Source organism: Penicillium argentinense (genome assembly GCF_028826775.1).
Source record: "Penicillium argentinense strain IBT 30761 chromosome Unknown utg000004l_segment0_segment0, whole genome shotgun sequence".
Taxonomy (NCBI): domain Eukaryota; kingdom Fungi; phylum Ascomycota; class Eurotiomycetes; order Eurotiales; family Aspergillaceae; genus Penicillium; species Penicillium argentinense.
This window is the reverse complement of record NW_026622663.1, coordinates 4,245,898-5,062,079: the sequence shown is the minus strand read 5'-3', so window position 1 is coordinate 5,062,079 and position 816,182 is coordinate 4,245,898. Positions and strand designations below refer to the sequence as shown.

The following is an 816,182-nucleotide window of genomic DNA, read 5'->3' as shown; positions in this document are numbered from 1 at the left end:
AACCCTAAACCCTAAACCCTAAACCCTAAACCCTAATCAACCCTCCAACGCGGATTTTTGCTTTTTCGCGGCCCGGCCCGGAATTGCCCTTGATTTACCTGAACCACATTAACTTACCTTAACCACTCTAACTACCTTAACCACTCTAACTACCTTAACCACTCTAACTACCTTAACCACTCTAACTACCTTAACCACTCTAACTACCTTAACCACTCTAACTACCTTAACCACTCTAACCACCTTAACCACCGTAACCGCCATGGCCAACTCAATCCTCATCCACTGGTCCTGACCCAACTCAATCTGCCTCCTCTGCAAATCTCTGTAACCCCACTGCTTTCGCCTTTTCCGCTCTCGCCCCCGCCCTCTACCCCGATTCACCTGCACCCATTCGCCGCCTTGGCCCGTCCTGCATCCCCATCACCTCCCCTTTTTCCTCGCCCTTACCACCCCTTGCAAACCCCACTTTCCTGACTCCTTTTCCGTCTTGCTGGGGGGGGGCTTTACCCCGACTTTCCTTACCCCTCTTCGGGTTTGTCCCGGGGGGGGGGTTAACCCTACTTGCTTTTCCTTTTCCGCCCTGGGGGGGCTTGGGCTTGCCCGCACACCTCCATCCACCCCCAACATGTAAATCCCTGAACACAATCCATCTTGAACCGCCAACATCGATCCCTGAACACAATCCCATCTCAACTCATCATCCATACCTCAACACCCTCCAATCACAATCCATCATCCATCCCTCACCACAATCCAACCTCGATATCCCTCATCACCTGCCTCCATTCGCAATATCCATCAACAAAATCAATCTCCAACATACAAATCCCTCAACCCCTCGCCTTCATCCCCCAAAATCCTGAACACCCCCTGCATCCAACTCCCTCACCTCAATTCCTCCCTCAATCTCCTATCCGTCATCCTGCCGTAACCCTTACAATCTTCTCCAACACCCATCTCCTGGAACACAAATCTCCCCCTCCATATTGCCAAACCCGGACCACTCTACCTTCATATCTCTCCTGTCTCTCCAACCCTATCCATTTCCCCCCAATTTTCCATCCCTACTATCCATCCCCGTCTGCCCATACTCGATATCGTCGCCGATCCTCCATTTCCGCTCTCAAAAAAATTCCCACCTGACCGTTTGTCCTTCCGAATCCCCACCCGATATACGTATCCCGTCTTCCAAAATCTACTATCCACCGCACCCGGTCTGATTTTTTTTTTTTTTTTTTTTTTTTTCAATATGATTTGCCTCATACTCGCGCCCTGCTCCTGCTTCCATTATTTCTTTCCTATACATTCATCGCTTCTACCATTCCTCTACCTGATTGAATCCTCCTATTGATCTGCTGTTGCCGTGGAACCCCTGCTCGTCGTTGCTGGCCAACTTGCCCCTCCCTCTGGTGCTGCCCTGCCCTGCCCATTTCCCATCACAACCCGCCATATTACACTGCCTGCCCTTCCCATTTGTACTACGCTATTTCCTGATCTTCCCCGGATGTATTATCCTCATTTCCATCATCCCTCTCTATCCTTCCTCGACCTCTGCACCCGCTTACCTCCCACCGCCTCTCCACCTCTTGCTTCCTACTTCATCCGCCTATGCCCCTGTGCCTCTCAACTCTACTGCTTTTGGTCGGATCGGGCCAACCACCTTTCGCCTTTCTAACACCACTCTCGCTGGCTCCCGCCTTTATCGCCCGAATATCCCGTTCCATCTCCAACCGTACTCCCTCTGCGCCTCTACCTTGTTCCGCCTTGGGCGCTTTCCGACACCCTGCCATTGAAAACCCAATATGTAAAACCCTGAACGCAACCCGGGAATCAAACCGCAACATGAATAACCCTGAACACGAACCGCCATGACACCCCATCCCGCCCAACATACATAACCCTGAACACCCACCGCCATGACACCCCATCACGCCCCAACATTCATAACCCTGAACACCTCACTTCCATACGCAATACCCCTGAACACGGCCGGTATGAAACCCTCGCCAACGACGGATCCGGGATATTCCATCCGTTCCTCCCCTGTCTTCCAAAACATCATTCCCATCATCAATAACCCTGAACACAAATCTCCCTCTCCATACGGATAAACCCTGAACACCACGCTTGCATACGTGCATCATATACTCCCCCAATCAAATCATCATATATTCTGCACTTCCGCTACCCATGGCCATCAATCCCGAATCGACTCCGTACCGCTCAAAATTTTGGACCTGTCATGGCTGGTCGCGGAACCGCAACGAAAATATATATCCGGTCGGCTAAATATATTTTGGCGTACCGGTATCCTTTTTGTTTACCACACTGTTTTCTTCACAATACGGCTTCCGTAACACTGATCTGGTGGATTGGATAATTATTCATGTCTTTATATCCCCCTGATCCAATATCGACACATTGCTGCTATATCTACACATTACTGCTGTATAACCTGCTGCCCCTGGGCTGCCGTGACGTGCCGCGCCGCTGTCTTTTGCATGCATCTCTCCGACCTCCCGCGGATCCGGAATACCAATCTTCGTGCACTGGAATATATATATGAAAATCATCATTCATATATTCCTGCTGGTAAAAACCAAACGCCCACGCCGATGCGATCAACATGACTCACGCCTCGAATCACTGCACTTCTCCCGTCCATCATATGTCCGCTGGGATGCTTCCGCGTGTGGTGGTGGGAATGGATGTGGGCTCGGCCCTGGGGTCGTGGGTGGTGCTGTCCTTGCTGCTGCTGCTGCTGCTGCCGTCGCTGCTGCTGCCGTCGCTGCTGCTGCCGTCCTCGCTGCGGCTGCTGGTGCATATGCCACCTGGGACACAATCCTCCCACTATCACTGCTGCTGTCCGTGCCACGGGGGGACATGCCCGTGAAAACCATCCGTGGCCTGGGGCGCAATGTCCGCGGGAACGGCGTCATCGCGGTCAACTATCTCAATATCCTCATCCGTCGTATACGCCTCCGCCATCACAATCCCATCCATCGCAACCGCCTCATCCACCGCCACATCCTCTGCCACCGGGAACGACGACCCCATCCGCGACTCGTGGTCCTCCCAATCGGGCTGGCATCCATGTCCATCACACACCGACTCGCCCGCCGTGTCACCGCACCGCCTCCGCGCATATCCATCAACCGTCCTGTCCAAATATCCATCCAATCCCGCCGTCGCCAACCGCCATGTCCCATCTGCATATACTCCTCCACCCGCCCCTGGTCCGTGCTCTGGCTTTGGAATGTATTGCTGGTGGCTATTGCCTTCATTCACTGGACGTGGGTCGATATATATTGCTGTCCGTCACCGGCTGATCTATATATAATCCGTCGCGCTGATCGTGTCCCAATGACAATCTATCCGACATATTCGTTCCCCTAAATTGTAATCAAATCTTTGCTGCGGTGAAATCGTATAAAACGCCTATCTGGGCTGCATTCCGCCGCCCATGCCATTCGGCTGGAAATGGCCATGTGATTCAATATCGAACAAAACCTTAAACCCCATCAATACCCCTGAATATGTTCAATTACCCTTAACACCATCAACACTCACTACCCTGAACACTCACTTCCCTGAACACTCACTTCCCTGAACACAATAATCAAAACCCTCAATGCCCATTATATCCCTCAACACCATCAACCAATAACCCTGAACACAAATCTCCCTCTCCATACTGATAAACCCTGAACACCACGCTTTCATACATCCATCATATACTCTCTCAATCAAATCATCATATATTCTGCACTTCAACTACCCATTGCTATCAATCGCGACTCGATTCCTTGCCGTTTAAAATTTTTGACATGTCATGACGTGTGCCGGAACCCCAACGAAAATATATATCTGATCCGGTAAATATATATTTCAACATATCGGGTTCATTTTTTGCCACACTGTTTTCTTCACAATACGGCGTCCGTGACACTGATCTGGTCGATTGGATAATAATTCGTGCCTGGACATCCCCCGGATCCAATATCTACCCATTTCTGCTATATAACCGGCTGCCCCTGGGCTGCCGTGATGTGCCGCGCCGCTGTCTTTTGCATGCATCTCTCCGACCTCCCGCGGAACCGGAATACCAATCTTCTTGGACTGGAATATATATATGAAAATCATCCTGCATCTATTCCTGCTGGTAAAAAACAACCCTTGTGAAACGCCTACGTGATGCCATCAACATGACCCACGCCTCGAATCACTGGCCTTCTCCACCCCTCATCCCATCGTCAAACCCCGCCTGCCCAACTCGCCGCTGCCATTCATCCGCATACCTCGTAAACCGCTTCTGGAATTCCTACGCCCCGCCGTGCGTCCCCACCCTGCAATCCAATCATGCATCACCATCCTGCCTCCACCACTTCATCAATCCCTAAACCCGCCTGACCGCCCCGGACGCCCACGGGTCCGCCAAATCGCCTTCATGCGCTGTCAATCGGCATCACTCCCATCACACAACATCTCGGATATGCCCAAATCCTCCTTGCCATCATCGCACCGCCTCCGCTCATATCCATCAATCACCCCGTCCAAATATCCATCCAATCCCCGCCGTCGCCAACCGGGATCACCCATCTGCATATACTCCTCCACTCACACCTGGTTCGTGCTCTGGCTTTCCAATGTATATATTGCTGGTGGCTATTGCTCTAATGAACGTCCCCGGGATCGACATATATTGCCATCTGTCACCTGCCGAATAATATATAATCTATCGCGCTGATTGTGTCACAATGACAATCTATCCGAAATATTCTTTCCCATAAATTGTAATCAAATCTTTACTGCTGTGAAATCGTGTAAAACGCCTATCTGGGCTTCATTCCGCCGCCCCTGGGATTCGGCTGGTAATGGCGACCCCATCAAACACCCTGAACATGTTCAATTACCCTTAACACCATCAATCACCCTCAACACTGTCACTATCCCTCAACACTGTCAACAACCCTCGACGCCGATAACCCTGAACACATTGATAAAAAATCCCTCAACACCACCAATGTCCCTCAACACCACCAATGTCCCTCAACACCACCAATGTCCCTCAACATCATCAATATCCCTCAACATCATCAATATCCCTCAACATCATCAATATCCCTCAACATCATCAATATCCCTCAACATCATCAATATCCCTCAACATCATCAATATCCCTCAACATCATCAATATCCCTCAACATCATCAATATCCCTCAACATCATCAATATCCCTCAACACCGACAACACTGAAAACGTTGATCAAAACCCGCAACACCGACAACCCAACCGTATCTCCGCCATATTCTTACCATCGCCCTTTGACCATCCTCTATACTCCCGGAAAACCCACTCCCACCCTACCGCCCATCCACCCTACTCCCCCCCTTCTCCGCATCACCAATGCCCCTTCCTCCTCGCCAATTCACATCCTCTCACCATCTTTCCCCTCCATCTTTTTTACCCGTCCTTGTGCCCCCGGCCTATACGTCCCCCCCCGTTGCGGAATGTCCAATGCCCCTTCCTCCTCGCCAATTCACATCCTCTCGCCATCTTTCCCCTCCATCCTTTTTACCCGTCCGTGTGTCCCTACCCTATACGTCCCCCGCTGCGGAATGTCCCCAATATCCCTTTGAATATCAATCATCTCACCTCTTGCCCTATCCGCCGGACCCTCCCGGATATCATCACTGAATCCCTCCTATCGTGATGCCTCGATTGCCGCCTGCGATCATCCTTCCGAAATACCATCTTCACACCTTCGGATATTGACACTATGTGCTCATTCAAAACAATCACTTCTTCCTTCCTAATCATGGCAAATACGGTCACCCGACTGCGACACCTGCAACCGACAATATTAATTCCCTTAACATCCCTCAATATACACCATAATCGATCCGTTAATACCTCTTTTATCCGCCCTGGGAATTGCTACACTGCTTAATTACACCTCTGACAATCATAACTCGTGCCTCTCGACATGTATGTGCTAATAAACTGTAATATTAAAAACCCTGAACACACTGCTCACAAATCCTGCACACGTCTGTTAAAACCCCTGAACATCTCTGTTATACTCGGATGCCTGGGAACTATAAATGGGTCTCTGCTCTGGCTGTCTAATATATATATTGCTGGTGGCTATTGCCCTGATTTACGGGACCGCATTCGATATATATTGCTGTCCGTCACCTGCGGAATTATATATATTCAATCGTGTTGATCGTGTCCGAATGATAATGTACCGGAAATATTCTTTCGGCTAAATTGTAATCCAATCTTTACTGCTGTGGGATTGTATACAACGCCTATCTGGGCTGTATTCCGCCGCCCATGGATTCGGCTGGAAATGGCGACCCATCAAACACCCTCAACACCCGATAACCCTCGACGCCGATAACCCTGAACATATGGATTAAAACCCTCAACACACGGCTCACATATCCTGAACACGTCTCCAAAACCCCGAAATATCTCCGTTATGCTCTGATATCTGGAAACTGCAAATGTGTCCGTGCTCGGGCCTTCGAATATATATATTGCGGGTGGCTGTTGCCTTCATTCACTGGACCGGGGTTGATATATATTGCTGTCCGTCACCTGCCGAATCATAACCATGAACACGTCTACTACAATCCCTGAATATCTCCGTTATGCTCTGATATCTGGAAACTATAAATGTGTCCGTGCTCGGGCCTTCGAATATGTATACTGCTCGTCGCTCAATTTGCACTCTCGAACGGCGCCGGAATCGATATATATTGCGGTCTGTCACCTGCGGAATTATATATAATCGATCGTGTTGATCGTGTCCGAATGATAATGTATCCGAAATATTCTTTCCCGTAATTGTAATCCAATCTTTACTGCTGTGGAATGGTATAAAACGGCTATCGGGGCTGCTTTCCGCCGTGCATGGCATTCGCCTGGAAATCGCCATGATTCAATATCGAACAAACCCTACTGATAAATCTGAAAAAATCATATGGCATTCGAATTCGAAAATCGACTTCCGTGGCCTGCTGAATATCGATCAATGGCTTCCAACCGTGGTACCGCTGTCAACATCAACCCGAATCCACATCTACCGGCATCGTCGCGCCCTTGATATGCCCGCCGCAACCAAATGAACTCCTGCGTGATCTGCGCCCGTTTCCGTGCTGTATTCGGCGCCATCGGTCCCAAAAATCCTATCAACACCCCGTCGTCCTGCTCCACGTTCTGAACTCCCTGCGGCTAACCGCTGGAACCACCGCTGGAACCACCGCGGCGATATCTCCGCATTGCATATGGCCCTTTCACCATCATCACCACTGTCGGGATCAATGCCGTCCGAAACCCTTGACACCGATCCTGTACCGCCGGACTATGCTCCGTCGTGTGATCCGCCTGCGGGCATATGTATTGCGGCATCCCACGATGGAACCAACCTTCCACCTCCTGCTCATATATGCCTCGTCCTGAAATCGCTGGGATGCCGTGCCATGGTGTCGATCTGATAAACGGGCACGTTTAATGTCCTGCGGCCGGAATCGATGCCATGGGCAATCGGGATCCTATCTGGTTTGGCGGCCGTGATACTGGCGGTGGATGCGTGGTGCCGGCATGTGGTGACTCGGGCTCATGCTCGTATGATCGCTTCCTGCCCACGATGATGGATCTGGATGGCCTCTTCGATGCCGCCGCACAATGGGCTGCGTACTTTGTGCTAATGGCGAACTCAAACTGACACTGCTGTGGCCACTGCTGCTGCTGCTGGGCCGACGGGCCATAATGGAAACCTCATAACTCTGCACACCTCGGGTGGTCGTGCCATGACGGGCATCCTCTGGGCATTCTCAACGCCGGCGGCAATGGGGCTGGTATATACCGTAATGCCCCCGGGGGAATGATCAATATGAATGGCCCCGGTCATCACGGGCTCCTGGTCCTGCCATTCGGGCGCACATCCATCACATAATGACTCGGGTGGATACCGCCACAACGCTGCCGGGGGGATCCATCAATGTGCCCGTCTACATATGTATCCAACACCACACGCCGGCAATCGTGGACCGCACTCCATATACTCCACAACACCGACATGCTCCGCCACACTATGACCCTGCATCCAACGGCCGTTGCTCCCGTCCAACCCTTTGACCGTCGGCCTGGATGATCATGGCCTCGCTGGGTTGCCCATCGCATCCCGCGCCGCCACTCTCCTGTGCGTCATCGAACATCGTGCGTGGCTGACCGAATGAATGACACTCCGGATGGCGGGAATATCAATTCCCATGCCCAATGCGTGGTGGCGGTGATGGCGGCGCCGGGCGTGTCCCGCAATGCTTGCAATACACCATCGCGGTCGATTGTCATCTGGTGATACGCGGCACACCCTAATGACTCGGCCATCCGGGTGATATGGGCCACGGCGGTGCCATATATGATCACCCGGCCGGGCCGCGCGCGACGGATCCGATCCTGGATGAATGCAATCACCTCGGGCATATCCACCCACTGCGGCTGCTGTTGAATTGGGCCGGGGGCACGGTATGCACCCGATATGCCACATGGGGGCGATGGGGACGTCCTCGATGCCATGTCACGTCCCCGTCGGTCCACCCCATCCGCCGGCAACACTCGGGCTCCGCACTGGGGGCAATGTCGCGGTTAAACATATCATCTGCGTCTGCGCGGATCGTAACGGGCCGAATTTCTTCACTACTGGGCGGAATTCGTGGTCCTGGCTCAACACAACATGGCACTCGTCGATCACCATCCGATCCAACCGCTTCCACGTCCGCTGCCGGTCCATGAATCTCCGGACTTCATGACTTGGCACACTCTCGGGCGTGACTAATATAATGGACGCTCCATCGGGGGGCCACTGGCGATCCCACGCCGCACACGAAATCCCCACCTCCTGGCACCGGCGCTGCATGTCCCATCATAATGCAATCGATGGCAAACCCACAATGGTCATCCCGCCACGACGCACCCACACGGGCCACATGAATAATACACTGTTGCCACCCCCGGTGGGCATCACCGCGACAATCGGGCTCTCTCCGTGCTGGATGGACCGGAACTGGCTGCTCCCGCGTCCATACCGCCGGCCGACGGCAATGGCGATCTCCCGATATGCCTGGATGTTGATCGCGGTGCCATGTAACCCCGTGCGGGTTTGTGCCTTCAATATCTCCCGAATCGGGGAACTCCACTCCTTCTGTTTTTCGGGGTCGGGGACCAAATGTAATCGGCGCGTCGCTCGGTGGTGGCGGGCTGCCCACGGAACCCTCGCTGAAATGACTGCATGGCCTGGATAAACGGCAACACCAACCACAAATACCATATCACCAACTCCCCCAACTCCCGCGGTAAATATCGGCAAATCACCTGGTGTCATTGTTGATATGGAACCCTTTGATATCGGCTGACAAACATCACCATCCCATCATCAATGAACCCATTCCGGCGCTCTCGCTCGCTGTCGAATACTCAACAACTCGGGGGCACGGCTGGGTTGCCCGGCACATACGTGGATGCCCACGCTCAACATCTCCCGGATTGACGAACACACGGAAATACTGATGGATCTCCCCCATATGAAACTCAATGCCTTCGGGCGTGATGAACTGCCGGCGTAATGGCCCACGGCACACCCGCTGGATCAACCACTCCGATCCATTGACCGGCCACTGCGTGGGGGTCCTGGATGAAATTCCACCCTGGCTGGCGTCGTCGTATAAATGATCCCATGGAATAACGGGCGCCCGGCGGGCAAAACATCAACTGCCCAACCAATATCGGGCACGTCTTCCCCACCAACCCATGCACGAATCCACGGAAATCGCCCATGGTGAATGGATCTGCTTCTACCATAACTCATCCCCGGATTTCCATTCAATCTGGCCTTCCACGGGCGTGTCGGTGACCCGGCCGTATGTACGCAAATCGATCAACCACTGGATGGGCCCGCTGGTGTCGCGGCCTCGCATGACGCCGCACAATATTCTACAACCGCTGCTGGGACTGCGAAACTGATACTGGGCGATTGCCAATCATGGACTGGAATATATATATGAAAATCATCATGCATATATTCCTGCTGGTAAAACAACCCTTGTGAAACGCCCACATGATGCCATCAACATGACCCACGTCTAATCACTGCACCTCTCCCGTCCATCATATGCCCGCCGTAACCAAATAAACTCCTCCGTCAATTGCGACCGTTTCTGCGCCGTCCCCGGCGCGCGCTGTCCGAAATACTGAATCAACCCTTCATCATTCCGCTCCGGATCCACCACCCCGCGCGACGCCAATCGCTGGAACCATCGCTGCGTGACCTCCGCATCTCGCTGCGGCCCCTTGCCCATCATGGCCACCATCGGAATCAACACGGTGCGGTATCCTCGACACCGTTTTTGGACCTCCTCGCTATGGTCCGCGTGATGATCACCCAATGGACATATGTGCTGCGGCATGCCACACGGGAAATGTGCGGTATAATTGGCATACTGGACCTTCCCGCGGACCATCTTCATCCAATCCTTATTCGCCTGGGTTTCCCTGCTGGCTCCCCCGGCCCCGGTAAACCCACAACGCCACATCTCATGCGCATCATCATATCCCCTCTGCGTGCATGTCCAACACCGATGCACCCACTTGTCGACCTCACTGACCAAAAACGCTTCGTCGTCGAATCGGGGCCCGGCCGGACCGTGATGCCGCTGCGCGATGTGGGCGCGCTCAATGTCCTGCTGCCGGAATTGGTGTCGGATGTCCGTCGGGATGGTTCGGGGTGTGGTGGCGGGAATGGATGTGGGCTCGACCCTGGGGGTCGTGGGTGGTGCTGTCCTTGCTGCTGCTGCTGCTGTCCTCGCTGCTGCTGGTGCCGTCCTCGCTGCTGCTGGTGCCGTCCTCGCTGCGGCTGGTGATATAAACGGCACCTGGGACACAATACTCCCAGTATCACTGCTGCATGCCACTTGGGACGCAATCCTCTCACTCTCACTGCTGCATGCCACTTGGGACGCAATCCTCGCACTCTCACTGCTGCATGCCACTTGGGACACAATCCTCCCAGCATCGCTGCTGCATGCCACCTGGGACACTATCCTCCCACTATCACTGCTGCATGCCACCTCGGACATGCGCGTGGAAACGATCGGTGGCCCGGACACAACGGGGGGCGCAATGTCATCCGGCATGCCTTCATCTCCGTCAACCATCTCAATATCCTCATCCATCGCATCCGCCTCCCCCGGGGACGACGACCCCATCCGCGACTCGTGGTCCTCCCAATCGGGCTGGCATCCATGTCCATCACACACCGACTCCGGCACCGTGTCCCCGCATCGCTGGCGCTGGTATCCGCCAATCTCCCCATCCAAATATGCATCCAATATCACCCGCCGACACCCAATCGCGCCGCGGTCCATATATTCGACCACCTGCGTGTGCTCGGCCTCGGGGGCATCGTTCATCCAATACGGACGGATCTCCCGGCCCATCGTCCGGCCCTCGGCTTGCACGATGATGGCCTCGCTGGGCTGCCCATCCCGACCCGCCCGGCCACTCTCCTGCGCATAATCCAACATGTTCCGCGGCTGGCCCACGTGGATCACACTGCGGATGTCCGGAATGTCGATGCCCATGCCCAACGCACTGGTGGCGACGATCACGGCCCCGGGCTGGCGGCGGAACGTTTCCAACATCCCGTCTTTGTCGACCGCGTTGCGGTAAAATGCCGGGCACCCCAACTGCTCGGCCACCCGCGTGACATGCGACTGGACGGTGCCATACACGATCACCCGCCCGGGGTATGCCCGCCGCATGCGGTCCTGGATGAACCGGATCACCCGGGGCATCTCCACCCACTGGAACTGCTCGTCATATGCGTCGTCGACGGGGATGGTGTGCACGCGATACGCGATGTTGTGCCGGCTGGTGGGACTGCGGTGCAGACTGACCTGGTCCCGCTGCCACCCCATGCGATCCCACAACGTCTGCTCCTCGCGGGGGGGCAATGTCGCCGTCAACAACACCATCTGGGTGGTCGCGGCCCGCAACGCGCCCATTTGCTGCAACAATGGCCGGAAATCCGGGTTGCGACTCAATACCACATGGCACTCGTCGATCACGATGCGGTCCAACCGCTGGGACACCCGCTGCCGGTTGACGAACTTCACAAATGCCTCGTTGGGGGTGGCCTCGGGCGTGACCAACACAATGGATGCCCCGTCCGGCGGACGCTGGGGATCCCACGCGGCACATGCAATGCCCAAATCCCGACATCGCGCCATCATATCACTCCGTAATGCCGTCAATGGCACGACGACGATGGTCAATCCGGCCCGGCCACTCACCCACGCGGGCAACATGAACAACGCACTTTTGCCGCCCCCGGTGGGCATCACGGCCACGATGCAACTGTCGCCGTGCTTGATCGCCTGCAACACGGGGCCCTGCGGTCCGCGCAACGCCATCGCGGTGCTGCCCATCATGCTCTGGAACGCCTCGGCCATGTTGGTCTGATGCAAATCATATCGGCGCTGGATGCGCGCCTCGGCCGCGGCGTCTTCCCACGGGTTGGGCTTCCGCGTGATCCCCGGGGCTCGGCGGCGCTGCGGCTCCACGGCGGACGGGAATTCCAAAAAATGATGCCAATCGTGGCTCACGGCCCGGAACAACTCGCGGTGCCGCGCCGTGCTGTTGGGGTTCTCCATCAACATGCGGCCGTAGTTCATCCCGGCGATGCTGGCGGAATGCGCGGCCTGGATGTCGGCGATGAATGCCCGCATGCCCTCGTCGTCCATCTTGCTGTCGTCGTCGATGTCGTCGGCTTCCTCCTCGGCGTTGTTCTTGAACTGGCTGCTCGGGCGTAAATACCGCCGGCTGATGGCGATGGCGATGTCGCGGTACGCCTGTAACCCTAAACGCTGCCCGCGTAATCCATGGGCGGTCTCCCGTTGTAACACCGCGCGAAACCGGTCCCCGCTCCATTCGGTGTGCCGATCGGGGTCGGGGGACCATATATACTCGGCCCGACGGCCCACGGTGGCGGGCTCCCCCCGGACATGCCGCTGGTATGACTGCATCTGCTCGACGAACGGCAACACCAACCACAAATACCACACCACCAGCTCGCCGATCTCCCGCGGCACATATCGGAAAATGACCTTGGTGTCGTTGTTCACGTGGAAACCCTTGTGGTATCGGCTGACGAATGTGACCATGCCATCCTCGATGAACACGTTGCGGCGCTCGCGCTCGCTGTTGCGGTGGCGGATGCTCATCAACTCGGGGCCCCGGCTGGGCTGGCCGGCACAAACGTGCACGGCGACACTCAATTGCTCCCGGAACTGGGCCACCACCCGGAAAAATCGATCGATGGCCGGCATCCGGAACCCGCTCCCGTCGGTCTGGATGAACCGCCGCCGCAACTTGGGCTCCTGGCTCACCCGCTTCAGCAACCACGTCCGCCCGGCGACGGGCCACTGGGTGCGTAAATCCTGCAAAAAGCTCCATCCGGGCGCACTCTGCGTGGCATCATCATACAACGCGTCCCACGGGATGGCGGGCGGCGGCTGATCCAGATCATGACAAAACAGCAACTCGGACACGACCCGCTGTCGCATCTGGTGGACCAACCCATGGACGAATCCGCGGAAATCGCCCATGGTGAAATGGAACTGCTTGTACAACAACTCATCGCCCGACTTCCACCCCACGTGGCCCTCGGTGGGCGTGTTCATGTGGATCGTCCTGCCGTACGTGCGCAAATCCATCCACCACTGGACGGGACCGTTGGTGCCACGGACCATGAACAAATCCACCAAATACTTGACCCATTTGGCGAACGTGCGCGTGGGGTGCCGGCGCTGCTCCTGCGTGAATGGCCCGATCATGTCGTCGCGGGTCGGGGGTGGGGAACTCCGCATGGCCATGGGGGTGGACGGGGCGCTCGTGTATCCCTCGTCCTCGTATGAATATGCGTCGTCAAACTCGATCATATCGCCCTCGACCCACTGGTGGTCCTGCCGCCCGGCCAATCGACGGCGGATCTCCTCCGAATTCGGGTCCAACCGCAACGCTTTGTGTAAAATGAAAAACCGCGTGATCTTGATCAAACTGGATATCTGCGGTGGGAAACTCTGGGGGGTGGCCCAACCGACCTCACTGTAACCGATGACGGCCGTGGCACAAACCATGGCACACCCGTATTCATCGTTCCGGATCTCCTGGCGTAACAAATCGATGCAAAAATTCAGCAATGCATTCTCGATGGGGCGGATCTCAAACGGCTCGGGCTCGTCCTCCTCGTCGCCGGGCTCGGGGCTACCGGCACGGGCTTGCGCATGATGCCACACGGTGTCCCACGACTGCTGCTGGCGCTCGGTGAATGAATATTGGGGGGACTCCCAATCGTGTTCGATCTGTGCTGGTTAATATGGTCGGTCCGGAATGGACATGGGTTGTGGTGGGAATTGGGTTGTCGACTGGTGCGGGTCGGGCCGGGCTGGTCACCCCGGTGGAATATCCACAACGCGGCAATATATCTCTCCGCCGGTGGACGGGAGCATTGGCATACCCACACGATGCTCTGGGCACACCCTCACTGAACACAACGTACCTGGGTCCGCGCAAAAAACATCAAAATGTGCTGCCACGGCGCCACATGCTTTGCAATGGCGGCGGCATCCAAATATGCCAACAATGGCTTGTGCGGGCTCTCGTCCTTGGTGGTGCGGACGACTTCGATCCGCAATAAATGACCACACGCCTTGGCAATCTCCTGGCTCACATGCGCTAATCGTTCAATGGCCTGCCAAATCACGAATGCGGCGCGCTCCGGTCCCTCGATATTTTCCTTGGGGCGCCGGGTGCTCTCGACCAATGGCTTGCGGGGGATCCCTTGTAAATACCGCACCCATCCCGTCCGATTCAACCATGGCGTGGCTTCGTCTAAATCGCCGGCCTGGATGATGGTGTCCTGGGCCTGTTGGTCTTCCTGCTGATACTCCGACACGGTGTGCAATAACCGGCGGATGGCATCGGCGTCGGGAACGGGATTCACGGGCACTGCGGGGTCGGGCTGTCCCACGCAAATATAATGGGACCCGGGCCCTTGCTTAAACAACCGTTGGCATGAAACGGTCCAGCAGTGGGCTTCAATGCGGCCCTGGATGGCTCGAATCTGGGTGGGCGTGGGGCGACCACGGCCCTCATACACACGATAGTCATGGGCCTTGCCCCAATGTTTCTTCATCACATCGATCTGACGACATGTGTATTGGTCGCAGAACCGACATATGAGTCCATCCTGATAAACGGGTAACTCGGGGATGGGCTCGTCCATCTGATGGGGCCAACGGTCGACCTGGGGCTGCTCGTCGATGTGATCCCACTGCTGAATGACGCTGTGAATGTGCTGGGCCCACCCCATGGGAATGCGATGAGCGGTACTGATTAAATGGGCCTTGACCTGTCCTGGTCGTACTGCACATTGGCATTTCTGGCAAATCAACACCTGGAACGCGGGGTTGACGCAAAAAATGTCGCGGGCATGGTATGCGCGGCCCATGGTGGATCTGCAAATATCTATACGGGTTGATGTTGTAGATGCGGGGGAATGGTGACACCGCGACCTCCTGGGATCGGGCTCAAAATCAAATGGGATGATGCGGCGGGATATCGGAATCGACCCCTGAAATTTGCAATCGCAAAAGCCAATTTGGTCGCTAACCTGAATGGGGTGGTGGCCGGCGATGGTCGTGGTGACTGGTCGCGACCGGCGGGTGGCGGTTACCCCATCAAAACATCGCCCACATTTTCACGATCGCAAAACCACCCTCAACATGCTCCGATCGCGCTCAACTTCAATTATGTTATGAACATAACTCCAACATAAAACATACTGATTTTTGGGATCCCTGCGACCCTATTTATATGCGCGACCGGGGCTTTGAACGTTCTGCGCGACCCAGTGCCACTCGAATTTTTCCCCTCCTAAAAACCCTAATTTTAGCTCGACTCGGGCCCATTCGAGCAACCCTGATGGCCGAGGCTGCTCTCCAATGGCCTCCAGCTGGTCTACCCCCTGTGCGTTGCGTTGCGTTGCGTTGCGGTTCGGGCGGTTGAAAAGCGTGGATTGGATTGTATAGATTGAAGTCGGTTTGGATATGGCGCTAAATCAACTTTATCTCCGGGGTGCGGGAACTAGGCCTGACCGGGTTAGCGTGGTTCCCGGTCACCAACCTTCGACAGAATTGGGGCTATGAGGATGTCTGTCAGCTTTATCTTCAGATCTATCACATTAAGGATACATTTGTTCCAATGGCCTTGGTGTGTTAGTCATCATGCAAAAGAGTTTCGTTTTGAGTATTTAACGCGAAACGGGCTTAATTTGAGGACAAACATGGGGTTCCGTGATTAAGTAATCCAGTTCAACGAACTCGCCCAAGCCCAACTTCAACGCATTATACTACATGAACCACACAAGGAATCAAAATTGTGATAAAACGATCAAAGTATACGGTATTAATTGTACTAGAATCCCAAGAATTAGCCTCGAAGGATGTGGTGGTGATGCAAGGTCAGGTCGGCTTCTACCGCATGGTTTCCTAGCTCTAACTAGCCATCTACCTCGCAGTTCTATATTAGTAGCTTTCATCATCACTATAGTCAATAGTGATATACTCTTTTCGGCGTTTCTGTGCAGATAGCACCTTTTCTTTATCGCTGAGCTGACCATAACGCCTTTTCTGACCTCTTGGAGCGTCGAAACCCAGCAGTTTATGCCATTCAGAACTGATTGCCCGAAACCGGATCCGCTTCGCCTCAATAACTCCGGGCGCCTCCTTCAAGCCACGTGCATAAGTAGTTCCGGCCATCCAGGACCCATGCGCGGCCTGTTCATCCACAATCGGGTCATCTGGCCCATAGTCGCGCTTGAATCCACCACATTTCAGGTGGACGCGAGAAATACCGATCGCTGCATGGCGCCAGTTAAGCACATGCAGCTTGGTCTGCAGATGGGCCTCCCCTTGTGATCTCAACACCGCTCCAAGACGTTTCGCATCCCAATGCCCCCTCCCCTTCGGCCAGAAATACGGCGACCGCATCCGGGTATTGCTTTGGCAGGCAAACATAGCGGCTTGCTCTGCGAATGGTTGGATCAGCCAAAGATAGTACACCACAAGCTCGCTCACCACTCGTGGCAGGTATCGGTGGATGATCTTCATGGAGTTGGTGACGCTCTTGGATTTATGGTAGCTAGTGACAATGCAGACCAGTCCATGTTCCACGAAGACGTTGCGATGTCTCCCTTCCGGGGTGTTGCAATACCGAATCGAGATCAGTTCAGTGGCACGCGCGGGTTGGCCGGAAGTCATGTGGACCAGCAGTAGCAGCCGTTGTAAGAACTCATCGACCCAGTTAAGATATTCCAGGAGGAGAGCTTTATTCCACTTCACAGCCGGACGAACTTCAGTCCTGGTGGCTGGGCCGACCTCAACAAAGTCCTTGCGAAGGGCCTCGGTGGCCATAATGCGGTCCAGCATCCATCTGTCACCACGCGTGGAGAGAAGCTGGCGGTTTTTCCTATGCTTCAGGAAGTTCCACCCACGCTGGTTGTTGACTGGATCATCAGTGAGCTGGTGCAGGGGCAGCTCTGGGATCGTACCAGCGCGTGCTTCACCTTCATTAAGCAGGAAGAGTCTCTCAAGCTCATATTGGGCAAGCTCCACTTGCGTGCGGATAAAGGCGGCCAGGGAATCCATAGTAAGCTGGAGATCCCGGTAGTGGAGTGACTGCTGATCACCACTCCAGATGAGAAATCCAAGGCTGGTGGATGTATTCTGCACTTTCTTGCCATAGGTGCGGAGACGGGCGATCCAGCTGAATGGATATCGGACGCCATACATCAGGAAACGTTCTTGCATCTCTTCAAGCGCATCGCCAGGGTGCTTGACCTCGTTCCGATCGGCCAGATCGACTGCCTGCTGGGTGACGAGCATCTGGGAGATCTTCACCAAGGCGGACAGGTATGTGGTATAGCTGCCAGGCTCGAAGTAAGTCTGGTTCTTGCTATCAACACCTAGCGCTGCCATGAAGGCAACCACAGGGCTCTCAAAGAAATCGCCACGGATCTCATGGTCTAGGAGCGCGAGAGACAGGTCCAGGCAGGCTTGGTCAAGATCCTTCATGGCCTGGCTGGTGGGTGTCTGAGTCTGGTCGCGGGGCGGGAGACCTGGATCGACGTTGGCGTCCTGCATAGAACCGGGGTCCCTCGCATGAAACAGCCGCTGGAGGGAGCCTTGGATGTCGTCAATGGCGCTGAGCTGGGAGGTGGTGAACTGGTGGCGAAGCTGGAGCTGCTGGTCGGGCTGACTCGTGCGATACGCAAAACTCAGGAGACGGACCCAGGTCCGGCAGTAGCCATGATACGTCTTGGGCCGGAGCTTGATCTGGATGGGGCGCTGCCAGATACCGGGTTTCTGGACAAAGCTGTTGATGCGCACTTGGTCAAACTCGTTGATACGATGAGAGACGATCGACTCAAATGCCCGATCGATGAGTCTTTTCACGCTCAGGCCAATCGCGACCAAGGTTGGCTCGGTCATGGGGTCCGGGTGGGAGGCAAGTTGGGCGATGTCCCGGAACGCATGCCCTCGAACATACTCAGGCCATCGGGTGAGCTCCAGCCACGGGGACGTGTCGGTGGCATTCTCGTCCGTTGGCGCCATCTGGTCTTCTGCATCCGCGATCCCATCAGATCGGAGGAGCGCCAAGTCCACCTGGGATCGGATATATGCAGCTTCATCGAGTTCCGGGGCCGGGGCCTTGGGGTCCGCCAGCTCCGCCGGATTGGGCGTGACAGCGAAGTAGACACTATGCGGCCCATATGGATGCAATCGCTGGCAGTACACCGGCTCCAGGGCCCGGAGTCGGAGTATATCGTCATCTGGGTCGACTGGTGGCCTCCCCCGGGGGTAGACAGCATCGCGATGCTTATCTCCACGATGTTTGCCCATAGTGCTTCGGGTGCGGCACGCGTATCGACAGCCGTCGGCGGGACAGCGGTAGCCACGATGGACCGTTAATCCAGGAATTGGCCGGGAGTCAGGGGGTGGTGGGGTGAATGGCTCCGTGTCAGGGTTCCATGGGTTCGCCTTCATGGCTTCAGCATGAATAGCTGCCCGTTGGTCGCCAGTGCGGGCCATAGGGTGTTGTCGGTGCTTTGCGCCTAGGTGGGCAATCATGGTTTTGACATCCACCACATATTGACAGGTCTTGCAGATCCATAACCGATATGTGGCATTATATGTGAAGAATACCCCGATGGCGTCCATGGTGAGAGCGCTAGTGGAGAAGGCAGCGGTGAGTGAGGTCGATATAGAAAAACACAAGGTGTAGATTCAAAGAACTTGATCTAGGGAGGCAGGGAATAGGGGTTGAACGGCACTGGGGCCGATGTGATAGGTCATCCCGGAGAGTACCTCGGGATCTGACACGCGGGTGCGGGACTGCCGGAGGTCTGGCTGACCGATCTAGATATTCCAGCGCAATGCAACAAATAGCGACATCGAGAGATCAATAGTTGGGGAATCAAATCAGATATGGCCTCGGAATTATCAGGAACACGTCGATCTGGGCAGATCACATATGAGCCCAATGCACCCGGCAAACTGGGCTTGACAGTGTAAAGATATATATTGTAGTGGGGAGACCCCCTCCCCCTACTACATGGGTGCCATCCAGACTATGTGACATAGCCGGCAGTATACGGTGGCCGGATAGCCAGTTCTCGAATACACCTTCTTACACCTCCCCGACCTGACCCCTACATACGCGTGTGTTTTGTGGTGGTCTTTCTGCTGAATCGACCCGCACGTCCCAGCGCGTGCTGCCATCGAGCGTTCCCCTCTTCAATACATATACTGTAAAGACGGGGATACACATCTATACTCTAAATGTGATAATTCGGTGTGGTGAAGCTTAGGTCTGGTACGATCGTGCGACCGGAGTGTGGATGATTCTCCAACTGCATCATATAGCAATCCTTGGCCGAATGAATCGTGAATAGTCTATGGCTGTGCCCGGCAGGGTCGCTGCGGTCGGCGGTTGCGGATTTCGCGAATTTGATGGGGGCTATGATGCTCTTAAAATATGGGATATCAATCAATCCTCTGGCAATTAACCTCTGACATCTCGACGAAAAACTAGTCCTGTGAACTAAACCTGATGGGGGTGATTTTCGGAGTACGGCGGATGGACCACGGTCGGCGGGTGATGCGCGCTCCTGCAAAAACATCGGGCGTTTTCGAACCCCAGAAACCAAGCTTATATCAATATGGATTGGCCTCAAATTTGATCTGACTATCAAACCGAATTGCTTTTACAACATATTCAAATTTGGGGTATCTTTGTCAGCAAAAATGTCAACACAATGGGCCCCGAAACCCATTTTACGACGGCAACCCTAAAACCCTAGAAACCCTACGGCACATTGAATTTACGCCCATGGGGTGGGGTCCCGCTGCGGTCGGCGGTCGCGGACTGCGCGAATCTGATGGGGCGCGGGCCCTCCGGGCACGCACCGAGGGCGCCGGGAGCACGCACGGGGGACCAATCAGAGGGCGAAGAAGTCGAGCGGGCCCCGGGTGGAACACCCTCTAGAGTATAGGGACTGGCCCCGATAGCTAAGGGTGCTACCATCATCGGACCAGTCTACATGCCCCGGCAATATCGGAGTCTGACGGACTTTGATCTTCTTGCCATAGGTCCGCAGCCGGAGTGCCCAGCCCATTGGGGTAGCGCATCCATGGATCAGGAATCGCTGCCGCATCTCATCTAAGATGCTCGATGGTTCATCCACTGTGCCCTCGTCCACGGCCAGGACGGCTCTTTGGATCACGAGTAGCTGTCCGATCTTGATGAATCCTGAAAGAATCGGGGTATATTGATGGGCGTCACGAAAGGTCTCCTTCCCTTCGTCAATTCCCAGGATCGCGAAGAAACCTACGACCACACTCTCAAACGGATCTCTCCGCAGGATATGATCGAGAAGAGCAATGCAGAGCAGAAGGCAGGTGCGGTTCAGTGTCACCGAAGCGTCTCGGATGGCATCTTCAAGTGGTGGTCCAGAAGTCTGGATGATAGAAAGGGCGGCGGCGGCAGAAGTTGTAAGCCTACGCACCTGTTGACTTGCTTCTACCATTCGTTGGATAAGGTCCTTCTGGTCCGCAGTCAAGATGTGGGAGAGTCGGATTGGCTGACTTGGTTGGGCCACACGATACACAAAACAGAGAAGGCGCTTCCAGATGCGCCGATATCGCTGGTCAGTGGAGGGCTTAAGATGAAAGAAGACCGGTCGATGGCTCGGTCGTCGGTAGGCATCGTCAACGAAGCTGTTAATCCGGGCTTGGTCGAACACATTGATCCGGTGGTTAGTCACGGATTCGAGAGCCTGGTCGACAACGGTGTCTAGGCTTCTTATCCATAGCTGCAAGATAGGTTCTCGTACAGGATCAGGCATATATGCGAGTGCAGTGAGTTCCGTGAAAGTATAGCCGTGGATGTAGTCACGCCATCGAGTCTTTTCTAGCCAAGGACTGTATTCACTGTAGTCACGATCTGTCGTGATGACTTGGTTGTATTCTTTCTCCTTCTGCTCACATTGCCGGATCTGCTCGTAGATCTGGGCGCGAATAGGATCGACTAGGTCTGCTGTAGTAGGTTCAAGAAGCGGAGCGACCCGAAAGAATCGACTTTGGGGGCCCGAGGGGAAGAAGCGCTGGCAATAGACCTTTTCCCAGAGATCTGAGCCCGCCTGGGGCTGCGTCAATGCAATCGTGGGTTTAGTCTTCCGAGGTCGACCTTGCCGTCGTGGGGTGAGCTGATGGGTCCGGACATGTTTTTGCATCCAACCCTCGGAGCGAGTCACAAATTGACATTGCGTGCATCCGATCCCCTCCTCTACTGGCAGGCCAGGCAAGGCTAAGGAGGAAGGGGATGGAATCTGGATCTGCTGTTGAGAAGGATCGGCTAATGTGAATTCCTGCAGTTGTTTCTTGAGCACGGAGATTGCCATGGTCGAGTCCAGGCCTAGCCACTCTTTACGATGGCCTTTTAGGTGGGTATCAAGGTAAGCAGGTGGGACAGCATGCCCACAGGGGATGCACACCAGCACCTGGTATTCCGGGAGATAGCGAAAATGCTCCATCATGGCCGCTGTTAGGGTGGCCGCTGGTAGGGTGGACGCGTTCAGCAAGTGACTGCGGTTTAGGGGGATGACGCGATTTATTTGGCCAAGAGTAGGAGACCGGAGAGGAGGAGAAGGCAGATAATGAGGTGGTCCAGGCGTTGATAGGTCATTTTTCTATCGGGATCCTCATAAACAACCTCGATTGATCGGTTGATCATCCTTAACAAACTTTACTAGGACGCGCTCGTCCCTGACCTACGCGTCGCGTGCGTGGCGATTCCCGGCAGAGTCAGTGGAAATTACTGGGGTGGGGCCGCCACACACGGAGGGGACCAATAGGTGTGCAGAGAAGTCGGAGGGAGCCCTCGCTCCTTTAAGGCATTATGGATTAAGGACCTGTGGCTAGTAATGTCATGTTAAACTTGGCTCCTCAGCGGTCGATCGCACGTGGGGATGAGAAGCGCTGGATTCACCCCTGCAAGGCATGGTCAACAGGGCGGATGGAAATAGGGGCTGCAATGAATAAGTTCGCGGCACTAATTGAGGACACAAGATTCGATAGGTCAGAAAATGCATCTCTGATCAAAGAGTAAGAAAGTTACACTAATGACCAAAAGAGGTTTAACTTGGCACTATTCCAAAATAGGTTTAGCTGTCGCCGAAAATCGATCACTGTCGCCGAAATTATGAACCTCAAAAAGTCACCAACTTCTCTACCTTCTTTTGGCTCAACCAGAGATGTTGGAGGAGTTTCAAGTGTGGATTCTGATTAAGCAGATCTTCTTTAACCTCTATCTACGAGACCAAATCCCTGCGACCCTGGGGTGGCTCTGGTCCTGGTCATGAATTACCCGTTAGAAAAAACCCTTCTCAGGGATGATTTGCAGATAAAAGAAACTTGTGTTAATTCCCGCGTCGACGTTGAAGTACGTTTCTTTTATACCCCTTCCTTTCTGACAATTGAATCCGTATGCCTTTATTCTGACATTTCGTCACAGCTCTCACAGAATCAGTTTGACGCCCTTGTCTCCTTCGCGTACAATACAGGCTGTAACAGCCTCCAAAATGTCACATCGAAAATCAATGTGGGTGATTTTGATGGTGCTACTAGTAAAATGAAGGAGTATATTAAGGGCGGAGGCGTTGTGATCCCAGCTTTGGTGAAGAGGCGAGCTATTGAAGTTAATCTGTTCAACTCCTGATTTTGGGTCAGGCAATGGACGCTTTGAGCTTAGATTGAGGAGTTATAAGCCAGTGTTCAAATTATGCACGATCTACTTATCTTTCACTTAATTCCTATAGGTTAGTTTCCTATAAGAATTGCCATTTTAGCACGAACCCCTTCTGGTGATAGGCGTAAAAAGAATATTGAATGTGAGAAGCAGTATTTTCATGAAAAGGAACCAGGGGCATTACTTGATTCACTTCATACCAATATTCTGTTCTAATAAATAGAATTGCCAGATAATTCCTATGATTACTCTATCATACATTAACACGCATTCCACACCGTGTCCTTCACAACTAAGGGTTCGGATTAGAATAGTGTTGTGATACTGTTTATGCGTTCTCTGGCCCAACTTTGTACCCTAATAAATAGCTGCAATTGACGCACGTCTGTGCTTATTCTTGATAGTTATTCTACTAGAACACGCAGGGGTATATTCAACACTAGACACCTGACAACCGCTGGTGGGGTGACGTCAGGATAAACCTTTGGCGATGGACTACTTCAATTAGTTTCGTGATTTGTCATACTAGTTTCGAACTGCTATGTTTTATCAAGTTTGAAAGATGAAAAGCATATTCTTGCTGGTGGTGATGACGTTTGGATTACAGCTCCCAAGCTAAGTGAGGTCGGGGTAATTCGCGATACCATGAAATCTTTTAATACCAATCAGCTACATGCAAGGGGAGTATGACATGGTAGATGAGCAAGCGCGGATGGCGAACCACGGACGAATTCAGCAAAAGGTTGCGGGCTCGGATGATCGACATGCGTCATGTGGCGTACCCAAAATTGGCGGGGTTCATTTCACTTCGGACGCTAAAACTTATGTTAGTTATAGGCATTATGGATTAAGAGTATTTCATCTTTCCTGCCACCAATTTTCAATAATATGTAAAAAGAGAAATGGCTTTAGAGTCTGGCGGATGCGGGCTTTCTAATCATGCTAAACTAATCTCCATCCGCGCGTTGTGGTGTTGTGGTCACCTGCCACAATTTGCCTGTTGGATATGAGAATCAAAAATGAATGCATTAATGCCTAAACACACGTTTATCATTTTAAAAAAGCTGTGAAAGACCCTGGGGCTACAGAACGAGATCCTTGGGCTTCTCCCATGGGAACAGTGAGTTGGTAAAGTGTCCGTTCTTCGACGTCTGGTAGTAAATAGGGTTCATCAACCCCAGTTTTTTCGCAATGGAAGCAGGTCGCATGTCAAAGTTTTCAGACACAATCTTTTCCAATTGCAAATCAGTCGTCTTGCCTGTTCCGTAGGTCTCGACGAAGATACTCAAGGGTTCAGCAATGCCGATTGAGTATGACAGCTGGATAAGACATCGGTCTGCGAGACCGGCATTGACAATTGATTTCGCAATCCATCGTGCCATGTATGCCGCGGAGCGATCAACCTGTAAGAACAGTGAGCATCTGCCTGATACGGAATTGAAGAACAATAAGTCATACCTGGCGATAATCTTTGCCAGAAAAGGCACCACCGCCATGGGCGCCCCATCCACCGTACGTGTCGACTACGATCTTTCGACCGGTGACACCGGCAAACTTCCCTGACGGAGTCACTCCCAAGTCTCCAGTGGGTTGGATCTATTATTTCCAGATTAGCATTCGGAGGGTGAAGCATCTCCCGCCTGGGAAAACGAACGTAGTAAGCGGTCTGGTCATCCAGGTACTGCGCGGGAATGGCCTTGCAGATAACTTTCTCATAGACTGCCAGGCGCAACTCCTCGACCGTCACATCCTGGGTGTGCTGTGCAGTGAGAACAACAGTATGCACCCGTAGCGGGGCGGTTTCGCCATTCTTGCGTCTGATGTACTCAACCGTAACTTGCGTTTTGGTATCTGGTCGCAACCAGGGGAGAGTCCCGTCCAAACGGGCAGTTTTCATTTGCCGGGTTATACGGTGTGACAAGTCGATGGTCAATGGCCTAATGTAGTCAGTAAATTTGCTATGGACATGGTAACTCAATTCTGGAACATACAGTGATTGAGGGGTTTCATTCGTGGCATAACCGAAAATGATGCCCTGGTCACCAGCAGCTTCGGTATCTGTTGGACTGAGAAAGACCGATGGCGCAGCAACCTCGGGAGCAGTTCGTCGCTCCACATAGTCCATCACCTGGCAGGTTTTGTAGTCGAGCTCCTGATCAGGGCAGTCATACCCAATGTCCTTGAGAACCACACGGACAATTGCTTCAATGTCAAGTTGGGCTTGAGTGTCCAGAACACCAAACACGAAGATCAGGCCTGGTCGAGCGGCGGCTTCGATAGCGACTTTGGAGAAATGATCTTGTTGTAAACAGGCGTCGAGGATGGCGTCTGCGATTTGATCACAGACTTTATCAGGGTGTCCTTCACCCACAGACTCGGAGGTGAAGAGAAAGGTAGACTCGGTGGGCTCGGTAGTAAGCAACATGGTGATAGGATATATTGAGGAGCTTTCCAGGTAGTTAGCAAAGGTCTTCGTGGCCGTAAATCAACAAGCGCAGATGTATAGATTAGAAATTGGCTGAATGATCTCCATGGATGGGTGTAGAATTCATCTTATGTAGTTGGAATTTATCGAACTAGATTGTCCATACTGGAAACGGTAACCCCGAAATACACAACTGTCGGGAAATCACAAGTGATTACCCTTGGGAGTGACGGCCGATAGTTCATCCGAATGGCGTACAATATATTGAAGCCACATTAGATGCATGGCGTTCAATGTATCGAACTACTCCTGTTCGTACCCTTTCTCTTGCATATTTTGTTTGCAGTATTTGTTCTATTTTCGGTCTATATATATCTACTTAGTTACATTATTAGTTAATCAGACAACTGATCTCACTCTTCTTCTCCTCCTTCCACACATTCCTGGTGATATGATTTAGTAACAGTCAGTTTGCTTTGTCATCGCATACCAGCGAATGCTGACAACAACGAATTCCAGATCTCGTGGCTGTACTCCGTATTCATCTCCATATCTACAATACAGGCACAGAAAACACAGTAATTTCTGTTATGTGGAGCACTTGAACTCCACTAAACGCAGTGGCTGGTTTTCGGAATTGTGAAACGTCTCAATTGCACCATTGGGAATTGATCTTAAAAAATTATCATGGAGATCTCTGCCTGATTAACTAAAGACTGAATTAAAATCTCGTAATGGATTGTTTTCCAATTAGGGGAGCTGTAAGGAGTACTTTGTCTCCTGCCGATCCAGTAGATCTCATAGTATTTGTCGGGAAATCACACGTGATTACCCTTGGGAGTGACGGCCGATAGTTCATCCGAATGGCGTACAATATATTGAAGCCACATTAGATGCATGGCGTTCAATGTATCGAACTACCCCTGTTCGTACCCCTTTCTCTTGCATATTTTGTTTGCAGTATTTGTTCTATTTTCGGTCTATATATATCTACTTAGTTACACTATTAGTTAATCAGACAGTTCTATCTCTTTGACTGATCTTACTCTTCTTCTCCTCCTTCTACACATTCCTGGTGATATGATTTAGCAACAGTCAGTTTGCTTTGTCATCGCATACCAGCGAATGCTGACAGTATTTTGGTCTTTTTTCTTTCTATCCGTCTGCCTACCTCGATTATTGTCAACATGACAGAAAAACAGTATCACTCGAACAGCCAGCCTCTGAACCAGGCTGCCTGGGCACTCACTCCCAAAGCCAAGCCATTCATCGTGAAAGAAGCACCCTATCCTTCCCCCGAGGCAAATGAGGTAGTGGTGAAAAACTATGCCGTCGCGATCAACCCGTGCGACTATATGCTACAGGATACCGCGTTCCTGGATTATATTCCCTATCCCAATATTTTCGGCGTCGATGTCGCAGGCGAAGTGGTGGAAGTCGGGTCGAACGTCACTGATGTGACAGTTGGTCAGCGAGTGATTGGGTTTGACGTCACGTTGTTCAGGATGTCGCGGATAGGCAACTGACTCGCTTTATAATTAGACATGCCTTTGGAATGGATAGCACCTTCACTCGCCATGGCGGATTCCAGCATTATACGGCTTTGCTCTCAAGCTTAACCTGTCCATTGCCCGCCGATATCTCGTTCGCACAAGGCTCTGTTGTTCCTTGTGCGCTTTCAACTGCCGCGGCCGGACTATACCAGAAGGATGATCTTCATCTACAACATCCCTCTGTGAATCCCAAGCCGACCGGTAAGACTCTTTTGGTCTGGGGCGGCGCGTCCAGCGTGGGAAGTTGTGCCATTCAACTGGCTAAGGCGTCAGGTTATCAGGTCTTGACAACCGCCAGTCCACAGAACCATAAGCAATGTCTGCGTCTTGGAGCGTCCAAGGTGTTTGACTACCGAAGCGAGTCCGCGAAAGACGACATTGTCCGGGCTCTGAGTGGTACGGATTTTGCGGGCGTTTTTGATTCGATCTCCAAGCTGTCAACCGTGCAGATTTGTGTGGATATTGTTCACGCGTTGAAGCAAGACAGGAAGGTCATCACAACAAACCCAGTCCCAGAAGAGGTGTCGCTTCATGGCATTGAGGCTAAAGCTGGTAAGTGCTGCTCACTGGGTTTGATGAACTTGACTGACCTGTGGATAGTGCTGGCAGGGACCATTGTAGAGAATGAAGTCTGCGAAGTTATTTACAGGGGTTTCTTGCCTGAGGCATTGGAGAAGAATATCTTCCAAGCTACACCGGAACCGTTGATTGTTGGCCATGGATTGGGATCAGTTCAGCTTGCATTGGACCGAGTGCGACAGGGCATGAACGCCCAAAAGGCCGTAGTGACATTGGGAGCATCCTCATAAAAGCGACGGTCATATTCAACTTCTTACGCAATATTTACACTCTATGAAACAAGAATTTGTCAAGATTATGATACCTCTAGTCTCTCCAGCTAGCCACTAGCCAAATACGGTTAGATTCCTCTCGTTACAGACACATCTTCCCGCCCCTCTGTCTTATGGTAGACCGTCACCAATACGCACATCTGAGATCCCATTCGGTCTGCCGCATACATACTAGTCCACACTGTCTTAGCTTGCTCTGACAAATGTTCAGGATCTGGTATTGCCATCGCCCAGTTGCCTATAGATAAGTTACTGACAAACTGAGAAGGTGGTCAAATACCACTAGGACCCTTCGGGATTGGCTTATTCATCGTTCACCCAATTTCCACCTAGTATGGTGTCATAACACGCCATAGTTCAACTATAAAGACCCCTGAGATCGCTCAACCGATCGGAGAACCTACAATCAATCATCTTATTCTGTTTGGACATCTTCAGTACTAGCCAGTACATCGATTCCTCATCCTGACAGTTATGAGCCCGGACTGCCTGACTGTATGAGAGAGATATATCACCTACCTGCTCTGTATCTCGCAGTCAACGAATCCCCGAAGCACCTAACACGGTCGGATACCCCTGAACGCTTAGCCACCCCTTGTGAGCTCTTACGTTCAGCACACAGCGAGATCCGCACCGACAAACATCCTTCGGAAACGTTATATGAGGAGAATTCGAGTGTCTGAGCTATATCTTGTGCGAAGATGTCTGATATCGCGAGGGAAGATCTGATGCAGGTCCCGCTTGACCAAAAGCTTCAGTCGGAAGCGCAGTGGAGGGTCTGGATAGGCCATATCAAGTCAGCGGCTGTTGCAGAAGATGTATGGGATTACCTTGATCCTGAGAAGACGGACGAGGAGGTCCTACAAGTGCCCGAGGCTCAGGAAGAGCCCTCACTACCCCGGGATAACCGCCAACGAGAGAGAGATATTATGGAGCTAGATGATGCTGAGCTGAAGAGATACACGTTCGCTGTTCAAGCGTACGATCGTCGTAATCAGCGCCGGCAGAGGTTGTTAAAGACTATGTCACGATTGAATGGCCTTATCACCCGCTCGCTAGCCACAGAACATCACTATCTCATTGTGGGAGAGGACTCACCGCGGAAGAAGCTACTGAAGCTATCTGAAACGTTCAAACCAAAACCTCAGAATCGACAGCAACAACTTCGCCGTGCTTGGAGAGAGATGATCAAACAAAAGCCTTCAGGTGATACAAACCACTGGTTAACTCAGTGGGTTAGCCTATTCGAAGAGGGCAAGATCGCGGGCATACCTGACTGCTCACTTGGAGATCACTTCGCGATACGAGACTTTCTTGACGCTATACAACCAATTGATGATGGCTGGTGCATAACCTGGCGCGAAAAGCTTGCAGATAAGGATAAATCTGTCACATTTGATGAAGTTATAGCTAGCTATCGCAGCCGCCGTGGAGATCTTACAGTCTCTGGAGGACGGAAGCAGCCCAAGATAGCTCTAGCTTCACTGAATGGTGAACCTGAGGCTAAGCCTGCAGAAAAGGCCTATCGCAAGAAATGTCCGTGTGGTAACGCACATCCTCAGCATCACTACTCAAAATGCTTCTATCTTGACGAATCACTTCGACCAGATGGATGGAAGCCAAGAGAGGGAACTGTTCAACGCATTCCTGAATACATAAAGCAGATGAGTCCTCAAGATCAGGAGAAAATCGCCAAAATACAGCAGAAAAACGCTAAATCAGCTCACCTTGCTGGTTCGGCTCAGCCAGAGAATCCGTCCTTAGCGTTCTTCGCTAATGATACTCGAGCTATCGCAGCGTCAGCAGTGGACGATGAGCTTCTCAAAGACAGCTGGATTCTTGATACCGGAGCCACCTGTCATATCTGCAACGACCGCCGACAGTTCTTGACCTATACGCCGCGAAATAGCACCGTTAAAACCGGTCAAACAGTGACGCCGATGATAGGCTATGGGCAGGTCAGGATCACTGGGAGACACCCTCGTACAGGCGCTACAGTGCCTATTACCCTGGATAACGTGTGGTACTCGCCTGGCTTCCACACAAGCTTGATCTCACTCTCTGTGATCGAAGACAAAGGATTCTGCTTCAAATCTGCTGAAAGAGCGATCTTTAAAGGCGAAGAGGCTGTTCTTGAGATAGGGAGATATCATGGTCTCTACACAGTCATATATGATCCGAATCACCGAGCAGCATTTTCGGTACGGCATTCGGAGAAGCCCCATCTCTCAGTAGCCTCAGCGCGGCGCTGGCATCGTCGGTTAGGCCACGCCTTTGACCAGAAGATTGAAAAGCTACCAGAGATGGTTGATGGAGTCAAAATCGATGGGATCTGCGAAGATAACCGTCATGACAACCCTGAGAGATGTGAAGTCTGTCAGCTAACCAAGGCCAAACGTCAGATCTCTCGCAGGACTACTGGAACACCGTACGGCAAGTATGGGCGTATCCACTTTGATCTTGTCCAGATCGACCCAGGTTATAATGGAGATCGCTGGATGACGCACTTCTACCTCGAGGGCGTACGCCTCCATGCAGCCTATACTCATGAGAAGAAGAACGGCTGTCAAGACGCGGTTAGTCAATTTGTGGCCCTAGCCAAGAAGCAGTGGAATCTTCCGATCCATGCCTTTCGATACGATAACGAACGCTCTGCGGGTCGTACAGTAGAGGATTTCCTGTCAAATGAAGGCTTTATCATTGAACACAGTGTCGTGGGTACCCCGGAACAGAATGGCTTCGCGGAGCGATCTGGGGGGTGGTAATCACCATGGCTCGTGCTCTTATATCCGATGCAGGCCTTCCGAAGAATCTATGGCCAGAAGCTGTTAGAGCCGCGATATGGATCATCAACAGATCGCCCACGAAGTTGCCAGACGGCCGGTGGATAGTCCCTTACCAAGAGGCATTCCTTAATCAGCCACAACAACGTGTTAACCTCGCGAATCTGAGGATTTTCGGCTGCCGAGCATATGTGAGGAAGCAAGTTATTCCGAACGCAGCAAAGATGGAACCACGCGCCGAAATAGGCTATCTCGTTGGCTATGAAGCCTCGAATATCTGGAGGGTGTGGTTTCCACGCAGAGGAGCCGTACGATCAGTGCGAGATGTTGTTTTTGATGAGAATGTGTTCTTTAACACTCAAGAGCTAGAAAAGGAGCCTGTCAGCGATATCTTGGAATCCATGCCATTCGTTATCGACGACAACGAGGATTCTGACCAGGTTATTTCTGGACCAAGTCTGGATATACCTCAGCCAGAGAAATCAGCCACTCCAAAGCTAGTGGAGCCTCAACAGATGATATCACCGTCACCCACGCCATCCATTCAGCCTATACAGGCCTCGATGCCTCGCATACCACCAGAATCAATCCCAGGTGCCTTTCCGGAACCACCAACTCGTGATTCTCAAGATCAACTCACTGAACAACTTCAGAGAGAGCTCTCAGCCGCTACACCTACACAAGGGACTCGCATTGCGCCTAGAGACATCGTGGGAGATATCTCGACTCGGAACATTCTGTCAGGCTCACGTAAACGAACATCAAGAGATATCAGCAATTTAGCCTTCTCGGCAGACGAGGATGCTGAAGAGGGTATACTCGCAGCCTTTGCAACTGGCCTCAACGGATCTCACTCACACACGAGACCTCACCGTGATGATCTTCCCCCTGAACCCCGGAACTGGCGAGAGATGATAAATCACCCGTTCAACGAAGGTTTCCTAGCAGCCGCCGGCCTTGAGGTAAAAACTATCGAACGAAAAGGCACCTTTGATGTCATACAGCGTCCAAATGACCGCAGCGTGCAGGTGCTTCCGTTGAAATGGGTATTCAACTATAAATTCGATAGCGATGGATATCTCGCGAAGCTGAAGGCGAGAATCTGTGTGCGAGGAGATCTCCAGAAGCTCTCTACAGAAGAGAAATATTCAGCTACCCTCGCTTCCCGTACGGCCCGCACCGTTCTTGCCCTAGTCGCTGCATTTGACCTTGAAACACGCCAATTTGATGCCGTCAACGCCTTTCTCAATAGCTCACTGGATGACACAGTGATAACCGAGATGCCAGAGGGATTCAGACAGTCTGGACATTGCTGGAAGCTCTTAAGAGCTCTCTACGGCTTACGGAAATCTCCGAGGCTCTGGCAGCGCGAGGCCTCAAAGGTCTTGACTCAGCTAGGTCTCACTGTCGTTCAAGAAGACCTTTGTCTCTTCGCATCGGACGGCATTATCATATTCTTCTATGTGGATGATATAATCATTGTCAATCACCCATCTCAGCGCCAGCGTGCGGCAGACATTAGAGAAAAACTCAATGTAACATGGGAATTGAGAGACATAGGCGAAGCTGAGTGGTTCCTAGGGATTCGTATCGTCCGTGACAGACAACAGATGGCCCTCTGGCTCTGTCAGGACTCATACATCTCCTCTATGGCCAGCAGATATCACCTTACCACATATCGCCGCTTCGATACACCCTTACCACCAGCTACATTGAAGCCGTACGCTGGGCAGGCCACGAAGGAACAGATTCATGAGTACCAGGAAAAGGTAGGCTCCACTCAGTATGCCACTACCATCACACGGCCAGATGCAGCCAAAGCAACTTCCGCGTTAGCTCAATTCCTCACGAACCCGGGACCGGAGCATCTCGAAGCGATCAACCGTGTGATATCCTACCTATACCACACCCGTTTTCTTGCCCTTACCTACCGGCCACGCCGATCTGAGGACAACGAAGCCGTCACTCTCTTTAGTGATGCCTCGTTCGCTGATAATCCTGACCGGAAGAGCTCGGAGGGATACATATGCATCATTTTCGGAGGACCAGTTGACTGGAGAACTAGCAAACAGCGTACAGTGACTACCAGTACTACCGAAGCGGAGCTACTGGCGATCTCTGAGACTGCAAGGAATATTAGCATGTGGAAACGTCTCTTTGAATCTATTCGCTTTGATCCAAAGCACGAGCTCGCTATCAGATGTGATAACCAGCAGACGATCCGGCTTCTCACCAAGGAAGCTCCTCAGCTGCGCACGAAGCTACGTCACGTTGATGTACACAACCACTGGCTCCGTCAGGAGGTCCAGGCAGGCAGAATTCTCATCAGATGGAGCGAAACAAAGGACATGGCTGCGGATGGGCTCACCAAGCTACTGCCGCGTCAAAAGCACGCAGAATTCGTTCAATTGATGGGCATGGAGGATATCGGAAACCTGCTCGATTAGCAGAGGATTTTTGGAGATTGTGCGAACGCTGAGGGGGTGTGACAAACTGAGAAGGTGGTCAAATACCACTAGGACCCTTCGGGATTGGCTTATTCATCGTTCACCCAATTTCCACCTAGTATGGTGTCATAACACGCCATAGTTCAACTATAAAGACCCCTGAGATCGCTCAACCGATCGGAGAACCTACAATCAATCATCTTATTCTGTTTGGACATCTTCAGTACTAGCCAGTACATCGATTCCTCATCCTGACAGTTACCATACATGTCTTGTCATTGTCACTGCCTAATACGTAGTGTATTGATACGATTGGCTGTGTAATACCTGTAGCGGTCACTTTTAATTCAGTGGAAGAAACGATAATGCAAGCGAGATCATGAGAATTGGCTATGAAATCTTTGCAATAAGATCGCCATCCATTCGCATCTAGCTCTTCAAGCCGTATGTCAAGTTGATTTGTCTCGTTACCGGCTCTTTCAACGCTTTCTCTGCCCTCAGTTTCATAGTCTCCCAAATCGAAATGGCCGACATGGATGGTCCCAAGCCTTTTGGCTATGGCCTGCGCTCATCTAGGCTCTTCATAACTTCGTCTATGTACATCGCCCTGTTTGCTGGTAAGTCATTGTCGTCGCTCTTCATATTTCCATGTTGTTCTACGCTCACCGGAGAGTATCAATTTAGAAACCTTTCTGTCAACACTGAGAGAGGTAAAATACTGTGGATTCTCCACTGCTCTTGGTTATTCAGCATCCACCCACATTGCAATAGTAATTGTATGGTAATTCGGGTCATTCTCGGAAGAACTGTGATGTAATACGCAGTTTATAGCCCCTGGATCATTTTCAACAGATCGGAACACACAGACACACTCTCGTTAATCCATCTCATGCATCAATTGGCCGTCCCTCGATACTAGATGATACACGTATCCGACATCCTGACACTTTTCGGCTTCATCGTTCCCATACTAGGATACATGCTCGAAGACCATCTGCAACTGGATCCCTCACACACTCAGGGCCTCACCACTGCGCTGCTCACCATTCACGGTCTCGTCTCTTTGATCTCCGGTCCTATCATCGCCCACTTTGCCGATAAATCTCCCAGCAAGAAGACCCCGCTACTCCTTGCTCTGACTGGATGTCTGATAGGCACAATCCTCGTCGCGTACAATCCTTCACGTATGTTTCATTCCAATAGCCTCCAATAGCCATAGTGGTATGAGTTCTGGCTGACCGTTCCCGCCTCGGGTCGTCTTCAGTATGGGCGCTCTTTTTAGGACGAGTCATACAAGGTGTCGCGGGATCTGCCACATGGATCATTGGCCTCGCTACGCTAACTGATATGACGAGCAGGGACAAGATGCGACATGTTATGGGTACCGCCAGATCCTTTGCATCAATGGGCGTTATTGGGGGACCCGTTGTCGCTGGTGTGCTATTACAGCTGCTTGGATACTGGTCAGCGTGGTCCGTCCCGATGGCGGTGCTTATCCTAGATATGGTCTCCCGTCTTACGATGATTGAACCTATCAAGCAACCAGCCACCTCTGAGTCTTTATATTCCCCTGGCTCCTCTGTCACGGGAATCGGACCTGAAGAGACCACCACCTTGTTGTCTAAGTCCTCAGACGTTGATCAAGCCCCCGAAGGGGGTCCATCGGTCGCGGACTCGAAGGATGCATCAGGCCTCGGGTTTTATAGCATTATGCTTTGTGATCCTAGAGTCCTTTGCAGTCTCACAAACAGCTTGACCACTTCTGCAGTTGTTGCTGGGTTTGATACTACTCTTCCTCTTCATGTACGCAATGCATTTGGTTGGGAAAGCTTGCCTGCCGGTATGATGTTTCTCTGCCTGCAAATTCCTGCTATTCTCCTGGGTCCTGTGGCCGGGTCACTTCGAGACCGAGTTGGCGTTCGATCAATCACTGTTTGCGGCTGGGTCATCCTAACTCCGCTGTTTACGATCCTGGGTATGCCCGGAGACAATCGATTCCCATGGGCTAGTCATGAAGCTGGTGGGAAGGCCATTTATCTGACTTCCTTATCGTCAATTGGTCTTGCTCTCTGCTTGGTGCGCGGTTCTGGCGGTCAGCAAATGTCGGGTAATTCTGCTGCCTTTATGCATTTTCCCTTGCCGTATCCCCAGATGCCATGCTGACATGTTTCTTAGCTATTGCCAAAGACCTTCAAGCCAAGAATCCGCACATATTCGGAGCCCATGGGGGATCCTCCCGCGTTTCCTCCCTGTGTGGGGTATCTTTCAGCCTTGGATTAATGCTGGGACCATTGCTCTGCGGCTCTTTAGTCGATACGGTTGGATATTTTTACATGAACGTGATAATGGGTGAGCCTGCCAGTTCTGCACTTTCCTTCGACTTCCCTTGACTAAATTCATTGTAGCACTAAACTGCCTCGCCAATGGCGCCTCATCCGTCTTTATGGAGGGTAAATTCCCAAAGAATGATTGTAATACCTCTGCTTGACACCTATGACCTGCTAGCCGTCTCCTGCTCGGTCATTACTTAATATCCCTTACGGGGGCTTCCACAGTAACCGTTTCTATTAGTCTACCGGCATTTAATTATCGACACAAAATCACAAAAGTATCAAAGTATAATAATTCTTTTCTGCTCATCAATATCAATACAACATGTAACGCTTGATTACTGCGTACCTGGAATGATGCAGGTAAATGGAATGTTCGTGATTCTAATGTCTGATCAAACATCGCTATTTTGCCATATAAGGCATTCCTTATTCCAGCGTTCTCCGTGATGTTTGTTCTACCTTTGCAGATATGATTCTTCAATCGCAGTCATGTAATTGTGACTAGACCTGGGCAGAACCCATGGGCCCATGGGCCGAAAAATCGATTTTCTGCCCATTCATGGGCCGGCCCATTTGGCCCATTCGACCCATTTTACGGCGAAAACTAGTGTACATGTGACTTTCATAATTTATGTACTTTACGCGTGCTCTTGGCTGTAATGCCTTGGTAACAAGAATGATTGATTGCTCTTAGTTATATACGATATTCAGTTAAAAGAGGGCATTTTGATATTACTGTAGAAATCAACTATATCTCATAGCCATCTAATAACCTTGAACGCTTTTGAACTCTTCCTGAAACACGCTGTGTGTTTTGCTCAGGAAAATCAGGCTCCTCAGGCTCAGACTCCCCCTCAGGCTCTTCGGCAGGCTCATTAACACTCCTTCGCCTCTTCGAATCATATTGCGCAGGGCCTTCTTCATTATCACTAATCTCCAGAATGCCCTCCTGCGTACGCTCATCCATCTCTTCTTGTTGGAATTCTATCTCAGTCTCAGTTGCGTACTCCCGAACGAAAGCAAGCTGCTCCTCTTCTAGAACAAATCGAATCCCACACATAAGAAGCATTAGATCCTGAATAGTACTCGATTGTAGTGAGCCACGGCGATAGTGGCAGATATCACGCGCGGAGTTAAAGAGACGCTCTACGCCTGCGCCTGTGGCTGGGACGGAAAGTAAATCTCGAGCGAGAGCTGCGAGTACTGGAAATCTGTGTTCATGATCTCTCCAGAATTCGCGCGGAGGAATTGATACCGTGCCTGTTTAAGGTTTTTAAATTAGAAAGAGTGTTTGGTTTAAGAATAGAAGACCAATTACTACTCTCGAGATACTGAGTGAGCTCAGGGACTGGGGCAGTAGGCCGACTACCACAAGCGAGTAGTAGATCAATCTCACTCGTAGGCTTCACAGTCTGTAAACCTCCAGTCTGTGAGAGAGAGCTATATACACTAACCTCGTAGTGCATAACTCGGGCTTCGAGAGCTTGTCTGAATTGGGCAGCAAAGTCCTTCTCGTCATCCCGCCAATCTGAGGTCTGGAAGAATTCAAGCTTATACTGCGGCGCCAAAATAGTCCCAGTTGAGTATATATCACTAAGACCTTCAAGGTCAGTCATCATATAATAATCCCTGAGCTTACTTTCGGCTCCTCTCAGAGCATCAAGCATTTGTCTTTTCCATCCGATCTTCTTCCGTTGTAGCTGGCGGATCCGGCTCTCAAGATGATTAAAGAGACGATTGTAAATACTGAAAACAGTATGAATTGTTATGTCTTTTGTTTTTGAGAGAGCAGTTGTGAATCTGTAGAAAGGCTGGGTGATACAGATCAGGTAATCAACCCGCCGCCACTCATTTGATGTAACCTGAAGATGAGAATGATGAAATTCGGAGCAGAACGTATCAAACACAGGTCGTAGCTTCTTAGCCCGGCGGAGCATTAAGAAGGTCGAATTCCAGCGCGTCCTGACATCCTGGATTGGGAATAATCGAGGTGTATTAGACTGGAGGTTTGGAAGGATTCACGGCGCTGAGGGCTTGCATTGATGAAGATAGCGAGGTTTCGGATCTAAGCAATTGTATAATTAGTATATGTTTGATAGGTAGAAAGAATAGTTTAAGATCAAACCTTCTTAAGTGTGTTCACCATACTATACTCTCTTGCTGTTTGGCGAGCTATTTTCGTATGCTCTTCAGTCCAGACCGTATCGACATTCTCATTCACTGGGTTGGCTTTCATTTGACCAAGGAGCTGCTTTAGGCTCAACTGAATCACATGGGCGAGGCATGGTACTCGGATAATAAGAGTATCAGAACGAAGGCCCTGAGACTGAAGAGAGTCTTGCAGAGATGAAATAAGAGTCGAATTGTTAGACGCATTATCAGTTGTGACAGCTAACACTCGCTCTTTGATCCTATGCTTTTCAAGCAGGTCTAACTAGTTAGTAAATCCTGTAGTGTCCGTAACAATTCCCAGATAGAACTGTCTGATTAACTAATAAGGTAACTGTCGGGATATATTCTCCTGTCAGAACAAACTGGCTGTGACCCACCGCTAGCGACCGATGGATAACATCCCCTGCTTGGTGTACGCATTCTTGCGCTGGGATGTGGCCTCGGTGTTGTGACCGCCGAAGGCCGGCGTGTGGGATCTAGGGGTGTTTTTCCAACTAGACTGAATATCGACACACACATCTATCAACAGGAACCAACTGACTTTTGCTTTGGAGCATACACACTGTCCACTTAACTGTGTACACAGTACCTAGTGAAGAGGGGAACGCTCGATGGCTGCACGCGCTGAGACGTGCGGGTCGATTCAGCAGAAAAACCACCACAAAACACACGCGTAGCAATCAGGAAACAGCGAGAAGCCCAAATGTAGGGGTCAGGTCCGGGAGGTGTAAGAAGGTGTATTCTAGAACTAGCTATCCGGCCACTGTATACTGCCGGCTATGTCACATAGTCTGGATGGCACCCATGTAGTAGGGGGAGGGGGTCTCCCCACTACAATATGTAACGAACATTTAGTATCAGGACAACAGATTGATACAAGGTAGTCAATGCAGTCAAATGGAAACCTTTACAGTATTATTTCCCAAGCCATACAAAGGGATTTGATCCTGCACGACGACCAAAGAAGGCATGGGAAAGTAAAAATGCAGAGTACATCGTCACAACAAGAGAGTGATGATGTCGACAATGCTGGGCCAGGAACTTAAATATCGCTCCTCATCACAAGGATACGAGCATAACGAAGCGAGGAACTGTGTCTGGATGGGTTCTAACATGTTTAAAGTTCCGGAAAAGCGCAGCCGGATCCGATAAGATTCAGTTCAATCATGGTAGCGCGAACGCCATCCCCGAATCGACAATAGCACCGAAAGCCTAATGCTCCGACTGTAGTCCGAGAAAAACTGAAATGCTACAAAACACCAAAAGAGGTGCGGATTGGACAAAGAACAAGAAACTAGAGTCGTTTCCAGAATAAGCCTTTGTCCAATGGTACTGAAAGCATTTGTCCAATGGTACTGAAAGCATTTGTCCAATAACATAGAAGCACGACAAACCAATCATTGCAATTTTGGTCCAATTTCGCCTCAAAATTTGTATGGGATTTGGCACTGGTGACGCGCGCTTCGCAAGCTTCGCAAGCTTCGCACGCCGATGCCCTGAAACGACAAGGAAAACGAAACGAAACGAAGGTTAGTATAGGAGAAACGTGATGTTATTGGATACAGCCATAAGGGGCAAAAGAATCGAAGGTTTATATGGTCCGGAATAGGTAAGGCCCAAGTTTGTTGAAACTTTATCAGTTGAACATATATATAGGCCAAGATCTCTGTGGAACTCAGTTTAGTAGGCCTCCTAAAATAAAATTTCCAAGGAAGGAATTCGATCGTAATGGCTACACGTCCAGTTCGCTTTGAATTCACCTGCGAAAATACGAGCAACAAACTTATGTTCTACCATAATATTCCTAGTCACCTGATCACAGTCGAATCTCAATCCCTGCAGCACCGTCCTGCATATGTGAATAGCTTTCTCAATGCTATAACGCCTATTATGAAAGCACATGAGAAGGATTGTCGTCGGGCGTCAGATTCTCACTGTGGAAATTGTGGCTCACCTACTGTCGGAGTCCTGCAAACTCCGATGTCTTTTCTACATGTGGACGAACCTTTCGTTTCAGTATTTGTCCATCCTATATGCGAGAAAGAGAAATGTGAAACGCAGACCAGGCAGGAAATCGAGATTATAATGGCCGAAGTCGCACAAGAAAGCCATTCCAACAGCACCTGGGGACCTGAGGAGATACTGTGTTGTAAGATTTGTGGCAGAAGAGAAGGTGCGAAGAAGTGCGGGCGCTGCAAGGTGGTGGCGTACTGTGGAAGAGATCATCAGAAGGCGGACTGGAAATTACATAGGAAGGTCTGTGTTTCCAAAGAGCAATGAAGTAGGTCAAACTGGCAAGTGCTTGTAATGTTCGAGTGTGTCTGTGTATACTTCTAATACTTCCAGCAACATATCTCAACAAGGCTGGAAGTTGGTCTTATTCCAGGTACCGATAGTTTCTTCCTGAAGCCTCTCGAGTCGTTTCATCTCAGATATTAGCCGAACGTCAGGTGCAAATTCAATATCTTCCACAGAAATCTTCTGGAGAAGATGAAGTCCGTTGGATGACCTAAGTCTAGACAGTTGGACATAAGTGGAGCAATATTTTCTGTGAGCATCCCAGCCCCGTCTGGTGGGATCGCTCTTGAGGTCAAGAATGGCTTCAGTGAAGGTTGAGCCTTGGACTTTGTAGTCGGTTAGGCAGAACGCTGGGCACATGGGTACTTGTTTTCTTCGTACAGAGAAGCCTTTGAAGGAGATAGATCGTTCTAATGGGAAAACAGGCATTACCGAAAACTCAAGGTTGTCGAATTCGGCGGATTGCGGTCGGTTCAATCTCAACAAAAGAAATGTGGGCGGTTTGGTGCAAAACATGTATAGGTTGTTGAGTTCAAATAATTGTGCTGATTGGAAAATTTGGGTCAGCGCAAACTATTTTCGGGAGAAAGACGACTTGCCTGTCGGGTCTAGTACTACACCCACCACCGTTCCCAACGCGCCATTCACTTGGCCAATACGGGAACAAATATTGGTCAGTATCACGGCTGGCATGTTTCGGGTATAGAGAAAGAGACCAGGGAATGGGATCTTTGTCCCTTGGTCAGGTTGCTGGAGCAGGTCTTCGGCCCGTAGCCGCGTTTTGGTGGCGTTTTTGGTTTTGATACGGCTGTGCTCGGCAGGAAAGACACAAATGGGCTGAGATCTGGTGATTGCAAAATGCTCTATCTGGGTGCGATTTATCAGATGTCGAATGGAGTTTAGCTTGGTTATGGCAGTGGCACATTCCAACCGAGGCTCTAGAAGTGAACTGATGGCTTTGGAATTGAGTCGATCTACATCTCGTTGTGTGAGAGCTGCTCGCCGCGCTCGCGTGAGAAGGCTATGGAAGGAAGGGTCTTCTGATTGTCTCATTTGTTCGTCCAAGATGATGACTTGTTTGAATTGATGCCAAATCATTTGGCCGTTCACATCTTCATCGTTGCCGTCTCTTGGTTCCTTCCACAGAGCGGGACCTCGCACTGGACGGAATTGGAAGAAGTCTCCCATGAGAATGACCACGGGTAGTCCCCCAAAAAGTTCAGTGGAGGACCTGTCCAGTGAACGAGCAATCCTGCAATGGTTGTTAACCACACTGAGCATGGTCAAGTCCATCATGCTCATTTCGTCGATGAACATAATGGTCTTGTGTGCCCAGAGACTTCTGACGCGGGAGCCCATTGAGCTCTTCTGCAGGCGATTGATAGAGATGCCCAGAGATGTATGATACGTATTCCCACCGATGGTGTCTGCAGCAGCTCCTGTCGGGGCCATCAGCATAATCTCATCCTTGCGACCAAGGAGGTCCATGGCGGCGACAATGGCCTTGGGAATCTGCGATTTCCCTGTGCCGCCTTCTCCTGTGATGCAGAGTAGGAGTTGCTTCCGTCGAGAAGAGTCATATGGATGGTCTGCGCATGCCAAAGCTTCGGCTAATATTTTTTCCACGATCAATCGTTGCTTGCTGTTGAGAGGAATATCTTGACCAACTGAAGATACCAGAGAGGCGGCTGTTGGATTCTCACCAAGCTGAAATCGACGATCCTGTAGAGAGTGGAACACGTCCGAGCCTACTAGCATAGGTTGTAGGAAGCCATCTCCAATATCTTGGTCGAAATCATCTAGCTGGAAGGACGAGTTCTGCTGTTCAGCGATGGAAGCATTGTCTTTCGTGCTCGCAAGGCATTTGAGACGACGTTCCCAGCATTGTAGTACGGAAGGTGGAAGAAATCTGACACCCAAGATATCATTGGCAGAGGGAGTGGGAATGGTAATTGGTCGCGGGTTGAAGTGTTGGATATTCCGCCCTGGTGTTGTTCCGCGGGCTAATGCAGGGATTCGGTGCGCTGTGATAGTTGACTCTCGGCTCCAGACTTGTCTGATTGTGTGGTAGGCGGCGATCAGAGTCTCTGCGGTAAAGTTCTCACTCTGAGCCTGGAAGTCGTCATCGTGCTCATCACTATCAGAATCGAAACTTCCTTGGTCGAGATCAACAATCTGTCGGTCAAAAAAATCGTCGTCCAGATGAGTCGATGCACGTAACTTCGCATCTGCCTGGCAGTCTCCTTTAGACTTGCGAAGAAGCTCAATATTCGCAGCGAATTCTCGATTATGCGGTGCGAGGGTTGGTTGCGCAATGGTCCACACTATGGAGTATATGTTTTCTTGAGATGTAAACTGGCTCAAGATCGCAGATAAATCATGCCATGGAACAAACAAGCCCAATAGGATCTGGGCGACATCATTCAGAATGGCTTCTGTTGCGGGATGTCCTCCAGAAATGGCATCTTCGGCTTCTTGGAACTGAGTTAGCTGTCCCTTGAATGTAACAGTAGCCACGTGAGCACGTTTTTGAGCGAGATGCTGTACGTGTGTGGTGTATCTCGGATGTGCCGCGTCGAAATCGAGGTCGGTGGTGGCCGCGCCTTGTTTATCTCTCATTCGTACTAGCATGCAATATTCAAAAAACGTGAGAGTGGCCAGATTTTTCCCTCGCCATTTATAATTGTCGAATAAGCTCACAGGAGCAGTGTCGCCAACTTTATACGTGCAGGCTTCCTCTCCTACAGTACCTTGCAGTTCTTGTGGATGAGTCATAGCGCGAATATACTGCCTTAGCCACCAAAGATTGACGCTGACGAAGTTGTAATTGACGGTGTAGTAGCTTGGGAGGTGAAGTAAAGTACTAGCCACCTGAACGCCACTGACTTCACGGTCATGTGCAAGGGTATTGAAGCATCGCAGGGCAAAGTTGTTCATACCTTTCTCGCGTAGGCGCAGGTCTGCTTCTGTTGGAGGATCCGCTACTCTTGCCTTTTCAAGTGACTGTCTGAGTAAGGCAGCTTTCGCAACCATCTGCCATGGAGAAACGTCGTCCTTCGCAGCGTAATTGGTAACGTAGTAGATCAGCGACAGGGATTTGGCAACCAAGGCTTGGGAAAGTAAAAGTGCAGAGCGCATGATCACAACACCAATAATAAGGCCAGAATATCTTCACTAAAAGAGAATGATGATGTCGACAATGTTGGGCCAAAAACGTAGACAACGGTCCCCATCACAAGGATACGAGGTCCACGACGAAAGGGGGCTGCATGGGTGCTAGCATGTGTTAAAGTTCCGGAAACGCGAAGCCGAACCCAATAAGAATCCTTTCAGTGATGTTAGCGCGAACGCCATCCCCGAAACGAAATTAGCAGCAAAAACCCAATGGTGCGGATGGAGTCAGAGTGAGCAACAACATTGAAAAGCTACAAAAACGCCAGCAGGGGAGCGGATTGGACAAAGAACGGAAAACTAGAGTCGTTTCCGGTATAATTATTGTCCAATATCACTGGAAAGCCTATTGTCCAATGATACCGAAGCACGGCGAGCCAATCATCGCGATTTCGGTCCATTTTCGCCACGATTTTGTCTGGACTTTTGGCAGTCTGTTGAGTCGCGAAAATATGAAAAAATATATAGTTCGTGTCACGTGCATTCGTTTCCCCTTACTCTCACTCCGTTCGTTTCAGGGCATTCTTGCGGCGCTTTCGGTACTTTTTGGCTCGGATAGCATCAAGACGACGGCGATGGGTGACTTGAGGATCTTCATCTTTGTCATGGGCAAATCTCACACGTCTCGCGTGGTCCAAGTCGGAGGCGATAATTTCGCGCTCATTGGGATGCTCTGGGCCTTCCTCTTCCGAAAGTACGTGAGGGGACTCAGCCCAACGTTCATCCTCCACAGGAGTAACCAGCGCGTCGTTCGATGTCTTCACTACTCTTCGACGGGCTCGATTTTGGCGTTGGCGCTCCCGTGTCCGCTCCTCTGCGTCATCGGCACTAAAACGCGGATGAGATCTTTGCGGACAATTCAATTGAGACGGGTGCTTTCTGGGCATCTTGAAGAACGCCAAACAGGAAGAAAAGTACGTACGGAGACTTTCATTCAGGGGATAGTGCGAAAGTGCACGAAGCTAGAAAAGGATAATTTGATACGTCAAATCGAACCCCTTATTCAACAACACGTGGCTCAGAGATCAGCCAATCATCGCAGGAAGTCAGCCAGTTTGGCAGGGATTCAGGCGTTGACAGGGATATGATCGGTATTATTGGCTGCGGCTGAGCGATCTGGGGTACTGGCCTGGTCTTGAGTCTATCCACTAATCCGGAACAGGAAATCGTCACGCTACGCTATCTCAATCAGGAAATCGTCACGCTCTTGGCAAGAGAGTCGAAATAGCCAACTTTTCGACGGTGAGGTGCGACAGCAGAATCTATTCTGGTGTCATGAGACGCATTGTTTGGCATTCCTGATTGACCAGACAATGATCTAGAACAACCTTGGCGGATTCAAATGGTGTTTGGTGTCACAAACTTAAATGCTGGCCGGTACATGGAGAGATAGGAGAAATCGGCGTTTTTTCACCTAAGTTTGGTCGTGCATCCTTTGCTGCGCGAGCCTCTGCTGCCTTCTGCTCACGTGCCTTGCGCTCTATAATTGAATTTTGTGCATCATGAGGATATAGACGACCTGTGATAGAACTGAGGCCTTTGCCTTGGACCTGCCGTTTTGTACGCTGTTTTGGAGCGCTGAAATGGTTCTGGAAGCTCTGCTCAAGATGACGGTTCCGCTCCACATTTGCTAATAGACCATCACATAGTAGGTCTAAACCTCGCACGACTTGTGGGTTATTAGAGATATCTTTATTTAGAATCTTCTTAACAACACGGCGAGCAGAGCGAGGGGTCTTGATAGGACTTGAGGGGAGTGGTGAACTGCTCTGTGGAGGTGGTGAAGGTGTATTGGCAAGCCAGCCTTCATCAACAGTAACAGTAATATTAGAGGTAAGGCCTAGGTTAACCTTATCTAATATTAGATCTGGATTATATGGAACCAGACCTGTATCACGGAAGGCATGACGAATTGTAGAGCGCTGGAAGACGCGCTTGCGGAGATCTGGTAGTTGATGTAGAGACGCGCCTTTGTGTATAGTATCATCGAATCTCCCCCTCTGCCTGTAGGTGCGATGTCTGTGCCTTATATGCCTGCTTATAGACAAGAAAGGGCTTCTGGTCGAGTGGTTGGCATAATTGTGTCAAATTTGACATAAAATTCCAGGCAATAATGTTGTTATCCTGGCAATATTGGAGAAACTCGACAGTAATATGTGATGGATGACCGTCAAATAATAGCAGCCTCTGCTTGCCTGCTGCCTTTGCATATGTCTGCTTATCGAATAATTTGATCCAGTCAAGTGCAATCTCGCCGTTCGAATAACCAGTTTCGCTAACATTGACAGGGTAATTAGGCACATTGCCTTCATACCACGACTCCATATGACGTGCACCTGGAAATATGATATAAGGCGGCTCTACCATCGTTCCATCGGCACAGGCACACTCAATGACAGAGACAAGTGTACCCTTCTCAAGTGAGGCAAAGCGCTTATCACTATACTGTGAGGGCCCTCGAGTCGTCTTGCCTACTCCAAGCATAAATCCAGTCTCATCAAAGTTGTAAATGTTATGCGTGAGTATCATATTATTGCCATCGCAATGCAGATACTCACGAAGCTTGCCATACCAGATTTCAAGCATTCCAACATCCTCTGCCTCAAGACGCTTCTTATTCACAGGTCGGTGACGCGCAATACGCGTTCCAAGTGGTTTAAGATGCCTCTCCTCAAAGCGATAAACCCACATTTTGCCTACTGACTCAGGCGCGAGAATATGATTTGCAGCAGCAATAATCTCTTGGTGGGAGGGTCTGTACCCTACTGAATCAAAGAATTTCCACCAGTGAACAAGGCCCTGAATTTGCCAGGGATCTAGGGTCTCTTGGTAGGGTTTAGGAGCGTGTAAGGCCTGCCGACCTTGAAGACGCGCCCTAAAACGCTGATACGGAACGCCATATTCGCGCGCAATTTTAGACAAATTTGGCTTCGATTTAAGCGAGGCAGTGTACTCTACTGCCTTCGCTATCTGCTGCTCAATTTTGACTCGGTCGGAGGACATGGTTGGTGAATAAGGTGATGAAATGCTTCAATGTGGTGAAATTTTTATTGGGGTGGCGTGGTTATCGGCGTGGCGTGGTGCACCCACTTGGCGACGACCTGGAGCGAGTGGGGGCACTGACTAAGGCACGGGTATAACTATAATAAATACATTATATGATACAAAATCCCCCTGCGCTCAGCACCGCCAAGAGTCATGTGATTTGCCCCACCCCCCTGCGCTCAGCTTGAGAGCACCCTGGGCTCACCTGGATTCTGCCCCCTGAGACCTCAGTGGAATTCTCAACCTGAGGCACCAACTTTCTTTGTTACACTTCTTACATTACCTTACATCTACATCTACTTCCCTCTTTCACCGACCTTTCTCCATCCATTTCTACCATATTTACTACTGCGCAAGATGCCTCGAGTCAAGGACAATGTGAGTAACGATGCCCAGCAGCCCATCTGACGTGATTCTACGTGAAAGGGGAGTGAAACGGGACTGAAAGCTGACGATTTGGTCTGAATCCAGCCTGACTACAAATGGTATGCATCGTTCAAAGATAAGACGGACCTGCTGCTCCCTGACCTCCCTGTGGAGGTAAGTTTACAGGTAAACCTGATGGACTGGTGGGCCCCTGGGAAGGCGGGAAATCGGCCCCAGCCTCCCCTCCCGACGACTGAGTGCCTTCCGGTGGGGCACCGCCCGCCGATAAGGCCCGATAAGCCCGGATCGGCCAATGGGACCCGTGGGATCCGGGAAGGTGCGCCACCCACCAGGCCCGGAATACCATGTGGGAGGGTAAATTAATAGCCCTTGATAATGGGACAGGTCATGGAAGACATGCATCGGTGGAAACGCTACAAGAGAATTAAACTGCCATGCACAGTATAAACTGGATATCTAAGATTGATATAATAAGCACTAATATATTTGAAATTTAATTGCACTAAAACCTCAGACGAAACACAGACCAGGACTTTGTTTGTATCTTGGCGTTTGGTCGGATTGGCCATCCAGAGGTTATATTCTTCGAGCACCCTAGTCATTTAGGGTGTCCATCTAGCCACCAACTAGACTACCTCGATTTCCACTGTTGCCTGCTGTTGTCCATGAGGCGTGCCGTTCACCATCAAGGTGCATTTCACCGTGTACGAAGTCTTGGACATGATTTTTGGCTCAGCACCCTCTTTCAGTCGGATTGTTCCTTCGTCGTTTCCTGAGGTTGTAACCAGCTCCAAGAACCGATCATCTAGAGCCGGCTCAATAGTCCACTTGTACCCCGTGCTGGTGGCCAGAGGGTCGTCGAAAATGGCTCTATTTTTTTCATTCTGCTGACTGTTAGCATCATCGTACAACTGTGGATGCTTTTTCCCGCTTACCCGGTGTGATGTATGGATGGTCCATGGTGTCCTGCTGTAGTGGAACGGAAGAGGCCCTAGGGACTGTATCTCGAAGAGCCAGGTGTCGAACTTAAATGCAAGTGAAGGCGCAGTAAGCGTAAGCTGCTGTTTCTCGTCCATCTTTAGAGCAAGCTTCTGACTTCCATCTCGGGTCTGATAGCAGACGGAGCAAAGGGCGCTGACCGGGGCCTTGGTATTGGCATCCTCTACCGGCTTTGCCATGACCGATACCACCCAGTGTGTGAGCTTCTGAGCTTCCTTGTACTTCGCTTCATCCTCGCTTTTGTTGGGGAGTCTGCGGGCACAGACGCCCTTTTCATTGTCCGTGGCCGAGAGAAACCACACCTGGCGCAAAGTACCGGCCTGCGGATCCTGGTAAGCCTTCTGCGTGTAGATCTGACTACGACCATGTCCGTCTGTCCGTAATGCCCAGACAGTATCGCTCGTAAAGTCTAGAAGTTTCGTGCCTTTAACACTGCCAGAAGTCGCCCGTGGTGCGTCCAGAGAAAGGTACGCTTTCTTGGTGTCATTCATCCAGCAGACACTGACCCCATATCGAGAGGCAGTGGTGGCAGTGGCTGCGAGACCTTCCATATAGTCGATAGCCTTGAAATTCATATACAGCCCGGCCGGCTTCACGTAGTTATTCACGAATTTTTCGACAGGGGTTTCTTCCTCTAGGAAATGGTCAGTGGAGGGGATAGGGCAAGAATCAACCGAGCGAAGAGGGATTCTTACTGTGGGTGAACGCCCATACGATGACGATGATGATGCCGATTACAGCCAACAAGATGCCAAGAGGCCCTCCCCAAGTAGCGACTAGAGAAAGGGTACCGAGAGCGGCTATCATTAGTTAGATAAGGGGGTTTCTTCCCTGGCACTGGGGCAGTGTTCACTTACTGGACACTCCTGCGGCGATTGCCCAACCTGCAACAATGGCGAGTATCTGAACCGCAGAGGACAGGATCATCAGCACATCGACGGCAATGAGAAGTGGGTCCGTCTCCTTGGCCAGCGAAGCGGCACTTAACCCCAGACACACAGCAGCCAAGGCAAAGCTATTCGAGGCAGTTAGACATTGTGCTATCTTCCAAGACGTAATGCTGTCCACAACTCACCCTGCCACAGTTCCAAGGAGCTCTGAGAAACTGCGTCCAAACATCCTAGAAAAGCGAGAGAAATACCGAATCCCCCCGAATGGGAGCGCCGCTTCCTCTTCCGCCAGAATTGCAGTTTGTTTGGCAGTGCGTAAGAAATAGCGCCCGGCACTGCTGGAGATCTATCGTTTTATGGTCAGTTCCGCAGCGAAAGATGCGTTTTCCATGCCATCTTACCTTCTGGGCCGCCTGGGGGATCTTGTCGATCACCGTTTCGAAGCCAAAGATGGTTTTGAGAGTGTCATACCACCCAGATATCTCCTTGAAGAAAAGAGCATACCGGAATGCGCCAGTTGCAATTCGGATGGTAACGGCTGCAACGACACCGGCTACAGATCTGTGTGTGCGCGTGTTGTGTCAGTTCAGCCACGGGTGATACAAGATTGGATGGGATGTCTACTTACATTCCCCACATCACCTTGTCCGCGGTGCTCATCGTCGACCAGAAGGGTAAGAAAGGCATCACCAATAGAGCGCCTGCAGCAACATACTTCATGCATGTAAAGAACTTTTCGTTTACGACAAGTGCTGCCTTAAACCAGCTTTGCGTCCGGACGGTCTCCTCCCACATTTGCACGATCACACTCCACGATGACGCTGCACTGGACAATCGACTCGAGGCCCTGAGGGAGGTCATGAACTTATGTCGGAGCTCTTCATTCATGTAGAGCTGCTTGGCCTGGTTAGCCTGCTCGGCCAGATTGGGGTCTTTGCTATCCTTGTAGTGAAGCCAGAATTGATTGAGACTCTCCTTGAGGACCGAGTCGAAATCACTGTAGCAGCCGTCCAGGTCGACCAACTGAGGGATAATAGAACGCATTTGAAAGGCCCGAATGGTGTCGTTGTATGCTTCCGAAAAGCTCATCCCGTCTTTATTGATCTTGTTGTTCTCAAGGATTTCAAACACACCATTTAGCTGTTTGATTCTCATGCCGATGCTGGAACTCAGGTTGCCATTCATATACATGGCATACCATTGCGGCAGTTGACTCTTCTGGACCATGTAAAGTAGACGCAACGCCCAGTAAAGATTTTCTTGCTTTGCCCACTTGCCTAGTTTGTCGATGTCTGCTTCTGCTTTGGCCACGCTGGCCTTGTGACTATCGGCACCCTTGGGATTACTGGCCTCTAGACCGCTGGTATTCTTGCGCAAGAGCCGCTTCATTACTTCGGTTGTCTTGTCAATCGCCGCCGAATAGTCCTTGTCGTTCTGGTCCTGAATAAACCTCTTGGTGTCCGGAAACTTCTCAAGGTACCGGAAGCGATACAACGCTGCGGACTGGGCTTTGTAGACCTTGCTGTCCGCGGGGATTTCCTTGAGGAGCTTCTCAGCTCGAACACCGTTGCAACTCTTTGCTTCGTCTACCGTAGCTATTTGAAAATTAGCGGTTCGTTCTCTAATCCATTCTAGCAGCGGAGCTCCTACTGTTTGCCAGCATCGCAGTCAGGTACGGAACCTGCAGGCTTTTGTAGAACTTTGCAGTCTCATCTCCGCCACTCAGCGCAATAGCCTTAATGTTAGCATTCAGCGCTGGGTTTTTACCCACGAAGGTGTCTCTGAGTTCCTGATCCATGTAGAAGATGATGATATCGTGGAAATCCTGCATGGCCAGCTTGCTCACCGAGTCAGCCCACCCGGTAGGATCCTTCTCGTCCTGGATCATAGTGTCGTTCCCCATTAGCCCTTTCACTTTTAAACCTATCGGGGGACTGGCTGTTGGGGCGCTGATAGGCACGACGAAATAGTTGAGAGGATAATTAACGTCTTTCGCCAGGGATGCTCCCTCTTTCTTCGCGAGTGCAGGGAGCAGAGGAGACTCGTCATCGTCGGATACATCGCCTCTTACCGCGACGACATTGCCGTCTTTGTCCTTGAAAGCACCAGTAAATGACATCCCACCCCAATCGAACCGAGCCACAAAGGAAGACGGAAAGACGGACTTGACGGGGGAGTTCTTTCTTGAAGTCGGTGGGAAAATCTCGGAATCCCACACGGTGGTCTCCATCGTAATTTGGCCATTGACAGTCTCAAATGCGCAGTTGAAGTCCCCGTGATCCTTCAGCATCAGAGGAAAGCGCGTGGGTGGCTTAGAGACTAGGGGAAAAAACGTAGCATTTAGCTGGAGTTGTTACACTGCGGAGAATGATATCGATATGTGACTTACGGGTGTCGGTGAAGCAATTCTCAATGACGGTCAGAGGTTCGTCATCGTCATCGTCATCAGGATCCGTCACTGTCCGATATGCAAATTGCATGGACTGTTCCCAGGAAGCCTTCTTCCATGCCTCGCCTTTCTCGTCCCAGACCAACTTCTTGGCGGCAGTGTCCCAGTACGCGCCTGCGTTGACCGAGACCTCCGCATTAAAAGTCACCCACGCGGGCTCCAGGGTGACCGGATAGTCATGCTCACCCACTTCCAGACTGCCAAGCGCACTGGTGTAGGAGGGCGTGAAGTCGAAGTGGCCCACGACGGGAGTGGGATCAGGGCGTCCATCAACCCGAACAGTGCTGCCGAAAGTGCAGCCACTGGTTCCAGGTTGATAACTCAAGTCCTCGGGGCCAACGTGGTGACCATTAAGCTTCAGTCCATGAGCCGGATTGCCAAACCCGTTGAAGGTAATCTTGGCATTCTCCACGGGCTCCGCACTTTCTGGGGTCTCGTCGGGCTTTTCAAACTGCAGGTTGAAGGCACGGGGAGGCCAAGGACACGGGGATTGGTCCGGTGGAATTCTCGAGCACCTGTCAAACCCCGGCGAGAAAGGTTAGATTTTACACGTTTCTGTTGGGTGCTATATGGGAATTTCCTACCTTGTGGCAACCACTGAGCCTTCATCTTGGACCTGTATAGACGGTTGCGCTGCGCGCGGGTCGAGTGGGTGGTGGATCCATTGGAGGATTGTCTGCAAGGAGACAAAGAGGTCAAGCCAAACAAGTCATTCATGATTCAATATGAGCGATGTAAAATCGTCGTACTCTGCTTTGACACAAGACAGGTTTGGTAACCTTGAGCAGATGGCGACGGCAGATGGGCAGATATATGGTTGCAGGACCGCTACAGACCTTTCCTAATGGGGGGACCGAGATCTTCGAGTGATGGACCTACATGTATGACGTGTTGCCTTGTTTCATTATGCATACAAACTTCTACATTGTGCAGCGGGCAGCTGAGGAGTATATGTGACCTGTGCTGCACCACGCTTGATCGGGAGCAACCACGGAAATCCTACCCCTGCAGTTGCATCAACCACCCATATTTAAGACGTGTGGCCAGCTGAAAGTCCATCCACCTCGCGCATTACGACAAACCTGCACTTGATCATACAAGACTTGCCCATTACGCCTCAGTCATGGATCCCATCGAAGTACTGAACCGGTACCCCTCTTCTCATTTTCAGGCTTTCCAGAGCCATGAAGAATTCGATCGCTCCAGCCGCCCCCATGTTGATGCGGTGATTCAGGGCATGTTCTATGCGACGCAGCAAGATGCCCAGCGACCCACATTCTTCCACGACCACCCGGTAGTGCTGATGGTGGTGAGCATGATGCAAAAGCTCTCAAACTGGAGGTATGCAGATGTCGTGTTCCCTAGCATTGACAGGGGCCTGTCTCCACCCAGCTTCACTATCGGGGATCTCAATCAGGCAGCCTTCCTGTATGGCTCCAACGCCCTCTTGGCCAACAGCTGCTATGACGCTGGTTTCACTCATCTTTATGAAGATAAGTTCCAGGAGCATATCCGCTGGGTGAATTCGGAATTCAACAAGCAATGCAGTGCTTTGTATGCCGAGTACTTCCGACAGGTCGCAGGATTGGCGCCATCCGCAGATTACGTTGCCCAGTATAGATCCCTGTTTCTTTCCAGAGCCTATCGGTCCTTGAGAAGGGCTCAGCTAGCCAACGGGTCTTGGAAAAACCCCACACTGGAAGTTTACATTCATCTGGTCAAATTGTTGGCCTGTGGAGCTTCCATTGAGGAGGTCCAAGAAATCTACCAGAGCTTCACAACTGGTGAAGATGCCATCGACCCTGGTTACTTTCCCTCCCTCACCGGAGACCAATGGTTGCAATACAGGGGCTGGTTGAAAAGCGATTATCTCGGCTGCGCCGACTTGAAAGCCCAGAATCTCTGTGTCGTTAAGTTGCCTCCTTTCCCCGTTGGGGAGGTGTTTGTAATGCAGTGCCAGTATTACAAGAATCCCGTCACTTCCTCCTGCTTTTCGGCACAGTCACCAGTGCTTCTCGCTGATGGGACCACCAGAGTGATCAGCCAGATACAGGAAGGCGACCGTGTCCAATCCCACGTCTTCAGCGGAGGCAGACGGTTGCAAAGTACGTCAACCGTTGCGTTCATCAGCAGGCCCAAACGAGCTGGACGCACCCTCTACTCGTACCGAGCAGCCCCTCAGATCCAATTCACCGACACCCACCCCTTGATTGACGTTCATCCTACCAGCCTCGCTCTCAAGTTTGTCGATCCTGACAGCGCTCGGTCGCTAAACCCTTCATGGAAAGCCTTGCCTGCAAGTCGCATTTCTCCGGACGTGTTGGAGGTGCATGACGGCGGCTCAGCGGACCCTGACGAGGTCCTCTACGACCTGGTTTTTGAGCCGAGCGGGGTCGATTTGGATACGGCCAATGTCTGTAGTGGCCCGACGACGTTCACCATGGCCGATGATCTACACCACCACCGCTTCGACGTGGCCAGTGAAGCCCCGGTGTTCGAATGGTTCCCCTATACGATGCGATTCTTCGAGCACCTATTGGGTTCCCTGCTGCCTCACAAGCCTGATTTCCCGACGATCATATCGCACCTTACCGAGCGCACCATTTCTCTTCACGACCACTTCTGGGGCTGCTGGGACGAGATGGCCCGAGACGCATGCACCAGGGTGCAGCACACTTCACATCCGAGCATACCCACTGATGAGACATTTTCCGTGCCCCTCAATCGGCTCCTCCGATTCGCAATCTCAGATGGTGGGGAAATCTTTTTAGATCCACAGACAGTGGCAGATGCCTTTGAGAGGCTCCACACCACGCTCGGGCGGAGAGTCGCGCATGAGATCTGCACCGGCTGGGCGTATCTACCCGGGACTGAAACCATTCCCATTCTTCTATTGCACAACTTTCAATACTCAGCCCGCGCTACCCCGGTTTCTCAGCCGCCGGATCGTCACCAAGGTTTCTCTTGGAGGGTGTTACAGGATGGGGAGCAGGTGGCTGCAAGAGAGGTGCATGCGTCGCGACAAGGCTTCAACGTGTTTGAAATGCATGATGTGATTCCGTTAATCTCAGCTCCCAGTCACAGTGACGGTGCACGGTGGATGCTTGGATTCGAAGTACACGATCCTGCGACTGGAGTCACATATGTTGGGCGCAGCTGTGGGTATATCAATAAACATGCAGTTGTCGGGCTTGGAAGAGGCCAGGGTAATGAACATGCCACTATTGACGTTAAAGTCATGCAGGTTAGCCGGGAGGCATTATTGGCGCAGAAAACATGGGACCATCCCATGCGGATGAGATTTGCAGCGGCGCTGGGTGACATCTTCGCTGCCAGGCTCGTCGCAAGGCAGCCATCTGTTCTGCCACAGAGGGGCTATTAATCGAGAGTTAGTATTTTCCTTTCTTAATTCATGCATTTTAGCTCCTTTCCTAAGAAACAAGACTGGGGCAACAGAAGGAATAGGAATGGATCTGCACCGAGATAGTGGGGGAACCTGAGAACTAAAATACTAGTGTATAATCGATTTTATGTCATTTGTCAGGATGTCGGATACGTGTATCATCTAGTATCGAGGGACGGCCAATTGATGCATGAGATGGATTAACGAGAGTGTGTCTGTGTGTTCCGATCTGTTGAAAATGATCCAGGGGCTATAAACTGCGTATTACATCACAGTTCTTCCGAGAATGACCCGAATTACCATACAATTACTATTGCAATGTGGGTGGATGCTGAATAACCAAGAGCAGTGGAGAATCCACAGTATTTTACCTCTCTCAGAGTTGACAGATATGAATATGAATGTCTCCATCAGCACTTATTGTAATTATCTCATATGGATCTTTAGATCAGTAATACTATTAGTCCATCTGATTTTAATATCTCATCTACATCAGATGCGGTCTTTAAGATATGAAGCTCTAATATACCGTGCTTATGTGGTGTTTTTGGGGTGGCTGGCTCGCTTGTGAAATACATGAATCGTTTTGCTTAAAAGTATTACTCAAGAAATCGATAACGTTCTGCCTAGCGTATCCAATTGCCGTTCTCCCGGAATAAGGTCTCTTTGTTGGAGTAGCTGAGTTGGCACGACTGTTCCATCTATTTGCTTGTTTCTGCTTTCCCACCGATGAGGTAGGGGTCACTGGAGCTGTAGTAATGAAGCTGAGATTTGGAATAAAAAAAACATCATCCACGCCAATTGCGAGCCGAGGCGTGTTGGTAGTGATGCCGAAAATTCTCCCCGTAATAAATATGCGAGATTGCGTAGAAAGGACGGGAAATTTTGTCCAACGGTTTCCGTTCCTGAAGTAAATAGAAACTGTAAATGTCACAGACGCCTTATTAGAGGGGTCATAGACATTAGTCTCGAGGTCGTAATACAACAGAGTGGGTCCGTTGTTTAACTGTCCACCTCCACTTTGGACTATTCCCAGTAAGCTAACAGTAGGGAGAGCAGCCTCTGGGCAGTGCATATTGTACGTATGAGAATTGGTATGATCGCCCGGGTGACTAAGGAATCCTTTAGCGGCGAGGAAATAAAGATGGCTTTGTGATTCATATCTTACCAGTCAACTTCATGGGCGTGTAGAATTAGATGTAGAGCCCCATCTGGGTCGACAGAACTTAAGAAAGAACCCCAAGCATAGATAAACTTGTTGGGTTCGTAGGATTGAGGGTTACCCGGCGAGGCGAAGAAGTGTATGGTAGTTGGAAGCTCATTCAATTCAACATCGTCTGAGTAGAGATTCGTTTGAAAAGGGAGATGTAAAGACGCCTCAATTTGTAGAGCAAGTCCCTGCTCCGGTCGAGACAGGTCAGGTCCCACGCTGTTTATGAAGTCTCTCAAATGGAGAATAGCTGGGGAGTTAACCTGAGTTGGCATAAGGACGACAAATTGAATGCAGACGGTGTCAGCGAAAACTAAAGGTTTGCAGGCAAAGCGCATAGGACACCAATTTAATATAAGCTTCAGGACGAGTGAAAGATTGTAGTATTTTAGTATTATCTCCTCGCCATAACGGGAGGTGGATCATGCATACTAGGCAACAAAAGCATGTGAAGACGCGCAGCGGCTGATGTCATAGTACGAGAGACAAGGCGAGAAAGGTAGTCTCGATATATTCTGTGAGTATAGGGAAGTAGAATAAGCTTTAAGTTAAACCTTTTAGGTAGAAATGCACAAGTGGTAAACTTTACCGGACTGAAACAATTTTAAGACGCGTAAGTGGATGGGAGTCATGATGTCGATGGTGCTGTGTTAATGAATCTAACCACTACAACAAACCACACCGACAAAAGAACTTCAAGAAGCACTTAAATATAATATATAAGGGAACATTATTAGAGAATTTAACCAAATCATATCCCTATAAGCGAAAATTGCTAAATGAAGGTAGCAAATATAGACCCTAAATGTATATGATATGATGTTAAGGGCCATAGGGTGAAGCTAGCTTCTTTCCTTTAAGAGGTAATAATAGGCGATGTCGGGTATAGCGGGATTTGCGACAGCTATAGCTAGGTAGGTCGTAGCGTGGTTGAGGTTGCGGAAGACAACAACCCGAATCCGATAGGAGTGATTTAGGTCATAAAGTTTGAAATTCTATCCAAGCCCGTGCATAACCCTAAGACATCCTATCCTAAGCAGTAGTCCGAAGTATGTAAGTGAACAGAACTTGTCGGCAAACCCAGAATCTAATGAAGTTAAAGCACAGAAGCTAATCATCGTGAATTTAGATAAGTTTCGTCATAATTATGTAGTGTAAGATGTGATTGGATGAGCATAGATGTTGAATATACGAAATTCTATTCTGATAGAAAGTGACGTTATATATCAGAAGTTTCCTTCCAAGCAGTAATCGTCTCTTTTTCTCGTTCTTGAAGTCTTTCCATTTCAGTTAGCAGTCGAGGATCGGGTCCGAATCGGACGTCATGCATATCGAGTTTCTGCAGGAGATGAAGTCCGTCAGAGGATTGAAGGCGGGATAGCTGGATATACATCGAGCAATACTTCCGGTGATGATCTCGGCCCCGGATGGTGGGGTCATCTTTGAGGTCGAGGATCGCAGCTGAAAGTGTTGAGCCTTGCACTTTGTAGTCGGTGAGGCAGAACGCTGGGCACATAGGGATCTGCTTCCTTCGGACCGAGTAGCCTTTTATCGTAACAGATCGTGACAAACTGAGGAGGTGGTCAAATACCACTAGGACCATTCGGGATTGGCTTATTCATCGTTCACCCAATTTCCACCTAGTATGGTGTCATAACACGCCATAGTTCAACTATAAAGACCCCTGAGATCGCTCAACCGATCGGAGTACCTACAATCAATCATCTTATTCCGTTTGGACATCTTCAGTACTAGCCAGTACATCGATTCCTCATCCTGACAGATCGTTCTAATGGAAAGATTGGCATAGCTGTAGGTTCAAGGTCTTGAAATACGGCTGCCTTTGATCTGTTCGGTTTAAATATAACACACGACGGTGGTTTAGTGCACATGATGTAAAGGTTGTCGATCTGAATGAATTCGGCTAGTAATAAGGTATGAGGTGGTTATGTACTATATTGTTTCTAAGAAAAGATGAACGCACCTGTGGGATCGACCACGATGCCTACCGCAGCCCCCGATGCGCCATTAACTAGGCCCAGTGGGGTGCAGATATTGGTCAGTATGACGGCTGGCATATTGAGGGTGTATAGGAAGAGTCCTGGGAAAGGAATCTTGGTGCCTTGGTCCGGCTGCTGGAGTAAGTCGTCGGCATGGAGTCGTAGGTTCATTGAGCCAGTGGACTTGGTGCGCTTATGAAGCGCGGGGAAGATATATATGTTCTGGCACCGGGTCCGGGCAAACTCTTCTAATCGAACGCGGTTCACCTGATGTCGCAGAGAGTTCAATTTAACCACAGTGGTGACATCTTCCAGTTGAGGGCTGACTAGGGACGTAACGGTTTTTCTATTAAGGAAGGATCGATCGGTTTCGGTTAAATTCCCTGATCTAGCTCGTGATAGCAAATCGCGGAATGCAGTGTCTTCTTCTGCGTGCCTCATTTGTTCATCCAGAATGATCACCTCTTTGAATTGATGCCAGAGTAGCCGACCGTTATCATCCTCACCTATGCCTCTTCTTGGTTCCCTCCATAGTGCCGGGCCCAGAACAGGTGGAAACTGGAAAAAGTCACCAATGAAGATGACAACAGGAAGGCCACCGAAAAGATCAGGGAGGATCTGTCGAGGGCTTTGACGATCTTGCATTGATTATCAATCACGCTGATCATGCGTAGATCCATCATGCTGACTTCGTCCACAATCATGATAGTCTTGCGAGACCAAAGCCGTCTCACTCTGGATCTCATACCGGTTTCACGCGAACGGTTGATAGATATCCCTAAAGATGTATGGTACGTATTACCGCCGATATTATCGGCGGCCGCACCCGTCGGCGCCATAAGGACTACTTCGTCTTTTCGTCCGATAAGGTTCATCCCAGCGACAATTGCGTTGACAATTTGGCTCCGGCAGTCGGACCCTGTTCCCCGCAACTTTAAACAAGTTATTGGCCATCCTAGCATCGCTGGTCATGCCGTATATAGAACCAAGACGCTGATGTAGTTAGGTTCTTCGCTCAACGCCATTGATATCACGACTCTGTCGGAGACCACTACGATCAGCCTGAATACGAATATGGGAAAGTACGATGCCTAAGGAGGAAAGAAGGAAGCAGCAATCAAAACAGAGCATGGAAAGAGGGAAGCAGCAATCAAAACAGAGCATGGAAAGAGGGAAGCAGCAATCAAAAGAGAGCATGGAGAAGTAGATGAGCAATAAGACAACGTAGCCATGGGCGAACAAGAACAAGTCTTGGCAGCCAAAATCGACGAATCAGCGGCGAGAACGGGCGAGGATTTTACAGTGAGACGAACGCAGCGAAACTTTGCGGGCAGCTCGCGCAGGTTAGTAACCCCTTTCACTTCGTTCCTCGTTTCAGGGCAAAGAACAAGAAACTAGAGTCGTTTCCAGTATAAGCCTTTGTCCAATGGTACTGAAAGCATTTGTCCAATAACATAGAAGCACGACAAACCAATCATTGCGATTTTGGTCCAATTTCGCCTCAAAATTTGTATGGGATTTGGCAGTCTTACGAATATCTCACGATAAATAAGGTTTATAAGGACCAGTCACGTGCAGGAAGTTTCCCCTTCCTCTCACTTCGTTCGTTTCAGGGCATAGTTTTTTGTCACGTGCGGGACGTTTCCCTTCCTCTCACTTCGTTCGTTTCAGGGCAAGGAGTTTCAAGTGTGGATTCTGATTAAGCAGATCTTCTTTAACCTCTATCTACGAGACCAAATCCCTGCGACCCTGGGGTGGCTCTAGTCCTAGTCATGAATTACCCGTTAGAATTGAACTTTACATGATGGACTTTTACCGTCGAAACGGTGTTTGTTCCGAAATGCATCGAATGGGAAATAATTTGGGACTTCCTGTGTCGTCAATGTCACGTGATGATATGACAAATTTTGTTATCCCCCATTCCGGGTTCCAGCTGATCGTGGTCCGGAAAGTAACGTGACCTGACCCACCCATACGGAACAACCTTTCACCATTTCCGGACACACGCTCCGCTTAGCCACCTGAGCGTGTGTCGAAATTTGGACACACGCTCCCCACTTTTACGCATATTTTATTGGCTGCCACCACTGATTCAGCACGCGCTAGTCGAACGACCCATCTATAACCTCAGTGTCTCTATATACAGTGTATATTGTATATATAGTTTTCGAGTATGTCTACACGAGCGTAGGCCTAATTTTACATATGTCTGGTTGCGCCAGTGAATAGGCCGCGCTTACTTCACTAGAGTTCCTTCCTTTGATGCCATCAGTGAATAAAGCGCGTCCCATTCATTGATGGTACATCAACAAAGCTCGTCCAAAATATATAAACGATCAATACAACCACCCACCACTTGCGCCTTTTTTCTCTCTAGCCATCTCGTCTTCTCTTCTTTCCCCTCACTGTTCACCCTTTTTTCACTTATGTCAGATGGCCGACCATACCAGCTTTGCCACCTTTACAGCGGAGCAGCTCCCCCGTGCATACTTCAAGCCGCTTGATGCGGACCGCCGCCCATCCGCCGCGAGGAAAGGGCTTGGGGTGAACCTCAATTGATCCACTACGTACGCAATGGCCTCTGGCGAAATGATCTCTTCATGAACGAGCCTGGCCGTGGTCCTCCCGCAAGCCGAATCGGTCATTGGGCAGACAATATGGAGCGAATCGCTCGTACTGATGCCAACTTTCGGCATCAACACGGTCGTCGATTCCATCGGTTGCAGCAACCCGTGACTGCTACTAGTGGTGGTCGTGCTAGACGCGTAAGTTGTTGTTTGTTTACACATATATGTGACATATGCTAACGACCTCTAGCGAGGACAAAATCCGCCCCCTAACCCTGTGCCATTTGCTGGGTTTGGGACTATAACATCTATCACTACTAGATCGACCCCTAATATTTCACTTTATTAAATCAGCCATCTGACAGTGTAACCTCTAGGGTCTCTAGTGTGGCCTCATCTAAGGAGTCAACCAATAATGCTACCTTAGCTGAGGGAAAGTCCGTTAATGATAAGAGTAACTCTGCTAGTAGTAGTGAGGGTTTTGAACCTCTTAGTTAAATAATGCTTGAATATATGGTTAGGTGAATGGGTGGGGTTTTCCATAGATAATAATCAATAATTGAAATGAATAAAATAATTCTTGAATAACCCAAATCTATTGTTTGCCTAATGCAGCCATGAGTTCAGCACGTTCTTTCTTAAGTTCTTGTATCTCCTTTTGTTCTCTGAGTGCTGCAACTTCCTGCTCCAATTTTTGTTTCAATCGTTGAGCTTGACTTAAAGTTTGTGAACGAGATGACTGTTTTGATTGTGAACGAGAGCGAGAGCGAAAAGATTGACAATCTGTAGTTGTTTCAACGACAGAGTATGCGTCGGCCATTGAATCAATATCCGATTCAGGACCTAAAGGGGGACCCATTAATGGTGTTGTTGTCTCAATTGAATCGTATGGGTTTGCTGGTTTATAAGGTGTATGTGGATGTCTTTGTCGATATTCAGCACGGGCACGATTGCGTTGATCTATAGATGGAAGATGAGTATGATATGCTAGACATATGTTAAAAAAGGGTCTACCTTTGCGACGGTATGCCTTAGCAATGCGATTAACATTATTTGAAGCACGCCAGGTTGAATTGAGACCATGCTCAATAGCAAACTTGTTTTGAACAAGCATCTCTTTAACACGATCTTTGGTCCTAATGTGAATACATTAGACATATGTGTTATCAATTAATCACATAGAGTATTCATATGCACAAAACATGTTTAACATGGGGTGGAAACTTACTTCAGAACAGCGCCAAGCAACGTTTGCTTACGTCCAATGGCTTCGTTATCGACAAAATGACTGCTTTCACAAAGTCCAGTATGATGTGGTGCAAGCTGCCACCAGGTGATCGGAATTTTTGAAGTTTCATGGGATAGACTGGCAAGGATCCAATCTGCTCGCTTTGAATTAAACCAAGCCTTCGTTTCAGGCCATTTTTCAATAGCCTCATCGAAATATGCAAGGATTTCGCTCTTTGAATTTGATTGCAGAATCATTGCCAATATGGGAGTAGCAGCATGAGGTCCAAACTTCTTCTTGAACGCACGCTTGATATGGGTTCGACAGAAGATCAAGATATATTGCAGATGCTCTCGCCATGTCAAACGTGGGTCGATCGAAGCCAGATAGCCTCCAAATCCTATTTTAACATATGTTTAGCACATGTATTGCATATGTGTAGTATATATAATTCATAATAAACTCACCAGCTGCTTGCTTCCTACACATGTCCACTGTAACTGTTCGAATGCCTTCAGCCTCATGGCTATTATCAAATTGATATGCCCAAGAAACTGGTTTACGTCCTACATCACCTAGGATTCGGAAAAGTCGTTGAAACATTATCTTGTATGCTTCTGCAGTTTCCGAATTCAAGAAGGTGTATGCATAGACATTGGTTTCTATAGATGGTAAGTATATATAAACAATAAAATGAACAAAGAAATCACTTACTATTTGCCTCAGCATTCCATCCAACAATCGTAAAGACCATAGTCTTTCCTGAAACCATCTTGAATGCAAGATCCATTTCAATATGTCGTACGGTTTGAAAAAGCTTAGCTTGTTCATATGTACAGCATATGATCAAAAACCGCTGACGTTCTTGATCAAAGAAATGAACATCGCGAATCCATTGTTCTTCAATTGGTTTGGCTTTATCAAAGCAAAACTCACGCCAGACTCCAGCAATATCAGTGCCTTCTGGGTAATGAAGAAGCCGTTGAGTTCGAATAAGCCCAGTAATTCGATCTTCAATATGCAATCCCCAGTGTAATGCACGTAGACCTGGTCCATTATGACGGCCGCGTAAATGATTGAAGAGTGGAGAAATCATCAAATTTCGAGCGGTCAATGAAATTGAATCACGAGGTGTAATTGCTTCGACAATCTGAGCCCGAATGCTTCCAGGAAGCTTTGTAGGCGGGGGCGGAAAATGTGTGTGGCTACCACGACAAACAAGAATCAGAAATGGAAAACGATCCCATGAACCTGGAATAAACATGTCAAATTTGACAGAACATTCTCGAACCCTCATTTGTCCATTTCCTCTAGTATGAAGAGAATCTAGATTTCAAGTAGGATTAGCATATATTTAGCATATATTAATCATAGTTATAGATATTATACTCACCACAATGTGGCTTCTGACACGTGCGATGTCTAACAAAGAAACAATCATTTTGTCGACATTCAGTTGTTTGAATACCATGTTTCTCAACCAATATGTTCAAAAACCGTATGTCGATTCCATTGTTTGGATCAACAGTTTGAACATAGTGCCATTTTCCGTACTGAAAATGGAATGATGGACATCCGATTCGCCAAAGATTTGTTAAAGAATCTTTCCAGAGGCAAGGATGTTGATTTGTGCATGTGAAAGAGCCACTTGGCAGTTTACAAGGACCTTTAAAATTCCATGTTCGCATGAATCCAAAGTATAATCTATATTCATAATTAATATTTAAACATTAGTAAATAGGCATGAACATACTCGCGAGTTCGTTCTTGAAGAGTATGAGAGACTCCACTTAGGTCTGGCATGGCAGCGCGTTTCCGAGTTTCATGAAATAGTCTTGGATCAATATCATCATATGCACTGCAAGAGGTTATGATGTCAGGATGAGCATGTTCACAACATCGAACTCCAGAGCAACGATATGATCGATGCCAGGCACGACCCTCTGTATCCTTAGGCCGTTGTGCAAGTAATCCCATTATCTGATTTCTTGCACCGCCAGTATGTTTATGCGAAAATTGAATCTATCAGAGAATAAGTATATGGTTAACATATGTATTACATATGTAAGGCATACCTCAGACATCAAGTATTGAAACTTTTCGTTGATTGCAGTAACATTGTTTTCAATTCCTGCCAATGGATTTTTCCGAAGGTGAACGAGATGTAGAACTCCGTTTGCTGAAGTGGTTGGATACGCTGGAATAAGAAGGTGCTCCTGCAGTTGTCCACATTTGACAGTATGTGGGCCAGATGCACTAATGATGACGTTTTCCGTTGTAAGATCTTGATCTCTCAAACCCATAGCAAGTGCCACTGTAGGCAAATCATTACATGGAGACTCCACACAATCCTCATAGATTGATTCACCCTCTGACTGTAAGTCATCTTCTAATTCATTATTCTATTTATATAATTAACAGACGTACATATGTTTAGCATATGCATAATAAACACACCTCACATGAATTGAAGGCCAATGTACGAAATTCTGAAATTGGATCATGAAAGAGTGCAGAATCGAAAGATCTCTCAGTAAATGGATCATCAAGATCAATTGGTTCAATAGGTCGTGCAAATGGAGGACGATGAAATATTTGTGAAGCCATTTTGCAAGGCAAGTAACAATTGAGTTGTTAGAATTCATTGAAAAGGGGGTATTTATAACTAGTGTACGCTAATTTCACGCTAAAATTAAGCGACCATGGGTCGGAATTTCGACACACGCTCAGGTGGCTGGGCGGAGCGTGTGTCGAAATTCCGACACACGGTGGGTCAGGTCACGTTACTTTCCGGACCACGATCAGCTGGGTGCCCCCATGATTCCTTATCCCCCCGTTCTCTACTCTCCGCCTCTTTCTAAAAATTCGTCTCGTTTTAATATGACACCGGGCGTTTTCGTTGAAACAAGACGTGAGCAAAATTCCCGTAGCTGAAAAAGTCCGGCGAAATCAGGTTTCATCTTCAATGGCACAATCCACGAACATGGTACTAAGCAAAGCATAAAGCGAGAGTCCTTCAATGTCTCGACTGTCCCAAATTGCGGCTCACAATCAAATGTTATTGATAGGGGTTGGGCTTCATCGTCGCGAAAGGCTGCCCAAATTGAATCATAGTGACGTAAAAGCCTGCCTCGACGAATATGCCAGCAGAGGTCAGATTTTGGGCACACGGCTTCCAGAAAAGGGAAAATGGAATTCAAGGTCGGCATCGAAAAACCTGGCAAGTCAGTAATCAACATCTAAAATGTGGGAAAGTGTCAATAAAAACCGACCATCTGGGCGACAGGAGACTTTCAGCATGATTAACTCTAATAATTCCTCCTCTCCATCGAGAGACTTCCAGAGTGCGTTGTCAACGGAAGCTTCAGGATTGAAATCTATAAGATAGGAGCGAAGATCTCGTGAGGCGGCTCTGCACGTATGTTAGGCGTGATATAAGGGATGAAGTCTTCTTTCTTACCGATTTTGGATGTGCAGAAGGACACGGTCACGTTCACCCGCTGATATACGGCTTAATGGCCGAGGTTTTCCAAAATTCACCCGAAAAGGCCGCTTCTCAGAGAATGTATACGATTCGGAGAAGTCGTATAGAACTGTGTCGTAAATGTCATTGGGAAGTCGAAAGTGAAAATCATGGATGTCAGCATGGGTTATCCCAATTCGATGCAGAGCATCCAGGCGACGAAGTCGGTCTTTCAGCAAAGAATGATACCACTCCTGCTCAAACAAACTTATAGACATCACTTCAGGAGTAGTGCAAAGCTTTCCAGATAGCGATTCAAGGTTATTTCGGAAGCCTTTAGACAGGTGTTTGACATCTTCACTAAGAACACGTCGAGAGCACAAGTCCGGTCTTATTGCCTCAAGCACAACCGCTCGCTCCTGGCAATATCCAGAAGAAAATCGAGATTTTGGCATGTTGGTGATCACTCCATGGAATTGTGGGAAATAGACCCTTTCACGGGCGGAACAGAATAGGTCAATATGGCTATATGCCCGAGCCTCCCGATAAAATCTATCAAATTCGTACACAGCGTCGTCTATCCTTTCTGGAGTCGGCGACACTCCAATACGACCAAGCTGTATCTCGGCATCTTGCTTAGAATAGCAAGGGAACTGGAGTATAATTAGTTCGGAGCACGCATATAGGTATTGTCTCCACTTACGACTTTGCCTATATATTTTCTGCGTCCATTGATCTGGAGCCAAAGCACCTGTATAGTGTTCGCATCAGATACTCTCGATTCGTCGGCCTGCGGTCCTAGTTTCCAGTTGTCGTCTTCAGGACAAAAAGGTCGGAATTTTTTGCCGTCAAGTTCGTTCGTTGTCAGAATATTTGGACGGCTGCCAGAGAAAAATAGAGTCGTCCAAGTATCCCCTTCCCCCATGATAGGCGTTATTGCTCAGAAAATTAAGAAACAGAGAGGAGCCTGCACCTGGTTTGAAGGTGGTGGTAGAGATGGTTAAGACAAAAATATCCAAGTCGAACGATAAGGTACCTCCTGAAATTAGTGTCGTGAAATGCGCCCTTGTATTATGTCATCCATTCTTAACAGTGGATCCCGGCGGGTCCGTCATCCCTGCCGGTCCGTCACCCCATCAAAACTTCAAATTTTTACCCTTTTTTAAACATCATTTACCCAACCAAAACACCATTAAATTGACAAATTAAATCTTTTGCGGGCATTTAGAAAACCTATGCCCTTTTCCGCCACATTTAGAACACGTAATTTGCCGACGTACAGGGGGCAAAACAGGAAGTGTAGGTTCAACCTGGGGTTCTAGAGCAGGTGTAGTATCAGATATATATCTTACACCACCACCTCCCTCATCCTGTAGTGTCCGTAAAAAATCCCACGTTAACGTATTCGGTAAGCGAGTCGGCCACGTCACGCGTTTTTAGCCTCAGTCGAAAACCTCACTCAATTCAACCACCAACCATGCCTCCAAAAGCGCGTCAAAAGTCAAGAAATTCAACTGAGCAAGAAGGAAGAATCGTACTTGCTATTTCAGCTTTAAAAAAGCACGAAATTTCGAATATTCGTGAAGCAGCACGTACTTATGATATACCTCGCTCTACTCTTCAAGACCGATTACGTGGAAAGACATTTCGCAATAAATCACGCGCCAACTCCCATAAAATGAGTCAAAATGAAGAGGAATCGCTTGTACGATGGGTCCTATCGCTTATTCAACGTGGAGCACCTCCCCGACCGTCACATATACGAGAAATGGCCAATATTCTTCTTACTGCGCGAAATACCACACCTCTTCAAACAGTAGGAGAGAAATGGGTGTACAACTTCATCCAACGACGTGATGAACTAAAGACATGGTTCTCTCGACGATATGACTATCGGCGTGCTCAATGTGAGGACCCCAAAGTTATAAAGGAGTGGTTTAATCGCGTACAAATTACCATAATGCAGCATGGGATTGTACCTGAAGATATCTACAACTTTGATGAGACTGGCTTTGCTATGGGCCTAGTAGCTACTGCTCGAGTAGTTACTAGAGCTGACTACTATGGGAGAACGCCTCTTGTACAGCCTGGGAATCGAGAATGGGTTACTTCTATTGAGTGTATTAGTGCCTCTGGATGGGCCCTTCCACCATGCATTATCTTCAAAGGAAAGGTCCATATAGAGGGCTGGTATCAGAACAATCTACCACATGACTGGAGGATTGAAGTTAGTCCAAATGGCTGGACTAGTGATGAAATAAGCCTTCGCAGGCTTAAGAATCTCTTTATTCCTGCTACTACTGGCCGTACAACTGGGAAATATCGCCTCCTAGTTCTTGATGGCCATGGCAGTCATCTAACACCTCAATTCGACCAGATATGCAGTGAGAATAGTATTATTCCTATCTGTATGCCTGCTCATTCTTCGCATCTACTGCAACCTCTGGATGTTGGCTGTTTTTCACCATTAAAGCGTGCATACGGACACCTAGTGGAGAAGAGAATGCGCCTTGGGTTTAATCATATCGACAAGCTTGACTTCCTTGAAGCTTTCCCTCAGGCGCGTACAGAGATCTATACTACTAGCAATATCTGCAGTGGTTTCTCTGCTACTGGGCTAGTTCTATATAACCCGGAGAGGGTGCTTAGCCAGCTTAATATTCAGCTGAATACGCCAACACCACCAGGCAGTCGGTCAACCAATTCAGTACCTAAGACACCCTATACCACCAGGCAGCTCGAGAAGCAGGCATCTATAGTGAAAAGAAAGCTTCAGAGACGCGTACAGGAAGGCTCCCAAAGTCCTACCTCTTCATTAGAGGTTCGATTGGACAAAATTATTAAAAGCAATGAAATTGCTTTAATGAGGCAGTTCTTATGCGTCATGAAATTCGCGATTTACGAGCTGTACATGAGAAACAGCTTCAAAAGCGGAAGAAGTCTACTAGGCAGCTTACTGCTGCTGAGGGTTTTTCTATTCAGGAGGGCCAGGAACGATTTCTACAGGAGAATCAGGTCTTTGAAGCTCAAGATACTGTGACTAGGGATCCAGGGCTTCCTGCAGTTGGACTACGCGTACGCGCGCCACCGCAGTGTTCTAATTGTCATATTCGGGGGCATACTAGGGTTAGGTGTCCTAATCCGCCTAGTAATTAGTTTTATATAGAAATGCAATTGTTTTGTTGGTAAAAAGGTGCTTGAATCTCACCTAATGCGGGTGCTTACATAACCATTTTCCTGTGGATTTATCAATTTTTTTGCTGTGGATGTATCAATTCCCCATCTTGTGGTAGGCAACTATAGGAGTTTTACGGGTATCCAATTTTGTCCCGATCCAGTGGGGAACTCCGAGGCAACGGAAGAGACAAAATTAGCTGAAACTAGTTATGGAGAAAAATTCATTCAACATCGACCTTGGGACATTCTCCCAGGAGGACCAGCGCCGCAGTTTTCGCACCACTGCCCCTTTTCTCACACATTATTGCTAGCTCAGTCGCCTTTTGTTTTATGGCCCTTGAGCTTTCACCATGCAAAACATGCAGGAGTTCCTCCGAAAGCTCCGGAGCTGACCACTGAGGCTTGCTCTTTCTGCTTCCCAGTCGACCAATACCTAGCATCTCGACCCGCTGGGCATAGTCATAGCAGTCTGTCCACTGCGGCAAGACCACCTGGGCGACGCCGGAACTAGGACCTTGTTAGTCACTGATCGAAATATCTGTTGGACGCAAACAAAGGGACTTACCTCACTGCTTCATTGTACGAATTTGCACCACCTTGGTGTATCGAGCACACAACGTGGCCAGACTGAAGAATTGAAATCGGTTCAGCTTGGAGCCAGTCCACAATTCTCATAGAATCGGCACGAATGCATTCACCAAGGACTTTCTCAATTTCGCAGCCTGGCTCTGACACGCTGTACTCCCCCAGTTTCTTGATCTTCCACAAGACCTGGAGATTCTGAGCTTCAGGCAGCTTTTTCAATGTGTCCAGAACGGTTTTCAGGGCCAATGCCAATTCCATGGCTTGATCCTCCGCGATTTGGCATATAGTGCCCAAGTTCACATAGATCGTAGGAGCACGGGCCAGCCAATTTCCCAGGTCCGGGTCTGCCTCCGCAACTGATGGAGAAGCATTGCGAAGAATTGGTCCACAGGGAATAACATGCTCAGGGATAATCAGTGGGAAGTCAAGCTCCGGAAAAGTGCTAACGAGGATTTTTAGATCCTGGGAGCGACTCTGAATGAGATCGACGGGTGTTCTCAAGGCCGCGCCAGTTTTCTCCGCCAGATACTTCTCAACTGGTTGCCTGCGTTTATCTGTCACAAACTTCGTCACCGCATAGAGAGTAAAATAAATATTGAGCGGTATGCGGTACCAAGGTACCGGGTATGGATATCCCGAAAAAAGCCTATAATTGTTATTCAGTCAGATGCGAGACAGTCAGGTGTAATTATTTTGTGCTTACGCAGGAAACTTCCAAAGACCCGCTGCCCGTGGCTGAGTTGATGCCGCAAAGTCTCTGAGGGCGTTTGGGCTAAGGCACACAAATTTTACTCCGAGATGATAGGAGGCTGTCAGTCCTGCAGTCATCAAACTATTCACCACCACAAGATCAGCATCGACCTTGTTGATGATTTCGATAATTGACGAGACCAGCTGGACTAGCTGCGGTCCGTCATAAGGGACAAATATTGGTATAGTGTCTCGGATGGCCCATTTCGTATTAGAGAAGCTCGGTTGCACAAGAAAGGACTCGGGTATGTAATGTTTCCGGGCTGGGCCTTCTTCTCTAGAGAGGTGATCTTGGACGCCTTCCATAAATGTCAAACCCTCAATCTTGTGGAAAATTATTGGTTTCGCCTCAGGCACACTGCGGCGCACATCTTCTGAGACCGCACTGACGGTGTCTTCCAAACCTGTGAAACTGGCAAAATGGAGCTCGACATTGGGCTCGAGTTGCAGGAGGGAATGAGACGTTGCCAGGAAGACATTGGCTTCACCCCTTTCAACGTTGGTGAGCAGAAGGATCTTTCTTGGTCGCGAAGAATTGTGTAGCGCCATGGCAGAAGCAAGTGCATGAAAACAACAAAGTGAGGATGTGAGGGAAACTGTTTTACGTCAAAGAGACTGTCTCTTTTCTCCTAAATGACGCGAGCCACGAGAATCCACTCCTATGTCGAACCCGAGCCTCCCTTCGTCGCTAATTTAGCGGATATTATGAATAATGGGCACACGAGCCCCTAATTTATGAACTTGGTTAATCACTAACCAAAATAGCTAAAGATCTTCAGGTTTTGCAGAGTTTAATTTGCTCAGCGTTCCGTCTGACCCCCAATCAGGGAAGATTTCACCCCGTAATAACCCTTCAGAGCTACTTTACTGGTTTGATACGGTCGCAGACCCTTTTCTACGATGCAATGTACTGAGTAGATAGCTAAGTTGTATTGAGGCCGGGTTTAGCGTTGAGCCCTGGCGCACCAACAAACGAAGTATGGTGGGGCGACTGCATAAACAGGGCGTTTGTTTTTATGGAGATCTCGGCGGTCTCATTAGCGCCGATGCCAAGGCTTGTTTTATGGTGGGTAGGGGCCTTAAATACAAGGCGCCTTCGCAGTCTAAACTGACAAACGCAAGCGAAGGTCCCAGTACCCCCAATTTGTCTTGACCGTATGCAGTAAGTCTGTTTTCATGCCAATACATATCTCACCCGCGGAGCCGGTTTCATCCAAGAGACCTCAAGCTGTGAAAGGATCGGCAAGGGGATCGACAAGAAGGATTAGTACGAAGTTAGTCGCGCCCCTTTTCCTTCGTATTAATAATGTACAAGTGGGTCTAGTGGATGCGGTGGATCAATAGCTGCCCGTAGCTCGTGAAAAAAGTAGTGTTTCAAAGCTGACAGTAAATCTCTTTAATCCACTTAGTGTCGTTCCCCCAAATCTTACTATCAAACGAACTTCAGTGACAACTCCGCCATAGTTGGAGAACTCATTCCCAATTCCAGGACACCTTTCACTCGCCAATCCACGCGTGATGGGCACCTTGGGCATCTTTGTTCTCGGCGTGACCGCAATCTATTTCGGGCCAGAATATGCAGGTTGGGAATCAAGGATTTGGACTGCCGTCGGCTTTTGCGTGGTTCTCGCCTTGTCCAAAGTGATTTATCAGCTGTTCTTATATCCTCAATTTTTCTCACCCCTAAGACACATACAGACACCGTCTGTGAGTAGCGCTGATTCTCATTAGGCTCTGTGCAAACAATTTTTGGCGTTTGCTGATGTGGCTTAGTCGCGGAACTTGCTCACTGGGAACTCGAAGTCATTCTTGGTAGAAACTCCCTATGTACTGATCAGAGGATGGCTCAAGGATTTCCCTAATGAAGGCCTTCTACGCTACTATATCGTCGGGAACCTTGAATGGGTTATGCCCACTAGTCCTGAGGCTTTGAAGGAAATACTTGTTACGAAAGCTTACGAGTTTGAAAAACCGGAGATCATGAAATATGGCTTACAGAAGACCCTTGGACACGGTATTCTACTTGCTGAAGGTGAAGAGCATAAGGTAACTATCCCAGAGGAGTGATCTTTACGATGCTAACGCCCACCCTATCAGATACATCGCAAAAACCTGATGCCTGCTTTTTCTTACCGTCATATCAAGAATCTGTACTCAGTATTCTGGTCTAAAAGCGTAGAAATGGTCAAGATGATTGAACAAGACCTGTTATCAAGGACTGGCGAAGATAACGTCGTTCGCATTGGCGACTGGGCCAGCCGCATAACGCTTGACATCATTGGCGTGGCAGGTATGGGCTGCGACTTTGACGCGCTTAAAAGCCCGGAATACACGCTACATCAGTCTTACAAGACGCTAGTCTCGCAAACCCTCAGTGAGAAGCTTTTATTCCTGCTGGGAGTACTGACCCATCCGCGATACACTCTCAATCTTCCCACAGCACGAAATAGGGAAATGAAGATGTGCAATGCGCGTATTCGTAGTGCTGCACGAGAGGTCATCCAGCAGAGAAAGGCCAAAAAAACGAATATCGAGACGGACATCGATATAATCTCGGTCGCCTTGCAAAGTGGGCTGTTTGATGAAGAAAGCCTAATCGACCAAGCAATGACCTTCCTGGGAGCAGGCCACGATACGACAGCGGCATCATTGCAGTGGTCGATTTACGCGTTGTGCAAACACCCGGATATTCAGACGAACCTACGCGAAGAAGTCCGCGCACACCTCCCAGCAATCTCAGGCTCAGATACAGAGCACGTGAGTGCCTCTACACTCGACAATCTCCCCTATTTGAGCGCCTTCTGCAACGAGGTTCTTCGTTTTTACCCCGCCGTCCCAAAGACCGTGCGGAGGGCAGTCCACGACACTACCGTTATCGATAAACGTATTCCTGAGGGCACGCTTATCGTTCTCGCCCCCGAAGTCATCAATCATATGGACGAAATGTGGGGTCCGGATGCTGACAAGTTCGATCTACAACGCTTCCTCAAGCCTGGCCAGGCTAATGTCGGAGGTGCGACCAGCAATTTCGCCAATATGTCCTTTCTGCATGGTCCTCGTAGCTGCATTGCTCGAGGCTTTGCTAAAGCTGAACTTGCTTTCATGGTGGCTGCCATGGCTGGTCGATTTCAGATGGAGCTCAAGTATCCGGATGCTGAGTTGCGGACTCATGAAACTTTGACTCTGGTGCCAGCTGATGGAGTCTTGGCGATACTGACTCCGTTAGATGGATGGTGAGGAACCTACGGCTTGATAAACTGTCTACCGCTTCAAAGTGTTGTTGATAGCATTCAACTTGGAATACTTGTTGGAAGCTCAAGTGTTTCTATATCGAAACGCTGTCTGGTGTTGAGATGCAGCAGGCGATAACGAGGAAATTGTGAAGTACGAAGATCGTCGATATTGCAAATTGTGATTTGAATTGAGATACAGATCTCCTGAAGCTGGGGATATCCCAGGATATTTGACTTGGAGCAGCGGTCAGGCCGATAGAGTGAAGAATCACATAGAATCGGCTTGTATCCCTGCTCTTCGTGCACCATGTAGGCCTCCGTGCTGCTTCTGAGTCAATACAGCTAGCATACAAATCTTCGTTTGGTGTTTTGAAGGTGTTGGCCTGCAGCCGAAACCGAGATCTCTAAAACACCGCTGTGTGTTTCGGATATCTGCCTGGAGGTCATGCCGACCGGGCATTATGTGCAAGGCATGAAGATATTGATGCCTGAAAGCACGATCTTAACATCTGGCAGCTATTACAACAGTTCAATTAAGGAATTGCCGTCTGTTGAACCCTGTGACGGATGAACCTGGGAATAGCCTCGTCTCGTGGAAGGATGCCTGAGGCATGATCTTGGGTCGTTTGCACAACGCGTTTGCTGGGGACTTAACCCCTCTTTTTCTGGCGGACTTTCTTTCTTTCTCCTTCTTCATCTTCGAGATTCTCGTCTGTAGGCACCGAATGAATCTGTTTCTTTCGAACGGCCCGTAACAAACCCTGCATTGTACAATGAACAAAGGTAAGTGGCGGAAGTATATGTATTCTCATTATATCGTCATACCCGTCGCATTGACCTTGACATCTCTCAATGTATATCCTTCGGCCTCCGCCACTTTCCATTCCATCTTCACCAGCCTTTCTATCTCCTGATTCCGTGGAATGAATCTCACAGAGAAGGGCTTGGGGATGGTCATCGAGCCAGGCTCATACGCGTTATGCGATAAATCCACCTTTCCGGGCGCCACCACTTGAAATGCCCATAATATCTTAGAGATTGTGATAAAAAGACTATTCTCCGCCAGGTGCATACCGGGACAGATGCGTCGGCCCGCCCCAAAATCCCAATGATCACGTTCACGAGGATTTGCCGATGCGGCATATACGCCAGCTCTGTGTGGATGGCCAAGGTATCTTTCCGGTTTGAAGATTTCCGCCTCTGGGAATATGCTTGGATCATAATGAATAGGATATTGCTGGATGGCGATGATGCTATTTTTGGGGATTGTATATCCCTTATAATTGACATCAGCGGTGGCGTAATGTGGTATACCTGTGCTGGTGAGAGGGCGGATCCGAAGTGTCTCCTTGACAATAGCACGGATGTAGGGAAGCTGGACCATGTCACTGAAAGTAGGTGAACGGGTATTGCCTACTACATTATCAAGTTCTTCATGCGCACGCCGCTGAACGTCCGGATAGCCCGAGAGATAGAGCATGCAACTGTTAACTGCCGCAGAGGTGGATTCCGCGCCGGCTTCTATCAATGCTGATCGTGGTGAATTAGCTCTGTTCCATGTATAATCGCTTGTTTGTACAAAGGAACGTACACCCTGCTAGGAATGCCGCTTGAATTTCTGTAATCCCCATATCGTGATACTCAGACTCGATGAATTGCTTCACAAAACACTCGGGTGCTTCTTCCTTTTCCATCTGATTTCGTAGACGGGACCAAAAGCCCATCCAAATTGACTCTTGTCGAGCTAGCATCGGTTGAAGAGATTTGCGCCACCATTGGAATCGGACTGGAAGAAGCTCGGCCAACCCAGGTACGCCGTCAGCGATGTAGCGTCCCGGGGTAGATACGTAGGAAAAGTCTTTCACAATTTGGTAAATTCCACGTACATCATCGCATTCCTACAGATCTAACTTAGCATTGTTCCATACGTATGGGTGCCTCGACATACCCATTGCGGTATTCTCCTTCCATACGTCGATGTCATCAGCACCGACACAGTATATCGGCGTATATGCATATAGAACTCAGTGCTTTTGGCGTTGTCTGTCAATAAATCGTGCAGCAATTGCTTTGATTCAAATTCCTGTGAAGGCTGAAATGTGTCCGACATTCGCGGAGTCAACAGCTTATGGCTGACTGTCCGTAGCCGCCGCCATTCGGTGCCGTACGGCATAAAAAGAAATCGCATCCCTCCAGACAAGGCATCGAATACAACAGGCATCCGTGGCCGCGACGAAGTCGTGGCGGACTGCTTGTCAAGTATTTCCTTTACTGCCTCAGGGGAGTTGAGCATATACCAGTCCATCAAGCCCAGACGGACACGATATATCTCGCCATATTGTCGAGCCCATTTAAGTAATTGGCGATGCGGTTGGGAGGAAAGTTGGAAAGTGTTTCCGATCAGAGGCAGGCCAGAAGGGGAAGGGACAGTGTGCGTTTTGAATTTAGAACTTTTTTGAATGTATAGACGGTAGACGAGCATGGAAATGACCAAAATAATCAGAAATGCCATGATGAATCCTCGTAGAGTAGTCATCGACCAGTGGAAGACGAGAGCATTTGAGAGTCTGTGAGCATTTATTTTACTACGTCTGCGACACGACGATTTCGCTTCGCAGCTTCGCATAGACGATGCCGCGTTGCCCACCACGGTTTTTCGTTTCTTTTTCGTTTCTTGTTTCGACGCTACTTTAGGGTTTAAAAAAGGAAATTACATATTTCAACCTATCGTAGGCTCAGGGAACTTAGAGTGTTGCTCCAAAACGCAACTCGGGCAAATGCACGGTGGCATTAAGGATAGGAGCTGTCCGGCGGGGCCGAGCATACCGAATCACATTATCTCGGGGCTCATAAGTGGGTACACCGTACCGATGGAGGACGGAATTTGCCTTCATGATAGGTCTTGGTGGATGGGATTCCACCTGGCTATTTTGCAGATCGAACTATTATTGATTGTACTATTTGATCGAACCAGCGCACGTCTCCTAACGACCCGCTTGCCGATCTCTGGTTCCTTCACCGCTTCAATGCAAAATGCTCAGGTGACCACGTGGAACAACGCTTTTGGATTCTAAATATTGAAGAGGGGAACGCTCGATGGCAGCACGCGCTGAGACGTGCGGCTCGATTCAGCAGAAAAACCACCACAAACACACGCGTAGCAATCAGGAAATAGCGAGAATCCCAAAAAATAGGGGTCAGGTCGGGGAGGTGTAAGAAGGTGTATTCTAGAACTAGCTATCCGGCCACCGTATACTGCAGGCTATGTCACATAGTCTGGATGGCACCAATGTAGTAGGGGGAGGGGGTCTCCCCACTACAATATGTAGTACGGAGTATGAAGTAACTAGCGTTAATCTATGGAGTACGGAGTAACCTTCGTCTCAATACTGAGATACGGAGCATTCTGCAAACCGTCAGATTCATCAGGTCCAATCACGAGGGCTGGATTCATTGAAGGCGCCGGCACTGACCTCGTGAAAGTCGCTCTGCCAATACGGATCTCCAGCGCAGGAAAACCCAATCGATTCGATCTATTAGTCGCCCCTTAACTTTGCAGTGGGACATCTCTCAGTTCCTCATTTGCCATGCCATAGTAACGAATTTTCATCCTTTCCAAAGACGCACTGGAAGAACCACAAAGGTACGTAGTACACCATCGCTGTCGAAGCCTCGCAAGCTGACGGGCTTGGTTCTACTTGAAGCTGGTTAAAAGTACGCAAGCGGATAGGGGACTCGTAGCCTAGGCATTGCCTAGCTAGTCGCTGGGAATTAAGATCGACGCTCAGGCTGAAATTCATGAACGCCTCCTGCCACCTGTTTGGCTGTCTAGAGACAGGAATTTGGAATCTCGCCTGATAGACTCGGAAATCATCTATCCATACCCTCGATGTTGTTCATTTGGCCACAGGCTCTTTTTTACCAGCCCAATCCGATCATAACTGCGATGCCGACCTTCCCTATCCTGCCTACAATTTTGAGCATAGCACTCTTGTTTATCCGAGTGGCCGCTAAACCAGAGACACCTGTTCTACTCCAAGATAGGGCAGACACCATTATCAAGCAATGTAGCCTCCCTGGTCCAGGCGAGGATTTTCATGCCGCTTCCGCTGCGGAAGTGAATTTGGAACCGGACGCTGTCAAAGAGGCGATTGAGTACGCCTCCACTGCTGGACGCTTGTCAGTCCAAATCTTTCGCCATAACTGTAAAGTTGCGGAGGGGCCATTAGACCCCCTTACAGACGGGATCGCGAACAATGTGTTTAGTGTCACCAAGTCTGTGATTGCTATGATTGCTGGATTGGCATACGACCGGAATTTGCTTGCGCTCAACGATCCAATTGGCAAATATCTTCCCAGGGAACCAGGATGGGGAGATGAAGCTCACCGCGCAATCACTGTCGAACAGCTCCTTACTGAGACCTCTGGTCTCGATGAAGCACTATTCTCTGAGATCGCTACTAGCGGACTCGATGCTAGTGCTCCTCAAGTGGCGTTAGCTCAACCCATCATATATCCACCTGGAACTAAGTTTGACTACAGCCAAAGGGTACCTGACCTGATGAGCTTCGTCATACAGCAAGCTGTGGGAGAAGACCTTCAAACCTTTGCGCAAAAGCATTTGTTCGATCCAATTGGCATAGCCAATGACACATTTTTCTGGCTTCGAGATCGATCTGGCAACACCTATGGCTTTGCTTCCCTGTATATTCCGCCCACTCAGCTTGCAAAACTTGGCCTGCTTATGCAGAATGATGGCTCCTGGAACGGACAGCAAGTCATCTCCTCAGATTGGGTCTCCAAGGTATCGCAGTCGAGCCATCTAAATCCTTGCTACGGCTATTTCTTCTGGACAAACCGAGCGAAGCCATGTATAGGTGTGAACTTCCCGTCGGCACAGACATACGATCGTCATTTTATACCTACTGCACCTGATGATCTCTATGCTATGGCGGGTGCGGTGCTGCAAAACAACTTTATGATTCCCAGCCTTGACATGACCGTCACTTGGACCGGTATTATAGGCGATTCGGAGCCAAACCTCTCTGCTCTTCTCGGTGCCGCTCCGGGGGCTGATCGATTCTATACATTTTTTCGCATTTTGATGCGTGGTGTCAAGGATGCGGATGTTCCAGACCCCGGCCCATTCAAGGTTGATCCGCTGGATTTGGACATCAGTCCAGACAACTATCTCAGTGCGACTGTCCTTCTCAATAGCCTTGTCTCGAGCCCCGAATGCAATATCGTCGTTTGTAATGGTGGAATTCCTAGTGATGGTGTTATGGAGAATCTTCGGGGGTTATTGAATGTGGTTATGGGATCGTTGAAAAACTCTTTGCCGTAATAATAAATATACTATCTGCAAATTTTCATCCGCTTTAGCTACGTTTACTGAATCAACAAGAGTTGTAATAACTGGACCTGTGAATTCCCTGTTCGTGTTATTTTTGCCTTTCCGGTTTAGCGCCCTGATACAACATAACCTCTGTCAACCCTGAACATAAAAGACCCAACCTCGCCCTGTCTGACCTCCTATCCTCCTTCACTTCTCCCCATCTTTCCCTCCGTCCATCTCCTCTATCTTGCACTCGTCGCTGCCCCCTGCAATTTCGTTTTTGCAATCGGACCCGCCTTCCGCCCCACCCTTTTTGCCTTCTCGGTCGCAAATGGCGGCTGCGCCGTTGTTCTTGGTATCGGGATTATCTGGCCTCGACGCAAGTGGCGCCGTGAATATGTTGCCCAGTCTTTGGGCGAGCATGTTCTGGGTGATGCGCGATCATTTACTTTTTTACCGAGTGCCCTCTGCCCTCTGAACGAAAGCTGCTCGTTCTACCCGTTTCCGAATTGCTCCCTCTTCGTCCATTTCCCTCCATGGCCTGCCTTTCGTCTTCGATCGATAGTTTGCACGAAACCTAATCGGATTAGATGACCCCATTCGCTCCCCTGAGACAATATATTCAACAGCTGGTTATTACAGCGCAAGACTCGCCTGCCATTCTTTTGGCTTTTTTCGGTGATGAGTGGAAGACCGGCGTGGGCTTCATTCTTGCAGAAGAGCGAGTGAATTATCTCTTTATGGCCAAATATAGCGGGTGGGTCTCACGAAGACAGCCGACGATGTCCAGTTTGAAGGATAAACGCCATTTTTACCGCCACTGCGGGACCCTTCCGAGCACCAGATCCAAGCAGCCGCTTACTTGCCTAAAATCTGATACCAGTTTCGAGCTTACCCAACCGATATTGGAGTGATAGGAGCGAAAAGTGTTGGGCTGACCCTATGAAAAGGTGACTAAGCCTCCATGAAGAACATGTCAACTAATACGGGGCGCCTAGTAAGAATCGATTACGATTCCTACGCATAGCTGAAAGCTGCTTGGCCCCCGCGGCGAGCCCCAAGTTCAGGGATGGCCCTTGGACAGCGGACGTTTAACCAGACACCCTCTAAGTCCTTGACTCGATATTTAGCCATTGTCTTATCGAGGAAAAATCTATCCCTCAGCTCTGAGGGACAATTAAGAAAGTAGATGGTAAACTACCAAATTAAAGATACGTCTACGTGCGATAACTTCGAACTGTTGTGACGAAGATCGAGTATGACTTTGCTAAAGTTCAGAGTTACCGACAATCATGAGACCACATTAGCATTGTGCCAAGCCACTAGTGAATCAGGTTCAACCGTGTGCCTGGAAAAACCCGCAATACACCTCTTCGGTAGTTGAACTATGGAGACATTGTGTGGGTCTATCGTGATCTCCGCTCATTATAGGGCAAGGCGAACCGGTGATCAAAAGCGTAGTGATAAATTTACGGAGTATAGTTGATGCACAAGATCACCACTGAATACGAAGTCGTGACCGCGAACATCAATTGCACTGCTGATCAATCGGCCACTCTCCGAGTCGGTGGGGTCAATAACACGGTTCTCGTATCCCACCAGTGAAGGACCCACTCGATAGTGGGTTGCCCCCGGTCATTCAGGTCTCCGCTTCCGCATTGTCGCCCGCAGCTTGTTCCTTGTTCATCCAGCATCATCTCGTGCAGCCGTATAAAGCATGAGTATCTTTAAAACATATCTTTACATGTCCTCCAATTCTTTCTCAATAATTTCCCATACCCGTGGCAAAAGACATCCTTGGAGCCAGTAATTCCCGCCGTAGTCTTTACCAAGAATGCAGAAAAGATTTGGACCCCCCGACACCGGGTGGAAATAATTTTGTACTGTCACCATAGTCCCTGGAGGATTGCTCCTGGACTCTTCTTTGTCACCTTGGCTTAGGACCGCTGGGCCGAAGTTTGCAGCTTTGATTATTCCCAGCTTAGTCAAGTTATTGACAATCATTAAAGAAGCGTGTGGCTCTCCATAGAAGACGTTCGGGCTTCCATCAGACTCGATATCCTGACGCACGGTCTTCAGTAGACTAAAGGTCTGCTGCTCCGTGCCCTGTTCGTCAAGATGACGTCGATGACTGAGAGCAATAGGTCCAACAGGTCCCCTGGCAAGATGCGCGGAGAGGAATGCGTATCCCGCAAGTACCATATTCTGGAGGTAGATGCCTCGAGATTCAATGAGCGGCGGAAGTCGGAACCGGGCATTCACGAAGCTCACTATAGTTATCGGACGTGGCTTCGGCATAGTTGATGCCACCGCGCGAGTGGCCCACGCCGCGAGTATATCGCCATCGCTGACAAAAGACTTCTGGTCACTAGTGTGAGCGCTCTCGGCGACTTCCGCTCGAATTCGCTTCTGCAGCCGGACGAATATATTTCTTGGAAGAAAAATTACCCGTGTTTCCCGGGGAGAATTCCAAAACTCTTCCCATAAATATTGGAACATGAACTTGAGCTTACCCATTCCCCTCATTCGCATCCGGTCAGGCCCAAACTCTTCCTGGTCCCCATCATAGTTCGAGCTTACATCCTCAAGAATGTCTTTGTGTGCACCGAGAACCAGTGGGACCTCTTCTTCCTGACCAGCTAGCACTGACGACCATGCATGTAGTAACGCCTGATGGCCTGCGGCGTCCATCATGGTGTGAGGCCAGGTGAGCGCGACAAGGGTTGCATCACTAAACGAAGTAATGTGCAAGGACAATTGGGGTACATCCTGGCGTATCATTTCTTCAATTGTCGTTGGATGGTCTGGCCTCATGACAAAGGACTGGAAGTCAGAAGAAATTGGTTGAGTCGACGGGCCATCGGTCGGCTTGGGAAATCGACAGGCCACCGGATGCTTCTCGATTGTCATATCAAAAATATCGTGGGTAAACGCGACAGCTGGCTGCTTAGCTGTAAACGGCCGCGGGACGTGAATCTCGAGCTTTCCATTCCGCTATATTTTGTCAGTCACTATTCTGCCTGGCCTGAAAAGAAGCCCCCCATCATCTCTATACCTTGATCCTAAGCCGACCCCCAAGCTTCCTCCAATCCCCAATTTCAAGTAGTTTCGATAAAGCATTATGTAGTTTTTTGGTGTCGAGGACGTCGTTAAAGTGCATTAATCCACTTACGAAAAAGCGGTAAAGCTTGGTGTCGTCCAGAATGTGCAAGGGATATATGTCTTCCGGCATGCTAGAATTTTGATTTTGCTTATCCATTTCAGCTGCTCAGAATTCAGGTTTGGCAGTTGCCTCTTGCAGAATTATAGTCGAGATGTGGTGCGTGTTTTTCAGGGGCGCTGTCTTCATAAGAAAAAAAATTAAATGGCTACCGAGCTATCGGAGATGTGGATATCACGTTGGTGGGTTGGGAACCCGTGGTTCGCTGCGGGTTCGCTTATTATTGTCGATCATGGGGACTTCCACGCACTTGTATCACAACTTGAAATCATTCCAAAATTACAAAGCATTTCAACGTTATTCTTCTTTTGGATGAAGCCGATGCGTTCATGGCGAGTTATACCGATCTTCATGATAGCCATAATCGTCTGCTCACTGTTTTCCTTCGCAAGCTAGAGTATTACCAGGGAATGCTTTTCTTGAAGCAATTCTGGGCCGAGCACATTTAAACCATTATAAGAATTTGACCAGAGCCTTTCGCAGAGGTCTCTGGACCACCTTTTGGTTTTTTAAGACCGGAGTTATTTGGTAAACATCCAGGCGCGCAGTTCTCCGTGTTGGTCCGCTTCTCGCGCTCATAACCCCTGTACTGTAACCAAGAGCCCCCAGTGAGCTCGCACTGGGCAGCAGTCCTCGCCAGGCTGTTGGGACAATGGATTCATACCTTCTCGTGATGTCCGGTATTAATCTCCTTTTGGGAGACCAAAGTGAATCCGCCGTGGTTGTGTGGTCCGGTCCGCTGTGGGGCACAAGGACCCGACCGCGCACACCAAAATCAGGGGATAAGCGGATAACGGGGGATGACAACCATTCGACTTCTTTTTACCTGACTCTCACTCAGGCCCAGAAGCTGATATTACATTACCAGTGAAAGTGGTGTCGCCCTAAGAGGAAGACAGGAAACCCCTGAGCGTGCATACGGTCTGGGATCGCATCGTGCGAGGGTAGTGAACCGATGACACAGGCAGTCAAGCTGATATTGGACAGACATCGTTCAAGGCCCAGAGACCTAGTTAAGACTCGGGCCTCGTTAAGGCTCAGCCACGGGCAAGCTTCAGATCGGCTGTTTTTCGAGACACAGGCAGTGAAGGACCCACTCGATAGTGGGTTGCCCCCGGTCATTCGGGTCTCCGCTTCCGCATTGTCGCCCGCAGCTTGTTACTTGTTCATCCAGCATCATCTCGTGCAGCCTTCATCCTGTCCAAGAGCCACGGCCCACTCGCCGTCTTCACCATCATATCCCACTGGAAGCGTGCAGAGTCCGGGGTTGATTTGCTCGCGCATCGGGACAAGGACCTTGCCTGAAAGATGAACGCATTCACTTATAGTATCGACCCGATCCCGTGCCGTTATGAATTAACAGTGTTGGTCAGATGCATGTGCTGATTCCTGTTTACACCACCACTCTGCCTCTCCACGCATAGTATGCTCTTGACCAGAGCTCACATTTCTGCTCTTAAATTGGTATTTTCATATGATATTTTTACTGCAGACTAGATACTGTAAAATTCAATGAACACCTGACACAGTCTCACGATAAGCTCGAAGCATGTAGAAGTCCCTCGGAGCCCATGCAGCCGCCTCCCTTGTAAAGCTAAACCCCTTTGACTTCAACAATTCTTCGATGGTCGCTCGGGTTCCAGAAGCCTCACATCCCTCTAGAATGATGTTTTGTATCAAACACCAGTGAACATCATCCAACCCACGTAAAACGTCGAGTTCGGCACCTTCGACATCAATCTTGAGCAGATCAATTGCTTCAATACCTGAGCGATTATGCAGAAAATGTGAAAGCCGTTGCAACTTAACATCGACCTCCTGGGCCGTCTTGAACGTATCACCAAATAACTGGTCTACGGCTTCTTGGCCGTGGACTCTCACAGCCTCGCCATAGATGTGCTGCTTTTCCTCCGGGACGAGAGTAGAATTTCCGGGCAATTTCGGGTAATAGGTCAACTTTGCCGTAGTCGCTTTGGAAAAAGTCCGAATGGAAATATTTCAACATCGCCAGCGTTGTGTAAGTCGAGGTTGCGTCGGAGGATATCGAATGTATCGGGTGCGGGCTCAAATGCGAGAATCTTCGATGATGGGTATCTTTGCTTCATATAGAGGGACATTAAGCCAATGTTCGCACCGGCGTCAATGATGAAGGGCGATATCGAGGCATTCGGAAGATCGTAACAGTGATCCTCAAAGATTTCCTTGTATATAAACTCCGCCTCTACCTGGCTCTGAGCGTAGCAGGATATCTTTTCGAAGTTGATGGGTTCGGTGGCCATAATAGCGGACGGGAAACTCTCTGATTCGAGAAATAATCTCTTCGGTTGGATACGTTTCTATCGAGTTTTTGGACTGATCCAAAAAAAAAGGCTTGTTGAGCCAATTGATCGAAAATTGGGACCTGGTTGGGCTTGAAATTTTCAACGTGAATCTTGTCAAGGGCTCCAGGCATTCGCAACTTGAGTGGAAGCGACAATAGAGTCGGATGGAGTTTACTTTTCCTTTTCACCTCTTTAAACCAAGATCTTCGGTTTGAGGGGGAGACACGGTAACGCAAGGGGTAAAAGGGGTAACTAACTCAAAGTTTGTTTCGAGGACAAGTTCATCCACGGCCTCCAGGCCCACAAAATTCAACAAACAATACGGAACTTCATGCAACTCTACGCAGTGGAGCCATTGAATCTGAGTTTGCTGATTTTTCCCGGGATTTGACTAGAGTATCTTTTTTAAACCCCTTCAGCTCACTTGTTTGATCGACACTGAGATCAGCAATGCTCGTTAATCGTATCCGGCAAGGTTGGGCCCACTATCGACTTCACGTGTTCACTCCGCTCGCCATAATCGCCAACCGGCATCTAATTGGACTGTGGATTTTCTATGGATACCCTGGACCGCCCTTTCCCCATCTGCAAGAATAGGCGGCCATACACTCGGTATCACGTTGATACCTGCGGATGCTGTGACTGTTCCGCATCCACGCATTCTGGATCAGTTTCCCTTTCGGCTAACAACTAATGCTCCATGTTGTGATATGAAACTGTATATCGAAATCAATTCCCTTCCTTACGGAATTACCAAGATCGATTGGAACTCAATCTTGATGCTGGATGGGTATATATAAATTCTTTACAATAACTAAAGAAACATTAGTTATAAAGTATGTAATACAAAAATTGAAAGGTGAGTTAGAAAGTATATTTATTCCCCACCAGGTTGCAGGACCACTTTTTACTAGAGAATATTGACAAACTGAAGGGGTGGTCAAATACCACTAGGACACTTCGGGAAAGGCTTATTCATCGTTCGCCCAATTTGCCTTAATATGTTTACACAACATGCCACAGTTCAACAAGGGAGACCCTGAGATCGCTCAACCGATCTCAACAACCTTCAATCCATCATCTTATTCTATTGGGACATCTTCAGTACTAGCCAGTACATCAATTCCTCATTCTGACAAATATCAAAAAAATTGAACTCTTTACAAAAGAGGGTTCCGACTATAAAAATAATTTATATAATAAATTAGTATCTATTATTTATCGATTACTCTTTAGAGGGTAGAATTACCTGTTATAGATAGGATAATACCTATCCATTACAAATAGTATTTCATTGTAATTTATTTCACGCGTTTCTCTCGCGTCTAAAGACGAAAACTACTGTCGGACTTTAGGATATCGGTATCGACTAGTACTCGCGAGGCGCCAATTGAACCATCTCGGCGATCGATTGATTGGCTGAAGAACTATCTCTCGGCTCCCGTTCAGGATGCCATCTATTCAGGGGTATTTAGTGTGTTACAGCGCTGCTTTTCCAATAATACCCGATTACCATACAAAACAGGTCGGAGATTGGGTATCTGCTGAATCATCCTGCTCCTGATTGTAACTAACTAGTTATCAGTCTCTCCGATCGACAGAAAGTTAGAAGCCGACAACGACCGGCAACTTTGGATCACGTCTGCCACACATAGAAAGACGGCCTCAAACAGGCAAGCGCTTTACTGAATGTAGAATGGGAGCAATCATGACCCATTACGATTTGGCATAACAACACCAAGCGCACCGCATAATGCGCCCTCAGCCTTCCCGTCAAGAAATGTGCCAAGACAAAAAAAAGCAACGGAGCGCCACATTCAATTGGACGGCTCTGAACCGCCCAATCGAGAAGACTGGCAGTGGAATGACAAAGTGTCCCCGTCGGAAGGGAGTTCGATCCTTGCGGGTCGATGGTCAACAGTATGGCCGATATTGCAGACCATTACAAGCTGTGGGGATGAAGATCTGGTCTGGACATATAAAGGACAATCCTCCCGTACTGTCGGCTCCATTAGGCGACATGTACTGACCAGAACTGCCGTGCCGCAGCATCCTCCCTCTGCGAGGACTACGGTTTCTTCCAAATACACGCTGTGTATTGCGTGTACTCAGTCGTGAAACAAAGCGCAACTTGTGGTCATTCCTATCAACCATGCTGTTGGGAATTTTCGCAAACTGTCTTGTGCTGTGGGAAAATCCGGGGCCAAATTTGGTCTGAATGATTCAAGCACCAGCTCCAAGCCTGCAACTGCGTTGAGATTTCCAAATCCTAGTATTTTGGCTTTTGATAGCCTGACTTCGGGAGACGGCGTCGAGTGATATTTGCAGGTGGCTAGTGTCAACTGCTAGCAGATCCTCGAAATAGGCGATTTATCTGCTCCAATCGCCCCAAATGTTTCACCATAACCATAGCATGGTGACCGGGCGCACGTGCGGAGGCTGCACTTCAGAATACATCGATAGGTCAGTTGTTCGATCCATTTTCTGACGAGGGTTTGGGGATGGATGGGTCAAATAGCATGTAGATGGCGTTGCAGTAGATCCTACAGCCTGGTTGCACGACCATGTCTCATAGTGGAGGGCAAACCTGCATATGCCAAAGGAATACTGTAATGTAGGTGACGGTAGAAGTTCGGCGGATTCATGCATCGCGCTGGCCGCCACATGGTTAAAACTAGTAATTAACGTCTCTATCAGACAGGCGCTCTATATACTATTATATAACTAGTATCCAACTAGACTATATTTAGTATATACTATCCTACGTGACTACTACTAAGTAAGACTTTACTACTTAGGTGATCCTAACAGCTAGGTAGCCGGCGACTAGGTCATAACTTCTTTTTCTTTCCTAGCTTTCACATTTTTCTAATACTACATATGATTTAACTAATCTAGGCGACGGCAACACTACTTGCTAGTACACCGGGAATAAAACATTTGAACTCCATCTTCTAAATTTATCTCACATTATGCGAGTATCTTCAGTGCGAATGGTGGTGGTCTGAAAAGACACCCTGTTCTGCACACGCCCTTCGACACTCCTCCAGTATCCTTGCCTGCTTTGCGACATGACCGAGTCTACTGATCACTTCCTTGTTGCCATCAAAGAAGGTAAAGACAGCATACGGAATCTTCACATCCACACAAAATTCTCTGACTAGTATCTGCGTCTTGCGCAAGTTATGGCGAGGGATGCGGGGATATAAATGATGGATGGCCTGGAATTGGAGACCGCCATGGATAAAGTCCAGCCAAGGTGGGCAGTCCACGTCCATCGTTGTGCGAAGCATCTTCTGAGGAAATGACTCGAGAGGACCGAGATCGGCGGTGGACATAGCGTAGTGAGAGAGAGTAATCTGCACATGCAGCGGTGCAGTAACCATGTGAGAAATCATGACGAAGGCGATTCGACTCCACCAGTCAGGAATACTAAGAAAGACAACTGCATAACCAAACCATATCCAGAAGAATGCCTGGCCAGCTAGCTCAAACCAACGGTGCCACCAGCCTGCACCGTTTCGAGGGCCACGGCCGACAATAATATGCTCCCAGCTCAAAAAGTAGAGGTTGAAACGGCCAAAGAGGAGAATTGGGTAATAAAGATAGTGTTGATACTTAACGGTAATCTGAGCCACCGCATCGTATTCCATGATCCGATCGTAGTATGTGCTGCGGAGACTACCAAAGAAGCGATGTGATAGAGCAAAAAATGGCATTAGTTCAATATCGGGATCGTGCTCTGGGGTATTAGTCATAATGTGGTGGACATTATGACTTCGTTTCCACCAGCCAAGACTAAGTCCACCCAGGTAGTCCGCAATAATAATGCCGATGACAGTATCGACTTGAAAATCGTGAGTGATACCCATGTGGCCGGCGTCATGGGCGGAGAAGACTAGTTGATGCCAAAAGCATCCCAAGAAGAAACCCGACAAGCAGAACCAAGATCGTTTTAAAAAGAAAACGAAGAGACCGAAAAGAAGACTGTAACGGCATATTTCCATGGCGTAGGCAGAATAGTTGCAGTTGTACAGTCCAGCTGCACGAATACGCTCGTTGAGTTGGCGGTATTTTTGGGTGATGTTCTCTTGGTGTTCGGCGGTGATGGGAGGATACTTGGATGAATCTAACTGGATCTCCTCCTGTGTTCGGGCGTCCATCGTATATCCTCCTTTGGTTTCTTGTGTCGGGAGAGCAGTGTTGACTGCAGAGGATATGGTAGATATTGAAAGCCTGTGTCTTAAGCCGGCGTCCTCTGCTTCAAAAAGCGGAGATGGCGGTGGCGACGGGTCTTCACTTGAGAGCTCAGAGCTCAGAAGGAGCTCTTCTTCTGCCCCATATTCATTATATAGGCGGAAGCTGCCGCCTTGGATAGGAGGAAGAAAGTTGGCCCACCTTCCCTCGATGGTACCGATTTGAAAACTTTTCATGTTCAGAAGTGCCTTCTGTGAGTGTAGTCTTCAGACTTTGTCAGTAAATTGGCAACTGGTAAGACAAATCGAGTACGTACGCGTTCACTTCGTCTGTGGCATCTCTGCCTATCATGTGCTTAATGGCTAGGGGGCCGCCGGGGTGGAATTTGATCCAACAATCCAGTTGAAGCACTTTACCGTCGAGGATGATGATATGCTTCTTTTCGGCAATCATGCCTTCAATCTCCCGTCTTGAAAGGACATTTTCCCTGGCCCTAGCCCAGGCAGTCGTCTTCCTCATGTGCGATGGTTGCAAAATTCTGTAGAGATACGAAGACTGATATTCTGAATTCTGGTCAAAATTTCGGGGGAAAATGTTTTGAGAAGGAGAAGGTAGATACAGGCAACACTGCGAAGGAGCACTTTTACTTTGCTACCTAGAATTAGTTCCATGGCACAAGACAACTTCCTATTTCTTTCAATTTAATAGCAATATAAAGGGGGCGATGTAGCGGATTGCTGCGACAATAATTGTGGACGCGGAGAGCCCCGTAGAGGGAGGATTACGGTACAGAAGAATGGTGGAGACGTGTGTGAGGTGGCGTGTCTTGGCCAGGTCACAGCGGGGAGGCCACAGCGGGTGACAAGATAAATATGGCACGCGAAATGGGCCAGGCTAACTGCGTCTGCTATTCCGTGAAACCTTACTTGCTGGGTTAGAACAAGCTTAAACCTTAAGACTTTGCCCCCTATCTAAAATTATAAGTACCCGATCGCCAAAACTAGCCCCGATGTTGCCATATGGCCAGGTGGCCCCTAATGACAGGTGTAATTAGGTTTCCAGCAGACCGAAACTACTTGTGAGATCCTTCGTACCTCATATTGATAGTTATCGGACCTCAAACCAACAGGTACGTGACGGTGGCAAACCCCCTTTGCTAAATCCAAGGAATCATTTTTGATAACTTTGGTACGAGGTACGAGGGTCCACTTCAAACCAAATCATTCTCGCTGAACCGTCGGAGAAACCCTAAGAGTCGAATAGATCCGCTATCCTGCGTATCCACCTAGGTTGTTGCCACTTTAGCCCCACATCTAGGCGGCAGAGTTCCCCTATATTTTACTGTAGTGGGAAGACCCCCTCCCAGTACTACATGGGTGCCATCCAGGCTATGTGACATAGCCGGTAGTATACAGTGGCCGGGTAGCTAGTTCTAGAATACATCTTCTTACACCTCCCCGACCTGACCCCTACATTTGGGTTTCTCGCTATTTCCTGACAGCCACGCGTGTGTTTGTGGTGGTTTTTCTGCTGAATCGACCCGCACGTCTCAGCACGTGCTACCATCGAGAATTCCTTTCTTCGATATATAAATGACATCCGCAGCTGTAATATTGATCTTTTTTTGGTATATCAGTTGTCTGAAGGTTGCGCTGAATTATTTTGATGAATGAAAAGGATTTTAATCCATGTTGACGAACTGAGGAAGTGGTCAAATACGACTAGGACCCTTCGGGATCGGCTTATTCATCGTTCACGCAATTTCCACCTAGTATGGTGTCATAACACGCCATAGTTCAAATATAGAGACCCCTGAGATCGCTCAACCGATCTTAACGCCTTCAATCAATCATCTGATTCTATTGGACATGTTCAGTACTAGCCACTACATCAATTCCTCATCCTAACACCTTCTACTGTGCTTCCATGCCATACCTCCTTTCTTCACTAGCCACTTTCGTTTATTACCCACCAACCATTTGTCCAGAGCTACGGGATCTTTATGACGAGACCGCCATCTACTCGCAAATCTGGTCTTGATCCAACCCGAATTCAGAGCCAATGGACATGCACGCACCCCGATTCCGGGCTCTCCAACCATTAACGAGGATGGTAAATGATGCCTATGTTTCATCAGCCCATGCAAGGAAGAGATGAGCACAACGTACACACTGGTGCTGAGGTAAGAATTGGGATGATTGTTTGAGGAACTATCCATGAGATCGCCGTTCGGAGCCTCTTATAGCCGTGCAGCCTAGTATTGGTATGTTATGTGACGGATGAACCTGTTAATAGCCTCGTCTCGTGGAAGGATGCCTGAGGCATAATATTGGGTCGTTTGCACAACGCGTTTGCTGGGGACTTAACCCCTCTTTTTCTGGTGGACTTTCTTTCTTTCTCCTTCCTGCTTCATCTTCGAGATTTTCGTAAGTAGGCACCGAATGAATGTACTTCTTCTGAACGGCCCGTAACATGTTACAACACGAGTATTCCGAATTAACCCGATGTCATACAAAAAATATGGAGAAAAGTGTAGATGCTGGATCAGCCTGTCCTTAGTGGTAAAATACTGCCCTTATATCGACAGTATTTTTTGCATAATCATGGAACGTGGTATTAAAAGAATTTAATTCCGTCATTCTGCAAGGTCAATGGAGTTGCGGATAAAGACTTTCTTTGTTGGATAAGAAGCAATTTGATGTGGAACATGGCAACACTGGAAAATCTTGGTTGAAAGTCTTTTCCATATTAAGCTCTAGTTATGATTTATGTCGCTTTGAGCTCTGCAAAACACTTGATCGATCAGATTCAGCCCAGGCGAGCAGAGCGGCAGATAGTAAAGTTGCACGACCACATACGCAGGATTCCCTTGTCTCTTGCAAGAAATACCTATCATTGAATAGCCCGAAGCATTCGATTGAGTCCCTCACTCAACAAATTCTGAGGATGCGCAAACACCATTCGAAACCACCCAGCTTCCTCGGCGGCATAGATGGTCCCAGCCGCGATGTACACACTCTCTTTTCGGAGTCTTGCCAGAATATCCTTATCAGTGGCTGTCCGATCTTTGACTGCGGCTCCCAAGTTCATCCATATGAAGAATGCGGCATTACACTCAATGTATGGAATATGGTGGAACTGGAGAAATTCCGTCGCGAAATGGTAGCTTTCTGCCAAGCGAATTTGATTAGTCGCGATGTAGTCTCTTGTGAACGTGTCATCCAGTAAGAGAGATGTCGAAACTTGGTCTGCAAGGCTTGAGGGGAAATTGTGGAGGCTAACGAGAGAGGGAATATCAGCACATAATCCGAGGTCAAGTACGCGGTACAATCTCACGAAATGCCATCAGCAGCCTCTAAAAGCTTCATATTTGACTGGCTAACCAAGCAACCAATCCTCAGGCCTGTCGCGCCAAAATCCTAGGCAAATGATAAATCAAGCTTCGTCTAGTTCAATTGAAGAGCGTTTCATACTTTACTTAATCCCCATACAACATGCACCATGCTTGGTTCAATCAAACCATCTGTATTCATAGACAAGATTGATCTGAACCCTGCGGCGCCTGGCAGACGAGGGTTCTCCCAGACTGAGAGAGCATAGATCTCATCAGAGATTAGGTGAATGTTATGTCTGGTACAGAACATCATGTATTCTCTTAGTAAATTTTCAGAATAGCAGCGTCCTTAAATTCTTGTTAATTGATGCTCAAAATGTACCCAAGCAAGACGCAGAAACAAACCAAGGGGATTATGTGGTGAACACAGTAGAAGAGCTTTGATGCGAAAATTTTTGTTTTTGGCTTCAGAGTATGCCTTCTCGTACCGTTCAACTGCAGCCATGCTAAATGGATCTGTTACTCCGAACGTGACTTCGATAAGGTTAATTCTGCAAAAGTCAGTTCGGCGTCATCCGGAATTTTGATGGGGATTCCTTACCCTGGTCGGGTTCCAAACGTTGTCTTGAATGCATTGAAATACGGCCGTCCAACCAGAATGTAATCCCCAGAATCTCCTAGAGCCCAGGCACAGCATTCTATTGCGTTGCTGACGCCGGATGTAATGGCAAGATGGGAGGGCCGTAGCGCAATCCGGGGAGAAAAAAGACGGCTCAGGAAATGACAGATGGCTTTTTTGAGCTTGTGCGATCCGCTGAACCCGTCTCCATAGGTCAATGCATGTGCATCGATTCGCAGCTGCCGGACGCTACTTAATACCAAAACCTAGGCCCAGGCAATCATGCGTGGACTACGAAAGTCATCTTGGAAACTTACATTAGAATTGATAAACCTCTCCATCTCCGCGTGCATGAGAGTCTAAAAGGTTATTAATGTCGACGAAGTTGAGGGCGAATTTTGTTCCTCACATTCTCGGCAAGACCAATATTCACGATCCCATCGGGGTTAGATATCGGATCCCACAAATCACTCAATACCTCGAGGGATGTTGGCTTCTGTGCTGCGAAGGCTTTGCCTCGCGCGGAGAGGTTTCCCTCCATAAGATTCAAGAGATATCGAAAGCTTGACTACGGCTTATGAATAGCAACTGAAGATTATTTAAGATCAGGGATATTTTTTTGATTCTAATTGAGTTCATTGTGGAGCCATGTTATCAGAAGGCGCAACGGATAATGCGGCAGCAGCGGGTAACGTGGAAGACCAGAGAATACTGTATTGACGGATATATTTCGATCCATTCTTTGGACATCTTTCTCGCCACTTCCCACCGTCTGACATGTTGTCCCTCAGAATTCGCACATCATGGCCGATATCTATCCAGCCCCGGTCGATTTCATTGATCGCAGTGACTATCGCCTCGGCTCAGAGCGTGAAGGTTTGATCCAACTTCAATCGAATGGCCTCTTCATCCGCCAACCCCCTAAACCCCATGAGCTCGAAGAAGACATTACACCTGAAGGATGCTTATTCCAAACAATCCACATGGGAGCTCCAGTCGTGGACACAAGTCGCTGGAAGCTCATACTAGACGGGCTCGTCGAGCGTCCTTTCTCCATAAATTTGAGACAATTACGGCAGATGCCGCACGCATCAGTCATGTCGTTCCATGAGTGCTACGGAAGCCCGCTCACGGATCCAACGAAGAATGTCTGGAGAATCGGGAACGTCGAATGGAAGGGAGTCCCTTTACGGTATCTACTTGCAATTGCACGGCCAGATCTTGCGCGAGGATATTTTGTTTGGTCTGATGGGCTGGATTCAGGCACATTCGCTGGAGTCTCTGCCGACCGGTACCAAAAGGACCTGCCTATTGAAAAGGCTCTATCAGCGGAGGCCCTGGTGGCATACGAGATGAACGGCCAGCCTCTGGGTAAGGAGCGCGGTGGACCGGTGAGACTGGTTGTACCAGGATGGTTCGGGACGAATTCGACGAAATGGCTATGTCGCTTGTCTGTGCAGGAGACGAGATCTCCAAGCCCGTTCACGACGACTTTTTATAATGAGATTGATCCCACAGATGCGTCGGGGATACGGAAAAGGCCTGTCTGGAAGGTGGAGCCTAATTCGATGATAGTACGGCCTCGTCCGGAAGACCGCTTTTCCTGTCCTGATTATGTTGAGATTTGGGGCCGTGCATGGGGCGCAGTGGAGATTGTGCGAGTTGAAATTAGTACTGATCAGGGACACACTTGGAGTGAGGCCAGTGTGACGCCTCGGAAGCAGTTTGAGTGGCAGCTCTTTCGCCTTCAAGTATTTATTCAACAGAGCGGGAGGCATACCATACAGGCACGAGCGACGGATAGATTAGGTATTCGACAGCCGCTATCCAATCGTCGGAATCATGTACCGATAGTGCAGATCCAGGTTGAATCCAAATGAATTCCTAGGTGAGACAGAAGAATTGAAGGACTGTGTGCACACCGGGAGCTACACGGAACGCAACATTGACGGAAGCCAGGTCTGGCGGTTGTCCTGCGGCGGTATGGCTTCCCTTATGTAGCTACCCGCAGAGCCTTGCATCGGCATTCGTTCCGGAACAGGTTCGACGAGCCTCCATCGAATACGTGCGTTTGTCATCTGTCCAATTTTTGACCTCATCGGTGGAAGCGGCTGTATCATCAACAACACGCGCATTGGATAATCCCGATGTGCCTTTATTGATAAACACGACCAAGTTCATCATCAATATCGTATTGGATTTGCTTCTCATTTCAAGGTTTCATCTCGAACACCCCAGGCCATCTGTTTTACTCCAAGCAATTATTCGACTCATTTGTGATAGTCTTTCAGCTCTTGCAGGTATGGCATATCTGGTCTATATTGTCAAGTCCCACAGGAGGGCATCTGGCGAACGAAATGGATTGGGGATTAAGATGTCGGCACTCAAGACTTTGTTTCGACCAAGCATTTATACATTCACAGAGTCCGCTATCAGGAACGCTATCTACCTCTGGGTTGTCCATAAGATCATACAACTCGGTGACCTTTATACAACAGCCTGGGGTGTTTTCAACACCGTTCGCTGGGGTCTGGTAATGGTCCCTGTGCAAGTACTCGAAGCATCTACGCTCGCGTTCGTTGGTCACAGTTGGGGACACTTCCGAGCGACAAAAAATACAGAATACCCCACAGCGTCTCGAAAAGAAATCATGGGCAAGTACAAGATGGTTTGATTGAGAGGCAATACTAACCCAGTAAAGAAATCTTGCGGCCCGCCCTTTTATCTTGTCTACTCGCCTTTTTCTTTGAACTTCTGCTTTTCGCCTCGCTTCTGGAACATGGAATTAGCGCATTCGCATATTATCTCTCTCGTTCCACGTCTGTAGCTGATGTTACTCAGAAAATGTGGATTGTGAGTGCTGATCTGCGCACGTTTGAATAAGAAGATTGTTTGCTCATGCATACAGGTGGTTGACTGGACCTATATATTTTATGGTCTTGGTTATCAGTTAGCAGCTGTTTTACTAGCAGCATCGCCACGTTGGTATCTTTACCAAGCCTTAGGCTCAAACCTCCTTTGGATGATGTCCTGGGCTATTGTGGTTACCAAAATCTCTTTTCCGCCTACGTTAGGTTGGACATACTACGCTATCACATTTGATGGGGCAAATGTGTTCAACTTCCTGGTCGTCACCGTTGTACTTGTCATAGGGCTCCACAGACTACTTGAAGGAACTGTGAAAGCCACATCAGCGATAAAGGGGTGGTAGTTGGGCTTTTTATGAACCAATCCCAGCACATAATCAGGAAGTTCCTCCAATGAAATGACAACATGAATACTGCAAGGTAGCATACGGTCGTCCCCTCTGCTGCTCTATCAGGGTGACAGCTTCAGCGAGATTTTCCCATCTCGGCGTTGTGTTGGAGGGTTGGCAAATCTTTTGAGCTTATGCAGCTGCTGAGAATCAAGTTTTCATAACGTGTCATGACACAGTTGTGGTGTTTCTTTGAGCACCGCAGGCCCTGCGTGCTCGAATTTCGAGTCTCTTTCAACAAATAAAGGAAAGCGCGTTAGAATTCATGGTAATTTTAATTGACATTAGTGATGTTTTATTGTATTTGATATTGTGCAGGTAAAGTGGATGAAGAGCAACCTAATCCCGCGAGCTTTGAAAGCTAGCATTTCTCTTTCGTATTGGAAACAGACATACAATTTTGCGCCTGCGGTCATGCATTGCAGTCGGATAAATTTACTCTCCATCTATGCTTGAATCAAGAAGGCTATCAAGTTACCTTGCTTTTTGGCGTCTTGTGAAAGCCCAACCGGAAGCATGGTATTAGTCACCGTGGAGAATTCTATCTGATGAGTTCAACGGAGACCCTTACTGCATGCATCGTACATTTTCGATCAGAAAAGGATGAATTTCTCCTTGGTGGTCACAAAACGAAATGTTGACATTACCATTTAAGTCATCGCCACGAGTGTCTGGGAACCCATGGCTCCTTTGAAGATACTCAACCAGCCATTTGGCGTACGCTATTTCTCCACGAAATGGTCATCAGAGGCCGGAAAGCGAAACCAAATGTTGCTTCCAAATACCTCGCTTTCTTTGATCATTGTTCACCGTTCGATAATACAAAAAATACATTGCCTGAAAAAATACGTCACATGAAATGCTAATATGCTACAAACAAACAGCCCGGTAAGCGCAATAACGGTTGCGCTGGCTGTTTTGTACCTGATGAGGTCGGAAAGAAAGAAATCACCACCTGTTCAATCCGACCATGAAGCAACTAACCGGCCCCACATAATATTTTACGAATATTACTCGACCCTCCGTAGGAGGGTCCGCCACCCAAACGCTAGCTACCACCCAAACGCTAGATTTTCACTTTTACCTACACCATATTTTTGATCATCAACAACTCCACCAACAATGCCTAAAAATAATCGAGAGATCGAGGATCAAGTCCTCAAAGCCCTGGCATCACTTCAAGATCAGTCAAAGCCCAATTTCGCGAAAACTGCGCGAGAATTCGCGGTTCCTGTGGATCGGCTTCGTCGGCGCTGGAAAGGGCAAAAATCCCTTTTCACTCGACAACCTAACGGTCGGAAGCTCAATCCTGCACAAGAATTAGCTCTCTGCGAGTATATCAATTACTTTGATACAGTCGGGTTATCGATAAACCGTGCGCAAATCAGTATTGCTGCCAATTCAATTCTTGAAGAAGCTCATTCAGACAAGAACACAAAACCACCACAAATCGGTGAACACTGGCTAGCACGATTTCTTCAACGCCATCCTGAACTCTACCGTCGTCGCCGGAGAGCTATCGATATCGAAAGAGCTACTGCATTAGACAAATCAGTGGTTGAAAGATGGTTTACGGACTATCAACGTGTTGTGACTGAGCATGGTATCCTACCTGAAGATATCTACAATTTCGATGAGACAGGCTTCCAAATTGGTGTTGGAAAAGATCAATATATCATCACAAGAGAGCCAAGAAAGAAACTCTTTAATTGTTCTATCACAAATCGTGAATCTGTTACTGTTTTAGAGGCAATCTCGGTTGATGGTTTTACCTGTCCACCACTTATAATTCTGAGTGGAAGACAGGCATTACTACGATGGTTTGAAGGCTTACATGGTGATGAGCATATTGCTGTCACTGACACTGGCTATATGAATGATGTTTTAGCCTACCAGTGGATCCAGCTCTTTCATAAGTGGACAGTTAGTCGTACAAAAGGGGCAAAACGCCTTGTCTTATGTGATCGTTTTGGATCCCATTTGACTAGGCAGTTCATCCAGTTTTGTGAGAAGAATAATATAGTATTATTCTTCTTACTTCCACATTCAAGTCATATCCTGCAACCTCTTGATGTTGGTGTTTTTAATGTTTATAAGCACTGGCATAGTGAGGCGATTGAAGCTGCAACAGCGACTGGTTGCACAAAGTTCACAAAGGATGAATTTCTCTATGCAATTACTCAAATTCGTCATAAGACCTTTCGTCCTCAAACAAGCAAGTATGGGTTTAAATTAACTGGCCTCTGGCCAATTAATTCAAACCTAATTACAGATGAATTGTCTTTATATGACAATGATAATGATCGATCTCGAGATACTACACCACCAACAACATCACAACATAGCGACTTCAGCACCCCAAAAACAGCCAAAAAAGTGCGAAGGATTAGTGATTATATTGATACTCATAATCCTACTTCTTCACACTACAAACAGGCCTTGGAAAAACTCAGAAAAAGTGCTGAAATGACTGTGACCTTGGCATCCGAATTACAGCGCCAGTTTGATACAACTCAAGCTGCTACAGCTGCACGCCTTGCTCGGCGGAATGCCTCCCGACGCCATGCAAGAATCACTGGTATTATATCTCCTAGTCAAGTCAAGGAAATAAAGCGAAAGGAGTATAAATTAAGTGAGGAAGCTGATCAAAAGCGGCAGAGACAGAGGTGGAAGAAGGTCTTAGTAGAGATCAGGAAGTACGGGCGAGCTCAAAAACGTCTGAAAAACCCCAATTTTTTGGATTTGTATAGTTTAGGACCTAATATAACCTTTTATCCAATAAAATATGTAAATCTACGATGTGTGTTGATGTAATTTGAAGTTGAAGTTGAAATGTTTGAAAATCTAGCGTTTGGGTGGTAGCTAGCGTTTGGGTGGCGGACCCTCCGTAGGAGGGTCGAGTACAGTGTCAGGTCATAAGTTTTTCACACCCGCCCCACACCCCCTAGATTATATAAGATTCTGCCAGTCAAAAACCTTCAGTATAATATATTTCTCCCCGATAGCAACCTAATATTTAGTATACCACCCTTCTCACTCAATAATTGCTTCAACACGGTGTGGCATAGTAGCTGAAAGGTGCTGAAAATGACGTATTTCTAATTCACCCCACGCTTGCTGAGCTGTGTCCACTAAAATAACCTTAGTCTCATCATTATTTTTCATATTGTGATATTTGGCACAGAATACGCGGTATGGTCTGGTACTGACAACCCTGGTTAGGTCAGTCAGTACAGTGTGGAACAGGCTTACTAAGTTCCATTCGGAATACTGAATCTCCGATTCAGTACGCTAGTGTATATAAGACCGTATGCCCCAGATAGTTTTCAGAACCAGACAATCCCTTCTGTTGAGTTATCACAATATGAATAAGATCAGGTCGAAGCTCATAAATCTTTGCTTTAAGAAGAGCCCAAAGATTCTCAATAGGATTCAAATCTGGCGAATGAGGTGGCCACTCCATAACCTCAATATTCATCTCAGCTAGGGCATCTCGGACAACGCGTGCGGTGTGTGTAGGAGCATTATCATGCTGGAATATCCCATCCTCATTCTGCATTAGAATAGGAAGGATTCGGCGATATAACTCCTCAATAACAAAGCGATTCACACCTTGTCGTTCTGAATTCGGATCCCCGAAAAGTGGGATAAGTCCAGTCCGTCGTTCAGCCCCTGAAAAGGCGGCCCAGAACATCTGTTTAACTTGTTTTCCTTTATACGGGAGGCCCTGGACTTGCCCTTCTTGAGGCTGATTTTTGGGGCGGATAAAGGACCATTCTCTGCGTATACCAATTCCTCGTTCAACTGTGCATTCATCGGACCAAAAGACTCGAGCCCAATCTTCAGAGGTGAAATAGCGATAGCGATATGCCCAGGCGAGTCGTTTTGCTGCATGCTCATCAGTTAAATATGGTCGCCAAAGACATCGCCATTTCCGCATATTTTCAGCATTTAGAAGGCGTTGAATAGAGCGCTTTTTAACCTTATAATCTACCTCAGCAAGGAGATCTTCATATTGAATCTTTGGGTCTCCATGAATTGCGTTCAAGAGACGATCTTTCTCAGCTTCTGAGAGCTTTTTTGGCCGGCCAGATCGAGGCTTCGAGACACCTTCGTGTCTCTCACGCTCTTTGATAATTGAATATCGAATAGTAGAGATTGGAATATAGGGATAACGCTGGTGAATACGTCTATATCCCCACCCAATCGCATGGAGCTCGCAGATACGCTCTCGAATAGCAGGTGTAAGCTCTTTCGAACGAGCCATAATATGCAAAATCGCAGGCAAAAAGCAGCAAAAAGCAGCAAATGGCAGGCAAATGGCAGGCAAATGAGGAGGAAATATGTCTTTTCAACTAACGCGACCTCGACGAACTATTTTAGCGTGTTCTATAGTACGCGATTTAGGTAGGCGGTATTAGCGGTGAGGAGGGTGGGGCAAACAGCGTGTTAAAAACTTATGACCTCCCACTGTAATATTCGTAAATTATTATGTGGGGCCGGTTAGTACCAACTTGCAAAACCCTCCTGCGCCCACATTGGGAAAGGATGTCTCTTACGACGATTAATCGGGTCTTTATACTTCCAAGTATATCAAAATTGGGAGGAGTGTCTTTTAAATTCACGAACCTGATCGAAAAGTCTGCACGTAGTCGCGGAGGCATTCTTGATTTTCTCCTGAAATTGTTGGAACCCTTTGAAATGCAATTTGCTGAGCTGGACCACCACCATTTCATGAGGAAAAGCAGACGGGAACTTTGGCTTGCAGAGGCAGCATCGAAAGGCGCTCTAGTAGAATTTACTACAGGGTGCATGATTTTCTTGTCTCCTTGTTTCAATGTAACCATAATTTTAAGCTTGTTCAAAGGATCAGCATACGGATCAGACGACTCAACGACATAGCTCGCCGCGATTGGTGTGAATGGAGAAATTTGTAGGTCCTCATCAAACTTCCCTTGAAAGCAATATGGACCTTTGCCACTCAGCTCCGCCCGGGAATTTCGGGTCAGCCATAGCCTTCGCTCGCCATAAGAAGTTTGGAGTTGAACAATCATGGCAGTCAACTCCCTCTTAGAGTTGTATAGATACCAAAACTGATGGTGTGTTGATGGTGAGGGTTGGTGATGATGGTGTTTTGATGGTGATTGATGTGAACGGGACCGGAGACCACATGTTGAGGTGCAGTGCGGCGCGATCGCCGAGCGGTGAGGTGGCCGCCCCGAGAGAGTAAACACCCAATCACCGCCCATCGGATGTCGCGGGATTTAGTTCCGGAGCTAAGTAAGCACCTTGACTAATGGAGCATTCCCATGCGTTGTCATTGACAAGACACCTGTCCCTTTTCTCACGCGCGGGGACTGGCGCTTTCTTAGGTCGCCATCCCATTCGTCCGTCACATGCAAATAAAGTACGTGGCTGACATTTGTGCCTCAGGCATCATCGGAGTTACCCCACTTCTCTCCCCAACGTTTCCCCTTTTTCCACTTTGTGTTCACTCGTCCTTCTCATGGTCTCCCTTGTACATATATACTTATAGCTCTTCAGCTGTCCTCCTAGGTGGTTGTCCCGTTTTGCACGGAAAAGAAATCAACAATGGCCAAGCGACACGAGGTCGTGGAACCGGAAATCGCCATCGTATGTTTTTTTTTCTTTAGCTGTGTTGTCTAATGTTTCTAAGTCTTTGACCGGTAACTAGGATCCCGATCTCTATTGCAGCGCCCAGCCTTATGACAATGACTGGCAATCGTAAGTGTCCCCTCAATTCGCGAGTCGCAAGTCTGACAATCTCAGGGAAACCACGTCGATCGGCTCCTCAATTTATCGCGGACTGGAAGAGAATGGTCGTCGGTAGGCATTCAGTATCATGGCTCCCATTCATAGCTCATTCTGTCTCAGGTATCAAACATTGAGCCGCAAAGAATATCTGTAAGCATGGATTCCGTGGTAGAGGCACCGCCGCTTACGTTTGATCAGCAATCCATCGGACGATAAAATGTTCGAAACTTATGAAGCTGGGTATGTGCACTCGTCTTATGTTCATAATATATATTGACCATTGCAGGCATTTGGTTGCCCTTGTCATGGACTCGGAGAGAGAAAACCCGCTCTTCCATTCGCCTATTGGAGACCACCCAAAAAACATCCTCGACATTGGAACAGGTCAGGGTAATTGGGCTGTGTAAGTGAAAAATAATATCCCTTGCGACCTGCCCTCTTTTAGCCATCGCAAAGAATCATATTAATCCTTCTTAAGAGATGTTGCCGACATGTTTCCCATGGGTGAGTCAGATTAAAACCGACATTGACTTTAAATGCATAAAAAATTGACCAGATCTCAGCCACGGTCCGCGGAGTCGACCTCTTCCCACCACCAGTAACCTGGATGCCACCGAACTGCATCTTAGAAGTCGACAATATCGCCGAAGACTGGACCTGGAATGAACCGCAAGATCTAATCCACATGCGCCTCATGATCGGCTCCTTCGACGCAGCGGAATGGGCCCGCGTGTACAAGCAATGTTTCGAGTAAGCCCCCAACATTGAACTCCACACAAGTCTCAGTCTAAAATGAAATTATAGCAACCTTCGCCCGGGCGGCTGGATTGAGCAACTCGAAGCAAGCCCTTACATCGAATGTGACGACGATAGCCTACCGGCCGACAATGTCCTGCGGACCTGGGGTCCCGCCTTATCTGAATGCGGCAAGCGCGCGGGCCGGCCGCTCGAAACAATTGACATGATGCAAGATGCCGTCCGTGATGCGGGTTTCGTTGAGATCCATGAAAAACAGTACAAGTGGCCCATTGGCCCATGGGCTCGCGATCAGAAGTACAAAGAGGCTGGCACAGTCAACTATCAGCATTGGATGTCTGGTATGGAGGGCTGGGCAATGTGGTTGCTTACGAAATACGGTGCTCCGCACCCATGGACCCAGGAAGAAGTTATTGTTTATGTTGCTAAGCTGAGGGCTGAGCTGCAGAATCCTCGCCATCATATCTATGAGCGCGCGTGAGTTTTTTTCCTGTTTCTGTTGTGATGTCGCTGATGAGATCTAGTCGTCGCGTTTGGGCACGAAAGCCGTTCCCTAATGAACCTTCTCCCGCGTCGTCTGGTCGTGGGCCGGTCATCAAGACCGAGAGTGTGTGACGGACGACCCTGGGAATAGCCTCGTCTCGTGGAAGGATGCCTGAGGCATAATATTGGGTCGTTTGCACAACGCGTTTGCTGGGGACTTAACCCCTCTTTTTCTGGCGGACTTTCTTTCTTTCTTTCTTTTTCCTTCTTCATCTTCGAGATTCTCGTAAGTAGGCACCGAATGAATGTGTTTCTTTCGAACGGCCCGTAACAGAGTGAGTGAGAATGGTATTTTGAGTTGGAAAGCTTCGGTTGGACCACTGGATGGTGTACTGAATAAAGCTTGTTCGAGGATCGTCGTTTGGCCTATTTGATTTCCACTTGGAGCACTTGAGGGCTGAAGCATTTTGTTTATCTCTGGTTGGGTAGGGAGCAATGGCTTGAGACCGTCCCGGGGGGGCGGCAACAGTGCTAGAGCCAACTGCATTCGCTCGTCAAAAGCAATGATGACCATCGGCCAAGTTCCCATTACAGAGGGCCTTTTGTTATATATTATGACGATTGATAGGCTAGCGTTCGTTGAATTTTGAAGCTTCGCAAGCTTCTGCTGCCAAATACGCGTATCGAATGTTCGTACGGGTGTATTCTGAGCCTAGGCGTAGAAGTAAGTTAGTAAAATAAAGCCGATAATAGGATGCTGAACATACAGCATGCTCTAATGCCAGCTTGATATTTGGCTTCTGCCTTTTGGCTAGGGCAGCTTTCCGACAAGTCACCCCATTATAGTGCTTGTTCATTGAAGTTGTTCCGCTATGAGCCCAACCAGGGTGATCAAGAACCTTCTGACATTGCTGGCACATAACTCCTGGTTTCCCATTTCTGTCTAAGGCGACCTGGTCAAAGTATTCCCAGCACTTTGCGCGTTTCCCATCCCAAGACATCCGTTTCTTCCTCCCAAAGTCGGTCTGAAGCCACCAAGTCACAAATTCATCACTCATTTCTGGAGAATATAGAATGTATGTTCTGATCCGGTCCGGGCAAACGAGTTTAAGGCATTCGGGGGCTTTCAGAGGCTCGTACACGGTCTGTTGGCTTCCGGAGGGGACGGGGGAGAAAGGCTGAGCTGGTGTAGAATTAGCAACGTATTCAAGGAAATCCGAAGGTGGCGCATCATGTATAGAGGAGAGGAATATATCAGATGACTGAGACATGATGAAGCTGTGTATAAGAAGGAAGGACTTACCGAGATTTTTCTTTGGTGTTAGGCGAAAGGACTTAGGGGTAGAGGTACATGCTGATTCTGCATTATCTGATTGTTTGCTTGATAGATCACATCTAAACCCCGCTTTTTATTCAAATCCTCAAGCTAATTGGGTGACCCTCAGGGTAGTCAGGGTGACCCTCAGTTTTGATTTATAAGTGATGCTTCAGTGTTCATGTTGTTGAGGGGAGTTGATTGTGTAAGATACAAGTAGACTGGTGAACAGGTAGATATGCATGCACGTGATCCCATCCCCCATGATTATCCCAGTAACCGTGATATTTCAACACTCAGGGTAGTCAGGGTGACCCTCAGGGTAGTCAGACTGACCGTGGGAGAGAATTTCCTATCCCGAATCCCACCCGAATATTATGGCATAGGATAGGATTCCCATAGGATTTCCCTTTCATTGCGATAGCCACGGTCCTTCCTAGGTCACTGACTAGGTTTTGAAGACCATCACCACAGGAGTTAGGATAGTGTTTAAGTTCTGCGGAATGTAGTGCAACTATCTCATACATTCGAAATATATTTCCGCATCCTTACACACCAATTTCACCAACTTTCTATAAAACACACCACAACAATTCCTCTTAGATAGAAAAGAGGGCAAGTTTAGTATTACCAAGCGAGAAGACGTATTCAAAAGACTTAATTCAAAGAATTACATAGGGGGTGGATGAAAATTGATGGAATCATAGACATACAGAACAGGTAACTATAAGAAACAGTAATATATAATGATATGTCAGCCAATTTATTCATCCTAACCAGGAAAGGCGTAAAAGAATAATGCAATCCAGGGTAGTCAAGGTCGTAGTCAGGGTGACCCTGACGAGATTTTATGACCCTGAGGGTCGGTCCGGGTCGTAAGGCTCGGAACCGGAACCGTCCAGGTCCGGGACGCGAGTCGGTAGGAGGGACCCAATATCAGGGTCGTGGCGAGGTCTACCGGGGGTATACAATAGAGTATACGTCGACTCCCACAGTGACTCTAAGTGTAGCCGCAGGAGTATACAGAAAGACTATATATTGTAGTGGGGAGACCCCTCCCCCTACTACGTGGGTGCCATCCAGGCTGTGTGACATGGGCGGCAGTATACAGTGGCCGGATAGCTAGTTGTCGGGACATATCCTTTTGTCAGAACAAGCTAGCGGCAGCTTACCGCTGGTGACTGATAGATCACATTCCTGTGCTGGGTGACCTTGCGCCAAGCTGCGGCACCGGTGTTGAGACCACCGAGTATCGGAGTATGGGATTCAGGGGTATTTTGGACCGGACCTGGTACACATCTACATCTATCTACATGAACCAATTGACTTTTGCTTTTCGAGCACGCATGCTGTCCACTTAACTGTGTACACAGTACCTAGCTGGTGATACCAACACTAGTTCTAGAATACACTTTCTTACACCTCCCCACCTGACCCCTACATTTGGGATTCTCGCTATTTCCTGACAGCTACGCGTGTGCTTTGTGGTGGTTTTCCGCTGAATCGACCCGCACGTCTCAGCGCGTACTGCCATCGAGCGTTCCCCTCTTCAATATATAAGGACACTCCTTTACACGCAGATATTTAGTTCTTCGCGATCAATTACACATTATTACTTAGATCAAATATCCTACAGGTAGGGGGGCTCTTCAGACTGACCTACTTAGCGCTCTATCTGGCACATCCTTCGAAGTTACTCAATAGGACCCGAGCCCGTATAAGGCCTACTACGGCAACGGTACGGTTGCGAGTCGATACTTAAGGATTACCGGTGGTGCTCAGAGGGCCGTTTTTGGACACACCGGCACATATCGTTATTGTACCGATCAACGACTGGTAAGTTGTTGATCAACGGTTGACCACTCACCGTGACCAGATAGCCGTTGCAGGCCGTTCGAAAGAAACAGATTCATTCGGTGCCTACAGGACGAGAACCTCGAAGATGAAGAAGGAGAGAAAGAAAGAAAGTCCGCCAGAAAAAGAGGGGTTAGGTCCCCAGAAAACGCGTAGTGCAAACGACCCAATATTATGCCTCAGGCATCCTTCCACGAGATGAGGCTATTCCCAGGTTCATCCGTCACAATAGCAACGCGTAACATCCCATAGGAATTTGACAGTCTAGATCCAAGTAACAATGTATGATTGATCGCGAAGAACTAAATAAATGTGCGTAAATGAATGTCCTTATATATATAATCCTTCCTATTTCCCGATAGGATCGGGTCCTATTCCTCAGTGTCTCCGATCCCATTTCCTGATAAGGATATCCTACGATAGGATGGGCCATCACGTGACATTTGCATTTGAGATTCCCATTATGATCACGTGACCTATGGAACGAATGCGCTGTTCCAGAATCGGTTGGCTCTCGGTGGCCCATCGGTAGGTCGTAACCCCTCAGTTGGCTGTGCTTGTCACAAGTTTCGTAATATTCGGTTTATTAGGGAGGGTGCTACCGCCTTAGTGCTCCGAGTGTGAAGGGCTGAAGCCAGACTTAAATTTAATCTAACTAGACCACGAAATGTGTACAAAGAGATTGAAGAGAGAAGTTCCGTGAGCGTTCTCCACGTCAACACGCCAAGGTCTCGTGACACACGTGACCAATACCGGGCACTGGCCCGTGACACCGAGTCTATATATTAGTGATACTGGTGTGCGAGAGTAATATGTTCCCACTATCGGTCTGCATCCACGATAGATCGTTAGCTTCCAATTACATACCGCGTCTGAAGAGATTGCAATGGGGAATACTTGAAATGGGGAGGCATTTGGTTGCACAACCTTGGGGGTGGGGTTAAAACAGTAATTAAACTTTAACGCGGGAGCCGCTGATCTCCCTATTTGTCGTGTTCCTGTGGACCCACCCGTTCTGGGGAGCTCGCATATACGTCATCACTGGTCGAGACACGGTTCTACGGGCAGGAAACGGGTTAAATAGAGTGTCGGATCGCAGGATTATCCGTACGCGCTAGTATATTGACGGAATCAATCTCGGGTGATCGATTGATGGATGAAAACTACCCCCGGGATCATGTTACGAACCCTCCAACAGGGGGACTGCAGCCAACTAACAAGCCATCAAGAACCAACCATTCCCAGGAACTAGGCGCAACCCTGGTCACGTGCACAACTCAAGCAGCAAGGGAGAAAGGAGTTGTCAGCAACACCGACACGTGACCACCACAGGTCGAAGAGTGACGATCAAAGGGTAAGATCGTGCCAAGCCGCATCTACCACTCGCCGTGATCAGATAGCAATGCGTAACAGATCACCTTTGAGAGGGCCTCCATATACGCACTAATATGATATTGTTCATCCCGAGAGTTCTGCATCTGCCCGGTTTACCATACAAAACAAATAGGAAATTGGGTAGTCGCTGAATATTCCTGACAGTAGTGGTAGAATACCACTTCCCAGATCGAGAGAAAATTTAGTAACCACTTGTACTTCTTTTGACAAAAGAAATTGTCAGGCAAGAATTTTCTGCGCCTGCTATTGGGGCCGAGGCCATTCAAGGAAATGATTCGAAGTTGCCGCAGTCACCCTTCCCACGTGTTAAATAGAGTCTGGATCCCAAATCCGCACCGCAAATCAGATCTCACTTTGATCTCAACTTCGGTGGTTGACAGTGTCACCATCAATCACCGCAATGACGTGATTATATTCGTTTTATGATTGGTTAGTTCAGACCCACATGAACCTTGTCCCCACGAGATCCACCGGTACGGGCGCCGGATATAGAACTCTTTAATTGGCGGGGGTGTCTGTAATAATGTACATCAATAACTGCGAAGATTTGAAGACGCGTGGGCCATCACGGCTGACGGTCAACAGACGAAATTCCGCCATCATTGACCACTGGACTGCGCTAGAGAATCGATTATGATAGACGGTGGCGGCAGGGCAAAAGCTTATTTGCATTCCACCCAACTTTGCTACCTACCAAGGCCTTAATCCAGTTGAGAACATCAAAAAAAATAGTAAAACATAAGGGGCATTGATAAATGGAGGCAATGATGTCGGCGCAGAGCTTATCTGAACCATTAGCAAGAAATTACCGTTTGCTTTAGCCCTAGGCCTACGATTTGCAAGGAAGCAGAGTAGGATGTTGATTGCTTATGGGGCACGAACCGGAAGAAACCAAAGGCGAAGCTATTCATTGATAAGAAGCCTGAAGTCTTGGAAACAACAGAAATTTCTGTGTCAAGTACACACTGATATCAGGAAATTGGCAGAATATTCTAGCTTCGTACGGGCTTTTCATTGGGGTTCTTGGGCGCCGGTGGGTAGGACCTTTGAATTGGGTTGGACGGTGCTCCACACCCACGAAGTCTGATACGGCTGATCATGATGTTTCGTAGTCGAAGGGCCAGTTGGGTCGTCAAGCTCCAAGATGAGTGGCGAGATGTTGCTTCTCGCCTGCGGCACTCCAGTTGACGTGAGTTCCAGTACTTTTGCCGAGTATTTCCATTACTGCCCCTCCATCACCTATTTATACCTCACTTGCACCACGAGTTTTCTAGTCGTGTCACTCTCCACTGCAAGCTTCGAAGCTCCTGTGCTCATTTTTCAAGACTCGTTTCATTGATTGCACAGGATCTTTTTCTTTCTTATTCATTGTCTCATATCCTGTCGATTGGGCCTCCATCACCTCTTCCCAAGCGCAAGCACAACCAAACACCTTTTCCGGATTTTCGTCTTTTTGTTCAACCATGCCGGGTAAGAATAGAGTCAGTAGTGGGGTCGCAAGATTACTAGGTATCAAGAAGACCTATTGCGACCCCCTTGGCGCCAACAGTGATTCGGTCACACGAGGCGAGTCGGCGTTCTCTGCTGGCACCGCCGATACTGTCCCTTATTTTGAACCAGAACCGACCTCAGCAGAGTGGCTCCAAGAACATATTCCATCCCTTCACGATGTCGGCATGTATCTTTTGGATATCTTTCCTTTCTGGCGCTGGATCACCCGGTACAACTGGCAGTGGCTTGTAGGTGACTTGGTCGCTGGTATGTTCTTCAATTGCCATTTAGGAGACCCTACATATTGACTCAAGCCCAGGTATTACTGTTGGAGGTGTTGTTGTTCCGCAGAGCATGTCGTACGCGAAACTGGCCGCGCTACCTGTGCAATTCGGTCTTTACACCTCGTTCATGGGAGTGTTGATTTACTGGCTGTTTGCCACCTCAAAGGACATCACAATTGGGGTAAGTCCGTTTTCTGCAACGCCTGTTGGAGCTTGAACTAATTCATCGTTCTATCTTTTAGCCCGTCGCAGTCATGTCCACCTTGGTCGGTGGGGTTGTACACGAGGCCAAGATGATAAATCCAGACATCCCAGGAAATGTTGTCGCATCTGCACTAGCCATCGTTGCAGGCGGAATTATCGCGGCTTTGGGATTTCTCCGACTTGGTTTCATCGTTGACTTTATCCCTCTTCCGGCTATCTCGGCTTTCATGACAGGATCAGCGATCAATATAATTGCTGGACAATGTTCGAAGTTGCTCGGAGAGACAGCAGACTTCAGCACATATGGGCCAACCTACCAGACCATCATTTGGACCCTCAAATATCTCCCCACATCTTCGATCGATGCTTCGCTAGGGTTCACTGCGCTGGCGATGCTGTACTTGATCCGCTTTGGCTGCAATTATGCGGCTAAGAAGATCCCTCACCATGCTAAGCTGTTCTTCTTTTTGTCGACTGTGCGCACTGTGTTTGTGATTCTCTTCTATATCATGGTCAGCGCCGCGGTGAACCTACATCGAAAAGATGATCCTCTGTTCGATATCATTGGAACTGTCCCGCGAGGTGAGTACTTGCGAGAACCGTCTTATTTCGAAAGGAACTAGATCCTAAATATGGGTTTTGATACTTACTTCGTACAGGTTTCCAAAATGCCGGAGTACCTGTTATCGACGGTCAGATCGTCAAGTTGTTTGCATCCCGCCTCCCTGCTGCGGTCATTGTTCTCCTGATAGAACATATTGCCATTTCTAAGTCTTTCGGCCGTGTCAACAACTATTCCATCGACCCATCCCAGGAAATGATTGCTATTGGAGCCACCAATTTGCTTGGGCCTTTCCTAGGCGCCTATCCTGCTACGGGATCATTTTCTAGGACTGCCATCAAATCAAAAGCAGGAGTCCGGACCCCATTTGCTGGAGTGATCACAGCAGTTATTGTTCTGCTGGCGATCTATGCCTTAACAGAACTTTTCTTCTACATTCCGGAAGCTGCCCTTGGTGCTGTGATCATTCACGCCGTTGGTGACTTGATTACCCCCCCCAACGCTGTTTACCAGTTCTGGCGTGTTTCACCATTTGACGCCATCATCTTCTTCATTGGGGTGATTGTCAGCATCTTCACAAAAATTGAAGACGGTGTTTACTGCACTATCTGCCTCTCTCTCGCTGTGTTCCTTTTCCGTGCGGCCAAGGCTCGTGGCCAGTTCTTGGGCAGAGTGACAATTCATTCAGTGGTGGGTGATGACATGGTGGATGGCAATGGAAAACAAGGCACTGGATTATTACCCATAGTGTCGGAAAACTCACCGAGTCACGATCGGTCCATCTTCCTGCCCACCAGCCGCGCTGATGGTTCGAACCCTGACATTGAGGTGGAAGAGCCTCATCCGGGTATCTTCATCTACCGGTTCTCGGAAGGATTCAACTATCCGAATTCCAACCACTACACGGACTATCTCGTTCAAAACATATTCCAGAAGACGCGGCGAACAACCACAGCCGCCTACGCCCAGCCTGGAAACAGACCATGGAATGACCCTGGCCCTCGTCGGGGGAAAGAAGAGGAAGACCGATCGCACTTGCCGACTCTCAAGGCCATTATTCTTGATTTTTCATCTGTCAACCATGTCGATGTGACTTCAATCCAGAACCTGATTGATGTTCGCAATCAGTTAGATATGTATGCATCGCCCGACTCGGTCCAGTGGCACTTTGCCCATATCAACAACCGCTGGACGAAGCGTGGACTTGCTGCTGCAGGCTTCGGTTACCCAACGTCATTCTCGGAAGATGGAATCCGTCGCTGGAAACCCATTTTCAGCGTTGCTAAGATTGAAGACAGCTCTTCTGCTTCCGTCCACGCCGAGATCGTGAACAACGAAAAAGAAGGCAGAATAGTAGACCAGCATCACAGCAAGGTGCATGATATGGAGGATGGGATTCGGCCACGACTCGAAACAACAGATTTCGACGTGCAGAAGGCTGAGTGTTTATCTAGTGGCAGTAGTACTTCGAACGTCAAGGCGCTGCCCGACCTCACAGTCAGCGAGCCCTACCAGAACCGGTTCAGAGTGGCATTGGTGCAAGGTCTAAACCGACCTTTCTTCCACGTTGACCTCATGAGCGCTTTGAAGAGCGCGGTGGAGAACTCGGACACTCGAGGTTCTGAGAAATCTGGTCCGGAGTAAAATTGGATAAGGTCTTCAATGACTCCGATAACACCGCAAATAGAGGGTTATTCAAAACAACCATTCTGATGTCCCTTCTGGCGAAGCTATTTCTTGGTTCGCAAGACAGATGAGGCAACTACGTAAATATAGACTATTTGGATGCAGCTCTGGGAGGGCAGCAAGAGAAAAATAAAATTTCCATTATATTCTTTTACAGAAAAGATCGGAATCAGTCTCACCACTTGCCTTATTCTTTCATGATTTCTATCAAACAAGTCATCTAAGTGTACATAATCTTGAGGCGGAAATTCGGTAGAAAGTGAGGACGTTTTGGGCATTCAAGTAGAGATTAGATGAAATTTCCAACTTGACTACCGCATGCATTCCCGCTATGTTCAGTCACTTCTTAGGCCATAACAATCCATAGATGAAAAAGAAACTGCTGACAATCCCAAGGACATGATGGTCTATACGTTGCTTCTTTCAGGTTTCGATTATATACATGATGCACCACCCGGCCCAGGGAGATTTGTACGCTGGGATTTCGGAGACGCTGGTAGATTTGAGGGGACAGGAAGGGCGGGCGTAGAACCACCATATGAGTGTGCTCCAGGTATGGCGTTCTTGACCGAGCTTGAGCATCGACGTGAATAATGATATAATGCCATCCAAGGACAAGTTTTGCATAGATAAACGGTCTATGATAGACACTCGGGAACTTGCATCCACCCACCAAGGATGAGGAGGTACGGAGAGAATTTATGGCTGGTCCGACTTCATGTTCGAAATGGAATCCATTCATGATGGCAATTAGTCGAATGGAGCTAGCTTTCGGCGGACTTTGCTGCATCTCACTTGTATCTTTTCTCCCTGGTGTCCGTTATCACTACCCTCTCGTGCAGACAGTTACACACACCTGCCATGAAATACAAAGTCACATTCAAGAGTTTCTAGGATGCCCATCTGAAGTTGGGTTGCTGGGAGCCTATCTGACAGCCACGTGGGGACAATATTAGCGCCCTGGACCTGGCGATCCACGCACTTCAAATAACGCCAAGAGTCCCAAGTGTACGTGCAAGAATATAAAGCCTTCGCATCAGTCTCGTGGTCAAGGTTTCATATTAACCATCTTGTTAGAATCAGAGATCTCGAATAGTGCCAAGCATGCAGTTATGCTGCGGTCTTGTTCCGTTGCAGTATCACACATGCTGATCCAGCTTTGGGCCACGTCTGTCTGACCGGCAATTTGAGGCGGTGAACAGAGACCACAGACATATCAATATCGACGAGGTCCTTCGGGTCGTGGAATATTAGTATGCCAGAAGACATGTCAACTCATTTAGATTATTTCGCGGGCTCACGACTTGGCAAGCGATCAAACAACCTCCCTTGTCTGTTTCCAGTACTAGGCACTTATTCCTACCGAACAATCTATGGGGGAAACTAATTGTGGTACATGGAAATCTAGACCTTTAGCCGTCCTTTCAGAGCAAGATCTGCTACGGAATTCCGCCTCCCGCCTTTCCTAGGGGGCAGTGCCGCGACGGGGGGAAGTGGGGCAAAGCTTCCGCAGATGGCCAATAACGCCGCCTCGCCATGTTGTCCGGAATATCCTCTTAAGGTTCAGTTGGATATGTTGTAATTCAGAGGATGATAGCTTGCATTCTTCAGACAGGAAAATTGTCAATTTATATACAGCATGCAAAGATTCATTTCCAATCAAAGGTGGTAATTCCGTGATGTCAGGAATTGATTCCGGTACAATATGAAAATTTTATCACAACAAATACGTTGTAAAACGGAAGGGTGCCCGCAGCAGAAACCGAAGCGATTCCAGACCCACTCAGTGACCATGAATCTGATCCTCACCTGAGCCGTCTTGATCCACTCACTGATCCTCCCACACTTAGGATATCCATGGCTCAATCGCAGTGGCAACGCACAGTTGCTGGCCTGCTGGATCAGGCATCAGCGAATCAGACGCAGGACGCTTTATTATTTATGGACATCGCGTAGCTCGGCTATTATTTATGCTACCTCACTTTAAGTTCGAATTGATTCATGTATCTATATATCCTTATATTGGATTATTCCATGCAAAGGATCAATTCGGAGCGACTGCAGTCGGAATGATGCTGGGAGCATTCGGTCAGTCGCTGAATAGCCTTCACTTCAGCCCCCACGAGCGTAAGCTGAAAAGGTATCTCAATGAAGCCGCTCAAGGTTAGCCGGAATATAGATATATATTGATCTGACTCGTCGTCTTTAAATTCACCAGATTTTGCCCTCGAAGTTCTGAAGATAGCCCTCACCTCCAGAATAAAGGAGGCCCAGAGTCTCTGGATTGCATTCGACGCCTAGTGTGTCGAAGACTACTCCCACCAGCGATGTAAGTGAACCAACCAAAATGACACCCTCGAAACTAACGGTACATTTAGACTAGAAAATGACCAGTTTCCGGAAATACATTAAGAAACAGCACCCAATTCGCCTATCACCCTTCCTTCTGCTATGGCAGCGACAGTAGCAAAGTCGACACGAGCAGCTTCCAACGTGCTGTATCACTTCTAGCCGTTCGAGGCACTGATATTCTGGGTACGCAGGAAAAAGGGGAGTATCTCTGTCGCCATGACGGCGCATTCATCCCCAGAGCCGATTTCCAAAAATCTTCAGAAGCAAAAATCTTCAGAAGCACAGCCTTTCAGAGAGCCCAAATAACCAGCCAATACATCCAACTCTGGAGGCGGACGTCATGGATATTTTGGCCATGGCGCAACCGCAATCGGTGAGCTTGACTCCGTCACAGAATCAGCTAGGACCTGCATCCCGGAAGCTGGTTGGTGAAAGTCCGTTTCGGCCGGGGTGTCGGGTAACTCGAAAGGATTTGTCGATATTGCTGAGCTTACTTCTACAGTTGAGGTTGCACAACGCCAATTGGTATCATACTCCCATTTTGGCACTTTCGACAATGTCGAGCCTGTCGACGAAAGATTGGCCGATATCATGTTCAAAGGACTGGGTGGGGCCTATAACGGAGAGAATCTTGGGTCTGAGTATCTCCTCAGGTTAAGGTATTTCCGGTATGTGTGGATTTACTGGAGTGTCTGGGAATGCCTAATCCTTCACAGCCGAACTTGAACCAACAATTCCACCCGCTTTGGACCATTCTATCTCAACCACCGATGGCTACTGATAATCAAAAGTTGTCACAATCACCGGAGCCAGTAGTAGCCGTACCTGGCGGGACTATTTGGGCTATTACATTGTTCATCGCTCACCCTGAATTCTCGACAGGCACTCGGGCGACGATTCAGGACGCGCGAATTACTTTGGAAAAACAGACGCAGTCATCACAGAGGCTAGACGACTTGACAGTGACCCATCTTGTGAAGGCTCTGGAAAATAATGGATATCCACGCTTGACGTTACTAATCAGCGATGGAACAATCAGCGATGGAACTACAACACCAGCCACGGTGGTAGGAGCATACTTCCCTGCCCGCTCTGGTTCAAAGCAAATGGAAAAGATAAGCGTGAATTCAAGACTCGCACTTCCCATCCTCTTTCGGCTTGAGCCCCTAATTCCACCTTCTTCGAAGGAACTGTCCTAATACACCGCTCATAGACATCGTGAACACACACGAAGAGGTATTGTCGCTCGAAGCTATCGCAGCAAGTGACAAAACATTCTGACGTCAAACATGGTCTACTGGATCGGAGACCCGGAACGAACGGGTCTCGGCCTACAAATTGACCCAGAGGCGAGGTCGGCTCTGCTCACGAGCAATTTTACCGATGCCAACGTTGGAGGGGTAGCCTGGTACAACGACGTTGGCAGGCATAGCCACCGTGGTGACAAAATACCCAAAAACAACTGGGTGTTGACTGTCAAGTTTGGTCAACTCAACCTCTTCCGTGTTTCGTGCGTGTTAAACGCAGGCCTCGCTACTGGGAGGATCATCCGTCTCAGGGATAAGGCTCGATATGTGCGGGAGGCAACGAAGCCAAGGATCGCAGACGAGAAGCTGAAGATGAGGATCGCAGGCTTCGGATCTACTACATAACAGAAAAAGATTGAAGCGGATTTTTTTGTGCCCGTTCGGCTTCCTACGTATTTATACCAGCGCATTGCCAAAGACGTCTAAGTAGGATTCCGACTTCTGCATGGCACCCATCTCCCGGGCAACTTTACATCGACCTCTATACATAGACACCACACAATATCTGGAAGGGGTTTCGCTCACCCCTTTGCTTACTGGGCAGAGTATGGTTGAATTAGTGGTACTGGTGTTCAAGACCAATAGAAAATTATCAGCGTTTCCAGTTCCGTGGTTAAAGACGGTAATTAAACTTTGACACCGGCCGACCTTCCTATTTTGTCGTGTTTCTGTAGATCTGTCCACATCATGGATATCACCTCGCACGGACGTCGTCGCTAGCCGAGACGCCGGATTTAATATAGGAAAAGAGTCGAATAAAGTTAATTGTCTACAATTTACACAAGTCTGCACTCAAATGGGGTTGATCTGCAAGTCGGACAAATATCTACCTAACGTTTCAGATAAATCGGATTCTCGTGTTATCTCAGTGTTATTTCTAACTCCCGCAGTCGTTGCTTCGGAACATGACAACTTTCCATAGTAAATGCTGTGAAATCACAATCTGTGATAAGCATGGCTGTACAGCCTCCCACAGACATTGAAAAGTCGTTTTCTTGGAGCTACTAATGGGGCTATCTATTTCACCTTGCGATTTTCATATCCGAATCACGGAGGGCTAATAACATGCCTTTAGTGGCAACGTTTGCGGAGAGCCATGTGGCAGCTTTCTCCAAATCGGTTTGTTAGGCCAGTCCTGTACCTGGCGCTATTGACCCACACCCACCGACGATCGCGGCGATGACCGTCTAGAATCTTGAAATGCCGCCCGGGCGATAAACTTTATCGGGATGATTAATTTTGGACGCCATGTAGGTTATAAAGGTTCGTCGCGCTGCCCTCACTGACTCCCTACTTGATTATCAAAGCCCGCGTATTCAAAGTCATATTCAAACTACTCGTCCAATATGCAGACCGTCTCGCTTGTTACTATCGCTCTCGGTCTCGCTTCGGCGGCCGTGGCTGCGGTAAGTCCTGGAAATGGATCTTGCGCCAACCATAGTAGCTAATGTTCCCAGCCCCCTCCTTGGGCCCCCGCCTGGGGATACTCCTCTCAGTCGTCTTCTGTGCCCACGAGCTCGGCGGGCTCTTCTACCCCGGTGCCCACCGTGAGTGTGACTCCCTCGGGCTTCACCTCCACCCCGCTGCCCACTGGCACTCCCACTCATCCGTGCCCCTACCCGTCTGGATTCCCTCTTCCTTCCGACGCCCCGTTCTCTGTCCCCCCTCCTTTCCAGGGCAGCGCTGCCTGCCCTCCCTGGGGACCCCCCTCCTCGACGGCTCTTCCCGCTCAGTAGCCGCTCCTACCACATTCGTGAGCATCTCAACGTCACACGGAGATACTGTATCTATCGATAGACAATGCGCGGCATTTCTAAACTGGTTGGGATGAATAGCTCGTGATTTGCTTGTTCTGTTTGTTTTCCAGTCACTCGTTCAATTCTGCTTGTGCACCACACAGTGTCGAAATAGAAGACCACTTATCAACAATATGCCTTTGCACTTTTCGTGTACAAGTAAATGTAACACGGCACTCGGTGTTCCAAGCATCACCCCTTCCACTCTGTTCCTTCCTTTCAGGGCAATTCATCCATACTGTATATGAATGACTTCATATATAGGCAGCTCAAAAGACTCTTGACAGCTTGGTCTGAATGGCTTTTCTCAAATGTGATATTGCGAAGATTTAATTTGTCTGGTGTCTCGAGAGCCGTTGTGGTAGAAACCGTGTAGATTGATTCACAATAGGAATGGAATAAAAATAAACGAAGGACATTGGAATAGCGCTAGGCAGCTTCTTTAATTTTGCCAGAGAATATCTCAGGGTTCATGAGGAAGTTTTCCTGGAGTGGTCTAATAGTATTCCCGCCAATTGGATGGGCGAGGATGCGGATATTTGAAGCGTTTCGAGTATCGGATGAAGTAGCCGCGCAAGCTTGGCAGTTGAAGTATTTCTCCATAAAGGTTGGTGAAATCGATTATTCGAAGAACTTATTAAAGAGGAGGGTTTTCTCTGAGCGTATTCTCAAGTGATTGTAGCCGAGTTGCTGTAGTGTTTATCTGGATTGTTATAATTTCCGCGAAACTTTCTAGAAAGAAGTAGTTATGTGCGACGTCGAAAATGCTGGGATGCGTGACAGTGTTCTAAGGTCGGCATAATCGAAATGCGAGCCCCAAACCACGTCCAGACCAATATACGGGCATGTCCCGAAGACTTGGATACATCAAGTGTCAAACAGAGAACCCGGCTCAGGCTTCAGGATCGACCTCCCTAAGCTCGACCTGAGCACCATATCTTGATCACTGAGTATGTTCTGAAAGTAAGGCTGAGATCATCCAAGAGCGTCCACTGGAATGTGCAGAATCTCGGGCCGAAGATGTCTCTTTGGCCAGATAATCTTCATATCAGTCATATAAACGCACAAGTGAATATGAATGGTCATCCTCACGGTGAACTAGAGTCATTGGTCGAAGCGGAAAAGCTTGTAGGCGCCTAGATCTTCGTTTATAGACTGTCTTTCCGCACCTCGGCGTTCAACAGGATGACCGATAAGCAATTAAATAACCGTTTAATCTAGTGTTGGTATCACCAGCTAGGTACTGTGTACACATTTAAGTGGACAGTGTGTATGCTTCCAAAGCAAAAGTCAATTGATTCATGTAGATAGATGTTGATGCTCAGTCTAGTTGGAAAAACACCCCTAGATCCCACACGCCGGCCTTCGGCGGTCGCAACACCGGGGCCACAGCCCAGCGCAAGGATGCGTACACCAAGCAAGGGATGTTATCCATCGGTCGCTAGCAGTGGGTCACCGCTAGTTTGTTCTGACAGGAGGATATATCCCGACATCTAGTTCCAGCAAGTATCCGATCACCACCTTTTCGCGTGGTCTATTACCCTGCACCATTAGGTAATACACATATGCACATTGAACTGTATACGTACGCGCCTGTCAATCCGGCAGTTGTAAACAACGCAACATGAACCTCTAGAAGCTCCGACCCAAAATGGGTTTTGCCGAAGTGTAGTTCTGCCTTTTTGGGACTAGAACGACTTCGGAATTCCAAGGCCTTTTTCAAATTTCATTTTAAGAGGCCAAATTTCAAAAATCTCGAAATTTTGAAATTTCATTTTGACTTCCCTGGTTTAGTGGGGAGACCCCCTAACCCTACTACATGGGTGCCATCCAGGCTATGTGACATAGCCGGCGGTATACGGTGGCCGGATAGCTAGTTCTAGAATACACCTGCTTACACCTCCCCGACCTGACACTTACATTTGGGTTTCTCGCTATTTCCTGATTTCTACGCGTGTGTTTTGTGATGGTTTTTCTGCTGAATCGACCCGCACGTCTCAGCGGGTGCTGCCATCGAGCGTTCCCCTCTTCACTGAATATATGTATACTTGACACAGGCACGGAACACGGCGGTGTGGTCATTGTGCAGGGCTCACAGTGATAGGGCATGCTGGTCCCCCCACTACATTATATAACTGCATTAACTCTTCATCACGTCGGCCATCGCGTGTGCAACGTATTCCACATTCCCCTCATTCAACCCGCACACACTGATGCGACCAGATGGCAGCAAATAGATATGGTACCTCTCTCGGAGTCGAGTAACGTGCTCCGGGGTCAGACCGGTGTAGCTGAACATGCCGATCTGCGTCTCCACGTGGGCCCAATCCAGCTGGGTCGCTGCCTCCAGCCTCTGTCGCAGTTTTCGTCGCATTGTGCGAATGCGGAAGCTCATCGTATGCAAATCGGCCTCCCACTGCGCGCGAAGGCCGGGATCAGCCAGGACGGTTTCCACAAGACTCGCCCCAAAACGCGGTGGATTAGAATACTCGGCGCGCGCAATCGCCATCAGGGAACCACGGGCGCCCTGTGCTGACAGGATTTGCGGGATGACCAGATGCAGAGCCCCGACACGCTCGCCGTACAACCCAAAGTTCTTGGAGAAAGACTGGGCGACGCAAAGACCCGGATGATTCTCCCACGCGAGGACACACTCCGTGAAATGACGAACGGCCCAGGCATCGCTATCGACGTGGCCTGTCGCAAAGCCCTGGTATGCACTGTCGAAGACCGCAAAAAGCTGCTTCTGCCAAACTACCTCTGCGATCTGCGCCCACTGCGGCCGGGATAAATCCACTCCGGTGGGATTGTGCGCGCAGGCTTGCAGGACGACGACGTCGTTGGGCTCAGCCTGGTCCAATGCATTTAACATGCCGACGATATCCACTGATTTGGTCGTCGGTGAGTAGTATGGATACTCGACGACCGCGACCCCAGCCATCGCCCATATTGAGTGATGATTGATCCATGTCGGGCTAGGAATGAAAACGCGCTTGGGCCGAAGGTGGCGCGCCAGGAAGCTCGCGGCCAGGTGATTCGCGCCGGTTCCGGACACGGTTTGAATAGATGCGGCATTATTCTTCAGGCGTGCTGCGATCGGTCCGAAGATGAGGTCTTTTGCCAGGCGCAGGAAGGCTGGGGAGCCGGCGATGCCCAGGTATTCATGGGTAGTATCGCGAAGGTGCTCCTTTGCCTAGCCGAGTGGTCAACTGTGTTCTCGGATTGCAAAATTATGTGTGGCTTCCATCAGTAAGACCATACCTTCCTCACGCTCGGCAAGATCCAGGGATGCCCATTTTCGTCGCGATATGCTCCGGCAACCAAGGACACTTTGTTCGCGTGCGTGTCGGCCTCAAACTCGGCCATCAGTCCAAACGCAGTGTCCGCGGGCGCCACGGAGAGGCCAAGAAACTCCTGTGTCATTTTGGAAATAGGACTGGTGTTGGCGATAGCTCAGAAGATGTCTCTTTCACGCGTGTGCTGAGCAGTGAGGCGCGACACTCGGTTGACCTTCGCTGGAGCCAGCGTTTTAAATGATGGCAAGGGCTGGCGAATAGTGCATCACCCTCCGACCTCTCGGCAGGACCATTTTCCTTGACCTGCCATGACATGGCCTTTCAGCACAGAGTAGTTCGATACCAGTAAGTCGGGACGTTTCTCCTGGCCGAGATTCATGATCTCTCTCTGTTGCCGAGTGCCTGGCTTAACCAACAGCTGCGAGAATCGGCAAACCCGCAATTCACCGGTCAGGATTACAGTATGTTTGAGGACGGAGGCACAGTCGGGCCAGATCGAAGATGCAAACCACGAGGGAAGGGAGGGCAGTGCACGTGATCTCGGGCGTCGGGGAAATGCGAACTTGCCGCAGCTTGAGGGAACGGCGTGGCAAATATCACCCAGTCGCCGAGCGCAATGGGCTCGCTGAGTTGATGTTTCGCCGAGCTCAACTACATCTCACCACCACTGAAACGTACAAAGCTCAATATGGGACGTTTTCCATATGTTCAAAGCAGAAACTTGCATTCGCTTGCGGCCTGCTCTGAATTCACGACTACGTACCAACCACTAAAGCCAACATCATGAGCCCATCCCGAATTTTGGAGCGACTGGCCGCGCTCGACACCAACACCGTATCCGATGCATTGGATTTTCTACAGCTAAAAGGAGCGACATATGGTCTGCGTCCTCTCTGGGACTGCCCCAAGATCGTAGGGCTCGCCAGTACCGTGAAAGTGGGCGTCAAGCAGGATACGACGGCCACGGCCCATCTGCTCACCCCAGTCATTGATGCTGTGACGACAGATGATCGCGTCCTGGTCATCGCAGGCGGGACGGACGGGATCTCGTGCTGGGGAGATATTGTCGCCAATGCCTCCCGAGTGAAGAAGATCCGTGGAACCATCATCGACGGGATGAGTCGGGACATCGATGGCAGCCGCGACGTCGGATATCCCGTTTACGGCCGAGGTGTGACTATGGTCAGTGCACGTAATCGGCTGGTGCAGATAAATTCGGGAACGCCCCTGCAGGTACAAGGCGTCACTGTTCACGAAGACGACTATGTGGTTGCCGATCGATGTGGGACCGTCTTCGTCCCTGCCCAGCGCATTGAGGAGGTGCTGGCATTGGGAGAGCGGATCGATCAGCGCCAGGCGCTGATGGTACAGGACGTTCGAGCGGGCAAGCCAGTGTCGGAGGTCATGCATGACTCCAAATTCGAAGCCATTCGGCAGGACACATCGACCCCAGTCGCCACAGAAACAACATCCTCTTCCAGTCGGAGTCCGAAGAGAGCAGCGGTCGAGGACCAAGAGATGTGTGCTCTGTTTGCCAACGCAGATACCCCTGTGGTTTCCGATGCCCTTGATAAGCTCGGCATCAACGGACAAGTCTTCAACGTCATGCCCTTGGCCAATTATCAAAAGGTGACTGTTGGACCGGCCTTCACGGTGCGCTATGTTCCCGCCAGCGACCCACCTGGAAGTGTTGGAGATTTCATCGACGACATTGCCGAGGGCGATGTGGTAGTCATCGATAATGGTGGCCGAACAGATTGCACTGTCTGGGGAGATATCATGACTCAGTATGCGGGCTTGCGAGCCATTGCGGGAACAGTGATTGACGGCGTGTGCCGTGACGTGAGCCGTGCGATCAACGATGACTACCCGCTCTTCACCGCAGGACGCTGGATGCGAACTGGAAAAGATCGAGTCCAAGTCGGGGGTGTCAACGAGTCCATCGGCGTTGGCAAGGTGCGTGTACAACCGCGGGACATTGTTGTTGCCGATGCCAACGGCGTGGTCATCGTACCACGGGAGCGAGCCCACGAGGTAGCGGCAGTCGCCCGAAAGATCGAGCAAACGGAAGCCGACATCCGAGAATTGATCGCCGGAGGAGCTTCCATTGCAGACGCCAGAAAATCACTTGGTTACCATACCCTACAGCGGAAGGAATGAAATGCGCCCGGAACAGTCTCCCCGATGTCTACCACTTTTGTCCAGAGCCAAAATCGTTTCCTTCGGTCAAACTCTTCACGATAGATTCTTCACGTTTACCATCACGTTTTTGAATATATACTATTTTTTGCCTTCACATTTCTTGAATTGAAAAGGCAAGATACCCTTTCTTAGGTACTGGAGATGATGCTTGCCGAATACAAAATCCTAGCTTCACAAGCATACTAAGGGTCAGCATATTTCATAATACAATCAACGAAATAACTCCACTTTGAATTGCAGGTGATCTAATAACAGGCTGAACTATGAGCGTCCAATTTCCAGCTCCGTTTGATACCAGTTTTGAATGGCCCGGATATCATAGCTCATCGCCACTGTATCGAAGTCCTTCAGATGCTCCTTGCATGAGACCCCATCATTTGACAGTCGACCTACCCATTTCCCATGCTTCCTAGCAGCTGCCACAATCTTCTCTATGGCATTGACAAATTCTGGTTCGTCGCCTTTTGCGGGAACATAACCAAGCACTGAAAGTGCAAGGTCGTTTGGGCCGATGAAAACCATGTCTTAACCGCCATTAGTAAGGCGATCTGATGGGATAGTAACGGTGGGGGCAATCAGTCACGAACCGACACCAGGTACAGCGCAAATAGCGTCGACGTTTTTGACCCCAGCCATTGATTCGATTTGGAGACAGGTGATGAGTGTTTTGTTCGCCGTTTTCAAGTAAGTCGGAAGGTCGATGCCGTGGGTGATGGCCGGAAACGCCGAGCCCTGTCCGCGCAATCCCTCGGGAGGGAATTTCGAATATTGAACAACAGCCCGAGCCTCATCGGCAGTATTTATTTGTGGGACCACAATTCCGCTTGCAAATATTCAATATATGGTGGCATCATATGGTCTGTGCGACTTACTGGGCACCCGCGTCCAGCGCTCTCTTGACTAGATCGGAGTGAGTCATTCGGAGACGAACCAGCGGCGATACTCCCATGGCTGCGATAGCAGCAGTCGAGCTATGCATGGAGTCGTCGCTGATGTGGCCATGTTCACAATCAATAATAATGCCCTTCTGGATCATTAGCCCGAATCCAGAGTATTCGGAATAGATACACTGACATCGACACCGGTCTGAGCAACTACTTGAGCTGTTCGGAAAGATGGAAGGCCCAGGAACGTCATAATTGGCTTTGTGTTGGCCTGAAGAGCATTGAGTAAACGTAATTGCGGGTTACGACTCAAGTCTTTCGTGACTGATGCGTATAACATGCTGTGGGCAATTTTCCTCGGCGAAATATTTGCGGCAAGTTTTGGGATTGAGAAATCGGATTCAAAATAGTCAGATTATGGTAGCAAGAAGGACAGAATGTATCGTCAGAATAAATTTCGATTTGAATGTGGAAATGTCAAAAATTAGATACAGAGTCGCACCAGTGCGATACATCTATCTATTCAAGTTTGGTTCTCGGTAAAGTACACTTATGCCGAGCGTGGAGTATAATCGCTTCATACTAGCCATTAACTGTACTCCTTTCGAAATACTGAATAGAAACTGGCCGTTTAATAGGAGACTTGCATCTCCTGGCCTCTGGCTTGTCGGACTCGTGGTAACTTTAAATACGTTAGAGAGTTGAACCGAGAACGGTGGCTGCTATTCTTATCCCAGACCATCGCTTTCAGCAAGATGAACTCGACCCCGTGAAACAAGGTTCGCAATACGCCCCCGCCCAGGTTACTACGGTCGTACGCCGGCGTCAAGGTGTGGGCTCAGTTGTTCACCCGACTACCACTCCGAGAACAGTCCCAAAATCCTGTCACAACACCAACCGGGAAGCCCCTAAATTGCTTCAGCTATCTGAATAACATGATGTATTATCAAGTGATGATCTCGAGACAAGCTGCATCCAGTACACATGAGAGTGGAAAGTTACGGTGAATAAGAAGGTCGTCTCACGAGACACAGAAGAGGATGTAGCCCTGACTCCGAGCGCTTACCGGCCGATACCCCTGAAGGGTAAGTTGGAGAAATTATTGGAAGGGCAGATCTCTCGTAAAGCAGGTATAAGGTCGGACGATACCTCAATCGTTGTGCTGGTGATCGATCGCTCCCAACGCAACCTAATAAAGCGATTTGATAATCTCGGCATCGCTTAGACTGCCGTGGAAAAACAGCTGCTTATTATTGGTGGGGGAATGTTTTGTCGATGCACGAAGTTGAGCCTAACTAATTACCTTTAAACATGTTGAGCAGATTCAAGATGAAAGCTCGGTCGAGAATAGCGTTAGTCGGCCCTGGCGGTGTTGGGTGAGTGTAGAGGAACTAGGGGCGTAGGCTTTTTGCTTCCGATGGCAGGTAAGGAAAATCTAACTAAAGGCCTAGCAGTCCCCTTAATAAACCCACAATATGAATGGGTTCCTTGAAAAATTTGATATATCATTCTGTGAAGGCTACGGCTGAATTGATTCGATTGAGCGGTGCCAACATGCTGTTTATCTGAGGCTTGGAGAAGTTTAGAAATAGTTAACTAGGGGGTGGCCAGCGGTGACTAAATATCCTGAAGAGTTGATAGATCACATCGCACAGGCTTGTAGATCGGGACCTGGCCCGTTACGCTAATCACATGATATGGCCGTTACTGTAAAAGTGGACGAACGGTCTCAGAAAAATCTGGAAAATTTTTATGATTTCACTAACATTAATTGGACACCTTTAGTGAAGCAGCTACGTAAGTGGAGCAATCTGCTTCGTATTGGCAAGAAGCTCACGATCGAGATTGCCTTCACTTATAGGGAGGACGATGATGGTCACCCCATGCCTCCACTAAGAAGAGTCAAGAGAGGACGTGTGTCTGCAACCAGCAGAGCGCTAGCTAAACCTGGGGCACACATTGTGGCGGAAGAAGAGCTTACTGGACAATCTTCTATATATTTTCGTTTCCAAACAAACCACCTAGGTAGCTGACAATTGTAAATCTACCGGAAATGTCTGAACTTAAAGACACAGAGGGCAGATATACAGTGAATGATAAGTACCAGACGTCAAATATTTTGATATCAAAGCTACAATATTGAGACATGAGGCTTCAAATGTTGAATATGGGCTCGGCATTAGTACGTAGATTTCGAAAGATCAATTCCCACGTAGATGTGCTAAACTTTTCATATGTAAACAAGAGAAGAAAATTCGTTTAGATCGTGATTTCACAAAGGATATTTCAGTATTTAACTTGTGAAAAAGGATAGCATGTTCATAAAGTAGTTAGAACAAGTGGAATAAGGTAGAGCAAATTCTCAGCGCTTGAGATTGATTCATTCAAATGATTGCAATCTATCAAGTCTGTCATGGTTGTAACCTTGGAATAAATAATGCGTTCCCGATATTGCTAATGAAGATTTATCTTGGGCCAATAGATCCACTTCGAATATAAACATTTGAACAACGGTGATTAAACCTCATTATGAACCATAAGAAATACTGTCATTCCGTACTCGCTCTGGCCTTCCGTCACCGAGTCCAATGTTTGCGACCCACCTTCTCGCTATCGCAGCGTCCAGATGTCAGCTTGATGCTTATAAGAGGTGCCCACCATGAGGCTATCAGCGATACCAGCATGATGCCTATTCGGGCAGTTGGCAAGTTCTGTTCAATATTATGTTGACGTTTTGTTACTGGGACCTGCGGGGTAGATCCAGCCCTTCGGTGCATTGAGAGGTTTGCGTATTGCCATTGACGCTACACAAATACATCACTCATGAGATGTGGAGGAACATCATTGGATTATACAGCTTTAAGTGGATCAGCGCGGCACGATTATGTGGAGATAAAGGGTATATCATTTCCCAAATTGTGCGATCATCGGGAGGAGTTAGCTGAACGGTGGATCTCCACGGTAATTCAAAATGTTGTTCCCATCTCCTGAGAATATTTCTTTTTGAATTCGTCCTTTCACACAAGCGTGGTTCTATTACACCGGCCCAATGCCTGGCTGCAACCCGTTTAGTGGCCTAAAAGGCAAATTTTCCAAGAAGAATTCTGGCCAGGATGCACCAAAGCAACATGTAAGTGAAGATTAAGTGACCGTGGTTGTTGACCTGCTAATAAATGCCTGATGTCGGGACTTAAGACCCAGTCTAAGCCAGAAACCGTCAGCGAATCTCCTGTGAAAGGCTCGCCAGGACAATCGACCGATGCGACTCTTGTTAAAGAGTCAGCGACGAGCCCGGAACATGCTGAGAAGGGATCCTCCGCGCAGCAAGTCGCTCCGGACAAGGACCGATGGAAGGAGGCTTTCGATAGAATGGATCCGGACAAACAAGCTATTCTGAAGAAAATGGGATTTGATAATGTGAACTCTGGATCCATGGAGTCCAGCATCAAAAGTCTTGCCAATGAGGCGAAAAAGAAACAAGACGAGTGCGAGGAGAAATTCTGGCATGTCAATGTGGGTGGTGAGAAGATTGTTCTCCGAGAATATACCACGAGCATTGTTGGCTGGTTGACGAAGGCCGGTGACATTGCTGTGCAATTTGCGCCACCCCAGGCGAGTCTACCATGGGATCTCGTCAAATCTTTGATGCAGGTGGGTGACCAGTTGACCCTTATTGCTATTAATGTTTGAGGTGGAAGCTTACATATTCATTGAATGTTGTAGATTCCGGTGAATGAGAGCGATCAAATGGGAGCCTTGCTCGCCACAGCAGAGAAAGTGATTCGCATTACTAGCCGTGGGCAAGTCTATGAAACGATTCACCTACCCAAGGATCCAAATGCCAACTTGTCGCTTGTACAATCAAGCCTGGACGGAGCTCTGGTGAACATGTATGCAAGTGCTCTTGACCTTTTGGCTGAGTCACAGAAGCTTCTTGCTGCGAACACAGGCAGGCGCATACTTGAAGCGATTGTGAACCCAGGCAAGGCAACGGGCAACCTTGCGGCTCTTATCGAGCAAGAAGACGAAATTATCAAAGACGTCAATGCATGCGAGAGCCAGCGCAGCTCGGACTCTGATAAGCTCACGCATGACATGCTGCATGCTTTGGACGCACCCATCGCTCGGGTAGATGAGGGCGTCAGCAGTCTTCTCAAGCATGTGGATGAAAACGAGCGCATTGAGCTGTTAGAGTGGATTTCGGCCATTGAGTTCGGCAGTCACCACAAAACTATACAAGAGGCCAGAACCCCTGGCACGGGTGCATGGCTACTCAAACACAAGGACTTCCGTGATTGGGAAGCGAAGAGATCGTCGAGTTTGTTCTGGCTGCAAGGGAACCCGGGTACTGGCAAGACATATCTCACATCTACTGTGGTCGACTGGGTCCGTGACCAGCCAAGCAAGGGGAATGACGAAGGCTTTGCCTTCTTTTATTGTGGCAAGGACGAAAAGCACACGCAGCCCCTTACCATTCTCCAAAGCTTCGTGCGTCAGCTTTCAACAACTAGAAACAATCCTGCGTCTATGCAGGCCAAACTCCAGCAAGCTTGCAAGGAAGCCCGAGAGGAAGGCTCGAACTTTCGTTTTAGACAGTGCAAAGACCAGATCCTGGCCTCTCTAGATATATATCAGAGAACCACGCTGATTATTGATGCTCTGGACGAGTGTGATCCAGACACGCGATATGATCTCATTGAAACATTGCAATTGTTCATGGCGGAGTCTAAGCGAGTTGTGAGAATATTCATCTCAAGCCGACCTGATCCGAGCATCGAAAATTGGTTAGAAAGCAGCCCCAATGTTGGGATTCGGGCAGACGATAATCAAGGCGACATCGAAAAGTTTCTTCATAGCAAAATGAACAGGCTCGCAAGGATCAACACATCATTGAGGGACCTCAAAGCCGAAATCATCGCGAAGTTGCTTGAACGTTGTCAGGGAATGTTCCAGTGGGCAGATATGCAAATCCATCAAATTGCAAAGTACAAGTCCCCCGCTGACGTTTTTGACCGCCTCGAGCACCTCCCAGAGGATCTTGAGAAGACATATGATGAGGTCTGGCGACAGATTGAAAGCCAAGGAAAATACGATCAGATTTTTATCAAGCGTGCTCTTCGCTGGGTAATGTCTGCATCCAAACCTCTGAGCAGCGTTGAACTTCTAGCTGCGATTCGTGTCGGACCGGAGGGAGATCTGCTGCGCAAGCTTGATACAGTGGATGAGCAAGGATTGCTCTCTATCTGTAACAATTTTCTTGTCGTGGACCCTCAGCTAGGGGTATGGCGATTCCCACATCTGTCGGTTCGGGAATACCTGGAGGGCAAAGAAGACTGGTCCACTGCGCACGCCCATTATCACGCAGCCAGTGTTTGTTTGTCTTACATGGTCAATATGTATGAGCATGATGACTCGGAATTCGACGCGAAGCTGGAGGCCGACTTGAAGGTCGAGTCAAAGGCGCCAGGTAACACTGACAGTCCTCTGAAGCCAGTGGAATCAGATGATGGCTTCCATTCTCTTCACCCGTTCCATATTTACATGAGACACTGTTGGCCTCACCATGTAAACGGAGCAAAGGACGTCGAGATGGCCAAGTTGGGTTCTCTGCTGAAAAAATTCCTCGGGTCACCCAATCAAAGCAGCGTGCAATACCGGAGATGGTATCCAAAGGCTCGCAACGATCTTCAGCTCCATTCCACACGCAGGGCCCCTAGCTCTAAGCATTACTTGTCATGGGATGTAATCCATGCGCTCGAACCCACGGATGCCGCTATCTTCGCCATGTGTTGTTTCTCGCTGGATTCTATTGTGGGGGATTGGTGGGAAAATGAGGCAATTGATATCTCCCGCGAGAACAACCGCAACCGGAACCTTCTCGAGATAGCTGCCACGACGGGTTCCTTGTCTCTATGCGAGAAGTTCGTTCAAATGCTGGTGGACCAAGGTACCGATAACAACACCCGAAGTGAATTCATCAATAGGGCGCTTCTCTCGGCATCATTTGGCGGGCACGAAAAGGTGTTGCAGATGTTGCTGGACCGAACTGCTGAGCTCAACACTGAAGGTCAAGTGCATAATGTACTTGGCAATGCGCTCCAAAGGGCGGCATCCTGTGGGCATGTAGGCGCTGTGCAGATGCTGCTAGATCGAGGTGTCGATGTTAATGCCGGAAATTCTAAAGAAGGTAACGCACTCAGGTCGGCAGCCATGATAGGCAATGAAAAGGTGGTACAGATGCTGCTGGATCGAGGTGTCCATGATAACCACCCTCCTGGGTACTTGTCAAGTGCACTCGAAGCCGCCATGATGAGTAGCAATCCAAAGGTGGTGCAGTTGTTGGATGATCGGGGGTTCGCCGATTAGTAAAGCACTCAAGTATTCAACTTTCTTAGTGTATGAAGAATGTCTACTCTCACTTTACGTTAGACCACCGAACTCATGGATTTTCTGAAAATCAAATTTCAGGATGCATATATGTGTACATATGTGTGGAGGGATGGTTCGCTTCCAACCAATTCATCAAACCCACCAGTGGACCATTCCATCCATGTACGTACCCTCCACCAACAATCATTCAAGTTTAAAACGACATCTCAATCCCTCTTAACCCCACTGGTAATAGTCCCTCGAAACGCTCACTGCACTTTGCCAGCTTGGCCATTTGTGGTATAGTGAGCCAGTTCCTGCTGCTTATCATGTGTACAATCATCTCAAACTGCCAGGAGTCGATGTTCCACGCTGATTTGCAATGATTGGAGGGGGGTTAATTGTCGTTTAGGTTGGGACGCTTCTTTCCGGATGACATGGCTTATTTTTGGATCAATCAATCAACAATAATAATACATAGTATTGCAGCTGTCTTCAGTCTGAAATTTTATCGTTCAACATCGGAACATGCGTTAAAACAAGAGAGTAACCATAACTAGTGTAGTGGGGAGACCCCCCTCCCCGTACTACATTGGTGCCATCCATGTTATGTGACATAGCCGGCAGTATACGGTGGCCGGATAGCTAGTTCTAGAATACCCCTTCTCACACCTCCCCGACCTGACCCCTAAATTTGGGTTTCTCGCTATTTCCTGACAACTACGAGTGTGTTTTGTAGTGGTTTTCTGCTGAATCGATCCGCACATCTCAGCGGGTGCTGCCATCGAGCGTTCCCCTCTTCACTAGTTAACTAGCTAGCTATCTCTCCTGTCTCCAACATGGAAGGCGATGTCAGGCGCCACTGTATATCTCAAATTTGACTACATGCAACTGTATGATGTCAAGATCGATATATATTTTCTTTGCATTTCTCGTGAAAATATAAATTAATATCAGTGAGTGACTTAGAATAAGGAGTGACTTAGAATAACGCAGTCAATACAGAACCAAAGCAAAACAAAACACATGTAAGGCATGCATAAAAATCAGGCAAAACTAAGCAGAAAATACGACCATAGGATGGGAGTGGGAGCAGGCCTTTCTCCCATAGGAATCCTGGGGTGAGAGGTAGGAGCGACCTTGCTCCTATGGGAGTCCCATGCAGAAGTCTAAGAACCCTCCTAGCCTAACTCGCCCTCCTCTAGGACGTCGAGGGCGTACCGCAACCCGAATGCCGGGGAGTTCGTTCCCTCACATGGCTTCACCCTTGACTGTTGGTGGTAATTTCTCCCATTCTTCTTGTCCGGTCTTCTCGTCGGGGAAGAAGGCAGCAAAAAGCGGTTTTGTTACTATAAACTCGTGACCTGGGAGATTGGATATAATCGGTGGCAGTCCCTCTAAAACGTCGTTCGCGGAAAGTTGAATATGTATTAAAATTCCTAGTGGGTCCTTTTGTTCCCCGGCGATCTTAATGAGCATAGGCATCCACTTCTCCTTAGCATAATCGGAAAGTATTGGCGTCAAACGGCATTGCAAAATGTCCGCATCTGGGATCTGGATAGCTTGAAAACAATGAGCAAAGCTATCTTGACAGAAGAAGGTTTACTTACCCATGTTCAAGTAGTCGAAAAGGATTTTGGACTTGTGGTTGTCCTGATTATGCAATGGGACTATGAATACAAGTTGTGAGCTGGAGATAAGGTTGATGGGGGTAGAAGTCTCTACTTATACTGTCAATTTTAGATCTCGCCACAGCCCATGGGCTGCGCATCTAGGCTAGGCCCAAGTCAGCCCATACTTGGGCTGTCAAGACACATCTGCCCTGCCCAAGGATAGGCTATTCTTTGAAGAGCCTATGGGCCACACATGGGCCGCCCATGGACTGCAAAAAAAGGCAAATACACTAGAAAGCGTGACCTGCATATGTTATGAAGTTTTTTGATGTATTCTTTCAAGATTTCTTTGTATTCTGAATATAGACTAAGAATAGAAGTAAAACAAATAGACCAATACAGAAAAATGAATAGCTTGTAAGTCCTTTTTGTAGATAATTATAGATCGACTTCTTTTGTGGATAATTATAGATTAATTTCTTTAGTAGATAATTGATCAACTTCTTTTGTGGATAATCGACTGACTTCTTTGTAGATAATTATAGATCGACTTCTTTTGTGGATAATTATAGATTAATTTCTTTTGTAGATAATTGATCAGCTTCTTTTGTGGATAATTGACTGACTTCTTTGTTGATAATTATAGATCGACCTCTTTTGTAGATGTTGGGTATCACCAGCTAGATACTGTGTATACAGTCAAGTGGACAGTGTGTATGCTCCAAAGCAAAAGTCAATTGATTCCTGTTGATAGATGTAGATGTGTACCAGGTCCGGTCCAAAATACCCCTGAATCCAATACGCCGATCCTCGGTAGTCCCAACACCAGTGCCGCAGCTTGGCGCAAGGTCACCCAGCAAAGGAATGTGATCTACCAGTCGCCAGCGGCAGGGTATGTCCCGACAGTAGATAACCAATCGAATTCTTTTGTGAATTATTATAGATCGATCCCATAACTATCTAGAAGCTTTGAGCGTTTCTGAGATCTACTGGATATACGCATCTGTCTCAAATACAGGCAAAACAATCTCATCACCACTTGCTTCTTCACTGCCCTCATCGTTATACACCTCTTCCGAGACACCATCCCCTGTCTTTTCCCAAACGCGACCTCCGAGGGAGTTACTATCGTAGGCTGCGATGGAACAACCACACGAATTTTATCATCCTCCTCAGTATCGCTGATCGGGTCAAGATTATCCTCATCATTTTTTTTCTCTCTCTTCCACCAGCTAATGCAACGTTTGAGTTCAATACAAGTAAATAGGAAGATCTCTTTTGATACACATCAGGCAGATGGCTTGTTGACGAAAAGGCCCAACAGCAGCTGCGTTATATGAAATTTGACTTCAATAGTATTTGTCGCCTAGCTGTAGCACATTTTCTGTGATGTAACAAAATGTGTTCGCGTTGTCAAGCTAGAAGGAAACTTCAACGAAGCTTTAGTTCTTACCATGGACGATGGTAATGAAGTCATAGTAAGAATTCTGTCCATAAAGTGTACTGGAGCACATCGCTTAGAAAGTAGCAGTTCTCCCAAGCGAAACGATCATAGACGTGCCATTGGTCTACTGACGTGTTTCTATTGTTATCTCGGCACTATTCTTGATATACTAGTATAGCATATCCAGGGGACTGGGGATTAGAAGTGAACCTCCGCCCTTTCCCCGTCCCCGTATACTATGTATACTATTGTAGTCGGCTCTCTTCGAGGCTCCCCGTATATTCCAGACCGTCAATTGAAGCAAGCAAGTGCTCTCATTGTACTGTGCAGTATGTATGCTTGCAGGTATTGTAGACCTTCTCCATTGCAGGCGGGAATGCGGCCTGAGGTGTCGGCGTCCTCGCGGCGACAATCCCCTCACGGCCCACCATGTCCTTCCGCCATCCACCCTGCGACCCATCCATTCTCACCCACCAGATCTCAGCCCATCCTCCGCTTGGCTGCGGGCGTGGCTGCAATAAACTGCTAGGGCCCTCCGAGTTACTTTCGTAGTGCACCGATTCCGCTGCAGCCAAGTACGTCCTGCGCTCGCCCGCTCGCCCGCTCGCTCACTCGCGGTGGTTCTTCTGCTCAATCTGCAACACCAGATGCAGAGCAGCACAACTGGCGCCTCGCCGGCACAGCCAATGGCTGGCAGACGACGCCGATCGCCAGGCCTTCACCAGTTTGACGCCATCGTCGCCAAACCAGCAGGCGGCCATGTCTCCAGCTCCTACATCGGGCCTAGCGCTCAGCCCTACGGCGGTCCACTGCCGACCGGACCAACTCCACGCTTAAAAGTCAAACCTTCGGCGCCGCCCGGTTCTTTTCGTCGGCGTTCCTGTCTTCTCCGTCTGCTCGTTCCCCCTCTTCCCTTTTCCCTCCCTCTCTCCCCATTGCTGTCGCCCTGTCCCTCCCGGCCATGGACAAAGACCACCAGCCGCCGGTCGCCCCGGACCTCGAGGCCAGCCCCTCGCCCGAGCCGAAACCCGCGCGGGAATCCTCCCTGACCCGCCGGTGGAAGGAGACGCTGGACCCGGCGCATGCGGACTTGGTCTGCCTGCTGCTGTGTTTTCTGACAGGTCTCTGCGATAGCAGCGCTTACAATGCCTGGTCGTGCTTCCTAGGCATGCAAACCGGTATGGATGCTCGCCCCTTGCCGAAAGGCTAAATGATTTCCCGCTCGCTGATCTTCGGTTGTTTTTTTTTTCGTTGTGGAACAGGCAACACCATCTTCCTCGGCCTCGGCGCCTCCAACCAACCCACCAGCAAGCCCTGGGGCTGGCTGAAGTCGCTTGTCTCCATCGCCGCCTTCTTCTCTGGCGCCATGATCTTCTCGACGGTCATGCGCAGCGTCGGCGCCCTCCGCCGCGGCACGCTCGTGGTCTCCTTCCTGATCCAGACCATCCTGATCATCATCGCGGTCGCGCTCATCGAGGCCGACCTGATCCCACACAGCTCGGCCGATATGAGCCTGGATGGCGGTCCCTTGTTCCTGGAGCTGATCCCGATCGGCCTGCTGGCCTTCCAGTCGGCGGGGGCCATGACCTGCAGTCGATCGCTTGGCTACAACGAGATCCCGACGGTGGTGTTGACCAGCGTCTACTTTGACATTGCGTCGGACCCGAAAATCACGGACAAGCCAACGGCCAACGCAAAGCGCAATCGGCGCATTGGCGGCGTCGTGTCGCTGCTGGTGGGTGCGATTGTCGGCGGGTGGCTGTCGCGCAGCAGCGGCGGCATGGAGTCGGCGCTGTGGATGGCGGCCGGCCTCAAGTTTGTCGCGGCATTGGCATGGATTTTCTGGAAGGCCGCGACGCCGAAATAGAGTCCCGTCGGCGGACCCAGGGGGCGGATGCATGTATAGAGAGGGCTTCTCCGGGTGCTGTCGTGCAGCACCTCTCAGGAGGCCAGGTCACCCCCGCGGGCCGAATTTTGATACCACTAGATATACTGCTAGACTTGCTAGACCACGCATCTTGGAGCGTTGAGTGATATATAATTGTTACTGTTTCTTTGCATCAATAGACCGACGCTGTGTATTCTGCACTACTAATAACATCACAATATATTGTTGTAGTTAACTAACTTACAGTCTACTTGTGTTCCTCAGGCACACAGTGAGTCCCCGTCAGCTCCACAGTGGATCGCCGTGAGGGCCGCATGCGATTGGCAGCCGCTGGCAACATTATGCCCAGCGATGATGCCATCCGCAAGTGGCATCAACACGGCGCGACATCAGACCGACAGCATTCTTTCATCCTCCTGCTCGATGCTCACGGTAATTTCATCTCGACATCTCTCGTCTGACTCTCCTTGTCCCATCTCGCGCCTCCACGCACCCGCGGGTGGAGATGATGGCTGCGGCTCTAGCCGATCCGGGGACAACCCCGACTTGACCAAAACCTGCTTGCAACCCCGCAAAACCGCCGTCGACCTCGTCAACCACCACCCTTGCGGCCCTCGCGATGCTCGTTCGACACCAGCATGACCGATTCTGCTGCCCCTCCCGCGCCCAGCCGACCCTCCAGTGCCCGCGTCCATGAGTCCCATCTGCCCGACCCGCACGCCGACGAGCGGGAGGCCCTTGAGCTGCACGAGATTCAAACCCGCGAGGACGACGAGCTCAACTACTCCTCCCCCTCGGCCTCATCGGGCGAGGAAATCCGCGTCACAACTCGGCGCACCCGATCCCGCGCCAGCATCCCCGCCACCGACCGTAAAGGGCCCTGGGGCCGCGTCTGTCGCTTTTGGACACATCATGTCACCCTGACCGTCCCCCAGAAGAGCAACCGCGACCATTTCGGTGAGTGTCGCACCGCAATTCCTCCCGCCGCCCACCTGGCCCGTCTTGGACATGACCCGTATCGTTGCCTCCCCGTGCCTGTCGCTCGAGAGCTGTCCCAGGCGTCCCGGCGAAAAAAAAGAAGGTTCCTCCGCGGCCCAGGTCCGGCGGAATGCATGCGGACCCGCTAACGGCGTTCTAGCGCTAGAACGAACATTCCTCGCCTACATCCGCACCTCCGTGGTCATCGCCATGCAAGGGGTTCTGGTCGCCCAGCTGTTTCGCCTCCAACGGACCGGTGTCAAAGAGGACCGCCTGCGATTCTACCAGGTCGGCATCCCGCTCTCCGTCACCTGCCATTGCGTCGCCATCGTCGTGGCGGTGATCGGCGCCTACCGGTTTTGGCGACAACAGAGCGCCATCTCACGCGGCAAGGTCCATGCGGGCGGCTGGGAGCTCAATTCCGTCGGGATACTGTTGTTTCTGGTGAGTCGCCCGTCGCGGCACAGAACCCGCCATCCCCTGCCCAGAAGTGCGCGCTAAATCACCCATCATAGATTATCTTGGTCACCCTCATCATCTCCGTCGCCATCATCGTTCAGATCGAAACAAGCCCGTCGGCCCTGATGAAACGCCTCGTCAAGTTTTGATCGGGACCAGCGTCAGCGGGTCTTCCGTGTAACCGACCCGTCATCCCGTGCTCTCTCCTGTAATGCCTGATGTCAGCGACAAAATTCGAAGTTCTTTTTTAGAAGCCATGCACGGCCACATTTGATGTTTCGCAGCGTACATGGAATGCGATAATCAAAATAGGGTCAGACATTGTCATCCTATCCCATCTTACTACCACATACATAGCAATACTCGATATTTATCCTCACGTCGCATGCGACAAGCGTCCCACAACACTCGTCCGCGAAAGACCAGGACATCAATCCTGGTAAATTAATTATACTATGTAACTGTGGTAGGAAGCATCCCACCGCAGAAATTAATATCCTGTATACATAGCGCTATCTCGAGTGCTCATGGGATGCGAACTTAAATCATATTGTACGAAGTTCAAGCAATGTTGCTATCCATGGTCACATGATCAAATATCCATTGGGGGCTTTCGCGCGGTGCATTCCATTCAACTCGGTCGATAACAACCCACCTACTCCTGGACCTCATGGCTAGTGCCCACGATTGTCCTCATCTTGATCTCCGCGCCTCCGGTCTTTAAATGTTGGCGCCTCCGTTACACGGCAGGATTTGACCTATTCTTGTCAGCATGGTCACAAGTGGTGGGGCTGGGAGCTGTTCGCATGCCACACATACCGTTGATCCATTCTCCCGCCGGGCTGGACAGGAATGCCACGATGCGTCCAATGTCGGCAGGCACGCCGCACCGTTTCAGGGGGCTTCCGTTGGCCAATGCCGCCTCGATCTCCTCGATCGACGACTCCTGGTTGCAGCCAGGTGCATAACGCCACGAGTTGCTCAGCCACATGTCGCTCTTGATCCCGGCTGGGGCGATCGCATTCACCGTGCATCGCTTCTTGCCGAAATCCGCCGCGAAGCAGCGCGTGAAGCCCTCGATAGCACTCTTACTGCCCGCGTAGAGCGAGTGGCCGGGCACTCCCACGCCGGCGGCAATGGACGACATCAGGACGACGCGACCTCCAGGCTGGATGTAGTCATACGCGTACTTGGCCACGAAGAACTGGGCCCGCGTGTTGAGATCGAAGACGGCGTTGAAGTCGTCCAGCGTGGTGTCAGCGAGCGAGACGAACTTTTCCGTGCCCGAGTTAGACACTACAATGTCCAGCTGGCCGAAATGTGTCACGACCTCGCGGAAGAGGTTCTCAATCGCGTCCACCTGAGTCAAGTTGGCCTGGAAGGCAGCGGCGTGGACGCCCAGGGCCTGGACGTCATTGACCATCTTGTCCGCGGCGGTGGGGTTGCTAGCATAATTGATGGCCACGGAGGCTCCTTTCTTTGCCAGCTCGAGCACAATGCCCGATCCGATGCCTCGACTGCCGCCCGTGACGAGGGCGACCTTGCCGGACAGCTCCTGCTGAGAGGCGTTGGGATTGTTGACGACCATGATGGGGATGGGAACAGATGGGACAACTTTGGGGGGGGGGGTAGGTGAAAGTTGTGAGATCGGAGATCGGATGGGATTGAGGACAATCGAGAGTCGGCACAATGATGTGGGTTTGTAGTTTGTATATGCTTCTCGTCGTGGCCACTGGGGAGGGCGAAGGGCCGACTGAAATGAGATGGTATGCTCAAGTCGCATCGAGCCCTGCTCCCAGCAACCATGAACCCCCCGACCGCATTGGGGGTCCTGCGACCGAATGGAGATAATCAGTTCAAAATCATCAAAGACGCCGAGGGCCGTTTGCGAGCATTGCCCGACCTAGCGGACAGGTTCATTACCGCATGCGGACAGCTGTACGACGACCATCTTGCACGAGAGATATGCATGTCACACCGCAAGGACTCGGTCGTATTCTGCCAAGCATTGGCGGACTGAGCCCTGCTTGAAAAGCACGAATCACTATGAAAATGCTGTGACCCCGACCGCATTCGGGCGGGCAATCCTGGACGCGGTTCCAGCTGAACGTCAAGCCTTCCGGCACGAGTGTGGATATACCCTTTGCACAACCCCGACCCAACAGTGCCTCTTTTCCTTTCTTTCTCAGATCCAGTGTCAAATTGGCCCTGCACGATGACTCCGGCTGTCAAAAATCCAGCGCCCAACTTGGACATCAGCTTCCAAGGTAAGCACCTCCTACTGCCTCCATTCCCCAGGGCCTGAAATGGGACCAGTAAATACTAACATTCTGGAACGGCAGACTACCTAGTCCTGTCGAAACTAGTGTTTGACTGGGCTGATAGCTATGATGCCAAGGTATGTTTCTGATTGTCTCAGAATTTGACTCCTGAATGGACAGGGCTCGTGCCTAACTCTGCCTTACTGCCAGGATTGGGACCGTCTCCGCAGTATCATCGCCCCAACCCTGACTGTGGATTATACCAAGATTGGTCTCAAGCGATGGGACGACATGTCTGCTGAGGATTACATGGCGATGGTGACACACCCAGGCTTCCTTGGAGACCCCACGATCAAGACACAGCACCTGCTGGGCCAAACCTGGTGGGAAAAGGTCTCCGACACGGAGGTCATTGGTCACCATCAGCTGCGTGCCGCCCATCAGGTGTACACCGATGCTGGGTTGGAGGAAGTGAAGCTACGGGGCCACTCGCATGCCACCAATGAACACTACTATCGCAAGGTCGATGGGGTCTGGAAGTTCGCCGGCTTGAAGCCGAATGTCCGATGGAACGAGCTGCGTTTTGAAGAAGTTTTCAGAGGGCTGGACTAGACACTAGCTTCTCTAGGCCAGACTCGAACCGTCACTGTTCGTCCATGCTTATCGCCTCCATTAAATCCCAAATCTTCTGTACAGCTGTAGGGTGGCTTTCGAGGAACTTAGATGACCAGACCATCCCTAACTTCTTGTAAGATCTTCGACCAATCGAGCCGCTGGGACGCCCGGTCCTCTTTGTCGCACACAGCTTCCACGAATTTCATAGACCATCGGTAGTGATCCCCGCCGACCTTCGCGTAGCCTCCGAGGACTTGCAGGACCCATTCGCGATAGATGAGATCCTCCACCTCAGTTGCGGCCATCACGAGCGGCAATGGCCAGAATTTGGTCGGCGGGGGCGACGTCCTCGCATGACTTGGTCGCAGCGCTCTAAGTCTTTGTGCAATCCGAATAATTTCAACGGCGTGTGAATTCGCAGCGTGTCGTGGGTCATGAGGCAATAAACAGCGCGAGAAAGATATCTCAATGCTATGATAGAGAGTCCTGAGTACCAAGAAGGTGCACTGACTCCTACCTTCGTGTTGGCAGGAAGCGGCTTGCAAATCGATAGTGTGACGATAAGATGTTAACTCCTCTCGAAGATCGCGAATGGCTTCGACGTCAGGCACATTGCTGTTCAATTCCGTGATACCATATAAAAAGTACGAGAGCCGAAGCATGAGCTCTAGAAGCGGGAGTTGCTCTTCATCTGACTGGCGCTCCTCGTCGGGGTATGTTATACTATAGGCCATCTGCAGTGTTGTTGAGGACAAGCGAATCACCTGTATTATCTCTTCGACACCTCCAATGGCCCGAAGAAGGAAGCCCTCTCCGGGCTGAAATGCCGATGCCTTTCCATCCAGAATGCAGAACTTCGGTCAATCAGTGGGAGTCTAACCTCATAAACCAGGCGCACTGGAAAACGCGTCAAATCCCTCTTACCCATGATGTAATTCTCGCTTGAACCCCGGTCAAGTTCTGTTTCAGTTCTGAGTCATTGAGAATTGCGGCGATGAATCGAATGAATTTCCGAAGAGGTGAGGATCGAGCTAGAGCAAGGTCGGTGAGCGCAAGAAAAAAGGAAGCAACGAAGAGAGCGTCCATATCATCGTCAGACAAATGATGCAAAACATCCATGTTGTGCTCCTGGGCTTGCCAGCTTTCAAATGCTACATCGTACTTGCCCACGATTGAAGTCAGGCTGTCATGATAGTGTGCAAATGTATCGTCCAACGAGCTTGCCTGCTGTGCAAAGAAGAGATTTGCCGCGGTCCACGCCAAAATAGCGGAGCGTACCGCAAAATGGGTACCAGCGAAGCGATGAAAAAAGTACGTGTAGAATGTCCATTCTGGCTGCTTGAAAGAAAACCTGCCCGTCAGGGCCCGAGAGTAGTGCTGTGCAAGGAGATGCGTGGGCAGTTCGTCCCTGCGAAGCCTTTTGGTCGGAATATGGAGCTCTATCTCTTCAGGCGAATTTTGTGGTAATGCCATTGAGAGGACTGGTACTCCCATCCTACCATCTGATGCGCCCAGGCTGCACGGTGATCCCTTCGTAGATGAAACTGGCGGCTGCCCCTCGGATATTGCGGGTTTAAAAGGGAAAGTTAGAGAGGTCGGACCACTGAGTCTCGGAAGTTCAGGAATCTCGTTATCCCACGAGTAGAGGAGGTCGGCAAATAAATCGTCATCTAGGGATCCGAAATTGTAGGGTACCATTGCATTGGCCCTGCTTACTCCATCGGGGGAACTCCTGGTGCTTGATAATGAATATAGCTCGAGAGGTTATCGAGTCGCTGCACAACGTACATTGTAGAGGGCGTAGTGTTGTGTTGAGACGATTCAGGGTGATGAGGGAGACAACCAGGGTTGGTCTTAGTCTGACGGCCTTCCCTGCCGGCGGGATATTCATGCCGAAATTGTAGAACACGAGAAGGAGCATCGTAAACGCATCGAAGATGGGATATCTTGCACGTTGAACAGCGGGGTCGCCTGTCATCGCATTCCTTCCGACGTCTGGTGCAGGTTATACATGTCATTTCGAACACCCACGCGCTGTGCTAGGAACCATGAATGGATATTCTAGGCACACCGGGCGAGGATAAGTACTATTTATCACATTCGGCTCCCCCATACTCCAATGTGGAGACAGAGACTCTACGGGCCCAATCACGTTATGCTGACGGGGTAGTCTACTGTACGAACTAATTTCCAGAGCCAGGAGGTTTACGCGAACAATTTCTGTGCTTTCATGTTATTCTCCGTATTTCCCACCGTGAGTTGTGCAATCAGACAGCATATCTAAAGCCTTGATCTTCGATATCTGTTAAATCCAACTCAATCTCGCCATTGGAAGGATGAGGGGTCACCGTGGTATTGGAATCTCTCCGCTTATTCTCCGTTAAATAAAGGTAACTAGGAATTATCAGCCGGCACCTAATAGGGAAAAAGCGCATTTAAGATCCTCACCGAAGAATTAGGGGAGCAAGCAAAAGCACAGAAAACGATGCTATCATGGCCGTAATTGCGGTAGGATACCCCCGCTTTTCTTCACTTCCTCGAAAGCAGTGGGGAGCTATAATATTGCCAGTACAGTAACTTGACAAGTCTGGTTAAAATTTGCCCTTGCTGTGTTTGGTGATGCAATGTGATACTCACCCCAAGAAGAGTAGAAATGTGACAGTGGTTTTCTTCGTGAATCCAGCGACATTGCCCCCAACCACGGAAAATGAGACCGCTAGGCTAGCCGCATTAGTATAGACAATCCAGATTGCTCCCACCCGACCCCACCTGCTGTGGCTGGGAAGAACGTAGACAAGGACGGTGCCGATGATGGAGGGAATGACACATAGGGACATGACGAGGAGACGGGCGTTTGGTATCTTCGTTGCAACCAAGCCACTGCATCAAAGACGGTCAGTAATTTTCAGCGATGAAGGGAAGCGGAAGGAATCAAACGCACCCGACTAGAAGCGACAAAATCTGTATGACGTGGGAAGGGATCCCAATGAGCTGCGTCTGCACGGGAGAGAAACCGAAGCCTCTGATGAGAAGACTGCTGAACTTACAGGCCGAGTCTGTGAGCACGTAGGCAGAGTTGATTATTTAGATAACGTACGTTTGACAATGAACCTGCCGGAATTGTATTGAATATTCCGATAATGAAGAATATGTACGTCTTCACATCCAGCGCCGCCTCTCTCACCTGATGCCACTTCCATTTTGAACGGAATGAGCTATTCCTCGAGTGATCCTGGAAGCTATCAGTAATTATGTGCAGGTATTCGGGGGAAAGCTCAATACCCGTAGTGTTGCATCTGTCCGCTCATGTTCGGTCAGGAATCTTGCCTGGCCGGGTGATGACGGAAATGCACAGGCAAAAAAAACTCCCCAAATAGCCGTGACCGATCCAAAGATAATATATAGCAGTCGCCAGGAGGCCACCGCAGTATGGGTATGGCCAAGTGCATAGCTCACCAATCCGCCAAATATGCCGAACACGGGAGTACCGAGAAACCAAAGGACTTGTCGAAGGGGTTGCTCTTCGAGTGTATACCAATGGGCTAAAGTAGAGCAGTCAGCGTGGAAAAAGTTCATTTCAAAGACAGACCCACCTATGATGACCAAAAAGCAGGGTGCTACAGCACCTTCCAGTGTCCCTAGAACAAACCGGCTGATCATAAGCCCAGCGAAACTGACACAAAAGTTGGACATCACCACAGTAACCCCCCAAGTAAATATTAAGAAGCCGAGGTACATGGAGATGGCGAATGAATGAAGCAGGCCGGCCAGGGGATACTCAAAAATCATGTACCCAAAATAAAAGATTGAGCCGACCCAACTGTACTCCTGTCCAAGGAGATGCTACAATGTTCAACTTGAGAGCCGAATTATGGAGCTATACGGAAGCAGCTGCTTACCGTATCAATGCGAAAAGTAAACACCGCCGCATACCCAAGCAACGCCTTGTCGAGAAACTGCAGGCCATAGGTGATGAACATCTGTTCCGTGTTAGACACGATCTCCTGTATTTAACACACGATGGGCCGCACTACTTACCAAGGGCAAAATGTGCATATCCAATTTGCGGAGGATGCGAGATCTGTGCGACGTCGTTTGTGCGCCTCTTGCTGCCTGCGGCATGGATTCGGGAAGCGACACAGGCTCAGGTCGGACAGCAGCAGAGGAACCAGTCTGAAGGTCCTTATCGACTTCCATTTTGTCTGAGCTCCTGCTGGATCGGAATGCACGATGAAGGAAAAGCGAAGGGAAAGTTAAGTTAGGTGATCTGTTACCGTGGGGGAGTTGTAGAGGCAGCAAGAGTGAAGGGGAAAATTGAAATCGAGGAGCCGGGCCACCACACCATCGCCCTTTGTATAGTTTCCCCATGGGAGATTGAATGACGCTGGTGACTGGCCATAAGTGAAAGCACTTCGGATCAGTCTGGGGAAAGTTGATCGCCCACTCGTCCATTTTGGGCGACACCTGCGATCGCGCATTTCGCTTAAACCGTGCAGATCGGCGACGCGGTACTTCATTCTACGTACCACCACTTCTTTTCCTGCCAACTGCTAGTACTACTAGTAGTACTCTATGTTCCCCCCCCCCAACAAGAAAAGGCAAGCAAGCCTGGTTACCATTCTTGCTTGATTATTGGCATTCTCCAGCAATCATCTTCGTTTTGGCAGAACACCCCTACTGGCCCTGACCAACTCTAGATCCTCATCCCGATGAGTTACTCCGCGATGAAGGGCAATTCCCGTTTGCTCTCAGAAGATTCGGCTGATGTTCCCATCATCAGCCTCCTTGATGTGACACGATTTGAACCCAGAAAGCTGGAGAAACGATGGCTGAATATCTGCGACACGGCATTGGGGCCTGTCAACTTACCCATCTTCGCGTACCGTGGGCGTCTTCCTGGGCCCACAGTGGGCATTACGGGCGCCGTCCACGGAAATGAAGTGAATTGCATCCCTGTTATTCAGCAATTCTTTGCGCGGTTGGAACAACAGCATGATAAAGATCAATCAACGTCATTTGCAGGCACAATTATCGGCGTTCCTGTGTTGAACGTGCCGGGTTTTTTGGATTCTGTGCGCTCATTTGACGGCCAGGACCTGAATAGACTGATGCCTGGGTATGTCCCAAAGCTGGTAACACTCATGATTATTATCTGCTAACAATGCCGCCCTTTCAGGAATCCCCTTGGGACAGCTTCGCAGCAATATGCAAACCGCATCTTCCAAGAGGTGGTGGTGCGGATGGACTACCTCTTCGACCTCCACACAGCATCTGCAGGCAGGCAGAACTCATTGTACGTTCGTGCAGATATGAAGAACCCTGAGATAAACCGCATAGCGGGCACTTTGGGCCTTCAGATTATTGTGCATAATTCCAGCCCTGGAGGGTCCCTTCGCGGATGCGCCCAAAGAAAAGGCATCAAAGCTGTGACAATCGAGGTATTTGGCCAGTCACATATCTTCACATATAACATGACCTGACTTTGATTACTAGATTGGGAATCCTAGCACTTTTCAGCAAGACCTGATTGAAAGAACAATTGATGGCATCTGCTCCGTCCTTACAACTCAGCTTGGCTATCCTCGTCTTCAGCAAAATGATACCAAGCAACATCAGGCCCCGATCATCTGCTGTCGAAGTGTGAGACCGGTCCCATACAATTGCTCAGATCTGCTGCATACTTACTGATTGGCTTTAGTACTGGATATTCTCACAGACTGCGGGTATACTCCAAGGTATGGCATTGATGAAAGTTGCATTCATTCATCGATTTCCGCTAAAGATATTCATTTTTGCAGTTTGCAAGAGAGTAGGCGATATTGTTGGCAAAGGTGAAGTCGTCGCAGAGATTCACTCGGTTTTTGGAACACTGTTGCAGAGTTTCACAGGGCCAGACAACTACAGTACAGTCGTTGTCGGGCTGGAGTCTAATCCAGTGGCCAAACTGGGAAATCGAATTGTGAGTCCTGGCCCTGTCTGTCGGTCTCTTTTTCTTTTGCTTTTTGGAACATACGAGCTATTCTGATGATTCATTACTAGGTTCATCTCGGAGTGATCGGCAACGAGTTCCTAGACGATGCGCACGACGGGCATCTTTGACGTTGGCTACTAGAAGAGCCGGAATGAGGGAAATCACCACAATTGCCAAGATAGTATACTTATGTGATGTGAATTCTAAATGTCTATGCGATTATCTCTATTAGGTATTGGTTTATCAATCAGCTCCGGAAAGCCTTTTGCAGGGCATCACACATCAGTGTAATGCAGCGCTTGCCCTCGGAAAGTGCGCCATCCATGGCCAGGAAAGGATGCGGCATGCCCTTCATCACCTGTAAATTGACCTCGACGCCAGCTTTCTGAAGTTTCTCGGCATACTGCTCGCCTTCGGTGCGCAACACATCCAACTCACCCACCATGACCAGGGCGGGCGGGAGCTGCGACCAGTCATCACCATAGAAGAGCGGGCTGGCTTCGGGGTTTGTACGATCGGCATGGTTGGGCAGGTAGTGGTCTCGGTACCAGATCATCTTCGGGGCCGGCAGGGCGGGGGTGCGCTCATAGCGGCGATAAGACTCGTTGTTGTCCACGGTGGCTGTGTTATCAGTCACCGGCACCGACAGCAATTGGGCCAGGAAATGCACCGGGGGCGACAGAGTGAGCGCTTTGTGAGTCATGATGGCCGCGAGATTGCCACCGGCCGAGGAGCCACCGGTAGCAATCTTCGACTTGTTGATGGACAGAGCGGCGGGTCCGTCCTGGATCAGCCAGAGCAGAGCCTCCCAGCAGTCGTGCACGGCGGCCGGCCACCGGTTTTCAGGTGCCAGACTGTCGAACCCCTCTGTTAGCATCAGGCGGGAGCATGAGGGCAATCGCTGGGAAGACTCACCGATAGTCGACGGTCACGACGACGCAATTGCCGCGCACACAGAGATTGGAGCAGACAACGTTCTCCGTGTCAATGTTGCCCAGCACCCAGCCACCCCCGTGGAAGTACAACATCACCGGCCACCCGCCCGCCGGGGTCTCTCCTTTCGGAGTGAAACAGCGGATCGGGATCGCGGGTCCCTCCGTCGCGCGGCGCGTCAAGGACAGATCCCGTGTCTGGCCGACCTCGAGCATGGGACCGGCACCCGGAATGAGGACTCCGCCAGTGCGCGATGCGGCCACGGGCTGGAGATGGACCTGTTGCTTGTCGATAACATGCTGGTTGTAGAAGTCGACATACTCAGGATCCAGCAGGTCCCGAACGGACTCGTGAAGGGGGTAGGGAGGTTGTGTGACACCGGCCATGGTAGCGACGATTGACAGGAAGACAAGGTGATCAAAGGAGAATTGGACCCTGGGAAGGTGTACGCGCGACGTAGATGTACGAGAGTCGTCAGAGTAGAGTCAGTCGGCCTCCACCCCCACGCGGACAGACATGTGCGGGGGAGCCGGGGGTCACCGCCTGTTGACAGTACATACTACACTAGCTTACCCTCTGTAGAGTACACGGCGAGCATCTGGCGGGGTCATGGTGGAGGCCAAAGACCCTCCTAGTCCCAGCCAAGCCTAGCGAGGGGCTTCGGCGCGTCCGACGCCCGGCTGGCAGGGGCGAGCCCGTGGTAGCGATCGGCTGGCGTGCAACGCGCCCCTCCGCCGCTGCGACTCTACACGGCTCCACTCGGCCCTTCTCCGAGCGTGGGATGCCCGAGGTAGGCATGATAGTGCCGGGCAAGCGGAAGTCGAGGACTGCAATAGCTACCGGGGCTGTGCAAGTAGAAGAATAGAAGATCTGACTGAAATATCAATGAATAGCATGAGAGCGCGTAAATGCTTGCTGCGAACACCAAAATTGTACTCGGTGCCATCTATAGCGCATGCATCAACACTGATACATAGGGCAATCATGTTTCATGACGAAATCCTGGCGGAGGCCTGCCTGTTCAATAGTCCTGCACATTCAGTTAGATCTTCTTCTGATAATTTTCACCTGTAGACTGAATTGGAATCGTGGGTTTGGACACAGCAACATGCCTTCAGACTCCGTAGCCCATTGACGAGCCGACATCTTCAAAATAGCAAAATGAGACAGGTCTCATTGGTTATCGACATAGCCCTGAATCCATCGAATAGGACCATTTGTCTGTCTATGCAGTACTAAACGCAATTGCATACGTCCATCCTCGCTATCATCCTAGACCCCCTTGCATGATAGAGAGCGGTCAGAGAGCGCGTCGAATGATGCTTGCAGGTTAGATCGGATGTCATCCATCCCAGCAGCCAGGTTGAAGAATGATGTCGTAGGTAGATTTTTCCTGTCAGACGTCCTTGTGCTACACAGATGTCGCAGTCGCGTCACATGTGTTGGTGTGGAATCAGCCACGATATACCTGAAATATAATTCATGCCATCGCCATTCCCAAGATGGGTCGATTGAGTCGGGTGTGCCATTATGATCAGCACCAGAGTACCAAAATGAGTATCATGAAAGAGAGAAAGTTTGAAATGTACAAGACTAATTGTAAAGAAATCGTCACCTGGATAACCCGTTGCCTTTCTTCCGACAAGGAGCTCTTGTGAAATACCGCTTTTTGCGTAATACCGATCAATAGCAAAGTATTATGTTCTCAAGATAGACTTCACTCTTTCGAAATCCTGACCTTCGTAGCTACGAAGGCCTGCTTCGAAATTTGTCATAGAAACTGCACCATAGCTGCGTCCCGAGGCACTGATATCGTTCATCTTACTGTCACAATGAATCGGAGTTGGGCTTCTCTCCTGGATGAACCTGGGGATAGCCTCATCTAGTGGTGCCTGAGGCATAATTTTTTTGGGTCGTTTGCACTACGCGTTTGCTGGTGCGCGTTTGTTGGGTACTTCAGCCCTCTTTTTCTGGCGGACTTTCTTTCTTTCTCCTTCCTTCTTCATCTTCTAGATTCTCGTCTGTAGGCACCGAATGAATTTGTTTCTTTCGAACGGCCCGTAACATGCACGACCTCTCATCTCGTAGGGCAGTGCCAGGAACACCAATCCGGCCATAATTAACAAATGCTGCGGAGATCCAGATCGGCATGCTTGTCTGCACGCCCACATAAGCGGCATTATAAGGCCCATTAAGCCAGAGAATCGGTTCACTAAGCCTACCAGACCATTGTCGGTACCGCGAATAGGCGCCGGGAAAAGTTCAGGGGTGTACGAATAGAGCAATCCTTAAGACGAGATTTGGAAAAAGGCAATTAATTATACAGGAGAACCCGAGCACGCTGGTCGGTGTCTCGGCTCTCATGAATAGAAACAGGAAAACTCCGGTACATAGACAGGTAGTCGCTCCAGTGCCTTTGCGTCCGATGCATTTCATCTCAACGGTAAATCCGCCAATCACGGAGGCAGGGATCCCACAAACGACCTAAATCGCGTAGTTGCGGTATGTATAAACCCACCCGAGCTGACACCTTCTGCCTCCAAGTAAATGGGAATGAAGTGGTTGTACAGAGGGTATGCTATTCCAATTGAGCACCATAGGAAGAGCATTAGTCCGGTGGACAGCGCCATCTGAGACGTGGAGAAAAGAGCCATGAGGCGATGAGGGGCCCGTTTAGGATTGCTCTGCGCAGGACATTATTGTTGGTGCGGGTGTGCCCCCCGGCTCGTCGGAGTCAGACTTTTGCAAACTCGCTGAGATGGAATCGATTGATCCGTAGTGAGCCACGTGGTCGTGCCATTCCTCTCCGCAATATTTTGAATCACATCGGTTACATGACGGTCATTCTCCGTGTCTAGAAGATATATCGGAGACTCGTGAATTCGGAAGAGTCACCGGCCAAGTCCCAAACGTCCAGTAAGTATACGGCCAGTCAAGGTTATTTTGAAAGGTACAGTCCTCCGATGAGCAGGTAGAGTTTACAATCAAAGGCTTGGCAAGCCGTTAGTTCATGCGTAGTACACCTTTGTATTTAGGGCGGGGCTTACCATGCGATCAAGCCCGCGACGGCTTGGCCCAGGGACCAGAAGCCCGACTGCATCGTCAGCAGATATTGGTGGGTTGCGGCGTAAGTTCGAGGGGGGATGGCACTCACCACGGGCTGGTTTCCATCGGTCCCGAGCGCAACGACTGCACAAAACAGTGAGATCGAAAAGAAGTTGGGGGCCCCAGTCCCAACCATTCCCCCGATCGCCGAAATCAGAAGAGTGACGTTAAGCGTGAGGCGCCGACCAGTAAAGTCAGCAGTCATGGGCCACACACTGGCTCCAATCACAAGACCTGCGTACATGGACACTGTCAGAAAGCAATCTGGTTGACTGCAAATTCCCTCTGAACGGGTGGGCTGATGATCGTTATGGGTTGCATCCAAAACTATGGGAAGGGGGGATTTAGCGTCCATATGGTATCTTCACGTGGCAGATGATGGACAAGGTGATGTTTGCACGCATATTATCAACGAACCATCCTGGGCCAGTAGTCAGAAAGACCAGCCATTTGTATTTCCCCATGCCCAGATCGATCCAGGCCTCATTCATGACTGCGGCCTTGACATCGTACGCGGCATCTACTCTAGGAAAGTTGAAATCTAGGCATCGAGGGGTGGCTCGATCTGCCCCGTTTCAGAAAGTGCAGGCGCTGTAAGAGCCGACGAGCCACATTGAAGAACTGAAGAAACGAAGCACCACCGCGGCCGTGAAAAGTACGACCAGGATCCACTCACGTGGCTTGATATACGGTGCGTCGTGACCATTCGGGTGATATGTTCATCGCAGGCTATTGTTGGGTTTTCGGTAGGCATATTCCGCACGTCGAGATAAGCCCCAGTTCAATGCAGCCTGGCCAGGTGACGAGTTGGAGCCAGATCCGAAGTTGCGCCTCGCAGATACGAACGCTTCAATGTACATGGTTTGTATTCTCTGACTTCTGCTCTGCCAGAACCTCCCAATTCGAATTTTGGCCGTGGTGAATCAGGGAAATTTTGGTGCCCAGGACAGGAACGTGGATTGACCTTACCATACCCTAGGGAGTCGGAGGACCAAGCGATTTGGGGATTGCCAGCATCAAAGGATCCGGGTAAACCCAGACCCTCGCAGTCGCAGTAATCAGATCAATACTGAGTGATCCAGCCCCGAGCGGTCCAGCAAGAGTAGGTCGACGGTCGGCGCGGGTCGAATGTGATGGATGAGGTAGTGCAATCCCCGCGGCGGGCGGGCGGCTCCAATGCCCCGAATGCGGTGAGGATCGGCGCAGGGTACCGTAGAATCTACCCAACACGAGCAGAGTATACGAATAGTGCACTGGGAGCGAAGACGTGAGGAAGTCCCAGCACGGAACAGCTGGTTGGGGTAATGGGGACTTGGTCGGGCTTCAGCCGGACTATTGTCTTTGTCGGCGGTTCATATTGTCCAGCCTGGCAACTGGGCCGAACCGTTGTTGATTCGTCGTTGAACCACCAAGTCATTGTATAAATGGCTCACACAATCAGTACATAAACCCATCACTTCCACGGCGAAACAGTAATTTCTGCTTACTGTTTATTCCTCCAGACTTGCATTTCTCTCCTGAGAGCCAAACTTCATTCAGAAGAACCATCTTTATCGTACCAACAACAGCAACCATGGCTCCATCCGTGGCTCTGGACCCGCATGTCGAATATGGCCGTGATCAGCCAACCATGTTCAGTGCCAAGAGGCATATCGACTACTCACCACCAGCGGAGATTCTCCAAATGAAGGATTTGGGCCAGAATGCGACGGAGCTGTCGTCCGTGGCCTCAACAGTGCCTTTCCCGTTGCTCTCCCACGAGGCGGTCCTGCAGCATCGCCGTGAGATATTTAGCGACGATGTGCTCGACAACTGCATGCACCACACGAGGCCAGGGTCAGTCCAGATCAGGGGCATGGCGCCTCGTTATGCATCGTTCATTCACGAGTTCTGGCATTCCCCCGAAGTCTTGAAGATCATTAGTGACAATGCGGGAGTCGAGCTGGTGCCGGCGATGGACTATGAGATCAGTCACACCAACGTGCAACTGGGACCGGGCGGCTTGGATGTGGTACGCAAGTCTCCCATTGAGCCCCCCATGGCGACGGAGGAAGCGATTGCCAAATTCGAGAAGGAAAAGTCCAAGCTCCGAGCGGTGACCGATCAAAGTAAGCCCATTATCGAATGGCACCGGGATTCCCATCCATTTGTGTGCGTGGTAATGTTGTCCGATGCCCGTCACATGGTGGGAGGCGAGACGGAGCTGAAAAGGGCCGATGGCTCCACGCTGAAGGTCAAGGCTCCTCAGATGGTTTGTTGATCACTTCACCAAAAATAAAGTCCTGGCGGCTAACACTGTATGAAGGGCTGTGCCGTCATCCTCCAAGGTCGATATATCACCCACACTGCAGCACCAGCTGCGAATATGCCGGAGCGTGTCACCATTGTGACCTCCTTCCGGCCCAAGAATCCTACGCTGCTCGATGAAACTACAAACGCGAATGTCCGCAATAAGTCCCACTTGACCGAGCTCTATTACCAGTGGTCCACGTACCGTTTGGATGTACTGGCGCAGAGGGCCCATATTGCGGCCCAGAGCTTGCGAGAAAAGTACGAGAAGCACATCAAGGAGTCAGACTCGGACGGCAAGAAAGGCTTGTGTCGAGTGGAGACGGTCAATGTTAAGGATCTGGAAGCCTGGGCGGAGGGTCAGATCAAGTACATCGAAGAGACACTGCAAGAGATGCAGCCATTGGGCCAGTAGAACGGACGGGCAGGTCACAGTTGTCATTTGATTCCGCTAATCTATCACACTCGTCAATTCTACCCAAACAGAAACACATCATTTTCTACCAGTTCCTCCGAGTCCATGCGGTCCAAACGATTCCATCCGGCAACCAGAACTTCCTGTAATCGTTCAAAATGTTTCATTTGAAACCTCTGTTCCAAGGATCGTAGACGGGTGAGCAGGTACTGTCGGGAAGGACTACTAGCAGCCGATAGTCCTGGTCCGATGATACCAATTGGCCAGAGAAGTGCATTTTCAAAGCTGGAGCCATCGGGTACCTGCGAAATGAGGAAAGTAGCATGGCAGGCTAGATCTGCGATCTCCAATCCACACTGAGACATTGCATTCTGCCCTTGTCGCCGGCATCGAGTTTGCCTCAGGTAGAGCTTTGCGGTGTAACTATAGATGGCAGACATGAGGAATATGTGATCTGGCTCATTAACTTGGGAGGATTGGTCAGTGTCGACGGATCTTGTAATTTCTGATCCAGGGGAACGCGGCACGGTCAAGACGGAGAAGCTTGGAAGCCAATCCAGCCGGCTGTCCCAAAGACCAATGCTCGCATCTGAGACCGTCTCAGTTCCAGCACTGATCTGGGCGATGAGGTATGGGTAGTAGAAGCGATCTCGCGAGGACAAATCTCCCGGGACAAGGGAAGTGTCCAGAATCCCGTTGAACAGACTCTTGCCAGACCCGGGTTGTCTGACCGAAGACATTCCCTGGGGCCGAAGGTAGAAATTAGATAGCGTGGAAGTACCTTGCGCAGTAGACTGCACGAGATCATTATATAAGAACAAGTTGTGGATAAAGCCAAAGGCGAGCCGCTGCTGATGGCCACGCAGGATCGATTGAAAAACCTCTTGGTTGTGCGGTGTTTCCAATCGATCAAACAGTCCGGCCAAAAAAGAGAGGTGCGGCATCCAGTTGGCCTTTCCGTCACCCATCAGCTTTTCATATAGGAGAAGGCAGATGCATGATGCAAGGGTGTAGAGGATATTGCCGTGGTTGCCCGTGCCTGCCATCGAGCGTCCCGTAGGCCTTGATTGATTGGAATCCATGAGAGATTCGGAGTAGATCAGGATGTTCCGACAGCCTTCCAGTGCCCGATGGCGTGCACACAGCGTTGCCTTGATAATCTCCTGGTCGCGATGGGCCCCCAGCTGGGCGCCACTCAGCGCCAGCACCGCGTTCATCACGGTCTGGTTTTCGACAGCGAGAGGAAGCAGGATCGAGAGAAAAGGATTCATCGGGCCGCTGCATGTCGGATAGATGCGTGAGAATCGTTGGATGTAATGGTCCAAAAGAAACAATTCGTGCGTCGTGAGCGCGGCCTTGGCCGCCGCCTGGAAGGGCGCGACGATGACCGTTCCTAGGTCTGTCGGGGCGCTTCTGCTGGGTCCCTGATCGGAAGTGACACCCAACGCCATCGATTGAGTTCTGGAAGGCGTATCGATGCATTCTGATCCAGATCCTGGGGCGGCTGATATTGTTTTACGAGGGCCTCTCCTCTGCATTCCTTTCCTCCTTGCATCGTCCTCCCAGACTAATTTGGTTCCACGATCGCAAACCAATCCCAGGCGCACGCAGTTTCTGCACGGGAAGCTTTCTCCGTCACACTTCTTTTTGCTAGGCCCGTGGTGCATTAGTCGAGATTCGATCTGTGCTGCGGGTCCCAGTATCAAGAGGTATACCGATTTCGACATGTCCAACACCCAGATCGGGTCCGTCTCATCTGTTGACTAGCAATGTCCATTCTCACAATAATTTCAGAGTTTCTGTTTCCAGGTAGACGAGGCTATGCGTGGCGAGCTCAAACCCAGACGTCCGGGGGCGATGCGTGGTACTTCTATCGGCGCGGAGCCGAGGTGGAGAATGGCCAGCGATCTGTGCAGGCGCAATCCAGGGCCAATGTACCAATAAACTTTGAAAAAGCCAACATGCGCAATGAGAATACGAGCTGCGCTAGGGTACCTTTGTGTAAGAGTATGTGTATACGAACTAGATACTGGTACCCTATGGATGATAGATGCAAGTGTACCTTAGGGTATCATTCAATCTTGTGAAATGCTGCTTCATGTTGGAATCCAGGTGCTGGAGGACCTAATTGGGTTTAGATTGATGCCGTATTGCCTTGTTTTGTAGTCAGTCCGCTTGCCCCCATAAATTGCCAGAACAGGGGCTTCACAGCAATTCAGACCTCTACCACCCCATTGGTTGTGGGATATATCCACTTCTTCGTTGTTTGCGACACTTCATAAGGAATGGTCACGTGATTGAACATCTCGAGCACACTAGTCGCAACACAGGGTGTAGTGGATATATGCTTCAACCAATGGAATTTAAAAAGAGAGTCTGAATTACTGTATAACTAGCCCCTATCCGGCAATAGTTATGTTTATGAATCCTGTCGTGTGTTATTTGATTTGATTATGCTTTCTAGTTTTCTCTACTATTTTCGCGCAAAGTATGAATTCAGTTCGAAATCTAGACGTTAGTCACTGTTTAAATTCATAAGATCCGTTTCTTGGGACATCATCTATTTCTCGACCCGTTAATTGTGCTGTAGACACCTTCCTCGTTCGCACACTGCATTTTACTATGTACTGACCGCCAAGGATCTTCTTCGGTCAACTCTGGGAAAGACATTGGCTAGTGGATTCAAGATCAAGATCTTCGCTGCTGATTACCCTTCTCGGTTCGGGTTCTGTTAACCCACGTTGCTCCCCACCTTGTCTGTGTGACCTCACCCGCCGATCCTATGCGTGATACTTATGCATCAGAACACTGACAACCTGGAAACATCCGGAGGGTCCGCAAGTTCAGGCGAGCACTACAAGATAAATGGGGAAGAATCTAAGCGTGATCAATCGTCAACAGAACAATTTGAAAAATCCATGTCTTTATAAACAGCGGACTTGGATGGAATTTGCAGCCGTACTTAGCAAGGACTTCTAACGCTATGATTCGCGAGCAGCGAGTGATCGATGGTCTCCTCATGCAGCAAAAGATCTGCATGTTCGCTTACAAAAGCATGCATATATATGCAAATCATGGTCATTGTACAGCAAATCCTGCGGGGCTTCGCCTGTTGTCACAGGTTTGGGTCCGATGTAGGTGAAAATGTAGTGGTGGGATCTCGGACATAAAAATGTAAGGACAATGCCCTCGAAGCTACACGGTTGTTCCAAAGGTGTGGATGCTACTAGTACTTCTTCCCCATCAGTGCCTCAGATGCTCAAAATAATGCGCGGCATACGGTCATGGCTTTTAATCCTTCTTCCTTGTTTTGCCTTTCCATCCGTCTATGCACTTTCCATACCGCCTCCTTCTCAGGACTCCTGGTATCATCAGCCTGAAAACATTAGCTCTTACTCAGCTGGGGAGGTGGTCCGTTCTCGAGAAGTAGCGCCACAACTTGAACCACTTTTGTCACTTCCGGTCGACATATCTGTTAAGACTGTCACACAATATCTCTTCAGAACGACAGATAGCCTCGGGAATGCCGTTGCTTCTGTCACTACCTTGATCGAGCCTTTCAACTCCGATCCATCAAAGTTATTAGGATATCAAGCATTTTACGACAGTTCCTCCATTGACTGCAGTCCTTCATATACCCTGCGTGCCAAGAAACAGGACTTGGGAGCGACCGTGTCTGGTCTGAATGTGTCTTTGGACATACCATTTGTGAGACTACCCATTACGATTTGGTTTTATTCCCCCAAGGATTCTAACCCGACATAGATGGCGGCTGCTCTGAATCTAGGCTGGTGGGTTTTCACAACGGATTATGAGGGTCTCGATGCGCAGTTTTCAGTCGGGTTCCAGTCCGGCCATGCTGTCCTGGATTCGGTGCGCGCGATACTACACGAGGGACCCAATATTGGCTTATCAGAGAGCCCGCTCTATGCTCTCTGGGGATACTCGGGCGGTGCGCTGGCCAGCTCCTGGGCAGCAGAACTTCAACCAGCCTATGCACCAGAACTCAACTTTGCGGGAGTAGCCTTGGGGGGACTGACACCAAATGTTAGCTCCGTACTTCGAACGATAAACAAGGGATCAAACGCGGGGCTGGCATTCTCCGGGATCTACGGGCAGGCAAAAGCGTACCCCAACATGACCCATTGGTTGAGCTCAAATCTTCTACCATCGAAATCAGAAGATTTCTACACCCTTGCTGGAGGGTGCCTCTCTCAGTCCAGCGGCGATGGAGCGAGCCAGGATATTTTTAGTTACTTCAAGGACGGAGAAGCATCGTTCTTCCAAGCTGTCCCTCGGTCGATCTTCCAATGGTCCGGCCAAATGGGAGTTCATGGCATCCCAAGAGCTCCCTTATTTGCCTATAAAGCAACGAGTGATGAAATCAGCGTTGTGGCCGACACAAATCTACTCGTGAAAAGGTATTGCTCCGACGGTGCACGGATTGAATATCATCGAGACTTGGTTGGAAACCATGAGACAGAAGCCATAACAGGCTCTGCAAGTGCCCTTCAATGGCTAAATACCCGGTTGAATGGAGATCAGGTAGAGGATGGATGTGCTACAGAAGATGTGGTACTATCGTCACTTAGTATAGGAACTGCAGCAGTTCTGGGCGAGCAGATATTTTCTATCCTCCAATCTGCTATTGGTGGAATGCTGTGAGAGGAAACACCTTGACCAAAGTTATTTCATTCCGATCCACTACTTTAGCACATCAGCCAGCTTAGGGTAAATAATATGGTAATTGAAATCATCGAACAAGTGTAATTGATTTGTATATTATCTTAAATATACAACTTTCCGTGTTGCTGTTCGCTACACCAGCCGTTTTGAATCATGTTGTTCAACAATTTCCTATGACATTTGGATACCCTATCAAAGCCATACCACAGAAGATATCAGATGCATAGAGAAATCCGATGCCTAGATACAAGTATGCAGATGACGCAGGACACAGACACGTCAATGGGATTGCTTGGGCTTTGAAAACCGCACATTCTCAGTCTTCCACATCATCGCGACCGCCAGTAACTGGGCCACGGAAAAGGCACCTGCGAGTTTCATCTGCGCGCCATAGGCCAACGCGTAGACCTCTTGGACACGGACCTGAACGTCTGGCGATAGAGCTCGGATAAACTGGGTCGTTTTTAACAAAGCTGCAAGCTCCGAAGGGCCCAGGATTGATGCCAGTCGGCTTTTTAGGTAATGGTTGAGGATCGAGGTGGATGCGGCGACCCCTAACACGCCTCCCAGTGTTCTAAATTGAATGCCGATCCCAACGGCGGCGGCTTGGTCCTTTTGGTCTACCACAAGGGGAGCTGCCATGTAGAAGGCAGCTACACTCAGTCCGACACCCAGACCAGCCAACACCAGATATCCAAACTGACCAAGCCAGAGGTGTGTGGCCGGACTAATCTCTGAGTACAGAAACAAGCCCGTGATCTCACAGGCAATACCAGCTAATGTGATATAGGTGAACGGAATCGCCAGTCTTCCAGCCAGGATAGAGCAGGCTATGATGCCGAGGGGGCAGCTCACTGAGAAGGAGAGCAGCTTCACCCCGGCCCCGATTGGAGTGCTTCCATTGACAATTTGAAACCGCTGAGGGACATTTATAATGCAAACAAACAACGGCAGTCCAGTTGTAAAAAACCCCCTATCACCGATTCATTAGAAACTGCCAAGGGGCAAGGGAGCACATTCACTAGGTCTACTCACAGAATGACGCCCATGAAAATCCGGTTTTGGGTCAGCCACCATGGAAACATCGGTGTAGTTGCTGGGCCACGAGTGGAAATAAACCATTCCCACCAGATAAATCCGAACCATGATAGCCCCGCAATAACGAAGAAGCTTATCACGAGTCCCGAGCTCCAGGCATACTCCGAATTTCCTTCCTGGAGAGCCGCGATGATAAAGGAGGAGGCAGATAACGTCAAAAGGGTGCCGGGGATATCGACGCGGCCAAAAAAGGATTTGGTCGTCTGCCAGTTCTGCCTTTTCCTTGTCGGTGACAGCTCCCCCGATGGCGGGTTGGGGAAATGGGATGGAATTGTACAGAATATGAGAACCCATGAGATGGCCCCAGCCGGAACACTGCATCACAATTGTTAGATTCGATACGGAGCAGGTGGTCGCGAACATACTTGTAGAGAAAAACCCAGCGCCAGCTCCCGCTGTTGGCAATCGCGCCTCCAAGTAATGGTCCCAAAACAAGACCGAGCGATGAAATCCCGCCGGCGAGGGAGCTCACCTTGTCAAAGTGCTTATACGGAACTATCCGAACAAACGAAAACAATGTCAGGGAATAGACCCCTGCGCCGCCAAGCCCTTGGAAGGCCCGAAAAATAATACTGGCATGGAAGTTGAGTCAAGTGGCCCTGCGCATGACAGGAAGGAGAACCTACAGCTGGCTGAGGGTTTGCGACGCGGCGCAGCCGGCCGAAAACACCACGAAAAGAAACAGCGACGCGAGAACGGCAAACTTGACCCCAAGTATCGTACTGCAATTCGACCAGACGATCAGAAATCCTACAGTCAAAAAAATGAGCTTTGCCCCGGCAGAGTATCCTCGCTTCACCCCAATCTCGAGAGGAACGAAAACGGACCAGTATAGGTGAGCAGATACGATGTAATGATCCAACTGCTTTGACTCGAATTTTGGAGATCATCTGTAATGGTCACGAGCGATGTGCTCACAATGGTCGCCTCCAGGCACGTGAGAAAGAGAGCTAGGCCTAGCCTAGGGGCGATGGTGGTTAACGTGCACGATCGGGGATCGAGAAGCTTAAGGTGATTAGGGTAAGGTGGTTATCGTTATGCTTACCCGACTGCCCCCAGATATAGACGAACGCCATGCACCGCCCCGCCCCATTCGGCGGGCGCATTCGGGTTGGAACTGGAATCCTTGGACGCCATGAGTGATGCCAATCTCGAAAAATAACCACTCTTGCGTGCGCGGACAACCGTCAATGAGATTAAGGATCGAATATCCCCAGGAATGTTTTCGCAGGTTGAAAAATTTCGCCGGGGCCATGGCGAGTGGCCCCCGGGCAAGATATTGTTTATGTGAAAAGCGCATCCAACGACAAGGGTACATCGGTTTTGCAGCGTAACGATACGGTACGGTAACGGACCCCAATAATTGGGATTTCCATGCATTCCTTGCAGCCTCCTCAACTTCTCATCACATCACACGGCTAGTTCGCTCCCCCTCACACGGGCAAGCGAACTATTTGCATGACCCGCTTTCCGTATCTCGATGCGCTAGCCCCGATCCCATGAGGCTGGCGATACCCGAAGCTGGCGTGTACTGCGGGTATCGCCATCGCGCCCCATCGCGTTCTGTCTGATCTGCGATCTGTCAAAGTGGAATATTTGTCAACTCCATACAATCGAGAGGCTTCCTGTTCAGGCTATTCCTGGTGGCTGCTGTCAATCATGAACACTTCAGCATTGGCCAAGCATTAACTTGACTCTGGTTCTGGCGGCCGCTGTCGTCATGACATCTCATGGAGGAAGGGATGGGAGGATCCCTGAGTTGGCACCATATCGGAGGGGGCCACTTTCTTGCTTTAGTCTTGATACTGAATCGCGGCGTCAATGAACCACCACGTAAGTCCCCATTGCTTTCAACCTGCTTGTTTCTTTTTTTTTTTTTTTTTTTTTTTTTTTTTGAGCATCGGGGCTAGCGCATATGTATCGACGGAACAAAGCGGGTCGATCAGGCAGGTCGCTGACTAGTTGACTAGCTCATAGGCCATGGGGCTTGCCGCTGCGAGGGATGTCATCCGCGTAGCTCCGTCAATCCTAGCAAGGCTGCTTAGATCTGGCGTATAAAGAGCACCGGATCTGAAACTACCAAAGTTTAAAGTGCCCCGGCTACAGGCTGTTGTCTTTGACCATCGGTCATCCCCAACCTACGTGGCAGAGACTGTATGGGTGATTCATGCCCGACTCCAAAATTCCAGTCGACGCCAAAGATCTCATCAAAGCAATGTCTTGTCCATGGCCATGCAAGTGTATCCGTCTGCGAAATATTACGGGGCACATCTCATAAGAGTGGATGCTCATGTTGGATCGATCTGCCGTCTGGAGCACAAACCCCACCCTTCCACATCGCGCTCATGCTCTACCGATTTGTGCGATTAGGTAGACTGGCTTAAAATGTCAGTCCATTAATGTCACTGGACCCACATTAACGCCCTCGGAACGCCGTTCGATTCCCGGATCTGTGTTCGGTCTTCTCCGCTCATTCTTCTGAGCCTCTAACCCTACCCAACCCTTCGAGGACCCTTGCCTGCTAATGGAATCTATCGAGTGTTCGTCCACTCTTCTGAACAGCTATTCCCGGCCTCAGGACTAAGGCCATCTCCTCCTGATGATGCTATCGGGAATTTGGGTTATTGGTTCCCAGGTAGAGTCAGTATCTCTGCGACGTATGATATCACACCAGAAACAAACGAGACCTTATAATTTTGGTCTCCCTCTTGGGCACTATTGCATTCCCAGAGGTCATGGAGTGGGGAAGCCACGACAAAATATCAACGAAGCGGGTGGTTTATACGCCATCTATGCATCTCCCTAGCGTTCAGCATTAGTTCGCAGTCAGCACTTCGACCATAAAAGTGGACACTTCGAAAGAGGGATTGGGGTAGATATGCAGGCATCCGTTTTATCGCGTCCATTGGGCCGGAGCCATGGGAACTAGGGATGGGATGGATCATGTCATAAATCATATTCAGGACCTCCGGCGTATTCTCGACTGTAGAAAATACAGTCGGAGTAGATTTAAGGACTAGGAAATCCCACATATAGGGAATTACGCATCTTGGTTTCCATTGCTGCCCCCATTATCTGATACACTCCCCTCTTTCAATTTCAAAATTCCATCAGCTGAGCGCCAGAGACTGAAAATGAAAATGCCGATTTCTACCGCGGACGTTAATGGCTCGAATGGGCATGCACTGGGATCCGCCGTACCCGGAAGCTCCCTTCCAAACGGGTCTTCTGTAATGTTAAATGGCAATGGACTTTCAGTCAACGACGTTTCCACCCATCTAGTTTCGACACACCGGACGCTGGATTCCAAAGACACGAATCAAATCCCTATCGCGATCTGTGGCATGTCAGTTCGCCTTCCCGGAGGCTTACACTCTCCCCAAGACCTCTGGAACTTCCTCATCGCTAAACGTGATGCACGCGGTCCGGTACCAAAGTCGAGATATGATGCTTCTTCCTACCATTCCAAATCTGGGTACCCCGGCACAGTCAAGACTGAATATGGCTATTTTCTTGATGACAGTATCGATATTTCCAACATTGATACATCATTCTTCCACATGGGGAAGGCAGAAGTCGAGAGGGTAGACCCCCATCAGCGGCAGATGTTAGAGGTAGCTCGCGAATGTATGGAAGATGCCGGCCAGACGGAGTGGAAGGGACGACCGATCGGCTGCTACATGGGCAGCTTTGGAGAGGACTGGGTGGAAATGTTTGCCAAAGAGAACCAGCAGTATGGTCTGCACCGCGTGAGCGGATATGGAGACTTTGTTCTCGCCAATCGTGTCTCATATGAGATGGATCTCACCGGCCCAAGGTCAGTGGTTGCTTGTACCTCCATCGATCTTTAGGACTTACTAACATGGTCATCCCAGTATGGTGACCCGGACTGCCTGTTCCTCCTCCCTTGTCGCACTCCATGAGGCCTGTATCGCAGTCTCCCGCGGTGACTGCGAAGGAGCCATTGTGGGTGGCGCCAATCTGATCATGGGGCCGGGCATGACCGCCGCAATGTCCGAGCAAGGTGTTCTTTCGCCCGATGGGTCGTGCAAATCTTTCTCTGCCGATGCCAATGGCTACGCCCGAGGAGAGGCGATTTCGGCCATTTTCATCAAGCCCTTGGCCGACGCAATTCGTGATGGCAATCCTGTCAGGGCTGTCATTCGAGGCACCGCCTCTAACAGCGATGGACGTGGAACGGGTGGTATGCAGGTTCCTAACGACATTGCTCAAGAAGCCATGATCCGACGAGCCTACAGCATCGCTGGGATCCACGACTTCTCCCAAACCGCATTTGTGGAATGTCATGGTACCGGCACGTCGATTGGGGACCCGATCGAGACCAGGGCCGTTGGTCGTGTCTTCGGTCCGCATGGGGGTATCCAGATCGGCTCCGTGAAACCAAACCTGGGACACTCAGAAGGTGCCTCCGGTCTGACATCGGTCATCAAGTCCGTACTCGCTCTGGAGCATGGCATCATTCCGCCAAACATCAAGTTCGCCGAACCCAACCCCGACATCCCGTGGGAGTCCTGCAAGCTCTCGGTCCCCACGGAACCGATGCCCTGGCCACAATGCCGGAGCGAGCGCATCAGTGTCAACTCGTTTGGCATCGGCGGCAGCAATGCCCACATCATCATGGACTCTGCGAAGAGCTTTGGCATCGATGCCATCCAGGAGCAGCCGTTGACGTCGCCACAGCTGCTGGTGTTCTCGGCCGCCAGCGCGGAGTCGGTGAAGAAGGCGGTTGCCGTCTACAAAGACTTCGTGCTGAAGAACCCTGGCCGCGTCAACGACCTCTCCTTCACCCTCGCCAACAAACGAGAGCACCTGCCCCATCGCGCATATGCCGTGGTGAATCTGTTTGGCGGCGTCAATGCCTCGGTGCCGCTCAAGTCTGGCAAGCCCCCCAGTCTCGTCATGGTCTTTACGGGTCAGGGCGCGCAGTGGCCCGAGATGGGCCGCTGTCTGATGCTGGATCTGTCTTTCCCGATCTTTCGACAGAGCATCCAAGGGTTGGATGCGCATCTGAAATCCATTGCTCCTGCGCTCACATGGTCCTTGGAGGAGGAGCTCCAAAAGCCCGCCAAAACCAGCAGGCTGGGCTCAGCGGAATTGTCGCAGCCTCTTTGTACTGCAATCCAGATCGCCCTAGTCGATACACTCGCCTCGGTTGGCGTCACTGCCTCCGCCGTCGTGGGTCATTCCAGTGGAGAAATAGCGGCAGCATACGCCGCGGGCGCCATCACGGCAACGGAGGCCATGACGGTCGCGTTCTTCCGAGGGCAGGTCACAAAGCTCCAGACGAAGTTGGGGTCGATGGCTGCCATCGGAATGGGATCGGACAATGTGCAGCAACACTTGCAGCCAGGGGTGGTGGTCGCCTGTGAAAATTCTCCGAGGAGTGTGACCCTTTCTGGCGACACCGAAGCGGTCGAATCTGTAGTTGCGAGTATTCAAAGAGCTCATCCAGACATTTTGGCGCGGAAATTGAAAGTCGACAAGGCCTATCATTCACCGCACATGGGTGAGATCGGCTCCTGTTACCGTGCCCTGATCGAAAATATATCGCCAAAGACACCGCAAAAACCATTCTTTAGCAGCGTCGAAGACGGCCTGTTGAGATGCGACTCACACTTTGGGCCCGAATACTGGCAGAAGAATCTGGAATCTCCTGTGAAATTTCGATCGGCAATCGCGACGATTCTACAGCATGAGATGGCGAGCAACATGATGTTCCTGGAAGTGGGCCCCCATGCGGCTCTGGAAGGCCCCTTGCGACAGACTCAAGCTGAGTACTCCAACTCCTCACCCTATGCCTCCGTGCTCGTTCGCAATCAGAACGACGTGGAGTCGCTTTTGGCAGCAGTCGGTAAACTCCACTCTCTCAACTACCCCGTTGACCTCAGCCGGGTTGTGACTCAGGGCTCGACTCTACCTGATCTCCCCCGCTATCCCTGGGATCATACAAAGGCGTTTTGGTATGAGTCGAGGCTGAGTCATGCTTGGCGACACCCTCAGCACAAGTATCACAATCTTTTGGGCCAAAAGGTGGCCGAAAGCACAGAATTTGAGGTGTTGTTTCGTAATGTCTTCCACTTGGACCATGCCCCTTGGATGCGCGACCACAAGGTGGGCGATGACATTGTCTTCCCCTTTGCGGGCTACGCTGAAATGATTGGTGAAGCAATTCGTCAACTGACTGGCGTGTCGGAGGCATTCAAGCTACGAAATGTCGTGATCAGTACAGCTCTTGTCTTGAAAGGAAACCAACCCACGGAGATCATGACAACGCTACGTCGGCATCGTTTAACCGATACCCTAGACAGCGAATGGTGGGAATTTACAATTGCATCCCATAATGGGAACCTTTGGGCAAAGCACTGTGTGGGCGAGGCCCGATCCCACACTGAGCCCATGGAATTGGCGGAGGAGAGCCAACCTCTGGTGCGCAAGGTGACCACTCGCCGATGCTATGATGCTATGGCCAGGGCTGGTCTCAACTATGGACCGTCATTCCAGCGCCTCGACTACATCCGATCGGGTACCACACAGCAAATCGCAACCTCCGAAGTTGAAAGCAGACCAACGGACGACAAAGATTATCACATTCATCCCTCTATTCTGGACGCCTCATTGCAACTCCTCAGCGTTGCGGCGACAAAGGGCTATGTCAACACCACTGGAAATATGATGATTCCAACCAGTATTCAGGAGATATGCATTTTTCGCTGCCACGAAGACATCCAAATTCGTGCCTCCGCGTCGTATTCTCCAGGTGGGTGCATCCTAGGCTCTGGGGAGTGTGTGCAGAGCGATGGAAAGGTTGTCTTGCGTAGCTCTGGAATCAAACTGTCCGGTGTCGACCATCAAGAATCGCTGGGTACTCGAGATGGGTTTGCTCGTGCTGAGTGGGCACCACACATCGATTTTCTCGACATTCCAACCCTCATCAAACCGTCTTCTGATCGCAGCGCCCACATGCGTGCGTTGGCGGAGCTGTCACACTTGTGCATGGTTCACACTAAAAGAACCATCGCGCCCCTGGATACGTCACTTGACCATATGCACAAGTTCAAGTCCTGGGTAGAAAACCAACTCCTATCAACGGACCTTCAAAGTTTTGAGGCGCTCAACAACTCGGCAATTGAGCATCGTGTAAAGCGAATTGTCCGCGAGCTATCGCATACTCCTGCTGCTGGTCCTTCTATGGCAATCCAAAAGATTTTTGTCAATATCGACAGGATTTTTACAGGCGAGGTGCAGGCACTCGACCTTCTCATTTCGGACAACACATTGACTAGTTTGTATGCTTCCATGGATCAATGTGACGAGTCCCAGTTCTTTGCGCATCTCGCCCACACCAAGCCCAACTTGCGGATTCTCGAGGTCGGAGCCGGAACAGGCGGATCCACTGAAAATATCCTGAAGCATCTGACTGCGGGAAACAGAACACTCTACTCCAAATATACATTCACAGATATCTCATCCGGCTTTTTCCCTGCTGCGAGAGAGCGCTTTGCCACGTACTCAAATATCGAATATTCGACCCTCGATATCAGCAAAGACCCCTTTGATCAGGGCTTCACTGGACGCAAATATGATCTCATAATCGCAACAAATGTTTTGCATGCTACTCCCTCCCTGAACGAGAGCCTTTCTAACGTTCGAAAACTGCTCGAAACTAATGGTCGCCTTCTTCTTCATGAATTGACCCCGACCTCCAAGTGGGTGAATTATATCTGGGGTACCCTACCTGGCTGGTGGTACGGTCTGGATGATGGTCGAGTCAATGAGCCATACGTTGGCGTGGCAAGATGGAATGAAGAGCTGAAAGCTGCCGGATTCCGTCCTCCGGACGCGACGGTCCTCGACTCGCCGGAGCCGTATCAGCTGGGCGCGGTCATTGTGGCCAGGCCAGCCGTGGCAGAATTGCCTATCAAGAGGGTCACTCTTCTTGCATTATCGCGATCAAATAATGTGGAACTCATGCTCCAGGGTCTTGAAAACCGCGGTTATGTTGTTTATCTGCGAGGATTGCATGAGCTTCCGCTGCCAAAAGATCAGGACGTCATTGCCATGCTGGACGATGAGGGTCCATTTTTCGAGGATATGGATGACGAGCGTTTCCATGCTTTCAAATCTCTGGTCGACGGATTGAATGAAAGGGGGCTTCTATGGGTGACTGGCCTCTCGCAGATTCAATGCCAAGATCCACAATTTGCGCAGATCAACGGTGCAGCTAGATCTCTTCGCTCTGAGATGTTGGTCGACATAGCCACTTGCGAGGTTGACAGCGTTGCTCGATCGACAGGGAAGATTGTTGACGTCTTCGAGCAATTCCAGACTCGTGAGAAAGATCATATTCTCAACCCAGAATTTGAATATGTGGTCATCGACAATACGGTCCATGTCGGACGTTTCCATTCCTTTTTAGCACAAGATGAGCTCTTGACCTCGGATCCCAGTGACAGCATTGCTCTACGAACAAACAAGCCGGGGCATTTGGCAGCCTTGCATTGGGAATTCATGGAAGCGGAGATGCTGAAGGACAATGATGTGGAAGTTGAAATCCATGCGACGGGATTGAATTTCAAGGTACGCAACTAAATTACCCACGTTGAGCTTCATGATATTGAGTCCAAACTTTCTAGGATGTACTTGGTGCGATGGGTATTGTGGAGAATCAAGAGAATGGGTTCGGCCTTGAAGCTGCTGGTATTGTCCGTCGGACGGGCCCCCATGTGAGAAGCCTCATCCCAGGCGACAGGGTTATGCTTCTCTCCTCTTGTTCTTTCGGCTCGAGTACTATCATATCCGAAAATGTTTGTGAGAAGATACCTGGCGGCTTGAGTTTTGAAGATGCCGCCACCATGCCTTGTGTTTTCGCTACGGCGTTATACTCCATATTCGACATTGGAAATCTGAGGCGAGGCCAGGTTCGTTTGCAACGCCGTCGTCTCCTCTATGGTACTATGACTAACGTTACCTAGTCCATTCTCATCCACAGTGCTTGCGGTGGAGTAGGCCTAGCTGCCATTCAGCTGGCCCAGATGATAGGTGCTGAGATATACACCACGGTTGGTAACGATGACAAAGTCAAGTTTTTGATGGATACATTTGGGTTAGCGAGAAACCGAATCTTTAATTCTCGCAGTACCTCGTTCGTGGATTCCGTCATGCGAGAAACCAATGGCGAAGGTGTCGACCTCGCGCTCAATTCTCTCTCGGGTGAATTGTTGCACGCCACCTGGTCCTGCATTGCAGAATTTGGAAAAATGGTCGAGATCAGCAAGCGTGATTTGATAGGGTCTGGAAAGCTCGACATGAGTCCATTCCTCGCCAACCGAAGCTATTGCTGTGTCGACTTGGATCAGATCTGTCGTAAAAGATCAAAGATTGCCAAACGGTGAGTGCCAACGTCACACTGTCCTATGTGGTAAAAAATCGAAGTTACTAACCACTTTCTAGACTCTTGAAGGAGATTGTTCATCTTGTTAGAGAGCGTTACATCCATCCTATCCGTCCTATCAAGATATTCACAGCCGATGTCATTGTTGACGCGTTCCGTTACATGCAACAAGGTGTGCATCTCGGAAAGATCGTCGTATCGCTTCGCGACACAACTGGTAAAGTCCACGTTGGCGAGACAATTCAACGGCGGAAGAAGACTAGTGCCCTGGACAGCTCCAGTTCATTCCTGCTAGTCGGTGGTCTTGGGGGCTTGGGCCGCGCGGTGTCCACGTGGATGGTCGAACGGGGAGCTCGCCACTTTATTTACCTTTCTCCAAGCGCAGGGACCAAACCCGAGCATCGGGAATTTGCGGACGAACTCTCGAGCATGGGCTGCCGTGCGGACTTTGTTCAGGGCAGTGTGTCGAGTCTGAAAGATGTTATCAAGGCTGTGACCCGTGCCGAAGGACGACTCAAAGGCATCCTGCAGATGTCGATGGCGCTGGGTAACCAGACATTCCCTCGTATGACGACTGGAGAATGGAACACCGCAGTTGATCCCAAGGTTCGGGGAACTTGGAATCTTCATCATGCGTCCGTCTCTGCGCAGGCAGACCTTGATTTCTTCGTTCTCTTCAGTTCCATTTCTGGCATATGTGGCCAGCCTGGCCAAACCAACTATGCTGGTGCCAACACATTCATGGACGCCTTTTCTCAGTATCGCCTGAGTTTGGGGCTCCCCGCCTGTGCCATCCAGATTGGTGCAGTGGAGGAAGTTGGCTTCCTTGCCGAACACGATGACATCAAGCAAAAGCTCAAAGCTGCTGGTGCTTTACCTGCGGCAATTTCCGAGTCTGAACTCCTTCAGGCATTGGACATCGCCATGCAGTCAACGTCTTCCCAATCCAGTTCGACCACCAATAATATTTGCCTGGGTCTCCGCACGAGCATCCCACTGAGCGATCCTCAGAATCGGCTGCTTTGGAAGAAGGATGTCCGAATGGCCGTCTTCCACAACAACGAAGACCCCGGGGCCGGCTCGGGGACACCGGTGAACGACGGTCTGAAGGCGTTTATTCTCGCCGCCAAGGCCGACGCAACCTTCCTGACCAAGGAGGACGCCGCCCACTTCCTGGCTGTCGAGATTGGGAAAAAGGTGTTTAGTCTTCTCCTCAAGCCCGAAGAAGACCTCATGACATGGTGCTCTCTTCCCGAGCTTGGCATGGACTCCCTCGTTGCCATCGAAGTGCGACAATGGTGGAAGACGATCTTCGAGTTCGACATCAGTGTGCTCGAGATGCTCGGAATGGGGACTCTGGATGCGCTGGGCGAGCATGCCGTGAAGGGGATGCTCCAGTCGTTCCATGGCGCGCAGGGATAGGCCATCGGACGGATTGTTCTACCTCCGGTGTTTGGCGCAACCGAGATTGTTTGCTTCGCTGTACATACTACTACTTAAGAACCTATCCCACCTTAACATTGTCACCCAACCCAAATGAAGATCTTTTGACGACCAACAAACTTTGAAACGATAGCTTTTCTAGTTTTCCCCCTTTTTAGAGGTTTCCTGGTGGCCGTGAAGCCTGGCAGCCTGAGGTTTAGGGCGGTCCCGGTTTGAAAGAGGGTCAATAATTGGAACTCAACCGAAAATGATGCCTCTGCGGGACCATAGACTAAGCCATGACTACTAGTCGTAGTCCAGTAGTATATTATAGTATATTACCCCGTGTATTCGGACCCACTGCTACCTAATTAGGGGAATGTACCCTAAGGTACTTTCAGCGTCGCCAACCCGATAGTAACTCGCCGCACGGCCCGGGCGTTGACTGATCCGTGCGGAGGTCTTTTCCCGGGCGCCTGGTCCTCGGGATCAGCCAGATCGCCGGGAGCTCCCATCCTTACCCACCTTCTCTCGACGACGTTCCTATGCACAACCAGCTGCAGATGTACACCTGATCATCGGACGTCTGTTTTTTCAGGAACACTCGTGATTTCGCAGCGCTCATCTCATCGCCAGCTACCTCTGCTTGGCAGGATCTCGATTCGCAATGGGTCCGTCGCAGCGCTGCATGTGTGCAGGTTCGCAAAACCGGAATGCGATCAAATTTTAACGCGATCGCCTCATTTCCATTTGTCGATCATCAGTCAAATCTGGGCCCATCTGGTACTGCCGAGTCGTGACGGTGTTACCCAAGCACCCTGCCAATCCCTATTTCCTACAGCCTTCGCGTCTACTGTGACTCTGTTGCGACTACTGTGCGTGACAGCTGTCCAGATGCGGCCGGCGTGCCTAGTGGATGGGCCGTGTGCCCTTGATCTGCAGTTTAATCTGTTCTCCTCTTCGCCGACTCATGTGTGGCGTGTGACTCGTGGGATGATCATGGGGTGGACACGCTAATCGCCTGAGCCTGTGATAGCGTCAGCCTTCCCCTCGAGCTATTGATCCACAGGTGGATCCCGTCGGTGGTCTAATGCATGCCATTCATGAATCGACAAGAGAAACTGAAATCATGTTGCCTTTGCCCTGCTTCGCGGAATCCTTCAGGCTTGGGCGCTGGTCGAGATGGTCCCAGGTGCAAGTGTATGCTCCGTGCGGCCGGACGTCTGTCGAAGAGGAATGAGTGCACGTTCCCAGGCCAACCCAGGTGCGATCTGTTGGTCTTCGCCTGTTCGGCCGGTTCCGAGCAGGTTCGTTCCTGGGAAAGTCCGTCCGCAGAACCACCCGCCTAAGGATGCGGTAACATCACTGGCCCGACTCGATCGATCGGATCTCAGCATCAGGGTCTCCCTACCCGATTATTGGCCATAAACTTTTGGTCGTCTGAACCAGGCAGTGCCCTCTGGGATCGATGCGCCCTGTCCGCCATGCACTTTTCCTGGCAATTGCCCCTCCATAACGCGGTCATTCTCTGCTGCGCGTTCGTTCCTTTTCCATACCAACTATTGTCAGTCCTTCGATTTTTTCAATCCCAGCATGGAAGGCCTCACGGTCTACAATATGCCAAACTCGCCTCCAAATTGGGACCGAGTAAGCATCTTCTACATTGCGTTACTCGCCGGTACGGTATTCCTGTGGTGGAATCGTCACATCCCCATGATCCGAGTCCGCGGTCTGCCACTGTGGTTTTCTGCGATTGCCCTTCTTCATATCTACTGGATTCTTGGTCAAATCACCTACCCCATCCGGGCAACGATGCCCACCGTGCTCGCCTATGATGTGCAATACTTCGGCATGGGCATCTATTTCCCGCTGGGCATTGCCCTCTTGCAGCCTTCTAATCTCCGCTTCTTGCACGTCGCCAGGATGCAGAGGCATGTCTCTCATCCTGACTTCAAGTCTGCGATGCGCTGCAATGACGGCAACAGGTCCTGGCTGTGCCGCATTAGAAACATGGGCTACATGACCGGTGTTGAGGTTCCAGGATAAGGCACCGAATTGATGCCTCATTCCCAACCTCTGTCGACATGCCTGCCCAGGGAAACCGGAGGCACTGAGTTTAGTATGCGTTTCAACGTTCGGGAGATCTTCATGGAAGAACCCCGATCGAGATCGATTATGAGGGATTTCCTACTGTCAGGGGCTTGCCGCCCGTTCAGGGATAAATACCCCAAAATCGCACGTAGACGATACAGTCAAGTCCAAGTTCTGTCAATTCCATTAAGGTCGATTTGTTAGCAGGCCCTCATTCTATATTCAGTGCTTCGTCGTAGCCTATCTCAACAACCGGAACCTTGACCCTCATTGGCATTGGTATCGTCGTGCAGGTATATATATCTTGGCCTCGCCTGCTGCGTCTCCAGGTAAGTCCTCCGCTCTCTCCTCGAAGATCGATGTTCAATACCTTAGTCTCCACGCCACCGCGATGCTACTTATTGCATCATATGTACCTGCCTTTGCGAAGGTCAATGTCTACTTCACCCCGAGTCAATGGTACGTCCGTGAAGCCCTGCATGCAAAGGACCTACCATGAACAGGATCCACATCTCGATTATGACCAAGTACATGCATACGTAATTAATAGATCCTGTCAGTAGAAATAATGGTACCCTGGTTGTTGTCGTTGTAGATGCTGTAATACTACTACTGGTAGTAGTACATCGTTGTTGTGGCGTTGGACGTGGCTGAGACGAAAGCCGCCATCGACACCTCAGGCCGCGACATCCAATCTGAAGCGCGTTCAACTTTTCCGACATGCCCGTCTTCACCAACATGCGTTCCCATCCCACAAGTCGCAGGTGCGCTCGGAGCCTCTGGATCTTGTCGAATCCAAGGCTCCCATTGCCCTTTACTCGCCTCCAAAGTTCCAGCTCCGGCAATTCCCCCTCGGCCAAACCCCAGCATAATGCGCGATCGCATCGCCGCCGCCGAGAGAGAGTCCCCAAGTCTCGTCTGGTTGAGCTTGAGGTCGATGCGCTAGGCGAGCGCGGAAATGTCACGTTGCTCACGCCGGAACGTCGCCCCAGATCCTTCCAACGCAGACCCAGTTCGCATGGCAAACCTACGGCCGCCGATTCCACACCGCAGACCACTATTGAATCATTGCTGAATGACCTGGACCAAGAAGAGGCTTCCGCCCTCAGTACTACTGCCGCCCAAGAGGCCATTCGGGATCTTGGCCGGACTCCCGAGCAAGGGCTGAGGTTGACAACAAATGAGTGGGAGGGCTTGCGATCGCAACTGGCTTCCTCGTTCACATACAATCAATTGACCGAATACATCGCCAACAATGCGACTGGACTGGAACGTGAATTGGGAGAAGATGCGTGGAGACCTGGGATGTCTTCCTTCTGGCACGCCAGCCCGGCTGGGGAAAGCAGGGGTACAGGTCGCATCATATCTACATCGCAGGGATTGACGGGCAAGTCCGTACTGGCAGAGCGCATTCTACGGGACTGCTGGCAACTGTCAGTCACAAACGAACAAGGCCAACTAGACCTACGCCTCTCACCCGCGATTATCACTGTCCTCCATAACTCCACGCACTTCTCGTTCGACGAGGTGGCCGATCTCCATCACGCCAGCATCGATATCACCAACTCTCTGGGCTTGGTCAGGGTCACTGGTACACAGGAGGCGTGCGAGTGGACTCGGGAAGTCATTCAGGACGCTGTGGCTCGGATCCGAGAGGAGACCGTTGGCATCAGTCTGGATCAAGAGTCCAGCTCGGGTCAGGCATACACGCCACCTTTCTTGGAATGGGTCTGCAAGAAGCATGGGATTGCCATCGAACAATCTCCGTCATCTGTTCCTGAAAAGATTCTATATCTCGCCGAAAACTTGCAGGGTGCCGAAGATGCCCGCAGAACCTTCCACCTCGTTCTTTCGGATGCTAGCCAGTCTCCTGTGCCATTCTCGACCTATATGCCTGCCTCGAAGCTAGCAAACATGTACGATCAAAGCTTGCGGTTCCCATCGTGGTTCGATCGGCAAAAATCATGGTCCCGATGGGCCACATCTTCGGCGCAGAAGACAGCAGCCGGTATTCACCCGGCTCCCTTTTTCGACGACCATCAGACGCGAATTTCCGACGAGATTTTGAAACTACTTCGAAAGGATGTTACTGCGCAGGAGCGACCTTCCAACGGAGCTACTGTGTACGAATCGGTAACTGCAGCCGTGGGAAGATGTCTCTTCTCGCCAAAGAACCCATTTCCAGATGCAGATGGTACAGATGCTCTCAGCGCATCGCAGCTGGGCCGACTATCGCTACCGCGCACTTTTACGAGGGAAATACCCAAATTGACGCCCTTTCTGGAAAAGCTCCCGCAACTTGACGTTATGAAAAGCACGGGACGATATCTTCTTCGACTCAAGCCATCGTTCCAGTTCCTGGGTGTCGTTCCTGAGCTCGAAGTGGAATTTGCCCCACGGGAATCTAACGCAGAATCGAGTGAAGGCACTGAGCCAGCCGTTAAGATCACAAGCCTGAGGTCCATCCTGCGAAGCAGTTCTGTCGACTACCTCTTGCCTGAAATCTCAATCGACCTCCGCTTCACACGCACTGCCTACCGTGATATCTCGGCAGAGACTTTGAGCCAAACACCCCACTATAAACAACTCGTCCAGCACATCGAGGACATCCTCGGCCGTTTGATTGCATCCGCGGATGCTTCTTACAAGGCCGTTCCTCTCCCCGCCTTCTGTACGATTTCCCTCCCCCGTGGTCTTCTCCTTAATCCCGAGCAAGAGTCGTTCGACGATGCCCTCTGGGACGCATTGCCTCAAAACAACATGGAGGTGGAATACATATATCCTCCTCTGTGCAATATTCACGATGCGGTAGTCCAGCATTATTATTTTGACGGTCGAAAGCTCAGTTACCAGTTCTATGAAAGCGGGTCTTTCCTGGCTGCGAATACGACCGATGTCTCGCTGGCGGAGGATATCCCTCAGCCTGATCCGAAGCAGCTGGACTCCGACGAGTTCCAACGCTCCGTGGAGCAGCAGTACCATTCATTTTATCTTTCGGCATGCGATCTGGCATTCAAGGTCCATTTGGCCAGACACAATTCACTTGCCTCATTACTGTCCTGATCTGGGTACATAGACGGATGGCGATCTTGTTCTTGCATATAGAGCTGTATAATATAATCGACATAGTGAACACCACATGAATACCCCTAGAAAATCCGCAGCCTTGTGCGGAAATTTTGGTATAACTCGGGGAGTCTGCTGAACGCGTCCCTTGCCATTCTATGAACAAACGCCGTCCAGCCGCGCCTGAATGGTCTTTTCATCAAATCGTCCGTTGTCGCCTTCGTAATTGCGCAGCACCTCGAGAGTCATTAACCTTCGCGGGGCTTTCCGGCCCGTCATCAGTTCAAACTGCGCAATGCCTTGTTCAATGACATTTTCCAGGCCGTCGGATAACACCCATGGTCGTCCTGTGTTACTTCGGATGCGTCGCATCTGTTTGAGAAGAGGGGTATCTAAGGGTTTATAAGCGAGCTATATTACAGGATTAGTATGGATATCCAGGCCAGTAAAACAAACGGTTCTGCTCACCTCTAGTACAACACCCCCAGTGGGACTTCCGAGCCACTGCAAGGGCATCTCAAAGTTCGCCGGGGGCTCATCACGGTCCGGGTCGGCAGGCACACAGGACGCAAGCAGACTGGGCGGGTTGGCGTCGTCGGGCCAGTCGTCCTGCGTTGAGTTCAAAACTCGCACGACATCGGCCGAGTCCACCTGAAAGGATGCCCACGAGTTAAAATGCCTGGCGACCTCCTCGGCGCGTGACTGGGTGCGATTGTAGATGAAGATCTTCCGACAGCCTAATCGGAGCATCGCGTAAATGGCAGACCGAGCCATGCCGCCGGCTCCGATGACCAGACCAGTGGTCTTTGTGCTGATCGCATTGCGCGGAGAGAGATGACGGGTGATGCAGGTCATGATGCCCACCCAGTCCGTGTTCTCGCCATACCACCCAAGCACCGGGCCTGCCTGGTTACGTCGACTAGCCTGTTCCTGGAGCGAGTAGATGGTCCCGTCCGACGCTCCTCGCAACGGCATGATCGTATTGATGGCCCCAATGGCCTCCGCATGTCGACTTTTCGCGGCCAGTTTGTGGTACAGTTCGACTCGCCAGGGCTGGACCACACTGGATCCGCCAAAATTTGGGTTTTTCCGCAGACGATCGAGAATCGCAAGCGATGGCGAGTCGGGGATGCTATACTTGTGACTCATTCCGCAGTGCTGGATAGCAGCATTGTGCATAGCTGGTGACAAACTGTAGGCCACGTTGGTACCCATGATGCAGAACTGCAATGGATCTAGTACGTAACTTTGGAAAAGAGCCTGAACGGCATCTCGTGACGTGATTTGCGCATCGCGCTCATTCTCTTTGGGTCGGATGATGGCTGGGTGTGTCACGCTGGTCAAGATAGAATTGAACACCTGCGACGTTCGACCCAGGCGGCCGATATTGTAGGCGATGAGAGGCGGATGCGATCCCGGCATGGACCGCACGCGATTTGTGAATTCGAAAACAGTCGCATTGTCATCGCGCGAGGTCGCGACGCGAAGAAACCGCACGAGTTGACAGCCAATTGTCTCTGCTTCTTGATAGGCGACGATGCACTCTTCGTCAGTCCATCTCACGGGTGAGGATGGCTCGAAGAGCCGCTGGCCGATGATCTTTGTCTTTCCTCGACCGCGGATTACCTGGGGTATCCGAGAGGGGCTCTGTTCGAGATCGACCACAAGATACTCCACGGCGAGGCGCAGGCCATGCTCCAAAATATCGAAGTATTGCGATACCGATGTGTTGGTCGTATTGATCCCAGTCGAGGACGTATCAATCGAAAGAATGACGGGAGCTTGCGCGTTGCGTCGTAAGATCGAGACCTGTTTGCTGATCACGGTGGCCATGTCGGGCCCCCAACGGTCGACACAAAGCTCGATGGCATCACCTCCCGATTCCAGCTCTGGGAGGTTTACATTATCGTCAATGAGATCGGACGACCGGACAAAGATCGCATGGGTGAAGGATCGAAGCTCCGGAGGTGTCTCAAGCAAGACAAATGGCGAGTCGTAACTCGAATGATTGACATCCACTCCTGTGATGAAACGGACGAAGCGAGTTAGGTCCTCCTTGACCTCTTGCAGCTTGAACGAATAGGCTGCCGAACGTGGGTCTGGGCTGCCATCGTCCGACACGATGCGCGTCCGATCCTCCACGTTGTAGAATTCAAAGTTGGAGCACGTCCGGTGTAGTGGATCTCCCTCCCGCAAGAGTCGAACAGACTGGTCATCGAGTCCCAGCAGCTGTTGAATGCAGTCGATGTCACGGACCAGGTGCACGACAGGGTTCGTCTGAGCATAGCGGCGGAGGTGGTCCTGGACTGGCCGTGTGAGACTTCCCAGTCCACACTCGATAACACAGCCTGTCCGATGGTTGTCGAGCATCATTTTCAGGACCTCAATATCCCGGCGCTGGAATTCCTGACTACCGTGCCGTTTGAGATATTCGTGTCGCGTGACGCCGGTGGCCTCCTTGAAATAATGGTCTTCGGTGATGAACCGGCGCCTCAGGGCCGTGGCCGCCACAAAGCCGAGCGAGCGCTTGCCGCAGCCACGGATGCCCACCAGCACCAGCGACACATTGGGGTCAAATATACGAGGGGCGGTCGGTTCGGAAGCATGCATGGCGGGGGGTGCAATGTTGCGGAGTGGGTCAAGAGTGGCGGCAGGGGATTTTGCGTCCACGGGACCGCGAAGGTGAGATTTCCAGTCGAGCATGGAGAGCAGGAGGCAGGCGATATCAGGTCAAAACGGCGAGAGGAACGAGGTTCAGCTAGCTCGAATACGCGCGTGCCATGATCGGGGCACCAAGCACGGCAACTGTAGCATCAAGGGGTAATCGATCGTACTCCAGACACGGGCCTGGCAGAAACAGCGGAATCGGCGATAGGGATATCGGAATTGCAGAGCTGGTTAGAAGAAGTCAAGACGAGTGGGCGCAATGAGGTTCCCCGGCCGCACGCAGCAACGTCGAGTTTCTGTGGGGAGCGGAGCGGATCTCCGCCTGCGATTTGCTGCGGCGGGCGGTGCGGCAAAATGCTTACCCACTGTGCAGCGGGAGCTCTCCACAAATGCCGAAAGGACAGCGGAGATGCGACACAAGAGGGAGAATGTGGATCGTGCCGTAGGACGACGTCCCTAATAATGTAGCGACAGGTCGTGGAATACTAGTAGTATTTTGGTATGTTTGGGTTTTTGGGTAGTTATGTGTTGATATCATGTTCACATGCGGCCTTGTGGAACCTTCATGTCTACCCTACCCCTACCCGAGTGCAGTAGTAGGTAGAGTCTCGTCTATATCCGTCAATGCGCACCCCCCCCCCCCAATGCCCCCAGTCCGGGATCAGAGTCTACGTCTCCTTGAATTCGTATCGGCCTTCCCGGTCTTGCACCTCCACCTCGATCCGTCCCTCCTCGATCTCCTTGCCGTCCACCTCGATCGATGCGCGCATCACATCGCCGGCCTTGACCTCACCCACGCCCTTCGGGGTGCCGGTAAGGACAATGTCGCCCTTCTCCAGGGTCATGACGCGCGAGATCTGAGCCAGCTGGTGGTGGATCTGGTACAGCATCAGGCTGGTCGAGTCGGCCTGGCGCTCGGTCTTGCCGACGCTCAGGCGCAGGAACGCGTCGTGGGGGTTAGGAATGCGCGACTTAGCGATCTCCTGCGAGATGGGCAGGAAAGTATCAAAGCCTTTGGCGATGGACCAGGGGAGGCCCTTCTTCTTGGCCTCGTCCTGGACGTTGCGCGCGGTCATGTCGATGGCGAGAATGTAGCCTGTCAGAGGGATGATGGGAATTAGCAGGGTCCGCGAGGTCCCACGGGTGTCTCGATACGGAACTGACTCTGAATGGCATCCAAGGCACCTTGCTTATCCTCCGGGTCCAGATCCCGAACGGTCTTGCCCATGACCAGACCCAATTCCACCTCATAGTGCAGGCTCACACCCTTGGGGCGGAGAACTGGGCCGGCGCCGGGCAGGAGGATGGAGGAGGCGGGCTTCAGGAAGAAAAATGGTTGCTTGGGCTTGGTGTTGTTCAGCTCGGTGATGTGGTCGCTAGACAATTGTGGTGGTCAGCGTCGCGGAAACCGTGACGAGTCGACAATCTCGTCCGCGCGAAACGAGAATGAAATAAAGGTGGGTGGGATGGGCATACGCATAGTTACGGCCGATGCACATAATCTTGTGGCAATTGGCGCGAATGGAGGCCATGGCGGGCAGTTGAGGAGGTGTGGGAGGGAGCGAGGGGAGGGTTGGAGGATGGCCAGGTTGGCTGAGGCCGAAGTCCGGGGGCTGCTCGGAAGAGTTCCGGCGATGCGGAGAAGTCGCCGTGGTCAAGCACCCGCCGCGAGCAACAATAGTTCGAGGTAGCGAAGCCCAATTCCGATTTACGGAGGAATAGAGAGCTCAATTAGGGTCCGAAACAAAAAGGTGCTCTGACTAGCCCGGATGCTATACGAGTATTTATATCATGCATGCATTACCCAAAGGTATATGGGATGAATCACCGGTCGGGCCCGGCAGCCGAGAACTCGGCAAGTCGTCCGAGGAGCTTGTCAGCATTCCCCAACACTTGAAGTGCCATGATTGCACCACAGACAAGAGATAGCACCTCGCTTGCCCAGATACACTGTAGATTTGACAACTACACTGTATTAGTACACTCTCGCCCTTGATCCTTGAAAGTGCTACTACATTGTAGTGTATCAATTCATTTGATCCGATGCGCATGCGGCTCGGAGATACATATATATGACACTACCCTAATATACCCTATCTTCTCCGACCACGTCTCAGCCTGCACTGATGCACCCTGCTTCACAGAAGTATTCCTGCTGCCAACATTAGATATGCAACACTGTCAGTTGCCTTGGACACTGTATGTCATCATGATATCGTTGGTCCTCTTTTCAAGAACTCACACAGGCAACGATTCCTCCCGTCCGCGGAGAGTGCTTCCCGTCTGTTAAGTGTTCGACCCCAACTTCTCCGAAAAGCGCGGGGTGCCGCCTCCCCCTCTTTTGCCCGTTGGGGAAGGTGCCTCGATAAGCCGGTGGGCCGCGACTTCACCTCGGCCGACCTGAGGGGATCTGAGGCTACAGCAACCAGCACCTGTGAGGGCACTGAGTCACGGTGTTATTATAAAGCACTGCCCCCCCGTGATCAACCCCCGCCCGCGCACACATGTTCTTCAGGGAATTTCCACCATGCCCCTCAACTCCAAAGCCGTCTACGCCAAGGCAGAAGCGGCCTATGTGCCCTTCGCCAGTCGCCGGAGTACCGTCCACAGCAGCAATGGTATCGTCGCATGCACGCAACCGCTGGCCGCTGCCGCCGGTCATCGCATCCTAAGCCAGGGTGGTAACGCAGCGGTAGGTAGATCGGATTCGGAGTGTCGCGTGCAGTCTCCAACGGGGTGGATGCGCCACAAGATCAGGGGTGTGAAGCTAACATGAACGATCCCTAGGATGCAGCCGTTGCCGTCGGTAGGCCACAATAATCCATGAACAGGAAGAGACGAGATACTGATCAGACGTATTCGACGCCAGCCGCCGCGATCAACATGGCCGAACCCTGCTCGACTGGAATCGGAGGCGACATGTTCTGCTTGTTCTACAACTCCAAGACCAAAAAGGTGCACGCTCTGAACGGGTCTGGTCGCTACCCAGGTGCGGCCAGCCTGGAACAGGTGCGCAAGGATCTGAACCTGGCCCCCGGCGCGCCAGGCAGCATCCCCATGCTCAGTGCCCTAGCCGCCACCACGCCCGGAGCAGCTGCGGGCTGGGTCGACACGGTTGCCAAGTTTGGAAGTGGGAAGCTTTCCATGGAGCAGATTCTACAGCCGGCCATCGAAATGGGCGAGCAAGGATTTCCCGTCTCGGAGCTGTCATCCCACGGAGTAAGTGTCATCCCACACTCCCCACACTCCCCCCGGGATCCCTCGTTCCTCGCAGATGGACAAGACTAACTGGCGCAAAGTGGAATGAGGCCGAAAATGACATTCGGTCGGCATCACCCAATTTCCGGGAGATGCTCAAGGACGATGCTTCCGCCAAAGACGGCGTTCGTGCCCCGCTCCCCGGAGATATCATGAAGAATCCCACCTTGGCAAAGACTTTCCGCGCCCTGGCGACGGAGGGCAAGAAGGGTTTCTACCAGGGTCGGATTGCCGAAGAAATCGTGAAGGTGGTCAAGGACCTCGGTGGGTACATGACCTTGGAGGATCTCGCCTACCACGCGGAGGTTGGCACCCAGGAGGTGGATGCCATCTCGCTCGAGTTCACCGGCCAGGATATCGTATCCAAGCAGACTCCGGGCACTGACGGATCACCCAACCAGGGCGTTCGGGTATGGGAACACCCACCCAATGGCCAGGGAATTGTGGCATTGATGGCCCTCGGCATCATGGAGGAGCTCGAGAAGACAGGCAAGATTCCTAAGTTCCGCGAGGACCAGCACAACTCCCCCGAATATCTGCACGCCGTCATTGAAAGCTTGCGGATTGCATTTGCCGATGCAGCGTGGTGGGTGGCTGATCCCGACGTCGAGAAGGTCCCATCCCAGGGTCTGCTGGCGCGCGAGTATCTGGCTGAGCGGGCCAAGCTGTTCTCCCCCGAGCGCGCGGCCGATCTCATGGACCATGGCAGCCCGGCCCACAACCACTGCGATACCGTGTACTTCAATGTGACCGATCAGGAGGGCAACGGCATCTCGTTCATCAACAGCAACTATGCCGGCTTCGGGACCGCCATCATCCCCCGGGGCTGTGGATTTACCCTTCAGAACCGCGGTGCGAACTTCTCTCTTGAACCCGGCCACCCGAACGCCCTGGCACCGCGGAAGCGGCCCTACCATACGATCATCCCGGCCTTGATCACCAACGTGGCGGATGACTCGCTGCACTCCGTGTACGGAGTGATGGGCGGCTTTATGCAACCCCAGGGCCATGTACAGGTGCTCCTGAACATGCTGGCCTTTGGATACCATCCCCAGGCGGCCCTGGACTCTCCCCGGATCTGTTTGGCCGCACCCACCGAGGAAAGCAAGGACCGTACCGTCTACGTAGAAGAAGGCATCAGCGATGCCACGGTCGAAGGTCTGCGTGGCCTTGGGCACAAGGTCGAGGTATTGACCGGCTGGAAGCGCGCCATGTTTGGCCGTGGCCAGATCATCCGGCTGCACTATGACGAGGGCAAGCCGGTTTACAGTGCCGGTAGCGACCAGCGGGGCGATGGAATGGCATTCCCTCTTCTGTGAACGGAAAACTTTTGCGGGGGAAGTGCAATCATGTATTGGGGGTTCAGCCCCCTGAGATACCGACTCTGGAGGAAATTGGAGTCTATTTACGATTGATGACAGCATGCCATATTCCCACGCATGTCTAGATACATACCTTGGGCTTGCTTCGGCCTACTTATCTTCTCCGCATTCTCAAACTCGAAACAGACTACATCGTATGTAGAAAGGGCAACTCGGAGGGGATCATCTTCGGACTCACCCCTGGCTTTCCTTTTCGCAGCCTATGCGTGACTAAAGAGGCCTTAATGTGTTTGCGCTGAGAAGGCCGGCTTGAATGGATGTTGAAACCGCCGACGCAGCTCGTCGGGAGAGCAGATCCGAGCCCATTGAGAGCAATTGCACCCGTTCACGACCCAATCGATGCATGTGCCGGGGCTTAGTCGCGGTCTCTGGAGAATCTCCAAACTGCGGAGAGCGTGTCGAGGGTTTGGCGGTGCCGGTGACGAGCGGTTCGATCATTCCCCCGGATCTCCTCTCCACCCCACGACTCCCGCGACATTCGGTGGGCAGGCGTCCACGATCCCATGGAATCCAACCCCTCGAGACCAATCGGAGAAGTCACCAGAGAGGTGATGTCCAAGATGTTTACCTACTATAGGAGTTAGTACTACTGCCGGAGAGCGCAGCCCGTCGTGGTTGGCCGACTTCGGCCATGGAGACTACTTAATGGAGCCCTCCCGACCCCAGCGATCGACGATGATAACATACGCTGACACGGTGTGAGGATGATGGTTTCGCTTGTCTTGGGTATTCATCCGTCTCTACAAGAAGCCTTCTTTTATTGACCCGATCTCACTTGGCAATGCCTCCCGATAGCCCCCAGTCTTCGGATACGGCCACCGACGGGTATATCGAGAAGGACGTGGAGAAGCAGAGCGAGGGCGACGGCGACATCGCCGATGGAGATATTCGCTCGCCCGGGGGAACTCCGCAGCGAGAGAAAGAAGGCACGAACGGCGCTGCTAATGGGTTCGCTGACGGATATGGCGACGAGCGAGAGCTGAAAGTATGGGAGTGCTACGACAAACTCGGATACTCGTTTCCCTGGTTGAAGAAATGGGGCATCATCTCGGTCATCTTTGCGGTGCAGACTTCCATGAACTGGAACGCCAGCTTTTACGCCAGCAGCATCAGCCTGTATGCCGATCACTTCAACATTTCCGAACAGGCTGCTCGTGTCGGCCAGATGAGCTTCCTCATCGCTTATGCATTTGGCTGCGAATTCTGGGCCCCCTTTAGCGAGGAGTTCGGCCGCTGGCCCATTATGCAGTTGAGTTTGTTTTTGGTTAACATCTGGCAACTACCGTGTGCCTTAGCTCCCAACTTTGGCACCATCGTTGTCTGTCGTCTTCTCGGAGGTCTTTCATCAGCCGGTGGGTCGGTAACCCTTGGCATGGTGGCCGACATGTGGGAAGCAGAAGATCAGCAGTACGCCGTCGCCTTCATCGTGCTGTCTTCGGTGGCAGGCTCGGTGATTGCCCCCATCGTGGGCGGATTTGTCGCTACCTTCCTGGACTGGCATTGGAACTTCTGGCTTCAACTGATTCTGGGTGGATTCGTTCAGATACTCCACTGGTTCATCCCAGAAACCCGTTGTAGTATCCTGGTCACGCGAGAGGCCCAACGACGACGAGCGGCAGGCGACATGGTCTGGAGCGGAGATGAGCTGCAGGGCAAACGGTTGTCATTCCGTTACATTCTCATGATCTGGGCCCGTCCGTTCATTATGTTCCTGCGGGAGCCAATTGTCCTATGCTTGTCCTTGCTGAGTGGCTTCAGTGACTCTCTGATCTTCACCTTTCTTCAGTCATACTCCCTAGTATATAAGCAATGGGGCTTCAACACCATCGATATTGGTCTCTCTTTCATTCCGTGAGTCAAGGACTGTCCTGATTCCAAATTCCACCTTGATACTGACCCCTGCAATTTAGGATACTGGTTGGATACTTTATTGCATACTTTTCCTTCATACCATGGATTCATCAACATTGCAGAGTACGCGAGCGCGATCCCGATGGACTGCAACCGGAGGTACGCCTCTACTGGTTGCTATATGGTGGGTCAAACGCCGTCGACAAGGCGTAAATCTTGATGCTCACCTTGGAACAGTGGCACCTTTGTTATCTATTGGCTTGTTTGGATTCGCTTGGACCAGCCTTGGACCTCCCCATGCTCATTGGATTGCGCCGATGATATTCTCCTGCTTGATTGCAATTGCTAACGTAGGTGTCTCTTGGGATTGTTTGTGGTAGCTGCGAATGACTGACCCCTTTCACTCTAGTTCGCAATCTACATGGCCACCATTGACTACATGATAGCCGCTTACGGCCCATATTCCGCATCAGCCACCGGAGGAAATGGCTTCGCGCGTGACTTCCTCGCAGGCGTGGCTGCGATGTATTCTGTTCCCAGTAAGCGTTATTTGATGTTCTATTTTCTTGAGATGTTGCAGATATTGATATCTAACACACCACACTATCCCAGTGTACAAAAACATGGGATCGAACGATACCCTGGAATGGCCTTCGACCTTTTTAGCATTCATGGCGATCATTTTTACGATCCCTATCTACATTTTCTATTGGAAGGGTCCGCTCATCCGCGAAAAGTCACCGTTTGCACAAGTCTTGGCGGCGGACCGCAAGAAGGCTGGACGTAAGGTTTCTCAGTGCGGATCGGGAGGCCCTGAACCTGTGGAGCTCTACTTGAGGGGATCGAGGTAGATGCATGGACTTGATACTGCCAAAAAAAAAAAAAAAAAAAAAAAAAAAAAATTTGGCTTTGTGATTCCCAATCTGAGGAAAAGTTTGATTCTTCATCTTGCCGGAGCTGTCTTTGAGAAAAAGCAGGAGTCAGTTTGCCTGTGAAGTCGAGCAATTGTGCCACAATATTGATATCTTTCAGATTTGTTGGAGAGTTGATCAGGATGGAGAGCTATCTAAACTTGGCACTAATACAGATTCTGTCAATTCAATTTCCGAAGACTCGAAGAAAACTTCGAACTTTGACCTCAGAGATAAGATGGCCTATCGTCTCGTACTCTTCGGCTTTTCCAGCTTCGAAATGCACGGCATTTTACGGCCACTCACCTGATGTAACTTTCAAGAATAGGATACCTGATGATGCGAATATTAATCACTAAGTGTCTATATTACGCTACAATTTGAGATTCCGTCGGTGCTTTGATCCGGTACTTGATTCCGGGCAGAAATTCCGGTCGCGCGAAAAACCATGGATACACACACGGCGAGTCATTGATCCTTGTGATAGAATCGTACCTTAGGGGAGTCTTATTTTTGATTCTCGCAGCTAGCAAAGTAAGAAGGTGGTGGCGATTCTAAATGTTTCCTCCGGGAGGAAGACTACCAACGCTGCCATGTGACTGACTTGGCCAAGGGACCTCCACGATCATAAGTGACCAGGGCAGTGTGATGGTCGATTGCCATGACGCCTGGCCAGAAACTTGATGCCGGCGATACGAATACGGGCGGCCCCCATCGAATCTGTCCATTTTGTGGGGGTCCCGCGAAGCAAACCTTGATGGCAGCATGTTTAACCCAGTCCACTTGGTCGGATTCATCATCGGTCATGAATACGCAAACCAACGAGCCATCGGCAAAAGAGGCAATTTGCGGGGAGCCCGCATTGTGTCCCTGCGGGGGTCGGAAAACCTCATGCCGGTTGTGCCAACTGGCGCCATCATCATAGGAAATGAGAGCCTCGACGTTAAACGGACCATACCGAGTGGTCTCGAAGACCATCACAAGAGCCTCATGGCCATTATCGAAAGTCCTTGCAATGCCATTCATCCCGTCGCGAAGTGGGTCCTGATCTCCGTGCAAGCAAACAGGGCGACTCCAGGTGCTCCCTTGATCATACGAGGTGGTGAGCATGGTGCATTGGTTGTTAGGAGCGAACTCTTGGGAATATGTGAGCTGGACCTCGCCTCGCCGGCCCAATCGCATGAAAGGCTCCCAGATCCCTAGGGGCGGGCTCTTCTCTGCAGCCTGGGAAGCAAATCGCCACGTACGGCCTCCGTCCATGGACCTGCAGACTGTGATACGGAAGTGTGTGGGGCCGTTGGGCCCAAGATCGTGGTTGCGGAAGGCTGCGAGGACGACGCCATGTCTAACTTCACACAGGAACATGTTATCGACATCCCCCGCGGCGCGTGTGACTTCAGACAGGTTCTCAAAGGTTTGCCCATTGTCGGTGCTTCGAGCAACGCAAAGTGCCCGTTGACCATCGGGGAAGCGCGTGAAAGAGGACAAAATCGACCCATCAGACAGCCGGGCGAGGCGGGGGTATGTTCCTCGGTTTGGATGAGAGGACAGCGGACGCTCATCGTTGTTCACCAAGCCGCGGCCTAGAAGCGGTGCCTGGCCCCCTGGCGGTCCTGGTGGTCCTCCAGGGTATCCCCCTGGATATCCACCGGATGCATTTGGTTGATTGTGGGAATGACCCACACCCAGGGCGTTGAGTACCTTCTGGCCGAAATGTCCAGGCATCGTGTTGAGTCAAAGGGTGTGAATGAAATGATCGAGAGGGAGGTGAAAGTGAAGTCGTTGGAATACAGTTGACAGCTGCCTGATCCGTTACGTCATGGCCAACCTTTGCGGAGCCCGCATTTGCTGGAGCTGGTCGCAATGGAACTTCGAGAGTCGACACGAAGAAATAGCTGAATGGCTGGCGGTGATGCTTCCAAGGGGCTAAATTCGCCGGTGCGTTTAGTTCGATCACCATGGGTGATTCATGCAGATGTATGTACCACCTCAACGTTACTAACATACTATCTAGTAAGGAGACAGCAACATGATACCACGTGACATTATATAATGGAGTACTGTCTGTCACCTTCCAGGTAAAATTCATCCACTGTTTCCGATATTCTAGTGTTCTCAAGTACCAGGGCATCAATTGCAACCCTCCAGTCAAGTTTGTACTTTATGGCACAATTGCAGTATTTGCTCTCTTAGCACTCATTCGTGTAGCCGAGTCGTGCGGCTTGGCAGCTGACGGCGGCTTCTCTTCTTTCCCTCTTCTCTTTTCTTTCCCCCTTCTCACTTCGCCCTCAATCCCGACAGTCCACTGAGGGTCCCCCTTCGCTCCTTCGGTCAAAATGCGGAGTTCGCGGCTCGGTGTTAGTCAACACCGTGGAGTTAGGGGTTTGGCAGATTCTGCACTGCTTGGTGGAGAGCGCGCTTATCGCCGTCCAATCTCCGGCACATGTCTTCGTCATCACTTACTGCCTGCGATCGAAAGAGCTACTTAAATTCGCATTTCTCTCTCCGACTTCAGACGGTGCAGATATTTACCAGTCTCCCGAATAATCCGACAAGATGCCAGGTTTCATCTACTCCCAATTGTTTGTCCGCCCGCCCTACCCCGAGCAGACCTTCGCCGATCAGACGGTGCTCGTCACTGGGGCCAATGTCGGCCTCGGACTCGAAGCGGCCCGCCATGTCGTTCGTCTGGGTGCTGCCCGCGTCATTCTGGCAGTGCGCAATGTGCCTGCCGGCGAAGAAGCCAAGAAGGAGATCGAGACATCGACCGGTCGGCCCGGCGTCTGTGAGGTGTGGGAAGTCGATCTGGCCTCCCACAAGTCGGTCCTGGCATTTGGCGATCGCATTACCCAGCTGGCCCGACTTGATGCGGCCATTATGAACGCCGCGGTCGCGACCTCCAACTTCGAGCTGGCCGAGGGTTTCGAGCGCACCATTACCGTGAATGTCGTCAACACTTTGCTGCTCTCGCTGTTTGTCCTCCCGGTCCTGAAGGCCACCGGCAAGAAAATTCCCGGGAGCCAGCCACGCCTCTCGTTCGTGGTCAGCGAAGTCCATGCCTGGGTCGGTCTCCCCGAATGGAAGGCCGACCACATCCTCCAGACCCTCTCCGATCAGTCAACAGCGAAGATGCGCGATCGCTATCCGCTCTCCAAACTTCTCGAAGTTCTGTTGGTCCAGGAGTTAGCCGGTCGCGTACGCGGGTCAGAGGTGATCGTCAACATGATCAATCCTGGCCTCTGCCATTCGGCCCTGGCGCGCGAGGGTGGCTGGTCGTTCTATTTGTTTAAGCTGGTCCTAGCCCGGTCCACCGAGGTTGGATCGCGTACTCTGGTGGCAGGAATCACCAGCGGACTCGAAAGCCACGGCGCGTATATGACCGACGGGCACGTTGAGAACACGGCCCTGTCGCCGTTTGTGCGCAGCGACGAAGGCCGACGGGCCCGCATCAAGCTGTGGGACGAAGTCTCGACCATCTTGGAGGGCGTGCGGTCAGGCATCATGCAGAACATGTAGACCACTGCGGGTGTCCATCCACCATCAATTTATAATAATCGAATTACTCTCTACTAACTATATACCCGCTCGAATAAATCTCATAGTTTTCTTAATGGAATATCGCGAATACAAAAAAAAATAAAATAAAAGAAGTAAATAAATAAATAAATAAAATCCTATAAAGACTTAGGATCTGCTGCTGTATACCTTTCCCCGCTGCTGACTGACTGTCTGGATCTCCGCTTCTTCCGTCCCGACGTGAACAGCACATCTCTTGTCGCGTCACGAACCCTGATCGACCGAGGCACCTTTAGCCTTTCTATTTCAAGTTGCCGATTTTCCCTTTTCTGCATAGTCCCACCCAGTGATGACTTTTCCGGCTGCGACCATTTGATTAATTCTCCGGCACCGCTTGCCTCCGCTGCACAGATCTGCATGGATCATGAACACCTGCGCCCATCAGCCCGCCCGCTTGCAAATGCGGCCGTTGGGGCAAACAGCAGGCCCTCATTAGCTTTCCGAAGGTTGAATCTTTCCGAAGTGCCCAGAAATGATTACCACCGGGCGGGCGTCAACGAGTCCGGGGCGCGTAGGCGGGCATTCCGATTGATGGCCTTCTTTGTCCAACAAAGCCAGACCCTCGCTGTGCCGCATCAGCAATGACCGTGGCATGCCGCTCTCGGACAATTGCTATTATCAAGCTGTCGGGCATTTAACGTGCAGGTTCCCGGTCGAGGCCTGTCCCCGTAAACAGTTTCATTTAGTCTAGCACTGGGGATTCATCGCAACGAGAGCATTGTCAACATGGCGCCCATCCTCTTAGAAACCACCCCACTGAATGTACTACCCCATTCAGGGCCTCTTACTGTTCAGCAGAACATACAGTCAGATTCGACAGTGGATCTGTTACTTTCTGAGCGCCCTCAGTCGCTCATACAACTCGTCGAGATCTTCAACGCCCCCACAACGGTGAAGAATGAGCATCCTGACATTCAGCTTCAGCGCCTGTTGCAACTAGCCTGGGTAATTACAATGCGTGCATTTACTGCCTCGACGACGATCCATGTCGGTGAGCAGTACGCCAAAGGACGTTGTTTTGTCGGCGTGGCAAACGACACCGCTGGGCCAACGACACAGATTCACATCGACACGCAAGACGCCGTGCAGGATCTCTTCAGTCAGGTCGTGAATGGGTTGGAAGCACTCGTAGATGAGTCATGCGTCAACGGTGTGCATGGCAAGGATGGGCAAGACACTCACTACAATACGACGTTCGTCTATCAGCGACAGCCCGCGAATGCACTGGGCCCAGATCAAAGACCCTGCATGGGCCGATGCCATGTTTGTTGTCCCATGCCAATGAACGATCCACTCGAGCCAGAAGCCTCCCGGGAAGGGCTGCGTCTCTTTGTCAGACACACACCAGACGACCGCCTACATGCACAGCTCGATGTGGGTATGTCTCGAATCAGCGCCCCTCTGGCGACCAGCCTGCTCCACAGCTTCAACCAAGCCCTGTCTTCAATAGGCGTGGTGTCCACGCAGACCATCGGTGCTGTGGATCTGTGCGGGTCAAATGACCGCGATCAGATTGCGAACTTTACGCGCTCACTTGCACCCTCCCAGGATGCTCTGTTGCATGATCTTTGCCTGCGTCACGTAGTGACAACTCCCGACGCACCGGCAGTGCGATCATGGGATGGCGACCTCACCTATCGTGAGCTCAGTGATCGGTCGTCACGATTGGCACATTGGCTCGTGAGACACGGTGTTCGACCGGGTACCTTTGTCGCTTGCACTTTCTACAAGTCGACCTGGGCAATCGTGGCACGTCTCGCAATCCTCATGGCTGGGGGTGCATACATCTGCGTCGATGCCAGTGACCCGCCTCCGTATCTGGCGTCCGTCCTGGCACGAACGCAGATAAAGATTATGCTGACATCAACTGGCTATGCGGCGAAGTATGCTGACCTCGTTGATCTCGTTTTCGAGGTCAGCGAGGCGTCGCTCGGCGAACTGCCTTCGTTGTCCGGAGTCCCATGCCCCGTTGTGAGACCGAGTGATGCCTGTGTGGTGCTGTTCACTTCTGGGAGTACCGGCAAGCCAAAGGGCATCATCCAAGAGCATCGAAGCTATGCGTCTGCCTTGATCGACTATATTCGTGTCATGGAGATGGGGCCCCATTCTCGACTTTTCCAATTTGATGCGTATGCCTTTGACATCAGTAATAATGACTTCCTTGCTCCGCTTCTGGCTGGCGGTTGCTGCTGTGTGCCCACAGCTTCACTCACCATGGACGCTTTAATGAAAGATGTGAACGATTTGGAAGCCAACATGATGTTTGCAACTCCCTCTGTTGCGATTGAGATTGACCCCGACCGTGTTCCTACATTGGAAACAATGTGCATTGGTGGCGAGCCTGTGTCGGATGCAGTATTAGCCCGGTGGTTGACCCGCGTGAAGGTGGTCAACCAGTATGGTATGGGCGAAGTGGCGTCCCTCTGTGCCCACAACCCTAATCTTCAAATGGGCCATGGCTCGGTGGTTGGGCGGCCCGCTAGTGGTGCGATCTGGATTGTGAATCAGGATCATCCTGACCTCCTGATGCCTGTCGGAGCGGTGGGAGAATTGCTCGTGGAAGGCCCGCATATCTCTCGTGGCTATCTTGATCATGTATCTGGAAAATCGGAGAATTTCCTCACGACACCTCCAATCTGGATGAGACAGCTTCATGCCGATCGACCATCGCATCGATTCTATCGGTCGGGGGATCTCGGCCGATATCGCCATGATGGAACGATCGAGCTGATCGGACGGAAAGATACCATGCTGAAGCTCGATGGAGCGCGAGTTGAAGCCGGCCAAGTCGAGTATGTACTCCGACAGCATCTTTCCATCGGCGATGCTGCAGTGGTAGACGTGTTGGGTGCTGCAGATGGTGTTGGGGATCCAATCTTGGGGGTGTATCTGTATCTGGCGAGCAATCCGATGAACTTGGAGACCGGACCGGTAGAGGAGATGCAGTTTCGACCGATCACGGGGCGCCATGCCATCTATGCACTCACCCAGACCCTGAGTGAAGCAGTCCGGCAAAGTCTGCCGACCTACTATGTGCCCAGTCTCTTTCTGCTGGTCGACCGCGTCCCACGAACCAAGTCGAAAAAGACGGACCGTCGCAAGCTCCACGTGCTCGGGCAGGCGTATTACATGGCGCATCGAGAAGAGCTCAGGGAAATCACCGTGTGGCCCGAGTGGGACTAATCTGGCGGTTGATCTCAGCTGTTAATATACATGCCGAGATTGTGCTGGGGCGGCTGAGGGTTAACATTTGTGCCGCGATGGGTCTGGGCCAAGTGCGAGTGCTCACAAGACATCCGCATGTCGACCAGACAAGCCCATTGGATTTTGATGCTAGATTATTCAATCGCAGTGAAATCTGCTCCTTGGGCTCATTATTGTAACATGCGATCGATACATTCTTCTGTGACAGGGCGACATCGATCTAGACTCGCCCTCCGCGACACCAGGGGATGATTGACAGGTCTCCTTGCACATCTCAAACGCGTTGATTCGGCAAGTGGGGAGGCCGGGGGCTCTTCAAGGTGGCTGTTGATAATTCGAGTGCTCCACTTTTCATGAGAACACATCCTTTGGAGTCCCGTAGTACCTTACATGCCAGGGTACTATTACTGCTAGTCGTAGTATAGGTAGTACATACATACACTAAGTAGGAGGGTTGCCGTCGAGGCGGTGATGGGATGACGCCTCCCTCAACGGGACCCGTCGCCATGTTTCATACTTCGTCTGCATCGGATCATGTTCCACCGAGCTTCTTCCGAAGATATTTCGGTCCACTCTTTCAAATATCTTGTTGCCGCACGAGAGCAATATGACGTCGCAGTTATGAGGTCCTCTACGCCAACTTCTCTCCCCTGTGGCGCAGGATTTGTCGTCTTAAACGTCAGTGACAAGAGAAGACAACCCATCAACCAGAGCCATCTCTCAAACAGCCCACGCACCATTGCTCCAAGCGTTCGGGCGCAGCCAGGATTCCCACTCTGGCTCCGACTAGGGCTCGCTGAAACGGCCCGGTGGGGTCACCCGAGGAACGGGCAAGTGGCTGGTCGATCAGGGGCCTTGATGCGATATCATTCATGGACAATAATCTCGACGATGCCCCAGGATAATCCTCGGCGGGAGGTCCTCGGTCAGTTGGCACAAAGAAGCATGGATCTTCATTGCGAGCCTCACATCTACTCAAGGTCAAACGAAGCCAAGATGCTCTCCATTGCCCGTTTGGGCTGTCGAAACATCCCATCCGGGTATATAGTCGATCCAACATCGCCTTGCATGTCCTCGTCGCGCCATCTGCCTTTCCTTTCACTTGTGGTTCATTCCTTCTTTCTGCTTTGCAAATCCATTCTTTGATACACTGCTGGTTCAGTGATTGTATTCGTTCATTTTGATCCCGCGTCGAAAATGGCACTCCACAGATCGCTCCTCGCGGCCGTCGCCCTGCTCGGAGCCACTGCCCAGGCTGCGGGCGTCTCTGGCAAGGCCTTCGGCTTTGCAACTGGCACCACTGGTGGTGGCAGCGCGGCCCCTGCCGCTCCCAGCGACACGGCCGAGCTTACCAGCTGGCTGACCGACAGCACTCCCCGCACGATTCTCATCGACAAGGAGTTCAACTTCCTCGGCTCCAAGTGCACCAACTGCAAGTGCTGCAAGCCGGATTCCAACACCTGCGGCAGCTCGGGCCAGAATGCCATTGACCTGGACTCCTCCAGCTGGTGTGGTGACTACCCGACCCTCACCTGCACCTACGACAAGGCCCCCATCGAGGGCATCGACGTTGCCTCGAACAAGTCCATTGTTGGCGTTGGAAGCGCTGGTGTCATTCGTGGCAAGGGCCTGCGTATGCGCAACGGTGTCAGCAACGTCATCATCCAGAACATCCACATCACTGAGCTTAACCCCCAGTACATCTGGGGTGGTGATGCCATTACCCTGGATGGCTCCGACCAGATCTGGATTGACCACGTCAAGATCTCTCTGATCGGTCGTCAGTTCTTTGTCGCTGGCTACGAGGCTAGTAAGTATAACTTTTCTGTGTCGGGATAAGACATATGACAAGGACGACGTCATCTAACGAATGTCCAGGCGGCCGTGTTACCATCTCTAACAGCGAATTCGATGGCCAGACCAGCTGGTCTGCAAGCTGCGATGGCCACCACTACTGGACTGTGTAAGTCTATCTCCGCTTCTGTTGTTATATCAGCCTGGATCTAATCCGTCTAGTCTTGGCTACGGCAAGAACGACAAGGTGACCTTCGCTGGCAACTACATCCACCACACCTCCGGCCGCTCGCCCAAGCTCGAGTTCAACAGCTACTGGCACGCATACAACAACTACTGGTACAACAACACCGGTCACGCCTTCGATGTGGGCAAGGGTACCAACGCTTTGATTGAGGGCAACGTCTTCAACCAGGTCGACACTCCCTTCCTGGACGACAGTTCCCCCGGCCAGACTTATGCCGTCGACTCCGGCGACAAGTCCTCCTGCGATTCTGCTCTGGGCCGCACCTGTGTCGCCAACAGCCTTGTCTCCTCCGGCAAGCTGTCTGCCTCTGACTCTTCTGTCCTCTCTAGCTGGCCCAAGGGAGAATCGGGCATCTCGGTCGTCGATGCCAGCCGCGTCAAGTCCTCTGTCCTGAGCAACGCCGGTGTCGGCAAGCTGAGCTCCAGCTCTTCCAAGCGCCAGTTCAATGCTCCTCCCCAGGGTGCTCCTCGTGTGCCCATTTTCTCCTCTGCTGGCCCCGGTGCTGCCCCTAGTGGCCCTCCTCCTTCGTGGACTTGGAAGACCATCGGCACCAAGCCTACTCCTCCTCCCCAGCAGAGTGGTGGACCCATCCCCAGCGGCTTCCCAACTCCCAGCGGCTTCCCTACCCCCAGTGGATTCCCTCTACCCAGCGGTGGCCCTCAGCCGAGTGGCTTCCCTTCTTTCCCCGGTAGCCACGGTCACCACCATCACCACGCTGGCATGGGCTTCCCTCAGGGTAACTAAGCCTGTTTAGCTTAAGTGCATACGCATTGCGGTTGTAGTAAGCAGCGCTCCCAGCGCATAGATGTGCAGTTGTGGCTACGCATTGACTTGAAATCTTTTTAATTCGCTTCTACCTGGGCATCCGCTCTCCAGGCAGTTCCACCTTCATTGAATTTGGTACTTCTTGGGATGCCTATTGTTCAGTTTTTGTATTTACATAAAATGTGGGGCTGTATTTAAGGAGAATTTTCGATACGACCCTTTAGCTTTGGCCCATCAATTCTGCACTCTGACTCGATAGCCTTGACGTTTGCCCTTAGCACTTGCCCACATCCTGGTAATATGTCCTTGAGATTGGGCTCGCAGTAAAGAGCCCTTCCGGGGCATATGGATAGTATCTCGTAGGATGAGTCGTGACCGGAGTCCTGCTTCCTCTGGAATCGACGTGCGCCTGTGCCAGCAGTCCATGAATAATTGAAACTGGTCTCCGGTCGGATGGGTGGGGGAGAGCTCCAATGTTGAAAATGGCAACATGTTGCTCATATTCTGGTTCTGCATTGGATAGGAGATCCTCATCTGGTGGGGTTCGCAAAGAATGCACCTCGCAGTTCGTGGGAATCCTCCATGTGGTCAAGATCATGCAGGCCCCGAAACGAGTCTGAACCGATGGTGAACCCAGCGCTCGAATCGACAGGCAACCAGTTGGCTGTGCACCGAGTGGTTCCATCCGGCATCTCCAACACTCCAAATGACTCCTCTTCATCTACCCTACGTGAATGTGGAAAATACTCATAGGCAGCATTGTTTGGTATCCGGTGGGGTTCCGGGGCTGTGTTGGGCGATCGGGAGTGTCTCTCCTCCTGTTCCGACTCCCACCGGGACGAGTGAGACATTTCGGGAGTGCCACTGGAGTCGGATACCGGGGAACCTGGGAATTCCCAGCTGGGGTAGGTAGAATGGGCCGAGGGGGTCATGAAGAGGGCTCGTTCGGTTGCTAGCTGCGAGAGGAGTCGCTGCTCGGCGTCTGCGTGGTACAAGGTCGATGATGGGTTTGCATGTCCCAAACTAAACTCATTAGCAAACTTCCCTATCAATCAAAGCTCCAACGCTTCTGAGGCTCACCAGTTCCAGGAGGTTTCCAGCTGTTTCCTCTGGTCACTGACGAGGCCCGCCTCGTACCAGGACTTTGGATATGGCTGCAGACCTGCAGACTTGGAGCTCATCTCGCCACTCCAATCGAGCTGCCCGAGCCATGGCTCCATGTCTGACTGCAGCACCATAGGGTAGCTGTCGCCCCCGAAAACTTGCTGCTCGAGCTCTTCTTGGGCCTCGGCCATTTGCGCCGAATGGGCAGGCCATTTGCCGATAGGATAGAAGTCGGTTGCGCTCATTATTCTTTTTTTTCCAATGTGAATGCTTTTATGCGTAAGCTGGGGCTGGAGCTAGGTGCTCACAGTGAGCTGCACTGCAGTTGTAGAAGATGTTGTGATGGACGCTGTCGCGGACGCGTGCAAGTCGGTAACCCCAGAAAAAGTCGCAAGTAAACCCCCGCAAACCTGGGGAATCCTTCATTTTATTTTCCAGAAAATGCGGAGAACTAGGAGACATCAGGAGACTCAGGCGCAAGCGAGCTCGCCTGCAGGTCGGTAAATTCCAGCTGCGACGCATGAATGTCAAACGAACCAGCCAAAGTTCGCGCATTTAACCGACTCTTCCCCGGATTTCGATCGGGCCGAGGCGCTACGCCAATCGGTCAATTCGATCGGGGCATTAGGCTCGGTTGGATGACACCACGTGCGACAGACTCAATTACCCGAGAATTCCCCGCGTCTGCAGGAGATTTATTGTACTTTGGGCTACTGCACGAGGTTGCAGGCATGCGCAGGCACGCGAAGCTGCGAAGAACGCCCGAAGACACAACCTGCAGGTCCTTTCTCTACAAGACTACTGGAGCAGCGAGATGCAGGTCCCTGTTCACATAGCTTACAAAGTGACAGAAGAAGCCATCTGGTGAGGCAGTATAAATGATATGGTTATATGAGGATATGCGCTAAGTACTACATAATGTATTTAAGTTTCGTAAATCATGTGATGCCACTAAGCATTCAACTCAGTCTGAGACAGCCAGGGCTTCTCCATCATGCCCGCTCGCTTTGCGCCGCCGGATATAGTACTGTGCGCACAGAATCGCCGTCAGACCCCACGACGCACCTGCCAAAGCACAGATCGCCGTCAGACCGTGCACATACTTGGGCGCATCCGAGGAACGGAAGATCTGGGAACCAGAAATTCCAGCACAGTTGGCGGCCATCACGACCAGGCTAAGAATCACCAGGTTAGTATAGAGATGCGTAGAATATAGGAGATATGGAATCGGGACTCACGCCATGGCAACGCTGCGCTCCTGGGGAGTGCGGCAGTATACAGAAAGCCATCCCACGTTCAGAATGCTGTTTCGAGTTAGTGATTGCCCCGATCAAGAGCACCCTAGCCCTCAAGTCGGAGTCAACTTACTGCATGCTGCAATAGGAGACGTTGGCGACAGCAATGACTCCATACCGATGCCACTTCCCTGTGTCATACGCCGTGGTCTTTAGGCAGACATAAGAGATCACATTCCAGGTGATGGCAAGGAGAACAAAGGGTCCACGGTGGCCAGTCCAATCTCTGAAATGGTGTCAGGCAAATGGTTGCTGCGGAAACACAATCAGGGCTGGACTTACGCTGCGAAAGAGAGGATCGTCAACCAAATAATACTGCAATATACTGGAACCGAAGTCAAAGCATTGGCCTTAATCGCGCCGAATCCCAGCGACTTGATCATGCTTGGCGTGTACTGGGTCAGTCCCTGGAAGCCAGACATGGACACTAGGGTGATAAACACATGCTGCATGATGCGCGGCTGCTTGAAGGTATTTGCAATATCAGACAAGGAGATCTGAATATGTCCCTTGGCCTTGCGCGGGTCGTCCAGCAGAACCCGGCTACGAATGATGTGAGATTCTCGCTCGGAAAAATAGCTCCAGCGACCGAAAGCGATGAGAGGGCGGCCGTCGCCTACCTTGGGCGGCACGAGGAGGGTGAAGAAGATTCCGATGAACAATGTGAGAAGACCCTCGACTATATCCGATCATGAGTATGTATACCGCTGGTGTTAGGCTTAAAGCTGTCACCTACCGAGAAAGATCCATCGCCATCCGGCAAGTCCATGGGATCCAGAGAGCCGCAGCAGACCGGCAGAGATCAAGCTTGACGTGGCTGAGGCAAACATCTGACCATAGAAGAAGAGACTTGTGCGTAGACTAGTCTCTTCCTTTTTGTACCAGGTCGACAGGTAGTACAGGGCACCTATATCCGCAGTCAAACCCTGGGCTATCACAAGGTACTCTGCTAGGCAAGACCCCTAAATGAGGGGAATATTAGATTTCTTACCAGGAATGAATCCTCCCTCGCAGAAGCCGAGCAGAATGCGGGTGACAAGGTAGGCCGAGTACGACTGCACGAAGGCCTGGAAGGTCGCGACCAGACCCCAAGCGAAAAGTTGACCGGACAGCCAAACCCTGGGCCCAATCCGCTGCATGACGATATTGGAAGGGATCTCGGACAGGACAATTCCGGCCGACAGGAGTTGTGTACCGACATTGACTTGATTGGTGGTGATACCCAGGTCATCGGTGATGGTCGAGGTCAGGACGGCGCTGATGTTTCCGCGATCCATCTGCAGGCAGAAAAAGGCGAGAGCGAGAGTGGGCAGGAGGATAAAGTCAATCCTATTCCGGCAATGTCAGTCTCGACCTATCTATACCCATTTCGGGGTCATCGTGATCAACATCGAGATGCATCACTTACTTCCGCTTCACAGCCGACTCTTCCTTGTCCCAGTCCTTAACAATCCCATGTTCAGCCTCACTGGGAGGCGAATCGATGACATTTTCATCAATATGCTTCTCGGACAGGCTCACACTAAGCGACATATTGAGAGAGCGTGGATTGGAAATGGGTGAATAAAAACATCGAGAACGACACTCGGGGAAAATAGCGGGTCTTATAAGCGATACACTGGCAGATTGCCCAACACTTGAGTCAATCAAAGGAGCTGGGCTTGCGTCGGCGCATCGAGACTTGTCGTGGTTTCGACACGGGTGGGAGGAATGGCGCAATCATGGCGGCTTTGACGAGCGACACGGCCCCAGTTTTTCTGCCGACAGCAAAATAACTACCAGGATACATACACGAATACACGAATACCGCGGTGAAATCAGCAATCATCATGAAAAATAAAATGGGGGCGATCAGAAATGCCGAGTGACGTGTGGTGTGCATGTCTTCACATGTCTTCTTTCTGGCATACTTGAAGGTCCCCAGCCCGCGGAAGCTTCGCATTGTTGCCCGACACGGTAAAAAGGTACGAAATAGTACCTGAGGATCCCATTGAGAATATCATACTCTGTAGAATTTACACTTGGATAATCACAGTATGCGTGCATCGATCATAATCTCAACCGATCTTTCTAAGTCAATCGCTTTTTAACATGCAGTCTATAACTATACTCTCATACCCACACATCCCACGATAGTCCATAGCGACTTGTCAGTGGCACCTGGGGGCCTTCAGCCTCGAGCACATATCCTGCATCACACCAGTCAAAGGATACACGAGGCTGTTCTCCATAGAAGGAATCAAAGTCTTCATCAAGAGCATCACGGAAGCTTCGAACAGAGTCTTGAGGCTGAAGTACGCTCCAAGGTCGAATGCATGTTACCCCTTGGCACGACTTGAGCACCAGGAGCAACGCATCAAGACGGCTGATAGCTCGGGACAGGCTACGGCCGAGGATTTGAGTTTCGCTTTCATCGTCCCCCCTGTGCATGTGTGTGGGATAAAGATTGTGCAGTTGGTAGGGGTCCGTCTGTTCATCGTACTCGTCAGCCATCGCGTGTAAGAAGAATTATACCAGATTGCGTTCCAACTAACCGAAAGATCATACAACTCATGCTCGTTATTGCACCAGACAGAGTAATACAGGTTGTAGCCTTCACCCAGCAGGCGAACGGACTTGTAAGTATTGTTGGGGAATAGTGGTAGACCTCCAGGTCCTGCAACCCAGTCAGCGCATGGTGTCATCTCGGGAAGATGCTCACATCAAGACATAGAACCTACCAATCGCACTGAAATCTCCCTCCACGACTCCTCTTCCCCAGTATTCCACAGTGACATGCTCATGTCGCGGTCCCGAAAAGCTTGACGTCACCGGGATCGCCGTGCCATCAAAATCCGAGCGTGGAGCAATCCCCGCGATATCGAAGATCGTCGGTGCCAGGTCGATGTGCGTGGTCACTGCATCCTGTACAGATCCCTCGGGGATTCCAGGTCCTCGGATGAACAATGGGACCCGAATATCCTCCTCGTAGCCGCAGGTCTTGCCGGGCGGCAACCGGTGCTGACCGATGTGGAATCCATTATCCGAAGTATAGATAATGTATGTATTATCCAGCATGTCACTCTCTTCTAGGCGCGACACGAGCGAGTCCACCAACTCATCCACGCCCTGCAAGGCACGTAAACGCGAACGGTAGAAGTGATCATTGTAGTCCACTACCGTCTGGTTTTGCTGCGGCAGATTTCGGATCCAGCTGACTCCGCTGGGCTCATCTGGGTTGAAGTTTTCTGTCCGCGGAACTGTGACGTCTTCAAAGAGATGTCGGTGCCGCGCCAAGGGAATCGGGGCGGTCATAATGGGAACATTGCCCAACACGTCGGGTTCCACATTGGAATGCGGAGCCACGGGGGCCACGGTTACAAAAAAGGTCGTTCGCTTTCCAAAGCATCATCCAGAAAACCGAGTGCTTTCTGGCTGATAACGTCCATGGTATGATGGCCCTCATAGCTCACGGGAGGGTCTTGGTTGCGTTGGTAGGTGGAATTTAGATACGAGTATGTGTAGGGGTCGAGGAGGAAGTCAGAGCCATTGAACCCGTTGACATGAGGGCTGTGATAGTTCTCGACGGTGTGGGCATTAAAGAGTTTTCCGGTATAGTAGGTGTTGTAGCCAGCCTCTTGCAGCCAAACGGGAAGAAAGTTTTCGTTAAACCCGCGGTCGACAAATTTGGGATACCCGCCTAGTCCGTCAGCCTCTCTCGTCTGCCACGTCCCAACTGTGGTACTGTCTTCGGTGACTTACCATAAGGCGGATGAACATCTGTGACGTTCGTGTTATGTGCTTGGCGACCGGTCCACAGGCTCACTCGCGAGGGACAGCATAGTGCTGTGGTCACGAAGTGATTGCGAAAGAAAGTTCCCTTGTCGCGGATCCGCCGTGTGATGTGCGGGGTGTATGCGACGGAGTCGAGTTCCAGGTCTTGATCGTCCGTGATTACTAGCAAGATGTTCGGCGGAGTGTTTGAGCGTGACTGGCCCACACTGAGTACAGACTGAAGGGCATTCTGGAAGCTGGAGATGGCAGCACCCTCGACAGCGACGAGCAGGCTGGCAGCAGTGAACAGCTTCATGGTGGCAGGTTTGACCATCCAAAAGTGTGGTGACGCGTGTCTGGTTATGAAACGAGTGAAAACACGCAGTTCTAGCCTCAAAGCGATGGCTCACTGCGTCGGCAAAGCTGCAGTGGGGCATGATGCCATCGCTGGGTCTGATGAGACGATCTGGGGACGGCCATTGGTGGGTTCGATGCGATATTCCATATTGCTTCTGCCGGTAGTGTTCGATCGCTTGGGCGAGATCGAAAACTGTAGTGCGACGTGGCACCAGGCACTATCGGGTAATCCCTCGTCGTTCTTGGTGGCTGTATTATGAAACCGACGCCCAAATAGTCAAGGTGTTCGGAGTACATTGCATCGACGCCGGCAGATACCCCGGCCACGTTCAGGTCCGTCTCCACGTGGCCCCACATGACGTGCTTTACCCTCGCGATGAGAACAGCCTCGACTACAGTAACAACGACTGTACTGTACAATATATACAGACATCCAGTGCGAAACGATATGAGAGGATCACGCCATAGCTCAGTGACGACAGGTCGGCAACTAACAGTTACAATGTGGAAGTTGTGGATTCTTTGAAGCATTCGAGACTCTCCTCGGTTAGACTTCCCCTTCATACCTCTCTGTATTGAAGGGCAGGAGGGAATAGCACCGGTAAAAAAGCTGGTGTGTCATGTATTGTTACTTTTGAAAAATAAAAGAACCAAATATGAAATCAGAAACAAGAAAAGAAATGTGGAAGAGGAAGAAAGACAATAGTAAAAAAAGAGAAAAAACGGAAGGATGCGAGTTGGCCCGAACCGGGATTTGAACCCGGGACCTCGCCCATGAGTATTCTGTAACAGAATGGGAACTCCCGAAGGGCGAATCATACCACTAGACCATCCGGGCTGATAAGATAAGAGTGGCGAATTTTACTGCAGCTTGGGGCACCTTAGATGTTAAAATGCATGTAGAGCGATGGAAAAAAAAGGCAACCTTCGAAAAAGACTCAGGTGAGCGTGGGAGGTTCAGGACCAATGGGTTAGAACAAAAATTCAATATGCTAATAAAAATCAGACGAAAAAAAAATTAATAGTAACAAACAAACGATAGATTTTATATAAGACATAAAAAAATGAGGAATTCGAGTTGGCCCGAACCGGGATTTGAACCCGGGACCTCGCCCATGAGTATTCTGTAACAGAATGGGAACTCCCGAAGGGCGAATCATACCACTAGACCATCCGGGCTGTTCCGATATTCTGGGTTAAAATTTAAATCTCATACCTCTCTAATCACAAAAGGACGCAACACACCTGCCTATCCTAATCATCATCTCCATGCTGTTTCTCCTAATCGCTACCAATAGGCCTGTCATAATAATTATCAAGTTTCAATGGTGGCTCCAACACATATTCACAATCACTTCAATTAAATCCCTTCAGCACTAACACTAGAGTCTCAAAATTACCTGTCTGTAGTATGTTCTTGCAATCACCTCATCAACACCGATTCATCTAGTTGACCTTTGCCTTGAGCTCAATCGCATCATCTGATTTCTGGCTAGGGTATTAATGTTAAAATTAAACCAGCCACGCATTGCACTGCATTGTATGGATCTCCCAAGCCCCCGTCCGCCCCACGAGGCCATCATTGGAAATGCACCAGTGTGTCATTGCACAGTGTTTTCTATTCTCCTTCTACTAAAATCTTCCGTGCATTCCCACAGTATAAGCAACCAGGCCTCTCGAAACAAAACATGTCATACTATCTTACACTACCTTCTCTTTGAGTCTAGTACTGTGGTAGATGGATTTAGGCAAGGGCGAATGTCCGAAACCCAACTAAATTGTCCCCCTGGAGCCTCAAGGCAATTCTCGTATTTCAGAAATATCTGCCAATACGTTGTCAAAGAGCGAGGTCAGAGAGCGAGGCCGGTTCCCTTGCGCGTCCATCGATACAGCGCCAGAACTGCCTTCCGCCGGTGACGGATCTCACTTGGATTCACCGGTCGTCCACGAGCCTGCGCCACGGCGCTGCGCATCACCTGCCGGAAACTACGCTGGTACTCCGTGTTCAAGGTGACCACGCAGGACTCGGTAGCCCGAATCATCGTCTCACAGGCATTCAGGATTCCTTCACCGGCCTCTTTCTGCAGACGCTCGACAATAAGCAGCAGCAAAAAGCTACCCTGCAACAGTTGAATACCGAAGAAGTAAGGCATGAAGCTGATGTCCGGGTCAAATCGTAGGATCTGTTGCACCGAGTCCGCTGCTTCCAGCGCATGAGAGATGGTCGATGCGAAGGCAGGTGACGAGGTCCAAAAGTCTTTATCTTCAATGAGGGAAACTGGGTCCCATTTCCCGACGAGCAGAATGTGCAGGACGTGTACCAGGTACGATGCGTAGGCAATGACCGTCTGTGTGTGCCAGGAGTATGCCTGCGACAGTTGTGCATCGACCGGTTGATCTGGCTTGCCGGGATATGCGCCCGACAGGGAACCTTCTGGGTCGGCCGCCGTGGCAGCAGCAAAGGTCGTCAAACTGGCCTTATAGACTTCCAACTGTCGTAGTACTTCTGCAACATGCACCTCCCAAGCCTCCTTTCCTTGCAGACGCAAACCTAAAGTTGGGTGGTTCCGAGCCTGGTTCAGGTCGATCAACTCGCCGGTGATAGTCATCAGGGGCAGAAAGAATCCGAGGATGGAGTGATCATGGCAAATGAAGTTGGGGAAAACACGTCGCTTATTCCGGTCACCGGATCGAATGCATTGGGGGCCGTCCGCACGGGGGCTATTACTGTGTATATTGCCGGATTGCCACGACCCCTCATCCAGTGGAAGGAGTAGATCTTCAGACTCGGCGTCGAGAAGGGCTAGTGGTCGATTATAGCACAAAGCCAGGTGGCGGTCCATAATATATAGAAGCCACCAGGTGCGGCGGCGCTCTTCACGGTGCTCTTCCGTGATGAGAGAGCTGTTGTGTGGATCATGTTTTTCTTCGCAGACACAGTTCAAACTCGGTCGAGAGGGGTTCGAGTAGTCAAACACCGGACCGCCAGGCGAGCTGGCCCACGCCGCCAAGGAGTATCCAAACGATGGACTCGAGCCATCACTCTGGCTATCCATATTTGCCATCACTTCCATCTCTTGGTTCAGCTTGAGTTCTCGTGCCAGAGTGAAAGCCGCATGCCACCTAGAGCAAAAGCATCGTTAGTTCCCTGTTAGTATCATTGACTGAATCTGCTCTTTTGGATTATACATACCAACGCATACTTGCCGCCTTCTGTTCACTGGAAGAAATTATGGAGGCAACATGTATATATGTGACAACATCGTCGAGCGAACCCGCTGGGCCAACCAGGCCTTTGTCGTCCCCCACACCTTCGAACGGGTGGTGTGCCGCGGCCGTGGGGAATTCTTGAGGAGCATTTGGGTTTTCTGGTGGCTCTTGATCCTTGAAAGATACATGGATCAAAGGTCGAAGCAACCGGATGGTCAACGCACAGAGGAATTGACAGATCTTGCGCCGCTGCAACGGCGAAATGGAGAGGGAAAAGGCACGATCGTCGACGGCCGCAACCCACAGCATACTTGCCAGCAGTGCTGGGCTACTCGGGCGTGGATGATCGGTACTGAGGAAAGAAGCCTTGCGTAAGACGTAGCAGTGGATGTGGTGGCACACAGGGTGCATGTGGGTGGAGAATGCGCTGGTAAAGTAGAGCTCCAGTAGATCGCATACCAGGCGGCGGGGAAGATTTGACTCTAAGAATGGCATCACTGGTTCCAAAACCGGATACTTCAAGTTCGATCGCGAGCTCGAGGGCGGCCCTTGGCCCGACTGGACTTGTGTGGATATTGAAGGCATCCGCGGGGTCCGCTGCGATGGATGATGACCGGCCAGGTCGACGGGGTTCCAGATATCATATAGGCGTGGTAGAGGCCCATCATTGCCATGAGCCCCGCCCAGTATATCGTAAGACTCTGGGGAGACGTGCGCGCCTGACAACCATGCTTCTGTCGCATTCCCTTCGGGCCCCGGGCGATGTGGGCGCGAGCCTTCGAGCAACGAGTGCGGACCGTCTACGCTCGGCGCCGACATGCTGAGATTGTTGGTCGCTGGTGACCGTGGTGGGAACGCGGATTCTGGCGAGCTCTGCTGCATCGGCGACTGCGCCGGCTGGGAGGCTTTCTGATCCATATTGGAGGAGTTTCTGCGGATCGCATAGTTCGAGGCGGAGGGATCCACGGGCATCGATTCGGGCGCAAGCTTGGAGCGGGCAATGCGACCACGTTTGCGACGTTCGCGAGTAAATTCACAGTGGATGTCGCTGCGCAGGCATCGTGAGCAGGGAAAAGCGCGATCGCATCGGACCCGGCGGGTGTGGCACGAATCGCAGGCGACTCGATTGCGACGCCAACGCCGCTTGCCATTGGGAAGATCGACGGGGCCGGGGCTTGGCTCCCCGGGCTGGGAGTCCATGTCAGGTCATCGAGTAGGGAGGAAAGGGCTAGTATAGTGGGAGGGTCGAAGGTGGAAGATGACGAGATGAGATGAAACCGGGGGGAACGGGGAAAATCGAGCGCGGGGAAGCCGGTGGCGCGGATGTTTCACCGCGGCCCACCCCGACGAACACTGCCTCGTGGACATTCTTAGGGATGAACGGTCCCAGGCAGAGTCGATGGTTCCTGATCGTCGCCCCGAAAATAGCAGCATGCAGCAAGAGGAGATGCGACTAAGATGGTATACGAGCGATACGCAGGTGGATCGGATGGGACATGCTAGAGCTGCACGCACTCACAGCTGGCAGTAGCCGGTTCGGGCAATTTCTCCTTCGCAAGCAGCGGCGCGGACCTGATTAAATTCCATACAAAATATTTGTACCATTAGGACTAGTATTATACTCTAGTAGTCTCATGTCTCACCCATGCAGCGCCCTTTTATACCGTTCCAGCGCCCGCGCCCGGCTGTCCGCATGGTCCACGATCGGCCGGGGATATCCCTGCTTCTCCGCAATGGCCGCCGCCTCCTTGGTGCTGTACGGATCGTGGATTGCTTTGCCCTGGATGTCGCGCAGCTCGGGCACCCAGCGCCGAATGTATTCGCCGTCCGGGTCGAAGCGCTCGCTCTGGCGCAGCGGGTTGAATATGCGAAAGTAGGGCTGGGGATCGACACCAGTGCTCGAGCCAAACCCCCACCCGCCATGGTTCGACGCGAAATCGCCGTCGATCAGATGCTCCATGAAGTAACGCTCGCCGCGGCGCCAATCGATCAGCAGGTCCTTCGAGAGGAAGGAGGAGACCACCATGCGAGTACGGTTGTGCATCCATGCGCAATGGCGAATCTGCCGCATCGCCGCGTCAACAATGGGGAAGCCTGTCTTGCCGTCACACCACGCCTGGAACTGGTCGGCATCGTACTCCCACTCGATGTTGGTATGCTCGGGCTTGAAGCACTTGTTCATGCAGATAAACGGCCAGTGGACCAGGACATGCTTGTAGAAGTCCCGCCAGGCCACCTCGCTGATCCAGCTCACATAGCCCTGGTTGCCACGATCGAGCCAATTCTTGTTTAGCCGCTTGGCCGTCACCACCGCAGTACGCGCGCTCAGAGCTCCACATGCAAAGTATGGACTGAGAATCGACGTGTATTCCCCGGACAGGTCACTGCGCATCTCGTCGTACTTCGTGGCCTTCTCCTCCAGAAATTTCTCCAGGCGCTGCGTAGCTTCGTGCTCGCCAGCCGGGTAGAGTTTCTCAAATCGCACCTTTTCGTCGCCGGGCAATTGCTTGCTCCTCGGGGCAGTCGGAATTGAACAGTCGAACAAGTCGGCGAATGTCTTTCTCGCGTCGCCCAGGTTAGATCCCGGTTCCTCGGACAGCTCGAGGTAGTCTGGGTTCTCTTTAAGAAAGGCCAGCCAGGAGCGGAACCAAGGGGTATAGACAGCATATTGTTTGCCCTGCTGACTGCTCAGGGCACCCGGTGTGACAACACAAGTGTCTGGCGTGGGTGCAAAATCAATCTCATTCTCGGCGCACAGTCGTACGAGTTTGGCATCGCGCCGCAGCTCATCCACCTCGTACTCGACATTTCCGCAGAGATGTTTAGCTCCCCATTTCTGGCAGAGTTCAACCACCCGGCTCGGAATCCTGTTCCGCTTCTCTTGCGTCTCGCTGTAGAGCGGAATGTCCACCTCGGCCAGGTCCCGTTGTAGTCGCTCCAAGGTCCGTAAGATAAAGTTCACCCGCGCCGGACTGGTGAGATGGGCTTCAAAGTCCTCTGGCGAGACGATGTAGAGACAGATGAGGGGTATTTGGTGATCGCGGGCGATTGTGAAGGCGGTATGAAGGGCCCGGTTATCATGAAGTCGTAGATCGTTCTTGAACCAATGGACCACAGCTTTACCAGCGTTGATGGAACGGCGCTGGTCGGCCGTGTCCCGGCATGCCTTTTCCAGTGTTTCAATGGGCCGTTCGATGGTCCCATCGTTGTACGCCTGGCATCGCTCATTGCTCATCTCGGGAGGGTAAAATTCACGCAGGACGATTCCAAAGTCCTCGGTCTGCTTCGCATTGGGATGGGGCTCTCGCAGGTTGGTGCGGCCTTTCTTGTTTGCGTGAGACCCGTTGGGTTTGCTGTCAACGTCGGCGTCGGACGTCTTGCGTTTCGGCGCCATGGGAAATGTTGTGAATGCAAGTCGGCAGCGGGGCAGGGTGGAGGATGAGTGTATTCGCGTGAACAGAGGTTGATGAAGTGGTCTGCCGATACAGCGAAAGGGGGTCAGTCGATGCATGGAGGCCAGCCAAGCCCGGCGCGGTCTCCCGTTTCCAAGGGACGCGCGGGATGTCATCGATCGAGCGATCGGGATTTCTTGACGTCACCCGATCAGGGATCGCGCCGGGACGAATCCTGGCATTGCGGATGGGTTTCCATGACTCGGCGCAGTAGTGAGAGGCATGCGAGGAGCTGCAGGGTCTGGGAGAAGTAGCAATCCGGCTCCGAATTGTGTCTCTTACGTGAGCGGATTGTGTTTTGGAAGTCGGACCCAGCTGGCGATTTGCCGCAATGCGAAAGAGTCGGCGATCGGAGCGCGTCCTCACGTGACCTTCACTACGCTCGACGGATCACATGAGCCTCGACCGTGAATACTGTACATGCCAGTGTTGCAGTACCGCTCGACGGGAAAATTAGCGTAACACTTGTGAATTCATATGCTTTGGAGGGCTTTTTTTTTCTCGCTGATGTGGTGTACTCCGGTGTGAGTATTAGTGCAATGTGTGTATTCATCGCAATGTTAATGTACGGACGAGAATATATACTACTCCCGCGCCACATCAGGTCGGTTGCAATTGTAAAAGACATGGCGGAGCATTAAAGTTCTGGTGCTTCCTCGCCAACGATTTGATACAATCGTGACCAGCCACAGTCAATAGTAACACAATATGACTGTCTCTGTTGTAAAATCCAAACATCAATAAGCAGTGGCACTTCCGATGCCATGCCATGGCATAGTTAAATACCATTACTGCACTGGGCTCAGGAGATTGCGGCAACCCCGACTCAATTCAGACATCCCATGACTAACAATAACCTTAAAGATCGAATAATGCGGTCTTTTTGCGTTTACTGCACCACTCACCCCCGCCAACACCACCACCTGCTGGAGGTACTACCTCAAACTCTGGCGTCCCAAAAAAGGGTCTCTTGTTGCAACGGGTCGCTCTCCCCGCGGATCCACCGTCTCCATCGGCTCCAATAGCCCGCCAGTGCGATCCCCCGGGAATGATCGGCGAGATCTCCAAGGCCGGCTTTGCGTGCACCTTAGCCATCCAGTCGAACTTTCAATAGTTTGAGTTGCCAGATCCATGGGGCTTTTTTGCCCGCCACCACCACCCCCCCTCTCTTGCCCGGTGAAGACTTCGTCCAGTGTCATTGCTGCAATTTGACAGTCCCCCTCCCATGGAACGCCAACGCCTCCCTGAAATGAACTGTCATGCACTCCATGGAACGCCCCCTGAAAGGAGCTGTCATGCACTCCATGGAACTTCTCCACGACTCGCATGCGTGCGGGCGTCCGCCCTCCTCCACCTCCGCACTCCTTACCGGGTGCGCAATCTGGGATCTCCGACGCTCTGGCCGCACGAAAGTCTCGTGGCAAGACCCTTTCCCTTCCCCGGCCACGCGCAATCCCGGCAGCCAGGAACCTGAGCTGCAGAGATTGAGCCCTTGATCGGCAACGCTCGAGCGTTTCGCTGCCGCGGAGGACATCCCTTTCTCCACACCCTTTTCTGCTTTGAATCCACCTCCTGCCACCTCCACTTCCCCAGATGCGTGTGTCCAATTCACTGTGAGCGATGTACCCCTTCCGCCCATGGCGAACGACAGCGCCTCACATGCCGCGGAGTCGCTGCTTTTCCAGAAACCCGCCGAAGACCAATTGCGCTCACACGTCTTTGCAGCCTTTGCCGGCATCGCCTGGTACAATGCCATTGAGCTGATTGTGCTGTGCTTCGTCTCGTTCAAGCGACGCCGCGGCTGCTACTTCTGGAGTCTCCTCATTTCCTCCGCCTGCATCATCCCACACGTCCTCGGCTATGTCATGCTCTTCTTTCCCACGGGGGTTACCCCTGGGTCTGCGTCACCCTAATCATCTTCAGCTGGACAGGAATGGTCACGGGTCAGTCGGTCGTCCTCTGGTCGCGTCTACACCTGGTTCTGCAGAACCAGAGAGTGCTATTGGCCGTCTTGTTGATGATCATCATCGACGCCATCAGTTTCCATCTTCCCATTGTGATCTTATTATACGGCAATGTGGCTGTCCCGATTGGGGACTGGGCCACTGGCTATAGCATTATGGAGCGCATTCAGCTCGTTGGCTTTTGCTTGCAGGAGCTCATCATCTCAGGCATCTATGTCTGGGAAACTGTTAAGCTCCTCAAACTTCGCCCGGAAGGTCGCCCGAACGGCATCTTGCACCAACTCCTCATCATCAACATCATTATCCTCGGTCTGGACGTCGCTGTTGTGGTCATCAATTACGTGGGATACTACGCCGTCCAGGTGATGTTCAAACCAGTCGCCTACAGTATCAAGCTGAAGCTCGAATACGCTATCCTGGGAAAGCTTGTCGCCATCGCCCGTGGATCCTACAACAGCAATGAATTGCCTTCGAGCGTCCGCGAGATCAACCCCTACCCTTCCTGTCCTTCCTCCCAAGAACCATCTGGTGTCGAGTCTCGACGCAATGTGCACCGACAATACAGCCCACCTTGGTTCTCGGAAGATTCTCACCAATCGAGCGATATGTCCTCGAGGTTATGAAACCTCGGTGACCACCGAAAATTTCTTTCCCACTGTGGTCCAGTCAAATATAGACTGAGACTGCACATATGGTAATTGTCGCAGTGACCAAAAGTGGATCGCTTGCATTAACACAATACCAATTTGTCCCATAATATATAAAATCTTATTTACGATGTAATTCACTCATGTATGTACGTACTGTATAAAAACATTGGTATCAAATCATACCAGACTTCGAAGCAAAATAAGCACCCGCATCAAATCATTGGTAGTCAACGACCGTGTTAGTACCAGCCTGCAACACAAGGACGCTGCCAAAGCCCTTGCTCTCGGGATCGACCATGGTGGAAGCCATGGCACCGAGCGCATGGTACGTTTCAGGCCCAACGTTGGCGTCAATAGAGGGAACACCTATCTCAGCCAAATTCTTATTCCGTCCAACGACAATGATACTGCCAGACCTGTTGGAGATGTTGCTGAGTTCAGCCTGCACGGCAGATAGAGCGAGTTGGAGCGGGTCACTGATCGTATCAGGAACCTCAGCCTGTCGGAAGACGACACGCTCTTGCAAATCCTCGGGAATAGAATCCCGGAGAGTCTCGAAGAAAACGATATCAGACTGGCTACCGCGAGCGTGCGCACTACTAGAGCCGGAGCCAGTGGCAGAGGTCGGTGGAAGGCCACCGCCGATCTGAATGATTGTAGCCGTGACGTGGTCATTCTGGGCCAATTGCAGAATCAAGCGAAGAGCAAAACGATCATCATCGCCACCGAGGAAGGGAAGCACAAGGTGGTGAGAGCGGCCACCGGTGGCCTTGCGGGACCAAACGGACTGGATGCTCAGTCCACTAGCCGCGGCATGTGGCGGAGGAGGAGGCCGTTTGGTTTCGGGAGAGCGAGAATCAGGGCTATGCTCGATGAAGATACCCACGTGACCCGGAACTCGCTGGAGGACGCTAGAGACAAAGTCGGTATATGAGCCATTGGCAAATCGGCTGGCGGTATCGACCTCCAAGCCATTCTGGCGATCAGTCAACGTGCCCGACTCGCTCCACGGGAGCAAAAGGAGATCGGTTGTTTCTTGGCGAGCCATATTGATGACGGTATCTGCGTAAGAATGTTCCGGCACCACCGACACACCAGCCATAAGAGAAATATCGTGCCACTCGCCAAAGGCACGAAAGGTGTTGACAACGGGGTCCCAGAGAGCCTGCTCTCCAGCCGACACTTTCATGACACTCGAGTCACGGTCACCTAATTCCATAAGTCGCACACCGTGAACTCGAAGTGCAGTCTCGTCTGTATCATCTGCCGAGATGGCTTCTTCCACACCCTGTTCGGTCTTCTTAGGCGCTTTAGAAGGGTGGGTCCTGGGCGAAGCCAAAGCCGCGGCACGGTTGGGAGTCAAAAGGGCAGCCAAGGTACAGATTCCGGAGAGACCATCCAAGCGAAGATAGACCAAAAGCTTGTGGACCGGGACAGTCTTGAGCTGATCCTTGACCGCAGTCACACTGTCGGAGCGGCTATCACTCTGAAGAGGGTTGCCATCCCAGTCAATCTCCCCCTTTCGCCAGCGCTCCACCTTGACTTGATACCAGTTTGGATAGAGCGCGGTGGTGAGAGGAGTGGTTATAAAAGTAGTGACCAGAGCCATGACGACGAAGATGGTGAAAGTACGAGTGCTCAAAATTTTCGCTTGAAGACCAATATTCTGTGATGACCATGTTAGAAACGAGTTACTTGTAACCGAAGCGATCCACGTCAACTTACCAATACGATCAACTCCACCAATCCCTTGCAACTCATCAAGACACCAATCGAGAAACTCTCTCGCCAGAGGAGTCCATTAAGACGAGACGCGAGCGTGCCTCCAATCACCTTGGCCAGGAAGGCAATGACGATAACTCCCACTACATAGCCCCAGACAATCCCACTGTCGAGCAAACCCAAGTCGGTACTGAGGCCAGAGAGCGTGAAGTATAGAGGTAAGAAGAGGGCTGCTACGACATCCTCGATCTTTTCTGTCAGCTTGATGGCAAAACCACCTTCGTGAGGGCACATTAGCCCAATGACAAAACCACCGAAGATGGCATGCACACCGATGACCTGAGTGAAAAAGGCAGAAGCCAGTGCAATAAGTAGAGTCAGCGTCACAACAGACTGACTGGGTCCTTTGTGCAAACTCCCAGTACGCTGGAGAAAGCGCAGGAAGACCGGCCGGAAGCCATATATCAGGAAGAGCATGTACCCGACACAAACGAGTAGAACGTAGAGTGCGGTAATGCCCGTTCCTGCGTTCACCAAGGCGACACAGAGAGCCAGCAGCACCCAGCCAACAATATCATTCCCGACACCGGCAGACAACGTAATGACTCCAACGCGGGTCCCCAGGAGTTTCAGCTCGGTCAATATACGACAAAGAACAGGGAAGGCAGTAATGGCCATGGCGATACCGATGAAGAGGAGATAGGTACCAAATTCAATGGGGACAGTCCCGGGCTCATTTTGGAATTCCTTGTACAGACCGTACGAGATGGCACAGCCCAGGCCGAAGGGCAGGGCCATGCCAGCCGCGGAGACACTGAGGGCGGTGCGCCAGTTGCTGACGAGGAAGCGCAAGTCCGTTTCCAGCCCGACAAGGAACAAGAACAGGACCAGCCCCAAGTTGGCGACAACATTCAGTGTGGGGATGCTGGCGGTGGGGAAAATGGCATCGGTGAATCCGGGGATATGGCCCATCACCGAGGGGCCCAAGATGATGCCGCCGATGACCTCTGCGATGACGCGAGGTTGACGGATCTTGGAGAGTGGCCAGTGAAGCAGGCGACAAAGGACGATGATAATGACGGCTTGGATGATAAACAGAACAATGGGGTTCTTGGAGTCATAGTGGGACGGGTTGCCGCCCTCAAGGATGCCGCCTTGAGGACTGACACGACTCGTGCTGGAGGCCGCAGCGGTGGTGGTGGTACCGGTGGCCATGATGCTGGAGGGAGCCGCGGGAGGAGGAGGAGGAGTAAGAGGAGGGAAGAAAGAGAACCCGCATTGACTCTAGTGTGGAGGATGACTTCGTCACAAGCGGTCAAAGACGGGCTCGTCCATTCGATTCCTGCGTGGCTTCGAACCTTTAAAGCTGGGCGACCCGTCGTTCTTGGCTTCCTCCGCACGCAGCGACCCGTTAATTGGCTGGGCGCACCCGAGGGCGGATGCGGTGCAGTTGTCAGCAGCGCACGTTACCCGGGGCATTACACCTTGACTTGGCCCTTTGTTGAGACGATCCAAAATAATGGCGGTTAGCTAACAGTACACCCCGTATTGTACTTTTCCTATAGTACAGTTACAACCCGAGCATTCTGATTCAGCTACCTGCGAAGATTACTACAACTGTGCTCTCCGGCGGTCTCGAGCTGACAGCATGTTCTTCGTTCGGGTAGGGCTTGGCGACCTACTACGATAGGGCATTCGCGATATCACATTTTGTAATGTGAAAGCTCTAACTACATAGGCAATAGTCTATCCACCTCACTTATAGCATAGTAGGCATTAGTGGTGGGCAGTACGTAGTACGAAAATGTCGTGTGAGATGAGTCGCTGTCATTGGGCCTTGGGAGAGGGTTTAATTTTCCATGCAGCCGCGTGGCAGGGCGGCCAATCGTAGAATACTCATACTTAAGTACCTGAACTATCCCCCGATCGTTTTCTGCTGCGGACTCCGCATAAATCTATAAATACCGCGCAAATCAACCAAGCTTTCCGAGCCGAACGGGATTGGCCGAATGCCGGATATTACGGGGAAAGCAGTCAAGTTTCTATGATCAGGCTAGGCGCATCTGGAAAACACTGTATGCCCGAGTTGGCAGGTGGGGCTGCGATTCAATCCCGAAGCGGGAAACCGGATCCATCCAATCCAGTTGCGGACTCCAGCGAGTGCCTTACTTCAAACGGCCTAGCGGCAGATGTCGGCATGTCGGGTCTCCGTTACCCCGGCCGCCCGCCTGGCTTGAGTACCGCTGGGTGGGTCCAAAGACGCACCTCCCGAACAGCACCGCATAATTTTATCAATCTGTGTCTGTAGTCGGTGTAAAGGCCTCTCCGTCCCCGAATTCAAAAGGTAAAAAAGTCTCTGGACAAGACTGAGTCGCTATGTACCCAGTCGGAGATAGTACATATAGACAACTGGGATCGCTCCCGTTGTGTCCTCACCTTTCTTCCCATCGTCCTCCCATATTGGTTCGGTTGATCGACAGCCTTACCCAGAATGGATTCCGACAAAGATTCCAAGATGGATTTTGCTCCCATCACGGAGCGGACCCAAACTGTCATGACTGCCATCGAAGAACGAGAAATCGAATCGATAGGCCGCATTGCCTCCAGTCATCTGGGCCAGGCTTTGTCGGCCACGATAACCCATGGCGAGAAAGATCCTCGATTGGATCCCGACGATCCTCGGTTTGACCATCGTCGGTGGGCCCAGAACGTGGTCAACCAAGTCCACGAAGCTGGCATTGATATTCCAGACCAAGGTGTCGTCTTTTCCGACCTGTCTATCTACGGTTCCGGATCCGCTTTACAATTCCAAGAAACCTTGATCTCGAGCCTCGCAGTTCCTTTTCGCCTCGCCACCAGAGCTCTCTCTGGTCAGAAGTCACCGCCCCGTCGTATTCTTCACAATTTCGACGGACTGCTGCAAGGTGGCGAGCTTTTGCTCGTCCTGGGACGTCCCGGCAGTGGCTGTACTACCTTCCTCAAGACCCTTTGTGGACACCTGGGCGGCCTTACCATGGAGTCCGAAAGCAAAATTCATTTCGAAGGGATCGACTATAAGGATATGATTAAATATCACCGTGGCGAGGTTGCCTACAATAAAGAAGTCGACCTCCACTTCCCTCATTTGACTGTCGGCCAAACCCTCTCCTTTGCGGCCCACGCCCGTGCCCCCCACCGTCGTCTGGAGGGAGTCACACGGAATGAATTTGTCGACACCTTGGTTAAGGTCGTTATGTCTATTTTTGGTCTCTCTCATACCTACAACACCAAAGTCGGCAGCGAATTCGTACGCGGTGTCAGTGGTGGTGAGCGGAAGCGTGTAAGTATTGCCGAAATGTTTTTGTCTCGCTGCAGAATAGGGGCATGGGACAACAGCACTCGTGGACTGGATGCGGCATCGGCTTTGAATTTCGTTAAGTCCCTGCGTCTCTCTGCCGACATGGGCATGTCCTGCCATGCTATCGCCGCATATCAAGCGTCCCAATCGATGTATGACTTGTTTGACAAAGTCGTCGTCCTCTACGAGGGCTATGAAATCTACTACGGCCCTAGAGAGCGTGCGGTTTCCTATTTCCAGGAGATGGGCTGGACACGGCCCGAGCGTCAGGTCAGCGGTGACTTCTTGACAGCTATCACCAACCCTGGCGAACGCAAAGCATTGCCTGGAATGGAAGAGAAAGTGCCGCGTACCGCCAAGGAATTTGCTGAATACTGGAAGAAAAGCCCAGAGTACTGTAATCTTCGCAACAAAATCACTGAGTTTGAGCGCGAGCATCCCCCGAATGGCATTGACGCCCAACGCCTGCGTTTGACTCACGAAGCGCACCAAGCCCGTCACACTCGCGCCGCCAGCCCTTATCTGCTTTCAATTCCGATGCAGATTCGACTCTGTACTACGAGAGCTTTCCAGCGTATGAAGGGTGACCTACCCACTGCGTTATCGCCTCTGTTCGTCCAAATCATCTTGTCTTTGATCATCGGGTCCGTCTTCTACAATACCCCGGATACGGCCGACTACTTCTTCCAAAAGGGTGCGGTGTGTTACTTTGCCGTCCTCATGAACGCTCTTCTCACTATCAACGAAATTCTTCAACTCTACAGTCAGCGGTCCATTGTTGAAAAACAGGCTGGTTATGCTTTCGTGCACCCATTCACTGAAGCGTTAGCCAGTCTCATTGTTGACCTACCCGTCAAATTGGTCCGCATCTCGGTGTTCAGTATCGTCTTGTACTTCATGGCGAATCTGCGTCGGGAACCGGCCCAATTTTTCATCTTCTACCTGTTCTTGATCGTCGCCGTTCTGGCCATGTCGGGTCTATTCCGCAGCCTGGGAGCATTGACAAAGTCAGTGGGCCAAGCCATGGCACTTGCAGGTATTTTGGTTCTTTGCATCGTCGTCTACACTGGTTTCACCCTCCCGGAACCCTATATGCATCCGTGGCTCTCGTGGATCCGTTGGATCAACCCAATCTACTATACCTTTGAGGCATTGATTGCGAACGAATTCCACGGCAGGAACTATGATTGTGGATCAATAATTCCGAGCTATGGTACTGGGACCAACTTCATCTGTTCCTCGGTTGGCGCAGTGGCAGGTCAGCGATATGTCTCAGGTGATGCCTTTATCGAGCAGAATTACTACTACCACTACTCCCATTTGTGGAGAAACTTCGGCATTCTAATTGCTTTCATGGTTTTCTTCAATTTCCTGTACCTGACAGCCACAGAGTTTATTTCCAGTGACAAGTCAAAGGCAGAGGCCCTGGTCTTCCGCCCTGGACATGCTCCTAAGTATCTCCAAAATGGACAGGATACAGAGGGCGGTGCGCCAGATTCAACAAAGCTCGAAGTGCAAGCAACCAACGATACCATTCGCCTTCCTGAACAGACTGATATCTTCTCTTGGAGCTCTTTGAACTATGATATTCCTGTCAAAGAGGGAACTCGACGATTGTTGAATGATGTGAACGGCTGGGTCAAACCTGGTACTTTGACAGCCCTGATGGGTGTATCAGGAGCAGGCAAGACAACCCTTCTGGATGTTCTCGCCCAGCGCGTATCGATTGGTGTCGTCACTGGCGATATTTTAGTCAATGGTCTGGCCCTCGCTGCCAACTTCCCCCGCCGCACTGGCTATGTGCAACAGCAAGATCTTCACCTCGACACCACAACCGTGCGAGAGGCCTTGCGTTTCAGTGCAATGCTTCGCCAGCCCAAATCTGTTTCCAAGAAGGAGAAGTATGAGTATGTGGAGCAGGTCATCAAGGCCCTTGGTATGGAGGATTTTGCCGAAGCTGTTGTTGGCTCCCTTGGAGAAGGTTTGAATGTTGAGCAGCGTAAGCTTCTCAGCATTGGCGTGGAACTTGCTGCGAAGCCTACTCTTCTCATCTTTCTTGATGAGCCGACCAGTGGTTTGGATTCTCAAAGTTCATGGACTATCTGTCAGTTCCTGCGGAGACTCGCAGACCACGGACAAGCTGTGTTGGCAACAATTCATCAACCCAGTGCAACTCTGTTCCAAACCTTTGACCGGCTGCTTTTCTTGGCCAAGGGTGGAAAGACAGTTTACTTCGGCGATATCGGCGAAAACTCTACCACCCTTTTGAAATATTTTGAGAACAATGGTGCTCCTCCTTGCGAAGAGCTGGAGAACCCTGCCGAGTACATCCTCGACATGGTTGCTGGTGACGGATGTCCTGGAGTGGACTGGCCTACAGTGTGGAAGAAAAGCCCTGAGCACAACGAGGTCCTTGCTGAAATCCAGCGTGTTCACTCCACTCGTACAAATTCTGTCCACGATCCGGTGACCGATGATGATAGTGCCGAGTTTGCGATGCCCTTGTCTGCTCAGCTTGTTGTGGTTCTTCAGCGATGCTTCCAGAGCTATTTCCGCCAGCCCGACTACATCTACGCCAAGTTCATCCTCGGTATTGCGTCTGGTCTATTCATCGGTTTCTCCTTCTGGTTGTCCGACAATACTCAGCAAGGCTTTCAAGATGTGCTTTTCAGTATTTTCCTGCTTTGCACCATCTTCAACACCCTCGTCAATCAGATCATGCCCCGCTTCGTTGCTCAGCGCTCCCTGTACGAGGTTCGCGAACGGCCATCTCGTATCTATTCCTGGAAGGTTTTCATTCTATCGCAGATCTTCGTTGAGGTTCCCTGGCAAGTTGCCCTGGGCATCTGCTCGTGGGCCTCGTTCTACTGGTCTGTTTTTGGTGCCAACCAGGATTCTGAACGTCGTGGGCTCATTATGCTCTTCATCGTACAATTCTACATGTACGCTGCCAGCATGGCTCAGTTTGTGATCTGCGCCATCCCGGAACCTACCCTTGGTGCCATGGTCGCAACTATGATGTTCGGTCTCTCATTCATCTTCAATGGTGTCATGCAGCCGCCGAATGATCTCCCGCGCTTCTGGATTTTCATGTATCGTGTATCTCCATTCACGTACTACATCAGCGGAATCAGTAGCACTGCCCTCCATGGCCGGGAGGTTGAATGCAACGCAGCCGAACTGAGTGTCTTCGATCCTCCCGCTGGTCAAACCTGTGGCGAGTATATGGCCAAATACCTACAGGTGTCTGTCGGATCAATTTACAACGAAAATGACACTTCCGGCTGCCAGTATTGCAGCATGAAGCTTGCCGATCAATACCTCGCTACCAGAGAAATCTACTGGGAGGACCGTTGGCGCAACTATGGTATCTTCTGGTGCTACTTCATCTTCAACATCTTTGGTGCGATTGCCTTGTACTACTTGTTCCGGGTGCGAACCTCGAAGGCCAAGGCTGGAAAGGGCAAGAAAACTGCTTAAAGGAAAAATCACAATGCTGATAGCTGTATGATACCCGGATGGTCCGTGGCCTTGAACGTTTGTTTTGATTTTGTACTTTCATGCTTTTTTTTTTTTTTTTTTTGTTTGTTTGATCATATCGTCTTATACCAAGTATATTTTTGCTTTCAATTCTATGCATTTAATGGACCATTCTATGCCGAGTGTAATGCACGGGCAGTGTTTCCTTAACCCTCCCAATGGCAAAGCACCTGAGAGGCAATTATTGGTCTATTCCTCTGCATTGGTCTCGTTCATTCTGGTCTGTTCTGATCCAAACTTTAGTCATTGCGATCCACCAGCATGTCACTGCTGGGTTGCAGGCGTTCACTCCGCCCAAACGATGTCACCAGACACACCTTCAACCCACCAGGGACTTCATGCTTGGCGAATCGCTGGTAGTGATCGGCAATGTTCTCGAATTCGTCCTCGTACGTGAACATCCAGGAAGGGTCCAGTTTTCCATCGATGACCAGATTCAATAGGAACGGATGATACTGCAGCTTGTCAGTCTATATCCTTATCTATATATACAGCATGCAAAAAAAACAAGGACATACCTTTTGTGGCCAAGCCTGGCCTCCCCGCACCGTCAAAGCCTTTTGCATCAAGGCTCCAATCGGGAAATCATGCGTCGAAAAGAAAAAATCACCGATTAACGCCACATTTCCACCCTTGCGCGTCGCCTTGATGATCGCCCCGACAGTATCACCCCTGTCTCGCTCCAAGCCCTTTGCCCGCACGGCGGCATGAGGGGATCGCGTCGTACTACGGAACCCACACGCTTCAATGGAACGATCAAGACCCTTTGGCTGGATGGAAAGGATGTACTCGCCCACCTCCGAGTGATCATTCACATCGATCGGTGTCATTCCAAATTCTCCCGCCAAGCGTAATCGCTGCGGATCCCGATCCATTGCATAGATCTTCTTTGCGCCACGAAGTTTGGCGAGTCGTTGCACCGATAAACCGACAGGCCCACAGCCCCATACCCCAACAATATCGCCGGGTTGTACTTCTGCGAGCTCTAGCGCATGCCAGGCGGTTGTGATCACATTCGCTAGCCCGAGTATCTTGCGCGCATCAATATCCTGTGGGGCTTTGACGCAGCTTAGGTCGGCATTAGGGACACGACAGTATTCCGCTTGGTCGCCCGCATAACCGCCGCAGAGTCGGCTAAACCCTAGCATACCAGACAGACGATGACCGTAGAGGACCTCCATTTCCGAATATGGGTTGCTGACATCACAAAGTGAGTACTCCTGGCGCTGACAGTAGTCACATCTCCCACATGCAACAATGGGTAAGATGATGACTCGGTCACCGGGCGTAATGGACTTGACGTTCGGGCCGACTTCTTCGACGAGCCCGACGGCTTCTTGACCCAGAATATCGCCCTTTTTCATGGAGTTGTTCAGGTCGCCCTCGTACAGGTGGATATCAGAGCCGGAGATGGAGCAGTGTGTGATTTGAACGATGGCATCGCTGGGGTCGGTGATCATGGGCTTAGGGACAAGCCCGACTTCCACGTCGTGAGTGCCCATCCACCGCGCCGCCTTCATTTTGTTTGTTGGGTGCGGCGCATAGTCGGTATTTGTGATTGGGCTGTCTTGGTGAGCCGCTGTGTCGAGGTACTATATGAGTGTAGTAGAGATCTGAGAGTTCCTACCTCGGTAATACGGCCGCCATTTTCGGCCTAGTACAGCTGGTCTGAGGTTGACCAACGAGAGGCAATTGACTGTGTCGAGACTTGAATTCACTATTTTCATAGATATGACAGTTTCTAGAACGACAAAATATCTCCCATTGTGATGCTACACTAAGATCCTCGTAGTCCGACAGGAGTGTTTTGCCACGGCGTATAACCTGATATCAGCATGATGCGTGTGTTAAACCAAGTGAAAGGAACCGCTGAGCTGAAAGTCCATGGCTCTAGACTCCGAGTAGCGAAGAGTCCATTTGAGCTGCGATTGTGTGATACAACTGTCTCGGGGGCTCGGAAACCTATGCCGAATGATGTCATTGCTCAACTATGTACTTAACTAGTTATAGGGTTGTGGCGAAGAGCCGCTTCTGAACGGCGACTCGCGGACTAATCTCGGATAGCTACTACAACTTGTTGGGTAGTTTAAGCGAGCCATTTCTATTCTTGTAGTGGCATCAATGAATAGTATGAGTTGAAAGTATCGAAGTATAAATTTAGAGCATTTTAAGCTCCTGTGATGAATAACGTGACCGATGCCGTGACCGCAAGCGACACGTCTAAAAAAATACGTGTGAGACAACGTCACGCCGGGTCACCATCGACCGTACTGTACAGTAGATTCCATTCCTGGAGATGTCTCATCGCGTGAATGTCACTGGAGGTGGCCTGGATACCGCTTTCTCCTGTGGCATCCAGGATCGGTCGAACGTGATCTGTAAGGCACTGGCAGAATTGCCGGAAGGCGGGGAGTCCTCGGCCCCCGCAGCAAATAAGAGCCGCCGAGGCCGCTTTGGGGAAAAAATGCCTCAGTGGTCACGGGGGGTTAGGTAAGAGAAACGTAACGGGTTGCCCGGTCCGGTCAAGTCACTTGACCGCGCCTGCGCGAAATTACCTAACGCTCGGCTTGCCGCGGGGATGAGCTTACCTGATCGGGCCTGGCGTCCTTTGGGGGATCAGCCGGTGTCTGGGTGGCCAGTCTAGAACTCTCCACATTTACGTGATGCCAACCGGGTTCGATGCCCACTCCAACCAGCATGCCACCGGCTTCCCCTGCGGTTGGCTGCCTCCTTTTTGGATGCTGCAATTTTGGGATTCAATGTCATCATGATCGACCGCCCCCGCAAAATTTTGTTTTGCAAAGAACTTCCCCAGGTTTAAAAGGCGCAAGGCCGGCCGGCTGTTCAAATCCGTAATCGACAGACAATCGTCAATCACAATTTACAAACACCTCGACGACCCTCAGGCACAGGCACATTCCTCATTCCTGCCTCGGGTACCTTGCTGTCTTTTGAACGTTATTTCAATCTCCCTTGACTGGAATGTAAGTCACGAAGACAATTCAAGATGCCCTCAATGCCTGGACAATTACTTATGCCATTTTTAAGTTACATCATCTTCCACCCTTCATCATGACTATCTCCTCAATCGAGACCCAAGCCTGGAAGTGCCAACAATGCGGACTCCCCGGCGTTCGGTTACCGGTTCGCCCCAATGATGCCACCAGTGGGGCCTACTACAAATGCGTCCCATGCAACCGCAACCTGGGCTTCTGCCCTTGCGTCACACCCGGATCCAGGACAACCTCGACATGTCCATGCAGTACAAACAGCGGTCGTGACTCACCGGGTCTCGAAGACCAGTTGCCTCGTGGCGTCGCCGTGCTGTCAATGGACCGAAAACAATCTTTCAACCCTCACAACCCGGATTCCGGGTTCGATGAGGATTGGGAAGCCAATTGCAAGCCCGGCTTCATGGTCTCAAGATTCCCGGCCGTTGGCGACAACCTGCTTTGGTGAACATGATGCATTCGGAGTTTTTTTTTTTTAATTATTATTTTTCTTTCCAATGACCTAGCGAACCACGTTTTTCTTTGGCCAAGTCCACACTCGATCGATGCTCATCGAGTCCAAAAAGCTACTGTACCTGAATAATGAGAACCCATGACCGTGCTTTTCTGCATGAACCACTTACTACCACCAATATGCTACTAGTTCATCGAAGCTGTTTGTCTCGGCTTGCTCCGGAGGTCGCTTCCGTAGTACCGTGAATCAGATAGTCTCACGGACAGTCTCGTAACATGTCTTTTAAGCCCTATCATAATACTGGAGTACTTCACTTCACAGTGTACTTGTCTGCAAATCCTCCAGGGGTTTCAGGAGTAGCAGTTCTGAGAACTTTTGTCATCGTGTAGCTAGCGTGGTGTTTTCACAACAAAGTTTTATCGGTGTAAGCTTACTTGGCGGTGTGTTCATGTCGGCTACATGAAATCCACAGCCCGGTACAGATATCCATGTACCTTAAGGCACCGGTAAGCAGCCTATGAGCGAATAATACTTGCTTATTGTTTAGAGAAGCTAATGCTGAAAATGCAAATTCAATACAATCCACCGTGAAGATTCGAGTCAAAATGACCCAAAGATCGAAACTGGAGGACAATAATAAGCACTGTTCGTGGACTTACCGGAAGGAATCCTAAATATAGGCACCGGCGCCCGAAAACCGCTGTTTGAGTGGACTCCAAACCGCGACTAGTTTTGAAACCGACGGGAGATAACCCAGAGCAGCAAGTGTATACCTCATTGACTGTCATCCCAGCCGCCGTGATTGAGTTTGGCGGGACGTCAGCTGCCCCTCACTTGGACATTTTCGATATTTGACTCGACCCTCGCCGCTTTTCCTCTCGACACTCTCACACTGCCACTCAATTGCACTCGTCCAGGGTTTGATCTGCCCATTGTCTACATATTACACACTGTGATCGCCATCCCCAGCTCAGATTCCCCAGAATCCACTCGCCCCGCCAGATCCACCCACAATGTTTCCACCGCCCCCCGCCGCTCTCGACTGGAACGACATCGGTTTCAAAGTGCGCGATGGTAAGCCCTCTGACTTTTCTAACAACTCCTGGGACACTCTGACAGGAGACAGTCAATGGCCATGTCGAATGCCACTTTTCCCACGCCGGCAATGGCCAGTGGTCGCGCCCTCGCTTCGTCGCCTCGCCCTTCATGACCATCCACGGAATGGCACCGGGCCTGAACTACGGCCAGCAGGTCTACGAAGGACTGAAAGCCTTCCGCCACGCAGAAAATGGTAAAATTACTATTTTTCGTCCCGATCGTAACGCAAAACGCATGCAGGATTCGGCCGAGGTCGTCTCTATCCCGCCAGTTCCGGAAGACCTATTCCTTGAGTGCGTGGCGCTGGCCGTTGGGGCCAATGCCGAATTTGTGCCGCCGCATGACTCTGGCGCGGCAATGTACGTGCGTCCGCTACTGTTTGGTTCTTCGGCACAGCTCGGATTGAGCCCTCCAGATGGGTATACACTGGCGGTGTTTGTCATGCCGACGGGGGTGTACCACGGTGCGCATGCCGTGGACGCACTGATCCTAGAGGACTTTGATCGTTCTGCACCGCATGGAACCGGCAATGCCAAAGTCGGCGGCAACTATGCCCCCGTCTTGCGACATAGTGATAAGGCTCGGAACGAGGGATTCGGGATTACGCTCCATTTAGATAGTGCGACGAGGAGCGAGATCGATGAATTCTCAACCTCCGCCTTCATTGGCGTTAGACGGGACGGCAATAATGTGACTGTCGTTCAATCGGACAGTCGAAATGCAATTGATTCAGTCACCGCTGCGTCTGTGGGAGATATTGCACGGAAACTGGGCTATCGTGTTGAGAAACGCAGGGTTGCGTACGAAGAACTAGGCCAGTTCGACGAGGTCTTTGCAGCTGGCACTGCGGCAGCACTGGTGCCTGTCCGGAGTATCACGATGCGTTCAAGGGGAGATAGATTCGAGTATCGCTCCGGCGATCAGGGCCAGGGTGGCGAGGTTTGCGTAAAGCTGTTGCAGACGCTGCGAGGCATTCAGTCGGGCGCGATCGAAGACGATATGAAGTGGAATTACGAGGTCTCGGCGCCGCCCAAGGAGTGGTTGGAAGAGGGAGTTGCTGAAAAGTCCGACAGCGGTGCAAATGTGCCTTGAGTGCCTTAGTACACTCTAAGAGTTGCCAGGAGAAAATAAGAACACATGTGTAGATAGCATAGCTCATATCCAGTGCGGCAAAATCGAGCATAAAGGCCGAAGATTAAATTGTAAAGTCAATATCTACATGACCCCCATCACCGCCAAAAAAAAAAAAAAAGAAAGAAAGAAATATAACCCCGTATCCAGTATGAATACAGTATTGCAATAGGTACTTGCCCTACCTCAGGGCAATGTAGAAGAAAGAAAATGATATCAAACGTGAAAGTTAATCGCTAGAAATTGACACTGATTCACCACCATCTTTCACATGATGCTGCAGATTCGACCTAACTCTGAGATGAGTATGGCTTGCGTGGCTTCCGGGAGTCACCATTTGGGAGGATATCACCCTGATCGCTGTCATCGTCCTCATCTTCCGAGGAGGGCACTTCCCACACGTTCGACTGTGGCTGTGAGGGCTTCGGCTTAGTGGTCGCCGAGGTAGACTGTGGCTGCTGTCGATTGGCCTGCTTCGCTACCTGAAGGAGGCTTTTAAGCGTGGTGCGTGGCGCCCTAGTCGATTGAGAAGAGGGGGTCTGCTTCGTGGATTGGAATCCAGTGGCAGGAGTAGGCGGCTTCGGCGTGTCCAGGGAGTTAGGTGCCTTTCGGGCGGACCGCGTTCGTTGAACAGGCAAACTAAGACAACATGTGAGCAAAATTGGCCTTGACCAACAGAATCGGTAAACTTACTCTGATTCAGAACCAGACTCCTCATCGCTCTCACTCTCGCTCTCGCTCTCGCTCTCGCTCTCCGAACTGTCTTCGCTGGACTCGGTATTCGAACTCGAATCCTCTTTGGGTTTCTCTTCTTTGTTTGCTGATGGCTGAGGCGTCTCCTTTCCAGAGTCGCTGCGCTCGTCAACACCAGAGTCTTGAGCGCTGCTCTCGTTGGGCTGTGTCTCTCGGTCTTTCTTCGCCTCTCCCAATCGATCATCCTTTGCCTGGTCATCGATAAATCCATTCGCAACGTCTTTGCCGGTTTCATCTTTTTCAGATTCGTCGTCGCCAGGCTCGTCTTCTTCGTTGTCATCATCTTCTTCGCTGGACTCGTCTTCTTCGCTGTCATCATCTTCTTCGCTGGACTCGTCTTCTTCATCTTCCTCCGTATCCTTGGCTGTATCATCGACGAGATCATGCACGTCACCCCCCGAATCCTTTGCTTCTTCTTCCTCAGCGTCGTCTCCATTGTCCCCTGTACTCTGGACCACTACACTGATAGGATTTGTTTGTTGCTCTGCCATTTCGTCGTCTCGATTTCCTTCTTCCGCATCTTCCATCTCGACATCTTCTGCCTCGGAAACAGCAGATTCTTCCAGTTCCTTGTCCCCATTTTCAACCTTTTCCGCCTTTGAGAGAATTTCAGCGGGCTCTTGCAACTTGGCAGGGGTTGACTTGGCTGCAGTTTCTGCATCAGAATGGCGCCTAGGCGGGGACTGAATAACAACCGAGGGGGAGGGATGAGACCGGGTTGCAGGAGGGGACTTGGGCTTGTTGGGGGATTCCTTAGACGCAGACGACCTATGCCCTCGGCGGCCGGAAAGTGTTTGATCTTCTTGCACCGACAGCTTCCGCGTAGGAGAGGACGCGAGCTGACCAAATGACCACGCTGGGGCCTGGTCCAGACTGGACTGGGGAGCAGCCGGTGAAGGAATCGAGCGAGTTATCCGAGTGTCCGATGTGGGCAGTGGAGGTTCATCTTGCGAAGCTTGAGGCGTAGATTGCTTCGCTTCCATCTCAGCGAGACGTTTTCGAAGGCCAGGAAGTCTCGTTTTCAGTCCGCGGATATTTCGAGAGCTCCGAGCTTTCCCATTACGATCTTCCGAGGCCGGTGTCTTCATCCGGGCATAGACATCTAGAAACTCTTCGACAATGCGTCTGCACTGAGGATCAGTGTTGGGATCTTCGAGTTTAGCCTGCAGGGTTGCTTTTTCTTTGTTCTCCTCCTCGATTTGTTGCTTAATGCGCATGTATTGCTCATTCGCGTTTTCAGGAGTAGCTGCATTGGCACTACTAGGCGCAGCATTTGCGGGTTTTTTGGCCGGGGTACTTTTATTGGCCGCTTTTGCTTTGCGACTCTGAGTCTGCGAGGACTGCAGACTGGACTGAGCTTCGACGATCGGTTGATTGAATGAAACGGACAGTCTCTTGTCCAAATTGGAGCTGGCAGGAGATTCTTTACGCAGCGCAGAATGCAGGACCTTACTCGCGGGGGCTCCAGCCGGGGTAGACGCAGGGACGGATGTCTGACTGGAGGGAGTGCCCTTGCTAGGCTTTTTGACCAAGGGGCTCTTGGTAATCCCAAGGCCAAGGCCATGGGCATTTTGTGCCGGGCGTTCAGTAGCGCTTGGTCGTCGATGAGGACTAGCAAAGGCAGGCACGTTGGTCCGCTTGCGACTGGGGCTGGTTAATTGATCTGTCTGGGAGCTTGTCAATTTGGGTTGCTTGACAGGTTCTTCTTTCTCTGGGCTCGGTTTGCGCTTTCGAGATTCAGTCTTGTGCTCTGGTGGACTGGGTGAATCTCCAAGTTCCTCGCTCCCAAAGCTCATAATCGGAGGGGTGACAGGAACGGAATGGTGTTGGGTATCTTCGACAGAGGGAAGGGGTGCATCCCGATGCCGCTTATGCGCCGGAGACTCCTGAGTTGAATCATCTCGTTCTTCGGCAATGGGAGAGACCCGGTTGGCGACCGCATTTTTCTTTGTCTTGCGCTTCGCATCTGCAACTGCACTGTCCCAATCCTGGACCACCGAAGAAAAGCGCTGAGGGCAATACGGGGTGGGCTTTTGAACAAGGCGGACCGTCGCACGCTGGTCATGGCCATCGGCGAGGGCCTTGCCGGTATCCACGAATACGTCGGCGACAGTCATCGACAAGCTGAGGTCAACATTGGGGTTCGCGTCGTCGAGGAGCTTCTTGATTTCAAGGGGCCTAAGATGCCAGCGTCAGTGGGCTTTCCTGCTGAAGCCGAACTGGGGGAACTTGGGGAACTCACTCTAGATCAGGGCGGAAAGTTGACCACTCATCGGTAATTTTGCTTGCAAGTTCTCCCAATGTGATATCCTCGGGGTGACTCAAAAGCATCAAGAAAGATACGTACTTCTTCGAGGGTGTCGACTCCCGCTGGGAAGCATGGCTGTCCTCCTGGCTGCGCTCCAAGCAGTCTTCTTGGTCGCGCTCTTTGTTGCTTCGTTCAGTACCATTTCCAATCAACCGAGCAAGGAGGCCCGAGTTAGACGCATTGCGCCCAGGCGAGAGGGCCACCTCCTGCTCTCTCGGCAGGACCTTCACCTCTAGGCGCAGAAGAACCATGTTGTCGGGAAGACAACCAGACCGAGGGTGGAATGTGGTCGGCGTTGAGACGGGCGGAGGGTAAGGAATGAGGGAGAAACCCTCAGCGTCGCATCTGCACTGATCGAAGAAATGCAGGCGAGAGTAAGCGGAGGTGAGGGTGATTGAGAGTGCGATGAAGGGAAGAAAAAGTGACAAGAGCGCGTGGAGCTGTAGATCGCGGCCTGCGTTTTCAGGCAAGCATCTCACCATCGCGTTTTGGCGCGCATTCAACGTGTCGGCGCCGACCGAAATACCATACTGTACGGGAAGATACAGCAACACATATACATACTGTCTAATCCTGGCGCTACTCTCCAGGTACTACGAACAACTGCCTACTCTAGGATAGAAAGCCCTAAGAACACAATTCGTGTCGTAAAATATGGATAGATGAAAGGTCGATGGAGGCCTCAGTACATTAAAAAGCATATGTAACTGGAACAGTCTATTTACTATTCACAGCGGCCCGGCCCCCGGGCTATTCAGGCGGCGCGAAGTAACGATGGAATCGGTCGATGTCCGTCAAGCCCAATTCCACAATAACCCAGTGGCAGCTCATTAGCAAACTGGGAAAGCGTACTGTCCAAAAGTTCAGATATCCTTCAGGCAATCCACCGATATGTGCCTTCAGATGGTCGGGCATGTCGTTGTAGTGGTTGCGTTTGTTACGCAGAGCTCGCAGAAGATCAAGCATTCGAGAACCAGTATACTTGCGCTGTTTGCCCAAATTGTCCTTGAAATCACGAGGAAGAAGTTTCAGAAAGTCCATGTCGGGTCCAATCACCTCCGGAGCCACGGACTCTAGGCAGAGGAGAGCATCCGACGGGGGCTCACGAGGCTCAAACTCGAAGTGGTCGGAAACATCGCAAAGGAAGCTAAGTCGATCAGAGGGAGGCCAGAAGAAGGGATGCGTGAGAACAGCACCGGCGTCGGGGCTGACTCAGAGTTAGCAATGAGACAAAGCAGTGGACAAGGGGTTTAACAACGTACCGTCGTCGTGGGTCAAGTGACAGCATGGAACGGATCAAGTCGTCAGCCTCAAAGGCGTAATCGCCAAGGCGGTTCAGTTCCTCCAGATCGAATTGACCCTTGACAATGTTTGCCTCACGCATGAATTTACCATTCTTATCGAATGGATGGCTACCACGAGTGAGAACATAGTAGAACACACAGCCCAATGAGAAGATATCAATAGCTCGAGTGGCACGGCGGTTAGTCTGGGGATCGACCACAGCGGGTTCAGATGTCTCCGTGTGCTGTGACTCAAGGTTGTGGGCCAACGGGCCAGTATCATCGTCCACAAGCAGCTCGGGAGCACGCCAACCAGAGGTACCGGCGGCATGGGCAGTGGTAGCCCGGAAAGAACTCTGATTATCCTCCAACTTTTTACACAGACCGAAATCAGAAATCAAAAGCCGAAGAGCCCGCACCGTAGCCCGAGAAGAAGCCGTTCGGCCGCGAGGCATAGCCACCAAGATATTCTGGGGTTTGAGATCACGGTGCACAATCTTTAAAGAGTGAAGGTAGCGGACGCCCTGGGTGATCTGGCGGAGAACATCTGGCATATCCAGGCCACTTTGGATCAGCTCAGGGAATTGGGAGGGTCGTTCGATAATATCTTGAAGCGAAGCGGGGCACAGTTCCAGCCCGATGTACAAGAAACCAGCGGCCTGCTCACGGCAGAAGTAACGGATGACATTATGATGGTCATCACTCTCCTGCAACAATCCGACCTCGTGAGAGGCAATATCGTAAAACTCCATGAGCATTCTCTTGACTGCCACGTTTCGTCCATCAAAGACACCACGGTAGACAACCGTACCATGACTACCATGCCCAAGCACGACGTCGGTGAAGACCTCCAAGCGCCCAATTCGGATCACACCATCGGTGCTCATGTCGACGACGTCGTTGGATACCGTGCGTGCTAACGGCACTCCGTGATCTGAGTAATTCGAAGGAGTTAATTGGTTGGTCTGCTCTGATGCCGTGTTGTTGTCGGCGCCAGGCTTAACACCCTTCCGACGGTGTCCCTTGCCACCACGGGACCCGCGTGAACGCTTCTTCTTAGGCTTGTCGGCCTCTGGCTTCTCGCCTTCTCCGTCCTCGGGGCCACGAGATGGCTCACGAATCTGGACACGGGGTGTCGAGGCAGGTGGTGAACTGTGGTCTCTGGACGCTCGTGGGGTGGCCTCATTATCTGGAGATGGATCCGCTAGGTCCATATCAACTGTAACTTCGTGAACCATTCGTACCGGGGCATCACGAACTGGAGTCGACGTTCGTTTAATGTCGGGGGCCGCGCCGACAATTGGTGTGGCTGGAGTTGAGAATGATTTTTCATTTGAGTTGATAATGTTCTTGAGATCGAGCTTTTGCTTGGCGATGTCGCGAATGTGGTGCGAGTTCAAGTAGATGAAAGTTCCAATGAACAGAAGAATCATTGTGACAACAATGTCAAGAGCATTGTCCCAGCTTTTGCGAATGATTGCACTGTGTCGCAGAGCGGGAGGGAGAGCCAATTCGGAACGTAGCACATCGCGAGGGGTGTCATTGGATAGTTCAGATGTACTGGCGATGCGGGGAACTGGCGGGACAACGGTTGGGCCGTTCAATGAATGAACTCCGGCGAGAGCATCCCGTTGCTGGTTTTGATTGAGGCTCATCAAGGGCTGGCCTCTGCGGAAGAAGTCCTTGTTGTAGCATTGAGCCATGGGGGCGCGGCCTGTAACGAGCGGATATGTCTCTTCTGATAGGGCATACCAACCACCAGCACTGGTGGAATCAATAAAGACCCGCTGATCACGATCATCTGATGCATAGTCTGGGTCTGGAGGTTGGAGAGGTTGCGATAGGAGGACCAATGGCGTCGAATTATCTTGGCCATTTTTGTTGGTTGGTCGTTCACGAACGACGTCAAAGACGCGAGCCACCGGGGATGAGAACCGCTGGGTATAGCGAGGACGATCCATGCGGGAGTGATCGAATCCCAACACAACTCCGTCGTGCATACTGTAGATATGGCTTTGGTCCATCGTTTGGAAGTACTGGCCCTGAAGATCGATGTCCCGGTTATTCGGAGCCCACTCGGAATACTTTAATGTGCAAATTGGGTCACCCGTCTCGGTATTCTGGATCGCCACGGCATACTCGACACGGCCCAGGACGAGGGTGCCGGATTTTGTCTCGCACTCCTCTGTATCGGAGTCCAAATCCTGACCATTGACCTTCTGACACTCTTGTCTGGTTGCAAAGGGGCCGCGGGAGCTGAAGACACGGAGTATGTTGCCGGTTCGGGCATCAATCGTATAGAGAGTCGTTTCTTTGCGAGCGGTATACGTCACTGCCGGCTCGGCTCCAGAATAAGGTGTTTCATCCACTAGTTGCTTGACCGTGAGGCCGAGTTTTTGCAAACCGGCATCCTCCCCAGGACTGTAAATGTACAAGCTGCCATCCTGACTTGGCTCGACAATCCAAAGAAAATCTTCCTCGGGAGGTGTCTCGTCGAAGCTGGAGCTGGATCGATTGGCCCGGTGGTAGATACTCTCGACCAAGGGGCTACTGGGGACCTCGAGGGCCCAGCGGGGGGAACCGGTCTTCCGGTCTCGGGCGTGAATGGTTCCGTCGACGGTCGCCATCAAGACAAAGTCCTCAACCTCCCAGTCCTGCAAGGACCGCGCGTTAAGCTGCGAAACCAGGCCGGCGGAAGTGCTGGCCTGGCTAGGAGGGGCTCGAACGGCGCGGCCGGAGCCCGCCAGAGCCAGAGTTGCCAGGGCGCTCGCATCGTTGGATTTTACGACGGGAGGAGCGGCGAGGGTGGCCGCATTGTTCGTGGCATCTGTGCCGGACGCTCGCGGCACAGATACTCGAGATGCAGAGTCATGGAGCTCTGGTTGCTGCAGCGGAGCGACCAGAGTTGGGAGTAGGAGGAGGGCGACGCTGGCGGGGAGGGTCGAACGGGCGCCCGGCAGCCGCCAACGCATTGTGGGAACTTCAGCACTGTCGAAGGTCCGGGGAGCGGAGGTAGAGGGCGTCGACTAAGCGGGAGGTGAGAGGATCATAAGCTGAGGACGGGGAATGTCTGGGTTGGGTCGATTTGAAGGTGGGAAAAACGGGTGTGGAGCGAGTGTCGAGTCTGAGTTGCGGATCATCCCCCCACTAGTTGAGGGTATCTCAAAGAGCAAGCGGAATGTTCACGAAGAAATGGAATGCTGATGGGCGAAAGAAAAAAATCCCGGGGGGATGAAAGATAGAAAGATGGAGGAAGCGGCCAAGGGGGGGGAAAGGAGGGAAGGCTGAAGGATTATTGTGTGTATTTCGATTACATGTTGACGGGTGATGAGGCCCCCAGCCACGCCATCCCGCGTTCCACAGTGTATCGGTAATATTACGGCCCCTCGTTGCGTGTTGCGTATGCGTTTCAGCCCTTCTGAACTTGCAGGACACAGCCTACCCCCGGCACTAGTAGCGGATAGTGTTGTGTTCATTCATGAGCAGGCGACTGGAGCAATTTGCGTGCGAGAGGCGAGTATTTTAGATTGTACTGCACCCACACTTACACTCAGTACGTGGTAGTACCTAGGGAATAGTAGATTAACAATACCGAGACGGGCTCTTTAGTTCGGCCGCGGTTACTGTATCGGTCTTGGCCTAAGAACCTTCTAGTCTGGCCACTCTACTAGAGTCAACTGGTCTCGGCCAAGCCCCCCCAGGGGTACTGTGTACTTTGGTCGTTGGAGATTAGCAGTTGTGTGAGATGAGTACCAAGGTATCTCCTAGCACTGAGGAGAGGACAGAAAAAGCAAAAAAGAAAATAGACCGAAGAGCCGTATGCTCGGCCGGGGATCCTGAATTGAGATGTATCTGTTCGGTGGACCACAAATGGTTGTGTATCACGCCCAAAAAAGCGCAATCGCTCAAGAAGAGAGACAGGGGTCACTTCGGCAAATAATCTGTCAAGGCAGGCGTAAAACACTTTGCTCCACATCGGGGAGAAAGGAATGATTAGTCCGCCATACGTTGGCGCCTCAGGTGGTTCGATTCGCAGCATTAATTACGGAAGTGACGGATGTCCGATGCATATAATTCCATTTCAGCCTGTAAGTTGGTACTGTAATAATACCCTATTGATCTCTTTCACCGATAAATCCACGACATTATTACCACACTGTAGTGGATATACTATATGACGTGGAGCGTAGACGTGATTAACATTGACTGTATGAGGGTAGATGCCTAGGTTTTAGCCTTAGTTATAGGTCAGTTCACTAGTATTCAATCCTGATTGCACCTAAAAACATATGCACCTTCACATCCACGGATGCGACGAAGGTAATTCGAGATTGAATGGTTCGAATCATATCCTTAGTGTACACCTGGATAGGGTCACATACCTTAAGAGTAAAACAGTAGAACTTCAAAAATACTGTTGAAACTGTCAAATTCTATGTGGCTTGGAATGGTGGAATGGCCTAGATACAATTGTACACGAGTGTGATAGATCAAATACCCCGAATAAACCAGTGTATTGGCAGTAATATATCAAGCCATGACTAGGTCTTACCCTGTGATGGAGCTAAGTACACAGTGTATGTTTAAACACTTTGCTTGAATGTCTCGGCTCTTCCCTAAAGAGCCCCCACATACTGAATTTCAATCCTTTCGGTGTCCGGGCACGTTCTTTGTAGTGTAAATGATCACCCTCGAATGCTTGATACTTATATAATTTGACGTGTTCAAACAAGCTTGCTATAAATGGTGGTACCTCTACTTTACGCTAGTGTCCAGTCCAGCGCCCGTTGTCACATATATATGCCTTTCATCGTGCCAACAGCACCAACAGTCAAATCAATGAAGCTAATGGAGCTGTTAGTTCTCTCGTCACCCAATTGATTCGCCCCGTTTCTCGATAATAAAAGAGCACTTGGGGAGGGCTAGGCGATTTGACCCCACTTATACAGAATGGTAGAGCGCCCGAAGCGGGATAACAACCTTAAGCATAGAAAAGTCAACATTCAGAAGGAAACTTGGATTCCGCTTGTCGACTGAGGTTGCAGTCCACTGTTTCAGATACAATCATTCGGACAGTTATTCCAGACGCCGACCATCCCACGCACACGCCACAGCAGGGATCGAAAGAGGAAAAATCCCTAGCATAGAAAAAAGCTTAACATAGATACAAGGAGAAAAAAAAAGAGAAGAAGAAGAAGAACGCAAACACTCATGGAAGGTCAGGGGGAATTTATGAGAACAGAAGGCACCCACGGGGTCATCAAGAATGAAATGCCAAGAAAATGTAAAAATATAAGTACGAAAAGAACTGAGGCTTCAACCACCCCGGATCATCCAAGTGATAGCAACCACCCAGCCAGTCACGAAGATGACGGTCAAGATTCCCGCACCCGCGCGGTCACCGGTGGTGATTGGCTTTGTAATCAGGGTATTTGTGGCGGTGCTGTTGGTACCAGCGCTGGGATTACCCTTGGACGTGCCACCGGTATCGGATGTGTAGGGGGCCTGGTTCTTGAACGGAACCAGATTAGCGTTCAGAACACCCAAGACCGCCATCTGCTGCTCCAGGCCATCAGTTCCGTCGGAGGCTTGCTTGTACCACTGAATTCCACAGAGGTGGCCGTCCTTGACGCACGTCTTGGTGGCTGCGGTAGCCGAGGTCGCGAGCTTGGGGAGAATTTGGTCGGAGGTGCCCGGGACAATCAGCGTCAGCCAGGCGAGCCAGGAGGAAAAGTAAGCCTTGAAGGTGATTTGGTTGCGGTCGCATTTCTCGATCGCCTCGCAAGTGATCTCCGCCAAAATCGATCCATCGTCCGAGCCAAAGCCCTTGGTCGGGTAGAATTGCTCCGAAGTGCCCAGCAGGCCCTCGATACCTTCCTTCCATTTCGATTCTTTCCCGTCGGTCTGTATAGAAGGGTTAGCAACTGAGAACGTGCGCATGGTCTCCGGAACGGAATGCGGAGATCACATACGTAGTTGTGCATGTAAGCAGCGCCGCTGATGTAGGTCGCGTAGTTGTACGTCCATTGCCAGTCACCGTGGTCAGTACATCCGGACTCGGGGGAGGTCGAGTCGGCAATGTTCCAGTTCTTTTCCTTGAGGAGTGGCGTGGTCGCACTCCAATCCCAAATGCGTTCAGCCCATTGGGCATATGTTTGGTTGTGGGTGTAGAGCGCCAGGCGGGCGGCCAGTTGAAAGAGACCGCCGTTCGAGATGGCGTTTTTGGTCTGGTAACCGGCCTGGTAGGGCCAGATCTGCCAGCGCAGACCACCGTGACAGGTGCTGGTGTCCCATCGCGGAACCTGAGTATTAAAAACGCCCTGCGCGAGCGAGACCCACGAAGGCTGGTTGGATTCTTCGGGAAAGTTCAACTCGGCTGCCGTGATTGCCGCCAGGCCCCAGAAGACCTGATCGTCGTTTCCGAGATACTGACTATAGTTCGAAGGGAAGAAATCATCCTCGCCCTTTTGCCAGTACATTCCCTCTTGGATAACGGAGTTAAACTGGCTGTCGCCGGTCAAGAACCAGTATTGGATGAGGATCATGAACATGGAACCACCTTCCCACCAGGTCCCGTCTAACTTTCCGGGAATATTCTTGGAGTCGCGGTTATCGTAGTAATTCATCATGTCAGTAGCGACCTGCTTGGCAGCGCTCTTGAGGGAGCCTATCACGAAAAACAAGCACTAGTTAGCGGGGCGCCCCAAGGCTTGGAAGGTCGGGGGGGGGACGGACTTTGGTCGGTGACGGTGAGGTCAATTGCGACAGCGGCCTGGACGGCAATGAAGCCACCCAGAAGGGTGGCCAGCCACTGGGAGGGGATCATGGAGAGGGATTCAAAACGAGTGGAAGATATGTGGCATCGAAAAGGAGGGCGCGAGTGAGAAAGGCGGGAGGGGGGAGAGGAGAAAGGAAAAAGTCTAGAGCCGGGGGCAGTGTCCGTCGCCGGGGTGTGACTGCGATGCTGGGGGTCCGGTGGGCCCGGTGGCGGTCGATGGAAGGCACCCTAACCAGCTGGGTCCTTTGGGACGCTCGTGGGGACATGGGCATTGCTACGACTAACCGAGTCTGAATCGCTACGGCATACAATGGTACAATTGCAGGATAATAGTAGGATCGACTCTATTCTTCGGTATCTGTCTCTCCACTTGGACCAGCCCACCTTGGCACGGTCACGGTCTCAGGGGGCTCAATCGAACCCCTAAGCGGCGATGACGGGGAGACCGCCCGGCCTGCAGAAATGAGACAGCGCCAAAGCACTAGGCTGGGCCCCCTCGCGCCAGGGGAAAGACAAGGCTGTGGGACATTAAGGATAAATAAGGATGCCGGATGCACCAACAATGAGTCTTGCTCGGCAGTCCACTCGGTCGACCCACGCTGATCATCTTGGGGGCTGCAGAGATCAGAGATCAGAGATCACAGATCCAAGATCGAGCACGGTGAGCGTCGACGCTGACATGACCCTGGGGATTCAGCACTGTGGAAGGCGCATAAGACGAATATAAATAGACCAGCTTTCCGATGTCTCGCAGGATGGCGGCCAGTGGATGGCGGAACTTGGGAAATTGGCCCTTAAGAGGGTTCAAAAAAGGGTCCCAAGGGAGGGCCCGAGCCCCGCCTGACACCCAGGCACTAAGGCACTAAGGCACTAAGGCATAAATATGACTAAGTAGAAGATACTGGGCCTTGGCATCGCCGCCTATGAAGATCCCTTTGTAGGGAATACATACTATGTGATGTGTAGAACTGTAGTAAGCTTAGGGAGGGTATATACTACGAGCGAGTAGTATTACGGGTCATTTCTTGGTGTACTAGTAGATACACTGTGGCAGATTCTACAAAGAGTCATGTACAGGGTATATCAAGGTTGATTTTAATCCACTGGATTCTTGTTTTTGCCATATTAGGGCATCTCTAATGTACGGTATTTTGGTTCCGGAAAAGATACAGATTCGTCGCCCATCGCATCATTCGTTTCACATACGATCCCGACGACGAGGAGCCGCCCGGATAATGTTGTCCACACGGAGCAAAAGCTGTCACATAGTCAGTATCGAAATTCAAAGTAAGACACAAGATGGACGGGAGAGGACTTACCTCCGCAGCCTCGGAGGCCGACGAAACAACCGCCTTCTTCAGCTTATATGCCTCCACAACGCCCAGATCGCGCATGTCAGCAATGCCGCCGCCTGGCGTCAACAAGTCCAATCCAGAGCTGGTCATGCCATTGTTGATCGCCTGACGCAGACGGGTCACCAGGTCGCTCGAGTCCAGTCCTGCATTGTCAGCCAGAATGGTCGGCAGCTGCTTCAGGGCGTGCGCGAACGAGTCCACCGCCAGTTGCTTCTTGCCAGTGGTGTTTTGAGCGGCCTGCTCCACAGCCTTGGCCATCACCATCTCGGCGCAGCCACCGCCCAGGGTAACCCGCGGGTCCTTCACGGTCTGCGACAGGACGGCGAGGGCGTCGTGGAGCGAGCGCTCAGCCTCATCCAGCAGCTGCTCGGTGGCACCGCGCAGCACAATGGTACAGGCCTGGCCCGCAGCCACGCCGGAGAACTTGATGAGAGTATCCTCGCCGATGATGACTTCCTCAATAAGGTCACAGCCACCCAGCTTCACCTGGTCGGGATGCTCGAAAGTCGAAGCAATCTCACCACCGGTCACCAGAGCCAGACGCTCAATACCGTCGAAGTCGGCGTGCTCGATGGACATGATGCCAGCCTCGGTGAACAGCTGCTCGGGCCAGTTATAGATCAATTGACGGTTGACGAAACAGTTGATGCCATGGGACTTGATCTGCTCCACCTTTGCGCGCATCTTCTCGCGCTCAGCCTTCTCCAGGTCGGCCAGCTTGCCGGTCGACTCGACCTTGACGCGAGCACCGAAGATCTTCACCTTATCCGTGTCCATGGCGGTGTTAGCCACCAGGATCTTAGCGTTCTCCAACCGCTTGGGCTGGTTGACACCAATCTTCTTGTCCATAATGAAACCCTCGTCCAGGTATGAGTCGTTCAGCTTACCACCCGCCTTCTTGATAATCTGGATGTGGCTGAGATCGGTCGAGCCCTTGAGACGCAGGACGGCCTCGCATGCGAGACGAGCGAAGTGATCGCGGTCTTGAGCGAGCACCTTGGAGCTCAGGGTGGTACGGGCGATAGAGTGCAGGTCCTTACGGAAAGCCTCGGGGTCCTTGCTGCGGTCGACGGCCACGGTCTCCAGAGCGGCCAGGGCAGCCTTGCTGGCTATCCGGTAGCCCTCAATGATGGTCTGAGGATGAATCTTGGAGTTCACCAGCTTCTCAGCCTCCCGCAGGAGCTCTGCGGCAAGAACGGTGACGGATGTTGTGCCATCGCCGACCTCGTCGTCCTGAACCTTCGAAATGTTGACCAGCACCTTCGCCGCGGCGTTATCCAGAGCAATAGATTTCAAGATGGTAGCACCGTCGTTCGTCACGAGGATGTCGCCGGTCGATCTGAAATACCGGAATGTCAGTATATAAATGTCCGCCCGCACTAGCTTGATAAGAATGGGAATCCCTCCACGTACGCAGACTGCAGAATCTTGTCCATGCCCTTGGGACCCAGGGTACTCTTCACGAGGTCACCAACAGCGATGGCGCCGACAAAAGCCGACAGACGGGCATTCTCGCCCTTCTCCTCGATCACGTCGTCCGCAAAGATCTGTGTGGGATTGCCGAAGGAAGCCTGCAAGTCGAGTCAGCGAGTGAGCAGCGGCCCTGGAATAACATCTATTAAAGTTGTCAACACATACCATTTTTACCAGCTTAGAACGAAACAATCGACCGAAACGATCAAATGTGTCGACTGCTGGAAGGTGGGAAGCAACTCGTCAACAGTGGGGGAATCTGAGGGAAAGGAGAAAAGTCGGGTGGCCCGAGCTTCTGTCCGCCTCGCGGGCCACCGCCCGCGATGCGCTTCTCTTGACTTCTTCGGTCTCTACTCTTGTCCTCACGATTCGGCACGCAGAGAAACTTCAGCATGCCTGACTCCGAAGAAACAACTGCATCGGCAGCACCAAAGCGCCCCCATTCCGCCGTTGATGGTGACAGCAATGGTGAGTGTCCCGTTGTCCAAAGCTCCTACAGCTTTCCGTGGCTCATGCTGACTAGGACTCGCGAACAGACGACGATTCTTCCTCCGACGATGATTTCGGTCCCGCGCTGCCCTCTGAGGTGGCACCCAAGAAGAAGCGGAGAAAGCTGCCTTTTGAGAAGGTTTACGTTACAGCACTGCCTGCGTCGCCGCGCTACTCCAAGTCGCTCATGCACAAGGAGCAATTGTCCTTCGTGACGTTCACTCCGTTTACCGACTTTGTAATAACCAGCTCTATTGATGGAGTGGTCAAGTTCTGGAAAAAGATGGCCGACGGGATCGAGTTTGTCAAGGAATTCCGCGCCCACCCTGGCGAAATCCGCAGTACCGCTGTCAGCGCCGACGGCCGCAGTTTTGCGACAGCGGGAACCGACAAGACGGTGAAGATCTTTGATGTGATTACTTTCGGTACGTTTCTGATCTACAATCCTCGAAGTGCGGATGATCGAGTGTACTAACAAGAAAGCAGATCTTCTGGCCTCATATCCTCTGGAGTTTACGCCGAGGTGTGTCTGCTGGGTACACCGACGCGGCGCTTCTTTGCCCCTGTTGGCGGTGACAGATGAGACTAGCAGCACGATTAATGTCTTCGATGGGCGCGGTGAGAACCCTCAGCCTATGCATACGGTGACCTCGGTCCATCGCAAACCAGTGGTGTCAATCGCATTCAATAATGCATACGACTGTGTGATCTCAGCTGATGAGTCGGGCATGGTCGAGTATTGGCGGGCTGGAGATGGATCCTTTGAAAAGCCTGACAACGTGTTCGAGCTCAAGTCGTCGACCAACTTATTTGCATTCAAAAAGGCCAAATCCGTACCGACGGCCATTACCATGTCGCCTTCGGGCGAACAATTTGCGACTGTCTCCTTCCCGGATCGTCAGATACGAGTATTTGAGTTCGCGACTGGCAAGCTCTATCGCACATATGATGAGTCAATAGCGACTATCACCGATATGCAACAGGCCGGCACTGCACCTTATCAACTGGACGAAGTGGAATTCGGGCGACGGCTGGCCGTGGAGCGGGAGCTGGAGGGAGAAACGATGCGAGACAAGATCAATGTCTCCTTCGACGAGTCGGGCCATTTCCTACTTTACGGATCTCTTTACGGCATCAAATGCATCAACACGTACACCAACCGGGTGGTGCGGGTTTATGGCCGCGACGAGCCTTTTCGAGCTCTCAACCTCACCCTCTACCAGGGACAACCGCAGCGCAAGGGCGTGGTGACCGTTTCGATGGCTGCTAGCAGCAATCCGCTCCTGCAAGAGGCCGAGGCGCGTGATCCTATCCTTATCAGCACCGGGTTCGCCAAGGTCCGATTCTATATGTTCACCAACGAAACCGAGGTGTCCAAGTCGACTCGTGACGTGCAGAATGAGAAGCCGACAGAAGGCGCGGGAGGAACCAAGGCGGCTGGCCCCAAGGCTGGCGAGACTGGCACCGCGGCCATTCTGCATACAACGATGGGCGATATCCACCTGCGATTGTACCCGTCTGCGGCACCTCGCACCGTGGAGAACTTTGTTACACACGCCCGCCGGGGATACTACAACAATACCATTTTCCACCGTGTCATTCGCAAGTTCATGATCCAAGGTGGTGATCCGCAGGGCGACGGTACCGGCGGTGAGTCCATCTGGGGCGGCGAGTTCAACGACGAGTTCTCCAGCTTGAAACACGACAAGCCATACACGCTGTCTATGGCCAATGCTGGGCCCAACAGCAACGGTAGTCAGTTCTTCATCACGACGGAGAAGGCATCATGGCTCGACAACAAGCACACCATTTTTGGGCGAGCTGTTCAGGGGCTGGACGTGGTGCACAGGATTGAGAATGTCAGGACGTTCAAGGAGAAGCCAGAGGTCGACGTCAAGATTATCAGCATCACGGTTTCGTGATCTACACCATGTACATTATAGTCCAATATTATGCGAAATGAAAACAAGCGCTGAGTTTCAATCCCACGTGGGCCGATTCATGTAACTATTTACTCCACTTCATCATTTGACCAGGTAGAATCCGTAAAGCGAAGTAGAGCGAGATTCAGAACCAGACCAGCAGTCAGATATGAAACTTACTACTAGAAGTAGAAGCACCATTAGTTGTGATCCGAGTCGCTTGAAAGAAAAAAAAAATTAAAAAAATTTGACCGTGCAGGAACAAAGCAGAGCCTATTCAACAGATGACCGCAGAAACGCCGAGAAATGCTAGTGGTGAAGTAAAGTCATGCACGAACGAGTCCGGTCATTGATCTGCGAGCGCCCCCAATCCATAGCCTGGAGATTGTGATCGAGATCCATACCAACTATATCATGCAAGACCGCAGACGCGAAAAGGAGGAACATGCTGAAAACGAAATTAGAAGTCATTGCCCAGGAGAGATTCATCGCGGAAGCGGTCGAATCTCCACATCTGCCGCCGATTGCGACGGTTTCTGGAGACGACCACGACTGGGTGGCGGGACACCCTTGGGCGCAACATCGGTTCGCGAGGAGCTAGCCAGCGAGCTCGCGATTGCGCCAGGATGACCGGCAGGCTGTTGCACCCAGCTGGCAGGTGGGGGGCTTAGGACCCCCGACCCTGGTTGCAGAGGGCCCAACGCGCCGCTGCTGCTGGCGCCGTTGGGCCCTCCGTAGAGGCCGGGCCGTTTGGCTTCGTAGCGGCGCTTGAACCAGACGCCCAGGATGGTGAGGATGGTGAAGCCGACGACGAGGACGATCAGCATGACGACCCATTGGTAGTGGGTGCTCCACCTGTGACGAATTAGATTAGCGCATTCAACCCAGTGGGACGGTGATCCGTTTTGACAGGAAATAGTATTCAAATACAAAGAAAGGCCAACAACTCGAGGGGAAAGGGGAATATGGAACGCGAAAGCAAATACGGATGGGTAGGTTCGGGGGTGAAGACGGGGTTGACGGGCATACCATGACTTCTCTTCGTCCGTGGACGCATTTTTAGAGGAACTCGCGACCGCGGTCGCGGTCGAGGTGGAGGTGGTGGTCGCGGTGGATTTGCCGGAGCTGTCGGAGTCCTTGTTGCTGCTGTCGCTGGAGCCGCCGGACTTGCAGTAGCTGTTGTACCAGCTGGAGAGGGTGGCCTGGTCGTCGGAGCCGCAGTTGGAGCAGAGTTTGCCCGAGGTTTTGAGGGAGGTGAGGAGGGAGGATTGGCAGAAGCAGGACGTCCAGGTGGATTCGGCGCCGGCGGTGCAGCTATCTTGAGCGGAGTTGAGGACGTTGCATTCGATACCGCATTCTGGGAAGGACGAGGAGGCACTGGTGGGGATGGGCTTCTCGGCGGCGAAGACGGTGCAGCAGAGAAGCAGGGCGAGCACGAGGGCTGGCCAGCGGAGAGTCATGGTGCCGGCGCAGAGCAGTTGCAGGTTGCAGGTGCAGATGGGCAGGGGACGAGGTCAGGAGCGGGCCATATCGCAAGTATCGCGAGGGGGAGAGAGAGAGAGAACGGCGGGGGAAGGTTGGAAAGCAAAGCAAGCCGCACGCCGCCGGTTTCAGTTTGGCTGCGTCCGGCGTCCGCTTGCGACTAGCGTGCCTAGTAAAGACTACCAGTACAGGAGTATACTACGTATTTAGGGGACGACGACTGTGCTTCCCTGGGTTCGAGATTACGTCGATGTTTATTTTGATTATTCCGGTTGTTGATGACGATTGTATTTGCTCCTATGAGCTGGTGGACCATGAAATGAAAGATGGTGTTTCCCACGGACACGGACTGCTCATCAACCCCAAACGGGCTCACGGGCGATCGTCGGATATTTGCCGAGTGTGAGAGGAATGCGGCGGAGAATGCAAGCAAATGGAGGGTATGGAGGTTCAGTACATTCCTTCGGTACACAAGGTACTACTAGCAGGGAGATTAGAGGTACTACATTATTATGATTATTATGATTATTACTACTGTGTAGCAGGGTATCCTAGGGCAGTGCCTTTTCGGGCCTCTGAGTACATGGTAGGGTCATTCTGACCGATTGGTCTCGATCGCGTCGGGTCCGTTATTCTTTTCGCCTACCACGCCCTTTTGGCCCCTTTGTCTCTCGCCGGTTCAGCAATCCCAGTGGATATCCCGGGTTTGAATCCAATCAGGACCCCGCTAGCCCGTTGAATCCCTGAGGGTCTCTTTCCATTCATTTCCGCTCGGATCGCGCGCGATATTAACGTGCAGTCCCACCGACGCAACGCCGGCAGGGTGCAGCCCACGAGGATGTCCACATGGCCGACAAGCAGATACCTGCAGACATACAAATTCCTATAAATCTGAGGGCCCTCATACCCCCATCGCTTGGTCTACATGTACTCCTCAGATCAAGCCTCAATCGTCTTCTAGCGCGGTCGCATTTCCGATGGTCGCCATTTCCGGCAGGCCCAGTCACAGCCACAATGTGGCTGGCCCGATGCACGTGGGGGTTTCGATTGGGACCGGAAATATAAATTCGTGAAGGCGGTCAATGATTCAAGGTAAACAAGTGTCTAGTATCATGCGATAGATACTATCTATGACTATGCTACTTACTACTACAATACTAATCCTATATGTAGTACGGGTGCTCCTGGGAGCTCAATCCAAGAAATGATTTATTATCACATTGCTTGCACTCTCTAGCCCTTAACTACCTGAACTCGTTGCCTGAGGACCATGATCGTTCGTTCTATACGAAGTAGATTTTCCCCCGTGGACTCGTTCTCTACTATTGGTTCTTTTCAAAATGGCAATTCATCTTTTGCTTCGCCTCACCGAAATCTCGATCTGAACTAATATTAATGCTCCTCGGTGTCCCTATCTCACTATGTACTGGATTAGTTCAGTTGTAGGGCATCATTAAAACCATGGTCCAGCGAAATAAATCCTATGCCCCTTAAGACGCACTCTACACCGCATACGCAGCTATAGAGATAGTAATAGCTGGCCAAAGTACGATTTCGGTCTAGTCAAGTGTTAGCCATACATCTATTTTAGGCTGTAGTTCCTAAGAGAATATCCTCTGACTATTATATCACGAGCACAAGTAGCCATTTAGCTATAGTATCTCGGGGCTGAGCAGAGATGTATTATTCTTTAGGCACCCATTTTTTAAAATTCTATAATTTGACATAATAATTATCTTATTGTCAGAAGATAGTGAAATAGGGTAAGTAGTGTTGATAGAGGTTCTGTATCCTATGCGGTCGCACCAGCATATTAAGGTACCCAGAGCCACACCCGCAGCGGGCCAGCAACTTACCCATCGCAACCAACCTCCTCCCAACCGGCGACCTACGAGTAGTCCCCAATGGCCACCACAACGGCCATGCCCTCGCGCCAACTCCTCACGGCCCTCTTTGGCTCGCTGGGCAACACCCGCTGGTCCCTCTCGCGCGTCCTCCGCAGCGACAACCCCCTCGACATCAACGGCGAACTGCGGGGCACTGCCGCCTTCACCGCGCTTAACCCCTCCGATCGCGACTGGCTCTACAGCGAAGAAGGCGAGATCCCGAGTGCCGTCACCGGAGCGGCTGCAGTGGCCGGCCTCCGCTGGACCAAAAAGTACATCTGGCGCGGCAGTGACACTGGTCGGATCAGCGTGTGGTTCGTCAAGGTCGCCCCGGGCCCAGACGAGGCCGATTACCTCTTTCACAACTTCGATTTCTCCGAGTCCACCTCCCCAGCGGATGCCAATGAGTCGACCGGCGATTTCGTCACTCCGCCCAACCCTCCTGTCGTCGTCACCTCGGATCCGACCACCATCCTCGCCGCGCAAGGGAATCACCTCTGTATCAATGACATGTACCGCACCGCCTACGCCTTTCGCATTCGTCCCGAGACCGGCGAGGTGCTCAGCTGGGCCAGCCGACACGTCGTCAAGGGCCCCAAGAAGGACCAGGACATCGTGAACTCCTACCAACGGCTAGAATGAATCCAGCTTCCCCTCCCCTTCCCGTCCACATCTGGCCGTGTAATGAACGTTTACGACATCATGAAAAATATATAGACCTCCATTCGCATACAATCTCTCCTTCATATTTCCTCTGCTTTGCATTCATTACTAATCCGACCGTTCCTCTACCACCCATCTTACAGGGTATAAATGAAATCCGGCCGCTTATCACCCAGCAGCTCAATCTGACTCTGATCCAGACCCTCGATCCACTGGTCGCGCTCACCGCGCCGGCGCTTGCTGTTCTCCTGCCTGAGCAGGAAGTACTGCAGGACCGATCCGCCCAGCTCAAACAGGACCAGGTAGGCGAGAACCACGCCATGGCCCGGATAGTAGTGGGGGGAATCCTCCTGGCGGTAGATGTTGGAGGAGACGATGCCGTTGAGGTTGCCCCATCCGATGATAAAACCCAGAGAAACACCTCGCTTGTAGACACCTAGAAATACGTGAGTCGCCAATCAAGCTATTGTTCACGTGGAGAAGAGAACTCACCCTCGGTATTGTTACTCGTCCAGGAGATTGTGTTGGCAATGGCCGGGTAAATTCCCATCGCACCGAGGAAAGTTCCGGCGTAGCGTGCGCCGGGTGACGAACAACCCAACAGCATGCAGAAGCCCACAATTCCCAGGACGGAGACGGCCATGTTGCAGATTCCACGCTGTCGGGTGCGATCGGCAATGAAACCAACGGTTACAGTGAGCACAGCGGCGGCGGCGTATGGTGGCACAGACAGCAGTTGGGCCTCAATTGAGCTGTAGCCCTGTTTGAGAGTTAGCATCAAACCATGGTTATATTTAGTGCGAAAGACAAGAGAACGCGGGCACTCACTAGTTCATTGATAATCGTCGGTACAAACAGGGAAAAAGCATACAAGGTGCCATCGGCTCCCATGTAGATGATGGCACCTGTCCACGTCTTCCAGTCTTTGACGCTTGCCCAGAAATAGTCCATCTTGAACTCCTCATGCTCCGCACTGGACTGCTGGTCCGCCGCCAGACGGCGTAGGACACGAGCACGGTCATCCGGCGTCAAGAACTTGGCCTGGTCCGGGAAATCATGGATCAACCAGAAAGAGGCCACTCCGATCAGGATCGTCGCTAGACCCTCCAGAATAAAGATCCACGACCAACCAGACTTGTCGCCCACTCCATCCATCTTTGCAATCGCCGCAGCCAACAGACCACCAAAGGAGCCAGCCAATGCAGCTGCAGAGAAGAAGATCGCCATGCGCACTCCGAACTCAGAGCGCTTGTACCAACAGGAGAGGAAATAGCTCACACCGGGGAAAAGACCTGCCTCCGTGAGACCGAGGAACCAACGCACAGCCATGAGACCAGAGTAGTTCTTGACAACACCCATGCAAGTCATGCAAATACCCTATACAACGGAGTTCCGAAAGTTAGACAAAGGCTCTCGGCGCAGTCGAGATGAGCCAACACTTACCCAGGCCATCATGATCAAGGGGATAAAGACACTCGGCCGGAGCCGCTTGAGCAAGATATTGGTCAAAGGCTCGAAGACAGAGTACGAGACAAAAAAAATGGTGAGACAGGCATTGTACTGCGGACCAGACAAATGCAGTTCCTTCTCGAGTCCCACAAGCTTTGCATTTCCAATATTTGTCCTGGTAATAGGTTAGCAAACTCAAGCGATGGCATGGATGGCACGTGTACCTACCGATCGAGGAACGAGACGAGATAGAGCAGACTCAGCCAGGGCACGAGACGCAGGTCGAGCTTCCAGAGGAGCTTGCGATCCTGCAGATACCAAATGTCAGTGTACCTGCGTCGATCGGCGATCCTGATCCTGGTCCTCCGCACACGCACATGCAAGGCAGGGATGAGGTTTTGAGTGCGATTCATACGATCTTGGCCCTTTCCTCCTCACTCAGGCCCGCGTCCGGGTCCTCGAACGCGGCTAGCCTTTCATCGGTCTTGTAGTCCTCTGCATCGGAGATGCGGGATGTATCAAGGGGTTTCTCCTTCTCGTCGGATATCGTTGCCATCGTTGCGTAATCTCGAGGCTCCCAAGCACGCGCCGGACGCAGCTGCAGAGTAACAAGGAAGGTAAAAACACAAAGCAAGTCCCACGACTGAAAAATTGTCCTCAGATAAACATGCAAAGCGGGGTTGACCCAGCGAGCTTATAAATCTGCGTGGAAAAACTGGGTTGAAGCTCTAGGAGCCAATCAGCACTAGTTTGGAGAAATTGACTGCCGACAGGGGGATCGGACTTCGCGCCATTGAGGCCCGGTGCGTATGCTGCGTTAGCTCTTCTTCTCTGGGGATGGTGGAGAAAGGGATCATCCCTGCGATCGGCGGGTTCGTGCCGCGATGGGTGAGATCGGCGGGGGACGATCAAAGATTCAGGCATTGAGTGGAGGTGGCGAAAAGGCGAGGAAGGGCCAGAGTACTACGTTTGGGTTGATGCCTTAGTACTGTTAAGGTAGGTGCCTTAGTACTGTAGCGTGATAGCCCAATTTGAAGGTTGAACCAAGATCCCCAAGATCCATGGATTGGGATGGAGTGATTCCAAAGGTGTGGGGGTGGTTGGGGTAGGAAGCGCGGGGAATCTTAATTTGGGCGAGTCCGACAGAACAAAAGTACTAGTACACGTATCCGTGACTACCGTGAGATACAATGTACAATGTATAGCTAGGCAGGTAGACGAGCTGTACATACTGCTTTAGAGGGAGTATGTTCCTGAGAGCCGACCAGATCGTTGCTCTATACAGTAGAATCGCCCAATTGCACCCCGTGGAGCGTGGGGAAGTACTATACATCGAGCCAGTCGGGAAACCATCTCGGCAAACGGCAGCCGCGGAGACTCGGGGGTATCCAAGCATGCATCTCCGGTGCTCCGGGTCTTTTCATCTGCTACATGGTCCTGCAGACTACTGGGAAAAAACGCACGAATACCCTATTCGATTTCCAAATTCCGGATTGTTCGCCTAACTCCTAGAAAATTGAACGACATAAACCGTGGCCGCCATCGCCCAGGCCAGCACACCCAATTCGTTTTTCTCCATCCGATTCATTCACATCTACAATCTTGAATCTTCGAATCTCTTGTCGAAGAAAACAAAAAAGAACATGCAGAAGCCATGACATTTAGACATCACACGGGTCTTTTCCGAAGGTGATCGTTGCGTTCACGCCTCGCTTGATACCGCCAGGAAGGCGCAAAATGTTGTAAGCCTTAATGGCCCATGCAATCGAAGTGAGTCGAATAGACATGCAGCCGGTCTCCACGTTCTCGTCGAAAAACCCCTCGATGTGCTTGGTCCAAATGCGCTCCCGCAAAACATGGCGTGTGATTTCCGAGACATCCTCGAGATTCGTACGCACCTTCAGGCAACGAGTACGCCCTTCTGCGATCTCTCGCTCCAGCTGCACAGAGGCGGGAAAGGTCGGCGTTCCGACCTGGCGCACCCGGACACGGCCGTACTTGATAAAGAGCCGACCTCGGCAACGGCGCAAGAATTCCTGAGCCCCATCCTGGTGAACAAAGCGAATCATGACGGACGGATGTCCGGTGATGGGTTCGGTCTTGGCCAAGATGGCCTTCTCAATTATTCCGCCGGTGACGTTTGCCAGAACATCTTGAATGTGCACACCGCAGGGCAAGTCATCAACCAGGACAGTGCGATAAACATTCTCGTCGCCCATAGTCGGAGTCGTCCGGAGGCCAATAGTGAAAAGACCCAGTTCACGAGCTTGGAGCTCCTTGCGTTCGCCGAACATGAAAATAGCGGCATTTCTCGTCTCTTGGTCACTATCGAATGCATCACATTTGGTTGACTTCCACCGAGGCTCCTCGGTCCAGGATCTCGGGTCGGCTCTGAAGCCCAAGAATCGGAGAAGGATTCGAGAGAACTCCGGTTGAAATTCGGCTCGTATTTCGGGAGCCAGAGCCTCCATAGCTCGAGTGAAGCTGGCTTGAGTGGACTCAGGTATAGCAGGCAAGACCTGGGAGATAGACGGGGGGATAGTCTGGGTGGGCGTGGAGCTGAACTCCTGAGTGGACAGTCGAAGGTTCCTGACACGAGAAGCAAGGTTATCTCTGGGGACGCGTTGCTGAGAGACCGATTGTCTAGCTTGACGGTTCCCCTGGCCCTGGCCGCGACCATAGGCAACCCCAGAAGCCGAGTCGATCATATGGGGTTGGGTCTGTCCCGGTCCCTACTCCCAACATCACCATATTCAGCCTTTTGTTCGAGCGATCAACATGGGACAATGAATGTCCTTACCTCAGGAGCGATCGGAAGCGGAGCATCTCGGTGCTCAGCATGGCTCACAGAGCTGCTACACTAGATCAGCATCTCATATCCTGGGTAGGCGATGTTGGGATTGAAAGCCCCGGATGAAGGCGAGATGGACAACGACATGAGACTTGATGCTTACTTGTGAGGAATTAAAGTCGGGTATTCGAATACACCGATGCTCTCGTCGACCAGTGAGCGTTCTCGTGCGTGCGAGGCCCCGGAGGATTGAGAAGGCTTCATCGTGAAGCTTCGACTTGTGAGCGCCCGTGAAGGTGTGCGAATCTGAGAAAGGCGGAAGAGGGAAAAGAGAAGAGAAGAAAGAGAAGCTGTTGCTGGATTGAAACCAGCCAGAAATCCGCGGGAACGTGCAAACCCGACGGAATATCAGGAAGGAGCCACGGGCGCTCCAGGTCACGGGCTTCGCGCCTGCCTCGTCCTGACAATTGGGAGACTCCTCAGGTTGTCAAGAGACCGCAGGGGAGATTCGAAGACTGGAAAATCTGGAAATCCTCGTAATTTTGCTCAGAAGGCTAGGGAGCGAACGGATGGTGAGGATAATTGAAGACTGAGGATCTCTCATTTGATACTTTTGTCAGGATATCTAGGCTACAACCTAGCACCTAGCACCCAGCACCTACTTCTACTCATAGTGCGGTACCTTACCCACTGGCAGTTATACCCTAGGGTAGTAGCATAGCATTGCCCCTTAACCTTCACAATGTTGTGTCCATCTGCAACTGTTCCCCCCTCCAGTGTCTACCCGAGGAATTGCCCTTCGGCCAACGCAATCCAAGGAAGCTGGTCATCCCAGCATTGCTGCATTAATTGGCGAGCATGTTGAATCTGACGAAAAGGTGAGCAATGTTAACCAGTTCCCCAAAATGATATTTGATCAGGAAACTCACCTGCTTGAGTCCAGATTTCTCCAGCATAAAAAACCGATTGAGCAGCTTCATCCGCTGCGATGCATCTCGCGACTCACACCCGGCCGTGAATAGTGGGAACAACGAGCAGAACTCCGCAGGAGCATTAGATGGCATGCGCTCCAGAGCCCCAATAAGCTTGCGGAGAGCGTCTTTGACAGGGAAGGAGTCAGGTGAAGAGCCCAATACACGTCGGTGAAGATGGACCAAACCCGCCGATCGGAATGCCTCTTCGATCGCCAACATATCCTGGCACTCGTCCTTGTGATGGTCAGGATTGGCATGGGCGCACTCGCTGAGACCTTCAATATCTCCCAGCACGGCTTGAGCCTCCATGACCACGTCTGCAGAAGGATGCCAGGTTGGCCGGAAAGTCCCCTGTTCATCGAACCGTTCATTGTCACACTGCTGAACCAGCCGCCCGAGACGAATGAAGAAGGCACCCGTGCGTGGAGTGAACCCCGTGAAGCAGTCTACGGCAAATTCGTCATGATGCTCCGAGCCGCAACAGGCCGCGAGGACGGTATGATATAGCATCAAGGGTGGCCCCGCCTGGCGACAGGATAACGCTCCCATTGTATCGAGATAGCCCAGCCAACGGGCAAAAAAAGCGCCAATGCGATTACCTGGTCGCGCAATCCGCTCGCTCCGTGCCAGGAACAGGTCCCGCGCCAACTTGAGATGGCTCTGCCAGGTGATCGGGACTTCAAACGTACTGGGAGAAACAATCTTCAGCGATAAGAGAAGAATTGCCGTTGCGAGATGGCTGTCGGTAATATTTTCAGGAGATGCTTCAAGTGCAACACGCAGGGCAGGAAACACTTCGCTAACCCAATGCGCGATTCGGTTTGCAGGCTCAGGTTGTCCCAGGTATCGCGCGCGGTGACTTGCTGAATATGCCAGCAGCAGGTTGAGAAGATTGGGGTCTCCGGTGGCCATCGAAGGAAGCACTGACAGAAACGGATTGTTCTCACAGTCATGGGGCACCAGCATTCGCGATGTATGGTTCAGGAAATGATGGAAATACATCAAATTGATGGGGTTCTCTAGAAGTGTTCGTGGAAGCGGTGACAGGTATCTCGGAATGTTGATGGGCACTGGAGAGGCATAATACCCGGTGTAATCATTGCTTTGCGTCGCAGGCGAGGCCCAAGGTGCACTGGGAGAAGCACTGTCCCCATTTCTGCTCTTCATTGCGATCGAATCCAGTGCTGAGTTAATATCAATAGCAGCATGGTCGTTATTGAGGGCGAGGTCTTGATCTGGACGGCCGCAGTCCAGCCCATAATTGTCGGTGACACTGGTGAGATAGGCCTGCCATTTGCTCTGGGCCAATGCTGAATCTTTTGTAGCTTGCTCTTCTTCGGCATGGTGCAACGAATGAAGCGACTCGCTGCGTGGGGCATTCATTGAACGGACTGCCCCCCGATCATGCGCTGAAGAGCCCGTTGTTCGAGCGCCACCTGTGGACGATTCATGAGAGCCCAACAAAGCCAGGATGTCATCATGGCCAGAAAGGTCACGGCCGTATCCCATTCCATGATGGTTCATCTGGCCTCCGTCATTGTTGTGATTAGTCGAATGGTTCGTCTCATCGACCGAGTTGCGAAGGAACGACTCTGGCTGAGATACAGAGTTTGCGTGGAATGCAAAAGCAGAGAGAGAACGAAGACCAACCCCCTGATCCGCTGCAGTCGAAATCGACCCATGAAAGGATGGACCAAAGGGGTACCCTGTTAAAGATGCAGAAGTTGCTGCGGCAGACACGGTCGAATGATCTGCCCATGTCGAGGCAAAGTTAACTTCTCCTTGCGAGGGTGAATGAATACTGTCGGGGCCTGACTGCGGCTTTGGTGAGTCAAACATGCCCATATGGGCGGCTGTACCAGGTGAGATTGCATCAGGGGAGCCGAGATCTCCAGACCGGAAGTTGATAAATCCATCTGATGGATGATTGCTTCCTGGAGTAGGTACTTGGGTTTGATTCGCTGCACTTGTTGGCATGGGATCAAATCCAATCACCGTGCCTCCATAACCACTGGACTGGGACCTAGGAGAATCCACTGACGCCCGCTTCGTCCTGCCACCCCAATTCAGACGGACACTATAGTCGCATGACTCTCCTTGTCTTTGACAATTGAGACACATCGGCTTTTCTTCTCCACTGTGCATTTTCGAGTTAATATAATTCTGGTACGTCGCTCCGGGTTTCCTGCTGCTCTCTTACCATTTCACCTTACGTGCTTTGCATGGCCTGTAGAGGTCATTAGTCACCTTTCCATGCACCGATTAAGGGGATTTCACGAACCAGCATCCTTTTCGACTTCTGCGCTTTGGCTCTGGCGCACCAGGTCTTCTCGGACGAGGCATTGCCCGTCAAAATAAGGGCAATTTATCGCTAGTGGTGAGCGATGGTGGGGGCGAAGCCAGAAATGAAACAGCAAAAGACGCTCAGTATGGCCTTGGAATGTTCAAAATATGGCAGACGGCCTGCACTCTCCATACAGGTTGTGTGACTTGTATAATTCGATGCAGATTGCTCACGAGATGCCCAGGTTGGATCGCTTTCTGCGACGGCAATTGTGTTGGCCCCAGGTAGCAACGAAGCGAAAATCAACCAGACACCCACACCTAGTAGACAAGCACATCGAGGTGTGGGAGGGAGATGTGCCTTGGAAGAACTCTGGAACCAGCTGCACCTGCAGCAATGAGCGAGGTTCTGCAGAACAATGCAGCGAACAATAAAGCAGTGACGATCGTGACGATCACGCACGACTCTGGGGTAACCGGGAATTTCTGGGGAAGGCCCACTTGACTGTCAGACCTCGTTCACCATGCAACTCGTCAGACGAAAGAAAAAAGACGCAATGGAAATCCAGAGGAGAATACGCATCTCTGGAGACGAGAAAGTGTGGGGAAGCGAAAGATAAGACTGATTCAGCACGGCGACCGGAAAATCCCGCGGTCCGGGACGGCATGCCGCGGCAGACCGGTCACGTGCTCTGCGTCATGGGATCTCGGGTGCTTCCAAGGACCCGAGGGTCCGCGCTCGGGGCGGTTCCTGGTTCCATGCCGGGAATGGAGATTCTGTATCCTCGTTCATTTCCTCAACCATGTCTCGTGCGCTCTTTCAGATGCACCCACTGCAACAGTTGCCCAGTCCCTCGCGGGGCGTCTCGGCCCTGGTTCACGTATGTGGAAGGCGCTGGCGGTTGTAACCGTCTACAGATCCCAGAGATGCTTCAAGGCTGAAATGCTGACTTGAGGCCTCAGTTGACCGGTCTCGCAAGCTTTGCCTATTCCTTTAAATTGTAAGTACACCGGGGCTTGTCCGTCAGTCCGTTTCTTTACGTAAAGACAACGCTAACAGGTTGATACAGCATGCACGATAACCCTAACCGCGCGTATGTCTTCCCAAAAAGAGTTTCGGATTTACTCGGGATGGGGAAGATACTGATAACTCATCTAGGAACGAGGCATATGGCTGGCATTTTCAATATCTGACTGTAATTGGCCTGAGCCTGTCGACTCTGACCTTCATTGTCGCTCTCCTCGCCGATATCACGCTTTCGCGGCGCCTATTCCTGATCAAAAATCTCCTGTCGGTGTGCAGCGCACCTATGGAGGTTCTGATCAGCGTTCTTTACTGGGGCCTTCGTCTGGTGAGTGGAGACACATTCTCGTGTTTTATTTTCGCTCATCTAATTGACTTTTTAGATCGATGAACGTCTGGTAATTCCTGATTGGGCTGTTATCCCTCTAGATGCCGGTAGGTGGATTAACCCCGGGATCCGGCTTGTTGGAGTGGAGGCCGTGTTTGCTAATGCGTTTAGGTAGATATAAGCTTCCATGCAATCCCATCCATCGTCATGTTGATTGACCTCCTGCTGCTCTCTCCTCCATGGACGATTACCATCATGCCCTCTCTGGGTCTGTCCGGTGCCATTGCCTTTGGCTATTGGTTCTGGGTTGAGCAGTGCTTCCAGTATAATGGCTGGTACCCTTATCCTATCTTTGAACAGCTACCCACCCCAGGTCGCGTGGCGCTCTTCTCGATTAGCGCAGTTGTGATGGCACTGAGTACTGCCACTCTAAAGTGGCTGCACGGGCGCGTCAATGGCTTTGGCGTTCCAACCCCCGCCCAGTCTTTCCCTGGAAATATTAAAAAGACTGAGGGCCTTTAAGAAAAAAAGAAGAAATACCCGGGTTGAGCTAAGCATTAAATGCTGAGTTTTGGGAAAAGGCACATTCAGAAGCCACCACATACCTAGGCAAAAGGTGAATATGATCTGCATGCTGAATATATATATAGCGACGATTGCATTGATTACATGATGTTTTTCTGTTACATATGGTGGCATATCGTTCGGAGCAAGTCGCATCACATGGTTCATTGACAGCTATTGATGTTCCTTTATTGATTTTTCGGGGGCTGGGTGTCTCCTATATGGCTATATATTTCCGGATCATGACTGTTCATGTCAAAATAGATAGAAAAACACAGCTTTGGATCTTACATTCATATTAAAGAAGCCCCTGTGATACGAGCGCTACAGCACCCTATCCACCGATTGACTCGGTTCACAAGTCACACGTGGTATTACACACATTGAGATCGTGATAACGTGCGATGCCGCTATAAGATAAATGTTCTTCAGACCGCGATGCCCTGTAGATAACAATACGGCACGCGTCATGGTTTCTGCTTCGTAAAACCACGAGCTCGACCCCCTCACGATGCCCTTTCCATGATTTTAATTCCCTCGCAAGCTTTAAACCTTGCCTACCTTCAAGGTTTACCCAGTACATCATGATGAGATACGCCGCTCATGACTTTCACTAACGTAACCCGTAAGCGAGTGGATCATGCAAGCGGCCGGATCAGCCCAGAACACCATACTTAAGGCGATATTTTATAACTTAATAACTCAACCATAATAAAGTATTACTTATTAAGATTGAGTATATAGTATTATTAAAATACATAGAGAAAGCTATTAGATTTGGAAATAATTCAAATCGATTTTAGTAGAATTACCATAAATTACATTGTATTTTTGACTAAACGAAGCCAAACATATATATCTTCTATGAGACTATCTTGAAATATCTGGAAATTTGTTGATACTTATATTGCTACTATAAAGATAATATAAAAGTGTTGATTAAAAAATAGATAAGAGGTGTTGAGGTATAGACTCCTAAAATATCGCCCTAAGTATGGTGTTCTGGGCTGATCCGGCCGCTTGCATGATCCACTCGCTTACGGGTTACGTTATTGACGTTTACTTGGCGAACTGATTACATAATCGATCTCCACCCTCCATCTTTCCTTGGAAGAACGCTAGATTCCAGTCTCTCAGCGACAACCAACTACATCCAAGTCCCTTCAAAATGTCAGCTCGTCCAGTGTTTGGTGGCTGGTTGAACCGGACCGCAGCCAGCTCCCTCTCTTGCCCCCGTTTGATCTCTCAATCCGGCTCCCAAATGGCGTCGAAGCACCTCGCCCGACTCCACTCGACGGCCGCTCGTCCATCGGCCGCGCAACTGGCCTTCCGACCCCAAGTTCGCTCTGCTCCATCCTCGATCGCCTGTCCGACCGGCCTACGGGCGCAATCGACGTCTGCCGCTGGCAAGGAGGAGGTGAAATTGGACTGGGACTCGTTTTTCAAGCTTCGCGCTTCCCGTCGCCGCTACTCGCTCGCCTCTTCGATTGCGACCTCGCTGGTGTCGACTACCGTTGGTGTACAGTTTCTGTCCAACCAAGACCTGGAATCTCTGGGTGCTCAAGTGATGGGCCTTGACCCCTTCGTGGTTCTCGGTATGGCGACCGCGGCATGTGGTGCTGTGGGCTGGTTGGCTGGCCCGATGGTTGGAAACGGTGTATGGGGACTGGTATATCGTCGCTTCAAGCCGTCTGTTGCTACTGTAAGTGTCAAAATCAAGAAATAAGATACTTCGCGATAGATCCTCTAACGAATCGCCTCTGCTGCAGAAAGAAAAGGAGTTCTTCGACCGCATCCGCCGATTCCGTGTTGATCCTTCCACGAACTCCATCGCCAACCCCGTCCCCGATTACTATGGTGAGAAGATTGGTAGCGTGAAGGGATACCGGCAGTGGCTCAAGGACCAGCGCGCATACAACCGAAAGCGTCGCAACTTTATCGCCTAAATCCGGCATTTTCCATTATCTATTCGAGTGCAAATGGATGACCCTGTGATCCGGACAATTTCAGCATCTATTAGGTCATAATTTCCTTTTTTTACTTTCTGGATCGGTGTTTTATATCATTAGCGGTCCGGGTGAGTTGGGTATTATGTTAATATTTGAAAATGACTTGATAGCGCCAACAAGCTCTGTTTCAGTTTTGAAAAGTTGTTCATTTAATTTGGATTCGAGGTCTTGCTACGACTGCAGATATCCACCATGGCATTGAACTAATTGGGTCCTACCAGCCCAGTATGTTCTTCTGACTACAGCTTGGAGGACGCCTTGACCTTGGGATTGCGGCCGGTGTCGACCTCTGTCCACCAGGGCACACCGGCAGGAGGATTGTTATCGAGATTGGCACGAAAATTAGGCTTGCGCTTCTCGAAGAAAGCCTTGACACCTTCCGTTTGGTCCCTAACAAAGTTAGTATAAATACCCGTTGATGGAAACTGAAGCAAACGTACTCAGATTTGAATGAGTGGTAGATGATCTTCGATTCCAAAAGATGTGCCTCCTCCGCGGTGCCGGGGTTTCGCCACATGAGTGCTCGGTTGAGATATGAGGAGGTCGGACTGACATTCTCAGCAATCTCGGTGGCAAGCTCGAGGGCTCGAGGCAAAACCTTGGATGCATCAGGGATGATCTCGTTGAACAGATCGCCGAAATGCTTGGAAGTAGGCGGGAACACGCCTCCGGTACCGACAAGATAGTTCGCGTTGGAAAAACCGACTAGCCGAGGCAGGAAGTAGGAGGAACAGGACTCCAAGACAATACCGCGACGTCCGAAGACGAAGCCGTATTTACCCTTTTCGTACGCGACCCTGCAGACTCATTAGTTTCACGCACAGATGTTGCCAGTAGGTCAAGTCTCACCGAATGACAGCAGGAAGAGTCATCGTCATACCTACACCCACAGCAGAGCCTTGCATGGCTGCGATGGTTGGCTTGCGGCAGCGGTGGATAGCAAGGGCAACGCGTCCTCCCCTGGAAACTGTTAGAACAGGACAATCACAAAAGTAGTTGGAGGGTAATCGATATACCCATCACGGTGATCCGAAGCCTGCTTGTCGATGTGGCTGCGAAAGCCAATGTCCAGGTCAGCACCAGCACAAAAGTTCTTGCCCGCGCCGGTCAACACGACGACCTTGACACGCTCATCCACATCAAACAAGGGGAAAAGCTTCTCGAAGTCCAAGACCATCTGTCCAGTGAAGGCATTGTGGTTAGCGGGTCGGTTCAGTGTCACCACCACGACGGGCGTCACAGTCGGAGAGCCCGGTGGATGGTGCGAGACGACGACATGGCCGGTCGTAGGAAGTTTTTCGTAGGAAGCTGGTAGCTCCAGCGGTTCGGGGTCGTAAATCATCTTGATGAGAGGAGATTCGTGGGTGGCGGCGTGAGAGGGGGTTAAGGAAGAAAAGCGGACGAGGATGAGAGAGGAGAGGGTAAGAGCAGAGGTTGAGGTTGAGCAATAAAAGTAATAAGAAAGGAGTTACAAGTTGCTCGACAAGCGTTGCTGAGGGCAGGCGCTCGGCTCCGCCGTCGACAAATCAAAGAATTCACGGCGGCTGTCTCCCTTTGCCTATGGTACTTTCATTTCGCCGTGTCTACCCTAATGGAATAATGTACTCACAGTATCATACCTGATACCCGCAAATACTATAGCAACCTGTGAGATGTCATCACTACCCGTCGAACCTCGGCTCGGCTGACAAAAAGTGTGGGGAAAGTTGAGGACCCCGCATAAACAACAATTTTGGAGTATACTGAGCAGTATGTACCTTGAACTTCTCCATTATTGGAGTGTTTCCTATCATACCTCAGTAGCATTCCGAGGTCGATGCTCTGGAACTTCCAAAGCACAGAGACGAAGATACCTTCAAAAGACATCAGATCAGAATCCAACATGAACGGCGTAGGGATTCGAAATCGAGTCACTAGTAGAGGGCGCGGTATAGTTTGCAATGCAACCGAAGAAACAGACCTGGAGATGTCATGGTGAGCCCTCGACTCTCAAGTTTTGGATTAGACAAGAATGTCAACACACATGAAGAGCTACACTACAGTTGCATTTCTGCTGGAAAGACCTCGATGAGAGGAGCATAGCGCTCTTCTTCTTCATGCCGGAAATATCATTATGATACCAAGAAAATTCTTGAAACGAGCTAATCGGGGTCTCGATAGACTCTTTTGTGGCGATGCCCGAATCCATGTGGAACAGCCAAGGTGCAGGAAGGGGGGCCGTTTGAGAAAAGTGGAGGCCGTGGGAATTCCTATTCAATCCAGTACTGGGCCTTCAAAATTCGAGGAAGTAGGATTGGTGCGAATACGGAGCATAGAATAGCAGCAGAAGGGGTTTCGATCAACGAGACTGCTTTCGATAATTAATGCCTGTCAGAGAGATCATCCGGCCTGGTCATGGTACCGAATTTCAACATGAGAAAAGAAGATAGGAGTGGGCTCTTCTGCCGAGCTGAATGAAGGCGGATTTTCATCGAGTTATACAGCGTTGCGTGTTCACGATCTACGAGTGATTTGGGACGGCGAGACCATTGACTCGGATTGCTCTCGTCATAGAGGGTTGATGACCAAGACCCTATCGACATTGAAGCCATGACATGACTCTGTCCAGCAACAGCCAGCTATAATCGCCGGACGACGGGAGGATGTGTGGAAATCTAAAACCAAACAGTCTTTTCAATTCTCACTTTCAATCACCATCTACAATGCATCACCTCACGACCCTCCTTGTCCTGTCGGCTTCGGTCTCGGCTGCTGTGGTCCCCAGCAGTCCCTCTACCCCTGCAGCTAGTACTCGAAACCATCTGTCCGTTCTGGATACTGGCCTTCCTTTGCAGTGGAGGTTAACGACCAGTACGGCGTGTGCTACATCTCCGCCCTATGAAAGGTTGCAACCCTGGAACTTCTGCCCAGATTGGCATCTTCACTTACGCTAGCTAGGAGTGCCAGCGTAAGTCCATTTTCCACCACCTTGTCTTGCTATACCGATCCTAACCAGATGACTTAGCCGACTGGTCCAAGAAGAGCCCGTCGTTCACGCCGCATTATGCGACAACAACTCCTACTTTACCAGCCTCAACTACCTCAAATACGACTGGAACGACACCATCGTCAATGCTGGCGAGCTCACTGTTGGCCAGGACTTCAGCAACTACCAGAATGGAATCCCCGTTCCTCTTGGTGTTGGCCGTGACTGGACACCAGCACTGGTACGGGAACTGCAACGCCCCGTACGAGGCATGAGCCATAAGGCGTGGAATGGCGCCGAAAAGCACTGAATTTTATTCGTATGAATTATTCAGAGGGTTTCCAAGATCGGTCAGAAGAAGTGGTCATGCGAATGTATCAACTGAAATGTATATAGATATGAGACCTCTGCAATGTATCCATTCGGGTCCATGACCTCATCCGGCCGGAAAATATTTTAGTGGGCGCCACGCGCACCTCAGGTCGTAGACTCGAGAGTCCTCATCTGCCTTCGCAAACTCCCTCCTGCCTTATTTTCAAATTGTTAGCGTCGCACCATTCGCAAAGAGTATACTTGCGAACACAAAGAAGGTCACAAGGCGGAAACAGAATCTGCCGCCTTCCCCACTGCGCTTCCCAAAGGTTGCCCGTGCCCAGCAAGCCCCAAGACCCTTTTGACCTCACTACACATCCCATTCCTCGCCAGCTCGACATCACAATGTCCGGCCGTACTATCTCTTACGGCCGCGGAGGCGCCGGTAAGCTCCCCCAAACAAAACAGCTTGTACCTGTGCAGCGACTCATCCACTGGGGACAGGCAACATGTCGCGCCAACAATCCGCCACCACACCCAAAGACCTCATCACCCCCACAATCAAGCAAGAGGTCTATACCACTGGTCGCGGTGGCTCGGGTAACATGGCTCACAACGATCCTGACCGACCGGAGATTGCTCGTGAGAGCCAGGATATCGAATCCCCGCCATTGCGGGCGCAGCAGATCCCCCACCACACGGGGCGAGGTATGTCGCACAGCGCTGAAAGAGCGCCGATGTTAGAAGGAACCAGGCGGGGCTCAAGGTGCATAGACTGACACAATATGCAGGTGGTGCCGCCAATGCCTATATCCCCACGCCCGAGGAGGAAGAACGAGCTCGACAACAGGAGGCGGAGTTAATTCGGGTGCGTACTCAGGATAAAGATCGCATCAAGGAGATCGAGCACGAGCGACAGGAACTGCGAAAGGAGTCGCCTTCGACCTAAGTGAGAGCTTGTCGATTTTCGCGACCGGTCTGAGAACCCTCACGGATGGTGATAATGAGCTTGGTGTTCAGCGTTCACGCGGCGACACTGATGATTGATGTTGATGATTCCTCGCCGAGACAGGACATGATTGAACCAAAGACATTTGCAGAAGTACTGCGGGCGGTGCTGCAAGGCGTAGTTGGGGCTTATCTCGGTGCTTTGTTTTCAAGACGTTTTGGCCTCGGGGGTTTTTTTTCTTTTTCTGTTTCGTTCTTATCATTCTCCGACTCATCAGCCCATCAGCTTCTGCCAGCGGGATGGCGGCCGCATCCTTGATGCATCCACCAGGGAAACATACGGCGCTTGGTGTTGGGTCCGGTTTGTAAAGGCGATTCGTATTTCTATAGTTTTACGTTGGCGCATGGATGGTGGCCCTCTATCGACGGGATTTCATCCTAATTGCAACGCTTTCATGACTCGTTATGTACAATGGTCGCGACCCGCTACTCCCCGCGGGCGCGAATGCAGTGATTCCAGCTGGTGACAGCTCATCCTGATTCTTCCTCAGGTAGAACCATCGTGGACAGGTCCTGCCCGGTCAGTGTAGATGACTGCACCATGGAATCCGCCTACTCGAAATGGTAGTTCTTCTTTTGTTCCGCTATCTCTCTTCCCGCCCGTTGCTCTGCAGTCTCTCTACGGAACGAGCGACCAGCCCTCGTAACCAAAAGTCATACTTCTTCTGGCAAAAGACAGCCGGTAGCATCAATAGGCCAGCTGAGCAATTCGCGCCATTCAGGCCCTAACTGGTCGACAATCTCCTTGAGAATCAGGGCACCCCAATTCCCCATCCACCACGAGTCCCGCAGGTGGTGCAAAATAACTGCGTAGTGGGCGAGCACCACCAAGGCAAACGGTTGTCGTTCCCGGACCAGATCCTGAAACCGACCAGGAACCCGGAAGGTCCAGCAAAAAGCGAAATCCTTCGGTTCGCCACCATTCATCAGTCGTTCAAGGCAGCTGCTTAGATTCTCGATTGCACACTCGTATACGCCCGTCTCATGGGTCGCATCGCGCGCGGCTTCGATCCCATTCCGCCGCCTCATTGCGAGTACCACCAGCCGCGACATATCCGGCATTGTGGGACACGATACCGCAGGTCGTACGAGCGGCCAGAGCTCACCGGCGGCCACCCGCTCCATTGTCGTCATCAGGGCTCTTACGAGCCACCGCGTGAGCTCAAACACTTCGAGGAACTCATCCAAGATATCAGGTTTTTCGTCTTCATCCATGCTGTCATCGATTAGACAGTAACCAAAGGACCATACCAATAGCACGCAACACAACGCAAAGGATGCATTGCATTGTGACTGGGTGAGCTCGTCCGCTCCATCTAAATGGATGCCTGTCAGGGCCTGGGCCTGGTGTTCCCGTGCCGCAAGCAAATACTTCCACCTGCGCTCGGCAGATTGAGTGGCTCCAGCCAGCTGTAGAGCAGAGAGCGCCAACAGCCCATGTCGAAGTGATGGAAAGCGCAATGATAGCTGTGGAATGGTGGTCTGCCACAGCGCCTCAGCGGTGCGGTCTCGCGCCATAGATCGATATGTTGTTGTACACCAATGCATCGTCAACTCCAAGTCCTGCAGGTGCAATGGATTTTCAGTTTCGGAGGGTACCTGCGCCACTGGAGGCTGCCCCTCCTCCTTTGCCAGCTTAGATCGCGGTACGAGATCTGTCATGACGGACGGCGTCGCGATCGATATGGATGTGTCCGCGGTCGAAACAGAGGCAGCGGAAAGACTCGAAATGGACGAGGCGGAGCGAGCCTTGCTCTGCAGGCGCGTGAGGCGAGGCCGAGGCGCATCCAGCATGATCATACTGCGGTCAAGGCAAAGAGGGTCCGAGTCGACGAGCTGGACTGGATGTCAGATGAAGATGACCATGGAGAGGGGGTTCCAGGAGCTATGGCTCTGGGCGCGGGACCGGTCGGGAACGACCTGTCTCCGTCGCCGCATGGCTGCATCGCGTGCATGGAATACATGGAGTTGGGGTCCGTACCTGGCGCTCGTGCAGACTCCGTCGGAGTCGCTTATTCGGGGCGGACATGGAGGTGCTTGGGGCAGAGGCTGCACTAAATATCCCGCAAGCTTTCGCCTGAGCGGTGCCGCAGGATGGCACATGAGCGGCGCTCCAAATGCCCAGACTTGGTCACCAAATAAATATGGAGAGAGAGACGAGCATGGACGCCGTAGACGAGAAAGAAGTGTTTGCGCGGATTTACCGTGGACAAAGCGAAATCAAGAAACATCCGTCAAACAGCCATACCCGCGTGGGGCGGTGGCAGCAACAATCGCAGCTGAGCCTAGCAGATTCCCAGAAGCGGAAAATGCAGGACTGGGGGGAAGGGGGGCAAGTGACAGGCCGCGGAGCCAAGGCAAAAGGCATGGCAGATGCGTGCGTTGCGCCTGCCGAAGTCAAGAGCGACGAGTTGCGCGTTCGAGCAGGTCACAGCGAGGGTGCGACCCCCTGGTCCATGCGCCAATGGCCGAGCATGGCCGAGCATCAGCACTTTGATCAATGGGGTCCACGGCCAGATGAGCAGCGTCTTGCCGGATCGCGTTTAGGTCGAATGGCCACAGTGGAGTCGGGGCGATTCGGGGAGGAAGTGTTGCGCATCACCCGTGCGTGCTGGACACTCCACTTAGGAACAGACCCTTCTCGAAAAGGTCGCCCGCTAGGCCCGATGCGGCCACCCAGGGCGATCTGATGCGGCTGACTCAGCGAGGACAAGCCCTGCGTTTTCCGAATCGGGGCAAACGTGGACATGCAGGAGATGACCGAGTGAGGCAGACCGAGATGGATAGACCATGAAGATATACTAGTAGTTTGGCAAACAGGTGAGAGCTTGATATGCACCGCAAAACGTGGAGGACTGCATTTACCTTACCACAAAGCATATGCTGTTTTGATACAGGCCTGGGTAGGTATAGATCCGTAAATGCAACCAAGCGGTGATCGACTTGACCGACGACCAGTCCCGATCAGACTAGCACCAAATATACTCTCCATGGATGTTAACAACACTTAGTACACTGAGCATGAGCTGCCCATGTGACTACCCTTCTCGAACAGTGGGGATTGCCCGCCATGCGACTTGGGCTGCGTCACTTCGAAGGTTCTGCCACTCGTCGCAGATGCCCCAACTGCGACTAGCAGCGCCTTCGCTAGGAATTGCCGGACCCTAACCAGCGGTGTGAGCATGTGAGCTAGAGCCTCCGATCTGCGTGCCATTTGATTCATAGGTATCCCATGACTCTGTGAGTAGTTTGTGCCCCGCTGCTCATTTTTGCTCGACATCTGCTCGGCGTGCAATAAATAACAGCTAGTAGTACCTTAGGACTGGATAGGGAGAGGACCGATGCTCCACAGCAGAAAGAATTGGGAGAAATCCAAAATGTTGTAAGGATTGGCATCAAATAATATACCCGCTGGTTCCTGTCAATCATTTTCGGTCTCCCCGTTCAAACAAAACAGAGTCTTTCCTCAGATCTCGCACTTTTTCGGCCCACGCTTCCCACGTGGCCCGTGCGGCCCGTCAAGCCTCGCCGAGCCTTGAGTTGTCCGCGTTGAGCCACTCGCTTTGTCACGCATGTAGCCTGGCCAGACACATTACGAGGCTAAAGCTGCATACCTGACAATAGTTTTTAAAATAAACCCGCGCAAGATAGTGTGTACATTGATCGGATCTCAGTAGTCACTATTGTTATACTTTCTGATCTATGAGCCAAGTTGGTATTTGACATATGGCACCAACTTGACATCTCCAATCAGGTCGTTCTGAATAGGCCCGGGAGGATCTGACCCATTCTCACCCAAGAGTGATACAGTGACTGTTTCGACGTCACCCGCGATGCTGCGAGCATAGTTCCACGTCGTTGGGACCACCACACTCACGTCATTCGAACCCTTTTGTAGGTATGCTGTGATATCCGCACGGGGAGCCGTGAGGTCCAGAGGCGACAATTGTTTTCCCTTTGCATAACGACGAGCAGTGTGAGAAATGGGGGAAAGAACGAGATATGCGCCATCTGCTGAGCCGTTCGTGGGCGGCCAGGTCAATTGAGTCGTGTGGTAGCCTAGACCCGATGAGTTCCATCGACCTGGGTCCAAGGTAAGAGAGATGGGAGCTGGTGAGTTTTGTTCCGCTTGACTGCGATCATGACAGCGTCCGAGACATTACTCTGTGCCTCCCAATGCTCCGCTGTCAAAATCCAGTCGGAGAGCATGTTGGAGCTTGCAACCTCGGCCGACGGGAGATGTTTGCGATCCCCATTGGAAAGGACCAGGGACTGGCTGACCCTGCTAGCAGAGATATGGGCGATAGCACCGCTGCTATGCGTGTCATATCCATAACCGAGGAAGGCGCTTGAGTGGCATGCTCGATGGAACTGCCTGCGTCCTTGGCATTCCAATGATGAATGTCTGGTTCACTGCCAGACAGAGGTATGACCACTCGGTCTCCGCGTCGAGTAAACTAAGAAGAGGCTTCTGCTATCCCATCCAAGGATCAACATAAATGGGGTCTTTTGACTATTGATGAGTACTGTACCAACCGACGCGTTGGTCTCGCAGAACACGAATGCATCATCTGTACCGGTCTCAGAGTTCTCGCGCCACGTAGAGTACCACGTACCATTAGACTGCACTGTAATCTAGGGATTCAGACCAAAAGTTTGAAGCTTCAAGGCAGCTTGACCAGCAGAGACACTGGGGACATTGCGCGACTTAAGAGTTTGAATTGCTCTCTGAGTGGCAGACTTGTCGCTATTGCCATGAGTATAGGCCCCTGGGTCTTCGACACTTAGAATCACAGTTAAGCCCCCTAGAGCATACTTCTGGATATAATACAGACCGGACAAGGTCATGTTGTTGTCACCGGTGATAAGGAGAGCTCTGTATGCGGGACCATCGGGTGCAAATATCCCATTGTGAACTCGAGCCTCAGGCAGGGCAAAGTTCTCTGGCGACAAGTAACTGTAGATATATCTTCAAATAAGACCCTTAGTTAATAGATCACACACAAATGAACACTGAACTTATTCTATCCGCATCAATCAAATCATTCGATGTGTACATGGTTGGGAAATTGGGGTTTGTTCCCGACACCTTATGTAAATTGCCACATCCGTGCGCGATACACCTGACAGCTGGAGGTATTGCACTCGAGCAGTATAGTTGAGAAGGTCCCCAAATCCGTGGTCCCAGGATGGTTGCTTGTCCGAGTACATCTCCGAGAATTGGTAAAAGAATGCTCTATACCGGGGCCATGAGGTGACGTAGTAGTTTCCGGAGTATGTTTGTCCATGGAACACCATCTGGTTAACACCGCCAACTGCCGCGAGATTCACGAGAGAAAGCAGCTCGCTGTGGGTGAGCCGATATGCCGTTAGGGGCACCGCGCCCATTTCGCTGGAAATGACGCGCTTGTCAGTGAGGTTTGCTGGGCTGGTAAACTGACGAGAGACATCGATATCGGGCCTATGCAACAAGTGAAGCCGATAGATGTGGTCAAGGCATTGAAGACCTGGGGGCTTTACCTCTGGGCCAGAACAGATGTAAACGCATCTATATTCATGATTGTAGGTGATCGGCTTGATCTAACTAGCAGTACCATACTTAACTACATACAATTTCAGCGCGGCCATCGTTAAGATAGGTCGTGTAGAGGTCGTGTAGAAGTCGTCACTCCACCACCTCTGTGGCGGTCGGGAATCATTTGGAATTTCCATAAGTCTTCAAGACTATTGCACCGTGGAGGTCCACCCTTGTATCAAGACTGTTCATAACAAGGATGGTCTGCAGCCTAGCCGAATCCGGCCCAGACGGTCTCATCATAGTCTTGGCGGTGGGGCTTGAGATATTTTCTCTGTGTAACACATTGGAAGCCAATTTCGAATATTGCTGTATCCCTGGCGGAAAAATAAGGCAGTGAGGATTTCTTGGGCATTCGAGTGCGTTGAACTACATGATCAATTATCAATTAGGTGTATGAAACCTTGGAATTTAAGCCTATCATTACGGTATGAAATATTTAAATACCCTAAATATGCACATGCAGGCGCTAGCGAGGCTAACGAATCGAGATCTGCCAATAATAATCACTGGATTTAGGGAGCCGGCTGACCGCCCCCTAAGGATAGTGACTATTATTGGCAGATCTCTACTTGTGTCCCGATAGTATTCGACGGATTCTCACGAACCCCTATGATCGGAAGAACTGAAAAAAAATCAATGTAAAAAAAATGTATTGGACTAACTAGCCAGGGTAGGGGTCAGCCATACTAGGTTAAGGGACAAACACTAGTTAACGTGATAGCTGCACGTACTTTCCTTCACGTCTTCGAATAGCACTTCCATCGAGTTCCAGGAGCACTATAGCGTAGAATATGTAAGCCACGTGGCTATTACTCCAGTTGTTTACCTACGCAGGCACCCAATTTCTACCTCCAATACCCGCAACCTATGGTAACAGTATTGGGCAAAATTTGAGTCTTGTGCATAGGATATACGCTTCTTTTGATATACATTTCATTTTTCCTAATCAAGCGTAAAGTGGCGGGGCCAAGAAGATTTCTGAATTTTTCTGTTGTCCCGGGGAGATGCTGAACTTGCGGTGACGGGGAGTTCTTCAGCTGAGCTGAGCTACCCCACTACGAGCCGTCCATAATACTCGGGTTATACTGGGCAGATGTGGATCGAAGTAATAGAGCGGAGAATTATGGAGCAATTTCCGTAATTATATCGTGGAGTGTGGGAAAGAAGGGGAAATAATCTACAGACTAGATGTTAGAATAGGAAAGGGATGTACAAACACCTCATCGTAAATTCAAACTATTGCCTGTAGATCAAATATGTTTCTCTATTGTCACCGTTTTCGGCTGTTGGTTCTGCAACTGGATTATCCCCTGTGGCCGTTGGGATGTCTACATTGGTTTCCGACATATTGAAAGAGAATATCAGACTGTTGATGGATTTTTCTTCGGAGGATGAAATAATTTCCGGTCTAGAGACACAATGTGCTATTTGTGAGAAATCAAGACGCAAAAGAGTGGGAGCTTCTTAATATACCCACGTCCCTCTCGTAACGAGCTGAAAAGTGTCTTTCAGCTCAGCTCCACCTGCAAGTGGACAGCAATCGAAGAATCAGCCAATGCCAACGCGAATCGCGTCCATATTGCGAGTCAATCTGCAGCCAAATTCATCAGGCCAGCTGAAGACCCCGCATGGATGAACATCTGAGAAGGACTTAACCCGTGGTAGACCCATCGGATCGATCAGACGCAAGTCTCATATAAATATCCTGAACTCGTACCTGCCATTTCGAAAAAAATATCTTTCCACGTCCCAGTATCAACCGATTCTTCAAAATGAAGACTTCTATCCTTCTTCTTGCCGCCTCCGCTGGCGTTGCCCTGGCACAGCCTGCTTTCCTCAACGAGCGCGCCAATTCAGTCTGTCCCTCCATCAACGGCAACCCTCTTCAGCCTACTCCTGCATGCTGCTTTACCGTGCCGTGGACTCCAGAACATTATCCTTACAGCGTCTGCATGGCCCGTAAGATAATCCCCTAGTCAAAGATACTTAGTAGGGACCAACTCTTGCTGACCTGCATTGAACAAACAGCTTCGAGTTCAACAAATACCGCCGACTTCGAGGAAAGCTGCCGCAAAATCAAAGCTACTGCCCGACCTCGGTGCTGCCCTAAAATTTTGATCGCCGAAAATGAGAACGACAATATCGGTGACGACCTTCTCTGTAGAGACCCGCAGTTTGTTGCTTAGAGCATTTGATTTAGGTGGTTCAAGGGGAAATGGCGATATGCAGAATAGATACATCATATGTTGACACAATAAACAAGACGCCTTTTCCTCCACCCTCTCTTAGCTGTGTAGAACTTGAAAAAGCGTATAGGTCGCTCTACACTCATCCGAGACCGCGAAGTTGACCACCGCTATCCTCGATCCTGGCACCGAGCTTTTCTCATGAACACAATAAAGCCAGAAGATTAGGCGGGGTTTCCGATCCTTCTGAGCAGTGGTGGCTAGTCAGTCGACAATGCATTTGATCATGGCATCGATATCATTCCGCAGAAACAACTATTAACTCCAGACTAGAAATAACCTGGGATTGATTCATACAGAACTCCAAGTGCCTCCGGGTAAGTCAGGAACTGGGCAACCTCATGTAAATTTTATTGGAAGGGATGTTGCCTCACCCCCAGTGGAAAGAGACGTCTCGCTACCTTCACCGCCATGTTACTCTATTGCATTCCCCACCAAAAGGCTTCTGGCTCAGGCGCCAATGTAAAGAGGCATTCTACCATACCAGAAAACCCGACAAACGTACTTCCTTAACGAGGATGCGACTCCCACATACCTATGCTAGGAAGGACGGGAGGTCTGCGAGTACTGAAGGATGGTGATTTCTAGCCTAAATGGCCAAGTGCCCGTATTAGGTCTACGCTGCTTGTTGTAAAGCCAGTCGTGATTGCGATCCGATGATTGGCGCCTATGTCGGCCACAGCTCCACTAGCGCGGGTGCCCATTGTCGTGAAGCTGCAGTGTGATGGCTGCAGCCTTAGGCACCAAGCCTTAGAGCAGGTGATTTGGAGCCAAATTCTTCCGGCTGCGGACATAGGTCCAATGTGGACGTGTACACTGGCCATCTTGAGCATGACAGTCTAGGCATACAGCACTTGTGAGCGTAAGGATATACCCAAGTTAGAAAGAATCATAACTAAGTCAAAACAGCCAATTCATGGAAAGGTATAGAATGCTATAGACCTGCGGCTATCTACTTGTATATACCCCCGAACTCGTAGCCATTGCCAAAAACCCAGATTGAGAGTCCAACAGGAAGTCTAAACCCTCCAAGATCGCGCCTTGTGACGAACTCGGCTCGAAATTGAAGAGGCAGGACGAGCCACACCGCCACCGCGCAGACGGATGGTCTTCCCATCTAGCCAAGTACTCACAGTCGCGTTGTAGTACAAGGTGAAGCCTTGTGATTGAATGTTCTTGAGAGTGCTCAGGGTGTCTGTGAAGTTGCGAACCGTGGTGTCGGCAGTCAAGGTCCAGTTACTAGTAGAGTCCAAAGCGACGTCAAAGGTGGCATCTTTGTAGCCGGAGTAAGCAGCCCCAGTCCAGCTGCTATAATCCGCCAGAGTCCAGCCAATATAGCTGCCATTATAGGCAACCAGATCACCAGACAGACTCGACTCGGATACCGAGACAGTGACCTCGGCCGGCCTGAGGCTGTTGTTGTCCGAGTAGCTGGCGTAGTAATCGAAATCCTGAGTGATCTGGGAATAATTGGCGACAACTAGGATTCCGGAGGCGGTGTTGAGCTCGGTGTTGTTGAGAGTCACCTTGCCGACCAGATTGCCAAACCACAGACCTGGCATGGTCGAGCCTGTCGTGGTAAATTTGGTGTTGGTCAGGTTCAGAGTGGCACCGCTTGACCGGGTAGAGCTGCTGAACATTGCTACGCCGCCCAGAAGACCGGCCGTGCACTCGCAATTGACCAAAGTGGTGGACTGGGCACCATCTGAGAAGACAACAGGACCTTTCTCCGAGACACTGACGACATTTTGGGCATATATCGAGCCCAGGGCGTAGAAGGTAGCAGAGCCGATTCCAGCAGCACTCGCAACACTGTCCTTCACATAGATGTAACCTCCAGGTGAGTCACCGGAGAAGCTTGAGGAGCGCATGCCACCAGAGTATACTTCCAGATTACTGGCGTAGATGGTTCCATTACCCGAGGCGTATAGGCCATGGCTCACAGGGCCGGACGAGTACAGCCATGAGTTGGTAACATTAACGACCGTGCCGGTTCCGTAGGAGTAAAATCCAGCAGCACCGTTGTGAACAGTGACGTTGACATGGTCAAATGAAGCAGTGGAGGCGTTGGCCTTGGTGCAAGCTTGTTAGGGTTGTTCGTTTCTGGAGTCATCTAGATGAAGAATTTACCACGTTGATCGCCGCATTAAATCCCCAAAAACTAGCATCGTTCAGGTTGGTGGAGTAGCCACTCTTGTCGAAGGTCATGTAAGAGCCCGTGAAAGAGCCTTTATCTGCCACGAGCAGGACGCTGGTGTCGTTCGCCGTGGCATACCAAGTGACATGATCGGCACTTGCGGTCTTTCCCTTGACATTGCGGGTAGCCAGGACTAAAAGGCAACAGCAAAATTAGATCGAGTTTGTCCAGTTTACCTTAAACCATGATACATACTGTCTGAAGGTTGCGATAAGACCATCGCAATGTCGTAGTCGGGGATGATTGCATTGTCCGCTGCCCATAACGAAGGATCGATCACGTCCGAGGGATCCTCAACGGTCACCGAAGCCAATGCAACGGCGGGCCAGAGTAGAAGAGATTTGGAAAGCATCGTTTCAGGAAGCCTGGTGATCAATTGAGAAAAGCTTGAGCCTGATCTGCAGAATTTTGTAGATACTTCAACTTTTCCACGTTATATACTCCTCGTCAATGTGCAGCCCTTCCCAAGGCCGCGCAATGGCCTTGCTCCATAGGGAGCTCACTCCGCAAACTGACCTGCTTGGAAGGGGCCTTGTCGGGTGGAAGTGGGGGAAGAACTCCCTGAAGATCAAAATCCGGGGCAGTGTTTGTGAGAAACTGGGGAAAATACCGGGGTGACAGGTTTAGCTTTTGTGGACCGCCGCTAGTAAAGCCCCCACATCCCGACTATACCAAATGATACCCGGTGAAAATGTGAAGGGCTGAGAAATGGTAAGGACATGAAGAATAGAACTGTGCCAATGAGAGGCGTACGCAAGCTCCTAATCTAAATTCCGCAGCCCACGCGGCTGAGGAGCTGGGCCATATCCCGAGGTGAGATTGCATATGTCAGCAGGCTGGAAGTTCTGGGTGGACCACACCAGAGGTAAGCGGTCAATCAGGAGAGTGGATTTCGAACAACAGATATATGCATATATGGAGGAACTGCATCTAATGACAGCTAGAAAAGACTGTACAGGAATGTCTCTTCAAGACACTCCAGAACCAAGTCAATCCAACGAACGCCGGGGATGCCCAAGAGTGTCTAACATGCCAAACTCAACAAGATATTACTCATAAAAAGGCCAGGCCATGATCATAGCCACTCTCACGCTCAAGAGCTCCAGATATCAGCCCCTGATAAGGCTGCCAGGGCAAAGTGACTACCCAAGGTCGGGCGCGCGCGGAAGGAATACGACTGTCCGGCGGAATACCCATTACTGGCCTCAACCCAGTATCGATCCGACCATGGCGCAGTGTTGAGCCCATTTGCCAAATAGCTGTGCAAGTCACTGATGAAGAGATTGCGCGCATCGCCAGTAACAGTGGCAGCAACAAATGACTGCCAATTCGTCTGGCCCCAGTTGATAGCTCCATCGAGCGGGACCCCCGCTGTGCCTCGTACAGTCGGGTAGAAATCGGCTGTCGCATTGTAGGCTTCGTCTGGGAAGACTTTCAGGCCAAAGAGTACGTCCGGGTAGTGGTTGAAGACGAGGAACCACGGAGTAGTGTCGTATTGAATCAGGAAGCGGGTGCCCGCCCCGTCGGTCCCGAGATGATCAGTCCAGATTTTGTCGGCCCATTCTTTGCCAGTCGTCGTGTAGTTTGTCTGGTCAGTCAACGCGCCGTACGATGCCAGGCCCACCGCGGCCTTGACCGCGAGATTGGTTTGATTGGCCAATTCGCCCAGTGCGTCATTGAGCGACAGCTGGGAGGCTGGGTACAGGCCATTCGCATAGAGATATTCGGCGAACTGCTTCAGCTGAGCAGAATACGTGTTCGACAAGTCGGTGTTTCCAGAAGCCTTTTGATACGCATAAGTCAGGATGATAATGTTGCCGCTCTCCTCGATGGGCATTTCCTCGCCATCTGCTGGATGTCCCGTGGCATTGGGATAATTTGCACCGAGCTCGTGCACCGCGTAATCTTTCGTATAGGCATCGCTGCCCTGGTACTCGAAGACCGGAAGAAGGAGCAGTTTGAGATACTCGGGACTCAGGCTGTAGAAGATGGGGAACGTGGCATAGATGACATCCACGGTGTTGATGTTTCCATCGCTGGAGATTTCCTTGATAAACGCTTTGACATCACTGGTGTCCAGAGAATCGTTCGGAATAGTCAATTCGATGCCTCCGTACACCTGTCGCACAGACAACGCCAGAATATCCGAGTAATTAGACCCGTAGCTGGACGTTCCGGCGGAGTCGATCAGTCCGTCAAAGTCGGTCGACTCTCTGTAGGCCGAGGCGTAATCATCTAGGAAATGCACGACTGCGGATGCGGTGCTCTCATATGAGGCTCGGTAGTAACCCGTCTGGGCCGCGCCGAGGAAATTAATGGACTCCTCGCGCACGTGGCCGATGGCAAAGGTCACGGCGGATTTACTCGCGGTGGTGCCCAGATCATGTGCAAAGCCCACCACGCCGCCCGAGGTCCAGTCGGCGTGATTCCCGCTCAGAGTGCCATTGATAATGAAACGATCTCGCACGGAGACGCGGGGGCCCGACTGAATGGAGAGCGAGCTGCTGTCGGACGGGCGAGTCGCGTAGACGGCACTGCCCCACAGAGCTTGCCCGTTGCTGTTCTGCGAATAGGTGGCGGCTCCATTGGCTTCGATCTGGAACAGGCCCGTTTCCGCGCTGGTGGAGTAGCTCCAGCTCGAGTCGCTCGTCTGGCCGGTCCAGCTCGAGTCGATATCCGAGTAGATCTGCACCGCGGCCGAGTCGCCTGCGGTGACGGTGACGGTCAAGTAGGAGAAAGGCAGCGACTGGCGCACGTAGTTCTTAGGCGAGACGGGCGAGAAGAAGTCCAAGATGAACTCGCGCGAGCCCGCAGTGACGGTAAACGTGGAGTGGGTGGAGGTGTAGGTGGCGGCGGTGACGGTGGCCGACTCGGTATTGTCGTTAGGGCTGGCCACGCCGAACAGGTTGTATGCGATACCATCTACGCGAGCAATAACTGACCAAACCAGGTTGTTCCCCGCCCAGAACTGCGCGTTGCTGTTCGGCAATGACGCGACCAGATTACCGGGGATCCATGCTATGTCGATCGTCAGTCTTCTGCTGGAATGGTGTCGCACATCAATACATTGATGTACTACTACTGGTAGAACTAAAGTAGTATGTAGTGGGGATCCCAAGAAGATGGACCAAATTTACGACATCCCTCCCTTATCCACAGCCAAATGCCACCGTAACTCACCCGACAAGTATGGACTGCGCACCGCCAGAGGGTATGACGGAGGCTTCACTGGTGAATAGGTGACGGCACCACTGGTCGACACCAGACAGGATGCCAGCAAGGCGATGGTGCCCCAGGCGTGAGCAAACATCACTATCGTGCGTCGAGCCTCGAGGAGTCTGTCGATCCGATCACGATGGAGAGGGGCGATTATCGATTATATAGTATATTTTCCAAGACGATCCCGCGCTGCGGTCGAGACCAGAATGCCATTGCTGGGAAACGGGGGGAATTTAGTGGCTTCAAATACTTCGCAGGCGTTCGGTGCTGCTGCTGGACCTCCGAGCACGCATGCGATCACAACATGGGCAGAGCACCTTGCGTGAGAACCGTCCGCCTGCACATCAGCCATGCCGACGAGGAGCGTGAAGTGCGAAGAGCCGGACCGCCATTTGATGCTGGGGTGGTGGAGATGCTCTGCCTTCCTCGCACCTCGAGGTTGTTGCAAGCACGCCATCCGCTGCCCCCATGGTGAGGCTGCCCATCACTGCCAGTGTGCACCCCCCAGCCTGGTGCGCCAGCCGATCAGAGCAGCTCGAGAGGCGAGAGCCGAGCAGGGCAAGGTCCCTGATGTGGGAAGCATCTGCAGATGTTTGCTCGAGACCGAATGGCGTCAGGAGGGGCCCGCGGACACTCGGCCAGCTGACCGGCCGACTTGATCTCATTCCTCTGTTCTCACCGACCCTCAACCCCCATCGGGTGCTCTGCAGCCGAATCTCACGCCATTCTCAGCACGGCTCAAGCGTTTTTCTCGCTTTTCCTGTTCCTCCCCGCATCGTCGCGAGGAATGTGCCAAGCGGCCGAACATGGCCGGATGCCTGTATCGGCGAGAGAGATGTGCTGTCGCACTTGATCAGAAATACACCGATGTCTTCAAGCTGGGCTTTCTCATGACAGAGCTTTCTTCCTAACTTGCTTGAACACTTGCGAAGTGAGTAGAGTATTGCCGAAGGCGGAGTGGACGTTCGTTCGTACTCGTATCGGAACGAGTTCCGTGGGACAACAATTGGAACAATGCAGGGAATGTTCGGAGGATTTAATCTGTACGCCGAGAGCCCAGCATCCTTATGAATTACTAACAGCAGGTTCATTGTTTCTCCTACTGGCAAAGTACCCTAAGGTAGGCAGGTCGAGCATAAGACTAGTCGTGCCTTTCGTGGTGAGGGCGGTAGATGTATACCAGTACTACCGATAAGCGAGTAGGCCAGGAGTACGCGGGATAATTGAATACTCTACCTAAGGTAGGTCCTGCACAATCCTGTCTAATAAGGGCTTGCCTTCGTTAAGAATCGCTTTGTCCGGGCACGCAATCGGCGATTTTCTGTCTTGTATGACTCCATCAAACCGGCATTCCACCAGACTATGTACTACATAGTCTAGTAGGTGATCCCCCATCATTCACACCATTGATTAGCTCACCCAGTATCGACACTGTCGGCCAAGCCACATCTCTTAAGTGTTGTGATTTCTGGGCGACACGGCCCCCACAGGTGCACTCGCTCGCTGAGAGGGTGACACCCCAAGTCTGGTCTCTCCCATCCGCCGGGTTCCTCCAATCTCTCTACCATCGCATACTCTTTCATCTTATCTCCCTCATCTCCCTATAGCACCTCATTCCCTATAGCATTCAGGTAACGTGAGAGATACTATGCGACTGCAAGCGGCCCGAATACCTGCAGGCGACCCAACTGTGCATGACAATCAGGGGCACGCAGATCAGCTGACGACGGCTGACGGCGACACACCTCGTTCACCACTCACGGATCGGCCCTCCGCAGCTCATGAGTTACCACCAAGCTGGGCTCGACACATGGACCGTCGGGCAGCGCCTACTGCATGGGACCGAGCCGGCACCCCTGGAGATCAGGGGTGTCGTGTCGCAGACTGGACCTGCACAGACTGATCAGATGTATCAATTTGAGGGATTCTACAGTACTGTAAGGGGGGCGAGGATGCATCGGGTGGATTGTCATTGGATGGCTTGAACATGGTAAAAGTATCAGACGCGAGCAGACGCGGTAAAGATCGTACGGCCATAAGCCTGATATCCTGACATAGAGATTCCCAATCGGTACCCGTGATTTGCCCACCCGACGAAATCCCTGATCTGGCGCTGGTGATTGTGATATGTTACAATATCCCGGATTTAGTCGCAAAACACTGCGGGGTGAGGTGATACAACGGATATCTCACAATCCGCAGTCGTCCGGGGAAGTCTCACCAGACTGTCCGTACATTATAGAATTGACATATGGTTACAGACTGGTCGCGCGAGGTGATCACCTCTTGAGGCAGGCTCGTTGCTGGTGGATATGTGCATTCGCGGGTTGTTTCTTTGTGGAACCTCTCGTCGTACAAGCCAACAAGCATCGGACGTTATGTAGAGCTTGTTTGGACCCCGACTACGAGTACCGACTAACAACGTGGATGGGCCTGGGGTATTCCATCCCGGGGTAAATGACAACGACCAAACAGATTCCTACCGATATCTCAGCAGAGAAGCATCCGTAGAATGCTCCGAATCTTGGTGTCGATCGAGAATGACCACCGAGATTACCTTCCTATCGTGGGGGTATGGTGTTTCTGGCGTACTAGTACGACTTTTCGACAACCTCAGGCCATATCTGACGTGCAGCGATCGGGGGACAACCTAGTCTGATCTGTAATTGTGAGAGCAACATGGTGCAACGCGATGGTGTGTTCATGGCGTAGACGGTGGGTAAAGACATGATTGATTGCGGATGATCAGCAGTAGACTCAGGATTCAGGACCGTTCTGTGTTGTCCTCCGGTTGGTACGGGCCGCCGTGCTGTGAGTGCTCACCACCACGGAGTTGATATCCCGTCGGATCTCCGATCCTGGATAGTACCACTCGACGGCCGTGTGAGGATCAAGGGTTTATGGTCCAGGAGGCCCGTCGTAGAAAACATGGGCCGCGAGGGAGTGGTTCCGCGGCCGATCCCGAGGCCAAGCCGCATTCCTCGAATGGAAGCGAAGACGAAGGGCCCGATATACCATCCCTAGCGCAATCAGCCTGATCTTCCCGGGTACATTAGCGTCGTTCGAGGCGTCCAGAAGACCGGAAATCACGTCCTGCACGGCGGCGGCGGGGGCGTCGGGTGCCCCAGCCCGGCTGTCCATTAACCAGTTGTCGCGCCCGGCCCGTGGCTGTTCTGTGCTGGACGACCAGGGTCTGGTCGACAGCCTCAGCCTCCGTGCACGGCCCCGGCAGGGCAGCAGGAGGACCAGCAGGCGAGGCCCTCCAAAGCGGCCGACTCCACCGAGTTTGGGTGTCGTGGGATTTGCATCGCCGAAGCCGGTGGTGGGCCCTGTAGACCTGCCGCAAACGGATCCGCCAGCAGCGCGGGGAGCAGCAGAGCTGCTGCTGTTGCAGAGCAGAGGGATTGATCGGAGCCGAGTCGAGCAAGCATGCGCCCTCGTTACATTGGGCTGCGCAAGGCCAACCCGAGCGGCCGGGTCCAAGTTCCTGCGCCGGCTGCGCGGATCGTTTGACAGTTGGGAACGAAATGTGAGCGAAATGCGGCGAGTGCGGACTGCAACCTCCATTCGAGAACGTCACTCCCCTCCTGCACTTTCACTCTCCCCCCACCCACCTCCTCCCCCCTTCGCCTTCGCCGCTCCCTGTTCCCTTTTTTCTCAGGTCGTCTGCTCGTCTCGATAGATTCGTGTTCCATCTTGTGAGTGTTCCCGAAGGTGGATCGCACTGCCTGCAGAACTTGGACCTGCGATCCGTGGAAGGCCCAGCAAATCTCCCGCGCCCTGACAGCTTCGTCGCTTGGCTCGCCCAGACCCGATCCTCCCAGTCGTGGGGTTCCGCATCCAGTCTATCGCTAACACCCGTCGCAGTCGCAGTGGGTGCGAAGGGAAAAAAAGGGAAAAAAAGACCAAGACACAAAAAAGACGACACAAAGAACCCCGAGAACATTCGAGCCAGCACTCGCCCCGATCCCGCAAAACCCCCCTCTCCCCCCCGGCTTCGCTTCCTCGTTCGCCACTGCTCTCGCTTCGCCGGTTCTGGTGGGAACACCGTCCTTGCTTTTGCCCTCCGCCCGAATCCCCCGAGTTGGAGATTTTCTTTCCCTTCTCTCCTCTCGATCGCAGCATCGCGCCGCCTCTGCTTCCCTGATCGACATCCGTCCTTTGTCTCTCGCAAAGAATCACCCCGTCAAGTTCCGTCCGCATTCGGCCGCGGTTGATAAGATCGCCTTTGCGACCGCTTCAGCTCCCGGAAGTCGATGCTTCAACAGTGACGTGTGAATTTCGCGGGGTCGCATGTCACCACTGTTCTTCCCCCGTCCTCTACAAGATTTGAGGACTTTGGTTTGATTATATTCAGAAAAGAAAGGGTTCGTCGTTTTTGTCAGAAGTGTCGCCCTCGGTTCCTTCCCATCTCGAACCATGTACGCTATGGAGCAGGAAAGGGCCCATCCGGTGCCACCGCCGCCGCCGCCGCTGTCAATGGACCGCATCTCTGCCCCGTCCGCCGCCTATCCTACCCCGGGCTCTGGCCCCCTCTCCTCCGACCACCTCGCGCCGATCGAGACCGAATATGACGGCCGCAAGTGGTCGTTACAGGTCGTGCAACAGCCCATTCGAGCTCGCATGTGTGGCTTCGGTGACAAGGTGGGTGCTATTTCCGCAATCTCCCATGGACTCTGGTTCAGCGCTGACTCGACCCGTTTTCTCTCTCCAGGACCGAAGACCCATTACACCACCCCCATGTATCCGACTCATTGTCCGCGATCTGCAATCCGGAAAAGAGATTGATATCAAGTATGACATTTCCACATTGCGCTTCCCCTGGGAAGTACATGCCCGCTAACAATCCGCCCAGTGAGATTGACACATCGTTCTACGTCCTCACTGTTGATCTTTGGAACGCCGAAGGTACCAGCGAAGTGAATCTGGTCAAGCATTCCGCCACCTCGCCCTCCATCTCGACTGCCATGTCTTCTTCCTATCCTCCCCCGCCCTCGAGTCTCTCCCCTACCTATCCTGCCTACGGGCAAAATCCCTATGGCCCACCGGTCGGCTATCCCGGGATGAACAGCTACTACGGCAATCAACAGATGTATCAAAATCCCTATGGGCAACCAGTCAACTATCCGCAATACGGCTATCCTCCTGGGAGCCAGATGCCTACCGCCATGTCGCCGGCCGCGCCTGTCTCAGGCGCCCAGGGAGGAATGTTCACGCGCAACCTGATCGGCAGCCTGAGTGCCAGTGCTTTCCGGTTGACCGACCCTGAGAATAAGATTGGCGTATGGTTCATTCTGCAGGATTTGAGTGTGCGGACCGAAGGCACTTTCCGGTATGTCATTGTGGCATTGTCAAGGGCGTATCTGACGAGTACTTGCTAATTGATATTGTCAATAGCCTCAAAATGAGCTTCGTGAACGTCGGAACTCAATCAACCGAGACGAGCAATGGTGCCCCCGTTATCAACCACGGCGCCGCGCCTGTCCTGGCCTCCGTCTTCAGTGATCCTTTCCAAGTGTTCTCGGCCAAGAAATTCCCCGGTGTCATCGAGAGCACACAACTCAGCAAGTGCTTCGCGTTGCAGGGCATCAAAATCCCCATCCGAAAAGATGGAGTCAAGGGCCCTCGCGGCCGAGGTGGAGACGGAGACGATGACGATGGTGATGACTATTAAGAATGGAAGGAGTTTCTTTCCAATGAGCTTGCTCATCTCGCCCTAATACTACATGAGTCCCCACCCAATGCGGAGCGATTTCTAATCTCGAAGTCCTCTGCGGGAGACGAATGATGAACGATCAGGATTTTCTTTCATGCTTGGGTTGGCGGATCAAGACACGGGGCACAAAAAGGAGGCGTGTTGGCTTAAATGGTGTTTCGGCGGCCTACTTTTCTTTTTCTTCACTTCTTGGGTTTCCTCTTCCTCTTTTCTCTTCTTTTCTCTTCTCTTCTTTTCTCTTCTTTTCTCTTCTTTTCTTTTCTCTTCTTTTCTTCAATTTTTTCTTCTCTCTATTGCTACACGGATTGGTGCTGGGGGTGTCTGGCTTTTGTGATTTTGGCCCTTGGCCGTGTTCATACCTCGGCGGCGACACTGCTGCTCGTATATATCTTATTGGGTAAATCATTCTGTATTCAATATTTCCAGAGTAGATCTGTAGATCGCCAAGTGGAGCACGCCAGATAAGTACCGAGGGACTGGTAGCTCTTCGGATCCCATCCCTGTCCTTAACACCCCAGGCACTAGTTCCGGGATGCATGGTTGCACGGGCGGGACCCCAAGCCGTGGCGCAGTTAAGGTTAAAATGGGGCTCCGACAACAGGGATCCGGGAAAACAACCAATGACGGCGTCGGGGATTTCCATCCCTGACCAAATGGACAATCTCGTATTTGAAATTGCATGAGAGCCTCGACCTCCACCACACGATAGGCCTGGTCTCAATACGAGATGGAATTTGTCGTCATCAAGTGGAAGTCCCACGGCCTTATTTAGGCAGCACTGATTGTTTACGACACATGCCCGATCGGGAATACGAAATGACTTCCAGGTTCCAACTGACGCATATAAAGCTGGTCGCTTTGCTCCGTCCTGAATTCAGAAAGATGAATAGACAACATATATTTTTCAATTAGCAAACCGAAATGTACAAATTAAGTATTTTCGCAACAGCTCTCTTCGTGGGGTCTTCCTTCACTTCCTTCGCCCCCATCAATGTTGACACCGCGACACATATCCCAACATACATCAATACCACCGCCTCAGGTGCCAAAGTCGCTCTTTACAACAACATCCGCTTCGCCCAACCACCAATAGGCAATCTACGTTTCCGCAAGCCGCGAACGCCACCGCCGACTCAAGACGGCATCCAAGATGGTCGGGATCGGCTCTTCTCGAGCGACTGTGTGTGCGCGGCGCCTTCGCAGGTGCCCTTCCCGGGGTTGAATGGAACAACGTGGGGAACGGAAGACTGCCTCTTCTTGAATGTCTGGGTGCCGGAAGGTGTGAAAGCGGGCGATAATGTCCCGGTACTGTATTGGATGTATGGGAGCGCGTACGCGTTTGGGAGTAAGGATCTCTTGGTAGATGGGATGGGATTGATGGATTTAATTCGACAACCGCAGGAGAGGTTTATCTATGTTTCTGGAAATTATCGGTATTTCTTTCCTTTTGCTTTTCAAGTCAACCACGGGGGTTTTTGCTCGTCTACTGACTGTGCAGTATGGGAATATATGGATGGACCTCCTCCGCCGATGAAGACATGGATGCGAATGTCGGACTTCATGATGGAATTGCTGCGCTGGAATGGACAAAACAGTACATTGCGCGGTTTGGCGGTAACCCAAATGACATCACTGTCCTTGGTGAAAGTGCTGGCGCAGCGATGGTTGAATTGATGCTCGTGGCCGAAGAGGGAATGTGGCCTCTGCCGTTCCAGAAGGTAACTCTCGTTCCTCCACCAGTCCAAGGTAATTAATAGCTGACCTGCTTTGATAGGCATTTATTTCATCACCGGCACTTCTATCAAGACGAAATGTGACAGCTCGCCGCGAGTACGTCTGGCAGCAGGTGCTCAACAGCACTAATTGTTCGTCCCTCGACTGCATGAGACAAGCATCACCCAGCACCCTCGAAGCAGCAAACAAAAATGTCCTCTTGGATATCAAAAGCGAAAGTGGCGGTGGTAGCTTCGGTCCAGGAATGGGTATTAGTCCTTTCCCAGATGGCAAATTCATCACCGACGCAGCCATGGTCCTTTTCAAGCAGGGCAAGTACAATCGCCAATTAAAATCCGCGATCATCGGCAACATGGCCGCCGAAGGGTTGATCACGGCTCCGGAAATCACCACACCGAGTGAGCTTGCTTCGCTTATCCGGTTGGCATTCCCCAACGCCAATGCATCTAGTATTCGGGCTCTCCGAAAGATGTATCTGTATCCAGACTCGGAGTTGCTCCAAGTTGGCCAGGACTGGGTGACGGATGCTGTTTTCGCATGTAACGCAGAAGTTATGGCAAAGGCATATGGCCCGCGTGCGCAGAGATACGTTTTCTCTATTCCGCCAGCTGCTCATGGTCAGGATCTAGAGTGTAAGTCTCCCTAGGAAATGGGTGGGATGGTTGCTAATATTACTACACTGCGTAGATATTTTCTTCAGAGACAACACGACAACTCCAGTTTCGAGCCCGACTCTTGCGCGACAGTTTCAGCAAGAACTACTTTCTTTTGTGCGATACGGAGCAGGAAATTCATCGGACTGGCCTTTGTATGGGAATTCCTCCAACATTGCGAATGTCACGATGAATGGACTACAAGTGCAAAAGGATCCCTGGGCTGAGAAGCCGACCTGTGAGATGATTATGCAGCTGTTAGAGGACCGGGCGAGTGGAGCATAACAGCTTGGACATTGTCAACTTGGAGGGATCAAATGGCCATCCTGGCTACAGAATATATGGTATTGTCTGCGGGCTATCTGGCCTGGCACTCGCTTCTCTGGCTTGAATGGATCGGAGACTAGTGTCACACTATGGATCTCGTGTACTGCATATCATGGGCAGGTCATTCTGGTGACCGGGTGGATAGCCGAAAGTGCGGTTCAGAATGATACCAATAGAAATTCAGATTAATTAAATTGCAAAACTACACTAGTGTATGGTGAAGGTGGCCAGGGAAATCGAAATTACGTCATATAAGTTCTGTTCTCCTTTCTTATCGAACCTTGGCGCATTCGCAAGTTAGGAAATCAACGATGCGCGTGGTAAGAGAAACGCCAAGCAGATTCAGATGTGGTCGGTTAGATGATATTATATCTGGTGGTGTTTTACTGATTCCAGTTCCTGCGACTCTTTCTTCGCTAGTAGTAAAATTAGCTGCCGTTGTTTGAAAGATATTATCAGGGCAGAAGCCCGTGTCAGCCCCGCACATCTACTCTCTTCATGCCGAGGTCATCTACATGGAGGTTAGTTCTCGATAGACACATAATTGATAAATTCCCTGCACCTGCAGAAGAGCGCCCTGTCAATATTGAGACATCTGCTTCTCTAGGTATTATTACGATTAGTAGTGCTCATCATGCCCGGGATTTCGCAGACATCCGAGTTCAGTCATATCACCCTCACCGAGTTGCACCCCACGCTCGGAGCAGAACTCAGTGGAGTATACTTCTCCCAGCCAGTTGCAGAGGATCTTTTTCAAGAGATCTTGGCTGCGATCACCAAGGTGCGTCCAATTTGATCCTACAGAAGCCGGCGCCATCTCACCTCAGCAGTATGGCGTCTGCGTGTTTCGCAACACAGGCCTCAACTATGCCCGCCACGTCGCATTCGCCGCCCAGTTCGGTGAGCTGGACGATGTGATGCCCTACCTCGCTGGAGGACGACCTCGCCGACTCTCTCACGTCCGGCTCTTCGACGTGGGCAACATCGATCTGGACGGTGGCGTGTTTGCGCTGGGCAATGTGCGACGCGAGTGGAAGAGGGTAACCCAGCAGCGGCCCTGTCGTCCTACGTCGGTCCCCTGACTCTGACTGAACCCATGCAAGGGCAACAGTCTCTTCCACGTGGACTCGAGCTTCAATCCGCGTCGCGCCGGGTACTCCTTACTCCGCGCTGCTGAGCTGCCACCCACCGGAATGGGCGGAGAAACCGAATTCGCCGACTCGCGGACGGCCGTCAATGAGTCGACCTCGTACATGCAGGATCACCTGCACACAAATGACTTCATTGCCGCCCACTCACTGTGGCATTCGCGCAAGGTCGCTAGTCCCTCCACGTTCGCGGACGTTGACCCGGAGGATTACCCTATGAGCCGGCACCGTCTGTTGCAAACGCATGAGGCATCTGGTCGAGAGACGTTGTACCTGGCAGCGCACATCCACCATATCGAGGGTTTAGATCCGGAAGCCTCCGCGGCGATGTTCATCGATTGTTTTCCAATGCGACGCAGCCTCGCTATGCGCTCCGGGTCGGATGGGAGAATACCGGCGACCTAATGCTCTGGGATAACACTAGCGTCATGCACCAGGCGGTCGGAGGCACGTTCGAGGGCCAGTATCGTAGAGACATGCGGCGTGGAGACTGAACGAGCGTAGCGAGATCTGGTAAGGTCTGCCGTGAGCCGGTCCAGGTGAATCAGAATCATAGTCGTGTGAGGATAATAGTGACGCCTCGGCAACATCCCTTCCGTAGCCAAGGAAGAAGAACTTGGTGAATTGATCCATCCACTTGCGGTGACTTCTCGAAATTTCGCATGATGCCAGCCAAGAATAGATGAGACACTGAGTGCAGATCAGTGGCTTTCCATCGACAACGGTGGGTTTTCGTTCGTGTTCGACGAACCACGGACCCGCCCGACCCCAGTTTGTCTCAGTGATTTGTTCTTAAAGTCGCATTGCTAGCAGTTAGTGCTTTAGTGCTGGGTTTAGCGAGTCGGTTGGGGGCAAGTTGCTGAAGGGGTTGCTCAGGAACGTGAAACTAGTCAGGGTTGGCGGCAGAGAAGTGCGACGGTGGAGGCGGCACCGCCTTCCCTGCGGCATCGCCCAACGGGACCGTCACGCCGCGACGGACACATCCGACCGAAATAGCGTCATTGATTCTGCATCGTCGCCGGTGACTGGGCCGGCGCAGCAGACTTCGCTCTTGTTCCCTGGGCGATGAGTGGAATGGCGCGGGGTGGCCCACCATCCTGTTGATCTTTGGTGCCTGCGTCCATGAAGTATAAAGAGTCACTCCAATCTTCCGAATTCCTCCATTCATTCAGCACATCAAATCCATCTCTACATTTCATCTCTTGATTATATCTCGATTTGTTCATTTGTTCATTTTCAGAAAATCACCATGAAGTCCTTCTTCGCTCTCGCTCTGCCTCTGCTGGCAGCTGCTGCCCCGGCTCCCATCACCGAGCCCCGAGCTGAGGCCAACCCCAACTTCAACGTGATGGCTATCCGCTCGGCATCTCCCATCCACTACTCGCAGTTGAACGCTGCGGGCCAGAAATTCTGGCTCGGTGGCAAGACTTCCTCCTACTGCCCCGACATCGACGGCATTCAATGCCCTCCCGGCAACCAGACTGTCCTGGCGTCCGGTGGAAACTCTCTGGTATGTGATACCACTTTCTTTCTTGCAGTTCGAAGAACAAAGGCGGAACAAAGAACTAACAGCTTGCAGGACGTCGAAGTCCCCGGTGGTCAGCAAGTCTACGTCGCTCCCTCGGGTGCCCTGAGCTTCACCCAGGCCCACTCTGCCAACATCCCCCCGGCTCCGCAGTCGGCGGTCTCTCCTACGTCCCCGGCAAGCCCTGGTCTCACTACACCTTCAACGGTTGGGGCGCCAGCGGCTTCATGGCCTGCCCTACTGAGGACAACCGCTGGCAGGTGTTCGTCGCGATGCAGAACGCCACCGTGCCCCAAGGTAATGTCAGTGACTGTCTGGGTTTCTCCGCCATGGCTCTCCCCTACAAGGGCGAGGTGCCCGCTTGGCAGTACGCTTAAACGAGATGATCGATGATGCTTTTCTTCTCATTGTTATCTAGCGTTGCTTTAAGATCCTGTTTTCTACCTCTATATTAATGCTGTGGGCGACCACGATATGTGCATTGCTCGCGAAGATGATAACGATAGCTTCATTAATCAAACCTGTTGAAAGCATTTTCAATCACTCTCCCTGCACTTGTAAGCATCGAAATGGGTCTATTTGAACAACTAATTGAGAAATAACCGAGGAATGAAATGGGCGTCATACATTAATGCAATAGACTGGGTATCATAGATCTAGTATATTCTGCATATCTATTCTCTAGTTCCGCCAGATACGGATCGCCTTGTCCTTCCCACCACTGCCAACCTTCTGGCCGTCCGGGCTCCAGTCCACTGCAAACACCTCGTCTCGATGCCCCGGAAGATCCATCGCCAGCTTGCCCGTGCGAACATCCCACACCTTCAATGTAGTGTCCTTGGACGAGGATACGAGCATCCGTGAGTCTGCGGAGAAGCAGCATTGGTAGACAGCACCCACATGGCCGCGGAGAGTAGTGATAAATCTGCCGATCTGTAAGTAAACTGATAAGGACAGTGTTGGTGGCATGAGAAAAACTTACTTCCCGTCACGTCCATTCCAAAGCTTGACGTGATTATCGAACCCAGCAGACGCGATATATGCCATATCCGGGGAGAAAGTCACGTGGTTGACTTCCTTCTGGTGGCCCAACAAGCGGGCAACTGGCTTGTTGGAGCTGGATGGGTCCCACAGGTACATGGTGAAATCATCACTAGCCGAGACCAAGCGCTCGACAATCTTGTTGTTGACGGTAGCGGCCTGCTCGAACCGCTTGCGCGCAGCAGTGACCTTCTCGGAATCAGACTCCGGCACTTTGCCCGTATGGTCGTGGTACGCGGTGCGCAAAGCAAAGTCCGTGGAGAGGGCTAGATGGTTGACGCGATGAGCGTGCGCTGTCAGCGTCTGGATGAGGGTGCCATCCTTGGGGTTCCAGATCTTAATGGTCTTATCATGGGACGCAGTGTAGATTTGACCAGTGCCTCCCCAGCGCACACAGGTCACGGATCCCTTGTGTCCGGTCAATACGGTATCAATGCGCTTCGAGACAACATCCCACACGCGCACGGTGGAATCCTTCGATGCGGATGCCAGGCGAGGCCGGCCAGTCTCTTGAACATGGTACGGCTCCCACGCAAGACTAGTGATCCACTTCGTATGGCCCTTCATCGGCCCACCGAGCGCTTGTCCCTTCTTTGCATCCCACAACCGCACCGAATTATCCATACTACCGGTCGCGATCATCGCCCCATTCGGCGAGTACGCCACCGCCAGAACCCAGCTGGTGTGGCCCTTGAGGGTATGCAGCGGTGTACCGGTATCGCAGTCCCAGACACGGGCGGTCGAATCGCCACTACCAGACACCATCGTCGACGAAGAGACGGGAGAGAAAGAGGTTGCGAGGATGGCTTCGCCGTGGCCAGCGATTGAGGCGGCGCAGCGTGAGACTGCCTTGACTCGGAAGACCGCCTGGGGGGTATAGTAAAGCGAAACAGTATCTTCGGTGGTCTTGATTCCCGGCTGCAATAGCGAGTGATAGAGGTCTGCGAGGATGTCGATCGTTTGGCCTTCCTTGTCGGACTGATATGTGAAGCGATACGGGACTCGATCATCATCATCCTGCGCAATTGTCGATTAACATGGGCTCTTTCAGAAAAATAAATTAGAGGGAAATCAACTCACATTCCCTTGTAATGTGTTTAGCAATGTCTCGAGGTTCTTGATGTTGGCATCGACCACGGGGACCGAGACTGCGGGCCCGGTGGCATCGCCGGTCGCCTGATCGAAGAATTGAACCCGGACGCTGCCTAGGCCGCTGGGTATGCTCTGGATCTCCTGCTGCTCACGGGCCTTCTCGGCCTGGGCAACCTTTTGGCGCTTGCTCGGCGGGGGTAGAACTGTCGCCATGATCTGCGGTGGTTTGACTCGGTGGAAGGACTTTTTTCGGGGATGAACAATTTTGAAATTTTGAGGCCGCCTTATCGCGCTTATCGCTCCTCCACCTCCATATCCACCGAAGACTCTTAACTGTATTTAGTGTACTACCTAGAAATACTATTGTTAGTACTTGGTGCTTGTACCTTGGAGTACGATTTCAAGTACACTAGTGTAAAAAAAAATTGTTGCAATCAAGATGCAGAATGACCGCACGACCTCATTATTTAGTTGTGCATATTGTTTCATTGTATGTGATTAGGTGAGGCAGTGTTCGGGGAAATATATACCGGACTTAGGTGTAATGGACCAACCAGCCGACTGGAGTGAGTATCGTAGTCCATAAGTGTTTGATAATGCATATATCCATATTCTAAACCGAGGGTCATCAACCAGATTACCTAGGGGACACTATTGTACTATTCCAATTTCTCCCTATTGCCTCGGTTGCATGGCACTACACAGATGCTTACTTAGATTCTGCCAATCGCGGAGAGGCGGTGTGGCTGGACCCTCGTTGATCGCCGCTGAAACCGCAGTCGATCATGCAGGGACATATATGCCCCCAGTGCGGTGAACAATTTTCTTTGGGCCCACGGCTTCCCTCGCTCGTTTTTGCGCGACTCGGTTCACATTGCTGCCTTCTCCAGCTTCGGAGAGGTGTGTGGCTTCGACTCGCCTCACCCCCGTCACTCCGGTCTACCTACGCCCCGCGAAAGATAACACCACACCGTTGAAACTCCCGATGAAGATTCCACAAACGCGAAATGCCAAACGGGAAGAAAGGGTCGGTGCCGGCGCAGAGGCCACGCAGAGATGTGCTGGCCTCGCTTCGCATGGCATCAATGGAGGAGATTGCTCGTGGTTCACTCCCAGCGGGTGCGTCACTGAAACAGAGCCCACGAGAATCATGATGCTGACGCCGTCTAGAGATCATGTCCTCAATTGTCGACTACCTCGACCCCGTCGAACTCATCCAGGCAGCCCGATCCTGCAGACTTCTACACGAGATGGCGTATGACGACACACGATGGGTACAGAAGCTTAAACGAATTGGATGTTGGGACGAGACCGACGCCCGCAAACACGTCGAGAAAGTGTACGGCACTGTCGCAGATCTTGATGCTATCAAACAAAAGGAGGCGACCGAGGAGCACAAAGGGTCTGTCCCGACAATTGCGATCGAAAAAGCTCCGGCTACCAATGTCAGTGAGTTGTCCGATGGATTCGACAAGATCGAAATCGGCAAGCCCGCCTCGCAAGTCGCCATGCTTGGAATGGACGACGAAGATCCCGTTTTGAACGTCTTGAAAAATGCCAAGTCGATCCGAGGCGAAGCACGCCAGGAATATGGCAAAATCCACGCCGCACTGGCACCTTTTTACCACGACATTGCCAAATCCGGGCCCTCGACGGAGAATCTAGTATTCACAACATATAAGAGCCCACAAGCACAAGCCCAAATACTATCGCAGCTGCTAGCATTTGCAAAATCCGACTTGACCAATGGGTGGGAGCAGCGGGTGGAGCGCCTGGAGGGTACCGTGTCCATGTTCGAGACTGCAGCGTTAAATGAATTTCGAAATGGGTATGAAACGGGCGACATTGAAGGTGGAATGCGCAAGTATGCCCATGTTTTATGGACTCTCAATGGCGGCAAGTCTGCCGTAGAGCTGTTCATTCATCACAACCACTTGGTGACACACAAATCCGAGCTGGGCACGGTGGCCGATTGCATTGATGGATTAACCGGAAAAGTGAAACTGCAACACACACAAGCATTCTTCACACGTTTAAGCGTTGGGTATAACGAAGAAGTCTCTATTATGAACCGCGTCTTCCCTTCTGACCTAGAAGTGGCCCTGCCGTTCATGGAGAAAGTTGGACAGGACGTTCTGTACCCGTTTTTGACTGCCATATTTGACGAGCTGCATCGTACGAATATGGAGTCCTATCTCACTGCGATATCGATCACATTTATACAGTGCATGAACCTGTCCGAGTCTCTGCTGCCAATTCGCAATTCCGGCGAGAACTTCGACCACTACCTGGACACGGTTGTTGCCAAAATCTACGAGCCACATATCGATCTATATCTGGCAGAGGAGCTTGACTTTTTCCGGAAGGGTTCAGAAGCTACGGTGGCTGATTGGGATCGTCAGTTGTCCGAGCAAGCGGCTTCTACTGAGTCGTTCTTGATGTCAAACATCAACCGACAAGCCGACAAGCGGGATTTCCTCACTTCTTTTAAAAAAGTGATCATGATGCCCGTCAACATCCTCCCCAGTTTTTCAAAGACTGCTGATGAAACGAAGTCGGATTCGGAGACGAATGGCAGCAATCCTGCTCCCAAAAGTCCCAACCGGTTTTCTACCTTTTCATCCCCAGCACCGCTGCCAGTAGAAGAAGTCCCAACCACCGAGTTGGCAGCCAAAGCAGCAATCATGAAATCAAAAATGGAAGGCATCCGGTCTCTATTCAGCATTGAAATAGCACTGGGCCTGGTGCATTCGGCCAAATCAAGCTTAGAAAGAGCTGCCCAGTTTGTGCGACTAGGTGGAGAATTTGGCGCAGCCGCCAAGCGGCAGTGTCAAGCGATATTTGTGGCTTTGCTACGCATCCTGGGATACGGCCATGTGATAATTGGATTCGACAAGGCTGTTGATCATTTGTCTAATTACCGACCGCGTGAGCATGAAGAGCGCGATCAATCTGGAGTTGAGCCTCTAGTAACATTCCTGGAGCTGGTCAATGTGGGCGACCTCATTCTGCAAATGGTCGATGTCTTCTACGAGCAAGAGTTGATCGGAACAAGGTTGACGGACCGCAACGATTTTCTAGACCCGGCTGTCAAGGAGAAGAAGAAATTCGAACAGATGCTGGACGAACGAGTAGCCGCTGGATTGAACAAAGGAATCGACGTGCTGATGGAAGAGGTGGACTACATCTTGGCCACGCGACAAATGGCCACGGACTTCAACCCAGGTGTTTCGTCAGACCCTCATCGAGAGACTATGGACGTAGGTGTTAGTCCTGCCGCATTGTCCATTGTGGATGTGGTATCTTCACATACGCAAATGCTTGTGGGAAGTACTGATAAGAGCACGCTGGATGTGTTCAACCAAGAAGTCGGGCTTCGCTTGTTCACGGCTTTGTGCAAGCACCTTAAGCGGCAGCGGATCAGTGTGGAAGGATCCCTGAAGTTAATCAGGTACGTTTTATGACCTAATCTTGATCTTTGCCCCAAACCCTCGACTAAGAGTGCTCCAGTGACATGAACCACTACTTCAAATTCATCCAAACCCTCCGGAACAGCGAGCTTCTTCTCTACTTCAAAGCGTTCCGTGAGCTCGCGCAGATCTACCTGATCGACCCATCTGATGCCAAGGAACTAGCAACAATCATCGCAGATGCCGATCGGTTCCATGGTATCTGGCGGGTGGAGGAAGTGTACGAATTCGCAGAGCGCCGGGCCGACTGGTACCAGGTGAAACGCGATGTGGAACGAGCCATGTATGGCATTGGGTGTAGTGTGATGTAGATCGATATCCCGAGTTGTACAGCAATTATTGAGAAGCATATCAAATAAAGTTACCAAAAATCCCCATGATTCAATGATCGGAAATGTTGTGATTGCTTTGTGCAGAGGCGGATGTTCGACTGCCAAGAAATGCTTAAAGTAGATTGGAGTTCGGGCTGGCGGCTGATCGGCGATCACCAACTTGTAGTTTACTCTAGCTGACACAACTACTCCCAACCTCTTCGCCCCCGACCTAAATTGACCCAGTCTCTATGGTAATTTATTATTCTCCCTGATTCAAGCCTGATCAGATCTCCGGCGCATCCGACATGCGAGGTAGCATCTGGCTGCAACTGACGTCAACGGCGGCTACTGGAACATCGCGCTGCGCCTGAAACGACATCCAGTCTTTCCGAACCAACAACCGCCGCTCTGAGGTTGCAGACTCGAACAGTTGGAGGATTGCAGCTTAAAGCGTGGGTTTTCATTCGCCCGCTCTGTCAGGAACGTTGGCTCCTGCAGGGACGGACCCAGAACCCTGGCGCAAAATCGATTGGTGACGCTGATATCGTCTCATCCCCGGACACATGTGCATCTGGTTCTGCAGACTCTGAGGCTCCCAAGGTCACCCGGGAGAAAACTTATATCTCCAAGATCGCCTAAAAGAGACGGGCAGCTTTGTTGGGCGCAATTCTCAGTCAAAAACGTCTAATACGTGTGGCTGCAGTCTGATGCATGACTCTTCATTCACCCTGAAGCCAACAAAGACTCCTCGATTTCAGCATATAATCCAGTGACTCGATCCTACAGACCTTTTTGGGCCCAAAAATGAGGTAGTCGAAGGCAAGAAAGCTCAGCTATCGACCCTTTTCTGTCACAGGACATTGTCGAAAAAATGACTACCTTCTCCTGTTGTGAGCTATCACTGTGGTTGCTCCTCGTGGCGATCGCCAGCTTGATGGTAGCTGCCAACGCCCAAGATACGGTGTTTGTCACAGTCAAAACCACAGTGGAAGCAGCTGAGACCGTGCATGCGACACACACTGCCCCCAGTCCAGCGTCATACACATCGCTCAGTGATTTCAAGGACACAGTACTTCAAGTTAGCAACGACTATCGCACGACGCACGATGCGGGCCCATTAGTCTGGAATGATACATTGGCAAAATATGCGCGGAATTGGGCCGAAACGTGTATCTGGAAGCATTCGGTGCGTATCATTGAATTTTGCAATTCACAGCAAAAGCAACACCCCTAACAACATAGGAATAGAATGGCCCATATGGCGAAAACCTTGCTTTCGGATACTCCAATGCGTCTGCAGCCGTCGAGGCTTGGGGGGATGAAGGCGATCTATACAACTTCCACAAACCGACAGGCTTTACAGAGAAAACGGGTCACTTCACCCAATTGGTGTGGAAATCTACGACCGAGGTGGGATGTGCTGCGATCAATTGCGGGTATACCGACTCCAATCGCAGTGTGCGACGAGACATGGTTGATGACAATCACCTGGTCGTCCGAGGACCGGACGGTAGTACCCGAGCACAGGGCTGGTACGTTGTGTGTGAATACACACCGGCTGGTAACGTTGTTGGGATGGACGACAAGTTCTTCAAGCTGAATGTCAAGCAGGGCTCGTCGTCGCAGACGAGCTCGGCGACTGCGTCCGCAAGCCAGGAAATTAGGGGCGCATCGATGAAGAGCGCGATGGAATCAAATTTCTGCGTAATGCTTGTTGCTCTGGGGACCGTGGGCGTGGCCATGGGTCTGTATACATAGCAGATCATACCGCTATAGCACACACCCACCATTCTCCAAGTCAGATTAGTTATCGGCAAATCAATTTCAGTGCTTCTTCCGTTTGAGGAAACGTACGGGGTGAAGATTCGCTCAAATTCACCAGTTCTATAAGGAGTATTGAAGTATCGAACGGCTTGTTCGTAGGCATTTCTCATGCTTATCCACATTGCACATCAAGAGCTTCGTCCGACGGGGGCACGGCTCACTCTATCGATTTTTGTGATATAACCCCCCGATCAAAGAAAATGGGGACAGACATCCGGGTCGAGCGCAGAGGACGCCGGTGGGAACAAAGAAAAAAGGGGGGAAAAAGAAACACATTATATGCGAAAGAAAAAAAGGAGAATTCGTTCAACCAATGACCTCCTCGGTCTCCTCGATGATCTCCTCCACCATCTCCTCGACGACAGTCTCGCCTTCGTCGGTACCACCAACAGGCGCATCCAGGGCCTGCTTGGGCGAATCGGCATCTTCCGGCAGACCGAATGCATCCTTCTCCTCGGCCTGGATCTCCTTCTCCCGGCGGATCCAAGCAAGCCACTCGTTGAGGACACGCTTGCGGGTCTCGACCACAGCGGTGTTGGCGATATCCACGGCATACTTGTCCTCCTCGTCGAATTCCTTAGAGTACTCACGCAGGTTCTTGCGCACCTGCTTCTGCTCCTCCTTGCTAAGGAAGGTGGCGGGGCGCGGTCGCCAAAGGAACTGCTTGAACTTGTCGGTGGGGTTTTCGGAAAGGGTGTTTCCGGAGAAAGTGTGCAGGTTCCAACCGTTCTCCATCTAATTGTATAGTTAGTAATTGTTTCAAGAATCAATGAAACTCACAAAAAAATGGATTTGAAGGAAATTGGAAGCTTACCGAGTGAGTCCATACGGAAGCACTGGTGACAACGTAGCGACCGGTAGGGTCCCACTCAACGTCAGTAACACCGTAGTGCTCAACGGTCTTCATAAGCTGAAGGTTGGCAGCAAGATCCTTCTCAGCCTCGACCTTCTCACCCTCAAAGTCCATGTCCCAGAAGTCCAGGTCGAAGTTGGACTGGGAGTGGACAGTAGCGACAATAACGAAACGACCCTTAGGTGACCAGTAGATACCGTTGCTAGTCTTCTTCTCAATGCTGCGCACCAGCTTGAAGTTGCCGGCACTACTACCCTTCTTCTCTGGGGCGAAGAAGGAAACGGCAGTCTTGGGGGGAACGGCGGCACCGGTGGGGGCCTCGCCGGTCGTGATGACAACAAATCGAGATCCATTGGGTTCCCAGGCGAAGTTAATGACAGTATCCTTCAGGCTGTCGACGACCTCAACGGGGACACCCTTCTCACGCACGCGGAAAATCTCCAGGTTGGTAGCCATGGACTTCTTGGACTTGGAGTGGCGGTCGACCTTGACACAGACGTAGGCGCCCTGGGATTGCCAGTGCAACTTGACATCAGAAACGTTGAACAAGTTACGAGTACGAACAATCTCCTTGGAGGGGACGCTCATCATGGCAACACGGGCCGGGTTGCTGCCAATCTCAGGAGTCCAGAAGCAAAGAAGCTGCTCCTGCTGCTTGATACCCTCACGGACGACAGTGGCAGGGGACCACTCGAAGTCGTTGACACCATCGATTTTCACTGAGGTCTTGCCAAGCAGATTCATATTGGGCACCTCGTAGATGGAGATGGACTGGCCCTGGAGCATACGGGCCACGTACTTCTCGTCCGCAGACCACTTGAAAGCGGGCCACTGGACCTTCTTCTTGGGCGCAACGTCACCCTCGGGGGTAGGTCCAGCAGTCAGATCGTGCGAGACGAAGGAACGGAGGGGTTTGCCAGACTCAATATCCCACACAATGATGTTCTTTCCATCCTCCTCAAACGTCAGGACGGGCTGACCCTCCTCAACCTGGATCGGACGGGCTGACCATGTCGTCAAGTAGCCCTCGAGAGGCGAGAATTCGATAAGTTGGACGAAGGGGTGGGGGAATTGCTTTTGCTTGGTGAAGGTGGAGCCTCCCCAGAGTTGAACACCCTGGGGGTGGACGGAGGCGAGGAATGTACCCTTGGGGGACCACTGAACGAAGAGTTGTGTCCAGTGTGCGCGGTCGACGACATTCTCTGGGGGGTTGGACTTGTTGTTCCAGAAAACTCCCACCTTATCATTACGGTAGAGGGCGAACTGATCGCGGGCGTTCGAATCGCCCATCCATGAGCGCAGGTGCTCCTTCTCCTTGAACGGCTCAACGGCGGGCGCCTGGTACTCCTCCTCGACGCGACCCTCCCGACCATAGCGTTCAATATCCATCAGCTTGTTCACGGCGAGAGTGTGCTTTTTATCGAGGGGAACCCCGTGCAGCTGCTTCACGGCGGCGACAGCTTGTTCCGGGGTCTCATATTCCACAAAGGCGAATCTGCAAAAAAAAGAAAATTCCCAGTTAGCATGTCTGTTCAATCCTAATCGCACCAGCCCAGCAATATAAATAACGAGATCTGCTGCACGCACCCTTCAGACATGCCCTTGTCGTTCAGCGGCATAAAGACGGCATCTTCGGAGGTGTGGCCGACGGTGTTGAGTTTTCTCAAAAGGAACTTAATGAGCTTTTGTCTGCTGTCTTCAGGGACCACGGGAAGGCCGTCGATGACAACGAATGTGTCCAGTCCCTCATCGGCTTTGACTTCGAACTGCGCTTTGAGATCTGCCCGCGAACAATTAGTTTTAGTTTCCGAGAGGGGTATCCGCGGTTTCGTGAAGAAATTGGTCACGCACCGGAGAAATCGATCTCCTCCTCCTCCTCCTCCTCATGGAGATCTTGCTCGGTCAGCTGCTCGAAACTGGGCGCCATGGTGGGTAGCGGGATAGGGCGACGGCCGTGGAGCAGAATCGTAGGATTTTCGGCCAGAAACAAATCTCGAGATTTGCTCCGCCAACTCTTTGTGCGCGCTGACTCAGCGTCACATGACCAAATGACTCAGCTTTTCCCCGGACGGGCAAGCTTCGAGTTCTAGTGGGAAGCTTCGCCGGCGGGGTTTGGAGGCTCGTTCAATTGCCATTGTGACTATTCTTGTACCGTGCCTTTCCCGTGGTCTGTCTCTCGTCGTGTTATTTGTGGCGCCTTTCCCTGCGGTTGGCCCATCGGCGATCTCGCTGCTCATCTGGCGCCTCTGCCGGCCCGTCCTTCCCCCGCCGCTCTTAAGCGCCAGTGCGACTATACCCACCACCTGACAACACCTCAAGTACCTGCTTGCGCCATCAACGTTTCCCCAGCCCTCCACTGGAGCTCCGGCGCAAACCTGGTGATCCATTCGAATCTGGATCGTCCCCCGCGCTACACATATTTCATTCCTGCACGCGCGATCGATCATCTGCCGGCACGATGTCGCGTATGTTACCTCGGCCAGGCTCCGGCGTCAACTGCCGGGTCTTTCCAATTCGCGCATCCCTAGCTGACCTGGTGGAATAGTCTCGCCCGAGCTGCGCGGTAAATACACGGAAATCATTGACCGCATCCTGAGCAACAGCGACCTCAATACCATTTCCGAGAAGCGGATTCGCAAAGGGCTCCAGGATGCGGTCGGCTATGATCTCACAGCGCAAAAGGTTCGTCCCAGATCTGCACGCATCTGGCTCTCGGCTCCAGATGGCAGACCTATTGGAGCCAAAGATATGGCTGACTGATCGTCACAGGCATCCATCAAGGAGCTCATTATGCAGCGATTCGACATTTTCGCCGCCCAGAATGGCGCCGCAGAATCACCGGAAGAAACAAGCAATGGCCACCCAGATGGCGATTCTGCACCTGCCGTACGCTCACCCCCGTCCTCTTCCTCTCCAGTGAAGCGAGAAGCTGTGAGCGCAGAGGCCTCCGATCACAGTGCCGCCTCCCACCCCCCAAAGAAGCGCAAGCCCAACGCCGATGTCGATGCCGATGCTATGTTTGCTGCCAGGCTTCAAGCAGAAGAGAACTTGCGTGCGCGGCCAACGAGAGGAGGAAACAGACGCACAGCACCGCCTAAGAAGAAGAAGGCCAAGACGGCGAAGAAGGTTAGGGCGGAAGATGACTCTGATGTGGAATCAGGGTCGGATACGAAGAAGGAGGTGAATCGGACAGGTGCATTTCATGTAAGCTCAAGTTTGTTCCTGCGTCTACCTGGTACGGTTCTAACTGTCGACAGAAACCATTTAACTTATCGCCCGCTCTGTCTGAGCTTCTGGGCGGAGAGGTGACGGTAAGCCCGCCATCCTCACTTGCTTGGAGTTGGTCGCCGAAATTTACTGATTGATCGAACAGCTTTCGCGCCCTCAAACAGTTAAGAAGGTCTGGCAGTACATCCGTGAGAACGAATTGCAAGATCCTGCCGACCGTCGCCAGATCCGCTGCGACGACGCGATGCGGGCTGTCTTCAAGCAAGATCGAGTCCACATGTTCACCATGACTAAGATTCTGAATCAGAATCTTTACAATCCGGATGAATAGTTCTGGCTTCGAAAATCGCATTGGCAGAGACTATCCCTCCAATTTGGTTCTCACTGATGTAACGAATCTTTTGTTTCTTTCTCTCCCGTTCTCACATATTTTCTGCGATGCATGGGGATGCTGGCGTGACATATTATCACTCGCCTACTAGGATAATACTTAGTGAGGCCTTCTTGATCTTGTTCTACTGACGCTTTTGAATTCCTCTTTTTTTTAAGATTTTGCTATTATGCGCTCCAGCGGGAGTTGGTGTAGCCCCAGAGTGGTGATCCTCGTTCAACATTGCATTTATGAACATTTATTATTATGACGTTATTTTTTTCGGTGTAGATTGATGTAGCAATCCGGCGGGGTTTCTATTTCATCTTGTTCTTATACATGGTGTAGGTCCTCTAGTATACGAGGAGTATCCGCGGAAGATCAGTCAGCGGCAAGATCTCACTTTTTCCCAATCCCCCACCAACCCACAAACGGCGAGCTTCCCCCTCTGATTGTAGCGCTTGACCATTGACTGCCTGCTCCCGCGCCGATCTTGACCCTCGCCATATCTACAATGGCTGACAACCTGCCGACCGCCTCGGGCTCCTCGAACCAGGGTCGTGGTGGTCGCCGCCGCGGCCGCGGAGGGGCTAACCCATCCGGCCGCTTGGACGGTCAACAGACACCTGGGGACGGGACCAGCAAAGGTTCAAAGTACCGGGGCCGCGGAGGAAAAAGCTCTGGTGGCCGTGATAAACAGAAGAGTGCTGACGGGACCGGAACCAACGGGGCGCAACCCAGGCCGGCGACGGCGACAGTTGGAACGAAACAGGTGGCCGCCGCTACTGACGATGCGGATGATGGCGAGATCTGCTTCATCTGCGCTTCCACCGTCGAGCACACTTCTGTGTCACCTTGCAACCACCGTACCTGTCACATCTGTGCCCTTCGTCTGCGCGCGCTTTACAAGAACAAGGGTTGCGCTCACTGTCGGGTAAGTGGACCTGGGGACCTCTCCGACGGGGATCCCTGGAGAGTGTCATCTGCTCTCATTTACTCTCCGGGTCGAATATCTTATTAGTTTTTGCCCTTAGACCGAATCCGCTTTCGTGATCTTTACCGACGATCCCGTCCGACGTTTTGAGGATTTTGGAAAGAACGATTTTGCTCGGACCGACGACAATCTTGGAATTCAATATGAAAAGGACGAAATCTTTGAAGATACTGTGCTATTATTACGCTATAATTGTCCTGACGAGGGCTGCGATGTCGCTTGCTTGGGATGGCCGGACTTGCATCGCCACGTTAAGAGCAAGCATGGCAAGGTGATGTGGTATGTTGCTGATGATAACCCTTCAACTGATCCATCCTTCGACTAGTCTGTCTTTGTATCAGCCGCTTACCAGAATACAGTGATCTGTGTACCCGGAATAAAAAGGTCTTCACCCACGAGCACACTCTCTTTACAATGGCGGAATTGCGACGGCATGAGAAGCATGGAGATGACAAGCCAGGAGCCATCGACCAGAGTGGTTTCAAAGGACACCCAGAGTGTGGCTTCTGTCGCCAGCGATTCTACGGCGATGATGAACTCTATACTCATTGCAGAGACAAACACGAACGCTGTCACATCTGTGACCGCCGCTCTTCCCACCGCCAGCAACAGTATTACATCGACTACAATGCCCTCGAGGACCATTTTCAAAAAGACCACTTTTTATGCCTTGATCCAGAGTGTCTGGAAAAAAAATTCGTGGTTTTTGAATCCCAGATGGATCTGAAAGGCCATCAATTGGAGTCTCATCCGAACGGTGTCTCGAAAGACATTCGTCGAGATGCACGACTAGTCGACCTTAGTGAGTTTGACCTTCGCGGTTCATATCAACCGCAACAGAGACAACGCCGTGGTGCTGGCCGGGGGCGTGATCCCAACACCGAGCCTCTGCCTGCTACTAGTGCTCAGCCCTTGCGCAGAGACCAGCTTGCCTATCAACGGCAAATGGAAATCCAGAGTGCACAATCTGTCTCAACGCGTAGCTTTGGGGGACAACTCACACGCAATGAAACCCAGACTGTGCAAGCACCACCACGATCAGCCGGTGCCACACCGACACCAGCTGCAGCTCGTTCTCCTCCAGCTGCAGAGCTCGAGAATCTGAGCTTGGCTGCCAGCTCAGACCCACTTAGCCCGCAAGATCAAGCTCGTCGACTACGTCACACAGCGGTAGTCGAAAGAGCATCAAATCTGCTGCATAACGACAACGCCAAGATGGTCGAGTTCCGCAGTAGAGTCTCCAGCTACCGGTCGTCCTCAATCACAGCCACCGAGTTGATCGATGCCTTTTTCTCGTTGTTCGATACCTCGAGCTCCGAACTCGGTAAGCTCATCAAAGAGCTAGCCGAGATTTACGAAGACCAGTCCAAGCGCAATAGCCTCCTCCAGGCATGGAATGACTGGCGTGCTATCAACGAGGACTATCCTGCTTTGCCAGGCCCCGGAGGGCTGCTGCCGGGAATGTCGGCCAGCACCATCAATACTGGTGGTTCACGTGTTTTGCGGCTCAAGTCATCTACCGCAAAATCCTCTCGATCTGCCGTTGGCAGGAGCGGTGCCATGCCGTCCTCATCCTCCTCGAATCCTTTCCCTCCCTGTCCGCTGCCGTCGGATCATCATCTCGTCGCACTGTCACTGCTTCCACGCCATGGGCAACGGCCACCCCCTCACCTTCTCTTGCACGGCCCAGTGCACCGAGTCGCTCCTCTTCTTCTACCCCTGCGGCAGCCTCACGCGCCCCTACCGCTAGTGGAGCGGACGCCTTCCCTGCTCTCCCAGCGGCTCCCAAGCCGAACGTCATGATGGCTGGTAAAACCCGCGGTTATGTTCGTTGGGATGATCGGCGTGGCCCTGCCCCGACTGCGTGGGGTTCCAATCCATCATCTGGTGCTGCTACTCCCGCCGAGCCATCTGATTTCGATTTTGAAGATGAGGAAACTGGCGGTAAAAAGGGCAAAAAGAAGAAGGGCAAGCAGACACTCTTCCACTTCGGTTAATACTACTAGAGCTGCTTTGCCATACCATGTGTATGTTAGACGACTGGATAAATTTAGCGAAAGTCGGTCGAAAATAAGCTCAATGCCTGATATTCTGTCATAGAATGATATCATTATTTGATGTTTGTAACTACTACAGATAGTAATGGGTATGGCTATACTAGTTTATTAATGATATTCAGGTGAATGTCGTGAGGGATAGGTGAATCTCTGGGACCATTGGACTGCCATTATAATCTTTAGACCAACACAACACTTTCGTTGTCCGTCGTGGACGCTTCAGTATCGGATTCAATGAGGATTGATTTCGACATTGCAGAGGATCTCTTGGCTGGAGATTGATCAAGGCCAGGGCTAGCCTTTGACGACTCGCTTAAAGGGGCACTTTCAGAGACGATTTGAGATTCATCCTGATCAGTGGCTTCCCAGTCACCGTCGAACGCATTCATTTGCTCCGAGAAATTCTGCTGTAGCTTGATCAACCAGCAGCGGAGAGGCTCGTCATCCATCGTGCTATTCCGCGCAATCAGAAGTTGCTCGCGCAAGGAAAGTAGCAGCTTTCGCTTTTTGGCAATGGTCACTGTTCGCGAATCACTGTTTCGCTGCTGTGAAATGCATTCAAGTGCCTCAGAAACGTTATTTGCAACTTTGAGAACGGTAGGCGGAAGATCGACTAGCTTAGAAAGAGCGAGGCCATAGCGACGGTCAGGAACAGGGCCTTCAGATATCTGGTATAGCATCGTCATCTTGGTCACATCTTCAGCGATGTTTGCGGCTAGGTGGAGATTGATCACTCCGCTGCGGTCGGACATGATGCGAGCCAGGTCATGGAAATGCGTAGCGAACCACACGAGACTGTTGCTAGCAAGAAGGGCTTCCGCGAGAGCGATGGCAATTGCAAGCCCATCGGTCGTGCTTGTGCCACGGCCTAGCTCATCAACGAGAACCATGGCGCGAGGTTGGATGTTGCGTAAGATGAATGCCATTTCGCGCATCTCGGCCGCGAATGTCGAGACGTTGGCATCGAGGTCATCCGAAGTCGCGACGCGTGCAAATAGCTGGTGGACAATCGGGAATGAGGCGTACTGGGCTGGAACAAAGCAGCCTATCTGTGCCATGATCGTCATGAGTGCAAGGGACCGGATATATGTGGATTTGCCACTCATATTACAACCCGTAATGATTTGGAATCGTGTTTGCGGTGTCGCGTATGCGTCATTTGGAATGAACTTGCTCGAGTGAATCTGCTCTCTGATGGGATGACGACCAGCCTTTATTGCCAACGTGGCCGTCAATTCAGGCCTGATATAGTCATAGCTAGTAGCAAGCTGTGCGAAGGCCGCCAGCATGTCCAACATGGCGATGGCTTCGCTGACTCGAAACAATCCTGCAACCACTGCACAGACATCGCAACGTAAATCCTGGATCGTTTGGTCACTCATACTAACTACCTCATTGTGGGCGTCAGTGATCCTCTGATTAAGCTTGACAAGGTCCAGTGTCTGACACTCGATCCTATTTCTTCTGCGATATATGTTGATAAAGTCCTTGGGCAAGGCCTCGGATTCGGAAGTTGGGATGCAGATGTAGTATTGTCGAGCACTGTCATACTTGAGATCTAGTGCCATATCATGCGTTTCTTGAGTGGTTTCAGCAACATTCCATGAGAAGTGTGTCGAGGAAGCTCACCTGCTAGTCTCTCGACCAATTCTGTCGCATCGGAATTTGCCTCCTTGTAGGTTTGTCGAGCCACGTCAAGTAGACTATTGACACCGGCCTGCAACAGTTTAATCTTTTGACCAGACAAAGAGTCAACAATATGCGAGCTTACTTTTACGCAGTAGGTTCTCTGGTTTCGAAGGTCGAGTGGCTTGCTCTGATATGTAACGTTCTCGTTGAGTGTTTGTTCCAAGAGTTGTTCAACGGGGCGACGTTCGGCCGGAGAACACAACTAATCATGTCAGCTGGGAACAGCACTATATAGACAATCGTAAGGTGACCAACCTCACGAATGCTTAGAAGAAGGTCACTCTGTGCTGCTCCGAGTGCCTGGTAGATGTTTCGGATCGAGGAAACGTATGTCTTCAACATAATCATGTTGTTGACCGACTGTTCAACATACTGGACAGTCTGCTTTGTTGGGACCAAAATTATCTACGTAATCAGTCATGCCGCCCTTTGCTTGGAGAGAGGGTGTTTATTACCGAAGTCAACACCCGGTCGGAATCGATGAATCCTCTCAATGCTTGCCGAACAGATACGAACATATCTTCCTTTGTTGACAATTCTTCGACGGCATTGTACCGTGCCGTCAGCTTCACTCGTTCTGTCGATGGTTGCAGGAGGCTGGCTCGCAATAGCCGGGCTCCCATGGGAGTAAGAGTTTCGTTGAGCAATCCATAAAGACTATCCCGAGATTTGGCGTTGTGAAGGTTCTGAATCAACTCGAGGGATACGACCGTGGCGAGGTCAATGGTCATAGAGCCTTGCGATGGTTCAAACTTGATTCGCAAAGAATGAGAGGCAAAAGCGCGCTCGAGCTCCATTTCCACATACTTCAGCGCCTGTATAGTTCTTAGTGCCCGTAACGACTTCAAGATGAAATGATGGGAGCATACCGCAGCAAAGCAACACGCGGTGAAATAGTTGCTGATAAGTATCACTTTGAGCGAGTCCACCTCGTCCCTAAATGCCAGTCGATCAAGGTACTCCAATCCTGTTTTGTCCGACCATAGCTTCCGATCCATGAACGTGAACGTCGGCTCGGGTAGATTCTCTTGGAGGATATAGCACAGCTTGGACTCCCTGGCGGTGTTCATGAATAAAATCTCATTGGGCTCGAAGACACCGATCTTGGTAACGGTTTTTTCGTAGATTTGACTATCACATATCTGACACAAAACCACTTCAGCCGTGGCCAAATTGACGAAAGCCAATCCGACGATAGACGAGACGCCGCGGGACTCGCTGACGGCGCAGATGATGTCCTGGCCGACAACGCTGGTGGCAGTGGTTGTCGGGCGGGCAGTGGGGTGTCTGCTGGTGGCTTTGGATGTCAATGGAACGAAGGAGTCAACTGATGGTACCTGAGAGGGCGCGCGCGAAAGTGGCTGTGTAGGGGCCGACATCTTTGGGGTGTGTGAAGTGGATGAAAGTCGAAGGTGGTGATGGGTGCGGCAGAACATCACCTGCCCTCACTAGCTTTACCGTCGGAGCCCTAGCATGAGATACCACTGGCAACTAGCCGCCGCAAATGCGAGAAAATTCATATATCAAAGTGCTGATATCAATAAGATTTCTGTGCCTTTCACTACAATGTCATCGACTATCTACTATAAGGTCTCGGGGCTGGGAGTACAGATCTGAATGTACGGACCTTCAATCTTGAATGTGGGAATCCAACACTTGTGAATGAGCTTTGGTAGCCTTAACATGGGTAACCGAGGGTTCCCAATTCATTTCTCATCTTTACTCGAGAACTCTTACGTTCTCACTTCAGATATATCGTGACTTGACAAGGAAGTCATCCCAGGAAGTAGTGTCCACCTTCTGGGGCCAGCTCTGCATCAAAGCCATCAGATTGAAGACTGATATTTCGCACGGCTATCCAATTTTGTAAGACTTCTTGGGGACATATAATGATCGGAAGAATTCGAGGCGCTTCGAGTTCAAGCATGGCGCAAATTCATTCTCTTTCAGCGACGAGTATGATGCACCGGGCTCTCCAATCTCGTTGCTTTGATCAACTCCCGGAAAGGCAAAGATGGCGTCAGTGAAATTTTAGTTATTATCCTTTAGAATTCTCCCACGGGATCAATCGTACCAAGCTTTAGACTGATATCCGCATCACTGGCCAGCTGTTGATTCACGGCGCTAATATGGCCGCCGGCAGAGATGCCACCAATGGACATGGAGTTGGTCTTCCCGTTGATACTCTGACAATTCTCAATAACTTATACATTCTATGTCAGTGATTGGATCTTATTTCCATCTCATAGTTTTTTGGTCTCACCCAACGGATAAGCGCCCATGCATCGTCATGGCTCTTGCCGAATGTATGCTCTGTCTGCCTCTCAGTTATGTTTTCTGCAACAAATTAAGGCGCCTAGCTTCCATAGTATACATACCAAGTCAGAACCTGTATTCCACACCATGACGATAATACCAACCCGATCCCAGACCGGCATGCAAAGTTCTGCGTCGCTGTACAAATTTCCAACAACGAATCTACCAATTGCGATCAACATCAGTTGTTCCTATTCAATTGGCCTCTTTGGGGCGAAAGTCAATGGTGGTCGATACCCACGGTGAAAGTTGACGGATAGGATAGGGACCCTCCGCGAATGGCGATATCTTGGGATCCGGATGACAACATCTCGCTGTGAAGGAATGATCGTCTTCGATCTTATTTCAATGTCTTTAACAAAGGCTCGCCAATGTAATCATGATACCAGGGCGCCGCGAACTTCTTCGGGAATTTCTAATATCTCCGATCGTCACATTGTGAGGGGCATGCTTGATGGCCAGGTGTTTATTGTAATTTGCAACAAGTCCTCGACGAGACGCAACGTAAACAGAGGATCGATTGGAGTGGGTAGAGACTGGTCTGACATCGTGGAATAATGAGGTGTGATCATGAGCGGGAAGATCGTTTGCCATGTCAGAGGGCATCTGCTCCTTCCCTTCTTTGTACTGCGCGGTAGAAGCGGCCCTCTGGACCTCTGATCGGCTTTGCCGATCAGATGTCTCCACCCTTCCCGATCGCGCCACTAACACTAGCAGAGGACAGTAGTGACGAGATCTGACTGGACGAGTCTACCTTAATGTCTAGGCTAACTCTCGGGCCTGTCCAAGGGGGTATAATGTCCCACGAGAGATCCTGGGGTAAATACGCAGCTCAAATTGATCAGAATATTCATTGCAACGTGTTCCCAGGAGTTTGACTGTGGCAATATCGAGTGATAATGCCACCAAGAGTGCCTGCATAGTCGGAAGCTTCAGACACCATCACTCTGGTGCGTAGGGGAGTCATCCGAAAGACAGTAGTGTTTTAAGCTCAATAGAATCCATTTATCCTTTCCTAGGGGTAGTTATAGCATCCTTCAGTAGCTCACAAAGGATGATGGATGCCCTGAGCTCATGATCATGAATGCAGGGGCTCGGCGATCTGGCAAGTGAATCGGCGATTGCGCGAACCTGCCGCGTGGCGGGTTTCACTGCGATTAGGGAATCAGCTGAGTATGTGACGTGATTCCGGGTTTTATCGCATAGACACGGCTACTGAATAGCGGTGTACTTCCGCTTGTCAGGTCTCGAACTCGGGGGTCCATCTCGGTACTCTTGTATTTTGTGTCCTAGGGCAGGAGGAACTCAATATTGCCCCTGGGAACGACTCTCAAAAAGGACATTAACACTCTGAATAGTCTATTTTGGGAAGTATTAAACACTTTGAAGACTTTGGTCCTACGTTTTTACTCTTCGATTCATGATAACGATCAAATGCATTTGGTTCAGTCGCTAGCTGATGTGGACTTGTTACAGTCGCACGGGGTATTTGGTAATGACAACATTCAAGCAAAAAGTGTGCGGACAGAGTAATAAAGAAGAGCAGCCACGTTAAAATCGTTAAGAATGCCGAGCTTCAGCTCTGCTGGGGCTTAGAGACCGAATGGGCCTGTGGCACAAAGCTTGCAGATCCGGTCGCCTCGTTGAAGATGTTGTAGCCATAATCGGCAGCATTGGGTGGAGTGTAGACTTTCTCAGTATTAGCCAAACTGTTCAGCTACTAGTAAAATGGGGAACTCACGGTGCAGGGAAACGGCAATTTGGTTACTGCTGGGGTTGTGTACGCGGTGTAGACCGATGTCGTCGGAAATGTAGGTCACCTCGTTCATCCCGAATGTGTTCGATGATTTGATTTGAAGAGGCTTTTCTTCGCCAGTCTGGTTGTCTGGGGCGTGATAGACCGTCTCGTGCAATTGGCCAGCCAGGACCTTCATGATACAATGGGCATTGGCATGGTCATGAACGGGCGAACCCTTTCCTGGGTTCCACACCAGAAGAAGCTAGTGTGAAGTTAGCAGCAGCACAAAGTGGAACAGGCGTAAGGTAGCATTACGATATTGGCTTTCTGGTTGATGTTCTCAATAGCGTTCCGAGTGTAGTTCTTGCTCGTGTCGTTGTAGAAATAGTTGATCCAATCACTAGGATCAGAAACGTACTTCTTCAAAAGCGAAATTAGGTATTCCTCGTCGACCTCTTCTGACGAAATGCCACCGGACTCTCCGAGATGTTGCTTGACGTCTTGTACAAGACCATCCAGGTCATATCGCTCCTTAAAGTGGTGATAAGAGGGCGATAGACCCTTATCGATCGACGTGTTCGTAGTGGACAAGGCAGAGGACAGCATTTTGCACCGATCTTGAGCGTTTTGCTGAACAGAAGTTGATTGCGCGTGAGAGTTGAGAAGTGTAGGTCAAGTGAAGATGTTTTTATAAAGATCCCCGGGGGGTCAGACCGCAAATTCCGCGGCAGTCCCCGATGAAGAATGACGTTGGGTGTTCAATCGGCGATTGACCCACTACACTACCAAGTGTTGATTTGAATCGCCGAAAGATAAGGACACGCAACTCGACCTCGGGCATTACATGCAATCGCCAGGGTCCGTGGGGGAAAACGCTAGTATTCATTTACTTCCGATGCAATAGTTTAAAGCAGTGTCCGTTTCGCGTTTCAACATCTCGCAAAGAATGTTGTTCGCCAAAGCCGCTTACAATCGGGTCCCAATCGCAACGGGAAAAACACGCAGTATGAACAACATTCCAAACTGCAGAAAAAGGTGGAAGACATGATTCAGAAGGTGGCATGTGTTATTGGTACAGAGCATATCGTGGTCTCGTTACAATTGAAAAGGCCTCGTACCTAGGTGATATCGAAATCCGGAATGGACGTGAAGAACGAATCGTTGTAGCAGGTCGGATCCACGAAAGCAGGGACAATCGGTGGAAACAGCATATCTTGACCCTCCGAAATTGCCGATGATGGCCGCGTTGGCTGCTGGCTGCGCTCTGTACTACTTGGTGTCAGATCCGTCGGGAAAAACTTTCTGAGTGGCTCGGTGCTCCATCGCTCCATGGAGTCCGACAACCCGTCCGCTGCGGAGATACGTAGGTGGTTGTAGGCAGTATCCGCAAGATTCCAGATCCGTTTGGTGCTTTTGAGGCATCCAAGAATGAGAGTGACCCGGTTGTAGTGGTGGTCAAAGCACTCTTGAGTGTGCTTGATAGCAGTCGCGAGTTGGGTCATTCCACAGAGTGCCAAAGCCGGGATGACAAAAGGGGTGTGTTTGATGATGTTAGGGCAGAGTGAGATAGCATCCGAGATGCGTCGCGAGGCGTCGGTCGCTTTGATGCTGTGAATTGGTCGATTGAGGGTGGATGCCAGACTGCGCGTCGCAACCGGCCAGAAGTGATCATCGGCCTGTGACAGAACAGGTTGGAGATCACTTCGAGGAAGGTGAAGTAGCATGGTTGCATATGCAATGGTGATATGGGCCTGAAACATCATCTCGTCGATGTTCCCATATGAATCGACAATGTCCAGCTTCTTGGGGGGCAAGTGGTTGACCCAGCTCACGAGCGCATTTTCCACGGCTTGGAGATGATCACGATGGTAGTCTCGAAGCTTGTTCAAAACTAGGGCACGGCAAAGGATAGTTGTTGCTTCGATGCGATAACTAAATGATGAAAAGACGGTCTCTTCGGGCGCAAAGATTCTCCGTTTGAAATCGAGGATCTTGCGAGGTGCCGGGATCTCGCCGGTGCCCGTATATGCCGATTCCTCACAGGGTAACCCGACCTCGGGCGCCATTGTGCTGCAAAGAAAAGTGGTTCCTTTGAACGGCGCAGCCAGCAAGATATCTGTGATGTACAGCTCCCACCAAGTCCGTCGCATGCTTTCAGCTTCGATCGAGCTCTCAGGCTGAACCGACGTCGCGAATTCGCGGCGGTTCATCCCCAATTCCAGCGCCAGCTCAACACTGTGCGAAAAGGCATTCTGCGCCTCTTGCCACTCGCCGCGGGCGTAAATCGCGATCGCATAGATCAGCCACGCCTGCACCATGCAGGGGGAGCGGGCTGGGTTGCAGGTCAGCTCGGCGATGACCTTGTCCCTGTACTGTTGGTTTGGACTTGATGGGACATAGTGGGAGCCGACAAAGTTCACCACGAGTTGCAGGAATTCGGGGTACTGCCGGTCCTGGTAAGCATCATGGGGGACGATGATCGGATGGGCGACATGGAAATTCTCGTAGAACAAGCGAAGAAAACGATCGTCGTGGAACCAAGGATCCATCGATGACGCCAGACGCTGTTGATTCAGCTCATTTCGGGGGGCAATGACTGGCCATGGCACCTGGCCTGCAGGGATGCTGGCGCTGTCGGGCACCCGGTGCGGCGAGGTGCTGTCGGGAGTATTGGGCTGGTCGGGGCGGGCGACCGGCGGGATCAGGATGGACTGGTATTCGGTTGGCCTTGGTCCAGTCAACAGGGTAGAGGCAGGAGGCATACTGACATTCACCGGATCAGGATGGCTGGAGGAAGGAGGCCGGCGACTCGATTCACGGGCTTTCCTGCGACCCCCGCGGCGCGAGGGCAGATATTGGCAGAATTCGCCGTTCTGCAGACACCGCGAGCACGAGGGCTTGTGCGCGTCACATTTCAGGTGGTGCTTGCGACACTCGGTGCACGCGAGAGACGCCAGGCCGCTCTGCTTGGTCGATCGGGGCGTCACCGGCATGTTCGCGGGTGCGATGGAGAGAGGAGGTGGTCCGCCGCCTGGCTTATTCTGAGCAGTAGCAGTAGTAGCCAGTAGTAATGGCCGACACACGGTTCCTTCAGGAACATGCGATCGTAGCGAGTCCCTCTATGCTGGGCATTCTCGGATACATTTTGCCAGAGTGACTTGCAGGAATCATTCCTTGCTCCATCTACTCTACTTGCCGGTGCTACTACACTAGTGTACTGCTTCTCCATAGTCGCCAGCCAGTGGGGCAGTCATTCGCCGATTGAGAATCGCCTCCTGTCCCTCGGCGATCGCTGTCCATTCTAATATGTACTGCCATCAGTGACTAGTAGTACTGCTGTATTATCAATTTCTATGAACTACTAGTGCCTGATGGTACATTGTTTTTTACTCTCACGTACAATAGGTCCCCCACACTGAACCTTGATCGTCGCCCTCGCGCGTCCGCATCGGGTGGTGTCGATGGCCGGCCCAGATCCTTCAGGCAGGGTGCGACGAAGATATATCCCTTAAGTTACCAACAACCGGAAAAGAACTACTGTCATAGATAGAATCTAGCCGATCGACGGGTCAGCATAGCCAGGTAAGTGGAATTGGGCTGCTTACCGTTCCAAACACCCGAGAAGAAGCGTGGTGGGAACTCCTGGTCCATCGTACAAGTACAGGTCGTAAACACACCCAACAGGAATGTCAAGGCCCACCAGTCCATGTTGAGCAGGAACATCCGAGACTTCAACAAGGTTATGATGGCAAACGTGAGCCAGACAAGCCCAAATGCCCACAGCAAGAATGCTGATCAGAAACCCAACGCGGTAAAATACTTTCCCAGTCGAGGAGCTCAGCGTTTGGGTTTGGGGGGATATGGACTTGGCACTTTTGCCAAACTTCTGTATACTACAGAGCAAATACTTTGTATCAGTTATAGGTCACGGGAAGGGAGTATGTCATGGACAGTGCACCTTTACTTACCCAAATCCACCCTGGCCCAGTGGACCGAGTGGAAGAAAAACGCTTACGAGCATTGCCCTTGGTGGGAGCTTATAAAGCATCAACCGTTGGAGATAGATGCATATTACCATGAGGGAGAATGAAACACCAATTCCCCACAGAATATAAATCGCCAATATGGTTCCCAAAGCCAGCTGTGGCCTGAGCAAATCGTCCGCCACGATACCACCAGTGGCTGCTGCAACAATACAAGACACAATCGGCAGAAGTCAGTGTCATTTCCTCGTATCGTTCTGGGACTCGTCAGTTAGTTCTTGGATCGTAGGTCTGGAAACGGAAGTGGGGAGCCAGACAGGATAAAAGGAACTCCGTTAGCTACCACGACCGATACAATAGCATCGAACATCCAAACACTCCAAATAAACTAGGCAGTCGCGTCGGTCCACGCTGGGGCGCAGAAAAAGCAGAACATGCTGATGATAGTGACCAAATCCATGGGAAAAGCTCCCAAACAGAGTGACTGTGTCGGTTGAAAGATTATGACAATGAAAATCTTCGGATATAAGATATAGCGTAAGACAGGACAAAGTATGCAACGTTCAAGACGAACACGAAATTTGATTGGTAATAGATCTAGGTCGCATTGTAGGGCAGAGTATTCAATAGGATGCCAATTACCATGTCCACCGAAAACCACCAGAGCAACTAGTCAGCAGACAACTTGGAATCCAACGCAACAATGCTTCTGTTAGTGGGAACGAACTCACGCAGGCGTGAAACTACAAATAACTCGACGCCATCCGATATTGCGTCTGAATCGGGCGGGAGCACCACACCCGTTCTGTGCAGGTCACATCCTTCTCAGGCTAAGACCTGAAGAGAATGCGTACAGGAATGCAAATGTCGAGGAACCTGAAAGAGAAAAAGATTTTTGGATTGAAAAACTTGAAAATCATGTTTCGACTTGAAACTCCTACATTGTGTACTCGAAATTCCCGAATCAGACGGCCCCTGGTATTCCGGAAACGCCGACTCGCAATCACGACTCTCCGACCCTGCATCCTCATGAGCTTCGCCATTCACAGCCGCTGGTATTTTCAAGTATCAGATGAATATGTCCACTTGGATTGAATATGAGATTTCAACCTTTCTTCCTGTGGGACAGAGCTACAATGTGGAAAGGTACGATCGATATCGCATGCATCCACACAGACCAGCGGCCGACTCATTGTAAGACGTAAGCGACTTCAATCGACACCTAGGAAATAGGAATGTTGTATCTGGGACAGGAAAAATCAAGGTATGTATGGTCTGATCAACAGTTAAAGATCATTTATGTTGTTCAATATCCTCAGGGTGGCGTGGGAGTTCTGTCCGTAGGTCATTTTTTAGGATAGGCATGTTATAGAAGACATCGAAGCAAAGGAGACACGGGTTGGTCTGAACTCGGCGAGTTTTCGGGAACGAATCCACATCCAGCTGTCTGAAGCTCGAATGGGAACTTGAACTTTATCAAATATCCACGCGTCGCGAAAGGCGCCTCCGGGGTTCTCAGGCTGCTGAGCCAAAACCAAGTGCCCTAAGTTGCAATGCTCTGGCCAATCGCCCTTAACTGTCTGACTGTTAATTTCACTTGTATGAGCAACTCCCAGCAACAAGATTGTTTGCTAGTATAAGCAATCCCAGCCTCGGGAGGGGCCGTCAATTCTCCTGCATTTGCGGTCTCTCACTGGTGAGTATACCAGCAGCGGGCCCTCATGCGCCAGCGTTTAGCCGGATTTTATTTCTCCATATTTTGGATATGAGAGCGTGAGATGGCACCTCCTTTGTCTGTCTCCATTTGGGGGATTGTCCACGGCGTCGTTCCCCTGATTATCCCCGTGTGCAACCGTGATCTTGACCCCTGGCCAGTCGCTAGCCAATATCGGCTTAGAAATGTTGAAGTAATTGTCATTTCGCTTGTATTCACACGGCGGTAATCACGGTTATCGCACGGAGGACAAGGAGTCACAGTCGCTGCGTTTGGATGGAATGGCGTTCGTATTGGACTGGTTCACGGTGGGGGAGCCTGCGATTTTCCTCGATGAAAATGCGCCCTAAAGTAGTAACAATGGGTGCTGAGCGAGAGCAATGTGTAATGGAAAGTCACCAAATTAACATCATACACCGGGTATTCCCAAGATACAAAAGCAGGGTTGATGCGGCTGTTGTTGCTGCAGCTGCGGGCCATGTGTCAGCGGGTCCCGTGACCATCACGGCACCCTGCTCGGGACGATTCGGGAAGGCACAATCGCTGGCAGCCACAAGCGACGAGGTCGACAGCGAGGCAATGGCGACAGGAAGGAGGGTAGGGAAGGCCTAGGAAATGCATCTACCAGGCGCACTGGCAGCTCGTCTGTTCATCGAGAGGGTTGAAAGAGGAAGCCACAATCACCCGAGGAATCGCGGTTTTCACCGACGGCAGCTCGGCGGCCAATCAGAGCGAGGGTTTTACGCTCCCACTGCCCCCAGCGAGAAACTTGACCTTCGACCTCAACTCTCGACTTCTCCTTGTGCACCACGTACCCCCCTCCCCCCTCCCCCTCCCCTCCTCTCATTCCTCGCTTTGATTCCTTACCATCGTTGGTCGATCGGAGGGCTCGAATTCGTCATGCTGGCACGTTCCCTTCTGCGCGTGCCCAACCGGGCCATCGCACGCCAGTCGCTCGGCAAGTCTACGGTACGCTTTCACCACCCAGACCAAGCCATTGACCTCAGCAGAGAAGGGCAATCGATTGATTCGCAATGCCTCATTCTGTCATTGGAGAGTTCATTCACTAATTTAATCTACAGCGTGCCTCTTCCACCGCCGCCGGCGCCGAATCCGCCAGCTCCCCCTTCTACCTCACTCTCACTGCCTCGCTCGCAACCGCCGCGGCCGCCGGTTCCGCCGCGTGGTACTACCACGTCTATGGCCAGGAGGCCTTCGCTATGACACCCGCTGAGGAGGGGTGAGTGTGCACTTGTCCGCCAACGCTTGGGGGTTCAACCCCCAAGCCCTACCAGCTCCGTTGTCCCGACCCGAGGACTGTGCGATCTGGATCTCATATGACAGTGGAGCTAACCTGTGTTTTTCTACTCTAGTCTGCACCCTACCAGCTACCCTTGGGTTCACCAGCGCTTCAACAAGACTTTCGATCACGCCGCGTGAGTGTTTTTCCTGTCCTTACCCGATTCGGCCAATTTGCCATGGCGCAATCACTAACATCCCATCTCATCTAGTCTTCGCCGTGGTTTCCAGGTTTACCGTGAGGTCTGCGCCTCATGCCACTCCCTGACCCGTGTCCCGTGGCGCTCCTTCGTCGGTGTGATGCACACCGTCGATGAGATGAAGGCCATGGCCGAGGAGAACGAGTACGACACCGAGCCCAACGACCAGGGCGAGATCGAGAAGCGCCCCGGAAAACTTTCGGACTACATGCCCAGTCCCTACAAGAACGACGAGGCCGCCCGTGCCGCTAACGGCGGTGCTCTGCCCCCCGATCTGAGTCTGATCGTCAAGGGCCGTCACGGTGGCTGCGACTACATCTTCAGTCTGCTGACTGGCTACCCCGATGAGCCTCCTGCCGGTGCCTCCGTCGCCGAGGGCATGAACTTCAACCCCTACTTCCCCGGTACCGGTATGTGATGACAAAAATGTCCAATTCGTGAAGATACGTCGCTAACCTCGGATTTTCGTTGCGCTTAGGTATTGCTATGGGCCGCGTTCTGTTCGATGGTGTTGTTGAGTACGAGGACGGCACCCCCGCTACCACCTCCCAGATGGCCAAGGATGTTGTTGAGTTTCTGAACTGGTCTGCCGAGCCCGAGATGGACGACCGCAAGAAGATGGGTGTCAAGGCTATTGCTCTCCTGTCCGGTCTGTTCGCCATCAGTGTCTGGGTCAAGCGCTACAAGTGGGCCCCCATCAAGTCCAGAAAGATCGTGTATAGCCCCCCTATCGGCCCCCGCCGCTAAGCGCGACGGCAGAATGGCCTGTATGAGTTGGGAAAACTAGAGGTACCGACGAGGTTGAGCGGCCCATTGCGGGCATTCCCTTGTACTATTGCCCCGTTGGTCTTCTCGCCACGGAGAGATCTCTTTCGTCATTTGTTTTTTTGTCTCTAGGGCCGCTCGCCCTTGTTTTGTTAGAACTCCCCAGAATCACCTGTATCTGTATCCTAGATATATTCTTTTTTTCCTTTGCCTTTCCGAAAACTGTGTGCTCGAGGAGTCAACTGAATTTAATTTCCTTTGTGAAGACCATGTTAAGTCACGACTCGAAGCACAAATCCAGGTACGTACTTACGCATCACAAGTGATATCATTGTGAAATACTTCCTAGGTGGCTTGGTGTAGAGCAACACTGAATGGGCGGAGGGGTTGCTTGGCGTTTGGTGTTTACAGCCCAAGGGCCTTCCTTCAACACACTGGTGCGCTTAGTACGCGACACGGTAAGTTCAAATGACATGCAACAACAGTGTGGAATTGTTAATTCAATGATTCCTATAACAGCAATAGATGTCAGTATGACACCTCAGGTTGAAAGAAGAACGGTCAGAACACCGGCTTGGGGCCCCTTTATATATGAGATTCAATCTGGACCTACCATGACCGGATAGAACACTGAAGTACCGCCACACTGCTAATACCAAGTACGATACTTCTGTGATTGGTGTATTGTTCACATTGTTTCTTCATAGATGGGCTAATCATAGTGCGTCACTCCTCCAATGATTACGATAGTATGTCATGTGGTCACATTGTATAGGTCCGAAATATATTGTATTATGTACGTAGGTAGGATTGTACTTCACATGCAACTCTACGCGGCAGGGGTATCAACTATCCAATGTCCGCTCACCGTCACCAAATACTCTTCTAAAGAAAAGATCATAACTATTCCAGAGACCCGCGAACACCAGGTTAGATAATGAGACCAACCATGGGGGACTGCGGCCATCGGGACCCGCACACCTCTTCGACAATCCAAGCAAGGAGAGGACAACTGGGCCCCACAAGAGCAAGAAGATCACTTTCCCAATTTTCTGGCGTATTGTAGTGATTCGATATGTGTGGACTTCAGACAAATATTTCTGGTATGACACCGGAAGGTCATGTTCGCCTGCACCGGTAACGAGCAGGTTTAAATAGCGAGCGGATGGTTGAGCATAATTAGGATCAGGACGCATATGGGGACCTAAATCGAATAGGGAGGCTCCCGGGTATGGGCTTAACGCCGCAGGCTTGTGGCCGTTCTGGAGAGCCTCGCGTTGCTTGCGAGCGTCATCCGCTGCCGGGGAGAGAAGAGTGTGCGCCTTGAAAGATGGCGTGTTGGGATGATTAGGTACCGGGTCAGTAGACTTGTAACCGTCGGAGAAAGGATGGCAGTCTATCACGATGTCTCGGTATCCGCGACCGCCTCCTTCCGTGGCGATGATTTTGGCATAGTCTGCCAGTGTCACTTCATATACGACCCCAACCAGCGGCTTGTTCCATTGACGCGTGCGAGAACACGCTCGCAGCTCCCGTGTCTCGACCATCAACGGTGCCTTTTCCGACAAAAATTCCCCATCCAGGTCCGATGACTCATCATTGCTAGACTCAGAATCCTGCTCTTCGGGAGCATCTGGGTTCCGGAAATCCGTGCCTGCGAAACACGGCTCGACGTACGGAATACCCGGTAGATCGAATGTTAATCGAAGCTCTGGTACAAGCACGGGAATCTGCGATAGCGGTTTGATCTTGCGCATGCCGAGGAAGGTTTTAGATGCCAGATTAGATCCGTACGCCAGGTACAAGACCGATTCCTCCCCCTCCGCCGTTCCCGCCAGAGCTTCTCCTTCGTCGTGATGTTCCGTGATCTTTTCGACTAAATGCACATCTTGGTCGAGAGAAGCGCCCTGGCTGGATGCACGACGACGCTGTTTCGAGGTGGTAGGAGGCATATCGATATCATTCTGCGTGTCTTCGGGTTGATGGAGGATCGCAGAAGGGATGTCGCGTAGTCGGTCAGGAGGCTCGATCGCGTTGAATCGGCGCCTACTCGGTGTCGGGGCCGCCTCTTCGTCAAGGGGTCGTGGGGGGTCGCCTTGCGCCATGGTGTTTACCGAGTTGTGCGGTCAGAAGAGGGCAGAGTTGCGTGTTGGCGGAGGCTGGTTAGTCATGGACCATGCATCGTTAGTTATATAGTGACATCAGGCCCTCCTTGGTCGGCAGATTCATGCATCGATTCCGCCGCCGGCGAACTACGGACAATTGATAAGCCAAGAAGCTGGGATTAATAATCGCGGCAGTGGTCGGTCCGGGGTTGGAGTGGTCCCGATTCCCGGCAGCAGGAGGGCAAGAAGCTTCCAGAGATTCATCGAGGAAGATCCGAGTCCGAGCAGCTGAATGGTGGCTTGGGGAGATGTGGAGCAGCAGGTTCTTCGACCAATGCGGCTAGGTGAGTGGTGATCATTCGGTTGAGTTCCGTACAATGGCAACTTGAAGCTCTCAAACGGAAAGAGGAAGAGTAGAGTGTGGTGGCAGTAGCAAAATCAGTCAGAATCACTTTTTGGACGCGCTAGATTTCAACGAGAGATGGAGGAGTAACCCGGGCAGAGTATGAAACGAGGTCCGTCACCAGCGGTGAGGTCAGGTACTACCGATGGGTAGTTGTTAGTAGTTGTACAGCTAGTTGTCCGCGAGGCAAGTACGATGGGATGCATCATGTGATGCCCGTGATGCCCGGCTCCAACTTTAACTCGGTCCTCAGCAACCTTTAAGCACTCTCTCCTCGCAAAGTGCCTACAGTCGAGACACTGGCTCGACAGACAGACCCAGGCGCCCTGCAAGAGCACATCCACTTGCCGACGGGCACCAAAATGAAGCGTCGCAGAGTTTCCGCAGCATTTATCGATTTGGACTCGGAGGAGGCGATCCAGGCGAAAGACGAGAAAGCATGCCTCGAGAGGGTAAAGATACTCGCCTCCTCTCGAAATCAGAATCGTCAATCGCCAGCGGCCGTTCCAGCGCCAGAAGCAGCAGCGACAACGATAGAGGAGAACGCAAGGAAAAATATGTCGATCGAAAAGCACCAAGCCATGGAGGTGGGGGCCAAGGACTCAACTTATAATACCCGGCCACCACTGGATTCGTCACAGCTGGCTGATATCGCGCACCAAGCTCGTGACAGGGAGCACGCCATGTCCACGGCAAGCCACCCGACCGACTCGCGTATCAGCGCCTTCTCCACCGGCAGCAAATCTATAGATCAGCCCAAACACCAACGGTCTACACCGAATTCTAGCCAATCCCCTACCACGGAGGCACCGCAGCCAAGACACATCATGGTCACTCGTTCTGCTTCAGCCAGCAGCCCCAGTGCACTCCAAAAAGTCCTCAGCAGGCCGACCTTTCCAAGACAATTTCTTCGACAAAGACAGACACTTCGTTATGTCGACACGAAACAGTTCGTCAAGAGCCAATGTCGGCCCTTCCTAGCATGCAGGGATCCTTAGCGGCATCTCGGTCAAAACGATCTACTCGCAAGAGACATTCTTTGCAGTCAAGAGGTTTCGTCGACTGGAGTGAAGACTTGCGGCCTACTGATGAGGAACAACCGGTAAAAGACTTTGAGGATGCCCCAGGGACTTCAGTCTCTTCGGCAGACCCTGTGTTCACTGTTTCACCCGCTGATCAACAGTCTAAACGTCGACGGAAGGTGACCAAGATCCAAGTGGGTTCTCGAACACGGAAGAAGTCTACCATTTGGAAAAAGGGAAAGGGCACGGGAAATTGCGATAGCGCGACAAATCAACTGCCATTAACTGCTGCTCCATTGTTAAAATTGAATGTTGAGTTTTCTGCGTCTGGCGAAAACATCAGCCCAAGGCAACATGATGAGCAACAAACAGCATTTTCTACCTGGGAAACGCAACAACAGAACTGGGTTGAAAAGGCCTCAAACCAACAGGCCCTCATTGTGATATCCAGCAGCCCAGTGAGAGCTCCTCCACTGTCCAGCCCCAGAGCTATCACCGATGCATGCAGAAAGGAACCACAATCTTTGACTGTGGATCCTGATGGAAGAGGAAAGGCAGTCGGACAGAAGCTGACTGACGCACTTCGGGCTCAAAATAGCCCCCCCGACCCCTGGGCACTGCAAAACAACTCTCGTTCTACGCTATCGGCGAAAACCATTCCGAGTGAATGTGGTAAACGCGACAAAACTACACAAGTACCTACTACCCGTACAACCCGTGGTCGACTCTCATCGAATACGAACAGGAGGGAGAAACAGCCGAAAACCTGCCTCTTGGAGGAACTAAATGACCCAACCGAATCCGGCCCTTCCCAGCTTAGCCCGACCACGACAATACCTTCTTGGGACGCTTCAGCTCACCTACAGCCAAAGTACCTCAAAATTGACCCGTCACCACAGATTGAAGAGCATTTGAGCAGCCTGGAATTGGCAGGGCCTGGTACCGAAAAGGATGGAGCCCGCGGATGGACTGATATTGCCAGAGACAGCCCGCAATCCGTAAACCCATATCAGGACGAAGAAAATCGGTCAGGCGAAGGCAGGGATAACAGGGAAAGTAATCTCAACAACCTTGAACTGCTCGAGAGCGAGACTAGTGTTTCCTCACTGAGCTCAACTGCCGCGGAAACTGTTCCTCTCGAGGCACTTATTGGCTCGAGAAAAGGAAACGAACACACTCCTGACTCTCAAAGGCCGCTGCTGACAGGCGAACCGCCAACAATCTTCATGCAAAGCGCTCCATTACCAGACCGCAGATCTGCTCGACGAACTTGTGCCGTTGATGATAATGGCAGTCCTCGACTCGGACCACAGGTGACTAACAGCACCAGCCGTGTTCGCTCCCATTTGGAAATGGACCGCCTTCGGACGATGATCGGAAGCGATTCAAGCTCTTCATACTCATTTTCCAGTGATGAGGAGGACAGTCTCGATGGCTATTCTCTTGAGCATAAGCCCGCGGCTCGGCCCATTTGGACCAAATTCCAGCGAGACATGTTCAAAGAATATGGAATCGAAGCAGAAGAACTGATAACGCAAAAGACCAAGCCATTTGGCCAGCGCCACGACATCACAGATGGCGGACGCCCGAAGGCAATTGATGACAAGCATCCGTTGGAAATCCCGCCGTCGGATTTCCCACCTCGGGTCAACAGTGGCATCGCCGGCGAGACAACTGATGACAGGGTCGATCAGAGAGAAGCGCCGGACCTTCAACGGACTTCATCGCAGAGTACCATCGCTGAACCGGGCCATGACTTGGACCCTCGGAGACATGGGGCATCGGGAAGTCTGGACCTGTCCTCTCACACTTCAGGCCCACCGCCAATTCTATCGACCCTGCAAGGTCAGACCGAGAACATGGAGTGGATCTCAGCTCTACAAGCCGCACAGAAGAGTGCACATGACCAGTTACTGCAAACAAATCAGGTGAGGGCGATCTCCCCAGCGAGAGACACGTGCAATGCTTAATGTATTACAGCGACTATCGACTCAGTTGGCCGCGGAACAGGAAAGTGTCCACCAGGTATTGCAGATCTATCGACAAGGATGCAACCGCATGCTGGAGGAACTCTTCCGGGCACAAGAGGTGCGGATGGAGCTGTACCGGCAACAGATGGCGTCGGTCAAGGAACAGCACACGCAAATCTGCCAGGATCTGATCCGGGGATTGCAGGAACTGGACCATCGGGTGCAGCAGGGGCCGGAGGGTCGAGGCAGCCACTTACCCCATAGTCTGTAAGGTTGCTAGCGCGCCAGCCCAAGCCCAGGAGGGCTAAGGGGGGGTGCAGCGGGCCCGGCGGGCCACTCGAGGGTATTCTTACGTTCTTAAATGCACCCGCCGTGATTGGGAACCGCTTTGGCCCCTCACCGAGGATCACGTGGAGTTGACTCATTGCGTTTTATTTTATTTCATAGCTGCAGCTTCACCTCGCACTCTTTTTTTTTTAATTTGTGTGCTCTTTCCCCGAACCTCTCGATACCCTTCAATCCATTATTGATTACTCTCATCCGTCTTGATTCCCCTATAAACCTCCCCATTTGCCTCCATTTAAACCTTGAGTGTCTTGCCCCGCCATGTCGGTGAGTCTGCCCCTCATGAAATCATCGAATGCCGTCGAGCACCAACTGACCTCCAATGGCTTAGTTCTTCATCGAGAACCCCAATGTGGGTAACCACAGTCATCTGGAAGACTCTCGCAGTACGTGTGGATTTGTTTTCCTACAATTGGCCTACGCTAAACCCCTCGCACAGTTGTCGGCTACAACCCTCTCACCCCGCCCAACCTCCTTCAGCATGAGATCGCATTGACCGAGAAGTCGCGGGAGACTGTGCTGCAGGGTCGTGATGAGGCTGTCGCGATCGTGCATGGCACCGACAAGGAGAAGCAGCGTCTGCTGGTGGTGATCGGCCCTTGCTCCATCCACGACCCCGATATGGCCTTGGAATACTGCGATCGTCTGCTCAAGCTGAAGGAGAAGTATGCCGACGACCTGCTGATCGTCATGCGCTCGTACCTGGAGAAGCCACGTACCACTGTTGGTTGGAAGGGACTGATCAACGACCCCGATATCGATAACAGCTTCAAGATCAACAAGGGTTTGCGCACCTCCCGCCAGCTCTTCGTTGACCTGACCAACAAGGGAATGCCCATCGCGAGTGAGATGCTTGATACTATCTCCCCGCAGTTCCTCGCCGATTGCCTGTCCGTCGGCGCCGTCGGCGCCCGTACCACCGAGTCCCAGGTCCACCGTGAGCTGTCCTCTGGTCTGTCTTTCCCCGTCGGTTTCAAGAACGGTACCGACGGCTCGCTCGATGTCGCTGTGGATGCCATTGGCTCCGTCAAGTCTCCCCACCATTTCTTGTCTGTGACCAAGCCCGGTGTCGTCTCCATCGTGGGCACTGTCGGAAACCCCGACTGTTTCGTCATTCTGCGCGGTGGCAAGAGGGGCCCCAACTACGATGCCGCCAGCATCAAGGAAGCCAAAAGCAAGCTGGAGGCCAAGGGCATGCGGGCTCGCCTGATGGTGGACTGCAGCCACGGCAACTCCGAGAAGAACCACAAGAACCAGCCCAAGGTTGCTGCTGTTCTCGGCGAGCAAATCGCGGCCGGCGAGACTGCTATTATGGGCGTCATGATCGAGAGCAACATCAACGAAGGTGAGTCTCTATGTCTTGCTTAAAATTTGCCAGCTCAGTATGTGCTAACTCCCTGTTCAGGTAACCAGAAGGTTCCCCCCGAGGGCAAGGCCGGTCTCAAGTACGGTGTCAGTATCACCGATGCCTGCATTGGCTGGGAAGACACTGAGTCGACACTTGAGACTCTCGCCCAGGCAGTACGCGCCCGGAGGCAGAAATTGAATGGCACCAACTAAGCCATCTCAATCGTAATGTCTGTCTTTCTTAGCCTTTTAGTGACACCAGGATGTAATTATGGGGCATTTATCGAGCGTTGCCTACCAGATTAGGAAAAGTTTTGGTTCTCCCTTGTCAAAATATCAATTTATTTATTTTTTCGGTTTGAAACGGTGTTCTATATCTGCTTGGTAAGGTGTGGTACTGAGAAGGAATAAATGCCGTGTACTATGTATATTCAGCCCAATGCGGCGGCACCCGTGGGCACAGAGTGGTATATGCAATTTCCATCATAACCCGAAACAGCGCTTAAGGAAAAAAAGAAAAGAGACGTGAACTCAAGATGCACAGGTATCATCTCGCCACCGACCATTCCTCGTCCCAAGCTCCGGTATTTTGAAATCCACAATGCAAGCTGCAAACGAAGGGCGCCGAATTGATGAATCATCCTTCTCGATCGCTGTCGAATCGGCCTTCATGGGCTCAAGACCCCTCAAAGTCATGTCGGGCACGAAGCGACTCACACCGTATTGGCCAAGAAATTCTTCACGCAGCTGTGAAGCTTTGCGCTTGCGGGATTTGCGAAAGGACTGGCCATCGAGCTCCGAGCGATCAACCAGTCGAGCGGATTCAAGGCTTCCATCTGAGCCGACAGTGACCAATCTGCAAGGGCTGTCATTGACCCCGCGGGGATTTGTCGTGTATGTGTCGATGTCGAACACATTCGCCTTGCCATGGCTATCGAAAGCCCACACGCGCGCACCACCGTTCTCCGACTGCAGTGCCAACTCGACAATATTATCGACTCTCCCGATCTCCTTTCCGTAAATCTTGAAGGGCCACATCATCGTAGTGGGACGATAGGTCACACTCAAGAGGAACTCCCAATCGCCATTCTGATTCTGCACCAGGCTTTCTCGCCGCTTGCGAAAGTGCTCCGAGTCAACAAACCAGTCGCGTGCAAGATCGCTGTCACCCATTACACCTTCTCCTTGGCGCTCGCGCTCTTTTCGTATGACGTTGAACACATCCAGAGGAACCGAGTATAGTATGATCCTGTCTTGATAGGCAGCGACCACACGCAGCCCCCACTTCAAGTCTGAGCCGACTGTGAAAACCGTCGGGCTGCGAGCTTCTTTTGTATTATCTGGCAGATCCTTTTCAAAAGGGGGGACACAGACGAAGGCTCTTGTCAGACTCGTTGGACCGCCTATTGGTGAGTCGGAGCCAATACAAAGGAAACCGGTCCGGGGCTCCACGAAGATGATATGGTACCCGTCGTTGATAGGAACGGCACGATAGTGATGGCAGTGTGTAGCCCTGACAAGACTGAGCGAGGACGTATTGGAGGGACCTCTACGACCAAAGGACCGAAAGTCGGCGAGGATATTGAATTGACAGTTCTTAGGATGATCTGGATGCGGCGATTGTCGGCATGCGCACTCGTGTTTTCCAGGTCCAGCCAGGGAGGAAATGAGGCGCATTTCCGAGGGGGCGTCAGGGGTGTTGGGGAGGAAGTGGAGGGTTTCTGAAGGTTGCGACATTGGGAAATGTCGTCGGTGGTCTTGCTTTGTTACTTGATCGACCCAATGGATCTCGATCCCACCTGCACAGCCGAAGGCGACACATCGACGTCCCGGATACAGAGCGATCGTTCGTGGTGGGTGATCTTCTGAACAGACGTTGTAGTAGTAATGTGGAGAAGTGTGACAGCTTCTCGACATGTTTTGGGAAAGATTCTTCTTTACTGAACCAGCAGTGGCCGAAGTGTTGTCGAGTATATCGAGATCGCATACCATACCAACCCGATTCCCCAGCAATGCTGCAATGATGAACTGAGGCTTGCTGGTATCTAGAATGGCGGATAGGACCGGAAATGGGCATTCAATACTGGTAATCGGAGCTAGATTGGCATCTCCCAGCTCTGCTGAATGTGCCAATGCAGATCTATTCGAGAGGAGCCGAAAAACGTATATCCTGCAGCCGGTTGTCACCAGGACGTAGTTGCCACAACTGCTGGTGCTAAATGTGGATGTTGATCGCGACTTTTCATCTCGGGCAGTAGAAATGGCTCGCCGGGGCTTTTTTTGAGACGGTCCAGGGGCCAATCGAGAAAAGTCAATGGTTTCCGTCCTCACGAATCCGGGCCTTTCGATATTCGCTTTGCGGCCCGCCAGCAAGCATTCGGTTGCGAAACGTCTGCTCATTCTCCACACGTCACTTTCATCGCTTGACGGTCGGCGTCGAGTTCGTTGTTTTTCGACATCTTGTCGGTATGCATCCCACCACCCGGCTCGCTTTAGCATAATCTCTAACACATCCCGATTCAAACTGACGCGCATCCACTGCGAACACGTGCGTCGCGCATTATCAAAATCTCGGGGCGCAAGCATAGAGTAGATCTGGAGTAAGATTTCTGGCGGTGTGGTATTTGCAGCCGGGGGTGTTCCACGGGCCCCAGGTTCAAGGCAATCCTCTGTATTCGGCACGACCGTCGAGAAGTCTGCCCCGGATGGACTGGAAGCGTCCGGGTTCGCGAGATGAGAGAAGTGGCTGGGTTGTGCGACATTTTCCGCACTATTTCCCAGCATGTGCAAATTCTGTCCTGCCTTGAGAGCATCGCTCTTGGAACTTTGGCCCCGAGAGCTTCTGTCGCGTATCCTCAAGGACGGCATACTAGCAATCTAGCAGCCCTCGTCAATCGCCCCTCGCCGCAGAAAATTCGTCAGATTGTCGATTCGTCGAAAAGCGAAGAGGAATACAATCCGATGACCCGGGGCAAGAAGGAAAATAAAGAAAAGAGGAGATGACTGGGTCTGACGAATCCAGATGCGTCGAGATGGTCGACCGGTAATGTATGAGATAGGCTAAAATGGGTGACGGCAGGGCTCCACACGACCATACGGCAGATGAACAATGTGGAGAAGATTCAACGACGCATCGAGCGTGCCATTCGCTGGCCGAGCACGCAAAGATCGATCTTATGTCACGACCACGATCTCATTGACCAGATAAGCTCATGGTGGTATATCCACGAATATGGCGAAGGTGCCTGACTCGGGACTTGGCCAAATATGTGGACAGCAGGGCGCGAGGTTGTATTCCCCTTTCAACTGGGGATGGTGACACCGAACGCGAAAGCGGGGGGAGCACAACAATCCAGCAATACGTTAAATGAGCTGCAGCAGTGCATGGACGAGGAATCTGATAGATAGACTCGAGGGAGTCGGGGAACCGGGGGGACGAGGCAAGGGTTTTCTACTGCAGCCAAGGGCCTTCTTCACCCCATCTTACAGACCACGGCGAGCCCTTTTGCCATCTTGGTCCAGACGTCGAGACTTGAGACATGGACCACGTTGATGGCGGGAGTCCGAAGAACGAGAGTGGAGCCAAGGCCACTGGGCCATCGGGGCCATCTGCGGCGATGCGCTGCTCGTGAACTGCCCTGATGGCGTTATCAGGGCGAGTCAACGCGACGGTGACGGGCGAAAAGCGGGCCTGGTATGGGAATGGGCGAGGCAACTGGGTTCAGGCGGTGCTCGAAAAGACTGTGCATCGGCTCGAGAAGAAACAGGCGTATCTGCAACTCTCGCATTGAAAGTGGCCCGGTGCATTCCGTGGGGAGGGGAGGCGAAGAATGCGACGGTGCCGGATGCAGGTGGTTGCGCCGGACCGACGACCACCTTGCACCTGCACAGTCCTGAGTATACATCAAGCTTGGTGATTGATTCAATCCAAACTCTGAGCAATCGCACACTTTTGTTAAAAAAGGGTGAAGTGGAAAGACACCCCAACGGCCCCTTGACTGCGGATATTGCGATGGTCGCTGCAAGGCCCTCTGGAATGTCCGATGTGTTCGATCCCATGCAGGCCATGTGGACCCGGGGATTCCAGAAGCACACGCTGCATCGGAGGAATGCAAATGAGAGGCCGGTCGCTTTGAGAATAGCTTCATACTTGCCTAGGGACTCTCGTTCGTTCAACACCGCACTTCGAAGACAACTCGGATGGTATACTTCTAGTTGCCGAATGCGGTCGCCACATCAATTCCCAGCTGGATCTCAGTAGCTGAATCCTGGCCAAGGTATGAACACTGAGGCAAAATGAATTCAGACCTCCTTCGAAAAGTCCCGTGAACTGAATGTTTGTCGCAAACTGAGTGAGTGTGTATACTTCTAGTAGTCTAGTGTTAGTCCGCCTTCGGCCTCCAAGGCGCGATGTGCTTACATGCCAGCCCCCACTACAGACCTCTCGGGCCTCGAACACATGAAAAACACAGCTCGGCAAAGACTCACGCGAGCACGGCACAGCCCTGTCCACGCTAGCATGGGTCATCATCAAGCAAGCTGAAAATGAGTCAAAAGGATTGCCCCAAGCCCTGCCACGTTTGCCACGGGGAACGCTGAAACACAGGGAATGTGTCGGATGGGTCTGTCAAGAGGTCCATGTGTTTTTTAAACCTCGGCCAGTTCTGCCTGGCAGGTCATGGCAAGTGCGAGGAATGGTCTAGAATCCAGGGCAAATGAGCATGGGCGCCATCTTTTGCCGATACCATGCTATACAGAAGTGCATTGAAAAACGAAGAAAATGTACGGGAAGTGCAAGGTAGAATTGTTGAAAAGGTCCTGGCCCGAGATGGAACAGTGTGCGTAAGATACTTTGTACAACGAGAGATAGCTAGGAAGATGCCTAGGAAACAAATTTCGAACAAGAGTAGCAGCAGGTGATAGCAGGGGTATGTAGTTGCCGTCGAATGAGAGTTGACCAAGGGCACAAGATAAAAAGAATACAAAGAGGTATCATGGTCGTAGAACATCGTGAACGATCAGAAAAAAGAAAAGAGGGGTACGCAAAGCAGAACAAAAATGATGCAGATAATTAAATCTAGGAGTTCGCATTTTCATGCGCTGATATCGTTCGGGGTCTGATGAGACTCAAACAGAGAGGCACCATTTCCCTGGGCAGGGGTACGGCTGGGCAGCCAGGCGCCATGGAGTGGCACGATCAGACTCGGATTCACGTACTTCTTCAGTCGCAGTTCGAGTTCGTGGCCGCCAATGCGAACCGGGAGTGCATCACGATCCAAGCCCGAAGGCGGGGAAAATGTTGAGGATGGCGAAGGTGAGACATCTCCGCCACCCGGGAGATCGCGATCGATACTCTTCAAGGCAATGAACTTCATCAGGGGCTCATAGGTTCGCGCAAACCAATAGCTGAACCAGACGGTAAAGCCCAAAAGCGGAACGAGAAGCAAAGGACGAGTGATCTCTTTGCGCAATGCGAGCACACCGATCGTGGCAAGCTGGTAGACAACCAGCCCAACAAAGACTCGGTTGCAAATCATTGGCCAGGCACGGCCAGTAGAGTGTTGCTGGTGATCCATGGCGTACAGAAGCTGATACTTGTAGATGAATTGTCCGACCGAGAAATATACCAGGCCAAATAGGCAGATCAGCCATGAGCTCGGGAACACGCTGTAAACAACACAGATGATCAGAACCAATATGGTCTGGGGAATGGAGAATCCGTAGCTGAACTTGGGAGGCGCCGACAGCTCAGCAAATTCACGAGGAGTACGGGCTCGAAGGAAATGCCAGGGATACAGAGCAACACTGCCAAATTCCAGGAGACGGAAGGGGAAAAGGCCCAATCCTTGAAGGATTAAAAGGTTGATGTAGAACGGCGCAAGTCCTTCGAGCGAATTGGCGAGCGCAAGCGCAATGGTCGTGGTGTCCTTGAAAGCATCACGCAGGTTTTCCCAGAAACCGTAAAATCCACTTGCTGTACCGAACACTGTAAAGAGGAGGAACATGTTGAAGAACGAGAAGAAGAAATTCTTCGAGATGACGGAAAGTTCCACGTCTCCTCGCGACATCATTCCTTGGTTGTTCGAAAGCCCTGCAATCACGTTAGTCAATTGATCTTAGATAAGAAGTTCCAAGAACAGAAACCTACATTCATAGAGATACGGAACAGCCACTGTCAACAGCGAAAACGCTAGAGTGGGTAGTCCGGTTTGGACTAGGGACTTCAAGAGGGGATGTATCGCCAGGAATTCTGCAAGCTGCGGGAAAATCTTATGGAGAGTTTCCAATTCAAGCAGAGTTGCAATAGGAAGCAAAAGAACCGACCAGAAGACAGTCAGAAACCCAATGAGAAGTGTGATGGACCATGACTGGGCCATGCGGCGAGTGCGTGAGAGGTAGGTGTTCTTCCAGATGACATCCGCTGGTGCCGGCGCAAGCCGAGCAAACATCTGCATCGGGTGAGGATCAAGGATTGCCTGTACAAGCATCTGAGATGCTGCGATAGATTCCATAGTCACGAAGGCAATCTCGGTGGTGGAGTATTCCTTCTCTCGGGCAATCCGGATCTGTTCGTCGATCTCCCGTAGCTTTTCCTCATAATAGTCAATGGCATCGATGGAGCGGAATCGCAATTTCAAGGGACCATATCCGACACGGACTTTGGGGCGTTCGTTGTCATACGTCATTACATGTTCACGCTCGCTCTCAGGGAGCAAACGGGATTCTTCGTTGTCTTCCTCCAACGGCAAACCCGAGCGCGTAGCGTATGGTGGCTGGCGCGTGAGGGGCAAAGTACTCCCATCGTGTCGCGGTCGCCTGTAACCGATATGCTTTGTCCAAGCTCGTTCGAGTCCCCGAACAATTTTCATCCTCTCGTCTATGAGATGGTCCAGCTCACGCCACTTGCGACACAGGGTGACTGTCTCCACTTTGCCCACCTTCAGCCCTTCCACAAATCCCTTGACGCTGTCTTCAGAAGCCATGTCCCGTGGAATACCAGAAAGACGAATCGTGCGATCTGTGGTGCTGGTCTGGTTGCCTAGGTAGGATTGTCGGGTCCGGATGATTTTGTTTGTTTCCTGGAGTAAGAGGTACACAGCCAACCCGCTGAAGACGTAGGTGAAGATCACGTAGATCCACAGATATGTCATGTCGTTCTTCTGTTTCTCTTTATCCTTCAAAAGCTCCCCTATTCCAGTCGTCGAGTTGTCGTCGGACGGGCCGTCATTGTCCCATCCGGGCACTCCATATTTCCCGGTATATTTATAGTGCACCGGGAGAATGATGGCGACAGCAAAGATGAAGACGGAAAGAAGGAATCGAATTGCAAATTTGAAGAAGGAAAGGAACTATAGCCCAAGCAATGTCAGTACTGCAATTCATTGTGCACGAATATTCCAAATATTCCAGGACTTACGACGTAGGCATCTAAGCCAGCTGAATGAAGGACCTCCTCATCTGTGATCCGATGTAGCACCGGTATCCATCCGAAAAGGCTGTTCGGTAGTTCTGGGAGCCGCGACGCAGCATTCCGCTGTCGTCTTCGCGCGGCGTAGAGCTCTGTCCATTTTGGTCGTAAGATCTACAGCCAGTAGAAGTTAGCAATTGGGCACGAATTCAAGCAAATGTTCCAAGGACCTACACAGAAGGTCATAAAAGCCCCCAGGCCGAGGGCAAAGCTGATCACGAATTGCGTGTACAGGTCGCGCTGTTCCCTCGTCTGATCATCCCACCGTCGCTCCCCATGCCCATCGTCAGGCTTGTTTCCAAGGGCGGTCCACATAGCCTCGGACGCCGAAATCGTTGGCGACATCGCGATATTCGAGGACGGCTTGCGTCCGGCGTAATTGCGGTGAAGTTGTCGGAGCAGGGGGTGTTCGGACTATTGGTCCATCGAGGGCGTAGTGCCTGTGAGCGGTGTTGTAAGACCTGGGCGCAAGGGTGAGGGCGCAAGCAGAATCCTTGCAATTGCGGCGAGCAGGTGGTCGTATCTTGAGGCGGCAGGCTGATTTCGAGGAATAGGGACCTCAGAGGCTCCTTTGTTTTGCTCGATGACGACGTGATGAGTCAGCGGTCTAGCATTGGAATGTCGACGGATTTCGGCAGTTCGCTCCACCGTCGATCGTACGATCACTACGATCACTACGATCACTGTGGATCATTCATACACTAATGTTTGCTATGGAATCAAAGCTCACATTACATTATACTATTGAGTGACAAGTTTGAATCGGGCTTTCAATGCTGAAGCAAGAACAATCCCATGAGCATCTTAAAAAATGGAACTGATACAGCCATATCCCTTCTGCCTCAGAACACACTCTCCTTGGCCTTTCATTTCAGGTTTCCGCTAGTTTTTCATCTTGGGATTCCTGGCTATGCGAGTCGAATAATGAACTTTCTGTTTATGGGGGAGAATGATTATAGCCCGATCCCATTCATTTTGCATAGCGCATCACGCACTCTCGAATAACTAACTATTCAGACAGCTGATCACGTAGGTGACGGACTAGATGACTAGGTATCTGACAGAGCATTGGACCTGGCGGTTATCGAGACCATAATTGAGGGGTTATGCGGCATCGAAATTGGCACCATATTCGACCAAGGTTCTAGTTCCCTACTATCTGAACGAACCCATAACCCCAGAGGGGGGGGGGGGGGTTCTGAGACAAAGGGGATGTGGAAGATCAATCTCCTAGAAAAATAGAACGCTGTCTTAATGCTAATTCGTATATATAATTATCATAGAAGTATGTATTTAGGAAAGCTTGGCAGCATCGTAAAAAACGTCAAGCAGGCATCCAGCAGACCACGCCTGCGTGGGGGACTAGAAGTCTCAGTTAGTAAAGCAATTAGAGAGAGGAGGGAGGTAGAGACCTACCGAGTCACCACAATGTTCCCCATTCTTGTTGGTCAATTCCGTCAGTCCCTTCCACGGACTGTCGCGTAGCGCCTTCTTACACCCATCAAGTCGCCGGGTTACCTGCTGGAAGGATTCAATTCGCTCCTCTGGAGTTTTGCGACGCAGTAAATCAAAGTGAAGGAGCGCACGGAGGTAATAGCCGCGCTGCCAAACCCACTCGGGACCCTGGTGGTAGTTTCGGCCTTTAGAGGTAGCAAAATCGGTAGAGTCATCCCCATTAATATAGTAAGGGCGGTAGTTGAGGTCTGAAGGGTCAAGAGTGGCCATTCCAACCGGGCCCACAATGGCAGAATCAGCAACGGATAGAGCAGTCAGAGCATTGGCGGGTGTGAACAGGTCAGGCGCGACGGACATTGCGATAGGAAAGTTGGCTCGAAGCTGGTAATCCTCAAAGGGCTTGCCAGACTTGTAGAGATCCTTGTAGATTCCTCGTCGATTGATAATCTTGGGATCAACGTCATACTGGCCGTCGTCTGCCGGGTCGAGGGGAATAAAGTAGCAACGTTCGAAGTTTGCCTTAATTTTGCTTGCCCATTCCGAAAAGGTTATCGATTTACCCTCGTCAAGGTCGACCCCAGAATGTGGGTAGACCTTCGATTCGTGCAATTTCGCAACCCATGATAGAGCGCTGTAGGCCAGTCCTGTGATTTCGATCGCAGCACCATCGCGCGGCGTGCCAGGAAAGCCCTTGTTTCCCGCCTTCTCACTTTCGCCCATCTTGTCTTGCCAGGTACCGCAGTTGCTCTGGCTACCGCCGAAAATGATACCGGTGTTCCAATCAACTTGAACATCAATTTGAAAGCCCTCGGGTTTCATTTGCACATCCAGATCGGGCCCAGCATTGTATTCACGGAATGACAACCCGCTGGCGTGTCGTTGAAATACTTCCTGGATGATCTCAAGAACACTGGGAGACTGTGAATAAGCGCGCGGGTCATCAAAAGGGAACCATGTGTCATCATATGGTAGGAACCTGCGTGGCACCTTCTCCTGTAGAATATTGATGCCATCGGGGACCATTTTGGCGTAATCCTGGATGGACTGCAGGAAGAACCAAACTGAGTCACGCGAGTTGTAACGCGGCAACTTGCCACTGCTGAGGAGATTTGGAATCATGCCGTGTTTCAGAACGCTCGCAAAAGCAAGAATATGCTCTTTCGCATCCTCAAAACGTCCCGTGCAAAGGAACAGACCGCGGATAGAAATGAAAACGTCACGGCCCCAGCATCGGGCCCAATCGACAGCAAAGTGAGGAAGGCCAGCCGCGAGACACGGAACCTGCTTAGTGGGCCAGAGAGAGGCCGAGTGGACATACCCAGTTTGCTGAACGCTGACCATAGCAAGTTGGTGGATAAACTCCTGGCCATGTCGAACACTATCACTGAAATGATGGATACCAGCTTTCCAGGCTGAATTATAGGCCACTTGCACAATGATAGCAAAGTACCGAGGGAGCAAGAAGCTTGGGAGCCCGCGAACAGCATTGAACTTCTCCATCAGCCAGGCAGTTGGTTTGTGAAGTTTGGTGTAACCTCTTCTGGAAGCGGCCTTCTCCATTCGCCCAACAATGTAGTCGAGAGCCCACTGTCCTTCCCGGAGATGATCACAGAGTGGATGGCCAAGCTGATTGTATTTGATGATTCCTTCAAGGACACTCCACCATCCCTGAAGACCGGCGTAAATCAATTTACCGTGTTTAGGGATACTGTAGACACCGTCCTGGCCACCGCTAGAGTCCCTTTCTTCAGCTTCGCAGCGGTAGAGGGCAAAGTTTAAGTCAACCAGACTGAGACCGGAGAAGGCTTCGTCAGCACCGCTGGAGACAAAGTTATCAAGACCCTCCGCATGCTCAGCACTGGAAATCCAAGTCTCAAAAAGAGCAATGGATCCAGGAACCAAAGCCTCCAGCACGACTACCGTTATATCGGCCCCATTGCCTTCAACTTCAGTGCCTTCGATGTCGCGTGTCTGGCTTGGAAGACCCTTGAGTTGTGTGTCATCGGCAAGTACCTTGGCCTTGGCGTCATCAGATGCATCCGCTTCCAGAACCCACGATCCAAGATGCTTAGCCTGAGTACCCGCAATATGGGTTGGAGGCAGTCTGGCGCCGCTGTCGTTCCCTGGAAATGCAGTGTGCGCAATGAGGAAAATTCCTTTCCTTGTCTTGGGGTGCACTCGGTGAACCGTAATATACTCCCCATCATGGTGAATATGGGTCTCATCATAACCCTCCACACCCATCATGGTGTGAAGATCATTCAGTATCTTCTTCAACCCACCAATTCCACCTTCTCCAGCGCCAGCTTTGACTTCGTGGAATCCAGAGAACGAGGATGCATATTGCCGTGTTTCATGCACCAAGTCAACAAGCTTGGGATAGATTTCGTCATAGCCCATGACACTTCCAATGGCTGACGCACACATTGCGACCAGAGCAGCATTGGGCAAGGTATCTCTGACATCTCGCTTTTGGGCGGGGACTTCGTTGTCGTGTGTGCAATCCATGAACAGTGCTTGGACAGGTGATGGGCGAATGTGGGTAATCTTTTCATTTGACGAGTCATCTTTCGCCGAAGTAATTGCATGAGAGCTGCCAGCAGATGGTAAATCAACATCAAAGCTACCGATCGGACGGCCGCCATGACGATGAACAAGACGGCTCAATTCCGCTGTGCTCCAGGCCTGCATAGCTTCTCGGATGAGTGCATTGATTCCAAGCCTCTTGACGAAAACATAGTCGGCTTCCTCAGATCCCGTGAACAGTTCGGCGAAGACAGTCAGATCTGGTCTAACCTTACGAGCCTCGTCTAGCAAATATTCAGCGACCACAAGAGGTGTTGAGTGACAGTTGTCGATCCGGAAGCCTGAGAAATACTTGGCCATGAGACGAGTGTACCGAGTCATAAACTCCCAAAGGAAGGGATTATCTTCGGGTGAGCTTCCGTAACGTAGTTTGACGCAATCTCCCCAGACAATGACTTCGCGCCGAAGGTAGGCTTTAGAGTCTGGTCCAGCATGGTCACGCATCGCGTCGGCATTCCAGATCCAGCCATTATTAGCCAAGGCGAGAGATTTCGGGCTGTGTTTCTTCGTAACCTCGTTGCTTGGAAGACGGGTGAAGTAGGTCTCGATTAAAGGATTATCGTTGGTCACGGGTCCTAATTTCGGACCATGATCGTCAATTCGTAGATACTTGATGCGGTTGAATAATTGATCCATGATATCGGCAACGTCTGCATCGTATTCCTCGTAAAGCGGTACGTTGACTGTGTCGAGGATCTTGGACAAGGAAGCCTCGACATTTCCGATATCCGAGCTAGCTTGATTGTAGTCACCGTAGAATACTGTGACCACGGCCGCACCGAATGATGGGTCAACTGAGCGACCGAATCTTCCACGCACTTGCTTCGAGTTTGGAATCCCGAGGTCACGGATAGTCACAGCTTGTTGTTTGGGTGGCAACTCCTTGAATTTCCGCACATCCAATTGTTCGAGGCTGGCTTGGTCGATCTTTCCACTGACCCACGCATCCCATATCTCCTTCGCATTGGCCTTGACATCAATAGCGTAGAACTCCCACAAGCGAATCCCATCGATAACATGCTTGCGCAAGGCATTCATGACAGTAACTAGGTCGTCGGCTGTTTTGAAGTCGGTAGGAAGCCCAAGGCTCTGGAGGTCATCACCAAACTTCAACAGGGCAGTATCCAGCTCAAGCGCGGATTCCAGCCAAGGAGCGGATTCCACGCTGTAACCTGCCTCGGGGTGTTCCTCTAGCCATTTACTGTTGTGTGCAGTATGGTTCCAGACAACATCAGTCAAAGTCAACAATCCGTATTCTTTCTCCATGCGCGCAACAAGCGAGGCTACATCGGTCTCTCCGTTGGGAAATAATGCCGGGTCAAAGGACAGCTGGTCAAAGACGCTGTATGGGGAGTTTGATGATCCACGCGCCATCAGTGGGGTAAAATGGACCATATTGTAGTTACGCTGGCTAATTCCATGGAGATGCTTATCCCAGTCGGTTGGGTATTGGCCCATGAACTTGGAGATTACCGAAAATATCGAAAGCGCATTGAGGGGCAGGTCCTTGCCACGGAGAGTCAACCTCGGCGAGACGTCTATGTAATGCACTGGGGTCTGCGTTGGCTCAGGAGTTGGCACGGCTTCGACCGAGAAGTCGGGCAGTGGGTGGAAGGTAGTGTAGTAGGCAAATGCGCCCGCGCGGGTCACTGGAACATCGATCTGAAGATTCTGGTTGAAATTGGGTTGCAATCTACTTTCCGTTCAGTGCCTGGTCCTACTGCGAAATTCTTCGTAGGTGCTTTCAGGAAAGGAGAGATTGTACCTGAACTCGCGAAAGGAATATCGATCGAAATCCTTCCCTGCTTCCGGGACGTTGACCCAGAGGCTTCCATGTCGACAGATGGAGCTGGTTCCCTCAATAATGAAACGAAGAAGGTAACCTTCATCCGGTGGAGGAGGAAGATAGATGTATCCTCCTGGCACATCGGGAGAACCGTCATCCTTCAATGGGAGGAGATAGACCTGACGTGAGGAAGCCATGATCGTTCTGGAACAGTCGAAATGGCAGGAATTGTGGCTGTCTGACCAAGCGACAAGCCGCGAAACAGCTAGACAGTTCAATCCAGTACAGACTGGAGAGTTCAGCGAGCGAAAGGCCTGGGAATAGGCCGCACGAAATAGTTGCAGAAAGGAAAAGGCCTGGGGGTTGCTTCCCCTCAGCAGGGTCGACTGCGCCTGGTGACATCATGCATTGCAGGGTCCGCCTTAGCGCCGGTCGAGACCGTGGTGGCTGCTGACCCCAGATGCCACTGCGGTCGATTCAGACTGTCGCTCGTCCTTTTAGATCATCTTGTTTAGGATGAATATCTTGGTAGAAGACTTGACCGCCGTCCCAGATTGATTTTGAAAAACTCAGCCGTGGTACTTTTTTTTTTTTTGGTGGGTGGTAACCTTTGGAAGGGGTTCGCGAACCTGGGAAGGTCGGGCCCAAACTAAAATGCACCCGCAGCACACGGGCAAAATACGGCCAATACGGTGGGAGCAGCTAGCAAGAAATCTCTAAATTCGTATGGATGCGTAGGTACAGTCGTAAGTCTATCTACAAGTCATGCCCAAACCTCATTTCCAAATGACCATAATCAAAGCCGAGCAGCATACCGAGCGCCATCGCTATCCTCATCAGAAGTGGCAGTAGAAGTCGGGGCACGAGTCACCGGGGGGCTATAACAAGAGACGCAATTTTTAAGTAAAGGTTCAAGAAACGGGACGCCGAAGAAGTCATTTACCGCTCAATGTAAGAAGGAATCTCCGCAACCTGCATGGTGCCTTGCAGGATACCTGGCAAAATAATATGGTGAGTAGGGAGATCTGTCGTGTCTCGGGAGGAGCTGCAACTTACGGTAGACGGCTGTGAACAGAGGGAAGTCCTCCTCCTGGCCCTGATTCTTGAGGAAGCTATTCACCTCTGCAGCGGTCAAGGTTCCCTGGAGGGACTGGCCATTAAGCTCGTCCTTCTCGATCTGTTCGATCGGCTGGTTCCGCTCCACGCTGAGCTTGGCGCAGCGGAAGTTGCGACCACCGCTCGAGCTGGTGATCAAGTCGGCGACACCGGCACTCTCGTCGGTGAAAGTGCGCTGGTCAATGGTAGCTCCGAAGAACTTGTCACCAAAGCGGACCATTTCCATCAGACCGACACGCATGACGGCAGCCTTGGCGTTGTCACCCCAGCCCATGCCCTCGACGAAGCCGGCGGCCAGCGCGACGACGTTCTTCAGAGCACCACTGATGGATACACCAGCAACGTCACTCACCACCCGAACGTGGAAGTAGGGACGGTGGAAGACTTGCTTGAGGACATTGTGGTCAATGGGCGGGTATTCCGACGGCAGCGCTTGCAACTTGACGTTGGAGAGGTTGCCCGAGACGTCCTTGTGCTCGAACTGCACCAGGTCAACCTGGGAGCCCGAGGGGGACGGCTGGAGGGAGGGAGCCTTGGAGTCCAAGTGTGGGGGATCGTAAGCGACGGTGGTCTCCGACCACTTCTCCTTGGCAACCTCGTTCGCGATGTTCGCACCGGAGAGCGCACCACAGTAGATGCCGAGGGTCTTGCCAATGGTCTCGGAGAACAGGTTGATGCCGTGTTCGTTGACATCGACACCCTTGATGCAGGAGATACCGCGGGCATACGGCAAGATCTTGCCCTTAATGGATTCGCAAGTCTTCACAATAAACTGGTGAGGTAGGTTGAAGACGAGGATGGTGCTGTCCTTCACCGCATCCTCCAGGGACGGGTTGGCGTGTAGGTTGGCCGGGAGCTTGATGCCCGGCAGGTATTTAACGTTCTCGTGGACACGGTTGATCACATGGGTCAGCTTCTCCGGACCCGGGTTGGCGGGGTCGTAGTTGGGCGAATCCTTGGGGATCTCAACGGTCTCCTCGAACACCCACATCTCTACCTTCTTCTCGAAGATGTCTGAGTTGCTGGCGGCATTTTCGGCGACAATTTTGGCGATGGCACAACCCCTGCGTGGGAGAATCCCCAACGTTAGCATCAACACGTCTGGACCTGACGGGGCAAAGTATCTTTTCTGTCTCCCTCGCGCCTTCTGGGCGTTGTCGAACTGGGGACGTCGATACAACTGCTGTATGCAGGAACTTACCAATTGCCGGAACCCACCACCGTGATCTTGTGCTTGCGCTGGTACGGTCCAAGAGATCCCATGTTGGCGAGTGAAAGAGAGGAGTATGATCTGCACGGGGAAGGTCTGGCGGCGGGCGCAGATTTAAAGGGCGCTAGGGAAGCCGACGGTGACGGGGGCGACCGGGGGACGGACACTGGGGTCTGGAACCGAGTGGCTAGCGGCGACCGAGGCGGCAGGGCCGTGGAAAAAGGATCAGGAAAGGAAATCCGACGATAAAGGCGCGTTGAGGAGAACATCCACGGCAGGTCCTCCAATGAGGGTCTACAGGTACAGGAACCGGGACGGTGTCAGCAGCGTCTGCAATCCCGGGGGCGATGCTTCTGATGTCAGAGCCGGAGGTTGAAGAGGGTTCACCCGAATTGTGGAGCGGGACGACAAGGGCGGTCACGTCACAAAGCGGCGACGGATTTTCGTTGACTGGTTCTACCGGAGGGCCGCTGGGTCTGCTGGAGACTGTTTGGAGACTGTTGGAGCCCTGGGCGTCACACTGGCCCCAGCGGCGCGGTCGGCATTCTGCCGGGTGAGCCCAAGAGGGACAAGCCCGGGCGGTGGTGGACCGCTGCATTTTTCAGTGTGCCCGTGCCGATCCTCACATGTCTGAGTCTGTCCTCGTCTGCTCCACCATCTACCCGGTTCGCTGGCACCTCATCCGGTTCTTTCTCGTCATCGCAACCATGAAGGCAAAGACCGCGGGCAGACCTGCCCCGACGGGTCCCTTTGGGGACGAGTTCCGCACCAGCAAGAGGGACAAGCGGCAGATCAGGCACGCGACCCTCATGTCGAAGATCGCAAAGAATGCCAGCAGAACCCCGAAGCGCCGTCGGGCCTCGAAGAAACTGGTCGCCAACCTCGAATCGCTCGCCGATGCCCTCCCAGATGCCGCCGACGAGTCGCACAATGCCGCCAGTCAAGTCAATGTCATCAAGCAGAAGACCCTGCGTCACAAACCGGGCGCCATGAAGCGTCGTGAGAAGTTGGAGAAGGTCGAGCGCGATCGATTCACGAGAAATATGGCACAGATGTCAAGTCTGCAACCCCAAGCTGCGTCGACGAGTGAAACCAACCCGGACGCCAATTCCAACCCCACGGCCAGCCGATGGTCGGCACTGCGGAATTTTATCTCGCAGACAATGGAACAACAGCCTGTCTTCAAGGCGAACCCATGATGTTCTGGTGCACATGCACATACCCCGCGTACATCCCTCATCGAACAAACTCGATAACTACCCCATGATTGGAATGACTGGGTAGTGGACTTCAGCCATAAATGCGACACAGCGCGAATTGACACCTACTGGATCGGGCATAATCACAGTGAAAGACCGAGAGAGATTTGTGCTCCGCGGTCTTAGTGGGGTCTGGAAGGCATCCTGGAAACGGACATAAATACCTTCGAGCAATGGCCCGGTCACCGAATCGCAGATACAATCTCCAGGCCAATAGATACCAATCGAGTCTAAGGAGTGCTTTCTATCGATGACCACAGTTATCTTAAGGGCCAATCTTAACCTCAACAATGCTGCAAGCGATCGCAGAATCACCGCAAAGTCTATTTTCTCCAGCTTGTAGGTTGTATACTGAATAACAGTTGCAAGAGCACAAAAATCAAGAAACCCCCAACCACAAGACCTAATGTACCAAGCTCCGAATAAACTGATCTAAGCAACTCTAATACGCACTGCCGAGCTATCTTGTCATTCTACTGAGAAAGTCAGGACTTGATCTTGCACAAGCCACCGTCATCCCAATCCTCACTGCCCACCCCCTTGCGGGCGATGAACAGACCCTTGGGGTCCCATTTCTGCTTAACACGATACAAACGAGGGTAGTTGGGACCCCAGAATGAGGCCTGAAAATCGGGCTCATAGCCACTCGCTTCGTTCAAATAAGCACCCATGTGGCTTGCGCCCTCGACGGACCGTAGGATCGGGATCTCCACCTCAGTGGCGTTCTTTATCACCGAGTGCTGCTGCCCAAGAGTCGCATTCCATTGCCAATCCCTGCTTAAGAGCAGGTGAGAGACTGTCTTGCGCCAGGCCGGATTGACGGCACTGTCAATGTTCTTGCTCGCAGCAACAGCCGGGCCGGCAACGACATGTCCGATGAATGAGGAATATGGGTCCCAACGAAGACTCTTCCACGCCGTGGCTAGTCGACCAGGGCCATTGTCCGACAACATGAGGTCCTTCGAATAGAGGCGGGAGACAAGTAGGGAAGAGATGCTGCCTGTTGTGTCGGTGCCCCCTTCCTGGAGAAGGACAGTGAAAATGGTCGAGTTCACACTGGGGAACGGAATCGCTGCGTCATCAACCTTCACACCTCCCACCTGCTGCAGCTTGCTCTTCAATGGTTCGTAAAGCTTCGCAATCTCGTTTTGGTCTGTTTTCTCCGGGAAGAAGAGCAGGGAAGTGAGGCTCGAAACACTAGTGTTTGGACCGAGGGGCAGGTTGGGAGAGCCGAAGTAGTATCCCGAGCCACCGGCATCGTTGAGTGATGGGAGCGCAGCATGAAATTCACTGAATGCCTTCCAGAAACGTGGATCGTCTCCCGAAGTGGTGATGTTAATGTTATACGCAATCACTGGCGCTTCAGGGTGTGTCCGAATCGTGACACGGGTCACAACGCCGAAGCTGCCCCCGCCACCTCCTCGAAGAGCCCAGAAGAGGTCCGGATTCTGGTATGAATTTGCTGTAACAAGAGTACCCTGCATACTGGTTAACTATATTTGGCTGGTTTTCCCTTTCCATTTGCTGACTCACGTTGGCGGTTACAACCTCAAACTCGAGAGCGTTGTCCGAAGCCAATCCCTTCCAGGCACCAAAAGGACTATGTCCGCCTCCTTGAATATAGCCACCAGCAGCCCCAACGGTATGCGATGACCCTGCAATTACCGTTCTGTTGCGTGCTGCGACTGCATTGTATAGCTCCGACAGTTGCACACCAGCAGCTATCGTCACCGCTGGACCAGCACCCTTACCCTTGGGTGCACCTTTCGGAACAAAGTCGTCCACCACCTGGATATCTTTCATCTCGTGGGTCAAGATTTGCAACGACTCCGGTGCCAACGAGCGACCCAGGAAGCAATGGCCGGTGTTTTTGATAGCAAGTCTCAGATTGTGGGCGCTGGCGAACTGGACGGCTTTCTGGACATGCGAGGCGGTTCGTACCTTGGCCGAATAGAGGGAGATCCGACCTTGTCCACATCGGCTGTTTCGAGGCGATTCAATATAACACGATTCGTGATGCTCCGGCCAGGCCTCCCAATTCTGCCATTGACCGGCTCCGGGCTGGGATGAACGCCAGAAAGAGTTTGTCCAAAGCTCCGTCGTGGTATTGCATGCCTGCGCATTGTAATCAGCCGCATGGCAGACTGATGCAAGAGGTCGAACGGCCACCAGGTTGCCCTCAATAGTGTCATTCAAGGCGGACCATTGTTGATGTGAAGGCCAACAAGCGTCATGAGGTCGACAACGGCAATGGCCTGCCTGGGGCGCAGCGATCGCACCAGCCGACAGCAGAGACAGGTATAGATATTTCAAGCTAATCATGGTAAAAATCCAGCTTGATTAATTCATGTAGGATTTCATACTAGTACTCTACGTTTTCCTCACAAGGGAGCTAGAGGGGTCTTTTATAACATGCTGCCTCGAGGCAGTGCATGCTGGCTGTGATGGATACGAGCTCATTTGCCCCGTCCCACGAAGGTTGACCAAGGCAGACTATTTGGAACAATACGAGATTACCAGATTCGGACAAGCGTGACCCCTGCAGATCGCATTCGTATTGGCCGCAGATGACATCAGCGCCCGCCCAAAGGAGAAAGCTCGCGAAGATGACCCAAAGAGGAAATCCCATAAATGATACTCAGATATAGACACCAACGACCACGGACAAGCATACAGAATTCCACCAGGCCCAAAGTACATACAAGCAGGATGAGACCAGTAGAAATGCCTTGTGCCAAACCCTTCTCAAAAGGGTCAAGCGCAATGATCCTGACTTGAAAGTGTTACTATCACTAGTACCTATTATAGCCGTGGTGCCGTATTACTGGTGGGATAAATGGAAGATGAAGCTATACAAAATACTTTGCAAGAACAGGCACCTGCACTTGTCCACCCCAAGGGACTGGTTGGTAGGGGGCCCCAAGGTAGGCTGATCACCGCGCCGAACGTGCCGAACAAGCACAACCGGGCAATGACTCAGCCGATAAGATCACCTGCGGGGAAAGCTCCAATGGTCACCGTATCTGATCCACCACAAGTCGCTTCCCCCCTCTCAAAAGCTACATCGCATCAGATCCCTTTCGCCTCCTTGTCATCGTCCCTATTTTGCAGTTTTCAGGCCATGCTGAGGCGGCCTCTCCACCGTCGGGCGCTGGCCTGGGCCTATCATGAGACTGTTCGGTCTGGCCGATCTCGGCCGAACCTCTTATCCCTGGGCCAGACACGCCCTTTCACCAGCTCCTCAACTAGTTTTCCAACTGCGTCGCAGTTCAACCGATCCGATTTCACAAATCAGCCGTTCACCGGCAGCTATGAACCCGGGCTCCCAACCACGGGCCCGTTGGCTTCAACTCCGGCCTTCGGCGCTCCGCGCATTACCCCCAAGGTCCTAAAGCAATATCTTGACCAGTTTGTGGTCGGACAGGATCGTGCAAAGAAGGTATTGAGTGTCGCAGTGTACAATCACTACCAGCGGGTACAGGAGCTCCAAAGACGGGAAGAGGAGCAAGAGGAACTTCAGGCGAAGCGGCAACGGAGGGAAGCCTTTGAAAGACACCCTTTAGAAGGTGCGTTCTCGGAACATCGTCCCGTGTGGCCTATAGTACCTAACTAGGAGCTTATTACGCAGATGAATTCCCCGGCCAACAGCGCACCGTTGGACTCCCGTCTACACCTAAATCCCGTCAGGCCACCCCGTTGGATCAAATTGAGCTGGTGGACACTTCACCATTACAACTAGAAAAGTCAAACATACTGCTCCTTGGCCCTTCGGGTGTTGGTAAAACCCTCATGGCAAAAACGCTTGCGCGGGTGCTGTCGGTGCCTTTCAGTATTTCCGACTGCACCCCCTTCACGCAAGCTGGCTATATCGGAGAAGATGCCGAGACATGTGTGCATCGGCTGCTGGCAGCTGCAAACTACGATGTCGAGCAGGCAGAACGTGGTATCATTGTCTTAGATGAGGTCGATAAAATTGCCGCCGCCAAAGTTAGCCACGGCAAGGACGTGGGTGGGGAAGGTGTGCAACAAGCACTGCTCAAGATCATTGAAGGTACGACGGTCCAGGTCCAGGCCAAGCCGGAGAAAAATCCTCGCACAGCGAGTCCGCCAAATTCCTATCCCTCCAATAGTCCCCTAGGGAATACACCATTCCAGCCAAACAATAGCAACCCCCAGGCTGTAAAGGGAGAGGTTTACAATGTGCGCACGGACAACATACTCTTCATCTTCTCGGGGGCCTTCATGGGCCTGCACAAAGTGGTCATGGACCGGATTTCTAAAGGCTCCATGGGCTTTGGTCAACCCGTCCGAGCCGCGGCCAGCTCAAGTGACCAACCAGGTCCATCGGCTTCTTCTCCAACAGAGCCACTTCTAATCCAACCTGGCTCTGAAGAAGAGGCACTTTACAAAAAGCATCTCCCCTTTTTCACATCTGCATCTCCCTCTGGACCAGGAAGCGAACCGACCTATTTTAACGCACTGGACCTCCTCACCCCCACCGACTTGCAAACGTATGGGTTCATTCCCGAGCTGATCGGGCGAATCCCCGTCACCGCCGCTTTATCGACACTAACCCAACCCTTACTTCTCCGCATCCTTACCGAGCCTCGCAACTCCCTGCTGGCCCAGTACACCACTCTTTTATCTCTGTCTGGGATCGAGTTGCGCTTCACCACGCCTGCATTGCACAAAATCGCAGCGAATGCCTTTTCAATGGGGACTGGTGCTAGAGCCTTACGCACCGAGATGGAAACAATACTCAGTGATGCTATGTTTGAAGCACCCGGTTCTAGCGTCAAATTCGTTCTAGTGACGGAGGCGGTTGCCAACCGGGACGAGAAACCTATCTACCTCGCTCGCGGCCAAGGCGGTAAATTCCATGCAATGATTTCCGCCGAGGAGAGTAAGTGGGAGGAAAACTCGCGGCGTGACAAGAAGGCAAAAGAGAAGAAAGACAAGTCGCAGAGCGAGTGTGGCGATGGACATGCATCTAGCTTTCAGGAATATCGAAAGCGGGCCCTGGGTTAGTTTCGTTATTGAATCGGTCTCTTTTAAACTCCAGAGCCCCTGCGTGGCTTGATTCGATTCTTAGCGTCCAATGTAAATAAAGTTTGGCTTTTGATACGAGGACTTCACGTGCGTTGATACCCTAACCCCGAGGATGGTAAGGTAAGGTATACAGTTGTATAATTTGGCAGCATCGTATCATATTTAGGCATTTCTATGGTAACCTACCATAATTCTGAAAGTGTTCGAGTGTGTATGTGATGCATCGTGCTTTGAGACTTCCATATACATTATGGGTCCATACTTAGGTACTCCTGAACTACTGGCCGAACTCGATACTTCGTGGCTGGCTTGTTCCTGAGCAGTGGGCCTGTTAGGATCACATGATGGTTCGATTCCAGAATGCCCAACAATATTGACTATGAGGGCTTGGCTTTTTTTCTGATTGTATCAGATTATACATAGATGTATGGATTGCCCCATTAAAATGTGACAATATTACGTATGGTGGGATCAAAATTTACTGGAGACCGATACAGCCACACACCCTTTCTTCCTCTACACACCCCCTGACCTCTTCAGGCGTCTGCGAGTTCTTCGGCTTGAGTGTCCTCGCTGTGCGGGTCAAAACAAAACAACTTACTTCTCTACGAGAAGAATTATTCTAGCCCGATCCCTTTCATTTTGCATGGCGCATTTATCTCTAGAATAATTAATCAGACAGCTGATCACTCAGGGACTGGGTAGATGACCGGTGCAGGTAGCTGACCTGCTGGAGATAGGCGACTGGGCAATCAACCTGACTGTTCTCAAGACCATAGTCGACGTGGTATTCGGCGAGGAAACTTGCACCATGTTTGATCAAGGTTCTAGGGCTGTATCATCTGGGCGAAGCCATGACGTGGGTGTGGTCTGAGACGAAGGAGGTGTGGAAGCATCAATCTCCTATACTAAACACTGAGTTTCCTACATGACGATGCCCAACACTACCTAGGCACCTCTATATAGTGGATTTCCTCTGCCGGTAGGCTCGCCGAATAAATTTCAAACTGGGCTCAGACTCAGTGAGCTGCTCAGTAACATCACGTGATTGATCAGTGAGGCCCAATGAGCGCTCAGTGAACGCGCAGAGCGTGCTCAGTCTGATTGGATGTTCACTGATTACTCAAATACTGATCAGAGGCATCTAACTAGTTAACTAGGCTGAATTGTAACGGGTTAGACCCGCTTCTCACTATATGGCCTTGCCATATAACTAGCCCGCTTCCGTTCTGCCACCGCTCTGTCCGCTTACTTCTGTTGTTTTGCTTGTTCCGCTCTTTTCCTCCTCCAAGCTTTTTGTAGACAGCATGCGACCATCGCCTAGTTGAATTTAAGCTCGGCCATAGCCCCTCACATGAATCACGCCATGTCAAAGTTAATCTGCGATTGGAAACAGTAGTGTATATCGCCACGGCTCCTTGGCCAGATGGTGAAGGGAATGTTAGGATAAAGCATAAGCATGATTCCCCGGTATGGAGAAGAGGTGGGAAGCGGGAAAACATTGGGACCGGGGATGCTTGACGTGCTGTGATTTAGTTATCCTGGCTATCTGTGCCTTCGCGCACCCGCCGCTTCCGTTCGCGCACCCACCGCGGAAGCGGCGGGTGCGCGAAGGCACCGATGTCACATGGGGCCAGACAATTTATAAGTGATTCTTCTTATTCTTATTCTAACTGTCAGCAAACACTAGCATTAACATTATCCACCCTCATCTATCCAGCTTAGCGACTTTCAGACTACCCCGAGGGCCTGCACAAATGGTGTCGCAACTGCAATCCCATATCAATGAGATCCCCAATCTCGCCCTGTCTGATGCCATCCAGGCTATCATCGACCTCGCCCCCGGTCTAACCGCCTCGGTATCCCCCACAGGCCAATACGTCATCCATCATCACGACTACGAAGGCCCCGCCCATCTGAACGACCTGGCCAGCCACTACCTCGAATGCGGTCGCCGGTGCACAAACGAGCATGCGCCATTCCGGCAGCGCCTGCTCCACCAAACCCTAGACGATGTATTCGACAATCTCTACGGCCCAGCATACAAAGCTCTGCTAGCCGGCCTCAATGATGGCTCTGTCGTTCTTCCCGAGCGTAGGGACGACAGAGGCTGCGCATGCTGCGCCGGGGAGCCAGATGCGTTAATCTTGGCTGGGTTCAGCACATGTGAGGCGTTCTACTTCGAAGAGGAGGAGTACCGACGCCTCTTTCGCGACCAGCCGGATCTCGGCTCGCGGACGAGCTTCTGGAATGACGGAGAGGAGCATAGGGAGTCGTGGATCATGGCATCGAAGGAGCAGCTTGAACATGCCACGGCGCTCGACTCGGCCGTTTCGAGTAGGCTTTAGCAGAAAGTATAAGATTTCACCGACAACTTCATTCTTAGCGTTGACCCCCACCATCGAGCGTCCATGACAAGGTTGTCAACAAGTGGGGGCGTTGACATGAAAACATGGTGACCTAGAGCGGGGAACGAAGTATGCTATTTTCAGCCGTTGTCAAAAACAGCCACGGTGGGGGATAGCGAATCGGCAGGGTTTATATAACTAAATGGTCCAACGATGTTGCACCACAGTTAAGCTGAGGCGGCCAAGTGTGGCGGCTGCGTGCAATACGATAGGGTGATAATCACCCACACTTCTCACCCCTATTCGCGCGACGCTCAAGCGGCTCTTAACCTAAGCTCACCCAGTCTGTCAGACCAGGGCGAGGCATAGCGGTTCATCTGCCTACCTGATTGGTCTTGAGGCTTTTGGGTACTAATTTGGGCTCTTGGGTCTAATTTACTTAATTATACGCTGCTGTCAGTATGACATTGGCTAATTCCTCTTTTATTTTCAGCATGAGGGTCAGTTTGGGAGACTATAGAACCCGATATTTCCCTCTTGAGGGAGTTCAAAGCAAAAGCCATGATCAGCCAGTGAACTCATTACAATACATGCCCAAACATTCAGCGCTGACTTGGTGAGGGAAAAAAACTTGATATATTTGCTTCCCGCATGATCTTCCTTGTGTCTATGCAGCAGTGCGATGGTCAAACACGGTCGGGAAGACCGGGAGTCCACCTATGAACTGGCGTGCTAGTTGGATAAATCGCCGATCACACGTTATGCTTCTGTGAACCCTAAGCGATCATGAGCACCCTTTTAGATTAGATACGGACATATGTAGCCCCAAACAAGAGGCCACTACAGATATGGGCCATGCCGCCCCGAGAGAAACCTCTTAGGAGAGTTGACGAAATGAGAAGCAGCTTTTATGTCTATTTCGGGGCTATGGAGAGCTTCTTATTAGTGGCGTTGTAAGACGACGTTAATGAAAAGTTGTTTTCGGGAAGATCGTCTTAGGAAATATCCCCACTTGGAAATTTCGGAACAAAAGCTTTCTCTTAAGAGGGAACCCTTTTTGAGAAAATTCTCTTGAGAGGAAACTAGTCCTGTGAGACCCGACCAGCGAGCAGAGGGCAGACAAGAGGAAATATGTTATGAGAGACTGTTCTTCGAGTCACAGACCTCCTATAAACGTCATCCTAGGCCCATCTCGCTTTCAACAGGTACGAGGGCCTACCATTAGTGTTGCTTGGAAGACACAACCGCTGCGGAGGTGGATTCAGTGGTTCAGTCCCCGCTCCCAATGTGGAGGGACTCCATTGGCCCATTGTGTCCGTTGCCTGGTGAAGTGGGTCACACTCGAGACACAACGACCGTAGTGGCCTATTCGGTAATGCTTGATGTGGCAAGTCATTGTACGCACTTTAGGCGAACTTTTCTTAACTAGTGAAGAGGGGAACGCTCGATGGCAGCACTCGCTGAGACGTGCGGGTCGATTCAGCAGAAAAACCACCACAAAGCACATGCGTAGCAATCAGGAAATAGCGAGAAACCCAAATGTAAGGGTCAGGTCGGGGAGATGTAAGAAGGTGTATTCTAGAACTAGCTATCCGGCCGTCACACAGCCTGGATGGCACCCATGTAGTAGGGGGAGGGGTCTCCCCACTACACTAGGGTACTATACTGTGCATGTGATACTTAATATACATTGGTGTATGGTCAGCGCATATATTGTGGTGTTGTTATCCAAGTAAGCACCATGATGCATGTGAATTGTCCAGCAGACAGACCATAGTGTAAATGCTGAATTAAGCGTACACCCACAGCACCAACTCCTAAATTCCAAGGCTATTCCAAACAGTGCATCACACTTTTACTGTAATACCTTACTTGATAGTTCCTTTAATCTGTGCATCAGAAAGTCAATTCATTTTGTGTTGTCGTTAATAGGATATCAAAATGACTAGGGCATAAAGTTGCAGAGATGCGCTCAGAGGAATAAAAGAAGACCACGATGGAAGCCTTCGATTAGCTCTCAATTCCCAGAGGGGGTCACGATTTCGCATATGCAGGCTTCTACGTTCACCTGTAAGGAGCAACTGATCTGTGCTCTGGAGGCTGGCCCCAGCGCTCATCACGCTGGGATGTTTCACAACCACCCAGTCGAGTGGCATCTGTATGAGAAGTACTGGGGGTAAAAGACTGTGGATCGGAAGTTGAGTCTCCAGGAGAATTGCCCGCTTGGCCGAGCTTTCCCTGAAGCTTTCCAAATAGGCTCTGCTCGTTGAATTTTGAACTTCTGGAAAAATAAATCGGTGCTGTAGAGCCGGACATGTCCCCAGTCTCTCCAACGCTGCATTAGCTGCGGTGATTTAGTAGAAGAGATGATAATGGGCCGTCGGAACTTCATAGCTTGTGTGAGTGTCCATCCCGCAAACGCCTCAGCTAAATGATCCAAGTCCATTTCTTTCCGCGAAAGGCCTCGGTGCGGGATCCGTAGCCTGGCAAAGAAAATGAAATTATGTTATTGTTTCCCCTGCGAATCTTCCCGAAATCTAGGCTGTCTTCCGAGAAGAAGGCGGAACTTCTGTCAACTGAGTTGGCTCGTTTGATCCAGACGATGGTAGAAAGCAGAAGGCGAGAATCCTCGCTTGCGGGTTGTTTCAATTGCTCTTCATGCATTTGGTTCAAGCGCTGCCAAGCGTTCGGAGGGAGTACGAGTTTCCAGAATTCTCCCCTCTCTGTCTCCCGGGCAGAAAACTCGAAAAACCGATAGACTAGAAGAGAGGCTCGTTTCAGGTCGATGAACACATCCTCGGGGATAAGAATCAAGCCTCCATCAGTGAAAAGGGGTTGAAAATGAGTGCTAGCCTTTCCCGTCCACCATCCGGGTCAGAGTCTTGGTCCATATCGTGGACTGTTAAGGACTGCTGCAGTGCCTGGCGTCTGTTTCTCCTCTCTTCCTGGCGAGCACGCTGGCGTAGCAGTTTTTCTCTTTTCCGGCGCTTCTGATCCTTGTCAAACGCCTTGATGTCAAAAGGGGGGATTTGTTTAGCCTTGATTACGGCCTTTTTCTTCTCCCATTCGGCAATGGTCTCCGCATTGAAGTTCTCCTCGGGCTCCCACTCAGACCGGTGGAGTGGAGAGCCCATCCATTTGACCAGATACAAGGGGTCTTTCCCCTGTTGGTTTTCTCGTGGAGGATTCCTTCGATCTCGTACTCATCTTGAGGCTCGCTGGCAACCGTTGAAGCAAGAGTCTTTGTCTGACTGATCTCCTGCGTCTCTCATCTCGACGTCTGAGTTTATGTGGGGAGTGTAAGGGAGTGAAATATTTAATCTTTGAGTAAGTAGTGAAGGGTAGTAATTTATCAAGAGCCGCCGCGGTGGTGCATGTGCCTCTGAGCCATGGGCGTCAATGATTATCCACGAATGTCGTCACAAAGAAAGAAACAGTCCCATTTTTAAGACGCGCGAAATTCTTCAACAGTCAGGGTGTATCTACACTTGCTTGTTTCAGATTTGATGTAGCCTGCGACAAAGTGGCAGGCGGGCGTAGGCGCAAAGCGGAACCAGGAATATCGTTGATGGCCGCGACGCGGCAAGAGCACACGCCCCACGTGACCCGAGCGTTAAGGAGGCACTCCACCCTGGAGGCATCACCCTCTCCCTGTCGCTGCCGCATAACCCCCGTTGTTTTTTCCCACTACTCCCCTGTCTTTCTTTCGCCCTCTTCATCTCAAAATGGCAAACGACGAGTATGATGTAAGTCTTTCGCTCCGCTACTCGGTTTTCCACGTCATCTAACCCTGTCTCTAGTTTCTTTTCAAAGGTAACGTTGCCTCGTGCGGCTGCCGCATCTCCTCCGCTCCGCCACTTCGTGTTCCCCCGGCGAAACTTTCCCTCTTCACCTGCGACCAGGTTTTCGACAAGTCTTCATACTAACAGGTGAATAGTGGTGCTTATCGGAGACTCGGGTGTCGGTAAATCTAACCTGCTGAGTCGATTCACCCGCAACGAATTCAACCTGGACTCGAAGTCCACCATCGGCGTGGAGTTTGCGACTCGCTCGATCCAGGTCGACTCCAAGACAATCAAGGCACAGATTTGGGATACTGCCGGTCAGGAGCGCTATCGTGCCATCACCTCTGCTTATTACCGTGGGGCTGTTGGTGCCCTCCTCGTCTATGATATCAGCAAGCACCAGACCTACGAGAATGTCAACCGGTGGTTGAAGGAGCTGCGGGACCATGCCGACTCTAACATCGTGATCATGCTTGTCGGTAACAAGAGTGATTTGAGGCACTTGCGTGCGGTCCCCACTGAGGAGGCCAAACAGTTTGCCAGTCCGTCCCCGCGACCCTCGAGTAGTGGCGAGAACCTTTTAGTGGCTGACGCTTGATAGGCGAGAACAACCTTTCCTTTATCGAGACCTCTGCTCTTGACGCCAGCAACGTCGAACTTGCTTTCCAGAACATCCTCACAGGTGGGTAGCCTGGCACACGAGGCTCGAAGTCTACTACAAGGAAGCTTACTGATCCAACTTGCAGAAATCTACCGCATCGTTTCGATCAAGGCCCCCGACGCTGGCGACTCGAGCTCAAACCAGCCCGGTCAAGGCCGACCCGTTATCGATTTCACCCCGCAGGAGAATGACCAGAAGCAGGGCTGCTGCTAGACGCGTCAGGTAGCCGCAACGACTCTTCTTTTACAATGTGATTTTTGAAACGGCCTTGGTTTTTGATGGTGTCATTTGATGCGAAGATGAATGCGCAGGCGGGATGTGGTAGAGAACAGGGGAAGATGGAGTGTCAACCCGGACATATCCCTCGATATTCGAACCTCTGCGTTTTCTTTTCCCCTTATCCTGTTTCTGTTTAGTTTCTCTGTGTGGTCCCCAACGAAATTGATGCTTCCACCAGAACCTGATTCTGATCGTTTCCCCTGTTGGTGCTCCGCCGTCGCTGGTGCAATGAATTTGGTTGGGCGTCACTTTTAAGGCTATAGGATATTGTTTGTATCCTCTGGAAAATCAGTACATTCGAATTCCCCGCAATACAATGTGTATCTCACTTGTAGCCGCCCTTTCATGGTGCCGAAGTGTACAATAGATAGTGGTAGTATTGCCTGTGGTCCAGATCTTGCCACGACGCCTCGGGTCCACTTGCAGCTCCACCTGAGAATGTGTCTCGCCAACAGCCATTATGGGAGAGGAAAGCATCGGCACCTAGTGTCCCGTGGTTGATAAGGGAGCGGATTTGAGATTTGGATCAAGTGCCATATACACTCTTGTCCATGAGGGCCTTTTCCAATTGAGTGCATAAACAACAACAGCACCTCAGGGCCATCAGCAGTTCACACTAATTTGACCACAAATGCCGTTCATATACGCAATTTCACAAAATGCAATAACCGGTGTCGAGACTGCTACGGAATATTGTGATGAAACACTACACACTATAGTAGCAAGGCACAACATTTATGAATTTCATCTTATACATGAATAAAATCACATCACGTAGAAGATGATCACGGTCAGGTTTCACTGCGATGGGGATTGTAACGTCTACACTAAACTACTAGTAGGTACTCGAGCAACCTGAACCTCGGAAGGGGTACGTGATGGAATGCCAGATACTTTTTGAAATTAACCACTATGAGACATTGCCTTGACGCCGGAGCAGACCATGATATCGTCGAATCAAATATACATGTAGTCGAAACATTGAGAGAGAGATGCAGAGAGCATGCGACGCCCAGAAAAACAACAAGAGAATTCAATGATTCTTACGCAAACAGCTCCCTCACTCCCAGAGCATTGGGCTTCCGCGACGAGTTGTCGGTCAATCCCAGATCTGTCCGCTTGGCCACCCGGTCGGTCTGCGTGTCCCTGCGCGCCGCGTAGCGACCAGCTTTGCTCATCCGAATCTCGCGACGAACCTGGTTGGGGCTGACGTACTCCTTGTTCTCGTAGATGACAGGGCCACCGAAGCTACCCTCCAGGATCACGATGGGGGTCAGAACAAAGCGAGGTCCGATCTCCACCAATGACACTTCCGGCAGACCACCATCTTTGCCTTTAGGAACAGGCTTGACGGTCTCCTCGCCATCTTTCTTCTTACCACCACCTTCAGACTCACGGATCTCGTAGACGCGAATCCAAATCTTGCCATCCACGCCGAAAATACCAATGATGCGATCAACGAAGGGCTTCATGCCCTTGACCCCTCGCTTAGGAACACAGAAAATTCCGCGCAGCATCTCGCGGACCAGAGCACGGTACTCGTTACCGGGGGCACCGGCACCCATGTCCGGACCGTGGTCGTCGAATGATTGGTCGAAGACCACAATGCCTCGGCCACCCTTCAGGCAATTACCAGCAAAACCAGCACCGAGCTCTCCCATAGTGTGCAAGTTGTTGAGGTGGAACTTAATCGTAGGTCCATTCGGGGGCCGTGCAAGCCAGAGATAGAGATCTTGCCCGTTCTTACGGGCCTCGAGGAAAAAGATCATGTTGCATGAGTGCAGGTCAGCAAGAGAGTTCAGCAGAAGATTGTAACCGGCGGTCTTCTTCTTGGTGTCAAGCTTAGTCTCCTTATGAGTGTGTGGGAGGAGTGCGCAGAGGTCTGCCATGAGGTGTCGATGGCTGTGGAGAGGTAAAGATGGAATGTTAGATTTACAACTCCTTATGAAGATATGAAGCCTTACCGATGTGTGACACCGCGCGATGTCAAAATGAGCACCCGGGTCTTGGGCATGAAGCCCTGAGCAAGCTGCCTTTTCGCCGCGGCGATGCGGTCCTCCTCTTCTTCATCCTCTTCGCTGTCGGTGGTATCGTCCGCATCGTTGAGGAGTTCCTCGATCTCCATGTCCATGTCGTCATCCAGGTCCTCGACCGGCTGCCGGGCCTTCTTCTTCGAAACGGTCTTGTAGACTGCTGCCATAGTAAATTGCGATTGTCAAAGAATGCGACTGCACGATCAAGAAGCTTGAGGAGCTTCCGAGAGGCCTTCAGACACTTTCCGTAAAAGGCGGTGTGTGATTTTTTTCTGCCGACCATCGTCTTGGCGCTCCGTTTGTGGCAGTTTCCCACCGCCTTATACTGGGTCATGTGACAACGCCCCTCTTTTGGACTCTCGTTTGGAGGTGGGACAACTTGGGGTAGACAACCGTCGGGGATATGGATCTAGAGGGGCCTGGTGATGTTTCATGACTACTAAAAACCATTGAATTTCCCTGCGAATCATGAAGTTAATGCTCGACCTAACCCTAAAAAGCCCTCTTGCGATACTTTCATCCCTGCTACGCGATTCGCGAATTCAAGCTTCCTGCAAAGATCCCAGTCCTCATTTTTGCAATTTAACGCATAAAGCATCCCAGCGATAAAGGTATCTCCTGCACCCACAGGGCTGCAGCCAGTCAGCTCCGCGCATTTTCAACCCAGGTGAATATAAAGACTCACTCGACAACCTGAAAGTTTTCTGTAGTGTATGCTGCAGCATGCATGAATCTTCCTGTGGCCTTTTCATACAATTCGGCTCCATCCTGGCCCCATGTGCAGAAAAGATGCGATCTGAGGTTCGCCCATGGGTTAGATCTATTGTTGATTCTTTGTTGTCACATGGGTTGGTTTGGTGCTCACGCATTTGGTGTCTGGAATGATTGCTCCTTCAAGCATTCTCTTGCAGATGCATATCCGTAGCCCTTTTTCAATGATTAGCAGATTCCAAATTGACAAAAAAAATGCAAGGAGTATCGCGATGCCTTACCAGTGCCCATGATTTTGAATAGAACACCACATCGGCTGCATTCGCTAATTCTTGTAGGCCTGGCCGACCCGGCTTTTCAATTTCGACGCTGATAGGAGCAGAAGGGAATTCGGCGCGGAGGTGACGTATGCACTCGAGCACAATACCTGGCGCTCGGCCCTGTAGGAGCTTTAGTAAAACAGGACAACCCCTTCGAATGCTCTACCTCGGAAGTAAAGAGGCTAACGAAGCTTGATAAGAAAACCCAACCAAAACCTACCTCGAAATGGAACCATTTGGCCCGAGGGCCTAGATCTTGAGAAATTTGAACAAACTCTTCCACTGTCATGTCTGGAAGCTCATTGTGATTGACAACTGTCCGGCTCCCCGTTGACTGACTTTTGATAATGTAGCTCGAAGGTGGTTCCTCATAGCTTTCTCGGTAAATGCAACTACCAAGGTTCACATGCGGTTCAAACTGGGCTATTATCTGTCGAGACGCAATAGATGACCTCCTAGGGAGTACCGTGACTAGAGCCAAAGGAAGGTTTCCCGGAGAAATTCGAGCTAGTTGCTGCAGCACCTCGAGAGTATTGGGACAATTCCCGCCGCGCCGTCGAGAAATCCCTGACGCACGCAGCTTTTCATCCTCATCAGGGAAGTGTGGTGTCCTGGGCTATATTAGAAATACAGCCTTGACTTAGTACCTTTAAAATAGGCAGAGGTTCATGGGAGACTTGCGTGAGAATCGTATCGATGTAAAGAGCGCCAATGGCAACAACAGACATGCTGTGAATTTCTCAGTAAGGGCAGGCCTTGATACCGAGAATTCATTGGACTGGAAAAGGATTTTGTCCCAGTGTAGTAACCAAGAGATGCTCCCTATGGCAGTCGCAGCGGCAGGTCGACGTTCACCGGATTGGCCAAAGCCCACCTGGAGGGGCAGATTAGTCATACTGTGAAACCATTCAATAGGTTATTAGTTAACTATTGACTACTTACTGGCAAGCACTGCCCTACAACTAACATCGACGATGCATTTGCTAGATGTTGGTTACCACCTATTACTAGTATGCATCTCATGATATTTGTTAAATACGTAGCATACGGAAGTATATCAAACATGTTGCACTTTCGTAGCGAATGTGCCCTTCAATATGAGGCAGCGCTGCATATGCATGTGGTGCCAACATTTTCTTTCTTGAGAATTAGCAACAAGAAGCTTTTGTGAAGGGTTACCGACAAACAGATACTTTGTTCTCAAGAGTACCACGCATGCCATCTGCCATTAGATAGCTCAGTGCAGGTTATAAATGGCGTTGATACGGTTCATCCAAGTGCATCGGCTATTGATTATCCCTCACTTCTACACAGAACTTGGGTCACCTCACATCTAACCCCAGAAGTACCGGACTGCCCGCGGGTGCATCTTAAGTTTTTAACCATGGTTCAACGAACTAAAGTGCTGGAAACAGACGGACCAACTCCAAAGTTTCTCTATGCTATCATCAAGCAGCTGGATTTGAAGCTGGTGAGTATTGCAATGTGAAGTTCAATCTCAGGAAATCAAGACTTATATCATTTTAGATTGACTGGAATAAAGTCGCGGAGGAACTGGAAATTTCCAACGGCCACGCTGCCAGAATGCGTTATTCTCGGTTCCGTTCACAAATCGACGGCCACGGTTCAACACCACGATCAAGGAAAAAGAGCGCCAAGAAAGAAGAAAAAGCGGCCGAAGCTAAAGGCAGCATAGCAACGCCGCTCGCCCAGGCCTGTTCGGGAGCGTTGCCAAGAATGAAGTCATCAGACTCCATGTTCCAGCAGGGAGGGCGTTATATAAAATATGAGCATGGAAATCAAAAATTTTCTCAAAGCCAGGCTTTCTTGGAAGGATCGGAGTATTGCCCATTTCCCTCCATGATGCCGCAATCCACTTTGCCATTTTCGCCCTTGCCTCCATACAACCATCACGGAATCCCCTGCTCCATGTCACCTGGTATCTTCCCTTCGGTGCCTTCAATGCCAGGTTCAAGCTCTGGGCAATTTGGAATCTCAACATACCCACCATCGTTGACATCACAGGATTTCAACATTCAGGACACAACCATCTCACAGGCACAACCACAGCATACTTTCAACCATGCCCCGACAATTACCTGGGAGACTCTTGCACCATCCCAGTCAGATATGGGACCAGTGAAAAGCGAGGATGAGACTAAAATACCTAATTTGAAAAAGGAACCGCAACAAACTGACATTGAGATCAAACAAGAGGCACCTACAGTGGAATAAAGCTCTCAGAATGTTTGGCAACTTCTTTTCAAGCGAAACAGTTAGTTTGAAGTATTTCAAATTGTGTTACAATTCGTGTCAAAATATCGCTCTGATGTGACATGGTGATAGGTTTTTGAGATTCCCTCTCCTTTTACCTCTCAGGCGCCGGAAGTAGCATGACGCAGCCAAAATTGATCATGTCCATCTACCCCTATCTTCAAAGCAATCTGAAGAAGCTCGTATAAAACATAGTAAATTTCATCGAAACCACAGTCTTTGGCTGTGGAAAGTTCTATATCGGTAAGTTGAAGTGCCTTTCTCAGTGAGTCTAGATACCTTCATTTTGATGGCCCAAGGCAGAAAAATTGTGATATCTCGCGATCGAAAAAGTCATGACATACTTTCGTTCAACAGGGCGTCAACGAAATGCATTCTAAGAAACCTACACAGTTCGGTCAGCGGTATGATGAGTGTCTTACTGGTGGCATTTAAAATGTGAAGATCGAGTCAGTGATCATAGTTAATATAACATGTTGAATTACGATCAGCTGAAAATCCCCCCTCCCCAGCAGTAGAGGATATAGGGATATGATATTGCCGAAACACTAGGCATTCCTAAGTTTGATATCTACTTTATTGGTCCATAAGCTTTCCCTGTACGACGCTATGTGACTCATGAAATCTCGGAAGGATTGGTGAATTGAAGGAGCTACTGAATAACTGTGTCTGCTGTCAATTAGTCTTTGATCCTTGATTTTCCTTCATCCTTTTGTGCCGCGGATATTTACAACCAGAGGCTAAGCCCCACAACCTTCAGTTGTTCTTTCACATCTTGAGTAATCTCATGTGTAAACATGCGTGTCAAAATTTGCGGTTTGTCCATATTCCATTGCTCCCACTTGTCACCGTATCAATAGTCTTGCTTCGGATAAACTCACTCTGTGTGACCCCCTCCAAATTTCGTTCTTCTTAAGTATGCATTTTCTCGAGTATCTCATAGCTCATGGATTTTGATTTTCCGAAGCTCTTTTCCCATTTTCTCCTCTGCAGATCCCTCCAAGGTTGGCGTCTCTAAAAGGAAAGAAAATGTGCGCTTTAGATCGGGCTTAGCCTACCGTCGCCTCGGAATTCTCAATCTTTCATACGAGAAAAATCGGTCTTGGTTGACTGACAAGTTGTGTAGTAATGCAGCAACGCGTTCTCTGCGACTACCTGAACCGACTCTATGTTGCTAGCTCAACGGAACTTGGCTGCCGTCAGCACATACGCTTTGTCGGTGTTGGACCACACTTGCGTTGATACTCAATATATCCATGAAAGTCCTTGCCGCCTTCAAATGTTAGACCACTAGGTTTCCGATATCATATCACATTGGCTATTCGCCACTATAAAGCCTCTTCCTTCTCACAATATTCCTTCTTCTTCCTCCTACATACCTTCACATCTTCCGCATCGCCATCACCAGATTCGACACAACGAACCACACTCGCAAGAAAACTCACCCGTACCCAAAGACAATTTACCTTCTATCGACATCGCTGATTTACGACCTTCGCCATTATGCCAATTCGCTGGACAGCCGCAGCAGACCAGATTGTGAGTTAAAGTCTCTCTCCCGAGAGCGAGATCCCCCGATCACACCGCAAACATTCCACACATTATTCACTTTACTCTCGCGATTGCCAAAGATTCCCTTGTCGATGTCAATGAAAGATTCGCTTTTCCCTTGTCCACGAAGACCTAGATCTCAATGACAAGGGTACTAGCACCCAGTGTTTATCTCACCTTTCCGAATCTAATTCCCCGCGATTAGGATTTTCCTCGGGACGAAGAAATGCCGCTAGTATGGATATACGCTAACAGATCGTTCTTCTAGCTGCTCGTCAAGATCCTCGAGACTCACGACTTGGCCGTTGATACCGTTCGGGTGGCAGAGGCGTGGCGTAAGTATTGCATCTCGCCTGTAGGAAGCCAGTCGCATTGAGCTTCCCCCGCTTGGTTAACAGCCCAGCTAACGTTTCTTTTAGCTGGAGATGCCGAGGCCCGACCAACCCCCGGGCTATTAAGGAGCGCCTCGCAAAAATCAAGGAGATGGCCCGGCAGACCGCAAAGAACGGCACCCACGAGAACCCGTCCCCGCCCACCAAGCGCCCCCGAGCCTCGAAATCGTCGAAGTCCGCGGGTGTGACTAAGTCCAGCCGTGGTAGGAAGCGGAAGAGAACCCCCAAGGACGAGCCAGTGGAGCCCCTTCCCATCGAGACCGCGCTGCCGGAGACCGACGCCGTCGAGGCGGAGCCGACCGTCCAGGCATCAGCTGGAGAAGCATCAGCCGAGCCCGAAAGCCTCCCAGACTACACCGACGAGCGGACCAAACTTCAAGACGATGTGGCTGATGATAACGAGACCGGGGCCGAGCAGGATATCGAGGAGCCAGAGCCGGAGTACTTCGACGATAATGCCTAAGCTCCCAATCAGGCCATTGGTGACTCCACTCTGAAAAATCACTAAAACTAAAGAAAAAAAGAAAGAGGGAGAAGGAAAGAAAGAAAAGAAAAGAAAAAAATAAGGACCAGGTGCGGTGTCCGAGATTCTTGTGTCTTGTTGTTCTGTTTTCGGGCGTTTCAGATATGTTCGAGCGACAGTTCTCTAAGCAACGCCACCCTCTCTCTCTTCCCCCTCCGGCAGAAGCGCAACCAATTTGTCTCTCCCTTCAATTTTGTTTCCTCGTTATTTGCTTCTGGCGAACGCATTTCCGTCATTTCATGTCTGACTGACAAGATAAGCATTCCAAGACATACCTATTGAAACGCCTTGATGGATTTGCATTTTCTGGTTTGCTTGTTTACCCCCTTTTGTGGGCAACCCCTGAACATTATTGTACTGCACCTGGGTTTTCTCTCGCATTGTATGCTGCAAAAAGCTCCGAAAGAACCAAAAAAAGGAACTTATAGCTCGCCGGAAATGTGAATACATACCCGTAGACTCTTTCGAGTTAGAATGCCAAAAGAATTGCCAGTCGTTATTGTAGACCGTCCTGCTTCCATGGATATGAATCATGTTTCCGTTAGATAAACATACGAGAATTTATCAAGTGTCGAGAAGCATAAGCTTGAATGCAGGCCTGGTCCTTGGACGCAGGGCTGGAAGACAATAGAGCAATACCCCATAGATTTTGTAGATAATGATAGCATAGATGATCAACCTGTCTTTTCACACAACAACTATTCCAAACTCGACATGTGAAAAAATACTCCCTTTTTTTTTTTTTTCAAACTCACAGTGGTCGATCGGAAAATGTAAAAAGAAAACCCCATGTTACCATTTGCGTCGTTGCAGGCCCTGCGACAAGGGTTGTGACACAAGAAAGGGGCTCGCAGGGGAAAAAAGTCTGATCTGGGGTTGCATGAAGAGGGATGAGTCTATGTGCGTTCAAGTCCATCGATAACACCTTCTTCCTCTTGAATTGTTTCCTCTTCCTGATGGAGGTGCTCTTCTTCATTCTCGGGACCGGTCTTCTGATCAGCATTGTCATCGGAGATCTTGGCCGAGCGAGGTTTGGTCTTGCGGGTCTTGGTGACTTTCGAAGTGGTGGTATGCTTGACCTTGGAGGCCACAGGAGAGGTTTTGGAGGCTCCAGAGCCAGAGGCCGATCGGGGGTTGCCGGTGATACCCGCTCTTTCCTTGATGCGCTGAATGCGGTGCTTCAAGGCGCTGATAGTACAGCCTAGGGAGGAATGTTAACGATATATTGTTGACAGGGAAATCAAAAATCGAATGAGTTTAGGGTGCTGTGCATACCATCTCCGATATAGTCTGCAACGGCCTGGTAGTTGATGGCAGGGCTTGAGGTTGCCACGATGCCAGCAAGAAGCTAAATTTGAGTCAGCCGATCGGTATTAGTGTGGCAAGGTGGTGATGGGAGCATTTGCGTTCAGCAAGAGGCAGGTGAGATGGCTTCAATTCACAATATAAGAAGCGTACCTTGGCATCAGCTTGTGTATCCCATGTGATGGGCATACTGTCTCGAAGGCAGGCACAGGGTATGTTGAGAGTGGATCTTGTGTCGAGGTGTGGATTGACTTTGGGTCTCGGATCAGGAGTAGATCGAAGGCGCGCAGATGTCAGAGAGATGTAGAAGGAAAGATGAGGAATTTGGGAAGGGAAAGATGAAGGTGGGTTGAGGATGGCGGAACAGAGTCTGATGGCGGAAGTGAGAGCAAGTGCAGAGCCGGCGAACTGCGGACCCAACAGCAGGGACACGTCTGGGACCTATATGGCCCACTCGACCATACCGCGGACGCCATATCAAAGAACCTCTTAATCTATGGATGCTCCATGACTCAAACCACGTTCAGCGATTCCCAGTACTGTTGAGTACCAAATAGGTTTCATGTGCAAACGCTGTGCACGCGTCCCTATCGCTACTGCAAACATCGCACATCGATACTTACGACGGCCGCAGACAAATCCAAGGAGTCGATTGAGTTATATCGGAAACAAGATATGCGTGTATCGAAATGGTAAGTTACGAAGATGGAGTAGTGACATGAACGCAACTAAGACAGAAGTGAAACGATTGCCAAAACGAGGATCTAAAGAGAACGGCCTCCAGGCCAAGAAGGATATATAGAATATATGTAAGGCAGCGATGCACATGTTTACTTATTGACCATAGTGCGTCGATTCAATCATCGCGGTGGCTGTGGTGGCCCAGAAGCAGGCGGCGTCGAGGACGCCCAGGGTCCACTAACGAATTGAGAATCGGATGCTGCCGTGCGGGAAGCACCGGGATTTTGACCACCCCACTGGATCTGCTGGAGAGGCGATGGACCCGTTTGATAGGACTGACTGGCACTCATAGAATATGTATTCCCTGGTGAATGGCTGGAGTAGTGTGGAGTCGGTTGGTACTGAGACATCCCGGCTTGTACAAGCGGAGTCTGGTAATGAGGGCCGGTACTACCCTGTGGTTCAAGAGCAGCAGAATTCCCTGGGGAAGCGAAGTTTGTTCCTGATGATGTCCGTGACATGCTGGTGGGATGATATTGGCTCTGTGCCAGTGACAGTTGTGGCTGATTTCTATGTTGAGGCTGCATGATTGAGCTCGAACCATGGATTTCTTGTTGCGACAGGCCGCCAGCCTGTTGCGATGGAGTCCGGGACATAGAGTGTCCGGACCCAGGGTAAAAATTCCCAGCATCACCCTGCGGACGAATTGGCAAGGTGTTGTGTATCGACTGGGTTCCTTCTCGGCTGAGAGCGAAGTCACTTCCAGGCAGTGATGGGTTGGAGGACGATGACGCTGAAGCAAAAACGCCCGGAGAGGATCCAAGAGGGCGCGAAGTTGGGTAGGCTGCATACACTGACTGCGACGACCTTGAGACGCTGGAACCCATCAACGACTCAGGTGGGGCATCTGGTAGTACAGGTTGCTGGCTTGGATGCCATTGAGGCTCTGTTGGTAGGACGGCTGCAAGGCCTGGAAGATGGCTCTCTGTAGCGACTGATCCGGGATGGGTCATTGATGATTGTAAATAATGGGAGTCCATTGCAAACCCCCGAGGTAGCTCATTGGGCTGCTGGGGGTTATAGCCACCAGGGTGGATGGGGTGGATGTAAGTGGCGGGTGCGGTGCCACCCCACTGCATGTTGGAAGGATCTCCCCTGACAGATCGTTGACTTGGGGACAACTGAATATGCCCATGATTTACCGCGGGGCCCGTGTTCAAGTTCGGCGGGTATGACTGCTGCTGAAGTAATTAGAAAGATGGGTCCAGATAGGGCGCTGAGCAAATGTTCACACCGCTCCATATTGCACTTTACTCGGAGCAGCCTGCTGCCCATAGTTCTGGGGTATGTGTTGGCTGGCCGGGGTTGAGTACCAGCTAGGCGTCCCCGAGGGCCCGTACGTGGGGTGTTCCAGCTGTCCATTGAATTGGGTGTCAAGGGCGCTCTATCCCGCCATCAGTGCCACTCTCGCATTGCTTGTGTAGACAAGATGAGCGTATTTCCCTACGGAGGTTCTCGCATTGCCCACGACAGATTCAATCCGTTCCGCCAATGTTTTTCCCGATCCCGTTACTCGAGGGCTGTTGGTCGACGGTCGCGAGGGTGGGTGTGTAGGTCCAGTTCCAATCGACCCCGGTGTCGTCGAAGGCGTGAGGACAACTGGTTCGGTAGGAATCTCCCACTGGGACTTGCCGGTCGCTCGCTGCACAAAGTACCATTTGCGCTGAACACCCTCCCACTGAGGAAGCCTGAACACCGACATTGTTAATTGGGCACCCAAGTGAGATCAAATTGAAGTGACTGGCTTACCATCCTTCAGGGAGTTGGGGTGGCGGAGAGGAAGGACCTGCGGTGTCCGCAGGGGCATCTTGGGCCATTCTGCAAACTGTCGAAGAACGGAGGTGAAGAAGAGCGAGCTGTGAGAGCTCAACAATCGAAGGAGGTCCAGCACGTGTGAGGCGATCCTGTGGGGCCCCGGGCTTGCCTTGGCGGTCTCCACTGGGGGCGGATTCTGCCAGCCACTCCTTCCATACTACATTGGTATATATTTCTATCATGTAGTAATACACTACATGGTATCGACATAGGAGATTACTACTCAATTATGCACCCTAAGGAATCAGACAGAGAAACAACGAAGATATCTGTTGATACATGGGACTCGGGTCTAAACAATAGCCGGGCATGAAGAATTATAGATGCATATAAAGATGACATACGCCCCCGAAAAGATATCCCAACTCCCAGGGGCCTGCAAAACCATCCCTGATAATACGCCAGAGAATGCCGTGCCCTAAACCCCGCGAAAAGTACCGAATTCCGATTAAGGTTCACCGTATACCTGAACACCCCGAATCCAGACCCTGTTAAGGATAATACAAACAGCAAAAAGAACCAAGAATGAAATAAGAATGAAAGACTGCACAGGTATACGTAGCGGAGCTGTCGTGGACACGGGTCCCTTCAGCACCCATGGATGTTGCCGGGCAACTAGTCCCCACCAGGCCAGTCGTCATCGCCACTGGCCTCGGAATCTAGAAAGTCATTCTCGTTGAACTGCGTCTCGCTGGGTCGCTGGTTATCGATCCGAATGAGAACTTCATCGCACATCCCATGTTGCTGAGGTTGGGCACTTGGAGAGGTCTCACAGGGTGCGTAAACCGGTGCATCGACGGCCGATTCAGCATGGGCACCTTTCTTTCCGACTAGCCGTGCACTATGGCGCTTGGGTGCTGCTGAAGACTCTGGAAATGGAGAACGCTCTGGGCTACTCTGAGCGAAGTCAGAACGACGAAAAGTGCGGGTGATTTGGGGCACCCAAGTGTCGCGAAACCTGGCTCGGTCGCGCCATGAAACGTTAAGGATCATGCTCACAACTAGTCGACGGAGCGAGCACATCTCGGAAGCGGCATGCTGTAAACTGTTGAGGAACAATTCTGCACAGTCGCCGTCCAGTCTCCTTAGACACGTCATTTCGATTTCTCGCAGGGTACGTGGCCATGTTGGCTCCACGTCGGGATTCAGCAAAGCATCGAAGTGAGGATTGGTATCATTATGAGGAGATGCGTCGTAGATGGTCCCATCGAATTTGAGCTTTTCGAGATTGGGGCAATGCTCAGCAAGACTATCCGTCCAGAAAAGGTCCAGGTGACGATTATGGTTCAAGTTAAGCTCCCGGACAGAGCTCCCGTGAGATTTGAGGAACGCATCAAGATATGGCGTGAAGAGTCGATCACAATTTGTAATCGTAAGAGAGCAAAGTGTCGAAGGCAGTTGGAGGAGGAGTCGGTCTGTCAACAAAGTACATTCCACCAGCTCCAACCGTTCAAGTGCCGGGAGTACTTTCAAGGCAGAAGCTAAAGAATCCTCCTTTTCGGAAGTATCCTGCCTGTTTCGATCCCCCAGATGGTGTAATTTGACTTCTCGGAGTCGCTGAAAGGCCGGACGTTGATGCTGCTTTAGCATGAATGGAAGAAGATCAGGGAGATCGAGGAAACGAGAATTCCAATCCCACGCATGGAGACGTACTCCAGTCGAGTCCATGACCTCAAACAGGTGCTCTGAGTACATCCACTTCGACAGTGGCACATTCCATGGCTGATGTCCGAGAATAAAATCTTCCTGGTGATATAGTCTCACGATGTGTACCTGAGGGATCTTCTGAATCAGCTGAGCTAAGTCAAAATAACCCAAGATAGGTCCACTTTTGTAACGAAGTACATCGACATCCACAAGTAACTCCTTGATCTTTCCGGCGTAATTGATGAGTAGAGACTCCCGCGGCATCGAGAGTAGATTCACCAAAGCGTGGCACTTGTACGACGGAAATAGAGGAGGGCAGTAGTAAAGAGCAGCTAGAGCCGGTTCTTGGAATGCGCGGCACAAACAAGCGACATTGACGAGCCATCTGGCCATGTCACTCCGGGCCTCCCATTTTTCATTCGGCTCTGGATAAGTCGCGTGGAGCAGGATGTCGAAGAGAATGTGATAAGGTAATGTTTGCCATGGTGGAATGACTCGTGTAGTGTCATCCAATAACTCCGAGTAATACTTGGCCTTTTTCGCAGGGTGTGAAATTGCACGACTTGGCCGATCGCGCGGCCTTCGCTTGTTGCCTGAAGGTCTTTGACGTCCCGAAGAGGTTTGAGGGCGATTAGCCATGCGCCTGTTTATACTGGGACGAGTGTTGCCGCGGATTTCGACTGATACATTCCGCTCATGGGCGGGAGCTTCTTCTGATTCCTCACCAGGCTCTTCAACCGTACTCGATTCATAGTCCGAAGATTCACGGTACGACGGACGCTGCGTGGCGGAACGGGATCGCAATGAAACGGCGGGCTGCCTGCGTGGCCTGGTGGTGGCGGATGTCCTAAAATCGCTGTCTTCCTCCGATGTGGCTTCGTTATAGCTCGGGACTGTGGCGCGGCTACGGCGTGGAGGTCGAGATGACGACGATCCACTCGCCCGAGAAGGAACCATATCGAGTAGAAGGTGGCTTAGACCGAAGGTCCCGTCAAAGCGAGCATGGTATTCCTCAAGAGAATCGAATGAGGGAGTGCAGTGCGACGGACCGAGGGAGGCAGGGTGGTTGAAGGGGAGGAGGCATTGAACTCGATCGACCTTGGCGGGACGCAACGGGTGGCAGTTACTGATCGGCCTTATCGATAAGTCAGTGCTCAACACTAGTCCGGAGATTGACTAGCGTTCCCCGTGACCCCGCTCGGGTCATCTTCCCAGTTTGATGTCACGTGTACAGCATTAAATGTCGTCGCACGGTTCAGGCAGATAACCCCGCCCGTAAGGCGCAAACGCTAAACCTCTCTAGGACGACTAGATGCACCGTAAAAATAGAAACTCAGCGTGCAGCTCGAACGGCGCTTCCAGCCACCTCGAGGCGAGATCCTCGTGGAGAGGATGCCCATTTGCTCTCTGTTTGTCTCCCCATTTTCTGGTTCTCCTACTTATGTCAAAGGACCCCGTCCATTGGCTGCATCCCAGAGCAGAACCTATGACTGCGAGTCTGTTGCGTCTGGTGTTTCTAGTCCGTCTGTCGGGGAGTCGACAACTCCTTGGGCTTCTCGATGGAGTCAACATTCTCGGCCATGATGAGTTCGACCGACCGTCCTGATCCAAGCGAACTCGGTGCGTCTCAAATCGTCATCCAGCAGTATGCAAGATACCCTCCGACACTGGAATCTGCGCTTCGTAGTGCCTCGTCGCTTGGCAGTGCTCGCAGCCAAGTGGACGCCAACAAATCACCCTCACTACATCGCAAGGAGACCCCAAGAAGTATTCAATCTTCTCCCAGGGGAATGCGCTCTGCACTCCCTCCCTCATCAGCGGCTCGCTCTGGTCCGTCCATGTCTCCACCGGTGTTCGATGCTCTGCGACACCAGCAGATGAAAGATCCGGCTGACCAGGCAGAATCTCGCCTTTTGCCATCGCGTGAAATTACTGACGAAACAATTGACGATGCCTATGTCTTATTTGTTCTCTATTGCAATCCTAATGTTCCTTCGTCTGTCGATACCACCGAGCTCCGACGGACCTTCCGCTGTCCTCCACGCAGTGATGGCAAAAGCTTTAGCGTGTTTACTCTCTTTGAGCTCATTCGAAAACTTGACAACAAGGAGTTGAAAACGTGGATTCAGCTAGCGATTGAGCTAGGGGTAGAGCCCCCATCTATGGAGAAGAAACAAAGCACTCAGAAGGTTCAGCAGTATGCAGTTCGTTTGAAGGTACTCGGGTCCCACAATTCTCCACCTTATGACGATATCCTGACTATGTATAGCGATGGATGCGCGCCATGCATGTTGATGCTTTTTTCGAATATTGTCTTGGTCATCATCATACATACTACACCCAGCTCCCCCCTTCCGGTCCGTTTGTCAGCGAATCGCGCGATGGTGTACCGTTGGAAGAGGATCTCGCTCTCCGTGCTCTTGTTCCCCAATGGAAGCCTAAGCGTGGTAGGAAGCGAGCGGAGGAAAGGGAACTTGAAGAGGAGAAATCCGTTAAACGACCTCAATTGGACACATCGGTTGGAGGACTGCATCCAGGCGGCTTCCCAAACCATTCGGTCACATTCCCACAAAGCGCGATACCGTTCAGCGCCTTTCCAGATGATGACCCTTGGATGACAGCGTCTTCGTCTTTCCCGCCCTCGGGCCCTTCGGATCCACAGGGACAGGATCTTCGTTGGAGGTTCCCTGAAAGGGAGACATCCCCTGCAGGTTATCCTCAGTCAGCTATAATACCTCGGGGAAATCAGCCATCCGACGCACTTGCATCAGTGGAACCTCGCTCTGCCGTCACACCATCATCAAGCGAGAGAACTCGTGCGCGGCGTAGGCATGGTCCCGCGGTTTCCTCCGCTTGGCCGAGCAGCAACGGCTCTTCCACGGGGAAAAGCCGGGGACGACCATCAAGCAAAACGCTAGCACCTGGATCTTTCTCTACGTTCCAGGTCAATGGTGCACGTGAGCCTACACAGGTTCCATCCAGCCCAATCAGCCAATCCTCTCATCTTGTGGTTGATCAAAACGCTCCAGAATCCACACCGGGTGCGAGTTATCATCACTCGCCCACTCCAGCCACGACTGGAAGACCAAGTAAGCTTCAACTACAGGTTCCTCAGCATATGGGCGCCCCAGTACGCCTCGCTACACCTCCCACATTGCTGGTCAACGGTGTCAATGGGGCAGCTATCGAGGGAGCACAAGGCTCTAAGTCAGCGGGTCATTCCTTAGCTGGAAAACATAATACCGAAGACAGTGCTACAAAGATATCAATTGATGATATCGTTCGTGTCCTATCAGAAGAGCTTCTCCGCGCCCATCTAACCGGACGAGCCGCCCCCTTGAAGCCCGATGAAGCTCATGAACTAGCGTCGGGCTTAGTCGCCAATCTATCCTCGGCATACTCCCAGGTATCCCTTGGGTTTCCGGCACTACATATGGCAATTCAACTAGGTGTAGCCCATCGCTTTGGGCTCGCAACCCCACGTCCGAGTGCGATTTATCTGAACATTGAACCGGTATTGCCACAGGGTAGTGTGGACGGAGGTCTGTCCGGACCCGGCCACGGCTCAACAGGCAGATTCAAGGTCTCCTTGGATTACAGTTCATCTCATCGTTTTTCGATGCAGCTCGTACTTGGGCATATTGGTTCGAGCGCCCCGACAGCATTTGACCACGCCTCCAATACGATCCCGAATCAAGACAAAGCAGCTGCAGGTCATGAAGTGGATGATATTGATCTTGGAGAAGACAATATAGACTTTCCGGCTTCAGAAACCAGTTGGAAGCAGCGCTATATGAGATTGAGGGCACAAATGCAGAAAAAGGAAAGCGCTTTGTCACAGTACAAACGCAAAATTGTGGAGTCTGTTATGGCAGACATCTGATGATGGCACTTCACCCAACCTTTGCAGCCAGTGGTTTCTTCGCGGGCTTCCCTTCTTTCATTTGATTTTTTGAGAGCTCAGTTGTTTTCTGAAATGCCTTCAGATATACAGCCTTTTCCTCCTTCCTCCGAGCTTCCTGTTCAAGGCGTGATTCATTTGTAACTTCCACATTACGATACCCCAATCTGTGCTTTTTTTAGAGTTTTGAAGATTCAAGGAGAATAGAATCAGCAAGATCATGGCCTGAAGTGGCATTTAATATGGAAACCAGGACTGTATTGTGGACCACCTCACTCGACTCGAGCACCCCTAGTTTTTTACCCGCGCCGAAATGCCATCTCGCTGAGATAAAGCGTGAGTTGTAAAGCGCATGCAGAAAAAGAAAGGCTGAACATATCAGCTTATATCCAAGTCTCGATAACGAGATTTCACTTAAGCTAAATCTGGATAGAAGGTCATCAATAGCATTTATGCGAAGGTACCAGATACCCTAGCTTAACTGAGAAAGATTCATGCTCACCCTGATGAGACATAGATGTGGAGCAATCAGACCCCCTTCTCCTCCTTAAGAATCTGTTCAAGCAGTTCCTCCGGGTTTGTATCCTCCTTTGAACCATCCGGCTTTGTTTCCTCCTCGCTGGTGCCGGTGTCATCTTCCTGGTCTTCGCTCTTCACCGCAACCTTGCTTGTCTGTCTTCTCTTAGTAGAGCCCTTATTGGGACTGGGCTGTAAAGTTCAGTGTCAGTATTTGCACCATGTCTGGAGTGGGGTAGGGTTTTGTCGACTTACTCCAGACGAGCGGAAGGAGTCGACCCTGATCCGATGTTTCTTCTTCAGGGAATTGAATCGATTGGCCACTGACTTGACGTTGCCATAGTCCAGAGCAGCCGCCACCGCAGCAAGATCGACCTTTGTATTATCGTCAGCAAATTAGATTGAGGGGTTAAACCAACCAGTGTCTGAAAATTGGTACCTTGCCACAGCTGGGATCCAAGTGCTTCAAGCATGCCGCCAGAAAGCGGTCCTCGCTGAATTCGACTGGCATATTGACGATTCGGGATGAACTGATCGAAAGACTTGTATTGATTGTGAGGACGTGAGGGGTGGTGGAGTGAAAGAAAGTGAAATCGGTGAAGTCAACGTTGTGTGGAGATTCAAATTGAGGAGGTGCGGAGGAGCAGAGTGAGAGTGCGAGAAGTGAAAGAACGAAAAAGTAAAGTCACAAAAAGAAAGCAGTAGAGCGGTTTTCGAGTGCGCTGCGCACCTTGTGACAGTAAACTAATCTGCTGTCAACTCACGAAGTACCTTGACACTGGAGTAACCTCTCATAACATGTAGGCCCGCATTTTGCATAGTTTGGTGGAAATAATGAATGATACTACAAACCACACCAACTCTCACATGATATCTACCACCTCTCCTCCCAGATTTTCAAGCTCCTACTTCAGGCTCTCAATACTACAAGGCACGCAATTATACTCCCCAGAAATAAATTGTCTCGCCTGGTTGTCTCGTATACGTCTAATTAGTCCAAATGTTAGAGGCAGGAAAAAAATAAAAAAGGAAAAAAGAAAGGAAGGAAAAAGGAAGAATTACTGCTCACTGTGACGGATGAACCTGGGAATAGCCTCATCTCGTGGAAGGGTGCCTGAGGCATAATTTTGGGTCGTTTGCACTACGCGTTTGCTGGGGAGTTAAGCCCTCTTTTTCTGGCCGAATTTCTTTCTTTCTTCTTCCTTCTTCATCTTCGAGATTCTCGTCCTGTAGGTACCGAATGAATCTGTTTCTTTCGAACGACCCGTAACACTCACAACAACATGTGACCAAGCGGCTGGGAGCTTTATTCGGAGCAAGTCAAGAAGATAGTGCCAGTGAAAATATTGAATAATACAATGATAGGTGCAAGGTCAAGCGAGGGAGATTATTTGCCTGGGGGTGTTTGGAGACATTGAGAGTGCACTTTTATTGAATAGCAGGATACTAAAACCCCAATTAATGCCTTATATGAAGTTTCAAATGTTTCTTACAGCAGCAAAGATATCTAGCAAAAGTACTAGAGTTCGACGTTAATTACCTCATTCTAGAGGGATGCTTTGGCGCTTCGATATAGCTGCTCTCGAGATATCTTCAAACTGCATACTCCTCAAGTGCACTGGAGATATAGGCTAGGTTCTGAATGACCGCTAGCCCATATTGCGAAATATCATTGGTAGCTAGCCATTCAACCTCATCAATGGCAGTGAGGACGGCACTGCCATTAATGAGGGTCGTGCTCCATGAAGCATTTTGTGCGATACCATCGCCGGTGTAAAAGTCTTTCCACGCGCGTAAGGTCAGGCTAGAATTGCTCGTCTCGTATGCTGCGTACGCGGCCAGCCGGGAATGGGCCTGATATAGGCTCTGCTTGCCAAAGCTGGCTCCATATCGCGCTATTTGTTCCGCCGCCGATGCGCGATAGTAATAGCAGTAATCAAGCCAGGCATCCTTGAATCCATCAGGCAGATCATTACCAAAGTAGGAAATTACCTCTGACACAACCTCCGGAAGCCCAAAGACAGCGGAAAGATGCGAGACAGACACATTCCCGTGGTTTTCAGGGTCGGTAGGGGGAGGTCCCAAGGTCCAGGTCTCGGGGTTGTACAGTCCAGAGCCGGTCACGAAGCCGTTGGTGAGTTTTGCAATTCCCGTGACGGTGTTGTTCAGTTTGGTTTTGCCTCCTGCCATCGCGGCCCACGACGTTCCCATTCGATGAGCCAGCCTGCAGCGAGGCTAGACCAATCGGTTCCCAGACTGAAAGCCACTGTCGAGTTAGGGCTGGGGGTCCAACCATCGGTGCGAACTTTCCTCTGTGGATCCAGAACCCCGTACGTCTTATCAGTATCCAGCAGCTCTTCCAAAAGTTCTCCAATGCGCTCATCTCCACCGGAGAGGTAGAAGAAGTACTTTCTGTACTGCGGTTGCGAGATTCGCGCCTGCTTGGCACTATCTGCCCAGTGCTGTACACCGTGTCTGGTGCCCAGACCCTTCCAGTCACCAATATGATATACATCGACTTCGCCTGTGTGTCTCGTCAAAGCCTCTGCAAATCTGTAGGCGTCCTCGCGGCCCGTTCGTAGGAAATATAGCCAGAAGAAAAGGTCAGGAGAAAGTTCCGAGTTGTCCCAGGCGTATCCGCCGATATCATAGCGCCAGGTGTGTCGGTCAGTGTCGTAGGTATGCATGAAGTCGCCGTACTCCAGGAACCCATACCATCGTCGTTGCTCGATCTGCGATTTGTAGAACTCTAATATGAAGTCTAGGTGGCTCTCGAGTGCTTTGGACGCATCGTTGTCAGTAACAGGGAGCTCCCAGTACTCTCCAAGAGCCTTGGTTTGGTGGATATAATCCGGTTCTGGCACCAATACAGGAGGGCTGTTGATGTAACTTGTGAGACCGGAGAGTTCGTCGCTGCTCGGGGTCTGGTTGAACGCAAACAGGTAGACTTCGCTTGTTCGTGCGATTCCGTAGGGGTGTTGAAGCCGGGCTCATAGTCTTCGTAGGTGATCTCGAGGGCATCCAATTGATCCTCATATCCATCCTCTTTTAGACCGTCATGATATGGTCGCAGATCCAAAGGCTCAGCTGCGGGGCTGTAAAGCCAGAGGGTGATTTCGCCCGTGTCGGACGCAGCATTGGAGATGTCGAGTCCTGACGGGTACCGTTTCCAAAAGTCGCGCAATCCGACAGCGAGACCACCTTGGGTGGCACCGCCAAGATAGGCGAGACCTTCTGCGCGGGATCCACTTGGGATTTTGACCCATGACTGGCCGGCCTTGGTTCTTTTCTTAAGGCTGAAGCCATCGGACGTCAGTTGTGCCAGACTGTAGTCTCCCCAGGTAGGAATCCACTTGAGCCGCGTGGTAACCCTGGCGTCCCAGGTCTCAGTGTCTGGCAGCTCACGACCTTCGACTTGAGCAGTTCTCACGTTTTCACCAGGGTCTCTCCGTAACCCGGTGATTCCCTGAACAGCCTCGTTGAGAATCCCTCCATCGACGCCAGCGAACCTGACGTGTCTGTTGTATTGTTCTTCGCCCTTCAGAGGAACGTCAAATCTGATTCCCAGTCCCGTGATGAAATCTTTGTCTGCTTCTCCATCAAAGACGATGCTATGAAGCAACCTGATCGAGCTAGAGTTGGCATAGAGATAAAATCGTAGAACAAAATGCAACCACGGATCATGGTCAGTGCCGCCAGTGGACTTGTGCTGGCCACGAATAGTCACGAGAGCCCGGGCGGAGCCGTGGTCGACTGTGACCTCGTTGATGCTGCTGCCAAAGTTGGAGTACTGAATCGAGGCATTTCCTCGGTTCTCAGGGGTGTCGGGCACCCAGTTCTGTGACTGCAGGATAAGTCTTCCATTCTCCGCCACCGTCTTGCCTTCCTCGGTCTTGATCGTGCTGACGATGATGCTGCCCTCTTTCGGAAAGGTAATCGAAAGCTTTCCGGTATTCACAGTCGTTTCACTCGAACCATTGGTGACGATTAGCGAGCTGGTGCTATTGCCCGTTGAGGTTGACGAAGAAGAATTGCGGGTATAGGCTGACGATGATGCAACAATTGTGTATTTATCGTAGAAAACCTCCGAGCTTCCGATAGCGTGACCAGTCCATTTGAGTGAGCCATCGGCCCAGTAGCCGGTTGTCCATGACTGTAGATCTTCAATATGCCCAGTGTTTCCGACGACACCGAATCTCGTTTCCCCGGGCCAAAATTTGCCCTTCGGCCACGGTACACCAAAGGTGACGCCAGAAGCAAATGCCGGGGTTTCTCCGAGCCAGTGAACTGCCGCAGAAGACGAGGTCTTATTATTGGAAGCAGCGAAAGTCGAGTGCCCAAGAAAGGCGACAATAGCCACGAAGCCAGCACCGAATCCCAACATGACTGGGCTGCCGAAAGTAGCGCAGGAAGTGGCCTCCTAGGCGTGTTTCTGGATGAGAGCTGCAAGGCGAGGCAGAGGAACCACCTCATCCTTTTGTATGCGCTCTGACGCAATCCAGTGAGCGGATGGGGGGCTCGAGGAAGGCCGCCAGCTATCCCAGTTCAGGGAAGCAGGACCGCGGTGGAGATTAGACAGGCCTGCATGTTGTGGAAGCGAGCGCATATCCGGATCGATTGCTCTCACGAGGCGTCGACGATTGGTGCAAGATCATCCGCAGTTTTGCCGACGCATATGTCGGCATCGGGCCATCTAATGCCGATAGTAATTTCGACGTGGGTGACCGCTGGAGGACTCTAGATGAATGGGAGTTAGGTTGGCTCGAACGGGTTGGTTTCTTCTTGGTCGGACTTGGCATGCGGGGTGGCTTTGCTGGACCTGCAAGGGCAAGTTAGGGTAAGGAGCAATGAAGATGGCAGAACTGTGATATAGCAGGACGGAGAAAAATATACAGCAACATTCAAAAGAGAGGCCCGAGGGACACACTTATGAGTTGTTTCTGGGCTTCCCAGTTTTGGCATACCTCGTAAGTCCCTGCCAGAAAATGGGATAAAGCGTCACAGCAGGTCGCGATAATGCGCTAATAATTAGTGTAGTGCTCAACTAATCTCCAATCCCCTCTTGGTCGATTCGCTCACTCTATGGCCATAAGGAAAATCCGCTCACGAAATCACATCATCCAGTTTCGATAACACGCTGACAAGAGCAGAGTATCTTAATCTCATGCCTTTTAGACGGAACATGAAAAAAAAAATTAAAATTAAAATATAATAAAATAAAATCATATATATAGCTTAATTAACTGCATGATAACTAGCAACGGCTACCACAACTATTCCGGATCAAAACCGCGTAGATGGCGAGTTTCTCGACCCATCAAAGCATGTAGCGGAACAAGGGCGACCGATCACCCAACGCATCCGGATTATCGGGATATTCCGAGGAATCCAGGAGATCCCGGTTCCGATTGATGCGTTGGTATACAAGTCGCAGAACCACAGTCGCCACCATACCCACAACAACAAACGCCAGCTCCAGCGAATGACCCAGAATGTATTGCGGGGCATCCTGGGCACGGTAGAAGTTTGATGCCATTGCTTTCCTTGGTTAGCAAAGTAGACAAGCATTGACCTGGCAATGGCACGATGAGACTTACCACCTGCGAGATTGCCAAGTCCAATGTAGATGGCCATACCCGCAGCACGCTTATAATCGCCAGCCAGGTTGACGCTGAGCCAGGTGACATTTCCTGGGAAAGCAGGGTAGATTCCTTCCAAGAGATCATTAGATGTCTAGTTGAACACATTATATGGCAAATTTAAACTCACCAACGACGGCCACGAATACGCCGAAGTATACAACACCCGGTACGCCGCGACCACTCGATGCCAGGCAGATCACGAACCCAATCGCAATCATGGCCATGAAGAAAAGAATGAAAGGAGACCGCTGCTTGCGACGATCCGAGAACCAGGCCGCAAAGACAGCCACAACTGCTGCAGTAATATAAATCGGAACCTAATGAGAGCCTGTTAGAGGGTTTTCAGTCACCTGAGAATTTTGAATATAATGGAACTAACGGTCAACAGCTGAGCGGTTGAGGATGTATAGCCAAGATCCTTGATAATGGAAGGGAGGAAAAGGGAGATGCCGTAAAGAGGGCAGGTGATGCCCCAATACACTAAACGAAGGGAATCAACAAGGTCGTTCCGGGATGGGATGCTTTGGATACCTTGGAATACATACTGAACAGTCCGAGGTAGATTTGCCAGTCCAGGAAAGCGTCAAGCACATATCTCGTCTGGAACTTGTTCTCATCCTGTACCATCTCCCGCGAATCTGCCGAGTTCTGAATCCGCAGACTGTGAATGACGAACCGACGCTCCTCTTCAGTGAGGAAGCTGGCTGTTTCTGGAGAATCATGGATTGCGAATGGTGCGACAAGGGCCACCACCACAGTTAGCAGGCCCTCCAAGATGAAAATCCAGCGCCAGCCGGCATAGCCTCCTACCCCGTCCATCTTCTGTAATATCATGTAAGACGCGCAGCCATCCGACAAGTGGCGAAGAAAAAACTTACTGCAATTCCATACGCGAGAATCCCAGAGAATGCTCCGGCAATGCTTGCAGCACTGAAGAAGAGTGCCTGGCGGTATTGTGCTCGGTGACGGGGATACCACAGGGTAATATAGTATGCGACACCAGGGTAAAGGCCCGCCTCTGCAACAAGTTATCAGGAAGGCTCGTTTCAATTCACTTCGGGGGTCAGGAGTACACACCGGCAACACCCAACATCAAACGAGTTGCGAGAAGGCCACCATAATCGTGAACCACACCCATCAAAGTCTATCATGTTGTCAGCTGTCAGCTCTAGCCGACCGGCGCCTTTCCGGAATTGAACTCTGACCATCACAATACCCCACGCAACCATGATCAAAGGCAGCCATCTGGATGGTCTCAACTTCTTCAGCAAAAGGTTACTTGGCAATTCGAAGACGCAATACGTGAAAAAGAATACAGTCACTAAAATTGACGATCACGGCTGTTAGTGCCGGGCTCAGTTGCATTGATGTGACTCGGTCGATCGGTCTGGGAGCAATTCGTACGCGTCCAGTTGTATTGTGGCCCTGTCATATTCAGATCATCCACCAAGCCCTCGATCTTCGCGTTTCCGATGTTTCCTGTTGCGAATCGCTTGTTAGCGTCATCGTAAATGCACGGACAGACCCGTAGGGTGTACCTCGGTCCAGGAACGCAAGCAGGTACAGTATACTGAGCATGGGAATCAGGCGAATATCCATCTTGCGCAGCACCGCCTGTTCATCTACATTGAATGCCGGCGCGCTCTCGAGAGCGGATTCCTGACCGACCATCTTCTCATCCTGCGAAGTCTTCGCATCCTCGAGTTCGTGGGCGCCGGCTTTCTCCAGCGACGTGTCGGGGGATTCCAGCATGGCGGGCGAGTGAGCAACGGCAAATGGGTGGGACAGAGAAAAGAAAAAGCCGCGGCATGAGCGAGCCTGCGAGCCTGGTATTTGTACTCATTCTCCCCCCGCATTCCCCCATTCTCCCCCACGTCCGGGGAGGATGAAAAGTCCAGAAGGCGCGATCTTCACGCCGTATCCTTGGCACTGAGGGGTCGACGCCGTGCACGCGGTCAGAGTTCCGCTGGGTGTGCCGTCCTCGGCCTGCACTTGCCAACTAATCTGTAAGTTCTATCTTCCGATTCAATGCTATGGTTGCCACTTGAGGAGGTCTGGGGGATGCCAGCACTGGCATTACGAGTGTGCAGATCTCCATCGGGCTCGGTTCCGGCGAAATTGGTTGCTCCCTGCAACTAATGCACGGACAGGCAACTAGGCAGATGAACCGGCGGCAATGATCGATTTGAATCCATGCTAGGGCCTGCTAAGCTACTGTTAGTAGTATGCAACTTCCTGCTTTTGCACGGGCCCATCCCAGCTTAGCTCCCGACGGCTATGTCAAGATCTATACATCTGCGCCATGAGAGGGCGATCCCCAAGCAAATACCGACATTGTCAACAATTTAAGCCACTGTCATGATAAACCCACTCAGCCACAGCTGTTCTCATGCTGAGGTCATCATGGACGAGGCCAACTTCGTTGCTGTTCGGTCATTGTGGCATCATCAGCCTTCAAGATGTACAGAAGGAGTCAGTCGCCACAAGAAACTCGCTAAATCCGAGCCTCCAAAACGGCAGCATTGTTCCTCTGGCACCCTGAGCATTGCAACTCATTTCCATCATTTCTCCACCCCCAAAAGAAACTATTTATTTCATCCATTATGCCATCGTCCCCGTGGGTTAAGCCCAATACCAGCAACCGTCCAATCGCTGTGATCGGCGGCGGAATCATGGGCCGACGGATCAGCATGATGTGGGTGGCAGCTGGATATAGTGTGATCTTATGCGAGAAGTCAATCGAGAGCTACGATGGTGCATTGGAGTTCATCAACAGCAAGCGTCGAAGCTGGGCACCAAGCCTGGCGAAATAAAGTTGACTGCGTCGCTGGAGGAGGCAGCGTCGAACGCCTGGATGGTCATCGAGGCTGTGCCGGAAAAGCTGGACATGAAGATCGATATACTGGGCCAACTGGATAAGACTGCGCCCCTGGACTGCATCGTGACGACGAACTCGTCTTCCTTGCGGTCGAGCCAGATGCTCGAGAAGACGACTCACAACTTTCGCATCTGCAATAGCCATTACTACATGCCCCCCGAGCAGACATACTACGAGGTGATGTCGTGCGGCTACACAGATCCGGCCATCTTCCCGTTCCTGATGGACAAGGCCGCCACGGCTGGATTTCAGCCTGCTCATGCGAAGAAGGATTCGACCGGATTGATTTTCAACCGCATTTGGGCCGCCATCAAACGAGAATGTTTACTGGTGATGGCGGACGGGGTCAGTGATGGCCGAACGATTGACGATATGTTCAAGTCATGGTTCAAGGCCGATAAGGGTCCATGTCAGATGATGGATACTGTGGGTTTGGATACCGTGTACAATATCGAGGTTGTCTATGAGCAGCAGCGTGGTGTGTCCCCGCGGGCCAAGGATTGGCTCAAGGCGGCCTATATTGATAAAGGTAATTTGGGCGCCAAGGCTGGTGAGGGTCTACTGGGATAGAAGCACTTGAATCTTGGAGCTTCAGGGATCGATAAGAGATTAAATAAAAAGTGTTTGAGCATTCACATTGTCGCATCTGTCACAAATCCGTCTCTATATAAAGCAAGCAAAAGACAGGAAGAGAGAAAAAGAAAGTTCTAAATACGACGGAATCATTGCAAATTAAAACTCGATTGTTACTATATATGGGTTGAAATGGGTATCAGGATGAAAGCCCCCTCTTTGAATCAAATGAGGCACCACGATGGCAAGTCGACAAGATCAACGCTAGCGAACCGAACAGGTCCCTCGAAATGAGGGGTTCTGCTTCACTGCGACGTATTCTAGCGCTTCCAAAATGCGCCAGGCAACATTTTCAGATGCAAAATATGAAAGAAACACAGCCATGTACACAAGTCTGGGGAGTGGGTAAAGAAAAGCAAAAAAAACGAAACATAAGACGAAAGAGTGGGCGAGAGAGCGTGAGAAGATAGAGTCAGCCACAAGATTATGCATAGTCAAGATGCTGTCATCAAAAGGCTATTAAGCCTCAGAACAGGCGAAGGGGGAGTGAAGGGAATGTGAGAAGTCAGGATGAAGGGTCACAAGGTAAAGAGGATACACGATATTAGGAATAAGACAGTACTGTGACAAGAATGCCAGTTGTATTAACGCAGTCGAATATCTCTCGATTACACGTGAGCAAGGGCACAAGCTGGGTATAGCAGGGGAGAGGAAGAAAGCAATTAGGCATCAAGGTCGGTCCTCGGGATTCATCCCATTCATTAGGGTATTATATATCCGTCAAAGGCAGTATTTCAGGTCGAGAAAAGGAAAAGGAACAGGTCGATGTATAATTAGTGGGAGGGGGCCTTTTTGCGACGGTGAACCTTCCATTCAGCTTTAGCAACTCGCATGAATAGTTCAATGTCCTTTATGGGAACCCAACTGGTGAGAACTTTCATGATGTTCTCAAAATCAGATTCCAGAATAATATCGCGCATACCGTCGATAAGAGCAGCGGATGTGGCATGCAGCACATCGAGACCTTGCCCGAATGTGCCAGGGTCTTTCTTTGGGGCTTTTCCAGAAGAGGTGGCAGGCCGACCAGAAAGGTCTTCAGCGTCCCCAAGGAGCATGAAGACATCCCACACGCGAAGCTGGGCGGGGAAAGGGATAGAGTAGTTGAAGAGAGTTAGATACCACCGGGTACCATAGGCCGTAGGCGGAATTCCGACCTCTGTGAGCTTCGAAGCCACCTCGCCACCGGCCAGCCATTCTCGTTCAAAATCATCCAAAGCCTCCATAAGTCCAGCAAAGCCGGATTTATAGAGCTGCTCCAGGCCACGAAGCTGCCAAAGTCGCGCGAGCATGACAAAGGCATGTTCTTCATCATAGTATGCCAGCAGGGTGGCTGCGAGAGCTGCCATGCCTTGAACGTAGCCGGTGTCGGGGAAGTACAATGACATAGCATGGAGCACTCGGAACAAGAGCCTCTGTCCACCGCGATACCTCCGACGGAACATGATGTGGCTAGTGATGGTGCGTGGTACGTCGATATCAATCTGTACATCATCCGGCGATGAGACATACTGATATTCGTGGAAGGCCTCGATAAGCTCTTCTTCGGAGGGGCTATCTGGATGTCGCTTGGCACTCGTCTCAAGAAACGAATACCAAGCGGTTCCACGCCAACGATCCGGAATGCCTTTCCAGGTTCGCTCGATCAGCTTGTTGCTCTGCGTATCAAATTCAAAAGTCATGCCGCCGCCATCTCGGCTCTTCTTTGTCGGTTTCGCCATCTTGGTCCATTTGTCTTCACGTTCCCACTCCTTTCGACGCATTGAACGCGCCGTGGCCGCATCTTGGCCATTGCCAGCGATGCCGTCGGGGAGAGTCAGCATGTCCGCTGCTTCGTCCGTGAACTTTCGGTCTCTGTTATGGGGAAGGCGGTTGGTCGCGGAGCGCAGCCGAGAGGTCGAGCGTCGAATGGGTGCACTGCTTGTACTTGCCGACGAGGAGGGACGACCGGCCGCGGAACTTTGAGATAAGTTACGAGTAGGAGAGCGACCATTAAATGAGCGGTTGCTCGACGGCCGAATTGACCGCTTGCGGCGTGGGGTCTCGGAGGCCAGCAGTAGACTGGTGGTAACTCGTTGAATAGGATGAGGTTCGGTGTCACCAGAGCCATTTTTAGCAGGGGCATGGATGAAGCCGTAACGATCCACGTCTTCAGCGCCAACATTTTGCCAGTATTCGATCCCGCCTGCCAGCTCTTGGGTCTCTCGCTTCATTCGAATGCGCTCCACTTCCTCTGAAGCTCGGCCTTTGGAGTCGGTATTAGTTCCATTCGCCTGTGGCCCTAGTGTAGACGCGGTTTCAGCATCCGAGGTTGCGCCCTCCTCCCAAAGCACCCCGTTATCGAGAGCAATTGATTTTGCGACGTCCGAATCCGTGACTTTGTCGTCCCCTCGGTCGTACATCAATCGTACTCGGCGGGAAAGCATATCTTCGTCGGCAGAAATGGCCCTGCTTTGGAGACTCGTCTGTCGGGGTCGGAGGGTGCCTTGTGGCCTCTGAGGCCGCGGAGTAGGTTTGGGCAGATCATTTTCGGTGTCATCGGTACCCGTCGACGGGTTCGGCGCTGGTGATATGTCGATATCTTGCTGAATCGAGTGTGCCTCCGACTGTGGCTCGGATATCTGTTTTGGGGGTGATTCGGCGTGCTTTTCTAAACGCTTGCCGGGCCGTGGGCGAGTCGTTTGGTCGCGAATGAGACTGCCGCGATGGGAGAACTTCATGGTCTGACCAAGTCCGCCGAGGGAGCCGGTAGGGATGTCCAAGCTGATGCCATTGAAGGACGGCTCGATCCGAGGCACGGGAGGAGTCTCTTCGGAGCTCATCTTGCGTTCCAATTCGGCTGACCTCTTTCGCAACCCGCCCCATTTGCGCTCCGACCAACGAGACCCCGGCCGTGACCCTGGTCGCGAGGGCGGGCGTGAGCTCCCGTCGTTCAACACGATGCTGGGCACGCTGCGCAACGATGGCGCGTGACTGCCTGACCGGCCTTCTTCTGATTTGCGCGACCGGCCTTCATTTCCCGAGGATGTGAACGGCCTCAGTCTCCCCCTCCTGCCTGGCGCGCCCCTGCTCCGCAAGCGCAGTGGCGGGACGGTCGTCGGCGACGGAGCCTGGGGACGCGGCGCTTGTACTGAGGGATCGGCCATTGGGATTCGGTGGCGCTTGATCGGAGGTTGGTAGTGAGACCGAGCGAATGGCGGGTGGACGTGCTACGGCGAGGGAGTCATTGGAGGGGACGGCGCGAACGGTCGAGCGCGACTCCGAGCGAGCGGGCGACGGCGACAGCGATGCAGGAGCCTCGTCCACCATTATCCCAGCATGACTTGGAGGAAAAAGGAGCGGAGGGCGGCAGTGGAGGAGGGGAGTGGATTCGAAAAGGAGCGACGGGCATGAAATCAAAATCGACGGAGGCCAAAACCAAACGAGATGAGACGAAAAGACGGGGAGTGGTGGAGTCGCGGCTTCGTCTTGGCGCGGCCCGTTATGCGAACAATAAGGTACTAGGTAATTATATGTGGCGGGACGCCTGGTAAGAGGGACAATTCCTATTATGCGGGCAGGTCAATGGGAGGGTCGATATCTTGGGTCCTTCAATGATCCCCCGTTCAAGGGGCTCGCTGGTCGTCTCCCAGCCTTGGGCCGCGCTGCAGTGGAGCGATGAGGCCAAAGAGTTGCAGGTGGAGCGCACTAGTGGTGCTTAGATTAGAACACAACCATGTCATGGTCGTGCTGAAGGCCATGACATTGTGTGGAGCAGCTGTGTAGCAAAGGCATCGTACAGCAGAGAGGACAAATTGAAGAATACAGAGTTACTTAATAGCACATAGACCGCCAGGCTTGCATGATGCTCGAATATTTGCGGCGACTTTAGTGTCTCCGCAGCTGCATCTCTTCTGCAACGGCCCTCTAGGGGAAAGCCTATTCTCCACGCTAATCATCTTCTCCGTTACAGGGTGTTTGGGCAAGATATCTACTTCAGGAGTCGTAGATAATTCAATGTTTGAGGTACGTGAAATGCTAGGAAAGTCATACCCCGTGGACACGACTTTCATTGGGGACGAGCGGTGTGCCTCCGACATACAAGAGATGCAGCTGGTTTATGTTGGTGCTTCCCTCCCCGAACCACCCGGCAAAGAGCTGAAGGATGAAAGATTGAACATGTACAAACCGACGCAAACGCCCGCAGGCCATCCGCTGCCCATGCAAGAAAAGAAATCCCCAAGAGGAAAAAAAAAAAAAAAAAAAAAGAGAGAGAGATCCACGCCTCGGCTATCCTGGCCCCAGGTACATAAGTAATAGTCATCATCGCGTGAAAATGCTCATTGCAATCCGGCCGCCCAGCGGTGGATCGGTTTTAGGCCACCGCGGCCGTGTTGACCCCAGACTGCGCGTCCCGACTGGGTCGGCTCCGATCCACCGGCTCCTTGGGCAGAAGCTCAATCTGTCGGACCAGGAAGCTCTTCTCGTCCGTAAATTGGTCATCGTCCGTTCGGTCCTCCAGGAATTTCGGCAAAAATCTGAGCAACCGGTCGCGGTTGTTGATCAGGATCCGTTGCACCGCGACCGACTTGTTGGGGTTCGCCACGAATACCTGCCCCTTGTCAGAGCGCGTCCTTTCTTAAATTGCCGCCTGCCCCCCTCCTGGGGTTGACAGCGACGAGGCACATACCTTGAACACATGGAACCCCTCATACTGCACCATCTTGCGATCGTCGCGGAGAAGCTTCATACACAACTTGAGGTTCTCGCCCCTCTCCACATATGCCATCATCACATTGTAGTTCGCACGGTCCAGCAGGATCTCTCCAAGCAGTTTGATGCTCTGCCGCTTGGTCACGTATGAGTTGGACTGCACAAGAATGTTGTTGAAGCGACCGAAAAAAAGCTCAAAATTGCTGGCCAGGTATGCGGTCACAATGCTCTTGTGTCGAGTCAAAATTTCCTGTGGAGCACCCCGCGTATCAGTCGTGCGATGTCCCGGTCTCGCTTATATAGTTCTGATCGAGCTCAAACATACCCGAAATGTTGTGAACGCATCGGCGCTCACTTCGAAATTGCCTTTGTCAATCCACTCGAAGAACTTCCAAAATACACCCTCGCCATTTTGGGGGGCATTGGGCTTCAAGTCGGAGAGTCGCCCGGCCGGCTCGCCCTCGTGTGATTGATCATAAAGAACCACCGCAGTGACCACGTCGAACTTAAGGGCTTCTCGGAGAATCACACCACATGGCATCGCGCTTTGGCTATGCGAGTAGCCCCGGCATAACTCAACGAGGATCTCGGGTCGGTGATGAACTATATACGAGATGACGGGAGGGTCTTTGTCGGGCGCGTATGAGCTGGGCCGGAAGCGTAGGATATGAGAGAAGATGGTCTGCGTATCTTTTCTGGCCTCAAAGGGGAGCAGGTGGATGGATCGCGATAAATCATACAGTAGATCTTCCTGGAGCGTTGCCTGGATGAGAGCATAGACTTGTTCGGGGAGGTGTTGGTCTCTAAAATCGGAGTGTAACTTGTCAGCCATGCATTCCAATCTCGTCCAGTGTCCGAGGGCGGCATTTGATGAATCTTAGGGAGGTACGTAGCCGACCTTGTGTTCCTTGAACAATTACTTTCATCTGTCCGAGCTGTTTGGCCAGCTCTTCGTCTGCCTGTCGCGGTGTGAGTGTGAGAAGGGCATCCGGAAAACCGATCTCCTTACCTTGGGAGTGCTGGGGGTTTCCTGGGCCCTGAGCAGCAAGTCCTTGGTCGAGCGAACGACATCGGCAGGTGACCGCGACCGGCCGCGATTAAAGAAGAAAGCCATGGTCCGAGGGAAAGGTGGGAACAATGTGAAGCTCGACGTGGGAGAGATCCGGCTAGATCGAGGCGGTCCAGACGGTTCGCCGACCGCTTACGATAAACAAACATGGCGGGGCAACCGTTCCAGTTTGTTGGCCTGAGGCCGCCTGATAACGGATTTTTTTTATCGTCCCAGACAACTGCCCCTCTTTTATTTGGAGGAATATTAATTGCACCCCTCCAGCTGTTTCGATCTATTTAGCTGCCCGTTACCATGGCTTCCCCCCGTGCTGCCGATCTACCTGTCGAGAAGGCCCCTGTTGACGCGCAATCGGTCTCCAATGAGTCCGATTCCAGCAACGAGGAGGGCTGGGAAGATGTTGAGCCCGAGGACGACTCGCAGCCGGTCGTCGATCTTTTCTCTGAGACAGTCTACCCTGATGTGCGCTCAATGCTCCAGATGTGCAAGGAGAAGCATAACTTCGATCTGCTGAAAATCCAAAAGGATCTAGGTATGTAGCCCACGCTGCTTGTTGGCTCGCATTGATGTCTCGCGATACTAATGTATCGACTATGGCAGGTCTCGACTTCTTGGACTCGATCAAACTGGTCAACTATATTCGCTCCCAGGTGAAGGCTGGTAATACCACCCCCGATGTCTCTTCCAAGTCGCGATTTGAAGACGATGCGTATATGAAGCCCGTGCTCGAAGACGATGCCCTTCTCTATAGCTTGGATGATATCGCCGAAGAGCAGAATGAAGATGCAGCTCCTGGTGGTGATGCTGAGCGTCGGGTTCTTGAACTGCAGGAGGACCTAGAGCGGTTGCAGACGCAATTTTCGGAGTACAGGACCGCCGTCCAGAAGTCCATGGAAGATCAATTGACCAAGGAGGATGAGAAGCTGGAACCCGGTGTCTCAGCCAAGAGCTCTGCCGACAAGACCGAGGAGGTCGATGCTGACTATTTCAGTTCTTACTCCTACAACAGTATGTTCCCATGGCCCGAGACGCCTTATATATATATTGTCTAACCTCAATATCTCTGTCAGCCATTCACGAGTCTATGCTCAAGGACACCATTCGTACCGATGCCTATCGTGATTTCGTCTACGAGAACAAGCACCTTTTCAAGGACAAGGTCGTTCTGGACGTTGGATGTGGAACCGGCATTCTGTCCATGTTCTGCGCCAAGGCCGGCGCGAAGAAGGTCATTTCGGTCGATAACTCGAACATCATTGACCGTGCTAAGGAGATTGTTTATGACAATGGTCTTGGTGAGGTCATCACGTAAGTGCTCGTTTTTATGCACATGATCTCACGAATATGCATGACTGACTTTACAAATAGCTGTATTCGTGGCAAGATCGAGGAAGTCACTCTCCCGGTCGAGAAGGTCGACATCATCATATCCGAGTGGATGGGATACGGTCTTCTCTTCGAGGCCATGTTTGACTCCGTCATCTATGCCAGGGACCGCTACCTGACTCCGGATGGTCTAATGGTTCCCTCCCATGCCACTCTGCGCGTTGCGCCCTTCGCCGACCCGGATTTCGTTGCGTCACACATCTCATTCTGGCACAATGTGTACGGCTTCAAGATGACGAGCATGCTCTTGAACATCTATGACGAGGCTCTCGTTCGCGGTGTTCAGTCTAAAACCATTCCCGGCGACTCAAACATTTTCCTGCCATTGCCCCTCCACACCATTACGGTTGAAGAGCTGAACTTCATCAAGGAGTTCGAATTTACTTTGAATGAGGACATCGATGCTCTTGATGGCTTCGCTATTTGGTTCGATATCTTTTTCATGCCCTCAAGAGACTCTCCCGTCCCTGAAAATGCAATTCCCTCTGAAATGCAGAAGAAGGGAATTGTTGCATTCACTACCGGACCGGATGGTATCGAGACTCACTGGATGCAGACCATCCTCCTCATTGATCACGGAAAGGAAGAGCCGAAGCCACTTAAGAAGGGCCAGTCTTTCACAGGAAAGGTCGGGTACCAGAGAAAGCAGAATGGATCTCGCGGTCTGGATATCACTATCGATTGGCAAGGTGGTGAAGATGCTACGGGCCACCAACAATGGGCTCTCCAGTGAATCTTTGCTGAACGCCATCCAAAAGTTGATATGATTTCTTGACGAATTTTTGATAGACGACCTCACAGCTTTCTGGATTCAGTTGCATGCATAGACAGAGACATAGCCAGCAAATCATGGAATTATACTGTCTGAATGTGATTTCCATTTGCAGATAGGGTACAAAATCTTGAAATCGTAATTCATAATCTCATGACCACAGAGTAAGGAGAGTGATTACCGCCTCTCTGAATTTCTTCCTGATACTGACCTATGCGAATTTCTGCTGCTTCGATCGCCATCATGATGACTGTGGCGATGAGACCGGTCAGAGGAATGTCGGCAACGTCTATGTGAGTGATCTCGGTTACATTCCCGGCTTCGATCCCTACTTCGATCTCGGTGGTAGTGTCGGTGACGCCGTTGAGAACTCTCGTGGGGGTTTTGACTGTCAGCCTTGGATGTTGACGCGTCCAGGCTGAAACCATCTAGACTGTCCCGGGACCGTGAGCGCTTTTGCCGGTGATATCGGTGGTGCTGTGAGCCATGGCGTTCTTCATATTTCAGGGCCTCTAGCTCTTTTTGTTTCTCTTCGTTCAGCCGCTTCCGTTCCTCTTGGGTAGCCTTCAACTGCCGTACACCTCTTTTCATGGCGGCTAGAGGGTCCTTCGCAAGCATTCGAGCTTGTTCTCGGTCCTGGCGCCTTGGATCTTCGTTGCCCCATACGTTTTTATCTGGCATTGCATTCGGTGCTGCTAAGGCTTGCGCACCGGATGAGTACCATGGCTGGCGACCTGTGTGTTCCTTGAACCCCTCAGCGTTCGAAAATCGCATGGTGTATTGATCTTCGTAGCTCCGTTCCATCTTTTTTGCCTCGGCTTCGGCCTCGGCGTTTTTTGAGGTTTTGCCTTTACTCTCAGGGAAAAGGTTTATATGACCTTTGCTATCAACGAGAGGCGCCTCCGAATCCGGCCGAGACGAGCGGGTAAGTTCTTCTCTCTTGGATACTGCTTGTTCTGCATCCTCTCTAGCCATTCGAATATCTCTGTCTGTATCATCCTCCCCCGAAAGCCGCCGCCTTTTGCGATACCGTCCATAATAGTCGGTGTTTTTTCTCTCCGGTCGCGCAGAGGCATCGTTGGACGATTGTGCTGGAGGAGGAGGAGGAGGCGTGGGTGGACGTTCTCCTCGCAGTATTTTGATCCGGCGCTCGGCATCAACTTCTTGCATGCGCCGCTCATCCTCTTCTTCTCGGGCTTTGGCCTGAGCCTCATCGCGCTTGACGCGGGCAATATTTTCCGGTCTGTAGACGTTCCATGATTTCTTGCCTAGTAAGTGGCTTCAGAGGGTGTCAGAATTCAATCAAGGTCGAGGTCGAGGTTAAGATCGCAAGAAAGCAGAGGATACTCACAGTGGCATCGCGGGCAACTGGGCTGGATAAAGAAACCTTTCGGTTTCTCCTAGACTGTCAGGTAGCTTAGATGGATGTCACATGCATCAACTTGGCTGGGAAGTGAACTTGGCGGGTGCGAAGGCCATTCATGGCTACCATCTTCAAATGGGATGGGAGGCCGTTGCTGGCCGCAACTTCCTTATCGATAGCGGGCCCCACTCAGCCTCCGTGTGGCTGAGTTCCGCAGTTCGTGGCCCTTCCACCTGAAGCTCCGAACTTGCCACCGACAACTCCTTTACTCTCGCGGGTGCCTACTACCATATATAGGTACTACTCATACCATTGCTCTACAGTCGGACCAGTGTCGACGTTTCTAGCACGGGGGGTTCGATCAACGCCGCTGCCTACGCTCGTCAAGACACTGTGGCGACACGCCAACTCCCTCTCGCCCACACCTTCAGTCACACCTTCAGTCTCTGGCTACCAACTTTCCTACGATAAACGATGTTGAACCGCAACAACCTGCCCTCCGTGCCGAACCCATTTGGCTCAGGAGAGGGCGGCCGTCCCTCGCCGCAAGGCTATTCGAACCCCAGCCAAGCGCCACCACGGTATGATTACGGCCAGACCCCCATATCCGGCGTCGGACATTCCCACGACAACGATGTGCCCATGACTGACGCGTTTCTTGATCAAAGAGGATATGGAGGTCCACCACCGCCCTCGATGGGTCGGCCCCCGCAACAACAGATGCCAACGCGCTCGCCGATGGGAGGGGGATCTGGAGGCCGTTCATGGATGCTGAAGCCTAGCAAGAGCCCTAACGACAACTACACCTTTGGTAATATGTATGTGACCTGTGCTGCGTATCTGCATTAACTATTTCTGACATTGATCAGTATCGCCGTGTCGCCACAGGACATCCCGCCTACCCGCGATGGCACCGATGTCCTTCTTCTAATCAATGATTTATGTGTGTTCTCCGCTCGTCCCCTCGACGGATTCCCCCCTGGTTGCATCGGCATGTCAGACCCTCAGCGAACTTGGGCACGAATTGGATTGAGAGACACCGTCAAGGTTCAATTGTACGACCCATTCAGCCAAGGCGGACAAGCATATTTGGGATCTGCCGATATAGAAGTCAGCTTTGCGTCTGCTCGGAAGCGCACAGATGCTCCTTATGACCAGGATGACCTGGCCAAGGCTGTTATCAGCGTAAGTCTCCCCAGACAATTTTGTTTTTGTGGTTGTTACTGACCGTGTAGAACTTTGAAAATCAATTGTTTGCTCCCGAGCAAAGGATTTTGATGGACCATAGAAGCATCCCGCTTCTGCTCAACATCAAGACCGTTCAGCGGGTGGACCTTACCTCTGAGAAAGTTGACCTCAGTTCTGGGGAGGTTGAGACTAACCCAGTGGCGCGTGGCATTCTTACGCGGCATACCCAGCTCAACTTCTTCAGGGATGCACAGACTGGTCTTAATATGAAGGCCTCAAATCGCCGCCCAGCTGCAAACTCGATCATCCAGCCTGGCTTCAAGTTTGAGGATATGGGGATTGGTGGTCTTGACTCCGAATTCAGCACCATCTTCCGTCGTGCCTTCGCATCCCGCATCTTCCCTCCAGGCTTGGTGGAGAAGCTGGGTATTCAACACGTTAAAGGTCTCCTACTGTATGGACCCCCGGAACCGGTAAAACATTGATTGCGCGACAAATCGGCAAAATGCTGAATGCCAGAGAGCCCAAGATTATCAATGGTCCCGAGGTTCTAAACAAATACGTCGGTGCTTCTGAGGAGAACATCAGAAAGATGTTTGCAGATGCCGAGAAGGAGTACAAAGAGAAGGGCGACGAGAGTGGTCTCCACATTATCATCTTCGATGAATTGGATGCTGTCTGCAAGCAGCGTGGCAGCGGCGGCGGTGGTGGCACCGGTGTTGGGGACAGTGTGGTCAACCAGTTGCTGTCGAAGCTCGATGGCGTCGACCAGCTTAACAACATTCTGCTGATTGGTATGACCAACCGTATGGATATGATTGATGAGGCATTACTGCGTCCTGGTCGTCTCGAGGTTCACATGGAGATCTCCCTTCCTGACGAGACGGGTCGAAGCCAAATTCTAAAAATCCACACCGAGAAGATGCGCACCAACAATGTGATGGACACCGATGTGGATCTGCAGGAGCTCGCCCATATGACAAAGAACTTTTCCGGTGCTGAAATTGCCGGTTTGGTCAAGTCCGCCTCCTCGTTTGCCTTTTCCCGTCACGTCAAAGTGGGTACAATGGCGAGCATCAACGATGATGTTGTCAACATGAAAGTCAATCGCGCCGACTTCCACAATGCTCTTGATGAAGTCAAGCCCGCCTTTGGTGTCTCGGAAGAAGAGCTTTCCAGTCGCATCCAGTATGGCGTGCTACACTACTCTGAAACCATCAACGAGATCTTGCGCGAGGGCGAGCTTTTCGTCAAGCAGGTTGGCGGCCAGGCGGAATCAACGCCGCTTTTCTCCGTTTTGCTGCACGGTCCCACTGGTAGCGGAAAGACCGCCCTGGCTTCGCGGATTGCCATCGACTCCGGATTCCCCTTCATCAAACTGATCAGCCCCGAAGATATGGTTGGTTTCAGTGAGCCAGCCAAGATCTCTCATATTGGCCGCATCTTCGACAGTGCCTACAAGAGTCGCACCAGTATCGTTGTCGTCGACAACATCGAACGTATTATCGACTGGGTGCCGATTGGCCCTCGGTTTAGCAACAGTGTGCTACAGGCTCTGATGGTCTTCCTTCGGAAGCAGCCCACCCATGGGCGCCGCCTGCTGATCCTTGCCACGACCACCGAGCGTGCTCTAATGAAGCAGCTTGATATCTACAATTCTTTCAACTCAGATATCATGGTTCCCAACGTGCAGTCGTTTGGCGAACTGCGATACGTCATGGAACAGTCTGGTGCTTTCGATGCTCAAGAAATTGCCCAGGCGCTCGAGGGCATCGGTGGATTGGCAAATGATGGTCGTATTAGTGTCGGTATCAAGAAGATCTTGCTGGGTATTGAGACTGCCAAACAAGACGCTGACAAGGTTGGTCGGTTTGTACGTGTCGTTAACAGAGCCATTGAGGAGGAGCAGTCCTTCTCTTAGAGGCAATTAGATAGAATTGGCCTTATTTTAGCCGTGTTCATTTACATCACTGGCAGTTACGTAGAACCCTCTGTCCTTCAAGATGTGATCCGTAGTATTATTCACTCCAAACCTCTAAACAAATTGATTTCCGTCTCCTCCCTCGAAGTGTATGCTCGGCCCCGCCAAAGTAGTACCTGAGGCTTCAATATCCACGTCAACATGGTAGACAAATGTTTAAATTGCTGCTAGTAGGTAGTCCATATACGATAGCCCAAAATGCTCATCTTACATTAGTATTCTGCAACCGACAGACCCTAGTAAGTGTTGCATTCACCGTAACGCCCTTGTTATACTCAGGCGAGCTTTGTTAACACTAAGAGGTCCCTGAAACCCTACGACACGCAACCCTAGGGCTAACCACTTACGATACAGTACATACCAGCCGATTTCAAGACATGATACTTCGCAGGTAGGCTCAGTGGCTACTGCATGGCTCGAAAACATGATATTTTACGGCGCGGCATGTAATTGTAGGTACCATTCGAGATAGTCCGCACAATGATACTCGTAACCTACCGGGCTAATACCAAAAACGTACGTACACGAATCATAGGGCAAAGATATACACAGCACAGTCGAAAGCAAACACGCCAAACCCAACGCAGAAAAGCAAACTAGTCCGTCCCAGTCCAAGGCCCAGACCCAAAGCTCCCGATTTTGTCCGAAGTTGTCGTCACAGTCGTCAAAATAAGCAAAAAGAAGGTTAAAACAAAGTACAGTGGCCCGCCGGTGGAACCGACGGGGGTGGAGTGGCCCGCTCAGTAGTCGTCGAATGTGTACTTCTTCGATGCCCGACGGTACTCGTCCGGGTGGGCCTTCTCGGCCTTGCCCTTGAGGGCGCTGCGCCAAACAAGCTTCTGTCAGCCTTCTAGAACACGCTGGCGCTAAAACTGGCGCGTCGATCCTCATAACGGCGCACGTGCCAAGCGCTGCCCCGGCGGAGCGGAGGCTGTCGCAGCCCTGCGGAGCGGGGCGGAATTTGACAACGTCCATCTCAGGGGTACAGGATTCTCAAGGCTCATTCGGAGAGCTTACCTGACACGCTTCTGGGTCCATTCCAGATCTCGCTTTGTTTCGCGTGCGGTTTTCAGTCCTTCGTTGAAATTGGCGCGAACACCCTTCAAACGTCGCTGAGCAAGAGCTTGAAGCTCAAGCAGCTCTTGCTGCTTCGCGTTCAGCTGGCCAGATCTGTCTCACGCATTTCAGTCAGCTCATTGGCTCTCGTTCAAACCTCAATTTCTGGAGCTCGTTGCAGCCATGTCAAGTATCGGGATTTTTCGTCAACTTTGTCATTGAGGACGATTCGACAGCTCGACGATTCGCAATGTCTTGCTTGCGCTGGGTGATATACTCACGTTTGCGCCTGTTTTGCCAGTCCCTTGTCCAAAGGCGTCGGGTCGAATGCGTCTTGCATGCGGTCACTCAGAACATCGACAACGTCGACACCTGAATACGATGCCGAGCTTTCATAGTCGCCGCTGGCGCCAGCAGAGCTGAAAGTGAGCCCACCAGAGGTGCGGCTGCCGGCCGTGGTGCTCGCATCAGAGTAATCGGGTGGCGAGCCTGGAACCCGAGAGATGGGATACAAGCTCGCGGGCGCCGGAGCCTTGGAAGGCATGTTAATGGCGTGGGCGGAGGGTTGATAGTAGTGACGTGGAGTAGCCATGGCGACGTGGAGCTGTTGGAAATTGGAGATTGAGATGAAATAAATGTCTCAGTAAGACAAGACAATGATGTGCAGAAGGTTAAGAGGCTTATGGGCCAGGGTAGGTGCAGCAATATAAGAGGACTGAGGAAGGTCTGAGACTGGAGTATGCAAACGGGGCCAGCTGGGAGGAATGAATAGGGAAGAAGGAGAAAGACTGGGTCCGCCGGACCAGACGAGGGATTTTATAGCCCCCAGCGGACAGTCTTCTCTCCGACGGGGACCTTTTGCAATGGAGAGGCAAAGGCAAGAGAGCAAGGATGGGCTGGGTCTGGACGGAGCCATTGGGCTATCGGGGCACTGGGACTCACAGCCATCGCACCGTCACCCCCGTCTCATCTCTTCGGCTGCACCTCCTTCTCCGTATCCGCCCGCCGATTCGCCTCTTGGACCGCCTTGACCCCGCTCGGGGTGGGAATCGAAACATTGTGTCTGGTGGGATGCCAGCCCTCCTCCACTGGGAGTTTCCGCCATCCCGCCCATCCCACCGGATCATCGGTCTTGGTCTACGCGGCCCCTCCTCCAAAGTCTGTTTGCCTGCTAGGTCCGAGCGGAGTCAGAAAAACGAAAGAAAGAGGAAAATTCTGTATCAGAAAAGTGGGCTGGGAGGGGCATGGAGGGTGGGAAAAGCCTGGCTCGAGGTGTGGTAGAGAGAAGTAGAGGGGAAGTATAAAAATCGGCGAGGTGCCCCTTCTTCCCCCATTTTGCTTTTTGCCCTCTCGACTCCCGCATGCTTCCCATGTGCTCTCAATTACCCCTCTTTGTGCCATTACTCTTCTCGAAATTCGGTGGCTGGGGAGGCGGATACGGACTCGAGGAGGCAGGGCGAGTTGTCTGTCGGACAAAGGATGTTGAGCTGCGAACTACAGGTGAACCGGTATGACATAGAAGCCTGTGCTTCCCCCTTCCGCCCCCGATCAAATTCCTGGGTTTCTCGTGTGATTTGCAGCTAATAACAGTGGATAGCATCTCCTTCCAATTCGTGCCTTGAGTTGCGCAGATACGACGGGATTATCGATGCTGAAAATGGTGGCTTGTTGCGCCGCAGATCGGTCACAATTCGAGCCTGCGGATTTCTTCCGATACCCTTTGCCGGAGGCAAAGGAAGAGCAGCAATGCAGGACCATGTCTCACGACCTGACATCATTTGGAATTCCAACAACCAAGTTACAAACTCAAAACCAGACCTTTTTTTTGGCCAGGCAGCAAAAGCCCAAGGGGGCGGTCACACGGTCTGAAGATCCAAGCAGTTGGACATCATTGCAGGGCGCGAATGAACGAACCGTGGAGTACCCGGCAACGATTCTGAGGGATCCCGCGTCCCAACGGGCCTGTGGATCCCCCAAGCCATTTAGACGCGAGTCTCGAACAGGAGTCATCCAAGGAGCCAGAGGAGGAAAAATATTGTGTGACTCCCGTGTGATCGGATCAGGTCGAAGCAAAGGCAATGGACCAACCCACGACAGAAGGGGCTGATCCCTGTTGCTCCGTTTGTCCGTCTCGATGCGGCTGTCAAAAACTCCGCCCCAGCAGAACTTACTGCTTCGACGATAGCGAAAATGGTATCGGAAGATGGACGAGAAGCAATGCAGCATCGACAAGCGCTGTAGACGCTGGGCAGCAGCAGTGTCTCCGCCTTTCCAATGCAGACTTGCTCGATGACTTGCTTGTCCGCGGGCCATGCTCGGCCATGCACAAAAGGCCGTCTCAGCAGGTCGTCGACAACGCAATTCATGCGAGAGGACGAGCAGGCTGGCCGGTGGTCATCATTGGTTCCCGCGCCTGGCAGACTGCCCGCTGACAGGAACCCCCATTCGGGTCCTCGACCGGGCACCGATTGGGACCACACGGGGGAAAGATGATGCCCTGGGCTTGCCCTTGGGCTCTACCTTACGGGGATGCCCGTCGATGCACCCAGAGCCTTGGCCATGGGCTGTTCTGCATGCCTTGCAGCCTGACAAGGCATAATATGCACCGTTGACACGCATCCCATGGCCGAATTACACGGTGCCACCACCCTCCTCCAGAGTTGTTCTGGTACCCCCGAGCAGCTCAGGGATGCTACACCAGAACCTACACCTCTCAGCCCTCAAACTGTTCTTCGCCCGTCCCTGAGAGGGAAACTAGGCCCGGGGAGTAGATCCCATCGGGCAGCACAACATTACCATGACGAGTAGCGCACGCCAACGCCGGGCGTTGCATAGAGGAAACCTCTTCCAGTTTTGCCAATCGTCATCGCCCCAATTTCACCGTCCATTCACCGATTTCTGATCCGCCCCTCCCTGGACCTCGCTGTTCCGGGCCTCGGGAAACTCAGACTACGAGTCCTGGGCCTCGTCCCCTACACACTACAGAGGCAACGCACAACCCCCCGGGACCATTGCGACGAACCTGTCCTGGGCCCCGAGTATATCTGCATGCTGTCAACACGTTAAACCAGTTGCATACGTTACACGAGCCCTCGGCTTCGGTCCGAAGGGTTCTCGACAATACTTCATTCCCATCATGCCCAATGGACTCGCTGGGGAGGGAATGGACCTCGATGACACCACTGATGCCTTGTTCTCGATCTTTGCTCGCTCTTCCTCTCTCTCAGTAAGCAATTCCGATGATCGCAGCCGCCTCTCTCAATAATTTGCCAGCACTCAGCAGGAAGTGGGGTTGCGGCGGGGATATTTTGGGCTCTCGACGCTTCCTTCACCGCCACATGCAGCGCCATGAGTGGATGGTTGTTCATCGCCAACTCACCCTGCCTTTCCCCTTTCGGCCATGGTTCCCTTTTTTTTTGGCGCCTTTTTTTTTCGCGGCCCCGGCATGATCTGCTGGATATGTAACGGGGTCTGCGTTTGCTGTCGGAACAGGAAATCAAGGTGTGTGGATCGGATATCCACGGCCTTCCCACCCCCAGCTCCAAGGTCCATATCAACTCGATGCTGGACTTGTCGAGATGGTCCCCACCAAATTTCGTAGAACCAAACAGAATCTGACTTTCGCTTCTTATCTGACTTTGCACCGAATTAATTTCGACGCTCGGCCGGGGACTTTCTTCCGGTTGGCCTCCACCATCGGCTGATTCATGCCTAGGCGTTGCTGGTGCCTTTTTGCGTTATGCCTTGCATCCTCATTTGCCCCCTTGATCTTCCTCTATCTACTCTGATTCCTGGTGATGTCTGATCGAAACCTTGCTGGTTTGCTGCGATGAGACTTTTTGGGTGTGTTCGTCAGACCGAGACATATATTTGGGTGTGTTTTGACCTTACATCGGGCTGCCGAGGCCTTTGACATGGACATCCGTGATAGTTATAAGAATAGGATTATCGTAGTGAATGTAGTATCGTCGTGCACTCTACTAAAATGAAATATTATGGATATGTGGAGAATACGTCAGGGTGTTCTTGGATTATAGGTAACTGCTCGGATTCGCATGTAGACGAGAGCAAAAAGTGTATAGGTTAAGTTATTGACAAATACAGATCCAGAAGATAGAAGAAAAAAAAAAGTGTTCGTCGTTATGCGCTCGTAATCTGGTATCACGTGGAAAAGAAACAACACGAGACTGAAAGAGAAGAAACCAAAAGCAATGGCCGGGTCCAGGCACTGACGCCATGCGCTCGGGGTCAACCCCCCACGCAAAGAATAGAATGAAAGTCAAATAGTACACGGAAGTCTGTCGACTCGGATGAAACTGCTGTGGGGTGGTGCTTGTGGGCCCGATTCCCAATGCAAATGCGCAAAACATCAAGCCCCTCATCAAGAGGGAGAGATGCGACAAAAGGGGCGAACAGAAGAAGGTTCAAGCGCATTCGATGCGATTGCTTAGTTCCATGGGGCCTATAATCACCTTCAAAGGACCACTGGCCGTCACAGTTGTCCTGACAATGCTTACCAAACGCTTTGCGCCGTGAGTCGACGAGTGAAACAAGTAAAAGCAAAATAGGATATCCGCTCGATCGTGTTCTGAGAAGAAAAGACGCTAAAATTGGGAAGTGGAATTTGAGACAATGAGGAGTTTTTTTTGCATCAGTCTGCGAGCAAAGTGTCAACGCAAAATTGGCGGCGACACGGGAGAGGCAAAGCGATCAACGCCGAGCAGTGATCGTTTTGTCACTTCCCGGGTGAAGACGGTCCCGGAGGAGTAGGAGTGGCTTATTCGTGTCAAGAAGGCCCATCATCATCTTTCCAAGTTCGTTATGCTTGATTGGCTTGGTGACATAGTCATTGAAGCCTGCTTGGGCGGCATTTTCGATTTGATCTGTCATTGCATTGGCTGACAGAGCCATGATGGGGATCTGAGGATAGTGGTTCTTCAGTTCCCAGGCACGAATGTCTTGGCAGGTGTCATAACCATTCTTCACTGGCATTTGTATATCGCACTGGAGATCAAGAGTGTTAGCATTGCCCTTCCAGTTGCCGGTGCATCCCGGCCAGTTGGGATAACAAAGGGGTGGACTCACAATGATAAGAGAGTAGTAACCAGGCTCTTTCGAAAAGACCATATCCGTGCATTCCTGGCCATTGGACGCAGTCTCCGACATCAGTTTGATCTTGTCAAGATATTTGAGCATCACCTAAGAAATCAGCATATGAACTTGCTTTGTGATTTTTCGTGCGTGCTTGCATCTTACATCGCGATTGGTCTCGTCATCCTCGACGAGCAGAATGCGGTAGCCTTTGTTGCCGAGGACCTCCTTCACCATTTTGGAAACAGTCTTGAAGTTGTTGTTGATTTCCCGCGCCATGTCCTGGTTACGATCTTTACTCAACTCTCGTTTGCTTTCGGGGTCAAAGATAGTCGAAAAGGCAGAAGGCTTGACAGGCTTTGGCACAATGAATATCTGCTTCCCGGTAGCCGCCAGCTCTTTGACACGGGTGCTGATTTGACGCTTCTGGTACAAGTCCGAAATGATGACAATTACGGGTGCCGTGCTTGCATCAGCTTCGGACATGTGTTGAATGACTTCCAGAATGTCGTCTGTTGCGGGCAAGTTCAGTACCAGATGCGTACCTTTTGCGTTGAATGTTTGCTTCCTATCCTTCCATTCATCCACGTCGGGCAATGTGGTAATCGTAAATGGTACTTCATGAGGCACGACCTGCTCGATGTGTTGCTTGGTGGCCTTTCTTGTATTATCAAGCGGGCACAGAATAACTATGGAGAAGGAACTTGGCGGAGGAGGTGCTGCAGAGTTCGTAGGTGTTCTGTTTGGAGAGACTGCACGTTGAGCAGGCGGTTGGGTTTGCCCAGCTGTAGGCTCAGATGGTTTTTCTTGGTTGAACTGAGAGGGCAGATGTGCAGTGGAGACGTCTGGAGTGGGGAGTGCTGAAGACAAGGCAGAAGAGGGATGCTGGCCCTTGGAGGTGGACGGGGTACTGCTCAGAATAGGTGACTGGGCGACAGGGGTGTCGAACTCTGGAGACAGAGTGTTCGGATCCTGAAGTTTGGGTTCAAAGCTTTTTGGGACTTGCAAGGAAGATCGATCGTAAGATGTGGTCCGGGATGCACCTGGTCTCCTGGAAGCATTGGAGGTCTGGCGAAGCAATCCAGGCGTCTCGGCAGGTGATGGGGGCGGAGGAGCATCAACCTTGACGTTGAAAGAGAACTTGGCTCCTTGACCTTCTTTGCTGCTCGGGGTGAGTTCTCCGCCATGCATTTCCACCAGTTGCTTAGATAGAAATAGGCCTAAGCCACTTCCGGCGTGTTGTTGTGATCCAGTCTCTCCCAACTGACTGAACCGTTGCATGAGACGTTCCGCATCCTGTGTACTAAAGCCCTTGCCTGTATCAATCACGTCGAAGTTGAGCAGGGCCTCTGTCTCCTTAAGCTTGGTGGCCGCATCACGATGCAGGCTGCAGCAGATGTAGACTTCACCCTGGGATGTGAACTTGACCGCATTGCCAACAAGATTAATGAGAACTTGGCGAATTCGGAATCGATCACCGATAACCATGGCGGGGACTTCAGCCTCCATCAAATAGTTGATCTCCAGGCCCTTGTCGATTGCTCGAGAGGCGATTGTGTCGATAACATCCTCAATCATAGATCGGACGTGGAACCAGGAATTGACCATAGACATCTTGCCGGCTTCGACGCGAGATACATCCAAAATGTTATCCACTAGCTCACGGAGATTGGTGGAACTGTTTTGAATGGTATCAAGCATCCGTCTCTGATCACTGTCGAGCTGAGTGTCGAGTATGAACGGAATGGTGCCCAGGATTCCGTTGAGTGGAGTTCTGATCTCATGGGACATATTGCTGAAGAACTTGGTTTTAGATTCCATCTGGTTGTTCAGCTGGCTCATCGCTTTGTTGAGTTCCCGCTCAAGGTTCTTCCTATCATTGATGTCGGTGCATGTGCCGTACCAAGAAGCCTCTTCGCTACCAAAGCTGCTTGTCTTCACACGCACCAGGCGAACAAGGTGCCACCGGAAGTCACCTCCTCGGGAACGAAGACGGATTTCCGTGGAATAGAACACACGCCCGTTCTCATCTTCCTGTAGGGTTGCTACACCACGCCGTACCAGCTCATCGAGGGCAGAAGAAACGGCTTGGTTCTCCTTTCCGCCATCCGACGATGTTGATTCGTTTGTGTCGTCGCAACTTTGCATTGTCTGAGAGGAGAGCCCGCCGCATTTTTCGAGATCATCGGGATGGACGTGCTTTGCGAATCCAAGATCAAGTGCCTCTTCAAGCTTTTGCCCTGTATAGAGATTCCACTGCTCGTTGACGAAGATAAGCCCACGGTTTTCGGTAGCTTCGAAGACAACTTGTGGGATCGAATTCGAAAATGCACGATATTTGGCATCGGTGGCGAATTTTTCTCTCTCTTGGCCGGACTTCAGCTCAGCGATATGCTGCTCATGAATGTCGAGAAAAGAGCCAATCCAGTACAGAACCTCCCCAGTAACAGAAAGTAGAGGATTTGCGCGAAAGATGAACCAACGATAAGCGGATTCATCGTTGAATCTGCGCACGCGGACTCTTTCGGTGAACTGAGAGCCAGTACGCAAGGCATGGGCCCACTGGCTAGACACTTGATCCCTTTCGGTACTATGAATGTTCTGCCACGGGTCCCGCAGTTTCTGTTCCTGGGGCTTGCTTCTGCGATATGCATCGAATTTGGCATTTGTCCAGATCATTTCGCCGCTTTGAGGCTTGGCCAAGAAAAGATGAAGAGGGACCGAGTTGAGCATGAGCTGGGCAATAGTGTCGGGGAATGGCCGAGGCATTTCCCGCTGAAGCTGGGCATAAAAGGAGTTTGTGGACGTCTGACGAGAGGAAGGCTGGGTAGGAGAAAATGGAACCGGTGGTGGTCGCATCTCCTGTAGCGGAGAGGCGATAACAACACTCGGATCTTGTGAAATACTCTCTTCGGCTGTTGATCCTTTCCCCGCCGTCTTGCCGGGGGAGGATGGATTGGATGGAGTGAGGTTAGTTTTTAGATTGGAAAAGCGATGCCGTTGCTGGGGGATATTATCGCGGGGCGTTTTTGATTGATGAACATTGAAATATCCTTCGGCAGTATCACCGGAGCGCAGAGCCGGAGATTGGTTGTTCGAACCAACCCCAATTTGGCCGAGGTCGAAAGCCGGTGTCCCAAGATTGGAAATAGCGGGGCTATACTTCGATGACGAGCGTTCACTGGGGCTTCTGATGCTGGCCCGCGTGGACATGGGTGTCTCATCACCAACAGAGCAGCCGACATGACCACTCAGACCCGCCACAAGCTCCAACTCACTGCTTGCGTCGGAGAAGGTTCCACCCAAGCCAAGTAGGTGCCCATATCGTGGTGTCTCCACCTTGGAGGTAACTTGGCGTTCCAATTGACTGTATTGCTGGGCTAGGCAGAAAGACGTCGTGAGATGCGGCATCAAATGGGCAAGTGATTGTCGTAGATTAGGTGGATAGGGCACTACTGTTGACAACATCGATATAATGGCAACCGGGAATCTCAGCGTTGACGAAGAACCATGGTCAGAGTGGCCTCCATGGAGTAAAGAAATGTGAACCACGGTTTTTGAATGATCGACACCAATGGCTTCCAAGGGCTGGATATTCGCATAGTCATGCTCAGGTGGGTTCTGCAAGAATGCACCTTCGTCCACCGCGTGGTTCGTGAAGAAAGGGTTTTGATCTCCATGTGCACGGAGCGCGGGGGAAGGTGCTGGCGATTGAGACCATGGGGACTGAGGTACTTGCTCGTATTCATCATATTCTCGTAGATGAGGTGCACTGAGCTTTTTCTGCTGGCAGGTGGGGGGTTCAACCTCACTGGGGACCTCAGTCCCTGGAGTAACCTGCACTGTTTCCACCGGGCTTCGAGCAGAGCCATTTGGTGGCTGTGAGACTCGAGTCACGTTGTTTTCCGAATATTCACGGGTCAGCACGATGGGGTTGGTCCGTCCGAAAAGTTTGACCACGCCGGTACGTTTGATGAGAGGGTCCGACTCCATCTCCAACGGTCTCGGGATCGGGAAGACGGCTGATCGAATGGGATGGTGCGAGCTTCTCGGTAGAACCTTGGACTCAGCATCGCGCACGTCGGTCTGGGCAACCTGGTCGGCAATGCGGGCATGTTTCTTCTTCTCCGGCTTTGTAGTGGCTGGCTTGGAAAAATGTTGCTGTTGATCCCGGTCTGTCGTTCGCTGCTTCGTGCTATGGCCAAACCCAGCGAATGAGTGGCGTGATGTCAAAGCCGGACGAGCCGGTGCAGGAACTGAAGTAGGGCTCTTCACCCCCTGACCCGATCCCGTTTCTGTTGTTTGATTCATCTCGTCTCCGTACTTGCGGCCACTGGCAGTGTCCGTAGGCGAGCCATCGAAGAGAGACAGGGCTTGGGCTTCATCGATCTCAATGCTCGCGTTCCCGTCGAATACCGCCTTCTGTCCCCACGGCACGTTTTCAAGGTCTGTCGCATCCCCAGGAACAGCCAGCGACGCCCGCTCCGCCCCATAGTGCGTTTGTAAGACATCAACGAGATTATTCCACCAAGCCCGAAGTCCGGGGTCCGCATGTAGCTTTAAAGTCAGATCGTACAGATTTGGCGTCGCAAACTCCGAATCATTGCAAATGCTCCTGTGGTGGGACGGTAGGAACGTGGGCTGCGGGTCTGGTTGCTTTGCCTTTGAGGGTTTTTCGTCCGGGGTTCGAGGTGCAGGCGACGAGCGCAGCTTGTCGGAGGGGAACTTCAGCCGAAATTGACCCTGCCGCCCTGTCTGCTCCGCTGATGCTTTGATCGAATTGATCTGATCCTGGGTCCGTGGGAAGGGATACGACGGCGTCTGTGTCGTGTGCGGGTTGGTTGAAACGGATTCGTCGACGCCCTTGATCGTTCCTGCCGAGCCTCCCGACCCCGAGGATGGCTGGACGATGGTCACGGGCACCTCGGTGGTTGTGGTCGACAGCCGCCGCTTTCTGGGAGTTTCGCTCGACAGGGGAGGGACAGCGCCCGCGTGTATCGGCGGCGGCTGGTTCTGGCTTTGGCTCTGCTGCATCTGTTGATATACCAGTAGCTCCTCCATCTGTCGCCGCAGCTCCTTCAGGGTTTGCGAAGACCGGCCGTGGTCTTCCTGCCGCTCACTTCCCGGGTGTGTGTCTTCCGTGACGGGTGTCAGGCCCGCGACTTGATCCGCCGAATCGCCGCGTGAAAGACGAGGTAACCGCGCTGGCTCTTTCGATGATCCATCTCCACGGCCAGTCCGTCCATCCAACGATATGCCACCCGCGTAGTCGGGGTCGGAGGTAGTTCGGTAACTCGATGGCGATCGCGCTTGCCGATGAGGCTGCGGGACAGCAGCAGAGGAAACAGTTTCGGTTGGCGAAGGGAAGGGAGGAGTCCTCCTGCTATGCACGTCCCCCATTCTCTCGCACCTCCACCGATCGAAGAGGAAATTCAGTACGCCTGGGCGACACGAAGCAGGCTCAGGACTCGGCGATCATTCTTCGGTCACACTGAACCGTCCGGAGAATCGAATGGGGAGGGAGATTGGCGGGAGGATGGGCGAGTACGGATGGGACCAAAGGAAACAGCAGAAACGGCTGTCAAATGAAATGCAGGAAAGGGGAGAGTTTCGTGTGGTTCGGATGGATTCAGAATCCGCGGCGGATTAAGGTTTCAAGCGGTGTATGGAGGTTTCAGGGGAGAATGGTGATGTTTTGGGGTGATTTGGATGGGAGGGGGGAGTGTGTGCGTGGTTTGAGTGGACTGGGGTGAGGAGTTCGGTGATCGAAGGGAACAGAGGGAAACTGGCGTCAGTACCCGCCAGCCCATTGCTTGGATCGACCAGGAGTGGGCGGGCGTGCGCAGAGTGGATTCGCGCGTGGTGCGCCTCCGGGGCGATGACGTCGTGGGCCCTGAGAGTTAAAAAAACCTTCGAAGCTTTTGCCCTGGAATACCGCCCTTCAAGGAACTACGACTGTACGAGTAAGAATGTACTACTCAAACGGCGCAGAGACAGAACAGGACTCCTGTTCAGCCCACCCATGGTCCAGTCATCCCAGTCGAGTTACAAAAGAGCGGGCACCCACCCCGACCATGGCCTACAATGTGGTTCTTCACGATGGGGTCAGATGATGAGAAGAGCGTGCATCGCCGGTACCCAGTACCTCGATCCACCCTTTCCTGCATTATCTGCGCGGAGTACCGAGTACAGCTACTGCTAGACACACCGGTCCAAATGGCAATTCCTCTTGTCCCGGTCCCCGTTACCCCCAAGCAGTGCTGAGATGACGCTGGTGGTCTACGCTCTCGGTCTACGCTCTCCCGCCGTGCCTTGGCCTTCCTCCACCAAGCGGCGCTCCTCATTGGATGTCTCACTTTCAGGACGTCTCAGCATAGTCCGCCACGGCCACAGGAACTGCCTTTGGATGTATATTTCCGGATTTCTAGCTAGATCTCCTCCATACGCAACGAAGTGTAGACAATCGTAGAGTCCTGGTCGGGGTCGTACATGGTATAGAACTGGGTGGAAGAGAGGCGTGAAGCCCGAGCTCGTCTTCGATGACTCCTTGTCGGCCATCGACGTCACCGGCGACTGTCTCAAGAGGAACGGACCCGCAAGGAAGAGAAAGGGGCTGCGAAGAATCTCCCGGCTCGGGTCCAGGCCTCTGGGATGGGCATCCCTTGGTGATCAGTGCCGACATTTGCCGCGTCGTGATGCAAACCGCAGAGGGGTCGCGTTAGTGGTTCTTCTAGAAAACTAGGGGAATTAGCACTCTGGGGGAGTGCGCCCTGGAAACCGTAACGAGGGCGATCGCCCGTGGCCCACGACTGGCTTGAATGAGATCGCACCCCGGAATGAGTCCATGGTCCTGCTGTCCCCCTCCTTTTTTTCCCGTTGACCGCGCGCGCCAATTTGAGGATAGGGAGGAGGTCGAAGGGGCTGGTTCTCTATCGGCTAGTCGGAGGTCGCTGGAAGTCCACAGGAGTCCCCAGAAGCCGGCGATCATGGCATTGGTCGCTTAGAGTCATCCGATCAGCACAGGCGAAGATTTGCCAGGACTGACTGACTGTCGTCATCCGGCATATCGGCCATTCCAACCATGCCGACTGGTGTGCAACTTGAGCCGATCGTCTCAACCGTCAAAGAGAAGGTCCAGAAAGGCGTCGCAGTAGCCGCAAGATCCCTTCTTATCCGACATAATCATGGTACGTCCTGTCATCCTCACCTGTGGCTGAATACTGCGTCACGCAAAACGCCTTGGCGGCACGTTCGCGAATTCTCGGTCGGTGGCCGTTGAGGCTCGGACACGGCGGACGTCGGCGGGGTGAAAAATCTGGAGGGTGAGACTTGCCGAAGCGGGGCGGAGGTGACAATGAAACCAACTCTAAGCAAGTGTCTTACCCTAAGGTGCCTTAGGGTAAGTACCGACCTACAAGCGTGCAGCTGATTACTATCTACCATACTCTATAACTAGTAGGCACTAGTGGCCTAATGGCAGATTGGTCCTAATCAGTTTCGGCTCATTTTTTGGTACCTAAGTTTGATAGTGAAACATCCATCTTCTCCCTTGTAGGCGATTTTGGAAGGGGCTTGACCTTCCACGCCCCTTACTAGTACGTTGCAGTGTTCCCAAGTATTGCATCTCCTTCTTATCTCGGATTCTATCGCAGAGAGAGAATACCTTCCCATTTTGGTCGTTGACTTCCAAGCCGGGGCCGCTGCTGGCTTTTATACCTTACACGCAACGATTCCAAGGTGTCACGTGGGTTTAGTACGTGATATATCTCGTTATTTCACACGTGGGGTGACTACCGGTAGTGGCAGTAGTAAGTCATGGTAGACTTTTGGACAATCGTTGACAGAACGACCAGGAAGCATGACCCTAACATTTGAGAGGCATAGGGGCACTGCTTCGATGTGTACCGCAGGGTGGAGTAGGAAAGACCGCGTGTAGCTTTTAGTCAACCTGGCGCCACACTCACAGCACCCTGCATATCAGATTTAACCCGACCTCAAATCAACTACACTCTTACAGTACAAGCTTGGAATCACGAGTCAGTGTGCTGAAGGCCAGGAAAGTTGTAAAGACTGGTGTAATAGTGTATAGATAAATAGGCATCAATATTTTTCTGAACAAGTACCTTACAACGTACCTTACGGTGCGCTCTAAGGGATCCATGGGTACGTTCATAAATGTTATTTGTACCCTTGTTAAGTGGAGGGGTTCTTGATATTTATCGATCTCGGTTTAATTTGGCACATTGCAGTACGCACCGGCACGGTACACATCTTAAAAATACTCACAGTATGTCGTTTCAGTAAGCTGGCTTGTTGCCGAATTTCTTCGGAAATGACGTGGGATAGGGCGACTCCAACAATGTGAAGGTATATATTTCTTCCTATTGAAGGTTGGTGGCGTCACGGGATTTAATTGGGCCTTGACAACATACATGTTAATAGACCACCGCCGTCGTTGGAGCCCATACTGGCATAAGGCCGGCATTTTGGGTATATGTCGGCCCTTGGAGGCGATTATGGTGCTCTTTACAATATTCGATCACTTCGAGGCCTACACTTGTCACAGCATCCATGGACACGTAAAATTGCCCGAAAGGAGATTGTCTGCCGATCGCTGCACCTGTCTAGACCCCGCGAAAACAGATTTTCCGCCGGGTCACACCCGCGACGGCACCCACTGGAACACTAGTACACTTCTATTGCGCATTTCTCCCTCGTGATCGGCGTGGCCTGTGAGGCGTTGACTGTTGCTTGCTCATCTAGCGACCTGGTCCGCGACCCCTGGGCAAGACGCCCCCCTCGATCCGCACTCGCCAGCATCGCCAGCCTCTCCGAGGGTCCTCCATGTCCGTGCCGTGACACCTTGCCTGCCGTCTCGCTTCCCCTCCCTCGAAATCGCCTTCCGAAGAGAGGACCACATGAGTCCAGTCCATGGCCGCTCGGGCAGTGGAAGTTTCGCAGATCTCGTCATGGAGGAAAGTCACTTTCTGGGCGAGGACTTGCCGCTCCCACCGGCGCGACTTTTTGACCGCTTAAGCCAGCTGCCTGGTTACACCTGGGACCAGTCGGTTGAGCCCTTTCATTCCACATATAATCACTGGCATCTTACGGGATTTCGTCATGCTGTGGACGAAGACCTCTCGACCCCGATCGCGACCTCCTCGGGCCCTGCATCCTCAGGACCATCGAGCCTCACTCGTAATTCTCCCCGTACCGATTTTCGCCCACAAACACGGGTCTTGAACCGACGCGCCAGTGTGAGTGAGACAAGTAGTGAGTTTTCATTTTCTCGAGGCGAGCAGGAGCAAATATGGGTACCAGTGGTTGCGCGCATCTCTACCAATGTCATTCGGCTCGAGCGCGAATTCCACATGTTGAGATCGATCGTTCAATCGTCAGACCCCGACTGCAATCATACAATACGGCCAATCGATCTGGTGAGATTGCCTCCAGACCCGGGAGCCGCGAGCACCCTTCTCGTGGCCATCTTCGAGCACCCCGGCCACGACAGGCTACGAGACCTAGTTACGTTCGGCCCTGCGTCCTTTGTGGCCGGGGCCAAAGGCGATAACAATGTCACTCCAAATGAGCAGGTCGATTTGCCGGCTTTTCTTGACTTTGCCATTGGCACATGCGATTGTTTAGAGATTCTGCATTATGGCATGAAGACAGTACACGGGGAGATCCGCGGTGATGCTTTCCACTTCAGTTCTGAAACGGGTGCCGTCAAACTGGTGAATATAGGAAACGGTGCTCGTTCTTTTGACAACGTCCTCAGCGAAGGCTGGTCGTCCGTCTCTCGAGAGCTTGGTGCCAAGTATAAGCTGCAGTTCATTGCACCTGAGCAGACAGGCAGAATGCCCACAGAACCCGACAGTCGTACCGACATTTATGCACTCGGCCTTTTCTTTTGGTCTATGCTTGTGGGAAAACTACCGTTTGAAGGCACAGACCCCATGGATGTCGTTCAGAATGTGCTTGGCAAGAAATTGACACCTATCTCTTTGAAGCGGATGGATATTCCCGATGCTCTATCGGCTGTCATTCAAAAGATGACGCAAAAAGTCGTGCACGAACGCTACCACACCATCTCTTCAGTCAAGAAGGATTTGATGCAGATCGCACAGTTGCTCGGCGACGGCGACAGCGAGGCTTTAACCAACTTTCAGATTGCCCAACAAGATGTATCCTCTTTCTTTACCCTCCCTTCCCGAATGTTCGGCCGACAGAAGGAGTATGATCTCATCATCAGCATTATTGAAAAGGTCAACAAACGACAGAAGGCGGCACTCGCCAAAGCGTTCACGCAAAGTCCGGGAACTGCACATGCACTAGCCTCGACTTCGTCGATCTCAGACGGTCGTGTCGACAGCTTTGAATTTGCGTCTGTTTCCAGTGACTCTGGGTCTTTCCACTTACCCCCTCGTACTGGCTCCAATGCCACCAACTACCACCTAGCGCATGTGAACACCCAGGATTCAATCGCTAGCAGTGATGGCATGACGCAAACACCGAGATCCGGATCGGTCCCCGCTAGCCAGGAGATGACTCCGGCTCCAATTCACAAAATGAAAAGCCCGTCACATTCCCGTTCCTCCCATACTACAGATAGGGAGAGTCACCCGTCTATCCATACAGTCAGCAACAGCCAACACTCCGCCAACACTTTAAGCCAACATGATTACCTGGGCTCGCTTGGCAAGCAAAAGCATACAACGAAGGCTCGACGCATTGGAAAGTGCGAGGTCATCACAGTGAACGGCGCAGCTGGCATTGGAAAAACAGATCTCTTGAACCGCGTACAGCCTGTAATCCGGAAAGCTGGTTTCATCGCCATTACAAGATTGGATAGTGCCAAGCGAGTGCCCTTTGAACCATTTGCAAAGATCCTAGCTAGTCTTCTGCGTCAGATCTTTTCCGAGAGAGACGTGACGACCGACTACCATGACAACATCCGAGCGACACTACGACCTATGTGGCCTACACTTCACAGAGTGCTGGACCTTCCCGAGCAGCTGATGTCGCCTGGCTCCAAATACAAGCCGTCTTCTCCAAGAACTCCTGTCTCTCAATATTTCAAGTCAGACTCAACCAGGGGCGAACCATCGAAACAAATCAACATCCCCTGGCTAGACCAAGGCCAAACGTCGGTTGACTTTTTTCTATCAAACGCAGCATCAAACAATATGCGCCTGATGGAAATCTTCCTGGAGATTCTGAGGACGATTTGCCAATTCAGACTGATCACCGTCTGCTTAGATGATCTCGAGTACGCGGATGATGAGACAATGGAATTGGTTCTTAATATCATTCGAGCCAAGCTTTCGTGTGTGCTTATACTCACAAGCCGCAAAGATGAAATTGCACCCGAGAGTGTCAAATCTCTGTTCGAGATGGAGAACTCCATTGTCACGCGCATTGATCTTCAACCACTTGGAGAGACAGATATCATGGAGTTCGTTGCTGCCACGATGCATCAAGAGCCCAATGCCACGCTCACCCCGCTTGCCGCCGTTATCCAAGAAAAGAGCCGAGGCAATCCATTCTACGTGCGGGTGATGCTCGAAACGTGCTATCGGAAAAATTGTCTCTGGTATTCATGGAAGGACTCAAAGTGGCTCTTCGATCTCGATCGAATTTTCACAGAATTTGTGGCTCCTGTGTATGGAGAGGGCCTCGGACTGGGATTTCTCACAAAACAATTGCAGGAAATCCCACCAGCAGCTCGATCGATCATGGTGTGGGGCGCTCTTCTGGGAAGCCCGTTTTCGTTCTCGTTGGTGCAAAAGCTCTTGACCAGTGAGTTCCTTTTCTCATCGAATGACGATGAGGATCTAGATTTCACAGGCCCACAAAACGGCACGCTTGTCAGACAGTCGGAAGGTGATATTGTTGTGGGGTTGCAGTTTCTTGTTCAATCAAATCTCTTGAACCCGGGAAAGACCGACGATGAATTCAAATTTGGGAACGATCGACTTGCGCAAGCCGCTCTTTCTTTGAGCGAGAGCCGAAACGTGGAAGCAATGCACTTTATCGTCTCACAGGCCATGATGAAGAATTTTCATGATTCTCGAAGTCTTTACTCAATGGCCCACCATGTCGCCCTTGCCTCACGCACCATCAAATCCAGAGTTAGTCGAAGAATTGATTACCGCCGAGTATTGTGGGAAGCTGGCCAAACGGCTGCTCAGTCCGGCGCTCGCCCGACCGCACTCTGGTATTTCCGCCACTGCATCGCACTTCTCCAGGACGACCCTTGGAACGACAGTAAGACGGACGTTTATTACGACGAGACCATGCGTCTCTACATCGCAACGGCGGAAATGTCATGGTCACAGGGCCAAAATGACGATGCTCTCACTTTAATTGATGCTGTTTTCACTCACGGCAAAGATGCAGTGAGCAAATCCAGAGCATGGATCATCAAAGCCAAAATATTTGCCCAAATAGGAGACCATCACCGTTCCATGGAAGCGTTGCTCAGTTGTCTTGATGAACTTGGTGTCCATCTCCGTGCTCCCACGTCTTTCGAGGAGTGTGATGCCGCTTATCGCCGACTCAAATCATACGTCGAATGTGCAGATCTGGAGGCGATTTCACAGAAGCCGATCAGCAAGGATCCCATCCTAGTCACCATAGGAGCTGTTATGGCCGAAGCGATGGCGGTCACTTATTGGGATGATGCATTGACTTTCTATCGAATGGCAATCGAGATGATGAACATTCATATGTTCAGAGGAGGGTTCACTCAGATTTCTATTGGCTGCTCTCATCTTGCCATGATTGCCTTCAGCCGTTTCAAGGACCTTGAGTTCGGTACGAAACTCAGCGATATGTCTCTGTCGTTGCTTGAGCGTTGTCCTGAGTTATGGACACAGAGCCGGGGTTCGATTGTCCACAATCTCTATGTTAGCCATCTGCGCATCTCCATGGCATCGACCTTGCCGGCCCTGGAAGCCTCGCTTGAGGTTTCGTTTTCGATGGGCGACCCTTACATAACACTTATCAGCATTTCGTCGATGGCCATGACTAGGCTTTATCTCGGACAAGACATGGCGCAATTGGAAGCTTTCTGCATGGAAGGACCCGAAGAAATTCCTTTTTGGGGGCAGGACACCCGCGGTGGAGCCAGTATACTTGCTGTTCGGTTAGTTACACTCCCCAGTTTCTCTTTCCACTTGGAGAAAGACTTACTGACAAATATGTAGACAAGTTGCGCGGGCACTTCAAGGCAAAACAGATCATCGGTCGGCAGAAAATGTCATGTCCGACGAGGAGCACAAAACAAGTGAATACTTGGCGTTCCTAGAAGCCAATGCCAGTAACGTCGACAGACCTCGCGATATCTATAAAGGCCTTGCCATGATCCCTTTGTTCCTTTTCGGTCACCATACAAAGGCTATACAAGTTGGCACCAAGTTACTAGAGACGTCATACAGGCTTTGGTCTGTGCGAGTGTACTACGCAATTCATTTCTACCTGGCCGTCTCAATTTTGACTCTTCATAACGACTATCCTGCTCAGGGGTACCTTGACGGGAAAATGGATACGGTTTTGAAATACCAAGAAGAGATTGAGTTTGCTCGGAGCGCTTCCGAAGCAAATTATGGCATGTGGGCTTTGATAGTCAAGGCCCTCATTGCCGAAGTTCGGAATGATCACAGTGCCACAATTCAAGCATATGAAGCTGCAACCGATCATTGCCAGATCCACGGATGGCCTTTGGAGGAGGCCCTTGCCTTGGAGCTGCAGGGGGAGTTCCTGGTCAGGCGCGGTGCCAAACGAGCTGCCCGTTCTGTAATGCAAGATGCCATCACTGCGTGGGGATCCATCAGTGCCAGTGGCAAGGCGGCGATGCTCGCAGAGAAACACGAATGGTTGCTGAAAACCGCTACATCGGCTAGAACAGTTGATGTTGGATGTCAAACAGTTGACTCTCTTGTCGAAATCATCCGCGACACTGTTCATGAGGAGGTTGTCATTCCTTCACAGATTGAAGAGGACGAGAGGAGACAGCGTTGGATCGAACAGAATGTAGTTGCACAGGGTGAAAGGTCTATGGACATTTCAAGTGTGGGTTTAGGTAAGCCAGTCCCTATCATCATGCAAGTCACCGGAATTCGGGCGGTCTCGGGGAACTAACGACGACAAAGATATCATTGACCTGTCCAGTATTCTGGAGTCCAGCCAAGTCATGTCATCTGAACTTCAAATCGACAAGCTCTTCACCAAGATGCTCGAGATCATCATGGAATCTTGCAACGGCTCCGATTTTGCTGTGATCGCCACAGACTTTGATGAGCATGGATTTGCAATCGCCGCGGCCGCAGATGCAGAGAAGGGACAAAAGTCCTATGCGGATGGCCTTCCGTTCTCTGAACTTGAGGGACGTATGGCAGAAGAAATCACTCATTATGTCATGCGCACCAAGGAAGAAGTGCTCGTTCACAATGTTCTTGAAGACGAACGCTTTTCCAACGTGAGCGAGACGTACCAGACGAACTTCCCGCTGGGTCGATCTATCATAGCCCTACCAATCGTGCAGGCGGACCATCTTTTGGGAGTGATCCACTTGGAAGGAAAGCCGAATTGGTTCACCCAACGAAACGTGGTCGTTCTGCATCTGCTTTGCAATCAAATTGGAATCTCGTTGTCGAACGCCTTGCTTTTCCGTGAGATCCGCAAAGTCAGTGCCAAAAATGCTTCGATGATCGAGTCCCAGAAGCGCGCCCTCGCTCAAGCACGCGAGTCAGAGCAGAAAGCGAAGGTAGCCGAAGCGGAAGCCAAGCACAATGTCAAACTCAAGGAAGATGCAGCCCGAGCCAAGTCTATTTTCCTTGCAAACATCTCCCACGACCTGCGCACACCAATGAACGGGGTGATTGGACTTTCAGAGCTCCTCAAGGGCACTCGGCTGAACAAAGAGCAAGACGAATATGTGGAATCCATCCGCGTATGCGCAGACACCCTATTAACGCTCATCAACGACATTCTCGATTTCTCCAAGCTGGAGGCTGGGAAGATGAAGATATCTACTGTACCACTTAATTTGAAGGAGACAATTTCGGAGGTCATCCGTGCACTCCGATATACCCATCGAGAGCGCGGCCTAGACACAATTGAGGACCTGGAACGTGTCCCACCAGGTCTTGTTGTTCTTGGCGACCCCGTCCGACTCCATCAAATCTTCATGAATTTGCTCAGCAACAGCTACAAGTTCACCCCGAAGGGGTCTATTACGGTGAAAGCCAAAGTCGGCAGAGAAGGCAAGGGTCGTATCCGCTTAGAATGCTCCGTGGCTGATACTGGTATTGGAATCCCGGACGAACAGAAAGCGCGCCTTTTCCGGCCCTTCTCCCAGGCAGATGCATCGACCGAGAGATCATATGGCGGTAGCGGACTAGGCTTGAGCATCTGTAAAGCCATCATCGAAGATGTCTTAGGCGGTGCTATCTGGTTAGAGTCACAATCTGGGGTCGGGACCACAGTGACATTCCATTTAGTTTTTAACAAAGCGCCTAAGAAGACAGCCGTGAAGGCCCCTTGGTCCCAGGATTTGAGCCAGACAGAGAACAAAGAACCCCCGAAGGCCAAAGCACGGGATCTCACCAACATCCCCCGTGACCAGATCCGGGTTTGCATTGCCGAAGACAACCCAATCAACCAAAAAATTGCTGTGAAGTTTGTGACTGGACTCGGCCTTTACTGCGAGGCTTACAGCGACGGGAAACAAGCCGTGGATGCCTTGCGCACCAAGTCGCAAGAAGGAAATCCGTTCCATATCGTTCTAATGGACGTCATGATGCCCACTCTTGATGGATACAACGCCACTCGCGAGCTTCGTCGAGACCCTGACCCGAATGTCAACGAGGTTCTCGTCATCGCCATGACTGCAAGTGCCATCGAAGGCGACCGAGAGAAGTGCCTTGAGGCTGGAATGAACAATTACCTCCCCAAACCAGTTCGTTCGCCAATCCTGAGTGAGCTTTTGGACAAGTACCTTGCCCCTGTACCATCTCATCCGCGTACGCGTCTTGCGATTCGACCAAAGGGGTCCAGAGGAAGCATTGGACCTGATGCTGGCACACCGACCAGCTTTTCCTCATCCGGATCCGACGACACCAAACACCCACCTCCCCGATCCTCAGAGGAAAAATGATGTTCATGCGTTTTGAAATGATACCCTGCACAGTTTCACCAAAGATAGAAAAGGAAGAGGCGTCTTTTGGGATTAGGACGATGATAGTTCTTTGATCTATGATTTCCAGCTCGCTTTATTTGCCCGCAATTATGACTGACATGCTGCGCATATTGGTGTTTGATCTGGCTACTGCGATTTTGGTTATTCGTGTTGTTATTTTCACTGTTGGCTTGTTATTATGAACGAATGAACGATTCCTTGACCACATCTATTATATGATAACGTCACTATAATACTGAGTAGCATGCCGCTTTGCTTAGTGGATATTACTGTAAACTGATTGGCTCCGACTCCAATGGGGATTATTTGATATAAGCTGCCTCTCATCTCCCTGGGTTGATCCAAGTTTAGTACTTTTGGTGGATTACTGGTCACTATCAAGCGAAGCTGTCGTCACAACTGTGATAGGAGGGCCTTCAGTTAAGTTATCATCGGATGGCGAAGTTACCGATGGAACGGAGTTTTACATTGTTATCTCACGTCCAACTATGTTTCTAGGGCTCCCAAAGCGGATACCTTGAAGCATAGAAATTGGAACACCATGTGCTATCAAATTACGACGAAAATAAGAAAAAAGCGAAAGGGAAGAAAAAGAGGATTCAGGCAGCAGCAACAAAAAATGGAAGCCTTGGTCCACGTATTGGCATTGTGGCACTGAAAGCTCTGATTCTGAGGTAGATTCAAGTATGAAAATAGAAGGGAAAATTCGGTAAAGGGCTCTGTTCTAATAGAAAGAGCTTTTTGGTGAAATTCAGCATAGCGTCAGCTACACCTAATCGATTTTGAGGCATTGGAATGTAGCCTTTTCCATGCAGTGTATTCAATGCTCTCCCGAGCCGGTGCTCCGTAATATTCGCTTTCATAGAGGATTGGGAATTTAAATAAGTAATTAAATCGAAAGAGCGACGCCACAAATCTCTATGTGGATCTGTTGGGCCTGTCCATGCGCAATGGATGAAACAGAGCTGGTTCCGACGCAGCTGTACGTACCCGTCAGCAGGAGGCCGGCAATGTAGCACCGTTTCCGCCTTCTGTTAAGAGCAGCATATGGGCAATGTGAGCTAAAAAAAAACCCGAAAGAGGTTATTTCAGAGCCATCGCAGACCCGCAACCAATTCAGGGACATGGACAACGTCGCGGTCATTGGAGCTAAGGGGAGTATGCAGCTCAAGCAATCCATGAATTGAGACCGATGACCCTAAACCCAATAGATCCTGGTAATTCAATGATTTGTGAAAAGTTTTCTCCGAGCAATTGCCACCAGCCCAAACTCCAATCATATGCCAAATGACCCTTACCTCTCTATGCGTAGGGTAACACGGACAGATCAGGTACCGAAATAAGTGGTCCTCAAACACCCTGATCTTGCCCCGTCTCGGGTTCTGTTGATTTCTACAACCTAAATGTTTCGTGTTCACTAAACAATGTTTATCCAGACATGAGGATAATGTAATCGCAAAGAGAATGAAATGGTCAAAGGAAGCTTTACATTCGGCAGTGTCACAAATGGTCTGATGCAAGTTTAATTACTACTAGGTCCCCAAAAGCCTTTTGTGTGGAGTTTAAAGCCACCTTGGGAAAGCATGCCAATCATTTTCTTGTAGACATGTGCCATGGTGTTTCTGAGACGGTGGCTTGGGAGCGCGGTACATGGCCGTACTTTTAAGGTCGAAAGAGTGTTCGTCTGGAATGTATTTCTTTGTCTTCCAACCTTAAAATACCACATAGTAGTACCTACGTTCTGTACTAGTAATCCACCACATCTTATTTTGGGAGCACGGCGTCATCCGGTGTTGAGGACTTGGCCATACTTGCGTAATGATCCACTGTCCCGCTACTCCATGCACATATCGAAGATTCTTCCTTGGAAACCTGCTCCATTCCTACGGCCATCCACCATTTAGCAACCTGAAAAAGTACTTGATGGTGAGACCACGAGTGGACTCAAGGACAAGCAGGGTACGTTAACTCTATTTCTGTGTAATTTCGACCTCTCGCCTATCAAAACCGAGACTTGATCACACTTGCAGCATTTTCCGTGCGATTTCTCTAATTTCCGCGCGGCAAAGTTCAGGAGGTGCCGTTCCAGGGTTCTTCTCCTCCTAGTCAAGTCACAAATCTCTGCGGCAATTGCTGAACACCGTCCGCTAGGAAAAGCTGCCCATGGTGGATGCCCGAACAAGCCTCTCCCCTCTATCCCAGCATACCGAACAGCCTGGCATGGACACGCACGGCCATACGGACCGGTTCGGGACTGACGCACCTGCCGACTCTGCTTCATCTCCCAGCAGATCCTTCGAGCTATGCAAGTCCGGTTGTGCGGACGGTAGAGGGGAAACGGTGTCACCCTGAAGCTACCAATAAGGAGATTAGTAGCCTCTGGCAGGCTACTCATTGGCCTAACGGCCATCACGAGACAAAGGTCGCTTTTTCTCTGAGGCAAAAGGGACGTCACCTCTCAATGAAGCATGCAGCCAGCTGGCCGAGATCCGTCCCAACCGCCACGAATAATGCCCTCGCGGAGCGAAGGGCCCACAGAGTAGCCTTTGTCGTGCGTGTGTCTTTCCATTTCCTTCTTCTTCCGGGATGGCTTGGCTCTCTACCTCTGCATTCCACCCTTAGGATGGATGTTTCCTGGCTGCGCTTCCCACCCCACCCTCCTGGGTAACACCCTGGTGTGGCTGTCGGGTATTGGAGACCGCCGGTGCTCTGTAAAGAACAGTGACATACTGTCATGAGTTTGTTGTGGTATAACTAGGAAGAGTCGGGTGCCATTCCTTTTGCTTGCTGGATTCAACGTCAGTCTTTTCCCGATCTTGGACGTCCTCTTTTTCTTTGCCACCAGCCCTGCATTTGTTTGCTCCCAAAAAGCCACTTTGAACCCACCTGCGCCTGATCGGCCAAGACGATTGATACATATGCCTTCTGCGAACGTGCATACTGACGCTCTCCTCTCCTACCTTGCCTAACTATCGTGTCAGGCCGACAGGCCTAGTACCCACAATCGTCGTTAAGCCTCATCGAATTGACGCCGTTGTCGTTAATATCGCTCAGCGACATTTCCACGATGCCCCCGAAAGTATCCCAAGAGCCATCCACGATGCCTGAAGCGCAGGGACTCAAGTATGACGAATACGAAATGGCATTCTTCATGGCCAAGTTATCATACCACTCCACGGCCGAAGAACGCATGGCTTCCTCCGATTCCAATCTGGCGTCGATCTCGGAGGCACAGGCAAAGATTCTGAAGCTCTGGGATATGCTGAGACAAAAGGAGAAAGAGTTGGCCGAGAAAGGGAAGAGCCTCTCACCGACGGAAAAGCGACAATTAAGACAATACGCATGGCGGTTCGAACAACTGGAGAAAACGGCAACTAAGACTACTGGCGAGTAGAAGATGGGATAAAATTGCTTTAGCCTTCTCGTGGGGCTTTGCTGGCATATAACTATTGAGCGCTTGTTTGAAGTCATTGTTGGCGTTGGCTTAGAGAGTGACGGGGAGCTCCGGCCACGCAGAGCCTTTCTTGTTCCTGCGGTGCATCTTCCTCCGATATTTTCTTGTATTTCCCTTGCTCCATCTTCGTTTCCTGCTATGGTCTATTGCGATTCGCATATTGGAGCAAACATTTGCTTTGCTTCCTTTTTTTCTTTTTTTCTTCCGCGCTGTCTAAAATTCAATGTTATTTCTTACTTCTCATTTGATAATACTGGGCTGACCGACGCCAACGTGGAATTAGTGAACCAAGAGAAAGAGCAAACCCATTTGGGACAGATTTATGTGTTCAATTGGATTGCAGAGAGCCACCAGCAACTTTACTCGACAGTGAATCGACAGACGGTTGTACAGACAGGCTGGCGATTTCGTCGATTGCAACAGTAACGTAACCGACTATTCACCTGAGCGATCAAGTGCCGGTCTGAAAAGTCAACGAAACCACCAGAAACGTGCCCCACGCTTTTCCGCTGCTACTCTAAACCGACCTCATTTCTGGAAGATCAACGGCCGAATGGTACTCAGAAAACCTAAGTCGCATGATCCTGTGTGACCCAAGAGATTGCCGAGCTCGCAGGAGATCGTGAAATTCGACCTGGGTAGCAACAGTAAGGCTCACATGCATCAATTGGACCGACCGGTATATCGTCCCTTCGCGTATAGCTTGAACTATCAACTACTCGTCAATCCTCCACCAGGGCAAGGGTATGATTGAGGATGATCAATTCATGTCACAAGCCCACCTTCGGATTCTTCGGAGATTATACCCATGGCATCTTTAGCACAGGGCCCTCTTCGCCAGACCCGACCCGACCAAAGACCACTTCGGCGCTGGGATTTTTTGAATTAAGATCCATCACAATGTTGAACAAAGAGCTGCTACGGGTAGAAATATGGCGGGACTCGTCCTCCTGGCAGCAGATGGCCTGCGGGGCGTTGTATGTATCAGAAAAGATCTTTTCGCGCAAGAGCGCCGGAGTGATGGTATCCCCATGCACGCCATGGGAGATCAGCTCTTGAGCCAGATATTTGATCCGAGCGAGTCGAATTGGCGACCCCAAAAGCCAGAGTGGTTCATCCACATAACTGTTTTCGATGAAGTGGTTGCTATGCGGAATAAGACCTGAAGCATCCTCAGCAAGATATATGTTGCCGACCGGCGAAAGCTCCAGGCCGAGGGCTTTTGTACTATCTGCAACCAGGATATGTTGCGCGGATGCCACACCACCAAGCGATTCCAGAGTTTGTACTGCATCGTTGACCGAAATACTTTCGAGACACAACCGCAGAGCAACATGAATAGGCAGCTTACTGCTGATCATGGGCTTGGCCCGGATTGCATTAAGGCATGTTCCAACACCGGCTGAGTTGAAGCCGATCTTGCCAACAATCCCGGCCTGGAAAAGAGACGATGACGTTGGTCAGCTCAGAGTTCTGGAGAGACAGTAAGAAAGGTGTCCTCTCACCTCGGCGACCATGTAGATCGTGGGCTTCCCAGCCTGTTCGATAGAGACCATAGCCAGGTTCTTCTTCACCGTGGCAGTCCAATCCCAGTTTTGGGATAAAATTCTAGTTTCATCAGACTTCTTCCAAGAAAGGGTCGTGCAGCCATCTGAAAATTTTCCCAGCGCGATTTCACTTCGACAGTTGAGCGCGACGATATCGAGAATATCTAGGTCTGCACCATCCGCGACGCCCTGCATCTCCGTATAGATATCCGGGACGAGTTCTTGAAGAGAGGGTTGAAACTCCTTCGCCACAGCACGCACTTCTGGCCAGGATAGTTTCGAAGTGTGTTGAAACATGGTGTCATAAATGCCAATCTGGCTGCGAATCTGATCCCGTAGCGCCCGACCATGCTGAAGTCCGATCTGTCCATGAGTCTATGCATTAGCCAGCATTCTTCCAAAGATCTGTAACATCAAATATGACAGTGGCATACCTCTCGTGGGCTGCCCCTCAGCGTGAGCTTGATAGGATCCATGTCATTGGTCGTCATGTCGTCCCTGGGATATTGATGTCCTGAACCCGAGGTGTGCTTGAGGGGTTCGCAGGAGATGGGTTGGGGATCTTGCCGCCATCCCGCGTTTTTATTTTGTTGCCTTTGCCTGATGTGTGCTTGAGTGTTGGGGTGTTGGAGTCGTGCGGGGGCGAGCCGATGAGGCGATCGCCATCACTTGCCCGAAGCGGCTACGGCGTGAGGCGTACCTCGGTAGAAAAGGTCGATGCTGTGACAGATTACTACTAGTAGTAGTCCCAAGAAACCATCGCACGATCGATATCTCGCTAATTCATGCTGTTTGATGACTAACATTGCCTTCACTTGAAGCTGGTACCCCAAAAAAACCACCTCAAAACAACTGTCACCATCCGATCCTGTTGACGCGACCAAATATAAAATACAAGGCTAACCAGATCAGCCTAGTGAGTAAATATAGACGGTTCGCTTGACAAAGTCTAAGTGGCATTAGATAGTATCTAGTTCCTTTTTATCAAATGCTGAAACAGTTTGTCGAGGTAGTATGCAGATTGCTTCGGATAGCGTGTCTTCTCTGGGGACTCGAAATCTATCCATGTCGAGCCGAAACGGTCACTGTAGCCAGCCGCCCATTCTACCAAAAGAGCCGGTTTCAAAATGTCAGAGTAAATCCATAGGGAAATTGGAGTAAATTAATCACGTACCCCAGTTGTCGGAAAAGGTCCATGCAAAATAAGACCGAATGTCCACGCCATCTTCTTTGACGGCCCGGGCGACAGCACTTCCCACGTACCCCTCGAAGAACCGAATTCGGAATGTGTCATTCAAGACTTCTGGCGTCGGAGAAACCTCTCCTTGTGCAGTCGTACCATTCTCGGTAATGAAAATCGGCATCTGGTATCGCTTATAGATCCAATTCAACAGCTTCCGGAACCCCCACGGCGCAGCACGGAGCCATTCGGTGTCAGTCTTTTCTCCGCGTGGCACCCCCAGTTTATTCTCGTCGAGAATATCCACATTTCCTTTGTGGTCATTGATATCTGGGGGTGTCGTTTTGTGCTTCATGAAAAATGTCGTATAACTGTTCATGCCGTAAAACTCGGAACTGCCCAGAACGAGCTTCGATTCCTCTGGGGTGAACCGAGGCAAACGATCCCCTAACTGAGCTCGCATTGAAGCAGGATAGTCTCCAGTCTTGTACACTGGGTCGGCAAACCAGGAAATCTCAAACTCTCGCGCCCGCTCGGCTGCTTCCTGGTCAAGAGGATCCTCCTCATCCCAAGGCTCGGACCAGTTCCCGTGCAAGGTAATTCCGATTGTTCCTTTCTGATAAGGCTGAAACTCCTCGCGATAGAGACGAGATACATGGCCATGAGACACTAGCTCCGTATGCGCGACAATGAAAGGCTCAGTGGAGGAGTCCCCTTCCGCATTTCGCTCGCGGAAAGAAGAGCGTCCTGGCGCATGCACACCAGCAGCATAGCCAGCGAGAGTATATACCCCGGGCTCATTATAAGTGATCCAGTGCTTCACGCGATCGCCGAATCGCTCGAAACAGACCCGGGCATATCTAACAAAATCCGATGTATACGCTTGCTGGTTCAGCATACCCCCATAACGATCTTCCAGGGCCTGGGGGGTGTCCCAATGGAAGAGGGTAACAAAGGGAGTGATCCCATTCCGAAGAAGTTCGTCGATAAGATTAGAATAGAATTGAACACCCTTTTCACTAACAGGGTCGTCACGACCCCCCAAAGGAATAATGCGGGACCACGAGAGTGAGAAGCGATAGGCGTTGACGCCATAAGATTTCATCAGCGCCACATCCTCGCGGTAGAAGTCATATGATCGGACAGCATCGTCTGCCGTACTGCCGTCTGAGATGTTACCAGGGGTGTGGGCGAATTTATCCCAGATCGAGATCCCCTTGCCATCTTTATCCCAAGCCCCTTCGATCTGTGGGGCAGCTGTGGCGTATCCGTGAAAGAAATCGGGTCGAAGGACACCTTTGAGATCCTGTACCGATTTCAGATCCATGGTGGATAGCGATCCAGAGCTTGAAGAATTGCGTATTGTGTTGTGATTGTGGTCTTGGCCTTGTTATTATTATTAAGGATGGGCGAGCTGGAGAAGGATGTAAGCAGCCCCAAGAATAATCCGGCTAATTGGAGAGCAAGGAAAAACGCCGCGTTTTATTTATCCAGCATATAGGCTGCACGGAGTGAAGCCCGTGATGGTTTAGGGAGAGCCGCGAGGACAGGGATCGCATGTGGGGAAAGATGAGGAGGCCAGTTTCCATCGAAATATTTCTCGTGTTGAACAGCATGCGCCCATGGAGCTCTCTATTTCAAATTTTACGAAGTGTTGATTCTGTGAAGCCCGGGGCCGTTGATCTCCGTCTTCTTTGATCCATTCTCGCCAGGGAAAGCAGACGACGGCGCGCTCGCCTAGGTTGGAAACAATTTTGACATCACCCTCCAGGCGCCCGTTCTCCCAGTTATATTCGAGTTCGAATCCGCCACGGGCTCGTACACCACGGATCATCCCCGACCAGTCATTTGGGCATGCAGGAAGCAGGCGGATCATTCCGGGCTCGTGGGACTGTATCAACATTTCAACGATGCCCGCGCCGCCACCGAAGTTGCCGTCGATCTGAAATGGTGGGTGGCTGTCCAGAAGATTCGGTAAAGTTGACTTGGCTAGAAGTTGATCTAAATGCATCTTGCATTCTTCGCCTTCGAAAAGCCTAGCATGCAAATTGATGAGCCAGGCGCGGCTCCAACCAGTATGACCACCACCATGCTGAGCACGACGACGTAGAACGACCCCAGATGCTGCAGCGAGCTCTGGTGACTCCACTGGGTTAATAGCTTTTCCAGGGTACAACGCCCATAGATGTGAGGTGTGTCGGTGACCGGGCTCAACTTCTTCATAGTCAATCGGCCATTCTTGGAGATAGCCAGAGTCACTGATCTTCATTGGTGGAAGTCGAGCTCGCGTCCTGCCAGCCCTTTCCAACAGGTTGTCAGTCAGGCCCAACTCTCCCATAGCCGACTCAAATACTCCGAGGATAGCGTCGACTATCTGGATGTCTATCGTTGATCCCTCGCACAATACACCCTTCTGACCTTTAGAATCCAAGAAAGAATTCTCTGGAGACACTGAGGGATTTGTGGTCAGATATGTGCCAGTACCATTTTCCACCAGGAAGTCCACGAGAAACTCCACACATCCTCGCAGAATGGGCAACATTCGGCGAAGGAAGTCGACATTTCCAACGAAGCGGTAGTGCTCCCAGATATGATAGCAAAGCCATGCGCCTCCAAGGGGCCAGATCGTGGCCGGCATCCACCGATCGGCCGGAGCAGTATCGGCCCAGATATCCGTGCAGGAATGCGCGGCCCAGCCACCGCACCCATACATAACTCGCGCAGTTGTTTCGCCGGACTTCGCCATGCGCTCTAAGAGATTGAACAAGGGCATTTCGCATTCAGAGAGATTGCAGACGTTGGCTGCCCAGTAGTTCATCTGAAGATTAACGTTGATCGTGAATTTGCAGCCCCATGCGCCATGGAACGAAGGGTTCCAGATCCCCTGGAGATTTGCAGGAGAGCTTTGTACCCATCGCGGGTACATGATATGAGAAGATAGCGACCATAATTATGGTAGAGGGCAATCAAACCGGGGTCTCGGCATGACTCGATTCGTTTGTCAGTTGGAATCTCGCAGCGATCTGGAGTGAGTCGGACTTCCATCCTTTCGTAAAGCGCGTGGTAGTCCATGGCATGTCTCATCCACAGTTCATCTGGAGAATAATTGAGGGCACATTCAAGATCACGAGATACTTGTTCGTCAATGTCTTCGAAACGGAAGGCCGTTTCAGCGGCAATAAGAAGAACGGCGCTGGAGGAGTTGACCACGAGGTTATTTCCAATCTTCGTGACAGTTCCCTCGTCATTGCATCGGACTTGAACCGCACAGCAGGCGCGATTACTATGCAGACCACCAGGAGTAATATGCATCCTGATGGAATTCTCGGTCGCAGAAACATCATCAAGATACTCAATTGTCTCGAATTCCAATTCGCTCATCCGAGTCAATCTGACGATGGTTTGGACCTTTGCTGAAGACAAGACCCGAATAGCAAGTATGCCATCAGGATAACTGGCTATGACTTCTCTTTCATAGTGAGCACCCTTGTAGTCGTAACTAGTGAATGTAGTTGCGCTAGTCAGGTCCAGGGAACGCTTGTAGTTTGTGACCTGTGCCGGATCATGGCCAAAGTCCAGGAACAATGTCCCAAGAGGCTCGTAGTGTCGCTGAGCGATTGGATTCGCGAAAAAGGCAAGAGTGGCAAGCTTTTCAGCTTCGGCATGACTTCCTGCACGGATCGCCTCTCTGAGGCGTGGAAGATAGTGTAGGGCGTCTTGTGGCGTGCGGTCCTGTGGCCCTCCATACCACACGGAATCTTCGTTCAATTGCAGCATCTCTGTGTCGGTGCGGCCGTAGACCATAGCTCCAAGCCTCCCATTGCCCACTGGCAGCGCTTCATTCCAGTTCTCTGCAGGCTGCTCGTACCACAATTCGGTCATTTTTGGGGGGTAAGGACGATCTGGGTATAGCTTCGCCTAGTAGTCAGTCGAAGTGCAGCTGGCGGTGGTATGATATAGGAGCCCACCACATGAAGTCTGGTATGGCCGCCCAGGCCACCCCGAAGAAGACGTTGGGCCGGCTAAATGGCATGCTCATCTCCGGGCGTTCTCTTGGAAAGCGCCAGTTGAGCCGGTCGCTAGGACTAGCGTGGGATCCCCGGACTCCTTACAAGCCTCATTCTCCCGCTAGATCCCCCGCGGTTACTCTCTAGTGGTGGAGAATCTCAGAGTCTGTGAGCTTGTGCCCCAAAGAAGCAATAACCCTGTACCTCGTCCTACCAACAGCATGGTACATTACGCATACCTTTGTGTGTTGTCTAACCCGGAGAGTCTGGCCGGCTAGCGAATTCAATAGAGAGCGCTTTCGTCCAGCAGCGACCAGCGTGACCAACGCCTGTTTTTGATCACAACGACTGACCGCCAATCATCTTTGCTTCTTCGACTCGAGAGATGCGATCCCCAACGCCGACGGACAATTTCGCCCTCATTTGTGTCCGCTTTTGCATCGGCCGGTCCCAGCCTCCGTGGCAGAATGGGCCATGGGGACTATGCATTGAACCCCTTGATTGGCGACCTCCCCGGATTCGAGCGATGGATCACCGTTGGGTGAAGCAGAAATAGTAGGGCCTGCCCCAGGTCGCGGAGCAAGCTGCTTTCTGGCAGTGTTGTTCGCGAGCCACCCATTCCCAGTATTGCCTGGTGAAGAAGCCCAGATCAAAGATGGCCAAGACCGACGCCCCTGGTGTCTTCGAAAATGAGTTTGCCAAACCGACAGCAGAGGAGTATATCGAGGAGGTTGCTCTCGCTCGTTTGACCGAGGAAGACCTATGGAAACTCTCGCAGGAATCTCTCACGGTTTGGTCGTGGACAGGATTTCGTCTCGGCTTGATCATGTTTGTCCATGGCTGCAATCAGGTGAGTCCCAGCTCTGGTTCTCTGTCTAGCAATCATCCTCACAGTGGAACTAGGCAGGCTTCGGCGTCGACTGGGGGGTTATTGGGGGCATAAACTCACTTGATGCGTGGCATAGCTACCTGGGGTTCGGTACAAGCGGCGGCACGTACGGCCTCATCAATGCTCTCATGAGTATCGGAACAGTCTGCGGAGCCCCATTCATGGGACTGGCTGATGTGATCGGCCGGCGAGGCATCAACTTCCTGGGGAACGCGATTGTGATCTTTGCGGCGGTGATCCAGGGGTGTGCAATTAATCTGCAAATGTTCATGGCCGGCCGCTTTTTTATGGGGTTCGGCACCGCTCTCATGTCCAGCTCGCAGTACATCGGAGAGATCTCGCCAATTCACCTTCGAGGACGCATGGTGGGGTTTTTCGGGGCCTGCTTCCAGGTTGGCAGTCTTGCTATGCTTGGTGCGATGGTCGGCCTCTCCAATTTACCGGGGAATAAGTCATGGCGCATTCCCCTGATTTTGGAGGCCATTTTTCCGGCGATTGTATGCTTGACAATTTACATTTTGACACCAGAATCCCCTCGGTACTATGTCATGAGAGGCAACAGACAAATGGCCAAGGAGGTCGTCGCCAAATACCATACGACCAGCACGGATATTAACGAGCCCATCGTGGATATTGTCGTGACACAGATGGAGGAGTCTCTTGAGAATGATCGACACAGCTACAGGTCCTTCTGGGATTATCGCGTGTTCTTCACGAAGGTCGCTCGCTATCGACTGCTGGTATTGGTCCTGTATTCGATATTCCAGCAGTGGAACGGTGGAAGTATCATCACCTATTACGTGAGTTGATTGTCTAACCTCCATGACACTAAGGACTGCACGAACTAAGGACGTGTATAGATGGTTCCCGCCCTAGAGACAGTCGGAATCGATGGGACAAAGCAACAGTTGGGTATTACGATCGGCACAACGGCTGTGTATTTTGTGTTTACGGCTGTTGGGTCCCTTCTGGTCGATAAATTCCGCAGAAGAACTTTGATCTTCTCGGGATTGATCACCATGGTTATCTTCCAGACTGCAACAACGATTACTTCGTGGCAGTACAACTTGAACTCCAGCCATGCTGCAGCCGCACTGACACTACTGTGGATCTTCCTTTACCAGACATTCTCTGCGACCCTCATTGCGACGATGCATAATCTTTACCCCGTGGAAATCCTGTCTTTGCCATTACGCGCCAAAGGAATGGGCTTGTACAGTCTCATTCAAGGCGGAGCCAGTGCAGTTCAGACCTACGGGATCAGTGTGGGAATATCCAAAATCGGTTATAAGATTTGGGTGGTCTATATTGTGTATAACACTGTTCAGTTGATATTGTCTTACTTTGTTTTCCCAGAAACCGGGGGTCTGAGTCTGGAGGAAATCGATGCGGTCTTTGAGACACCTGGTGTTGCACCGGTGAAAATGTCGCTGGATATTCAAAAAGCAAAGAAGGAACGAGTTGCTGCTGCGCGGGATGAGGAAGCCCGGTCGTGATGCAGATTGAAATTAGGTTTTATGGTATTCGTCATCTCATAAATACGATAGTGACCCCAACTTGCATATCGCTACCGATTGCTTTCAATCTAGCTGGTAAGATCTGGATTATACACTATGTGAGCTGAACGAAACCTGAAGTAGTTTCTAGGCCCGAGGATCATCTTTTGTACCCCATGTTTCTTTGGGCCAACAATGCCAATATTGGAACAATAGGGCCAGAGGGTGTCGACCAAGCATCGTTTAAGAACAAAGAAATCCAAAGAAGAATTTTGACAAACAAACACAAGGAAGACAACCCACAAATACTATAAATTAGATCAGACAGGTTGAAAATTGTTCAGAGAGTGTTGTGAGATAAATTTTCTTCTAGGTATCCTTATTTCGTCCTCTCTTTTTCAGACGCACCAGATATATCTGTCAACAGGCATCAAAATGAGTACACAATCCCCCCCTTTCCTTTGAGCTCTACTGGACGACATGCATCGACTATTTAAAAGAGCAGATCAAAGCCCTCAGTCACAGCGCCTCTCAGCATCAAGATGTAGTCCGAAAGATCAGACATCTCGCTTCCAAGGTGGGGCAGGTTTGGACGAATACTGATCACGAAATGTTCCAGATAGATCAGATGCATATTGACTATGTCCAGTCCGCCCTTTTGGAACAGTCTCAATTTCTATCGCGCGGTCCAAGGCGCCGTGGAGAAGTTGTGCACGCAATGCTCATACTGCTGCGCCTGATGAGGGAGATCCATCCGGCCAAAACCATTTACCAAAGCCTGCTACGACGAATGGAAGAACAGGAAGGATGTGAGAAGACCGACTCCAAATGGTATGTAGATAGTATCATCCCCGAATTCCTTCCCCGCAAACTCCCACGTCCCTTGTCGACCGAGGAAGCTCAGCTCTATGCCAATCGATGGTACCGATCTTTGTCGCGTCTGGAAAGGATTGCTGTCATTCTCCGTGATCATCCCGTGTGGCACTCGAGTGCTGTGGATTTGATACAAGCGCTTCTGTTCGAGGTGAAGAGTATCAAGTTCGGCGCCCTGCGCAAGGGGGCCGGTATCGATACTCCTCACGATGAGTTGTCTCGTCTTGCGGACCATTGCACGCTGTTCATTGTCATTGTCAAAACACAGATTCGGTCCCTCCGTCAGGATCCCACGATGGCCGAATGGGCTGCGTCGGTCCTGATTGAGTATTTAAATTCTTTGCTGTTGCATTTTGACGATCCCATCCCATCGTCGGAAGTGGGTGGAGGCGAGGATGCGAGCTGTATCTCGCCTCGCCTCAATGCGAGTTGAGATATTCCAGGCCGGCTGGTCTTTTCGTAACCGTCGTATGTATTCCTGCGCCTATTAGTTGCCCAGATTCCTCAAAAGCCATAGATTTTTTGTTCGAAGAGACAAAAACCATCAATCGTACTATGTATTCGCAGTCACGTCGTCTTCCCCTCCGAAAATGTAGATCGCGGGATCAGCGGGGATAAATCCGCCTAAGCCAACGAGCGTTGGCCATCCAAAATACTCGTCCTGCAAGGCGGCCTGCTGTGCGCGGTTTGTACGACGGGGCCTGCAGCACTAGGGCTGACCGCTCGTTGCTTTTTCCGACGCGATTGGCAATGGTCGCTCGCTGACTGGCATTGTTCAGCTCCACTTGGTGCGCTCCTCGCAGGATCGCCATTCGAGCCGAGCATGACGCCAAACAAAGAGCTCGAAGCTGAGTCTCGAACAGAGGTCACTGGCCAATGATGCATTCCTCACATCGGCTTGCAAGGTGCCAAGTGTGTCGAGACGGATGATCGATTGGAGTTTGCCACTGCAGTAGTCTAATTCATGTTCCATGGTGGTTGGCGCCTCTCCCCCATATAGTCCAGAGCTGCCTCCCTTGGATGTCCAATCCTCTCAACTTCGATTCTCTTCTGCTCTCTTCGATCCCCACAGCCCTTCGTCCTCGCGACACCATGGCTTCTGCTACCGGCATCCCGGAGGTCCACCCCACGACGATCGCCTCGCAGGAGGACGAGCCTCTGCTGGGCCACCCCGGTGATGTCACCCAGAAGCAGGACGAGAGCATCGCCCGCAATCTGATCACTGGTGAGTTCCTGGTTGTCCGGATGCGTTTTTGCGGCTTGAGCTGGAGTCTGACACTGGAGACTGCAAAGGCACGGCGAGTGTTGCACAGGTGGGAGTCTGGCTGGTAAGCACTTGAAGTTCCCCTATGACCCCCCTCATCGCAACTGCCGCTCACACTAGCCTTCGCAGCTGGCCGCCCTCGTCTGGTCGAAGGTCCTCTCGCAGCCGCCATCTCTCTTTACCGCGCATCCCGTTCGTTCTCTCTTATCTCCACTCGTCTCATCCTTTGTTGTGACTGACTGTCATATTTGTAGCTCCTCGCCACCTCCGCGTTGCTTCTGCAAGTTCAGGCAGCACTAGTTCTTCAGCCAACCTCCACTCCCCAGCAGAAACTCCTTGGCACCCGCATCCACTACAGTATCCAGCTGGTCAGCATCCTGTGCTTTTTGGGCGCGTTCACCGTGATCGAAGTCAACAAGGGCGACCATCCTCACTTCATCTCCCCGCACAGCATCCTCGGCCTCCTGACCGTCATCTTTGTTGCGCTGCAGGCTCTCGTCGGAGTGGCCCAGTTCTTCCTTCCTACAACTATCTTCGGGAGTATTGACGCTGGCAAACGCATCTACAAATATCACCGCTGGTCCGGCTATGTTCTGTTACTGCTGGAGGCTGCGACTGTCGTGGCGGCAACCCAGACAGGTTACAACGTCGCCATGATCCACATTCCCGCATGGGGAGTCGTCGTAGCCCTGCTTTTGACGGTGCTGGGTGTGGCGGCCAGAATTAAGAAGCACAAGCTGGGGCTCGGAACCCACTGAACCATGACCTTTGTTTTGTTTTGCGTCGGCAGTTCCATGACTGGTAGCATCGTGCAGCGAGTCGCAGTATTTGCAAATATCCCTTTATACCCTAAGGTTTCCTCAGACATGGTATGATCTAGCATTAGTATGACAGAGCGCAGAAATATTGCCTATTATGAAATTTTCCTGGGGGTATTAGACGGTGCTCTTCTTTACTAGTAGCTACAATGTATAGCTTTGAGCTCCGAGTCTTTTGTATCGCTGGATGGGCAGATCGGCCCCACCCAACTTCACCCGACGATCCACTCCGGCCGCTCTCTAAGGCTTCTCTTTCCCAATCTTGTCCTCGCCCATGGCGTCCTCCCCCTACATCTGCTTCAATTGCAGACTGTCGCCCCGCAGTCCACTTGCGCGGCTGCCTGTGCGGCGACCGTTCTCCGCATCTCACCGAACCCAGCAGATTCTGCGACCCGCAACAGCCCCAAAGCCCACGCCGGATGTCAAACACATCCGCCAGAATGCCGACCTCTATGCGAAGAATTGCGTAGAGCGGAATTACCCCAGCCATTCCAAATATCCTGCGAGGATCCAGATCTTGTCCGACGAAGCGAAACAACTCGATCAGGATTTGAAGACGCCGCGCTCCCGCATCAAACAGCTCGAAAAGACAATTGCGAAATTGTCAATTGCCGCGCGACAGGGTGCCAACAAAGAAGGGGGGATTGGTGAGGAGGGAAACAATGTCGAAGAGGAACTATCCTCTCTCAAATCCGAGGCACAGCGGTTAAAGGACGAGTCACAGGCCATGACGGTCCGCAAATCAACATGCGCCGACGAAATCAACCGGCTAGCTCTATCCCTCCCGAACCTCTCCTCCGCCGAAACACCCATTGGAGACGACCCTCGTCTCGTTGGATATATAAACCTCGACCCGCAAGACCCTCCCGCCTGGACGCGTCAGACTTCCGCAGAACTCACTGCCCGATCGCATGTTGCCATCGGCACCGAGCTGAGCCTTATTGATTTTGCCAGCTCGGCAACAACAACGGGATGGGGATGGTACTTCCTCGTCAACGAAGGCGCAATGCTGGAACAAGCACTAGTGCAGTACGCGCTGAGAGTGGCGCGTCGGCGCGGATGGAAAACGGTGGCACCGCCATCGATCGTCTACTCGTATATTGCAGAGGCATGCGGATTTCAGCCACGCGATCAGCACAACGAGCAGCAGATTTGGTCAATCGAACAACCTGAGCGTGATCGGGACACTAAGCCGCAGCGCTCTCTCACGGGCACCGCGGAGATTCCCCTTGCGGCAATGTATGCCGGTCGTGATATGGACGCGGCGGATCTACCTCTCAAGCTGGTGGGTGCTAGTCGGTGTTACCGTGCGGAGGCCGGATCTCGGGGTGTCGACACAAAGGGTCTCTATCGGGTCCATGAGTTCACCAAGGTGGAACTGTTCGGGTGGGCAGACAATGTCAGCGCGGTGGAACAGCCTATCTCTGTGAAGGCGACCTCCGACGGTCTCTTCGACGAATTGCTGGATATCCAGACCGAGATCTTGACGTCCCTACACCTCCCATGTCGTGTACTGGAAATGCCAACCACCGACCTCGGAGCCAGCGCAAGTCGCAAGCGTGATATTGAGGCCCTCTTTCCTTCTCGCTTCCGCCCGACCACGCAGGTCCCTGGCACCGACTCGGCAATGACATGGCTGGAGTCTGCTTGGGGCGAGGTGACCTCTGCCTCGATATGCACTGACTATCAGAGCCGACGCCTGGCTACTCGTGTTCGCGGCGGTGCGGTGAAGGACTCCCGATTTCCGCACACTGTTAATGGAACTGCTATGGCTGTCCCACGCGTGCTGGCTGCCATCTTGGAGAACAACTGGGATCCGGAACGTGGCGTGGTTGTAATACCGGAGGTCTTGCGTCCTTGGATGGATGGCATGGAGACCATTGGTCGAGGCTAAGCATTTACCCCACGGAGTAGGATGAAAAGTCCAGTTGTCTACATGAAGATTTGTATATTACCGTTCGATAGTATTGGAGACAGTATGATATGTTCGCGAAAGGCTACTTGAGGGCTTGCGATTGATGTATTTAAATCCATTTCAATCCCGATATTTCATATCTAAGATGTCGAGCAAAACAGCCGTGCGAAGGAATATAGACTACCATTACTAGTAATCATAGAATCGTGTACACATAATTTGAGGAATAAGGAAAGGCGTCAAATACCCGTCATGTCATCTGGCAAATGGCCATTGGCTGGTAATAACCCCTCTTCTCTCGAACCGACCAGCAGTTCCAGGGAGCAGGCAAACTATATTCCAGTACGCCAGGAGAAAGAACACGGAAATCCAGCAAAAGGGGGAATATGAACTGCAGAAATCAGAAAACAATATAAAAGCGAAAAGGCCAAACAAACAATTATAAAGAAAAACTGTCGTTGCATCATTTCCATGGCAAATCAATCTCTTCCACTCGAGTGCAAGTGAGGTACGGCAATCCTGAAGATGGCGTACTCTCACGAGCTCCGGCAGCACTGCTGCTTTGCTCACTGTTACTTTTGGTCTCCAATTCGAGGAAGTTGCGCATCAGTGGTTTGACAATCTCTCGGGCCAAGCGCTTGATTTCGTCCATCTTGCGTTCGAAGCGTTTAAGTGTTTCTCGAGAATATAGAGAGCCGGAAGATGAGATCGGGTGTAGCTTGAGAAAGCGTTTAATTTCATCATGAGGCAGATACGCCTGGGAGGAGGGCGATCCAATCAATCTATAAACGCGGGCAGCAGGGTCAGACGGGGCGGCAGGTCGAGAAGAGCCGGTTTGTGAGCCGTGGCCGGGTGGGGGTGCCGCATTTGCGCTGGCCGAGTTCTTGAGAATCGGTGCAGGGGGAGGAGTCGTGCTCTCGATTAGCCACTGGCGGAAGAGTGAGACCGCCAGCCAGTCCAAATATGCGTTTGAGGGTCCCACGCGCTCGCCGCGAGAGGTGGTGAGTGACAAGCGGAAGAGTTTAGACTCCACACGAGCCTTTACGTCTTCGAGATCCTCGTATTTGTCCTCGATCAAGTCCAGGACCGCGTCCGGTAGGGGTGCGTATGAGCCATTGCGCAAATTCGGCAAGGCGGCGGGCCACTGGCCCACGACGTGAATCAACGCCTCCGAAAATATCACTCGGCTGCGGGCGAGATACCCTAGCTTGAGATAACTGGGTGGGTACTTGGCGATCTGTTTGAAGAGGCGCGAGCCGAATCCCAGGAGATGGTGGTCGACGCGGGGACCAGTCACTGGCAGTGCATCGTACATATCTGCCAGGGCCAAAAGCGACTTGCACTCTGTATAGGCCGAAGCAATATTGACACTGTTGATGTTGGGCGGGTGGTTGTAGAACAGCCGGAACAGGTTGTCGTAGTCGCGAAGTAACGGATGGAGGGTAGTTTGATCTTCTCCGGATTGGGGCAGATGGACTACCGATTGCATTCCTGCCAAGTTTGCCATCGAGCGAAAGAAGCCTGCCTGCACATTGGATGGCTTGGTCATCGTCGGAGGGAAGGCAGACTGGTTACCGCTAATCATCGGGGAGTAGCTCGGATACTGCTCAAAGAGAGGCTGTGATCTGTTGGCATGATGTTGACCAAGCACGGTCGGTGGACCAAGACTAACCCTTTGTACCAGAATCGGCTCTTCGTCCTGCGCGCGATTTTCCCAGTCGAGTTCATACTGCCATCGACGCTTCTCTCCCGACCTCGCCGGCAGTCCGCCCGTGTCCGACTGGACTACTGTCGACCCATTGGACAGATCATCCTCCTCGCTCACACGCGACAGCGCGCTATCTGCCTTGGGCGGGGTGATGTTCTGGCGCGACCAATCCTCGTTGGTGCTGGCCTCGAAGAAACCAGAGCATTGCGCCAGGATCAACCGATGCAGGAGGTACCGCTTCTCTTGCGCCCCGGCACGGATCACGATCTCGGTATCGCCAGTGTAAGTGAATATGGGGAAGTCGTTCGATGAGGTATGGAGCGATCTCCCGCCATGGTTTGAGCGACCGGACCGATGTCGTCGGGACGAGTGGGAGTGTCGCGACACGACGGACTGCGTGCTTTGGTTCGGCGCGGTGCGATCGAGGATTTGCGCGGAGGAGACCATGTCGCACGGGTGCAGACGAAACCCGTTGGGAATGGTGCGCCGGTGATCAAACCCCCGTCAAGGGCAAGTTGCGCCCGTCATCAAAGGAGGGCGGAGGCAGTGGTGTGGAGGCAGGGAAAGGGAGGAGTTGACGTCGGGGGGTCGCGACTGGGGGAGATTGTTGTTTTCCCCCGCGATGGCCTAAACACCGAGGGATTACGCGGTGGAATGGCAATCGTCGTACATTCAAGGTTAGGAAAACGTAGGGTAAGTCAGCGGCGTCAAAGGTGAGCCAAACCCTTGGAAGATGAACCGGGGAAAGACTGGGGGGCGTGCAGTGCCTGTGCCTGGCCCTGAAACCGCAAGAGACCCGCGCCGCACGCAGCTGATCGCGGTGGCGATTACCAACGCAGCGGTTTCTATGTATGGAAGCGCCGGCACCTTCACATTGCTGCGCCTTCAGTTTCCGGAGGATGCGACTGCTCCGGGAGCCACCTACTACAGATGACCATTGTAGTATCATTTCGACTATCTAGGTAGCAGTCGACGGCCATATCTACTCCTCGGTGCCTCCTCCCCGACGAGTTCCCAGATCCTGCCCTCGTCCCCCCACTTCTCGCACGTCGACTCGACCCTCGAATCCTCGAATCCTCGAATCCTCGACCTTCAGGCAGACCACCGTCGCCCCCTCCAGTCCTCCTTCTAGTCCTGCCGCGGTCCATCGGGAGAGAGTCCGACTCATCGCATCTTTCGGGCCCCGCGGGTTCTTCTGCTGGCAGCGACTGCTCGGCCTGATACGAGGTCACACGGTTCGCTATTGCGACGCTCCTCGCCTCTTCGCTCGACGCCCGAACCCCTCCGTGATCTCCAGAAATCTGGCCCTGGACACGCCTTCTCGGGACAGCTACTATAGCTGTCCCGATCTGTCGTCGCTGCAGATTTCCCACTACTCTGCCGCGGCATACGGAATCGACCAGGATATCAGCACTGAACCCGAGCCCGATCGCTCGCCCTCGCCCGACTCCGCTGCCCCGCGCAGCGTCAAGAAACGCTCCAAGGGCCACGCCGTCTCGAGAAAAGCGCGCGGCGTGATCGGCAAGGTTCGCGCATTCCAGCGGATCGCGACTGCCAAAATGGCGCATCCGGCCATCAAGATCGACACCAGCGTGCAGCCAACCAAGCGCGGCCTGCCAGACAATGATGCGGGCCTCGATCTCCCTAAGGACGAACAAGGGAACCCCCGGTTGGAGGATGGCAACACCGATGATGTCCCGCCGTTCCTGTGTCAATCAGTCTCGGGTAAGTGAGGGGTCGCCCTGCATCCAGACGCTCGGAGAATACCTCACCAACGGCACGTGGAAGGCATCTGTAACTGACCGCTTCGTTTCCTGCAGAGATTCACGACAAATTCGAAGACCTCGAATGGATGCAGAGGACTCGCATCGCCGAAGGCACCCTCTCCAATGATCCGACTCATCCCTTTGCCCTCGAGGGCGATCCCCGGGTCAAGGCGAGAAATCGATACTTCAACGTGCAGGCATGGGCCAACTGCCGGATCCATCTGCGGGTGCCCGACGGAGAATGTGACTTCATCAATGCCTCGCCGATTGTCTTGAGGGACACGGTGACCGAGGAGCCGCGCAGATATATAGCAACGCAGGTACGTGACAGGTCACAAAGGCTGATTTGTGATAGATCCCGTGAAGCAGTCGACTCACCCATCAACAGGGACCAAAGCTCGGGCATCTCGCTCACTTCTGGCACATGGTCTTCCACGAAAGCAAGGAAGTGGGCGTCATCGTCATGCTCACGCAGACTTTCGAGGCGGGCCGCGAGAAATGTGCCCAGTACTTTCCGTTGAACCGGGAGCAGCCTTCCATGACCCTCACCCGGGATGAACCGGATCCCTTTGTGAACGATGACTCCGATCAAGACGACACTGGTGTGATCGGAACAGTGACCCTGCTCGAGTCGACCTTTGATGCGAAGTCACGATCGGAAATCCGCAAATTGGAACTCACCATTGGCTCAAAGACGAAGATCGTCTGGCATTTCCTATTCGCAGGTTGGGCGGACTATTCCAAGCCCGAAGGCCATGATCGTGAGGCGCTGCTCCAGCTGATCAAGCTCTCGGCTTCCAAATGCAGCTCCGACAATCCACGTGTGGTGCACTGCAGCGCAGGGGTTGGTCGGACCGGGACGTTCATTGCTCTGGACCACCTGCTGGGCGAACTCGAATCGGGCCAGCTGCTGCAGGTAACCGACGCTGAAACGGACCCTGTTTTTGAGACGGTCAACCAGATGCGTGAGCAACGCATGATGATGGTCTATAACGAGATGCAGATGCAGTTCATCTACGAGGTGCTGCGGGAGCAGACCGACGTCAAGCTGGGCAAGATTTCGGCCCACGGTGACGACTCGCCGGCCAGCCAAGATGAGCCGCGCTCCGCAAAAGTGGCTAAACTGAATGACCATGCAGACTATCTGCCCGCGTCAAAGCCCGAGTTGGAGGCCGTCTCGGACCGTGTTTCAACTCCGACGCAAAGCTGGTCCGGAACGCCTGAGGGTTCTGACAGCGACTAGCGCAAACCACGCGTCATTCTCATGACTTTGAGATTCCTTGTCAGAACTCAAGTCTCGGACCGTCTTTTCATCTGCGCGTGATCACCGACGCCGAATTCATTTCCTTGTTCTGTTGCGATGCGATCACGAGCCCCTTGATTATCCAAATTCTTTCTGTCTTCATCATACCATTGCATCCGGTGTTTACAACATTCTGGCTTACTACCCTCCTGACTCTCTAGTCCTTCTTCTGTTCATGTCTTTTACTCTCCTCCCCCCCCCCATGGCCCTTTCATTCCCTACCTTTTGAATACCCCTTGCGTTTGTATGTAGTTCTATGCTCGTTGACAGAGTTTGTCTATTTTCGCATTAGAATTGCTGTATATTAGTGTACTCGAGTGATCTAGCCCAAGCGCCTGTTTACCCCCATGCGAATTCTATGCAGCGAACAAAATTACTTGATGTAGGTATCAGTGGCTCCTATCCGATGCGACTACCCTGACCTGGAATAACGATATCGATATGATCGTCCCAACCATACACCCTTGCATCAATCAACCATGATTTCAGTGTCACTGCTTAATGGTGCATCTATCGATGATGCAACGCTACTGTACTTGGCACCTTGACCAGTAGATATATATCACATCACTACATTATCCTCGGAAGCCATCTTCTAGTAACATCGTTCTTGCTTACCCAGGTCAACGTCGATGTGTAAAACGAACACTGCACCACACTGCGAGTATGTGATCCTAATGTTCCAACTGAAGCCAATTCTACTCGAAAACTGTGAAGTGTTCACGATACATTGTACAATGCAAACTTATCGATTTGTCATCGAGATAAGTGTGGTGTTCATTAGTGTGTGATGCCGGAATGTGTAGCATGTGGCTTCGTTGTTTAAAATTGCCTGGGATTTTGTACATATAAATGTTTGGGCACAGGTACACAGATCCACATACTCCATTTAGTAACACGCCATTAAATTAGAACTTTAGCGCGCGCGTGTAAAGCTTTCCAAAGAAACGAGGAAAATATGGCTTGCTTCAGCGAAAGAGCCTGTGAAAAGAGCGCTGCACAACATAGTAAGAAAACCAAGTGGCTTGTATCATACCAACATGAGGTCGATGAATGCATCAAGTCTTAATCGTAAGAGTGAGCGCTTGAACTGAGCCGAGTTTGGAAGATGACCCGAGTTATTCGCGTATATATCGTTTATGACGGAGAACTGACTGCTCATGGTAGCAATCAGTCGTTGCGTTTCCCGGTTCCCTCCTCGGCTACGTGTTCATGCTCTCGGTAGCTTGGGGGCGCTGTCTCCGGGGGTTCCGCGCCATCTTCGGTGTCCCAGTTATCGACAGCATTCTCATCCCAGTTATCCACCTCTTGCTCCAGGTTAGTCACACCCGACTCCTGAGGACCCATTCCCTCCTCCTCCCTGGAATGTCCACCAACACCGGTGCCAAGTTCGACATCATCATCCGCACCATCCATCATCCCGTAGCGGCTCGCTCGGCGACGCTCCAGCATGCGGCGGTGATACCAACCGCAGATGCCAACTGCACCAAGACTGCCGACCACATTGGCAACGATATCGAATGGGTCAAAGGGACGATCATTGGGAAGGAAACCCTGGAAGATTTCGGAACCAATTCCCAGACCAAGTGTACAGACCACGAGGGTCAAGTGCAAGGTGCGCCGGCGCGAGGTATCGACGATCCAATAGAAGGTGACGGACAGCAAGAAAAAGGTGAACAGGTGGAGGAATTTGTCATTTGGCTGTAGGTTCGATGGAATTGACGATGAGGTACTGTGAGGAAGAAGGCCGATATAGCCAGCGAGTATTAACAGGAAGACAAATGCTCCTGCATGTATGGATTAGCCTGCGAGAACCGAGAACCGCGAAGCGCGGACCACTTGTAACATGGCGACCGAAGGACATACCTGCGAAAGGATAGCGGATCCTCATAGTGACTGAAAATAAAAATTTCGAACGAGGGAGCTTCAGCAGCTTTCAGAGTACCACCAGGGCTGTGGTGGTGGTCTTCCGGGCTTTACGGGGTTGACGGAGGTGGTGGATAGCAGAGCAGACGTGGATCGGTTTGGCCCCAGCTGCTGCCTTATCATATGCGGAGAGACGAGGAGCCGCAACAAGGATCGCGGAGGAAGCTCTCGGAGGAAAGGGCCCAGCGCATGACAAGAATCCGAGCGAGAGAGCAAGGCAGGAGGAGCTTAAATCTGCTGCTGGCTGGAAAACCGGAGCCCGTATGCGTGGGTCGCCAGTGAGTGGGAAGTGGAAGACAGCGTCAGCGACAGCTCGAGTGGATGGCATCGCCGAAAGCCGCGATCTGCCGCGCCTCGCCGCCTTCGCGCCTGCCGTACTTCATCCCCGTCCAGAGAAACTTCCCTACAGAAGACCCCAACTTCTTCATCAAACACCGCCGCCGTGCCATCTTCGCTGGCCTCTTCGACATCGCCTGTCGTTCCGGCCGATCGTGCGGCACCTCTCTATGCCTTTTTCCCCTTCTCAACCGCCTTTGTCGTGATTTCTCGGTGATCCTAACCGTGGAGTATCGAGTCTCGCCCGCCCCAGAACCGGGGTTTCATAGCGACCATGTCGCTCGGTCACAACGCCTGGCCCCCGGGCAATACTCGCCCTCCAGATGAGCACCAGGAGTCGCCGCGGCCCGTCAATGGCTTAGTTAAGACATTGTCCGGCTCGCGCACCCCCCAGATACGCGGCTCTGTCAGCGCCGACGGACCGAACGCCGGGAGTATGACATCGGAGCCCGACACCACTGTCGAGGAGGACCCGCGTATTGCTCAATTTCGCGATCTATACCGGCACAGCGAGGCGAAAATAAACGCGCTTTTTTCTGGTTTGCATGCTGCTGACGATTCTCCCGCCGGCGCGGTCGCGGGGACGGAACAGCCCGACGCCGACACCGAACGCGTCGATGCGCCGGTACACCCGACAGCTCCCCCATCCAAAAAGGCCCGGAAGTTGGACGATGACTACGATGACTACGATGAGGATGAAGATGAGGATATGGCCGACGCGGCCGAATCGCCTTTGAAGACGAAGTCCGTCCTGCCGTCGCAAGACATGAATGCGGCCGCCCCGCAACGTCCTGGCACCGCAGCCTCCACCAGCGTCGATGGAATAAAGGAAACGAAGAAGGAATCGGTGGAGGATCTTCGAAAACAGCTCGAAGAAGACAAGAAAGCGACAGAAGAAGCTGCTAAGCGCAGCTTTCATACTCTATTCTATACCCTTGAAAATGATAGAGATGCTATGCTGGATCAACAACGATTGGAAGAATCTGAGCGGCAGGTCGAAGCCGAAATTTCTGGCCAGGCTGGCTCTGGTGGAAACACTGCCGGTGGCGGTGCGAACGGATACAGCTCTCTAAGCAACACGAACCTAGGCGCATCCAGCCTGACCCTCAAGAACCTGATTGCACGAATTGACAAAAAGCGTGACATGGTCCAGGCTTCCGATGCTGAGCTCCGAAGCCTTCTCAGCGAAGTTCGAAAGAATCGTAGCAAGTGGGCTAGCGAGGATAAGATTGGACAGGAGGAGCTTTACGAAGCTGCGGAGAAGGTGTTGAGTGAGCTTAAAGCTATGACCGAGCATTCCTCTGCGTTTCTGACCAGGGTCAACAAACGGGACGCTCCGGACTATTACACCAGTACGTAACTGCTTTATACTGTGTTAACTGTGGACCCCCGTCGCTAACCTTTAGGAAACAGTCATTAAACACCCAATGGACCTCGGAACCATGACCAAGAAGCTGAAGGGATTGCAATATCGATCCAAGCAAGACTTTGTTGATGACTTGAATTTGATTTGGTCCAACTGTTTGAAATACAACACGAATCCTGAGCATTTCTTGCGCAAACATGCCCTGTACATGCGAAAAGAAACGGAGAAGCTTGTTCCTCTCATTCCTGAAATCGTCATCAGGGATCGTGCCGAGGTCGAAGCCGAAGAACGTCGAGCTCAACGGGAAGAACTTGACGGTGCGGATGAGAGTGATGACGAGCCTATCATGTCTTCAAGGGGAAGGAAAGCCCCCGGGAAATCATCTAAGAAAGGCACTGCGCCGTCTCGAAATACCCCGAGTGGCTCAGAGGGCCCCTCTGGAGCGCAATCCCAACCTCCAGCACCGGTGCGAGCAGACTCGGATACAGCTATGGAGGCTAGCCAAAATGGTTTCTCCACTCCTCCCCCCGGCTCTCACACCCCATCCGACCCCGCGGGACTGGGAGCGGCCGCCAGCCAGCAGGACGATGCAATGGATATCGATATACCCTTGACGTCGACCATTGCACCCAGTGCTATTTGCATCCCCGGTGCCGAGCTGGAGGATCCAGAGTACAAAGTTTGGAAGCAAGTGACAAAGAAGGACCGCGCTCTCATCGCCGCAGAGAGACACCGTCTTCTGAAGGGAGACAAGCTCAATGCGGATGAGCCTGCTCTCCTCCGAACCAAAGCTGGCATGCGACGGTGGCTTCGACATGAGAGACAAGCCGCCATTGAAGGTGAAAGACTCCATGATGCTGCCACCCAAGCTATGGAGCCGCAGGCGGGCAAAGAATCTCTTGCGGAAGGTATTGAGGTTGAGGAGGATCGAATGGTTCCATATTACTATGACGTGATGTCCGGAGTTCCAGAACTCCCAGAGCGGTTGATCTGGAAGGAAGATGCACAAGGCAATGTTGTTGATGCTTCGGAAGAGTACCTCAAAATTCTTCCAAAGGGATCCTTCATACAGCCAGAAAGCAAACTCACTCAGAGATTCAATGCAAATATGCGACAGCTGCAAGACACTCGCAAGATTTGTTCAAAGATTGGGATTGTGAAGCAAATGCAACTGCAGTCGCAGGTAAGTCCAGAAGTCCCTGAGGTTTCGTTGCCTATCAAGAACATCCCGAAACTTATTCTTGTTCAGATGTATCAAAACCAATTTCAAAAATACAACCCCGAGCCTTTTGCCGAACAGGACATTCCTCCTCATGTCATGAACGACAACGGCCCTGTTATCGCTCCCGCAACGTCCCGAGCAGCTTTGCAGCGAGCGGTTGCTAAGATATTCTACCACACTGGCTTCGAGGAATATCAGCCATCTGCACTGGAGGTCGTAACCGATATCGCATCAGACTATTTCCAGAAAGTTGGCGAGACAATCAAATCTTACATGGAAGTTCCCAAAGTACCAACCACCGAGACTCAGGACAATGCAACATCGACTTCAGAATACAAAGCCGCCTATACCGAGCCAGAGGTTGTTCTTCACACTCTCGCTGCTGTGGGCACCAATGTGGATGAACTGGAGTCCTATATCAAAGACGACGTTGAACGGCTTGGAACCAAGCTTACCACTGCTCATGACCGACTCAAATCCCTGCTTACCGAGTTACTTCGCCCCGCCCTTGCAGATGCTGGTGAAGACGGCTCCAATGCCTTCAAAGACGGAAGTGAGCAATTTGTCGGAGGAGATTTTGCTGAAGATATCGATGAAGATTTCTTTGGATTCAAAGAATTGGGACTGGATCGCGAGTTTGGCCTGTCGACCCTCAGCGTTCCTCTGCATCTGCTTCAAAACCGGATGTTTAGTGCCGCCCAATCTCAAAACACTAGGTAAGTACTGATATTTTGTACTGAGTCATTTTCTCGAAATCGTATGGATACTAACCTTTACCTTTCTCTTCATAGCGCCATCGAAACTGTCACGCTTTTCCCAACGCCGCCTCCATATGCGCGTATCTCAGTTGACAATGTGTCACGACAAATTGGCCTGCTTCAGTCATTCTTCAAAGAGAAATTAGACGCGAACAGTGACGAGCCGTTGGTAGAGGACCTTGAGCTTCCTCCCAAGCAACGACCTATGGCAGCCAAGCCTCGTCTCCCGGCTTCCGGCAAGATTCCGCCTCTGGCTGGCGTATCTGGACCACACTCGAGCCCACACAAGCGCCCTCCGCCGCCTCATGGAGCCGGAGCTTCCAAAATTGGAGCTTCGGAACCAAGCAAAAAGAAGGCCAAGAAGAACAGTGGCGTTGCGCTAGAGATGTCGAGTTTCAATATTGATGGCGATGCTGATCAAGGACAGTCTGCCATTGATGGCATGAAAGATTCTATTGGGGCTGGCTCCGATACTAGAATTGCCGACAGTTCCAACATGGATGGTGTTGCCGACTCCCAACAACCAGAAAACGGAGACGTTCCTTTGACCAATGGGACAACAGCATAATTTTTGCTCTCTCCGAGCATGTAAAAATGCCCTGGAAAGTCTCTCACTCGAGATACTCTATTTCATTTGTCCTCGCTTCCAGGTTGTCCTCAGCTCCGACCCTTATCCAACTTTTTTTCTTTTCCTTTTTTTTGCATCCCTAATTGTCAAAGTACGATTCCTATTTGGGAATGGCGCCGATGGAACTATTATAATGGTAAAATGATGCAAGAGGGGAGCTGCATACCATGCCGCAATATCCTGCCTTGGGGCATTGACGTCCCTACTAATCTGTCATGTATTATTTTATTTTATTTTCTCCTTCAAGCGACTTCCTCGTTCTTGGGTCGCTTTGTGTTGCGTTCGATAGTATTGTATTCTGCCAACCTTGTGCCTGTACAATAAAAAATCAATCCCAGCTGGCTACTTCAGTATTTGTATGCTCTACTTCGTATATTTCCGATTATTCTTGTCTCAAAGGGGGGATGTTTAACTCAGCCCAAACCAGCACCATGACGTCTGCCTACCGCCCGCTCGAGTCTTACACTAGTGTAGTAGAAAGATATGTGATACCATTTAGTCGTGGCCATGACTTGCTTCTACTGCACCAGTGTTGGATGATCAAATTAAGATAACTCTTGCTTGCCCTTAGTTTATGAAGAGTGGTAGTCGCGGCCCTTTTCAATCCTTGGATACCAATCTACAAGAGCAAGAAAATGATGGCGGAACGAAATGTTTTTATTTTTTTCTTTTCACAACAAAGAAAAGAAAGAAAAGAAACTAAACTCTGAAAGTAGCATTAAATTCGCTGCTATCTCAATAAAACCAGCAATCTGCATGCGTGCACGCCCCGAAATCAACACATCGAATCTCCAGTCCATTTCATAAAAGCCATGTCTCCCACCCCTCGTCGCTCCGATGATGAAGAACGAAGACTTAACACAGTAAATGTCACTGAGTCCGGATAACCACCGTCTTCCAAAATAACGGGTCGTTGGCAAATGCATGTGTGGTTGAGTATGGTAAGTACAAAGCCTTGCACAACCCAGACGACGCATTAGCAATGAAATCGAACCGCCACAAGCTCGCGAACTAAAGCAATTCGTTGCTGTTTTCTTTCTTTCTTTCTTTCTTTCTTTCTTTCTTTCTTTCTTTCTTTCTTTCTTTTTTTAATTTTTCAAAATATTCTCTCCTAAAGGAACGACAAGACAAAATCCAAAAAGCGTGAACTGGGGATTTAACGTACCCGGATACCTTTGTAGCCATCAAGAGAAAACCGCTGTGCCGATGGAGGATGAATGATAACTTAGATCCACCACATCTTGTATGGAAGACGGTTGATATTTCCTTCAATTGGAACCAGGCGGGTGGCATCCATGGGGACCTTGGAGTCTTGGGGAAGACCCGTGTGCGGGGGGTTATTCGAATCAGCCGTCGCCTGGGACTCTGTCGTAGACTTCCCATCGTCGCTAGTTGTGGAGCTGGCCTTGGCTTTGAGATCTTCCCTGGTTTTGGAATCAAACTTAGTCCGGATCACAGCACCTTCACCGCCCTTGTTCGCAGAATGACCCCAACGGTTCAGAATGGCGTCCGTAACCCTTTCCGGGACAGGGTCACCGAGCTTGTGCTCAGTATGTCCCTTTCCAAGTTCCAGTTGGTGTTCAAAGGCTGTACGGCGGGTCTCAATGGCCTCTTTGAACCGGGGCAGCTTGAGCTCGCGCTTCTCTCGGACCATGGCACCGTGACGAGGACCAATACCGATGGGGACATTCTCGTGATGACGAGCTCGGGCAGTGATCAGATGCGCATAGTAGATCGACGGGTGAATGGACACCGGAGTGGTCGACCGTACATATTGGTAACAGTGCTCGTAGATCATATTCTCGAGCTCCTCGGGCTTGTGGCCAATCTCATCAACGAGGACAGTGTAATGAACTGGACGGGATGTTCCCTGAAGTGCAGTGTGGGAGTACAGCAAGAAATCCCAGCCATGGGGGCCAGTAACGTCGCGGTCGATCAGCAAACCGGGAAGAGGGTTTCCTCGAGCATCACCGCACATCTTGTCACCAGTCTTGGGGAAACCCCGGAGGTGGTGGCGCTTGTTAGCAACGACAACAGTCATTTTGCCCGGCCAGGTGCTGACCTTCATGCACTCAGCTGCAACTTGCTTGATTGCAGGGACTTCCTTGTGCAAGATCTCGTTAAACTCGGATTCAGACACACCGTCGCGGAAATAGTAGATGTGCTTGGGAGGCTTTCCTCCTTTACCCAGAGTTGCGTTCCATTCCAGCAGCAGAGGGCGGAGAATCCCGTGGATATTTTGCCTGGTGATAATCTCCTTCTGCCATTCCCCGTTGGTTTGGCATCCGCCCATGTAGCTGACACCCTGCGGATCGTTCGACACACACATGGCGGCCAGAGAAGGCGTGTCCACACCTCTCTTTGCGTGCGTCACATCGGCTCCGATGATGATCGACTGGGGACGCAATGTCGAGCCGGGGGTCCTGGGGATCGCCCGGTTGGTCACGCCACCCAGTTTGGCATTGACCTTCATGAGCACGTTGGAGGTATACTGTGGCCGGTTTTCGATGCAGCGGCGCGATTGGAGGACCTGTGAAGGGACACCAAAGCGACAGTCGCAAGACTTCTTGATCCGGAGGTAGCTGAAGTTGTGTTTCTCGGGAACAATCACCACCAGCAGCTGGGGAATAGCTTTATGAGTTGTACGTGTCAGGTCATACAGGTTCTTCACGCCATCGCCAATATTTTCACGCATCTCAATTGCTCGGGCGCGGTTCGCGAAGGCTCCTCCATGCATCTTGAACAACTTCTCGAATTGATCCTGCCAGGCCTCAATCTGACTTTTGTCAATAGAATATCGGTGGTTCACAATGTATCCAATTCCCCAGCTTTGAAGAGGTTTGGTGTTTGGCTTGAGCCACTTTTTCCCACGAAGATCCCACCGTCCGGTAGTGCCTGGGTTGTGCTTCACGTTTCCAAATTGGATCTCTGGATTTGGTAGCAAACGAGCCTTTGTCTTGAGCATATTGCTGCCGATCTTCATCCCATATGCAATGAGGTTGGGATCATGCTCATGATTGAGGATCTTGTTGCACTTCTCTATGGCCGACAAGCGTCCAGCGGGTTTCACAGCAGTGTACTTTATCATGTCTGCAGTGGCCGCTTCGTCCAGCTTGTGAGGCCAACGCTGAAGGCCATGAATCACCAAGATTTCCATGGGGAAGACAACATTCGGCCGGGTCGTTTGAACCAGAGCGGTTTTGGGAAACTCGATCGTGTAGTTGTACTTGGTCTTGTAGTACTCGTTGAGGCTCATCTTGTTGATCTTGCCCGTGGCCTTGTCCTCGACAGGGATGACAAACTCGTTCGAGTCGCCGTTGATGAGATGGGCAATGGCAAAGGTTCTCTTGGCCAGGTTCTCCGGGTAACCCTCAAAATCGGGACGAACGCGAAGGCCTTTCAGAGCCTTGCTATAATAGGTGAATTGCCAAGTCTCCGTTCTGGCTCCATCAACCCACTGGCATTCGAAAAGCTCCGGCACTTGCTTCGGATTTTGCTTCTTGAGGTAGCATTGCAGGAGATACAAGAGAGAGTTTCGCGAGTAGAAGACACCGTGAGAGATATCCACGTTTAAAAACAGACCATGCTGCCAAAAATCCGTTAGCCAATGTCAACCAAAGGGAACCAATAACAAGATCGATGTTCGAACTTACCGGAGACGGCTTGATCGTCTGGAAGACACCGCGATAGCAAGTAGCACCACTTCGCAGAAGCGGCCAGTAAGACTCGTTGGCGAATTTCCGCAATTCCGGGTCCGGGTGCGAATCAAACTTGTCGAAGAAGTAAGATCGCTTCAGGGCGACGAACTGCTGCGCAGGATAGTCCCGGATGAGATGATCGAGGAAGTCTAGGAGAAGCGAGAAGTTAGTCACTTCAGTCACGTTTCGTCACGGGGGACCCCAATATGCATCGACTGCCACCGCCGGAGGGAGAATTTACTCAGAGACTCCATGACTCGTTCATCAAATGGGCGCTTCTTTTCGAGCCACTCATTGATGGTGCCAAGGAAGATCTTGCGGCGGACGCTCATGATCAGGCAGATATCCTGTCCATAAACATCTCCACGGCTGCCGACAGGTCGCTTCCAACCAGAAGGAAATTCGAACTTGTCCCGGAGCTGAGTATCCAAGCCGGTAAGAGACCTATTGACGTTAGTAAATAGTCCAGATCCAGAACAGAAAGAGAAGTGTCTCACCAAGCAATGTGCTTGCCATCATAGATCGCATCTGGGAGTCTTTCCTTTCGAGCCTGGGAACGATAGAAGACCTTGCGCAGAACCTCCTCATCCTTTTCCATATACTGGCCCATCTCAGGCGGGTCATTCGCACCGGCAGAGGCCTTCCATTTTCCGAGCAAGGCGTTGACCTACTAACATTTAGACCGACATATCCAAGCGGAACATGGGGAAGATGAAGTACATACCTCGTACTGAAATATTGGCTTCGTAGGGAATTTGATAATGGGGAGCGCATTCATCACCACTTCGACCTCCCTTCCGGATTTGTTATAGGCCTTGCGCTGAGCCAGTGTGTACTTGGGAGTCTAGCTCATGTCAGCACTGCGCATCAAGCAAATGACCAAATATAGCATAGGATCTGCCGGGTTTATCGATGAGGAGGGAGCATGAACACATACCGTAGAGCGGCTGTCAATGAACCTGCCGCGAGTTTCGCGCTTCAGAGATAGTGCCTGGGCCTTGTTGAGCACGTCTTCGGGGACGTCCTTCGGCTCGCGGGCAGGAGGCAGCCAGTTCTCGCCTTTGTCCGGGATGAGGTTGCCCTTGACGCGGTGGTAACCTGGGGGAGCCGGGCCAGGGTGAACAATAGCGGGATTCGTAGGGGGTCCATCGCGGGAGTCAGAGCTCAAGCTCGAGCTTGAGCTCGAAGAATGGCACTGGAGGTACGGGGAGCCGTCATCGCCCTTTGGGGGGCTGCCGGCCGAGCCTCGTTTTCTCGGCTGAGACGACATCGCTGCGAAATATTTCGCTTGAATCTTTGAAATTCGTGAAGTTGTTAGCACGATTTTCTTTTGTCTTTCGGTCAAAGGCGCGGTGGGGGGGTGATTGTAACTGAATATCAGATCCAGCAAGCTGAGGTTAGAGAAGGAAAGAGACTAGTCCAAGAGAGATGAAGATGATAGGTGAAGATTGCTATCACAAGGAGTCGTAGATTCAAGCGATTGCTCCGGCAAATGAGTAGATGATATAGAAATAGTTCACTTACCAGTTCAAAATAAATGGTCGGTATGAGAGTGTGAATCTGTAAAACGGGGGTTTCAGGTGTCGGGAGATGCGTGGAATGTGAGGTGAGGAGCCGATCCAATCAGAGCAGGACGAAATTTGATAGTCCCCGTCTGAGACGACCGTTTAATGAGAAGGCGTAGAGAATCTGGGGTAGAGATGAGGGTTGGTGGTTGACGATAGTCTGTAGAGTAGATGTGATCAAGTGATGATGAATGTTGAATGAACGGAAGATGTGGAGAAGATGTAGAGGAAGAGATAGAGGAAGAGCAAGAGGAAGGGAGGGAAGATGTGAGGGTCTCTGCTTTTATACTTTGGAATCTGGAGCCTAGGCGGTCGTCTACCTTTGAAGTTTGAACGATAGATGGGCGAGGAGAATGAAGACGAGACGCCCAGGAATTGTACATTAACGCTATAGGAAGGAACCAACCTACGGCATCTGCTGCAGTAGAGCATGGACTACAAAAATTTATAGCCTCACTCAAACAGGAAAAGGACGTCTGGCTGAACGAAAGTGTTTGCCTGGATACCTGAAGTTGGCCGGTGGCACATCTCAAATCTGGCGTTTGCATAGTAAGTATCAAATGAGGTTATCATTGAAGCTGGCAAACTGACGCCCTGTGGGCGAACTGTATGGGAAGATCAAGTGAAGTGAATGCCCTGCCTTACGATACCCTCAAATTGGTACTAACGAGTTGATAGACATGCGGAACGAGAAAGCAATGCTCCACCGGTTGGACCACTCTAGAGGATTTTCTGCGGAACGGATGAGTTTTCACAGGACGACGTTAGTCCCGCAAGATCTAGCTTGAAAACCCTGAGTGAGCCTAGGGGTCAGCAACAAAATCGACAAGCCTACGATGTTACAGTGGAGAATTTAGCCAAGCAAACCCGGCATGGGTTCGTTGCATTTCGCTAGAAGGCTATCTGCACTGTGCTTTGAGAACTGTTCACGGGGGAACGTCAAGGGGGAAAGAAAATGAGAATGGAATGAAACGCGTGCTCGGCCACTCAGAGGAAGAAGAAAAAGAACAACAAAATCGCAAGGAAACCGATGCCCAATTTCAAGCAGACCGACCGACGCCCAGCAGATGCAACGGATTCTAGATCACAGGAGGTCCTCGGTCCCATCCCTTCTCAAAACACAGGCTCCGGTGGGCAAAGAGGATATCGTCAGATAGAAATCACAATTTGTGCGCCGCAAAAAGTAAATCGAGAGGTATGAGTGAAGGGATGAGATAATACACTATGGAAAAAAGAAGAAATAGAAGAAAAGCAAAGAGGTGCTGACCCTGAGGACGCAAGAAATGAAGAGGAAAGGCTCAGCGGTAGGTACCTGACACGTAGACGTCGTCGTTAGCACTTGCTTCCATTAACGAGAAGCAGAACAGTAAGGCCGGGAATCCCGAGGACTTGGGTTCTGGCATTTTGAGGACATGGGATTTGAGTGCGTGGAGTTTGAACGCAGGACGCTGGACGGCGGGGAAAACCACCCGATCAAGTACGAAAAGGACCAAACGTTGAACTTACCTCCTTGTGGGTTCGCAGCCTGGGCTGCACCGAGGTTTCGCACATTGGCCGGAAGTGGGATCTCAGCAGTGCTCGCCGGAATGGCCGTGTTGCGGATAAGATCGATCATCTTTTCCGGGGACAAGCGGCAGATGTTGTAGGCGGAAGCATGCGGAATCTTGCTGAGGAGCTCAACCACCGCCCGAGGCAGAGGGGCCGGAGATCCTTGCGGTTTGTACTGAGAGTGGGCTTGACCGTTCAAATGCGGGGCCCGCTTCTGTTGGTCAACGCGACGACCCTGAGTACTCCTGAGAGGAGAGTCTGCTCGAGCAAACTTGCGGGGTCGATCAGAGTCGTAGTCAAAGTCGTCACCGGGATAGGGCCGCTTGGGCGAACTCAAGGGTGGGTTGAATTGTCCAGGCGCAGGGGAAGTCAGAGCTTCAGCTGCGGCGTCGGAATACTGATATTTGGGCCGGGTTTGCGTAGGCGAGAGAATGGGTCGCACCGAAATGGGGTCAAATGAGGGAGTGATGTAGCGATGCGAAAACTTCTCCAGCGAGGTGTCTTCAGGCCACAGCTCGCGCATTCTGGTCTCCAGGTTGATTACCTGAACCAAATCGCCGTACTGAGACTCGTATTCGTGTAGAAAGGCAAAAATGGGTTTGGCTTTGTGCAGAGTCTTTGCCTTGGATACCAGCCGTTGGACAGTCATCTCAAATACGGCTCTCGCATTGACAATGTCGTTGATGTCGATCAGATGCTTCAGGTATTCAAGGGCGAACTGTTCATCTTCGGGGAATAGCTTTGAGCCACGTTCAAAGATCTTGGTTGCCGCACCGTCCTTGTAACAATGGTACTCGATCAGAGCGCTCGCAATGTAGACATCGCTGGTGATTCGGCCACGTTTTCTGGCCTCTGAGAAGATCAAACGAGATCCAAGATCGTCGGTTGGTGTGCCCTTGCCCCGGACGCGGCGCATAGCACGCATCAATGCAATCCAGGCATGAGAGATGATTTTGGAAAGAGCCGTGATCTGGATAGAGTGGGCGTTGCGTACAGCGTCGATTTGTGCCTGCTTAGCTGCTTGCTTCTTCTTGAGTTCGCCCTGAAAATCGTCATCATCGTCATTTTGTGCCAGGTTGTAATCTGGGTTCTCCTTTGCGAAGGTTTCTTCAATCCGCGAAACATCATTCGTCTCTTGAGTTTGGGCCTTGTTGATCAGGCCGTAAAGAGAATCCAGCAACTTGTCATAAGGGGCCCGAACTATGCCTGCTCGCTTATAAGAGTCCTGCTCGGAACTCGACGTGACTTCGAGGCGATCGGCTTGTTTGAAGGCAAGCAGGCAACTTTCGGGGTTCGCCTCGATTCCTTGGGTCAAGAAAGCATTGCCTTCCTTTTCCATGTCGTTTAAGAAGCAAAAGTCGGCAGCTTCAAACCAGATCTCAGGCAAGAAGCGGAGAGCCATAAGAGCTTGCTTGTACACGTAGACGACGCGGGCCTTGAAGGCAGCAGCGTCCTCGTCTTTGAGGACCAGCGGATCTCCTTTCTCCCAGGCAATCCAACGTTTCCAAACGTCCACCTGTTGAGCGAATTCAACGTCACCTTCGGATCCCGGAACGGGAGGTAGGCGAGGAACAGTAGTGCGGATCAGTTCCCGTGTGATGTTCTGCAATTCGATGTAGGAGCTGCGTGCGGTCATATATGACGGCGATTGCTCTTGCAGGAACTTTCGGCCGGTAAGTTTGTTGAGACCCATCTCAAACTGATCGTACTCTTTCCACAGAGCGTTCACAGACTGCATGGGGACACCGATGGCCTTTTGATAAGCCTTCCTCAGTAGGTCCATTTTTTGCTGATCTTGCCATCCAGAGCCTCCAACATGACCAGGGCCCGAACGGATAAACTCAACATAGTCGGACCAGATGTTACCACTGTCCTTATCGACACCAACGTAGTCGAGCGCGAGATTGTAGGCGCCATTGATAGTTCGCCGGGCCTTTTCGCTGTCATCCGTCGTCAAAGGGTTCTTGCGGCGGACATAATCAAGATAATACGACCAAAGTCTGACACTGGGGAGCACGAAAAGGGTTCGGCTGAAGATTTGTTCCAATCTCCAAAGCTCATTCAAGTCAGACTCCATCGCAGCATATGCCTGCCATTGGTCGGCCTGTCAATCGTCAATATAAGCGTCGATCAGACAGGGGAGAGGGGAATTCAATGTAAAGTGAGAAAACGTACCGCCATAGGGAACACTGCCACGAATTGCTCATAGACCTCCCGCGCGCTGTCGATTCGATTGCGGCTTCGGTGCTCCGCGATGAGTTCCAGCCAGGCCGCAGTGTCTCCCCGAGGATCTTCGCTCACGCGGTCTTGCAAGATTCCCACATGGTCATGAGGCAGGCGACCCTTTGTGGTGGAAGGAGAGCCAGGTACAGGAGTAGGAGCGATACTGTTCTGCAGGCTTGCTTCGTGCGAAGCCCACTGAGCTTGAGCAGTAGACGGATCAATATTTGAGGGAGGAACAGAAGAATAAGAACTATTGGAAACATCTGGCACGTTTGCAGAGCCCTGCACCGTCGCCTGCGACGATACATCAGGGAAAGTGTTTTGATTGGCATTTCCTGAACTTGGCTCTTGGGACATGGCATTTGAGACATCAACTTCCAGCACTGCCGGCGGCTCATAGTCCGCTTCTTCGTCTTCGCCATAATCTTCATCCTGGCTGTCGACGTCAAATCCCCCAATCGTTCGGGGCCGAGACTGTGCCGGTGCGTCCGCAGGTGGTACAGGCGTGGACGTTTGAGACTCAGCGGGTGGGGTGGCCACGGAAGGATCTTTGGTGTCGCTGTCGACACCGGTCGCCATGTCTGAGGTGTCAGGAGGATTGGCAGCGGACATTTCGGCGGAAGCTTGGTTCAGTTGGGCGTCGGGATCCGAAGCCTCGGGTTGATCGTCCAGTGTGTTCGAGTGATCATATTCGTCATCGTCGGCATCCGCTGCGAGTTGGTTCTCGGGCGCAGCGGAAGCTTCAAAGTCTTTGTTCATGGATTGCGACTGGAAGAAGGCTTCCTCGGCGTCGTCAGCCATGGCTGGCCGGATCTGTGGTGAGCTTGCGAACAATGAGAAGAAAGGTTAGGTGAACGGAGAACGAGGAAGGTGAAGAAGCAAAGTCCAATACGTGGGGGAGGGGCAGTATATGTATAGGGGAACCACCAGCAGGCGGGGCCAGTGAATAATCTCGAGGAGCGGCTCCAACTCCGGCCTTTGAGTGGATATGAAGCTCGTCGCTCTGGAAACTCGCAGCTTCACTGCAGCTGCAGACTCGGGTCGGCATCTTCCCACGTGACCCGGGCGGTGAAGGCGCGCCCGCAAGGGACGCGAGGGCGTCTCGGGATGCCTCAGGGTGGGCTCCTCGCGTTAAGCCTGCCGGCGGTGCTCGACAGTCTCCTTCGCATTCCTTGCGGTGAAACTGTTTGTTTCTTTTTCCCTCCCCCGGATTCGCAGCTTTGACCCTATAAATTCTCCTTTTCCTCCCACGCTTCTCCAAACCACATCCAACGTACATACACGCATACACATACTCAAAATGTCCGTTGTTTCGCTTCTTGGGGTGAAAATCCTCAACAACCCTGCCGCCTTCACCGACTCTTATCAGTTCGAGATCACCTTCGAGTGCCTGGAGCAGCTCCAGAAGGGTATGCCCAGATCAATTGAACCGCTTTGTCGCGTTCATTTACTGACCATTTCTCTTAGATCTGGAATGGAAGCTGACTTATGTCGGTTCCGCCACTTCGTAAGTCTACCCCGCCGAACCCCTTTGCAAGATCGTGCAACTGACTTCGTCCAGCTCCGAGTATGATCAGGAACTCGACTCTCTCCTCGTCGGCCCCATCCCGGTCGGAGTGAACAAGTTCATTTTCGAGGCCGATGCGCCCGACCTGAAGCACATTCCTGCATCTGAGATCCTCGGCGTCACTGTCATCCTCCTCACCTGCAGCTATGACGGCCGCGAGTTCGTCCGTGTCGGTTACTACGTTAACAACGAGTATGACTCGGAGGAGCTGGCTGCTGAGCCCCCTGCGAAGCCTATTATTGAGCGTATTCGCCGCAATGTCCTGGCTGAGAAGCCCCGTGTGACCCGATTTGCTATTAAATGGTAAGACTTCAACTTCCACCCCTTGTTTGTTTACCAAACAGACCCACTAATAATTGACTCTAGGGATTCCGAGGAGTCTGCCCCGGCCGAGTACCCGCCTGATCAGCCCGAGGCCGATAACTTGGACGATGATAGCAATACCTACGGTGCCGAGGAGCGTGAACTCGAAGCCGCCCTCGTTAAGGAACTCGAGGATGCCAACAAACAAGGCGAGGGCGAGCCTGAGGGCGAGGATCATGACATGGAGGGCGGTGATGCTACTGCTGGAAAGGAAGATGATGACGAGTCCGATGCTGGCAGTGAGGATCTCGAGGAAGACAGCGATGATGATGACGACGACGAGCTTGATGAAGAGGAGGGTGGTGACGAGGATGTCGAAATGGGTGATGACTCCGAGCAAAAGGATGACCCTGCCAGCAAGCCTTCTCACCAGGCCCAACCCGAGGTGATGGTGCACTAAGATCTAGGCCGCCGCGGCTGTTTCCCGTATCCGTTTGATGTTCCATTTTCATTCTCAATGTTCTTCATGACAACCAGTACGCTATGTTTATGACACCTGGGCCAGCTTTCTGCTTATACCCTTTTTCAACGTGGCGTTGACCAGGGTCTACGAAATGGTCTACGAAATACAATCCAGACTACAAAATGTTCCACTCGTAAATTGTAGATAATACAACCAGTTCCCTGAGTATGTAGGGGGTTCTTTCTGGATGCTTCAATCATGGTTGAAATCTGCTCTCAGTGGCCTGGGGCCGACCAGCAGGGTTCAGATCGGCGTCTAAGAATGCCTGGACCGTTCCTGAGATTGAGCGCACTGAAACCCCTGCAAGCTGGCTTTGGCGATACGTGACATTAAATTTTGTTTACTTTTCTTTGATTATTCCTGTTTGTAGGTATCTTTTGTCAAATTACTGTAGCAACACCCTTTATCCGACATCTCTTTCACGCTTTATTACACCCCAACGCTAAGTGACAGTAAATTGATCGCCAAAAACGGCTACATTCGACGCCATTTTAAGCGTTCATTTTACCATGATCTTCGTCATCGTTACATCACGTGATTGGAATATGATCCGATGTAATTATTTATTATTGTCGGTATCAGTGGAGAATCAGTGTTGTAAGGGATGGTCAGATTGTATTATTGTAACTTAGCCAAGAGTCTTAGTCATGCTCGGTCGCATAGCGTGATTCCCGCCCGAGTGGCCCACCCGGCCATGTGGCCCACTACGCGCTAAGACGCGCCCGTATGACCATCTTCCCTCTTCAAACACTCACCATGCCTCCAAAACGTGCTCAATCCTCGCAAAATCTATTGAGCAGGAGGGCAGGATCCTCCTAGTTATTAAAGACGTTAAAAATGGCTCTACTGACTCTATACGCGATATCGCAGAGCGATTTCGTATACCTCGTACGACCCTTCGCCGCCGACTCGTTGGCCAGCGATTTCGCGGGGATACACGCTCCAGCGGCCATAAATTGACCCAAACAGAAGAGGTTTCGCTTGTGCAGTGGATATTAGATCTAGATGCACGTGGTGCAGCGCCCAGGCCTTCTACTGTTCGAGATATGGCCAATCTCCTTCTCGGGAAGCTGGGGATAGTACTGTATCCACGGTCGGCAAAAATTGGGCATCAAGCTTCGTTAGTCGCCAGCCAGCCCTTCGTACGCGATAGTCACGGCGATATAAATATCAACGTGCCAAAAACGAAGATCCGAAGGCCTTGCGCGCATGGTTCGCCACCGTTCAACGCGTGATTACCGAACACGGTATACTACCAGAGGATATATATAATTTTGACGAGACTGGCTTCGCTATGGGACTAATAGCTACTGCTAAAGTAGTCACACGCGCTGACCTCTATGGCCGCCGCGCGCTACTACAACCGGGAAATCGTGAATGGGTAACAGTTATCGAGTCAATTAGCGCGTGTGGCTATGGTCTACCGCCATGCGTCATTTTTAAAGCCAAAAATTTTATACAAGGGTGGTTTGATGACCTTCCATCCGATTGGCGCTTCGAAGTTAGTCAAAACGGCTGGACTACAGATGAGATAGGCCTTCGATGGCTTCAAAAACTATTCATACCAGCTACTACCACGCGTGCACGTGGCAAATATCGCTTATTGATTCTTGACGGCCATGGCAGCCATCTTACGCCTCAATTCGACCAAGTCTGCAGTGAAAACAACATTATTCCACTTTGCATGCCTCCTCATTCATCTCATCTCCTACAACCGCTTGATATTGGGTGTTTTGCAGTGCTAAAGCGCATACGGTCGCATCATAGAGAATCAAGAGCGTGTGGGATATAACCACATCGACAAGCTAGATTTTCTAGCAGCATATCCTTATGCGCGTGCGGAGGCCTATAAGCCAGCGATTATTCAAAATAGCTTCGCCGCAGCAGGTCTAGTGCCTACCAACGCAGAGCGAGTGCTTGAAAAGCTAAATATATTGCTTTATACGCCTTCACCACCTAGCAGCCGGCCTAGCAGCAGATCTAGCGTTTTCAGCCCGAAAACACCATAAACCACCAAACAGCTTCAGAAACAGGCATCTTCGATCAAGGCCCGCCTCAAACGACGATCAAGAAGCCCTCAAAGCCCGTTAAAATCCGAGCTTGAACAGGTGTTCAAAGGCTATGCAGGCTCTCTTCATAGGGAAATACTTCTAAGGAAGGCAAACGCTACCCTTCGCGCTGCGCTTGAGAAAAAAAGCAAAAAATCTGATAAGTCCAGACGCCAGATACCAGACGAAGGCGGATTAACCATTCAAGAGGTTCAGGCATTAGCTGAGGAGCGAGAAACACCGGCGGAGGCTATACAGCACACTGAGCCTACAGAGGCTATTAAGACTCTGCAGGCCACGCAGAGGGCCCCGCCGAGGTGTAGTGGGTGTAGAGAGATAGGCCATAAGATAAATCAGTGTAAAAATAGCTATATTTAAATTTATACCAGCGTTTTGGTGGTCAAAATCTGCTTTGAAATTATTATTATAGTGAGCGTGGTGGGCCACACGGCCGGGTGGGCCACTCGGGACGGGAATTACGTTAAAAACCGAAGTCCGAGAAGGCTCGAGAATCTGGCGAAGTGACTGACTCTTTGCTATTCCCACAAGCGACAGTCTAGGGTCTTTTTCTGTACTAGGAATTGCGAACTGCGAGCGAATCACATGACCTTGGTTACCTTTAGACTACTTATGAACCTGCCTATCACAAAATTCAGCCTAATAGCTACAGCTCTCTTTATTTAACACTTTATGACACCTTTTGGTGAAGCTAATACGAACATGTTACTTGACTCATCGGTGATAACTTCTGCCTTAGGGGAATAATCTATACTCTTTTAAACGATGATAATATCTACCGACCTGAAATGCCTATTCTCTAGAAACTAACGCTCTTATATATCCCCGCCCCGGTTTCTAGGGCCGCGGATAGACGCTATGTGTAGTGCCCTTCACCTAATTCCGAGGTCATAGTTGTTAGAAATTGTTCCACGTTCCATCAATAATCGTCCGACAAACCGGACTTTCTGGCTCCAGTTAAACGTGACGATGAAAGTGCATGGAATGAACAATCTTCAAATTGTATTCACTACGATACAAGAGGGCGAAACAAAAAGATTTGACTATATGTTGACTTTTGCCTGTTAAGCAAAAGAGCTTTGCATATATCAGCACGCTGGTTTCTAGAATTTTTCTCCACTAAACGGTTCATAAAACTGCCGCGGTCTGCGTTCTCCCCCCCTATCTTGTCGACAGACTCAAACTGTCAATGTGCAATTTCAGGGTTACCGCGCAGCAAATCTTCCAGGCTAATCGTGCGTCTTCCATTAACGATGGTCTCGGCGTTCTGCAGTTCAAATTTTCCCCTGTATCCGAACAACTGCAATTCCAGGGGGAGGTATTTTTTGTACTCGCTGGGACCATGGTCTTGACGTGCCTGCTGAACTTGCTGATCCAGGCTATCCAGATGCCCAACGTATATCACATCCACTTTAAAACCTGTGACGTTTTCGTACGCCCTCGCGATATCATGGGAACTGATTTCTCCTGATTTCACAGCAAAATACCCCCCAGCCCCCTCCTTTACGTCATTCCTGGTCAACAGGTCGATACTGAATTCCGCCGCGTCCTTCATAGACGTCCAAGCCCACTTCGCGTCTCCCTTATTCCAGATTTGCACGCTAGCTGCCCCAGATTCTTCTTTTGAGAACATTCCAGGACCCGCCGGACTGAACAGGTACTCCCCGAACATTCCAGTAAAGACGTATACTGGCTTTATGGAAGATGTCATTTCGACGTGGCGCTGGAACGCAATGTGCGTGTCGTAATGCTCAAACTCTCCCCAGCCGAATAGTCGCCAATCAGCATTCCACGAAGATGCATGGAAAATCTTAATCCCAGCCTGCTCAGCAGCACGTAGTAGGAGCAGATGCCCTTCAAGGTTGAGCACTGGATCCGGTTTGTAGGCACATACCACTGCATCGACAGATTCGACCGCCCTGTTCAGGGCGGCGATATCGTCGTGGGATCGGCAAGTCACGAAGGATTCCAGTTGCAACGCGATTGTGGGATCCAGATTTTCAGGGTGCCGTCCTAGGCCCCTCACTCGAAAACCGCCGCGTTGCAAAGCTGCGCGAGCCAGGTGTTTTCCGAGCTTTCCCGTAATGCCGGCGATAAGAACAAGCATTTTCCCCGTAAATGACAGGAAGAAGGCAGAGTCAATGATAATAACAAGATTTGTCTATGAGATAATTCGATTCCGGGAACGGATATGCTCTTCTAATAATCCGCACCTTCTCGGAACCCGGGTCGACGTGAGTCTGATACGGGACCGGCCCGACACGAACCCGAACCCGAACCCGAACCCGAACACCTAAATAAGTAAAGCGCGAGCCAACACAATTTCCCCGTCTAGATTGGAGCATTGCAGCAGCATAGCTGATGATAATACAGTACTGCTGTCAGCAGCTTCAGCCACTGGGAAGAGTAGATTGCGATCTTACGACCTATAACGAATGCATCCGCATAGATAGCAGCTTTTCAGGCTCCAAAGTGACTCTTTCAATGAAATGGTGCCGCCAAAAGCAATTATTGGACTCTGCAATAGTCAAACCGGCGTTCCCAAAATAGCCTCTAGCGTTAGCCTCTCTTACCCTAACCTGAGTAATCCACCGCTCGAGGAAGGAGATGAAGTCTCGGTCACATCCGTCCTCCCGGGCGATACAGACAGTCTTTTGACAGGCCTTAGCCCTGTCGTAGTGACTGCCATCGTACACCACACCCTGCGAGGGTTTACATCCTCGTTTCGCGCTACCTGAGAAGTTGTCCCTTCTCCAGGCCGGCCGTGTCTTACGGAGAGCCCTTGTATACGCTCCGTTCAGTAGTGTATGTTGGTCGATCTCCACCAAGCTTGGTCCCCAATGCATAAAGGGACGACGATTTGCCCGTGGCTAAGTCTCATTGTTTTTTTAGTATGTGGACAGCGGAGGATCTCTCGGGATAATGGGAAACATATTGTGCTCAGCCATGTTCACCCCTCTACTCAGTGGGCGGAAGAAATGCCCTGAAACGAAGGAATGGAGTGAAAATTGATGTACGCCAGGTAGAGTTGCACATTGGCACAATTAACGGCAATGTGGAACAGAAAAGCTTTAATTGTGTATCTCGTCTAAGTCATCACTCGCAGAAAAAGAATTTCACCAACTCTAAAGCCCGAATTTGGAGCCCAGTGCTAAAAGTCGGTCAGTCAGGTATGCAAGGGGAGTGGGGGACACGGGAGCTCTCGCGAGACGAGACGATCACTTACCACCAAAGACAGCTTTCCTCTTTTGGCTCTGGACGTATTTACCCACATCGCTAGCAAAACTGCTGCTGTTTTCCTCTAATCGGTCCATCGTATCGCCTGCAATTCCGAGGCGTTCTGTGCGTTCCTGGATACCACGCGTCATGGATGACCAATAGCTCTCCTCGTTGCCTGGTGCTGGAGGCGGTGCACGGCCTTCTCGCAGCGCTTGCCGTCGCTGTTGCTCGTCTAGCTTCATCTGTTCGATCATGCGCTTAGATGGCGGACGGTCGGGGCCACCGACTGTATTCGTTATCAGACGCTGCAGGCTATAGGTATAGATCACAGACCACTTACTCAGAATGTCCATATCTTGCGGGGAGATATATTGAGTACCCGAGATCCACTGGATGTTGGTAATCGTTGGGCGTGCGGGTGTCACCTTTGCAGGATCATATAGTCGATCTTGAGATGGGCTCCTGCAAAATTGATTAGCAAGGTTCCAACCGAAAAAGCGTTGGAATCATACATTTGATGACCAACTCCCCAGACGTTGAACATTCCAATTTCAGACGGGCCAGTCCATGTCATCACGCTACCCGTAGGAGTAATACATGCTTCGGAGAGTCGCCGCATATCGGCAATCTGCCCAATTTTGGAGCATCCAATCTCCCTAAGTGCCGGGATAGAGAATGCGCGAGCATTGCCATCCCCACAGAGACAAACCAGGCTGTAACCACGTCCCTCAGTCCTGACAATCGCTGAAGAATCGACAAAGTAGTCGTCCCAGGTCTTGTGAGCACCCTTGGACGTTGGGGGTTTGAAAATTCTGCAGCTGGACGGGGTAACCGCAACGACAACGCCGTTGACCTTAGTACCGGTTCTCAATCCGCCAACCGCGTTGGGTGTGGCTAGGGCATTACCACCAGAATCAGCGTCAATGGGAATAAGGTTGGTGATTTTATCTTCCACGTTCGTGACTCCCGCAAATGCAGCCGTGTAGGCACCATTAGACGCCGGCAGGACTTTGAATGTTGCCACGTTTCCTCGGTTTGTGCCAACGAAGCAGCAAATGCTTGAGTAGTCTTCGCCTTCCAATGTCATAACACCGAATTCGATGAACGTAGGCCAATCAGCCGGAGGCTCCTCCGATGCACTTTTCTTCAGGAAACTACTCCGCTTGTTTGCCTTTGCGAAATCGGATAGGTGAGCAGTGTGAATGATTGCCGGGCCACGCAAGTCAATAATGGCCAAACTGCCACCCTCAAATCCAGCAGCCACAAATCCTACCGGGCTGTGCTTCAAGGCTGTCACAGGTCCTTGTTGCATATCCAGTAGAGTCACGGGCACAAGGCCTGCCTTGAGACCCGGATCTGTCCTGTGGGAAATCGGAGTCAGTTTCCCGGGCTGGTTCGTGCCGACAGGCTCTTCCCGGCCTTGCGATGCATTATTGCCCCATCTGAATATGACAAGCTCTCCAGTTCGAAGGCCAACAGAAAGCTCACCCGACCCACTGGCCAGAGACATTTCAGTTACTTCAACATTGTTGACTCGACCCACGGCTCGAGCCAAATCCACTTGGATGGCGTCTCCATTCTCGATTTCATCGTCATGACCAGCATCCCAAAGACGGATAGTTCCATCTGCATGAGCAGTGGTAATTATATTCCGGTTCTCAAACCGCTTCAGCGGGTTCTTGGCCTCCGCACCTCCAATTATGAACTTCGGACCTTGCATGCGACGTTCCCGCAACCCGAGCCAGACTGTGCGATCGACTGGTGTGAGAGTGACTTTGTTCACAAAAGGGTGAACGAAGGAAAGGAACGGATGGAGCATATTGGTCGGCGTAATGGCGTGTCCGCTTGGGAAACTCATCGTGACCAGTTCTCCTGAAGAGAGGACTACAAGCAAAGCAATTGGATCATGAGCGCCCGCAAAGTAGGGAGAAGAGCGGGGAATCAGGCAGAAGTTGATCGCCCTTGCCCCTGGAGGAATCGACAAATTCATATGTCGGCGAGTCCTTTCAAAATAACTAGAGAGGACTTGCCAGGAAGATGTCGAGTAATTGGGAGTTGGTCCTATATCCAAGAAAGTAAGACCCTTATTCGGAGCGCCAACATGTCGGCCACCCGCAACAAGGAGCCCAGTGTCATCGGGATTTTCTTTGGCGCACCATGTCACCTTTATTATGGGTTCTTTGGGTCCGCTAGTCTCTCCATCTGGTCCGGATGGTCTCGAGCCCCCTGGCTGATCAACATTTGTAGCTTGGAGGGTGCGGGCCTGGAGCTTGCGACCATCCTTCGAGTCCCAGAGGACTAAGCTGGTGTCTTCATGGACGGTCAAGATGAAGATCCCATTAGGATGCCAAATAGCGTCGGTCATCTTGGGCCTGCGCACGCCAGCCGCGGGGGCTTCGGGGTCTCCGCCCGGGGCCCCGACAGGAACTTCGTAGATGAAATACTTCTGCGCAACATTTTGCTTGAATGAAAAGGTGACAGCTCCCTCAGGATATCCAATAAGGATCTTGCCGATATCGCGGCTCGAGAATGCAAGCGACACCACGGGGAATAGCCGTGCTCGAGGGTTCACATCCAGCCATAGGTTCGGAATCTTGTACGCAGTTAAGGATTCGCGGTCGAGATCGTACGCGATGACCTCGCCTATTATTTACTCGTTAGCTATCTGATCATTCTCTCGCCTCATTCATTGTCCAACCCACCATTTGAGAGGCCGATAAATGCGTAGTCGAGACTCGGGTCCGTTGCAAGGGCTGTAGCCTGTCCCGGAGGCGCATACGAGGTTACCACGCGCCTCGTTTCAAGCGAGTATATGCTGATCTCGTTCTTGGAGTCGACGCTGACGAGTTTATCACCGCAAAACTGAATGAACCTGGCTGAGGCTTTCCGTGGGAACTGAAAAGTTACCAACACTCGCCGTTGACCATAGACGTATATCTGGCCGCTGCCGAACTGGGTATCGCTGGTGCCGATGGCAAGGAGGGATTGGACGGGGTCGTACGCGACGGCGCTAATCTGTGAATTCACACCACATCGTTCAAACTGCGAGGCCAAGTCAGAGTCAGTTCGCGATCGCAAAAAAAAGGATGCCTGGAGTGCCAAGAACGAACGTCGTCGAGCTGGAAGAAGTCCGCGGCCAGGCCTTCGGACAGGTCGCGCTGGATACCAGCCTGTTTGCCTCGTAGGAACTGCGCCATCTCCTGCTGGCTTGGGGTAGGAGACTCTGGCAGGAGGAAAGGGAAAAAGTGATGGAGCTCTTGCGGGAATGTTAGCTGACGACATGGCGGAGAGGCTAAACCGGAGCCGCCCCGCTTCCGCCCTACGACGGCAAAGCCGTGCCCCTGCCAGCATCCCTGTACAGCGAACAAAGGGATCGAAATACTTACATGCAACACGTGCAGATGCTACTGTATGGCTCCTCTCTGATGAACATGCGGCAAGTATCCCGACTCCGATCTCCGATGTCATCGCAAACAACGTCATCAGACCACATTCAACTTCAACACTGTGAATCACATGCCGAACTACGTAGTGCCCAAGCGAGTGGGCCGTCTAACCAACTACTAAATATTTAAAAGTAGATAAAGCCACCAAAACACTATTAATTCAAAGAACGGACTATTAGGGCACCAGGTAATTGAATGGCCAACATCCTGGCAGCCGCTATATTTTGGGGCTGCTCGCCTGGCTGACAACAAGATTTATTTAAGAAAAGTAAAATATGTAATATCCAGAGGATTTAAAAGCTATTTGATACTGATTTTATCTAAAGTATAGCTATTTAGAGAGACTTTAACTTGCTAGTCTTTTAGAAGCCTATTAAGCTGAATAATAGTGTGATTTTTTAGCTTTAAAGATTACAATATATATTGTCAAGGGAAAGTCACCTGAGATCATTACTAGATGCCTGGCAGAATCGTGCGCATAACTGGGCTATAATGAGCGGTCAACCTACGAGTATGGGACCTTGCCCAGAAAGCGATACGCTTGAGTCCCTTGAGCATTAATCTTGTGTCTATGAGAATGTCACAATACGCATCACAAAGCCGTCAATACGCTTTCTAAGTCCCTCTTGCCTACCACCTAGTCACCTGACACCAACCAACTGGGCTATTCTCTCTACAATATTATTTAATTAGATGCCGTTCTATTAATTATATTTCAAAGAGATTTGAGAACTATTCATGTAAGTTCTTATTTTGAGTACAACTACCATTTGTGCCGACGGCGCCGGATTCGGCGCCCCCTCGATCGGGTTTGGCGGCTGCCGCTTTCCTCGAATCGGTAATTGCCAGCCTCCACCGCCTCCTAGCCTCCGACTGGCGCAACTATATAACTCGGTGCGTCGCTCGACGTCCTCGCCTTCGATTTGTAACACTTCCCTCTCGCCCAACGTGCTCCGACAACCTCGCCGCCCTGAAATGATACCGTATTCCCGACTCACACGGCATCCGCCCCCTGTTTCAGCTAAACGCCTCTCACCTTGAGCACTTTCTCCGCCGACGTGTGTACGAACGGATCCATTGACTGGGAAATCCCTCAAGTTTTCAGCTGTGGCTGTCGGGTCTGCTTGAGAGTGTGTATTCGCGACACTCCTACGCTCAATTTGGCTACCTTTCACTGCGTGCAATTGTTGGCCTGCATGCAATTGTCTCGCCGTCGTAGGCAGCCTCAACAAATCTTGGTGGACGGGGATATCTCTTTCGTCCTTTTTTAAGGGATGGGTTGGCGACGCGGCATACTCGAATACTAGCGCACTGTGCTCTCTGCTTGCACTATCTAACCCTGTTCCGAACGCGAGCTAGACTTCATTTCCGCCAATCCTGTCGCCTTGAGACGGTGACGCAAAACGGCGGAATGTCTCAGTCATTTACAGGGTTTCGACCGGATTGGAGTCCTCAATGGGACCAAAATGACTGCGATCAACAGGCGGACTACCCTAAGTATTTAGTGGCACTTGCGACAAATTATTGTCGGTACCGCTTTACTGTAGACCCAATCACCTGGACGAATCATAGATACCTTGTCATCTGCATTGGTTATGTTCGTTCTCACAAATTTGTATGCGACCGAGCATGACTAAGACTCTTGGCTAAGTTACAATGATACAATCTGACCATCCCTTACAAAACTAATTCTCCACTGATACCGACAATATGCATAGAAATTGCCCGAATGTGGTGCGTTTCTCTACGCGCCCGGGCCCTATGGTCACTTGCATAGACGACATATAAACTATACATAGTACTATACTAGAAGACCCATCAAGGTGATTCGCTAGTTTCGAACAGGAGGTTCTGGTATCATTTGATTCCCAGTAGTGAGCCAGGGGCGGTACGGGATGACGAGAATCGAGGGATTGATATTAGAAAGGACGTTTAATTTGTAAGCATATAGCTCGTCTCGGAGGTGCGAAAGTAGGATATAAACCAACCCTATAGTCTGGCGGAATTCCCGAATTCCCAGCATTGTTCTCAGACAGACGACTGCTATTTGGCTGGTCAGTTGAACCTACCCTGAACTTGGTGTGACCCTTTCAGGGGTCGGTCCTCAGATTGTCTCTACCTCATTACCCTAGCAGCACACAAAATAACATAAAGAGAGGCGCTAACCTCGTCGCGATGAGCTTTCACAAAAGGTAGAGAGGTTTACTTGGTCTTAAGAAGGGGAAGTATAAATGGTCCTTGATGGACTCGCAGGATGCATCCCGTCTAATGCATGTCTTCCACACAAGCAAGTCCTCTCGTGAGCACTTCTGTCTGTAGAGGGTATTCTCAAGAATAAATCTTGAGAATATTTTCTTGCATGAGCAGGCTTAGGAGCCAATAGCTCTTGAGTATCTACACCAAACACCTGTGAGATTCTGTCTCGGAATGGTGCCTTGAGAGACACCGCTCAGAACGACTCATTAGAAATGCTAAATTCGAAGGCCAAATTTAAATGCTGTCGCTAATGAATATTTAATGAGCTGAGTTGAAGAGGGTATCATAAGAATTGGCCGGGCTGCACATCCATGGAGAGTGCTGCATTGTTATTCACGTCTATACCGGGTCCATGGCTCCCATTTTGGCAATCGTGGCTGTCAAGCGTCGTCGTGCATCAAACTCTTTTGGCTCGTCTAGATTCCGATAGTATTGCACTGTGATCTGGGAAACCAATCGGTAGGCAGAGTACCTGGTTGAGTGGTCTAGTTAGCATCATATGATCCATTGATGGAAAGGATGATTTTAATATCAGTATGGGTTGGGCTGCGACACCTACATCAGCAACCGAATATCTTCCCCTTTCGTCCGACCCAAAGGCATGCCGGCGCCTTCAAGCACAGCGGGCGCGGGGCTCTCAAAGATCTCCGCCATCAGGATATCACCCCAAAGTGCACTGCTGAAGTCGACCACCCCCGACAACTGTTTTGACCTCTCATCAAGGAGCACATGGGAGGGCCGGCCAAATCCAACGACCACCAGACGTGGAAACATCACTTCTTCCAACGCCGACTCCAAACGGCTCATTTCGTCTCGAATTTCAGCGTACGGCAGATTGATAAACATATCCTCGGCGTCGCGGAGCACACTTTCAAACAAGGCACAGAACGCGTCTCGCCAGGAGCGCTTCCCAGCCCTGACAGCAACCTGCTGAAGGGAACCAAATGCCGGAGCGACATTCTGGGCAATAGTGCTAGCCAAGAAGCCCAGATGGCGGTCGACATCATTTCGTTGCTCAGGAGTGATTCGACTTTGCAATTCCAATAAACTTGTCCCCTTCACATATTGCCGTACCAAGTAGGCAGAACCGAGTAAACTTCCCTCAGGGTCATAGTGATAAAGTTGAGGAACGCAAGGATTTGCGCTCTGGCCTAACAGGGCGAGAAAGCGAGCTTCAGTTTCGAGGAAAAATCGTTCGTGCCGAAGAAGGGGTGTGCCGGCGACAGGAGACGTTTTCAAGAGCAACCGAGCTCCGTTGGAAAGTGTGAGGAGACGTAGCGAATGAATGTGACCAAAAATAACTTGTGAACGTTGCAAATTCACCGTGGAGGGATATAATAAGGAGAGAATTGCATCTAGTCGCTGGTACTCGTCTAGCTCAGGTGGCTGTATGGTCTTGTGGGTGGAAACCATGTTGGGTGCCTTGAGGGGCACCAGAGTAGGGTGTGTATGTGCCAGTGTTCGCATATTAGAACGACGCATTTTGATATGTACCTGGTGAGAGGTTACTAGTAAGTAATTTTGGGGGGAAGGGCAAGGGTGTCAGGGATCGTGGACACCGTCACCATTTGACTGCTCGATCAGCAAGTGGACCGTCGGCCAGGCCTCCCATTCCGAGGATTTACTGGACCCCGAAAAACATTATGGGGCAGTTCAGAGGAGCCAGCATAGCCTCCGAGTCATGAGGAGCCCACCGCCGTCTCCATCGCAGAGGCAAAAGAAAAGCAATGACAGGGCCAGGAGAGCCACCAGACCGCCATCGTTGCATGCCCACGTAACCCTCGAGTGTTTGGAAAAGGGACCACAGGCCCTTTCCGACCCAGAATCGCGGAGGAGCTACGCCATACGACAGCCTACTGTAGGTTCAGCTACGCGAGATACGGGGCGACGGCTCGACTGGTATCTTCCGCCTGCACTACACGTAGTAGGTATAGAGTAGACCGAGGCTTGCAGGCAGATCCACCGACTCGTCTATCGTTTTTGTTTTCCATAGAACAATACCAACCATCCCACGGACGCAAGGCTTTTGCGGCGGCCTACGATGATTTCGGAGGAGCGAGCAAGACCATCGGTCTGTTCGAAACGCCCGAACGCATAACACGCGAGAGGCCGGCTCGCCTAAGGATCCCGCTCTCAGCGAGGCGGACATCCGAGCACCGGTGGGCCGCCAATCACGGGCGCGTCTTACCGAAATGTAGGTGGATCCGCTGGGAGAACTGCTCGACACGCCCCAATAGGGAAATTTGGGCAAATCTAGATACCCATCGAAGCCCGCCCGGCCTTCGATTTGTTCTGCAGGACCCATTCCCGTCATCACCCTATTTTGGTGCCCCTCATCTGCGGCCAGGAATTCACTTCTGATTGCTGGATCTCTTTAGAAAAGTGGCTCTCGAAGTCTGTTGTTCCCGGAAAGCGTATGCAAGCCCCGGGCTTGACGTATTGGCGTGTGCCAATCGCTTCGACGATGAAACGAAGAGAGCGTACAAATAGGAAGACCCTGGCCCGAGCTATCATCCATCGCGGGTAAGAAAGCTCCGTAGATATCCACCGGATGTATCAACAAGTCCAGAACCCTACTGGTGGGGCCGAACGGATTTGTACCTGAGCCGTCGTCTAGTCATATTGGGTAACTGGTCAACAAACATTGTCCAATAATCCTCCCAAGTGGGTGCACTTCAAGTTGCGACTGCATCAGTGATCTCGCCCCAGATAGGAGATCGGTCGAGGTGGCTGCTAGCGGGAGGCATTTTCATGTATTTTCTTTCATGTAATATCCATAAAATCATCTCTTCGTTGCCACCAGTGAGCTTCGAGTTTCTAATCCTGAAGCGATAACGAGCCAATCTAACGGGAACTAGTCGACGGATGGGTGCAGCAGCGGTCTCCATGCTAGGTGTCCTCAGCAGCAGTCTTGGTTCTCTTCGGAGTTTCCATGCCCTTTGGAGAAGGATTGTAGATCTCGGCCAGGTTGTATCTTTTTAACCTGTCATAGTCACCTTGAACCACACTCATTCCTACCACATTCTGCTCGTTGTTAGCAAACAACGGGCGTCCATTATGGGATTTGATGTTCCTTGATGCTTACCTGAGAAACCTCGAACAAAATCGCCAGGTCATAATTGCTCAAGTCGACGGAGTGCTCCGGGCCCACGATGTCGGCAATGGTCTTGATGATTTCATCCCGGTTGAACTTCTTATTTCCCCGCAACGTAGGCCGAATAGCAAACTTAGTCGAATAACAGTGAGATTAGCAATCGTTCCGAACAAGGCTCTCGTTTCTTTTCTTGGCCAGGTGCGGGATTTTGGACTGTTTGTGAAGCTCGGGCATCTTGCTGACAGAGAATGACCCACCTTCTTCGGACCTCCTCCCGAATGGAAATGCGGCTTGAGGATCTCTTTGATAAACGCTTCGAGGTCCACGCTCAGGGTCTTCCTGACCGAGGTGACTGGGGTCATGCGCTTAATCCATCGGCTCTTCTTCGTGTCTTGATTGGCCTGTGCTTCGGTACACATCCGGTGGACCAGTTGCACGGGGTCAATGGACTTGTCCAGCCGTGCAAACAGAACTGGGAGACATTGAGCATCAGCATCAGCGTTAGATGAGCTTGCGTCAGTGAGGCCTCAAGCCTTGTGGCTTGGAGATTCCGGAGAATTATAGAACGCACCACAGGGCATATCCAGGCGAGTGACTTCTACGGGACGCTTTTTGGTCTTGTCCTTGGTGGGTTGCAGGCCAGCGAGCTCTCGTTGGATTTGGGCCTCGATGTCGCCATCATCAGAGTCTTCACCGCCATCCCCATCGACATTTCCTTGGGGCTTGATGCCCGAATCTTCGATGATCTGAGTATGACAGAATTAGCACGTCAACCATCGAGGCACGAAAGCGGGTGTGGAGTGCATCTTCGTTTCATTTCGTCTTCTGATGTTTCTCTACAGGATCAAATTTACCTGGGAAAAGATATCCAGGACCTCGGCCTTGCATTTGCCTTCCTTGCCCATGTCGCAAGTTACAAAGACACCCGCATCACCAGCATCGATGTTGATGCGCTGCTTCGGCGGCGGACCCTGGAGATTCGATTAGGAACATGCCATTCGAGTGGGCATCGGCAGGTTCCGACAGGAAAGCGGATGGCTGTCTGACGACGGAGGAACACATACCTTGCGCCGCTTGGAGGCATCTGCATTCTGTGCCATACTGCGCTTTGCGTCACCCGCCATGGGAAGCTCTAGATTCTAGAGGTTCCTGTCGAGTGGATGCCGCTGACCGCGGAGATTTGTGTGGTCGCCCGTTTCGGATTAGCGGGCAATCGTGTGGGTCGGAACTGGGCCGATCAGCGAAGCTACCTGAGGTCATCAATCATGCTCAGGCACCGGTACAATTTTATGGTTGGAAAGCCCGAGATACAACCATTGGGAGAGACTCAACGTGCATTGTCGCTCGAGGTTTCACGGCTGTCTGCTGCGAGGATAAGAATGTGCTCGGGCTGTCGCATCGCGAGTGTTGGACAATCCCATCGCGTGGCATGACATCAACGGCCTAATCATGACGTAGTCCACGCTATCGTCGAGCTCAACATGAACAAGTCACACCGGGAAGGAAGGAAAGGCTGGCCGGATTAGCTGCTTCCGTTTGCTCCACTGCTGCCTGCGAACCGGCTCACCTGCGACTGCTTACTACTATCACCTGCTACAAAGTGCTCCTAACACCCCGTCCCCCTCATACTTCTTTCTCTCCCCTTCACCTTCCACCTTCGCAAGGTCTCTATCCTCCTCCTCCATCCATCCATCATGGCTTCCCTAGATATTGCAACGCGCGAGCTCGAGAACCCGATCGACCTGGCCGAGTATCTTTTCCGACGCCTGCATGAAGTCGGCATTCGTGCTGTGCACGGTGTTCCCGGCGACTACAACCTCGCAGCTCTGGACTACCTGCCAAAATGTGGTCTGGACTGGGTAGGCAATTGCAATGAGCTCAATGCGGGTACGTGCCACAAACCCCGTCACCTGCCAGCATATATTATGGATATCGTGACTGACTGATCTGCTTGTTCTTGATAGGTTACGCTGCGGATGGATATGCGCGCGTCAACGGCATGGGCGCACTGATCACCACCTTCGGTGTCGGTGAGCTGTCCGCTCTCAATGCCATTGCAGGCGCATACTCCGAGTTCGTTCCTATCGTCCACATCGTGGGACAGCCGACGACCAAATCCCAGAAGGATGGCATGCTCCTTCATCACACACTCGGAAACGGCGACTTCAACGTTTTCACGAAGATGAGCGAGGGCATTTCCTGCTATGTTGCTCAGCTCAACGACCCTCACTATGCAGCGACTTATATCGATAGCGCGATCCGCGAGTGCTGGATCCGTAGTCGTCCCGTGTATGTGACCCTCCCCACCGACATGATCTACGCCAAGGTCAATGGCGATCGTCTGAAGACCCCCATTGACTTGTCCCCGCCGGAGAATGACCCGGAGAAGGAGAAGTATGTGGTGGATGTCGTTCTCAAGTATCTTCAGGGAGCCAAGAACCCGGTCATTCTGGTCGACGCTTGTGCTATCCGCCACCGTGCTTTAGAGGAGGTGCGTGACCTGGTCGAGGCCTCTGGACTGCCCACTTTCGTGGCCCCGATGGGCAAGGGTGCGGTCAACGAGACACACAAGAACTTTGGTGGTGTCTATGCCGGTAGTGGGTCCAATACCGGCGTCCGGGAGGTGGTCGAGTCCTCAGATCTCATTCTCAGCATCGGCGCCATCAAGTCCGACTTTAACACTGCCGGATTCACCTACCGTATTGGCCAGCTCAACACCATTGATTTCCACAGCAACTTCGTGCGTGTGCGGTACTCCGAATACCCCGACATTAACATGAAGGGTGTGCTCCGGAAGGTTGTGCAGAAGATGGGCAAGCTGAATGTGACTCCCACTCCTCAAATTACCAACAAGCTTCCGGCGGAGGAGCAGTCCTCATCCAACCAGGCCATCACTCACAGTTGGTTGTGGCCGATCGTAGGACAGTGGTTGAAGGAGAATGACGTGGTCATCACAGAGACCGGTACAGCCAACTTTGGTATCTGGGACACGCGATTCCCTGCGAACGTGACCGCCATTAGTCAAGTCCTCTGGGGCAGCATTGGATACTCGATGGGGTCCTGCCAGGGTGCTGCTTTGGCCGCGAAGGAACAGAACAACCGCCGGACAATTCTCTTCATTGGCGATGGCAGTATTCAACTGACGGTGCAAGAACTGAGCACCATTCTGCGCAATAAGTTGTCTCCTATTGTGTAAGTTGATGCATTGATGCATTGATGCATTCTTTCAGTGCTTGATATGATTTGGAGCCTCAAGACGCCCAGCTGACATTCATCTCCAGGTTCGTGATCTGCAACGAGGGCTACACCATTGAGCGCTATATCCATGGCTGGGAGGCGCCCTACAACGACATCCAGCCCTGGGAATTTGCGAACCTCCCCAAGGTCTTTGGCGCTGATGCTGGATACAAGGGATACCGCATTAAGACCCGCGACGAACTGCAGAAGTTGTTCGCCGACCAGGACTTCTGCACCGCTGACGCCCTGCGGTTGGTGGAGCTGTACATGCCCCGCGACGATGCCCCGGCTGGACTCAAGTCGACAGCCGAAGCTGCGGCCGCGCGCAACGCATAAATGACCCCACCTGCATGGCTGAAGACTGTTTGTCCCGAACGCTCTTGGCCGACAAGCCTGGGTCCATTAACGCCACTAACCTGCATTGTGGGCCGTTATGCTATCGATTGCTCGGCAACTGAACATGCCATGTTTCAAATCCAAAGGTCCGGGAGACGCAACCCCCTGGGGCCTCAATCACGATTCTTTCCAAGTTCTTCGCACGATATCAGTAATTAACTGTTTTTGATGACCCGAGCATCTTCTCTCACACACAGCGGCGAAATGAATTCATGTTATGGAAGTTGAACTGTCTCGTAGGAACCTGACGCTAGGATTCCCATTGATGCATGGTGCACGTAGAACCGATACTTGGTATCTCGCCAAGGAGCGCCCGAAAGTACCTCCTGGTACTCCTGCCATTGGCTTCGGAGGGTAATATTAGCGTTGAGCTCACTTTCCTATTTTCGCCCATGTCAATGCCCTGTTTTTAATTTGGTGTTTGTTACCGTACACTGTTAAGTGTTTAGAGTCTGTCGGGCGATCAGATTGAAGTATAAAAACCTTTACAATCCACGTATCAAGTCCTCCAGAAATTGGACAATGATCTTTGGCCGCTTAAATACTCTGCATACTGGTAGCTATCAGTCCAGATAGACCTCGATAGATTGGAGAGACGCCAGGGAGATTTCAGGTCCACCGACGGGGTCAATCTGGCCGGTTTCAAGGGGGCTGAAGGATAATGGGGCATCCCTGGCGCCAACGCCCAAACAATGACAGGCCCCGGGGGGTTCCTCCTACATCCCCGACCAAGTCGCCCGACCCCTTTGTCCTTCTTGAACAGTCGCGTTGCCGACACGTTGGCCCTCGCAGTGACAGCATTGACCCAGGCCCGAATCCGAGATGGGACCGCAAGCCCTACGAGCCCAACACTCGCCTTAAACACGACTCCACTGCAAAAGCGGGCCCACGTGATGATCTTGCACTCCAAGGCATCCAAGCTCTGATCCTCCGCTTCCCAAACAATTATCGCTATCATCCCTGCTCGCTCGATTTTTCCCACGGTGAGTACCCTGGCGGTTGGCTCTGTTTCTTCGGTCGGAGGAGAAAATCTCCGGCGCAAGGAGGCGGAGGGGGCTGGGAATGTGTTCCCCTCGCTCTGACTTGCTCCGTTTTCACGATCGGAGAGGGGGATCGCCCTCTCGTTCTATCCTTTACATTCGGTTGCTGACCACGGCGCTGCCAACAGTGAGTCCCAGTCTCGCCCAGCTGGCTCTCGGACGGGCCATATCGCAGCGTCTTGTCTCTCCCGCCACCGGATACCCGCTTGTGCCCTTCGCGCGATAGCTTCGGAGACACCGAAATTGATGATGTTGGTGAACCAGTCCGCGACTTGAGTCCTTTTCTAGATAGCGGCCGATCTACCGACATCTCTACACGATCCGAAGCTCGATACTATCGACTAACCGCCGGTTGTCTCTGCGATCTCGGTTGCGCCTTGAAACGACATCAGCGACGCCTGGGATGTGGAGCATTACTCGCGACAATCACCTGAGGCTTTCGTTGCTACTCCAACTTTGATCGTGTGATCAGGGTACCGGTATTGCGCTGGGCGCCTTCGATCGGAGAGTACAACCTTCGATCACAATGGACGGACAACAACGACAGTACATTCCTGGGTCTTCTACTCTACCTCCGCCTCCCCCGCGACACCCTCTCCAACATCCGCAGCTTCAGCAGCCAGGAGTGCCGCCGCCTCCACCAGGCCCTCCCCCAGGAACGTCGTATGGGGTCTCTTCAGGGTGGCAGCAAAACTATGCCCGACCGGCTTTGACGCCAGGCTTTCTTCCGCCGCCCCCTCCGCCGCCGCCGCCACCACCACCGCAACAGCAGCAGCAGCAGCTCGTTGGGTATCGTTTACCTGCGCCCCTGTCCATTGATAACCATCCCCTTACCTCTGCCACATATATTCCTGGGCATGACACGCTTGGAGTCGGCATTCCGCCACTATTCGAGCCCGGCCGGACGGGGATGTATGAGCCGTATCCGCAGCAGAGACCTGCGGCTAATCAAACGTATGACTACTCTACCACCAGTGGGACATATAATCCAGGAAACTACAATCCCCAAACACCAGGAGGTGTCAATGCTCCATCCTATCTCCATGGAAATGTGCATGAGTTATTGTCCAATGAAAACCAGCCGCAGCAGAACTCGAGCCCTGGCGTAGACCTCACCAAGTCACCCAGTCATCGTCATAATGTTAGCGGCGCTTCGTTGGGTGGACTCTCGCCTAGTGAGGCAGCAGTTCAGTGGCCTCTAGACCGAGTCCTCATCTGGCTGGCCAAAAATGGGTTCTCTAACGACTGGCAAGAGACCTTCAAATCTCTGGAGCTTCAGGGCGCTGATTTCCTGGAACTTGGCTTTGCTTTGGGCGGGCGGGGGAATCTTGGAAAGATCCACAAAGTGGTGTATCCTCAACTGGCGAAGGAGTGTGCCAGGAGTGGAACGGGATGGGATTCAGCGCGGGAACGAGAAGAAGGGCTGCGCCTGCGCAAACTGATCCGTTCCATCCATGACGGCACGCCTGATTCTTCCATTTCCACGCCGTTGCGGCAGGAGCCCCCCCGCTTTCCCACCAGTTTCTGTCGACACAGGGACCGGATTCCCTTCAACCCACATCACCGAGCCTCGTTCGGCGGGTCCTACCCCTGGAGTCAACGACATCAGCCCCGGCCAGTTGGCGGAATTACAGAGCTCGTCGGGCCAGGCCCAAAAACAAAGACCACAGATGCGCTCTGTTACCCAGCCTCCTCCCACGAACCACGAATCGCCCAAGTACGATTCTCCTGTGCGCGAACATCCCCCTATGCCAAGATCGGAGTACTCCCGAAGCACCCTGGCGCAGATCAACGACCACAAGCGACAAAGTCCGTCGACTTCGAGCGAACACGGTACATTTCCAGGCCCGGTTCGCCGTGCTCAAGATAGCCCAAAGAGTGGTAGCCCGGCTGCGCAGTATGCGTCGCCGTCATACCCAGGCTTGACATCAAATTCGACCGGTGATCTTACGTTGGGACGGTACGATCACTCCCGGGGAAATAGTACGGACTCAATACCTGGGTATGGCCGAGGCTCTGCCACTACTGGTCGGTACTATGATAGTCGCAGGCAAGGCCAGGAGGGCGCACGGCCTTCCCCACAACAAGAAACGAATGGTCGACCATGGAGTGGTGAAACTCCTACTTCATATAAGGAACATAACAAGGGTTTCCTCAATATGTTCAAGAGGAAACCCAGAACAAACGACTCGAGCTATCCTTCACCAGAGGAGCAGCACTCGCCGCAGAGTCCAGAGCACCGACCTAACGGCTCTAATGGCCCGTATACGCCTTATTCAAAGCCGGGATTTAATATCAGCGATATGTCACTTGGAGAGCGTCCTTCTTCGTCAGCGACCAAGACGAAGAAATGGGTATTTGCGACCACAGACGGTGTCAATTTCCGCCTTATTGATGTAACTGACATGGAAACTGTCGACGCCCTGCGTGCAGGAATTTGCAAGGACCTTGGCCTCGCTGATTGGTCTCGCGCCCAATTTTTCCTGACAGAACCTGGACAGCTTCATCATGACGACCCGATGAGTGATACTATGCTTGTAGTATCTCGCCGGAGCAAGTCCGATGCGTATGGCTCCCTGAAATTGTTTGTTCAGGCAACTCCTGCTCATCCGGCGACATCCTACGGTCTTGGAGTCTTAATGCCCACTGAAAAGCTCACTTCGTCTCCTACAGCGACGTCGCATCCTCCTATACACCGCAAACCTTTGGAGCCCGAAGCCTTGGATCGCATATCTCCTCAGGCTACGCATAAACCCGGCTCGCCCCTGCTGAGCTCCGCGCAATCAACGCTCAAACCTTCTGTTACAAAAACGTTACCGGATGGCTCCCGAGACTCCGCGACGCTGTTGGATACCGATCAAGCTGATCTTCTTGCACGTCATGAAGCTCACCTCCGTGATGTCGAGCGGAAACAAAAGGAGAATAGGGTCTCCCGCGTTCCTCCGCCATCGCAGCAGCAATCTTTCAAAGGCACCTACGGTGAAACTGGTTACCGACGGGATGGAATCATCGACTTCAATTCCCCACGTGAATCGCCATATGAAGAGAAGAAACAACAGCAGTCGCAGCAGCCGCAACAAGAAGGGCTTGTGCCTAGGCGCAACCCACCAGTCGCGCCCGTTGTGTCTAACACGCTCACCAAGGTCAATTCGCTCAGGAAAAGTCCTGGTGAACGGGATCGTCCTGTGCGGGCTCAGCCCGGCTTGGGAGCTGCTCTCGCCAATATGGGCCGGATGACGAGTTCCATTGGCACGCCATCTCCCTCAGTGCCTGTTCCTTCAACCCCCTCGTCTGTCCATCAGGACAGTGTTGGCTCGGATTCAGACCGGCCGCCCACTGTTGACTCTGCGGCGCCGGCCTCGAGTAAAACGACCTGGGAATCTTCGAAAACAGGATCGAAATTTTCCGCCGAACAAGAGAGCGGGAAATCACCGCGGTCTTCCGGTGGCCAATCCGCTTCTCCTCAAAGCGCGTCGAAATTCTCCTTGCAATCCAGGAAGTCATTTGGCCCTGAGTTCGAATTTGAAGAAAATGAAGTTTCTTTTGCAAGGACACCTCAAATGAAAGAAGAGTCTGACGATGATTCAGACGATGGTCTGTTCGCCATTCGACCCTCGCGAACTGAGACCGAGAAGCCAGCACCCGAGTATGAGCAAAAGAGACCTAGTCTCACGGTTGATACAGCCAATAACAAGCGCCGTACCGTCAGCTTCAAGTCTCCCAGCTCTGCTTCTAACGAGGCCATGTTTTTACCGTCGGCGCACAGCTCAGGAGGAGAAATCTCCGATAACCCCGATCAATTCTCGGGAGGTTCACACGAGGCAGTATCCCCTGAAGATGAGAGATTCCAGCGAAGAGACTCTTTTGCCAGAGATCTCTGGGCCAGCAGACCGCCGGTGGAAGGCGTTATTGACAACCTGGATAGCTTCTTCCCTGGTGTTGACCTTGACGCGCCGTACCTGGAAGAGCCCCCGTCTCCTAACAACAAGCCCAGTGGGGAAAATGAAGCAACTCTCCGGGCTGGCAAATCATCGACCCCGCAGGTCCCACCAATTCCACAGGCGGCTCCTGATCCTGCGAAATCATATGGTGATTCATCAACCGTACGGCCACCCCCGGCCGCTGTTGCTGCGCGCAACGTAAATCGCAGTGGCGGTGGCCTCTCGCGAACCAAGTCTATTCGTGAAGTTGCTAAGGGCGCAGCTCACCGGACCAAGAGTATCGGACCCTCTGCTGGTCCCCAGAAGTCCGGAGATCTGTTGCGACGGAAGAGTACCAAGATGTTCGGCGCCCGGATCATGCAAATCAGCCCCAAGCCTGGTACCCGTATCAGTCAACTTGATCCTATCCCACAGCACACCAACCAGCCTGCTGGACCAGTCGAAACTGTCCCGCAACGTCAACAAACATTCCGCATCATTCGTGGTCAGCTTATCGGCAAGGGTACATATGGTCGTGTGTATCTTGGCATTAACGCGGATAATGGTGAGGTCTTGGCAGTGAAGCAAGTCGAAATCAATGCGAGAATTGCCGGATCAGACCGGGACCGAATCAAGGAGATGGTGGCTGCCCTCGACCAGGAAATCGACACCATGCAGCATCTGGAGCATCCTAATATTGTCCAGTACCTTGGTTGCGAACGAGGCGATCTCTCAATTTCCATTTACCTGGAGTATATTTCCGGTGGCTCGATTGGCAGTTGTCTTCGAAAGCACGGCAAGTTCGAAGAAAGCGTTGTGAAATCTCTCACGCGCCAGACTCTCGGCGGCCTGGCCTATCTTCACGATATGGGTATCCTCCACCGTGACCTGAAAGCAGACAATATCCTTCTAGATGTAGATGGAACCTGCAAAATCTCCGACTTTGGTATCTCGAAGAAGACGGATGATATTTACGGGAACGACTCCAGCAACTCCATGCAAGGCTCAGTCTTCTGGATGGCCCCTGAGGTTATCCAATCCCAGGGCCAGGGTTACAGTGCCAAGGTCGATATCTGGTCTCTTGGCTGCGTGGTTCTGGAGATGTTTGCTGGCCGCCGACCTTGGAGCAAGGAAGAGGCCATTGGCGCTATCTTCAAGCTGGGCAGCCTCGGCCAAGCCCCTCCTATTCCAGAGGATGTTTCTGTGAGCATCAGTCCGGCTGCGCTCGCGTTCATGTGGGACTGTTTCACAGTGTAAGTCTAATACCCCAAGCCCCACAGCTAATTCTCTGTCTTGTCATTACAAGACCAGTGTCTAATTATATCTCAAGTAACTCTTCCGAGCGTCCCACCGCTGGAACCCTACTCACGCGCCATCCATTCTGCGAATCAGACCCGAACTACAATTTCCTCGAGACAGATCTGTACGCCAAGATTCGGCATGTCTACTAAGCTGCATTAATGGCTCCTCTTCGCGTCCCATGTTCATGAAAGCATGTCGCTTCGGTTGAATCGAAGCATTGCATTGTGATCATCTTTGTTTTATTCAGGGACTTGTACATACATACATACATACCCATTCCGTACCTTATTTTTTATTTTTATTTTTATTTTTTTTTTTTTTGTTTATTTGAGCGAGAACGGCTACAATGGATGGATGGTTTGGGAACCGGTGTTCATGGACTACTGAGGAGTTTGGTGTACGTACATATTCATCTTCGGATCGTTGGGTAGAGTCTACCTAGGCAGTCATGACAATTGAGAACAATTGATGCAACTGCCCTAGTTGTTCTTATCCAATCCCTCGTTTTCTTTCTCTGTGTCGTCCACGCTGTTGTCAGTGACAATCCAATAACCGTACTCATCAACCTTGTCATGACATGGCCAGTCAGCTCGAGCAAACCGCTTGCACTGATCTTCCCCTTCTCCGCCCTCGTCGAAATATTCTTCAATGCCCATGTTGGAAATGCTGAGATTCGCCCATATCACATGGACATCACGGCCAAGTTGCCGTCCATATATCAGCCCCCGGTAATGCGGATCTGTCACATCCTTCAACATCTCAGGAGCCTCCTTATTATCAGGCTCCCAGTAAACGTAGTCTGTATCAGTGATGATAACCTGGAGATTTTCTCCGGACTGCTGGTCAACAAAAAATAACGGCCTCTGGCAGTCCTCAACTTCGGTGTAGATTCTCCACATGTCTTCTGGAGTTCCATCCGGTGCGTCGGGTTGCCCTTCTTTCCACGGCACGGGACAAATCACTTTCTTGCCCCAATCATCTTCATCAATGTCATTCATCGTCTGGATCTCCTCGTATAAAGCGCGGATTTGCACATCGCTCAATTTGTTCGTAAGGAAGAACAGAGGTATTGAGTTCATGCAGGTTCCAATCGGATTCCAGGGAAGTGGATTCGGGTAGAATGGGTCTTCGAATCCTTTCAAATTAGAAGGCGAAGTTATCAACTCCATTTGACCAGATTCGTAAAACCCTCTCATTTCATCTCCTTCTGGCTCTTCGCTTGTGTACCGCATCATATCACTCAGCGATGTCCGGAGTACTACAACTCCCATATCGACATCGAAAGTGAATAAAAATTGAGCCGAAGTCACGTCATCATCTTGGAGCGGCTTTGGAAGGATTCGTAATTTCAAAGCGCTGCGACGCCCCTTTCCCAACCGCAGTGCGATATTCAGGTTCACTATGTCGCGGCGAGATGGCTCCCGGATGCCTTTCCAGGGAAGTAATTTCACAATTGGTTCAACGTTCTCGTCTCCATCGGAGTCACTGCGGATATCATGATCCTCGTTTTTATTCGCAATGGCCTTTGCCTTCTCATTTTCCTTCTTCCTTTCCTCCTCTTTCTTTTGAAATTCGACATGCACAGCATTTTGTATGAGACAACGTAACTTTCCAAACTCGTCCTCTGTAGTCTTGAATCCCAAATGAATCGTAAGAGACGCATCCCTAGGCCCGAGATCCCACCCGGGGGAATTAATCGGCCCCCATGGATTCTTGTCTGCACGGCGGGTGACATTCAGGACTAACTCAGGAGGCAAGGGGATGTTTGCAGACAGGGCTGCCATAACCTCGTTGGAAATGGCCTCATATCCAAGGGAGTCTGTCGTACTGGATGTAAAGACGGGGCTGTCTGGGTCACGAAACTCAAATCCGAGATCCGAGTAGACCCTCGGCACACTGTTTCTTGTCAATCCATCGCTGAAATCCTTTTTGATATTGAAGTCTTGGACAGCTGCAAAGAGGTCGATATCCTCGTCGCTACCCATCGACAAGCGCTTAGCGATGACGCGCACCTCGCCGTCTCTCTTACCCGGCCTCACACTGACCATCGTGACAGAGATGCGGTCATCCTCTCCGCGGATGGGAAATTGCCCTTCGACCCGACGCTTGGTCAATTCATCTGCAACTATGAAGCCAGAGTGTCCAGCACGATGTGCTACAACCGCAAGGCCGTATAAATTGGCTTGACTGTCTCGGTGCTGGTGTTGTGGGGCGAGTGACTGCAGCACTTCATGGTTTGGCTTCCAAATCAGGGTTCTGAATTTGCTTCTTGACGGCTGAAGATGTTGGATGAGCTCCGCTTTATGAGGCTCATCAAAGTCAGCCAGCAATACCAACAAAAGCGATTTGGACTCGTTGCCGATTTCTGGCGAAGGCAGGCCGGTACAGAGGGCCCGAAATGGCATGGAATCTATCCCCATTTTGCTCGTATTTGTCTGGCTGTCATTAAAATTGAGCGAAACTTCTTGAAATAGCGAGTCACTGTTTCTTATGTATGATGGTCCTCCTCGACAGAGCAGGCGCCAATCAAGCTACAGACCCACATCGCGGGGCTGTGCTGCCTGGAAGGAGTCCGGTGCCTTTGTCCGCCTGTGATCCTTCAAGCTCTCTCTGGCCAGAACATAAGCGGGTGCAGTCGGTAAGTAACCGCTAAATCACCGAAAGTGGAACGCAGGCGGATGAATTGATGTGGATGGGAGGTGGTACGTGCCTTCGAGCACACGTACTTTCACCATGTGACTCGCTCCGGACAAGCTCATGGTGACAATTCGGCACCAATTGAAGCTTACTTATATTGTACTGATGTCATTTGGACCTTTAGGACTCAAAAAAAAAAGAATTGTATTTACCATCATCGAAATGTAGATTGGCGCCCTCTGGACGCTGAAACGACCCCAGTTCATACATGTACATGATTGCGCTATTCCACATGGTATCTATGCTCAAGATGCGAGAAAAGAAGAACTAGAAAGGAAAAAAAAGTAGGATCAAGAGCTTGTACTCAGCAGGTCATCTTCGTCGTCCAGATTGGCTTGCTCGGTCTGCAGACCTGCAACGCCGACTCGGAAGACCCCCTCGCACCACTCGGCAAATGTCTCCACATCCCAGACGGCATCATCCCGTCCTTTACCCTTTTTGTTGACAGCATTGCCCTTGCCCTTCTCGGAAGAGGTGTACTTCTCGAAAAAGTCTTCGTAGATATGAATGGTACGATCTTGTACCGCACCGACCAGGGTCTCCTTCATGCGCGTATCGTCAATGTACTCGTTCAGGATCTTCCGGAGGTTGGGAACCTCCTTCTCGATCGTGGTACAGGAAGAATGAATCAGTTCGCCGGGCTGGAGATTGCGTGTATCTCCAAACTTGGCGGGCAAGGAAGTGGTCATGCGAGCAGCAAAGGCATCGATAAAGTCGTTGATAACGGTGCGAAGACGACCATCCAGCTCAACCTTGGCGTCAAGCATGTTCTCCACAACGCGTGGAATGAGACCGTGGCCAACTAGACGCATCAAGTTGCGAGGATTGAAGAGACCACCGCGCTCACGCAGTTCCCAGAAAGTGCTAGTGACGCCAGAGAAGTCGAGGGAGACATCGGGGGCTACAAATTCGATGTCAAAAGCAACAATCTGTTGCTTCAAGATGAGAAGATGGCTCATCAAAAAGAGTTGACCATCAGCTGGACTGGATTTGCTAGAGATAGCGAGGCTGGCGCTATGAAGAGATTCGGTAGTTTGGTGAACGATCTGGTGGGCAAGATCGTCGAAGACAGTGGACTGGAAGAAGATATAGTTAGCATAATGAATTTACCAGGAGGTCGTGAATTAAACTCACGTTGACAAGACGATAGATTCGACTGAGCAGCCAAATGGCCTTACGCAATGTAGGATACCATCCTTTGAGGGCAGTTTGGGTTTCGAAATCCCACTTTCCGTCGCTCTCTTGCGCAGTTTCGCCAGTATTCTCGTCTGTCTTGGTGGGCTTCGTTATGTCGATCATGGTATCGACCGAAGTATCTTTCTTGCCGGAAATCTGGGTGTCGGTCACGGTCAGAGATACCTGTCGGCTGTGCATGGGGTAGTCAATATCCTCAGGCCGGGGCTTGTATCGCTCGATGCCGTCACGTAGGATTGCTTGCGCACGGAACACCAGTCGCGTCTGAACATCTTGCAGGGCCGGTTGGATCAAAACGGAAAAGTCCAGTTGGTTTGTGTCTGCTGGTTCTGCTTCATCTTCCGGGTCGAGGAAGTATCGTGTCTGGAGCAATGTGCACAATTGGCAAAGATTCACAATATCGGTCTCGTGGATAATACGAGGACGAAGGTGATCATAAAGGGGCTCGCAGATAGCCTCCAGAAAGTCATACAATCCTCCCTGACCATGGAACCATTCGCCCCACAGATCGTGCTCGTCTAAGCACAGTCCTCGGATGTAGCTGATACTGGCCCGAGCAAATGACACTAGATCCTTCGACGAGCTCGGGGTCTGCGAGATCTCAACGAGTTTCTTACGGGCCAAGGGCACAATGAGGCGTGTTCGAGTGGCAGCGTAATTGCTATGCAACTCATTCATCAAACTTTGATACTCGGCTTCGTCGTTTTGGTCCGGGTTCAGCGGAGGCACGGCTCTTTTCTGAATTTCCACGCCGATCTGCTTCATCTCTGGCGCACCAACCCTGAACTTGGCGTACAAGAGGGCAGATAAAGCTGTGTCATTCAATTGCTGATCTGAAATCTTCTTCGAGACGTTTTGGTAGATATCGCGAAGGGAGGCCACGAAGTTTCCACGAATGAGAGTAAGAGCACGCGTCAGGAGAAGTCGGTATCTGGAACGGTAAACCTCTGCTTCCTTTTGTTCAGGCTAAAATGGGCATTGTGTAAGCATATGTCTTCAAAAACTTTCTGCCAGACCGGGGTTGACTCACGTGGGTTTCCATGTAGTCCAAGCACACATCCAAACGCCTCAACATGTCCGAGAACTCTTGATCGCGAACCGTGTTCCCAGCACCCGGCGCATTGAGTCGCCGCGAGGCTGGGTCCAAAAAGTCATAGTAGTGAAGATTTGTTTGAATGCCATTCGCAAGCTTTGTATCGCGTTCCTGGGCAGACAGCAGCCCCTCGCATTGTTTCTCGAAGTTGGATGTTTGCGACTCGACGGAACTGAATTCTTCGGATAGACTAGAGAGGTCGTCGAGAAGCGTCAATGTGCTGAGAAGTATTTCGTCAACGTGTTCTTTTGATTGTTGTAGATCGTCCAGATAGTTCCTATTTCATCAAAAAGACACTTGTTAGCGTCAATACCGTTCGTAGCCCCGCGTTAATGGCACTTACTGGTAATGGTCGTAGCTCGTCTCAATTAGGTCGTTTTTGACCCCATTGTACCATTCAGAAAAGTCCAGTTCATTTTCAAATTTGGGCATATTCCATCTCAAAAGGTCTGTCGATTTTTCCTGTGTTGTCTCCTGGCTCGGTTGCGTTTCTTCGGTGGTCTGCTTCCGCGGCGGGCCAGATGGCGCCGTCTGGCGGCGGGCGCGCTGCTGTTTAGAAACAGGCATGGTGCATTCAGGGCCCAGGTGGTCGATGGAATGCCAATCTCCGGCTCATATCTCTTTCAAGGTCGGGAAAAACCGTAGACTGCTGAGGCGAAGTTCAGTGGTGAAGTGCGAGGTGTTCAACTGCGACGCTGCATTCTGCCGCGGAACTCCGCTCGGCATCTGACGCAAAGCTTCCCCAGCTATTTTGGCCGGCCAGCTTCAGAGCGCCCCCGGGCATGCGTTGGACAATACCGAACTACTCGCCGCAAATATGATGACAACCCGATTTCGGCGCCCCGTGGCGCACCTAGCTCGTGTCGCCCACCCCTCCGGCCCTGTTGCTCGCCCCCGCTCAATGCACCCTGGCGACGATTCGCAAGTGGTAAATCGAAGTCGAACCCCTCGTCGCATTGGTTGCGGAATTCTTTTGGATTTGCAGTAGCAGGCACTGCCGCCTATTTTGGATATTCATATGTCAATGGGGACTGGCAGACCTGGGTTGACCGCCAGAAAGAGGTGAAGAAGGAAGTTATCGATGTCAACGACCTCCGCGCCGACTTCATTCAAGAAAAGCGAAGCCTCAAAAGCCCTGCGGTGTATACATGGGGCTCGAACGTATACAAGGTTGTAGATCCAGGATCAAAGGGTACCGATGTCAAAACGCCTCGACGTTTCAAATACTTTAATGACCAGGTGCTGCGGGACTTCAAAGTCGATGAGAAATCCGGTGCTGCAATCACAGAGAATGGTGACCTAGTTCAATGGGGCAAAGGATACTCGGAGACTGAGTTCAAGCCGACGAAGACCCTGGTCGGCAAGAATCTGGCATCGCTTGTTCTCTCCGAAAGCCGAATTGTCGCATTGTCCTCCGATGGAACTATTTATTCTCTGCCTATCTCCAAGGAGGACCAAAGCACTGGACCGAAGTCTCGCGAAAGTTCCTGGGTGCCTTTCTGGGGTAGCCAATCCACATTGAGTTACCGTCTTCTGAAGCCATCTTTGAAGCTTGGAGAGAAAATCACTGCGATTAGAGGAGGCCTGGAGCATGTTATTCTTCTCACAAGCTACGGGCGTGTTTTCACGGCTGCTGCGTCCACTGAACACTATCCATCGCTTGGTCAGCTTGGTGTACCTGGACTGTCATTTACCACACGGCCCAGTGGGCCCGTGGATATGTGCCACGAAGTCACGGCTCTTAGGGGTTCCAAGATCATTGAGGTTGCTTCTGGAGACTACCACTCTCTGGCACTGAGCAAGGATGGACGACTGTTTGCTTGGGGTGATAACTCGTTCGGCCAGCTTGGCGTGGACTTCGAGCCAGAATTTCCATTCAAAGATACTCCATTCGCACTGTCTCTGAACAAGCTTTATCGCTTGAATACTTCATCGCCAAAGGTTACCAGCGTTTCAGCAGGTGGGGCGAACACTTTCTTCACTGTCGACTCGAAACGAATTCTTGGCCGAGGGGAAGAAGCTGCCAATGTTCGTGATCTAGGCAGAGTCACCGCCGACACCTGGACTTGTGGCCGAGGTATCTGGGGTACACTTGGCGCTGGAAAATGGATTCACTTGCAAGACACTCCCATCAAGGTGAAGGACCTGAGCGGGCTAGGCGAATACGATGAGAAGACCAGACAGATGCTGCCGATCCGCCTGCGCGCCATGTCCGTCGGCACTACACATGTCGCCGCGTTGTTGGATAACAAGACGAACCTAAGCGCAAAGAATACAGGCGAGCTTGACAAAACGAATGACTGGGGTTATGAGGTGTTCTGGTGGGGAGGCAACGAGCACTTCCAGCTGGGCACTGGAAAGCGAACCAACCTTCCTAAACCGACCTATATCAAGGCACCCCCCGAGTCTCGCCAAAATCTCGAACCCGAGGCAAGGCTACAGATCATGCCGCGACACAAGGGTAAAGTTGGCAAGCGCACTGTGAGTATGGAACAACGGGTTGAATGTGGACGGCATGTCTCTGCCATCTTTTCGGCCGTCTAGACATTGGCAGGCTAAAAGTGTTTGTATATTATCTGTGTAACTAAAAGTATATCATAATTTGACGACAATCTCGATTCGAAATTGGCTTTGTTGGTAGATGCATCCCAGTTTTTCGATGCGCGATCCATTTTGGGGGCGACAGCCAATACACGTCAACTCTAGGCGGCCCGGGCACTAGTAACTCGCAAGGCTGGGAGAAGTTGAAAGAAAGCCAGCTATTTGTCAGGGCTACTTTGGGGGTGTCATAATACGGAAAGCGTACTCCTTCCTTTGGGGCTCAGCAACAGATTATTTGGCCCCAAATCACCAAATTTAGCCAAAAGGATGTGTTGGTGTTTGTCTTATTCCTAGTAAGCGCTAGGCCTCATAAGCAAACTGCGGGAAATTCCTCATAAGCAGAAGCATGAATTACCCGCAGCCTTGCTACAAGCCTTGCTTTACAAAACTTTCACCCTCCACATTGTTGTTCCATGATCATGGGAACCCAATATACCTCGGGGAAGATGCCGTTGTGGCGCCTAGATTCATTCACGAGCAACCTGCTGGTGAGTATAGAAGCTTAGCTTCATTCCCACACTGCATGCCTTTCTAATCGATATTTAGACCGATACCAACGGGAGTGGTCTTTGGCGAATCGATTTGGCTGGCAGTCAAACATCATATGCGCAGCATCTTACTTCAATCTCACAGTCGACAATGTCAGATTATCCAAAGTACTAGTCTATCCGGCATTACGGCAAGTGGCGCGGCAAATTCCAGAGCTGGGCGTGATTTATTACCAGCGAACTTCCGAGAAGAAGCCCGGTAAGCATCGATGCTGGTCCGGGTTTCTGCAGCACATCAATCTGGAGGACCACGTCAGGTTCGTCGATATTCCCGAGGAAGAAGAACAAGGCGCGCTGACCGAAATAATTGAAACATACCATGGACACTGGTTTGATCCTGGGGTGAAACCGCCGTGGATATTGGTTGTGGTGAATGGGATGCAAGCACTCTTTGTGTATGACCACTATATTACCGATGGACGCGAAGCGACTATCATACACAAACAATTATTGAATGCTCTCAATTCGCCCAACAACGAGCACAATATATCTCCAGTTGTTGAAATGAGAGCCTAGATCAAAGGCTTTCCAGAAGAGGACCCCCTGAAGCGGCTCGGTGTCGGCCCTTCCATCCTATACGGTATTTGGCACGTTCTCCGGATGTGGTGCATGAGATTCTGGTACCGAGGAACAGATCTTTTCTTCCATGATACAAAGCATCAAACCCGAGAATTCACCTTTGGTAATCCTCAGAGAGCGGAATATTTGGTCAAAACGAAATTGAGCTCCCTACGTTTGGACAACCAGATCATGATAAAATGCTTGCAGGCTTGCCGTGAACATCAAACTTCGTTTACTAGCTTGCTACATACACTCATCAAGATTGGACTAGCCACGGAATGCTATCCGGAAGCCAAAATCAATCACTCGCAAATAGTTATCGATATTCGGTCGCATTTACTACCACACGACCGGGAGCATACCATGAGCGGCGCAGCATCGGTAGTCAACAGCTTTGACTGGCTTTCCAAATTCCGCCAAGCAGGAAAAGGTCCAAACTCAGTAAATGCATCTTTGATCTGGGAGCTGGCACGTAAGCACAGGGCATTTGTTTCTCGATGACATCGACAACAAAAAAATATGGCGGAAAGCCCTTCAGTGCATCGAACTGATCGGAGAGGATGACTACATGGACCAATTCATACCTGGCGTGAATCTCAGCCAGCACAATCTCTCCAGTATCTCTAATCTGGGTGCTTTTGTTCCAGGTCCAAGCGAAGAACCTGTTTCTAGCGCGGGCTGGACTATCTCCAATATAGAGTTTTCGACGAGTGCATGGAAGGCGGGATGTGGTGCTGATCTGGTGTTCAATGTAGCCGGTGTGCGCAATCGCCCTTCCACAATCAATGCTACCTATGAGGAAGGTAACTTACGAGAAGATATGGTCTGCGACCTTCTGAAGCGAGTTGAGATGCGGATGGCTGCGATCATTTGATGGAATTACTGTGGACTTCTCTGGCATTCTTTGCACTTGAAAACCCTCAAATTTAACTTAGCACAATTATTCAAAAAGTCTTTCAAGTACTCAAAGCTGTATTAATCTTACCCTAGGGTAGGAGCATCTAACATATGGCATAAGGCACGGTTGTGTATCGCCGGGGGTGCAGCATATAGATATGTGCAAACCAGACAAACAGGGCGCTTGGACCACCGCTTATCCAAAAAAAAAATCCAGCGCGCGAGCTTCTCCGTCCAAACACCAGTGCCATGCCTCGTGAGAACCAGAAGAGAGGCCGCCGGGCCGAGAAGAAAGCGCAGAAGGAAGATTCAAAGCGCAAACATGATGCGGCCTTCGAAGCTCCCTCCGCGAAGCGCATCAAGCCGTCCTCCGACGACGCCGACGCCGACGGCACCGCGGACCAGACCTACGACGATCCCTACACCGAGAACGCCGACTACATTCCTCTTGAACCTGAGGACCAACAAGAGTATGCAGGAAATGATGAATCAGGGGATATGCCATTCTACGGTCTGCTTGACGCCGACGAGTCAGAGTATTTCTCGCGCGCCAACGAAATGCTGGAAGCGAACCAATTTGCCGATGCTGAGGAGAAGAACCTGTTCGTTGAAAGTGTATACCAAGAAGCCAATGGGAAGGAGTTGAAGATTGCCTGTAGCCAGGGCTGTTCAAGGCTCATGGAAAAGCTGATCTCTATGTCGGACATTCCCCAGATCCGACGTATTTTCAGCAAGTTTATCGGCCACTTCCTTCATCTTGTGCAACACCGCTTTGCCAGTCACTGCTGCGAGACCCTCTTCATCAACGCAGCTCCCGCGGTCATGGCGAAGACGCCAAAGTCTCAAAATAAGCAATCGAGCGAGGACGACGGAGACGCCGAGCCAGAGCAGTCACTTGCCGAAATGTTCATGACTGTCATTGAGGAGCTAGAGGGAAACTGGGGATATCTTTTGACCGAACGATTTGCGTCGCATACCATTCGTGTACTTCTGCTGGTTCTCGCCGGTGAGCCGGTCGATGTCGTTTCGAGTGATTCGATTGTTGCCAGCCGGAAGAAGGAAAGGTTGGGTCTTACCGATGCTGATAAGGAGGAGAAAGCATCCAAACAGAAGCGGAGCGTTCCCGAGTCATTTGCTCCTGCACTGAAAAAGATCATGACTGATATGGTCTCTGGTTTGGACAACACCTACTTGAGAGCACTGGCGTCTCATCCCATTGGAAACCCTGTTCTCCAGGTCATGTTGTTCCTGGAACTTTCCCACTTCGGGAAGTCCAGCGCCAAAGACTCCAAATCCATTTTGCGACGACTTGTCCCTGACGAATCCTTTGAAGAAGGCACTGAAAGCGCAACCTTCATCCGTGGCCTTCTTTACGACCCTGTCGGCTCACGCTTGGTTGAGACCATGGTGCGCTACATGCCAGGCAAGGTGTTCAAGAACCTCTACAAAAACAACATCCGCGGTCGCATTGGATCGCTTTCCCGAAACACCACCGCCGGCTACGTTGTTCTGCGAACCCTGGAGAGACTTGGAAAGGACGATCTGCAGAACGCGATGGAACTGATCATTCCTGAAGTGCCGGGTCTGATTGAGCGCGGACGTCTGATCGTGCCTCGGGTTTTAATTGAGCGGTGCGTGATTCGCAATGTCGACACCAAACCGTTTGCCAAGGCTCTCAAGGAGGCCTATGACCAGGATCCCTCGATCCGACTTCGACAAATGCTCCGACTTGACGGGACAACTGATGGTCCTCAGCAGGACGCTGAAGATGAAGTAATGGAGGGCGCAGACGATGGAGAGAAGAGGGATGGAGGGAAAAAGGCGTCCTCTGGCTTCTCTGCAGAGAGACTCCATGGCTCTCTCTTGGCACAGACGATACTGACAGTTTCCGGGCCGCTCAGCGAGCTCGTCTACTCCAGCTTGCTTGCTCAGTCTTCCGACTTCATCATCCAACTCGCCAAAGAACCCACCTCCTCCCGCGTCCTCCAACAAGCCTTGACTCTTCCCACATCCACCGGCCAGTTCCGCCGACAGTTCACTATTCGCTTCCAGGGTCACATCGTGGAACTTGCGCTCGATAGCAGCGGGTCTCACGTGGTGGATGCGCTTTGGTCGGCCACCAAGGACATCTTTTTCGTCAAGGAGCGGCTGGCCCAGGAGCTTGCGCAAAGTGAAATGACCTTGCGCGATTCCTTCCTGGGTCGTGCCGTGTGGCGCAACTGGTCCATGGACCTATACAAACGCCGACGGGGCGAATGGAAAGACCGGGCGAAGGGCATTGAACGCCAGCCCGAAGATAGTGAAGGCGCTGCCCGACCTAAATCGAAGATCGAGCTGGCACGGGAACGCTTTGCGGCCAAGCAGGCCGAGGCTGCGCCTGCGAGTCAATGAACAAAATAAATACCCATCTGATGATTGTCGATACTATACCTTGATGCCGTGGACTACAAAAACATGATCCCTGCACAACAGTGGCTGCAGCTGCGGGAGGCTTGCAGGATGCAGATCTTGGCATTAGTTCATTTCTTATTTCTATAAAAGCTGCATTGTACGATAGACACCCAGAATTCGAGAGTAATCGGATTGCATTATTTGCGCGGGACATTTGATACTCTGGCTGTTGCCTACCCTAAGGTACAATAATGTTAACGTATTGATAAGATTTTCCGCTGCGGGGAAGATTTGATGGGAGTGCCCCTCCAAACGGCCGCTTTGTCGCGGCAACCGGCGGGTGTGACGCAAATCAATCGACCTGTGAATGGGCAGTGCAGTAGATCTAGACTGGAAGCAAAGTATTCAAATGTAGACTTCATCTTCATGCCCTCTCTTTGCTGCAACAATGTGCTTCACCACTTCGGCCGATGATGATGTCAGGCAGTCGGCGCGTCGAATGTCGCCATCGGCGGTGACCTTCCCTACTAACTTTTTTTTCCCACCTGCGCTTCGTTGGGACGCTCAACTCAAATTCAACGCCTGACTTGCTTGGTACCTTTCCGCGATCCCTGTCCATATCATAGTCATCATCTGGCACTTCATTGGATATATCACCATAGAGGCTCTTGCGATTGTCTGCCCCGATGTCAGAAACTTCCCCGACCAGCCGTGCCGATGAGGTGCAAAGCGTAAGTCCTCAAGCCCTATTCACGGCAAATTCCTGGTACGCAGAGAAAACTGGGTATTTTTTGTTTTTATGGAATCATTGGACTTAACAAATGCTTGGATATACAGCTCTTGAAAGCCGTCGAGGACCTCCTCATTCCCTTCATTCGAGCTGCCGACGAACCGACATCTGCTGTGCAAAAGAACGGCGCCAGTGCCACCAATGGAGCCAACGGACATGCGCAAGGGACATCGCTGGTTGAATACAGAAAGCCGGGGGAACTCCGAGACATCCTGAAGCTCGAGATCCCGGAACAAGGCCGACGACAGGACGGTCTGATCGAAGTGCTGCAGAAGGTCCTGCGATACTCCGTCAACACATGGCACCAGGGATTCATGGACAAGCTCTATGCCTCGACTAATGCTCCCGGTGTCGCTGCCGAGCTAATTCTTGCAACCCTGAACACCAACGTACACGTCTACCAGGTCTCCCCTGCCCTGACCGTCATTGAAAAATATACCGGCCAGCGACTGGCAAATCTCTTCGGATTGAACGGACCTCGAGCAGGCGGAATCTCTGTACAGGGTGGCTCAGCTTCTAACACCACGTCCATTGTGATTGCGCGGAACAACCTCTACCCCAGCACCAAGGAAAACGGGAACGATGGCTACAAGTTTGTGCTCTTCACCAGTGCTCATGGCCACTATAGCGTCGAGAAAGCTGCGCAGATGCTCGGATTTGGCAGCCGCGCCGTTTGGACTGTGCCGATTAACAAGCAAGGCCGCTTGATTCCAGCTGAGTTGGAGAAATTGGTTCAAAAGGCTCAAAGTGAGGGACGGACTCCATTCTACGTCAACGCCACTGCTGGAACAACCGTGATGGGATCATTTGATCCCTTCGAGGAGATCGCGGCGATTTGCAAGAGATACAATCTCTGGTTCCACATTGACGGATCTTGGGGTGGCTCCTTTGTATTCTCCCAGCGACAGAAACATAAGCTCACTGGCTCAGAGAAGGCAAACAGTATTGCGATCAACCCTCACAAGATGCTTGGTGTCCCTGTGACATGCTCGTTCTTGTTGGCATCCGATATGCGCCAGTTCCACCGAGCGAACACATTGCCCGCAGGCTACCTCTTCCACAATGAGGATACGGAAGCTGCAGCGAATGGCAATGGACACGAGACGGAGTTGGAGACCGACTCGCCTGAAGTGTGGGATCTGGCTGACCTTACATTGCAATGTGGTCGTCGTGCCGATTCTTTGAAACTGTTTTTGGGCTGGACATATTACGGGACTGAGGGCTACGAGCAGCAGATCGACAATGCTTGCGATGTTGCCGCTTATTTGGCAACCCTCGTTTCGCAAAGCCCGAATTTCATCCTCGTTAGCGAGAATGCGCCGCCCTGCTTGCAGGTCTGCTTCTACTATGCCCCTGGCAGGGAGTTCGTTTACCCCCGGGGCATCGTTTCGAACGAGGAGCAGCGTGGTAAGAATAACAGCAAGGTGACTGAGCAGATCACGCATGCTATCGTCCCCAGAGGCTTCATGGTGGACTTTGCGCCTCCCAGCGGGGACGAAGATGCAGTTGGCAACGGCAAGTTCTTCCGATGTGTAGTCAACGTCCTGACGAGCAAGGAGACGGTTGAATCTCTTGTGCGTGCCATCGAGAAGGTTGGGCCTGCCATTGCGGAATCGTTGAAATCGACTACGCCTGTCGTACCGCTGAAGCGACTGGCTGAGCATGGCCACGGCCCTGTTGTTCATAATCCTTGAACATACTCATCAACATATTGTTGCGATGTGATTTGTACATATCTCGATAGACGATGAATTTACGTGTAGATGGATACTGGCATCATTGGAAGATAAACTGGGAATTGATTCGAGTCAAGATTGCCCTTTTAGCTACCAATCTCCACCCTCCGCTCCAACACTAACCGAGCTTCAGCCTCTGTAAGCCCATCAACTTCAAGTTCAGCAAGCACAGACCGGGCGCTCTCGTTATCCTTAAACAACCTCTTTTCAACATCCCACAGTCCCAATGCGGCCTCGGCGTCCTCTGTGCCTTGCTCGAGCGTCGATGCATTCAGGTTAAGAAGACGCAATCCTTCGCTCAACTTTCTCACAATTTGCAGAGAGCCTCCTGCGTGGCCTGCCGTACCGAGAGTGGTGTCCACCCCATTGCAGAGATGATCGACGTCGCTCAAGAGTTGGGCTGCGCCCGTAGCAGAAAATTTGTTTCTCGTCAGGACATTGTCCCAGACGTAAGTCTGAATCGAAAGCAGAACTTGACGCGAGACTCGGCGTAGAGGAGCGACACCTAGGGTATGTGAGATGAAAGAAAGCTGCGTGGATAGAACGTTCATGGCATGAGCCAGGTCTGATGTTAGAGGAAGAGGAGAACCCGCTGCATTGGCAGAAGGTGTAGAGATCGTAGCCCAGGTTGATATACGAGAATAGGGCTTCAAGGCGGTAGTAATGTTCGAAGTCAACGTAGAGATGATGATGGTTTCGGATCGCCGCCGAAGACGACGATAGGCAGAAGCGGTTTCATCGAAAAGTGCTCCGTCCGAAGAGGGCTGAGTGCTGGATGCGTTGTTCTTTGCAACAGCCGGAGAGGTACGGGATGCCACTTCTGCGATAGTCATGGTACCGGCCACATTTTGACCATCATCACGTTTTCGGCGAACTCGGTCTTGGAGCTCAGACCATAACTCAACAAAGAAGACATCGTTGCTCCAATCTTCCATTTTCTTTTCCAGGTACTCGGCACTACCGAAGACTCTGCAAAGACGTTCAAGACCAGCCACGCCTTCCACGCTAGCCTGTTCATCGGCCCCTTGCACCGTGCGACCGAGTGTAGATGTCATCGCCAGATACGCTTCCAAGGCGGAAAAGAGGCGCTCATGGAACTGGTCGAAGATGGTGATTTGAATATCAATAAGGAACCGCAACTTCTGACTGAACGAAGTCAATGGTTGGTAGCGCTCGGTGATGGTCTCAAGAAGGTCATTCACACGGATCGCGGCCTTGGTAGGCTTGGTTGCGGTGCGCTCAATTCCATCATAGTCAATGTGCCCGCTGTCCGGGTTGTCGATAATGTCCTTATATCGGGCCAATGCAAATTCCTTTTCGACCTGGAGCCAGCGATCGTACCAGCCGTGCTTCGTCAAAACTTCCGCAGTCATCCCTTTCCAATTTCCTTCCGCATATGGATCTGGAAGGTAGTTCCATGTTTCTCTCATCTCGTTGTCGAAACTCATCAGCTCGTGAATGAAGTGGCTGAGCAATTGGGGGTGGTCTGCGATCTGGGGCAGGAGCGAATCGATCTTCTGTCTCAGCATGGGCAGTAGTGCATTGATGAAAGCATGCAGCGCATTAAAAAAGTTCCACTCCAGATCCTGTCCCACAGACTCCAGCCTTTCATCCAGGATTGGCTGGAGATATGATGTGAAGAATCCTCCAAATTGGTTAATCAAATCCATGACGTGCGATAGGAAATATTCCGGCTAAAACTGATATTAGAACATGTGGCTCTGTTTGTTTCATGATACGGGTGCTTACCTTGTCAAGCCTGTTGGTCGGTTTGTCGCCACTGAAATGATACTTGAACCGGAGTTCGAGAGGATGCACCATCACTTCCAGCGGGAATAAGACTGGCGGCTCGAGGGTATTACCAACTGCCAAAGCATCGCGACCGGGCAGCTCACTGTTTATATTTAGACAAGAGGATAGGGAATGGGGCCGACTGTCAACATACGGGGCTTGCAAATCAATCAGAAGCTCAACATCTCGTCTCCACTCGCCCAGCAATGTTTCGGTGATATTCAGCTCCCGCGTCGGCCACTTCATAGACTCCAGAGTTTTCTGTAGCCTATCGCCAAAGAACTTCTTCAATTGCTGGCGCAGGGCCAGTGCAAGCTTCTCGGTATAGGCAATAAGGTGGGGGGCGGCGCCCTCGGCGGCGGGCTGGGCTTCCTTGAGCGACAGGACAATACTGCGGAGTCTAGCGTAGGGACTTAGGGCGGCACGAGGCTCAGATGAGATGCTTTTCAGGGCTTCCTTGCTGTATTGCAACTATTAGAATCCATTCCCACCCAGCCAAGGTTGCGGGATGCTTCTTACCTCAGTTCCTCGGCCTCCTTCAGTAGCTCCACGTATCCCTTAGAGAGTTCCAAGCGATGGAATCTCTCCATGCTCTTCTCCAGTCGGTGTACTGCTTCATCACTGGTCTCTGATTGTGTGATGGCCTTCAAACGGCGATCAATATCCGCCTGCTCCTCCGCGAATACCTCGGCCCGCTTGCGAGTGGCTTCGGCGTGGTCATTGGATGCTTTGGTTGCATTTGAAAGCGCCTCGTGTGCGTCAGCTAGCTAATCGGTCATTTTGTCAGTCATCTGTCTGTCTGGAGCGATTGTGTCGTTGCGTTGGGGACGAGTGGAGGAATTACCTGCTTCCGCTGAAGCTCCTGCTGCGCACGGAGGTTCGAGAGCAACGAGTCGAGACTCTCCAGGTCCGTAGAGACCTGGATCTTGTCGTTCAGATAATCTTCCACCCGCGTCCGCTCATGCGACGAGAGCGACGTGGGGGGCGCCATAGTTGAAGGGGGATCTTCGATGCGGGAGGGCAACGGTGTCGCGAATGCGACAGCGTCGAATGTTGATCTCCGCCTTTCGGTCTGACGTACCCGCTCGCCGGCATCGAGCCAGCTTCCCAGTGGCAACATGCGTGCTTTCATTCTGCACTTTCTCCACAAGAAAATATGTCCAGCCCGGCTAAGAAGCGCAAGCGAAATGGCGTCGACGGTTCGCCGCAGAAGACGCGTAGTATTGAGTCGTTCTTCAGAGGACAAGCAGCCCGACAGCCTGAGCCTCAGCTTCAACCACAGTCAGAGGTAACAGAACAGACCCTCTCGGACGAAGCTTTAGCGCGCAAGCTCCAGGCCGAGTGGGACCAAGAAGGAAGTTCCGGTGGCTCGTCTTCGACCAAAAACCAACCCGTACCGACAGAACGTGAGACAGCTACATCTTCGTGTACACCTTCGATTCCAGCGGATGCGACACCACCAGCACCAGTAACACCAGCAACGCCGACGAAGAATACTTTGTCACTACAGTCGTCAGCGGGTACCGAGGACTCGATATCTCTTACGGTACCCTTCGACCAGAATCCGCAAACTTTCGATGCGTCTACGTATGCCACCGAATTGCGGTCACAGTGGGCCAGCGGAGGCGGCGATGCTTCATACGCCCTGCTGACAAGAGCCTTTGTTCTGGCGAATTCGACGACAAGCCGCATAAAGACAGTCGATACGCTGGTGAACTTTCTGCGCGTCTTAATCGAAGGGGATCCATCCAGCCTCTTGCCTGCCGTTTGGCTGGCTACCAACTCGATTTCGCCGCCATTCGATGAAGTAGAGCTGGGGCTGGGCGGCTCTTCTATTTCGAAAGCTTTGAAGAAAGTATACGGTCTTGATAGCCAAAGTCTCAAGACGCTCTATGATAAACATGGTGATGCTGGAGACGTCGCTTTTGAGGCCAAGAAAAGACAGACCTTCACTCTGGTCAAACCAAAGCCATTGAGGATCAAAGGCGTGTATCAGTCGCTACTCAAGATTGCTATGAGCAAGGGGTCTGGTAGCCAGGAAACAAAGCAACGGATTGTGGACAAGTTATTGCAAGATACACGCGGTGCGGAAGAAAGCCGGTATATTGTCCGCACTCTCGTTCAGAACCTTCGTATCGGTGCTGTCAAGACAACTATGCTCATTGCACTGGCACGGGCGTTTCTCTACTCGAAGCCGACTGGGGCTGTATATGAGATTCGATCACAGCAGGAGCTTACTCGATTGAAAAAGGAGGAGCTGGCTGAGATCTACAATAATGCGGAAGAAATCGTCAAGGCATCATATGCCCGTCACCCCGACTATAATGATCTTGTGCCGTGTCTAATGGAGATTGGAGTGACAGAAGAACTTCTTGTCCGATGTGGGCTGGCATTACACATTCCATTGCGGCCCATGCTTGGCAGTATCACACGCGATCTTGGCGATATGTTAACGAAGCTTCAAGGAAGAGATTTCAGCTGTGAATACAAGTACGACGGACAGCGTGCTCAGGTTCATTGTGATGGCAAGGGGAAGGTTTCTATCTTCTCTCGTCACCTCGAGCTCATGACAGAGAAATACCCCGATTTGGTCTCGATTGTTCCTCAAATTCGCGGAGACGGTGTGTCCAGTTTTATCTTAGAGGGAGAAGTTGTGGCTGTGGATCAAAAGACCGGGGATCTGCAACCCTTCCAAACCCTTACCAACCGGGCAAAAAAGAACGTCGAGATCGGTTCAATCACCGTCAACGTGTGTCTGTTTGCTTTCGACTTGATGTATCTCAACGGGGAATCTCTATTGGATAGGCCTTTCCGCGAGCGTCGTGAACTGCTCCGAAGCCTCTTTCTCGAAATTCACAATCGCTTCACTTGGGTCAAAAGTATCGACGCAACATCTGCCGACTCGGAAATCGTGCTGGAATTCTTCAAAGGCGCCACCGACGCGAAGTGTGAGGGTATAATGGTGAAGGCTCTCGACAATACGATCAAAGAAAACGGGAAAGCAGAATCTGCCCAGATCATCAACGATGCAACGACCATCTCGGAAAACATAGGCCAATCAAATGAACTATCAGAAACTGCCCCCGCACAGTCCATCAAAGAAAAGGGCACACGACGCAAAGCTCTCCTCTCCACTTACGAGCCCGACAAACGGCTCGAGTCCTGGCTTAAGGTCAAAAAAGATTACAGCACATCGTCGGAGACGCTCGATCTCATTCCCGTGGCTGGATGGCACGGTCAAGGCCGCAAGGCCAAATGGTGGTCTCCAATTCTCCTCGCGGTACGAAACCCCGAGTCCGGCGTTTTGGAAGCTGTCACAAAATGCATGTCCGGCTTCACGGACAAATTCTATCAATCCAACAAAGACAAATACGCTGAAAGGAGCCCGAACGTCATCTCAAGACCTAGTTGGGTGGATTATAACGGCGAGCCGGATGTTTGGTTCGAGCCACAGGAGGTCTGGGAGATGGCATTTGCAGATATTACACTCAGCCCGACGTACCCGGCTGCCATTGGGTTAGTGAGTGAGGAGAGGGGTCTGAGCCTCCGATTCCCTCGGTTTCTCAAGGTTCGAGAAGATAAGTCGATCGAAGAAGCCACGACATCCGATTATCTGGCATCATTATGGAGAAAGCAAGCCGAGCGGACAAAAGAAAATGATAGTCACTTATATGAGCAGCAGGAGGGGCTGGGTTTTCAATAAATGAAAAAAGATACAACTTCTACTGCTTGTGTTGGCATATTCTAAGATGGCACTTCTTCGTATATGATTGACAGCATCTTCACAAGATTGTTATTATATAGCAGTGATTTCTGTCTCATCACCCTCTGATCACTGAATGTCAACATCCATGTCCGGTGGTATTGAAAACTGTTAGAAGCGGGCGTATGGAGTAATGGGTATGCGTTCATGGAAAGAGCTTCGTATTTGACTCACCTTGTTACGGAAGAAGAGGATGTGAAGAGTATTATTGAAAAGGACTGTTATTGAAGGAGATCACTATGGAACAAAAGTGCTACTGAAGCATAATAATATTGTAGAGCAAGACTGCTATTGAAGGATAAGATTGTGGAGAAAAATTATCCAGTCGGAGGTTAAGAGCGGTGGGATCAGGTCACCGGACTCATTACCTGCCATGACAAAAGAATAAGATACAAATCCATCAACGCGAAATCCTTTGTAAAACTTTCAACGTACCAGAAGATCAATGGACCGAACAACGTAAAAAGCAATTAGAAATATGAATATCCAGGACAGGTAATGCAACTTGACAGCGGAAGATTGCTCAACGGGGTCGGGGCCAAAGTAAATTCTCAAACTAATAGAATAACCATAATGTGAGTAACAAAATCAAGCAAGTAAACCTGATGTACCTGCGATGTCGGAAATAGCAGGGTGATCGTTACTCACAACACAACCAACCACATGAAGATGACGGCAGGAATCAGCCCGCCGACTTGAGCCAGTGGGGGATCAGCGTCATTATTCATGGGCAAAGCAGTCGGGGCGCTAGGGATCTTGCCAGAAGGGTTGGTACCTTTGGAAATGGTTACACCATTTCCAGTGGTGTTGGTATAGGCTCCACCAGAAGGGAAGGAAGGGAGTCCAGTTCCAGTACCAGCACCAATGCCGCTGACCTTAGCAACCGAAGAGAGCGTGGTATGCTTTTCAGTGCACGCATTGCCGTGAGGGCACTCGGTCGTCTCAGTGGCAGTCTCAGTGATGTGGGTAGTAGCCAGCGGAGCTCCAGGAGCCCCGCTGGTAGAAGACTCAGTCCCAGTGCACTCGGTATCGGTCAACATTGGGACAGAGAGAGTCTTGGTCTCAGTGAGAGTATTGCCAGTAGGAGACTCGGTCTCGGTGCACTCGGTCTCGGTCACGGTAGAGACAGCGGGAGAATCAGTCTCAGTGCACACGGTATCGGTCATGGTAGAGGCAGAAGGAGTCTTGGTCTCGGTGGAAATATGGCCAGTGGGAGACTCGGTCTCGGTGCTTGTCGAGGTCTGAGTGACCGTGCAAGTATCAGTCGTAGTAACCTTACCGGTCGGGGCACTATTGACTCCAGTAGAAGTCGTGCAGGTGAGATCATCGGTTCCGCAGACAGTCAGAGTCGTGGTATCAGTAAAGGTCATAGTCGAAGCAGGGTCGATGGCATCGTTGGAGCCAACGAAGACTAGGTCAACCTCACGACGGCGCAGTCCCTCAGAGGTATCGAGGCCTAAAGTCAAGTGAGTCAAAAACTGATTGATGTAGGAGCTGAGAAGGTGGGATGGGGATGGAGGGGGTAGGCGGTGATACTGGGACAGAAAGAGGATGAAGCAAGCTGGGGTCACTTACCGTTGAAGCCCATGGCCATGGTCGCCAGGAACAGCGACCAGAGAATCATTACGATGCTCATCTTGAGCTTCATAATGGCGATTTTGTAAGCGAGTGTAAGTCAGTTGAGGTTTGGGAAGAGTCACGAAGCAGACGTTGGAGAGAAACGAAGGAAGAAGCGAGTGTGGGAGAGAGGGTGAGAGGGTGAGAGGAGAGGAGAGGAAGAGGGGAAGAGGAGGAAGAAGAAGACTGAGAGAGGCGGTGCCTGGAGGCAGACGCGGGCTGGGGTGGTGTGGCCTCACTTCCAGTCGCGCCTTCCCAGTTGGATCCGCCGCCGGCTCTCGGCGTGTTGACTGTCGAGCAGCGCGTCCGTGGAGGAGAGCAGCCTACGGGGTGCCCAAATGACTCGCCAAACTCTACATTGGTGGTTGAAAAATACCTGCGGTGAGGTAGGTATAGGACGCGGTGAGAACATACTACGACGAGTGGATCAAGGCATCGCCTTGCTACTAGTAGGCTACGGGACGTCCGCGCCCAAGATCCTCATTCACAAACTTATGGGAAAGTTGTCACTGTCACTATGGACTGCGGTCTACTCCAAGCTGTTTTGGTGGAACGGGAAACACTCACAATGCTACCACTACCAGGCTCAGCGGCTTTCCAGGGCTACATTAATGAAGGCGCCTTGATTGAGTTGTCCTTGACAGCTCACCTGGGCAGCCATTGAACACCCGGCAATATTTCCAAACGTACACCAGGAAACACCAACTCCTCCATGGATCCACTGGAAAGATATAATAAAAGATCCGTAGACCATCTTGGAAGGACGCTTGTTTATCCCGTTCGTAGACGGTCAAAGTTTACGAATTTTGCCAGAGAGTGTTCAGTTTTGACTTGGAAGCACCGTATAGTCCACTGTCATCTCCCAAGGAACAATAGTAAAGCCTATACCCTCATTTTAGGTACTAGTAGTAGTAGTAGTAGTAGTAGTAGTAGTAGTAGTAGTAGTAGTAGTAGTAGTAGTAGTAGTAGTAGTAGTAGTAGTAGTAGTAGTAGAGGGACACTCGTGGTATTGCTTGGTACGACAACATACTGGGTGCACACTGCAATCATGTCGTGCCCATGATATGAGGTTGATGAAAGTTCCAGTTCCGACTTGTTGCCCGCGTCTCCGATAATGTTCCAATAGTCAGAGCGGGGTACGAAGAGAACCTGACCAATATTGACCCAGATGAACTCTTGGCAGAGTCTTCTACGTTGGATAAAGAACGCGGCGAAACATTCAACTTGTTAGCTGAATGCTCGAAAATTGCTTTACCTAGGTAGCGGTAGATGAGCGGAGGAAATTGTATCTGTGCGACGGAATCGAGCAATATAGTATATTTGAGTATGGACAGTGGCATCAACCATGGGGCGGATGTTGCAGGTTTATGACTGGTTCGTCCAGGATTAGGGTAGGCAACGTTACCATCCAGCCGGGTCGATCCAGAGCTGTCATGTGGTCAGCCCCTACCGCAAAACCGTGGCTGAACGCGCCATGCTAACGGTTTCGGGTAACCCCATAATAATGAAGGCACATGTGGGCATCAAATTATGAACGATTGACCTAAGGTGCTCCAAAATTAGACAGAATACACATCTCACCTTGTTTTTCTTATTATTGTTTCGAGTTCCGAATCTATGGAATCTCTCCCGCAAGGAGCACATCGGGGAAGAGGCCTGCCCGATGATATCATCGGTGCTGGGCTAAACAATCGAAATAATTGGGGTACTTTCGTACCTGAGATCAGCCCGAGTTCACTCGGTAGCAAGGTCTTCCCTGGAACAGATGGCTGCGAGAACAGCGCGAGTGCAGCATGCGAATCAAGATTACCGGCCAGGTCAGGGTTATCGAAGCATCCGAGCGGGACAGCGGGGCATTAACGAATCCCACAATAAAAATACAATTGCAAAAAACAATAATACACAATCGGCGCGACATGGGTGGAAATTACAGAGGCCCAACTTCCTTTCCAAGAAGGTTCGTACATACCGCTCTAGTGGGGAATCATTGAAAAACGACTAGACCATTGTTAGCCTGGAAATTATGGTATTGCACAAAACCGCGCGGTGAGCAGTGCAGTGATTGGCGCATCTCGCTCCGTAACGGGACGAGCCGCGTGGGAAACGCCTAGCGGGGTGTTTTCGAGCACTTGCAGGCATGGGATCCGCTTCCAAGGAACAGCCGTGGATGATGTCATTGTCTTAAGCGGGCACCCTCAGCAGAGCCTAGAGGGCGGCGAGACGGAAATTGCGTGTCTGAGAGGAAAATTGGATAACGTCTATGATGTGAATAGTTATTGGACCACGGCAGCAGATTACAGGGTAACAGGAGGGGTAGTCGGGATCCGCTCAGAGAATGGAGGTAGAAACGGGCTAGAGGGAAGGGTTGTCACAAAACATGGGCATGGAGGGGTCAAGGATCGGCAGGTACGGAGAATGTTCTGGACCCTTACTGATGTGATACACAGGCAGAGGCATGGAGGGGCTGGGGCTGGGGCCCTTCTGATTCAGAGGCGTATCCCCAGTAATGGAGCATGGAGCTACAAGGTATACCAAGGAGGGGCAGAACATGATACGCGAGTACAATAAAAAAAGCTTTTTGGTACCCAAGGGTACCGAGGTATAAATTTTTGAACGCATCAAAGAGAAAAATTGAGATGCGGATTATACACTAGCGAGTTGTTAGTTAAGAATGGTGTGAAACGAAAGCGCAGATGAAGATCGCTGGTGGGACTTTCCCTTAGCGTTGTCTCATTTTCATGAGGAGTAACCATTGAAATTGCACTTGTGATGGATGACTTTGGGCAAGGTCAAAATGGTATCTGGTATTGGAAAGAGACATGTGGCAGAAATCGTCTGCATAGTTCGCGCAGCCTTCAAAAAAGATGTTCAATCAAAGCACGTCCAGCTTGAACTTATTACTAATATCGATCCTGCGATTCTATTTCAAATCTTGGATAGAGTAGTAGTTATCTTTCCGAGTTATAGTATATTAGTAATAATCATCCCCATAATCGGAGGTACTATTGTTCTCGCTTTGGGTCATCGACTGAAAACATTAAGAATTTTATTCCCGCAGTATCCAATTCAGAAATTTCGTGTCGAGGATCCAGACCCAAAGAAAGCGAAACTTCCCCATTCTGTAAAGCCCCACTGTCATCATCGTCATCGTTAGGAATGTCAACAACTCCCGCACTCGGAAGGTGTCTGAACACCCAAAGATCGATACACACGACCGATCCCATGATACAATTGACCGGCTGTCATTTCCCCGGTCCGAGATTCCGGCCAATGGCATTAGACTCCTTGGGGTAGAAACATTAACCCCCATCAAATCACTGCCTACCAGAGATACCCTATAGAGGTATGGTACATCCCATGCCGTGACTTTCCCATGGAACGAGATGGAACTCCCAGCAGCCCTGTATACGTTACCTGGTTCCTGGGAGCGGCTCTGGGGGTGGGGGTGGGGTCCCGTAACTTTGTAATTTTATCCATTAGGCGGTGAAACGCCATTTGATAAAAAATTTCATGGCTCATATCTCAGAGACCGCTACGTCGTGGTGCAGCGTGAGACAGGTTTTACGGTCTGCCGTATGAAGGTCGTCTTTTTCGTATACACTGTATCTGCCGGTCCCACACACTTACGTACCCAGCTTCGGACGCCAAGCGTTACCATTTTCCACCCTCCGAGAGAAGATTTTTGATGCTAAGATTTGGGGCCGCCGATCTCCTGGACGGAGTCGGTCCGGAGAAATGAGAGGATGAGCTGCACAAGAAAAGGATATTTACCGAAAAGAAGGAAAAATGAGAATGGCTAAGATACTGGCGAACCAATCGTATTCTGGTCCTATGCATCGAATTTGGTTGTTTTGTAACCCCGCTCCATAGTGACTGTATCAAAAGATCCAAAGTCCGTGTACGTACGCCCCAGACAGAGGATAAAATTTTGAGAGATTAAAACAAGGTAAGCCGGCTCAACGAGACGAAATGCACAAAGGCAACGTAGATCGGTATCAAACGAGCTTCATAAAAAAAGAAACGGGGGTATCAACTTCGCGTCATCCCGGGACCAATTCCATTCTCGAAGATCAAGTGATGAAACAAGTGTAAATGTATATCAACAGTTTGTACCGTGGTGCCCATCGAATTCATATACCGTCGCTGGGTATGCCAACTCCATGTGATAAAAACTTAACACAAGGTGAAGAATCACGGAATGATAAAAAAAAAAGACAAAAGTCAAAACTTATAGTGACAAGGCATCATTGTGGGGAGACTCGTATATTATCTCCGTATCCAACGCCCTAAGATGAATGATCGCCGACCCAATGATATGACGGAAAAGATGCGCAACGATGAAAGTGGCAAATCGCATTATGTTGAAGAGGGCGGATGAGAAGAGGGCTTCCCAGCAACAATATACACACCAGGTGCAACCGTTTCCCACGCAAAGCGAGGCGAAGCCGACGTCCAGACGTGGGGAGGAGACTGGGAAATGGAACGAGGCCAAAAGGTATAGCAACGATCATGAGGGGTCAAAAAAAAAAAAAAGTGTCGTAGCGATCATTCATTCCATGGCACTGCTGAACGATGCTGAAAGGAAGGTATCGTGGCGTCTAGTGGGGTGTAGGGTGTGGTGTAGAAGCGGGACGCTGGGCAATTAATACGTTAATTTGATCTCCATGGGAGATCCCGAGAAGCCGCCACCGGGGCCTGGAGTTTCGTAGATATCGGCAACCATGTCCTGCCCTTCTGGAAGCTCACGTACGACGTCATCGTCGACCATGATCCGCAGTCCATTTTTATTGACGTGGACGATGCGGACGATGCGGGCTGGATCGATGTGGTGCTTCTCGGAGATTTTCTGCGTCAGATCTCGGGCAGTCCGTTCGGTAAGATAGATTGCGCGATAGAAATCGGGGTTTTGGTTGTTTCCAGCGAATTTGACATAAAAGCATGCGACTGGAAGGGGTTGTTAGCAATGAAAAATACAGGGAGCATAAACATTCGCTCAAGGTATCACTTACTGGGCTGAGGCGGTCGCTCTGCTGGAGGACAGTAGGTCGGGTCGACGTCGACGACCTCAATGTAGCCTACCTTGGCGTCCTCCGATTTGATTTTGTGTACCACGCCTGATTTCTTCAGGTCCTTGAAGCTGCCCATGTGAGGAGAATTCAATGAGACATTGCTGCTGGTGGGGGACAAGATCAAAGACTCCAACGACTGCGATGCGTTGAAGCTCTGGCGGTTCAGGCCGTCCGTCTTTATCTCGCTGTCAGCAGGAAGTCGGACCGGGTACAAATCGGGATCATCCTCCTCCTCCCCGCGTAAGGCGAGAACGCTGACATTGCGAGTGGACGAGAACATATCCTGCATCATGGCCAGCTTGGATTGGAGGTCATCTTCCAAGGACATCTTCTCGGAGTTTCCGTCCTGGGATTCCATCGACCAGGTCCGTTTGTGCTTCGAAGTCTTCGACCGATCCATAGACTTCAAGGTCGAAGCGGCGCTGCCACGCTTGCGCTTGCCGAATCCACCGCCCACCTCCGCCTGTGCAATCTGCTGCTTCAACTTCTCGATCGTCTTCTTCACATGGGCGACATCGTTGGACAGCTTGCGCTCAGCGCCGTGGTCGCGGAAGAGCTTGACCTTGCAGTAAGACACCTCAGCTTCCCGGGACACACCAGCGTCTTCGCCTGGTACAAGGAGCTCTGTCTTGGCGCATAGTCGGACTGGAATGCCCTTCACACCCTTGGAATGACTGAAATCAGTCGACAAGAAATTGAATCGCACGGGAATAGAGCAGTCGGATGTGCCGGTGTCGGGGTTGGCAGTCCAGGTGACACAGAACCCATCGAAGGACATCTGTTCAAGCTGGATCTGGCGGTGCTTGTTGTCGCCGCCTGGAACCGAATCCGCAAATTCCACGGCCAAAAGTTTCCCTCCGCGTTGGTGTGCCTCGTTCAAGCCTCGGCCCTCCTTCCATAATTGCCAGCAGGTTGCCGGTTTCAATCGTTGCTGCTCTTCGTCGAAAGAAACGCGGACAAACGTGCGGTACTTAACGGTTTCGGAAGTGGCCATTGGTGGGGTTGAATCGGTCACTGTCAAGTTATAGGCCTGTCCCTTGTTGAGGTAAGATATGGGGATCTCTCGTCGATGCTTCACCATTGCGGTTGGTGCTCGGAGCGTCACATTATATCGAAAGCTGAGTCAAGTCAGTATATTGAAACAACAATGACAACAAGAGGTTTTGTTTCATCGACTTACTTGTCAGCATCAGCATAGGACATGCTCATGGCATTGGAATAATCAGTCGCATTGGTGGCATTGGACGCCTGATCAACCGGCATCGAATGCATCGAATGCATCGACCCGTTATCGCCGGATTCATCCATCGCATCGAATGAGTTCCGGTTCATGAATGCGCTAGGCGCAAAGGACGCTTGTTGCAGATAGGGGTTCATGTCGGGCAGGTGAGTGGCCATATAATGTTGCTGAAACTGCTGGTCCATATGTGTGTTGCTGGGGTGAGCCCCAACGAGCGGGTTTGAGAGCGAGAGGGGGGTGATCATATTCATGCCGGTGGTAGGTGTGTGTAGGTCGCCGGCTTGATTGTGGAAGACGGCGCCCATGCCGCCGGAGTTGGGGGTGTAGAATCCGGGATGTTGGCCGGCAAAGGAAGACATCAACTGCATCGACGCTGTGTCCATCCATGACGGGCTCCAATTGAGGTCTTGTAGATTGCGTGGGGTGCGTTCGTTGAGAAATTTCACATTGGCCTCATCCAACTTCATCTGCTGTGGATCATGCTCCAGCGGTCTAGATCGCACATCGGCCATGTCAGCACCAAACCCCAGATTCAATAGCTCAGGTTCTGCATACCGTCCTGTCATCAAGGGAATGCCCCCATCCGGTCCATGGTCGCTGTCTCGACGGGGCACGATCTCGGAAAATGTTTGCTGGAAGCGACTGATGAACTCGTCATCGGGCTTCCGAGTACTGTTCCTGCATTCGACACATGTTAGCTCGAGGCCATTTGTCGGTCATTTTGTGCCTTGCGACTCACCGGTTGCGAAACATTGAGGGCTGGGTTTACTGGTGGTTCTCCGCAATGGAAGAATTGCACGCAGAAGGGTCGGAGCGGAGAAAATGAAAAGCGCGCAGCCTTAGATAGACCATCTGACTACACAATTCCAATCCACTGTCACCGTAGTATTGCGTGGCCGCGATTCTCTTTGCGCGTGGGGGTGAACTTTTTCTTCTTTGGTGATTGACTTTCCCCGTATTCCGACAGTTTGGGTCGTTCTATGGATTCGATTCGGCCGGAGAGAACGGAGATCGGAAATAGGAGGTTTCGAGGGATATTCGACGCTTCCAGAACGGAATCCGGTCTTCGGTTAAGTCACGTCGAACAGTCGCAAGTAAAATGTAGGGGTATGCGAAAGGAGCGTGGAGGTCGGGAGGTCGATTGCGCGGAAAAAAGTACGGAATCGGGCGAGCCTCACAAAGCGGAGATTCGAATCACACGGAAGATCGCAGGCAAGGCCTCCAAGATAAACGCGATGGTGGTCGAGGGAGTAGGAGCAGAAGCCAAATCGGTCTTGGAATTTAGCGATGAGGCCCCTTTTTTTATCGAGAGTTGGAGAAATGGTCGGAGCGGCGAGGGGGAAGGAGGGGTGGAACACGGTGTATGACGAACGAGCTAGAAAAGGGAACAGAAAAAAATAGAAAGGCCGGTACGGTCCATGGGGCCTCCAATGATGTAAGATCTATGAGCCACTGAAGGGATTGACACCCACCGAGCCACAGTCCAAGGGGGGGGAACAGTAGTTGTGGTTGGGCCGGGGGGTAGGGAGTCGTAGAGAGCTGTCGGAAGATCAGAGAAAGAAAGGTGTTGCCACTTGAAGGCTGGAGCCGATAAGGACCAGGGGCCGCATGGGGAGTTTTTTTTGAATTATTTTTTTATGTGACTATTTCAAATGGGGAATCGAATATGGAATGGAAGTGATTGGTACAGTATTCGGAGTACCAGGGGGGAAAGGAAATATGGAGCAGAGAAGGGAATGAGACCCAAGGACGAATCAGTGGGGATTGCTAACTGCAAACCGCCCATCAAATTAAAAAAGAACATCCTTCACGAAAACGAGTGTAATTTACGTGTATCTTCGGCGTAACAGGAAGGGTATGTATTCTGGAAAGGCGGAGGGATTGTATGATATTGTTTTCCAGAGGGGTTTTTTACTCCATTTTTCCTTTTCCTTTCGGTTCCCTATGACATGATATCATTGCTCGGCGATCGTATTGGCCTAGTCCAGCCGGAGTGCTTCCGTCTATCGATAGGGCACTGCTACCGACTCTCCGGGTTCGGGTTTCTCTCCCCCACACGCCACACCTTCCCAACGTCTGCGGCCTTGCTGCCTGAGCCGATAATACATACTCGCATGTAAGCGCGAAGAATCTCCTATGGGCACGAGAGTATGCATGCAGCCTTTTCAGTCATCCGCGTCGAACATGTGGTAAGGCCAGGAGGGCTGGGTGGCGGAAGAGGCGGTGGGAACAGTAATGGCATGACCTTCCCTCACACAAATCAGAGTGGCAGATGCATCTCCAACAGCCACATGACGACTCGACCGGAGCCGCAGGCAACGATTTTCACTGCCATCCCCGAGCCACACCATCCACCGCGCGCTCTGAGCCGTCAAAAATAAATTCAAATCATACTGTGCAATGGAGTAGACTGCGAATCGTCCGCCCATGGAACCGTTGTGACTGTGCGCTCCGTCTCTCGAACCGATGGTACATTGTATGATAGGCGGTTGCTGGGCCGGACTTTGGACCCTCGACGATCGGCTCAGGAGTAGATACGGTCGATTATTTATGATACCTACTACCCAAGTACTTTAGGGTAGTACGTACTATTTACATACAGTAGGTACGGCCGCTGCTGTTCACACCTCGTTTTCGTCTTCGGTGCGGCACCAACGTCATTTGGGGCTTGGACCAGGGCCTTAAATGCGGTTTGCGGGTTGATCGCTAGGGAAATACCATGGGTTCCCATGTGGGCTCGGTTCATGCGTACTGCTTGTGGGACTCAGACGAGCGCACGCAAGTTGACGTTGCTCATTTTATGTATCTGAAACGCGTTCCTCCACAGTACACAGGATACCTTCAGGTCGCCGAGTATGTCTGTAACAATATAGAAGCCCAGCTTGTACTTGTCGGACACTGTATAATACAGTACAATATTATGTGCCACGCTCTCGATTTGCCACCGGACCCTCCTGGTGGATGTATCTCAAGAGAACGGTACTCGTAGGTATGCACTGCGATACACAAGCTGACCATACCCAATTATACGGCTATTCGGCTTAATTCGCGCCGTGCGATTGCTGGGCTGGCATCCCGCCAATCAACACCCGACATTTCCGGCTCGGACAGCTCGGAGCACGTGCCTGTTACAATACCGAACAATATGCGCACAGAGCCCCATCGCCATCTGTACATCGAATCGGCCCCATCTCATATCGCAATCGACGGTCGTCCCCGATCTGCTTTCACATATCAAGTCGACTTTGCCGTTGACCTTGGATGAATCTTTTCTCCATTACATATCATTCCACATTTATGCCTAGGTTATTATTATTATATATAAATTTCTTTTTAAAAACCAAAAATCTTTTCCAGGGGAAAAGTGAGGGAAAAATAAATTATTAAGTTTTGCAATGGGCTCTGCATTCTGAGCTCAACCCTTAAATAGGCGGCTGTCAGCCGGGGAGATCAGCCGCGATGGTAATTGGTCGGCAAGAACCTCCGAGCTAAAGGGTGAAGAAGAATGGAGCCACAACCGCCCAAAGCAGCAGGGATGCTCGCTTCATCGTGGCACCGGTGTATGGGTGCGTGCTGCTGTCTCGACCGATTCTTGGCTGACAGAAGATCGAATTTAACACCCTCATTCTCGACCGACCACGGGAGAAGAACCCCAACCCGATCATCACCGTCAGCGACGAGTGCTGGTGGATGGAGCATTTTCTGACCAGGTCGCATTTAAGCTACAAGCTAAAGCGCGTATCTCGCTAGTATTCCACGATACCAGGCTAATCCCGCCCGGTCGACGCACGGGGCGAAAAGCATCACCCGTGGTGACACCGGACATGAATCATGTCCTCCGTGGCGGATCCACGTCTTTGGAAATGGTAAACGGTGGATGGAGGAACATACAGTACGGTAGATGATCAGTAGGGGAGAGGCTACGAGACTCGTGACGTCAGGATTCCTTTTCCGGGCCATATTGCACCAATCAAAAGTTCCTCCCAATTTTCGAATGGACCCCTAATTGGAGATTCGGGATTGGTTTTTTTTTTTTTCTTTTCTGTCAGGTCACAAAGGCCTTTGAACGGTTCCATATATTGGTGATTTGGATGCTTCTGGGCTGAAAGCCACCCCGTCATCGTCGACACTTTGGAGTGGCGCGCACGCCACTAGCGACATTAGGAACCGGGGGAGCTGTCGGGTAGTCGGGATGGATCCATCTTTTTGATTGTTTGCAAGCTTGGTCTTTGCTTCTTTTGATATCCGTGATGCTCTGCGACAACATCCTCGATACACTGTGAAAAGGACATGGCAGGGATCACGGATTTATTCTGAACTTTGGCGAGGGAAAGGATCTAGATCGGTTGTACTAATTAAATGATCATCCCGCGCGTTGTCGCGCGATCGCCCATCGGCCACGATGATGTGTTCAGGGCCCCCGGTAGCTGAGGTACAGTCGAGCTCGGGGGTGAGGCTGCCAGTGATGCGCAGAGTAACGCGCCGTGCGTCATAACTGTACACGATTGCCCATTTTCGCACCGAACATTTCGAGGAAAACTCTCGAGTGCGACCCACGCCGGATCACCAGGCAGGACAACGCGTCCTTCGTTTATTCTCGGCGCGAACGCAGATCATTGCAGCTGGCGCCAGACCGAACAAAAAGGATAGGGAGCTTGGGCCCCGGGCGATGGGCGCATGTTCAGTACCTGGTGCACGGCGTAAGGTACCTTAGCTTAGGGTCCCCCCGTGTGTCCTGTACCTTAGGGCGTACAGTAGTACATAGTGCAGGGGCGTGCACAAATGTACGTGGAGATCCCTGCTGGAATCGAAGCGGATAAAGCAGCCGCTCTCCACGGCGGGGACTCGCATGTGCGACCGGGGCGGGACGGGAGACCAGTCAGGCGCAACGAGGGCATTGCCACTGCGGATTTAGGCATCCGACGGTGAGTCAAGCACACACGCCACAGCGAGGCACAGGGACGCGATGCGGGAAGACGAGCATCTGGTGGGCGCAGGACGACGAGCTTGCGGGGAGCGGGACGGGCGGAATGGAGGGCAAGGCCAATCAGCCGCGGTGAATGTCGCAAGGTGTGGGTGGGGAGAAGAAGGTGTGGCGAAAAGCAGTCAGATGTGCTGCATACCCTATCCACTAGGGTATGTACAGATAGAAGACAGTATACAGTCTACACTGAGGCAGTATACTGCAGTATATAGTGCGAGGCATTATTGTGCCCCCGCAATGAGCCGAGCCAGTGCGAGAGCCAATTTGGAACTTGGATAAGACCCTCGGGTACAGTACCAAGGTAGTAATGACTATGAGAGCTTATACTCTACTAAAGAGTACCTAGATAGTACCATGACCTAGATAGTGTGCAGGCCTCAATGGACTGTTCTCGGAAGTATCAACCGTGTACTATCGAGTATAGTTGACCAGCGAAGCCAGAACTGATTCTACTATTGTATCAAATTCTACATACTGTGATGTACATGCAGGCACCGGCATTTCTGGCATGGAAACCTTCCCATAGCTTTTCCCCATATTTTGATGTGCAGTAGGACTTTGGGCTGGATTCAGTAATAATGATACATAACAGAGGGGCAAAGGATCCATCGGATGCACTTGATCAGCACCTCCAAAAATGATTGGTTCAAGCGCCCGCTACCTTCTTTCGACAAATCAGATAGCCCGTACTATCTATGAGATTCCACTGTAACTGTTGCAGCCTGACGCGTCAGGAAGGAGTTCCACTAGTGATAAGTATTATGTACGTCTATGGCATCCATGCCGATCGGGATACATGAGGAAATTGGATCCTGCGATGGCAAATCACACCTGCATCTCAATCCATCCATACCCTCACGGGCGGAGAAGGTACATTCCTGAGGCTGGCTCCAAATGTACAATGTGGCTGTGTCAAGGGCTCATGATCGAAATTGTCACGCCATGATATCACATTGGCCCATGCGGCTCCACTCCGAATTGAATTTCAGTCTTCATCGATGACGTATGGAAAAGGAACCGGACGATTATTCTACGCGAACGGACCATGATTACCCTATACAGTATGCCTCCATGGCGGCACCGTAGGCGAGGAATGAATGTGAACACTGGGCAGACCCAGCCCATGGTAGTAGTATTACCCTCTATAAACTGTCGGCCAATATGAATGTTTCTTGTACAAGATATCCTGAAGTCCTTGCGCAATCCGAATGCTCTTCCCAGTGGAAGAGATGAGTACGATGAGTCCATGCCACTGCAACTCCCGTCAACGCCAAACAAAGAACTTATCAACAAAAGGCATACTAAGCCCGACAGGACCACGTGTATATATGCTGGCCGATCCAGGCCAGGTTATGTTCCCTAGAATGCCAATCCCATCGTGTGCGCGAAACGTGGTCAAAAAGAAAAGAAATTGTGACTCGATGCCATTATTTTTTTGCGGCTCAGGATGCTCAAGCTCCGTTTAGTGCTGAATGATGAGAGAAAATCCGTCGACCCAAGACCCGCAGGATCCAGAGACACCGGCGATCTTATATCCCAAAGGCGGGATCAAAGTGTGTCTGGAAAAGCAGTCAGCATCATCATTAACGCAGCGAACTAAGGGTGTGAGTCTCATGACTTACCCAGATCCTCCGGTGGCATTCCCGTAGAAGCCGGATTTTCTCCCTTGGCTGGTGAGGATTTCGATCCCGTCAATCCAGAGCCCAGCTCGAACATAGAATCCAAGAAGAATCTCTCCCCGGCGTGTATCGAGGACGAATTCGTCGCCGCCAGGCTTGCCGCCTCGCTTTCCAAAGAGCTGGCTGGTCATGTCCTCGTAGCAAAATTCGATGCCGTCAAGGGCGTATCCATGATATATCTTGATGGAGGTCAAGAGCTTCGTCTTGACAAAAGCGCACTCGAGCAGAACTTGCTCGGGCTCGCTGCCCTCCATAGTAGACTGTCCCAGCTTTCCGCTCTTATAACCAGTTTGACTCTTGGGAAGCTTGACCAAAGAGCTCTTTGACTTCAGAACACCAATATCTTCGACCGTGTAGCTGCCCATGGCGCCTGAGAAGACCACCACTCGAATCTTCTTTTTCTTCTCCTTCTCGGTTCCAAATAGTTTTTGACGAAGCTCGCTCTCGGTGACGGTGATTTGTTTGGGCAGACCGTTGGGACTGGACTCGGTGTTAAGATACTCGATATAGTTGCGGCAGAAATCGTCACCCTCTTGATACAATTCCATGAAAGCAATACCAGAAGATGCCGTGAAAAGAATTTTGCCATTTTCCACTGGCCAGACCTGGACACTGTCATCCGAATGGACTGGTGCGTCATTAGGGAGGCGGAAGGCAGGGTGAAATCGGAAACGCAGTGCATCCAGGCGATGCCATCCACACTCGTCATTCGGCAGACACAGTTTCAGTCCCTGCGCTTTGGTGCGAGTCGAAAAGGGCTCTTTGGTCAAGAAAGTGCGGTTGAGCTGCACGTAATCTCGAAGCATGATCCCCGCCTCTTGGTGTGGGCATCCGAATAAATGCCCAACCTCGTGCAGGTGCGCCCCAATACCCAAGTTGGCCGACTCCCAGTTGGAACCAGCATCGCCACTGTCGTTGGCCACATAGTTGGTATCTGTTCGTGTGCAATCACTGAACGCATCGACCACATCCTCCAAGCAAGATGGGTAGCTCTGCAAGCAATGTGACCCGAAGATAGCCATTTTGATATCGTCGTCGCCGGACCCAAGAGCGGCATGGCCAGTGATCATTTGTGCGCTCGTGTCCCAATGAGAGTCAAGAAGCAATACCGAGACATACTGCTTTTGGCCAGGCTGGGAGGGGAACCGACTCCGCACGGCGTCCTTGGCGATTGTGAAAAGCTCATCTCGGCGCTGAGCGTTGTCATTTTGCTGGGCGATGTTGAGATCCCGTAGTTCAGCCACAGTCTTTTCCGAGCGAATGACGTGTATCTTCGCTTCGTTGCGCATCTGGCCTGCCGACAAGTCTCGACGGCTCAGGCTACCGGGCTGCCACTCCTCTTCAAACCGGAAGCAACGCCGCCCGAGGTTGTTGCGGTACATCTGCTCTCCGGTGAACGCTTGCCATAGATAGGCCGCTGTTCGGTATTTTCGAATTGCCGTTTCGAGTCCGTTTCCTTCGCGCTCTGTCCTCTCGGGCACTGCATCGTAGGTTCCTTCCGAATCCTTTCCCAACAAGATGACCAGGTGCAGCGGCGGGGTGTTGACCAGCGGCAGGTAGTTGATATTAATCCAAGTCGAGTGGACGGCGGGATAGGTGCTTCCTGTGGATAGCTTGGGCGAGACGAAGTCGAAACGAAGACGATTAGGGCCTGGCACTAGATGGGCGAGAACTTTAAAATGAGAGGCCGTCACGGGCCAGCCGATGGACGGGAAGTTATCTTGGTGATGGAAGACGGTCACATTTCCGTCCAGCGGATGTTGACGCGGGTCTCCAATCTGACCGTAGACGAGCAGTACTTTTTGATGCACCTGGAAAGTCCGTTAGTAGCAGTTCTACTTCTTCCCCTTTCCCATCTATAGGGTATTGAATGACTCACCCAATTGTTATCGGAGATCGACACAATCCGTGGCGCATATGGGGAGCTTGGGGTTGGCGACCGCAAGACTCCATTGATAGACGAGGCTGAGGCTGAGCTGCCCTGTTTATGAGACGATCACGGTTAGCCTTCCTGCGAATGTCGGGGTATGCGCCCGCGAGAGAGAGAGAGGTGTTACGTACCACAATGCTGTTTCGTTGTGAGGGGGTGGTCATGTAGGGCCCCGGGCGTTGCGGGGGAGGGGCGAGAGGAGTGCTGGCGGTGCTGGCGATGCTGGTGCCATTGGATTCGGAGAGCGAGGGGAGGTTGGGCGACGAGAGGGTGGGCTTGATCGACGACGGGGGGGTGATGGAGCTGTGGGAAGACGTGTCGATCGTGGAGGAGGATTTGCCCGAGACCACTTCATCGACCTTGGTCGAGGGCGACTTGGCGTCGGTCGCATTGAAGCTGGCCTTGGAGCGTCGTCGCAGCTGCTTGAAGAACGGCATGATGCAGAACTTCTCACCAGGAGAAATTCTCAGGGGAGGCGCAAGAGAAGGAGGTTCAGGGCGGCGCTCGCCAGCTCTCGCCAGGAACAGGAGAGCGCGACCGTTTGCGGCGGGTGACGACGCCGCTGGAGTCGCCCCGCAAGAACCAGCAGAACTAACAATGGAACAATGTGGAAAGCAACGCGAACGAGCAGGTACCGCAGGGTCGTCGGGAAGAGTGCGAGTTGGAGGGAGAAAGAGCCAGAGACAAGTTTCCTGAAAGGAATCTGCAAATTCGCGTCGATGTCGCCAGCAAACGTCCCAAACAGCACGTCCCACGACGTCCTGGACACATCCACCTTTGAAAGAATAATGCTTCTAGTAGTTAGTCCTACCAGTCCACAATCCACCACTGGCTCAGCGCCCGTCAGGTATAATTAGCCCTTAACGTCGTGCGCATTACGTACCCCCTTCGCCTGCGAGACAAGGACGCCTATCGCTCCCTGGGAGTCGCAATGTTTCACCGGTGGATCTCTCCATGATCGCCCTAACGCTCCTAGCTCAGATCTAGTGTCGGGGCTAAACCAGCATACCACGCCCAGTTCCCTGCTTTGCGGCACTGGCGACGAGCTTGCTCCAGCTTCATCAGACCCCTGAGAATGCCGCCTACCAATGACAGACCCCGGACGCAGGACAATGGGGGAGGGAAGGAGGAACGGAGGATTCGATGTCTCCATTCTCGAAGCCCATCGTCTGCGACTGCGACTGCGACTGTGGCGACGCCGCAGGCTGCATGGCGTATCGCCAATATTTTCCTGACCAGCCAAGACGAAACTCTCCACTGCTATGCTGCATTTTCGGATCTTCAATATTAATGTATCTCCATGCGCTCGAGAGTCCTACGTAGTGGGCTTGGCTTGGCTTGAACCGGGACACTGACCTTCTTGATCTTCTGGACCATCCTAATCATCCTGACTACATACTGTGAAATCCCTGGCTTCTCCGTACTATCAGTCTTGGTGGGCCATCCCGAAACTGGACGGCTAGGCTCCGGGTCGCATATATTAGCCTGCAGCACGCGCGATCTGTGCATCTGCATTGCCAGTAGCTTGTCGGGGGCCACGCAGGCCGGGTTGGGCGTGACACGTCGGGATTCCAGCCCCAGGAGCACGGATATACTCTGCAGTGATCGAACACAGCATGTCCCCCCGGGCCGGATATTGTTGGCCTGGCCGGGGATACCTACCCTCACCCAACGGCCTGACGTGCCTGGTCGCTGCGGCTCCGGGCGTTGACCAGGCTGGGCATCAAACAGGAGGCGTGAGACACGATCCCCATGGCCCGTGCAACGCTTGACGAGCGCGGCCACCTGCCAGCATGCCACATCGGACAGATTTCATCTCCCCCTCGTCGATGACATCGTGAGCGCATGTTGCTCCGGCATGGCAGATGTGGATCGGAATCTTCAGATGGCACTGGCATGCCAGGTGGTTTCTGTGGCAGGCCCACCGGAATCCTCAGTCTCGAGCCAGCACGATCTCCGTCGAGCTGTGGGGGGCGCCCAGGTATGTGGCTGGAGCCGGCTAGATTTTTCACTCCATCTGGCCTGGCTGCCCTATGCTCTGGACGGTCAACCATGTCAGTCCAGGTTCGAAATGTAAACGTTTCCATTGGTGTCCTATCTCACCCTCTTCGAAGAGAAAGTAGTGTAGTTGCAGCTGTAGATGGAGGCTGTAGCGGGAGAAAGTGCGAACCACGGAACTGCAGAGCGCGTCCGTTTCGGCGGCGCGGCACGCGTTTTGGTACATAATCACTTCCACTTTTGCACTCTCCTCCTCTCCCAATCTCTGCGTTCATGCCGGGACGCCGTTCAGTCTGAGCGATACCCTAAACAAAACACATTCTTTTCTTCACCTTCTCCCCGTGCACTTCGCTGCTTCTAGGTTGTCCGATCGACGGCTCCTAGTGGGCTCCTGCTCCGCCCATTGGACCCAACTCCTTCCCAGCCGCCCTTGCTGCCACCCGCAAAGGCCTTGACACTCTGTTCCCTCGGGTTTCTCTTCCTCGTCATTGCCCACCATGACCCTGTCGCAGCCGAGTTCGGCGGAGAAAACCATTCGCAAAATCGACATCGCCCAGGTGAGCATTTTCCACATGCTGCGAATCTCGTGAAAACTAGAAAACCTTGATGAGCCGACGGGGAATCCCATGGGCATGCATCCACTCCATGCAGGCACCCAAAAAAAAAAAAAAAGAAGGCTTCCAAGACTCCAGAAATCTTGCCAAGGGGTCCTTGCAAGGAATCATCCGTGCTAATGACGACTCCCTTTGATTTAGGTCTCGCTGAGTCTACAGGACCGCCTCGGCTTAGCCAAACTCAAGTACCAGCATGGCCGGCTTCATGGCCTGAACAGCAACTCGCCCTTGGATAGCGACAAGCCCTCCGATTCCTCATCCGACTTCTCACGGAGCCGCTGCGAGACCCCCTTTACCTCTCCTCCCCTTCGAGCCGCTACCTACTCCAAGGAGCTGCCACGATCAGCCCGCAACAAGCATGCCGTGACCTTCAACTCCCGGGTCATGCAGCCCATGCTGTCGGCCAGTCGGAAACGCATGCGGTCCGATTCAGCCAACGAACGCCCTGCGAAGGCTGCTCGAGTCTCCTGGAAGAGTTCCTACCAGTTGCCCGAGTCGTCTCCTGGTCTCAATCGACACCTCACGGCCCGACCGAACCATATCCCTTTCATGTCGGAGGCCCCCATCCCCGAAATGTCATCTCCCGTCTACCATGGTCCCTCGGACGAGGAGAACGACCCCGACCTGCCCTTGCATAGCTTTCAGAATGTGAGCTCCATGGTGGGCTCGTCGCCTCCCCGAACCCCGCCTCCCAAGCACGCACGTCTGCCACGCAATGATCGTGCTGGGCAGCACGAGGATGGAGCCGATCTTCTTTTGTATCTTGCCAATTCACCCACGCCAGCTCGTGTCGCCCGTAGCTCGCATAATCAGACTTTCCCGCCCTCCACTCCTCCCAGCCAACATGCAGGTCTGCCTTCGTTGACCCCCAATCTCGGAACCCCCGGCCAGCAATTCAATTTTGCCGATTTCGTGAATGTGACTCCAAGCCCTGCTCAGCCGGCGTGGGGGGTCGCACTCCGGGCAACCCGGCTCGAACGCCTCTTTCCACTAAGGATGCTCGCAAGCGACTGAACTTTGATGCTCTCGTGCCTCCTAGCAATACCTCCAGCCCTCGGACTCGCCAGGAAAGCGGGCTGGCTCTGCAGCTGGGCGGCGAGCTACGACCCTAACTCGGCTGCTCCCCTACCTCATTCAATTCTCTTGTCCATTTATCCCTTTATTCCCTTTGAAGCCCCCTCATGACGTCTGACGATTCTGTTATGTACACCCTGCTAGTGTTTTCTTTTCTCTTCTTTTTCCACCTTTGTAATCTGTCTACCGGCTGCATCGAATCACTTTCTTCGGAGAAACATCGATCTCGGTTGCCAAGGCATTTCCCCATTTGCATCCATGGCGTTTCCCTACTCCAAGTTTCTACATCACCCGAGCTCTGCATTTCCTGTTCTCGGTATGATCAATGACGTTGCCCTATTGTCTCCATTTCATTGTGTGCCCTTCTCCGCCCGGTCATTGCATATGTCCTCTCTGCATCCAACATGCCTTGTGATGATACTCTGCACCGTCCTTATTCCTTTTGATTCTTAAGAAACTTGATCCCTGCTGTGTCGTGTCAGCTACCTTGCACAGCGTTAGAGATGACTCTCCGGGGTATTTCGAGATGTAATGAAATTAATGTGCATTAATCATACCATTCTCCCCTAACACTGCGAAGGTACCATCATAACAAGACGCTTCACATGTGAATTTTCACTCGTAGCCTGATTCGATAAATATCCAGGGTACGTAGTACACTAGTGTAGTGAAGATACTTGATCGGAAATTATCGATTGCTTGTCTGAGATTGCTCTTTATGTCAAATAGGTTTCGAAATGGATTTTTATTGGGTAGACAACAATACGCAAAAGGATTAAAGTATAAATTGCTCGAAACATTGTGAAGTCGATGAAAGTGAAACTCAGGTACCCTGGGCAACTCCCCCACATGCTCAAGTGGTGCACAATAGTTATGCACCGGATAATTGATTATCCGATGAAATATCGCTATCTTACCACACACCTCAACCTTCTCGATTCGAGTAGAGATACCCAAGCGCCTGGAAGCATTAGTCTGGAGCGGGCACCTAATGTCAGACCTGTCATCGGCAGAGAGAAAACGTGTGCGAGATCGACGGGCACAACAGACTCTCCGCAACAAGAAGCTGCGCCATACAGTCGAGCTCGAAGTGCAGGTGGCGCACTGTGAGCAATACCACAATGAGAAGGGCGTGCAGCATCTCCTCGCGGTCATTGAGAGTCTTCGGAAACAGAATGAAGCCCTTGTGGCTCGGCAAAGAGCATTACGCTCAATGGTGAACTCATGGGACGAGAGGTTGGAGCAGACAACACTATGTGACTCGCCAACGGCCCATGGTCAAACAAACGGAGAGCCCAGACTTTCTACACCTCTGGGATATCACACATTTCCTGAGCCTCTCGATGGGGCCACTTGTTCCTTGTCCCTGAATAATTTACCGACCTCGGTGGTATCGCCACTACAACAATCTCCCAAGCATCACAAGATAAACGACAATGTGGACTGGAACAAACTCCCACTCTACTCGGATGACTTTTCCCGTCTAAGAACCGTGACATTTCCTTGGTTCGCTCACATAGAGCAAATCACGCCATGCCCTGACACTCCCGAATCACCCCTCGATCTCCTATATGGCAGCAATACCAATCCACTGGCAAACATGATCCACATGGCACTCGAAAGACGGCCATGTCGCGACCCTGAGAGACTAGCAATGGGATGGATTGTATATCATTTTTCAAGATGGGTCATTGCGCCGAGTCCGAGAACATACGAGAACTTGCCTCGCTTTCTACGACCTGTCAAAGACCAATTGCAGATCGAGCACCCCATCGCGTTGAGCTGTGTTCCATGGCCTAGTCTAAGATCAAACATGATTCGTCAATGGCAGCTTTACGAGAATAATCGCGATGATTTCTTTGGTTTGTTTGCCTGTTGCATCAAGATCCGGTGGCCGTGGGGTGTCAAGGTCCTTGAGCGTAACGAGGAGAATGAAATTCGCATCAAGCCTGCTTTTTATCAGACATTCATGAAAGAGGAAGGCTGGGGTATCACTCAAGAGTTTATCAATGAGCATCCGAATCTCATGGTAGGTATTGATGTCAGTTCACTTCTCTTCAACATGACTTGAGTTGGAAACACCCGAAAACAAATTGAAAAAGGGTAAAAAGTATTAAGATGTATCATTTGACACAGGCCTCAACAATGTGTTATCAAACAGGAAGCTCTATTGGTTAGCTAGTATATGTGCATTCTATCTTTGGTTGCGAAGATTGTGTTTTTTTCTCAAGGCACCTTAAACCTCAATTAGATCAATTCCGATAAATGAAAAACACCGACACTTATTATTTTCTTTTATCCTCCAGGTCAACAGGCCATCTCTCTCGAATCTGCTTGCCGAACTTGGTGAAGATGATGGGGATCGGAACGAAAGCAAGTGCAAGAAATCCCAACAGCGAGTTCCCCCAGCCAAGCCCCAAAGATTCGAACATGGGTGAGCCGGCCAGAGGAAGGAACGCTCCGACGAGCGACCGGGTTGCTGTCAGAGCTGCATTGGCTGAGGCTGCATAGGCGGGATAGCAGTCAATGATATAGGTTTGGATAGGCATAAAGACGCCCATCATCCCAACACCGAACGGGAACATGCCAATGATGGGCACAATCCAGAAAACATGTTTATCAGCGGTCCAGCCGTACCAGAAGAAGCTGATGGGGAGGATACAGGCGAACATGATCATCGTCGGGAGTCGCATCTCTGGCTCGAACTTGCCACCATTTTGGGCCGTAAGCTTCTTGACGATGCGGTCGTTTGTCAAGGCGATTATCATAAGACCGACAAAGAACCCGAGACCAATTCCCAAGTATGCGAGACCAGATAGGCCAACCGTAAATCCGTAGGTACGCGTGAAGACATCGGAGATTGTTGTGAAGAAGAGGTAGAGCAATCCATAGACAAGTGCCTAGTATATTTGAGTCAGCAACCGTCGAGAACGCGGGTAGGACCATGAGATAGAAAACCTCGCTCTTACCATATAGGTTGAGAGTAGCAACACAATTGGCGATTTGCATAGCAACAAGGCCGGTCGAATCAGGCTGCGTTTCAAAACCTGCGCATTTGAGAGGGGCTCACGGTCAATGTCATATGCACTCTGCAAATCGGTGCGGTCAAGTTCCTTTGACAGCTTGGCCGTTTTCCACCTGATTAAGACAGGCGCATATGTTTCCTTGTTAAGCACCTCAATGCCAAGCTGCATAGCACCACTTGCAATGAGCAAGACCCAGAAAACCCATTGCCAGCTAACCTCTTCACCTAGGAATCCACCAGCAATTGGGCCTGCCACCGGTCCGATCAGAGGCCCCATACTCCAAATGGAAGTAGCTCTCCCGCGCAATTCAGTGGGGAACAGGTCTGCAACGACACCAGCACCAAGCGTGATGCATGCTGATCCTCCCATTCCGGCGAACAGTCGACACACGATTAGTGTTTGGATATTTTTGGAGAGAGCACATCCGATCTGCCAGACGACGAAGAACCAATTGGCTCCGCTGAGAACTACGCGACGACCGTAAATCTCGCTCAGAGGGGCCAGTAGTAGGGGTCCGATCTGTAAGGAAATCAAAAAGTTTAGTCAGACAATTCAAGTAGGTCAAATAGTTGGTCTGCGCAACGGCGACGTTGAACAAGTATGAACTTACCGTATACCCAATTAAAAAGATGCTGACACTAAAGGCAAGAATAGTCTCATTCGTTTCATGGAATTCCGCCCCCATATAGACGACCGCAGGCGAAAACATGCTCGATGCCAGTGGCGAGATGAAAGTGAAGGCGCTGATCAATGCGAGCAACGCCCACTTTTTGCTTGCAGCGAAGTTTTGAGGGTTCTGGGGGTCGTCCTGGCTGTCCCATCCGACTATCCCCCGGCTCAAGTCTGTCTCTAGGAATTTCGGTGCTGCTGGAGTTGGCTCCTCTGTGGTGTGTTTTGTCGCTTGTTTTTCAAGATCAGGTTGCACGTGAGATCCATCCTCGCCGTTGAGGGTCGAGAGATTCGAGCTCGATTTCTGGCGGTCCAAGCTGCTCGTCATGACAGTGTGTGAGGAACGGAGATTAACGCAGAGCGCCTTTGAGTGGAAGAGAATGGCCGGGCAAGGAAAAGAAAGGGCCCCAGTCGCTGCATTAAGTAAGAAAGATCTAGAGTGAAATTAATTAAAAATCAAAAAATTCTACGATCAGAAATTACGCATCTCTTTTCCTGACATCTGGCACCCTCCGCAGCCCTGAAGGGCTGGATGAACCCGCGGAATAATCGCCGCCAAAGGGAGATGCGCATAAGCGGGCATTACATTATGCCCCGTAAAGACCCAACGGTTAGACGCACTGATTCAGTGTCCCACTTATCAGCCAAAAACACCAATAATAATATGCCTATTCTTCTAAAAGTGGGGCATTGAATCAGCATACAGCCCTATGAATTTGTACCTCAGAGATTATGCCGTCGATGAGCTATGTTATGTACTATGCACAAGTCGGCTCCCATCTAAGCATTCTGGCATCATTTGCTTCGGTTGGTTCTGTTCGGTGGGAAAATAGTAGATTCGGGAGGTAAATACGAATCGTGGCCTAAGATCTTAAATCGCAGAAATAAGCGGCCTATAATTGACGCTACCGCTAGTGATGATGAATGCTACCATAGGGTGTATCTGAAGTGCATATCTGCAGTTTAAAAAAAAAAAAAAAAAAAAAAAAAAAATTCAAGCCTGGAAGATTCCTGGAGGGAGCACGCGTACAGAGCTCTCCGGTGCGTTAGGATGAACCCCAAGATCTCACAGGTGTGTGGGGTATGTGGCAGTCACAGGATGGCTACGTGGATAAGGATAAATTGCCTCCCAATGCAGTAGAAAGATCTGAGAACGAAGCGCGCGGGTATCTCGAAAGAAAACAGAGAGTACTATACATGAAAATGCACAGGCGGGGATTGCAGTGCGGTGAGCAAGCAGAGATGGGCTCTCGGTTACCAACCGACGAAAATTTCATGTTTCGCCCTCGACGCCAAGCGAATCAATTTTCCTTGTGAGAGCGCAAATCCTGCAGCCGTCGCCTATCTTCTCGCGGAGAAGCCGCGCAGTCGTCACCTTGGGGCCAACAGTGCGAGAGGCAGTCGACGAAGACGGCTCCTCGGATGGCGATGAGGGTCTAGGTGTATGGTCGGCCGATCCATCGGGGCTGCTTGTACTTGATTGCTGCCGCGATGCCTCTGAACGCAAATGCGATAGATGAAAAACATGGCCGCATGCAAAACCGATGAGAATCTCGCGTTCTTCAGGAAGCCAAGTTAGCATCAATTACTTTGGGGGTTGGTAATTCATGGCCTCGAAGAGATACTCACCGTTTGCTTGAAAGGGAGCATGGCATCCGCCGCACTTTCCTTGCCCCGGACCGCCTAACTTCACGGCGCTAGAGGCCTCTACCGCCATGTCTGCTTGACCTTCCGCTCCAGCGTCGTCGATGATATCAAATTTAATACCGCGACGTTGACCTTTGCGCAGCGTATCCATGCCCTGTGCAACCTCGCCTTGCATGACGCGGGCCGCACCTTGACTGATGATCGCCTGCAAGTCATGCTCTCTGATCAACCGAGTGAGACCATCCCGAAGACCCTCAATCTCAAGCCCGCTTGGGATTCGACGAACGAGTTTGATTGGATCAATCGCCGTTCCCGCCTCGACAAGTAGCCCATGGATGAACTTCGGCTTGTCCATTGAATAATCGAGAAGATCTTCCCAAAGATCGGGGTCATCTTGTGACTTGGCAAATGAAATCGCCTGGGATACGTCTTTCAGGTCTGACAAGATCAGATTTAGGGCTCGTTTAGTCTGACCCATCTTTGATAGCAGGTAAATCAACTCTGGGATATAATGGCGTTGCTCGCATATAGAGGTGGCAGTCTCAAAAGTGTATGAAATGCTCTTCTGCAGAAAATCCATAAGTAGAGGCCGATCATATTCTGCAAAGACTTCCACGGCCGTGTCTGCGAAATTATCGATCAGAGCTTTTCCTTCGTCGGCAGCCAATTTGCTAGCGGCGTCGCGGGTGTGGGCTCCACGGCCTCGTCGAGGTTTTGAGGCCTCATGTGAAAGATACTCGCCACGCCATAGCGCACGAAGGTAGAAATAAAGGAAGAGAAAGCGATTGGCGGCCTTCAGCTGCGACACCACAGTTTCAGGGCGTACAATACCAGTATAGGCTTCGCTGGCGAGAAGTTGAATTGGCTCTGCGGTCAACTCTTCCAGTTGAGCTATTGTCGTCGAGGGAGATCTCAGCTGTTCCTTGGAGACGCGAAGCAGGATGAAGGCGGGGATATCATCAGACACGGAATCCACCAACCGATGCTCTAAAACCAAGGACATTGCTGTATCTGCATCCTGCAAGCGAATGTAGCAGTGCAAAGCTTCGCGGTAATGGCCGCCGACCAGGAGAAGCCTCGCTAAACAATCTGTTAACATGTGCCATTCCTCGGAGTCCGACTGTACGGTGTCTGCCTTGAGTTGTTCTTCAATTGCAGACGTCACATTGTTTGAGTCGAACAGTTCGGAAGGCCATTCGTCGACCAATTCCTTGAACCTGTTGAGATCTCGAGTAACATAATATGTGAGGATGAAATCGTAGATTGAGGACGACAGGGACGGATGCATGTCGATGGGGATATGCGGAGTGATCTCATCGACCTTGTCTTTCTTGATGAACACCCATGTCCAGTGTTCCCATCGTGTGGAATTGCGCATTACCTTGCTGCAGACCTCGGCAGCCTCCCTCCATTTTTCCTCGCCGATAAGCTGTTCAACCCAGCTTTCGCCAAGACGAGCCTTTTCTCGATCGGCGGCGGAGGTCTTCGCTCGGCCAGCAGTTATTACAGACGATTGATCGTCATCAAAGAAGTCGCCCAGGCTGCTTTGAGATCTCACGGACCCAGAAACCACTTCAGGTAAATCAAGTGACGAGACGACTGCTTCAGGATTCTTATCGACAAGGTGCCATGCCTCTTCATATCGGCCATGAGAATCAAGCCAGGAAATTCTGTCGGAAATATCCCTTTTCACGGCGACAACACAGTCGAATGGGCTATGCACGAATATTTTCGCACCTGGTGCTCCGGAGACATCCTGAACTTCTTTGGGGAGTGCGTCATCGGCAGATAGACTCCTAGAGGCGAAAGATGGAGATGCTCTGATGGATCCCTTATCACCGCTGCTCGTTGTGCTGCGGATACTGGCGCCAGAGCTGAAAAGGCGTGCTGAATACATTGTCGCATCCAGTAACCCGTGTCCAAGGGCCCCGAGAGCTCCCCGCTGGACAACTTGCCCCTCTGGGGTCTTCCATGGAGGCAATACGCTCAAATGGTAGTCCGATGAAGTCAGACCCTCAAAGCGATTGACAGAAAGTGTGTCCGCGCTTAATTCTTCTTTGGTTTCGATGTCGATAATACGAAGTTCAGGCTCCAGTCCCTTCTGTTTCAGGCCGCGGCCAGAACTTCTCCTGTTGCTTTCAGGCGAGTCATCTTCGACTTCGATGAACGCAAGAACCACAAGAAGGCGCGGTGAATACAAAGAAATACCCGATATCACACAATCTGTTCGCAGGCTGCATATTGGATCAGTATCGTATGTTCTAGATTGTCAAAGTGTGACTTACATTGTGGCCACTTCCGCGGAACCGTATCTCTCGCCCTTCGAAGATTTACAGGCGCGGTCCGGGTATACATCAATGACCCAGACAGTTCCCCCCAGCCGACGACCAGTTTTTCAATATTCTCGGAAATACGAACTGACGACGGCTTTTGCGATGTTGTTGTGAGGTCAGGTTCGAGATTGTCTTCGTCATACAGAGCAGACTGATCAATCCATTCTGCGCGTGCTTTCCAGACACCGGCCATTTCCTCCCAGCCCGGTCGGTTCGGACGGTCAATGTGGCTTATTCGCTTCCAGGCAAACTCCGACTCTGAGGTCTCGAGATGCAGGTTTGACCGCATTATTTTGATGCCCTCCTCGTTTACCCAAGCAACATACTTCCCGGACAAAGACCAACGAATAGTACTAATCGTGCCTTCGCCACTATGCAGTACGGTGTCTTTACCGCTATTGGCTCCCAAACCCATTGACCCCAGCCAGCTCGACGCTGTTGCTGTTGCTCCACCCATGGTAGTTGCGTTTGAACTGACCCCGACTCGGCCGCCGGTAGTAAGAACCAGATCCCCAGCTCGACCTCCGGAAATAAATGCCCTGTCATTCTTGTATTCTGGGGAGAGAGCTACGGCCTGGACAGGCCGGCCAAAGTTCCGTTTCAGAATATCTTTCGGGTCGACCAACGATGATATGCATACGTTTCCGTCGATTGAGGCAGAGGCAATGTAAATCGAATTAGATGGAGTCACCGGAACGGGCGCGTGTTGGTTCGGCCTTGGATGGCCGCGAATGCTGCCAGAATTTGTGGAAGTTCGCGTCGGAGGCCGGGGATCCTCCGTCGCCGCCTTGCCAGAAGTTTCGGGTTTCAAACTTGGCAAAGGGGGCGGGAATGGGGATATGGAGACAGACGTAACACTCGCTGAATGTGCATGGTATACTCGGAGAGGCTGTAGCGAAGGCAACGAAAGGACATGCTGAACAAGGTCAGTTCAACCCCGCCAAGAGATGAGATTGGGCATGATGAACTTACAATGACACCATTATGGGTTCCAACGATCTAGACATATGTTATAGTGAGTAATCAATATCTCAAAATGATTGACTGCAAAGAGAGGGGTACCATTTTGTCTCCCGCCACAAGGAAGGTGCTGGTCGCATCGCCGTTGCGATATACAGAGCCTAAGTGTTTCGTAAGATAGGCGTATTTCAGCCGAGGCTCTTCGTCCTCCTCATCGGACTCTTCCTCGTTCTCTCCTTCTTCGGTTCTTCCATCGCTGCCTTCGGAATTATCATCACTGTTTGAATGAGCTTGGTCGTGATCGTCTTGAATCGTGTCGGAAGGAGATCGGCTTCGCGTTGCAGACGCATCGTGCTTCGGGGAGCCCCTAGCATCCCTCTCGCTCACTGTGCTCTCGCCATGCGTGTCCATAGCGAATCCCTCGTGGTGCCCGAAGCTCCCAAGCGGGTTAAATCGAGTTGCGACCAGCAAGCGGAGGCTGGATTGCGACGGCGTGGAGCTGGGGGAAGCTAGAGTTGGAGCGGAGCTCTGACTAAGCGGGTGTGTCCCTCGGCTCCGATCTTCAGACGATGTCATCGCGCTTCTGGTTTTTGCACATCATCATGTTTGCCAGATCCGCCATCTGCTCAGCCTGTAAGCGACCGATGATACCTCGGCCCTTAAGACAGGCGCAGATTCAGTACCTACACGCATCGCCAGCATTGGCACTCCCTCGTCGGCGAGACTTCTTCACGTCGAATGCTCAACTAGCGCAAACGCAGCCCTCCACGGACGACGCATCTTCGGAGAACCCAGAACTGCAGAAACAACGGAGACGTAGTGCGAGAGTACCAGCGGCGCCCACGTCCCTTCGACGAGTTGCAGTGGAGGCGCAAAGATCGAGAGATGGATTTCTCTCCAAGGCCCAGCTCAAGGAGCAGGGCATCCATCAAACTAAGGTTCGTACGAAGGACATGCTTCTAAGCGAGACCTTTGCTGAGTGCCTTTTCGGTATAGATAATTACCGCCTACGCCGTGGCCGAGCAGTTTAACATACGCAAAGTTCGAGACATACTGCAGGAGAAGGGATACGAGCCCGATCCACTGGAAACCGGACTTTTCCCTCAGGTGGTACATGTCCAGATACCAATTGACTCTAGAAGACGCGTCGGGAACCCATCCACCGCAGATTTGTCCTCTGACGAAGTAGGCGATGTCTTCGTGTTCCCATCTGGTACAGTGGTGGCATGGGCGCTACCCGAAGGCTTCACTTCTTTTCTGGCCACGAGAACCCTCCTTCCTGCAGCAGAGGGGGTCCATGTGGACGAAATTGAAACCGAAGATCTAGAGTTTGTGGAGGACCCGAAGCGGGAAAACAGCAGCATCAAGGGAGATACGATTATCTTGGGCGTGAAAACTGGAGATGGAGGTCCAAGAGTACCACTTGCAGCGCAACAGTCAATTGATACTGTCTTGACTAAGGTTGCATTCTCGTCGGGGCTTGCTCGAAGTACAAAGTTGGCAGTTCTTGAAAGTCTTCTGTCAAATTACTTCGAGTCAACCCGCACAATCCCAACTCTCCTGTCAAAGGGCTCTCGTTTGCCATACACGCGCGACTTCATCCTTCGAAAGACCGGACAGCTGCTTAGTGTGCGCGCGCAACTCAATCTCTATTCTGAGCTTACCGACTCTCTTCCGGATATTTTCTGGGATAGTCGACATGAGCTTGGGTTAGAGGGATATTATGAACAAGTTGGCAGAGCCTTGGACGTGGGCATCCGCATCAAACTTTTGAACGAAAAGATGGACTATGCTCAAGAGATCGCCAGCGTTCTCAGAGAGCGACTTAGTGAGACCCACGGCCTTCGACTTGAATGGATCATTATCCTACTCATTGCCGTCGAAGTGGGATTCGAGGTCTTGCGACTTTGGAAAGAGCGAGTGCATGAGAAGGAAGAAAAGGCTCGGAAACAGGCGACTTCGATCTCCTGAGTGAGCTACATGTCCCCATTTACACCACATTTCCATTTGGTAGTATAGCATAGATACAAAGATACCCAACTCATTTCTCACGACTCGGGTTTCCATGTACGCGAATCGTCCAATTCAGCATGCTACGTAATAGTGTATATACTAGGATTTTAGACCAAGTGATTGCTTGACCTACCACCAATTATGCACCGACACTTTAGAACTGGATAGCCTCTATCCCAAAACAGACATGCCGTCAAATCGTAGTAGCACCTAGTCTGGTACCCATTGTAGGTACTTGATCATATGCAGCCGCCACCTGATGTGCCTCAGTTTGTCGATCATTCCCTCATATGGACATGTGGATACCCGCGCTCATGATCGCCTTAGTCATCAGATGCTGGGGGGCGACGACAACCCCGACGTGCATTCAATATCTCAACTTTCCTTCCTCCTTGCCTATAGTCCTGGGTAGGAGCTTACCATTGAATCACTATATCTATCTACACTCCCCGTGGGTCCATTCAAGCTCATTAAGTCTATTATAATGTGGGAATCGCCCCAACAGGTCCTGGATCTCCCAGGTCCCCAGAAGATCCTCAAGGCCCTAGGATCCCTTTGGCTCTCATCGTCGGCCACCAACGACGGGAAAGCTCCGGATACTTCGTCCACATGTTCTGGCTCAGAAGTTAGTTGTCGAACTGAATATCATGGCCAAGACACTTGCTGTTTCAACTATCCCGGCGGTCAAATGATGCAGACCCAGTTCTGGGATTATGACCCCGCGCTGGGGCCTGATGACTCATGGACCATACACGGTCTTTGGTATGCTGAATTTCCGGTTGCAATGATTAATTAGGATACATGGGAACTTCGCTAATATGGAACAGGCCTGACCACTGTAATGGGGGATTCGATCAATTCTGTGATCGTAAGCGACAATACAGCAACATCTCGCTTATCTTAGTCGATTCGGGCCGTGGGGACTTGCTCGAATATATGAGTGAATATTGGAAGGACAATCGTGGCGACGATGCTAACCTGTGGCAACATGAATGGAACAAGCATGGTACCTGTGTCAGCACTCTCGAGCCCCATTGCTACGAAGATTACATCCCACAGCAAGATGTGGTAGACTACTTTGACAGGACCGTGGAGGTTTTTAAGGGGGTTCCTTCATACGCGGTTTGTCTTATCTCTCAACCCTATATCCGCTCAAAAGACTCATCTCTGCGCAGCTCCTCGCCGAGGCAGGTATCCTGCCATCTCATACAGAGACATACAAGCGCGCCGATATCGAAGAAACTCTATCAAATGCTCACGGAGCTACCGTGGTTCCAAGATGTCGAAACGGTGCTCTCAACGAGATCTGGTATTTCTTCAATGTTGCGGGCAGCCTTCAGACAGGGAAATTTATTCCTGCACAGCCAGGTTCGTCGATCGTAGAAGCCATTCTTATGGAAGAAATGCGCTAAGTATATCACAGACGGGCAACATTCAAACTGCCCTGCCACACATATCAAATATCCTCCCAAGAGAAGCCAACACGAACCAACCAAGACTACCACCCATGGCTCAGAGCCAACTGCACCGGGAACTCCATTTTCGGGCAAAGGCAATCTTATTGTTGCAACACTTAACCAGCAGCGAGGCTGTATCATCGGCTACGGGACTTGGTACGCTGCGGGGTCATGTGCTGTTTTCCGAGTCACGAAGATGTCAGGTTCGTTTCGAAAGAAGCTTGATCTCTGTTTTGATGTCTCGTCGGCTAACTCGATCCCAAGACGACATTTTCTCTCTCAGATCTAGGAAGGGCTTCTGCGGCGTCGAAGATGATAAATTGACTTGCGGGCCTCATGTACAGACTCCGAGCGCATTTACTGTAAGTTTCAGGATTATCGTTATCCCTACTTCCTGGCCCTGGCCCCTGGTCACTAACAAAATCGGTTTAAATAGGCCAAGGACGGTAAGCTCAGCTATGAAGGCAATACTACATTCTATGCCGACAAGGCCCCCAAGGGCCAAGTACAAAGCTCGGTTTATGCGACGCGGGGAGAGCATCTTCTTGAACTAGAAATCTCTTGGAAGCCCCACCACTAGTTGGAGTCTTTTACCGAAGCACTCTTGTGGCCCGCCACCTGCAGTAAAGGTCATGTACGAGGTCACGGTACCTTGTGATATAGTTCTTAGACAAAGTCTTAGAAGATCAAGATAAACATAGACGATTTCGATGCAATATTTGGGTTAAGTTGTGCTGACACGATGCGTAAACAAACTAAAATACAGAGTGGTACTACGTCAATGACAATATGTGACCACTATCAAAAGAACCCAAAGCTAACTAGCTACAGGAATTTCATTGAGCCCATGAAGTACATATCAAATCATAAAGGGGGGAGGATGATTAAGTGAGGTGAAAACAAAATGACACGCCAGAAGGCAGCCTCCCAAAAAGGCGCCGCCGAAGAAGACAACACCGAGTCATATCCGTGGTCCCAAAAGTAGAAACAGGCCATGGCCCAGAAAATCGAATGAAAACAAGAATAGAAGGGTGTGGGGAAGGGGCAGGAAGGGCATAAAACAAGATCCAAACTCTCCAAGTCCAAAAGTCACAAAATTCCATCACCCCGGGCAGAGCCCAGTCATGTGCGCGGTAAGTTGAATGTGCAGAAGCAACAAAGTTTCGTCGCTCATCCCGAAAAGAAAAGAAAGAACTCCCGTGTCAGATCGTGGTGTCGTCAGTTGTACAAGCTCATAAGATGTCATCGCAAAATTTTGTCACGCCGAAAATAGCAAGGTGAGGGGCGCCTCTATCATGCTTTTTTGTTTGGAAGAGAAAACGCCGCAATTGCCGAATAAAATAATTGAAAGTAGTCCGTATACATGGTCGTCGAATGCATATCCATCATGTGGTTGAAAGTAGTGATGTGGATTCAAGGGTCAACCAAGAATTCATTGGACAGCGTGTCGATCGAGTCCGCGTAAGGATCATCCATGGTGTCGAGGCCAGAGAATGGCTTCTCGGGCAGGTCTTGGTAGAAGGATGATGTGGGGAAATCGGATGCATCCACGTAGTAGGAATTGGAAAAGTCGGTCAGGCTCTGGGTTGTGAGAGTGCCGAACTCTTCCTTGACCTGCTCAGAGGGATCTTGGGTCATGAAAAGATCGATCTCTGAGCCGACGGACGATTCGGCGAGGGTTGGTGCGGTGTGAGGCGAAGACATCTCATGGGGAGAGAGGGCGGAATCGCTGTACATGTATTCCCGGGCAGGCTCAACAATCATGTTGCGGTTGAACTGAGCCATAGCTTGTTCGTATCGGACATGGGCAATTTGAGGGGGCGATAACGGGGGTGGAAGCATATCATCTTCAAACTGAGATGAGACTTGGTTTCCAATCGGGGTGGGAGAAGAGACGGTATGGTTGCCGTTGTTGGCACTGTCGCCAGGGGATGTGGGCGGGGTATAGGCAGACGCGGTGTTCGACGGCGCATAGTTTGGCGAGGTGAAGATTGGACCATCCTGGAAGCTAGCAACTTCGGGCTCGTCGGGGGATGACGATGGGCCCCGATTGGCAGCACGCTGACGAGTGCGAGTGGACTTGGCCTGACGAGTCTCCATATCGGGTCGGTTCTTCTTTGGGGGACGTCCGCGACGAGTGGTCTTCGGAATGTTACCGGTCATACCTCCAACGCACATGTCACGCTGGCGATGGCGAGTCAGGGCATCATGTCGAGCAAACTTGGCGCCGCAGGCACAGATATAGGGCTTCTTTCCGGTGTGCGTTTTGAGGTGACGCTTCAGATCATGGCCGCGCACAAACTCCTTCTCGCACACATCACATTTGTAGGGACGATCATCGAGGTGAGTTTGCACATGGGATTTGATGTTTTCTTTTCGTCCAAAATCGCAGTTGCAGTTAGGGAAGAGACATTGCCACTTGCCGTCGGCATTGGGACCGGAGATATATTTGGCGATCTGATCGTTGGAGACGCCAGTCTCACGGACCGATGCCTTGACTCGCGCATCAAGATCATAATCATTCAACTCCTCAGGGTGCTCAGGAATAGACTCGTCAAGAGAGGAGCGCGGGGAAACCTCGCGCAAATGCTGGTTACCTGTGGATGGCGTGGTAGTCCCATCAATGTTTTGCGGCGAGACACCCCGAGATGCTGGAGAAGGCATTGCGGCCAACTCTGTGAAGGAAGCGACGGAGGACGAGTCGGCGGGAGAAAGCATCTGGTTCTTAGCCTGAAGAGGGCTGGAAACTGGTGCGCCCTGCAGGGATTGGGCTCTCTGCATGGCAGCACTGACCGGGGTTCGGGGAATAGAAAAACTTTGGGACTTGGTTGGGGTTTGGTCATTGTGGTACATGGGGAAATCAAATGAGGCCTTCATGGGCGTCGCATCGGGGGTAAGGGGGGATGTGTCTTGACGAGACGTTAGCATACGTCAGGTGAATTACGGATCGCATTGACTTACAAAAAGTGCTCATCTTCGGCGATATAGCCTTTGGTTGAACAATAGGCTGATGCTCCGGCCAGGAATACAAGACGGGCTGTTCTCCCTTGGCCATAGGGAAGCTGCACTCCTGCTGGATGCGGTGCAGAGCATTTTGCAAAGAAGGTGTCCTTCCTGCATTGTCGCTGGCAGACCTTGAGAGACCCGGAGCATATGTGTTAGAAGAAGCATCCGCAGTCGCCGCTTCAAACATTCCCTGTAGTTCTTCTTCCCTCAACATGTACGGCATTGGGTTGTATGTGCTGTTCAGAGGAAGACCACTGGGAAAGAAGGATTGGTCGACTTGTCGCAAATGTGCCGTAGGCTGCTGTTGTGTAGCCCCGGACTGACGAGGGAAACCTGATTTTTCGTTAAAAAAGTCTCGCAGCTCTGGAACCGTCTTCGGCGCAGTGCGGCGGCTGACACGGCTGGCGGATGTCAGCTGTGGACCGAGAGCAGCATAGTCCACAGTTTGACCGCGGCGATGCGAACGATAAGATGGAGCACCAGGCATAGCGCGCGGTGCCGGAGCGGCTTCGAAGGGCTGCGAAAGTTGACGGCGATGGTGACCGGGATGTGTCGATGTAGGGTTTGAGGATATCATGGCTACCCAGCCGATCGAGTTGTACGGTCCCTGGTCACAGTGTCAGTTTGTGGACTTCACAAAGCAAAGCAACAAACGCGAAAAAGACGAAAAGAAAGGTTGCTAGAGCCTCCTCGAGATGGTAGCTTAGCTGTAGAGAGTTTGTGTTTTGATTTGTTTCAAATGTTCACGGGTCTTGCGGCGAGCAGAGGTCACAGAGGTCCTTGAAGAAGAGTGGTCTCAAAGAGCAGAAGTGAAACTCAATAAGAGAATGGACCTTGAAGGCGGGTCGCAGCTGAGCTTTGGCGATCTATCAATTACCCACGGTTCCCATCAACAAGGCGCTTGTTGGCATGGCAACGGCCCTCGCGGGAGTCTGGGAAACCAGCTGTGGCGAAGGTGGGCCCTTGGGGGCCTCCACCCATCTGGCTGATTATGCTCTTTTGTCCGACGATCCAGGCCTTGCGTAGTCAGTAATGGTTGCATGCCCTGCTTGCATCCGTCTACCCGTCTATCAACCCGCGTTCGGTCGTGAGGCTTCTCGCGGCGGCTCTGCAAGGGTTCTCAATCATCCTGCGAGGAGGGCGACCAACAAAGTGTCCCTGGCCTGACGAGGGGTTCTCCTGCCATGGTCGCCACGGCGATATCCCTACTCAGGCAATAGTAGTAAACAGTCGATCTGCCTGGATCTAAGGTTCTATGCTTGGATTGTGGCTTGTGCATCCGTCGCCGATGTCATTGGTCGCCATTTTCCTCAGGCACCTTGCGAGCTTTGTATCACGTGACACTGGATGCTGACACACATATTCAGGTAGGTCTTGGCAATGAGTTGCCAACGGTAGCGGTACAACAATAATCCGTGTTTGTAGCGTTTGTAACGCCATGTCATGTAAGCGTAGCACGTGATCGCACAACGATTTTAATCGAGTCCCACCGGCACTTAATTTCTTCAATCTTGCAAGGTTGAGGAAGACAAGTCTGTCGAGGTGAGTGCGATCCCCCCATACCCTGCTCTACGAGGGCAATCAGAATCTCTAGGTCCAAGATGCGACAATCATTATTTATGCGCTTGACCTGGCTTTCATTATTTCCTCATCATCGCAAAAATCCCGAACCGCCCACTAACGCCCATGCAGGCCTTCATCAAGATGCAGATCTTCGTCAAGACCCTCACGGGTAAGACTATCACCCTCGAGGTGGAGTCTTCGGACACCATCGACAACGTCAAGTCCAAGATCCAGGGTACGTACAGCCTTCCGACAACCTGCGCGAAAATAAGCACTGACAGCCTATCTAGACAAGGAGGGCATTCCCCCCGACCAGCAGCGTCTGATCTTCGCCGGCAAGCAGCTCGAGGATGGTCGCACTCTTTCGGACTACAACATCCAGAAGGAGTCCACCCTCCACCTCGTGCTCCGCCTGCGTGGTGGTGGTAAGAAGCGCAAGAAGAAGGTGTACACCACCCCCAAGAAGATCAAGCACAAGCACAAGAAGACCAAGCTCGCCGTCCTGAAGTACTACAAGGTTGACGGTGACGGCAAGATCGAGCGTCTCCGCCGCGAGTGCCCTGCCCCCGAGGTATGTTCTACTCTCAAACCGCAATATAAGAGATTCCCCACTCACATTTTTTTTCCAGTGCGGTGCCGGTGTCTTCATGGCCGCTATGCACAACCGCCAGTACTGCGGAAAGTGCCACCTCACCTACGTCTTCGACGAGTCCAAATAAATGGACTTCGTTTAGCCGTGATATGTTCGGAACCTCGTTTCAGTGTGGCTTCGCCGGGCTAGGATGAGATCATTCAGATCTGTCACGGTTGATGTTACGGTTGATGGCATTTACGACCTGGACTGTGAATACAAAAATATTCCAAAAAATTTGGCTTCTGCCAATCTTGATTGCTTCTCGTAAAGGTAAAAGACGGGATGTGTATCGTAGTCGCAGTTAAAATGAGCGAATAAGTATGGACAAGAAAAGATATCTCTGAATGTTCGATAATGTTGTCTTCCCCGACGCTGATATTCTAGTTGCAAGCCATCGCTTCACGAGTGTTGTAGGAATTGGCATGGGGCATTGTACATTGTATCAGCGCCTCAGTTCATTTGGTTGCGGATATTGTCGTATCTGCTCTCGGGGTATTCTAGAGCATTGTCGGTCTGATCAAGCGCATGCGGGCCTCCAACACCATCGACAAAGGTACCGATCAGACTGCCGTCCGATGCCTTTGCCTCCTTACCTCCCTTGTCACCGCTACTCTCCCACCACATGCCTCCACCGAGACCCTGTCGTTGAGCAAAATCTGCTTTCAGGGAGCAAACCTGAGGGTTGTCGTACGTGACCATAGTGCGGGAGCCACCATCATAGCTCCATGATGCACCCACCTGCATATCAATGTTTTCGCCTGCACCTGGATGCGGAAGGGCCTTGTAGTCCCAGACTCCGTTCTCCCAGCTGCCGGGGCCAACACCATTATACGGTCTGCCGGGTCCATCCGTATCGGTGAACGCGCGTCCGTACAGCGGCATGCCTACGACCATTCTGTCCGGCGGCACACCATTAGCGGTGATGTAGTGATCCAGTGCGGCAACAGTGGAGAAGGGCGTTGAGCTAGGGTTGGAGTTAGATGGCCAAATGTTGGCCTGGTGAGCAGCGGTGGTGTCCCAACTGCCTGCATAGTCGTAGGCCATCAGGTTCCAGAAGTCCAATAGGGAGACCATATCGCGGATCTTGAGTCTGTTGAAATTGCTTGGTCCTGCAGGACAAGCAATCGTCAAGTAGAAATGACGGTGCGGACCAGCTGCTCGATCCAAATGCTTTTCCAATTTCAGCAGTGGTCTTACTTGCAAAAAGGGGTCAGAGACCGGGGACTTACCTCTCTGCAAGCGCGAAGTAGGTCGACAAGGTTCTGGGCCTGGCCATCATCTGCAGGCCAACTCAATGTCTGCTGAAATTTATTTGGTCATCTGGGGAATAGCAACCTACCTTGGGGATACTCCCAGTCGATATCAATTCCTTTGATATCAAATTAGCAACGATGCACTCAAAAAAGAGAAATTGCGCCCGACTTACCATCCAATCCTAAGTCCAGAACGAGCTGAGTGGCTGTTTCAGCAAACCTGTTCCGCCCCTCCTTGGAGCTCGCAGGCCGGGCAAAGTTGGGTGAGTAGGTCCAGCCGCCAATGGAAAGTAGAACCTTGAGCTTGCGGTGCTGCTTCTTTAGCAGGAATAGCTGCTTCATGCAGCCGTATACATTGTGACCGGTATCATTCCACGAGTCGCTAGGGTAATGTTTTTCGACGTCAGACCAGCTGTCGGTCAGGAACCTGCACATGCTTGATAAGCTTTCACCAAACAACAACACTCGACAGGGGACCCTTACACCTCCCCGGACTCGGGGCGGATGTTGGCAAATGCATAAAGCACATGCGTCAATTTGTCAGCAGGCAGGTCCTGCGGGTTGAAGTTTCGACCATAGATGGCCTGTGAGGTGGGGTCAGCACTTGAATTGATCAACAATATATTGTGCAGATCGGAGCTAGGATCAGTGTTGTATAACTGCACCAGGATGAAATAACCCGTGGAACCAGCAAGAACTCACCCAGTTGACGAAATAGACCACGGACCGCATTTTGAAAGACACGGGTGCTCCGGGAGAAGTGGTGCGACTATCCAGGGAACTTGAAGGGCCGGAGGGGTACTGCACAAGGACAGCCGCGAACAACACAAACGCAGCCAATGAGACAATTGATGACAGAAAGGCCACAGTTGGGAAGATCGTCGAACTTCAAATTTGGAACTGTTCAACGGTGGGGTTGTTGCTCAGCGGTCACTTAATAATAAGGTACCTAATGTCGCAGCCTAATTGTGAGCGGAGCTCTCTGTACCTGGCAACTTATAAATAAACCCCCCACGTCATGGCCAAGATGTGGCGGTGAATGTGTGGCTGGGGCAGGGACTCACGGCAGGCGGTGGCTGTGCTGAAATACTTCGAGCAAACAAAGCCACAAATCCTTAAAATCCTCGAAAGTGAAGGATATCCAAATTGCTGGAGAGAATGTTGACAATGGATCTGTAAAGGTGCTTTATATGCGCGACTGCGTGAACTTTTGGATCGACGCAGCGTGACATCTCCACCTGCACAGGGTTTTGGTGCAACCTGAGATATCAGTCATGCTATCGTCAAACCCTTCAAGCCTCGCTCCATTCGGAGGCTTCTCTTTTGATTTTGCGATCTGAATTTCTCAATGAGGAAGCCTACTGTCTTCCGACTCTTGTCAGCTGGAAGCTCGGTTCAAGTCTCTCGGAATGTAGTCACCATACCTCTTTATCAAATTCTTTGATGGGGTGTGAACGATAGTCAGAGAACAGTCACAAGAGCCTACGCATTTGCTATAGAAGTCCCCGGCTTCGATCGTGCAGCGAAATGGGATACACCGCCCTATGAACACCTATCACAGCACATGGAAAAACGTAGTTTTGGGAAGACCTTCGAATAGCATGGCTGAACGTACGCTCGGAGGTTAATTTTCAGATCAAAGTATGTGATGTATCTACATAAGTCCGACAGGTAATTTGCTATCAAACCGTAGGAAAACACAATATCCCAGTGTGCATTCTATTCCACGCCAAATTAATTTCACCAGTGATCCTTATGCTGATTGTCGTTGTTAGAATTCAAGCTTTTGTCGACATGTCCTCAATGTAAAATTCGAAAGATTGTATAGGACAATAAGAAAAGGAGACCCATTCAATGTGAACCTGGTATTCGTTAGTCTATCAGATAGGAGCCTAGATAATATACTCTATCGGATAAGTGCCTAGGCACTATACTGAGGGTAACGCAAGTGCCAGTACGGGGCAATTATCAGACTCGATGCTGGATATATCACATTGAAATCTTTTGTCAGTGGATAGAATAATTTATCCCGAACTTACGGATTAAAGGGTGTCCTCTTTCGGAATGTCTAGTTGTTTCTAAAATCAGCGTAATAAGGACGTTTGTGGACGCTTCTTTCGACCGAATGGGGTTTCAGCTCTTCGGTCTCGCCGACTTGCCAACAAAGCGACTATTGAAACACTGCCCGATCATAAGATCACTACTAGAGTGCATTACTGATCAGTATAAGCTCTAGACCGACGTGCAAAGTCCCTGACGTTTCAAAAGTACTCATACGCCACCCCCGGTGGAGCTAAAATATGGTCGGTGGGTACGTACTACCCGTACTGGAAAAGAAAAAAAAAGGCCACGATCTTCGGGCAGATACGCGAGGAGACAAGCACATGGCAGGACTGCACGTCCCTGGAAAAGGAAACAGGAGAGAAACAAAAGACAGAATGCCCCACCGATGGTTCTAATTATGTGACGTTTATTTATGCCGATCGCAAAGAAGAAAAAATTCAGTAGGTTAGGGTCGGCCTAGGGCAACAGCTGAGCCCCGAAACATGGATCTGGAATTAACCCGAGGCCGATCCACCTTGAAAGTATAAGGTTAAATGGAGAAGGTGTGAATCAACAAGCCACCAAGAAGAGTTTTCACCTCGAAATCAGGAGATGAACGGGTCCACCTAACGGTGGGAGCCAAACCAGCACCAGCTGAACTCGAGTCGACACGAGCCCATGCGCCAACCGATTGGCATAGCGCCGATGAAGCTAACGCCTTAGCCCCGGATCCACCTGGCCAGATTCAACCCGTCTGCTTCTCGATGTTCCCCATTCTTCGAAAAAAGGACGTGTCGATCGGGAATTTATCGTCGACGTAACCACCCCGTATGGACTGGGGAGGGAGAGGGAAAGTTGCGCTAGGTTCGACCGTTTTGTATATCTGCTATGTTGGTTCCATCCCCCCTCCAGAGGTCCGCTTTTTCACTCCAGAAGCCCTGCCGTTTACCCTTCTTCACGTCCATGACTGGGTAACTCAGGCTCCGGTGGAGACCGCAGTAGTGCAGCAAAGTGCCGTGTCGAATGCACCAGCGCACAGATGTGGTCCCTGGTCCTCTTTCTGGCTTTTTCAGCTGGCATCTCTGCCTCGAGTCCCAGGTGTCTGGTTCCCCGGCTGTGTGCCGTGTCCAATGGGTTGGTTGCAGACGGCACTGGCGGAAGTGCTCCCCTTCCTCCAATCGGTTCGCTTTGTTTTTCACTTGGGCGAAATTTTGGCCTTGATTTTTCCAATTTGCTTTTTGATGAGTTTATGTTTACTTTATTGGGGATACGCACAACCGACTAATGGTGCTCACTGCAAACAAAACGGTGGAACACGTTAGGGTGGCATTCGGATCGTTTTCGCGGATCAATGTATTATCAGTCTGCACTGGAGTGAGGAGTAAGGAGTAAGCTGTTAGGAAAATCTTTCCAACCTCCAATTCATTTAAGGATGTGGGAAATTATCATGTATCGTCAATTGCCTCTCCAGGAGGATATGATGCAACAAGCCCACTCTACCCACCAAACACGCACCGAAAATGCCAACGTCAAAAGGTAACAAAAGGAGTAGAAATAGGCCAAGAAAAAGAAACAAGGGGGGATATCATCGCCATGCTCAACAAAAATCCAGACTTGCCCTTTCGTGAATTCTTTTTCCATGGCGTCGGTCAGGATCGCGACCCGCGTTGTACCCGCCGAGCGAGGCAGCCCCCGCATACCAATCCCATATGGGCCTCCACCGAGGATTAGAGACAAAAGAGAAACAAGAAAAGTCTTAATCTCGTTCACGCCAATGGGTAAAGACCCTGTGATGGAGGGCCTCGAAAATTAGTAAAGAAGAAGGGAGAAAGAGACCTCAAAAAAGCCAGATCTCTTTCTCACGTCAGTTGGGAATATGAACATGGCTCATGATCGGTAATTCATCATCATCATTCATTACCGCCCCTGAATCCAGCAGCGCATCGCATCTAAGGAGGGATCGTCGTCGAGCCAATGGCCTGCCCGCAAGTCAGCGGCTCGAAGGTCGGCGACAACATGCTGATCAGTGATACGCGCCAATTCCTGTTGTAGGGTTGCGTGTGCACCTTTCAAGGCCGCTGCATGCGCTGCTGTTGGCCGTTGGCCACATAGGGTGTTCGCTCGGGTCATGGCCCAGCGTCGCGAAGCCGCCGCACGAAGGTAGATCTTGTGGGCTTGGAAGCGACGGGCGCTGCTATCGATGATGACTCTGCTCGTGGGAATCAGTTAGACAAATGGAAATGCATAGGACTCGTCCATTGGAAAATGGATGCATTAGCAGGGTTTATGTACCTCTGGAGCTCTGCCTTTTCAGTTTCCGCATTGCCCTGGCCAGCCACCGGGCAAGGTTGGTAATTGGCAGCCATTAATCTCTGAGCGGCGGTGTGGCATTCTCGGAGCACCGTGTAGCCCTCTTCGTAGGTGTCTTCTGGTGGAACATCGACCTGCTGCTGGGAAATATGCAGCAAAAGCGTTCGGTAATCGTTGATGAGCTCGGCCACTCGCACTGCGCGGGCCTGGTTGACTGTGCTCGAGTAGAACCATCAGTATTGGGAAACCATCATTCATGTTTCCCTGGAAGATACCCACGTCCGTCTGCCATTGAGGAAGGAAGAAAATATGTAATTAAAAAAAAGGTAAACTAAAATGGCCAAGAGAGGGAGAGGCGAGAAAAGAAGCGACGAATAAACATCAACAAAAGACCAAAGAAGGAAGAGAGATTGTTCTTTGAATGAACATGAGGTGACGACCGAGCATCAGTCCGGGGAGAGACAGAGAGAGCAGTCTTTATAAGCTTGGACAGCTCCCCTCCTTACCCCATACATGACAGCAAAAAGATTGACGAATGAGTCGGGCTTCCCAAAACAGTAAGACCCCGAAATAACATAAATCAAAATCAATAAATTGTTTGTGACGAAAGAAATCTAGGAAACAAATAGAAAAAATAAGAAAATACGAAAAAAAAAACCACACAAAGGACAGGACCAGAAAATCAGCCCGTGACTGCGGAGACCAAACGTCAGGAGGATCATCGGGGGACATGGCTGGTTGCACCAATGGCCGACGAGAAGTGCAAGACCCGAGAAGGCCTAAGTCATACACAGCTGGGACGCACTCTGCGATGGAACGGGCCACACGATAGATCCCGAGGAAACGGGCAACGGGCAAGCAGGGCCACTCCCTGTTCCAGAGCAGGGGGAGCCTCCAGATCCACTCGAGGGGGTCAACTAGCGAAATGGGCGGGAGTAGTCAGTATGCAGCCGGAAGAATGGGTCAGTACTATTTTGGCGCGGCAGTTTCCAGTTCGATGAGAGGAATCGGAGGGTCCGAGCAGCCGCAGCAGCGAACGAGCAGTGAGTGGAGCAGGTCGCGATTAGGTTACTGTGCGGCCGATTTGGTTCGAGGCGTCTCCATCGCGCGAGGGGAGGCCGACGGGCGCTTCGCAGTGATGATTGGCAGCCAAGGGGCAAAGGCCAGTGGAGTCGAGACGAACCTGGGCTCGTGGGACCCCTGTCACACCGGCAGGACCTGCATACGCGAGATCGGCCAGAGTGTGGCGGTTTTCCGGACCGAGGGGATAGGACAAGGCATGGTGAATTCGGTCGAAATGGTCGAACAAGTCAAGTCGCACCGCCGCCAGCCCCGGACCAGGGCGCAATCCTTGCACACAATCCTGGCGTCCGGCCAAACGGTTCAGGTTCAGTTGATGCGGAAGATCACTTTGGATAGGTTGGCTAGTTCACAATGGAGGTGGAAGGTTGTGGTTCAGCTCGCGGCACCAACTTGGGTTCAGCCAGGTTGCTGAGCCACACGTGGCGCTTGCCATGGCAGCTGAACCGACGCACGGCCAAGCAGGACTTCAGGTCGCGGCTGCCCTCCTTGCCTGGATCATGTCACTGTATGTACTCTATCTGCTCCTCTGGACTCGGCTATGTGATCCGTCTTGCGGTCACCAACTACCGGTGGCGATATAATTGACCCACGCTGACGACGGCCCGTCCCAAGCCACTGGACCTGGCGACGCTGCACCGACGGTGGATGCAGCAGGTTGGAGAGTGCTGGACCGTTGTGTATGAAACGCGGCCGAAACCGAAGCCTTGCAGAATCCAATTGCGTTGTCATTGATCGTCTTTCCACTTTAAACAAAAACAGGATAGTAGTAACACTAGCGTCCTAATGTAGGGCCCATCCGAGCACAGCCCAAATGCAGTACAAACCAAGGGGTTTTATGCAGAAAGCACTTGGGCCCATTCGGTCTATCGCTCCAGTTCTGCAGGGCGCGGCCCGCTCAGTCCTTCTCCGCTATGGCCTGCAGCCGTTCATCAATCTCCTCCTCCGTCAGGGCACGGAACGCTGTCGTGGTACCCTCGCCATCGGCCCGCGGGCCACCCACAATGCCAATCTCGATTTCGTGTTTCTTGAAGTCCACACTGAGCACATTGCTCAGGGCTGTGATACCCAGCTCCACCACTTCCTCCCAGTTGCCAGCGGCCGCATCCTTGTTCTTCAGCTTCTTCTCCAGATAGTTCAGCGCCTCCTGCTGCTTGGGGCCCGATGCGGTGGCCTTGTATCCAACATAGTAGCCAGCCGGGTCACACTTGTAGAGCTGGGGACCATTCTCGTCATCAACGGAGATGAGGGTGGTCGCCACACCGAGTGGTCGCATGTAGGCCTATCAATTGTCAGAACCAAGGGTCACGCATGATCAGGGAAACGCCATGTTTCACGCTTGTGGCTGCGGGTAAACGGTGGTGGGAGATGACAGATAACGGGTGTTACCACTTACTCGTTGTGTGTAGACTTGGTTGATATTCGCCAATCGCTTCGCCAGTACATCACAGGGCATCTCGTAGCCGAACTTGTACCGGAATTCAGCTGCCTCACCACGAGCCCGGTCGACAGATGCCCGCGCATCTGCTATGGAGCCAGTCATCACGGCGCCAACCGAGGGCGAGATCTTGAAGACATGTGAAACGGAGGACGGATCGATCAGTTTGTCCTAGCAGGGAAAACCGAGTCAGTCAGCAGTCCATGAGCCTGGAGGGTCCAAATCTGAGCTGCTTACAGCAACTTTCTTCTGGGAGAGCACGACAGCGCAGTCTTTCCCGCGTACACCGATGGAGGTGATGTTGGCGGAGGTGATGGCCTTGAATGCATATTCTAATCGGATGGTTGGTTAGCCATCATGATCGACGGAACATGTTCGGTGGCCCGAGGGGTGTGTGAGAGTCTGAGGTGCGGAAGGACCCAATGAACATACCAACTTGGTACAATCGACCCTGGTCGGAGAAGATAGTAATGTGTCTGTCGTAGCCTGCGCTTCCTGATGCGGAGAAGATGAGAGTCAGCCAAGGTTGAAGCCATCGGGGGCTAGGGCATGCCAGCGGTCGAGTTGGAGAATCATACCAGACATGACGGCGGCTTGTTATATGTGCTGGGAGATAACAGCTGGAAACACGGGATCGAAGAAGGAACGAAAGGGCGAGGATGGAGGTGGATGGGAGCGAGGTTTAGCAGTGACGCGAGCCACCGGTGCCTAAGCTCGAGCTTGAGCTTGGAGCATGGTCGGCTCACCGCCTTCGCGACAGCGGCTGATAAAACGATGAGGCCGCCTCAGGTCCTTAGCAATGCTCACCAATTACTTGGGTTTTGGAGAAAATGGCAATTTGAAAATATTTGGCGAATACTTGTACTAGATTGATTTCGGAGATTCTATTGATCTATAGCAGCAGTATGGTTACTGTCCGGTTACTCCGACTGCTCAAGCAGCAGATAGTGCAAGCACCCATCCTACTACTGCTAATGTAGTAGTCCGCTACTAGGACGACAAAATAGAATGGTTTGCAAAATTCAAATGTCTCAACCTCATGAAAATGGGATGGTATATCATAATGCGATTTTGGTATAGGTGAATTGCAAATATACAAACTCAAAGAAGGAGAAACAAAGCGCAAAAGTGGAGCTGGCAATACACAACTCAGTCGCTATCACTCTCGCTACTCGAGATTTCGATCTGAGTAGTTCTCAACTTGCGCTTCTGCTTCTTCTTGTTCTTGGGCAGAGCTGGCTGTGGCGGCTGTACAGGCTCTGGCGCTGGAGGTGCAGGCTTAGACTTTGTGACCTTCTTTTTGCCGGCGGCGGCTTCATCATCACTGCTGCTATCGCTGCCCGAAGAATCGCTGCTGCTATCCTCACTGCTCGAAGAGTCGCTTCCACTGCTGCTGGTGCTGTCGTCACTGCTATCCGGGTTCGAAGTCTTGCTAGCAGCCTTCTTCTTGGATACCGTCTTGTTGTCGTTGTTTTCGCCTTCGCTCTCACTGCTGCTCGAAATATCGACAACAACAGTTCGATTCTTTCGCTTCTTCTGGGGTGGCGGATCCTGCTTTTGAGGTGCGACGGGCTTCACGCCGATATATAGCTTGCCTGTGACAGCGAAAAAGACCAGCTCTGCACGCTGTCTCTTCTGAAGACGAATGAGAGTCTCGGTATCAAACTCATTGGTGAAGCTAGAGCGATTGATATCCTCACTACCGGAAGTCAGTGATTCCCTGAATCCATCCACAGCCTTATGGTATTTGTCTCCATTTGTCTCAACCTCCTTGTCAACAGACATAACCTCTGCAGCACCTTGACTCAATCGCATCTTGGACGCCTCGCCCTTCAGACCCTGCAAATACGCCAAAAGGGCAACATTGTATGTAGCAGGCACGTGTTCCAACGAATAAAGATGTTTGAAGATATTCGTCTCGCGATTCTTCTGGAACTTCCACGACCCCCGGTCCCGGTGATACCAGCTTAGATATGAAAGAATGGGCGTCTCGTGAATTTGCGGAGCGGCACCACCGCCATTTTTCCTCTCCTTCTTCTTCTCGCGCTTGCGATTCTTCATCTCTTCAATTGCTTTCTCGGCTTCCTGGCTCTCCGAATCTTCGGTTGCCGTCACAGTATCGCTGCTCTCGTCGCCCTCGGCCTCGTCGCCGGCGTCATTGTCGCTCTCACTTGAGTCATCGCCATCCTTGGTCTTTGTGCCGGGACCGAAAGATACACGCTTCTTCTTCTTCTTCCGGGAGGGTTCTTTGTCGTCGTCCTTGCTGTCGTCGTCTTCGTGGCGGCGCTTCTTCTTGGTCACTTCGCTGTCGCTCATTTCGCTGGAGGACTCCTTGCGTTTCTTCTTGTCTTTGGATTCTGATTTTTCGCTCCTGTCGGCGGACTTGGATTTCGCCTTCATGCTGACATTGTCCTCGGTGTCTCCGGCGTTCTTGAGCTTCAATGCCTTCTTGGAAGTCGCCTTATCGGCGGCGACCTTGCCCATGGCTTTTGCTGGGTGTTCAAGACCCTGCAGTATTGGACGGGCGAATTGAAGGCTTTTGTATTTCTTGGTTTCAATCTCCAACAGAGAGTTGGTTTAGTTGGGCTTCTCCAGAAAACTTGCGCGGCGAGGCGGCGTCGAGTGTTTTTTTTCTGCCGGCTCCACCGAGGCGGTCCCAATAAGGTCAAGGTCCAGCCGTTGCCGCCATAATTGTACAAGAATCTATAGGGGTTGGTCTATCAATCCGAACTAGCGAGGAAAAGATTCACAGGTGAAAACCCCATGGGACTTAGCATAATGGGCTCAGGGCCATGAAGGCCTCAACAGAACTAGTGGACGTTTTGTTTTCCCACATGATTTCAAGCAAATTTCTCAAGATATCGTGGATTCGTTCCGCATTATGATAACAGCCTACCCTATAGTAGCATCTACCTTAAAGTGCTCTTGGACAGGTAAATCTACAAAGTATCGCGCAGCATATTGTAGCACTATTCCCGACGAGCCTCTTTCGGCGCACTGGATTCTGTGCCAGACCCCGTATTTGCCGATGCTGCGGCAGTCGCTGCTTTCCTTTTCGCGCGTTCGCGTTCCTTCTCTTTCTCCTTATCTCGAGAGCTAGATGCCGGTTTGCGTCTTCGAACTGGCTCATAAACGTCATTGAAGTTCATGACGACGCCCAAAAATCGCATATCGACGTCCGGTTGGTAGGCAAGGTCTCCGAGTAGGATGTTCAGGCGTGATTTAAATTCGGCAGAGAGATCGCGGAGTCGAGAACGGAGCGTGGGAAGCATCTGGTCATCGTTCATTTCTGGTCCATCGAGGGAATAGGGCGTGTCGATACCATCGACGCCTGCGCTGGCTGGGCGAATATCAGGAGTCGATGCGATAGACGTTCCACCGCGGCTGTTTGCTCGGCGTGGACGAACATCGCTTTCAGTGACGCCCCAGTGGCCTTGAGCAGTGCGAGTCTCGATCTTAGCTATCAGCTCTTGTCGACGGGTGAACTCTGCAACTGAGAACGAATATAGACCGTCCACGGCATCTTTGTATGCGAGCATGATCTTGAGAATTTGGTGGAGCTGGGTGAGGAAACTTTCTTCGGGCTGTTTGGCCGATGCCGAGGTTGAGGAGCCATATCGGGAGGTTGAGGTGGAGCCTAACAATCCCTTGTGCGTGATGGAGTTGAGGTATTTGTTGTGTGCATCGATCAAGTCGCCGAGGGTGCAGTCTGTTTTTGACATCTCGGTCTGCAGCTGATCCCAGCTGGACTCGATCACTTCGAAGAGAATATAATATTGGAGCTGACAGACAAAGTGTATCATCTCAGCAATGACACACCTCGCACGCTTCCAGTCTGCCCCGAGTGTGTCCTCCACATTCCCTAGTACGCCTCGCGCACCGGTCATACATCGGCGCCAGGTACTCCCCAAAGCAAACTCAACGCGCTTCACCCGCCACAAAAAGTTAAAAACTTTGAGATACTGTCTCGATCCCCAAGGTGTGATGACAACGTCTACCGGGGCATCGATTTTGTATTCCAGAGTGAAACAGTCCCAGCCAATCTCGCCATGGCTGAGCTCCAGCATTCGAGCATCCAGTCGGCGAAGCACGTCTGCCGAGTCGTACTGCGCATTAGAAGCACGAATGGCATGTTCAAGCTGCGCAGTGAGTGTATGCCGGTATTGCGAGTTGGCAGGACGATCGAGGTTCGATGATAATGACTCCATAAGTAAAGCAATGAAGTCACCCTGTCCCAAAAGTAGGTATTTCTTCAACGCTCGCAAGTGATCGAATAGCTTGAACTTGTCGTCCATTAGGTGGATGAGCCGTGCCATGGTGGTTTTATAGGCCTTGTCAATCGATGATTCCAAAGTATCCGTGTCGCCATACTTCAGCTCTTTGAAGGCTTCTTTCGAGTATGCCTCCACCCATGCAGAGTCCTCACACCCGGTTCGGATGAAGTTCAATGATTTTCCGATGAGGAAGACCTTTTCCGCAAACTCACGGGTCACGATTGAAGGGATGAGCCTGTCGACTAGCTTATACTTGTGTTCCCAGACACTTGTCGCGATCCCCCGTGAGTCGGTACTGGGTCGGAACTCAGGCTCATCAACAAAAAATTCTTTATATGGATCGGACAGCTCGCCGTCATAGATCCATAGTTGAAGCATATCGTAGAAAGGGCGGGTGACGTGGGCCAAAAGTTTCTCGGCAAAGGCACCCACGAAGGGATCTCCGTGTGATGTTGAGAATCCGTGAATCAAAGAAATCAACTGACCTCCCTTTTTATCTGCACATCAAATTAGCATGAAATACACGGATCAGTTCAGGTCGACGCATAAGCTCACCGCGAGATTCTTCCACAATTAAGCTCATCAACCGAAGAGCCATTGTCGCATCTCGAGTCCAGATCATACATCGTTTCAACGTAACACCACTTTTTCTTACACCCAGAGACTGAGTTCCATCTCCAATGGCAGCCAACGCCTGTCTGATTTCAGCTTCTAGCGTGGCGACCAAGCCCAGGTAGGAGTGTATCTCCTTGGAAATAGCCGCTCTTAAGCTCTGGTGAATCAGCCCTTCGTTGGTACCCTCGCAAAACTCCGAAAGCCCTTTATAAAGAAGACACGGCTCGGCTAGGGAGTGTAAAAGAGAGATAATCGGCGAAGGGAGGTTTTGCGGAAGCTTTAAGACAGACGCAGACTGAAATTGAAGATTGGATGAAGACAACCCCTGCAGATTGAATGGGAGATCTCGCAAAAGTCCACGCTCGACTGATTCTTTCGAGTGCGCTTGAGGAGAGCTAGGCGTCATAGTAGGCGATGCCGCGCCTGCCCGCTCGTCGACCTCACGATCTGTCTCATAATTGCTAGCCCGGCTAGCTCCCCCTCGTGTATCCGTTCACTGGAGGGTCGTGCAGAATAGTCTGCAGACTCTCGCTCCACGAATGAGTTCGGTCGCTCAGGTTTGGACAGTGGAATCTTCTGCGATGCAGATGAACTCACTGCAGGTCCCTCGTCTTCGGACTCGAAAGCGCGTGAATGTGTACCACGTCGTGGTCGCGAACCCTCTCGTCCGAGCATATTTTGCAGATTCCCATCATCCATCGACGGACTGCGACTTCGCTCGCCGCCCTCCGCACCAACCCCGTCCTTCTCCGACAGCTTGTAGAGGAGGTACAAGATGCCCCATTTCTGCGAGAGCACTGGCTGCGTCAGGAGACGAGAATACAGATTCGAGAAGCGGACTGCTTTGTCCGGGCTGGAATTTTCGCGTCGAAGTTTGCGCTTGATCAGGTCCGGCGCGTTGTTCACGCTTTCCATTGCCGCTAAACTACCGCGACGCCCTCCTAGGCCTGCTGGCGAGCCAGGATCTGCAGAGCCGGCAGCCGGGTATGTATCTATTATACGCCAGGCACGATCGAGCTGGGCATCATGACGATGTGATTCGGCGGCGGCGATGGCCTCTTCTTCGTCGGAATAGTTGTCGTAGTTCACCGAGGCGAGGGGGAGGGTGGGGGTCAGGGAGTCGACCAGCTGGGAGAGGGCATCGTCGATGCGGCGCGGGCGAGTAGGTTGCTTTGTCGTCGACATTGTCCTGCCCCCGCCAGTGGGCGATCGTATCTCGAGTCGTTGTTTTCCTCTCCGGCGGAGTCGTGATGGACGGAGCGTGTGTGATTGTTGGGCGGCGAAGATTGCTGATCAGGCCGCGGTTGTTGGTTTCCCCGTTCAGACCGGCTAGCCAAGCGGATTTGAAAGAGCGATTGGAACTGCTGGGGCGGATAGACACTTGGGGACAGGCAATGTCGAGAGTTCCTTGCGCCGGCCAGAGTGGGTTCGTGTTTGTGATGTTTGGGTTGTTTGGCGCGAGACGCGCCTCTTATCAACCTCAACCTTATCTGACCTTCAGTATCCGTAAGGTTCGCCAAGCGCAAGATACATACCTGGCGTACCCCGAATTACCTTAGATGGGGAGCCCCTGTTGCCAAAGCTGATAATTAAGGCGATTGAAATTAAGTCCGAAGGGTAAGCCAGATTAGTGTCTGGAAGGTATCCAGTATACTGAGTTTTAGTGAAATTGGATCATCTGAAAGGAAAGCATACCGTCAAATACTAAAGGTACTAGTAGTATTAAGTCTACGAGCAATAAGGAGATGGTCTCGAGTATTGGAGCAATATTCATTTCAATTGCAGAAGCATTTCTGGAAGAAAAACAGGCTGACAAAAAACAAAGCCACCCGAGCGCCACCCAAAAATCATGTATCGCAGACATAAGCAATCCAAAAAAAGTCAAGAACATGCACCCGCAAGCCCTGCAAGTATTAGACAAGTGAAAATGAAAGAGGTTCTCTTGCAATAGAGAAGAAATTATAAAAGGGGAGAAAGAAGGGTCGAGAAGAGGGAAAAAAAAAAAAAGTACAATGGGAGAATGGGAAGAGAGGTCAGAGCCATTGGAAAGCAGAACATTGAAGCAGCCATAAGAAACTCAGACGCCGATTTGACGCGCCCTCGAAAGACTAGAAGAAATTCATCCGTTCCAGGCCACTGGAATCTGCCCGTCCATTTTTGAGTCGTGTGGATCATAAACACCTGCCCATGCCAAAGATTCGACCACAAGAGCCGAAAAGTAAAACACCGTAAAACAAGAGGTTGATGGCCTCGGGAAAGAAGTAACTGCCGTATAGAAGCAAAGGAGAAATGTGGCCCTTCTGCATTCGGCCAGGTCAAGACACAAAAATGTCGACCCGAAAGCGAGTGATGCAGAATGGAAAAGTTTAAGCGCGCCGCATACCCTGGGCAGGGATCGGGGCACCTGGCTGCATGCCCATATGTTGAGGCATGTTGTACGCCTGCTGTTCGTAGCCACCTGGCATGCCATTCATCATAAGTGGACCCAGACCTTGAGCTTGGGAGACGGGACAGTCCTTATGAGCCAGCAGAAGGGTCTTCAAATTAACGATCTCCTCTCTCAGTTGGGTAACGGTGGCAGTCAAGGCGTCATTCTCCGTGGTAAAGAGCTCCACCTTGGCCTGAAGGTTAGCCAGCCATTGCTTCTTACGCTGACGGCACTTCAGAGCGGCAACACTATTACGAAAGTTAATATAGAACGATCAACAAATTTGATGGCATGGGGTGACTCTTACCGATTGCGCTCCAGGAAATTGCGACGCTTTTCCTCGTCCGTCATCTTCTTCGGGTCTCCGGCCGGCAGCTTCGAATCCTCGTCCTCGGATTCCACATCCGATGGGGAATCCATCTTCATCTTTTTGTTGGCACCCTTGGGGCCCTCGTCAGCTTTGCGCCGGTTGTTGGCCGCGGGGGCTGCCCTGCCGGCATTCTTCTTGCCCTTGCCTTTAGGGGCGGGTTTGGAGTCCTGCTCAGATCCATCACCACTCATTTCACGACCACCAGCGCCATTGGCATTTTGCGACACACGCCGGGCGGCAGCCGCGCGGGTCTCGTTTTGCATGGCAGCCTGGTTCATCGGCATGTTGTTAGCCTGGCCACCCTTGGCAAGCATGAAAAGACCGTTCGCGGCGTCGGCGGCATCATGCTGGGTGAACTGGTCGGCCTGCTGTTGACCCTTGGTCTCCATATTGAGCTTGGCTTCCTGCTCGTTGGCGTCGGAAGTCGGGCCGTTTGAGGTGTTATTGTTCACGGTGTTGTTGTTGTTGTTCTTCTTGGCCGCCAACGCGGTGCGGTGGAACTCTATAGTTGACGGCGTCGCGCCGCCGCTCTGGAGTTGTTGCAGCAATGCTTGCGAGTTGGGACTAGGGGCCGGGAACATAGAGCCACCGCCTCCTGGGGTCAGTCCCGTGCGGAGGGAGGACTCGTTCGGGGTAGGGAAGCCTCTACCGATATTTTCGAAGTAGTCATTAGAGCCGGTCGGACCGGGAAGCATGGCCGGGCTGAGAGGCCCTGAGCGCAGCGAGTTGGACCAGTTGTACCCGCCAGCAGAGCTGGTGCCAGGAAGGGCAGGTGAGGTGAGCGAGGCGACGGGGGGCAACAGTGACTTCCCGGGGGTATCGCCCGAGTTCCCACCGAACGACTGCTCGAATGGATTGGGCTCCAGCGAGAAGGGATTGTGAACGGAATTGAAGTAGTCGGGAGTATCGCTAGCAGTGGTTGCTGCAGGTCGTGGAGGTGGCGCCAGCGAGTTTTGAGGGTCAGTCGCAGGCTTTTGATCCTTGGTCTCAGAAGACACGACCTGCGAGTCTGAAAATTATCGTGTTAGCATTTGACAAGGACGGAAATACGATGGCGCAAAGGTACCAAAGGGTTTCGGGGGACGACCTGGGGCGTTCATAGTGGAAGGCATTGGGAAAATATCGATGACGCCAGTTGTGAGATCATCCCAACGGCAGAGGGGCTTGAGTTAAAGAGGTTCGCGGCAGGTGGCGTATTACCATTCCGAAAGGGGGGAAAACTCAAGTATAAACCATCACACACTCAACATAGCAGAACATCATCACAGGGAAGGTTTCTTATGATGCAGCCAGGCAGCAGCAGCAATAGGATAACAGTGGATATATCATGGGTTGGTGGGTGACGGGGCACGGGGGTGGGTGGTATGCAGAAAAGGAAAAGAACGCGACATCGATGACCAACCTTCTTGAGATTTGTTTTTGGAATCCATGGAGTTCGAGTTGCTGGGGACGGACACAGGGGGTGCGACCGCGGCAGACATCACGAAGTTCTCAAAAGCGCACAACTTTGAAGCCCACGCGTGGCTTGCAGAGTCAACCCGAACGTGAAGGGTGAGAAGGGAAAAAGTGACGTAGAGGGGATGACGCACATTTAGGGGGAGGCCAGCGTTAAGTAACGCAGGGGCCGAAGGGGTACCGTACCGGTAATCGATGCCCACGCGAGCACGATTGCCATAGTCGGGGCGGCGTGTGGTACGGTAAGCCCGATGTAACGCAGTGCCGAAGGCGGTTCTGTTCTCGAATCAGGGAAAAACTCATTCGGGGAGGGGGCTGGATTCGACAGAACACGGGTTGACGCGACCGTGTTCCTAGTCTATATTTTTCTGCTTCTACTGCTTCCAAGGACTCGATTCAGTTTGATCTCTACATACAACCATTTTATAAAAACTACCCTGTTCTCTTTTATTACTGTTTTATTTGGACGGGCGTTCTCGATGAAGCCATCGTCTCCGGGCCGCCGAACACAGGACAGGAAGCGACCCTCGCATGTCGATGTTGAACCTGGAGTGCGTGTGGGTCCGGCCTCGGGTGGTTGACCAATCACGGTGCTAGTGTATGGAACAGAGCGGAGACCTTCATGCGTCCGGGCAGATTGGCCACTCGTCACCTCCTGATGAAAAAAAATTTTTCATCACGGGAGGAGTCGTAAATTCCGCAGGCGGGAGGCAGTCCCTTTTCAGTTCCTCTTTTTCCCTCGTGTTTCTGGGCGGATGGACGATCGAATATTCGCGTTGAATGCCCCAAGGATGGAGTATACAACCCCCTTGAGGCATGTCCCACGGATGATTTCACGATGACGACGACAGATTCCGGACTGTCGGCCAAGTGGGGCGGTCGATTAGCACCCTGACAGACGGAATGCAGGGCGGTGAATTCTGCTTATCAAATGAGTGATGACGCAATCGCCAGGGATGACACCTCAGGTTGCCACCTGCGCACGGTGCGCAACCGGATTGGGCTCGGGATTTCGGAACAACAAAGTAAACAAAATGGCCATCTTGTATTGAAGAACTAAGCGAAAGAAATGACAGAGGTCACGCGATCAATCTGTCGAGAGAACTAAAGAGACAAAGGAAAAAAGAGACAGAACTCAAAAGCAGACCCGCGACATCTTCCCCCTCTATCTCTAAGCCCTGCTGGTTCTAGTACTCCGAACTAGAAGTTGGATTCCAGATGTTGCGAAGATCGAAGACGATGCCATCTTAAAGGCAGGTGCAGACACTATTAGGTGAATACGCAGTCAGCACGATGAAGACAATAGTCGGAGGAGGACCTGTAGAAAGTAAAGACGGTGGAGGAAAACTCACTTGTCGTCGGCACAGTATCCGCCAGCCTTGCCCTCGCCAACACACTATTCGAGAGTTAGTTATCTGGATCTCATTGAGGGCCTGGAGAAGTCCAGTCGGTTACGTACCTTGACCTGGCAGGCCTTGTCGCCGCCAAAGGCACAGGTCCAGCCGGCGCGAGCGGCAAGCTTCTCGGTGCGGGCTTCGAGGTCGTTCATGCGAGCCTCAAGGGGGTTGGGGTTGGGAGCAGCAATGGCCATGCTGGACAGAGCAAAGAGAGCGGCGGAGGTGAAAATCTTGGAGAACTGCATGGTGGTGGTATTGGTTCTTCTTGCGAAAGAAAAAAGATGAGATGGTTTGTGTGATTGTGTTGTTCTGAAGAGATTGGATGAGCTGTTGATGAAGATGATATCGACGGATTCGAGGCCATATTTATACCCTTTCATCAACGCTCAGCCTCAATCTATCACCGATTCTATCTATAGTATCTCCTATTTTTACTATGAGGGCTTTTCTTGACGATGCTGTCTGTGCCTGTCGCTGTAACGCTGGCGAGGGTATACAACCTCGTATCCGTTCCTCTGTCGATCAACATATACTAGACTTATGCCTTCTCCTTCTGTGGAATGAGGGGGCCAAATTGCTCGTCGAATCCAATTTCGATATCTTATGAGGGTTGTTCTACTTGCAAGGTATGCTTGGGGTGAATACGAGCCAGCTCTGGGGCAGGAATGCGCAGATGTCAACTTGGCTCCTCATAGCTGGGTCTTTACAGACTATGAGGGTGAAATTATCGTGGAATACGATGTTCTGCTAAATGGAATGGGTTTGAGCTTGGCTGATCTTCCATTGTCTATTCGCATTGGGGTAACATTATACAAGTTCATCTCCATACGGCCAGTGGGACCCAATGCGGCTCTATCCAATTGTGGGACCCATACATTTCACCAAGATTGGCACCTGGGCAGTGTGTGCATGGTCCTACTTTGACACACTTTACTTTGCATCCCTTTATGTTCTCTGCCATGGCCCATGAAAAGCAAAATGCACGAACTCTTCACCCCTGCGTTTATTTCCAGCCACAGCTTGGTGGCGTTGCTTAGCACGGTAACTCGTATAGCTCACCAGGGATGAACCCGCAAGACATGCCAAGAATAAAAACGAACTCAGGTTGAAGTCCTCGTATTCAGTCTTCAGCTCGTCGCGGGAACTAATCCCAATTGATGAGGTTAGTGTGGGGGACATGCCGACCGTGTCGATCACTCTGTTGCCCTACCGCCGTGGACCAACCAGTGTTGCAGGTTACAATCGCTAATTATAGGTCTTTCCCATTCCATACGACACATTCATCCATGGCTTTGGGGGAAAGGATAACCATGGGAATCTTGATGATTTTGCAAGATCATACCCAGCTGGCTATATTTACTGACTGTTGACCCATGTGGACGCACGTATATGGGTGTGAGTTCTTCGTCTCGCGACCACACTATCTCGGTACCGTCCGAAACCTTGAGCTCCCGATCTTAAGTAGATCGATTATATTTATACTGGTAGCTGTGGGGATTTAGCTGGACTTCCTACTTGGTAACATTCTACGAGGCAAGCCCGAGGTAAATTTTTACCTGACTAACCGTCGATGTGCGCCTTTTCATATTGGGCAATAGATCAAATTGTGAATGACCGACATGGGGTCCTGTAAGTGAGTATGTATACACCTTGTGGAGTGGCACCGAAAGGTTCCTAAGGACTTCTCCCCCTAAAAAAAAGTTAAAAAATTTAATATCATATTACTTTATTTTAAATTTTTTTTTCATGATGCTGCGTTGAGGGTTTGTGAATAAAGGGTAGATACGAATTGGCATGGTGCATGTACCTTTTCTGCCGCCTGAAGTTGCAGGATATCCGGTAATATATGTACTGAAGTTCAAGGTTGGATGGTTTAGATCTTGCAACCGCGGCTCTTTTGATCGTCCAAGAGAGCTAGGACAAACAAGATCCTTGGAATGGACCAGACCGAATATCAGATATGTAGAACACAGGTGAATGAGGTCTGAATGAATAACTTGATGAACGTCAACTCGAAGGGGCCATGGCTTGCCAAAATCAACCAACATAGAAAGGTACAAAGATGACACGACCGACTAAGCCACCCCTTGAGCTTTCAAGCAGAAAACTGATTGATCAAGAAATCCGTGCAAAAATTCTACTGAATACCCGGATGTCAGATTTCAATATTCGCCAAGCCCTTCGTCTCGTCTATATGGCTGATATATCCCTCATCGCGAGATTGGGATTGTTGTAGGTACCCATCCCTAAAATTACAAATTCTACCAAACAGCTATTTCTGTAGAAGCCTTTGTGATATATTTTATCTAATATAACGAATGAAGATATTCTGAACGTCCTGGATAAGTGTAGAATCCTCCAAGGCTCCATGAATGCAAGTGAAAGGGCTGTTACCGAAAGCCTTAATATTGAACTAAAGTCGCATGCTTTTATTCATGGCTATATTCATGTATTCTTTCTCACTTCTTTCATATGACGTTGGCCGCCTCTTCTCGTTCGCTGCAATCGGCAGGTATGGCATTCTTCGCTATCCTCAGGCAAATACGGATAAGACGAGTGAGGGGTGCAATCAGCCTGCTTACCAGCGTTTGAATTACTGGGCAAAGTTGACAGAGGAATACTCGTATTTCTGATAATACCCAGTCGGTACTAATAAAGCACCGGGGTTCATAATAATTTTTGAATATGAGTACATAATAAGAGGCCATTGTGGGTCTCTTGGGAAACACGTGACCACACTTTTGAAATCTCTTATGGAGCACTAAAAGAGCAAAATTTTCATTCAATTGGCAAGATGGCCGAGCGGTCCAAGGCGCACGGTTCAGGTCAACCTGTTCCTCAGAGATCTTAACAGATTTCCGTGTCTCGAAAGGGGCGTGGGTTCGAATCCCACTCTTGTCATAATTTTTTTGGTCCATTCGTATCATGATCCTCCTTTCGAGTCTCCCGGAAGGAGCAAGGTCTCGTATTTTTGTGATTCGGATTTAATTGTGCCCCGTGGATGCAGTTTCAGCGTTATTTGTGTGAATCTCATGGTAGTACGGTTCCTGAGCCGTTCACAATGTGGAGTGTTGCTGTTTTAATATAGTGTATTTCATGGAGCTTCTAGGTCTTCCGAAAGTTCCACAGTATGTGATATAGCATATTTAGTCTATATATAATGTACTCGTATGTGACATGATGCAGATCGGATTTTAGCAATATGAAGGCATAATGACACAGGCCCAGCGAAACGCCTAAACAATTCAAGCACGATGATTTCATAAACACCACGATGCAAGCGACGAGTACTGTATGAATGAAAGATTTTCAATCGTTTGATTTAGTCCCGCTTCCAAGATTCTTTGACATTTCCCTCGTCATCGACGCGATTATAGGGCCGATCGTAGCGATGCTCCATATCTTCATTGTGTTCCTTCACATCTTTTGGCAGATCCTCGCGAAGATTTCCTTCATAATCGGCAATAGGTGATTGAAGGCCATCCCGAAGAGTCGGTTCCGCTTTGTTGGACGGGATCGGGTGGTTGGGAGTGTAAACGCTCTGAGTGTTCGAAGAGTTCTGCTCCTTATTCTTATCTCCTTCTCGCGTCACCGAAGAGCCCTGCGAATAGGTACGAGGATGATAGATGAAAGCAGAGCGACTGAGGGACGTAAGGGAGGCCGAGGTCCGCAGTCGCGGTTGAAGCCGGAGTAGAGAAGTCATCTTTGTAGGCGTGGTAGAGAATTGAATATAAAACCAAAATATTTGGGAAATAGAGTCGTAAATATAAGCGCTCTGGAGTCAAGCCAAACTGTGCAGTGGAATTATCGTCACAAGCAGGTTTCTGGGGTAGGCAAGTATCCGGTGTGTTCTCTTGGACCGCCCTTGCGATGACGTACCGCGATGTCATTGTATGAACCTTACTAAGTACACGTATCACCAACAACTGAATAGTCAATATTCTAACATGAACTTACCTCTGCAAAAATCGTACTAAGCAGTCAATACGGTAATTCAGTCGGTGATTGGCATAGTCAGTCTCTTCCCTTAACAGTGGGTAGTACACGCAGGCCTTAAATGATGACATAGTGTGATGCCAAACCCGAAAAGTGTAGGATAATGTTCAATATATGGAATAAGTAACGGAATGAAGTGATGTGTTTATCGATTCACCGACTACGTAGAAATCAAAGATGAAACCGGTCGAGGTGTGTCGTTAACGACCGTAGCGCATATCTTACGATGCCTTTTGACCAAGGAATTCTAATCATCGCACAGTAGAGACATGATAACTGGAGAAAAAGAGTCCCAAGAACCCTCTTGGAAAGTGCAAGAACTGCATAGATTTTCGCCCGCGAATCCAGGCGAGATAATATTTGCAATAAATACTGGATGTTTGACTTTAAGCGATCTCCTACTTCCTTAACCTTAATAGGCATTAAAACAATGGATCAAGAGATCCGCTGTACACAGGACCCCACCTCGAAAAGTCCGGTGGATCTGTCTATGCACACATGCCCATAAGCCTCAATTGAAGGCCCCGGATCTGACCCAACGTCCTACATATAGCGCGGTAAGTGCCCGCCATCTTATATATTCAGGGGAGTCAGTTGACAGAGCCGAATATAAGGTGCCGTAGAGTGATGGCAAGGGTGTTTCCGGAACCGACTGGGTTTCTTAAAGAATCCTCCTCGGACTCCAAATTCCAGACTTCAGATGATCATGGCTGAGCTGAGTCCGGTGTGCTGGATTTGGCAGAATAGTGATCTTCGAGAATTCATATCAAGCGGCAAAATGTGTCTCCCATGGTTCTCAAGTCCCAACAGTGGGCTATTGGAGGGTCCTCTCTCACAATTAGTACTCTCCTGCCATCGCGATTGCGTGCATATCTCTCCAAACTACCTCTAAACATGTTAGGGCCTGCTGATCGGGGAATTTCGTAGTTCAAATAAATGGAAACGGCCAGCACGCGCCAACCGGTTATTCTGACGTGACCAGCACGTGACTGCTGTGACAGCCGCGGGTCACAGCCGAAGTTCCTTTTAAGGCGCTCTCTCCACCTTTAGAGCGGAGCTTTCCTGTTCCAGTGAGGATGTCCCTGCTGCTTCGTCATTATCTTTAATGGCTCCCCCACTTGGAAGATGCTGAACCCCATCTCCTCCTGAGCGCCCCCCGATCTCTTTCCCACATATCATCTCTTTTTCTTGCTCTCCGAGTGTCGCCTCGTCCCCGTCTCCACCATGGAGTCCCTCCCCGGATTCTCTCCCGCTGGGAGGACGAGATCGTCCGATGGCGCCACAGCTGCCAACCCCGACTCTGGTTCCACTTTCGCAAACGCAGCTTCCCAGGCAGAACCGATAGATGATTCCGAGACTGTCTTTCTCAACAAAGGCACCCCGACTCCAGACGCCGGGATGGATGTGACCGACAAATGCCTCGGTCGACCAAATCCCGTTGACCCCAACCAGGACGAACCCCGAAAGTGCTGGATCTGCTATACCGACGAGACGGAGGAATCGGCGCTAAATTCCGAATGGAGATCTCCCTGTCCTTGCGCATTAACTGCGCATGAGGCATGTCTCCTCGACTGGCTCGCCGATATGGAGAACCCCCGATCGCGCCGACGAAACGGTACTGGCGCAAAAATGGTCTGCCCCCAGTGCAAAACAGAGATCATCGTCACACGACCGCGAAGCTACATCGTTGATACTCTGCGCTTGGTTGAAAGAGTGGCCGGGCGCTTAGTTCTCCCCGGCATGGTGTTCACTGTGGCTGGCACTGTCTGGGCTGGGTGTTGCGCACATGGGGCCTACTCGATGTACCTTGTTTTCGGCTCTGAAGAAGCCAAGCAAATCCTCGAGGACAGCATTGATGGCGCATGGAATCCTGGAATGAACCTCGGTCTACCTCTCATCCCGCTGGTATTGATATTCTCGCGCACTCGTTATGCCGAGGGTCTTCTCCCCGCCATCCCAGTTCTTTTCTTCGCAGCACACAATCCAGGCCAGGAGCCTGACTTCGATCTTTGGCCTCCAACGCCTGCCATGACATTCGCCGCCCTGCCCTACGTGAAGAGCTTCTATGGTGCTCTTTATGACCGCCTGTTTGGTGGCCTGGAGAGGAAATGGATTGCGGAGGTGCAACCTCGAGCTGCGGAGGAGATTATGGACGAGGTACAACAACAGGACCAGGCGGAGGGACTGGGTCGGTTTGGGGACAATGGGAACGGCCAGATACTGATGGAAATCGATCTTGAATTGCAGGTAGGAATGGGCAACGATGATGAGCTGCCTGAAGCTCCAGCTCTTCCTGCCGTAGAGAACCATGGTGGCGCTGACGAAGCCGCCCAGGATGGACAGGCACAAGGCCAGAATGGCGGACAAAACGGACAGGGGCTCGATATTGGAAGACGACAAAATGATATTATCCACGACACGGGAAATCTCGCCGACATCGTCCTCGGCGCGCTTGTGTTCCCGGCCATCTCGGCATCGATGGGAGGCCTTCTGAAATACATGCTCCCCAAAACATGGACTACTCCTTCTTCGGCCTTGGAACGCAGCCGCCCCGGACTGCTCCAAACTCGTTGGGGACGCAGCGTTGTGGGAGGATGCGTGTTCGTGATGCTCAAAGATGCACTTGTGCTGTACTGTCGATGGAAATTGGCCCAGACACATCGACGTCGCAAGGTCTTGAATTATGACCGGACAAGGAAGCATACCACCGGAAAGAGGTAGATTCTCGCCATGTGCCGAGGTGGTCAAGAAACTTTAAATTACTTCTCTTCGGTTTTCGGTTTTGTTCACTGCGTGCATTCAAAGGCGTTTTGAGGTGCGACGATTTTGGCAGGATGCCATTCATGCGCATGTTTTCGACATTTGATGCCCTTTACGACCCAATCAACATACCGCTGGACATTTCGAGATTCTCTTGGTTTTTCCCGACCGATAAACTTTTAACTGTTGACTCCCTTGAGAAGGGACGAAGTGTCTTTACCTTGTACTTATGATAGGATCATGTCCAACATGCGAGCCATTATGAGATTCGAGGTGTAAATATCGGATACGGCATACAAATATTGCAGTGAAACCGATCCAAGCCATAATCATGTTCATCATAATGGAAAAATTCCTTGAATACCGTAGATGACTCGTTCTCATTCCTATTTTTGAGATGTTCTGCCGCTACTGGCAGCTAAGCGCGCGGCTAAAACAAAGGCGGTCAGATTATATAACCGGCCCAGGCAGATTTTCCACCCCGTACTGGCAACTTCCGCGTCACTGGCAATCATCTTATATCCATAATGCGGTCTTTATCACCGGCTCTCGCGTCCCTCGCGAATGTTTTTCGTATCCCTGTGTCTTTGGCCCCATCGCGCCCCACGGTTGGCCAGGTATGCCACGAGGCCCTGACCAGACGACCTTCACCAACCGGTCCGATCACCGCAGCCGTGCAACAAACAGCCCCATTCTCGTCTACAAGCTCGCTGGCGAAGCGGAAGGGCAAGGGCCCTACGGTTGACAAGCGAATCAGTATGTTTTTCCTTTGCAACCGAGGACGAATTATTCCCAATTGTCCTCCCAGCACTCAATCCACGAGCCTTCCAGCGTGCTACCTCCCAGAACTACCATCAGGATTAACCAATTCATTTAGCCCTCATTCGCTACTTCCTCCACCATCCTCTCACGCCTCGTCCCCTCCGATTCTCACGAAACCGCTACCTACGTCACTGGACTATCCACCGCGCGTGGCAATTGTTCCAGGCGAAGCAGCGTCGCCAGCAAGAACTTGAACTGGAGCGCCAGTACCAGGCTATGCAGTCTGCATGCGAAGAGCTACGAACCGGCGCCGGCGATGGAGGCAGACTGTTCCGCAAATCGATGAACAAGAAAGGCATCTTCAATGACCTGTTCCCTATCGAGTATGGCCGCATGCAAACTGATTACCCGCCCGCCGAGGGGTGGAATCATGAGTGGAAGCGCCCCGAGAAGAAATAATGGGGAGAACTTGAAATCCGGTTGAGTTTAATATGGTAGATTTTACCGCTGGGTGATCAGTTGCAGGTATTTTGTATCATTTGGCGCTGTGTAATATATATGCATGATCCTTCCTTTCTTTCTTGATAGTACATTAGTGTATTGAGATACAGCTATTCTCTACCCCCATTTCTACGTTCATTTTAGGGCGCTCCAGCCTTTGGCAAGGGAATTTTTTGCGAAGAATATGTTTTCTGAATAAACATTGCGAAGCATTCACACCGATTGGCGTTGAGGAATATCTCGTCCAAACCATATGTGATACATCACGCACCCGACTAGCACTGGAAGGCACCACCACACTGTAGGGTGACCCTTTTGAATACACCGTCCGTACACTGCATGTGATGGATGCGCGATTTGAAGGCCCGTTGCTGTACCCTATACAGCGATACATTGTTTTTGAAAGGAGCCCTGTTCAATTTCTATGATTTGCACCGAAATTCAATTGCACCTGATCGCTTCATTCACAAGAACTGTCTAATTGAGAATTGCTAAGGCGGAATGAATGTTGCATTATGAAACCATAACAACAAAAAGTAACAATCGCAATGTAAAAGGTACGGAGGCGACAGGAACTATAGTTGATGAAGAGAAACACTTCGGCAACGATCAGTCCCATGCACTTCGGGGAACAGCGGCAAGACCTGGACATCCGGAGGTTGCACGAGCATGAAAATTGTAAAGAAAGGAATGACGAGAAAGAAAGAGATGAATGTACTCCGAGAATAGACACGGCCAGAGTAGCCAAAAAACAACGAAGGAACAAAAGGAAAAAAACAGGCTAACATTGTACCCGGCTCCAAAGACGAGCAATTGAACAAAATCCTCCCAAACGCCAATGATGCATGATACAATGAAGACACCGATAGACAGCGACAAGCTGGAATTTGAGTCGAAATGAGTCCACCGAAGAATTCGAAGAGGGACAACCGAACGCTGGGCTGGAGAAAACATTCGCAATGAGGCATGTTCTTATCATCACAATACGTCGTCATAGCACCACGCAGCAGGAGCTTTTCCGCTTGTCAAAGGTAAGCAGGGCGGCTCGAGTGGCTGCCTCGAAGACGTCGTCGACGCCCTCGCCGGTCAATGACGAGCACTCGAGATATTTCCGGGCACCGATCTGGGATCCCGTATCGTTGCCTTCTTTTGTTGTCACGAACTTGAGCGACTTCTTCCGCATTTCTTCGATGGCGAGAGGATCTTCGCGGAGATCTTTCTTCAGACCGACAAGGATGATTGGAACACCGGGACACCGTTCATTTGCTTCGTCAATCCACTAAGGAGGAAGTAAGTGGCTAGAACAGATTGACCCTCGGTTCGTCAGTCGACCAACCTTATTCTTGACATTCTCTAGGGAATCGGGCGTGTCCACCGAGAAGCCAATGAGAAGCACGTGTGCTTTCGAGTATGCCAGTGGTCGCAATCGCTCGTAGTCTTCTTGTCCGGCTGTATCCCAGAGAGCCAACTGCACTGAACGGCCGTCGACCCGGCAATCTGTGACATAGTTTTCAAACACCGTTGGCACCTAGCGATTGATAGTTAGAAGCGGATGAGAGGCATAGCGTAGTCATCGATCAACTAACATAGTGCTATAATGGCAAATCAGGTCAGTAAGAACCGCAGAGGAATGGGTGGGCAATCGGTTACTCACAGTAGGAAAGTAGCCGAGAGTAAAGACACTCAGCAGACTGGTCTTTCCACAGGCACCGTCTCCAATGATAACTAGTTTCCTACACCGAGGAAACCTAGATTAGCAATCCATTGAAGTGTAGTGAACTAGTCGACGCCGACAATCTAGACAGGCTCTCAATCTTGCCGGGAGTAGCAGCGCCCGTGATGATCACGGCCGCGACAGTAGCCATGGCCCGGAAGGGTTGATTTGCTCTGCGACAATTGGGTATGAGGGGTATGAGGTTGCAGGAAAGAAGGGTAGTGGCCGCGCGTACCTCCGCATCACATTGTCATCGTTCTGTTGCTGAGCCATGGTGGACACACAGCAAGAGCTAATAGGGAAGGAGACGAGGGCGAAGGCGCCAACGAGGTTGTCTTTGGAATCGGGTGGGATCGAGTCCGAGGCGAGTCGAGAGTCGCGAGCTGATGGCCGCGCGAACACGGAAGCAAGCAGGGGTAGGCAAAGTCCAGCCCTGCACGAAGGTCTCCGTCCAATAGATGACAGGGGGGTTACAAGAGGGGGGGTGGGCTGAAGCACAGCAGTGACGCAGGTTGTTGGGGGTCCCCAAGGCGGTCGGCTCGGGGTTGAAAGGTCGTCCGGAGTACTCGTAGGGAGGAGACAGGAGGGATGGGGTCGCTGAATTGGCCGAGGTGCGATCCTTTGCGATGATCCGAGATCCACCGGATGGGTTGTGGGAAGAGGCAAGAGAAGGCGTGCAGATGATGACTGGCAGCGGTAGATATGGGGAGGGGAAATGCCAGACTACAGCTGGAGGAGAAGAGAATGCGACTACGGAGTAAGCAGGAGGATGACAGCCAGGAGATTTAAAGGCCCCGGAGAAAGACAGCGAAGGGTCCTGGATAATTACGGGCTTAATTGACACACTCGGCAGCTACTCCGTCTGTGCCTTCTGATTGGGAAAAATCTGTGCGGATGATGAGAGTTATTTTTAATTAGCGGACGGAGCAGCGCTTGAACGTGTCTCACAGCGCAAAGCTGGCGGCGTGGCTGAGCAGCTCCCTGTGGCTGAGGCTCCATGTATATAGATCACGTGAAATACCGCCGAGCCGTCGAGAGGACATCCCTTGGGGCAGGCGGTAGGTTGACACATCAAATCACGTGATCCGTCATGGATCGTACCGTATGTGCGCGGCGTCTGACAACAAGCTGGCACGGAGCTGGAGTAGCATACGACGAGATTATTCCCATAGAAGGCCTTTCTAGCCTGCGTAATCCACGGGAGGCCCGCGTAGCAGCAACGCCCTGGCAGAATCGGGCCATATCTGCCAACGGTGCCTAACTCCTCAGGCACTGGCTCGCTTGCGGCGGCTATCCCGTTGCGGCGGCACGACAACCAGCCAGAAGGCAGGAAAGCCCATCGCTTCCCATTTCATCACCCGCCTTACGATCGAGCACCTCCGACGACCCGCGCTTTTTGAGCTACGCATTCTCGCCGGTCTTGGCTTTGACCGACTGACCTCCTTCCTCCGCGGGTCTCCTGCGCCCCGGCTTCGTTTCCGAGCGAACACGTCGTGACCCGCCGGGATTCTTACCATTCGACCCCCCTCCTTTGACACCGACGGCGGAACCCCTCCCATTTACTCCGGCGCGCCTTTCTCGACTGACCGAGAGGACAGCTTCCAGCTACTTCTTTTCCAATCGGAGGCTCCCCCTTTGGTGAGTTGATCCTTGCATTGGATTGACCGGAGCTTTGTTGGTAGGTTCTTTCGCCCTCCCGCACTCCGCTTTGCCCGTCCACCTTTTGTCCCCCACTCACCCTTCCCCCTCCGTGACCTGACTTTGTTCTCTAACCGATAGCCCTGCGCTGGCCGGAAACAGTTCTGCTGCCGAGGCAGTTGCTTCAAGTTCCCTATCCACCATGGCGGCGCATCCATCGGCTGTTCTTACCCCATCGACCGAAGGTGATGCGCGGGGACCCTTGAGCCATTCGACTGTTGATCCTACGTCGGGATCAGCCCCCGTGGTAAATCGCAAGAAGCAAAAGCGCCGACAGAAACAAGCTGCTCGCCTAGCTGCCGACCACGCTGATCCTCACGCCTCCGGAGACCCGATGGACCCAGTGGATGACCGACATTTGCCTGATGACATCGGCGATCATGAGAGTGCGGACTTGAATCACCATAGACCGGGTGATGTGGGTAGGAATGAAGAGCTAGGGGCACCGCTTCACCTGTCGCTGTCGAATGGGCCTGACGACCATCCCACGACTGGGAGATCGAAGAAAAAAAGAGGAACAAGAAGGGCCGCTCTGGCTCGCACACGATTGCCGATGGCAGCTCAACTCCTATTTCTACTCCCTCCGCCACCTTCTCACATCCTCCACCACCGCACTCTCTCTCCTTTCCCACTCGTTTCCCTGCCAAGTCTGCCAAAGAGAGCAGCATCTGGAATCAATCGTCTCTGGTAGAGCGCGAAAACATTCGCGCTTTCTGGTTTGAATTAGGCGAGGATGAACGTCGTCAACTGGTCAAAGTCGAAAAAGATGCCGTTCTGAAAAAGATGAAAGAACAACAAAGGCATTCGTGCAGCTGCACTATCTGCGGCCGAAAGCGGACTGCGATTGAGGAGGAACTGGAGATTTTGTACGATGCGTATTACGAAGAGCTCGAACAATACGCGCACAACAATCAGGATTCCTTTGAAGAAGGTGCCCCCATCATCCCTGCGCCTCGACTCTACCAACCACCTCTACGATCAAACGGTGAACACACCCATGCCCATGGTCAGTCTTATTCCTCCCGAGACCGAATTCGAGAATTGCCTGAGGATCATGAGGACCCAGAAGATGATTACGATGATGGTGAAGAAGAGCACGACGAGGAGGATGATGATGAGCTTTACAGTGATGAGGAATTTGACGACGAAGAGCCTCATCCTGCTCCTCCCGACTTTTTCGCCTTTGGGAATAGTTTAACGGTGAAAGGTTTGCGCGAATCCACTTATTTATGCGAAAGTCATTGTTTTAACAATTGGGGTTCAGATGGCATTCTGACCGTGGCTGATGATCTTCTCAAAAACGACGGCAAACACTTCATTGATATGATGGAGCAACTCGCCGAGCGTCGAATGCAACGAGAAGAAGATACCCAGTACAACATAGCTGCCGCTCACCAATCGTTCCATGCCGGTCATAACCATGGCCCTCTCGACGACGAGGACTATGATGAAGAAGAGGACGAAGATTATGATAGCCAAGACGAAGAAGAGGAATTTGATGCGGATGAGATGGTGAGTCGTTTCGTGAGACTTTTTCGGGAAATATGGACAACTCCAGCAAAGCAATATGCATCAAAAGGACTATCTCTCCATGCACGATGCTTACTTCTTGCACAGGATTCCATGACGGAAGAGCAGAGGATGCAGGAAGGGCGCCGAATGTTCCAAATCTTTGCGGCTCGGATGTTCGAACAACGAGTTATGACCGCATACCGAGAGAAAGTTGCCGAACAACGCCAGAAACAACTCATCGAAGAGCTGTTGGAAGAAGAAACAAGGAACGAACAGCGGAATGCTAAGAAGGCACGAGAGGCACAGAAAAAGAAAGACAAGAAGCGTTTGCAGAAGCAAGCGAAGGAAGAAGAGAAAGCCCGTCGAGATGCCGAAAAAGCAGCTGAAGAGGCTGCAGCAAAGGCCGCGCAGGAAAAGAAGCAGGAAGAGCAGCGTTTGAAGCGTGAGGAACAACGGAAGAAGCGTGAAGCTGAACGCAAGGCCCAGGAGGAAGAGCGTGCCCGGAAGGAAGCTGAGAAACAACGGCGCCTGAAAGAGGACCGAGAACGACAGGCCCAGGCTGAACGCAAGCAACGTGAGCAAAAAGAGGAGAAGAAACGGCGCGAAGAAGCTAAGCGCAAGGAGAAAGAGGAACGCGAGCGTGAGGTCCAGGAGAAAAAAGCAAAGGAGGAGCAGCAGCGCAGGAGTGAGGAACAGGCCAAAAAGGATCGCGAGAATGCTGCTAGAATGGAACAAGAAGTGAGAGACCGAGTGGGAAAGGCTCAGACCCAAGCGAGAGCTGGACACGCTGCTGCCGTCCCTCTTGCTCCATCTCTTCAGTCACAAGCTGCTCCCGGCCCTCACCAATCGCCTCATCACTCCATGGCATCTCCTGCTGTCCCCAAAGCCTCCACGCCTGTCAAGCCGCGCCAATCATCCCAGCATGGCTCTCACACTTCATCTCCCCATTCTCAGGCAGCCTCCTCGGATGTCCCTTTGCAGCCCTCTGTCTCACCTCGCTCTTTGGCTCAATCGTATTCGGGAGCCCCAGGGTTGGGCGCGAGACCTGGACCTCACCAGCAGCCGTTCTTGCACCACCCCCAACCGTCTGCTCCATTGTCTCCTTTGAGTCGCACTAACCCTTCTGGCTATCCAGGAATTGGGGGTCGACCAATTCCCCCTGAATTGCAGATGTACTCTCCAAACTCAGGGATGATAAACTCCCGTGGCTTCAACGGTCCGGGCGGGATCCCAGCTCCCCCTGGAATTAATGGAGTGCGCCCATTGCATCCAGGTCGGGGATTTCCGCCTGATATTGGACATGGGCTACCCTTCCCGGGGCCCCATGGAGTGCCGGGCATGCCCGGTGTCCCTGGTGCATTCCCAATGCAACAAGCTGGTCTAGCAAAGTCTCACTCCAGACAGCCATCTGGATCGTTCGAGCGCTCTCCATTAGAGTCCGCAGGGCAACCATTCCCAATCTCACGACCGAGTCCGATAAAAGGCCCCCCAAGCACTGCACAGGACCAACAAGAAGGTCGGCAGATGTCGTCTCGGCGGGATGTTGACCATTTGAGTACGCAGCTGGGAAGCAGTGCGCTTCTCGATGACATAGATGATCCGTATTCGTCAAAGCTATCGCAGTCGTTGCCCGGTGCTTCTGCTCCTGGACAATTCCCACCGCCAACAAGGGCAAGTTTCCAAGGCTCATCTTTATTTGCGGAGTCAGCAGGTGAGTCTCCGTTCCCGAGGTATTTTCAATATTTCCCTTCTTCAGTGTTGACCCAACCAAACCCAGTCAAACATCCACCTTTCCAGGCTGGGGATCCAAACTGGGGTCCACCTGCACCTGCACCGTTCGGTTCTCCCTTCCCCGGTGCTTCCACCTGGGGAATGGGGTCCGGTAAGTAACAACCTCCTGAATTGAGAAAAGGACAAGCGCTAACGATTTAAAAGGAGGTGATTGGCCCCATAACGCTTTCGGTGCCAGTGGAAACCACCGGATGCACACGACCCGACCCGTTACGATTCGTCTTCTTGTGATCCAAGCGTGCAAGCATCTGAACACGCTCAGCCCGCGGCCCGGCTCCGGTGGCTATCATAATGTGAACCTCGTCCTGAATCAGGTTGAGCAGCTGCGTTCTTCTAACGAACCCGCTATTTCTCTGAGCGAGATGCTTGACATCTGCGACACCGAAGGTAGCCCACAAAATGGCGGCGGATCGTTCTTTATCAAAGAAGATGAACATGGTCGGCATGTTAAGTTTGAGCCGGATACCAACAGTGCCATGCCTGGTCACCGAGGTAGCATCGTGCCGGGTGATATCGGCAGCCCTATCCCGGGCAATAGCAATCCTGCTGCTTTTGGCGGGTTCGGCACGCCGTCTGTTTTTCGACAGTACTCTTCGCCTCCAACCGGGCTGTACGGCGGGACCTCGTAGTCCTGCAATGATCATCACGCGGCTCTCGTCATCATAAATCCGGTTCTGAGATGCAAACTCTCAGTAATCTACCTTCTCACGCGCCTCTTTGGAAATGACTCCTGAAATGCCCTTTTCTTCCTCTGTCTGATTTCTTGGTTTAAATCGAAGCGTCACGGGTTAACGTCTCTCATCCACATGTCTGAGTATCTGATATTTTCCTCTTCTACTGTTACGGGTTTCTTGTGATCGATTATTCCCTTCTGTATGGGCTCAAGTCGAGTTGACTTGGACTGGGGTATCCCAGGCTTGTTGTTTTGTATGGTATGATCTTTTTGTTTACTGGCCTTTCTGCACAATGCAGTGATATCCGTGGAGCTGGGACAATCTCCCTCTCCGTCATCCTTGATTCAATGGTATGGTCGAAGATTTTCTTCGTCTCTTTTCTTGACCCAACCACAGTGCATGGGGGCTGTTGTGAACAATAGAATCGAATCGTAGATACCCCTCAAGACTGTATTCCACATTGTTGCCTTTTCCAAGACATTTGGCTCGAAAACCCCAGCTAAACTGGTGCATTTTGATTGCCTGTGGCAGAGCTATGAAATCCTTCCAGCAAGAGCCGACGCAGTCTTGGTCTCTCTCTACTACGCTTACTCACACATTGATGCACTGCGGTATCAGTAGTACGATAGCAAGGTGAAGCGACAACATGTATTGATTGCAAACTAACACAGTGAAGCGTCAAATAACGTTGAAGGGTATGGGTGTTATCCAGAGACAATAGTACACGGTACACTTATATATTTACTCAAAACGAAAAGATCAAGGCACTGTAGCAGAGGCCGGCTTCCAGAAAAGAAAATAGCGGACGAGACAGGAAACGATATAAGGAGACGTAGGAGAGTTTCACCAAGGTAACTGGGAACCAACTTACCGAAGGAAGGGCTTACCATGCGATAGAGCACCGTTAATACTAGCTCGCAACGCATAAGAACAAAGTATCAGGCACCATGGTGGGCCAAGACAGGAAACGTAACACTGACTTAAATCCCAAAGTCCTCCCAGACGTCTCATTTCGGAGACCAAAAGTGCATCAATGGCTTTATTGCCGCTCGGTCACGACACCTTCGTATTCTCGGGACCGGATGTATGCCAGCGTACGCTCGAAATGACGCTTGGGTCCCTCGAGATTTGGATTCGGATCGTCCTCGCTGGTTTGCAGGTTGGAGTGAATGAGCTCGATGAGACCGTTGAGGTACTTCGTAGTAACGCTTTCGTTCTGCTGGTCGAAGTAGTAGACGTAACGATTGAGGATCTCGACAAACAGCTCGACAGAAACGGCATTATCCATGCAGGCGTCGGCAACACGAAGAGCTCGCTGGAGACATTCGAGAACACGTTTTCCGTCACGGTAGAGCTGGGATATTGTTAGTAAAACAAGAACGAACCATGAGGGACAGGGGCGGCTTACATTACTGGCATCTTCTTCCTCGCGCTGGGGGTTCTCAACCACCCACCATAGGTGGCTTGCAAGGTAAACTGCGCGACACTGATCAGGCTTCTTGAGGAGCTTGCTTCCGTGAAGCGCGGTTTTGGTGATCAAGGTGTCGTAGTTTTCTTTGCAGAAGCCACGGGTACCTTGCAGGGCACCGGCCAGAACGCAAACAGCCTGGAACTGGGCACGAGAGTCGCTGATGGAATCCTCATAGATAGTGAATGCCTGAGCGAAAAACTCGTAACTGACTTCTTCGAAGCCCGTTTGATCTGCGACTTCGCCGCACATCACAAACAAGCGAAGAGATAGATCCGCACATCCAGGGTTCACACGCTGGTAGAGATTGTTGACGCACTGGTGCATAAATCGATAGAGCACCGAAGATTGTGATTGCCAGTTATCATCGTAGTGTTCACGCGACTTGAGTTTGCGGGCCAAACGAATCGAGGCCGTGACAATTGCAGGGGTAGTGTATCGAATGCGTTCGTTTCCGTCGCCGTACGCTTTACGCGTCGCTTGCAGAAGCTATTGAAGAAATGTTAGCCATATAACTTATCGAGGAAAATGATGCCTGCGCCAATCTCACTTTGAGCTGTGTGTCATTATCCGGTGCTTGGATTAGATGCACCAATCGTGCAAGCCACCCTTGCTCCTCGATAGTTTCGTCGGTTTCTCCTCCTCGTCGTTGGGATTGTGCTCCCGGGTATCCAGTAGATTGCTGCACACCTTCCTTGATCAAGACCCGCGCAACTTGCAACACCCGGTCCAGGTTTTCGGTAGTGGTTATGAAGATCTTGTTCTTCAAGAGACTCCGAATGATCTCGCCAGCGATAGATCTCCGGGTAGGATAAGATTGTGATGTCAAAAGTGGCAGATAGTGTGGCAAAGCCAAGGCAGTGAAGATAGAAACATAAGCGCGTAGCGGAGCATTGAGAAGGTGGAGGATGTGCTGCTGCGTCGGAGCGGAATGTAAATCGGCATGATCGGTGTATTCAGCCGTCTTTTGAGTTGCAAAATCAAGAACCTGGTCGACATACTCTAGCCGGCCTGGGTAGATGTTGAGCGCGAGGTTGACGAGAGACACCAGCAGCGCCATGGTGTCTTGAATAGGCAATGCCCGTGTCTTGATCAGATTGACAACCTGCTCGTAGAAAATATCGTACAGCCTGAATTCCGCGGGAACCTCGGGTTTCTTGTCTGTCTCGTTCACTTTCTCGTCTTGCTCCTTCACTGGCTCAGACGACTCTTCATTCTTGATCGGTGTCTCACTACCGTTTTCTGGGGCTGGCTCTACTGTGGCCGCACTGCTAGATTCGTTGCGCTTCGTTTCTTTGTCGATTTCGAGTTTATGCAACAGACGGGCGACTGCCTCTTCTTCACTCTGTTTTTGAACTTCTGGTTCCGCGCTGGTCTCGGCATCCTTTGTCGCGTATGTCGACAAACGGTCCATCAATCCAATGACTATCTTCTTCAGATCAACATGGGGGTGAAGGCGGGCAATAGCGGACAGTAGCTCATCGAGAGTGTGGAGATGGAATTCATCTGGAAAGACCTTGGTGATCACTAGCGAGGAAGTTAGGAGGTGTGTGAGATGCAAAAAGGCAGGATGTGGTCATACCTTCCAGAAGATATTCTTGCGCCAGAATGTCCCGGCATTGCACGACCTGTTCCAGAAGCGCTTGCAGAATACCCGTCTTGTATGTTTCGAGATCAACCAGCTGACTGAGTCGAACGATGTTGCTACCGACAAGTAGCTCTAGCTCGCGTCTCTCTTGAATTCGACGTTCCCGCTCTCTCGAAGGACCTTGATGCTGCAATCGAACCCAGAGCTTATTCATTTCGACGAAATTGGTCAAGACGAAATTAATTGAATCTTTAAGGTTCCCCTCCGGACCATCACCGGTGCCTGTCGGAAGGTAATCTCTCGCTTGTCCGGTCAAGTAGTACCGCAGGAAGAGGCCGCGAATCGGATGCTGGACACCTCGGCTCATCTCCATCATGTCTTTCATGATTTCCTTGACTGGCGCATCTTGCACCGACATGTAGACGGTTCCGACTGTGACCATCAGGTACATACGAGGGACGATATTGCCGGCATACTGTACGAGTTCGTAGAGGTCCGCGAGGTGGTTGACTGGGTGGTTTTCCTTGAGGTAAACGGACAAGTGTCGTAGCGCATCGAAAACGGCCATGTACAGCTCATAATACTGCTTCGGACCGAGACTGGGCGTTCGCAATTCGGAAACTAGGGTGGATCTGTAGCAAGGGACAAAACAGTTAGCACGCGGAGATTCGTCAATGCGCAGCGATCCGGAGTCGCTGCCTTGGGGGAGGATACGGGACAGCTTACCCGCACTTGAGCGCATCCATGAGCTTGCCGGGAGTTTCTAGGCATTTGCGCATCGAAGCTGACTGTTGCCTCACGACCAGCAATGCCTCCTCGAGGAGGCGGGTTTGGTCCTCGGCGACCGGCGGTGGGCTGGACATCGTGGAGTGTGACGGGGGAGCTGCTGTCGACGGTCAACACGTGCGCGAGCGTGCGCGAGCAATTACGAAGCTATCGAGCCGAAAGCGCTTCAGCACGTTTGTTCGGCAGCGCAATTCATAAAAAAAGCGGAAAGGGTGGGAGGTGGCAGAGCGGCGGAGTTGGCAGATGGGCAGAAGTTGGGAGGAAGGTGGAATGGACGGGGTGGCACGAACGACCCCAACGTCACTTGGCCGCCTTTCCCCGTCCACCTCCACGCTTCAACGTGACACCGCACGACGGCTGGCGAGGAGGCACCTTATCGCAGTCCGCACTTCGGAGGCAATTATGAATTGAAGCTGTTCGCTATGACATACTGCGGCCACAGTCTACTTTCAAACCGCAATTCCCCTTCGAGGTAGCCGCGGTCGCACTGTGCACGGCGTTGATTCTAGGAATAAACTAGTATCAACAGCAAGCTCGCTAGTATCTCAAGGACAAACTGGAAAAATTTCCGCAGTCCGAGGGTAGAATCGAGAAAGCGGGCCGATGAGGCGACTACGAGCACAGGGGACGGGTGGGCAATGAAGTAGACTGAAATACCTGAGAGAACAGCGTAAAGAACTGTTACACTTGAGTGCCTTGCCACCAAATTAGCGGAGACGTCCATAGATGACCTACGAATGCTCACACAGAGTTTTATGCTTTCATATCGGCCCCTGACCTTGAATTGTCACCTTGCAAATAAGCTTATCCTACCTACCGCATCCCCAAACATCCACCCACCCACCCCTTTCGCATTCTGGATCTACAGAGTTCTACCACAAAGGGGATACGAACTTGAGAATATCGAGCAGAAAGTGCAGCCAGCTTCCCATTTTTCTCCGTCCACGATTCAATATTTGCAAGTCTGCTTCAATGTTGGTCGCTTGAGTCACGCCCCGCCGGTTCGATGCATCATCCCCTTGTCCATCAACACGCTTCCCACAATCCGGACACACAGACAACTGAACCGCTCCACCACATTCGCCGATCGTGAACGAATGGCCATTGTGCCCAATGATGGCTTTATGATGAAGGCCGATGTACATTTGCAGGTTGGCCCTTCACAGGACGCTAAAGAAATAAATATATTCTCGAGGCCATATATACGAAGGGTATTGATCTGAACAGTCGTAACAGAGGGACGAGCCATATGACCGCGTAAATAGTTGACTACTTCAAGTCCTACGCCAGAGCTACTAGTAGAATATGATGGTTCTTCCCCAACATCAATGTAAATTTCGAATACATGAACATTATATACACACAGTGGGAAAACGGCGGCATGGATGAAGAATTAGCCCCGAAAGTGTGACACAAAAAACCACAATGCATGTTCTGTTAAAATTCCTCAATAGGGCAGCCCCGGGGAAGCAGAGAGCAGAACCATATCAGGAAACAAAAAAGTGTAAGTGGAAACAGGACCCGAGCGTCGGCCACAGATGCTGCGGAACTTTTGCCATACTGCCTTGCAAGTGCGATGGATTCTTTCTCATATTTCTTGTGGAAGGATTTCCGAGCTCAAATCATTTCCTATCGCTTTTGGTGAACCCGCCAAGAAAACGCCATGGATATCAACGGTAAAAATAAGTGACGGTCAAGATGGACAGGCATCCGGCATGGTGCGGCTAGGATACCACTTCGCCTCGCTCATTCAATCGCGGTGGTTCACCTGGAAGTCGACATTGCGCTTGCGCATCAGATCCTTGCGGTCCTTCTCCTTAGCTGTTGAAAAGTTAGTGATCAAGTCTAGTACTGTGAGATGTTGGATGTTGCTTACCCTCATCGTAGACAAGGAACTCATGGAGACCGTGGCCAGCGGGGACCATGGGCAGGACGGGAACCTTGCGGTCGGTGATAACCTCCAGAAGGGCAGGGCCGTCCTGCTCGATGAGCCACTTCAGCTTCGCCTCAAGGTCGGAGGTGCGGGAGACGCGCTCGGCAGCGACACGCATGGAGCGGGCAAGAGGGACGAAGTCGGGATTTTGCTGGTGAGTGTGGGAGTAACGGTCCTCGTAGAACAGATTCTGCCATTGGGTGACCATACCCTGCTCCTCGTTGTTGAGCAGGAGAACCTTAACACCGATACCGAACTGAGCAGCGGTGGAGAGCTCAGTCAGTGTCATGTTGAAAGAAGCATCGCCATCAATGTCGATAACCAGGCAGTCGGGTCGGGCGACCTTGGCGCCGATGGCAGAGGGCAGACCGTAACCCATGGTACCAAGACCACCGGAGGTGATCATGGTGCGAGGCTGGCGCCAGCGGAAGTGCTGGGCAGCCCACATCTGGTGCTGACCGACACCAGTGGTGATGATGGTCTTTTCCTTCATGTGAGCAGTGAGGTTGCTCAGGGTCTCAATGACGGTCTGCGGCTTGATGGGACCTTCAGCGACCTGGTGCTCATACAGCGACAGAGGGAAGCGAGCCTTCCAGTCATTGATCTGGTCGAACCACTCCTTGCGCTCAGTCACAGGGGCGACCTGAGGCAGAAGGAGGCGGAGGTTCTCAGCGCAGTCACCCTCCACGGCCTCGGTGGCCTGAACGACCTTGTTGATGTTCTTGGGCATAATCTCGAAGTGGACGATACCTCCACGGCCCTCAGCGGCGGCCTGCTTAGCCTGGGGAGCGAACTTGGGAATGCTACCAGTGACACGGTCATCGAAGCGAGCACCGACAGCAATGATCAGATCGGCCTCTTGCATAGCCATGTTGGCGTAGGCAGAGCCGTGCATACCAAGCATGTGCAGAGCCTTGGGGTCCAGCTCGTCGAATCCACCGAGACCCTGCAGGGTGGTGGTGACGGGGATCTGCACCTTATCGGCGAACTCCTTTAGGATCTCGGGGCCGTCGGGACGGGCGAGGAGACCCTGACCAACGTAGAGAACAGGCTTCTCAGCGACGTTCACCAGGCGGGCGACACGGCTGATGGTGGCCTCCAGGGATTTCCTGCTCAGCTCGCGGGCGGCCATGGTGGCAGCACTGGGGAGGGAAGGAATGGTGCTGTGCATGGGGATCGGGTTCCGGAGGATACTGGCGGTAACATCCTTGGGCAGATCGACAAGGACAGGACCAGGACGGCCGCTGGTAGCAATCTCGAAAGCCTCCTGGATGCGGCGAGGCAGCTCACCCACGGACTTGACCATGACGTTCCACTTGGTGCAGGCACGGGAGATACCAATGACATCGGCCTCCTGGAAAGAATCGGTTCCAATGGCGCTTGTCACGACCTGACCGCAGAAGACGACCATGGGAGTACCATCGGACATGGCATCCTGCATGGGGGTAATGGTGTTGGTGGCTCCAGGACCGGAGGTAACGAGGACGACACCGGGCTTGCCGGAAGCACGGGCATAACCCTGGGCCATGTGGCCGGCACCTTGCTCGTGCTTGGGGAGGATGAAGTCGAAGTGTTTCGAGTTGTAGATGGCATCGAAGACGGGGAGAATGGCACCACCGGGGTAACCAACTAGAACAAGCAATCAAGTATGAGCCAGGAATCCAACTATTGAGATGTCCGATTCACAGGATATAAAAGGTCACTTACAGACATGCTTCACGCCCAGGCGGAGCATCATCTCGTGGAAGATTTCACCACCACTCATCCCAACCATACTATGTCACGTTAGCCTTCATCTAGGCCTGGCATAAGAGCTTGTATTGTCCCGTGATCATGGAAGCTCGTCGTCGAAAGAGGCACTTACGAGTCATCGAGCTCAGGGAGCTGGCGGTTGTGCAGAGGCGAGATCTCATTGCGGTGAGGTTCTTGGTTGAAGGCCGGACTGGGCACGGGTCTGGAGCCGCTGGATGGGGCGTGTTAGAGTATTAACAAGGCATTGCTGCTCAATCGAAGACTCACGAAGTCGCGGTAGCAGTGCTCTGCGTCCGCTTCTGGGGAGGAGAGCGGTGGGGCGAAGCAGCCGATGCCACGAACGAAGTCGAGAAAGGTCGACGAGCAGAGGCCAGCTGCCTTTGGAGGTGCACGGAGCGCCAGGCGCTTTTTGAAGGTCTGAGAGGCATCATCATGACCGACGACAGCCCGGGGAGTGAGTAGAGAGGTACCGCGAGGGTAGAGAAATGATAATTGCGCTTGCCGTGAATCTTCCTGGGGACGAAAATCGCCTTAAACCCAAACCAACTGCTCTGACTCAAATTTCGGCGCCGGCCATTGGTCCGCGGTGCCTCCGCCCTCCGACCTCGGCGATGTCACGTGTGCTGCGTTTTCGCGGCACGTGACACCAATCTTCGGCAGCTGGTAAGGCCAGAGGCTGCCTGAGGCGACCAAGCCCAGCTGTGTGGCCCGCCAGATTTGCAATTAGCCGCATCAGATCTTTATACAATCATACCTTACTCTAACTTAGATAAAGTATGTACAAGGGCAAGTACTACAGTAGTACATGAATTCGAGTTTATTAATATCATTAAAAATACGGCCTCGGGCGCTCCAAAATGGCATGATGGAGGTACAATCCCTCGTTACTTAAAGCCACGAGCGTAGTATTTGCAGGCGTGGGATGCGGGTCTCGGGTCTTCAATTGCCCGCTCTTTGCCGATCGACTTTAGCCGATCTGACGGGCATGGGATTTTGCTTTCTTTTTCCGAGTCCACCTGCAATCCCGATCTGAACGGAAAGCCGGGCGGGGCTTGTAATTCGGGCCGGTCGCTGGGCTCAGACACCGTGCGACGTCTTTCCGGAGTATACATCCATTAAATTAGCGTATACATATATCAGTGGCTGTCTTACCCTGGATCTCTGTGGAAGTTATTTACTGGTGTATTCGTATTCGTATAGATCACAGATATCGAAGCAGCCAACAGGATAATTACTACTGACTGCTCGTAGTTAAGTAATTGTTCCCCATTTGGAACGGACTTGCCAATAGAACGCCTGCCATTGTGGGCGCCACCCACATCACGTCGCCGGAAACAATAGAACAATGGACCCGATTCTCCAGCGAGCAATGACGAGCGCACTTGGTACCTGAGTATCTAACATGGCCAATGGTATCCAGAAAGAGCTCAACTGCTAGGGGTCCAAGCCCCCGCAGCCACTCTGCAACGGGACACCGGGGATGAAACCCTCCCCCCACCAAATGCGTATTTCTCCGGGGAGTTGACACGGGGGGATCGGCTGCCTTCATCCCGCGAGCTCTACCCCATTATTTTCCCATCCACCCATTCTGCCTCTCTCTTCCACCCCCGTCCTCCTCTTCCTCTCTTTTTCTTCCTTCTCTTTGCTTTTGCTCCCCCCCCCCACACACACATAAAAGCAAAACATAACAAAGCCCCTCCCCCGCCATGTCAACCCCGCAGGAGCTGGTCCCGGAAACGGATTCCATCGCGGAAGTCTATGCCACCGGTGATGACTCCGTGAACTCGGTTGCACCGGAGCACCAGCAGCGATGGAACGCCCTCATCCAGCAGTTCAACAAGCAGTACACCCACCGTCCGGATTTCGTCGCCCGCAGCCCCGGCCGCGTTAACATCATCGGCGAGCACATCGACTACTCCCTCTACGACGTCCTGCCCACCGCCGTCAGCGTCGACGTGATCATGGCCGTCAAGGTCGTCCCTGCCACTGCCTCCCGAGCCACCGTCAAGATCGCCAACGTTAACCCCGAGAAATTTCCTGCGCGCGAGTTCTCCGTGCCCCATGATTCGGACATCGAGATCGACCCCAAGAAGCACGAGTGGATCAACTACTTCAAAGCCGGTCTCCTCGGTGCACTCAAGTTCCTGCGCAAGGAGAAGGCGGATGGCTCCCTGATTCCCGCTAGCATGGAGATCCTCGTCGACGGAAATGTGCCCCCGGGTGGTGGCATCTCGAGCAGCGCGGCTTTTGTCTGCGCCAGTGCCTTGGCCGTCATGAAGGCCAACAACCACAACGTCTCCAAGCAGGATCTGCTGGATCTGGCCGTAGTTTCCGAGCGCGCCGTCGGCGTGTACTCTGGCGGGTAAGTATAGAACCCATTGCATCACATCTACTTCAATTGGATCGAGAAAACATAATCTAACAAAGGCTACACCTCTCTAGTATGGATCAAGCTGCTTCCATCTTCTCCAAGCGCGGCTATCTGCTTTACACCCAATTCTTCCCCGCATTTAACGCCGAGCACGTCCCCATCCCAGCTGCCGATGACGAGATCACCTTCCTCATGGCCCAGAGCTTCGTCACCTCCAACAAGGCCGATACCGCGCCCCGCCACTACAACCTTCGTGTCGCTGAGTGCACACTCGCCGCCGTCATCCTAGCCAAGACCTATGATCTCACCCTCCCCAAGGACAACAGCTCCCTCGGCTACAGCTTGCGCAACTTCCAAAACAAACTGATGACCAAGGAAGGCCGTCTCGGCGACCCCCTGGAATACCAGATCGACTCCGTCATCCAGGCCACCCAGGATCTCTTCACGAAGGAGGAGGGCTACACTCGCGAGGAGATGGCCCAGCTGCTCGGTATCTCTGTTCCCGAGCTCGAGTCCAAGTTCCTCTCCGCGTTCCCAGTTCAGGCGGAGCGATTCAAGCTGCGCCAGCGTGCGCTGCACTGCTTCAAGGAGGCCCGTCGGGTACTCGACTTCAAGGCTTGCCTTGCAAACGCATCAAAGCTGGATAAGAAGCGCATTCACTACCTCGGCCAGCTGCTGAACGAGTCCCAGGAGTCCTGCTATTCCTCCTACGAGTGCAGTGCGCCTGAGGTGGATGATATCTGTGCCATTGCCCGTCGCGCGGGTACATGGGGTAGCCGCTTGACTGGTGCTGGTTGGGGTGGTTGCACTGTGCACATGCTGCCCCAGGGCAAGGTCGAGGCTGTGACGACTGCTCTGCGCGATGAGTACTACCTCAAGAAGTTCCCCGACATCAGCGCCGAGAAGCTGGAGCAGGCTATGGTCATTAGCAAGCCGTCCAACGGCTCGTTCGTGTAAGTTTACCTTCCTACGAAGCTATTTAAATTCAAAGCTAATCATGTGTATTTAGGATCGCTGGAGCGGCTATCGACGGGGTTGCGCTTTGAATTGCTCAATCTATTTCCAACCTACTTGCGTTGGCTTGCAGATAAAAGGAGTCTTAAAATTATTTCGAATTCATATTCCCCAGGCAATGTCAGCTGCCATTTCATGAACCACTTCCCAGTAGATTACCCGTGTAACAGTCCGCGATGAGACCGTAGTTTGAGGATGCCCAATTAGAGTCCCTGCGGCATTGGGCGCTAGATAGGAAAAAAAGGGATCCAACTGCTTCAACCTTGCATGGTGTCGTGTCGCTGAATTAGCCACGACAAGGAGCGCTTGGAAAGCGCCAAGGTTTGCAAAAGATGTATAAACAGTTGCGGTTGTCGGACTGTCATTATATTGCAACCTTGGATACTGCTATAGCATATATCCAAGGAAGTAGCGCTTTGTTGCTGCATTGCACAGCTAGTGATTCTGGACATGGACCCGCCACAACCAGCTCACGTCTACTTTGCCGCAGCTTTCCCAAAGAAGTCGCTCATCTTCTTCATGCCGGTCGTGTTGACCTTCTTCAAGTCACGAACGCCACGGGATTCCGCGGCCTTGCCCTTCTTCTCCTCATCCTCCTTCTTACGCTTCTTCTCAGCACGGGCCTCGACCTCTTCGTCATCCAGGCCACGCTTGCGACTGAAGTCTGACATTGTCCGTGATGCCAAAGCTTCGGCACGGAGATGGGAAATTTGCTCGAGGCGGTCCGTCAATGGTTTGAAGTCCAAAGGACTTTCTGTGGATGCGAGCATCTCGTCAATCCGAGAGCACAATGACTTGGGCAGGTATGAGTCCTTGATGAAAGTCAATGCTGTGGAGACTCGCTGCACATGGTAGATGTGGTCCGAAGTGGCATTGTCCGTTGGAGGCTGAGGAGCCGGTGTAGATTCCCCTACAGGGGTCGATACAGATGGCGTGGCTGTTGTAGTCACCGTAGATGGAGAACCCTGGCTTTCGGACTTGGAACTTGCAGTTTCATCACCAGGGAGCTGCCCAGTCAAGGCATCTTCCCGTTTCACAGACATAAGCGGCGGGGCCAATGGCTGGCGGACGAAACGCTCTTCCAAACTGGCCGGTAGTCCTTGTGTTGCCATCCGTTCTGCCTTTGCAACCAATTCCTTTAAAAGCTTTGCCTCACTAAAGCGTAGCATTTTCTCATCGCCCGCCTCGACTGTGTCGCAGATAGCCTCTGCGCGTGCAAGAAGGGTTTCACGAAATTTGTCGTCGTAGAGAACATTGCGCAGGTGCAGTGGTAGGTCGTCGTTCGAGTCGATAATGTCGTCTAGCGGCTGGAAAAGCGATTGACCTGACTTTGAGGTGGCAGCAAAGAGAGAGATCAGGAAGAATATCGAATCGATTGGTGTTGCAACGAGCAATTCTGCCTTCTTCGCAATTGACGTTGTCGGAGTGGCAGTTTCTTCATTTTCCGGCGCAATCGTCGCTGGACGCGTACGAGGGGTGAATAGAATACTGCGAGCCGATGATGGAGGCGATGCGACTATTGTAAATTCAAAGATACCGCGCTCTGGGCAGAAGAAGTAGCGCGTGAGTTCGCCCGACTGGGGATTGGGAAGGGAGAGCAAACGCGCATTGGCACTTGTGGAAGACGGCAGGACAAAGGTCTTGCTGGGCCTTTCGGCAGGTGTCAATGTCTTTTCCTGCTCAGCTTTGAGCTTCTCTGCAGACGCAGGAGCAGGCGCGGTTGATCGAGTGCGAGGCATGGCGGCGGGCGCGGGTGAAAGTACAAGAAAGCAGCTGGAAAGGGAAACCGCGAAACGCGCGACGCGCGGATCGTGTGCGGGCCATGCAGGTGATCCCTCACATTCATCCTCCTTGCAACCCGACCAGATTTCAGCAGCTTGACCTGTTCCGAGCCATTCACCTCGTGATTCTTACAGAATTTACCTTCTCGGCAGTTCCTTTTGCGACTTTTACCCTCCGAACTGTGTGCGCGGCCGGCGAAACGGCTGGTGTTGCGGGGAATGACGCTCCATGGTGATCGCGACCCATAAAGACACCAGATTCTCGACGCAAGAGTGAGTGATCCCTGAGAACCACGATAAAATACCAGCTGAACATATTCTTTAATAGTGGCTGATAGCTCGTGGCCGCCCAAATCGCCCCGGGATGCTCTGCTCAGCTCGCCCGGCGGCCGAAGGAAGTACAATGAAATGCAGAACCGACGAGGACTCCAATCATCCTCTCTAAAGCGCTCAAATACGACTCCGAATTTCCGGTCAAAGGCCAGTCAGGTTTTGGACGAGGGCGAGGATGAGGGTGACGGGGAAGAAGAAGATGAAGAGACTCTGCAATTACGGCTTGCCGAAATCCAGGCTCGCCTCAAGCTGAAGCAGTTGCAGAAGAACAGAGGGAGATCAGGCAGCGCCAATTCGAATACGGAGGAGGCAGATTACAGGCGGTCTCGTTTAACCTCTGCCATTTCTTCGTCCTCTCGGACCCAAAAACATGCCCCAGTCCCACAGAGTCCTCAGAGCACACAGAAGGCGCCCACCGAAGAGGTCCAGATCCCAATGTCACCCCCGAGGCGAGAAGTCCCCGATGCCGAACACTGGTCTCCCCGCAGGTATCAGATGGGCATTGACAAAGGCTGGAAGGCAAGCGATGTGTCGCTGAAGCGACCCCCGCGGCCTACGAGCCAGCTTGGGATGCGAAGTGGTGCAATGTCACGATCAAGCGATGTGTCTTCTTCGAGACCACAGACTTCCCCTGGAGGCGGAGGGCTACACAGAATCAAGAGCTTTAGTGAGCGAATGGCCGAGGGTCGAGCTGCCGAGAAGTCTCGTCTGGAGCGAGCAGAAAGAGTGCATGCAAATCGGAGTTCAGGGTTTCAACTGGACAAAGCAGAGGTCGAAGCACTCAAAACAGCAGCCGAAAACCAGAGACCCTCGCCCCCGTCAACTGGGCCTCGGCAACCTGAAGTGCAACACTTCAGCCGTGAAGATATCATGCGGTCTCTCGGAAAACCACGGTCCGAGGGCATTCCACGAAGCCAGACAACCCCAAATGTGAGAAAAATCGAAGATTCGACCAGCAAACAGGCCAATGTGCGTCATCACTTCATTCAAGCAGGGAGAGATTCGCCCTACAAGGATCTCAATCGAGACGAGCCTCAATCACGGGAAGACGGACTTGTGGTGAATCCACCGGACTCATCCAAGTTCGAATCCTATTCCTCTCTGCATTTGACCAACCGCATTTTGCCTCACTCTTTCTTGGCCCGCAACTTGGCGAACAAAAAGGTCCTCCGCATACCTGATCTTCTTAAGACCGTGAAGGCGCCGTCCTTTGAGCTCCCTGAGGAGATTGATGGGGACTATGTGGTATTCGGAATTATTGCGTCCAAATCTGATCCAAGGCAGAAAAAGAACCCAGAGAATTCCACCGCAAAAGAAGTTGACCCTTACGACGAGGGCCGCAGCAACACAAACAGCTATATGGTCATGACTTTGACGGATCTAAAGTGGACCATTGACCTATTCCTTTTTGAAACAGCCTACACCCGTTATTACAAAATGTCCGAGGGAACACTTATTGCAATCTTGAACCCCACAATCATGCCCCCTCCGAAACACAAACTGGATACCAATCGGTTCAGCTTGTCTCTGTCCTCATCTGATGACAAAGTGCTCGAGATTGGCTATGCTCGAGACATCGGATTTTGCAAAGCTGTGAGGAAGGATGGCAAAACCTGTCAATCATGGGTGGATGGGCGAAAGACCGAGTTCTGTGATTTTCACGTTGACATTCAAGTACGGCGCACCCAAGGTCAGCGCATGGGAGTCAATAGCAATACAGGAATGTTTGGCCCTGGAGGCAATTCTGGCTCGCGGACTGGAGTTTTTGACGGTGGCCGTGGCAGAGGGAGAGGAGCCGGAGCTAAGCAAGGCTTGAAGTCAGAGGGTGCTCAGTACGATTGGAGCTCCCAATCGCTCTATTATGTGGCGCCTTCTGCCAAAAATATGGGTAATGGCCGGACGTCCTACCATCCTGCCGCCACAAGAGGCTCAGCAGCCTCGCTCATTGATGCCCATGATGACCCCTTTCTTGCAGCTGGTATGAACGGGCGTGGCCAGGAAAGCAAAGAAGAACGCTTGCGTCGACGCCTCGCCACCCAACAGCGTGAAATCGATATCACTCGAAAGCTTGTCACTGGCAAAGTCAGCGGCCCCGGTGCAGACTATCTTCGTGCTCGGACTGGCAATGAGACGCCATCTAAAGCGGATGCACCAAGTACACCGAGTGCGGTTCCATCCAGTCACGGCTTGAACTTGTCTGCCAAGGCAGACAATGTTCGGCTTAGTCCTATGAAGCGAGCCCATGACAAGCCACATGGAAGTGGTGTAAAGAAAACGCGGTTTATCACGTCCAAGGGAATTAGAGAGGCTGGCCGCGAAAGTCTGGGAGCTGGCGCAGAGACGGCCACTGGAGGAAGGCGGATCATGTCGGATGACGATGATGACGATGAGCTGGATATCATTTGAGCGGAGTGAAAAATGTCCATTCTCAGCTGTACCATATGGTAGGCTGTCCAGGTTGTTTTTACCTTACCTAACGTGTCACGAAACTCAAATAAAGTACACCTGTTGCATTGATCGAGGAAATGCAAATGGTCCCCCCAAAACTGCTATGTGGATGCCGGTTGAATAATTGTATTACTGTCGGCTGTAGCAAGTGCACGAACGGTCATTTTGCCGGGGCTACTTGTTGATATAAGGTCAACTATGAAGATAATAAATTTTCATTTAGACAAGTGCATGAAGAGGGAAGGATCATTTTGATCATTTCCTTGTAGACTGCGACAATTTTTTGCCAGCAGGGAACAGGGAAACACCTACAAAAGAGCCTGAGGCAAAAGAAGTACCATTGAAAAAAGAAAACCACTGAGGTAGAATGCCTCGTAGCACCATTCATTTTATCCCAGAAAGTCCCAGAGGTAGACACCTTGTCTGGTATCCCGTAATCTGACGCCGAACGCACGCGCCAGAAAGCAAAAAAGTAAAAAAAAGCAGAGCACATGAATCATAATGAAAGTAGGGGAAAAAAGGAAAGAAAAAAAAGAGATCCAAGCCGGAGAAAGAACCATGGGTATTTAAAGCAAATCGCTGTGCTCTGGATGGCCGATTCCAGGGGCGAAATGAAGAACGAAAAAATTCCTTGCTTTGCAAAAAAAAAAAAAAAAAAAAAGGACGTAAGAAAAGAGACACGAAAGAGTAAGATAACTCTGCCAGTCAGTGCACCGTCGCAATGAGCTTACGAAAGCGAATCTTCTTCAACAGCCTCGGACTGAGCAGTCGCACGAGTGCTCCGGGTCTTCTTAGTAGACCGCGCGTCTGGGCTCCCGGCGCGGCGTCCACGCTTAGTGGGCGAGCTTCCGGTCGACGTGAGCTCATCGGGCGAGGGCTTCTGTCGCAACCACTGGAAGAACGGGCTAGCAGTCTTGCGTTGGGTATCCGACTTCGACTTTGACGCAGAGGCGGTCGGGGTCGCATCAAGCGCGCTGCCATGTCCAGCAGCCGAGCGGAGATTGCGCGTGCCATCGGGAGCGCGAGGGAACTCAGGTGACTGCGGGGTGAAGGGAGATTGGGAGCCCTCAGGGAGTGCCTCAGACTCAGCCTCGGGGTGACATTCATCATCGGTGGCCTCTTCCTCGATCGGCAGTTGAGGTTGGGGTTTTGCCTCGGCAAAGAGACGACGGGGCTTGATGGAATTGCGGGTCAATGGCTTGACGCTGCTGAAATCGGCATCCTGCAGCAGGTCAGGGCGAGAGGCGAATAAGCCCAGGTCCTCGCCATCATCAGAAAGTTCGTCGTCAAAGTCGTTAAAAATCTTCTTGCCACGGCTGAATAAAGCATGCAGGTCAGTATTGCTTCCGGATGGGTGAATTTTGAAAGAACTTACAAGATCATGGTCATGCCACCAGCACGAGCAATCGAGTCCTGCTTTTCGTTGGCACGAGGCATCGCATCAACATCCATGGACTCATCGAGCTCAATATCGGTATCGTGGTTGTCAGCGTGTCTATGGAATTCTAATTAGTACTGCCATGGATCATCATGCGAGCAGAAAGAGGCTAAACTTACTGATCATTGACAACAGGTTCAGACGACTCAGTTTCCATGCCCCCATGTCCACCTCTGCGGGAACGCTTGGGTGTCCGAGAGTTTGATCCGGCGCCAGAGTTGTGCTGGTTGGCTTTTTTGTTGAAGGGAGTGTCCATGCCGGTGATAGACTTCGGGACGCGATCACGGGAATCGGTGTAAATTTGGATCTCGGCCGGTGCAGTGGATTCGAAGCTGTCCAGCGAGAGGGGAGCACGCTTCTTGCGTCGCGCCGGAGATTGCATGGGGAATAGAGAACGGGAGGCGGATGAAAAGTCAGAGGAGGGCAATTTGCGCTTGGAAGGCGTTTTGGCTGGCGTTGGGAGCGCGGCTTGGCTCACCGTCGGGCGCGAGCGGGAGCGAGGAGAACTGTGGGACAACAGGTCGTAGTCGTCGAAAGTGAAGGTCGGGACGTCAGCGGGCGCCTTTTGTTTTGAAGCCACCCCACGGTTTCGCACAGGCTGTCTCGCACTGCTACTTGGAGCGGCTGCGCCAACGTCCACTTTTCCATTCTTTGAACGCGACTTGCTCGGCGAGCTGGGGCAGTCTGACACGGGCTCTGGGGTTTTTTTGGCGACTCTTGCAGCCTTCTGGTTGGCGATTCTGGCTGACGATCGAGTTGGATACGGCGAATATTGATCATAACCACCACCATAACGTGGCGCGGCCGGAGTCCGCAACGATGACGGTGAGGGAGGCGGGGGAGTGGATGCCATTATGAACGATCGGCTTTGTTTGATAGCAAAAGAGCTTCCACAACAATTACAGTGCTTTCTGATAGGGTCAGACCAAGAGCGACCGGTTAGGGCGCGTATGAACTTACTGGTTTGTTTGAATCAAGGGTGAAACGAACTCGGGCCACAGATTGGAGATGTGTATCAGAATCACCGAACGAATAATGCGTCAATAAACAAGAAGTATCAAGAAGAACACACAGTCAGAACAATATGCACGAGAGTTGGGAGATGCAGAAGCGTGAGATGCGAAAGAAGGGTGAAGTCCATTCAAGGGCGCATGTTTGGCGGATCGCAGCCCAGCCACCTCGTTACTGGCAGCAAGGCGGTGAAAGGCGGTGAACCACTCACCGCTTCCGTATCATTTCAAATCGTTTCGCTGGGCCCCGCAATCAAATCAACGGATACGACGCAGCTGGCAGCTATTCCGTGGATCGTTTGTTGACAAACTTCCTATCCGGTGACCCCGACACTCAGGGGGTTTCGTAACATCGCGCAGCAGACCATTGTTTATTACCAGCAAATACGCGCGTACACAGCACCAATTGACAGCGATCAACCAAACCACATCCTCTGTCCAGGATGACTCTTCGAAGTACCGCCGAGGAGATGGAGAGGCTGCAGCTTTCCGACGAGGATACCGATAACCTCTGGGACTCTCCTTCCAAACGAGGCAACCCCAAGAGCTCCCGTTCTCAGCTCAAACAGCGGTCCTCTGATGAACGCATGGCACCGGAACCCCGCCCGGTCCAAGATAGCGGCGACAATGTTTTCGACCGCGAAGAAGCCCGGGAGGCAGCTCTTCATAACGAGCTCCAGAGCGTGCGGAACATCAACGAAGTTCTGGAAGGACTGCTCGGCAGTATTGATCGCGCTAAAGGAAACATGGAGGTACGTCAACCAACTGCTAGCCCAACCGAAACGAAACACCAGACCAACCAGCTTACGATCCTTCTGTAGACCGTATCGAAAACAGTTACATCCGCCTCCACCCTCCTCAACTCCTGGACCCGAATTCTCTCGCAAACCGAGCATAATCAAAGGCTGATTCTCAACCCCAATTGGCAAGGCGCCACCCAGGATGTGGCTGACATGGAGAATGAAGCTATACAAAAACAGCAAGCGGCAGAGCGGCGGGAGCGGGCACTTCAAGAACAACGTGAGGCCGCCGCTCGAAAGGCAGAGGACGACGAAAGACGACGCGCTTTGAACACCAAGCCCGGTCGGGGCACCAGTCGGGGCACCGTCCGCAGCACTGGCCTAGGCAGGACACCCAGTGTGAGCACCAGTCGAACAGGGGCCACGCGTGGCTCTTCAACAACGGCCCGAAGACCGGTCAGCGGGATTGCTAGAGGTAGTGGGATCGCCCGGGGCAGGACTAGGCCTTGAAATGTTGCTTTTTCAATGTACCATACCTAATGTATTCCATGAAGATATAACTCCAAATTCAAGATGATACCCATATCCAAATATTGTGGCCTGAGGCAGAAACGAGACGCGGACGGCACCAAAGGTACGCGCTTGGCCCCGATAGTCGCGATAAGCTTATTATTTGAAGCACCCCGTCGGTTTCCCCGGTTTCTGCCCCGGTACCTGCTTCTGCTCTCTCCCCAGTCAGTCACAGTGCCACCATGAATTTCGCCCCTTACCAGGACGAGTCGCCCGAGATCGAACGGGCCTTCTCCCCGCCTAACCCCGAGGGTCGCGTCAAATCCCCTAATCACCGCTCGCCCCGGGCATCGGCCGATCTGCCGTCGCCGAGCCACTTCACTGGCGGAGGCTATGGGAACACTGGCTTCGGACGGGACGTGGAAGGTGGCCATGTAAGCCTGGGAGCCTTTGAGACGAGCCTGCCGATTCGCATGGACGTGGAGGCCATGCTCGCATACTTGCTTCTGCCTCCGGCGGGGGGCGTATTCCTGCTTTTGACAGAGCACAAGAGTGACTATGTTCGGTAAGGAACTCGCCAATTTAATTCAATTGGTGTCTAAGAAACGAGGCTGACGGTATTCCAGGTTCCACGCGTGGCAATCGAGCATGCTTTTCAGCGCTATCTTCGTAAGTCTGAACGACTTCGAATTTTTGAACATCTAACTAACACAATCCAGATCATCCACCTCATCTTCGCCTGGTCTGCCTTCCTCTCCTGGACTCTCTTCATAATTGACATTCTGCTCATTGGGTTCCTCGGCATGCATGCTTATCGTGATGGTGAGTCTCCTTGTTGATTGATTCCCGTTCATTATGGTCATCAAGCATCTGACTAACTTTCTTGCTACTAGTTGACACATTGGACCACTTTGAGGTACCATTCATCGGCCGCTTCGCTAACTCTTTCGTGGACAATGAGTAATGTGCTGTTTCTGATGACGTGGCCCGTGATGTTTTCCGTGTACTTATGATTTTCGCTGGGAGGGACGCGTGTATCTCTATTCCCTCTCAATATACCCTTGTCTGTCAGCGTTTTCACCTTTCTTGGGCTCCATGGTTTGTGCCTACGTCTTTCTTTTGTGGATATCAATGTACTTTTACGTACCAGCTTTCAGACCACAGGCGGCGCCTTTGGCAATCTAATCTTGATTACTGTATGTCCCTACACGAAGGGTTGCTTGATTTCAATGTGGAAAATAGTCGAACATGCCCAGTTAACGGATAGATTGACTTACTTAAGACATCCTTCACTTCATTCCTAACACAATGTTTTATATACACTTTTGCTCACTGCATCCCCCCAGCATCCTGGCATGCACCGGGGGTAGTCCGATAGTGTAACTTTGTGGTAGTATTATAGTTCCACCAGAAATCCAGTGACTGATGAAAGGACGAAGGGACCTTGCAAGTGGGAACATATTCCACGAGATTGCTGGAAACAATCGAGGTGTACTCAAGGGAGCAAGAATAGCCAGGGCCCGAAGTGCAGTCCTTCAATGGAACCACGACCTCATTGAGTGCGAGGCAGACATAGATGCCGGTACTCGATAACACGGCACATTGCATTTCAGACACTCAATTATGAAATGACCACCTTGAAGAACAATATCGCAAGTGGAGTAGGGATTGCCGAACGAAATGTGATTCAAAAGATCCTCATCTGGAATGAGGATACCCAGGGCTGCAAGAATGGGCGTAATATTAGTGTCGTGGGCACTAACCCATTATGAATTTTGTAGTTAATGTCGATTTTTGAGCGAGACTCGGGACATACAAGTTAAAGTAAAGAGGAACCGCATTTTCATGGCCCTTTTTCAGAAGAGTAAGACTGGCATTAGCGTACACGGAGCCAACGGTGGCTATGCTCAGAGAGCTTGCCAATCCTTCAAAATGGCCGAAAAGTCGCCAAAATACCGCCAAGAGATACAGTAGGTATGGATACATTGCTCAGCAACATATGATTTCTTTGTCTCCAGCATAGGTTGTGAAGCCAATACTACTCATGGACAATTGGAAGTAAATTTGTGCACAATTTGTCAAGTTCCGGTAAAGGGCTAATCATCTTTGGGACAGGTGATGTTTGTCTCCGGCGATGAATCTGATCCATCAGATAACACTACGGACTTGATTGAAGAGCTAATACGTCAGCAAGTGATGGAAATGGTAGATACTGTACCCCCTCCCCTGACAATATATCTGGATTTCTTAACGTCAATCCAGCGTGCACGGGGTACCTCGCTCGCAGCTCGTCGTGGTTCTCGTTCTATCTCTGCCGATGATCTTCTTTTCTTGATTCGCCACAATAAAACCAAAACCGCACGCCTACGTACTCTTTACTAGAAAGAGTCCGCAGGAGCGCGAAAGATTCCGAGGACCAGACATTACCGGACGAAGAGGACTTCGGGCTCATTGATGATACGCAGGCTGGAACAGAAACTAGTGCACCCGTCGACCCCGTGGTAAATTCTCAAGGCAAGAAACGAAACCCGGAATACATTGGGATATTGGCAGCCTATATTCGATTGATCTTTTGGGGTCCGAAGGCCTTGAAAAAAAGATCGGGAATGAGCAAAACGAGGCAATTTTCGGCGGCTTGTTGCTGCGGACGAACGCACCAAGAAATATCGATGGAGGAATACCTTCTCTGGTCGGAATATCGGCATGCTTCCTTTACCTTTCGCCGAGCCAAGCGGTTTCGTGCCAGGGCTGCGATTGATACCCTCATCGATGCCAAACCTGAAGATGATGTGATCGATGTTTTGGGATTTCTAGGGTTTGATGTCGTCCAAACCTTGACTGAGGAGGCGCTGGAAGTAAAGGAGAAAGAAGGCCAATTCGATGCTGACAATCGGATCAAAGCCATATGCGATGCCGCGGGAAGTTATATACATGATGGTGGTCCTTTCAGCGCGAAAAAGGTCTGCCGTAAGAGGGCCCTTACTCCCAAATATATACGCGAAGCATTCCGCAGGTTACAGGCGACACCTCGTCGATCTGTTGCGCTTTTATTGAAAGATGGACGGATTCCGCCAAACCTCCCCGTAACGTTGGTACGTACAGGCCTGAAGTCTGAAATACCAAGTATACATATACTGAAGTGAAACTAGATATAGGGCGTATGATCTATAAGGGGGTTTTCGCCTGTTCCTCGCTGCAAGACTTTCAACGAAATGATTCTATGGAACTTTACATATTATCTCCTAGTGTTTATATAGCAATGAAAACGCCTGATTTGCCTCCGGTCCAGATCCCGGCAAATGAGTTCTGGATCTGGACAATACGACGAAATATGCCTGTCTGTTAGCTTGGAGATCCAAATCCCCGAAAGATGTTCTCGGTATGGACATATACAGTATAAGCTAGTACTGTATGCAGGATGCATCAAAGGTAGCAAAATCTCCGACCTTTTAACTACCTGGCAGTCTGTTTGTATACTGTTGAGATAATTGCTAATTCAAAAACTGACGAATTTTGTGCGGTGGGGAGTTTATCTCTTGCGTGCGGTTGGTCCACAATGCCTGTACGGAAGTGTACGAAGGCCGTCCAGTAACGAGATGTCTAGCCGCGTCCTATCCTAGCAGATGTAAATCTCCTTCATCGATAATTATCGATGTTGCGCAACTCCAGGGGTGTCGGCAATGCGGAAGACGTATTTAACAGCACTTGCTTTGCCATCTTTCAAGTCCTTCAATGCTCCCTCGACACCCTCCAGACCACCCGGCCTGATCTCGTAAGGGTGGCCCGAGAAACTTTTGTCTTGGAGAGCCTTGGTAAAGTACCGCGAGAAGACCAAGCCCAGTTCTTCGTTATCTTCATATCCAGGCTCCTTGTGAACTGATCCCACATGAGTAATTGACTTGACTGCAGGCGATACATCAAAGTCATTAGGGAATATGAAATCAATCCGCCCATCGGGTGCAACCGATTGCCGTAACACCTCTTTACTCTGCACGTTAATAGCAGCATCAACGGCATTTCGCACGACAGAATGGCCCGCTGACTCAAGGCCGTCCATAATACCCTTGACTGTTGCCTCTACCCCCCCGCGATAGTCAACAATTGTGTCACCTTTGGTCCGGTCAATAAGTCTTTCCACGTAGTGAGATCCCTTTCCTGCGACTGCGATGATCGGATGGATATTGCTATTACATGCTAATTTAATAGCATATGATCCCACCGCCGCGCTTGCGCCGTAGACAATAAGTGGCATGGACTTTAGAGCGGGGACCCATGGAGCGGGAAGGCGATGATGCGAATATAAAGATACGGCAGCAGTCAAAGCGGCGAGAGGAATCGTTGCGGCTTCTGGTAGTATGTTAGTCGTGTCTAGAGCCTTAACATAAGACAGCTTTCTTGTGTACCTTCAAATGACGTGTTTTTTGGAAGGTGAAAGGTCGTATGTCTCCAAGCAATCGCATATTCCGCATATGAGCCACCGGGTGTGCACATTTCGTGAAAAGCAGCGACACGGTCCCCAGGCTGAAGAATTTAGCTTGTACCCGACATAGAGACTCTGAAACTTACTTTAAATTCCACAACGTTCGAGCCGACTTTATCAACAAAGCCAGCAATGTCATCCCCCTGATTCACTCCATTGCTAATTTTCAGGAGGAGCCCACTGCTAGTATCCCCTAAGGCTGCAAGTTCTGGGGCCTTCCAATCCTTTGGGTTCGACCCAGACACAACAACTTTGATCAGGATTTGATCATCATTTGGCTCCGGGATTTGACTGTCAACGATCTTAACAGTCGGTCCAGCAAGGTTGATAACTTCTTTCATATTAGATTCAAAGTTGTGCAATCTATCGGAATGAATGAATGGATGAATGGTAATTGTATTGAGCGAACAAGCCTGGAAGATCCGGGTTTATAAGAGCGCAACCACGTGATCAAAATTCTAATTTGATCCGTATCATCTATTCGGCATACCACGGTTGCCAGAATCAGGATGTACGCAACCCCAGTTAAATAATTTGTCATCATGAAAAATTGATTAGTTATTCAGCATCTAACATGGAGAGCTATTCGGCTCCCACCGGTATCCCACTATCCCACCGGTATCCCACATCTAGCACTCCACTTAATCACGGATTTGCTAGTGATGATGATACTAGCTCGGAAGAGCTGGCCATATTTGATCATTGCCGGGCGATCACACTTAGGGGTGGATTCGAATAAGGTTTTTCCTCATTCGTATTCGAAAAAATCTTTCAAGGGTCTATTCGAATTCGATAATATTAATATTATTTATTCTAAGTTCCTTTTCGGGATTGTGTGAGGGTCTGGACAGTTGAACTGACCAAAAGGGCATTTATCTCCGAGGGCTACCTTAAGTATGTTTTGCCAATCCGCGGATACGATGTAGCATCTGCTTAAATTGTAGGTATATTTAAAAAAAGTATTGCGTGTAGTGAGTATGAGTAAAATAATTAGTGTTCTAAGCTCTCAGTGACATGAATGCATTGACACTTGAACATAATGCCGACCTTCACTAGCCTGCTAGGCATGTTTAATTCAAGCATCAGCAGCAACAGGCAAAACCAGCTGCGATACGCCGCCAGCAATAGTCAAAGTATGTCTTTGAGGAGCCGTTTTTGTGCCGAAAACCCGGCTCTCGGCAGTCCCAAGGTTTCTTGCGTACATCGGAAAAGAGCCACCGGCGACTAAAAGTCTCACGCGCGTGCCTTTCTTGAACCGATGAGCACAGTCTTGCAATTCCAGCTTTAAGGGCTGAGTCATATCCCGCGAGGGATCCAGCGCATGGTACATTTCTGTGATATTGTGGGACACGTCCTCGATATCTACCTCGCTGAGACGCAAGAACAAGTCTGCAAATGGGGGGTCACTGGCATGCATTAGATAAACGCACGGTTTCCCTAGAACTTCAAAGGCCTGTGCTAGAGGCTCGCTAGTAAAAGCTAGAACATCTGACCTGTCGGCATAGGCAGAGTCGTTCACTTGTCCACCGGAGGATATTTGGTTGCCACCAATGCTGGGAGTAGGATCCAACGGGTCGAAGACGAAGGAAGCTTCGGGTGCATTTTGTAAGGGTAGCTTCGATCCAATTTTGTTGTACTCTTGCAGGAAAAGGCATTTTGGTTCGGTGACTGGAGGCCAAGTAGGCATTGAGCGCCACTCCTTAGATCCGGTGATATGTATCCGAGCAGGAGGATGGCTGTATTTGCCAGTTTTGGCCAGATGCTCGGCCAAAAAGTCCATTATTTCAGGCATAGAATGAATACCAGATCCCTGAACATGCGTCCAGGGCCCGACTATGAGGCTGACATTCACACCTCGATCACGGAGATATTTAAACTGATGCATTGTCTGCGTCGTAAACGTGTCCCACCAACCACTCACCAGTAAAATGGGTATTTGCACACGCTCAAGAGTAGCATTATGCCTTCTCGAAGTCCAGTAATCGTCATCAATGCAAGGGTGCTTTAGATACTCGAAAAGCCACGGGGCTCTGTCACCGAAGTATCGCTGGAGGCTAGTGTCTAGTGGCAGACCAGCGACGGCTTCTTCAAGCTCCTTTGACCTCAAAAAGCTCAGCCCGGGTATATTTGCCAATCGCGACACAATACTTCCGCTCTCTTCTTCCCCCTTTGACATTACGTCGCTCCAGGATGCACGATCAAGTCGGAAGGATCCAGTACCCCATGCATGCCAGGCATGATCGTGAGGCCCAACAGGAATGATAGCGGCAACACAATCCTCAGGCGGATTCTGTAAAAGAGCCCATTGACTGTAACCAAGATATGAAGCGCCCATCGTCGCAAAGGATCCAGGGTACCAGGGCTGCTGACGCATCCAGTCGACAATATCCTGGCTATCGAACTGCTCATTGCTACCGGGGTCGAAGACCCCCTCGGAGCCAGCAGTACCGCGTGTACTCACCATGAGAGCTCGATACCCTCGAGCAGCAAATACACGGGCATTGATAAATGAGATACCTGCCCCTCTACCGTAACAACATTGTATCATAATTAATCCGGCCGGTGTCTGGCCGCTGGGCAACTCCGGTGCATAGAGGTCTGCAGCCAGCTTGATGCCATCTCGCATGGGGATTTTAACGGCTTGTGTTGTGTAACTGGATACTTCGGGACCTACGCCAACGTGGCGTGCTCCAATATAGTCCAAAGTTGCGCCGGCGCAATTCCGGGGTTTCGCAGGCTGCGCCGCCATTGTCGGCTATTGTTGAACCCAAGGTAAAGAAAATCGGCACGCAAAGAGCAGTATCGGGAATTTTGGCAGCTTCGCAACTGACCGAGGGGTGCTTTTTCGCTGAAATTCTTCAGTTGTGGCGGATGTTTTCTCTCTGCCGACGAGGTGAAAGGACGGGGCGAGTTGGGAAAGCATGACGTGGGGGCGCAGGGACCTAGGGACCTCCGCGTGGCAAGGCTGTTCCTGAGGATCGGCAGTCGGCGGGCCGACAACTCCGATCCCGCAAGGAGACTACTCATTCTTACGTGCGACGTGCTTCAGAACAGGGTTGGAAAATGTCGTGAAATTAGAAGAGAAAAAAATTTCAATCAACCATGATATCCTAACGTACATGATCCGAGATCATTTTTCGTGCAATTTGGCCCAGCAGATCTCGCCATAAAAAAGAACTAGTAAAAACCTTTCAAACACAAACGCCCAAACGGGCCAGACACGCTCAAACCCCAAAAATTTCCCTGGCAAAAGAAACTAAAAATTGGCATATTCGCGGGTACAAGATGGAAAAATATTTGACTGTGTTTCCGAGCAAAGAAGAATGAAAAAGAATGCGCAGGTAAAGCGCCAAATAGTCGAAGGTCGCGGCAAGCGAAGTAAGGATCGTGAATGCGCAAGAGTCAGATCGGCGAAAAGCATGGTATCTACGTGAGAGCGTAAGCAAAAATGGGGGCAAACACAAGAAAAAGTGCCCCGTCAGGACGAGAGATTGTGAGAGGGTCGTGGCGGTTCGTGAGTGTCGAAAAAATTCCGATCTTAGATGATCTGGAGGTAATTGCTTGGCACCAATCCGGGATGTCCGCGAGCGTTGGTGACTTCGGCTTCCCACCAGCCATCATCTTGTAGACGAATCACAGACAGAACATCGCCCTTGGTGAAGCCGAGCTCCTCAGGGATTGCTGCAGTGTAGCTGTACATTGCGCGAGCTATAAAAAAAGCCAGGTTAGCTGATGCTCAGAAAGTCCAGGGGAAAGGAAGGAGGCGTAATTGGCAAGGGAATGCTTACCAAAATGCAGAATCGGACGTCCGTCGCGGCTGAATTTTCTACCTGGCTCAGCAACCGCAAGAGTGCGGCTACGAGAGCGACCCACTGGAGGACCGCCGGCATCGCCGTACTGTGACACGGGCCGGCCATCACGTCGAGTAGATCCGTAGTTCGAGCCAGCATACATATCTGGTTGGCCACCGGACAGCTGGAGCTCCATACCACCAGCGCTAGAAGGACGAGTCTGCTGTCTGAATGCAGGCTGAGGGGAAACAGCGCGGTGACTTGCGGCCGGGGAAGCCCGACGGGCATAGTCGTTTGACGAGTAGGGCGAATCCTGTGCACGACGCGGAGTAGGTGACTGGCTGTACCGGCTGCGGATGCTGCTTGACTGATATGTGGTGGGACTCGGGGCTGGGCTAGCTCCACCACCACTGTAACCAGTCCGAGTATCGACTCGCGGAGATACCTGGGGACTAGCGCTTCGTCGGGGGGCAGGAGACCTGGCCCGGGGAACTTCTTGGGGTTTTGCGGGGGGAGGCATGTTGGGGTTGCTACAGCCGCCACGAAGCATGCTCTGCGTCTGTCCAGTGTATCTCTGGGTGGTCTTTTGCATCTGCTTGGACGTAAAGGCTGGTTCGGGAGCATCAAGACGCTTCACCGTGGGGTCGTTGTATGCTGGAGGGGCACCAGATGAGCTACCCCCGTAGGCAGACGATGGAGCTGACGGAGTCGGAGTTTGAATTCCATGATAGCGATCAGCCGAGACGCGAAGAGTGGATTGCTTCCCGGTAGTCTTGAGATCAGCCAAGGCACGTGCGATAGGGTCGGTATCGTCCTCAGTCTTTGCCTGCTGCACCGCCCCCTTTGCTCCATTCTTGTCGGGGGAAGCAACATCGAAGACATTGTTGCCAACATTGAGTTGGAAGTTGGCTCGAGGATCCACGGGTTCGGGGCTCCGGCTGTGTCGCTCCGGCTGGGGCTGGGGCGCCTTAGCCGGGCTGGTTTCCTTTGTAGGGGAGCTCCAAGGGCTTCGTGAAGACTGAGATCCGATCGCTGGTCTCTCCTTGTCGTGACGGCTCTTGCGTCGGAACGGACTGTTGCTGAAGAAGGCGGTCTTTTTCTTCGGGGTCGCTTGCTTGTCTTCCCTCTGGCTCGGTAGAGGCTCGCTGTTCGTCGGCTTGGGAGGAGGCTTCGCGGCGATCGGCTGCTCGACACTCGACATGGAAGTGGGATTCGATACCTCGCTTTGAGAGTCACGGCTAGATGGTCGGTATGCACTGGTGGCCGAGCTCCGCTCTGAAGGAGGACCAGTTCGGCAGAACATTGTCATGCCATCCGTAGGGTAGGCGTTATGAGGAACAGCATTGATCTCGCCATGCTGATCAGGGTCATAGTTGGGCGGAAGCTGGCCACCGCGGCGAAGATCCAGAGGAGGTGGCTGCTGAGCATTGTTCTGCATGTTACTAGGCATGGCACTCGGGGGAGGCGGCATGGCACTAGGAATATTGTTTGGCATCGCGCTAGGTGCAGTGGGCATATTGTCCGGCATGGCATTCTGCGCGTTGTTCTGAGCAGGCAGCACTGGATGACCCAATTGGGCTGCGAGATCGGACTGGGGATCATGGTGGGACTCGAAAGTCGAAGGCTGAGGAGAAGAGGTGCGAAAGGCCGGGTTCATGGTCCGCTGGAATTGGGCAACAGAATAGCCTTCTCCTTCGTCAATTTCCGATCCGGTTTCTGTGTCTTCTTTGCAGAAGTTGATGAAGCGTGGCGGATCGGGAATCTCTTGACCAGTGCCTCGCTCCTTGATAAAGTGAACGATATCCTTTTCGACCTCGCAATTTTCGAGAGAAAGTCGAATCTTCTCGCAAGAAGCGTCGTCGCTGACGCAGACAGTCGATGCGATGTTTGCGTACGTCCACAGGCTGCTCTTGGTGAAATCCAGGCGCTCTTCCTCAAGATCTTGGAACTTGTCGCATGCAGCCTTCCACTCCTTATTCCACCGACCAGTTGTATCCTCGAGGACCTTGACTGCCGCTTCGTATTCCTGGCTGTTGGAAGCAAGCTGGATCTGAGTCTTCTCGAGCTTGGCCTTGTTCTTGCGTTCCTCTTGGCCCATCACCATATGTCCCTGGGCGAGATAGCCCTTAATGCGCAAGCAGTCTTGTTCATATCGATCCCGGGTCTAAGTAAAAGTCAGTGTTCAAGCTCTTCCGCAATTCGAATACGTAAGCCTCACCTTGTTGACAGCTTGTGTTTGTTGCACTTTGGTCTTGTGAAGGCGTTCGATCGTATTCTGAATGATCTTCCGTCTTTCTTTGATTCCACTGGCAAAAGCAGAGAGCGGCTCCTCCAGTTCACTCTTCATTTGACCCGCGATTGCGGAATGCGCTTTCGCGATGGCTTCGGTTTCCCCGCGAACCACATCCAGTGAAAGTCGGAGCGATCCCATCTCGGTCGATCCTAGCGACTTGCGACAAAGCGCTTGTAGTTTTCGGGCATACTCGTCTTCGATCGCGGCACGTACTGCTCAGGATAATTAGTGATTTGGCCCAGCTAGGTGCTACCGATCACCTGTGACGTACCGCTGTAGAACACCTTCAATTCATCGCTCGTTACCTTCGATGCGTGCATGCGGTCAAGCATAGGCTGTAGACCTGCATCATCTCTTCCCCAAAAATTGTTCGCAACTGCATTTTAATATGTTAGCTGCAGGAAATTCGCTTGCGGAGTTTGCTGTGTCTTACAGGACATAGAGACCGTTGGTCCCTCAGCCACCGTGCCGGGCATAGTAAACGATTTTGAGCCTCGGCCAGCCTTCGCTCAATCAAACGGAGAAATAGAAGATCAAAAATATTGATTCGAGTAAAGAACGAGCGGAAAAGAGCGCGGTATGAATAAGGAAGCACAAAGAGACCCGGCGGTCGCTAAATGTCGAGGTGATGATCAGAGGGATGCCGCTCGGCGGTGTTTACGGGTGCGTCACTCGGGGCAACCACCGTCACGACGCCTGTCCAATGCATCATGACTAAGCGGTCCGCCGCCCCTTCTCCGTACGTTAGGCTGAGTGTTTGTTTCTAACGGGCCTTTGCCGGGTTCTTCACGCGTCAGATCGGGATTTTTTACATTGCACGCAAATGCTACCTTGTGGAGACTTTTGAATTTTTGACATTTGTTTTGCATTTTCATCCTATTTCAATATGACATTCTTGTGGCCTTTGCCTTCCCAGTGAAATATCCAATCTATGTCCGTAAAGTCTTCAAACCATGTCCAGAAAGATAATAAATACATAAGGCGAAGAGTTTTCGTGCCACCAAATAATCCCCATAGAAGAAAAAAAAAATTGAAAAAAGCGCCGGAAATGCGTGTTCGTAACCGTCGAAAGCAATTTGTCACAAAACAAAGGCTCATCTGCACTTTCGCAGAGGTCTTTGTCGCGTCGCGCATCATCACAAATCATTCATCTTCGTACTGATCCGCTCATCGAAGATTTCATAGTTTCATCAGGAGGTTCATTTTCATCACTTAGCGTCAATTACCGGTAGGCTCAGCAGACCACCCAGGCCTACTTTAGTACGGCAGGAGGGTGGACGAGGCCCCGAGAGACCGGCTGGAGCTAGGAGCGCTCTGGATAGCCCCGCGAGCAAAAGGAGTAGGCGAGGCCGGAATGCTCACACTCGGCAGAGATGGAGAGGCGATCGAAGCAGAGGAGTAGTAGGAGTCGTCATTGTAGTTGCGAGCAGCCAGGGGAGTAGCAGAGACGGGCACACTGGAGGTGGGAGAAGACAGAGGGATGCTGGAAGACCAGCCGCCCCACTGGCGTGCAACCAGAGAAGTGCGAGGAATCACACTCAAGGTGGGAGTGGCCACCGAAGAAGACAAACCGCCCCACTGGCGTGCGGCCAAAGAAGTGGAAGCAGCAACGCTCGAGGTGGGTGTGGACAGCGAGGGAGTCCAGGTGCTCCATTGACGAGCTGCCAGGGAGCTGGGGGTGGCCAGAGAGGATGAGGGATACCAGTAGCGAGCCGCAAGGGAAGCGCTAGACGAAGGAGCCCAGCTGCGGGCATACAGGAGCGGGTCACCTGCGGCCTTCAGACCCCGGCGGAAGAAGGACGAAGAGCCCGGTGCGGGCATGAAAGAGGCGCCAGGTGGGGGAGCATTGTGCGAGACCGGGGTCGAGGTGGCAGCCACGGAGGGCGTGGCAGTCACCGTCACTGTAGAAGGTACAGCAGGAGCACCGGGTGCTGTCACGATCGAGTTGAGAGTTTCGGTGACAGTCTCAATTTCGGGAGTGGCTGAGCTAGAGGACTCGCCGCCAACATTGACAACGTCGTAGTTTGCCCTGCGAGCGATATCTTTCTGAGAGTTGGCAAATGGCGCGGCGTAGGTCACGCCGATGGAGGAGAGGGCAGCGAGTGCCGTGACGGATGTGAAATGCATGATGGAAATAGTCAATGGAAGGATTCGGATGAAAGTAAACAATGGGCGGTAACAGATGAGAAAGCAAGCGCGCTGAGGGGTAGGGAGACGAAAAGTAGTTAGATACTAGAGAATTTGAGGTAGAATAGATTGCATATGGGATGAAGAAATGTCTGTTTAAAAGTGGACGGAGGTATCGATCGCGATCAGTGTGTTACTCAGCATGAAATATACAAGATCCACATGGCAACCCTGCGATCGACACAGAAAGCGGCTGGCTGGGATCGGCCGGTGGCTGGGGAGACGGGCCCAGCCACTTTTTTTTGGGTGGCTTTCATCAAGTAGTTTTGGTTTGACAGCGCGGGTCTCCACACAGCAACGCCACGGCAGGCAGCTGCGGTGATAGGGGTGCTGAGGTAAGCACCTCAACGTCAATGTTGGTGCCTCCGCGGTGGCTGGGGGTTCCACTCTTGATACATCAGTTGAAGCCGCCCGCTGCCTAGTTACTTTTCTTAGCTTCTCGAGTCACTGGCAAATGATCCTTCGCCTCCCGATCGGCATCGTCACACACCGTAGTTCCAATGATCTAGCGGATCTGCTGTCGGCAAGGGTCTCGGCTGGTGGCTGGTCAAGTCAGATGGCCAGATCCTCAACCCGCAACAGACCACAGCCCATCGCGGCGCTAGCCCAGGCCGCACATGGGCGATTGGGGTTCCACCCGAGTGCGGTGACGTGGGTGCCCTCTTCATGGATGGTGGTAATGCTGGGACCGGTATGTTGTTTGGACGCACTGGCAGACGCAGGCAGGTTCTTAGCCAGCACTTGACTTTCCGCGATGTAGCCGTCGAAGAATCGACTGGCGCCCGAGCTCTCTGGACTCGGCCCGGGTGCCCACTCGTGCGTAAACCAATAATGTTGCCATTGTTGTTCTTTGCTGTAGAGGAGCTTGCGGAACGGGTTGGTGGCCATCACCCCGCCTCCAGTCCCACCTACAAGGATAGATGGGTGCCAGGGGCTGCAGGGTGCGAGACTGGCCACGCCGCTGGAAAGCTTGCCAATCGACGTCGATGCAAAAAAGCGGCGAATGGGCATCATGCGCATGAAGTTGTTCTCGTCGAAAGAGTAAAAGGCTTGTAGAACAGGCGAGTAGCTGATATGGCTGACAGCCACTCGCACACGCACCGTTGAGCTGTTTTCGCTCCAGGGATCAATCATTGACCAAAGTTTAGTTTCACCATCCATTGCGATCGTGCTGATAAGATGCGGATGGGCCGGGTAGGCTGAGGCGATACTCAACACCCAGGTTGGGTGGATCACTTGATAAAAGAAAGGAAGGGGATCGGGACTGGGCGTGGGTAGAATACTCCAAATCGCTACGTAGCCGTCGGAGCATCCTACTGCGATGTCACTGGGAGATAGCCAGGTCACACATGAGCAGAGCGCCGATGGCGGCCGTGCCTCAAATGCTGGTGAGGTAATTTTCACTGCAACGCCAGTCAGTCACAATATTCTTTAGCTTTCCTATAGGCATATGAAGCAAACAGTGTAGCTTACCATGCTCCTCTTGCCGAGATCCCCGGCGCACCTTGATATCCAGCACCCGCACTTTCCCATCTCCCCAGACTCCAGCAAGGAGTCCAATGTTCTCCGAGTTCCCCTGCTCATCCTCTGGTCGCTTCTCTCGAGGCACAGGGCACCAAGATATGCGGCGTATATCACCCCAATCAGTGCAAACAACCAGCCGTCTGATCGGTTTAGATTCCATATCAAGAGACATGGTTGAAGAGCCTGCCTTTTTGCCTTTGAATTCCCACAGCTGTATAGCGCAGGGATATGAAGGACGTGGTTGAAAATGTGTCGCGGATTCGAGGTCTGGAGTGTTGAATTTTTTCTTTTGCGCCTCGGTTATTGGCACGACCACTGCCAGGTATTGGGATGCACCATCGTGATTCGGTGCCCAGGCCGTGCACATGATTTTACGGCCAAAGCTCAAGAGCCATCCTTCACGGGCAGTGTTCTTAGATTGCTGATCACTTGCTCTGCTCTCAGCACCCTCCCAGAGTTGGCCGTAATTGTAGGGGTCATAGTATTTCAGATCGATCTTTGTTTGTTCGTCCGCCGGTCCCATGAGAACTGTGTGTTGTCCTTTTGGAAGTTTGGCGAAGTATTTGTTCGTGTCATTTTTCGTGAGCTTTAGAATTTGTTGTCTCTTCTGGAACTGTTCCCCGATGTCCTTGTCATAGTACCAGTCCCATCCGGAAGTTTTCTCTGCTTGAAGGTCCTCTGAATCAACACCATAAGTTGGTCCGTATTTGTAATCGAGCCCTTCCTCAAGCCGGTCTAAGGTGTATCGGCTGGGAAAGCAAGAGTCAATGCCTCGAAACCATCGGTCCCGCTGCCAGACAGCAGCTTTGAGATCCCTTTGGTCGGACCCTAACGCAAGGATGTGATGCATGACTTTGGATATGTGCACATTGTGGTCCAGTACACCTCGGGAGTGCGTTTCATGTGGCATCAGCTCCATCGTACCGTCGGAAAAGCGCTGTTTTGTCCGTCCGCGCATGAACCTAGTCCTTTTATTGGATTGTTTCGTAGGAGTATCGATCTCCATTTCATCAGCGAACCTATCCTCAGCTGCTTCTTCATCGTGGTCTTCATCGGCTCTTTCTTCGTCTCCTTCGGAGGCTGTTCCATATTCCATTCCGTCGTCATCCCCATCGTCGGCCATATCTTCATCCCCACTGACAAAGTCTTCATCCGACGGGGATTCCCGTTTTAGCCGTTTGACCCTTTCCTCGAAGGTTTCATCAGACTCATCATCACTGATCCCGGCAGCTTTGAATGGATCACTGTTGTAGGTTACCGCGGAAGTCCTCGCGCGACCTGATCTGCGCGTCGAGGGCATCTTCACTGCGACGGACTACTAGCAACGAGCAGACTGAACCCATAAAAACTAGAGCTTGGATGATAAGCTTCCCGTTGGATTGGAGGCAACAAATAAGACTGACAGGCAAGACGCGGTGAGGTGCGAAATGCTTTGGAATGTCGATTTGCAGAACGCGGGTGTCGCAATGATAATTTGCGCTATACCCAATCGGGTAATTCCATTCCCCACGCCACGCCGGAGGCAAACTCGTCTTGAGATCAGTTCTAGGCTTGAAATAACAAATATTATAGCACCAGAGCATGCGAAATAGATAGTTTGAAATTCGAACTATACATATATTACACTAAGATTGCCCTGTACACTCTTTTGAAAATCTCAGTGCAGCGTGGGAGACTAGGCATGGTCACATCGCATGTGATGCGACCACTAAAGATATATGTGATAGCAACACAACTTCAAAGCGAGCACGACAGTGATGGGCTGTCAATTGCGGCTCTCATGTAGCGTGGTATCGAATAATCAAATGAACACACACATTTGTTTTACAAGGGAACATGTGAAGAAAAGCATTCAATTGAGGTCTCGTTCTGCTCTCAGGAGACTAAAGGTTTCGGATTGCATTTTGATTGACCAACACACGATTCTATTGTCGCAAGGCCATACGACTTTCTTACAGCGATATCACTTTAAGGATATTGCAACCCGGTGCTGAGAGTCGGAAGAGATTGAATGATAAGTGGTATGTAGGTGGTTTGGGCGGAATAGGCTCCTAATATACACAAGTGTTACAGGTCTCACAAATGACGCATGGTGAAGGAGTGAATTTACCAATCCCTATACCAGGATTTTATTCCCAATAGGGACTTATTTTTCGCTGCAAAGCTTCTCTGACATGAGCTCTGATAAGGAAAGTTCAATTCGATGTTGAAATGTGTATCCCTCTTGAATTCTCGCAGTGTACAGCTAGGCAGACGTTCTGCCATTCATCACATCATTTCCACGGATACATTCCTATCTCGTGTTCCACACCATACGTCCACCTCATTGTAGTAATTTATCCAGCCCGATGCCCAAATTAGAAGTCCACAAGGGAGCTTGACGACATGTCTCAAATACTCAGAGATTTATTGTTTCCCCGAACCTTGTCCATCGACAGACCTTTTCCTAATCCGTGACATGAATTACGAGCTATCTAGGTACGTGTAAATATCTCGAATACTCGGAGTTAATTCAATAGCGCACCGAAGCTGCTTGACCACCACATTAGCTGAAAACCCTCCGCAAAAGGTAAGTTTTGTACCGCCGCAGCACGGTCGGCTTTCAACGGCCCTGCTCCAGCCATAATTCCGATGGCAGAAAGTCTCACGAGAAAGGCGATACGCACACGGATTACGTACGAGCTACCACCAGAATCTCCCCAGAATGGGATGCGATTAGACGTTGGGGTGGAATGAAATACAAAGTACAGACAGACGATGTAGTGAGTTATCTGTGTCTCTTTTATATTACATGAGCAATGTCAATCTCGACTCGGAAAACTCAGTAGCATACCAAAAGCAAACTCATGCAATCACGCAATGCGATTTCCGCTTTGGCTTTGACCTCGAGACATTGTTAAACGAAGACTGCATCAGTATTAAAGAGGTAAGCTGCAATCATGCTTACCAAGAACACAGAATCATCACTCTCAAGGCGGCCATTAAAGCGTGTCAGAATGTCGTTCCTTTCATTCATCGACAGCGCAACCCCCTGATATGCAGAACAAGAGGAACATTCCTCCGTGCAGTAACCTATGCCTTTCTCCCTGTCCGAAATCAAACGACGCCGATCGTCCACATCCCCGGCTACAGCAGCGTCCACGAGCCGCACAGTCAGCGACGAGCCTTTCTCTCATATAACATCTCTGATTCTTCCTTAGTAAGTTGTAATCCCGTCTTATTGGCCCTTTTGGAATCATTGATTCAGCTTCATATAGTTCCAGCTCTTGCATTCTGCGAACTCTTCGTAACTGCTCTATCTCATTCTCTATGTCATTAATTTGGTCCTTACTACATTCAATATTTGCCACTTTTTGAAGAGCTCGTAATTTTCTTATATAGTTTCCACTCGTTGAATGGTGGTGCGGAGACCATATTTGGCAGAGATAATTTCTCACATAAACTCACGGTGGTATTTGTAGCAACGCCCTTCGATGTGGTGTTCAATCCTGTACCAGTCGGACACCTCACTCGGGTCCTTCATGGACTTTGTGGGCCGCGCATAACCATGTGCCACCTTCAAAGAAGACGAACGAGGCTCCCGAGGCATTTCGACGGAGGACCTTGGATCGATGATGGAAGATCTTTGTAGGGTAGCTTAGCTGGCGACAGATGCAATAACCCGATAATGCGAGAATATTGGCTAGAAGAAAAGATATCCAAAATGTGAAAACCTGAAGTCTGCAGACTCACAGGGCTATGATCCCATTCTTACTCGTTGCAGTGACTGTCCCTTCCGTAAACTACCCGCGTGAACTGGCTAGCGTGGCAGCATCCCGGTTCATCAATAAATGAGAAGTGCAAATTGTTGGAGACCAGCTGATTCCGTTCCTGGACTGGGATACCATGTGCTGGCAATACCCAGTACATACTCACTACTATGTACTGTGTAGTATATGTGGTATACTAGTGGTAGTAGGAATGAGGGGTTCGCCCCGAGCCCCGCGGTGGGTCGGCGACTTACTTTGACGTCAACCGTCGATTGCCCGCTTTCCTTGCAGTCTCTTCCACTCTCTTACCACAATGGCTCTCAACGCAGACCGTGGAGTGTCGTACCGTGGAGTTCTCCACGAATATGTATGTATACAATTTTCCAGTTTCAAATAAGGGTGTTCTAACTCCTTACAGGCTCCGAGGCTGGTGGCTTTCGAATTCGCGCCGCCGTCCAGCGTAAACAAGCCAAACAGCTTGATATTTGTGGGTGGGTTGACTGATGGCTTTTGCACTGTTCCATATGTTTCGAAGTTAGCAGAGGCCTTGGAACCGACCGAGTGGTCGCTATTCTCCATTCTTTTGTCTTCATCATACAACGGATTCGGAGTCGCCAGTCTCGACAAGGATGTAGAAGAGATTGGCCACTGCGTCCGATACATTCGAGACCTCAAGGCTTCGCGTCAACCCGGAGCGCCGACAAATTGCGCAAAGATTGTGGTCATGGGCCACTCGACTGGCAGCCAGGATGTCCTCCACTATCTACACTCGCCCAACCCGCTCCCGAAGCCCGAGTTTGATATCGGACTTTCACACTTGGTACGACCGGAAGTCGATGGTGCAATCATGCAAGCCCCCGTTTCAGACCGCGAGGCAGTTCTAGCAACCATGAAATTCGCCAAGAATCCCAATGAGGTGCGTGGTGTCTATGATCAGCTGATCAATTCGGCCAAGACACTGCCATGGACCGCTGACGGCAAGGATACTATCTTGCCCATGAATATGACTGCGCAGCTTGGCCTTCCAGGTGATGCGCCACTCAGTGCTCGCCGGTTCTTGAGCCTGGCGAGCCCGGACAGCCCCGCCAATCCTTCGCCAGATGACCTTTTCAGCTCGGACTTGAGCGACAAGCGCCACCAGGACACATTTGGAGTGGTAGGATCCAGAGGCATTCTGCAGTCCAATTTACTGGTCCTCTACTCTGGCTCCGACGAATGGTGCCCCGCCTGGGTTGATAAGGAGAAGTTGATGCAGAGATGGAGGCAAGCCCTCGAGGCGGGAGGCGCAAAGTGGGCGGAACAGAGTGGAATTGTCCCTGGTGCAAGCCACAATGTCAGGGATGAAGGCCAGAAGGACCTGATTGACCGCGTCGTGGGTTATCTGCAAAGTATCTAAAGGCCGTATCTAGAAATCCCGGCGAAAATAAAATTTCATAGACTAGGATTCGAATAGAACTTGGTTTTCTATCAGCATACAGAAATAACAAAAAATTTCAAACACCACCCAGGATCATGAAGATTTGGAATCAGAGAAGATGTGAGAGTTGGGGTATATCGAAGGACGGGCTATAATTAGGTTCAAACGCCCCAAGTTGTGATGCGCGAAGTTTCGACACATTATAAGAGTTGGTGCAACAGCGGAGCTCAGGTGTTCAGGAAATTAAACCTTCAGCCAGAGATTGAACACACCCTTAAGGTACTCGACAATCTCGGATCCACCCAGCTTGCTGTCACCGTAAATGCGGTCCACAAATGTGATGGGGCATTCCTCCACTTTGTAACCCATGGCCTTGGCTCGGACCATCATCTCCATCTGGAAGCTATAGCCCTTGGACTGAGTACTGGTGATGACCTTCTCAAGAACATGCTTCTTGTACAGACGGAAGCTACCGGTCAAGTCGCTGACGCCGGGCATAAGCATGACATCCGCGATCAAGTTGGCGGTACGCGAAGTGAACTTGCGGAACAGATCCCAGCCGTAAACACCGCCCTTGATATCCCCACGAGTCGCATAGCGGGTGCCAGTGACGATGTCTGCATCAGTCTCCTTCTGGATCTTGACCATCTCGGGAATAAACTTCGGGTGGTGGCTGAAGTCGGCGTCCATGATGATCACATAGTTGCCAGTGCAGTGAACAAGACCGTGAACGTAGGCCGTGCCGAGGCCGAGCTTGCCCTCGCGGGGCTTCAGGTTGATGTGTTCGGGGCCGTAGAGTTTCTGGAGTTGCTTGGCGATCTCGAGCGTGCCATCAGGGGAACCGTCGTCGACAACAACGACTTCCCAATCAAGCTTGCTGTTCAAAAGAAATAAAATAGTTAGCTGGTGAGCCCTTGTTTGATTTTGTAACAATCGTCATACTTTTCGGTAAAGGTCTTCTGGATTAGCCAGACAATAATAGGGAGGTTCTCCCGCTCGTTGTAGGTGGGTAGGATAACCGAGTACTTGTTCTTGGTGTCGCCCATTGTGAGAGATTGGAATGTCGGGTCTCAACCTATGGCTCCAGTACAGGTGCGATCAAAAGAGATAAAGGAAAGGAAAGGAGTAGGGAGCGAATGGCTGGCAGCTTGTCGCGCCCGGGGAAGGCCAGTGTCGCGCCAGCTCGCCAGATCCGGGCGCCCACCGCCTTGGGCAGAATGCGATAGCTTATCGCGAGCTTCCGCTGTCGCTGGCGGAAATTACCAGCCCAAACTTTCCCAGCAGGTTTTGGAGCGTTGAGGCTGGTTCCGGTGCTTTTTTTTTTATAAAAAAAAGACAGGAGGCTTTGACTGAATATGTCGCTGTCTCCGAAGATGCACAACCGCAATGCTTCTAGATGTAGGTTCTCGGCGTTTGATAATTCCGATAATCCCAGACCAATACTGATCGATTCACCAGCTTCGCGACCCCGCAGCTCTACACGAGGTCCGCTTGATGCATCTGATGAGTCAGTCCTTTCGTTGGATTTTGCTTGATCTTTTTCATTCTAACGTGGCCTATGTAGTCCTCTGTCATCCCCGGGCTCGGCGCCTTCACCCAGTATGAATCAACAGATCTTTACTGGCGGTAACGATTGTTCTGGCGCTTCTCTTCACAAGCTGGACCCGCTATCCCCGGATGAACTCCCTGAAACCCATGGAAAAGACCTTTCTTTTCTGCTACGACATAATATTTACCATCCGCTTTCCCATATCGATGTGCCTTCCCCGCTTCGCTCGGATTTCGTCGTCCTCAACCCCGGCGAACCGCTTTCGACGTCTCTCGGCGCATTAGAGAAACTGCTGGTCGAAGGCCGCTTCTTGATTGCCGCTCACTTTGCTGGTTCTATCTTGACCTCATCGCTGGTTTCACCCACCGACATTAAGATCATCTTCTGCTTGTTCTATACCCGTCTTGCCTGCTTGGAGCTGTCTGGAAACACAGTTCTCGCCGCGCAAGAGTCGAAAGCTCTGGAAGACCTGAATTCTCAATTCTACTACATAGACCCCAGACTTTCCCAGTCCGAAGGCGACAATAAAGACCGCAATGATGGTGAACCGGACCCCTTCCCTCGTCACATCGTCCCGTGGCCACTTCGCGTTTTGGCAGTCCGGCTTCAGAGCATTGGGTTCGGTGACTCGCGCAGGAGTATTGGCGGCTTATATGAAATTGGACTGGAAGCGCGAAGCCGGATAATGAAGCGCGATATCTCAGAGTCGGAAAGAAAGATCTGGATAGACCGACTAGCAGACTTGGGGATACGAAGCGTCAATGCGCTGGTTGAAATGGGTGACCTCGATGCAGCCAAGAGGTCACTCGAAGCACTTAATGCTTCTGGTTCTGGGTCTCAAAGTACAAAGTTGAGGAAAGCGCTTCTTTTTTTTGAGGATTGGGGATCTCGATGCGGCCGAGGGCATCTTCGAGGGCTCTGGTGGATCCAAAGAAGCCGCCATGTTAACCCCTCTACTCAGCATGTCAGATGGTCGCTACCAGAATGCAATTGACGAGTGGCGCATGCTACTGGAAGACAATCAGAGGACCGATGGAGCGCTGGTCGCACAAAACCTTGCCGTGTGTCTTCTTTACACCGGCCAATTGGACGAGGTATGTCAACTCTGCTTTCCTCCTACCCTTGAACGAACTGCTTATCTTACTGATATCATAGGCTCGTCAGCTGTTAGAATCTCAAATTTCAGCAAACCACTCATTTAGCAGTCTGATATTCAACCTTTCAACCGTCTATGAGCTGTGCTCTGACAATGCTGGTCAATTGAAGGGGCAGCTCGCGTTGAATATCTCGAACCAGCCCATTTCGGGCCGAACTAATCTAGATCGATCGAACGCGGACTTTAAGCTTGGTTATTAATTAAAAATGGAGATTGCTGCAACCACACCCATCTTTGTCTCAGACCGGCCCCTATCGTGACATCTTCTAGATACACCAATTGAAGTCTGGTCACCCCCGTGATTAGCGGTCTGGTCAGCTATTCTGGAGACTGACGCGCCACTAAGACGAATAAGCGGACATGGGGTCGAGTGTTTATTCACATAGAAAGCCTGTTTCTCTACTCACAGTCAGGAAATTCAGTTGAGACAGAAAGGATGTGGCTGTATCAATCCCTTTGAAGATAGTCATGGCTTCGTATTGAATCAGTTTTCTCATGTAAAGTGGCATTCTGAATATACCCAACCAGACCCATGGCAAACGCTTCCGATAAAATGGATGTGGATGGACTAATTTCATCTCACACATCAATGCCCAACGCCTGAGAAGCCCAACGCCTGTGAGTGCTTTCATATCTAAGAGCCTTCCGCGGGCTACTTATTCGGTTGGGGTCGCGGTTTCGGGCGTCTGATGATGATTTTATCCCCTTCCCTTTGCCAGCCGAGTTTTTCGACCTCCACCAATTTTTCCCAAGTCCAGTTCTCTTCGTCGCCTGTACACCCACCCAAGATCCAATTAATGTCAACATTAAGATACGCACTGCCGACTGCCTTGAGAGCTTGCCTGCGGACTCGACCCACGGCCCAATTCATCACGGCGCGAATGTATGAATTCACGGTCTTATGGACTCGCCAAAACATAACCCAATTGTCATGCATCAATGCGTTAAGCACATCGTCGATCGTTGGGGATTGGAAGCCGAATTCCTTTCGTGCACGAGCACGTAATTCAAAAGCAGAGACCATATCGCATTGCCGACAAGCATAATCCAGTATCATGTATGACACGATCTCCTTCACCTCGCAGTCAGCTAGTGGATGTGACTTAGAATGCAACCTGTCGAGAGTATGTCGCAAAGAAGGGAAATACGATGGCGGATGTTGCGCGCGGATTGATAAGCGGATGGAGAATATATGCACTCGCTGCGAAAATATCACTGGCGTTGTCGCTGCCGTTGCTAGAACGGCTTCTCGCAACTTTCGGAGGGAAAGCAGGAGGGTGGATAACTCCGCCGATGGTGGAGGGCCGCTCCCCTCTGCGGGCCTCGACTTCGTTGCGTGCTGAGCGGCCGCTGGATTCGATGTTACATCGTTGGAAGCACTCGTGGGGAGCGAAGTCAGGGCAGCATCGAGGTTATCTTTATGCTGAGCACAGAATCGCATGTACCGCTCGACGATCTTGTCGAAGTACTCTTCCTGGGCGGAGTGATCGAATAGCCTGCGCGAGTGCCTGTCAACGAATGCAATCCGCGCAGCAGCCCCTGGTACCAACGTACTTTCTGTCCCCCTTTGAGACAAACCCCACACTTTCTAGGGAGTCTGCCACCGGCCGCAAGCGGCTTCCTGGTACTCGCGTGGTCTGCATGGCTTGCGGCACGAGGGACGCTTCGTCGATGGACTGCCATTCATGTGGGACCTCGGTGTTTGTATCATTTGCACTGTTTGCACCGAGGTTGCCCCAACGGAGAACGAACTCCATGGTTACCCCAACTACCCAACGCTCGTCATTTTTTACATTGTACATATTGCTTATTGCCGCTTTGTTGGCGTGGCTGGGTCACTTTTTTTCAGGAAATACCGTTGTTCTGCTTACCTTTCGTGCATATTGCCATCGCTGACCCGCCGGATTGGGAACCTGGGCCCTGCATCATATCACATGTGAAGATGGCTCGCCAACGTCGTCAGGTACAGGTACAGGAAAAGGGGAAAGTGGGGGTGGAGGTTGAGGATACAGGCAGTCAAACGAAAGAGGCTCCCCAGATCGTGAAAAGGCTACTGCATTGGGATGATCTACCTCATTGGCAACGAGACAATCACCATATCCATACGGGATATCGACCCGCCTCGTCCTCGTACTGGGGCTCGATTCAGTCGCTGGGCTACCTCCACAATGAGACTGTCAACATCTACACGCATCTTTTTCCGGGTATTCTCGCTGCTCCAGCCGGATATCAGCTTTATCGCGCCCTGGCACCTCGCTATCGCACTGCTGATGACTCGGACATCGTAGCATTTGCCTGCTTTTTTGCGGGAGCTGCTTTCTGTCTCGGAATGTCGGCGACATATCACACAATCTCCAATCATTCGCCTACCGTGGCCCGAATCGGTAATGCCCTCGATTATATCGGCATCGTGGGGCTTATCGTAGGAAGCTTTGTCCCAAGCGTCTTCTATGGGTTTTACTGTGTTCCGGAGCTCCAACACCGGTACTGGACCATGATTTGCACCATTGGTCTAGGCTGTGTGTGCGTTTCGATTCTCCCGCGGTTCCGAACGCCCCGTTGGAGGCCATTCCGAGCGGCAATGTTTGTCGGGATGGGCCTGTCGGCTGTCTTCCCGGTGCTCCATGGTTTGTTCCTCTTCGGATTCAACCGTATGCGCCAGCAGATCGGCCTGACCTGGCTGCTCCTCCAGGGTCTCCTATACATCCTTGGCGCGGGCATCTATGCCGCCCGAGTACCCGAACGGCTGCGGCCCGGCTCCTTTGACATCTTTGGGAGCTCACATCAGATTTTCCATGTACTGGTCGTCTGCGCAGCGGTGGCTCATCTGACTGGTCTCCTCAAGGCGTTTGACTATCGGCATAGCGGCACTGCCGAGATATGTCAGATCCCACGGGGTTGAGTCGAGACTATGGAGACGAGGGGGAAGGAGGTCGAGGTTGGACAACATGCTCATGGCATTTTTTAGGGGTAGCATGGAATGAAACATTCGTGCTGTAGTGTACGTGGGCGGGGCTTCTCGCCACGGCCTCTTCAGTCCCTGCTGACGATGACCTGGTTTAGCAATGTGCAACAATGACCACAACGGAAGCGGTGAATGCCCTTTCGTAAATACAGATACCCTGAACTCCGGTCAGCCGAGTTCGCCCTCTGGCGCTCATTCTTTCTTCACATGGCGCTTCTTTCCTAGTGGATGTACCATTGGCTGTGCATCTCGGGCCCAGCCGACTTGTCAGCGCCGTGGGTTCATGAAGAGTGAAAGTTAGCGCCCAGCCATGACTTTACGATGTTGCATCCGGGTGTGCGACTTGGGCAGTAGACCCTTAGGCGGATATCCAGGGACTCTTCTTTCCCGTCACGAGCAATGCTCCGGAACAGCAACAGCTCAGCGAATCCTGTCTAGAGTGGGATTCGACTACAGCCTGTGGGAAAGCGCGCCCGGGGTAAGGAGTGCCCTTTTCAATCTGCCAGTTGGCATCCCATGCGAGGTTGATCAGATGAAAGCATCTGGGGTTCCACAGCGGCTGATCTCTTGATGCGGCTGCCGCCGGTACAGGAATCCTAATGCGAGTGTGACATTTTTCGCCAGTCCCTTGCCATGGAGCCTTGGATTTGTCTTTTCATGGTGTTATATATACAGGGAAGAAGGCAGAAGCAAAGAAAGAAAAAAGAAAAGACGAGGAAAGAGTTTGGCCGCGCTGTCCTCGATGTTAGCCTCGTTTCCTTTGCACTTTCCTTTGATATCGACCATCGATCCCTGTCGTGTATAGTCCAGTCCCTTTTGATTCGTGGGTGACGAAACAATCATTGATTTTCGCCGATATCGCTCGTGCATCTCCTCGCGCCGATCTCGATGCTCGCCGAGTCCAACGACAGTCCGTATGCCGGGGGTGACGCGCCAAAACTCCGAACCGCATGCGAAAATTGCAGGCAGTCAAAAGTAAAATGTAACTTGTCCGGCAAAAACGTCTGCACTCGGTGCTTGCGCCATGGCCTGCAATGCCAGTATGGCTTCGCTAACCGATCTGGGAAGCCGAAGGGAAGTAAGAACCGCGCCACGCTCCGGAAGCTAGGCCAGCTTCAAGAAGACAAACCACCGATACGTGGATTCCGTGGAAGTCGACTTGTGCCTCCCATGTCTGATCGGGAGCCTTTACCAAGTGTGGGCTATCAAACCCATATCACTGACCCAATGTTAGATGACGAGGTGAGCTTTACTTTTGGGCGGTACACCATTGCCTCCTTGCCAGATTGGCTCACAAATATTACTCGTATAGGTCTGCCTGGTTTCAGCTCCTCCAGGAATATGGGAAAGCCCTCGGAGTTTCGGCAGTGGTGTACCGCTAGAAACTCCGATCTGTCCGTCGCAGTTGACGACGGTGGATAGCACGCCGTTCACCGATCTCGTTGATCCCTGTCCCCCTCTCCCTATTAGGCTGGGCTACCCCCATACGCCAGTGACGCCGACATTTCTTTCGCCAGACCCATTGACCGACGGCATGGCAAGTCCACCATTTGGTGGATCGGTCTCATCCCCTTTTCCTAGCGCGCCTTGTGATTGCATTGACATGCAACTGTTCCATATGAACCGACTGAACCACCTGCTTGCCGAATCACTGCCACTACGTCTCGACCACAGCCTGCAGGCTATCAAGGCTACGTTCTGCGCATGTCAGATGTTTTTACAATGCGGGAAATGCGTCAAAGATAGTGCGAATCTGCTCCTTGTCATTTCCGTGGTCAATCTCACTCTGCAACTATTCGAGTACTGGATCTCACGCGAAAATCCCCGAGTTCCGCGGGCGGAATTCGGTGTCGATATTCGTTACGGATACTACGAGTTATGCCAGGAGGAAAACCGACAGATTCGCACATTTCTACTTAGGGGACTACTGCTACATTGTCGAGAGACATTGTCAATGTTGACAGCGACAATCGACACCGCTGGCCTCGATACCCCGAAGCTCGTTGAGACAGACATTTCGAGTGATACGAAACTGGCGATAGGAAATTCACCAAGTCAGCCGTGGGTATCCGCAACCTCCTACATGCCTGGTATAGACTGGGATCTTTTAAATGGCAATGGGAACAATTGTTTGCTTCCCATCATCACCGGGTATGAATCTACGGTGGAATCGTTCTTGCAATCCGTCACATTTAACGAATGCATCTGTGGATCGAAGCGCGCGACACGAGACGAGTCTCTCTAGCCTGGACATGTACATGTGGAAGGATTTGTGGGAGATTACTTGCAGTCTTCCTGTATTTTACTATGCACTTCAGCGGCCGGGGGATAAGGAGGGGTGGATGTCTCTTCCGTAAATAGTTCGGATTCCCGCCAGTTCGAGAGCAAACGCGGATCGACTAATAGTACTAGCAATCTCAAATTGATCAGATAGGCTATATTGTGATTGAACCGGCTATGAGATTCTCGTGACAATCCGCATTTTATGTCGTTGCTGCACTCTGCATTACCTCCGTCAACCCCACACTTCGGTCCGCGGCGAGCCTCGGCATTTCACAACGCCGAGCTTGTATAAGGAACGCCCGACGTCCACCTTCCCCTCACCAATTTCTTGCCACCAAACAAAAGACCACAATGGCTCCCGCAGACCGTCTCAACCAGGTCAACAAGCACCTGAACTACCCGGCCGGCATGCTTGCCGGCCAGGTCGCCATCATTACTGGCGCAGGCCAGGGCATCGGCGCTGAGGCAGCGCGGCTGTTCGCGAACGAAGGTGCCAAGGTTGTGGTAGCTGACATTGACAACAGTATGTATTTCGCCCCTGTGCAACAGTTCGCTATTCCCATTTCGGGGGACTTAAATCTGGAGCTAACGTTTTCTCGGCTCATAACAGAAAAGGCGAACTCAGTTGCTGATGCTATCAACGCCGCCGAGCCAGGACGAGCTCTTGCTGTGGTTGGTGACATCCTGGATGCCAACTATGTTACGGACCTGGTGAAGCGTGCTGCCGAGTTCGGCGGTGGCAAAATTCATATTATTGTTAACAATGCTGGGTTCACCTGGGACGGCGTTATCCACAAAGTGAGTTCAGCTAGTAGTGGACCCTTTCCCCTTAAAGTCTGCTGTGGTATTATCTGATCTCATCATGACGGTCATGCTGACTCGAATATCCGATTCTAGATGACCGATAAGCAATGGGATACTATGCTTGCTGTGCACAATACAGCTCCCTTCCGCTTGGTGCGAGCGGCGGCCCCCTACTTCCGTGTCAAGGACCAGGAGCCGCGAGTTATCATCAACATCAGCAGCACCAGCGGTATTCATGGCAACGCGTGAGTGAATGCTTCTCTTATCACGATCGAACAGGCTACTCCTGTCCTCCAGCCCGTTATACTCGTTTTCTTCATGAGACGTGCCGCACATATACTAACTTTACACCACTCAGCGGCCAAGCGAACTACGCCGTGGGCAAGGCGGGTGTCGTCGGCCTTACTCGCACCATCGCAAAGGAATGGGGTCCCGCTTTTGGCGTCCGCTCCAACACCATCGCCTTCGGCTACGTGACAACACGGCTGACCGCGGCTAAGGAGGCCGGAGCCTTCATCACCACTCCAGATGGCACCAAGGTTGCCCTGGGAATCCCCGGCAAGCAACTGGACAGCAAGAAGGGTGACGCAGATGCCAACGCTTACCCGGATATCCCACTGCGCCGCCCGGCTAGTCCCGAGGAAGCGGCGCGGTCGATTCTCGGCGTGGCCAGCCCCTACTTTTCCTATGTGAATGGGGAGACGATTCGGGTGACTGGTGGGCGGAATATGTGATGGGCAAGGAGTTCCACAGTCTACGATCAGGTTATTCATTTGCTTCACGCAGGAGTGTAAATTCAGCAGGTAAATGGCCAAAATATTTATTCAAATGGCAATGGGAATGAACACCTCAAAAGCTTGATCATCGAAGATCAAATCAAGTGTCTGGTGAAAATCCAAAATCACGAGGACAGCTTTCTCTTTGTCCTAGCTCTAGTTTGTTCGAGTAATCCCGAGGCCTACCATCAGTCGCCCGCTCGAGTTGGCGCTCAAGGTTCGTTACCTCCCGTCTTACTCGGGCAGCGAAGACGGGTCTCACAGTGCCACAGTCCACATATATCATGCTGGAACTGGAACGGCCACACGAAACGACCCGCAGAGTCGGGGCCACGATGCTCGGCGGCGCCGTAGGACTGCGTAACGTTGCACGAGGCCGTGACACCAGATAGATGGTCAAATTAATAAAATGGCGATGATCGATCAATAAGAAGCGCGATCACTTCAAAACAGAAGAATGACAAAGCGGAGGTGAGAGTTCCTCAGACGCCACGATGTATGTAGCTTTGCCAGGCTTACTGCAACTGAAACCAGACTATCGAGTACAAAGATGTGTTGCGTGAAAATGATGCAATTGTCGCTCCATTTGGATTCCCGAGGTATCATATCGTAAAAGTTATCCAACCCATGCCGCAAAAATAAAGTCTATGCACATGATGCAAATTGAACAAGCCGAGATCAAATCACCACCCATAAAGTAATCAGAGAAAGAAAACAGAAGTATAGACAAGGGCTTTTCTTCGCAAACAGCAGCAGAGAAGTCCCAAAATAGATCCGATCCATCCCTTTCGATCAAGGATCAACGCCGCCAAACAACCATTGCGCAAAATCCCCAAAACAAAATCATTGATCAACTCGCCCTCCCTGGGGCGAGTCTTCGTTTGTGCCTCCCAATATATTACCATGCTCAAAAAAAAAAAAAAAAAAAAAATTGTCAAGCATCAAAAAGAAACAAGAATCCTCCCGGTATGTGTGGAAAATATTAAAACAGTAAAAATGAAAATCGTAACCCTGTCCGGCGGGGGCAGAGAAATTCCAGGGTCCAGTGGACAATGCAAAAAGAATGACCCGGGGTCACTGTCCAAAAAACAAGGTATAGTCCAAGTGGAAAATGATATGTCCAGAAGCAGCAAAGTGAAAGTTGGTGGCCGAGTCCGACGGGTTGGTCCTTGGCCCGGCGAGCCAAATTTTCAAAGGTTGCTTTGTTTATTCTTCTTTTTTATGTCAAGAAGATTCTCCAAAAGCGGGTCGTAACGTGGAAAAAGTCGAAATGCCTAGATGATAAACTCCAGGCGCATATAGGCAAGAATGAGAATATAGAGGGGCGTGTAGATCGTGTAGTAGCGTAAAAGTGGAGATGATGAAGATGGGTCGACCCTTCAGCACACCGGAATGGGCGCGCTTGTGGTAAACGCATCCGGGGGGATGACGCCCTGAATGGAAGGGGTGAAGACCACATTGCAGTCAGGGACCTGTTGGGAGGCGATAGGGGACATGCAGTTGAGGTCGGTGTAGTCCTCGGTCAGAGCAGAGGTATCCGACACAGCTGCCTCGGAGAAGTCAGAGTAGTGGGAAGAAGTGTCCGAGGAGGAGCCAGAATGCTGGGCATGCATGGGATCCACCGGGACGTTGAACGGCATCTGGGGCTGAACATAATACTCGGCCTGCGGAATCTGCTCCGGTACCCAGGGGGCCATGGGCGTCTCCGTGAAGCGAGGGCAGTCCACGATGAGCTGGCGCAACTCGGGGATGGTGATCCTCTTGGCTGGGTCGCGTTCAAACACCCGGCTCAAGATACATACCATCTCCGTCGATAGGGGCAGGATGGACTTCAGGAAGAATGGATCCTTGAGGTACGCGCGGAATGTGGAATCCTCCATTGAAGCGCGCTTCCATGGGTTGCGACCACAAGTCAGGTTGACCAGCATGACACCGAGGCTCCAGACATCATTGGCGGCTGAAACGTAGCAGGACATGGGTCGCGGGTTGGTTTGCTGACATTCTGTGTTTCGAATATATTAGGTGAACTGTCTCACTAGGCGGGGGGTGGCTGGCGATGCTATCCACAAGCCATCAAGAGGGGGTCCGAAACGGATCTGCGACTTACCAGGTGACATGTAGAATGTGGAACCGCATCCGAAGTCCGAGGTTAAGAAGTCCGTGGTTGCGAGGCCAAAGTCGGCGAGCTTCACCGTCAAGGCTTGGTCCGTTACCAGTACGTTCTCGGGCTTGAGATCGCGGTGGTAGATTCCCAGGTTGTGGCAGAACTGCACGGCATCCAGTAGTTGCAAAAAGACGCGCTTGACCAAGGGGTCATTGCCGACGAAGTTTCCTTTGTCGGTGATGCTGGAGAAGAGATCGCCTTCCGGGCAGAACTCCATGACGACGTAGGTGCAGTCCACGGACTCCATAATGCGCACCAGCGAGACCACATTTGGATGTTGGCTGGCCAGGTGGTGCAGACGGATCTCGCGTTGCTGGTACCTCAGCTGGCGGGGATCCAGCCCAGCCTTGTTGAGCGCTTTGACGGCATAGCGGATGTTGGTATGGATATCCACGGCGGTGTAGACCACGCCGTAGGCACCGACACCAAGAATGCCGGTAAGTTCCAGCCGGTTGGCCAAGATGAATCCTAAGCGGTCCTCGGGGGTATAACACCGAGGCGTTGGCGACGGCGGCGGAGTCGGTAGCATGGTCGGATGATACATAGTTCCGAAAAAGAAAGGACAGCGCGTCGGCCACGGGAGAGAAGAGAAGATGGGGCTGAGAGATCCAAGTCGTTAAGGAGGGTCCCTTCTCTTTATTCCCGGGGAGGGGAATATCGAGATGTAAAGTAATAGTCAAATAAGAAGAGGCGGGAGGAGGGCAAGGTTCCTGGGCTTTTTAGAGATCCAAAGTCCACGGGCATTCAGAGGCAGGAATCCATTCCACGGGGAAATCCGACTGGGTCCAAGGGCGGATTGTTGGCAAAAGGGGAGGAATTTTTGGTCCAGATGGAAAGCGGCGAGGAGAAAATCAAATGAGAACGACCACAACAACCGGATGCGAAAGGAGAGAGGTAGCACAAGGCTCAGAATCGGATTGTTTATGGTTTGGAGGGGGGTGGGTGCCCCATAGATAAAAATAATCGATGATGCGTCGAGTTCGTGGGCATAGCCCATGTGGACAAGCGGCCGGCCAGGCCACCGTGGCTTTCGACACTTGGACGGAGCGGTGTGCAGGCAATGCGGCCCACGGCCCAATCATGACGCCGCCGGGTGCAGCGATGCAGGCGCCACCTGCAGGCGCTGATTGGGTGGGGCCGGGGGTCGCACATAACGATCGTCTGGCGTTGCAGATGCCGCCTCTAGCAGCGATGGGAATCACTGGGAATAGGGGGCCGTTGCCCGTGTGGCAATAGTCTGCGGTAGTTTGGTCCTCTGCCCACCGCTGCGACCACTTACCACCAACCGACCACCTCCCACCCCCGCCACCTCATCAGTTCCAACTTGAATCCAGGCCGCCCCTCTTTTGTTCCCACTGGCAGTTCCCAGCCCCGCAGGATGATGTGTGGACACGAGTTCTGAATGGAATGAAGGCGATGTAGTCTGGATGTCTTGTTTCACCCATGGTTCCTACCTCCAGCACATACCATAGTACCATGCAGTTATCCGACAACGAGGAAGGTAGGCTGTACTGTCGACCTCCATGCTCGGATGCTCATCCGCCATCCTCCGTCCTTTCCACCAACATCGCGACGAGTCGCAAGTTGGTGGCCCACCAACTCTATTCTCCACCGCGTGAGAGGACCGAAAGTGCCGTTTGAGAACGGTCTGGAAGTGAGGCGATGAGGGAGGGGCGCGGTGGCCAACCATTTGCCCAAGGCGTTCGTTTTCGAGAACAGTGTGGGCCTTCCCGGGGCCATTCGCACGGGCCTGGGCAGACCCTGGCCCTTGCGACGGGGGATGATTGGCGTAGGGCGGAAGGCACGCACAGCCCAGTCTCGCCCTGTGTGACTTGGTCCGTTTGACTTGGTGTACTGGAGGCGCCTAGGGAGGAAGGAGGGTGGGTGGCAGAAAGGCAGACTCAGTCACCGCCAAGGCTGCCCGGGCACCTTCCTGTACAGAAACAGTAGTAAGGTATCTCCTGTAGAGGACATCACCTGACCTGCTGCATCACATCGCTGTACCCCAGGATTGGCACTGCAGCCCGCTTGCTTCCGAACGCTCTCTCAGCATGCCCCAAGCTTCCTTCACCGCCATCTCCAGTTCTTACTCATCACAAAATCGCCAGCCGGTCCTGCACGACATTCGCGGTGTAGAATCAATAGTCGTCCAGTTTGCGTCCTCCAGGTTCCAAGATGCGCGCAACAACTCCAGATTGGATCCCTTAGATCCCAAATGACTAGTATCCAAACAATCGCAGCTAAACGCTCACCGTATTCCGGATGATTCTGCAAAAGTGTACACATATCCGTTGATTCTGCCACAGCCAATCCCAACTCTATCTCTTCGTAGTGTACGGTACATAGGACTGTAGGAGTATTACCACTGTAGGTATGTATCAACTCCTGGATCTCCTCCTGCATGTGGCGGAATGCCGCAGGGGCAGCTTCCTGTTGAGTGCGGCGTCCAGCTAACGGGACCCACATAATAAACACATCTCGACATCATCCAACTATCATCCGCATCATCACCATCCGGGCTTGGTTGTTCGCGGAACCCCTTTGCCACCAGGCGACTGGTGGCGAGGACACGGGGTGGAATTGTCAAGCACCCCCTCCAGATCCACGCTTTCGAGAAAACTCTCTCCAGAACTGACTCACTCCTCGGCATTCGATGGTTGCCCAGATTGTCCAAAGGCGCAAAGGCCCCCAGATGTCGCAGGGCCACGCTGCTCCAGCCGCTCTATCCGGTCTAGCTCGCCATGAGTGCCTGAAGGCAGATGGCCCTTGTCAAAGTTCCTTGCACTCGTATTCTTGTTCCGCTCTGACTGGCCACGCAACATCGTGCGGCAAACCAATCGGCTGCCATCCACGTCGATGATCCCATCCGCCAACCTGCCCATTTGCCCGCGTCTCGGGTAATCCGGAGCAGAGAGAGGAAAACGAGGGGTGCATCTGCGAGACGACCGACCTGCGGGCGGCCTGCCTCCAAGAATGGTTTCTACCAATGATCTGCCTACGGCCACGCCAGCCGATCAAAAGGGGGAGACGGGCGAGCCGTTTGTGTGATGCGTCGAATGTCAAACCCGCGACCCAGCGATCGGCAGTCAGACTTTCTCCCATGGGTCGTTGATGTCAGATGCACTGATCTAGAACCTGTATATCGGATCCGAGCTGGTCAGCGGAAAAAGCTGATTTGGTTGCGGCTCGGGACTTTGCTTTGCCTTCAAGGATCCAAGATCCAGTACCTAAATGGACAACAGCAATCTCCCTCCAATGACCGGCTGACAACAATAGCTTCTGTGGAGGGGCAGAGCCGGCCTGATCTTATTGACTCCAGGTAAGAGTTCCTGGAATTAACTAGCCGGATTTCTGGAACAGCCAGCCTCACGCCCGGGCGAATGTAGACGCGGTGTCTTGCAGTAGCTTCCTCCCATAGGCTCAAGATCACAACGGAGCCGCCACCACCGAGCAGGGATATGGAAGGCAATGATGCTATCATCGTTGCATTAGCCCCACCTTTATTGTCGCCTTTTGTGTGATATGTGATAGTCCGGGTGCAGTCGCGGGAGGACTCCACCGTTCGGCGTCATCACGAACGTGGCGAGGGGACGCTGGAGGTTGAAATCGTAGGGCGACTTGTAAAAGGGGGTTTCCGTGGTAATCAGCTGATCGACTGCTCATGCAGCATTGCGATCGATAGCCCCATGTAGAGCAGGGGAGAAATGGATAACTTCAACTTCGCAAAAGCAAAGTGCGCATTATCGAGTTGCTCTCTTGCCTTTATGCCGTGTATATACATCCAACTCTCCCGACAGCGCGGCATGGCCGTGAATTATTCTTGACAACACTTAAGCTCAGCAAATACCCAAATGAGAAAATATTGCGAGGCTTGGTACAAATGCAATTGTCATCATACTTTGTAGCAGCTGGGCCTGAATAAAAAGCAACGGTTTGAGCCAAACATCAATGTTTATACCAACACCCGGGCACTCGTCATGCCCCTCGCGGCGCTTTGCCCCATTTTGAGTCGGAACGAGGACATATTACCCCAATGACATAAGTGTAAGGAACTCTAGTGGGAAAACCAAGATAGTGTAGTGTAGCATAGCACATTATTGTGATATATAGTACACTATACTTGCTCGAGTGTAGTGTGATGACGCAAGTCCGAATTGGTCGTCATTCATCTCGATTGAAGCACCCTAGCCTCGATGTCAAAACAGTGATAGCTAATTACATGTTCTGCAGCTTACACACCAGTGTACATTTACATAACTGCGTGCCAACACTTACGAAGCTGCTTCTATGCGTGGTGTCTTTGATATTAGTATTTCGCAGGACCGCTTTATCGAGTCTAAAGCAGCAACCAATCACACAAACTCTATAGAAATTCAGAATCCCATCAACTCTACACAGCACCACTAGATCCCCAATTCGCGTCTGCGGTGTGTCGACCACCTTCATGCCTAACGAAAGGTAGGGCGCCGCTTCTCGGATCAAAAGCCCCCACCCAGGCCCGCTGTGGGTGGAGCTCGCCCCGAAGAAAGAACCCCTTTCTGCATGCTTATGCATAATACGTGGCTGTCTAACTGGATCGACCTCATCGAGACCCCTTTAAGCCTCCGAGGAACTTGAGTTGCAAACCCACAGGCGTGCGTTGGCCATGTTGAAGCAGGATCTAGACCGTCAACAGAACACTGTGAACTGTACGTACGTTCAACCAGCTGAACCTGCCAACAGAGGCTCTCGGGAATATTACTTAGTCTAGGGATAGCTGCATCCACGGTAGACGGTACACTAGAGCCGTCGATCAATAATGTGGTGTCTGGTCTGGTTCTTCAGGCTGGGGACTAAACGGCAGTTCGCGCTGATCCCGCCCCTCGGTTCCTCTGCGAGGTGCGCGCGTCTGCAAACGTTGGGTGATGTGGATACCACTTCGTACACCGCACAAGTTGAAGAACAGGGCATTCAGGGGTTGGGATCCTATATCCCCATCGTTACAAGAAGAGTTAGTGAGCTCAGTCAATGTCTCATATGTGACATGCTCGACATGGGTATATGGGGTTTTGATTCTTGATTCGAGAATGAATTTACTTCCTACGGTATTTGCCCAGAATGATGTAGTGGAGCAAGTAGTATGAGAATTTTACGTCCTGAGTATTTTAATTGGCTACCGAAGCTTTCGAAGTATTTGCAATATGAACACAAGAGATAGAACAAGGTATGTGAAGCCTAGACCTGCTTCACCGCTATTTGCGCGTTATGAATGGATGCTTCAGCGCTTCAGCTGGTGTGCACCGTTTCTCAGGATTCAGAGTGAGACAACGATCCAAAAAATCCACAAACTGCTGCAATTCCTTTACCTCGGTATCGGACATCCCACGTATACCCTTGCCCATGAGCCGGGTCTTCAAATCACGAGTGGGTTTCTTGTAATCAACAATCTTGGTAACAAGACGGCCGGTGATCGAATCTTGCTCAGTACTGTGGAAGTTGAGCATTTCGTCGAAGTAGAGATGGGAGAGCGTGCCTCGCCGCAGAACCTTGGGCGGATACTTGCCACGGCACTCCATGATGGAACGCAGCATCTGATTGTTGTTGCGGCCACTGAAGAGGATCTTGCCAGTGTAGAGCTCGAAAAGAGTACAGCCGATGGACCAGACATCGATTGCGTAGTCATAGGGAATACCGAGGATGATCTCCGGGGCACGGTAGAAACGACTGACCAGGTACGGGAGGATTTCGACATCAGAAGCAGGTGATGCAGAACCAAGATCGCAGATCTTGAGGAAACCGAGCTGTTCGTTGACAAGAAGATTGTCAGGCTTCAAATCCGCGTGCAAGATGTTACACTTGCGCAGAAGATCAAGCCCCAGGAAAATCTGGTGCGCATAGGCGCGGATGGCGCCGAGGTTGAGACCGACATCTCGTCCATACTTCTTGAGAACTTCACGGAGGTTCAAGTTCAGGTTCTCGAAGGCCATGCACAGATGACCCTTGTGATCGAAGTAACGCTCGAATTTTACAACGTGCTTCTTGTCCTCCGGATCGGCCTCGCGCAGTTGCTCCAGAATCTTGATCTCCTTCATACCAGCCTTGCGCATGGTGTCATTTCGGCGAATGATTTTGATCGCGACCGTTTTATCGGTCTTGGAGTCCTTGGCCCGCACGACAGCTGAGAACATTCCCTTGCCAAGAGTTTGCGTGACATGATAGCGTCCGTTGATCAACTCACCAAGGCGCACATTGTAATAACCTTCAGGGTCATCCCAGTTATCCATCATGCTGACATCTAGCTCGCGGGGCAGTTGACCAGCCGTTGCTGATGCATCTGCAAGTTGCCCATCCTTCGGGTCTTCAGCAAACATGTCGTCATCATCGTCCTCAGCGAACATGTCATAGGGATCTTTGGCCTTTGCTGGAGGCGGAGGGGGCGGTTGTTCGGGGATGGACTCGGGGATCAGAATATCCTGCTTTGCGGGTTTCGTTTCGTCGTACGCTGCGGATGACATATCGTCCTTCGAGCTTTGAACTCCGACATGCCTTTGTCGGTCTTGCTGCATGTCAAAGGTTGGATCATAGTCAGCAGCAGAAGGCTCGTCTTTCTCAATGCTGTCTACAGTGGCATTGGAATGGGTAATATCGGTATCCTTCCCAATGCTAAATTCTGGAGTAGCATCTCGGGGCTTCTCATAACTAGAGGGTGTCGGATATGAAGAAACCTGCGGGGAGGCTACCAAAACAAGGGCCATATTAGTTGATTTCATGCACATGTGCCCCAAATGACAAAACCCACCTGGCATGTCCTGTGTACTGGCTGCTGGTGTCACCGGTGCAGATGAATCCGTATCGGTGTCAGCGTGAACGGCTTTGAGATGCAAAGGCGTGGCCTGGCTGCGGTATTTCGCACGGATGGCCTCACGCCGTTTCCGACGAGCCTCTAAAGCCGCAGCTTCGTCAACTGGCTCAGCTAGGACCGGATCTTCCACCGGCTCAGACGCGATAGGCGATTTGATCCTGTATTCGGTTAGACGGCTTTTCAATGAAAGGGCGACTACAAAGAACTTACTCATCTGCGATATGAGCGCGCATGGGAGGATTTTGCGGCGTCTTATCCTCGCGAGTTACAACGCTAAACTTAGAATCCTGAACACCGGTTGGTGGCTTTCCATGTTCTTTCATCACCTTTTCGGAAGACGGGTTGCGCCTCTCGGCATCTGCTCGAGCCCCGATCCCACTCGTTTGCGAGACAGGTTCATCGTAAGTCTTGGGCTTCCTCACTTCGCGATACGGTGATTTGCTTCGTGTGCGCTGCCTCTTGTCACTTCGCCTTTCGTAGTCGTCGGTGTACTGCAACCCGCCGCTGTAATTCTCGCCGCGGTCATAATCGTAATATGACTTTGGTCGTCGGGGAGGAGCACCACGATCATAATCGTGGTGTCGATGGTCGTATCTCGACCCATTATACCGAGAGGGTACGTAGCGGCTGGAGCGGTCTTCGTAATCATCATACTCGTCGTTGCGTCTGCGTTTGTAGCTCCCACTGTTGCGATACGGAGAACGAGATCTCGAGCGCGACCGGGTCCAAGAGCTCTGTCGGCGTGGTACAGAGGTGGCACTATCTCTGAGGGGACGGTCAACTCTGGTATCATGAAAAGGAGATTGTGACGCAGTTGCCTTCGTCTCTGAGCCCGACTCGATGATCTCACCCTCAGAAGGGGTCGACGCGGACCGCGATCGGTGGTGCGACATCTTTCTATGAACAGTGTTGCAACAGTGACGACACTGAACACAATAGACGACGATTTCTTCTTCTTCAAAACTTCTTCGGCCTTTGGAGGAGGCTTTAGAGAGGTGGGAAAGGTTCAGTTAGCGTGACCTCCAGAGACAAGCAAATCTTCGGGGATGTTTGAAAGTCCAACCGGCTTGAGAGGCCTGCCTTCGCACCAAAGCCTTGAAGCCTTTATATCCACAGGCCCATTAACTAGCAGGTTCGAAGTGAATGGACGAAAAAAGGTCGCAGGTCGATGAGGTGAATGCGGAGCCCGAGGGCTGTCGTCTCAAGGTCACGGCGTCTTGCGGCAAATCATGCGCTATCCCTAATGTAGAAGGCGGTGGGGTGATCCCGCGGGCTTGGAGGGCGTACCCCTCCGATAAGCGTCGGCGACCAGGAAGTTTTTTTTTTTTTTGCCTTCGCATTCCACGCCTCCCTCTTCTAACTTCCTCCTCCGGTCAATCTATCTCCTCTTCCATACTCTCATACTGAAAAAATGGGCGGTGCTAGTAGAGAAGGTATGAGTGAACTCTCATCAGAGTTTCGCAGAGTCATAATGGCAATACTGATGATTCCTTGAACAGGTGGCAAGGTCAAGCCTCTCAAGGCCGCCAAGAAGGACAAGAAGGAGCTGGATGAGGAAGATCTTGCTTTCCGCGAGAAGCAGAAGGCTGGTAAGTTTTGCTCGTGATCCACATATCTCGGGATGGCACTGACTGGGCTTTCTGTCGCAGATGCCAAGGCCAAGAAGGACATGATGGAGGCGGCCAAGGGCAAGAAGGGCCCCCTGAACACTGGCCAGCAGGGCATCAAGAAGTCAGGCAAGAAATAAGCAGTCGAATTTGGCAATCGGGCCCCTGTGTTGCCCTTTACGATCCAAACGAGCCATGTTCAACAAGCGCGCAGAGAGGATGGCATTCTCCTTCCCTTTTAGCAATACCATTAACAGTGCCCTAGATGTACTGCTGCATAGACCCGAGCCTCCAATACCAACTACTTTTAAATTATTCACCTGATCATCAAGCTGTCATTCTCGAGATACTCAGTATTACGAGGTAGATCACTTAACATCAAAACACAAGAAACGTGTGCGAGGGCAACAGAAAATGAACGCTCAAGAAGCACCACCCCAACCAGCACGCCGGGTATCCAAGCTGAAAAAAAGATACAGAAAAAAGAGAAAAGAAATTAGAGGCAAGAATAACCAAAGAGGTTGTTCCTCCCAGATCCCTGCTGCGACTTTAGCTTGTGACTCGCTTGATCCAAAGATTACTGCCATCGCCATTATTCTCCTTCTCATCCAACCGTCTCCACGCCCGGGCAATTTTCAACCCAAGCTCGTGCTCCTCTCGCTTGATTTCCGCAATCTCATTTTCAATGCTCTGCACGCTCTTCTTAACCTCGGCCTTGACAGCCATGTCATATGCGAATGAGCTGGGCTGGATCACCCGCGTTAATTCATGAATGACAGTTTCCAGGTTATTCCTGCGCTTCCCAAGCTCGGTCCGCTTTGAATCAAGAGACTCGATGCGGCTCACTGGATCCTTGGGCTGCTCCTCCGGTGCGTTCTGAACAGTCAATGGCGGCTCCTGGGTCACCTCCGCGGGAGTGGGCTTCCGTGCTGGTTTCTTCGAAATCGGCACGCCAGGCATGCTAATAGGGATTGGCCGTCGTCGCGACATAACTGAGGGAAGGTCATCCGTAGACTTCGAGCCGAGATGAAAGCTTTCGCGAGGGCTGTCATTCGGGCTATGGTTTGGGCCGTTCGCTGACATTGCAGGTTGAACTGCGTCGAAGCGAGCAGCTGGCTCGAAGGGTGGCATGGTGTGGTCTAGGGTGAGGTCGAGCTTGATTTCTGGCTGCTCACGCTGTGCTGGAAGTTCTCGTTGTTTCGACTGCTCACGGCGAGTACCTGAGTATGCATACTCCGTGACTTGTCTCTCTGGCAACGCCTTCGGAAGACCACCAGCGGTGATCGTCGTCACGGTCGTTGGCACGAATCCCAGATTGTTGTTGAACTTGGGGCTCGCGTCTCTCGTGCTAGCGCCGTTACCGGAATACTCTATGGATGGAAGCACACGTGACGGTGATCTGCCTCTTGTTTCCTTCTGGACGGGGGGTTCGCTCTTCGAAAAACTGCTGATTCGATTACGAGCCTGAGCAAGCTTCTTCTTGGTTTGAAGTTGTTCGCGAACCCCGAGCAGGAAATTGGACGCGTGCGACCCCGACGACTTGTGGAAGGTAGTATTGCGCGAGTTTACTTGGCTTGCTTTCCCGGTATTGTTGGTGGTCGGCTCGCCCGAGTAATCGTCCCAGCGGACAGGCACGCTCTGGTCAGAGTGCGGCGCAAATTGAACGGTTTTCGGTGCAGCCTGCGAGGTGTTCGGGGCCGAGGGAAGGGCATCGGTCGAGTCGGTCTGCGGGAGGGGAACATTGGCGGAGGCCCGGTAGTCGCTGCGCTTGTCCTCGTGTCGGAACGGTTGCTCTGACTCTTCGATCGGCGACACGCAGAAGCTGCTGCCACTATCGCGGGGGGCTGGCGATCCTACTGGCGAGACGGCCGAATGTCTCTTGTCTTCTGCACCCTCCTCTTGCGACGGTGACAAAGACGTGGCTGGCTGAGGCAACAAGACGCTTGACGCACTGGGGACGAGACATAGTGAGTAAATAGGAACCAGAAAATGGATAGGTCAAATGATCGCTTGTAGACTTACTTTGGCAGGGCCGGCAGGTCCTTTGCGCACTTGTCGAGCGGCGCAGGATCCGCCGAGGCCGAGATGTCCGATGTCATGGCCGGTGTGGGGTTCCCAATCGGACGTCGCGATCGACTGAAGGGTCCTTTGGACCACATTTTGATCTGCGAGCGGCGGTTAGTCGGTGAGGCCATTGTTGATCGAGTCGATCGAGGGTCCTGTTGCCAGATCGGATTTGAACGGACCTTTGACCTTATGATCCGTGCAGCAGGAGTGACGAAATGAAGACGCGCCGGGTCGGAGTCTGAGACCAAGGGTGCTGGGTTGTTGACCACGGGAACAAAGGCAACAGCAAGGGTGTTGCAGCGCCAGAGGACGGTCAGAGCCGGACAAAAACAAGTCTAGGTCGCGAACTTGAAGAAAGGCCTCCGGAAACCACCATGGCATCATTAGGCTACCCTAAGTGGACAGCGATAAATTAAATGGGGGCGATTAACGAGTGGAGTTGCAACAAGGAGCTCTCTGGGACTGGCCAGTTGGCTCAAGTTCGTTTCATCTGCAAGCATTGGGCTTCGGGCTTCGGGCGCTCATTAGGGCTATTAATAACCAGGGGCGTTGGGAACAGCTGACAGCTGTCAAATGTCTCAAGCTGCGAGCGTAAACCCCCCAGTTCACCTATGGGAACAACTACGTAGCCTCATACCCCAGGGTGAGGAGGAAGTACATCGAGTGGAGGGTAAATAAACAGCGGCATCACGTGGACGCGGGGAGGGCGATGTCATCGATCTCCGCAGAACCCGACCCGTCCATTGCTGTTCCAATTCCAAGGGTTTCCGTTCAGGTCTCCGTCCCCTCCAGGAACATCTCGCCAGAAGACTTGAGTTCATTCCCATCATGACGGACGGTAACGGTGGCCCTGTGTCCCCATAATTTGCCCTGTTGAACCCTGCTAACCGCGATCCAAATCCCCTAGAAGGTTCCGTGCCACAGGCCGAAGTGTTAGTCGTTCCGTTCCCTCCGGTCTTTCGGAATCCATGAGAGGCATTTGAAAGCTAACAATCAATGATGACAGCATGTCGATCGCATCGCCTATCAATCTGATCCTCCTCTCGCTCTTCGTCGTGTTGGTCTATTATCATTTCCGCCCGAAGCAGCCCGTCACTCTCCCGCGCGGCCCGCCCCCCGTCGTCTTCCGCACCTACACCCCCAAGACCCTCATCGAATTCAACGGCGAGAATGATCGTCCCGTGTACCTAGCCGTGCGAGGCCGTGTCTTTGATGTGTCTCCCGGCAGGAATTTCTACGGCCCGGTAGGTGGACGATACAATCCCACTGCAGATCGGTTGCGATATACTCTCATACACTTGAATAAATGACTGACTGTGAATAGGGCGGTCCTTACGAGAACTTCGCCGGCCGCGATGCCTCACGTGGCCTGGCTCATCAGAGCTTCGATGTGGAAATGCTGACCCAGGATCTGTCGGCGCCGCTGGATGACCTCAAGGACCTGGATGAGGATCAGCTGGAGAACCTGCAGTCATGGGAGGAACGTTTCTCTGAGAAGTATCTGGTTGTTGGCAAGCTGGTTGCCGAGGGCGATCCCGAGGCGCCCAAGTCTTAATTGGTCAAGCCTTGCGTACTGGATGATGCAGTCTCGAACAACTCTACTCCTATCCTGGAGAAAAAAATCGCGGGGTCACAGTATCATGACTATGGCATACTATAGGGTACCCACCCCGGGTCAAACTGGTTTCGGGGCCTCAAAAACCCTTAGCCAATGGATACTGGGTTTACTGTCTACCACTACTAGGAACCACTGGGTAGCATATACAGCTCTCACTGTACAAAGACTGAAGCGCTGTGAACTCAGTTTAGGCACACTATTTATTGACAAACCAAAATCAAACTAAGCGCCCGAAATAATCGTATTCAAACCCCAGGAAGTCATATCATCGTGATCCAAGAAACATCAATCGAATGCAGAGTGCAAGCAGGTCTCCCATGATATCTGCCGGCCAATCCATCTTCACAGCTCTCCACGAATCCGGCCAGTCTGTTCAGTGACCTTCTCGCGGACCTTCTCAGCCGCCTCCTGTCCCTGAGCACGCCCACTAGAAGCGCCAATCTTCAGCTGGTCAAGAGCCCAGTACAGAGTATCCATGACCTTCGCGTAGATGGTTTCGACGGGATTGGTCGTACCATATTTGAAGTAGGTGGCGTGGCGGCGGGCAGTGGCACGGAGTTCGTTGATGCTTGAGCCCTGATACACGGGAATGCCGTAAGAGTCGAGGTACTGTTTGATCTCAGAGTGCGACCAGTGGTCAAACGTGGTATCCTTCGCGGACCCAGTAGCCTGAGCGATAGATTTGGTGGCCGATGCATAGTGTTCGCCACCGGCCTTGGAGGCCTTGACGTACGAGTCCTTGGCGTGCTTGACAAGTTCATCTCGAGAGGCATCGGCCTTCTTCGCGGCCTTGGAATTCATGGCAGAAAGGTATTTCCTTGAAGAAATCGAGTTAGTGAAGCTCACATGGGGAATTGTGGGAGATAACATACAGCAAATGCTCCTTGTCCCAAGTATCAAAGTTGTACTCGTTCCAGCCGCCAGCAGCCTTGTGAGCATTGGCGCGGACCTTAGCAATGAGCTCGTCTCGCTTGCCATACTGGGGCACGGGGATGCTTCGCGCATCGAGGAAAGCCTTGAGGCGAGAGTCGGACCACAGCTTGATGGCAGCGTTGAACTCATCCTCGGCCTTCAGCTTCGCATCATCCGTGGCACGAGCATACTCATTTCCAGCCTTGGTAGTGGCAGCCCCGATCGTGTCTGCGGCGGCGGCCGAGGCGCTGGAAGCCTGATCGAGGAGATAACTGCGGTGCTTACGGGCCAGAGCAATGAGTTCATTGCGCTTGGATCCCTGAGGAACCTTGACATTGTGCTCATCCAAGAACTCCTTCAGTTTCGAGTCCGACCAAGCATTGATCAATTCTTCGCTCAGCGATGCTTGGGCAGCCTGCGCGGATGCGACAGCCGAGGCGGCAATGGCCTTGGCCTGCAAGCTCGACAGGCGAGAGTTACGGCGCACAGAAGCAATGAGCTTGTCTCGGGTTGTGGGTTGGGGAGCAGGCCATCCGCGTTCGTCCAGCCATTCCTTCAGATCGGATTCGGTCCACTGCTCGTACAGCCAGTTGCCAGGGTAGGACGCCGTCTCGCCGACCTTCTTCGCGACGGCTTCATAGTTCTGGCGCGCCGTCTTGATCAAGACATCGCGCTTGCGGGGCTGAGGGGCAGGAATGCCATGGCGATCCAGGAATGCCTTCAGCTGGGACTCCGACCAACTATTCCGACGTGTTAGTGACTACGGCGCCCATCAATAAATTAGGGTTGGGGAGGGATCTTACGTGTCAAAGACCCATTCCTTTGCTTGGTGAGCATCACTAGAGACCTGGTCGGCAGCTTGACCCAGGGGCTTTTGAATTCGGGTATCCCAGTTGGCCTTCACCAGGTTCTCGAGATCTCTGCGGTCGGCAGGGGTTGGATAGGGAATATCTGGTGATGGCGCAGTTAGTTTCGGCGACCGAGTAGTTAAACAAGAAGACCGATGACGATTTTACTTACCATGATCAGAGAGCCATCGCTCCAATTCGGTTTCATGCCATTTGTTGTATACTGCGCGGGGGTGTTAGCGTATCTGGCGAAGCTCGATGTACTAGTATATACTGCTAGTAGTCTTCTCATGTTAAGCACGACGTACCGGCTTTGCTCCACCAGCTCGAAGCCGCAACAGTTTCGGTAGCGAGTAAAAACACCAGGCCTTTGGCCAGATTGAACTTCATGCTGGCGTTGGAGTCGAGCTAGGGTTACGATAGCTGCCGCAAGAGAGATGGAGTCAGTACATGGCGGGCAACCGCGGGGAGCAGAACCACTCACCGTCACCAGTTTGGGGGGTGGGGTGGAAGCAATTTTCAAAAAGCACGAAGGGGGCCTTGCGCATTAAATATGAGAGCTCCGATCGCGATCAAAGGGCAGGTGCTGAGCAGGAAAAAAGCAGCGAGGATGATCGCGCGGTGACGTAGTGGAGGGAGTGGGTGGACATGCCTGGTTCCCGGCAACTGCATGATTCATCAGGCCCATCCGGCGAATTGGACGTCATCTTAGGGTCCATTTGTTCTCCGCGTTTCGACCAAGCCGCCAGATTCTGTTCTGCTGCTGGGCTTGCTGCACGCTGGGACTGCCTGCGATGCAGAGGTATGAGCTGGTGGCTCCACTTTGTGTCACCGTCCCTGGAGTCGATTCGATGATCGACAGTCGATACGTAGAACGAAACGCAATTCGACTTCAACAGATTCTCACCAGGTTCACTTCGCCACCATTCTGAGCGGACAGTTGTGGCTCAAATCAGACAATGATCCGGGCCTAGTAACGCAAGCCCTCTGTTCTATCACGATTCCCTGCACGAAGCTTCTCATGGATTCAACAAAATATTTGCATGAGATGTTCGCGTTTATCGTCACAGTACTACTATATGTCATGGCAGAGAGAACTACTTCCTGTTGTACTTGGATATATTACGTATATAATTCTTCAATGGAAGAATGCCACTCCGGTAGTTTAGTTTACAGCTAGAAGAGTACTTCAGGGAGTCCACTAATTAGCCAATCAGCGGTAATTGTACCTCCACGCACTTACTGTTTCAGCAGCCTAGAAGGGGCCCAACAACTTTGAGCTTACATTTTTCGGCAAACATGATATCTAGGATACGGTGCTCTGCAAGGCTTAGGCCGTGTTTCCCTATGCTCAATTTCGAATCGTCGATTTGCTCATAGACACGTCCACGAGTTGTGTTTACTTGTGGGATCCTCTTCGTTGCCTATAAGGTTGGCTACGACTCTCCAAGGTCCTTGACAATTGAACCCAACACTTGTGAAGTTTTTCTCCTGCAAGTGAGTAATTTTGCTAATTCCTCCAAGGCGGCGTGGCGTGGTGATGGTTTTCGGTGGCATATAAATTCATTCACTTTCGTACTTTCGAACCCCTTCACTTCTTCCGACTCTTCTCCTCCAACCTCCTCACCACCAGCAGATCCGCAACCCGGTGCAGCTTCATTTTTCCTCCAAAGATCACTGTAAGTACTGACCCAACGATCCATGCCTTGCCCTATTCAAGCTGGATATCGAGGAGCATTTTCATTCCCATGCCTGGCCCTGTACTCCTCCAAGTCCACTTCTCAGAGAGGAGCGAGGAGAAAGACCAGGCCAGGCTCTTTACCGCCAACTGACATCCTCGCCGAGCTACCCTCGTCTTTGATATCCATCTCGGCCTATTCCCTCGGCTTAAATTCGTAGGTAAATACCCAGGATATAGCCTCGATCTTTACAACATTCTCGACACCAGAATCGACACCCAACTCATGATTTCCTACACCACAAAGATGCCGTTGGATACTTTGCCCCCTGAGCTTCTGCTTATGATCTTCGAGCGCTGTGGCAAGTACAGCACCCTGGCCCGCGCCGCTCGTGTGAACAAGAAATTATACGCCCCCGCAACTTCCGTCCTGTACACGTTAGAAACCACGGTGGGCTGCGACGCGATTGTGCATGCCGCTAGCAAAGGACACCTCCACGTTGCGGAGATGTTGTTGAGCAAGAAGGACCGAATGGACCCCGACATTTGCCGTGATCGTCTCCAGTACAACATGAACCGTGCTTTGCTGAAGGCTGTCCACAAAGGACACAAGGAGATGGTCCAGCTGCTTGTCGATCATAAGGCGGCGCCAGACGAGGCCTGCGATAAAAACAAGATCAGTGCGCTTTACTGGCTTGTGAGATGCTTGGAGACTCCTCGTTTCATTCCTTTCCCGGATCTCAGGCAACCAACCGCCGAAAATCAAGCCGCCTTCCGCACCCGAATTTATGAGATTCTCGAAATACTGCTGAAGGCCGGTGCCAACCCGGACCCCCGAACTCCAACCGCACGGACTCCCTTGCACATGGCAGCCAAGATCAACGAGATCGAGCTCGCCACTCTTTTGATCAAATGGAAAGCCAGTGTCAATGTCCGTGAGCAGTACGTGTGGACTCCCCTCCATTATGCTGCCAGACTCGATCGAATTGACATGGCTGCTCTATTCCTGAAAGAGGGAGCCGATATCGATGCCCAGGAGCACCGAGGCTACACCCCCCTGATGCAGGCTATCATGGTCCAATCAAATGACCTCGTTCAGTTCTTGTTGCGGCATAAGGCTGATGTCAACAGGCAAGCCTTTACTCGGGAGAGACCCCTGACATTCGCCCTTCGAAACCACGATGAGTATCTGGTTTCTCTCTTGTTGAGCCATGGAGCAACTCCGAACTTCAAGGGTGATGCGATCCAAAATCCCCTCCACTTCGCCTCAAGCAGTCAAGATCATGGAATCGTGCGCAGCTTGCTGGAATATGGTGCCACGCTCGAAGGGCTGGATAGGGACGGTGTTACTACTCTCCAGCTTGCGGTTAACCTGGAAGACAAGGGGATGATGCACTACATTTTGTGCAATGACCCCGACCCCGAATGCCCTCGAACCTTCATGTACTTGCCGCTGGAGGAGTATCACACGCAGCCCGCGTTTGATCTCCTCTGGTGGAAGGGGGTTGATGGTGGAAGAGTGGCCGAAATCGCCCAGGCCACGCATGTTGCGCAAGCCGCGGATGGCCTGGAAGGCCTCCACCTGTAGGGGAGGAGGCAATGGGAGGGGATAGACCTGAAGGGGATTGATGTCGTTCCGGGCCATTTGAAAGGGAGGGGGTGGTGGTGTCGAGAAGCTTTAGATCTATTTAGGGTCTACATGCAACAGGAGACTTTTGCGGCCCAAAACATAAGTGCCAGGCTAATTTGTCGTACTTTCCATGCACCAAGCATAGTACCAAGTATACTATACTATACTCGTGGTATGTTATATGCAGTATGCAGTAGGTGTAGAGAGCGGATGATGACTGATGGCCGAAGCGCGAGTCTGTTTCGCGCTAAAATCCGTGCGGGGACGGTTTCCAGGGACGCCGCGGCCTCACCCCTGTCGTCATCTTCAGGTTCTTCGTCCGTTCTCCACCATACCCTCTAACAGCGCGATCCTATAACATCTCTGGGTTCATTGCACAGTTCCAGTCGATAGACCCTCTGGGATCTGCTCCGTTACCGCGCGTGGCAATCTTGACCACCTGTTCGTGGCCACGCCCCCATCATCGGTTGATCAGCCGGCCCCCAACGTCATCCCGAGAAGCTCCATACTATCCATATCCACATCAAACTGGATCGATCTTCACGACCTACACATCGCAACTCATGGATCCATCAACATCACACTGTCGCGAGCTGGCCTCGCCGGGCATCTTCCAACCCGTCTTATCTGTGTACGGTTCTTGTATCCTCCACCCCACCACAAGAAAGAAACCACCTGCTAACATGACCCTCACAGCTTGATCATTTTCGGCATCCTCTTCTCCTACCTCCCCCAGCATGTACGGATTATATCTCGCAGAAGCTCTTTCGGTATATCACCCTATTTCGTACTACTAGGCGTAACGTCCGGCACGTCGGCCTTCGCGAACATCCTAGTCTTTCCCAAAACATCGCAGCATGTGAGCTGCTGCCATGAAATAAGTGGGATAGCCTGCTTTGCAGGGCTGTTGGGCGTATTCCAAATGGGCATGCAATGGCTCTGCTTCTTCTCCATGTAAGCCTAACCCCGCCATGCTCTCAGCTCTCAGCCCAACCTGGGCCATATCTAACGAATCATAGTCTCCTTCTATTCGTCATCTATTTCCCTCGGGCTACCTCGCCTACCGACCCCGTCAGCTCCGTATCGACCTCCAATGGCCCGACATATCGCACTGCTCTAGCCATCACAGCCATCTGCCTTTTCCATGCCCTGGCGACAGTCATCATCTCCATCGCCTTCGCCCTCCGTCAGCCGACCGCCTTGCAATCGTGGGCCAATTTCTTGGGCGTCCTTGCCGCCATCCTCGCGTCAATCCAGTACTTCCCCCAGATCTACACAACCTTCCGACTTCGATGCGTGGGCAGCCTGAGTATCCCGATGATGTGCATCCAGACACCCGGTAGCCTGATTTGGGCAGCAAGTCTAGCGGCACGCGAGGGCGCAAAGGGTTGGAGTATATGGGGTGTGTTGGTAGTCACAGCATGTTTACAGGGGACTTTGTTGGTTATGGCCATATACTTCGAGTACTTTGGGCCGAACAGCAAGCGCAAAGAGGCACACCGGGCTGATGGGGATGGTACTCCGCCCAATGGAGCTGCTTCAGAACGGCCTGAAACGCCTGCACGAGAACCCATGTCCGCGGACCGGCCGTCTGAAGAAACCCCGCTCTTACAGAGCCAGTAATTTACGACAAATAGACCTGTTCAAATAGTTACTAGTATGTAGCTTGGTGGTGTATAGAAAGAATACAATGCAATGCAGCAATGAGGCCCATTACACGAACAGTCAACTTTCGCTGCTCATATCCATGAGCCCTTCCAAGTAAAGAGAATACTACATGAAGGTAAACTTCGGCCTAGATCTTGCGAACGTAATGTGGGCTACATATCAAATGTTATTGTGCCATAGTCTTCCCCAAGGCACAGCAAAATCCTTATATCACACCTAGTTCTGCACCAAAACTAACCCCGCTCTGCGAAGAAAAGTCCACCTCGTCATCACATCATTGTATTCATCTTCTTTGTGTGCGCAAGGCTTCTAAGCAGCGTAGATGAGGCGGAAGACGTCGTTAAGGACGAAGAAGCTGCCAGCGCCATCTGGCTGGAGCTTGAAGCACTGAGTGTAGCTCATGGGCTTCTGCTCCTCGTCAACCTATTCAAAGCATGCGGATCAGTACACTGTCACTTTTTGGAATTTGTGATTATGGAGATTGGACTCGATGACGTACAAGGAGAGCACCGGTGACCAGGACGATGATGCCGCCCTCGCTGGAGGGCTGGGCATCGAAGGTGGCGATCTGGTGGCGCACCTGTTGAAAGGGGAGAGTCTGTTCACGAAATTGACATGTAAGCCGGCGATCTATTGCGATTCGGCGACGCAAATGCGCCGGGCTGGGTGGGGTGGGAGACGAACGGTCAGCTTCTCGACAATTCCGGCAGCACCTTGAACGGACGAGGTCTCGAAGGTGAGCATGGACTGGTCACGCTGTAAAATAGATCATGATGGTCAGAATACCCATGTGGCTGCAGCGGGAGGTCGCCGCGCATTGCCAGGTAGAGGACTCACGTAGAGGGGAGCGAGACCGCCACGGTTGCTATCGAAGGTCTGGTAGTAGAACTCAACGAACTGTTCTGTATAATTGAACATCATATGTTAGTTTCCGGTAGGCAAATAAGAAAATGTGGCTCTCTGGCCGTAGGCGAAGGAGGGTTGTCCGAGCGGGGCTGGCTGTGTGCCGGCGCGTCGACAATTGGAAATGGGAGGCAACGTACGAGCGACAGCGGTAAAATCTGAAGTTCAAGACTTTGTTAGCTAGACTGTTTCATTTGATCGGGCTTGGAGGCTTGATTTCCATCTGGTCGCTGCAGTATCCCGCACGGCGCAACCTACTCAGGCCGGCAAAGTGGGATGCAAGCTCTGCCCCCACCTCGATCGAGGGAGTTAGGCAGTCAACCGAGTCGACCAGGGATGAAGATGATCGCCCCTCAAATTGTTGTACATACCGGCCATTTTTAAGGGAGGTGTGGAGGAGCAAGATGTGAAGCGATTGTAAAGAGTGAGAAGTGCTAGGGAGGAAGGTATTTGTTGATGCGGGAGGGGCGATGTGATGTGTGGGGCTCGAATTCTGCCGGTGGGCAATAATCCGAAGTGCTGCCTGACTGCCTTGCGCTGGCCCAAATCAACAAACAAATGTGCCAATCTACGTAAATCTCCTTTCAAATTGTAAGGATGGTATCATTGTCTTTGCTTATAAATTCTATGAGGTTCATACCCTATGACGCTTCACTCTGAGTCCGATGCGAACATGTCCTCAGCCTTGGGCCGCGGTTTTCGAGGGCGCCGAGAGGCTGGTTCGAGCTGCTTCTGCCCTTGTTCTTGCTGCCCGGCTGCTGGTTCAGGCTGTTCAGGCTGTTCAGGCCGTTCAGACGGCTGCTCCATGGGGACGTTCAGAGTGGGATTTCTGAGTCGCAGGATAGTAGCTTCGTCTATTGGTACTCCATCATCGGGCAGCATCATTTCCAAGTCACTGTCTGTCAGAGGGATACCGTCGATATTGAAGTCCACTGGGTCATCCCCTTCGAGTCCATCAGCCGGAGGAAACGCCTGGTGGGCCTGGGTCCCCGTATCAGGTGGCTGGTGTGGATAGGCTTGACCAGGCTCATCGTCCACAGGCTTCCACCGATTCTTGCTCTTGGTAAATGCGTTGCAAGCCTGTGCGGCCTCAGCCTCAGCTTTCTCTTTCTGTTTCTGTTGCTCTTCCTCTGTAAGGGGCGGCTGTTCGAACACCTGGACAAAATGCTCCTGGCTGGGCTGTGTGAACACACACCATCCTTCCCAGAGATGAAGAAGAGTCCCTATACTGCGTTTCCACTTTTCTGCCCTGAGTCGACCCCAATGAAGGTCTTTCTCAAGCCGACCAAGATGTTCAAAGACCTTATAGGATCGTAAAGCAGATTCGAAAAGCTGACGGTATCTCCACGCATGCCGAACACCGCTGGTAGCAGACGACGACAAAATATCCGAAATGACGTACAACGCGACTAACTTGGCAGGAGAAAGATCCATCTTCCCTTTGGAGGGATTGTCATTGTCTTTTTCGGCATTTTCTCGATTTATTGCCTCCCTTTCCATTTCACGCTCAGGGTTGGCTCCCGTGTATGCCAAGGGTGAAAGAATATTCAGAATGACCATTTCAACAACTTCATCAGCGCCTGATCCTGCATGGTCGATGGCAAAAGTAGTAATCCTCGAAATATCACCCCGTCGGAGCTTTGCATGTGTTGTTGGTAGCCGGGCAAGAAGATGCGTAAGCTTGGCCTTTTCTAGCGGGTTCATGTACCCAAGCCCTTCGTTTAGACCACTTCCTCCATCAGGAGGTGGTGCGCCTCCAAGGTTCCGTTTTTCATCTTCGGCATCTGAGTCTTCATCGTCGGAGGAGTTGTAATCCTCATCTGATACAAACTCGTCAAGGCGTGTCGTGTACTCGAATTTTATATCACTTCTTGGGGCCATCCATCCTGGCCCACCTTCAAATATGATGGACGGGCCTTTAGCCCTTGCCGTTCGACTGTTATACTGAGGGTTGGTGACAACCTGCCATAACTTCCAGCGATAATAGACCCCAGCGGGGCTTCGAGCATCCCACAACCAGGCCCATTTTTCATCTCTTTGTATCTCTGGTCTGGCCATTAAGAGAGCCTCGAATTCAGGGCCATGATCAAGAAGATACTCGATCATTGTGTGAATGAGTCTCAACTGTTTCAAATCTGATGGCACCTGGACTTCCACTATCGTGGATGGCGTATTTCGGCCGTTATTTGGTCCATATGAAGCCGGAGGAGCAAAGCCTCCATGGTGTGGTGGTGGGGCACGGCTGAGACTCCCTCCAAGACTGGGCTGGATGGTCTTTGCTCCAAATGGCAATGAGCTACTGTTGGACAGGCCGATGTTGGAAGGCGCGTTTAAATTGATCGCCGCCGATGAGAGATGCCGGAAAATTGTCAGAAAGTAACCACGGCCGAGGTACTTGTTCTGAAGTGCGCTAACGACGGCATCGATATCTGAAGCTGCAGAGTCGCTGGCAAGCGTGATAATTGCGGATGCCGAATTCCGGTCCGTGGGAGCCTGGTTTGGAGGGCGGAAGATATTGATATCCTCCACAACAAGAGATGATACCAATGACTTGAGAACAGACGGTGAAGTCCCGGGAGGAAGTGACGCAAGATATAAGGTAGGCCTGGCAGCAGCCTTTTCAGCCTCCTTTGCATCGGCTTTCCGATCGTCTTCGTCATCTGAGGCACTGCGAAATACCGGAAGCGGTCCTAATGAGCCAGGGCCTGTGTGATCATATCCAGAGCCAACTTGTGCCCCGTCGCGGTTTCGTGATGCGAACTCATCGTGTGTTCTCTTTTTAGAAAGTGATGGCGGCAATGGTCCAAGACTTCCTGGGCCACTGGGTCGAGGTCCGGCGTTGGTGAAATGTCGTCGTGGCTGACCTCCTCCGAATGCTCCTCCTCTGCCTCCAAATGTATTTGATTGTCCGCCTGCAGCTCGGGGGCCCGCTGATATCTGATCGTCATCGAACGACTTCACAAATTCTTCGTAAACGGCGGCCGTTTCTAGTTCATCGCGGGCGCGTTTAGCTTCGGCTTCCTCTTTTTGGCGTTCGAAAAGCGATTTCTTGTTTAGGGCGGCGAGCTTGGAATTGACATCGGGGTGTCCCTTCCCCTTCGAATCGTCCGGCATGTCGTATAGAAGCTGCAGGTACAGCACGGTAGGACCAGCTAACTGGCGAGGCTGAAGTTAACTGCTTGTCAGAATTGCCAGTGAGCTGAACCACAGTCCTTCCGGACCAGAACTGCCGGCGGTGAAAGCTCCAGATGCATCCTAAACATCAGACGACAAGGCGGTCAGGCTTCTCACCGCCCGCTGCAGCATTGGAATATGCGCCCCACGTGAACCAATTACCTTACCCTAGCTCTGACCGGAATAATGTCGTGTTTCTGATCATTATCATTTCACTCCAAATATTCAACTCCAATACTCGGAGTTCAGGATGGCAAGCACTCAGATATCAGAGCTCTTGCGGTTTCTCTCGAAAGATGCAAAGGTTCCGCTAGCTATGGCCATGGCCAAGACGCCGGAATTACAAAAGGCTAACCTGACGAAGTAAGTGGCCATTTTCGCATAAATGATAGCAGGGAGTATCACTAACGAATCACTAGTGCGGAGCAAATATCAAAAACGGAGATTCAAAGTCTCGAAGACATCTTCAAGGATAAAAAAGTCGCAAAACAAGTACTAAACGCTTCAAAGCGAGCATGCAAGAAACGCGCTGCTTCGCCGAATACTACACCATCTTCTCCGAAAAGACCGAAAAGCATCGATATAAGGACAGAGACTAAGCCGTTTGAAATTGAATACTCGCTCCGTCTGCTCATGCCACCAGCTGATGAGAACAAGCTGCAGCAGATCAAAGTGGTAACCAACCGAGCCCCACTTGTCCTTGCCTTTGCAGTAGGTGTCTTGAAATACACCATGCCTGAGCAGCCAATCTCGAGTAGGCTAAGTCTCGCGCAAGCGGTAGTGAGTGCGAATAGTCGCGCAAAAGCTGTTAGCTTGGGCATCGAAAATGGGCAATCAGCCGAAGAAGAAGGATGGGGGGAAGGCCATCCTGTCCTCAAAGTTCTCGGGAGAGAGATTCGAGTCCTGAAACGGTGGGACTACGATCCATGGCACGACAAGCCATCAAATATATCAGGGGCGAAAAAAGAAGTCCCTTCTACAATCGATTTCGAGGACTTCCTTGGCAGAGCGAATGTGGGGAGCACGGAAACGATGCCCCCACTTTGGGGCGTTGATCTTGAAGCCCTGCGTGGATCACGCGGCAACTCTAGTACAGAAGCACCAAGAACCAACTCTACATTACCAATTTTCAGACCAGAATCGGCACGGTCATATCTGCTTAAGGCTGTTACAAAATCCCCAGAGAGTGGCTCGTCTTCGAAGCCGAAACGGGGAGCTGCCCTCCAGCAAGAAAGCGAAGAACATGTCGGATATCTCCTGCGTGCCATTGACATGGTATGTAGCTCGTGGGCTTCGGACTCAGATAAAGAAGAACTTGATCGACGTGCCTGGGCTTGTTATCTGCGAGTGAGGCCCGACGTTCAAAGCGGAACCCGTGGTTGGGGTGAGAAAGGGCAAGTATGCTTGTCTGATATTTTGAAACTCCGAAAAGGCCAATAAAACTCTGCGTTTCCACTACACTGTGGCCTTTCAGAGAGCTACTCTATGGGCAACTTTCATTCCTTTCCTGCGAAATCAATGATTAGACTAGTATATGAAAACGCATTTGAGATGGAATATTTCGAAACACTGCAATTATATATTATATACACGGATGTATCCATTTAAATAGTCATTCCGATAGATTCTTCATCATTCTATCTATCCTGGGTACATGCATTCCTCACACAGATCATTCTCTCTCACCCACTGTCTCAACATTTGAGATCGTAGGCTTGCTGTGAACGCCTTCTTCCATTTCAACTTCTTTGCTCACTTGAACAGTCACATTAATCTCCGTATCACGATGCAAATCCATGCTGTCTTTCTTGTAAATGTTGACGTAGATCGGGAAGACCATCGCGAGAACATAACCCATCATGGGAATTACCATGGCGGTATGGGCGTTCTTCTTGTCCACGATAGCTCCCATCATGGGCGGGAAGACCATGCCACCAGAGATAGCGGCGACCAGCAGGGATCCACCGAGCTTGGTGTGGCGACCTAGACCACGAAGACCCAGGGAAAAGATGGTAGCGAAACAGCACTAACAATCTTGTTAGTATCACATGTTCTTCTCATGTCTTCACTTTCTGGGGTACACGTACCGACTCGAAGCAAAGAACAAGAATGATCATCGCAATTGATGCGGTGCCATGGGTCGGGATGGCTGCGATAGAGAACACGATGCAAAGAATGAGATATACCGTCAGCATGTAACGGGGCTTGAAAGCCTTCATCATCATCAGACCGCTGGACACAAAACGCATAAAAGCATACAAGCCCTGAGCAACGGCGAGAAGATCGGCTAAGAATTTTATGTTAGCACATCACGGCTAAGAGGTTCCAGTCTGATTATCATTTCACTCACAGCTTGCAGAAGCCTCTCGACCAGCCTCTTCGCAAAAAGTGATGAAGTAGCCAGCTACGGCGACCTGAGCACCCACATAGCAGAATTGACTCCAGACACCCAGGAACAAGTTGTATTGCTTCTTGAATGGGCCCGTATCCGCCGCATGGTCGGCAATCTGTCCTTCTAGGGCCTCCTGATCGGCATCGGTGATTTCAGGGAACGGTGCGAGCCAGAAGAGGATGACAAGCAGTGCAACGAAGCAGGCAACACCCAAGTAAGTCCACTGGACATTTTTCAATCCAGCCGCCGTGTCCACCGTGTCCGCAAAAAAGACTCGAGAGGCCAGTAAGGGAGCAATGAAAGTTCCCACGCCTTGGATGGCCTGCCCAATGTTCAGTCGAATCTCACTATACTTGGGAGGGCCGCAGATTGCAAGGAAGCTAGAGATCACTTTCTGTCAAAGCCTGATATCTTGCGGAGTGCTTATCCTCCAATAATGCTTGGACGGATGCGAGACTTACGGGTCAGCGGCGGTCTCCAGCGTAGACAGACCAGCTCCAACAACCTGATAAATTGTTTAGATTTATGTATGTTCGAATGAGAGTGTACGGTGGATATACTTACGAACATGCTTCCACAGAATCCACCAAACGACTTCTTCACACCACTTGGCCAAAAGAGTAAGCAGCCCACGGCAAGGATGGCAAGACCTGGCGATACGAATTGAGTACACTCGCTGCCTTTTATGGTGGGGCTATGAATTACCTACCCGTCATAAAAGTCACTCGGAATCCATATTTTCGAACAAGCCATCCGGAAATGGTCAAGGGACAGACGAAGTAGGCAGCAAAATACGATGCCTGAAGACCACTGGACATGCCCGCCGAGATGTTGAGGGTAGTCTGAAAGTGTGAGTTCAAGGTATCCAGCAGCCCATAGCCGAAGCCCCAAAGGAAGAAGAGAATGGTGACTGGAAAGATAACGAATGTTAATTTTCAGCGCAATGAGATTGAGCAATACTTCACTGGTCATACCAAGTGCATTGGGTAGTAGAGATTGCCGCAGGGTCAAATGAACAGCCGACGTGATGGCCTTGTCATCGGCGGTGATCTTGCGTTTGTACAGCCCCATGACGAGAGGACAAGCTTGGGTGTGGAGAGAGCGTGTGGGTTTTAATGTGGACCCTCTCGAGTGTCAGATTGCAAGTACAGAATCTCAAGCTGCGGGCCAGCTCCCCACGGCCTTATACAGCCTTCCCCAGTTGTCCACAACTGGCACGGAGCACGGCGATATCCTCGGGATCGGGGTAAAGCACAGCGAAGCACGGGTTAGCTGCTGATCAGCGGATTGCCCTGCCTGGATTGGGGCCCAGATGTCACTGTCTCACGGACTAAAAGTAGGAGCCGGTCAGCCACCCTCGGGTGCCAGGTGCAAGCAGGCCAATCATGGTGAGCTAGAATAGAGCACTATCGAGCCACAGACCAGAAATGAAAAGAAATGATTGGGGGGAGGGGGAAGCACCCAACTTGAGGGCGCTTGGACTGGTCTCTTCCCACGGTTTGCGGAGAAGCCGGGGAGAAGTGGAGGGAAATGCCAACGGGGCCGCAAGCCAACACCCACCCCCGACATTTCTGCCCCTTGCGCATGCCCATGCCACAGATTATGTCTGAAGCATACCGTGTGCCTTCATCTTTGGATGCCTGTTTCTGCTGTTCATCTGGGTTGAAACCGACTCCTTTGCCACTGTTTGTTTTTACTCCTGAGCACCCTATTCAGCTCCCGGATCCAGTGGCGGAGGCAGATCCCAGCCCTAGCACCGGGTACGCGTATTCGTCATGCGATTGGCCTCCACCTGCAATTCCAGTCCAATCGAATCGCGACCTCATGAGTCGCTTACTGCTAGCTTGCTGGCTGTAGGACTCAGTCAGGACAAGCCTTCCTCTCGGAAATCTCTCGACCGATCTGCCGAAATGTAACTGCGGGCGCGGGTTTCCAGGTGACAATTGGAGGCATTCGAATGGTCTTCAGTAACTCTTAGTAGATTGCCGGATGTCATGTCTGGACCGCGCATGGATTTGTCCTATAGTCATCACTGCAGTGTGGACGAGGAGATTCGGTATTAAAGGCAATAGATACTCCGGTATCTGCGCAAGCACGTTCCGTGCCTGATCGGATCGTCGTGATCAATTCCAGTTAAGCGAGTAGACTAGAAGCCTATTCAAAGGTCGGTGCTATCAGCTTGAAATATCTCATCTTTAGCAGAAGCGGCAGTATTTTAGACAAACCAAAGATCAAACACACCCCACACCAACGCTGTGTACACTATCATATAGACTAATGTAGTGTAGTGGCTCAGATTTCTTCTACTGCGTAGTCACTGGTGACGGCGAATTACGCAAAAGAGTTTAATGTGCCAATTAATTATATTACAAGAGATCTAAATGGTTAATCAGCAATTCTGTGGCTGTTTCCCTAGCAGCTACCAGATACACTTAGCCAGTGTATCTTGTGCATTAGTATGAATCGTGTAGAAGATCGCGAGAACTACATGATGATCATCATAAGCGGGGTATTCATAAACCCTGCGTGATAAACCGGTTAACACTCGAAAGAATGCCTCCTAAGTTCCTTTTCATTCCCGGCATATAAAAGCTTTGGCTACCTCTGCTTTGTAGGCGTTCTTTCCACCTTCTATTTTTTTACCGTGCCAACCATTACGATCATTTTTCCTTTGAGCCCTGGGCCAGTGTCCTTGGTTAATTATATCGAAGTAATATATGGATTGTTCTTGGGGCACCCATATAAGTGGTTAGGTTTGCTGACATTCTTGTATGACAGAAGCAAGGGAATGAAAAACCTGGGCTTAGTGGACGATAGTGGGATTTTAGAAGCGCCCGCATGTTGGCGGCGAGAAGATACTCTCCGGGTATGGAACGGGCATGGTGAAGAATCAAAAGACGCTTGGCCAGGTATCGTCTAATTAACGCCCCATTTCTCGAAGAACACGGCATACGACTACCGTCGTCCGCAAACAGCGCATCTGAGCGGATCAAGCACTGGCAGTGGTTACTTCCTATGGAGGAGGATGTCCACATAGCTGCGTCGAAACACCTGTGAGAGAATCGCGAATTATTCACGCTTATCTCCTTTGAAGAATTGGTGCAGGAGGCATCTAAAATTATTACTAGCTGCTGTTTCGTGCTTTCGAGGCAAAATCCGGACCCTCAGCTGGATGTACCATTCATCGCCTTCACCCCTGCTCATATGCTCGCTGTGCCCGCTGTCTTTCCTATTAGCTTATCAAGGGCGACCTAGTTAGGTAACTAATATTGAAGTTGAGTTCTGTCCCTGATGTTGGACTGTCATCTGATGGACCTCCAATACTGCGTAGAGACCCTTCAACCTGTGCCATCCAAGGGTTTAGCTTTTGAGCTGGTATTTGAATCTCTTCGAAAGTTCTAGACAAGAGTCTCAGTCAGTTGCTCATCTCCAGGAGTGGTGACCTACTTCCGAAGCGATTCCAGTCTGCATTATGTTAGTACAAATACTTTGGAGGCAACAGTGAGCTTAATCCTTTCGCATTCAATCTAAATTCACCTATTGTGCCTCAACAAGACGTTTAGCTGCTGTGGCTTTCTCCAAGGCCTCGTTGGCTTCAGTTTCCGATGATGCATTGGAATTTTCGGAAAAATCGTACTCTAAAAGCTGACCATTCGGGCCCAATACTGAAACGGAAGAGGGCTCTCCCTCAATAGATGGCAAGGGAGGGAGATCTAACTACCCGAGATGTCGCTGTCGTTCAGAGAAACGATATTTTGATCATAGAGAGAATCAAACAGGTCAAGATCAGGACTTGTGCCTATATCTTGAAGCAGAAGCTCGAATTTCTCTCGGTAAGATCTTCTATCTTTAAGATATTTATGATGAAGGTAATGTGACTTTGATACGTGCCTGTGCGAGGAGCCTTTATATACGATTTATTTGAGACACGGTTATTTATAGATAATTGTAGCCTCTTCGAAGCGGTTCTATTATGAGTCTATCACACCGGAGTCAGTCACCTTATCTTGGCGGGCACGTTTAATAGCCATGGTCTCTTCAAAAGCGGTTCCATCAAGAGTCCATGATACAGCAGTTACCCAAGCAGACTCTCTATTAAAAACATGAAAGAGCAAGAAGACTAACTTATAACATCCTAGAGCGAGTGACCAATCAAACATCCAATATAATTACTAATGTTATGTTGGTTCTATCAAGCATAATGGCACGACTTGTCTGGTCAATTAAACTTTCCACAACTTCCAGTTTTCCTTCTGGATAGATCGATGATACTACGGTAAAAAATTTTTTTTCTCTGAGGCCCGTTGTTGAAATAAAGATTGGAATATAAGAAGAAAGAAAGAGTAATGAGTACTGGCTCGTAGAAATCCAAGGAATTCAATGAACATTTTCAAAGCCCATGCAAGCAAATGCCAATCAACCAAGTCTCGATCTCGAACTCTTCAGCCCTGCTTGGGGCCCACTTCTTTTTTGTCTACGTAGAGAGTTTGGTACCTTTTACAATGGGCCAATAGATTCTAGGTTCGCCAACCTCGCCTCTGTCGCGTCATCCGTCGAGACCCGGGACAACTGTGTCAGGTCGGCTCTCTTATCCGCATCATCAGAGGCGTGATCCATGAATGGCAGGTTTGTTGGACTAGGCCATTGGACACATTTAAGCGCCGGGTCACCTGTGACGAGATGTCTCAGCTAGCAGCACCGGTCCAGGCCTCCTGTGGTCTGCAAGAGGTTCTGGTCGATCAAGGCCCATTCAAAAGAAAAATGGAGCCGTTCCTGGATGCGGGCCTTGCGTTACGCACACCTGATCCATACCCCGCGTTGAGGCATGCTGAGTCGCTCAGCAACACTACTGGAGGGACTGAAAAGCCGTCATCGGCTCATGTTTCACGGAGGCGTGCAGGGAGTTAGTCAGAATACTGATGCAGCTAGTAGGTCGGCATCGCGTGAACTCGTTGTCGGGAGGGACCCGGATGCCCTAAACCCAGTCTTGGCGGTGGCTCCGTTCCTTTCCAGATGCTTTGGACTTGTTCCACGGATCGGGCGGCTGGATTTCCAGTCAACCGACGAGGTTTTTCCAGGCTTTCCAATCATGGCTGGCCTGTTGTTGCAAGACATCAGACACATTTTCATCGTGGGTCTGGGGTTCGGAGGATCAAACAATTTTCGCCACCAACACCAGTGGATGTGTCAAACGGTCGCGTGTGGTTCGCTGCGCCAATCTGTAGTGCGCAGCACCAGATGCAGAACCTCGAAAATTAAAATGTACACAACAGATTTGCCCTCACGGCTAACGATTAGTCCGCCCGTGTTCAGGTATGCACGATCCGAGATATCCGCCAATGCTGGCTGCATGCGAGTGGTCGTGGGAAACCCCCGTCGGCCAAGATTGAGTTTTTCATACGTCGGTGGATGTCCTGGCAGCCAAGGTTTGGTCTGCACTTCCCGAGTGGAACGAGATGGTGAGAACCGCCCCTGGAGGAACGCCGAGCATGGTCCACCATCATACGGTAAGAGTCCGGTTCTTCGGCACTTTGAACTGGTAGCCAGGCCGAGCGCATGCGTAAATGCGAGAACTTGGCTATGTACTTTCCAAGAAATACCTGCAGCCATTCGGGGAGCTGAACACAGGAAGAGAAGAAGAGAGGACCAAAAGGAGGCATAAACAGCAGCATGCCGCAGGTCGGAAGTCTAGGCTTCGGTGACAACATCAGAGACTGCGTTTTCCCAGGCCTGGGGGTGGGTGGCGATGCGCAGACCCACTGCGTGCAGCCGGAGGAGACCTAGTCGTTAGTCTGGTCACCCTAGTGGCCGTAGCGCACACGGAGGAGGTCCCAGTCGATCGCGCCCGGTTGAAGGGTCCCCTTTCAGGTCCATGGGGACTCCATGGGCAGGGTCTGGCAAGAGAAAGCGTAGCATCGAAAATGTAGAAGGCAAGGACGAGGGCATGGCAAGAAGTCGAATTGCTGGGTCACCATCTGGGAGCGTAAATTACCGTCGGTTTCAGGCGGTGCGTACTGAACACCCGGACAACACCCCTCCCCGACGTATTGCCGCCGTCACACTAAGTCTCAAACTCAGTCGGGAGGCCGTTCTCTCCTTCTCCCTCTCACCTCATCATCCATCTCCTCGCCGTCCCGACCCATCGTTACGCCCTGGTTCTTCGCCCTCTCGCTCTCGAAGAACACCACGCCTCGCCTCGACGATTTATTCGTGTCGTCCGTTCCGCTTCTCTCGACCGCCTGTGAAACGGATTGAAACCGAATCGAGAGGTGGCCCGACAGGGCTGCCGTAACAAGGAGACATGTCTGGACACATCTCATCCGACCACTCTCGCTCGGCTTCACGGTCGTCCCAGACACCACGCCTGTCTCAGGGACAGACTCGCGATTCGATGCCTCGCCACTCCTTCGGTCGCACTTCACGCGTCTCCAACCCCAATGTCTTCTCGGACGAATACTCCCTGGAACCCATCGATGCCGACCAGATCGACCGCGCCCCTAGCCCCGCCTCTATTGCCTCCTCCACGACTCTCCGATCGATCCATCACCCTCAGAAGACGGTCAGCACGGCAACGACGGAAAATGAGAACCCCTTTGGTGATGACGCCCGGGTCTCCTTCGAGGAGGCCCACCGATCAAGTCTACCCCAGAAGGGGGTAGGCAACTTCGCCAACAACCGTAATTCTGTCAACTCAGTCAACAACTCTCCCTTCGCAGTCCAGCGAAATCAAAGCGTGTCTTCCCGTTTCTCGATACCCCGGGCCCTGAGCCCCTACACCGGAGCCACCGGTCCCAGTCACCCTTATGGCATGTATCCTCAGGTGGGCGTTAGTCGGTCACCCAGTGTCGGAAGTACATCTACTATCCGTCAACCCGATCGCCCCCTGAGCGAAACAAATGGCCCCCAGCACCCTTATGCGATGTATACCCAGAACGTCGTTGAGGAAGGGATGGATGACGACGTCATCCCGGTCGGCTTCCCTGGACACAACCCACCATATCAACCACCCCCTAGCCGTCGCGATGATGATGTAGGGGACATTATCGGACCAGACGGTCACACGGAACCACTACCACCTTACTCAAGATATCCAACAGGGGTGATTCCGAAGCCTCCAACCCCAGAGAATATGGCCGACATGAATCACTCGCCAGAAGACCACCAGCAGCTTAATTCCCTTTCAAGGGAGCCGCCCGTCTCGGAAACATCCTCAAGGGCTCTCGTTGCTGATTATTCCGGAAGCTCCGGGAACAACGGAAACAATGGGAATAATGATCGCAGTGGGGGCCAAAGAGCGGGCGCGGCGACGGGTATCATGGCTTTTGAGGAGAAGCTCAAGCAGAAAGGGAAGAAGACCGCATGCTGCGGACTTCCCGTTTGGACTCTTGTTCTCATCTGCACAGTTATGTTGATCGGAGGTTCCATTGGAGGTGTCATCGGCGGTGTCCTGGGCACAAAACGCGCCGCGGAAGCCGACAAGCAAGCGGAGGCTCAAACGAGCGGTCCCCATATTGTCACAGTAACTGCGTCTCCTCAAAAGGACTACTCTACGATGACAAGTACTCCCACCAACCTTCGTTCGGCGCCGACTGGCACATTCTACGTTCCTGCAATGCTGAAGAACTCGTCGGGCATGTGTGTCGAGGATGACACACTGAAGAGTGCGTGGATGTGCATGAACAAGCCGAATAATATCGAGATTACCATTGATGAGGGTAGCAATGGTCATCACTCTATCATTTTCCCCAACCCTACGCCAACATCGAGCTATACCTATGGCCCTCAGCCGCCCTACATGACCCAGCCTACCATTCCATTGGGCATGGCGATTGATACCAGCGACACCAGTCTAGGTCCTGCTCTTTTCTTCGTTGCCAAATTTGATAAGCTAGTTGTCGTTCCGGAGTCAAAGTTCCAGGGCAGTTCGATATCGGCTCGGTCATGGCCGGGAGACGATTCCTTCGTGTCTAGCCTACTTAGCCGCAAGGGAGTTGCACAGCCTGGTGAAAAGCCTTGGTTCTGCTGGTGGAATCAAACACAGATGGAGTTCTTCATCTATGTCAACCAAACGACATCAGACACTTCCACCGACGCCACTGCCACCACTGATGGCGATATGACTGCCAGCACCGCAACCGCACATTTGAAACGGGATGACCCGATCTCAGACTACCCACGAAAGATCAAGTGGGATGAACGCCGGGACCAAGCAGGAGCATCCGCTCCTTATTGCCAACAAATGCAAGTGGACTCTTTAGGCCATGCATCGCCTATCCCCGAAAATGTCATAAGTATTAAAGAGAATGAGCCTACCCCGACAACAACATATATCAACAGTGAAGGGGGCTCTCAGACATACACGGCGAGGGCGCAATACGCCACGCCCTGTTATTGTCTCTCTTTCAGCGATTAAGTGCTATTCTCTGACGTTCGAGCGGGATAACTTGTTCTTCATTTTGGTCTTTCGGTCTAGGATTCTGGCGTTGGCGTTAAATCAGCCTTCAAACTTGCATCGGCTCATGTGCACACGATTGTCTTCTCTTTCCAATGTGTGAATTTATTTTTTTCTTGTCCGAATCTACGGGCCCGATGGGCTGCTCTGCAAACTCGTGCATCGTGTTTTCTTTCCATGCTACGTTCCCGTGCGATATCTTGCGACACGATATGGTCCTCTTTTTTTTTTTTTTTTTTTTTGCGCACATTCTCTTCTACTATCGGGTTATATATGAGATTTACTGTTGAAGGCTGAGTGACATCAACCTTTCTCTGGCGTTCATTGGATGACTTTTGTGGCTCGGCTTCTGAAATATCTGATTTCAATTGACTGTTGCGCTGTCTATTAACTTCTTTTGAGAGCCAAGAGCCTCATCCTGCCGTGTGTTAGCATCTCTCGATGACAATATCATTTTTCTATGCCCATGTGAAATTCAGATGGGTAAATATCATGATTACCCTGGTCTTGTAGCCTGTTTAAATCCTGCAACAACCCAAGGCAAAGAACCGCCGATGAGCTAAATCAATCATCCGCGGCCATAGCACCCGTAGTAGTGCTTCGTACGATCCAGCCGCCATCAATTCTTAGCGTCAGCGTAAACGATGATGGCCGTTGCTGGAATACTGCACAACGGAATTCGCAATTTTAAAATTTCATGCTTGGTTGATGCCACCATGACTTCTGATTTATTGTTCATATTGAATGGATTTAACACCTGTGAAGTGACATAACCTGCATCCGGCATACACAGTAATGTATCACATATACATTATATCCATGGATGTGATTATCCCGAGCACCACCAATATTGGTGGTAGGTACATTTGCGGAAACCCCATGAAAGCAATTGCGATACGCTGCTTGGCAGACGTGGACATCACATGTGAAACATTACAATCACTTCAACTCGCTCCCTCGCAAAGAATAAATTGTTGTACAACAACTCGAAAGTCATTATTGCTATGATTCATGTGTTGTAAACATCTACGATAGTGGTCGAACGAGGTCGAAATCCAACGGCATTTATAAAATATAATGGATATGAACATTCAGGACATCTGCAATTGTTAGGAAAGCAGCAATTATACTTTTCGAAGGCATGATAGGGTCCCAACTCATATGCATGGATTTCGATCAAATACAATGCCTCATTGTAACTAGGATCGTTCTTCAGGTGGGGGCCTGCAGAGCAACTGCCAAAGATCGTACAGATCCGTGCATATATGACTAATCTAAAACAAGTCACATGACAGAACTCGATGCGATGGCCTGGAGACACGCGACTGACATTGAGCATGGACAGAAGAGCGGATTCGTCGTAGAATCGAGCACATCTTATCGTGTGGCAAGACCAGTAGATGTACAGCCCGATCATCGAAGCGTCTAGCACTCAGATCACACGGCTCAATCCTTCGAGTCATACATGGTTGCAGCTCTGCCCGACTGCCCGAGCTCCCCCGTCGGAGCCTCAGGCATCAACACTTCCACCTCCTCGCACCTGCACACATCCGCCAACCTCTCCATCGCATCGCCATCCATTCCTCTTCCACATCACCCTCTTATCCGTCCCCCGTTCACCCTTCCAACTCTCCAAACCACACCATAACTCATACGATCGGTGAACTACCTCGATATCGTCTACTGCGCCCACCAAAAAATCTGTCTGTGGACCTTTAGATCAAATGATCGCGTCTCCTAGATGACCTTCCCTCCCCCTCACCCTTCCGCCCAATCGTCGATTGCTTCCGGCACCGATAAGCCCTCTTCGTCCAGACCTGAGATTGGTGCCTGGGGTCGGTCCACGTCACAGTCCGGCATTCGTCGTGGTTTGACTCCTCTCGCGACCAACCTTTCCTCCTCTACCGCTCCCACAGCATCTTCCCGGGGCCAAGAGCCAGGCCCTGGGGTTTCGACTCCCTCATCCTTCTCTGCTGTCCTGAGCTCCACCAGGGGTCTTTCAGGGGGCAGCCCGAAGCCTGTGCCCTCTCCATTCACCTCGCTGCAATCGGGCGCACAGCAGACACCGTCGCTCTCCTCGCCCAAATTCCGCGCACATACCCCTTCAGCAGGGTCTCATTTCGCCTCTACAACAGGTTCCATCCCGGGCAGTGGAGGATCTGGGGGAGGTGGTGGGCCGGGATCTTCTAGAGGTGTCGCTTTCTCACCACTGTCATCCGGCACAACTGTGAATTCACCCACGGGTTTTGCTTCCGACAAGTCAGGCTCGGCCGCCGCTCATTCAAGCCAATCATCCCTCACCAAAATTTCGATCGCTCAGGTATTTCTCCTGCTAGACTCGATCACCGAGAAAGAGGGGAAAGAAAAGTGGGAAACCAAGGCTGCTCAAATCCACAAGGTAAGCTATACGTTCGAGGCGTCTACGACTCGCCATATGATCGCTGACAGCGTCCATTAGCTTGTTACATCCAACGGAATGGAGGTCTTCTCAAAGTACTTTCGTCGCCTTCTTACAGGCAATGCCCCTCAGATCTTTCCGGGCGTCAACAAGTCCGTCGAGAATGCCGGCAATTATCCTCTCCTAGTTCAGGAAATGCAAAAGGTTTCCTCGGACATTGAACAAGCACAGAAGATTGCGGAGACGGTCGACACATTCGAGGGCGACATTTTCCGTGATTTTGATCTGTCAACCTTTTTGGATCATTTCCGTCTTGATCCCATTGTGAAGGTCGCTCTCGCGCTGGCCTTCAAGTTGACGAATAAATCAGATCTTCGCGCGAAAGGTGTGTTCCTTCCTTATTTGTTTCCTTTGCACTGTATTTGCTAATAGACATCATAAGCCGATGCTATTCTTTCGAACTCGACTGGCCCCTTCCTTCAAAGCTTAGCGAGCCCATCCGAAGCAACCAAGGAACTCCCTAGTTCCTTCCTCGGAATGACGATTGAACGATTCATCCTTTACCCTCCTCGAAACTTCACCGACGATGTCAAGGCCAAGCTGGTCTATGCTGTGAACCTACGATACCAGAAACTGAGCCTGGACATGCCTTCCGAAGTCTCCTCCGCCCTCCAAATGTTCAATTTTGTCGCCCCTCGATATACCCTTGTGCGACAGCTTCACTCCAAGGGGCCACGTGCAACCGTGAATGTGGAGGTGATCTCTGAAATCATCAATGCAGCAGGGCCAGATGGCTGGGGCGAGGAACAGCTCGCCAGCGCTCTTCTCTTCATGGTCTTGTCGCAACACTGTCAACAATTTTCTATGGAGACGTTCATGAACGCATATGCCGATAAACAGATTAAGTGGCCGCTTGTTTTTCGAAACTTTGATCGTGAAGGTTTGAGAGTGGATCCGAAGCAGTTCACTAAGCTCTATAGCCTTCTTACCACTGTTGCCTTGGATGACAGCTCCCTGGATGTTCAGAAACTGTGGGGTGGAGATTGGGAGCACCGCGATGCCCAAATCTCATTCCTGACGGCCTTTGTGGCCTCTCGCACAGATGCTTCTCAGATTCCAAACCTTCGTGCGACTTTCCCTGGCGACTTTTTCGACGACGCACCCGAGATCGTGAAATTGCAAGGTGAGCGCGCAGCCAAGTCACCTTTACGATCTATGGATGCCATAAAGGCCATTTTCGACTGTGCTCTATTCTCCTCAGCATCATGGGGAGCGGTGGAAAGCCAGCTGCTCATCAAAGCTGTTCTTCAACACGATCTCCCGGTATTCCTTGTTTCCGCTCTCGCCATACCGCAGAAATGGACAGCTGTACAGCAGAACTTCGTTCTCCGAACCTTTGTTGTGTTCATATCCAAGCAAGAAGATGGATACCAATTAGCCCTTTATGGAGCTTGGCGTCAAGATCGACAATGGGTCTCGGAGCAGCTATTCGCTACCTTTACCCAGGACCCAACCGCCACAACTGCGATATATGAACATGCAACGGCATATGGATGGCTTGACTATCTGCTCGGTTTCACAAACGGGCTCGCACTCGACCTTGCTTGCTATTGCCATCGTAAGGGCTCATTTGACCTCGAGTATTGGGTTCGCAACGCATCGCAAAAGGGTGGCATGGACATGGGGGGACTTTTGTCCAAGTACTTGAGAATCAAGGCCGAGGACGAGTTGCATGTCCAGCGCAAGGAACAGCCGGCGCCTCAAATGGTCAGCCTGTCTGTGAAGACCGTGTATACTCTTCTGTCTGTGTTGGAAGAGTATGTTGGCGATCGCGAGAATGTCACACCCACCCAGCGCTTCTGCATCCAGACCTATCCTCGCCTCATAAATTATGGCGAAGGATTCGACGATATCATCGATGCGAACGGAGAGAATGGGAATACGTTACCTGAATCCGTCGATAAGCAGATGCAAGACTTGTTTGGCAAGATGTACCATGAGGAGCTGTCGCTGCGCGAGATGCTGGAGCTTATGCGAAAGTATAAGCTGTCCCGTGAGCCCGATGAGCAAGATCTCTTTGCTTGCATGGTACATGGTCTTGTGGATGAGTACCACTGCTATCATGAATACCCCCTCGAAGCTCTGACGAAGACTGCCGTCATGTTTGGCGGAATCATCAATTTCCGCCTGGTTGACGGCATTACGCTCAAGGTCGGTCTCGGAATGATCTTGGAGGCCGTCAGAGAACACGAGGTCCACAACCCAATGTACAAATTTGGCGTTGAGGCCATTGAACAGCTCATTGGTCGTCTTCCAGAATGGGCCGGATTCTGTCACTTGCTTCTGCAAATTCCCAGTCTTGCAGGGACACCCATTTTCCAGAAAGCCGAAGAAGTTGTCCGAGAGCAAGGTGGGAGTCATGAGAACTCTGACAACACATTCGATGATCTTGGTGGCCCTATCCGATCCAATGGCAACTTGGAAGATAGCTCCGCGAACGACGGTACATCTCGGCGATTCCGCTCGATTCAAGTTGATGCTCCCCTTCGGTCGGAGCTCTACGAGGATCCGGATGAGGACATTCAGGACAAGATCCTGTTTGTGTTGAACAATGTCTCGGAGAAAAACATCGAAGAAAAACTGCACGACTTGCGCGAAGTGTTGCGTGACCAGCACCACCAGTGGTTTGCTGCCTATCTTGTCGAGGAGCGCGCCAAGCTACAGCCCAATTTCCAACAACTGTACCTTGATCTTCTTGACCGTATCGGTGACAAAATACTCTGGGCTGAGGTTCTCAGGGAAACCTACGTCAGCGTTGCGAAGATTATGAACTCTGAAGCCACCTTGACCTCGTCCCAAGACCGGGGACATCTCAAGAACCTCGGTGCATGGCTTGGCTCATTGACCATTGCCAGAGACAAACCCATCAAGCACAAAAACATCTTTTTCAAAGGCTTGCTTTTGGAAGGCTATGACAGTTCGCGACTCATGATTACTATTCCCTTTACCTGCAAGGTTTTGGTTCAAGCCACAAAGTCAACTGTCTTCAAACCTCCCAACCCGTGGCTTATGGACATTTTAGGTCTTCTGCTAGAGCTTTACCATTTCGCTGAGTTGAAGCTCAATCTGAAATTCGAAATTGAAGTTCTTTGCAAAGACCTTGACCTTGACCACAAGACCATCGAACCTTCTACCGGTATTCGTGACCGCACTTCACATGGCGAAGAGACCTTGTCGACATCCAATATCCCAGAGGGTCTGGAGGCCTTCGAGGATATGGCCCTCACCTCTCTGAGCCAAGGCATTCGGAGCGAGCGACTATCGCCTGCCGCTATCATGTCAACGCTGCCTAGCCTTGACAAGATCCTTGTTTTGCCTCCGTCGGCGAGCAGCATGGTTGATGCCGGCGTCCTGAGGCAGATTGTGCACACGGCCGTTGAACGCGCTATTGCCGAGATTATTACTCCCGTGGTGGAGCGCTCTGTCACCATTGCCTCCATTTCCACAGTTCAACTTGTATCGAAAGACTTTGCTATGGAACCCGATGAGGAGAAGTTCCGTCATGCCGCTGGCATCATGGTTCGCCAACTTGCCGGCAATCTCGCTCTCGTCACTTGCAAAGAGCCGCTGAAGGTCAGCATGACCAACTACATTCGCATGATCCAGCAGGAGTACTCTGATCAGCCTATGCCAGAGGGTCTGATTTTGATGTGCGTGAACGATAACCTTGATGCTGCTTGTGGCATTGTGGAGAAGGCTGCGGAGGACAAGTCTGTCCCTGAAATTGAGAAGGTCATTGAGGCTCAACTGGAGGCTCGTAGACGCCATCTTGCTACCCGCCCCAATGAGCCGTTCATTGACCCTTCAATGAACCGCTGGGGGCTTTTCATTCCGGAGCCCTACCGGCAGACTCCCGGTGGGCTCAACCATGAACAGTTGGCAATCTACGAGGAGTTTGCACGTCTGTCACGTGGAACCGCTACAGCTCACCACCCCCAAAGCGTTTCCACAGACTCCGGTCGTCAACTTCCAGACGTCCTCCAAGACACTTACCCCGCTATCCCCAACCTCTCGACTCCCGCCGAGCAGCCTGCTGTTCCCCACCGTACTCCTCAGGCCCAACTCGCCGTTTCCCAGTTACCGGTCCATACAAACGGGTTGCTTGATGCTCAAAGCCCCCGAGAACGCGTTGAATCTCTTATTTCAGAGCTCCAGCAGTCTGCTCGCAACGCCCCTGAAGAGCGTGTGAAGGATCTCGGCCGTGACAGCGCTGTTCTCCAGGAATACAACCAAGCCCTGCGTACCATCTTGGCTGCTCCCAACGGCGAAGAGCTTGCTCGATTGACCTCGCTCAAGGTCTGCACAACCCTTTACGGTCAATCAACAGAGACTCTGGAGATCGAAGTTCTCGTGCATCTTCTCGCCAAGCTTTGCGACATGTCTTCATTGATCGCGCGATACACTTGGGCTCTCCTTGCAGAAGTTGATGATGAGCACATGTTCAACGTTCCCGTTACTGTAGCTCTCATTGAAGCGGGCCTTTTAGACATCCGTAGAGTGGATATGGTTCTTACTCGCCTCATTCTGCAAAGGAACGTCAGCGCACTGGAGCTTCTTGACAACCTGATGAATCGTGTCCTTTTCAACGACGAGCCCACAGCTCTTCGCTCGGACTTCTCTGGCAGCCTTGATGCCATGAGCCAGTGGCTCTCTGAAGATGGCGATGTTGCCCCTGCCTTGGAGATCATTCGCAAGCTGCGTGACTGTGGTATCCCTGAAGTCGTGAACGCCCTCCTCGACGACCAGTCTCGGTCTAAGCAGGACCAGATGCAATACATTTTCCAGGAATGGATTGGCATCTACAAGGCATCGGGGGCCAACGAGCGCACCTACCTTGCCTTCCTCCAAGATATGCACAACCGCCAGGTCATGAATCTGCAAGAAGATTCGGCGCTATTTTTCCGACTCAGCATTGACATCTCCGTCAATGTTTTTGAGCAAGAATGCCAGAACCCCAACGGTAGCCTGGACGAGGCTTTCTTATATGTCGACGCTCTCGCAAAACTCGTCATCCTTTTGGTGAAGTCGCAGGGCCAGACTCCCGGCGCCGTTAGCCTCAGCAAGCCCGCTTACTTCGGCTCTATTCTCTCGACCCTTGTCTTAATCCTCAATCACCATCAAGTCATGCGCGGAGAGGCGTTCAACCAGCGAGTCTTCTTCCGCCTTTTCTCTAGCATTCTGTGTGAATACTCTATGGCCGAACTCCAACACCACGAGGAGCATCAGGGCATGATTTTTGCCCTTTCCAACAAGCTTCTCTCTCTTCAACCCCGATACGTGCCTGGATTTGTCTATGGATGGTTTTCCCTGGTCTCCCACCGCGTGTTCATGTCTGACATGCTCAATATGCCTGAGAGAGCAGGCTGGGCTCCCTACTGCGAGATCATGCAAGTGTTGCTGTCATATATTGGCGAGCAGCTCAAGGCGGCCAACATCTCCTATGTCGCCAAGGACTTGTACAAGGGTGTGCTCCGTATCTTGTTGATTCTCCACCATGATTTCCCAGAGTTTGTGGCTGAGAATCACTTTCAATTTTGTAATGTGATTCCGGCTCATTGCGCTCAGCTCCGAAACCTGGTTCTGAGTGCCTACCCATCCTCGTTCCAGAAGCTCCCAGACCCTTTCCGCGAAGGCTTGAAGGTTGAGCGCATCGAGGAAATGCGAGAAATCCCCAAGATTGCCGGCGACATTACTGCTCCACTTCACCAGGCGAATATCAAGGATGTCGTCGATTCCGTTCTCCAGGGTGATAAGGCACCTGAGGCTGTGGTTCAGGAAATCTGTGACACTGTCGTCAGCGATGAACCCCGGGATACCGCTTTGTTCCATCAGCCCATCAACGTGGACATCGTGCTCGTGAATGCGCTTGTTCTCTATATCGGCCAACAAGCTGCTGTGGAGCATGCGTCGAAGAACAACACGCGCAGCGTGTTTGAAAATTCGACCAATGCTGCTCTTCTTGAGAGCCTTGCCCAGATGATGCAACCTGAGGCTCGTTACTATCTGCTGAGTGCGATGGCCAACCAGCTCCGATACCCCAACAGTCACACCTACTTCTTCAGCTTTACCATCTTGCGTTTGTTTGGTGTCGACTACTCCGAGCAGGATGAATCTGATGTCCGACAGCAGATCATCCGTGTGCTTCTGGAGCGTCTCATTGTTCACCGTCCGCACCCATGGGGCCTCATTATCACTTTGCAAGAGCTTCTCCAGAACCGAAGCTATTCTTTCTTCCGCCTTCCTTTCATCCAGGCGGCTCCCGAGGTATGATCTATTATTCTTGCCGTCACTATGTCTCAAGAGTTTGAATTTAACTTGTTCCAGATCGGACGTCTCTTTGACGCTCTTCTCCAGCATATCCAACAGCAAAGCCCCCGACCCCTTGCGTAAGCTTTGCTTATTGCCCTCTACCCTGAAATATTCTCCCGGTGAACCAATACCGCGTTACGCTTACTCTTGTACTTCTCCCCGAGGTTTTTGCTGGCATGCTTTTCATTTATCATTTTATCTTTCATGTCTTATGTCTCTATGTAACGGCCGGGGCGGCCGCAGGAATGGCATGTATCCTTTTTCTATCCATGTCACGATTTTCACATGAACTGAGATTTCATGATTCTTCACGTTTTGAAGAACGTGACCTTTATTGTAATGATAAGATTGTAAAAGCTGGAGTTGAGGGGTCTCTGCATTCATGGTGGGGGTTAATTCTTTTCTCAAGTCCAGTTATTCGCTCATGCTATATGAAAATGTTCATTTATGTTCAAGCAACTGCGTTCTGTCTGGTTTAGATAATTTGTAAATTTGGAAGATAACGTCAACAACATTGACAGATCTTATTGGTGTATTTCAGAGTCTCACGAATACACCATCCAACTTAATAAAAGAATTGCAATGATTCCCTGAACATGTCATCCCAAGACCTTCAGTGTCCACTTAGCGTCACGCACTTCAATCAGATATTGTCATTCATTGATCAAGACCGGTCGGTCTCAATAAAATCTCTAAAGGCGGCAGAATACTTTGAGATGATCTAGCCCGCAACCGCCGTCACCTTTCCAATCATACCAAATAGCCCAGCGGTGACTATCAAATGGTAAAATATCACCCATAGACTAGCGAAAATGTACTTGGGAGCTAAAAAAGTCCACATGATGGCTGTATCGTGAACGACAAGACAAGCAACCATAACCGCAGCAAGACCGAGGGCGACGAATGTCGTTTGGATGGCCATATAGAAATCAAAAGATCCATCGTCCGTGATGCTCATGGCTTCTTTCGCAAGCTTTCTCGGAGAAGGCGTGCATGGCGGGTCTGGCTGATTGACAACACATAGTATCCGGATTCCTCCACAAGCCCACCAAGTAGGACCTGCCCAATTGGCAAAAAGTGTCTGCAAGACGACTGCAATGGAGTTGTATGCCTCCACACCATTGAATCCATTTGTCAAATCGATCGAAGCAATAGTGTTGCTACCACCGAATGCAAAGAAGGATGCCTGGGAGAGGATAATGGTGGTTAAAGTAACTTGTGAGACTGAGAGATTTTGACTCTTCGAAACTAGGAGTTGAAATGAGAATTTGGTCATCTTGGTATATGGATGAACAGAAAGCAGTACTTAGCCAATCCAACTGCCATTGGAATATCAAAAATAGGGGAAGATTCCGCGGCCTTGATTGCATCATGAGGTAGAGCGTGAGAAGGTAATGGATACCAGAAATGTCTGAAACGGAATCAGCAAAGAGCGGGGAATACCCTAAAATTAAGCACCTTACTTGAAATTCGTTTATGCCTGTGTCCTTGTATAAGGAAAAAAACAAGCATACCTCCACACACGGAGAGAATGAGTCTCGCGGTAAGTGCTAAATTCACTTCTCTTACCCAGCCCAGGGCCCGAGAAGTGGCAAATGAGACAAGATCGGGATTGTTGAGAGTCGCAGACCCAAATTTAAACGAAAGAGAAAGTATTCCAAGCGTTGTTGTGAGAAGTTTTCGAGGAATAGTGACAGAGCTGACGCTTGCTAGTGATCTGTTAAGTCGAGCAGAGACTGTGATGTATGTCCAGCCCATCAAAATCCACAGCAGGATTGGATAGTGAGAAATAAATGTCTGGATCAACTGAGGCAAAAAATGTGTTGCATCTCCACTCTGGGTCCAAGAAATAACCAAGAATTGCAGGAGAACTGGCATGACGTGGCCAGAAATCCCAGTGCCCCAGTTACTAGAATAGCCAAGATATCCTAGCCAGAGCAGCGAAACTGGATACCAAAACTTATCTTCTTGTTTGACATAATTCTCATTCATCATGGCCATCGTATAGAATGCAATGTAAGCCACAGGCAAAAAGGCTTGGATTAGCCCTGGTTTCGTGTGACTCGATCTGATGTAGGGCAGTATGCTCGCAAGAAATGCACTGAAAAGACCAGCGAAGAGAAGACGAAAATTCGGATTCACGGTCGTTGTGGCCATTGCGCTCTGGATTTTATCACACAACTAAAAACAATTAGAGAAGGCCCAGATGAAGGAAACGGTTGCCAACATACACGGTACAAGTCACGCATGACTTCAGTCGAGTTAGGATCAATAAAAAGTCGAGACTCAATTCTCTCGAGAGCAGCGTTGCTCGTGGGATCAGTTTTGCTTCCCCTCAGATTTAACAACTGATGAGCGTTTTCCAGTAACAACTGTGAGCCTTCAGCAGAATCTTCCCAGAGGGGAAGAAATTGCGGCATAAAAATTCCCACACTCTTGGTAGGAATTGGAAAGCCTAGTAGGCCGGCTAGTGTAGGGACAATATCAGGCTGCTGAACAACAGAATAGAAGTCGAACTCCCTGTTATGAGGAGTAGCTGGAGCAATTCTATCAGTGGAAAGAGAATTGAAGCGGGGAGATATCAAGAGCATTCCCGGGGAAGTTTCTCCTGCAGAGGAGCCGCCGTGATTCCCTTGTTGATTCATGCCATGGTCACCAGCAACAACAAAGAGAGTCGAATGTAGATGGGGCTGGGAATCAATAGCTTCATAAATCTCCTGGATAATGAGATCCATCTCCCGCTGCTTGGGAAGCATATGAGGACTGGGACATGTAAGCAGGGAGCATGAAATTTGCCATTCCTGGTCCACTTTACCTCGTTGGCCCACCAGTATGACCGACATGATCCATTCCAGGAAAATGAAATACCAAGGCAGACCAGTCTTGAAGCCTCAACTGAGGAGTGACGTGGACTTTGATATTATTGTCAATCTCTGTGAAGTCTGGGACGAAAAATGCAGAAGCACCTTCACTCCGATCGAATACATCTGGGTATAGCTGAAGCCAGGTATTCTCTCCGTAGAATACTAGTTTCCCACGTAGGGTAGCCTTGAGCCTCGAGAGCCAGGTATCCTCATTTGAAAGATCAGATGCGTCGTTATCGTCTGCGATGTTGAGTATAACGTCAAGGAATGATGGGTTGCTCCCAATAGTCATTGCCTTTATTCGTGAAATGGTAAGGCTGGGAGGGCTAGCACGCGCGGTGAATGGGACTGCGGACCCTGAGCGGATGAGACTGGAATTCGTTAGCTCCAGGCCATTCGGCTAAGGAGATGAGCTTAGCTACCTTTGGGTGAATTCGAACCCAGAATGATTCGAGTACACGAAATCACTGAAGATTCGGGGTCAGCGATGTTTTATAAAACTGGCAAATCCACATACCTTCGAAGAGCATCAATCACCATGAAGACGACCTTGTCAAATGGTGCTGATGTCTTATTCTTGTATGCATATGGAATAATTGTGCTAGGTGGTTGAGCCATAAAAAGCCCACCAGCAAACAGGACCACTGCGACAGGAAGAAGAATATTCGCTAGAAACAGCGAGATGCGTTTGACCCCCATTTTGACGAACAGCGGGCAGTTTAGTCAAGTCCAAGACAGGCCATCTCCTACTTTTATTATAAAGGGAAGCAAAAATACCATCTCATATGCTTTCATTGAAAATTTCAAGCCTGGTAACAACAGGACTGTCCACTTGAGTCATGCTAGTAAGAACACTGTACCTACCAACGCTGTCGCCCTCGGGGGGGTTCTGCATGCAGGTGTTGTATTTGCCTGCCTGCAGGATCTTGCAATGAGGCAATGCAGGAGGGCGTGGTCCCCAGGTACCACCTGGGCACACGACAATGGAGGGTCGAACGCAAGGTCTCAGAGGTCAATCGTGTGCTTGGTTTCCAAAATAGGGAAGGGGCTGCGAAGGACCCAAGCCTTCGGGAACGGCCCGTCTCGCGCCAGTCCGGGTGGACCGGGCTGAGCAACTATAAAAAAAATCACTCAACACCGTTCTTTAGCAATGGCCCCAACACTCATCATTACCTAGCCCCAGTGTCCAAAACATGCGGTCTCTCATCAGCTTCTACACTCAATATTTCCCGCCGCCGCCCACATTCACCGAATCACACGTCGGCCCCCAACCATGCCGCGTGTTCATGATCACCGGAGGAAATTCAGGTCTCGGCTTGGAACTTGTCAAACAGCTATACCCCACTGGCGCCACCATCTATCTGGCCTGTCGGTCTGAAGAACGCGCCGCGACGGCCATGCGGGAGGTGATTAGCTCGGCGGGATCTGACATCAGCACACCCGGCAAACTCAGATTTCTCCATTTGGACCTGAATGATCTTGCTTCCATTCCGAAATCGGCATCAACCTTCCTCGAACAGGAATCCCGATTGGACATTTTGTGGAATAACGCTGGCATTGGCGGGTGCCCTATTGGGACCAAGACACGACAGGGCCTCGAGGGTCATATTGGGGTGAACTGCGTGGCCCCTCTGATGTTTACGCAGGCACTACTGTCGTCACTCAAAAATGCGGCCTGTGATAGTACCCCTGGATCCGTAAGGATCATATGGACCGCCAGTTTGAGTATCGAGTCGCATGCTCCTCGTGGCGGGATCGAGGTGGAGCGAGTCAACTGCGGGAGCACGCAAGATCCCCCGGGTGACTATGCGCAATCGAAAGTGGGGAATTGGTGGTTAGCCATCGAGGCATCGAAGAGGTACGCTGAGCTCGGAATTATCAGTGTCGCGCAAAACCCGGGTCAGCTAGATACAGACGTGTGGAAGCATCAACCTTGGTGGGTCATGATGTTGGTACGACCCACATTGCATGACCCAAGGCTCGGCGCCCATACAATGTTGTATGCAGGGTTTTCGAAGGATCTGGTCGTTGGGGATACACGATACGTGATGCCGTGGGGACGGCTTCGAGAATGGCAAAGTACGCCGCGAAAAGATATTGTTGCAGCTATGCCAGGCCCGGCGGGTACGCAATGGTTCTGGAAATGGTGCGAAGAACAGTTTGAGCCATACGTGTAAATACAAGTGATACATTTGAGAAATTCAATGACTCAATTTTCATCCTCGTCTTGCAAACCAAGGACGGGAGCCTTGAGTTCCGTAGTAAGATGATGGGCGCCGACAAAGAATCCTGCTATCAGACCCACTCCAGAAAATGCAACATACTGCCACCTGTCAGCATTGGGGATCCTTTGAGCATTGGGGGTCACGCACCATAATCCAGACCGTTCTGAGTGACTCGTAGATGGCTTGTCGGGCGACCAGCCGCTGGTCCTGGGGTAGGGCGTTGATGATCTCAACGCTAGCCATTGCAGCTTTTGCTATTTCACTGGCTAGTGATTGCCCGAGAACAGAGACTAATTCCGGGGCTTTCTGTGCCATCTGGTTTTGAAACACGACAGTACCGATGACGACTGAGACTGCCGTAGACAATGTTCTCACAAACCCGATGGTGGCAGTGGCGGTAGCAGTATTCTCCACCCCAACTATAGCCTGGAGGGCTAGCAATGGTCCCTCAAAGTTAAGGCCGACCCCAACGCCAGCGATGATTTGAAATCCCATTATTTTTCCCCAATTGGCCGTGGTATCAAGGTTGATGAGTAGTCCCGCCCCCAGCGTCATTATGGCCAGTCCCACCCACACGGCCGGGACGTATTTGCCCGTCTTCTGAATGAAGAGCCCTGTCAGTGCAGCGGATACCGTAAGTGCCAAGACAAACGGAAGAATGTAAACTCCCGACATGATGGGGCTGGAACCCAGCACCGCCTGGAAATAGAGAGGCAGGTAGTATGCCTCCCCCATGAAAATGTAGCCATGGCAAAAGCAAACTAAGAACGCAGCTATACCGGACCGGTGGTGGAACAGGACCAAAGGAATGACGGGGTACTTGACCAATTTCCATTCGTTGAGGACAAAGAGACCCAGAAGCACACCGGCAAAGACAATCAGACAGATTACCGTGGCCGAGTTCCATGGGTGCGTGACGCCGCCAAAGTCAAGGCCAAGTAACAGCATGATAGTGCTGCCAATGACGAATAAACACCCGGTCCAGTCGACAGCTTTCAACCCACTCCAAATCGGGGTATTGGGAGTCTCAAGCTTGAGGGTGAACCAGAGCAAAAGGAACACTAGTCCAGTGATTGGGAGATTGATCCAGAAGCACCATCGCCAACTAGAGACAGGTTAGCAACCTGCAATGCAACATATAACATGCTAGTATATGTGGGTGAGATCGAACTGCTTAATCTCCGCGTTCTAGCCCCACTGCTCAACACATCGCGCAAACTGCAATCTTGCCTGCATGCAGAAAATTTGTCGTGATGGGACCATAAAACAGAGGGTAGAGAATCACCAAGAACGGAAAGAGGTGGGGTGGTTTGGGAGCTTGTGGCTTGCACGGAGTTCGCTTACCTTGCTCTCTGGGTAAATACTCCGCCGAGGACGGGGCCAACCCCACTCGCCAGGGCCCACACGACAGAGATGAGACCGAAGTATAGCCCCCTGTCTCTCAAGGAAAATAGATCACTGACGCAGATATTCACGAGGGTAATCAGGCCAGCTGCCCCCAGCCCCTGGACGGCCCGGCCGAATAGGAACAGAGCAATCGTATTCCCGACGGAGCAGATCAGGCTCCCGGCGAAAAAAATGCCGATGGCCACTAGGAGCAACGGCTTTCGGCCCCAAATATCTGAGACTTTTCCCCACGCGGGCACAGTGGCCGTGTTGGCCAAAATGTAGGCGCTCCCAATCCATGTATAGGCAGAGCTCGACTGAAAATGACTGGCGATCGTGGGTAATGCGGTCGTAATGATGGTGACATCGAGGGCAGCCACAAACACGCCTGCGCAAAGCGCGCTGAGGACGGTGAACGTTTCCAAGGCCGTTCGGGTTCTGGTTAAGGAAGCGTTCGGGCTCGGCGCTTGGAGATGTTCGTCTGCCGGGATCGGGTCCAGTTCCATGATCGAAATTCCGTAAGGGAAGGATGGGGTTCAGGTTACTTGGAAGAAAAAGCGGCTCATTGCGAGGAGAGATACAGAATAAATGTGTGAAAATATGGCTGGCATTCTATCACGTTGTCATACTCTCAAGCTGGATGAAAGGTGGCAGTAGCAGTATAGCCTCGTACTTCGCAAATCGTATTTCGTACTTCGTACTTCGTTCCCGCTACAGGTCACCTGATCGCTCGGAGCTTCTCCACGCCGCAAGCCTGCCATGACTGCATGGCAAGTGCCTAGTCCTACTCAGGCTAGTTTCTGTCCTTTGACGGCCTCGTTGATGAACGACACCTTCCGCCTCATCAGATCCGGGACATGCTCGCCCTCCAGAATGTCCATGTGGCCCCTTCCTTGCTCAACGTGGATCTGGTTACTCTCCCCTGGGAGCTTGTCGAACACCTCCTGTTGCCCCGCAGCAGGGATGAGCTGATCCCGCTCCGGAACTACAAACATCACCGGCACAGATAGATGTCGAAGTATGGGGGCAGGGCTCCACATAAGCAGCTTCCGATAGGACTGGATGGTGGTGCGATTCACATGGTTTGCGGCGATGGATTGCCGAGTTGGGATGCTTTCATCCTGAGCACTGAGAATCCTCAGAGCGGCATCTTTGTCGACCCCCAAATTGAATCCAGCTGGATTCTCTCCCTGTTGGTTGAGCATTGGGAGGTAGAATGGGTCATTTCCCTTGATTTGAGACTCTCTATCTTTGGCAATCTTGGCCAAAACGCCCGGCAGCTTGGCCGCGGTGAAAGAATACTCCAAAGCTGGGCAGACAGCGACCACAAATCGGGCGCGTGGGTCAACTGCTGCACAAGCTAGTGCGATGGCCCCCGAGAGAGACATGCCCCATACTCCCATCCGGCTCTGGTCTACCATCGAGTGGGCAGCCAGGTAGCTCAGCGCATCCGAATAGTCGTCGATTTGTGTGAAAGGGTCGATGTCGTTGCGTGGTTCGCCATCGCTCAAACCAGTTGTTCGAGGATCATACATGAGAACCGTCAATCCAGCCTGCTGAAATGCGAGTGCCACGTTAGGCAACCCGACCATCTCTTTAACGCCGTTGAACTATCAATCGTCAACCAAAGCATGTCAGACGGAGACGTTTGTACTTACCCCCGGACTCATCACAATACCAGGTCCCCTGCTCGAGGCAATGTACATCCGACCACGGAGGGTGATTCCATCGATTGTCTTGAACTCGACATCTTGTTGGGTGGACATGGCGAAGGCGTCTTCACGTAAATATGGGCTGAAAAATGCGGGCGGCAATGGAGGTCTCCCATGTGTTCACCTCAAATTGCATGCCCTCTTATAGCATGTAGTCTGATAAGCCGGGACTTCCTGTTCTGGACCTTGCCCGAATTTACCGCCTAAAATAGCTTTACGCCCACCGATGGCTTATGCCTAACGCATCATTATCATCATCATTATCAGGCCAGCCACGAGTGATTATCGACTTATGGAGTCATGATAGGATTTGGCCCCTGCTTACGCAACCCTTGCCTGGAGTGGACCAGACCCGAATCCTGCATGGCAGGCTGCAAAGGCTCTGTTTTTGAAAGATATTGGACGTGACAGTACTGTATAGGACAGTTTTGCAAATTTTCGCATTTTCCACTGAATCCTGGAAGTATAGAGGCCGTGGGGGCAGAGAACTGCACGATAATGTGATTTAAAAGGGACTGCTTTCCCCTACTTCTATTATGCAACAATTCCTTTCTGTTTCAAATCGTCTCTCCCTTTCTTTCTAACTCACACATCAACATGGTTATCAACAGCTCTGGTGCCGAGACGTACACTAACGGTACCAATGGCCTTCATGGAACTGCGATTCCGGATGAAGTCGACACAGTTGGTGGTCTTAGTGGCATCCATGAGATCGAGGGTACCGGTATCAATGTGCCTCAGGCCTCACTACAAGAACCAATTGCGGTGATTGGAATGGCATGCAGGCTCCCAGATCAATGTCATTCTCCGGAGGCATTTTGGCGATTTATCGAAAAGGGCAAGATTGCAAAAAATCGACCCCCTTCCTCGAGGTTCAACTTAGATACCCATGTTAGTTACTCAAGCAGACGACTTGGGCAAGAAGCTGACTTGAATAGTACGATGGATCCCTCAAAAACAAGACCATGGCGTCTCCCGGAGGAATGTTCCTCCAAGGCATCGATGTTCAGGATATCGACGCGCAGTTCTTTAAGCTCTCTCGACTCGAGGCATTGTCGATGGATCCGCAACAGCGACAACTTCTGGAAGTTGTCTATGAAGGTCTCGAAAATTCAGGTATCACACTTGAGCACCTGGATAACTCTCCTGTCGGATGCTTTGTTGGGTCTTTCGCCTGCGACTATGGAGACATGCAAGCCCGAGACCCCGAGGACAGAGCTGCTGCGACCACAGTTGGCATTGGACGTGCAATGCTTAGCAACCGCATCAGTCACTTCTTGAACATTAAGGGTCCTAGGTATGTACAACTCTTTTGATTCTCGATGCTAGTCTAACTTCACGTAGTATGACTATAGACACTGCCTGCTCTGGTAGCTTGACCGGTGTCGATGTCGCGAGTCGCTACCTTCAGACCCGCGAAATCAAAGGTGCCATTGTTGCCGGTGCCAATATTTACCTCAGCCCTGAACATGTCATGGACCACCATTTTGGTGCTAATGGCACTGCTTCCCTCACAGGGAAATGTCACACCTTTGATGCCAAGGCAGATGGCTATATCAAAGCCGAGGCTGTCAATATGGTTTATCTCAAACGTCTGGACGACGCTATCCATGATGGCGACCCTATTCGTGCCATTCTACGCGGCACTGCGACTGGAAGTGATGGCTGGACGGCCGGTATTGCCAGTCCAAATTCACAGGCCCAAGCAAGCGCAATTCGACAGGCGTACGCAAATGCAGGAATCTCCGACCTTTCACAGACCAGCTATGTGGAATGCCACGGGACTGGAACCAAAGCTGGTGATGTGATCGAAGTGAACGGTATTGCCTCTGTATTTGGCAAAGACCGAACACCAGAAAATCCTTTGCGAATTGGATCTGTCAAAAGTAACATTGGTCATTCGGAGCCTGCAGCTGGAATTTCAGGCTTGTTGAAAGCCATTCTGGCCCTGGAGAGGGGCATCATTCCTGGAAATCCGACATTTGAAATTCCAAACCCCAATCTCGACTTCGAAAGCCTTTGCCTTCGCCCATCCAAGGCCACGACAAAATGGCCCTCGGTTCCTTTCCGACGAGCCAGCGTGAATTCCTTTGGATACGGAGGGTCCAATGCTCATGTCATTGTTGATGCTGCCAACGGCCTGAGCAAGCATGTTACATCCTACTTGACCGATAGCGATAATCTTTTCGGGGAAGATACATCTCTGGAAAGACCTTACCTTTTGGTGCTTTCCGCCAATGATGAGCAGTCCCTCAAGAATCATGTCTCATCTCTAGACAAGCATCTCTCGGACCCCTCCGTGGATGTCAAGATCAGAGACTTGGCATACACCCTCTCGGAGCACCGCACGCGCCACTACCACCGAGGGTATGCTATTGCGCACAGTACTGACGTCGAGTTTGACGATGTGATTATGGGAGCACCTCGGTCCGAGCCACCCAAGATAGGCTTCGTCTTCACCGGACAGGGAGCCCAATGGGTCCAGATGGGCAAAGATCTGCTCAACTTCCCTCTAGCCAGAAAGGAGTTAGAATCTCTTGATAGCGTTTTGCAAAAAATGCCAAACCCTCCTCAGTGGTCGATTATCGGTGAGTCTCTTCAAAATTTTGACTTGATTCAAATATCACATACTAACAAAGTCAGATAAACTGGTTTCTCCCCTTAGTGCTGATGAGCTTCGCAGTCCGGAGCTCTCACAGCCCCTTGTAACCGCCCTGCAGCTTGCAATTCTGGCGCTTTTGAAAGCAGTTGGCATCTCATGCAGCTCAGTCGTTGGTCACTCGTCCGGGGAGATAGCAGGTGCTGTCATGGCTGGCCGAATTACCGCTGATCAAGCTATTAAGATTGCTTATTTCCGCGGAAAGGCTACCTCAAATGCTATCTTTTCCACTGCGGTCGGTATGATGGCTGCTGGACTTGGGCCTGAGGCGGTGAAGCCATATATTGAAGACACGAGCATCCAGATTGCCTGCTTCAATAGCCCAGAAAGTGTTACACTTTCTGGAGATAAATTTGAGCTGCAGTCTATTGAGCAGAAAATCAAGGCTGACGGTCACTTTGCTCGTCTACTCCAGGTTGATGCTGCTTACCACTCAAAGCACATGAATGTGGTGGCAGATGAGTACCTCGAAATGCTGGAGAGTCACGTTGATTGGTCGCAAACGAGCCCAAACTTTAAGGCTACGTCTATGTTCTCGTCTACCTTTGGTAAAGAGGTTGACCAGGACCTTGGTCCGAGCTATTGGGTTCGCAACATGGTCTCGCCTGTTCTCTTCAATCAAGCTGTGCAGCAAATGATCTCCCCTTCAGAGGGCGTGGACCTGTTGATCGAGATTGGACCCAGCAACGCCCTCTCTGGACCTATAAATCAAATCAAAAAGGCCGTCGCACCTACCACTGAATACCTGTCTGCCTGGAAACGAGGCCCTGATGCAATTAATACAATGCTTGGCATGGTTGGTCAGCTTTTTATCATGGGAGTCCCGGTTAAGCTGGCGGAAATGAACAAGGACACTCAACTTTCTCCTCCTTCAATGATCGTTGATCTTCCCAACTACTCGTGGAACCACTCCACCAAACACTGGCACGAGAGCGAGTCAAGTAGCGATTGGCGATTCCGCAAGTTTGTGCATCACGATCTCTTGGGCAATAAGATTCTCGGCACACCTTGGACACAGCCAACATGGAAAAAGGTCATCAAAGTGGATGACTTGCCGTGGCTGCGAGACCACAAGGTATTTTCCCTTCTTCCCTCTTGTAATACTTCAACTAACCTTCACAGCTCGGTGACGGAGTAATTTTCCCTGCCTCTGGATACATTGCCATGGCCATTGAGGCCATTTACCAGAAGAGCAGAGCGCTCGGTCGTCTACCTGCGACAGTCAGCGTCGATCAGGTGTCCTACAAATTGCGGAACGTGAACTTCTTCCGTGCGTTGCCCGTTGATGACGAAGATGGCAACACTAAGATTATGCTTGCTCTCAACCCATGTGCAAGCACACCAGATACTTGGCATGAATTCAGGATTTCTTCTATCTCTGGAGAAATTATCAATGATCATTGCCAAGGACTTGTCAGTCTATCCGAGGAGACCACCCAAGGTATGTTTTCGATGACTTTGTTCGTGTCAACAGTGCCTGACATTTTCTAGTGGGACCCCCAAGCGAACTGCAGCCTCTCCGGCACAGCTCCCCGGCCTCGACCTGGTATAAGGCAATGCGAGATGTAGGATACAGCTTCGGTCCCAGCTTCCAACAGCAGCTCCAAGTTGAGTCTACCGCTGGACATCGCTTCAACCGTGCCACAGTCTGTTTGGAGGAGCCAGAGTCCAAAACACGACAATCTTTGTATCCGATGCACCCTGTGAGCATTGACTCCTGCTTCCAAACAGGTGCAGCGTCTCTTTGGGCCGGCCACCGAAGCTCTGTTACCAGCCTTATGCTACCGGCTATGATCGATGACTTGACTGTGATGGCACAAACGTCTCGGCCAGAGGTTGGATTGGCGGTTGCAGACGCTGAATTTACTGGCATTGGACGAGACGATGACCCTCGTCGATACAAGTCTAATGTGAAGGTCTACGACAACGCGAATGGTAATCTGCTGTTCCGGCTTTCCGGACTTCACTACCATGCCCTTGATGCTAGTGTGGAAAGCCATGCAGCACACACATACACATGCCTTACATGGCAACCGGATTTCTCTTTCCTTTCCAATGATCAGCTCGCTACCCTACTTGAGGTCCCTGAATCCGGAAGCAGTACGGATCGCGCCGTTTCCAAAATTAGGCAAGCAATCAATCTCATCGCCCATAAGAATCCCCGTCTGCGAGTTCTGGAGCTTGACTTGGTTGACAAGGCTGAAAGTGTCTGGGTTGATCGCATCAAACCCTTCGTTTCCGATGTTGCCAAAGAGCTTGAGTATCATTTTTCGGTGCCTTCGCAGAATGCTGTTCTCTCTGCACGGTCAAAATATGGAAGCTTCAAGGTGGATTTTGGGGTCCATGAATTGGATGCGCCGTTTGACACACTGGAAGACAAGGGCGCTTTCGAATTAATTATTCTGAAGGTGTCCCTGTATCACGCGAACTTGGCTGCGGATGTGCAGAAAGCACGAGAACACCTTTGCGAGAGAGGAATCATCTGTGTTCTGTATGACACAAGTGCGGTTGGAGGAAGCATTATTGACCTCGCCGGATTGGAAAGACTACCGACTACCCAGCCTCTGCAAGTTGCTGGTGAACTCCAACTCGCCTACTTTGGGTCTGTATCGGCCAAGGAAAGCTCGCCCTCCACATCACTTATTCATCTTCTGCACTTCAAACCGCCAACTGAACTCAAATCGAAGGCTAAAGAATTTCTCTTGAATGGCGGTTGGGATGTCATCGAACATCCATTGCCTTTCAACGAGGTGCCTGAAAATGGAACTGTTGTGGTGTTAGATGAGATGGACTCTCCAGTCATCTCTCATCTTACGGATGATCAATTTGAGTCTTTCCGCAACCTCATCGAGCGTCGATGTCGTCTCCTTTGGGTCACAAGAGGCGCACAAATGCAGGTGACACACCCTGAGCATGCGCTTTTCTTCGGTACTGCTCGCTCGCTTTATGGAGAAGACCCAACCGCTTTAATCGTGACCCTGGATGTCGAAAATGTCGAGGGAGCAAACAGCCTTGGCGCTATTGACTCCGCGTTGAAGCATCTCGTTTACGCCGAAACACTCGAGTTCGATGATCATGAGTTCGTTGAGAGGAACGGATTGATGTACATCAGCCGAATCATTCCCGACAAGGCGGTTAACCAGGCCGAGAAGGACAATACTCAAGGACCTGAGCCTCAAACACAGCCCCTTCACAGCCATCCATCTACTGTCCGTTTGGTTAGTACGCGTACTGGAACCATCGAAAGCCTCAAGTACGCAGAGCAGCCCGCAGGTGTATTTGGAGACCGCGATGTAGAGATCGAGGTTCATGCCGCAGCACTCAACTTCAAGGATCTGGCGCACGCCTTGGGATTCGTTGCATCGAACGAGCGCCGCCTGGGCTTGGAGTGCACCGGAATTGTCACTCGACGTGGAAAGGACGCGACATCTGTTTCTGTTGGGGACCGCGTCTTGCTGATTCGAAAGGACGGCGGTGGTTTCGGCAACCGAGTGACCAGCACAGTGGAGGGTGTTCAGCGGATTCCTGACTGGATGTCGTTTGAAGATGCTTCTACCCTGGGTGTGTGCTTTATGACTGCCATCTACAGTCTCATCGATCTGGCTAGCACTCAACCGGGTCAGGTATGCTTTCCTCCCTAACGATTAAGCCTTTGTATTGACATAGATTGTAGGTCGTTTTGGTTCATGCGGGCGCAGGAGGTGTGGGATTGGCAGCTATCCAGATCTGTCGCTACCTCCAGGCGGAAGTATATGTGACTGTCGGATCAGAGGAAAAGCGTCGTTTCCTGCGAGAAAACTACGGAATCCCAGAGGACCACATGTTCTCATCCCGATCAATCTCCTTCGCCGCAGACCTCATGCGAGCAACTGACAACCGTGGAGCGGATGTGATTCTGAATTCTCTGACTGGTGATCTGTTGCATGAGTCCTGGCGTTGCTTGGCTCCTAACGGGAACTTCATTGAAATCGGAAAGAAGGATCTGCTTGATCGAAACAACATCTCTCTGGCGCCTTTCAGCCACAATGCTTCTTACCGATCATTTGATCTGTCGCTGAAGGCCGTTTCTTTACCCACGTTCGATCGACTGATGAAGCAGATCTTCACCTTCGTCAATGATGGTGTTATCAAGCCACTCCCCATCTGCAGGACTTTCTCGTTCGCTGATGTCACAGATGCTTTCCGTTACATGCGAGATGGAAAGCACATTGGCAAGATTGTGGTGACTGATAAGAACCGTGATGCTGTCCAAGTTCCAGTTCGTTCATTCAAAACAAAACCCTGTAGCTTGCAGATGAAAATCTTGCTAACATGGACTAGATCATCCCGGTCCTCCCTGCGATGCAGCTGAGAGAAGATGTTTCGTACCTCATCAGCGGAGGCTTCAAGGGCCTCTGTGGCTCTCTTGCTCTTTACTTGGCCCGCAGCGGAGCAAAGAACATTGCGGTCATTTCTCGAAGTGGATACGATGATGATGCCTCCCAGAGTATCATCTACCACCTCCAAGCTATGGGGGCACACATAGACCTGATAACTGGTGACATCACCAAAGTCGAAGATGTGCGACGCGCATTCTCCTCTACCAGGAAACCAATCGGTGGAATCATCCAGGGCGCTATGGTGTTGCGGGTGTGTGAGCCCCTTCAATTCTTTTGCTGAGTGAATGCACAGCTAATGATTCTAGGATAAAATCTTCCCCAGAATGACTCCAGATGAGTTCCGCACGCCAATTGACCCCAAGGTAACCGGAACCTGGAACCTGCACAACCTAGCTATCGAGAAAGACCTCAAGCTCGACTTTTTCACACTCCTGTCCAGTGTCAGTGGTGTTGTCGGTCAAAGGGCCCAAGTGAACTACAGTGCCGGCAACGTTTTCCAGGATTCCTTTGCCGTCTATCGACGCTCTCTTGGACTTCCAGCATGCTCTGTCAACTTGGGAGTCATCGAAGATGTCGGATATTTCACAGACCGTGACCACCTCAGTCGGAGATTGGAGTCGCAAGGCTGGACCCCTATCAATGAAGCCCTTCTGCACAAGATACTGCGCTTCTCGATTCTCCAGCAGAGCACCTCGCCGACAAACCCAGAGAGCGCTTCGCAGCTCATCACGGGTATCCCTGTCCCCCTCTTTCCAAATTCGCCTATGCAGCCGTACCACCGATGGAGCGCCCTGAGACCGACGGCTGCAGCGACTAATGCCGGTGGTGACGGTCAAGAACGCCACCTGAGCGCACTTAAGAATGCATCCTCGAGTGGCGAAGTGGACCACCCGGCTCTCCTTGCATCGGCTGTGGAGGTTGTGAATGCAGTCTTGATGCGCAGCTTGGGAATGAAGGATCCGTTGGAAATTAGTCGACCTCTGGCCAGTTACGGAATCGACTCCTTGGTCGCAGTTGAATTGCGTAACTGGGTGCGATCAGAGCTTGGAATTGAAATTAGCGCGTTGGATATTGTGGGCGCAAAGACCTTGGTTTCGCTTTGCGAGGTGATTCTGAAAAGATTGTTGGCATAGACTGCTACTGATGTACGGGGCAGTTAGACTGAACTTTTTGATTTCGGAAATATTGTCTTCTATAGTTATTCGTTACAGATAAATTGATTTCATTGCTCAGCATTCATACTCCAACCTTATGCTGTGGCCAACGCAATGCCGACGTCCAGTTCTCGTTCTGGTCTTTTAGCTCATTTGACAACTCTGCGACAAGCGCCTGTCCGCAACCTTGGGCCCACCAAAAATGGGCCTCCATTTCTTTCAGAAGAACCGCCCAGTGCATTAGGATCAGAAGTTGAAATGGCTGACGCACACGTAGCCCATCCACAAATTCTCTCTTGACGTAGGTCAGCCAAGCTAATATCGGTGCAGGGTGTGGCGCGTGAGTGAACTTTGCCAGTGAGTCCTGAAGAGAATCGATAGCTTCTTGATTGATATGAAACTGCGCAGAGTCTGTGTTTACAATGCAACGATTCAGCTCTCGGAGTTTCTCGATAGCTCCGGCCATGTCTGCGTCCAGCGGAGTATTTTCCATGCGCCAGAAATCGTATTTGAAGAATATGGTTGCCTGTCGCCATGGCCTGCTGATGCGTGATATTTTGCTTGCTCCCTGCAAGAGCTCGAATACTGTCATCATCGTTTCTATCATGCTAAAGCATTCGCCCCGATATCGGGCATTTAGTCGGGGCAATGCGATGCCAATGAGGGCGATAATTGCGGAGTGAGCAAAGACAGCGTCGCAATTCTGTGGTGTCAAGTGACTCAAAGCCTCTCGAAAAGGCGCAAAAGCAAGTTCATTGCAATGCAGCGCGGTATCCAGAAAAGATAGAGCTTCCTCCGTGTCTGAGGTAGTAGCTACTGTATGAAGGGCTGAGAGGGCAAAGATGCCATTCAAGAGGAATTCATGGTTGTATGCAAGCTTGGGAATAAGAATCTGCCAGTCCTCCATGTCTGACTCGTCGCCACAGAGGCTTTTATATGTCTCTGTGGAAAATTTGTGCATCAATTGCAGATGTCGTACATCGTATGTTCTAGTCTGAAGATTCGGCATAGGACTAGCTGGTGATTTGGGCTCCGCTGACGTCGACGTCGGAGACGGTCCTTCGGCTGGTCTTTTCCGAGAAGCGGGCTTTGTATAAGTGCAGGAAAGCCCCCGAGAGGTGCATGTAGTGCACAGGGGACGCGTCTCGTCACACTGGTCCTGTTAGTCGCTGGAGAGGAGAGTGGCATGGAAGTGGACCCACCTTGACACGCCGCTCTTTGCACTGGTCACATCCATTTCTGGACTTCTTGTGAAATCGACGAGGCATTATCTGGTCTCTTTGTTATGTTCAATATCTCAACGCAGCTGAAACAGACCCAGGTGATGCTGAGTGGAGGTAGTTGGACGTTCAACGGGGCCAAGCGGTAAACGATGAGCGGGGAACGATAAACGATAAGCGAAGTACGATAAACGAGATACGAGGAACGAAGCAGTACAATAAGCCCAAACAAAGCATGATGACACAAGATCTATGACGATCAACGAGGAGACAAGTGGCTCTGATGTATATTAAGGTGCTTGAAGTAGGTCTACTTTTCGCTGGACTGGCTTTGAAATATATTGATCTTCTCCCCCCAGCTGCAAAATGTCGGACTTCTGCACTGAAATCACACCTCAGTGTCCCGTTGAACTGACCACGTACGGCTACTATCCAAACCTCGGCGGCAATACATTTTTCACAATCTATTTTGGTCTCCTCGGGATCGCGCAGGTATGCCTCGGAGCTTATTTTCGGACATGGACGTTCCTCGCCGCGCTCGGGATCGGTACCTTCATGGAAGCGGCTGGGTACGTGGGACGAATCCTGATGCACTACAATCCATGGTCAACGCCTGCATTTAGACTGCAGATTTTCTGTTTGATTCTGGCTCCCACTTTCATTGCAGCTGGAATATATCTCACCCTGAAACACATCATCGTCTATATCGGACCCGAATATTCTCGTCTGAACCCGAAACTTTTCACCTGGATTTTCATCGGTTGCGATGTCGGCTCTATTATTCTACAAGCTGCTGGTGGAGGTGTAGCCAACGCGGCAGGAACAGACCAAGATATGATCAATGCAGGTAATAACATCATTATTGCTGGAATTGCTTTTCAAGTTGCCACTATGTCCATATGTGGGATTTTGGCACTGGACTTTTTTATCGCGTCGAGGAAGCATTGGCGCGGAGGATCCCCACGGGAAGACATGACCGAAAAACGCGGGAAAAGAATGTGGTGGGGGTTTTCTGCCGAGGTTGCGGCCTATACCACCGTTTTGATTCGGTGTATCTATCGGTGAGTACTATTTTAATGATCGCTCAAGTGGTCTTTGGTGTTGTTCTTACTAACGGCTTTTAGTCTGCCTGAGATGGCGGGTGGATGGGGCAATAAGTTAATGCAGAATGAGATGGAATTTCTCGTTCTTGATGGAATGTATGTCTACCAGAGTTTGCCCTCTCCAGCACCAACCGTTACATTGCTAACGTCTGATTGCAACTTCAGGATGATCGCTCTGGCCTGTTTATCTTTTACAGTCTTCCACCCCGGCTTATACTTCACAACGATGCGCACCACCCGAAGCCTACAAAGATGATTCTATATGCTGGGGATTTTCGATCGATCGATTTATTTTGTAATATTATGTCAAAGCAACTTACGATGGAAGTTTGATAATCCATCATGCTAATTTCACAAGAGTTCACATCCAGTTGTATATCTGCCTAGTAATTACACACAGCAGCATAGAAGAACTTGTAGAAAACAGGCTGGCTGCTCTGTGGTGCGCTACTAGGTTTTCTACATCTTCACTATCCCTATCCTTGAATTATGTTTCGATCATCAGAATTTAGGATACATACTAGAAATTAGAAGTATTACGATAATCATACATCGCAACTTTATTTGCTTACAATAGATGGCGCTCAAGTCCAATCGGGTAACGTGCGGGTGCCGATAAGATCGGCGCGGCTGCCGAGGAACTTCCAAGGTTGGACACCTCCTACCTCGACCGACGTCAAGCTGTCCCCGCTTCACCACCGTCCACCATGGCCGACTCGGAGTACACCGACGATGAGTTTGAGTATGAGAATCCGTCGTCGCAAGCAGTGGTCCTAGTTTGTCGCCCGCTCTTCTGAGAGACCGCCCTGCTAACACGAGATAGGACGCGCTCCTGACGCCATTCCGCGCGTTGGTATCCAGGACTGCATTGCGCATCTACCTGAACACCTTGCTATTGATCGGCACCACTTTCATCCTGCTAGGAATATCTGGCCTTGCATATGGGATTTTCTACCTGAGGTTCATTCCGACAGTCGGAGTCGACCGCGAGATTCATCTGCAATTCGGGTGGGCATCATCGCATTACCGCGTCCACCACTGGCCGACCGTGTACTGACTTGAACTGCCTCACAGCGATACCAATCCCTGGGGAACCGCCTCCTTCGGCTCCGAGTTCGTGCATTCGCAGCCCTACGATGTCGCCGTCGCACTCGACCTCCCGCGTACCCCTTCCAACCTTGATGCGGGCAACTTCATGATCGACCTTACACTCTACTCACCCCAATCCCAATCCTCTTCCGTGCTTGCTGCTGCGACGAATACGCCCAATCCTATCTCGCATTCTCGCCGACCGGCCATTTTGACCTACGCATCTCCACTCGTCGATATTGCACGGAGGTTGGCGCGCCTCCCGCTCTACGTGGTGGGCTGGAGGCGCGAGGCCGAGCGACTGGAGGTCCTGATGCTGGAAAAAGTCAAGTTTGATCGTGGGTCGCGGAACCTACCACAGAGCCTGCGGCTCGAGATTCAGAGCGAGGCGAAGATGCAGATATATTCTGCCCGAGTCGAGTTTCGAGCCCGATTCACAGGCCTTCGGTGAGATTGTCCTCCCAGACGAGATTGAAGCCGATGAAACACATGCTAATATTTTCTTCAGGTGGTTCATGTATCGGTGGAAGATCACCTCTTTTATTGTGTTCAGTTCCATGTTCTGGACCGTCTCTATGGCATCTGCGAGCCTGACTTGGTTCGTCGTGAGCTCGATACTGCAGTCCGGCACAACACCCAAGCAGGAAGTCAAGGAAGAGTCGGGGGTACCACAGGACCATACTATCAAGGAAGAGTATGAATCAGAAGAAAGCAACTCATCTAAAACTGACAAGGTTCGGGTAAAGAAAGAAGGAGAGTATGGTACCTTGCTTCAGAGCTATCCCGCCGAGGCCAGCGACGCGGGCATTGGATCAGGATTGGAAAGTGCCGAGGCCATGGGGATGCAAAGGCGACGGGCTCATTTGCCCGAAGACGATCAGTAAATCTTTTCGTTGTGAATTAATGATGTGCAACGACTTTGCGAAGATGAAATACCCACAATGATGCTCATGCTAATGCCACGCGCACATATACCCACTATATGGCGCCCGCGCGACTAATTCAATTCCAATATTTTATCACTTCAACTTTTTCTATGCGCTAATTTATTCGCCCGAGCCTACCCTAGCACTATATCATCGAGTGTATAGAGATCTCATCCTCTCATCCTAATACCCGAGGAAGACTGCACGGATTTGACCTGCAGAAAGTAGAACTTCAAGGCACGCTAGGTCTTGATCAGAAGCGCATCGGTCACTAATTCTCTGTCGGCCCAAATTCAAATTTTCTTGAATCTGATCGGGTAGCAGTGCTTGCCTGGCCGTACCTGACGTGCTGCCAAACTCGTGATTTCGATGTTCCGCGGATAAAAACCGCCCGCGCGGGGAAAATCTCCGATTCCTCCCTTCCCCTCCATCCCCTCACTATCTTCACAATGCACGTCCTGGTATGTATGAGCTCAAGATCATCTCGAGCAAAGGTTATCGGCTCTTCAATTAATTCAAGAAAAGGTTACCAACGACGATGGCCCGCCGTCAAACAAGTCGTCCCCATACGTGCACTCTCTCGTACATTCCCTCCAAGCCGCGGGGCACACGGTCTCGGTTGTTCTCCCCCACCAGCAGCGATCATGGATCGGTAAGGCGCATATGGTCGGCGCATCAGTGAAGCCGACATACTTCCGCCCGGGTACTCTACATCAGGAGGATGGGACCGTTCACCACCTCCCGCGGGGAAGCGATGGCGAGCAAGACGATGGCGGTGATGAATGGATCCTTATTGACTCAACGCCGGCCAGCTGCGTTCAGATTGGCCTATACCACTATTTCCAGGAGCGAGGTCCCATCGACCTCGTCGTTTCTGGTCCAAACTATGGCCGTAACACCACCGCACTGTTCGCCATGTCAAGCGGAACCATTGGCGCTGCGATGGAAGGCGCCGTATGCGGAAAGCACTCGATCGCCTTGTCCTATGCTTTCAGCTCCCGTGACCATGACCCCATTGTCATTGCCGAGGCCTCAAAGCACTCTGTCAAGCTGATTGAATACCTGTGTGCCAACTGGGGCGACAATGTCGATCTTTACAGCGTGAATGTCCCGCTCGAGCCTGGTGTGAGCCAGAATAAGGTCCTCTACACAAGCATGCTGCAGAACAAATGGTCATCTGGTAGCTGCTTCGAGGCCAAGGACCCTGATGCTACCGAAGACCCTGAACTGCAGGAACAGCGTCTGCGCATTGAGAGCGAAATGATGGCTGGAAAGGGAACTGCCCCGACCGAGAAGCAGGACAATCACGCCCGACTCAAGCACAAGCACTTCAAATGGGCTCCCAACCTCTCAGACGTGTATCGCAGTGTTGAAGAAAATGCTCCTGGAAACGACGGCTGGGCCGTCAAGGAGCAGATGACCAGGTAAGTCGGCAGTGCTTAAAGAATAAATAAAATAAAACAAAGTATAGAGAAACTGACCAATTCTTTCTGTATCAGTGTCACGCCTCTTCAAGCATGTTTCATGCACACTCCCGACATCTCGGGGGAGATTAAGCTGTGAGTGGATATTTCGGCATGATGGCTATGAACGTTTCGTCTCAGATATGCACGGGGTATATACACTTTAGATATCTGGCTTAGCCGATAGACGTCATGCTTCCCCCTTCCTATTCTGCATATGATTCGATATCTCGATGTGCTTTCTCGTGTGATCATGTGGTGTCCTATGGTTCTGATAGATGAGGTCCCTGTAGATCAGATAACCAGCCTACTGTGTACACTATCGTGGATTGCGATGATCCCTACGTCCAAGCCCTCGTCAACCAGGCACTCACTCGCCGACTTGGAAATACTGCCCGTCGCCAGCAGATCACCGATATATCCGAGTTGCCCGATTCGTCTGCGCCGGTATTCCAGTACCGCGAGTATGAGCGCCTCGACTTCGAACACATCATGTGCCGGCCCTCGACCTCCCTTTCTAACGCCTACATTATTCGAAAAGCCTTGATCCGCAAGCATTACCTGTCGAACACCGTGGCCAACTGGATCTCCAAAAACCCGGACAGTATCCTGCGGCACCATTTCAAGCCTGCCTTCGACTTCGAACTCGATTACGCAGAATTCCTCGACGAAGCGCTTCTTGAGGCGTATGAGCTGCGCGAAAGCATGGCGAAGAATGAGGAACGTCCCGCATCCGAAAAGGAATGGTGGATTCTCAAGCCCGGCATGAGTGATCGCGGACAAGGAATCAGGCTCTTCAACAGCGAAGACCAATTGCGTGAGATCTTCGAGGAGTGGGAAGAAGACTCCGACAACGAGGAGAGCGGATCCGAGACAAATGAAACACCAGAGAAGGTAACTGAAGCGCATGACGCTGGCATTGTCACTTCCCAACTGCGCCATTTCATGGCCCAGCCTTACATCGACCCTCCCCTTCTTCTCCCCTCATCCTCCAACCGCAAGTTCCATATCCGGACCTATGTTCTCGCCACAGGCTCTCTCCAGGTCTACGTCTTCAAGGAGATGCTCGCTCTCTTCGCCGCCAAGTCCTATTGCCCGCCTTGCGAGGAAGATGACGAAATCAAGGATCTCGCCCGTCATCTGACCAACACCTGTTTCCAAGAAGGCGGCAGCTCGAACGAGGGAAGTGTGCGTCGCTTCTGGGATCTCGACCACCATGTCCCTGGTCTTTCGAATGACTGGAAAGAGAAGATCTTCGAGCAGATATGTGGTGTGACGGGTGAGATCTTTGAAGCGGCGGCGCGAGGCATGATGGTGCATTTCCAGACGCTGCCAAATGCCTTTGAGCTGTTTGGTGTTGATTTTCTGGTCGATTCCTCTGGGGACGTCTGGCTGCTGGAGCTGAATGCGTACCCAGACTTTGCGCAGACCGGCGAGGATCTGAAGGAGGTAGTTGTGGGAAGATTGTTTGAGGAGATGATTGACGTTGCCGTGAAGCCGTTCTTCGGTCTTGGTTCTAAGGAAGCAAAAAGTGACCTGAAGCTGGTGAGGGATTTGGACCTTGGAAGACGGAATTGAAAGTGATTTCATGGTATCCTCCTGTGCATTTGCAGGGCTGGACAATGGGTGTTAACAAGAAAGGAAAACCGGTGTTGTTGTCATTATTCAAGAGGCGTTGCCTAGAAGTTAGGAACATTATACAGGAATTGATCATCGCGTGGTACCAACGCGCTAGTTTCCTATGATTCTCAATTGCTATAATACATCTCATATGATACGTAGGCGGTGTGTATTATTCTAACTTGTCGTTCTTCCAAAATATCCGACCCTCGAACAGCCGACGCGCTGTACGAAAGACCGTCGCAGAAGTCAACGCACCATTCGTATCGAAACTCGCGCCGACCAACAAGTTCCCGCTAGCATGTCCGATGGTGATGCCAGCATCATCGACAGGTTTCTTGTCCGCAACAACCTCCGCTACCATGCTACCTGGTACTCGAGCCGCAGCCGCCAATGCCAGGGCCACAGTAATAGGTACAGCCTTATGCGGCTGTCCAACCGAGAGGGCTCGAGCTAGAATATCGATATCGGCTGACGTCTGCTTCTGCGCTGTATCGCGTGACCCTAGACCCGAAGGAGACGCAACGAGGCAGATCTTCGGCACGCTGCCAGGTACCGCTGCAGGTGTATCTGCAAGGCCCATCTGGACACCCGCCTGACGACGAATAGAATCCAAGCGCGAAAGCAGGTCCGGATGCACAGTGATCTCATCTGGCATCAAATTACCGTCGACTCTAAGATCTGCGGCTCGGACAAAGACGCATGGGTTCGCGGCGTCAACGCAGGTTGCCGGGATGCCGTCGATGATGTCGATCGGGTTACCGGTTGGAAGGAGTTTCCCTGTTGCTGAGCCGGCTGGGCTTATGAAATCTAGTTTGATGCGGGCAGCAGTGCCTGAAACGCCGTCTATGGAAAATTCACCCGTCGCAGCTGCTTCCCCATCTATAATGGGGAATGAGGAGTGGATGATCTTGCCGGTATTGGTGTTGTGTATGCGTACTGAGACGGAGTCTGCATTCTCCTCAATCAAGGGGAAGAGCTGAGCATCGACCGCGTACGGCCCGACGGCCGAGATCATGTTGCCACAGTTGCTAGAGTAGTCGACGTCGGTATTCTTGATACCCAGTGAAACGAAGGTGTAGTCGACATCCGCGTCTCGATGGGTCGACGGTCCCACGACGCAGATCTTACTGAGACTGGAGATACCCCCTCCAAGTCCATCGAGCTGGCGGCCGTATGGATCGGGACTTCCGATAGCCCCTCGAAAGATTGAATCCCATTCTTTGCGGTCATGCGGGAGGTCCTCTTGCTTGAAGAAGATCGCTCTGGATGTCCCGCCGCGATAGTAGGCCGCTGGTAGGGAGTGCTGCTTCGTTCGCAGCCCGCGTTTGCAGACAGTCGCAAACGAGGTCGACACGGAAATTCGCAATTTTGAGCCGGGCATCTTAACTCAAGTTTCCTCCTGGATTGTCATGGTGATTGTCGAGAGAGGCTGGAGAGATGGACATTCCGGGACGTGGCAGCAGTTCAGCAGTTGGGAAAGTACCGACGATCGGAGGCGGATGGCCGCCGCGCGGACAAGCGCCGTCAACCCATTTCCTTCCTCAGTGTTACCTTGACACAAATGCACCTTCAAGTTGACATGAATGAGGATTCTTTGTCTGCTCCCGCACCGAGTTTATACCATATCACCCTAGCCAATCCCCAATCCCCACTGGGCTCAGATCTGGGGAGAGCCACACAAGTGGCTGCTCGCGCATTGGATAGCAGCGAACCCACATCAGAAGGCCGAAATTTTGGGGACTGTACCGTGAGACCGTGACCGACTGGTATGTATCGACATTTTTTGAATGTTTACTTCCGTCTGACCTTTCATTTTAGTAATTCATTCCACGGGGAACAAGCCTTATATGTTGAAATCGTTTAGAGCAACACTTTGAGGAAGAGTCTGGGTGATCTATGGCACGTGACTAAATTGATAAATTCTGCTCATGTCAGCAATTGTACTGCTTAAACGTGGCACAAGATCCATAAAAAGCTGAGGCAGGGGAAATAACCGTAGGATATTTTTAATCAGTGGGGTCAAGTAGCCAAAGGCGGACCACCTTACATCACCACTGCATCATTGGTCTAGTGGTAGAATTCGTCGTTGCCATCGACGAGGCCCGTGTTCGATTCACGGATGATGCATTTTTTTATTATTATCAGTATAATTATTATTCTTCTTCTTCTCGAGATTAATATCTTCTCATCTTTCACGAGAGAAATACCTTTTTTTTCCCCCAATATTGTCAAGGTTCTTGTGACTTCAGGTAGACCAAGGCATTCCCTCTTTCGCTCAAATCGGGTTGGAGAGCCAGATATGTTTTGGCCACGGAAAGCTGGCAGAAATATATATCATCACCACTCTTCAGCGGCACCACAGTTGTCTCAGAATGCTTAAAATTCCGAACGCTGGTCCGAATAGTTTTTAGCTGCGACGGACAATGAGGATCAGAGCAGGCGATCAGTGAATCGGTCGTCATCCAGTCGTGCTCGTGGGTCATGCGTTGTTTGGTCGCCAACAAGGGCAGAACAGAGGCTGGGTCCGAGTCAGCGATCGATTTGACCTCGCCATAAATACAATTCTGCTCATCGCGCACACAAGCTATAGATGCTGATTCCCTGACCAGCAGGAAGATACAGCATCTCGCCCTCGAGCGTAAAGTGATCGCCCTCCGTTGCTCCGCACATGATTCGTTGGCCGGCAGGACATATCACCTCGACGAGCAGAAAGGTAGCTTGACCAGAAAGTTGCAGGACCAAGTCCGACCTATTTGAAGCCCATGCGACGGAGCCGGTCGCAACCTTGGAATGGCCGGCCTTTCAGGTAGGTCCGCGTCCCGACAACGGCTAGAACGCCGGCCTCTCCACTTTCCCTCTGCATATTCGCCAGCATGCGCCTGCTTATCTCCCTCTCCACGCGAGAGCGTCAAACGATCAAGGTAGGCTATCTTGGCGTCACTGTCTTATTATGCTGATAGACAGTCTATATACCCGTCATTCCAGCCTCGGCATAAGACATTTGCTTCTTACCATTCCTGGGAATTTCCACTACTGTCAAGTCTGGCACAAACATGGAGAAGATGAGTGAGTCACAGGCGAAGGACGTTGAGATAGAGATGGCCCCTAGCATCTCCGAAGGAGAAGGGGAGGGGATCAAAGGAATCTCCAATCGCGTCATATTAACATGATTGCTATTGCGGGGATGATTGTACATTCCCCTATTCGAAGTCTATATGACTCAGTTCAGTGGGCTAATGGTTCTGATTTAACAGGGTACTGGCTTATTCCTGAGCTCCGGTCAAGTTATCGCCATTGCCGGCCCGGCAGGTGCTTTTCTTGCGTATATTATCATGGGATTTGTGACAGCCGGAGTCTCGTATACTACGGGAGAAATCACAGCCTTCATGCCTGTTACTGGTGGATTCATTCGACATGCCACCACATTTATTGAGCCCGCACTGGGCGCAGCAACCGGTTGGAACTTTTGTACATCCACCTCGAGTCCTATTCAATTAATCATTGCTGACCTGCAAAGGGTATACAATGGCTATCTCGGGTCCTGATTCATCATCGTGATCAATTTCTGCGGTGTTCGTTTTTACGGAGAGGCCAGTCAAGCCGGCTCAATGCCCTAGACCTGACTAATGTTCTCCTAGTCCGAGGTGATTTTTGCCTCACTCAAAATCATGCTAATCGTGGGTTTGATAATCGGAGGACTTGTCATTGATCTCGGCGGTGGTCCTAACCACCAGCGCCTCGGGTTTCATTATTGGAAAGCCCCCGGAGCATTCAACGAATACATCGATACAGGCTCTGCTGGAAGATTTCTCGCATTTTGGAAAGTGTTATTGACCGCTGCGTTTAGCTACGGAAACATCCAAGTCGTAGCGATCTCTGGCTCCGAGACAGAATCCATGCAAGGTCATTCCAGCTGCTACGAAGAAAATCATCCTTCGTGTATTTCTCTTTTACGTTCTCAGTATCTTTATCGTTGGACTAATCGGGTATGTAAGGAAATTGTGACCTGCACAATATTTGATGGAATACATCTCTAACGCCTCTATAGTCCATACGACGATCTCAACCTCAGCCTCTCCACTGGCACAGCACAGCAATCACCTTTCGTCATCGCATTCCAGCGTTCTGGGGTATCTATTATTCCAAGCATCATTAATGGAGTAGTATGAACTTCTGCCCTTAGCAGCGGTTCAACCTGCATTTTTAATCGTATCTCGAACTTTATTCGGCCTTCGTCGAGACGGACATGCGCTAATTGTTTGAAAAATGCAACCGATTCGGAACGCCATACTATACAGTGGGCCTGAGTGTACTTCTGCTTCCACTCATGTACATGTCTCTCGCCAGTAATTCCTCGATAGTGTTTGGCTGGTTTGTGCGAAATTAATTATGTCACAGCTTTATATGTCTTTTTCAAGTTCTTTTTGAAATCAAAAATAGTTCCACTACATGAGATGGAATTGCGGACTGAGTTACAGGCTATTCATAACCAGCAGGAGAAGGAGGCCTGGTTACAAAGCGTTGGGGTCGAGGTAGGTCGTCCATGGTGGAAACGTCTTGTTCACACAATCTAGATCCCTTATTCGAGTTCGTAATGTCAACAAATGGACTGAACAAGAGACACGACTTGTACATACCAGTGTTCCATATGTGAGAAGCTTGATATCATGCTTCTCGCAAAATTCAATAATCCTGACAGTTGGTCGCGAATCAATAAGTGAGACCTGGCTTTGTGAGCACATTCTGGAAAGGTGAAGAATGAGATGTTTTACCTGGACTTGGTGACTATCTTTGACACCACTTTCAACAACCCTTCGCATATTCTCTGTGTCAAAATTGCAAAGACCCAAGTGCTTTATTCGATCATCCTGGGAGAGGTACTTGAGTGCGTCGATGTACTGAGTATCGTCATACTGTGTCTGAAATCAAAGTTCAATCACCAATGAGACATGAGGACGGCTTAGAGCTTACATATTGCCAGTGAAATTGAAGAAGGTCAATTTTCTCGGTCTGTAACCGATGGCACCGCTCACTCACGTTTGCACCTATAGCCTCGGGTGTGACACTCATTGGGTGGAAAACACAAAATTTTGTAGCTGCGAACATGGTATCCGAAATGGGGCTCGATTTCCGGCACCGACCCTGTACACATCATTAGATAATCATCATTAGACAGTTTACGAAGACCGGAAGGAGATACTCACAAAAATGATCTCTGCATCCCCGTAGTGATCAGCCGTGTCAAATGCCGTAAATCCATTTTGAATATACTTCCAGAACTGCTCCCTGATTTGACATTGTGGAGCTGTTCCCCAGGCCGGACTGGAAAGCTGCCAGAGGCCTATGAAAAGTCGTAGGAGAGCAAGGCTATTGCCGAGGGCGAACGTTTCTGGAAAAGTTTTCACATGTTTTTAGAGATGCTAAGCTCTTCTGATATCTCATGGGAAGATGTAGGGTCAACTAGGTTGATCGTCGCTTCGAGGCCTCGTTCGAACGGGAAAATCCCGCCGCTGCCCTCCCAACTAAGTTTGCAGGGCTGAAGTGATTTGAGCAGGGTATCCAGTGGAAGGCGCTCATCAGGAGAAAGCTCTCTCACCCCACTAGGCACCGAGAGGGTCTTTTGAACAGCTGTTAGAGTCTGGATAATTGTACCATCCACAAACGCAAGCTGTCTAGACATGTCGTGGTCATCCTCCGTGGCATTCGGGACCTGACCGCAGCAAATCATACAGCAAACGCGCTGGCAAGTTTCCTTGACAGATGGTATTGACAGTCCAGAGAGATCGTTGGTTCTTTTTGCGGTGGCATTCGAGAACCCAGAGACCGTTTCGTGGATGAAAACTCGGGTCTGTTCTTCAAATGCTGCAGTACAATCAGACCTGTTCGCCAGCAACCCACGCATCACTGCTCTCAGGCCGTCAGCCAAGAGGTTGGCGATGATGCTGTCCGCCATCATGCTGACATGAGCCGATTTGTCTATCTTGGTTTCCATGTTGAATTCTGCAGCTATCAAGCTATACATCCACCGGGAAGTATCAAGAACGATTCTGTTGTAGTTCGTAGCGACAGATTGGACATGCGTGTGCTTTGAGAATAAGATAGCTTCGCTGGTCGGCGAATTTCCGAGATCAGTTATGGATGCGCTGAGATGCCGATGACCGGCCTCTTTGATTTGGAAGGTAAGTCACCGGTGACGGCCGGTTGTTATCGCGTTGAGATAAGTCTCTGCTGGTATGTATCGAGATGTAAGTTGAGTATATACCAAAAGATCAATGGATTAGGAGGCTAACAGCCTAGGATGACAATATTCGCCCGGAGCAGACTGCCTTGGGGTAGGTTAGGCGAGGGGAAAGATCACACTGCACTTGTGACGCTGTTCTCCTCACTTCCCTCGATTGTCGACTGAGCCGAACTTGGCCACCGGAATTGCTTCAGCCATACTGGGGTGCTAGCTTCCCTAGCAGTGAGGTGCCCTTTTACAGGCACTGCTTAAAACCTTGACCATGTCGGCGCAGAAAGGGATTGGCGTGCGACAGGAGACGAAGCCGGTTGAGTGAGAAGACCAACCCATCACACTCGAGAATCATCAACTGATACTCATCAAAGCATTGAATGCATGTATGCCTTGTCGGAAAGCCAAAATGCGATGTATGGTGGCCCATGATGCGGTTGTATGTGATCGTTGCTTGCGAAAGTCTTTCAGTTGTACATTTCGCCAGCATCGCAGAGGCCGGAACCCGGGACAAGGTAAGAACGACCAATCTGTCCCAGAGACGCCATTCTGAGTTATCTCATAGAATCAAGCCTAAAATAAATGGAGGAGGCACACACACACGAAAGATTCTCTTGCAGCGCATGGCACAAAAGTCAGTCCACCCATCTCCTCCAGAGTTGACGACGTGCCCAGCTCCTGGATGCGCCCAGAAAGGCTACAGCCAGATGAGTTGTTAAGCCACAGACTATGAGGGGAAAGTTTTCTCTTCAGAACATACTGATCCCAGATCAACAACGAATTTAACTGCTGGTAAGAACGGGCTTATATCTGCACATGACCCTTGAATTATGCTTGGTCAACTACGAAGCTGCCCAGTCTCTATTTGAAAAGTGAGTTCATTTATAGCCCCCAAAAAGCTGACATACTGACAGACATGGGTAGTTTTATGATGAAGCTCAATACATACATTTGCCAGCTAGATCCTCAGCTACATTACTTCGGCTATGTACGAGAGAAAAGCTCTTTTCTTTTCACCGCCGTGCTGACAACAGCCTCGAAGGCATTCAATACAACCTTCTACCCTGCGCTTTATATGCATGCGGAGGAATTGCTCTCCCGGTCTCTACGCCTAGGCGAGAAATCTATTGAGTCGATGCAGACATCTCATTCTAACATATTGGAAAGGGTCCAACGATACCCGGATTTGGATGTTACTTGGAATTGCGATAAGGATGGCTCTTGATCTAAACTAGCACAAGCTAGAAACACATGAAACAGCCTCAGGAAGCCATCTTACAGACAAAAAAGCCAGAGAAATTCGAAACACAGAGAGGACATGGCTTGTCCTCCTCGTGTATGACCGCAGGTATCAACCGATGTTGATGAGTAAATTATTGTACTCAGTGCTGACTTTGACTAGCGTCAGCCTCCAAACAGGGAAACCGTGGATGATTGACCGCAATGAATTGACTGAATCAGCTGATAGTTGGTGTCCGCTCGGCATTCAAAATGATCGACTTTTGTCAAGTTTTGTGTCGCTGCGCTTGTTAACAGCTGATTCAGTAGAATCCATACGCTCCTTCTCTCTGCCACGAGAAAGACTTCTGACAAGTCTCTCTAAAAACGAATGGAACCCTGGGAGAGCAAATGGCTTTTCTATTGCTGAGACCGGTGTGTACGATTGAAGCATACTCGACGTGGCTCAGAATCGAACACATGAAATAGAAACTTGTCATTCATTTCTCGTCCAAATTTACGGAGCCCATTCACGATTGCAATTGTTCTCCATCCCAGTTCAAGATACACTGATATCCCTCAAACAAAATAACTCACCTGATATACGGCCCCTGATGATCAGCTACGAGAGTGCTGTTCTCATGCTACGACTAGTCCATGACTTCTCTTCCTATCTGAGTCTTGCCCAAGACTCGTTTCATGTAATGGCCGCCTATGCAGCGGTCTTTCTTGTCAAGATTGACTCTAAATTAAGTCGGCTCAGAAGAGTTGAATTCGACTGCGATGTCACTGAGGTGATTCAGAACGCTGCAACTTGCTTCAACAGCCAGCCTCAGCTTCCTGGTTGCAGCTGCTCTTGCAAGTCCATTTCATGAACAATCTTCTATCTCAATACCAGAATGCCCGCAATAACTTATGCCAGAATAAAATCGCGTTAAGGTCCTCGAATACTCTACCCCAAGTCTTTACATCAAGGGGTATTCTACAAGCCGCCGTGACTAGTAAAAGAAGCCCCGTGTATGTCTTCATATTACCCAGAAACTACTATCAGCAGTATGTAAGCTATGGCAAGAGAAGTCAAAATAATCTTCACTTCCGGAGCCGCTTGAGGGCCTGGCCCATAGGTTCGCCGGCCCGCAGCGCCTCCATAGTCTTCTCGTCAATCTGAAAGCGTTCCTGGCACAGCTCCACAATTTGCTCGGTCAGAGAAGGGGGAACAACAACAACCCCGTTCTCATCGCCGACGAGGATATCCTCAGGGTGGATCCAAAGATCACCCTTGAACTGCACGGGGACATTGATTTGCGATGCGCGAGTGAACGTGTTTGACCCAAGAACTGATGTCCCCTTTGCAAACACCTATATCCTAATTAGAATTTCATATCGTAGATAGATGTCTATGGAGCTCTAGTCCTCATAGAGCGAGAGCACTCGAGGGAAGAGGTTGCAATCCGCTGACAGCAACATTATGAAGCGTACTTACCGGAAACTTCATGTCAACATGCTCCTGCGTGTCGCGCATCCGACCATCTACCATAACCCCCAAAGCGCCCAGCTTCTGGGCTCTGGTCGACATGAGGCCACCCCAGCAAGCCGAGTACATACCCTTGGGCTGCTGGATGTACATGATGTGGCCTGCTTTATTCGCATCCGCGAAATGAATAGGTGGAGTTGGTCCAGGACTATTCGTCTCAACCATCTTCACTGTGATAGCGGGACCACAAATGCTAGCCCCGGACCCAGGAGAGTACATGCTGAGTCCATCTAGGAACCCGCCATATGGATACTTCAGCTTCACCAGCGCGTCACCGATCTGGAAGGTATCGTGTTAGGAGTGTCTCTTCGAGTGTCGAGGCCAAAACGACATACATCACATGTAGCGAATCGCTTGAGGCCCTGCAAGGCCTGAGAGGGTTTGCTCATTCTGAATAGCGCGACAACAATGCGAAGCGTGTCGTTGAACGGCGAAGAGTGAAGGCGAGAAGAAGCAGGATGAGGTTGCGGGTGGGTCCCGCGTCGGTGGACCACCGGCTACAGTTGCAGGTGGCAGGCACTTGCGTACTGCTACTGTATATAGGATATCAACTTGATGGTATTCGCTCTCGGTAGCCACTAGCAAGATATTTGATCTTTCGAAGACCCTAGAATTGCAGACTTTCAGCTTTAATTTTCCACTTGTGTCTTCTCATGGATGAGTAGGAGGGAATCGTTTTTTGACATGATCATCCTACTAGTCTTGGTAGTCTAGGCAGATGTAGGAATGTCGCTGTCGAATCCGAAAAACAAAAAAATCATATCGTAGCTTAATTCATATACCGGCAAATCTCGACCATAGCAACAATGCCTTAGCCAAATCGTTCCTTCGCCAGAGTTCGCAACCACCCGATGGTCTCATCCTCCTTCGCCCGATATTGCTGAATCCGTTCCTCTCGCTCTGCAGCTCGAGCCCGAAGAATCTCCTCGCGCCGGATCTCTCGTTCATTCTTCTTCCTCTGATTTCGCTCCTTCTCCTTTTTGAGAGAAGCCAAATCATTATCCCCAGCCCCCATGAGCTCTTCCTCCGGAGCGGCTTCAGGAGACCCTCCACGCGCCTGTGCAAATGCGTGGTTAGCTGCGGCGGCCTCCCGCTTCTTCTCAAGTTGTCTTTCTCTGGTACCAGGCTCGGCACGAGGAGCCACTTCATCTTGTAGATGTCGCAACTCCGCCTTGTGGAAGCGGACCTCAGAGCGATGCTGGTCGCGAGACTCCTGACGGGCAGCGATTGCGTCTTCAATTGCGGTTTCTGGAGATGGTCAGCCAAGAACATCAAGGTGTGAGGTACACAGGAAACATACCTCTCTTGAGATCGAGATCTTGCATATTTGGTATTGTCGGACCAGGGTGTGCCATGGCTCTCATCGAGCCAGGCTGTGGAAGAGCCGGCCCGTAGTCATCATCGTCTCCGTCATCTTCTGCAGTCGGAATTTCGCTACCCGCCTCTTTTCCTTTTTCTGCAGACTGATCGCGGTTATAGTCTGGCGATGCTCGTTCCCTGTCTGGATCTTGCTGCGCGTACTCTGCTGCATTTTCCTGCGCCCTCTTCAACGTTGCAGGATCATACCATCCCTCAGCAAGTTCACCACGGTTCCTGTTCGGTCAGCAACAGGGTATTGTCGATAGGGTGTTTGCGACGAACCATTTCCCGGTGAAACTCTTCCATCGGCCCTTGACTTCGTCCTCGTCGAGGTCTTCAATGAATTTGCCCTTCTGGATGTCTAGATACATGGCAAACATAGGCTCGTAGATCTCCAGATCCCGCCGCCCGAGCTCTCGAGCCTGGTACGGGAGGACCACTGGCGCGGAAGGCTTTTTGACTCGTCTGTCATGGCGTTCGCGGTCACGATCATGTCCTCGATCCTTGTCATGTCGATGGCGATGTTCGGATCGGTGCTTGTCAGATCGGTGAGGGGAACGCGAGCGCGAGCGGTCGCGATGTCGGTGACGGTGGGAATGCGAATCCGCATTCTCGTGCCGACTTCGATGATGACGGCGTCCTGGACTGCGTGGATCGGAGGGATATGATCGTCGGGAGGTTGGTTCGGGGGAAGGCATTGTGGCTATGCCTGGCTTGGCCCTAATAGAAGCAATGACTTGCCGAATGACTCGAGTTGGTGCTTGGACTCGGAAAAGTTCAACTTGAGGTCGGTGGCTCGGAGCTTCAAATCCATCAATTCGAATGCGCCGCTTATCTTATCAGCAGCACATTCCAACGATAAAGCCCGGTTGCCGCAAAGACGTGAGACCGTTGAAAGCTCTCAAACTAATACAAGTAACAACAGAAATATAATTAAAAGATAAGTTTCCTTTTTAATGCTATCCAAGTTTAAGTGACTAGTAGAGTGAGTATCGGTCTACAATAGGCAAAGTGTAAGAAAAAAGAAAATCCGTTGTGGCAAGTACATAGAAGCGAAGAGATATACAGAGCTCAATCTACTCATACTCCGGAGCATTCACCAATTAGCTAGGAGGAGCGCTCTGCTCATTCTCAGAGCTGGCCGGCTTGTCATTGGCAGCGGGGGCCGGGCTGGACTGAGACGAGCTCTTAGAGCGGTTGGACGCAGCCATTTGCCAAGCTGGGATGGAGGCGGATCGGCCAAGCTTCGCCAGAGGACTATCCGAGCTCTGCGGCGCCGGAGCTGCAGCAGCTGGGGCAGCAGAGACAGTAGCAGGTTCTTGTTCGGCCGGAGTCACGGTGGGCTGCAGGCCATTCGGAGCAGAAGAAGCCGCCGGCGCGTCCTCGGATGTCGATCGAGGCACGGCAGCTGGCGCCGGGGTCGCAACGGGAGTCGGAACGGGGGTCGGAACGGGGGTCGGGTTAGGGCTACCGACAGTCCGGCCAGCAGCGGGCGCAGCACCGCTGCCACCCAATCGGTTACCCAGCAAGACCTTCAAGCTCTTCAGTTCAGCTCCAAGCTCCTTCAACCGGTTCTCGTTGCCCTCTCGTGCACCTTCAAGAGCCTTGGGGATCGCATCCTTCAAAGACTTAACTTCATCGTTGATGCGACGAGTTTCATCATCTCTCCGGCGCGAAGAGGTCTTCAGATCCGAAACGAGGTTCTCAACGTCTTTGAGGGCCGCATCCAGGCGCTCGGTACGGGCATCCTCCGCGGCCTTCAGGGCTGCGGTATCCGTGGAAAGTTGATCAATCAATCCAAATGCGCGCGAAAACTGTTCGTCGATATTTTCCTTATCTTGCTCCAGCTGTGGAGGGGTGGGGGGAGCAATCAACGGAGCGATGTAACGCTGTACCAGATGGTTAGGATGTTGAGATTGTAATGCATCAATACGCGACAAGAGTAAATGCATACCTTGCCCACGAAATACAATCCATATCCAACTCCACCCATCACTGTCGCCATAATGAACCAATCCCTCCAGTCTCGCTTAGGCGGCCTAGCACGCGATCAGTCAGTATGGGGGCTCGGAGAACTGCCGTGCGGGGTTGGACCTACTCTGGAGGAGGTTGCCATTGGCCATATGGAGGATAACCATATCCTTGGGGTGCTTGTGGTGGTGGTCGATAAGCGACCTGTTGTGAAGAATACCCTTGCGAGGGTGACACAGCACCAGTAGCCGCGGCCGCAGCGGATGGGTCTTCGCCGGCCCGAGATAGAGCAAGATCGACCTCCTCTTGCGTAAGATTCTTGGATTGAAGGAATGCGACCCTTTTCTCAATAGGCGATGATGCTACGGAGGGATCCTGTAAAACTGTTCATGATTAGCGCGTGAGTCGCCATATCCGTTTCCCAAGGACGATGGGGCCATACAGGTCACCTGGAGAGTGTCAGTTAGCGATCGTAAGGAATATCAACTCGGAATTAATGAGGAAGACTCACAGCAGACGCAATCAGCTCCTCGCGCGGAGCCATGATGGAGGAGTGTGAACCGCAGTGGAAGGATGCAGGAGGGAGGGACGAGCAGGGGAACGGCCGTCATCGGCAATCGCCGTGGACCTCGGAACTCACGACCGCCAAGAGCTTCCCCAGACCGAAGTCTCGTGATTTCCGGATCCGCTGTTTTTCCGGGTCGCTACACCGCCTTCCTTGTGTGGATGCTGCACGTTCTTGTTTACATCTTCCCGCCTGGTCCTGCTGCACGATAACAACCCCTCCCCCCCTTCCTGGAGGAATTTGCGCCGCGAGTCTGATTTGACCACTTGGTCTTTGTATTTTCATTTTTCTCGGGTACTTTCCGAGGAGATACAAACGATTCTTTCCCGGATACTTTCCGAGGAGTTACAAATGATTCAGCCGCCACCGCGGCCTTCTCGTCATCATGTCGCAAGATACAGGATTGTTCAGTATTAAACGTCCCCGGGAGGTATGCATTATCTCACAACTGTCGCAAAAGAATTTAGTCGCTGACAACAGGGCGAAGACTCTCGGAAGTGTACAGAACTACTCGTCTATTCCTCAACCGGCATCAGCCATGAAGCGTACGAGCTCTATCGGGTTCAACAACCCTCCTTTCACGTCGGGCCATACTCGTTCAAATTCCCTATTGAACTCGGCAAGTCGACCGCAGCAACCAAATTTTATGCGCGCCTCTTCCGGTGGTCCGTATGGCGCTGAAGCTGGTCTTTCCTCGGTTCGTCGATCTGTGTCGAGTAATATGTTTCACGGTGCCAGTGCCGGTCGGCAGAGCTTCGCGCCAGGGTCCTTGCCGACAAATTCCACATCACAGAATATGCAGCGCAGGAGCAGCGTGTTCTCGCGCCCCTCGATGGCCGGACCTATGTCACACCAGTCATTTTTCACCCAAGTCCCCTCGGCCGCTGGAGTGCCCAGGGACCCGCGACCACTCAGAGACCGATCCTTCCAAGCGCGCATTAGTCAGGAACTATTGGAGTATCTGACCAACAATAAGTTTGAGTTGGAAATGAAGCACTCTTTGGGCCAGAACACTCTTCGCTCGCCAACTCAGAAGGATTTCAACTACATTTTCCAGTGGCTCTACCATCGCATTGATCCAGGTTACAGATTTCAGAAGGCCATGGATGCGGAAGTCCCTCCGATCCTCAAACAGCTGCGCTATCCCTACGAAAAAGGGATTACTAAATCCCAGATTGCGGCCGTGGGTGGTCAAAACTGGTCCACTTTCCTCGGTATGCTGCATTGGTTGATGCAGTTGGCTCAGATGATGGACCGTTACCACGAGGGCGAATATGACGAGGCGTGCGCTGAAGCAGGTGTCGATATTATTGGCGATCGTATTATATTTCGCTTCCTTACTGGGGCATATCACGACTGGCTGCAGGGGGGTGAGGATGAAGATGACGAAACTGCAGAGCAGCGATTGGTGCCGCACATCGAAAACATGTCGCAGGAGTTTGCTCGCGGTAATGAGCGATATGTACAGGAGATGGAAGCATTGGAGGCGGAAAACCAGGCTCTTCGTGAGCAGATCGATGAGCTAGAGAAGAATGCGCCAGATCTGGCTAAGCTCGATAAGCACTTCCGGATTTTGGAGGACGACAAACGAAAATTCGAGGACTACAACCAGAACGTGCAAGGAAAGATTGACAAGTACGAAACTCGAAACAACTTTCTTGATGGCGAGATCCAAAAAACCGATGCGGAACTTCAGACCGCTGAAGCAGAGCGTGCCGAGCTCCAAGCCAGCGTCGACCGCCAGGGAATTACCATCCAAGATATTGATCGCATGAATACGGAACGGGAGCGTCTTCAGAAAAGCCTAGAAGACACCATGGCACGCTTGGAGGAAACCCATGCCCGCGTCATGGCGAAAGAGGCCGAGGCTAGTCAAAAACTCGAGGATCTGGAGCAGATTGTGAAGACATACAACACTCTGGGATACCAAAACAGCCTGATTCCCGAATCCGCCGAGAATGCCAAGGGCCAAGACTATGAGCTCAGTCTCAACGTCAATGAGAACAACTTCTCAGCAAGCCAGATCAGCGGTGCTCCTAATCGAATTTCCTCGGAGGGTGACCGTCTGTTGGCGGAGCCTTTTACCGGCTACCATCCCGCGCACCTCTTGAATCTAGACCTTCGAGGCTCTATTCGGAATAGCCTACAATCTCTCCGAAAGGAGATCAACGAACGAAGGAAGCGTGGCGTTGACGAGGATCTGGAGCGCCGTAATCTACTCGACAACATTAAGGAGGCGATGGATGAAAAGCGAAGTGAGGTCGAGGCCCTCGACCACCGACGACGGGCAGCCGAGGAGGAGTGGGAACGCACGAAGGAAATCACCACCACTCAGAAGCTGGCATCAGACGCCCAAATTGAGAAGATGGAAAAGGAACTTGCCAAGATGCGGGCGACGCTCAGCGACAGTGTACAATTGATGGAGCAGCGCGAGATGAACACCAACATTGAGTATGAGCAACTGACTCTCCGGGCGAATGCGCTCCGGGAGGAGCTACACACCAATGTGGAGACGATGCTTAACGATGTCATCCGATTCAAGGTGCACGTTCAGAAGGGTTTGGAGGACTACGAGAGCTTTGTGGTTGACGAAGTGGAGCAGGAGCTGGGAGGTGAGATCCCAGCCGATGAGGAGGAGCTATGAATACTAGTACATCCACGAGTGACGAATTTGGTCAGGTTGATTGCGGCTTGGTGTCATGTTAATTGAGCCTCTCTTGTGTGTTTTGTTCTTTTTTTTCTTTTTGGGCAGCATTTGAATATGAATGTACAATACCCCACGCTGCAAAGGAGATACTATTTTCAGCCCAAAAAGGACGCGCAATGCCGGGCGGGCCAACCTGTAGCAGGTTATTAGCCTGAGACCCCGTGGCGTTTTGCTCTTTGCCTCTTTCTCTCTGCTAGCAGCAATCCTCCGTGCCTTAAACAATCGCCCTGCATATGCTAAGCACATGTTCGGGTTGATGTCCTATACTTGTTGTATCGTAATCTGGGTAGGGCAAGCCTAGAAACGCCAAGCATTAGTATCCATCGGCATTTATGTCGTCTTCTCGCCTCGGGATTCTCGTGTTTCAAAAAAAATCAATCACTACATTAACGCCTTCACTGCTCAACCTGAGGCAGGCGGCGGATCGATCGACAAGAGGACGTGTAAGCTCATGTGGGAAAACACCAGTTCACCTTGTTTCATCTTTGCCTCCCCCTCTATCAAACACATCGCACCGTACTGCAATACTCCGTGGAGCACTCCAGCAATAATGCCGCCCTCGGCGCCAACTGCTCTAAAACCCCTGGTGGCGTTCTGCGTTTGACATCTCCCATTGACTCCTGCATCGGCTCCACCAAGTTGCACCAATGCGCTGGGGAGTTGGTAGGCTGGGCTGGACTGTCCTCTCTACCCCCGAAGATCGTCCTGAATTCGACAGGATCACGGATGAGCAAATCCTACATCTGCAGACTTCATTGCCGATCTCCACAGTTCCCGTCACTGAACATGGGTAGTCTTTGGTCTAGATATCTCAGCTGTCCCTGGCGGCTGCATGGTTCCAATTTGCTCGGGAAACCCGCGAGACAGACAGGTAGTCCCACCGTCTCAGAGTCATGCCTGTCAGGTCGGTCTGGACTCCAGTGTCCGTCAATGGGTATATAAAGAGCCTTGGGATCACCATGGACAATTCTTTTGATCACAGTGCTGCGCACTTACCTTCTTTTCTACCAACTTGAGATACTCCGTCACTGACTCCAGTTATCCATTCCTTTTATTAATTCATTTCAACTTTTTGTTCCAATCCATCAAATCACACCCGCCTTCATCATGAAGTTCAACCTCATTCTCGGTGTCACCACTGTCCTCTGTCTGGCTCCCAACGCCGTGGCTTGGAAACTGCCTCGCGTGGTATGTTTCAAACGATCCTTCGATCATAGGACTCTGATATTGACTTATGTCTAGTTCGGTAGTGACAACCAGCTGGAGGCTACTCCCACTGCTCAGCCCTCTGGTGGTGCTGAGCCCACTGGTGCCTTCCCTAATGGTGCAGCCCCCAGCGGTGATGCTGCTCCAACCGGCACTTTCGGTGGCGGCGCTGCTCCCAGTGGTGGACCTTATAGTGCCCAGCCCTCTGGCTTTCAGGGTGGTCACGGTGGTCATAGCAGCTCCCACGGCGGTGGCCAGCGTCCTTCCGGTACCGTTCCATCCGGTATTCCATCTGGCTTTCCCACTGGCGGTTTTCCTTCTGGTGGTCCTCAGCCTAGCGGTGGCTTCGGGGGTTTCAGCGGCTCTCAGGGCGGCGTCAGCCACTTTGGTGGCGAGAGCCAGCAGGGTGAAGGCCAGGGCCAGGGTAGCGAGGGTGGTGTTGCTCCCGCTCCCACCAGCGCTCCTTCTGGTGGTTTCGGAGGATTTGGTGGTTTCGGTAGTCAGTCCAGCTTCGGCAGCAGGCCCACCCCGGCTCCTACTGGCTCCGCCGTTCCTAGCGCCGAGGGTCAGGGCCAGGGTGAGGGTGAGGGCCAGGGACAGGAGCAGGGACAGGAGCAGGGACAGGGCGAGGGACAGAGCTTCAAGCGCTTCCACGCTCGCCAGATCCGCCCCATGGTCTAAAGTCATTTCTGAATCTTGCGCTCGTTTTTCGGCTCTCTCATTGCCAGTATACTACATCATGGTTGGTTCCTGTAACTGCTGGCTCAGTTTAGACAATTAGATATCCAGCCCTGAAAATCAAACAATGAGTGCTTACTTTAAATGTTAATTTTGCGATCTTGTATGAATCTTCGCGTACTCAAAATGAGACAAATAATCGTCTGAAGTAAGATGAGATGGATCAAAGCAATCATCCAAGCTTAATTTAACAATCTCTGAATTATCACCAGAGGTAACACATCGCACTACAACGATTGAGGAAGTGCACTATTTCCTCTAGATTGTTTTCGTTTTCCTATTCTTCTGTGTGTTGCAGCATATTCCAATACAAAAACATGACTGCACATCAAAAGTAAATACGGACAATATGATTCGTCGCCACCGCCTGCTGACTCATCCCTCAAGAACCAAATTTCCGCGAACTTGTTCTGCTCCGCGCTTCTGCAAGTCTGCTCTGTTGTCGGCCGCGACAGTCGATTTGGCCCTTTTTTGCACCAAAGGAAGACGGAGATAATACCTAGGGCCTCCATATCATACCCGGCTCTTGATATACCCGAAATGTGTCACGCCACGCTTGCACCCATCAACGCCGTGATTCCTCCGCTCGCGTCTTTCACGAAATTCGCCGCCGTGTCATGATAAGGTCTCTACGCCCCGGCCGTCTTCTGCGACCTGGCCGTGGGCTTCGTCTGCCACGTTCATGCCCTATTTCTTATCACGCCCTCCCTCACGGTCAATCACGACACTTAAAAAATGCCCGAAACTTGTCGAATGATGAATTCGACTTCCTCCTCTCCTACGCCAAATTACCGAAAAGTCCTCTGTCCGGCCCCGATCGAAAGGATCCCGATGCTTGGATTCCACACCTGGTGAATTGTTTGCAGCCAAAACGAAAAGGAGAGCAACCTGTGGACTTGTCCCGCTCGGGGGACAAGTCCGCAGTGTCGCTTTTTGAACACACCGATGATCTCAATCGGGCTCAAACGTTGAGATCTTACCTATGGTTATCGAAAAATAATTGTGGTGTGGATGCTCTGGTGCATTTGGGGTTCTCGAAGAATCAGTGGTCTAGCGTTCATGCGATGCTGAACGAGCTCATTGACGCCTATGAGGTCCTTGCTCCTTACATAGGACCGAAGAACCCTCTTCCGGGATTCAATTGGGCCACTAAAAAAGCCCCATCTTTAGATGATTTGACGGATAAACGGCAGTTCCATGGCACGGAAATCCCTATTCAACACAGTTTCTGCAAACTTGACCTCAACGTCCTGACAAGCGGACAAGGCGCGGAAATACTGGGCGAAAGGCTACTGGCAACGGTATTCCTGAATCTGGGGACACTGGTGCTGGCAGCTGCGGACAGTTCATCAAATCCAGAACAGTCTAAGCTTGCAATGTCATGCGTATTCCGCATCCTTGCTCGCTTGCATCATTTGGGTCTGATCTCTGATAAGGTTTATCAATATCCTACTGCTGATCCGAGCCAGCTTTCTTTTCGACCTCCGGGTCTGCACCTTCTCTCTAGCCACATCATGACCGTTTTATCTGATGCGGCATGGCGTGAACATGAAGCAACTCTCGCAAACACGGCCAACGAAGCAGGAGAGGACCCGCCGTTTCTCCCGTTCAATGTGGGATTCCGGGAGCTTGGCCCCGAGATCTGGTTGGAACTCATCTTGTGGTGCTGTGTTGAAAATGGGTTTCCGAGAGAAGGCGCGGTTTTGGTGGGAGATATGAACAACTCGAAACGAGTCAACAATGAAGCATGGTGTATCAAGAGTTGGGCGCCACTGGTTCAGGCTCTTGACACAGTCCGTCAGACAAATGTAAGCACGGAAGCATCCTGGCGTAATCCGGGGAATAACGACCCACCCCGAAGGTTCAACGGTGTCAAAAAGCCCCCTTTCAACGGTCTAGGAGAGCGCACGATCAGCAGAGAAGTTGTTGTGTCGATACGCGACAGCCTTTCCAATCACTCCTATGTTTCCATTGGGTCCACTGGATTGTCTGCCTTGGAGTTGCTAAATCTCACCGCTCCTCTCAACCAGCTTCTTGAGTCTGCCGGGCCCTCAGATGAACTTCGTCCGACAAATAGGATTACCAATTGGCATTTCCAGCGAATGCTCGAGTCTGGCGGTTTCTCTGTTGAGGATGACCCAGTTTCGTTCGAGAAGCTTCTTCGGACCACCAAAAATCTCGTCCCCCCGTGGGAAGAACCGATCCCCACAGATCAACGACTCGATAAGCTTACAAGAGCACAAATATATGATGAGACTTTCGCTATTTCAGGACTCATTCAACATGCCATCAGGTCTCACGTTCGAAAGGGGCAATCTGGACAAGCCCTCCACGCATATGCCTGGCTGCAGAACATTGTTGATGCCAGCAAAGTACATCATATCTCACACTTCTTTGAAAGCTTGAAAGAAGACGATACCAAAGACGTCTCGTTCTTCGATTCCGGGCAACTTGGCTCGAGCTTGGACCAAAAGTCCCTTCCACAAATGTCAAATTTGGTTTTGGGTGAATTGCTTGACATGGTCACTACCATCCGAGCGTTTGATTTCGGAAACTGGCTACTCTTCAATGATGATGTTGATGGGCCCTCGATTCCACCGGCTTCATATGGCGACCAAGTCATTGCACCATCGATTCTCCGCTTTGCAGCCGCCACCCAAAATAAATCCCTCTCAGATCAAGTCATTGCATCTTTAGCCTCGCCAGTTACTGCCAACACGCTGAAGGCTCTCGTCAACCTCCATATCTCGAACGAATCCTGGGACCGTGTAATTCGCACACTGGAATTTATGCGCGACTTCAGGGCAAACTCCTGGGGTTTTAGCAATATCACCGCACTGGGCGCCAAAATCATCAGGCTCGATGCTATCATACAGCGCAAACGAGGGAGCGGATTTCAATCAGCGACAGAGGAGATAGCCTCTCTCGAAAAATCAAAGGATATCTTCCTTCGGATTTTCGCTGGGGAATTCTCAATCGCATCTAGCAAGGGCTTACGTGTGGCTGAGTTTCAAAAATTGGCTCTTAAGCGCATGGCGGGCATGTTTAAAGCCCTCCCCGGTCCATTGTTCGCCCTTCTCAAGCAAGCCGAGCTGGCCACTGGTGCTAGAGGGCGGGACAAGATCATTCACATTCCCACAAATTCTTTCCATGATCTCCTCTCTGCCGTGATAGACTCCAGAGGCAGTGTGGCTGGGAAGCGCTTGTTTGACGATTGGTGTGTGAGCCGTCCAAGTCCGACAGAATTACGTCGACGAGATGGCGGAAATACTCGACTGCTCACTGGCGATGAACGAGACCTTGATAAAGGCGATCCCGAACATGATTTTGAGTGGAACGAATATGTCAAAAGCAAGCCAACCACGCCGAACTTGAACACAATCCGCCTCATTGCACAAGCCGCCTACAGGGAATTTCAGCTAGAAAGTTCACTGAACATTACACCTCGACGGAGTGAAACACGCTCTCTTCTCCAACCCCAATCCTCCCCAACACCCTCTCTCCTCAGCCCTACCCAAACAACCGTTGGCAAGAAGACCCACACATACAGGCCCATTTCCCGCCCAGGTGCTATTCCACCCTCATCAGAAATCGAAGCTGTCCTTGATTTCTGCGTGGACAAGTTCCTTCGTGCAGGCTTGGGCGAAGAACAAATCGAGCAAGAAATTCCAGGACACTGGGCTCGCATGCGCGAACGGAACTTACTCGAACAAGTCCCTCGCCTCAATCGAAAGCAGGTCAAGCTCGCTCAAGATCCCTGGATGGATGTTACAGTGAACGAGGGCGATAAAAACAAGCAGCAGAAGCGTTCGGGCTACAGGAAGTCCAGGCATCCTCGGACAGACGCTGTTGAGGCCAAGTTCTCGCAGAAACACCGTTTCCAACCCACAGCGCTCAAGGCCGAAGGCCTCGTTTAAGAGCGGTCAGGAAAAGGCTCCTTCGAGAAAATGCAAAGGCTAGGTAGGGGCAAGCCTTCTGTATAACTGTTATTTCTTTCGCTGCCACACAAAGTGTACAATATGCATGTATATACCCCTTTTCACCTTGCCTTTCTGTCATGTATAACCACCCATTTGTTGCTTTCCATATACCTGCATAAGCCAAGATGAATGGCAACTGTTACCAAATACGCTAGTGTCTACGAGTGTCAGTTTAGAAGGAACTTTGTCCATTGTGAAGTGTAGATCCAGTCTTCAGATTTGATTGCGGAGTCAAAACTAATTTAACGTGAATTCTTGAAGAAACGCCGACAATGAAAATATCTCTCGAAGGTAGCCATACTCAACTTTGAAACCCCGATCAACCTGAAGCAAAACAACGCCAAATCGAGACCTAAACCTCTTTTAACTGCAAAGTGCCACCCCCTAGACCTATCCATCACAATAATCCCATTGTATAGCACGCGCCAGGTCCGCCTCCGTAAACCGTTCGATGATAAAGACATTGGTATAGAGCTGGAGGTCATGACTAGTAGTACATCATGTAAACAAAATCGAGTAGAGACGAAGCAATAGAAAATTGAGACAGGTGAAGTTACTGATTGAAAGGAGATGGGAAGACAAGAGAAATAGGACATGGTCTTCATGACCATTTGAGATGTTAGGAAACGAAAATAGGGATATAGATCAGCATCAAAATAACAGACAAGAAGCGAAGGAAAAAAAGGGGTTTGTTTGATAAACAACAGGCCGAGATTTTGTGCTTCTTAATTCGTGACTTTTTTTTTTGCAAAACATAAACAAAGACACATAATAGCTCAGTTTTGGTACCAATGATCTTCGTCGTTGTTATGAGGGAAGAAAGACCGAATGAAGCTGCCGCTGATAGGGTCATAGGGGAAGTACAGATCATCCGCAATGTGGCCATCGGCCGAGAACGAGTTCATGGGTTCTGAGGTCGAGACGTCCGAGATAGCCGCGTAATTGTAGTTTTCGCCTCCCAGCGGGAACGGCTGGCTATAGTTGCTATTCAGGGAGAGGTCGTCGAATGTCGGACCCCACATGTTCTGAGACAATCCAGGGTGCTCGGACCGGTTGATTTGACCGGTACTGCTATTGTCGAGGGTTGATGTAGGTGCCGGGTGGTAGGAGTTTGTAGGGATGTCAGAAACGTCGAATTTCATACCAGTGCCGAGACGGCGCAGGCAGGTATCGCAGAGCTGCCAGGCACGGCGGGAAGCAACACTGTGTTCGGACATGGCGTAGAGCCATCGGACGGACTTTTTAGCCAATGCAATGAATCCCTCTTCCCTTTCTGGCATATGGACTGTGCCAAATGAGAGTTCGAGCAACAAGACCGTCGCCGCCTGCATGAGATAGTGCAGGATGCACCACCAAGGGGCGATCTCGTACAGCTGAACGGCATTAGGCTGGTCCGGGATGAGGTCGAGCATATCCATTGCAGATTCTAGAGTCAACACGGCAATCTCGTGGCTGAAGTTGGTTCTGTCTGCAGGACTCTTTCGTCGTGCATCGCGCCGGCAGAGACACGGGCGGCCTAGAGTAATCCGAGCACTGTAGTAATGGAATGCTAGGGCAAGCTTGCATCGAAGCCGATCGGGGCCGTCATCGGCCCTTTGTGTGAAATCCAGTGTCGATGGAATGCTTCTGAACCATAGGTCGATTCGAGAACGGAGTTCACCAATACGGTTCTCGATGTGCGCCCAAGGCACCATGACACAATCCGTCGAGTACACTTTGTTGACTATCTCCTGGGTGATGACTGCCAAGTCACAGTAGTAAAGATGACAGAGACCGAAGTTGGGAGTCAGGCTCTTCACCCATGAATTGTCACGTTCTCGGGACTTGTGAGTGGCTTCTTTGCCGCCGGTGGGATTCAACGGCATGTGTCGAACCCATGCACTGGCCATGACTTTATTGATTCGATCATCCCGAATATGCGAGTTATTGAGAATTTCAGCGGCTTCGGGTTCCTGCAATTGATCTTCTTCGAAGGGGATGGGTAGAGGCGTGGTGCAAATTCCGTCCAGTATGCAAGTCGCCCGGCCCGTCATTATTCCTAGCATATGTTCGAAGGTGTATAGACACCACCAAACCCGGTAACGAGCCTCTTTTGAGATGTTTGGTGTTGTTGGGCTGGTGCTTTTCATGTTGATACCGAGAGTGATGGCAGACCGTACTGCTAAAGCGGAGATTCTCCAGGCTCTGGAAAAATAGTTAATATCGACCACCGGCGTATTGCTGAGAGGGGAAGCGATAAGCATACCGATTGATCTGATCTGATGCCAGGAGGTAGAACGCGATTAGCCCCTCAACCTGAACCTGCTGAAGATCGGGGTGGCTGAACAAGACGTCTCCGTTCATACTCAATATCCTGGCTCGAGTCAGATACGTAAGATGGTCCTTTTCATTGCCTTTCCATGGTGACTCGATGAGCTGGGCATGCTTAGCTCCAATGGCGAAAATCATGTTCAAGATCGCAAGCCATTTGTCACCAGGACGGGCAGCGCTGTCGAAAAAGGAGCGGTATTGAGCAGTGAAGAGAGGTCGGTTGATAATGGGAAAGAATGGATGTACGGTTCGTAGATAATCGTCGAAGAGCTGATCAGCCAGCTCGCGAGGCGGCATGGCGTAAAGCTCCACCGGTCCGGGGACGGAAATTTCCATATCATCCAAGTGGTAGCTCACAGCATGAAGAGTGAGATCATCGTCTTGTCGCTTGCTTTGTCCTGGTTCCAATGACCCTACCAGTCCTTGCGCACGATGTTCCGCCTCTCGCTGCAGTCGTTGCATCCAAGTAATCTCCGAATTCTTCCCCATGAAACCCGTGGCTCTTGAGTCTTCCGTCCTGTTCAAATCCTCTTCCACGCGGTCGATTGCCTCAAGCGAGCCGATTGATGAGGATGAACTGAGTTCGTCGGCATCTCCTCCGTCTCCTCCCTCATCATCCTGGGGCGTAACTGAATAGGAAGGGGCGCTGTTGTTGGAAGAGTATTCGTTCTCGATTCCATGCTACATTGGAACATGTAAGTGGCAGCTTGACGTTGATAAGAACCAAATGGTCCCCAGAGGAATTGCAACCACGACTCACCTTGTCCAGCAAGTTCCTGATACGATCCGCAGTACGAGACTCAACTAACCCTCCCAAATCCCGGAGGAGGTTTTCGTAATCCAAGGCTTTCTCAGAGAGCTTTTCCACCTGTCTATGAACGATCGCTATCGCATCAGCAACCATACGTCGCCAACCCATGCAGATAATCGATGCACTAGTCAAAACTCACTTCTTAGTTTTCTCCTTCCATCCAACTGGGTACTGGCACGAAACGCGAAATTCACGACACTGTCGACAAACCGGGGTATCGCCAGAACACTTTGTCTTGCGCGCTCGGCATGATTCGCAAGCTCGGGGAACACGGCGACCATAACGCGGGGTGATACCAGCTCGTGAACGTGGAATGGCGACTTTCGCAGCGCCGCTTGATTCAGGCCGGGCAGTAGATACGATTTTGGAGGTTGTCAAGGTCGCTGCCGAGTCTGCGACCGAAGCCGGTTTCGGGACCGTTATGGGTGTTCGCTCGCGGTCCGGGAGTTCTTTCTGCGCTGCAAGTCCCTGTGCTGGCGGGTTCGGGGGCATATCGTCCATCGTCATCTTTGCGGCGTAGCTCCTTTCTCTAATGCTGCGGGACGGCTCGAGGAACCGGATGGAAGTCGAGCACTACCGGGGACAGTGTTCTTAGGGGGAGATGAAATCCATGAGGGATCAGATTTCGGGCGCTAGGCTGTTCGCAAAACACTGGAGGCAGAAGGCGAAAGGCGAATGGACCATCGGAGGTGTGGCGGGGGAACCGGGGCAATTGTCTTGCGATGGAGCAGGCTTAGGTAAGAGTTCCAAAGCGGTTGGATTCCTGGAACTACGCGGCGCGAACTTCAGACTTCCAAATATCATAAGCTTCGACGTTTCGATTTGCTCCATGGTTTTGCATGACGCCTAAAGCATACACAGTCGCTTTTTGCTCTTTTGATGAAAACACAGAAAAATAGCACAACAGAAACACAAATTCCCAATCCCATTTCCTCCCTTCTACCCATCCAGGGCAAGACCAAAAGGGTAAAAAAAGATCAGTATATGTACAGGAAGATGAATTAGCCAAAAAGGAATAAAGCACGGCGGAGAGATGAGAGCCGACATGTACAGGGTCAAGGGAGGTTGGGAGAGGGCGAGACATTCAAAAGGGTATAAACGACGTCGGAGGGCTCTTCCAGCCGACCGCAAGAGTGGAGAGAGAGACTGTAGTTGGGGAAATATAGAGAGACAGTGGAATGAAGAGGCAGCAGAGGGGAGACCGAGAGTAGGGCCACGATCGTTTAGATTTCGCCAAACATCTCATCAAGCTCATCAACCTCAACGGTCTCCGGGTTTTGCAGCTCTCTCCAGGAGTCCAGGATGGGCTCGGTGGTCATGGCGGCCATGACCCGAGGACCCAAACTGAGCTTCTCGTGCGACTCAGTCAAATCAGACATCTTCAGGTCGACATCCGGGAGGCCGCTGTTTAACATGTCTAGCGATCGCTTGAGAGTTGAAACCGCAGCGGTATCCGGGTCAGTCGGAAGGCTGATTTGCGGAGGAGCCGGGAGCGACTCGGCCCGCTCCTCGGCAGCGTCGGTTATAGCGCTCGTGCCAGACGAGACCGACGATGCAACGGAGGTGAGCGAGGGGGAGGGCGAAGTACCAAACAGGGCAACCGCAGCGGCCTCGTCAAGGTCCTGGGAATCTTGACCCGAAGGGTCCATGTGGGAGAAGTAATCACTGTACTCTTCCTCGGACATCCGGCCGCTGTGGATAGAGGGAGACATAGATCCACCATTCACGGAAGATTCCGAAATGCTCATTTCCTCGTCCATGTTGCTGAGGCCCTCCGACAGGACGGAGAGACCGCGTTCGGAAGAGCCCTGGCGGCTGGCCTTCTCCTCCGAGGCACGCTCGCGCACGGCACTGGCGGTTTGGGTGAATTCCTTCTCGTCGCCCTCCAGGGGCGGGGAGGCCGCGCGGTGCGAGTGCATAAGGCGAGTGTGGCTGGTGGGATCCGGGAACTGATCGGAAGAGCCGCCGCGGCTCGCGGAACTGTCCAAGTCGACATTCTCATCTTCGAAGTCGGGCGACGACAGATCCACTTCCGGACTCGGGCTCCTCTGGCGGGCGATCGCATCCTCCTCGTCCTGGTCCATGCTCGAGACACTGGGCGTGATGTGCTTGCCGTCGATGCTCGAGACCAGCTCGTCGGAGGGCTCCGGGATGGGTTGACGAGGATAGGTCGTCAAATAATAGTACACTTTGCGTGGGTGAATATTAATGAGTTCCTTGGCCATCGGGCACGGCGACAGCGCTGTCCACGGGCGCTTCATATAAGCTGCCAGGCGCGAGGAGAGGAGGGCAGCGGGATTAGCAGAACTATAGCGAGGTTAGAATTCAGGTCATTTGTCGAGTTGTGGTGAGAAAAACGTACTTGGCGACAGTCGCATTTAGCGCAACCAGGACCGCTGCCAGCTCCTTGACGAGATGCGGGCGATTACCCGTCTTCTCTAGTTGGTCGATCACGGCGACCACAATATCATCGTTGATACCCTCGGTATCGATCTTAGGTGTGATGCCCCCATCGAGAGGCGATGGCGGCGGCGTATGTCGGAAGACCCCGTTCATGCCGGCGCGCAAGACAGTTTCCCTCTGGGCGGAAGGCTCGGGCGATAATGAAGAATGCGAGCGCTTCACTTTCTTTGTCGGCGGCAGATCCTCCGTCGGTCCTTTTGAAATTGACGGCGAACGGCGCGACGAGTTTGGGAGATGGATGCCTAGCGACGGGAGGGATAGTGACTTGCGACGGGTATTGTACGGCATGATGATGTCGGGGAGGAAGGGGGGGGCTGGCGAACAAAGAGTAGGAGGGGAAGGGAAATAAAGGAAGGACGAAAGAGTCAAAAATAAAAAATATGGAAAAAAAAATAATAAAAGTATAATAAAACAGGAGGATATTATGAAAGATGGAAGATGAGAGTTTGAAAGGGGGATGGGATGGGGGGAGGGGATGGAAAGAAGGGGGTCATCGAGATGCGACGAGCTCTCACTCGTTTTCGCTGGGCCTGAGGAATCTCAGAGTGGAGGCCCTCGATTTTTTCCCAATTTTTTTTCTTTTTCCACTTTTTTCCCAGTATGTCCCGTAATTACAATACGGCAATACCGTCCCATCGGAATCGCCGGTCACCTGATTGGCCTTCCGGCGCAAAACAGCATTTGCTCGCGGGAATGCCGTCAACCGCCACCGCGACCGCTTGCAAGTTGCCCAGTTCATTTTAATCTACACTCCGCGACAGCTCTGCTCGCCCTATGGCCCGCACTCACACATCGCAGGTTATCACTCGATCAGCTTCAATTTACAGCAAGATCTACACCGCCAAAGTCAATTCCTGCAGGGATGCGAAATGCGTTTTCGAATTCCAGGCGGTCAGTGGGGTGCTGTTCATACCATACCATTAGCAACCGGCTCCATGCCAACCTCGGCGATAGTGGCATACCGGTGGGTCAGTGGAGTGAGAGGCAAAGGAAAAACGACGACGGTGGGGGGGCACCATGTGTCCCATAACCCGAAATGGCCCATCCGATCCAGCTGCTCCATCCTGCTCCGTCTCAATCGTCGCTCCGCTAATCATCGTCGAGCGCCCTGAATAATAATATCCGTCTAGCCAACTTCTCATTGGTGCGGCCGTGGCCCCAGCAGGGAAGCACCGGCACCGCGTTCGAGTCGAACGGTGCCGTGCAGCGCGTTATGCATTCGATCTGTCAACGCTGCCACTGGCAGACCTCGTTGCTGGGTGACCAGTCGATTGTAGCTCACCGCTGCTTGGACACGGCACATCGCATGCAACGATGCAGAGAGATCTATATCTGGCTGCTCGGACATCAACAGGACGAGGAATCGATAAAGTCACTCGGTATACTTTTCCTCGTGGTCTTGTGCTGTTTACGAGTTGCTGCCTCGGAGACGGAACAACACCGGTTCCCAAAGAAGATCCCCTAGCGTCGCCGTTTGGACAAAAAGTGAGTCGCCAAGTGGATCCCCGGCCGAGCAGTCCCGTCGGTATTGTAACCATCAATACATACATCCTAAATCCTGTGTCTGTACCTCTGGTAGGGGGCTAGGCGGGAGAGCCTCGCCACCGCTGAGCTCGATCCGACGCCCCTATTGCTGCCAATGCGGATGCTCATGTACCGTTCCGACAGTACAGAGTACCGATGCATGGAGTAAATGGTCCCCTCACACGCATACTACAAAACATTCACATTGCATCAAAGGGTCGGATCCCTTTCAGATCAAAAGTGATGATGCCATGAGAAAAGATCGGCACAACGTCGATATGATGACAACCGCGTCGATGGCCCTGCTAGCGGCAACTCCACTGGCGGCCTCAGCGCTCTTGTTCTCGAAGGACTATGACATGATGCCAGCTTCATACTACAAGTGCAGTACGGTTGATAGTGTCCTCAGGACCTCATCACTCATAGCTGAGGGTAAACTGTTGTTCTTTCTGGCTCGTGCGTTTCGATTATTTCCATTGTCTCATTGCTCCAGCAGCAGCAAGGGCGCGGGTGCGAGCATTGCCGCCGCTGCAGGTCTCTCGCGAATAGGCGGAGATCATTCCATAAAGTCTATTGTTTCCCCTCATGGGAGTCGGGAATCGCCCCCCTGTTTCCTACTCGTTCAGTTGCCGCCCCCTCCGTTCTCATGACATCGATCATCTCTAGCCGGGAAGGTTACCTCGCGCCGTCAGGGGATGGCCAACCATGGAACCGCCCCTCCCATCTGCCCATTGTTCGAATGCGTCGGCCGAATGGAGGCGACTTATCTGATCAGATGGGAAATTGGTGGTTGTTAGGAAGAGCCGTTAGATGTGCTTGCGTCGTAGGACTCCGCCGCGACATCACTTTCATACATTGTAGACATGGATGCGGAGGTCGAGATGTTCAACATGCAGCAGATGCTAATTCTCCGCATCTCCACATCGCGATGCGATCCAACCGGCCAGGCTGCATGCATGGCAAGGTCTAAATGGTGGCGCGAACTCTCTTGCCTAAGTTCAGCCCGATGCACCTCTCTCTTTTCTGGAAATGAGACCGATCGAGTGGCTCCTGATGATGTCGGCCGCCACCGCATCACATCTTGCATTTCGACCCAGGGTGGCTCATATGACTTCGTACTTTCTGGCGGGGTACCTTACTCTAAGGTAAGGTCAAGAATTCGATCCATGTCATTTTATGTTTGTAGTGGCGATAAGATATCTCTCAAATTAATCGAACACGTACATACATGCATCTCGCAGCTGACTGTATGTATGTTTTGCCAGCGCCGGTATCGAAAGTAATAAATCGTCCTTGCATCACACCAACACTCGTACTTCACGCCTAAGTACATACATTAATGTACTTCAGCCCCCGCCTTCAACGCCAACCCATTTCCGGGTCAACAAAAACCTGATCCAAGACATATACAACACCCCTGCAGGGGATCTGCACCGTACAGCCAGCAGTCAACTCGAGATTGGAAGGCCTTTTCCTCCGTCGCCCGTCTTGCCCGAGTCGGCTGCCTTAGCTGCCTCAGTCGCGGCACAACACAACCAAAAGACTCCTCCCCTCCCCCTCCATCACACAGGTCTCAAAACTGGGATCCCAGAAAAACTAACGCGAAAAAATTACTCGCGTCCCCAACGCGAGGCTCCCAGTTTTTTTTTTTTTTTTTTGTTTCCAACCGAGATACACCTCCGGGCAGGGTCGCATCCATATCCTGTTTATTGCCTGTCAAGCAGGCTGATGTGCTGAGTCTGAGATCGGGGTCGAGTTTCGCTCTTTCCCCCCCTCTTTCCTCGAGACTCCCAAGTGGTGCGCGGGCATAGTACAATACTGAGCGTCGCGATCACATGGGACGTGGTCGTCCAATGTGCGTTGAGACAGCTTGTTGACAAACGCATGCCACGGAGGGTTTCACATTGGCCCTTAATCATTCTGCGACAGCCTACGCGGACGTGAGATTGTCACACCTGCTATCAACCGAGGGATGGATAGTCAACGCGTACTGTATTGTTGCATGTGTACTATAACCTTAGTTAATCAGAAGTCTAGGTAACAATAATTCGGCAAGTTTTAGTGCAAACTAATCACCCAAATATGTACATGGATTATCCTTATACTGTCCGGTTGGATGATTGTACCGTTGGTGAGATTTGATGGTGGAGCCGCCAAGGGGGTACAGATGAATGGCGCCTGGGCCAACACTACGGAAATAAATGCTCGAGATCACATCCAGTAGGTTTTTTGAATAATTTGTCTTTTTGTGATATTTGCAGAAGAGTGTATTTCCATCGACACTACTGGCTTTTAAATATATACAGTCTACAATATGCTTTTCAGGTCCGAGGATTCCAAGAACATTTAATATATATACACATCTGATGTGGGCAACAACAATACACTATCGTAAATATAATGCCACCACCACACTGCATCGAGGCGCACCACTATTTCTTCTCTCCACACAGTATCTTCGGCCGGAGAACATATCGCCATGTCGTGCCAAAATGCCACCTTTTCACCTCAACCACCTCTAACCCGCTCTCTTCCACAATGGCCCCGATATCTCGATTCCACCAACACCCATGCTTATCCGCATGCAGGGGCGCCAGATTATCCAAGATTCGATTCAACCAATCGTAATGCGAGCGCCCATGCTCCAACAACAAGATGCGCCCACGCTCCGGCTCCGTAATCTCACCCAAGTGCCGCAACGTCCCAACAGGATCCGCCATCGAGCAAAGACCCATCGTCTGTACAATAGTATCATAATAGGCCCGGTGGTCACTGGCATCCTTCCCTGCACCAGCCAAGTCCCGTACTCTCGCAGGCGCCTCAACGGTCACGGCACCGGCATCCTGAGCGCGGAACGCAACATGCGTAAACTCAGGATTCGCCGCTTGGAATTTCTCCCTCGTAATATCCACCATCTGCGGACTCAAGTCCACAAATGTCAGAGACCGACACCCGATGACAGCCGCATGACCTTGATCATCTGTTCCACGCCGCTCCCCAAGATCATAGTACTCGAGGTTCCGGCCTGTGCCACAGCTAACCTCTAGCACATCCCCGCGTGCAAGACGAATGAGATCACCACGTTTTTTCCCGAGGCGCATCGCCTTCTCGGAAAGCTCGACTTCTGCGTCGAAGGTTGGCGCGGTGGAATTGTACCGGTCTGACACGTCGCGTGGGACGTCAAGGGATTGTGCCTTGGAGACTTCGCGCTGGTACGAGGCATAGAGGTAGCCCGAGTACATGCTCATTGCTAGCACGGTAACACCCATGAAGGAGAGGACTCGAACGGGGATTCCATGTGGTTTGGCTTGGAACTCTTTCTGCTCATAGCGTTCTTGGAAGCGATGTAAACTGGGATTAAATTGTTTCCGCGAGGGGGGGTTGGCGCTGGGCTTGTGAGTATTTTTCTCCCAAGATCTCCATGAGTGTTCAGTGATTTATGTACCTGGTTCGTTTTGAGCCTGGCGTCTTGCTCTTGGTTCCTCTTCTGGAAACCATCGTTGGCCGCGGAGTGGCTCTTAGGGAGGTCCTGGCTACTCGGGTTGCGTTCATGGTGACTGTGCAAGGCATTGGAGTCGCCATGCCCCAGCTCAAGAAGAAGATAGCACAAGGAAGCACACCCGATTCAGTGCAGTAGAGTCGGCCGATACAGTGCCAACGACAAACTAGAGCGCGAAGATGGGGGCGCGCAACAGCGGGAAAAAAAAAATTTCAGGGCGCGTCGCGAAAAGGAGGGTCGGAGAAGCAAGACTGCCAGATAGCGACGACTAAATGCAACTGTCCTCTTCCAGCGCCTGAATCCGCACGATCTATACACAGATCACCGTCGAAACGCGGTGTGGTCGGGTCAGGTCATCAAAATGGAGATCGGAGCGGAGCCTCTGGCCGAAGACGAGTCCGTTATCGGGCTATCAAACCCGTCCCGAGAAATTGGCGACAGCGAAGAAAATCTATGGCGCCAACTCGTCCCCCACAAACACCCTTGGAAAATACGCTCTGTCAAAAAGTCTCCTGCCATGGCGCTCCCACCTAAGATTCTCATTGTGGGAGGAGGAGTCTTCGGACGTAAGTCAATGTCGCACGCGAGCACTCCGCCCGCAGGCACACAACCCCGGAATATTCCCCATACCCCATGTCTACCATTGAATTGAATGGGCCTGGATGGCAAGGGAGAACCCGCCGCCCTGTAACCACTCCATACATGTAAATTGCCAGAAACTTGCTGATCAACTCCAGTGTCCACGGCTCTCTCCTTGAGGGAGCGCCACCCCCGGATCCCAGATCACACTGGTCGAATCCTCACCGACAATCCCCAACCCGCACGGTTCGTCCGTCGACACATCACGGATCGTGCGGGCTGACTACGCCAATGCGGCGTACTCCAAGCTCGCTGCCACTGCCATCAAGCAATGGCGCAGTACGGAGTGGGGACGTGAAGGTCGGTACACGCAGAACGGTCTCTTGCTCGTGTATCCGGCCGACAGCGTCAGTGCAAAGGAGTACGCGCGCAAGAGCTACAACAACGTTCGCCGGATCGAGGGTGACAATGTTGTCTTCCTCCCCACTCAGAAAGATGTGCTGTCTGTTGTGCCGCCTTACGGCGAGGAGCTGGATGTTGCGGGTGGCTATGTGAATTGGGGTTCGGGGTGGTCTGATGCTGGCGCCAGTGTGAAATTTGCAAAGGAGATGCTGGACCGGGATGGACAGGTGAACTTCGTGCACAAGAATGTGGAGCGTGTACTCTTCCATGAGGCTGGCAATGGCAAGCCGCGCGCAACAGGCGTCGGATTGGCAGATGGAACAACCCTCACGGCGGACCTGGTCGTTGTGGCGACAGGGGCATGGACACCTCGACTGGTTGATCTGCGCGGCAAGGCTGTGGCGACAGGCCAGGCGATCGCCTATATCAAAATCAGTGATGAGGAGCAGCGGGAACTGGAGGATCTGCCTACCATCTTGAACTTCGCTACTGGCATCTTTATTATCCCGCCTCGTGACAACCTTCTCAAGATCGCCCGTCATGCTTATGGCTACCGTAACCCGACGACGGTGCCGGTGCCTGGATCCGATAAGTCGACGGAGACCATGCAGGTCAGTCTGCCTCAGACGGACATCCCAGTGCCGCTCGAGGGTGAAGAGGCCTTCCGCGAAGCGCTGAAGCAACTGCTGCCCCGGTTTGTGAACCGGCCATTTGCTGATACCAGGATCTGCTGGTACACTGATACGTAAGTGTCTATTCAAACTCCCAGTGATGGAATCGGAGAAAAAAAGACAAGTTCTAACACGAATCTGGCAGTCCCGATGGCGATTTCATTGTCTCATACCACCCTGAATACGACGGTCTTTTCCTGGCGACAGGTGGCAGCGGACACGCGTACAAATTTTTCCCCGTTCTGGGAGACAAGGTTGTCGATGCGATTGAGGGCACCTTGGACCCCGAGTTGCAAAAGCTGTGGCAGTGGACAGAGGTGAAAAAGCTCCCCCCTGGTGTGAATGTGGATGACCTCTTCGACGGGGATGGCAGCCGATCCGGGGCAAGGAACTCGAACTTGCAAGAGGAGTTGGCCAAGACGAAGAAGGCTGGCCGGGGGAGTGTACTTTGAATTGATGCAGTTGTGGGAGTTACCGTACATACTAGACGCCATGTAGACTGAATATATCCCATTGTACCTGAACGTACAAAGTACCAGCATCGCATCGGGCAACTGCCGCGTGATAAAGTAGGATAGGAGCACAGCACTTGTAAAAGAGCTTCGAAGCAAGCACCGTATCGACATGATTTCCTGAACTACAATATAGGTGCTCAAGCCAGAGCATTCGAAGGTACTCTTCATACTATGCGAAGGATTATTGATTACTGGGAAGGTATTTTCATAGATCTTCATTTGAGATAACGAAGCGAGGCGGACAAAGCCGCGTTCAACCCCCAGGCCATTGGCAGTGCAATAGCGGCATCTGGAACAGGACGGAATTTTTTTGGGCCCGCGACGAGTTGCCCCATCCACGAGCATGGCTGAAGAACAAATAAAACGATTAAAAGAGGCAGCCATCGACCAGCGCACAAACCGCCTCTCCGCGGTGTGCAGCAATCTAAGTGTAAGCAGGGATGATAAATGTGGAAACCGGGAATCATCCGAATCGCTAGAACGCCGTACAATGCTTGCATAAACAATCATCAGGGAGAAATTCAAGGGAAACTGTGATAGCGGCGAAGCGAGTATGGAAGTGGCGGATAGAGAGCCACAAGAGACTGAACCATATCGTCATCGCAACGACCATCACAAGAGGGGGAGAAAAGTACAAAGCAGAATGTTAATACATGGTGGGAATGTGAAAAGCAGCAAACCTTTTGATTTGAAACCACTTTTTCAAACCTCATAGAATCAAACCGTGCGAGTCAAACTGGGGATCAAACCTAAAATTCAAACTTCGCGGGATCAAACCTTGCGGAAGTCTAGAAGAAAGTTGTTAGTACACAATACATGAAAGGGATCTGGTCGTTAACACATACCAGACAGCACAGGGTAGATCAGTTCAAAAGCCTGGTAAATTTCCTCGCGGACTTTAGCGCCAGTCAGGACAATCTTGCCACTGACGAAGATCAGGAGCACGATCTTGGGCTTCATCATGCGGTAGATCAGACCGGGGAACAGCTCAGGCTCGTAAGAACTGAAGTTGTGGTGGCGAGAAGCCAGACCCTCCAGGCGGATAGGGAACTTGATGTCACAAGAGCCGACAATGTTTTGAATCTTGAAGTCGGTGAACTTGGCATTAAAGCCAAGCTTCTGAATGATGCGCGCGTACTTGCGGGAGGCCAGCTTGGAGTCATCCTCGGACTTGGCACCAGTCACGACCATCTTACCGGAGGCGAAGATCAACGCAGTCGTCTTGGGCTCACGGATACGCATGATGACGGCCGCGAAACGCTATTCAAGTAAGAACAGTTCAGCCACACTGTACCCTGATGCAAAAACTCAGGGGATGTGTGGGGGATATACCTTTGGGTTGTACTCAGCATTGCGAGCGTGCAACGCGATGGTCTTCAGATCCAGGCGGCAGTCAAGGTTGACGGTAGCCACGATGTTTCTTCAAAACACATTAGTTCAGCTCAGCTCATCATGTCTTGTTTCCAGAACAAAACACTCAAAGAGACCACACATACTGCAAAGTCGGAACGATTCCAGACCCACCAGTCGTCGCGCCCGGAGTCGCAGCTGGAGTGGCGGGAATCACCCCATTGCCGTTGGTGGCATTTCCTCCAACCTGCTGCTGTGCCTGCTGCTGCTGCGGCTGTTCGTGAACACCGTTTGCACCCTGGGCCTCTTTCACAGAGGAAGGCGGGGTAAGATCGCCTGCACCACCGGGGAATGACAGAGATGAAGCCGACGTGAAAGCGCGCGCCTGGTGGGCGTTCGACGGGTGAGTGGTGAGAGAATCCATGTTGCTGCCGGTTCTCAGATTCGACGAGGTCGGATGTGCAGATCAAGACCACTCAATAAATGAGGGAACAGCTGTGGGGAGATGAAGGGTTAGCAGGTGCGACACGCGATGGCGACGGCGAGGGAAGAGTGAAGGAGGGGCACAGTATTTATAGGCGTGGTGAAGGGCGGAAGTGAGATCAAGGCGGTAGGCGGTGGAGTGTGACAAAATCACGTGGTGCAGGGAAGGGCCTTACCAATTGTGGGAGATGGACAACTCAATGTATCCCCCTACAGACTGTTGGATTGCGAGGTGATGGTGACACGGATCTCCAGATCGCAGATAGATTCCCAGATCGTGTTCAAGCGGAGAGAAACCAAGAAAAGCACACTGAAGTGTTTTCAGGAGATCGCAGAAGAGTGGGAGAGGATTATCGCAGGCGCAAGGGCAACGACAACAAAAAAAAACAAGGTTGTTTTTTGTGGTTGGGGGATAAGTTTGTTCTTTTTTTTTCCTCACTGCTTTTTTGAATTGGGATTTTGGGTTCTATCTGCGAAGCGATCTGAATGAGAGTGATGAAGCGAGGCCCGGAGGCAGGACAAGCTTCCGTTTTAGGTAAGCCCAAGAAAAGACCTGGATGGGACCTTTTTCTTTTTTTTTCCCTCTTAATTTGCGGACAAATTGAAGAGAGGCTTCTTTCCCGGTGAATCTTAACGAATCGAAAAGATCACGAAATTAGTGGAGGGGCAGATAGAGATCTGCGAGGGAAGGAGGGCGGGAAGAAGACGTTCAGGGAGTGCCAAGACCGAGACGGGAATCCCAAAGGCGACGGGGAGTGGGAGGTTGGGCCTTTATATAGTGCTGAGTCACATCCCGCGTCAGGGGAGGCTGGGCCTGCTGGTGGCGGTAAAAGCAGCGACCCTTTGCCCTTCTCGCTTCACGGGGCTAGCGGCTCGGTGTGGGTGCCCCAGCCAATTACATGGGCTTCTCACGGCACTACCCATTAATTGATGTGAGACGGATCCACCTTTGGCTGGTTGTGCCCGCTGACTGGCCATATCGCCCTTGCTTTATCCTCCGCGGCGCCGCGGTTGCGGCCAGTGGGCGTCCAGTCCGCAGCCCTCCTGCAGTCGATAGTCGGACCCATCCCATCCTGCCTGGCGCTGTCCAATCACTACGCGCCTCCGTTCTCGGTCACTCCCTGTGCGACGCGCTATCCTCTCGCCGCTTTTACGGGGGGCAACTGAACAAAAATTCGTTGCATCGACCCTCTTCCTCCTCCCACACTGGCCCAGCTGGACCAGGGATCACTTTCAGCTATCGAAACTCACTTCTTGCCACCATCCGGCAACATCCTCATCAACCCAGGACTCACCTTCTTCGCAGCACGCTCAACTCTTCCTCACAGAAAGATACCATCGATCCTAGCTGCTTTGTTTTGACTCTGGTCAAGTTGGAATTCCGTGCGAAGAGGACAGGTGGCTGTTTGACATTTGACGCTGGACTGGTCGATTTTGGGCGAGCGGTGGCGCCCGGATCGGGACTCCACCGCTCGCCAAGCCTTTGGACGAATCTCATAACATGCCGATCGCTAGGCTGTCACCTTACGTGTTTGACTTGTGCTTACCCTCCTTTCATAGTACAGTTGTATATTGTATTATGGCTGGATGAGCTGTCTCGTTTCTGTGGTATGCTGAATACCATGGATACCATACCGGCACCATCGTCACATTCCTCCCAAAATCGTACGAATACCGTAATCACACCTTGGACTGGTCACACCGAACGATCTGTTGCTTCTATCACTTTTGATTCGGGTGAGTCCTCGAACGTGGATAATTCGCCTCCTTTGGCGGTGTGACGGGTAGCCGTACTTTTTTAAGCTTGTTTGCTCGGAGAACCTGCATCGCGTCGCGGAGACGGGAAGTTTACTACGATCGTCGATGATGTCAACCAAAACCATCTCGCATTCACCCGGCAGCATGTGATGCACGTGACACAACCTTACAGTCAGCTTCAAGCCTGATAATTCTGGCCACCATAACGTAGATCCCCCGAAACCCGCGGCCGGCGGACAATCCGATTATATATCTCTGCCCTCCATAGGTGCTCCATACCACCTAGGATAGCCTAAATGTATTATACCGTATAGATCCGAGCGACTGCTACTCGATCTCGGCGATTCTGTGTCTGGACTCAGGGCGGTCAGGCTGCTCGGTGAACCGGAATGGGTCCAACACGGATACGATGATTCGCATCAGCGCTCTTCTGATTGGCTCAGCAAGCCTCGGGTAGGCGGTTTTCGGCGTTTTTTTGGCCGCAAAATGTTCGGCTGCGGCCAACTTTCGACTCGGCTATTCAAGGCAGCTTGTCGATACCCTAGGTTAACTTCTCAAGCCCTTCAATGGTCATGCACGTCACTCAGTAGCCGTGCTCATTCTCTCCTGTCAACCTACGCCATCACGACCATCCCCCATGGCGTCCAACAGTGCCGTCCTGCCTCTGCTGAGGCGTGAAATGCAAACAGTTTCGGCCCGCCTGTCACGAGCTTCCCCCTCCGTCACTGCGCTTCCTGCCCCAGGGCGTTCCCCCGCGTCTCTCTTCTCGACCCCCCCTCGCCGGTCTATCGCCCGCCGGTCCGCCTCATTTCTCCCACCTAGCCAGACACGAGCCTTCTCTCAATCGGTATCACGGAGGTTTACTGACGAGAATGGGAACTTCGATCCACGGTCACTAGACCGCGAGTCTGACGAGGTGGATGTGTGTATTGTCGGTGGTGGTATGTGCTAAACATATGGTGGAAGGGTGACCCCCTTCCCCGTCCTCTCCTTCGCGAACTCAGGCTAAATGAGCTTTCCGCAATCCAGGTCCCGCCGGTCTTGCCGCCGCCATTCGCTTGAAGCAGCTGGCTAACGATGCCGGCAATGAGGAATTTCGCGTGATTCTGCTGGAGAAGGCCGGCGAGCTGGGCGCTCATATCGTATCGGGCAATGTGCTTCAACCCACTGCGTTGAACGAGCTCCTGCCGGACTGGCTGTCCGAGGACAACCCTTCGAAATTCGAGGGGGCCACCCCCGCCAAGGGCGATAAGATGCGTTTCTTGACTCAGAACTCCTCCTTCCCTCTCCCCACGCCCCCGCAGATGCACAATGAAGGAAACTACATCATCAGTTTAAGCGAATTGACGAAGTGGCTAGGCGAGCGCGCCGAGGAGCTGGGCGTCGAGGTTTACCCCGGATTCGCAGCCAGTGAGGTCGTATACAAGCCGGATGGATCGGTGAAGGGTGTTGCGACCAACGACCTCGGCCTTGGGCGGGATGGAAAGCCCAAGGATACATTTGAGCGTGGAATGGAGTTCCACGCCCGCGTCACTCTTCTCGCCGAGGGCTGCCACGGCAGCTTGACCAAGCAGGTGATCAAGAAATTTGATCTGCGCCGGCACAGCCAGCCGCAGACCTATGGGTTGGGAATTAAGGAGATTTGGGAGATTCAACCTGAGAAGTTCAACTCTGGTGAGATTACCCACTCGATGGGTTATCCTCTTCCTAAGGATACCTACGGTGGAGGCTGGATGTATCATTTTGGAGACAATATGGTGAGCATTGGTCTGGTGGTGGGATTGGACTACCCCAACCCCTGGCTTTCGCCGTACGGAGAGTTCCAAAAATACAAGCAACACCCTATGATCAAGAACGTCCTTGAAGGCGGCAAGTGTATCTCCTACGCTGCTCGTGCGCTCAACGAGGGTGGTTTCCAATCTATCCCCAAGTGTGCTTTCCCCGGAGGTGCTTTGATTGGAGATACCGCCGGTTTCCTCAACGTTCCCAAGATCAAGGGTACCCACACCGCGATGAAGTCGGGTATGCTGGCTGCCGAGTCCGCGTTTGCGGCTCTGCAAGGTGGGGAGGATAGCGGCACTGTCTTCCTGTTTGACTATGAGAAGGCTCTGCGCGAATCTTCCGTTTGGAAGGAGCTGAAGGAGGTACGCAATATCCGCCCTTCGTTCAACACTCCCCTCGGCTTTTTCGGCGGCTTGCTGTACTCTGGACTGGAAGCCTACGTGCTCAAGGGCCGTGTCCCGTGGACTCTCAGCCACCATGGTACCGACGCCGCTGCGACCAAGCCCGCCTCTTCATACAGCAAGATCGATTACCCCAAGCCGGATGGCGAAATCACATTTGACATCCTGACTAGCGTGAGCCGCACCGGTACCAACCACGAGGAGGATCAACCCGTCCACCTGCAGGTGGAGGATTGGGACAGGCACAAGGATCTCGCCTGGCCCGCATACAAGGGTGTGGAAAACCGGTTCTGCCCTGCCGGCGTTTATGAGTACGTGGAGGACCCTAGCAAACAGCATGGGGTCCGGTTCCAGATCAACGCGCAAAAGTAAGTTGGGCTCTTTCCCCTTTAGCGTAGAAGGCCTGGTGCTAATGAATTCACAGCTGTATCCACTGCAAGACCTGCGACATTAAGGTGCCCACTCAGGATATCAACTGGCAGACCCCTCAAGGTGGCGAGGGACCCAAGTATATGCTGACATGAGAAGGCATGAGTGTCTTGAAAGTTACTGTCCGAGATTTTGTTCCATTTTCCTTTATTTTTGAAGATAGTCCTGGGCCCGAGCTCGCTGTACTGTATATATAATTCGAATACCAAGAAAAGCGATTTATTTCCAGCAGTTGGTTTTTAGTTCTGGTACAAAAGTACTTTTAATGGTAACTTGTATCATCCCTGCGTACCTTGTGTAGAATAAAACATGGCCGCCCCATGGGGACAGGCGGGCAGAACCGTGGAATGACGGTGGAGGTCCACGAGGCGGGATCGACCGTTAACTCAGTTTAACCCAGATTGACACAGATCTTGCCAACCGTGACCTTACAAGACCCTGATTCATCCTGAACGCGCTCGCACAATTGTCGCGACTTGGTTCTCTTCCGCCGTACAGTTGTACTTTGGGGGTGTGGGGGAACACGTGGATCGCAGCACAGAGCAAAAAGTGAGGCGGCCAGAAGTTCTTTCCCCAAGCGCCCACCGCCAGAGCTGCTTCCCTTTTCTCTTACCTTCCCCCCTCCCTCCTTTTCTGCCCTGCATCTTCCTTCATCTCTCATCCAGACCTAAGGTATCCTCCCAGTCTCTGCAGCGTGTGTACCCGACTCTGACCCAACGCCCAACTTCCCTTCCTGTTGGGAAGCACGACGCCCACCGCCACATTCTCTACTCGATCCGCCTTGATTTGGCCGCGTTCCACGGCCCTCCGGTCGCTCTGTGATCATCTTTGGCCACTCTTTTCCATTCCTTGCATCTTTCCAGGAACTCTCTGGAGTGCTCTGACCCCCAGCGTCATGACGGAGGTATCATCCACCCGACTTTATCTCGGGAACCTTCCCCGCAACGGTATGCTGGCAACCCTCCTTTTCCCATGCATGTCGACCTGGCGCATTCCAGCCTGCGCCTATGGATTCTTCTATGCCCCCGCTGCAGGCTTGTCCGTGGCCCACTTTCCTCGGAGGATCCATTTCCGATCTCATGAAGGAGCCCACCTCGGATACTATGCGACTTTTGTTGTCGACCTTTGTTTTTTTCTTTTTCCTCGCGACGCGCAGCTGATACGGCCCGCTGACTTAGTTTACAGCAACGAAGCAGGATGTTGAAGAGCACTTTAGCAGCCATGGCTCGGGCAAGATCACAGAGATCAAACTGATGAATGGTTTCGGCTTTATCGAGTATGAAGATGCCATGGACGCTCGTGATGTTGTACCCGGTATGGCCCCCTTCAAGCACCCATATCTTACCACCCATCTACCATTGCTAACAACACTCATATAGCCTTTCGTATGTGTGGCTTTCTGGCTGAGTTCCCGTGATCACTTACCAATCCTATGACAGATGGCAGTGACTTCAAAGGCGAGCGACTAACTGTGCAGTTCGCTCGTGGTCCGCGACGCAAGGAGAATTTCCCAGGTCCCCCGGACCGCTCCACTGCTCCTCGCCCGCGCCGTACTATGTTCCGGATGCAAATTTCCGGTCTTCCAGAAACAAGCTGGCAGGTTAGCATCGCAGCCCAGCCCCATTTCCCTTTGGATGTCCCGGAATTCACCCCTTGGCCACGTTTCTCCCTTTCTACCCGAACCCTGTCTGCCTTCCAGCCTATGGTCTTTTGCCGAGACATTGGTCTTTACTCTCTTGGAACTTTGTATTGTCCTGGAGATTCATGCGTTTGAAATCTCCGAGGACTAGGTGTGCCCGTGCGCCGCAGACCATATCTGGATACCTCACCATGCCTGGACGTAGACCTCTCTTTTGCCCAACCTTCCCACCTGGATTTTCTCGGACATCCCACTTTGCCGACTTGGACTCACCATTTAATAGGACCTTAAAGACTTCGCGCGACAGTCTGGACTGGATGTCGTCTACTCGGAAACTGGCCGTGAACAAGGAAGAGGGTGGGTAAACCATGTGCATCCCTGAGCCAGGCCTGGCTCTCTCCTTCCCAAGAACACCCCCAATTGACAAGGACACAAGGTTTGTTGAATTCGAAACCGGAAACGACCTCAAGACAGCCGTGGAGAAGCTGGACCAGCGAGAGTTTAAAGGCTCGCGCGTGACTTGCGTTGCGGATGTAAGAAGCTCTACTCCATTGTGATGCCGGAGCCCACGGAAAACACAAGGAACCTCGTCTGATCTCTTTCCAGATCCAGAACCTTGATGACCGTTACCGGGATAACTACCGGTCTCGTTCCCCACGCCGGCCTTACCCCCCTATGGATGAGTACGACAGAAGGTTCCCACCCCCTCGTGGATACAGCCCCCGGGATCACTACCGTGAACGGTCTCCCATCCCGCTCCGTCGTGATTACTATGATCGTGATGGCTATGGACGTCGTACTCCCCCGCGCCCTCGGATGGAAGACTACCCGCCTCCACGTCGTCCGTACGAGGACCCCTATGATGCTCGGCCTCTGCCTCCTCCGCGCCACTATGATGATCCGTATCTAGCACCCCGCGCACCGTATGGTCGTCCTCGCTCCCCAACCCGCGGGGAGTATGTTGCGTATGATCGCCCCCCACGCCCCTACTGGTAAAAAGGCCATTTCAGTGCCATGTTTGTCCTCCATGGAAGGACTCGTTTTCCTGCAGATGATTTCTCCTTTCTCCCCTCCAATACCCGTCACGTATTGTTTTGATATATTGGTCTCAATGATTTTTATTACCCGCTTCCATCGAGATTCCGGCGTGCTATTTCCAAAGGTTTCCGAAGCACGTTCTTTACTGCTGGGTTTAGGACTCGACGGCCGACACTCCGATTGTTAAAGAGGGTTCCCATCGAGTTGCGGCCCTCTTTTCGTCAATTGTGTCTGCGCCGGGGACTTCTAGGATTTCTCATTTCCATTTCTTCCAACGATTGATGTTCTCTTTGAGTTCTATTTCTCTTTCCTCTTTCTTGTCTTCTCTTGATATTATTTTTCTTTGCGCAGGGTTACCTGCTTGTACAGATATGGAAGGTTCCGAGGACAAGGATGGAGCGGCGATTTTCCTTTTCTTGCGAAATTTTAGGTGGCTGCGATGATAGCCTTGAGGATACCAGCCAGGGATGAGATGGAAGGGCCTGGAGTGTGAGTCGTTCCAGAGAGCCACGGTATTCTCATCATTGCTTAGCCCGTCTCATCATTGCTTAGCCCGCAATCGACAGAACAAGTTCCAGAGCGTCATCAATTTTTCTTGCCCCTCATAAATTAGAATCCTCGGATTCTCTACACGTTCGTATAGAATAGCTATGATGAAATAAGCTTGAGCTAGATAAACTCAATAGAACGCCGGCGTAGATCGCCCTAACCTCGTTGAAGCGAGGAGTTCCGCGGGTGTCCTCGTCATGATCTGCAGCCCCGCCCAGAAAACTTCCCGGAGCTTCCCCGCCAACCTCACAAGAATGTTAGCCCCCGGCCAGCGACCATAGCTTCACCAACACCTCCCCCCTCATCCAATTCAATCCGTCCAACATGGCCGAGCAGCGATCCGCCGTGCACATCCCAACGGTGCCGCCTGTCTTGGACAGTGTTCGTCTCCGCGATATCGAGCTACCCCTCCCCGCAGCCCCGGACCCATGGCATCGACCCGATAAAGCCCAGCCATGCAAGGCAGGCCTGAAGCTCTCCTACTCATCGGCAATCGCTGCCGCTGCAGCAGACGATGTCTCCCTGTCCTTGGACTACGGCAAGCTCTTCCGCCGCTTAGAGTCGGACATCCGCGACCTGGCCCATCATACGACTTCTCCAGAACACCCGCACCGTCGCATGATCAGCGTGAAAGGGACACAGCGCGAGGAGATGAAGCTCAGCGCAGTAGGCCAAGACCCGCGAGTGACAGCTGCTATTGTGGCTAACTGCGGACTCGAACTACTGGACGAAACAGCCGCCGGCGTGCGGAGGATGGCGCATGTGCACCAGAGCCCGCGGAATAGCTTTTCGGGAATTCCGCAGGCACCGGCGCCAGCTTCTTGGCCCGTTGAAGATAACTACGGAAAGTGTGAGGTGTGGCTACACCTGCCGAAGGCACTTTTGCGTGCTGACGAAGGGTTGAAGTATCGTAGCGTGACCGTTTGGGGTTATAAAGATGCTGCGGGGGCAGGTGATGCCTCGGCGAGATGCCCCGTTGTGTTGGAAGAAGAGTTCTCTATTGATGGGATCAGGTGCTATCCTATTCTGGGAGTGAACTCCCATGAGCGCGTTGAGAAGCAGGCAGTGATTATCTCTTTGGAGTTCCAGGGTCCTGGCCAGCTGGCTTGGGGGTCAACGGTTGTTGATACCTACCAGGCTATGACGAGGGCCGTTGCAGAAGTAGGTGCTCCCTCGAGCTCTATTATTTTGAGATCTCAATGGAGTAGAACGTGCTAACAACTCCACAGAAAGTGGATGAGACCACCTTCCAGACCGTCGAGGCCCTGGCAACTTTCATTGCGCGTATCGTGACTGTTGACTTTGGTAATGAGCGGGTGACCGTGCGGGTCGAGAAGCCCAGTGCACTGGCATTTGTCGAACGGTCCGGAATTGAAATCACGCGGTCGCAAGCATTCTTCGAGAGCCACGAGGTGGCACGGCGCTGATGCCGTGCGTGGGAATCGCGATCGCCTGCAGGAACCGGATCGGGATCGACCACGCATGGAATGCCATGAAAAAAAAAAAGTGACCAGATTGCATGTGTCTACAAAATGAAACATAATCCTATCTGATCAATGATATGCACCCTTGCCCTCCTTCATCCCTTTGCCGTGCGTCTCCCTGCATACACAATACATTGAGTAATCCCGGCCGCTCCGCCTATGAGAGCGCAAGTAATCCGTTGCACGTGAAAGTCGCATCGGGCCTAGTGCCGCCCCGGATTTCCGCCTCAAAGCGCGATGATTTTCTGCAATTCAGCTCTGCCACAACGCCCTGCCTGTCCACCTCTACGTGGGAACTCCCTGTGTCGCTCTGCCATTCCTGTGAAAACAAACCTATCCAATCCTCTATGTGCCTATCTGCGCCGTCCTCGCTCGCCTCGATCTCTTTGACCAACTATCTGGTCAACTTCAATCTCGTCTCACCCGATCTCGATTTCTCGGACGCTCTCCCCGACGTGTTTGACGTGACCGAATATCCTTTCCTCTGCTCCTTCGCCTTGGATTTTGACTCCGCCGTCGGCGAGGTGATCTGGCTAGGGGTCCCAGGTCCGTCCTGAAGAAGGGCGGACGGTAAAACTGCTCGTGGGAATCCAGGCTGGTTCGGACCCGACCAGAGAAATACTGAGCCTTTCATCCCATCTTAGTTGAAGTAAGTTACTCCAACTTCTGTTGAAAGTTCGGGAATTTCTTTTTCTTTTTTTTCGTTGTCTGCAATTGGTGGGGCAAACTGCTCAGCAAAAATTACCCCTCCATACAAATTGGGATGGAATACGGGAAGAAGTGAATGAGGCTGACCAAGCGACTTGAGTGAATAGTGGCCACCTCCAAGACACCCTGAGCACTTATTTTGCCTTTCAACACAGCTTTGTGTTGCTTATTACCCGCTGTATAAACTGATCGTCGCCGACGGTTTCATAGTGACCACCAAGGCCTTTGACAACACCAGCCCTGAGACTTCCGAGTCGTGAAACCCAACGCCATGTCTCCGTCCGAAGTTACCGATGAGGTCTCTGTCGGGGATGTATTCACCCCGCAGGCAGACAATGCGCCTCCTGCTGTCGACGTTTCGGCCAATCACCACGGCGCGGATGTCCACATGGGCGAGCGCCGGTTCTCCCCGGACACGCACCTGGCTACCGAGAATGCCATCCGTGCTTACGGGCTGAACAAAGAGAAGGAGATGCTGCCCTCGGCATTGCCAGCTCTGATGACCGGAAAGCAACGTCGGAAGAAGAAGAAGAAGCAGGCCGCGGCCGCGGCCGCAGACCCAGCCTTGTCGACCGTACGAGGTTTCACGCCGCTGGCTTCTGGAGACGAAGACTCAGACTTTTCTACATCGAGTTCTCGTGCCACATATTCGCGCCCAGCTACCGCGATCGGCGGAGTGAGTCCCCCTGTGTATCCTTCCACTGGCCATGGAGTCAGTGCGTTGAAGCTCCAGCTTGATTCCCTGAATATTTCCGGAAAACCGACAACGAACACCAGCGGACTTTGCTCGGCAACTCCCAGCAATGCGAGTGTCTACTCCGACAGTGATCAGACTGAAGTCTTGACAAGCTATGAAGTGCCCCTCGAGCATGATTTCGTCAGTGCGGATGTTGAGAAGGAAGATAGCATCACCCCATCAAGCCCATGTGCTGTTGGAAATGGTAATGGTACTGATATGCGAAGCCAGCTCTGTCGCAAGATGACTGCCGATGACTTTGAGCCCCTGCTCTGCCTCGGCAAGGGCTCTTTCGGAACGGTCTTGCTGGTTCGCCATGTTGTCACGGGCAAGCTGTACGCGCAGAAGCAGTTCCGCAAGGCATCGATCACTGTTCATAAGAAGCTTGTGGAGCAAACCAAGACTGAACGTATGGTGCTCGAAAGTGTCAATCGTCATCCGTTTGTGGTGAAGCTTTTTTATGCTTTCCAGGACCATGAGAAGCTCTATTTGATTTTGGAATACGCCCAGGGTGGCGAGCTATTCCACCACCTCGCAATGGAACGCATGTTCGAAGAAGATGCAGCTGCATTCTACATGGCGGAGATGGTACTTGCCCTCGAGCATCTTCACCAGAATGTAGGTGTCCTTTATCGCGATCTGAAGCCCGAAAACTGTCTCCTCGACCGGGAAGGTCACTTACTGCTCACGGACTTCGGCCTCAGCAAGATCGCCCTCAGTGATGATGACCGCTGCAATTCCTCCCTTGGCACAATCGAATACATGGCCCCAGAAGTTATCCAGGGCAAGCCCTACGGCAAAGCCTGTGACTGGTGGTCCCTCGGCGCGCTGGGTTTCGATCTTCTCACTGGCTCACCACCTTTCCGTGCCGCCAACCATGCCAAACTCCAGGAGAAGATTGTGAAGCAAAAGCTCGTTCTACCTTATTTCATCGGCCCGGACGCGAAGGACCTGCTTATCCGGCTTCTGCGCAAGGAACCGGCCAAGCGACTGGGCTACCATATGCCAAAGGACCTGCAAACCATCAAGAAGCACCGTTTCTTCCGCAAGATTGACTGGGCAGCTCTCGAGCGCCGCGAACTTACTCCGCCCATTCAACCAGTGGTCACGGATCCGGCCCTGGCAGAGAACTTTTCTTCAGATTTCACTCAAATCCCCCTTAGTCCTACTTTCGCTGGTGGTTTCGATGACCTTTATGAATCTGGCCGAAAGGCCTCTCGTCTCTCCGGCATCGCAGGACAAACTCCCGGAGAGGGTGATCCATTCGGTGGCTTCAGTTTTGTCGCATCAAGCTCGCTGCTTGATCATGGGCTTGGTCTTATGACAGCGGGTGTTTAGCCAAGCATACAAGTCATTGCCCCTTTTCTTTATAATCTTTTCGGCATCCTCTTTCGATTTGCAGCACTTCGGGCTTTTCCTCTGCATTATTGAGATTGAGATACGCAAGTATCTTGGTAGCAATTATGGGCGAAACAGCGAACCTTGCTTTTTCACTTCGGAATTATTATTATTATTATTATTATTACTACTACGTGTTCTTAACTCATCAGGGTGAATTCACTTTCACGTTGCATCTTCAGATATCCCTCGATCAATGAGCACTACGCCAGGGCTGGCAACCTGGAATACATCTTATTTTTTTTTTGTTTGATCACTGGTAACTCGTAGGGTAATGCAGCTGATAAAATATGCGTGGGATAGCTCAAAATACTGTGAGTGTTGATGCACTCACAACTCGACAGAAATCTTGCGATGAAATTGGTATCAAAAAAAAAAGCAGAGATGGTAGCTCTCTTCATAGAGGACATAAATTTATTAATTTGATTTGATAATGACAATAAGAATCGTGACGTTTGCGTCCATTGTACAGTTACACCTCCCCTTCCTCACTGCCGCCTCCTTCATCTTTTGGCGGGTCCAGCACGGGAGTAGCAGTGTGCTGACCATTTGGAGAACGTTCAGTGTCAAGGGGTTGAGATGGTTGTGCCGGTGTGATTTGCTTCAGATCTTGCGGTCGATGCTCTGGTTCGTGAGAGTGGTCCCGGCCATTGGGTGTATACGATTTATTTGATGACGCAGGCGTTTCTCTTTCTGTGTCTGGCCCGGGCCTCGCATACGCAGGCTTGTGGGGCTTATTTGTGGCCATGGCCTGCCGCGGAATACGCGGACGAGGTGGTGCTGAAGCCTGGGCCTGGGCCTGGGGTTCGCGCTGCTCGGCAGGTGTTGTGCCTGGTGCGGGAGAAATCGTGCGCTGGCGCTTCGGAGAACGCTCAGCGTCTAGTGATTGGCTTGTTAGAGCCGGAGTACCTTGCTTAACATCTGGGGGGTTAGAGTCCGGCTCACGAGAGCGCTTTCGGCCATTTGGTGAGCCGGGGTCACCAGCTGGGGTAGTCAAGGAAGGTGTTGGGGTGAGTTCAAAGGAGGAGGAGGCTGGATTGCTGTTGAATAGGCGAGTCGGATCTGTTGGGTCCGAGTCGGAGAAGGTAAACACCGGGTAGCCTTTGCTAAGGTTTTGTTGGACACGTTCGTAGATCTTGACAATTATTTTGCAAGCCTTGATGAGGTCTTCGACGCGCACGTCGATGTGTTCCCACCATGGGCGGCCTTGAGAGTCGTCCGGGAAAGCGACTTGCGAGTGTCGAGCGGCGGCATAGAGGGCTGCAGCGGCCATGACGCGGGGAGGATATTGGAGGCAGAGGACGGTGTAGGTAGAGTCATTGAGGAAAGCAAAGGCAGCATTTCGGAGCGGTCGGTTATCCTGGATGCCGAAGAACGAAATGTACTCCGACAGCACGCGGTAGGGAGATTGAAGCTGCAGGTCAAAGCAAAGGAACTCGAGCATGACACTCTCGTTCTGCAGAATCAGATCACGCCATCTCCAGTAGTCCTTGGATTGCTCGTCAACCACCATCTTTGGCTGCTTCATCGCCACGCGGCAGCATGCGATCACAAAATCCTTCATTCGCCGTATGTCTTCGTCAACTTTGAATGCGACAAAAAGCGCCACCGCTGCAATCACCTTGGGATGCATGTGATCTGGCGCCTTTTCCGGGCCAAAGTGGCCGCGCAAAGAATATCGCATCAAGAACCGGTGCATAAGGACCGTAGCCGTCATGGAGGTCTGCGAAGACAGTCTGAGCATCAGGCTGACCTGCCAAATGAATTCGACTGAGCGATGCCGGAGATAGTCTTCCGTTTCTCGTTCGATCTTGTCAAAGCGCGAGGGTGTAAGATCGAGCTCTTCGTCGGTGAATATCCATTTCTCTTGCGCTGCGGCAAGCACGGGGTTGGGTAGGCCGGGGATGCGTCGCCTCTGCGGCGCGGGAGACTCCGAGGACTCTGCCATTTGGGGCGCGGTACGAGTGTAGGTGGTGGGATTGCGAAGTGGAGTGAGACGGTGGGAGAAAATGCAAGAGAAAGAAGCAACGGGGCCGTTGGTGAAATCCGCAGGTCGAGGCGTTCAGTGAAGCACGTCTCCGCGCCTTTTTGACTCGGGTAGACAGCTGCTTCAGTGAATCCTCACAAGCTTGGAAATGGTCTTGACCAATCGCGCATAGCGGGGCGTCTTATTGAATCGACGAGAAGAGTTTTGGTAGCGGTCGCGGTTGCACACGGAGGTCGGCAATGAAGCGGCAGGGAAGGACCCTTGAGGGCGAGAAAGAAATTGGAGTGAAGGCGGCGTCATCGCTGCGAGCGCGATGAATGCTCCGGGCGGAACAACTCGGCCCGAGCTCGAAGTATACTCCTCGCAAGGGGAGTGCACTGTTTATTTTTCGGAAATATTCTGCTTTATCTTTTCTGCTAGCTCTCATGCTATTAGTCTATTTCATGAGATTACTTTAATATATATACATTAGACAGCTTAAAATTGTCCGAGTCGAATAAGCCCCTTATCAATCCCACACAGCAGGCACAGATAATCAAGTCACTGCTATCTCACGTCAGGATGTCGAGATGATATATGCTCATTCAAATATAAAACACCTAGTCACTATAATTCACTAGCTTCTACTATACTACAATGTTGGTCTTCATGATCAAGCTGAAGGCACTTCTACCCAGACGGGCTTAGTACTTGGCACACCCATGGATTCACAAGAGTCAGCTCCGTTCACCGCAAGATTTATGGCATCAATTACATTACACTTGTGTACTATTTCATATTTAAAGACAATTTCCGTATTAGACACGAATATATTGAGTGTTCATCTTCTTCATCAACTATCACCTACACCTACATCTTTTCATCAGTACGATACCAAAATGGCACCTTCGACATTCTTTCTCTACGAGGAGACGACGAGCTTCAGCTATCACTCCGAGGGGAAAGAATACTCTCAAATGCAGTATGAGGGACCCACTATTCAAAATATCCCGCGAACCCTCGAGCTCAGTGAAGATTCAAATCAGTATAAGATCTTCCTACTGGGGGGATTGAACAGAGACGCTATGAGCGTTATCGACAATCCCAGTTTGGTTGCACTCTATGATGCATACTACAGGGAGCATGTCGCTACGATAATCGTTCGTCCAAGATATGATGATTTGCCTAGCACCACTCAAGCACCTAGCTCAGTGGAGTCGCTCCAAGAGAGACGATCCCGGAGCGGTGTTGGCGAACTTGAGAATCCGACCTTAAACCCCACTCCTTCGGCCTTTCCTCCCCTTGTTGGAGATGTGCTTCGGCCTGTCAACGATTTTCTTGACTTTTGGGAATTACTAAAGCAAGTATCAAATGACCGCAAAGTTCATTTAAAAATGATATTTGAAGCATATTCATACTTGGAGAACAATGCGCAGATCTTCATGCAAGATCTCATGAAGAACCTCAAGTCTGTCAAACCAAGGTTCAAATCTGACTGCAGTCCGTACTACCTTGGAGCACCTTATTTCTCAGAAGAGAAATACATAGCTGATATCCTTGCTACGCCTTTGTACCCAAGCACCACCTTGAAGAAGCGGCTGGACGAAATCAGAGGATGGAGTTACTGTCTATCCTTGTCTTATGCCTAATTTCTCCAAGCATTTGGCAGGAGTTGGGAGGATATTATGAGTAAAAATCCATCCCTTCAATCATTGATAGTTCAACCAGATAGGACACATAAAGGAGCAATAGCGACAATTCGGGGAAGGGGTTCGCAGCTCAGCGCTAGATTTCTATTTTAGTTAGAGCATATGGGAAATTGCAAACGATGGAGACAGAATGGGGAAGGATGTTTATCAAAAAAAGAGGACGGTGCCAAAACCGAGGGCACTTGCACGATTCAACAGAGAAAGCTTCATATCTAATGCTCTTCTTTGATCTTGCTTCCCTCGCACTCCTATTTCTCAATCACATGTTTTGTTCGCATTATAAGGAAGTGAGGCTTCCTCCCAATCAGTGAAAATATCAGTGACTTTGCCACCAGCAACAGCATAGTATCTGCCTTTATGCATCGACATGGATTTTCCTTTGGCAGGATATTTGAGGGGTAGATTGAAATCTTCGATCCCTCATTTTCAACATTCATTGCAGGCAGCCTCGAGTGTCGTGAATTTTTCGTGATCAGCGCCTTTGTATTCTATCACTCTTGGATGCACTTGGCCCCTATACGGCTGGTATGTTAGCGGAATACGCGCAAGCTCCGCATTTAGTCCAGAGTTACCAAGAGCAATATATAGCAGGCTTGTCAACACGATCTCTACAAACCGCGTAGAATATGGAATCTTTCGATGGGCGTGAAGGCGGACATGAGGGCAGAATAAAGGCTGAATTTATCCTTGGGAAGTGTCGTGAAAGAGAGTACGTAGTTGCAGGGATTATGAGCTGCTGTAATGTGTCAGGGCAATAAAGGCCAGATTAAATTAGAAACTTTAGAATGGAGCGTCTGAACAAGACCAAACGAGGTGCTCACCCAATCCGGTCCAGCTAATACGTGGCGTTATCATCTGAATGAATATGTGTTGGTACTTTTGAAAAGACTATATGGGTATTTCAGGTAAATAGCTTGCTTTAGCACATCGGCGTATTCAGCAGTATAGACACTGAAAAAACACACAATGTTTCGAGATAGCACATATTTCTACATTATTTTCTAGGCCTTTATACGTCCAGTAGCGGGCGTGGAATCACTACTGTTCGCGCCTGACGGTCTCTCAAGTAAAGAGGCATATCGCCATTGAGTAATGCGAGGGCGGTTGAGGCTAAGAGAACTTGTGGCCAATCGAGGGGCGCATTCATTAAGAGGGCGAATACGCGGAGGCAATTCACAACTGAACATTTGGGGTAAGCAGGGTGGAATTGGAACACATTATGATGGAGCAGGCTTTGTCGCCGACCGAGCAGCGTCTCGAAAACTATATGACGGACTGTCATCGCTCTACAGATACGTATGGCGACTGGCCCAAAAATAGAGCCGTCTCCTTCCAAGAAATTACGCGCCCGCACTACCTCTCCACCACACCACTGTTTGAGCAGCCGCTGCCCCGCCTGACAGCCTCGGAATCTTACCCATCACAGAGCAACAATTGTGAAATAAACCCGCTGCTAACTACTTGAGGCCACTTGGTGCTCTTTTTGTCATATCCGAATTGGTATATTTGGCCCCAACACCCAACGCCATGCTGATGCCATGCAAATGAAACAATTAGAAATAAATCCAAAGAGAGCTTACTCCTCTTCACTAACTTCGCTTTCATCATCGCTCGGTACATTGTACCGTGCCGAGGTCGAAGTCTGTGTATATTGTCGTGGTTCGACTTGTTCCTCGCGAGCACTTTCTTCAAATGCCGCTTCCATCTCTGCTGCGAGAGGGTCGTAATCATCATCCTCACCCATGCCCACTTGGCCACCAGCAGACTCGGCAGCATTCTCTGCTGGTGGCGGCTTGGTATCCTTAGCAGGAGAAGGAAGGCGGAAACTATCCATCTCCTCCTCCTCCTCTTCTTCTTCTTCGTCATCATCGCGATCATCGGGGGTATTGTTGGAAGAGAAGTAGGCCGGGTTGACCTTGAATGCTCGGGTCGGGGGCGGTGAGCCCATATCGATGATCAGATCACCATCGACAATGATGTTGGAATTCGGAGATTGAACTGTCTGCTGTGATGCGGAGCCGGTGCCCGCATCTGAGAGTGAGGACCGGACGTCGTCTTCGGGTGGGTCCACACGCGGAGTCGGCGCTGCGGGCGGCTCTGGCGTTGACCGAGGCGGTTTCGAGGAAGCCTGAGGCTTCGCTGGGCGCTTGGGTGCTCGCAGTGGATTAGATTGCTTTTTCGGGCGAGGCATCGGTTTCGGGACCGGGCCCGGGGCCGGGGCCGGCTTCGAGGCGTGGATGACTGGTGTTGTCGCTTTGCTGGTGCTGACCGGCTCCGGCGTGGTGGCGCCAGAAGTAAAGGTCGGCTGGTTCTCCACACCCTTTTGAAGGAAATGGCGGAAATCATAAGGGTTGCTCTCATCGGCCGGGCCTTCATCTTCACTTGTATTGGTAGCGTTGCGATCGTCCGAAGATGTATGATCGTCCTCGTGGTAGACTGGCAGCAGCTCCAGGTTCTCGTGGCGAACCTCTTTCTCCGACTTGCCCGGCCGTGATCGGAGGTTGAAGTTCAACTTGGTCGCGACCGACTCCAGGACAAAGACCTTCCGATCGGGGTCGAAGACGAGCACGAGGCTGCGCTCGTCGACCGGGTCCTCGCTGCCTTGGTAGGCATACGTCAGGTTGTGATCGGCGCCCGGGGGCTTATCGGTGACGGAAAGGTCATAGAGATCGCGCGACAGGGAGGAACGGGTGATGGTCGAGCGTTGGGTCGGTGTGCTGGACTTGGTTTTGTAATTATAGTTGACGTTGATCAATCGGCCGGTGGCTTCTTCCTTTGCCAGTCGTTCCCCCAAGACAATGGGGTACTCAGCCTGCTTGGTTGGGTCGATCATGGTGGAAATCGTGGGTGCAGCCATGACTCTGCGGTTCGGAGGGGTGCAATCAAGGGAAGAAGTAATGGGACGACATTCACGATTGACCAGGCCAGGTCGATAGTAGGTCGGAGGAAGAGAAAGTGGAAGAGGAAGAAGCAGCAGAAGGGAAGAGTGACACCAAACACGGGGAAAGGCGGAGACCCGCCTGAGTTTAGTCTTTGTTGGCTTGGCGGGCCCGAGTGGCCCCGTTCTATACAATCAGGCTATACATAGACGGCATTATTATTGATTTCTTTATGCTCCTAGTATACGTCCAGGCACTCTATCAATGTACTGGCACCCGGCTGGTCAACTGTTCCAGTCGACCGACCAGCGCCCGATGCTTCCGCATTACATCTTCCCACTCGTAGCTCATCTCTTCCTCGCCGCAAAGCTCCGTTAAGATCATTCCGAAATCGCCCCCCAGGCGACCCAGACTCGCCGCACAGTACAGCAGTTGGGTCAGCAGGCTCTCTCGCGAGCTACGATCCCGCACATTGGGGAGATATGTTCGTATGGTGTTGGTGAGTAGTTGCACGAGATGCATCGGGAATGTGGCGAGGGCGGATGGAAGTCTTTGCAAGGGATCATTTGTTCGCGCAGACGGGGTTTTGGATTTTTCCACCTTGCTGGCGCCTCGTAAGCCAGACACGGCCGTTTCAGACTCGTATTGTTCCGAGTCAAATATGTTCTTGTATAGAGAGACAATAGCGAAGCTTTGCTCACGGAAGATCTCAATGTATCGTTTCAAATACCGGTCGGTCTGCTGGCCATCCGACCAGGCCTCCGATGTATCCTTGACTCGAGTCCTCCGCTGCGTCTCCTGGTCGGCTAGTTCGCGAAGTGGCTCTAACGCCTCCAGTGTCGTAACCAGGTGCGCCAGGCGGCAGATCAAGAAGACTGCGCCCAGCGCTCCTTCCCCGTTTGCTGATGAAGCGTCATTTTGGAGAGCCTCGAGATCTGGTGCTACTCGTCGCAGCCAACCCACGGTCCGCATACCAGCTGCCAGCCGCAGGTTTTGAGCTCGAAGTCCTGCAATCAGATTGGTTGTCATTTCCTTCATTGCGTCTTCTGCCTGGGATGCCACATCCTGAATCAGTGGCGAGTCTGGGTATAATGTCTGAAGTCGCTTGATATGTGCATGCAAATCGAGAGCGGAGGAATAAGTGGTCGAAGCGGCCCCGGCACCTGAGTTGGCAGACGCGGCAGACACTGCAGTAGAGAGCAAGGTCGGTAGCTCTAGGATATCAGAAAGACGGTCGACATTGCGCGCCAGCTGCATAGCCTTCTTCCGCCGCTCTAGGGCGGCATTGTCTGTAATCTTGCTATACTTGGTGGAGAAGCCCACGGTTTCCTCGTCGAGTTTCGGCAGGGCATCGCGGAGTTGTTGCGCCTCGCTTGTCAGTTGGGGAATATTTGTACGCAGAGTAGACAGGTGATCAGCCGAGGTGATAAATGTTCGGTGGGAGCGGTTGGACAGGGCCTGGAGGGATAGGAGGGTCGAGTGTGAGGATTGAGCGAGGGACTGCGGTTCGGTGGACTGGAGAGCGTCGAGGGAGAGTGTGGACAGGCGAGTCAAGTACTGGTCGGTAGTGGCATTCTGACTCGGAGCATCCAAGTGCGGCGCCAGCAGCTCGAGCAGAGAGTCGGCCATGATGCAGCGCAGCGCAGACGAGAACGCGAGCAGGAGTGACGTTGCGTAAACGCCGCGCAAACGCCGCGCTGTGGATGGTTGCCGGTGGTGGCCCGTGCGGGTCTGCGCGGCGTCGACTTTCTCTCCTCGTTGGCGCTGGTCAACTTTACAACGCCTCTGCGGTAAAGGTGAACGGTCGAGCTGGGGACGCTGTGTTTGATTTCAGGTTCACTCGCGTCGAATTTTCTCCATCTCCTCATCTGTCTTTTCTGCCCCCCCCCGCATCGTGCAGTTCCACATACTCTTGCAGCCATGGGGAAACCCCGAGTAAGTATATGGGATGATTCTGCTGACGAGAGCTTTGTCGACTGTGATACTGACGTCTTATCGATTCTCAGATGATTATCCTCGTTCGCCATGCGCAGTCCGAGGGAAACAAAAACCGTGATATCCATCAGACAACTCCCGACCACCGAGTCAAACTCACTCCCGAGGGGCACCGCCAGGCACAGGAAGCAGGCCGGCGGCTGCGTGATCTCCTACGTCCCGATGATACCCTTCACTTCTTTACATCTCCATACCGCCGAACCAGAGAGACTACCGAAGGTATTCTGGAATCCTTGACCGCAGACACGCCCTCCCCGTCTCCATTTCCCCGACACACTATCAAGGTCTACGAGGAGCCCCGGCTGCGAGAACAAGATTTTGGGAACTTCCAACCATGCTCGACGGAAATGGAACGTATGTGGATGGAGCGTGCAGACTACGGCCACTTCTTCTACCGTATTCCGAATGGCGAGTCCGCTGCAGATGCGTATGACCGAGTGAGTGGGTTCAATGAATCCCTGTGGCGACTGTTTGGCGAGGAGGACTTTGCCAATGTTTGCGTCTTGGTCACCCATGGTCTCATGACCCGCGTCTTTCTAATGAAGTGGTATCACTGGAGCGTGGAGTACTTCGAGGACCTGCGCAATATCAACCACTGCGAGTTCGTGATCATGACCCACAACCCAGACAACAACAAGTATACTCTGCAGAACAAACTGCGTACCTGGTCCGACTTGAAGAAAGAAAGAGATCAAGAGAAATACCAGGAGCGAGAAGCAAAGGGACTCGACCCTACTGCTATCACGCCCACCGATCATGTTCCTATTCGAAGAAAATGGGGCGGCTGTCCAGATGGATGTACTCATGGACTGTCTTCTGGGGCTAAACAATCCCTACGAGCACAGCTATTGAGCTCCATCCGCAATGAAACCAGTGTTGGCCAAAACAGACAAGTGGAGGACAATTCTCGCAACACTGACAAGACTGACCAGCCCTCATCAGGCTCGCTCACATCACCGGCGAAACAGAACAAAAGCTTCGATAGCTCTTTCACTTTCCCTCAAAATAATGGGTCTCACCACGATACTTCCAACCCCGGTCAGCCTGGTGAAGACGAAACCGCCGATAATAACAAACCTCGCCACCCCAACACCGAAACCAAGGCCAATGGCTCTTCTCGGCCAACGAGGCCAACTCTTTACGGCTTCAATCGTGACAGTGAAGACTATCTCCTCCACCCACCCGCTACATCATCGTCGACAGCCTGTCTGAAGCTGGCCCTTCTCCACCTCGGCGGGCGTGATGGAGGCGGCTCCATGAGCGGCGCGAACAGCCTCGCCCCATCGGATGATGAAGGCTCCGATACTGAGCATCACGCCCCACGGGGAGCTATTCATAGACCGGCACATTCCCATTTGAACCCTCGGTCAGCAGCACAAACATCCCAAGACCTCTCCGATGACGGGGATGATGAACTCAGCGCCAATCCAACAGAAGATACAAGAAAATCCCGTCCGCATGTACACCATCATCATCACCATCATCATCCGCATTCACATCCGCATTCTCATATACATGTCCATCACACGCACCGCCGACAAACCTCATCAACGGCCTCCCAGCCACAATATCGAATGGCCAATATCCTCGGCGACGGTGATGACATGTCCACAAACTCGCAATCGGAGCCATCGCTAGAAAATGAGATACAACAGGATGCATACAAGCAGCACAACGAACAGAACGAAAAGCTCTCGTTAGAGGCACAGCAGATAGAGGATCAGAGTATACGGGGAAGCGTGTACTAGACTGGTTTTTCACCTGAGTCCTCGAATTTTTTTTACTTTCAAAATTCGGAAACAGACTGGTTAAATAGATTCAGCTTGAATGGTTCAAGGTTTTGGTTTTATGGTTTGCATGGCATGGCATGTTATGGGAAAGATATCAACCAAGTTTAGGGTACTGATCAAAATTATGACGCTACGAATGCAACTAAAAAGCAAATAATTTTTTTATTCTAATCCTAAATCGAAAACAGTTCCAATTATCCAAGATAATAATGATTTTCAAAACAGAAACTGGCTTATTTATATCAAAAAAATTAAATTGAATATTATGAGTGATTTACTTAAGGCAACATCATTTTAGTTTTCCATATTTGTCTGTTTTCATATAATCCAGTGCCAGTAGTATCGGTTCTGAAACACCCTGAAAGGAGTTGGCTATGACTGCGTGCCTATCAACCAGAGATGACCGGAGGGGCGACCAGCTAATCGATCAAAACGACAACATTGAAGTGACCTCACCCTGGCAGTGCGAAGGCTAGTACATCTACATCGACTACAAAGAAATTTACGACGAAGGACATTATGTGACTAAGACAATAGTTTGTCACATTGGCTTATTGGAAACGAATCATCTTCACCGCATCAAAACACAAAGACCCAAGCCAAGGGCATCCAGTAAGAACAGACCAGCTCGGCAGGCGGGAACAAAGAGAATTGGAACGCAGAACAAAGACGAAGCATCAATACACTACATACAAACCCAATCCTGGAGTCGGCAGGCCAGTTCAGCCGAGGGGCCGACTTGCAAGCCGTGTCGCGGGAACGGGTTCAATCCCAGAATGGGAACGGAGAATGGTGCCAGTGAAACTGGTGGTCAGGGAGAGGGAGCGTGGAAGATGGAGCGTGATGGAGGCCGCTGATACCGAGTACTGGGTACTAGCATAACATTTCCGTTGTCAGACGGGCGTTCAGAAAGAAGGTGGGTCGAGTAATGCACTCGCTCATATGGCTGGAGAGATTTATCGACCGGTCGTAAGTCAGTGGATATCAGGAAGACGGAAGATGGTACGAATTGCGAAAATTGGAACGGATCGAGTCGAATTCGAGTTGGTTTGGGATCGCCTATTGGAAAAAGCGATGGCAAGGCGAGACGAAAGGATTAACGCCGTAAGGATTGTAGCGTGGGGGAATTGAAGATTGAAGATATAATAATGTACCGACAGGAAGAGAAAAGAATCCAGGCAGAGAGGAAGGTGAAGATTGGAAAAAAAAAAAAAAAAAAAAAAAGGCCATCTATAGGACATCACCTCCTGATGAAATGCCCAGGAGGTAAGGGTAAATGAAGAAAATAAACCGAAGAAAGATATGAGACGAAGATCATGGGTGATAATAAACATGGTCAGATTTTGAAGGTATTCGTGATCGTCGTGACTGCGGCCCTGGCCCCCGACCACGGAGGGTCGGCAGGTGAGAAAAATGATCCAACGAAGCTCCAATTGGTGTGACACGTTCGCGCAAAGAAACACAACATCGAGATCGCGGATAGGCCAGGGCGTGCCAATGTTGCCGCGGGAGCGTTTTTTCCTCTCTTTTTTTGCTTTTTTTTGGAGTTTTTCGCTTAGCCGACACGAACCAGCAAATCGCAGAACAAAAAAGTACTTTTCGAGGGTTGATGCGCAATGCCGATCGCTCAATTGTGAATATCAGATGAGATTTGGGCCAGCGAACCGGAAAACTGAAGAGGGCGTAAAAACGTCGAAAGAAATCAGGGACAGAGCAGAGAAAAGACAACGGTATCATCGAAGAAAAGAATTCCATGCAATATCACCGAAACGTCGAAGAAATTCTAAAGCCGCGAAAAAGAAGTGGTAAAATAAAAATAAACCAGAAACGATGGAGACCGGAGACGCCGTTGGTGTCGTCGGTTTGCATCGTAATCATAAAATTATCAGTAGAGCATGGTGGAAGCCGGAGGCCGTCTAGCCTGCGACAATGGGCTGCAGCGCCGGGAAAGCGCTGTTGCACATGTAATGTTCAAGATGCTTGGCGCAGTACATGCAGCCGCACGACGAACCGTGGCCGGTCCAGAGACTCTGCGCGAAAGGCAGGCCGTAAGCCGGAGTGTGGTGGTAGGACGGGGGTTGCGACCGGGGTGCCGATTGGGGCATGTACTGAGGCGGAGGAGGGATCCAAGCCCGCGAGTAGGGCGGAGGCGGGTTCGAGTAGGCCCAAGGGCCAACCGAGTAGTAGTCTGGGGTATTCGGTCCACTGTGCGGAGCCGAAGGAGGTGAGTACTCAGACGCGGCCGGGTTGAGCCACGAATTCTCGATGTGCGCGCTGCGCTGGTACTGTGGCGGGATGGGGCCCTCGGGGGACATGAGAGGCTTGGAGATAGACTGTTGGCGGGCAACGTTGGTATCCAGAGGCGCCAGGGATTGACGAGATTCGTGAGCACGAAGGCTAGCCTTGGCGCGCCAGGTGTCCCAGTGTCGACGCCACGAGGCGAAGCCATCCTGCTGATCGTAGATGCGATCGTGGATCTTCCACTCGAAGGCGAAAAGCCACTCAAGCTCCAACTTGTTCAGTTCAGCCACTGGAATATTGCTGACCTCCGCCCACGACTTGTTCTGGAACGTGTTGTCGTCCAGGAACTTGCTGCCCAGGAGCAGAGCAACGGTCAGCATGCGGTAGGTCTGGCCGCTTCCAGATGGGAAAACGCGCTGCTCAGAAAGAAGGCGCATCCGGCTGGCCAGATAAAAGAGACCCAGAAGAATGGTTGAGCTGGGAAGGCGAGTCGAAGACAGGATCTGATAGACGTATTTCCGAAACTGTGGGGGGACGGATGATCCTGGGGAGACGCTTCGCGCGAAGTCAATATCTAAAAGGTGGATCTTGGTGTTGTACAATTCATACATTCCCTGTGTCATTTCCGCCACGAAGTCGGACATGCGGTCCATCTCGTAATCGAGGTGAGCGGCGACGCCTCCAGTGGCTTTCTCCTCCTTGCGGGGTTGTTCCTGTGGTTGCTGCATCGGAGCGATATCCTGGCGACGGTATTGCTGGGGAATCGCGCTATCCATGGGAGGCAGCTGGACATTGGAGCGGATCGGAGGCAAGGCGGTTGCCATCGGACCGTACATCGGCTGCTGGCCCAAAGCGTGCATATCCCGGGGGTGCATGGGGTGCGCCGAGGAAGGGTGCAGGTTCATCGCGTTTGGCTTGGCGTAGCAGAGAGACTGCGTGTACTGCTCGATGAACTCGTTGCCGCTCTGATGGTAGCGAGGCGGAAAAGCAGCGTGGCCGACCGGATAGAACTGGGGCTCATCGAGGCGACCACCGCTGTTGACGTGAGGAGGGGTGGGCAGGCCGTGGCCTGCGTTGTAGAAAGACGGCATAGCGAAGAGGAGGGAAGGGAGTAACCGGTCAAGACGGGGGTGATGCAGACGAATCGAATGCTCTGGATGAACCTACAGTCAGCGCCGGTGCAATCGACGACAAGACGTTAGGAACGAAAGGATAGGCACGAACCGTCTACAACGCCGCTGCGTCTCGAACCCGGGTGTGGAGAGAGGCGCTGCTCGGTGAGCGCGCGCGTCGCTCCGATGTCTTTGTAGAGAGCGACTCTAGTTGAATGACATTTGGTGAATTCTTCAATCGAATGGACCGAAGAACAAACGAGAGTGAAGGAGTGGTCGTGAATTGCGACCGAGACCTTTCGAGATGACCGGCGAGCGAGATCCCACAAAGGCGAGTTTCATAAAACCAGTCGAGAGACTCAATCGGATCACAGAATCACGGGGGAGTTGTAGGTGTATCCCTGCGAGATTATTTTTTGAATCCAGAGACACACGCGTTGGAGTGGGCGGTCCCGAGACGAAGAAAAGACACAAAAGGAGTTTCCCTCGCGTAGAGGCAGACCTCAGGAAAGAGGTCAGCAACGACACTTAGTGAAAAGCTCGTTGGAAGCGGAGAGGGTTGGGGGGGAGGAGGGAGGAAGTGAATAGGGGGAGGTGAGGGAGGGAAGAGTAGGAATAGGGAGGCGTTGTGTGTGAAGGGCGCCGGTGACGATACGTGACGGGTCGAGACTCAGGCAAAATGGTCCCAGGGTTTGGCCGCGCCGCCACTGCCACTGCTGCCACCCTGTTCGGGCTGGCACGTATTGTCACGGCAGTCACCGCGTTACCTCAACCCGAAACATTCACTTTTAAGTGCTGTACTAGTAAAATATGGAACGGAGCATTATTGTACCAAACCCTAGGGTACCAAACTACAAGCTCCATTTCTAGGACTATGTCATTGCGTAAATGCTCAAAGACCAAGTGAATAGGAAAAAGGAATTCATTGACCTGTGAAATCCTCTGAGAGTGGCTAGTCGAGTCATTGTTTCTGGCAGATGCAACGCCCCCAACTACAAAGGAAAAAAAGGAAAAATCTAAAAAAAGGCAGACACGGACTTGTGCGGGCCTGACTAATCAGGATGGCCGTGACGGGGCGGTGGAGCCTGTCCTTTTTTTTCGCGGCAGCCCAGGCCTGAGCGTTGCAGTGACATTCCTGCCGTTGCGGAGTGATGAGGTGACCACTGTACCCCCAGCAAGGTGTTGGATCCCTCGACTCCCGAGGACAATACTGGCTCTCGCACGAAACAAAACCATCTGGTGGTAGCCATTGCGGCTACGATCACACGCCCGTCATCACCCCGTACAACAAAGCAAGGGCACCGATGACTTGTCATGGCCCCTCTGAGTCACCGGGGGTAAGGGCCAGGGAAACCAGTAAAACCCAGTGATCCCTGCGGTGTGCATAGCGTCATGCGGCATGGTGACAGGAGGAGACGATGGAAGGCAACACCGGTGTGTCGAACTGATACCGGGGGGCGTCAGCGGGCCTGCTCATTGGGTCGCGGCGGAGCCTGGAGGGCCTTGAGGCATTATTTTTGGCGGGTGTCGAAGCACTTCCAGGCTTCCGACAGACTCGGACAGGGGGCGAACAGTCACATACGTTCGCCATACTCTTATGCGTACTCACATACAGTAGGTTACGGAAAACATACCCAAGGTCGACCCGCTGGCGGCACAGCAATATTCTGCATGTTCTACTGAACAGTCGCCATCCCGTCCTGGTCTATCTTGACTGGGCAGACACATGACACCAAACACTTGAACTATACACTGTAGAACAGCCCTGCCAAAACAGCTGGAAACCCCCCAGGGTATCACCACGGTGACGCCCAGGGCAACACAATAAACTCACCCCGTCCCAGTGACTACACTAGTGTACCTAGGTAGTTTGTTTCTAGTCCAGTCCATCCACTCTGGTGGACCGTTCTCACCGGCTACGCTCGGCCCAACCCCCCTCGTGCGTCGGGCACTGGCGCTAGGCACTGCTCACCTCCTGAACCCCGCCGTCTAGGAAGATTCCGGGTGCACCCCTCTTCTTTGGGCCGAGATGGCAAAACATTGTCGCCGTGGGGTTTTGGTCGGTGCATTATTGGCTACGTGCGAGAATGGATTAGAAATATACATTGGTCCGGAATCTCAGGGACGCCTGCAGCTGTGTATTCGACCTGGCCTGAAAAACTTTGAATAAATGCGTCTACATGCATACGGCTGTACAGTACATCAATGCGATCGATATACACCACACTCCGAAAATGCCGTAGAATCTAGCGTTGGAGCAATACTGTCACGGTAACTTCTTGAGTGCTAATACAATACTATTTAGGTTCATAGCTGGTTGGGATTCGATTTTTAAAAAGTGGTTTGATATTTCTATAATGCTAGCTTTTTATTTTTGATGCCTGTAACGAGGCATGTCGACAAAGACAGAAATTCAACAATAAAAACAGTCCAGGCGGCTCGCCTGCCAGAACAAGAGGGATATCACAAGATTCAAGAAGAACCCAGAAGCGCAAACAAATGACATAGACTCGTATACTCGATAAGTCGTCAGGAGAGAAGGACATCCCCTCCCGACCGAACACATCGTCAACGCCCCGAGCCGGCAGCAAAGAAGATGAAGGCTGCAACCAAAGTGCAGCGAGAAAACTCCGGACCCGATTTCCCAAGATGGTAAAAAAGCAAAAGGAAGTCGTGAGTTCGTGACGAAAGAAAAGCGGGCACTGGCCCGGTTCCTTGTTCTTGATTTTAATTTGTTTTCTTACTCGTCATTGAGGCTTCCAACCAGGTTGCGCAGAACATCCATGATGACCCCTTCGTCCGGGGGTTCGCCGCCGCGGAAGGAACTCTCGGTGGCATTGCCTAGAACCCGAGCGCGTGCGCTTCGGAGAACTTCCCGAATATAGTTCTTGTCCTCGTAATCCTCCATGAGCACCGCCTCGAAATCATCGATGGCTTTGTTCGCGCGTTCATTGAAGGAGGATGATTCCGGGGGCCCGGGTGGCGCGGGGTTCGGCTGTGCAGGAAGCGGCTGCTGTTGATGCTGCTGCGGGTGCTGCGGATGGCCCTGAGGTCCGGGCGGTGGTGGGCGCGGCTGCTGTGCCTGGTGGTGCTGAGGGGCCACATGATGAGTCTGCGGCGGATGTGGCTGCGGTTGCTGATGTTGATGCTGGGGTTGGTACGATGGTCCTGGTGGAGGGGGGTATCCTTGGTGGGAGTTGATGGGTGGTGGTTGAGAAGGAGGAGGTTTGGTAGGTGCGTATGGAGATTGATGCTGCTGCTGAAGTGGCGGCTGATGATGCTGCGGCGGCGGTCCCTGACTAGGCTGTGGTGTCTGTGAGGGCCGTGCTGGTGCCGCCTGCGGTGGAGGGTTGGAGGCGTAAGGTGAGGTGTAGGTAGAGGGAATCGTCTGAGCAAAAGCTGCAGGAAGATTGTTTCGAATAGTGCTTGGAATTGGGAAAGAGGCTGGAGCAGGCACAGGGGCCGGCGTAGGCGTAGGCGCAGCTGTAGGAGCCGAAGCAGGCGCTGGTGCAGGAGCAGAAACTGGCGGAGGCGCCGAGGCTGGAACTGAAGCCGGGGCAGGAGCTGGAGCCGGTGCAGATGCTTGAACTGGAGCTGGGGCCGGGGCTGCCGATGCAGAAGCCGGGGTAGGAGCCGGTGCCGACGCAGGCATCGGCGCCGTAGGAGCAGCAGCAGCAGCAGCAGCAGCAGCAGGGGGAGGAGGAGCAGCAGCAGCAGCAGGGGTTGAGGCAGGAGGAGCTGCCGTAGAAGGAAGAGGATAGGGACTGGAGTGTTGAGAAGTAGATGATGGCGCAGAGAAATTGGACGGCATCGAAGGGAATTGGAAGTGCTGTTGCTGTTGATGCTGATGCTGGTTTGGCATCGGTGCTGGAGCGCCGGAAGGAGGAGCATACGAATGGGGCATGGGAGGCATGTACTGTTGAGGAGGTGCCGGGGGCGCCTGGGGCGGCGGAGGCGAAGGACGTCTCTTTTTCTCCTTCTCAACAGATGCGCCAGGTCGGAGTTGCCATGACCATCCCTTGCCATCTCGTTCCGCATGCATGAACAGATGCCCATTGCCATTGAGGTTGTGTCGTACACTGGATGTCCATCCTTCGGTCTCACACTTGAAGCGGAAGTAGGGGTATTTGAGCTTCAATGCACGGTAAATTTGCTTCAGCGTCATCGGCGTGCGAGCTTCGGTGAGAGCATCGAAAATGAGAACAGCATAGTTGTAAGGAGGTTTGGCCAGATCCTCGGGCGAATAAGCAGACTCCGGAGGGTAGTTGGGAGAGGGTGAGCGAGACGGCTTGCGTTTCTTGACCGGTGGAGGTTTGACATATTCCTCTGGAGGTTGCTCGGCAGAAAACTGGCCACCTTCCGTGGAAGGCAAGGGGAAGTCCATCGGAGTACCATCGCCCTTCTTCCTCTTGGTATACTTCCGTTTTTCCGCAGGTTTGCTGGAGGTTGGTGATTCGGCACCAACCGATTCCTTGGTCGTTGGCGCTGTTGATGTGGTCTTGCCAGCCTTGGGAGGCCGATTTGCTGGTGGTGGAGTAACACCGCCGTTGGCTTCGCGCTTGGCAGCCAGCTTTTGTTCTCGAGCCAGTTCGGCTCTTTCGCGTTTGGACATGATACCATCCTTAGGAGGTCGCCCAGGCCCACGACGGCGGGCCGGTTGTTCACCTTTGTCCCCGCCGGACTCGATTGACGGTACAGGCTTTGTCGGATCTTGATCTTTGTTCTTGAGAACAATCTTGGTCGCCTTGGAAGGCTCCTTACTGTCCGGGCTGTCGCTCATAGGCTTGTCCATGTCATCAATCTCGTGCTCAGCATCGATGTCGTGAGCAGCGTCAAGATCGACGTCGGCAGTAGCATCGACATCCTCCTCTTCTGGAAGTTGCTGCTGTTCTTCCATCCTATCTGCACCAGTTTCGCCGATGGGCACATCGGGAAGCAGGAATCGAATGCGCACTCCACCGATCTGGATGTAATCTCCGCTGTGCAACGGGCGAACCTGCCCAGGAGAAAGCCAGTCGGCGCCGATAAAAGCACCATTGCGACCCATGACTTCCATCTCAAAAAGATTGCGGTCAAAGTTGTAAGCAATACGCACATGTCGACGGGAAATTCCCCGGTGACCGGCGGCAGTGCCGTCGATCGTCGACGGAGGGTGAATGGGGATTGTAGGGCAGGAATCAGGAGACGGTAGCAGAGCCAGGGCATCGACGGGTTTCGCATCACCGTTGTTTTCTGGTTGAAGAGATTGCATGGCTAGAGCATTATAATCGGTCACAGTGGTAGTTTGCAATTGCGCCGGGTTGGCATTCAAAGGTGCCGCAGAATCATCAACGGAAGATTTTGATGACCTCCTGCTGATGTTAAGGTTGGCTGGTAGATGCGGGGGTACATCCGGATCAAATCCCATAATACCACCACGGTCGCTGACCACGCTGCCCATCATGGCGGCACTTTCCTCCCGCTTCATGCGGTTGGGCGTCTGCGAATTATTGCCGCCACTTGAACTCTTTGCCCGAGAGCTCCGCACGGCCTGCCGAAACTGGATCTCTCGCTGGTGGGCGGCGCGCGCGGCCCGGACGTCACGCCCTAGAATGAACGAGTATGTGTTGACGTAGAAATGGCCATCGTCAAACTCGAGTTTGGCAAACGCTTGAATCCGAGGCTCTGACCCGGCTATCGAGGCCGATCCATCCTGATATCCCAGGGCCGAAAGATCGGCTCCTTGTGAGAGGTAGGCAGCCGTGAGCAGCTCGTTCTGCTGGAGGGCTTCGAACGCATTCTTGGGGGCTGCGGCGAAATCGAAGGGAGGGAGTAGGGACGGTTCCAGGTTCGACTTGGGATTCATAGGATCGGAGAGAGTATCCATTGCGCCGGATGGACGGTGTGCCGCACTGATTCCTCCCTGTTGCGTCGTCGCATCGATCTCGGCCAAGATATCGGCGTTGGATTTTCCGGCGTTGGAATCACTGGGCTCAGACATCATCCCCCTTGATACCGAGGTTGAATCCTGCGGTAGGCTGGCATCCAGCGCAAAGTTGGTTTGGTCGGACTGGTCCACCATCGAAAAGCCATTCGAGCCGTCCATTTTAACATCCTGGTGTTCTAATTGTTGCCCGGGCAATTGTCCAGTCGCATCTGAAGAATTCGGCGCGGAAGGATTCCCGAGGAGTTGGGCGAGCAGGGCGCCGGCGGCGGATTGGGTGTTGAGGTCCTTCTGGTGATCGGGAGCATTGGGGTCCTGGGAGTCGGAAGGCTCTGACTTGATTCCGATTGGGGTGGCGGGCAAGCCCTTGGAGTTGGAGGCTGGGGCAGAATTATGCATGTCGCGGGTTGCGGAGGCGCTCCTTGAGGCGGTAGGAGACGACGGGGAGTTCTGTGAGTAGCCATAGTCGTGCATGGGCGTATCGGGGCCTGAATCAGGCGGTCGATGGCCCACTGCTGGCGCCGTCATGGTCTGCGACGACATGGCTCTGGGGGAGGAGAGGAGAGAAGCTTTTGCTGCAGTTGAAGTTCTCTCGGGGCGGGCGGTGAGCCTTGCCGGGTTGGTGGCTGCGGGCGGCCGTATTTTTTATTGCATGTCGAGAGCAGGCCGAATAAGTGAAACCTGAACGCTAGGAAGAAATCGAATGGACGAAGAAAAAGAGGCCCGAAGCCAAGGTCAGATGAAAACAATGTCGAGAGGAGCAGGGAAAAGATGGGCCAGATGTAAACGTTCCCTGGAGACGATCCTCCGGGACAAATTTTCTTTCCCGCCCCGCTCGAACCTCCCGATCCACCAGCCTGGTTCCTCACCGATTCGAGATCTACAGAGGGGTTGTGACAATGCTGAATACAGTCTCACGCAGCTGGGGAGTGACATTGATGGGGAAGAATGTCGAATTTAAGTACGAAGTACTAATTATCTGCGTGACAATGGGGTGGATCGTAAACATTGGGCGGTTGACTCCGCAGCCAACAGTACCTGACGGAAGTATACACTTACTTTCAGGCGGCAATGTCCAGATCCGAACAATCAGACCAAGAACAAATTTATCTTATTAGACTCACCTTCCAGATCTGCCGAATTGAACTCTTTCTTCCATCCTCCCCTTGACATATGCAAGTCATACTGTGGGGGAGGCGGAGTTGGAGACCAAACGTGCAGAACCGAGGGACCGGGCAGCATCTTATCGGCGCACAACCCTCTCCACAGCTGCCATGCTGCACTCCCATTAACACCCTCTCCCAACAGACCTCACGTTGCAGTGGTCCATACGCAGCCAACATGCCTAAAGGCAAAAAGCCCGAGAAATCGACACCACCGTCACGCACCCCTCAACCAGCCGTACCCAACTGGCCACCTTTGCGCCCGCTCCTCCCCGCCGCCGACCTCACCCTCACGCCGCTCGTCGCGGACCAGATCTGCCTGATCCGAAACTTCCTGCCGTCCTCCCTCTGCAAGACCTACGCCTCTTTCCTGGCCTCGCTTCCCCTCACGACCACACCGGGGAAACCGAAGAAAGATGAGGCAGTGCGCGTAAATGATCGGTTTCAGGTGGAGGATGCACGATTTGCGGAGATGGTGTGGAGCGGGACGGCATTGAAGGAGCTGGTGACGACCCGGTTTGACGAGGAAGATGCGTATAATGAATATAATGAGGAGGGGGAGGGACCTTCGGCGGAAGAGCTGGCACAGAAATGTCGACAGCTCTGGGGCGGGGAGCCACTGGGGTTAAATCCCAATATTCGGATCTATCGATATTCGGCCGGTCAATTCTTTGCACAACACTGTAAATCACCCTCGTAGAAAAGAATGAAACCCATGCTAATGCTATGCCTCTATGCAGATGACGAATCTAATTCCCTTACGTTCGTTCCATCCTCATCTACTAAATCCGTGCCGGCACGGACGACGTGGACGCTTCTGATCTATTTGACCACCTGCTCCGGCGGAGAGACCGTCTTCTACCCCGAGCCTACACGGAAAAATCCGAATCCTGAACCAATCTCAGTGGCGCCAGAGACTGGATTGGCGTTGTTGCATCGGCATGGAGACCACTGCATGTTGCATGAAGGGATGGAGGTGACGAGTGGGGAGAAGTGGGTGTTGCGAAGTGACTTGGTTGTTGGGCGGTGATGACCCGTATAAAATATAATTCAGTCGCTTCATAATACTTCAGTACTCAATGAATCAAACATAATGTGATTAGAGGACACCCCAGATGGGCTGCTACGTGGTTCACAAGTGTTGTGTGGAATAGGAAACTACAGTACTACATTTCACTTCCAAGGGTCTACTTATAGCAGATGAAAGCATAATTCTAGTCAATTTGCTCGGCCCACTCGAGGCGCATGGAGAATAAGGTACTCGAAGCAACCAGCAAGAGTGTGACAAGGACGATAGTAGGTACCTGTCAGAGGAACACGCCGCACAAAAAAGAGACAGGATTGATACAGGTCATAATGAGTGTCAAAAGGGTGGTGGATAGGGATGGCGGGAGAGAGAGAGAGAGAGAGAGAGAGAGCAGGCACAAACAAAGAAATTTCACTAGCAGGAGAGAGAAGAGCGGATGAGGGATGGTCCCAAGTGGGAAAATGACGGAGACTCCAATTGTTCTGCCTGCCTGCCATGCCTGACTGTAACTGCAACTGCAACTGCAGCTCAAATTCTTCTCTTGGGCGGAACAACCCCCCACCCCCTTCCACATATTCGAAAAATCATCGTATCATATCACATTCATGAGGAAGTCGGAGACTTGGTAGAATCCACTTGGTACTCGGTCCGTCTCATGATCTCCTCGACCGGGCCAAGCAATCGCTTAAATCCGTCGCGGCCCAGACGCGCCACCTTCACATCGGTCTTGGTCACAATGCTGGCCGCACGCGGCTTGTCATCCAACAAGGCGAGCTCACCAAAGTAGTCGCCACGAGAATACTTCTTGACGGAGGCGTCGTCCTTAATGGCCTCCGCCTCGCCAGACTCCAGGAGATAGAAGGCATCACCCGGATCGCCTTCTTTGATGATGGTCGAATTGGCGGGGTACTTGATCGTATCCAAGGCGTCGGCAATCTTGGACCGCTCATAGGGCTTGAGCGAGGACAGTAGCGGGACCTCCTCCAAAAAGGCCTCGTACATGCGGCGACGCTGGAACGCCGAGTCCATCAGGATGCGGCGGAAGGTAATGCGATCCAGAGCCCACAGGGTGCTCTTGGCCTCAGTCGATATGACGGTCGCGGCACGGGGAGCATTATACATCAGAGCCAGCTCACCGAACGAGCCACCCGGTCCCGTCGAGGCCACCTTGTTGCCCAAACCATCGGGGCCGGGCTGCACGGAGCCTGAAGAGTGGATGTAGATGTCGAAGTTGCCCTTCTCCACGATATAAAAGTAGTCACCGGCGTCACCCTGCGAGATGACCTTGATATCCTTGGCGGGAATGGGCTTCTCGACCAGGGCGTCGAGGACGGTCTTGAATTGCTCGTCATCGAGGTGGGAGAAGAGGAAGTTGCTGCTCACAGCGGTCTTGAGGCGGGCCAGCTGGTCGTCCGTCTTGGGGTGGTGCGGAGGCGTCCAGCTGTCCGAGCCAGCCGACGTGGGATTCAAGGACTCTGCAGACACAGAAGTGCGACGGCCCAAAGCATAGTTGTTTGGGAATCCCTGGTTTGCAGAGCCCGTCGGGAGGGCACCCGGCTCGTCTCCTCCCAACCCCGCGCCCGACCCGGACTCATCAAAGGGACTCGACGAGAACAAGGACCCCGGGGCGGCACCGCCGCCTTGTGAATCCGGCTCGCCAAATGCACTTCCTCCAAACGGCACATTGCCTGATGGGCCGCCGGCGTTGGCCTGCTTGAACGTCACATCTGTAGGTGACGTCACCTCGAATTCTTCGTCTTCCGAGATCTTCTGGATGCTGGGGGATTTGTCGGTTTTGGTGGAGGTGTTGAGGAAGGGATTGGTTCCCGGGAAGGAGTTGGAGCTGTGCGCCATGGCTGCGTCGGATGGTAGGGGCCGGCGAGGCCGCAGCTCCGGCGACGATGAAGCTAAGCGGGAGAGGAAGAGGAAGAAGAGGTAGGAGTGATGTTGGTGGAAGGATGGAGGAGAAGCGTCGAGATGAGTGAAATGGTGGGGGTGGGAGGGGGAAAAGAGGAGTGGACTGGGATCTTCTCGGGTGGTTAGGAGAAGATCAACCGAAGTCGAGAAGCAGGAAGGAAAAAGAGCAGGGGCCAGCAGAAGGTAGAACGGAGGGGCTCGGGTGTGGAGACGTGTGGGATAACAGTCTTTGAGCTGCCAGCAGTGGGTTGGGGTCTCGGTAGAACCAAGTCTGCTGCTCGTAGTCAAGAGTAGTGCAGACCCAGTGAGGAAAAGACGTAAAGAACAATTTCCACGACGGGGCCAATGGACTAGTCTGCACAAGACGGGAAACCCTGCTAGTTCTGTAGTGCCAGTGTTGCTGGGCCTCAAGAGGAGGGGTATACCTTCTTAGTCAGAGAGGAGGCGGCTGGTCTGAGCTCCGTCGTCGATCATCCTGGCGAGGGATGATCGACGTCACTCACGCACTCGAGTTCCAGTGCCAATCGCAGGGCACGGCAAGAGGGCACACGAAGCTTCGTTGTGCCGTCTTCCAGGCGTCTTCTAGAACCCTGGGTCGCCACTGTGGCAAAGTCGGACTGTTGAAGTCATCCATCCGTTTCCGTCGTACTTTGGCAGCCTTTGGCAGCTGCCATGGACGAGGGGCGAGGCCAGCTGATGCCAGGACACGCAATTCGACGACTATCATCGATCTGAACATGCACTAGGGCCATTCGCTTGAACCCAATACTGGTACTCAACCTTCGATACTAGTCGCGGTACTACTATGGAGAAGGTATGGGGGTGGCTACCATTCGCTGCAGGCCCGGAAGAGGCGGGTAGTGTCGATCGGTGCTGGGGCAATTCGCGTTGTGGTCGCACAGAACCATCCTGCAGGACTTTGTCCAGTACCTGGTACCTTCCTCGTCGTACATCGCAAGGCCGTCTCCGATGCATGTACGACTATACAATGGATCGAGTGGGCGCGATAACGGTGCCATGGGTCGGGCCCCACGGGAGCTCGAGGCGGCGGTGTAGACTCGCTAGTCCTTCTCCAGCAGGAATGGATGGTGCGAGTGCGACGTGGAGACCCATTGATTCTAGTCCCTGGCCATTAAGCAGAAAACGGATCGTAGCCATGTACGATAATACCCTAAGGTAGTCATAGACAGCGCAGGCGTGGTGAGCAGTGGCAGATTTTGGCGCTGAACCTGGACCAGAGCAGGTCTGTGTCACACCCCACCCAACTTATTCTCAGAGGGAGCTTTGCGCTTTCCTTCAACCTTTCTCCCTTTTCTCTCCCTTCCTTCTCACCTCATCGCCACCTTCCAAATAACCAGCGGGGCTGTGAGTCAAGAGCAGCAATGGGGACTTTTACATTCCAATGGTAAGTGTGCGCCGCGTGGTTGGGGGGCTCCGCCGCAGAGCTGAAAGCCCCAATATCTTGATCTGACGCACGGGAAGAGCTCGAGTCGTCCCGTGGCACAGACGAAATGAATTAGAGCGCTGACTGGACGGTTCCTCGCATTGGCAAATAGGCCTTACGACGCGAACGAGGTGTTCGTGACCGGCACCTTCGACGATTGGGGTAAGACGGTGAAACTGGACCGAGCGGGCGACAGCTTTGCGAAGACCGTCTCCGTCCCCACCGGCAAGAAGATCCAATACAAGGTGTGTCCGACCCCCATCATGTCTCCCCCCGGTTGCTCGTCTGCCTGTTGCCTACAAGCCCGAGATGGTGCGCGGGCCGAGTTGGGCTAGTGGGCTAGCGGCCCTGCTGAGCACATGCCATCCAGCGAAAAGACGTTGCGGTGTGGGTTGCTGCCTGAGGCCTAAACCCCCAGCTTTGCATGACGCTCCTCCCGCTGACGTCACCTGGCCTGTCCCGCTTTCCCACTATATAACCGCCAGTGCCACTGCCTAGTCTTGTGTACTGACTGACCTAATATCCTAGTTTGTGGTGGACGGTATCTGGACCACTGACAACCGCGTGCGCGAAGAGAACGACGGAGACGACAACATCAACAACGTCCTGCTACCTGAAGAGATCCAGGACGACACCCCGGCCCCGACGACCAACGCTACCATGTCTGGCGTCACCCCCGACTCCACTACCGCCGCCCTGGCTGCGGGCGTTCCTAAGGAGCAAACGAATGGAAACCTGCCCGGCACCTTCCCCGAGACGCCGGGACAAGAGTCCGAGCAAACGCTATCTGTGAACCCAATCCCGGCCTCGGGTGGCTACGGCAACCCGATCAAGCTGAACCCTGGTGAAAAGGTTCCCGACCCTAGCACGATCAATGACAACACCGTGGAGTCGACCGTCAAGCTCGACCAGGAATCGTATGAAAAGGGTTCGAGCGTGCCGCTGGGAAGCGCCGGCACCCAGAGTGATACGGCCGGCTCCAGCTCCTTTGCTGTGCCGCCTGTGACCAAGAACCTCATCCCCGAGTCCAGCTTGCCTACCGGTGGCCCTGCGCAGCGAGCCGCCGCCGCCGATCAAGAGCCTCAACACGCTGGTGGCCCTTCCCAACAGGCCGCCATGGCCGACCCCGGTTACACCATTCAGTCAGCCGCTCCCACTTCGACGACCGCCGCTCTCGCCGCCGACGTTCCCCTGGAGAAGAACAAGAAGACCAACGGTACCGAGCCGGTGGAGGATATTCCTGAAAGGGTGAAGGAATCGATTGCCGAAGCCCACAAGGACCCTGAGGCTGCGGCCAACAAGGAGGCCGTTGAGGAGAAGAAGAATGTGGAACAGGAGCTGCAGAATAAGGTGGATGTGGACGAGTCTGCCGGCACCCCGGCCCCGACTGCCACGGCGGCCACCACTGCGACTGCGCCCGGTCAGGGTCTCGTCGTTCCCGTCATCGACTCTTCCGATGTCTCTCCTACCTCGACTCCTCCCCCGGGTCTGGCGAACCCCGGTCCTGCTCCCACTTCTGCCCCGGCGACCGAGAACCAGACTGCCCCTACTGTGACTACCGGCCCGGAGACCACCTCGACCGACCCTGTGAGTAGCGCGAAGCCCGAGCAACCCTCCAACGGCCACAGTGCTCCTGCGACCAAGAGCAGCGAGGGCAGCGGCAACACCAAGGATGAGAAGAAGAAGAAGCGTCTGAGTGGATTTTTCAGTAAGCTCAAGGAAAAGCTCAAGTAGATGTCATGACATTGTCGTGATCGTGATCGATCTTTCCCCTTTTTTGTCGGTGGGCTGCCTCTCACACGCACACTTGATGGTGAAAACAAGATCTGGAGAGGCTCTGGTCTCGATTATTCCGAACGGCGCTTTCTTTTTGCTATCTGGTATGTTTTTTCTTTTGTCTCTGTTTCGTTGATTTTTGATTCTTGTTACAATCTGGATACCTCATTTGCTTCCCTTACTGCATTGTATTCCAGCAAGCCTTGTTTTTACCCTAATACCTTAGCTATTCTGGACATTCGATTATGCCTAGGAATATCACGTATCGTTCATCGTTCATCTTTGGTCACCTCGTTAGATTAGGATCAGTGGTAGCCTAAGTACTATGGAATGTATTTATTAATGCTTGGATGATTATATTGACCCAATTCGCCAAACACCAACCGAGATATCAACATCCCCGCGAGCCCGAGTATTTCAATCAACCCGGCTCGACATAGAGCACCATACATTGCACTAACCCGTCAGAATGGTATCGCATTACTGACTTGCCCATTCAACTTAACCGGGTACCCGAGCACACTAAGCAATAGATTAGCATTGACACCATCAGCCTCACCTGCAGGCAGAAGGATAGCTAGTACTACAGTATGTACTAGTAGTAGGTGGAACATACTCTCGACCCGTCTGGGTACAACCACAGCCACAAAAGATCGAGGCGGGCCAGCAGATCACCTATATTAGACGTCAGCCACCACATTCGGTATTCCGGTCGGGCAAAATTGCGGGAGTGAGATTGGGGGCCTGGTAAGATCGGGCTGCAGGTATCACCGGGTATGCCGGCTAGGACTGGGATTGGGGGTAACACACCGCCGCGACGATAGTAGCGCAGAATCCTGGTCGGGTCAGCATTGGCATTGACAAATTGTAGGGCTGATGATGGGACATACCTAGCGTCGGCCCGACAACTTTACAGTGGCAAGGATTCTGATCGGTGCCGCATTGGAAGCAGATGGGGAAGATGGGGAAGAAGGGGATGTCGCACATGGTGACTTGTGCGTCCCTGTCTGTGTGAGGGGATGAGGAGGAGAAGCTAGGAGCTAGGAGCTAGGAGCTGCAAGGAATTGGGGAATAGCTGTGTTCTACGTATATTTCCCCCGATTGAGAGCTCCCGTCGAACCGATTGATTTTATCATCATGACGCAGTTGAGTGCTCCACCGGTCGCTCCGGGGACTGCATGTACAACGCACAGTAGATGCATCAGATGAAGATGTGATTCACATGCAATTTGGATATATGGTTAAGAAAAACTATGAGAAAAAGAGGGATTTGTGGGTGAAAGACTTGGCAGAAGAAAGTATTTGGTTGAAGTATGGAGAACCAAGTGATAAGATCACATGACCTTGGGGTATCTATTAGGATGGTAAGGGATGTATGTTAGACTGCTCAGAACGAAACACCGGTTGGGAAAGGGTCATCAGGATCCAGGCGAACCTGTCGCTCCCCCGTGATCCATGCTCGACCCCGAATAGTCGGCAGCACCGCATCCAGATCAACGATTTTACCTAACCCTCGTATCCGCCCCGTGAACTCGGTGTTTATGATACTTCTAAAAGTAACATCTTCCCCGATTCCCAGTTGTCCCCTTGCATGTAGTACGGCAAGACGAGATGAACTTCCAGTGCCACAGGGACTGCGGTCTAACCCCCAGGAGTAACGATAACAGTATGCTTCACTGACTTCTTCCCATCCTCATCAACCAGCGGCTCACTGATAATAAGATTGATGATACCGCAGATAGCAGGATTCTCTGGGTGCGTGGGCATGCACTGAGCCAGCACCGCCTCCTTCAGTCGCTTTCTAAGGTCGATCAGCCGATCTCCATCCGAAGCCTGGACAGCAATACTCAGGTCCGAAGCCTGGACAATGACATACCACTGACCTCCATACGCAATGTCAACAGGCACACTTCCAACCTCAGGAAGAGATATCTCCTTGTCAATGGCATACACAAAAGCCGGAACATTATCAAACGACACAGACTTGCACCGACCACCCTCACACTCCGCGGTCGCAGTAATCAGACCCCCAGCAGTATCCCACCTGACCTCAGTATATGGCTCCTTCAAAGGAATCATCCCCGTCTCAAGCAAAACCGTCGCAGTGTAAATAGTATTAGACCCAGACATGGGCACCCAATCACTCGGCGCCATAATGAGGAAACCTGCATCGGCGTACGGATCGCATGGAGGGACAACGAGCATGGAGCTCATTCTAGGCGGCCCCGAGGCTCGCGGAGGAGTAGTTTGCGGAGGTCGTCTTGTTCGTTCATGTAGCAGACTAGTTTGGCGTGCATTGCTTTTGCGGGTAGGTCGAGGACGCCGCCCACGATGACATCGCCGGCTTTGCCCTCGCAGTGCGAGCAGACGAGCGAGATGTTGCGTTGTGAGCGCATGGCGTGGTGTGTGGTGAGTCTCGATGAGGAATTCTTATCGGAGTAGCTGGGGGCAGGCAGGTTTGTAGCTGCCAATCAGTCAAATGAGATTGCAATAGCCGCTATCATCTTATCAAAAGATTCCAGCAGCATACACATGCATTATAAACAACCAACACATTATATCCTGGCCATATCCGTTAACTCGGTCCTATCTCATCTCTCGGAAACTCCTGCCCAAATGGCTCCAACTTTGGAAGTGGGCCCAGGGGCGGCGGGAAGGCGGAAGCCGAAACACTGCCTACCATATCAATCCAACCAACGTTCCCTCAGGTACCCAATCGATCGACAATTCCAAGTATTCAAAGATGGGATGAGTTGCGGGGAGTCTCCGGGGACACTGAGCTGCGGAGCGAGGCAAGTCGTTCCGCCCCACATGTGGACTGCTGCCTTCCCAAAATGGTCGACTTTGGACTATGTAAATGCCTCCAAAAGCCTCATCTCGCAGATCGGTTTCAACACGGTTTATTGTTTTCAGATCCGTCAGAATGGAAGTTGGAATCATCGGATCGGGTATCATTGGTCTTCTGTCGGCATTGACCCTCACCGACGCTGGCTACAAGGTGACGATAGTTGCCCGTGATCTCCCGGGTGATGAGACACAGGACTGGGCAAGCCCTTGGTGAGACCCTATATCTTACAAATATTTACTGTTTACCCGACTGACTCAAGGTGGGTTACAGGGCCGGAGTATCGATCTACCCCCACCCAGACGTTGGCGGCCACTCTCTCCAGACAGAAAATTTCAAATACTTCTGGGCCCTAGCTCATAGAGACCCGACAAGTGGCGTTCAGGTCAGTCGAATAGCATTCCCAGAAAGGCCCTCCCTCATCTTGTTCTTAGGTCGTCAAAGCAACTGAATACTACGACGATCGCGAGGATGACTCAAGTATCTGGTACAAGACAATGGTCCCACGCTATCGTCTAATCCTCAAGGAAAAGCTTCCCAAGGGCGCCAAGCTTGGCTTCACATACACCTCCATGACAATTAACCCTGAATTCTATCTGCCTTGGGTTCAAAAGCAGCTAGAGGCACGTGGGGTGAAGTTCATTCGGAAAGAGTTGAAGTCTATCGAGGAAGCAAAGAAGATCACCGGTGCTAAGTTCATTGTCCATGCATCAGGACTCGGGGCATTTGATCTCGCTAATGACAAGAACGTGGAAGGGATACGTGGGCAGACAATGTTTGTCAAGACGAATTTTGAAGAGTTAAAGATGCACCAGGGCTCGCATTACACTTACGTGATCCCTCGGATGTTTACTAACGGTGCAATCATCGGAGGCGTGAGCCAGCCGGGTAATCTAGACCGCAATGTGGACCAAAATCTACGTGCGGATATTCTCCAGCGTGTGAAGACACTTACTAATGGAGAAATTGGTCCTGTCGATTTGGAAAAGAGCGTCAAGAAGGATATTGTAGCCTTCCGTCCCGGTCGGAAGGGAGGATATCGCCTAGAGGCTGAGGGCAATACAGTACATGCTTACGGATTTGCGGGCCTGGGGTACATTTTCAGCTACGGAGTGGCATTGAAGGTTCGAGAGCTTGTGGATTCTGTTATAAATAAGGGTAAAAGCCCGAGAAGCCGTCTCTGATACAATTTGGTCTTATCTCTGAATGGAACGCGGATTGTGTCATACTAGAATACCGAAAGTCAGACTCGCAAGAAAGACCCTTGAAAGTAACATACAATAATATCCCTCATATGATCGACTTGGCGTAAAGCCATTGGAGAACGGAAGCACCTGCCTAGAGACCCCCAAGCCCCGGATACCCCGGGATGAAAGAACTCTACGAGGCCCGTATCAAGGGGCCTTGAGTCTATCTGCCTGACCAGAACCACCTGAACATTTAGAGAGGGATCAAGCCTAGACCACCCCTTCGGCAATCGCAACATCTGTGATGAGGTAAAGATTGGCGAGGCGTCTATTGTCTCGTCAAATTGACTCCCTTCACAAAAAATGTCCAGATGATAGATTATGATATTAGATCATACCGCTCTCGGAATGCATTTCTATTTCTGATTTGCCTCCCCGCATTCTTATCTCCATGTATTGAATGCGCTAGACGCGATATAGCAATGTATGGGGGCCTTCCGGCCCCAGAAATTAGCGCTGCACCCCGTAGGGTCAAAAATCTCACCTAGCGGCTATCCTTATTTAATAGCCTCACTATCCTCCCATATTTTCTTTCAGTATTCTCACGAGATCGTCATCATGGAGAAAGAGATGAATCCCGATCTCGACCCAGAAAGTATTGCACCTACGCAATCACAAGTTGGCGAGATCTTCGACAGCAAACAGATCCAGGAAGATGCCGTCTTTGGAGAGATCCAAGAGGGTGATACAAACTACCGCGATGTAAGTCTTGAGTTCATTTTATCTCAAACAGGACTAGACTGATTTACCATTCAGGTGAGCTGGATGGGAACGACTGCTCTGATGATCAAAACACAAATCGGCTTAGGCGTCCTTTCAATGCCCAAAGTCTTCGATACCCTCGGAATAATACCGGGAATTATCCTCCTTATTGTCATTGCCGGGATGACAACATGGTCGAACTGGATGGTTGGCGTGTTCAAGTTACGCCATCCTAGTGTCTACGGTATCGACGATGTGGGGAAAATGCTTTTCGGACGATTTGGTTTTGAGTTGTTTGGCGCAGCGTATACTCTCTGTATCGTGTCTCGACTGCCATTTCATCCGGAACAAAATACTGACGTACTCAAGACTGGATCTTTACCGGTGGTTCTGCCCTGCTCAGCATCTCGATTTCGTTCAACGCACTATCCGACCATGGTACCTGTACTGCTGTGTTTGTGGCTGTTGCTGCCATCATCGCATTCATGTTCTCGAGTATACAAACACTTGCCCGGATGAGTTGGTTAGCCTGGCTAGGTGCAGCATGCATCATTATTGCAGGTATGTTGACTTTATGACTGCAAACATGCACTCGTCTAACCATATTCTGCTAGTCTTCATCGTTACTATCGCCGTCGGAATCCAAGGCCATCCTCCAGAGATAGGAGGCGTTATTCCCGAGGCCGACTACAGGTTGGTTGGCAACCCAAGCTTCGTTGATGCCATGACAGCCGTGTCCACGATCTGTTTGACCTACGCCGGCACCCCGGCCTTTTTCAACATCGTCTCAGAAATGCGTGATCCGGAACTCTATAACCGAGCTTTGACTATCTGCCAGATCCTTGTCACTGTTATCTATATTGTGGTAGGGACAGTCGTGTATTATTACTGTGGATCCCATGTTGCATCGCCGGCTCTTGGTTCGGCTGGCGTTCTCGTCAAGAAGGTGGCTTATGGATTTGCTCTCCCGGGACTGTGCGCCTCGGCAATTCTTCTTCTTCATGTAAGTCTTCCATACCCCAAGATAAGTATGATTATTCTTTTTTTCCTTTTTCGTTGGGAGCTGACACGTATGAAGCTACCGGCTAAGCATATCTTCATGCGTTTCCTTCGAGGAACTCGACATCTAACGGGACAAACCATGATTCACTGGGTCACCTGGCTTGGCTCAACCTTTACCATCGTCATGATCGCGTATATTGTCGCAAGCAGCATCCCCGTCTTCAGTGATCTTGTATCACTTGTGGGAGCTCTACTGGCGACCAGTCTCTGCTTTCAGCCTATGGGCTGTATGTGGCTATATGACAATTGGAGACCAGGCAAGCGAGACAAGTCTCTCGGATGGTGCTTGAAGGTGGCTTGGTGTGTATTTATGATTGTTTCTGGATTCTTTCTGACCATTGCTGGGACATATGCCTCTGTTGTCAGTATCAAGAGGTCATACCAGGAATCGGGAGGGTCGTCTGCTTGGTCTTGTGCCAACAACGATGTTTAAACACACTCCGATCGCATTTCAAACAATGAAGATACCTGATGCCTAAATCCAAATGTATATCAAAATTCAAATCAGAGAGAGACCGAGACTATACTATGGTATGTGTGAAGGTCAGTCAGTCAGCAGACCTACCGCCTTCGTGCACCTACATCTACTCCGTTCATAGCTAGATAGCTCACATTCATCAACCACCATCTCTCATAGCGTTTACATTCCCTTCTCCGATTCTCCACTTTGCAATCTCATTCTACCACCTGGTGTGAGAGAATGGGTGACACCGCACGCCCAGGGGATGATGAATTCAATCGGGTCCTTCATGAAAGCCTCGAGACATGGTCCTCCTATCTTGAGGCTGGAAGCGAAAGCAGCAGTCTGCCCAGGCAAGCGATAAACCTACACGATCTTGTCAGTCAGGTGCCGCCATTCCTTGGAGATACTGTTGTCCCTGACGAATCCTTGTCGTTCGCCTGCGAGGAAAAGCAATCTGCACATGGGAAAGACAACTTTGCTGTGAATTGTCGCTCGACATGGAGGACTTCGAAAGGGGTCTGCGACCTCTGACCGAGGGTCCTGCCGAAGCAACTTATTTTAGTCGTTGGTAGTCGACTAAGTGTGAAGTTGACACAAGATTCTCCTCTTCGGATTGGCCAGGAGTTGAGGACTCCTAGATTATGACAAATGTAACTATTTGTCGGTTCTTTATTTCGCGTGGGCATATATCCTATCTGCTCAATGGGTCGAGTCACTCTGCAGACCACATATGTCATATGAACTACAGTACGCAGGGGTCACAGAGTGCAGCACAGTTAGATGGGTGATCGGCTATTAAAATTGATCTCGGCAGATGTGCTAGTGAAGACGAGACTCTTTGGTGGCAAGCTATCCTGTGCTTTACCAAAGGCTGGGATGCGACCACTAAGTACAATGGGCATGTCTATTTGTCTCCGTGGTCAATATCGGTGAAGACAGCAAAGTTGACGCCGACACAACCATTCTTTGTAAGCACCAAACCGGAGCCAGTCATCAGTCACTGCTCTCAAATACCTCTCTCGTTTCTGTCTGCACCATCATCTCTATGCACAGTGCTCAGCTGCCCTAGCTGGAGTACTTTTCGTCCCATTCCTGAGGGGTAGAGAAATCTTTCTCCCACTTTCAAAGCAATTCGCCCAATCGAAATTGAGCGAACGTGTCGATGACTCTTTCTTTTCTATTCCGGGTCTTGTGAGAAAACATGACGAAATGCTTCCCAAGTATCTGAAGTTGAGCTGTAATGTATGGGGTTTACGCTCCATTCTGGGCATCACCTTCTTCAACCTTAATATTGAGTGTAATCTCGTTAGTGCCTGGGCTAATCCTGCATTTACCGTTCTTAATAAAGTACCTCCAAATAAGTGGTCGTTGCCCGCCCTACTTGCAAATTGGCGGCCTCGACTTGGCATCCTCTGGCTCGGTGCATTGCTTACGGATTTGGCGACATTAATCTTGCGTGACATCCGGGCTGGAATGGTGGCTCTTGATCTTCCTGCTTCAGTGTGGACTGGAGCAGAGCAGACCTTCTTGACCTCTCCAGTCCGAGAATAGTGAAGCGATACGCCGCGAGGATGAATGCCGGCTGTGTGAAGGGCTACGGCCGAATTGATTCAATTGAGCGGTACCAACATGCTGTTTATCTGAAGCTTAGAGAAGTTTAAAAATAGGGGGTGGCCAGCGGTGACTAAATATCCTGGGGAGTTGATAGATCACATCGCACAGGCTTGGCCTGGGTAATAGATCGGGACTTGACCCGTTACAGGCTGCTGTTCATAACAGCATGTGACGGCCATGATCGACCTCCAATATGGCCTTGGAAGCCCTTCGAAGCCCTTCGGGACAACCAAGCTCCTCAATGCAGAACTACTAGTCCAACGGCATGCTCGATGTGCTGTGCACTGCCTAGAATACGAACATTGGGAGTGGATTCTAGCAAATGGCCGTTCGATTAAATATTTCGGAGGCACAAATGCTCCACTCCTCGATGAAACACCGTGCCCGGCCTTTGAAGGAACATCGGCCGTCCACGGGGATTATAAATATGAACTCTTCTCCCAATCACTCTCTGAAGGAGCCACGCGTGGAATCTTTGGATGGCTAAGGACAAACGGGTACCCCCTCAGTGAAAGAGACATATACCAGCATTCTTGGATTGATTTAGAAGGCACGGATTAAGATGAGGTCGATGATGCTGAATTAGATGTGGGAATCAATTGGAGTTCAAAAAGGAAGCGTGTAGAGGGCTGGCTTGACAGTATGGAATGATGCTATTGTATTGTAGTACACAGTATATTATTACTGTACTGGCTGTTCCAAAATTAGCGCATGACTAATATCACTTACAGCCACGCACCGCCACAGCGACCGTTGGTATGGCCGGGGGCCCCTGACGCGACTGCTCCGCATTGCTTTTTGTTTCATCTCACTCCTTTCATCCTGACCTTACCAGGCAGCAGCCTATGCCCAGAACACCAAGGCTGCTGGTACACACAGACCATCTTGGCACCGCACCCACTTTTTCGACTCCACAAACACCTTCAAATCCCCCGACGCCGAAGCCACACCCCTCGTGAGCCACTTCCACGCTGAGCAGAGCCTCTCAAATCTTTGCCGCACGCAAACCTCGCACTGCCCACACCATGGCCAACTCCAAGGTCCTCCCTCTGATTCTCCTCCTCCTGTTCGTCGCTATCCTGGCGGCCGTCGGCTACGTCGTCTACAGCATCGTGCAAGATGTGAGCAAGACCACGCGCGAGAAGATGGAGAAGAAACACGTTGTTTTCACAAAGGATGGGATGAAGGTGAATGTGCGGGAGGTCAATGATGAGGCGTACAAGGATCGTACACAGAAGTATGTTGCTGTTGTCCTTTTCTCCTCCTACGCCCCGCCTGTTTTTGGGGTTCGCCGATCTAACGGTTCGCAGTGTCCTCGTCAACATGTGGAACCACACTTCCTTCCCCGCCTACAAGAGTCGATTTTGGGATATGCAGGGCCAACCCGAGTCCAGTGGGGCTGAGAAGCGCAAGCCGTATGTTTTTCTTCTCGTTCAGACCGCAATGCACTCCGATGCTAATACATTACCTAGATACTCGAAGTAATCCTTCCCTCGTGACAGCATCCCGCCAGCCAAAATTCTCCTGTCACTTTGTTGCGTGGACATATTTCTATTGCAATTACCGTGGCATATCATAACTTCTGCGGTCTACATTTCATTTCATTCCATTCCCTGCATGTGCGAGACACTGTTTTTGTGATCATTTATTGTTTTTGATTATATCATTTCCATGGTCGGTTTCCGGTAAACGCCTCATGATGTACGATTATGCCTGATACCCGGGATTGGGTCCCCTGGTGTGCTATTCTCTATAAGTACAGCCGGGGCCCTGTCACGATGGCGCTGCGATTGTCTTTTGTTCGTTGTGCTTTTGTTTTGTTAGATTTCTTCTGCATATAGTCCAGTTGATTCAAATTGAGGCTGGTATGCCACAAGATCTATATTACAGTCCCTGCTGTATACCTTTGTGACCTACCCTAAGGTATACACTATTCCGGCGATGATACTCGCAGGATACGTATTTGCTTCATGGGGAATCGATGCCATGGTGAGTCTTATTTGTGTAGTATCAAATATCATCTTTCTAAATGTGTAGAGTCTACATTCTCGAATGGAAATTGTGCAATTTTCTGCCCCCTTTCATCGAATGCAACACTGCTCATTCATGCGCAGCATAATAACTCTCATCCTGATTCAACAAACCAAACGGCTCGGGCTCAGGCTGAACACTACCACCATACCAAGTAGGTGTAGTCAAAGTCTTAGGCGTGTTCTCACGTCCACTACTCGTAAAGACCGACTCAAAGGTCTTGGCCCACTGTACACGATTATTCAAGCCCTCGAGCTCCCACAGCTCCTGCAGGAAGTGCAGGATCGAGCTGTGGGTGTAGGCTGAGTTCTTGTCGTACATTGTGCCTTCGTCGTGGATGAGGTGGTTTTCTGGGACGAAGGGGGAGATGAGGAAGGCCGGGACACTTCCTATGTTAGCTTACGATTGGGATAGGAGGTATCGCACTGGCAGAGAGTACATACCGTATACCCAGCCGGGTAAAGTCGTAGGTAACATGATGATCATCCGACTCGCCGTCAAAAGTGATGCCATCTTCAGGCTGGGGAACATTCATAGGCGGCGGAACGTGGTCAGCGAAGCCGCCATGCTCGTCAAAGTTGATTACCAGCAGGCTATAGTCTCCTATTAGCTTGTGAAATGGGACTGGGTGGATGTGACCTATGACATACGCATTGTCCCAATACTTGGATCGACGAAGCGCATCGTACAAGTGCTTGACCATTTGCTCTCCAGATGCCATGGGGCTAGTCGGGTGCATCGAATCGATGGTGCAGCATTCCGGATTGATGTAGGAGAAGGTAGGTAGGGTGCCCTCTTCTAGGTCACGGTAGAACTCGGTGGCGTGTACGAGGCGGTCCATGGCATTGTCTTGGGTCCACTGTATACAGTTAGAATGTGTTCTCTGGGGTCCGCTATTAGATCACAACCGACCTTGTACATAAAGGCGTCGACAATGTCCGTCTCATAGTACTGTTATTATTGTTAATGGAAAGTATCCCGATCTTCTTGCACGGCTCATACGTTTTTCCAGCTGATACCCTTCTTACTCAGCGATTCAAAGATCGATGTCGCACAGGTTGTCCCAGTGACATTATTCCAGAAACCGGCAGACTGGTCCGTGTTGTCGACGAACCCACAGGATGAACCCGATGTAGCGAATTGGCGGTTGACGTTGGTCGGGCCGGGATGCTCAGCGAACTATATCCTTGTCAGTCTAATCCGCCTCAATTTTTCATTGCTAACCACTCACATAAGAGTCAAAAAACGCAAAATTCTTTCCCAGCTCTGCGAGCAGTGCCGACTTCTTCTGATCATAAGCTTGAATGACAAAGGCAGTGTCTCCAGGCGTAGCATTATACTTCTCCGACTGACGCTCGACAAAGCCGGCCATGTTGGGGACATCATCCTTGGTCACATTCCACTTGCGGAAGATCTCATAGGTGACACCGGCAAAATCATGGTCCGGGTCTTTCAGGGGGACTTCGGTCTCGTAAGGAGCGGCACATATGTTCAAAGGTTCTCCCCACACCGTCCACTTGGGATTGGTGTACTCGTTGCAGTAGGTGATCCCGCGCAGTCCATCGATTCCGGAATTAAAGTCCCAGTAGCCGGCAATGTTGTCAAATGAGTGGTTCTCCAGAGTGAGATAGATGACATGCTTGATCTATAGAGCGAAGTTGGTCAGCGAGAAAGTAAGGGAGAGCGCGGGTCACTGACATTCTCCCGCAATTGACCCCAGGTCTGCGTGCTCCGAGCAGCGGGACGAGCCAGCGCGGCCCCAGTCAGGCTTGCTAGATTGAGGTAAGTCCAGCTCGGCTTCATGACTGCACCAAACTGCAACTGAACTGATCACACTAGAATGACTTTAGGGGCTTCTTGCCCTGTCTTATAGCCACTGGCAATCAGATAGAACGTTGCCCCGAACGGCATCCTCAAGCGCGCCTGCCTCGACCTTGCCATTTCCCATCCGATTCGGCCACCCCCGACCTGGTTGAGAGATTACATGGAGACAACTCGTCCGCCGCGTACATCTGATTGCGGGTCTTGGCGCGAGACTAGACACTCAGGAGGGAGAAAGCCGACGCTATCACGAAGGCGTCGGCATCGCAATACTCTCCGTGCAATATCATTGATGGAGAGCCAAGAAATGATCCACTGTGCAAGTGTTGCAGAAGTTAGATCCCTGCAAAAAGGCGGGGTCGCGATAAGGCCTCTGTATCCTGCCTTGCTAGTACCGTAGTGAACAGAGTAGGTAGGTGGTTAGGTACAGTGACAAGTGTACATGACTCGATCGATCTCGTGCAGACGTCGGGTGGCTCGTGTGGCTCATGTGGCGTCTCCTGACTATCGAGCAATGAAGATGGGCGTGCTCATCACGCGTGTACCTGCTGGAAGGGCCGCTCGCCGAGGCTACGCCTGCCGTTTCCACGGGGTTCCCCATTCGGAACTAGCTGTCTCCACCTGTGGGTGCGCTTGGCCAATAAAAGTGGTCACCAATCCTCGGCCCGCTGGAGCTGACAATGACCCGCTTCTGGTTGGTCTCTGCCCTAGATTTAAGCACCAGCGAACCCATCTTCACTCCACCGCCGAGTCGATCGTCCTCGAATCAGCGCTGCACGTGCCTGGCGTTGCATTCGGCGTGCAGTCGGTGCCAAGCACGTTCTTCCTGGAAAGGCTGTGATGGGCCTTGCACAAGGCTGCTACTCCGCACCGCGATTGCAACGCCTTGCAAGCGAGCGGCCGAGACTTGCTCTTAAACTCCGTCCATACGACTCTTCCTCCTTTCTCGCGTGCCCAAATTCCACCATCTACCTCACCAGCGATCTACACCGCGTCTCGGACATGTCCATTACCTCTTTCAGCGGCCTCATGTCGAACTACTCCGTACTCTCCGATCGGAGCTCAAGGGAGGATGAAAAGGACCTGCACCAGCGTCTGCGATCGGACATCGAGGCTGGCGACCGTCAACCGCGACAAGATGGCGAGAAGAAGTCTCGCTTTATCGACGGGCGCACCGTGTCCGATGCGATCATCGGCCTGTCAGACGGCATGACAGTGCCATTCGCTCTGACAGCGGGTCTCTCCGCGCTGGGAGACACCAAAGTGGTCGTCTTTGGCGGCTTGGCCGAGCTCATTGCAGGTGCCATCTCCATGGGCCTGGGAGGATATTTGGGTGCAAAAAGCGAGGAGTATGTGTTCTATTTTTTTTTCCCGCCAACTCAGTTGAGTCGATTGTGAAACCTCAACTAACCTTCTTACAGGGAGTCTTACAAGGCCACACTGAAGGAAACCCAAGCGCAAACTGTGAGCGATCCGTCGTCCGTCTCCAGCACCATCCAAGACATCTTCGAGCCCTACGAGCTACCCTCCGAACTGGTGTCGCAACTGACCAACCACCTCTCCAACTCGCCCATGCTTCCTTCATTTCTGATGAACTTCCACCACACTCTCCCCGAACCATCGGATTCTCGCGCCGTCGTTTGCGCGCTGACCATTGCCCTCGGCTACTTCATCGGCGGCTTCGTACCTCTGGTTCCTTACTTCTTCGTCGGCCCGCACGACGCATTCATTGCTCTCCGCTGGTCCATTGCTACAATGGTCGTCGCTCTCTTCATATTCGGCTACGGCAAGACCTGCTTCGTGAGTGGCTGGCGCGGTCGCCGAAACATCCGCAAGGGGCTTGTGGGTGGTTTCCAGATGGTCCTTGTGGGCGGCATCGCAGCTGGATCGGCAATGGGGCTGGTTAAGGCGTTCCAGATGCTTGCGCATGGACCAGAACACGAAAAGCACGATTAAAAGCTCAACTCTGATGACACAACTACACACTCGTTTTATGGGCTTTCTGGCGTTTACTGCATGGCGTTCAAAAACACATCGGACGGGGTTCAGGCGTTTTCTTTACTTGGGGCCATGTACTATTCTACGTGGATAACAGTGCATAGATATGGCTGGCGGTTTAGTTGCTATTCGAAACTAAGCAAATCTTTATTTTGTTGCCGGTTAGGGCGGTGTACGATTTAGTATGTGGTTATCGCGATCGATCAACTTACGTCAATCAGAACCAAGTTCATCCAGATCTAACCATATCATCATCTATCCATCAAATCCCTAGTCGTCGTTCATCTCGCAACTTCAACAAAAAGGGGTCTACCGCATGTAGTAGTGAGCGACGTCCGGCCCGAGACCCACTCAAAATTGGACCCCTGCCACGTGATAAGAATAGCATGGTTGCATCATCAGGCTCTACAAGGCTGTCACACTCAAGATTTTGTGCCACGATGCACGCCTCGCAGCCCTATCGCACACGTCTTTATTGCTGGATCGCGATCAATGTGCTGTGAGTCGATCGCCTTGATCGAATGATATCAGTTGCGACCGAATCTTGATCCAGATGACATGGCAATTCTACGGGTCATTCTATCACGCACTATATAGTGATGAACAGGCTCTGAATATTGTAGAGGCGTATTATTTCGCACTACAGTGTATCGACGACGGACTATTCAGCCACCGGAATCATCGCGGATACAGCGACATTGTGGAGGTATGGTATGATGGCTCTGCAGTCGGCCGGCTCTACTGTGCATACCAGGCGATCATACAATTCCTACTTTAAGTGGGGTAAGTTGCAAAATTTCACTATGCAAGTCGAAGTGCGGAAATATTATTTGCGCCCAATTGCGTTAGTGAGGGTAAAGTATGTTCTCAGAATCCTGGCTGTATAGGCCAAGGCTGGGTGTAAGGGGGCGGTGAAATGTACATGAAGGGTGTAGGTGGGAAGGAATATGCCTGACGAGATTCAGCCTTTTCAAGCAAACCTCAAACGCGAACATGTTCTTGTTCATGGCCTGTTCGATCGGTAGGTGGATCATTCCGAGTGATGGTCGGGTTTACTTCTACAGTACTATCCCACCTTACCTAGTCTCACTACTTGCCAGCCCCAGTGGGATACACTACGCGAACGCAGCCCGACCACCATCGCGACGATGAGGCTAGAATTCACATGCCAGCGACTTTCATTTTATCGAAATCGACCCCACGCCTCCAAATTCGGCACCACCCAGCGACTCGTCCAAAAATAGCATACCCCCAGTAGAGTTAGCTGTACACGAATACGACCCGAGCCTCATCTACTTTCGCACCACACCACCCACTTCAACATATGTCAGTCCTTTGTAAGCCATCATACCTTAGGGTACAGTATTACCGAATAGCGCATCAGTCCAAGCAAATGCCGCTGACAATGAGGTCAGTAATATACGAGGATCCCCACAATTCCTATGTGGCGCAGTCCAGCGGTGCGCATCGCGCCACGTCTACCCCATTCATCTCCATCCACGAGCTGCTTTTCCTACGTGGAAAGACGAGAGCCAAGCCACGGGCCCATTACTTTCAATGCTCGACCTGACATCTCCACTGGCGTACTGAAAATCGATGGCACAGCCGTGGCTGGGCTGGATAAGCCTTGCATGTGCATCACCCTGAGCGGAATTAGCCCCCACTGCAGGCAGCCACCCCTATAATGTATTATCCATTTCTGGCGTACGACTGCGAATATTACGAGGGTATACGAGTACGCGAATGTGTGCAAGTGTAATTTCATACGTACCCGTCAGTCCCTAAAACCCGTTTTTTCAGTTTGATTGTTCTGACGTACCCTAGGGTATGGGTAAGCGCCAGGAACGGAGTGGGGGGTGTGATTGGGTTCTTGTCAAGCGCGTTCATGTATCTGAAACGGACGTTGTGGTGGGATTTGACGACTCGTTCATGATGCTGCACCAGTGTCGATGGATCTATGGCGATGCAGTGTGTGTCGGGTTTATGTTAGATTACTATGATCATTCCTGCTCTGTCATCCCTTAGGGTCTGCTTTGAGTATAGAGTTCTGGTGGTGTATACTTCAGATAAAGATCTACCATGGCGGTAGACTAACCTGGCGATAATTGCGATCAGGTGTCGAGAATACCTTTCTGTATCGCTATGACGTCGTCAAAATTATCGTAGCGCTTGCTGAAGAGTAGGCGGGAGGTGATGATGGCGGTCACTTCTACATTGCACATCTAAACGGGAAGGCACGCCTGGATGGCGACCTTCCAGGTGAATCTCACCACTCCAGCTCACCCCATCACCCAGCTCCGTCGATACCTCCAACGCCATCATCAAAATCTACATCTGTATCGGGGTCTCATCTTCCTAGGTAAGTACTAATGAGAAATGCCATCCCAGCTCCTGAGCACTGACACCAGCTTCGCTTCAGCCACCACGATGGCACCCGTCTCCGAGTCCTTCCACGCCTTCCTCGAACGGCAAGAGTTCTCCCCAGAAGCCACCTTCACGGAAAAGGCGATAGTTCTGATGGTCTTCGGCCACACTATCCTCCTCTACTCGGTGATTTGGTGGATCGTGGCCAGCAGAGTCTCGCGTGGGTCCCCCAGTTCCTGCACGAACCGCTTTGGATGTGGTCTGAGCTGACCATCGGCACAGGACGCGGCAACGATCGTCGACAGAGCGAGAGTATCGAAGGGGTCGACGCGGGCCATGAAGACAATTCTACTTCTCTGCCTTTGCCCCTGGACGGTCCCGGCGAGAGACGATCTACTGTGCCCATCCTCCGTCGCACGGCCAGTCATGCACTCTGAGACGATAATTCGCCCAATTATTGTGCTTCGGAGCAACGAGGTACCACGAATGTCGCCCAAGGAACGCTTTCCACATAAATCGCGATTTGAATCGGAGAATTCCATATGCCACTACATACGTACCGCGGATAGGCGGACCCAGCTCGCCTTGTCAGGTACAAGAGCTTTGGCCCCGGGTGATCCGCCCGGTCGCGCACCTGAAACTTGGGGCGACAAGCTAACCACGATCACCTTAGCATGAATCGGCTCGACAGGACTAAGTAATGGAGCGACATGTAATGGCTTGCGGGATTTCAAATCGGGTCAGGTCAGCCTGCGCTTTTGTGAAAAAGCCGGTGGCTGGATACCGTGCTGAGACACCGGAGGAGGTATGGGCCTGCACATCCTCATCTACGCGCTGGAGCCCGCGCGAAACCCAACTAATAGCGGCCACTTAGTGCAGAGTTTGACTGATTTTTTAGCGGGCAAGTTTGTTTCGTTTCTTTAATTTTTTTTTTTTGGCTTTTACCTTTGCTCCACCGGGTTTAGAGCTGTCACTTGCCGCATCGTATCGATAGTCGGTCGCGTCGGACACACGACACCGTCGACTCGGTGATACTTGTATGCTGTACCTCCCAAAGTCTGGTGGATATTGGTAGGTATATCGCGACTGTAATCCCTCGCCGTGATCAAGGTAACAGCCGAGGATGTACCTGACCACGGCTGGAGGATGTTCACTTCGACCATGTATAATGGACAGGTCCCCTGGAACCGCGGCCTCGCAGACGAATCACCAGGACGACCGCAAGTAGTCCTCTTAGTAAGGCGTAATACGGTTACGAGCTGGCTGTTAGTTAAGCGAAATTGGGCCGACGCATTGCGACCTCTCGTTGGGCCTTTGCCTGAACGATGGGGCCGCTGGTCCCAGTGGGCCAATTGGCAGCCTCCAATGGATCTTATATTGAAAATTTGCATTTGCGTCCCAACCGTATTACTGACGACCTGAAATGCATTATGCGCTGCACACATAGTGTACAGTATAGTACCTTGGCCCATCGTACGAGTATACCGAGTCCTACAAAGACTGGTAGTACCCAAAGTACGGGTAGGTATGATTTGAACTCTAGGATAATAGTCAGTCGACTACAAATACTCTGCTAGCAGTCGACTTGGTCCTTCTGAAAGAAAAAAAAGCTGAGTTATGTATTAGGCTTCGGCCTCGACTGCAACAGTCTCCCGTGATCTCTGCATCTGCCCGATCGGCCTCCGTGACCTCCGTTCCGCGGCATCCGCCCGGCAGTCCCGGCCGTACGGCGATTACAGGTACATCGACCCTTCAGCAATCTCTGATCGCGTCGACAAAGTAAACAGAATAAATCAACTGCACTTTGTAGAAATTAAACAGCAGCATACATACCCTAAAACAATGCTGCTTAGTAGTAATCTACTACAGTGGTAGGCAGTAGCGCCAAGTGCACCGCCGACCGTGACGGCCCCAAACAGGACTAGTGACGACATGGACTTCGGCGTCAAACCTGGCACGTACATGTTCGTAAGATTACAGGATAATACCATCCAAATCTCCTGGCCGCTCCCCTTCTTAATTCCTTACTCCCCCTCCCTCTTCCTTCTCACCACACTTTTGGGCTCGGCGCCTTGCTTCTCAGACCGGTCTTTCTCCCCTTACGCCTTCGCATGCCGGTCGGCTGGTGACCTTGACTGTCCCATCTCGCGAATTCCTTCCATCCCATCCCGCGGCATCCCTCGATCCTTCCCGCTCTCCGCCTCAACCCCCCTTCTCCATATTCGAGTGATTCCCGCAGTCTCCTTCCAGGGGACTCGTCCGCCGCGAAGATGTCCACGTTTCCCTCATGGAAGGATCGCACACAGAACCAGTTCGGCAAACTCCAGATCCAGATGCCATGGCGCTCCTTTCAGATGCTGGTGCCGCATCGCATGCGCCGCAAGATCCGGTCAAAGCTACGGAGTCGCTTATCGCCAACATCCTCGATCTCGACCCTGCAAACCTCCTTCTCGCCCGTCGACACCCTTCGATCCCTGCAGGCGCATCGATGGACCATGTATGATTTCCAGTATCTGCTGCTCCTGATCATCGGCATCTTCTCCCTGACGGTCATGCAACACCCTGGCCCACTCGCGAAGACCGCCATCTCCACCCTCATCTTGTTATCATTGATGCTGCCCATCACCCGGCAGTTCTTTCTTCCGTTTTTGCCCATCGCTGGGTGGCTCATTTTCTTCTACGCGTGCCAGTAAGTGTTGCCCTCAGGCAAATTCGCCTCCCCCTGGAGGCGATCGGAAGCCTTCCCCGAGCGCAATTCTGTCCCGACGCCCGGGTGATTTGCCGCAATACACTCTTCAACGTATAGGCTAACTCTCCCTTTCCCCCTCCAATAGATTCGTTCCTAGCGATTGGCGACCTGCTATCTGGGTCCGGGTGCTCCCGGCCATGGAGAATATCTTATATGGTGCCAATATCAGTAACATTCTGTCGGCCCATCAGAACGTGGTGCTCGATGTGCTGGCTTGGATTCCGTATGGTTTGTGCCACTACGGTGCGCCTTTTGTCGTCTCCCTGATCCTCTTCATCTTTGGTCCCCCGGGCACCACCCCCCTCTTCGCTCGCACTCTCGGATATATCAGCATGTTGGCCGTGACCATTCAGCTGGCCTTCCCCTGTTCCCCCCCGTGGTATGAGAATCTGTACGGTCTGGCGCCCGCCGACTACTCCATGCAGGGTAACCCGGCAGGTCTGGCCCGCATTGACAAGCTCCTGGGCATTGACCTGTACACCTCGGGTTTCAAGCAGTCTCCCGTGGTCTTTGGTGCGTTCCCCTCGCTGCACGCGGCGGATTCCACCCTGGCCGCGCTCTTCATGAGCCACGTCTTCCCCCGCATGAAGTTCCTCTGGGTCACCTATACCCTGTGGATGTGGTGGGCGACCATGTACCTCTCCCACCACTACGCCGTCGACCTGGTCTGCGGTGGTCTGCTCGCCACCGTCGCTTTCTACTTCGCTAAGACCCGCTTCTTGCCTCGCGTCCAGTCCGATAAGATGTTCCGCTGGGACTACGATTATGTCGAGGTTGGCGACTACTCGCGCGAGTTCGGCTATGATCTGGCCAGCCTGGAGGGGATTTCAACCTGGACAGCGACGAGTGGACCGTGGGCTCTTCGTCCTCGGTTTCTTCTGGTTCGCTCAGCCCCGTCGACGACCACTACACCTGGGAGAGCGAAACTCTGACCTCGAACCACGACATTGAGGCCGGTCGCTAAATTCCAATGCTGCATATACCATTTTTTTCGACTTGTTCACTATTTGCATCAACTACCTTGCGGTAGTACTTTTTTCAATGCCGGCGTTTTCAAACTTGACGACAATGTTGGGACCATTATCTGCATCGAGCCATTTTCGACACCTAAGGTTTTTAATCACCTGTTGAAAACCTCCGGTTCGCGCGGTTCTCGATCCGCCTTGAGCCGAAGGTTACGTTTTACCTTCTGGCTGTACATGCCTTGTCACCCTATTCCACTTTTCGACACTGGGATGAAGTGACTTCCGTCTATAATATTAATTCCGGTGGCTGGCCCCATTCACCTGCTTTGGGCTTGCGGCACGCGACTCGCCTCGTCTTGCTCTGCCACCGTTGGAAACCTTCGCTTGTACAGACTCGGACAGACCCCATTCGTCCATGGGGTCGATTCGACCATTATTTCTACTTCGATTCTCACCCATGTCTTTCGCTACGACTTTTTTCCCTGGGCGAGCCACCCCTTTTTTCGCTTCGAGCTCGTCCAGATGCACCAAAATTACTATATCATTCGTGTCGATCGCTTACGAACCTGGCGCCTGGGACTTGTTTTATTTCGGGGAAATTAAAAAAGGTTTCGGCGCCATTGCTTGCACTACACTCGCTGTGCATTAGAATTGTTTATGGATATCTACTTTTGAGGACATTTGCATCGGCACATAGAAGAGATGTGCGAGATTCCCGACCCCTCAGCGGGTAGCCTTCGCTGCTGGCAGGTGAAACAGCGTTGGCAAGGAGAAGAGCTGGCTTGGGATCACCAGCACCATGCACGACGGTAGGAGATGGGAGAGGGTCTTTGACGGAGCCTTTGTCTCATTTCTCGCCGATCGCTTCGCTTCGCTTCTGACAGGAATGAAGCGCGATGCCAACGGCATGCACCGCCCGGACCTAAATGTGTGGTCTACATTAATGTCTTTCCTAAGGGGTGGGAGGATACGTTGGATATCGTCAGCATTATTCTTAATCCCTAGATGAAGTTATGATGAATTGTACATTACTATCACATTCACCTGTTCTGTGTAAACTTTCGTAAATCATACACTTAAGGTACTTCGTGTAAGCTGTCATCTTAATACCTCGACTCCATACAGCACCCAGTGGCCAATGTGATCCATGCAGCCAGGAAACCCACAGAACCCCCGCACATCGCAGATCAGCCGTCGCTGTCTGGTCGAAACCCAGCGATCCTGCAGGCGTCGATCTCACGGACTCCGGACATGTGGAAGTCCGAGTCTGACTGCCCTAGGTGGAGAGGCTGTGCTTGTGCTGCATAATCTGCACCGTTCGGGCTGGATCACATTGGGATGGGGGGCGTAGTTCGTATTCAGAGTGGACTAATGCATCATTTTGTGGGAGGGTTTTGATAGGTTGGTGCACGGTACTTACTAAGGTATGACTTGTAGGTCTTGGTGTATCTTCCGAGTGGTGTATCTTTCCAGTCTGTTTCTTGTCATGCAGTGTGGGCTAGACGAAGTTGACAGGCTTGTTTCGACAGAGTCGTGCTTGTGGTGTCACTAGTTACACTCTCTCGGGTATAGTATAGTTATTACAAGTGAGTCAGTTCCATGGTGGTATCGATCTTGAGTAACTCAGATCTAAATAGTCATTTGAAACAGGTTAGGTATCAAGGCCATATCGCTATCCATGGATGTATTCTTAGATCCGGATTTTCTACAGTGGCCTTCAGGGCTGGGAAGACTATACAGGATTTGATGCGCAATTTAAAGATGGAATGAGACAGCCACCGACCAGGCATGAGCCCAATTAATATACACGGCAATCCTGATTCACCGACCAGGTCGAGGTAGACGGTCGAGGTAGGTGAATGTGCATATATCGCGATTAATCAAAACAAACCCAGCGCCACTAATCTAGCGCCACTTAATTCGTCATGGTCTATCTATTCATCGTCAAAGATCTGTACACGCTCCGCGTACTCGCGGATATTTGAAACAAACGTCTCCTCGATCTGGTCGCCTTTGCCGCCAGCGACGCGGAGGATAAGGTCGTTTAGAGAGGCTCGGCCGAGGATGTCGACGTGGTCGCCTGTATAGAATTGATTAGTGGCTAGCTCTGCCGGAATGAATGCGAACTTGAACCTACCTGTGTTGGGCCCGCCGCGCGGTGAAAACCTGTCTGGTTCATGCGGCATTTCAAAGACCTTGATTTTCGCTCCGGCTGGGTTATATCGTTTAATGTGCCAGCCCTTGGCGCACATGTACCCCGTGCTGAGCAGGTTGACGGTCCCATCGCCCTCGCCCATCACCACGCCGTGGTCGATATCATCGTTCATCGTGACGGTCGTGTCGATGCTGACGTTCAGCTTGACCTGTGGATCGCGCTCTTCCTGGTAGAAATAGCTGCGTTCGGTGGGCTTGCCGACGCCGTAGAAACAATAAATCTTCATATCCGGGGCTTTCGGGAGTCGAGCCTCAAGCGGGTTCAGCCATGTACGCGGGTTTTTCTCGTTCGCCTCGACTTCCTTGGCTGTATGCGCCACACCGTGCGAGTAGCTGCTGAGAACAAGATCGCGGTACCAATCCTCACTCTGGTCCAGGAGGTACTGCAGACTCTCGGAGGTGGTGAGGTTTTTTCTTGTCCAGGAGGAATTTGTTTCGCGGAAGTTCAGTAGATTGCCGAAGTTCATGGATTGATCTGGGTGGTTGTCTGGGGCCCAGGTGGAATTGCCCCAGACGGCCTCGCCGCCCTTGGGTAGCATGCTCGAGATGCCAGGCATGGCGCGGAAGATCTCGGCTCGTTCTTCTTTCGACAGAAACTTCTCCAGTCCGTAGACAGCAAAGGCGTTCAGCTGTGCGGTATCGCGCATTTCACCGGATAGCACCGCGGTCAATCCCTTGACGGCGCCCAGCATGCAGCCACTGATGTTGACCCAGGAGTCGATATGCTTGTTAACCCAGTCCTGTCCGCCCTTTCCATGGTCCTCGCTCTCGACCCATTTGAAGAAGTAGAGCACCACCTGCGAGCCCATACTGTGCGATGCGAGAGTGATCTTCTCGCCCTGCACGTCAACCGCCGTCTCGATATAGGACTTGAGTCGGCTGAAGTATTTGTCGCGGATCTCCAGGTTCAGATAGGAGAGTCGCCAGTCGTAGGCGGCCGTGAATGCATTTGTCGGGTCATAGCCAATTGTCGCGAGGTTCTCCAAGATCTTATTCCAAATCCAGTAGCCCGTGATGAAGAAGTCGGTCGCATCAAACCCTTGCGCCGCACGCAGTTTAATGCCTGGCGGGTCAAGACCAGTATCACGGTCGAGCATGATATGGTTCTTCCATTCAGCCTTGTCCATCACCAGCGCCCGCATCATGGTCCAACTGCCCCATAGTCGTCGCCGGAAGTACTGCCGGGAGCTATCTCCCGTGCCCCAGCTTTCAAGTCCTGTCGAAATCACTCCGGGAATCATCACCACAGGATGCTTGGCATGAACCCCCTGCGACTGGAGGTGTAGTCCAACGGCGAAGGAATCGTAATTGACAGCATCGCGCTCGTGTTGCTGTCGCATCTCGCCTCGTAGTTAGCTCACTGCAACACCCATAGTATTCGGGACGACAACATACCGAAAACTCCTTTGCATCGCGCATGATCCCTTGCGGAATCACATCAATCAACGAATCGATGTTGAGGTCCATCAGCCCGTCCAGATTAATGACTTCCTGCTGGTTCGCGAAGAACAGCGCGATGAAAACGCCAAAGAGCCCACCCAGCACGAAGATAAACCCATTTCGACGCTTGCTGCGCGGCTTAATAACCAGCTGCTTGACCTTGGCGCCCCCGAACTCCTCGCGGAGCTTGTCCTCCTCTGTTTGGCGGCGGATGAGCTGGCTGCTCATGCTCTTGCGGGAGGGGGCATCGTCCTTGCCCGTGCGGCGACGCAACATCGCGACCGCTCAGAGAAAACGAACGGATCAGAATCAATTGCAAAGCGAAGGAATGGAGGGATAGGAGTAAAGCCGGGATCCCAGCTGCAGGGCCGTTGACGTTGGTGGGCGGATCGGCGTCACATGGCAATCGGGTGCTGATTGTGCTCCGCCCTCGTCTTCCCGCAGCTTCCTCCGCGTGTCTCTCTCTGCTCTGCTCGCGCCGAACCCTGCCAATAACCACGCCATGAGCCAAGAGCCCGTGGCCCTCCGCTATGTGCGGTACGACAACTCGCGCGAGAACGAATATGTCGCCGCCATGCGCCAGCTGATCTCCAAGGACCTGTCCGAGCCCTACAGCATCTACGTCTACCGGTACTTTCTCTACCAATGGGGGGACCTGTGCTTTCTCGCGATGGACGACAAGGACGAAATGGTGGGAGTCGTGGTGTCGAAGCTGGAGCCACATCGCGGGGGACCGTTGAGGGGGTACATTGCCATGCTGGCCGTGCGCGAAGAGTATCGAGGACAAGGCATCGCGACGAGATTGGTCCGCATGGCGATTGATGCGATGACGGAACGCGATGCAGACGAGGTGTGTATTTGCATAGTGCACAGTGCAGCTAGACGGTTTTGTTTGGTTCATTGCTAATGCGAGAGTTTTCCAGATCGTTCTCGAAACCGAAATCACCAACACGGGCGCGATGAAGCTGTACGAGCGTCTCGGCTTCCTGCGCAGCAAACGACTCCACCGATACTACTTGAACGGGAATTCCGCCTATCGACTCGTGCTTTACCTCAAAGATGGCGTCGGGTCTGTTCGGACCGCATTCGAACCCTACGGACCACCTCATCCAGAACACGTGGAGGCGCCGATTTTACCTGTGGCCGGGATCCAAGGAAACGGCAACTGAGTTTCTTTTACAGACCGAGATACCCCTTTTGCTATTGGGTCATCGGCATTATGTGTCATGAAATGCTTATGGGAAATGACCTGAATAAATAGACTTGCACTTTCATTGGCGTCTGAGCGGATACTGGGACACTACGTGCTCAGCCGCGAATGCATATCGAGGTTATGGTAATTTGATATCGTTCTTCGTGATACCGGCTATATTACTACTACTGGAAGTACGGTATCTGATGGGTTGTGACAACATCGGCTGATCACCGCCAGGGCCGCACTTTACTTTGCCTTTTCGGGAAGGAGGATGCATGGTACCACAACGAGGACTACTACTGATGTGGTAATGATGGTTTCTACTAGTAGTCCATAATGTGAACGATTCTTGCCCTGAGCATTCATCTTCACATATCCAACTCAAAACAAGTCGTTTCACACATTCTTCCAACATGATGCTCAACAAAGTCAAGTCTACTCCTGCGAGGAGGTACTTCACAATCAACGCGTCCGATACCCTCACTCGGTAGCTACATTGGGCTCTAAGCCCTTCACGGTAAAATGGCTGCAAAAGGCACTCGAGCAGACCTGCAGTTAGATCAACACGATCCGCCCGCATGATATCTTCTGGGAAACACTCGTCGAAGAATTTCCTCAATGTGATTGGTATGGACAACCCTCAATTCACATGTCTGTCATGAACTATTATGCATATACTTGATATTCGGAGCGAACAATCAATTGATTTCGTACAGCCTCAAGTATTCATAACTTCATCAAGAAGAAGAGGAGAACCAATATATACGGCGAGATAATGTGTTTTCTTATGGTATGCTGTGGTTAGTGAAGATATATCGTAATAACAGACTAGCTATTATATCAGCATGGATAGTTTCTGTGATTGGGATTATACAGGTGTACTTGATGAATTTGTCCACTACACTCTATTATGATCATGTTACATCCATCTGGTTCTGGTAATTTCTTGATGAAGTCTATAGTAATCCACTCCTATGTCTGTGTTCCTACTTTGGAGTTTCTTAAATTCTCAGTATAGGATGTGTCCCGATGGTTTTTTTTTTTGGTTAATATAGTTTTTAACCTTCTAATGCATGCTTAGTAGTGTAGTGGGGGACTAGCATGCACTACTACTGCGAGTTCGGCAGAATAACCACATAGCCGTGTTCGGTGCCTGTGTTGAAGTTCCAGGATAAGGCACCGAATTGATGCCTCATTCCCAACCTCTGTCGGCATGCCTGTTCAGGGAAACCCGAGGCACTAAGCTTGATATGCGCTTCAAACGCTCTTGCCGACATTATATTCTACATTCAGGGGATCTTCATGGAAGAACACCGATCGAGACCGATAATAAGGGTTTACTACTGTCAGGGGGCTTGGCGCCCGTTCAGGGATAAATACCCCCAGAATCGCATGTAGACAGTTTGATACAGACAAGTTCAAGTTCCGTCAATTCCATCAAGGTCGATTTGTCTAGCAGGCCCTTATTCAATATTCAGTGCTTCACCGTATCCAATCTCAACAGCCTGTGTCAAGTATATATATGTTCCCGACTAGATAGACTAGAAGAACAACCACCTGTTCACTCACATTCGTCTTCACCAATCTCGATCATCTGTTTCCGTCCTCGCCAGAAGCGCAGTCTGTCAGGTCTACACGAGCGTAGTGTAGGAAGGAAGTGATCGTGTGTGTGTGTGTGTGTGTTCTCTGATGTTGTGCGCTTGATGCGCCATTTGCATGCAGAAGTCTGATCGAGTCTTGATATTGGCCTGGGTTCGGGTAGCAAAGACGGCCTCAAAAGGCTCGTAGTGGTTTATGTATTTGATTCCCAGAAATTGCTGCCCCCAATCTCTACATTGCGCGGGTGTGCCATAGTTGCTGTGGCGGCTGTGGCAGTGCATGTATTAATCACGTGATCAAAGTTATATGTTCCAGAGGACAACTCACAGTACCAGTAGTAGGTAGCAGTATAAAAGTACTGGTGTGCTACTACCACTAGCCAAGTCCTGTCACGATGTGCCTGTACCTATATTCTGCTTCATGTGTGTAACTTTTCAACGCAGTCGTCTTGATCACCTGGCATGACCCCCGAGGTCAGAGGCGCAACGCCTGTACCCTCAGTGTTGCCGCAGATAAACTCCGAACTTTAAGACGATTGGTTTTTGTGCAACATCGCAGCGACATTGAAGTCATCGTTTCGCAACGAAAACCTTTTCTCGCTTGTTGCTTGCTGGTTCGCCTGAAGACGAATGGATCGTAGAATTAATATGTTCTATCAAGTTTACGCGGCGCCCCCTACGTCATGGGTCTATCGCGATCAGATTGATTCAGAACGAGCTCCAGGATTGTCTTTGAGCTCACATCCTTTCCCAGAAGTCTGAACACATACACTGCGTATCTCAGCAGATCCATATCACATTATAGGTCTTGCTTTGCAACCGACCCTCACCGATCATCCTCATGTCTCTCGACCCCGTCAACAGCGGCCTCGGCAAAGGCCTCCCAGTGAACAAAGTCCAATCGACCGCAACAGACAGCGTCCAATCAGCAACGGAAGAGCCCCTCAAACAAGTCAATAAGACCACTGAAACCCTTAAAGAGCCCGTTCTCCCAGGCGAGTTCCCATCAGACGATGCACCCCGCGACCATGACAAGTCCCAGCCCGAAATCAACATCTCGGCCATCTGGTCTTCCTTCAGTGGGTGGGCACATGGTCTCTTCCCGCAGGCCATGGATACCTTCGAGTGGGCCGTGAAATGGTTTATCGATCGATACTTCCCGCCCCCGAAACAGGCGCAGATGTACGAGGCTGCGTTTAACCGGCCGATCGCCTCGACCTTTTTTGTCTGTCAGCTTATCTGCTGTGGTGTTCCACTGCTAGTATTCCTAGCTGGTGTATTTGTGTTCGCGGCTGTCTCATTGCTGCTGTGGGCTCTGTTGTCGCTGTTGATCCTGGGTCCGGTGCTGTTGGTTGCGAGTATGATGGGCGTCTCGCTGTGGGGCTGGGGGTGGATCTTCTATGGGCTGGTGAAATGGTTCGATCAGCGGTTTTTGGGTGGGATGATTACTCGTTTTTGGCTTCCGAGGGTCCAGGGAGCGGGCGAGGGTGATAAAGAAGAGGAGGGAGAGGCGGCTGAAGACGAGAAAAAGAATACCTAAGTTGGGGTGATCAGTATGCCGTACATGATGCTGTACCTCCCTGTGTCACACGCAGTTGTTTGCATACAGTGGTACTTTGATAGCCATTCTGCCAGTAAATTGCAATGCAATCCAACGTTCAATGCTTCGAATAAAGCGACTCCACCTGTCGAATTCCAAATCAACCTGCCGCCGGTGGGGATGAATGCAGCTGATTGCCGTCAGCCGCAGAGATAGCGCAACCTGCTAGGGCGATCATCCCATTGGATACCAGCTGCGCAACGGCTTTTCTTGCATCTACACTAGCTACAGCAGTTATCAAACATTGAATGTATGTTCATAGGGGTAATGGCATTTGATGACCGAAGATAAGCCCAAGCCACCTTGGGATATCCTACCATGGACGTGGAGAGCCCAGGTTCAAACAGGTCTTGAATGGTTATATTAGCGAGGAGGCAACCAGCCACAGGTCGGTTTGCCTTGATGCCTCGGGCATTCTTTCCTCACGACGGTGCATACCTGTACATAGCATTAATGTGCTATATGTAGGGGATAACCTTATGTAGAGGTGGGCTGGACATCAATCATACCGTGCCATTCCCACGCTAAGCATCTTGCTCTGCCTATTCTCTACCTCAAAACTGCTTTGGGACCGCTAAAATTATACTCGGTAGATCCAGTATATTGACTATCTCTATGCGTTGTTACATATGTAGAACAGCCAAATCCCATTAGGACTACTGCAGATCCAGTGCCATGGAACCAGAAACACTATCAACGCTTCGATAGCACTAACATTGCAATCGCGACCAACGTCACATGGCAATCACAATGGCAGCTGTCAGCAGTCGCCAGTCACTACGATAGCACCGAAGATAGAAAAAAGCCATGCACAGACCGATTCAGCCGGTCAGGCGACAGTCGACATCATCGCGCATGGGCGCCATTCCCCGCCAAAAAGACTGCAAGGTTCGACGTCGGGCAAATACGCTTCAATGGGATCTTCTTCACCGATTAACGAGCCCGGAAAAGGTAGAGAGCAGAGGGGATCTCCACTTGGTGGCCGTGGAGGGTCCGGCTCCTCCGAACTACGTTGTTCGCAATGTGCCGTACAGGAGGAGGCAATGCATGCATTGCCGATCCCGTTGACATCCACGGCGTGGCAACGAATGAACGGTGGTTAGTGCACGGGAGCCCCCGGGAAGCACGGCCAATGTACTTGAGTTGTAAGTAGAAAGGGGCTGGGAGTCGAGCATGCGACGGATCTGCGACGGAGCTTGGCAGCGTTTCATGACGGACGGGATGGGATGCAGGTGGCCCGTGTGGTTGATCGCCCGGGTTGGTTAATTTAGGAATATCAAGATAGACCACGTTATGGATTGACAATACCGGAAATACTCCTGTTGATTTGCTGCCGGTAGAGTTGGCTGAGTTGGCACGGTTGCATCCCTCCCGCCATCCCGATGTCTCAGGGTTCTGGTGTTATGGAGTACAGCAGAACGGTCCCGCGATCAGGGGGAGGTAGGACAGTCTCCATGCGCCTAGCGTTCACGGCTGCGGAGAAGAGAGGGAACGCTCGAGTCTCCCGCGAGGCCCACCGGCGCAAGGCTCCACTCTCGCGCATTTACCCCTGAGCAGAAAGCACTGACCAGGAATGTCCCAGCAGCGCCGGGGTTGAAAAGGGTTAGTCTATGGAGATAAAAAAAAGCAACGACAAAGAAAAGCAAAGACATTGCGTCGCGGACCCCCGCATACCAGCTTTGAGCATTGTATCCTTAGAGCATAGCGTCGAGCTTGGGACACCGACAGGCCCCGCGAGGCGCAGGGAGGAAGAGAGGAAGTGAGGAAGAGGGGACATTCGCGAGATCGTATAGTAGTAAGTGAACGTGGAACGAATCATCAGGCTGTAAATCTCTTTCGGGAGACCAGCTGCCATGACGGGGAATGGAAAAGAATTCGAAAATGTATGTACTGCGTGCTCGACCTCGAGGCAACCTCAGCTCATCTCGTCATCCACGCGGACACAATGTCGGATATGGGGGCCGGCTGCCAATCCGGCTGCGGTCCGTCAGGAGCCTTGCGTCTGAGACATCCGTTGATAGTGTCAAACGACTGCTGCACCTGCGACAGTGCCGTTCATGTCTTTGGTGCGCGGAAGTGGAGTTTCCGGTCTCTTTTTTTTGGACATGCAGTTTCCAGCAGTCCAGTACAACTTCAGTAATATTCGCGATGGTATATCCTACCCTCAACTTTTAGCGTAGGAGTAGCGAGACGCGACCAGTTGGAATACTGGAATGCAGTGGGCTTGCCCTTCCAGTCCGTCGCGTCCCAGTCGAATCAATCTGAAACCCAGCTCCAACAAGAATGTCGTCCATATGGAGGTCTCGTGGACACCAGAACAGAGCATCCTTGGCCCCCAGCAATCCCCGGTCAGTGCGGCTGGAGGATGTCCACCACTTGGCTCGGATGCAGGTACCGCACCGTGTAACTAGTGATTTGACTGTGTAGGGGTGAACGTTGGCCCTGACGTAATTCGGCAAGTCGCGCCAGCACGAAGTCCGAGAAGCGCGAATCTGCCAAGTCAGCATATACTCAAAGTCGAAGTGGAGCCAGCGGAAAAAGTGGAAAAGTGGACGGGTGGGAGAGATCATCTCCTGCGGTAAGTGTTAGAGGGACGTCCAGTCGGTGGCAAGCAGCAAAAAGGGGAGGTTCGCGGTGGCGACGCCTACAGTACCTTAGGCTAGCCAGGGGTAATCGACGTACTCTATGTGTACGATGTATGTGTATGCCAGAATACACCACGTTTAAGATACGCGAAATACTGAGTAGAAAAATACTACAGTCCCTTGCATGACGATGGACGAATAAATTAATAAATCGCTTTTTGGTCCCCTTCGGAAATCATGATGGGTCTGCTCCACCGCAGTTTTCCCTTTCCTTTTCCCCAGAACCGCCCTAACAGCAACTAACGAAATAATAATCTCCCCCTCCGTCCCCCTCTTCACCTTCCTCTTTTCCCCCCTCCTCCCTCTTCGCGCTTTCCACTCTCGGCGTTCCTGGAATCCCGTCGCCCTCGTATCGCTCGATCTGGCCACTCTGCAGCCGGTCGTCGCCGCTCTAGCCCTTCATCGCCCGACCCCCTGTCGCCCGAAGACGGCCCCCCGACTTCCCACATCGCCTGGTCTACGCTGGGAGTGAAGAGAGGTAGGAACCTGGATGCACTGGCGCCTTCGAGACGACCGATTATCGCTCGCGATTGCATCGACTGACGCGTCGTCGCTTAAAGGCACACCCTCGTTCCGCTCCGACCACTCGCGCAGCCTGCGGTGCAGTCGACACAACCGCCCTTTTTCCAGGACGGTCCTCGCCGATTCGCACCATGTCCGTGGCTACCATGCTGCAACCTTCGAGAATCTCCCGAGCCTCTTCGTCGTCCTCATCCTCGTTTCAGCCTGTCGCACGACAAAACACCATGTCGTCGCACGATACTCGGTCGCTCCGCCAATCCAAGCGGATGTCGGTCACCGCACTCTACCTGTCCATGTCCGCCAAGGACAGGGACCTGGAGATTTCGGATGACCTGGCACGCGGTATGTCCAGCCTCTTTCAGAATGGGTGGTGGTGCTGACACTGACCCCTCTGTATAGCGCAAAAGCACTTGAGAGAACTCAAGTCCAAGATCTCGTCCCAATCTAAGAAGAATTTCGTATTGGAAAAGGATGTACGATACTTGGACTCGCGAATTGCCCTGTTGATTCAAAACCGCATGGCCCTGGAGGAGGTAAGATTTTGATTTCTCCCCGCCCCTTTAGGAAGTCATACAGGGGAAAGGGAGAGGGGCAATGACTGATGTCCATTCTAGCAAAACGAAGTCGCCAGCCATCTCGACGACACCGCCGATCCCCAAGAAGGATTCTTTCCCAACGATGAACGCACTCAGAAATACGGCAATCTGCTGTTCCTCCTGCAATCCGAGCCCCGCCATATCGCCCACCTGTGCCGCCTCGTCTCCATGGCCGAAATCGATTCCCTCCTCCAGACCGTCATGTTCACCATCTATGGAAACCAGTACGAGAGTCGCGAAGAGCACCTGCTGCTCACCATGTTTCAGTCGGTCCTCACCTACCAATTCGACAACACCCCCGAGTACTCGTCCCTCCTGCGCCAGAATACCCCCGTGTCGCGGATGATGACCACCTACACCCGCCGGGGTCCCGGTCAGAGTTATCTGAAACAGGTCCTGGCGGACCGGATCAACTCACTGATCGAATTGCGTGACGTGGATCTCGAAATCAACCCCCTGAAGGTGTACGAGTCCATGGTGAGACAAATCGAAGAGGAGACCGGCTCTCTGCCCGATTACTTGGCTCGCTCGGTGACCGCCGAGGATGCTGCAGATAATAAACAGGTGCAGGCCATTATTGCGCCGCGGCTGAAGATGCTGACCGACATTGCGAACGGGTTCCTGACCACGATCATTGAGTCCGTGGATGAGACCCCGTATGGTATCCGGTGGATCTGCAAGCAGATTCGCAGTCTGTCGCGCCGCAAGTACCCCGACGCTCAAGACCAGACCATCTGTACCCTGATCGGCGGTTTCTTCTTTCTACGTTTCATCAACCCCGCCATTGTCACACCGCGCTCCTACATGCTGATCGATGCCACTCCGACCGACAAGCCCCGCCGAACTCTGACCCTGATTGCCAAGATGCTGCAGAACTTGGCCAACAAGCCGTCGTACGCCAAAGAGCCCTACATGGCGAGCCTCCAGCCTTTCATCGAGAGCAACAAGGAGCGGGTGAACAAGTTCCTGCTGGACCTGTGCGAGGTGCAGGATTTCTACGAGAGTCTGGAGATGGACAACTACGTGGCTCTGTCCAAGCGGGACCTCGAGCTGCAAATCACCCTGAACGAAATGTACGCCACCCACGCTCTGCTGGACAAGCACAGTGCGGCCCTCGCCCAGGACCACAACTCGCACCTGGCTCTGCTCCTCCAAGAGCTGGGCACCGCGCCCGCGCAGGTGCCTCGCAAGGAGAATCGGACCATCACAGTGCCCCTCTTCAGTCGCTGGGAGACCGCTTTGGATGATCTGACCTCGGCCCTGGATATTACCCAGGAGGAGGTCTTCTTCATGGAGGCCAAGTCGACATTTGTGCAGATTCTTCGATCACTACCAACCAACTCCTCGGTCGCTCGCCGCCCCCTGCGTCTGGATCGCATTGCGGAGGCCGCCGCCACGCTCAAGAATGACGCGGTGATGGTGCGTAAAGGTATTCGCACCATGGAATTGCTGAGCCAGCTGCAGGACATGGGCGTGATTGATCGCTCCGACGAGTTCAGCCTTCTCCGGGACGAGGTGGAGCAGGAGTTGGTGCACCTCGGCTCATTGAAGGAGAAGGTCTTGGACGAGACACGCAAACTCGAAGAGGTGTTTGCCACCATCCGCGACCATAATGCTTATTTGGTGGGCCAGCTGGAGACGTACAAATCCTATCTCCACAACGTCCGCAGCCAGTCCGAGGGCAAGCAGCGGAAAACACAGAAGCACCAGGAGCTGGGCCCGTACAAGTTCACTCATCAGCAGCTGGAGAAGGAGGGCGTCATTCGCCGCAGCAATGTCCCCGAGAATCGTCGGGCGAACATCTACTTCATGTTCAAGAGCCCGCTGCCCGGCACCTTTGTGATCAGTCTGCACTACAAGGGTCGCGCCCGCGGCTTGCTGGAACTGGATCTCAAGCTCGATGACCTGCTGGAGATGCAGAAGGATAATCTGGAGGACCTAGACCTGGAATATGTTCAGTTCAATGTCACCAAGGTGCTCGCCCTGCTGAACAAACGATTTGCACGCAAGAAGGGATGGTAAACACCATCGCACTTGCACCTTCCAAGGGTTGCCGGCTGATGCCTATCTCTTATGATGACTACGAGACCAAGGAAAGGGTTCGCATTTTACATCTACCTGCTCCCCCTACACACGCTCGCGTGGCTGCGAACGCCCGCAGCTTTTAATCTTTTTGATGATCTGATGGACACGGAAATCTCTATGTTATACCCATACCCTTCCATCTGCCGTCCATCCCTCGACCCGCGATGGACTGAATGAACGCTCTGCGACGAACCCGACCGGTGTCTGCCTTGGTACACCAGGCGAGGCTTATGTCTAGTGTGAATGCCGTCGATACACGAACATATCACTCGGAGGACGATCGAGAGGCTGCGCCTGCTGGCTCGGGCCTGCCGACGATCTGGATGTTTTTGAGATTTCCTTTGTGGTTTTTTTTGCAATTTTATACCCAGCGCATAGTTGTTTGTTTACCCCCCCCCCCACTGGTTCGGCCTATCTGTCCAGTAATCCCAGACCTGTTTTGATGTTTATTTTTTATTTTTTGCCGTCACCGCTCGGGCCCCCGGGTCTCCCCTGCGCTGTGTATAATAATACTCTACTCTATTTTGTTGCTCTTGCCTGCTGCTGCTTTTTCGTGTGGCCTTCTGGTTTCGCCCTTTTCAGGTTTCAATACCCGCTCTTGCGTCTTTCTCCAAACCTGTACAGAAATTAGAGGAAGGTCCCTACACATCTTTTTGGGGATTTACAATTTACCCTCGCAGTCCATCTCGTGTAAAATTTTCTCCTTAGCTCCTCACTAGGGCGACTTGACATGCAAGTGGATTATCCTTTCGACACCGCCTCATGCCCCTCCTCAAGGCCTGCGTTGATCGACGTCCAACTCCGAACTCAATGGGGAATTGTGTTGGAAGTAACCCGGCAACCCGCGAGAAAGGGGGTTCGCATCCGGCTATCATAAGTGTTCGGCAGATACTATTTGGTCAGTATATAAGAGATGGGACCAAAAAAACACCATATTTGTATATCATTGGAGTGAAGCCAACACGCAACGGGGATCTTCTATTTCGTTATATTACCATTATTATAAATTTTTTTCGCCAATTCATTTCATTGTCCTGGTGACCTGGCTTAGCCACTGGGGTAAACCAGACGTCGATAGCCCAACACCCAAGGCAATCCACAATTGCTCCTGTGTCGAAATAATGTTTGCCGCAGAATAAATTAAGCTCGAGTCTCCTGACCGACCCATCGGCGTCTCGTGCTGTGTTGTTGACGGCGGGCGATCCCCCGTTCCAGTGACAGCTCCATCAAAAAGTGGCCACTCGCCCACTTCCGCCTTCCTCCTGCAACTCTCCCCTCCACTGCATTCCTCCCTCCCTCCCCCCCCCCCCTCTTTCTTTCGCCCTCGCACACATCCACCATGGCTGAAAAGGCTTTGCCCACCGACCCCAAGTACGACCAGTACGACTTCCCCACCACCGCGCCGGAACCCCAGTCTGGCCACCCCGGCCACACCACCCCGGAACAGGATGCGCAGGTGTACCAGCTGCGCTCAATGCTCGAGCAAGAGGGCTACACCCAGCGCCTCGACACCTTGACTCTGCTCCGCTTCCTACGCGCCCGCAAGTTTGACGTCAATCTCGCCAAGCAGATGTACGTTGCCTCCCCGCGCTCGTCGGGCGTTCCGCCCAGTCGCCTAAATTCCGTTGAGAAATTGTCTAATTCTCCGTTGCATATAGGTTCGTCCACTGCGAGAAGTGGCGCAAGGAGTTCGGCACCGATAACCTACCCGCCACCTTCGAGTACCCGGAAAAGCCCGAGGTGTTCAAGTACTACCCTCAATACTATCATAAGACCGACAAGGTAAGTGTTGGAAATTCATTTCACCCGGGGACATTCGGATGGAAGGCTGACACAATTGTACGCCTTCACAGGATGGCCGCCCGATCTACATCGAAAAGCTGGGCAAGATCGACCTGAACGCCATGTACAAGATCACCACTAGCGAGCGCATGCTGCAGAACCTTGTCACCGAGTACGAGAAGTTGGCCGACCCTCGTCTGCCCGCCTGCTCGCGCAAGGCCGGCAAGCTCCTCGAGACCTGCTGCACCATTATGGATCTGAAGGGCGTCGGTGTCACCAGCATCCCCTCCGTGTATGGCTACGTCCGCCAGGCCTCCGAGATCTCCCAGAACTACTACCCCGAGCGTCTGGGCAAGTTCTACCTGATCAACGCTCCCTGGGGATTCAGCTCCTTCTTCAATGTCGTCAAGGGCTTCCTGGACCCCGTCACCGTCAAGAAGATCCACGTCCTCGGCGGCGGATACCAGAAGGAACTGCTGGATCAGGTCCCCGCTGAGAACCTGCCCGTTGAGTTCGGCGGTTCCTGCAAGTGCGAGGGCGGCTGCGAGTTGTCCGACATGGGCCCCTGGCAGGAGGCCGAGTGGGCTCGCGAGCCTGCCTGGGCCGCCAAGGAGGGTGCAGATGCCACTATCGAGAACGCCGACCCCGGCTACGAGAAGAAGGATGCCGAGGGCCAGGAGGGTGTGCAGACCAGCGCATAAATCTTGATATAGACTCTTTTCATTCGTTCACACCATTCGCACTTGCCGGGCATGCCCATCGCCCACCTTCCGCTGCGTACTAAACTCAAGAAAAAACGAGAAAATCGAGCAAGAAGTGTGGAGGAGTGCCATGCCAGTGCCAGATAGACTGTCTTTTGCAGCCCCTCCGAGATGTCGGTCGTGGAATAACTTGTGACTTGTCCCATCTGACACCTCAACACCTCAAATTGGCAGCCCAGGCCCTTTGGGAGTTTCAACACATCATCGCCGACGACCCAACCACGACCCGTGGACTCTCTGCCCCCCCCCCCCCCCCCCCCAATTTAGTTTTTTTTTATTGTTCTGCTTGATCTAGATATCATGGAGACCTCTTATCCCCATTTGCTTTCTACATGTTTAAAATATGCGGACACATCCGCTCTCGATATAGAACGGGAAAGGTGGGATGGGATTCTCAAAAGCGAGTTGGGAGTGGAGGTGAAGACTGGCTTTATTCTTTTCGTTACCCGATCAGGAGTGTATACACGAGAGAGCATATAGCAAATGTGACATTGCCGAAATCACACTTTCCCCGGTCAGTTTTCGATTTACTCGTACGGTGAATCTGATAAATAGAATTTGTGAGCAGAGTGGTGATAGTAATAAAAAGGAGTAAATTCAACGCAGAAATGGCTCACCAGGAAGAAAAGCCGTTGACAAAAGAATATACATTGGTATCATGATCCCCAGTTAAAGCCCTTGAACCAAACGCCTCCCACATTCAAAATAAAGACCAGAATCCAACCATAACACTAAGTTGAAGTCGGCAAAAGCACGCTCACATACTTTCCACAACCTCCGCAGCACGTGCAGCCCTTTCAGCCTTGCCCACAGTGGTAGCCAACGCATTGCCTTCGGTACCAACCACACCATCTGCATCCCCTTCGCCCTGCAACCGTTGCAACGTCCGGAGTGCATCCTCATATACCTCGGCCATATCCCCATTCTTCCACCGCTCCGCCTCTTCATCCGTACCGAGCGCAATTTCCAAATTCCACTTGGGATCAGGACGATCGCGACGACGCCGTCGCGTCGGTCCTTGTGTTTTCGCAGAGCCCTCCCCATCAACGTCCATTGCCTCGCCTGCTTTCTTAGCTGCATGCTCGGTGTTACCACTGTCTTGTGCTGCCTCTTCTGTCTTATCAATCTCAAGCCCCTCGTATCCTTCCTCCTCCTCTTTGATCACCTGCGCCAGTTGCGCCGCATATTCCTTCGCAGCTTTCCGCGGCGCGTCTCGTCGCAGTTGCGCGACGTTCGTAGTGAGGGATTCCAGCTGTGCGTAGAGCGCCGTCACGCGTGAGGCGAGTTCCGAGTCGTATGGTTCATATTCGACGGTCTCTTGTGTGGTGAATGCCTCTGGGAAGGGGAATTGTGGTGAAGTCGAGTCGATTCCATTGATGCTGATTGAGGAGGCGGCTGTTGAAAAGGTTTCATGTATGTACTGTTCTAAATCAGAATTTGCACTGTATTTGTTTCCCTCTGTCTTTTTCTGCGGTCACCTCTTACCTCGTCTACCAGCTGCTGGACGCGTTCGCGCATCGGATCCGGAGTGTCATCGTCCGTCGCCAAGGGGGGGAAATTGAGATCGAGTTTCTGTCGCGAGAGCGCGACGGCATTTGCGTAGAGGTAGGTAAAGTCGGCTGGTGACTGCAGCTCGATCTTGCGGTACTGTGGCGCGGCCATGATGATGTTGTTGACGTTGTTATCGGCGGAGTTTGGAGTTTTGCACGCGCTGAGGGAAAGGCTTGGCGCAGCCCCCGCAAACGATGTCATCGGCGCAAGGTTTAACTTCACTTTTCACCTCCTCCTTTCCCTCCCAACGTTCTTTCCAGCTCCTTCTTTAATTCGACTACTCCCACTCGCCATTATTCCTCCTTTGTCTTTTTTTTTTTTTCTGGCATAGCTTCAGCTGCCTGACTACTCTATACCATCTCTTTCCTCGCTGCGGGCCAGTAGTGGAGTGATGCGATCACCATCAAGATAATGCCTGCGACCTCTGTACTGCGACTTTTGCGATAGTCCCAACCAAAGATTTTCTGATATACAGCAGCGAATCGTCTATTCAACACACCGCATAACAATTCCAAGATATAATAACCATGGAGGAGAACACTGCTAGCATCGCCCTCGTGGATAATACTGTCCCGTCGCAGCAGCCTAGCAACGGGGATTCCCCGCAACGATCTTCCACAACCGGTCGCCAGAGCCACCTCTCTCGACACCTCAGCCGCGTATCGGTATCAGGACAGCTCGCGAAGAGAAAATACGCCAAATGGCAGCCCGGACGACTTGGGGTTACATCGGACGCGGAGACATCTCTGAGCAGAGAATCGTCACGGGTGCGGGGATCAGCCTCAGCAGCGAGTTCAGGAGGTCCCGCCACCAGACAGCCCTCCCAACAAGATAGCGGGCTGGGCCTGCAAGAAAGCGACACGGTCGACTTTGCGCCAACTCGAACACAGAGCCATACGAATGACACTACGAACATCACCGGGGGAAATAGACAAGCCCCCGCCTCCGGCGAGAAAAAGCCCGTCTCGGAATTAGACGTGCTCTACGAAAACCAGCGTGGATCGTTCATCTTCGGTATCCCGCTCTACTCGCACAGTTCATTATTGAACTTCGACCCAAGTGCCTGGATGACCCAAGACAAGAGTGAAAGCCCCGTCAATATAACTAATGCCCAACTCCCAGACCCAAGCTGGGAGTGGTCCTGGCGGACGTGGTATGTCGACATGTCCGGCGACGTGGACGAGCAGGGCTGGCAATATTCGTTCTCGTTCAGCTCGTCCCAATGGCACGGCACACATCCGTGGTTTCACTCGTGGGTGCGCCGGCGACGATGGGTTAGATTGCGGACGAAGATCCCCGAGAAGCGCCCTCGTGGTCGATCGGGATTTGAGCAGGCGCATATGTTGACTGAGGATTATTTCACCATCCATTCTTCCAAGGTCCGCAGTCGAGAACAAAGTGTGACTGGGCTTTCGCGGGTGGAGTCAGGATTTCTGAGTCGGGTCAGCACCAAGATGGATGAGGAGGCGCATCTTGAGGAGATTGGGGATATCCCGACTTTGATGCATGCCCTGAAACTTACCTCCATTGATCGCGAGAAGATTGATGTGTTGAAGAAGTTTGTGGAAGAGGGTGGTGAAGAGATTTATTATTTGAATGACAAGGTAGGTCTCTCCTTTCCTCCTTCATTCGTCAACTATGCTAAGTTTCCCCTCCCCAGATACCAGAGATCATGTCAACGTTCCTATTCCAAGCTTCTCGCTGGCAATTCGTCACCTACCTCGTCAGCGTCATCCACCGACTCTCGAAATCAATCCCAGACCCGGAAAACAAGGACTCGGAAAGAATAACGCGGAAGAAAGATAACCTCATTCAGGCAGTCGAATCCGCCAAGCAACACGTCACGGGCCCGGACGTCTTCGCAGATACCCATGGCGACTCGGGAGGCGGGCTGTTTGACCTGACACCGAGGTCGCGACATGATATTTTGCTTTCAATCCGAGCAAAGGCTACAGATGAACCTTTGCTTGTAACCAAAGCAAAGGAGATTAGGGGTATTCCAAAGGCTGCGGAGGTCGGTCGGGAAGCTCACATTTATTGATTACTGAGATACAGATGTACATAGTATCTTCGGGCAGCCGTAGGTATACGTAATATTCGGCTTTATATTATTACAAATACGATTCAGCATAAACACTTGAGGTATCCTTCCATATTGCCCAAGTTTATTTTGAGGTACGCTTCAAGTATGGCGGAAGTACGGACGGAAGTTATCAGATGGAAGGGAAGGGTTCAGAGTCACCGCCTACCCTTCCCGCGCAAACAATTTTCGGACTCGGAGCCAAGCTCGATCAACCAGCACCACCAACACCTCCCCACCTCCCCCCTCCATGCCGAGGATACTTCTAGAGAACTGTCCCATATGTTCGCGCGTGGCCGACCGTGTCTAAGAAGACGCTTGCCTGTCGTCTTGGACACCGTTGCGGCTGGCCCCGACGAACCTCTTTTGTTCCTCTACCCCCGATGGGCCGCGTCCGTTCTGCAACGACAGCAATCGATCGCGTCCTTGACACCCGCCGCGGCTCCTTCAAAGGCAATTCGAACCTCTGATCGCTCTTTGCAACCTCCTCGCCCGCGTGCCTCGTCGCCCGCGCTTCGTCGACAATCGAGCAAATGGATCTCTACGAACGCTGCGGGCACGGCCAACAAGAGGCCTAATCGGTTGAAGGCCGTCGCAGAAAAAAGGGGTGCCGCGGAGCAAAGAGCGGCGGAGAAAAGGGCTGCAGCAAAGCAAGAGAGGGCCGCGGAAGAAGAAAGAGCGGTCAATCTTGATCGGGGAGAAGTAAACAACGAGGGAGCTGGCCCAGGCAATGGCAGCGAAGCACTGGCCGCATTGGCCACAGGGCCCAGGAGACCGGTCCAAAATCTCGCCGGTATCGAAGTCGACACTCCGAACAGAACCCCTCCGACTATCTGGAAAAACAGAAGACGCAACAGGGATATCCTCACGTCACGATTTCCGGGTACATCTCAACAAAGCATTTCTCGGAGACTCAGACCAGAATACAGACTGTCTCGCCGGGATCAAAAGAAGCTGCGTTATGGAATGTGGCTCAAAAGGCGAACCGGCGATGTCAGCCTATCATCTGGTAACTGGCTATCTCTCAAGGATGTCTTGGAAAGACGAGAACAGGGAAGCTACCAAGGAACAAGAAAGAGTTACAGGCAGAGGGAGCTATATCTCCCGGAGGAGACCATTGGGTTACTGTCTGGGGTTACTGATGCGGCTATGAAGGAAAACGTCTGGTACATTGCCGTTCACAACGGGTGTCGCGTGCAGGTACTGCACCCGAGAGAAGGCGACGGTATCAACCGCAAGGTGATATTGTCAGGCTCAGACCATGTCACGGAAATTGTGGAAGGGCGGTTCAGACGCCAGCAGTCCCTTCAATCCAGTGGGGATCCTCTTGTCAGCATGTCCAAGCCTTTGCTTCCTATGTTCTCCTCCACGGACCTGATGCGACGCAAGAATATCCCAGTCCCAATGGTTCGAGGGATATGGTATTTCCCCAAAGCCTATGGGAAGGAATTCAGCGTGGATGAGGTCATCGCGCAACGTTCGTCTATCAATACCGTCAGAGAGCTTGCAGAATACATCGATGATCTGACTCATGCCCGGGCACCGCATCTGTTTGAGAAGGTTGCGAACAATTATCGAATTCTTCACCACCACGAACAAATTGCCAAAGAGCTTTTGTACCTCTTTCGACAAGATTACGTTCAAAAGCTCTGTTCTTCTGCGGCTCTGAATCAGGCTCTGACCTTCTTGTGTGAACACGAATTCCTCAGAATCGCCCGAGTGGTCTTTTCTCGAGCAGAGCATGTTGCGACTGCAGAAACATATAACATCTTTCTGCGGTACGCAGGCAGGCGCCAGGATATCATCATGTTCCGGAAGTTACTAGTCTCCATGTCGCGAGCGCAGATTCGCCCAAACCCAGAGACATGGATCGCGTTACTGAGCGCAATGGTCACGCCGAGTGCAAAGGCATCTCTCATGACGCACATGGTCCATAAGGGCTTGTTGAAGGAAACGAGCATACTTCGGACATCGCTCCAGCTGACAATCCATGATTCGCTCTGGATACATCTGGAAAACGGCCAAAGCATGGAATCATTCATCGCTCTAATGTACGATACCCACGGGGCCAATTGGTTCTCTATTTCGCTGCTCAGCCAGATGTTTGCCGTCACTTGTCGCCAGCGAAATTTTGCTGCTACGGATGCACTGCTCAAAATTTGTTTTGAAAGTCAGCTTCCAGTCGGCAGTGAGACTCTCTCAGCCGTCCTGGGCATGTGTCGACGCAATATCTCCGCTGCGCTCCGTTACACAATCGAGCTACTCCGCATCCCTGGGTTTCGGCTTTCAGAAGAGGAATTCGACCTGCTTTTCCGAATCGCCTATAAGGCTCAACGCTATAACATCTGCCGTGTTTTGTGGCGTTACGCTTGCGTATATGAGTGCGTCTCCTACAGAATGAAACTCATCGTGACGTCCTCCCTTTGTCGACACACTGTCAGAATGGGAATCACCAGAGAAGAGACCCGAAATTGGCATGTCAACGCAGGCAAATTTATCGCTGGTCTTGAACAGCATTTGCCTGTCAAAAGTCCGAACACATGGTACCCCAAGTATGTTATTGATGGTCTCCCCTCGGAATTCCGCAACAACGCCTTGGGTTATTTGTTGTCATCCGGGTTTAAGACTGGCGCAGAACGTACCTTCCAGCTTCGAGTGGCCAGCGCCGTCGCCCAACGTGATCGTCTTTCGGGGGCATATCGCTATCACGCCATGTTCCCGTTATCCGTCATGCTGGAGGCTGCTGAGATCATAGACAATGATTGGAGAACCCGTCCCCCGATGACATTATCCGAGATGCTGGATGAAGGCATCAAGGTGCCCATCGCCCGACGATCGTCGAGTCTCCGATACCCCAAATATCCGCATGGAGACACTACGCAAGAACCCCTCCTCCCCTCTTCCCCCAAGACCCACTCTCTTCCTAAGTTAATGTGAACATTTGTCTCATTGTTCATATTCTGATGCCAGCATTTGTATCTGTCTGAGCGGGCTTGTATTTTATCTTGTTTGTTTCGATTTTTCCTGTATGTATATAATAACCACTGTACAATAGTGCAATCATAGACATGTGATATAGCATCAATAGACATGCACATCCTCCATCATTGGATACTCATACCCAGCATGGCCTTTTACAGGTGTGCCTCCCTCGGGTGAACAGGCTCATCGCCAATCTCTTCCATCTTCTCCTCCAACAATCTTGTCATATGCTTTACCACTCCTGCATATTTCTCTTCACGATAGCAGTTAAACAGCTCCAACGGATCTTCATCGAGATCAAAAAGCTCCCACTCCTTCTCTTCCCCGCCAGGTCTCGTCCCTTCAATTCCAAAACCCTCATTATACCAATAAATCAGTTTATACCGCTTATCACGCACCGCATAATGCGCATACGCCTCATGAATCACATCACGATGCATCCAGTATCGATGATACGCAACCTGCTGCCAATCGGCCGGGGTATTTTGTTTCAGCAGCTCGCGAAAACTCACACCCTGCATGTATGATGGCTTCCGACAAGCGGCATAATCCAACCACGTCGGCGCAAAGTCCACATTGCTAATGATATCGTTGCAGATGCTTCCAGCTGCGATTTCGCGCGGGTACCGGATGAGAAAAGGCATGTTGAAACTCTCCTCGTAGACGAGTCTCTTGTCGAACCAACCGTGTTCACCGAGGAAGAAGCCTTGGTCGGAGGTGTAGATGACAATTGTATTCTCTGCTAGACCTTCCGTATCTAAATAGTCTAGCATCCGGCCGACATTGTCGTCGATAGACTGGATGGTGCGAAGGTAGCGTTGCATGTAGCGCTGGAATTTGAATTCGGCGAGCTCGACTCGAGAAGAGAAGGTGAAGACGGTTCCATCGTCTTTGTCGATCAATTTCAATGCCGTCACGTCTTCAGGATCGGGGATCTTGCGGTCGTACGACGACCATGTATCCATCATCTTTGATCCGACGTCAGACCTCCCGCCATCTGGCTGCGCGAGTCCGAGATCCATGTAGGTCAGGTCTTCGGCGACGCGCATCTTCGCGACGGAGGCTGCTTTCGCACGGTTCTTATAGTCGTCTGTGAAGGTATCCGGGAGACGGATGGGGTCTTTATAGAGAGTTTTATGTTTGGGGTCACATTCCCAGCTGCGATGTGGTGCTTTATGGTGGCACATGAGGAAGAAGGGCTTCTTTTGATCGCGGGATTTAATCCAGTCGAGACTCTTGTCGGTAATGATATCGGTGGCATACCCATACTCGCGATGAATACCGTCCGGTCCAATAAATTGCGGGTCGAAGTATTCGCCTTGTCCCGGGACGACTTCCCAATAGTCAAAACCCGTGGGTTCGTGGTTCTTGCCTTCGCCCAGATGCCATTTGCCGACCATTGCGGTTTGATACCCGCCCACGCGAAGGTGCTTGGCGACATTCGGAATGTGCTTGTTGATTTTCGAGTCGAGGGTCATGACTCCGTTGACGTGGTTGTGCGTTCCGGTTAGAATTGCAGCGCGGGACGGCGTGCAGATGCTGTTTGTTACGTAGCAGTGGTTGAATTTCATGCCTTCGGTGGCGAGACGGTCGAGATTGGGCGTGTGGTTGATTCCAGCGCCGTAGCAAGAGATGGATTTGGCCGCATGGTCGTCGGCCATGATGAAGATGATGTTGGGACGGTTGGTCGTCATGTTGAGTCGCTAGGCTTTCGAGCACACTGCAATTGGGAAAGCTCAAGGCTGAGTGACTTTGGAGAAAAAGTGAATCCGGGGTCAACGTCTACTTTAAGGGCTACAAATTGCAGTACTACTCCTCATCGTCAATCACGCCATACTGTTTCGAGTGTGCCCAGCTCCAACAGATATTATTTCCCCTCTTCAGGGGAGAGTGGGGATAAATTCCATTCATTGATGCTCGTTTTTTGAGAGGAGATGTACAGCAAAAGGGCGAGTCGTGTGAGCTGGGGAGACAGAAGCCACCCCGCAGATCCACATCGCAGCGGCTGTCGGCGGCTGTCGGTCAGCAACATCTTAGATTGGATCAGACAGAGCAACGATCCCACGAAGCGCAGAGTTATTTTTGTCAGTGCCTCCTGTTCCTTGAATAATACTTGACCAGTGCCTGATTTTGTGTAATTTTGAGACGTTCACGTTGATATGGAGCCATGGCGCTTTCACTCGCTATACATGATATATTTCGGGACGGAATCATCATGTTGTAATCTGAATGAGGTTTTGAGATCGATTTGAATTGATCTTGAACTTCCTGTGTACGATTTATAATTCATGCGACCGTAGAGATTCAAAAAATCTAGACTGGGCCTTTAATCGGTAAGATATCTTGGCTGATGTCTAAAGTTCATTCATTGTTCTAGGCACCGAGTATATTGGACCCGCCAGATTCTTAACTGAAGTCAAATTTGATGCATAAAGAGGCTTAGCAGCTAAATTCATTATGCCAGTCCCATGAAAACGGTCAGAGGCTCTGATTTTATCTAGCGCCGTATGGGAGGCTGTGATTCCGTTCATCGCGTTTGATGCCTTAGCTTTGCTTCGTTAGCAACCGCACAGACCCCACCAGTTCTTCTCAACCTGTAATTTAAACCGATGCGGCTACTTCACTGTATGCAGGGACCTGCAAGCCCAGTATAGATGATGATCAAGCTCATTCAAGCCGCGGGCTATTGTCGACATCGACTCCACCCGTGATAGCGTGCATTAAGACCGACATGAATGTGCTTGCATCAGGAGGTAGGATTGTTAAAAGTGACGGTATACGATTATTGATACAAATACCCAGCAATGCTGCTTCGAGATTCTGGGCACATGACACTCAGTCGAGCCTATCGGACGGTGTAACATTTGCCTGCACCCTGCTGCTGTGATCTGTTTCAGAGTACAAATCCGAGACTATTGGAATTCACACATCCTTGGCCAGCTACAGAATATTTTCCACCGATTTATTCTCGGGTGCTCCGTAGCACAAGTGACGTCGACAAAGCAGAAAGAAGCCGACATTCTATTCCGATACCCTCCATTTGGTGACGTGTGAGGCACTCCGACGGAAGCCAACGGAGTACACCGAGACTCGACAAGGCATGCACGTGTCCCGCCTTACAAAGGTAAAGTAAGCAATGCCTCGTGACTTTTACTTTCACACACAGAGTTTAAGCGTGGTCGACACGAGCTGGGCGCGTGGGATCAGGACGGCCCATGATTGGCCAATCCCGGGATAAGCTCCAGCCCCAGACGGCCACTGGGGCGAGCACGGGGGCGGGTTGGGGGCGGTGATTGGCGGGCACCACGTCTACATCTCTGGGACCAAGAAGATCGGCGCAACAACGACCTGGGTGGACATGGGAGGCAGGAACAAGCATCGCCAATGTCGAGTCAAGCATCGCCAAGATGCTGGGCATCTCTTGGTGCTCGCGTGCACCATCAGACTATAAATACCTTTTGAAATTCAATCAAAAACGAACTACCAGTGACTTGCAGATGACAACAGCGATGCAGATACGTCTCGGGATTGAAATATCTAGTGGAGAAACACTAGTCCCGTCCCTCCTGGCCCCAGGGACTACTTTGATCCTGTCCTCTAAATCGTTCTTAGAAGTTCGTTTCCAATGCATGTCCACCTCGTCTCCATCGAATGACACTGGGTCTGACCCAGCAACCGGAGAATTAGCGTGTGGCCCCGTCTCCCAGCACCGTCTCGTTACTGGCCATGACAGGCTTCTCGCTGACCCTCGCGGCTCATGACTGGCCCTTTGCGCGTACCGAAATGCCACCCTCTGCCAGTGTGCCCGAAAAGCCTCCAGGCTAGCGCGGACATCAGAGATTACGAGTCTCCACCCTCCGCTAGAACCGTGCTCCCACGCGTGCCATCGATAGGGCCTCAGACATTCTGTGGCCGCTGATGGAGCCTGAGCCAGGATGGAAAACTTTAGTTCCGTTGAGTTTCAACGCATGGCATGGCTGTTCCCGCCCCGGTCCAACGTCCGCGAGCGCAATGAGTTAAATATGCTTCGCATCCCTCTCGATCGTCAATCTTTTCTGAATTGTCCCAAGTCTCTCTTCCATTCAGCGCCTAAGTGGTCTTGCTCACTAGGCCTGTTGCTGCCATCAACCTAGTTGACATCGATTGTCGCAACAATGGTTCACATGGAGACTCCCAAGGAGGCCCTCACTCATTTTGAGGAGATGGAGGTCCACGAGAAGGCCGCCTTCGACGAGGTCATTCGCCCCGTCGATGCCTATGCTCCCGACGGAACCTACTGGGCTGACCTTTCTGTGGGTCAGCGCATCAGCTTCTGTGTATCGCAGGATGGTGCCGAAGCCAAGAAGGAGTTTTCTTGGCTGTGGGAGATGTTCAAGGCCGATCCTCTGTCCCCTATCGGCTACTACTTCAAGAATGCTGTCCTGCCTGGTGCTGGACTGGGTCTTGAGGGGTAAGCTTCGACACGCGTTTATGATAGACAAGCAAATCATCTAACTTTCATTCTGTTTAGTTACGTGCTCTTCTCCATCAGCAACGTCAGCTCGCTGTTCGAAAAGTCCTTTGCTTCTTGCTGGGATGAATACGAGGTCTGCGACAAGAACTGGGTCGCCGCTGTCAACTACCTCGAGGTTGCTGGTATTATCGTTGGTCAGATCTTGGTTGGTTTCTTGGGTGATTGGTTCGTGGAAACTTCTCTCGCACTGGCAAGTAGCCATGCTAACCATAACAAAAGGATTGGTCGTCGCTGGGGTCTTATTCAGGATGCCACTATCATGTTCATCGGTCTTCTCATGCTGACTGCCGCCTGGGGTGTCACTCAGAACGGATGGGTCATCTGCTACGCCTGGTCTCTCTTCTTTTACTCTATTGGTGTCGGTGGTGAATATCCCATGACTGCCACCATTGGAATGGAGAATGGCTATGGCTCTGGTAAGGTCACCACCGCTCAGGATCGTCTGCACCGTGGTCGTTCCGTCGTCGGTGCCTTCCTGATGCAGGGTTGGGGCCAGTTCGCCAACCAGGTCCTTCTGCTTCTGCTCCTCTTGATCTTCCACCACGGTAGTGGTAACCCTCCCTACTCTGAGCTCGCTACCCAGTGGACTTATCGTGTCTCCTTCGCTGTTCCCGCTGTCGGTACCGCTTGGCTCGTTTACTATCGTGCCTACCATATGAAGGCTGCCAGTAAGCAGCTTGAGGCACAGAAGAAGAAAGCCGCTGTTACTGGCTACGACATGGACTCTCTCCGTCTGACCTTCCGCCACTTTACTCCTCGCCTGGTTGCCACTGCCGGTGGTTGGTTCGCCAATGATGTTTTCTTCTACGGAAACAAGCTCTTCCAGAGCAAGTTTATCAGTGTTATCAACCCTAACACTACCAGTGTCACCACCGACTGGCTCTGGAACCTGGTCAACATTGGCGTTGGTCTTGCTGGCTACTACTGTGCGGCTTGGTTTGTTGATACCAAGCTCTACGGCCGCAAGTGGATGCAAATCGTCGGCTTCCTAATGTGCTTTATTCTGTTTGTCATCCCGGCTTTCAAGTACGAGTACTACATCCAGCCCGAGAACATCCACTCCTTCCAGGCTATGTACTTCCTGACATCGTTCTTTAACCAATTTGGCCCGAACTGCATCACCTTCCTTGTCGCCGCCGAAGTTTTCCCCACTCCCATCCGTGGAACTGCCCACGGCATCTCTGCCGCTGCTGGTAAGCTGGGCGCTTTGATTATTGCCATCGTCGGCTCCTACACCACCACTCAGCAACAATTCTACATCGTTCCCTGGTTCGGTCTCGCCGGCGTCCTTCTCACCTGGCTCTTCCTGCCTGACACCACCGGTCTGGACCTACGTGAACAGGAGCGCCGCTGGCAGTTCATCCGTGAGGGCCGGGAGCAGGACTACCACGGCCCCGCCGTCCACCGCAAGCACCTGTCTGTCTGGGAACGCTGGACCGGCAAGGGCAAGTACTACGACGCCGACATGGACTACAAGATGAAGGTCCAGGAATTCCGTGCTGAATGGGAAGCTGCTATGGCTGTTCGCTCTGAGGAGGCCGAGACCATGTACGGCAGTGATGATATCGATGACAGCATCCTACACGGCTCGATGCACAACTACTTCGAGCGGACTAGCCCCGAGATCCGCGGTATGAAGAAGGAGGTGACTGAGCCTTTGACTCTGCCTGCTGCTGCCGAAGAGAAGCAGCGTCCTCTGTCTGATGAGTAGATGGATGGGTTGTGGATGGTAAAAATTGTTATATTTCCTGGCGTTATATTCCTGCGAGATCTCTTGATTGAGACTTTGTCTGGGATGTTTTCTAATTCTGCACAACATGTACTCCCCGATAGGGTCGATCGGGTGATTTTAATTTCCTTCATAAATCAAAATGTTGCGATACCCTGAATATTTTCCACCGAACCATTTTTTGAAGCTTTCCCATGGGCAGAGTCGGTTTTTGGCGGGTTCGTATGTGATATGTTTTACCAATAGTACGGGCTCTACGATGCTCTGAGCGATTCGCTCAAGAAGTTCCTCGATGGTCTTCACGCGGTACATACTTCGCGCATTCAATGTGTGCCTTCCCCTTTACTCTTCTTGTCATTTGCCAATTCCACCTAATGCTATCAGACGACACAATTCTCGACCTTTGGCAAGCCCAAGCTAACCGCCCACCCATCGACACTCACCATCCCGCCGTAATAACACACCCAGTCACCGGGCTGAATGCACTCAACATCAAATCGGGTTTCGTGACTGGCTTCGCAGAGCTGAAGAAAGTAGAATCGGATAAAATCCTAGACTTCCTTGCGTACCATATTCATTCGGGGGATGATCACGCTGTTCGGTGGAAATGGGACGTTGGAAGTGTTGCTATTTGGGACAATCGGTTTGTGAATCGCGTCGCAGCATGTCAATTTTGCTAACAAACCAAATGCAGTTGTACCCTGCTTCGAGTCATTCCTGGTTCATATGATGCCCCTTGACGGGGTATTCGAACGACTGTTTTTGGTGAAAAGCGTATGCTCTATTCTTTCCTTGGAATTCAGGTGTCTAATGTGATTTTGATACAGCATTTTTTGATCCTGCGAGCAAGTCTCGACAGGCGCAAGCGCAGCATGAGCTTGCAAAGCAGAATGGCCAAGGTGCGTAGTATCCCGGGTACAGGGCTTCACAGGTAGATTGTCCTTGTTTGGAGGATGAATCTTGATTTGGTAACTAGTATTGGTGTTCTCTTAAATAAATCTAGTCGTCATAGTCCTCGTATCCGTCATCCACAAAATTAGCTTGTCGAACTAAGCTGTGAACAGCCAGATGACTATGTCGATGACGGCCCTGATCAAATGGCGGGGATAGACAGCACAATTCTCTGTATATGGACCCCGGTTGAGTATGTGACAGCTGTAGGAGGTGCTGTATATCCAGGACTATCTTTCCCACAGAAGGTGAATTAGAGAAAAACCTTTCCAGAACGGCCAGGGCAAGATTAGCATTTTCGACTGCCGTAGCTGCGTCGAGTTGCACTCTCAGGATCGGAGAGGCTGCGAGAAAAAGGCTCAAGCGTGTTGCCTGGTAGCAGCATATGGCAAGGTAGGACGGCAGTATCGGGGTCGAGGTGAGATGGAGTAGCCCCTGAATGATTTCGTTGATGTGGTGAACGTGCTCTTCACACTTTTGAAGGGCGTTGTCCTTCAAGCTAGGCTCGATGGAATCCATAATTATTTTCGGAGCGGCTTCCTGGTACTCTGGCAGAAACAACCGGTATAGGTCACAGTGAGCTTGGTGCCATGTGACTGTTATTTGGAGGAAGCGGGCAAACCACCGAGAGCCAGTCATCGCAAATATGCGAGTCGAAGATTCCACTTGATAGTTGAAAGAGAGCTGTATATCGGCCCGGAGGCGCCATAGATCATTTTGGATTTCCTGGATGAACCCGCCTAGTTGTGCCAATGGTTGCTCTGACAGAGCTAGTTGCCGAGTGAGCCGCATGATGTCTTTGGAGATCTTGGAAAGCCGAATGCAAGCAGCTAACAGGCTTCCGCCTCCACTTGACAAGGCTTCTAGGGGAGGCTGATGATCAGCCAGGTTACCCTCTGCATTTCCACCCCAAAAGGCTTCTTCAGTGCTCGGGAGTCGTTGGTAGATGATCGTATGTGGGATCGTTTCGTATTCAGGGAGCCCGACTGAGAAAAATCCATCGATCGAGCTCAAGGTCCACAATACCCGTCGCCGTGTTTCTTGCGCGACGAAGCTAAGTTCTGGTCGCTCATAGTTCAATCTCAATGCCGTAGCCGCCCGAGCTGCAAGGCCTGCGAGCATGTAGGCTCGAGAGAAATGGCCTAGGTGGATGTGACAGTGGATCACGAGGAGGAGACACTGAAGTCGTCGAATGCAGGGCTTTTCCAGGTGGCTCCAAATCTGCATTTCGACCATCTCAATCCAATCACAATTTTGTTTGGAAGTTTTTTGATCTGGTGACAGCCACAATTTTGTTACCGTCATAATTGATAAGGCAAGGTAGTCATCGAGAGATCCATCCTCGCACTGCCGGCGGACTGTAGGTTCATGCAGAAACGCGAAGAAGGGTAGTGGATAGAGATGCTGAAAGAAATTCTCTATGCTCTGCATGAGCTCATCTCTAGGCACAATTAAATCGTGGCCATGAGCTTTGTCTGTCTGTGGCTCATCCGGTCGAATGGAAGACCGGTCCGACTGCTGGAGTTTTGGATACTGACACGGACGCTGCCGCCGATGACAGCTGGTGCATTCCGGAAACCCGCCCGAGCATCGTGCCTTTTGTCGTCGACATTCGATGCATGCCTGCGTACCTCGGCGCCGTTCAGGCCAATCTTCGACCGTCTCTTTGGGACCTGCCCGGCGGGCTGGAGTCGCCGTGTCCTGTGTAAACGAGCAGGTGAAATCCAGTCGCTCGCAGTTTCCACATTTGCTGGGTCGACGATCACAGCGGACCTAATTTTGGGGTCAGTATACACTTTTGACGATTTTCTCCGCTGAACAATCTACCTTGCGACATCGGCACTGGAAACATGGGGAACGCTGCGCCCGCCCCATGGAGAAGACCCACAGTAGATCTTGCCCTAATCTTCTGAGGTGAGATCCATTGCCACTGGCAGTGACTTCCGCAGTGGCTGGTCGTCGTGGGAAGATAAGAGTCAGGGGTTTGTACTGGAGGTGGTTACTTCGGCAAAACCGCGGCAGTCGTTTTGCGGGGTGCTGATGCCATTTACCGCCAAATCACCTCATGTGAAGCACACGACTGCCTTCTCTGAAGCTCAACACCGTCACTGCTTTCTCATGTATGTAGATGATACGGCTTTCTCTAACTATGTAGATTCTCAAAGTTCAAGCCTCGCAATTAGTCAAGAAAACGCTCACTACTGTACCCAGTGGTCCCAATGCGCTATGACGCAACAGTAGACTCCATGTACACTAAAGGATATACTTTATTCACCTATAATGTTCCTAGTATCCCTGATAAAAGATAAATATATTGCAATTGAGGAAATATTGATTGATATTGGAATCTCCCTCCCCTCCAGGCACGCCACACTCCCTCGTGGTAATCACCTTGGAATGAGGTCGCGTGACATCGTTTGGGTCCCTCGATCCGACCTATCACATATACGAATGTATCGTGTCTGGCCCGGCTGTTCTGCTGCACTTCATCTGCAGTCAACCTGTGCAAACCGGTCTCACCAACTCACTGGCTGGCGGAGATGAAAACCAATAAGACTGCCAACGACAGCATCATCACATCACCATTAGCGATCGGCCGGACTTGATAGGCCGCGGGGACATGTGACTGAGCCGGAACAACCAGTTGATCCGGCCCCACTCGGGGAAGCTTTCGGTCGCTTTCCAGCAAACTGAAAAGTCCCCAGCATCAGGCGTTTCTCTCCCAGATCCTGATGTATCCCCATCACCGCCATCATGAAGTTCTTCGAGAATAATTTCACCTACGACTACTCCTTCCCCGCCGTCTCGCTGGCCTACTTCCTCCGCTACCCGAACCCGTACTCCCGCCATGTCCTCACCACCGACGTGATTGATCGGTTCGTCGACCCTAAAACGAAACGCCTCCATACCACCCGGATCCACCTCAAGAAATCCAAGGTGCCCTCGGGCATCTTGAAATTGTTACCCAAGGGAATGGGCGGCTCCGACAACTCCGGCCAGAGCTATATCCTCGAGACCACCGTCGTGGACCCGCACGAGGGCTGGATGGAAACCGAATCCCGCAACATGGAGTGGACCGGCATCCTCAGTGTCGTGGAGAAACAGCACTATCAGCGTCTGCTGGCAGCTGAAGACACCAAGGCGCTGGACGGGCTTTCAATCGATAAGAAGAGCGAACAGACCACCGTGCGCACGACCGTGACATTCCGGTCGAGGCTCGGTCAGGGCAAGTTCCTCAGTCGGAGAAAAACTGATAATGCCGAGACGGAAGAAGAAGAGCCTAAAAGGGCTTCTTCTCGTCCCTCTCCACGGCCGGTATTCAGCGGACCATTGAGTTGATCGGCGTGAAGCGGACCCGCGATGCGGTCATGAAGAGCAAGCAAGGCATGAACGTGGTTCTCGAACGACTACGCAGCGGCGGTATTGTCGGCGTCCTGGAAGGCATGCGACAGGATCGCGAGGCTGCGTTTGGTCCTGGTCCAGAGGGTCCCTGGAAGCGTGTTTGGCTGCAGGGTAACGGCCTCAAGGATGATGATTAGGCCATTTCTCCTCTGCTCTCCTTTGTTTCTCGCGTATGTGTGACTATTTCCTCGCTCATTCGTGATGTGGTGTATACTTTGCGGCATATCTTTTTGCCTACTTTCTTTGTTACTCAGCGTGGTGTTCTTGGAGTTTTGCGGGCATAACGGACACTCTCCCATGACTCTCTCTTTTTGGGCCCGGATTTGCATTGATGTTATGTGAAGTTATTGTATATGGCCATCTGGCCTGCATCGAGGCAATCGCTTCGCAAGCGTGTAAAATATTGAGCTTTGAAATGGAACTGCACCGGCAATGCATTTGTACTATATTCAATTATTTGACTTTGAGCTTCATCATCCACAGTCGGGCTTGTACTTTACTTACCCAGTATTACAACTATTAATGTTAGTGGCCTCTATAGAGTATGTACTACACTACCTCTGGCATACACTGTACGATACGTGCTGGAACTCTACAGTTGTCGATTGCGTCACCTGACCTCCTGCCCAAGGCATCCATGTGTACCGCGTACGGACGCGTACCAATGGGAAAGACATCTTCAACATCCCCGCCTGTACCACTGGCATCTTCACACCATCAGACACTTGGAGGGATTCCCCCGACCATCCGGCTCGGTTCACGGTACCACCGCACGTCTGTTTCGCGGTTGATCTAGTCCGCGATATCCAGACACCACTCACATCACTAGTACGACCGACACTCACGCCCCGACGGATCGCCTCGGCGCATCCAGCTCAAAATGGACGACGACCGTATGGACGACGCGCCCGCCGAGTCCAAGGTACCTGATCGCGCCCCCGATCGCCTGGCCGCGCTCATTTGGGATAGGTTCCCATTTTTCATGGCCGTGCCCTCGGACGACGATGATCTGGACGCCACGGCCAGAAAGGTGCGTACGCTGGCCGACGCAGTCGCCAATGGCTGCGAGATCACGCTATCGCCAGCCCAAGACACGCTCCCGGGTAGACGAGACGTAGAGGACTTTGCCAAGGAACGCATGCTGGCAGTCGAGCGGGAGCATTACGAACTGTGGAAGAAGGGCGCCATCCAACTGCCGCCATTCGACTGGGATGCCAATAAATTGCAACTGCACAAGAACCAGAAACCCGAGAACTTCTATGGTCGCATGGCGGCCATGGACATCATCTGGAACCACCAAGGCACGACGCCGGAGAACGTGATCTGGCTCTCGAATAATATCCGGTCGATGCTGCCGCTGGTCAAGGCCGTCGAGAAGATGCTGGGCGCACATGCGCATCTGGAGCAGTGTGACCCACTGGCGAAATTCAGCGATCAGGAAGTTGCCGAGATCCAGAGTCTGCAGTTCATTTCGGCGGTCGTAGATGCGAACGTGGCACGAGAGAAGGCGCGCTTCCAGCAGCTGGTGGCCTCGATCAATGCGTCGCAGGAGAAGTTGAAGGCGCGGCTGAAGTGGTTTGACAAATAGGTTGCTTTTCTTTTTCTTCTGCTGGGGTTGGGTTCTGACGAGATCATGATGAATACGAGATACGAATGCTCTTTTGTACACTACACTAAGCTGGATGCGCAGGCATAACGATAACGGGTCTTGCTCTTGTTTCATAATAGGAAGTACTGTTTTCTAGGGGCTTGGCATGTTTCTTTTCTTTTTTTTTCTTCTCTCTCCCCCATTTTTGATCACTAACAGTTCTGTCTCGATCCACCGGTCTCAACTTCTCCCCTCTATCAGGCTGACGGGGTTCGACTTGGTCCGTGAACGGTCTCAGCATCGAAGCGACCGCCAAGCAATTTCCAGTGCCGACCGCCTCCAACCGATGGATGAATGTTTGGTTCTCAAAATGCATAATTTGCGGTCTCCACCGCGCAGTCCAGTCGCAGGTTCCTACACCAATGAGATGCCCTGAGACGGCCAACCTATGACGCAGCGGATATGCGAGAGGCTCCTGACGGAATGCTCCGATTCGACTTGGGCGACTCTTACGTCAGAAGATGTGCTCGAATCCCAGGTGTGATTGACAGGAGTCTAACGGACGGATCATCGTCTCAGATCTGATACTCTCTGCACGACCGTCGGGCGAGCCGGAGTTCCGGCCACTCCAGGACTGCCCTCGTCGCAGGGTATCCAAAGGTACCTACTGTATTAGGGTAGTAGAAAGAACCAGTATGTATTGCACCGTCAGAGCCCGGTGTGACCGGTATGTTCGGGATGACCAGAATGACATAGGGTGCTTGGGGCCAACACAATTGGAAGAGTTCACCCGATAAAGTAGCAGTTGTGGAGCATCAATACGGCGCTAGCGCAAATGAGCCAGTCCCGCCAAAATCAAGCTAGGTTGGCAATGGTCTGGAGGGGCTGGAAGTTTGGTGGTCATAGCAGACGCAAATTTTTTTTCCAGCGGTCATGCGAGATACCCGTGTACATACATACATACATACATACCCTACATATGGTATACGATCGCATCAACAGAACAGAGCAAAACAGAAAACAAGGGTCCGGAGAATGGGCGAGCATGGGCTCCACCGGCCACGGAGGCGCTCTGAGTGGCTGCGCCCTACACGCTTTGCAACCCTGACTGCGATCGCCGCCTGGATTTGCCTGTTTTGGGTCGCGGCAATGCGGGGACTCGGTTGTTAGCGTCGGCGCCGCCAAGAAAATGCGCCAGTTGGATGAGGAGAAAGATTCAATCCGCAATGCGCGACCTGCCCGTGACTTGTGATCCGCAGGGCCCGTGACCCTGCAGCAGGTACCCCCGTTGTATCCGCCCTGTCCCCCTGTTTCTGGTTTCACCGGCATCTCACGATTGACTGCCTGGGAATGCTCGGAGAAATCCCTCTGCCACTACACGGTGACTACTACAGCGTATTTCACAGCGGATCCGACGCTGGTCACGCTCGGCTCTGCACCCTTGGTTGCTGTCCTCGGCTGCTCCATTCTTTTCGCTCCAACGGTGTTTTTGGTGGCCAAACAATCCACTTCCAAGACCCTATTTTTTTTCTTCTTGCCTATCCGAGCTTGGGTTCCGCTGCTCCGACTGTATCATTGGCCTACGCAGATAGCAGTCCCTAGCGCTGCGGGGACTTGACCCTGGGACCCTTCCGAAGCGGATGGCTGTGGGAGCCCTGAGTCGGATTTGTCTGGTGCCTCGAAGGTATTACTAGCAGTCTTCCCTCCGATCGTCCCTTCTCCTACTACTTCCCGAACCCGACCATCGAGGGATGATGAAAGCTGCCGCCTCGGCTCGCCGCCTACTATCACCATCGCGCTGTTGAGGGCCCATTGCGGTCGCTCTTGTCGGTGTGCACTCACTTGGCACTCCGTCTCGCCTTTTTATCTCTCGCCGTCGCCGGTATCTCAATAATGTCGTGGGTGCTGTTGGCAATGCTGGCCCTGCTGGCTCTGCTGCAGCGCGGCGCAGCCCAGTTCTGCTCCTTCTGGAACAACGATTGTATCGAACCCCTTGCCCAAAGTGCCGTCCCCTTCAGCTTCCAGCCGCTCTTTCCCGACCCCATCACCCTGTTTTACGGCTTCGATGCGAGTTCCTCGGGGAAAGGCCAGGGTCCAATGACCAAGACCGCCTTCTGGCTCGAATATCAGGATCGGAATATCAACAAATACGCCATCGATACTAACCGCACGACGGAAATCGGTCTCCGCGTCGGGAATCTGACAGGTTCGCCCTCGGGTCCGAATAATGGTTGTGATGGGATTTGGGGGCCTGGTTGCTCCCGGGATATCAAGAACGCCGTCCAGCATGGCATCTTCTCCCTTTCATCGACCGGTGAACGCTACCATCGGCCTCTCGAGATCGCGCTCAGCCAAATGATGAGCAATCCCCCTCCCCTGGAATCGTGTGGTTCCCAGGTGTTTGATGTCGCTTCCATTCCTGTCCACGGTATGTCACACGTTGCCTTGGAAATAAAACCTTCCTTGCGGCCAGTTGCATGCTGACGCTGCCCAGAATTTATCCGCGAAAGCGTACCTGCGCAAAACGCCACCGTCATGATGCCCGGCTCGGGATACAACCCCTGGCAAGTGTGGTACATTGATGATATGACCTCACACAAACAGGCCTCGCAGGTCGCAGTCGGCATCATCAGCCGCTCTCCCACCTATGACAGTGAACCACCTCACAGTCCGGATGACATTCAGGTCGAGCTTGTCTGCATTCAAGCGCCGCAAGGTCCACCGACCGGCTCATCGAAGGATCATGATTAAGCCATTAGGAGGGGATGACCCGCGAGTCATTCTTTGGTTCTCTTCCTCTCTCCCGAGTCATCTACAATTGATGAACATCCTGGGACATGACCTGGCTCTTCATGCCGTTTCATTCGTCAAACATATGACTAAAGTGTCTCGGCCTTAGAGTCATGGCATCGCCCGATATATGACGACGTATGTGGCCGCCTTTCTCTGTCCCATTGGACAAGCCCAGTTCGGGTTCATACGCAGACACATCTAAGGTCTTCGTGACCGCCACATTCGCTTCGCCCTCCCTCATACCACTGTTCACACACTGAACGGCTCTGAGTCCAGTGACTCACAACGTGGGCCAACTATTATCAGCAGGCTTGAGATTCCCGGGCCCCCGGAAATCCTCTAGGATATCCGCCTGCTCACTCAACATCACCCGATCGGTCTGGATCCCAATCCTCGCAAGCCCGCGCCATCTGTCGAAATCATCCGGGTTCCGCTTATCACCGTGTGCCTCCTTCGCGTTCTCCCAATGACCCTTGGAGAACCCTAGCATGGTCGTGATCCGCTTGTTAGGGATATCATAGACTAACGAGCACATGGTCCCTGTCTCCTCGAGCCAGTTACACTGCCATAGCTCGCCGGGCCGAATGCACTGGTACTCCGCTGTCTGGAAGTTGATGCGGCCCGCCATCGGCCCGCCGTGGATGGCGTAGTTGATGCGGTCTTCATTCTGGAACCACATCTCATAGCGCCACTTCTCCGGATTCCCCTGCTCGTCTTGCGCCGCATAGTCATAAATCAGATGGCGGTCGCGAAGGTCCGTGTTGAACGTGGATCCTTCGAGAGACGGTCGGATGGGCATGGCGTTGGATTCAGCTTGATTTATGGCGAGGTTTCGATGAATATATCGCCAGATCCTTGGAGGGCATTGGGGTTTTGTCTGTTTTTACATTAGCATATAGCATCCGGCGTTGGGCATCTTTTATCTTCCGAGTTTCATGCAACCGTGCCCCACCAATCTCAACCAGATTTTTTCACATACATCACTGATCTTTTCCGTAATCTTTCCTGGTGTCAGTTGATGATCGCTTCGACCCCTGGTTTTGCAGGCTGATTAAGAAAGACGGATGCGATGTGGAGTGTACATGACATCATGACTGACCCGATGGTCGGATTCATGAACACCTATTCCCGGAAGTTTATTAGGTGGCACCTGTTGTAGAAGAGTAAACAAGATAGCAGTAATGAGATTGCGGGGTGCTTTCCAACTGAGATCTACTTGCAGATGCCGATCTTTTCAATGCCGAGTAT

The 816,182-nt window shown here is 51.5% G+C and overlaps 300 protein-coding genes across 300 annotated transcripts; 138 read left to right on the top strand and 162 right to left on the bottom strand.

Moving 5' to 3' along the window:
* Window positions 1–5,026: 5,026 nt before the first annotated feature.
* On the top strand, window positions 5,027–5,644 carry N7532_004808 (uncharacterized protein; the record flags this gene model as incomplete). The annotated part of the gene is made up of 1 exon (XM_056617302.1): window positions 5,027–5,644. The coding sequence occupies one exon, from the start codon at window positions 5,027–5,029 to the stop codon at window positions 5,642–5,644; it is 618 nt and encodes a 205-aa protein (XP_056477659.1).
* A 1,907-nt stretch (window positions 5,645–7,551) lies between these two features.
* Window positions 7,552–7,740, top strand: N7532_004807 (uncharacterized protein; the record flags this gene model as incomplete). Its single annotated transcript, XM_056617301.1, has 1 exon — window positions 7,552–7,740. One exon carries the CDS (start codon window positions 7,552–7,554, stop codon window positions 7,738–7,740), a length of 189 nt encoding a protein of 62 aa, XP_056477658.1.
* Window positions 7,741–10,156: 2,416 nt separating this feature from the next.
* On the bottom strand, window positions 10,157–11,096 carry N7532_004806 (uncharacterized protein; the record flags this gene model as incomplete). The annotated part of the gene is made up of 2 exons (XM_056617300.1): window positions 10,157–10,973; window positions 11,050–11,096. 2 exons carry the CDS (start codon window positions 11,094–11,096, stop codon window positions 10,157–10,159), a joined length of 864 nt encoding a protein of 287 aa, XP_056477657.1.
* Window positions 11,097–21,190: 10,094 nt separating this feature from the next.
* On the bottom strand, window positions 21,191–22,227 carry N7532_004805 (uncharacterized protein; the record flags this gene model as incomplete). Its single annotated transcript, XM_056617299.1, has 2 exons — window positions 21,191–21,237; window positions 21,294–22,227. The coding sequence occupies 2 exons, from the start codon at window positions 22,225–22,227 to the stop codon at window positions 21,191–21,193; spliced, it is 981 nt and encodes a 326-aa protein (XP_056477656.1).
* Window positions 22,228–24,520: 2,293 nt separating this feature from the next.
* On the bottom strand, window positions 24,521–25,863 carry N7532_004804 (methionine adenosyltransferase; the record flags this gene model as incomplete). The annotated part of the gene is made up of 4 exons (XM_056617298.1): window positions 24,521–24,841; window positions 24,897–25,034; window positions 25,093–25,375; window positions 25,430–25,863. The coding sequence occupies 4 exons, from the start codon at window positions 25,861–25,863 to the stop codon at window positions 24,521–24,523; spliced, it is 1,176 nt and encodes a 391-aa protein (XP_056477655.1).
* A 1,187-nt stretch (window positions 25,864–27,050) lies between these two features.
* On the top strand, window positions 27,051–28,225 carry N7532_004803 (zinc-binding alcohol dehydrogenase family protein; the record flags this gene model as incomplete). The annotated part of the gene is made up of 3 exons (XM_056617297.1): window positions 27,051–27,346; window positions 27,406–27,968; window positions 28,017–28,225. 3 exons carry the CDS (start codon window positions 27,051–27,053, stop codon window positions 28,223–28,225), a joined length of 1,068 nt encoding a protein of 355 aa, XP_056477654.1.
* Window positions 28,226–34,020: 5,795 nt separating this feature from the next.
* N7532_004802 (Polyketide synthase enoylreductase) lies at window positions 34,021–35,887 on the top strand (the record flags this gene model as incomplete). The annotated part of the gene is made up of 4 exons (XM_056617296.1): window positions 34,021–34,114; window positions 34,472–34,667; window positions 34,856–35,604; window positions 35,673–35,887. The coding sequence occupies 4 exons, from the start codon at window positions 34,021–34,023 to the stop codon at window positions 35,885–35,887; spliced, it is 1,254 nt and encodes a 417-aa protein (XP_056477653.1).
* Window positions 35,888–40,873: 4,986 nt separating this feature from the next.
* On the bottom strand, window positions 40,874–42,919 carry N7532_004801 (uncharacterized protein; the record flags this gene model as incomplete). The annotated part of the gene is made up of 1 exon (XM_056617295.1): window positions 40,874–42,919. The coding sequence occupies one exon, from the start codon at window positions 42,917–42,919 to the stop codon at window positions 40,874–40,876; it is 2,046 nt and encodes a 681-aa protein (XP_056477652.1).
* Window positions 42,920–45,454: 2,535 nt separating this feature from the next.
* On the bottom strand, window positions 45,455–46,474 carry N7532_004800 (uncharacterized protein; the record flags this gene model as incomplete). Its single annotated transcript, XM_056617294.1, has 1 exon — window positions 45,455–46,474. The coding sequence occupies one exon, from the start codon at window positions 46,472–46,474 to the stop codon at window positions 45,455–45,457; it is 1,020 nt and encodes a 339-aa protein (XP_056477651.1).
* Window positions 46,475–47,529: 1,055 nt separating this feature from the next.
* On the bottom strand, window positions 47,530–48,453 carry N7532_004799 (uncharacterized protein; the record flags this gene model as incomplete). Its single annotated transcript, XM_056617293.1, has 1 exon — window positions 47,530–48,453. The coding sequence occupies one exon, from the start codon at window positions 48,451–48,453 to the stop codon at window positions 47,530–47,532; it is 924 nt and encodes a 307-aa protein (XP_056477650.1).
* Window positions 48,454–49,416: 963 nt separating this feature from the next.
* On the bottom strand, window positions 49,417–51,850 carry N7532_004798 (uncharacterized protein; the record flags this gene model as incomplete). Its single annotated transcript, XM_056617292.1, has 4 exons — window positions 49,417–50,387; window positions 50,443–51,111; window positions 51,182–51,756; window positions 51,840–51,850. 4 exons carry the CDS (start codon window positions 51,848–51,850, stop codon window positions 49,417–49,419), a joined length of 2,226 nt encoding a protein of 741 aa, XP_056477649.1.
* Window positions 51,851–52,364: 514 nt separating this feature from the next.
* N7532_004797 (uncharacterized protein) lies at window positions 52,365–54,623 on the top strand (the record flags this gene model as incomplete). Its single annotated transcript, XM_056617291.1, has 1 exon — window positions 52,365–54,623. The coding sequence occupies one exon, from the start codon at window positions 52,365–52,367 to the stop codon at window positions 54,621–54,623; it is 2,259 nt and encodes a 752-aa protein (XP_056477648.1).
* A 3,737-nt stretch (window positions 54,624–58,360) lies between these two features.
* Window positions 58,361–58,693, bottom strand: N7532_004796 (uncharacterized protein; the record flags this gene model as incomplete). Its single annotated transcript, XM_056617290.1, has 1 exon — window positions 58,361–58,693. One exon carries the CDS (start codon window positions 58,691–58,693, stop codon window positions 58,361–58,363), a length of 333 nt encoding a protein of 110 aa, XP_056477647.1.
* A 2,952-nt stretch (window positions 58,694–61,645) lies between these two features.
* Window positions 61,646–62,421, bottom strand: N7532_004795 (uncharacterized protein; the record flags this gene model as incomplete). Its single annotated transcript, XM_056617289.1, has 2 exons — window positions 61,646–62,049; window positions 62,364–62,421. 2 exons carry the CDS (start codon window positions 62,419–62,421, stop codon window positions 61,646–61,648), a joined length of 462 nt encoding a protein of 153 aa, XP_056477646.1.
* Window positions 62,422–62,495: 74 nt separating this feature from the next.
* Window positions 62,496–62,705, bottom strand: N7532_004794 (uncharacterized protein; the record flags this gene model as incomplete). Its single annotated transcript, XM_056617288.1, has 1 exon — window positions 62,496–62,705. One exon carries the CDS (start codon window positions 62,703–62,705, stop codon window positions 62,496–62,498), a length of 210 nt encoding a protein of 69 aa, XP_056477645.1.
* Window positions 62,706–68,510: 5,805 nt separating this feature from the next.
* Window positions 68,511–70,173, bottom strand: N7532_004793 (glycosyltransferase; the record flags this gene model as incomplete). The annotated part of the gene is made up of 3 exons (XM_056617287.1): window positions 68,511–68,796; window positions 68,855–69,520; window positions 69,578–70,173. 3 exons carry the CDS (start codon window positions 70,171–70,173, stop codon window positions 68,511–68,513), a joined length of 1,548 nt encoding a protein of 515 aa, XP_056477644.1.
* A 969-nt stretch (window positions 70,174–71,142) lies between these two features.
* Window positions 71,143–72,861, top strand: N7532_004792 (cytochrome P450; the record flags this gene model as incomplete). Its single annotated transcript, XM_056617286.1, has 4 exons — window positions 71,143–71,265; window positions 71,323–71,331; window positions 71,398–71,670; window positions 71,722–72,861. 4 exons carry the CDS (start codon window positions 71,143–71,145, stop codon window positions 72,859–72,861), a joined length of 1,545 nt encoding a protein of 514 aa, XP_056477643.1.
* An 807-nt stretch (window positions 72,862–73,668) lies between these two features.
* N7532_004791 (cytochrome P450) lies at window positions 73,669–75,393 on the bottom strand (the record flags this gene model as incomplete). The annotated part of the gene is made up of 3 exons (XM_056617285.1): window positions 73,669–74,387; window positions 74,449–74,755; window positions 74,806–75,393. 3 exons carry the CDS (start codon window positions 75,391–75,393, stop codon window positions 73,669–73,671), a joined length of 1,614 nt encoding a protein of 537 aa, XP_056477642.1.
* Window positions 75,394–76,803: 1,410 nt separating this feature from the next.
* On the top strand, window positions 76,804–78,201 carry N7532_004790 (serine hydrolase domain-containing protein; the record flags this gene model as incomplete). The annotated part of the gene is made up of 1 exon (XM_056617284.1): window positions 76,804–78,201. The coding sequence occupies one exon, from the start codon at window positions 76,804–76,806 to the stop codon at window positions 78,199–78,201; it is 1,398 nt and encodes a 465-aa protein (XP_056477641.1).
* A 198-nt stretch (window positions 78,202–78,399) lies between these two features.
* N7532_004789 (uncharacterized protein) lies at window positions 78,400–78,615 on the bottom strand (the record flags this gene model as incomplete). Its single annotated transcript, XM_056617283.1, has 1 exon — window positions 78,400–78,615. The coding sequence occupies one exon, from the start codon at window positions 78,613–78,615 to the stop codon at window positions 78,400–78,402; it is 216 nt and encodes a 71-aa protein (XP_056477640.1).
* Window positions 78,616–79,932: 1,317 nt separating this feature from the next.
* Window positions 79,933–81,451, bottom strand: N7532_004788 (uncharacterized protein; the record flags this gene model as incomplete). The annotated part of the gene is made up of 2 exons (XM_056617282.1): window positions 79,933–81,186; window positions 81,248–81,451. 2 exons carry the CDS (start codon window positions 81,449–81,451, stop codon window positions 79,933–79,935), a joined length of 1,458 nt encoding a protein of 485 aa, XP_056477639.1.
* A 1,137-nt stretch (window positions 81,452–82,588) lies between these two features.
* On the bottom strand, window positions 82,589–83,691 carry N7532_004787 (uncharacterized protein; the record flags this gene model as incomplete). Its single annotated transcript, XM_056617281.1, has 3 exons — window positions 82,589–82,713; window positions 82,948–83,368; window positions 83,416–83,691. 3 exons carry the CDS (start codon window positions 83,689–83,691, stop codon window positions 82,589–82,591), a joined length of 822 nt encoding a protein of 273 aa, XP_056477638.1.
* Window positions 83,692–86,717: 3,026 nt separating this feature from the next.
* Window positions 86,718–88,449, bottom strand: N7532_004786 (fatty acid desaturase; the record flags this gene model as incomplete). Its single annotated transcript, XM_056617280.1, has 2 exons — window positions 86,718–88,194; window positions 88,247–88,449. 2 exons carry the CDS (start codon window positions 88,447–88,449, stop codon window positions 86,718–86,720), a joined length of 1,680 nt encoding a protein of 559 aa, XP_056477637.1.
* A 2,373-nt stretch (window positions 88,450–90,822) lies between these two features.
* On the bottom strand, window positions 90,823–92,424 carry N7532_004785 (aspartate aminotransferase; the record flags this gene model as incomplete). Its single annotated transcript, XM_056617279.1, has 5 exons — window positions 90,823–91,207; window positions 91,753–91,815; window positions 91,866–92,149; window positions 92,201–92,242; window positions 92,293–92,424. 5 exons carry the CDS (start codon window positions 92,422–92,424, stop codon window positions 90,823–90,825), a joined length of 906 nt encoding a protein of 301 aa, XP_056477636.1.
* Window positions 92,425–92,686: 262 nt separating this feature from the next.
* Window positions 92,687–93,763, top strand: N7532_004784 (sulfite reductase; the record flags this gene model as incomplete). Its single annotated transcript, XM_056617278.1, has 1 exon — window positions 92,687–93,763. The coding sequence occupies one exon, from the start codon at window positions 92,687–92,689 to the stop codon at window positions 93,761–93,763; it is 1,077 nt and encodes a 358-aa protein (XP_056477635.1).
* A 2,498-nt stretch (window positions 93,764–96,261) lies between these two features.
* On the top strand, window positions 96,262–97,861 carry N7532_004783 (DNA-binding domain-containing protein; the record flags this gene model as incomplete). The annotated part of the gene is made up of 4 exons (XM_056617277.1): window positions 96,262–96,643; window positions 96,887–97,062; window positions 97,297–97,805; window positions 97,837–97,861. The coding sequence occupies 4 exons, from the start codon at window positions 96,262–96,264 to the stop codon at window positions 97,859–97,861; spliced, it is 1,092 nt and encodes a 363-aa protein (XP_056477634.1).
* Window positions 97,862–98,172: 311 nt separating this feature from the next.
* Window positions 98,173–99,406, bottom strand: N7532_004782 (uncharacterized protein; the record flags this gene model as incomplete). Its single annotated transcript, XM_056617276.1, has 2 exons — window positions 98,173–98,409; window positions 98,501–99,406. The coding sequence occupies 2 exons, from the start codon at window positions 99,404–99,406 to the stop codon at window positions 98,173–98,175; spliced, it is 1,143 nt and encodes a 380-aa protein (XP_056477633.1).
* Window positions 99,407–100,731: 1,325 nt separating this feature from the next.
* On the top strand, window positions 100,732–102,285 carry N7532_004781 (class I SAM-dependent methyltransferase; the record flags this gene model as incomplete). Its single annotated transcript, XM_056617275.1, has 10 exons — window positions 100,732–100,773; window positions 100,835–100,884; window positions 100,930–100,986; window positions 101,035–101,064; window positions 101,113–101,154; window positions 101,201–101,317; window positions 101,393–101,418; window positions 101,478–101,664; window positions 101,719–102,147; window positions 102,195–102,285. The coding sequence occupies 10 exons, from the start codon at window positions 100,732–100,734 to the stop codon at window positions 102,283–102,285; spliced, it is 1,071 nt and encodes a 356-aa protein (XP_056477632.1).
* Window positions 102,286–108,180: 5,895 nt separating this feature from the next.
* Window positions 108,181–110,902, top strand: N7532_004780 (SLC26/SulP family anion transporter; the record flags this gene model as incomplete). The annotated part of the gene is made up of 4 exons (XM_056617274.1): window positions 108,181–108,475; window positions 108,528–108,673; window positions 108,735–109,278; window positions 109,356–110,902. The coding sequence occupies 4 exons, from the start codon at window positions 108,181–108,183 to the stop codon at window positions 110,900–110,902; spliced, it is 2,532 nt and encodes an 843-aa protein (XP_056477631.1).
* Window positions 110,903–114,585: 3,683 nt separating this feature from the next.
* N7532_004779 (uncharacterized protein) lies at window positions 114,586–114,948 on the top strand (the record flags this gene model as incomplete). The annotated part of the gene is made up of 1 exon (XM_056617273.1): window positions 114,586–114,948. The coding sequence occupies one exon, from the start codon at window positions 114,586–114,588 to the stop codon at window positions 114,946–114,948; it is 363 nt and encodes a 120-aa protein (XP_056477630.1).
* Window positions 114,949–115,949: 1,001 nt separating this feature from the next.
* Window positions 115,950–116,339, top strand: N7532_004778 (uncharacterized protein; the record flags this gene model as incomplete). The annotated part of the gene is made up of 2 exons (XM_056617272.1): window positions 115,950–116,009; window positions 116,061–116,339. The coding sequence occupies 2 exons, from the start codon at window positions 115,950–115,952 to the stop codon at window positions 116,337–116,339; spliced, it is 339 nt and encodes a 112-aa protein (XP_056477629.1).
* A 2,200-nt stretch (window positions 116,340–118,539) lies between these two features.
* N7532_004777 (uncharacterized protein) lies at window positions 118,540–119,822 on the bottom strand (the record flags this gene model as incomplete). The annotated part of the gene is made up of 2 exons (XM_056617271.1): window positions 118,540–119,592; window positions 119,661–119,822. 2 exons carry the CDS (start codon window positions 119,820–119,822, stop codon window positions 118,540–118,542), a joined length of 1,215 nt encoding a protein of 404 aa, XP_056477628.1.
* A 656-nt stretch (window positions 119,823–120,478) lies between these two features.
* On the top strand, window positions 120,479–121,855 carry N7532_004776 (RraA family protein; the record flags this gene model as incomplete). Its single annotated transcript, XM_056617270.1, has 1 exon — window positions 120,479–121,855. The coding sequence occupies one exon, from the start codon at window positions 120,479–120,481 to the stop codon at window positions 121,853–121,855; it is 1,377 nt and encodes a 458-aa protein (XP_056477627.1).
* Window positions 121,856–122,158: 303 nt separating this feature from the next.
* On the bottom strand, window positions 122,159–123,121 carry N7532_004775 (HpcH/HpaI aldolase family protein; the record flags this gene model as incomplete). Its single annotated transcript, XM_056617269.1, has 4 exons — window positions 122,159–122,421; window positions 122,485–122,720; window positions 122,770–122,924; window positions 122,972–123,121. The coding sequence occupies 4 exons, from the start codon at window positions 123,119–123,121 to the stop codon at window positions 122,159–122,161; spliced, it is 804 nt and encodes a 267-aa protein (XP_056477626.1).
* Window positions 123,122–123,719: 598 nt separating this feature from the next.
* Window positions 123,720–124,006, top strand: N7532_004774 (uncharacterized protein; the record flags this gene model as incomplete). Its single annotated transcript, XM_056617268.1, is given in 2 exon segments — window positions 123,720–123,759; window positions 123,771–124,006. 2 exon segments carry the CDS (start codon window positions 123,720–123,722, stop codon window positions 124,004–124,006), a joined length of 276 nt encoding a protein of 91 aa, XP_056477625.1.
* Window positions 124,007–124,533: 527 nt separating this feature from the next.
* On the top strand, window positions 124,534–124,814 carry N7532_004773 (uncharacterized protein; the record flags this gene model as incomplete). The annotated part of the gene is made up of 2 exons (XM_056617267.1): window positions 124,534–124,565; window positions 124,589–124,814. 2 exons carry the CDS (start codon window positions 124,534–124,536, stop codon window positions 124,812–124,814), a joined length of 258 nt encoding a protein of 85 aa, XP_056477624.1.
* Window positions 124,815–125,830: 1,016 nt separating this feature from the next.
* Window positions 125,831–129,147, top strand: N7532_004772 (NACHT nucleoside triphosphatase; the record flags this gene model as incomplete). The annotated part of the gene is made up of 3 exons (XM_056617266.1): window positions 125,831–125,911; window positions 125,977–126,432; window positions 126,505–129,147. 3 exons carry the CDS (start codon window positions 125,831–125,833, stop codon window positions 129,145–129,147), a joined length of 3,180 nt encoding a protein of 1,059 aa, XP_056477623.1.
* A 1,254-nt stretch (window positions 129,148–130,401) lies between these two features.
* On the bottom strand, window positions 130,402–130,764 carry N7532_004771 (uncharacterized protein; the record flags this gene model as incomplete). The annotated part of the gene is made up of 2 exons (XM_056617265.1): window positions 130,402–130,712; window positions 130,761–130,764. The coding sequence occupies 2 exons, from the start codon at window positions 130,762–130,764 to the stop codon at window positions 130,402–130,404; spliced, it is 315 nt and encodes a 104-aa protein (XP_056477622.1).
* A 2,404-nt stretch (window positions 130,765–133,168) lies between these two features.
* On the top strand, window positions 133,169–134,074 carry N7532_004770 (YoaK family protein; the record flags this gene model as incomplete). The annotated part of the gene is made up of 2 exons (XM_056617264.1): window positions 133,169–133,385; window positions 133,470–134,074. 2 exons carry the CDS (start codon window positions 133,169–133,171, stop codon window positions 134,072–134,074), a joined length of 822 nt encoding a protein of 273 aa, XP_056477621.1.
* Window positions 134,075–134,733: 659 nt separating this feature from the next.
* On the top strand, window positions 134,734–135,574 carry N7532_004769 (DUF202 domain-containing protein; the record flags this gene model as incomplete). The annotated part of the gene is made up of 2 exons (XM_056617263.1): window positions 134,734–135,052; window positions 135,234–135,574. The coding sequence occupies 2 exons, from the start codon at window positions 134,734–134,736 to the stop codon at window positions 135,572–135,574; spliced, it is 660 nt and encodes a 219-aa protein (XP_056477620.1).
* Window positions 135,575–136,252: 678 nt separating this feature from the next.
* Window positions 136,253–137,120, bottom strand: arp2 (hydroxynaphthalene reductase arp2; the record flags this gene model as incomplete). The annotated part of the gene is made up of 2 exons (XM_056617262.1): window positions 136,253–136,290; window positions 136,352–137,120. The coding sequence occupies 2 exons, from the start codon at window positions 137,118–137,120 to the stop codon at window positions 136,253–136,255; spliced, it is 807 nt and encodes a 268-aa protein (XP_056477619.1).
* A 216-nt stretch (window positions 137,121–137,336) lies between these two features.
* Window positions 137,337–137,552, top strand: N7532_004767 (uncharacterized protein; the record flags this gene model as incomplete). The annotated part of the gene is made up of 1 exon (XM_056617261.1): window positions 137,337–137,552. The coding sequence occupies one exon, from the start codon at window positions 137,337–137,339 to the stop codon at window positions 137,550–137,552; it is 216 nt and encodes a 71-aa protein (XP_056477618.1).
* A 195-nt stretch (window positions 137,553–137,747) lies between these two features.
* arp1 (scytalone dehydratase arp1) lies at window positions 137,748–138,405 on the top strand (the record flags this gene model as incomplete). The annotated part of the gene is made up of 3 exons (XM_056617260.1): window positions 137,748–137,799; window positions 137,875–137,930; window positions 138,004–138,405. 3 exons carry the CDS (start codon window positions 137,748–137,750, stop codon window positions 138,403–138,405), a joined length of 510 nt encoding a protein of 169 aa, XP_056477617.1.
* Window positions 138,406–138,512: 107 nt separating this feature from the next.
* Window positions 138,513–138,713, bottom strand: N7532_004765 (uncharacterized protein; the record flags this gene model as incomplete). The annotated part of the gene is made up of 1 exon (XM_056617259.1): window positions 138,513–138,713. The coding sequence occupies one exon, from the start codon at window positions 138,711–138,713 to the stop codon at window positions 138,513–138,515; it is 201 nt and encodes a 66-aa protein (XP_056477616.1).
* Window positions 138,714–139,317: 604 nt separating this feature from the next.
* Window positions 139,318–140,106, bottom strand: N7532_004764 (uncharacterized protein; the record flags this gene model as incomplete). Its single annotated transcript, XM_056617258.1, has 1 exon — window positions 139,318–140,106. The coding sequence occupies one exon, from the start codon at window positions 140,104–140,106 to the stop codon at window positions 139,318–139,320; it is 789 nt and encodes a 262-aa protein (XP_056477615.1).
* A 569-nt stretch (window positions 140,107–140,675) lies between these two features.
* Window positions 140,676–141,608, bottom strand: N7532_004763 (uncharacterized protein; the record flags this gene model as incomplete). Its single annotated transcript, XM_056617257.1, has 5 exons — window positions 140,676–140,823; window positions 140,857–140,985; window positions 141,046–141,288; window positions 141,350–141,464; window positions 141,506–141,608. The coding sequence occupies 5 exons, from the start codon at window positions 141,606–141,608 to the stop codon at window positions 140,676–140,678; spliced, it is 738 nt and encodes a 245-aa protein (XP_056477614.1).
* A 49-nt stretch (window positions 141,609–141,657) lies between these two features.
* On the bottom strand, window positions 141,658–142,605 carry N7532_004762 (uncharacterized protein; the record flags this gene model as incomplete). The annotated part of the gene is made up of 3 exons (XM_056617256.1): window positions 141,658–142,251; window positions 142,308–142,388; window positions 142,447–142,605. The coding sequence occupies 3 exons, from the start codon at window positions 142,603–142,605 to the stop codon at window positions 141,658–141,660; spliced, it is 834 nt and encodes a 277-aa protein (XP_056477613.1).
* A 512-nt stretch (window positions 142,606–143,117) lies between these two features.
* N7532_004761 (succinylglutamate desuccinylase/aspartoacylase family protein) lies at window positions 143,118–144,507 on the top strand (the record flags this gene model as incomplete). Its single annotated transcript, XM_056617255.1, has 6 exons — window positions 143,118–143,524; window positions 143,585–143,846; window positions 143,902–144,048; window positions 144,107–144,143; window positions 144,207–144,367; window positions 144,448–144,507. The coding sequence occupies 6 exons, from the start codon at window positions 143,118–143,120 to the stop codon at window positions 144,505–144,507; spliced, it is 1,074 nt and encodes a 357-aa protein (XP_056477612.1).
* A 119-nt stretch (window positions 144,508–144,626) lies between these two features.
* N7532_004760 (alpha/beta hydrolase) lies at window positions 144,627–145,698 on the bottom strand (the record flags this gene model as incomplete). Its single annotated transcript, XM_056617254.1, has 2 exons — window positions 144,627–145,233; window positions 145,295–145,698. 2 exons carry the CDS (start codon window positions 145,696–145,698, stop codon window positions 144,627–144,629), a joined length of 1,011 nt encoding a protein of 336 aa, XP_056477611.1.
* Window positions 145,699–147,574: 1,876 nt separating this feature from the next.
* N7532_004759 (membrane transporter) lies at window positions 147,575–147,966 on the bottom strand (the record flags this gene model as incomplete). The annotated part of the gene is made up of 2 exons (XM_056617253.1): window positions 147,575–147,796; window positions 147,841–147,966. 2 exons carry the CDS (start codon window positions 147,964–147,966, stop codon window positions 147,575–147,577), a joined length of 348 nt encoding a protein of 115 aa, XP_056477610.1.
* A 42-nt stretch (window positions 147,967–148,008) lies between these two features.
* N7532_004758 (MFS general substrate transporter) lies at window positions 148,009–148,661 on the bottom strand (the record flags this gene model as incomplete). The annotated part of the gene is made up of 3 exons (XM_056617252.1): window positions 148,009–148,166; window positions 148,224–148,270; window positions 148,360–148,661. The coding sequence occupies 3 exons, from the start codon at window positions 148,659–148,661 to the stop codon at window positions 148,009–148,011; spliced, it is 507 nt and encodes a 168-aa protein (XP_056477609.1).
* Window positions 148,662–148,669: 8 nt separating this feature from the next.
* On the bottom strand, window positions 148,670–148,942 carry N7532_004757 (uncharacterized protein; the record flags this gene model as incomplete). The annotated part of the gene is made up of 2 exons (XM_056617251.1): window positions 148,786–148,942; window positions 148,670–148,744 (listed from the first exon to the last, which is right to left on the bottom strand). The coding sequence occupies exons 1-2, from the start codon at window positions 148,906–148,908 to the stop codon at window positions 148,670–148,672; spliced, it is 198 nt and encodes a 65-aa protein (XP_056477608.1). The 5' UTR covers window positions 148,909–148,942.
* A 1,048-nt stretch (window positions 148,943–149,990) lies between these two features.
* On the top strand, window positions 149,991–151,121 carry N7532_004756 (uncharacterized protein; the record flags this gene model as incomplete). Its single annotated transcript, XM_056617250.1, has 2 exons — window positions 149,991–150,668; window positions 150,723–151,121. 2 exons carry the CDS (start codon window positions 149,991–149,993, stop codon window positions 151,119–151,121), a joined length of 1,077 nt encoding a protein of 358 aa, XP_056477607.1.
* Window positions 151,122–151,180: 59 nt separating this feature from the next.
* N7532_004755 (uncharacterized protein) lies at window positions 151,181–152,572 on the bottom strand (the record flags this gene model as incomplete). Its single annotated transcript, XM_056617249.1, has 1 exon — window positions 151,181–152,572. The coding sequence occupies one exon, from the start codon at window positions 152,570–152,572 to the stop codon at window positions 151,181–151,183; it is 1,392 nt and encodes a 463-aa protein (XP_056477606.1).
* A 2,314-nt stretch (window positions 152,573–154,886) lies between these two features.
* N7532_004754 (uncharacterized protein) lies at window positions 154,887–155,786 on the top strand (the record flags this gene model as incomplete). Its single annotated transcript, XM_056617248.1, has 1 exon — window positions 154,887–155,786. One exon carries the CDS (start codon window positions 154,887–154,889, stop codon window positions 155,784–155,786), a length of 900 nt encoding a protein of 299 aa, XP_056477605.1.
* Window positions 155,787–156,086: 300 nt separating this feature from the next.
* N7532_004753 (major facilitator superfamily domain-containing protein) lies at window positions 156,087–158,042 on the bottom strand (the record flags this gene model as incomplete). Its single annotated transcript, XM_056617247.1, has 6 exons — window positions 156,087–156,780; window positions 156,843–157,220; window positions 157,271–157,477; window positions 157,532–157,776; window positions 157,824–157,866; window positions 157,951–158,042. The coding sequence occupies 6 exons, from the start codon at window positions 158,040–158,042 to the stop codon at window positions 156,087–156,089; spliced, it is 1,659 nt and encodes a 552-aa protein (XP_056477604.1).
* Window positions 158,043–160,039: 1,997 nt separating this feature from the next.
* Window positions 160,040–167,739, top strand: N7532_004752 (type I polyketide synthase; the record flags this gene model as incomplete). The annotated part of the gene is made up of 5 exons (XM_056617246.1): window positions 160,040–160,722; window positions 160,781–165,503; window positions 165,560–165,844; window positions 165,899–166,314; window positions 166,377–167,739. The coding sequence occupies 5 exons, from the start codon at window positions 160,040–160,042 to the stop codon at window positions 167,737–167,739; spliced, it is 7,470 nt and encodes a 2,489-aa protein (XP_056477603.1).
* A 1,668-nt stretch (window positions 167,740–169,407) lies between these two features.
* On the bottom strand, window positions 169,408–169,674 carry N7532_004751 (uncharacterized protein; the record flags this gene model as incomplete). Its single annotated transcript, XM_056617245.1, has 1 exon — window positions 169,408–169,674. The coding sequence occupies one exon, from the start codon at window positions 169,672–169,674 to the stop codon at window positions 169,408–169,410; it is 267 nt and encodes an 88-aa protein (XP_056477602.1).
* Window positions 169,675–170,550: 876 nt separating this feature from the next.
* N7532_004750 (putative respiratory complex assembly protein Rmp1) lies at window positions 170,551–172,893 on the top strand (the record flags this gene model as incomplete). Its single annotated transcript, XM_056617244.1, has 1 exon — window positions 170,551–172,893. One exon carries the CDS (start codon window positions 170,551–170,553, stop codon window positions 172,891–172,893), a length of 2,343 nt encoding a protein of 780 aa, XP_056477601.1.
* A 159-nt stretch (window positions 172,894–173,052) lies between these two features.
* On the bottom strand, window positions 173,053–175,599 carry N7532_004749 (repressor protein; the record flags this gene model as incomplete). The annotated part of the gene is made up of 2 exons (XM_056617243.1): window positions 173,053–173,307; window positions 173,365–175,599. The coding sequence occupies 2 exons, from the start codon at window positions 175,597–175,599 to the stop codon at window positions 173,053–173,055; spliced, it is 2,490 nt and encodes an 829-aa protein (XP_056477600.1).
* Window positions 175,600–176,231: 632 nt separating this feature from the next.
* On the bottom strand, window positions 176,232–177,095 carry N7532_004748 (fumarylacetoacetate hydrolase family protein; the record flags this gene model as incomplete). Its single annotated transcript, XM_056617242.1, has 3 exons — window positions 176,232–176,659; window positions 176,728–176,939; window positions 177,040–177,095. 3 exons carry the CDS (start codon window positions 177,093–177,095, stop codon window positions 176,232–176,234), a joined length of 696 nt encoding a protein of 231 aa, XP_056477599.1.
* Window positions 177,096–178,090: 995 nt separating this feature from the next.
* N7532_004747 (gamma-glutamyltransferase family protein) lies at window positions 178,091–180,140 on the top strand (the record flags this gene model as incomplete). Its single annotated transcript, XM_056617241.1, has 4 exons — window positions 178,091–178,255; window positions 178,351–178,369; window positions 178,433–178,782; window positions 178,863–180,140. The coding sequence occupies 4 exons, from the start codon at window positions 178,091–178,093 to the stop codon at window positions 180,138–180,140; spliced, it is 1,812 nt and encodes a 603-aa protein (XP_056477598.1).
* Window positions 180,141–180,878: 738 nt separating this feature from the next.
* Window positions 180,879–182,905, top strand: N7532_004746 (putative MFS multidrug transporter; the record flags this gene model as incomplete). The annotated part of the gene is made up of 6 exons (XM_056617240.1): window positions 180,879–180,901; window positions 180,951–182,054; window positions 182,114–182,238; window positions 182,292–182,404; window positions 182,464–182,593; window positions 182,667–182,905. The coding sequence occupies 6 exons, from the start codon at window positions 180,879–180,881 to the stop codon at window positions 182,903–182,905; spliced, it is 1,734 nt and encodes a 577-aa protein (XP_056477597.1).
* Window positions 182,906–183,544: 639 nt separating this feature from the next.
* Window positions 183,545–184,690, bottom strand: N7532_004745 (sialidase family protein; the record flags this gene model as incomplete). Its single annotated transcript, XM_056617239.1, has 1 exon — window positions 183,545–184,690. One exon carries the CDS (start codon window positions 184,688–184,690, stop codon window positions 183,545–183,547), a length of 1,146 nt encoding a protein of 381 aa, XP_056477596.1.
* An 831-nt stretch (window positions 184,691–185,521) lies between these two features.
* On the top strand, window positions 185,522–186,481 carry N7532_004744 (Short-chain dehydrogenase/reductase SDR; the record flags this gene model as incomplete). The annotated part of the gene is made up of 1 exon (XM_056617238.1): window positions 185,522–186,481. One exon carries the CDS (start codon window positions 185,522–185,524, stop codon window positions 186,479–186,481), a length of 960 nt encoding a protein of 319 aa, XP_056477595.1.
* A 786-nt stretch (window positions 186,482–187,267) lies between these two features.
* On the top strand, window positions 187,268–189,724 carry N7532_004743 (AMP-dependent synthetase/ligase; the record flags this gene model as incomplete). The annotated part of the gene is made up of 1 exon (XM_056617237.1): window positions 187,268–189,724. The coding sequence occupies one exon, from the start codon at window positions 187,268–187,270 to the stop codon at window positions 189,722–189,724; it is 2,457 nt and encodes an 818-aa protein (XP_056477594.1).
* A 1,218-nt stretch (window positions 189,725–190,942) lies between these two features.
* Window positions 190,943–192,530, top strand: N7532_004742 (polysaccharide lyase family 1 protein; the record flags this gene model as incomplete). Its single annotated transcript, XM_056617236.1, has 3 exons — window positions 190,943–191,555; window positions 191,624–191,708; window positions 191,762–192,530. The coding sequence occupies 3 exons, from the start codon at window positions 190,943–190,945 to the stop codon at window positions 192,528–192,530; spliced, it is 1,467 nt and encodes a 488-aa protein (XP_056477593.1).
* A 551-nt stretch (window positions 192,531–193,081) lies between these two features.
* N7532_004741 (uncharacterized protein) lies at window positions 193,082–193,900 on the bottom strand (the record flags this gene model as incomplete). Its single annotated transcript, XM_056617235.1, has 2 exons — window positions 193,082–193,574; window positions 193,632–193,900. 2 exons carry the CDS (start codon window positions 193,898–193,900, stop codon window positions 193,082–193,084), a joined length of 762 nt encoding a protein of 253 aa, XP_056477592.1.
* Window positions 193,901–194,619: 719 nt separating this feature from the next.
* On the bottom strand, window positions 194,620–196,483 carry N7532_004740 (uncharacterized protein; the record flags this gene model as incomplete). Its single annotated transcript, XM_056617234.1, has 7 exons — window positions 194,620–194,830; window positions 194,894–194,959; window positions 195,024–195,176; window positions 195,233–195,629; window positions 195,687–195,857; window positions 195,942–196,279; window positions 196,359–196,483. 7 exons carry the CDS (start codon window positions 196,481–196,483, stop codon window positions 194,620–194,622), a joined length of 1,461 nt encoding a protein of 486 aa, XP_056477591.1.
* A 579-nt stretch (window positions 196,484–197,062) lies between these two features.
* On the bottom strand, window positions 197,063–199,019 carry N7532_004739 (sulfatase family protein; the record flags this gene model as incomplete). The annotated part of the gene is made up of 5 exons (XM_056617233.1): window positions 197,063–197,419; window positions 197,485–197,606; window positions 197,671–198,325; window positions 198,403–198,629; window positions 198,692–199,019. 5 exons carry the CDS (start codon window positions 199,017–199,019, stop codon window positions 197,063–197,065), a joined length of 1,689 nt encoding a protein of 562 aa, XP_056477590.1.
* Window positions 199,020–200,910: 1,891 nt separating this feature from the next.
* On the bottom strand, window positions 200,911–203,470 carry N7532_004738 (Zn(II)2Cys6 transcription factor; the record flags this gene model as incomplete). The annotated part of the gene is made up of 2 exons (XM_056617232.1): window positions 200,911–202,183; window positions 202,254–203,470. The coding sequence occupies 2 exons, from the start codon at window positions 203,468–203,470 to the stop codon at window positions 200,911–200,913; spliced, it is 2,490 nt and encodes an 829-aa protein (XP_056477589.1).
* Window positions 203,471–203,909: 439 nt separating this feature from the next.
* On the bottom strand, window positions 203,910–205,664 carry N7532_004737 (deoxyribodipyrimidine photo-lyase PHR1; the record flags this gene model as incomplete). The annotated part of the gene is made up of 1 exon (XM_056617231.1): window positions 203,910–205,664. The coding sequence occupies one exon, from the start codon at window positions 205,662–205,664 to the stop codon at window positions 203,910–203,912; it is 1,755 nt and encodes a 584-aa protein (XP_056477588.1).
* Window positions 205,665–207,359: 1,695 nt separating this feature from the next.
* N7532_004736 (uncharacterized protein) lies at window positions 207,360–208,309 on the top strand (the record flags this gene model as incomplete). Its single annotated transcript, XM_056617230.1, has 2 exons — window positions 207,360–207,619; window positions 207,646–208,309. 2 exons carry the CDS (start codon window positions 207,360–207,362, stop codon window positions 208,307–208,309), a joined length of 924 nt encoding a protein of 307 aa, XP_056477587.1.
* Window positions 208,310–208,553: 244 nt separating this feature from the next.
* N7532_004735 (Kha1p) lies at window positions 208,554–211,273 on the bottom strand (the record flags this gene model as incomplete). Its single annotated transcript, XM_056617229.1, has 2 exons — window positions 208,554–210,002; window positions 210,062–211,273. The coding sequence occupies 2 exons, from the start codon at window positions 211,271–211,273 to the stop codon at window positions 208,554–208,556; spliced, it is 2,661 nt and encodes an 886-aa protein (XP_056477586.1).
* Window positions 211,274–212,549: 1,276 nt separating this feature from the next.
* On the top strand, window positions 212,550–216,875 carry N7532_004734 (uncharacterized protein; the record flags this gene model as incomplete). The annotated part of the gene is made up of 1 exon (XM_056617228.1): window positions 212,550–216,875. The coding sequence occupies one exon, from the start codon at window positions 212,550–212,552 to the stop codon at window positions 216,873–216,875; it is 4,326 nt and encodes a 1,441-aa protein (XP_056477585.1).
* A 299-nt stretch (window positions 216,876–217,174) lies between these two features.
* Window positions 217,175–218,455, bottom strand: N7532_004733 (putative formaldehyde dehydrogenase; the record flags this gene model as incomplete). Its single annotated transcript, XM_056617227.1, has 2 exons — window positions 217,175–217,405; window positions 217,454–218,455. The coding sequence occupies 2 exons, from the start codon at window positions 218,453–218,455 to the stop codon at window positions 217,175–217,177; spliced, it is 1,233 nt and encodes a 410-aa protein (XP_056477584.1).
* A 1,552-nt stretch (window positions 218,456–220,007) lies between these two features.
* Window positions 220,008–220,394, top strand: N7532_004732 (uncharacterized protein; the record flags this gene model as incomplete). The annotated part of the gene is made up of 1 exon (XM_056617226.1): window positions 220,008–220,394. One exon carries the CDS (start codon window positions 220,008–220,010, stop codon window positions 220,392–220,394), a length of 387 nt encoding a protein of 128 aa, XP_056477583.1.
* Window positions 220,395–221,413: 1,019 nt separating this feature from the next.
* On the top strand, window positions 221,414–222,590 carry N7532_004731 (branched-chain amino acid aminotransferase; the record flags this gene model as incomplete). The annotated part of the gene is made up of 2 exons (XM_056617225.1): window positions 221,414–221,474; window positions 221,527–222,590. 2 exons carry the CDS (start codon window positions 221,414–221,416, stop codon window positions 222,588–222,590), a joined length of 1,125 nt encoding a protein of 374 aa, XP_056477582.1.
* Window positions 222,591–223,318: 728 nt separating this feature from the next.
* On the bottom strand, window positions 223,319–225,941 carry N7532_004730 (uncharacterized protein; the record flags this gene model as incomplete). Its single annotated transcript, XM_056617224.1, has 2 exons — window positions 223,319–225,560; window positions 225,625–225,941. 2 exons carry the CDS (start codon window positions 225,939–225,941, stop codon window positions 223,319–223,321), a joined length of 2,559 nt encoding a protein of 852 aa, XP_056477581.1.
* A 499-nt stretch (window positions 225,942–226,440) lies between these two features.
* On the bottom strand, window positions 226,441–229,945 carry ireA (bifunctional endoribonuclease/protein kinase IRE1; the record flags this gene model as incomplete). Its single annotated transcript, XM_056617223.1, has 2 exons — window positions 226,441–226,897; window positions 226,953–229,945. 2 exons carry the CDS (start codon window positions 229,943–229,945, stop codon window positions 226,441–226,443), a joined length of 3,450 nt encoding a protein of 1,149 aa, XP_056477580.1.
* A 2,344-nt stretch (window positions 229,946–232,289) lies between these two features.
* N7532_004728 (glycoside hydrolase family 76 protein) lies at window positions 232,290–233,799 on the bottom strand (the record flags this gene model as incomplete). Its single annotated transcript, XM_056617222.1, has 3 exons — window positions 232,290–232,877; window positions 232,946–233,640; window positions 233,709–233,799. 3 exons carry the CDS (start codon window positions 233,797–233,799, stop codon window positions 232,290–232,292), a joined length of 1,374 nt encoding a protein of 457 aa, XP_056477579.1.
* Window positions 233,800–234,949: 1,150 nt separating this feature from the next.
* On the bottom strand, window positions 234,950–236,747 carry N7532_004727 (chaperonin-containing T-complex subunit CCT2; the record flags this gene model as incomplete). The annotated part of the gene is made up of 4 exons (XM_056617221.1): window positions 234,950–235,009; window positions 235,071–236,445; window positions 236,520–236,677; window positions 236,745–236,747. The coding sequence occupies 4 exons, from the start codon at window positions 236,745–236,747 to the stop codon at window positions 234,950–234,952; spliced, it is 1,596 nt and encodes a 531-aa protein (XP_056477578.1).
* Window positions 236,748–236,971: 224 nt separating this feature from the next.
* Window positions 236,972–238,990, top strand: N7532_004726 (WD40 repeat domain-containing peptidylprolyl isomerase; the record flags this gene model as incomplete). Its single annotated transcript, XM_056617220.1, has 3 exons — window positions 236,972–237,047; window positions 237,116–237,493; window positions 237,555–238,990. 3 exons carry the CDS (start codon window positions 236,972–236,974, stop codon window positions 238,988–238,990), a joined length of 1,890 nt encoding a protein of 629 aa, XP_056477577.1.
* Window positions 238,991–239,475: 485 nt separating this feature from the next.
* N7532_004725 (uncharacterized protein) lies at window positions 239,476–240,450 on the bottom strand (the record flags this gene model as incomplete). The annotated part of the gene is made up of 2 exons (XM_056617219.1): window positions 239,476–239,845; window positions 240,020–240,450. 2 exons carry the CDS (start codon window positions 240,448–240,450, stop codon window positions 239,476–239,478), a joined length of 801 nt encoding a protein of 266 aa, XP_056477576.1.
* A 1,926-nt stretch (window positions 240,451–242,376) lies between these two features.
* N7532_004724 (uncharacterized protein) lies at window positions 242,377–243,000 on the top strand (the record flags this gene model as incomplete). Its single annotated transcript, XM_056617218.1, has 1 exon — window positions 242,377–243,000. The coding sequence occupies one exon, from the start codon at window positions 242,377–242,379 to the stop codon at window positions 242,998–243,000; it is 624 nt and encodes a 207-aa protein (XP_056477575.1).
* A 158-nt stretch (window positions 243,001–243,158) lies between these two features.
* N7532_004723 (allantoate permease family MFS transporter) lies at window positions 243,159–245,026 on the bottom strand (the record flags this gene model as incomplete). Its single annotated transcript, XM_056617217.1, has 6 exons — window positions 243,159–243,457; window positions 243,514–243,781; window positions 243,850–244,398; window positions 244,465–244,645; window positions 244,699–244,778; window positions 244,886–245,026. 6 exons carry the CDS (start codon window positions 245,024–245,026, stop codon window positions 243,159–243,161), a joined length of 1,518 nt encoding a protein of 505 aa, XP_056477574.1.
* Window positions 245,027–246,131: 1,105 nt separating this feature from the next.
* Window positions 246,132–247,178, bottom strand: N7532_004722 (uncharacterized protein; the record flags this gene model as incomplete). The annotated part of the gene is made up of 1 exon (XM_056617216.1): window positions 246,132–247,178. The coding sequence occupies one exon, from the start codon at window positions 247,176–247,178 to the stop codon at window positions 246,132–246,134; it is 1,047 nt and encodes a 348-aa protein (XP_056477573.1).
* Window positions 247,179–248,041: 863 nt separating this feature from the next.
* On the bottom strand, window positions 248,042–250,522 carry N7532_004721 (fungal specific transcription factor domain-containing protein; the record flags this gene model as incomplete). Its single annotated transcript, XM_056617215.1, has 3 exons — window positions 248,042–248,128; window positions 248,191–250,430; window positions 250,483–250,522. The coding sequence occupies 3 exons, from the start codon at window positions 250,520–250,522 to the stop codon at window positions 248,042–248,044; spliced, it is 2,367 nt and encodes a 788-aa protein (XP_056477572.1).
* Window positions 250,523–251,321: 799 nt separating this feature from the next.
* N7532_004720 (androgen-induced gene 1 family protein) lies at window positions 251,322–252,392 on the top strand (the record flags this gene model as incomplete). The annotated part of the gene is made up of 6 exons (XM_056617214.1): window positions 251,322–251,399; window positions 251,482–251,519; window positions 251,589–251,612; window positions 251,678–251,870; window positions 251,926–251,977; window positions 252,046–252,392. The coding sequence occupies 6 exons, from the start codon at window positions 251,322–251,324 to the stop codon at window positions 252,390–252,392; spliced, it is 732 nt and encodes a 243-aa protein (XP_056477571.1).
* A 1,210-nt stretch (window positions 252,393–253,602) lies between these two features.
* On the top strand, window positions 253,603–254,380 carry N7532_004719 (presequence translocated-associated motor subunit PAM17; the record flags this gene model as incomplete). Its single annotated transcript, XM_056617213.1, has 2 exons — window positions 253,603–254,136; window positions 254,204–254,380. 2 exons carry the CDS (start codon window positions 253,603–253,605, stop codon window positions 254,378–254,380), a joined length of 711 nt encoding a protein of 236 aa, XP_056477570.1.
* Window positions 254,381–254,682: 302 nt separating this feature from the next.
* On the bottom strand, window positions 254,683–255,785 carry N7532_004718 (enoyl-CoA hydratase/isomerase family protein; the record flags this gene model as incomplete). The annotated part of the gene is made up of 4 exons (XM_056617212.1): window positions 254,683–254,833; window positions 254,884–255,240; window positions 255,293–255,403; window positions 255,460–255,785. The coding sequence occupies 4 exons, from the start codon at window positions 255,783–255,785 to the stop codon at window positions 254,683–254,685; spliced, it is 945 nt and encodes a 314-aa protein (XP_056477569.1).
* A 1,360-nt stretch (window positions 255,786–257,145) lies between these two features.
* On the top strand, window positions 257,146–257,718 carry N7532_004717 (uncharacterized protein; the record flags this gene model as incomplete). The annotated part of the gene is made up of 3 exons (XM_056617211.1): window positions 257,146–257,293; window positions 257,381–257,390; window positions 257,448–257,718. 3 exons carry the CDS (start codon window positions 257,146–257,148, stop codon window positions 257,716–257,718), a joined length of 429 nt encoding a protein of 142 aa, XP_056477568.1.
* A 407-nt stretch (window positions 257,719–258,125) lies between these two features.
* Window positions 258,126–258,669, top strand: N7532_004716 (DUF3602 domain-containing protein; the record flags this gene model as incomplete). The annotated part of the gene is made up of 3 exons (XM_056617210.1): window positions 258,126–258,165; window positions 258,225–258,428; window positions 258,512–258,669. The coding sequence occupies 3 exons, from the start codon at window positions 258,126–258,128 to the stop codon at window positions 258,667–258,669; spliced, it is 402 nt and encodes a 133-aa protein (XP_056477567.1).
* Window positions 258,670–259,382: 713 nt separating this feature from the next.
* N7532_004715 (uncharacterized protein) lies at window positions 259,383–260,522 on the bottom strand (the record flags this gene model as incomplete). Its single annotated transcript, XM_056617209.1, has 1 exon — window positions 259,383–260,522. One exon carries the CDS (start codon window positions 260,520–260,522, stop codon window positions 259,383–259,385), a length of 1,140 nt encoding a protein of 379 aa, XP_056477566.1.
* A 323-nt stretch (window positions 260,523–260,845) lies between these two features.
* On the top strand, window positions 260,846–261,418 carry N7532_004714 (uncharacterized protein; the record flags this gene model as incomplete). The annotated part of the gene is made up of 1 exon (XM_056617208.1): window positions 260,846–261,418. One exon carries the CDS (start codon window positions 260,846–260,848, stop codon window positions 261,416–261,418), a length of 573 nt encoding a protein of 190 aa, XP_056477565.1.
* A 1,010-nt stretch (window positions 261,419–262,428) lies between these two features.
* Window positions 262,429–264,356, bottom strand: N7532_004713 (uncharacterized protein; the record flags this gene model as incomplete). Its single annotated transcript, XM_056617207.1, has 6 exons — window positions 262,429–262,838; window positions 262,892–263,040; window positions 263,269–263,356; window positions 263,408–263,697; window positions 263,818–264,189; window positions 264,340–264,356. 6 exons carry the CDS (start codon window positions 264,354–264,356, stop codon window positions 262,429–262,431), a joined length of 1,326 nt encoding a protein of 441 aa, XP_056477564.1.
* Window positions 264,357–266,078: 1,722 nt separating this feature from the next.
* Window positions 266,079–266,492, top strand: N7532_004712 (uncharacterized protein; the record flags this gene model as incomplete). The annotated part of the gene is made up of 2 exons (XM_056617206.1): window positions 266,079–266,265; window positions 266,335–266,492. 2 exons carry the CDS (start codon window positions 266,079–266,081, stop codon window positions 266,490–266,492), a joined length of 345 nt encoding a protein of 114 aa, XP_056477563.1.
* A 1,079-nt stretch (window positions 266,493–267,571) lies between these two features.
* N7532_004711 (uncharacterized protein) lies at window positions 267,572–269,101 on the bottom strand (the record flags this gene model as incomplete). Its single annotated transcript, XM_056617205.1, has 3 exons — window positions 267,572–268,635; window positions 268,715–268,882; window positions 268,945–269,101. The coding sequence occupies 3 exons, from the start codon at window positions 269,099–269,101 to the stop codon at window positions 267,572–267,574; spliced, it is 1,389 nt and encodes a 462-aa protein (XP_056477562.1).
* Window positions 269,102–269,842: 741 nt separating this feature from the next.
* On the bottom strand, window positions 269,843–272,059 carry N7532_004710 (glutaminase family protein; the record flags this gene model as incomplete). The annotated part of the gene is made up of 2 exons (XM_056617204.1): window positions 269,843–271,767; window positions 271,930–272,059. The coding sequence occupies 2 exons, from the start codon at window positions 272,057–272,059 to the stop codon at window positions 269,843–269,845; spliced, it is 2,055 nt and encodes a 684-aa protein (XP_056477561.1).
* A 2,807-nt stretch (window positions 272,060–274,866) lies between these two features.
* N7532_004709 (uncharacterized protein) lies at window positions 274,867–275,535 on the bottom strand (the record flags this gene model as incomplete). Its single annotated transcript, XM_056617203.1, has 1 exon — window positions 274,867–275,535. One exon carries the CDS (start codon window positions 275,533–275,535, stop codon window positions 274,867–274,869), a length of 669 nt encoding a protein of 222 aa, XP_056477560.1.
* An 852-nt stretch (window positions 275,536–276,387) lies between these two features.
* Window positions 276,388–277,642, top strand: N7532_004708 (velvet factor family protein; the record flags this gene model as incomplete). The annotated part of the gene is made up of 4 exons (XM_056617202.1): window positions 276,388–276,612; window positions 276,683–276,762; window positions 276,824–277,300; window positions 277,366–277,642. 4 exons carry the CDS (start codon window positions 276,388–276,390, stop codon window positions 277,640–277,642), a joined length of 1,059 nt encoding a protein of 352 aa, XP_056477559.1.
* A 963-nt stretch (window positions 277,643–278,605) lies between these two features.
* N7532_004707 (uncharacterized protein) lies at window positions 278,606–280,356 on the top strand (the record flags this gene model as incomplete). The annotated part of the gene is made up of 4 exons (XM_056617201.1): window positions 278,606–279,117; window positions 279,183–279,402; window positions 279,459–280,050; window positions 280,106–280,356. 4 exons carry the CDS (start codon window positions 278,606–278,608, stop codon window positions 280,354–280,356), a joined length of 1,575 nt encoding a protein of 524 aa, XP_056477558.1.
* A 676-nt stretch (window positions 280,357–281,032) lies between these two features.
* On the top strand, window positions 281,033–282,040 carry N7532_004706 (TauD/TfdA dioxygenase family protein; the record flags this gene model as incomplete). Its single annotated transcript, XM_056617200.1, has 4 exons — window positions 281,033–281,179; window positions 281,229–281,438; window positions 281,502–281,815; window positions 281,854–282,040. The coding sequence occupies 4 exons, from the start codon at window positions 281,033–281,035 to the stop codon at window positions 282,038–282,040; spliced, it is 858 nt and encodes a 285-aa protein (XP_056477557.1).
* Window positions 282,041–282,795: 755 nt separating this feature from the next.
* Window positions 282,796–283,448, top strand: N7532_004705 (putative IgE binding protein; the record flags this gene model as incomplete). The annotated part of the gene is made up of 3 exons (XM_056617199.1): window positions 282,796–283,056; window positions 283,126–283,230; window positions 283,254–283,448. The coding sequence occupies 3 exons, from the start codon at window positions 282,796–282,798 to the stop codon at window positions 283,446–283,448; spliced, it is 561 nt and encodes a 186-aa protein (XP_056477556.1).
* A 304-nt stretch (window positions 283,449–283,752) lies between these two features.
* Window positions 283,753–285,417, bottom strand: N7532_004704 (Ribosome assembly protein 4; the record flags this gene model as incomplete). Its single annotated transcript, XM_056617198.1, has 3 exons — window positions 283,753–283,996; window positions 284,054–285,129; window positions 285,193–285,417. 3 exons carry the CDS (start codon window positions 285,415–285,417, stop codon window positions 283,753–283,755), a joined length of 1,545 nt encoding a protein of 514 aa, XP_056477555.1.
* Window positions 285,418–286,211: 794 nt separating this feature from the next.
* N7532_004703 (exocyst complex component Sec10 family protein) lies at window positions 286,212–288,985 on the top strand (the record flags this gene model as incomplete). The annotated part of the gene is made up of 3 exons (XM_056617197.1): window positions 286,212–286,323; window positions 286,375–288,655; window positions 288,715–288,985. The coding sequence occupies 3 exons, from the start codon at window positions 286,212–286,214 to the stop codon at window positions 288,983–288,985; spliced, it is 2,664 nt and encodes an 887-aa protein (XP_056477554.1).
* Window positions 288,986–289,859: 874 nt separating this feature from the next.
* N7532_004702 (putative extracellular SCP domain protein Pry1) lies at window positions 289,860–290,746 on the top strand (the record flags this gene model as incomplete). Its single annotated transcript, XM_056617196.1, has 2 exons — window positions 289,860–290,174; window positions 290,237–290,746. 2 exons carry the CDS (start codon window positions 289,860–289,862, stop codon window positions 290,744–290,746), a joined length of 825 nt encoding a protein of 274 aa, XP_056477553.1.
* A 372-nt stretch (window positions 290,747–291,118) lies between these two features.
* Window positions 291,119–293,592, bottom strand: EifCb (translation initiation factor eIF3 core subunit b; the record flags this gene model as incomplete). Its single annotated transcript, XM_056617195.1, has 4 exons — window positions 291,119–291,547; window positions 291,627–293,160; window positions 293,253–293,445; window positions 293,517–293,592. The coding sequence occupies 4 exons, from the start codon at window positions 293,590–293,592 to the stop codon at window positions 291,119–291,121; spliced, it is 2,232 nt and encodes a 743-aa protein (XP_056477552.1).
* A 531-nt stretch (window positions 293,593–294,123) lies between these two features.
* N7532_004700 (SWIB/MDM2 domain protein) lies at window positions 294,124–295,224 on the top strand (the record flags this gene model as incomplete). Its single annotated transcript, XM_056617194.1, has 5 exons — window positions 294,124–294,130; window positions 294,211–294,347; window positions 294,435–294,869; window positions 294,923–294,976; window positions 295,039–295,224. The coding sequence occupies 5 exons, from the start codon at window positions 294,124–294,126 to the stop codon at window positions 295,222–295,224; spliced, it is 819 nt and encodes a 272-aa protein (XP_056477551.1).
* A 553-nt stretch (window positions 295,225–295,777) lies between these two features.
* N7532_004699 (E3 ubiquitin-protein ligase HEL2) lies at window positions 295,778–298,254 on the top strand (the record flags this gene model as incomplete). The annotated part of the gene is made up of 4 exons (XM_056617193.1): window positions 295,778–296,197; window positions 296,298–296,536; window positions 296,599–297,754; window positions 297,808–298,254. The coding sequence occupies 4 exons, from the start codon at window positions 295,778–295,780 to the stop codon at window positions 298,252–298,254; spliced, it is 2,262 nt and encodes a 753-aa protein (XP_056477550.1).
* A 239-nt stretch (window positions 298,255–298,493) lies between these two features.
* N7532_004698 (MutS family protein MSH4) lies at window positions 298,494–301,382 on the bottom strand (the record flags this gene model as incomplete). Its single annotated transcript, XM_056617192.1, has 6 exons — window positions 298,494–299,893; window positions 299,944–300,031; window positions 300,086–300,205; window positions 300,259–300,408; window positions 300,459–300,818; window positions 300,873–301,382. 6 exons carry the CDS (start codon window positions 301,380–301,382, stop codon window positions 298,494–298,496), a joined length of 2,628 nt encoding a protein of 875 aa, XP_056477549.1.
* Window positions 301,383–303,895: 2,513 nt separating this feature from the next.
* Window positions 303,896–304,663, bottom strand: N7532_004697 (Cysteine dioxygenase; the record flags this gene model as incomplete). Its single annotated transcript, XM_056617191.1, has 3 exons — window positions 303,896–304,008; window positions 304,061–304,319; window positions 304,373–304,663. The coding sequence occupies 3 exons, from the start codon at window positions 304,661–304,663 to the stop codon at window positions 303,896–303,898; spliced, it is 663 nt and encodes a 220-aa protein (XP_056477548.1).
* A 512-nt stretch (window positions 304,664–305,175) lies between these two features.
* Window positions 305,176–307,050, bottom strand: N7532_004696 (Zn(II)2Cys6 transcription factor; the record flags this gene model as incomplete). The annotated part of the gene is made up of 1 exon (XM_056617190.1): window positions 305,176–307,050. One exon carries the CDS (start codon window positions 307,048–307,050, stop codon window positions 305,176–305,178), a length of 1,875 nt encoding a protein of 624 aa, XP_056477547.1.
* A 547-nt stretch (window positions 307,051–307,597) lies between these two features.
* Window positions 307,598–308,844, bottom strand: N7532_004695 (sulfite efflux pump SSU1; the record flags this gene model as incomplete). The annotated part of the gene is given in 6 exon segments (XM_056617189.1): window positions 307,598–307,786; window positions 307,812–307,950; window positions 308,026–308,242; window positions 308,384–308,477; window positions 308,492–308,709; window positions 308,772–308,844. Coding segments are annotated over 6 exon segments (930 nt in total), but the record flags the coding sequence as incomplete, so codon positions are not given.
* A 1,810-nt stretch (window positions 308,845–310,654) lies between these two features.
* On the top strand, window positions 310,655–312,000 carry N7532_004694 (ubiquinol--cytochrome-c reductase catalytic subunit CYT1; the record flags this gene model as incomplete). Its single annotated transcript, XM_056617188.1, has 5 exons — window positions 310,655–310,723; window positions 310,837–310,994; window positions 311,128–311,190; window positions 311,266–311,663; window positions 311,732–312,000. The coding sequence occupies 5 exons, from the start codon at window positions 310,655–310,657 to the stop codon at window positions 311,998–312,000; spliced, it is 957 nt and encodes a 318-aa protein (XP_056477545.1).
* An 863-nt stretch (window positions 312,001–312,863) lies between these two features.
* On the bottom strand, window positions 312,864–314,123 carry N7532_004693 (uncharacterized protein; the record flags this gene model as incomplete). The annotated part of the gene is made up of 1 exon (XM_056617187.1): window positions 312,864–314,123. The coding sequence occupies one exon, from the start codon at window positions 314,121–314,123 to the stop codon at window positions 312,864–312,866; it is 1,260 nt and encodes a 419-aa protein (XP_056477544.1).
* Window positions 314,124–314,888: 765 nt separating this feature from the next.
* N7532_004692 (uncharacterized protein) lies at window positions 314,889–317,789 on the top strand (the record flags this gene model as incomplete). The annotated part of the gene is made up of 3 exons (XM_056617186.1): window positions 314,889–315,356; window positions 315,572–317,476; window positions 317,529–317,789. 3 exons carry the CDS (start codon window positions 314,889–314,891, stop codon window positions 317,787–317,789), a joined length of 2,634 nt encoding a protein of 877 aa, XP_056477543.1.
* Window positions 317,790–318,124: 335 nt separating this feature from the next.
* N7532_004691 (3-deoxy-7-phosphoheptulonate synthase) lies at window positions 318,125–319,423 on the top strand (the record flags this gene model as incomplete). Its single annotated transcript, XM_056617185.1, has 4 exons — window positions 318,125–318,130; window positions 318,195–318,249; window positions 318,303–319,208; window positions 319,269–319,423. 4 exons carry the CDS (start codon window positions 318,125–318,127, stop codon window positions 319,421–319,423), a joined length of 1,122 nt encoding a protein of 373 aa, XP_056477542.1.
* A 318-nt stretch (window positions 319,424–319,741) lies between these two features.
* Window positions 319,742–322,078, bottom strand: N7532_004690 (uncharacterized protein; the record flags this gene model as incomplete). The annotated part of the gene is made up of 1 exon (XM_056617184.1): window positions 319,742–322,078. One exon carries the CDS (start codon window positions 322,076–322,078, stop codon window positions 319,742–319,744), a length of 2,337 nt encoding a protein of 778 aa, XP_056477541.1.
* Window positions 322,079–324,303: 2,225 nt separating this feature from the next.
* N7532_004689 (putative DUF221 domain protein) lies at window positions 324,304–327,023 on the bottom strand (the record flags this gene model as incomplete). The annotated part of the gene is made up of 4 exons (XM_056617183.1): window positions 324,304–325,301; window positions 325,359–326,559; window positions 326,628–326,792; window positions 326,853–327,023. The coding sequence occupies 4 exons, from the start codon at window positions 327,021–327,023 to the stop codon at window positions 324,304–324,306; spliced, it is 2,535 nt and encodes an 844-aa protein (XP_056477540.1).
* A 948-nt stretch (window positions 327,024–327,971) lies between these two features.
* Window positions 327,972–332,702, bottom strand: N7532_004688 (putative glycogen debranching enzyme Gdb1; the record flags this gene model as incomplete). Its single annotated transcript, XM_056617182.1, has 3 exons — window positions 327,972–328,040; window positions 328,095–332,412; window positions 332,485–332,702. 3 exons carry the CDS (start codon window positions 332,700–332,702, stop codon window positions 327,972–327,974), a joined length of 4,605 nt encoding a protein of 1,534 aa, XP_056477539.1.
* A 742-nt stretch (window positions 332,703–333,444) lies between these two features.
* N7532_004687 (glycerol-3-phosphate dehydrogenase family protein) lies at window positions 333,445–334,884 on the bottom strand (the record flags this gene model as incomplete). Its single annotated transcript, XM_056617181.1, has 3 exons — window positions 333,445–333,500; window positions 333,562–334,685; window positions 334,823–334,884. The coding sequence occupies 3 exons, from the start codon at window positions 334,882–334,884 to the stop codon at window positions 333,445–333,447; spliced, it is 1,242 nt and encodes a 413-aa protein (XP_056477538.1).
* Window positions 334,885–335,457: 573 nt separating this feature from the next.
* N7532_004686 (FAM207/SLX9 family protein) lies at window positions 335,458–336,030 on the top strand (the record flags this gene model as incomplete). Its single annotated transcript, XM_056617180.1, has 1 exon — window positions 335,458–336,030. The coding sequence occupies one exon, from the start codon at window positions 335,458–335,460 to the stop codon at window positions 336,028–336,030; it is 573 nt and encodes a 190-aa protein (XP_056477537.1).
* A 545-nt stretch (window positions 336,031–336,575) lies between these two features.
* N7532_004685 (FAD-dependent oxidoreductase) lies at window positions 336,576–338,412 on the bottom strand (the record flags this gene model as incomplete). The annotated part of the gene is made up of 2 exons (XM_056617179.1): window positions 336,576–337,568; window positions 337,624–338,412. 2 exons carry the CDS (start codon window positions 338,410–338,412, stop codon window positions 336,576–336,578), a joined length of 1,782 nt encoding a protein of 593 aa, XP_056477536.1.
* Window positions 338,413–339,211: 799 nt separating this feature from the next.
* On the top strand, window positions 339,212–341,118 carry N7532_004684 (putative ATP-dependent Clp protease; the record flags this gene model as incomplete). The annotated part of the gene is made up of 2 exons (XM_056617178.1): window positions 339,212–339,656; window positions 339,704–341,118. 2 exons carry the CDS (start codon window positions 339,212–339,214, stop codon window positions 341,116–341,118), a joined length of 1,860 nt encoding a protein of 619 aa, XP_056477535.1.
* Window positions 341,119–342,896: 1,778 nt separating this feature from the next.
* Window positions 342,897–343,487, top strand: N7532_004683 (uncharacterized protein; the record flags this gene model as incomplete). The annotated part of the gene is made up of 1 exon (XM_056617177.1): window positions 342,897–343,487. One exon carries the CDS (start codon window positions 342,897–342,899, stop codon window positions 343,485–343,487), a length of 591 nt encoding a protein of 196 aa, XP_056477534.1.
* A 2,810-nt stretch (window positions 343,488–346,297) lies between these two features.
* N7532_004682 (uncharacterized protein) lies at window positions 346,298–346,621 on the bottom strand (the record flags this gene model as incomplete). The annotated part of the gene is made up of 1 exon (XM_056617176.1): window positions 346,298–346,621. The coding sequence occupies one exon, from the start codon at window positions 346,619–346,621 to the stop codon at window positions 346,298–346,300; it is 324 nt and encodes a 107-aa protein (XP_056477533.1).
* A 591-nt stretch (window positions 346,622–347,212) lies between these two features.
* On the top strand, window positions 347,213–348,146 carry N7532_004681 (Rab family GTPase; the record flags this gene model as incomplete). The annotated part of the gene is made up of 5 exons (XM_056617175.1): window positions 347,213–347,233; window positions 347,288–347,300; window positions 347,425–347,814; window positions 347,874–347,954; window positions 348,019–348,146. 5 exons carry the CDS (start codon window positions 347,213–347,215, stop codon window positions 348,144–348,146), a joined length of 633 nt encoding a protein of 210 aa, XP_056477532.1.
* A 1,109-nt stretch (window positions 348,147–349,255) lies between these two features.
* Window positions 349,256–350,412, bottom strand: N7532_004680 (ribosome biogenesis protein BRX1; the record flags this gene model as incomplete). The annotated part of the gene is made up of 2 exons (XM_056617174.1): window positions 349,256–350,114; window positions 350,177–350,412. 2 exons carry the CDS (start codon window positions 350,410–350,412, stop codon window positions 349,256–349,258), a joined length of 1,095 nt encoding a protein of 364 aa, XP_056477531.1.
* Window positions 350,413–350,711: 299 nt separating this feature from the next.
* On the bottom strand, window positions 350,712–351,886 carry N7532_004679 (pfkB family kinase; the record flags this gene model as incomplete). Its single annotated transcript, XM_056617173.1, has 5 exons — window positions 350,712–350,877; window positions 350,931–351,065; window positions 351,111–351,172; window positions 351,238–351,396; window positions 351,497–351,886. Coding segments are annotated over 5 exons (912 nt in total), but the record flags the coding sequence as incomplete, so codon positions are not given.
* Window positions 351,887–352,660: 774 nt separating this feature from the next.
* Window positions 352,661–353,511, top strand: N7532_004678 (uncharacterized protein; the record flags this gene model as incomplete). The annotated part of the gene is made up of 2 exons (XM_056617172.1): window positions 352,661–352,747; window positions 352,804–353,511. 2 exons carry the CDS (start codon window positions 352,661–352,663, stop codon window positions 353,509–353,511), a joined length of 795 nt encoding a protein of 264 aa, XP_056477529.1.
* Window positions 353,512–355,053: 1,542 nt separating this feature from the next.
* On the top strand, window positions 355,054–355,956 carry N7532_004677 (uncharacterized protein; the record flags this gene model as incomplete). The annotated part of the gene is made up of 3 exons (XM_056617171.1): window positions 355,054–355,089; window positions 355,370–355,436; window positions 355,505–355,956. 3 exons carry the CDS (start codon window positions 355,054–355,056, stop codon window positions 355,954–355,956), a joined length of 555 nt encoding a protein of 184 aa, XP_056477528.1.
* A 956-nt stretch (window positions 355,957–356,912) lies between these two features.
* Window positions 356,913–357,510, bottom strand: N7532_004676 (uncharacterized protein; the record flags this gene model as incomplete). The annotated part of the gene is made up of 3 exons (XM_056617170.1): window positions 356,913–357,217; window positions 357,292–357,364; window positions 357,475–357,510. The coding sequence occupies 3 exons, from the start codon at window positions 357,508–357,510 to the stop codon at window positions 356,913–356,915; spliced, it is 414 nt and encodes a 137-aa protein (XP_056477527.1).
* Window positions 357,511–358,181: 671 nt separating this feature from the next.
* On the bottom strand, window positions 358,182–359,879 carry N7532_004675 (WW domain-containing protein; the record flags this gene model as incomplete). The annotated part of the gene is made up of 4 exons (XM_056617169.1): window positions 358,182–359,243; window positions 359,297–359,446; window positions 359,510–359,750; window positions 359,812–359,879. The coding sequence occupies 4 exons, from the start codon at window positions 359,877–359,879 to the stop codon at window positions 358,182–358,184; spliced, it is 1,521 nt and encodes a 506-aa protein (XP_056477526.1).
* Window positions 359,880–360,492: 613 nt separating this feature from the next.
* On the bottom strand, window positions 360,493–362,481 carry N7532_004674 (uncharacterized protein; the record flags this gene model as incomplete). Its single annotated transcript, XM_056617168.1, has 1 exon — window positions 360,493–362,481. The coding sequence occupies one exon, from the start codon at window positions 362,479–362,481 to the stop codon at window positions 360,493–360,495; it is 1,989 nt and encodes a 662-aa protein (XP_056477525.1).
* A 602-nt stretch (window positions 362,482–363,083) lies between these two features.
* abp2 (putative ARS binding protein Abp2) lies at window positions 363,084–365,407 on the top strand (the record flags this gene model as incomplete). The annotated part of the gene is made up of 2 exons (XM_056617167.1): window positions 363,084–363,740; window positions 363,794–365,407. The coding sequence occupies 2 exons, from the start codon at window positions 363,084–363,086 to the stop codon at window positions 365,405–365,407; spliced, it is 2,271 nt and encodes a 756-aa protein (XP_056477524.1).
* Window positions 365,408–365,953: 546 nt separating this feature from the next.
* Window positions 365,954–366,452, bottom strand: N7532_004672 (uncharacterized protein; the record flags this gene model as incomplete). Its single annotated transcript, XM_056617166.1, has 3 exons — window positions 365,954–366,133; window positions 366,197–366,316; window positions 366,381–366,452. The coding sequence occupies 3 exons, from the start codon at window positions 366,450–366,452 to the stop codon at window positions 365,954–365,956; spliced, it is 372 nt and encodes a 123-aa protein (XP_056477523.1).
* A 1,082-nt stretch (window positions 366,453–367,534) lies between these two features.
* N7532_004671 (uncharacterized protein) lies at window positions 367,535–370,325 on the bottom strand (the record flags this gene model as incomplete). The annotated part of the gene is made up of 3 exons (XM_056617165.1): window positions 367,535–368,165; window positions 368,276–368,854; window positions 368,890–370,325. The coding sequence occupies 3 exons, from the start codon at window positions 370,323–370,325 to the stop codon at window positions 367,535–367,537; spliced, it is 2,646 nt and encodes an 881-aa protein (XP_056477522.1).
* Window positions 370,326–371,258: 933 nt separating this feature from the next.
* On the bottom strand, window positions 371,259–373,335 carry N7532_004670 (allantoate permease family MFS transporter; the record flags this gene model as incomplete). The annotated part of the gene is made up of 10 exons (XM_056617164.1): window positions 371,259–371,479; window positions 371,539–371,652; window positions 371,711–371,900; window positions 371,963–372,063; window positions 372,129–372,405; window positions 372,462–372,601; window positions 372,661–372,727; window positions 372,789–372,904; window positions 372,988–373,062; window positions 373,122–373,335. The coding sequence occupies 10 exons, from the start codon at window positions 373,333–373,335 to the stop codon at window positions 371,259–371,261; spliced, it is 1,515 nt and encodes a 504-aa protein (XP_056477521.1).
* Window positions 373,336–374,186: 851 nt separating this feature from the next.
* On the top strand, window positions 374,187–375,031 carry N7532_004669 (3-hydroxyacyl-CoA dehydrogenase family protein; the record flags this gene model as incomplete). The annotated part of the gene is made up of 2 exons (XM_056617163.1): window positions 374,187–374,337; window positions 374,364–375,031. The coding sequence occupies 2 exons, from the start codon at window positions 374,187–374,189 to the stop codon at window positions 375,029–375,031; spliced, it is 819 nt and encodes a 272-aa protein (XP_056477520.1).
* An 836-nt stretch (window positions 375,032–375,867) lies between these two features.
* On the bottom strand, window positions 375,868–378,237 carry N7532_004668 (putative TBC domain protein; the record flags this gene model as incomplete). Its single annotated transcript, XM_056617162.1, has 1 exon — window positions 375,868–378,237. The coding sequence occupies one exon, from the start codon at window positions 378,235–378,237 to the stop codon at window positions 375,868–375,870; it is 2,370 nt and encodes a 789-aa protein (XP_056477519.1).
* A 1,208-nt stretch (window positions 378,238–379,445) lies between these two features.
* Window positions 379,446–380,897, bottom strand: N7532_004667 (Mo25 family protein; the record flags this gene model as incomplete). The annotated part of the gene is made up of 5 exons (XM_056617161.1): window positions 379,446–379,682; window positions 379,761–380,033; window positions 380,109–380,584; window positions 380,682–380,742; window positions 380,793–380,897. 5 exons carry the CDS (start codon window positions 380,895–380,897, stop codon window positions 379,446–379,448), a joined length of 1,152 nt encoding a protein of 383 aa, XP_056477518.1.
* Window positions 380,898–381,146: 249 nt separating this feature from the next.
* On the top strand, window positions 381,147–382,971 carry N7532_004666 (protein arginine methyltransferase RmtB; the record flags this gene model as incomplete). The annotated part of the gene is made up of 4 exons (XM_056617160.1): window positions 381,147–381,384; window positions 381,453–381,860; window positions 381,923–382,160; window positions 382,221–382,971. The coding sequence occupies 4 exons, from the start codon at window positions 381,147–381,149 to the stop codon at window positions 382,969–382,971; spliced, it is 1,635 nt and encodes a 544-aa protein (XP_056477517.1).
* Window positions 382,972–383,153: 182 nt separating this feature from the next.
* On the bottom strand, window positions 383,154–384,369 carry N7532_004665 (uncharacterized protein; the record flags this gene model as incomplete). The annotated part of the gene is made up of 3 exons (XM_056617159.1): window positions 383,154–383,398; window positions 383,445–384,289; window positions 384,362–384,369. The coding sequence occupies 3 exons, from the start codon at window positions 384,367–384,369 to the stop codon at window positions 383,154–383,156; spliced, it is 1,098 nt and encodes a 365-aa protein (XP_056477516.1).
* Window positions 384,370–384,847: 478 nt separating this feature from the next.
* Window positions 384,848–387,482, top strand: N7532_004664 (AAA family ATPase SEC18; the record flags this gene model as incomplete). The annotated part of the gene is made up of 4 exons (XM_056617158.1): window positions 384,848–385,191; window positions 385,243–385,558; window positions 385,609–386,015; window positions 386,081–387,482. The coding sequence occupies 4 exons, from the start codon at window positions 384,848–384,850 to the stop codon at window positions 387,480–387,482; spliced, it is 2,469 nt and encodes an 822-aa protein (XP_056477515.1).
* An 800-nt stretch (window positions 387,483–388,282) lies between these two features.
* Window positions 388,283–389,190, bottom strand: N7532_004663 (KxDL motif-containing protein; the record flags this gene model as incomplete). The annotated part of the gene is made up of 3 exons (XM_056617157.1): window positions 388,283–388,364; window positions 388,560–388,712; window positions 388,880–389,190. 3 exons carry the CDS (start codon window positions 389,188–389,190, stop codon window positions 388,283–388,285), a joined length of 546 nt encoding a protein of 181 aa, XP_056477514.1.
* Window positions 389,191–393,308: 4,118 nt separating this feature from the next.
* Window positions 393,309–399,089, bottom strand: pkhB (putative sensor histidine kinase/response regulator; the record flags this gene model as incomplete). The annotated part of the gene is made up of 2 exons (XM_056617156.1): window positions 393,309–393,797; window positions 393,855–399,089. 2 exons carry the CDS (start codon window positions 399,087–399,089, stop codon window positions 393,309–393,311), a joined length of 5,724 nt encoding a protein of 1,907 aa, XP_056477513.1.
* Window positions 399,090–402,121: 3,032 nt separating this feature from the next.
* Window positions 402,122–409,848, top strand: N7532_004661 (putative sensor histidine kinase/response regulator; the record flags this gene model as incomplete). Its single annotated transcript, XM_056617155.1, has 4 exons — window positions 402,122–402,179; window positions 402,453–406,836; window positions 406,898–407,772; window positions 407,843–409,848. The coding sequence occupies 4 exons, from the start codon at window positions 402,122–402,124 to the stop codon at window positions 409,846–409,848; spliced, it is 7,323 nt and encodes a 2,440-aa protein (XP_056477512.1).
* Window positions 409,849–412,957: 3,109 nt separating this feature from the next.
* N7532_004660 (uncharacterized protein) lies at window positions 412,958–413,284 on the top strand (the record flags this gene model as incomplete). The annotated part of the gene is made up of 1 exon (XM_056617154.1): window positions 412,958–413,284. The coding sequence occupies one exon, from the start codon at window positions 412,958–412,960 to the stop codon at window positions 413,282–413,284; it is 327 nt and encodes a 108-aa protein (XP_056477511.1).
* Window positions 413,285–414,144: 860 nt separating this feature from the next.
* N7532_004659 (putative acyl-CoA:6-aminopenicillanic-acid-acyltransferase) lies at window positions 414,145–415,382 on the bottom strand (the record flags this gene model as incomplete). Its single annotated transcript, XM_056617153.1, has 3 exons — window positions 414,145–414,780; window positions 414,850–415,266; window positions 415,326–415,382. 3 exons carry the CDS (start codon window positions 415,380–415,382, stop codon window positions 414,145–414,147), a joined length of 1,110 nt encoding a protein of 369 aa, XP_056477510.1.
* Window positions 415,383–416,057: 675 nt separating this feature from the next.
* Window positions 416,058–417,398, bottom strand: N7532_004658 (glycoside hydrolase family 1 protein; the record flags this gene model as incomplete). Its single annotated transcript, XM_056617152.1, has 1 exon — window positions 416,058–417,398. The coding sequence occupies one exon, from the start codon at window positions 417,396–417,398 to the stop codon at window positions 416,058–416,060; it is 1,341 nt and encodes a 446-aa protein (XP_056477509.1).
* Window positions 417,399–417,599: 201 nt separating this feature from the next.
* Window positions 417,600–418,844, bottom strand: N7532_004657 (uncharacterized protein; the record flags this gene model as incomplete). The annotated part of the gene is made up of 1 exon (XM_056617151.1): window positions 417,600–418,844. One exon carries the CDS (start codon window positions 418,842–418,844, stop codon window positions 417,600–417,602), a length of 1,245 nt encoding a protein of 414 aa, XP_056477508.1.
* A 41-nt stretch (window positions 418,845–418,885) lies between these two features.
* N7532_004656 (glycoside hydrolase family 95 protein) lies at window positions 418,886–419,953 on the bottom strand (the record flags this gene model as incomplete). Its single annotated transcript, XM_056617150.1, has 1 exon — window positions 418,886–419,953. The coding sequence occupies one exon, from the start codon at window positions 419,951–419,953 to the stop codon at window positions 418,886–418,888; it is 1,068 nt and encodes a 355-aa protein (XP_056477507.1).
* Window positions 419,954–420,733: 780 nt separating this feature from the next.
* On the top strand, window positions 420,734–422,463 carry N7532_004655 (putative MFS sugar transporter protein; the record flags this gene model as incomplete). The annotated part of the gene is made up of 3 exons (XM_056617149.1): window positions 420,734–420,928; window positions 420,982–421,767; window positions 421,828–422,463. 3 exons carry the CDS (start codon window positions 420,734–420,736, stop codon window positions 422,461–422,463), a joined length of 1,617 nt encoding a protein of 538 aa, XP_056477506.1.
* Window positions 422,464–423,244: 781 nt separating this feature from the next.
* Window positions 423,245–423,571, bottom strand: N7532_004654 (uncharacterized protein; the record flags this gene model as incomplete). Its single annotated transcript, XM_056617148.1, has 1 exon — window positions 423,245–423,571. The coding sequence occupies one exon, from the start codon at window positions 423,569–423,571 to the stop codon at window positions 423,245–423,247; it is 327 nt and encodes a 108-aa protein (XP_056477505.1).
* Window positions 423,572–424,428: 857 nt separating this feature from the next.
* On the top strand, window positions 424,429–425,358 carry N7532_004653 (cytochrome b561 domain-containing protein; the record flags this gene model as incomplete). The annotated part of the gene is made up of 4 exons (XM_056617147.1): window positions 424,429–424,561; window positions 424,630–424,664; window positions 424,721–424,792; window positions 424,855–425,358. The coding sequence occupies 4 exons, from the start codon at window positions 424,429–424,431 to the stop codon at window positions 425,356–425,358; spliced, it is 744 nt and encodes a 247-aa protein (XP_056477504.1).
* A 334-nt stretch (window positions 425,359–425,692) lies between these two features.
* N7532_004652 (putative serine--tRNA ligase DIA4) lies at window positions 425,693–427,312 on the top strand (the record flags this gene model as incomplete). The annotated part of the gene is made up of 1 exon (XM_056617146.1): window positions 425,693–427,312. One exon carries the CDS (start codon window positions 425,693–425,695, stop codon window positions 427,310–427,312), a length of 1,620 nt encoding a protein of 539 aa, XP_056477503.1.
* A 484-nt stretch (window positions 427,313–427,796) lies between these two features.
* On the bottom strand, window positions 427,797–429,488 carry N7532_004651 (uncharacterized protein; the record flags this gene model as incomplete). Its single annotated transcript, XM_056617145.1, has 1 exon — window positions 427,797–429,488. One exon carries the CDS (start codon window positions 429,486–429,488, stop codon window positions 427,797–427,799), a length of 1,692 nt encoding a protein of 563 aa, XP_056477502.1.
* A 31-nt stretch (window positions 429,489–429,519) lies between these two features.
* Window positions 429,520–432,050, top strand: ptpB (tyrosine protein phosphatase PTP1; the record flags this gene model as incomplete). Its single annotated transcript, XM_056617144.1, has 4 exons — window positions 429,520–429,522; window positions 430,004–430,766; window positions 430,862–431,127; window positions 431,196–432,050. 4 exons carry the CDS (start codon window positions 429,520–429,522, stop codon window positions 432,048–432,050), a joined length of 1,887 nt encoding a protein of 628 aa, XP_056477501.1.
* A 1,230-nt stretch (window positions 432,051–433,280) lies between these two features.
* Window positions 433,281–434,001, bottom strand: N7532_004649 (uncharacterized protein; the record flags this gene model as incomplete). The annotated part of the gene is made up of 2 exons (XM_056617143.1): window positions 433,281–433,897; window positions 433,977–434,001. The coding sequence occupies 2 exons, from the start codon at window positions 433,999–434,001 to the stop codon at window positions 433,281–433,283; spliced, it is 642 nt and encodes a 213-aa protein (XP_056477500.1).
* Window positions 434,002–434,646: 645 nt separating this feature from the next.
* On the top strand, window positions 434,647–438,286 carry N7532_004648 (SAGA histone acetyltransferase complex subunit SPT7; the record flags this gene model as incomplete). The annotated part of the gene is made up of 3 exons (XM_056617142.1): window positions 434,647–435,724; window positions 435,786–437,676; window positions 437,752–438,286. The coding sequence occupies 3 exons, from the start codon at window positions 434,647–434,649 to the stop codon at window positions 438,284–438,286; spliced, it is 3,504 nt and encodes a 1,167-aa protein (XP_056477499.1).
* A 1,285-nt stretch (window positions 438,287–439,571) lies between these two features.
* On the bottom strand, window positions 439,572–443,314 carry N7532_004647 (putative eukaryotic translation initiation factor eIF-2C4; the record flags this gene model as incomplete). The annotated part of the gene is made up of 6 exons (XM_056617141.1): window positions 439,572–441,932; window positions 442,000–442,193; window positions 442,286–442,488; window positions 442,542–442,711; window positions 442,769–442,888; window positions 442,982–443,314. 6 exons carry the CDS (start codon window positions 443,312–443,314, stop codon window positions 439,572–439,574), a joined length of 3,381 nt encoding a protein of 1,126 aa, XP_056477498.1.
* Window positions 443,315–444,957: 1,643 nt separating this feature from the next.
* On the bottom strand, window positions 444,958–448,181 carry rna14 (cleavage polyadenylation factor subunit RNA14; the record flags this gene model as incomplete). The annotated part of the gene is made up of 2 exons (XM_056617140.1): window positions 444,958–447,261; window positions 447,333–448,181. The coding sequence occupies 2 exons, from the start codon at window positions 448,179–448,181 to the stop codon at window positions 444,958–444,960; spliced, it is 3,153 nt and encodes a 1,050-aa protein (XP_056477497.1).
* Window positions 448,182–448,680: 499 nt separating this feature from the next.
* asf1 (nucleosome assembly factor ASF1) lies at window positions 448,681–449,710 on the top strand (the record flags this gene model as incomplete). The annotated part of the gene is made up of 4 exons (XM_056617139.1): window positions 448,681–448,789; window positions 448,848–448,887; window positions 448,942–449,250; window positions 449,314–449,710. The coding sequence occupies 4 exons, from the start codon at window positions 448,681–448,683 to the stop codon at window positions 449,708–449,710; spliced, it is 855 nt and encodes a 284-aa protein (XP_056477496.1).
* A 3,315-nt stretch (window positions 449,711–453,025) lies between these two features.
* Window positions 453,026–453,946, bottom strand: N7532_004644 (uncharacterized protein; the record flags this gene model as incomplete). The annotated part of the gene is made up of 1 exon (XM_056617138.1): window positions 453,026–453,946. The coding sequence occupies one exon, from the start codon at window positions 453,944–453,946 to the stop codon at window positions 453,026–453,028; it is 921 nt and encodes a 306-aa protein (XP_056477495.1).
* Window positions 453,947–454,964: 1,018 nt separating this feature from the next.
* Window positions 454,965–458,255, bottom strand: N7532_004643 (uncharacterized protein; the record flags this gene model as incomplete). Its single annotated transcript, XM_056617137.1, has 6 exons — window positions 454,965–454,990; window positions 455,066–455,344; window positions 455,399–455,520; window positions 455,571–457,701; window positions 457,761–458,100; window positions 458,169–458,255. The coding sequence occupies 6 exons, from the start codon at window positions 458,253–458,255 to the stop codon at window positions 454,965–454,967; spliced, it is 2,985 nt and encodes a 994-aa protein (XP_056477494.1).
* Window positions 458,256–461,099: 2,844 nt separating this feature from the next.
* Window positions 461,100–462,242, bottom strand: N7532_004642 (phosphotransferase family protein; the record flags this gene model as incomplete). Its single annotated transcript, XM_056617136.1, has 2 exons — window positions 461,100–461,232; window positions 461,320–462,242. The coding sequence occupies 2 exons, from the start codon at window positions 462,240–462,242 to the stop codon at window positions 461,100–461,102; spliced, it is 1,056 nt and encodes a 351-aa protein (XP_056477493.1).
* A 1,407-nt stretch (window positions 462,243–463,649) lies between these two features.
* N7532_004641 (THUMP domain-containing protein) lies at window positions 463,650–464,978 on the bottom strand (the record flags this gene model as incomplete). Its single annotated transcript, XM_056617135.1, has 6 exons — window positions 463,650–463,784; window positions 463,846–463,986; window positions 464,112–464,326; window positions 464,426–464,600; window positions 464,709–464,825; window positions 464,919–464,978. The coding sequence occupies 6 exons, from the start codon at window positions 464,976–464,978 to the stop codon at window positions 463,650–463,652; spliced, it is 843 nt and encodes a 280-aa protein (XP_056477492.1).
* Window positions 464,979–465,548: 570 nt separating this feature from the next.
* N7532_004640 (alpha-keto acid decarboxylase family protein) lies at window positions 465,549–467,427 on the top strand (the record flags this gene model as incomplete). Its single annotated transcript, XM_056617134.1, has 3 exons — window positions 465,549–465,741; window positions 465,819–467,046; window positions 467,136–467,427. 3 exons carry the CDS (start codon window positions 465,549–465,551, stop codon window positions 467,425–467,427), a joined length of 1,713 nt encoding a protein of 570 aa, XP_056477491.1.
* Window positions 467,428–469,053: 1,626 nt separating this feature from the next.
* bck1 (uncharacterized protein) lies at window positions 469,054–473,898 on the top strand (the record flags this gene model as incomplete). Its single annotated transcript, XM_056617133.1, has 3 exons — window positions 469,054–469,972; window positions 470,049–473,700; window positions 473,778–473,898. 3 exons carry the CDS (start codon window positions 469,054–469,056, stop codon window positions 473,896–473,898), a joined length of 4,692 nt encoding a protein of 1,563 aa, XP_056477490.1.
* Window positions 473,899–474,228: 330 nt separating this feature from the next.
* Window positions 474,229–476,169, bottom strand: N7532_004638 (uncharacterized protein; the record flags this gene model as incomplete). The annotated part of the gene is made up of 1 exon (XM_056617132.1): window positions 474,229–476,169. One exon carries the CDS (start codon window positions 476,167–476,169, stop codon window positions 474,229–474,231), a length of 1,941 nt encoding a protein of 646 aa, XP_056477489.1.
* A 567-nt stretch (window positions 476,170–476,736) lies between these two features.
* On the bottom strand, window positions 476,737–479,300 carry N7532_004637 (Golgi transport complex subunit COG3; the record flags this gene model as incomplete). The annotated part of the gene is made up of 4 exons (XM_056617131.1): window positions 476,737–477,522; window positions 477,581–478,606; window positions 478,671–479,010; window positions 479,077–479,300. 4 exons carry the CDS (start codon window positions 479,298–479,300, stop codon window positions 476,737–476,739), a joined length of 2,376 nt encoding a protein of 791 aa, XP_056477488.1.
* A 334-nt stretch (window positions 479,301–479,634) lies between these two features.
* N7532_004636 (uncharacterized protein) lies at window positions 479,635–481,277 on the top strand (the record flags this gene model as incomplete). The annotated part of the gene is given in 2 exon segments (XM_056617130.1): window positions 479,635–479,661; window positions 479,673–481,277. The coding sequence occupies 2 exon segments, from the start codon at window positions 479,635–479,637 to the stop codon at window positions 481,275–481,277; spliced, it is 1,632 nt and encodes a 543-aa protein (XP_056477487.1).
* A 1,529-nt stretch (window positions 481,278–482,806) lies between these two features.
* N7532_004635 (uncharacterized protein) lies at window positions 482,807–483,317 on the top strand (the record flags this gene model as incomplete). The annotated part of the gene is given in 2 exon segments (XM_056617129.1): window positions 482,807–482,915; window positions 482,926–483,317. 2 exon segments carry the CDS (start codon window positions 482,807–482,809, stop codon window positions 483,315–483,317), a joined length of 501 nt encoding a protein of 166 aa, XP_056477486.1.
* A 272-nt stretch (window positions 483,318–483,589) lies between these two features.
* Window positions 483,590–485,731, top strand: nop9 (RNA-binding RNA processing protein NOP9; the record flags this gene model as incomplete). The annotated part of the gene is made up of 1 exon (XM_056617128.1): window positions 483,590–485,731. The coding sequence occupies one exon, from the start codon at window positions 483,590–483,592 to the stop codon at window positions 485,729–485,731; it is 2,142 nt and encodes a 713-aa protein (XP_056477485.1).
* Window positions 485,732–486,417: 686 nt separating this feature from the next.
* On the top strand, window positions 486,418–488,215 carry N7532_004633 (pyridoxal phosphate-dependent decarboxylase family protein; the record flags this gene model as incomplete). The annotated part of the gene is made up of 2 exons (XM_056617127.1): window positions 486,418–486,462; window positions 486,569–488,215. 2 exons carry the CDS (start codon window positions 486,418–486,420, stop codon window positions 488,213–488,215), a joined length of 1,692 nt encoding a protein of 563 aa, XP_056477484.1.
* Window positions 488,216–488,343: 128 nt separating this feature from the next.
* On the bottom strand, window positions 488,344–491,039 carry N7532_004632 (RINT-1 family protein; the record flags this gene model as incomplete). Its single annotated transcript, XM_056617126.1, has 5 exons — window positions 488,344–489,951; window positions 490,007–490,151; window positions 490,203–490,508; window positions 490,568–490,815; window positions 490,893–491,039. The coding sequence occupies 5 exons, from the start codon at window positions 491,037–491,039 to the stop codon at window positions 488,344–488,346; spliced, it is 2,454 nt and encodes an 817-aa protein (XP_056477483.1).
* Window positions 491,040–491,204: 165 nt separating this feature from the next.
* Window positions 491,205–493,751, top strand: N7532_004631 (putative DNA ligase I; the record flags this gene model as incomplete). The annotated part of the gene is made up of 1 exon (XM_056617125.1): window positions 491,205–493,751. One exon carries the CDS (start codon window positions 491,205–491,207, stop codon window positions 493,749–493,751), a length of 2,547 nt encoding a protein of 848 aa, XP_056477482.1.
* Window positions 493,752–494,455: 704 nt separating this feature from the next.
* On the bottom strand, window positions 494,456–495,459 carry N7532_004630 (uncharacterized protein; the record flags this gene model as incomplete). The annotated part of the gene is made up of 2 exons (XM_056617124.1): window positions 494,456–495,267; window positions 495,387–495,459. The coding sequence occupies 2 exons, from the start codon at window positions 495,457–495,459 to the stop codon at window positions 494,456–494,458; spliced, it is 885 nt and encodes a 294-aa protein (XP_056477481.1).
* A 4,611-nt stretch (window positions 495,460–500,070) lies between these two features.
* N7532_004629 (grainyhead-like protein) lies at window positions 500,071–502,490 on the bottom strand (the record flags this gene model as incomplete). The annotated part of the gene is made up of 4 exons (XM_056617123.1): window positions 500,071–500,372; window positions 500,438–501,615; window positions 501,678–502,415; window positions 502,477–502,490. 4 exons carry the CDS (start codon window positions 502,488–502,490, stop codon window positions 500,071–500,073), a joined length of 2,232 nt encoding a protein of 743 aa, XP_056477480.1.
* Window positions 502,491–508,183: 5,693 nt separating this feature from the next.
* On the bottom strand, window positions 508,184–510,767 carry N7532_004628 (zinc metalloproteinase family protein; the record flags this gene model as incomplete). Its single annotated transcript, XM_056617122.1, has 4 exons — window positions 508,184–508,280; window positions 508,344–510,211; window positions 510,280–510,381; window positions 510,462–510,767. The coding sequence occupies 4 exons, from the start codon at window positions 510,765–510,767 to the stop codon at window positions 508,184–508,186; spliced, it is 2,373 nt and encodes a 790-aa protein (XP_056477479.1).
* A 2,058-nt stretch (window positions 510,768–512,825) lies between these two features.
* N7532_004627 (uncharacterized protein) lies at window positions 512,826–514,054 on the top strand (the record flags this gene model as incomplete). The annotated part of the gene is given in 3 exon segments (XM_056617121.1): window positions 512,826–512,885; window positions 513,084–513,860; window positions 513,872–514,054. 3 exon segments carry the CDS (start codon window positions 512,826–512,828, stop codon window positions 514,052–514,054), a joined length of 1,020 nt encoding a protein of 339 aa, XP_056477478.1.
* Window positions 514,055–515,007: 953 nt separating this feature from the next.
* Window positions 515,008–516,087, top strand: N7532_004626 (bZIP transcription factor; the record flags this gene model as incomplete). The annotated part of the gene is made up of 1 exon (XM_056617120.1): window positions 515,008–516,087. The coding sequence occupies one exon, from the start codon at window positions 515,008–515,010 to the stop codon at window positions 516,085–516,087; it is 1,080 nt and encodes a 359-aa protein (XP_056477477.1).
* A 214-nt stretch (window positions 516,088–516,301) lies between these two features.
* N7532_004625 (MFS transporter) lies at window positions 516,302–518,039 on the bottom strand (the record flags this gene model as incomplete). The annotated part of the gene is made up of 3 exons (XM_056617119.1): window positions 516,302–516,916; window positions 516,986–517,561; window positions 517,653–518,039. The coding sequence occupies 3 exons, from the start codon at window positions 518,037–518,039 to the stop codon at window positions 516,302–516,304; spliced, it is 1,578 nt and encodes a 525-aa protein (XP_056477476.1).
* Window positions 518,040–518,984: 945 nt separating this feature from the next.
* Window positions 518,985–523,062, bottom strand: N7532_004624 (CLH domain-containing protein; the record flags this gene model as incomplete). Its single annotated transcript, XM_056617118.1, has 5 exons — window positions 518,985–519,271; window positions 519,341–521,581; window positions 521,644–522,607; window positions 522,664–522,690; window positions 522,754–523,062. The coding sequence occupies 5 exons, from the start codon at window positions 523,060–523,062 to the stop codon at window positions 518,985–518,987; spliced, it is 3,828 nt and encodes a 1,275-aa protein (XP_056477475.1).
* A 191-nt stretch (window positions 523,063–523,253) lies between these two features.
* N7532_004623 (RMD1 family protein) lies at window positions 523,254–524,622 on the top strand (the record flags this gene model as incomplete). Its single annotated transcript, XM_056617117.1, has 2 exons — window positions 523,254–523,589; window positions 523,648–524,622. The coding sequence occupies 2 exons, from the start codon at window positions 523,254–523,256 to the stop codon at window positions 524,620–524,622; spliced, it is 1,311 nt and encodes a 436-aa protein (XP_056477474.1).
* Window positions 524,623–525,148: 526 nt separating this feature from the next.
* Window positions 525,149–526,701, top strand: N7532_004622 (T2 family ribonuclease; the record flags this gene model as incomplete). Its single annotated transcript, XM_056617116.1, has 6 exons — window positions 525,149–525,426; window positions 525,492–525,786; window positions 525,840–526,032; window positions 526,088–526,324; window positions 526,386–526,483; window positions 526,558–526,701. The coding sequence occupies 6 exons, from the start codon at window positions 525,149–525,151 to the stop codon at window positions 526,699–526,701; spliced, it is 1,245 nt and encodes a 414-aa protein (XP_056477473.1).
* Window positions 526,702–527,534: 833 nt separating this feature from the next.
* On the bottom strand, window positions 527,535–529,704 carry ace2 (putative C2H2 transcription factor (Swi5); the record flags this gene model as incomplete). Its single annotated transcript, XM_056617115.1, has 2 exons — window positions 527,535–529,030; window positions 529,083–529,704. 2 exons carry the CDS (start codon window positions 529,702–529,704, stop codon window positions 527,535–527,537), a joined length of 2,118 nt encoding a protein of 705 aa, XP_056477472.1.
* A 2,070-nt stretch (window positions 529,705–531,774) lies between these two features.
* Window positions 531,775–533,309, bottom strand: N7532_004620 (glycoside hydrolase family 18 protein; the record flags this gene model as incomplete). Its single annotated transcript, XM_056617114.1, has 6 exons — window positions 531,775–532,494; window positions 532,554–532,603; window positions 532,664–532,693; window positions 532,751–533,004; window positions 533,061–533,161; window positions 533,280–533,309. The coding sequence occupies 6 exons, from the start codon at window positions 533,307–533,309 to the stop codon at window positions 531,775–531,777; spliced, it is 1,185 nt and encodes a 394-aa protein (XP_056477471.1).
* A 3,228-nt stretch (window positions 533,310–536,537) lies between these two features.
* N7532_004619 (uncharacterized protein) lies at window positions 536,538–537,222 on the bottom strand (the record flags this gene model as incomplete). Its single annotated transcript, XM_056617113.1, has 3 exons — window positions 536,538–536,829; window positions 536,913–537,144; window positions 537,210–537,222. The coding sequence occupies 3 exons, from the start codon at window positions 537,220–537,222 to the stop codon at window positions 536,538–536,540; spliced, it is 537 nt and encodes a 178-aa protein (XP_056477470.1).
* A 633-nt stretch (window positions 537,223–537,855) lies between these two features.
* On the top strand, window positions 537,856–538,425 carry N7532_004618 (uncharacterized protein; the record flags this gene model as incomplete). The annotated part of the gene is made up of 1 exon (XM_056617112.1): window positions 537,856–538,425. One exon carries the CDS (start codon window positions 537,856–537,858, stop codon window positions 538,423–538,425), a length of 570 nt encoding a protein of 189 aa, XP_056477469.1.
* A 483-nt stretch (window positions 538,426–538,908) lies between these two features.
* Window positions 538,909–540,033, bottom strand: prs2 (proteasome core particle subunit alpha 1; the record flags this gene model as incomplete). The annotated part of the gene is made up of 5 exons (XM_056617111.1): window positions 538,909–539,292; window positions 539,407–539,619; window positions 539,686–539,780; window positions 539,881–539,943; window positions 540,027–540,033. 5 exons carry the CDS (start codon window positions 540,031–540,033, stop codon window positions 538,909–538,911), a joined length of 762 nt encoding a protein of 253 aa, XP_056477468.1.
* Window positions 540,034–540,597: 564 nt separating this feature from the next.
* On the bottom strand, window positions 540,598–541,932 carry N7532_004616 (WKF domain-containing protein; the record flags this gene model as incomplete). The annotated part of the gene is made up of 1 exon (XM_056617110.1): window positions 540,598–541,932. One exon carries the CDS (start codon window positions 541,930–541,932, stop codon window positions 540,598–540,600), a length of 1,335 nt encoding a protein of 444 aa, XP_056477467.1.
* Window positions 541,933–542,417: 485 nt separating this feature from the next.
* Window positions 542,418–545,522, bottom strand: N7532_004615 (tubulin gamma complex associated family protein; the record flags this gene model as incomplete). Its single annotated transcript, XM_056617109.1, has 3 exons — window positions 542,418–544,219; window positions 544,278–544,784; window positions 544,835–545,522. The coding sequence occupies 3 exons, from the start codon at window positions 545,520–545,522 to the stop codon at window positions 542,418–542,420; spliced, it is 2,997 nt and encodes a 998-aa protein (XP_056477466.1).
* Window positions 545,523–546,703: 1,181 nt separating this feature from the next.
* atfA (bZIP transcription factor atfA) lies at window positions 546,704–548,235 on the bottom strand (the record flags this gene model as incomplete). Its single annotated transcript, XM_056617108.1, has 3 exons — window positions 546,704–547,013; window positions 547,073–548,144; window positions 548,202–548,235. 3 exons carry the CDS (start codon window positions 548,233–548,235, stop codon window positions 546,704–546,706), a joined length of 1,416 nt encoding a protein of 471 aa, XP_056477465.1.
* Window positions 548,236–549,938: 1,703 nt separating this feature from the next.
* N7532_004613 (uncharacterized protein) lies at window positions 549,939–550,232 on the bottom strand (the record flags this gene model as incomplete). The annotated part of the gene is made up of 2 exons (XM_056617107.1): window positions 549,939–549,986; window positions 550,050–550,232. 2 exons carry the CDS (start codon window positions 550,230–550,232, stop codon window positions 549,939–549,941), a joined length of 231 nt encoding a protein of 76 aa, XP_056477464.1.
* Window positions 550,233–553,309: 3,077 nt separating this feature from the next.
* Window positions 553,310–553,690, bottom strand: N7532_004612 (uncharacterized protein; the record flags this gene model as incomplete). Its single annotated transcript, XM_056617106.1, has 1 exon — window positions 553,310–553,690. The coding sequence occupies one exon, from the start codon at window positions 553,688–553,690 to the stop codon at window positions 553,310–553,312; it is 381 nt and encodes a 126-aa protein (XP_056477463.1).
* A 1,517-nt stretch (window positions 553,691–555,207) lies between these two features.
* N7532_004611 (RING finger domain protein) lies at window positions 555,208–556,704 on the top strand (the record flags this gene model as incomplete). The annotated part of the gene is made up of 1 exon (XM_056617105.1): window positions 555,208–556,704. The coding sequence occupies one exon, from the start codon at window positions 555,208–555,210 to the stop codon at window positions 556,702–556,704; it is 1,497 nt and encodes a 498-aa protein (XP_056477462.1).
* Window positions 556,705–557,270: 566 nt separating this feature from the next.
* N7532_004610 (mitochondrial 54S ribosomal protein mL40) lies at window positions 557,271–557,964 on the top strand (the record flags this gene model as incomplete). Its single annotated transcript, XM_056617104.1, has 2 exons — window positions 557,271–557,499; window positions 557,621–557,964. 2 exons carry the CDS (start codon window positions 557,271–557,273, stop codon window positions 557,962–557,964), a joined length of 573 nt encoding a protein of 190 aa, XP_056477461.1.
* A 1,033-nt stretch (window positions 557,965–558,997) lies between these two features.
* Window positions 558,998–559,993, bottom strand: rho2 (uncharacterized protein; the record flags this gene model as incomplete). Its single annotated transcript, XM_056617103.1, has 5 exons — window positions 558,998–559,285; window positions 559,343–559,534; window positions 559,593–559,598; window positions 559,661–559,739; window positions 559,956–559,993. The coding sequence occupies 5 exons, from the start codon at window positions 559,991–559,993 to the stop codon at window positions 558,998–559,000; spliced, it is 603 nt and encodes a 200-aa protein (XP_056477460.1).
* Window positions 559,994–561,560: 1,567 nt separating this feature from the next.
* Window positions 561,561–565,350, top strand: N7532_004608 (uncharacterized protein; the record flags this gene model as incomplete). Its single annotated transcript, XM_056617102.1, has 6 exons — window positions 561,561–561,840; window positions 561,924–562,625; window positions 562,683–562,930; window positions 563,036–564,641; window positions 564,708–564,812; window positions 564,866–565,350. The coding sequence occupies 6 exons, from the start codon at window positions 561,561–561,563 to the stop codon at window positions 565,348–565,350; spliced, it is 3,426 nt and encodes a 1,141-aa protein (XP_056477459.1).
* Window positions 565,351–566,434: 1,084 nt separating this feature from the next.
* On the bottom strand, window positions 566,435–569,314 carry N7532_004607 (vacuolar protein sorting-associated protein 35; the record flags this gene model as incomplete). The annotated part of the gene is made up of 5 exons (XM_056617101.1): window positions 566,435–566,749; window positions 566,804–567,352; window positions 567,414–568,390; window positions 568,446–569,083; window positions 569,178–569,314. The coding sequence occupies 5 exons, from the start codon at window positions 569,312–569,314 to the stop codon at window positions 566,435–566,437; spliced, it is 2,616 nt and encodes an 871-aa protein (XP_056477458.1).
* Window positions 569,315–570,987: 1,673 nt separating this feature from the next.
* On the bottom strand, window positions 570,988–573,356 carry N7532_004606 (acetolactate synthase catalytic subunit; the record flags this gene model as incomplete). Its single annotated transcript, XM_056617100.1, has 5 exons — window positions 570,988–571,058; window positions 571,114–572,799; window positions 572,878–572,945; window positions 573,035–573,133; window positions 573,190–573,356. 5 exons carry the CDS (start codon window positions 573,354–573,356, stop codon window positions 570,988–570,990), a joined length of 2,091 nt encoding a protein of 696 aa, XP_056477457.1.
* Window positions 573,357–574,628: 1,272 nt separating this feature from the next.
* Window positions 574,629–576,339, top strand: N7532_004605 (uncharacterized protein; the record flags this gene model as incomplete). The annotated part of the gene is made up of 3 exons (XM_056617099.1): window positions 574,629–575,284; window positions 575,365–576,246; window positions 576,303–576,339. The coding sequence occupies 3 exons, from the start codon at window positions 574,629–574,631 to the stop codon at window positions 576,337–576,339; spliced, it is 1,575 nt and encodes a 524-aa protein (XP_056477456.1).
* Window positions 576,340–576,783: 444 nt separating this feature from the next.
* On the bottom strand, window positions 576,784–578,046 carry N7532_004604 (uncharacterized protein; the record flags this gene model as incomplete). The annotated part of the gene is made up of 1 exon (XM_056617098.1): window positions 576,784–578,046. One exon carries the CDS (start codon window positions 578,044–578,046, stop codon window positions 576,784–576,786), a length of 1,263 nt encoding a protein of 420 aa, XP_056477455.1.
* A 450-nt stretch (window positions 578,047–578,496) lies between these two features.
* Window positions 578,497–580,827, top strand: N7532_004603 (Mcm10/DnaG-type zinc finger protein; the record flags this gene model as incomplete). Its single annotated transcript, XM_056617097.1, has 1 exon — window positions 578,497–580,827. One exon carries the CDS (start codon window positions 578,497–578,499, stop codon window positions 580,825–580,827), a length of 2,331 nt encoding a protein of 776 aa, XP_056477454.1.
* Window positions 580,828–581,596: 769 nt separating this feature from the next.
* N7532_004602 (uncharacterized protein) lies at window positions 581,597–583,160 on the bottom strand (the record flags this gene model as incomplete). The annotated part of the gene is made up of 3 exons (XM_056617096.1): window positions 581,597–582,185; window positions 582,245–582,364; window positions 582,427–583,160. The coding sequence occupies 3 exons, from the start codon at window positions 583,158–583,160 to the stop codon at window positions 581,597–581,599; spliced, it is 1,443 nt and encodes a 480-aa protein (XP_056477453.1).
* A 600-nt stretch (window positions 583,161–583,760) lies between these two features.
* On the top strand, window positions 583,761–585,531 carry N7532_004601 (uncharacterized protein; the record flags this gene model as incomplete). The annotated part of the gene is made up of 6 exons (XM_056617095.1): window positions 583,761–584,069; window positions 584,139–584,535; window positions 584,793–585,132; window positions 585,194–585,236; window positions 585,287–585,389; window positions 585,461–585,531. 6 exons carry the CDS (start codon window positions 583,761–583,763, stop codon window positions 585,529–585,531), a joined length of 1,263 nt encoding a protein of 420 aa, XP_056477452.1.
* Window positions 585,532–586,499: 968 nt separating this feature from the next.
* Window positions 586,500–587,675, top strand: N7532_004600 (transcription initiation factor TFIID subunit 13 family protein; the record flags this gene model as incomplete). Its single annotated transcript, XM_056617094.1, is given in 5 exon segments — window positions 586,500–586,537; window positions 586,586–586,625; window positions 586,683–586,935; window positions 586,950–587,659; window positions 587,670–587,675. 5 exon segments carry the CDS (start codon window positions 586,500–586,502, stop codon window positions 587,673–587,675), a joined length of 1,047 nt encoding a protein of 348 aa, XP_056477451.1.
* A 538-nt stretch (window positions 587,676–588,213) lies between these two features.
* N7532_004599 (zinc-binding alcohol dehydrogenase family protein) lies at window positions 588,214–589,388 on the bottom strand (the record flags this gene model as incomplete). Its single annotated transcript, XM_056617093.1, has 3 exons — window positions 588,214–588,914; window positions 588,971–589,088; window positions 589,134–589,388. The coding sequence occupies 3 exons, from the start codon at window positions 589,386–589,388 to the stop codon at window positions 588,214–588,216; spliced, it is 1,074 nt and encodes a 357-aa protein (XP_056477450.1).
* Window positions 589,389–590,122: 734 nt separating this feature from the next.
* Window positions 590,123–591,796, bottom strand: N7532_004598 (CocE/NonD family hydrolase; the record flags this gene model as incomplete). The annotated part of the gene is made up of 1 exon (XM_056617092.1): window positions 590,123–591,796. One exon carries the CDS (start codon window positions 591,794–591,796, stop codon window positions 590,123–590,125), a length of 1,674 nt encoding a protein of 557 aa, XP_056477449.1.
* Window positions 591,797–592,585: 789 nt separating this feature from the next.
* Window positions 592,586–595,607, bottom strand: N7532_004597 (formin-binding protein HOF1; the record flags this gene model as incomplete). Its single annotated transcript, XM_056617091.1, has 5 exons — window positions 592,586–592,755; window positions 592,836–595,002; window positions 595,057–595,343; window positions 595,403–595,507; window positions 595,565–595,607. The coding sequence occupies 5 exons, from the start codon at window positions 595,605–595,607 to the stop codon at window positions 592,586–592,588; spliced, it is 2,772 nt and encodes a 923-aa protein (XP_056477448.1).
* Window positions 595,608–596,388: 781 nt separating this feature from the next.
* Window positions 596,389–597,258, bottom strand: N7532_004596 (uncharacterized protein; the record flags this gene model as incomplete). Its single annotated transcript, XM_056617090.1, has 1 exon — window positions 596,389–597,258. One exon carries the CDS (start codon window positions 597,256–597,258, stop codon window positions 596,389–596,391), a length of 870 nt encoding a protein of 289 aa, XP_056477447.1.
* Window positions 597,259–597,870: 612 nt separating this feature from the next.
* N7532_004595 (transcription factor TFIIIC subunit TFC6) lies at window positions 597,871–600,142 on the bottom strand (the record flags this gene model as incomplete). The annotated part of the gene is made up of 2 exons (XM_056617089.1): window positions 597,871–598,721; window positions 598,792–600,142. 2 exons carry the CDS (start codon window positions 600,140–600,142, stop codon window positions 597,871–597,873), a joined length of 2,202 nt encoding a protein of 733 aa, XP_056477446.1.
* A 2,762-nt stretch (window positions 600,143–602,904) lies between these two features.
* N7532_004594 (uncharacterized protein) lies at window positions 602,905–603,987 on the top strand (the record flags this gene model as incomplete). The annotated part of the gene is made up of 2 exons (XM_056617088.1): window positions 602,905–602,958; window positions 603,010–603,987. The coding sequence occupies 2 exons, from the start codon at window positions 602,905–602,907 to the stop codon at window positions 603,985–603,987; spliced, it is 1,032 nt and encodes a 343-aa protein (XP_056477445.1).
* Window positions 603,988–604,251: 264 nt separating this feature from the next.
* N7532_004593 (dolichyl-phosphate beta-D-mannosyltransferase) lies at window positions 604,252–605,054 on the bottom strand (the record flags this gene model as incomplete). The annotated part of the gene is made up of 2 exons (XM_056617087.1): window positions 604,252–604,885; window positions 604,951–605,054. The coding sequence occupies 2 exons, from the start codon at window positions 605,052–605,054 to the stop codon at window positions 604,252–604,254; spliced, it is 738 nt and encodes a 245-aa protein (XP_056477444.1).
* Window positions 605,055–605,381: 327 nt separating this feature from the next.
* On the top strand, window positions 605,382–606,913 carry N7532_004592 (uncharacterized protein; the record flags this gene model as incomplete). The annotated part of the gene is made up of 5 exons (XM_056617086.1): window positions 605,382–605,406; window positions 605,467–605,515; window positions 605,573–606,358; window positions 606,435–606,651; window positions 606,713–606,913. 5 exons carry the CDS (start codon window positions 605,382–605,384, stop codon window positions 606,911–606,913), a joined length of 1,278 nt encoding a protein of 425 aa, XP_056477443.1.
* A 452-nt stretch (window positions 606,914–607,365) lies between these two features.
* On the bottom strand, window positions 607,366–608,515 carry N7532_004591 (uncharacterized protein; the record flags this gene model as incomplete). Its single annotated transcript, XM_056617085.1, has 2 exons — window positions 607,366–608,209; window positions 608,268–608,515. 2 exons carry the CDS (start codon window positions 608,513–608,515, stop codon window positions 607,366–607,368), a joined length of 1,092 nt encoding a protein of 363 aa, XP_056477442.1.
* Window positions 608,516–608,655: 140 nt separating this feature from the next.
* On the top strand, window positions 608,656–609,615 carry N7532_004590 (hemolysin III family protein; the record flags this gene model as incomplete). The annotated part of the gene is made up of 1 exon (XM_056617084.1): window positions 608,656–609,615. One exon carries the CDS (start codon window positions 608,656–608,658, stop codon window positions 609,613–609,615), a length of 960 nt encoding a protein of 319 aa, XP_056477441.1.
* Window positions 609,616–610,566: 951 nt separating this feature from the next.
* N7532_004589 (Zn(II)2Cys6 transcription factor domain-containing protein) lies at window positions 610,567–611,923 on the top strand (the record flags this gene model as incomplete). Its single annotated transcript, XM_056617083.1, has 2 exons — window positions 610,567–610,920; window positions 610,991–611,923. The coding sequence occupies 2 exons, from the start codon at window positions 610,567–610,569 to the stop codon at window positions 611,921–611,923; spliced, it is 1,287 nt and encodes a 428-aa protein (XP_056477440.1).
* A 389-nt stretch (window positions 611,924–612,312) lies between these two features.
* N7532_004588 (SDR family NAD(P)-dependent oxidoreductase) lies at window positions 612,313–613,499 on the top strand (the record flags this gene model as incomplete). Its single annotated transcript, XM_056617082.1, has 4 exons — window positions 612,313–612,484; window positions 612,572–612,759; window positions 612,859–613,010; window positions 613,124–613,499. The coding sequence occupies 4 exons, from the start codon at window positions 612,313–612,315 to the stop codon at window positions 613,497–613,499; spliced, it is 888 nt and encodes a 295-aa protein (XP_056477439.1).
* A 1,421-nt stretch (window positions 613,500–614,920) lies between these two features.
* N7532_004587 (serine/threonine-protein kinase) lies at window positions 614,921–616,234 on the bottom strand (the record flags this gene model as incomplete). The annotated part of the gene is made up of 2 exons (XM_056617081.1): window positions 614,921–615,543; window positions 615,649–616,234. 2 exons carry the CDS (start codon window positions 616,232–616,234, stop codon window positions 614,921–614,923), a joined length of 1,209 nt encoding a protein of 402 aa, XP_056477438.1.
* A 2,107-nt stretch (window positions 616,235–618,341) lies between these two features.
* N7532_004586 (uncharacterized protein) lies at window positions 618,342–618,527 on the bottom strand (the record flags this gene model as incomplete). Its single annotated transcript, XM_056617080.1, has 1 exon — window positions 618,342–618,527. One exon carries the CDS (start codon window positions 618,525–618,527, stop codon window positions 618,342–618,344), a length of 186 nt encoding a protein of 61 aa, XP_056477437.1.
* A 2,409-nt stretch (window positions 618,528–620,936) lies between these two features.
* N7532_004585 (putative serine/threonine protein kinase (Prp4)) lies at window positions 620,937–623,439 on the bottom strand (the record flags this gene model as incomplete). The annotated part of the gene is made up of 3 exons (XM_056617079.1): window positions 620,937–622,420; window positions 622,484–622,704; window positions 622,757–623,439. The coding sequence occupies 3 exons, from the start codon at window positions 623,437–623,439 to the stop codon at window positions 620,937–620,939; spliced, it is 2,388 nt and encodes a 795-aa protein (XP_056477436.1).
* Window positions 623,440–623,957: 518 nt separating this feature from the next.
* Window positions 623,958–624,293, top strand: N7532_004584 (translation machinery-associated protein 7; the record flags this gene model as incomplete). The annotated part of the gene is made up of 3 exons (XM_056617078.1): window positions 623,958–623,979; window positions 624,046–624,135; window positions 624,196–624,293. The coding sequence occupies 3 exons, from the start codon at window positions 623,958–623,960 to the stop codon at window positions 624,291–624,293; spliced, it is 210 nt and encodes a 69-aa protein (XP_056477435.1).
* Window positions 624,294–624,702: 409 nt separating this feature from the next.
* On the bottom strand, window positions 624,703–626,348 carry N7532_004583 (uncharacterized protein; the record flags this gene model as incomplete). Its single annotated transcript, XM_056617077.1, has 2 exons — window positions 624,703–626,104; window positions 626,176–626,348. 2 exons carry the CDS (start codon window positions 626,346–626,348, stop codon window positions 624,703–624,705), a joined length of 1,575 nt encoding a protein of 524 aa, XP_056477434.1.
* An 879-nt stretch (window positions 626,349–627,227) lies between these two features.
* On the top strand, window positions 627,228–627,775 carry N7532_004582 (cytochrome b5-like heme/steroid binding domain-containing protein; the record flags this gene model as incomplete). Its single annotated transcript, XM_056617076.1, has 2 exons — window positions 627,228–627,464; window positions 627,545–627,775. 2 exons carry the CDS (start codon window positions 627,228–627,230, stop codon window positions 627,773–627,775), a joined length of 468 nt encoding a protein of 155 aa, XP_056477433.1.
* A 405-nt stretch (window positions 627,776–628,180) lies between these two features.
* On the bottom strand, window positions 628,181–629,988 carry ish1 (double-strand break repair enhancer MSC1; the record flags this gene model as incomplete). Its single annotated transcript, XM_056617075.1, has 5 exons — window positions 628,181–628,655; window positions 628,711–629,490; window positions 629,554–629,701; window positions 629,771–629,821; window positions 629,907–629,988. 5 exons carry the CDS (start codon window positions 629,986–629,988, stop codon window positions 628,181–628,183), a joined length of 1,536 nt encoding a protein of 511 aa, XP_056477432.1.
* A 1,595-nt stretch (window positions 629,989–631,583) lies between these two features.
* Window positions 631,584–632,864, top strand: N7532_004580 (ankyrin; the record flags this gene model as incomplete). Its single annotated transcript, XM_056617074.1, has 1 exon — window positions 631,584–632,864. One exon carries the CDS (start codon window positions 631,584–631,586, stop codon window positions 632,862–632,864), a length of 1,281 nt encoding a protein of 426 aa, XP_056477431.1.
* A 605-nt stretch (window positions 632,865–633,469) lies between these two features.
* On the top strand, window positions 633,470–634,529 carry N7532_004579 (PQ-loop repeat-containing protein; the record flags this gene model as incomplete). The annotated part of the gene is made up of 3 exons (XM_056617073.1): window positions 633,470–633,537; window positions 633,603–633,860; window positions 633,926–634,529. 3 exons carry the CDS (start codon window positions 633,470–633,472, stop codon window positions 634,527–634,529), a joined length of 930 nt encoding a protein of 309 aa, XP_056477430.1.
* Window positions 634,530–634,883: 354 nt separating this feature from the next.
* N7532_004578 (nuclear transport factor 2 family protein) lies at window positions 634,884–635,855 on the bottom strand (the record flags this gene model as incomplete). The annotated part of the gene is made up of 5 exons (XM_056617072.1): window positions 634,884–634,997; window positions 635,074–635,172; window positions 635,259–635,330; window positions 635,412–635,476; window positions 635,849–635,855. 5 exons carry the CDS (start codon window positions 635,853–635,855, stop codon window positions 634,884–634,886), a joined length of 357 nt encoding a protein of 118 aa, XP_056477429.1.
* Window positions 635,856–636,128: 273 nt separating this feature from the next.
* Window positions 636,129–638,591, bottom strand: N7532_004577 (SURP domain-containing protein; the record flags this gene model as incomplete). Its single annotated transcript, XM_056617071.1, has 1 exon — window positions 636,129–638,591. The coding sequence occupies one exon, from the start codon at window positions 638,589–638,591 to the stop codon at window positions 636,129–636,131; it is 2,463 nt and encodes an 820-aa protein (XP_056477428.1).
* Window positions 638,592–638,901: 310 nt separating this feature from the next.
* On the top strand, window positions 638,902–640,091 carry N7532_004576 (uncharacterized protein; the record flags this gene model as incomplete). Its single annotated transcript, XM_056617070.1, has 2 exons — window positions 638,902–639,014; window positions 639,071–640,091. The coding sequence occupies 2 exons, from the start codon at window positions 638,902–638,904 to the stop codon at window positions 640,089–640,091; spliced, it is 1,134 nt and encodes a 377-aa protein (XP_056477427.1).
* A 232-nt stretch (window positions 640,092–640,323) lies between these two features.
* On the bottom strand, window positions 640,324–642,114 carry N7532_004575 (uncharacterized protein; the record flags this gene model as incomplete). The annotated part of the gene is made up of 7 exons (XM_056617069.1): window positions 640,324–640,677; window positions 640,739–640,938; window positions 641,002–641,423; window positions 641,505–641,548; window positions 641,608–641,693; window positions 641,753–641,953; window positions 642,018–642,114. The coding sequence occupies 7 exons, from the start codon at window positions 642,112–642,114 to the stop codon at window positions 640,324–640,326; spliced, it is 1,404 nt and encodes a 467-aa protein (XP_056477426.1).
* A 4,617-nt stretch (window positions 642,115–646,731) lies between these two features.
* Window positions 646,732–647,363, bottom strand: N7532_004574 (uncharacterized protein; the record flags this gene model as incomplete). The annotated part of the gene is made up of 4 exons (XM_056617068.1): window positions 646,732–646,823; window positions 646,863–647,018; window positions 647,059–647,104; window positions 647,154–647,363. The coding sequence occupies 4 exons, from the start codon at window positions 647,361–647,363 to the stop codon at window positions 646,732–646,734; spliced, it is 504 nt and encodes a 167-aa protein (XP_056477425.1).
* On the top strand, window positions 647,345–649,456 carry N7532_004573 (uncharacterized protein; the record flags this gene model as incomplete). The annotated part of the gene is made up of 1 exon (XM_056617067.1): window positions 647,345–649,456. The coding sequence occupies one exon, from the start codon at window positions 647,345–647,347 to the stop codon at window positions 649,454–649,456; it is 2,112 nt and encodes a 703-aa protein (XP_056477424.1).
* Window positions 649,457–651,236: 1,780 nt separating this feature from the next.
* On the top strand, window positions 651,237–658,343 carry N7532_004572 (CCR4-NOT core subunit CDC39; the record flags this gene model as incomplete). The annotated part of the gene is made up of 4 exons (XM_056617066.1): window positions 651,237–651,893; window positions 651,954–652,278; window positions 652,336–658,217; window positions 658,278–658,343. 4 exons carry the CDS (start codon window positions 651,237–651,239, stop codon window positions 658,341–658,343), a joined length of 6,930 nt encoding a protein of 2,309 aa, XP_056477423.1.
* Window positions 658,344–658,983: 640 nt separating this feature from the next.
* N7532_004571 (uncharacterized protein) lies at window positions 658,984–661,825 on the bottom strand (the record flags this gene model as incomplete). Its single annotated transcript, XM_056617065.1, has 6 exons — window positions 658,984–659,538; window positions 659,706–660,443; window positions 660,494–661,025; window positions 661,078–661,497; window positions 661,549–661,593; window positions 661,644–661,825. 6 exons carry the CDS (start codon window positions 661,823–661,825, stop codon window positions 658,984–658,986), a joined length of 2,472 nt encoding a protein of 823 aa, XP_056477422.1.
* Window positions 661,826–662,319: 494 nt separating this feature from the next.
* N7532_004570 (uncharacterized protein) lies at window positions 662,320–663,303 on the top strand (the record flags this gene model as incomplete). Its single annotated transcript, XM_056617064.1, has 1 exon — window positions 662,320–663,303. One exon carries the CDS (start codon window positions 662,320–662,322, stop codon window positions 663,301–663,303), a length of 984 nt encoding a protein of 327 aa, XP_056477421.1.
* A 32-nt stretch (window positions 663,304–663,335) lies between these two features.
* On the bottom strand, window positions 663,336–665,243 carry N7532_004569 (MDR family MFS transporter; the record flags this gene model as incomplete). The annotated part of the gene is made up of 3 exons (XM_056617063.1): window positions 663,336–663,449; window positions 663,499–664,456; window positions 664,696–665,243. The coding sequence occupies 3 exons, from the start codon at window positions 665,241–665,243 to the stop codon at window positions 663,336–663,338; spliced, it is 1,620 nt and encodes a 539-aa protein (XP_056477420.1).
* A 282-nt stretch (window positions 665,244–665,525) lies between these two features.
* fma-AT (acetyltransferase fmaC) lies at window positions 665,526–666,503 on the bottom strand (the record flags this gene model as incomplete). Its single annotated transcript, XM_056617062.1, has 2 exons — window positions 665,526–666,347; window positions 666,396–666,503. The coding sequence occupies 2 exons, from the start codon at window positions 666,501–666,503 to the stop codon at window positions 665,526–665,528; spliced, it is 930 nt and encodes a 309-aa protein (XP_056477419.1).
* A 543-nt stretch (window positions 666,504–667,046) lies between these two features.
* Window positions 667,047–674,620, top strand: fma-PKS (polyketide synthase fmaB; the record flags this gene model as incomplete). The annotated part of the gene is made up of 9 exons (XM_056617061.1): window positions 667,047–667,340; window positions 667,388–667,746; window positions 667,794–669,037; window positions 669,093–670,183; window positions 670,231–670,549; window positions 670,600–672,731; window positions 672,782–673,366; window positions 673,429–673,737; window positions 673,793–674,620. 9 exons carry the CDS (start codon window positions 667,047–667,049, stop codon window positions 674,618–674,620), a joined length of 7,161 nt encoding a protein of 2,386 aa, XP_056477418.1.
* Window positions 674,621–674,723: 103 nt separating this feature from the next.
* Window positions 674,724–675,909, bottom strand: N7532_004566 (Zn(II)2Cys6 transcription factor domain-containing protein; the record flags this gene model as incomplete). The annotated part of the gene is made up of 2 exons (XM_056617060.1): window positions 674,724–675,800; window positions 675,844–675,909. The coding sequence occupies 2 exons, from the start codon at window positions 675,907–675,909 to the stop codon at window positions 674,724–674,726; spliced, it is 1,143 nt and encodes a 380-aa protein (XP_056477417.1).
* Window positions 675,910–676,227: 318 nt separating this feature from the next.
* On the top strand, window positions 676,228–676,926 carry N7532_004565 (RTA1 domain-containing protein; the record flags this gene model as incomplete). Its single annotated transcript, XM_056617059.1, has 1 exon — window positions 676,228–676,926. The coding sequence occupies one exon, from the start codon at window positions 676,228–676,230 to the stop codon at window positions 676,924–676,926; it is 699 nt and encodes a 232-aa protein (XP_056477416.1).
* A 658-nt stretch (window positions 676,927–677,584) lies between these two features.
* Window positions 677,585–682,020, top strand: N7532_004564 (uncharacterized protein; the record flags this gene model as incomplete). The annotated part of the gene is made up of 8 exons (XM_056617058.1): window positions 677,585–677,740; window positions 677,788–677,972; window positions 678,039–678,500; window positions 678,562–678,933; window positions 679,179–679,246; window positions 679,458–680,403; window positions 680,479–680,538; window positions 680,736–682,020. Coding segments are annotated over 8 exons (3,534 nt in total), but the record flags the coding sequence as incomplete, so codon positions are not given.
* Window positions 682,021–682,234: 214 nt separating this feature from the next.
* N7532_004563 (DUF453 domain protein) lies at window positions 682,235–683,446 on the bottom strand (the record flags this gene model as incomplete). Its single annotated transcript, XM_056617057.1, has 1 exon — window positions 682,235–683,446. One exon carries the CDS (start codon window positions 683,444–683,446, stop codon window positions 682,235–682,237), a length of 1,212 nt encoding a protein of 403 aa, XP_056477414.1.
* Window positions 683,447–684,938: 1,492 nt separating this feature from the next.
* Window positions 684,939–686,272, top strand: N7532_004562 (amino acid transporter; the record flags this gene model as incomplete). Its single annotated transcript, XM_056617056.1, has 6 exons — window positions 684,939–684,986; window positions 685,320–685,583; window positions 685,704–685,889; window positions 685,957–686,051; window positions 686,114–686,195; window positions 686,249–686,272. The coding sequence occupies 6 exons, from the start codon at window positions 684,939–684,941 to the stop codon at window positions 686,270–686,272; spliced, it is 699 nt and encodes a 232-aa protein (XP_056477413.1).
* Window positions 686,273–686,576: 304 nt separating this feature from the next.
* N7532_004561 (uncharacterized protein) lies at window positions 686,577–688,057 on the bottom strand (the record flags this gene model as incomplete). Its single annotated transcript, XM_056617055.1, has 5 exons — window positions 686,577–686,621; window positions 686,703–686,984; window positions 687,037–687,207; window positions 687,270–687,351; window positions 687,471–688,057. 5 exons carry the CDS (start codon window positions 688,055–688,057, stop codon window positions 686,577–686,579), a joined length of 1,167 nt encoding a protein of 388 aa, XP_056477412.1.
* A 2,547-nt stretch (window positions 688,058–690,604) lies between these two features.
* Window positions 690,605–691,438, bottom strand: N7532_004560 (RraA family protein; the record flags this gene model as incomplete). Its single annotated transcript, XM_056617054.1, has 3 exons — window positions 690,605–690,874; window positions 690,999–691,328; window positions 691,385–691,438. The coding sequence occupies 3 exons, from the start codon at window positions 691,436–691,438 to the stop codon at window positions 690,605–690,607; spliced, it is 654 nt and encodes a 217-aa protein (XP_056477411.1).
* A 422-nt stretch (window positions 691,439–691,860) lies between these two features.
* Window positions 691,861–693,106, bottom strand: N7532_004559 (uncharacterized protein; the record flags this gene model as incomplete). The annotated part of the gene is made up of 3 exons (XM_056617053.1): window positions 691,861–692,297; window positions 692,350–692,642; window positions 692,691–693,106. The coding sequence occupies 3 exons, from the start codon at window positions 693,104–693,106 to the stop codon at window positions 691,861–691,863; spliced, it is 1,146 nt and encodes a 381-aa protein (XP_056477410.1).
* A 405-nt stretch (window positions 693,107–693,511) lies between these two features.
* Window positions 693,512–694,923, bottom strand: pex14 (putative peroxisomal membrane anchor protein (Pex14); the record flags this gene model as incomplete). Its single annotated transcript, XM_056617052.1, has 5 exons — window positions 693,512–694,297; window positions 694,363–694,447; window positions 694,507–694,762; window positions 694,822–694,828; window positions 694,891–694,923. The coding sequence occupies 5 exons, from the start codon at window positions 694,921–694,923 to the stop codon at window positions 693,512–693,514; spliced, it is 1,167 nt and encodes a 388-aa protein (XP_056477409.1).
* A 406-nt stretch (window positions 694,924–695,329) lies between these two features.
* N7532_004557 (kinetochore-associated Ndc80 complex subunit NDC80) lies at window positions 695,330–697,588 on the top strand (the record flags this gene model as incomplete). The annotated part of the gene is made up of 1 exon (XM_056617051.1): window positions 695,330–697,588. The coding sequence occupies one exon, from the start codon at window positions 695,330–695,332 to the stop codon at window positions 697,586–697,588; it is 2,259 nt and encodes a 752-aa protein (XP_056477408.1).
* A 1,170-nt stretch (window positions 697,589–698,758) lies between these two features.
* On the top strand, window positions 698,759–699,538 carry N7532_004556 (uncharacterized protein; the record flags this gene model as incomplete). The annotated part of the gene is made up of 2 exons (XM_056617050.1): window positions 698,759–698,839; window positions 698,894–699,538. The coding sequence occupies 2 exons, from the start codon at window positions 698,759–698,761 to the stop codon at window positions 699,536–699,538; spliced, it is 726 nt and encodes a 241-aa protein (XP_056477407.1).
* A 674-nt stretch (window positions 699,539–700,212) lies between these two features.
* N7532_004555 (uncharacterized protein) lies at window positions 700,213–703,512 on the top strand (the record flags this gene model as incomplete). The annotated part of the gene is made up of 1 exon (XM_056617049.1): window positions 700,213–703,512. The coding sequence occupies one exon, from the start codon at window positions 700,213–700,215 to the stop codon at window positions 703,510–703,512; it is 3,300 nt and encodes a 1,099-aa protein (XP_056477406.1).
* An 839-nt stretch (window positions 703,513–704,351) lies between these two features.
* On the bottom strand, window positions 704,352–707,203 carry N7532_004554 (Zn(II)2Cys6 transcription factor; the record flags this gene model as incomplete). The annotated part of the gene is made up of 4 exons (XM_056617048.1): window positions 704,352–705,759; window positions 705,821–706,566; window positions 706,646–706,757; window positions 706,836–707,203. 4 exons carry the CDS (start codon window positions 707,201–707,203, stop codon window positions 704,352–704,354), a joined length of 2,634 nt encoding a protein of 877 aa, XP_056477405.1.
* A 716-nt stretch (window positions 707,204–707,919) lies between these two features.
* On the bottom strand, window positions 707,920–709,447 carry N7532_004553 (uncharacterized protein; the record flags this gene model as incomplete). Its single annotated transcript, XM_056617047.1, has 2 exons — window positions 707,920–709,003; window positions 709,059–709,447. 2 exons carry the CDS (start codon window positions 709,445–709,447, stop codon window positions 707,920–707,922), a joined length of 1,473 nt encoding a protein of 490 aa, XP_056477404.1.
* Window positions 709,448–713,115: 3,668 nt separating this feature from the next.
* Window positions 713,116–714,181, bottom strand: N7532_004552 (class I SAM-dependent methyltransferase; the record flags this gene model as incomplete). Its single annotated transcript, XM_056617046.1, has 2 exons — window positions 713,116–714,070; window positions 714,129–714,181. 2 exons carry the CDS (start codon window positions 714,179–714,181, stop codon window positions 713,116–713,118), a joined length of 1,008 nt encoding a protein of 335 aa, XP_056477403.1.
* Window positions 714,182–714,543: 362 nt separating this feature from the next.
* N7532_004551 (NAD(P)/FAD-dependent oxidoreductase) lies at window positions 714,544–716,286 on the top strand (the record flags this gene model as incomplete). Its single annotated transcript, XM_056617045.1, has 3 exons — window positions 714,544–714,748; window positions 714,942–715,908; window positions 715,980–716,286. The coding sequence occupies 3 exons, from the start codon at window positions 714,544–714,546 to the stop codon at window positions 716,284–716,286; spliced, it is 1,479 nt and encodes a 492-aa protein (XP_056477402.1).
* Window positions 716,287–717,120: 834 nt separating this feature from the next.
* Window positions 717,121–718,123, bottom strand: N7532_004550 (TBP family protein; the record flags this gene model as incomplete). Its single annotated transcript, XM_056617044.1, has 4 exons — window positions 717,121–717,137; window positions 717,195–717,609; window positions 717,682–717,769; window positions 717,846–718,123. 4 exons carry the CDS (start codon window positions 718,121–718,123, stop codon window positions 717,121–717,123), a joined length of 798 nt encoding a protein of 265 aa, XP_056477401.1.
* A 2,454-nt stretch (window positions 718,124–720,577) lies between these two features.
* N7532_004549 (electron-transferring-flavoprotein dehydrogenase) lies at window positions 720,578–722,647 on the top strand (the record flags this gene model as incomplete). Its single annotated transcript, XM_056617043.1, has 3 exons — window positions 720,578–720,881; window positions 720,970–722,491; window positions 722,548–722,647. The coding sequence occupies 3 exons, from the start codon at window positions 720,578–720,580 to the stop codon at window positions 722,645–722,647; spliced, it is 1,926 nt and encodes a 641-aa protein (XP_056477400.1).
* An 800-nt stretch (window positions 722,648–723,447) lies between these two features.
* N7532_004548 (uncharacterized protein) lies at window positions 723,448–725,187 on the top strand (the record flags this gene model as incomplete). Its single annotated transcript, XM_056617042.1, has 7 exons — window positions 723,448–723,499; window positions 723,738–723,866; window positions 723,932–723,937; window positions 723,992–724,152; window positions 724,475–724,548; window positions 724,601–724,724; window positions 724,798–725,187. 7 exons carry the CDS (start codon window positions 723,448–723,450, stop codon window positions 725,185–725,187), a joined length of 936 nt encoding a protein of 311 aa, XP_056477399.1.
* A 915-nt stretch (window positions 725,188–726,102) lies between these two features.
* Window positions 726,103–727,205, top strand: N7532_004547 (dihydroneopterin aldolase; the record flags this gene model as incomplete). The annotated part of the gene is made up of 2 exons (XM_056617041.1): window positions 726,103–726,939; window positions 727,008–727,205. 2 exons carry the CDS (start codon window positions 726,103–726,105, stop codon window positions 727,203–727,205), a joined length of 1,035 nt encoding a protein of 344 aa, XP_056477398.1.
* Window positions 727,206–727,339: 134 nt separating this feature from the next.
* On the top strand, window positions 727,340–727,819 carry N7532_004546 (uncharacterized protein; the record flags this gene model as incomplete). The annotated part of the gene is made up of 1 exon (XM_056617040.1): window positions 727,340–727,819. The coding sequence occupies one exon, from the start codon at window positions 727,340–727,342 to the stop codon at window positions 727,817–727,819; it is 480 nt and encodes a 159-aa protein (XP_056477397.1).
* Window positions 727,820–728,241: 422 nt separating this feature from the next.
* Window positions 728,242–730,044, top strand: N7532_004545 (AGC family serine/threonine-protein kinase; the record flags this gene model as incomplete). Its single annotated transcript, XM_056617039.1, has 1 exon — window positions 728,242–730,044. One exon carries the CDS (start codon window positions 728,242–728,244, stop codon window positions 730,042–730,044), a length of 1,803 nt encoding a protein of 600 aa, XP_056477396.1.
* A 532-nt stretch (window positions 730,045–730,576) lies between these two features.
* On the bottom strand, window positions 730,577–732,052 carry N7532_004544 (uncharacterized protein; the record flags this gene model as incomplete). Its single annotated transcript, XM_056617038.1, has 1 exon — window positions 730,577–732,052. One exon carries the CDS (start codon window positions 732,050–732,052, stop codon window positions 730,577–730,579), a length of 1,476 nt encoding a protein of 491 aa, XP_056477395.1.
* Window positions 732,053–732,969: 917 nt separating this feature from the next.
* N7532_004543 (uncharacterized protein) lies at window positions 732,970–733,719 on the top strand (the record flags this gene model as incomplete). Its single annotated transcript, XM_056617037.1, has 1 exon — window positions 732,970–733,719. The coding sequence occupies one exon, from the start codon at window positions 732,970–732,972 to the stop codon at window positions 733,717–733,719; it is 750 nt and encodes a 249-aa protein (XP_056477394.1).
* A 1,636-nt stretch (window positions 733,720–735,355) lies between these two features.
* Window positions 735,356–736,636, bottom strand: N7532_004542 (ELL-associated factor; the record flags this gene model as incomplete). Its single annotated transcript, XM_056617036.1, has 1 exon — window positions 735,356–736,636. One exon carries the CDS (start codon window positions 736,634–736,636, stop codon window positions 735,356–735,358), a length of 1,281 nt encoding a protein of 426 aa, XP_056477393.1.
* A 283-nt stretch (window positions 736,637–736,919) lies between these two features.
* N7532_004541 (Dor1-like family protein) lies at window positions 736,920–738,287 on the bottom strand (the record flags this gene model as incomplete). The annotated part of the gene is made up of 1 exon (XM_056617035.1): window positions 736,920–738,287. The coding sequence occupies one exon, from the start codon at window positions 738,285–738,287 to the stop codon at window positions 736,920–736,922; it is 1,368 nt and encodes a 455-aa protein (XP_056477392.1).
* A 291-nt stretch (window positions 738,288–738,578) lies between these two features.
* On the top strand, window positions 738,579–740,401 carry N7532_004540 (acid phosphatase DET1; the record flags this gene model as incomplete). The annotated part of the gene is made up of 2 exons (XM_056617034.1): window positions 738,579–738,593; window positions 738,665–740,401. 2 exons carry the CDS (start codon window positions 738,579–738,581, stop codon window positions 740,399–740,401), a joined length of 1,752 nt encoding a protein of 583 aa, XP_056477391.1.
* Window positions 740,402–742,359: 1,958 nt separating this feature from the next.
* N7532_004539 (uncharacterized protein) lies at window positions 742,360–743,775 on the bottom strand (the record flags this gene model as incomplete). Its single annotated transcript, XM_056617033.1, has 1 exon — window positions 742,360–743,775. One exon carries the CDS (start codon window positions 743,773–743,775, stop codon window positions 742,360–742,362), a length of 1,416 nt encoding a protein of 471 aa, XP_056477390.1.
* A 2,761-nt stretch (window positions 743,776–746,536) lies between these two features.
* Window positions 746,537–750,262, bottom strand: N7532_004538 (forkhead domain protein; the record flags this gene model as incomplete). Its single annotated transcript, XM_056617032.1, has 1 exon — window positions 746,537–750,262. One exon carries the CDS (start codon window positions 750,260–750,262, stop codon window positions 746,537–746,539), a length of 3,726 nt encoding a protein of 1,241 aa, XP_056477389.1.
* A 798-nt stretch (window positions 750,263–751,060) lies between these two features.
* N7532_004537 (uncharacterized protein) lies at window positions 751,061–751,912 on the top strand (the record flags this gene model as incomplete). The annotated part of the gene is made up of 2 exons (XM_056617031.1): window positions 751,061–751,565; window positions 751,623–751,912. The coding sequence occupies 2 exons, from the start codon at window positions 751,061–751,063 to the stop codon at window positions 751,910–751,912; spliced, it is 795 nt and encodes a 264-aa protein (XP_056477388.1).
* A 600-nt stretch (window positions 751,913–752,512) lies between these two features.
* On the bottom strand, window positions 752,513–753,763 carry N7532_004536 (cyclic nucleotide-binding domain-containing protein; the record flags this gene model as incomplete). The annotated part of the gene is made up of 1 exon (XM_056617030.1): window positions 752,513–753,763. The coding sequence occupies one exon, from the start codon at window positions 753,761–753,763 to the stop codon at window positions 752,513–752,515; it is 1,251 nt and encodes a 416-aa protein (XP_056477387.1).
* Window positions 753,764–755,208: 1,445 nt separating this feature from the next.
* Window positions 755,209–757,004, top strand: N7532_004535 (carbohydrate-binding module family 48 protein; the record flags this gene model as incomplete). Its single annotated transcript, XM_056617029.1, has 3 exons — window positions 755,209–755,231; window positions 755,383–755,515; window positions 755,799–757,004. The coding sequence occupies 3 exons, from the start codon at window positions 755,209–755,211 to the stop codon at window positions 757,002–757,004; spliced, it is 1,362 nt and encodes a 453-aa protein (XP_056477386.1).
* Window positions 757,005–757,510: 506 nt separating this feature from the next.
* N7532_004534 (uncharacterized protein) lies at window positions 757,511–758,033 on the bottom strand (the record flags this gene model as incomplete). Its single annotated transcript, XM_056617028.1, is given in 3 exon segments — window positions 757,511–757,600; window positions 757,663–757,919; window positions 757,937–758,033. 3 exon segments carry the CDS (start codon window positions 758,031–758,033, stop codon window positions 757,511–757,513), a joined length of 444 nt encoding a protein of 147 aa, XP_056477385.1.
* Window positions 758,034–758,687: 654 nt separating this feature from the next.
* On the bottom strand, window positions 758,688–759,260 carry N7532_004533 (proline racemase; the record flags this gene model as incomplete). Its single annotated transcript, XM_056617027.1, has 1 exon — window positions 758,688–759,260. The coding sequence occupies one exon, from the start codon at window positions 759,258–759,260 to the stop codon at window positions 758,688–758,690; it is 573 nt and encodes a 190-aa protein (XP_056477384.1).
* On the bottom strand, window positions 759,257–759,442 carry N7532_004532 (uncharacterized protein; the record flags this gene model as incomplete). The annotated part of the gene is made up of 1 exon (XM_056617026.1): window positions 759,257–759,442. One exon carries the CDS (start codon window positions 759,440–759,442, stop codon window positions 759,257–759,259), a length of 186 nt encoding a protein of 61 aa, XP_056477383.1.
* A 527-nt stretch (window positions 759,443–759,969) lies between these two features.
* Window positions 759,970–761,075, top strand: N7532_004531 (FAD-dependent oxidoreductase; the record flags this gene model as incomplete). The annotated part of the gene is made up of 3 exons (XM_056617025.1): window positions 759,970–760,103; window positions 760,165–760,276; window positions 760,326–761,075. The coding sequence occupies 3 exons, from the start codon at window positions 759,970–759,972 to the stop codon at window positions 761,073–761,075; spliced, it is 996 nt and encodes a 331-aa protein (XP_056477382.1).
* Window positions 761,076–761,696: 621 nt separating this feature from the next.
* Window positions 761,697–763,335, top strand: N7532_004530 (amino acid transporter; the record flags this gene model as incomplete). Its single annotated transcript, XM_056617024.1, has 5 exons — window positions 761,697–761,840; window positions 761,895–762,156; window positions 762,210–762,401; window positions 762,455–762,843; window positions 762,919–763,335. 5 exons carry the CDS (start codon window positions 761,697–761,699, stop codon window positions 763,333–763,335), a joined length of 1,404 nt encoding a protein of 467 aa, XP_056477381.1.
* A 2,669-nt stretch (window positions 763,336–766,004) lies between these two features.
* N7532_004529 (uncharacterized protein) lies at window positions 766,005–766,464 on the top strand (the record flags this gene model as incomplete). The annotated part of the gene is made up of 3 exons (XM_056617023.1): window positions 766,005–766,216; window positions 766,290–766,394; window positions 766,452–766,464. The coding sequence occupies 3 exons, from the start codon at window positions 766,005–766,007 to the stop codon at window positions 766,462–766,464; spliced, it is 330 nt and encodes a 109-aa protein (XP_056477380.1).
* Window positions 766,465–767,079: 615 nt separating this feature from the next.
* Window positions 767,080–768,813, bottom strand: N7532_004528 (uncharacterized protein; the record flags this gene model as incomplete). The annotated part of the gene is made up of 7 exons (XM_056617022.1): window positions 767,080–767,395; window positions 767,454–767,603; window positions 767,661–767,869; window positions 767,923–767,961; window positions 768,013–768,189; window positions 768,242–768,655; window positions 768,709–768,813. 7 exons carry the CDS (start codon window positions 768,811–768,813, stop codon window positions 767,080–767,082), a joined length of 1,410 nt encoding a protein of 469 aa, XP_056477379.1.
* An 858-nt stretch (window positions 768,814–769,671) lies between these two features.
* Window positions 769,672–770,787, top strand: N7532_004527 (VIT1/CCC1 transporter family protein; the record flags this gene model as incomplete). The annotated part of the gene is made up of 2 exons (XM_056617021.1): window positions 769,672–770,180; window positions 770,253–770,787. The coding sequence occupies 2 exons, from the start codon at window positions 769,672–769,674 to the stop codon at window positions 770,785–770,787; spliced, it is 1,044 nt and encodes a 347-aa protein (XP_056477378.1).
* A 2,469-nt stretch (window positions 770,788–773,256) lies between these two features.
* On the top strand, window positions 773,257–773,463 carry N7532_004526 (uncharacterized protein; the record flags this gene model as incomplete). The annotated part of the gene is made up of 1 exon (XM_056617020.1): window positions 773,257–773,463. One exon carries the CDS (start codon window positions 773,257–773,259, stop codon window positions 773,461–773,463), a length of 207 nt encoding a protein of 68 aa, XP_056477377.1.
* A 2,000-nt stretch (window positions 773,464–775,463) lies between these two features.
* On the top strand, window positions 775,464–776,906 carry N7532_004525 (phosphatase PAP2 family protein; the record flags this gene model as incomplete). Its single annotated transcript, XM_056617019.1, has 3 exons — window positions 775,464–775,882; window positions 776,028–776,735; window positions 776,783–776,906. The coding sequence occupies 3 exons, from the start codon at window positions 775,464–775,466 to the stop codon at window positions 776,904–776,906; spliced, it is 1,251 nt and encodes a 416-aa protein (XP_056477376.1).
* Window positions 776,907–778,841: 1,935 nt separating this feature from the next.
* Window positions 778,842–780,837, bottom strand: N7532_004524 (phospholipid:diacylglycerol acyltransferase; the record flags this gene model as incomplete). The annotated part of the gene is made up of 2 exons (XM_056617018.1): window positions 778,842–780,452; window positions 780,517–780,837. 2 exons carry the CDS (start codon window positions 780,835–780,837, stop codon window positions 778,842–778,844), a joined length of 1,932 nt encoding a protein of 643 aa, XP_056477375.1.
* Window positions 780,838–781,063: 226 nt separating this feature from the next.
* On the top strand, window positions 781,064–781,730 carry N7532_004523 (peptide alpha-N-acetyltransferase MAK3; the record flags this gene model as incomplete). The annotated part of the gene is made up of 2 exons (XM_056617017.1): window positions 781,064–781,411; window positions 781,485–781,730. The coding sequence occupies 2 exons, from the start codon at window positions 781,064–781,066 to the stop codon at window positions 781,728–781,730; spliced, it is 594 nt and encodes a 197-aa protein (XP_056477374.1).
* Window positions 781,731–784,195: 2,465 nt separating this feature from the next.
* Window positions 784,196–784,894, top strand: N7532_004522 (seipin co-factor family protein; the record flags this gene model as incomplete). Its single annotated transcript, XM_056617016.1, has 1 exon — window positions 784,196–784,894. One exon carries the CDS (start codon window positions 784,196–784,198, stop codon window positions 784,892–784,894), a length of 699 nt encoding a protein of 232 aa, XP_056477373.1.
* Window positions 784,895–788,252: 3,358 nt separating this feature from the next.
* On the top strand, window positions 788,253–790,739 carry N7532_004521 (Ras GTPase activating protein IRA2; the record flags this gene model as incomplete). Its single annotated transcript, XM_056617015.1, has 3 exons — window positions 788,253–788,463; window positions 788,521–788,654; window positions 788,736–790,739. 3 exons carry the CDS (start codon window positions 788,253–788,255, stop codon window positions 790,737–790,739), a joined length of 2,349 nt encoding a protein of 782 aa, XP_056477372.1.
* Window positions 790,740–792,141: 1,402 nt separating this feature from the next.
* On the top strand, window positions 792,142–793,285 carry N7532_004520 (SEC14 family lipid-binding protein; the record flags this gene model as incomplete). Its single annotated transcript, XM_056617014.1, has 3 exons — window positions 792,142–792,374; window positions 792,461–792,584; window positions 792,656–793,285. The coding sequence occupies 3 exons, from the start codon at window positions 792,142–792,144 to the stop codon at window positions 793,283–793,285; spliced, it is 987 nt and encodes a 328-aa protein (XP_056477371.1).
* An 817-nt stretch (window positions 793,286–794,102) lies between these two features.
* Window positions 794,103–795,007, bottom strand: N7532_004519 (uncharacterized protein; the record flags this gene model as incomplete). The annotated part of the gene is made up of 2 exons (XM_056617013.1): window positions 794,103–794,765; window positions 794,831–795,007. 2 exons carry the CDS (start codon window positions 795,005–795,007, stop codon window positions 794,103–794,105), a joined length of 840 nt encoding a protein of 279 aa, XP_056477370.1.
* A 416-nt stretch (window positions 795,008–795,423) lies between these two features.
* Window positions 795,424–796,937, top strand: N7532_004518 (uncharacterized protein; the record flags this gene model as incomplete). Its single annotated transcript, XM_056617012.1, has 2 exons — window positions 795,424–796,500; window positions 796,557–796,937. 2 exons carry the CDS (start codon window positions 795,424–795,426, stop codon window positions 796,935–796,937), a joined length of 1,458 nt encoding a protein of 485 aa, XP_056477369.1.
* A 321-nt stretch (window positions 796,938–797,258) lies between these two features.
* On the top strand, window positions 797,259–799,913 carry N7532_004517 (uncharacterized protein; the record flags this gene model as incomplete). Its single annotated transcript, XM_056617011.1, has 1 exon — window positions 797,259–799,913. One exon carries the CDS (start codon window positions 797,259–797,261, stop codon window positions 799,911–799,913), a length of 2,655 nt encoding a protein of 884 aa, XP_056477368.1.
* Window positions 799,914–800,110: 197 nt separating this feature from the next.
* N7532_004516 (sulfatase family protein) lies at window positions 800,111–801,652 on the bottom strand (the record flags this gene model as incomplete). The annotated part of the gene is made up of 1 exon (XM_056617010.1): window positions 800,111–801,652. The coding sequence occupies one exon, from the start codon at window positions 801,650–801,652 to the stop codon at window positions 800,111–800,113; it is 1,542 nt and encodes a 513-aa protein (XP_056477367.1).
* Window positions 801,653–804,112: 2,460 nt separating this feature from the next.
* On the top strand, window positions 804,113–806,182 carry N7532_004515 (uncharacterized protein; the record flags this gene model as incomplete). The annotated part of the gene is made up of 3 exons (XM_056617009.1): window positions 804,113–804,408; window positions 804,469–804,636; window positions 804,691–806,182. 3 exons carry the CDS (start codon window positions 804,113–804,115, stop codon window positions 806,180–806,182), a joined length of 1,956 nt encoding a protein of 651 aa, XP_056477366.1.
* Window positions 806,183–806,574: 392 nt separating this feature from the next.
* On the top strand, window positions 806,575–806,940 carry N7532_004514 (TauD/TfdA dioxygenase family protein; the record flags this gene model as incomplete). The annotated part of the gene is made up of 2 exons (XM_056617008.1): window positions 806,575–806,843; window positions 806,895–806,940. The coding sequence occupies 2 exons, from the start codon at window positions 806,575–806,577 to the stop codon at window positions 806,938–806,940; spliced, it is 315 nt and encodes a 104-aa protein (XP_056477365.1).
* Window positions 806,941–807,199: 259 nt separating this feature from the next.
* On the bottom strand, window positions 807,200–808,378 carry N7532_004513 (fungal specific transcription factor domain-containing protein; the record flags this gene model as incomplete). The annotated part of the gene is made up of 1 exon (XM_056617007.1): window positions 807,200–808,378. The coding sequence occupies one exon, from the start codon at window positions 808,376–808,378 to the stop codon at window positions 807,200–807,202; it is 1,179 nt and encodes a 392-aa protein (XP_056477364.1).
* A 1,527-nt stretch (window positions 808,379–809,905) lies between these two features.
* Window positions 809,906–810,690, top strand: N7532_004512 (MSF1 domain protein; the record flags this gene model as incomplete). The annotated part of the gene is made up of 2 exons (XM_056617006.1): window positions 809,906–810,466; window positions 810,526–810,690. 2 exons carry the CDS (start codon window positions 809,906–809,908, stop codon window positions 810,688–810,690), a joined length of 726 nt encoding a protein of 241 aa, XP_056477363.1.
* Window positions 810,691–811,433: 743 nt separating this feature from the next.
* Window positions 811,434–812,141, top strand: N7532_004511 (uncharacterized protein; the record flags this gene model as incomplete). The annotated part of the gene is made up of 1 exon (XM_056617005.1): window positions 811,434–812,141. One exon carries the CDS (start codon window positions 811,434–811,436, stop codon window positions 812,139–812,141), a length of 708 nt encoding a protein of 235 aa, XP_056477362.1.
* Window positions 812,142–814,034: 1,893 nt separating this feature from the next.
* N7532_004510 (uncharacterized protein) lies at window positions 814,035–814,892 on the top strand (the record flags this gene model as incomplete). The annotated part of the gene is made up of 2 exons (XM_056617004.1): window positions 814,035–814,569; window positions 814,636–814,892. 2 exons carry the CDS (start codon window positions 814,035–814,037, stop codon window positions 814,890–814,892), a joined length of 792 nt encoding a protein of 263 aa, XP_056477361.1.
* Window positions 814,893–815,214: 322 nt separating this feature from the next.
* On the bottom strand, window positions 815,215–815,733 carry N7532_004509 (uncharacterized protein; the record flags this gene model as incomplete). Its single annotated transcript, XM_056617003.1, has 1 exon — window positions 815,215–815,733. The coding sequence occupies one exon, from the start codon at window positions 815,731–815,733 to the stop codon at window positions 815,215–815,217; it is 519 nt and encodes a 172-aa protein (XP_056477360.1).
* Window positions 815,734–816,182: the final 449 nt, after the last annotated feature.